General features: G+C 42.6%; 3 protein-coding genes across 19 annotated transcripts; 1 reads left to right on the forward strand and 2 right to left on the reverse strand.

Moving 5' to 3' along the window:
* Positions 1-47,164: 47,164 nt before the first annotated feature.
* RGS6 (regulator of G protein signaling 6) lies at positions 47,165-720,718 on the forward strand. Of its 17 annotated transcripts, XM_049898660.1 has the most exons (20): positions 68,353-68,978; positions 104,471-104,574; positions 514,210-514,309; positions 611,752-611,802; positions 615,571-615,677; positions 616,601-616,652; positions 624,286-624,350; positions 630,058-630,134; positions 632,808-632,889; positions 634,065-634,139; positions 636,302-636,400; positions 638,424-638,485; positions 650,242-650,352; positions 662,120-662,245; positions 671,189-671,375; positions 689,580-689,669; positions 693,457-693,510; positions 707,086-707,152; positions 716,525-716,687; positions 716,815-720,718. In XM_049898660.1, exons 2-20 carry the CDS (start codon positions 104,491-104,493, stop codon positions 717,047-717,049), a joined length of 1,887 nt encoding a protein of 628 aa, XP_049754617.1. In that variant the 5' UTR covers positions 68,353-68,978; positions 104,471-104,490; the 3' UTR covers positions 717,050-720,718. The 17 variants fall into 17 exon arrangements, with proteins under 17 accessions (XP_049754604.1, XP_049754601.1, XP_049754617.1 ...); XM_049898655.1 differs by lacking the exons at positions 707,086-707,152; positions 716,815-720,718 and having other exon boundaries at positions 716,525-716,656; XM_049898649.1 differs by lacking the exons at positions 68,353-68,978; positions 707,086-707,152; positions 716,525-716,687; positions 716,815-720,718 and adding exons at positions 381,288-381,391; positions 385,081-385,139 and having other exon boundaries at positions 104,498-104,574; positions 693,457-694,883.
* Positions 720,719-800,658: 79,940 nt separating this feature from the next.
* On the reverse strand, positions 800,659-1,095,266 carry DPF3 (double PHD fingers 3). Its single transcript, XM_049897757.1, has 12 exons — positions 1,095,235-1,095,266; positions 967,264-967,424; positions 941,204-941,311; positions 918,536-918,663; positions 911,822-911,917; positions 895,619-895,697; positions 870,503-870,640; positions 853,368-853,421; positions 852,834-852,962; positions 804,898-805,010; positions 801,181-801,262; positions 800,659-801,019 (listed from the first exon to the last, which is right to left on the reverse strand). The coding sequence occupies exons 1-12, from the start codon at positions 1,095,264-1,095,266 to the stop codon at positions 800,736-800,738; spliced, it is 1,404 nt and encodes a 467-aa protein (XP_049753714.1). The 3' UTR covers positions 800,659-800,735.
* A 1,060-nt stretch (positions 1,095,267-1,096,326) lies between these two features.
* LOC126083701 (non-histone chromosomal protein HMG-17-like) lies at positions 1,096,327-1,127,116 on the reverse strand. Its single transcript, XM_049897536.1, has 3 exons — positions 1,126,997-1,127,116; positions 1,126,665-1,126,832; positions 1,096,327-1,096,482 (listed from the first exon to the last, which is right to left on the reverse strand). The coding sequence occupies exons 1-3, from the start codon at positions 1,127,114-1,127,116 to the stop codon at positions 1,096,327-1,096,329; spliced, it is 444 nt and encodes a 147-aa protein (XP_049753493.1).
* Positions 1,127,117-1,135,337: the final 8,221 nt, after the last annotated feature.

Raw genomic sequence — 1,135,337 nt, forward strand, 5'->3', positions numbered from 1 at the left:
CAAATCAAAACTACAATGAGATTCCATCTCGCTCCAACAAGGCTGGCATTAATCCAAAAAACACAAAGCAATAAATGTTGGAGAGGCCGTGGAGAGGCTGGAACACTTATACGCTGCTGGTGGGAATGTAAAATGGTACACCACTTTGGAAATTGATTTGGTGCTTCCTTAAAAAGCTAGGAATAGAACTACTATACAGCAATCCCACTCCCTGGAATATATCCTAGAGAAATAAGAGCCTTTACACGAACAGATAGATGCACACCCATGTTCATTGCAGCACTGTTTACAATAGCAAAAAGATGGAAGCAACCAAGGTGCCCATCAACGGATGAATGGATAAATAAATTATGGTATATTCACACAATGGAATACTATGCATCGACAAAGAACAGTGAGGAATCTGTGAAACATTTCATAACATGGAGGAATCTGGAAGGCATTATGCTGAGTGAAATTAGTCAGTTGCAAAAGGACAAATATTGTATAAGACCACTATTATAAGAACTTGAGAAATAGTTCAAACTGAGAAGAAAATATTCTTTGATGGTTATGAGAGGGGGCAGGAGGGAGGGTGGGAGAGGGGTATTCACCAATTAGATAGTAGATAAGAACTACCTTAGGTGACAAGAAAGACAACACACAATACAGGCGAGGTCAGCACAACTGGACTAAATGAAAAGCAAAGAAGTTTCCTAAATAAACTGAACGCTTTGAAGGCCAGCGTAGCAGGGGCAGGGGTTTGGTGACCATCGTTTCAGGGGACATCTAATTGGCATAATAAAATCTATTAAGAAAACATTCCATATCCCACCTTGGAGAGGGGCGTCTGGGGTCTTAAATGCTAGCAAGCGGCCATCTAAGATGCATCCATTGGTGTCAGCCCACCTGGATCAAAGGAGAATGAAGAACACCAAGGACACAAGGTAATTACGAGCCCAAGAGACAGAAGGGGCCACATAGACCAGACACTACATCAGCCTGAGAGCAGAAGAGCTAGATGGTGCCTGGCTACAACCAATGACTGCCCTGACAGTGAATGCAACAGAGAACCCCTGAGGGAGCAGGAGAGCAGTGGGATGCAGACCCCAAATTCTTGTAAAAAGACCAGACTTGATGGTCTGACTGAGACTAGAAGGACACCGGTGGTCATGTCTCCCAGACCTTCTGTTGGCCCAGGACAGGAACCATTCCCGAAGCCGACTCTTCAGACATAGATTGGACTGGATAATGGGTTGGAGAGGGATGCTGGTGAGGAGTGAGCTTCTTGGATCAGGTGGACACTTGAGACTATGTTGGCATCTCCTGCCTGGAGGGGAGATGAGAGGGTTTAGAGGGGGTTGGAAGCTGGCAAAATGGACACAAAAACAGAGAGTGGAGGGAGGGTAGGGCTGTCTCATCAGGGGGAGAGCAATTGGGACTATGTAGCAAGGTGTATATAAGTTTTTGTGTGAGAGACTGACTTGAGTTTTAAACTTTCACTCAAATACAATAAAAACTTAAAAAAAAAAAAACAAAAAAAAGCCAGAGTGTATGAAATGCATTTTGAAAAAGATTATTATCCCAAATGACTAAAACAGAAATGTTGATGGGTAAAATGGTGCCCTTTCAGATCCTCACAGTACTGAGCTTTTCTGCAGAACCCTGTCCCTAATGGATCCTCAGTAGATGGGCTATGCTTGGTCTAAAATTGTCCCTTGGTTTCCCTTGAGCTCTGCTGCACCTACCTGGTGGATGTGACTCAGGTTGGTCCTTTTATCCCCAACACTGTCTTCTGTGGGCTTTTGGAGAGGGCCTTTTGCTGGATTTAATGAGGTAAAGACAGAAAAGGACCACAGAGACAGGCCTAAGATGTTATTTTAGTGCCTTGCCAGGAAAGAGACCCTTGGAGAAGTGAATATAAGTGTATGAGATCAAGAGGTTGCGTTTAATTTAGCTTCAGAGAAATCCTGAGAAATACTGAAGGATAGCAGCAGTTTTTTTTCTCTCTTTCTGACGTGAGTATCAGAAGGAGTGAACGCTGAAGGCCTACTTGTTCCTAGTACATCAGGGTTGGGTGAGTCTGCTTGGCATCCTCTCCTTATATTTGAGGGGGTTCAGAAAATCTCCAATTAAATAACCTAAGAGGTGACCCAATTTTTTGAAATCCAGTTAGAGCAAAACTTGAGGGGTAGGGAAATAAAAGGCAGGACTCAAAATGTATACTTATTCTTTTCAGATCAAAAGGACAGCAGAGCATAACACTTCCCCAAAGAAAAGAATGTGTTCAGATGGGTTGCCCCAAATGCCTTCCACGCAACTTAATTTAACTCAGCTACAGGCGATCTGTCTGAAAACGTTTCAGCCAAAGCAATTTGGTCAAACATAAGTTGGTCAATAGAATACTTCTGGTCAAAAATGAATGCTTCTCATTCGTTGATTTTTCATGTATTAATCATTTTGGTAGCCCACGAGGGAGGTTTTGCAACCCTTAACTCATTTGTTTGGTAATTTTGTCTCCCTTCCCCTGACTTTTTTAAGTGCAGTGGATTTTTTTCCCCCTTATTTTTTGATTTTTAAAATTTGGAATTAATTTTCTAACAATCGTTTCAGCTGTCAGCCGTGTATTATGGTGAAAACCTGGAAATATTCCAAATGCTGAGCAAAAGAGAATTAGTTCAAATAAACTCCCTGTCCAATGATAGGTAGATTGCTTAAATAAATTACAGTATGTTTCAAAAAAGTATGAAAATCTTCGGCTATTCCAAAATGTCAGCTATTTAGCAAGACTCATACCTGGAAATTATAAGTGTAGAACTCATTTTTGTAGAAAATATACAGGGGAGCGGGGTGAAGCGGTTAGGGGAGAAGAAGTCGAAGAAGCAGCAGTTACTCCCACTTTTGCTGCCTGGAAGATGGATACCTTAGTGATTGTTTCTGACAGGGATTTGTTAGGGTTGCCTTTTGTCTATTTTTTTTTTTTTCTTTTTAACAAGTGTCCTTTTAATAAGAAAGATAATGTGAAAAATGCTCATTAGCAAAATAAACTATAAAGGAGAATGATCTGGAATTTTCAGGCTTTGGGGAAGTGGCAGAGACTATCAATTGCCTATATCACCCTCATATTACTTGAGGCAGCAGTACATTCAACCAGAGGACTGTATCTTCCAGTCTTCCCTGCAGCTGGATGGACTAGGGGACGATAACAAAGATGTTGTGTGGTCTTTTCAGAAAGTCTCCTGTCTTAGTCATCTAGTGCTGCTATAACAAATACCACAAGTGGATGGCTTTAACAAATAAAAATTTATTCTCCCACAGTCTAGTAGGACTCCAGGGGAGTTTTTCTCTCTCTGTCAGCTCTGGAGGAAGGTCCTTGTCATCAATCTTCCTCTGGTCAAGGGGCTTCTCAGCACAGGAATGTAGGACCCAAAAGACATGCTCTGCTCCTGGCTTTGCCTTCTTGCTTGTATGAGGTTCCCTTGTCTCTATGCTCACTTCTCTCTTTTGTATCTCAAAAGAGATTGGCTTAAGACACTCTCTAAACTTGTAGATATCATCAGTATAACTGCCAGTAATCCATCTCATTACATCTAGTGATAGGATTTACAACACACAGGGAAATCACATCAGGGGACAAAATGGTAGACAATCATACAATACTGGGAAACATGACCTAGCCAAGTTGACAGATATTTTAGGGGGCACAGTTCAATCCATGACATCTTAAAAGGAGTGAGGTGGGCCCTTGTCCTTCCTATCTTGAGTTCTGCTGGCTGGAACTTGAGTATGATGGCTGACATTCTAACAGCTAAGACCAGTTAATTGGATGAAAGGAACTAAACAATAAAGGAAAAAACAGCAAACCTCTCTCACCAAAACAAGAAAACATTTAGAAAAATAGATAAAAATTCGTAGAGGCTATAAAATCACCCCAACTGGCACCAGAATTACTAATATTCAAAAAAGTCAGTGACTGGTAATATTTATGTAATAGGATTAAGTCAGGTGCTAAGTGGAGGTTTTTTCTGGTATCAGTTAGATCTGATAACTAACTCTGCAGCTCAAAACAAAAACACTAGTTTCCCCATGTTCTAAGTGCAGAGAAAGGCCAGCTCTTGGGAATAGCATCCTTCTAAAAAGACTTACTGAGAGCCAACACTTCCAGCAGGTTCCGTACCACCACCAACACCATCTTCCTGGTACCTCACCACTTCCATCCTAATGTCCATGCCCTCTTCCATACAATATATGACTGTGAAAAAGAGAAATGGTCTTTTCAGTAGGAGTATTTTATGAAGAAAAGCTTCTTCCTCCCTCCCGCCCCAGCCCCACCTCCCTACAATATGGGGAAAGAGAGTAAGCTCCATGTCAAGTAGAAGGAGCTGAGCCTGGAAAGAATCAGTTGTACAACTTAGGAGTGTTTACAAGAAGGGTGGAGTACCTGGGTGGTGCAGGCTGTTCAAGCCCTTGGCTACTAATGAAAGATTGGAAGAGTCTACCCATAGGTGCCTCAGAAGAAAGGCCTGTGACCTACTTAAAAAAGAAACGAGCTATGGAAAACCCTATGGAACATAGTTCTACTGTGATGCAGATGGGGTCTCCATAAGTTGGAATCAACTTGATGGCAACTGGTTACTGGTTTTACAAGGGCAGGCTGACATCTTCTTTTCTGGTGAGATCTTGGTAAAGAACCCTGGGAGAGATGATGAGGAGAGATGACCGGACAAAGAAGGAGCAAGGATCATCCCCTTAAACTTTCCATTCCTGGAAATACAGAAAATAGATTCCACTTAGGCCAGAAGATTCTTGGATTATGGGCCTTCTAGGGTTGATGAGGTTGGGGTTGTGCGATCCCTGGGGACCAATATAGCAAGGAGCAAAGAGCACAGACCTCCCAGGAGTGCAGCTTAGGCGGCCCCTAGGAGATCATCCCGAAGATGTGATAATGCCTCTTCTGGGACCCCAGATACCTTGGGAAACTGAAAATGAGTCCCAAATCAATGAGGCCTGCTGAAGTCATCACCTGTCTATGTCTAGACCATAGAAAACAGCTAGAAAAATATTTATGACCAACCAAGGGGAGGGCCATATGCCCACCAGGATTTTATGGAGACATGTTATTTCCCTACTGTCCTAATGTATGTTAGGAAGAGTTGACTATATCCCCATAACATTCCAATTAGCTTGGGCTTGTAGGTAGAGTAGACAAGGCAGAGAGCTTTGAAATGAATATGAAATTAAAAATTTCAAATAAACAGGACTGAACTGTAAGGATTAAAATTAGATGATTTTGATAACCAAAAACTAATTGAAGAGCTATGGGCTTCAAATGAAATGTCATTAGAGAAGTTTACCACCCCAGTGGGAGAAGGTGTTTAACAGAGCCTGATAGAGAACAGGTACTGGAAAAGTAGAACCATTTCATGTTTACACCCCATTGTGGGACTCCTCCTCATTAAACCAATTACATTCCTTTTCAAACAGATTGTCCAGTTTGGTGTGGAAGCTAAAACAAGATGGAGGCACTTGTGACAGCCAGAATATCATGGCTGCTACCTGGTTTCACTGGGCAAAAGTTTAAGATAATAAGTAACCTAACTTTTAGAAATAGTAATTAGCTTGTTTTTGTAGATTTACCTACAATCAACAGTTCCTTCTCTTTAACTACTTCATTCTAGGCAGGCAGATACCTAGTTATCCGAGAGCCTGCTTGGCAGGCTGTGACCCCTCAAGACCTGTGCCATTTGTCTCCGTAGCCAAACACAGTTCTGAGAAAGAAAGAATTTCAAGAAACGTTTTGATAAATATCCAAAAGACTCATCGAAACTGCTTGGACTTCCCTAGCTTTCTTTGTTCCTTGGACTATAAATACCCCATACTGCCTCATCTCCGGTGCAACACCCAGTCTCATGCTGTGTGTTGTCCAGTTCGCAAATTGTATGATCAACTAATAAATCTCCAGCATTGTTTTAACTTTGTTTCAACTCTCAGTGATTATTCAATACCTGTTTTACACCAAATGGTATGCAATCCTGAAGGCTGGAAACAAGGCCTTCTCATGAGTTTATCACACAGTGGATGTATGGAAGAAAGTTCTAGAGAGCTAATCTGTGGTATGCTGTCTCAGATTTCTTTCATGAGCCATTTTAGATCCTTTAGATTTTACTTGTCCCTGGGCCTTTGAACAATTGATCTGCTCCAGGTACCATCAAGGCAAACAGTTTCTCATGGACTCTAGTCAACTTTATGAGGGCACAATTTCATAATTCCTTGGCCTCATGCCCCATTGTACTTCTCTCAACTTCTGCCCTGGGAATCCCTGTGAATGGTGAACCATTACTCTGCTGTGAGAGCTTCTGGGGTGCCCAAGCACAACATGGAATTGTGGGAGCTCATGCCCTGTGGATGTACCTTTAACCAATGCGAGATGGAACCTACAGATAATTTCTCCTTTCCTCTGGGGACGGACTGCCCTGAGATGCAGTTTATAAAGAACTCCTTAGAAGGAGACCCTTTGAGATTGAGCGGTCAGTCTTGCTTGACACCAACTCTCACCCTTCTTTTCCCTCACTCCTACTTTCCTTGGATTGTACTCCTTAATTAGGAGTAGAACGTAAGCCTTTGCCTGGGGCTTTGCTTCTGGGAGACTCAGGCTGGGACAGGTGTGAAAACCTGCCTTGCATTTTCAAAGCATTGCCTCTTCCGTCTCTGTGCTAGATTTGTCCTAAGAATTAGCTTGGATGTTGTTTTAGTGCTGAAGACGCTCGCAGCTAGAGACAAGCTGGCAGGTTTCATATCTGCATTATACCAATGATTGCCAATCTTTCTGCCACCAGAAAGTGAAATTAGAGATGCTCTTAGACCCCAAACCCAAGGCTGACTACCAGGACTGGGATTCCAGGGGTCATTTCCCAGGTGAAGGAAGGGAGACTAAGCTTTGCTTTGCAAATGGAGTTATGTTGAAATGACAGTAACTGGGGAAACAAAATTACTCTCTAGACATTGTTGCTACAGTCACTGTTGAGACTAAAACTTAACCTAACAAGCTCTCCCAAGAAGAGGAAAGTGACCGATCCTTTAATGGGCTAAATTAGAAGTAAAATATCTGTTTTGAAAGAGAGAAACCCTATTCCCAAATATAGAATGCCTGCTATGAAATGAAGGAAAACCTTTGGCTAAAACCAACGAAATGATTTGATGGTCATATCAAAACTTGACACATAATCTTTTACCAGAAGAGTAAGCTGCTAAACTCCAGGCCAAGGTCTTCAGTCATCACTCAATGAGTTCTCTTTGCAGTCACATAGTGATCAATCTGTATGACCAGAAAGCAAAACCATTTCTACTGATCTTTAGCTATTTTTTCTTTTTCCTTCAATTATTAACCCCTTTGCAGCTCAACACCTCTGCAGGGCTTTCCCTAGCCCAGGAGTTCCAGCTGACTTCTGGATAAGAATGGAACAATATAGGTAAAGCTTTTTCCACCGAAGCCATGTTCCCACAAACTAAGCCCCTGGCACCTGCCTTAGCCCTGGCCTGCTCTTTAGGGGTCAGGAACTGTTTGGTGAGTTCAGGATCATTTCAGTGATTGAGCCAGACTCCGTGTTCTCAAAATAATGAGTAGGTGATAAGAATGGAGGAAAAAATCCCAAACCAATGCATTTCCCCAGAATCTTCCACTCACAAAAAATGGAGGCCAACACAGACTATAGACGTGTGGTTGATTAAAGTCACCCAAATCTTCTTATTGCTAGTTCCTAAATGGCTTCCATGTTCTTTTCCTTTTGTCTCTGTCTTTGAAGACTCTTCTTCTCCTTTGGACCATATGCTGTATTCCCAGTGTTTGGTCTATAGATTATTGCTCTGATTTTTTTTTGTCTCTTTGAAACCTAATTCCTAAGAATCTCTCTTCCCCAATATCACCTCTGTAGACTCTCTGCGGTGCTATGGATCATTTTATATGGCCTTTCTTGCCATCCTCTTGTAATTCCAAATAAGGTAATTGTGGCCCACCAAGGGGATTAGATAATTTGCCAACAATGCAAATAAAGTTCATGGCACCCCTGTGGGAGTGGACCATGCAAATAAGGTCTGTGAAATGCTAATGAAGGGATTGGCCAGTTTTATCATCCTGTAGGCCTAAAACAAGCCCACCCAGAAGTGAGACAAGAGGATCTCACCACCACTAAGAAGGAAGAACAAGGTGTGGAGTGTATCTTTTGGACCCAGGATCCCTGCGCTGAAGAAGCTCCTGGAACCAGGAGACAGAGAGAGAGAGAGAGAGGGAGGGAGGGAGGGAGAGAGAGTGAGCTGTAACATTCAAGACAGTGAAAAGCAGAGGGAGAGAAATGGTGGCAGGAGAATCAGCCTGGAGCAAGAAAGCTGAGTGCCTTTGGGCAGAAGACTTGGTGGACTAGGTTTACTGACCCGCAGAGCTAGAGCTGAGCGCCTTTGGGCTGAGGCTTACAGCAGGGGGGTAGGGTGCGGAGGGGGCACTCACCAGCAGAGCTAAAAGAGCTTTGTAACACTTACCTGAGCAGGGCAAAGACCGAATGGCCAGAGAGAGGCATGCCTGTGGGCATGGTTTAGAAGAGGCTGTCTGGATGGAAGAACTGTATCCTGAGTGTTCCTGAACCTGAACTGTAAACTGTTACTTCCCTAATAAACCTCATGACTGTGAATATGGCTTGTGAGTTCTGTGTGGCCACTGCAATGAATTATAGAACTCAGCAGAGAAGTAAAGAGTACTATGGGAGGGATTGTTGATGTAAGAATTGGTAAAGATGACAGAGAAAGGAGGCTCAGGATACAGTTCTTTCATCTGGACAGCCTCTTCTTAGCTGTGCCTGCAGGCATTCCTTGGGCTGCTAATCTTGATTCTCCTTCCCTGCTGTAAAGTTAGAGGATGTCAGACACCTCCACCACACCATTTTTACACTCTTCTTTTAATCTATCTTTATGCTGTCTATGGGTTTTTCCATGGGGGTTCTGCTGTTACCTAAACATCACCAACAAACTCAGAACCTTGACATCCTCCTTGAGTGCTTTGTCTCCTTCACCCTCTGCATTCGGATGGCCATCAAGTTCAGGTGACTTCCTTTTTCTCCTGTTTTTGCTTTTCCTGTGACTATCCCCTGGCTAAAGTCTTCATCATCTTACACCTGAATTATTGTATAAAGGGATCTAGCAGATCTAGTTGTCTTTTCCTCACCAGCTCATTCTGCACCCTACTGTTGGAGGAATATTCTTTGAGCACCTTTCATTGTGTCCTGTCACTCGCTTGCATCCAAAACTCCAACAACTATTTCCTAGTGTACCAAATTTAAGCTCAACCTGCATAGGGGTGGAGGGAGTGATGAACATGAGAGGGCAGGTGAGGAGGGCAGTGAGGCAGGCTTCACCTCCTTGACGGCTTTGCTGGGAGAAGGCCCTGGACAGCCACTTACCAGGGCTCTGGGTCGGGTTGAGACTGAGGATTTTGTTTTTATGTTGTTAGGTGCCATTGAGTCTCTTCCAACTCATAGCAACCCTTGTACAACAGAACAAAACACTGCCTGTTCCTGTGCCAGCTTCACAAATCCTTGCTATTTTTGAGCCCATTGTTGCAGCCACTGTGTCAGTCCATCTCATTGAAGGTTTTCCTCTTTTTTGCTGACCCTCTACTTTACTAAGCCTGATGTCCTTCTCCAGTGACTGATCCCTCTTGATAACATGTCCAAAGTGTGTGAGATGAAGTTTCTCCATCCTCCCTTCTAAGGGGCATTCTGGCTGTACTTCTTCCAAGACAGATTTGTTCATTCTTCTGGCAGTCCATGGTAATATATTCAATATTCTTTGCCAACACCATAATTCAAATATATGAATTCTTCAGTCTTCCTTATTCATTGTCTGGCTTTCGCATGCATATGAGGTGATTGAAAATAACATGTCTTGGGTCTGGTACACCTTAGCCCTCAAAGTGTCATCTTTGCTTTTCAACACTTTAAAGAGGTCTTTTGCAGCAGATTTGCCCAACATAACACTTTGTTTGATTTCCTGACTACTGTTTTCATGGCCATTGATTATGGACTCAAGTAAAATGAAATCCTTGACAACTTCAATCTTATCTCCTCTTATCATGATCTTACTTAGTGGTCCAGTTGTGAGGACTTTTGTTTTCTTTATGTTGAGGTGTAATCCATACTGAAGGCTGTAGTCTTTGATCTTCAACAGTAAGAGCTTCAAGTCCTCTTCATTTTCAGCAAGGAAGGTTGTGTCATCTGTGTATTGCAGGTTGTTAATGAGTCTTCCTCCAATCCTGATGCTGTGCTCTTCTTCATATAGTCCAGCTTATTGGATTATTTGCTAGGTATACAGATTAAGTATGGTGAAGGATACAATCCTGACGCACATTTTCCTGATTTTCAGTTGAGGTTTAGTTGGTTTTAATTACAAGTGAACACAATAGCACCCCCACTCCTTAGCCACTAATTCATGTTACTCTCGCTAAGAGGAGCTGAAAAATGAGCAGTTTTCCACACTTCCGCCCACAAGACTGGATAAAAGAAGAATTGATTCAGTGACTCAAGGCTTCCTTCTCCCACTGAAAAATCCCACCCTCCAGCCACTGGTGCACAGCATTGCCCAGGATTAGGACTGCCTGCTCCGTGGGCTTGGCTGGGTTCTCCCATCAGGATGGAGATGGGAATGATTCCTTTTCTCTTCAGCTCACTAAATTGCCTTCTTTTCTCCCCTTGGAGCCTAATCAGACTTGAGAGGTGGTCACAGGCTCCTTCCTTTTGTATGGAAGACCTAGGGAATCTCTTGGTCTTAAAGGGAATTTTTCTGTCTAATGCTAAAATTGGGTAGAACCTAGCAAAACTGAAAAGTTATTATGTGCGAAGATAGAAAATATATTCCAAAGCCTAATATAAATGATATTTTAAATTTTTCAGTAGTTTGTATTAGCCTTACCACGGCTTCCTCTCTTAGGGATGCTGATTTACAATTCTCTTTCTTAGAGTCCCACCAAGCCGTTACTTCTGTGTCTGGTTTCTTGCCATTTAATCAGACATAGCTGACGTATTCGTTAGTTTTTCTGGATGCTGTCCATTTCACAGCCCATTCTCTTCTCCTCCCCACAGAGATTGCTGTAATATGCTGGGGTCCCAACCCTGTAATATGCTGAGCCTCAGGTTTATGAAAAGAAAGAAAAACTCACTAAGACTGGAGCCTTTAAGCTGTAGGTCCTCATAGGGAAAAACTCCACGTGGGTTTATGGGAGAAAGTGATTTTCATTCCCTCTTTGAAGACACAAAATGAAACAACTTGGAGAGGTAACAGGTAATTCTGAAATTTACTTTATTCAGAAAAGAAAGAAAATTTGACTGGAAAAAAGAAAAGGCAGTCGTGGAGAGCATAGGCTTTGGCCTGAGATAGAACTGGCTCTGCAATGTGACTTAGGCAATGGACTTAACCTCTCGGATCCTCCACAGTCTCATCTATAAGATAAACAAGATAATTCATACAGTGTTATGGTGAAGAGGAAATGACGGACGGTTAACACAGAGCCTGAAGCTTGGTCCTCATATGAGTCGGAATCGACTCGACGGCAGTGGGTTTGGTTCTGGTTTTGATACATGGTAGCAGACAAAATCACAAACCCCTAAAACTAAAGGTAGGTCTAACCGTTGGGCTGCGCCTTTTTAAAAAGATGTGGATGGTTAGGAAAAAAAATCCAAAACTTAGAAATAGACAAAAGGGGATTTGTGGATGTCATTTCAATGTCGTGCTGGATGTTGTTTAACAGGGCCACTCTGCATGGGAATGATTTGATTTTCTAGAAACGTTTACCTTTGTTTGACTTCTATTTACTATCGACTAGGATAATTTTTTTTTTTTTTTTTTTTGCTGACCCCGTGTGTGTCAGATGGCTGTGGAGGCAGCTCTAGTGCACGCTGACCCCCTGTGTGTCAGATAGCTGTGGAGTCAGCTCTAGCGCATGGTGACCCCATGTGTGTCAGGGTAGAACGGTACTTTACGGGGTTTCTAATGGCTGACTTTTCAGAAGTAGACCTCCAGGGTTTTCTTCTGAGTTGCCTCTGGGTAGACTCGAACCTCCAACCTTTTGGCTAGCCAGGCATGTTAACCGTTTGCACTACCTGGGAACTCCAAAGGAAGAGTTAGCTTGAAGAAAACGTATAGCATTTGAAATGATGCTTGTCCAATGCTTGTAAATTATTTCTGTCCAGTGGTAAAGAAAGATAACCCAAAGGTTATGATCATCGACTTGTAGGATCTTAACCAGTTTGGGAGCTATAAGAAAAGTCATTTCACACTCCTTTGACCAACCAACTCTATAAATTTCAACTTCATGAATTTTCTTTTGAACAACTCTTAGCTACTTACTGATTCCCTTATTAATTAATGAGTTTAATAAAATCTTTGACACATTCATTTTATGTTTGTATGAGACTCATGGTTTTAATTTTTTGTAAAGTGCACTTTAGGTGATTTGAAAGACTCAGAGAGAGAAATTTAAGATCTATTTTTATAAGGACTGTTTTTGCTTCGTGGCCTGTTTTGTTCTGCTTGCCAGAGTTCACAAACAGTACACATTTTTGTGGAGCTGCTTATCACTTCATCTGCCAGATGCTTCTCCTAAATTTCCCTTCCCTAGGCCAGCACCAGGAAACCCTGGTGGCATAGTGGTTAAGTGCGATGGCTGCTAACCGAAAGGGTAGCAGTTTGAATCCACTCAGGCTCCCTTTGGAAACTCTGTGGGGTGGTTCTACTCTGTCCTATAGGGTCACTATGAGTCGGAATTGACTGGATGGCAACGGGTTTTTGTTTTGTTTTGTTTTAGGCCAGCGTTGAACCTGGGCAAACGTGCAAAGAAATTGTTGCTTGTTTGTGCTCATGACACATTCAAAAACTGCTTCTTGCACCTGGCTCTTACCTGAGCCTTATCCCTTTCAGGGCAGCCAAAGTCTAAGTTAGTGTTCCATCTTTCAGAGGTATCTTAGCTTTCTAGTGCTACTGTAACAAGTGGGTGGCTTTAAAGAACAAAAAAATATTTTTTTTTTCTCACAGTTCAGGAGGCTAGAAGTCTGAATTCAGAGTGTGGCTCTAGTGGGAGGTACTTCTTTGTCTATTTCAGCTTCTAAAAAAAAAAAAAAAAACCGTTGCCTTCAAGTTGATTCCAACTTATAGCAACCCTATAGGACAGGGTAGAACTGTCTCATCGTGTTTTCAAGGAGTTGCTGGTGGACTCGAACTGCCAACCTTTGGTTAGCAGCCTGAGCTGTTAGCCACTGCACCACCAGGGCCTCACTTCAGCTTCTAGTAGCTGGCAATTCTTGGTTCCTTGGCGGTCTTTACATGGCATGGCATTGATCTTCCCCGGTTTTTTCTTGATGCCTGTCTCTGTGTCTATGCTGCTGCTTACCACTCAGAAGTGATGAGGTTTAGGACACACACTACACTGACATGGCCTCATTCACACAGCAAAGAAAACCCTATTCCCCAAAGGAATTACATACACAGGCATGACCTGTCGCAGTCAAGTCACTTCCAACTCATAGCTACCTTATAAGTCAGAGCAGAACTGCCCCATAGGATTTCTAAGGCTGTAATCTTTACAGAAGCAGACCGCCACACCTTTCTCCCACAGAACAGCTGGTGGGTTTAAACCAATGACCTTTTGGTTAGCAGCCGAGTGCTTAACCACTGCACCACCTGGGCTCCTTAGCCACAGATATAAGGGTTAGGATTCCAACACATATTTTGGGGGAGCACAATTCAATCCATAACAAGGGGCATTTGCATTTTAAGCTTCCTAACTGAGACCAAATAGAGTTCAAATAAAGGAGTTTCTGGTTTTGCGAACCAGTGTAATAATGCAGCAAATATTTATTAAGCTCCTACTCCAGCTCCTTGGAAACTCTATGGGGCAGTTCTACTCTGTCCTGTAGGGTCGCTATGAGTCGGAATTGACTCATCGGCAGTGGGTTTGTTTTTTTTGGTTTTTACACCAGGTCAGGCACTCTGCTGAGAGATGATGGGATGTGGGACAAGGGAAGACTGTCTCTCCCCTTGAGGAGCTTACAGCCCAGCAGGAGAAATACAAACCCGTACTTTAAGAAGTAAAAAGGAAAGCACAAAGTGTCTTCAAACTCAAGAGCTTGTGGGTGGGTTTCTAAGAAGGCGTGACACTCTGCCTCGGTGAGGTTATGTGGGGGTTGAAGGCTTTTTCTTGCTCCCGCTCAGCTTTTGGTCAAGAACCCCTGTCTTTGATTGGAGTCTTCATTTCTTCTACAAAAATCCTGCTCTCTCCTTTAACAGTTCAGAGATATTTTCCCTACTGTAGTTCATTTCGTTACTTAACACTTTTTGTTATTTTAGTTTGGCAGTAGGCAGGGTGTGGACAGGAGAAAAGAGCCTGAGTGAGCAGTAGAGGGTCAGAATGAGAGGATGCATTTTTCATACTGGTACCTCTTCGTGTCTAGGGAAAGTGACCCTATCTCTTCTGAGTGGAGACACACATTGTTCTTCTCAGCCAGGTGAATGAAGACTATTTCTTTTAACTGTTTGCACCTTTGTATGCCCATTTGTCCTGACTAAGAGAATTTAGTCTGGGTCCACTCGCTTTCTTGCAGTCCTGACAGAGTTCAATACCCCCAGGCAGGAGACAGGAACTTGGTGGGTGCAATGAATGAAGTGCCTGAAGCATGAAATTTAAGGAGGCACTCACTCTCAGGGTGGTCCAAATACAGGGGTGCACCTGAGAGTAACTGCTTCCTTAATTTTGCACCATATACCCTGGGTGGAGCAAACAGTTAAGGCACTGGGCTACTAACTAAAAGGTGGGAGTTTTGAGTCTATCCAGAGGTGCCTCAGAAAAAAAGGTTTTGGAGATCTACCGCTGAAAAATCAGCCGTTGAGAAAACCCTATGGAGCACAGTTCTACTCTGACACAAGTGGGTTCCTCTTGAGTGGGAATCAACTCAATAGAGACTTTTTGTTTTGTTCTTAGGCACCTCACTTGTCTTACCCTAGACCTGCTATTCCCGTCTTGTGAAAGCTGAGAGCACTGCTAATATAGACACTTTCCCTCCAACATAATCTCTGTCCCTCAATACAACTGAACTGGGCTCAGATAGCTTTCCCACATCCTTCCTTCATTCTCCCTAAACCTGGCCACTCTTCTAACCCAGCTATATAGGAACAGATTTGTATATTTAAGTTGTAAAATTGTTGTTCAACCAACTCTAAAGAAAAAAATCATTTATATTCTATTAACAACTAATTTTATAAATTTTTTTCTTCATAAAGTTACCAAGATAACTTATCATATAAAGACATGTGACATTAATTTCGCTAATACCTAAACTAGGCAGGATTATAACCACTTCTGAATTTTGGAAATTATAGGTATTCATTACTTCAGTGCTTATAAGAGCAAAATTCTAAAGAGGGCAGCTTGTGCTGGTTTTGGAGCTCAAGTGGTAGAAAGAGGGCAGAACATGTGGGGAAAGTATTAGTGGTTCTAGAATTTCACGAAGGCTCACTTGTGTGGTCAGTACTCACATCAAAGGACCTAGAGGGAATTTGAGGAAAAAAGATGATGGAGTCTGTTGGAGAGTTTGAAACACAGACAAGAGCTACAAAATTAATAATACAATACATTCTTTTCAGCACAGGAGAGTTCAAAGGCTGTTTTTGTGGGATATTAACAATTCTTTCCAGTGCTGTCTACTTTCAGAGAAGATAGTCCCCTTTGGCCACCTTTTACCCAAATAGCTTCTCTCTTTGGCCATGGAAGAGGACAGCTACTTAATAGAGGGGTACAATTTGTTCTCTATCTGTCTGTCCTTCCATCTTTCCTTCCTTCCTACCTTCATTTTTTCCTTTCTTCCTCTTTCCCTCTCTTCCTATCTTCCTTCGCTCCTCCTCTCCTCCTCCTCCTCCTACTTTTCTCTCTCTCTCTACTCTCCCTCTTCCCCTCTCCCTCTTTCTCTTTTTTCCCCCAGAAATGCTTGCGCTCGTTAAGTTTAAAGAAGGGAAGTTGACCATCTCATCCCTTACTAGCTGTTAGAAAACAATTAGTTCCCAGGACTTGGATTGCACAGAATGAAGTAATTAAAGTTTAAACCATGTTGATATGACCGCAGTGACTTACACTCAAATATTTCCTTCCCTGAACATTCTAGGTAAAGTGGTCACATCTCCTATCACACTTATCACTGACTGAAACTCTTATTCATTTTCCTGTTTAAGAGTTGGTTGTCTATCTCTTCTCTAGAATGCAAGTTTAGTGAGAGAAGTGACTTTATCTTATTCATGACAAGATTCTTAATTAATATCCCTGTGCACATCACATAGTGGGCAATCAACCAATTTTTGTTGAATGCATGAATAAGTAGATAAATGAGCTGCAATCTAATAATGAGTAATCTAAAATAATAAAAACTGGTTGCCATGGAGTTGATTCTGATTCTTGGTGACCCCATGTGTGTCAGAGTAGAATTGTTCTCCATATAGTTTTCAATGGCTGATTTTTTTGAAAGTAGATTGCCAGGTCTTTCTTTCAAGGCTCCTCTGAGTGAATTTGAACCTCCAACCTTTCAGTTAGCAGCTGAGCATATTAATCATATGTACCACCCAGGGATTAAGTAGATAATAGGGTACTTGGATCATTTTATTTAGTAATCCTATGCAAAGAATATTTGGATACTATGTCAGGCAATGTGCTAGACACCCAGGATAAGGCAGTGAACAAGACCAACACAGCTCCTGCCTTCATAAAGCTTAGAGTCTAGCAGAAAATGTAAACAATAAACAAGTAATTTCAGCGTGCTGCCTTTTTGTAGGGAAGAGTTTTCCTTTTGTTTGTTTTCTTGTTTGTTTTGGAGTTAAACAATTGAAGTAGAGCTTGAAGGTTGATAGGTACGACTTGGCAAGTTTTTGAAAGAAGTCCAGGACTTGTGGTGGGGCGTATCAGTTAGAGATTGCTTTTGGCTGCATGTTATGGAACCCTAACTATGGAAGCTTAATCAATTGGGATTTATTTGTCCTTACAACAAGCAGGCTGAAGAGGCAATGTGGGGCTCATGCAGTGGCTCCATGGTGTCATCAGTGTTTCATGATCTTTCTATCTTCCTGCTCTGCCGTTCCAAGCATCACGTTTTACTTCTTGTGGTTGTAAAATGTCTGTTCCCCTCTGGCATCAAATTTGCATTTCATTCAGTAAGAGGGAAAAGGAAACGACAAGGTGGAAAGGGAGATGACTATATTGAGAAATCAACATCTTCCTTAAAATTCTCATCAGACTTCTTCCAAAATTGTGCCATATGGTCACCTCTAGATTCAAGGAGGCTGGGAAAATGTAGCTTTTTTTTTTTTTAACCTTGGGCCAAAGCTATATTGGGAAAAAAGGGTGACTAATTGTACCCCATTACAAAATCATGTTTCCATTAGGAAGGAAAAAGACAAGAGTAAAGATCAGGTAAGCAACTAGCCACCACCCACCTGTCAGTTTGTTGTACTGTGGTGGCTTGTGTGTTGCTACGATGCTGTAACTATGCCACCGGTATTTCAAATACCAGTAGAGTCACCAATGGTTGACAAGTTTCGGTGGAGCTTTCAAACTAAGACAGACTAGGAAGAAAGACTTGATGACCTATTTCTGAAAATTAGCCAGTGAAAATCCTATGGGTCACAACAGAATATTGTCTGACATAGTGCTGGAAGATGGGCCCCCATGGGCTGGAAGACACTTAAAATACACAGTGGCTGCAACAATGGGCTTGAGTACATCTACGATCGTGAGGATAGTGCAGGACATTTTGTTCTATTGTACATGGGGTTGCCAACTTGACGCCAATTCACTGGCGCCAACTCGAAGGCAGCTAACAACAACAAACAACTAGCAACTATCAGTGTTTCACAGAACACTTATTTCTTCCCGAACTTGTTCAGATAGACTGAATTGGCCTGACTGTAGATTAGGGACTGCAAACAAGAACTCTGTGAGAGAAATCAGAAAACACATCTTCAGAATGCTGGGGTTTCAGCAGCGACAACAGACTCCAGCACCAGTAGCAAAAGCAGTGGCATGGGCAAGCAGAGGCATCTCTTGGCTTGAGGACAGCAGAGTTCTAGAACAACTAGGATCTGATATGTGTTATATTAAATAGGGGACAGGTTAGACTACTATAAGCAAAGGGACCCCGCATAACAGTGGCTTAAACAAGATGGAAAATTATTCTCTTATATGTAATATTCCAGAGGTAAGCTGTCCAGGGATGTTCAAGAAGCTCTGTCATCTTAAACTTGTGGCTTCCATCTCAGGACAAGGAAGCTGCCTCAGTTTTCTCATCGCTCAGCCAGCAGGAAGGACAGAGGGCCTAGGGAAGTATGTACCAATTCCTTTAAAATCTATCCCCGGAAGTGGCACACACATCCCTTTTGCTCGTATCTCACTGACCAGAATGTACATCTGGATGCCTAGATGCAAGAGAAGCTGGGAATGTAGTCTGTAACTAGGCAGTCATGTGCCCCACTAGAACTATATTACTTTCTAAGAAGGGGAGAATGGATTTTAGCAGGCAACAATGATCTCTCATACCTGTTGTAAAGTCCTCCAGCCTCAAAGGGCTATCCCTATTCCATTAGTGATGTAAAAATGTCTAGGTCTGAAATTCTGTACATTAGCAAGTTGTGGAGTCTGTAAGAGGGGGAGATTCCAGGAAGAAAGGAAGGCTTTCTAGAAAATGGCAGATGGGAGCTCAAGTACTGAACTCAGAGATACTAATGGGAAGCTGTTATTTATATTCCATACTGTGAAGTGGAACTCCAAGTCTCAATAATAAAATCCGATGATTAATACAGGGAGCTATTTTAGCCTGTGTCCTCCATAAAAGAGCCTGAGGCAAGGATTAAAGTGCTAACCCCTTTTTAGGCAGCTGCAAGCCCATGGCCCCCCAAGTGTCTGTTAGTTGCCATACCGTGGGGGCGTGTGTGTTGCTGTGATGCTGGAAGCTATCCCACCAGTATTCAGATACCAGCAGGGTCAGCCATGGAGGACAGGTTTGAGCTGAGCTTCCAGACTAAGGAAGACTAGGAAGAAGGACCCGGTAGTCTACTTCTGAAAAGTATTAACCAGTGAAAACCTTACGAACAGCAGCAGAACACTGTCTGATATAGTGCTGGAAGATGAGCCCCCCAGGTTGGAAGGCACTCAAAAGATGACTAGGGAAGAGCTGCCTCCTCAAAGTAGAGTTGACCTTAATGACGTGGATGGAGTAAAGCTTTCGGGACCTTCATTTGTTGATGTAGCACAACTCAAAATGAGAAGAAACAGCTGCAAACATCCGTTAATAATCGGAGCCTGAAATGTACGAAGTATGAATTTAGGAAAATTAGAAATCATCAAAAATGAAATGGAATGCATAAAGATCAATATCCTAGGCATTAGTGAACTGAAATGGACCGGTATTGGCCATTTCGAATCGGAAAATCATATAGTCTACTATGCTGGGAATGACAGTTTGAAGAGTAATGGCATTGCATTCATCGTCAAAAAGAACATTTCAAGATCTATCCTGAAGTACAATGCTGTCAGTGATAGGATAATATCCATAGGCCTACAAGGAAGACCAGTTAATACGACTATTATTCAAATATACGCACCAACCACTAGGCTCAAGGATGAAGGAACAGAAGATTTTTATCAGCTGCTGCAGTCTGAAATTGATCAAACATGAAACCAAGATGCATTGATAGTTACTGGTGATTTTAATGAGAAAGTTGGAAACAAAGAAGAAGGATCAGTAGTTAGAAAATATGGCCTTGGTGATAGAAACAATGCTGGAGATCGAATGATAGAATTTTGCAAGACCAATGACTTCTTCATTGCAAGTACCTTCTTTCACCAACATAAACAGTGACTATACACATGGGCCTCACCAGATGGAACACACAGAAATCAAATTGACTACATCTGTGGAAAGGGACAATGGAAAAGCTCAATATCATCAGTTAGAACCAGGCCAGGGGCCGACTGTGGAACAGACCATCAATTGCTCCTATGCAAGTTCAAGCTGAAACTGAAGAAAATCAGAGCAAGTCCACGGGAGCCAAAATATGACCTTGAGTATATCCCACCTAAATTTAGAGACCGTCTGAAGAATAGATTTGATGCATTGAACACTGGTGACCGAAGACCGGATGAGTTGTGGAATGACATCAAGGACATCATCCATAAAGAAAGCAAGAGGTCATTGAAAAGACAGGAAAGAAAGAAAAGACCAAGATAGATGTCAGAGGAGACTCTGAAACTTGCTCTGGAGTGTCGAGCAGCTAAAGCAAAAGGAAGAATTGATGAAGTAAAAGAACTGAACAGAAGATTTCAAAGGGCGGCTCGAGAAGACAAAGTAAAATATTATAATGACATGTACAAAGAGCTGGAAATGGAAAACCAAAAGGGAAGAACACGCTTAGCGTTTCTCAAGCTGAAAGAACTGAAGAAAAAATTCACTCGAGTTGCGATAGTGAAGGATTCTAAGGGGAAAATATTAAACGACGCAGGAAGTGTCAAAAGAAGATGGAAGGGATACACAGAGTCATTATGCCAAAAAGAATTAGTCGATGTTCAACCATTTCAAGAGGTAGAATATGATCAGGAACCAATGGTACTGAGGGAAGAAGTCCAAGCTGCTCTGAAGGCATTGGCAAAAAACAAGACTCCAGGAATTGATGGAATATCAATTGAGATGTTTCAACAAACAGATGCAGCACTGGAGGTACTCACTTGTCTATGCCAAGAAATATGGAAGACAGCTTCCTGGCCAACTGACTGGAAGAGATCCATATTTATGCCTATTCCCAAGAAAGGTGATCCAACCAAATGTGGAAATTATAGAACAATATCATGAATATCACTTGCAAGTAAAATTTTGCTGAAGATCATTCAAAACCGGCTGCAGCAGTGTATCAACAGGGAACTGCCAGAAATTCAGGCCTGTTTCAGAAGAGGACGTGGAACCAGGGATATCATTGCTGATGTCAGATGGATCCTGGCTGAAAGCAGAGAATACCAGAAGGGTGTTTACCTGTGTTTTATTGACTATGCAAAGGCATTTGACTGTGTGGATCATAACAAATTATGGATAACATTGTGAAGAATGGGAATTCCAGAACATTTAATTGTGCTCATGAGGACCCTTTACATAGATCAAGAGGCAGTTGTTCGGACAGAACAAGGGGATACTGATTGGTTTAAAGTCAAGAAAGGTGTGCGCCAGGGTTGTATTCTTTCACTATACTTATTCAATCTGTATGCTGAGCAAATAATCCGTGAAGCTGGACTATACGAAGAAGAACAGGGCACAGGATGGGAGGAAAACTCATTGCCAACCTGCGTTATGCAGATGACACAACCTTGCTTGCTGAAAGTGAAAAGGACTTGAAGCACTTACTAATGAAGATTAAAGACCATAGCCTTCAGTATGGATTGCACCTCAACATAAAGAAAACAAAAATCCTCACAACTGGACCAGTGAGCAACATCGTGATAAATGGAGAAAAGATCGAAGTTGTCAAGGCTTTCCTTTTACTTGGATCAACAATCAACAGCCATGGAAGCAGCAGTCAAGAAATCAAAAGACGCATTGCATCGGGTAAATCTGCTGCAAAAGACCTCTTTAAAGTGTTGAAGATCAAAGATATCACCTTGAAGACTAAGGTGCGCCTGGCCCAAGCCATGGTATCTTCAATCGCATCAGATGCATGTGAAAGCTGAACAATGAATAAGGAAGACCGAAGAAGAGTTGGTGCCTTTGAATTGTGGTGCTGGTGAAGAATACTAAATATACCACGGACTGCCAGAAGAATGAATAAATCTGTCTTGGAAGAACAATCAGAATGCTCCTTAGAAGCAAGGATGGCGAGACAGTGTCTTACATACTTTGGACATGTTGTCAGGAGGGATCAGTCCCTGGAGAAGGACATCGTGCTTCGCAGTGTACAGGGTCAGCGGAGAAGTGGAATACCCTCAACCAGGTGGATTGACACAGTGGCTGCAACAATGGGGTCAAGCATAACAACGATTATAAGGATGGCACAGGACCAGGCAGTGTTTCGTTCTGTTGTGCATAGGGCTGCTATGAGTCGGAACCAACTCGACCGCACCTAACAACAACAGCAAAGCCCAGGGCAAGGAGAGTTAAGGAAAAATTGAGGCAAGGAAGCTGGGAAGCAAGGTAATGCAATCTATTACCACACTGGTCACCACTTTACAATAAGCTACAAAGAAACAAGGGACACAGAAGATTGCTCCCCCCCATTTCCTATTTTCTATTCATCAAGGTTCACCCCATAGGATGCAAACCTTCCATCTCTTCTAGTTTACATCAGCTGGTCACTCAACAGCTACTCGGATTGCCCAGATTCCACCCTGTGCAATGGGGTGTTTCATTTAAGTTCACAAGCGGAGGGGTGGCCAGGCACAGATGGGACACCAATCAAGAGAGAAGAAGGATATAGTCTAGAGAATTTGACAAGGTGTACGAGGTTTCTGTCCTAAATACAAGGACATAAAGGTAGTGATGGGAACATAAAGGTCCAGGGAGATCTACGGTGGCCTAAAGTGTCAGCTGAGCTGCATCAGTATATCTTCTACATCTGGCTAAAAAATATCCTTAGGCTTATTCCCAAGAGTTACTGCATTGTTGGAAAGAAAAGCACCACTTAAATATATTACCTCCCTGGGAGGGGCATCAAGTCAGGAGTTTTCGTTGTGTAGACTGTCTTTTTTTTCCCCCCAATAATATTTTATTGCCTTTTCAGTGAAGGTTTACACAGCAGTTCAAGTTCCCATTCAACAATTTCTACACAAGTTGTTTAGTGACATTGGTTACATTCTTCACATTATTTCCATTCTGGTTGTTCCATTAATGTAGTTTCCCTGCCCCCTTACGTTCTCATCTTTGTTTTAAAGTAACTGTTGACCATTTGGTCTCATACAGGTGATTTTTTAAGGGAATATAGTACTTACAGGTCATATTCATTAGTTTTTTTTAGCCAGTTTGCTATTTAGCTACAAGGTGACCTCAGGGGTTAGTTTCAGTTCAAGGTTTGAAGAGTACTTCAGTGCAATAGTCTAGGGGAGTCCTCCAGCCTCAACCAGTTCAGCAGGTCTGGTTGTTTTTTATTTTATTTTTTTAGGAATCTGAGGTTCTGTTCCTCTTTTTTCTCCTATTCTACAGGGCCCATCTATTGTTGCTCTGATTAGAATGGTTGGTAGTGGTAGCTAGGCACTATCTAGTTCTTCTGGTTGTAGACTATCTCTTCATTATCATCATCTAACACAAGTTGAATGTCTTGTATGGTGCATTGGGGATATCTAAGATGTACAGCATCACTGATGCCCCCCGTTGAGAAAGAAAAATACACTAAATATATAAATAACATTAGAACACAGTAGGTGCTAAGGGCCAAATGAGTGGTATAGAATTTAGAGGAAGATATGATCCCTGGGGTTTGATGAGACAACAGAATGCTTTATGGAGACAGTCAGGTTTGATCTGGGCTTTAAAAGAAAGGTGGACTTAGGTATGTTTAGAGTAGGAGGAAGGGCGTTCTGGGTTAGAGGTAGGGCACAGACAGAGATACGGTTTTAGGGGAGCATGTGGTGTACAGCAGCAACAGAAAAAGAAAAAAAAAGTGAATATCTTGTCTAGAGAAGGAAATAGTGAAAATGTAGCTGTAAAGATAGATTGGATCAAAATTGTGGATTCTCTTAAATACTAAGCTATGGAGTTTGGGGTTTTTTTTCCCCCCCTCAAAGGCAATGGAGAGTCAGTGGAGGGTAGCCTTAAGGGAACGGGAAACTGGAGGGACAAGTTTTGATGGGTGGGGGAAGGGGACTTAAAAAAAAACTCCATGATGGATGCAGTCCCTGAAGAAGGATCATAGCCAAGTGGGTTACATCTACTTGGTCAGAGAGAAGATAGCTAAGTTGGAGCAGCACATTCCAGTGGGTATTTGGTCCAGAAAAGAGGCAGGAGGGCAATGAGAACAATTTTTATGTGTTGCAGTTTTGCAAAGCTTCTGCTCTGAACAGACCAAAGATTTGGCCAGCCTGATTCATATCGGGTAATTTTAATGCTACGTGAGGGCAAAATAAGTGTGGGGCAGACCTGCATGAAAATTACAGCAAGTAGTATCAGTCTGAATATATGGCTCTGAGCTAATTCACCTAGACTGTGTGTGGGGGTAAGAAAGAGAAAGAGAGAGATCTCATCTAAAGTCTAAACCAGAGCCTGGATGTAGTCCTTTCAACAGCTCACAATTCTATGGTTCTATGGTACCAGTCTTCCCGCTAGGCCAATTGTCAGATGTCTTTGGTGAGCACAAGACTTTCCGCCCCCCCCCCCCCCAGTTCACTCTTTAAAGGTTATTTTTCAGTTTATTCCACTTCTAACCATGTACGTGCTGTTTATCCTCAGCACAGTTAATTTTAGGGTTGCCTGCCGGTCTTGCCATGGGTGTTTTTTAACTGTTACAACTAATTTTTTCAAAATGATTTGGGGTGTTTTGCCTGTCGTAACTTACCTTTCTAGAAAGTCTTTAACTGCAACCCACACACCGCATGAGTCACAACAGAGTTGATTCAGAGCTAGTGAAACCTTTAAGAATAAAACTGTTATTAGTAGGAAAAAAAGGTTTAGATCAGGCACAACTAAGGAGGATTCAATGCAGCCTGGGTTTAAAAACCACAAAATACTTCTTAAATAAAAATTTTCTGTTTACCTTTCACATCTATATGTTTTGAGAAAATATTGTAGTACTTAATAAGACTTGTAAAATAAAATGCTAGAAAACAGATTCTAGAGTTAGGAGGTGATTTAGTTCAGTTTTCTTTGATGTCTGGTGGGGAGGGTGGTACTTTTCCAGATTTGGAGAGAAAAGTAGGCTCCACAGTTTAAGGCAGCTTGCCCGATCCTGTCATCAAGTTCACAGTCTTATTTTTTTAAGCTTGCTAAATGCTGTTAGCAGAATATTCTAGTTTGTAAAATTTGCACCTAGATCTCTTATAGGTCAGTCAGTCCTCATTGGTTACCATGACTATAAGACAAATTACCCCAGAACTTAGGGACTTACAACAGTCTTTTTAATTTGCTAACAATTTTATGGGCCAAAAATCTGGGAAGGGCTTGGCAGGATAGTTCTCACTTGGGGTCTCTCATGCAGTTGAGATCAGATGTTGGCTGGGGGTGCAGTCATCTGAAGGCTTGACTGGGTTGGATGTCCAAGGTGGGTCACTGGATGGCTGACAGTTGATTCTGGCAGTTGGCCAGTGGACTGTTGCTCAGGGTGCCTACATGTGATCTCTCCAGCAGAGTGGTCAGGCATCTTAAATGGCAGCTGGCTTCCCCCAGATCAGACATCCCAAGAAAACCATGTAGAAACTATACGATCTTTTTAAACACAGCCTCAGAAGTCATATAGTGAGTGTCTTGGTTGAAGCAGTCACAGGCACACCCACACTCCAAGGAAGGAAGCAGAGACCCCACCACTCACGGGAAGAAGTATCAGGTAATTTGCAACCATTTTAAAAAGTTGCTACAGTGCTCCTTTCTAGGGCTTCTTATCAAGTTCAGGTCTAACTCTGTTAGCCCCTGGATATCTGCTCAATGGACTCTGTTTTCTCCATCTTCTTCCCAGCACCTCCTTGTCATATTTTTCTTCTCACTTTCTTTCTACTCGGACAAATCACCTTAGGTATCTCTTTTCCCTTTTGAAGCATTTTCTAGATTTGGTTCTAATCAGTTAATGAATTCCTAACTTGCATGCAGCATGTCTGTCATAAAATTTTATTTTTGTATCTCTTACAAAGAAGAGATTTTAATGTAATAGCTCATTCTTTGAAATATCTTTCTCATGACTACGTTACACATGTACCTTATTAAAATACATGTTACAGTGAAAAGTCTCTGTTTTTACCTAAAAGACATCTAATTGTCCTTCTATTTCAAACAATACAATGAAATTTCTTTACAATCCAATGCTTTAGACAGTCTTTTGGAAACAATTGTAATGGGTTGGACCCACATTGGAAAAATGAAGCTACTGGAAGCTGGTTTAATGATTGAGAAATTGTATTCTGTCTAACATTTTCAAGCAATTAGCTACCAATGGCCTCATAAAAATAGCTTCCTCCCAGCTTTAAAAACTGGATAATTGCCAATAATCTTCAGCCAGATGGGTACATCCTTCCTACAATAACCTTAAATTTCCTTTTCCAGGCTTTCCAGGTCAGCTTCACATCTATGCTCTTATTAGTTGTTTAATAATGAATGGACACATACATGCTTGGATGGCTATGATCAGAAAAATGAAAGATAGCAAGTGTTATTGAGGATGTAGAGAAATTAGAACCCTGTCTATTTGCTGGTGGGAATGTAAAACGGTGCATCTACTGTGAAAAACAGTTTGGTGGTTCCTCAATAAGTTGAATATAAAATTACCATATGACCCAGTAAATTCACTCCTAGATATACACCCAAAAGAATTGAAAGCAGAGGCTCTAACAGATACTTGTATGTCAGTGTTCATTGCAGCATTATTCACAATAGCCAAAAGGTAGAAACAACCCAAATGCCCATCGACAGAAGAATGGATAAACAAAATGTCGTATATACATACGATAGAATATTATTCAGCCATAAAGAGAAATGAAGTTCTGATAAATGCTACAATGTGGATGAACCTTGGAAACACTATGCTGAGTAAAATAACTCAGTCACAAAAGGACAAATATTGTATGATTCCACTTACATGAACTGTCTAGAATAGGCAAATGCATACAGACCAAACTTTATTAGTGGCTACCAAAAAAAAAAAAAATTTTTTTTTTTTTTTTTACTAGGGACAGGGAAAGGGGGAATTATTGCTTAAGGGGTACTAAGTTTCCGTTAGACTGATGAAAAACTTTTGGAAATGAATAGTGGTGATGGTTGTATAACATGGTGAATATAATGAATGTCATTGAATTGTACACATAGAAATGGTTAAAATGGCAATAAAACAAAAAAAAAAGAAAATATTAAAAAATAATAATAAATGAATAAAGACCGACAGGATGGATCCCACATGCCTTCCCATACTTGAATAAGGAGGCAAGAGTGGTTTCTTCTGTGTGAGAAAATCTGGAGATGGTGGGTACCAGTGAAGAGCAAGCGTCAAAATATATCCCAAGCATTTCACATTGAGTGTCTCCATGGGTGTGGATTTTGATTTAAAAGTTTCCTGTGGACTAAAAGGAAATACTGAATTTAAAAGGAATAGCATGCCACCCAAACTCCCTGATGGACCAAATTGCTGGGCTGAGAGCTGTGGGGACCATGGTCTCAGGGAACGTCTAGCTCAATTGGCATAACAGAGTTTGTAAAGAAAATATTCTACGTTCTACTTTGGTGAGTAGTGTCTGGGGTCTTAAAAGCCTGTGAGCGGCCATCTAGGGCACTGCACTGGTCTCACCCCTTCGGAAGCAAGGAAGAATGAAGAAAACTAAAGACACAGCAGAAAGATTAATCCAAAGAACTAACGGACCGCATCTACCATGGCATCCACCAGACTGAGTTCAGTACAACAAGATGGTGCCCAGCTACCACTACTGATTGCTCTGGCAGAGATCACAATAGAGGGTCCTGGACAGAACTGGAGAAAAGTGCAGAACAAAATTCCAACTGAAAGAGAAAGACCAGACTTGCTGGCCTGACAGAGACTGGAGAAACCCTGAGAGTATGGACCCTGGATACCCTTTCAGCTCAGTAATGAGGCCGCCCCTGAGGTTCACACTTCAGCCAAAGACCAAACAGGCCCATGGAACAAAACAAGACTAAAGGGGTGCACCAGCCCTAGGGTGGGGACTGCAAAGAAGAAGAGAACAAGAAAGTTGGTAATAGGGAACCCAGGGTTGAGAAGGGAGAGTGTTGACGTGTCGTGGGGTTGTTAACCAATGTCATATAACAATGTCTGTACTAACTGATGAGAAACTAGGTTGTTCTGTAAACCTTCATCTAAAGTTCAACAAAAAAACAAAAAATAAAATAAAAGGAATAGCATGCCACTGAAATGGGCATAGGCATATTCAATAAACTACGATTGATTTCTTAGAAATTAAATGTAGGTTATAAAAGACAATGGATTATTAGGGGTTTACAAATGTAATATGGTTTCTAAAATACAATGACATTTTATGGCCTTCTATGGTGATTTTGTATTAATGTTTTATATGCAGTTTTGTCTTATAGGAATAGTATAGCAAGACAACAGCGTACTCTACTCACAGCCGTTCTTATGGGATGGCAGTGGTCTGCCTATTGGCATTTTTATTTGTTTTATTGTCTGTAATTTACTTTAAAACATTTCAGCATGTTGTTGTTGTTGTCAGGTGCTGTTGAGTAGGGTTCAACTCATGGTGACCCTATGTATAACAGAACGAAACACTGCCCAGTCCTGCACCATTCTCACAATCATTGCTATGCTTAAGCCCATTGTTGCAGCCACTGTGTCAGTCCATGTCATTGAGGATCTTCCCCTTTTTCGCTGACCCTCTACTTTATCAAGCATGATGTCCTTCTCCAGTGACTGGTCCCTCCGGATAACATGTCCAAAGTGAGACTAAGCCTCTCCCTCCTACCTTCAAAGGAGTATTCTGGCTGTACTTTTTCCAAGATAGGTTTGTTTGGTCTTCTGGCAGTCCATGGTATCTTCAATATTCTTCTCTGACATAATAATTCAAACACATCAATTCTTCCTTGGTCTTCCTTATTCATTGTCCAGCTTTTGCATGCTATGGGGTGATTGAAAATACCATGACTTGGGTCAGGCACACCTTAGTCCTCAAAGTGACATATTTGCTTTTTAACACTTTAAAGAGGTCTTTCGTAGTGGATTTGCCCAATACAATATGTCGTTTGATTTCTTAACTGCCGCATCCATGGATGTTCATCGTGGATTCAAGTAAAATGAAATCCTTGACAACGTCAGTCTTTTCTCCATTTATCAGTTGTTGCTTATTGATCTGGTTGTGAGGGTTTTTGTTTTCTTTATGTTGAGGTATAACCCATACTGAAGGCTGTAGCCTTTGATCTTCATAACATAGACACTGTGAAATCTATATTAATTTGGTTTTATCTATATTGTAAAAAAAAAAATGTAGAGGTGGTTAATTAATATCCAAAGCACTCTAATCAGAAATGATACACTGCAGAGATGGTTAGTTAGCATTTGAAAGTTCTAAACAGAAGCCCAAACTCTAGAGACTTCAGCATTCTTCATCTCTGATCTACACTAGAGGCTTTGATTAATATAGTGGGTGTTAGGTGTGATATTGTCACTGATGAAATGAGCGGTATTCAAACGTGTGGATTTGCTAGAAATATTATTCAGGTACTCCTGACTTTACGTAAACAAGCTATAATGACCCAGCAGGGCCAATGGCTTCTCTCTAAGATTTTGATTCCAAACTTACCTTTTGCTCAGATGCTGGTTAGAGAGTTTTTATGACAATGCTTTGATTTTGTAACTGAATTCTGCCACTGGAATATCACTACATTTTCAAGTGAACTTTTCATGCAAAGTGCCATCCCAGTATCTCAAAGGACAGAAAGCTTGGACTTCACTAAATTTGCAGAAAAGGAGGTATGACTCTTTATGTTGTTAAAGTAACTTCTCAGGCAAATTAATTGGAAGCATATAGCAAAGGTATTTTTCAAACTCACTGCAAGGGAAGAGGCTGTGAAAAATTAACTCGAATCTCTCTTACTTGATAAAATTTTTTAGGAAAAAATAAGTAGTTAGATAATCACTATTAAGCTGGGTTTTTAAAGAATGTTTGGATAGAGATCAGTAGACACTCCTGGAGACTGGTCAAAGGTTATTAAGCAACTCCCAAGTAGAAACTAGAACAAGGTTGATAGTCAGCTGATGGATGTGTTAGTCAAGGTCTTGGTAGAAATAAAATGATACACTCAAACTAGGCAATGTGAGGAGAGTTGAATAAAGAGACCATTTGTTAAGATATGTGCAGGGTTTCGGGATACTAACAAGGGGTTGCACCATCCACAGGGCTAGCAACAATGGGAACCATTACCACCTCTATGCCTGAAGGAGCAAGGGAAGGCAGCTGTATGGCAGGTGCTCTCTTCCAGGAGCTGAGGGTTTCAGCTGATGGGTGCAGCCAGCCTGTGGCATCTCTGCAGGGAGGGAAACAGAGATGCATACCTGACTTCACTTCCTCCTACTCTTTGACCTTCAGGCTTCTGCTGGTGTTTCTCACTGACCAAACCCAACCCAAGCTAGGAGGCCAGGGAGCACATTGATACAATCCATACAGACTGGCTTCTGGGAGCTCAGCAGGGTGGAGACTGGAGCTGGAGGAGCAAACAGAAGATCCAGCACAATGACTTTTCTAGAAAGAACTCTTGAACTCATTGAAGTCCATCAAAAATGGCTTATGGAATTTATCAGGGATGGTTGTTATCTTGCCAAAGGAGCAGCTAATCACACCAGACTACAAAGTTCTTCCTCTGCTCCAGAACAATTTTCTTTCTCAGTACGTATAACAAAAATTGGTCTGCTTTGCTTCTACTCTAAGTCATCACCTGATAGGAGACTTACAGCCTTCATCTACTTCTAAGTACTAGTGGGTATCAACAAGAGGATACTTTCTAGATACCTATCTGTGAAGAACTAGATTGGCTTTGGTAAGTTTACTATAGTTTCTACACTCAGCATCCTGTTTTTTCTCTCACTGCACTTATTGCCATTCATTGTCTTTCTGTCATCCCACTTCATGAGCGTAATTCACGAGGTCCAAGGTCTGTGTTTACCTGCATTGCCTAATATGGTGCTAGGCACATAGTAAGTGCTCAATAATTACTTGTTGAACCTGTGAATGAATGTATGAATACTCTGGGTAGCTGTCAGCAAGGCAGCATTAGTGAAATGAACGGAGTATGGGTTCTGGAATCAGGAAGAATTAGGTTTAAATCCTGCGAAATTTGTGGAGATGTGTGGCCTTTGCAAATTGCTTAATCTCTCAAAGCTTCAGTTTTTCTCCTCTGTAATATGGAGCTTATAAAAACGTACTCCCCTAGCTGTTACAGTTTAAATTATATATGCTGTCAAGTGCCTACCAGTGTTGGAAACATGAAGGAAGACAATTGGGAAATAGAGCGATCCACATATTGGGCACCTGCTGCTGCTCTCATTCACCTATTAAAAAATTAGCTGTTCCAAAAAAAACGTTTATAGAGAGTGAGGACACCTTTCAAATGAGTAATGCTCGTTTAAAAAAAACAAACAAACAGTTTTCTTGAAGGAACTATCGGGTACTTAACATATAATATAAAGGCTTTATCCTTTTGAGAGTTTATTGAAATTGCACTTTTAAATGATTGTCAGTCACTGGTGTTTAGTAAAGCCTGATGGAAATATATTCATCCTAGTCTGAAGATTTTGGCACCTGTAGGATAGCCTGGAATCCACTCGATGGCAGTGGGTTTGTTTGTTTTTGGTTAGGATAGTCTTTGCTATAGAATTGGCATGAGGCTAATTGCAATAAAGATGTTCCTAACAATATGCAGGTATACTTTTATAAATTAGAATATACTTTAAATGTATTAGGAAAACCCTGTGATATACAGCTAATGTCTTAGTTTCCTAGCGCTGCTGTAACAGAAATACCACACGTGGGTACCACACATCTGCCTCCTTAGTCATCAGATAGGGCCTGTCTCCGCCAAGACCCTTGTTCTTGTACCTAATCTGCTGTTTTTATAATTCAGAAGTGATTAGGTTTAGGGCACACCCTATGCTGATACGGCCTTGTTAACATAACAAAGAAAACCCTATTTCCAAATAGGATTACATCCACAGTTATAGAAGTTAGGATTAACCAAAAACAAACAATTCTTTCTGACTCCTAGCGACCCTATAGGGGTTAGGATTAGAGGGAAACAATTCAATCCTAACACCTAAGAATGACCCCAACATTATTTTTTAATCCAGTTTCCTTAAGTGAGGCAGGTGTGGGAGAACCCATATGCTGCTGGTGTCCTCTGGACAGGCTTTCTAAATGTTTGTGAATAAAGCACCCCATCCCCCTTTTTAAAGTGTTTTTTTAAATTGGAAATTCACACCAATGGACTATAGAAAAAAATAAGAAATACAGATAAGCAAAAACAAGAAAAAAATGTAAAACCCGCCTATAATCTAAGAGACCAAGAGTTAATTTGTATTTATCAGTTGCTGTGTGGCCTTCTCACAAAGAAAATTCTTGATCAGAGCTGCTTTCTCCTCCCTGGAATATCATGAGGGTTTCACTAACTTCAGTGAGTATTTTTGCAATCTAAATCACCTCTGAAAAATGTCCCCACTTTCCCACACTAAGAAAACATTTTTAAGAACCTGTGATTGTCTCTCCCACATTGATTTTTACCTCCTCCACAGTAACAACGATGAAGTTTGATGGTATTAATTGAACCCCTCAGCTTTAGCGATGGCCCTGTGTGTTATAAACAAATCCAGGTAATCCCATTTCCTCTTGCCAAATTGATTGGCTCAAAGCAACCCAGGCCTAAATCAATCAATGTGAGCTATTCCTTTAGCCACAGGGATTGATTTACAGGTGATCCAATAGCTTATAAATCAGGACTTTAGCTGGGAATTCTGGGATGCAAAACTTTCTCTCCTGGGTGTGGATGCAATATCTAGAACTTCAGTAGCCATTTAGCCTCCATTAAGCAAGGCAGCCCAAAGTCCAATCTTTAATTCTTTAGCTGATTGGCCAGCTTACAGCTGTGTCCATTCTGCTAATCAGTTCATCTACTTAGGTTTTTAAAAAGTAAACAGTAGTATTTATACCCAAGGTCTGTACTAGGTTCTTTACGTGTTCTTGTTTTACAACCATCTGTTTTTGTTCCATGGATGCAATCCTCTGTTTTATATCTCAGAAGACATTAATTAAACTTATTTTAAATTAGTTCTTGATTGTTCCGTTAATTCTGGTTTTTTTTAGGTATCTGTTTTCTGTAGTGGACTTTATTATAATCTCTTTCAAAGTGTTGGCACTCTTGAAACATTGCTAACACTACTAAGCACATCTTTGCAGTTGATATTCCCTGCTAGACTGTCTTTTGCCTCTACTTACACATTCTACCAGGAAAAAGGAGATAAGCAGCTTCATACACTGATCTGCTTCCTGGAAGAGTGAGAGATGGGCAGAATGTACTATTCAGTGGGGTACCTCAGTGGGTGGTTTTCTGGGTTTGAATGTTCCCCTGTCCTCTGGGTACCAGCTACTCTAACTCCCCAGCCAGTTTGCTCTGGGCTTCTGACTTCTATTCCTCTGAGTGTGGAGCACACTTAGTATCACTTCTGCTTGTTTTTCGATTGTACTTGATTATGAGCTACTGCGCACGCCCTTGGATATTGTTTCTCTGTTGAATCTGATTTACAGGCTTTTGGTCTCTCAGATATTCCTCACAGTTTTAGGTCCATGAGCCATCCCATTTTGTTTTCGTGTATGGCCATATACTGATTTAAAACTATTCTTCTATCATTTCACTATTTCAGAGCAGGAAATGACTGTCATGTGTACTCATTCTACTGTCTTGAAACTGGAACTATGGTTATTCTTGATGTGCTTGTCTATGTTTTCTTTAGGAGACTGCAAGTTTAACGAGGGCAAGGACTATATCTTGCTCATATTAGGTTCCTTCTCTTCACTCCTATTACACACCAACTGCCAATGCCAAAGATGAAAAAATTGAAGACTTTGACCAACGTCTGCAATCTGAAATTGATTGAACATGCAATCAGTACTGGCAATTGGAATGCCAGAGTTGGAAACAAAGAATAAGGATCAGTAGTTGGAAAATATGGCCTTGGTGATAGAAACAACACTGGAGATCACATGATAGAATTATGTGAGACCAAAAACTTATTCATTGCAAATACATTTTTTCAACAACATAAATGGTGACTATACACGTGGAACTCACTGGATGGAAAACACAGGAATCAAATCGAATATGTCTGTGTAAAGAAACAATGGAAAACTCAATATCATCAGTCAGAACAAGGCCAGGGGCCCACTGTGAAACAGACCATCAATTGTTCATATCCAAGTTCAAGTTGAAGCTGAAGAAAATTAAAACAAGTTCACAAGAGCCAAAGTATGACCTTAAGTATATCCCACCTGAATTTAAAGATCATCTCAAGAGTAGATTTGGTGCATTGAACAGTAATTAGCAAAGATCAGACAAGTTGTGGGATGACACCAAGGATAGCAAACATAAAGTAGGGAAAAGGTCATTAAAAAGATGGGAAAGAAAGAAAAAAACAGAATAGATTTCAGAAAAGACTCCGAAAGTTGCTCTTGAACTTAGAGTAGCACTTACTGATGAAGATCAAAGACTACAGCCTTCAGTATGGATTACACATCAATATAAAGAAAACAAAAATCCTCACAACAGGACCAATAAACAACATCATAATAAACGTAGAAAAAAATTGAAGTTGTCGAGGATTTCATTTTACTTGAATCCACAACTATTGCCCATGGAAGCAGCAGTCAAGAAATCAAGTGACGCATTGCATTGGGCAAATCTGCTGCAAAAGACCTCTTAAAAGCTCCCCGAAGCCCTCCCCTTCAGGGGAGGTCTCCTAGAGAAGCAGACCTACTTGACCACAGAGGAAGCTCTTGCCAGCCACCTAAACTAATCTAATGTCAGTGGACTAAAGATCACCAAATATTTGTGGGAAACAAAAAGTGTAAGAGAAAACGCTAAGGCAAGGAAACGAACAGAAGTAGTTCAAGCAGTAGAGAACATAAGAGAGCACAACAACGAATATCCTCAGACAAATTTGAGAGGATATTTTTTCTTAAAACAGCTACAAAATAAGGAGCAAGCAGGTGGCAAGAAATTTAAAATACAACAGCCAAACCACAGCAACAAAAAAATTAAAAGAGGGAAAATAGCTGAGTGGATATAGATGATAGCCAAATTAGTAATCTGGAAAAGAAAGTGGATCTAGAATTTACAGAAAACGGTAAAGAGATGGAAAAACAGTACAGGTGATGTAGGGATAATGCTGGTAACCCAGTAAGAGTTCTAGGAAGGACAGAAATAGAGGATACAAAATAAATAATAGAAGTGATTTTCTTTAAGTCAAAGAAAAACACATGGTTTCAGGTTGAAAGGGACCACAAATTTCAACACAGATTCGTGACAAAAGAATCACATAGCTCTTCAGAATTTCTGTAATTGACGGACTTAGGAACAGCATTTTGTTTAAAAGATTAATCAAAGCACTTTTTTTTTTTTTTTTGGTGCTTTTATGCTACATTTGTACAGCAATCTTACTATAGGTTTCTTTTTTTTTTTTTAATCCAGATTGCACATATATTTTGAATAGCTTTGGGGGAGCTGATGGAATGGAGGGGAAAACTGGCAAACCAGGTCAACAAAACCAAAAACTGTTTCTTTTAAAAGATACATAAGAAAGACAAATTCGTGGCATTTCTGATGAAGAAAAAATAATAATACATTGACCACACTCAGAATTCAAGAAGGGATACAATCATAGGAGTGTAATATAAGAGTACTACATAAACCATTATATTTGAAAACTATGAAAATTTAGATGCTATAGAAGATTTTCTGCGAACTCTTCTGTAAGTCTAAATATTTTTTTTTCAAAATAAAAAGTAAAAAACAAACAAAAAGACCACTTAAAAATGTTGAAAAGCAAAGGTGTCATTTTGAGGACTAAGGTGGGCCTCACTCAAGCCATGGTATTTTTAATTACCTCATATACATGGAAAAGCTGGTCAAAGAATAAGGAAGACTGAAGAATTGATGCCTTTGAATTATGGTGTTGGCGAAGAATATTGAATACACCATGGACTGCAAGAAGAATGAACAAATCCGTCTTGGAAGAAATACAGCCAGAATGATCCTTAGAAGTGAGGATGGCGAGACTTTGTTTTACTTCGCTCGGGCATGTTATCAGATGGGACCAGTCCCTGGAGAAGTGTATCATGCTTGGTAAAGTAGGGGGTCTGCAAAAAATAAGAAGACCCTCAACAAGATGGATTGTCACAGTGGCTGCAACAACAAAAAGTTTATTTCCTCTCAGTAAAGTAGGCTAAAAGCCCAAATTCAGGGTGTCAGCTCCAGGTGAAGGCTTTCTCTCTGCTGGCCTTCTCATCAATCTCCCCCCAAACTAGGAGTTTCTCTGGTCAAGGACCCTGGGTCCAAAGGACTTGCTCTGCTCTTGGCACTGATTTCCTGGTGGTATGAGGTTCCTGTGGACTAAATTATGACATAGGGCTGGAAAGTTGATATAGGTCTGAGGTAGGCAACTGAAGGTGTATTGCTCTCCTTGCCAGTTGAAGGCAAACTGCTTGATTGCCTTTCCCTTTCACAAGATGTGACACTGGTTGGTTACACTGATGACATTATGCTGATTGAACCTAATAGGAAGAAGTGTCAATGACTCTGCACTTATTGGTAAAACATTTGCATGCTGGAGGGTGGGAAATTAATCCCACAAAAATTCAGGCACCTTCCATCTCAGTGAAATTTCCAGGGGTCCAGTGGTGTGGGGCGTGTTGAAATATTCCTTCTAAAGTGAAGGATAAGTTATTACATTTGGCTGCTCCCACAATTAAAAAGGAGGCACAACACCTAGTGGGGCTCTTTGGATTTTGGAGGCAACATATTCCTCATTTGGGTGTGCTACTCCAGCCTATTTATCAAATGACTTGAAAAGCTGCTAATTTTGAGTGGTGTCCAGAACAAGAGAATGCTCTACAACAGGTTTAGCCTGATGTACAAGCTGCTCTGCCACTTGGGCCATATGATCCAGCTGATCCAGTGGTGCTTGAACTGTCTGTGGAAGACAGAGATGCTGTTTGGGGTCTTTGCCAGGCCCCTATTGGTGAATCACAGCATAGGCCCTTAGGATTTTGGAGAAAAGCCCCGCCATCCTCTGCAGATAACTATTCTCCTTTTGAGAAACAGCTTTTGTCTTGTTACTGAGCCTTAGTAGAGACTGAACACTTAACCATGGGACACCAAGCCACCATGCAGCCTGAGCTACCCATCATGAACTGGGTGTTGTCTGACCCAAAGAGCCATAAAGTTGGCTGTGCACAGCAGCGGTTCATCATTAAATGGAAGTGGTATATAAGAGATTGAGCCTGAGCAGGACCTGAAAGCACAAGTAAGGTGCATGAGAAGTGGCCCAAATGTCCATGGTCTCTACTCCTGTCACATTACCTTCCATCTCCCAGTTTGCACCTATGGCCTCATGGGGAGTTCCTTATGACCAGATGACTGAAGAAGAGAAAACTCATGCCTGATTTACAGATGGTTTTGCATGACATGCAGGCAACACTCAAAAGTGGACAATGGCAGCACAACATTCTGGGGCCTCCCTAAAGGACAGTGGTGAAGGGAAATCTGCCCAATGGGCAGAACTTCAAGCAGTGCACCTGGTTATGCACTCTGCTTGGAAGGAGAGATGGCCAGATGTGCAAATCTATACTGATACATGGGCTGGGGCCAATGGTTTGGCTGGATGGTCAGGGACTTGGAAGGAACATGATTGGAAAATTGGAGACAAGGATTTATGGGGATGAGGTATGTGGATAGACCTCTCTGAATGGGACAAAGAAGTGAAGATATTTGTGTCTCATGTGAATGCCCACCAAAGGATGACCTCAGCTGAGGATGACTTTAACAATCAAGTGGATAGGATGATGCATTCTGTGGAAACCACTCATCCTCTGTCCCTAGCTACTCTTGTTATTGCCCAATGGGCTCATGAACAAAGTGGCCATGGTGGCAGGGATAGAGGTTATGCATGGGCCCAGCAACATGGACTTCCATTCACCAAGGCTGACTTGGCTACAGCCACTGCTGAGTGCCCAATTTGCCAGCAGCAGAGACCAACACTGAGTCCCTGATATGGCACCAACCCTTGAGGTAGGTGATCAGCCAGCAGCCTGGTGTCAGGTTGATACATTGGACCACTTCCATCATGGAAAGTGCAGCATTTTGTCTTTACTGGAATAGACATTTACCCTGGATATGAGTTTGCCTTCCCTGTACACCATGCTTCTGCCAAAACTACCATCTACGATCTTATAGAATGCCTTGTCCACCATCATGGTATCCCACACAGCATTGCCTCTGATCAAGGGACTTACTTCACAGCAGATGAAGTGTGGTAGTGGGCCCATGCTCATGGAATTCACTGGTCTTACCATGTTTCCCATCATCCTGAAACAACTGGCTTGATAGAACGACAGAATGACCTCCTAAAGACAAAATTACGGCACCAATTAGGTGGCAATACCTTGCAGGGTTGGGACAATATTCTCCAGGAGGCTGTATATGCTTTAAACCACTGTCCAGTATATGGTGCTGTTTCTCCCATGGCCAGAACTCATGAGTCCAGTAATCAAAGGGTGGAAATGGGAGTGTCACCACTCAATACTACCCCTAGTGACCCACTTGCAAGGCTAGCTTCTTGTCCATGTGACCTTATGCTCTGCGGGTCTGGAGGTCTTAGTTCCAAAGGGAGGAATTCTCCCACCTGGAGACACATCACCAATCCTGTGGATCTGGAAGCAAAGAATGCCACCTGGCTGCTTTGGGCTCCTTACGCCTCTGGATGAAGAGGAAAAGAAGGGAGTTACCATACTGGCTGGTATGACTGATCCTGATTACGAAGGGGAAATTGTATTGATATTACAAAATAGAGGTAAAGAAGAGTATGTCTGGAATGCAGGAGATCCCTTAGGGCGTCTCTTAGTACTACTATGCCCTGTGATTAAAGTCAATGGAAAACTACAGCAACCCAATTCTGACATGACTACTAATGGCCCAGACCCTGCAGGAATGAAGGTTTGGGTCACCCCACCAGGCAAAGAACCATAACCAGCTGAGGTGCTTGCTGAGGGCAAAGGGAATATGGAATGGGTGGTAGAAGGAGGTAGTTCTAAATACCAGTTATGGCCATGTGACCAGTTGCAGAAATGAGGACTGTAATTGTTATGAATATTTCTGCTTTGTAAGTGTGCATCAGATATTTTTGTTTTCTTCACTTATAAAATATGAGATGTAAATGGGGCTAGTGCGTTTTTGGTTGTACTGTGTTACTTGTATCATGTTAGGCACAAGTATGACTTTGTAATTGTGTTTATTCAGAGGTTATGTATGGTTTTGGAAGATGTATACAGGTGCCAAGTTGACAAGGGGTGGACTGTAATGGTTAAGATTGTGTGTCAACTTGGTTGGGCCATGATTCTCAGTGTTTTAGCAGTTATATAATGTTGTGATCACTTCCCTGTTCAAATTTGATATGTGATCACCCCCATGATGAAATCTGCTGAGTGGTAACAGTGGGGTGGGGCCTGTGGTGGCTCACCACCCCCTCAGCATTCATCTCAGTGCCCTTCACCACCTACTTCCTTCCTCCTTGTCTTGCCAAGGTTTTTGGCTTGTTCTGGATCCAGCAGCTGCCTCTCGTCTGACCTCTGGTTCTTGGGACTTGAGCTAGCAGCTTACCTGTTGATCTTGGGATTCGTTGGTCCTCACAGCCTGTGAGCAAGAGTCCTGCTCCCTGACCTGCTGATCTTGGGTTCACCGGCCCCTGCAGCTATGTGAATCAGGAGACACCTTGCGATCTTGCCAGCTGACCTTGGGATTCCTTGACCGTCACAGCCTGTGAGTGGGGGCCCTGCTGCCCAACCTACTGATCTTAGGTTCACCAGCTTCTGCAGCTCTGTGAATAGGGAGAGGCCTCTATCCTGATCCATGGACTTGGGAAGTTCCTATCTCTACAATCGCGTGAGCTGTTTCCTTGATATAAATCTCTCTCTATATATTTTTATACTCTTTACTGGTTTTGTTTCTCTAGAGAACCCAGCCTAAGACAATGGTGCAGTACTGGGCAGTGTTTTATTCTGTTGTACATAGGGTCACTGTGAGTTGAACTGACTCTATGGCACCTAACAACAACAACGTATAGTTAATCTGATCAATTAACCCTTCTTCACATGTCAATGGTCATGGGTTATAACACTGTTGGTCTTTTTCCTTCCTAGTAACATATGTGCATTTTTACATAGACCTTTGAGAGATAATATACTCAGTTCAGATACCAAAGGAATGACTCCAGTGGTTACATTCCAAATTAATAATTTGGTGAGAATTCTATGGTTCTCGCAAAGCTACTTACTTTGGTCAATCCTTGTTCCCTTTCCCATCTCCTTGTTTTTTTTGTTTGGTCTTTGTCACTGAACCCATTGATTTTTCCCTAACAGCCATTCCTCTTTGCTCATAAAATCTAATTTTGTATTGTTATTGGTCAGGTAGATGCCTTAGGGGATCGAACTTTGATAATCCAATTTATACGTCACTGATTAGTTTAGAAATGGGTGCATGATGCAGTTCTCACCAATGAGATGTGAGGAAAGTCTGTTGGAGGGCTTCTTTAAAAGAAAACTTTTCTCTTAAAAGGTAAATAGAGATGAAACATTCTGACTTCCACTTGTTGGCTGTTGATATGTGAAGACGTTATGCTTGAGATAGCTACAGCCATCTTTCTACCATAATGTATCAAGCCTGAGATGAGAGTCAACATTATGAGGAGGAAAGAAGGTGGTTCTTGATGACATTGCTGATCACTTAAAACCAAAAACGTGCTTCAGGACTTCTTGCTCTATGGTAGATTAAATCCCTTCATTGTTTAAGCCATTTGAGTTGAGTTTTCTGTTACTGGTAGCACAAATCATCTAACTTTGAGACACGAACACCCTATTTTCTCTTTTTCCGTTCTTTTTATTCAAAGTGAGGCGGGCTGTGGAAAACCATGAATTCCTCCACTTATTTTGTAGAAAAAAAAAAAAACTAACAGTTCTCTTGGTAATGGACTATTTTCATAGTTGCTTGAGTGACATTAAATCTTATTAGGCTGAAAGAAAAGGCAAAATACTTTGTTCTTGTGAGATATGGAAAGTTGAGTATCTCAAAGAATCCTTTGGGCATCTCTTGGGACATTCTGCTGCACCAATATGATTTTTAAAAGTCTGAATACTCACATACAGTAGTTTTCTTTTGAGATGTGTTTCTCAGAGAGGTATAAAACTGTTTGGCAATATAAGACTCAGATAGATAAAAATTCCCTTCTTATGGACAGCCAAAGAGGAAAACTCTGAACTACTAATTATGACAAAGTTAATATAGAGAGCCAGAAAGAAAAATAGGTGCTGTTTCTGGACCATATTATGACCAAAGAAATATATCAAATGCATAAATTTATTTTCCTTTTGAAAGTAAAAGACTGTGTAGTATTTGTTTAAAGACAGATCAGTTCCTTTCCTGGACTAAATAAGGAAGAGATGGATTGAGATCTTAATGAAACATAAAATTGAACACTAATGATATTGCCTGTGACCACTGCAGGCCATTAGCTGGGGATGAACTGATGGATAAATAATGTAGCCAATCTGTTTACCGTATTGGAATGAGATCTGTACAGGATATGTGTCAGAAATATGCGGGTCAAACCCGTACTCCTTAATTTCTTCTGACAGGCTGATTTCCTGATTCACTGGATAAGCTAGGTACATTTCCAGCTCCCTTTGTTTCTATTTACAGAAGACATGATTATATTGGTCAAGTTTGACGGGGTTAACCCCAACAATATGTTGAAAGGAAGCCCAGGAACTTTGGATGCAGGAAGACCCAGCCCTGTCCACAGGGAGTAATAGCAGTGCTCCGTTTAAAACTGCAGAAGGGGTAATGCCTTTTGAAGAAGCTGTGTATTATCACCATACTCCTCTGTCTGCATGTAAGCCATCTTTCTAACTACCTGACATCTTTTCTTAGCAGGTTGAGCAACTTGAGGGCAAGACCCTTCCTTTACAAATCTTCTTATTTCCCACTTCCCTGCACAGTGCTCTGCACAATTCCTAGTTGGTTGACTAATGAGGTCAGCCTGTTCTCCCATCCACATTTTGAAAGGCTAGACTCATTATTAGTGAAGGTCTAGATAAGGGCCATGGGGGGTTAACAGAATGTACTACTAATATCTTATAACCAGTTTGTTGTGGCCAGAAACAGAGTGTGTCCCCTACTTTGATGGGGGAAGTTCCTGTAGGAGGAATCCTGAGGCTAGTCAGACCTGTCAAGCCATCAGGTAGTGAATCTGAATGGTGGGAGCCCAGAAGCTAGAGAAGCAAATTAACAGGTGGTGTTCACCCTCTGCTTTTAGGACCACTACTACCATGATGGTCTGACTTGTGGACATGGTGACGGTATCATAGCCAATCCATATAACCATATACTAAATGTTAACAAAGCTTATTTCATCCTATAAAAATTTTTAGTTAAAAAAAAAAGAAATTCAGCTACTGTCTTCATGTGCCACACTTTTTCACACATCTCGCTGTGGAGACCACTTGTCTATGCTCGGATAAACAACATAAACATGGTCCCTGTTCTCACGGGAGTTATAGTCTAGTTGGGAGTTTTAACAAAACTGACAATTACAATAATGTAATAGCCATATATAAATATAGAACTCCATAAAAATTTTTTTGTTGCTGTTGAGTTGATTCCCATTCACGGCAGCCCTATGTGTGTCAGAGTAGAACTGTATTCCATAGGGTTTTCAGTGTAATCTTAGAACTCTATACTTACTATTAAAACAACTGAATATTAACTGATAGTAACATTTTTGTATAATTAAAAAAACCTAACCAAACCCCTTGCTGTTGAATTGATTCTGACTCATAGCGACCCTATACATGTATAATTAAGTGGATGATATTTCTCAGTCATTATAGTATATAATTGTGGCCTCTACTACCCAGCATCTATTTTCTCTTTCTCTTGGAAGAACATTTAGATTTCTCTTCTTAGCATACTATCTCCTCCCCATCCCCATACTTTGGATCCATGGGGTTTGGTTCGTGTCTTTTTTCTCTCCTCCCCCTAGATTTAGGGCCGAGAAAATAATCCAGGTCTCAACAATATTGTATTTCAATTCCCTGGCCATAGAGATTGTTCCAAAAGTGGTCATATGACCCAAGCTAGTCCAATAAGAGGTAATCCTGGGATTTTTTTCCCCTGGAATAGCCAGAAAAGAGGAGTTCTCTTTTCTACAGACTTGGAACCAAGTACAGAAAGCCGAAACTTCAGGCAGACATCTCCACAAGGAGAGAGCCTGTGAGAAGAGAACCAAGATGGGGCAAGTAAAATACTCAAGAGGTGAAGACAGAGAGATTTGACATTGAATGATGTTGTTTGAGTTCCTGAATCCTTTGGAGATCAGCTCCATCACTGCACTGTATAATTACAGGAACTGTTATTGAACCACTGTTCTTGATTTTTTGCTTAAGCCCATTAGAATTGGGTTTTCTGTCACTTTACAATCAAAATTTTGTACCACATTTACTAATTTGAAGCTATTTTCAATTTGGTACTAAGCTAACCCTGATCTTGTCTGATATTTGAATAGAACTTTCTCATACCTTGAATTTTTCTTGATTTATACTTTACCTAATATTTGTCCTTCATCCTGGACTTTTAAGAATGATACTGGACCCTATTATTCTTTACTGTGATTTGACTATCCCAGCACAGTTTTTCTTCAGAGTGCTTTGGCATCACGTGAGATGCCCATTGAAAGTTCAGACTCCTGGGCCACATACTGCAAAGGTATGACAATCTGCACTTATAAAACATGCCCAGGTGCTGCGCACTAGAGTTTGAGAACCAGAGTCCTAGCACTAGACCCTCATTTGCGATTGCTTTCTGCTATTCTCCAAAGGCCTTAGGTCCCTCTCTGCCCTCCAACAGTTTCTCTCTCATCTGTGGATAGATCGTGAATGGGAAGCAGCAAAACTACATGGACTTCTCATTGGCCAGTGTGACCCTAAGCTTTTCCCCTCCGTTCACTTAGCTAGAAAATTTTCCCTATGAACCCAGCTCTTTGCCCTTTGGAAACTTGAACTTCTGTTTTCTAATTAAGTGTACTGACATGTCATTTTCTGTGTTTTTTGAAGTCTGCAGTTTTTGAGAGGACCATGGAGTTACTATAAACCAGCCTGAATCTGAACTTGAACAATATATACTTAAAGAGAACATATGATATTTACTTTTTTTTTTTCTTTTTCCCTCCCCCTTCAGTGGAAGACAGGGTAAGCTTGAAGTTGCCTGCCTCCTTTTCTGTAAAGTGAGCCCATTTATCTTGTGGACTTTTATGGCACCATCCTACCAGGATGTTTAAAAACAGAAATCAAACAATTTTTCCAAATGTGACAGGTTTGTTGATGATTCTGGCATATGAGGCTGAAGGGAACGTTATGGGACAGGCATAGAAACCAACTTTGAACTGTAAGCCTTTCCCATGACCTGTGCCCCCAAAATAGTAGCTCCCTGCCCGTGGCCATCTGAGGCCTTGATCTGACCCTGGCCCAAAACATCTGGCATGTAAAAGCTGGCCTAGCGGTCACAGAGCAAGCAGATGAATTTCCCAGTGTTTACAGACTTCTCCGGACTACTGCGTGTCCTCGCGGTAATCACTGTTTAAAAACACCCGATAAAATTTAAGAATGTGCCAATAATAACTCAGTCGTCACAGGCAGGGCTGTGGATTTACAAAGTGCCAGATGCTGAGTGCTGTTCCTCTCGGGCAGGAGAACAGAGAGTTGGTTGCAGATACAGCTGGGAGCGCTGTTCTCGCCCTGACCTCGTTTCGCGCTAAAAACCAGTTCCTGTACAGTCGGTTCCGACTCGCGTGTGTCAGAGTAGGATTGTGCTTCATACGGTTTTCAGTGGCTGGTTTTTCAGTGTAGATCACCAGGCGTTTATTCTGAGCTACCTCTGGATGGACTCGGACCGCCAACCTTTTAGTTAGCAGCTGAGTATATCACTTTTTGCGCTGCCCAGGGACCCCAACCCCATACCCACCTCACCCCAAATGGAAGCACTGGTCCACTTCAGGTCAGGGAGGATGCAGATGTGGACAAACTGCATAAGGAAGCAAATCTCTATTTCCATCAGCTTTCCTTAATCTCTCTTTGCAATTAAGATCCTGCTTCTTGTCTTTCCTCATGGGAGACAGGTTTCTTAAAGCTTCATGTAGAAGCTATCCATCCTTCTCCCTTGACACCATTAATTTTCCCTTGCCCTCCTTCCCTATATCTCCTTCATGATACAAGTGAGTCTTGAGGGCTTCATCTGAATTGAGATGCTAGAATACATATATTTTAGCTTAATGAGGAATATGATTGATGAGGTCTTTCATTTGAATATAGAAATTGCGAGAGGCAGTATGGAGTTTATTTAGGTTTCCTCAGAGAGTCAGGCAGAAGTCAGACGAGTTTATACTGAAAAGCATAATAGTCCCAGCATCATAGGGAGGTTAAGGAGGTATTCCCCAGTTCATTGTATACAGAACATTTCTTATCAAAAGGACTAAGATGAGAGGAGCAAGAAATGGAGAACTAGAGAGTTCATGGGGCAGGTGGAGCCAGAGAGAACAGGCATGCTACCTCCAGGCTCCTGTCAGACTTACACTTGAGGAAGCCTGAAGGTGGTAAGGAGAGCACAAACACCAACCCCCGCTGATTTCACTTAAATATCTCTTTCCACCTCTGCTACCAACCTAGCCCAAGCTACTATCGTCTTTTTTCTTAGCCACTGCAAGACTCTCCTACTTGCTCTCCCCACCTTGCATCTGGACCCACTCTAATTACTTTGTAGCCAGAACAATCTTTGTTCTGATGCCGTAAATATTCTTTCCTCTTGGGAAGGACTTCTGCAAAAAGGGAAGGCTTAGGTCCCCACCCAATCAGAGGATTCGTATTTACTTCTTTCAACAAATGCTGAGTGCCCAGTATACGGCAGGCACAGTCTTAGATGCTGATGGTACAATGACAAACAAATGGACATGGTTCCTACCTTCCTGGAGTTTCCATCTGGAGGAGGTAATATAGTAATCAGTTAATCGTTCAGTAAATGTGCCAGTGCAATACTGATGAGTGCTGCAAAGGAGAGGAATGCTGGGCTCTGAGAGCCTATCCAAGAAGGATTTGACCTAGTCTGAGGGGTCAGGAAACACTTTCCTGAAAAAGTGATGACCGTATTGAGATCTGGATGATGAGTTAGAATTAGGTAGATAAAGAAGGAAGGACAGAACACGAGGCCCTGTGGAGGCAGGCAGCATGGTAGGCACCAGGCAGTACAGCTGGGACTGTGGGTAAGAGCAGGGAGAGCCATGGACAGAGGGTGGTGAGGCTGGAGAAGTTTTAGGGAACAGATGAGGGAACACCTTGCTTGTACACCATGTTCAGGGTTTTGGTCTTTATCATAAGAGCAATGGGAAGCCATCGAACAGTTTTAACTGATGGTAGTGACAGCAGTGGTGGGGATATGTTCATATCTGTGATACAAAGTAATTAGAGGGGGGCCAGATTCAAGGTGGGGAGAGCAGGCAGGAGGGTCTTGCAGTGGCCAAGACAAAAGATGATAGTAGCTTGGGCTAGGTTGGTAGCAGAGATGGAAAGAGATATTTAAGAAGTGAAATCAACAGGGATTGGTATTTGTGCTCCCCTTACCACCTTCAGGCTTCCTCAAGTGTAAGTTTGACAGGAGCCTGGAGGTCGCATGCCTGCTGGTGCTTGAGAGAGCAGGTCAAATCTGAAATTACATTTATCCGAACAAACAGCACTGGCGCTGGATCCCAAGGAGCAGTTTCCAGCCCTCCCGCAACTTCAGCATGAGCAAGCATTGATAATGAAGCTCGAGGAAGGAAGCAGGCACCCAGGTTATTTTTAGCAAGCTATAGGAAATAGCCAACATTCTAATTTGAATCCTTCTCATTAAAACCCAGAGACTAACCTCACCCAGTTCTTGTTTCTAATGTCTGCAAACTTCTCTTTTTCCAGATAATTGACAATAGGCCCCCACGGAAGCCTTCTCAGCATTTCTGCAAAAATTTAGGAAACGTTAGGTTTGATGCCATCATCGTGTTTGCCAAGGCAGCAAGAATCCCAGCCGGCAAACTTCGAGTTTGATGAGGCGGAACAGCGAGGACAGCGTGGAATGACTGATCATTTCAGAATGTCTTCAGAATGTTGACGTTTTCCATTGACTTTGAAGCAGGAGCAGTCTGGGGTTGCTACTCTGGAGACACATCATGGTGATGTAGGTAAGACTTCATCCTTCTTTCCCCTTCCTTTCCTCTCTTGCCCTCGAGTGGTTCCTGGGGCTTAAAAAAAAATTTTTTTTTTAATGTTTTTATTCAACAACAACAAGACAAAGCAAAGCAACAAAAACAAGACAGTTTTTAAAAATTCGATGAGTTGAAATTGTATAGACTAGTCACAGCCTTGATGCCTAATTTATTACTGAGATGATTGAATCTTCACACTGGCATTCCAGGCCTCCTCCACGTGCTTGACCTGGGAACGTTACTTTGCTTTTCTGGGTCTTCATTCATTCGCCTGTAACATGAAGAGGTGGTGGACTCACCCGGTATTCCTCTAGCTTCAGTTGTTTGGGTGTCAGCTTCGTCTTATTTGCCATGTTGACTTTTCACTTACTTTATTATTTTCTTAATGTTTTTCCTTTAAATATACTCACTTGTTTATTTCAGTCCCTTTTTCTAAAAAAAGTCTTGACTGTAATACATGTGAAATCATGGGGTATGTGCTAATGACTTTTTCCCTAATACACTAAATAAGTACATAATGAAAATAAAAATATTTATTGTATGTATATAAAATCATCTGGCACTCCATCATGACCATGTGTGGACCACACTCTGGTAAACTCTGGATGAGCTGATTCTAAGCTCTATTCTAGTGCTATCATATTGTTCACATCTAGCCTTATTTGCTATGGCTCCCTAAAACAAAATCCCACATTTGGCCAAATGAGTGTCCTGGTTGCTCACATGGCTGTTCCTTCATCTAGAATCAACAATTTAATAAGGAAAGAGAAACCTTGGACCCTAACCAAGAAAGAACAAATTGAGAAAGTACATGGTTGGATAGATAAGCTATCCTTGATGAGTAGGCCAGTCCTTAGGACGGGCAGCTGCTGGTAAACGACGGTATAAAGAGTTGAGGGACTGGTCATACATGGGCTAAATTTTTTTCCTTGATTAAGTGAGGGGTATACTGCCCATTCACTGAGCTAATTTTCGAGTGCCCTCTGGGGTTCTAAATCTATTAGTTAATTTATTAAAAATGTATGATGAGTCCAAGAGAATCGAAAACATATGTTCACACAAAAAATTGTACTTGAATGTTCACAGCAACATTATTTATAATAGCCAAAAAGTAGAAACTACTCAAATGTCCGTCAACTGATAAATGGATAAACAAAATGTGGCAAATCCATACAAGGGAATATTATTCAGCCAAAAGAAGAAATGAAGTACTGATACATCCTACAACATTGAAGAATCTTGAAAGAAGCTAGTCAAAAAATTTTATGCATTATATGGTTTTACTTATATAAAATGTCTAGAATAGGCAACTCCATAGAGACAGAAAGTAGATTAGTGGTTTCCAGAGGGCTGAAGAGAGGAGGGAATGGGGAGGGAAGTGACTGCTAATTGGTCTGGGTGATGAAACTGTTTTGTAATGAGAGAGTAGTGATGATTGCACAGCTCTCTGAATATACTGAAAACCACTGAATTGTATACTTCGAAACTGTGAATTGTATGGTATGTGGATTATATCTAAAAAAAAAAAAAAAGTTTGATGCATTTATTTCATGTTAGGCCCTGGAGATACAAAGATAACTAAGACATTGTCCCTATCCCCGAGGAGCTTGGGTTTCATAGGAGACAGAAGCCTCAATAGGTGAGTGTGATAAGGCATCACAGGCCCCACTGGCAGAAGTATGTACAGCACAACGTGGGCAGGAAAGGGAGCGTTAGTTGAAGAATCAAAGCTTCCTGGGGAGTGTAACCCTCAAGCTGAGTCTTGGCTTATAATCCAGTATTCATCAGGTGAACAGGCAGAGTGTAGAAAGGTGGGAAGGGCATTCCAGGGAGAGAAACAGTTCTAAAATTACCTGGCATGTACAGGGAACTGGATTAAATTTAGTAAGGGTGGAACATATAGTTTGTTCTCTCTCTCTCTCTCTCTGTGTATTTGTCTAAAAGAAACAGAGAAGAGAGATACATTATGTCCCCCAAGGAGTTGTACTGAAGTCCTAATCCCTGTACCTGTAAATATGGCCCTGTTTGGAACAGATATTTTCTTTTATTACGTTAATTAGGCCATATCAGAATAGTGTGGGTCCTAAACCTAATCACTTCTGAATGGTATCTTATAAAAAGATCAGAATAGACATGGACACACACAATACACACACACACACACATGCATACACATACCGGGAAGCCAGATGCCATGTGAGGACATGCCTGCAAACAAAGGCATACCAACTATTGCTAGAAGATACCAGAAACTAGAAGAGAGATGCACAGAAGGGATCAACATGGCTGAGACCCCAATTTGGACTTTTAGCTTCCAAGAATTGTTGGGAAATGAATTTCTGTTCTTCAAAGCCACCCACTTGTGGTATTTTTTTGTTATAGCAGCACTAGGTAACTAAGGCAGATAGATACAGACAGATAGCAAGAATGAGAGATTGGGCTTCAGTCTCTATTCAAGAGGGAGCTATTGAAGATGTTTAAACATGAGGGTAATATGTTCAGAGCTGCATACTGAAAGCTCACTCACACAGAGAGGTAGAGGATAATTTGGGTTGGGAGGGATCCCCAGTTATAGGCAAAGAGACCAGCTAAAACACTATTATGATGGTCCAGGTGAGAAATGAGAGAAGTAGCAATGGGAAAAGAGAGAAAAGGATGGATATGAGAGTTATTAAGAAGAATGTGATGATAGGGGACATGGGGAATGAAAAAGTGGGAAGTGTCTAGGAACGTGCCAAGGTTTCCAGCTCGGGTGATTGGATAGTGGTACCATGTCAGGAGGAAGGACTGAGGAAACAGGACTTTCTTTTAGAACTGTATTCCTTAGAGCCTGTATGGCACAGTGACAGGGTACGGAGCAATGACACCTGAGTTATTTTCTTACCTCTGTTGGTGTGGCCTTGTTTGACTTTCCAATCTCTCTGAGTCTCTTCTTTTCCTCAGAAAAATATCTCGCCTGTTTCAGGTCTGGAAGAGATATGTAAAAGCACTTTGTAAATGTCTTCACAAATGTAAATATTTGTGTCTCCAGGGAAGTACAAGGTGTAGAAAGCATAATCATCACCACATTTAGCTTGTAAATAGGCAGAGTACGTGGCTGCTTTGCAGTGCGACATAGCATGCAGCAGAGATATCTGTGAAATTGCCAATATCACTGCCTGCCGTCTGACCACAATGGTGTAATTGCTATGGCTGTAATGGATATTATTTTGCTAGTCAACATCCCAGTTCAAGAAACATCACACTTCTTTGTTTTTCTAAATCTTGCTAGATTACATCTCTATCCTGACTTGCCAGAGTTGGCAAGACACCTATTTTCAGTCCAAACTGGGTCCTATAAGGATTCTGGGTTTAGAGGCACCAGGAGAATGGGGACAGGAGCATAACTCTTGGTGGTCCCTGGTTATTTCCCCCCTTTGCAATATATATATATATATATATATATATATATATATATATATATATATATATATATATATATATATATATATTTTTTGCAATAGCTCTGGTTCTCTGCCACCTGCTGGGCACTTGCTCTAAGCAGGTGCCTGTTGCCCTTCACCGAGCCTCCCTCCTTGGCCTTAGGCTGAACCACAGAGACCTGTGGAAGTAATCCGTTTGAGAATAGGGTTTTCTTTGTTAAGCTTATGAGACCTTATCGGTATAGGGTATATCCTAAACCTAATCATTTCCAAGTTATAAAAACAAGCAGATTAGATACCAAAGAAATTGTAAATGGGAGGAAGATCAATATCATGTGAAGACCACCATGGAACCAAGGAACACTGGGCTACAGAAGCTGACAAAGACAAGAATCTCCTAGAGCCGACAGAGAGAGCTTTCCTCTAGAGTCAGATCCCTGAATTCGGACTTCAAGCCTTCTGAACTTCGAGAAAACATTTCTGTTCTTTGAAGCCACCCACTTGTGGTATTTCTGTTACAGGAGCTGTAGGAAACTAAGACAGTCTTTGACAAGTCTGATGTTCCCAGCAGGGGCCTGGGCAGGGAGTTTGTTTTTCACAGTGGCCTCTTGATACACAATTAAACATAATCACCTCCTCACACCGACCTGGGAGGAGGGAGACACACTCTAGATGCAATGTTTCTAGAGTAGAATATTTGGACCACTCCTGGCCTGGGAGATGATTTTTGGAGGTAAACATATGAATGTTCTTCTATTTTAACAGCTACACATTTACTTTTATGACTATCATTATCTTTGACAAGTCATTGCAGTTTTCTATTTAAGGTAGTAACACAGCATTTTCCTTTAAAGTACACATTTAAGCAAAAAAAAAAAAGTGAGTTGATTTAAAGAAAAAAGTATTTAAAAAAACAGGTGATAGGGTATCTTAGTCATCTATAACAGAAATACTACAAGTGGATAGCTTCAACAAACAGGAATTTGTTCTCTCACAGTCTAGTAGGCTAAAAGTCCGAATTCAGGGCACCAACTCCAGGGGAAGGCTCTCTCTCTGTCGGCTTACTTACTTTGGGTACATCATCAGGAAAGATCAATCTCTAGAAAACAACATCATATTTGGTAAAGTAGAAGGTCAGCAGCAATGAGGGAAACCCTCAGTGAGATGGATTGAGATCATAGTTGCAATGATGGGCTCAAACATACCAAGTATCATGAAGATAGTGCAGGACCGGGCAAGATCTCATCCTGTTTATACAAAAGATGACCATGTGTTGGAGCCAACTCAATGGCAACTAACAACAACAACAAATTCTGTAACTTGCAGCCCAAAGCATCCTAACTAATGGTATAAATTACTTATTTGTACAAACTTAACTGTTCGAACTCACGGTTGTTAAAACCCAACTGGGTCTGGTAGGAAGCTTTCTGGTGCAAGCAATTCAGAATCTTAATTCAAACTGGCTTAAGTGTAGGGAGTTTATTATCTCATGCACAGGAAGTAGAGTCAGGGCAGGTTTCAGACAGCATGTATGCCCAGCTTTGCTTCTCTGAGAGTCCTCTCTTTTGCTCTCCCCTGGGGGTAGGTTTCGTTCTCAGGCCAGCTGACTGCCAAGTTCTAGGCATCACCTTCCAGCAAGACAATGCCCAAGGGAAGAAAGAAAAAATGTCTATTTCTGTGTTGATTTCAGGGAAGTGAGGAAAGTTAGGGAAGTTTCTTCATTGGCTATGTTTTTTTTTTTTTCCTGATTCTTTCCTAAGTCAGTCCCTGGCAATGGGAATGGGGTTGCTATGATTGTCGTGGATGACATTTGAGGTAGAATGGATTTAGGGGAACCTACAGTGATCAGCTTCAAGTTTTACTTTCTCTTCTTTTCTCTCGCTGGAGATCTTCCATGGACCTAGCAAGTTTGCGTCCAACTCAGAATCTCTACAATCACTATCTAATCTTAACGTTTCTCCCTCTCTAGCTTGGCTTTATGGTCCTTGGGTGGTGCACCCACCCAGCAGTGTTATGGAAGAAAGCCCCGGTGATCTGCTTCTGTAAAGATTACAGCCAAGAGAACCCTAAGGAGCAGTTCTATCCTGTAACACATGGGGTCGCCATGAGTTAGAATCTACTCAAAGGCAATGGGTTTGGTTTTGGTTTCTAGCTTGGCTTTGAGTCTTAACTCACTCAGGTTCCTCCCACTTGATGAATGTTTCATTTATCCAGTTGGTTTCTTTTAAAAGAATCAGACCCTTTTTGGGTTCTGACCCCTGTTCCTCCCCTCTGGCAAATATAAAAACGTGTTGTTTTTTTTTTTTAAACAATGTGGTACCAATTTCTTCACAGGAAAAAGTGGATATACATGCTACTGTGTTCATGGTAGGGGCTCTGGTGGTGCAGTGGTTAAAGCACTTGGCTACTAACCAAAAGATTGGTGGTTCGAACCTACCAGCTGCTCCCCAGGAGAAAGATGTGGCAGTCTGCTTCTGTAAAGATTTAGAGCCTTGGAAACCCCATAGGGCAGTTCTACTCTGTCCTGTAGGGTTGCTATGAGTTGGAATTGACTTGATGGCAGTGTGTTTGGATTTTTTTTTTTTCTTTTTTGCTCTTCAGGGTGAAAATGTTTTACTTCTATTTATTCTTCTGCTTGAGCATTTTTTATGCTTACGAAGAAAACAGGCACCACTACTTTAAAAGGTAGAAATCTGTCAGATTTTTATATTGCTGCAAAGTTACTTAAAAGATAATTTAAAGCAATTGAAGGTGAAGCAGGAGCTCTGGTGATGCAGAGGTTAAGAGCTATGGCTGCTAACCAAGAGGTTGGTAGTTCGAATCTACAAGCTGCTCCTTGGAAACCCTATGAGGCAGCTCTACTCTGTCTTTTAGGGTCACTGTGATTTGAAATTGACTCAATAGCAATGAGTTTGGTTTTTTAAAGGGGAAGCAAGTCTCAAGATGCCATTGGGAACAGAAAGTTGTCTGACAGGTGAACCCATGGACATGAAGCTGGCTTTTATCCTCACCTTCTCATCTGATGGAGCTCCTTTCCTTTCCACTAACCCTCATGGCCTTCACTTTTATTCATGTGCAATAAATTAATAACCAAATACTTATTTTGTTCTTTGTGTTTGCTGCTTTTAGCCAGAGAGATGTCTGCGAGCTCCCTGGGGTGAGTTTTGATTTAGCAGTGGCTCTTTTGGCTGTTGTTGGATTACCCAGAATCTCACTCCACCCTTCCTCGTTGTCATAGCACTCAGCGTCCTCCCCAGTCTTTGTTATTGGGGGGTTCTAATCCCACCCTCAGCTATGGCCTGGGCCCTATTTTAAGCCAACCAGTGTTTTCTACAGTCATTGGTTCAGGGGTAGGCTTGTGACTGAAACGGCCTATTCAGAATGGATCTCAGGATTCTTTTGCTTGGAATGCGGTAGCAGACAGTCTCCTTTTGTAGGATGTAGATGTGAAGTTAGGTGCTGCTTACGTTATAGAAGGCAAAGAAGAGAGATTAAAAACAAAACAAACAAACATACAAAAAAAAAAAAAAGAAAGAAATGGAATCTCAAACCAGCCCTGAGACCTGCCCTAACTCTGGACCGTCCAGTTACAGCCGTTACAGGGGCCAAAAATCTCTTTCCTATTGACTGAGTTTTTTTTTTTTTTTTTTATTGACTGAGTTTTCTGTTTATAGCAACCTAAAGGGTCCTAACTGTTAGAATGGTGTATGCTTTATGTTACAGGCTGAGGAAGAAGCTGCCTTCAAGAAATTTTAGTTAATAGGCCTATGTGTTTTATAAGACTAGGTTTCTCAAGGCAAATGAGTTTTATTGCCCAAGAAAGGGAGGGAAATGAGTCCTTTGTGTTTTGAGGGTTGGAAAGAAAATTAGCCTGATCTTAAGTTGGATCCCAATGTGGAGCTGCAGACCTAGGAGACAACAACCGTTTAGGAGTTCTCCAGGGGTTGAGCCTGCACCCACACAGAGACAGCACTGCTGAAGTATGGGGTCTCTTAAGGAACTGGCTGCGCGATGCCTGGAAGGACTGGGCAATTAGGGCAACCGAGGCAGGAGTCCCCACAGCAGAGAGGCCTGTGGAGGCAACTGCTAGCCCAGCCAGAAGGCTTTGTAGTACAGGGAAAGGATGGAGGACCCGTGTCCATAGCTGCTCTGTGTCATTTGTTAAAATGACATTCTCACAGATTAGTCCAAAGGACTAATGGACCACATCTACCACAGCTTCCGCCAGACTGAGTCCAGTACAACTAGATGGTGCCTGGCTACCACCACCGACTACTCTGACAAGGATCACAATGAAGGATCCTGGACAGAGCTGGAGAAAAATGTAGAACAAAATTCTAGCTCAAAAAGAAAGACCAGACTTGCTGGCCTGACAGGGACTGGAGAAACCCTGAGAGTGTGGCCCCCGGACACCTTTTCAGTTCAGTAACGAAGTCACTCCTGAGGTTCACCCTTCGGCCAAAGATTGGACAGGCCCATAAAACAAAATGAGACTAAAGGGGAATACCAGCCCAGGGGTAAGGACTAGAAGGCAGGAGGGAACAGGAAAGCTGGTAATAGGGAACCCAAGGTTGAGAAGGGAGAATGTTGACATATCATGGTGTTGTTAACCAATGTCATAAAACAATATGTATACTAAGTGTTTAATGAGAAACTAGTTTGTTCTGTAAGCCTTCATCAAAAGTACAGTTAAAAAAAAAAAAAGTACGTTCCCAGAACATTCACCAAAGTCACTGTGTTAGAAGCTTTGGGTATATAGCCTGGGGATAGTCATTTGAAAAGCTTTTCAGCTGATTCTTAGGTGAGTACCATTTAAAAATCCAGACCTTAGAGTGTGCAGAATGTTAAGTTGAGGAAACTCAATTTAGTTGTCTCCAACCAAGCAAGACAATGGTTAAAAATAGGTGACAATAAAGTCCAGGGTCAGGGATCCCATAGAGACAGAAAAAGGACATCATAGGTCATCAATTTGGGCCAGCCACTCATGGGTCAGGCTGGCTTAAGATTCTGGGACAGGATGGATCAAAAAATAATTTAGAGTCAATTGCCAGTGCTTCTGGTATCCAGGCCACCTTAATGTCACCAAAGACCTTAGAATATTCTAACTTGTTAGATTGCCCCACCAGCTTTAACTGTGTAGTGACGTGGGGTGATGGGCATATAGGCTCCAGTACTGTCAGAGCTCCCCAGTTCTGTGTCAGTGTTACTTGGTCCATGTCGCAGACTTCATCACAAAGAGGGCGCCTGTCCAATGCCATGCTCCCTCTTCTCTTGCCGCTACCATTTAAAGTATACAGTAGTTAGCAGGGAAAAGATTTTACCACTGCTGTTTACAAATGAAGGCTGGTGCAGAGTTATTAGATTTCCCCAAGGCCAAGTAACAGGGAGTTTGGAGAGATGGGAAACACAACAGTTTTATAACTCTGGCTCTGGGAGCCCTCAGGGTTCATAGAAGTGTTGGACTGGGCTGTAGATCCCCATGCGGTCACCCCCCAAACTGCAAACAGAGGAGCCCCTTCTTCTCTTGTTATTTTAGTCCTGAGTGTTTTTCAGCTAAAAGTGCAATGCAAAACCAACCAACAGCAAAAACTTTGCAAAGTGTCAGTGTACTAGAAAGAACATAGGGCTGGAACTGGGCGAACTGTGCTCTGTCCTGGCGGTCATCTCTCAGTAGCATGACCTTGTGCATTTCGTGATTTCTCTCTGAACTTGTTTCTTCATCTGTAAAATAAGCGGCATAGATTCACTGCACTGTTGTAATGTAGGACTTCTAACTTTAGTGTTGGTGTATTCTTGGCAATGATTAAAAAAAACCCACAAAAACCCAAATCTGTCGCTGTTGAATCCATTCTGACTCATAGGGCCCCAGGTGTTAGAGAGTAGAACTGATCTATAGGGGTTTCTTGGCTGTAATCTTTTTCTTTTTTTTACTTGTTCTTTAGGTGAAGGTTTAAAGAGCAAATTAGTTTCTCACTAAACAATTAATACACATATTGTTTTGTGACATTGGTTGCCAACCCTGCGACATGTCAACACTCTCCCCTTCTCAACCTTGGGTTCCCCATTTCCATTTATCTAGCTTTCCCCTCCTGCCTTCTCATCCTTGCCCTTGGGCTGGTGTGCCCATTCATCTCATATATATGGTGGAGCTATGTGTATTATTATTTGTTTTATGGACATGTCTAATCTTTGGCTGACGGGTGAACTTTAGGAGTGACTTTAGTACTGAGTTGAAAAGGTATCCAGGGACCATACTCTCGGGGTTTCTCCAGTCTCTGTGAGACTTGGCTGTAATCTTTACGGAAGCAGATTGCCAGGCACTTCTCCCATGGTACTACTGGGAGGGTTGGAACCACCAACCTTTAAGTTAGTAGACGATGGCAAACTGTTTGTGCCGCCCAGGGACTTTTTGTTAATATATAAGCCCAAGTTGGAAAAACCTTTTAATTGTAAGTTTTTATATTGGTGGTTCTTAGACTTTTCAGTTGGAGTTTATCTCATTTGGAAAACACTTCTTATGTTTACCAGCACAGTGAAATTAAAGTACGGCGCAGCACTTAACATTTATAGGCCTGCTTCCACTTACTGTATTACATTGGTTGCTGGACTTTGGTCCTATGACAGAATTAGTGAATAGATTCTTTCTCTTAATTTTGACTAATTTTAGAGGCCCTCCAAGAGAATGAAAATGCATAGTTTATTGGCATTGGGATTTTACTGCTGAGATTCTTTACTTCATTAGTTGGAGGGAAGAGATGTGAACAGAGAAGTAGTTTACTTCAAAATAATTTTGTGTTCCCATTTGAGTTGATACGGTATTTAAAAAAAAAAAAAGCTCTCTTGCTTAAAAATACTCCCTCAGTATAAATATTTTTGTCTGTATATTTTCTTAAACCTCGATCTTTTTCCATTACGTGAAATAGCTTTCATTCCTGGTATGCAATCCTGTTAAACAACCTATGGGCCTCAAACCTAACCACTCTAAGAATTTCCTTGGGGATTAGTTTTTAATCTTCATTTTAGTCATTTGTTTAGTTTTTTTTTTAAAGGATAAAATAATTTTACTGCATCCTAAGACATATATTTAAAAGAAAAAATATTTATGGTAAGCAGGGAGGGAGTTGAGTTACTATGATAAAGGTTTGTTTGAAACATGTTTGAGGGAACAGAACAGCTATGGTTTCCAGGCAGGTGCATGTAAATATTAAAATTCTTCTCCTCTTTTTGGTTAGAGAATGATTTTTCTTTTTCCCAAGAAAGCAATGTTTTCCCAACAAAGCCCTATATGATCTGCCCCAGTGCTGGGGCAAATAGAACAGAAAAAGGGCCTATTTCCTGTGGTTGAGTGCCTGGAGAGGCTTGGGGAACTGCAGACAAGGAGTGTGTTTGGCCCTCTGTGACTCTTATATCCCCGAGTGGCTCCTAACTTCCCTATGGCCTCTTGTGCAGACTCAACCTGCAAAGGGGAGAAGAACAAGAGTTCTTCCTTTGGCTTGTCCATGGTTTTCCAGAGTAACAGCATGTGGGGGCTGGGGCAGGTTCCCCCTTACTCTTTACAGCAAGAATCCTCTAACTTTAGGGTGTATCAGAATCACCTAAATAATCCAGAGTACTAGTTAATCTGTGTTTTTTATCTCTCATTCCCAGAGTTCCTGATTCAGTAGATCTCCTCTGGGGGCGAGGGAACCGCATCTTAACCCACGTGTCAACAAGATATGTATGTGTTAAGTTTAATGTTGAGATAAGCAGGCAGTTAAGATTTGAAATACCTGAAGCAGGAATGCCCTTCAGGTTAGGGAGTCCATACCAAAAAAATCAAACCTGCTGCTTTGAGTCAATTCTGACTCATAGTGACCCTACAGGACAGAATAGAACTGCCCCATAGGGTTTCCGAGGACTGGCTGGTGGATTCAAACTGCTGACCTTTTGGTTAGCAGCCAATCTCCTAACCTCTCATTTAAAATGAATGCACGTGTTGGAGGTTGGGGGGCGACTACTATAACCAGCTTCGACTACATTTATCTTCGATCAACACTAGAGGACATGTTAATTAGCATAATGTACATTAGAAATTATTATTTTTTTTGAGAAATGGGTGGTATTCAAGATGTGTGGGTAGGCTAAAAATGTTACACATGCAGCCCAACCTTGCACAAACAGGGTATACTGATTGAATGAGCCCAGAAGCTAAGATACCTTGGACTCATGCTTTAGGATTAGGCAAATCCACAACATCTGTTAATTCAGACACAGGCGGTCTGGAGATCAACTCGGTGTTGAGGTCCATTGCCCATATGGCTGAGGAGAAGATGAGCCTGAGGTTCTGCGGTACTATGCTAATGGATAACATACCCAAGGCAGCCCACGGTATGATCATCTAGACAAAACAGCTCAGGATCTGTCGTCGTTTGCTATTCTGCTCAGAATTTGCTGCAGAATATAATGCTACCTCTACCTAAGGAGAGTTGTAGTGTCAACCATGCAGGGAGGATCAAGATGGAAGGAAAAGCCCCAAACTGAACAACTGAGGACAGGGACTGATGAGGAGGCTGTGGCTGAGTATATAAGAAGGAGCTGAGTTCTACTGAAGACAAAGGGGTAGGAATAGAGACTTCATCTGAAAAAGCTAGAATGGAGAGAAATAGGAATAAGAAAGGGTTTTAAGTTAATTAAAAATAATTTAAAACCGTTTAGAACTTTTTTTTTGCTAGTTGAAAAAAGAACTACTTGGGGCAACCACCCCTAGAATAAGCATTCTTGGCTAGGGAATTTTAAATGCTAACTAACTGCCAGCTTACTTGTTTATTAAACCTGATGGACACACTTATATCTCACTGAAATGTAGGTTACAGTGCATCCTGATGCCCTGGCTGGATGACTCAGAAGGGGCTAGATGAGTGCTTCTCAGTGGAATGGCCAGGCCCATGGGTTTGTACCAGGATATCTGTATGTCCATGTGTGTAATTTAAGACATATGATGGGAGGGTTACCCAAAGTTTTTGATCCTGTTTTGCTCTTTATAGACACTGTCACTGTCACAAGAAATTGTCTAACTTCCCATGGCTTTAAATACTACCTATTCTATTACCTCTAACCCTGATCTTTCCCCCAAAGTAGTGTTGAAATCTTTGAGTTGTCCCAGTGGACATCTCAAACTTAGTACTGCATTTTAACCTGTATGCAAACAAAATATATATGTTAGTTTAATGTACAGATAAGCAGGCAGTTAATGAATATCTGAAATGTCCTAAGCAGGATATTAAAAGCACTGTTTTCCAGCCAAGCACTGTTCTCCAGCAAACCTGCTTCATCTCATTGTTCCTCACCCTGGTAAAGGGCACTATCATTTTCCCACTTCTGAAGGTTAATTCCTCTCTTTCTGTTACAATCCTCATCCAGTCCGTCAGCAAATTTTATCAGCTAAATTGTAGCCTAAACTCAACCATTTCTCATCACCTTCACCTCTATCACTTTAATCCAAGACAAAATACTCTTGTCTCTTGCCATATTGTACCCCGTGTTGACAATTCTCATCCACAGCAGTTAGAATAATCCTTTAAATAATAAATATGTTTCTGTTATTCTCTTGCTCAAAGCCCCCGAACAGCTTTCCATCATATTTAGAATAAAGTCCAAAGTCTTTACCAGGGCTTTGCATGACCTGAACTTCTCTGAACCTCAGCTACCACCCTTTCTGCCTTGAGTATCCTGCTGTCCTTTGAACATGCCAAACTCATTCTTACCTCACGGCCTTTGCACAAACTGCTTCTTCCGTCTTGGAAGCACTTACCCTAGATATCTGCACGCTCACCACCTTCTTCAAGTTTCTGTTCAAATATCACTTGATCAGAAAGACCTTCCGTGACCCTCTGCTCTAAAATAACGTATCTGGCTTTATTTTCTTTATGACATTTATTATTATCTGACGAATGTATTTATTTCGTTCTTGTTTCTTTGCTTTTCTTTTCTAGAATGTAAGTGCTATGAGGACAGGATTTTTGCTTCATACATGACCATATTCCTAGCACTGAGAACAGTGCCTGACACATAGAACTTAATGAGTATTTGTTAAATGAATTAACAAACTCTCAAAACCATTCTAAGCATACACCTTAAGGAATAAATGATAGAAGCCAAACACTTCCAAAATATTCCATGCTCTTTAAAAAAAAAAATTTGGTATAATTTTTGATTTACAGAAAAGTTTCAAAGATAGTAAGTACAGAGTGTTCCCATATACTCCTTATTCAGCTTCAGCTTCCCCTGATGTTAACGTCTTACAGAATCACTGCACATTTGTCAATACTAAGAAACTGACATAGTTGTAACACTATTAATGCAACTACAGACTACTTCATTTCACAGTTGTCCCACTAATGTCCTTTTTCTGTTCCAGATCTAATCTAGGATACCACATTGCATTCAGTCATCCTGTCACCTTGGTCTCCTGCAATCTGTGTCAGTTTCTCAGTCTTTCTTTGTTCATCATGACCGTGACAGTTTTGAGGAACATAGTCAAGTATTTTGCATAATGCACTCCACGCTTTTTATTTGTTTATTGCAGACGTCAATGTGATGGGAAGCCAACAAGGTGGAAGCTAGGCTCTAAAGCTCTCAAGCACTCCATTTTGGAAAGTCCACTGTAAATCTTGCTGGGGCTTACCTGCTGTGGGCTCCTATGTGAATGAGTTCCTGAGCCCCCAATCAGGAGATGTCATGACAAGGACGAAAGTTAAGAAGTCGTTTTCCAGAAGCCCTGAATAGCCTTTTCATCAAGTCTCATCAGCCATAAGTCTGTAATATGGCCACAGAAATGGAATTGCCACCATTAGCTTATTCCAGTCAATATCCACACTAGTGGAAGTGGGAATAGGGTTCTCTTCCCTGCGTCATGGATGCCAGAAGGAGAGACAAGCTAGCAAAGAAGAAGACAGGAGTGGTGGGGGAACAGGGGTGGTAGGGGATGGATTTGGTAGACAACGAACAGTGTCTGTTATAGGGTCTGTTTGTATATTCTGTGTATTAGTACAGTTCAAATGGGTCATAGTCTCCTAGGAGTATTGCATATCAAAAGATGATGGTATGGATAAACAAATTGTACTATATATTCATGCAACACTCAACAATAAGAATGAATCATGCAACACTATGGATGAACTTCCAAAGCATCATATCAAGTAAAAGAAGTCGGACACAAAAAAATTGCATGTGTATAATTCCATTTATATGACATTCTAGAAAAGGCAAAACCGGAGGGACAGAAAACAGAAGAGTAGTTGCCAGAGGCTGGGGGTGGAAGGAGGTGATTGGCTACAAAAGGGAATGGGGAAAATTTTTAAGGTGATGCAAATGTTCTACAGATTGAAGACCAAACTACTCCTGGGTCTTGGATGATGGTGTGAGAAAGAAAAAAATGACATTGCAGGAAACCTTCATTTCAGCGTAGAGTACAGTTCCGTTATTTTGAGAAATATGATCATCTGCCCAGGCTTTGGTTTGGGCAAATGACACAAATTTCACTTCTATGTTCTTTAGGCTGTCAATCAGGAGTTGGCAAACACAGGACCTGGCAGAGAGCTGAGAATACCCTGTGAGTTCCATTCTGGTTCTTAAATATGCATAGAAGGCCTTACGTTAATTAAAATATGGCTATTCTTAAGAAGAAATCTTTGCCATGTTTAACAGGGAGTGTTACGCATTCAATTTTGGTGTACTTACTCTTTTTGGTTACCTGTGGTCTTGTCTGACTTGGGCTTTGGGTAGAGTTAGTAACTGATAGAGTTTTCCTTCAGTAAAGGATCTTCCTGGTGAAAGAACATCCCCTGCCATTTTACAATGGTCCTAATCAAATGAGCCTAAAACTGATTTTGATAAACTGTGGGAATCCCAGTGCCTTACTTTACCGGAGAGAGGTGGGAGGGAGGGGAGGAATAGATAATTTTGATTAAGGGGACCTGTCCAGCCCTTCAAGTCACATGGCATAAGTAGCTGCATATTCTCTGACAACCTGACTACAAGATCCAGGAGGGTCGTGTCTCCAATAGTGCCTAGGAGGTATTTGGAAAGCACGTATTTATCTGAGGTTAAGCCTGGTCAAACAATCGAGGTGGACAGCATCTTATGGTTATTTGGGGCCCGGTGTAGGCTTTTTTTTTGTAAACTTGCAATTGTCGATGTAAACTTTCTCCCATGTGTGTTGCATATTTTCTTAATCCTCATCATTAAACACTGGAACTTCATAATATGCATCACACTCTGACATGACATTACTTGCAAGTTTCAAACATTCCTGTTCCTGAATCATGGTATAAACACATTGATTCCAAGAGAAAAAAGTTTTCAGAACTGTAGACCAAGTGCTGAAACGTTGTCATACCAGAAACAGGAAAAATCCACTTTACACTGCAATCCGCTTGCCTGCCATAGATCCTTCTTGAGAAGGAAGTAACATAATTAGTGGTAACAGAAATCCTGGGCGTTCTATGAGGGAAGCACCCCATAGGCTGTAGGTCTCAATTTCTGGTTAAAAAGCAGTTTCCTGGGCCCCATTGCTAGAAATTTCAATTCAGCAGATCTGAGGTGGAGCTCAAGAATCTTTATAGCAAAGTTTTAACAAGCACGGCAGGTGATACTGATGCTGTGACCTTCGAGCCATCCTTTGAGAATGACCCTTTATAAAGAATCTAATCAGAAAATTAATTTTCTTTCTGGATTCGATAGGAGATAACACCAATCCAGAAATCTGTTTCCTTTTCTTGCTGAAGTGCAAAGAAAACAGCACTGAGGTCATAGAAAAAGGAAAACACGATAATAAATAGTGAGGAAAAGAAAATGTGGGGATTTGAGAAAAAGCAGCGTCAGCTGTCAAGTGTCACAAAAGGACAGCCTTAGGAAACGGTTCACATGATGCCCCAACTCATTATACTCCCCGAATTCACTGCCATGAACACATGGACCAAATACATTGACACTAGCAATATTTTCTTACCTTTGCCTGCCAATGCAGTTATTGAAACTAGATTGCCAGCTCATTTCCCTTCTTCTGTCCAATTTGTCACCTGGCTCGAGAACTACACCACAATCAATTCTACTACATAATTTCCTGCAACTCCTCACTTGCTAATGAAGTAATCAAAAGATACAAGATTTTACCTATAAATGTAATTCATTTTATGCTTTAGGTGAGTTTTGGGAAAGATCCTTGTGTGTAGCATGCCCTTAATAAATAATTGCTGAGTGAATGAATGAAATGTTGGGTTGAACCACATTCCTGTATATATTCACAAAGCAGTAAATGAAATCGTATTTTCCATATAGCTAACAGTAAATTGATTATTAATGAATATCCATGGCGAACACTTTTGAAGAGTTAGGGTTTTTTTTTTTTTTTTTTAATAAGGAGAACAATTATATCTTAATGTATCTTTTAACCTTTTATTTTGAAATAATTTTAAATTTACATAAAAGTGGTAAAAAGGATTATACTTTTCATCTAGTTGTTAACATTTCTGAACTATCTGAACGTAAGTTGCAGATGGGATGCCCCATTACTCTTTAATATTTCAACGTGTACTTCTTAAAATCAAGGATGTTCTTATAAAATAAGTACAATGTCAACATCAGGAAAATAGCATTGATCCAATTTAATCCATCTAGTCCACAGACTCCGTTGAAATTTCACTGATTACGACATTAATGTCAAGAGGTCATTAATGTCATCTTAGATCTAATTCACGATCACCTGTTGCATTATGGAAACCCTGGTGGCATAGTGGTTAAGAGCTATGGCTGCTAACCAAAAGGTCAGCAGTTCGAATCCACCAGGTGCTCCTTGGAAACTCTATGGGGCGGTTTTACTCTGTCCTATAGGGTCGCTATGAGTTGGGATCAACGAGATGTTGCATTTAGTTGTCACTTCTGCTTTTTTCTGCTTAGTCTCCTTCAATACGGAACAAATTGAAAGTAATCTTGACTTTCATATATCTCTTTAGTCTTCTTCAATCTAGAATAGCCTTTACTTTTGTGGACTTGATATTTTTCCAAGAGGACAGGTAAGTTACTCTGAGTTCCCCTAAGTCTGGGCGTGTCTGATGTTTCCTCATGATGTGTGCGTATGCACAAGAAGTGATGCTGCGTTCTTCTCAGTGCATCGCAGCAGGAGCCAACAGAAGGCTTATTTGTCCCATTACTGGTTTTTATTTATGTGAACTTTTATCAGGTGATTTAGATGGTGTCTCCCAGGTATTACAGCTATAAATTTAATTAGTAAGCATGATATACTTATTAATTAATATGTGATTAATGACTATTTTTAGGGGCATACTTTGAGATGATATAAATATCCTATTCCTTATCAAACTATTTTTTGCTCACTAATTTTAGCATCCATTGGTTCAGTTGTTACATTGATGGTTGCCAAATGGCGATTTTCTAATTCTATCTCTCCTTCTTCAACTATTAGTTACGTTCTAGTATAAAATGGAGTTTTTCCTTTTCCTCTCTTTCTATCAGCATAGATTCATGGGTTCCTATTTTACTCAAAGGGCTACAACCTACAATTTATTTTGATAGTGAAATTGCCCTCGATATGGCCAATAGGAGCCCCTTCAAGCTGGCTCCTCTCTTGCCATGTCTCCACAATTCTTTGCGCATCTTCTTATTTTCATATGTAACAAATTATTCCAGGCTCATCCACTACACAGAGGAGCCATGGTTCCTTTTGTAGAGAAGGGTATTTACAAACCAAGGTCTGAGTGCTAGGTGTGCTCATTACTACTGGGGTATCATTGCTTTTAGGCCCTCTCAGTAAGCAGAGCTAGCAGATATACACACACACACAGAGACACTCACATACTTATTTTGGTCTATTTATCTACCTAAATTAAAACCATGAATTCATACCAACACCTCCAATTTCAAGCCACATCATTAGGTTTATTCAAGTCTTTTCCCTTTCTATATTTGTAACTCCCTTCTCTAACAGTGGGAAATCCTATATCCTTAATGCATATTTTACTTGCTTGCTCAATTCCTCAGTATGTAAACCAATCTCTTGGCCATGCCAGCAGAAAGTGTGGCCTGTATCTATTAAGTTGATCACTTTTATCATTTCATTTAAATATATGTCACAGATATGTGTATATATAGGAAATCAGACATTATATATATATCTATAAGAATATATATTTATATAAAAATAAACCTAAGAAATAGCATGTAATACATAAATACATATGTATATAATTTCATATCCCATTGTCATGGAGTTGATTCTGACTCATAGTGACCCTAGGGGACAGAGTAGAACAGCCCCACAGGGTTTCCAAGGAGCAGCTGGTAGATTTGAACTGCTGGCCCTTTGATTAGTAGCCATAGCTTGGTGGATTCGAACTGCTGATTCTTTGGTTAGCAGCTATAGCTCTTAACTACCACGTCACCAGGGCAACAGACCTCTTTCAAGTGTTGAAAACCAAAGATGTCACCTTGCAGACTAAGGTGTGCCTGACTCAAGTCATGGTGTTCTCATTCACCTCATATACATGTGAAAGCTGAATGACGAATAAGGAAGACCAAATAAGAATTGATGCCTTTAAATTGTAGTGCTGGCGAAGAATATTGAATATACCATGGAGTGACAAAGAACAAACAAATCTGTCTTGGAAGAAGCAAACCAGAAAGCTCCTTAAAAGCATGGATGGCGAGACTATGTCTCACATACTTTGGACATGTTATCAGGAGGGATCAGGCCCTGGAGAAGGACATCGTGCTTGGTAAAGTAGAGGGTTCTCAACAGGATGGACTGACACAGTGGCTACAACAATGGGCTCACACATAACAACGATTGTGAGGATGACACAGGACTGGGCAGTGTTTCATTCTGTTGTGCATAGGGTTGCTATGAGTCAGAACCGACTCAATGGCACCTAACAACAATTTCATATAGTGTTTATGAATGTTTGTGCTTTTTTAAGTGAAGTACACGGTAAGGCTTTTCTCCAGATGAAGACATAAATGTCTTCCACTTGGTTGTCCCCTCATGTTCTGCCTGACCCTCAGAAATGTAGAGCTCTCTGAAGAGGATGTACCCCAGTCCCCTAATTACCACTTCTCTCTCAGTAGCCAGCCTGCTCACTAAGAGTTACAAACAGCTTCAGCCAGCTCCACAACCATACCTAAGCCAAGTGCTGAATGTGGGGAAGAAAAGATTTTACATTTCAACTTGAATAAATATAATAACTGGAGCATGCATTGAAATTATATTTTACACACTATGTTGGGTGGCTCCTCTAGGTTACTAGTTTTCCTCAGGTTGTGGTTGCACCCAGTCACAGTGGATTTAGCACACAATAATACACTTAGCTGTTTATGTACTCGCCCCATTGGAAAGAGAAGGTTGACAGCAGGGACTGCTTCTTTTCCTTCTGGTGCTCAACAGAGGGGATAACACAGGCAGGTGCTAATTACTGTTTATTGGATGAACGAATCAATGAATCAATCAGTCAATATATAATGGTGGAAAAAGAGATGTCTTTTGGGCAGGGGCAGATCATCCAATAGGCAAGGTAAGCACAGTGCTTACCTTGCTTACCAGATCATCTGTACTGAACAATTTCACATTTTTTCACCACATCAAAGATTCTGCTTCTAGCTATGGCTGGCATCTGTTTCTCTCCTAACCCCACAGCACCTTCCTACAGAATCAAAACCTCTTTTCAAACCTACAATTTATTGACAGGGGCAGATGAACCTCCTGTGAAATTGTTCACTGCAGATTAGTAAGTAAGCACAAGTAAGCCCATGCTTACCTTGCTTATTGGGTAATCCCTCCCTAAGAGTGGGGGTGCCTTAAATTTCAACCTCTGGATCCACATGGATGAACAGAGTTCAGGTCATCCACCCTTACAGGCATTTACATATTTTAAGTTTTTTTTTTCTTCTGGTGACATAATACAACCGAGGAATAAATCTTTAACACTGATGTTGCACACAAATTCCATGGTAACCATTCAGTACCAACGATCTCGTCATTTTTCCATCTGCAGCTTCTTGAATCTGTAAGCATCAAATTTTAAAACTCCTACATTAAAGAAAACCAACTCAAGTTACCCTTTCTCATTTTCTATATTCGGCATTTTCTTCTTCTTCCCCCAAGAATATCTATATTTTAATTTTTCTCGAAAGTTTCTTTGTAGTGTTCCAAACAAGAATAATCATAAAACACTGCAAATACCGCGTGTGGTGTAAATATTGAATAAATAAAAATGAGGAGGTTAGTAATAATACTGCTGTCTATCGCGGAGGCCCGTTTTAGAGGCCGCCAGCTACACGGCAGCGAGGGATTCGGGCCAGGAATTCCTAGGACAACCTTGACGCCACTGAAGTTTCCGGACGGGTCCAGCCCTCGGAACTGACGGAAGGAGCCTCCGCATGCTTGAGCCAGTGTCCCAGTTTCCTCCGCCACCGCTAAAGCGCCAGCAATTTCCAGGTTTTCTCTTCCTCGGGTAAATCACATCTGCATCTTACGCCGCACTGGGAACAGGTGAGCCGGGCGGCGGCGCCCTTGGGACGTGCTCAGGTGCCTCGGCACCGCCCGGGCCGCTGGGCCCCTCCCGGCGCCGCGCCTGTGGGGTCCCAGGTGCCGAAGCCCAGGTGCGCGGAGCGCGGGCTGCAGCTCCGCTCCGCACCCGACAGCGGGCGCCGCTGCAGCAGCTCCCGGACGCGGTGCTGAGCGGCTCTGCGAGTTGGGGCAGCTACTAGCGCTCGGCTCTGCTGGGCGGCGAGAGCTCGGTCCGCGGCACCCGGGTCCCACAGCTGGGGGCAGACGGGTGAGTGCCGCGCCGAGGGAGCGTACCGACCTCCGCGCACCCCACTGGCCCGGGCAGGGAGAGGCGGGCGCCGGGCGAGCCCCGGGAGCGCGGAGAGCGGAGCCAGCGCGGAGAGCGGAGCCGGCCCGGAGCGCGCTGGAGACATCCCGAGCGCCCTGCGCCCTGGCACCATGCGCCCCGCCGCGCCTCCTCGCCAGCCCCAGGCTTCACTCTCTGCTAGCTGAGCCCCTGCGCTCGCCACCACGGAAACTCGCCGAGAGGGGGCGAGACACTGGAGAGACGCGCGGAGACGGACCCAGACTTCCCCTCCGCCCCCAAGAGGCAGCCGGGCCCTGGTTTCCTTGGCTTTCCTAGCTTTATCATGAACCTGGCGCAAGCTTGGCTTTAGGAGAGATTAAGAAGCCGGAGGGGGAGTCAAGACAATTCTTTGGTTGCTAAGGTAATTGTAATTGTGATAAAATGGGCAAGAAACAAATGGGGGGAAAGGTGGTTTAAAACGGCATGTGTCTCCCCCGCCCCCCACTCTTGTGTTGATTTCATCTCCGGGGTGTGGGTGCATGTCCATTTCAGATGTGTGACAGGTATGTGTATGTGTGTGTGTGTGTGTGTGTGTGTGTGTGCGCGCGCGTTTGGGACTGTGGAGGCACGCGCTTACATAAGTGGTTAGGCAAGCCCGCGTGTGGACTTGTGTGGGATGGGTGCAGGTCTGTATGCAAATCGTGTTTTTGGTTTTTGGTGTGTGAAGTGCTCAACGCCCGGGACTTGCGTGCAGAAGGAACCTGCTTTTAGATCTTTCCAGTCTTCCGATTTTGTGATCTCAGGTAGGTAGGGCAGCTCTGACTTGACAGCAGACATTCATTAACTTTTTTTTTCCTTAGAATAAGCTCACCCAATTGTGGTTTGGAGAAAAAACGGGTTGTCGTGGTGAAGTGCGCAGGGCAGAGGTGGGTGGTGAGGTCTGCTGTGGGGAACTGCGGAAGGAGAGGGAACTACAGTAAGTATTCACTCGAGGAGGATGACGGCTAAACTGGTGGAGTGAAGAGGCCCTGTTTACAGTACTGTGAGGCTGCGTAAAAAGTGGCCCAGTGAGACAAGGAATGTGACCCAGAAAATTTCATTTTGTTTAGAAAGAAAAGTGCTGCATTTCATTTTTTTTTTTGATGGAGTAAAAAGTTATTTTCTGTCTTAGACAAGTGGCATTTATATGCCGCAAATTGAAGGTATTTGGGTTTTCTTGTTGGTTTGAAGTTGTTCCCTCAGCATTTATCAATGCTTAGAAGCTGGACCTGCAGGTAGTTTCTAATCAATACCTTTCGGCAACTCGAAAGTAAAACTGCAAAAATAAGCAGGAGGAGGTAAAACCTAACATTGGACCCTTTTCTCTCCAGAGGGGGTGAGAGATAGAACAAGAACTGGGCTTGTAAGAGTCAGAATTGAACTAGAAATTGAGCTTTAAGTTGTGTGTGTGGTCTGTTAAAAAGTGTTAAACTGAAAGGAAGCTGTTAGGTTTAGTTTAATACGTTAACAGCAAAGGCTCTTGTAAAACAATTTGCATAGGCAGGTGGGCAATTATATGGAATAGGGGTTGGGGGTTGGTGGGAAACTTTCTGGGAGTTGTATATTCTTTGTCCTTATTAATAATTTTTCAAGGGGTGGGACTGACTACTCTGAATGAGAGAAAGTAGAGGACTGAGGGAAATCTGAGTCTTTACAGACATGCCTTTGTAGGAGAAAGCTTGTATGCTGAGCAGTGAAAAACCAGGATGATAAATTCCTTCAGCTGAGTTCTCTGATACTATTGTCAAGCCAAATTGTTATGCAGATATTGTGATTTCATGCAGTATAACCCTGGGGCACACTATATATATATATATATATATATATATATATATATATATATATATATATATATATATATATATTCTGTTTTCAATAACTTGTCCTTTTCTGAAAGCGTCTGAAATTTCTAGAAACTGCAGCTATTGTGAGGTATTTTGATAAAGTGAGTAGCCCCTGGTGTTTCTTTTCCATATTCATTATACTGGTTATTTGCTTCACTTTCCTGTCTCCATTAAGAAACTTCAGTTAGCATTTGTTGAATTTATATTGCTGAGAAAAGTTTCAGTAAAGCAACGCTAGTTTTTCTTTGAAGCAACACATTGTCCTATCAAGTGAGAAATTACAATGGTTTTGCAGCAGACATGCTTATTTAAATAAGACAGCAACCTCTTTATTTATTTTTTTTATTTGTGGAATAAGATATCCAACAGACCTTTTTTTTTTTTTTTTAATGAGCAAACATTTCTTGAGAAAGAAAAAAAAAGATATTTAGGACAATGAAATTTGCCAATAATTTTGGATGTCTGATGGTCCACTATGAGTCGGAATCGATTTGACGGCACTGGGTTTTTTTTTGTTGTTGTTGTTTTAATGGTCCACAGGGACAAAATTTTATGTGGAAGTAAGATCATTCTGTTTCCTATCTGTCTGACCTTCTCCCATGAATCTTACCTCCTTAACTCCTAAGACTTTCCTGGGAATTGCTGAACACTCTGTTTTGTGCCAGGGGTTAAACACCAAGGAGAGATGAGTAAGGAGCTCTCGGTGTCACATAAACATCTTTCAGTGCCATTGGAAACAGGGGATGTTCTCAGAGCCCTCAATACTGGGATTAGTTTTTCCTTTAGCTTCACAGTTAGCTTGTCTGAATTCATCGTGCTTTGAACCTGGAAAAGCGTTTAACCTCTTTGTTTTCAGTGCCAGCTGGAATAATGTATTTACCAAATTTCATCTTCATTGTGACATAATGGCATGTTATAAATAATGACTGTAACACACTATCCCGCTGTATGGAAAGAAATAAAATTGCAAAATAAACCTTCCTGTTGAATGTTATGGACATAGAATTTCAAAAAGCAGCTTTACTTTTCCTGAATTACAAAGTAATATGTAACCGCTGGAAAAATTGAAGGAAAAACAAAACAAAACAAAAGATGGGTGAACTACTGTTAATATTTCTCCATACTAAATATTCTTCCAGACTTTATTCTGATGACATTATTCATTGTATTTCAACCCCTCTCCCCCCTCAAAAAAAATTCCAATCTTGTAAATAGAACTTGGGTATGTGTTAAAGGCTTGAGAAATTACTGTTAGTTTACTGCATGGTTTTAAGAGATCAGATTTTAATTTTTCTTAGTGGTCCTTATTTTCAGGGGAGGCTAGGTTCTCTGTTTCTCTGTTTTCTTTTCAAATGAAGGCGTGCACCATGGATCAGTAATACCTGGGACTCCTGGGCAGATTTAGGGATTAAAGTATCAGAAAAGAAGTAGAAAGAGCATTGGTCCTCAGTTCTGATTTCAGTTCTTTCACTGACTCATCAGCTGACCGTTGTTTTGTGGTTGTGGGGTAAGTAGAAACCTCTCTGGGCCTCTGTTTCCTGGAAGGACAAATGAGACTTTCAGGTTTACCTCCCAGTGTTAACTATGCATTTACTATTTTAACACCGGGTGAGGATGGTCTTTGTTTGCGGAGGGCTTGCTCAAACACGGATTGCTGGACCCTGCCCCCAGAGTTTCTAACTCAGTTCATCTGAGGCAAGGCCTGAGACTTTGCCTTTTTAATAAGGCCCTGCTGGTCTGGAGACCACACTGGGAACCACTGAACTAGATTGTAAGCTCCTTGAGGGCAGAAACCCTGTTTACTTTTCTTCGCATCCATTTTCCCAGTGCCCAGCAGTATACCTGTAAGTCGGTGCTCAGTACGTGTTGGCTGAATTGTGTAAATTTTCTCCAGGGGGAGGGTGGAAAACTTTCTGAAGTAGTGAAGATAGAAGATCCAGAATTTGGAACTTTTAAGTCTGCAATAAGAGTTAACAATCAGTCATGAAACCCTAGGTCTTCAAACTACAAGAAGAGCAAAAATACAAGCAGGCAGTTAAAACAGACCTTAAATCTAATGAGTTACATTAAATAACAACTCCGAGTACCTACTTGAGATGTTATAAACCATGAAGCTTATCAAATGCTTCATCATTGCCTCTCTGAAACCAGGAAGAGGTGATTCATTTTCTACCATATACACATATTCCAACAGAGGAGCAAGCAATTACCAAAGCAGGAGGTAAAACAAACAGTGGCCCAGCAACCCCTTCTTCCCTCCCCACAAAAAGGCAGAACGTTGCTTGTTAGAGCCTGCGACCGCTGTATGAGGGAGGCCTCCATTTTATGACTGAGGAAGCTGAGACTTAGAGAAACAGACTAATCTTCGCAAGGTCACAAGTTAGTAAGTGGCAGCGCCAGTCCACTGACAGTGGGTGATAGATTTGACCCCCAGGAGATTCCACCAGTTGAAATTTACATGTTGGGATTGTGATCACCCTCCTGTGGCTACTCAGGGAACAGAAAATTAATCTTTCCTTTTTGCTTGGGTGGCAGAAACATAGGTGCAGAGAGATCTCATTTTTATATATCCTAGTCCCAAACAACCCAGTGTCATCGATTCCTTTATGGAAGCTTAAAAAAATGTGTAAATGTTTGAAGAAGAACAAAGTAGATGCTCATTTAACTGAGGCAATTAAAATGAGTTGTTCTAGAAGCTGAAGGAGGGTATATCAGCTGTCTTTTCTCCTAAAAAAAAAAAAAGAAAGAAAACCCAAACCCCTTGCCCTTAAGTCAGTTCTGACTCATGATGACCCCAAGTGTTAAGAGTAGAACTGCTCCAAAGGGTTTTCTTGGCTGTGATCGTGATGGAAGCAGATCACTGGGCCTTTCTGCCACAGTGCTGCTGGTTGGGTTTGAACCACCAATATTTAAGTTAGTAGTGGAGCACAAATAATACGGTAAAACCATTAAAGGGAGAAAAAGAAAAACCTTTAATTTTTTGCACAGTCATCAGTTGCCATCAAATTGATTCTGACTCATGGTGACCCCATGTGTGTCAGAGTAGAACTGTGCTCCGTAGGATTCAGTGGCTGATTTTCAGAAGTAGATGTCCAGGCTTTTCTTCCAAGGTGCTTCTGAGTGGATCTGAACCTCCAACATTTCAGTTAGCAGTCAAGAATGTTAACTGATTGCACCCCTCAGTAACTCCATCTTTCTTACCCAAGTGGAAGTCCAAATTACAGAAAGCCTCCTGAGATGAGTGTCTCCTGCATGAATGTGAACTAGTGGTGGTGCTCCATTGGAAGTACCCAAGACATCTGTGTCCCACTTGCTGAGACCTGGCCAGCCCAGACAGAAAACTGTTTTTGGTGATTCTTAACTAGCAAAACAGGCATTCGAAAACCCTACTAACTGGGTTTCTGAACTTCAACTTCCTTATCTGTAAAACAGGAAGCAAAAAAATATACTTCTTGACTATGTGTGACTGTGAGGAGAAAATAGGATCGTGTATATAATATACCATGGCTCAGACATCTAAGAGAGAGGGTAAGGCAGGGAAGACCTCCTCTGTGGTAGCCAAAGATGTCTCTGTTTTCTTGAGCCTAATGGCCATTAATCACCAGCAGGAAGAGAAATGGAAAGTAGGAGACGGCTGCTGCATTGACATCTCTTGTGCCAGATGGTGAACCACACCCAGAGCAAGGCCTTGCTTCATTTTCTTTGTATCCTTGGTGTCTATCACAGTACTTGATGCATGGTAGAAGCTTGGTCAGCTTTTACTGAGTTATTTTACTTGCAGCAGAGACAGCTATGGGTGGGGTGAATGGGAGGAAATGTGGACTGGTACAAGGAAAGGTGCATGGACTGGTATGGGTGTGGATGTATGGTCTGATATGGGCATGGATGCGTAGATTGGTATGGATGTGTATGCATGTACTGGTACAGAACAGATGCATGGACTGGTGCAACGTGGATGTATGGACTAGTATGGTGCGAGTGCATGGACGGGTACGGTGCAGGTGCGTGGACGGGTACAATGTGGTATATGGACTGGTACAGTGTGAATGTATGGACTGGTACAGTGTGGGTGTGTGAACTGGTAGTGTGGGTGTGTGGACTGGTACAGTGTGGGTATATGGACTGGTACAGTGTGGTTGCATGGACTGGTACAAGGTGGATGCATGGACTGGTACAGTGTGGGTGTGTGAACTGGTAGTGTGGGTGTGTGGACTGGTACAGTGTGGGTATGTGGACTGGTACAGTATGGGTATATGGACTGGTACAGTGTGGTTGCATGGACTGGTACAAGGTGGATGCATGGACTGGTACAGGGTGGATGCATGGACTGGGACAGGGTGGATGCATGGACTGGGACAGGGTGGATGCATGGACTGGGACAGTGCGGATGTATGGACTGGTATGTGTTGACGTATGAATTGTATGGTGTGGATACATGGATTGGTATGGTGCAGACATATAGACTCATATGATGTGAATGTATGAACTGGTACAGGTGTGGATGCAAAGTGCAAATGGATAAAACCCTCATTCTTGTTGCTTGATTGATTTTAACTGGCCAGATCCAGAAATGTAGTGAGGCCCTCTTCCTAATTTGTAATTATTCCCCCACTGGGCTATAGTTTTTCTTTTAACTGTAATATCTCCAGCCCCAACACAAGGCCATGCATAGTAAATACTTCACAAAAACTGGCTGCCTAGACGAAAAGTTGCGCAGCCTACAAAGCTATGGATCTGTGGTATGAGGTGAGCTGATCTTAACAAAATGACAATCCTCATTTGTAAAGCTCTCTATGGATCAGAAGCCTTTTCAGAATTTAGGCAGTATTACTCCCATTTTACAGATGAGGAAACCAAAGCTGAAAAGAGGTTCAGCCACTTGCCCTAGGTCAGATAATTACTGAGTGGTAAAACCAAGATTTAAGTTCAGATCTAATTTGACCCCAAAGTCCTGGGTCTCTCTGATATATCACAAGGTGCTATGGGGGATGTAATAGATTGAATTGTGCCCCCCTAAAATATGTGTCAACTTAGGCCATGTGTGGGTGGTTGTCTTCCATTTTGTGATTTTCCTATGTTTTATAAATCGTAATCTCTGGTTAAAGAGGATTAGGGTGGGGTATAACACCCTTGCTCAGGCTACATCCCTGATCCAATGTCAACGGATTTTCCCTGGGGTGTGGCCTGCACCACCTTTTATCTCTCAATAAATAAAAGGAAAGGGAAGCAAGCAGAGAGTTGGGGACCTCATACCACCAAGAAAGCAGTGCCAGGAGCAGAGCGTGTCCTTTGGGACCTGAGGTTCCTGTGCTGAGATACTCCCAGACCAACAGAAGACTGATGCATCACAAGGACCTTCCTCCAGAGCTGACAGAGAGAGAAAGCCTTCCCCTGGAGCTGGCACCTGAATTCAGACTTCTAGCCTACTGGACTGTGAGAAAATAACCTTCTCTTTGTTAAAGCCAGCCACTTGCGGTATTTCTGTTACAGCAGCACTAGATGACTAAGACAGGGGATAAACAGAAACCCCACTGTTGCAATAATTTCACTTGCCTTGGAGAGTTGATAGAAATAAACAGAAAATTAACAATAAGGATGTTAATGAGAGTTTAGAAAAAGAATGTGTGGAATTTTATGAGTCAGATTAAGGAGCAAATAGATGACAGTAAGGACAGTTCAGTTCAGGTAAAGGAGAGAACATTGTTTATCAGATCTGGAAGAGACTGGCCTTGGGAAACAGGTAGAAATTTCGTAGGTGAAGAGAGGATTAAAGGTGAGCTTTTCAGGCGAGAGATGTTTGTAATAAATGGTCATTAAACATGTTTGCTTTCAGAGAAAGAGTTAACAAAATCTCCATCATCAGAGGATGTCCCAGACCATCTTGTCTAAAATAGTCACCCTTGCCTCTACCCATTGCTCTTTATTGCCTTACTGAGACTATTTGTTTCATAGTCTTATCTCTGGGTGGTACAGATGTCTGGAATATAGTCATAGTAGTGCACCCTTAGGAGACGCTGAGTGGCACAAATGGTTAAGCGCTTGACTGGTAACCAAAAGGTTGGTAGTTTGAACCTACCCAGAGGCCCCTCAGAAGAAAGACCTGGTGATCTCTGTCCAAAAGGTTAAAACCAAAAACCGAACCCATTGCTGTTGAGTCAAATTCCTACTCATAACAACCCTATAGGACGAAGGAGAACTGCACCACAGGGTTTCCAAAGCTGTAAATCTTTACGGAAGCAGACTGAAGCATCTTTCTGCGGAGAGTGGCTGGTACGTTCGAGCCACCGACCTTTCGGTTAGCAGCTGAGCACTTAACCAGAGTACAGGTCTACTCTGACACACATTAACTAGTGCCGACACAGTTATGTCATCATAAATTTGAATCAACTCAACAGCAACTGGTTTTTATCATTATGATGTCGCGTTATGTGTATTTATTTGTATATTGTCTGTCTCCTTCCACTAGAATATACATTCCATGGGAATGGGAGTTCTGTTTTACTCAATTTATTCATCGACTCGGCAGCAACTAACAACTAACAATAACACCAGCCCCAGCGTCTGACACAGCCTAGTTCATAGTAATTGTTTAATGGCTGTTTGTGGAAAGAATGAAGAAAAAAGCCTTAGAAAATGGTTTATAAACTCAAACACAGGCCAGTTAGGTAAAGAAGGGAAGCAAGCGGGGTTTCTTTCACAACAGTTAACTTAAGTTGAATTTTTTCATCAAAAACATTTTCTGTGTGTTAAACATATAGAACGTTTTACTTTCAGAAGGAAATACACGCATATTCATTTTTCTTGAAACATGAGGCCCTTTGACTCATTTTCGATAGAAGTATGGGTACCAAATAACACTCTCCTCTTTTCTAAAAGCCCAACAGCCACCCATGTGTGATGATGAATGGTGACTGGCTCTCAACCTCAGAGTTGGCATGCATTAGGGACAGATGAGGACTGTGGTAAAGTGAAGAGGGCATGCTCCACTCAACAAGACCAGTTGTTGCTATATTTTCAATTCAATTTCTAATCCACCCACTGCGGTTGAGTTGATGCCAACTCATAGAGACCCCATGGGGTTTCCAACACTGTACATCTCTACGGAAGAAGACCATCGCATCTTTCTCCTGCAGAGCCACTGGTGGTTTCAAACTGCTGACCTTGTGGTTAGCAGTCAAGTGCTTTAACCACTGGGCAACCACGGCTCCTTAATCTCTAATCATTAGTACCTATTCCAATTAGAAATATATATATAGATCTACATTGCCAATCCAAACTAAATGCTTGTTTGAGATGGCTTTGTTTTACTGTTTGTGACCTTTCCAGAAAAAAGACAATAACTTTAAAAAACGTCCAGTGTATTTTTCCTTTAAAGTGCTGCATAAGGGCTACTGTGTTCAGATTCCAAACCAAGCAGGAAGATGCCATTATACCATTTTGCTGACCATACATCCTAGTACAAGGACTGATTCAGCAGCTCATCAAAATAGAAAGTATGCATTCACAAAGAATAAATTTATCGATTGTGTTTTAGATTTGGGGGTGCAGGGGAAGGCACCTTAACTTTCAGAATAGCAGATAGTATAGTTTTACACAAATAATGCACCACTTATACGTTTGTTTGCCAACCACTCCCCCTGCAAAGTATTTTCAGAAGTGCTGCCTTGCCAATTTTTTTCACGTTGCTGTAAAAAAAAAAAACTGCTTACGAAAATACCTCGCGATGGGGGAGGGAGTGGTTGGCAAACACACTTAGAAGGCGAGTGCTATTTGTGTAAAAATACAGTAGTTTAGGAGCTTGGCTGCTGGTTTCTGCCCGTAGCCAGGTGTAGGTGACATTAGACAAAGTAGCTTAACACTGTTGGTCTGCATTCTCCCTAGTTGCAGAATAGAACTGAGAAACTGTGATTGCTATGAAGGCATGACTGAAAGAGTGGTCCTGGAAATAATGTCTGGTTAGTCGACTGGTAGTGTGCCAAAGGAGGAGAGGTACCTATCCCAGGTCAGAGTTGGTTTAAGGACTCTGCTGCTCTTCCTTGATCCTTGCCCTGCTTGTCCACATCGGGCAGTGAGTCCCACTACCAAAGACCCTTTTATAGGCGCTGTGTATAAAATGATGATTACTCAGACGATTAATCCTGTGTTAAAGAAGCTCAAAATTCCGTGGGGGGGGGGGGGGTCGGGCTAAGATGGAGAAACAGAATGTGATAAGAAGGGTTGAAAAAAGGGAGGGGTTACTTCCCACTGAGAGATTTCATTGAAGAGGTTGAATAGAGCTTTGGAGGACCCAGTGGATTTGGGGTCTGCAGAGATGGGGATGGGGTGGCAAGTGTGTACTATAGGTGTTTAAGCGTAAATAAAGCGAGAAAAGTGACAAAGTGCAAGGAATGTGCAAAGAATATTAATACTCCCCTGAGAGTCATGACCTTAAAAATCTTTTTGGCAGAAGAAATCCATGTTGAAGAACTTAAAACATAAGGGAAAAACAGGAATAAGGGAAATCTGGGTTGTAAGTGAAACTTCCAATAAATATTTATTTTGTGTATTGAAAGTAAAATGAGAAGACAAAGTAGATTGACATTTTACTCACCTAATGTTGGTAATGGAGCCCTGGTGGCACAGTGGTTAAGAGCTATGGCGAGCTACAGCTGCTAGCCAAAAAGTCAGCAGTTAGAAGCCACCAGCCATTTCTTGGATGCTCTATAGGGGCAGTTCTATTCTGTCCTATACTGTCACTATGAGTCAGAATCGACTCGCGAGCAATGGGTTTATGGTTTTTTAACATTGATAATAGGAGTCCCTGAATGGTGCGAACAGTTAATCACTCAACTACTAACTGAAAAGTTGGCAGTTCAAACTCACCCACAGACGCTTCCAAAGAAAGGCCTGGCCATTCACTTCTGAAAGCTCACAGCCTTGGAAACCCTCTGGAGCAGTTCTATTCTGTATGCACATGGTTGCCATGAGTTGAAATCGACTTGATGGCAACTGGTTTGGTTTTATGTTTTTATGTTGGTAATAAGGGGGTTTGCCACACTGAGTTTCTAGACACTTTACTGTTTTCCAGGATATTGCTTCCTTGCAGTGAAATACATGTGAATGGTTTTGCTTTATTACAGTCAATGCACGATCCCCACGCAAATGGACATCTCCCCTACTGTGTCAGGCGCTCAGTCCAAATATTCAATACCTTTCAGACTTTCAGCTTTGAGAGTTGATCGCTGATTCCTGGGTATCTCTATGGCCCAAGGGTAAAATGGATAAAACTTAGGATAAACTTTATTTAATTTACTTGGCATGACTAATTTTGGAGATTCTCGGATATCTCACCCCAATGCATAGGATGTTTAGCTTCATGCCAGAGTATATGCTGTCAACTCCGGGTTTTCATTTCTTTGTCTTCCTTTAGTTTTCTAAAGCTTTACTGCAAAACTCACTTCTCCTGCCTACCATCTGCCTTGTAACACACTCCACCCACCATCACTGCTTTTAAAAACCAGTTTTTAATTCCCAGTTTCTTATCTTTTCTAATTCTTAACAGAAATGACTAGTTGGTTATCAAAAATGTATTAGAAGTAGACTGGTTTAAATTGAACTTTGATTATTGGGAACTCTCAGTTAGGGAAGATTTCTTGTGGTTAGGATTGACCATGCTGTTGGTTATATAAGGCATTGGCCATGCTCTTGGTTATATATGAACTATGACAAGACTAGAAATGAAAATTAAGGTCAGTCTATGATGATGGTGATGATTAGCCAGAGCTCTCTTGAATGCAGGCAACAAAAGCCCTACTGAACTGAAGCAAAATTCAAACCAAATCAAGAAAAAGGGAATGTATTGGGCTGATGTATCTGGGCATTCAGTCATGTCTGGATCCAGGGAATTAAGTGATATTGTCCACACTCTTGCTCAATACCTCATCATCTTGACTTCCTCCTTGTGTGCCAATAGAGAAACAGAAGATGACCACTAATATCTCACACCCTTTCAGCACAGTCATCCCACAGGAAAAGATCCGTGTGTGTGTGTGTGTGTTTATATAAGTCTCAGGGAAGAACTCTGATTGGTCCTGGCCAGTCGCATGCCCACCTTGGCTCAATTGATGTAGGCACTGAGATGATCTGCTCTGGTCAGACAGTTCACAGTCTTATCCTTCTTTACTAGAAAAAGCAATTTTAAAGAAAAAAAATATACCAGGCAAACAGAAGCAGTAACTACCTCAATCTTCTAAAGTGGCTGAAGGAATTCGGATTTTATTTGCTAGAGAGTAGGAGGTTATTAAGAACAAATGCAGAGTATTTCAGCCACTCTTTGGAAGTTCTGAAATACTCTTTTAAGAGTTGGAAGACTTTCATTATTCAAAAAACAGCTTTTGGATAATATGAGGCTTTCCCTTAATCCTTTAATCTCCTCCCACCTGCATTGCAGGTCTCTCACTCAGTGATTATTGCTCCTTTTCCATGCCTGATGCACAGACACAGGAGTGAGTATACATAGTGGTGGCAGACACCTCTGGCTCCTCCACGAGCCCTGCAGCCGTATCCCTGGGACTGCATCCCCATATAGGACATAGCTCAAGTGCCACGTTAAGAGCCTGAGATACTGTACCCTTCTCCCAGATCTGCATTTATTTTTACTATCTTTTAAAAAAATACGCAGTTCTTTTAAACTGTAACATTTATACAGGCAAGTACACAAATCATTGCTCGATGAATTTTCACATAGTAAATACACTCACGTCACCTCTACCCAGACCAAGAAATAGAAAATTACCTGTCACCCAGAAACCACCTCACATACTCTTCCAATGACTAACCAAAAAAAAAAACAACAAAACAAAACCTGTTGTCGTCAGGTGGTGCAGTGGTTAAGGGGTCAGCTCCTAACTAACTGAAAGGTCAGTGGTCGAACCCACCAACGGCTCCACAGGAGAAAGATGTGGTAGTCAGTTTCCGTAAAGGTTTATAGCCCTGGAAACCCTATGAGGCAGTTCTGCTCTGTCCTATAGGGTCACTATGAGTTCTAGTGACTACATACCCTCTTTTCCCCGATGCCACCAGTATGTTGATTTCTAACGTCGTAACTTTGTCATTTTTTAAGTCTATGAAATATATATGGAATCGTACCTATGTGATATACTCTTACTTTCTGGCTCATGATCAATATTGTTTGAAACATTCATCCATGTTGTGATGTGTAGCAGTCATTTATTCATTTATATTTCTGTACAGCATTCCACTGCATGAATATACCACAATATACTCATATACTGTTGCTGGACATTTGGGATATTTCCAGTTTAGGGCTATTATGAATAATCCTGCTATGAACTGCTTGTACGTATGCATTGGTGCATATATGAATGCATTTCCATTTGGTCTACGCCTAAGACTGGATTGCTAGGTTATGGCTTATCCATATGTTCAGCTTCCCCATTGCCATTGAGTTGATTTTGACTCATAGCAACCCTATAGGACAGAGCAGAACTGCCCCATAGAGTGTCCAAGGCTATAATCTTTACAGAAGCAGACTGCTGCATCCTTCTGCCACAGAGTGGCTGGTGGGTTCAAACTGCTGACCTTTCAGCTAACAGCCAAGCTCTTAACCACTGTGCCACGAGGGCTCCTTATGTTCAGCTTAGTACATCCTTACAAAGAGTTTTCCTAAGTTGTCCTAATTTATACTCCTATCAACAGTTTATGAGTGTTTCAGTTGGTCATATCCTTGTCCAACTTTGGAGCTTAACCATTCTAGTAGGTGTATCATGGTGTCTCACTGTGGTTTCAATATGCATTTCCCCATGACTAATAATATTGTGCCTTTTTAACATTTTTGGCCACTTTATTTCAACCTTTTTGTAGTGCCTGTTCAAGTCTATTGCCTATTTTTCTATTGGTTTGTCTCCCTTTTGGTTATAAATTTGTAGAGTTTTCTTTTAAAAAAATATACTCTAAATACAAAATTTTTTTTATCAGTCATATGTATTTTAAATCTCTTTTCCCACTCTGTGACTTGCTTTTTAACCCTTTTTTGATAAATAGATCTTACTTTTAATGTAATCCAATTTATCAATCTCTTTATGAATATTGTTTTCTGTGCCTGCTGAAGGAAATTTTGCCTATCCTAAGGTCATGAAGCTATTCTCTATTTTAATTTTTAGAAGCCTTATTGTTTTACTTTTATCTTGAGATAAAAAAAATCCACTTGGGGTTGATTTTTGTCTATGGTGTGAAAAAGAGGTCAGGATTTATTTTGCGTTTCTTAGTTATCTAGTGATGCTATAGCAGAATACCGCAAATGGGTGGCTTTAAAGAACAGAAATTTATTTGCTCACAGTTTAGGAGGCTGACTCTAGGGGAAGGCTTTCTGTCTCTGTCGGCTCTGGAGGATGGTCCTTGTCTCTTTTAGCTTCCGTTCCTGGGCTATCTTCATGTGACTTGGCATCTCTCTTCCCCCATCTCTGCTTGCCTGCTTGCTTGTTTTAATCTCTTTTATATCTCAAAAGTGGTTAACTCCACATACCCTACACTAACCCTGCCTCATTAACATAACAAAGCAAAGACATTCCCAAATGCAATTATAACCACAGGCATAGAGGTTAGGATTTACAACACGTTTTTGGGGGACACAATTCAGTCCATAACATATGAATATTCCGTTAGCCCAGCACCACTTATTGATAAGTCTTTTCCACTGTTCTGAAATGTCATATAATTCAGGTAACCATAGAAAGGTGGGTCTGTTTCTGTACTTTCTAGTCCATTCTCTTGTTCTATTTGTTTATTCATATACTGATACCACACTGTCTTAATTACTATAGCTTTATGTTGTTGTTGTTAGGTACCGTTGAGTCAGTTCCGACTCATAGTGACCCTATGCACAACAGAACGAAACACTACCCAATCCTGCGCCATCCTTACAATCGTCATTATGCTTGAGCTCGTTGTTGAAGCCACTATGTCAATCCACCTCCTTGCGGGTCTTCCTCTTTTCCACTAACCCTGTGCTTTGCCAAGCATGATGTCCCTTCTCCAGCAACTGATCCCTCCCGATAACATGTCCAAATTATGTAAGACACAGTCTCGACATCCTTGCTTCTGAGGAGCATTCTGATTGTACTTCTTCTAAGACAGATTTGTTCGTTCTTTTGGCTGTCCATAGTATACTCAATATTCTTTGCCAACACCACAATTCAAAGGTGTAAATTCTTCTTTGGTCTTCCTTATTCACTGTCCAGCTTTCACATGCATATGATGCGATTGAAAATACCATGGTTTGGGTCAGGCGCACCTTAGTCTTCAAGCTGACATCTTTGCTCTTCAACATTTTAAAGAGCTCCTTTGCAGCACATTTACCCGATGCAATGAGTCTTTTGATTTCTTGACTGCTGCTTCCATGGCTTTTGATTGTTGATGCAAGTAAAACGAAATCCTTGACAACTTCAATGTTTTCTCCATTTATCATGATGTTGCTCGTTGGTCCAGTTGTGAGGATTTTTATTTTCTTTATGTTGAGGTGCAATCCATACTGAAGGCTATGGTCTTTGATCTTCATTAGTAAGTGCTTCAAATCCTCTTCACTTTCAGCAAGCAAGGTTGTGTCATCTGCATAACGCAGGTTGTCAATGAGTTTTCCTCCCATCCTGTGCCCTGTTCTTCTTCATATAGTCCAGCTTCTTGTATTATTTGCTCAGCATACAGCTTGAATAGGTACGATGAAAGAATACAGCCCTGCCACACACCTTTCCTGACTTTAAACCAATCAGTATCCCCTTGTTCTTTCCAAACAACTGCCTCTTGATCTATGTAAAGGTTCCTAATGAGCACGATTAAATGTTCTGGAATTCCCATTCTTCACAATGTTATCCATAGTTTGTTATGATCCTCACAGTCGAATGCCTTTGCATAGTCGATAAAACACAGGTAAACATCCTTCTGGTATTCTCTGCTTTCAGCCAGGATCCATCTGACATCAGCAATGATATCCCTGGTTCCACGTCGTCTTCTGAAACAGGCCTGAATTTCTGGCAGTTCCCTATTGATATACTGCTGCAGCCGTTTTTGAATGATCTTCAGCAAAATTTTGCTTGTGTGTGATATTAATGATATCGTTCTGTAATTTCCACATTCGGTTGGATCACCTTTCTTGGGAATAGGCATAAATGTGGATCTCTTCTAGTCAGTTGGCCAAGAAGCTGTCTTCCATATTTCTTGGCATAGATGAGTGAGCACCTCCAACGCTGCATCTGTTTGTTGAAACATCTTTATAATAAGCCTTAATATCCAGTAGTGCATATTCTTTAGCTTTGTTCTTATTTTAAGAATACTTTGGTTATCCTTAACCATTTAAATTACCACATGAATTTCAGAATCATCTTTAGGTGGGCTTTTGATTTGGATTGCATTAAACCTCTAGGTCAAATTGGAAGTAAATGCCTGTTACGGATTGAAATTATGTCCCCCCAAAAATGTGTGTATCATTTGGGCTGGACCATGATTCCCAGTATTGTGTGATTTTCCTATATGTTGTAAATCCTGCCGGTATGATGTTAATGAGGGAGGATGGATGGCAGTTGTGTTAGTGAGGCAGGACCCAAACTACAGGATTGGATTGTGTCTTGAGGCAATCTCTTGAGATATAAAAGATAGAAGCGAGCAGAGAGACTGGAGACCTCATATCATCAAGAAAGCAGCACCAGGAGCAGAGCTCATCCTTTGGACCTGGGGTCCCTGTGCCTGAGAAGCTACTTGACCATGGAAAGATTGAGGACAAGGATCTTGCTCCAGAGCTGACAGAGAGAGAAAGACTTCCCCTGGAGCTAACACCCTGAATTTGCACTTTTAGCTGACTTTACTGTGAGAAAATAAACTTCTCTTTGTTAAATCCATCTGCTTGTGGTATTTCTGTTACAGTAGCACTAGATAACTAAGACTATGCCTTTACAATGTTAACTATTTCAATCCACCAGCAAGGTATATTCTATTTACTTATATATTCTTTCATTTTCTTAATGTTTTGTACCTTTTTACATTGTAAAGATATTACATATTTTTCCTTAGATATATTCATAGCATTTGAAGTTAATGTTATTATGAATGACATCTTTTAAAAAATATTGCTGGTGTATAGAAATACGATTGATTTTTATAGATTGACCTTGTATCCAGTGCCTTTACTAAATTCACTTAAGAATTCTAATAGTCCTCTGTGGATTATTAATATATTTTCCATGTACACAATCACGTTACCAACAAAACAGCTTTTACTTTTTCTTTTCCAGTCATTATGCCTTTTATTTATTTATGTACTTATTGCATTGGCTAAGACCACCAATCGAATGGTGAATAGCAAAGGTGGTAGTGAGCATCCTTGTATTATTCCTAATCTCAGTGGGAAAGTTTTCAGAATTTCATTATTAAGAATTATGTTTGCTGTAAATTATCAGACGAAGCAAATTTCCTTCTATTCCAAATTTGCTAAGAGTATTTTCATGAATGGATGTTGAATTTGTATAAGTGCCTCAAAACCATAGCTGCATGAGACTTCTGCAGAGTGGAATGTCACCTCTGCACTTCCATTTCCTCCTGGATCTTGGTCTCACGTGTCCTTATTGTCTTGGTAGCCTTCTGTTTTTTAATATTTTATCCAACTTTTCTAGTTGTTCTTGAGGGTTGGTCTGTTAATGAGCTAGTTCCTTCTTGTGGGAAGTGGAACATTCTCACTGTACTATTTTTGTCTTCCATATACATGGTGGTAGGAGTAAAACTGTAAAAACAAACCCTCAGGGATATATACAGTCGTTACTTCTTTGACCTATATTTTTTCTGGCTGGTGAGTTTTATGACTAGATCTTTCTTTTGATAAGTTCCATTATCTCTAAAAGAGGGAGAACCTACTATTGCTGCTCCAGGTATATACATTACAGAGTCACAGAAGAGATGCACCCTATATTACATTTAAATGCCCAGTTTTAGGGTATAGAGATAGATAGCTGCCATCAAGTAGACTCCCACTTGTGGCAACCTTATGTGCAACAGAACAAAACATTGCCTGGTCCTGCATTATCCTCACAATTGCTGGCATGTTCACGTCCATCATTGGAGCTGTGGTGCCATTCCATCTTGCTAAGGGTCTCCCATTCCCTCTTCGGCCCTCTACCTCACCAAACATGGTGTGCACCACCAACAGTTGATCCGTCTTGATGACGTGTCCAAAGCAAGCAAGTTGGACAATGTTCTGTTGTGATCCATAAGGTTTACATTGGCTAATTTTTGGAAATAGATTGCCTGGTCTTTTTTCCTAGTCTGTTTTATTGTGCAAAGCACCACTAAAGCCTGTTCACCATGGGTGATTCTGCTGGTATTTAAAATACTAGTGGCATAGTTTCCATCATAGCAACCCATAAGTTACCACAGTATGACAAACTGACAGGACTTTAGGGTATAAACATACTGATTTTACCAGTTCTTAAAAAAAGGGAACGAAAGGAGACAACAAAATCCAAGGAATAAAATTTATACTCTTAAAAAAAAAGAAAAGCCAATAGGAGCACTTGTCTTTTTAGGTCCTCTGGGAACATGTCATTCTCTTCATCTCTTAGTCATCCCCTTCTTGTATATAAAAATTGGTAAAGCTTTCTCTGGCACTCCCACTTCTTCCTAGCAGTCACATAGTCTTTCATGTGAAATAAGAATAAGTTACTTCTGCAGTCCCTACAGGGAATAATATTACAAACCACAATCTTAGAACCCATATTTAGGAAATGTAACTCCTCTCGATTGAGAAGGGAGGCATTTGGGAGTTAAGATGTGAATTCTAATGCCGGCTCTGTTACTAACCAGCTGAATGACATTTGGCCATAAATTGACCACCCCAGGCCTCAACTTCATCCTCTGAAAAATAAAATGATTGGATTTACTCAAGGGACAAGAAACCTTTTCTGTTAAGGAGCAAATAGTAAATATTTTAAGCCATGTGGGCCATATGATATGGTTTCTGTCGCAACTACTTAGCTTTGAGATTGTAGAGTAAAAGCAATCCTAGACAATAAGTAAACAAATGGGCATTTATTTATAAGACTGTATTAATGGACACAGAAATTTGAATTTCATATAATTTTCATGTGTCATAAAATGTTAGTCTTCTTTTGACAGTTTTTTAAGCCATTTAAAAGTCCTTGGCTCATGGACTATACAAAGACAGGTGTCAAGTTTAATTTGTCCCACAAGCCCTAGTTTGCCAACCTTGGCTAGTTAATTGTCAAGGGCTATTCCAGGGCTCTCTGTTAGGGTAAAAAGCCATTGATACGCTAGCCTTTTTTTTCCTCCATAGTTTAGGAATATTGTTTAAAAGTGTCTATCTTTTCTATGGAAACCCTGCTGGCGCAGTGGTTAAGTGCTACAGCTGCTAACCAAAAGGTCAACAGTTTGAATCCACCTGGCGCTCCTTGGAAACTCTAAAGGGAGTTCTACTGTGTCCTATAGGGTTGCTATGAGTCAGAATAGACTTGACGGCAGTGAGTTTGGGCTTTTTTGGTTCTTTGTATTAGATAAATTAAGAATAAGAAAAATAAAAGATTTTATTTTACCTTCATTTATTCCATTTCTGATGCTTGCCCTTTCTTTATGTGAAGCTAAGTTTCTGGCTTATATTATTTCCATCTGCCTGAAGAATTTATTTTAGCATTTCTTGCAGGGTAGGTCTGCTGGTGGTGAATTACCTCAGTTTTTGTTTGTCTGAGAAAGTCTTTATTTCTCCTTCTACTTTGAAGGATAATTTCACTGGATATAGAATTTTAGGTCGGTGGGTTTTTTCTTTGAACATTCTGAATATCTCATTCTGCTTTCTTCTTGTTTGCACGGTTTCTGATGATAAGTTTGCTGTAAATTTTCTCCTTGTTCCTCTATATCAAGGAAAAAAAAAAAAGAAACAAACTCATTGCTGTCGAGTCAATTTTGACTCACAGTGACCCTATAGAACTGAGTAGAACTGTACCATAGGGTTTCTGAGGAGTGGCTGGTAGATTCAAACTGCTGACCTTGTGGTTAGCAGCCATAGCTTTTAACCACTGTGCCACCAGGGCTCCTGTTCCTCTACATGTTAGGTATTTGTTTTTTTGTATGCCTTCTCTCAAGATTTTTCTCTTTGTCTTTGATTTTCTGCATTTTGAATATGATATACCTGGATGTAGTTTTTTGGTATTTGTCTTTACTGGTGTTCTGTGAGCTTCCTAGATCTGTGATTTGATGTCTGTCATTAATTTTGGAAAGTTCTCGGCTATCATTACCTCAAATATTTCTTTTACTCCATTCTCTCTTTCATCTCCTTCTGGTATTCCAATTACACATATGTTACACCTTTTGATATTATTCCACAGTTCATATATGCCCTTTGTTGTTTTTTATTCTTTCTTTGCATTTGAGTTTGGGAAGTTTCTATTGACCTGTCTTCGAGCTCACTGACTCTTTGCCATTTCAAGTCTAATGATAAGCCTATTAAAGGCATTCTTCATTTCTGTTATGGTGTTTTTGATTTCTAACATTTCCTATTGATTCTTTCTTAGTTTCCATCTCTCCGCTCTCATTACCATCTATTCTTACATGTTTTCTACTTTTCATTAGAATCTATAACATATTAATCATAGTAATTTTAAATTTCCTGTCTGATAATTCCAGCATCTGTATCATATCTTAGTCTGATTCTTATGATTGTTTTGTCTCTTCAGACTGTGTTTTTTTCTTGCCATTTCACATGCCTGGTAATTTTGTTTAAAGCCAGACATGCTCTATCATGCAATAAGAGCTGAGGTAAATAGGCTTTTAGTGTGAGGTTTTATGTTAATATGGCTAGGAGTTGGGCTGTGTTTAATGTTTGTTAGGTGTGGAAGCTTAAATTCCTCTAGAGTCCTTCCTTTTATTTCCCCTGTTGTCTTTGGGCTTCCGTAAGTGTTCTTCCTTAGAGAAAGTCTACGTCTTATAGCTCTTTCAGCTGCAATCCACTGCTATTTTACTGGAGCCCTGTTGATGTGGTGGTAAGGCCTGTGATGATTAAATCTCTACCTTTTAGTGGGCCTGTGTCTTGGGATTTTGAACTTCACAAATGTTTCTCCAGTCTTATAGCTTTTTTTTTCTCTACCTCCTACTCCCTTCCCTGGTTGCGGTGTTCTCAATCTATTTTCTCGAAGCCCTGACCCATTGTAACTGTGTTTTCCCCTGCTTAATGAGATTGAAGGCTGGAAGGGACTGGGATAAAAATCAAACCAAACTCATTGCCGTCTAGCTGATTCCTACTCATAGCAACCCTATGGGACAGAATAGAGCTGCCCCATATGGTTTCCAAGGAGATTCTGGTGGATTTGAACTGCCAACCTTTTGGTTAGCAGCTGTAGCTCCTAACCACTATGCCACCAGGGTTTCCTCAGCTGGGATAAGGCTCTGTAAAAGTTTCCTCTGAAGATGAGACCTTCATTATGAAGAAGACTCTGGGCATAATGCTTAATCTTCCCTTTTCCCTACCAGAGATATGGGGGGGTTTTTCTCCAATCTTCACAGGGAGAAACTGGTGGGGTTCCTGGAGGTAAGGCCCATGAAAATGTATAGGCCACCCTAAGACTGTAACCTCAGGGATTTCTCAGTCTTACTCTCGTCTACCATCAGCATCCAGCAATTTGTCAGAATTAACCTTTTAAGTGTTTCTACCAGTTTATGGTTCCAGTTTTACTGTGAAATGGCAATGAGAAATGGAGCCTAGCTAGTGGGAGATGTGGAGCCAGAGCATGGTTTCTTAAAAATGGGAGAATGGGGAGGATGTTTCTGTGATCTAGAAGAGACAGAGGTATTGGGCATGGTCTTGAAGAGAGGGAGAGATTGTGGACACAAAAACAGTAAGTGCTGGTTGAAGGAATAAAGTCTTCTAGGAGGTAAGAGATAATGTGATCTAGAAAAAAGCTAGAGGAACTTCCTCTTAGAAAGCACAGCAACACTGCCTTTATTGTAATAAGACAGAAGACAGAGAACATGGTGTGGCCCTAGTGTGAGTGTCTAAAGATGAGGGACTTGCCCTCTGCTGACTTCCATTTCTTCAATGTAGTTTCAGAGTGAGACCACAACTGAAAATCGAGAGATGATGTGTAAAGTTTGAGCAAGGAGAAGATATAAAATAGCCAATTTAGAAAGGGAGAAAGTAAACTTGGGTAGGAAAACATTTTAGGTTTGTTGGACAGTGTTGGCCACTCATTTAAAGTTTGTGGTCATGAATTCTAAGTATGTCTGTGGTTCTTTCTCACCCCAGAATGTTTCATCTGCTTGGAGGTGGTGGATATTTGAGTTCCACTAATGTTTGGTTTTGCTAGAACATTATGACATAGAAAGCGGCAGGTGAGAGATTGAGGGTGTTTTCCAGGGAGTAATAATAATGAAGGAGCATGGAATTTAAGCCAGTGAATGAAGACTATGAAAGCTAAGTGAAGAGTAAATGATTAGTAAAAAAGTTGTGAGTTCAATGGATTAAATGCCTACATGAGTTTGGAGAATGTTTGCACTGAATGTAGACTAAGTGAGATGGAGGAAGGAAAGTGGACAGCATGGAGGTGTTTGTATCGGGATTTGAGGTGGTACAGTTGCTGGTGATGACAAAGTTCAGGGAATAACCATTTGGGAGGGTGGCAGAGGAGGAGTGGAGGTGACGAAATAAAGGGACTTAGAGACCAGCTTTCAAGTAGGTCTTTGACTCTGAAGTTAAAGTCACCAACATTGATGAAGAAGTGAAGGATGGAGAAGAAAACCTCTGAGATCTTGAGGTCAAGTACTTCAGGAACTGAAAAGGCATAAGCAGAAGGAAGGTGGAAAACAGCAGTGAGGATGGGAAGAAAGTGGCATAGCCTGATAGTGTTAAGTGTCACAGGAACAGGGATTTGTGTGGGAAGAAGGGAGGGAAATCATTTGAAGATTCAGTAGAGAGCCAGGAGGCTGCCTACCTTAGTTCCTGGTCTTGAGATACATGGAGTAAGGACAGTTGGGCTGTGCGGGGTGAGGGGGACTGTCACTGGGGGAAGCCAAGTTTCCCTTAAGGTCACAGAGGTAAAAGTTAAGAGAGGTGGTAGAAGGACATAGTGGGCCCACTGTTTCCACAAGAAGAATTCAAAGGGTGGGAAATGTAGGTGGGGAGTTGATGGGATCTGGGGGTGTTAGAGCAGTGTGGAGTTCAGAGTCCTGGTAAGAGGGGATACCTGGGCAGACCTGGAGTTTAAGCAATGATTGAGTAACAGAATTGTGAAGCAGTCACTGGCTCATACAGACTCCAGTGGCCAAGCACATCAGGTTATATGGGGGAACTTTCCACTTCTCCCTCCCAGTTTAAATTTTAGGAGCTTTGTTTAAACTAAGGATTGCAAAATATTTTCCTTTATAAGCAGCTTTGGTAGACGAGTTTGTTTAGGCTGTCAGGCAGTTGTGGCAACTTAAAGAAGATTGCATTTTATATGTCTTAAGGTGGGGATTGATATGAGGATGTTGACTTCACTGATACACTAGGAGTAGAATGAAGGAAACACAAATTAGTTGAGGTCCTACCTGGGCTAGACTTTATACAGGTAGTTTCACAGGAGACCAAGATTGACATGATGGAAAGACTGTGGGCATTGAAGTTGGTCCTGGATTGGAATCCTGGTTTCTTGGCTTACAAATTGAGATACTTTGGGCACATTATCTGTTCTTGAGTCCCAATTTTCTCTATTTAGAGTGGGAATGGAGTCCTTGGGTGATACAAGTGGTTACCATGCTCAGGTGGAGCAAAAGGGTAGGTCAGGTCCACTCAGAGATGCCTTAGAAGAAAGGCCTGGCAATCTAATTCCAGAAAAATCAGCCATTGAAAAGCCTGTGGAGCACAGTTCTATTTCGACACACATGAGGTCGCCATTAGTTAGAGTTGACTTGACAGCAACTATTTTTTTTTTTAAGTGGGAATAATAATATCCACTTGTAGTTAAGCCCCCTGGATGTTGCAAAAGGTTCGCGCTTGACCGCTAACCTAAAAGTTGGCAGATGAAACTCATTGCCGTGGCATTGATTTTGACTCACAGCGACCCTATAGGACAGAGTAGAACTGCCCCATAGGGTTTCCAAGGAGTGCCTGGTAGATTCGAACTGCCGACCTTTTGATTAGCAGCCGTAGCTCTTAACCACTTCGTCGCCAGGGTTTCCACCCTAGGTCTACCGGATTGGGATTTCTGGAGCATGGGAACACAGGAATATGTATCTTTAGAATATCTCCTGAGTGTTTCTGAGGCTGCTAGCCTGGTTCAGATTCATGGGCCAGCTTTTGGGAACTGTTCATTTCTAACTGAAGGATGAAATGATCACATATTATATTCCTGTAAAATAATGGGTACTTGGCATTGCCACAAGAATTGTCCCTTAGGGGTTGAGTGCTATCGCCTTGCTTTAAGATCTTTGGTGCATTACCTGAATACAGACACTCAATCTGTCATTTGAACTTTGAGCATATAGGAAATGTCAAGTTGGCAGACTCTGCTATAACAGAAAGAGTTATTTGTTCTTTAGAGCTGTTGTTCTTCCTTCTTTCCCCTTGAGGTTCCTGCCCACTCAGTCAGATTAGAGCTGTATAAACAAGCATGTACTACTGAGCTAGCACACATCCTGTAAAATTTTTTTCTGAAGTGCTTAACATTGCTGATGTCAGAATAAGAATCCATTGGGTTTTAATGGGCTGAGGCAAACAATGTGAATTTGATGTAAGATGGAGAGAAAATAACATCAAGAGAAATTCTTATTTGACAGCCTAAATAAATACTCAGACTGTATTACAGTCAAGGCTTGATTACCTCTCCTGCCTGATATTCCCTGTATAGGGAAAAGGTTTTCAGGGCTGGCCATTAAGAGTGGCAGGCCTGAAGTTTAAGGCTTTTAGCTGCATGTGACAAGGATTTTAGTGGCATTAGTGTAATTATGGAGTCTCTGGGTGGTATAAACAATTAAACACTTGGCTACTAACAGAAACGCTGACAGTTCAAACCCACCCACAGACACCTTAGAAGAAAGGCCTGGTGAACTGCATTTAAAATGTCACAGCCATGAAAACCCTAACAGAGTACAGTTCTACTCTGACGTATATGGGATCAGCATGAGTTAGGAATCACCTCAATGGTAACTGGTTTTTCAGTGTAATTGTATGGTCCTCTTCTTTGCTGTGCCTCAGGATCACCTGAGGAGCTTGTTAAACTGATGCTGACTCTGTGCCAGGTGAACTGAGACAGAATATCTGAGTTGGGAGGGGGTCCTTCTCCATTGATTCTGAAGCATGTGGCCTGCGGATGTCACATGAGAAATGTTGGCCTAGAACAAGACTGCTAGCCAGTTTCTACATTCTCTGCTAAAGAATTAACATGATTTATTTCATTCTCACTTCAAAAGCAGTACACCCATTCCTCACTTATTGGCATGATTAGGTTCCAAAGACTGGGTCATTATGAGAAAATTGGCATTATGCAAAAATGAGAATGTAAAATCAGATCACAAAATATTAAGTCTGTTGCATATGCCCTCTGGACCTGAAAGGCAGAAAATGTCGGTGGGCTCTGTATGTCCCACTGGTTATGAAGGGGTTACTGCAAAATGTATGTTGTTAATGTGCAAAATAGTGGGCTAGTAGATTTTTTTACTATTGTCATAAATGTGAAATATCGGATAACAAGATAGTTGAAAAGTGAGGAGTAGGTATATCACAAAGTAGAGGTTCTCATTTTCCAGGTAAAGAGCCAGAAGCTTAGGATGGAGATGTCATCTGCCAAAGGCCACCTGGTAGTCTTAGTGTGGTCCAAGCTGGGTTAGGGTTCCTGGTCTGACTTCAAAGCTCTTCCTTTCCCGTATCAGCGAGGTCCTTCTTCAGCACTGTTATCTGTCATACCTAGGTATTGCTTACCCAGAGAGGCCATTATTACCACTGGTATTTGCTGTAAATGTACATGTTTTGGGAGGTAAGTTTGGAGAAAATTACAGGCACTCTCCTGATTTTCAAAAGATTTTCTAGTAGAGTTTGAGTCCTAGCTGCTCAATCGTTCTGTTATTCATGGGCTCCCCCTCACTATACTTATCACTCTCTCAACATATTCCTTCTTTCCTAAATTGCTCATGGATTCCAGAATTGGATACCTGAACTCTGATCTAGCCAATATCAACCCTGGGCACGATTTTCATGAATCTTTGTTGATAAAGAGCCTTCTTTATTGAGCAGTTTTACTGACTTACTTGAGTCGGAATTGACTCTATGGCAATGGGTTTTTGGTCCTCCAGATGAATGTTCTAGAAGAAATACACTGCATCTTGGTGGAATCATATCAGTTCTGTCATTCATTCAAAAATATTTGCCAGGCCTTGTTCTAGGTGCTAGGGAAAGAGGGGCAAACCCCGCTGACAAAGTCGCTGTCATAAGAACTGACTTTCTAGTAGAGGAAATCTTGATAGAGAAGTAAACAGAGTTGTGTGAATTCAAAAAGGCACCATGAGAAATTATAGTGGGAACAGTGGCAGAATGGGGAGTTGGCTAGTTTGGATGGGTGGGCGGGGAGGCGTCTCCAGCTGTAAAGATCATTGCTTTCCTGTTGCTTGCGTGGTGAGGCTATGGATCAGCGGAAGTGTCTCTGGGAAGCATCTTTTGACAAATGTGCTCCTGGAAGCCTTTTTTTTTTTTAATCTTCTGACATGTTTTTATGTTAAAGTTGTTACATATTTATAGCCTTGTTCATGCCAGTTACCTTCCTCACAGTTAAAAAATTCTTTTCTATCTCAGTAATCAAGTAATTATTAATTGTGTAGACTTTGGGTAAGTTAATCTATAGTCTTTGTACTTAACTTTCCTCATCTTAGAAGCAAGGATGGAAAAAGTTCATCTTGCTTACTTTGGGCATGTCATCAGGAGAGACCAATCACTAGAAAAGGATATTATGTTTGGTAAAGTAGTAGTTGTTGTTGTTAGTTGCCATTGAGTCAATTCTGGTAAAGTAGAAGGCCAATGAAAATGAGGGAAACCCTCAGTGAATGTATTAACACAGAATTTACAACAATGGCCTCTAACATACGAAGTTAGTGATTTGTTTCTCCATCTCATTAGAGAGTGTCCTTGGGATTTGGATCGGAATTCCATTAAATGTATAGATTGCTTTTGGCAGAATAGACATTTTTATAAAGTTAAGTCTTCCTATCCATGAGCAAGGTACGTTTTTCCACTTATGTAAGTCTCTTTTGGTTTCTCGCAGAAGTGTACTGTAGTTTTCTTTTTGTTGGTGTAGAGGACTCCAACTGATTTTTGTATGTTTGTCTTGTATCCCGATACTCTGCTGAACTCTTCTATTAGTTTCAGTAGTTTTCTGGAGGCTTCCTTAGGGTTTTCTGTGTATAAGATCATGTCATCTGCAAATAGAGATACTTTGACTTCTTCCTTGCCAATCTGGATGCCCTGTATTTCTTTATCTAGCTTAATTGTTCTGGTTAGGACCTCCAACACAATGTTGAATAAGAGCGGTGATAAAGGGCATCCTTATCTGGTTCCTGATCTCAATGGAAATGCTTTCAGGCTCTCTCCATTTAGGGTGATGTTGGCTGTTGGCTTTGTATAACCCCAGTGGCTTTGTATAAATTTTTTTGGCTTTGTATAGAGGCCATTTATTATGTTGAGGAATTTTCCTTCTATTCCTATTTTGCTGAGAGTTTTTATGATGAATGGGTGTTGAACTTTGTCAAATGCCTTTTCTGCATCAATTGATAAAATCACGTGATTCTTTTGTTTTATTTATGTGGTGGATTACATTAATGGTTTTTCCAATGTTGAACCATCCCTGCATACCTGGTATGAATCCCACTTGGTCACGGTGAATTATTTTTTTGATATATTGTTGAATTCTGTTGGCTAGAATTTTGTTGAGGCTTTTTGCTTCTACATTCATGAGGGATATAGGTCTATAATTTTCTTTTCTTGAAGTGTCTTTACCTGGTTTTGGTATCAGTGATATGGTGGCTTCACAGAATGAGTTTGGTAGTATTCCATCGTTTTCTATGGTCTGAAATACCTTTAGTAGTAGTGGTGTTAACTCTTCTCTGAAAGTTTGGTAGAACTCTGCAGTGAAGCTGTCCGGACGAGGGGTTTTTTTTGTTGTGAGTTTTTTGATTACCTTTTCAATCTCTTCTTTTGTTACGGGTCTATTTAGTTGTTCTACTTCTGTTTGTGTTAGTTTAGGTAGGTAGTGTGTTTCTAGGAATTCATCCATTTCTTCTAGGTTGTCAAATTTGTTAGAGTACAATTTTTCATAGTAATCTGATATGATTCTTTTAATTTCAGTTGGGTCTGTTGTAATATCACCCCTCTCATTTCTTATTCAGGTTATTTGCTTCCTCTCCTATTTTTCTTATGTCAGTTTGGCCAGTGGTTTATCAATTTTGTTAATTTTTTCCAAAAACCAGCTTTTGGTCTTGTTAATTCTTTAAATTGTTTTTCTGTTTTCTATTTCATTTAGTTCAGCTCTAATTTTTATTATTTGTTTTCTTCTGGTGCCTGTGGTTTCTTTTGTTGCTCTCTTTGTATTTCTTCAAGTTGTAGGGATAATTCTTTGATTTTGGCCCTTTCTTCTTTTTGAATGTGTGCATTTATTGATATAAAGTGGCCTCTGAGCACTGCTTTTGCTGTGTCCCAAAGGTTCTGATAGGAAGTGTTTTCATTCTCATTGGTTTCTCTGAATTTCATTATTCCATCCTTAATGTCTTCTATAGTCCAGTCTTTTCTGAGCAGAGTGTTGTTCAGTTTCCAAGTGTTTGATTTCTTTTACCTGCTTTTCCTGTTATTGATTTCCACTTTTATGGCCTTATGGTCAGAGAAGATGCTTTGTAATATTTCAATGTTTTGGATTCTGCTAAGGCTTGCATTATGACCTCATATGTGATCTATTCTAGAGAATGTTCCATGTGCACTAGAAAAGAAAGTATACTTGGCTACTGTTGGGTGGAGTGTTCTGTATACGTCTATGAGGTCTAGTTGGTTGATTATGGCATTTATATCTTCTGTGTCTTTATTGAGCTTCTTACTGGATGTCCTGTCCTTCACCGAAAGTGGTGTGTTGAAGTCTCATACTATTAGTGTGGAGCTGTCTATCTTACTTTTCAATGCTGAAAGAGTTTGTTTTATATATCTTGCAGCCTTGTCATTGGGTGCATAAATATTTAATATTGTTATATCTTCTTGGCGTGTTGTCCCTTTAATCATTATATAGTGTCCTTCCTTATCCTTTCTGATGGATTTAACTTTAAAGTCTATTTTGTCAGAAATTAATATTGCCCCTGCTGCTCTTTTTTGACTATTGTTTGCTTGATATATTTTTTTCCATCCTTTGAGTTTTAGTTTGTTTGTGTCTCTAAGTCTAAGGTGTGTCTCTTGTAGGCCGCATATAGATGGATCTTGTTTTTTAATCCATTCTGCCACTCTCTGCCTCTTTATTGATGCATTTACTCCATTTACATTCAGGGTAATTATGGATAGGTATGAGTTTAGTGCTATCCTTTTGATGTCTTTTTTGTGTGTGTTGTTGAGAGTTTCTTTTTCCCACTTAATTTTGTGTGCTGAGTAGATTATCTTTATATATTGTCCTTTCCTCATATTTGTTGTTGATTTTGTTTCTGCTGAGTCTCTATTTTTTTCTTGTATTTTATTTTGATGAGTAGGATAGTTTGTCTCCTTTGTGGTTACCTTATTATTTACCCCTATTTTTCTAAATTTAAACCTAACTTTTATTTCTTTGTATCGCCATATCTTCCTCTCCATACGGAAAGTGTATGATTACATTTCTTAGTCCCTGTTTATTATTCTGACGTTGTCTTCTTTTATATAATAACATTGCTGTTACCCTGTTTTGAGCTTTATATATATATGTATATATATATAATCTTGCATTGTGTTTTTTCGATTTCCTTGTCTTTCTAACCAAAGAACTGCTTTTAGTATTTCTTGTAGTTTTGGTTTGTTTTTTATGAATTCTCTAGACTTGTGTTTATCTGGGAATGTCTTAATTTCACCTTCATATTTAAGAGACAGTTTTGCTGGGTATATGATTCTTGGCAGGCAATTTTTTTCCTTCCATTTTTTAAATATGTCATCCCATTGCCTTCTTGCCTGCATAGTTTCTGCTGAATAGTCCAAGTTTATTCTTAGTGGCTCTCCTTTGTAGGTGACTTTTCTTTTATCCCTTGCTGCTCTTATAATTCTCTCTTTATCTTTGGTTTTGGCAAGTTTGATTACAATATGTCTTGGTGACTTTCTTTTAACATCTTCCTTATGTGGAGTTCGATGAGCATCTTGGATAGATATCGTCTCATCTTTCACAATATCAGGGAAGTGGCCTCTAACATATGAAAGACCATAAAGATGACACAGGCCTGGCAACATTTTGTTCTGTTATACATGGGGTCACCATGAATCGGAGCTGATCTGTTGGCACCTAACAGCAATAACAAGACTCACTTCAGACTTCTGACCTCCAGAACTGTAAGACAATAAATTTATGTTGTTTTAAGCAAAAGAAAGAAAAAAACAAAACAAAACAAAAAAACTCTCCAGAGTGTTCCATGTTACCTCACTAACATCATCCTTAGTTATATCCTAGCCCATCTCCTCTATTCATACCAACTTCTTAAAAAATCACAGAACTGCTGTGGTAGAACATCCCTTCATCTGATTCAGCATCCTTCCCCATGAAGCAATTCCCTTATCACCACTACCCACCACTAGGTTCCATGTAACATTTATTCTTTGAATAAATATACTGAAAACCTGCTTTCACAAAGTTCCATGCTAGACCCTGGGGATATAAAGATAAATAAGACACAGGTGTTCTCCTTAAAATGCTCAGAGTCCAGTAGGGGTGACAGACATGTCCACAAAAGCAGAACATTGTGATGTGTGGGTGATCAATGGTGGTGGCCCAGAGTAGGAATGACAACTGAGATTGGAGTAGAAGGATGAATAGCAGACTGGGGGAAGGTAACTCTTTAGTTACTTTTGGTTTAATGGTATACTAGCCAGTTTTTATGCCTCTGGATCTTGTAGGTAGTACGTTATTCCGGCTCTAATGCATTTAGCATCAAGGTGGGTCCCTTCTGAAATGTGTGAAGCCCAGCAGACTGGAGTTGAAGCCTCATTGGGTAGGTTGAGCATTCTGTTAGATGATGCTTCCTGGATGTGTTAATTTTGTAATCTTCTGCCTTTTTTTCTTTTATTTCTGTGACATAAGGCTAGTAAGCATAATTATGGCTTTTATATGTGATAGTCAGGGAGCCCTGATGAGTTTGTTTTGGTTTTTCTGTGTCATATTTGGAAAACCAGAGGTTCCCCATGTAACCTAATGGAAACACACCTGCAATTAATTCTCTATTTAGTTCTTATTGGTATATTGTCTTCCCACAGATCAGTGGTGCCAGAGTGCCACTCACTTTACTGGCAGTGTGTATTACCAGATCATATTTCTCAAAATCCAAATCCATATTACCAACCAAAAGTTTAAACACACTCAATTAGTAAGTATGCATTTCAATTCTGAAAACATGTGCCATCAAAAATTTTATTTTTTTTTAAATAATAATAAGGGCTTTAAAGAGGTCATTCCAGCTTAGGAAATGGCATATACACAGACATGAAAATCTGAAACCCCAGAAGTGGCTCACCACTGTGCTAGACACCCACGAGAAAAAAAAAAAAAATTAAAATGATCTGATCTTAAAGAGATTACGTGGAAGACAGACGAGTGTGGAAAATGAGATAACAGGGATCCACACAGGATGCTCATGGCCACAGAGGAGAGAGTCAGACATCACAGATGAGGGGAAGGGAGGGAGTAACCAAGTCAGCTTTCCTAGGAGACAATGTCAAGCTTGGCTACAGTGTGGGCTGCATATGTTGGGGAGTGAGAGATGAGACTAGGGCATTAAGCAAGAGGTCATTAAAAAGACAGGAAAAAAGAAAGGACCGAAATGGATGTCAGAAGAGACTCTGAAACTTGCTTTTGAACATAGAGTAGCTAAAGCATAAGGAAGAAATTTATGAAGTGTAAGAGCAGAACAGAAGATTTCAAAGGGCGGCTCAAGAAGACAAAGTAAAGTATTGTAATGAAACATGGAAAGACCTGGAGTTAGAAAACCAAAATGGAAGAACACCCTTGACATTTCTCAAGCTGAAAGAACAGAAGGACAAATTTAAGCCTCAAGTTGCAGGGTTCTACGGGAGAAATATTAAACAATGCAAGAAGCATCAAAAGAAGATGGAAGGAATAAACAGAGTCATTGTACCAAAAAGAATTCGACAGTCAACCATTTCAGGAGGTAGCATATGATCAAGAACCAATGGTACTGAAGGAAGAAATTCAATCTGCATTGAAGAGAATGACTAAAAACAAGGCTTAGGAACTGACAGAATACCAGTTGAGACGTTTCAACATATGGATGCAATGCTGGAAGAGCTCACTTGCCTATGTCAAGAAATTCAGAAGATAGCTACCTGACCAATCAACTGGAAGAGATCTATAGTTGTGCCCATTCCAAAGAAAGGTGATCCAACAGAATGTGGAAACTATTGAATATCATTAATATCACACACAAGTAAAATTTTGCTAAAGATCATTCAAAAATCGTTGCAGCAATACATCGAGAGGAAACTGCCAGAAATTTAAGAAGAGGACGTGAGTGAAGGATATCATTACTGATGTCAGATGGATCTTGGCTGAAAGCAGAGAATATTAGAAGGATGTTTACCTATGTTTTATTGACTATGCAAAGGCATTTGACTGTGTAGATCATAACAGATTATGGATAACATTGCAAAGAAAGGAAACTCCAGAACACTTAATTGTGCTCCTGCAGAATCTGTACGTAAACTAAGAGACAGTCAATCAAACAGGACAAGGGATACTGCCTGGTTTAAATTCAGGAAGGGTGTGCGTCAGGGTTGTATCCTTTCACCATACTTATTCAGTCTGTATGCTGAGCGAATAATCTGAGAAGCTGGACTGTCTGAAGAACGTGGCATCAGGATTGGAGCAAGACTCGTTAACAACCTGCGATATGCAGATGACACAACTTTGCTTGCCGAAAGTGAAGAGGACTTGAATTACTTACTGATAAAGAGCAAAGACTGCAGCCTTCTGTATGGATTATACCTCAACATAGAGAAAACAAAAATCCTCACAACTAGACCAATAAACAACATCACAATAAACAGAGAAAAGATTGAAGCTGTCAAGGATTTCATTTTACTTGGACCCACAATAAACACCCGTGGAAGCAGCAGTCAAGAAATCAAGCGATGCATCGCACTGGGTAAATCTGTTCCAAAAGACGTCGTTAAAGTGTTAAAAAAAAAAAAAAAAGATGTCACTTTAAAGACTAAGGTACGCCTGACCCAAGCCTTGGTGTTTTCAATGCCTCATATGCATGCAAAAGCTGGACAATGAATAAGGAAGACTGAAGAAGAATTGATGCCTTTGAATTATGGTGTTGGCAAAGAATGTTGAATATACCATGGACTGCCAGAAGAACAAATCTGTCTTAGAAGAGGTATAGTCTGAATGCTCCCTAGAAGCAAGGATGGCAAGACTTTGTCTCACATACTTCAGACATGTTATCAGGAGGGACCAGACCCTGGAGAAGGACATCATGCTTGGTAAAGTTAGAGGGTTGGCGAAAAAGAGGAAGACTCTCAGTGAGATGGATTGACACAGTGGCTACAACAATGGGCTCAAGCAGAACAATGATGTGAGGATGGTGCAGGACCAGGCAGTGTTTCATTCTGTTGTACACAGGGTTGCTGTGAGTTGGAACCTACTCAGTGGCACCTAACAACAGCAACAGATGTCTTCAAAAACTTTACCATTCTTCAAATTTTGAAATAAAATCCCCTTAATTAATTTATTATGTGTATATACACATTAAAAAACCCATACATTGCCATTGAGTCAATTTGACTCATAGCGACTCTGTAGGAAATAGTAGAACTGCCCCATAGGGTTTCCAAGGAGAAGCTGGTGGATTTGAACTGCCAACCTCCTGGTTAGCAGTTGACCTCTTAACCACTACACCACCAATGCTCCAAATATAGTGTATATAAATAAAAAGAAGGTTGTGCTTTCCTCTGTCTCTAAATTTAAAATACTCCTATTCATTTCTATACTGCTTTCACATAAAAGAAATATTTTAATCCATATTGTAATGAATGAAAATATAGTCCTTTAATTTCAGGAACCCTTGTTTTACAGTTAATGCATTTAATTAGAACATCCTTACCTATGTAGATTTCACATCCATTTCTCTCTAACATCTGTTGACATATAGACAAGTGGCTATATCACTATTTTATAAATGATCCTCGACACACAAAAGTTAAAGGACTTGTCTGAACTTTAAAATGAGTTGATAGAGGAACCAAAAATAGAAGCTTTTCTACTGCATCCTAGACTCAAAACAATTCCTAGCACAGAGACTATCTGCATTCACTTAGCATCTAAATTCCAGGCTCTGGAATAGCAGCCTGTTTTAACACAGAAAAATGCTTCTGTTGGTGGGAGGGGGCTGGCTGGGGAGAGGGAGGGCTGCCATGCCTGTTTCTAGGTCATTCCCAACCTTTCTGTTGTAACATAGTTTTCTAGGTGGAAGAGAATATACTTATTGAAGTACAAGTGTTCATTTTAAAATAAAGCAATAGAAACTCAAAAGGCTGTGTTACGTAGATAAAAAAAAAATGTAGATAAAGGAGCACATATAAATGGAATCAATTTTTGTTTTTTATGTTCTCTCATGAAGGGAGGAGGCAAATAAGTAGTTGTTTAAACAAATGAAACAGTGCATTGTTGATTTAACTTAAAAAAAAGTCACTGGTTAGAAAGAATAGTCATCAGGGCTTCCATGTAGTACTATATCCATGGAAATACTGATATTACAATGGGTAGAGATAATAGAATGATGCTCTTTACCTTTTTATGGAATCTAACTTTTGAAATACATTCTCATTCATAAATGATGAAGGAAACAAGCAGCATTATTAAATGAGATCTTTTGGGCAATTAAATTCTTAGCATAAATTACAAATTCCTGTCTTGCACCCCATCTTCCACTCAAATTTGTTTTTATGGAATGACCTTTGCTACCAAGCTATTTTATTATTAAAAGTTTCCTGCATTTTTTTTATTTCAAATTGAAATGGCCTTTTCTGTCAAGTATGGATTTGTAAAGGTTTCTTTGATGAAAAGCCTATGAATTTTGTGCAAATAACCCAGGCAGACTCTTAGATTAGTGATAACATTTGTATAGGACTTCTATGGCTTTATGCGATACTCTTAACACTCAGCTTATCTGACTCTTACCTGTGAGCTACTTGATGGAATTCCTGATGAGAGGAAGGTGCCTTGACATGGTTCTGGGCATATAGCCTATGTTCAGCATTCCTTTTTTTTTTTTTTTTAAGGAAATTGACAAGGAAACTCAGCAAGCTATTTACCTTGCTGAAGGTCACACAGCAAGTATAGCGCCACATCAAGAATTGAACTTGCTCCTTGGCTCAGAAATTCGCTATCTTTTTCATTGTATCACTCTTCTCTTTTCAGACTTTTAAGAAGGCCAAATTAAAATATTCATATTTTAATGCATAAAATTAATGAGAAAATGAGCTTAATTAAAAAAAATGGAAATCATAATGGTTGGCTTCATCTGTCTTCAGGAGATTATTGAAGGCTGACTTATATTCGCCCCTAGGGCACATGGTTCTGGGCTGAAAATAAACATGTTGCTTTGGGATTCGAAGAATGTGTGGATAAAAAAACCACAATCATCCCCTAACAAAAACAAACAAAAAATTCTTAAATTAATGAGGAAAAATAAGAAATTATATCATGTTTCATTTTTATGCCCAAGTAACTTAGCGTTTTGCATTTCAAAGCTTTCTTTATATAATTTCTTCATGACTTAGTTGTCTGTTCATTTATTCTTCCAGGGTGAGCGAAGATATTCAGAATGGCTCAGGGATCCGGGGATCAAAGAGCAGTGGGGATTGCTGACCCGGAAGAGAGTTCTCCAAATATGATTGTCTACCGCAAAGTAAGGTGTCCGTTTAAACTCTGTGTGCAGTGCTCCGTGTGTCTCTGTCTGTGTTCTGTGTGGGGCTGACTGATGGCTGATGGCTGATGGCTGGAAAAATGTTTTCTGCCAACACTGCCTTGGCTGATGATGATAAATATTGTTTTCTTCTCATATCATCTGATTCTCCAATTCTGAAATTCAAGGAATTCGGGTTTTAATTGTCATACTTTGTATTGACCACTTGAAAAATATGCTTCTAGTTTTCTTTAAACTCAAAGGTTGCATAAGTGATGCGGATGGAGACCTATTTTCCTTTGGTATAAAGATGTGAAATGTATGAATTGAAGGTTCTGCAAGATCATAGTAGGTATAAGATGTAGGCTCGATGCTGTGGGAGATAGAGAAATATGTATGTAATAGATGCTTACAGTTGGTAGGAGCAATACGATGTACACAGATAATTGTACTAGGGTCTAAGTGTTAGTTTCAAAAAGAGAGGTCCAAGTCGAGTGCTATATAAGCTCAGAGGAGGGTGATTACTTCCAGCCTGAGAGGTCAGAGATAAGCTCCTGGGGGAGTGGCCTTTGCCCTCAGTTTTAAAGGATGGGTCGTTGGGTTACTTTATGTGAAAATCAGAGAGGAAGAGCATGTTTTGTTGGTGAGATGCATTCAACAAAGGCACAGAGCTGGGGAAAGTGAACAGCAGCCAGAACCAGTTAGCTTGGATGTCACATGAATTAAACCAAAACACCAAACCCATCATCACTGAGTCAATTCTGACTCATACCGACCCTATAGGACAGAGTAGAACTGCCTATAGGGTTTCCAAGGAGTGACTGGTGGATTTGAACTGCTGACCTTTTGGTTAGCAACCAAGCTTTTAACTACTGTGCTACCAGGGCTGAATTACAAGGAGTAAATACAGGGAAGATTTTGGGAGAGAAGCTGGACGGAGCCAGATTTTAGAGAGTATTAAATTACAGATAATAAGAGCTCATGCAAAATTGTTATGTTGGGAGTTATATGATTAAATATCTCTTTGGGATAGTGAGTCTTGCCCCAGTGTGCCAAATGAATTAGAATCAGGATAGATTGGAGATTAGAGGCAGGATCTTTATGTATCATTTAAGAAAGGTAGGGAGAACGCTAATCTAGCAAGCCTCTTGGAATTGAGAGGGATGGGTATCAGGGATTAAATAGTCTGAGTTTAAAATGTATAACCTAATATATTGCATATTAATGAGGAAAAAGGGTTTCTGTATGTTCATTTCGCTAAATAATTTAGTTGTCTGTTGGGTCCTAGGCATTCTGCAAGACTCTATGTTTAATATATGTTAATCCTATGGCAGTGTTGAACTACATATTCCTGGATGATCAAGATGGTGATTTTTTTCCTTTTTGTTTTTTTTGGTAAAAATAGAATTCTCAAATTATTCTTGCTTTGAGTGTCAAATTCCTTAATCCTTTGTTTTGCAAGAAATGTGTAAATAAGCCATCTCTAATTTGTTTTTTAAGAGAGATGCTTATTAAGTTGTAGCAATAAGCTAAAAATAAGGGTAATGGGACCAACCAATTAGTGAGGCTTGTAGAATAACAGAAAGATGTCTATTCATCATTACCTTCTTAACCCACCTCAAACTAGGACACCCTATACCAGACTAGTGGGAACACAGGCTTTGGTGTCAGACAGAAAAAACCAAAAACCCACAGCCACTGAGTCGATTCTGACTCATAGAATCCTATGGGACAAAGTAGAACTGCCCCATAGGGTTTCCAAGGCTGTAAATCTTTACTGCCACATCTTTCTCCCAAAGAGCAGCTGGTGGGTACAAAATGTCGACATTTCAATTAGCAGCCAAGCGCTTTAACCACTGCACCACCAGGGCTTCTTGGTGTCAGAAGTGGGTTAAAATTCTAATTCTACTACTTCCTAGCTGTGTGATCTCGAGGCAGTTATTTAACTTCTCTAAGTCTCGGTTTCTTCATCTGTGAAAGGGGGAGGTGGATGGGAAGAAAGATATTACCTCAGGGGGTTATCGCAGATTCATTTAGCTAAAGTGAGTAAGGCATGTTCCATCCTGTGTGACATGGAATCCCTAATGAATTCTCTTTTTCTTTTATCTTTAGGTCTTGTAGAGATAGTGACACTTGGAGAGGGAATAAATTATAAAATATTTAAATGCTGATTTGTTAATAAATTGACCAAAGTAAGTTCACACAGTCAGTTGCTTTTGTAAGACGCAGGAAAACAATATTTTCTTATTCAGAAGATCACAAATCCATGGATTATTAAAGGTTACTAGGAGACGTAAAAGTCATGCAAGCCAGACACCTTTCTGTTGGAATGTTTGGTAGTACGCTTAAAGAAAAAACTTCCCACGGGTTTTGAGAATGTGATTTTTTTTGGCGGGAGCAGGAGACTCTTTTTTGGTTGCATGTAGAAATAAGGTTGCTCATTGCTGTAGTTCTTTAGAAAAATGACTAAGGGTAATGGAAATATATCTGGCTTCCCCATAACAAACGTGTGTAGGAGGTATGTAAGTGTTCGTGTGGTTTGCTATATTGTTGTTAGTTGCTGTCAAGTTGGCTCCGACTTAAGGTGACCCCATCTACAACAGAAGGAAACGTTGCCCAGTCTTGCTCCATCTTCGTGACCATTGGTATACACGAGTCCATTGTTGGGGCCCCTGTGTATTTTGAGTGCCTTCCAACACGGAGAGTTCATCTTCCAGCACTGTATCAGATAATATTCTGTTTTAATCCATGCGGTTTACGTTGGCTAATTTTTGGCAAAAAAGACCTGGAGATTTCCTTCTAAAATTTAGCCTAGGAAAAAAGCCTGGTCTGTTTTAGTCTGGAAGTTTTGCTGAAACCTGTGGGTGACCCTGTTGGTATTTGAAATACTGGTGGCATAGCTTTTGGCATCATAGCAGCATGGAAGCCACCATAATATGACATACAGACAAGTGGTAGATTTGTGTATTAGTTGTATAAAAGGGCACTGGATCTGTTCATTCTTCGAATGAAGGTATACTTATTACCTAATATGGACTCAGGACCTGAAATGATTTTAAACCAAGTTAACTTGACTTCCTTAAATCCTGGTTGTGTTTGCACCACGGGATATTCACATAGTTCTCTACTTCCAGAGCTGTGGGCTTCCTTGTGGTTAGAAGCAAGAAGTTACCTACTGCAGGACACTATCCTCAAGACATCAGTAGGGACTGAATCTTGAAACCTAGGCCAATTCATATCATTTTCTATGCAAGTCCTCTGGTATGATGATTTATACAAGGTTGTAGCTATAAGACTTAACCTTTTCTTACATGTCTACAACTAAAATTCACTTAAAAAAATTGTGCAAATAGCAATCTCATTTTTGTTTTCTTTCTCTTGTTTGTTGTTAGATGTTTTCAGTGTGAAAATTTTTGCTTCAACTGTGTTGTGCTGATTCAGATGCTGACATTTAAAAAACCAAATCCAGAGAGACAGAGCTTTTGGGTAAACTTCCAAGTAATAAGTGGGATGATTATATTCATAATGGTGTAGTGACTTTTTTTTTAATTGTATTTATTTTGTTGTTGTTGTTGAGAATATACACAGTAAAACATACACCAATTCTACATGAACAGTTTAGTGACGTTGATTACATTCTTCGAGTTGTGCAGCCATTCTCATCCTCCTTTTCTGACTTATTCCTCCTCCATAACCATAAACTCACTTCCCTCTAAGGTTCCGATTGTATCTTTTGAGTTACTGTTGTCAATTTGACCCCATAAAGATAGTTCTTAAAAGGGTATAATGCTCAAGGCAAACCTTTTTTACTAGTTAAGGTAAACTATTTGGTTTTAAGATGACTTCAGGGAATATTCTTGGTTTAAGTTTAAAGATTACCTCAAGGCAATAGTTTCAGGAGTTCATCTACCCTCTATGGCTTCAAAAAGTCTACAGTCCATGAGAATTTGAAATTCTGTTCTGCATCTTCCCCCTTTTGATCAGTATTTTTCCATGGAATCTTTGATCAAAATGTCCAGTAATGGTAGCTGGGCACCATCCAGTTCTTCTGGCCTTATGGCAAAGGAGGCAGTTGTTCATGGAGGCAATTAGCCACACATTCCGTATCCTCCTCCTATTCTTGACTTTCCTCCTCCTCTCTTGCTGCAGGTGAATAGAGACCAATTGTTGTGTCTGGGACTGGGCTGCTTGCAAGCTTTAAAGATCCCAGGCACTATGCAGTGAACTAGGAGGTAGAACAGAAAGCTAAACTTTAGGCCAATTAACTGGATGTGCCATGAAACCATGACCCCAAACCTCCAATTCCATTTAGGATAGTAATCTTCTTGCAACATGAGTGCTGATGGGTGGATTTCTTAAGCCTGTACTTTTCAGAATACTCTTCATTCTCTCTCTCTCATTTTTTTAATGTCATTAATTGAGAAGCTGTACTTTCCCAGTGCATGATTTATTTATGACTTGAGCAGACTTCCTAATTTACTTTCTCATCATTCACATTCAAATTTTGGATTGGAGGTGTGTATGAAAAATGTATTGGTCACATTAAAAGTCTATTTGAAAGAAAACCTTAATTATTCATTAAGACACCCAGACCTGTTAACCTCTCCTGTCTTTCTGGATCCCAAGGATCCTGGTTCATTGAATTGCCCCCAGTAGTGATGATATCTGAACCTGGCTGTATATCATATCACCTAGGGATGCTTTAGAAAATACTGATCCTCAAAGGATGCTTCCCTCAAGATATTTTCACTTAGTAGGTCTGGGCTGGGTCCTAGGAATATGAGTTTTAATTGTTCTCAGAAGAATCTGATGCCCAGCTAAACTTGTAAAGCACTTACCTACTGTCTTTCACAATTCCAGGTATAGTAGGTATTGTGAAGAATAGGGAAGTTGGAGTTTTGCAGGGGGTTTTGTGATGTCATAATTATTTGTAGGTCTCACAGGTAGAAGAGCAAGGCTTTTGTCATAATGTTAGTATTGAGGCATTTTAGTAGCTTCGTCTTAGATATTTTCTAGTCAATACCCTTATTGCATAGATGACAAAACTAAGTATGGAGAAGTTAAGTAACTTACTTATTATGGCTAAACAAGTTTCCAATAAAGCCATGATTGTGTCCAGGTAGCCTGACTGCCTTATTCTGTGTCCTTTCTAGAACCCATGCTACCACCATGGTTATCAGTCTCAAACCACCATTACTGTGTTGTTGGGGCACAACAACCATTGGTTCAATAAATGAGAATGCTATGAGGCAGACCTTTGACTTGCTATTCTCAGACACTTGGCTTGGGTTAACTTAACACATTTGTAATGCTAAAGGCTCATTCTATTCACTGCTGCTCTTGTTTCTTGGGTAAAGATTTTCTGAAATGTTTTCTCTTTTTTATAACTAGGAATTCTTCTGAGTAAGAGTAGGTTCCTTTCTGATTTTGTCTGGTTCCCTGAGTGGTGTTAACAACGTCTCTTGACAAATTTCCAACTGAACAGGCAATTTAATTTGACAGAACTCTGGGCTCTTAGATGGTGGGTAGGCAGAGAAAATTGTAGCATCACCTTGACCCAGGAGTAGTACAGTGTGATGGAAGATGTCAAATGGGGAGTTAGAAACTCTGGGTGTTTGGTTCCAGCTCTTCCACTTACTGCTTTGTTTCTCTGGATAGGGCAGTTCCTTTCCTTGGCTCTATTCCTTGTTTGGAAACCCTGGTGTCATAGTGGTTAAGAGCTATGGCTGCTAACCAAAAGTGCTCCTTGGAAGCCCTATGGGGCGGTTCTACTCTGTTCTATAGCGTTGCTATGAGGTGGAATCAACTCGATGGCAATGGGTTCGGTTTTTTTGGCTTTATTCCTTGTTTGTCTTCTTCCCTCCCTTTTTCTTCCCCTTTCTCCTTCCAAGTTATGAAAAACCTCATACACATTAAAGGAATAAAATCAGGTAGAAAGAAGCAAAAGAAAATGAACCCTATGTACCTACCCCAGGGAGGCTTTGTTTCCTCTTCTTTAAAGGGAGGGATTGGACTAATACTGTGTAAATGGCTCTCTGCAATGATTTTCAAAGTTTTGTTTTATAACTTTTTGGTCTTTCAGAAGTTAATACACTTTTGTAGTATTGAAACAATGTAATGAGGCTATATTCATATTTAAGGGTCTTTAAAACTTTTCTGAAAATATTTTCAACAGCCCTAGATAACCTAAATTGGTTACTTGTATGATGTAAGAGTTAACAGTTACAACAGTTATAAAATTTCTTGGCTTGCTAATAACATTTAAATCATTAGTACAGTTATCACTTTGCAGTACTAATTGTATTTCATACTGATGGTGGGAACAGTATTTAGGCAGCGCACAAAATCGTCAGTAATACAGTAAAACCTGTGAAAGCCAGAACCTGTATAAGAAGGAAACCTGTCAGAGAAGGAAAACTCAGGTATTTCCTACTAAAACAAGTGATAGAAAAGTGGTAAGACTGCACCTGCCAAAGGTGGAAAACTTGCAAGACCCAGAAAATCAAGGCAGTCCCATCGAGTTCTGGCTCTCATAGGTTTCACTGTATATGGTGTCATGAATGAATTAGAAGTTTGAGACGAAGGGGATAAAGCCAACATTCTTCTCTATCGAAGGGGAAATTACATAGCTTTGTCCTTGCTGGCTTTCTGTACCTTTTAGTTTCTACTTATTGACTCCTTTTCTGCTGGAAATTGAGTCTAGCCTTTGTGTTGCTGTGACTCCCTGAGCTCTTTCCCTAGTGACTTAAGGCCCTTGAAGTCTTGGACAGAAGTTGGTTTAGGCATACTTCCAGAAAAAGAAGTAGCACTATTTCAGTTACACATCAAGAAGGCCAAAATCCGGCCTGGAAGAGGCAAGGCTGGGGAAGAAGCTAGAGAAATGAATGGTTTGGGGATTCGTAGAAGGCAGTGGTAGAAGCCAGCACAATTCAGAGTCAGAGAACCTGCAGATCCTGGTGACCAAGGCATGATAATGATTCCCAACCCAAAAACCCAGTGCCGTTGAGTCAATTCTGACTCATAGTGACCATAATGATTAAAAAAAAATAATAATGATTAGAAACTATTTAATCAGCAAATATTTATTGAGTATAATTTGTGTGCCAGGCCCTGTTAGGAATTCAGGGCTAGGATGAGATCTGTGCCCTGAAGGAATCCATAGGTCAGTAGGGGAGAGACGGTAACTAGATACTTGCAGTGTTGGTAGAAGTAAGCTGAGAGACTTGGGAGTAGGTAGAAGGGTCACCTCGTCCATACCAGGGGTGTGGGAGAATGTAATAATATCATAGAAGCCATGAGAGAAGTTGACACTTGCTTTAATTCTTAAAAGTGAATGGGTGTTAGCCCAGCAGAGAAGGGAAGAAAAAGTGTTGGAGGAAAAAGGTCCAGCACCTGGAAAGGGACAGAACTGTGATCTTGTATACCAAGTTCTAGAAACTTCAGGTGGTTGTTTTTGTGGAGCTAGGTTTCTGCCGTGCTGAGAAAAAAAGCTGGATAGGTAGATTAGGGCCAGATAATAAAAGATCCTATGTGCTAGACCAAAGAGTTTGGACATTGTGCTGGTATCATCCTTTCACCTCTGCATGCCTCCTCACCCTCCCTCTACGCGCTGTCCTCTGCTGCAGAAGGTTGAGCTGTATGGACTACATCAACAGGCTCCTGTAACCTCTGACTTTTGGTCGAGTTTGGTCAATAGGGAGCTTGGGGGGAGATGGGTGGGAAGGAGAGAGAAAAGTCAGGATATTTATTCCCTTGGCGCCCTCTTTGCAAGGTCCTTTTCTTCTACTTATTCTTTTGAGCTTTAGGCCTTTTTGTGTACATTTGTATTATCTATTGCTGTATAACAAATTACTCTAAAACTCGGTGGCTTAAACAACACATACTATGCCCCAGTTCTTTGGGTCAGGAATCCAAGTATGGCTTAGGTGGGCCTCCTGGCTCAGGATCTTTTGCAAGGCTACAATCAAGATCTCAGCTGGGGCTGTCATCTCATCTGAAGGCTCAACTACGGAGAGGTCCACTTCCAATCTCACTTATGTAGTTGATGGCAGGATTCAGTTTCTGTTGGAATGATGGCCTCAGTTGCTTGCTGGCTGTTGGCCAGAGACCACCCTCAGTTCTTGCTATATGTGTTTCTCTGTAGGGCAGTTCACAACATGGCAGCTTGTTTCATCAGAGTAAGCAAGTGAGAACAGACAGAGAGAGGGATGGGAATCTTAGTCTTTTATAACCTACTTGTGGACATAAGAACCCATTCCTTTTGTTAGGAGCAAGTCATTAGGTTCAGCCCACATTAAAGATGAGGGGATTACATAAGTGCTTGAATAACAGGAAGTAGAGATCATTATACCACTTCCTTTAGCCATGAGTTCCTGAGTGTTCCCTTATAGTTCCTCTATATCCTGTCACTTCTTTATACTTGATTCTTTTAGAAATAAATCATGTGACCTCTACCTTTTGGGTGAGTTTGGTCAATAGGGACCTTGAATTGTCCTGCACCTGTTTACCAATAAGACCCTGACTCATGCAGATATTATCCCAAAAGCAAAGGGTGACCATTGAGACGCTGTTGTTCTTCATAGACAAATTCTCCCTGAAAGGATTTGAAGCAGGGAAGTCATATGTTCAATGTGGAGAACAGGCTTGGTAGAGACAGGGTGTGAGAGAAATGGGAGGATTGTAGGCAGAAGTACAATTTGGAGTTTTTATAGGAATTCAGGTGAGAAAAATGAGGTCCAGATCAGTGGCAGTAAATGAGGGGGATGTGTTCAAGAGATGTGTAGGAGGCAGAATCAAGAGGATTTGGTGACTGAGACGATGTAGGGAGGGTCCGAGGGGAATGAAGAGCAGTCTTTCCACTAGGCTATACCTGGGAGTTTGCAGAAGGCCTCCTGGAACCAACCAAGTTTTCAATCAAATAAAATGGAGAGGCTTCAAAAATGCCCTAGAAGTGGGATAACCTGTCCTCTCCCTGTATGCAGATACACTGAGAGTGTCATGGAAGGAGTATATGGTTGGACCGGGATATCTAGGTATTTATTCTCACTCTACCACTAACTCACTTTTGGCCACGAATAAGTTGTTTCTACTTTTTGTTAAATTCACTTTTACCATTTGTAAAGCAAGGGCATAGCTAGTCTGGGCCATCTCAAAAGAGCCTTCAGTACTAGCATTCCAGAACTTTAACAACCGAAAATGAAAAAGCCACATTTTATTATCGTTTATTCCCTCACAGCCTCCTGTGCTTTCTTTCTAATTATCTTGAAAGAGTTAACGCAGGCAAAACTTTAAAAATCAGTAAGTCAGAATGTTAGAAACAAAAAATTTTTTGTCTTCAACATTTAGGGAATTCATTTTCTTTTTTTTTTAACCTTTAATAAAATTCCCAAGGACTCACTTCAGAGAGTATTCTGGATAACGGATTTAATTGTTCAATTTGCATTTTAAGATTGCTTTCATTAAAATTTTTGAAGGTTTTTTATTGCCTTAGGAAAAAACTGTTCTGTTTTCCTTACCCCCCAGGATGAGACTTGCTGGAAGAAAACCTCTTCATCACATTATCTTGGTGAACAAGAGATGGGGGTGCAGGCAGGTCCCAGACCAGTGGTATCAGTGTCCACAGATGAATGGTATTTTTTTTTTTTAGTGTGGGGAATAGCTCAGTGTGGTTTAATATGATGTGTTTCTTTAAGTATAACTTTCTAACTTGAAAAGTCTTTGGTGTGTTTAAGGCTTTATTTCATCTTTCCAATTTTTTTCCCTCATTTCAAAGAGTCTAAGATTTTATGTTTCATCAGACAGCTTATCACTCTAGCTTATTGACCCTCCTTTCCAGTATCCTTACACTGTGGAGAGCTTGGATAGCCATCAAGTAAATTCCTCACTGGCAGGATTTTGAAAAATGAAATAAAAAGCTAATAGATGTCTGTGAATGGAAAATAAATGTTTTAAACCATTGGAGGATAGAAGGATTATTTTCCTAAGATCTGTTAGTTTGGTAATATGAATTGAACTGAAGATGAAAAACTTTCCGATCAGCATTCCCATTCTAAAAATTTATACCAATGAGAAAATAGAAAAAATATGCAAAGATACAGATCTACATATAGATATAGACACATACCCACTCGAAAAGAATATTCATACCTCTGTGGTAAGTGGAGCCCTGATGGTGCAGTGGTTTAAGAGCTTGGTTGGCTGCTAACCAAAAGGTTAGCAGTTTGAATCCACCAGCTGCTCCTTGGAAAGCCTATGGGGCAGTTCTATTCTACCCTATAGGGTTGCTATGAGTTGGAATGACTCATTGGCAATAGGTTTGGTTTTTTGTGGGTCTGTGGTGAGTAATTTCTGGAAATTGGAAATAAATCAAATATTTATCGAGAAGGGAGCTGGTTAAATAATTAAAGTGGAATAAGATTCATATTTGAAATGATCTCAGATTACTGGATTTCTGTTCCAGTAGACCTAATAATTACCTTGAAAACATTCTGCAATATGGTCAGCATTATGGATTGAATTGTGTCCCCCCAAAATGTGTGTCAACTTGGCTAGGCTATGATTCCAAGTATTGTGTGGTTGTCCTCCATTTTGTGATCTGATGTAATTATCCTATATGTTGTAAATTCTAACCTATATGATATTAATGAGGCAGGATTACAGGCAGTTAGTTAATGAGGCAGGACATAGTCTACAGGATTAGGTTGTATCTTGAGTCAATCTCTTTTGAATTATAAAAGAGAGAAGTGAGCAGAAAGGAGAGGGACCTCATGTTACCAAGAAAGAAGAGCCAGGAGCAAAGCATGTCCTTTGGATCTGGGGTTCATGTGCTGAGAAGCTCCTAGACCAGGGGAAGATTGATGACAAGGACCATCCCCCAGAGCCACCAGAGAGAGAAAGCCTTCCCCTGGAGCTGGTGCTCTGAATTCAGATTTCTAGCCTCCTAAACTGTGAGCTAAAAAAAAAATTTTTTTTTTTTTAAACTGTGAGAGAATAAATTTCTGTTTGTTAAAGCCATCCACTTGTAGCATTTCTGTTACAGCAGCACGAGATAACTAAGACAGATTTTTTAAACCTCACAAGACATTACTTTTTTGTTTTATACCATCTCTGTTTTATTCATTACATATAATAGTTATTTAGATTTACTGAGAAATGACGTTTTACATTGCTCTTTATTATTTTATGTATATTATGTGTGTCTACATATGTGATTATTTTTCTTTTGTTTAAAAAAAAGACTCCCTTTAATGTTTTCATCAGTGAAGGTCTGGTGGACATAAATTCTGTTTTTGTTTGTCTAAAAATGTCTTCATTTTATTTTAGTTTTTGAAAAGGCAATTTTGCTAGATATAGAATTCTAGGTTGTCAGTTCTTTTAACACTTTGATGATATCATTTCATTGTCTCCTGGCTTCCATTGTTTCTCTTGGGAAGTTATGTCAGTTTTATTGTTGCTTCTTTGAAAATAATCTGTTTTTCCTCTGGCCGGGTTTAAAACTTCAACTTTGTTTTTAACAATTTTACTATGAGGTGTGATTTTCATTTTATTTATGCTACTTATGGCTCACAGCACTTCTTTTGGTTTGATTGGCAGTTAGAAAATTTTCAAGCATTAACTGTTTAAATATTGTTTATGCCTCATTTTCTCCTTTCTCTCTTCTTGGGATTCCACTCATATGTGTATGACTTTTTCACTGTGTCCGATGTTTCTTTTGCTCTTTTCTGTATTTTCTATTCATTTGTGTTTCTATGTTTCGAGATGAATATTTTCATTGATTTGTATTGCAGTTCACTAATCCTCTCTTTAACTGTATTTAATCTGTGGTTAAACCGATTCCATTCAGTTCATAATTTTAGATATTCCGTTTTTAAGTTCTAAAGTTTCCATTTAATTCCTTCTTATAATTTCCAGTTTCATGCCAAAATTCTTATTTTGGCATTTAATTCCTTAAACATATTAATCATAGTTAATTTGAAGTCCATATTTGATAACTTGAAAATCTGTATCACCTGCTGGCCTGTGCCTATTATCTGTTTTGTTTTTTTTCTTTGTTATTTTTTGATTAAGTTCTGGACATTTGCTTACCTAACTGACATTGGAGAGATAATTTAAGGTTCTGGGTGATGTTATCTTACTCCAGAGAAAATTTAGTCTCTTGTTTCCTGTCAGTCAGTTAGGATAGGGAAAGATTTCCTTAATATAATTTGATACAAAGATTATTTGTAGCTGGACTTTGGTCTTTGTTAAGGAAAGTGTATTTCTAGACTACTTTTACTCTTGGGAAGGAGACCTTCTGCTTCCAACCAAAACTCTAGATATTCACTCAGACTCTTCCTCCCTGGTAGACTCTGACCTCTATATTTTGTCCATAAAACTCCATGAGACTGCTAAAAGCTCTGCCTAGCTTCTCATTCATGGCTTTTGCTTAAGAAATTGGCAACCAGCTTTAGATGAAAAAGAAGCTCAAATTAATGGGCTCCTCTTATCTTTCTTCTTTCACACCTTGACCTCATAAATTCTTACTTTTTTGATAGCTCTCTAGTACCTTCAAACATACTTTAAAAATATTTTTCCAGTCTTTCTAGTTGCTCTCAGGAGGCAGATTAGTTTGAAACTTTCTATTTAGCAATTTCTGGAAGTAGAACCCCAGAACATTTAGGAAAGACATACTCTGGCGTAGTGCAGTAGTGGCAGAGATGAAGACAAGAAAAACTTTCAGTAAATTCAGGAAGTAGAATTGATAGGACTAGTGATGGGTTTTATATGGGGAGTAAGAAGGAGTTATGGCTAATGCCCAGTGTTTGGGTCTGGGAAATTTGGTGGCTGGTGGTGCCAATCACTGGGGTATTTAGTAGTAGGAGGATGGCATTCAAGTGTAATGTCACCACAGTAACAGAATGACATTTATCCTCCATAACCTAGTTCTGTGAAACTCTACAAAGGAGAAATATATCCATCCAAATTACTCTATTATAAAATGGGTCTGAAAAGAAGCTTTATTTTAACTGGCTTCAGAGACCTCCTTGGTCTAGAAAATAGCCAGGACATAGCTAATACTTGTCTGTGTGATACTTCTGAACATTTCTAATTTGTCTCTACCTGAGTGTTAGTACTCCTTGTAAAAATCAAATCAACAAGTAGTGTATTTATTGAACGTCTGCTTTTGGCAAGGCACTGTACTGTTGTGCGAGGAATAAGAAGTAGCATAGCACACAGTCTTTGCCCTAGACAAGAGTGGTAAGGGAGAAAGGAAGAAAATGAGCATTTATTGACCACCTGCTGTATACCAGCTACTGTGATAAGTGTTGTACATATACTGAATTGTCTAATTACCAGAATAGCCTTTTAGATAGGTAGTATTCACCCTATATTACAGCTAAGGCAACTGAGGTTCATAGGAGTAGTAAATGGTGATACTGACATTTGACTGTAGGTTGACCTTATTCTAAAGCCTGTTGTCTTTTTTTTTCTTTTGAAGAAATTGAATTATGTTTTAAAAAAGGAAAATATCAAGGCTTTTTACAACCAATTATCAGAGAGTTGGTGTGGACAGGGTGAGCTTACAGAGGAGACGAAAACGTGAAGGTAAATGACTTGAATTGTTTTTTTAAGGAGTAGGATTTGGCTTGGGACAAAAAAGCCAAGAGGGCATTCTAGGTGATGGGAGCAGTGTGAACAAAGGTATGGTGATAAGAAAGCATAAGATGTACTTGGGAGACAGCCTATTTTATAATGCTAAATCTAGGAGAAGTGCCTGATGCAATAAGAGCCTCATTCTTAGTACGGGGACTGTAAGGCAAGAAAAAAAAAAAAAAAAACACTTTATATCTGAAACTCAAATGGGAAAGTGTTGATAAAGTTTTCCATTTTGAAAATAATAATTTGGTTTTAAAAGAATCAGAGAATACCAAGATGGCGGAATAGACAGGTGTTTCCATCGAGCCCTCTTTGCAACAAAGACCCGAAAAAACAAGTGAAACGAGTATATTTGTGACAAGCTGGGAGCCCTGAGCATCAAAGGCAAGCTTAGACAACGAACTGAGGGGCAGGGGAGGAAAAGGCTGTTCAGAAGTGGAGAGGAGTTACTGGACCTGAATCGCGGGGAGCCCTCAGGCACCATTCCTGGAGTGGTGGTGGTGGCGGCGGTGGGCTGGCACTAGCGTTCGGCCACAGTTTCCTCAGGGAGAAGCAGCCAGCCACACAGCCCACTCATACCTCCAGAACCTGAGCAGAAGGGCGCTCTCAGCAAAAGCTAAGTACTTGCGTATATTTTACTGCGCCCCCTGCCCCCACTCCCAAGCCGGATTCAGCGGCTGAATCCCCGGGCCTGAGTTAGACCCTGGTCAGCACCTGGAGCCGTCCTCCCGGCCTTGGGGAAGGAAAAAGTTTCCAACTGGGGGGAAAAGATAATTTACTAGCTCCTTTAACTGGGGGAGCTCAGGACAGAAGCGGCACCTGTCCAGGCATAAACTGTCCGTGGACATTGAGCACCTTTCCCTTCTGCATGGACCTGTGTGGGCCTATTTCAGGAGAATAGGCCCTTGTTGGCAAACTCCAACCATTTCAGCGGTGGGGTGGAGAGGTGGGTGTTTGACATCTGACACTGCTTTGCCTATTAAACAAGATCCTCACCTACCCACAACAGGGACCTAAGGACTGGTGGCTCCACCTGGGTCGCCCAGCCACCCGCGACAGGGGCCCAGGGATAACGGGTACCTTCCAGTCCTTACAACAAAATCTTTGGGTGCCCATGGTCCCTCTGCAGAGCCCACCCACCAGCACCCTCTAGGGAACAGAGACGCATTTTCCTCGGAGACACTTGGGGGTTGGTTCATAGCCCCCTGCCTTGTTCAGAGCGTGACCTCCTGCTGCAATCAGATGTAGGTATATACGCCAATCACCCCTGCCCCTCTAAGACTGTAGGACAGAGCCTGTACCACACACTTGGTATCAGCTACCTGGAAACCTGAGCTGAATTCATACAAGGAAACTGAATGGACTCCTAGACCGATATACCTGATAACAGCTCTAGCCAGCTGGGGACAGGACACCAGAGTTCCAAAGGCAAAAATAATCAAGCTAGCTAACTCAAGCAACCCATAGGGGTATACCAAAACAAAACAAAGCAAGCAGCTATGACACAGTAAGTAAGCATAAACTAATACAATAACTTATAGATGACTTGGAGATAACAGTCAATATCAAGTCACATAAAGAAACAGGCCATGATCACCTCAACAGGCTCTCAAAACAAAGAATCCAGGGATCTTTTAGATGAAAGTGCATTCCTGGAATTACCAGATGCAGAATACAAAAGTTTAATATACAGAACCCTTTAAGACGTCAGGAAGGAAATGAGACAATACGCAGAACAAGCCAAGGAACACACAGATAAAGCAACTGAAGAAATTAGAAAGATTATTCAGGAACATAATGTAAAGTTTAATAAGCTGGAAAAATCTATAGACAGACAGCAATCAGAAATTCAGAAGATTAACAATAAAATTACTGAATTAAATAACTCAGTAGAAAGTCAGAGGAGCAGAATTGAGCAAGTAGAAGCTAGAATTTCTGAACGTGAAGATAAATCACTTAGCACTAATATATTTGAAGAAAAATCAGATAAAAGAATTTAAAAAAACGAAGAAACCTTAAGAATCATGTGGGACACCATCAAGAGAAATAACCTATGAGTGATTGGAGTACCAGAACAGGGAGGGATAACAGAAAATACAGAGAAAATTGTTGAGGATTTGTTGGCAGAAAACTTCCCTGATATTGTGAAAGATGAGAAGATATCTATCCAAGATGCTCATTGAACTCCACATAAGGTAGATGTTAAAAGAAAGTCACCAAAACATATTATAATCAAGCTTGCCAAAACCAAAGATAAGGAGACAATTATAAGAGCAGCGAGGGATAAAAGAAAAGTCACCTACAAGGGAGAGCCAATAAGAATAAACTCGGACTACTTGGCAGAAACCATGCAGGCAAGAAGGCAATGGGATGACATATTTAAAAAATGGAAGGAAAAAAATTGCCTGCCAAGAATCATATATCCAGCAAAATTGTCTCTTAAATATAAAGGTGAAATTAAGACATTTCCAGATAAACACAAGTTGAGGGAATTCGGAAAAACCAAACCAAAACTACAAGAAATACTAAAAGGAGTTCTTTGGTTAGAAAATCAATAATATCAGGTATCAACCCAAGACTAGAACACTGGGCAGAGCAACCAGAAGTCAACCCAGACAGGGAAATCAAAAAAAAAAAAAAAAAAAAGCCCAACACAGGGTAATGACAATGTTATTATATAAAAGAAAACGACATTAAAATAATAGAGGGGCTAAGAAATGTAATCATACACCTTCCATATGGAGAGGAAGATACGGCGATACAAAGAAATAAAAGTTAGTTATAAATTTAGAAAAATGAGGGTAAATAAGGTAAATAAGGTAACCACAAAGGAGACAAACTATCCTACTCATCAAAATAAAATACAAGGGAAAAATAGAGACTCAGCAGAAACAAAATCAACAACAATGAATATGAGGAAAGGATCATATATAAAGAAAATCTACTCAGCACATAAAATCAAGTGGGAAAAAGAAGCTGTCAACACACACAAAAAGACATCAAAAGGATAGCACTAAATCATACCTATCCATAATTACCCTGAATGTAAATGGAGTAAATGCACCAATAAAGAGACAGAGAGTGGCAGAATGGATTAAAAAACAAAATCCGTCTATATGCTGCCTACAAGAGACACACCTTAGACTTAGAGACACAAACAAACTAAAACTCAAAGGATGGAAAAAAAATATATCAAGCAAACAATAGTCAAAAAAGAGCAGCAGGGGCAATATTAATTTCTGACAAAATAGACTTTAAAGTTAAATCCATCAGAAAGGATAAGGAAGGATACTACTATATAATAATTAAAGGGACAATACACCAAGATGATAAAACCATATTAAATATTTATACACCCAATGACAGGGCTGCAAGATACATAAAACCAACTCTATCAACATTGAAAAGTGAGATAGACAGCTCCACAATAATAGTAGGAGACTTCAACACACCGCTTTCGGTGAAGGACAGGACATCCAGAAAGAAGCTCAGTAAAGACACAGAAGATCTAAATGCCACAATCAACCAACTTGACCTCATAGACATATACAGAACACTCCACCCAACAGCAACCAAGTATACTTTCTTTTCTAGCGCATATGGAACATTCTCTAGAATAGACCACATATTAGGTCATAAAGCAAGGCTTAGCAGAACTCAAAACATTGAAATATTACAAAGCATCTTCTCTGACCATAAGGCCATAAAAGTAGAAATCAATAACAGGAAAAGCAGGGAAAATAAATCAAACACTTGGAAACTGAACAATACCCTACTAAAAAAAGACTGGATTATAGAAGACATTAAGGATAGAATAAAGAAATTCATAGAATCCAATGAGAATGAAAACACTTCCTATCAGAACCTTTGGGATACAGCAAAAGCAGTGCTCCAAGGCCACTTTATATCAATAAATGCACACATCCAAAAAGAAGAAAGGGCCAAAATCAAAGAACTATCCCTACAACTTGAACAAATAGAAAGAGAGCAACAAAAGAAACCACAGGCACCAGAAGAAAACAAATAATAAAAATTAGAGCTGAACTAAATGAAATAGAAAACACAAAAACAATTGAAAGAATTAACAAGACCAAAAGCTGGTTTTTGGAAAAACTCAACAAAATTGATAAACTATTGGCCAAACTGACAAAAGAAAAACAGGAGAGGAAGCAAATAACCAGAATAAGAAATGAGAGGGGCGATACCACAACAGACCCAACTGAAATTAAAAGAATCATATCAGATTACTATGAAAAACTGTACTCAAACAAATTTGAAAACCTAGAAGAAATGGATGAATTTCTAGAAACATACTACCTACCTAAACTAACACAAACAGAGGTAGAACAACTAAATAGACCCATAACAAAAGAAGAGATTGAAAAGGTAATCAAAAAACTCACAACAAAAAAAAGCCCTGGTCTGGACAGCTTCACTGCAGAGTTTTATCAAACTTTCAGAGAAGAGTTAACACCACTACTACTAAAGGTATTTCAGAGGATAGAAAAGGACAGAATACTACCAAATTCATTCTATGAAGCCAGCATATCCCTGATACCAAAACCAGGTAAAGACACCACAAGAAAAGAAAATTATAGACCTATATCCCTCATGAATGTAGATGCAAAAATCCTCAACAAAATTCTAGCCAATAGAATTCAACAACATATCAAAAAAATAATTCACCGTGACCAAGTGGGATTCATACCAGGTATGCAAGGATGGTTCAACATTAGAAAAACCATTAATGTAATCCACCACATAAATAAAACAAAAGACAAGAATCACATGATTTTATCAATTGATGCAGAAAAGGCATTTGACAAAGTTCAACACTTATTAATGATAAAAACTCTCAGCAAAATAGGAATAGAAGGAAAACTTCTCAACATAATAAAGGGCATTTATACAAAGCCAACAGCCAACATCACCCTAAATAGAGAGAGCCTGAAAACATTCCCAATGAGATCGGGAACCAGACAAGGATGCCCTTTATCACCGCTCTTATTCAACATTGTGCTGGAAGTCCTAGACCAAGCAATTAGGCTAGATAAAGAAATAAAGGGCATCCAGATTGGCAAGGAAGAAGTCAAAGTATCTCTATTTGCAGATGACATGATCTTATACACAGAAAACCCTAAGGAATCCTCCAGAAAACTACTGAAACTAATAGAAGAGTTCAGCAGAGTATCGGGATACAAGATAAACATACAAAAATCAGTTGGATTCCTCTACACCAACAAAAAGAAAACTACAGTACACTTCTGCAAGAAACCAAAAGAGACTTACATAAGTGGAAGAACATACCTTGCTTGTGGATAGGAAGACTTAACATTATAAAAATGTCTATTCTACCAAAAGCAATCTATACATTTAATGCAATTCCGATCCAAATCCCAAAGACAGTCTTTAATGAGATGGAGAAACAAATCACTAATTTCATATGGAAGGGAAAGAGGCCCCGGATAAATAAGGCATTACTGAAAAAGAAGAACAAAGTAGGAGGCCTTACTTTACCTTATTTTAGAACCTATTATACCACCACAGTAGCCAAAACAGCCTGGTACTGGTACAACAACAGATACATGGACCAATGGAACAGAATTGAGAATCCAGACATAAATCCATCCACATATGAGCAGCTGATATTTGACAAAGGTCCCAAAACAGTTAAATGGGGAAAAGACAGCCTTTTCAACAAATGGTGCTGGCATAACTGGATATCCATCTGCAAAAAAATGAAACAAGACCCATACCTCACTCCATGCACAAAAACTAACTCAAAATGGATCAAAGACCTAAATATAAAATCTAAAATGATAAAGATCGTGGAAGAAAAAATAGGGATGTTAGGAGCCCTAATACATGGCATAAACCGTATAGAAAACATTATAAAGAACATAGAAGAAAAATTAGATAACTGGGAGCTTCTAAAAATCAAACACTTATGCTCATCCAAAGACTTCACCAAAAGAGTAAAAAGACTACCTACAGACTGGGAAAAAGTTTTTAGCTATGACATTTCTGATCAGCACCTGATCTCTAAAATCTATATAATACTGCAAAAACTCAACTGCAAAAAGACCAATAACCCAATTAAAAAATGGGCAAAAGATATGAATAGACACTTCACTAAAGAAGACATTCAGGTAGCTAACAGATATATGAGGTAATGTTCACAATCATTAGCCATTAGAGAAATGCAGATCAAAACTACAGTGAGATTTCTTCTCACTCCAACTAGGCTGGCGTTAATCCAAAAATCACGAAATAATAAATGTTGGAGAGGCTATGGAGAGACTGGAACACTTCTACACTGCTGGTGGGAATGTCAAATGGTACAACCACTTTGGAAATCGATTTGGCACTTCCTTAAAAAGGTAGAAATAGAACTACCATAGAATCCACAATCCCACTCCTTGGAATATATCCTAGAGAAATAAGAGCCTTTACATGAACAGATAGATGCACACCCATGTTCATTGCAGCACTGTTTACAATAGCGAAAACATGGAAGCAACCAAGGTGCCCATCAACGGATGAATGGATAAATAAATTATGGTATATTCACACGATGGAATACTATGCATCGATAGAGAACAGTGAGGAATCTGTGAAACATTTCATAACATGGAGGAATCTGGAAGGCATTATGCTGAGTGGAATTAGTCAGTTGCAAAAGGACAAATATTGTATAAGACCACTGTTATAAGAACTTGAGAAATAGTTTAAACTGAGAAGAAAACATTCTTTTTTGGTTAAAAGAGTGGGGAGGGAGGGTGGGAGAGGGGCATTCACTAATTAGATAGTAGATAAGAACTACTTTAGGTGAAGGGAAAGATAGCACACAGTACAGGGGAGGTCAGCACAATTGGACTAAACCAAAAGCAAAGAAGTTTCCTGAATAAACTGAATGCTTCGAAGGCCAGCGTAGCAGGGGCAGGGGTCTGGGGACCATGGTTTCAGGGGACATCTAAGTCAATTGGCATAACAAAATCTATTAACAAAACATTCTGCATCCCACTTTGAAGAGTGGTGTCTGGGGTCTTAAACACTAGCAAGTAGCCATCTAAGATGCATCAATTGGTCTCAACCCACCTGGATCAAAGGAGAATGAAGAACACCAAGGATACAAGGTGATTACGAGCCCAAGAGACAGAAAGGGCCACATGAACCAGTGACTACATCATCCTGAGACCAGAAGAACTAGATGGTGCCCGGCCACAACCGATGACTGCCCTGACAGGGAACACAACAGAGAACCCCTGAGGGAGCAGGAGAGCAGTGAGATGCAGACCCCAAATTCTCATAAGACCAGACTTAATGGTCTGAGACTGGAAGGACCCCAGTGGTCATGGCCCCCAGACCTCCTGTTGCCCCAGGACAGGAACCATTCTCGAAGTGAACTCTTCAGACATGGATTGGACTGGACAATGGGTTGGAGAGGGATGCTGGTGAGGAGTGAGCTTCTTGGATCAGGTGGACACTTGAGACTATGTTGGCATCTCCTGCCTGGAGGGGAGATGAGAGGGTTTAGAGGGGGTTAGAAGCTGGCAAAATGGGCACGAAAAGCGAGAGTGGAGGGAGAGAGCAGGCTGTCTCATTAGGGGGAGAGTAATTGGGAGTGTGTAGCAAGGTGTATATGGGTTTTTGTGTGAGGGACTGACTTGTTTTGTAAACTTTCACTTAAAGCACAATAAAAATTATTAAAAAAAAAAAAGAATCAGGATGAAGTAGAGAAAAAAAAATTACATATTCCTACCATGCAAACATAACTACAGTTAACATTTTGGTCTGTTTCCTTCCAGTCTTTTAATTTCTATCAGTAGTATATATAATGCATTAACCCAGTGGGTAATCCTTGCATTTACTATTTTATGTTTCCCTACCAGATCCTAAGCATTAATCTGTGCCACAATATACCATCATAATTATACTTTTAAGAGCTGAATAATACTCTATCAAGTGGATTGTTGTTAGCTGCCATTGAGTTGGTCTCCCGACTCATGGTGACTGTGCACAATGAAACGAAACAGTGCCCGTTCTTGGGCCATCCCCATGACTGGTTGTGGCTTGGACTGTCATGTTTCACAAGGTTTTCACTGGCTAATTTTTAGAATTAGACCACTGGGCCTTTCTTCCTAGACTGTCTTAGTCTTGAAACTCCACTGAAAGCTGTTCAGCATCATAGCAACATGCAAGCCTGCACTGACAGACAGGTGTTGGCTGCACATAAGGAGCGTTGGCCAGGAATCAAACCTGGATGTCCCACATGGAAGGTGAGAATTTTGCCTTTGAACCACCACTGCTGCTGTGGATGATGTAATTTAATTATCATTTCAATTTTTTATTTGTTATTAATAGCAAAACTTAGAATTCCTTTAAAAAAAAAAAAAAGGCATGACCTATGTCATGACTGTTGGTATATATTGTTTTCTAGAAGGTTAGTATTGGTTTCTGTCTGTATAAACTGAGCTTCCCTGCGTGGTGGTTGTAAAAGTTCTGTGTCCTGACCTACAGAAAGAGAATGAGGGCATTTCTAACAATTGGGGCCTGTTTTTCCTTTACCTCTAAACCAGATCCCCATCTTAGAGTCTGATTAGCTCAGCAGTGCCACCCTTATCTTGAAAGCCTTGCTGATGTCAGGGTATTCAGAAATTTTCAACTTGGAACTTTTCCAAACCATTTGCAACTCTCTTCTCTATTTGTTTTTCTTAAGCAGCTAACTAAATAAGAATAACATTCCAACCTCTTGCCACTCCCCACAACATTTTTTCTGCCTCCACCACCTCTGCCTACAGTTTAAACATGGGGTTGCTTCTTATATTTTAAAACTAAATAATAATAATAAAAAAAGCACAGTTCAGAGAAACAGCCAAGTTCTGCAGCCAAGTTTGAAGAATAAAACTTTAAAACAGCTCTTCTGTCACACACTTGAGAGGGGAGGCAGGCTTTGCTATAAATAAGTCACATTCCAATTCTATCTCATCCTTTGCCGGCCGGCTGGGTAATTCTTTTCGTATATGACTACAGCATTCTCTAACTGCCCACTCATCCCTTCCAATCTTCCATTTCACACCTCATTTTAGTTAAATGTTTAGTAGTTCTGGAATATAGGGACCCTGCATGAGAGAAGAACTTTCATTCTTTAGGGTTAGGTATAAGATAGTCCCTGGGTGGTGCATATAGTTAACGTGTTTAACTACTAACTGAAAAGTTGGAGGCTCAAGTCCACCCAGAGGTGCCTCAGAAGAAAAGCCTGGTGATCTGCAGTCAAAAAAAATCAGCCACTGAAAACCCTATGGAGCACAGCTCTACTCTGACACACATGGAGTTGCCACGAGTCAGAATCAACTCAATGGCAACTGGTTTTTTCACTGGTAAGATGTAAAGTAACTGACTTGTTAGAAAGTGTACTTGCTCTTTCTATAAAGTGTTTAGCTGCTGCCCATATTAGTTTTCTATTGCTGGTGTAACAAATTACCACAAACTTAGTGGCTGCAAACAATACAAATCTCTTAGGCAGTTTTGGAGGTCAGAAGTCTAAAACGATTTGGCAGAGCTGTGTTCCTTCTGGAGGCTCTCCAGAAGAATCCATTTCCTTGCATTTTCTAGCTTCTAGAAGCTTCCCACTTTCCTTGGATCCTTGCCCCACATCACTCCAACTCTGCTTCAGTCATCACATCTCCTTCTCTGACTCTGACCCTCCTCCCTCCCTTTTACAAGGACTCTTAAGATTTCATTGTGTCCACACAGATAATCCAGAATTAACCTCCCCATCTCAAGATCTTTAATTGCGTCTACAAAAAGTCCTTTTTGCCCTGTAAGGTTAACATATTCAAATGTTTCAAGGATTCATACGTGGACATTAGTGGGGAGCCATTATTATGTTTACCAAATTGCCTATCTCAAAACAGGAAGGGAAAGTAATTTTGGAGTTTTATCTTTAAGGTCTCAGATGGGGAGAGGAGTGTTTCTGTGTTTGGATGGTAAATATGTAGCAACCTAAACCAAGGTGGGAATATCCTGTTAGCAACTGCTAAGGCCTATTAAAGGACAGAAGAGAGGAGCGTTGAGAGACTGACAGTGAGGATGGGAGGGTGTCTTAGTTAAGGCCTTCACCCCCTGCTCGTTGGGTGCCCATATTAGACCTTGCCCAGGGCATAACAAGTGTTTGCCACTGAGGGGAAATGACCAACAGATGCATTTGAAATGGATGAGGGCAAATCTAATTTACTGTGGCCCCATACGGTGTGACTTCCTTGTAGGACTGCTTGTCTCAAATTATCTTATAATTAAAAATACATAAACATGATGGCACTGATAAACATTTTTCTCATGGCTGTCTGGTCAGTACGGTAGAAGAGCATGCCCTTAAGTTTTTTGAACGATGAGAGAGAAAGAGAAAGGAGGGCTTCTAGCCAGTTTGCTTGTTTACTCTGCTGGGGCCTCTCTTTTTACCCTTTTTTTATGTTCTAGTGAAGAATTTTAACATATTAATGGCCCACAAAGGGTACACCAATGATAATGTTAGCAGTAAGCCTTCTAAGGAGTATTCTAGCCCTAGATGCTAAGGTGACTCAAGGTGGGTAAGCACCTTCAAGGAGCTGATCAAGGAAACAGATGATAAAGCCCAATTGTCAGTGAGGGTTTGGGGAGTGAGCTTTATTTTTATTTTTTATCTTGAAGAGAATTATTAATATCATTAACTTCATTGCATTCCTGGGAAGGAAAGCTCACTAGTTGGAAAAAAATCTACCATGGCTGATGACGTGTTTAGGAGGCTTTAGGACAGTAGTCGACAAACTACTTGCTCACAGGCTGAACTCAGTGCCGTGCCTGTTTTTGTATAGCCCTCAAACTAAGGATGGTTTTCACATTGTTAAATGGTTGAAAAAAAAATCAAAAGAATAATATTTTGTGACATATGAAAATTATTTGAAACTCAAGTTTCTTTATGCATAAGTCAAGTTTTATTGAAACACGGTTATGCCATTCATTATGAATTGTCTGTGGCTTCCTTTGCATTACCACGGAGAAATTGAGCAGTTGTAACAGAGACTGACCATATGGCCAGCAAAGCTCAAAATATTTACTAACTGGCCTTTTACAGAGAAAGCTTGCAGCCTCCTGCTTTAGAAGCTTTGGAAGAAACTAAAGAAGTGTCTGCAAATGTCCTAGTTGGGATAATATTTTCATAGGAACCAAGACACAATGATTCCATGTATTGTCGGTTCATTTCCAGGAACCTGTGGAAAATCTGCTGGAATATGGGTATACCACATAACTCTGAAATCAGTGCACATTCATACACTATAAATAATATACATGTGGCCAGCTGAACCCACAGAAGGAGCAGGTGTGAAGGTTACTCAGAGGAGGAAGGACAGTGAAATTTATTGCCAGAAGAGAGGGTACTCTTGTTTTGAAAGGCTCGTAGAAGACGATGGATGATGTTTATAATTGTTGATGAGAAGGGGGCAGCTGTTTCTTAAATGATAAATGCTATAAAATGGTGTGTTAAATCGTTTGCTAAAACCCTCCGAGGTTCTTTAGCGTTAGCTCTAATTTTATGAACATGTAACCTGAAGTGCAGCCCAGGGTAGTGACCGAACCTCAGTTTCTGGCTTTCCTTTGGCATATAAAACTTCTTTAAATCTAGGGCTTGTTGGAAAGCAGGGGGAGGCTTTAACTCTTATATTTTAACCATGCATTTTAAACATGCTTCAGAATTTCCTGGAGGGATCGTTAAAACACAGATTGCTGGGCCCCAACCCCAGAGTTCCTGATTCAGTAGCTCTGGGGTCAGGCCAGAGAATTTGCGTTTCCAGTAAGTTCCCAGATGATGCTGATGCTGCTGGTTCCTGGACCACATTCCAAGAGTCACTGCCTTAGAGAAATATGCATGGCTCACAGGTGCAGAAGTTCATGATGATAACTTTGGCAACCAGAGTGATCAGGCTATTGCCCTAAGGTCTAGCTTCTCTCCCAGGTCGTGCCATTTGCTGCTTAAGTGATATATGTTTCCTTTACTGAGCACTTAACCACTGCACCACCAGGGTTTCCTATGGAGGAGACACATAGTTTATACTCATGTTATTGGAGAGTTTTTGTTTGTTTTTTAAATAAAAAAAAGCATATTGAGGTGCTGGAAGTGTTGGGCTGTGGGCCCTGAGATATTCTAGTAGGAAATGTCATTTGCTCTCTAGCTACCTCCATTTCCAATGCAGTATCCAAATGGCTCTCATATCGCAAAGACCTGCTTTATGCCAGGCACTGGGTCAGTGAACTGGATACGTGATTGCTCCCACTGGCAGCACCACTGCTAGGTCACTGTTGTTATTGCCATTCAGCAGATAACGAAAGGGGAGTTCCGGTGGGTAAGCCCATGCCTGAGGTTATGCTGTGTGAAGCCAGAATTGGAACTCATTTTGTCTCTCCTTCAAAGACCATGCCTGTGATGGTTAATTTTCTCTGCCATCGTAGCTAGGCTCTGGTGCCCATTTGCTTGGTTAAACACTAGTCTCGACCTTGCTGTAAAAGTATTTTGTAGATGTGGTCAACACCTACAATCAGTTGACTTTAAGTAAAGAAGATTGCCCTCTATAATGTGAGTGGGCCTCGTCCAATCTGTTGAAGACCTTAAGAGCAAAAATAGGAGGTTTGCTGGAGAAGAAGAAATTCTACCTCAGGACTGTAATTTAGAAATTCTGCCAGAGTTTCTAGCCTGCCACCTGCCCTGTGATTTTTGGACTTGCCAGCCACTACACTTGCATGAGCCAATTCCTTAAAATAAATCTTTCTCCCTATATATCCTGTTGATTATGTTTCTCTGGAGAACCCTGACTAATACAATACCTTCTCCACAAAACTTAGAAGGAGCAGGCCAACCACCCAATAATTTTGATCTTTTCTCTGGGATGGCAAGACCATCACAACCTCAAAAGCAAGATGTTCTAATCACTGAGTAATACCATTCAGTATTCAGTAATATTAACTTCCATTTATAGAATATTCTTCATATTATGTTCATGCAGCTCCTGTGAAATACATTAGCAAATGTGATTTATTTCTATTGTGTAAATGAGGGAACTGAAGCTCAGAGAGGTTAGAGATTTGTCTAGGATCAGCCAGCTATGAGTGGTAGAATCGGGTATTCTGACCCTGTACCCTATTTCCCATGGCTTCTCCATGAGACAGAGCCAGCCCTTTAGCCATGTCATTCAAACTGATCTTAGAGGACCATGCTACTGTCTACGCATTATGGCGATTTAGGCTCATCCTAAATGGTGGTCACCATGCAGTCTCCAAAGGCAGATTTCACATTATAGGTTTATTTGCTTTTTGGCATTACTTTAACACTGTGATTATGTTGAGGACAGCATACTGCTGCATCTTTCTTCTGCGTCACTGCATCTGCTGCTTATACTTCATTCCCAGACAAAACCAAACCAAACCAAAAGTAGATCCCATTCATGTTCCCCTTACCAGTTGGCTGCAAATGAGGAAGGGCATGAAGCATATGTTGTGCTTAGAAAAAGGCTTAACACTTATAGGGAAAGACAATTTAAAGGAAGATTTGTATTCCTTGGGACACGGAAACAATCAGGCCTGCTTGTTATTAAAACAGCTCATCTTAAGCAAATTTTAAATACTAGAGAAGATCGTTCTTGAACACATTTATAAGTGCTCTTTTCTGGTTTTGTCCCATTCTCTGCACATTCCTTCTGCATCACTGGAATAGCTTCCTTGTCTGCCTCCTGAATCCTTGGCCCCCTTCTCTTCTCCATGCTTTCCATGGACAATCTCCAGCTCTGCCTGCATGGATAATCTCCTAATCAGTATCCCTTCTCCAAACTGCAAACACTTAAATCCAGCTGCCAAAAGAGCATTTCCATTTGCATGCTCCTCACTTACTGCAAACTCAACAGGTAAAAGTAAGTCCTTGTTTACCCTCCTGAAATTGTTCAACCTCTTGGATTAAGTGCTTGGTACAGCATGCCCACCTAGTTAGCATCTGTGTAAAAACCTGAATCTGATTCTCCTGGATAAGAATCATCACATCCCTCTATGCCATCTAAATGTTTTTATTTTTGCATGGGTAAAATTTTGAGCCCATCTCCCTATGATATTGTGAGTGTTTGGCACCAAGTAGGCAATAAAAAATGTTTGGACAGGACTGTTGATGAAGCATTCCTAAGACATATCCTGTTTTTTTCTCAGATGAGCTTTTGTGCCACTTGTCTTCTCCTTACATTAGGTAGATTACGGTAACTCTGAGGTTCAGAGATTTGGTTGGAGTTTCTCCAAGCTTTGCAAAGTGATTAATCCTAGGAACTATTGAGCTTGTCTGCTCTCCACATCATGTAACAATTCTGCTATCAGATTTCCCTCCTTTTTTCCTTCCCTCTCCCCTACCCATCTTTCACATTCCTATCTGTGAGAGAGAATGAGAAGAAACAGAACGAGACAAGAATGTTGTTGTTGTGTGCATTTGAGTCATTTCCGGCTCATAAGGACCCTACATGACAGTGTAGAACTGCCCCATAGGGTTTCCTAGGTTGCAGTCTTTATGTGAGCAGAATGCCAGGTCTTTTCTCCCTCGAGCTGCTGGTGGGTTTGAACCGCTGACCTTTTGGTTAGCAGCTGATCACTTAACCATTGAGCACCAGGGCTCCTAAGATAAGAATACAAACCTGTATTTCTCTTACCAGTTAAAAATACCTTTTCATCTTGTTTACATTAAGTGTGTTACTTGTCCACTCTGTCTCAATTCAAGCATCTTCTTTCCTTCTTAGTTTCTTTCTTTTAAATTTTTTTCTTATAGTAGAAATGATTCATGGTTATTGTAAAAAATTTTTTTGAAATTATAGATACGCACAGTGTAGGAAATAAAATGTGTAAGCCCTCACTCAGAGAACTGTGGTTAATTTTTTTAAATACTTAGTTCCGTATTTTTTGTCTACATACATATTTTAACAGAATGGGAGACTTATTATACTTGCTGTTGGGAAACTTCTTTTTACTTAATAGATCGTGAAATTTTCCCATGGTAGTGTATATTTCTGTAGATCAGGGGCTGGCAAACTTTCTGTAAAGTTTCTGGTAGTAAATATTTTGGCCTTTTTGGGACATCTGTCTCTATTTCCTACTACTCAACTCTGCGATTGTAGTGCAAAAGCAGCCATAGGCAGGATGTAAATGAATGGGCATGACTGTGTTCCAATAAAACTTTATTTGGCGGTGGGCCAGATTTGGCCCATAGGCTGTAGTTTGCCTACACTTGCACTAGGATATAATTTTTTTAATGGTTGAGTAGTTGTCTACTTTATGGATATATCATTCTTTACTTACCCAATCAGAATAATAGCTAATGTTGTTTGAGGTCTTACCCCGCTTTCTGATTTTTTTTTTATGACCCTATGAAGTATATATGTCATTATTTCTATTTCACAGATGAGGAAACTCAGGTGAAAAACAGGTAGATAATTTGACTAAGGTTAGATAGCTAGGAAGTAGGAGTGTCAAAATTTAAATTTGTTTACTTTTTTGAGGCCAAACTCTTGATTACTTACTATTTTTTAAGCTTTGAAAAAAAAATTGATGCATTTGGATCAATTGATATATGTGGCCAAATCATATTCCCTGGGCAGAGTATGACAGGACCGTGCCCCCTACACCTCTGTAAAATCTTTGCTAATTTAATAGGTGAAAGAAACCTGTCATTTTATATTGCATTAAAAATTATAAATGCAAATGAACATTTATATTATACATGTTTCTCATTTTATACTTTTTTCTTAGGTGGCTTTCTTTCCCCATTATTCTATAAGAATGTCTCTTGTAATTGATTTGTTGGAGCCTTTTATAAAAAAAAAAAAGAAATTTCTCGGTGTTTAAGTTGATGCTACGTTTCTTATAATGAAAATGGCACATTTACTTTAAGGAGATGATGTCTTTACAATGGAAAAGAATTAAACAGAAAAGGATTTGGTTTTAGCGTAGTAGCACTAGCCAGACTCCTGTAATTAAAAAAAAAAAAAAAGAGAGAATCCATAAGGTAAGAAAGAATGTATTTCTGTTGGGAGACTAGTTCCTTTAGTTTTCATCTCTTAAGTCACTAGGATTTGTGTTCTTTAATTGGAAGCACTGCTTTGCTGTGGCCATGGCAACACATCTTCGCTGCCATGAACAGACACACCTTGGCAAAATATTTTTTTAGAGAATGGCTTTGAGATGGAATTCATTATCCAATGCATTCATGGAGAGTCTAGATGAATTAATGGATCCTAGACCCATAATTGTATAAAAATAACAGTAATGAAATTAACAATTACTGTCTTCTGATCACTTACTGTATTCCAGCCACATTGCCATGCGACTTATACTATTTCATTTAATCTTTACAGTGACCTTATGTCACAGATATTGTTATTATCCCTGTTTTAAACACGAAGAAACTCAGACACCAAAAAGTTAAGTGGCTTGCCTTCAGCTATACAGCTGGTAAGTGGCATACCTTGACCTTGACACTCTACTGTCTGAGCCTTGCAGGCTTATTGCAGAAAGGAATTTGGGGTGTATTCTCTCTTCAGCAGGGCTGGCATGTAGGCAAATCTCAACTGTCAGAACTGGAGTCAGCATCACTAGAATCTACAATACCAGGATCATTGGCCACAAAGAGTCTGATAGAGGAAATTCTAGCATCATTGGACCGCAGAGAGTCTGATCCAGGATTTCATAACTTATGCTCATGTAAAAATCAGAGTTATGATGCTGTATTGGATTCAAAGAGTCCAAAGGGTACCTGTCCCAGTGTGTTCTATTTTGGGACCATTGAACTGGAAGAGGATCTATGAACCAGGAAAGGTATAGTTGCAAAGCACCTTAAACCAAAACCAAACCTGTTGCCATCGAGTCAATTCCAACTCATAGCAACCCTATAGGACAGAGTAGAACTGCCCCATAGAGTTTCCAAGGAGTGCCTGGTGGATTCAAACTGCCTTCATTTTGGTTAGCAGCTGTAGATCTTAACCACTACGCCACCAGGATTTCTGCAAAGCACCTTAGGTGCTTTTATTGGCTACCTAAATTACTCCCAATTGCAAATTACATCTAAGTTATGTCTGAACTGCTTATCCTGCCAATTAAGGGCTTCTAAGTTACCTGACCCCAAATTATAGTTTTCATCTTCTGTCACATGACCCCATTGTTATTAAGTGCTGCCGACTCAGTTCTGAGTCGTGGCGGCCCTATGTGCAACAGAACAAAACACTGCCCAGTCCTGTGCCATCCTCACAGTTGTTGTTATGCTTGAACCCCTTGTTGCAGCCACTGTGCCAATCCATCTCATTGAAGGTCTTCCTCTTTTTCGCTGACCATCTACCAAGCATGATGTCCTTCTCCAGGGACTGCTCCCTCCTGATAACATGTCCAAAGTTTATGAGACAAAGTCTCGCCATCCTTGCTTCTAAGGAGCATTCTGGTTGTACTTCTTCCAAGACAGATTTGTTAGTTCTTTTGACAGTATTCTTCGCCAGCACCACAATATTCTTCACCAGCACCGCAATTCAAAGGCATCGATTCTTCTTTTGTCTTCCTTATTCATTGTCCAGCTTTTGCATGCGTACGAGGTGATTGAAAACACTGTGGCTTGAGTCAGGTGCACCTTACTCTTCAAGGCGACATCTTTGCTTTTCAACACTTCAAAGAGGTCTTTTGCAACAGATTTACCCCATGCAATGCGTCTTTTGATTTCTTGACTGCTGCTTCCATGGCTGTTGATTGTGGATCCAAGTAAAATGAAATCCTTGACTTCAATCTTTTCTCTGTTTATCATGATGTTGGTTATTGGTCCAGTTATAAGGATTTTTGTCTTCTTTATGTTCAGGTGTAATCCATACTGAAGGCTGTGGTCGTTCTTCATCAGTAAGTGCTTCAGGCCCTCTTCACTTTCAGCAAGCAAGGTTGTGTTATCTATATAACACAGGTTGTTAATGAGTCTTTCTCCAATCCTGATGCCATATTCCTCTGCATATAGTCCAGCTTCTCAAAGTATTTGCTTAGCATCCAGAGTACATAGGTATGGTGAAAAAATACAACCCTGATGCATACATTTCCTTACTTTAAACCATGTAGTGTCGTCTTGTTCTGTTCAAACAACTTGATCTGTGTACAGGTTCCCCATGAGCACAATTAAATGTTCTGGAATTCCCATTCTTCACAATGTTATCCATAATTTGTTATGATCCACGCAGTCAAATGCTTTTGCATAGTCAGTGAAACACAGGTAAACATTTTTCTGCTATTCTCTGTTTTCAGCTAGGATCTATATCTGACATCAGCAGTGATATTCCACATCCTCTTCTGAATTTGGCTAAAATTTTTGGCAGTTCCCTGTCAATGTAATGCTGTGGCTGCTTTTGAACGATCTTCAGCAAAATTTTATTTGTGTGTGTTATTAATGATATTGTTCAATACTTTCCCCATTTGGTTAGATCAGCTTTCTTGAGAATAGGCATAAATATGGATATCTTCCAGTTGGTTGGACAGGTAGCTGTCTTCCAAATTTCTCGGCACAGACAAGTGAGCACTTCCAGTGGGGTATCCATTTGTTGAAACATCTCAATTGGTATTCTGTCAATTCCTGGAGGCTTGTTTTTTGTCAGTGCCTTCAGTGCTGCTTAGACTTCTTCCTTCAGTACCATAGGTTCCTGATCATATGCTATCTCCTGAAATGGTTGAATGTCAACTAATTCTTTTTAGTGTAGTGACTCTGTGTATTCCTTCCATCTTCTTTTGATGCTTCCTGAGTCATTTACTAATTTTGTCATAGAATCCTTCAATGTTGCAACTCGAGGCTTGAATTTTTTCTTTAGTTCTTTCAGCTTGAGAAAGGCTGAGCATGTTCTTCCCTTTTGGTTTTCTACCTCCAGATCTTTGCACGTGTCATTAGTCTTCTCGAGCCGCCCTTTGAAATCTTCTGTTCAGGTCTTTTACTTCATCATTTCTTACTTTCACTTTGGCTACTCGACGTTCAAGAACAAGTTTCAGAGTCTCTTCTGACATCCATTTTGGTCTTTTCTTTCTTTCCTGTCTTTTTAATTACCTTGCTTTCTTCACATATAATGTCCTTGATGTCATTCCACAACTCGTCTGATTTTTGGTCAGTGGTGTTCAGCATGTCAAATCTGTTTTTGAGATGGGCTCTAAATTCAGGTGGGATATACTCAAGGTTGTACTTCTGCTCTTATAGACTTGTTCTAGTTTTCTTCAGTTTCAGCTTGAGCTTACATGTGAGCAATTGATGGTCTGTTCCACAGTCGGCCCCTGGCCATGTTCTGACTGATGATATTGAGTTTTCCATCGTCTCTTTACACAGATGTATTTGATTTGATTCCTGTGTATCCCTTCTTGTGAGGTCCACGTGTATAAAAATAGTTGCCATTATGTTGGTGAAAAACTGTATTTGCAATGAAGAAGTCATTGATCTTGCAGAATTCTGTTATATGATCTCTGGCATCATTTCTATCACCAAGATTATATTTTCTAGCTACCAATTCTTCTTTGTCTTCAACTTTTGCATTCCAATCACCGGTAATTATCAATGCATCCTAATTGCATGTTTGATCAATTTCAGACTGCAGTTGGTAAAAATCTTCAATTTTTTCATCTTTGGCCTTAGTGGTTGGTGCACAAATTTGAATAATAGTTGTATTAACAGATGTTCCTTGTAGGTGTATGGATATTATCCTATCACTGACAGTGTTGTACTTCAGGATAGATCTTGAAATGTTCATTTTGACAATGAATGCAATGCCGTTCCGCTTCAAATTGTCATTCCAGGCAAAGTAGACCATATGATTGTCGAGTTCAAAATGGTCGGTACCAATCCATTTCAGCTCACTAATGCCTAGGATATGGGTGTTTATGCATTCCATTTCATTTTTGACGATTTTTTCCTAGATTTGTATTTCATATATTCCAGGTTCTGATTATTAATGAATGTTTGCAGCTGTTTCTTCTCATTTTCAGTCGTGCCACATCAGCAAATGAAGGTATGAAAAGCTTCACTCCATTTATCTCATTAAGGTCGACTCTACTTTGAGGAGGCTGCTCTTCCCCAGCCGTTTTTTGAGTGCCTTCCAACCAACCTGAGGGGTTCATCTTCCAGCAGAGTTTCAGACAATGTTCTGCTGCCATGCATAAGGTTTTCACTGACTAATTCTTTTCAGAAGTAGACCGCCAAGTCCTATCTTAGTCTGGAAGCTCAAGTGAAACCTGTCCGCCATGGGTGACCTGCTGGTATTTGACCACTGGTGGCATAGCTTCCAGCAGCACAACAACACAAAAGCCCCCACAGTACAACAAACTGACAGATGTGTTGGGGATGACCCCGTTGTGAATACTCAATTCTCTGGGCAAACAGACCTGATCCAAACCCAGCTTATGCTTTTCCATTTCTCTCCTTTGTTTAAGCTGTTCTTTCTACTTGGAATGCCTTCCATTTCTCTAACTGTACCCCAGTCTTGGCCTGGCAGAATTCTGGACCTCTCTCAATACTAGGATCAATATTACTTAAGGATCAACTTTACAGACAAAAAAAACGCCTTCTTTCCCTCTAATTGATTCTTCGTGGTATTTATATTACTTCTGAGTCGATTGTTACCTACTTATTTGTAGGATAGTTTTTTTTGTGCAGACATCTTCTTCTAGTTCCTTGGGGAGGCCCTTGAGAATTGGGGTCTAATTCATTTCTGCATTCCCTGTAGGACTTGCATGGTTCCTTGAACGCAGTAGTTTTCTGAAGGTAAATGATGTCATGTCTTAATCCTTTTCTTAGGGATCCTAACCCTGGAAGACATGAAACCTCCATTTAGAGCCTGGCGTTTTCACCCTCCCCACCATAAACAAGTTGGCCATGTGTTAGATGAGCCCTTCCTATGGGGAACTGAAGGTTGAGGATGGATTGGTTTAGGGTGGCCTGGTAACAACACAACCAAAGAGCTTCTTCTCTGTTATCTGGATAGTTGATTGTGAGCTTCAGCCCTAGGTCTCATGAACCTTGGGGCACCTTTAGCACCAGAAACTTGGTATGTCAAAAGTGAGCATGTGATCTTTCACCTCCAAACCTCTTTCTCTCCCATAAGCCCACCTCTGTTGTTATTATCATGGCCTTCTTGGTGACCTGGCTAAAATCTTCTGTGATCCCTTTATTTCTACATTCCCAATTTTAAGAAAATCTGAATTTCTGCCTTCTTTTGGAAAATAGGAACACCCGGCAGCATCAGGCCCCTGTTACTGCATGTCATTAATTGGCCACACTGATGGCTACCCCATAAAACATTGACTGTGCTCTTAGTCTGTTTGATTCACATGCCTGGGCATTAGCAGCATTTGAGACTGGAACCCTGGCAGGGTGGAGGCGAGAACTCCACCTCCTTCTGCATAGGGATGTAAGTGGCGAGGCTCAGAGCATGGGCTCAGGCTATGCCTGCTGATTTACATCTGATTTGCATCTTGGCTCTGTCATTTATTGGCTGGGGGTGAACAGCGGGGGAGGGGGTTACTTCCTCTCACTGTGCCTCTGTTTCCTCATCTGCAAATGCAGATAATGATGGTGCCTGCCTCATGGGATGTCAAGAGAATTAAATGAATTCACACATGTCAAGTGACTGGAAGCTGGCACACAGCAGGTGCTCCTTAAATGTTAACGTTTATTGTTATGCATTCAGGAAAATCACATCCTTATTTATGCAAACTGCCTTGTCATTTTTCATAAAGAAGGACATATTCCTTCCTTGGGTTTCTTGGCTTTTTCCATTGCCTACCAGTTTCCCACACATCCAGAAATGTGGTGGTAGTTTATACACACAGATTCTGGGCTGATCTGGCAGGAAATATGGAGCAAAGCTCCTGGGATCTCAGTTGGCTGAGCTCCTGGGCTTCTCCTGGCTGCTGAGTCCCCTGTGCTTACCTGCCTTATGTGTTGTTTAGGTTCCAGTGACCAAGGGCACAGCTTGGCAACTGGCCTTTTGAGGCCTCTGTATACTCCAGGGGGTTTCTCTAATTAGGTACACTATTGAGAATGCAGGTATTTATCCTGCAGGCAAGAAGGGCTGCTGGGAATAGATGCTTAATATGAAATCCGGGTGGCAAGTGGGGTATGAGTTAGAAGCGTGCTACTTGTGATTTGGGGCTTTGGCAAAGCTGGGACAATCAAACAGTAAGGGACTCCCCAATTGTTTCCATTGTATTCCATTTAGTAGGGCCACCCCTAAGCAGAGCTGAATCATTCAGCTAATATTTATTGGCTGACTTTTCATTTAATCAATGGGGATTTTATTAAATACTTCCTGGGTGCTAGACATTGGTGATAAATAAAATAATGGGTAGGACATTGTGTTGCCTGTTTTATCTTGACTATAAACAAAAGTTTATAGTCTTGTCTTTGGAAGAGATGGAAGAACCAATAGTAGTGGTGGTTTTTGGGGATCACAGGAGTTAATTATGCTCTAAGAGCCTATAGTGGGGGGATCCTGAATCAGCTGGGGGCAATTGGGGATCATCAGTACTTGTCATTATTGATCTAATGTCCCTACACGACTTTGAGCTTTCTCAGGACAGGGTTTGTGACTGTCTTTATTGCTTTATCTCTAGTGCTAGCCCAATGGTTGATGTATCCTAGAGACTCAATAAACATTTAATGAATAAGGGAGTTAAGTGATATCTAAGCTGAGAACTGAAGGGTGAGGAGGAGTTAGCCAGGAGGAAGTTTTGTGTGTAGGGAGGGAAGGGCAGAGGAGAGGGTGGAGGGGGTGGCAGGAGGAAGTAAGATGGTGAGAAAGGATATTATGGGGAGGAAGTAACATGTGCTTCTTGGAGGTGACAGAAAGTGTAGTTCTGGGAACTGTTAACTCCTATGGTGGAGTGGTATGGAGCCATGTTAGCTCAGGGGGGAATGGGGAGGGGCTAAATTGTGAAAATAACGTGGAGTTGGAGTCCCTGGATGGTACAATTAACACACTTGACTGTTAACTGATAGGTTGGAAGTTCAAGTCCACCCAGAGGCACCTTGGAAGAAAGGCTTGGGAATCTACTTTAGAAAAATCAGCCACTGAAAACTGTATGAAGCACAGTTCTACTCTGACACACATGGGGTCACTATGAGTAGAAATTGACTTGACAGCACCTGGTACGGTCTTAAAGATTTTAAATAGAAGAAAGTCATAATCAGCTTTAATATGCATGTTTTAAGGTACAGGGATGGGAAAGGACAGAGTGGAAGCAGAGAGGCCAATTCAGCAGCACCTTATGTGAAAAATAGCACAGCAAGAGGAACAGTGGGAAGATAAATTCATATGTGGACATGATGAGTTTGAGTTGTCTGTAGGAAGTCTAGAGGGCAGTTACATACATCAGTCTTACCCTTAGGAGAGTGATCTGGTTTGAGATACAGATTTGGAGACTCAGTGCCATATTAAGGGTTGCATAATCTAGAAGTCCATAGATAAAATTCAGAAGGTCAGTGAACCTCAGAAGTTACATTAAAATTGCAGTACATGTGCATTGTTCTAGAGAGTTGACTTTACATCAACTTTTAAAAATGTCCATGACCCTAAATAGGTTAGCCCTTGATCTATATGGTTATTGAAGCTAGAAGGAGAGATGAGATCTCTCAAACTGAGTGAAAAAGGAAGATAGCTGAGGATTGTGCTCTGGAGAACATCAACACTTCAGGGATGTGCAGCGTTGTGTTAAGTGCTGGGGTAGGGGATGGAGCTTGGGGGATGAGATAAATATTTATAGATAACAGCTTTACTGGTTTATGAAACACTTTCAAATATATTATTGTTTTCATACTTCAGTAACTTAACTAGGTATTTATCATTCAGCTGTGTATCAGAAACTTGAAAACATAAAAACTTGGCTATAAATTTTAAACAAGAAGCTGGGATCAGAAAGCCACCATGGCAACTGCCCCTTAACCCCTGGGAACCTGGAGAAGGCACACTGGGATACTGCTGTACTTAAAAAGGCTCATGTTTCCGTGACTGTCCTTGACAGTAGTAAACAATCAAACAGAAGTCAGAAGACAGCTTCCATCTCACTTTCACCTTCTAGAACTCTTTGCATGATCTAATCAGTGGAACCCAATTCACCTCTGGATCCTTAGTGGCAGGGGATTCTGGGAAATAAATACTACTACCTCTCCACCTAGAAGGAGAGTGAAGTGGAGGTAGGGAAGAGGTCTTTTCCGTAAAGGGCCAGACAGTAAATATTTTAGTCTTTGCTGGCTGTGCAATCTCTGTTGCAACTACTCAGCACTGCCATTGTAGATGAGATGTAAATGAATGAGCATGGCTGTGTACCAATAAAACTTTATTTATAAAACAGGTAGTAGGCCAGATTTGGCTGGTGGGCCATGGTTTACAGACTCCTGAAGTAGAGGAAATCAATACACAATAATTATCAAAGTTTTTTGTTTGTTTTTATAGATGAGAGAATTACAGTCAGAGAGATTCAAGGTTATTTAACCAGTAGAACTAAAAACGTGTGCTGGTCGTTTTGGTTTCAAAGTTCATGTTCTTATCAGCAAGCCATGATGCTAAACCCCTCCCCTTAAGAGGCTTATAGTTTGAGGGAAGAAAACATGTGCTTCTCATTGTATTTAATTTGCACTTCATGTGATTGTAAATGTCCCAAGAATAGTACAAAATGCTTTTAAGTCAGAATGCTAATAAATCATTTTTGACAGCAGAAATCAGGAGAAGTTTCATTGTGGAAGTAGTTTGCACTAGGTGTTGAAGAAAGCTATAAATTTAACAGGTGGGATTTGAGGGTAGAGGTCAAAAGAGCATTTCAGATGAAGTAGGAATCCTGAAGGCAAGTGTAGGAAAGCTGCTTGAACACTGTGACCTTTTAGGGTGTTAGTGGGAGATAATGCTGGATTATGGAAAACTTGAGAAACTGGAATTAGGGATCTAGACTTGAAAAGTGGAAGCAATGGTAATTTTTCAACAAGGACATAACACACACGTTACTTTAGAAAGAACTGTCTGATACTGCTGTGCTGAATTTTTTGAGAGAAGACAGTGTAAACAAGAATTCACATAGGAAGTTATTGCAATATCTTTGACCATGAGGATGGATGGAAAGGAAGCAGTGGGTATGAGGAATATCTTGAAAGAATCATTCATGGGGCTGGAAAACTTGTGAATGTGGGGTGGAGTAGAAGAAGGTTGGCTATGATGGAAAGAGGTGAGAAGAATATCAAAACTTGGAAAGCTAGGAACAGAAGCTTATCTTCATGGGAGAAGTTCCGTCTTGGAATGAGGTGCTGAGGAGAAAAATAGAACTATGGAACAGGCAATTGCAATGTGGGCTGAATCTTTGAGAGGCTGGGTTGTGTGCAGGGCTTCAAATCAGTTTGTTCCAGTTCAGACCCCTGATGAGAATTTGTATTTCCACCCCAGATATACTGAATCAGAAACTACACCTTAACCAGATCCCTGGGTGTGTAATACATTTTGAGAACTTCTACTCTACTAGTGGTTCTCAGAATTGGTCCCTAACTAGCAGCATTAGCATCACCTGGGAACTTGTTAGAAATGCAAATTCTCAGCAGGGTTAGATCCTGAATGAACAGGTTCAAAGCCTTGGTTGAGCATTGTCACAAACAAGTGGACACAAAAGAGCTTCTATGTATAATAGAAGAGCTCTCAGATCTTCCTAGAGGAAGAATGCCAAAGGAGAACACAGTGGACTTACATAATCAAGAGCCAGGAAGAGGACAAGGGATGGGAAAATGGGGCAATTAGAAGGTAGGAGGAGCACCAGGATGGGACATTGTATCAAAGGAGCCAAGGGGAGGAGCGGTTTCCAGCTGTTGCAAGAATATTCGTGAAAGGCCATTGAACTTCCTAGTCACCCAGTCATCATGGGTAACCTCCTAGAGAGCTGTTTAGTATATGATGAGTACATGGAGTCAGAGGTTATGGACTCTTATTTTGAAAGGAAAACAGGAGAAAAGATGGTTGTTGAAAATTTGGTTTGTTTTAAAGTTGATTAGTGTGTCAGTGCCAAAATACCACAAATGACTTGGACTCATCAGAATATATCCTGATTTCTCCCCTAGGGCTTCCTAAAGAGAAAGCTAGTTGAAAGAGAAACATGATCTAGTTTCTCTCTCTTGACTTTAGGCTTCAGTTTTGGTCAGTTGTTTGTGTCCGACTTTTTTGTCTCCACCCGTAGCCTCTCCTGGCAACCTGAGGTAATACACAAATGTGTGCAGTTGTTAAGCAACTGCTTCTAGCAGTTGCAGCTCTGCTAAATTTGGAAAACATTTCAGTCCCCATCTAAGCCTTCGTTCAGTGGGAAATAAATAAATCCATGACTTGGAGATTTCAGAAGTTACACATTTATGGAATATAAAATCGGTGTACTGGTGATCCTTGTCTTCACAGAATTCCTTAAAAATCCACTGGAAAATTGCTGTGCAGTGCTGTAAAATTTGGTTTTCTCCAGGGACTTTTCTAAAAATAATAATAATTTCTAGGGGGGGGGGGGAAGCTATGCCCAAACCCCAAAAGGAGTGCAGTATTTTACACCAGCACTTTCTATGATAGTAAACAAAAACAGAACACACACAGCAAAAAACAAACTCTAAATTTTGAGGTGAAATGATTTTATCAGTGTAAATTCAAGAGTTATTCTAGCTTTTCTTTCACACCTTGCTCTGTGGCTTCCTCAGCATAATCATCTTGGTCTCAAAGGGGTTATGAAATGGATGCAAGAGGAGGTAACTTGGATTAATATTTTTCTCTCAGTGGTGGTGGTGTCTTCGCTTTCATATTTACACAGCTATGTTGTGCCTAAATGTCCCCTAAGCTCTGTTTTCCTGGAGCTCTTTAGAATTAGAAGTGTTATAATACTCTTTCATGTTTGTATAGAACTTTTGTTTCTGAATTGTTTAGACATCCTTAATCTCATTTGACCTCTCAGCAATCTTTGAGGTTGACAAGTATTATCATTAAGTCCATATTGTAGATAAAGGAGCTGAGATTCAGAGTAGTTCATTAACTATCCCAGGGTCACACAGCCCATGAGTGGCAGGTTCAGGGCGAAAACTCAGGTTTTACAGCTCCAAATCCACTATTTTTGCTGCTGGGGTTTGAGTGGCCTTTATGACATTAGTGTTTCCTTTCATCCTTAAGCACTTCAATTTATACTGTATTTGTATGCAAATAATGCACACTTTCTATGTTTGTTTGTCAACCGCGCCCTCCCCCTGTGAAGTATTTTTATGAGCGCTGCTATGCTGATTTTTTTTTTTTTACATGTTGCAGTAAATAAATTGGCAAATAAACGTAGAAGATGTTGTTAGTTATGTAAAAATATGGCAAGCTCTGTATAACATCGAGTTGGTTTCTGGTAGTACATTTATTGTGGAGGGCCAGAAACAGAAACCACAGATTTTAAATGACAGTTACCCTTATTGGAGGTTTGGCCTTTATTTAATGGAGATCACTGTTAAGGGAAGGTATACATTGAGGCAGGAAGCTTACCAACCTTTCAAAAAATGAAAATGCCTGGGCTCCTTGGAAATAGCTCATGGTGATGATTATGGAGGAGTTTACAAATGTGTAGTACTTTATAAAGCCTGGCAGAATGGCAGCAGACTGTGTGTTTCTGGGGAGATAGATGTTTGCGTCCATTATCCTCTGGACACTGCTGCCTTTGGCATATGCTTGGTTTTTATAACGATTTGTTTTTCTCTTCTTTTAGACACGTCCATTATCTAGCTTCATGGTGGTTTTCCGTACGTGTGAGCTTCATTTAAACTGAACACTTGTACTTACTGCAAAACTGAGTTTAGTGACGTTGCCACTATCTTAGCCTTCAGTGGTCTTTAAATATTCTTAACTCTGGGAGCTGGTCCAAGAAATTGCTTATTCTTTCCCCTGTACCACTCAGCATCCAAATCCTGAATTACTGCTGACTGAAGAATATATGAAGATACGTAGAGTACAAATCGATAAGCATTTTGGGTAATGAGACAGTGAGCATGAGAGAACCCATTGACGAAGGCTTAAGAATACTGTCATTGTTCTATGGATTAATATGTAGAGCTGAGTCTATGATTTTACTCAGTCGTGGGCCACCATATCGTTTCGCTGCACTGAATATGCTTTGATTACTACCTCCATGTATATGTAAGGCCTTGGAGGAAGCTTTCATTTAGTTACTCTTTTAGAGGAAATTTAAACCTTTAAGGTAAGTTGAGGGAGCTGCCTCTGAGATGAGGGTGCAGGACTCTATCAGGGAATCTCTCAGGATCGACATTTGAGGAGGATGAGGAGGCAGGATAGGGCAGAGGGAGAACACAGGCTGTGGTGCAGTCAAAAGGACTCATCCTACTGCATCTGGCTCTGGGAGCACTGACCCAGATTTCCCAAGTTTGGGGAAAGGAGACCTTGACGTCCCCAGAAAGAGGTGTGAACTTGGACTAGTCAACTCTTTTTAACTGATGATTCCCAAGAGGATTGGCAGCTGAGGACTCTCAGCCAGTAGCACTCCCAGCAGCTCAGGGACTGAAGCCTCAGCCAATACTTCTCAAACCTTGCTGTCCACTGGACTGTGGATCCTCAAAATTACAGATGCCTGATTTAATTGGTGTGGGGTACAAAGTGAATATTGGAGAGTGTTAAAAGCTCCCCAGGTATTCTAATGTGCAACACAGTCAGGGAGCCACTGCTTTCAGCCCTGAGAGAGAGTCACATAGTGTCCACCATGGTAGGAAATGCATAAATTTTGGAGTCAAGCAAATTTGAACTTGACTCAACTGTTTACTAACTCTGTGAGTTCTTATTTATGTTCTGCTGATAAGACTTTGCTACTGGGCTTTAAAAAGATGAATGGGTGGTTGATATGGATTGAATTGTGTCCCTTAAAACATATGTTGAAATCCTAACCCCTGTACCTGTGAATGTGAACCTATTTGTTATGTTAATGAGACCATACCAGAGTATACCAACCCAAACCAAACCCATTGCATTGAGTTGATTCCAACTTACAGTGACTCTATAGGACAGAGTAGAACTGCCCCATAGGGTTTCCAAGGCTGTATTCTTTACAGAAGCAGACTGCTACATCTTTCTCCCATGGAGTGGCTGGTGAGTTCGAACCACTGATCTCTCAGTTAGTAGCCAAGCACTTAACCACTGTGCAACCAGGGCTCCTATACCAGAGTAAAGTGAGTCCTAAACCTGATAACTTCTGATGGTATCTTATAAAAGTGAAAACAAATGGGGAGAGAGACAGACACACAGGGACAAAACACTATGTGAGGAACCATCTACAGGCCAAGGAATTCCAAGGAACACCTGAGGCTACTGATAATAAGGGACCTTTTCCTAAAGTGGAAAACCTGACTTGAACTTCTAGCTTCCAAAGCTATGAGACAATAAATTTGTGTTTTAAAGCTACCCATTTGTAGTATTTTTGTTACAGCAGTACTAGATAACTAAAAAAACAAATGAATAGAAAAACTGAACACCTCCATAAAAATTTGGCCAAAAAAAAAAAAAAAAGCCAAAAATAGGAAAACGTAATTGACAAATGAGGAAATGCAAAAAATCTTTAAACATTTAGAAATATGTTAATTATTATTAGTAGCCAAAGAAATGAAAATCAAAACTGTATTTGCTTGTTATATTGGCAAAGATTAAGAAGAATTGACAGTATGCAGTACAGCCCTGGCAGCACAGTGGTTAAGAGCTTTGCTGCTAACCAAAAGGTCATTTGAATCCACTAGCCATTCCTTGTAAGCCCTATGGGGCAGTTCTGTATCCTATAGGGTTGCTATGAGTTAGATTCAACTTGACGGGCAATGGGTTGGTTTGGGTTTGGTCTGGCAGTACTTAGTAACGACGAAGGGGCAACAGGTGACTTTTATGTTTTTGGTGTGTGTATACATTGGTATAATAAATATGGTGTAGCGTATGGCTATATACATAAAAATTCTTAAGAAGTAAATATCTGTAGACATATCAAATCTAAGAGTTTATCCTGAAGAGATAATAGACTAATGTATAAATATGTATGCAAAAAGGTGTAATTGCTGAGTCTTGTTGGCAACAGTGGAAAATAGTTAATAAAAATAGTAATGTGGATGTGCGTGTATCAATGGGAGAAGACGGCCGCCAGGTACTGTTAAGTGAGAGAAGCAGTTAAGAAAACAGCATGAGCCTATCTTTGCATTGAAAACATGTTTGCATTGAAAAATGCCTGTCAGAAAAATACCAGATGTTAACACCAAACTGTTTTTCCCTGAGTGAAAAAAAAAAAAGAAGGAAAGGTGAATTTTACTTTCTATCCCATCTCTCTCTGTAATATTTTTATCCCATCTTTCTCTGTAATATTTAGATGTAAAAAGTATACATGTATTAATTTAGTTCTATGTGTTAATTTTATACTCATAAAAAGCATAGAGCCATTTCTAAAAATTATGTATTTCTAAAATTCCATGTGTGTATCTCCATCTATCTATCTAAAAGGGAACCCTTTGTAATCTCTGGTATTTAGGGTTACAGGTGATTTTTTTTTCTTTCCTATGCTTATTTGTAGTTCATACATTTTTATAATGACAGTGTATCGCTCTTATAATGAGAAATAAAAAAAGTAGCTTTTAATATGTCAGCATGCTTGCCTGACCTAGTTTTCCATCTTCTCTTAGAACAGGGTTTACATTGGTTTCATGTAAAGAATTCTTTGGTTTGCAGTTCTGTCTCCATGTCTCTCTTCCTGCCTTCTTATTTAAATAACCACTATTATGTTTGAATAGCTGTATGCATTACCAATTTAGGGGCATTTATGTGTTTTCACTTTGTGCATCCCTCTTTTTGAACTAAAGTTTGGCCTTTCAGTGAGGCACTTGCAAGCAGAGAGTCTATTATCTACCATTATGCTTTTGATTCATCTATTAAATGGTAATATGTCCTACAAAGATGTTGATAGTAAATTAAATCATTCCATATTTGCTATTAGGAAGAGCTTTAAGGTTTTAAAATTTGCCAAGCAGGATAGGATATGCAAAAAGAGAAATGTGTGGAAATGCTTCCCACAGTCTGAGATACTCTTCCATGTGTCTGAAAAATCTCATTCATCCTTTGGACCCTAAATTGAACAGTGTCTCCTCTCTGACACCCTTCTTGACTCTCCCAGGGTAACCCAATGCTAATTTGTTTCTTTATATGTTGATTATGACCCTTTATTGGGTTGAATAGTATCTCTCCCGACACCCAAATTCATGTCAAGCTGGAATCTGTAAATGTGACTTTATTTGGAAATAGGGTCTTTGCAGATGTAATCAAGTGAAGATAAGGGCATACTAGACTAGGGTGGGCCCTAAACCCGGTATGAGTCGTGACCCTATAAGAGGAGAAGAAGACACAGACACCTAGAGGGAAGACAACTATGTGACAATGGAGGCAGAGATTGGAGTGATGCATCTTTAAGCCCAGAATGCCAAGGATTGCTGACAATCACCAGATGCTAAAAGAGACGAAAGATCCTCCTTCTGTAGAGCCTTAGGAGGAAGAATGGCCTTGCTGACACCTTGATTTTGGACTTCTAGCTTCCAAAACCATGAGAGAAAAAATTTTCTGTTTTAAGCCACATAGTTTGTGGTAATTTGTTATGACCGCCCTAGGAAGCAAATACAGGGCTTATAAAAAATTTTTATAAGAGTTTTTGATGTCTATCATCCCATCAGACCTCTATATAGGAAGTGTGGTAGCTAGACATGAAAATGCCTCCCAGTGATCCCCACCTCCTGGTATTCACACCCTTGTATGGTCCCTTCCCCCTTTTTACCAGTGTCAGTCTATATAACAAGTAGACATGACAGAACTGCTGATGTCATTCTCTCATATATCACTTATTCTCCCATATTGTGAAGACATTCAGGCAGCATATGGAGAAAGGCCCATGTGGCAAGGAACAGAAGTCTCCAGCCAACAGCTATCGAGGAGCTGAGGCTGGCCAGCAACCATGTGAGTGAGTTTGGAAGTAGATCCTTCTCCCGGTGAACTTTCAGATGATACAGTCCCTACCATTAGCTTGACTGCAACCTCGTGAGATATGCTGAGACAAAGCCATCAGTCTAAGTGGCTCCCGATTCTTGAGTCTCAGAAACTTTGTGAGATAAATAAATGCTTGTTTTAATTACTATGTTTTGGGGGTAATTTATTATGAAGCAATAGGTAATCAATATAGGTACTGGTATCAGAAATGAGGAAATATGGGAGTAGCTTTGAAACTAGAAAGTGAGCAGTGGACAAGCAGTAAGAATTTTGAGGAACATGTAAAGTTTACAGTGCCTTGAACATACTGTTCATAGAATTTTAGACTTTGAGGAGGCTTCCAGTGAAGGCTTAAAAGAAAATGAGGAAATTTTATTGGAACTGGTAAAAGGGGAATGTAGTAGCAGAAAATTTAGCATCACTGTCCCTTGTGATAATGCGTAAGTAGAAAATAGACCAAACGAACTGGATGATCTAAGTAAGGGTATTTCTAACCAGTGTGTTGACAGTAGCTTCTGTTTTTTTCTTGTTGCTTATAGTAAAATACAAGAGGAGAGAGAGAAACTGGAGGCAGGAAGATTAAACAAAAAAGAGCCAGGACTTGATGGTTTTGAAGATTCTCAGCCTTTACAGATAGCATATAATGCTAATATTAAGACATGGCACCTGAGCAAAGATAAAATCCAGGGTACTTTCAGTAAAACAAGGTCCAAGATGAAACCAAGGCTGTGACTGTAAAATCTTTTGTTAAGATCTCAAAAATCAAAGACAGTGTCTCAGAGTACTGTTTAGTAAGACAAAAGACTCTCTAAAGAAATTAAAGGTTTGCCTCACAGATCCTCTTAATCAAAATAGGCCTTTCTGGAAGTTTAAGGGTATAGTGCCTCAGCAGTCTCAGCAGAAGCCCAAGGCAGAGAAGAACTTGTTGCAGAGAGATTTGTGAGTTTGGTTTTGGAATGAAACCCTATCACGATTCACACAAGACCCACAAATATTTTACTTGAAACACCATCAGCTTGAACTGAAAGAGAGAGTACAAAATGGAAAAAACCAAAAACCAAACCCATTGTCGTCGAGTTGATTCCGGCTGATAACAACCCTATACAAAATGAGAAGAAGTCTTCGAATTTACTGGATCATCAGACTATCAACAAATAGGTAAGCAGAACCAAGAAAACTACTCACCTGCAAACATGTTACCTTTTATGAAAAAGGAAAGATGACTCAGAGGGAAGAACAAGACCCCAGAGGGTGGAGCTAAGAGCCACAAAGAGTTATTCCCAGACCTCACCTCAAAATATAATCAAGGAACTTCCAACATGTGCTTGGCTGGATTTCAGAATTGCTATGGGCCAGTGACCCCTGTGTGCCTCCTATTTCTCCCTTTGTGAGTAGGAGTGCTTATAGTGATAACTTTCTGCTTCTCCCACCACTGTTTGTTGTTTGTGTAGGGACAGATTACTTGTGTCTTTAGTTGCACATGTCTGCAGATCAAGAGGACCTATACTGAAAGAGCTGTACATCAGGAATGATACCTGAGGAGCCTCATCTGTATTTAACCTGATTTAGATGATTAGAGTCTCAACTTTGAGCTGACGTTGTGATGGGATGAGACCTTTGGAGCCATTGGGAGGGGTTAGTGTCTTTTGCATGTAGGATAGATGCAAATCACTGGGAATCAGAGGGTGAACTTTGGTAGTCAGCCTCCAAGATGGCCCCTGATGATCCCTGCCTCCTGGCATTTGCAGAGTTGTTTAGTCCTCTCCCACCTTGTACTATAGTTCAGCTGTGTGACCAACAGCATATGGCAGAATTGATGATATGTCACTTCTGAGATTAGTTTATTAAAGAGTGCTTCTTCAATCTTGGGCACTCTCTTTCTTTCTTGGATCACTCACTCTGGAGAACACCAGCTGCCACGTCTTGAGGACACTCGGGCCCTTGTGGAAAGAACAGCATGGTGAGGTACTTCCAACCAATAGCCAACAATGAACTGAGGACTCTAGCCAATAGCCATGTAAGTGAGCTTTCTTGGAAATGTACCATGCAGCCCCAACAGACAGCTTGACTGCAACCTCAGGAACAACTATTCAGAAAAGAGTTAACATAGCAGGCCTGAGACTGCTAGCCTCAGGAAAGCCTGCTTGCAAGATTGGCTCTTGGCCACATTTGGGAATTTGGATTTTGGAAGGTTCCCACCATTCCCTAGTTGATAAGAATGGCTCACTGTGCCTAGATTGTTTGTGAAAACAATATTATTTACACCAAACACCTGCTTTCCTTCTGGGATTCTGGAATTTTGATAAGTTCTAGGCACTGGGTGCCTATGTGATCAGCCCCCAATATAAGCCTTGGGCACTGAGTATCTACTGAGCATCCTTTTTAGACAGAGTTTCACACATATTTTCAAAATTCAGTGCTGGAGGATGTAAGCATTCCTGTGTGACTCCATGGGAAGGGGACTCTTGGAAGCTTGTACCTGGTTCCCTATGGACTGTGCCCCGTGTGCCGTTTCCTTTTACTGATTTACTTTGTGTCCTTTTGTTATAATAAATCATAGACATGAGTAATATATACTGAATCCTGTGAGTCCTCCTAGTGAACCATTATCAAACTGGGGAGTGGTTTTCGGGACCTCTGTCAGAGACCCCGAGCCAGAACCACCTAACTGCTCCCAGAGTCCTGACCCTCAGAAAATGTGAGTGAGGTAATAATAGTTATTTTAACCCAGTATGTTTTGGGGTAATTTAACAGAAGTAGGTAACCAATATAGGAAGTCTGCCATTTTTTTCTCTCCAGGTTTTACCTTACCGTCTGGAACATTAAATGTTTGGTGTTAAATGCTTCTTGCATGAATTGATACTTCTGCCTTTGAAGAATTTTATAGTCCATCTGGTTCCTTTGCAGGAGAAATTGAAATCCTGGATTGGTATTATAAAGCAGGCTTTCCCTTATTTTCTTTTGTCTGGAAGAGCCAATCCCAGTGTTAACCAGGTTCCGCCATCTTTCTTTTTGGGTGAGGTCTGTGGGTATAAGAATTAGTGTGTGACCTGCTTGATCTCTGTTACTTGTTCTTAGTTCCCTTGCTTTTCCTGTCTCTCTCTCACTCCTATGCCTTGGTGATGATAGCTGTTCTTACCATTGAAGTCAAAACTCCTTCCAGCTGAAAATTAATTACTGAGAGTTTCAGGACCTTATAAGATATTAATATTTCTCTATTGAATCTTGCTTCTCACTCTATCATACGCTTGCCTTGAGAGAAGTTCAGACAAATGAACTTTTCAGTTTTACTTTACACCCCCCCCAAACTATTTTGATATAGCCTTAGATATAAAGATAAGAACGAATCAAGCTAAAATGACTAACGTGGGGGAAAAATCCAAAATATATACTAGTGGTAGAGTTTGTTTTTTTTTTTTTAAGTATTTTAATCAAAAGATGTTTGTGTGTGCACATGCACTCTCACACACACATACCCCATATTGATACCTGGGCACACCTCTTGGTAGTTGTCAGAGGTTCTTCCACTCTTCAAGTTTTCTTCAGTCTTAGCAGATGACTTGGTTTCCTATTTTCCTGAAAATCTCAAGGTGATCTAATAGAAGCTCTCTCATTTGATCTCCTTTGTACCTAATTTAAAAATATTTTTTCCTCTTATATGAGAGAATCATCTGCCTTTGCCTCTCTATCCTTTCCTTCCTCTTCCTGAACTTTAGTTCATCTATTATTCTTGCGTTTTCTTTGTTCCTCTTCCTATCAATTTCTATACGGATGCTCAGGTTTCTCTAACACTATGTAGAGCCACCACTCTTTCCCTTGACTTTGCCTTCTATTGAAGCTATAATCTTCTGTATTTCCTTTATTTCGCTGTCAAGCTTCTCAAAATTAGTTCTTTCTGCTGGCTGCTTTAACTCTCACCACTCTGAAAATTCCCTCCAAGGTATTTTAATGACCAAGTATTAACTCTCCACTTTTTAGCCAGCACGCAGATTACCTTTGCTCACCTTACTGAAGCATTTGTTACTGTGGTTGATATCTTTTATGAAACTTTTTTAAATTGGACTTCTGACACATTTGGTTTGGTTCTCTTCTAGGCTTTACTGACTAATGGCCCAATCAACCAAGACTTCTCCAGTTTGAGAGAAATTGGTTTCTGGAATGAATGGTTCCTTACAAAGAGTTTGTTCCCTCCCCAGAATTCATAATTCCCAAGAGCCTGGTTTCTCACACACACTGAGACCATTACATCTGAATGCGCTATGTTCTGTCCACTGACTATCTTGTTTATTCCACTGAGGTGTGACTCCAAAGTTCTGCATTTCAAGCACCATATTTCATTCAAAAGTTGGGCATATCTACCTAAAGGTACTTGACCTACATACTCAAATTCTACGTAACTGAAACCAAAGGTTTCATTTTCTTTTCCCAGATAAGCTTCTTTGTGACCTCTCTATTTTTATCTGATCCCAGATTTGGGATGAGGTTTTGACTCTTCACTTTTCCTCCTCTTCCACCTTCAGGAGCCCTGGCGGCACAGTAGTTAAGAGCTCAGCTGCTAACCAAAAGGCCAGCAGTTCCAATTCACTAGCTGATCCTTGGTTTTTTATAGGGTCAGTATGAGTCAGAATCAACTCAATGGCAATGGGTTTGGTTTCTTTTGGTTTTCCACCTTCAAGTCCAACCAGTTGCCAAGTCCTATCAGAACTATTTATGCAATATTTCCTTTATTTGATATTTTTTATTCCCAATACCACTACTGCTATCTCCTAACTACTTCCTTTATCTCCAATCCTACTTTAAATCCCATATATTTGGGCCCAATGGATCTTTCAAAAGTGAAATCCTCACCCCAGAATGACACCAGTTGAAACCTTCAATAACTCTCTGCTTCCTAACAAATAAAGAGTGGGAAATGTCTCTTTTCTCTTCTTTCCCTACACACACATTGTCCTCTTAACCTGCACTTGTTTTTCTGTCTTTTTGCTCATGTCGCTCCCTCATATTAATTTATGTGAGTGGAATACAACTTTGAAGGCAATTCTAGAAATTAAACAAAAGAAAACAAATAAGCAAAAAAAGTTTGGAAGAAATTAGTATCTGTTAAGAAACACATAACAGACATGACAGAAAAGATTGAAGTTGTCAAGGATTTCACTTTACTTGGGCCCACAATCAACGCCCATGGGAGCAGTGGTCAGGAAATCAAATGGTGTGTTGCATTGGGCAAATCTGTTGCAAAAGCCCTCTTTAAAGTGTTGAAATGCACAGATGTCACTTTGAGGACTACGGTGCGCCTGACCCAAGCCATGGTATTTGCAATTGCTTCATATGCACAAGAAAGCTGGACAATGGATAAAGAAGACTGAAGAGGAATTGATGCATTTGAACTATGGTGTTGGTGAAGAATACTGAATATACCATGGACTTCTAGAAGAATGAACAAATTTCTTTTGGAAGAAGTACAGCCAGAATGCTTCTTAGGAGTGAGGATGGTGAGACTTTGCATCACATGTTTTGGACATGGTATCAGGAGGGACCAGTTCCTGGAGAAGGACATCATGCTTGGTAAAGTAGAGGGTCAGCAAAAAAAGAGGAAGACCCTTGACGAGATGGATTGACACAGTGGCTGCAACAATGGGCTCAAGTGTAGCAAGGACTGTGAGGATGGCACAGGACCGGGCAGCATTTCATCCTCTTATACGTAGGGTTGTAATGAGTAGAAGCTGACTCTATGGCATCTAACAACAAGAAACACATATTTGCAGGTCGTTGTTATTTGCTGAAGTCATATTCACCTTTGAGCCTCATCTCAAGTTTGCAATTTTTTTCCACAAAGTCCCTCTTGCTTTTGCAGTGATGACTCCCACTCTTTTCTGAATTATAATATTTTATTTTCAGTGCTCTGATGATGCAGTATATTCATACTCCATCGTTACTCAAGTTAAAAAAAAAAAAAAAAAAAAACCAAACCCAGTGCCGTTGAGTCGATTCTGACTCATAGCAACCCTATAGGACAGAGTAGAACTGCCCCGTAGAGTTTCCAAGGAGCGCCTGGTGGATTCAAACTGCTGACCCTTTGGTTAGCAGCCGTTGCACTTAACCACTACACCACCAGGGTTTCCTTACTTAATGTATGTGTATGATAATTCATTAAAATGTCAAAATAAGGTATTAGGATTTCTATTTATTTTTTTAATTTCTATTTTTTATGAAAAAATGTATATAAGGTTAGAGAGCATATGTAATTTAGAAATAACTAAATATACGTGTATTGGAAATTTTTGAGTTGTCAGGGTATACGACCAAAAAAAAATTTGGAGACCAATAACAATTATGTGTCACTAGGCATTTTATAAGGCAGATAGGCCTGGTGATCTACTTCTGAGAGAGCAGCCAGTGAAAGCTCGATGGATCAAGATGGTCAGATCCCATTGTTCATGGGGGTCACCATGAGTCAGACACCTACTCAACACCAGCTAACAACAGCAACAGGTATTTTATAAGTATCTTTGATATTAATTTTGGATATAAGTGATTTGAATGACATCTGTCTTTCATTGATTATTCAGTAAGTTTCTGCTTTGTATAGAAAAAAATTTTAAATTTAGATAAACAAAATTTAATAAACTAAAATCACCTGTCATCTAACATCTCAAAAATAACCATTGCTAACATTTAATCGTATTTCCTTTCAGCTAGTTTTCTATACATACGGTTATGATTTTCTTTCAAAAAAGAAAACATCATAGTATATTTATAATTTTGTAAATTACTTTTTGCACTTAAAGAACATCATGTATGTTTCCTTTGACACTAAGCATCTGTTTCCATGTATTTTAATGGCTTGATTATGTGACGATATAAAAATAATTTATTTAGAGTCCTTAATTCATGTGCTGTTAGTTTTTTAGGCTCTTCCAGTTTCTTCCCCTCTCTCTTTGCTTTTATAAATGATTCCGTATTACAGATCCTATTAACATGTCTTATATATCCATGGTGTTTTTCTTAAGAGAAGCTCCTAAAAGTAGCATTTTCCTTTAGGAGTTAAGATTTTACCTCTGCCGTTTTTGTCTGTCTTTGAGGCAAATTTGTATAGTATGAAGAGCTTAGACCAGAATTGGAATCCTACCTCAACCAGTTACTAGCTTTGTGACTTTGGACAAGTTGGGAACCTCTCTATGCCTAATTTTCCTCATCTGTAAAATGGGAGTAAAAATAATATCCATGTTGAAGGGTTGTTGAGGATTAAACAAGTTAAATGGAATATACTTAATACTGCTTGGCATAGAATAAGCAAACAATAAATTTTAGCTAATAACTTTATGCATTCCCCTTGTTGAGAAACCAAAGTAATCCTCAAATAGCTTCTGTAAAATAAAGCATGGTTATATCTTCAATAAGATGAATTACATAATAATGACCCCATTCTATCAGCTCCTATATCCAGGAACCATGAGCACAGTAAGTCACTGGGAACCTTCCCCCCCCCCTTTTTTTTTTAATTGTTGAGAGTCTACACAGCAAAACATACACCAATTCAACAATTTCTAGATGCACAATTCGGTGACATTGATTACATTCTTCAAGTTATGCAACCATTCTTGCCCTCCTTTTCCAAATTGTTCTTCCCCTGTTAACATGAACTCCCTGCCTCCGAAGTTTCCTATCTGACCTTTCGAGTTGCTGTCGTCAATTTGATGCTGTATAGATAGTTCTTCATACGAGCATAATGTGCTAGGCAAATACCCTTTACTAAGCTAACTCACTGTTTGGTTTAAAGAAGACTTAAGAGAATATTTTTGGTTTAAGGTTTAAAGATTATCCCAGGGCAACAGTTCCAGAGGTTCATCCACCTCAAAGGCTCCGGAAAGGCTGGATTCCATGAGAATTTTGTTCCACATTCCCCCCCCCCCCTTTTGATCAGGATTCTTCTATAGAACCTCTGACCAAAAGGTTCAGTAAAGGTAGCCAGGCACCATCCGTTCTTCTGGACTCACGGTAAAGGGGGCATTTGTTCATGGACGCAATTAGGCACACATGCCATTTCATTCTTTTCCTGACTCTCCTCTTCCTCTGCTGCTCCAGGCAAATAGAGAACAATGGTTATACTGCGGATGGCCACTTGCAAGTTTTTAAGACCCCAGGCACCATGCCATGATCTAGGAAGTAGAACAGAAGCACAAAAGCACTATGCTACAAACTAGGAGGTAGAACAGAAACACTAAAAACAATATTAGGCCAATTACCTGGGATGACTGGGAACCCTTTTGCAGGCAGATTCATATATTAACAAGTGAGGGGCAAATTGAATTGTTAGAAGAAATTCGTCATTATATTGTGAGCAGTGTAGTTAATTCACCACAGACTTGATGAGGACAGGAACGTGGCTGCTTTGTTCACCATTTGTACGCTGACCCAGCACTTGGCCATAGTAGGCACTCAATAAATATTTGTGGAATAAATAAATATTTATGAGCAAACATGTCTGTGCTTCGCTGAATGTATTGCAATGTATGTTGTAAACATAATGAAGGCTTTGTAAGATGAACTGACAATTGACAATGAAATTCTTGTCTGCAAAGTAGGCTGGGGCCTTGCAGGCTTTTCTCCTGGTTATTAGAGGATTTGAGGGTGAGCAGGTTCAGAAATAATGGAGGAGGCTCTTGCTAATAGTGAATCCCTCCCTCTATGCTGGCTCAAGCTCTTTAATTCTGCTGCTGCTCCTGCCTGGGTGCTCTGTCCTTCTTGCAGCTGCTGGATTGGCTCTCACTGTGAAAATGGTATTTCATTTCTGCTAACCCATGGGGTTTGGTGTTTGAGTAACAAATTTACCGTTTTCTAAGTAAAATACCTAGGTACATCCCCTGGGTTGGTGCACAGATCTGTAATGATTTACAACTACTCTGTGAGCCTTGTGTTGACTGATGTTCCTGTTGTCAGAATGTAGTGTGATTTATAACGTGGCACTGGCGTCCGTTCCTGGGTGTTCCAGGGCGTTCCTTGTGCAGTGTGTTCGTTCCGAGATTGGATAGCATGGACAGTCACAGAAGGAGTAACTTGAGTTGCTGCTGCTGAATTTAAAAAAAAAAAAAAAATCATACTTGCAGTATAAATGGATTTTGCTCTCTTCAAAGTTGTGACCTTGAGGTAGATGTAATCCTTTGATGCGTCCATTGATGTTGCTATAGCCCCAAACATTTTTGGGATCCTTCTTTTTAAGTTGCCTTCAGAACCTATGGCACATCCTTGTGAATATTCTTGAGCCTGACAAATACTCATTCTTTGTACGAGGCTTTGATTTTTGGAAAAAGGAAAGAGTCATTGGCACCAAGTCGAGCAGCTGTGGTAGGGGATGAGAGCAGGAAGTACTGGTTTCATCCCAGGCAACATATGGTTTTAGAGATCCTTAAGCTATGTCATGAGGCTTGCCCGTTTGTTCTGAACATGATTTCTTTTTAAAGTAGTGTTTTAAATTATGAATTATTTCAAGCATACGGAACACTATGGGACACTAGGTGACAGTCATGCTCCCAACACTGATGTTAACCAGGTGTTAACATTTTTCTGTGTTTGTTTTAGCATGTGTTATCTCTCTCCTCTCCTGTTCTCTTTTTGAAAGAAAATGTTTTAGTTATTTCAAAAACCCTACCCGGCCCCCGATGCTCATCTCCCTCCCCGCTTCCTTGACAGTCACACCTATGCCAAAGTTGCTGTGCTTCCTTAGTCTTTTTTACATACTCCCTTTTTGGGGGAAATGTTTTAAGCTTTGTGTGAATATTGCATTACGCTGTGTATTATCCCTTGAAAGCTTGTGTTTTTACTCAGCTTTGGTTTTGAGATTTATCCATGTTGCTTTGCTTTACTGCTCTATGTTATTGTTGTTAGCTGCCATTGAGTTGGCCCCTGAACCATGGCGACCCAGGCACAACAGTGTGAAGGGAGATACTGCCCGGTTGTGCGACATCCCCGTGATTGGTTGTGAATCAGACCACGGTGATCCATAGGGTTTTCACTGGCTGGTTTTCAGAAGTAGATTGCCAAACCTTTCTTTCTAGTCTGTCTCAGTCTAGAAGGTCTGCTGAAACCTGCTCAGCATCATGACAACGTGCAAGCCCTCACTGACAGATGGGTAGCGGCTGTCCATGAAGTGCATTGGCTGGACAATGAACTTGAGTTTCCTGCATGAAAGGCGAGCATCCTAGCACTGAACCACCACTGCCGCTAACTGCTCTGTGGTGTTCCATTATATGAATAAATCAACTTATTCATCCAGCTACCTAAGAGAGGGATAAGAAGATTCCACCTTTTGGCTCCTACAGATAGTGCTGCGGTAAACATCTTTGTACATACCTGCTTAGGAATATGTGCTAGAGATTGTCTAGAGCAAGTACCTGGAGGAGAAATTACCAGGTTCTAGATATGCATAAGGAGCCCTGGTGGCACAATGGTTGAGCATGCGTCTGATTACCGAAAGATCAGTGGTTCCAACCCACCAGCCGCTTTGTGGGAGAAAGATGTAGCAGTCTGCTTCGATAAAGATTACGGCCAGTTCCAATCTGTCCTGTAGGGTTGCCATGAGTCAGAATCAACTCAATGGTACATAGCAGAGTATGCGTATCTTCAATTTAGTGGGTATTTCTAAACTGCTTTCCAAAGCAGTTGTAATTATGCTCCCATCGGTGGTGTCTGTTCCCTGTATCCACTTGCTTTATCAGATTTTTAATTTTTGCCATCTGATTGGCGTGGAATTGCATCTCATTGTTTTCATTTGCATATTTCTGCTTACTGGTATGATTGAGGGTCTCCATATGTTTAGTGGTGACATGAGTTATATTAATTCAAGTTTGGCGAATTGTTCATATTCTTTGCCAATTTTTCTATAATAATTTATAAGAACAATTTATATTTTAGATACCAATTTTTTGTCAGTTTGATGGGCTGCAAATATCTTCTCCTAGTCTGAGGCTTATGTTTTGGCTTTTTTATGATGTCATTTATTGAACAAAAGTGTTAAATTTTAATATAGTCATATTTTTCCTTTATGGTCAACTTCACCTCTGTAGTATGTGCTTTTTGCTTCTTGTTGGAGAAGTCCTATTCTACCCTAATGTGAAAAGTAGTTTCCCATGCATTCGTATTAAAAGTTTTGAAGTTGAGTGTTATACCCAAACCAAACCCACTGCTGTGGAGTTGATTTCAACTCATAGCAATCCCATAGTGTTTCCAAGGCTATAAATCTCTCCAGAAGCAAATTGCCACATCTTTCTCCCACAAAGCCACTGGTGGTTTTGAACTGCTGACCTTTGGGTTCGCAGTTGAGCACTTTAGCCACTGCACCACCATGGTACCTTAGTGTTCTACAGTTACCTGGAGTTGCTTTTTGTGTACTGTGCCATAGGAAACTAATTTTCTCTTTTTCCATACGTGTAGCCAGTTGTCCCAGTTCTCTGTATTGAATCTCTCCTCACTGTTGTATATGCCGTGCTCTCACATATAGGTGGATGTGTTCTGAGGTTTTCTGTTCTTTGTCAATGGCGTGTTTATATACCAGGCGCCAGTTCTACCCTGTTTAATTACCATGGGCTTATAGTTTTGAGTAGTGTAAATTCCACCTTGTTTTCCTTCTTTATAATTGTTTTGCCTGTTCTTGGCTGTTTGTACTTTCACAAGTATTTTAGGATTGTGGCATCTCCGTTGGGCTTTTGTTGGAATTGCACAGACTTTTTACAGATGGATTATGAGGATTTCTTAGGATAACAGATCTTCCCACCCACAAACATGGTATAGCTATGTTTATTTAGTTCTCCTTTTATGTATTTCAATAGAATTTTATAATTTTTGCCATGATTTTTTTAATATACAGTTGTTCAATTTATTCCTGAATATCCCATAGTTTTTACTGTTAATGTTAATAGTATCTTTTTATTATTTTTTCCTTTTGTCACTAGTGTAGAGAAAGAAACATTATTTTTTTGATATCTTATTGAAGCAACCCTGGTGGTGCAGTGGTTAAGCACTCGGCTGTTAATCGAAAGGTCAGTGATTTGGACCCACTAGCCGCCCATAGGAGAAAGATGGGGCAGTCTGCTTCCACAAAGATTTACAGCCTTGGAAACCCTACAGAGCAGTTTTACTCTGTCCTATATAGTATATAGTTGCTATGAGTTGAAATCAACTTGATGGCAATGGGTTTGGTTTGTTGGTTTACATCTTACTGAACTCCCATTAATTTTTATGACAGACATGCATTTCCTGTGCAGACAGACATATCATCTATAATAAAGACCTAGGTCCTTTTTTGCCCCAAAGTATTGTGACTTTCATTTATTTTTATTAACTTAAACTTGGACTGGCTTAGACTTCCACCATGTCACCTGTTTTTGTAAGTAAAGTCTTATTGAAACACAGTCATGTGCATCCAGTTATGTCACCCGTGGCTCCTTTCACACTGAAACAACAGAGTTGAGTAATTTTCTATGGAGACTGTAGTTCACAAAACCTAAAATATTTACTATCTAGCCTTAGCCTTTCACAAAAAGATTGCCAACCCCTGCAATACAGTGTTGAACAGAGGGAGTGATAATAACCTTTCTTGCTTTGTTCCTAACTTTAAAAGGACCCATCCACAACGGAGAGATTATAAAATGCTGCAACACTGAGAATGGTGTTGCCTGTAGGTTGGTTGAAAAGCACCCTTTACTGGGTTAATCAAGTGTCCTGTTGTAAGGTTTGTAAGAAATATTTTTTTCTGTCTGTTTTGTTTTATTATTTTAAGAAATAATGAATGAAAGTTCAATTTTATCAAATGTGTTTTTGGCATCTGCGAAGATTAGTTTGACTCTTATTTTAACCATACTGAATATGTTCTCTTCTAGGTTGTTCTATTATTTCAAGCTTTCAGGGCTCGCATCCTTCTGTTCAATGTGCGTTTATAACTTGTGAGCTTAGAGGTCCCGATTCTCCTGCAGGAATTATCTATAGCATGGGTTGTGGGAGTTTGCACTTGATCTCCCGTGCACCCCAGGGATAACCTTGAGAAGGGGCACACTTAATACCCCGGTGCTTTTCAGACCACTTAAGAGACGTAACATCTGGCAAAGCTGAGTTCCTTGTCTGGTTCTGCCCATGACAAGCCAATTTTTATGCTTATTTCTCAGAGCGGGTATTTCTGGATGATGCAGGTGGCCTAAATTTGTACCCCAAATGTTCCAGAGGTAAAGGTCTCAAAATTTTTGCAGGGAAGCCTTTTGTTTCCTCACCTGGAGCCAAATGCACAAGCATTCTGAGCTGGTGGGAGATGTTTCATCAGCCCCTTTTCACTGAGGGTCCAGGTCACTTTGGGCAGCAGCCTCCTACCTTAGGCAGCCCCCACAAGCCTTGCCTCTTCTCCGCGTGTGCAGGTTGAAATCTAAACCCTTACCTCCCACGCACCAATACTTGCCTTCACCCCAAGGGCAGCTCCGGAGTTGGGCCCTCTGTTTACCTGTGGTTTTTAGTTGCTGCTTAGTTTCTGGCACCTGGTAAATTCTCCTTCTTTATTGCAGGTTCATCTATGCAAAGAATATTATATCTGGTATCTCCAAGTGCTTGTAGCAGGAGTGTGTGTGTGTGTGTGTGTGTGTGTGTATGCATGGCTCACCATCTTTCTGGAATGAGAAGCTACCCTCTAAATTTCAGCATTCAAACAAAACAAAAAAGCTCCAAAAAGCAAAAAACAAAAATCACATTCCGAAGGAAACTAGCTGCAAGCCAGGCAGCATATGAATTCCTTTGATATTAGCACATGTAATTCTTACCAAAACCCCATAACTCTTTTTAAATGGAGAAGTTATGTAACCGGCCTGATCATGGTGGCTCGTTATGGGCAGAGTCAGGCAAGGAACTCGACTCTGCCGGATGTTGTTGTTGTTGTTGTTAGGTGCCGTCAAATCAGTTCAGATTCATAGTGACCCTACGTACAACAGAGTAAAACACTGCCTGGTCCTGTGTAATCCTCACAATCCTTGCTATATTTGAGCCCACTGTTGCAGCCAGCAGCCACTGTCAGTCCATCTCATCGAGGGTTTTCCTCTTTTTCGCTGACCCTCTACTCTACCAAGCATGATGTCCTTCTCCAGGAGCTGGTCCCTCCTGATAACATGTCCAAAATATGTGACACAAAGTCTTAGCCATTCTCACTCCTAAGTAGCATTCTGGCTGTACTTCTTCCAACAGAGATTTGTTCATTCTTCTAGAAGTCTGTGATATATTCAATATTCTTCACCAACACCATAATTCAAATGCATCAGTTCTTCTTCGGTCTTCCTTATTCATTGTCCAGCTTTCGCATGTATATGAGGCGATTGAAAATACTATGGCTTGGGTCAGGCACACCTAAGTCCTCAAAGTGACATCTTTGCTTTTCAACACTTTAAAGAGGGCTTTTGCCCCAGATTTGCCCAATGCAATATGTCATTTGATTTCTTGACTGCTGCTTTCTTGGGCATTGATTGTGGATCCAAGTAAAATGAAATCATTGACAACTTCAATATTTTCTCGCTTTATCGTGATGTTGCTTATTGCCGGATGTTACCACCTTTTAAATGGCCTCAATAGCAGTAACAACAGGGTATTAAGTGTGCCCTTCTCAAAGTGACCACTATAAAGGTCAGCACTATTTTCCATCTAACATTCCTAGTATATTTATACTTTAGGCTCACCTGCCAATTCTAGAAGAGAATTGTAACCTTGAGGATTTGCAATTTGGTATAGATTTAAAATTGTGTTCAAGAAAACCTGAAAAGCAGCTGTCTAGGGGTTTACAACAGTTGAAAAAGGAGTGCAGGGACACCACTAGTATTTCCTTTTGAACAGGATAGAACTTCAGGAAATTAATACGGCCACATTGTTTTCATGTTGGCAAGATTTTGGAGAATTGTATCTTACTTACAGGTCTACTAAGACATCGTTTAAGGGTGTATTGCAATGCATGTAATTCCTGGAAGGCCATAGAGAGGTGGAGTTTTATATCCTCTCTCGGTTTATTTATTCATACTCTGAAATTAAGTTGATGATGTTGTTGTTGTTGTTATGTACCATCAAGTCGGTTCCGACTCATCGTGACCCTACGTACAACAGAATGAGACTCTGCCTGATCCTGCATCGTCATCACAATCGTTGTTATGATTAAGCCCGTTGCTGCACCCACTGTGTCAATCCATATCATTGAGCGTCTTCCTTTTTTTCGCTGACTAAAAAAAAAAAAATAATATATTTTTTTTTATCTACCAAGTATCACGTCCTTCTCCAGGGACTGATCCCTCCTGACAACATGTCCAAAGTTTGGGAGACATAGGCTTGCCATCCTTGCTTCCAAGGAACATTCTGGTTGTACTTCTTCCAAGAGAGATTTGTTCATTCTTTTGGCAGTCCGTGGTATATTCAATATTCTTCTCCAGCACCACAATTCAAAGGCATCAATTCTTTTTCGGCCTTCCTTATTCATCATCCAGCTTTTTTTTTTTAGCTTTCACATGCATAGGAGGCAATTGAAAACACCATGGCTTGGGTCAGGTGCACCTTAGCCTTCAAGGTGACATCTTTGCTTTGCAACATTTTAAAGAGGTCTTTTGCAGCTGATTTGCCCAATGCAATGCGTCCTTTGATTTCTTGACTGCTGCTTCCATGGATCCAAGTAAAATGAAAACCTTGACAAGTTGAATCTTTTCTGTTTATCACGATGTTGCTTATTGGTCCAGTTGTGAGGATTTTTGTTTTCTTTATGTTGAGGTGTAATCCATACTGAAGGCTGTGGTCTTTGATCTTCATCAGTAAGTGCTTCAAGTCCTCTTCACTTTCAGCAAACAAGGTTGTGTTATCTGCATAATGCAGGTTGTTGATGAGTCTTCCTCCAGCTTCTCGGATTATTTGCTCAGCATACAGATTGAATAGGTATGGTTAAAGGTTACAACCCTGACACACACCTATCCTGACCTAAACCACCCAGTATCCCCTTTTTCTCTTCAGACGACTGCCTCTTGATCTACGTACAGATTCCTCATGAACACAATTAAGTGTTCTGGAATTCCCATTCTTCACAATGTTGTCCATAGTTCCCTATGATCCACCCAGTCAAATTCCTTTGCATAGTCAGTAAAACACAGGTCAACATCTTTCTGCTTTCTCTGTTTTCAGTCAGGATCCATCTGACATCAGCAATGATATCCCTGGTTCTGCATCTTCTTCTGAATTCGATTTGAATTTCTGGCAGTTCCCTGTCGATACACTGCTGCAGCTGCTTTTGAATGGTCTTCAGCAAAATTTTACTTGCATGTGGTGTTAATAATATTGTTAGATAATTTCCCCATTCAGCGAGATCACCTTTCTTGGGAATAGACATAAATATAGATCACTTCCATTCAGATGGCCAGATAGATGTCATCCATATTTCTTGGCATAGATGAGTGAGTACTTCTAGCACCACATCCGTTTGTTGAAACATCTCAATTGGTATTCCATCAATTCCTGGAGCGTTGTTTTTCTCCAATGCCTTCACTGCAACTTGGACTTCTTCCTTCAGTACCATTGGTTCCTTCTTATATAGTATCTCCTGAAATGGTTGAACATCAACCAATTCTTTTTGGTATAGTGACTCTGTGTATTCCTTCCATCTTCTTTTGATGCTTTCTGAGTCGTTTAATATTTTCCCCCGTAAAATCCTTTGATATTGCAACTCGAGGCTTGAATTTTTTCTTCAGTTCTTTCAGCTTGAGAAATGCCAAGTGTGTTCTTCCCTTTTGGTTTTCTATCTCCAGCTCTTTGCACATGTCATTATAATTCTTTGTCTTCTTGAGCTGCCCTTTGAAATCTGTTCAACTCTTTTACTTCATTTCTTCCTTTTGCTTTAGCTACTTGACATTCAAGATAAAGTTTCAGAGTCTCTGATGACATCCATTTTGATCTTTTCTTTCTTGTCTTTTTAAGGACTTCTTGTTTTCTTCATATATGATGTCCTTGATGTCATTCCACACCTCGTCTGGTCTTCAGTCATTAGTGTTCAAATCACCAAATCTATTCTTGAGATGGTCTCTAAATTCAGGTGGGATATACTGAAGGTTGTACGTTGGTGCTCATGGGCTTGTTCTAATTTTCTTCAGTCTCACCTTGAACTTGCATATGAGCAATTGACGGTCTGTTCCTCAGTTGGCCCGGGCCTTGTTCTGCTGATGATATTGAGCTTTTCCATTGTTTCTTCTCACAGATGTAGTCGATTTGATTCCTGTGTATTCCATCTGGCAAGGTCCATGTGTATAACCACCGTTTATGTTGGTGAAAAAAGGTATTTGCAATGAAGAAGTCTTTGGTCTTGGAAAATTCTATCATGCGATCTCCAGCATCATTTCTATCACCAAGGCCATATTATCCAACTACCGATCCTTCTTCGTTTCCAACTTTTGCATTCCAATCACCAGTAATTATTAATGCATACTGATTGTGTGATTGATCGATTTCAGACTGCAGAAGTTGGTAAAAATCTTCAATTTCTTCATCTTTGGCCTTAGTGGTTGGTGGGTAAATTTGAATAATAGTCATATTAACTGTTCTTCCTTGCAGGCATGTGGATACTATCCTATTACTGACAGCATTGTACTTCAGGATAGATCTTGAAATGTTCTTTTTGACGATGAATGCAACACCATCCCTCTTCATGTTGTCACTCCCAGCATAGTAGACCATATGATTGTCTGATTCAAAGTGGCCAAAAACAATCCATTTCAACTCACTAATGCACGGGGTATCAATGTTTATGCGTTCCATTTCGTTTTTGATAATTTCCAATTTTCCTAGATTCATACTTTGTATATTCATGGTTCCAATTATTAATGGATGTTTGCAGCTTTTTCTTCTCATTTTGAGTCAGGCCACATCAGCAAATGAAGGTCCTGAAAGCTTGACTCCATCCTCGTCATTAAGGTCAACTCTACTTTGAGGAGGCAGCTCTTCCCCAGTTGTCTTTTGAGTGCCTTCCAACCTGCGGGGGCTCATCTTCCAGCACTGTATCAAACAATGTTCTGTTGCTATTCATATGATTTTCACAGGCTAAATATTTTGAGAAGTAGACTGCTGGGTCCTTCTTCATAGTCTGTTTTAGTCTGGAAGCTCAGCTGAAACCTGTCCACCGTGGGTGACCCTGCTGGTATTTGACCACTGGTCGCATAGCTTCCAGCATCACAGCAACATGCAAGCCCCCACAGTACTACAAACTGACAGACACATGGGGGCTTATAGACCTTTTGTAAAGATGAAGTCAGTGGTCATTATATTTTAGGATTTAGCCGGGTACAAATGGCTGACGTTTTAATCTCAGTTAATGGCTGAGGATAGACTCAAGGGTACTTCACCACAGCTCAGCCTTGTTTACAATTTAATTTAGCAGCATCTTAATTTGTGTTGAAAAACAGCCTTGGGAATTTTTGCTCAACACTTGTAAGAGCATTCTGGTACGCTGCATGTTACCCAAGAAAAGGTGCTCGGTTGTCATTGTTTGCTGTCAGGGAGAGGATGAGAAGTGGTCGAGCTTCTATTCTACCAGCATCATAGACCTGTATCACTATGAAATTGTGTTAATGATTTTTCCCAAGAATGTTCTCAATGCACAGTAGGCATATTCGCTGGAGGAGCTGACCTTGCAATCCTAGTGTATCTGGAGCAGTCAATTATGAATCTGCTAATTAGCTTGATGTTTGGTCTCCCAGCTAAGTGAGCTCTCGTGAAGTCTGCCAGAATCTGGATTTCTGAGTGCTGTGACAAGAGAGGACCATAGGATTGGACCAAGAGGCCATTGCAGGTCAGTTTTCTTACAGTTAGAAATTCACTCAGCTCAAGTGTCTTCCTTTTCCTAATGGAACCCTGTTGCCAGAAAATACCCATTCTTCCCCTTACTGTTAACCTGTCTCAGGATAAATCTGCTTTTTTTTTTTGTTGTTGTTGTTGCCTCGCTTTTCAGTATTTGCACTTGGAAGATCCTGTGGCTACATGGTGAAGTATGCCCTCCTTCCCCCAGGGGAAAGGTCGCACTTGCCCTCTCTGCCCTAAAGGAGCCCCCATTTTTTAAATCTCGACAACTCTGGCTGCTCTGTTAATTCTTCTTTCTCTTGCTGATGAGTTAGTGTGATGATTCTTCAGGGTTCAGCACTTCCCATCTGCCTTTCTCTTTATACCTTTTTTTTTTTTTTTTTGAGATATTCACCAATAAATGTCAATATTTATCGTACATGTTCTATGTGCCAGGCCCTTCCTAATATACTTTAACAGCGGTGACATTAGTGTATTGCACTATTGTGGGGTAGCACTGCCTTGGGCACTGGCCATGCGGAGGACACAAAACAAAGGCTGTCCCTCTTGGGATCATATGTTTTATTGGGGAGCCAGCCAGACAACAGAACACATCGGCAAACATAGGCAGTCAGTCTCATTTTTCACGGAGGTATGTTTCATAAAGTCCCTGAAAACACTGAATTCGCGAATACCAAAACAGTCTTGTTCAACCTCAGCTGGGAATATTTTGGTTCTCTTGGCATGTGCATGTCTGTGAATGAGAAAGAGCCGCAAGGTGAATGCACGAATATGGAATCTGTGAATATGGACTCCGTGAATGGTATACTAACTGTATCAGGTCCTCTGAAGAAGAAAGGAGTCAGGGGCTGAGAGTGACAGTGTGCAGAGGCTGGACAGGGAATGTTTCTCTCATGAGGGGATCTTTGAGAAGATCAGAGTCCCCAAAGAAGTGAAGGAACAAGCCCAGTTTGCTTCCATTTCCTCTTGTCCACATCCTACCATCCTGAGGCAGAGCGCGTCTGATGTGGAACTCTTCCCAGCCCTTCCTGTTCTCCCTGCTCTCTGCTAACAGCATCACATCTCCCAGTGCCCAGGCGCCAGGCCTGAACCCTGACTCTTTCCCCCTCTTAGCTAACTGCCAAACCTCTTCAACCTTCTTTTTCTGGAAAAAAAAAAAAAAAAAGTTGAGTCGCTCACTTTATTAAACCATAAAGGCAGAAGCAAAAACAACCATCTGCTGTCTACAAAAGAGGTGTGTTTAAAACCAAAGACAAGAATGCAAAGCCTGTGAAGTCAGTTTTCCCTCTTCCTCCTCATATAAACCCAACCCAACCCAACCCACTGCTGTCAGGAAGATTCCGACTCATAGTGACCCTGTAGAACAGAGTGGACCTGCCCTATAGAGATTCCAAGGAGTGCCTGGTGGATTCGAACTGTGACCTTTTCGTTTGCAGCTGTAGCTCTTAACCACTGCACCACCAGGGTTTCCTACTCCTCATATATGAGCACCCTATTACCTACTTCTTGTTGCTAGCTGCTATCGAATCAGCCCCAACTCATGGCAGTCCCATGCACAACAGGATCAAACAGTTGCGATCCACCCCCAAGAACAGCCTTCCACTTGAAGAATAGTCGGATGCAGGGGCTGCAAACTGAAATGTCTACAAGGGGCAGGTGGACACCGAATGGGTCAGGTATAGGACAACAGGGAGTGGTGTGGAATGAGGCAAAGGGGCTGTGCTACTACTCAACTCTAGCTAATTGTTGCTTTTCAGAATGTGGGCGCAGTGTTGCCAGATCTTTTGATTTTTCAAGAGAAGCTGAAAATCTGAATTTTCACAGAAACTTCCAGATTTTTCACAGATTCAAATGTTTCAAGAACATTGTTTGCTAAACACAACATATCTGTGAGTTATACCGGGCTTGTGAGGCCCAACAATTTGCCATTTCTGGTCTAATGTCTCTGATGCCTGAGCTTTAAACAGAATATTTCTATTCTAGAAAGCAGAATAGAACTCAGTGGCCTCCAATACTGAAAAGTGATAATGTAATTCAAAGGGAAACAGCAATAAGCATTCATATAGCTCTGCTAGGTTACAAAGGCCTTCACCTGCTTTATATCAAACGACTTTCTTGCCAACCAATAAGAGGAAAGAGAGATTTGGTTATTATGCCTATTTTAAAGATGAGAAAACTGAGGCTCAGAGAGGTTAAGCCACTAGGCCAGTCACAAGCTAATGCATAGAAAACAGAGGAACTAAAGCCCAGCTATTCTTCTGAATCCAAGCTACATGTTCTTGCTGACTTCTGATTTATACACAGCTGTGAACAGTACACAGTTCCTCAAGAAGGGAATGATCTTTGGCACAGAGTCCCTTATTACCATACTAAATAATAATACAGGTATAATAGTTACTAAAATATCCTCCTTGATCCACCCTTTCATCTCCTTCATGTCACTCCTCTCATGGTTTGAGCTCTCACTTCATTGGCACCTTGTTCAGAGTCAGGGTCATGTTTGATTTGCTATGTTGCTCCCTTTAGCCCCTTTCTAGCCAAGACCATCCCACCAGGATTCAGCTTTGCCTCCTTCCAGACTATCACATGCGATATCTCAGTTAATCATTCAACAGCCTTATGTTACTCTTGTCCCCAGTTTACAAATAAGGAAACTGAGGCTCACTTTTACCCAAGCTTCACCCTGTCTTTCATTCTTTCCAAGGATTCTATGGACAATACCATTGACCAGAACTAACTTGTCAGGGTGTGGATTTGAGTTAATCAACCAGTAACCAATAGTGGTAGAGTCAATTCTGACTCATGGCAGCCCCATGTGTGTCAGAATAGAACTGTACTCCATAGGATTTTCAATGTCTGATTTTTTTAAAGTAGATTGCCAGATCTGTCTTCTGAGGCACCTCTGGGTGGACTCAAACCTCCAGCTTTTCAGTTAACAGTCTAGTGTGCTAACCGTTTGTACCACCCAGGGACTCTGGCTTTGGGCTGGTACTAAAAATAATCAAATTCCTACTCAACTATTTATTTTTTCAACGTCTTTTTTAAAATTGTACTTTAGATGAAGGTTTTTACAGAACAAGCTAGCTTCTCATTAAACAGTTAGTATACATATTGTTTTGTGACATTGTTTACCAACCCCATGACATGTCAACACTCTCCCTTCTTGACCTTGGGTTCCCTACTACCAGCTTTCCTGTTGCTTCCTGCCCTGTAGTTCTTACCCCTGGGCTAGTGCGCCCCTTTTGTCTTGTTTTGTTTTATGGGCGTGTCTAATCTTTGGCTGAGGGGCGAGCCTCAGGAGTGACTTCATTACTGAGCTAAAAGGGTGCCTGGGGGCATACTCTCGGGATTTCTCTAGTCTCAGTCAGGCCAGTAAGTCTGGTCTTTTTTTATGAGTTAGAATTTTATTGCACATTTTTCTCCAACTCTGTCTGGGACACTCTGTTGTGATCCCTGTCAGAGTAGTCAGTGGTGTTAGCCGGACACCATCTAGTTGTACTGGACTCAGTCTCTGGTGGAGGCTGTGGTAGTTGTGGTCCTTTAGTCCTTTGGATTAACCTTTCCCTTGTGTCTTTGGTTTTCTTCATTCCCCCTTGCTCCCGATGGGGTGAGGCCAGTGGAGTATCTTAGATGGCCTCTCACAAGCTTTTAAGACCCCGGCCACTACTCACTAAAGTAGAATATAGAACATTTTCTTTATCAACCATGTTATCCCAAATGAGCTAGATATTCCCCGAGACCATGGTCCCCACAGTCCTCAGCTCAGTAATTCAGTGCCTCAGGGAGTTTGGATGTGTCTATGGAGCTTTTATGACCTTGCCTTCTACAAGTTGTGTTGGCTTTCCCAGTATTGTATACCCTTCACCATCAACCTTTTTTCAAAATATTTGTGGCAGCAAAACCTTCCTTTCCACTGCCTTTGTAGAAAGGGAACCACTGCCTGGTTGAGCACTTTGCCATTCTATTTCAGAGTTACTGAAATAGTCTTTCTAATGATCTCTCTCGGCTGCCAGCCTCTCCCCTCTCAGTAATCTTTTACCACTAAAATGCTCAAACATACAAGCCAACATTTGGGTGCTTACTTCATGCAAGGTACTGGCCTAAGTGCTTATATATATTATCTCATTGGACCCTCAGGAGAACATTCCAACACTGTTACTATTATTATTCTCATTTTACAGATGGGGAAACAGCTTTCCCAAGGGCAGGAATTGAACCCAGATCTAACTAAATCCACAGGCCCCTCCTAGCCCATGCTACCTCTACCCTACTGTTAAAAGTATGATGAAGACTGTACTTGAACCTCTCATTGCTTTACTCAGAATCCTTTCATATTCCCCCATTATCTGTGGGGAAAAGCCAATGTTTTGGAATAGTACTTAAGGCCCTTTCAAAACTGAGTCACGTTTCACTTGTCTTCTGGTTTCATATCTAACTTCTCTCCTGTGACAGTCTTTGTAGGCGAACACGCAAATGTTTCAAGTAGGTACACACAGCTATGCCTTTGCTCATGAATTGAATGCTTTTTCATTGCCAACGTCCGTTTTTCTATGTCTAACCAAACTCTCTTTGATGACCCAGCTCAGATTCCACTTCCTCTTTTTCCTTCATCTGCGTGCATCTTACCCACAGCCTCCATTCTCAGTTACGTGGATGTCCTTCCTGTATTGGGGCAGTCCTATCTTCAGAGCACTTGGCCGTCCTATGAGCACCTGTAACTCTCACAGCCCTTATCACCAACTGGACGTTTGGTTGATTTCTTGAGTCCTTTTTCACGTGTGACCCTAAAATACCAAAAAAATTCGAACATCCAAATGAATATAACTTTTCTAAGCAGTGGTCTTGGGGGATATATACTTATTTCACTAAAACTTCCCAGGGCTCAAAACACATTTGGTAGAACTTTTTGTAAATTGCCTTCCAGCTACCCAAGAAAGTCAATTTCCTTCTTTAATAGGCATGACTTATTTCTGGACTCAGGATGGTATTAGCTCAGTTCAGTTACCCGTCTGAGTCATTAGTAGGGACTCCATTTAAAATTTGACTATTTCTCTAAGTCAAATCCATCCTTAAGGATTAAAACTAGATATTCATTAGAATGTGCCGCAAGAAATTCTGAAATAAGAGCTCCAAAATGTTTATTTCATGTCTATGAGTCGGGGGGAAAAAAATAATGGCAGAGGTTGGAACTGGGAGGAAAATGGGTCTAGAATGTTCCTCTTATTTCTTAACCCATTGTCCCCCCAGTTTATCTGCTGCTTGGAGGAAGAAAAGGGAGAAAGGGGAAGCATGGGATGAAAGTAAAAACATTGAGAGGCAGTTTGGGTCCTGAGGAAGAAGTTAAAACTTCCGAAAATGAAAATGAGCAACATCACCTCACTAATCCAAACCTCCTCAGGGGAGGATTGAGCTGGTCTGGTGCAATCAGAGAGATGGATGAAGGACAGAGGCATGAGGAATAACATGGAAAGCCTAGGTGCCGTCAGGCATGGCAATGACATTTATTTGCAAATAGTTCTCCTCAGGTGAGCTAGGGAATTTTGCTGTGATGGTAGAGAGTTGAAGGTTTGGCCCAAGTTAGAACAAGTGCATGGTCTTTTTTTTTTTTTTTTTTTCTGGAGTGAAAGAGTTACATATAACTCCGTCACTCACAAGTTTGCTCAACAGTGAGCCCATTGAGAGCTGCCATTGCATTTTATTCTACTTTGTACCTCTGGCACTTAAGACTGTCTGATACATGTGAGGGGCTCAGTAAATATGTGTCGAATGAATGAAAGCAATTGGTTGTTGAAAGAGGCTGAGAGGCTTAGTTAATTCTGCACTGTCATTTCTGGTAGTGACCACCAGGTGGTGTCTTCTTAAGAACGGAGAAAATGAAATTGTAAGACTCTTCACTGGTAGAAAACCGGGAGAAACCTTAGGTCTTACTCAGAACCCTCACCTGTGTGTGTGACCTCCAGAAATACACATAACTTCTTACTCCTAATGTTGAATGTGAGGGCAGTGGTGGTTTGGGGGTAGAATTCTCACCCTTCATGTGGTTGACCCAGGCTCCATTTCTAGCCAGGGTACCTCATGGACAGCCACCACCCGGCTAGCAGTAGACGATTATGTGTTGCTGTGATTCTGAACAGGTTTCACTGGTGCTTCGAGAGTAAGACAGACTAAGAAGAAAGGCCTGGCAATGTACTTCTGAAAAATCAGCCGAGGAAAATACTAGGGGTCACAATTGTCCTATCCCGTTGTGCATGGGTCACCATGAGTCTGGTGGCTCACTCAAGGGTAGCTAACAACAACAATGTTGCATGTGTGTACAGGATCCCGGAGAAGAGAATGGCACTGATTTTCTCTAGTTGGGTCAGGTTCACAGGAGGCCCATAAAAATCTTTCAGAATGGTTTTTATTTATGGCTAAACTCAGGTATTTGAAACCAGTTCTACTCTGGGCCTGAACTGTGAAGTGGGTTTTGGTCGTTCCTGACTATACCTTGTCTAGCAAAAGAACGTGCTCCCACTGGTTTCATATTTTCTCTGAAATTCTTCACCAAAGTCATAAGTGGCTTCCTGCTTAGCTCTTAACACCTTGTGGGTTGAAGTATTGGGTACCCCTGTGTATTTTAAGCTACTACCTGAGCAGAACCTGCTCTATGCCTGTGGTTTATATGTTGAAACTCTCAGAACAGTCCCACCAGATGGGTATAAATGAGGAAACCAGCTCAGGAGCTTAGGCAGCTTTCCCAGAGTAACACAGACAATTCAAACCCTGGGTCGTCTGCCTACAAGCTGTGCTGTGCTGTGCTGTCATTACATTTTGCAGAGAATGTAGTTAATGTATCCGTACTAATGAGACCCAGGGATAATAATTATACAACGCAGTTCAGATAATTTGAAGCCATGTCTTAGCAAGGGAGTGTACTTCACTACAGTGTGAGCAGATACACTTGGCCCTGGGCAGTTTTCAGACAGTTCCAAAGGAATAAACATTCAGCTTGAGGCTCCTTTGTGCCCATAAAGCTAATTAAAGGTGCTAGAGATTCCAACTGGCAAGAGCTGGAGACCTGGAGACAGTGGTGCTGAGTCTGTATGTGTCCTCGTGTCTCTGTGTATGTGGAATGTGTGTGTGCGTGTGCGTGTATTAAGTCCTGGGAAGACCTGGAAAACTGTCATTTTTGCTAAGGCTGAACATAGGCAGAAACAGCAGAGTAGATGGACTTTGCCTTGAACCTCTAGATGCATACAGCCCGCTGCCCCAACAGGGCCAAATCAGGGCCCCAGGTCCCCATTCAAAACTTACCAGTCCTGTGTCTGCCTTTTTCACGTTTCTGCTGTTTGGTAGGTCCCAATGAATTGTACCGGGTTAATGAAATAAATAGATCAGCATAATGCATTTGTTAAATAGTGTGTCTTCCGGGAGAAAAAGGTTTAACTCAGTTAACATTTCTCCCAGTGTGGAAGATGTTAGTGTTGGGAGTATCAGGAGTGGTTGGCCTGCTGGGGAGGTTTTAACGTTGTGTCTGTGCTCCAACTAGTGAGTGAGTACGGAAGTCTTAGTTGATTCAGTGTAGGTAGTTGAAGTAGCTAGAGAAGGCTTAGTGTTTCTTTGGCTTTGCGGCTCTGGTGAAATTCTCAGAAGATATAACAGAAAAATCAGCACCAGTTGTATCTGTCTTTTCTTTGATGCTTTCCATTGTCTAGTGCATAAAAAAAAAAACAATGTAGTCTTCTTGAAGTCTTTCTGAAAATCCCTCATCTATACATCAAGTTATAATTAAAATATGGTATATAAAATTGAAGTCATAAAATGCAGAATCCTCGTGACACATTAGATGACTTCTAGAATAATGCCAACTCTTATTGTTTGGGCTCCATTGATAAGTTAGACTAGGTTATATTTTGTTAAGAAATTCCTCTCATTAGGAATAGTCAACAGTGGATGGAAAACGTGCTAGATAGGAATATTGCTAGTAAGCGCTGTCATCGTGTACTCGTGAACACTAGTAACTATCACCTGTATCAGGAACCAGTTTTTCATTACCCCTCTTGCAGTGGCCACTAACTGAGTTTCTGTCATGGGTAGTTTCAGATTCAGTGGCAGTGGTATATAATCTTTATCACCTAAATACTGAAGATCTTACCAGAATTTGTAAAACAGTGGCCTTGCTAATTATTAGAAACCGTGGTGGCGTGGTGGTTAAGAGCTATGGCTGCTAACCAAAAGGTTGGCAGTTTGAATCTACCAGGCATTCCTTGGAAACCCTATGGGACAGTTCTACTCTGTCCTATAGGGTCACTATGAGTCGGAATCAACTCGACAGCAATGGTTTTTTTGGGGGGGGAGCAGGGAGGTTTTGCTGATTATTGATACATTCTCATCTTGTCATTTGGCCATGTAAGAACACTGTAGCCATCACTGCATTTTCAGACTGTGTTGCTGAATGTGCTTCAACTTCTGGATTTCTTGGTTGTAGGAGGTATTAAGACCACCTGGTCCTCAGTGAGGAAACCCTGGTGGCATAGTGGTTAAGAGCTACAGCTGCTAACCAAAAGGTTGGTGGTTTGAATCCACGAGCTGCTCCTTGGAAACCCTATGGGACAGTTCTACTCTGTCCTATAGGGTCACTCACTATGAGTCGGAATCGACTCCATGGCAATGGATTTGGTTTTGGGTTTGGTCCTCAGTGATGTGAACCGCTATGAAAATTTCCAAGGCTTATTCTGCTGGGTTTCTAAAGTCATATCATCATAGAGAGGCACTGTCTGCATCCAGCACCCACAAGCGTGCTTCCTAGCTGCAGGAGCAGGAACTGAATTTGCGGGGATGGTAGGAAATGTGTTCCTGATTTCTGCTAACTCGTGGCACGATGTGAAAAAAACAAGCTGCAGTGCAGTGCCTCATGGAAGCGTTCCCTGCCTGCATGTGATAAAAAACATTTCTATCCCTTCTCTTTTGGGTGGAGGAAGGACTTTTGAGTAAGAACAAATGAGGTCAGTGGCCCTCAAGATAGAAAGAGGGAGACTAAGGGCTTTATTCCTTCTGTGGTAGAACCAGCTTGCTGGAGAACTGAAGGTGAATGTTCCATGTCATATTTAAACTAGGGAATTGTGTTGAAGTCTAAAATAGTGATGGGACTGGGGCCTTGAGGAGGCCAACAGTTTGTTCTCATAAATAGGATAGGAATCTGGGCTGCAAGCAAAAGATTTAGCCCTTCTTTAATTCTTCATCCTGTCTATTTATCCTTTATCAGTCTAGAAAGAGTTTAAAGGTAAAGAATTCTAAAGTCTTTTCATTGTTTTGGAAGAAGTAGAAATATCAATCTAATTCTTTGATAAGTTAATGACGAATATTGGAATTGTTAGAATAACTCTTTAAAGAATAGTAGAAGAATGTATAATTTCCATACTAACAGGTAAAAATAAAATAATTGAAATAATGACAGCAAAAGAGGAGGAAAATTTGAACATTGGAACAAATAGCACTGCACACAGTGGTAGAAGTAAACCCAAGTAGATTAGTAGTTACATTGTACATTGTATGTAAATAGACTAAATGTCCCATTAAAAGACAAAGACTGTCAGATAGATTAAAACAACTTTCAGAAGATATATGTTAAAGGTAATGGAACACAAGTTTGAAAATGGAAGGATGGGGAAATATATCATGCAAATATTAACCAAGGGAAAACAAGAGTAGCTTGATTGATATTAATAGTGGTCATTTCATGGACATTTGGTTATTATAAGTGTTCGTGCTTTATGTTGTAGGTATTCATAGTCAGAGTTCCTTATCATTAGAAATAAAATGATCAAATTTTATGACTAAGAAAGCATTTGATAATTGCACCAGATTTATTTTTCTGTTTGATAAAGACGTGGGCTATTACTGCTTTCAACATGATATGAGCTATGTACCATAAGATAAGTGGAACATAAATCCTCTGTTCAAGCCATTATCATTTAGCTGGAAACATCTTGTGTTCACAATATTGTTGCCTTAATGGCAAAAGGGGTGGGAAGAATACGGTAGAGCTCAAGTGCCCTGAGGAACAGGCTCTACAGCTAAAAGTAGAGTCATTTTTTCCTGACTAGTGATTTAGCTTATTCTGAATAAAACAGGTCAATGATGTTCTCTAAATAAAGCAAGACTTAATTGGATTCATTCATAGCTAGTATGGATTCTGGGGCTTGAACAGCACTTAGGTATTGAACTAGGAGTCTAGAAAAGAGAAGAACCGAGACCTTTAGCGATAAAAACTTTCTAGGGTTTGAGATTAGTTAACACAGAGTGAAAAACACACAATGTTAGACCGTAAATCTGTGGGAAAGCATAAATGTAATCTGGGTAGATTAAAATGCTGGCCAAGCAGCTCCCACTTTTCAGGGGAGCGCATTCATACAAAGTGATATTCTCTTCTTTTTGGAAACTTCCATTGTGCAATTATTAAGTGGTAGTGTTTCCTTCTAAAATTTCTTATTGTGACTTTTACGCTCTTTAAAGAATGCTATTTTACCCCTTAGAGATAATCTATGAATGAATGCTTATTTAAAATACAAAAAAGTAGGAAAAAAACCTACATGTTCATTGAAAGACAACCATTATTAATATCTCAGTATGTGTATATATAGGCATTTTTCTATAAATAAGGTGTTTATAGAGTAGTACTCATAGAGTATGTGATTTATTATGTCTTTTTAAACTAACGTAATTAGTATTTTTCCCACGGAGAGACACTATGTCAGTCTAGATGAGTTAGGTTATGCTGTGGTAACAGCTTGCAAATCTTATTGACTTAAAACAAAGATTCGTTTTTTACTCATTTATATGTCTAACACAGACTGACAGAGAAACTCTGCTTCTTCAAATTCAGGGACCCATGCTGACACTGGGGGAAGTGCCATCTGAGTACAAGCATTCAGTGGCCAAAGCAGAATCAGGCAATGTGGTAACTCTCGCACTGGCTTTGAAAGCCAGTCTGTGTGAGTCTTCCCCTAGAAGGGACACGTCATTTGCTCACATTACTTTAGCCAAAGTAAGTCACATGACCATGCTAACTTCAACCAAGGGGTGGGCAAGTGTAGTCCTACTGTATGTCCTGAAAGAAGAGAACTGGTATATTTGGGAACAGTCCTAATGACAGCCCTAGATTGCTGCTGAAGACATTTTTTTTTAAATGACTGGGATAATACTCCAATGAATATCTATATCATCGTTTATGGAGTTGGCTGTTCTATTTTTGCCTCCAGTTCTAATATTTCTTTATTAACAATGCTAAGAAGGGTATTTTGGTATAGACAGTAACCCCCATTTTATCCCTTTTTTGGATGCTTACGTTAATCCTTACAGATTCCAGACTAGATTAAGGCTTCTATTATGTAGTTTTCATAAGGTTTTGTGTTATGTATTTTATTGACTATGCAAAGGCATTCGACTGTGTGGATCATGACAAATTATGGATAACATTGAAAAGTATGTTATCCAGAATGTTCCTTAGAAGCCAGGATGGTGAGATTCATCTCAACATACTTTAGACATGTTATCAGAGGGGACCAGTCCCTGGAGAAGGACATCATGCTTGGTAAAGTAGAGGGTCAGCAAAAGAGAGGAAGACCCTCAATGAGATGCATTGACACAGTGGCCGCAACAGTGGGCTCAAACATAGCAACGATTGTGAAGATGGTGCAGGACCAAGGTAGCGTTTCGTTCTGTTGTACATAGGGTTATTATGAGTCACAACCGGCTCACAGGCACCTAACAACAACAACATTATGTAGTTTAATGGCATGCTGTACTTCTCCTTTTTAGCACTTTATTTTTGTCTCCACACTTGAAGTTTCACATAGATAACCATGCCTTTTTGCTTAATGCTGTCTCCTCTAACTTGAACGTAATAGATGATACGATAAACAAGCATTGGATTAAGGAATGATTGCTTGGAAAAGGGAAAAAAGCTTTATGAGAAAGTAAAATGATAAAACCATTTTTAAGGCTTTTTCTGTATATTGTCAAATTGCTTTCCAGAAGAGTTATAACAGTATACATGTTAATCCAATATCAACACAAACCTGTTGCTGCTGTCAAGTTGGTTCTGACTACAGGTTAATCGGCAGTGGTGTGGTTAATCGGTTCACCACCCACTATCTCTGCTAAATTGAAAGGCAAATAAATAGTAACTCAACATTTTCAATGTCTTAATTAAAATATCTTTGAAAATGGTGCAGGACTGGGCAGTGTTTCATTCTGTTGGACATAGAGTCGCTATGAGTCAGACCTGACTCTACGGCACCTAACGACAACATCTTTGATTACCAGTCAGATTGGGTATTCCTCGTGCACTGGTTTTTAAGTTCGTTGCTTATTTTATTGATTACCTTTATGTCCTCGCCCAAGTATCCGTGTGGGAGGTGGTGGGTGTGATATATGTTTTTTCCTCATTTTGAATGAGTCCTTCATGTGTTAAATATAGTACTTTGACGCCTTTTCTATAAATATTTTCCCCAGTTTATTTATAAATCTTGACTGTGGTTGTTAAGAATGAAAGTTTTAAAAAAGTATGAAAACACTGTGTCTTGATATTTATGTGTGTGGATATGAAATGGAACACATAAAGATCAATAGTCTGGGCATTAGTGAGCTGAAGTGGATTGGTATTGGCCGTTCTGAACTGGACAATCATGTGTTCTACTAAGCCAGGAATGGCCAATTGAAGAGGAATGAATCATTCACTGTCAAAAAGAGCATCTCAAGATCTTTTCTATCACAACGATTGTGAGGATGGCGCAAGACCAGGCAGTGTTTCATTCTGTTACACATAGGGTAGCTATGAGTTGGAACCAACTCAACGGCACCTGACAACAACTACATATATGGAAAAAGGGATATGAGAGAAATTTCCTTCTTCCCCTAGAAAGACCAAGTTTTATACCTGCCAGATTGACTGGAAGGTCAGGAGATAAGGCTTCTCCTCTATTTTATTACTAATGGTAGAACTTTATAAAGTAGAAATAAAGAACCTTATAAAGCATTAGTTTATTAAGTAATGCTACTTTATGAAAAAGCAAAATGGCCCTAGAATAGAGATTATTATAGCATTTTGTCAAAATTATAAAATGTTAGGACTTTATTGCTTATCCTCTGCCCACTCTCAGAGTTTCACTAGTAATTTCCTTTAATATTTTAATATTTTTGTAATTATAAACTAGTGAATGCCTATGGTAGAATATATGTACACATATTATTTGTAATCCTTTCAACTTGAGTAATGACTTACATTTTAGGGTATTTCTTTTACATTTTGTATGTATCCATATAATTTGTACAAAATTATATACCTTTAAATGTTCTCTGTACACAGTTCTCTTTGGTCTCTAGTCAGCTGGATTTATATAATGAACTCTTTTTTTTTTTCGTACAAGCATTCAATGATTTTTCAATAGCTACCTTTATCCTAATACATGGCCGTGCCATACCTTATTTAACTATATCCCTGTTGTTGGTTATTTGATTTTTTTCTATTTTGGGATTTTATTATGAATACGGATTATGAACATAATTATAGGCAAAATTTTATGTACTTTTAAAATATGTTATTTCATTCAAGTACGTTAATGGAAATGGACTTCCTAGTTAAAGAAAAAAATACCCTTTTTCCTTATTGAATATTACCTTTTTTATTTATACTTAATATGCTAGGTAAAAATTATGTTGTATTTTATTTGTATTTCTTTGAATATTACTGAGGCTGAGCAGGTTTTCCATTTATATATTAATTGTTTCTCTTCTGTGGCTTGTTTGTTCATATCCCTTTTGCTCATTTTTCTATTTGGATGTTAGAAATTTTCCCTTCAATTGCTTTGAGCTCCTTATATATTAAGAATATTAATACTTTCTTAGCTTTGTGAAAAATGTTTTTCTCTGGTTTCTGGCACAAACTGTGTGTGGTTGAGTCATAACTCAGCAAGGGTGGCTCAGGCTTACGTATTCTCACAAACCATTGAGCAGACGCAGTGTTTCTGTTTAAATGTAGGAATCATCCCCCTTCTGGAAACTTCTTGGTGGAGCCAACTCTCAGTTGATTCTCCTCCCACTTTCCACTGCTACTACTTTCTGGTCTCCCATTTAGTCTCTAGACCTGCTTCTGGCTTGTCTGCTCCCTGCCTGCCAGCATCTGCCTAACTCTTGGGCCCCTACAGCCACGGGTGCTGTCTCTGAATCTGTGTTCCCAGCAAGCATTTCATGGGCTCAGAGACTTAATGAAGGCTGGGAGAGTGGGATCACACAGAGGGTCATATTCCCCACTGCTGGGCCTCCCTCCTTTTCCCTTGTTCCTCTCTGCCCGTACCCTTGTCTCTCTTCTTCCCACCATCCTTTAGGAATGTTATAGATTGAATTGTGTCCCCCCAAAACATGCGTTGAATTCCTGGCCCTTGTGCTTGTGGATGTGATCCTGTTTGGAAAAAGAATTTTCTCTTGTTATGTTAATAAAGCCATACCAGTGTAGGGTGGATCTTAAACCTAATCACTTCTGAGTTATACAAAGCCCAGAATAGACAGAGACACACATCTAGGGGGAAGGCAGTCACCAAGGAACTCCAAAGATTGCCAGCAGACACCAGAAACTAAGAGAAAGGTACACAGGAAGAATCAACATGGCTGAGAGCCTGATTTGGACTTCAGCCTCCAGAACTGTGAGATAGTACATTTCTATTTTCTAAAGCCACCATTTGTATTTCTATTATGGCACCGCTAGGGAACAAAGACAAGGAGTAAATCCAAGTTCTCTCCATTTCTTTGAGTCATGGCTTTGAAGGTCCAATCTTCTACACTAAACTGGCTTACCAAGACATTTCTTTCAAACCAACGCATTAGTTTTCCTGAGAGGGAATCTTGTGGTCAAAATTTTTTTCCATATTTTTTTCTAAACTTCTCTTCTGTGTTTCTTAAGTGACTGCATGGATGTCATCTGCTAAGAGAGGCCTTCTCTGACAATCCTATCCAAAAGCTTCCTCCTTCCCCAACGCACTCACTCTTGATCCCCTTGCCCCGGTATATATATTTTTTCCCCTTCATGATGTTTATTACTAACTGATGTTGTTTTATGTGTGTGTTTGTTTATCGCTCCATGAGGCAAGGACTATCTTTTTCACACCATCTCCCCAGAGACTAGAACAGGCCAACAGATTGTAGGTCTCAACAAATAATTTGTCAACTGTCTATTATTTGACAGTGCAATGAACTGGCACAAAGAACATGGAGATGAATTAGATCACCAGGTAGCTTACAATTTAGTATAGAAAGTAAGACAGCCCCATCTGTGCGATAGATACAGTGATGGGCCCAAAGAATGGCATGAGCAGTTTGACATGGGAGAAGGAAATAAGGAAAGTCTTCCTAGAGAAGAAAACTCAGAGCTGAATTGAAAGAAGTCCAGGATGGAGGGTGCTGACTACGTAAAGATATGGAAGCATGGCACCACCTGGCACTCAGGACACTATAAGTGGAGTGGAATAGGAGGCTATGCAGAAGGGCTGAGGATAAGATATTTCAGAATGGAACATGGCCTACATTGCGAAGCTGATATATCCCATACTCAAGGAAATCTGATTCCCTCACCATCTTTTATCTGCCTGGACTTTTTATATCTTAGCCCCTAGATTTTCTTTAAAACACACCGAGATTATGTTCTTCTTTGGCTCTTACGGATTCCAACCAAGGTTGTCATGCTGTTCGACTTCAAGGGTCACCACTCATATGGCAGCTCTGATTCTTCCTATTCCTCTTACTCTTCTTTACTTCTTTTCCCAAACCCAGACCCCTACATCTTTCTCATACTTTGTTTTTGTGTTTATTTTACCTTTCATGGGATCTTTGCCATCCCCTTACACTGTTTCATGGTTTCTTTGACTCCCACTCTACTATCTCTGTTTGCTTTTTGATGACTTTACACCCTTCTGCCTGGGGGCCATTGTCTGTCCATAGTTTTGTTTTTTGTTCTGGTAGGTGTGCATTTCATAACAATATTTTCTTGGGGATTAAGGTAAAATATATATATAATATAAAATATATCATGTAGGCATTTGTAAGTGTATAATTCAGTGACATTAATTTCATTAACAATGTTGTGCAACCATTACCACTATCTGTTTCCAAAATTTTTTCATCGCTCCAAACAGAAGCTCAGTACTCTTCAGCAGTAACTCCCCGTTCCTACCTCCCTCCAGTGCTTGGTAACCACTAATACACTTTAGTCTCTATGCATTTTCATATTCTAGATATTTCATACATTTGTATACATTTACCTATTCCAGATATTTCACAAGAGTGGGATTATACCGTGTTTTTCCTTTGTGTCTGACTTATTTCACCTATCTTAAGGTTTTCAAGATTCACCCATGTTGTAACACATATCAGAGCTTCATTTTTCTTTATGACTGAAAAATATTCCGTTGTATGTATATACCACATTTTGTTTATCCATTCATTTGTTGATGGACACTTGGGTTGCTTTTACCTTTGGCTACTGCAAATAATGCTGCAATGAACATTGATGAACAAGGATCTGTTTGAGTCCCTGCTTTTGATTCTTCCAGGTATATACCTAAGAGTGAACTTGCTGGATCATATGGTAGTTTTATGGTTATCTTCTAAGGAACTGCGAAACTGCTTTATCCATAGATTCTTGCCATCATCCACTTTTATATGTAACAGGGAGAAATACTAGCGTTACTCACATCAGCTGGAGTCATAAAAGACCTGACGAGTAGAAACCAAGATAGCAGCAAGTTAGCAGAGGAGGCTTGAACCAGAGTTAATTAGCGTTCTCAGAGGTCTTGCTGCTCTAACGAACTGAAGCGAATGCTGCCCTCTTAATCTCTGGTGACTGTGGTTCTAGGAAATATCCTAGACTATGTGGTATGTGAATCTTTGAGAGTGTGCATGTGTAGGAGGTACGTATTGAAGAATTCAGTTTCCAGAGAGTTTGGTAGTGGTGAAGCTATAGCAAGTGTTGGGTCTCTTCTTTTCAGTATGTTCTTCCTCTGTGCTTCAGAGTCTCACTAACAGTATCCATTCTTGGTTATTGAGGTCCAAATGTTGAAGTCAGCATTTTTCCACAGGAATATATATTTTTTCAAATTTCCAGGCTATTGTTTGGGACAGATTGATTTCCTGAATTTTGTTTCTCTTACCTGATCCTATATTTAATGTTGAAATTTCAGTTTGGGACTTTTGGGCGTGGCACATACACAGACCTTTCTTTTTATTTTAATTGATGATTTTTAAATTCTCGTATCCACTGTCTTATTTTCAATCTTATGTTTGGCAACCTGGAATGTTTTGTTTTAAAATTAATTCTCTAATTTTATAGCATTTGCATGGTTTTTGATGAAGACATCAATTAGGCAGAGCCTAGGAGCCAACTCAGGTTTTTTGTCGTTCTTGTTTTTCAAGTAAGTAATTTATTTTGGTCGATGTAGGAAGAGGATTTTGAAAGGCTTCAGTGTGTGGTATAGTGTGTGTGTGAGGGTAAACAGCTTCTCCTCCTTTCCTCCTCCTCTTCTTCTATCTCATCCTTCCTAAAATGAGTTATACTGGCATTAGAAATATCTCTAATGACTATACTTTTGAGATATTTTCAATACTTCAGAATTTGTTATCTGATTGCAGGGGGATTCTGGGACAAACGTCATGTAGGATAAGGTTCTTTGAGTCTACTAAACATGTATCATGGATTGAATTGTGGCCCTCCAAAATATGTGTATCAGTTTGGCTGATTCCCAGTATTGTGTGATGGTCCACCATTTTGTCATCTGATGTGGTTTTCCTGTATGTTTTAAACCCTGTCTCTATGATGTTGATGAGATGGGATCAGTGGCAGTCATGTTAATGAGGTAAAATTCAATTTATAAGATTGGAATTTGTCTTGAGCCAATATGAGATATAAAAGAGAGAAGTGAGCAGAGAGACATGGGGACCTCATACCACCAAGAAAGCAGCAATGGGAGCAGGGCACATCCTTTGGACCCAGGGTTCCTGCATTGAGAAGCTCATAGACCAAGGAAGATTGATGACGAAGACCTTCCTTCAGAGCTGGCACCCCGAATTCAGACTTCTAGCCTACTAGTCTGTGAGAGAATAAACTTCTGTTTGTAAAAGCCATCCACTTGTGGTATTTCTGTTATACGAGCACTAGATGACTAAGACAACATGGCAGAAAATTTATCTCTATTGAAGTCATACTCATTTTCAGTTGTATTGAGCAACACATAGCCTTCCAATATTGACCAAAAAAAAAAAACCAAACCCACTGCCGTCAAGTCGATTCCGACTCATAGTGACCCTAGAGGACAGAGTAGAACTGCCCCGTAGAGTTTCCAAGGAGCACCTGGTGGATTTCAACTGCCAACCTTTTGGTTAGCAGCTGTAGCACTTAACCACTACACCACCAGGGTTTCCTCCAATATTGACAGATGACAAAAAATGATTCTATGTAATAAAACTTTTATTCACCTAACCTTATGGCCTTATGGTTTTGTTAGAAGAGCTGATGAACTAATGCTCAGAGAAAAAGTAAATCTCTATTTTCTTTATAGTAGATGCTTTCTATACACAATATCAGCTGTAGCAATAATTTGAGTAGGCAGCTGTTGACCTGGCATTATAGCACAGTGTACACCAGGAACTGTACCTGGCCCAGATGGTATTCTACTTTAGAAAACTCTAGTATCTAGAATTTTCTCCTCACTGCTTTGGATTGTTAAGCCACAGAAGGCTATGATTGAACTGCATTGTTTCTGGAAAGAGTAATGGAACCAGCAGAAATGGCTATTATTTGGTGAACACTGACCATGTGCCTGGCCTTGTGCTAAGGGTTTTCAGTATCTTATTTCATTTAATCCTCACAACAAACCTTGGAAGTATTATTCCCCTTTGAAACATGAAGACACCGAAGGTCAAACAACTAATAAGTGGAGCCAGTATTATGTCCTGTTCTAGCTACTAACATCCATTACTCTATCGTGCAGACACACTTTATCAGATTAGCTAGCCAGTCAAGTGACAGCTGAGGGAACAGGGCAAAGGAGAGGTAAGTGATGAATGAGGACACAGAGCAGAGAAAGATTCATTTCTTGTAGGAGTGTGAGTCTGGAGTCACTTAAGGTAATGCCTCCTAGATGTGGCAGCAGCAGTGATTGAAAGGCCCATTCCAAATGTGTTGTTCAACCTTTGCCTTTGCATCCTGGTTAGAGTTCGCAGACTTCAGATGCAGGCATTACCTCATGTGTATCATGCCCTCCTTTGAGTTAACCTACCACATGGTGCCTGGATCAGGATCTCATGTTGTGCCGACCCAGGAATTCCCTAGGCAAAATGAACCGAACCTGAGAGAATGTTGATTCAGATTGTTCAGTTTAATCATACTTCTCAACAGGAGTCACCGTGTGCTTTAGGGTAAATGATAGCTCCATTATTGTTGTTGTTAGTTGCTGTCAAGCTGGGACTGACTCACGGTGACCCCATGTACAACAGAACAAAATGGTGCCCATCTTCATGATTGTTAGGAAGCTCAAGTCCATTGTTGCGGCCACTGTGTATTTTGAGTGCCTTTGAAACCTAGCGGCTCGTCTTTCAGAAGTATGTCAGGCAGTATTCTGTTGTGATCCACAGGGTTTTCATTGGCTAAGTTTTAGAAGTAGATTGCCAGGCCTATCTTCCTAGCCTGTCTTAGTCTGGAAGCTCCACTGAAACCTGTTCACTATGGGTGACTCTGCTGGTATTTGAGGTCCTGGTGGCATAGCTTCCAGCATTATAGCAACATGCAAGCCACCATAGTTCGACAAACTGACAGATGGGTGGTGGAGCTGAGTTATTATCCTTCTTTAAATGTTTTCACTTTAACAGAATTAACAACTGGTCCTTTAACTCTGACTTACAGTCAGACTTCAAAACCACAGATTTTTTCTTAGTCTGTGCTGGGCTTGTCTGAATCAATGAGCCCCTTAACCCACTTCTCCAGTACTGAAACTCCTGTAGTCTCCTCTGCCAAAGGTGAGAGAGTAAACTACCTCCACCCTGTGTCCTTTTAGTGGAATGTACCTATTTTCCTTGCCAGTTTCTTGGATACCCCACTGCCTTCTGCCTTCCCTAACAATTCAGTAGAAAGAAAAAAATTACGCAGCAGTAGGAAATGAGGGCCTTTTCTGGGCTGATTTTTCTTTTGAATCAGAATGGAGATTTATGGCCATACAGCCTCCCACCAGGTATTTAGACATTTTCATGCAATCAGTGCCCTTATCAGTGGTTTCCACAGGCTTCAGGAAACGACTAGCCTAGCCTGCTCTCACTATAGACTGCCCTGTGTTATAGGGACACCTTTCCTTTTTTGCATAATTTTTTTTTCTTTTATAAAATTGTTTTCTCATTGCTAAAATAACAGATTAAATCATTTCTATTCTATTTATTGGACCTTTTAATTTCACCAACAATACATGGCAACTGTAGAATTTTTTTAAAAAAGGCATTAAAAACCTCTGTAATCTTGCCATGCAGAGATAACGTCTGGTCCTATTCACCCCACAAATTCTATGCAACTATTGTATTTCATGTTGCCCTAGTCATTAAATATTGCAAGACTAATATTACCAATAATCTTCTTATGATGGTGATTTGTAAATAGTTCATTCACAGAGTTTGGAAATTGTGGGCATAATAGAAAGTCAGGAATTAACAGTGGATTTTTTTTTTTCTGAGCATGTGTTTGTGGTTCTAATATCAAGACAAAGATTTTTAACTCTTGCCTTGCTGATTTATTAAAATAACTGAAAGTGTTTTTTTTTTTTTTTTAAATCAAAGGAGAAATATCTGTTGTGGTTGCAGTGGTGTTGGGTGCTGTTGAGTTAGTTCTGACTCATAGCGACCCCATGTGACAGAGTAGAACTGTCCCACAGGGTTTCCTAGGCTGTAACCTTTACAGGAGCAGATCTTCTGCAGAACGGCTCAGTGGGTTCGAACCACCAACCTTTTTGGTTAGCAGCCGAGTTCTTAACCATTGTGCCAGGTTAGAGACCTGAAGTAGTGTCGTTGGTAGACTATTAATTTAAGGAATTGTTAGAAGATAGTGAAGCTGATGGGAATGAGATGTATGGTAAAACCATCATGCTGAGCCTGGCAACATCAAGAAAGGAGAGTCGTTCTTAGAAATAACTGGAATTGTTTTCCCAACAAAACTTTCAAAAACCTTCAAGTACAGAGCCAATGTGGTAGCAGGAGAAATATGGAAGTCGGAAATGGCAATTTGAAGGACTTTTTGGAACTCAGAGGAGCTGGTCACGGCACTAGTCCCAAGCTTTCTTTGCCCTTAATATGGGCATTAGTTTCAAAAAGAAGGAGGGACTTCAAGTCATGGGTCAGGACACTGGGAGCAGCTCAGCTAAACAGTGTTTAAGGACCTTAAGATATCGACCTCTATGCTTACTGTTTTCCTATGGTAAAAACAGATCTAATCACTTACAAATGCCCTAGGATCCCCCCAGTAGAAGTGAAGGAGTAGTTGAGCTAGGAACTGTCAACAGTAAGCAAACAAATGGGTTTGGACATGCCTCCCGAACAGGCCACAGTTCAATAAAACTGGGGCTTTGTTTCTGAGGTCCTGTTGCAGTCATCTGCCTCATTTGCTGATCATTTTTATTTTCTGTTCTTGAAACTTTGAAGTGGGAACTTTCTGTTGGCCCATTCCTACTTTTCAAACAGGAAAGGACTAGCAGTTTTACCTAGCATGGATAGTCTCTAATATCTTTTTTTTTAATGAAGATTTACTGTATCAGAAAAATGATGTTAGAAAGAGGAAATGTAGCAACCAGTGAAACTAAAAAACAAAACAAAAACACTCAAACAGTAGACCTGTCCAAAACTGACCAGCTGGACAATCTTGATGGTGTTATAAAGACATGTCTCTCCTGTCAACAGGAAAAAAGAAAGGCAATAGAAATTCTTACAAAAACAAAAATTTGCAGAGAAAGTCCCAATTCAAATGAGAACTAAACTAAAATGTGACAGAATTTTAAGTAATTGATGATGTATAGGAAAAAAGATTAAGATTGGTAAAATTCTTGCCTTCCGTGTGGGAGTCCCTGGTTCAGTTCCTGGCCAGTGCACCTCACGCACAATATAACCTGTCGTTGGAGGCTGGGGTGTTGCTATGGTGCTGAGAAGGTTCCAGACTAAGACAGACTAGAAGAAAGGCCTAGTGATCTACTTCAGAAAAATCAACCCATGAAAACCGAGTGGATCATGATGGTCCAATCCGTTGTGCATGGGGTCTCCATGAGTTGGGGCCTGACTTGATGGCAGCTAGAAACAACAACAATGAAAAAAGGGTATATTTGACCTTGGTGTTTGGAACTGGCATAGTAACAAAAGATTGTATCTCCTTTCTAGCTGATCTAGTCTCACTATCCAGATGTGTACTGAGTAACAATCATCACCTAATCATAATATTGGCAACACTGGTTTTCAGTTTTCAGAATTGACTTACATGTAAAGCATAATAGATAAATTATATTTACTGGACAAAAGAGAAATGCCGTAAAGTTTGACATCATGAAAATAATGATGTAGGTGATAAGATTTAAGAGATAGAGGGGGCTAAAAGGGCGGCGTGAAGTATAAGGGCATGCATTTTCTCATATTTCGTAGTGGATAGTTGAATGCTATTCATTAAACTTGATAGAGATTTAAGGATATAGCTATGTGATTAAGGTAACCAATAAGGATACAGAGAGGAAAGAAGACCATGCCACCTAAAACCTTTTTCTCTCATGACAGGGAATCAGAAGAAATTGCCTGAAGTTTATAGAGGAACAAGGGGCTAAGGCAAGCTCATATATTTTTTACTTTATATCCTTGTTTAATTTCTATTTTCCTTTAAGCATCCATGTGCATCTTTTGAGATTAAAAGAAAAAAGGTGAAGACATCTGTAAGAAAATGTGATAAGCAATTATACTAGTAAAACGCCATTAAATTTTCTGTTAGAAGTCATGGAGTCTCTGGTAGAGTTTTAAAAAAGTAAAATCCGCATCCGTGTTGCTCACAGGGGAAGGACCTGAACCAAATGACAGCAAAGTTGGCAATAATGGGTGGCACAGATTCTAAGCACGTGCAGCAGAAAGAAAACAGGGTTGGCAATATTAATGCCGGACACTTTGAAGACAAAGCGCATTACATGGACAAAGGAGGACAGTTTATAAGAATAAAAGTTACAGTCTACCAAGAGATGATAATAGTCTCGGGTCTTTCCTCATGGAAGAACAGTATTGAAACTTGTAAAGCAACAACAGTTAGGAGATAAGAGAATTTAAGAATAAGATAAAAGACTACTAGTATATATAAAATTAGAATAACAGCTTAATTTAATACACACAAAAAAGAGAATGTATTTTTTTTAAGAAAAGGAGATTTGAAAGACAGGGCTCTTGTGTGTGGAGGGGTGTAGGCAGTTTATCCTAATTATAGGTTTCAGTCATTTTCTAGTAGAAGGAAGAGAAAGTTTTATTTCTGTGACATTTTTCTCAGGGTGAAACCCCATGAAATTGAAAACTTAGAGATAAAGATATTATCAGGAGACACTGTCATGATTTTTAGTATGCGAGCTATAAATTCTGTTCTTATCACTAAGTCACCGAGAACGAAGGCGGCTGATTTCCCCACATCAGTAAAACAGAGTGATGAACCCCAAACCAACTCTGTTGACCTTCATTCTTCCCCAGCCAAGCCTCACATCCTTCCTGCTTCTGTAATTCTAGTTGATATAGAAATTGTAGTGGGATGCCTTGCTTCCTCCGATGGAAGCTAAGGTTGAGAGTAAAAGGTGGTCATCAAGGTACCTGTGGAAATGTCAGGTGGGGGAGGGAGAGGCAGGCAGGGACTGGGAGAAGTGCTTCAGGCATCAGAGAAGCTTTTCTAGTATGAAAGCGTTGGAAGAGAAATCTACATCAAAGCTAGAAGAGCACATTTTGTTAAAAAACAAAAGCAAAAAATCCTCATATGTACCTTTTAAGTAAATAACATTGTGATCTTATTACAATCTATGGTAATCCATTGCTGTGGCGTTGACTCCGACTCATAGCGCCCCATAGGACAGAGTAGAAATGCCCCATAGGGTTTCCAAGGAATGGCTGGTGGATTCGAACTGCCATCCTTTTGGTTAGCAGCTGAGCCCTTAACCACTGTGCCACCAGGACTCCTGCACCTATGGACAATAGGTGTTTGTAGTAATTTGGTAGTTAACACAGAACACGTGAATGTGCTGTGTGGCTGAAAACTTTAATGGAGCTTATTAATGGATAACCAGGTTGAACACAAGCATTAACAATTCTTTACCCTCATCCCTCCCCACTTTTTGGAATGTACTGATTTGAAAGGTTCATGGAATCAATACAAACTGACTTGGTGAGCGACTTCTTGCCAATGTCTCGCTATAGTGACAAGATGGTTCATTCTGGGGGTACTGAATACCAGATGATGTGTGGGGTTTATTGTAACACTTAGACTGCGAACAGGGCAGAGCAGGGTGGGAAACATACCTGCTTAGGTTTCCTAGTCTACTGAGGTCTCAAAGAAACGGATTCCCGACACGAGGAATTTTTCTCACTGGATTTTTTTTTAACGGCATTATTTGCCAGTGATTTATCTGAATTCAAACATCAGGAAAGCTAAGGGAGGTAGCAGCTTCAAGGTGATTAAAACTAGTTCAACATGGTACTATTGCTTTTGTTTCCTTCCTTAAAAACTGGTCTCAGGTTTTACAGATAGGAAAGCTAAGACATTTTTGTAGGTGCATAACTACCAAAGGCCACGAGAGTATCTTTTACAGCTTATTGCTGAGGTTGAGTGGATGCAATTTCAGACCCCAAAGGTCCTTTGCATGTGACTAGTGTCCAGGAGAGGAGCCCTGGTGGCGCAGTGGTTCAGGTGCTTGGCTGCCAACCGGAAGGTTGGCAGTTTGAACTTATTATGGATAATGGATATTGCTGCTCCACGGTAGAAAGATGTGGCACTCTGCTTCCGTAAGGACATAGCCTTGGAAAGCCTATGGGACAGTTCTACTCTGTCCAATAGGGTCACTATGAGTTGGAATCCACTTGGCAGCAGTGTGTTTTGTTTTGGGCGGTGCAAATACTTAAGCGCTCAACTGATAACCAAAAGGTTGGAGGCTCGAGTCCACCCAGAGATACCTCAAAAGAATAACTTGACAATCTATTTCCAAAATATCAGCCACTGAAAACCCCATAGAATACAGTTCTACTCTGGCACACATGGAGTTGCCATGAGTCAGAATCCACCTTATGGCAACTGGTTTGGTTTTGGTTAGTGTCCAGGACAAAGCATATGTTTTTTCAAATGTTCACTGTAAGTTGCAGGGCAGTGTTTTCTACCAAGTGTGATTCAGGGGCCCTCGCATCAGGATGGCCCAAACCACTTGTTAAGAATGCAGCTTCCTGATTCTATCCCCAGTTTCTGATTCAGCAGGTCTGGGGTGAGAATTAGGAATCTGGCTCTTAGCATGTTCTCCGGGATGTTATAAATCAAAACGAGTTACTGTCAAGCCAGCTCCAACTCATGGCGACCCTATGTGTGTCAGAGTAGAACCATGCTCCATTGGGTTTTCAGTGGTCAATTTTTCAGACGTAGATAACCAGGCCTTTCTTCCAAGGTGCCTCTGGGCGGGCTTGAACCTCCAACCTTTTGGTTAGCCATCAAGCACATTAACCATGTGCACCGCCCAGGGACTCCAAAAAGTTTATAGGCACCTCAGAGTTTGAGAACCACTGCTAAGAGCCATTACATTTCTGCAGGCAAACCCATTTTTCTGTTTTCATTTTATGTCATATAAAGTAGGAGTTAAGAATTTATTTTTGGCAAAACTGGAATGCTGTCTTCAAATTAATAACAGCCTTGTTGTGTAAGAGAAATATTCTCTTCAAAATTCCTCTATGAAATTGATCTTAAAAAGACCTGCTGACTCAAATGCCAAAGAATCTGTCCTGTATCTGATGGTGGCCTGTCACATTCACTGACCTTCTGTTTATGTATTCAAGTGCTTCCTGAATGTCAAAACATATTTTCAAAAGTTTCTAATGGAAAAGAACTAAGCCTATCACTTGGCTTTAAAGGGAGGAAATTGAGATAAGGCAAAATGGTTCATATAGATTTCATATCACAGGAGTAGAGGTGGGAAGACAAGAATAAAAATTTCCAGAACTGCTATCAATTATCTTTTGGGCAAGGATATCATGAAATAAATGACCCCCTTCCTCCCCAGCCTACAGTACAGATATTAGAAAAAGCCATCCTGCCTGATGCTTCCTACTGTATCAGAAATGAAATTAAGTCAGTTTCTTATGGGAATATGAAGAGTCTAACCCTCAAAAAACTAGGAAATGTTAGACTAGAAGCTTGTGTGTGTGTGTGTGTGTGTGTGTGTGTGTGTTTTGTTTTTGGCTATTATTTGGTAGAGTTTTTTTTTTTTCCTCCTTTATACCAAGCGTAGTGGTTAAGTGCTACGGCTGCTAATCAAAGGGTCGGCAGTTTGAATCCGCCAGGCGCTCCTTGGAAACTCTGTGGGGCAGTTCTACTCTGTCCTATACGGTCGCTATGAGTTGGAATTGACTCGACGGCACTGGGTGGGTTTTATACCAACTCCGTCTCAGTTAGCCACACCAGAAGCACCTTTGGCTGATAAGGTGAAGGGGCCACTCTGCCTTCAAATGATAGTTCTGTACCTCGAGATTCTTCTAAATGGAAAGCTCACATTACGGGACCTGGAAATTCTAGCTTATTAAGTGCTTGACTTTAACAGCAATCGTTGAAAGTGCCTCCGATTCCCTTCTCAGTAGGGTCGAGGTCTTTGCCTTTACTGATAAGGGTTTTTTTCCTTCTATTCTTTGGAACTCCAGTGCACAGATTCAGGATAATCACAGGTCTTGATTTGGGACATGCTACAATCACCACTCTGCGTGTGGCCCTCTTCATTTTACTTGTTTTTAACACGAAGACCTGTGAACACATTGGCTAACCTAAAGAATCAGAGAATTATTTATTACTTACATCTGTCTTACTCCTTTGCCTCCTCTCTCTTCCGCCACCAGAGGTAACCGCCATTCTAAACGTTGTGTCTCATTCTCTTGCATCACCCTCTTTATTTACATGTGTGCTTAAGTGAAGCATTGTTTCATTTGGCTTGGTTTTGAACTTTATGAAGAAGTGTCTTCCCTGGTTTATGTAATCTCCTGAGACTTGCTTTTTCATTCAACATTATGTTGCTAAAACTCATCCATGCTCTCACTGCTATGGACTATTTTGCTTTGTGGTAATACTGCAATTTATGCATAAATTATGGCAGTTGAGTTACTATGGTTTATCCATACTCTTGTCGTGGGGCGTTTAGGATGGTTCCATGTTTTTGTTTTTATAACCAGGGCTGCTTGTGAGCATTCCGGTATGTCTTCTGGTACACATGTGCTAAGGTTTCCCAGCATACTTAGGTCAGTATACCTAAAGGTAGAATAGCATCTTGTTGTCGTGTGCCATAGAGTTGATTCTGACTCATAACAACCCTACAGGGGAGAGTAGAACTGCCCTCTACCATTTTCTAGGTTGTAATGTTTATGGAAGCAAATCACCAAGTCTTTTCTTCTGTGGAGCTGCTGGGTGAGTTCGAACCCCTGACCTTTCTATTAGCAGCCAAGTGCTTAACTGTTGCATCACCAGGGTCTGTATATTTAAAGGTAAAACAGCTGTGTTGGAGAGTATGAGATTTATGAGATAGGTCAACTTTACAAGAAAATGTACAACTGCTTTCCAGAGTGGTTGTATCAACTAATATCCCCACCAGCCATGCAGAAATGGATACCGTTGATCCACATCTTTGCCAACCCTTTGTATTTTCAGATTCATTGATTTTTGCCAATTTCATGGGTAAATCTACTGATAGATTGTTAAAGTATTTTGTCTATCACTTAGAAAAAAGATAGGAAATAAAATTTGGTTCACTTCATGTATAGAGGCTAGAAGACACTTAAATTAGCATGCCTGCTTAGTTTCAAGGGCACCTAAATTTTTCTCTCATGTATCTTCATTGTATGTAGCTGACCTTCTTTCCACATATGTGCTGAAAATATTAAAACCATGGCTGCACAATGGAATGTCTTGGGGAAATTTTTGAACGTACTGAAGGCTGGAACCTACCTCCAGAGACTCTGATTTACTTGTCTGGGATATGGCCTTGAACATAGGAACTTTTAAAACTTCCCAGGTGATTCTAATGTGCTTGCCCCCAAATCGATTAACTGTGTACAGAAGTGGGATACTGTGATGGTCAGCCTCAGGGTGGAAATGAGGAAGGGGCAGTTGTCGCATAAAACAAGCTCAGGGTAGCCCGATACTGTTAATTTTTTTCCCCTCATTCCAAAATATAATGTTTGTATTGGTTTAGAAAGTTTTCTTACCTGTAATTTTAAGTTCAGCATCCTTTGGGTTTTTTGTGTGTGGGTGTGTGTGTGATGTTGGTAGAAGTAAATAGCAGGCATTCAGTAAAACTTATTTATTGCAGGCTAGCAATTGTGACAGGACAAGGGGATACTTCATGGTTTAAAATCTGGAAAGGTGTGCACCAGGATTGTATCCTTTCACCATACTTATTCATTTTGTATGCTGAGCAAACAATCCAAGAGTCTGGACTATATGAGGAAGAACACAGCATCAGGACTCAAGAAGACTCATTAACAACCTGAAGTATGCCGATGACATTACCTTGCTTGCTGAAAGTGAAGAGGACTTGAAGTACTTACTGATGAAGATCAAAGACCACAGCCTTCAGTATGGATTACACCTTAACATAAAGGAAACAAAAATCCTCACAACTGGACCAATAAGCAGCATCATGATAAATGGAAAATATATTGAAGTTGTCAAGGATTTCGTTTTACTTGGATCCACAATCAACAGCCATGGAAGCAGCAGTCAAGGAATCAAATGACGTCGTATTGCTTTGGACAAATATGCTGCAAAAGACCTCTTTAAAGTTTTCCAAAGCAAATATGTCACTGAGGACTAAGGTGCACCTGACAGTGTTTTCAGTCACCTCATATGCATGTGAAAGCTGGACAATGAATAAGGAAGACCAAAGAAGAATTGATGCCTTTGAATTATGGTGTTGGCGAAAAATGTTGAATACACCATGGACTGCCAGAAGAAGGAACAAATCTATCTCAGAAGAAGTACAGCCAGAGTTCTCCTAGGAAGCAAGGATGCTGAGACTTTGTCTCATGTACTTTGGACATGTTTATCAGGAGGGACCAGTAGTCCCTGGAGAAGGACATTGTGCTTAGTAAACTAGAGGGTCAGTGAAAAAGAGGAAGACCCTCAATGAGATGGATTGACAGGGTGGCTGCAACAGTGGGCTCAAACATAGCAATGATTGTGAGGATGGCATAGGACCGGGCAGTGTTTCGTTCTGTTGTGCATGGGGTCGCCATGAGTCTGAACAGGCTTGACAGCAACTAACTGCAACAAGATCAGCAGCAATTGTGCTTGGCTATAATATTTGCTGACACATTTATTTTTGCAATTGTAGGTGCTAAGTTTTAGTGCACCTAAAACTTCTTTCTTTCTTACTTTGCTTTTATAATGCAGGCTCTGGTTCAGAAGGTCTGGGGTGGGGCCCAGGAATCTGCATTGTAACAAGCATGTCAGATGATTTTGATGCAGGTAGTTCTAGGATCACCCTTGAAGAAAACCTACCTCATAAGAACCTTGAAATGTCGTTAATATTCTCATTTACAGATGAGGGAACCTGAAGCTCAGAGGAGTTAAGCAACTTGTACAGGGTCACACAGCTACCTAGTAAGGAAGCCTTGGCTTTGTTCTGTTCTGAGTCCTGCTTGTAGTGAGCCTCCAACAAGTCTGCCAGGATTTGGAACATATGCTGTCTTCTCTATACTGACATTCTTTCTTAACCTGGGGATGACTCTCTCTCTCCACCCAAATACAACCTCTCATCACCTGTGGGCCTTCAGGTGGGCTGCACTCTGAGTACAGCCCTGGGCCACCTGGTGTATTTTACCATGCGCCTCACCTCAAAGGTTTGTAACCAAAAGCAAATGTTTTCTTTGAGACTTGCATGTATGTGTTTCATTTACCTCTGGGTTTTGATTATTTGGGACATTTTAGGTTGCAAGGGAGAGAACAGCAAACCAAACAAGCAAAGGGAAACATACTGGTTTATATAACCAAGAGCAGAGCAGGTGTTCAGCTAGGGTTCTGGGACTTCTCAACACTCAGAATCCCAGGCCTCTACCCCTCTCTACATGATGGTGTTCTTCTATGACTGGCTTCTCCCACTTAGTGGCAGATATGCCTTTTGTAGGAGTATTGCCTTGCCCTTCCCACCTTCTCTACTGGAAAGTAAGTGTATTGCTTATCCCAACTCCCGAGTTACAATCCTGAGAAGCCTCTGGGTTACGTACTTGCTCCCAAATCAATTAACTGTGTACAGAAGTGAGATACTGTGATGGTCAGCCTCAGGGTGGAAATGAGGAAGGGGCAGTTGTCACATAAAAGGGGAAACGCTGTCTCAGATAAGAGGATAGGGGTTGCTGGGCAGTCAAAGCAATAAATGTCTCATTCAGTGTTTCTGTGGTGAATTTTGGAGGGACATAGTGACTTTCATGCATTTTGGCTTATTGTGTGGCTAAAATATTACTTCCGTATAAGTAACTTTGTAAAGTCATCCCCATAGTTAACCAATGACAGGGCTGAAAATGTTTATTTGCCTGCCATTGGCTCCATACACTTGATTTTGATGTGGGATATTTCTCTGGCAAAACCGTGCATAGAGAATTTTTTGTTAAAACCTGAGCTTGCAAAAAATCAAATGTGCTATAGTTTTGTTCTTCTGTGGTCCTAAAGCAACGGCTTTAGTTGACAGTGGCTTCTGAAGGTTTAAGAATTATTTCTAAACTCGTGTCCAGAGGGATAGAAGTATGCCTGTACACATTTAAACAAATTATATTCAGTGCATGTTCCCTCCCCCCGCCCCCCAAAATTAGAACTTTACCAAGAAATCTGGTATTTTGGCCTATATATTTTTAATTATGTCCATATTGTACTACATCTGCAATCATCTGAAATACAGCTGTGTGTGTCCACATGAAACACAATATGCTTTTAAGTTTTAATTCCCTTTGTGAGCAGATGGCAGCTTGTCAAAGAAACTTCATCACAATGTTTGTGTCCATATTTTGCCATGAAAATGTCATAATCTTCCTCAACAATTGCATATCCTTCTCATGTTACCTTGTAATAAATGCAGTGCCATCTCGGATATTGGCATTGTGATTTCTATCCTTTGTGTGCAAAAACAATCTTGCTTAGCATGTTTGCTACCTGTAGGAGCCCTGACAGCACAGTTGTTAAGAGCTCGGCAGCTAACCAGAAGGTCGACAGTTTGAATCCACCAGTCGCTCCTTGGAAACCATATGGAGCAGTTCTACGCTGTTCTATAGGGTCACTATGAGTTGAAATCTCCTTGACAGCAAGGTTTTTTGTTTTTTGAGGCACATTTTTGTCTACACTCTGTGACATGTCAAGGGTGTATTTCAGCTTATATCCACTGCTGCTACAAGAAGAGTATAATAGAGTCTGTGTTGTGTTCTTGCTCAAATCCCATCCAGTTAGTTCCCGGTATATTTTCTCCAGAAGAGCTGCTGGTTTTCTTGGCTACGTGCTACACGTGTTCGTCTGTTGCTGCTGTTTCCAGTTACAATACTCACTGCTGAGATACTTCTAGGCAGTTTTGCTTTACTTTCACCTTTCCTCCCTTAAGTGTTTTCATTTTAACTCATTATCAAACTGTTGTTGTTGTTAGCTGCTGCCAAGGCACCTCCTGAGTCATGGAAGCACCGTGCACAATAGGATCATACCATTGTGATCCGTGGGATTTTCACTGGATGATTTTTGGAAGCAGATCCCCAGGCGTTTTTTTCTAGTCCATGTTAGCCTGGGAGCTTTGCTGAAACCTGTCTAGCATCATAGCAACTGACAGATGAGTGGTGATTGCGCTTGGGCTGAATTGTCTGGGAATCGAACCCTGGTCTCCCACAGGGAGGGTGAGAATTCTACCAATGAACCACCACAACAGACTTGAATTGCCATGAACTCTTCTTGAAAGATTTCTTAAAGTTTTCATTCTAGGACCCTTTGGAGGTCATTTTATGCTTCTACTTCAATGCTCATTTTAGTTGTTGTGGGCTGTTGAGTTGATTCTGACTCATAACGACCCCATGTGACACAGTACAAATACCCCCTAGGGTTGTCTTGCCTATAGTGTTTATGGAAGCAGATCACCTGGTCTGTCTTCTGCAGTGTCAGGGTGGAAAAACCGCCAGCTTCTCTCAGTGAGCAACTGAGCGCTTAACTGTGGTACCACTAGGGCTTCTTTCATGCTCATAATTGGTACCAAATCAGTTGCTTAAGAAATAGCCCTGTCAACCATGATCTCTGTAAGTTTTCAGGATATTCAGAAAGTTAGAATTTCATTCTTTGAAGATTTTCCATCTGACTTGGCAGTTAATGGTGGATTAGCTCCATGCATTCTCTCCAAGTCTCCTGATCCTACTTCAGGGTCATGAAAGATGCCGTGAGGAAGGAATGACATTATGAGTGGCTGCCATTAAAATCTGCCATGAAGAAAATGTTTGCTTACCCTGGCATGTGATGTTGGTTATCAAATTGTCCATTTATGACTTTTTTTTGCTTGTCATCTTATATGTAGTATTTCCAGAGCACAGACACTGCTGGCAGAAGGTGTGGCTGTAATCAGTCCGGTTTTCTGAGATGTGCTGAGGTGTCAACAAGGATCTTAAAAACTTGTGTTAGAATGTCCACCTCCTTCATGAAATTTCCTATGAAGTTTTTGCAATTTAACGACTGCCAGTTGAACACACATTTTGAGGTGGTTTAGTGGGACTATGGAAACCCTGGTGGTATAGCGGTTAAGTGTTATGGCTGCTAACCAAAAAGGTCAGCAGCTTGAATCTACCAGGTACTCCTTGGAACTCTATGGGGCAGTTCTACTCTGTCCTATAGGGTCGCTATGAGTTGGAATCGACTCGATGGCAACAGGTTTGGTTTGGTTTTTGGTTAGTGGGACTATATGCTCATGCCCACTCTTTCTAGTCTTATTGGTGGTAAACTTCTTAAGACAGTTGGTTTCTGTAGGGGTTCCTTCTTTGGTCATGAAGCAGAGCCTTAGCACCTGAAATGGAATGGTAGAACTTTAAAACCACATGGTCATTTATTGTCATCAAATATATTTTTGAAAAAGTATCCATTAACTCATTTATTCATTATAATAGCCTCTGTGGGATAGGTATAAAGAAGTGATTTTATTGTTTTTGTTTTTAGCAACCATAGAACTTGATAAAGGAAAATCTAGTTAGTCATCATCCAGTCTAATTCCCTTGCTTTACAGATGAAGAAACTGAATTTCAGAGAGATTATTACTTGTTTACAGCCTTATAGCTGGTTAGTGGTCTAACAAGTTGTTTCCCAATCCAAAGAGGGGTTAGTGGTTAGACAGATACTAGCCTAGGAATAGAAAAATGGTGTATGTAATGAGACAGAAATAAAGACCACAGAAAAAGACCTGTTAAAAAAAAAGCATGACATTGTTTGAGACCTGACTCTGGTGCTTTTGACTGTTTGGCCTTGTGCTAATTGCCCAACATTTCTGGGTCTCAGTTTCTTTATCTGTGAAATGGATTATTATGGTTATTACGTTAGTCTATATCTAAAAAGAAGTTAACCGAGTGCTTAGCACCAAGTATTTAATTAATGTTAGCCAGTTCACAACTGGATCTATTTCAATACTCTTTTTTTTTTTTTTTTATAGGAACCAGGGCAAGATGGCAGTTTTTTACCTTTTATAATGTCTCTGTGTGGAGGCTACCATTTAAAATTCTCCTAGTACCATCTGGGAAAGTTTAAACTGGGAGAAGAGCAGGGACGTTGCTTGGGAGAGAGTCTGATAACTTGTCATGTGTTGAGTCATTGTTTTCTTACTCTACTTGTGTGCTCTCATTGAACGGTGAAATACCCTGGCACTTAAAACAAAGCTCCATCTTGTATTTTAAACCTGGCGCTGTTTTGAATCCAGAGACGGGTAGGTGTTTCATTATCATGTAGTCATGGCATGTGTTACCCCTGCTGGAGAGCATCTTGTTCAGCTGTCTACTTCCTTGTTTGCCTAAATCACACACTTTCAGTTGTCCCCATGCTGGAAGAGGCGTGACTGTTGGGAGGCATCAGGGATTTTCTTTTCTCTATCCACCAAGGTCCTATGGTGAGGGGATACTGGGCCAAGTGCTCCGAGGGGAAGCAGTCATCAAACAATTGTCTATTTGGGCTTTGGTGATTTAGTATCTTCTCTTGTGTGAATCAAGACATTGGGAGGGTGCTGATGTCCACAGGTCTATGTAGAACATGAAAGAACATAAAAAAGTTATTTTGTATGTATACAAATAATTTCCTCACAAGTATCTATTCATTTATTTATTCTTCATTTCCATAATTGTTTATAGTCTTGTCTTTTTAGTTAACATTTATCCCCCACCCTTTTTTTTTTAACCATGGTCCATATGCTTTTATGTAAGCTGACTTATAAATGACTAGAATACCACAGATATTTCTCCACTTTAATCCTGTCTGTCATTTTCTTATGAAGGGTACACTGCCTGTCATATACAAATCTCTGTATAGAAAACAAAGTTTTTAGCTGTTCATTAGTCTTACCTTATTCCTTTGGGTTCTGGATCGTCTTTGGCCGAAGTTGAAATCATCTGAAGTCACAGCTCGTTTTTATCCTAGTAGATTTGGATACAGCTAAACCCAGATTATAGCCAAGAGAGAACATCAAGTGCCTATAAATTAGAAGCATTACGAAGAAAGTATTGGTAGAGTGTTTCCTTTACTGGTGTTTTATTATCAAATAACAAACAATAACAACATTATCAAATAAATTTTCTGCTTTAGTGATGGAAGATATTGGTGGAACTCTTAGGAAATACAGTATTGTTTAGTATTGCTCATGATTCCTTCCTCCCTCCCTCCCTTCCTTCATTCTTTTTCTTTCTTTTTTCCAGGGATTTTGCCATCAGAGGTTGGGGGTATATATTCATGGCCGTCTGTGTGTTCATACATGTGACTGGGTAGAAAGTATGAGGTGAACAAGAATGTCTGCCTTGAGGTAAACAAGAATATTGTTGTTGTTCAGTGCCATTGAGTCAGTATCAACTCATAGTGATCCAGTGTATAGCAGAGTGAAATGTTGCTCAGTCCTGTGCTATCACAATAGTAGGTATGTTTGAGCCTATTGCTGCAGCCACTGTGTCAATCCATCTTGTTGAGGGTCTTCCTCTTTGTTGTTGACCCTCTACATTACCAAGAATAATGCCCTTCTCCAGGGATTTGTCCCTCCTGATAACATGTCCAAAGTAAGCGAGACTTTTGCCATCCTCACTTCTAAGGAGCATTCTGGCTGTACTTCCTCCAAGACAGATTTGTTTGTTCTTTTGGCAGTCCATGGTATCTTCAATATTCCTTGCCAATACCATAATTTGTCTTTTGTCTTCCTTTTTCATTGTCCGGCTTTCACATGCATATGAGGCAATTGAAAATACCATGGCTTGAATTAGGCACGCCTTAGTCCTCAGAGTGACATCTTTGCTTTTTAATACTTTAAAGAAGCCTTTTGCAGCAGATTTGCCCAATGCAATGCATCATTTGATTTCTTGACTGCTGCTTTCATGGGCATTGATTGTGGACCCAAGTAAAATAAAATCCTTGACAACTTCAGTATTTTTTCTGTTTATCATGATGTTGCTTATTTGTCCAGTTGTGGGGATTTTTGTTTATGTGGAGTTGTAATCCATACTAAAGGCTATATATAGTTTTTGATCATGAGTAAGTACTTCAAGTCCTCTTCACTCTTGGCGAGCAAGGTTGTGTCACCTGCATATCACAAGTTGTTAATGAGCCATCCTCCAATCCTGATGTCACATTCTTCTTCATATGGTCCAGCTTTTTTGATTATTTGCTCAACATATAGGTTGAATAGGTATAATGAAAGGGTACAAGCCTGGCACACACCTTTTCTGATTTTAAACCACACAATATTCCCTTGTTCTGTTTGAATGACTGCCTCTTAGTCTATGTACAGGTTTCTCATGAGCAAAATTTTGTGTTCTGGAATTTCCATTCTTTGCAATGCTATCCATAATTTTTTCATGACCCACACAGTTGAATGCCTTTGTTTAGCCAATAAAACACAGGTAAACGTCTTTCTTGTATTCTCTGCTTTCAGCCCAAATCCATTTGACATCAGCAATAATATTCCTCTTTCCACATCCCCTTCTGAATCCAGCTTGAATCTCTGGCAATTCCCTGCCGATACATGGCTGCAGCCATTTTTGGAATTATCTTCAGCAAAATTCTGCTTGCATGTAATATTAATGATATTGTTTGATAATTTCTGCACTGTATTAGATCACCTTTATTTGAAATGGGCAAAGACAGACTAGGAAGAAGGACCTGGCAATTTACTTCTGAAAAAAGAAAAATTAGCCAGTGGAAACCTTATGAATAGCAGCGAAACATTGTCTGATAAAGTGCTGGAAGATTAACACAAATGTATTCACCTACTATTAGTAGAAGTTGTTATTCAAGACTCTGTAAGAGAAGTGTAGCAGTCATACAACCTGCACATATTCTGTCAGGGCTGTGGGATTACACTTCTCTCCTCCCGTGAAGGTTAGGTAGGAGCCATGTGACTGGGCTTTCACCAATGAAATGTGAAAAGGTGTTGGAAGCTTTAAAAGCCAGTGCCTAATCCTACATGTTTCCATGCCCTCGCCATGCTGTTATTGTTAGCTGCCTTTGAGTTGACCCTCAGCTCCTGGCTATCTCATGCACAACAGAATGAAACACTGCCCAGTCATGTATCATCCTCATGATGGGCTGTGGATTGGGCCATTGTGATCCATAAGGTTTTCATTGGCTGATTTTTGGAAGTAGATCGCCAGGCCTTTCTTCCTAGTTCATCTCAGTCTGGGAGCTTTGCCAAAACCTCTTCAGCATCAGAGCAACACACAAGCCCCCACTGCCAGACGGGTGGTAGCTATGCATGAAGTACGGAACGCTGCTCTCCCACGTACCAAAACCAAACCTGTTGCCATCCAGTCAATTCCAACTCATACCGACCCTATAAGACAAAGTAGAACTGCCCCATAAGGTTTCCAAGGAGCGGCTGGTGGATTTGAACTGCCAACCTTTTGGTTAGCAGCCAAGCTCTTAACCACAGTGCCACCAGGGCTCCGGTCTCCCACATATGGAAGGCAGGAATTCTACCACTGAACCACTAGTGCCATACTAGTTGTAAAAGTGAGTGTTGAGATGGAGGTTCTCTTTCTGAGTCCTTAAATGACCCTGATAACCTGAATTGCAACCAACTTGTATTAGACATGTGTCTTAAATAAGAAATATTCTTTCGTTAGGATGAGCGACTGAGCTTTGGCATGCCCAGTGTAACCTAATCTTTCCGAGTGTTGCAGGGGGTCCTTATACTCAAGGAGTTTATGATCTAATTGGGCAAAGAGTGTATATTTGCATAACGGAGAAATAACAGACCTCTTTCCTGTACCCTTTATTTGGCTACGGTTATTACTAGAAAAGAGAGAAGTTGCTTCTTTATTACTAAACAAGAGTAAAGTTGATTCTAGCAAAAAATTGAGTGGATTACTGAGACCCTAGTTTCAACTGGGAAAAATAACTTTTCTTTTTTACCCTGCGACTTTTAAATCACAATTGATCAAAATGCCTATATAAAGGGATTAAGATTTATTAGTAATTAGCCAATAGATATAAAAAAAATAGATATAGGATGTCTTTAATCTGAAATTGGGAGTGAGAAAATCAATTCTGAGTTATCTCTGTATTGTTCTTTCTAGTTTATAATCTACCTAGGAAATGGAACAAGAATTTTTATAACAACAGATTTGCTGTGATCGCATCTACTGATCAAAATTGTACTTTATATTTTTGGTATGTGAGAATAGTCTGCTTGATTCCACGTAATGGCAGCTAATTGGCTAATGTGATAACTTATTCATTGTTTAAGCTAGTAATTCATTCAACAAATACCTGGGCACCTGGGATGCTGAGAGTACTGTGGTGAACAAAATAGTCTCTAACCTCATGAATCTTACATTTTAGTGGAGAAATGAACAGTAAATAAACAAATAACAAGTTACCAAATATGCATGACATCAGGGATGGATTCTCTGAAACAAATAAAGTGGGAAAACAGGATAGAGAGCGGCAGAGTGGACTATTTTATAGAGAGGGTGGTTAGGAAAGGGTTCTCTGAGAAGGTGATGTTTGAGCAGGAAATTGGAGGAAGTGAGGTAGAAAAGTCATGTGAATACCCAAGGGAAGAATACTTCCGGCAACAAAAATAGCAACTGCAAAGGCCCTGAGGCAGAAGATAGGGTGTTTGGGGACCAGCAAGGAAGCCATTGTGGCTGGAGGGGTGAGTAAGGAAGGGCACAGCAGGTAGGAGATGAAGCCAAAGAGGTGATCAGAAGCCAGCCGTCTAGAGCTTTGTAGGCATATTCTACCTCTGATGGGGAAGCTAGCAAGAGTTTGAATGTGGGAGAGCCATGATTTGCTTTATGTATTAAATGGATGACCCCAGAGTAGCTTGTAAAGGGCAAGAGAATAAACAGGGAGACCAGTGATGTGGCTTATGCAAGAGACCAGGTGAAGAACGATGGGGCTTGGAGGCAGTTGGAGGTTGTGAGAAGTGGTTGGATTCAGGATGTATTTTGAAAGCATTGCTGATAGGATTTGTTGACTGGATATGAGTTTTGGCCTAAGTCTCTGGTCTAAAGATGATGCCATTGTTTTTAGATGAAGAAAATGGAGGAGAAACAAGTTTTGGGGGTGAGTGGGTAGGGCTGGAGATACAAGATTGAGAGTTCAATGGATAAAAAAAAAAGATATAAGATTGAGAGTTCAATGGATAAAAAAAAAATTTTTTTTTTAATGGGTAGGTGGATTTAAATCTATGAGACTGAATGAAGTCACTAAGGGAGTGAGTATAGCAGACAAAGAGAAGATGTCTGAGGTCTGAGTCCTAGGTCATCCCAGCATTTAAGGTTGCAGAGCTGGAGAGGATTCAGTAAGTGGGACCAAGACGAAACAGCCATTTAGGATAGGAGGCGAATCAGGCAAGTTACATTTGGCAAAGCTTCATGGGAAGAGTGTTCCTACAAAGAGGGAGGAAAGAACAACAATGAGAAATGACCATTGGGTGTAGCAGCATAGAGATCATGGTGACATTGACTATAGCAGTGTCAGTGGCTTGGTGCGTCAAAAGCCTGATTAGAGTTGGCTTGGGTGAGAATGAGAGGTGAGGAAATAGAGACAGAAGCATAGCTCTTGAGAGATTTTTGCTATGGGGTGTGGATGGGGAAGAATATATGTGGGATGTGGGATCAGAAAAATTTTTTTTAAAGATTGGAGTTATTTATAACATACTTAAAAACTTATGGGAATTATTTAGTAAGCCAAGAAATTGACAGTGCAAGTAAATAGAGGAGCTGACAGATTTCCTGGAGGTATCTCCTTGAGTAGGCAAGAGGAGATGGGATCTAGTGCATCATGTGTTGGGTTGGCCACTTTAGCTGAAGCTAAGATGTTGCGTGCTCTAGATATGTAGATACACAGTTGTGGGAAATGCTGTAGTTGTCTTCTGCTTGCTTCTGTTTTCTATGAAAATAAGAATCAAGATCGTAAGAGGGGTGTGAGGAAGGAATGGAAGAGTAAAATGGTTTTCCAGCAGTAAGAGTATAGTGAATTGGCAGGGAAGTGTAGTAGGATTGCTGAGCAAAGCTGAAAGCCCTTTGAGATCAGTGTTATAGCTTTAAAGCAAGGCCAGCCAGTATAGCTGTGTATTTTTCTCTGGGTTGGGTCAGTTGCCCTGGAGTAGGTAGAAAATCCAAGGAGAGTTATTTAACCAGGGTTGTAGTATTGCCAAGTAAATACTATGGAAGGGGAGATGGGCAGGTGAGTATGGGATAAATGCAGGGGGTGATTATTGTGTGGTCATGGCCTGGTGTGGGTAAGGAAGAAAGTGAGATATCAGGGGAGTGATGGATAATGAAAAGGTGGTCAAGTCGATATATTGGGGGCCACTGAAGTCAAACTGTTGGAAATAAGAAGTTGGCAGCTGCATCTCAAAAGAGAAATTTAAAAATTATTTACTTTTGCTGCGTGCCTGGAAGAAAATGCAGTTTTCAAGTATGACTTCAGCTTATTTTGAACTGGGATATTCACACTGAAATTCGTGGGCAAGTCATTGAAATTAGCTGACTATGTCTGTCTTCACCCATAAAAGGAGACGAGTGAGAAAGCAGAACTGAATGTGTGGTGATCATTAGATTCCACTGAATTTCAGAGCTCCTTTGTTGGGGCTTAACAGGCAGGCTAGAATTGCAAGGCTATCATTTCAGTTGAGGCACCAAGATTCATGTAAAGAGATAAAATGTAAAGATAAAGTCTTGGTTAGCACGATAAGATAAGCTTTGGTGTGTCACAAATGAGGGATCATTTGATAGATGTCATCTATTTGGTTGTTAAATAAGAGCACATAAAGAAATCTCCCTATTGTACATTTGACATATGTATCTTGAGAAGCATCAGTGAATAAAAAAACCTTGCTTCGGAAATATAAAAAATGTGCACATCAAAGATATGGCAATGGTAAAGTGTATTTATATTTATTATCACAGATGAATCTCGTCATTATTCTTTACAGTATTTTAGGAGTTACTGGCCAGAATTATTACAATAGTGAGGTTCAGTTAATATTTACTGAAAAACTCCTGTAAGCATTTTCATATACGTTGTGTTTTCAGGGGAGATGTTACTGGTGATTAGCATCTGTTGTCTAGAAGTAGACCCATCTAAATTCAAACTGAAATATGATAATTGCCACTTTTATTAAATATCCAGCTGGCACACTATGAAAATGTTATCTCAGCATCTAGCATTGGTTTTATTTTTATTTCCAACTTTCCTGTTTATTTTATTTTGTTTTATCTTTTCTCGGGGGGAGAGGGGGATCAGGGTTACAGATTTTCTTTTTTCCTGCCTTGTTGGTTTTCTTTTTAAAATACTTTTATTATGTTTTTGGTGAAAATTTACACAACAAACTAGGCTCTCATTTAACAGTTACTCAAGTTATTGTTCAGTGGTATTGGTTACATTTTTCAAAATGTATCAGCATTCTTACTGTATTTTTACAGAAATAACTCATAACTTCTCAATTGCTTGCCAATTGCTTCCCCCCCCCCCCCCACTTAGGTTATTTTCACAAGCACTGCTCTGCCAACTTTATTTATTTATTTATTTTAACATGTTGTGGTAAAAAAAATTAGCACAGATTGCTGATGAAAATACCTCATAGGGAGAGGGAGTGGTTGGCAGACAAATGTAGAAGCCATGTGTTATTCGTGTAAAAATACAGTATTTCCATTCTGGTTGGTCTGTTTCCATTAATCTATCTTCCCTGCCCCCACTTACTGTCTCATCTTTGCTTTAGTGGATGTTGACCATTTGGTCCCATGTAGATAATTATTTAAAGGAGCACAGTATTCGCTGGTAATATTGTTTATTTTATTAGCCAATCTATTATTTGGCTGAAAGGTGACCTCTGGAAGTGGCTTCATTTCTAACTTTAAAGGGTCTCTACCAGTTCGATAAGTCTGGCCTTTTTTTTTTTAATGAAGTTGAATTTGTTCTACTTCCCCCCCCCCCCCCATTCTTTCCGTGACCATCTATTCTGTTCCTGGTCAGAATAGTCAGTAGTGGTAGCTCGGTACCACCTAGTTCTGGTCTCAGGATAGATGAGGCCATGGTTCATATAGGCTATTAGTCCTGTAGATGAGTTTCTTCTTTGAGTCCTTGCTTTCCTTCTTTCTCTTGCTCCAGAGGAGTACAGACCAATAGTTGTGTCTTAGATGGCCACTTGCAAGTTCTTAAGACCCCAAACACTACTCACCAAACTAGCATGTGGAACATTATGAACTACGTCATGCCAGTTGACTGAGTTATCCCGTAAGACTAGGTCCTTAGCCTTCAAACCCAGTAAGCCATTTGTTTTTGTCAAATGGTTTATAGGTTAATATTTGTGGGTCTGTCAGGGGCTTTTTCCCAAAACTATTGGCAGCAACTATTTCCTGAAATAATTTTAGATTGATTCTTGCATTAATATGGAACTGACTGTGCCCAATCACTTAAGTCTTAATACGACTGTTGGGTTTATTTGGCAGAGTTAGGATGGGGTTTACTCATTGCTTAGTTTACCCACCTTTGACTTCCCCATAGAAACTTTCTTCCATTTTAAGTTATCTCTTTCTATCGTTGTACTCTTCTTGTTCCTTAAAAAACAACAACAGCAATAACTCCTCAAAAATTATTGGGGTCGTCAGGGTGTGGTGGCTTGCGTGTTGCTGGGATACTGAAAGAAGATTTGATGCCTTTGAATTATGATATTGATGAGGAGTATTGAATATACCATGGACTGCCGGAAGAACAAATAAATCTGCCTTGGGAGAAGTACAGCCAGAATGCTCCTTAGAAGCGAGGATGGCAAGACTTCGTACTTCAGACATGTCATCAGGAGGGACCAGTCCCTGGAGAAGGATATCATGCTTGATAAGGTAGAGGGTCAGAGAAAAAGTGGAAGACCCTCGATGAGATGAATTGACACAATGGTTGCAACAGTGGGCTCAAACATAACAACAATTGCGAGGATAGCGCAGTACCGGGCAATGCTTTGTTCTGTTGTATATAGCATTGCTATGAGTTGGAACCAACTCAATAGCACCTTAGAACAACACACACATATATATGTATGTATGTATATATGTATGTATACACACACACATACATAGTGGTATAGTGGTTAAGACCTCAGGCTGCTAACCAAAAGGTCGGCAGTTCGAATCCACCAGGCGCTCCTTGGAAACTATGGGGCAGTTCTACTCTGTCCTATAGGGTCGCTATGAGCCGGAATCAACTGGACGGCACTGGGTTTGGTTTTTGGTTTCAGAGATGATTTAAAGTGTATGGGAGGATATACATAGATTATGTGTAAATACTACGCCATTTTATATAAGGGACTTGAACATCCATCTACAGACTGGTATCCATGGGGGCCCTGGAACCAATCCCTCTTGGGTACCGAGGGATGACTGTATGTTATTTTTATATTAAAGTCTTTGTGAGTCTGATTTCTGCTGGCTGTCACTCACTATACCTTGTTTCCTGGGATTTTGTGTGTGTGTGGGTGTGTGGGTGTGGGTGTGAATGAATGAACTGATTAATTTTTAATTTTGATCTGCTTATTTTTCTCATAAATTTATCTGTGGTGATTCTTCCAGGTCTGGTTTATAGAAGAATTTCTCCTGAAAGTACTTAATTATGTTTCAGATTATTAGGAACCCTCATGGTTGTGTGAATTTGTACTGCAAACTCGGAATGAGTTTTGGTTGGTTGAGATGAAGTCTCAGGCTCACTTTTTTTTTTTTTTAATCTTCTGTCCATGGCCAAGATTCGAGGCAGGCGAGTTTCCTTACGCTCATCTAGGAACATACCCGTATGTGTTGTTGTTGTTGTTGGCGGCGGTGGTGGTGGTAAAGATGGGAAGGATCCCCTCTTAGCCATCCTATTCTTGCCAGGCCCTGGTTTTTGTTTGAAGGTTCCTGAGCCTTTTGAGCAGTGCCTCTACTAGCTCATATGGCTGCTTTGTGAGAATCGAAAAAGGCTTCTCATCTGGACAGACGTAGCCCTGTAGGCACACAGCTTGACGAAGGGAACACAGGTTGGATTTCAGCAAGTTCTTAGTTTGCCGTGATTCACCTGCTGGGCCTCACACCAAAGTTCAAGTACTCGTGTGTGTGTGTGTGTGTGTGTGTGTGTATGCAGATATGCATGTATGTAGGCAGATAGATATGTATAAACACACACACGTACACATAATCACTTTGAATTACTAACTACTTTCTTATTATCTCATTGATGCACTTAAAAAAGACATTTTATCCACTGTATTTCATGGTTTTCAGCAGAAATGTAGGGCAGGGTAGATCACTTGATGTATTGTTATCCACCACTCTCCTTTGTTCTTCTTTACTTTTGCCATCTCTGAGGCAGTTCTGCTCTGTCCTGTAGGGTCTCTATGAGTCAGAATTGACTCGACGGGAGTGGGTTGGGTTATATGCATCTTGAAACACTGCCTTGCTTAGTTTTTGTCAGTTTTTAAACATTATGTGAATTGAATAACTATATAATCTTCAGCAACTTGGTTCTTGTCAACATTTCTATATGTTTTAGTTCATTCATGTTTTCTGTATACTGATATCAGAATATCCCACAATTTGTTTAACGATTCATATTCCACTGTTGATGGAATTATGGATTATTTCCAATTTTTGTGATGATGAACAATACATCTGAAAATGTTCTTCTACATGTATTCTGGTGCACACATCCAGAATTTTTTCTAAACTATAAGCCTAGAGACAGAATTGCTGATTCACTGGATAAGTACACGTTCAACTTTAAACAAAAGAAATTCATTGCTGTTGAGTCGATTCTGACTCTTAGTGACCTTATAGGACAGAGTAGAACTGCCCCATAGGGGTTCCAAGGTTGTAATTGTTACAGAAGTAGACTGTCACATCTTTCTCCTGCGGAACGGCTATTTAGTTCCATCTGCCGACCTTTCAGCTATCAGCCGAATGCTTAAACCACTGTGCCACCAGCGCTCCTGTGTGATTATAAATGGTTTTCCAAAGTGGTTGTACCAAATTATACTCCTGCTAATAGTTTACAGGAGTTCTTGTTGCTCCACGTCCTTTCTAATTCTTGATATTATTTAAATTTCTTAATTCCTACGTATTAGGTGAATGTGACTTGTTTCTTAGTTCAGTTGTTAAAACTTGTTCTTTAAAATTCAAATATCTAAACACCTACTCCTCACTTACCGTCTATCAATATTAATAATTCAAGTTGATTATCTGACATTTTGTGTTTACAGCAATTGTAAAAAATCTACTGTTTGTACGTTAATGTACTTCTGGCAGTGATGAATGCCAAGGCACTATGTGAGAGTTAACACTGGCTGTAATGGTTAAGGCTATGTATCAACTTGTCTGGGCCATGATTCTTAGTGGTCTGGCAGATGTATTTTGGAAGTTGTGTAATGATGTAATTTGGCAGTTATGTAGTGATGCAATTTGGCAGTTAGGTAATGATGTTATTTGGCAGTTTTAATGATATAGTCATCCTCCATTTTGTGACCTGATGTAGTCATCCTTCATTTTCGCATAATGCCGATTTTTCCATAACAACCTGGTCTTTGGAACCTAACCATGCTGATAAGTGAGGAGTGGGTTATATATATATGTGTGTTAATATATTTTTATCCTGTCATACAAGACCTTGTATAATTCTATAGCAGACCCAGAATAGAAGTTAGCCAACGCCACATATCTATCACAGTCTTTATGTTGCCCAACTTGAAAACAGCAGATAATTATAATGTTTACATAATTATAAATTGCATACATAGAATTAAATACTTTCAAGCAAGATGCCTTATGTTATCTTTTATGTTTCACAGAAACTCCTGTGTATGGGACAAGTAAATTGCTATTAAATTGCTCTTACTTAAAGGAATTGCAGATATATTGTTCTCCGACACTGTATTTAAGCTCCTATTCTGTAACCGTCAGGTGTAGCACTTTTTATAAATTCTTTTTACATTAATAATAAAAATAAATCAGCAGAAGTTTCTTTTGTACTTTCTATGTGCCAGGCACTATGTGCTACGTACATGGTGTGCCTCCTGATATTTAATCCTCTCAACAACTTTTGGGGCAGGTATTGTTAATCCCTCTTCATGGAGGGTGGACTGGAGATTGGAGAGGCTGAGAGCCTTGATTAAAGCCTCACGATCGCAGTCTCAGTGGATCTTCGCCTTTAATCTAGATACCAGTCGCTATTGAATCAACTCCAACTCATGCTGACTTCATGTGTGTCAGAGTAAAACTGTGCTCCGTAGGGTTTTCAGTGACGGATTTTTTGGAGGTAGATCACTAGGCCTTTCTTCTGAGGTGCCTCTGCGTGGACTCAAACTATCAACCTTTTGGTTAGCAGCAAGCGTGTTAACCATTTGTACCACCAAGGGACTTACTCTAAGTATGCTTTTTGGGGTGGGGGGAAGTAAATGTAGCTCTAGGAAGCTTGATGTGTCTTAAATTAGGAGGCAGATAGCACTTGGGGAGGCAGAAACTCTGTTCTGAGAAAGCAGTAGTTTACTTATTTGTTAGTCGTCCTGGGTAATCACCAGTTTCAAATTGATGTTGAATGTCATGTCAAAATATGAGAGTTAAACAGCATCACATCTGAGTTAAAGCTAGCCTTGTAGGCACTAGAGTAATATGGCACAGTGCTGTGGTCCTCACATTTGGCCAGACATTGCAATCACCTAGGGGAGCTTTAGAAAATACTGTTGCCTGGGTATCACCCCCAGAGAGCTTGACGTATCTGGTCTAGGTGCAGCCTGGGGTATCAAGGGTTTTAACATCGCCCCAAATGATTCTAATCGTACACCCAAAATTGAGATAGTAGTTAATGCTATGGGAGCCCCACTCAGACCTACTGGGTTCCAATCCTAACCTGCCGCTCACTAACTGTGTGACCTTAGGCCGAGTTCTTCATGTTAGATTGGCTCAATCTCCTCATCTGTAAAATGGGGATCTCAGCATGTTCTTGTAAGGATTGTCATTGTTAGGTGCCATTGAGTCAGTACCTGCGTACAACAGAATGAAACACTGCCCAGTCCTGTGCCACTCTCACAATTGTTGTCATGCTTGAACCCATTGTTGTAGGCAGTGTGTCAATCCATCTCGTTAAGGGACTTCCTCTTTCACCGACCCTCTACTTTACCAAGTATGATGATGTCCTTCTCCAGGGATTGGTCCCTCCTAATAACATATCTGAAGTATGTGAGACAAAGTCTCGTCATCCTTGCTTCTGAGGAGCACTCTGGCTGTACTTCTTCCAAGATGGATTTGTTCATTCTTTTGGCAGACCATGGTATATTATTATATTGTAAGGTTTAGAAGAATGTAATATATGTAAAATGCTTAGAATAGTGCCTGGCACAAAATAAGTGTTCAATAAACGTTATCTAGTTTAAATACCCAAAACCAAACCAGACCCACTGCTGTCAAGTCGATTCCGACTCATAGCGACCCTACAGGACAGAGTAGAACTGCCCCGTAGAGTTTCCAAGGAGCACCTGGCAGATTCGAACTGCCCACCTCTTGGTTAACAGCCATAGCACTTAACCACTACGCCACCAGGGTTTCCAGTTTAAATAGACTACAGATTTAAAAAATTATTATTGTTGGATGTTCTTTGTGTCAAAGCATTTTGAGGGCAAAGAATTGAAATCCAACTAAGTTTTGCATAGTACCAACCCAGCTTTCATGTTTGCTTGATTTTGTATAGTTTTCTTGCTCCGTGGTTTTATTTAAAAGTTAGTCCTAATCACTCTCTGAATCTAGGAGGTATCTGTTGGAATCATTGAACACGTTTGTTTCAAAAAGCCTGCAGAAATGAAATCACGATATTTGTAGAGAAATGAATGACAGCTGGTAGGTAGGCTGGAGAAAGTGCTCCCTGCTGTAACAAAGTTGTAGTCAAAGGGAGACTTTCCTTAAGCAGGAGATTAGCAGCTTCAGAATAATGTAACACATACCATTACTGTTGAAAACTTTCACAATATCAAAGGAAATAGTCATTAATATGTGTTATTTCTTTCAAGTTGTACCAGTTTAGATCACCTTCCCATCTAAATGCTGTTTTCCCCCAGTATTCCGCTATGTCCCCGTTTGTCTCTACCCTGTATCATCTACAAGGAACTTTAAATGTTTTTGTATTCTTGGTTTTAAACATTTTTCTTTCTTTCTCAAATGGATAGTAAAGCCATCATCAAAAGAGTTTGCAGTTGTAAATCAAATTCTGTTTTCCTGCTAAATTATTTCAGTGAATTAAAATAATTTCAGTGAAACCGTATCCCCGTTTCTGATTCATCTTCCCTGGTGAAGGCTTTTGTATCAGGGCTTCTCTTTGCTTTCTGCTCTTACTGATGTGCAGACACACTTCTCAATGAACTGCCTTTTAAAAGAAATATCTTAGTAAAGTGAAGGACCTTTTTGTGATGCAAATAATGTTTTCTTCAGGATTTTCTGGAGAAAACTACTGTGTTCCTTTAAGCCATTACCCCCCCTCCTCCCGTACTGGATGTGCCTTAATTAATTTACTTTTTATTGTGGGTCAAAGGGTAATAGCTTCTGATGATTTCTCTCAGTCTGGTCTCCCCAGTTAGATATCATTTTTATTAAGACAGTTTCCTTTCCCACAGTGTTTAAAAGTAAACCAGGGCCAGTAGCATCATGCTAATCAGGACATTTATGAAATACTATTTAATTACTTTATTCCCATTGTAAAGAGTCAGTTCCATTAATTCTTAAATTCATACAGCCTTGCCCTTGCGGATTTTAGAGTCAATATGTATATAAAATACATAAACATATAGCTATAGGTCGTCTGAGACTGAACAGATGTAGGTGGGGGATGGGATCCAAATCAAGACCTTTTACATTTTGTTCCGTCCCTTTTCCAGCCTCTTTTTCTTTTCCCCCAAAATGATTATTTTTTTATTGTAAACCATAATACATGTTCATTGTAGAGAAAGGGACAATAAAGAAAAGGATATAGATTACAGAGAAAATTATCTGTGATCCCACCATCTAGATGTAATAACTCTTATTAATAGTTATTACCTAAATTGGCGTAAAGAGTAAAGAAATATGTTCCTCTCACATAGCAAGGGCTACTTATTTCTGCCTCAGGCCAGCCCCTTCATGCAGCCACATTGTGAGTACAGCAATTCTGAGTGTCACCTCCAAGAATGAGAAGGGTACTTACCTTTTGTGTTTCATGTTTATAAATGAGGAGACCTTTCCCAGAATCCCTCTAGAAAACGTCCCTGTAGGATCTCAGTAGCCAGAATTCACTCACATACCTATTCTTGAACCAACTGGTGGTAAGAAAGAATAGAATGTCTGTAGTTTACATAGACTAGGGAATGTTTGGCCATGTCTGGAGACATCTTTGGTTGTCATAGCTTGGGAGATGATACTGGCATCAAGTAGGCGAGGCCAGGGATGTTGCTAAATATCCTACAGTGTACAAGACAGCCCCCTACAATAAAGAATTACCCAACCCCAAATGTCAGTGATGCTGAGATTAAGAAACCTGACATAGACTAATTTGGACCTTTCCCCTTGGAGCTGGACATAGAGTTATTTTCTGCTGAGGACTGAGGAAGGGAGATGTGGACGCTGTACGGACCACCAAGAGTGCCTGCCACCATGCTCTCTCTGATGAAGGTGGTCTTTTGAGTCACTTAGAAAGGGTGGTTCAAATTTGTGGGTTATAGGTTATTACTAAAAATAACCTAACACATAAAATTTCATGCTATTCTCTAATTTAGAAACCCTGGTGGCGTAGTGGTTAAGTGCTATGGCTGCTAACCAAAAGGTTCAAATACACCAGGAGCTCCTTGGAAACTCTGTGGGGCAGCTCTACTCTGTCCTATAGGGTCGCTATGAGTCAGAATCGACTCAGTGGCAATGGGTATGGGTATATATTCTCTAATTCATTCTGAGCCTTCCTGTTTGCCAAACTTTCTACTAAAGATAATTCTAATGAATTTAAGCAAATACTTATAAAATGAGAAGAAGAACCTGTATGTTGCTTGACTAGGAGCTGGAAGAAGTGCCCCATGGGAAAAATAGCCTGAATTAGATGAGATTGTCTATCAGTCTTATACCTGGGGACTGGGGCAGTTTGGTGGTGCTTTAATTAATTGATTTTTTATTGTGCGTAAAAGGGTAATAGCTTCTGATAATTTCTCTTAGTCTGGTCTCTCCAATTAGATATCATTATTATTAAGACAGCTTCTTTTCCCACAGCGTTTAAAAGTAAACCAGGGCCAGTCACATCATGCTTATCAGGGCATTTATGAAATACTATTTAATTACTTTATTCCCATTGTAAGAGCCAGTTCCATTGATTCTTATACAGCCTTGCCCTTGCGGATTTTATAGGTGAGGTCATTCAGGCTTCACAGAGAGGGTCACTAGTGCTAGCACTTGTACCTCTGAGCTTATTCTTGTTGTTAGTTGCTGTTGTGTTCTTTCCGACTCGTGAACACCCCATGTCGACCTCCAAAGCAGCTGGGTGAAAATCTGATTGTTGCCAGGGGTGTGCAACTCTGTTCTTACCACCGGGTGGTTAAAGAATAGGCGTGTGAGTGAATTACAGTAGTCACGTGATGACATTCCAAGGTGTGCAAGCATTTGCATTTGTTTCCTCTGAAAAACACAATGATTTTGGAACGCTAGAACACCCTGGATTGAGCAGTCAAGTGCCTTGAGTCTGGTCCTAGTTCAACCATCAACTTTGAGAAGTTCCCTGTTTCTGTAAAACAGAGTGGATAATTGGTTTATAAGATCTCAAAGGTCCACAGTTCTACTCACCTCAGATTAAAAAATAGATTTCTTTCTCAATTCAATAGAACACATTATTTCGATGGTAGCTGCAGTCAGCGTTTGCTCATGCTTTTATTGTTTTTAGCAATCAATGGGAAATGCATCAGGTGAAGTCTGCCAGGCCTGCCTATCTGGTCAAAGCTCATTTATTGATCTCTCCTCTGAAACTTGCACATGTATAAAACACTAACAGACCAAAGTTAATTTTCACCCACATTAAAAAAAAAAAAGATTTTTTTTTTAAATGTCTAGTTTTGTGGCTTCTCATCTCCCTGAAGCCAAAGTTGTTCTTAAATAATAAAGTAAACTGTAAAATCCTTAAAATATATACCCAAGTGAAAGACATTTCTGGAGGGAGATAACATATTTTTGCACATAGTGTTTAATCTTAAATCCCCTGGCCACACCTCTAATTTGTTCTCAAGGGAAAACCCACTGTGTAAGGAGCCCACCACTTTGGGCAGCATTATCTTCACTGTTGGCATAGAAGTATAATAATTACCTCTGGTGTGCTTTATTTAGAATCGCTTTCTTCCTCACAGAACATGGTGGAGACTTGATATATGTAGAATGATTGAGAGTAATTATCTTTGCAACAGTAAGGCATGAAGATAGGGAATCAAGAAAACAAGCGGGAGGGGAATTAAAATCTATCGAGTGCCTTCTGCATGCCAGCCACTATCTGCTGATTTCAAATCATATTAAACCAGCTGCCGTCCAGTTGATCCCGACTCATGGCGACCCCATGTCGGAGTAGAATTGTGCTCCATAGGATTTTCAATGTTGATTTTTCAGAAGTAGATTGCCAGACCTTTCTTCTGAGGCACCTCTGGGCAGATTTGGATCTCTAATCTTTCAGTTAGTAACTGAGCAATTAACCATTTGTGCCATCCAGGGACTTTAAATCATATTAGGATATTATAGTAAGTTAATCTATGTGTGAGGAAATTGTTGCGCAGAGATGTTAAGTAACTTGCCCAGCAGCTAACATTATCGATTGGCAGAGAAGGGGTTCCAGTCCAAGGCTGTCTGGCTCCACACAGTTTGGTCTTAGTCTAGAAGCACCAAGTACCTGGGTGCAGATATGAGCTGGGGTCCCTACCCAGAGGCTTGCTCGGCCCATCATTTCTCCAGCAGATACAGATTATTCCCGAGGGCGTAGAAATTAGGGCTGTGCTTGTATAGGAAGAGAATAAGCATGAGAAGGGTTTTAATGACATCCATCAGGAAGACACTTCCTGACTCCTTGCATGTTATCTTTGCTTCATTTCTCTCTGCATGAGAAAGGTTTGCCTTCCTTGGACTCTCTCATATTTACTCTTTTCCTTCCTCTCCTTGCTCAGAATGCCAAGGCTGCAGTGTTTATTTCTGCTTTCCCTTAGAGATATACTAAAGCCATGTTTTTTTTTTTTTTCCAGTTTTGAGTATAAAATACACTAAATGGTTACTGTCTTAGAAAAGACTCCCATGAAGCTGTCCGTGTGTCCCTGACCTGAGCAGCATTGACTGACTCCTGCCTCGACACCCCACTCAAAAGATGCTGTGGAAGGTGCAGCATTTTTCTGAGAATGTTTTGGATTTCGGAGATCTTTGGCTGGAGGACTCTCAGCCTCCATTGGTCTGAAGTTATCAGAGTTTGACTCCTACGATGTTGGCTTTTGTTATTTTGAGTTCATGACAACCTGGTTCTATTATTAATGGAGTTCTTCTCTTTGCCCTCCCGCCTGACTTCTAGCTGCCAAAAGAAGGGGTGCAGACGTTTCCCTTTAGGCTGAACTTTTCTACTAGGTAACCTTGAAAATGTCCCCAGTGGAGTTTTGATTTTCATTAAGGCCTTTTCTCTTTCTTCTTTGCTCCTGTTCCTTTTCTTTTCACCTTACTACACTTTATCGGAACAGATTTAATTCTTTTCTGAGCCCTATGCAGGGGAATTTTGCAACGGATTTGAGCAATGTTTTTTGATTGAGCATCTGTTTTGGTTATCTAGTGCTGCTATAACAGAAATACCACTAGCAGATGGCTTTAACAAAAGGAAGTTTATTCTCTCACAGCCCATATGGTAGAAGTCCGAATTCAGGGTGCCGGCTCCAGGGGAAGGCTTTCTTTTTCTGTTGGCTCTGGAGCAAGGTCCTTGTCATCAATCTTCCCTTGGTCTGGGAGCTTCTCAGCACAGGAACCTCAGGTCCAAAGGACATGCTCTGCTTCTGGCACTGCTTTCTTGGGAGTATGAGGTCCCCATGTTTCTCTGCTTGCTTCTCTGTTTTATAGCTCAAAAGAGATTGGCTTAAGATGCTATCTAATCTTACAGATCTCATCAAAATAACTGCCACTAATCCACCTCATTACATCACAGTGATAGAATTTACAACACATAGGCAAATTGTGTCAGATGACAAAATGGTAGACAGTCATACCACACTGGGAATCAGGACTTAGCCAAGTTAACAGACATTTTTGGGGTCACAGTTCAATTCATGACGGTATCCAACCTTGGACCTTCCCATCTGCTTCTGGTTACAACTATGAATCCTCTGCCCCACCCCTCACCCCCCCAAAAAAAATTTACACCCAAAACACTGGCCAAGAGGCTTACAAAGTTTGTCTCAAGGCATGCCTTGACAACTCTGAAGCTGACCAGTTTCTATGCAATTAAGTGGCTGAAAAAAAAAAAACCTTGTGAACTGGTACTTAAAAACATGGATTAATAAACAAAAGATTTCTAACTGGAAGTTAAAAATAAAAGTTTTGCTTTTGATTCAGTTTCTAATCGGTCAGCCAAATGGTGCCCAAATAGTTGTAACTAATGAAAAAGGTCCCCAAACAGTTAATTGTCCTGATGACTAAATACCTGTTGTTATTATTGTTGTTAGCTGCTGTTGATTTGGCCCTCAACTCATGGCAACGCCCAACTCCTGGTGACCCCATACACAACAGGATTGGACCGTGGTGATCCATAGAGTTTTCATTGGCTGATCTTTCAAAAGTAGGTCACCAGGCCTTTCTTCCTAGTCTGTCTTAGCATCATAACAACATAGCAAGCCTCCACTAACAGATGGGTTGTGACTGTACTTGAGGTGCGTGACCAGGAGAAAAGCCCTGGTCTCGCACATGGAAGGCAAGAATTCTACCACTGAATCACCACTGCCCCCCGCAATACCTAAACCCTATGTGTTTTCTCGGAAGCACTTATTGCTGTGTGCTTTTAGTACCATAATTATAAAATGTTGGATTAGGAAGACTCAGGGTATGTTGCCGTGAGTATTTTTGCCTCCTTGAGATAAGATGAAATGCATTTTTTAACAACACGGTCTGCAGTGGAATATTGTGAAGTCATCAAACATGAATGAACTATAGATATATAAAACAACATAGATGAATCTTAATAATGACTGTTGAGTGAAAAAACAAGTTTCAGAAGAATACAAAGAATATGATACCCTTTTCACAAAACTCAAAAGAATGCAAATTTCAACAATACACTACGTTGTTTTTAGGAAAGAAATGACGAAGACAAAATTACGGTGACAGCTAGGGGTGGGTAGGAGCAAAAGGTAAACATTGGTAATGTTCTAATTTTTGGATTAAGTCATTGTTTTTAAATCATTAGTTTGTGGCTCTTCGTTATACTATTGAAACTAAACTTTTTAAAGGATAGTGCCTCAGGATTATGAACAATCAGTTCTGATCATCCAAGATCCTTTGAAATAAATCACATAAGTGAGCTCATCTATTCCAAATCTAGGATTTAGATTTTTCTGCCTTTCCATGTTATTCTTTGGACTTACAATATAACTATGGTCCTCAGAAAGCAAACAGGCTGCTGTCTACAAAATGGCAGAAATAAAGGCCAGTGAAATCTTGGAACCCCAGGGCAAGGTGGGGATGGATGATCCCATAAATAGGAACCTGCTTTTGGAGGAGTTTGTGCTTTGGGTTGAACGAAGAGAAGACCAAAGTCTTTTTGAACCATCTCTTCTCTACATTTAAGACACGGCATTACCTTTTTAAATGAAGAGAGCTGTTGCACCCCTCTGCGCTGCCTGCGCTACTTTTGGTGGCAGGGTGTTGATTGATGGCATGCTTTGCTCATCAGTGGTCTTTGGGGCATGTTTTGTTCATAAGAAATAAATGTGGGTTCCACGTATTTGAGTCAAAGCTGAAGCTTCCCACTGTGATGCACTTCTGTTCCATGTTATGACATAAATGTGTTTTTGAGTGACCAGCCCCTTGATTTTGTAGACTGTCTTGCTTCCTCCAATTACTGGCTGAGAGGTTATCTCAGCTCAACATTCACCATGTATGAATGACTACATTACTATTAAGGCTTTTGCTCTCCTTGGAAAACCAGAAGGAGCAGGACTTCATTTGAAATGATGTACTACAAAGAGGGGAAGGGAAGAGTCTCATGTAGTTACTTGACATCAGGCCACCATCATTTCTCACCTGGACAGTTACAACAGCTGCTACCAGATTTCCCTGCTCCCTTTACAACCCACCCCTGCCTTCCCAGGCCCTTTCTATTCTCCCAGGCCAGAGTGATTTTTTGAAGGCTTATATTAGACTAGCTCACTCTCCTGCTTGAAAACTCTTCAGTGGTTTCACATCGCTGTAAGAATAACATCCATACTTTTTGTCATGGCCTACAGGGCTTTCCATGGTCTGGTCCCTGCCTGTATGCTCCACCTCATCTTGTGCCACGGTCCGCTTTGTTCACTATGTCATAGTCACCATGGCCGTCTTTCTGTTCCTGCACCCCCCAAGCTCATTCCCTCCTCACAACCTCACTTGCTGTTCCCTCTGCCTAGAATGTTCCTGCCCCAGCTCTTTGGAAAGATGATAGCTTCTCATTGTTCACACAAGGGTCTTCCTTAGCCGCCCTATCTAAAGTAGCCTCATACCCAACCCCATTTCCAGGGGCGCTCTTTTTTATCAGTTGTCTCTGAATCAATTCTGACTCATGGTGACCCCATGTGTGTCAGAGTAGAGTTGTGCTCTATAGAGGTTTCAAATGGCTGATGTTTTGGAAGTAGACTGCCAAGCCTTTCTTTTGTAGCACCTCTGGGTGGACTTAAACCTCCAGTCTTTTGGTTACATTGAGCATGTTAACTGTTTGCACCACCCAGGGACTCCACTAACTCATCACACCTTTGTTTTGTCTTTGTGGCACTTACCACTCTGAAATTATTCTAGTCATGTGTGTGTTTGTGGTTGCCCCCATTAGAATTAATTTCTACAAGGATAACAGGAATAGTACTCAGAGCAGTGCCTGGCATATAGAAAGTTCTCAGGAAATGGAGGCAGGACCGAAGATGGAAACTCACTGCTACGTATGGTCTATCACATACCTAACCCAATTAGATCACTTCCAATGAGCATAGTGGAAACTTGCTATTTTTCTGCATTTGCAAAGCGTGATAAGTATACACAGCTAAACAGTACTTAATAATTGCCTGTGACCCACTACTGTACATTTAAATAAATGTTGCCAAAAGAATTAGGGCAATGACAGAAGATCCTACTCATTGTATATTAGTTTGCTGATGATCAAAACTGGGTTAATTATTCTGTGCTTTCTTGTTAGGGATATGAAGATTTACCTGCCCTATCCAGTTTTATTTATTTTTTTCTTGGCTGAGAAATTGCTCTCAAATTTAAAAACAAATGTCCTGGCCCTATTTCCTGGTAATTTGATGAAAATCTATTGTATGGGAAAATAATGTTTACTAGAACCAGATCATTTAAATCAATTCCTGTATTTTTCACATGCTAATGTTTTTAGTTCCCGTGAAGGGTGGCTCATGAGCAAAGAAGGACAAAGAAGAGGATTCTCTTACTGCTCCCCACCTCCTAGCCTGGCCAGCCCTGGAATTTCCTGTTTGTCACTAACAGGCAGTTCAGCTTGGGGTCAGAGCGTTTTGGTTTCTGTGGACAGCTCTTCCTTCTCCCTTCACCCAGTGTCCCCCCATACCAGGGCTCCAGCTCCCATGTGGGCTGACCAGAAGAAGCAAGACTGGAAATGGCTTTATAGTTCATCGTTACTTTTATGAGGCATGTTGTCAGATACCAGGTATATACTGCGCATCAAATTGTATTGATAAGAAAAGAAATTTTAAAGCCTTCAGAAGAGGCTCAACATAAAACCTGAATCCCTTTAGATTTGTTAAAAAGCCTTCGCAGTTCCTTTACACTGCAGGTCCTTGTCAGACAAAATTAATAGTTTGTTTTTCATAGGCAGTTCTCCTTTAAATCAATTGAGCCACACATGGACCCCTGAAAAAGTAGGTACTCTTAGACCAGTTGCCACTGAGTCAGTTCCAACTCATGGCAACCCCATGTGTGTCCAAGTAGAACTGTGCTGCATAGGGTTTTCAGTGGCTGATTTTTCAGAAGTAGATTGCCAGGCCTTTCTTCTGAGGCACCTCTGTGTGGACTTGAATCTCCAAACATTCAGTTAGCACCTGAGTGCATAACCATTTGTACTACACAGGGACTCCCATCTTTCCCTAGGCCTTGACTGAGATTAGAAAGTCAGCATGTACAGTGATTTCCACTAGACAAGCATACCCCTCTTACTGAGCATTTGTGAGTATGGGGAACTTCATGGAAGACTTGGGGAGAGGGAGCAGCATAAGGGTTTATAACACTGTAGAGCAAGAATAGCAAGCTATACGTTACAAACCAAACCCATTGCCGTCGAGTCGATTCCAACTCATAGTGACTCTACTGGACAGAGTAGAACTGCCCCATAGAGTTTTCAAGGAGTACCTGGTGGATTCCAACTGCTGACCTTTTGGCTAGCAGCCTGAGCTCTTAACCACTGCGCCACCAGAGCTCCCAAGCTGCACATTGGGCAATGCTAAAAGTAATGCCCTCCAGTCACTTGCCACAGGGAAGGAAATTTCCACTGGTGGCCTCCTCACAGATTGACTTTCCGTACCATCTCGCAGGCGTCTGGTCGTCTTCCCCTCTCCCTTGCCTGTTCTCACAAACAGCCATTGGTCCATTCTTTCCTGTTGTATAGACCCTCCTCCTAGGTCTTAACTTCCTACTGTGTGAGGTGAATCTCTCCCTAGGAAGAGCTCCAGTACCTCTGCTAAGGATATATTTTTCCCCATTTTTACCTATGGAAGGCCTTAAGCACCTTTAGATTTTCATGTGTGTGTGTGGTAAAATATATGCAACATAGAATTTGCCATCTTAACCTTTTCACACTCACAATGGGCAATCGTTACCACTATTTGTTTCCAAAAATTTTCATCTCCCAAAAGAAATTCCATATAACCCATTGCCCTCGAGTCAGTTTCAACTCATAGCAACCCTATAGGACAGAGTAGAACTGCCTTATAGGGTTTCCAAGGCTGTAATCTTTATGGAAGCAGACTGTCCCATCCTTCTCCTGAAAAGAAACTCTGTACCCATTTCAGCAATGAATCCCCCTTCCCTTCTCACCCCAGCCCATGTGTAACCACTAATCTACTTTTTGTCTCTATGTCTTTGTCTATTCTAGATATTTCCCATAAATAGGATCATACAATATTTGTCCTTTTGTATCTCACTTATTTTACCTAACATCACGTTTTCCAGGTTCATTTATGCCGTATCATGTATTGGAACACCATTCCTTTTTATGGCTGAATAATATTTTATCCACGTTCTGTTTAACCATTCAGCTGCTGACGGGCACTTGGGTTGTTTCCTCCTTTTGGCTGTTGTGAAAAATGCCGCAGTGAATGTTGGTATCTAAGTATCTGTTTGGGTCTCTGCTTTCAACTCTTTGGGTATATGCCTAGGAGTAGAATTGCTGGGTCATATGGTAATTCTGTATCTAACTTTTTGAGGAGCCACCAAACCATTTTACATTCCCACCAGCAATGTATGAGGATTCCAATTTCCAGTTTCTCCATATCCTCAGCAACACTTGTTATTTTCCACTTTTCTGATAATAGCTGCCCTAGTGGGTAGGCACCCTTAGATTTTATAGGATCTTGTGGAATGCAGCATGAAGAACAGTACAGGCAGGACACACCGGAGAGATGGAACCTAGACCAGATTCCTTATCTCTGCAAGACCATGTTTAACTCATCCGTGAGTAAAGGAGGCCAGATGAGCTGAGCTTCAAGCTTCATTTTGGCTCTAAATTGCTGTGATTTTCATCTCATCTGAAGTTGGCTTTGAGAATACAATCACTCTTAAATATTTTGGAATCTATGTGGTACAACCGTATCTGCCGAGGAATCTTTTTATTCCATTTGTCTTTAGAGAGAACATAAAGGATTTGGCTGCACTTGACTGTGAAATTGGCCTTAGCCAACAGGATAGGGAAGCCATGAAGGGAGGAAAGCTTGGGGTGTGGAAAGAGGCCCAGCCAGTTAATAAACAGTTTGCTGTTTGTAGGTCCCTATTCTCAGATTTACTCCCTTCATGGGAATGAAATCATGTTTGACTGCTATCCAGCTCCTACAGCAGGGTAACTCAATCTGTCTGATACCTGAGAGAAATACAGCAATCTAGGGGTTGTATTAACTTGCTCTTCTCTAAGTCATTTTCTGTAATAAGTCAGATTGTTGAAAACCAACACATTTGGACCATATTAGCTTCGTTTCCTGTAGAGAAAAACCTTTAAGTTTAGTAGTTTGTTACCACTTACACTTTTTGGGAAAAAAAAATTGCTTTAAGAAAGTTTCAGTTGAAGAATATTTTTGTGTTGTTTACTTTTAAAAATAAACTTACTGTCCTATAGGGTCGCCATGAGTCGGAATCAACTCGACGGCAGTGGGTTTGGTTAGGTTTTGGTTTTTTAGATTTATAGGAAAATTGTAAAGATAGTTCATGGAATTTACATACACCATGGCATTTTCACCATTACTAACGTCTTATATTAGTGTAGTGCATTTGTTAAAATTAATGATACAGTCTTGATACATTATTATTAACTGAAGTTCATAGTTTACTCATAGTTCCTTAGTTTTTACCTAGTATCATTTCTCTGTCCCGGGATCTCATCCAGGACACCATATTACATTTAGTCATCGTGTCTCCTTTAAGCTCCTCTTGGCTGTGACAGTTTCTCAGGCTTTCCTTGTTTTTATTATGAAATACCCAGGCATATGAAAAGTATCCATACTTATAAAAAGAATGCCAATATAACTACCGTTCAGCTTCAGAAGCAGAACATTGCAGATGGGACTGAAGCCCCGTGTGTATGCTTCCAGATTCATTCTTTTTCCCTCTCTAAAGACAACCAGCATCTGAAATATGCTGTTTTTAATCCCCTGCATGCTTTGGACAGCTATATATAGTGTTGCTTTGCATATATGGAAATAATATGAATGTTATCCTATAGGCATTGCTCTGCAGTTTGCTATTTTTCCATGCAACATTTCTTGATCTATGTTGCTCTAGTTTATTTACTTTAATTCCTACCTCAGATTCCGCTGTATGACTCCACTCTCTTGTAGATGAACACTTAGGGTTTTTTCCTTTTTGCTGTGTCATTGTAAACAGTGCTGCAGCAGAAATACATCACATGTCCCTCTGCACGTGTGCTAATGCGCCACCTGGGGGGAATTTCTGGGTCTTTAAATTCTAATCTTTCATAAAACAGTTTACTTATTAATTCAGTAAACATTGATTAAACACCTAAAATTGATCAAAAAATGAGCCAGGTTATGGAGGTAAACAGAACAGAGCTAAATTTCTCCCTCATCACAGGTTCTATTCTATTATGGAAGAAAAACATTACTCAAGTGATTAAAGATATGTATGCTGGATTCCGAAGAGCACATGGAACAAGGGATATCATTTCTGATGTCATATGGATCATGGCGGAAAGCAGAGAATACTGGAAAGATGTTAGCCTGTGTTTTATTGACTATACAAAGGCATTCAACTGTGTGGGTCAAAACAAATTATGGATAATGTTGCGATGAATGGGAATTTCAGAACACTTAATTGTGTTCATGAGGAACGTGTACTTAGACCAAGAGGCAGTCATTTGAACTCAACAAAGGGATACTGCGTGGTTTAAAGTCAGGAAAGGTGTGTGTCAGGGTTGTATCCTTTCACCATACTTATTCAGTCTGTATGCTGAGCAAATAATCTGAGAAACTGGACTGTATGAAGAAGAACGGGGCATCAGGATTGGAGGAAGACTCATTAACAGCCCGCATTATGCAGATAACACAATCTTGTTTGCTGAAAGTGAAGAGGACTTGAAGCACTTACTGATGAAGATCAAAGACCACAGCCTTCACTATGGATTACACCTCAACATAAAGAAAACAAAAATCCTCACAACAGGACCAATAAGCAACATCATGATAAACGGAGAAAAGATTGAAGTTGTCAAGGATTTCGTTTTACTCGAATCTACAATCAACAGCCATGGAAGCAGCAGTCAAGAAATCAAAAGACACATTGCCCTGAGCAAATCAGCTGCAAAAGATCTCTTTAAAGAGTAGAAAAGCAAAGATGTCACTTTGAGGACTAAGGTGCACCTTACCCAAACCCTGGTGTTTTCAATCACCTCATATACATGTGAAAGCTGGACAATGAGTAAGGAAGATGGAGGAAGAATTGACGCCTTTGAATTATGTTGTTGGTGAAGAATACTGTATATACCATGGACTGCCAAGAGAATGAACAAATCTGTCTTGGAAGAAGTCCAGCCAGAAAGCTCATTAAAGCAAGGATGGCGAGACTTCGTCTCACATACTTTGGACATGTTATCAGGAAGAACCTGTCCCTGGAGAAGGCCATCATGCTTGGTAGAGGTTCAGCAAAAAAGAGGAAGACCCTCAGTGAGATGGATTGATGCAGTGGCTGCAACAATGGGCTCAAACATAACTACGATTGTGAGGATGGCACAGGTCTGGGCAGTGTTTTATTCTGTTGTACATAGGGCTGCTATGAGTCAGAATCAGCTGGATGGCACCTAACAACAACATGTACTATACAAGGTCCCTGGGTAGCACAAATCATTTGAGCTGGGCTGCTAGCCTAAACATTGGCTGTTCAAACTCACCAAGAAGTTCGGAAGAAAAATCTCCACCAAGAAGATCAGAAGAAAGGCTTGGTGCTCTGCTTCCATAGAGATTATAGCCAAGAAGACCCTATGGAGCACAGTTCTGTTCTGACTGGGGTCATCATGAATTGGAATTGACTTGACGGTGATATTTTTTTTTTTTTCCGGTTTGATGTACTATACAGATGTATTATAAAAATATAGAAAAATAAACTGTTGTGTGCCATGTTAAAAAGATATGGGTTAGTGAGAAATGGTGAGCCTTATTAATTATTACATAAGATTTCTTGCATCATAAATTACCAAAAGAAGTCTCTTTCAGAAAAAAAAGTTACCCTCCTTTTGAATTTATGTCAAGCAAAGTGTTTCTTTTTTTGCCTCAGCTACCAGGAATCTCACATCTCACATGTTAACTTTTTTTAACAAAGGATTTTCTTTTATTTTTATATTTTATATGCCTCGTTTTGTATAACAAACCTCTTTAGAAGTAATGAGATGTAAATCTTGGAGTAAGGACAAGATATTGATAAGCTGTTGGTTTCCCCCATTTTGGCTTTTCAGAAGAAATCTTTCCAGCCTTCCTTTTCCAGGGTTTTGGGATGTTTGTGTATGGGTTTTGCTGTACTAGCATGCTTGCTAGATTTCAGTAAACTGTTGTCCATCAAGAGTCAATTTGTTCTCTAAATGCTTCACTTAAGTGATAATTCTTCTTTTTAATCACCACTTAGAAATTCCATTTGGCTGTACTGCTATCTTTAGGAGTTTTTGTCTTGCCTTAACAACTTTCCTTTTAAAGACATCTAGTTTTCTGTGACACTGTTTACTTTCATTATGCCTTAATTATGGGATTCTGATAACCATGGAGGAGTAGGAGAGACAATAAATGGGGATTTTGTGGGTGACTAAATGCTACACCAAAGCTGAGATGTTTGATAACCACAACAGTTGTTCTGTAAGTATATTCCAAAGGCAATTATTGCTATTATAAAACAAGCAAAAAAAAAAAAAATCCTCCCACAAATAGCTGATACTTTTCTTAACCATTGTGCCTTTGAAAGCCAAGTGCTCTTTCATCTGATATTTTTTTGACTGTCAGTCTCAGTCATTTGCTCTTCTTGGCAGAATGCTATTTAAAGGGCGTTGCGAATGTGAGTATGTCACTTAATTTAAACAAGTGGTCATAGGGGACAAAAACGTACCTCATCATCAACCACTTGGGATCAGAGTATTTAATCTGAAGAAAAATCTTATTTAAGTTGCTGTACTTTAGACAGCCTTACATGGGCTTATTAAGTTTTACCAAATAATTTAAATGCATTTGGCTGCAGGTAATAGAAAACTGAATCAACAGTGGTTTTAACAAATAGAATTTATTCTTCTCACATAGCGAGTCTTGAGGTAGGCAGTTGCTAGGTGTGGCTCAACTGCTTGGCAGTGCCATCAGGGACCCATGTTCTTTTGTTCTTTCTGCTCTGCTCTTCCTAACGTGTTGGCTTTCATCTTTATACTCGCTCTCATGTTTGCAAAATGGCTGCTGTGACGCCATAAATCATGTCCATATTTTAGAAAGGAGGTGTGAAGTGATTGCTAGCAACGGCTCTCCTCCTTTATCGGGATAGCAAAAGTCTCATCAAAACCCCTCAGCCAACCTGTAGTTAGGTCTCACTGGCTATATAACAGTGTCACATGTCTGCATCAGTTTCAAGGAAAGCTCAGAAAGTTGGATATTTCGTTGACATATTAATGTTTTTAAAAAGTTGAAGGCCTTAATGGACAACTGCCGATCACCAGCCTATCATACGTTGCACATGAGAGAGTGTTGCTGTTAAGCATCAAATATAAAAATGAATGTCATTACCAGAAATGGAAAACCATTACATTTTTTATGTCATGCCAATTCCTTGGTTAATATGGAAAGATAGGAACTGCTGACACGTTGCCCATATTGATGTGTTTGGTTGCCTTATTGAATGAAGGATGCCAATGCAGGCAGGCTAATCCTGCTTTGTTTCAGAAACTTCTGCTTATGTTTTTCCCAGCTAAAAGCTGAACTTTGAAAATAATTAAGAAAAATACAGAGACTTAAGAAATGAAGCTTGTTAATTTGTATATATTCCCAGAAAATATATACTTCTTTGCCTCTATTATCTTCAGGTGATCAGTAGGGAAGGGGGCCAGAGATAATTAACTCCTTTCAATTAAAAAAAAAAATCTCAGTTGGGCAAGGAATTTCAACCTCATTTAGTAGGTAGAAAAGACTTCCTTAATTTCAGGCCTTCTTTTTATTTCCTTGGGAGTCCCAGGGTGGTGCAAATGGTTAACATGCTTGGCTACTAACCAAAAGGTTGGGGGTTCAGTTCCATCCAGAGGCACCTTGGAAGAAGGGCCTAGTACTCTACTTCTGAAATATCAGCCATTGAAAATCCTGTGGAGCACAATTCTACTCTGACGCACATGGGGGTTGCTATGAGTTGGAGTCAACTCGATGGCAACTAGTTTGGTTTTTATTCCTTTGACATTCTCTTCTGGTTATCTCTTGCTTTGTAGTAAACCATAGTTCTGTGGGTTAACTGGACTCAAATAGCTCTTGCTGGGATCTCTCGTGCTCTTGTGTCAAATGGCTGCTAGGACTGGAGTTATCTGAAGGCTTGACTGAACTAGACATTTAGGATGGTTCATTGCATGGCTGGCAGCTGATCTCAGCTGGAGTTCATACATGTGGCCTCTCCATGTGGCCTGGGCTTCTCACAGTATGGTGGCTGGGATCTCACAGTATGGTGGAACCCAACAGCAGCAGAGGGCTCCAAGAGATCAAGGGGCATGCTGCAAGGCTTCTTTTGAGCAACCTTGGAAGTCAGGTAGCATCTGTATTCTACTGGTTATTCAGGGCAGCCCAGATTAGAGGGGGAAGGGGCATAAGGGGGTGGATACCACAAGGCATGGTTCATTGATGGCCACCTTTGGAGGCAAAATACCACAGTCTCCTTCCTTTGTTTCTCTTTCGGATGGAAAGGCCCATCAGGAGCCAGTCAAAAAGAGAAGCAAAGGAGGAGGAAGATGCTGCATGCAGTGGGTAATGGGCCCAGGATGTTAAGAGCCACCACCCTAGAACCCTGGGGGGAAAAGTCAGTGTGTATCCTTTTTGTGTCATTTTGAAACATGGTAATGGTAGTTGTCAGTTGAAATCTTTAGCTTTCTATTTTCCTATTTTCAATTCCAGGGTGAAAAGAAGTAAATGTTAATTATTTTTTAAATTCCCATTTTCAAGTCCAGAGTGAAAAGGGGTAAATGTTAATTTTTTTTTTAATCCTTTTTTATGGGTCAATTTTCCTTTTAAAATGGAGAAATTCCTTTTAGTGTTAACTTGTTGTTAATAATAAACAAAACACACAACAACCCTAAGCTCAATAAAAACCAACCGTGAACTCTAGTGGGTAAGAGGTCAGCTGTTAACCAGAAGGCTGGCGGTTGAAGTGCACCAACCACTCCTTGGAAATCCTATGGGGCAGTTCTATTCTGTCCTATGGGGTCGCTATGAGTCGGAAGCGACTCGACGGCAATGCGTTTGTTTTTTTATTTATTTCTATTTTTTATACATGGATATCTGTTCTTGTGTTAGAGAATGAGCAGAGAACACTCTATTCCAAACTAAATGGGATCGGAATTGATTTTATAAACAGCATCATCTTCCTTGGTGCCAAAAAGGTAGGGACACAGTTAAGCTCATCTGAATGTACTATGGGCACTTCAAATCATTCTCTTGATGTTGGTCTTTGGTGGGGTTTGTTTTTTTTTTTAAATCTTTTTTTGTCTTTCATGTGAATGAGTGGCAACAACAGAGCAATTTATAAGAATCCTTAGGGATCTTCAGAGATTCCTGTCTTGCTAAGACGCAGGAAGGCTATAATTAGCAAACAGACCAGGGATGAAGAGGTGGTATCTGCTGCTGTAAACTACTAGTTTTCACCACTCCACGCCTTGGCCTGTGTTGCTGCTGCTACCTGGAACACCCTTCCTCCCCCTTCTCTGCCTGGCAGACTCCCACTCATCCCCAGATGCAGCCCAGCTGGTGGATTCTGTGGAGGCCCGTCTCAACTCCCTGGCCAGCGTGCCCTTCTTGTATGCCCTACACACAACTCCTGTGTCTGTCACCTCATCTCTCTACACTGTTTCCTCACTGGATTGTGCCTCGTTATGGGCAGGGACCAGCTCTTACACAGCCTGGTATCATCAGCCAAGCAAAGGGTTTAGTGAACGGAGGCTTCTTGGTAAAAGTCTGAAAGCAAGAATGCACAGCCAGCTACACCAACGTATCGGCCATTTCTTTGTTGGTGGCAATTGTGTTAGGTGGCTGATACCTCCCTCTGACTCAAACCAAAGACAGACACACATACAAAAAAACAACAAACTGGACTACATAAGCTTTTCCAAAGTCAAGGATGAGAGATGCTATAATATTCAGGGACAGCTGTGTTGTTGCTCATTGTGCCTCTGTTACCTAGTCGGTACCCCTCTCTCTTATCCAAAGGCTCCCCTCCTTGTGGTCTGGCTCAGGACCACGGTCCTCCTTTGAGCCTTCTGAACCTCAGAGCCTCTCCTTCCCCAAAATCCCTTTGATGCCTCAAGTAGGCACCCTGCATTTCAGCAACTCTGTACAACTACTGTTTGCTGTCATTGCACTTGCATTTTTCTAGCCTCTTTGATAAGATCGAAAGCTCCTGTCTTTGTCCTTTCTCTGTCCTCTGAAAAAGGCTACGTAGTGTTGAAGTGTGGCGGGCACTCTCTCACTAGGATTCTCCTTGACTGCTGGAACCTGGACTGGGAAGTGTGTGGCTGTGCATGGGTATTTTCTGAGCATGAACACACTCCACATCTTCATACATCACGTGGTGGGAATTAGTTCTTTTGACAGTATGGGCTGGGAAAGAGTTAGGGGCATTGGTTTTCTCCATCATAAAGGGCACAAACTGTCAGAGTTCGGATCAAATTTATCCCACAGATATGTTTTGATTGCCCTGCACAGGGATTTTAGAAACAAATGAGAGAATTGCCACTATTTAAAAATTAGAAGATTGTACATAAGGATCCAAGTTCCAATTTTTCTTGAAAATTTGGAAGAGTAGCAAAATTGGACCTCCATTCCCAATTAACAATAATTGCTTGTAACTGAGAAGTCATGATTCCCTTCAGACTAAAAAATGAGTCTCACTTTCCCCTCTGCCCAGTCCCCATATAAAATCATATACTATGCCCTCTCCTTTCATTTGTATTATGAGTCTCATTCCTGAATAAATTGTTCTGGAAAACACCTATTACATGTGCTTTTGTCCTGCTAAGTGAACCTTAGTGTACACATGGCTGCCAGAAGACCTGATGTGTGAATAGATTATATATGGACTTCTTAATGTACAGATTTTGAAAGGTATCAGAACCTTCCATGCCCCTTAGAAGCACATTTTTTTTTTCATCGATTGATTTGTTCAACAATGGTCATAATAGCTCTTTTTAATTGAATACTTACTATGTACCAGTTACTGTTCTAAGCATCTATTAACTCATTAATCTCACAACAACCCCGTGAAACAGGGGCTTTTATTACTCCCATTTTATAGAAGAGAAACTGAGAAATTGAGTAATTTATCCAGGCCAGGCATGCTTTGCTCAGCACATGTACTTCAGTAGAATGTAAGTTCTCTGAGGGAGGAATTTTTGTTTTGTTCATTGGTGTATTCCCCATACTTAGAATAGTGCCTAACACATAGTTAAGAACTTGATGATGGAGGGATGGAGGGGTGGATGGGTTGGTGGGTGGGTGGGACATAGAAGAGCTCTAATAAAAGGCCTATAGGAGCAATGACAGGAAGCACTGCTATCGATGCAGAATTAGAAAAGCTTTACTTGAATGATGGAGAGATTATGAGTTGAGTTCCTCAAGTGAGGAAGCTGATGGGAGGAGGAAGGGAATTCCAGCCAAACAAAAGCAGAAAAATAAAACAAAAACCAAACCAGTTCCCATTGAGTTGATTCTGATTTATGGCAAGCCCATGTGTGCAGAGTAGAACTGTACTGCATGGAGTTTTCATGGCTGTGACCTTTTGGAAGCAGATTGTCGGGCCTTTGGGTGGGTTCGGATCTCCAGCCTTTCAGTTAGCAGTCAAGCACTTAGCCATTTGTGCCACCCAGGGACCACTAAACAAAGGCAGAGAGTTAGGAATGTGCATGGTGGGATTACAGGGTATCCTGTGTGCCTGGAATGGAGGGTGGGGTAGTACCAGCAGGTCAACCCTGAAGGTGAAAATCACCTAGTGCTGTTTGCTGCTGCCAGCCGTGCTTTCCCAGTCGTCAGTACTTTATACCTGACAGGGCTTTGGAGGAAAGTGTGTTTGCCGGGAACCTCCCCCTCCTTCTGTCTTTGGGAGCAGCATTGTAATTATCAGTAATCTTTTGGAAAAATCTGTGACTCTGGGGCTCCACACTATTTGAGTTTCCCTGATGTTACTAGAACCCTTGCTGTCAGAATTAGATTTTTCTGTAATCACAAAAGCACCATGTAGGGAAAACAGACATTAACAAACCCAACGTACCTATTAATTTCATCAAGTTTACTCTTGTCATATTATTGAGTAACAAATGAATCTGGCTGCCTGACCTAGCCCAGCCTTGGTTCTCTTCATGGTGGTCAGGAGCCGGCACTGAAATGAATTTTCTTTTATGCCATAGCCAAAATGCCTTCTACGTGCCGTGTTGTTGTTGTTGGGTGCTGCCAAGTCTATTCCAACTCATAGTGACCCCACGTGACAGAGTAGAACTGCCCTATAGGGTTTTCTTGGCTGTGTTTTTTATGGAAGCAGATCACCAGGTCTTTTTCCTGTGGGGTTGCTGAGTGAGTTCGAAACGTTAGCCTTTCGGTTAGCAGCCAAGCACTTAACGTTGTGTCACCAGGGCTCCCTACTGTGTGCCATGCAGTGCACTGACTGATGGGAGTACAGAGGTGAATTAAATGTGGTCCTTATGGCTGGTGCATTAGAGTCACACAAACTAATAAATGCAATTGAGTGTTATGGTCAGTGAATGCATAGGTGCAGAGAAAACCAAAGGAATGGTGACTTTTACATGGAAGTCGTCAGTAAATGTCTCATAAGAGGTAAGAGAGTTTATCTGAGTGTTGAAACACCCTTTAAAATTAACCAGGTGAAGAAGATATGTGGGGTCAGGAAATCTTATTCACCTGGGTGGACAGGAAGGCAGGACTATCCCAGGCAGACATAGCAGCATGAAAAAAGACAGGTGCTGAGCAGGGAAATTATTTTAGATCCAGGAAGGAGAGTTACTATAAATGTAACTGACATAGTCTAACCATGCCCATGTGTATTGACATCAACATATGATAGACCCCCGTTCATGGGGGCATGGGGAACACCAGGAACAAAGAGATGAAGGAAGCAGCAGGACTCCTTGAGGTCGACTTTGTCTTTTTTTGCATGTGGAGAGGTGGTGGGTTGGTCGACATCATTGTTGAAAGATTTTACAGAGATTCTTCTGTTGACAGAATAGAGAGTGCACTTGGAAGGACGCAAGGCTATATAGCCAGTTGGTGGATTTTTGCAAAGGCCTAGTAAAGAGGTATTGCAGATATTAACCAAGACTTACTAACGTAACTAAGAAAATAGTGTGAGTAATGGAGCAGAAGGTTGTGATGAGTGGGATCAAGGTACAACTGTTTGGGCTTTTAGTGGACATTTGTCAACATAGGAGCCACTTTTTGAATAACCTTTCTATAGTTGGTGAAAATTCTACCTTATGGATTCTACTTCCCTAGCATAGAAATCAGAATTCAAATTTCCAGCCTCCCTTGCAGGCTAGGACAGAGAACTTTGATCTGGGTTCCAACAATAAAAGCACATGCACAAGGTATTAACTCAGAAGTGTGCAGTGTTTGGAAAAACAGGCTGTATGTAGAATTTCTATTTTTTGGTGGATGGCAGTAGAGGCAAGTATCAGACTTGGAAGAGATAAATGGATAAGGTCAAGGCACAGGTGGAGGGAGTTCCAGGACAATATACTTTTCTTTAAATTGCTTTTTTGTGGGCATTTAAATAAACTCTCAGATACAAACATGAAGTTCTCAGGAGTGTTGTCCCTGACGCTTATTCACAATACTAATCACGGCATAAGTAGGAGAATATATAAATAGGTAACTATGCTGAGAGAGAGCCCTGGTGGCACAGTGCTTAAATGTTTGGCTCTAAACCAAAAGGTCAGCAGTTTAAATCCACCAGCCTCTCCCTGGAAACCTTGTGAGGTAGTTCTACACTGTCCTGTAAGGTTGCTATGAGTCGGAATCGACTCAAGGGTAAGGGGTTTGGTTTTGGCTTTTTCATGCTGGGAGGGCACATCTGTTTTTTGTTAGCCCGTCTGCTCTGAAGGAAGTTTAACTTGGGGGTCCTGATGTTTCAAGTATTCAATATTATTGAGCCCTTCTAAGCTAGAAACTTTTTCTTTTTTTTAATTAAAAAAAAAAAAAAAGAATTAATTGTGACATACTTGTACAATGAGGGATTTAGTTCTATCTTTAATTCTAACCATGCCTTTAATCTTCCCTCTGGAGTCACCTACCTGTGTGAAGTCACCGAATGCATCTACCTCTAGTTGTTGATTGTTTTTCCCTTCCTCCTCCTCCAGCTTCTCCCCCCTTATTTTCTTTGCATCTTTTCTGACCCTTATCCCCTCTTTTACCCCTCTCTTTTCTCTTTGTTGTTGTTGTTAGCTACCATTGAGTTGGCCCCCAACTCTTTGAGACCCCACACACAATGGAACAAATCACTGCCGGTCCTGCGCCATCTACATGATTGACTGCAGATTGGACTGTTGTGCTCCATAAGGTTTTAACTGGTTGATTTTTTGGAAACAGATCCCTAGGCCTTTCTTCCTAGTCAATCTTAGTCTAGAAGCTGTGTCGAATCCTGTTCAGCATCATAATAACACATATCTCTACCAAAATCTTTATTGAGTAATGATGCCACAGAGAAAAATATGACAGTGTTTGCTCTCAGAAGACTCAGTTTCATAGAGGAAAATAAATCAACCTGTTGCCTTTGAGTCGATTCTGACTCATAGCGACCCTATAGGACAGAGTAGAACTTCCCCATAGAATTTCCAAGGTGTGCCTGGTGGATTCGAATTGCTGACCTTTTGGTTAGCAGCTATAGCACTTAACCACTACTCCACCAGGGTTTCTGAGGCAAATAGACATGTGAAATAACCTGTTTTTTAAAACTTGACTATGTAGTACATCAGCCTTCATCAATTATATGCTCAAGAATACAAACACACGAATAGTTTCTAATGCTAGCAAAACTATAATGAATGGATTTTTAAAACATATTTCTAGTATTAGAAAAATATTTTTTAGAATTAAAAAGTACGTAATTTTTATATTATCCAAAGCATAAATTAAAATGTCATAAACTTCAAATAAGTTTTTACTTAAAACAGATGAGATCATTGAGTTGCAGACATATTTTTGCATCCCATCCATGAGTGTCTCGGAAAAAGAAAGGGGACCCAAATGTATACCTAAGGGGCAGCTTTTACAGGGTATTCTGGATTAAGGTTAAATGCTGAGTAACCATGGACAATGTGTATTCCCACAGAATACATTTTCTGCAGGCAGGATGGTAGACAGCAAAGCAGAAGTGTGGGTAGGTACAGATGAGTGACAGAGGTACATGGCTGAGGGTAGATGGAATGTGTTGCTAGGAAAATGACTGAGATGCAAATCAATGCTTAGGCACAAGAAATTCTATTCTTTTAGAAAATTGTTTTACAGTACTTATATTGGATATATGTGTGTCTATCCAAAGCCATCAAAATGTCCATTCCTTTTAATCTAGTAATGCAACTTCTGGGAATCTAATTTAAGGAAATAATTCAATATATGGAAAAAAACCCATATGCACTGAAATTATCCATTGAAGTCCCATTTATAATAGCCAGAAATAGGAACTGCTTTGTATATCCTGCAGTACCCCCACTGCCGTTGAGTCAATTCCGACTCATGGCAACCCTATAGGACAGAGTAGAACTGCCCCATAGAGTTTCCAAGGAGTGCCTGGCAGATTCGAACTGCCGACCCTTTGGTTAGTAGCCATAGCACTTAACCACTACACCACCAGGGTTTCCTATCCTGCAGTACCCAGTGCCATCGAGTCGATTCCGACTCATAGCAACCCTATAGGACAGAGTAGAACTGCGCCATAGAGTTTCCAAGGAGCACCTGCAGTAAAAAAAAAAAAGGGGGGGGGATGTAAATTCAAAACATTCCCTTAATACGATGTTATGCATCCAGTAAGTGATCATATTAACGACCACACCCATTTCCTGGGACTGCTGTAACAAAACACCAGAGACTGGGTGGCTTATAAGAACAGAAATTTATTGTCTCGTACTTCTGGACACTGGGAGTTCGAGCTCAGGATGGCTGCTGTGTTGATTCCTTCTGAGTCTTGGAAGGAGAGTCTATTCCATGCCTCTCTCCCAATTTCTGGTGGTTCCAGGCCTTCCTTGGATTGCAGCTACAGCATCACATGGCGTCCTTCCTCTGTCTCTCTGGGTCTCTTCTCCTCTTTCCTTTTTTGGGGGGGTGGTGTTCTTTCTAATCTTTCAAGAATTTACTTTTGTTGTTGTTGTTGAGAACAAACACAGCAGAACGTATACCAATTCAACAACTTCTACATGTACAATTCAGTGACATTGATTGCATTCTTCTAATTGTACAACCATTCTCATCCTCCTTTTCCTAGTTGTTCCTCCCCATTAATGTAAACTCATTGCCCTCTAATTTTCCTATCTAATCTAAGTTGCTGTTGTCAACTTGAGCCCATATCTTAAAAGAGCTCAGTGCCCAAGGCAGACATTTTTTACTAGTTAAGCTAAACTGTTGTTTGGTTTTGAGAAGACTTCAGCACTTTTCTCCCCTTTTATAACGACACCACTCAGATGGGATTAGGGCCCACCTTACTTTAGTACGACCTCATGTTAACTGATTACATCTTCAAAGATCCTGTTTCTAAACAAGGTCATGTTCATAGGTACAGGGATTGTGACAGTAAGATATCTTTTGGGGGGATGCAATTCAACCCATACCAATGACTGTGAATGAATTTGAAATATATGCAAATATAATTAAAAGTAGGGTATCGACTATGCACTGTGTCTAAAATTATGTAAACAAGGATAGGAGAAAAATGGAAGGAAAAACAGTTAAATGTTTGTAATTACTGTTTTAGATGTGGAAGTTTGGGTATGAAATGATTAATCAAAATTATACAACTAGCATTAATTAACTAGTTAATTTATGTTAAGCCTTGCTACATGATGGATTTGTGATTGTTTTCGTTAGAAAATGACATACATTTAAACAATTAAACATAGCACTGTGGTAAGGGTATAATAGAAGTAGACACAGGAGCCCAGTATGTTATGCAAATGGGGTAGGGTGCGAGAAAAATCAGCAAGAAGGCTTCACCTGGGAGGTAATGCTATATAGCTGAGGTCACTGAGTTCTTTCACTCACTCATCAATTTCTTTTTGAATGTCTACTGTATTTTCTAGTAATTGATCTTTCTACCAGTTGCTAGAAAAAGACATCACATTTGGTAAAGTACCGTAAAAAATAGCAAAAATAAGGGAAACCTTCAGTGAGGTGGATTGACACAATAGTCATAACAACGGACTCGAACACACCAATGTCAGGGCCCATAGCTGCTGACGGGAGACTTTATTTCTGAGGTCTCTGAATCTGAACTGTTATGGTGTAATGCCCTTTTGTTTCTTCAAGATAGAGGGGTTGCTGCCTGGGGACGGTGTGCTTTTTGGAATTTGAGCTCAGGGTTTGCTGAGTGAGGACTTGGATACTTTTCTGTGCATTCTTCTTGTTACTAAGCTTGTTCTCCAGTTCTCTAGAGCTATATTTCCTGCCATCTTCCTCTCGATCACCTGCCCTCCAGTTGCATAGCTGGGGTTGGCCTCTTAGGCTCTGACAAACCTTGTAATACTCATACCGAAGACAAAATCAGCTAAAAGGGGTCTTTTACAGGGAATGGTTATAGGTTTCTGCTGCTTTAGTATTTCCTCATATTGGGCTTTGAAAAAGTGTTCCTGCACAGGCAGCCTTTGACGTTGTCAGCTTGGTTCTGACAGGGGAATAGCAAGTCTATGTGTCCATCTGCCTCTGACCATAAACATGACATCATCCTCTTTGGAACACATGCTTATTGGTAATGTGCTACTTTTCTAGATGGTCACCTTTGTAAGATGGGGAAGATCCCAATTCCAAATTCAGTAGCTGCTATTTTTCGATTTAGGATTTTCTTCCTTTCCTGCTTTACCAAAACATATTTACAGAAACAATGTTGACTATGTGTACAAAAAATCTGAAAAAATAAAATAAAATGAATATAAAAAACTGGGTTGGAGAGGAGAAACCCCAAACCTAAGGTTGACCAAGGTTAAAGGAAAGGGGTATTTAACAAACATTGTGGTTCTACCATGTGCTAGTCACTAGGCTGAAGGTTTTTATTATTGTTGTTATATTGTATCAAAAATAATATGCTACAAAACACAGGCCTTTTCTACCTTTGTTGCATGTATAATTCAGTGACAGTGGTTACATTCATCACGTTGTGCCACCAGCACCATTTATCCATTTCCAAATTATTCCGTCACCTATGTTAAAGGTTTTGGATATTTCAAATCACAAAACTCTACAAGCTAAGTACCGTTATCCCCATCGTGTAGGCTAGAAAACATAGGTCATGCAGCTAGTACATGGTGGAGTCAGTGTTTTAGTCAAACAATGCCTGACTATAAAACATCTCACCCTGGTCTAAATGCTAGTGACAGTTCCTGATGAAGTTTTCACACATACACAATGAAATGAGAAAATAAAGACAATGTAGAAAGTTTTTCAGAATGCAAAATGCTATTAGTGCTTAAAAACTTGTTCTGTATTTTTAGAGTATGTTTATTGGCTAATAAGTTATAATCCAATGTCAGCCTCCAATTATCTATTTATTTATTTTTATTAAAGTTTACTTATTCATGAAATCACAAGGTCTGAGACACCCTGGATTATTCTCTGCACCAAAAACTCAGGGCCCATGATTTTACAGTGTGATGGAGTATTTAAAATTGTAAATGTTCCACACAACTTCAAATGCCTAAAGAATCCAGACTTGCTGGACCCACTGAGGTTGGTAGAAGCCCTGAGACTATTGCCCTGAGATACTATTTAAACCTTGAATCGAAAATATCCCCTGAAGTCACCCTTAAACGAAATAACAATTTAACTCAAAAAGTAAAGATTGTCACCCTTGAGTATTGCACTCTTTTAAAAAATTATCTGTATGAGACCAAATGGAAGACAGTAACTCTAAAACGTGGATAAGAAGTTCGGGGGCAATGAGACTGAATTAATGGTAGTGAAACAACTAGAACAGAAATAACGAGAGTGTTGACACAATGTGAAGACGGTAACCCATGTTACTGAACGTTATGTGTAGAAATTGTTGAATGGGAGCTTGTTTTGTTGTGTATATTTTCACCGAAAATAAAATAAATATTAAAATTTAAAAAAAAATCGTAAATGTTTCAGAAAATCCAGAATGTGAGGTTGCCATAAGATCCCTAAGAAGAACCAGAGAGTTGACTTGTTCAGAGTTGAAAACAGTGTACAAAATATCTTAGGAGGAATCTGATAGCTCCATTATTTTTCACTTAGGAAATAGCCCTTTCTTAGCTCTTGTACAGTCCTCTCTGTCTCTCAGTAAGCCAGGACTTCCTCGCAGTAGTAGCTGGACCGTGGAGCACTTTCACGATTGCATTTCAGCAAATCCAGTGTCAGCCTTTCCCACTAGGAATCCGAGCTTGAATCATCTTTTAAAGTGTCTGCAGGTTGCAATATGCGGAGATTTGAGTGTCGGATGTGGCGTGCACTCTATGTAAGTACCACTTAAGAAGAAAAGCAAAAACTGTAGCACTTTGAAATCATTTTTAAATTAATGCTTTGATGGAAAATTCTTGTCTTATCCATTCAACTAAATACCTTCTGTGCATTTTTAGCCAAGTTTTTGAAAACACGGGAAGAAAACAACACCTTTCTGTGGTATGTCCTTTTCTCCCATTAGCAGTGACCATCAAGCTTGATTTTGCCACCTTCTTGTTCACTTATATATTTTTGTGCATACCAAACATAGTAGGGAAAAACGTAATAGTAGAAGCAAACTTTTTCCCCTAAGGCAAAATAGTAAAGAAAGTCATAATTATATTATGTCCAGCAAGGGAAGAAAATCAAATAGTGAAGTTTTTTTTTTTTTTCCCCAGATTGAAATTTCTATAAGTATTTTCACTCGGAATTAACACTCTAGATGAGGAACGTATCAGAGTACCCTAAAACTTAGTGGTTTTAGAAAAACAAGCGTGTATTTAGCTCAAAATTCTGTGAGTTGGCCAAAGGCAGGCTGGTCTAGGCTACTCTTGCATGTACAGCTGTGGTCAAATGGGTAAGTCAGCTGTGGTCAGTGGGTAGGTCAGCTGTGGGATAGCTTTACAGCTCTTGGCTGGACATTCTTCGTATTTGGGGTCTTGGCTGGGATACCTGGCATCCCAGCTCTGATTGTACGTGATCTCTCATCCTCTGGCAGGCTGGTCTAGGGTTGTTCCCATGGTGGAGACAGGTTCCTGAAAGCATGCTAGAGTCATACAAGGCCTCTTGAAGCTTAGTTTCAGAAATGGCACATCACTTCTTCCATCATATTCTGTTGGTCAAAGCAAGTCACTAAAGCCAGCTCAGATTCAAAGGGTAGAGGACAAGATTATACCACTGAATGAAGGATTACGACCATTTTTGCATTCTACAGAAAGGAATAGCTTTGTCATAGGTCTTTAGTGTGGCTGAAGGACAGTGTAGGTAAAGTGCTTAGAAGAATACCTGGCACATAGCAAGTGGTAGTTTGCTGCTATATGATTACTAGTAGTAGTGGTAGTATATCTAGGCATTTCCCCAAGGACTTATTGAATATCCTTTAATCTCTCTGTTTCCTTTGTTATTAATATGATGTGAAAAAAATAACAGTGACCTTTGGGACCCTGAAAGTGTTACTGATGGCCTCATATCCTCAGTGCCCTAGGCAAAAATGTGCGGAGGGAGAGATGTTTCTTTTGCTCTCCTAGGCTATTCCCATTTTGCTCTCTTCCCCTCTAGGTGGTGCCATCTGGGATTCCCAGGTATTCTGCGTTATCATGCTTTTTCTTTCCTGTCTGTCAAAACTAATTCTGATCCTTTATTCTTACCATTGTAAACCAAAAAAACCAAACCTGTGGCTATGGAGTCGAATCTGATTCATAGTCACCCTATAGGACAGAGTAGAAGTGCCCCATTGGGTTTCCGAGGCTGTAATCTCTTAACCCTTTTATACCTGGGGGTTCATAGAGTGACCATGAACTTTTTCAGCCTCTGGGGTTTATTGGGACGTTGCTGTACTATGGACAGGACATGCTGCTGCAAGGCTGGGGCATTTGTGACTGAGGAAACAGGCATGTGCAGCAAATTACTGTTTTTACAGGGTATTATATGAGGTATCTGAATTTTTCATAGGAAAAACAGAAATTTTGAAAGTTTTTATTTGTTACACATGCGTACCAATAGACCGTGTTGGGGACTTTGGGGGTATAATTAGTGGTCCTTCATATGTACAGCTAAAAACACTTAGGGTAGGCTTGTGAGAGGGGGCAAGAAAAAAAATCCATACTATGTACTGAAAATTCAGACACACTGAATAATTCAGCATGCTTCCATTAATGAAAACACATAGTATCAACAAATAATTCAAAGCAGAAAATAATTGGGTCACCAAAGGGATGAGAAGCCCTCCAATGGATTCCCTTGCATCCTTGTGTTTGAGAACCACTGGCATCACGAACTATTTACTATGAGGTAGATGCTTTTCTACCACTACCCAGGCCAAGAAAGAACTTTGCCAGTCACCTTAAAAGATCCTCCGTATGCCCCTTCCCAACCCAGCTATGTACTTACTACTTCTTCCTTCCAAAATAGTTACTATCTTAACTTACAGTAATCACTTCCCTGTTTCTTTTTGGTTTTATCACATAATCGGAACACTCCTAGACACTACGGGTCTCTATGAGTCAGAATCAACTCGACAGCAACGGGTTTAGACACCGTGGAAACAATGGTGGCTTAGTGGCTAAGTGCTACAGCTGCTAACAAAAAGGACGGCAGTTCGAATCCACCAGGCACTCCTCAGAAACTCTATGGGGCAGTTCTACTCTGTTCTATAGGGTCTCTGTAAGTCAGAATCACTTGAGGGTAAAGGGTTTGGTTTTTGGCTTTTGGACACTATAGTCTTTTCTATCGATACTAACATTATGTCTTTTCATCTACAGTTTCCCCCCACTATCCTTTTGTTTTTCATACAGTGGGTCTATTGAAGAACCCAGAGTTCTTTGATCTGTTAGAGTTTCCCAGAGTGTGGATTTGGCTGACTTCGAACTCAGATGCATTCAGCATGTTCCTCTGTATTTCCTGTATATTGGCAGCTGGATATAGAGCCTTCTTCAGACTCAACTTTGATCCTTTTGGCAAGACTATAGATGGCATCAGCTTCTTTCATCAGGAGGCACATGATGTCTAGTTTTCACTGTCTTTTAATGTTAGCAGCCATAAATGTGCAATACTTAGATCTTTTGGGAAGTATGTAATGGTGATATTCTAATTCCTTCATTTTGTTTTCACTTATTAGCTGGAATAATTGTATTCAGAGTTGCTTATCCCTATCTACTACATGGTTACTCAGTGATAGGTTTCATACATGAAAGGCAGGTCAAATGCTCATCTTTCCTTTTATTTACCTAGTTTTCTAGATAATAAATTACTTTCCTTCTTGTTCAGAAGGTGACTTTTTTTGTTTGTTTTTCTTTAATATCATTATTGTCTTAGTTACCTACTGCTGCTGTGCTAAAAGCCCAAATCAGGATCTTGGCTGTGTTGTATCAGCTCCTTCTGTGAGCCTGCCTTCTACTTTCTGGCAACTGCTGGCAATCCTTAGTGTTTGCTCTTTGCTTATCCTTCACATGACATCTGTCTTTCCCCTGCTTGTGTCTATCTATGTCTGTTCTGCTCTTTTTATAAGACATCTCCCAGAAGTGATTAGATTTAGGACCCTCCCTACTCTAGTACTGCATAATTAACATAACAAAACTCCTATTCTCAAACAGGATCCCATTCACAGGTACAGGGGTTAGGACTTCAACATAACTTTTTGGGAGACACAATTCAATCCATAGTGATTATTAATGGGTAGATTTAAACATAATGGAAAGGTATCAAACTGAGACACAAACTGTCATTATTGAAGCTCAAATTGTTTCATCTGGGGCCAGTAGGAGCTTTCACTGTTCTGCTTTGCTCCTGATTCCTTTTGATACGACTCTAGTGCTCTTTGATGGCTTCTTTGCTGTCTGGTATGACAAGATGGTCCAGGCTCGTCTTGTACATTCCCTGCCACATACCAGATATCAGCCACTTCTCCAAGTTTCTTTTAGTGGGAAATGATACAACAAAACCACAACTCATTGCTACCGGGTTGGTCCTTTTTTCTGTGACTTTTTTCCTGTGTTGGGCCTGGTTCTGGGGAGAGGCGCCTGCTAATTACGTAGCTGTTGATGGTTTCTGCTTACATGCTTGTATTTTGGTGTATGAAGGTATCTTGTCACCTAGTTTTGTTGTAAATGTTGCCCATTAATTTTTGTTTTTTCTATTTAATTACCCTGTCTACTTATATGTGGAGACTCTGGTAAATCCAAAAACTATGTTGCTTCTACCACGGCTATCTCCTCAGAATTTTGCGGTTTTAAAAATGATGATCATAGAGCTTTGAACTCTAGGACTTGAGAGATATAGCATTTTTTGGAGATGGAACAAAAAATATTATAAGCATAATTATGAGGAGTAATGAGAAAAATTGGCTTCTGAAATGTAACAGATTGTGATGCAGACATGGATAGACTTATTCCCCTTGTCTTGCCCAATTATAGAGCAAAATAAAGATAATGATGATAATACAGAAGAAGTAAATAAGATCTGGGGCAAAAGTGGGTTAATCAACATGGTTTAGGTGCCTTTTCAGGACATATGCATTAATTTATTTCTTTACAAAGCAAACGAATTGATACAGTTCCTTACAGTGTATAGGTACTATCCTAAATGCTATAAAATATGTTGATCCTTGCCTGTCTGGCCTACCTCACAATGCTGTGGCCTACCAAAATTACAAACGTAGAACCTGAGATGTGGCAAAGTAAAGCAAAAAACAGAAACCAAACCCATTGCCATGCAGTCAATTTCAACTCATAGTGACCCAGTAGAACAGAGTAGAACTGCCCATACAGTTTCAAAGGAGTGCCTGGTGTATTCGAACTGCCAACCTTTTGGTTAGCAGCCATAGCTTTTAACCACTACATCACCAGGGTATCCAAAAGTAAGTGGGAAAGACTTACCCAGTATCACGTAAGTACTTGGAGAATTAGACCTCAAGCCTGAATTTCCTTCTGTCACAGCATTCTATCTCTTCACTAAGTATCAAGAAAATGGATTTGTTAGCTACAAAGAAAACTTCCTGACGTCATTCCCAGACTTTAGGGCTTGCTGTTTTTCCAAGACTATTTTGAATTCTCTTTCCATACAAAGCAGTAGTGCGCTTTCACCTAAGAGTTCTTTTGTTCATGCTCACGTAGCTATTGTCATTCACTGAGTGGCTTGGGGGGATTCCAGGCATTACCGGTTGCTTTGCATACAAGTTCTTGTTTAATCCTCACCACCTGGCAAAGTAGTACCATCATTCCTAGCTTACACATGAGGAGACTTAACTAAGGCTGCGTTGCCCAAAATGACCCTGCTAATAAACAGTGCATCTATGGAAATAGACACTTACTTCTTTTATGTTTAAAGTATGCTGGGTAGCAAATGATAGACTGCTTCACATAACTATGAACACCATGGTCTGTGTAACCCATTGCCCTCTCTTCACTGCCATACTGCCCCCCCGCCCACACACACAGGAGAGGAGATGAGATAGGTGAGAAGATAGTTCATTTTCCACACCTTGGTATTCTGACTGGTTGTCTTCAGAGGGAGTCTGTCTGCCCCGTTTAATGGGTCTTGTAGGAAGGAGGCAGCCACTTACGTTTTCTTGCCTTTTCTCTTTTTGTTTCCCTTCCTACTGAGCACTTAGCTCATTGAGAATCAGAGTATAAAGTAGTTTATATTCCTTAAAAAAAAAAAAAACCAAAACCCATTCCTTCGAGTCGATACCGACTCATAGAGACCCTATACGACAGAGTAGAACTGCCCCATAGAGCTTCTAAGGAGCGCCTGGTGAATTCGAACTGCTGACCTCTTGGTTAGCAGCTGTGGCACTTAACCGCTACGCTACCAGGGTTCCTTATTTTCCTTACACATGCTAAAATGTACTTTCTTGTACCATTTTCTATGCAGAATTTCTACTTGATGTCTCTACTTTGTAGTCTAGGGCAGTAGAACAAGTAATACCTAAAATTACAGACATGTTTGGAGAAGAAGTTTTTGTTTGTTTCTTTATATTCATTGGTCCAGATAATTATCACAAAGTCGTGTGAGGCAGAGGGCAAGTGGCATTGCCTGCATTTGGGTGATGAAGAAACTGAACCAGGCCTTTATCTTCTCAAGGATCTGTTGTTGTTAATTTCTGTCAAGTCCATTCGGACTCATGGGGACCCCATGTGTGCAGAGTAGAAGTGTTTCATAGGGTTTTCAAGACTGTGACCTTTCGGAAGCAAATCGCCAGGCCTGTCTTCTGAGATGCCTCTGGGTGGCTTTGAGCTGCCAACCTTTTGGCTAGTAGTTGAGCACTTAACTGTTCACATCACCCCTGGACTTTTCAAGGGTCTAATCACCTCCACTGTCTCCTTCACTTATCTTTCTCAAGTGCATCGACATCAGAACTAACTACAGTCCCTAAAACTCTTATTTCATTAGGTCACTTTCCTGCCAGCACCCAATAGTGGGTTCCCATTATTCCCCAAATCAAATCCAAACTCTTCCATTCAGCTTTCAAGACTCTAGTGTTGACTCATGCTATTTTCCTGCCCGGCATGGTTTAACGAGCTCTTTGAGAGGAGAACCTAGATGTACAACGGTATGTAATTTTTCTCTTCCTTCTAACTTGCCTCTCTCTGCCCTCTTTGCCTCCAGCGAGTAACATTTTTTTTCCCCACAATTACTGTAAAAAGAAATCGATTTTAGCGAAAGTAAATTATATCCAACTCTTCTTACATGGAAAAAAGCACTAAAGTGCTGAGAGATGACATCTCGGGAGTGGATGGATAGTCTTGCTGCTTTCCTTCCAGGGTGATCAGGAATAAACTTACCTGGTGAATGGCCAATCCATATGGACGGTAAGTGGTAACTAACCCTCAACTAGTACACCTCTCTGTGTGATCCACAGCATTTCTGCATAGTTTGCCATTTACAAGTTATAATCTAATAGAAGCTTAAAGGAGAAGAAAGGGTCGGTAATATACTCTATTTACATTTACCTGTTTAAAAAATAGCTTAGACCCCAAAGCCATATATACATGTTAAAGCAGTTGCTGTTGGGTAGATTCTGACTCATGGTGATGCCATCCGTTTCGGAGTAGAACTGCGCTCCATAGGGTTTTCAATGGTTGTGACTTTTCAGAAGTAGATTGCCAGGCCTTTCTTCCAAGGTGTCTGTGGGTGGATTCAAACTGCCAACCTTTCAGTTAGTAACTGGGCACTTAACGGTTTGTGTCACCCAGGGACTCCATATATATTGAGTAAAATTTCTGAGCATTGTTGTTGTTGTTGTTAGCTGCCATCAGGTCATCCCCTGACTCATAGCAACTTCATACACAACAGGATCAGACTGTTATGATTCATAGGGTTTTCACTGGCTGATTTTAAGAAGTAGATTGCCAGGCCTTTCTTCCTAGTCTGTCTTAGTGTGGAAGCTCTGCTGAAATCTTTTCAGCATCATAGTAGCAACATGCAAGCCTCCACTGTCAGGTGAGTGGTGGCTTCACTGAGGTGCATTGGCCAGGAATCAAACTCAGGTCTTCTGCATGGAAGATGAGAATTCTACCACGGAACCACCATTGTCCTCAAAACTCCTGATTGCCATGACATATTATTCACCTCCCCACCCCCCTTGCCCCCACAACAGGCTTTTGATCAAATGCCTTTTCCTGAGAGAGGTGCCACATCCACACATCCAGAAGACTTGAGAGGACTGCTTTGCATGCATATGGCTGGCCAGCATCCACAGGGGGACATGTAGTTTGAGGAAGCTTCAAAATAGCCGTTCAGTGCAGAAGCAAAAAGGGAGCCGCAGAGGAGCATGCTCAGACCATTTGCTTAAGTCATCATCGGCCTATAAAAAATGGCAGACTTGGCAGCCTCAGCTAGCGATCAGGTAGTTAGTTAATCCAGGCCCAGGATGTTCCTTAACTAAAAATGTGAGAAAGAGTCTGATAGCTTGTTCTCTACTGCCAATTTCTCAGTTTCACTCTCCTCCTTGGCTTCAGTGCTGTTTGTCTCTGATACAATCCCCTAAGAGACCAGAATCCACTGGAAGGGCTCTGGATCTTAGAGAAATATGGCTGTAAAATGTAGTCAGTTTACCCTGATGGCACTCGTCACACTGGGCAGATGGTGGCATTTACCATGTTGATTGGCGGGGAGTGTTTGCACTTCCAGCCACAGATGTGCCGGCTGGGGGGGGGGGTGCCCCCAGCAGCAGCTCTATCCCCCCAACACACACCTTGGCATGGTGAGTTACACTCTTCTCTTTGTTCCTATACTTGCCACTCATTGACTATTGTTATAATAATCTGTTCTGATGCATGTTCCCTACTAGACTATCAGGTCGTCAAGGGAAGGGACCTGCCTTCTACCCCAGGAATAAAGAGGTTAGACACTATGCTCAAGGTCCCAAAGCTGCTGAGTGGTGGCAATCCTTTCAGGTCTCATTCATCAGTCTCCAAAGCCCAGGCTCTTAATTAGAAAGCCTGTCGATGTCATAGAAATCCTAATAGCCCTCTTAGGGCAGAATAATGGGCGTGAAATAGTCAATCATCCAATGATAATTACACTAGTAATTGTTTACTGGGTCCTTAGAAATTGCACTAATCATTTTAAAGACATTATTTCAGTTCATCCTTCCAACAGTGCATAGGTAGTATAATGATTGTCTTCACATGAGGAAACTGAGGCTCCCAGGGCTTAAATGATGTGTCAACCAGGTCACACAGCTGGTAAGTAGCTTCAGCTCTAACCCAGATTGGTCTGATTCCAAAGCCCCAGTCTTGTCTGCTGTGCTTTAGTGCCTACTGGCATTAATGGGCCTTTGACATCTGAGACTTCCAGACTGGGACCCACCATCTGTGTGTCTGTTACTTCACCCAGGCCCAAACTCTGTTAATTATTTGCCGTTACCTTGGGCGTAACTCCCCCAACTGCACACACACATACAAAATAATAAGCAGATATTAAAATACACATCTAATCGTTCACCTGAATAAAATTGTAGAAAAGGATGCTTGTTGCTGCACTTCTCATTGAAGATATTGGGAGCTTGGGAGGAGCTCTTGAAAGCTACCAGCTATATCCTTTGCCAAGTCCTGAAACACATGCATATACACAAAAGTTCTCATTAGATTATGGTGAAGGGAGTAGCTCCGGCAAGTCTCCCCTTTCCTCCCTCCAGCCCCCTCGTCACTGTGAATGGTTACAGTAGTATGGGTGATGCAAATGGTTAACATTCTTGGTTACAAACCAGAAGGATGGCGGTTCAAGTCCACCCAGAGGCACCTTGGAAGAGAGGCCTGGCAACCTACTTCCAAAAAATTAGCCATTCAAAACCCTTTGGCTCACAGTTCGCAGTTCTATTCTGACACACCTGGGGTGACCATGAGTCAGAATTGACTTGACAGAAACTGTCGTTTTTGTTTTTGTTGTTGTTTTGGTGGTGCTGATAGTTGGAACGGTAATTTACATTAGTGCACCCTGTATATATATATATATTTTAATATTTCATTTTGCTTTAGGTGAAAGTATACATAGCAAATTAGCTTTCCAGTCAATAATTCATACAAAAATTGTTCTGACATTGGTTGAAATCCCCTCAATGTGTCATCACTCTCCCCATTTCCCCCTAGGTTCTCCATTTCCATTCATCCGATTTCCCTCTCCCTCGCTGCCGTCTCGGCTTTGGTTTTGGGAAAATGTTGCCCTTTTGGTCTCGTATAGTTGACTGTTCCAGGAAGCATATTCATCATGGGTGTTACTGTTTATTCTATAGTCCTGTCTATTATTTGGCTGAAAGATGCCTCCAGGAGTGCCGTCAGTTTCAAGTTAGAAGGCTGTCTTAGGGCAATAGTCTCAGTGGTTCCTCCAGTCTCTTTCAGACCAGTCAGTCTTGTTTTTTTTTTTCTTAATTTGAATTTTGTTCCACGTTTTTTACGCCTTCTAACTGGGGCCTTCTGTTGTGGTCCTGGTCAGAGTAGTAGGAGCTGGGCACCATCTAGTTCTTCTGGTCTCAGATTAGAGGAGGCTGTGGTTCATGCGAGCCATTAGTCCTTTAGACTAATTGCTCCCTTGAGTCTTTGGTTTTCTTCATTCTCCTTTGCTCCAGACGGGGAGAGACCAGTAGTTGCTTCTTAGATTGCCACTCGTAAGCTCTTAAGATCACAGATGCTACTCATGAGACTAGGATGTAGAACATTATGAACTGTGTTTTGCCAGTTGACCTAGAGGTCCCCCAAGACTATGGTCCTCAGCCTTCAAGTCCAGTAGTTCAGTCCCAATGTCTAAGTAGTTCTAAGACTGTGTTCCCTAAGTGCTCTATTACATGTAAGTGTATACATGCAGGATTTACAAATATGTGTATGGAAATATCCACAACCATACGTACAAGGGTGTACTGCTATACCACCCCCCTCACCTGTTTAGCATATATATTTACCTGTATTTTTTTATGTCTACTCACAAATTATTGTTATTGCTGTGTTGTAGGATTATATATGTTATGGTGTTTACTAAATTTAAAAAAAACCTGTTGCCGTCATCGATTCTGATTCTTAGTGACCCTATAGGACAGAGTAGAACTGCCCCATAAAGTTTCCAAGGAGTGCCTGGTGGATTTGAACTGCCAACCTTTTGTTTAGCAGCTATAGCACTTAACCACTACGCCACCAGGGTTTCCAGTAGTTGTCCTTTGTTCTTGCATACCTGTCAGAGTCTGCCTTTGCCTTGGTCCTGTTATGCTGACTTCCCCCATATTGTGTATTGCCCTTCTCTTCATTAGAATTAATATTTGTCTGTTATCTAGTTATCCTCCCTTCTTCTCCCTCCCATCACAGGTAATGATCAAAGAATATTTCTTTCTGTATGTTAAACTACTCTTGACTTTTTATAATAGCAGTCTCATACAATATTTGTCCTTTTGTGGATTGACTTATTTCACTCAGCATAATGTCCTCCAGATTCATCCATGTTATAAGATGTTTGGTAGATTAATTGTCATTCTCTATAGTTGCACAGTATTCTATTCTGCGTGTGTACCACAGTTTATCCATTTATCCATTGATGGACGTTTAGGTTGTTTCCATATTTTTGCTGTTGTGAATAATGCTGCAGTGAACGTGACTGTGCATATGTCTATGTGTGTTACAGCTCTTATTTTTCTAGAATATATACCTAGGAGTCAGATTGCTGAATCGTGTGGTGTTTCTATTTCTGGCTTTTTAAGAAAGTGCCACACCGTTTTCCATAGTGGTTGTACTGTTTTGCATTCCCACCAGCAGTGTATAAGAGTTCCAATCTCCCCAGAATCTCATCAGCATTTGTTGTTTTCTGTGTTGTTGGTGTTTTTTTTTTTTTAATCAGTGCCATTATTGCTGGGGTGAGATGGTATCTCACTGTAGTTTTGATTAGCATCTCTCAAAATGTCAGCAGTTCATATCTACCAGGTGCTCCTTGGAAACCCTATGGGTCAGTTCTACTCTGTCCTATAGGGTTGCTATGAGTTGGAATTGACTTGACAGCAACAGGTTTGGTTTTTTGTTTTTTTTTTAATGGCCAGTTATCACAAGCATCTGTTCATGTGTCTGTTGGCCACCTGAATGTCTTCTTTGGTGAAGTGTCTGTATGTGTTCCTTGCCCATTTTTTAACTGGATTGTTTGTCTTTTTGTTGTTCAGGTGTTGAAGCTTTCTATAAATTTTAGAGATTAGACCTTTGTCAGCTATGTCATAGCCAAAATCTTTTCCCAGTCTATAGGTTCTCTTTTTACTCTTTTGGCAACGTCTTTTGATGAGTGTGCTTAATTTTGGGGAGAACTCAGTTAACTAGTTCATCTTATGCTGTGTGTGCATTTTTTTAATTATGTTGAGTATTCCATTTATGCCATATATTAGGGCCCCTAGTATTATCTGTATTTTTTCTTCCATGATCTATGTAGTTTTAGGTTTTATATTTAGATCTTTGCTTCATTTTGAAGTAGTTTTTGTGTATGATGTGAGGAATAGATCTTGTTTTATTTTTCTGCAAATGGATATCCAATTTTGCCACCACCATTTGTTAAAGAGACTTTCCTTTCCCCATTTAATGGACTTCAACCCTTTGTCAAAAATCAGCTGGCCATAGGTGGATAAATTTGCTTCTGGGTCCTGAATTATGTTCCATTAGTCCATGTGTCTGTTGTACCAGTACCATGCTGTTTTGACTATCATGGCAGTATGGTAGGTTCTAAGATCGAAGATAGCGAAGCCTCCCACTTTGTTTTTCTTCAGTAATGTTTTGCCAATCTGAAGCCTCATTCCTTTCCATATAAAGTTGGTGATTAGTTTTTCCATCTCATCAAAGAATGTTCTTGGAATTTGGATAGGGATTCTGTTATATTTGTATATTGCTTTGGGTAATATTGACATTTTCACAATGTTAAGTCTTTCTATCCGTGACTATGATATGTTTTTCCTTTTGTGTAGGTCTCTTCGTTTCTGGCCATAGTGTTTTGTAGTTTTCTTTGTATAAGTCTTTAATGCCGCTTGTTAGATTTACTCCTAGGTATTTTATCTTTTGGGGGACTATTACAAATGGTATCATTTCCTGATTTCCTTTTTGAAGTTCTCTTTGTTAGTGTAGAGGAATCCAGCTGATTTCGCATGTTGCTCTTGTACCTTGCCACTTTGCTGAATCCTTCTATTCGTTCAAAAGCTTTCTTGTGGAGTCCCTGGGGTTTTCTGTGTATATGATAATGTCATCTGTGAATAGGAATAGTTTTACTTCTTCCTTACCAGTTTGAATGCCCTTTATTTCTCTTTTTTGCCTTTTTGCTCTAATTTTTTTTTTTTTTTACAACTTGCAGTACAATATTGAAAAAGTGATGATAGAGGGTATTCTTGTCTGGCTCCCATTCTCAAGGCGAATGATTTCAGTCCCTCTCCATTGAGAATAATGTTAGCTGTTGGTTTTGTATATATGCCCTTTATTATGTTGAGAAATTTCCCTTCCTGTCTTATTTTGCTGAGAACTTTTATCAGGAATGGGTGCTGGATTTTATCAAATGCCTTTTCTGCATCCATTGAGGTGGTCATGTGATTCTTGTCTTTTATTTTTGTGGTGGATTACATTGATTTTCTAATGTTGAACCGTCCTCGCGTATCTGGTATAAAGCCCACTTGGTCATGATGTATTATTATTTTGATATGCTGTTGAATTTTGTTGACAATTTTTGTGTCTATATTCATAAGGGATATTGGTCTCTAATTTTCTTTTTGAGTGTTATCTTCGCCTGGCTTGGTATCAAGGTTTACTGGCTTTGTAGAATGAATTCAGGAGTATTCCTTCTTGCTCTGCCTTCTGGAATAGATTTTTCAGTAGCATTGATGTCAACGTTTCTCTGAATGTTTGGTTGAATTCTTCAGTGAAGCCATCTGGACCAGAGCTTTTATTTTTGTTGGGATCTTTTTTTATGACTTCTTCAATTTCCTCTTTTGCTATGGGTCTGTTAAGATTTTCTACTTTAGTTTTTGTTAATTTGGGTAGGTAGTGTGTTCCTAGAAATTTGCCCATTTCTTCTGGGTTTTCAAATTTGTTGGAGTGTAATTTTTCATAATAATCTGTTCTGGAGCTCTCCTTTTTATGTCAGTTGGTTCTGTTATGATATCACCCATCTCATATCTTATTTGGGTTATTTGCGTCTCCTCCTCTTTTTTTTTTGTCAGTTTGGCTGGTGGTTTGTTGATTTTATTGATCTTTTCAAAGAACCACCTTCTAGTCTTGTTAATTCCTTTAATTGTTTTTGTGTTTTCTGATTAGTTTATTCCTGCTCTAATCTTAATTATTTCCTTTCTTGTGACGGCTGTGGGCTTTTTGTGGCTCTTTTTCTATTTGATCAAGTTGTAGGGGTAGGGTCTTGATTTTGGCCCTTTCTTTTTTGCTGTGTGTGTTTATTGCTATAAATCAATCTCTGGGTACTGCTTTTGCTGTGTCTCAAAGGTTTTGGCATGTTGTATTTTCAGTCTTGTTTGATTCTAGGAATTTATTATTATTATTTTATTGTACTTTAGATGAAGGTTTACAGAACAAACTAGTCTCTCATCAAACAGAACACACATTGTTTTATGACATTGGTTAACAACCCCATGACATGTGAACACTCTCCCTTCTCAACCCTGGTTTCCCTATTACCAGCTTTCCTGTCCCCTCCTGCCTTCTAATCCCTGCCCCAGGGCTGGTGCACCCCTTTAGTCTTGTTTCGTTCCACGGGACTGTTCAATCTTTGGCTGAAAGGTGAACCTCTGGACTGACCTCATTACTGAGCCAAAAGGGTGTCCAGGGGCTGTACTCTCAGGGTTTCTCCAGTCTCTGTCAGGCTAGCAAGTCTGGTCTTTGTTTTTGAGTTAGAATTTTGTTCTACATTTTTCTCCAGCTCTGTCCAGGACCCTTTATTGTGATCCCTGTCAGAGCAGCCAGTGGTGGTAGCTGGGAACCATCTAGTTGTACTGGACTCAGTCTGGTGGAGGCCATGGTAGATGTGGTCCATTAGTCCTTTAGACTAATCTTTCTAGGGAATTTTTTTATATTTCATTTTTAATTTCATCTATTATCCAGTGTTTTTTGGGCAAAGTATTTTTCGGTTTCCATGTGTTTGATTTTTTTCCCTTGTTCTTTCTGTTATTGATTTCTGATTTTATAGCATTGTGATCAGAGAAGACGCTTTATGCTATTTCAGTATTTTTTTAATTGATTGAGGCTTGCTTTGTGTCCTAAAATATGGTCTCTTCTGAAGAGTGATCCATGCGTGTTGGAGAAGAATGTGTACTGTGTAGCTGTTGGATAGAGTGTTCTATATATGTCTATGAGGTCCAGTTGGTTCATTGTGTTGATTAGATCTCTGTATCTTTGTTGGGTTTCTTTCTAGTTGTTCTGTCTTTTGTTGAAAGTGGTGTGTTAAAGTTTTATTTATTTACTTATTGTTGTGGAACTGTCTATTTCTCTTTTCAGTCCTGTTAGAGTTTAAGTATTTTGGAGCTGTGTCATTGGGTGTGTAAATATTTATTAGGGCACGTCCTTTTCGTAAATTGAGGCTTTAATTGTTACATAATGTCCTTCCTTGTCTTTTCTGGTGGATTTTGCCTTAAAGTCTATTTTATCACTCCTGCTCTTTTGATTACTGTTTGCTTATATATTTTTTTCCATCCTTTGATTTTTAGCTTATTTATACCTTTGGGTCTAAGGTATATCTCTTGTAGATAGCATATTGAAGGGTCATGGTTTTTTTTTTTTTTTTTTTCCATCGATTCTGTTACTCTCTGTCTCTTGACTGGTACGTTTAACACATTTGCATTCAATGTGATTATCAATGGGTATGAATTAACTGCTCTCATTTTATTGTGCTTTTTGTGTGTGTGTGTGTGGTGTTGATGGTTTCTTTGTTCTGCTTATTTTTCTGTACTGAGTTCTTTTTGTTTATTTTCTTTTCATTTCCTTCATTGTTGTTGATTTTGTATTTACTGAGTCTTTATGGTTTTCTTTTTTTATTTGTTGAGTAGTTTTATTAATTTTCTTTGTGGTTACCCTAAAATTTACCTTTATCTTCCTAAGTTTAAAATAGTCTCATATCTTGATATCACCTTGACTTCCTCTCTATATGCAAGTTTGGTAACTACACCATTTATAACTCCTTTTTATTTTGAAGTTGTCATCATTTATAGATTGACTCTCTGGTTCCCTTTTTTTCAGTCTGGGAGCTTTGTTTTATTTTGAGAGTTCTTCATCTTGATTGGTGTCTGGGTCATCCTGTCATGTGTCTTAATCCCAGGTTGTCGTTTGGTAGTGGTGTGTCTCTGTCCTAAGGGCTCCATTTAATATTTCTTGTAAGGTTGGTCTGTTTTTTACAAATCCCCTTAATTTCTGTTTATGTAGAAATATCGTGGTTTTGCCATCATATATGAGAGAGAATTTTGCTGGGTATATAGTTCTTGGTTGATAATTTTTTTCTTCCGGGGTTTTATATATGTCATGTCATTGCCTTCTTGCCAACATGGTTTCTGCTGAGAAATCAGAGCTTAGTCTTATTGGATTGGGGAAGGGAGGAGAGGGGGACTTGTGTTATGGTCCCCAATCAGGCAGGTTGGCCAGGGTATGGGACTCTCCACCACCTCTGATCATAAGGGTGGGAGGAAGGGGAGTGAGTCCCTTCAGCTAGCAGACCGGAGTGCCCTGGCTCTTCCCATCTGCTGTAGCCAGCAGTCGGGATCTGCCCATGATCAAGTGCGAGGAGGGAAGGTGCCACTAGGAGTGGGTCCGAAGGGGAACCTCCTTCCGTTACCCCACGTATCTACCGCCTAGTGTGTGCCACTCACCCTGGAGGTCCAGGACCACTGCTTGTGCGTATACCTGACTGTGGATCCTGGCTCCCACCCTATGCCATAGACAGCAGGATCCCTGGACTTTTTGCCCTTCTTTCTGTGTTTTCCTCCTTTCTGAGCCACTCACCTTCCTTCTCACTAGGCGTGTCTATACAATTTCTCTGTCTCTTCTGGGGATGTTGCAAAGTTGCTGTCCTGTGCTTCTCACCTGGGATCGTTAATGGCTTTGTCTCAAGAAGGCCACGTTGCACTGGAATGGCTGATGAGCCCTCTGCTCCGTGTACTCCATGTTTGCTGCATTGGTTCAATTTCTTTTTTCCAATTGGTATTTGATTCAATGATTTATCCTTCTTTTTTATGTTGTTCTGTCTGAGAGGTGGATTGTCCAGTTTTGTTACTCCCTTTTCCCTCATATGGGAAGGAACTGAGTCTCAGAATGGTTAAGTGAGGTAGAGTGGATTCAAGCTCAAGACTCTGTTTCCATACATCCTGTTTCAGCTGGAGCAGCTCTGCTTTCATCTGCTTGATTTACAGGGCCCTGCGTGTTGCCGTGAGTCAGACTGCTTCAAAGGCATTGAGTTTGGTTTGACAGGGCATGAGGTTTTGCTTTGTAAAAGGGTTCTGACACTCTGTCAGCTTGCTATTGCTGTGTAACTGCGAAAGTTTAGTCAATTGTTATTGCTCATATGTTTGTGCATTGCTAGAGTTTGACTGGTCTCTGCTGGGTGACTGTGCTGCAGGCTGCATAAGCAGGGCACTTCTATTTCTTATTACAGGTTCATGGGCCAGCTGGGATAGCTCTGCCCCATAGGACTCTCATCCTCCTTGAACCAGTGGGCTAATCAGGGCATGTCCTTCTCATCTTCTTTCAGGCTTAGGCTTGGAACTGGCATACTATCACTTCCACAGCAAATCACATAGCCAATCTCAGAGTCAAGGGGTAGAGAAGTGCACTCTGCTTATAGTGAGGCTATGGGAGGGGAATGAATGCAGGGAAGAGTGAATAATTGGGACCAATAATGCAATAATCACAACTGCCTTCTTTTTTCCACCTTTTAGAAATTGTGATATCACAGTGCATTCTAAACTTGACAGCTGATAAAGTTCTTCAAACCACCTGTACCCCAAGGATCCTTAGGAGGTGGCAGTTACAAAGGACAGGGAGTTTGTACCCAGAGATACCCAGTCCTGTGAGCTACTGACAAGCATAATTTTAGTCAGTGTCCCCATCATTTCATCCCTGACTCAGGTAGGATAAAAAATGTATATATGTGTGTGTGCGTGTTTAAGACAGCGAGGTACAAGATAGAAGCATGCACCTGTCTACCAACACTGTTGGCTTCCAGCTTTATTCTGTGTTTTACCTTCCCCTGCTGCCATGCTATTCTCCAACATTTACATTAGGTTGGGCTATAGATTCAGTTTCTCCTCTGCCACCTGCTCCTTGGTAGCTACTCTGGGGTCATCTATACCTCTTAGCTCTAAGCCTTTACCTGCTGAAAGCTGTTCCTGGGACAGTCACAAAAACCTATGGTGGCTTGCCCCTTCTGACCCCTGACTGGCTAATTTGTCTTCATAAACTGTCAAATCCTGCTTAGGTCACTTTAATTCTGTCTCCTTTGAAATGTGGTTCAAGCAAAAAGGATAAGGGGCCAAACAATGACAGATTTGCCCTAACACACAGCATGCCAACAATGTTCCACTTAAATAATATAGTGCAAGAGTTACTCTGTAGAATATTTATTGAAATGGACTTCATGAAGAGTTTTTAATACAAATTCAAAATATTTAAATACACGGAGTTACAATCACAAAAATGATTTATCTGGAGGATTAGGGCAGACAGAGCATCCCCATTTTACTTAAGGCTATTTTCTCCCCATAAGTTTAATTACTTGGGTGACAGTCATTAAATATTGCGGGTCATGCCAGATGTTCCAAGGGCTCTTCACTGGAGGTCTGAGTGGGAGGGTGATTACCTTTTGGGACAAGTAATTATGAAACAAAATCATCAAGGAATATGAAAGGCCAAGCAACAAGTCTGTTCAGTCAAATCAATTTCAACAACCTTTAAAAAGATTGGAAGAATCACAAACATGAGCACTCTAAAAGTACGACCACTGTATCTGATTTAACAAGTCATTTTCTAATTATCTACATGCTGAAATCGATTTCCTGGTAATGAGATTCCACCCACCTGTATCTCAGCTATGCGGCAATCTTATCTAGGTGGAACCTATCTCAGAACATGGAAGGATGCAGGAAGGCCACTGAGTCAACTCCAGTGTCTTGGTTAGGGTTTAATCAGAGAAGCAGAACCACTAGGAGTTAATTTACAGGATTCCAGTTGTGGGATCTGGTTAACAATCAGTGGAGAGTTGTGTCTGTGTCTGATGCTGGGGCCTGAGGTCACCAAGATAGGCTTTGGGAAGCAAAGATGGACATGAAGCTGGGACGCAAAGACAGAACTGGAACCCACGTTGGTTTCTCCCTACCTTCAAGCCTCCAACTTCAGTGATGGGGATGACCTAGGGGAGAAGCTGATTACCCTTGATCATGGAGCTAAGCAGGTAGTCACAGGAGCTGAAGAAGGAGACCTGGAAAGGTCTGGAGGGGTTGTCTGCTGCCCCTCGATAACTCGGTGAGCCAGCAGATAAAGGATGACATGGAAGAGCTGCAACAGCACCTGGCACCTTGTGCACCTGTCACCCTCTGCCCACCTTTCAAATGCAAAGACTCTAGCTGCTGCTTCACTCCTTTCTTCTAAATCTCCCTCAAAGTGCCTCTGTGATTCCTATTAATCCAGAACTGTGCAGGAGAGGGCAGTCTGGGAAGTATAGTTACAGCTTAGCAAGGTTGGCCTGATATAAATCTAAGCCACCAAAAAAAACCCAGTGTCATCGAGTCAATTCCGACTCATAGCGACCCTATAGGACAGAGTAGAACTGCCCCACAGAGTTTCCAAGAAGCGCCTGGCGGGTTCGGATATAAAACTAGCACACCTAATTTCATTAAGCACATTTGTCACACATGGCCCACCCAGACTGGAATTATCCAGAACTATCTGGAGTGTTGCTCTCTTACCATTTTATAAGGGGAACTCTTTAACTAGTTTCCTACTTAGGGCAAATAGGTTCTTAAATGCAGTCGTCATTTCAGTCTTCTCTGCTAAAGATCTGCTTACCTGAGAGGAGTGTTTTAGCTCCTGCATTTGTAATGACATTGAAAGGATTACTTAAGAAAAACCTGTAATACCGTATATCAAGCTGCACTCACAGTCATATGTAGATATACATAAATGTAAATTGATATGAATATTATACACACATAAGTACTACAAATAATTTAAAGATATTGATATGGTGTGGTCTAGTGATGGCTAGTGATGGCATCAGACAGTCCTCATCAAGGCATTGGTGGGACCCTGGAACAAGAGTGGCTTATCCAGTCAGTTAACAAATATTGGTTGAGAACCTACCACATGCCACGTACTGCTAAAGGCATAGAGGATACAATGGTTAATAGAACAGTGTTGGCCCCGAGGAGCTTACATTCTATTCCACGGTTTTGTTTTCAGTGTCAACACCATTATTTTTGGTGGATAATTCTTTGTCGTGGGGGGCTGTCCTGAGCATTGCTGTTGTTGTTAGGTGCCGTCGAGTCAGTTCCGACTCATAGCGACTCTGTGCACAACAAAACGGAACACTGCCTGGTCCTGCGCCGTCCTTACAATCGTTATGCTTGAGCTCATTGTTGCAGCCACTGTGTCAATCCACCTCGTGGGTCTTCCTCTTTTCCGCTGACCCTGTACTCTGCCAAGCATGATGTCCTTCTCCAGGGACTGATCCCTCCTGACATCATGTCCAAAGTATGTAAGACACAGTCTTGCCATCCTTGCTTCTAAGGAGCATTCTGGTTGTACTTCTTCTAAGACAGATTTGTTTGTTCTTTTGGCAGTCCGTGGTATATTCAATATTCTTCACCAACACCACAATTCGAAGGCGTAAATTATTCTTTGGTCTTAGTTATTCATTGTCCAGCTTTCACATGCATATGAAGCGATTGAAAATACCATGCCTTGGGCACCTTAGTCTTCAAGGTAGCATCTTTGCTCTTCAACACTTTAAAGAGGTCCTTTGCATCGGATATACTCAATGCAGTGCATTGTTTGATTTCTTGACTGCTGCTTCCATGGCTGTTGATTGTGGATCCAAGTCAAATGAAATCCTTGACAACTTCAATCTTTTCTCCATTTATCATGATGTTGCTCATTGGTCCAGTTGTGAGTATTTTTGTTTTCTTTATGTTGAGATGCAATCCATACTGCAGGCTATGGTCTTTGATCTTCATTAGTAAGTGCTTCAAGTCCTTCTCACTTTCAGCAAGCAAGATTGTGTCATCTGCATAACGCAGGTCGTTAATGAGTCTTCCTCCAATCCTGATGCCCCGTTCTTCTTCATATAGTCCAGTTTCTCGTATTATTTGCTCAGCATACAGGTTGAATAGGTATGGTGAAAGGATACAGCCCTGCCACACACCTTTCCTGACTTTAAACCAATCAGTATCCCCTTCTTCTGTCGAACAACTGCCTCTTGATCTATGTAAAGGTTCCTCATAAGCACAATTAAGTGTTCTGGAATTCCCTTCTTCGCAATGTTATCCATAATTTGTTATGATCCACACAGTGGAATGCCTTTGCATAGTCAATAAAACACAGGCACACATCCTTCTGGTATTCTCTGCTTTCAGCCAGGATCCATCTGACATCAGCAATGATATCCCTGGTTCCATGTCCTCTTCTGAAACTGGCCTGAATTTCTGGCAGTTTCCTGTTGATACACTGCTGCAGCGATTTTTGAATGATCTTCAGCAAAATTTTGCTTGTGTGTGATATTAATGATATTGTTCAATAATTTCCCCATTGAGTTGGATCACCTGTCTTGGGAATAGGCATAAATATGGATCTCTTCCAGTCAATTGGCTGGGAAACTATCTTCCATATTTCTTGGCATAGACAAGAGAGCACCTCCAGCACTGCATCTGTTTGTTGAAACCTCTCAGTTGATATTCCATCAATTCCTGGAGCCTTGTTTTTCACCAGTGCCTTCAGAGCAGCTTGGACTTCTTATTTCAGTACCATTGGTTCCTGTTCATATGGTACCTCTTGAAATGTTTGAACATCGACTAATTCTTTTTGGTATAAGGGCTCTCTGTATTCCTTCCATCTTCTTTTGATGCTTCCTGCGTCATTTAATATTTTCCCCGTAGAATCTTTCACTATTGCAACTCGAGGCTTGAATTTTTTCTTCAGTTCTTTCAGCTTGAGAAATGCTGAGCATGTTCTTTCCTTTTGGTTTTCCTTCTCCAGCTTCTTGCACGTGTTATTATAATACTTTGTCTTCTTGAGCCAGCCTTCGAAATCTTCTGTTCAGTTCTTTTACTTCATCAATTCTTCCTTTTGCTTTAGCTTAGCTGCTTGGTGTTCAAGAGCAAGTTTCAGAGTCTCCTTTGACATCCATCTTGGTCTTTTCTTTCTTTTCAATGACCTCTTGCTTTCTTCATATATGATGTTCTTGATGTCATTCCACAACTCGTCTGATCTTCGGTCACTAGTGTTCAATGGGTCAAATCTGTTCTTCAGATGTTCTCAAAATTCAGGTGGGATATACTCAAGGTTATATTTTGGCTCTCGTGGACTTGCTCTGATTTTCTTCAGTTTCAGCTTGAACTTGCATATGAGCAATTGATGGCCTGTTCACAGTCGGCCCCTGGCCTTGTTCTGACTGATGATATTGAGCTTTTCCATCATCTCTTTCCACAGATGTAGTCAACTTGATTTCTGTGTGTTCCGTCTGGCGAGGTCCATGTGTATAAAAAAAAAAAAAAATAGTCACCGTTAATGTTGGTGAAAGAAGGTATTTGCAATGAAGAAATCGTTGGTCTTGCAAAATTCTATCGCTCGATCTCCGGCATTGTTTCTGTCACCAAGGCCATATTTTCCAACTACTGATCCTTCTTCTTTGTTTCCAACTTTCGCATTCCAATCACCAGCAATTATCAATGCATCTTGATTGCATGTTCGATCAATTTCAGACTGCAGCAGCTGATAAAAATCTTCTATTTCTTCATCTTTGGCCCTAGTGGTTGGTGCGTAAATTTGAATAATAATCGTATTAACTGGCATATGGATATTATCCTATCACTGAGAGCATTGTACTTCAGGATAGATCTTGAAATGTTCTTTTTGATGATGAATGCAACACCATTCCTCCTCAAGTTGTCAGTCCCATCATAGTAGACTATATGATTGTCTGATTCAAAACGGCCAATGTCAGTCCATTTCAGTTCACTAATGCCTAGGATATTGATCTTTATTCATTCCATTTCATTTTTGACGATTTCCCATTTTCCTAGATTCATACTTCGTACACTCCAGGTTCTGATTATTAATGAATGTTTAAGCTGTTTCCTCTCATTTTGAGTCATGCCACATCAGCAAATGAAGGCCCTGAAAGCTTTACTCCATCCACCATCCATGTCGTTAAGGTCAACTCTACTTTGAGGAGGCAGCTCTTCCCTAGTCATCTTTTGAGTGCCTTCCAACTTGGGGGGCTCATCTTCCAGCACTGCATCAGACAATGTTCTGCTGCTATTCATAAGGTTTTCACTGGCTGATGCTTTTCAGAAGTAGACTGCCAGGTTCTTCTTCCTAGTCTTAGTCTGGAGGCTCAGCTGAAACTTGTCTTCCATGGGTGACCCTGCTGGTATCTGAATACCGGTAGCATAGCTTCCAGCATCACAGCAACACACAAGCCCCCACAGTACGGCAAACTGACAGACACGTAGGGTGTCCTGTGCATTGTAGGATGTTTAACAGCGTTGCTGGCCTCTACCTACTAAAACTAGATGCCAATAATTACCTACCCACCCCCACCCCACCCCCAGTTGAGACAATTAAAAATGTCTTCAGATATTGTCAGATGTCCCTTGGAGACCAAAATCTTCCCCACTTGAGAACTTCTACCCCAGGGGGAAGGGCAGATAATAAATACCAGTGAGATACTTTCAGGTACCAGTAGGTGTTATTAAGAGTATGAAGTAGGGTGATATGTTTATGTGATTGCCAGGGTGGTTAAGAAAGTCCATGACAAGGACTGGCATTATACTTCGGATGGAGACAGTTCTTCAGAGTTCTGGGTACATAATACTCTGTCCCATAGGGTCGCTATGAGTCAGAATCAACTCGACGGCAATGGGTAGTGGGTTTTAATACTTCAAGCAGAAGGAAGAATGTTGGAAGGGCAGAAACACCAGTGGACTTGGAGTAGGCATGAAGAAGGGGAGAGAAGAGTGCCTGGGGCAGATGGGGCTTTATACACGGCCATGGCATGGAGTCTGCATTTGACGGTGGTTTCTCTGGGAGGTCATGGGAGAGACATGAGCAGGGGAAGGACCTAATCTGATTTATATTTTAAAAGGACCACACTGGCAGCTGTGTGGTGAGTAAACCAGCAAACTCCTCTACCTTCCATTTCCTCTCTAGTAGTTCTGGTCCTGTAATGTCCAGCTTGTTCCACCCTATGGCCACAGGAGTCTGTGATGCCCATGTGTGCTGACTGCTTCTATTAGGGCTGATCAGCTTATAGTAGAGAATTTAAGTCTCTGTGACTGTAGATGATCAAAATTGGCCTTGAGTGTATGGCAGTGATGTCACTAGGGTCAGTGTTACCCAGTGTGGTGGTAACTCATGGTGTCACCCCCCCCATAGACCTCCTCCTGTACTAGACTATACAGAACCCTGAGTAATGTTTATTATCAATTTTAATTATAAATATATGTTATAAATATAGCTGTAAATTGCTTAAATGTAATATTTCTTAGATTATATGAATACTAACAACAAAATTGTTTTGTTAAATCTTTCTACATTGAATTACATTAGTTACAACATTGTTAGTAACTGAGCAGAAGAGTTTTTTTTTCTCCCTCTTTGCCTCTAGTTACTTCATTCTCAAAAAAGTTATTGATATAGGCTCAGAAATATTAACTACCATGATACTGTAGCTAAAACACCAGAAAATTTGACAAAACCGGCGACCATAAAAACACCAGCAGCGATGAAAACGGCAGCCTGTGCTTGTAGCGTGTGCACATGAAACCACGTGATCTGCAGCGTCATTGTAATTGGGCAATAAGGACAGCTCTGAGCAGAGTGCATTAGAAGCCTCAAAAAGTAAATTACATAGTTTTTTTTTTTTTTTTTAGCCTTGTAGGTATATCGATACACGTGAGCTGGGCTTACGAAAAGTGCCTTTTGTTGTTATGACTAACTACAGAGGTATTTTAATTTAAAAAAATACATTGCTGCTGAAAGCTGCACAGAAATTTTGTAGACAGTCATTTTGGTGTCACCCCCTCTGACAGTGTCATCAGTACAGTCCACAACCGTGGCAGACCCCTAGTGATGCCACTGACAGATGATACCTTCATCAGTGGTATTGCTGGAGTTCTGGCTTCTTCTATTTCTGGTCCTTATGTGTATGCAATGGAAACCCTGGTGGCATAATGGTTAGGAGCTACAGCTGCTAACCAAAAGGTCACCAGTTCGAATCTACCAGAGGTTCCTTGGTAACCCTATGTAGCATTTCTGCTCTGTCCTATAGGGTCACTATGAGTCAGAATCGACTCGATGGCAGTGGGTTTTTTGTTTTATGTATATGTAATAGTATCCCTGCTGCAAGTGCTAGCCCTGCCTACACTCCCCACCTCTCCCCCCCCCCCGCCCCCCGCCTTAAAAACAGACCTTTTGCAGCCTCTGGAGACTATCAACTTCTTTCAAAGGCTGTAGTGGGAACGACCCCATAGATTTCCAGTTTGGATGAAATAAAAGAGCCTCCTACCTGGTTGTTATAGCCTGTAATATTATATTCTGTTCTCTTTGATCAAAAAGCCTTTACTCTGTGGATATTTCCCTCCACCTACTCCCTACCCCGCTACTCCATGCTTTCATGAGATTTGACTCTTTACTGCTTTTATGCCATTTATATTTGAGTTACACAGGCGTGAACATCCGTGCTCTTTGCTTATGTTCTTCCTGGAAAAATGATTCACTTTCATTTTTCACACCAATTGAATACAGCTGACTGTCTGAGTAGAAGCAGAAAAGTAGGTAGAAAGAAGAGCCCTACTATAGGAGTAGAGAGACCTGGCATCTGGCAGCCTTTGAGCAAGACGGTAGACCCAGCACTCAAAAACATCTTCCTTTTTAATATTGTAAGATCCCATTTATATGAAATATCCAGAGTAGGCAAATTCCTAGAGATAGAAAGTAGATTAGTGATTACCAGGGGCTTGGGGATGGGAGGTTAGGGAGTTATTGCTTAAAAAACAGATTCAGGGAGAGAAAGAGGTAAGTAGAAGGAACTGACTGTAGGAGAGCTGGCTGTTGCTGTTAGCTGCCATCGAGTTGGCCTTTGACTCATTGGAAATCCCGTGCACAAAGGAACGAAATGCTACCCGGTCCTGTGCCATTCCCATGATAGGTTGCAGAGTGGAACATTGTGTCTATAGGGTTTTCATTTGCTTATTTTCAGAAATATATTGCCAGGCCTTTCTTCCTAGTCCATCTTAGCCTGAAAGCTCCACCGAAACCTGTTAAGCATCAAAACCCACACCCCATAGCAACATGCAAGTCTTCACTTATAAGTGGGTGGTGGTGAGCCTGAGGTGCATAAGCTAGAAACGGAACACAGGTCTCCTGCATGGAAGGTAAGAATTCTACCGCTGACACACCATTGCCTCATAGGACAACTGGTAGGAGGCAACAATTTAGGTGGAGATGATCAGGAAGCAGACCATGATGAGGCCTCCCAGGCTATGTCAGTAATCGTATCCATCCTTCCCTCCCTCCCTCCCACAGTGACAGACCTTGGGCTGCAAAGATGAATACAGTCTCGTGGAAGAGAGTAATGTGAAACACAGCTTCAGTGAAGTCCTTGTATTAACAGGGTGCTACCCAGAGTGCAAACAACCCTGATGGCTTAGTGGTTAAGTGCTAAGGCTGCTAACCAAGAGGTCGGCAGTTCAAATCTGCCAGGGGCAGTTCTACTCTGTCCTATAGGGTTGCTATGAGTCGGAAATGACTCAACGGCAGTGTTTTTTTTTTTTTACCCAGAGTGCTGCGAGAGGGCAAGGGAGGATGGGTAAAATGGCTGACTGGGGAAAGATAAATGAACCAAAAAGCTCATTTCTGAGATCAGTACAGGGTCAATAGCCCTGGACACTGTGGTCCATCCTTGAGGCGTTCTTTGTGACAGACCAGCATGGCAAGAAGTTTTCTAATGGAGAGCATGAGACATAGAGATGGTTAGTAACTTGAACAATTCAGGAAAATGTTACATTTTTTAGTTACATTTTAATGTAAAATGATAAAAACATAGGAGTGGTTTTAGTGCTTAAAGGGTTATTTGTCTGGGAAAGAATGGACCATTCAGAATGATTTTCTGATGGTTACTCCCCCAAATTTTATTACTTGGCCTGGGTTTCAGTGGAATCCCCTACATTAATCTGTTCTTTTGCTTCACTACATGTTTTCTAGATGGGTGTTGTCTATTCTTCTGTTGTTCTGTAAGACTTATGAAACTCGTAAAAGTTGGAGGATATATGGTTGATGCAAAATAATTCTGCAGAGTAATGAGATTGATTTTCGCGGGGTGGCTTAAGGAATGCAGGAGCCCTGGTAGTGCAGTGGTTAAAGTGCTTTATTTACAGCCTTGGAAACCCTGTGAGTTGGAATTGACTCAACGGTGGTAGGTGTGGTTTGGTTTAGGGGTTAAGGAATACAGATGCTCTTCTTTCAGTTTTCCTGAATAGATGTAATAAAGATGAGAAGGGACAGCATCTGAAGCTAAGGAAGGAAACATTTGAGCTGAAGGCTAACTATCTAGGAGTCACAGTGGGCTTTTTTATACAGTTCAGGATAGCAGTGAACTCAGACCATGGGTAGAAACTAGTGCTGCAAGGACTTAGGAAGCAGTTTTTATTAGATATTTGTGGACTTTGAGAGGCAACCATACCTCAGTAATCCTAAAAGGCAGCCTGCAGTAGTTTTCCGTGAGCCTTTTGTGCTAGTGGAAGTTTTGTGTGAGGAAAGATGTACAGAAAGGACCCTATGCTGAAAGGTCCTTGAAGAAGGTACGCTTGTGAATGGATGTTCTTTAAGTTTGCTCTTTCTGTGAGCAGCTTGAATTTTTACTTGGTTTGAAGATTTAGGAAAACAGCAGTCCTACATGCGAACAAATCAAATTCAGCTAATATTAACTTCAGACTTCTATGAGTAAAGACTGTTCTTGATGAATACATGAAACAATGGGGTGTGTGTGAGAGAGACAGAGAGACTCTGAATCTTGTAATTTAAAACTGAGAATATAGGTGCATGACAGGTACCTCTGCTATAAAATATGGATGTCAGATGTGCTTTGTTGTTGTTAGGTGCCATCGAGCCGGTTCCGACTCACAGCGACCCTATGTATCACAGAACGAAACTCTGCCCGGTCCTGTGCCATCCTTACAGTCGTTGTTATGCTTGAGCCAATTGTTGCAGCCACTGTGTCAATCCATCTCCTTGAGGGTCTTCTTCTTTTCCACTGACCCTGTGCTTTACCAAACATAATGTCCTTCTCCAGGGACTGACCCCTCCTGACAACGTGTCCAAAGTATGTAAAATACAATCTCACCATCCTTGCTTTTAAGGAGCATTCTGGTTGTACTTCTTCTGAGACAGATTTGTTTGTTCTTTTGGCAGTCCATGGTATATTCAATATTCTTTGCCAACACCACAATTCAAAGGTGTCAATTCTCCTTCGGTCTTCCTTACTCATTGTCCAGCTTTCACATGTGTATGATGTGATTGAAAATACCATGGCTTGGTAAGGCCTACCTTAGTCTTCAAGGTGTCATCTTTGCTTTTCAACACTTTAAAGAGGTCCCTTGTAGCATATTTGCCCAATGCAATGTATCTTTTGACTTCTTGATTGCTGCTTTCATGGCTGTTGATTGTAGATCCAAGTAAAATGAAATCCTTGACAACTTCAATCTTTTCTCCACTTATCATGATGTTGCTCATTAGTCCAGTTGTAAGGATTTTTGTTTCCTTTATGTTGAGGTGTAAATATGTGCTCTAAGGACATGCAAAAAGATCACAGTGGATCTAGGAAGGTTTCTAGGAGGGGGGTGGATTTCAATCTGGTTTAAAAGAAAAGGATGGGACTTTGGCGGATGAAGTGGGCAAGGCTTAGAGCTGGCTGTTGCCTGCCTTATTTGGTGAAGATACTAGATGCCTGCAACTGGAACAGAGTGGGGGAAGTGGAAGTTTGGAGATAGTCCTTGAAAAGTATCCAGATTAATTGAGTATGGATTGGGAAGCTACTTCTTATTTCTCTATGAGTACTTACCTTTTCAGATGATCTCTGCCTCAGTTTTCCCTGGGGGAACCAAGCATAGAGCATAATCATGTATGATGTGTGATCATAATAAATATACGATGGGTACTTTGGAAACCTCAGGTAGCAAAAACTCAAACAAAGAATCAGGGAAGTGAGGAGTTACCTTTCATTTTTTGATGCAGAAGTATTTGTGATGCTGAAAAATTAATAAAAGACCACCTAATTTTGAATTTTCAGCAATTTGATTTTCAAAAATTTGACCTGCAGGAAACTTTTCACAAGCATATTATGTAAAGCAGGTGCAGTGTATCTCTCTACTGAGAAATAAATATTCTCCAAAACTTTGTAAAATATTCAGAAGCTTCAAATGAAAAATGTGTAAATGAAAATGCCCTCTGACTCCAGAGCAGATGTCCCTGTCCCTGGTTTGCTCAAGGCTAAGTTTATCCCAAACTGGCCAGAGCTTGATGACTTTGGGTAATGACCAAAATGACTGCAAAATCCAATAAATGATAGAATACACGAAGTTACAGTATATAGCATTCACTTAAAATTTCACCTTAAACTCCCAGCTGAAACACTAATTAAGGTCTGAGATGAAAGCTATGTGGGAGGTTCTTTGTGGTACCCTGCATCATACACCTGGAACTCAGAACTTTCACTCATTATAGAATAATAATAGACATTTCATCTCGGCTAGTAACAGCCTCCTTTGGTTTACTATGTTGTTAATTCCATAGGGGTTTTCAATATGAGTTATAAGAAATGTCACTGTGTCTACAGCTGCATTTTTCATCTTATCTCATAAACTCATGGGAATCGCATCAATTCAGCCTGCTTTGTACGGTCTGTAACAAACCACTCCAGGCCAGGGGAGGGTTAATAGAAGTGTTTTTTTCTTAATAATGGACACAACAGCCAGGAAAGCATGGCAACGGGAGAGCCTGTGATTCTAGGTAAAGACTTATTATCTGAAAATCTATATTTAAATTGGGAGCTTTGTAATAGGAGTCTTAACTGTACAGGAAACATCACTATAGGATGCTTCTAAGCAGCAAGCATGTCCTAGGCGCTTGAAATATAATTTAATCTACAGTTTACCCAAGGCTGATAAGTAGTCTATTTGCAAAAAAAGCTGACTTCTTTAAAATAAATACAGGAAAGCATTTGAGTAGCTGGCCATTATTAGAGCTACCGAAACGCAAAGGTGATTATCTTTTTTTTATTTTTCATTATAGTGATATACATACGATAAAACATACAATATTTCATCAGTTTCTACCTAGATACTGAAGTGACATAAATCACATTCTTCAAATTGTGCAGCCGTTCTCGCTATCTTTTTCCATCCTGTCGCCCCCACCATTAACGTACATTCAGTGACTTCTAAGCAAAAAGCCCACTTTGCCTCTCCTCCAGCCCCTGATAACCACTCATTACTTATGCGCATCTAATATGAGTGATATCATACAGTATTTTTCCTTTTGCGTCTGACTTTGTTTTGCTCAATATCATGTCCTCTAAGTTCATCCATGTTGTGGTGTGCATCAGGACTTCATTCCTCTTTTTGGCTGAGTAAGGTGATTTTCTTTTGTATAATTTTTCTGTTACAAATTGTTTATCTTTCCTTAATAACTTTCACTATTGAATGAGCTTTTTCTTGCTCAGTTTACATACACATGTCTGCAGTGATTCAGTGACACAGATGTTGGAAATTCAAGACTCGGTTTAGTTTTCAGCTTTTCGCCCCGCTCCCACCCGTGCCCTTACTCAAGATTAAGCAGTGTGAAGATGAAAAATCAGATGAAATGATGTGAATAGGGGAGGGGCAGCACCAGGGACAAGGATAACACTGTCTCTCATAACGGAGACACACCAGTTGACCTTTCCCAAAGATTTTTTAATGACACTCATTTTTAAAGGTTCTCTTTCACTTGTCAACAAATATACATCAACTCCCTCCAGACTCCAAATGCTTGAAATAGAAGTAGAAAGCCAGCCAACCTTTCCTTGCAGATAGCCTGAGAGCGAAGCTTTGTTGGCACCTGAGGGTGAGTCATTCGTAACGCCTCAGGAGATCTAATGTTGTCTGACTTCAAAGAGAAGATTAAAGGAGATTTTACTACCTATTCAGGGGTTGAGCAGAGCTCTTCCAGGCCATGGTAACCCCGGCTGCTGATAGCTGTGCGACTTAAGTTTCCTCAGTATTGCTGAAAAATTGCTGGAGCACCAGGTTTACGTATCAGATTTGGGTTTTCAGAATTGTAAGGGTGCTGTGCTGAGCTTGTGCTGGTCCCTTCATGGTTCACACTATCCAGCCCTCTCCCTCATGTCCCTTGCTCTATTCTTCCTTTCAAGTGTAGTATAGATAATCATCAGCCCGACAAGTACAATGAACAAATGTTGTTTGTGTTAGTTGCCCTTGATCCGACAGACTCATGGCAACTCTATGTATAACAGAATGAGATGTTGTCTCGTGCTGTGCCATCTTCATGATCCTTGGTATGTTTGGGCTTATTTTTGGAAGTAGATTGCCAGGCTTTTCTTCCTAGTTTGTCTTAGGAATCTCCGCTGAAACCCGTCCACCACGAGTGACCCTGCTGGTATTTGAAATACTCATGGCACAGAGCTTCCAGCATCATAGCAACGTGCAAGCCACAACGTTATGACAAACTGACATATGGGTGGTAGAAACAATGAACAAATTCTACTAGGTTCCGGTTGCCAAGGGGTCAACTCTGACTTACGGCAGCTCCATGTGCATCAGAGTAGAACTGTGCTCCATAGGGTTTTCAGTGGCTGCTTTTTTGGAAGTAGACCATCAATCATCAGGCCTTTCTTCTGAGGTGCCTCTGGGTAGACACAACCCGCCAACCTTTTGATTAGCAGCTGAGTGCCTTAACCATCTGCGCCACCCAGGGACTCCAGTGAACAAATAGGACCCAGCTAGCCCACAGATGGAATCCCGGGGTGGTGCAAACAATTAACATCTCTCCACTGCTAATTGAAAAGTTGGAGGCTCAGGTCCCCCCAGATGCCTTGGAAGAAAGCCACGGTGATCTACTTCTGAAAAATCAGCCATTGAAAGCCCTGTGGAGCACCGTTCTACTCTGACACGTGGTCATCGTGAGTTGAATCAACTCAAGGGCAACTGGTTTTTTGGTTTATTCCATAGATACTTTTCTGTGAACTGCTGATGGGAATTTTCCTTTGGCTTTTCCCTTCAGAGACTGAAGTCCTCCTATTCCTTACATCTTAATTTTCTTGAAGTTAGTAGAGATTTGAGGCAGGTTTTCCAGGAAAGGGTTGCTGTTGGGGGTGGCTGACCTAGCAGGGACCACTGCACAAGGAAGTGGAGGTGACCTCTGGGCAGCTCTTTTAGGTGAGGGAGAAAGCCCTCTGTGTGATTGTGTGGACTGCAGCTCTGCAGGACCCTTGTCTACAGGCATTGGCTCTAGAGCACAGGAAGGTATTGCGTCCAGTCATAGTTGTCTTATGCCTTCTTGAGGCAAAGGCCAAAGGCCAGCTCTCCCAGTGCCTTTGGTTAAATGGTGGTGCTCAGTTTTGACTTAGTGTCCTGCTCCTTAGTCCTTAGCATAGCAAGCATTTTTTGTAAAGGAGCCCTGATGGTGCAACAGTTAAGCACTCAGCTACGAACCTAAAGGTTGGCAGTTCGAACCCATCCAGCAGCTCCACGGGAAAAAGATCTGGCCAAATGCTTCTGTAAATATTACAGCCAGGAAAACCCTATGGGGCAGTTCTACTCTGTCACATGGGATCACTGTAGGTTGGAATTGATTTCACAGCATCTAACAACAATATCTATTTGGCAAACTGATACCTTTGAATTCCTTCAGGCCTTTTGCATAGATGCTAGTTAGGCAATTCTTAACTAAGAAAATTTAAAACACATGAGTTCTCTGTTTAAAATTGGGGCATCTGAAGTGGCTGCCATATATAGCCAATTCCATGAGGCTGTTTTGACCAGGAGAATATTTTGACCCGGCTGGTCTGATGCAGCTGAGTCAACAGGGAAAACTCTGCTATTGTTTGTTTGTTTGTTTGTTTTTGAAATGACTAACTAAGGCACAAAATGAATCCTTCCCTTCACTCCAATTGAGCCCGCACCCCTGATTCCACACCACGTCCTCTCTCACCCTGTCTTTCAGCTTCAGCCTATCCTGAAAGTGGGGAACAGTGGAGGGGGGATGCCGGGGGCGGGGGCAGTCCATGTGTACAGCATGTAGTACGTGGGAATGAAAAAGCTGAATGCTTAGCATTCTTTCGGCTTTATTAAAATGTCTCCAAGTCAGAAAAGCAATGTGAAAATTGCCTTGTCAAAATGTCTTGTACCATTGTCTTCCCTGTTTAAAGAGACCACCATAGAGTCCCTGGATAGTGCACACAATTAATGCACTTAGCTACTAACTGAAAGGTTGCAGGTTTGAGTCCTCCCAGAGGCACTCCTGAAAAAGCCTGCCGTTGAAAACCCTGTGGAGCGCAGTTCTACTCGGACACACATGGGGTTACACTGAGGTGAAGTCAACTCAACGGCAACCGGTAATTTTTGGTTTTGGCATGAACTCTGAACTCTAGGGGCCTCCCAGGTGAGGATCTTGAGAATGTGCCTTGAAAGTCAAGTGATGGGGAAAGTGAAAAAAAAAAACAGGAAAAAAATTACTTCAGATAATAAAGTCACTGACTTAGTAAGCCAGCTTGGGAACAGTGGGCGAAAATGACGGTATTACTAAAAAATTCAGGAATTATATTGCCTTTATTCCGAAATTAGTATGTAAAGGAGCATTTCGTTTACTACACTAAATCTTCATCTTCAATTTTTAAATTATGAGATTTATATTATGTACATACAACCTGAATACATTTTAATATTTGTTTACTTTTTTCCCTAATCTGTGATCTAAAAACAAGCAATAATTCTTAAGCAGGGTTTCATTACTTTGGGCAACAAAAATGTTTTCTAGTGGAACATATTCATGGTTCGAAAATGTAATGAAAAAATAGGAGCGTGCTTCTTAGCTCAAGTAGACACATGAGACTATGTGGGCAGCTCCTGTGTGGAGGCGAGATGAGAAGGCAGGGGGGGACAGGAGCTGGTTGAAGGGACACAGGAATACAGGGTGGAGAGGAGGAGTGTGCTGTCACATTACAGGGAGAGCAACTAGGGTCACATAACAATGTGTGTATAAGTTTTTGTGTGAGAAGTTGACTCAAATTATAAACTTTCACTTAAAGCACAATAAAAAAAGGAAATACCAAAAAAAGTACTTAAGGTTTTGGCAGGGTTCTAGCACAGGATACAATCAGGACTTTATTTTTAATCAAACTTTTTGAGATAATTGCAGATTGACATGCAGATGTAAGAAATAATGAGATCCCGTGTTACCCTTCACCAGTTTCCCTCAATGGTTATATTTTGCAAAGCTATAGTACTTTATCAACAACCACAATATTGACATTGATACAGTCAAGCACAGAACAAGTCCATTAACACAAGGATTCATGACAGCCCCATGACAGCCACAGCCCCTTCTCCTTAGCAACTAATCTGTTCTCCATGTCTAGAATTTTGTAATTTTAAGAACGTTGCACAAATGGAATCACACAATAGGTAATCTTATAAGACAGACTTTTTTTTTTTAAAGGTGCAAATATACACAACAAAACGTATGCCAACTCAGCGATTTCTCCACGTGCCATTCAGTGACGTTGATTACGTTCTTCAAGTTGTGCAACCATTCTTTATATCTTTTTTCAAATCACTCCACCACAATTAACATAAACTCAATGCCCCTCGAAGCAACCAAAACAAAACCAAAACTGTTGCTCTTGAGTCGCTTCTGATTCACAGCGACCCTGTAGGACAGAGTAGAATTGCCCCACGGGGTTTCCAAGGAGTGGCTAGTGGGTTTGAACTGTTGACTTTTTGGTTAGCAGCAGAGCTCTTAACTGCTGTGCTCCCAGGGCTCTCCCAACCTCCAAGCAAAACCTCCCCCTTTTCCTCTCCCTCCCACCCCTGGTAACCACTAATAATATTTGGTTTCTGTATATTTACTTTATGTGAGATCCTACAGTATTTGCCCTTTTGCACTGACTGGCTTTGCTCAGCATGATGTTTTCAAGGTTTATCCATGTTGTGGCATACGTCAGGACTTCATTTCTCTTTATGGCTGGGTAGTATTTCATTGTATATTCTGTGTTTTGTTTAGATATTTATCTGTTGATGGACATTTCAGTTGTTCCTGCCTTTTGGCTGTTGTAAAAAGTGCTGCAATGAGCATAGATGTACAGGTTTCTATTTGTGTTCCTTCCTTCACTTCTACCGGCTATATACCTAGGAGTGGAATTGCTGGGACAAGGGGTAGGCTTTTTGTTCCCCTCAGCATAATTCCCCCAGCTTTATCCAAGTCGTTGCGTGTATTAATAGTTTCTTTTCATTGTTGAATAATATTTTCTGGTATGGGTATACCACAGTTTATTTAACCATTTGCCCGTTGAAAAACATCTGGGTGTTCCAATTTTTGCTTATTATGAAAAAGCAAGCAGCACTTTTTAAAAATGCAGTTATCAAACTGCTTATGGCTACGTCTTATTACAGAGCATTTATGGAAAAACAAGTAAGATTAAAAGCTCAGAGTCATTTCAGGCTAAAACCAATGTTATAAACTATGACAATCTAGCTAAAAGTAGCTTGATTTCATAAAGGCAGTTGATTTAGGGTGTTTAATCACACGTAAGTTTGTTAACTGGTCAATGTTCATCAACAGGATTTGCAAATAGTTATGTTGTGTCCAGGGTTTCCTTTCTAGTCTCAACTTCAATGATTATTCAGTTTACACTATGAATATTCATTATTATTAAGGGATGCTCACATATCACATTGTGTTTGTAGAACCTGGCAAAGTGATAGCATATATTGTGTTGACTCTTTTGTTGCCAAACCCAATCATTGGATGTTTTACAAACACTGACTACCCTTATGCACTTGGAGTCCCTGATGAAGCTTAATTAAAATAAACACTCAATTATGAACAGAAGTGCCAGCATGGAGACAATCTGTGGATTTTACAGCTTATTGATGGATGGATGGTAGGTAATCAGTTGAGGGACATACATAAACGTGGTCATGTTGGGAGGAAGGAGAAAAAGAATGACTGCTCCCCCTGGGACCCACAGAGTACAGATATGTATCTGCTCATGTGCCGTGTTAGCCCTGCCTGGGATGGAGAAGCAGAATGACTGACGTTTCTTCTGCCCAGGACGTGCTCCTTGTATCTGTCACTTGTTGCTGTTGCTTTTAATATAATTTGCAGAATTTCTCTAGACAAATGCTTCTTATAACTGACAGTAAATTCCACCTGCTTCATAAATTCCTCCTAAACGGTATAAAGTCTGTATTATTTCCTGCTTTGTAGTCTCCTAACAGTCTTTTGGAGACAGTGTTAGCCCTCTTTGGGCTTTATTTTACAGTTGGGGAAACTGAAATGCAGAGACCAGGTCGGTCTGGGAAGCAAGACTTGAGTTGAATCTTGCTTGCCCCAGGAAGTAGGGAAAACTAAAGAAGGAAATACTACTGGAGGGTAAATGGTGACCCAGAAAACCCAGTGCCGTCGAGTTGATTCCGACTCATAGCGACCCTATAGGACAGAGTAGAACTGCCCCATAGAGTTTTCAAGGAGTGCTGGTGACAGCTTTATTAAAGAAGGAAAAATGAATGAGATGATCAGGCTAGAACTCTCTGAGAGCAAAACTTTTCTTTCATCTGTGTCCTCAGCATCTAGTCAGAGTCTAGCCCCAAGAAATGGTGCAATTAATATTTAACGAGTAAATAAACAAATGAATGAACAAGCATACTAAAATGATTTTTGACATTGTTATCAAAGATGACTTTCTCAAGCCATCCCACACACCTCCCTCTGGCTGCATTGGTTGTGTCAGGTTATCTATGGCTGCATTACCAACTACTTTAAAATCTCGTGGCATAAAACAACCACCATTTTCTCTCTCATAGTAGTGGAACTTGACTGGGTTCAACTGAGCACTTCTTTTCCTAGTTATCCTTGACATCCCTCCTGTGGTGAGGGCCTTCCCTCTACGTGGCCTTCCAGCAGAGGAGCTAGACTTATAATGTCCTGGCTCAGAGTTCCGTAAAGGTGCTAAAAGTAGAAGCTGTCAGGCTTTACAGAGGCTTCAGTCTGAAATTGTCACAGTGTTAGTTCCTCCACCTCCTTTTGGTCAAGCAGTCCCGGGAACCAGTGCACATTCGAGGAGAGGGGGAATTTTCTTAATAGGGGGTGGGAATGACAAAGAATCTGCCTCCATCTTAATTCACCACACTGGTCCTGTGCAGAACCAAGCTGGCCTGTTACCTTCAACCAAGTGGCTGGGATTTTTTAAAGTGACTGTTTTTTATCATTTAGAAAATGACCCTACCTGTGTATTCCTATTGCTACTAACACGGGTTCCTAGAAAGCCAATGCTTTTCCTTATGGGCACATGCAAAATGCATAAATGGATTTACAAGAAACGTTCATTGAGTTGATATGTGTATGTGTGGGGAGGTGGAGGTGAAAGGGAAGTTACTGTCGTGATCCCACCGGCTCGGCTCTGCCCGAAGGGAACTGTTTTACTGACTGTCTCCATCATTCCCTGCTCCCCCACTTGGGTTCTGTTTACCCTAACTCAGACCTTCTAGTTTTTGCTATTTGTTTTCTTTTGCTCATGGGCCAGATTCCTAGCCCCCCAACCCAATCATCTTTTTTTTTTTTCAGTTTATTATTATTTTGTTGTTGAGAATATACACAGCCAGTCACCAATTCAACAATTTCTATATATACGTTCAGTGACATTGATTACATTCTTCAAGTTGTGCAGCCATTCTCATCCCCCTTTTCTGAATTGTTCCTCCCTTTATATATTAACATAAACTCACTGCCCCCTGAGTTTCCTATCTAATCTTTTGAGTTGCTGTTGTCAGTTTGATCCCATGTAGATTGTTCAATGGCCACATCTCCTTGAACACACCCAATCTGGTCTGATCTTGAAACCAACCCAATCATCTTATTCTGGTTTCTCTTGTATTTTTTTTTTTCCATCCAACTTGCTAACAAGATATTTTAGTGTTTGACTCTGACTTTTTGCTGTCATTATCTCACCAGGCCTGGCTTTGAGGTTTCTCTTAGGACCTCTTCCCAGAGACACCTTTTCTTTTTAGGTTTTCCCAGTCCACATTAGCTTCTTTAAGACAATCATCACTTTACCCTGGGAAGAATTTTGTTGCCCCATTTATATATTTAAAAACCCTTAATGCTCCCCCATCTGGAGTTTCATTTTGTAAGGGATGTTTTCTGATAAGCTATGAGTGACAACCCATAGAATGAAATCCCATATGCCTCTTTGGGTTCAAGAGTAATCATTATGAGATAATTTTATCCCCTCTCTTTCTCCCAAGGTTATCATGTAAATGAAATCCTCAAGTGCAAAGAAGCTTCTGCATCTCTCCCATATCCCAGCGCTAGCTTGGAATTTAGCCTCAGGCAACAACCAACTAACTGTGCCTTGAAGATGATTCCCTGGAGAGTTAATTAGGATAGACTGAATAATTTAAGGGTTAGTTTTGGTGAATCAAATAAAGAGAATTTCTTGTGTCAAGGGTGAAAGCATCCCTTTCCCTGTTATTCCAGTTCTTACCTCAAGTTCCCTAATATTTAATAAAAGCAAATTTGCCTCATAGAGTTAATTATATTTGAGTGCTTACTATGAACCCACCATTGGGTTGGACCCCATGGAAATATGAGGTATGATTATACATAACATAATTTTTTTTTTTTTAATATGGTAAAATCCTAGGAAACCTCCAAGACCCTGCTCAAAGGCCACCATCTCCCTGAAGTCTGACCCAAACTCCTCCCCAGGATTAGATACCACCCAGAGCACAGTGTCTGCTCTTTTTGTAACTCAAGAAGTGACTAGATTTAGAACTCACCTTACTCAGATACGATCTAATTAACACAACAAAGAAAACCCTATTTCCAGACAGGATTGCATCCACAGGTAGAGAAGGGTCAGAATTTCAACACAATTTTGGGGGTACACAATTCAATCCATAATAGGCCTCATCTCACCTGCTCTGTATGCCTCTGTATTCTGGTCTCTGTTTTGTATTTAACACTATAAAATTGTCTCACACTTCAAAAGCCGTTTGTAGCATGAGAAACAGGTAAGGAATACTTTACAAAATTGTATTCTGACTTTGTCAGCAGCAAACTCATTTTGTATCTGCACAAGTCTCAGCCTAATACTCATTTTTCTCCTGCCAAACTTCTCTTTCCTCTCCTTCCCCCAATGTTTTTCGGGGGGTGGGTGGACTGGTGGGTGGCTCTAGTGATATTGATATTCAGGGAGGAGTGGAGAATTCAGGATTGCAAGGGTTGATAACAGATGGTTATATGGTGCCATTTTAGGAGTGTTATTAAAATAACAAATCTATTTTCCTGAATAGTAGGATGTCTTAAGTGTCTAGGCTTAAGCCTACTGCTGAAATTAAAAAAAAAGAAGAAAGAAGAGGAGGAGGAGAAAAAAGAGGAGGTAGAAGAAGAGTTAAGGAAACGCACAGGACATTTTACATGATCTCAATTTTCTTGTCGTTCCAGGGTGTCTAGTTTGGATAGTGGTGTGTACGTATTTACGCCTTCGAGATTGAATGCAAGGAAATTTGTTGCACTCTCTGTCTGACAGTTATCATTTCTTTCAAAGGGAAGCTCTTATAAATCCTTCCTTGCTGGAGCTGGCTCCTCCCTTGCCTGTTATTGAAAACCAGAATGCAGGTATAAATTGACCAAGTCACCTGCAGGAATGGAGACATTTGATAGTTTACCAGGAGCATCATAAAAATGGACGTCATGGACACACCAAGAGGGAGGGATAATGCCGTCATCACTCCTCCTCTGGTAGAATTGCACTGACATCCTCCCTGATGGAATCTGGTACCTCACTACAGCAGACTTTTATCTGCTTTTTCTTTTTTGGAGGGATAGCTTTTCTGTCTCAGAAGCTGAAATAGGTGGATACTCCATCTCCCTGCCCTTGGGAGCTAGAGCAAGAGTTCGTGATTTAGACTTGTCCACTTGGATACACTCATCTGGCCGTTGGATCTGAAGGAAGTCTTGCAGAGACAAAGAACACTCAAGAAAGTTTTTAAGGCAGCAGTGTAGATGGCCAGTATTAGAAGTAGCCTTGAGTCCCATGGTGCTGGTGCCAGCCATGCTTGGTTTGTCCCTGGTTTTTAGCCATTTCATCAATTCTCTATTCCATAAATTCTTCCAATGCATTCCTTTTTTGCTCAGGGTAGCCAGACAGAATTTCTGTTGCTTGCAACCAGTGACCCTGTCTAATTCAGTCACTGAATATTTTATGTGGCTTTGCTTAGTCACCTGGCAGAAATCACCTTCTGCTCAGGCAGCTTAGAGGCGCGCATCCATGGGCCCTAGAGATCACTATTAATTTAACTTTATAGTGAAAACTTCACGTGAGAATGCGTGATTATTTCCATTTCTGAGTTTGTTTAACATGCAGAAAGCAAAGAAGAAAGAAATGCTATTTGTACTGAGTGTTAAGGTATAAGTAAGTCGTTTATAGTAGAGTTACAGCTAAGCGCCAGTGGTTGGTCTGTTTGTTTATGTTTGCTGACTGTTCACTCAGCAATAGGAACTAGAGAAATCTATGGCAAGGAGAAAGGAAGGCATCAAAGAGGATGAAACTGCTGAATGAAGTATTGGAACCCAGAACACTTAAATTCTGAACACTCATAATAAGAGTACTTTACATTTCTTAGGCAGATTTTTTTTTTCACAATTTGGTATTCTGTACCTACACCTGTGTATTAAAATAATTAAAAATCACGTAGAAAGTGGTCAGGTTTTTTTCCCCAGTTGACTCAGTTTATTTCAATTCTATGAGACTTTTAAAAGAAACTATTTAGAATTTTTCTTCATATAATCCATCTTCTTGGATTATTTGCTCAGCATACAGATTGAATAGGTATGGTGAAAGGATCAACCCTGACACACACCGTTCCTGACTTTAAACTGCTCAGTATCCCCTTGTTCTGTTTAAACAACTGCCTCTTGATCTATGTACAGGTTCCTCAGGAGCATAATTAAGTGTTCTGGAATTCCCATTCTTTACAATGGTATCCATAATTTGTTATGATCCACACAGTCGAAGGCCTTCGCATAGTCAATAAAACACAGGTAAACATCCTTCTGGTATTCTCTGCTTTCAGCCAAGATCCATCTGACATCAGCAATGACATCCCTGGTTCCACGTCCTCTTCTGAAACTGGCCTGAATTTCTGGCAGTTCCCTGTCGATATACTACTGCTGCAGCTGCTTCTGAATGATCTTCAGCAAAATTTTGCTTGCGTGTGGTATTAATGACATTGTTCAATAATTTCCCCATTTAGTTGGCTCACCTTTCTTGGGAAAAAAAAAAAAAAAAAACCTTTCTTGGGAATAGGCATAAATATGGATCTCTTCCAGTTGATTGACTAGGTAGCTGTCTTCCAAATTTCTTGGCATAGACCAGTGAGCACTTCAGCACTGCATCAGTTTGTTGAAACATCTCAACTGATATTCCGTAAATTCCTGTATTGTGTTCTTCGGTGCAGCTTGGACTTCCTCCCTTAGCACCATTAGTTCCTGATCATACGCTGCCTCTTGAAATGGTTGAACGTTGACTCATTCTTTTTGGTATAATGACTCTGTGTACTCCTTCCATCTTCTTTTGATGCTTCCTGAGTAGTTTAACATTTTCCCCATAGACTCCTTCTCTATTGCAACTCGAGGCTTGAATTTTTTCCTCAGTTCTTTCAGTTTGAGAAATGCTGAGCGTGTTCTTCCCTTTTGGTTTTCTATCTCCAGGTCTTTGCACATTGTCATTATAATACTTTGTCTTCTTGAGACGTCCTTTGAAATGTTTCATTCAATTCTTTTACTTCATCATTTCTTCCTTTTGCTTTAGCTTCTCAACATTCCAGAGCAAGTTTCAGAGTCTCCTCTGACATCCGTCTTGGTCTTTTATTTTTTTTCAGTGACCTCTTGCTTTCTTCATGTATGATGTCCTTGATGTCATTCTATAACTCGCCTGGTCTTTGGTCATTAATGATCAAAGCATCAAATCTATTCTTGAGATGGTCTCTAAATTCAGGTGGGATACACTCAAGGTTATATTTTGGCTCTCGTGGACTTGCTCTGATTTTCTTCAGTTTCAGTTTTGAACTTGCATATGAGCAATTGATGGTCTCTTCCACAGTCAGCCCCTGGCCTTGTTCTGACTGATGATATTGAGCTTTTCACAGTACCGGCCAGTGTTTCATTCTATGGTACATAGGGTTGCTATGAGTCGGAACCGACTCGACAGTACCTAACAACAACAATTCAGAGTTTTAAAGGCCACTAAGCCATTCCAGAGTAAAGATTATAAATTCTCTCCCCAATTCCAACATAATTGGCCTATGTGATCATTTACCAGTGACCATCATATCTCTGTGCTAAGCTGCTCTGTCTGCAGTGGGCATGATCTTCATGGCGTACCTGCAGCCATAACCACCTTCTTGAAAAGCAAATCGGGTTCCCACTTAGCTCAAGCTCTGAGAAAGATCTTGTGTAGGAGGAAAAGGAACTTTGTACCTATTATTATTTCAGCTTTATATACCCATCCTTATGGCCACTGAGTCAATTCCAACTCATAGCGACCCTATAGGACACAGTAGAACTGCCCATAGGGTTTCCAAGGAGCGCCTGGTGGAGTCGAACTGCCAGCCTTTTGGTTAACAGCTGTAGCTCTTAACCACTGCGCCACCAGGGCTCCCAGCTTTTTATATGTGTGTGTGTGTATGTGTATATATATATATAATTTATTTTGTTGTTATTGAGAATATACACAGCAAAAACCTAACACCAATTTTTTTTTCTTACATATACCATTAAGTGACATTGATTATATTCTTTGAATTGTGTAAACATTCTCACCTTCCTTTTCTGAGTTGTTCCTCCCCCATTAACATAAATTGGCTGCACCCTAAGGTTCCTATCTAATGTTTCCAGTTGCTGTTATCAGTTTGACCCTATATAGATAGTTCTTAAAAGAGCATAATGTTCAAGTCAGACATTTTTTACTAGTTAAGCTAAACCATTGTTTGGTTTTAAGAAGACTTCAGGGGTTATTTTTAGTTTAAAGTTTAAAGATTATCTCAGGGCAATAGTTTCAGGGGTCATCCAACCTTCATGGGCTCCAGGAAATCTGGAGTCCATAAGAATTTGAAAGTTTTCTTCTGTGTTTTCCCTCTTTTGATCAGGATTCTTCTATGGAATCTTTGATCAAAATGTTCAGTAATGGTAGCCAGGTACCATCTAGTTCTGGCCTCATGGCAAAGGAGGTGTTGTTCATGGAGGCAATTACCTACACATTCCACATCCTTCTCCTTTTCCTGACTCTCCATCTATCTCTTTGTTCCAGGTGAATAGAGAGACCAATTGTTGTGCCTTGGATGGCTGCTAGTAGGCTTTTAAGACTCGAGGCACTATGCATTGAATTAGGAGGTAGAACAGAAGCACTAGATAAGTTATTAGGCCAATTAACTGGGATGTCCATGAAACCATGACAATAAACTTCCAAACCAAGAAACCAAATCCCACGAAGTTTTTGGTTGTACATAAGCAGCCTCAGCAGCTACTGTCTCTCTCTTTTTTTTTTTTTTTTGTCATTGTTGTAAATATGTCTATCACAAAACCCCCAAGAAACCCACTGCCGTCAAGTCAATTCCTACTCACAGTGACGCTATAGGACAGAGCAGAACCTAACCCATTGGGTTTCCAAGGCTGTAAGTCTTTATGGAAGCAGACTGTCACATCTTTCTCCCATGGAGTGTCTGGTAGGTTTGAACCACTGACTTTTTGGTTAGCAGTTGAGCACTTTACCCACTGCACCAGAAGGGCTCCTGTATCTATCACAAAACTTTTGCCAAGTCAACTTTTTACAGGTATACAACTTAAGGGTAGGGTTGTACAGCTGATTATTTCAGCTCTTATACCAAAAGTCTTCGTAGTTGAAAAGTGTTTTATAATCATTTTTATTAGTGGTTTTTCACCAAAGCCTTGGTAGGTCATGGTTGTTGTTAGTTTCTACTGAGTTGGCTACAACTCTTGGCAACCTTGTTTATAGCAAAATGAAACCTTGCCCAGTGCTGTGCCATCTTTGTTATCATTGGTATATTTGAGTCCATTGTTGCGGCTGTTGAGTATGGCATTTCTGGAACCATTTTCTAAGAAAACTGACACATGATGTTAATTGTTGGGGAGCTGGTGATAGAATCAGAGTGGTGGCCTAGGATTTATTCCATAGTCCAGTGAGCCATGCTGTTCCCTCCATTTTTAGAGGCCCAGATGGGGTTGAGGGAGGCAGTTGAGGACTGTGACTGTTAGGTAAAAAGGAGAGAGATGACTTCCAAAAGTTTCATTATAAATGTTAAAAGGAGTCTGTTAACAGAATTAAAGCAGTATTTTTCAAACTACACACCTGAGGAAAAACATCTTTGATGAATTAGCCAACATAAAATGCTGAGAAGATCACTTTTTGATTTGCCCCTTTCCAGGAAGGCTGTCTGTGTGGCTGCTTGTGTTGGCCTGAGAGGTTTCAGCTGGCCTTAAGAGCAGGCTGGGTCTTGACCCTGGGGCGAGGCATGAGCCAGGTGTAGGAGTTTGAGGAGCTTTGCAGCAGGCCTCCAGCAGGCCTGTCTCCATTTTTCATTCATAAGCATGGACCTGATCTGCTGTCTTTTCTTTGACCTTTTAAGAGAGGTTGTTTGAGCATTCTCTTTCTGTATAAAATGTGCAGTGGTCCTTGTTAAGACTTATCAAACTATATTCCAGCATTGCTTTACCATTTACTGTTGTGTGCACATGGTCCATGTTTTCCTAGTCAGATGGTAAGTTCTATGAGGACAAAAATCAGGTCATTCTCTTCCTCTGTCTTAAGCAGGCTCCAGAAGCTTAGTTATAATCTGAGTATATATTACTGATCAGAGCTGTCACCTGGAGTTTCTGGGGCTATTGTCGTACCCATTAAATGATGACATTGGCACAGGGAGTAAATAACACTCAGCTAAAGAGGTCTCTAGGTGGAATAAGTGGTTCACGATCGGCTGCTAACCTAAAGGTTTGAACCCACCCAGCAGTGCCACAGAAGGAAGGCCTGGAGATCTGCTTCTGTAAAGATTACAGCCAAGAAAACCCCATGGAGCTCAATTCTAACCAATAACACATGGTGTTGCCGTGAGTTGGAATTGACTCCATGGCAACAGGTTTCCTTTTTGGTTTAAAGAGTGCTAACACAGGTCTTTGCCCCAGTCCCCACCTTGTTGAATCATCCTGTGACTCAGAAACTCCAGTGTGACGTGCAGATCCCATTACCCTGAGCACTCACTTTCAGGGATATCACTATCTGCTCCCCCATATTCCCCCTTCCCTCCATGCAACAGTGGAGCCTCTCGATCCACCAGCCTCTCCTGTTGCTGAATCTCTCAATGCTCTTCCTCCTCAGAGTGGCCAGTTACAGTGCCCCAGTGGGCCCTGAAGGGACACTTCTGATTTAGGAGTTGATTCTTTGGGCAATATCTTAAGCTCTTTAAAGTTGCAGAGAGAAATAAATCTCTGATAAGCTCATAGTTGTCATCCTGGGGGTTTCCTTTGAGTTTGTCCTCTGCTGGGTAATGAGGAAGGGCACAAATCCAGCCACACTACTTTGACTCTTGGTGACTTCTCATACTCCCTGAAGATGCCCTTCTCTGGTGGGCCCTTTAAGAGCTCGTCACTTTTTGGCAGTGTTCCCACTTGGGTTCCTCTTGAATATGGCATGAACCCTGAACGCATCTTCATATATTTCCCCACAGGACCTTGGGAGCCATGTTAAACTGAGGGCCAGAAGTAATCTCAGATACCCCACGTTCCTTTTGGGTCCTTATGGGTTCTAATTATATTTGTAGCTTATACATTTTACATTTTTTAATAATCCCCCAAAGTGTCTAGGTGTGTCCTGGATCCTTGATACATACTGATTAACAACGGGGCATCTATTAAATCCATTTTGAAGTTATCTTCTCTAAAGTCCCTCTCTTGATCCCTACTATTTGCTTCCCTGGTTTGAGGAACCACTTAGCCAGGACTTTCTGAGAGAGAAGAATAGGTATATTTAGTAGCCATCAGATAGTTACTGTTACAGTGCTGAGGTTTTAAAAACCTGTTAATTGTACTAGCTTAAGGCTAAATTACATGTTCCTCTCTTCATATGGTGATGATGATGATTTTATAAATACTGGTTGGATAGCACTGTAATTAGTGGGCACCAGCTTCTATTTTGGTAACAATTTATTCTTATACCACATTTAAGAGGGTTCTCTTTCCTGTGGTCATAAAGAGGTAAAAAAAAAAAAAAAAAAGACATCCTTTTTAATAAGCCTCCCAGGCAGTCTAAGTACCTATGAATTATAAATGAAAACTTTTCAGTGATTAAAATAAATAGACTGATGCAGTTCCCTTCCCTGCGTCATTGCTTTACTAGACTTGCATGAAAAGCACTCAGAGGAAGTCCCAAGGGTCTCTGAGATCCCGCCCATCAGTTTTATGAGTTTCTCTGATGTAAACTAGAGGGAATCAAGGGACCTGGCATCCCAGCTGGTTCAGGAGGAGGAACTCTTTCTTCCAGAGGAGTCATCAGCAGATTGTTGATGGTCAGTTAGCACCATGAAGTACAGTTCTTTGTAGACTAGTCCTTGTAGTAATGGTTTCATAATGTAATCTGGTCCATGTTTTGTTCCCTCAAGTATGAATTTACAACATTTAATATTCAAGGATATTTCCATTGCATTTTTTTTTTTTAAAACAAAGGTGAGGTTTTATTTAGTAATGACAGTCGAAAGCAAGTGATGGGGCAGAGAGTTTAAGGGGCTCCTTTTTCCTGCAGAGAAGCCCTGGTGGCACAGTTGTTAAGCACTTGGCTGCTAACCAAAAAGTCTGCAGTTCAAACCCACCAGCTACTCCGTGGGAGAAAGATGTGGCAGTTTGCTTCCGTAAAGATTTACAGCCTTGGAAACCCTATGGGGCAGTTCTGCCTTGTCCTATAGGGTCACTATGAGTCAGATTTAACTCAACAGGTTTTGTTTTTGGTTCATCCTGCAAGAGAGGCCCATAAACTAAGGAGTCTTGAAGACCGCCATTCTAAAGTAAGAACCAAACACAATCTCAGATGAATAGGTTAAATTGGTTTATAGGAGTCCTTCTTTCCAATTTCTGAGACTTACAGCAAAGTTCTTATTGATGACTGTGGCCATTGTGCAAAACGTTGGTAACAGAGAAAGAGCTCATGAAGACCACTTGTAGGTATATGAAGAAAAGGAAGAAAGCCTGGGTAAAGAAGAACAGCGTTGTCTTCTAATGTCCCTAGGTGGCACAAACAGTTTGCACTGGACTGCTAATGTAAAGGTTGGTTCAAACCCACCTATCAGTTGCGTGGAAGAAAAGACCTGGTGATCTGCTTCCGTTAAGATTACAGCCCAGAAAGCCCTATGGAGCAGTTTTACTCTGTAACACATAGTGTCACCATGAGTCGGAATCGGCTCAATGGCAACTGGCAATGCCCTCCATTTTCTTTTTACTTGATTGGGTGTTGATTAAACAACACTAATTTCTGTTGCAGAATTGTACCTTAGAGACTTCTGGCCTTTTGCTGTTCAAACTGGAAATTAAAAGTTATAAACATTGTGGGTCATCACTTCTAAAAGAATCTCTTTTGCAAACATGATTAACGGCTTTTGGGGGGCAATAAATGTCAGGGGAGAGGCAGTGAATCTTTGGCAAACTGGAATGTGGTTACTGAGGTATAGGAATTTTTATGTTTTATAGGCCTTTCTCCTATCAGCACATGCCTTTAGGGTCCAATGTCTAATATTTATCAACTTTTTCAGTCCAGATTTCTAACTTATTCTAGAGTTTTCCATATGGCTTATTTAGATTAAATTGTAATTGTCTCTCAATATATCTGACAAAAAATGTAAGAAAGTTGTTTTTAGGTGCTGTCAAGTCGGTTCTGACTCATAGCAACTGTGTGTACAACAGAATGAAACATGCCATCTTCACAATTGTTGCTATGTTTGAGGCCATTGTTGCAGCCACTGTGTCAATCCATCTCACTGAGGGTCTTCCTCTTTTACGCCCAGCCTCTACTTTACCAAGCATGAGGGCCTTCTTCAGGAACTGGCCCCTCCTAATCACATGTCCAAAGTAAGTAAGACGAAGTCTTGCCATCCTTGCTCCTAAGGAGCATTCTAGCTGTACTACTTCCAAGATAAATTTGTTTGTTCTTCAGGCAGTCCGTGGTTGTCTTAGTCATCTAGTGCTGCTATAACAGAAACACCACAAGTGGATGGCTTTAACAAAGAGAAATTTATTCTCTCACCATCTAGTAGGTTACAAGCCCAAATTCAGGGCTTCAGCCCCAGGCAAAGGCTTTCTCTCTCTGTCAGCTTTGGAGGAAGGTCCTTGTCTTCTTTTGGTCTGAGAGCATCTCAGCATAGGAACCTCAGGTCCAAAGGACATTCTGTGCTCCTGGCGCTGCTTTCTTGGTGGTATGAGGTCCCCATGTCTCTCTGCTTACTTCTCTCTTTTCTGTCTTAAAAGAGATTGGTTTAAGACACTACCTAATCTTGTAGACCTCAACAGTATAACTGTAGCTAATCCATCTTATTACATTGTAGTGATAGGATTTATAACATATAGGAAAATCACATAAAATGGTGGACAATCACACAATACTGAGAATCATGGCCCAGCTAAGTTGACAGACATTTTTTGGGGACACAGTTCAATCCATGACAATGGTATATTCAGTATTCTTCTCCAGCACCATAATTCAAATACATCATCAGTTCTTCCATCTTCCTTATTCATTGTCCAGCTTTTGTATGCATGAGGGTATTGAAAACTTGGGTTAGGTGCTCTTTAGTCCTCAAAGTGACATCTTTACTTTTACTTTACTTTTTTTCTTTTTTTTTAAACACTTTAAAGAGGTTCTTTTGCAGCAGATTTGCCCGATACAATACATCATTTGATTTCTTGACTGCTGTTTCCATGGGTGTTGATTGTGGATCCAAGTAAAATGAAATCCTTTACAACTTCAATATTTCCTCAAAGTGACATGTGTCCTTTTTAACACTTTAAAGAGGTCTTTTGCAGCAGATTTACCCAATGCAATAAGTCATTTGATTTTCTGACTGCTGCTTCCATGGGTGTTGATTGTGGATTCAAATAAATTGAAATCCTTGACAACTTCAATATTTTCTCTGTTTATCATGATATTGCTTATTGATCCAGTTGTGAGGATTTTTTTTTTTTTTATGTTGAGGTAGAATCCACACTGAAGGCTGTAGTCTTTGATTTTCATCAGTAAGTGTTTCCAATCCTCTTCACTTTCAGGAAGCAAAGTTGTGTCATCTGCATATGGCAGGTAGCTAATGAGTTTTCCTCCAATCTTGATGCTGCATTCTTCTTCATATAGTCCAGCTTCTTGGATCATTTGCTCAGCATGCAGATTGAATAAATGTGGTGAAAGGATACAACCCTTACACATACACTTCCTGATTTTAAACTATACACTATCCCTTGTTCTGTTCGTACAACTGCCTCTTGGTCTATGTACAGGTTCTGCATGAGCAAGATTAAGTGTTCTGAATTCCTGTTCTTTACAATGTTACCCGTAGGAATGTTAGATAGCATTTAATAAAATCTGTGTTTAATTTTAATAGTATTTATTACCATGCTATTAGAGCCAACTTAACATCAGATTAGTAAATGACATCTTGAACAGACGACCTTTAAGGAAGTGAAGTAAAGAAGATCAAAGAAATTGAAGGAACAATTGGGGTCATCCTTTTCAAAATTTCAAAATCTCCATTGAGACATTGGCAAAACTGGGAAAATTATTTCTGAATGTAGAGCCAGTGATGCCTCATAACCAGACTATTGGACCAAAATCAGTTTGGGCTTAGAGAGTTATCATACTTCCTGGTGAATTTAGTCTAGAAAACCTTTAGACTTAGGAAAAAAGGGTCTAAACTGCTTAGATTCATGAGACCACTCTTTCTATTTCTCTCTATTTAATGTTTTCAGGTAGTGCCCACTTAACAAAATTTGGGAGCCGTAACTGGCAAAAATTGAAGCTCTAGGTCCTTAAGGAACAGTTTGCAAAGTTATGTTTTCTGTTCTTTGTAGTCATCAGATAGTTACTGTTATGGTGCTGAGTTTTTAAAAACCTGTTAACTGCACTAGCTTAAGGCTGTTCTTAAGCCTCTTGCCCCAACAGACCTAAGAACCTTCTCTTTCATGAACTCATGGATCAACCTGTAGAAACTTCTGTTTCATGAACTCATGGATCAACAGCTGGAAGATGATATTTGTTTTCAACCATGAGATTCTACCTTTTCTAAGTCTTTTGTGCTGCAGGATCCCTTTAGAATGATTTGAAATAGCAGTCTTCATTTATAATTTATTGAAAATCTATTAGGGGCAAGGTGTTTTGCTAGGTAGGTTTAAAAATAGAGGAGAATGGTTCATTCATTCAGTTATTGTGCACACACCGTGTGGCTAATAACTGTGGATAAAATAGAGAATAAAAGAAAACACTGTTTTTTCCTTCCTGAAGTTCAGCCTAGTGGAGGAGACGCCCATGAATCAAAAATAACACAAGTGTTTACTCATGTACTATGAGAGGTATAAGAGAGGAATCTCAGCTATCTGGGGGCAAAGGTCATCCCTGAAGAGGTGCTATTTAAGGGAAGATGAATGATAAGGAGAGATTAATTCAGAAGGGGTAGGGTGGAGAATTGTTTTGCCCAGAGAGGCAGCAGCTCCTGCCAGTGCGCTGCAGTGAGCGGGACACAGTGCACTTGACAGAGTGTACAAAGGTCAAGGTGCGGGGGCCTAGAGAACAAGAGGGACATGGAGAGAAGGAAGAAGCCTCGAATCTGGGGTGGGGGCTAGACCATGCAGAAGCTTATAGCCACTTTAAGGATTTAGGGTCTTAGGCTAAGAACAGTGGGGAATCACTGAAGGATCTTAAGCAGGAATTTAGAGGGAACACGTTTGTGGTTTGGAAAAATCACTCTAGTGCCATTAGAGTGGAATGGTGAACAGATCAGTCAGGGTGCTGCAGCATCCAGGTGAAGAATGATGGTAACTTAGGTGGACATCATGGAGAACAGAGGAAGTGAATGGATTCTAGAGATGTGGAAGAGGTAGGATCAATAGAACTTTCCATTAACTGATTTTTGTAGGGGGGAGGGGTGTTAGGCTGGCACCTCGCTTTTTCGCTTTCCCCATAGAATGAATGGTTATATCATTCACTGAGATAGAAAACTGGGATAATACCAGATTTGGGGAAAAAACTGAGTTTTATTTTGGACGTGTTAAGTTTGAGCTGTCTCTGATACATTCATGATGTTATAAAGTATGTAAGTCTAAATCTCAGGTACTTTGAAAAATGAATGAGGGCTACTTGACATCACGCATTTGCCAAAACTCATAGGATTGTGCAACACAAAGAGTAAACCTGTGGTGGGTTAATTACTTTTGTGTGTGGCCTTTATAGCCTTGTCTTGTAACTCCTGCCCAGGTGATTGTATGATAGGGTAATTGTGGCCTACCAAGAGGATTAGTCAGTTTTGCCTTAAAAGAGAGCCAATTCCAGAGCAAAAAGGAGAACCCACCACCACCAAAGAAGGAGAGAGACCATCAGGAGACTGTGCAGTTGGCTTCCCGGCCCACAGGGCAAGAAACCTGAGTGCCTTTGGGCAGAGACTGAGGACCGGGAGAAGTCTACACCTGACCCGTGAATTTGGAACTTGCCAGCCTCCAAAACCTTGTGAGCCATTTCCTTTACATGGTCTGTGAGTTCTGTGAGACGTTTCAAGAAATTAGGGAACCCAAAAACAGGAGGGAGAGTACTGGGGGAGAGAGTAGTTGATGTTAGAGATGATGGAGTGGTACAGCAGCTTGGCAAAGTTAAACATTTGGGACGTCTTTGACCTCTGCCTCATAGGAACCAATTTTGTGCTGATCCCTATAAAAGAAATTATTTGTTTAAAACCCTCATGTAAATTATATAAGAGTTCTGGTAACACAATGGTTAAGCACTTGGCTGCTAACGAAGAGGCTGGCAATTCGAACCCACCAGCCACTGTGCAGGAGAAAGATGTGGCAATCTGCTTCTATATAAAGATTACAGCCTAGGAAACCTTATGGGGCAATTCTACTCTGTCCTACAGGGTCACTGTGAACAGAACCGACTCAACAGCTGTGGGCTTTAGTTAATAATGTATAAATATTAGTTAATGAAGGCCTCTCGGCAGCACAAATGTTTGCACTTGACTATTAACCTAAAGATTAGTGATTTGAACCCACCCAGCGGCACCATATGAACACAGGCCCAGGCTAACACATGAACACAAGATGTTAATTCTGGGGGTAACAATGTGTGTGTGTGGGGGTGGGGGGCATATGGAAACTATCTGTACTTGTACTCAGTTCTTCTTTAAACCTTAAACTGATCTAACAAATAAGTCTTTTAATAATAATCCCACTAGCAAAACAAAGAGAGTAATCAACAAGCAACACCAGGGACTTTATAATAAGATAGCCATTACAAAACATCAGGGTGGGCAGCTTTTCTCTTTTTTTCCTTTGCTTTTGTATTATGGAGTATATCAAACATAAATATAGACAAAATAATGTTATCAATCCCCACAAAATTATCACCTAGCTTAACAGCTACCAACTCATTGCCAATCACACTTCGTCTGTGCCCTCATACATTTCCTTGTTTCCTGTAATGGCGTGAAACAAATCACCTCATTTTATCCATAGTGTTTCAAGGTGTGCCTAAAAGATAAGCATTTTAAAAAATGGTTTAAATTGCTTAATGTTTTATTAGAATAAACATTCTGTTCCCTATTTTATTAGGAACATATTTTTAGCTGAATTTGCTTGCATGGTTATAACTTTGTCATATAAATTGGTGGAAAGCATTTCATTAATAAAACAAATTTTAAATGTTTTTTAAAAGAATGGGTTTTGGAAGGGCCAGAATGGCTGGAGGTAGAGGGTTTTGGTTGTATGATACAGACTTAGTAGCTTAAACCAACATTTATCTTGCTCATGAATCTGCAATTTTAGCAGGACATGGCATGGATAGCTGACCTCTGCCAGGCTGGCGGCTGGAATCATTGAAAGGCTGCCTCACACATATATGTGACAGCTGATGCTGGCTGTTGGCTGGGACCCTAGCTAGGGCTGTAACTGGAACACCTACATGTGGCTTTTCCATGCGGTTGTTTGCCTCCCTCTGAGCTCGGTGGCTGGGCTCCAAGGTGAGGCAGAGCCAGGCACAAGCTGTATGCCCTTCATGAGCTGGCTTCAGAAGTCACCCAGCATCACTTCCAGTTCATTAGAAGGGAGTCACTAGGGTGGGCCATTTTCAAGGGTAGAGGAATTAGAGTCCACCCTCTGATGGGAGGATTGTTGAAATTGAGGACATGTTTTAAAACCATCAGAAGAGGTAATGAATGGTGTCTTAGTCATCTAGTGCTGCTATAACAGAAATACCACCAGTGAATGGCTTTAACAAAGAGAAATTTATTTCCTCACAGTAAAGTAGGCTGTAAGTACAAATTCAGGGCGTTGGCTCTAGGGGAAGGCTTTCTCTCTCTGTCATCTCTGGAGGAAGGTCCTTATCCTCAATCTTCGCCTGGTACAGGAGCTTCTCAGGTATAGGGACCCCAGGTCCAGAGGACGCGCTCAGCTCCTGGTACTTCTTTGTTGGTGGTATGAGGTCCCCAACCCTCTGCTAGCTTCCCTTTCCTTTTCTCTCTTAAAAGAGATAAAAGGTGGTCACACCCCAGGGGAACTCCCTTTACATTGGAGCAGGGATATGACCTCGTAAGCGTGTTACAATCCCACCCTAATCCTCTTTAACATAGAATTACAATTACAAAATGGAGGACAGCCACAGAATACTGGGAATCATGGCCTAACCAAGTTAATACACACATTTTTGGGGGGACATAATTCAATCCATGACAGATAGGGAGAAGAAGACAAGCAGTCCAGCAGGAGGGAACAGGTTGAAGCAGGAAAGTAAGAATTGTATTGAATAGAAGTTGAATGGTTCTTGTTGGCTGGATTAGAGGATGCATGAAGGGTCATGAGTAGTAGGAAACATAGGTTAAAAGAAAGTTTGGGACCAAATTGTAGAGAACACAAAAGGCCCTGAATCCATTCTTTTGAATCCTGAAGCAAGTTGCCATAGAAAAGTACAAAATCATATTTACTAAATAAAGATTACAAGTAGAGGTAAAGGTTCTGGGACTGGTATGGGTTAAGAATAATTCTACTTGATGATCCAGTGATTCATACCAATTTTCTGGTGCTAGCCTGCAAATTTTGGATCCTTTGTGTCTAAATGTAAATTGTAGGCATGTTCAAACCTCTTCAGTTGTACTTTGTGGTTTTCCTCATTGCAGTTGGAAATGTGAGTCAAAAAAAATCATCCCTGCATGGTTCCATCAGTGAATCTCTCTCCTTTATCACTTAGTGGATTAGCTGCAGGAATCTAAGCCTTTTAACTCCTGGCTGTGGCCTCAAATTTCTCCCATTTCACTATTGGGCTACCCCAAAAGGACTGCATCAGGAGAAATATAGTGTGTTGAATAGCATCCCCCAAAATTTATGTCCATGAGGAACCTCAGAATGTGATTTCTTTTGGAAATAGGATTTTACAGATGAAATTAGTTAAGGATTTCAAGTTGAAATCATTCTGGATTTAGGATGAACCCTTAAATTCACTGGCTGGTTCCTTATAAGAAGGGGAAAGGACACAGAGACATGGGAAGAAGGCTATCTCAAGATGGAGGCAAAGGTTGGAGTTATCTATCTACAAGTCAAGGAATGCCGGGAGCCACCAAAAGAAGAAGAGGCAAGTCAGGATTCACCCCTAGGGCCTTCAGAGGGAGTGTGGCCTTGCCGACATCTTGATTTCAGGCTTCTGACCTCCAGAGCTGTGAGAGAATAACCTTCTGTTCTTTTAAGCTACTCAGTTTGTGGCAATTTGCTGTGGCAGCCCTGTCGTTGTTGTTAGGTGCCATCACTTCAGTTTGGACTCATAGCAACCCCATGTACCACAGAACAAAACACCGGTCCTATGCCATCCTCACAATCTTTGTTATGTTGAGCCCATTGTTGCAGCCACTGTGTCAATCCATCTCATTTTCCTCTTTTTCGCTGACCCTCTACTTTACCAAGCATGATGTCCTTTTCCAGGGACTGATCCCTCCTGATAAGATGTCCAAAGTATGCGTCTTAGTCATCTAGCACTGCTGTAACAGAAATACCACAAGTGGAGGGCTTTAACAAAGAGAAATTTATTTCTTCACAGTAAAAGAGGCTAAAAATCCAAATTCAGGGCATCAGCTCCAGGAGAAGACTTTCTCTCTGATTTTGTACTCTTCCCCTGGACTAGGAGCTTCTCTGTGCAGGGATCCTGGGTCCAAAGGACATACTCTGCTCCAGGCACTGCTTTCTTGGTGGTATGAAGGTGTGTCCTCCCAACCCTCTCTGCTCCCTTCTTTCTTTTGTATCTCAAGAGATTGCCTCAAGACACAATCCAATCTTATAGATTGAGTTCTGCCTCACTAACACAACTGCCACCCATTCTCCCTCATTAACATCATAGAGGCAGGATTTACAACATGTGGAAAAATCACATAATAGCGGGAGTCATGGCTCAGCCAAATTGATACACACATTTTGGGGGGGGGGGGGACAGAATTCAATCCATGACAGTATATGAGACATAGTCTCTCCAACCTTGCTTCTAAGGAGCATTCTGGCTATATTTCTTCTAAGACAGATTTGTTCTTCATACCAACAGTTTTTATACAATATATGTCTTTATACCAGCACAATTGTAAACTACCATTTTTAATATGTTCTTGTTTAGGCAGCCCCAGGAGTTAGAGCCAAGCATAGCAAATATAAGTGTTGGTTTGCCAAAGGTCAAACATTTTGGGTCTCTTGATTATTGAGTATCATTTTTACCACTTCTACCTTCAGGAAATCAGAGAGTTTAGCATATTTCTTTTCTTGATGTAATGGCTCAATATATTGGACTGGGATAGGAGGCAAGAAGAGTACATAATGGACTCCAACAAAATGTTCTCATATAACTCTTGGTTGGCACTTACAGCTGAGCTAGTAGATCATCCAAGCAAAGGGAAGTGGTAGAATGAAGACCACATGTGTAGCCTGAATGCCTAACACTGTTCATTCAATGCTCTGAGCGTTGCTGTGTCTACTGTAGGAGAGAACCTGGTCCTTTGTCTCTGTTATAGTAAACAGAGAAGAAAGCAAGCCTTCCTATGGCAACAGGGGATTTTTAATGAAGGAAAGAAGACAGAAGAAATGTCCCAGTGGAGAAAGAAGTATGTCAAAAACAGATTGTGCATGTAATTACTTTCTCAAACCTTCCTGACATTATCAGCAGGACTGGTGTTTTGATGGAAAAACTTAATTAAAACTTAATTTTTTTTAAGTGGAAAATATTCAGCATGGTTACAGGAGGATTGAAATCAGGGCACTGTGTAATTTTAATTGCCTTCAAGAGAGATGGCATTTCACAAAGGCTAGTAGGAGAGAAGGAAGAAGCCAGAGGGACAAAAGCAGAGGTGAGTGGCCATGTTGAATCCCCACACTGGCAAGAGAGCTGGTAGCTGTGTCCGTGGGTGGGGTTTCTCTACTCTCCTTGAGTGATAGCATGTGATCACAGGTCCATTGGTGGACACATCAGTCTGGAATCAGAGATCCAGTGGACATATTCTGGAGTATACTGCTCAGACCACACTTAGAGTATATTGTAGAAAGTGTTGGTTTAAAAAAATAAATAAGGTTTGTTCCCAAAAAACCAAGAAGTTAACCAGTTTCTGTTTAATTGATTCTGACTCATGACGACCACATGAATGTCAGAGTAGGGTTTTCCATAGCTGATTTTCCGTACGGTTCTCAATGGCTGATTTCCCGGAAGTAAATTGCCCAGTCTTTCTTCCAAGGCACCTCTGGGTGAACTCAAACCTCCAGCCTCCTGGTTAGTAGTCGAGTGTGTTAACTAACCATTTGCACTGCCCTTAAATCTTGACCTTTGGGTCAGTTTTATCAGAGTCTTCTCATTTTGCTTCATTAAGTCTGCTTTGGAACCTATACATATTTCTATTTTCAAAATAAGCTCCCAAATTGTTAAAATAAGGCCTCTGGGAGCAGGTGTGTAACCACAGGTTTGTAATGAAAGGAGCGTGGACTTGCAAACAAGTAAATATGGGCTGTGCCCTTTACCTCTTGTGTGGATTTAGAGGCTGATTACTTGGCCTCCTCCATCAAGTGGGGATAATATGCAATCCTGATGGGCTTTTGTAAGAATCCAAGGTAACACATATAAAGTGATAGAGATATAACTAAGTGATCTAAAAGTTATAAAGCTCTGTAGGAAGAGTTGAATCGAGGTGCTGGCTAAATTGAGAAGGGATTTGGCAGCTTTCTTCAAGTATTTGAAGGGCAACTATGTGGAAGAGGTTACAAACTTACTGTTTGGGGCCTTTAAGAGGCCAGAGTCAGGTCCAGCAGGTGGAACTCAAAGGGAGGTAAATTTCAGTGCAGCAGAGAGTAGAACTTTCTAACGAATGGTCCAGGGATGACATTGGCTGGCCTCAGAGGGTAGTACCTTCCCCATCATTGCAGCAATGATAGCAGCTGCTGTATTTTGAGAAGGTACTAGAAGTTCCTGGCTCTGGAGGTGTTGGTCCACATGGATCAGGTGTAATGGGGTTTCTAGCTTCCTGTGGAGTAGCAGCTTGTATATATGATTGTTTGTAAACTGACAACACTTGTTCAAAGGAAGTTTTAGCTGGAAGCATAGTGCAACTAAGACATATGAGTGCAAAGATGCCACGTTCAGGGGCTCTCTGCTATGGATGTTATTGTCACCCTCGCTTCTGGCCTTTTGGAAGGGTGTGGGGACATATTCAGGTTGCTCTGATGACTGAGGAGCTCTACTGGCATATCATGTTGTTGGTACTTGCCACTGAGTCGGCCCCAACTCATGGCAACCTTATGTATAAAACCACAAAACGTTGCCTGGTCCTGTGCCTTCTTCATCGCCATTGTATGTTTGAGTCAATTATTGTGGCTGTTGTATAAATCCATTTCATTGAGTGTTCCCTTGTTTTCACTGTCCCTCAACTTTACCTACTGTGAGAGTCTTTTCTAGCAGTTGGTCTTTCCTGATGACGTGTCGAAAGTAAGTGAAGCAAAGTGTCACGATCCTTACTTCTACAGAGCATTTTGGTTTTATTTCTTCTAAGGTGGGCGGGGCCATAACTATACAATGTCCTGCGATGAGTGGGACAGTCCCGGACAGTGAAGAATTATTCTACACAAATGCCAGTATCTCTGTGTTGAGAAATCCTGGACCTTGTTGAAGCCTAAGGGTTCAGCCCACAGGGTCCTTTTTGGAGTACAGAGTGGAAACCTTTGGTGTAGGATGGGTTGGATTACATGGCTGCTCACCCTTCCAGCCTTGTACTCCTTGGTAGCCACAGAGTTTAAAGCAGAGTGTCAGGCAGGTGTACTGGGCCCAAGGCCTAAAGCAGAGCATAAAAAATTGGTAAGAGGTGAAGGCAATGTGCGTTCTTTTTGCAGGGATTGTCTTTTGGATGAATGCTGACCCACTTTTGAGCAGCACAGTTCACTCTTTTCCTAGTCTACTCTTTTTGTTAGTAAGAAGACATGTGGGAACCATCTGATCAAGACAAGGGAAGTTGTTTGTGTTCATAGGGTTTGGCCTCTCTACATGGTGCTAACCAGGCTGTATGGGATCAGATGTCTGGTTTTGGCCTTGGCGTCAGGCTTCAGCCTACTGACATGAAAGCAATTTGCAATTAATTTGCTATTAGCCATGGCTAACTCAAGTTTCCATATCTCCTCTTTCTAAATAGATAAATGATACTTAGTGCTCCTTCTGCCTGCCTTGATGTTTTGCAAATGCCTGTCTCTAGCTGTCTTCTTGTTGGCTCTGATTGTTGTTTTTCCCGTAAGTGGGAAGACCCCTCACCCCTTTCCCATTGGTGGTCCCAGTGAGCTGGCTCTCACAAGGGGACTTCGATGAGTGACAAGAACATGACCATGTTCCCACTCAGCAGGCTGAGAAGAATGGTCCTCAGCAGTTTCCTGCAAGCCTAGGAGAGGCAGTACACCATTAGGTAGTGAGTAGTAATGAAAGCCCTGAGGGAATTTGGCCCTCTATATGAAGATTGGAGCCAATCATGGGGATGGTACAGGACCAGGTAGCATTTCATTCCATTGTACATGGTATTGACATGATTTTGGGGGGCCAACTCAATGGCAGCTAATAACAAATAAAAAGGTGATCCAAAGAGTGAAGTAAACATTTCTACCATTCCATGGCTCACACCGCAGGCCTCATGGCTGGCTTTCTGGGAAGCTAGTAAATAAGGCTGAGAAATGTGTTATTCTATCCAGAGCACAAGGGCCCCTCTCACCCACACAGTCCTCCTGGCTGTCACTTTGAGTCACACCCCCAGCTTTCAGGAACAGGAATGATTGTCTCAAGTTAGCTGAGATCTTGCAGCAATGTCAAATCCAGCCTATGGCATGTTTGACAAACAGGACATTCTGTTCCCCCAGCTTGGTTTAGCTCTGTGGAGCAGAACAGTGGTCAAGGCAGAACAGTAAGTCATTTCCTTCCCACCATTCTCCACAACCCTGAGGGCTTGTCACCAGGAATCAAATATTGCCAGACCTAGAAAAAAAGAGAGGACCTTAAAGGTCAGCTAATTCAACCTCCCACCCGGGATATCCCTTCTAGAACTTAACACCCACGTTGCAAATTAGTAATATTATATGTGGTTACTCAATGCAATTGTGTCATTTTAGGAGAAACCTATCCCCAGAGTGTCATGAAACTCATGGTAGTAAGCTGGACTATGATCGTGTTTTCCATCCTTAGTGGTTACTGGTTTAAATTCCTAAAGTTTATGATGAGTTTTCTGATTACCAATTACGATTCACTGCAATGCCATTTTTTTTTTTTTTAATGTAATATGAAGGTCTGGCCCACTTTCAACACCCAACAACTGGCAATTTCCCATTCTAGTATCACTTGTTCGAATCTTAAGATCTATTGAGGCATTTGGAGACCACATTACCTTCACTCTCTCGCTTCAATATAATTTACCAGTGTTGTCACTACCTATAATAAGGTGTAGTTCTGTGCCATGCTGGGACCTCAGTCCTATGCTAGTGAGGACATGAGGTTAAACTGGGGAAAGGGACTAGAGCAGTTGTTCTGATACTTGAATGCACTTTAGAATCACCTGAGAACCTTTAAAAAATACTCATGCTTGGGTCCCATGCCTGGGGTGCAGCCCAGGCATCTGAATTTTTACAGTCTCCCTGAATAATTCCAGTGTGCAAGCAGGGTTGAAAACCACTGACCAGAGGGACTGGTTACCAAGTGTTGTGGATGCAGTTGTGTCCCCCAAAATATGTGTTGGAATCCCAACATCTGTACCTGTGGATGCAATACTGTTTGGCAATAGGATTTTCTTGTTATGTTAATTTGATCATACCCAAGTAGGGTAGGTTCTAAATCTAATTACTTCTGAGTTATAGAAAGAGCAGATTAGACACAGAGGCATGCATCATGGGGGAAGACACATGCCCTATGAAGATCACCAAGGAATCAAGGAATGCTCAGGGCTACTAGCAAGGAAGGAGCTGACATGGTCAAGACTCAGATTTGGACTTTTTGCCTCCAGAACTGTAAGAAAGTAATTCCCTATTCTTTAAAACTGCCTACTTGTCATATTTCTCTTACGAGAGCACTAGGAAACTAAGACACCAAGGAGGGTAGTCCAAGTGCAGTGGCCAAGGGAGTGAAAAACACAGTTGGGAGATGTGTTAGTGTTTTCACCCTTGAGGTCTCAGTTGTTGGTGGTAGGAGTTTCAGGGAAATGTATTCCCATTAGGGTATGTACAGGGACAGGATGTGGCTGCTAAGGGTCAGGTTGATGACAAGGACTGGGCAGATTGACAGTTCCAGCAAATAAGATGAGGTCTGCAGTTCCAGCAGGAAAAGAGAGGTCAAGTAAAGAATCCATCAAAGGGCCAGTGATGTGGGCAATGACTGCAAGCTGCGGGTAAAGAAAAAGCTGCAGCCTGACTGTCATGCTGGAGCCCTGGTGGCACAGTGGTTAAGAGCTCAGCTGCTAACCATAAGGTCAGCAGTGTGAATCCACCAGCTGCTCCTTGGAAGCCTCTGGGACAGTTCTACTCTGTCCTGTAGAATCACTGTAAGTTGGAGATCGACTCGATGGCAACGGGTTTGGTTTGGTTTTGATTGTCATGCTCGCATTGGGTTTGCCACTGTCAGGGAAAGCAAAGCTGGTTCCAGAACCCACCTTCTGGTAGGCTGATGGGGCTACTCTTATCTCTAAGCTCAAGGCAGAGCCTTCAGGGGCTAAAAAGAAAAAGACTGGAGTTCTTAGGCTGGCAAGACTGAAACAGGCAGACTGATGGACTTGGAACCAGGGAAGGTGTGAATAAGAAAGCTGGCTCTGAGTCTGTTATAATTACCAGGGTAGCCATTAGGACTGACTGGAGAGGTGAAGATGTCCTTTGCCATCTCTTCTTGTGTGAGTAATTTGATCTCTCAAACCTGCGGTGATAACACCCTGCAGCTCTCACATAGGAAGTGTTGAATTAGGCAATGCCTCTAAGGGATTCTTAGAGAAATGTCTCTGGATTCCTTAGAGAAGAATATTTGAACCCTGTGCACTGGCAAGAAAGAAATGCAATTTAACTAGGCGGTACATTCAGTATTCACCTCGAAGCAGAATCCTAGCAACTAGAAGCAAATGATTCATCATGTCAAGGCTGGATATTTGGCCACTAGAGACATGGAGGTGGCTTAGGTTTTGCAGCACTAGAAGTTTGGGCATCTTTGGATTCTGAAGTGTATGTGTCTGTTCCTCACTTTCCACTGAGAGAAGGTCTCTCGTGTAGAACATCTTGCTTCTTGTCCTTTGACAGCACCAGTAGTATGTGTAGGTGTAGAACTTCCTCCTTGTTCTGGGAGATGAGGTCCCAGGTATCCTTTATCACAGCGATGTGTATGTGTGCTGCTGCGATCAGGTGTGTCTTGTTCTTGGGCTTGTAAATCATAGGATATTTTCAGGACATCTTGGGAAGAGTTTGAACTTTTTTCTCTAGGCAGTGATGAGCTACTGGAGGTGTTTGAGCAGGCGGGCAACATACTGAAAGAGGTGTTTTAGGAAAATGCATTTGGCAGTCATGTGTAGGTGGGGGATAGTAACACTCACCCACTGGGTTGTTCTGAAGAGAAAATGAAATGATGTAAGTGAAAGTGAAGATGCAGGACCACCATCCTTTATCCATTCTTGTGCTTTCTCTTAGGCCTCATGCCCTGAGGACATCATTTCTTCTTGACCAGTCTCCTTGGGGAAACCCTGGTTGCGTAGTGGTCAAGTGCTATGGCTGCTAACCAAAAGATTGGCAGCCTGAATCCACCAGGCAGTTCTTGGAAACTCTATGGGGCAGTTCTACTCTGTCCTATAGGGTCACTATGAGTCAGAGTCAACTCAATGGCAACATGTTTGCTTTGTTTTGTGTTTTGTTTTGTTTTGAGCCCCCTTGAAGACTGGACCTTATACTTAGGTAGGAGCCCTGGTGGCACAGTGGTTAAGTGTTCAGCTGCTAACCAAAAGGTTGGCAGTTAAAACCCACCAGCTGCTCCTTGGAAACCCTATGGGGCAGTTCTACTCTGTCCGGTGGGGTTGCTATGAGTCAAAATCAACTCAACGGCAATTTTTTTTTTTTAATACTTAGGTTTATTAGGTAATTACAGGTATTTCAAGACCCAACATAATCTCCTCCACTTAATACCTGCTCCAAGTTATGTATACCATGTTTTGGTACCTGGTATTTTTTTTTTTTTTTAATCCCATCACTAGAATCACTTGTTGGATAAAGTAGTGTTTTAAGATAATTTCTGTAAACATGCAGTTGGTTTACTTAAGAGCAGTAATGACAGCAGCCAGTGAAGTACTATATGAATCAGTTTACCAAATTATGTTCTAGAACTACCGTAGGATAGCCAGTTAGTAAACCTAAGTTGTGCGACACAATACAGCATATTTAGAAGTTCTGGTGTAGCATCACAGGAAATAGCAAGAGATTGGAGTCAGTCTGCCTAGGTTCAAATCCCAGCTCTGCCACTTTCTCTCAGTATGACCTTAGGCAAGTTATCTGTGATTCTTTCTTTGTCTGGACAATGTGAATACTAATAGCACTTATGTCATAATAGAGCCTACCTCATATGATTGTTTTGAATATAAATGAGCTAATATGTATAAAGTGCTTAGAATAGTACACGCATGTGGTAAACTTTTGATAAACATTGGCTTTTTTATTATTATCATAGTGTTTTACAATTTACAAAGCACGTTCCTATCTGTCTTCTTCTTTTCCTTTACGACTTCCTTTGGAGTAGATGGAATTAGTCCTATTTTACAGATGAAGAAACTGAGACTCTAAGTTATTAAGTGGTTCATCCAAGGTCATACAGCAGTCCTTAAATTTCATGCTTATTGTATTTCACCACTGAGGACTCCAAAGGGGAAAGAAATAGAAGTCCAAAAATACAGACTTTTCCCCTAGGAGGAGAAGTTGGAGTGTAGGGTATTGTAGGCAGAACTGCCACGGGGCAGAACGAGGGTATGGGTCCCTAGGAGCAAAGCATCCTGAGAAGAGAAGTGATAAAAGAGGTGAGAAGGATCCTAAAGGATGACTTTGCTTAAAGAAAAGCAGAGCATCACTGATCACGATACTGTCCAGGTGGCTGAACTTTGAACTCTTGGCTATTTGTTGCTAAAGACAGTCTTTAAAGGTAATCCTTCCCTAGATCGGATTTGTGGGATTCATTTGCCTCAGATTTCCCGATAATGTGCCAGGTGGTCTTCCGTGTGTGGGTATATATGATGTAATTCCAGTGTTCAGTCCTCAACATGCAGCCTGTGATTTTTTTTTCCCCTAAGACTTTAATGATACACTCAACACATCGAGTTGAAAAAGTTCCCCCTGTTCTCTGAAGTGTGATCTTCACCAGGGTCCTTATTGCAACCTCAAGCATAGACACCAAGAACGATCAGGGAGAAACACTCTTAGTGATGATACAGGATGTCATTAACATGACGTTGCAGTGCCAACCTGGAGCTTTGCAAATATCTGTGAAGTTGACCGATCTTGCTAATTTCAAAACTTTAAATTCAATTTACGATGCTTTGTAAACTTATTTTTATCAGATTGAGTTATTGTTCTTTATGCACGTGTCTGTTTTACCCATTAGATTATGAGCCAACTTATGGGCAGACACTAAGACCTACTTAACTTTGTAGCAGAGAGCTCAATAGTGCATGGTACATAGCACGTGTTTTGATAAATGATAAATGTTCATTTCAGTCACAAGTTGAGATATAATCTAAGCCACCAGCCCGGGCAATTGGGAATGCCCATATTATACTTTGAAACGATTGAATTCCCGTAGAAGCGTTGGAGAAGTTATTTAACAAATCCAGTGTTCTTTGATAAAGGTGAAATTACCAGCTATTCCCTTTTTTTGTCCAACATCAAGTCAACCTAAAATTGGAAGCTAATAAAAAGAAGTCATCTAATGTGGTAGGAGATGATGACTACTTGGTTCAAACATGTTTCCTGTTGTTTGATTGCAAGTGGCAGGAGCCAGCAGAAATGGTCTCAGGTGGAGAAAGGCTAGTCCTGTCAGGTATATTATTTATTCTGACTACCCACTTGACAGCATTGGTAGGATTCAAGGACTAGAGAATGTGAAAAATGAATAAAGGGGAGATGATGGTGATGGGTATAGACATTTTCTTGCTTAAAAGAAGTATTATGACTATCACAGTGGACCATTGAGAATCTGTGTGAACTGCATTTGTATCTCTTATGGTCCTTGTACCTGATTTCTTCAGTTCTGACCTCAGAGCAGTCTCGGAGGAGGTAAGATCTTCCACGTGGGCACAATGAGTTATGGGGCTCGAAATAGACATGATGGCAGAGCTGTGGCTAAAATTCTGTTTCCATGAAGTAACCGCATATTGTTCTGCGTCCTTCTCTTCCAACCTTAGCAGCTAATGAAACTACAGGAGTGCAGAGCAACGAGGCCTTTCGCATAGAATTTTGTTTATGGCCAGCCTTGATTGAATTAAACTATTTGACTGTATCTACCAACTAGAGTGCTAGATAATGGATGAGAAAAACTAAATCTGAGTTCTTTCTTATGCTGTATAATGGTGCTTTTGTTTTCTTTGTTTTCCTCTTGTTCTTAAGTTCTGTGGGAAACCCATGGGAAGTGAGAGATTCTCTCCAGGGTATTTGACTTCAAATCATTTCATCTCTTTTGTTCTTCCTCTCATCTGTTCCACTGTGTTTTTATAATATACTCAAGGGCGAGATGAATAGCAAAGCAGAATTCTGCTATGAAATTTGAGTGACGTGAATTCTTTATCGAAATTTCAAGGATCAAAACTGTGACTATGATATAGCCCATAATGTGCACTTGCATGCACTTGACAATGTTAATTTACGCTAACTAGCAGAAAATGCTTAATTAGTGCAGCAGGAAGGAAAAGAGTCATTTATACGAGGGGGAAAAAAAAAAGATTGCTTCTCGTACTCTGAGGGAAGGGTTAGATTTATTTCCACTCTTTATTTAGGAAAATGACTTGATGTGCTTTTTAGAGTCTGAAAGATGTGGAGCCTGATCCACCTCTGTTCCGTGTCGTGTTGTGTGGAAGCAGGCTTCTGAACAGAGATAAAAATGAATTACTCTGCAAAAATGAAGTAGGGGAAATGTTGTTTTAGTGAATGGAAGGAAGGGTGAAATATGAGAATGATGGGCCTGGGTCAGCCAAGGAGATGGTCCCTAAGGAGGGGAAGGGGGTGTACAGGAAACTGCAGGACAGTGGTACCTAATTTTACTGAGGTTTGGTATTTTGTTCCCACACTGGGAGTCAAGCTCAGACCACCTGGATGAAAACCAGGAAGTCCCTGGATGGTATAAACTGTTAACATGCCCAGCTGCTAAGCAAAATGGTAGAGGTTTGCGTCCATCCATGGGCACCTCACTAAAAAGGCCTGGTGATCTACTTCTGAAAAATCAGCCATTGAAGACCCTTTGGAGCATAGATCTACTCTGACATACATGGGGTCACATGAGTTGGCATCGACTTGGTTTTGCTATTTTGTAAACTCTGTCCACTGTACTTCCCACCACCTTCATAAAAGACTGCCACACATACGCTGAAACTTCAGTGGTGTCCATAGTTGTTGTTGTTAGGTGCCATCGAGTCAGATCCAACTCATAGTGACCCTATGTACACTGCCCATTCTTGCGCTTTCCTCACAATTGTTGTTACGTTTGAGCCCGTTGTTGCAGCCACTGTGTCAGTCTATCTCATCGAGGGTCTTCCTCTTTTTCACTGGCCCTCTACCAAGAATGATGTCAGGTGTCCACGTTAGAGTTGGCAAAAGGAGAATCACTGTAGGAGATGGAATGCAAGTGAGGTTAAGGGTTCAGCGGGACCAGCAAATCCGAGTCAACAGATGCCCAAGAATGTAAGTCCGCTAAGAATAAAAGGAAATTTTGAGGAGGGCTCAGGACTCCCACGAGTGTATGTGAGGCTTTGGTTTGGTATGTGGAACTTTGGTTTGAGCTGTCAAAAAATAAATATATTCAAAGCCATAGTAACTCCGTGAAAGCTGTAGAGCTTGGGGGAAACCCAAATCACAGACTCTTGGGTTTTATTAGCAAAAAGGAAATTGCAGAAGCTTTGAAATCTCTTGATGTAAGGATATGGAAAGGGAATGTTTTTTATCAAGTATCATTCTGAGATGTGGGCTATTAATCTTTTTTTGGAGGAGTGGCAAGGGAAAGGCATTCAAAGGAGGATGTAAGTAAGATGAAAACATTCCATTTGTTGGTGGTTAGTCACATCCCTTGGAAACTCTTGGGGCAGTTCTACTCTGCCCTGTAGGGTCGCTATGTGTCAGAATCAACTGGACGGCAAGGGGTTTTTAGTTATCTAAGAAGGTTTTATTTTATTTTAATTTAAGAAGGTTTGGGGGTGGGTGGGGGGAATGACCTGTTCTAGCCGGCAAGTTGATTGATTAAACCTACCCTGCACTGGAGTGGATGGTTCTTCTTGTCTCCAGGTTTCATTTTCGTTTGTAGCATTTTGTATTCTTTTACGCAAAGAGATTTCCTCCTGAGAGGAAAGGTGTTATCTGCCTCCCAGGCACAGGGTTTCAGAACTGCACTTCTCTGCTGTGGTAGAAAGAAAACAATGTCTTTGATTTGCAGGTTGTTTTGCTCACTACATCAAGCCAAACTCAGAGGGAGTATTTCATCTGGTCAAGCTCTGGATATTGACGGCAGCTCCCCTGCCTGACTGGCCTTCACCACAGGGTAGGGTGCAGAAAGGGAATGGGAGGAGGGAGAGCAAAAAGCCTGGGATTAATGTTGGAGATCTTCTGTGTTGGAATGAATAATCTCGTTGAATGCTCAACACAGCACTTTGATGTAGGGATGATTTTCCATTTTATAGATGAAGAAACTGAACCTCGGAAAGACTGAGCAACTAGGTCTCAGTTGGACAGCTACGAAGTGGCAGCGTCCAGCTCTGTGACTTAAAACCAGTGTTCTTTTGTCAGGAGTGGGAAATTTAACGACCTAACTCACCAGTACTCCCTCCCTCCCACCCCTCCTTCTCACCTTCTCTTTCTTTCTTCTTGTCTATTTCAAGAGGGGTGGTGCTGACTCTTCAGCAGTTGGAGGGACATTTTGAATTAATAACAACTTACTTACATTTATAACCATAATTTTTTATTCTAGCATTTTAACAAAGGTAACACGTTTCAAGTTATTTTGCAACCAGCCTGACAAGGTGGTATATGACTGTGAGTCATTTCTATTCATCAATTCAGAGTAAATCTGCAAACCTCTAAAGAGGACGTGGCATCAGCAGCCACGAGGGCCGTAGGTGGACCAGGAAGGTGGGAGCTCATCCTAGGTCCACCTCTTCTAAGGGACACTTCTTCAGTGGTCGTTCAACTAGTATTTTGTGAGTTCCAACAAGGAGCCAGGAACCACGCTAGGAATACAAAAGCAAGGAAGCCAGGGCTGTTGCTTTGACTTGCTTACCAAGTCCAGAAGATGAATTAGACTCTGACAGTCACGAAAAAATCACCATAACTGATTAGCACCTGCAGTGATTGGGGCATGTCCAGGGAGCACCTTTAGCGCAGACTGGAGATACAAGGGAGACTTTCTGGAGGACCTCTACTCTACAGGTGAATTTGCTTATAGGAATAGAGTCTGAGAAGGAGGAAGAAAAGCAGTTCAGTAGTTTGGTCATCAGAAAAGACCATGTGCAGGGTTAATTTTTTACCTGGCCTCACCCATAGCGAGCGCTGTGTTCTCACTACCTCAGCTATAGGTAGTTATGCTTTACATCAAGTGCCTTTCTCTTAGCTTATGACTCAAAAGAGCATCACTGGGTTTCCTTTGGGGCCCTGCTTTTATTTGTTGTGGTCGGTGGTTTATTCTGGCAGAATGTGCTGCTTGTATCTTTACAGCTTGCTTTGTGCACGGGCATCTTTCCACCCAAGCAACATGTTTACAAATGCTAGCCTGTCGTTTTCTGAAAATACTGCTGAAAAGAGCAACTGCGTTGGGATGTGCTGTGTGTTTGAGGAGACCAGGCAGCCAAAACCATTACTGGCTATTCCTGGTGGTATTTTTGCTCAGAATCATTCTTCATTGTGCCTGGTCCTTTAGAACTCTATAATCCAAAATGTGCCCATTCTATTTTGAGGTGTGATTATTTGGCAAGTTAAAACCTCTCAGTCAGTGCCTGCTATGCTTATGGTAACAAAAATGTATCGCATATTCTAGAAAACCCCTTTTTATAAACTTCTATTATAAAGATCCCAGGGTTAATTAACAAGGACTCATCTGAATGTTTTCAAATTTGTCTTTCCTGTGCAAGTCCCTTCAAACCATTCTCTGTATCTCCATTTTGGAGACAGAGATAGACCCCCTGCCATACCTTGTCGGTTTTTGTTGATGGTCAGACATGTCCCTCCTCTCTGTTACTTCCATCATCTTCCTGCCTTCAAAATCTCCACTTCTGTTGTAGTTTTGTATTTATTTTACTGTATTTCTTACTTTCTAATAACCCACTAAAAGCATAAAAAAAAGGTAAGTGGAAATTAAAGGGCTTCCAATTATTTGTTTTATTTGTGAGCTCTTTGTGAGCTGCTTTCCCTCTGTGGAGCCCTGCTGGCGCAGTGGTTAAGAGCTCAGGCTGCTAACCAAAAGGTTAGCAGTTCAAATCCACCAGCCACTCTTTGGAAACTCTATGAGGCAGATCTCTCCTGTCCTATAGGGTCACTATGCATCGGAAGTGACTCAGTGGCAGCGGGTTTGGCTATTTGGTTTTCTCTATGTATTTATTTTTCCAAAGTTAATCCTAAATACAGACCAGCAAATTAACATTGCAGATAGAATAGAGAATTACATTGTTTCGCATCCTTAGGAACTTCCCAATCAGGAATTTTCTAGATGGGGAAGATCTCATTGTATGCTGATACAAGCTAGTGAAGTGTATTACTGAAGGCTGTCAGTGTTAGGCTTCAGAAATAGACCAAAGATGGAGGGAGGTTTGAGAAATCTAAGTAAGGGAGCATAGGAGACATTCTTCAGGCTTGAGATCAGAAGTGATTAGCAGGAGTGGGTTCATCTCACAACTGGAGAATGTTCTAAGGAAAAAATGCACTTTTCTGTAGACCTGTTGGTTTCAGCAGGTATCACACAGCTGTGGAGGGCACTGGCCATCTTCCAGGCTCTCACCGCTCTGTCTTCATCCTTGTCAAAGGTGCTCAATTTATCATGAATGCTGTTCTTTACCTAATTTGGGGTGGTGATTTTCGAGGACTGGTAGCTGGACTAATTTAATTCTCATTCTTTGCTTCCTAAATTCATTTGTTCAGCTAGTCATTGTATGTGTGCTTTTGCCAGGTGCTGTTTTAAAAGTTGGGTACTATTTTGGTTTCAGTAATTTAACCTATTTCAATTCCTTACCAATCCATTTGCACATTTCAGATAAGTAAGCCACTTTTTAAGTACCAGGTATTTTTTCACAGGAGTATGCTTATTTATTGGATGTAGTGGCCTAAAGGAAATGATACTAATGGCCCCATTGCCCCTCTTCCTGAGCTCCCAGTCCTTGGCGTACTGTTTTGGGTCAGGTGGAGCTGATGACAAATGCTATGTTGGTATCCTTTCTTGGTCTAAATATGGGTCTGTAGGCCCCTCATTTCTGATGCCTGTTTTTAGAAAGGAAGTTCCAAAGAGTGAAGTGAGGGTTAAAGACGTCAACTGAAAATGCAAGACATGAACCACAGCACCTCTTTCCCAGCTCAGATTGAGTCCTTTAAGCAGGCCCACCCCTGTCCCCGCTCACCTGAGATCTTTCCTGCCAGATCACAAGGCTAGCCTCTCCAGGGTCTGTTTCTTGCAAAGCTAGTGCATCAAAACTAGAGGATTCATGTTTTATTGGCTTAACAATTTTATCCTAGCTAGAAAGACAAGGTTGCAGTTCTAAAAATCAAAATATTTTCTTCACCAGATTATATTATTTGGAACAAAGTTGTCTCAAATCTATTGTGCATTTAAACTAGATGTGTCTTTCTTTATAAAAGTAGAACATGAACACGGCTAAGCAAGAAAAGTAAAATCTTCTCTCCCCTGAATCTGAACCTCTTTCTGTAGAGGTAACAACTGTTAGTAGTTTCTTATTCATCTAAAAATTTTCTACACATACACAAATTTGTGTATATATATGTGTGTGTGTGTGTGTGTGTGTTTAATACATATTTGTACGTTTTAAAACAAAACACATTTGCTAACTGTGCTAGTTATCTCTTGCTGTGTAACAAATTACCACAAACATAGCAGCTTAAAACCACACACATTTATCATCTCCAGTCTCTGCGGGTCAGGAATCCAGGCACAGCTTACCTGGGGCCTCTGCTTCAGAGTCCCTCACAAGGTGCAGCAATCAAGATGTCACCCAGGCTGGAGTAGGATCCACTTGCAAGCTCATTTATATCGTTGCTGGTAGTATTCAGTGCCCTTGCGGATGATGGGTTGAAAGCCTCAGTCTCCAGCTGGCTGTTGGCCAGAGACTGCCCTCAGTTCCTTGCCAATGGGCCTCCCCAACATGGCAACTTGCTTCATTAAAGACAGCAACGGAGAGAATCAGCTTGCAAGACCAAAGTTACAGTCTTAAATAACATAATCATGAAAGTGAATTTTACCATGTTCTATGTGTTAGAAGCAAGTCATATGTCCTACCTACACTCAAGGAGAGAGGATTATGCAAGAGCATGAATACCAGGGGGTGGGGATCATTGGGAACCGTCTTAGAGGCTGTCCACTGAACACTGAATATTAACATCATCTGTGATTGACACAAATAGTTTGTGCTTGATTACTAACCTGAAGATTGGTGGTTTGTACACACCCAGCAGTGCCATGGAAGAAAGACCTGGTGATCTGCTTCTCTAAAGAAGAGGCTATGGAGCAGTTCTACTGTGTAACACATGGGGTCACTATGAGTCAAAAGCGATTCAGTGGCAACAGGTTTTTTTTTTTTTGGTCGTACATAACAGTATTCTGCAAAGGAGAAATCTGATGTGTGCTCGCTGATACTTTTTGATCTTCTTGCTTTGCCTCTCCTTATCCCATCCATGGTTAGTGCTAGTAAAACTTTAGGGCATGTTGTTGTTGTTGTGGTTGGGTGCCGCTGAGTTGGTTCCGACTCATAGCAACCCTGTGTATGACAGAACAAAACACTGTCTGGTCCTGTGCCATCTTCACGATCATTGTTATGCTTGTGCCGATTGTTGCAGCCACTGTGTCAGTCCATCTCGTTGAGGGTCTTCTTCTCTTTTGCTGACCCTCTGCTTTAGCAAGCATGATGTCCTTCTCCAGGGGCTGGTCCCTCCTGATAGCATGTCCAAAGTACGTGGGACAAAGTCTCGCCATCCTTGCTTCCAAGGAACGTTCTGGCTGTACTTCTTCGAAGACGGATTTGTTCATTCTTCTGGCAGACCATGGTATATTCAGTATTCTTTGCCAACACCATAATTCAAAGGCATCAATTCTTCTTCGGTCTTTCTTATTCATTGTCCAGCTTTCACATGCATATAAGGCAATTGAAAATACCATGGCTTGGGTCAGGTGCACCTTAGTCTTCAAAGTGACATCTTTGCTTTTTTGACACATTAAAGAGGCCTCTTGCAGCAGATTTGCCCAATGCAGTGTATCGTCAGATTTCTTGACTGCTGTTTCCATGGCTGTTGATCATGGATCTGAATAAAATGAAATCCTTGACAACTTCCATCATTTCTCCATTTGTCACGATGCTGCTTACTGGTCCAGTTGTGAGGATTTTTCTTAAAAAAAAAACATGAAACAAAAATCCTGACAACTTTAAGGCATATAAGTGGCAAGATAGAATCCTTCTTCCAGAAGTTTAATTAGCAGCCAACATGAAATAAGGGCCATTTGTAGATTTCATGTGAATTAAAATATTATCACCAGAAGAAATGAGTCAGAATATACAAAAACAAGAGCTAATGCTATTAAAGAGCTAGGGGTGATAGAGTAATGAACATTTTTGTATAGCAAGGACATTGACTGATGACTCTGGCCCTTTTGGAACGCCTGTCTGGGATCCCCTGGCTGAGCTTGGTGTTAACCCATTAGTTGCTGAGTAGCGGGGCAGTTTCTGGCAGGGATTCCCAGCAAAGGGCCTGAGTGTTGGTGGCGGAGGACGCTGGGGGAGTTCAGGGCAGTAAGTACTTACCAACCATTACGGAAATATTTTAATAATTCGATAATTGCTATGTGTGTACCAGCACATACCTCTGAATATCAGCTCTCTTATTAATGGCTAGTAATTAATTATAATAACTAACCCTTCCTGAGCTCTTTCTCAATATGTAATATTATATACAGAAAAGGAATGCAGTCAGTGTTGCCGGCGTCAGAGTCTAAGTTCTATTCAAGAGGCTAGTGGTCCACATGATTTATAGCTTTTTTTATGAACTTGTTGTAAGCTGCCATCAAGTTGGCCCCCAATTCACAGCGACCCCAGGCATGATGGAACGAAACACTGCCTGGTCCTGCACCATCCCCACAATCAGTTGCAGATTGGACTGTCGTGATCCATAGGGTTTTCCTAGGCTGGTTTTCAGAAGTAGATCGTCAGGCCTTTCTTCCTTTACTAAAAAAAAAAAAAAACCAAACCCAGTGCCATCAAGTCGATTCCAACTCATAGTGACCCTATAGGACGGAGCAGAACTGCCCCATAAGAGTTTCCGAGGAGCACCTGACGGATTCGAACTGCCGACCCTTTGGTTAGCAGCCATAGCACTTAGCCACTACGCCACCAGGGTTTCCTCTTCCTTTATATGAAGAGCCAAAAGTAAATAGAACAATTTATTTAGAAAATATTTATCGAGCACCTACTGTGTGCCAGGTCCTGTTCTAGTTGATAGGGATATGGGAGCGAACAAAGAAACAAGGATGTAACCTGAACTGCAAGGTTTAATTCTTTAGTCGATACATATACAGTAGTGTCTTTTTTTCTTCTGTAGCATCTTTAATCCAAAGCTTTTTTTAAATTTATTTTCGTAAAAATATAGAGAACACTACATTTGCCAATCTGACATTTTTCACATGTATAATTCAGTAAAACCAATTGCATCAATTATGTTGTGTAACCATCACCAATATCTGTTGCCAAATTTTCCTTCCCCATGAGCAAAAACTCAATGCACCTACACAATAATTGCCTGCTTTCTGTCCTTCTTGCCCCGAGTAGCCACTATTGAACTCTAATCTCTCTACATTTGCCTCTTCTAAGTAGTTCATGTTAATGAAATCATACAATTTTTGTCCCAATCCAAAGCTTTTGAGGGGACTAACTCACTTGAACCCTTATAGCATCTACCTCTTGGAGACCTATGACAACAGATATGGAGGCTCAGTTCTGACCATGGGAAATGCAAGGGCCGGTTCTTAGGAAGTTGCCCATCATTGTACAGGGAGCCCCTGGAGCTTCCGAAATTGTTTCATGTTATGCACTAACTTGTTCTGAAATTAGAGTATGAGGCTTCCTCTCACCCCCAAATGTCTGCAGGTTTTGTTACTAGCCGAAACTGCTGCTGTTAGTGTTTCTATCAGAATTTTAAATCAGCCCCCTCTTTAATATGTGTAGGACCAGATCAAGATATAAACAGGAGACCAGAGGCGGAGCCAAGATGGCGGACTAGGCAGACGCTACCTCGGATCCCTCTTACAACAAAGACACGGAAAAACAAGTGAATCGATCACATACATAACAATCTACGAACCCTGAACAACAAACACAGATTTAGAGACGGAGAACGAACTAATACGGGGAAGCAGCGATTGTTTCCAGAGCCTGGAGCCAGCATACCAGTCAGGTACGGCACAAGCACAGAGACCTGCTCCACCCCCCTGAACTAACCCCGGGAGGGGGACTAGCCGGTTCCACGGGCGGCGTGGGACGCAGCCGTTAGGAGAAGTCCCCGGGAGGCAGTGACTGATCTTGGAGCAGAAAGAGCAGCACCCGAGCCGGGGAACCGTCCCACAGGGATATGGACTGCACGCAGGTACGCCATAAACATGGAGAGTTGCTCCACCCCCTGAACTAACCCCGGGAAGGTGACCATCCGGGTCGCGCGGGCGGCGTGGGACGCAGCCGGTAGGAGAAGTCCCCGGGAGGCAGCGACTGGTATTGGAGCGGGGAGAACAGCGTTCCAGCCGGGACACTCGGTCGCGGCACAAGCACGGGGAGCTACTCCACCCATCTGAACTAACCCCGGGAGGGGGCCCACCTGGTTCACGGGGGCGGCACGGCCACGCGGCTGGAGGGACGAGAAGTCCCCGGGAGGCAGCGACTGATTTTGGAGTCGAGAGTGCACCGTCCCAGTAGGGGAGCCTTGACGCTGGGCGTGGGGCTGGAAGCGGAGGATCTGACCGTGACTCCAGCGGGCCAGACCCCCCGGGGGCAATCTCCACACAGACAGCACACATAGGCGACGCGCCCGCGGGAATCTCAGATATAATAGTCTTTCCAAGCAAGACAAGCAACTCTGGCTATATTCTGAGGTGCTACTCTCCTATCTCTCTGTTCCCTCCCCCACCCTCCCCAGGCAGCTTCATTAACATCTGAATAGCCTGAGCCAGAGGGAGAACTCTGATAGGGATCTGACTGCAGTTTTTTTTTAGCGGATTTTCTGGAAAAACTAGTTTCCCAGTGATGGCTCGGAGACAACAATCCATATCAAACCACTTAAAGAAGCAGACCGTGACAGCTTCTCCAACTCCCCAAACAAAAGAATCAAAATCTTTCCCAAATGAAGATACAATTTTGGAATTATCAGATACAGAATATAAAAAACTAATTTACAGAATGCTTAATGATATCACAAATGAAATTAGGATATCTGCAGAAAAAGCCAAGGAACACACTGATAAAACTGTTGAAGAACTCAAAAAGATTATTCAAGAACATACTGGAAAAATTAATAAGTTGCAAGAATCCATAGAGAGACAACATGTAGAAATCCAAAAGATTAACAATAAAATAACAGAATTAGACAACACACTAGGAAGTCAGAGGAGCAGACTCGAGCAATTAGAATGCAGACTGGGACATCTGGAGGACCAGGGAATCAACACCAACATAGCTGAAAAAAAATCAGATAAAAGAATTAAAAAAAATGAAGAAACCCTAAGAATTATGTGGGACTCTATCAAGAAGGATAACCTGCGGGTGATTGGAGTCCCAGAACAGGGAGGGGGGACAGAAAACACAGAGAAAATAGTTGAAGAACTTCTGACAGAAAACTTCCCTGACATCATGAAAGACGAAAGGATATCTATCCAAGATGCTCATCGAACCCCATTTAAGATTGATCCAAAAAGAAAAACACCAAGACATATTATCATCAAACTCACCAAAACCAAAGATAAACAGAAAATTTTAAAAGCAGCCAGGGAGAAAAGAAAGGTTTCCTTCAAGGGAGAATCAATAAGAATATGTTCTGACTACTCAGCAGAAACCATGCAGGCAAGAAGGGAATGGGACGACATATACAGAACACTGAAGGAGAAGAACTGCCAACCAAGGATCATATATCCAGCAAAACTCTCTCTGAAATATGAAGGCGAAATTAAGATATTTACAGACAAACACAAGTTTAGAGAATTTGCAAAAACCAAACCAAAGCTACAAGAAATACTAAAGGATATTGTTTGGTCAGAGAACCAATAATATCAGATATCAGCACAACACAAGGTCACAAAACAGAACGTCCTGATATCAACTCAAATAGGGAAATCACAAAAACAAACAAATTAAGATTAATTAAAAAAAAAATACACATAACAGGGAATCATGGAAGTCAATAGGTAAAAGATCACAATAATCAAAAAGAGGGACTAAATACAGGAGGCATTGAACTGCCATATGGAGAGTGATACAAGGCGATATAGAACAATACAAGTTAGGTTTTTACTTAGAAAAATAGGGGTATATAATGAGGTAACCACAAAAAGGTATAACAACTCTATAACTCAAGACAAAAACCAAGAAAAACGTAACGACTCAACTAACATAAAGTCAAACACTATGAAAGTGAGGATCTCACAATTTACTAAGAAAAACGCCTCAGCACAAAAAAGTATGTGGAAAAATGAAATTGTCAACAACACACATAAAAAGGCATCAAAATGACAGCACTAAAAACTTATTTATCTATAATTACCCTGAATGTAAATGGACTAAATGCACCAATAAAGAGACAGAGAGTCACAGACTGGATAAAGAAACACGATCCATCTATATGCTGCCTACAAGAGACACACCTTAGACTTAGAGACACAAACAAACTAAAACTCAAAGGATGGAAAAAAGTATATCAAGCAAACAATAAGCAAAAAAGAAGAGGAGTAGCAATATTAATCTCTGACAAAATAGACTTTAGACTTAAATCCACCACAAAGGATAAAGAAGGACACTATATAATGATAAAAGGGACAATTGATCAGGAAGACATAACCATATTAAATATTTACGCACCCAATGACAGGGCTGCAAGATATATAAATCAAATTTTAACAGAACTGAAAAGCGAGATAGATACCTCCACAATTATAGTAGGAGACTTCAACACACCCCTTTCGGAGAAGGACAGGACATCCAGTAAGAAGCTCAACAGAGACACGGAAGATCTAATTACAACAATCAACCAACTTGACCTCATTGACTTATACAGAACTCTCCACCCAACTGCTGCAAAATATACTTTTTTTTCTAGCGCACATGGAACATTCTCTAGAATAGACCACATATTAGGTCATAAAACAAACCTTTGCAGAGTCCAAAACATCGAAATATTACAAAGCATCTTCTCAGACCACAAGGCAATAAAACTAGAGATCAATAACAGAAGAACGAGGGAAAAGAAATCAAATACTTGGAAAATGAACAATACCCTCCTGAAAAAAGACTGGGTTATAGAAGACATCAAGGAGGGAATAAGGAAATTCATAGACAGCAACGAGAATGAAAATACTTCCTATCAAAACCTCTGGGACACAGCAAAAGCAGTGCTCAGAGGTCAATTTATATCAATAAATGCACACATACAAAAAGAAGAAAGAGCCAAAATCAGAGAACTGTCCCTACAACTTGAACAAATAGAAAGTGAGCAACAAAAGAATCCATCAGGCACCAGAAGAAAACAAATAATAAAAATTAGAGCTGAACTAAATGAATTAGAGAACAGAAAAACAATTGAAAGAATTAACAAAGCCAAAAGCTGGTTCTTTGAAAAAATTAACAAAATTGATAAACCATTGGCTAGACTGACTAAAGAAATACAGGAAAGGAAACAAATAACCCGAATAAGAAATGAGAAGGACCACATCACAACAGAACCAAATGAAATTAAAAGAATCATTTCAGATTATTATGAAAAATTGTACTCTAACAAATTTGAAAACCTAGAAGAAATGGATGAATTCCTTGAAAAACACTACCTACCTAAACTAACACATTCAGAAGCAGAACAACTAAATAGACCCATAACAAAAAAAGAGATTGAAACGGTAATCAAAAAACTCCCAACAAAAAAAAGTCCTGGCCCGGACGGCTTCACTGCAGAGTTCTACCAAATTTTCAGAAAAGAGTTAACACCACTACTACTAAAGGTATTCCAAAGCATAGAAAATGACGGAATACTACCCAACTCATTCTATGAAGCCACCATCTCCCTGATACCAAAACCAGGTAAAGACATTACAAAAAAAGAAAATTATAGACCTATATCCCTCATGAACATTGATGCAAAAATCCTCAACAAAATTCTAGCCAATAGAATCCAACAACACATCAAAAAAATAATTCACCCTGATCAAGTGGGATTTATACCAGGTATGCAAGGCTGGTTTAATATCAGAAAAACCATTAATGTAATCCATCACATAAATAAAACAAAAGACAAAAACCACATGATCTTATCAATTGATGCAGAAAAGGCATTTGACAAAGTCCAACACCCATTTATGCTAAAAACTCTTACCAAAATAGGAATTGAAGGAAAATTCCTCAACATAATAAAGGGCATCTATGCAAAGCCAACAGCCAATATCACTCTAAATGGAGAGAACCTGAAAGCATTTCCCTTGAGAACGGGAACCAGACAAGGATGCCCTTTATCACCGCTCTTATTCAACATCGTGTTGGAAGTCTTAGCCAGGGCAATCAGGCTAGACAAAGAAATAAAAGGTATCCGGATTGGCAAGGAAGAAGTAAAGTTATCACTATTTGCAGATGACATGATTATATACACAGAAAACCCTAAGGAATCCTCCAGAAAACTACTGAAACTAATAGAAGAGTTTGGCAGAGTCTCAGGTTATAAAATAAACATACAAAAATCACTTGGATTCCTCTACATCAACAAAAAGAACACCGAAGAGGAAATAACCAAATCAATACCATTCACGGTAGCCCCCAAGAAGATAAGATACTTAGGAATAAATCTTACCAAGGATGTAAAAGACCTATACAAAGAAAACTACAAAGCTCTACTACAAGAAATTCAAAAGGACATACTTAAGTGGAAAAACATACCTTGCTCATGGATAGGAAGACTTAACATAGTAAAAATGTCTATTCTACCAAAAGCCATCTATACATTTAACGCACTTCCGATCCAAATTCCAATGTCATATTTTAAGGGGATAGAGAAACAAATCACCAATTTCATATGGAAGGGAAAAAAGCCCCGGATAAGCAAAGCACTACTGAAAAAGAAGAAGAAAGTGGGAGGCCTCACCTTACCTGACTTCAGAACCTATTATACAGCCACAGTAGTCAAAACAGCCTGGTATTGGTACAACAACAGACACATAGACCAATGGAACAGAATTGAGAACCCAGACATAGATCCATCCACGTATGAGCAGCTGATATTTGACAAAGGACCAGTGTCAATTAACTGGGGAAAAGACAGCCTTTTTAACAAATGGTGCTGGCATAACTGGATATCCATTTGCAAAAAAATGAAACAGGACCCATACCTCACACCATGCACAAAAACTAACTCCAAGTGGATCAAAGACCTAAACATAAAGACTAAAACGATAAAGATCATGGAAGAAAAAATTGGGACAACCCTAGGAGCCCTAATACAAGGTATAAACAGAATACAAAACATTACCAAAAATGATGAAGAGAAACCCGATAACTGGGAGCTCCTAAAAATCAAACACCTATGCTCATCTAAAGACTTCACCAAAAGAGTAAAAAGACCACCTACAGATTGGGAAAGAATTTTCAGCTATGACATCTCCGACCAGCGCCTGATCTCTAAAATCTACATGATTCTGTCAAAACTCAACCACAAAAAGACAAACAACCCAATCAAGAAGTGGGCAAAGGATATGAACACACATTTCTCTAAAGAAGATATTCAGGCAGCCAACAGATACATGAGAAAATGCTCTCGATCATTAGCCATTAGAGAAATGCAAATTAAAACTACGATGAGATTCCATCTCACACCAGCAAGGCTGGCATTAATCCAAAAAACACAAAATAATAAATGTTGGAGAGGCTGCGGAGAGATTGGAACTCTCATACACTGCTGGTGGGAATGTAAAATGGTACAACCACTTTGGAAATCTATCTGACGTTATCTTAAACAGTTAGAAATAGAACTACCATACAACCCAGAAATCCCACTCCTCGGAATATACCCTAGAGATACAAGAGCCTTCATACAAACAGATATATGCACACCCATGTTTATTGCAGCTCTGTTTACAATAGCAAAAAGTTGGAAGCAACCAAGGTGTCCATCAACGGATGAATGGGTAAATAAATTGTGGTATATTCACACAATGGAATACTACGCATCGATAAAGAACAGTGACGAATCTCTGAAACATTTCATAACATGGAGGAACCTGGAAGGCATTATGCTGAGCGAAATGAGTCAGAGGCAAAAGGACAAATACTGTATAAGACCACTATTATAAGATCTTGAGAAATAGTAAACCTGAGAAGAACACATACTTTTGTGGTTACGAGGGGGGGAGGGAGGGAGGGTGGGAGAGGGTTTTTTTATTGATTAATCAGTAGATAAGAACTGCTTTAGGTGAAGGGAAAGACAACACTCAATACATGGAAGGTCAGCTCAATTGGACTGGACCAAAAGCAAAGAAGTTTCCGGGATAAAATGAATGCTTCAAAGCTCAGCGGAGCAAGCGCGGGGGTCTGGGGAACATGGTTTGCGGGGACTTCTAAGTCAATTGGCAAAATAATTCTATTATGAAATCATTCTGCATCCCACTTTGAAATGTGGCGTCTGGGGTCTTAAATGCTAACAAGCAGCCATCTAAGATGCAGCAATTGGTCTCAACCCACCTGGAGCAAAGGAAAATGAAGAACACCAAGCCCACATGACAACTAAGAGCCCAAGAGACAGAAAGGGCCACATGAACCAGAGACCTACATCATCCTGAGACCAGAAGAACTAGTTGGTGCCCGGCCACAATCGATGACTGCCCTGACAGGGAGCTCAGCAGAGGACCCCTGAGGGAGCAGGAGAGCAGTGGGATGCACACCCCAAATTCTCATAAGAAGACCAAACTTAATGGTCTGACTGAGACTGGAGGAATCCCGGCGGTCATGCTCTCCAGACCTTCTGTTGACACAGGACAGGAACCATCCCTGAAGACAACTCATCAGACATGAAAGGGACTGGTCAGCGGGTGGGAGAGAGACGCTGATGAAGAGTGAGCTAATTATATCAGGTGTACACTTGAGATTGTGTTGGCAACTCTTGTCTGGAGGGGGGATGGGAGGATAGAGAGAGAGGGAAGCCGGCAAAATTGTCAAGAAAGGAGAGACTGAAAGGGCTGACTCAAGACGGGGAGAGTAAGTGGGAGTAGGGAGTGAGATGTATGTAAACTTATATGTGACAGACTGATTGGATTTGTAAACGTTCACTTGAAGCTTAATAAAAGTTATTATAAAAAAAAAAAAAAAAGATATAAACAGGAGACCAAATACCATATGGCTAAATATATAAAAAATACAAGTCAAGCTAACCAACTGATAAATCAAGGCAATCTATCCTCCAACCTTGACAAATAGGCCTTCCTATCAGCCTGAGGTCAGGTCTGAATTTAGAATTCTTGGATGCTTTCAGTCTGTGCCAGCATGTGGCAGGGGTAAGGGAAGAGCTGGCTCCTGGCCTGTGTCCCTCCCCCCTTCTTTTTCTACCTCTGCCCCATCCCGCTTGTAGCTGCCTGGCACACATGTATGTGACCCAGCCTGTATGCCAAGGCTCCACCTAAACGCCCCTCAGGCACCTGTTCTTGGCCATCCTTGGGCCTAGGAACAAGGCATGGTCTGCCCTAAGCTCAGAGAGGGCTCCTGCAGGCCCTGGGGGTGGACGTGCAATCCTGTTGGCAGTGAATTCCAGAATCCTGTAACCCAGAAAACGGTCTAGGACTGTGCTGTGTGACACAATAACCACACGTGGCTGTTGAGCACTTGTTGAGATGTGCTTGAGTGTAAATACCCACTAGATCTTGAAGACAGCATGAAAAATACCCACTGCCTTTGAGTCGATTCCGACTCATAGCGACCCTAGAGGACAGAGTAGAACTGCCCCGTAGAGTTTCCAAGGAGCGCCTGGCAGATTCGAACAGCCAGCCTTTTGGTTAGCAGCCACAGCACTTAACCACTATGCCACCAGAGTTTCCATAGTGTGAAAAATAAAGGATGTAAAATATCTCATTAATAGTTTCTATGTTGATCATGGAAACCCTGGTGGCATAGTGGTTAAGTGCTACGGCTGCTAACCAAGAGGTTGGCAGTTCAAATCCACCACGCGCTCCTTGGAAACTCTATGGGGCAGTTCTACTCTGTCCTCTAGGATCACTGTGCTGTCTTCTAAGGTCACTGTGAGTTGGAATCGATTCGACGGCAGTGGGTTTGGTTTTTTTTTTTTTTTTTTAAGTTGATCACGTTGAAATGATAATATTTTGGATATGTTGGATTAAATAAAATATATTGTTAAAATTAATTTGCTTGTTTCTTTTTTACTTTTTCTAATGTGGCAACTTGGAGTCCCTGGGTTGGGCAAATGGTTAGCATGCCTGGCAGCTAACCAAAAGGTTGGAGGTTCGAGTCCAGGTGGGTACCTCAGAAGGAAGGTCTGGTGATCTACTTCTAAAAAATCAGCCATTTGAAAACTGTTTGGAGCACAGTTCTATCTGACGCATGCGGGTGCCATGAGTCAGAATCTACTTGAGGGCAACTTGTTTAGATTTTTGTTTTGTTTTAATATAATGACTAAAAACTTTAAAATTACATGTGTGGCTTGCATTTGTGGCTCATAGGGTTGCTATGAGTTGGAATTGACTCGACGGTCCTGGGTTTGGTTTTTTTTTAAATAACTTTTCTATCAGACGGTGTTGGCCTAGAAGGAAGGCATATCGGGTCTGCTAGGCCACATCCGCTTGGTATGGGGAGAAAGAGCCAAAGAAGAGCCCCCAAAACATGTGGTCCAAGTCAGAAGTCTGTCTTGGAGGTGGGGTTAGCTTTAAGGTGATGTTCAAAATTAATTTGCTCTCCCACCCTCTCGTGGGTAAATGACCTCCAAACCTCTCTCCTCTTTGTCCACGTGTGGATTTACCTGAGGCAAGAAGATAGCCTCCCTACCCCTACTGCCATCACCACAGCTACTTTTGAATCAGAATACACCAGGCACAGAAATGGAAAATGCTTTGTATTAACAATCATCTTTTGAAAAGTTGTTATTCTTTGGAGAAGACAGAATCTAATCACTAAGCAATTCTTTTTACAGACACTGAGCCTCTTCCCTCCCTCTTTGGTTTGGAGAACACACTTATCTTTCTAAATTGGTTCTTCTAGGAGAGGGATGACATAGGATCAGAATACGTTTTTGGATTCAGAGGATGAACGTTTTGCTATATGTGTTAGGGGTTAACATAAGCTCTGTTGAGTCTGCAATACAAATACCCTCTAAGAAGAAAAGTTATTTATCTAATCTCCAGGGAAGGCAGTTGCAGACAGTCCCTTATGATTTGCTTGAGATGTTCATATTTATGGTATATTGCTTCAGGAGAGCTTTAAGCATTTACAATAAATGCCTTAGACTGTGGCTTTAGAATTTGATCAAAAACAATAGCTTACTTGGAGGATTATGCCTCTTGCCTCTGAATAAATTTGGTCCATGCTTACAAGTAGGAAGGATTCATGTTTTAGATGTTTGAGAGGTCTTTAGTTTATCACTTCTTTTCTTGTTGTGGCAGAGAGAGGCTGGTTGTTAAAACTGTTTTTCCTCCTAGACACATAGCTGGACTACATTACCCAGCCTCCCTTGCAATTAGGTGTGGCCCTGTGACTGAGACTAGCCAATAGGATATTGGTGGAAGTGATATTGTTGCTGCCTACAGTCATCTACTGTTTATATTCTTCTTCTTAATGCATAGGTATTACCTGGGAGCACCTTAGCAGACTCTTTGACCCATCCAGACCTAGGGATTCAGAATGTGCATTTTAACAAGATCCCCAGGTGATACCTGTGCACATTAATGTTTAAAAAAAAAACTACCCTAAGAGTTGACAGAGCCACTAAATGGAAGGAGTTTGAGTCTCTGCCTTGCGGCTTAGAGGAGGGCCATCCAGGAGAGCTGCACCTGGGAAAATCCAGTTTAGATCGGTACATAAAAAATGAAATCCATTGCTGTTGAGCCAATTCTGGCTCATAGCGACCGTATAGTGCAGGGTAGAACTGCCTCACAGGGTTTCCAAGGCTGTAATCTTTACAGAGCCAACTGCCACATCTTTCTCCTGTGGAGCGGCTACTGGGTTTGAACAGCTGATCTTTCCATTAGCAGCTGAGTGCTTAACCACTGTGCCACCAGGGCTCCTAGATTGGTACATAAGCAAGAAAAAACTTTCATTGTTATGAAGTTACTAAGATTTGGGTGTTGTTTGTTACAGTTGTTAGCTATCTTCAACTGATATACTCAAAGTATTTGGAGAAGTTTGTATGCCTTCAGTGTATCCCCTTATTACCAATAGACCTGCCCGTGAAAATGATCAGATTGTACCTCTAATATCCAAATTATTTAATAAAAAAGGACCATTAAAAAAATTTTTTTTTTTCAGTTGAGTTGATCCCGACTCATGGTGATTCCATGTGTGTCAGAGTAGAACTGTGCTCTGTCGGGTTTCCAGTGGCTGGTTTTTTGGAAGTAGATCATCAGGCCTTTCTTCCAAGGAGCCTCTGGGTGGACTTGAACCTCTAACCTTTTGGTTAGCAGCCAAATATATTAACCATATGCACCATGCAGAGACTCCAATAAAGACCATAGCAGGCTTTACAGGTGATGTTAGTGAATCCTTGTGGAAAATTGTTAGAAATCACCAAAATACAAAACATTTACTGTCAAATTCCCACTCGCCCCACATTTTATAAATTTCCCTTCATTGCCCATCTGTTTCTTCGTCAACTGGTGCTTCACTTCCCAGTAGCACCAAGGTTAACTGTTGCCATTAAGTCAATTCCCACTCATAGCGACCCTATAGTACAGAGTATAACCACGTCGTAGGGTTTCCAAGTAGCGACTAATGGATTCAAACTGCTGACCTCTTTTGGTTAGCAGCTGTATCACTTAACCACTGTGCCACCAGGGCTGCCACTGCTACTATGAATGGGTGAGGAAGCCACTCATTTGCTCCATCCATATGAAAGCTGAATTTAAAGAACCTACAAAGGTGAGCCTGTGAGTTTTCATCTCTCTTAGTGCCATCATCTTACTGTCACGTGAACGTCTTGAATTTATTTAGGCTAAATTGATGTCTATAGCTTAAGTATACAAGTTAAAATGATGAAATATGTCTTTTCATTATCACAGGGGACACAAGTTTTTAATATATTCATATCATGTATTCATTCTCGGTATAAAGAACAGCCCAGTCAAGGAATAATCTATTGTAGCTATAACAGGTACAGAAAGCCCTCAAGGTCAGCCTCCAAGGTGTTAATATAGGAGCTTTACTGATCTTTTACCTATGGGTCTGAAACTACAAGATGTTAACAAGATGGATGAGTTTATTGGGTGTGTATGTATGTTTCTGTCTTCCAACACTAGCTGTCTGTGTTGGATTGGGCAGAGCTGGTGTTTTAAAATCTTCATCAGAATTGCCTTTATGAAGACATTTTAAATTAAGAAATCTAGGTAGTTTTTGCTTATTGATTTAAATTATGCATAGAACTAAATTATTAAAGCACATATGTGTCTAAGGCTCATCATTTTCCTTAATTAAACACGCACGTGCATGCATGTACACACATTTATCTTTCTGAATTGATTCTTATAGGAGTTGTGATAGCTTAAAGATGGGAATACCTTTTTGGATTCAAAGGGTGAATATTTTGCTTTACATGTTAGGGATTAACATAAGCTCTTGAGTTACAGTAAAAATAACTATGCTTCATCATGCATGTACACACGTGTATACATGTACACATGTACACGCAAGCAAACACGCTCCCACATACACACGTGCACACGCTGAAGAAAAAGGCAAAAGAAGAGAAGCTGAAGGGATTCATATGTGCACACATACGCACTAAGTGTGCACACAAATACCTTCAGCTTCTCTTTTTTTTTTTTTTTTGCAGCTGGTCATTGTGGAGGGAAATGACACCTTCCATTGACATGCAAATATTCAAGAAGAATGTAATGTACAAGAACCACCAGCCCAGTGGCAGAGAAAGGAAGATTCTTTGATGGTTTTTGCTGTTGGCCTACAACAGCAATAGACCAATGTTTCCCAACTTGTGGTTCCATCAAGGTGTTGAAAAGATTAGGTACCACTGTGGTAGAGATTTCACCAAATCTCAGCTTTCCGTGACTTCTTACTTAAAACATATCAAAGGTGATCTGGTGCTCAGATTTTTTTTTTTTTTTCTGAAGCAGGAGACATACATAGGGGTGCCATCAGTCAGAATCTACTTGATGGCAACTTGTTTGGGTTTTTGTTTTGTTTTAATATGGTGACTAAAGTATGGTGACTACTTGTCCTTTGTCTGGTTTTTTATCCTAAAGCTTCACGGCCTGATAGTACACCTTGACCTCCTCCTTCTTATCTTTAGTGGCAGAGGAGAGGTGACAGAAAAAATACCTCCAAAATGTCAGTTCAGTTGTTCTGATCTTTCATACTGAAATCTGAATCATGAACGAGTGCCTTGTATGTATTTTTCATTTAATCCTTACAACAACCCAATGAGATAGGTACTATTATGGTATCATTTTTCAGAGGAAGAAACTGAAGCACAGAGAAGTTAAATAGCCCACCCATGATTTCTCAGGACTCAGACCCTGACTGTCTGATTTCAGAAGCTGGGCTCATGACCATGCTGCCTTACTGCTGGGTTGATGGGCTTCATTCCCCAAGGTGTTACATTTTATGATTCTGGGTCTGGCTAACTCACTTCAATTTGGAAGTTTCACAAAAATTCAGACTGCTCCCACGCACTAAAAAAAAAAAAAAAGGAAACCCTGGTGGCATAGTGGGTTAAGTGCCACGGCTGCTAACCAAGAGGTCAGTCAGACTGCTCAGAGACATGAAAATGGCTCATAGGCAGGATGGGGCTTCCAAGGAAATCAATGTCATTCCCTTCCTGATAGGCTATACTAGTTTGCAAAAATCAAGAACCGTAATGATTTAAAATGCATTTGAACTCTTTTAGATTCCCATAGAACCTCACTCAGCAGTCCTTTGGAGATGATGTCATAGTTCTTCTGTTTAAGCTAGTAACGCCTTCCAGGGGAGGAAGCCAATGTATTTTACAGCTGTCATCTTATCCTTACAACACCCTTGAGGCTTAGTGAGTGGTATTTCACTACCATTTGGGGAACGATAAAAATTAGGTTGTGGTTTTTGGAGTTCTATTTTTATACCATTGAGAATTAGTACACACACACTTATATGCATATAAATAATTTTATGTATTATGTGCTTATGTATCACATTATATATACACACACGTATATATACAAAAGTTTCGTGAAACAACACTTACTCTTAATGCATTTGATATACCCTAGAATATTGCATTCCGTTCCATTCTTTTTCACTAAAAAGAATGCTGGTTGTAACTCATGAAATTGACTTCATTACCTGTAATAGGATAAAACCTATAGTTTGATAAACACAGTACTGAGGAATTCCCTAGCATTTATGGGTGTAACTCAGGGAGTGCCCTGCTGAGTCCTTTTTGATATTTTGCAACTACCATCGATTGTGATATTTATTGCAATTTAAAGCTTTAACAATTTAAACATGTGAAAAGTTAGCCATTTGTCCTCAGGCCTAGCCCTAGTTCCTAGAATCTTTTTCGTGTCCTCAGTGGGTGTTCACTGAATGCCACCAGTGTGTCAGGCACTGGGATTACAGCAGTGACTAAGACAGAGGACCCTGGCTGTCTAGTGGAGAGCCAGAGAGAAAACATATATTTCATCTGTGGTGGTAAATGCTTCTGAAGAAAAACAAAGTCAGCTGAGCTATGGTGACATTTCAGCAAGAGTTCCCTACCCAGCTCATCTGTTCGGAGGCTTTTCTTGCTCTAAGGCAACAGTTCTCCACTGGAGGTGATTCACCCCCAACACACAGGCACCCTGGAGACATTGGGCAATATTTGGAGACATCTTTGGTTGCCGCAGTTGGGGGTCCAACTGGCATCTAGTGGGTAGAGGCCAGAAATGCTAACTGTCCTACAACGCACAGGGCAGATTCCACAGAATATAATTACCTGGCTCAGAATGCAAACAGCATTGAAGTTGGGAAACCCTGGTCTAGAACCACCGCTTGGGGCTCAGGAGGCGTGGGAAGGTAAACTCAACTCCCTTTCCCCCAGGGCTCATTTTTCTGGCATAAGAGAGCCAAGGCCATGGCCCATCTCAGTGACAGAATTGTTTTCTGCAGAGCACCAGTGTTAAGTTGGCAACAGGATGCTGTCTACATACTGTAGTTTGGTTCACCAAGGATGCTTCCTAATAAGATGCGTGTTCAGGGAGAGCACCTTCATGCGTGGCCCCTTTTTCTGTTCCTTTCTGTTAACCTCATGCCTGGATTTTGTATTTCAACAGGACCTGACCATCTGGGATTTGGGCCCCTTCCCTCCAATGCAATAGTTAAATAGACACGACCTTTTTCTTATGGCTGTGGCTCCAAAAATGATAGAAGATTTACTTCTTTTTCAAAAGCTCTTCATACATTTCCTTTTTGTAACCTCTTGATAATTGACTCTCAACTGCCAGAATTTCCCATCAACAGAGTGATGTGAGAGGATGCTCAGGCCTTCTGTAGGAGGAAAATACCCTTTTAGGTTTCTAGAGCCTCTTAAGCAGCACTTAGCCATTGAGTCGGCTCCAACTTATGGTGACCCTTCTGTATAGCAGAATGAAATATTGCCTGGTTATTGGGTCATTTTTATGATTCTTGGTATGTTTAAGCCCATTCTTTTGGCTATTGTGTCAGTTCATCTCATTGAAAATTTCTCTCATTTTAGCTGACCTTCTGTTTTACCAAAGATAATGTCCTTTTCTAGTGATTGGTCTTTCCTGATGATGTGTCCAAAGTAAGCAAGTCAGAGTGTCACCAACCTCTCTTGAAGGAACATTCTGTTTGCGTTTCTTCTAACAGTGATTTGTAGAGGATACGAGCAGGCCCCATTCCTGCCCCAAGTGTGCAGAAGGAGCCAGTGTGACGGCCCCTCCCTGGAGGTGCGTCAGCCCTGCGTGCTTCTGCATGGCGGTGTTTCATTGAGGCAAGACCGTGCAGGACTGTAGGCAGCCCCCGCTGCCTGGTGCCAAACCAATGCCCTGCTCTCTTTGGTTTTGGGGTACTGCTCTGAGTCTCCCAGCCATGAGGCAGAGAGATTCAAGGATATTTTCTAGGAGTAATCTTGGGAAAGGGGTTCTTAGAAAAGAATTACTTCTGCTTGAAAATCCCCAGAGTATCCCATATAATTCAGCTCTTGGGGAATCCCTAGAAACACTACTTCTCAGTGTCTAGTCTAGGCCTAAAGTGGACCTAATAATGGTGTATGGACTATTCTATAAAACTTACATCCCGGGCTTCACCTTACCTGCAGGCCAGGAGCCTCTGCAGCTTCCCCCAAATTGGAAGGGACTTGGCTCCTAGATATAGCTTCAGATGACCCATGACCCATCAAAGCTAATCAACCATTTGATGGCATGGTTGTTGAGTCTGAAGGCCACAGTAATGCCAGGAAGTGACAGATTTGGAGTCTGGTAGCCCTTTACAGAGCCCCCCATGCACAATGGATCGATCTATCAAGAATTTTTCTCACTGGATATCAAATGGAAATGGATGCAAGAAATTCATTTGTTGCACAGAAATGAAAGGAGTCAGAGTGGTTCCCTGAGCCTTCAGGTCCCAGGCAGGGCTGTTCTCTGGGGAATATATTAAGGGATTGATTACCCTGCCTGGGAGCTCTTCTATATGCGTTAGAGGGACTGTGCTGTGTGTCACGTAATGGCCATTCGCTAGGCAGAATTTTTTTTATGATTGACATTATTAAATTTTTCTTGGCAACTTCTCTGCTTTGATCAGGAGTCTTCCCCAAAAAAGTCGATCTTCCCATCCTCTCAGAACCCTGGATAATTCTTTCATACTATTTGCCATTTTCATACTACATGTACTTGGAACTCTTACCTTCTGGTTAAATAGCCCAGCACAGGAAGAAGGAAAAAGTGGGTATCTATGAACACACTACTACTTCTAGAATTTTCAGCCATAACCTACTTATGTTTCATGATCTCTGTGCCCGTAAAGCTGGACAATGAATGAGGAAGATCACAGAAGAATTGATGCCTTTGAATTATGGTGTTGGTGAAGAATATTGAATATACCACGGACTGCCAGAAGGACAAACAAATCTGCCTTGGAAGTACAGCCAGAATGCTCCTTAGAAGTGAGGGTGGTGAGACTTCATCTCATGTATTTTGGGCATACAATCAGGAGGGACCAGTCCCTGGAAAAGGACATCATGCTTGGTACAGTCAGTGAAAGAGAGGAAGACCTCCAATGAGATGGACTGACAGTGGCTGCAACTGTGGGCTCAAGCATAGCAACGATCATGAGGATGGTGCAGGACCCGGCAGTGTTTTGTTCTCTTGTACTTAGGGTCACTATGAATCGGAACCAACTCAATGGCACCTAACAATAACAACAAAATGTCCATAATCAGCTTTTTTTCACTACAGGCAAAGTGGCATGGTTTTAACCTATTTCATCCATATTTGTGCCCATTCTAAAGGAAAGTGATCCAATAGTATGTGGGAATTATTGAACAGTGTCGTTAATATCACATGCAATTAAAATTTTGCTGATGATCTTTCAAAAGTGGTTGCAGCAGTATGTTGGCAGGGAACTGCGAGAAATTGAAGCCAGATTCAGAAGAGGATGTGTAATGAGGGACATCATTGCTGATGTCAGATAAATCTTGGCTCACATACTTTGGACATGTCATCATGAGGGCCCTGTTCCTGGAGAAGGACATCATGCTCGGTAGAGAGTCAGTGAAAAGAGGAAGACCCTCAACAAGATGGATTTACACAGTGGCTGTGATGATGGGCTCAAGCATAGCAAAGATTGTGAGAATGGTGCAGGACTGGGCAGTGTTTTGTTCTGTTATACATAGGGTCATTATAAGTCTGAACAGACTTGACGGCACCTAACAACAATATCTATACTAACCTGCTTCGTTCATTCATTCATGCAACAAAACGTTGTTGAGTGCATGCTATGTTTTAGGCATAGGGCTGGGCTCACCTGTGGGACATGCAAAGATGAAATAGACATGTTCCTGAAACAAGTTTGAGTGGAATAGAGGAGATAGCTATCACCTTAGGAAACCATAAACTATCCCAGAAGACAGTGGTTTAGAATGAAACAGGGAGTGTACAAAGGTTGAATCACTGCTACAGTCAATGAGACAAGATTAGAGTCTCCTCAAGGGCAGGGACTTAGTTGAGGTGTCACTGGGCTCCCAATGCCAGTGCAATACCTGGCGCCTGATGTTTCCATAAGCATCAACTGAGATGCTATAACAGTGCCAGGGGGAGAGAGAATGACTGTCTGAAATGTTCTGAGAAGGCTTCATAAAGCACAAGGAGTTGAGGCTGGCCTAGGAAGAGACAATGCTGGTCTCCACATTCCCTGAATCTGGTAATGAATGAGGAACCACTCTTTCCACTCTCAGCTCATGTAAGTTGGGTGTGTATGTCTGTAACTCAGTGATGTAAGAAAGGCCTTTCTCTGTGCCCTTGTGTTACTGGTAGCTCCTCTTCCTCTCTTTCCCAGGTCTAATTGGAAGGAGATGGATTCCTGTGGTTGGAGCTCAGTTGAAAACAAGGCAATAAATTCCAAATGGCAAATGTCACAGGGAGCCCCAAGCACCTGTGCAGATTCTTCCAATCCACACCTTACTTAAAATGAGGCAGAATTCGTTTGTGTCCCATAACATCAAGATAGATCAGTTGTTTTCAAGCAGTTTGGTTGCAGGTGGGGAGCGTGCATTTTGGAGAATGATATTGGAGGAACCCAAGAATGTGATGCATTGCCCATCTCCCACGCCCACACGGGGAAAGAAGACACCAGGCATACATTGCCATATACTTGGGTGTCTGTACAAGATGGAGAGAATGGCATTCTGCTGCTTAAGTTTGCTCAGGGTAGAACCTGAAGACTTGCCCTGGTGCCTTCAGATCAAGGAGGAACCACCACTGAAGCAGATGCTACCAAAAGGGGTGAGGATACCAGTCAGCACGCAGAGCCAGCTGAGGACATGGCTGTGAACCAGCTGTGCTGTGTCCTGTTTCTACTGACATGCCTTACCCACATAACAAGCTCTTCTCTTTCTTTGCTGCCAGAAAGAGCAAAAAGTAAGCCTGAACCATTCTGGGGAGTTCAGGCAGATAGGAAGAGAGGGAGGAGGCTGGGGGAGAGTAGGCTTGGGACTCTGAAGAGTCATGAGGTAATGAAAACATTTGAATCTGTCTGAATATTTACCAAGGAAGGCTATTTTAAACTGAAAAGGCTGAAAATATAAAGTGCGTCAATCTTATCTGTATAGTTCAGTGAAGTTTTATACACACACACACACACACACAAAACATGCCTATGTATCCTGCACTCAGGTCAAGATACAGAACATTCTACCACCTCAAAAGCATCCCTTCTAGCCCTTTCCAGTCAGTATCTCCCCCAAGGTAATCATTACCCTGACTTCTGTCACCTTTGATGAATTTTGCCTGTTCTAGAACTTTATATAAATGAGATCATATAATATGTACTTGTTTGTGTCTGTCTGCTTCAGACTGGTCCTGGGAAGAGACCCATTACCAGAGGTCATTCATTCTTGACTCCTACTCTTAGCAGCTCTAGAACTCACTGAATTCCAGCTTGTTCTTTCTTTTAGGAACTGCCCTAAAATATCTTTATAGCCTGTGTTTATTATTTGTTCAAGTTTAGCTGTTTTAAAAAAGAATTATATTTGTTATAAAGTGAGGGCCGTGTCAGTTCATCTTTCTATTCCTGGTTCCTAGCTTGATATCTGGTATATACACGTTTGATATCTGGTATATACAAATGTTTAATGAAAATCCTTTATATTGAATAAAGCATAAGTGGGAAATACCCGCCCCCCCCCCCAAAAAAAAACCCAAACCCATTGCCATTGAGTCAATTCCAATTCATAGTGAACCTACAGGAGAGAGTAGAACTGCCATAGAGGGTTTCCAAGGAGCACCTGGTGGCCTCAAACTGCCAACCTTTTGGTTAGCAGCCACAGCTCTTAACCACTACACTACCAGGGTTTCCAAGTGGGAAATAGTTTTGCCAAAAGCCCTACTCAAGGCCCAGCAGCTCTGACGCATTACTGCCACCTGGCGACTAATTACCTAAGTTGCAGGATCATCTGAGATTTTAAAAAATAACCACAAAAATGGAAGGTTAAACTACACAGGCTATTGATAGTGAACATTTTAGGTACTATCACAGAATTTGTTTTAATGGGAAAGGTCTTGATCCTTTCTGTAAACAGTTAAACATTTCTGATTTGAAGAGAATAGTCCTGTACTTGGGGCTGTGATCATGAAAAAATTTGTAAATATCTGTTATTATTAGTGAACCTATTCTTTAAATACACATATAGCACGTTTTGTCATCTGGGAGCCAGCACGTATTTCTGATGTGTTAAAAGGTAAAAGTAGCCCAGTCGTCAAAACAATCAGAAAATTATTAACAGAAACCAGGTATAAGACCGTTTCTTAAGAAAAATAAAATGCTAGTTTGAGAAAAGAAAATAGACAAATGAGCCTTTCTGAGCAGAGTATTCCAAAAATTGCAAGCAGAGATCTTTTTTCCTGGTGTGCAAGTTTATCTTCTTTGCTGCTTTTCTAGGGCTGAAATATGTGCTTCATCTGCATATAAGTGCCAGCCCCAGGTGTGGTGGGGCCTGCTGGGATTCCTAAAATTCAGCTGGCTCAGTTAAACACAGGGCTGTCAGGCTAGATTTCCTATTTCAGCTATTTCCTCCCAGCTACCCGGCTGCTCAGTGTCTATAATAGCGCCTGGCACACTGTGGGCCTCCAGAGTTTTATTGGATTAGCAGATATTCCCAAAAGGAATACCTAATAGCAGTGACATAGCCCCACTGCAGGGACAGGAAAGGGTGAGGCTTCTCAGAGTCCCTTCAAGGTGCAGAGCTTGACCCTGCTCACAAAGGAAGCAGGGGGTACTCAGCCAAATTTTGCACTGACCCCTGCCAGCACCAATTTTGCTTGACCTAGGTATCCCTGCAAACGGTTAATGCATTCTGCTGCTGACCGAAAGGCTGGAGGTTTGAGTCCACTCAGAGGCACCTCAGAAGAAAGGCCAGGCAATGTACTTCCGAAAAATCAGCCACTGAAAACTATATGGTGCGCGGTTCTACTCTGAAGCGCATGGGGTCACCATAAGTCAAAATCTGCTCGACAGCAATTGGTTTTCTTTTGCAGGTAGGCATCCCCTTCCCCCAGTATACTGTTAACCCCATGTTTGAAGGCCCTCTACTTTTAGGAGGAGCCCTGGTGGTGCAGTGGTTAAGTGCTCAGCTGCTAACCAAAAGGCTGGCAATTCAAACCCACCAGTCACTTCGCAGGAGAAAGGTGTGGTAGTCTGCTTCCATAAAGATTACAGCCTTGGAAACCCTATGGGGTAGTTCTAGTCTGTCCTATAGGGTCTCGATGTCAGAAGCTACTAGATGGCAACGGGTCTACTTTTAGGAGATTTGTGGATTGAGTCATCTCCTATGTCCATGGTTCTCAAACTGTGGTCCCTAGACCAGTGGGGTCAGCATCACCTGGAAACTTGTTAGAAATGCAGATTCTTGGCCCACCTTAGGCCTACTGAATCAAAAATTCTGGAGGCAGGGCCCAGCAATGGGAGTTGTAACAAGCCCTCCAGATGAATCTTTGCACGTCGATGTTTGAGAACCACTACCACGTGAGGACCGATACAAACGCAGCACCGGTGTCAGAAGAACACAACTGAAACCTATGGGACTGTGATGGGTCAGTGTCTGTCTGTGGTTTTTTTCCTGTAGATCATCTCTGCTGATAGTTGCTTGCATTTTTTTTAGGGTTAGAGGTGGGGAACTAATGGTGATTAAGGAAGTTTAGGCTTTTACTCATGGTTGAATCATAAGCCAAGTTCATCTCTTCCCCATTACTTGTGTGGTGACTATAATTTTGATTCTGTGGAAATGCCAGTGGATTATGCCTTTTCTCACATTCCTGAGCTACCATTTTGGGTGTGGTGCTTAATTTAAGTAACAGAGGTATCCCCAAGTAAATGAAATCTTAGTAGTCAGAAGTCTTGTTTTGGACTAGACAAAGGCACTTCTTATAGCAATTGTTCTCTGAATTCAGTGTATTGTTAGTTGCTATCCGTCGAATTGGCTATGACTCATGGCAACTCTGCAAAAACCAGAATGAAACATTGCCCAGTCCTGTGCCATTGTCACAGTCATTGGTGTATGCTCGAATCCGTTGTTGCAGCCACTGCATGTTTTGAGTGCCTTCCAACCTACAGGGCCCATCTTACAGCACTGCATGGAACAGTATTCTGTTGTGAACCATAATGTTTTCATTGGCTAATTTTTGCAGGTAAGTCACCAGGTCTTTATTCCTAGTCTTAGTTTGGAAGCTCTGCTGAAACCTGTCCACCATGGGTGACCCTGCTGGTATTTGAAATACCAGTGACAGAGTTTCCAACATCATAGCAACTAATAAGCCCCCACAGTACAACAAACTGTCAGGTGGTAGGAATTAAATATAAGGGTTGCCCAATCAATGTTTAATTGAATCAAATGAGTGGTGGTATTGAGTGGCTCACTCCAAACTCTGATTTTAGCTTTTGTGATACATAGCCTTGTTCACTTCCTTGAAGAAAATCTGTCTTAGGTCACTGTGGGCTCAGTTGGCTATCGTGGAGATTCTGTCTCAGAGATGCCCCCAAATCTATTCTGCACAGGTGTATTTAGGTTCATTATTAATTTCAAAAATGAAAAATTCATCCCAGGTATCTTGGATAGCCAAGGTAGCCAGAGTCTAAGAATCCAGTCACCTTCTGCCTTACAATTATCTCTGTTTGCATTCAGGTGGTCTGTTAATTCTGGAGAAATCTGGTCAGAGTTGGAACTTGATATTGTAATGCATCCCTTCAGTATAGCTTTAATTCAAGTACTCCGCCTTATTTGTCCCCATTTAATTATAATTCATGTCTTACAAGGCTGTCTTGGGGGTTTTTTGTTTGTGGAAAATGGGATTCCCCAATCTTTGCCTGGTGACTAGGTTAGCAACAGATGAAATAACTTTCTTTTCTAGGTGGTTATTATGGCACTCTGTTACTTGGTGTTTGGATCCAGGCCCTCATAATTGGTGTGCAGACAGTGTTCAAAGAAGGGCTTCGAATTGGTTTGTTCTAGTTGGAACCACTGCTGAGAGTTTGCATTTCTAACAAGTTCCCAGGCAATGCTGTCGTTGCTGGTTAATGACCAATTCTGAGAACCACTAAAACGTTGGCTCAGAAAATTTATTATACATAAGAATCACCTGGGATATTGTATGAGCCCACTATTATAAAAACACAAGAAAATGCTTACACCTTCCATGGTTACAAGGGAGGGGAGGGTTGGGGAGGAGAAATCACTAATTAGAAAGTAGACAAATGTTAACTTTGGTGAAGGGAAAGACAACATACAATATAAGGAAAGGCAGCACAACTTGACCAAGACAAAGTCATAGAACTTCCTAGACATATCCAAACACCTTGAGGAACTGAGTTCCTGGGGCTGGGGGCTGGGGACCATGGTCTTGGGAGACATCTAAGTCAATTGGCAGAACATAGTTCATAAAGAAAATGTTCTACCTCCGACTTTGGTGAGTAGCATCTGGGGTCTTAAAAGCTTGTGAGCAGCTATCTAAGATACATCTATTGGTCCCAGCACATTTGGAGCAAAGGAGAACGAAGAACACCAGAGACAATGAAAATAATTAGTCCAAAGGACTAATGGACCACATGAAACACAGCCTCCACCAGCCTGAGTCCAGAAGAACTAGGTGGTGCCTGGCTACCACTAAATCCTCTGCCAGGGGTCACAATAGAGGGTCCTGGGCAGAGCAGGAGAAAAATGTAGAACAAAATTCAAATTCACAAAAAAAAAAAGACCAGACTTACTTGTCTCACGGAGGAACCCTCCAGACTGTGGCCATCAGACACCCTGCAGACTCAGAACTGAAACCACTCCTGAAGTCCACCTTTCAGATAAGGATTAACAAATGTGAGAAAGGTGCTTCTTAGTTCAATCAAGCGTACAACACCAAATGGGCAACACCTGCCCGAAAGCAGAGGCAGGAAGGGACAGGAAAACTGGATGAATGGACACTGAGAACCCAGGGTAGAAAGGGAGAGAGTGCTGACACATTGCAGGGATTGCAACTAATGTCACAAAATGATTTGTATATAAAACTTTTGTATGAAAAGCTAATTTGTGCCCTAAACTTTCACCTAAAACACAATTAAAAAAAAAAAAGTCACCTGGGGATCTCATTAAAATGTGAACTCTGGTTCAGTATATCTGGAGCAGAAATGCAAATTCTCAGCAGGGGTTCCAACTGGAATGAACCTGGTTTGAAGCCCTGAATTCATGTCACAATTAATTTGAGGTACCAACAATTTGTCCTTATTATACAAATATGCAATGGCAGCAATGATAATGATCATCAGTGAGGAATGTGTGAGTACTCAAAGATTACCAATTGACCGATTTACCACAGAAAGAAGGACAGGAAAATTCCTTAGATCTGTGCTCACGGCTCCTTGTCTTGCATTATGGTTCAGTTCGGATTTTCACAGTTCGGAAATGAAAACTATTCTTTCAATAATGAAATCAGATTTTAGGGATTTTTTTTTTTTAATTCAGAACTGAAACCCATTACCATCAAGTTGCTTTTGACTCATAGCGACCCTATAGGACAGAATAGAACTGCCCCACAGGATTTCCAAGGCTATAAATTTTCATGGAAGCAGACTGCCATACCTTTCTCCTGCAGAGTGGCTGGTGGGTTCAAACCATGGACCTTTTGGTTGGCAACCAAGCACTGTACCACCAGAGCTCCTCTTTAGTTCAGAATGTGCAGTTTATGTTTTGCATTCATGCCAACAAAATGAATTTTAAAATGTTAGGTCTGTATCAGAGGTGCAGCACAGCAACACTGTAGTTTTTTAATTCACTGAGGGAGAGACAGTGAGCCGAGGATTCTGGGAAACTGGCAACAGGAACATCCATCCATATCTAAAGTCGAGTGGAAAATTGGTCCAGATAAGAGCAGAGAGCAGATTAAAATATGGATGTTTTCAGAGAAGCTAGGAATAAATCAGGCAAGTGGGCATACTATTTTAGATTAGGTCAGCAGCAATTTTCTAGTGTGTAAGAGGGAAAAATTCATCCTGGAGAAATATGCCAATGACTGTTTTTGGTGAAAGGTTGGGATGGGCAAGATTTTAGCAGATCTCAAAGAACATTGTAAAACGTGTTTTGAAGCACTTTGGAAGCATAGTTAGTGTTGTCGTCGATGTTTTTTTTTTTTTTTTAATACCATCTCTTGCTCAGACCATATGTGCGTGAAGAATGATGTAGTGTCAGTCTACTTTTCACTGCCCACCTAAGCCAGTACCTTCTTCAACCACAGGGTAAATTTCCCATAACACTTGATAGAGACCACCCAGGTCAAAGGTAGAGTTTTACAAATGAATATATTGTTATAATTTTAGAAATACATTCTTCTGGCTTTCAGATGTGCTATTAATTACAGGTTCAGAAATCCTTCTCCTATTTATTCTGATCTGATAGCATTGTTTTATGTTGCCTTAAAATGAGGTCAAGCTAAGTACTGCAAGATATCAAGTATTCGATGGCAGTTCTCCATTTCTACTGGGGCAAAGAAAGCCTGGCTTAGGTAATTGCATTGTAATGCTCAAACCTGGCTGAATTGCTTCTGGCCCTGCAAACCTCTCTTCTATCTTTTGCATTCACAACCATACATCTCTTCTGCATGTAGGTCCAAGAGCCATTGTAGCCTCTGTTTAATTTGTATGATTAATAGACGCTGGTTCTGGCCTATTGCATTGTAGGTCTGTAAATTCATAGTAAGGTAGGCATAATTGCAGGTACGTTTTATACCTGTCTGGTTCTGTAGTGGTTTTATCACTCATTCACTGAAAAGAATTATTAATCTTTGACCCTAAGGCAGGATCCATAGTTCCAATTTGGTACATAAATAGTACATTGACTTACAATGTAATGTGTGGCAGGGGGAGGAGGGACAGTGTAGTTTAAAGGACCTGAGCAATACACTAGACCTGAAAGCAGAGAGGCAGGTGTGGAGCAAGTGGGAAAGAGACATTGCAGAGAAGTTAAAAAAAAAAAAAAAAAAGAAGAAGAAAATAAAATAAATGTTAAAGCAGATATGCTCATATCTTAAACTAGATGTGAGGAATGCTTTTTTCGTTCTTCTCTAAGCTGCCTTTGTGACTGCATATGCCATGGGGAGGGAGTGTGGCAAGTGTTGGCAATGAAGACTCTTCATCTTGCGGGGGTATATTTTCTTGTGCTGGCTCAAGTCTGGGGAAATACTGTATTCCAGATGATTAATGTACAGAAACCTAATAATATGCTCTGTAGGGGATTGTTGACTAGCAGTCTACACATAGAACATCTTTCCTGACAATTTGTACCTTCTGTAGTTTCCTTAGTGCTTACCTGTTCATATAACAGACTATTTTATATTCAGACACACACAGAGAATAAAAACCAACCCAACACACTACTTAAGGAAAACCATTATAATGCTATCAGTGTTGCAGGTTACTGAGTTTGTAGTTAGTTTGTGCTTTTCCTTGAATGCATATTGTGCTCTTTTCTTAATAGTACAAGTAAGCCAATGGTCATTTCTATGCCTGTCACAGAATTTGAGAACTAAAAATACTTCATTTGAAAGAAAAGGCAGCAGAGGAAAATTTGGGTGTATTTCATTGTATTGTTAGCCTGGGGTGTTTTATGAAGTATACGCAAGAATGTCAAATTGGCCTTTCCGTCTTTGGGCAAAGTGTATTATTTGCCTGAGATTAGAAGGCATATACTTTTCTCCTACTGGTAAAAAATATTGTTTGCACACATGTGAAATTCTGTTAAGCATATTTATATGTATATTCTTACCAAAGCATTTCTGTAAAGGACATGCTTCATTTTGTGACGTGTCCAATTCTGTTACAATGCCCTCATCGCGAACTCTCTGTAGCAGTGATGGCTGAAACTAAGTCCTCTCAATAACTTATTTATTTCAATTGGTATTTAATTCCCCAATATGACAATACTACAAATGAAGGGTAGGATGTGGCTACCTGGTATGTAATGTGAATTATTTTGACTGGTTTGTGAAGTAGGTATAAATTCTCTACATAGAAGAAATTATGGAAATTATAAGTAAAATAATAAAATTAGCATTTGTATACCGTTTTCTAATGTATCAACTACTTTCCAAACACTGTGTCATTGCCCTCAAAACAATCCTGTGTGTATCACTATTATCTGCATTGTAGAGATGGAGGAATTGGTCTCTAAGATGTAACCAACTGCCTTTCCCACGTTCAGGCTGCTGAGAAGGAGGATGTTGGTGACATGAGTCTGATGCTTTGGACTGCAGGGCTCATGCCTGAAAATGTCTGGCAAACACACTGCCACTGCTTTTTCACATACCAAAGCAGATGTCCCGACCTGATTCTAGCGCTCTCTTGCTGAACCAGATGGAGTCCAAGAATCCTTCTCAATATAGACAAAACTAATCTGCTATCCTGATCCGTGCTCTTTCTAGTGTATTTTGTTGGACTTTAATCCAGGTGAAACATAGGCAGAGTTTGCATAAGAACAGTGACGTAAGTCACCAAGTTACCTAACGTTAGCCTGCAAATTGCCCTTGGTTGTGGGAGGTAGATACAGCACAAAAGACTTAGTTGTGTTTATCTTCTCCAGGAGTTTGGTCTGCCTCCTTTTGGAGGGTCTTCTGCTAAGCATTCATTCCTTTTCTTCTGACATCATAAGAACTTCAGTCTAATTGTCCAACTCTGAGTGTGCTGAGGTGGCCTATTTCTGTCTGTGATAACAAAAACATTCCAGATGACTGATGCCTGTTATTGGGGAAGATTTTACCTGGTTCTAACCCTGCAGCTCCATTTGCCCAGGAAGATGATCGCTGACAGGCGTTAGCATGGACCTCTTTTTACTTTGTTTTTCTATTTTCTTGCAAAAATAGCAGACTTGTCCAAGTGCCTAGCTACTATGGCAATAAGTGCTATTTAAATAGATGCTAAATACGTGTGTCCCAGCTTATGTGAGTCAGTGGAAGCGGTCGTGGGATCTTGTTGCATAAATGCATGGGAATGATGTCTGTCTCTGGGTAACAGAACTCCTTTGAAGCCCTCGAGGGGACTGTGTTCAGTAGCAGAAAGGCTGATGTAATGATCGTACATGCTCAGGTGGACGGGTCAATTTCTCCCTGAATGGAAGGTGTCCAAAAATTGCCATTTGGATGTTCTGCTTTGTAACCAGAGCAAATGCCTCAAGAAACGGAGAATAAAAAGGAAAGCCATCAAAAGCTCTAAAAGAGCTCAGAAAACATAAAGCCTTTATTATTGTTTATGATACTTGTCTAAGCAAGTATCCTGGCTTATTGAAATGTATGTACTGATTTTTTAAAAACAAGCACTGGACATTAAGAAACTTAAATAACTGAAAATTACATTACAAAACACTGCTGAATACATGTTGAATGAGTCAGGAAACCACACTGCTGTGTACAATTGTAAATGCAAGTCTTTGTAGGCACCAAGATGACATTTTTCCCATAGATGTCTCTGTCCTGTGGTTGCAAGCTTGCTGCGCAGACTCTTCCACTCTCAAAAACCCAGGGAACATGGGTTGTCTATTAATCCTAGCTGATTGACTTGAAAACATAGCTGTGCCATAAAAATATGACTTGGTTCCTTAGGACGGATTCCTTCAAAGTTGGCAGGGTCACTTGAGTGTCTACATATACACAGAGATCAGCCTGTTTCTCTCTTGACAGTAGGCAAAGCAGTAAGGAACAGACTGGAGGTTTAGCCAGACATAAGTTCAACATTAGGAAGGACGTCCTGGCCACTAATGTTCCCTAGGAGCCCTGGTGTCACAATGGTTAAAAACTACATCTGCTCCCTAAAACGTTGGCAATTTGAATCCATCAGCCGCTCCTTGGAAACCCATGGGGCAGGTTCTACTCTGTCCTATAGGCTCGCTATGAGTCAGAATTGACTCGACAGCAACCAGTTTGGGAATGTTCCCTTAAGGGGTCCTTGGGTGGCATAAACAATTGAGCGCTGGGGTACTAACTGAAAGGGTGGAGGTTGGAGTCCACCCAGAGACATCTCAGAAGAAAGGCCTGGTGATCTACTTCCCAAAACTCAGTGGTTGAAAACGCTATGGAGCAGAGTTCTGCTGACACGTATGGGCTCACTGTGAGTCAGAGTAGACACGACAACAACTGGCTTTTATGTTCCCTAAAAGAAGGCTCTGACGATTCTTCTCTGGCTTTCCTTTCCCTTCTGTTTTCTGTTCCCATCTCCTTTCCCTTTATGTTTCCATTTCCTCTCCTTTCCTTTATTGCTTCAGAGATTCCCTATTTGTAAAACGGAAAATAATTGTACCTACCTCTTGGGTTGCTGTGAGGATCACAAGAGATAATGCCTATAACGTGCAAGGTGCTTAGCCCAGTGCTCAGTAAGTGCCAGCTAGAGCTGTCATTGTCATCGTCACCCTCATTATCATTAGGGGTTAAAACCTGGGGAAAGAAAAAAGCGTAAATAATCCTACTTTTAAATCTCAACACCTGTCTTCATTTTGAGTGGTGCTTTTCAGCCTTTGTCTCTCTGCATTCACATTTTACAAAATTGCAATAAAATGTAAGTAATTTTGCATGATTTTTGTCACTTACCATTCTATCACGCACATCATTCTGTGTTATGACACAGCCTTCACATTCTCTGGTGGTGTTGATGGAAAGCGTTGAAAACTTTCTTCCTGGGATGACTTCAGAGCACTCCTTTTCAGGTATGGGCTGATTGCATCTCCAGCAACCCTGACAAGCCTTAAAATTCTATGATACATTATAAAAAAGGGCTCAGCAATAGAGAGGAGACTCTTACAGAGCCCAGAAATTTATTATGCAATCTTTCATGTCCAGTGGAAAACTGTATGTTCCAAGCCTGAGGGTCTGCGTCATTATTCAGTGAACAAGGTGCTGAGGGAGTGCAGAGGAAAAGTAGTTCCTAGTCTCAGGGAGGATAATGGTCTAGTAACCCAAGCCATCGTATTTGCAGTTGCCTCGTGTGCAGGTAAAAACTGGACAATTAATAAGGAAGACCAAAGAAGAATTGACACCTTTGAATTGTGGTGAAGAATATCGAATATACCCTGGACTGCCAGAAGAACAAATCTGTCTTGGAAGAAGTACAACCAGAGTGCTCCTTAGAAGGGAGGATGATGAGACTTTGTCTCACATACTTAGGACATGTTATCAGAAGGGACCAGTCCCTGGAGAAGGACATCATGCTTGTAAAGTAGAGGGTCAGAGAAAAAGAGGAAGACCCTCAACGAGAGGGATTGACACAGTTGCTGCAACAGTGGGCTCAAACATAGCAATTGTGAGGATGGTGCAGGACCGGGCAGTGCTTCGTTCTGTTGTCCATACGGCGGCTAAGAGTTGCAATTGACTCAATGGCAGTGGGTTCGGTTTTGGTTTTTGGGTGATCTAATACCCCTGATTACAACACCTGTATTATCTAGCTTCTTATTACAAAACTTAGATTTTTTTTTTTTTGTGTCCTTTGTGCATAACGTCTGCTTTTCTTGTGAATGCACTTGCCAGGTTTCTCATTTGCTGATCTGGGGCTAGATTTATTAATATAGACCACTCCATTTGTATTTTATTTTTTGTGTTAAAAAAAAAAAAAAAAACCTGTTGCTGTTGAGTCGATTCCAACTTATAGCAACCCTACAGGACAGGGTAGAACTCCCCCCTAGGGTTTCCAAGGAGTGGCTGGTGGATTCCAACTGCTGACCTTATGGTTAACATCTGAGCTCTTAACCACTGCACCACCAGGGTTTGTGTTTAGGGAGGGATAAACAGTGCCTAGGGGAGACATGGATAAGATTTCAGGGCTGACCCTAGTCTTGGACATCTTTCTGATAACTCAAATACAAGGCAGGGCCCACATATCCTATTCCTACATGTGATGAAGGGTATCATTCATAACATGTATACCTACATTTCTTAATACGCTTTTTTGGTTCAGTCGTGGACTTTGTGCCTTCCATGCAAGAGATCCAGGTTAAATTCCTGGCCAATGCACCTCCTGTGCGACCATCACCAGTCTGTTAGTGGAGGCTCGCGTGTAGCTATGATGCTGAACAGGTTTCAGTGGGGCTTCCGTACCAAGATGAACGAGCAAGAAAGTTCGGGCCATCTAATTCTGAAAATCAGCCAGTGAAAACCTATGCAGCACGATGGTCCTCAGCTGGTCATAGGGATGGCACAGGACTGGGTAGCATTTTATTCCATTGTCCATAGAGGCACCACGAGTCAGGGAGAACACCTCGACGGCAGCTAACAGCAACAACAACCTGTTCCCCGTTAGTTCTCTCATTCCCTGCAAATACTCTTCTTCCTCTTGAAACCCTCACTTTCTTCTGCAAACTCATTCAGACAACTTATCCTCAGGTGCCTTCTTTACCCCTCTTTTGCAATCAGCGTGCATCCCTTCTCTTCTGGAGGTGTACCCAGGAGTTCTCACTCCTGCCATCTCACCCCCTGTGCCTCTCTGGGCTGCCTGGGCCTGGCAGCCTCAGTTCTTGGTGGAGCCTCTTTCCCCAGGGAGAGAAGCACAAGAAACTCTCTGAAAAGGGCAGTTTTCCTCCTACTCCAGTAAATGAAATGCTCAGCTTCACTGTGCTCTACTGACAGTTTTCATGTTCCGTCACTTGTTTCTATATGGAAAAGGGCTATTTTTGCAAGGTTTGGTTCTATAAAATCGAGTGGGGAAATAAGGAGAGACAACGTCTTAGTGTGTATGTATTTGTGTGTGCATGTGTGGTAGTTAGTAGAGAGTTTTTGGTTGGGCTGGCATTATAGCCTCTGGCAGGGTTTTCTGGAAGTTTCTGTGGTAGGGGAAGAGGCCCCTGGGGCAGCTTCCTACAACAACTGCTCAGATCATGCAGTACCACTCTTGTGCTGCCCCAGAACCTCCATCCCTACAGATGGGCATCGTATGGGCTTCCTGGGATGAGATGTGTTTGTGCACATTCATGGGAGCAGCTCAGAGACTCCTAGAAGCAGGTGGAGGAAGACCTAGGGGCTGCAGGGTAAGGGCTGAGAATTTGAGATAATACAGCTTCTTACTGATAATGTGATCCCAGCTTTACCCAGGCAGTGTGACTTACCAAAGCATGGATTACATTGAGAACATGCAGGGATTCCTGATGGCACCTCTTTTCTAGCTGTTCAGTTCTTCCATTAGTTTGTATTCTCTGTAAACCCTTGGGATTAGAAGTGTAGGCAGCCCCATAGAGTAAACTTCTCAAACCACCTCTGAGTACCAGGTAGAAATAGATTTCCTTTCAAATCATTAGCAACATGTTTATTTTCACAGTGGGTTTATTATCCTTTGCTTGTTTCCTCTGGAAAGCTATATTCACTACTGTATTCCCTCACTGCTGTATTCAAAAAGTGAATCATCAAGATTATTTCAAGTGAATGTCCAAGCTGATTTTCAAAGGGGGAAACTTGTTTAAAATTCTTTATGGCTTCCCAAGGGTGCTCAGATTAATAGGACCACTGCGGCTAGGGTGCAAAATTTAAGAGGGTGTCAAAAAACTCAGTAATCAAGATAAATGACGGTGCAATATTAAAAAACAAAATAAAACTGGCCAATTATGACCCAGGGGGTCAGTCATCTGTATTTGTAAATAAGATTTTGACCCACACTCTTCGTGTGCCTGAGAGGCCACCATAGCATGACCAGGACCCTGCATCCTCTCCAACCTGGTCATACCTCTGTCTCCCATCCACACTGGCCTTTGGGGTCACTTTCCTTTGTGGAACTGCAATGCCATCCCAGGCCTTTGCATACGTTGTTCCCTCAAGCTGTCCTCAGCTCATCCTTCAAAACTTCTGCAAGTATCTTTTCCCAGGAAATCCTCCCTGAGCTCCCAGGCTGGATCAGGTACCTCTACTCACTGCTCTCAGAAGCAAGTTCCCTTCCTAGAGAGCATTTGGCAATTAAAAATGCGCATGTGCCATTTTGTTTACTAATGTCTAATCCTCCAGCTGACTGCAAGTTCTGTGAGAGCAGGACTGTGTTTGGTTTTACCTCTCAGCGCACAGTGGCCAGCACACAGATGAATTCAGGAACCATTAACAGGCGTTTGCTTTAATGTGCTTTCTTTGTAACTCTGTGGTATCGGATCTCCACGCTTCAAATAGTTGTTCTCCTGGTGGTGAGTGTAACACCACCACCTTGCATTTGCACACTGTCTACCATTTGCATGGTTGTTTCCCATCTTCGTGGTCACTTTGGCAGATAAAGTAAGTTATATCATCGTCTCTGTTTACTGCTGTCTCGAATGCATCCTTTATAGGAGTGGGCAAGAGGATAAAAAGAAAAGTGAAGCCATTGCTCTACAGATGAGGAGAATGTGCCTCAGAGAAGTTAGCTGACACGCAGGAAGCCTGCATCCCAGGAAGGCCACCTACATGGGATTTATGGCTATTGAGTTTTGGTTCCTCTTTCTACTTTCCCAAGCTTGTTCTCTCAGGAGGAAGGCGCTGGAGGGCATTCCCTCTCAGCCTCCAGCAAGAGGACAAAAGGAATCTGAAACCTTGTCTTAGCATTAAAGCTTTGCCAATTTCTAGACCTCCTTCTCCCCTTCCTGCTTTAAAGCATCCAATTTGAGTGTCTTTATGCTTAGAGGCTGTTCAGGGCAAGCTCCACAAGCAATAAAAGGTGTCTCCTGATAGAACACTTTTCTTTCTCTCCTTCATTCTCTCGGGTTTATTTTATCCTCTTCACCATGAGGGACTTAAATGGAACTGCCTTTCCTATTAAGCAGCCCTGGTGGCACAGTGGTTAAGTGCTCAGCTGCTAACCAAAAGGTCGATGGTTCAAACCCACTACTGCTCCATGGGAGAAAGATGTGGCAGTCTCTTTCAATAAAGATGCACAGCCTTGGAAACACTATGGGGGCAGTTCTGCTCTGTCCACTTGGGTCGCTATGAGTTGGAATCGATTTGACAGCAGTGGGTTTGGGTTTATTTGGTGGTACAGTGGTTAAAACATTAGGTGCTAACCAAAAGGTCAGTGATTTGAACCCACCAGACACTCCACGGGAGAAAGATGTGGCAGTCTGCTCCCATAAAAATTTACAGCCTTGGAAACCCTGTGGGGTGGTTCTACCCTGTCCTACAGGGTCACTATGAAGAAGAAACAAACTCGTTGCCACTGAGTCAATTCCAGCTCATAGTGGCTCTATAGAATAAAATAGAACTGCCCCGTAGGGCTTCGAAGAAGCGGCTGGTGAATTCGAACTGCTAACCTTTTGGTTAGCAGCTGAGTTCTTTAACCACTGTGCCACCAGATTGCTATGAGTTGGCATCAACGCTACGGCAATGGGTTTGGTTTGGTTTGGGCTTTCTTATTAGCCTTCAAATTAAACTGGCTTCCACTGAGGTATTGTTTCCTATTAGAGTTGTTCATTTGCCAGACTTTCTCAGAAGTTAAGCATAGCCATTCCTCAGTGTAGGGACTCAAAATGCATGTACATGGCTCCATGCAGCCACCACAGATCCCTTTGTTGCTGTTTGCAGCCCTGCCTGAAACCCATTGTGGTAAACCATCAAGTTTGACTCATAGTGACACTATAGGACAGAATAGAATGGGTTTTGTTTTTTATAGGGTTTCCAAGGAGTGGCTGGTAGATTCGAACTGCCAACCTTTTGGTTAGTGGCCAAAGCTCTTAACCACTGAACCACCAGGGCTCCCACTATGGGGTAAAAAGGATTGAAAAGTATCAGTTGCTGTTGAGTACACATGGCAACTCATGTGTGTCAGAGTAGAGCTGTGCTCCACAGGGTTTTCAATGACTGATTTTTTGGAAGTAGATTGCCAGGGCTTTCTTTTGAGGTGGCGCTAGGTAAACTCAAACTCCCAACTTTTTGTTAGCAGCTAAGCACATTAACGATTTGCACTCCGCAGGAACTCCAGGAAAAAGGCCAGGTCTTGGAAATGTTCCATTGGTAAAAACCATTGCCTCTAAAGTGAGGCCACATCCTTCCTTCTGTGGACAGTGAAGGCCTCAGACAACATTGAGTGCTAGCTTCAGGAATGGGATTGTTTCTTCATTTAACACATACTCTACATTCACTATGTGCTAGGCACTTCTGGACCCTGTGGATGCAAGGTGAGCAGACCAAAGATAGTTGCCTTCTTAAAGTTTACATTCTCATGAAGGAATTAGTCTATGAAAAAGTAATCAAATAAGTTTTATTTCTGGTAATAAGTTCTGTGGACAAAAATAAATTAGGGAATGTAGCGATAATGTTTGGTGATGATGGAAGGTGGCAGATTTCAGATGAGACAGGCAAGGAAGGCTTCTTGGAAGAGATGACATTTGAATAATGGGAGAAGGAAGCCATGTGACGGTCAGGGGTAAAGTTTACCCTACAAAATAGAAAAACTATAATCAAGCCTATCACCATCGAGTTGACTCAAACTCCTAGTGACCCTATAGGACAGAGCAGAACTGCCCCATAGGGTTTCCAAGGCTATAATCTTTATGGAAGCAGACTGCCACATCTTTCTCCCATGGAGTGGCTGGTGGGTTCAAACTGCTGACTATTTGGTTAGCAGCTGAGTGCTTTTAACCACTGTGCAACCAGGGCTTCTTCTACAAGATGTAGAGCTGGTGTAAAGCTTGGAGTCCAGGGTAAAACTGATTATCCAACAATCAGCAAGGAGGACATTGTGGCTGGAAAGCATGGAATGAGGGGAGAGTGGCAGGAAGTGAGGCCAGAGATGTAGGCAGAGACCAAAGCAGTAGGGCCTTTGTGGAGGCTACGGTCTGTTATGGGACAGCATTGGAGAGATTTGAGCAGTAGCGGGACATGATCTGATTTATGCTTTAAGGAGACCATTATGATTACTGTATGGACTGGAGAACGGATTCTAGTGGGGCAAGATTGTGACAGGGAAATCAGGTGAGGGGGTTTTGGAATAATCCAGGTGAAGGATGGAGGTAACTTGGATTAAGGTGTTAGCAATGGAGGTGGCGAGAAGTGGTGAGATTCTTGTGTATCTGTGAAAGTGGAGCTCATTACAGTTGTCGTTGGGAGACATGTAGGCTATGAAGGCAGGAGATGAGTCAAGCATGACTCATTAGTTCATACTACAAATACTTATTGAATACCTCTTATGACCACCCGTTGTTCTTGGTGGTTGGATATACCAGTGAACAAAATAGTAATAAAATACCTGCCCGTATGTAGCTTACATTCTAGCAGGGGAAGGACAGAAACAGAAAATAAACAAAAAATGTAAGTAAATTATGTTGTATGTTTAGATGATGACTGAAGTTATGGTAAAAAGAAAAAGTAGAGCAGAGAAGGGGCATAGGGGAGGGAAGAAGCTGCAATCTTAAGCAGGGTGGCTAGGGCACGCCTCATTAAGAAGTCACCTAGGTTTTTGGTCTGAGTAGCTAGATGGATGGTGATGGTACTTGATGAAATGTCTAATAAATAAATAAACTGAAGGGAGGAGCTAGTTGGAGGTTGGAAAATCCAGTTGCCATCAAATCGATTCTAACTCATGGCGAACCCATGTGTGTCAGAGTAGAGCTGTGCTCCACAGGGTTTTCAGTGGCTGATTTCTTGGAAATAGATCACCAGGCTTTTTTACCTCTGAGTGGATTTGAACCTATAACCTTTTGGTTAGCAGGTGAATGCATTAACTGTTTACACCACCCAGGGACTCTGGTTGGAGGTTATATTGGAATAAACAAGAATTGTTTCTAAGTATTGAGTTTCAGATGTCTCTTAATAAAGATATCAAGTAGGCAGTTGGATATTCCAATCTGGACGGGTTGGGGGTGGTTCAGAGTAAAGGCCAGGGCTACAGATACAAATTTCAGGGTCATCAGAGTAGAGTAGGTTTCTAAAAAAAAAAAAAAAGGCCATAGGCAGATGAAATCACCAAAAAGGTCATAATTGTGACAGAGAAAAGAGGGCCAAGGGCTGTTGGGTCCTCCAAGTAAAGGGAAGAAAAGAGGAATTAGCAAGGAGACCCAGAAGGAATAGTCTGGGAGGTGGGAGAAAAACTAGAAGAGTAAAGAAAGAGTTGAAGGAGAGAATAATCAACTGTGTCCAAGGCAGCAAGTAAGATGGTAGATGGGTTGGGGAAAGTGAACCAGGAGATCCTTCTACAGACTACTTCTTGGGCTGTTTGTAATCATGGTACTCTGTTATTTGCCGTTTAACTGCACTTCATAGAGTCACAGAAAGAGCTGCCCTCTCACTGCATTTCCACCAAATCACCAGGACTGAGCCCTTGGGTTTTTGCCAGTGTTGATGTGGTTAACTTAAGTATAAGTAGTTATTCTATCAGACAGTGCTACTGGTACAGACCACAGGAGACTCCCCCTGAATGCCCATAAAAGATTTTGGACTTAATATTATAGGTAGTGGGAATTTGATCAAGATTTTAGAGCAGAGGAGTGACATGATGCAGCCTATGAAACATCACGTAGATATTTTTGGGAGCAGAAAGGATGGGTTGGAGGGGGTAGAGGTGATAGGGAGACTATGTAGGTAGTCTGTTTCAGTAGTTGAGGCACAGATGGGGAGGGTCTGAACAAAAGGAAAAACAGCAAGAATGCAAAGGCCAGGACAGAGACAGAGACACTGAGAAGGTATGGGCATTGAGGTGGGTGTTGAGGGAGGAGAGATTGAAGACAGCTCTTGGGTTTCTGTCTTGTGTGACTGGGAGAATAGAGCCCATGGTGGATTATTGCTAGGATATGGAGGGAAGGGGCTGTCAGATTAACCAGTTTATGGATTAATTATTAAGACACAGCAGGGACTTGGGAGCTCCCCTCCTCACTAATTAGTGAGCTGGTAATTAGGTAGTGGCTGATTAGTGCTCTTGCCGGCTCCCTGTGGGGTGGGAGGAGAGGAGTGGAGTCACCCCCAGAGCTGCTGTGGTACATGAAGGGGGGAAGGACCAGCATCTCTGCCATGGTATGATATCCCCTCCACTGCTACTAGACACCAATCTGGAGGGGTATCCTTGACATCAGATTTTCTATTGCCATAATACTTTGGATATTTTTGGCTAATGGAAAAGAATCAGGGAAAGGGAGAAATGTGTGCGCCTCGGATTTACAATTCTCAGTAGTGGTGTTTTGCAAAAATGCCATGGCAACTTGACGCTTAAAATACTTGGGATCCATTTTTCATACATTTGTCAAGCTCACATCAAAGTTTCCTTTTCTACTTTGGAACTACGGCTTGCATTCTGCTTCTCCCCTCCTGGGCTTCTGTCCACCTGAAAACTGCCTGTTCTAACATGAAATAGAGTTTACCAAGACCGATGTAGCAGCTTAGTGCTAACTGTAGGGGAGAAGACTGAAACCGAGTTCCATAAATGCTTTTGAAGTCTGTACATTCCCCAGAGACCTAAATAGCTGGAGTTCATGAGGTTCGTTCAGACCTGATGTTGGAGCAGTATGAAAACCAAAGAAAGCGTTGTTTAATTGGAAGAAATGTTCAGAGCCCCCCACCCCCAGGTCCCCTAATTTTAAGCTCTCCCTGATTGTTTAGTTCAAATCCCCATGCCAGAATCCCTATCTGAGACTTCATTAAAAATACCTCTCTGGGGCAGGCGCCCTGGATCTCCATGGCTCCACCTTCCTCTGATGGACACACAGGCAGAACACTTCACTAGTGCAGGAAGAAAACGCCCCGCAGAACAGAGGGTGAGGACCAGAAGGTTCTGAGAGCGTGACATATGGGCTGAATGAACACTTTATTTAATAGTATTTAAAAATTTTTCAATTAAGCTCCAACATTTTAAAATCAGTATTTTATTTAAAAATCCAAATGCCCTCCCTCTTGAAAAATCAGAAGATGTAGCACCTTGGGGCCCAAATTCCCATTTGGCAGCTGTCAGCTAGAGGTGAGTTGGGGTGTCCTCTGGAACTCAGGGCCCCCAGAAGGTCATACTCCCCACCACCTCTTGCTGCCTCCATAGCACTGAGGTCCTTTAGGACTCACTGATGAGTAATGTTCTCCCAAAAGCCTTCCCTTATCCTCCAGGACTGGGTTAGGTGCCCCAGCTACACTCCTAAACTAGTCATTATGTGTGTGTGTGTGTGTGTATGTATATATATACACACACGTATATTATATACATATGTATATATATTATATATTACGTATATAATATATACTTATTATGTGTTTTATATGTTATTATTATATTATCTTGTAATTGCTTCCTGACTTATCTCAGTCTCCTTCACTGGGATTTGGGCTCCATAAGGGCAAGTATTTGTCTTGATTACTATTGTACTTCCAACATCTTGTATAGGGCCCAGACGTAAGAGGCATTCAAAGAAATTAATTTATAAAATATTGACAGTAGATTAAATGGTTTCTGGGGTCCATTTTAGTTGTCATCTTTCATTGTTCCGATATTTCCTTTTAAATAAACACATGTTTGTGGGGTTCCTACTATGAGTGAGACTGAACTTGTCTCTGAGTATAATGAACAAGGATATTATACTTGGTTTGAGTTCCCCCTCATTTAGCTCACAGTAATAGAGATGTTAGAAAGGATGTTGGAGTTCAGCTCCCCAATTTGCAGATGGGGGAAACTGAGGCTCACAGAGGCTAAGAATTTTCTTAAAGTCCTACAGTTATAACTAGGATTAGAAGCTAAGCCTTCAGAGAACAGTCTGCCTGCCTTGGTAGCCAGTCGGAAGGAACCAGTGATCCATGTAGAAAGACAAAGTATATTCAAAGCTCATAGAAAAGAGAGAAGGAAAGCAGGACTAGACAGGAAATGCCCAGTGTCACCTGAATGTGGAAAACAATAAACACCATAGAGGCTTATAGGAGAACAGAAATGGCTTCAGAAGTATAGGTAGGTTTAAAGAATCTAGCATCTCTAGCAGTGGCTCTCAAACTGGGGTGCCCAGGTGCATTCTCAGGGACTGTGAATTCTGTTTGCAAACTATGAATATGCACACCTCCTGGATCATCTGCCGCTCGATTTCAGGGTTGTCATTTGTTTCTATGGTGGCCATGACACTGTCCTGGCCAATGAGGGGAAGAAACAAACAAAATGAGTTTGTAAATGGTGCCTTTGCACTAAGGAAAGGCCCAGTGATGGCACAGTGACGTTTTGCAGTGGTTTGGGGCTGTGGCAGTTAATGCTATTTTCACACTGCAAGCAATGATTTAACTCCTCGCAAAACACTGTCACCCGCTGCATTATATTAATGCAGTCAAGTTGACTATGACTGGTTTTGCATTTAATTTTTACGTTTGTTTCGGTTTCAGAATTGTAAAAGAGCTAAAGCAAAAGCACTTTGCATCTAGTTGTATTAGTTTTATACATATTTAAACAACATCACAATGAAAAATAATCTAAAACAATGCTGAAGGTCCAGGAGAATTTATCTTTCCTTTAAAAGGAACTCATGCATTATTCAAGGTTATTATGTACACTGCCTTCCTGTCACACTTGCATTTAAGTTATGAGAAACCACTGGCATGAGAAATAATTTACAGAGCATAAGCTCTTCTGCCCTCAGTGAGTGAGTTACTTAGACCCAACTTGGTGTGGGAGATGTGTTATGCTGTTCCCTCAGTAGGTGGCTGTTCCCACATGAAATTCTAGAATGTAAGAGGTAATTCTGACTATACTTCAGAACCTAATCCTTTAGAACAGTGTAAAATGTTAAGAGGTACAAAGTCCCAGTGGGGAAGGTGTATCTCCTCTTAAAAGTGATGTAAGCCAGGGGTCCGGGACAGTGGTGGTTCAGTCGTAGAATTCTGGCCTTTCATGCTGGAAACCCAGGTTCAATTTCTGGTCAGTGCACGTATGCAGCCACCACCCATCCGTCACTGGAGGCTTACATGTTGCTATGATGCTGAACAGGTTTCAGCAAAGCTTCCAGACCAATACAAACTAGGAAGAAAGGCCTGGTGATCTACTTCCAAAAAGTCAGCCAATGGAAAGCCTATGGATCACAATGGTCCAATCCACAACTGATAATGGGGTGGCAGATGACCAAGCGGCCTTTCGTTTTGTTGTGTGTGGAATCAACATGAGTCAGAGCTGACTCTATGGTCGCTAACAACAAGCCAGAGGTCAGCAAACTATGAAACATAGGCCAAATTCTGCCAGCTGTCTGTTTTTGTAAATAAAGTTTTATTGGAACACAGCCACATCCATTCGTTTACATATTGTCCATGATGCTTTTGCACTGCAACGACAGAGCCCAATAGTTGGGACAGAGAGCCTTTGGCCCACAAAGCCTAAAATGTTTACCCTTTGGCCGACCCCTGGTGTGTTATTGTTGTTAGGTGCTTTTGATTCATTTCCAACTCATAGCAATCCTATGTACAACAGAACGAAAAACTGCCTGGGCCTGCGCCATCCTCACAATTGTTGCTGTGTTTGAGCCCTTTGTTGGAGCCACTGTGTCAGTTCATTTTGTTGAGGGTTTTCCTCTTTTTCACTGACCCTCTACTTCACCAAACTTGATATCCTTCTCCAGGAACTGGTCCCTCCTGAGCACTCTGGCCGTACTTTTTGCAAGACAGATTTGTTTGTTCTTCTGGCAGTTCATGGTATATTCAGTATTCTTTGCCAACACCATAATTCAAAGGCATCAATTTTTCTTCAGTCTTCTTTATTTACTGTCCAGCTTTCACATGTATATGAGGTGATTGAAAATATCATGGCTTCGGTCAGGCTCACCTTAGTCCTAAAGGTGACATCTTTGCTTTTTTACACTTTGAAGAGGTCTTTTGTAGTAGATTTATCTAATGCAATACATTTTTTGATTTCTTGACTGTTGCTTCTGTGCGTGTTGATTGTGGATCCAAGTAAAATCCTTGACTACTTCAATCTTTTCTCCGTTTATCATGATGTTGCTCATTGGTCCAGTTGTGAGGATTTCTGTTTTCTTTATATTGAAGTGTAATCCATACTGAAAAACGTAGCCTTTGATCTTCATTAGTAAGTGTTTCAAGTCCTCTTCGCTTTCAGCAAACAAGGTTGTGTCATCTGCATATCACAGGTTATCAATGAGTCCTCTTCCAATGGCGATACCACGTTCTTTTTCATATAGTCCAGCTTCTCGGATTATTTGCTGAGCATACAGACTGAGTAAGTATGGTAGAAGTATGCAACTGTGACACATACCTTTCCTGATTTTAAACCATACAGCCTTCCCTTGTTCTGTTAGAACAACTGCCTCTTGGCCTATGTACAGGTTCTGCATGAGCACAGTTAAGTCTGAAATTCCCATTCTTCGCAATGTTAACCGTAATTTGTATGATCCACACAGTCGAATGCCTTTGCGTATTCAATTAAACACAGGTAACCGTCTTTCTGGTATTCTCTGCTTTCAGCCAAGATCCATCTGGTATCAGCAATCCCTCATTCCACATCCTCTTCTGAATCTGTCTTGAATTTCTGGCAGTTCTCTGCCAATGTCCTAATGCAAGCACTTTTGAATGATCTTCAGCAAAATTTTACTTACATGTGATATTAATGATATCGTTTGATACTTTCTGCATTCTGTTGGATTGCCTTTCTTTGGAATGGACACAAATATGGATATTTTCTAGTTGGTTGGCCAGGTACCTGGCTTCCAAATTTCTTAATGAGTAAGCACGACCAGCATTGCATTCTTTGTTGAAACCTCTTAGTTGGTATTCCATCAATTCCTGGAGCCTTGTTTTTCACCAGTGCCTTTAGTGCAGCTTGGGCTACTTCCTTCAATACCATTGGCTCTTGATCATATGCTACCTCATGGAATGGTTGAACATTGACCAATTCTTTCCGGTACAGTGACTCTGTGTGTTCCTTCCTGCGTCATTCAATTTTTTGCCCATAGAATCCTTTAATATTGCAATGTAAGGCTTGAATTTTTTCTTCAGTTTTTTCAGCTTGAGAAATGCTGAGAGCGTTCTTCTGTTTTGATTTCCTAACTCAGGTCTTTGCATATTTCTTTTTAATACTTTGCTTTGTCTTCTCGAGCTGCCTTTTGAAATCTGTTCAGCTCTTTTATTTCATTATTTCTTCTATTTACTTAAGCTATTCTACATTCAAGAGCAAGTTTTACAGTCTTTTCTGACATTCTTTTTTTTCTGCCTTTTTAATGACCTTTTGCTTTCTTCATGTATGATGTCCTTGATGTCATCCCACAACATGTCTGGTCGTTAGTGTTCAAATCTGTTCTTGAGCTGGCCTCTAAATTCAGATCAGATATACTACAGGTCATACTTTGATTCATGTGGACTCTTCTTGATTTTCTTCAGCTTCAACTTGAACTTGTGTATGAACAATTGATGGTCTGATTCGAAGTCAAACCCTGGCCTTGTTCTGACTGATGATATTGAGCTTCTCCATCATCTCTTTCCATAGATGTGATCAATTTGATTCCTGTGTATTCCATCTAGCGATGTCCACATGTATAGTTACCATTTATGCTGTTGAAAAAAGGTATTTCCAGTGAATAAGTTGCGGCTCTTGCAAAATTCTGTCACACAATCTCCAGCATCGTTTCTATGACCAAAGCCATATTTTCCAACTACCAATCCTTCTTTTTTTTCCAGCTTTCACATTCCAATTGCCAGTAATTATCAATGCATCTTGATTGCATGTTTGATCAATTTCAGACTGCAAAAGTTGGTTAAAATCTTCAATTTCTTCATCTTTGGCATTAGTAGTTGGTGCATAAATTTGGATAACAGTCATATTAACTGGTCTTCCTTGCAGGCATATGGGTATTATCCTATCACTGAAAGAGTTCAGGATAAAACAACAAAACTTGTTGCTGTCTAGTTGATTCCGACTCATAGTGACCCTACAGGACAGATGGAACTGCCCCATAGAGTTTCCAAGGAGCACCTGGTGGATACTTCAGGATAGATCTCGAAATGTTCTTTTTGCCAATGAATGCAATGCCATTCTTCTTCAATTTGTCTTTCCCCAGCATAGTAAGCTATATTATTGTCTGATTCAAAATGGCCAATACCAGTCTGTTTCAGTTCTCTAATGTCTAGGATATAATCTTCAAGCATTCCGTTTCATTTTTGACAACTTCCAGTTTTCCTGGATTCACACTTTGTACATTCCATGCTCCAATTGTTAATAGATGTTTGCAGTGGTTTTTTTCATCTTGAGTCATGTCACATCAGCAAATGAAGGTCCCAAAAGCTTTATTCCATCCATGTCATTAAGATCAACTCTACTTTGAGGAGGCAGCTCTTCCCCAGTCGTCTTTTGGTGCCTTCCGACCTGAGGATCTCATCTTCCAGCACCATATCAGGTAATGTTCCACTGCTGTCCATAAGGTTTTCACTGGCCAGTTTTTTCAGAAATAGATTGCCAGATCTTTCTTCCCAATCTGTCTTAGTCTGGAAACTCCGCTAAAACCTGTTCACCTTGGGTGATCCTGCTGGTATTTGAATAACAGTGGTATAGATTCCAGCATCACAGAAACATGCAAGCCACCATAGTACAACAAACTGACAGATAAGTGATGGACAGATCCCTGGTGTACATAGTCTAAATATAATTGTTTCTGCACTGAGCTTTCAGCTTATCTATATTTCATTTTTTCGATTCTCTAAAGTGATTTACTTAATCTGTCCTGTTAGGATAATTAGGGAATTCTAGCCAGTTGCTGCTTTGTGTAAGATTCTTTGATGTCTCTAATAGGGAATTTAGTCTATTCTCAACATGGGGAATTTAGTCTATTCTCAACATCAATTGCTACTTTCTTAAAATAGGAAATTGGAGGCTGGTGAGAGACTGCTTATCCGTAGACACCTACCTGGCAGAGCTGGCTTTAGGCTGGGCTATGAATTGAACACTGTGTTTTCATTTTTAAGCTCTCTCTTTCTAAGTCTTCCTCCCTCAACATCTCCTTCCTGCACCATTTTTGGAACTTGGTGACCTTTTCCTCCCTCTTAGCCATAGCAGCAAAGCCTCTGATATCTCACTTCCCATCTCCCTTTATTTTAGTTTGTTCACTTCTTACTTCTTCCAAGGCTATTTGCACTTGAAGCTTTTTATCATTACTTGGGGAATAAAAACTTGGTCTCCGCTTAAAGATTTGACCAACTCACATGATATGAGGGAGACCAGGAGGAAGGGATTGCCCAAAGAGGGAGGGTGAGGACATGGTTCCTCTGGAAATGCTGCAGGTCATCTTCTCAGTGATCATAGGGTCCAGTGCACCTTATCCTGAGCTTGCTGTAAAGATCAGAGTCTGTGCTTCCCTCACCTCAAAAGCCCTAAGTATTCAGGGGTATCCCAACTTTTAACAAGAAGTCTCTCAATGTGGTTGATTTATTTATGGAACCACCTAAGACCACAGAACACAGCAGAGTCAAATGCTTTGGGGACATTTGGCAGGACTGGTGATGGCTTCCTACTTAGACATGTCTAGGGAAGTCATCAAAGGGCAAGGGAGGTGTTGTATAATTAAGGGAAAGTTCCTAAAAGGAGATATTTACCACCAAATGTGCTTTACTAAAAAAAAAAAAAAAGGAAATTGTGTCGGGAGTAACCGTATAATTTAAGATACTAGAGTTTTCTTAACCAACTTGGTCCACTCCTGATTACACTGGCATTGCTCACCACCTGAGCGTTAGGTTAGCTGTAGTAAGCTTTTACAGGGAAATGGTACCCTGAGGTAGCCAACAACTGAATAGCAAAGACAGGTTATTACCAACACAATTTTCCCTTAACGAAGCACATTCACCAGGTGGCCATGTGTGGTGCTCATTTGTTCAGAGCAAATTGTATGTTAATACATCACTATCTTCACTGTCGTTAGCATAGTGTCTACCTTATACTTAGGCACTAAAGACACATATGTGAGTGAATGAATAAATTAATGAATGATTAAGACCTCAGACTCCTTAAACAGGCCAAATTAGGTTTAAATGCTAGTTTTGGCAGTTAATAGCTTTATTGGTTATCTTTCGCTACATAATAAATCACCTTCAAATTAGCAGTTTAAGCTATTATCTACTTTTTCTGTAGGTAAGGAATCCAGATGTGGCTTAGCCGGGTACCTCTGGCTCAGAGTCGCTTGTAAGGTGCAGTCAAGATGCTGGTTGAGAACACAGTTATCTTAAGGCCCAGTGGTGAGGGAGACCCACTCCCAATCTCACTCACATGGCTGTTGACAGGCTTCAGGTCCTTGCTGGCTGTTGGCTGGAGACAACAGTTCCTAGCCACATGAGCCTCTCTGAAGGACTGCTTACAACATGGCAGCTGGCTTCCACCAGTGAGGAGAATCCCAGAGAGTCCCAAGTTGGAAGCTGTGGTGTTTTTATAACCTAATCTTGGAAGTGACATGTTATCACTTCCTTGAGTTCTATTCCTTAGAAACCAGTTACTAAATCCAGCCCACAATTAAGGGGAGGAGATTATACAGGGTGCAAGTCCTAAAAGGTGGGGATGGCTCTAAGGACCACCTTAGAGGCTGCCTACCATAGAAGCTGTGTGACCTGTAGGTGGGCTACTTAACCTCACTAAGCCTCAGTTTCCTAATTTGTAAACAGGGATAATAATAACTATCTCATAGAACTAGTCTCATATCCAGGGAGTCACCACCAAACTCTATACTCATAAGTGTGGGTAAAATGGAGGACCCTGAGGTGAGAATCTTGGCTACCTTGAACTCCAGAACATGTCTTCCTGTACAGCCTTTAAGATTCCCCACCCATGGTTCAGCCACTGACAACACAAATAGATGAGAGGACAGGCTGAGGTAGAGTGGAAGAGATCAGACTGTGATCCCTTAGTTGTCTTCATAGGATAATCTTCATACAGAACAGAGTTTCCTTTAAGAAAGGAGGAGCCTTCCTTGGACAATGTTTAGCTCATATGTTCTCATGGCACCGTCTCTAGGCATTGGCCCATCTCCTTCCTCACTCACTCATATTCTCCACCGAGATGCTATCCTCATTCCCATTGTGGTTCATTCTCTTTCTCCCATTCATCCCAGCAATCTCTTCAGTGCATCTCATCCTTTCCTAGTGAGCTGTTCTGTGCAGTGAGAAAAAAGCAGTCAGTTCTTCTGGAGCCTGCGCACGGAATCACGCACAATGAACAAGCAGACTTCTTTTGAAGCCATTCTTTCAAATATTCCAAAATGGCATTGTATATTTCTGTCCTTGTTCGATCTCACAGGTCAGTCCTAAACAGATCAGGGTTTCATTCTAGACACCAGTTTCTGGGGTCCCATATATTCCAGCCACAGCTTTACACTTCCATAGTCCTCCAGGACACTATCAAGTTAGATCCTTAATTAATCAGCTGAAAACTAATTCAGATGATTGTGCATTTAAGTCAATGGAGCGAATTAATATTCTGTACCAAATTTTCCAGTGAATAAGTATTTTGGAAAGACTATTAAAAACATTTGAAATAAAATTATCATTTACATACTGGCTAATGCTCGGAAAACAAAAATAATTATGGAACAGTCTTTCCCAAAGTGTGTTCTGTGGAATGAAATACTGTTTTCCTGTCCAACGACAAAACAGTCAATTAATAATTTCTAGAGTTGATAAGAATATGGTACAACAGTCATAGGCAGTTGGCTGCTGAGAGCATAAATTAGAAGAGGCTCTGGGAAGGCAGTAACTATCAGAATTTAAAATGTACATACCCTGTGGCCCAGCAAGCCTACTTCTAGAAATTAATCTTAAATCATCCTTGAACACATATAAGGGAGTACGTGTACCAGGAGTTTCATTGCAGTTCTGTGTGTAATAAGAAAACAGAGAGTGGGGAGGGCAGGAGGGAAAGGGGTCTTCACGAATTAGATAGTAGATAAGAACTATTTTAGGTGAAGGGAAAGACAACACACAATACAGGAGATGTCAGCACAACCGCACTAAACCAAAAGCAAAGAAGTTTCCTGAATAAGCTGTACCCCTCAAAGGCCAGCGTGGCAGGGGTTTGGGAACCATGGTTTCAGGGGACACCTAAGTCAATTGGCATAATAAAATCTATTAAGAAAACATTCTGCATCCCACTTTGGAGAGTGGCATCTGGGTCTTAAACGCTAGCAAGCGGCCATCTAAGATGCATCAATTGGTCTCAACCTATCTAGAGCAAAGGAGAATGAAGAACACCTAAGACACAAGGTAATTATAAGCCCAAGAGACAGAAAGGGCCACATAAACCAGACTACATCAGCCTGACACCAGAAGAACTAGATGGAGCCCGGCTACAACCAATGACTTCCCTGACAGGGAACACAACAGAGAACCCCTGAGGGGAGCAGGAGAGCAGTGGGATGCAAACTTCAAATTCTTGTAAAAAGACCAGACTTAATGGTCTGACTGAGACTAGAAGGACCCCGGAGGTCATGGTCCCCAGGCCTTCTGTTAGCCCAAAACAGGAACCATTCCCAAAGCCAACTCTTCAGACAGGGATTGGCCTGGACTATGGGATAGAAAATGATACTGGTGAGGAGTGAGCTTCTTGGCTCAAGTAGACACATGAGACTATGTGGGCAGCTTCTGTCTGAGGGGAGATGAGAGGGCAGAGGGGGTCAGAACCTGGCCGAATGGACACAAAAATAAAGAGTGGAGGGAAGGAGTGTGCTGTCTCATTAGGGGGAGAGCAACTAGGAGTATATAGCAAGGTGTATATAAATTTTTGTATGAGAGACTGACTTGATTTGTAAACTTTCACTTAAAGCACAATAAAAAATTTTAAAAAAGAAAACGTTGGAAACAACTTAAATATTTGTAAATAATAGAGCAAGTAAATGAATTAGAATGTCTTTATAGTACAGAAGTCAAAATAATGAAGCAGATCTATATGTACTTACGTGGAAAAATAGATACGTTGTTATACAGTATACTTCAGCATGATCCCTTTTGTAGGAAATCGACTCTCTCCCAAAAATACATATAATGTTATATATAGGTACTGGGTTGAATAGTATCCCCCCAAAATTCCTGTCCACCTGGAACCTCAGAATGTGAGCTTATTTGGAATTAGAGTCTTTGCAGATATAAATAGTTAAGATGAGGCCACAGTGGGTTAGGGTGGGCCCTAAATCCAATAACTCGTATCTTTACAAGGAAGCCATGTGAAGACACAGACACACACACATACAGAAGAAGGCAATGTGAAGACAGGCACAGATTGGAGTGATGTGTTGATAAGCCAAGGAGCACCAGGGGTTGTTGGCAACCATCAGAAGCTAATAGTGAGGCATGGGACAGCTTCTCCCTTAGAGCCCTCAGAAGGAACCAGTCTTCTAACATGTTTATTTTGGACTTCTGGCCTCCAGAACTGTGACAGAATAAATCGCTGTTGCTTAAAGCCACCAGGTTTATGCTAATTTGTTACAGCAGCCCTAGGGATCTAATACGTGTATAGTCTAATATGCACTAAACCAAACTGAACTGCCATGGAGTAAATTCTGACTCATGGCAACCCCATGTGTTTCAGGGTAGAAATGCAGTGACCTTTTGGAAGCAAATCAATAGGCCTGTCTTCCAAGGTGCCTCTGGGTGGGTTCAAACCACCAACCTTCCAATTAGTAGCCCAGCACTTAACCATTTGCACCACCTAGGGAAACCTAATCTTATGTATATAAATATTAATGTACACCTACATAGATTTGTTTGGAAGGGTACACCAACTGTTAATAGTGGTTACTCTTCCTTTTGCGAAAGGAATAGAATTTGCTGGGGGAGAGAGGAGTTCCTTCCCCCTTTGCTGTATATACTTGCATGTGGTTTGCATATTTTTATAATTAGCATACGTTGCTTTTGTAACTTTTATGAAACAAAATCTACGTTTTAACTTATTACAGAAGCAGCGTATGTTTATTTTTTAAGCAAAGGAAAAAAAAAAACCTATAACTGTTTTGCCCAGATACAATTACCATTAATCTGCCATACCTTTTTCTACACATGGCTTTTTTAAGGTAACTATTACCTACAGACTGTTCGGTAACATATTTCTTTTCTTTACAATATATGATGTGATTGTGCCATTCAGAATTATATAATGAATACATTTATATGTCAGTAGATACTCAATTATGGTATTTTAATGGTTTTAATATTATAGTTTTTAGGTGCATGAAATTGTTGGAAACTAGGAATTAGAAATGGGGAAAGGTAAACTCTGTCAGAATTGTAACCTGGATTTTTGCATTCAGTCTTGCCCATTCCTATATGCACAAGGTCCATTCTCTGCACCTAAGCTCCGTCAATGTCTTGAATAAAACTTGCCATGTCTGCCCATGGCCCTCAAAATAAAATTCTACATTCCCTGTATGGGTTACAGGCCCCTTCATGTTCTGGCTCATGTTTGCCCTCCAGTACATCTTTAGCCAAAACCTTTACTTCCATCTCCTGTCAACCTCTCACCCAGCCTGGCTTTCTCTAACTCTTCCTTCTGGTTTCATCTTCAGTTACTTCATTCCTGATTCAGCTACTTCTCTGACTCCCATAGAACCCTGGGTTTATCCTTGTTGTTGTTGTTAGTTTTCATCAAGTCAGCTCCAACTCACGGTAACCTTATGTATAATAGAACAAAACACTGCTCAGTTCCGTGCCATCTTCCTGAACATTGATATGTTTGAGTCCATTGTTGAAGCTATTGTGTAATGCCTTCCAACCTAGGAGGCTCATCTTGCAACCCTATAGGGAACAGTCTTCTGTTGTGATCCATAAGGTTTTCACTGGCTAATTTTCAGAAGATCATCCTAGTCTGTCTTAGTCTAGAAGCTCCAATGAAACCTGCCCACCATGAGTGACCCTGCTGGTATTCAAAATACCAGTGGCATAGCTTCCAGCATCATAGCACCACGCGAACCACCGTGGCATAACAAACTGACAGATGGGTGGTGGGGGCTTACCCTTAATCCTGGACATCTCTTGTTTTTGCCATCTAACAGGCATTCACCTTTTTCCTGGCAAAATGATTCATCGTGTGCAGGAGATCTTGAGCAAGGTTATTAAGTTCTCGATGCTTCAGGCTCATCATTTATTGATAAGATAATAATGGTACCTACTTCATAGTGTTGTTATTGGGAGGAAGAAAATGAGCATAGCTCAGTGTGCTTAGAAGTGCCTGATACATCAGCTTGCTACTGCAGTTGTACCTAGGTGGTGAAAACAGTACAACTGGCTGCTAACTGAAAAGCTGGAAGTTCAGAGTCCACCTACAGGTGCCTCTTTTAATCTCAGTCCATGCGGTTTGGTTTCAATTAGTTCCACCTTCTGCTCTAGAAAGTAGACCCTGATGGAATTAAAGTGATCAGTTAATCCAATCCCCCTAGATTCTATGATTGGTTCCATGACCCAATCTGAGCCAATGAGAGTCACTATGAAGGCTTTATTTTTGAAGGAAGAGAAGTCCTCTCTTTTTCTTCTAGACTTGAGCAAAATGTATGCCAGGCTTATTGCTGCTGTAGCCAAGAGATTACAGGTGGGAGCCCTCTGAGCATGGAGCCAATTTAGAAGCAAACAGAGTGGAGCAAAGAGAGAGAAATCACATCTTGGTGACACTTTGTGTGCCCTTTCATGAAGTCATACCTGACCAGCTCTTCTAAACTCCTCAGTTATTCGAGCCAATCAATTCCCTTTTGCTTAAACCACTTATGTTTGGGTGTGCTGTCACTTGCAACCCAGAGTTTTTAGAGATGTATCTCGTATCTCCTGGTCTCTCCTCCCATTAGACTTTAGGGTCTGAGTCACGTTCACCTTTGTATCTCCAGCTCTCAGTACAGTGCTTAACCTACATTGGATGCCAAGTTATTGTTGAATGAGTAAAATACCTCAGAGACTATTTTCAGTGTTTTTCAACATAACTTATTCAATGCTGCTGGCTTATCTGGGCCTGAGAAAGAATAGGAGGAAGAAATTAACATTATTGAGTGTCTGTTATGAACTAGGTAATATTTTTTTTCTTAATATGTATAATACATCACATTATGTCATTTAATCCGGATGCTTAATTACTCTTTCTCTTTCCTGCTTTCTGATATGTCTGTTGCTTCACTTTCAAATAAGTGATTTAGCTATCAGTATAATAAGCACAAATATGAATTACCTTTAGGTGTCTAATAAGAAAAATAAAAAGACAGATAAAAAGGGCACAGTTTCTATTTTTTAAGAGGAAGCAATCATTTGAGTCCTTTGAGTTCAAGATGCTGGGTTTTATAAATTATTATTATTATTACTTTTTAAATGAAGATATAATTAAAATATGTTATTTCAGTAGTGAAACACTAAAATTCAAAGTCCCATCAAGATTACAGAAAGTGATGTGTCTGTACCCAGTCCCTTCATTAGATGGGGAAAGTGATGCAGTTGTCTATCTGCAGGCTGATTTGAAGGTCACGGGGAATCCACTCTCCTCTCTATGCTGTCAGATATTGTCTCAACTCAGCAGTTATACTTGGTGGTGACATTGAGGTTTGGGAACTGGTGGCCTGGAGAGAAACTCTGAACAGCCTCCACTTAAGAAAGTTAGTTGTGCTTGGTTCCCTGACTTCCCCTTAGGCTCGGGGGGCATGCGATTGTAAGAACACCCAATTGTAAGGCTTGTCCATCATCTATGGCTGGTTTGTAGATTGGTTTCCTAGTGCATAAAAATGTAGATTGTAGTATGGTCCAGCTCTTTTTTGTGTGATTAGTTCTTACAAAGAAATCTATAGAACTATATTGACCAATGAAATGTGGTTATTAATCATTTATCTGTATAATGGTACTTCAGAATTATCAAAACTGATCATCGTTGTATTTATTCAGTAAATATGTGATGAGCACCCACTATGGAACAAACTCTTTGAGAAATACCAAGACCTGTAGGACACAGTGGATCTTCCATCTTTAAGGAGGTGGTAATCAAGTTGAGTTATCCTTGGGTCATTTTTTTCCTTGATAGTGGGAATTTTGATAAAGAAAGTCATCTAGAAAAGTGTTTGAGAACTTGATTGGCCTGGCTGTGGGTCTTTGGTGAAAGTCACGAGCAGATTGACTACACCGTTCTTAGCTCAGAAGAAGGAAGTTATTCAGAGAAAGATGGGAAATGGCAGACTACCGCCAGTGCCTCTTCACTGTCAGAGACGGTCTTCTAGTTCGGATTGCCTGAAACTTTCTTGCGTATTTTCTCCCTGGACCTTGCTCACATATTCCACGCACTTTCATTCCATCTTCAAATTTGCTGAAAGTTTAACACCAAGCTGTGTCTAAATTAGGGGAGGGCATGCTACTATATCATGAGTGTATTTAAGTGGAAAATTTTTGTGGAAAATAATTTTGATGCCATTTGAAAAAAGGAATGCCATTTGGGTCACTTCAGTCTTGACAAATTGAAATGACTTTGTCACTTCAGAGCTTTGTCCTAATAACAGATTCAATCTTGTTTAAACTCAGTTTCAGCAAGAATTTCGGGGAGGGAGAGGGAAGTTTCCAACTTTTCACATCCTATAATCTAGAAACTAAAACTAACCTTAGCAGTAGAATGCCCTTTTAGAACTGATGTACTTGAACTTCTGCTTTTTCCTTTCTCCATCCTGTGCTGTCTTGAATCCCCAGATACTCCATCTTCGAATTCTTCCAAAATTATTAACTGCCCTTCCCCTGCTGTTTTTTTTTTTTCAGGGGGCAGAGGCATTTGTTTTCACCATCTTTTAAAGGGAAGGCTTCCAAACAAGGGCTCCTTAACTACTGAGGAATAATTAGTAAACATTCATGTGTATGTATCACCTATCAAGGTTCTTAATATAAAAAATCAATCAGAGATGGCCAATCTCACATTTTTCATCCACGCTCATAATCATAACCCTCTGATTTTCACTCTTTGTTTATAAATATGGTAAGCCCATATTCCTAGGAAATTACTGACCATATCAAAGAGACTCAGATATATGGGAACAGAGAAGGGTATTGGCACTAATCTTGGCCAAAGCCTGGAGTTATTCAGAAAGGATATCTAGAGGACATATCTTGAAGGCTTTTAATGGTCAGAAAGATAAGAGGAAAACCTGAATATTGAGGTGTCACAGAAGCCAAGGAAAGTTTCAAAAAGGAAGTAGTAAAAAATGTCAAGTGCTGATAAAATATTAAGTATAAAGAGGATTGAAAAATATATTTTGGACTTAGAGACTTGAAGGCTGTTAGTGGCCTTAGCAAGTACTGCTTTAGGAAAGTTATGGGACTAGAAAGTCAGATCAGTAGGTTGGGAGTGAATGGGAGATAAGAAAATTAAGATGTATGTAGGGACATCTACTTCAGATTAGCTGTGAAGAGAGTGATAGGGCAGTCACTAGAGAAATATAGGAATATAATGACTTGGAAGTACTTTATGTTAAATGGGAGATACTCAAACATGTTTGAAAGCCAATGGAAAAGATTCATCTGGAAAGAACAGATTGAATAACCAAGAGAGATGATATAATACATGTTTTTTTCTTTTTGTCAGTTGCTGATGAGTTAGTTGACTGACTCATGGTGACCCCATGTGTATCAGAGTAGAAATGTGCTCAATAGGGTTTTTTTTTTTTTTTTAATAATTTTTATTGAGCTTTAAGTGAACGTTTACAAATCAAGTCAGTCTGTCACATATAAGCTTATATACACCTTACTCCATACTCCCACTTACTCTCCCCCTAATGAGTCAGCCCTTCCAGTCTCTCCTTTCGTGACAATTTTGTCAGTTTCTAACCCTCTCTACCCTCCCATCTCCCCTCCAGACAGGAGATGCCAACACAGTCTCAAGTGTCCACCTGATACAAGTAGCTCACTCTTCATGAGCATCTCTCTCCTACCCATTGTCCAGTCCCTTCCATGTCTGATGAGTTGTCTTTGGGAATGGTTCCTGTCCTGGGCCAACAGAAGGTTTGGGGACCATGACCACCGGGATTCCTCTAGTTTCAGTCAGACCATTAAGTCTGGTCTGTTTTTGAGAATTTGGGGTCTGCATCCCACTGATCTCCTGCTCCCTCAGGGGTTCTCTGTTGTGCTCCCTGTGTCAGGGCAGTCATCGGTTGTGGCCGGGCACTATCTAGTTCTTCTGGTCTCAGGATGATGTAAGTCTCTGGTTCATGTGGCCCTTTCTGTCTCTTGGGCTCATAGTTATTGTGTGACCTTGGTGTTCTTCATTTTCCTTTGATCCATGTGGGTTGAGACCAATTGATGCATCTTAGATGGCCACTTGTTAGCATTTAAGACCCCAGATGCCACATTTCAAAGTGGGATGCAGAATGTTTTCATAATAGCATTATTTTGCCAATTGACTTAGAAGTCTCGATAGGGTTTTTAATGGCTACTTTTTGGAACCAGATTGCCAGGCACTTTTTCTTAGGTGCCTCTTGGTGGACTCGAACGTCCAACCTTTCAGTTAGCAGCTGAGCGTGTTAACTATTTGCACCACCAGGGACTCCATAACACATTAATCAGACCAGTTGCCCTCAAGTCAGTTCCGACTCATGATGACCATATGTGTTGCAGAGTAGAACTGTGTTCCATAGGATTTTTCAGGCTCTGACTTTTCAGAAGCAGATGGCTGGGACTTTCTTCTGAGGTACCTCTGGGTAGGTTCGAACCTCCAACCTTTCAATTAATAGTCAAGCACTTAACTGTTCGTGCCACCTGGAGACTCCCATAATACAATTTCCTGAGACCCATAATGTCAATTTCCTAAGATCCACAATGACTCAAATCCAAGAACCATCTTAGAATGGACCTGAAATACAAGGTTCACCTGGAAAAGATCTTATTTAGGCTCTGAATTTAGCCTGCCTTGGAGTTTAAAGGAAACCCTGGTGACATAGTGGTTAAGTGCTACGGCAGCTAACCAAAGGGTCGGCAGTTCAAATCTGCCAGGCGCTCCTTGGAAACTCTATGGGGCAGTCCTACTCTGTCATATAGGGTTGCTATGAGTCGGAATCGACTCGATGGCACTGGGTTTGGTTTTGGTTTTTGGTTGGAGTTTGAAAAGAAAAGGGCTGAGATACAATTTGCTCCGTCCATAGGAATTTAGAGTGACATTAAATGTCTCATCAAGCTTTGGAGAATAAAGAAAGGAGCTGGCCGTGAGGCTGTATGATACTAAAATAAAAGCTAGACATGGTCAATAAAGTCATTACAGGTGCCATGCCCTGAAAGAGGTGGTGTGGTCAGGCAGCTAGGCTTTATCTCAGGTTGGACTTCCAAGTGTTGAAAACTGCCACCAAAGAAACTACTGTGGAACCAGTTCATTACCTGGGGAAGCACATCCAGAGCCATAGATCTTGGTGTGCCTGAGAAAGACCAGAATTATAAAAACCAAATAAAAATAGTGTGGCCAATGACTCCTTCATTACACGCCGTTCTCTTTGTGTCCATTAGGGAGACTCCCCACCAAAACTCCTAAAGCCTGAAATTCCTAAAGCAATGCTTTGGGGTCTTGGCAATGCTAATTATGCTAAATACTCATGATTAGCTGTCAAGTCTCCGTATTTACATTGATAACTTAGCCGAATCAAAGATTCACTTCAGCCAAGCTGACCTTGCTGATTGCTTCTGTTAGCCACCAAGAGTTTCATCAAAGAGGAGGGTAATGGGAAAGCTGGCATGCTCTGATTTATGTGGGTCCATGAGGTTAGTGTTTCTGTCTGTGGGAGCTGTGAATAGATTTCTGTGAGTAGCTGAATATGGTTGAGTTTTTCAAAAAATTGGCAGGAATGTTACGTTTGGAAATTCTCCAGTGAAACATCAGTGATTTAATTATTACACTTTTGTGTTCTCAGTTTCTGTGACATCTTTCCCCTTTATGCTTAATCAATATTTATTTCCCAGTGTATATTTGTCACCATCCTTAATTTTGGAAGACACAAGAAAAGCCCCAAAAGTACATCCCCTCTAGGAGTGATTCTCTAGTCCTTTTATTGGACACAAACCTACAAAATAGCCCCTTTTTTAGGGTCCTGAAAGAGTGAAAGAATTCAACTTCCCGTATAGTAGGTTGAGCCTCTGTGGCACAGTGGTTCAGAGCTCAGCTGTTAACGGAAAGGTCAGCAGTTCGAACCCACCAGTAGCTCCATGGGAGAAAGGTGTGGCAAACTGCTTCTGTAAAGACTTAGAGCCTTGGGAACCCTGTGGGGCAGTTCTACTCTGTCCTTAGGGCCGCTATGGGTCAGAATCGACTCGACAGTAGTGAGTTTTATGGTAAAGGATGTCAGTTGGTATCTTGCACGTAAAGAGAGGAACGGGAAGTCATCCTGATGTGTTTTCATCACGTCCTGAGAGGAGAGAGCACAAGCCTCCACAGGAGGTGCTGTACTCAGGAGGTTGTCCTTTTCATCCCCTTCAAAAGCCCCACCTATCAGGCCTGTAAGCTATTTGCATCCTGTTTCCTTGGTAAATGAGTAAGGTAGGATGAGGTAGAGGGAGAGGAGACCAAAGCTAGAGGCAAGCTTTCCCCTGGCTTATTTTACAGTTTCTTGTGTTAATCCTGAAGGAGCCCTGGTGGTACAGTGGTTAAGAGCTTGGCTGCTAACCAAAAGATCAGCATTTTGAACCCACCAGCTGCTCCTCGGAAAGGATATGGGACAGTTCTACTCTGTCCTATAGGGTCACTGTGAGTCAGAATTGACTCCATAGCAATGGGTTTTTTTTTTTTTTTTTGGTTGTGTTAATTTAATCCTAGGGGTTTACCTGTGAAGTATCAAAAGTGCTGGTAAGACTGTTGTTCCCTGGAGGGGATGAGCCATACTTTTGGGCTGCTTCACCAATTCTTAGTATGCATTCCCCTTTGAAAACTATAAAATGGCTGGTTTGTCCTCTCTAGACTTTCTATGAATACCTATTTGGTGTTGCCCCCAAGAGCTTCTGAAATGGGTCAAGAGAGATGCCCAGAAGCCACACTGCATACTATGTAAGTCACTTCCTCTTCTCTTTCCTGTCTGTAACTGCCCTCTATCGTGTTGTCCTGCAGGCCGGCCAGAGGGTGCTACGATGCACACCAGGCAACAGTACTGTCTAATGGGAAAATAGGCCTCTCTTCCCAAAGACATATGCCTTATCATCAAGTTCTCATTAATAGCATCTTGAGTAATGTGTAAGGGCAGACTTTTAGATTATTACCGAAACTGTGGTACATTGGAAGCTGTAGCTGCCTAAGATAGATCTAGAGATAGCAAATGGTTCCAGGTAGATGAGGGCTTAATTGTAATTACTAGCAGTTTTTGGTATAAAGGAAAATTTTTCTTTACTACATTCTGTATGTTGTTTGATAGTGAATGTATTGAAGGTGATCTTTTCTCGATGAGCTAGCCTCATGCTTAAGACTATATAAATGATTGCATTGTGCTGAAGAAGTAGTTGTGTGTGAGGCGTTGGCTGACCTGGCATCAACACTGGAGCCAATTTCTTCTTGGGATACAGCAGCTTTTCTTTGTTGAGCTCATTTGGGTAGGTTAGAACGGGGACCTTTCAACTTGGCCAGGAAAAAAAAAAAAAATAACACTGTTTAAAAAGGAAACAATCCTATAGTTCACAGTTTCCATTTAGTTTGTATATAATATAAACTCTTACATTTAGAAATTAGCTACGGGAATCAGATAATGTGAGCTAACTCTCAGAAAGGCTTGGCTTGTGCTGCCATTTTATTTTTACTTCTGACTACATGCAAATGTTAGTAGGGAAAAAATTTAAAATAGCAATTGATAGTGTAACCACTTAGTTATGTCTATAATATCTGGAAGACCATGTACGTACAGTCCTTTATCAGAAAGAAGGTAAGGAAGGAAGGAGGTAAGGATAGAAGAAAACTGTCCTGACATGATACTTCACAGAAGTGTGATACAGAAACTATTCCCGTTTTACAGACGAGGAAAATGAGATTTGATAGATTATGATTTGCAGGAAGTCATCCAACTTGTGAGTGACAGAGCCAGGATTAGAACTCAGTTCTTCTATTTTCTAGTCTAGGGATCTCACTAGTACACCAGGAAGTCCTGCCTGTAATGAGTTTCGGGTGAGGAATACCGGAGAACAGTTCCAACTTTGTTTTTTATTTCACTCTCGGACTCTGTAACTTGTTGTTCCCATTGCCATTTTGAACACCAGGGGCTGATAGCCACTCTTCTTCCTTTTCTCTTCTGCCCTTATATTCAGATGCCAACCACATGGGTGTTCAAAGCCTAGGAGATCATTTCTGACTTATGACCAGTCAGCCAATCAGAGGCATGATCTGTAGTCCATCATCTCTTTGGGGTTGGGTCACCTCTTTGGTGACAGAGGTGGGAGTAGAAAGAGACAGAATGTGTGTGATCCTACCTCAACTTCCAGATCTTCTGGAGATGTCCCAGAGGTTCCGGAAGATAGGAAGTATCTTTGATACTGAAGTATTGTGTTCCACCCGACGTCCATTCCGTTATCTGTCATTCAAAGATCTCGTGACCAAAAGTGAGCATACTTGTAAGTTTTGGCTTATCCATTGCAGACTAATTCTTTTTTTGAGAACAACACAGACTACAAATGTCGTTTTTTCCATACAGGCAATATTTTCATTTCAGAGAGATTGAGTGATGTCCTCAAAGCCTCAGTGAGATACGTGTGTCACCCAGAGCAAGGCACTTCCTTTTGTTTAAACAACCTCGTTGAATGTTGTCCAATATTTTAGCTCTCAGATTATACTGTGTATAAATACAAATATGTCATGTATATAATAAAGAGACCACAGATGTATTCTAAAGCAGGAAGTTTTTGCCATTTATCTTAATTCTTGCTAATATTCACTGTGGGGACAGCAAGACAAATGTTAAGACATAGCTCAAGTCCAGGAGTTATCAAACTTGTCATTGAAAGGAGGGCAGAATCCTACCATATAGGGTAAGTTTTGTTCCAGCTTCTTTAAATTTAAAATGTAAAAATCATTTCACTAACACATAAAGGGAAATACAAACACTTGCACATTAAATTGCAGGTCAAGTCTCACAGCTTTGGTGCTAAAGAAATGGTAAATAAAGTAAGTTCAAAATGATACTTGCTGACTGGGGACAGGTCATTCTGGTGAAATAATGAACTTGGAGAAATAATACTGAAGAGCTAATCAGGCGTGAAAAACACTGAGGAGCACTCTCTCTCTGGTTGTTGTTTTAGCTCTTGCTTTTCCTCTCTGCTTTCCTCTTTCTATACCTTTCATGAAAACCAAACTAAATCCGTTTGATTCTGACTCATGGTAACCCCATGAGTGTAGAAGTAGAACTGTACTTCATAGGGTATTCAATGACTGATTTTTCTGAAATAGATTGCCAGGCCTTTCTTTCAGGCACATCTGGGTGGACTCAAATCTCCTACCTTTTGGTTACCAGCCAAGTGTGTTAACCGCTTGTACCACCCAGGTATTCCTATACCTTTCATGAGACAAATAGATTTTACTTTGGACAAACAAGGTCATAATTCTCTTTGATAATTACATAGACTGACAATCTATTTGTATTTGGAGGAAAGAAACATTTACAAATATAGGAATGAATGAAAAAAAAAACTTCACTTCGTGGTAAAGATATCCAAGTCCTCCCTTCAACAATGGAAAAATACAGAAGCACACTCTGAGTATGGGTTTCTTTTTATGGTAATGGGTTTTCCTAATAAGAACCTTGTAAGGAAATGACAACGTTGTTTGTTCATGGGGCCAACAACAGACTTCTTCCCCGAATAGCTTGAAAATAAGGAAAATCAAGGTGCCCCCGAGGGTTAAATGAGATAAAATCCACAGACAGTAGGAGCCATTAGCCATCTGTGGTGGTAAAGTAACAGATTGTCAATCAGTGCATGGTTGAGGAGTTTGAGAACCCTCAAAACTCTAGTCAAGGTGATACGGGAGTGAACTCATCGAAGCAGAGCTGGTTGATGGTTACATTTTATCTGTAACAACCCCATCAGTTGTATTCCCACAGGAAGACTGTGTGGAGTAGAAGCATGACGTAGCCCAGAGCTAGATTTCTCACAATGTGGTGAGAAGACCATCAGCCTCAGAAACTCCTGAGGTGCAGATTCCTGGGCTTCACTGCACAACTACAGAAAACATGTGGGCTGGGGTCAAAGAATCTGCATTTTGCATATTTATAGGCAGTTGGATTTTCTTGCTATTGTTTCTTTATAATGAAAAAAATAATAAAAATAATATGTGCTTATGGTAGCTAATAATTACAAAGATGATTAAAAGGAAAGTCACTCTTACCTGACCTTTATGTTTTTTCTACATTGAGGTAACACTACTGGTAGCCTGAAAAACATCCTTCCACCCCCATTCTCCAACTCATACAAAGATGTATATTGTTAAGATATATAGTTAAGAGGATTTTGTTGTTATTACTGGGTTGTTGTTTTTTTTTAATAAAACTGGGCTATATATTATATACATTATTTTTCTCAAGTCATAATGGAAAATCTTCCAGATTGAAAAAAAAAATGTATAAAGAAATAAATACATACACATGACAGGTTGCTTTGGAATCTAGCCCAAAGCAGGTGGCGAACCCCTTATAAGGCTAAATACTGGCATGATAGCCAACAATTGCTATAAGGGAAAGTTGAAAAGAACTTTCAAAGATTAAGTATGGTACATATCATGTGTGTGTGTCTGTTTGTATTTTTTTGTTTAAAACTGCTGTGTAATTTTCCATAATATGAATATATCAAAATATTCAATAATTTTCCCATCGGTGAACATTCAGGAAGTTTCCTGTTGTCCTGTTGTTATACATGTTTTATTTTGTTGCCATTACAAACAATGTTTTTATATCAGGTAGATAGATTTGCAGATATGGTATAGGTCAAAGTGTATGTTCCGTTTTCATGTTATTAGTATCACTTTATCACTTTCCTAAAAGCTTGAAGCAAATTATATTCCCATCAGCAGTTGTGTGTGCACACTCATTTTTCTTCACTAGTACTAAATGTTACCATTTGAAAAATATCTGTGACCCACCTAACATCCTTTATTAATCCTTTTCTTCTTAGATTGGTTAAAGGACATTTATTTTTGCAACCAAAAACTATAATTGATGCTAGGATGTTTACATACCACAGATTCTTAAGAAAATGGGGATTACTTATTTGATCTGGTTGGGTTTGAAGGCATGCAGGTGAAACATTTCTTAAACATTGGCTCTGGTTAGCTGGCATGAAGGGACCACTGAAGGCAAGACTTTGGTGAACTCAGGTGGTAGCCTCCATATTAACATTTTAAAGAAATCTGGCTGCACTGTGCTAGAGCTCAAAGGAAGAGGAAAATGGCAACAACAAAAACATCCTCAAGCTTTCAGTCTTGCCTCAATGCAGGGTGAGGAAACGAGAATTTCTATGAGTGGTCTAAAAGAATACTTCGTCTCTTACAGCCACAGGGCTGATAAGCTGAACATCAAATGTATGCTCTGATCCTGTGGCTGGTTGAGTTACTATGTAGGGTGAATTCATAAACACAGTAGGTTTCTTAAGTGAAAGGGTATTGAGAGGAAAAGAATGAGACCCTGAGAGTTGGAATGGAGACATTTAGGAGGATTTGGATGACTCATACTTCAAGCTCCCACACCTCACTAAGGCGGAAGCAGCCTTCCTCCCTGCAGGGCACAAACCTGCCTGAAGACCCCATAAAGACCTTACCTAGCTTCTAAGAGGGTGCCAGTTCCTCGACATCACTTCTGTGACTCCCTAATTTCCTCTGTTCATCCATCTGAAGTAGGATCCCAGATGTTGCAAACAGCCAATCATAAACTAATACCTTGAAAGAAAAGATTTACATGCTGAAAGAATTGCAAGATTTTACTAATTTGTACTGCAAAAATCTGCATAATGTTACCCTTTACTCATCTTGTTTTTCTCCTAACAGGAACATCTGCGTATGCAATGACTCAGCTAAAATACTACACTTCCCAAATGTCTTTGCATCTAGGGTTGGCCATGTGACATAATTCTAGCCAATGAGACGTAAGTGTAAGTCAGCTGATTATTTCTAAAAAAAAAATTTTTTTTTTTTTTGCTTTCCTGGTTATTGCCCTTTCTTCTTCTATCTTCCTCCTCCTTACTATCTAGACAAGGTTATAATTTCTGAAGTTATAGAAGTCCTCTTGAGCTCATGGAGGACAGGCGAGGAGAATCACAATGACCTCTATCCTGACATTTTTAAGCCTCTGGACAAATGACAGAAATCACTTACTACTTGATTTCTTATTACTTAATTAGAGTGAAAAGAAACCTAATTTATTTAAATCATTGCTTAGATGAATTTACTCTTTTTTTAGCTAAACACAATCATGAACAAGTAATGTGGCATATGGAAAACATCTATTTCCCCCTTAAAAAGTGAAATGTGCTGAGCTTCACTGATTGGACCAGCCTAGGTCCCATACCAACAATTTGGCTGGATAAATGCTGTGTATTAATTTGGATAGGCCTACAAAGGCCATCTTTTGGAGCTGGGGTCAATCCCATTAAACCCACTTGTTTGCAGCTCCAAAGGGAGAAGCAAGGGAGCTAACAGATAAAGGGAAGAGAGGTTTGGATGTGAAGTAGGCAGCTAGCACATTCAGATGTCCACTCCATCCTTATTGTTGACAGAACATTAAAATTTATTACTAATTAATCTTATTCTGTTTTCATGACCACTCAGCAATCTCCTGGTTAGACTTGACTTCCCGTGTAACTTAGGGTAGGAGGCACTAATCTACTGATACAGACCTGATGGTCTTCTTGCGAGCTGAGGTAATAAATTTACACGTAAGTTTTCATGGATCAGCATCTCTGAGTTTGATTGATATGAATCCTCTACCCCACCTCCCAGAAATGGATCTGGTCTCTCTGTAATAACAAACCAGGCCTGAAGTCTGTGAGGCTGAGGACCAGATCCCAAACTAGAGAATTCTCCAGGTAATTGGCACCTTATGAGAGCCATCCTTGTATTCACCCATTTGCTTTCTGGGGAGCCTCTCTCTGCTGCACCACATAGCCCCTACTCGAACCGTTAAAGCTATCACAGATGGCATGAGTGTCATATTTTCTTTACAAAAGACTTCAGCAGTAACATTTTGCCCCATCTCCAGGAGAACTCAAAATTTAGTACAGGATGGGGCAGATCCAGTTCATATCTTCAGAGCCAGCACAATTCTGGAAACCTAAACACTATAAACTGGGATCACTGTGATCAGCTTCAGTTCAGGTTAAGGATGCTGTGAGGGCTATAACCAAAACTATACCAATCACAGAAGTGTAGGGTATGTTTGCAAAACAAAAAGTCAGATTGGTTGTATAACTCTTAGACCTCTAAGTGTCCCTACAAAAAATCTAAGCTATAGCTAACTGGCTAATATATATTGAGAATAATAAGATATACATATGACTAATAGAGGTCTTATCAATATTAATCAATAGGGTGAAGAGGGTTCTGGACTGGAAGGTAGGAGCTCTAGGTGCTAATTCTTTTTGCTATGGGTACAACTATGACCAAACCACCTCAACTAAATTATCTTCAAGTTTTTTTTTTTCCAACTCTCAAACTGAGAACTCATTAGAGTGAATATTTCCTGTGCAGTTTTATTTATCTCATTTAATTTACTCAAAGCCTTTTCTTCCTCTCACAAAGTCCAATTTATTATGGTTTTTGATCAGATTATAACAAATTTTCTGTTAGTGTAATCCAAATTAAGGAGGTTTAACTGCATGCTAATTAAAACTCTTTAGAATGCTATAAAGATCTTCCCTTCAAGAGTTCAAAACTGTTGATGAAATTTTCTTAGTAGTTTTCACTACAAGCTTGGGGAACAAATGATCAGCAGATCAACCTGAAAAAGAAAAACCCTGAAATATTCTTCCCAGTTGTTAATATGGAAGGCAGTGATGCAATAGCATAGAAACCTTGCCTTCTGGTTTTAACTTTGTATTTCAATTAACTCACTCTCTTAAGGAAATTCTTAAGTGATTTAAAACCAAACTGTAATGTAGCAGTGAAGCTCAATTAGTAAATTCACTTGTTAGGTCTGGATCACACCTCTGATTGTCACCTCTAATAAATTGAATTAAAGATTTTCATCATTCCTGTCATTAGTCGTTGTCAGTGATAAGATTGTGAAGAGATCTGTTTGGGTTCAATTTATAATTAGTGTGTTAAGTGGTATGTCTGCTTATAACACATAGTGGCTGTGATTCAGCATAGTGTGACCCATTTAAAAGCCAAATGACTGCCCCATTTATACACATACAGCCTAGGAAACTTGACTGGAACAGCTGAGGCAGGGGGGCACCAGCCAGTCTTTTAATAGAAAAGGGCAATTTGTAAGCCCAGATGCCTCTCTTTCCAGAGTTAAGAAGTAAGATGGTTTTACAGCAGAGGCAAAAGAGATGGCTTCAACCAATCCAAAGAGGGGTTTTGCAATGGAAAGAAGGGCTACATTAAGCCAGTTCTACTCCAAGAGTGGTGGGAGAACCACCAGCCTCAGAATCATCTGGGACACTTCTTGTAATGAGTTAGGACAAACTGCATAGTCTTAAGGGACAGTCCTCAGAAGACTGCCCTAACTTCAGACACCAGCCATGAGTTTGGAGGTCCCCACAGCCACCCTGAGGTTCAGTAGTTCACCAAAATGACTCATAAAACTCACTTTTCATTACAGTTATATTACAGTGAAAGAATACAAATTAGAACCAGGCAAAGAATGAGATGCACAGGGCAAGGTCTGGAAGAGGTGAGGTACAAATGTGAAGCTTCTGGTCATCCTCTCTCTTTGGAGTCCTAGAGGGCATCACCTTCCCCTGGCCACAATGTATAACAATGTGCACAGAGTATTGCCAACCAGGGAAGCTCACCTGACCCTTTGCTGTCCAGAGTTTTGACTGGAGCTCAATCACATACTGTCCATATGGTTGACCTTTAGTCTCTAGACCCTCCCAGAGGTTGAAACTGATATGGCTTGTCCCAAAGCCTGGATCATAAATCACATTGTTAGACTGTCTGGTGGCCAAATCCCCCAGGCAACAAAGACATTCCTATCAGACAAGACTCTTCAGGGGCCTAGAGATCACCTCATAGTAGCTGAGGGCAAAGGCCAGGCCTCTCATTAAAAATAATAATAATAAAAAAAAAAACCCCGTTACTGTCGATTCTGACTCATAGCAACCTTATTAGAACAGAGTAGAACTGCCTCATTGGGTTTCCAAAGAGTAGATGGTGGATTCGAACTGCTGACCTTTTGGTTAGCAGCTGAGCTCTCAACCATTGTGCCAAGGAGTAGCGGGGTCAAATTTGCAGCTAGTAATAAGAGAATGGAAACCCTGGTGGCGTAGCAGTTAAATGCCACAGCTGCTAACCAAGAGGTCAGCAGTTTGAATCTGCCAGGCACTCCTTGGAAACTCTATGGGGCAGTTCTACTCTGTCCTATAGGGTCACGATGAGTCGCAATCGACTCGATGGCAGCCGGTTTTTTTGTAATAAGAGAATGGATATTTTTTATCTTTTAGGGCTTTTGGTGTTTTTTTTTTTTTTCTTGCTCCATGTGGTCTTCTACATCATGGGTGTTTGAATTGGCTGCATAAAACCACTTTTGTGCTTTTTTATTATATATCTAAGACATATGGATGTGCTGAAATTTATTTTTCTTGAAAAGTTGCATCAGTAACTCAATTTTTTCTAGGGCACTTTACCTTTGAGAACCTGATGAAAAGCCTGAATCTTTGATTTCCACAAATGCATGTGAGTAAATGCCCGAAGTTTTACATTTAGTTTCTGGGGCCTTATAATAGAAATAAAAAATATTTACCCCCCAAAACCTGATCCATGGTCCCCAGATTAAGTACCCATGACCTGAGTCTATATCACCCAGGTGCCGCTCTACTAATTCAGGTGGCTCCACCTATCATACAGCCATGGCAAGTAGTGAGAGAGTGTGTTTTGTGTGGAACAAATGGATGAAAGAAAGATGGAGGGATTCAGCAACCCTCAATGCCTTGACGCAAACCTTCAAGTCTGTCAGAATTGCTTCCCCACCAGATTTTTAAAAGTTTCTGTATCCTGGGTGGCAGATCCTAGATTTCCCCCTATTTACTCATCATGCCTGGTGTATTTAGCAAAAGAAACACAGTTAAAAAAAAAAAAAAACAGTTAAAGGGGATGCTTAATGAATTTAGTAGGGTTAATCCCCACTAATGACATTATGGAAACCCTGGTGGTACAGTGTAAGCAGTTTGAATCCACCAGGTGCTCCTTGAAAGCTCTATGGGGCAGTTCTACTCTGTCCTGTAGGGTTGCTATGAGTCAGAATCAACTCAACGGTTTGATTTAATGACATTATAGAGCCCTGGTGGTGCAGTGGTTAAAAGCTATGGTGAGCTATGGCTGCTACCCAAAATGTCGGCAGTTCAAATCCATTAGCTGCTCCTTGAAAACTCTATAGAGAAGTTCTACTCTGTCCTACAGGGCCGCTATGGGTCAGAATCGACTTGATGGAAACAGGTTTGGTTTTGACTAGTGACATTATGCTCCTGACCAGGCTTGGCCTCTATATTTATATTTTGCCACAATAAGTAAAGGCACTCTCATAGAATTTGAGTTTTGTAATCTCAGAGTTCAGTCTGTGTACATGTAGAAGTAGGACATGTCCAGGTATGGTCTGGTCTAGGCCATTATAAATTGAATTTTTAAAAGATATTCATTGTATGAGGAAATACAATCATTAGCCATTAGAGAAATGCAAATTAAAACTATAGTAAGATACCATCTCACCCCAACAAGGCTAGCAGTAGTCCAAAAAACACAAAATAATAAATGTTGGAGAGGTTGTGAAGAGACTAGGACACTTAGGCAGTGCTGGTGGGAATGTAAAATAGTAGAACCACTTTGGAAAATGATGTGGTGCTTTCTTAAAAAGCTAGAAATAAAAGTACAATACGATCCAGCAATCCTACTCCTTGGAGTAAATCCTAGAGAAATAAGATCCATCACACGAATAGATACATGCATACCCATGTTCATTGCAGCACTGTCTACAACGACAAAAAGATGGAAACAACCTAGATGCCCATCGGCAGACAAATATATAGACAAATTATGGTACATACACACAATGGAATACTACCAAACGATAAAAAAAACAATGACGAATCTGCAAAACATCTCACAACAGGGGTGAATCTGGAAGGCATTGTGCTGAGTGAAATTAGTAGCAAAAGGACAAATATTGTATGAGACCACTATTATAAGAACTCAAGAAAAGGTTTAAACACAAAAGAAAACATTCTTTTTTTTTTAATAATTTTTATTGAGCTTTAAGTGAACGTTTACAAATCAAGTCAGTCTGTCACATATAAGCTTATATACACCTTACTCCATACTCCCACTTACTCTCCCCCTAATGAGTCAGCCCTTCCAGTCTCTCCTTTCGTGACAATTTTGTCAGTTTCTAACCCTCTCTATCCTCCCATCTCCCCTCCAGACAGGAGATGCCAACACAGTCTCAAGTGTCCACCTGATACAAGTAGCTCACTCTTCATGAGCATCTCTCTCCTACCCATTGTCCAGTCCCTTCCATGTCTGATGAGTTGTCTTTGGGAATGGTTCCTGTCCTGGGCCAACAGAAGGTTTGGGGACCATGACCACCGGGATTCCTCTAGTTTCAGTCAGACCATTAAGTCTGGCCTTTTTATGAGAATTTGGGGTCTGCATCCCACTGATCTCCTGCTCCCTCAGGGGTTCTCTGTTGTGCTCCCTGTGTCAGGGCAGTCATCGGTTGTAGCCGGGCACCATCTAGTTCTTCTGGTCTCAGGATGATGTAAGTCTCTGGTTCATGTGGCCCTTTCTGTCTCTTGGGCTCATAGTTATCGTGTGACCTTGGTGTTCTTCATTCTCCTTTGATCCAGGTGGGTTGAGACCAATTGATGCATCTTAGATGGCTGCTTGTTAGATGCCACATTTCAAAGTGGGATGCAGAGTGTTTTCATAATAAAATCATAAAATGATTTTGCTAATTGACTTAGAAGTCCCTTAAGCCATAGTCTCCAAACCCCCGCCCTTGCTCCGCTGACCTTTGAAGCATTCAGTTTATCCCGGAAACTTCTTTGCTTTTGGTCCAGTCCAGTTGAGCTGACCTTCCCTGTATTGAGTATTGTCCTTCCCTTCACCTAAAGTAGTTCTTATCTACTAACTAATCAGTAAATAACCCTCTCCCACCCTCCTTCCCTCCCCACCTCGTAACCACAAAAGAATGTTCTTCTCAGTTTATACTATTTCTCAAGATCTTATAATAGTGGTCTTATACAATATTTGTCCTTTTGTCTCTGACTAATTTTGCTCAGCATAATGCCTTCCAGGTTCCTCCATGTTATGAAATGTTTCACAGATTCGTCACTGTTCTTTATGGATGCGTAGTATTCCATTGTGTGACTATACCACAATTTATTTAACCATTCATCCGTTGATGGACACCTTGGTTGCTTCCAGCTTTTTGCTATTGTAAACAGAGCTGCAGTACACATGGGTGTGCATATATCTGTTTGTGTGAAGGCTCTTATTTCTCTAGGGTATATTCCGAGGAGTGGGATTTCTGGGTTGTCTGGTAGTTCTATTTCTAACTTTTTAAGAAAACGCCAGATAGATTTCCAAAGTGGTTGTACCATTTTACATTCCCACCAGCAGTGTATAAGAGTTCCAATCTCTCTGCAGCCTCTCCAACATTTATTATTTTGTGTTTTTTGAATTAATGCCAGCCTTGTTGGAGTGAGATGGAATCTCATCGTAGTTTTAATTTGCGTTTCTCTAATGGCTAATGATCGAGAGCATTTTCTCATGTATCTGTTAGCTGCCTGAATATCTTCTTTAGTGAAATGTGTGTTCATATCCTTTGCCCACTTCTTGATTGGGTTGTTTGTCTTTTTGTGGTTGAGTTTTAACAGAGTCATACAGATTTTAGAGATCAGGCGCTGGTCAGAGATGTCATAGCTGAAAATTCTTTCCCAGTCCGTAGGTGGTCTTTTTACTCTTTTGGTGAAGTCTTTAGATGAGCATAGGTGTTTGATTTTTAGGAGCTCCCAGTTATCTGGTTTCTCTTTGTCATTTTTGTAAATGTTTTGTATTCTGTTTATGCCTTGTATTAGGGCTCCTAAGGTTGTCCCTATTTTTTCTTCCATGATCTTTATCGTTTTAGTCTTTATGTTTAGGTCTTTGATCCACTTGGAGTTAGTTTTTGTGCATGGTGTGAGGTATGGGTCCTGTTTCATTTTTTTGCAAATGGATATCCAGTTATGCCAGCACCATTTGTGAAAAAGACTATCTTTTCCCCAATTAACTGACACTGGGCCTTTGTCAAATATCAGCTGCTCATATGTGGATGGATTTATATCTGGGTTCTCAATTCTGTTCCATTGGTCTATGTGTCTGTTGTTGTACCAGTACCAGGCTGTTTGACTGCTGTGGCTGTATAATAGGTTCTGAAATCAGGTAGAGTGAGGCCTCCCACTTTCTTCTTCTTTTTCAGTAATGCTTTACTTATCCGAGGCTTCTTTCTCTTCCATATGAAGTTGGTGATTTGTTTCTCCATCACATTAAAAAATGTCATTGGAATTTGGATCGGAAGTGCATTGTATGTATAGATGGCTTTTGGTAGAATAGACATTTTTACTGTGTTAAGTCTTCCTATCCATGAGCAAGGTATGTTTTTCCACTTAAGTAGGTCCTTTTTAGTAAAAGAAAACATTCTTTGATGGTTACGAGAGTGGAGAGGGAGGGAGAGGGGAATTCACTAACCAGATAGTAGACAAGAATCATCTTAGGTGAAGGGAAGGACAACACACAATACAGCGGAAGTCAGCATAACTGGACTAAACCAAAAGCTAAGAAGTTTTCTGAACACAACCAAACACTTCAAGGGACAGACTAGCAGGGGCTGGGGTCTGGGGACCATGGTTTTAGGGAACATCTAGGTCAAGTGGCATAACAAAGTTTATCAAGAAAATGTTTTGTATCCCACTTTGGTGAGTGGCATTTGGGGTCTTAAAACCTTGTAAGCGGCCATCTAAGATGCATCTACTTGGAGCAGAGGAGAATGAAGAACACCAAGGACACAAGGAAAATATAGCCCAAGAGACAAAAGGACCACATAATCCAGAGACTTCATCAGCCTGAGACCAGAAGAACTAGATGGTGCCCAGCTACCACCAATGACCACCCTGACAGGGAACCCAACAGAGAGTCCCTGACGGAGCAGGAGAAAAGTGTGGTGCAGAACTTAATTTCACATAAAAAGACCAGACTTAATGGTCTGACTGAGATTGGAGGATCCCTCAAAGACATGGCCCCTGGACTGTCTGTTAACCCAGAACTAAAACCATTCCCAGAGCTCACTCTTCAGACAAAGATAAAACATAAAATAATACTCGTAAAGGGTACGCTTCTTAGTTCAGGCAGAAACACGAGACCAAATGGGTGGCTGCTGTCCAGAGGCAGAATGAGAAGGCAGGAAGCAGCAGGAGCTGGTTTGAGGGACGTGGGAAACCTGGGGTGGAAACGGGGAGTGTGCTGTCACATTATAGGGATTGCAACGAGTGTCATATAACACTATGTGTATAAATTTTTGTATGAGAAATTGAGCTGTAAACTTTCACCTAAAGCACAATTTAAAAAAGTATTCATTTTTGAAAAAAGAAAAATTAAATTCTCCTATAGCCAAAAGGTTGCTGGTTTAAGCCCACCTAGAGGCACTTGGAAGTAAGGCCTGGTGATGTTCTTCTAAAAGATTACAGCCCTGAAAACTCTGTAGAACAGCTCTGCTGTGCGCACGTGGGTCACCATGAGTTGGAATCAACTCGGCAACAGCTAACAACAGCAACAACACAATCCACTACCGAAAACACTTAGTACTTTGCAGTATATTCCTTTAGCATACGGCTATACTTTTTTTCCAAAAATCTGATTTTTTTAGTTTTTTTTTTTTTTTTATCATCTTAATATGGAGCCCTGGTGGTACAGTGGTTAAGAGATCAGCTGTTAAACAAAAGGTTGGCAGTTCGAATTTGCTGTCCACTCCTTGGAAACCCTATGGGGCAGTTCTACACTCTCCTGTAGGGTCATTATGAGTTGGAATCAGCTCTATGGCAATAGGGTTTGTTTTTTTTTAATCTTAAATATTTATATTAACAGATACATCTATTTTATCATGTTCACCGTCTGCTCATATTCTGTAATATTTACGTACCATAATTTATTTAATTAAATGCTCGTTAGAAGCAAGGATGGCGAGACTGCGTCTTACATACTTTGGACATGTTGTCAGGAGGGATCAGTCCCTGGAGAAGGACATCATACTTGGCAGAGTACAGGGTCAGCGGAAAAGAGGAAGACCCTCAACGAGGTGGGTTGACACAGTGGCTGCAACAATGAGCTCAAGCATAACAACGATTGTGAGGATGGCTCAAGACCGGGCAGTGTTTCGTTCTGTTGTGCATAGGGTCGCTATGGAACTGACTCGATGGCACCTAACAACAACAACAACAAAATGCCTATTAATGGATACTTTGACTTGTCCCTTAAATGGAATTTCCTAATATCTTTCTGTGCTTATGGCTATTAGCATTTGGGATTCGTGCTGCTGTGACAGCTCATCTTGAAGTCTCTGAAAGAAACAAGTGCTTTGTACGGTACAGTTTTTTGTTGTTATTTTTTCAAACTTAAAAGCAAATTCCTCCGAGACAAGGGTGTTTAGATGTTATTTTCACTTAGTTCTGGAAAACTAAGAATAAATAAAAATTAAAACCTACAAGCAGCAGCCAGCACCACCTCCTGAAGATAATCAGCCTTAGTCCATGAGATTCCAAAGGGGAGACCAGAAAATGCCATGGGGATCATTTTTAATTAGGCACTCAGCAGTCCCTAAAGCTGTAACTCGGCCTTCAAAAGCAGTGTTTTTTAAGAAGGGTGCATTTTAATTGGTATAGTCCTATTTGGCATATTATATCAGAAAGTAAAGTTTTAGAGTTTAAATGTCATATCAAAGCGTGTCAGACTAAGATTATTTTTTCTGTCCTCTGACTAGCTAAACTGTGGCCATGTAACTAGTTGTGTCTTTACAGATATCTGAGAGAAAAGGGAGGCTTTTCTATTAGCTCTGGCTGTTGTATTTGGGGGCCCAGAACTTCCACTTTCATCATGTGTAAGGCCTGTAGGGAGCCCCTGTTTGGTGCAAACGGTTAACGCCCTTGGCTGCTAACCGAAAGGTTGGAGGTTCAAGTCTACCCAGAGGTACCTCAGAAGAAAGGCTGGCATTCTACAAATCAACCATTGAAAACCCTATGGAGCACAGTTCTACACTCACACATACGTGGTCACTGTGAGTTGAAATCAGCTCAAAGGCAACAGGTAAGCCCTGTAGAGACTTGCTACTCAGAATGCGGTCGGTGGACTAGTAACATCAGGATCATCTGGGAGCTTGTTAGAGAAACAGCATCTTGGGTCCTGTCCCAGACCTCCTGAATCATGATCTGCATTTTAACAAGATCTCCAGGGGATTCACATGCACTTAGAGTATGAGCAGCTGCGCCGTAGAGGACACTCAATAAACCAGACCAACCAAATATATACCCTACGTCCATCCACAGCTCCCCACTACATACATAGCGTTTCTTTCAGAGAAAATGATTGTTGTAGTAGCAGTGTTTGTAAAGTCATTTAAAATTTGAAATTACAGCATGTGCCTTAACATTTGAATGCATATGTTCAATCAAATTGATGTAAAGAAACTTCCATATAGTGGATCTTATTTCTCACTTTATTTTCATAATAAAAGTAATTATTTCCAGGTTAAGAAAAATCTCCCAGTATGCAAAATTAACAAGGAGCAAAGAGTGACTTGAGGTACTCACCAAACCCCTGGTGTTTTGAGTAATAGTGATCTTTAGGGCTTTGCAACCCCTTCCCAACTCTAGTTATGCAACTAACTGTTCATGAGCACCTATTGTGTTCCAGATACTTCTCTGGGGAGGAGAAAAGTGGATTCATGTGCCGATAATCATAAAGACTTATAGGTGTCCTGGGAATAGACAGGGCACCTGATTTTGTATATGGGTACCAGGGAACGCTTTTAAAAGTGGAGGGGACATTTGCACTCAATCTTGATGGATAAATAAGATTTTCCCAGGAGAACTGGGAGGAAAGAGCGCATCAGGTAGCTGTAAGGATAAATATAAAAACAAAGGTAGGTTGCCGTGTTAACAAATTGGTTCTTTATCCTCTTGTCAGTAGAAAGCCATTGGAGAACTCTAATCAGAGGAGTGACATAAGATTTGTATTTCAGAAAGATAATTCTGGTAGTTCAGTGGAAATAGATTAGTGCAAGATGAGACCAGAGGTGGGGAGACCAATTAGGAAGCTGTTGCAACAATCTGAGTGATACATGATGAGCTTGAACCGAGGCAGTGAACATGGGCTAGGATAGTACTGGTAGGACTGAGTTGAGAAATACACTAAAGGTAGAATTGATAGAATTAGAGACCAAACTCGCCAAAACCAAACCCATTGCTGTCTAGTCAATTCTGACTCATAGCTACCCTGTAGGACAGAGTAAAACTGCCCGGTATGGTTCCCAAGGCTGTAAATCTTTATGGAAGCAGATTGCCACATCTTTCTCTCCAGGAGCAGCCGGTAGATTCAGACCACTGACCTTCCAGTTCAAGGCCGAGTGCTTTAGCCACTGTGCCACCAGTGCTCCTTAGAGACTGAACAAAGAGGTAGACTAAAAAAAAAAAAAAAAAGACTAAGGGAGAGTAAAAAGACAAGAAAGACTTTGAAGATTCCAACTTGGATAACTTGATATATGTTGATGCCATTAAATTAAGATGGAAATATAAGGTGGTTTCCTACCTTTTTCACTTGCCATCTTTTAAAATAAGGAGCCCTGGTGGTGCAATGGTTAAGCTCTCAGCTGCTAACCAAAAGGTCAGTGGTTTGAACCCACCAGCTGCTCCGTGGGAGAAAGATGTAGCAGTCTGCTTCCATGAGGATTACAGCCTTAGAAACCCTATGGGGCAGTTCTACTCTGTCCTTCAGAGATGCTATAAGTCTGAATCAACTCAGCGGTAGCGGGTTTGGTTTTTGGTTTCTTTTACAATTGCTCCTTGTTTATATTACCCTTTCCATGTGAGATAATTGCAGATGCCTTTGTAAGAAATAATACAGAGATCCTATGTACCCTTTACTGAGTTGTCCCCAATGGTAACATCTTGCAAAACTGTAGTAAAGTAAGTCCTTCTAAAATTTTTCTTCTAAAAGTCTATGACCTCTAGGCAATTTTGAGCTGAAACATCAGTATACTTCCATGCTGATTTTTAGTAACTTCTCTGAGCTCTCAGTCTGACCATGGGGAAATCTGAAGTCATATCCTTAAAGCTCGAAATGATACACAAAGAACCGCCGACCTTTCAATTAGCTGCTGAGCACTTTAACCACTGTACCACCAGGGCTTCTTAAGGGCTGATCAAAAGACTTGTCCCTCAACCATCAATGCAAAACCCCTAATGGGAATGGTCTGCGTTTGGCCTCACTTACATCCTATGCCAATCACTTGGGCCAATCACTTGTTCAGGGAGCCATAGTATACTATGAACGACTCAACCTGAGCTACTTATGATTACACAGATATGAGGTTTGAGTATGAATTATGGCAGTATTGACAGAACCAAATGGAAAGAGAAGAACAGTTCTTCCAAAAGAATGGATAATGCTGGGCTGGGCGCATCTGATGTCCATGTTAATCCTGGTTGGACCAGCGATGTTTTCCTCATCCAATCAGCTGTGATGAGGAGAGAGGAAATGTCATATGGTACCTGTGACTGTCCCTTCTGGGAGTTACAGTCAGTGTTGGGTGAAGAAGGCCAGAATAGCTGCAAGCAGAGAGATGTTTATATGTGTGAAGTTGAAATTTGAATGAGTTCAGACTTAGGCTTAATTGTCTTTGTGAAATAGAAAACAAAGTTACCTACTAAACAAGCATAGGGCAGGAGTGGGGAGCTTGAAGAGTGAGTTGAGGGCTGGAACAATGGGAGATGTAGTTGACCACTGACAACAAAAGGAACTGCTAAGAGATATTGGGGACTCAACTAAGATTTTGAGACCATACATCCTATGAGACCAGTTTGCGTGATGTTTGGGTTTTTTTCCTCTTCAGTTCAGCAGAACTACACGTCCAGCGTTTAGGAGCAGAGAAAACTAACTACTACACTGATACAAGATTAGAGGAAATTTCAGGGTGAAAAGACTAGAGGGTAAAAAGGAAAAGATACTGAAGCTGCTGGTAAGAGAGTAGTTTGAGTGACGTCCCACAAGGTTGCAGCTGGACTGAGACGTTAGTTCCCCAAGTATAAAATGGGAAATATAAGGTAATTATGGGATTGGCGAAGAATGCTGAATATACCATGGACTGCCCAAAGAACAGACAAATCTCTCTTGAATAAGTACGGCCAGAATGCTCCTTAGAAGGGAGACTTGCAAAACTTCATCTTACGTACTTTGGATGTTCTATCAGGAAGGACCATTCCTAGAGAAGGACATTATGCTTGGTAAAGTGGAGGGTCAGCAAAAAAGAGGAAGACCCTCAAGAAGATGGATTGACACAGTAGCTGCAACAATAGGCTCAAACATAGCAATAATCATAAAGATGGCACAGGCCTGGGCAGTATTTCATTCTATTGTACGTAGGGTCGCTATGAGTTGGAACCGACTCGACTGAACAAAAACAGCAACAACAAGATAATCAACCCCATAAGTTAAAATAAATAATGCATGAAAAATACTTATGTTGGGACTGAACTAAGTATCACATTAATTTTAAATTATTATCATTGTTGTGGTTTCATTTAACTGTCAAGGAATTGAAAGTTTCCATAAAGTCAAAGAGTAGTTTTAGTGGGAGTAAGGGAATGAGGTAAATGTGGTGTATTGGAGTTTATTCATTTATCCAACAATTACTTAAAAAGCACCAATTATGAGCCAGGCAGTGTTTTAGGTGCTGGAGATACAGCAGGAAACAGAACAAAGTCTCTGCTCTCCTGTGGCTTACATTGTATTGGTGAAAGGAGGCACCAGCAAATAAGCCAACAAATTCAATAAACAAAACAAGACCCACGTCCAGTGGCAGAAGTACTAAGAAGAAAAGTAAAGCAGAGTTAGGTGATATTGATTTGGCCTTGTAGGGATGGGATAGGGTGATAGAGCCATAGGGAACACCTTTCTGATGATGACATTTACGTAGAAACCTGAAGAAATGAAGAGAGAGAGTGAGCCAAGAGGATGTTAGGAAGCGAGTGTCCCAGGGAAAAAAAATGGTCATTCAAAGGCCCTGAGGCAGGAGCCTGTTTCTCCCCATGAGTGAGGAGGAACGTGGGGGAAATGAACTCAGATAGGTGGCAGAGGGCCAGATCAGGTTATAAGTTCTCTGAAGTTTATGATGAGTGAGTTGCAAGCCAATGGAGAGTTTTGAGCAGAGAAGTAAGATGATCTGACTTACCTTTTATGAGGTCATTTTGAAGGCTTTGTGAGGGATGATTGATGGCATCTAAGAACAGCAGAAGACTGAGGCATAAAGCTCCAGGTAGGACTTAGATGGGAAGATCATTGGTCAGGAAATGGAATTTAAGAACCGTTGTTGTTGTTAGGTGCCGTTGAGGTGATTCCAACTCATAGCGACCCTGTGTACAAACAGAATGAAACCCTGCCCAGTCCTGCTCCATCCTTACAATCGTTGTTATGCTTGAGCCCATTGTTGCAGCCACTGTACCAATCGATGTCATTTAAGAACTAGAGAACACTATTTATTGCCTCCAGTCCTGTGTCACCTGGAATGTGGAAAAATGAGCCTCTCCATCTGAGAGGTCTGCCCTGGAAGCACTATCCTCAGGGAACAGTCAGTTCTGAGTTGAGGCCAGGTGGAGGTGGAAGTACTGTCCTGTGAAAGGGGTAAGAATGACAGGGACTTTACTGTCCAGGATCCAAGAGTTTCAGTGGGTACCATGGGAGTGTCTGAAGGGAGGTCAGAAGGAAGAATCAAATGGGAGGAAGTAATGGGAGGACTGGAGGGAACAGGTGCTGGAATGAGAGCTAAGGATGCCAGATCAACTGACCTTATAGGTAGTATTCGTCAGGCTTCTCCAGAGAAACAGAACAGAGCCAACAGGCAGGAGATGGATGGACGGATGGATGGATGGATGGTTGGCTGGATGGATGGATGGACAAACCAAAAGCAAACCTACTGCCATCAAGTCAATTCAGACTGATAGTGACTCCCTGTAGAACAGACTAGAACTGCCCCACAGGGTTTCCAAGGCTGTAAATCTTTACAGGGGCGGATTGCTACATCTTTCTCCCACAGAGTGGCTGGTGGGTTCCAACCACAGATGTTTCAGTTAGCAGCTGAGTGCTTAACCACTGTGCCATCAGGGTTCCATGGTAGATAGATAGATATTAATGTTTTAAGGCCTTCAACTGATTGATTGAATGAAGCCCACCCATATTATGGAGCATTTTTGCTTTACTTAATGTCAGCTGATTGTAAATGTTAATCATATCTAAATACCTTCACAGCAACACCTAGAATAGTGTTTGGGCGGACAACTAGGCACCATAGCCAAGGCAAGTTGACATTGACACAGAAAATTAACCATCACAGAGACCAGGCAAGATTCAGGGGGTAGTGTGTGCAGTCTGAACACGACTGTCTTGGGGACCAAACAGGACTTTTGTCTCCACGAGGGGTGTAAGTGGGCATTGTCTGAGGTGGCGAGAGGAGTGACCAGGCACTGCAAAGTGCTCTGCCCCAGGAGTCAAGAGTGGGGTAGAGGGGTAGAGGACAAGGTAGCTCTGAGGATGTTTGACTCTTGAATGAGCTGTGGCTTGAAACAGCTTGAAGGCCCAAATCCAAACCAGATGGAACTGGCAGAGAGTGACCAAGCCCAGGGAGGTCTTTATACACAGTAGCCAATTCTTTCAAACTATCAAACTTCAAGGGTTGTGAGTGGTATAAACAGTTAATGCACTCAGGTGCAAACTGAAAGATTGGAAGTTCAAGTCCACCCAGAGGCCCCCTGTAGGAAAGGCCTGGTGATCTACTTGTGAAAAGTCAACGATTGAAAATGCCATAGAGCACAGTTCTACTCTGTTATGCACAGGATCGCCAGGAGTCAGAATCGACTTGACAGCAACGGAGTTTTCACACTTCAGCGTCCCGAGCTCTCCATTTCCAGTGCCAACATCTTTGCCCTTGCATTTGTAGAGAAGTGATTTCCCTGTTATCAGAGGTGTCCAAGCAACAAAGTGAAAAACCCTGGTGGCATAGTGGTTAAGAGCTACTGCTGCTAACCAAAAGGTCAGCAGTTCGAATCTACCAGGCGCTCCTTGGAAACTCTATGGGGCAGTTCTTCTCTGTCTTATAGGGTCGCTGTGAGTCAGAATTGGCTCAACAGCAACAGGTTTTAATGGGTTTAAGCAAAAAAGTGGACAGCTACTTTGAAGGAATATGGAGGATGGAAGCTCAGGTATCTTTAGGGGCTGAACTAAATGACCTATATTTTCTACTTGACCTTGAGTATCTATGATTCACTGACCACCAAACGCTGCCTCAGTGTAGAGAGCAGGCAAGCCACAGGCTGGTAAATTATTTATGGAATACAAAACTTGTAAGACTTTAAAAACTTTATAAATGTGGAAACTGTATTAAAAATAACCTGAGATCAGCAGCTTGTGCAGCCTCCGCATATGAAATGTCACTTGAACTTGAGTCCATGTCAAAGGATCTGGGTTGGATTCTGGTACCACTGCCATCATGCAATGCTCATAATGCCATTTTCTGGTAACATTTTTAGTAAGTATTTGGCAGAGCTGGTTATATATTAGCATTCACCGTGAGCAGAGAGGCAGAACTATGCCTACTTCTGTGGTTTCCCAGTTGTCTGTCCCAGGCTTGTGTGAGACAGCTGGGAGCTAGAAGTTATGTCCAGGAGGCAGGGCAGTACTGTGATCCTCTCTACCCGTGACATGGGCATTGGCTAGACTGGGCTCTGTGGAGGGTAAACTAGACCTCTGGCTTTTTGTGGTGGTAGTGTGAAGAACCGAGTGGTTCAAGGGCTTCCTGCATGCCCCTGGTGCAGGGAGATTCCAACCATAGCCTTCAGGGGTGGCGGTTGCACTGAGGGTTGGTTAGGGGGATGGAGCAGCATGGCTGTGGTATGCTTGAGAGTAATGCTCACTGCCCAGAAGGAATGAGAGCTAGCCTTACAGTGTTGTGTGGTTTGTGTATTGTATTGTGCACTTACTGTGCTCCAGCTTTCACCTGTCAGTTTGTCGTACTGTGGTGGCCTGTGTGTTGCTACGATGTTGAAAGCTGTGCCACTGGTATATCAAATACCAGAAAGGTCACGCAGGTTTCAGCAGAGCTTCCAGACAAAGACAGACTAGAAAGAAAGGCCTGGTGATCTACTTTTGAAAATTAACCAATGAAAACCTTATGGATCACAACAGAATATTGTCCTATATAGTGCTGGAAAATGGACCCCCTAAGTTGGAAGGCACTCAAAATACACAGTGGCTACAACAATCAACTCAGCCACGCCAATGATCATGAAGATGGTGCAGGACCAGACGACATTCTGTTCTGTTGTACATGGGGTTACCATGAGTTAGAGCCAACTCAACTACAGCTTACAACAACTACTATAATCCAGGTTTTGATAGGCACTTAGCATACATTATCTGTAATTTTCTTAATCATTCCCCATAAGAGCTTGAGAAAGGCAAACAGCTAAGACAGGCTGGCCCCCTGACAAGACTCCACAAAGTGCCTCTACCTCACAGGAATAACCATTTTCTGAGGTCTGGATCTCAGCTGTATAGGTTCAAAACTCTGACTTATATAACAAGAAGTGAGTAGGAGCCTGGGACACTGACACACACTATCCTGACTCATAAGGGAATGATGTATAAAAACAGGAATGCCAGCTGGTTATTTTGCAGTGAGAAACAAAACAATCCTATGAGCCAGATACATATGATCTCTGATCAGTGCTTTCTGTCCAAAGGCAAACTGAGATGAGAAAATAAGATGAGAAAGTTGCTTATAAACAGGAAGCCGTGTAGACTAAGTGAGCTGGGGACCTTAACGGCTGGGTCACAGACCTGTGAGAGTCTCAGCTCCAGAGCTGCCCTGCCTGCCGTAGCTGAATGCCACAATTAGTGCCACGGTGAGGGAGACTCACCACCAGGCCCAGTCTCTGCCTCCAATACCTCCAACACTGACCATCAGCCAACAGGGCTGATAGACTCTTTCTTTAGATGTTTTAATACTGGGCCTTCAATCAAGTTAGAGAGGAAGTTTTCTCTTTGTGGTGTCTTTGCATATCACTGTTTAAGCCCATTACCTTTGTTGTATGCCTGTAAGTTGTACAGGGGAACCTTATTTTCCAATTTCCAAATCTGTGGGGAAGGGCAAGAAAAGGGGGGGCATCATATTAGCCCCATATTCTACTTGAAAGAAGGCTTTAGTATCCCCATTTTACAGATGAGTAAACTAGGTGACACTGCGTTGTTTTCCATCTAGCTCCCAAACTGCCAGTACCTGTGAAAGTGACCTTATTTGGAAATAGGTTCTTTGAAGATATCAGTTAACACGAGGTCATACTAGAGTAGGCTTGATCCAGACACAGAGAGAATGTGGCCATGTGGCAAGGGAGGCCGAGATTGGAGGGATGCAACTGAAAGCCAAGGAGTGCCAAGGATTGCTGGGAGCCACCATATACTAGAAGAGAAGCATAGAACTTATTCTTCCTCAGAGCCCTCAGAAGGAATCAACATGGCGAACACCCTGATTTTGAACTCCTAGCCTCCAGCACTGTGAAACAATAAATTTCTGTTCTTATATACCACTCAGTTGTAGTGCTATGTTATAGCAGTCCTACCCATACCCATTGCCACTGAGTCAATTCCGACTCAGTGACCCTATAGGATACAGTAGCAGCCCTAGGACCCTCATATACCGTATGACATGGTATGCGTTTATTGTTTGCTTATTGTCTATTTCTCCCATTAGAATTTAAGCTCCACGAGAGCAGGTCTTTAGTTTACTCACTACCGTACTCCCAGCACCTGGAAAACCATGTGTCACAAGGGAGGAGTGGACAGGTAGAATAATATATGTTGTAGGGGTTAACGATCAAGCAGGTGCTCGGTCCCAAGTCTGTATGACTCTAAAGATGCAGAAACAGTGATATGCACTTTGGTGACATGGTGGAGGCAAGGAAAATCTGAGGCAATTTCAGTCAAAATGAAAATCAAATGGAGACTTGAGGCGCATTCTGGGAGGACTTATGTCCCTACCTCCTCTTAAAGAGGAATCCCCACGTGTTCCAAATAGTTAACACACTCGGCTACTAACCAAAAAGTTAAAGGTTCGAGTCCACCCATAGGCACCTCGGGAAAAAGACCTGGTGATCTTTTTCCCAAAAATCAGCCGTTAAAACTATACGGAACACAGTTTTTCTCTGACCCGTAGAGATTACTATGAGTTGGAATTGACTCCATGGCGAGTGGTTTCTTCCTAAAGAAGCAGCCTGGCCCATGGGGACTGGAGCTGGCGAGACACAGAGTGACGCAAGAACGTTGAAGGTCTTTCTCTGACATGACTGAAGTCAACTTTGATGCTACAGAAACTAACAAGTTGTCCTGTTTTTAACAGTTTCGTAGATAAAATCTGGAACCAGATGAATCGTAGAATTTCCACTTCTTTATCGTTTTTATTTCAAGTATTTCCTTCTTCATTGTCACATCCGAAAATCACACTGTTTACCTGGTAGCACCATCTGCATTTCAGGCACTGATATCTAAGAGAAAATAAATGGGCTCAGAAATGGCCTTTTTGCAGCCCCAAGCCCAAGACATGACTGGATATTGTAATTTGCTAGCGGTTAATAACTAGTCAATGGACATATGTATGTATTCTGCATATTTTCTTCTGTGAATAACCCATAAAATTTTAACTCAAGTGTCCAGTATGGCATATCATATGACTCTTTAATACAGAGATACATACATTCTAGAAATGATCCTATATTTATTGTATTGGAAAGTGGAATTATTTCCTCTAAATCTTCTTAAGGACCATTAAAAATAATATCCCATTCCAAATCAAATAGAACCACTTACAACCAGAGAGTTTTGTACCTTCTTCAATAATTAAAGAAAGCAAGCAAGATTTGTAGACAATGCAATTTTCATAACGCATTGAAAATGTGATCTTCCAGCAGCTGTGTTTATCACACACTTTCATTTGCTTAATATCTTAAAATTGCTTGGCAAAATGAAAGGGTGGAAAGAGTGGCCAGGGACTGTGTCTGCTTACTTTTCTCCCAACATTTAATTATAATGATTTTCAAACAAACAAAATGTACCCACCGCCTACATTTTACAATTAACATTTTGCTACATTTGCTTTATTGCTATCTGTCCATCTATCCATCCTTCATCTTATTTTTGGTACACTTGAAAGGAGGTTCCAGACCTGAGTACATTTCATTCCTAAACACTTCAGCATTGCATATCATTAACTAGAGTTCAATATTTGTATATGGTTCTCTTTTTTTTAGGTAAAATTTATGTACAGCGACTTGCACAAATTTTGAGCTTCCCATTGGATGAGTTTTGAAAAAGGCATGCAATACACCCGTGTAATGCCAATCCTTAACCAAGTTAAAGGCACTGTAGTTGTTGTTGGGTACTGTCAAGTTGATTTGACTCATAGCAATTCCATGTAACAGAGTAGAACTGCCCCATAGGGTTTTCTTGGCTGCAATCTTCACATAAGCAGATCACCAGGTCTTTCTTCCACGGAACACTTGGGTGGGTTCAAATCATTAACCTTTTAGTTAGCAGCTGAGTGCTTAACCATTGTGCCACCAGGGCTCCTTACAGACATTATTATTACCCCAGAATGATGATGTGGGAGTCCCTTCCCAGCCAATTCTCACCTACCCTCACCCACAGAGTCAACCAATGTTCTTATTTTTCAACATGGATTAGTTTAGCCTGTTTTATTTTGAGCAAGTACACATAAGGCCTCCAGGAGTCAGCAGACTCGATGGCAACTAGCAACAACATATAGTATGTACTATTTTACTTAAACCTTCTTTTATTTGGCGTATTTTCGACATTTGTCCTCTCATATATATGTGTGTGTTTTTAGTGCTGAGTGGTATTCTCTTGTATAGCTATGCCACAATTTATTTATCCATGCACATGTTGGTGCTCACTTGGGTGGTTTCCAGTTTTGAGCTATTGCGAATATAGCTGCTATGAACATCCTTGTACAAGTCTTTCTGTAGGCTTATGCTTTGTGCTTACTTTTGAACACCTGGGAATATCTAGCCTAGGACAGGGTCTACATCTAGTAGGTCCTCAGTAAATATTTATTGGCCCGGCCCAAATAAACAGAATCTTTTGCTAAGCTCCTGAATAGAAGTCTTACTCATCTCTTAGTGGTTGTTAGCTGCCATTGGGTTGACTCCGACCCTTGGCAACCTTATGTATAATGGAATGAAACATTGCCCAGTCCTCTGCCATGTTCATGATCTTTGGTTTGAGTCCATTTTTGCAGCTATTGTGAAATGCCTTCCAACCTGCTGGGCTCATCATCCAACACTGTATCAGACAATATGAAATCGTAATCAGTTTGGGTTTCCAAGGACACTGCCTAGGCCACTAGCAGTTCTTTCCTGGGGAAATTGATATACATCCTTTTTCACGTCTTCGGAAGTTGTGACTATGGCGTGAGCAAACCTTCCTTTAAAAACTTTCCTGAAATATTGAGTTTTACAGTGTACTAGACATTTTCTTCCCCATTCGTTCTCATTTGAGCTTTGTAACTACCCCATGAAGAGGCAAAGGCAGCCCACAAAATGGAGACTGATAAGTTAAGGTGCTTGCTTATTAGTTGTCAGAGCTAAACTAGAACCTGGGTGTCTGACTCCTAGTCCAGTGTTCTTTTCACTATCACAGGGCCAAACAGGAGATGTTTCTTTTTCAAATCCTACCCTCCCTTCAAGCATTTGTTCTGCACCATGGTTATGACCTTTAATCATTTCTGATTTGTGTACTTTGGCAAACCAGAAAACTGGTGGCTATTAAAATTTATGCTCCTGGTCACTGGAATCCCTGAGCTTTCGTCTCTTCCATGTCACCTTGTTTTTCCCAGGTAGGCCTTGACTGTATGTAGGGGAAGACGAGTATGTGTGTGTGGGTGTGTTAAAAAATGACCTAAGCCAATCTGACCAGTCAGTTACCTCCAATGAAAGAAGTCAGACATAAGAATCCTAAGTCTCCCCTTCTGCCGTCTCTCCGCCAGCTGGTCTGAGCCAGTATGAATATCTCAATTTTCTCCATCAAAAATCTAACCAAACCAAACCTGTTGCCACTGAGTCAACTCTGACTTATAGCGACCCTACAGGACAGAGTAGAACTGCCCCATGAAGTTTCCAAGGAGTACCTGGTAGATTCAAACTGCCAGCCTCTTGGTTCGCAGCCACACTTATTAACCACTATGCAACCAGGGTTTAGCAAGCAGGCTCAAAAACACTTTAACAACTTGTTCTGTAAACTCAAGGAGTCCGCCATCTGTCATCTTAAGCACTCCAGCCTCTAAGGAGCATCTCTCAGGTAAGTTTTGCACCTGAGGTTAGTTATGACAGTGATCTGACCGCAGGATCAGATAGCTTCTGATTCAGGGTGGAATCCTCCAGGTAAGTAGTAGCTAGAGGAAGAGAATTTCTGAACCTAAGCCGTCCCCTGAAAATGTTCAGTTGTTAGGCTAGCCACATCCAACACCTTGTTCATGAAAACCTTGAGTTTTCTGGCCAATCCACACATCTCCAACACCATTCATTTCTAGTATCTTTTATGCTAACTAATGAACTTTCAGGTATAGACTCAGGTGTATGGATCTTCTAGGAGTGTGAATTCCAACTGGGGTCTTTCAAATGCTGACACCATTGTCTGTAGATTCCTGCTTAAAACTAAAAATCAGTTGCCCTCTGATCAACTCCGACTCATGGCAACCCCTTGTGTGTGAGAGTAGAACTATGCTCTATGGGGTTTTCAGTAGCTGGTCTTTTGGAAATAGATCACCAGGCCTTTCTTCCAAGGTGCCTCCAGGTGGACTCAAACCACCAACCTTTTGGTTAGTAGCAGAGCACATTAACCATTTGCACAACCCATGGGCTCCTCCTGTGTAAGGTACTCCAAATACTAAATATTGTCAGAGGTGGATTACCGGGAATCCACACAGCCATGGTGGCACAGTGGTTAAGCACTCAACTGTTAATGGAAAGGTTAGTGGTTTGAACCCACCCTATGGGGCGGCTGTGTTCTGTCACATGGGGTTCCTATGAGTTGGAATCCTCTTGATGGCAATGGGTTTGGGTTTTTTGGTTTGGGTATTGATGTTGAAGTATTTTAATGGAAAGCATAGATCCTCTTGGGAGATACTAGAGTCCAAGAGCATGTTTCCTTCCCTCTGCTCTCTCCATATTCACCACTCCTATCCAGTTTCCCTGTAACAGGGAGTTTTCAATTTGAGGGAATCCTTTGTGTTACTATGATTTTCTGCCTCCAGCTGCAGTTAGAGCTCCAGCCCTAATCCTAATGGCCTCATCTCCTCCCACCCTCACTGACAGCAAACCAGGGAGTAGGCAAATCAACTGTGGGTTAACCAGTGGAAGGATTTACTGCAGTTCACTCCTGGGAAGTTTTTAAATGCAAGTGTAATATTTAAATGCAGCTCTAATTATGGTTCTTGGCTATCGGAAGTGACTTTCATTGGGAGAGAGAGCCATTTTACTCAGGGCAAATAGCATGGAAACTGTGCCATAGTGTAATGCTTCCAAGTGAGTCTTCCGGCTGTTAAAGCGCCATTCATTTTGTAACCATTGCTGTTAATTAACTTCATAGCCTCATCATTAGTTCCTGGCTCTGCATTGTTATTAATTATATTGATATGAATTTATAGTGGTAGCCTGCTCCTCAGGGAATTTTTTAAGATGAATATTAAAAATAGGCATAATAAATATTTAAGATCACTTATCAATTTACTAAGAGTTTGGGGATATTATTTCTAGCACTTTCTACATTTGAAAGGTTGTGTGATGGCTTGAGAGTTGAGCTTTTAATTGCATCTTCTTTTCTTAGTCAAATGTTATCTTTGTGGCTTGCAGGAGAAATTTCCATAATGTATGTAACAGACTGCGGCTTAGTACTTAAATGTTTAACCCATTCAGTGATAAATTGTAGCTAATTCCAACAATGAAGATTATGCCTTTGCAAGAGTAGGGACGAAGAGAAGGAAAATCCTGGGATTTTGTGTACAATGGGAACTCAAATTTTTTAAAATGTTGATATAAACAAGTCATGTATATTCACATGGATTCCCGACATTTATAGAAAACCCAAAAACCCACTGCCCTCGAGTCGATTCCGAGGAGGAGTTAATAGTATTGTATGATTGACTGTTAAAAAAGTTCTAAATCTTTCCATCTCTTGATCAAACTCTCCAGAGAATGTTTGCTAACTGGGTTCGCAGGTATTTATGGTACATTTTGTTTTATTTATGTTATATTTTGGTACATTTATGGTATACTTTAAGAGCCCTGGTGGTGCAATGGTTATGCACTTGGCTGCTAACTGAAAGATTGGAGGTTTGAACCCATAAGCGCTACCTACATAGGAGAAAGGCCTGGCCATCTGCTCCCATAAAGATTACAACCTAGGGAATCCTATGGGGCAGTTGTTCTTTGCCACATGGCGTCGCTATGGGTCTGAATTGACTCGATGGGCACACAACAACAACAACAACATGGTGCACTTCAGGTATAAATTGGATTTTTTATTTTTTCTTATTTTAAGACCCACGATTTTCCAGGTTAGAGAAAACAACATTTTGATGTATTTCCTTCTAGACACCTTTCCAAATGTATCTATCAAAATCATTCAGGTTATAGTTTTATAGTTGATTTTACTCCATAACATTTAACTGTTGTGGTTGTTAGGTGCTGTCGAGCTGGTTCCAACTCATAGCGACCCTTTGTACAACAGAATGAAACATTGCCTGGTCCTGCTCCATGCTCACAATTGTTACGCTTGAGCCCATTTATTTAACTATGTTTTTTTTTATTAGACGTTTAAGTTGTTTGTAATTTTTGTTCTAAAAAGTAATAGCCTATCAGGCAGCTCTTTAAATACATATTTGAGAGCATTTCTAATTATATCCTGAGATGCCTAGAAATTAAATTTTTATGTCTAAATGCATGAACGTTAAGGCTTTTGATACATATTAGACAATTACTTTCCAGGAAACTGTATCAATTTCCAGTCTGCTGTGAGTCCGAATCTACTGGAAGGCAAAGGGTTTGAGAAGTGTTGGAAGGTGCCTGGTTCACTACAGCCACATCACTTGTATCTAGTAAATGTCAAAGAGAAAAAATTAATAACAGACATCTTACTTTAATTTTGAGGTTTCTTCTTACTCGCAAAACCAAATATTACCTGTGTAAAAAAAGAAAAAAACAAACAAACCCTTTCCCAAACTGCAAAAGCTGCAGCAATGACAAAGCCATTAATCTGATATCAGCTGATCTCAGTAAAAAGGGGCAGGCAGGGTTCCATCAGTCATGTCAAGATTAGCCAGTACTTGATCTTCTGTCTTCTCCCTCCTCTTCTCCTTATAAGCCTCCTTGTAACTAGCCTACATTGAGTCATTTGTTGTTTTTTTAGAATCAAGATGGTCTCCCTATATGCATATAGAATAACTGCTCAGAATAATCTTTGTTTCAGTTGCTTTGAGCTTTGATTATTCTTAACATAAACTACGAAAAATATTAACTTATTAAATTGTTTGAATTCAGAAAGTCGATGAATGAAATACACCAGGATATCAAATAATGACCTATTTCATTTCGATCTCTGATTTTTTGTTATATCACAAATCAGTTTGCTCAGTGATAAATACATTTTTGGGGTTGTGCTGAGGGTTAGTCATAGCAGTGTATTTTGCCTTCTTCATGTGTAAATTACCAGTGAGGCAAGACATGGAAGGATAAAAGGGGAAAAGTACCAAGAATAATTTTTATCACAGATATGAATATATTTGATTGGAACTGATACAACTACTTGCAGAAGACAAATTAGACAGAAATGAACACTAGTGTATTTTGCGAGTAGTATTGTAGGTTTTGGATACCCTGGTGGTGTAGTGGGTAAGAGCTCCGGATGCTAATCAAAAGGTTGGCAGTTCAAATCCACTAGCCGCTCCTTGGGAACCTTATGGGGCAGATCTACTGTGTCCTATACGGTCAACTATGGGTCGGAATCTACTCAACGGCAATGGGTTTGGTTTGGTTTATTTTGGTATTGTGGGTTTTGGAGCCCTGGTGGCGCAGTGGTTAAGAGCTACATCTGCTAACCAAAGGGTTGGCAGTTTGAATTCACCAGCCACTCTTTGGAAGCCCTATTGGCAGTTCTGCTGTGTCCTATAGGGTTGCTATGAGTTGGAATCAACTTGGCGGCAAAGAGTTTCGATTTTTTTGGTTTTTATTGTAGGTTTCAAAGAATTTCTATTCTAATATCCTTCTCAACACAGTACTACCCAAAGTTCATTTGTTTCAGGTTGCAGTCATGGGGTATGTTTAAAATTTCTGAGTTACACTGTTTGCGATGGTCATAAACATCAGGGATGGAAAATTGGATTAATTCTTCTTTGATCTGATACTCACTTAGAAAACAGTTTTGTTCTACAAACATTATTCCAGCGAATCTCAGCTCCTGGAATCTTGACTTTGGCAGCCACCCTTGATTTGAACATCCCCTTGCAGTTTGTGGATAATGCAGTGTGAGAGACATAATTGAAAGGCATGACAAGTGAGAAAATGGGATACATACGTCAAAACAAAGCTTCATTATCCATGACAATATGACTCATTCTGGGCCCTGGGTTGCGTATTTGCTGCACATATTCATTGCCTTCCAACTCTTCCTGGAGCATTTTACAAGTCATAAAGACATAAATGGCTTTAAAAAAAAAAAAACCAAACTCAGTGCCATGGCTTGGGTGCAGGATATTTCCAATTCAACCAGATGAACTCCTTCCGCCTCATTCAAATTGAATATGAAGGCTAAATGCATTGTGTGCCCTGCACTGCCTTGTCTCCTTTCGTTTTATCGGGGAGGGGGATATTTAAACCTTTCCTACCTATTTTCTTGACCTGCATAACCCTGGCATCTGGTGTCACTGATCCAGCTATTCAGTCCAGGACAAAGCAACTTTTAAGTTTCTAGAGCTCTGAGAAAGCTATAAAAGGAATATAATTCACTCGGTCAGAGGAGTAAGAGCCCTGACAGCCCATGGACAAGACATGCGGATCGCCAAAGGTTTGTTAGAGCTTCCCTTTGAATTTTATTCTTCAATATTTTTGTTGGCCTAAATCAGAGTCTCTAATTATATACAGAAGATAGAAATAGCAGATAAATTTAGCAAGTTGGAAAAGTCCTTGCAGTCTACTCTAGGAACATCTGAACATATGTAGCCAATCTGAGTCTCCAAAGGCCACATTTGTTCCCTGACAGATACTGACGACTTAAGATCCAGAGCCCAGGGAGCCCAGCAGAGCTAGAATTCAAGGCAGGGAAGGTCATTGATAAGAGGTCCATGAGAATCCCAGCTCCCACCTCATGCCTTCATTTTTTGTCTAGCTTTTTTTTTTTTTTTTAATTTAATTTTGAAGATTTTCTGTTTTAGACTTTTGTTGTTTTTCCCCAAGTGTCAACTCTACCTACCTCTCTCTGAGCAAGCCACCCACACTTTCTATTTCACCAGGAAAACTGCTTCCTGGGACAGGATCTTCCACTGATTTATGATCCTATCTATTCCTTAGACTGTGCTTCCTGCTTTCCCTGTCTCCCACGGTGAAGGGGACTGGCTGAACATGCTCTCTTAATCTTCTCCCTTCTGCCTACACTGGGAAGTTGTTCTAAGAACCTTGTGACCTTCATCACAGCCACTGGCTTCTTCCTCCATATCAAGAATTCAGTTATTGTCACAAAGTAACTGAAGGGGAAAAAAACGGTGCAGGGGAACTAATGCTGGGTATAGTGCAAGCTCACTCCAGCCTCACACCCTACAGTCATACTCCAAGTGTATCATCCTCCTTCCCATTTCTCAGCCTTTGGTACTGAACCAGTGTGAGGTCATGGGTGCCGTTGACCCCATATGCAGGCAATAAGGGTGCATTGTCTGTGAAAAATTTTTAACTCAATCATAAAACCAACTAAAAATCAGTCTCCTTTTTATTACCACTGTGGTCCAAACCCAAAAAACCTGCTGCCGTCGAGTTGATTGCAACTCATAGTGACCCTATAGGGCAGAGTAGAACTGCCCCATAGAGTTTCCAAGGAGCGCCTGGCGGATTCGAGCTGCTGACCTCTTGGTTAGCAGCCGTAACACTTAACCACTATGCTACCAGGGCTTCCCAGTGTGGTCCAGTAACTTTAAATAATGCCAGTGATATAATACTCCTCCCCAGAAAAGTCTTTTGCTGGTCTAAGTTCTGAACAATTGCTGCAATGATCGTTGACTCTTAATCATCATCATTGTCCTCAAACTAGCATATCTATGGCTTATCCTTTAATAAACAATGTATTCTACTTGGAAGTTAACTTGGAGAACTTCCTCTGGTACCCATGGCTCCCTACACACGTGGATTCAGCTAGACACAAGTGTAAATCCGTAAGGTTGGAATCGTTTGAGTATGCTTTCAGCACAGCTTGTGTCTTTAAGCCTGTGAAACTACATATTTTGTGTTTAAAGAGTAGATTCAAAATTTTAAAAAATGATAATTAATAAGGGTAAAGAAATAGAGCTTGCCTTATTCCACAGTTCTTCTGTGTGCAAATCTTTCTCTAAACCTTGTAGAGTTTACTTCTTTGGAAGAGTTTATTTGCTCCTCCTCTTTAAAAAAAAACCTTTGTGTAATTAAAATTATGAATTCATCATCTTTTCCTTTTATTTATTTACTGGACTGATTGTATATACAAAGCTTAGTAAAGGAAATTTTCATGTTTGCATTTTTTTCTGACCTTTGTTATTTTATTTCAAAATCATTACTAAAAATAATTTTGTTACATAGAGGAGGAAGCTCTTAAATGACCCACTCTGGGTGTCACATATGCTGGGTGAGCCCCTGCCCTTATTCAGAGCCCCTATACTCTCTCCTCTCTTCCCTTCCCTATTCCTGTACCCCTCTGAAGGCTCTAGAAAAATATTCCTTCTTCCATGAACCCTTGCCCTAATTACTCCAGCTCCTTTCTTCCTTCTCTGAATTCTTCTAACACTTTATTGTTTTCCACAAGGTGTACATGTGACTGTATGCCAGCTTATGTATTTCTTTCTAATTTTTTTTTCCAAAGTGGAATGTAAGTTCTCTGAAAGTCTGGCCTATGCCTTGTATTTCCCCTTTGTGTCCCCCTCTACACACCTAATGGAAATATCTGATTAGTTAAAATACATACCCTGTAGTAAACAACTCAAACAGAGCCCTCATGGCACAGTGGGTAAGAGCTATGGCTGGTAACCAAAGGTCCACTGTTGGAATCCACCAGCCGCTCCTTGGAAACCCTGTGGGGCAGCTCTACTCTGTCCTATAGTGTTCTAGGAGTCAGAATTGACTTGAGGGCAACAGATTTGGTTTAGTTTGGCAAGGAACTCAGATCTTTCAAAAACAACTTCTCTGACCCTAGAAATGTCATTGTACTCTCATAATTTTATATGTTATTATTATTTTTTTTAAATCAGATTTTTCTGAAACTTCGGTCTGTGTGACCAAACACAAGCTCTTATCTTCAGGGAAACAGAGCTTGCTTCAGACATTCATTGCCAAGAACAAGTGAGGAGAGAGAAGGGAAATTAATATTAACAGTTAATTTCTGGCTTTACACCAAAAATAGGTACTTTTCAATACGGGGGTGGTATATGCAGTGAAGAAATATTGTTACAGGGCAGGGCTTCCCAGCTTGGAACTAAGCCCTGCTTAGTTCTTACCTTCTTCTGACCAAGAATGACCCGGAGAGGCTCAGAGGTTCCATACGAACAAAGGCTTATTAGGGACAGAAAGATAGTAAAAAAGGCTCGCAAGGGAGAGACGGAGAGAGGTTTCCACCTATGCTAGCCTCTAGTCTCTCCCTAAATGAATGATTTTTTTTAATAATTTTTATTGTGCTTTAAGTGAAAGTTTACAAATCAAGTCAGTCTCTCACATAAAAACCCATATACAGCTTGCTACACACTCCCAATTACTCTCCCCCTGACAAGACAGCCCGCTCTCTCCCTCCACTCTCCCTTTTCGTGTCCATTTCTCCAGCTTCTAACCCCCTCCACCCTCTCATCTCCCCACCCCCTGCCTCAGGCAGGAGATGCCAACATAGTCTCAAGTGTCCACCTGATCCAAGAAGCTCACTCCTCACCAGCATCCCTCTCCAACCCATTGTCCAGTCGAATCCATGTCTGAAGAGTTGGGTTTGGGAATGGTTCCTGTCCTGGGCCAACAGAAGGTCTGGGGCCCATAACCACCGGGGTCCTTCCAGTCTCAGTCAGACCATTAAGTCTGGTCTTATAAGAATTTGTGGTCTGCATCTTTTTTTTTTTTTAATCCCACTGCTCTCCTGCTCCCTCAGGGGTTCTCTGTTGTGTTGCCTGTCAGGGCAGTCATCGGGTTTAGCTGGGCACCATCTAGTTCTTCTGGTCTCAGGATGATGTAGTCTCTGGTTCATGTGTCCCTTTCTGTCTCTTGGGCTCGTAACCACCTTGTGTCCTTGGTGTTCTTCATTCTCCTTTGATCCAGGTGGGTTGAGACCAATTGACGAATCTTAGATGGCTGCTTGCTAGCGTTTAAGACCCCAGACGCCACTTGAAGGATTCTTTTAGGGCTTATAAAAAGGCATTATCTTTATTCATTAGATGGGTGGAAATTTCCAGGAGAAGGGGAGGGATTATGAAAATTAAATGCGCGCACAGTTGGAATTTTAAGATGGATTTCCTCGCAGAGGTTGTCAGAACTAAGATGGAGTCTGTTGCAAGGGCTGCTGGGATGTCGAACAGGACTTATTCTGGGATGTTGCACATGCGTGATGTCTTTGGATCTTGGTTCGAGTCCTGGCAAGGGATCTTTGTTCATGATTGTCTCATGCGGAAGGTCATTCGTAGGTTACCTTGATTTTTACTGTGCATGCTCTGCACTTGGTGGGGGACTTGAAAAACAACTCAGGAGGGCTGTCAGTAATTTATAGCTGGTCAGGCATGAAGGGATAGGAAATATGGCCCCTTATCTAAGCACCTAGTTTGTTAGTCACAAGTAGTTCTCGAGTGCCAGCAGTAAAAGTTATGTGGTGGTCTGCACTTAGATTTAGATTCCAAGAATACTGAATCAGAGGTTATTTAATTATAGCTGGTCAAGCACACAGGGCCTTGGAATGTAGCCCCTTATCTTGTCTGAGCACCTAGCTTGTTAATCACAAGTAGTTCTTGGGTGCTAGCAGTAAAAGTTATATGGTGGTCTGCACTTAGGTTTAAATTCCAAGAATACTGAGTCAAAGGCCTTTTAATTATAGCAAGCCTGATCTCTTGCCTGTCTCAATATTAGCATATTTTCAGCTATGTCAGCAAAATACATCTTTATTTGCAGTCTCTGTCTTAGGCCAGTAGTCCTCAAAGTATTGTCTAGGGACCCGCAGGAGCCTAGAGACCCTTCCAGGGGTTCTGTGAGGTGAAACAATTTTTATAACATGATCCAGACGTTATTTGCCTTTTTTTTTTACTTTTATTCTCTTATAAGTGTACAGTAGAGTTTTTCAGATGCCACGTGGTGTGTGATATGTAATAGGACTGAGCACCAAAGCAGATGTGAGAATCTGGCTGTGGTCCGTAAAGCCAGATAGTAACGGATTTTACGAAGAATGTAAATTGGTCCAGTCTTCTCACTACTTTTTTTACTTGAGAAAATATACTATTGTTTGTAAAAATATATTATTTATGTTAGCAATGAGCTTGTTAATTTTAAATAAACTAACAATTTTTTTTTTTTATTCCCTCACTTTCCATTTTGAATACATCAACTATCACTGGATATAGCCCACACAAACAAAAGCTCTTTGAGGCTCTCAATAAAGAGTGCAAAGACCAAACAGTTTGAGAACTGCCATCTTATGCCAAGGCAGATAGTAGAAGGAGCATATTCTAAAAGTTCTTTGTTTAGTTGCTTATTTCCACATCGGATCAATTTGCAACTGAATCCAGCCGGAAAAAAAAAAAAAAAAAACTAATTAGCTCTCATGCTGGTTCTTTGCGTGCCTTGCTACTCTTAGTGTGGTCTTTGGACCATAGACATCTGTTGGAAATTCAGTATCTCAGGTCCAGCTCCAGACCTACTGCACCAGAATCAGCATTTTAACAGGTTTCCTTGGTGATCTCAGGACACTGTGAATGCATGGAGCACTGCTCAACTCTGCCTTCCTGAATCTTGCCGAACTCTTTTTCCAGCTTCTCCCCGCCGTGTTGATCAACCCTCTCTTTCTTTGAGTCTCTCCTAATTAGGTTTTCAGGTGTAACTCAACAGTGTTATTCTCGTAAAAAAAAAAAAAAAACCTCCTAATGAAACCCAATAAAAGGATGACTTATCTGACATCTATTTTCACCCTACAATGGACTAAATGGACTAAAAAGGATCAGTTTGAACTTGTATTTTTTCTGTGTTCTTTTGATTTGTGGAAACCCTGGTGGCATAGTGGTTAAATGCCATGGCTGCTAACCAAAAGGTCGGCAGTTCGAATCTACCAGGTGCTCCTTGGAAACCACGTGAGGCAGTTCTACTCTGTTCCGTAGGGTCACTATGAGTCTGAATCGCCTCGAAGGCAACAGATTTGTTTTTGTTTTTGTTTTTTTTATTTGTGGAGTAGAGAGATGAGTGGAGCTGAGATATTAAGTCGAAAGAAGAGAAAGAAGGATAAGCAACTGTCAGAAAAAACCCATTTTTCCTTCTGTTTTCACAGTCCTCACACTCTCGCACAGACTCTCCTAATGGAAGTTCTATAATCCCTCTACTTTTCATTTATAAGGAAGCAGCCTTTCGCTGGGATGACCTCTTTGATCTACATGTAAATCAAGTGACCAAAACATCTGAAAAGATATGAAAACATTGAAAAACCCTCCAAAGAGAAACAGTTCACTATGTCTGGTATGACAATGATAGTAAAAGAAATCTCTAGGATCTGAGAATTAAGAGAAAATATTCTGGTTATCAAAATTGATCTCATTCATTCAGTCTTGGAGGGTAATAGTCACTAATATACTCCAATGGGTTTCAACATGGCTCGCACATTAGAATCACCCATGAGTTTAACAACAAAAAAAAACATGACTGGATGATTAAATCAGAAAGAGTCTGGTAGGGGCTAGGTTCATCTGATATTTTTCTAAGTTCTGAGGTACAGTGGGAATTAAAAACTGAAGACGTAATCAAATATGTGAGCAGATAGCAAACTAAAGGGCATAGTTTTTCAGTGTATGGATTCAATCCTTTATTCATCTAGCCTTTATCCAGGGCTCAGGCTGATTAATAGGAGACTTAAATTCAAGTCTGTTTAACACTTTTTCTAAACCATTAAGATTTGTTGTTTGTCACCATTGCATAACCTAGCCTATCTGTACTGATATAGGTTCATCTGGCATTACACATCGGGGAACACCTACTCACTACCACCCAGTACACACCTATCTGACATTCTACATTATTGACTCCTTTGTGTTTAGGTTGTTCATTATCATAATAACATTTACTTAGAGGACATTTTGATTGTGATATCAGTGTAGGGGAAGGTTCCTCTGTGGAACTAATATGACCACAAATATTTTATAAATAGACTGATTAACTTTACAAGCTCTCCAATATCTTCAAAATTTTTGAAATTATTTTTAAGTTAAATTTGTGATGGATAAAAATCTATTACCCGTTTGATTCACAAGCCTGGTCTTTGAAAAAGTGCAAACTAGTCATCTTCTCCCAGATGTGCAAAGATTAGTTATTGGACACTGGCTTGCTGATTAAAATGAGAGTTCATTCAAATCATCACATTGTATAATCAGAAGCCGCCTTTCTTCAACACTGTCTGGTCCAGGCCTGTTTGGACCTAGGGTTTTCTCTGTCTTATCTGCTTTCACATGTGGAGGCCTGTCTGTTTTGTGGTGGTACGTGTGTGAGAGTTGTCCTTTCCACAGTCCTTGCCCCTGTCCCAGGTCTGGTTAATTGCTTCTCTGAGTAACGTGTGGACCACGACCAGTTGCTGTCACATCAACTCTGAATCGTGGTGACCCCATGTGTGTCAGAGTAGAACTGTGCCTATAGCGTTTTCAGTGGCTTATTGTCCAGAAGTAAATTGCCAGGTCTTTCTTCCAAGGTGCCTCTAGGTAGACTCAAACCTCCAACCTTCTATTACCAGCTGAGGTGTAACTGTTTTCAACACCCCACCCAGAAACCCAGTTTTGGGTTTTCACCGACCAGAGACTCTAATTTTTAATTATTTTCTCTAAGTTTTTTTTTTAAACTAAATTATTATCCAATTTGAGCCTGCGACGAATGCCTGCACATCTTTTCTGTGATCTCCACTGTTATTTCTGGAAAGTTCTCAGTTCACAAGGGACTCTCTTCTTCCCTTCCTTACTAATCCCAAGGAAGAACAAATCAGAGAGAGAAGCAGCAAACCCTCCCTGTTTCAAACTATAAATCCTGGATGGAGCAACAAAACAAAAAGCAGATTCCCTTTATTGCCCAGAGAATGTCAAGGGCCTGTGTAGCTCCCTTGGTCTGTCTCTCACTGGGTACCATGACACTGGCTTGTGCTTTCCATATCTTCTCTCTGGCATCACCTACAATCAGTCTTAGAGTTTTTCTTTATAGTGAAAAGTGTAGACGAGACAGGCGCCAAAATGCTGGGCGCTTGTGCCTGCCAGTTATTTCATAAACAAGTTTTGTATGTGTAGCAAGAGTGAAAGTAATGGGTGATTAGGCTGAAGTCAAGGCACTGGAAGTTCAGTGGTAGAATTCTCTCCTTCCATGTGGGAGATCGGGTTCAATTCCCAGCCAATGTGCCTCTTGTGCAGCCGTCACTCATCTGTAAGTGGAGGCTTGTGTGTTGTTGTGACGCTGAATAGGTTTTAGCGGAGCTTCCAGAGTGAGATGGACTAGGAAGAAAGGCCTGGCAATCTACTTCTGAGAATCAGCCAATGAAAACCCTATGGATCACAATGATATGATCCACCCCGATTATGGGGATGGCGCAGGACCAGGCAGCATTTCATTCCGTTGTGCGTGGGGTCACCATGAGTTAGGGACGCGACTCAACGGCAGCTAACAACAGGCTGAAGTCTGTGTTTGTTTAGGCAGAGGTTCTGAATTTGTACCTCACTGGCTCCCAAAGACTGGCTGGAATGTGTGGATAGCTTAGGCAGGCTAACATGTGGCACTCATATTTAAGTGCTCAGTTTATACTTTTTTTATCAAGGGCTTAGAAGTAGATTTCCTGTTACTAAAAATTACATACCTCTTTATGTTCAAAATAAGTATTTATCATGTACACTATATGTAAAATAGCACTTTTACTTAACTAGAAACCTTTTATTTCCATTTCACATTTTCCCACCACTTCCTGCTGGATAGAATTTTTTTGCTCATATTCCCTAGGGATAGAGCTGAGTTATAACTTAACCAGGGAAGTCTTATTCGATATGTATATATTTTTCTGGCTTTTATGTCAGTAAAATGATTCCCCTTTTTTGTAGATTTCATTCCCTTACCAATTTCTTTTATAGTTTTGGAAACACACAACTTCTTATGATGTATGTTAAAGATTTTAAAATTTAAGTAAGAAAATAAACTACCTGTTTCTGGTAAGTGGCATTATGCTATTCTTTATTCAGTTTTAGAATTTCTTTCAAATGTAACTCCTAACTACAAGCAGCTGCCAAGTTACTGGTGTCAGGACTGGGGCAAGGCTTATAGCAATACCCTGAAACATAAATGCTCACCCCCACAACATCCCATAGAAGTGGGCTGACACCAGCAAGAGAAGTATCTTAAAAAAATTTCATATGAAGATGCTTTCTGCTTCAGTGGGAGTTTTACCGGTTACGTTAGAAGTTGCTGTGGAAACCAGAATTCATTGGGACTATATTTTTTATTTGACTCCCTGGTGGCATTGTGGTTAAGAGCTTGGCTGCTAACCAAAAAGGTCAGTAGTTCAAATCCACCAGCCACTCCTTGGAAACCCTATGGGGCAGTTCTACTCTGTCCTATAGGGTTGCTATGAGTTGTAATCCACTCAGTGATAATGGGTTTTATATTTTTTTATTTAGCCTAGTGACGTAATATCCCTCATAGTTATCACCCAGGCTATGACGGACTAACAATATGTCTTGAAGAAGAGTAGTTTTTGACCCATATTCTATGGAACCCTAGGATTCTTCAAGGGCATAGTGAGGGTAAGTGCCCAGGGGCAATCTCTAAATTACACCCCTCCCTCCCCCACCAATTCCAAGATGCATAGATGTTGATGGCAGGAGGCCTCAGCACTCAGCAAAGATGCCTTCCCCCTCCTGTCCGACTGCCTCAGTTAGGCGCCTTTCACGTTTGTGGTGCCTTGGAATGTCATTTCGTACCTTACCTGACACCCCCTTGGATGCACTCAAGGGCAAATATCCCCCTTAGCCACCCTCCCTCACTACTCCTCTGGGATTCATCAAAACTACTTTAGAAGTTCCTCTAATGTTTGCACCACATTAAAACACACAATAATCCCCAGTGGCTGAGGAGCCCTGGGGATTAGCCACCCTCAAGGAGAGAAGGGAGACGAAGCTATCTTTAGAACATTCTGGTTTAAAAAAAGGTAGTCAGCCAAGGGTCAGTCCACAAGCCTCCCTCCTGAGAGTCACCCGGCTACAGAGCACTGCAGTTCCATGAGGAATTGTTTGAAAATGAGCTTTACTTAAACAAGTTTCAAAACCGCTGCTCTCATGTTTATGAGAAAAGAAACTAAGAATAAGAATGATACTGAATTTTAGCAACGAATTCCTTAAGACCTTAGAACATCCTGTGCTCTTATACAGTTATAATTTAATCCAAATACATTTGAGCCACATGATAATTCAATTCTAAGCAGAGAACAGAGTTTTGTACACAGCAGATTCATTTTGGAGCGCTCTCAGGGGATTTGGTTACAGAAAAATCAAAGGATTTCCACGTGTTCTGTCATCCTTAGAGACAGCTTTGTAGTCAGAGCCTCTCCAGGACATACCTACAGAGTGTTTGTTGAATTTCTGTTTTGGCTTATAAACCAAAACCAAACCCATTGCCGTTGAGTGGATTCCGACTCATAGGGACCCTATAGGACAGAGTAGAGCTGCCCCATAGGGTTTCCAAGGAACAGCTGGTGGATTCGAACTGCTGACCTTTTGGTTAGCAGCCATAGCGCTTAACCACTATGCCACCAGGGTTTCCTTGGCTTATAGGATGTGCAAAAAAAAAAAAAAAAATGTGATCTAGTATTTAAAAAAAAAAAAAAAAAAAGATTTCACATTTAAGTGAATTTTTAAATTTTCTAATAAGAAATCCGGTGATCGTATAACATTGCAACTGCAAGTCAAAGTCATTTGGCGTTAAGTAGCAGCTGCTTTTTTTTATTGTGGCATATGATTTCAGATTTGCCATAGTCTGCACTGGAGTCCTGGTGGCACAGTGGTTGAGAGCTTGGCCGCTAATCAAAAGGTCAGCAGTTCGAATCCACCAGCTGCTCCTTGGAAACCCTATGGGGCAGTTCTACTCTGTTCTATAGGGTCACCATGAGTTGGAATCGACTCGACAGCAATGGGTGTGGTTTTTGGCTTATAGTCCCCACCATTCCCTATGGCCTTACGTTCTGCATTATAGTGTCTTACTACCTAATAACAGTGGGCTCAGCAGCAAGTTTTATAGGGCTGTTTCTTAGACCATCCCTGAAAGAATTAACTGAACAATATATGGGAGAATGCTGGTGTACCGTACAACACCATGGAAATGTGGAATATTGTTGTTATTCTGAAATAAAATCATTTACATCAGTAGGTGCTATTGCACTTCTCAATTGGCTATTGAAGTCATCATTAAGAAAGGGTGAAAAATACTTAATGAACAAGAGTCTCAAACAGCTAATTCAAACAACCTCACCCAAGTCATGAATCTTCAAAAGTACCTGCTCCTAATAAGTAGCTTACCAAGGGTATCTGTTCCAATGAGTATTTAATCAAATAAAAATTTAGTAATATTTCATTTAAATATTAGCACAGCTATCTATTTTAATCAGAAAATGGTATAATAGCAAAGGCATGTTTTAAGTATTTGTTTGAATGTATAAAGTATGATTGTTGGAATCTGATAGGGTTATAACTGCCATTACTGTTAGAGTCGAACACCTGTATAGTTGGTGTTTTAGTCAAGGTCTACTCTGGCTTCTAGACTCGTTGAGTTTGGTAAGATGTTTCCTGCGCTCAGTTTCTACTTTTCCAGAAAGATAATTTGAAGTGAGGATGTTGAATGGGACTTTTGCAGTTATCAGAAAGAATGAATATACTCCAAAGTTGAAAATAGTAAGTGATAATTACCTAATGTTCTAAAACGTGGTGCTAGACAAGGCTGTGGACTGTTTAATAAAAGATGTCAGTATCAGTCTAGCAACTACCAGCCTCCATCACAGCTCTATATTAGAAATTACTAGTTAATTTCCGTATTAGAAATGACCAGTAATTCAGAGGAACCCCTGGATGGTGCAAAACGTTAATGTGCTTAGCTGCTAACTAAAAGGTTGCAAGTTCAAGTCCACCCAGAGCCACCTTGAAAAACAGCCTGGTGATCTACTTCCAAAAATTAGCCATTGAAAACCCTACAGAGCACAGTTCTACTCTGACATACACGGGGTTGCCGTGATTCAGAATCGACTTGACAGCAACTGGTTACTGCCTAGTAATTCAGAAATAATTATTGAGGACAGTCATCTCGGTAAAGAGCTGCAGATTTTATAAAGAGCACCAGGGAATTTGCCCTTCCATTGCCACGGGAAGAGGAGAGGCAGGCTCTCTCTCTCCCCTTAAGCCAAGGGATGAAGGCTTTAAGATAACTACTTGTAAAGCTGGGAGTGCTAGCAAGATTAGGAGATTGGCATCTCACTTCCCAGTTGGGTACGTGCTGAGCTACTTCAGGCCCACCAGAGTGGAGTGCAGTGGAGAGTCTGGGGGTGTGTGAATGTAGAGACAGCTACCTGTTTCCCACATGGAGAATTTGGTAGCTAGGAAGAAGTTGAAATAGCCCATGAAAGTGAAGCAAGGATAGAAGTGTCGACAGTTGGCAAGCTCAACTTCTACCGGTTGGCAAAGAAAGATGTGTGGACACCAGGAAAGGCAGAGAGCTTGAGCAATTGTTGCTGCTTCCCTGTAGGTAAGGTAGCCTTTTAGGGCACTGAAGACTGTGGAGCATGTGCTCAGGGAAGGAAGTATGTGTGTGGGTCACAAAAGGCCATTCAAATGGCCAAGTGGTACTTCAGCCATGTTAGGAGACGGCATGGGGAGGGCCCACGTGAGAACACCTAAGAACCTACAAAGACACCTCACGAAGTACAAGTATGTGACGGTTGCCTCACACAGATGACTTTAACAGGCAAATGAGAATTGCAATGGCACCTACTGATGTAAAAGGATATCTCCGCTGATTTCATTTCCTGTTGCGCTGACTTTGGAGGAGCTGTAGACTGCAGGGTGAAGGAGAGAAGGGGTAAAAGAGGTTGGGGGAGAATGAAGGGATAGGCCACGGCCCCCTCCCACTCCCCACTACAGGCCAGGCAAAATTGGGGAGGAGGGGAGAAGCTTTAATTGGATGAGATTGAAGATTTTATGAGATCGCTAGACCTATAACAAATGAGTCTTAGTTTCCATGACTAAGACTGTTCTTACAATGGCAAGTGACTGGAAAACCATAGGGTCTCCCTGAGATACTGTCCAGCAGTAGGGACAGGAAACCCAAAAGATGTCAAATATAGTGATGAGAGAAAAATACGACCATATCCTTAAATTACCAACCATTCAATAAACCAGTTACTAAACCCATGTAACGCTGAGGTATTATCTGATGAGATTCTAACATAGGAGGAGGCTTTTTATATATTGGAGATATGTTTTATATAGATAGATAGATAGATAGATAGATAGATAGATAGATAGATAGATAGATAGATAGATAGATAGATAGATAGATAGATAGATAGATGATAGATGATAGATAGATGATAGATAGATGATAGATAGATAGATAGATGATAGATAGATAGATAGATGATAGATAGATAGATGATAGATAGATAGATGATAGATAGATAGATAGATGATAGATAGATAGATAGATGATAGATAGATAGATGATAGATAGATGATAGATAGATAGATGATAGATAGATAGATGATAGATAGATGATGGATAGATAGATGATGGATAGATAGATAGATAGATAGATAGATAGATAGATAGATAGATAGATAGATAGATAGATAGATAGATAGATAGATAGATAGATAGATAGATAGATAGATAGATAGATAGATGATAGATAGATTGATAGATAGATAGATAGATAGATAGATGATAGATGATAGGTAGGTAGGTAGGTAGGTAGGTAGGTAGGTAGGTAGGTAGGTAGGTAGATAGATTGATTAGATAGATAGATAGATAGATAGATAGATTAGATAGATAGATAGATTAGATAGATAGATAGATAGATAGATAGATAGATAGATAGATAGATAGATAGATAGATAGATAGATAGATAGATAGATTAGATAGATTAGATAGATAGATAGATTAGATAGATAGATAGATAGATAGATAGATGATAGATAAAATACACCTGGTGCCATATCCACCAGGCACTCCTTGAAAACTCTGTGAGGCAGTTCTACTCTGTCTTATAGGGTTGCTATGAGTCAGAATCAACTCAACGGCAGTGGGTTTTTGTTTTCTCTTGCCATCTTATATGTCTTATAATCAGTTTTTTTGAGAGGTGCTTTTGTTCAAAGGGATCCCCAGTGGTACACAGTGGTTGAAAGCTTGGCTGCTAACCAGAAGTTTGGCACTTGGATCCTACCAGCTGCTCCACAGGAGAAAGGTGTGGCAGTTTGCTTCCATAAAGAGTGCAGCCTTGGAAACCCCATGGGCCAATTCCACTTTGTCCTGTACAGTTACTATGAGTTGGAATCAACTCAACAGCAATGGGTTTGGATTTGGTTTTTGTTCAAAATTGAATTTTTATACCCAAAAGTCAAAATCATATATTTCTAACTTGACTTGAAATACTTTCTCTTAAAATTGAGTTAAAGAAAATTCTCCTGGTTATTTGGTGTCAAAAATGAATCTATTCTAGAGATAATTTTTGAGTTATGATACCTAATAGTTAAAAACTACATTTTGATCTTCAGTCATCATGGTGGTCTCAAATGAGATTTTAAATCATTGCAACTTCAAGTTTTGTAGAAAATATGAAAAAATTAACCTAAAACTTCTTGGATTCATTCCTTTATTGGGTTGTAGTCACTAGTATCTTCTATTAGTTCCACCTTTTGGAATGCAAGCCCTAGTTTCTTGTTCATCCTTATAGCTTGAATTGTATACCTCGAAAAGATATATTGAAGTCCTAACACCTGGTGAATGTGACCTTATTTGGAAATAAGGTCTTTGCATATGAAATCAAGTTAAGATGAGGTCATTGGGGTGAACCCTGATACAATATGATTGGCTTCCTCATAAGGAGAGGAGAGACAGAGATACAGAGGGAGAACGCCTGGAGGGAGAGAACGGAGTAACACATCTACAAGCCAAGGAATTGCCAACACCACCAGAAGTTAAGAGAAAGGGATGGAACAGATTCTCCCCTAGAGCCTTCAGAAGGAGCATGCCCTGGCAACACCTTGATTTGGGACTTCTAGCCTCCAGAACTGTGAGACAATAACTTTCTGTTGCTTTAAGCCACACAGTGTGTGGTCATTTTTGACAGTATCCCTAGGAAACTTCTACAATCCTTATTATGGCTTCTCCTTTTGGTAGGGAGAGGAGGTAGTCATGGAGGATGCAGAACCACTGAGGGTGGCTCTCACAGAATGACGAACAATCTAGTTAGTGCCCTCAGAAACTTCATAGGGAGGAAGGAAGAGATTCTTAAAAAGTTGTGTCTTCTTAAAGTTCATATTTCTGAAAAATATATGTAATCTCCGAATATAGGAGACTTCTGGAACAAATTACCTATGAAATTTTTGTCAATTGCAAGTGACCGATCCCCATCTCAAACTAGCCTTCATAAAATTGGACATTTTTTGGCTCACCTAGCAGATGGCCAAGGATCAAATGTTTCAGTCACAGCTGCCTCCAGGGGTTCATATCCCCAGGTCTGTCTCTCTCCCTCAACTATATTTTCTATTCTATTGGCTTCCTCCTCAGGTGGCCCCTCTCTCTGTGGTGGCATCAGTGACCCTGAGCAGCTCCCAGCTGATGTGATCCTTAACTGTTTACAACTTTAAGAAGAGGGAGATTCCCAGGAGTTAATTCTGACAGCTCCTGCTCAGGGTGGGGATACTTGTTGACAGCCTGGACTCAGGGTCCACCCTGTGGTTATGGAGCAGCAGCCCTACCAGGTTGGAGAGAACCAGCTCTCAAACAAAGAAGATTCCAGGCAGGTTAAACTGTAAGACATGTCCACAGTCTTCCTTTTCTAGGTTTCTGACATAAGACAACTTGTTTGTACTTCATAACTTCTATTATTTTATAACTGATAGCTCAGAGGTTTTCTGGGTAGCTCAGAGGAGGCTCACATTAGTTCAGCCTTATCTTCCTTGAAGAGATTCTGTCGTAAAGTCAAAGTCATTAGAATCCTTTTAAAAAGTCAGTTGGTGTCATGCTGACCTTCACAGACGTCTCTCTGCAGACCCTTCAGATGACATTGCCTTTCCACCGTCTGGAGATTGGCTGTAGCTTTGCTACCTGCAAGCTGTCGACATGATGGCCTGCATGTCTGCACTGCTTACCCAACCTCTCTCTCTCCTGCCCACATCTTCACACCTAGTGCAGCCCCTCTCAAGTACAGGTAGGTCTGTGGTCCCTCATATAAACCTCTTAGGGTCAGATGTATTTTGGAAGTCTGTGTCTAATTTTAGAAATTTCATGCTGAGTATATACTGATCCCTAAATGGGTTTGAACAGGATCTGGGACAGACCCCAGAAATCAAGGCCATTAACATTTCTGCAGTGAAACATGAATGTTTGTACTACATAGGATAAAGAAAGTTTATACATGGTGTCACCATGAGTTGGAATTGACTCAATGGCAACAGGTTTTGTTTTTTTTTTTTTAAATAATAGCCGTACATCAATTCAGACCAAGTTTTGTCACAAAATGAGTTATGAAAGAGATTTGTTTTCAGGGCTTTTTGTATTTCATAGTGGTAAGCAAGGAAGAGATCGGAGACATGTATCTGCTTGTACATGTTAGGTGCTCATGAAAACCTCTGTTGGAAACTCAATAGCACTGACTGATCTACATAAAATTTAAAACTTAAGAAACAGTTTAACTTAAAGCACTGAAGGCAGCACTTTTCAGCATTTAAAGTATATAAGTATACCTGTGTGGGTAGATAAATATAAAGAACAGACTTTGTGCCGACATCTCTACTTTGAGAGGTTGCTTGGTGGGCAAAGAGCTAGAAAGCCACTCTACTTGAAATTAAAACGCTTTGTTTATTCATTTCTCTAAAGTACAACTTAACTACCCAGGAGATAGGAAAGTGCTCTCACCAAAAGGTTATTACCAAGTGAAATTAGGGCAACGTGAAACTTGTTCATAATTCTCTATTTCCAGCAACCCTTGTGGGGTTTTCGTCAAAGGACTTCCAAATCTTTTATCTGTGAGCACAGAAATTAGATAACACTCTTCCTAGGAGTGAAAGTAGTTAAAGCATCCAAAAATTGTTTATCACTTGGAACCATAGAGTTCAAGTGGATTTTCAAGTTTGCAAGGCTTGGTTTCTCTCAGGGAGACTTAGAGGGCAGAGTCAATTCTAGTTTTGCTAATATTCCTGCCAGCTTGGGTCAGCCATTTACCATCCCGATGTCTCTGTTATCCCATCTGTCAGCTCAGAGTCTTTGATGTATTTCAACATATCATGTTTTCAGGAACTTCTTAGTGCTACATTCTGGTGCTTGGCAACAGTCATGGTTGAATTGGAAGCAATCCTCCCTGCTGCCTGCTGTGAAGGAGCTGGGGGAGGGGTTTAAAGGTTCTTCTGCTAAATCCAGATGATCATACATGAGCTGCCGTGGGTATGAGAGGATGTAAGTAGGCATAGCTGTCTTATCAGAATTGTGGGAATTTACTTTCAAATACTCTGTATGAGGGCATTGTTGTTGTTGGCTGCCGTTGAGTTGGCCCCCAAGCTCATGGCAACCCCGTGCACAATGGAATGAAACGCTGCCCGGTCCTGCGCCATCCCTGCGATGGGTTGTGGAACTGGGCCGTTGTGATCCATAGGATCTTCCATTAGCTGATTTTCAGGAGTAGATCGATAGACCTTTCTTCCCAGTTTAGAAGCTCTGGTGAAACCTAGATAGCATCATAGCAACATACAAGCCTCCATTGACAGACAAGTGTTGGCTGTACATGAGGTACATTGGCCTGGGATCAAACCCTGGTCTCCGGCATGGAAGTTTATAATTCTACCTAATGAGGGCATTAGGGTTGGCTAAGTGCATGTGAAATGTCCTAATCTGAAAAACAGTTTCAGATTGGTAAAATCTGTGGTCTCTAATATATGTAGTTGGTTAGGAGTGAGACAGCAGTACACTGGCAAACCAACCACCTCTGTCATAGGGCAGTGTTCCAGGTCCAGTTCCGTTGATCTTGTGTCTCCATTTCATGGAGAAACGGCTGCTGGGTTCAGCCATAGGCTTGGTGGTTCAAGTGGAGCATTTTTTTTAAGATATTGGTTGGTATACTAGAGGGCAGAGAAGGGGACCTCTCCAGAGCTAGAGAGACTGTGGGGTTGCCTGTGCCTGATTGTTGTTACTTGACAGGTCATTTGCATTCATACCACTAGTAGTGAAGTTGGCAGAGATAGGGTTTATAATACCCACCTCCCTCCCCCAAAACCACCTCTATCACTACCTGCCACTAACTACTGAAGGCTCCTGAGTTGCCAAAAAGAACTTGATATATGCCAAGAGCCAAATTGGCTTGCTCTATTTCACTACAGTAGCTTTCCTCGTTGAGAGTCTTCACTGAACCCTTTCCCTTCTTGGATACCCCACCCCTCCCACAATATACACCACCCAGAGCTGAAGTCTCCTCCCCTATCCACTCTCCGGCCCTTCCCCAAGCTACCTGTAGAAAACCTACCTTTCTTGTTAGATCCAGCCTCTGGTTTCCTTTCCTATCTATGGCTTTACCCAACTACATCAGCCCATGTTAAGATTTTCCTTCTCTGAATGTCAATCATACCATTTTTTTTTTTTTTTTTTTTCGGTAGAGAGGAATGGAAGGGAGGCATCTCTTCATCCTTGTTGTTCTGGTTATCTATGCTATGTAACAAACTACTCCTAAAATTTAATGAATGGAAACAGTACCTGTTTTATCAAACCTCACGATTTTGTGGATCAGGATTCCTGGCAGTCCTCGGCTGGGAGATTCTCCTGCTCCTGTGGCATCCATTGAAGTGACTTGGTGGTTTCAGTTGGCAGGTGAGTAATCTGAAGGGTCGTAGATGGCTTTGCTCACGGGCCTTGTGCCTTGATGGGGATGGCTGGAAGGCATGCTCAGCTGGGACTGCTGACTACAGTGCCTACATGGTGGTCCCCAAGTACAGACATAACATACCTGGGAGGTATTGTGGGTTTGGTTCTAGACTACCACAATAAAGCAAATATCACAGTAAAGTGAGTCACATGGATTTTTTTTATTTCCCAGTGTATATAAAAGTTATGTTTACATTTTACTAAACCACTAAACCCATAGTCTATTAAGTATGCAGTAGCGTATGTCTAAAAAAATAATGTACATACCTTAATTAAAAAATATTTTACTGCTTAAAAATGCTAACCATAATCTGAGCCTTCAGTGGAGCCATAATCTTTTTGCTGGTGGAGGGTCTTGTCTTCATGTTGATGGCTGCTGACTGATCAGGGTAGTGATTGCTGAAGGGTGGGCGGCTGTGGTAATTTCTTAAAATAAGGCAACAATGAAGTTTGCTGCATAGATTGACTTTTCCTGTCATTAAAGATTTCTCTGTAGCACATGATGCTCTTTGATAGCATTTTATCCCCAGTAGAAATTCTTTCAAAATTGGAGGCAGTCCTCTCAAACCCTGCTGCTGCTTTATCAACTAAGTTTATGTAATATGCTAAACCCTTTGTTGTCGTTTCAACAGTGTTCACAGCATCTTCACCAGGAGTAGATTCTCTCTCAAGAAACCACTGTCTTTGTTCATCCATAAGAAGTAACTCCTCATCCATTAAAGTCTTATCATGAGATTTCAGCTCTTCAGTCACATCTTCAGGCTCCACTTTTATTTCGATTTCTCTTGCTGTTTCTGCCACATCTACTGTTACTTCCTCCACTGAAGTCTTGAACCCCTCAAAGTCATCCATGAGGGTTGGAATGAACTTCTTCCAAAGTCCTGTTAATATTGATATTTTGACTTCCTCCCATGAATCACGAATGTTCTGAATGGCATCTAGAATGGTGAATCCTTTCCAGAGGTTTTCAACTTACTTTGCCCAGATCTGTCAGAGGAATCACTATCTATGGTAGCTATAGCCTTATGAAATGTACTTCTTAAATAGGTTGAAATTACTCCTTGATCCATGGGCTGCAGAATGGATGTTACATTAGCAGGCATAAAAACATTAGTCTCCTTGTAGACCTCCATCAGAGCTCTTGTGTGACCAGGTGCATTGTTGGTGAGTGGTAATATTTTGAAAGAAATCTTTTTCTCTAAGCAGTAGGTCTCAACAGTGGGCTTAAAATATTCAGTAGACCCTGTTGTAAGCAGATGTGCTGTCATCGTGGCTTTGTTGTTCCATTTATAGAGCACAGGCAGAGTAGACTTAGCATAATTCGTGAGGGCCCTAGAATTTTCAGAATGGTTAATGAGCATTGGCTTCGACTCAAAGTCTCCAGCTGCATTAGCCCCTCACAAGAGAGGCAGCCTATTCTTGGAAGCTTTGAAGCTAGGCATTGACTTCTCTCTGGCTATGAAAGTTGTAGATGGCGTCTTCCAACAGAAGGCTGTTCTGTCTGTGTTGAAAATCTGTTGTTCGGTGTAGCCGCCTTCATCAGTCATCTTAGCTGGAGCTTCTGGATAACTTGCTGCAGCTTCCACATCAGCATGTGGTGCTTCACCTTGTAATTTTATGTTATAGAGACAGCTTCTTTCCTTAAACCTCACGAACCAACCTCTGCTAGCTTCAAACTTTTTTTCTGCTGCTTCCTCACGTCTTTCAGCCTTCATAGGATTGAAGAGAGTTAGGGCTTTGCTCTAATTAGGCTTTGACTTAAAGGAATGTTGTGGCTGGTTTAATCTTCTATCCATATCGGCAGTATGTTTTGCTATCTTATGATTCGTCTATTTACTGGAGTAGCACTTTTAATTCTTTCAAGAACTTTCCCTTTGCATTCACAACTTGGCTGACTATTTGGTGCAAGAGGCCTAGTTTTCAGCCAGTCTCAGCTTCTGGCATGCCTTCCTCACTAAACTTAGTCCTTTCTAGCTTTTGATTTAAAGTGAGAGATGTGTGACTATTCTTTTCACTTGAACACTTAGAGGCCATTGTAGGGTTATTAATTGGCCTAATTTCAATACTGTGTGTCAGGAAATAGGGAGGCCCAAGGAGAGGGAGAGAGATGGGAGAATGGCCGATCCCTGGAGCAGTCAGAACGCACACATTTATGGATTAAGTTTGTTGTCTTATATAGGCACGGTTCATGGCAACCCAAAACAATTACAATAGTAACATCAAAGATCATTGATCAGAGAGCACCGTAACAGATATAATAATAATGAAAAAGTTTGAAATGTTGCGAGAATTACCAAAGTGTGATACAGAGACACAAAGTGAGCACATGCTGTTGGAAAAATGGCGCCGAGAGACTTGCTCCACACAGGGTTACTACAAACCTTCAATTTGTAAAAAACACAGTATCTGCAAAGTGCAGTAAAAGAAGGTATGCCTGTAGTCAAACTTCTCAAGATGTAGAAGCTCACTTCCCTCAAAGTGAACATTTCAAAAGAAAAGAAGTGGAAGCTGTCAGTCTCGTAAGCTTGAGCCCAGAGTCACTCCCTCCATATTCTGATGGCCAAGCAGTTACATAGTCCTCCCTGTTTCAGGGAAAGGAAACTTTGACTCCCCCTTTCAATGGGTGGTATAGCAAAGATCTACCATACCCAGTGACATCACTAGGGGGTGCCAGGGTGTGAACCACACTGAGTGTCCGAAGGGGTGACACTAAAATGACTGTCTATAAAATTTTTCTGCAGTATTTCAGCAGAAATTTATTATTTTTTCTAACAATATTCCGGTAGTTAGTTATAACAAACAATTTTTGTAAGCTGAGCTTACATGTATCAATGTACCCACAAGGCTAAAACTCTATGCTAATTTCCTTTCTAACCCTTTAATGTGCTCTGGTCAGATCTGTCATTATTACCCAATTAGAAGGCTGCTTTGAATCACATAGTTTTGTCTGTAGGTGCTACAAGCACACGCTGTTGTTTTTGTTGCTGACAGTGTTTTTATAGTCACTCATTTTGTCAAATTTTCTGGCATTTTAGCTACAATATTGTGGTCATTAGCATAGGGGGGTGACACCATGAGTCACTGTACTAGGTGACACTGACTGTAGCGACACCACTGACCACACATACTCTGTGTGTTATCTGACGTTCTTGAGCGTCGTGTTGCTTTCCCCAAACCTAAACTGTAAACACCCAGAGCATAGCAAATGTCTCTTATAAATTTTTGGTATTAGGGCGTGTTTCAAGAAATATTAATTGAAATGAAAAGTGTTGGAGGAAAGAATATTTTCCCTGACCCTTCTCACAGAAGGGTGCCTAGGGCTTCTTGGAGCAGGGCAGGGATACATGTTCCAGTCCTCACAGTTTGGGACTCAGAAATAAGCTGATAGCCATTTCTGGATTTGTTCCCAGGTGTCTTAGTTTGCCAGTACTATCATAACAAAAATACCACAATGAGTGGCTTTAAAGAACGGGAATTTATTATCTCACAGTTCTGGAGGCTAAACATCCAAATCAGGATCTCAGCCACGTTGTTTCTTCCTGGAGCCTCTCTCCTAGTTTCTGGTATCTGCCAGCAATCCTTGGCACTCCTTTGCTTGTAGGTGGGTCCTCACATGGCGTCTGTCTTCCTCCTGTGTGTGTCTGTGTCTATTTTGCTCTTTTGTAAGATACTATTCAGAAATTATTAGATTTAGAACCCACCCTACTCTGGTATGACCTCGTTAATATAACAAAAGAAAGCTATTTCCAAATAGGGTCATATTTACAGGTACAGGGATTAGGACTTCCACATGTCTTTCTGGTGGACACAATTCACAGCACAAAGTATGTCAGATTGGGGAAAATAAGGCATTGATCTTTTCACTCAAGGCTCAAGCATGTGAAGGCTGAGCCAGGAAGCCACTCTCTCTGTTATGGAAAGTGAAGTTTTATCTCACACCAGGCGTAGGCAAATTGTAGCCCACAGGCCAAATCTAGTTCACCTCCTGTTTTTGCATAGCCCTTGTGCCAAAAAATGGAGCCCTGGTGGCAGGCACTGTGGTTAAGAGCTCAGCTGCTAACCAAAAGGTCGGCAGTTTGAATCCACCAGCTGTTCCTTGGAAACTCTGTCGTATAGAGTCGCTATGAGCCAGAATCGATTATAAACCAAAAAAAAAAAAGAATTTTTGTCCCCATAACCAATTAATTTCTACGCTGAAGCATAGAATATGATTATTTCTGTGATTATCTTAGTTTCCAGAGCCACTGATGATACAGTGACACATATATTCACACACTCAGACATACTTGCATACTCATACAGTGCCTTATAAAATTCATCAGAAGGATTCGACTTAGCTCCCCACCCGCAATTATTTTACCAATGGTTTGTAAATATTTTTTTATTTATTGAAATGTGCTGCCATTTAAGTTTGTCTCATAGGCTGTTATTCTTGTATCTGGAGCATCGTAGAAGGCATTCATTTGAAATAGCCCATTCTGGCTCCAGGTGAGCTTGCCTTTCTGGATGAAACACCTGGGGTTCCTTGGGAGGCCCTCTCTTGTTAGCATGGGAATGACAAGCTGGTATTTGAATGTATGTGTGCATGTGTGTGTTTTCCCTAAGGTATGGTATTGGGAGCTTTTCTGTTCTATTCTTTCTCTCTTCCATGCTGTTATTTTTCTTTTAAATTCCATAGCACTTCTGAAACACCTCCACCCACAGTTTGATAGGCAATGAAATTTCTCTCATGGGTGGTGTTTCTACCTGAGGGGATGGAATAGCACAGGACGTGATTTTTTTTTCTTTCTTCTTCCCACCCTCTGTTATAAATCCACAAGAAAGCCGGCATCGGTGTGCTTAGCGCTGACTCGGCGGCATGTGACTTTTCAGTCACTCTCACCTGGAATAGGATTTCATTCACTAGTTCCTGTCAGTTACTCGTGACTTCTAATAGGCTTGGCAGTGGTGACTCATCTACCCATGACTCACAGGGACAAAGATCTTAGGTGAAGAAGGATGGCTGGGAGAGGGGAGTGGGAAAGCGGAACAGCTGCGGCAGGATCCCTCTCCACAAAACTCTAACAACCTACAGTTTTACATGTTTTATATCAGGAAATATGCCTCCTCATCCTGGCTGAATATTACGGCAATTCCGTAAAGTAAATCAACAACAGTTGTCGTCAAGCTGATTCCAACTCACGGCAATTCCCTGTGTGTCAGAGTAGAACTGACCTCTGTAGAGTTTTCAAGAGCTGATGTTTCGGAAGTAGATCGCCAGGCCTTTCTTTCGAGGCACCTCTGGGTGGACTGCAAAGTGAGTAGACACTGAATCCATAGGAGGAAATTAAAGTTACGTGACTTGCTGAGGAATATACAGCTGGTAAGTAGAGCTGATCTTCCTCCTTCAGCCTCCTCCATTTTAGTAAATGTCAGTGAGTCTTTCCAGCTTCTCATGCAGAGAACTCGATGTCATTCTGTCTCCTGTGTTTCTCTTGCATCCTACTTCTAATCCCACAGGAATCAGAATCTCTCAACTCTGCTACTCCCACTGGTCCAAGCCACTGTCATCTCTCTCCTGGACTACTGAGATGTCCTTCTACTGGTGCCCTCAGTCCCCTAAAATCGATTCTTAACACAGCAGGCAGATAAGCTAGGTCATGACACACCTCTGCCCAAACCATTGAACAGTTTTCTGTTGTCATAGAGAAGAACCTGAATGCTGCTTCAAGTCACAACAGAGAGGTTTAGTAAGGGTTTAAAACAGTTGCAGCTGGGGATCCACATAGCCCGCTGAAAATGGGACCAGGTAGTCCCAAGGCAATTTCGTTATACAATGAATATTGCAATAATCACACTCTGACTGGTTATTATTAATAGTATAGTTAGTGATTACAGATAGTTTCACAGGCTGCTTACATCACAGTCACAAGATGCTCATGTGTGGTTTCTTGGTCTGTCTTGCAAAAATATCTTGTTGGCAACAATACCCAGACAGCACTCCTCCTGAGTACAAGTATTTTGAAGGGTGCAGATGGTCACTTAGTTAAGATCCCTCGGGGCATATGGTTTCACATCCTGGTTTTGACCACTAAGGAAAAATGTGTTTTTCTCAAAAAACATAGTTGTTAGTCTAGAAATCCCGATTAAAATTACATACCATGGTCAGCATATTATGCCTCTGCCTCACTGTACCTAAAGTTGTCTTTTCCTGAGACACTGTTCACTGGGTATCTTAGTTATCTAGCACTGCTGTAACAGAAATACCACAAGTGGATGGCTTCAACAAACGGAAGTTTATTTTCTCACAGTCTAGTAGGCTAGACGTCTGAATTCAGGGTGCCAGCTCCAGGGGAAGGCTTTCTCTTTGTGTTGGCTTTGGAGGAAGGTCCTTGTTATCAATCTTCCCCCGGTCTCGGGGCTTCTTTGCGCAGGAACCTTAGGTCCAAAGGATTCCCAGTGCTGCTTTTTTGGTAGTATGGGGTCCGCTGCCTCTCTGCTTGCTTCTGTCTTTTGTATCTCAAAAGAGATTGATTTAAGACATAGCATCATCTTGTAGATTGAGTCCTGCCTCATTAACATAACTGCCTCTAATCCTGCCTCATTAGCATCATATAAAAAAAAAAAAAAACCAAACCCATTGCCATCGGGTCTATTCCAACCCATACTGACCCTATAGGACACAGTAGAACTACCCCATGGAGTTTCCAAGGAGCACCTGGTGGATTCAAACTGCCAACCTTTTGGTTAGCAGCTGTAGCTCTTAACCACTGTGTCAGCAGGGTTTCCCATTAACATCATAGAGGTAGAATTTACAACACGTAGGAAAATCACATCAGATGACAAAATGGTGGACAATCAGCCAGTACTGAAAATCATGGCCTAACCAAGTTGACAGATCTTTTGAGGGAACGCAATTTAATCCATGACACTGGGAAATTCTATTCACTTAGAATAAAAGTGGAAATCCTTATAGGGGCTACTTTCTGTCTCCTAACCTTCATTCTCCCTCTGGTCTTCTCATATTACTGCCCACATGTGCTCACTCTGCTTCAGCAACTAGCTTCCTTACTGTCTCTTGAATAGTCAGGACCTTGGCGTTTGCTAATCTCTCTGCCCAGAGTACTCTTGTCCTGACAACTACATGGTTTCCTCCCTTCACCTCCTTCATGTCTTTGCTGAAATGACATCTTTTCAGTGAGGCCTCCCTAAAAAACAACAAACGAAACCCATTGCCGTCGAGTCAACTCCAACTCATAGTGATTCTATAGGACAGAGTAGAACTGCCCCATAGAGGCCTACCTAGACCATCATATTGAAAAGTTTTCTCATTCCCTTTCCCCACGTCCAAGGTTCCCTATTCCATTTACCTGCTTTCTTTTTCTCTGTAGCACTACTCATCATCTGCATAGTTTATTCAAGTATTTGTTCATTGTTGGTAAGCTCCATAAGGGTATGGCCTGTATCTCTGTTATTCAGCACAGGGTCTCCAGTACCTGTAACTGTACCTGGCACACAGTAGATGTTCAATAAACTTTAGTGAATGCATGAATGAATGACTCCATTCATTCGTGCTTGAAATCCAAGTTTCTCTGCTCTTTTCAGATCCCTGCCTTGCTGCTGGCTCATTTTCATATGATTACGCTAATAGGAAGCAGATCATTTCAGAAAATAGCTGAAGGTTGTATGTATGTACAGGAGAGGAACCTGGCCCCTGGTTTCTAAGATCCATTTCCACTTCGATATTCTATGATTGTAAAGGTTTCATGATACGAAATAGTTTCTGTGCCCCAAAGGACAGGCTTTCCCGATAAATGTGCTTGGGCTATGAATGCCATCTCTTTGATCTTTAGCTTTTCTGTCTATAAAATATGAACACTGGTCAACAATCAGTAATATTTTTTCCACATCCAGAATTCTATCATTTGGTCCACTGAGTTAACAAAATGGCCTGTTGCTTAGTTTGTGTTCCCTGCTTCTGAATGTATTTAGAAGGCTTAAGCTCTCTGAAGACCAGAACTAAGTTCTTTTTGCCTTCAACATATTCCTTTACAGAGTCCTGGTGGCACAAGAGTTGTGTGCTGCCAACCAAAAGGTCTGTGGTTCAAACCCACCAGCTGCTCCACAGGAGAAAGATGTGGCGATCAGCTTCCATAAAGATTACAGCGTTGGAAACCCTATGGGGCGGTTCTACTCTGCCCTACAGGGTTGCTATGAGTCGGAATTGACTCGATGGCAATGGAGTTGTATCCCCTCACAACCCTAGATATGGTGCTCTGTACTCAGTTGAATGTCAGTATGTTTTATTGACCCGGCTAAAAACAAAACGGCCTTAAGCCCTGAGCCCTCTCTTAGTTTGAAGTCTGTTGTTTGATAATATAGTTCTGAGAGAATACTTACTGTTGCCAGAGTAATGGTGATGGTTGAACAACATGATAAACGGAATTAATCTTACTAAATTGTACAAGTGAAGAATGCTGAAACGGCAAAAGCTTTGTTACGGATATATTTATCACTGTAAAAACAAATTTAAAAAAAGATTTTCCTGTTGCCAACATCAGAGGCTACTACACTCCTATGCACATAGGGCTCCGCTGGGTTTGTCCACCATCACCCTAATCTATAGATGCTCCTGTCTAGTAAACTTTACACAGGGATCAACACTCTAGGCTATTGAGAAGCATTAGAACTATGCTGGAAATCTTAATATTTGAAATTATAGGATTCTGTGGATTGCTGAAAGTTTCCGAGTTTAAACCCAAAAAGCCAAACCAAACTCGTTGCTGTCGAGTCAATTCCGACTCATATAGGACAGAGTAGAACTGCCCCATAGAGTTTCCAAGGAGTGCCTGTGTATTCAAACTGCCAACCTTTTGATTAGCAGCCATAGCACTTAACCACTACGCCACTAGGGTTTCCTCCAAGATCAAAAGACATCCTAAATGAAGGGATGAGTGTTCAGATTCATGAATAGGGTTGGGACCAACGTGGTGTGATCATCATTGGGAGATTAGGCTATTTTTATTACAGAAAGTTAGTATACATGGGAAAGGAAACCTTCAGTATCCTAAAACGACAGCCTCAAAGAGATTGAGGAAGCCATTCAGAACACTGAAGAATGGTTTAAATCTGAATGGCCCTCCAGTGATCGTATCCTGCTCCTTAAGATTTTTCACAGTAAGAAACTCAGGGCAGATCTGTTTTAATATTACTAGTATCATATTTTCATATGATTTGGCTGGTTTCCCTTTATGAGATTTTGAACAACACACTTGATTTTAATATATGATTTTGTAGATAGTGTTAGAGGACAGAATATTTTCTCCCTCCAAAGGGGTACCTCCTTAATTTTATGGAGAAAATACTTATTAAAGGGTATCTCTTCTTTCTCTGTCTTTCTACACACACACACACACACACACACACACACACACACACACTTTATCCCAGTGAAGTGCAGAATAGATTTTAGTTTAAATTTGGGCTTAGTTAGTCCCTACCGTGTAAGCTGTTCTTCTGGGAGATTAGAGGATAAAAAAGGGAATATATCCTGCCTTTAGGAAGCTTACATTTTGGATGTGTCGGAAGGAGGGCAAGTGTAGTACTGTGCAAGGAGAGCCATTTGGGAGAAATCTGAGCAGTTCCCTGGAGGAGGTGCTAGTAGAAGAGATCTTGAAGAATGAGGACTATTTAGATCAGGCTCCCACATGCCACATGCTCCTTGTCTTAGTCATCTAGTGCAGCTATAACAGAGATACCACAAGTGGATGCCTTTAACAAAGAGAAATTCATTTCCTCACAGTAAAGTAGGCTAAAAGTCCAAATTCAGAGCATTGGCTCCAGGAGAGCTGGAGGCTCTGTTGGCTCTGGAGGAAGGTCTTTGTCCTCAATCTTCCCCTGGTCCAGGAGCTTCTCAGGTGCAGGGACCCCAGGTCCAAAGGACACGCTCTGCTCCCGGTGCTGCTTTCTTGATGGTATGAAGTCCCCAACTCTGTTTGCTTCCCTTTCCTTTTGTCTCTTGGGAGAGAAAAGGTGTTGCAGGCCACACCCCACGGAAACTCCCTTTACATTGGATCAAGGATATGACCTGGTAAGGGTGTTACAATCCTACCCTAACCCTCTTTAAGATAAATTTACAATCACAAAATGGAGGACAACCACAGAATACTGGAAATCATGGCCTAACCAAGGTGATACACACATTTTGGGGGGGGACACAATTCAATCCATGACACTCCTCTACACATTCATCATGTTCTTGTTTGCAAGAATTCCACTCATGTGCAATTTTTCTGGCATTTGGCCATCTTCTAAAATGAGGCTCGTGCCCACAGTGTTGGTCCGTGGAAAAGAATGAGACGGTGGGTGACAGCCAGAACAAATGGAATCCTCTAGGGCAGGCAGAAAAATAAAAAGGGGAAATGAAATGGCATAATCCCAGGAACTGCCAATGGGAACGGGTGGGAGAGGGGACAACTGGCAAAGACTATGATGTGTTGCTCATTGTCAACTGTCCAGCCTTTCAGATGTCACCTGAGGACACCACCACAATTAACATGCAACCAGACTTGTGCAGTGACCACACATTTCGGCTTGGTTGGCGGCGTTAGTTAAGCCTTAAACAAAAGCAGTTTCAGTTGCAGATCTTGTGCCAGGCTTTCAGAGAAAGAGAATAAATTAGGCTGCTGTGACAAGCTGTTCCACTGTAGCAACAATAGTTTGGACTTCCAACACTGCCTGTCAACCAGGCCTTAAAACGCATCTTCATTTGTTGTTGGGCAGTTGGGGAAAATGAGTCCTCAAAGAGGTTAGTAATACATTAAAGGCCACCATTTTCTGCCTTTCATGCAGGTACACCTTACCCCAACCCTAGTTCTGACACAATGAACTCTTTAGTGGACCAAAATTTAGGTAGAATTCCTTTCTTCTATTTATATGTTGTGTACATTTTTCTGTGAGGACTGCCAAAAGACATGAAGCTTTCTCTTTAGGCACGTAGTTCAGTTCCACAAACATTTATTGACTACGTACTGTATGCCGGGGATTCTGTTAGTTGATAGGGTTCAAAAGATGAGTAAGTTGTGGTTTAAAACCCGTATTTTTCATTCAGGCTATAAGCAGTGCTGGAGAAGTAGCATCAGTGATGTGTGTAGGAGTTCACTGGAAGGAGAGATTGTGCTGCTGAGTGAGAAACCATTGTACTTATTCCCGTTTCACCAATTGTAGACCTGACCAAGTTCACACCTGTACAACAGTCAAAAGGACTTAGAGGGAGAATGGTGTGCCATGGCTTCCACGTAAGAGCACAGCACTTTGAGGTCACCACCTAAAATGTGATGGGTTCGTATGGAGCCATTCCAATTCTGTACGAGTTTTCTATGGTTGCAGTAACAAATTACCACCAACTTAGTGACTTAAAGCAACACAAATTTCTAATCTTACAGCTCTGTAGGTTAGTAGCGTGACAGAGGTCTCCCTGGGCTGAAATCACGGTGCTGGCAGGACCGTGTTTTCTTTATGGAGGCTCTAGGGGAGAATCTTCTTCCTTGCCTTTTCTAGCTTCTAGAGGCTGCTGCATTTCTTGGCCCATGGCCCTCTTCCATCTTCAAAGCCAGCAAGGGCTGCTCCAGCCTTTGAGCTTCCTCACACTGCTTCACTCTGACACTGACTCTTCTGCCTTCCTCTTCTACCTTTTTTTTTCTTTCTGGTTCAAAAGATGCCTGCATTTTATTTATTTATTTTATTGTGCTTTAGGTGAAATCTTACAGCTCAAGTTAATTTTTCTTACAGAAAGGTATACACATTGTTATGTGACATTAGTTGCAATCCTTTCAGTGTGACAGCACACTCCCCCTTTCCACCCCTGGTTTCTTGTGTCCATTCAATCAGTTCCTGTCCCTTCCTGCCTTCCCATCCTGCCTCCAGACAGGAGCCGCCCATTTGGTCTCATGTATCTGATTGAACTGGAAACCCTGGTAGTATAGTGGTTAAGTGCTACGGCTGCTAACCAAGAGGTCGGCAGTTCAAATCCGCCAGGCGCTCCTTGGAAACTCTATGGAGCAGTTCTACTGTGTCCTATAGTGTCAGTATGAGTTGGAATCAACTTGACGGCAGTGGGTTTTGGTTTATCTGATTGAACTAAGAAGCACACTCCTCACAAGTATTATTTTTTGTCTTATAGTCCAGTCTAATCTTTGTCTAAAGAGTGGACTTCGGGAATGGTTTTAGTTCTGGGTTAACAGAGCGTCCGGGGGCCATAGTATTGGGGGTTCCTTCAGTCTCAGACCATTAAGTCTGGTCATTTTACATGAATTTGATTTCTGCTCTGCACTATTCTCCCACTCCATCCAGGACTGTCTGTTGTGTTCCCTGTCAGGGTGGTCATTGGTGGTAGGCTGAGCACCATCTAGTTCTTCTGGTCTCAGGCTAATGGAGTCTCTGGTTTGTGTGGAACCCTACTTTTAAGGACTCTTGTGATTACATTGGGTCCTCCTGGATAATCCAGGATAATCTCTCTATTTTAAAGTCAGCTGATTGGCAACGATAATCCTATCTGCAACCTTCATTCATCTTTGCCACGCAACTTAGCATATCCACAGGTTCCAGGTATGAGGGTGTACACATCTTTGGGGGGGAGGGGCATTATTCTGCCTATCACAAACTCTGACCTCATTTCTAAAATCACTGATTTTGATACTCTCTAGGTCAGGAGAGAGGAGAGTTACCTGGCCTTTGCCAAAAGTAACCTCATATCTACCATACCCGAAGCAACTGAGGTTACTCAAAAACAATGGACAGTATATTTTATGGAAATGCATGGTAGTCGAGCTGAGTGGCTGTAGGCAAGTCATTGAACATCTCTGGGTCTCCATTCCTCCTCCACGAAATGAATAGTTGGTTAGATGTTCTCCTGTCATCTTTCAGTTTCTGACTCCACAGCTCTCTACTAGGGAATGTACTGAAAACAGAGAAAGGCTGGCCTCTTGGAAAGGGCGTGCCATCATTCCAGCATCAAAATCTGGAATAATGTGCAAAATGCTTAATATACAGCTGTGTCTGTATCCCTTCGAGACCCATCCTGGGCCTAGCCCCATCCTGATGATGTAATGCACAGTGTCCAACCCCAGTTTTTTTTTTTTTTCCCCCTAAATTGGAACTTATGCTGAAAGAGTAATGCCAGTGCATTAGGTGAATTAGAGATAAAACTTGTGACTCTATAGTTGGAAGATCCCAGCAAAAAAAAAAACAAAAGAAAATCAGCTTGGAGAAGTACGAGGTCACATATAATTGAAAGTAAGCATTCTAGAGTGACTTGAGAAGATCAATTCAAGTTTTCAAAGCTTGCATTATAGGTAAGGTACCTGGGCCTGAAAAGAAAGTATGTCTATGTGAGTCATTAAACAACCCTTACTACCTTTTTTCCTTTAATCAAAGAATGATACATATTCAAGTAACTGTATCATCTCTCCTCTCCCTCTTTTTCCTTTAATCACAACTGAGAGGAAGGTTTCCAGCTATGCATTAAATTGGGCCAACAGCTAACACAGCATGAGTGTAGACAGCATTGACAGTAAGTGGTATATACATGGGAAGAAACGACACTGTGCTGCCGGCAATGATAAGCTGTTGAATGGTGCAAGGGCCCTATTAAGGCTTAAAGTAATAAAAGATGAGATGAAACATGGTTACCAGCAGCTGATGAACACTTCTGCCTTATGAAGGCATTAGTTTCACTTGGTGGTTTCTAATGCTTGGAGTATAATCTCTCGTGGTAAGCTTTATCCCCCAGAGCCAGTCTAAAGAACACCTATGAAATGTCACCTTTGTAGTTGCTCAAAGAATAGCTTTGGGTGACAGCAGGCAGACCTGAAAACATGAAGTATGGCAGGTTTATGGAGATGCACACCTTTGGGGCAGCTATGACAGCATGGTGTAGAAAAGACATTCTTGACCTTGGCATCTGCAGATAGAAGTAGAATTCGTCAGAAGTGTACATGGAAATGTACCTAACTACAAGAGGACAGATAGTCCCTGCTCAAGTTTGTGGAGCCATTTATTGCTCTTGAATGGCAATGTTTCCTTACTCTGAAACTACTCATATTGGACTAGGAAAATCCACACACTTGGCAGCAATGCCCAGATCATCCCTGGAGATCTGAGGAAGGAGGGCACTCCTTCCCATGCCATACCACAAAAAAAGCCTCTGCAAGAAAATGTAGACCTTGGTCCTACAACTCTAAGGAACCAAATTCTGTCAATAACAAGAATGAGCTGGGAAGCAGATTTTTCCCCAGAGCCTCCAGATAAGAACTCAGCTCAGTAGATGCTTTGATTTCAGCCTTGTAATACCCTGAGCAGAAAACCCAGCTAGGCCATGACAGACTTCTAACCTACTCAACTGCGAGCTAATTAATGGGTGTTGTTTTAAGGCACTAAATTTGTGGTAATTTGTTATGCAGCTCTACAAAACTACTAATACCGGCAAATTCAGGCCATGTGCTATCTCAATTGACAGTCCTTACAATAACATCTCTGAGTGTTCCAGAACCAACTTCCTCTCGGCAGTCTAGTTGGAAAATTTGAAGGTTTTCCAACAGTTCAAGAGCTGAGACTCTTCCTGGTGTGTTGACTGTAGTTTAACATGGCAGGTGCATCTGAGGGTCTCATTCTTCCTTGTAGTATGCACATTGATCCTCATTTCAAGACTACTCCCACCTGCAGACTCAAGTGTCCATTTTTTGTTTTTTTAATACTTTCCCTGTCTAACACCCTCATCCCTAATATCCCAGCTGTATGGCCTGGCTTTACCCAGTTCCTTAAAAGTAAAGGAGAGTTGACAGTGACCTTTTATGGGGGGTGAGGCAGAGAGAAAAAAGGAAATACCAGTGCCAGCCTTCAAGTGTATGTAGGGACCGAAGGGAGGGGATTTCAGACTATTTTAGCATTTGAAAGTCAGTTGGTGTTGTTTTTAATATATAAACATGTATTAAGAATATCTGAGTACCATTCAATGATACCTGAAGGTGTGACAAGATGATGACACATCTTGTCCAGAAACATTTTAGTTTTGATAGAAAAGAGGAGGGAGATGGAATGTTGACTCACAGACTCATGGTGATGGGTTACTGGGAGAAAGATGAGAACAGAATATAGAAGGGATGCCAACAACAGGCTTAGCTGACTTCACTTTGCCTAGACTTTGCCATTTTCCTGTAGACATTGACGAGAGAGACGTTTTTGCCTGCTCCACTGGGAGTAGGTACTACTTAGGAGATACGCAGTAGTTCAGGTACATGATGCGTGCCAACGATATTTTGTATGATTTGATGACTATTTTAATATAACCAACATTTTATAAAGGAATTTCCATTCCCACTAGGAGGTAAGTGTGTGTGTGTGTGTGTTGTGCTTTTTGCTCGTGATTTTGCTATTGAAAGTGGCCCCCAAGTGTAGTATGAAGTGCTGTGTAGTGTTCCTAAGTGCAAGAAGTCTGTGATGTGTCTTATGGAGAAAATATGTGTCATAGTTAAGTTTTGCTCAGACGTAAGTTATAGTGCTATTGGCCGTTGAGTTCAGTGTTAGGGAACCAACTATACATGTTCAGTAAGGTGTTTTTTAAACAGAAACACACATAAAGCAAAGGTTATGGATTGATTGGTTGATGAAAATCTTGTGACCAGAGGCTTGCAGGAACCTAACCCTATATTTCCCCTAGGAGCAATGGTTCCTAATTGGCTAATTCGGTGTTCAGAAGACTTTATAGAATATAAAGGGAATAACTATAGGGAATAACAAGAAGCAACTGCATATGCCATGCATTATTCCAGGTACTGGGGACATAAGAATGAAGATAATGTTCCTGTTCTCATGGAGCTTGTGTTGTAGTGAGAAGAGACTGATCAAAGCAAATGAATAATAAAATATCAGCAATAGATGCTCTGAAGAAAATAAAAGCAGTGATGGGATTCAGTGCCTGGGGGAAGAGTTCACTTAAGAGTGGTTGGTCACCTCCTCCTCTGTGAGGAGGTGACTTTTTGAGATACAGCCTGAGTAATGAGAAGGAGGCAAATATGTGGAAACCTGGAGGAAGCACATTCTAGAAGAGGGGACTCAAGTGCAAAAGCCCTAAGGCTTGGTGTGCTCAGCAACAGAATGAGCCCAGTGTTGCTGGAGGTTGGTGAGTAAGTGCGGCGTGGTAACCGTGCATCTGCAAGGGTACACAGGGACCAGATCTTGCAGGGCCTTCCAGCCCGCGGTGAGGAATTTGAATCTTATACAAAGGTGCAAGGAGAAGCCATTGGAGGATTTTAAGCACAGAATCAACTCACCGGCAACAGGTTTGGTTTTTGTTTTTTTAATACAATCTCATTAGTGTTTATAAAAAATAAAAGTCACTGTGGTTGCTATAAAATTATCATCACTTAGAGAATACTTCTAACTTTTAGCTGTTTTTAAAGCTTGATATGCACTGGATTATTCACGCATGCCAGCCTTGGGATGGACAAGGTGAGGAAAAACGGGGAAGCTTTGGAACATTAGTCACAGTAAAGAGCCTGATAGGGTCCTGGCAGGGCGCATCGGGTGGTTCAGGGCCCTTGAGTTGTGACAGCCACAAGAGATGGATATGATGACAGTATGATCCCTTGTTTGTCACTTCCCTCCACCAACCATAGTTGACACTCCCACATCCTGGTGACTGGTTACCAGTAGATTAACATCAATTAGTAAACCCTGGTGGTATAGTGGTTAAGTACTACGGCTGCTAACCAAAGTGTCGGCAGTTCGAATCTGCCAGGTGCTCCTTGGAAACTCTATGGGGCAGTTCTACTCTGTCTTATAGGGTCACTATGAGTCGGAATCGACTTGACAGCACTGGGTTTGTTTTTTTTTTTTTTGGTTTATGACAGATAACTACCCTTTTTAAGTAACAGAATTTCTTAAACCATTTGGAATGTCCAAATTGTCAAAAGGCCCTTAACATGTAACTTTAACAGAGTTGGGATTTCCAAGTCTGTAGCATTTCAGTAGGTCCATAGGTGGTGAAAAGAGTTTGAGTTTGGCTACTAATCTGGAAGTTGGCGGTTCTAACCTACCCAGCAATGCCATGGAAGAAGGTCCTGGCATGGTATTTTTATTCATCTCATATGCATGTGAAAACTAGGCAATGAATAAGGGAGACCAAAGAAGAATTTATGCCTTTAAATTATGGCGTTGGCAAAGAATAGTGAATGTACTATGGAATGTTAGAAAAATGAACAAATTTGTCTTGGGAGAAATGCAACCAGAGTGCTCCTTGGAAGCTGGAATGGTGAGCCTTCATCTCACGCACTTTGGACATATTGTCAGGAGGGATCAGTCCCTGGAGAAGGACATCATGGTTGGTAAAGCAAAGGGTCAGCAAAAAAGAGGAATCCATCTCCTCAACGAGATGGATTGATGCAGCAGATGCAATAATGGGCTCAAGCATAGCAACGATTGTGAGGATGGAGCAAGACCAGGCAGTGTTTCATTCTGTTATGCACAGGGTCACTGTGAGTTGGAACGGACTCGACAGCACCTAACGATAACAACAATGTAATTTCATAAGTTAAGAATTGTCTTAGGCTGGGTTCTCTAGAGAAGCAAAACTAGCAAAATCTATAAATATATATATAGAGAGAGATTTATATCACAGAAATGGCCCATGCGATTTTAGAGGCTGGAACGTCCCAAGTCCATCGATTAGGATAGAGGCTTCTCCCAATTCATGTAGCCACAGAAGCTTGCAAACTCAAGATCAGCCGGTCAGAAAGCAGGGCTTTTGCTCACAGGTTGTGAATATCACGATTCCCAAGATTGGCAGGCAAGACCGCAAGGCTTCTCCCATTTTATGTAGCTGTAGGGACTGGCAGGCCCAAGATTGGCAAGTGAGCTGATAGCTCAAGTCCCAAGGACCGTAGGTCAGATGAACAGGAGGCAGCCGCAGGATCCAGAACTAGCAAAAAGCCAGAATGTGTGCTTATATTCAGGTGCAGGCCACACCCCCAAGGAAACTCCCTTTAAACTGATTGGCTACTCACAGTAGATTCCATCATGAGAGTGATCACATGGAAACACTGAGAATCATGCGCCAGCCAAGTTGACACACAATCTTAACCATCACAAGAATTTTCCCTCAGAAGGCACTAGAAAACTCAATTCTTTTTTTTAAGAACTCCTCCTTGTTCTGTGTCTTGGCTTCTTAAATAATACCATAATATTGAAATTTAGTTTGTAATACTATTGAATGAAAGGAATCCACTGCTGGAAATAGACTTTATATTTGTCCAGGTGCAACCTCCCATACTAGGACAGGTTGGCAAGGGGATGCTACCAGGGGTAATAAGTATGAAAGAAGGTCATATTGGTCTTGTTGGGATGGAAAAATAATCTAGAATTCTTCCAAAGACTGCCAAGCCAAAGTGTGGAGATGAGATTGCAGGCTGGGGAGAAGCCAAGGTCATCATCTGGGGGAAACTGGATTATATGTTGACCTGAAGGAGCAAGTCTAGTATATGGAAGTGAGTGCCAGAGGATTGCTGGACAAGGAGATCTAGAGAATGAAGTGAGGAGTGAGGCTTGAGGGAAGGATAATCAGGCATTTCAGAAGACTGAGAGTTTCCAGAAGCCTGGGTAAGAATACTAGCCAAAGGGGGGCTTCTTGAAGGAGCAGCATCAGTGTTCTTTTGTTGTGGATTTCTCACCCTGCAAGGGTATATGAATCTTGCTTATAAGACTTAGATAAGGTCTACGCGGCCTGTGTTGTTGTATGCCGTTGAGTCATTTCTGACTCACATCGACCTTATAGGACAGGGTAGAACTGCCCCATAGGGTTTCAGAAGCTGTAATCTTTCCGGGAACAAATTGCCTGGTCTTTTCTCCTGTAGAGTGGCTGGTGGGCTCGAACTGCCAATCTTTCAGTTAGAAGGTGAGAGCTTATCTATTGCTCCACCAGGGCTTTGCCAATGTCTGCAGGAGTCCTTGAAATTGTAATGCTATGAAGATGGCAAAGTGCTCTGTAGAGTAACTGAATCCACGTTCTGAAATGAGGATTAATTGTATCACAATAGACTAGAAAAGATTGTCCGGTGTTCTCTGATGTTAGTCCTCAAACTCTCCCTACCACGTGGACCCCCTTTCTTTGGTTCTCCTTTTAACCGGTTACTGTTAAGCTGACTCTCACTCATGGGAACGCTGTATGTGTCAGAGTGGAACTGTAGTCCAAGAAGTTTCCAAAGGCTGATTTTTCACAAATGGATAGGTAGGCCTTTCTACCAAGGTGCCTTCGGATGAACTTGAACTGCCAAATTTTTTTTATCACCTACCCATTTCATTTTTTAAATTTTTATTGTACTTTGGATGAAGGCTTACAGAGCAAGCTAGTTTCTCATTAAACAATTAATACACATATTGTTTTGTGACATTGGTTGCCAACCCCACGACATGTCAACACTCTCCACCTTCTCAACCTTGGGTTCCCCATTACCAGCTTTCCTCTCCCCTCCTGCCTTCTCATCCTTGCCCTTGGGCTGGTGTGACCGTTTAGTCTCATTTTGTTATGGGTCTGTCTAATCTTTGGCCGAAGGATAAACCTCAGGAGTGACTTCATTACTGAGCTATAAAGCTGTCCAGGGTCCATATTCTTGGGTTTCTCCAGTCTCTGTAAAACCTAAGTCTGTTTTTGTTTTGTTTCGTTCTGTTTTTTTTTTTTTAGTTAGACTTTTGTTCTACATTTTTATCCAGTTCTGTCCGGGACCCTCTATTGTGATTCCAGTCAGAGCAGTCTATGGTAGTAGCTGGTCACCATCTAGTTGTGCTGAACTCAGTTAGGTGGAGACTGTGGTAGGTGTGGTCCATTAGTCCTTTGGACTAATCTTTCCCTTGCGTCTCTGGTTTTCTTCATTCTCCCTTGCTCCAGGTGGGGTGAGACCAGTCGAGTATCTTAGATGGCCACTCACAAACTTTTAAGACCTCAGACACTACTCATCAAAGTAGAACATAGAACATTTTCTTTATAAACTATGCTGTGCCAATTGAGCAAGATGTTTCCGAGACCATGGTCCCCAAAGCTTTCAGCCCAGTAACTGGTCCCTCAGGGAGTTTGGATGTGCCTATAGAACTTCCATGACCTTTCCTTGATCGGGTTGTGCTGGCTTCCCCAGTATTGTGTACCGTCTTATCTTTCACCAAAGTTACCACTTATCTATCATCTATTTAGTGTTTTTTCCTCTTACTCCTCCCTTCCTTCCCCTCCCTCATAACCATCAAAGATTGTTTCTTTCTGTGTGTAAACCTTTTCATGAGTTTTTATTGTAGTGGTTTCATGCAATATTTGTCCTTTCGTGATTGACTTATCTCACTCAACGTAACGCCCTCCAGATTCATCCATGTTGTGAGATGCTTCGAAGATTCATCATTGTTCTTAATCATTGCATAGTACCCCATTGTGTTATGTACCATAGTTTATGTCTTCATCTGTTGATAGGCACCTAGGTGGTTTCCATTGTTTTGCTGTTGTGAACAATGCTGCAGTGAACATGGGTGTGCATATGTCTATTTGTGTGACGGCCCTTATTTCCCTAGGATATATTCTTAGGAGTGGGATTGCTGGATCATATGGTATTTCTGCTTCTAGCTTTTTAAGGAAGCGCCATATCATTTTCCAAAATGCTTGTACCATTTTGGATTCCCACCAGTAGTGCGTAAGAGTTCCAATTACCCTGCAGCCTCTATGACATTTGTTATTTTCTGTTTTTTCGATTCCTGCCAGTAATGTCGGGGTGTGGAGGTATCTCATTGTGGTTTTGATTTGCATTTCTGTAATGGCTAGTGATCAAGCGCACTTCCTCAAGTATCTGTTAGCTGCTTGAATGTCTTCTTTGGTAAAGTGTCTATATCCATTGCCCATTTTTTAATTGAATTATTTGCCTTTTTGTTGTAGAGGTGTTAGATTTTCCTACAGATTTTAGAGATTAGACCCTTGTCAGATTTGTCATAGCCAAAATTTTTTCCCAGTCTACAGGTCAAACAGCCAACCTTTTGTTAGCAGCTGAATGTGTTAACCATTTCACCACCCAGGGACTCTGCATCTCCTTTACTGTCTGGTAATTGCTTTTTACCTCCTTGATCAATAAAGTGGTGGCCAAGGCCAGAGACCATCCAGATCTATATGTCTTTAACCTGCATGTTCTCCCACTCTATCTTCTTTGGCTCCAATGTTCTGTCTATGGGGCCAGTATTTTTTTCTTTTGTTCTTTCCCCTTCCCTTTTTTTGCTATGAAGTTGGAAACTTGTTGGAAGAATCCCTTATTGCTTAGAACTCAATCTGTTGATGAATTGCCCGCTTCACAGAAGCATGAATGCTAGGCCACTTCCTGTGAAACACAGCTAGGTATCCCCTCAGCAAAGCTCCTCAGGACATTACCCAATGCCCAATATCATAGAAGTTATATATTGACTTTCTTTCTGGAATATAGTTATCATGTCCCTTTTACAAATGCCAAAATGGAGGTTATTTGCCCAAGACTACTCTGCTGCCAATGTCAAAGGTGAGATTCAACCCAGGCCTTCTGGTTCCACACCCAGCACTCTTTATACAGCCAAATCCCTCTTCTAACAGAAAATATAAGCCCACAGTTCTCATATACTCATAAGACTCTGGTGGAGTACATTATCTCATATGGACAGTTGGTTATGGCTTTATATACTAAGAAAACTAACTCAGGCAGATGTTTAGTTGACAACAAGAAGTGTAAACATGACCCTAATTAATGCATTTGCTAAAAGTCATTGGTTGCTCCTTGTCAGAACAGTTGTTTCTTTTGTCACTTCTCAGACTGGATAAAAAAGAAAACTGATGTTTGAAATGTGCTTATCCTTCATCATCAAGCCAAATAGAACTTTTTGTTCAAAAGGAATGAAAGTTCATTTTGATGTGGGAAATCACACACAAATAAGAAAACAGGAATAAAAAATCCTAGGAAGATCAATCTCACATAAAATAAAATGAGAAAATAGGAGAAATGGTTCCATGTGAAGAACTGTAGCAGCATAACAGCGAATATTGGAATGATCCCAGAGTTTAAGCACTATACCCAACATACTGCAGAAATCCTCCTTCCCGTTTGGGTTCCTTCTCAAATAGATGTCATTGTTCTTATATCACCCCCTTTACTTGGCCACAGTTTTCCAGGCAGTTGTTATTTTGCTCTTCCCCATTCCCAAGCTACTTTTACCCAGAATTCCCTCATTTACTTCAGACCTAGCAGGTGGCAGTGTTTCCTTCTGCAGGTCCTCTTACTTCCCCAGCTCCGTTCCTTCTATTCCAGTTGCTGTGGAGCTGATCCTGACTCACGGCAACCCCATGTGTGTCGGAGTAGAACTCCTCCACAGGGTTTTCAGTGGCCAATTTTTTAAAAGTAAATTACCGGGCCTTTCTTCCGAGGCACCTCTGAGTGGACTCAAAACTCCAACCTTTAGGTTAGCAGCTGAGTATGTTGACTCTTTGCACCCCAAGGACGTGATTACTCTCTATAGCTATCGTTTAAGGTATTTGTTGTTGTTAGGTGCCACTGAGTCAGTTCTGACCCTATATGTATGTCAGAACAAAACACTGCCTGGTCCTACTCCATCCTCACGATTATGCTTGAGCCCGTTGTTGCAGCCACTATGTCAGTGCATCTCGTTGAGGGTCTCCCTCTTTTTGCTGACCTTCTGCTTTACCAAGTGTGATGTCTGTCTCCAGGGACTGATCCCTCCTGATAACGTGTCTGTCTTAGTCACCTAGTGCCGCTGTAACAGAAATACCAAAAGTGAATGGCTTTAACAAAGAGAAATTTTATTTCCTCACAGTACAGTAGGCTAAAAGTCCAAATTCAGGGTGTCTGCTCCAGGGGAAGTCTTTCTCTCTCTGTGGGCTCTAGAAGAAGATTCCTTGTCATCAATCTTTCCCTGGTCGAGGAGCTCCTCAGGTACAGGGACCCCAGGTCCAAAGGACGTGCTTTGCTCCTGGTACTGCTTTCTTGGTGGTATGAGGTCCCCCGTCTCTCTGCTTCTTTCTTTTATATCTAAAGAGATTGCCTCAAGACACAATCCAACCTTGTATGTTGAGTCCTGCATCACTAACACAACTGCCACCCATCCTCCTTCATTAACATCATAGAGGCAGGATTTACAACATATAGGAAAATCATGCAATACCCGGAATCATGGCCCAGCCAAATTGATGCACACGTTTTTGGGGGGACATAATTCAATCCATAACAATGTCCAAAGTATGTGAGATGAAATCTCACTATCCTTGCTTCTAAGGAGCATTCTGGCTGTACTTATTCCAAGACGGATTTGTTTGTTCTTTTGGTAGTTCATGGTATATCCAATATTCTTCGCCAACACCATAATTCAAAGGCGTCAATTCTTTTTTGGTCTTCCTCATTCATTGTCCAGATTTCATACGCATATGAAGTGATTGAAAACACCATGGCTTGGGTCAGGTGCACTTTAGTCCTTAAAGTGACATCTTTTCTTTTTAACACTTTAAATAGATCTTTTGCAGCAAATTTTCCCAACGTGATGCGTCCTTTGATTTCTCGATTGCTGCTTCCATGGGTGTTGATTGTGGATACAAGTAAAATGAAGTCCTTGACGACTTCAATCTTTTCTCCATTTGTTATGATGTTACTTATTGGTCCAGTTGTGAGGATTTTTGTTTTCTTTGGGAACCCCCTTTAAACTGACCCTTGATGAATAAGCCCCTTTACTTTGTCTCAGACTTTAAATAGTTCTTGGAGTCATAGGATCCCTCTCCTCTAGTTCACACCTTTGGGGGTTGGTTTGAAGAATCATCATTGTTGCTGATAAACCAGTGTTGCCTCTGTTGCTGCAGAAGCAGGAGGGAAGTTGGGCATGCAGCAGAGGGAACTGTGCTGAATTAGAAATTGGTCCTCATTAGAGGCTCATAAAGGAAACCTCCCATTTGCACCTATCTTAGCAAATCCTCTAGGGGGCAGTTCTACTCTGTCTGACAGGGTCGCTATGAGTCGGAACCGACTGGACGGCACGGGGCTGTGGTGGTGGGTAGCAAATCCTCACCCTAATTAGAAGCAACCCTCCCCCAGTGAAACCTTCGCAGCCAGGTGTGGTTGAATTGTTTGCATTTGCCATCCATGTCCAAAACGGGGAACGGTTTGAATCTGAGTTCTTTTCAAATGCAGAAGGTTCTTTCATTCTGCAGAATCTGGGCAGTTGAAATCTCAAGGCAAAAGGATAGAGAAGAGCAGCTGGGGTGAGTTTCCCTTCTATTTCTGCTCTCACCAGATGACCCCTGTGCCTCTCAACTCTACCCCCTCTGTCTCCTGCCTGAGCTCCAGCTCACAGTCTCCCTAGCCCTTGACTAGACCATGGCCAGATCCTTCTAATTGGTCTCCCAGGCGCCAATTTTTACGACTTTTCTTTCCCTATGTTATTGAGTTCAAGCACATTCCATTGTTATCCCTGAAATAAAACGAACAAACCCGTTTGAGGTGGAGTCGATTTCAACTCTTGAAAACCCCATGTGTTACAGAGTACAGCTGCTCCCTAGGGTTTTCTTGGCTGTAATCTTTACAGAAGCAGTTCATAGGGGCTTTCTTCCATGGGTTGCTATGAGTTGGAAATGACTCGATGGCAAAGAGTTTGGTTTGGTTTTTGGTTTCTTCTCTAGAGCCACTGAGTGGGTTTGAACCACTAACCTGTAGGTTAGCAGACAATTGCAGACAACTTGTGCCACCTAGGAACCTAACCCTGAAATAGTTGCACATACATGCCCAGCTATCTACCAAACCAAAAACCAAACCCATTGCCATCAAGTCACTTCTGACTCATAGGGACTATATAGCACAGAGTAGAACTTCCCCATAGGGTTTCCAAGGAGTGGCTGGTGGATTTGAACTGCTGACGTTTTGGTTAGCAGCCCAGCTCTTAACCACTGGTCCACTGGGGCTCCAGCTATCTACTAGTGTATTAAAAAATCTGGTGTTATGTGGCACATTCCAGAGACACTCAAGTCTAAGAGATGTGAACACAGTAACTTACGACATTCAAGTTCTTCCATGACCTTCCTGTGTTCTTCTATGAGCTTACCATGGAAGCCACAGTGGACAGTTGCTGGCCCTTTGCATGCCTGTGTTCCCATGCCCTTTGACTGCCCTTTCTCTCATCGCCTACCTAAGGAAATGCTATTTCTTCAAGGCTCAGTTAATCCACCTCCTTCGCTCCCTGGTAAGAGTTAATTGTTCTTTCTCTAATGTTTCTAAAGTACTCCTCTTATACCAGCATTGTAGCCCACATTTTGTTCTGCTTTGTGTTACCTCAGTCTGTATGCCTTTTCTTCCCACTGAGTTTAAGGTTTTCAAGGGCTTAGTCTGTGTCTTATTCATCTCTGCAACCTCACAGTACCTAACTGAGTTCTTTGTACAAAGCCAGTGTTGGAAAGTATTTGTTGAATTAAAAACAGCAAGCCAAACTTTCTGATGAACTAGAAAGATATACCTAGAAAAGTGAAGCAGATAACTTTTCTAAAGATGTAAAGAGCAAGGTTGGCTAAAATCCTACTCTAAAAAGTTTTCTTTTAGGACACCCATTACTTCACCATAGTAGGTTAAAAAAAAGAGAAGACAACGATGAAAAAGTCAGAGCTGAGCCCATTTGTAGTATTTAAGTGTCCATGTATACAGGGCAAAGTACCAAGTACAATAGTGGCTTAGTCATCTGGTGCCGCTATAACAGAAATACCACAAGTGGATGGCTTTAACAACGAGAAATTTATTCTCTCACTGTCTAGCAGGCTACAAGTCCAAATTCAGGGCATCAGCTCCAGGGGACAGCTTTCTCTCTCTATCTGCTCTGGAGGAAGGTCCTTGTCATCAATCTTCTCTTGGTCTGGGAGCATCTCAGCACAGGAACCTCAAGTCCAAAGGATGCGCCCTGTTCCCGGTGCTGCTTTCTTGATGGTATGAGGTCCCCAACTCTCTGCTTGCTTCCCTTTCCTTTTATCTCCTGAGAGGTAAAAGAGGGTGAAGGCCACACTCCAGGGAAACTCCCTTTACATTAGATCAGGAATGTGACCTTGCAAGGGTGTTACAACCCCACCCTAATCCTCTTTAACATAAAATTATAATCACATAATGGAGGACAACCACAGAATACTGGAAATCATGGCCTAACCAAGGTGATACACACATTTTTGGGGGGACATAATTCAATCTATGACAAATAGAAAGTCACTAAAAGAAAGAACAGATACTTTCTCTGCCTTTTTTTTTTCAACCAGTCACCATCAAGTCCATTCCAACTTACGGCAACCCCACACGTGTCTGACTAGGGCTGTGCTCCACAGAGTTTCCAATGGCTGATTTTTTGGAAGTAGGTAACCAGGCCTTTCTTCCGAGGTGCCTCTGGGTGAACTCAAACCTCCAACATTTTGATTAGCACCTGAGTGTGTTAACCTTTTGCACCACCCAGGGATCCTAACTCTGAAATAGCTGTACATACAGTACATACACGCCCCACTATATACCAGTGTGTTTAAATGTCTAGTGTTGTATAGCACATTCCAGAGGAACTCAGGCCTAAGAGGCGTGAGCACAGGAACTTGAAGCAGCCTGTACTGTGGAGCAGTATGATTTTGACTGCCCAGAGCCAAAGAGGCTATGGGTAAAGAATCCTTACCCCAAGAGATGTGGTGCCTGCATTCCCTAGTTTATTGGTTTTCCCTGAGGCTTCAAACATTTTGTTTAGTAAATTTATATTCAAGTCCCCAGCACAGATTTGACACCTCTGTGTGGTTACCTCCAGCTGGCTGTCGTCTGCTCTTCTCTCTTCTGGCACGGTGGCTGGAACATGTATCTACAATGTCACAACACTTCACTTTCCCTGACCACACAGAGAGCAGTGACAGCCCTATCTCCCCCTGCCAAGTAAAGGGGAAAAGATGAGACCCTAGGGTGACAGGAGAACTGAAGACCCAGCCAAGGCCTGTGAACTTGGAATTAAAAGTGACTGGAAAATCCCATATACTTTGAACGATCCATATCTGCAGACTTGGGAAGGATGAGTTGGTTCTGCTTGTGATAAAACCTTTCTTTTCCCATGTTCAGTTTGTTTACGCTTTCCCAATCAGACCGTTTTAACAGTGCCCTCTACAGGCCATTCCCAAAACTACGGTGCAGTCCTTATCTTAAACTTCCTGTTTAGGAATTCTTTCTGCAGGTGGGCTGAACCCAGTGCTTTCTTGATTTAAGCAAGATGTCACTGATTGAAAGCACCTTAAGATTAAAAAAAAAAAAAGTATCATTCCATTCCACTGGAAAGGAGGGTTTCATCATCTTGAAGAATATCTTTGTATAGGTCCACAAGGATTTTGAAAGTCTCACCATCTCTTGAGCTGGTGCCCAGAGGCCCAGAGCTGTCTGAGCAGAAATGACACAGGGACCTTGACATGGGCTGGCCAATTAAGAACACTGTAGCATGTTCTGAACACATCACTTTTCTGACAGCTCTTAGTCTCATATGAGATGCTCTTTCTCATCCTTGGAGCATACTGATTTTTCCCTGATGATATTTTTATTGTGGTTATTTCCAATCTGTCAGAATTTCATCCCTTTTGTACTCTCCTGCAAAAAAAAAAAAAAAAAAAAAAAAAAAAAATCACTCTAGGCTTGTTAGCTTCTCTTACCGTCTTAAAAAAAAACTCCAAAGATCTGCATATAGTTATATCAAAGAGATATTTTCTCACTAGATATTCCCATCAGAACCTTCCATCCATCCATTTTGGCTCATCCTAAGCTACTGTCATGTAACAGGAAACCCTGGTGGCGTGGTGGTTAAGTGCTATGGCTGCTAACCAAAAAGTTGGCAGTTCAAATCTACCAGGTGCTCCTTGGGAGCTCTATGGAGCAGTTCTATGCTGTCCTATAGGGTCACTGTGAGTCGGAGTTGACTCGACGGCAGCAGGTATCATGTAACAAGTTCGTGAAAACTGTGTTTTCATCCCCAATTATTATTAATGAGGCAGTGCAGGAAAATATTTAAGCAACAGATGAGGCTTGTTTGCAGCCTGCCGTGGAACTGACTAGTACAGGGTACACTTCAAATCGAGTTGGGTGGAGTTTTGAAAGTTTCTTCTGGAAGGCTGGAATTTTATTCCACTCCCCCCCCCCGCCCCCACCGCCCCTTTGTCTCTTAAATAGAATCAGAATTCTTAGAATCAATCGACCTGATTTCCTGCCATAGAACACACCACTTAACTTCTTTTGGGGGGTGGGGATGCGGATGGGGAATGAATCCCTATAGGATCCCAGCATTGCATTGAGTTTATAAACAAGTGTTGACCAAGTAGCCCAAAGTATCTGCTCATTCCAACAGGTGAGATGTATATTCTGTACCCAGTGGTAGACTCATCTCATTGTGTTGGAAAATGGACTTAAAGAAAATAAGTATCAGACACTAGTTAAGCCAAGGGTCAGCAAACTTGTTCTGTAAAGTGCCAGATAGTGAATATTTTCAGCTTTGTGGGCACACGGACTCTGTGGCAACTGCTCAGTGCTGTTGTTGTATCACCAAAACAGCCATAAAAACAAAAACAAAAAAACGGTTCCCGTACAGCTGATTCCGGCTCATAGCGCCCCTATAGGACAGAGTAGAACTACCGCATAGGGTTTCCAAGGAGCAGCTGGTGGATTCGAACTGCTGAGCTTTTGGTTAACAGACAAATGCTTAACCACTGCTCCACCAGGGCCACAGACAATAGTAACCTAATGGGCATGGCTGTGTTCCAGTCAGCCTATTTGCAAAAACAGGTGGCAGGCCAGATTTGGTCCGCTGACCCTTGTCTGCCAACCTCTGGGTTAAGCTATTTTGGAGCCCTACAGATGGATATGCTAGCTGTGCCCTGCATGAGAATTCAATTTCTTTAACTGAGTAAAAAAAATGTATCATTGTCACGGAGTTGATTCTGACTCACAGAGATCTTGTAGGATGGAGTAGAACTGCCCCATAGGGTTTCCATGACTGTAAATCTTTGCAAAAGCCGACTGCTAACTTTCTCTTGCTGAGCGGCTGGTGGGTTCGAACTGCCAACTTTTTGGTTAGCAGCTGAGCTCATAACCACTGCACCACCAGGGCTCCAATAGGCCTATTCAATTTTTCTATTTCCTCTTGGGTAATTTTTTTATTGTGGTTAAAATACATGCTTTTTACGTGTACTTTTCAGTGCCATTGGCATTGTTAGTTGCCATCAAGTCAGTTCTGACTCATAGTTACCCCATGTGTTACAGAGTAGGACTACTCATAGGGCTTTCTAGACTATAATCTTAATGGTAGCAGTTCACCAGGTCTTTTCTTCTGCAGTACTGCCAGGTGGGTTTGAACTGCCAACATTTAGATTAGCAGTCAAGAGCAAACCATTTTCTCCGGCTTAAATAAACGAAACCCCTTGCTATTGAGTCGGTTCTGACTCATAGCAACCCTATAGGAACAGAGTAGAACTGCTCCATAGGGTTTCCGAGGCTGTAACCTTTAGGGAAGCAGATTGCCATGACCTTTTGGTTACCAGCTGAGCACTTTAACCACTGCACCACCAGGCCTCCTTTTATGACATCTAGGGACTTTTAATTATGTTCATTATGTTGTGCAACCATCATCGTTACTCATTTCCAATTTTTTTCGTCACTCTTCTTGGGTAATTTTGATAATATGTGCCTTTCAAGGGATTTGTTTATTTTGTATAAGTTGTCAAACTTATTGGCACAAATTTTTTCATAAAACTTCCTTATTACTCTTTTTTATTTATTTTTCATGGTGTGTGTGTGTGTCTGCGTGAGTTGTAACAGCTTTACTGAGATATAGTTCACATACCATGCAATTAATTCACGCATTTAACATGTACAATTCAATGGTTTTTAGTACAGTCACAGAGTTTTGTAACCATCATCGCAATCAACTTTAGAACGTTTCATCACCCAAAAAAAGAAACCCTGTGCCCATAGAAGTTACTTCTCTTTCCCCATATCTCCCAAACCTAAGCAGCCACTACTCTACTTTCTGTGCCTATAGATTTTCCTGTTCTGGACATTTCATAAAAATGGAATCAGACAATATGTGGTCTATGTGGCTGGCTTCTTTCACTTAGTGTAATGTATTCAAGGTTCATCCATACTGTAACATTATCAGTACTTGGTTACTTTTTATTGCTGAGTAGTATTTCCTCACACGTATGTACCACATTTCGTTTATTCTCAACTGTTGATAGACATTTGTGTTTCTACTTTTTGGCTTTTAGGAATAATGCTGCTATGAACATTTAAGTAGAATTACTGGGTCACATGTTAACCCTAGGCTTAACTTTTTAAGGGATTGCCGCTGTTTTCCAAAGTGACTGCACCGTGTTACATTCCCATAGCAGGGTATGAGGGTTTCATTTCTCCACATCCTCGCTAACACTTGTTATGATCTGTCTTTTTCATAATAGCCATCCTACTGATTATGAAGTGGACTCTCACTGGGGTTTTGATGTGTTGTTCCCTAATGAATAATGACGTTGAGCATCTTTTCATGTGCTTGTTGGCCATTCGTACATCTTCTCTGGAGAAATTATCTGTTCAGCCTTATTACCCTCTTAATGACCATAAAATCCTTCTCAATTTCCTGAGTGTCCGTTCTCACTTTCCTGATGTTGGTAATCTCTTTTTCTTGAATAGCCTAACTAGAGGTTTATTGATTGTATCCATCTTTTTAAAATACCAGCTTTGGGTTTTATTTATTTTTCTCTTTTATTTGTAAATTTTCTATTTTATTGATCCCTGTTCTTTGTTATTTCCTTTTTTCTACTTATCTTGAGTTTAACTCACGCATTAGATCATTAAGCACATTGATCTAAATTTCTACCGTAAGAAACTGGGAAAAACCAGCTTCTTAAAGTAGAAATTTCAATATCTCTTTTGTATCTTTCTTATTTTCATATAAAAAAAAGCTTTAAAATTGCCTCAAAGGACTTCTTCAGCTTCATCTCACAAATATTGAAGAATTGTGTCTTTGTTATCATTCAATTCAAAATATTTAAAAATTTTCTTTGTGATTTCTCCTTTTATCTATGGATTAATAGATTATGTAAAAGTGTGTTATTTAGTTTTAAAATATTTGAGCTTTCCTAGATATGTTATTGTTGTTTATTCCTAATTTAATTCCATCATGATCAGAGAACATACTCTGATTTCAATCCTTTTAAATTTGAAGCTTATTTTAGGAGCCAGCATGTGGTCTATCCTGGTGCACATACCGTGGGAACTTGAAAAGAGTATTTATTCTACAGTTGTTGGCTGTAGTTAGTTTTTGTTTGTTTGTTTGTTTTATCAATAGCAATTAGGTCAAAGTGTTAATAGTCATGTTTAGCTTTTCTGTGTCTTTATTGATTTTTTTCTAGTGTTATCAATTGATTAGAGAGAAATGTTGCTTCATAGTTTTAAGAAATGCTTTGACACATTTCTTCATTCAATTCCAACAAAAACTTGTAGAGCATAGAGTATTCTCAGTTTACAGATAAAACAAACAAAACCTGAGGCTGAGACAGGTTAAATATGAAATGAACCTCGAGATGAAAGTTAAGTGGACCACAGTGTTGGGATTAGAGGGTTGTGAAGATAGAAAGCCAGCGGGAGGAGGACATTACAATTTATCTCCAAATCTTTTGGTTGTAATATAGCAAAAGCACTCAGTCTTACCTTGTTCCAACTACATAAAATATATTTGGTGGAAAACAGTGAGTGTTTTGTTTGTTAAGCACTTGGATTTTTGTAGTCTAACTTTTATTGTTGACTAAATGACTTTCAAGCAGACATGAAAAAACAGCAGTGTGACAGAATTGGGAGTGACATTCCAAACTGCTGTCAATGCCTGGGGTTCCTTCATATCTGCTCATCTGAGCCTGGAAGCTCCCTGAGGTTGGGCATGTGAGATTATTCACATTGGTTGTCCAAATGCCGAGCATCTGGTTGGTGGTCAGTAAATGTTTGCTGAATAGACATCATGTGCGATCCTGATTCTTTGACATTCATCTGTGAGGCAGGTACCAAATTCATCTGAATGAAAAACAGATGTAGTATGGATAAGATTGTGATATCTCCTGCACCCTAAAGAAAAAAATCTCACCGTGATCACTACTGAATGGAAGCATCGAATGAGGCAGTGTGGCTGTGACCAAAGTACGTAAGGCTAAGAGAATTTTAGTTGTTCACAGAACTTTAGATGGGGAAAATGTGATTTATTTATTACCTGTGGAATTAAATTCCTGATCTGACATGCCGATTGAGCACAACATTACATTTAAAGCAGCAGCGATAGCTTGGGTTGTGTGAAATGAAGGTAGGATTTATAATGCCGTATGATATTCTTTGCCAAGGTATCAGATTCAGAAAGAGAGGTATCAACATTTACTAAGCAGGAGGAGATGCAAGTGGGAAGAATATTAAAAAAAATAAAAGATATGATCCTTGATTAATATAAAGAAATAGGGAGATTTACACCCTTGGTAGCCCTGTAGGGCAGCCGCAATGGCTCAGAATCAACTTGATGGCAACAAATTTTTTACCTTTTCAAACTGCCTCAACCCAGCCCACACTGCCCCTCCATACACAGTGGGAATCAGTTTGTTTCCCTGGACCTTATCATTGCCCTTTCCCTACTACCCCAGGCCCTTTCCTGCCCTCAGGCTCTGTAGTGTAGCCACTCAAGGCCAATGTCATTTCTCCTTTACCCACTTTTTCCTGTTATTTACCCCTCCTCCTTAATCATGCAACATATGATTTGCGTAAAGGAAAAACACCAGTTCTTTTATACAGCCCCGTAATTTTCTGGATCCATCAGTTAATTCAGTAGGGATTTATTTTTAAGAGCTTTTTTTTTTATCTATAATATATTTATTCATGGACATATGCACATGATACCAAATATTTCATAGCGAGGGAGGGGAGGGTTGGGGATGGAAAAACACTTGATAGACAATAGATAAGTAGGAACTTTGGTGAAGGATAAGACAGTAGACAATACTGAGGAAGCCAGCACAGCCTGTACAAGGCAAGGTCACGGTAGCTCCAAAGACATCCAAACTCCCTGAGAGACCTAATTGCTGGGCTGAGGACTGTGGGGACCACGATCTGGAGGAATATCTAGCTCAATTTGCATAAGATAGTTTATAAAGAATATGTGCTACATTCTACTTTGGTGAGTAGCATCTGGAGTTTTAGAAGCCTGTGAGTGGCCACCTAGGATACTCCATTGGTCTCACCCCTTCGAGAGCAAGGAAGAATAAAGAGAACTAAAGATACAAGGGAAAGATTTGTCCAGAGGACTAACAGATTGCATCTATCATGGCCTCCACCAGACTGAGTCCAGTACAACGACATGGTGCCCGGCTACCACCACTGACTGCTCTGACAGGGATCACAATAGAGGGTCCCGGACCGAGCTGGAGAAAATGTAGAACAAAATTCTGATTCAAAACGGAAGACCAGACTTGCTGGCCTGACAGAAACTAGAGGTACCCTCAGAGTATGGCCCCTGGAAACCCTTTCAGCTCATTAATGAGGTCACTCCTGAGGTTCACCCTTCAGCCAAATTTTGAACAGGTCTATGGAACAAAACAAGACTAAGGGGGCACATCAGCTATGGCGCAAGGACTGGAAGGCAGGAGGGAACAGGAAAGCTGGCAATAGGGAACCCAGAGTTGAGAAGAGAGTGTGTTGACATGTCGTGAGGTTGCTAACCAGTGCCATAGAACAATGTGTGTACTGTTTGATGAGAAACTAGTTTGTTCTGTAAACCTTCATCTAAAGTACAGTTAAAAAAAAAATTGCACAGCAAAAATTGGCTCCTTCCCACCCCATTTACCCAATCAGCTATTTTTCTTCCCTATTTTTTTAATATAAAAAGCTTTATTACCAGGCTGTGTGTGTGTGTGTGTGTGTGTGTGTGTGTGTGTATGATTCCAGAGATATTGTACATATCGCAAAAGTATATTAGCAGAAATATGTTACTTTCATATAGAAGTAGCCTACTATACACAGTGTTCAATACCTTCTTTTTTCACTTACTGTGTCTAAGAAATCATTCCACATTAGTATATATAGCAATGCCTTATTCTTCCATAGTACAAATACAAGCTACTATATCTTTTCCCCTACTGGTGGGCATTTAGCCCCCTCCCCCTTGGTCTCATAGCAATGCTGTAGTGAATTTTCTTAACCCAAAGTCATCTCACATCTCAAGGAGTAAATTCTTAGAAGTTGAACTGCTATTCGTATTTAAAATTTTGGTAAAAATCGCCAAATGGCTCTCTGTAGAATACGCGTCAATTTAGACTTTCACCACAGTGTCTGAGAGCCTGTTTTCCCACATCTTAGTCAACCCAGGAGAACGTTGGTGGTTCAGTGGAATTCTCACCTTCCGTACGGGAGACCCTACTTCAGTTCCTGACCAGTTCTTGTCATGTGCAGCCACCACCCATCCGTTGGTGGAGACTTGTGTGTTGCTACGGTGCTGAACAGATTTCAGTGGAACTTCCAGACTAATATAAACTAGGAAGAAAGGCCTGGTGATCTACTTCTGCAAATCAGCCAGTAAACCCCTATGGATCACAATGCCCTCATCCACGGCAGCTAGCAACAATAATAGTCAACACAGGGTGTTCTCAAACTTTCTGATCTTGGCCAAGCTGATAGGTGAAAAATGTCTAATCATCGTGGTTTTTGTTTGTATTCTTCTTACTAGAAGTTAGGGCAAGTGCCTTTGCCTATGGCTAAGAGTTGTTTGTATTTCTGACTTTTTTCTTATTGATGTGAAGGAGTGTTTCTATATTAAGTGAATTAGCCCCTTTTTATAATATGGAGTTGAAAACATTCCCCCCAGTTTGTCATTTATCATTTGACTTTGTTTATACTCAGTTTTGCCTACTAGACCTTTATTTTCTATTGTCAAATTTATCATCTTCTGTGGTTTTTATGGAAACCCTGGTGGCGTAGTGGTTAAGTGTCTGTTAACCAAGAGGTTGGCAGTTCGAATCTACCAGGCGCCCCCTGGAAACTCTACAGGGCAATTCTACTCTGTCCTATAGGGTCACTATGAGTTGGAATCGACTTGACGGCAGTGGATTTGTTTTTTGTTTTTGTTTTTGTTTTTGGTTTGATGGGTTTTATGGGTTGTGTATCATACACAGAAAGGTTTTCCTCACTCTGCAGGTGTATAAATTCTCTAAATGTTTTTGTCTGGTATTTCAATGGTTTAATGTTTACATTTCAATCTTTGGTTCATCTGGAATCTGTGCTATATGAGGTGTGAGATAAAGACCCAAAGCTTTATTTGTTTTTCCAGTTGGCTACCTATATGAAGATAAATAATCTTTTCTCTGCTAATATGAAGTGCCACCCTTACCAAATCTAAGATCTTATCATGTGTGAGCCTGTTTCTGGTCTCTGTTTAGTCTATAGGTCTAGTTCTTCATGAATAAAAACAAGAGTGTGTAATTTGTTACATATTTATGTTTAGATATCTGCTATCTGTATTTACCTTCTTTTTCAGAAATCCCCTGCCTATTCTTCTTATTTTGTTTCCTGTATGAATCTTAGAATCCGCCTGTCTACAACCCACCACAAATTCCGTTGCTATTTTTGTTGAGATTATTGGAAATCTGTATATTAAATTGACTAGGATTGAATGTTTAAGATGCCGAGTTTTTCAACCCAAGGAAGTAGTATGCATTTCATTTATTTAATGGCCTTCGTGCCCCTGAACAGTTTTTAAAACTTGCTTTCTACAGATCTTGTACATTTATTACATTTGTTCTTAGGGGTTTATATTCTAGTCTTTTCTTTCATTGAGGCTTCCTAACTAGTGATTTATAAATAATAGGAAGCCAGTTGATTTCTAGATATGAACTTTTTCCAGCTATCTGATTGAATTTTTTAAATTCTTTATAATAGTTTTCTATTATTTCTGTTTCTATCATCTATAAATAATCATGATTTTACTTTCTTGCTCTGCTTTTATAGCCCTTATTTCTTGCTCTGCTTTTATAGCCCTTATTTCACGCTCTTGTCTGTTCTGGGTTGAACTCCAGAACAATGTCGAATAAAGGATAGAGCTTGACTTCTGTGGGAACGCTCCTTTAGTTCCCTTAAAAAAAAAAAAAAAAAAGTAGGTATTAATCTAGTCTCCACTACACGCCAGGCACTGGCCAGGCACTGGGGGTATAGCAATCCGGCAGCCATTTAGGACTCAACTGAAATGCTCTCTTCTTCAAATGCCTCATTTGGTCACCTCAAACAGAAGTTGTCTTTGCCTCCTCTGAACTTCCTATTTTCATCTCCTGTGGCCCTTCCCACTTTTTACCCTGTTTAGAATTATTTGTGGATTTGTCTTACATGTTGTTTTTGTGTGCCCACCGAGTTGATCCCAACTCATAGCGACCCCATGTAGCAGAGCAGAACTGCCCTGTAGGGTTTCCTAGGCTGTAATTTTTATGGGAGAAGATGGCCAAGCCTTTCTCTCATGGAGCCACTGGTGGATTCGAACTGCCCACCTTCCAGTTAGCAGCTAAGTGCTTAACCATTGCACAGCCAGGGCTCCTTTTCCCTTACATAATCCCCTAAAATCCTGTGAGTTCAGAGAAGGCAGGGCCTTCAACTAATCACCCAGTCATGGCTCAGAATTCTGCCTTGCACACAGCAAATGCTCAGGACAGTGCTGCTTAATTAATTATTAATTAATTAACATGAAGATTATATAAAAATCTGCTCATGTAAAATGTGGGATTCTCCTACGGAACACATAGCTATGGGTAATAACATAAATTCAGTTGGTAAGACACATACAGACACACATGTACACTCATTTACAACAGTAGCCAAAAAGTAGGTGCAGCATTACCCTTTAAACTGTTATACAGAGAATGAAATAGGAAAAAGCTACCTGCAGCTGGAGAGCTAGGAACCTTTGAACCTGGATCATTTCTCTAAATCCAGATGTGATAATAGGAATCATCAAGTCATTTTCTGCCTTTTAGGTTTAACTTCAGAATCATTTTCTCTGAAAGACCTCTCTCAATAGGGGTAATAGAGTGAGTGACCGGCCAGTGTTTGGTTTCTTTGAAATGTGTGAATGGTTTTATCTCATGTGGAATGGCCTCTGGATTTTAAATTCCTATTTTTAGCTTCTCCGTCTATTGGGTCATGAGTTCACACTCGCTCTTCGGTCCCTCACACCCAACAGATTTCTGCACGTTTCCTAGTCTCTATAAATGTTTAGTGCAGACCGGAGCCGCTCTGAGGGGAGCCTGCCACCAGCCTGCTGCCGCTGCCCTACCAACCTCCTTAGACGCTGCGGTGACAGTGGGCAAAGGGGAGCAAGTGTGGGAGCTTGAATTTCTTGACCCTTTTGGTTATAAACTGTTCTTGGAGCAAAGTGTATCCAGGCTGGGACCATGATTTGAGCCTAAAACTTGCACACTGGCTGCATGTTTGGCTTGTAATAAATGTTTGTTCAGTGAGCGAATGAGTGAGTAGGTAAGTACGTGAATAAATACACTTGTCTCATTGAGATATGGATCTTACACTGAATTTCACTATTTAAAAAAATCCAGTTGTCATTGAGTCGATTCTGATTCATGATGACCCCCCATGTGCATCAGAGTAGCACTGTGCTCCATAGGGCTTTCGATGGCTGAATTTTTGGACCTAAATTGCCAGGACTTTATTCTGAGGCATCTCTGTGTAGACTTGAACCTCTATCCTTTTGCTTATCATCTGAGTGTGTTAACCGTTGGTATCACCCAGGGACTCTGGACTTTCACTATAGGCTTTTCTAATTTTTCAATATGATTGAAGTTGGTAGTTTTTATATCTGTACTTGGTTTAGAAACTACCCCTTAACCTAGTCCTCATACCATATTGTGACCTTTAGGTTGCTACTGTACTTGACAAGTAGGGTTTTATTATTAATTCATGCATCTAAAAGAGTGCATGCATTGACAATCAGCAGCAAATCCTTTTAAAGTTTTATGTTTAAGCTATATGCCCTACTGAAGAAGTTAATTTTAAGCTATATGCTCTACTGAAGAAGTTAATTCTTTCATACTCAGGAAATACCACTGGTGATTAGAGGGATGGTCTGTCTAATCTCTGTGCATAGCCTGTGATGGGGAGAGCCTACGATTACAGGCCATCTGGTGTGTCATTTCCAAGATGGGCCAAATATGTACTATCAGTATTAAACTCAAAGAATGTCTCTGTGATCGGAGACATATTCTGGGTATCGTGACTGTTAGTTTGTCCCAACCTTTGTTGTAAGGCGCTGTCACTGTTCCTTCTTCTCGTCCTCCTCCCCAACATTGGTGTAACTGACAGTTCTCTGGGCACAGAGCTGCTTGCCCCAGCCTTTTGTGAGGGCAGCGTTTCTCCTTGCTTCTGCCTCCCCATCATTTCCTCTCCGCCAGCGGCATTTTGACCATCCATTATTGATGAGCCTTCTGCACCTTCTCCACCCCAGTGTTCCCGAAGCACTTGTGCACCGCTGAGCAGAGACAGGTGCAGGATCTAGTGGGGGGCCCATGACTGCTGATCTAAGGCAGCCAGGGCTTGTTCCCTTCCTGGCTGGCAGAGAGGACGCCTGGCACCAGAGACTGGCAGAAGCAGCAGCCGCCAGTATCAGGGAGTGTCAGGTTGTCTCCTCTGTTCTCTAGGAAGCAAAAGGTTAAACTGTTCATTTTCAGAGACCCACCTGGGAATCAAATACTGACCTTTGTGTTTCTATAGTGAGCTGATTCCCAGGCTGTGACCTTTACTCCAAAGCATCAGCTGCCCATTCCTTAGAGTGATTTTCTGTGCTTTCTATTTAATCAGGAAGAACAAGGCTAATGTGCCTTGTTAGCTTAGCTGTTGGGGACAGACAAGCATTAGAGGAAAAGAAAGGAATTCTCTCCATTTCCCCTTCTTATTCAACAAAGTTTTGTCAGGAGACAACGTGGTGGGTTATTTGCATGGAATGCCCTTTCCGAAGGCAAACTCCTTGCTTGTAGATTCTGCAGAGAAGACTGGAGTCCCCCCACTGGGACACCTGTCCACATTCACATTTGTATACATAATTTACATACTAGTTTACACACAGACCGGGCTAGGTCCAAGGCCAGCCTCCCCTGAGCCTTGGAGAGAGGCAGGCTGCTGCGTTAGAGAATGCTAACAATCCAGACCCCTCCAGTGACTCAGCTAACTCTGCTTCTCCCGTGATGGTCAGATTTCATATTTGAGAATTCAGAATTTGGAGGTACCAGGGTAATGTTGGAGAAACACAGTCAGATACCTGCTTCCCAACTCCCCAAAGTTAAAACTTGAAAGAATAAGAAACAGTGTCCAGCTGCATCCCAGCCATCTAACATCCTCGTTCTTAGAGTTATTCTAGAAAGTAAGGTGCGATTTGTGCAATCGCCCTCACTAAGGAGAGTAGCGAGAAGGGAAGAGCGTCTTTTCAGGCCTGATCTCCTAAAAGGGACAATGCACCTAAAGCTTTTCCAGTCTTGCTCAGAATTGTATCACAAAAGGAACAGCCCTTGGATCCATAAAATATTTTAATGAGAGCAAAACAGAGAATAAGAGCCTCGTGTACCACTGGTCCTGCCTGTTTCAAATCTTCAAAGGCCTTTAATAACCTCCATTACATGGCTATGTGATTTTTATCACACAACGTCAGACTCTTAGATTATTTAAATAACTCACCAGCGAGAACCAATGTCAGAACTAAATGCTAATAAGATTTGGTCTGGGAGAGTAACATGGTAAGATAGTTAATGTTTAATGTACTCACATCAAAGTGGGATAATCCTGCTACTGAAGGTCAAGAAAGCACTTTAAAAAAAATAAATAAGGGAGAGAACATTATTGTAGCTGTCCCATTTTTCTCGCTCAGATGAATCTGGCCTAAACTTATTATAGCCAAGTGCAGGATAGACATTTCCTGGCGATCTGGCAATTTCCCTAGTATTGTTCATGTGGTTTGTCTCTTTCCTCTTCCTCTTTGTTTCTAATAATGATGACGAAAAGCATCTCTGGAATGTGCCACATCTTCAAAGTGCTCCTACGTGTTGCTACTCCAAAAGACGGCAGTTGGGTTTTACTTCAATCATTGAGATGCACAGTTAATTTGCATTTATGATTGCGGATTGGTTGCAGAGCTTGCTGGATGGAGGTTATCATTTCTGACGAGAGAAGGAAGAATGACCTTCGGTGAGGCAGTGGGAAATTGCAAAGAGTGTTCTGCTGTCAATAAAGCACAAGATTACAAGGGTCAAGATAGATTTCTTCATTTTCTTTAGGCTGCAGTTCGAAGAGGCTCGCAGAAAACTCCAGCCTAGTAATTGAAAAAAAAAAAAAAAACAACTATGTTTGGGTAACATGTGATGCCCATAAAAGGGCACTGGCTCCTGGGGGCAGTCTGACGTCACCAGGTTTACTTGCTCATACCAAGCAAGATTGCCTTCCTGCAGAGTTTCTACAGGGCTGTGTGCGCTCTATGGAGCCCTGGTGGTGCTATGGTTAAGAGCACGGCTGCTAATCAAAAGGTCAGTGGTTTGAGCCTACCCAGCCACTCCGTGGGAGAAAAGACCCAGCAATCTGCTTCTGTAAAGATTTCAGCCTAGGAAACCCTACAAGGCAGTTCTACTCTGTCCTATGAAGTTCCTATGAGTCAGAATCTACTTGACGGCATACAACGACAACGTGTGCGCCCTGGGTGCCCGATGCCACAAATGGTTTGCACCTGACTACTAACCTAAAGGTTGGCGGTTCAAACCCACCCACCAGTGCCATGGACGAAAGCATGACGATCAGCTTCTGTGAAGATCACAGCCAAGGAAGACTTATGGAACAGTTCTATTCTGTAACACCCAGGGTCACCATGAATCAGAATTGACTCAGTGGCAATGGGTTCTGGGTTTTATGTGCACTCTGGTGTTCAGCTTCTACACATGCTTATCGAGTGGCATAGTTTGGCTGGTAAATGTTTTCCTGACACCCAGCCCCAGTTTTCCCTAGCAAAATATTGCTCTATAGTTTTGAGATGAATGCGTGCATTGAAAAATTTGGAATAAATTCGTCTGCTCCTCTGCTGTTATCACTCATCAACTTGCCAAGGCTGTAAAATGTTGCTTGTGAAGTTTGTGAGGTTTTGTCTGTTTGTTGTTTGTTTTGCCTTTTCATCTTTTCATGTTTTAGCAAGAGAAGAACTGGACCAAGGTTCTGGTTTTAGTTCTGCCACTAACTTACTGTGTTTCTTTATGTACATGTTGGAATCTTTCTGGGAATTAATTTGTCAAATGAAGCTAATAATACCTGCCCCAGCTGACCTGTAGCATGATATAGCATGGTCATACAGGTAAAGCCCACTAACTGTGGTTAGTTTGTCATACTACGGTGGCTTGTATTGCAGCGAGGCTGGAAGCCATGCCACTAGTATTTCAAATACTAGCAGGGTCACCCATGGTGAACTCCTTTCAGCAGAGCTTTCAGAATAAGACAGTCTATGAAGAAAGGACTGATGATCTACTTCCAAAAATCAGCCAATGAAAACCCTTTGAATCACAGAATATTGTCTGATATAGTGCTGGAAGATGAGTCCTCTAGGTTGGAAGGCACTCAAAATATACAATGGCCTCAACAATGAGCTCAAACATACCAAGAATCTTGAAGGTGGTGGAGGACCAGGCAATGTTTCATTATGTTGTATATAGGGTCCCCATGAGTCAGAGCTGACTCAATGGCAATAACAACAACAACATGGGTAAAGTAAAATCACAGATGTGAAAGTGTTTGCAAATTCTAAAATAGTAGTATTTCATCATATGTCAAAGGGGGTAATGAATTAACACTCCTACTGACATTTGGTTATGAGACTCAAATGTCAAAAGGCTCAGCAGAGGGCCTGCCACATAAATAGGACCCAGTAGATGGCAGCTGGAAGGCCAAGTCCGTGTGGTGTTACTCCCAAATCCCTTCCACAACCCCTGTCCTCTGTAAAGCAAGAGATACTGGATGGCCTCAAAGGTCACTTCAGTGCTAATATTGTTTGGCTTTGGGGACTTCGCTTTTTTGGAGCCTCCCATTCCTGCTTTCCAGATGTCTACAGAGTTCAGCTGTCACATCTAAGGAAGTCTTACATCAACAAGGAACAATCTTGGAGCTGCAGCAATGTGAGATTGAATTCTACCTTTGTCGCTTACTTGCTGGGTGTGATCCTGGGCCACTGTGCTCAATGTCATGTGCCTCAGTGTCTTCATCTGGGGGTGGTGTTATACCATCTCTGTCACAGGGGAGTGATGGTTGAAATGACACAAATGCTACCCTTAGGAAAATCCCACAGTCTTTGAGAGGTACAGTGCAAAGTAAAAACGTGGACCTCTTGATCGTGGTCTTGAGGAACATTTAGCTTAATTGGCATTAAAAAAAAAAAAAACAACACTGCCGTCGAGTCGATTCTGACTCATAGTGACCCTATAGGACAGAGGAGAACTGCCTCATATAGTTTCCAAGGAGCACCTGGCAGATTTGAACTGCTGACCTTTTGGTTAGCAACCATAGCACTTAACCACTACGCCACCAGGGTTTCCCTTAATTGGCATAACATAGTTTATAAAGAAAATGTTCTACATTCTACTTTGGTGAGCAGCGTCTGGGGTCTTAAAAGCTTGTGAGCAGCCATCTGAGATACTCCACTGTTCTCACCCTGTTGGAAGCAAGGGAGAATGAAGAAAACTTAAGACACAAGGGAAAGGTTAGTTCAAAAGACTAGTGGACCACAACTACCACAGCCTCCACCAGACTCAGTCCAGTACAACTAGATGGTACCCAGCTACCACCACTGACTGCTCTAATAGGGATTACAATAGAGGGTCCTGAACGAGCTGGAGAAAAACAGAGAACAAAATTCTCACAAAAAAAGATGAGACTTACTAGCCTGACAGAAACTGGAGAAACACTGAGAGAATGCTTCCAGACACGCTTTTAGCTCAGTAGTGAAGTCACTCCCGAGGTTCACCCCTCAGCCAAAGATTAGACAGGCCCATAAAACAAAATGAGACTAAATGGGCACACCAGCCCAGGGGCAAGGACTGGCAACCAATGTCACAAAACAGTATGTGTACTAATTGTTTAATGAGAAGCTAGTTTGTTCTGTAAACCTTCACCTAAATTACAAAAAAAAAAAAAAAAAGTGGGCCCCTTTTTCAAACATTATTAAGAATTTCAAGATAGTGACAGCAAAACATTGAACCAAGCTCAGGGTCCTTCCAAGTGTGGGTCCTGTGCAGTTGCACAGGTCACATACCTGCGAAGCCAACCCTGGCCACAGAACCCAGCACAGGGGCAGCCTACCACCTGGTAGGCACTCAGTGAAGACTGCTTGCTTTTCCTCCCTCCTTTTGTTCTTCTTTCCTTGTTTCCTCTTCTTTGTTCTTCTACATATCCCTACAGAGAGTTGTTTGTACTCTTAAACCTCCCACTGCAGTTTCTCTCACAACCTTCCTAGGATGGTTCTCTCTGATGGTGACGCTGCTTCATCCCTTCTGCCCCTGAAATCACAGAGCCAGATGAAAGGACTTAAAGAAGATGGCTTATCTACGTAACCTTCCCATCCCTATGTGTCTATTTCCTGAGCTATTTCAAAGACAGCCCAAGAAAACACAGAACTAACAGTATCATGAAGCATAAGAAGGGCCTAGAGTGTGCATGTGGCGTGTATGTGAGGGGAGGAGGGAGGGAAGGATAGAAAAGATAAAGTGAGGCAAAGGAAATAAAAAGGAAATGAAAGTAGAAGACAAAAGCCTTCACCTTACTCCTTGATTCAGTTCTTCTCTAAGTCAAAGTAGATGATCTTTCTTTTCAGAAAAGATAGAATTTTATTGCCATTTGTCTATGCATGATTGAAACAGAGTAGTTGTAAAATCGGAGGCTCTGGTAGGGCAAACAGTTAACATGCTCAGCTGCTAACTGAGTTTGGAGGTTTAAGTCCACTCACAGGTGCCTCAGAAGAAAGGCCTGGCAATCTGCTTCCAAAAAATCCGTCACTGAAAACCCTGTGGAGCACAGTTCTACCCTGACACACGTGGGGTCGCCATGAGTTGGAGTGGACTGGATGGCTGCTGGTACCGGTAGCTATAAAACTACCTCACACCCTTCTTCCCCTGTCAGTCATTTCCACTAAAGAAAGCAACCAAACATTTCTGCGGGCTTGGTTCCTTTGTCTCTGAACTTCATAGTTAACAAAGTATTTTGTTATGAATTATTATGCTGGTATATCCTCCTTTTAGAGAGGAGGAGGCTAAGTGATGTTCCATATTTAGTTACTATGTCCATTGGGAATGTTTTTGGCTCCAAGTAGCAGAAAATCTGATGTAGAGGGTCTTTTTTTTTTTTGTCTCATTACAAGAGGTTGGGAGGCAGACCACTGCCCCAGGGTTGGACAGCTTGTGGCTCCCATCTGCTGTTCTCTTGGCCTTTTCTTCAAGGTCACAAGATGGCTGTCTGGCTTCAAGTATCATGTCCATGTTCAAAAGACAAAGAATTGTGGGAAGGGGCAGTATCCACCACATCATTCCCTTTTCTCAGGAAAGTTAAACTTTCTCAGACATCCCCTTGCTTGCAGACTTCTGCTTATGTCACATCAGCCAGAGCTGTACCAAGTGAAAGTTCCTAGCTGCAAAAAAAGGCTGAGAAAGTGAATGTTCAGCTTTTTAGCCTTTATACTGGTGGTAAAAGAGAGTGGTGTAGAGACACCTTTGGGTGAAGCACACACCAGTGTCTACCATTGTGACACATAGATAGCCACAGATGGCATGTGGCAGGGACAGAGACTGAACCCAGGTCTTCCAATTAAGATTTGAGCAATTTTGCTACTCAGCCAGATTGCTCTTTTTTCAAAATGCTTTTGGCACCATCCAACTTGGCTACTTCCTGCTGAGGCAAGCAGACAGAAGTCACTCCACATTATGGAAATTTAAAAACAGGGAATAAATTTACTATGCTTTGCCTTAAGGCTCCTCAGAGCCTCCAAGTTATGTAAAAACGAGCGATAAGGTGGCTTATACATATTTTATTCCCCACATGAAAAATTCTGTACATTTCAAGTTTCCTAGAAGAACTAGTTGTAGTATATTTGGAAACACATACAGAAATTGTGTGAAGCTCTGTGTTGGGCTGTGTGTGCTTCTCACCTTAATCTGCCCCTTTTCCCACCCTGCTGTTCTCCAAATCTCAGCTAGCTCATTTATTGGTAGGAACTATTTACATATGAAGATCCTATTTGGATGCCCTTAGTAATTTATTAAACCCATTTTCCTAAGGCAAGGCCAGAGTCAAAAACATATAAGTATCGGTTTGAGAGATTAGAAACAAACGCCAAAACGGAATTTCTCCTCCATGATCACCACATGCAGTTACCACAACAGGGAAGCTGACCTGTGTAATTCATTCCAAGGCAGAGAAAGAACAGAATCTGGAAATGTAAATATGCTTCTGTTGGAGGTATCTGAAATAACATTTGCATCAGCTTCTTCCTTTTTAGCTGTGAAATGTTGTGTGAGGAATTTCTGTTGTGTTTTCTTTAAATGCGCCCAGCAGTAAATTGGAAGTATTGCACCTGCTAAATGTTTAGTCAGTAGTCGAAACATTGAATAAATCATGAAATCTGTAGGTGAACTGAATAATAGTCACCCTGGAGAGAACGGTAATTCAGTGTTGACAAAATAAATCCCCTTACATTTTTCTGGGAAATCTTTTATTTTAGCAAGGGTGCTTGATACTCCTAAGTTAATTAAGAGTTTTGACAGATTGGAATGTTACTGGACCTAGCCGTGATGTTTAAGAACAACGTTTATGTGCCAGGCACCAGGTTAGGCAATTTTATAAGCGTTAGATCATTAGATTCTCACCGAGCCCTGGCCAGTTCTTAGCTCTGCTTTCACAGATGAATAACCAAGGCCCTGAGAGGCCCTGTGACTAGCCCAGGGTCACACAGCTGGGGAGAAGTCAAGTTCTTCCACCACTTATTTATAAAAGTAACTTTATCTCGACCAGTGTGGCCGACTCAGTAGATTGGCCCCCTTAACCCTTGTTACAATGACCTTCTACCTGTCTTCTATCAAAGAAGCTGGAAACCTCAAATTCCCAGCCTTTCTTGGGGCGTGCCTTGGGGTAGCCATTAGACACGGTTCTATCCTGTGGTATGTAGACAGAATTCCCTGGGGAAAACTTCCCTCACCCAAAGAAAAAAAAAAAGAAAGAAAAAAAACCTGTTGTGGAAAAACGTGGTTCTTTACCCTTTATTGTTCCTCTTCTTCTTTTATGGACAAGCAACAGCCATCTTGTGAGCAGAAGAGAGAAAGCCCCACGGTTAAGGTTGGTGAGGCAGGAAGTCAAGTCCAATTCTTTGATGACATTCTCTAGTGGGTGCACTAGCCCTAGACTGTCTGCTATTAGAGTTCTTGTTATACAAGAAGAGATAATAGTTGATTGTATTCAAGCCATTGATTGGAAGGCAGAGATGATCAGAATTCCCCCTCCCAGGGTGTGAGCAGAGCAGCATGAGATAAACCTCAGCCCACACAAACCAAACAAACCTAGTGCCGTCGAGTAGATTCCGACTCATGGGCACCTGGCAGATTCGAACTGCCCACCCTTTGGTTAGCAGCCATAGCACTTAACCACTACACCACCAGGGTTTCACACAGTGCTAGGCAAGTACATAGTAATTGCCTAGTAAACACCATCTACCTCTTTTCTCCGAGAATTGAAGTAAGCTACATCTAACTGTTACAATTTAATAGGGTGCATACTTGTGCTTTGCTGGGTTTTTAATTTCCTTTGTAATACGTGCATGATTTAAACATCCGGTTTCCTTAGACGTAACTAAGTAAACAAGGGAGTGGTATACTTCACCAGTCAGGCATACTTCTTTCCCCAAAGTAAAGGTTACACTTTTTATTTAAAGAGCCAAGTCTAGGTATTAACCAGTCCTGGCACAACTAGAATAAGATTGAAAGAACTAAAATTGCTAAAAAAAACACAATTTCGTCCTGGGTTCACACCCTGCCTCTGTTCCCCCTACTGTCCTTTAGCAGCCTTTTGAGATGTTTTACTACTTCTCCGCCCTTCCATAGCATCACTCATAAAATGGGAATAACTACCTCTCCGATGGACTGTCTGGATTAAATAAAGTGAATCTAGAAAAGCACTCAGCAAATATTTTTGGAAGATGCTCCAACTATGTGCAAGAAGCAAGAAATGGTCTCTGCCCTCCAGGTCCTTACAAATTAGCAGAGAGGTGAAACAGTGACTCCAATAACTAGAGCACCAAGCCGTTTAGTGTAGAATTAAAGTGAAGAGGATAAACATCACTAAGATGGAGTAATTTCCTTTTCCTCTCTAATGGACACCAGTGGACTGGTAGCCCAGTTGACCAATGGTAGGCAAAGTTATAATACCAAGGAAGAGAAAAAACAGTGTTGTGCAGGCCAGTCTTACACACCCAAACCCAGCGGCATGCTCAGAAAGATCTAAGGGCTGTTAGGAATGAGACGAAAACTGGTTTGAGATTTCAGATGTAACAAAAGGCAGAAAGATTTTTAATTTTTCTGTTCTCATACAATAAGGAGCCCTGGCAGTGGTATCACTGGGGTTGATGTCACCCAGTGCGGTAACTCATGCTGTGACCTCCTTCCACATGAGACCATACAGAAGCCTTAGTAATGTTATTGTACGAATGTCACTTGTAAATCATAATTCCCATATATCACTGAATATAAAGGCAATAAACCAAACCAAAACCCATTGCTGTCGAGTTGATTCCAACTCATAGCAACCCTACAGGACAGAGTAGGACTACCCCATGGGGTTCCCAGGGAGTGCCTGGTGGATTTGAACTGCTGACCTTTTGGTTAGCCGCTGTAGCTCTTAACCCACTGTGCCACCAGTGTTTCCATAATGGCAATAGTTGTGAAATAAACAACTAGCAAAATTAAAATTACACCTTTAAATTACAATATCATACTCACAGCCTAAATGTGTTTGCCTTTACACAGTTTCATGTGGTTAAAGTGAAAATTCAATAAGAAAACAGTAGAATTCTGAGTAAAAAAGTTTAAGAACTACATCAAAGCTATGTTCATTTTGACATCGAACTTTACCATTACGTGAGATACATCATTGGATTAGGTTTGGAAAGCTGGACTTAGAGAGTGTAGACGGAGCCAGCCATGCAATCTGATGAACCGTTTCTGCTCTCAGGTCATGTGCCTTCTCCTCTCTGCTCCTCACTACCCAGGTTGCGACTGGCGACTTTTTTTTTAAGTCTGATTATTTTTCTTCACATGGGGGAAAAAAAAAAACCAGTGCCGAGTCGATTCTGACTCATAGCGACCCTATAGGACAGAGTAGAATTGCCCCATAGAGTTTCCAAGGAGCGCCTGGTGGAGGGAGGACTTTTTAAATTTTTAAATCAAACTCTCCTCTTTTAGAGGGTTTCTACTTTTTTTTTTTTTTTTACTGGCTAGAAGTTCCCAGGAGAGAGGGAGGGAGGGAAGGGGGAGTTGTTCTCAAAGATGAACTGCCCAGTCCAGGGCTCCAGAGGGCAGGGCTGCTTGGGATGTAGTTGGGAGGCTTTTTCCCTCTGGGGCTGTGTTCTTGTTTTCCCAGCTCCAGAGAAGGCATGTGCATGTCCCGTGGTGCCGCTGGGTGAAGGGCGGTGCGCACACCCCATGGCCAGCTTGAGGGGAGGTGGGTGTCACCCCCTCTGACAGTGTCATCTGGTGTGGTTCACACCTGCCCCCACACCTGCTAATGACGCCACTGAGCCCTGGTGGTGCAGTGGTTAAGTGCTCACCTGCTAACTGAAAGGCCAGCGGTTTGAGCCCATGAGCCGCTCTCAGGAGAAAAGACCTGGCCACCAGCTCCTGTAAGATTTAAACCTAGGAAACCCTATGCACAGTTCTACTCTGTCCTGTAGGGTCACTATGAGTCAGAATCGACTAGACAGTACACAGCAACATTCTCATACAACGTAGTAAAAGAATCTTTCTGACTGCTGGCAACCACTACTAACCGCTCTGACCAGAGATACAATAGAAAGTCCCAGTTAGAATAGAAGAAAAACGTACAACAAAACTCAAATTCATAAAAAAAGACCAGACTTATGGATTGGTAGAGACTAGAGGAACCCCCAAGGCTATTGTCCTAAGATACCCTTTTAACCTAGTACTGAAGCCGCTTCCAGAGTTCACCTTTCAGCCAAATAGTAGTAGATTGGCCTAGAAAATTAACAGTAACACCTGTGAGGATGTGCTTCTGAGAACAATCAACCATAAGAGACCAAACTGGCAACATTTGCCCAAAAACAAAGATGAGAAGGCAAGGAGGGGCTGGGAAACTGGAGGGATGGAAATGGGGAAAGTGCTGACACATTGTGGGGATAGCAACCAATGTCACAGAACAATTTGTGTATGAATTGTTGAATAGGAAACTAATTTGCTGTGTAAACTTTCACCTAAAACATGTTAATAAAAATCTTATCTAAGAAAAATGTAAAATATATATAACACACACATAAGCTTGTTATTTTAGGTTTTGGAAAGTTTTAATGAAAATTTTCTTACCCACGTTTCACTTCCACATACATTCTCCAGACTGCTTCCTTAAATTTTTTTTTAAAAGTTTTTATTGTGGTGAAATATATGTAACAAAACATTTGCTATTTCAACCATTTTTACATGCATATTTTAGTAACATTAATTATATTCATCGCGTTGTACAAACATCACCAATGTCTGTTCCCAAATGTTTTCAATACCCTTAACGAAAACTCAGTGCTTCCTATACAGTACTTCCCCGTTTCCCCTTCCACCACCCCTGGTAACTATCCACTAGTAAACCTTGGTCTCTACACATTGGTCTATTCTAGGTATTTTATAAAATGGCATCATACAATATTTGTCTTTTGTGACTGACTTATTTCACTCGGCATGATATTTTAAAGTTCATGCATGTCATCGGGGCAGATTATCCAATAAAGATAAGCAAAATGCTTACTTTGCTTACCAAATCATCTGTAGTGAACAATTTCCCATTTCTTCACCACATCAAAGATTCTTCTAGGTATGGCTGGCATTTGTCTCTCTCCCAACCCCACAGCACCTTCCTACAGAATCAAAGCCTCTTCAAATTTACAGTCCCTGACAGGGGCAGATGACCCAGTGAGCAAGGTTAGCATGGGCTTACTTGTGCTTACTTACTAATCTGTAGTAAATAATTTCACTACAAATAATCTGGTAAGCAAGGTAAGTGGTGTGCTTACCTTGCCTATTGGATAATCTGCCCCTGCATGTCAGGTATCAGGACTTCATTTCTCTTTATGGATGAGTAATATTTTATTATTGGTAATTTAGTAATTTAATATAATGACAAAAAAAAAAAAAAGATGAAATCTTGGTGAGAAACAATAAACCAGGTAGAACTTCAAACCACTTCCCCCTGCCAGATCTTGTAGAATCCTCTCACTCCAGATAACCAGAGGTAACATACCAATGGACACAAGACTGCCTGCTAAGAGGGACTGATCATGGAAAACCCGGGAACCTCGTGGTGAAGGTCCACAGTGCAACCCCCAAGTGGACACTCGTCTGGTATCGTAGGCTGGGTTCTCTGGAGAAGCAAAACCAGTAAAGCGTATAAAATCTATATAGAAAGATTTGTATGAAGGAAATGGCTCACATGGTTGTAGGGGCTGGAACATTCCAAACCCATGGGTCAGGCTGGAGGCTTCTCCCGATTCAAGTGTCCCCAGGGTCAGGTAAACCCAAGATCAGCAGGTCAGAGACCGGGGCTCTTTGCGCACCAGCTTCGAAGATGACAAATCCCAAGATCAGCAGGCAAGACAGCAGGTAAGCTGCTAGCTCAAGTCAGAATCAACTTCACAGCAATGGGTGTGGGTTTTTTTGTTTGTTTGCATGTGTGTAACACGCCACAGAGTAGAATTGTCCCATGGGGCTTCTAAGCAGTGGTGGATGGATTTGAACTGCCAACTTTTGATTAGTAGCCAAGCTCTTAACCACTGCACCACTGTTCTGTACGGTCACTATGAGTTGGAATCAACTCGACGACAACAGGTTTGTTTTTTGTTGGGTGCACTGTTGTTTTTTTAATAACACACCACCAGTGGGTGTTAGGGTGGCACCCTAGCAGTAGCAACACTGCAGAGGTGACTTTACAAGCCCTCCTAGTTTATCCTCGACATGTCTGTAGTTTGGATGTACCAAGCCGCACCCTTCTGCTGTGATGTGAAAAAAGTGCTTGAGAACCTGTGTGAGCCCCTTTGGGCAGGCAGCACACAGTACACTCATGAACTGGGGAAATGGGGAACCCAAGGAGGTTGTGCTAGTTTCTTAGGGCTGCTGTAACAGAGTACCACAAACTGGACGGCTTAAAACAACAGAAATTCATTCTCTCACAGTTCTGGAGTCTAGAAGTCTGAATTCAAGATCTTGGCAGGGCCATGCTCTCTCTGAAGGCTCTAGGGGAGAATCTTTCCCTGTCTCTTCCAGCTTGTGCTAGGCCCAGGCGTTCTTTGGTTTACGGTAGCATAACGCCAATCTCTGCCTTCATCTTCACATGGCCATCTTCCCTCCAAGTCTGTGTCTTCATATAAGGACACAGTCGTATTGGATTAGAGCCCACCTAAATGATGTCATCTTAACTTGACTACATCTGCAAAGACCCTATTTCTAAATAAGGTCACATTCACAGGCACTGGAGGTTAGGATTACAACATACCTCTTGGGGGAACATAATTCAACCCATAACAGAGGCCAAATACCGACCTAGCATATTTTCCTTCCCTCATGTCACTGCCAGGCGAAAAATCAAGACTTTATCTATGTTTCTCTCTGAGTTTGGTTCATCACCAAGGGCATTAACTTTTCATATGCCTCAGCTAAGTGGGATTTTAAAATCCACGTTAGTGACAGGGTATTTAATTTCAGATCCACAGGGCCCACATTCTAAACTTAATATTGCATGATTATCGGAATGAATTCCAAACCCTCTTACAGTGAGCCTTGCTTGACACCTAGAAACTCCTGGCCAGGTGAGGTTGACAGGTCTCAGCTCAGCTTTCAACTAAACACCCACAAGGACTTTTTCTGAGGTGGCATTTTATAAGTTTTCAGTGTGTCCTGAATTGCCCAGACAAGATGTGTGTTTTGTCACTTTGTGCTTTTTCCAAAGCCCAGAGGTCCACAGGGTGCTTTGGAGTGCAGCCCCCTCTATCCCGGCATCATCATTGTGAATTAATCATCTATGATGCAGATGGGGCTGCCAACTGGGGCTAGCAAAGGCTTCTGGCCGGAGCTCAGTCCGCAGAAGGACACAAACAAGGCTGCAGATTCGTCCAGGACTTTGCTAGTCCCAAAGAGAAGGCAGCCTGGCCAAGTGCTGAGGTCAGGAAGATTCTAGAAGGGGATATGGGCCTACCTGGTATATTTCCCAATAACACCGGCTTGCTGTGTTAAATCACCATAGTCAATTGAGCTATTTGCACATAGAGTTTGAACACTTTCCTTACCAGTTTGTTGGGGAATCGAGCATTAAGATTTCATTTGTAATCTCGGAATAAACACGAGGTCAACAGACTGTATATCCTTAAGTGGTTTGTTTATGTCCTCTGCTTTGCACTATGTGAAATGCCCAGTGAGGTTTTATTATCGAGCATTGAACACAATGAAATATTCATTAGCAACAATGGTCCTGGGAGGGCAGTCTACGGAGCCCAAGTACATTTCCCTTGGGTGTTGGGCAGAAGCTGCCTTACCTGAGGCTTCAAGATCCCTTCCAGACTGACATCCCAGGGTCAAGGGTGTACTGCCCTCTTTTTTTTCTTTTCTTTCTCTCTTTTCCGCTCACTCTTTCTCCCTCCTTTTTCTATCCTGCTTCCGGGCGCTTTCTTGGAGCAGAGCCCAAGTGTCCCTCCCACTGGCCTTGGGAACATTTCTTTAAGGCTACTCACCCTGGGACAGGGGACAATGTGTCTAACTCATCATTTTAACAAATGTTCCATTCTGTTCTTCCACGGGCCATCCAGAGGAATGCTTCATTTACAGCTCTGGTCCATAAGGTTTTGTTCCTTAGAGGGAAAAAAAACTGTTTACAAATGTGAAATTATTTTGATTATCTAATCTCTGTCGCATTCCTCGGCAATGCAAAGAGTTAAATGATGCGTGAAATCACCTGTCAGTCCGCATTAGACAGGGCTGTGTTTCTACACTCAGAGGCGGCTGTGAATTATTTACTTAAACAGAAGGACTCGTGGCTCTTGTCTGGCCAGACACAGCACAACCCGAATTACTTCGGAGGTACAGTTTGCAGCCCCTTGAGCTTCCACTTGGCTAAGGAAACTGTCTGACAGACACTATGGGCCATTGCCAGAACCAGGTCTCCTTGAGAATAACTTGAACGAAGCCCCTGCGGGGTCCAGATGGCTCACAAACTACCGAGGAGTTTTGGAAGGCATTGCCAAAAAAGAGTTGGAGATGTTTTAATCCAAGTAGTACGTTTGCCCTCTCACTGTGAACATTGCTGGGGTTTTAGAGAGTCCATTAAATAATTCCTCTAATTTCCCTCTGAATTTGGAACCAATGAGAGGAAAGGAAGGGAGGAAGGAAGAAAAAATAGAGAGGAGGAGACAGAGGAGCAAGGAAGCTAGAGCTCAAAATACCACCTTCCTTAGCGATTAAACAGCTGGAGAGCATGGGACAGCTACACTGGATGTCCAGATCCAGAATCCAGAATGAAGCATGCTTCCTCTCTCGGTGCTGGAAACCATATGCCTCACCCAGGGTCAGCAGGGTCCTTTCTGACAACACCAGGTTCCTAAGAGGAAGAAGCCAGCGGCCAAGCCACGCTTGCCTATTGTGTAGCCCAAACTCAACTTTTAGCTGCATTTCTCCCCTTTCCTGCTGAGGAGAGTGGAGGCTGTGGCAAGAGGCAAGAGCCCATAGGGAAAACCTTCCTTGAGGAAAACTGTGTTCCCTGTGGATCCTAAGGAACTGCTACAAGCTGTCTATTTAGAGGAGGGAGTTGCAGAGATGATAAGAGGTAGAGAGGACCTTAGAAGTCAGTGAAACCTTTTCATTTTGCAGAAGGAAACTGAGACACAGAGGAGCCAGGGACTTGCCCATGGCTATACAGCTTTTTAGGGACAAAGCTGACTTCTGTGTGGCACTTGACAGTTGAAAAAAAAAACCCCTCACGTGGTGGGAAGAACACCTGAACGATGGCTTTTCTCATCGTAATCTCACCGTGGGTGGCCAGACTGCTTCCGGGTCCATGGGGTCTCCACCCCATTGTAGACTCAAGCCGGATTCCTACCCCGCATTCAGAGTGGGATATGTTTAGAGAGTGCACAGTGATCCGACCGCTCTTCATGGCAAGAAATGTCAGGGAAAAAAAATTAGTAATATGAAATTGAGTCAAATAAAAGTGCTTTGTTGATGCTTTGTCCCTGGACTTTTTCTACCTGGAACAGGCAATTGTGAAGGGAATCAGCTCCTCCCAGGGACATAGGGCAGGACAGCCAGCTTGGGGAGGCTGAGGGGCAGGATGGCACCTCACTGGTATGTCCTAGAGAGGGTGTCATCACCTCCCAGTCTGACAGGGATCCGTTGTCACACCTGGTTCTGCAGATGCTCAGAACTCGAGGCAGCTCTTTGGCATTCTTTCCGCCCTTTGGATGCAGCCCGCCTGCTGTATTTACCTCATGAATACTTCCACTGTCAGAAAATGCATTTCTCCCAGCCGCTCATCGTGTCACTGGATTTCTGCACTGCCTTTTCTTCAGCTGATGTTTGGAGTTCCAACCCCAAAGTGCTTTGGTCTGGTACCAGGGGAACCCCCAGGCATGAGGCAACATGGCCCTGAGGTGGCCAGCCCTTGGCTACCACATGCCCCAAGGGCTCTGGTCTCTGCCCTGCCAGGGGAACTGCCGCCATCTACATGTGGGTTTTATTTCCAGTGCTGCAAGGTAACAAGTTCATACACACACCAGATTTCCATTCCCATCAAATCTCTGCTTCCTGAAATGACCTACATGTTGGCAAAGGCTTTTTACCTGTCAGATGTTGTTATCCAGTGGAAGTTTGTGCTCTCTCGCTCTCTCTGCACATACATTTCTCAAAGGCAGATGGTGCAGTTAGTTCTTTCTCCATCTCACCAGTCCCTGAAACCCCTGCTGCCCAACTCCCTGGAGCCTTGAATGCTCAAGGAGAATGTCTTAAGCCAGCATATAATTCGTGTCCAAAAGGAGGATCCTTGGGGGCAAAAGGACATTTTGAGGGAGTTCAACCATATTTTTTTTTTATTAACTTTTATTGAGCTTCAAGTGAATGTTTACAAATCAAGTCAGACTGTCACATATAAGTTTATATACACCTTACCCCATACTCCCACTTGCTCTCCCCCTAATGAGTCAGCCCTTCCAGTCTCTCCTTTTGTGACAATTTTGCCAGCTTCCAACTCTCTCTATCCTCCCATCCCCCGTCCAGACAGGAGATGCCAACACAGTCTCAAGTGATCACTTGATATAATTAGCTCACTCTTCATCAGCATCTCTATCCTACCCACTGTCCAGTCCCTTTCATGTCTGATGAGTTGTCTTCGGGGATGGTTCCTGTCCTGTGCCAACAGAAGGTTTGGGGACCATGACCGCCGGGATTCCTCTAGTCTCAGTCAGACCATTAAGTATGGTCTTTTTATGAGAATTTGGGGTCTGCATCCCACTGATCTCCTGCTCCCTCAGGGGTTCTCTGTTGTGCTCCCTGTCAGGGCAGTCATTGGTTGTGGCCGGGCACCAACTAGTTCTTCTGGGCTCAGGATGATGTAGGTCTCTGGTTCATGTGGCCCTTTCTGTCTCTTGGGTTCTTAGTTGTCGTGTGACCTTGGTGTTCTTCATTCTCCTTTGCTCCAGGTGGGTTGAGACCAATTGATGCATCTTAGATGGCAGCTTGTTAGCATTTAAGACCCCAGACGCCACATTTCAAAGTGGGATGCAGAATGTTTTCATAATAGAATTATTTTGCCAATTGACTTAGAAGTCCCCTTAAACCATGGTCCCCAAACCCCTGCCCTTGCTTCGCTGACCTTTGAAGCATTCATTTTATCCTGGAAACTAATTTGCTTTTGGTCCAGTCCAGTTGAGCTGACCTTCAATGTATTGAGTATTGCCCTTCCCTTCACCTAAAGCAGTTCTTATCTACTAATTAATCAGTAAAAAACCCTCTCCCACCCTCCCTCCCTTCCCTCCTTGTAACCACAAAAGTATGTGTTCTTCTCAGTTTATACTATTTCTCAAGATCTTATAATAGTGGTCTTATACAATATTTGTCCTTTTGCCTCTGACTATTTCGCTCAGCATAATGCCTTCCAGGTTCCTCCATGTTGTGAAATGTTTCACAGATTCGTCACTGTTCTTTATCGATGCATAGTATTCCATTGTGTGACTATACCACAATTTATTTACCCATTCATCCGTTGATGGACACCTTGGTTGCTTCCAGCTTTTTGCTATCATAAACAGAGCTGCACTAAACATGGGTGTGCATATATCTGTTTGTGTGAAGGCTCTTATTTCTCTAGGGTATATTCCGAGGAGTGGGATTTCTGGGTTGTATGGTAGTTCTATTTCTAACTGTTTAAGATAACGCCAGATAGATTTCCAAAGTGGTTGTACCATTTTACATTCCCAGCAGCAGTGTATAAGAGTTCCAATCTCTCCGCAGCCTCTCCAACATTTATTATTTTGTGTTTTTTGGATTAATGCCAGCCTTGTTGGAGTGAGATGGAATCTCATCGTGGTTTTAATTTGCATTTCTATAATGGCTAATGATCGAGAGCATTTTCTCATGTATCTGTTAGCTGCCTGAATATCTTCTTTAGTGAAGTGTGTGTTCATATCCTTTGCCCACTTCTTGATTGGGTTGTTTGTCTTTTTGTGGTTGAGTTTTGACAGAATCATGTAGATTTTAGAGATCAGGCGCTGGTCGGAGATGTCATAGCTGAAAATTCTTTCCCAGTCTGTAGGTGGTCTTTTTACTCTTTTGGTGAAGTCTTTAGATGAGCATAGGTGTTTGATTTTTAGGAGCTCCCAGTTATCTGGTTTCTCTTTGTCATTTTTGGTAATGTTTTGTACTCTGTTTATGCCTTGTATTAGGGCTCCTAAGGTTGTCCCTATTTTTTCTTCCATGATCTTTATCGTTTTAGTCTTTATGTTTAGGTCTTTGATCCACTTGGAGTTAGTTTTTGTGCTTGGTGTGAGGTATGGGTCCTGTTTCATTTTTTTGCAAATGGATATCCAGTTATGCCAGCACCATTTGTGAAAAAGACTATCTTTTCCCCAATTAAGTGACTCTGAGCCTTTGTCAAATATCAGCTGCTCATATGTGGATGGATTTATATCTGGGTTCTCAATTCTGTTCCATTGGTCTATGTGCCTGTTGTTGTACCAGTACCAGGCTGTTTTGACTACTGTAGCTGTATAATAGGTTCTGAAATCAGGTAGAGTGAGGCCTCCCACTTTCTTCTTATTTTTCAGTAATGCTTTGCTTATCTGAGGCTTCTTTCCCTTCCATATGAAGTTGGTAATTTGTTTCTCTATCACCTTAAAAAGTGACATTGGAATTTGGATCGGAAGTGCATTGTATGTATAGATGGCTTTTGGTAGAATAGACATTTTTACTATATTAAGTCTTCCTATCCATGAGCAAGGTATGTTTTTCCACTTAAGTATGTCCTTTTGAATTTCTTGTGGTAGAGCTTTGTAGTTTTCTTTGTATAGGTCTTTTACATCCTTGGTAAGATTTATTCCTAAGTATTTTATCTTCTTGGGGGCTACTGTGAATGGTATTGATTTGGTTATTTCCTCTTCGGTGTTCTTTTTGTTGATGTAGAGGAATCCAAGTGATTTTTGTATGTTTATCTTATAACCTGAGACTCTGCCAAACTCTTCTATTAGTTTCAGTAGTTTTCTGGTGGATTCGTTGGGGTTTTCTGTGTATAAGATCATGTCATCTGCAAATAGAGATAATTTTACTTCCTCTTTGCCAATCCGGATGCCCTGTATTTCTTTGTCTCGCCTAATTGCCCTGGCTAGGACTTCCAGCACGATGTTGAATAAGAGCGGTGATAAAGGGCATCCTTGTCTGGTTCCCATTCTCAAGGGAAATGCTTTCAGGTTCTCTCCATTTAGAGTGATGTTGGCTGTTGGCTTTGCATAGATGCCCTTTATTATGTTGAGGAATTTTCCTTCAATTCCTATTTTGGTGAGAGTTTTTATCATAAATGGGTGTTGGACTTTGTCAAATGCCTTTTCTGCATCAATTGATAAGATCATGTGGTTTTTGTCTTTTGTTTTATTTATGTGGTGGATTACATTAATGGTTTTTCTAATATTAAACCAGCCTTGCATACCTGGTATAAATCCCACTTGGTCGTGGTGAATTATTTTTTTGATATGTTGTTGAATTCTATTGGCTAGAATTTTGTTGAGGATTTTTGCATCTATGTTCATGAGGGATATAGGTCTATAATTTTCTTTTTTTGTAATGTCTTTACCTGGTTTTGGTATCAGGGAGATGGTGGCTTCATAGAATGAGTTGGGTAGTATTCCGTCATTTTCTATGCTTTGAAGTACCTTTAGTAATAGTGGTGTTAACTCATCTCTGAAAGTTTGGTAGAACTCTGCAGTGAAGCCGTCCGGGCCAGGGCTTTTTTTTGTTGGGAGTTTTTTGATTACCGTTTCAATCTCTTTTTTTGTTATGGGTCTATTTAGTTGTTCTACTTCTGAATGTGTTAGTTTAGGTAGGTAGTGTTTTTCCAGGAATTCATCCATTTCTTCTAGGTTTGCAAATTTGTTAGAGTACAATTTTTCGTAATAATCTGATATGATTCTTTTAATTTCATTTGGGTCTGTTGTGATGTGGTCCTTCTCGTTTCTTATTCGTGTTATTTGTTTCCTTTCCTGTATTTCTTTAGTCAGTCTAGCCAGTGGTTTATCAATTTTTTCAAAGAACCAGCTTTTGGCTTTGTTAATTCTTTCAATTGTTTTTCTGTTCTCTAATTCATTTAGTTCAGCTCTAATTTTTATTGTTTGTTTTCTTCTGGTGCCTGATGGATTCTTTTGTTGCTCACTTTCTATTTGTTCAAGTTGTAGGGACAGTTCTCTGCTTTTGGCTCTTTCTTCTTTTTGTATGTGTGCATTTATCGATATAAATTGGCCTCTGAGCACTGCTTTTGCTGTGTCCCAGAGGTTTTGATAGGAAGTATTTTCGTTCTCGTTGCATTCTATGAATTTCCTTATTCCCTCCTTGATGTCTTCTATAACCCAGTCTTTTTTCAGGAGGGTATTGTTCAGTTTCCAAGTATTTGATTTCTTTTTCCCTAGTTTTTCTGTTATTGATTTCTAGTTTTATTGCCTTGTGGTCTGAGAAGATGCTTTGTAATATTTCGATGTTTTGGACTCTGCAAAGGTTTGTTTTATGACCTAATATGTGGTCTATTCTAGAGAATGTTCCATGTGCGCTGGAAAAAAAAAAGTATACTTTGCAGCAGTTGGGTGGAGAGTTCTGTATAAGTCAATGAGGTCAAGTTGGTTGATTGCTGTAATTAGGTCTTCCGTGTCTCTATTGAGCTTCTTACTGGATGTCCTGTCCTTCTCCGAAAGTGGTGTGTTGAAGTCTCCTACTATAACTGTGGAGGTGTCTATCTCACTTTTCAATTCTGTTAAAATTTGATTTATGTATCTTGCAGCCCTGTCATTGGGTGCATAAATATTTAATATGGTTATATCTTCCTGATCAATTGTCCCTTTTATCATTATGTAGTGTCCTTCTTTATCCTTTGTGGTGGATTTAAGTCTAAAGTCTATTTTGTCAGAAATTAATATTGCTACTCCTCTTCTTTTTTGCTTATTGTTTGCTTGATATATTTTTTCCATCCTTTGAGTTTTAGTTTGTTTGTGTCTCTAAGTCTAAGGTGTGTCTCTTGTAGGCAGCATATAGACGGATCGTGTTTCTTTATCCAGTCCAAGACTCTCTGTCTCTTTATTGGTGCATTTAGTCCATTTACATTCAGCGCAATTATAGATAAATAAGTGTTTAGTGTTGTCATTTTGATGCCTTTTTATGTGTGTTGTTGACAATTTCATTTTTCCACTTTTTTGTGCTGAGGCATTTTTCTTAGTAAATTGTGAGATCCTCATTTTCATAGTGTTTGATTTTATGTTTGTTGAGTCATTACGTTTTTCTTGGCCTGTATTTTGAGTTATGGAGTTGTTATACCTCTTTGTGGTTACCTTAATATTTACCCCTATTTTTCTAAGTAAAAACCTAACTTGTCCTATATCGCCTTGTATCACTCTCCATATGGCAGTTCTATGCCACCTGTATTTAGTCCCTCTTTTTGATTATTGTGATCTTTTACATATTGACTTCAATGATTCCCTGTTATGAGTATTTTTTTTTTTAATCTTAATTTGTTTTTGTGATTTCCCTATTTGAGTTGATATCAGGATGTTCTGTTTTGTGACCTTGTGTTGTGCTGGTATCTGATATTATTGGTTTTCTGACCAAACAATTTCCTTTAGTATTTCTTGTAGCTTTGGTTTGGTTTTTGCAAATTCTCTAAGCTTGTGTTTATCTGTAAATATCTTAATTTCGCCTTCATATTTCAGAGAGAGTTTTGCTGGATATATGATCCTTGGCTGGCAATTTTTCTCCTTCAGTGCTCTGTATATGTCATCCCATTGCCTTCTTGCCTGCATGGTTTCTGCTGAGTAGTCTCAACTTATTCTTATTGATTCTCCCTTGAAGGAGACCTTTCTTTTCTCCCTGGCTGCTTTTAAAATTTTCTGTTTGTCTTTGGTTTTGGCAAGTTTGATGATAATATGTCTTGGTGTTTTTCTTTTTGGATCAATCTTAAATGGGGTTCGATGAGCATCTTGGATAGGTATCCTTTCGTCGTTCATGATGTCAGGGAAGTTTTCTGTCAGGAGTTCTTCAGCTATTTTCTCTGCGTTTTATGTCCTCCCTCCCTGTTCTGGGACTCCAATCACACGCAAGTTATCCTTTTTGATAGAGTCCCACATGATTATTAGAGTTTCTTCATTTTTTTTAATTCTTTTATCTGATTTTTTTTCAGCTATGTTGGTGTTAATTCCCTGGTCCTCCAGATTTCCCAGTCTGCATTCTAATTGCTCGAGTCTGCTCCTCTGACTTCCTATTGCATTGTCTAATTCTGTAATTTTATTGTTAATCTTTTGGATTTCTACATGCTGTCTCTCTATGGATTCTTGCAACTTATTAATTTTTCCACTATGTTCTTGAATGATCTTTTTGAGTTCTTCAACTGTTTTATCAGTGTGTTCCTTGGCTTTTTCTGCAGTTTGCCTTATTTCGTTTCTGAGGTCATCCCTGATGTCTTGAAGCATTCTGTAAATTAGTTTTTTATATTCTGTATTTGATAATTCCAGGAGTGTATCTTCATTTGGGAAAGATTTTGATTCTTTGTTTGGGGGGTTGTAGAAGCTGTCATGGTCTGCTTCTTTATGTGGTTTGATATGGTCTGCTGTCTCCGAGCCATCACTGGGAAACTAGTTTTTCCAGAAAATCCGCTAAAAAAAAAATTGCAGTCAGATCCCTATCAGAACTGCCTTTGGATTATAACCGCCACCTTGTTCCCTGTAAGGATGAAAGTCCGAGATTTGGATCATATATGCTTGGCTGGATTTTTGGTCCCTGGGTTTTTTGTGGTTCCTTCTCTTAGGCCGGAAGAATGGGTTAGGAAAAGACCAAAAAAAAGGGAAAAGCAAAGCTGCTGCAGAGCCGGAGCTGTTCGCCCTCTGGCTCAGGAAATTCCAATGTTAATGAAGCCGCCTGGGAATGGTGGGGGAGGGTTCAGAGAAACAGGAGAGTAGCACCCCGGAATATAGCCAAAGTTGCTTATCTTGCTCGGAATGACTATTTTATCTGAGATTCCCAAGGGGCGTGTCACCTATGTGTGCTGGCTGTGTGGAGATTGCCCCCGAGGGTCTGGCCCGCTGAAGCCGCGGTCAGATCCTCCTCTGCCAGTCCAAAGCCCAGCGTCAAAGTTCCCCTGCTGGGACGCTGCACTCCCGGCTCCTAAATCAGTCTCTGCCTCCCGGGGACTTCTCGTCCCGCCAGCCGCGTCGCCGCGCTGCCTCCGAGGACCGGCTGGGCCCCCTCCAGGGGTTAGTTCAGGGGAGTAGGGCTGTGCCCCGTGCTTGCGCCATGACAGCGCCCAGTCAAAAGCCTGGCGCCAAGGTTCCCCGGCTGGGATGCTGCACTCCAGGCTCCAAAACCAGTCACTGCCTCCCGGGGACTTCTCCCACCAGCCGCATCGCCACGCCGCCAGCACGGACGGCAGGGCCCCCTCCCGGGGTCAGTTCAGGGGGATAGGGCTCTGCCCCTTGTTTGCGCCGTCACAAGATTTTGTGTTCAGCTCCCCTGGGCCCAGACCTAAGCCCAGGGCCAAGGTTACCTGACTGGGACGCTGGCTCCAGGCTCCGAAAACAGTTGCTGCTTCCCTGTATTTTTTCGTTCTCTGTCTCTAAATCTGTGTTTGTTGTTCAGGGTTCGTAGATTGTTATGTATGTGATTGATTCACTTGTTTTTCCGAGTCTTTGTTGCAAGAGGGATCCAAGGTAACGTCTACCTAGTCCGCCATCTTGGCCCCGCCCTCGAGTTCAACCATATTTTTAATGGTGCTGTCCTTCCCCACAAGGCTTTGTGCTGGAAAACCCCCCAACCATGCCAGGACCTTACCCCTGAGATTCAGGCCAAGCCCTACTTCTCTGCAGAGGTGATGGAGCCTGGGAGCTGGGCCAAGTAAAGCCTTTTCCAGCCTTTCAAAGACTTTTCATATATGCCTCATTTGAACTCTGGTGAGGCAGGCAGGGCTCAGAGGTTAAAACCACAAGGTAGGCAAGTCACAGCTCTCCTCCCACCCTCAACTCTGTTCACTTTGACTGCAGGAGGAAGGAGTGCTAGGCTGGATTAGCCTGGAAACATCCAGAAACCCAAGTAGTTCCCACTGGGGCACTTAAGGAGCCCTCGTGTCACAGTGGTTAAATGCTCAGCTGCTAACCAAAAGTCAGCAGTTTGAATCCACCAGCTGCTCCTTGGAAACCCTACTCTGTCCTATAGGGTTGCTATGAGTAAACAGAATCAACTCAGCTGCAATGGGTTTGGTTTTTTGTTTTGTTTTTACTATTTTTTTTTAGAGGCATTTGGATTTCAGGGATATGAGGGATATATGTCTTAAACACTTGCTGCATAAATTTGCTTAATGATGGAGCCCATCCAACTCCCTCATGAGGAAATTGAGACTGTCAGAGGGGAAGTGATTTGTTTATGACAAAACAAGAATCAGATCCACAGGCAGAAAAGTCACTCTGTGTGCTGTTTGAGGTGAGACCAGGGCCTCAGACTGGTTCTTCCCAGTTCAGTCATGGCTGAGGAAGTGAACCTGGAAGAAACACAAATCTTTTAAATTTGGGTGATCTGGAACCACAACCAGAATGGGAGAGATTACGGGTCAAAGCCCTGGAATGGGAGACACAAAAGAGGCTAGTGAGCTCTTTTAGGAGCCTGCCACATGAGACACACTGTCAAAGCCATACAGTTGGCTGCCATCTTTGAGCCAGGCCCTGCTGCTTCCAACTGCGCAGACTCTGATGGGCAAGAGGTTTGGTTGTTATGCAACACGTACGCTGCCCTTGTTTTCTAAGAGGGAGATTAAGCTTCTAGCAGGGTTTCAGCACTTAATTTTTCCTATTCCAATTATGGTTTCAAAACGAAAAAACAGCCAAACCTATTGTTGTCAAGCTGATTCTGACTCATAGCAACCCCACCCAAATTTTTAAAATTCATGTGTGTTCTGGTGTTGCTTCCTCAGCCATAACTAAATCGGGAAGAACCAGACTGAAGCCCTGGGTGAGACATTCTCCACCCTACCCCCATTCAGCATCTCCCTTCCCACTTGAATACTCTCTCCCCTCTGGGGGCCTGGCAATCTCAGGCTTCCCCCAGCTCTAGAGGGTCCTGCCCACCCCACCATCACCTGTGCCCCTTCTATAGCCCCCTCACCTGGGCCTGTACTCCCTAGAATTCAAGCCTCTCTGACTTCACCCTTCCTATTTCCACCACCACCTCCCCCCATCTCTGTTCCTCCATAGTCCTGTTCTCTGGCTTCTTGGTGAGAGTTAGCTCATCTAAGGGACTCTTTCATCTTTGGAAGGACTAGACTAATAGGTTAACAATTTCCCCTTCCAAGCTGACTGACTTGTATTTTAAGGTGCAAAAGTGACTTCTAGGAACCCAGGGCATTGGCTCAAGAAATGCTTCTTGTAACAGCCTGCAGTGGCAGGTCCAGAATCTATACAGAAGAGTCCAAGAGCTGCAGTCCTGCCTAGAAGCTGTGTTTGCAGAGCAATCACACTGTTTTTACTTGGATGGCAGGCTTGTTGAAGTTGATAGATATTTGGGAAGAGGGACTCATCACTGCCTTGTCAGCTCTGCATTAACACTAGGCAATCCACCAGGTGTTCCTTGGAAACCCTGTGGGGCAGTTCTACTCTGTCTTGTAGGGTTGCTGTGAGTTGGAATCAACACAACAGCAATGGGTTTGGTTTGGTTTTGGGTGTCGTTGTTGTTAGGTGCTGTTGAGTCAATTCTGACTCATAGCGACCCTGTGTACAACAGAACGAAACACTGCCTGGTCCTGCACCATCCTCACAATCGTTGTTATGCTTAAGCCCATTGTGGCAGCCACTGTGTCAATCCATCTCGTTAAGGGTCTTCCTCTTTTTTGCTAACCGTCTGCTTTATCAAGCATGATATCCTTTTCCAGGGACTGACCCCTCCTGATAACCTGTCCAAAGTATGTGAAACATAGTCTTGCCATCCTTGCTTCTAAGGAACATTTTGGTTGTACTTCTTCCAAGACAGATTTGTTCATTCTTTTGTCAGTCCATGGTGTGTTCAATATTCTAGGCTTCTTAGAGCAGACTTATTTTTAATGCCTTATATCCCAAGTCCCACTACCAGGCAGGATAAGTAGCAGGACTTTCCTGCCCACAGGTAGCACCTTGCCAAGGGAAGAGCCACTTCTGCCTGGAGGGAAGATAAGCTTCCAAGTCCTTTACCTCTGCCTCTTGCTCTGGCAACTATGGACTAAAAAAGAAGCTTATTTTGCATTCCCAAGAAAATGAGACTTAATAAAGTATGCATCTATCTGATTTAATTCCAATTTTAATCTGACTGTGAAGGAGCCCAAGCAACCCTGGGAAAGACTTGATTGGCTGTCAGCTACGTATTGAAAATCTGTGGAATAAATTCCATCTTTGAAAATAAATCCCACCTGCCCCTTGTACAAGCAGCAGGGTCATTTGCCAATTACTTCCAGCAGTCACACAGACTGACAGGAGGAGAAGCTGGTGTGAGGTAGAGCCAGTCAGGAAAGGTCTAAAGAGTACCCATTGGGTGTTCACCTACCTACATGGGAGGCAAGATGGGAGGGGGGTAGGAAGCCGGACTCTGGAATGGGATAGGCCTTAGAGGCCAGTCCCAGCCCTGCTGCTAACCCACCAGTAAGCTGGCCAAGTTGCCTGACTTTTCATATTGATGTAGGATGTTCTACCTATCCCACACAGTCATCAGGAGGAATGAGAGAGGGGACTTATAGAACCCCTGGTACCTCATCTCTAAACAATAGTGTCCTCCTTCTCCTTCTCTTACTTGTGGGTTAAGGAGTTGCAGGGAGCAAGGAGTTGGAGAGAGGGATACAAATGTGGAGAAACTCCTGGATTTGAAACATAATCACAGTAATTTGGAAAAAGTGGGTTTTTTCACCATATGAGAAGAAAGGCTTCTACGGGGGCCTAAAATAGGACTGGAACAGGGGGAGAAGCCCTTTTATCTGCTTTTTGTCTCACATCCTTGGAATGGAAAAATGGAATAAAAATTACAGACATTCATAATACATATATATGCATGTATTTTTTTTTTTTTTTTACTAGAAACATCAAGGGATGTTTCCTGGAGGAGTTATCTTTTGAGCAGGGCCTTGAAGCATGCCAAAGATTCAGATGGGTTTGGACTGGATGGATTAATTGCATGATGATCAGGGGTAGAGTATAGTTAGTTCTTTGCAGATAGGTGTGCCCAGAAACCAAAGGATTTGGGGGATTGATGCAGGAAAGGTAGTGTGTGTGGTGCCAAATGATAGACGGCCTTGAATTCCATAGTAGGAAATTTGACGTTCATTTTGTAGCAGTAGGAAGCAGGTTTTTGAAGAGGAGATCATTTATATAAATTATTCAAGTCTTAAAATTCATTCTAGTTGCCAGTTTAGTTGTTCAGTTTGTGGTGGCGGAAGGTACAGATAGCGGAAGAGTCAGAAAGAAAGTGAGCCAGAGGCCACCAAAAATATCTAGAAAAAACAAGTGATTCCAGAATATAAGATGTCTTTGTATAAGAGGGAAGACAGTCTTATGTTCCTCGCTCCTCTCCAAGAAGAAGAAATTGCAATAATATTCCAGGACACTGGATGCACCCATTTTTCTTTGGAATCAAGGATACTAACTTCTCTGCAGCAGCAAAATGAAGGAGAGATCCATGTAAGAACTTGAATATCTCTGTAGAAACTAAATATGAAGGGCCTCATGCTCAAATTTTGAGCATTTTATGGTGCTACCCTAGTATTATTTGAGCTATGTTGCTACATGGTATTCCCTGTATAACTTTCTTTGGTGGCTTAGATTGAAGGAGGTAGCTAAGTCAAAGCTGAGATGGGAACTGGAAAAAGAAATGTGGTTTTCCTTGTTTAGAACGTGGTGTTGGAGCTAATTAAAGGGCTATTGTGACCCATTTCAGAAGCTCCTGGAAATAGCCTCTGAACCACCCATCTAATTGGTCTCAAGTAGATGAAAAAATGAAACATTTAAGACTGTAGGGAGGCAATCACTTCAGGTTATAGACAAACATCTTCCCTCATGTCTTCCCTGACATCTTTCCCGAGGAGATGGCACAGTTTCTTGTTGACCCTCAGTTTGGCCATTAAGCTGTTCAGAAAGAACACAGAGCAACAGTGAGTGGGAAAATCCACCCACTTTCTCCTCGGGAGGAGAAAATACTAATCTGTTTTGGAAACAATACAGAACACTGATTTGCTGAACATTTCCTAGTGGGCAGGCTCCCTGGGTGTGTTAGTTTTGTATGGCAGCTTCGCCAAATAACCACAAATTGATGGCTTAAAACAACATGTATTTATTATCTTACAGCTCTGGAGGTCAGATGTCTGACTTGGGTCTCATTAGGTTAAACTCAAGATATCATCAGGGCTGAGTTCCTTCTTGATACTCCATGGAAGAATCTGTTTCCTGCCTTTTTCTAGCTTCTAGAGGCCACCTGCATTCCTTGGTTCATGGCCCCCTTTCTTCACTTTGAAAGCCAGCAGAGTTCCATCTTTCTGACCTTCTTTCCATTGTCTCACCTGTATCTGACTACAGCCAGGTAAAGTCCTCTGCTTTTAAGGATTTGTGTGATTAAGTTGGGCCCACCTGGATGATCAAGAATAATCACCTATCTCTAGTCCTTAACTTTAATCACATCTACAAAGTTCCTTTTTCACGTAAGGTAACATATTCACGATTCCAGGGATTAGGACATGGACATCATTGGGGGCCGTTTTTTTGCCTACCACATTGTATATAAACTTTTAGGCATATGATGTGGCCCCGTCTTCTATGTCTTCTTCCATTCAGCTAAAACCATAAGGTGGAGGCCTTCCCAGGAGCTGCCCTGGGCAGCTGGTGTAGTGATCCAGGGAGCCAGCTCTGAAGTAAGACTGCCTAAATTTGATACCAGTAATCTCATTTATTTAACAGCCTCATTTGTCCTTAGACAGTTTACCCTCCTGAAGTATCAGTGTGTTTATCTGTAAAGGGGGAGATGTTTCCCAACAGGAAGCAGATGGCACATTCAAATTAGGGTAATTTGAGGAGATTACAATAAAGGGATTTTAGGTCCTCTGACATTGCCAGAGTGTTTCACAGATCAGTGTCTATTGTCCTCATTTGCATTGTAGCTGGCCTTCTGCAGCCAGAGATTCTTTATTTCCTGGCCTGATCAAAGGACCCAGTCCACTCAGTTTTCAAAGCAAGCAACAGATTCTTATACAAGAAAGATGGTTCCTTCCAAGATATGGCTATTACAGTGAAGCTCAAGGGAAGGCCATTTTCCTTAAAGTATCATCAACAAGCCATTTGTTCACTAGCCTAGAATGTCGTTCTTGCCTGAATTCTCTTCAATTAAATAGGAACAGATGTTTTTCCATAGAAGTAATCTATGGAACACTACATAAAAAAAAAGTTGCTGTCAAGTCTATTCCGATTCATAGCAACCCTATACGACAGAGTAGAACTGCCTCATAGCGTTTCCAAGGAGCAGCTGGTAGATTCCAACTGCCTACTTTTTGGTTAGCAGCCAAACTCTTAACCACTTTGCCTCTAGGGCTCCACTGTACTACATAAAACCCAAAAAAACCCAAATCCGTTGCCATTGAGTTGATTCCAACTCATAGGAACTGTATAGGACAGAGTAGAACTGCCCCATAGAGTTTCCAAGGAGCACCTGGTGGATTTGAACTGCTGACCTTTTGGTTAGCAGCCATAGCTCTTAACCACTACGCTACCAGGGTCATATTAAAACCATAGAAATAAGCCTTTGTTGGATTAAATAATGTTGCTTTGTCCTTCTGCCCTGCCCATGAATATCAGGCACAGTACACTAGGGAGCTGGCTCCTAGCTCAGCTGGTGGTTCAGTACCTGTGGAGCTCTTCCTTGAACATTGTTGTTAGGGTTCATGGAATGTTAATTCTTCTGTTTATGGAACCCATCCCCAAAGCAGAAAGATCTTAAAAACATAATCACCAAATATACTTTAAATTGTAGACATTATCCCTAAGGCCCTAATATATTAAAAGTCCCACTCAGTGCTGGAGCAATGTTCTTTAAATATAGCACTTTGTCATTCATTTATTGATGCATTAGTTTGACTATTCATTTAGTCAAGAAATATTTATTGAGCACCTACTATGAGAATTCAATGGAGTGAAACAGTCTAAATGAAGATGCAGGTGAAATAAAGTGATAATTGATATAGAGAAAAGGTGTTCTTGTTGTGTGCCATCAAGTTCATTCCGACTCATACTGACCCTAGGCTGTAATCTTTACAGGAGTGGATCACCAGATCTTTTCTTCCTTGGAATGGCTAGTAGTTTTGAACCACAAACCATCCAGTTAACAGCTGGGTGCTTAACCATTGCACCACCAGGGTTCCTCAGAGAAAAAATAGAGCTTATAACAGGGCAAGCACTGAGAAGCCATTGACAAATTAAGGTAGGGAGTTAAATAATCAGATTTTCCCTTTAAGGATGTCACACAGGCTGCAGTATAGCAAAGAGATTAGAGAGGAGTCAGGGCCTATCAAACCATCCTTTATGGATGTTCTTTAATACAGGCTTTTTGTAGAAAACACTGTTATTTGGTTAACCCAACCCATTTACATTCTTCTCTTCCCATGTTTTCATGTGATGTAGATGCTGACAAGTTAAATATTCTCTTCTCAGACTCCCTTTCAGCTAGATATAGCCATATGAACCCTGTTTTGGCCAAGGAAACTTGAGCAGAGATCTTTTGGGGGTCTTCTGGGATGCAATATGCTTTTTCTGATAAAGGGAACAAGCACAGTGGTGCCAACATGTACCCCTTCTTCCCACCTTTAACATAGAAGTGATGCCTATACCTGAAGCAGCCATCTGACAAACATGAGGGAAAGGCCAAGATGGTGGCTGTCACAGAATTGAGAATATCAGCAGCTACCCACCTCTAGACTTCTTATGTGGTAATAATAGCCTGCTGGCAGTGGACTGGTTAAGTGCTCGGCTGCTAACCAAAAGGTCAGCAGTTTGAACCTTCCAGCTGCTCCACAGAAGACACATGTGGCAGTCTACTCCCGTAAAGATTACAGCTTTGAAAACCCTATGCAGCAGTTTTATTCTGTCCTACAGGGTCCCTATGAATCAGACAATAATGAGTTTATGTTTAGAAATTGGATTTTTTGTTACTTCCTACTAAATGCATTCTAGGCTTATATATATATATATACGTATTGTCATGGATAGAATTATGTCCCCCCAAAATATCTGTCAACTTGACTAGGTCATGATTCCCAGTATTATATGATTGTACCATTTTGTCATCTGATGTGATTTCCCTATGTGTTGTGAATCCTATCACTATGATGTTAATGAGATTAGCGGCAGTTATATCGATGAGATTTACAAGATTAGTGTCTTCAGCCAATCTTTTTTGAGATATAAAAGAGAGAAGTGAGAAGAGAGACATGGGAACCTGATACATCCAAGAAAGCAGCACTGGGAGCAGAGTGTGTTCTTTGCACCTGGGGTTCCTGCATGGAGAAGCTCCAAGACCAGGGGAAGATTGATAACAATGACCTTCACCTAGAACTGACAGAAAGAGAAAGCTTTCCCCTAGAACTGACACCCTGAATTCAGACTTCTAGCCTCCTAAACTGTGAGAGAATAAATTTCGCTTTCTTAAAGCCATCCACTTGTGGTATTTCTGTTACAGCTGCACTAGATGACTAAGACATATATACACACAAATATATATATATATATATAAAACCAAACCAAACCCACTGCCACTGAGTTGATTCCAACACATAGTGACCCTAGAGGACAAAGTAGAACTGCCCCATAGAGTTTCCAAGGAAGGCCTCATGGATTCAAACTGCCAATGTTTTGGTCAGCAGCCATAGCTCTTAATCTCTATACCACCAAGATTTCTGTATATATGTGTGTGTGTGTTTGTGTGCCAGTGTGTGCGCGTGTGTGTGTAGATATATATATATATTTGTAGTTAAGGAACACTGGTAGCAATGGGATTGAATTATGTCCCCCCAAAAGATATGCTTTTCAGTCTTAACCCCTGGTACCTATGAATGTGATCTTATTTGGAAACAGGGTCTTTGAAGATGTTACTAGTTAACATGAGGTCATACTGGAGTAGGTCGGGCCCTAATCCAATAGGGTGATGTCCTTATACAAAGAAAAGAACAGGCACATCGACAGGCACACAGAAGACAGCCATTGACAATGGAGGCAGAGATTTGGAGTGATGCAGCTACAAGCCAAGGAACATCAAGGATCGCTGGCAAACACCAGAAGCTAGGAGAAAGGCATAGAACAGATTCTTCCTCAGACTCCTCAAAAGGAATCAACATGGCTGACACCCTTACTTCAGACTGCTAGCCTTCAGAACTGTAAGGCAATAAATTTCTTTTCTTGTAAGCCACCCATTTCATGGTACTTTTTACCACAGCCCTGGGGAAAAGAGGGAGAAAGTCTTGATGATGCCCTTCCACAGGCCTTCTGAAGTGGTATTCCTTAGTGTTTCACCTTCTAGCCTCTTTCGAGCCCATACTGTTGCCAATATACCCGTCAATATGTGTCTCATTCCCTGGATCTTCCTGAAATGTAGTAGTCCATGATGAAGGGGGACAGACTCCCATCTTTTTGTAACTGTAGAAACTTAAACAGTACCTCGCACTTTGTAGGTGCTCTATAAAATTGAGAATGGCGGTTTGTTTTGTTTTTAAAAATGAAAAGGAAAAATGGCACATATGGGGCAGAGCATGCTTAGTGAAGCATGCACATTTTGGAATAAAAAAGATGATTATCATTTGCCAGCTCTGATTCCTCCTGCCTTCAGGCTGATAAGATGGGGTCTAAGGAGTCATTTTCACTCATTCTCAGACACTCAAACAGAAGAAGTCTTTAATGAAAAGCAGTTGCTGAAGTGACAGGCATTAGTAGCTAGGGTAGGCAACTGATTGCAAAGTCAAAATGAAATGCTTTAGTAAAGAAGACCTTCATGCCTGAGGCCCTCTCCGCCTTCTTCTCTATGCAAGCTGTGCTGGAATTTTTTTTTAACTAATCAGAACATAGTTTACCTATACTTGCAATTTTTGGAGGTGCTAAATAAATTAGTTTAGTGGATAATTAATTAACATAGACAAAACTAACATTGGCCCTGGGTTATTTCTGTCAGGAGTGCCACTGGTACAAGGCAGAGATGGACAGGCATGGGGGCTGATCAAGAGTGAACAGTGTCAGGAAGTATTCAGATTATGTCTCTGTTTGGCTTCTGATGCCATTTGTCCAAAATAGTTTCTAGGAACATCATAAACTCCTGGGTCCTGCCCAACACCCTTCCCCAACCTTGTACCTCTGAGTACAGGGAAGTGGTCTGCATGTATCCACATTGGGAGATATACAACATGGAGAATAGAAGGCCTGGTTACCTGTCCAGCTCTTTCCTCTCAGACACAGCTTTGCATTTGTCAAGTCAGTGCAGCCTCATATTTTAGAAATAAAAGGGCCTTAGCAACCAGGCCTATCATAGTAGAAATGAGGGAAGTGAAGACCAGAGAGGTTAAGCAACTTGTCCAAGGTCAACACAGTGAGTTGGTGAAGCTGAGATTAGCTGGCCTCTTGGGCCCTGGTCCACTGCTCTTCCCACTGCAGCTTCAGTTTGTAAAGAGAGGATTGCTTCTCCTCACGCTTCTCTCACAACCCATTGGCTATTTCCATGAATTATGTCTACTGTCTCAGAATATTTCTCATTTAAAAGAAAACCCATCCTATGGTGTAACAGTTTCCATTTTTCTGCTGTTTAGAAGAATTTTACCTGTGTGTCTCGGCTGAGTTTTGAGCTCCTCCGAGAAGGGTGTCCTGATTGCTATGACCCATCCAGGCAGAACAAGCTGAGCTGGCCATGTGGTTTCTCTGCATGGCTTGGCTGTCAGATAAGGGCCACCTGCTTATTGATTAGCACAGTGAAACTTCGATCAAAAGATGCTCCCTAATGACACAGAACTTCATACTAAAGGACACAAGGGAATTGATTTTGCTTTTCTTCAGGAACAAAAGGTGTCAGAAGTTAGCTGAAACTGAACAGTCAAGAAAACATAGGTATATACCTTCCTACCTTCCCTTCCCTGAGCCAGGAGCTGTGATGTACCAGCAGAAGATAAATCCAACAAAGGCCCCGAGACAAAGAGAGAGAACCCTGGAGCGGCAAGACATCAGCAACCATTGAGCAGAAATAAATCCTCTGGCAGTTGATAATCTGATTATCCAGAGCAATTTTCTCTGCTCCCTTAGGACCGCACTAGACCTTCTCTTCAGCGAAAACTGTATTAAGTGCCTTGTAGCTGAAGAGCATGTTGCCAGGCACTGGTTGAGGATGCAGGGATGAATCTTAGTTTCCTTGTCTATGAAATGGAATATAATAACCTACCTCCTGTGAGAATTAAATGAGTTAATACAGGTAAAGCTCTTAGGGCAGAGCCTGGCACAGAGTTGTTAAGCACTCAACAAATGCTAGCCCAAAAAAAGGAAGTGAAAACCCAGGTGTAATCCCTGCCTGCAAAAGGGTTTGAATCTAAGGAGGAAGATAAGAAGCTCTGTTCCTTACTCATAATTAACTGCTGTTGTTAGCTGCTGTCTAGTCGGTCTCTGACTCATGGAGATCCCCTGTGCAACGGAATGAAATGCTACCTGGTCCTGTGGATCCTCAAGAGCAGTTGTGGATCAAACCATTATGATCCACAGGGTTGTCGCTGGCTGTGTTTCAGACATAGATCACCAGGCCTTTCTTTCTAATCTGTCTTAGTCTAGAAGCTCTGCTGAAACCTGTTCAGCCACCGTAGCAACATGCAAGGCTCCACCGAAAGACAGGTGATCACTGCACACGAGATGCACTGGCCACGAATCAGACCTGGGTCTCCTGCATGGAAGGGAAGAATTCTACCCCTGAATCCCCAGTGTCCCCAAAATTAACTATTAAGTCCATATTTTCAAAAGTAAAATAAATTAAACTCTTTGTCTTGCAAGTTAGAAATGAGTTGAAAATACTAGAGGTGGAAAAGTTAACAAAGATTGGAGTTCACCAGGCAGCACTGGAGACTAAAAGATTTCTTTGGGTGCTGCGTGCAACTCAAGATTCACACGGTTATACAGAGTGAGGGGCCAACACCAGACTCTGCTAACCTTGGTGTGTGACACTGGAAGAAGTAAGATTCCCAGGGATCAACCAGGCTCTGGGCCACTCACTGGCATCATGCCTCTGTAATTACCGGATCTGCCCCCACTGCTGGGCCTAATAGTCACACAGCTCCAAGATGGGTAGTAGCCAAGTTTTTCTGAGTCTGAGAAATAGAAGATAAGCATTAGATTTGATAAACAGAGCTGGGACCATGGAGTCAGGAAAACTTGGCTAGGAATCCTGGCTTTGCCACTTAATAGGCTGTGTGACCGTGGACATATCACTTAATCTTTCTGAGCAATTTCAACATCTTTATTAAATAATCTTTCAGGCTGAGGAATAAATTAGATTAATTATCAAAATACCTACAGCAGTATCAAGTACATAATAGGTATTTTTAAAAAGATTATCATTATTTGTATAAGATCCTGGGAGCTCGAGTTGACGCCTTTGAATTGTGGTGTTGGCGAAGAATATTGAACATACCATGGACTGCCAAAAGAATGCACAAACCTGTCTTGGAAGAAGTGCGGCCAGAATGCTCCTTAGAGGCAAGATGGCGAGACTGCGTCTAACATACTTTGGACACGTTGTCAGGAGGGATCAGTCCCTGGAGAAGGACATCATGCTTGGCAGAGTACAGGGTCAGCGGAAAAGAGGAAGACCGTCAACGAGGTGGATTGACACAGTGGCTGCAACAATGAGCTCAACCATAGCAACGATTGTAAGGATGGCGCAGGACCGGGCAGTGTTCCGTTCTGTTGTGCATAGGGTCGCTATGAGTCGGAACTGACTCGACGGCACCTAACTTTCGTTGGGTCCGTACTCTCGACAATTCTCCAGAAGCCCTGATAAGGAATTTCAGAGAGCATTTTATTAGCTGTTGTTGCAGGGGACAGTGCTCCAGGATCATACTCATCTATTACAAATTTGTCAGACACAATGGAATGAGAATAGTCTACTCTCAGAATAGTATAGTGTCTAAGAGTTTAATAGTATAGTGTCTAAGAGTTTTAAAGTACATGGAAGATGGTGTACATGGACTTTCTGCATTCTTAAAAAGGATTGGGAGGACTTCTGGCCAACATGGCACCATAGACAGAAGTACCACGCTGTCCCTCCATAGCAAAGAGCCAAAAAGCTAAGTAAAACAGAGACAGACGTCATTCCTGGAACCTGAAGTGCCAAATGAAGAGATAAAGAACTCAGCCAAGTACCAAATGGAAAAAGAAACTGACAGAGGATGGGCAGCGAGGAGAGACACGGGCAGAGGGTCCCATCCACTAACACAGCACAGATCCGCCATCTGGGACTCCAGTTAAGGGATCCATAGACAGGGAGCAGGAAAAGCAGCTTCGGGGAACTCCCAGCAGGAGACAGAGCACCCCACCCGGCAACCAGCCATGCACACTTTCCCACCCTCCATTCTCTCCCTGCTGCTCTGCCTCCAAGCTTCCTGGCTGACTATGGTGGCTCAGCTGGCTGGGAAGTACAGCGTCCGTCCTGCTTGGATTCACCCCAGCCACATCAGAGATCAGCGGACAGGGAGTATGGGAAAGCAGCTTCACAAAGCTCCCAGCAGGAGACAGAGCACCCAGTAATGAGCAATATACGCTTTCCTAAACCCCCTTCTCCCCCTCCCCGCCCTGTTTCCCGCCAGCTGCAGTCTCTTGGCTGGGAGGCTACTGCTTTGGCCTCAGGCTGCTTGGATTCGCCCTGCCCAAACTGGCTGGGCCCCTGAGCTGGTACTGGTTCTTTCCAACTCTTTTGGTTTCTTCTGTACCTCCCACCACCTCTCCCTCCTTTTCTGGAACACCTGGCTCCGTGTGCCATCTTTGCTTCTTCTTGAAAGGCTGCAAAGCCACTCTCCACTGGGGAACCACTCCTCTGGCCTGTGACACCACACTGGTGGGATCCCTGGGGCTTTTTTTTTTTTTTTTTTCATGTTTTGATTTGTTCTGTTTTGTTTGTTTGTTTTCTTTTTGCAGTTTGGGAGCCCCTTCTAGCCAGGCTCCACTGCGTGGCGTAGGAGCCACTCCCCCTATCTACCTGGCCTCATTGGTGGGATCCCTGGGGGCATTTCTTTTTTTTTTTCTCATTTCTGTCTCTTTTTCCCTTTCTGTCTGTCTTCATTTCTCAGTTCTTGTCTCTCTATGCTTATCTTCTTTTTCTATCTCCTGAATACCTGGTGCTGTGTGACATCTGTACCCCCTGTAGGCAGGCTATACTGTGCAGCCTGGAAGCTACTTCCCCAGTCTTAGCAGCCCCACCAGTGGGACTCTGGAACTCCTGGGGGCTTTTCTTGTCTAAATTTTATCTAGTTATTTTTTTCTTTTTTCCATTTTTCCACTTCTCATCTCTCCACTCCAATTGCAAGCTCCCTCAGCACTCTTTTTCTCTCTCTCTCTTTGCTTGTTTGTTTTGACTCCTGTTTTTCTCTCCTCTCCCTCCTCTTTACCACACCCCTGTTTGTTCCACACATCACAATCTCCCCCCTCTTTCCTGCCTACCTGCACTGTGCACTGAACATCACACCCCCGAGCAGCACAGGCAAGGCCTACTGGAACCTGCCCGGAACTAATTCCTGGCCCACCCTGTCAGCCCTAGTACGTGCCACAAATGACCCATCCCAGCCCTTCCTCTTCAGCTGGACCTGCTCTGCTGCACCATGGCTGAATGACTGGCCCTACCCATTGGACAAAGAGGTAAAAAGTGTCATGACTACAGATGAGCAGACAACAAAGAATGCACAGCCTGCCTGCTCAGACATAACCAAATAAAACAAAAAAGCAGGACAAAACAAAAAAATCTACAATCAAGAAATGAAAATAACTACTGAATGTCCTGAAGACAGCAGACAATATCGAAACATATTTAAAAAAAAAAAAAAACAGGACAGGATGGGTCCAGTAGGCGTCCAAAATAAAACACCAGATAACTTTCCAGTAGAAGAAAAGGCACTAGAACTACCTGACAGGGAATTTAAATCTCTAATATTCAGAGCAATCCAAGAGTTGAAGCAAAAATCAGACAAAAATGAGGAAAAAATAGACAAATTTCTGGAAAAGGCAGACAAATTCATGGAAAATACAGATTTAAAAAATGGAACAATTCAGGAAGTATAGGAACAAAGTGCCAAAATAAATTCACAACTAGAAATCATACAAAAACAATAATTAGAAATCTAAAGGATAAACAACTAGATTTCAGAAAGGGACAGTGCCATAAAAGGACTGAGGAGCAGGTTTGAAACAATGGAAGACAGAATCAGTGAAATTGAAGACAAATGCTTGGGTACAACTCTGAGGAAAAATCAGAAAAAAGAACAAAGAAAACTGAAGAAACCCTGAAAATTATGTGGGATACAGTCAAAAGCAAAAATGTGTGAGTGATCAGAGTTACAGAACAGGGAGAGAAAGCGGAAACACAGAAAGGATCATTGAAGAATTGCTCACAGAAAACTTCTCTAATATCCTGAATGATGAAAAGCTGACCATCCAAGAAGCTCAATGAACCCCATATAGGATAGACACCAAAAGAAAAACACCAAGGCATATCATAATCACACTCACTAAAACCAAAGACGAAGAAAAAAATCTTGGGAGCAGCTTAAGAAAAACAAAACGTTGCATGTAGAGGAGAAACAATAAGACTAAAGTCTGATTATTCAGCAGAAACCATGCAGGCAAGAAGAAAAAAGTTGCCAACCAAGAATAATATCTCCTGCAAAACTTTCGTTCAAATATGATAGTGAAATTAGGACATTTCCAGATAAATAGAAATTAAAGGAATATGTAAAAACCAAACTTACAAGAATTATTAAAGGGAGTCCTTCAGTCTGAGAACTAACAACATCAGACCACAGCGAGAATCTAGGGTGCAAGATTGTACTAGCCAGATACCAGCGTAGGAAATGAACTCTCGAGGACTATCCAAAACCAAAACAATTGCAGCAGGGAACCGGAGAGATTAATCTGTAAATGACAATAATGTCAGAACAGTAAAAGAGGGAATAAATGGTATAGGTATAGAACTTTTTAATGGAGAGGAAAGCAAGGCAATACCAAGTAATAATAGACTACTTCAAACCTAGGAAGTTAAGGGTAAATTTCAGGGTAACCACAAAGAAAGTTAACAAACCTACTCATCAATATAAAGAAGAAAAACATAAAGTCTCAATAAAAACAAAATCTACAAAAACAAAAGAAATCCACAAACAAAAGAAGCTCAGCATGGGATATTATGCTGAGTGACATAAGTCAATCACAAAAGGACAAATATTGTTTGAAAACACTACTGTAAAAACTCATGAAAAGGTTTACATACAAAAAGAAACAATATTTGATGGTTACGAGGTGGGGAGTGGGGAATGGAAACACAAAAGATAAGCAGTAACTTTGGTAAAGGGTAAGACAGGACACAATACTGGGGAAGCCAGCACAACCTGTGCAAAGCAAGGCCATGGTAGCTCCGTAAACACAGCCAAAATCCCCGAGGGACCAGATTGCTGGGCTGAGGACTGTGAGGACCATGGTCTTAGGGAACATCTAGCTCAACTGGCATAACATAGTTCATAAAGAAAATGTTCTACATTCTACTTTGGTGAGTAGTGTCTGGGGTCTTAAAAGCCTGTGAGCAGCCATCTAGGATACTCCACTGGTCTCACCCCTTCAGGAGCAAGGAAGAATGAAGAAAACTAAAGGCACAAGGGAAAGATTAGTCCAAAGGACCAATGGACCTCATCTACCACAGCCTCCACCAGACCCAGTACAACCACATTGTGCCCAGCTACCACCACTGACTGCTCTGACAGGGATCACGATACAGGGTCCCAGATAGAGCTGGAGAAAAATGTAGAACAAAATTCTAACTCAAAAAGAAAGATCAGACTTGCTGTCCTGACAGAGACTGGAGAACCCTGAGAGTATGGCCCCCAGACACCTTTCAGCTCAGTAATGAGTCCACTCCTGAGGTTCACGCTTCAGCCAAAGATTGAACAGGCCCGTGGAACAAAACAAGACTAAAGGGGCGCACCAGCCCTGGGGCAAGGACTAGAAGGCAGGAGGGAACAGGAAAGCTGGTAATAGGGAACCCAGGGTTGAGAAGGGAGAGTGTTGACATGTCATGGGGTTGTTAACCAATGTCGTACAACAATGTGTGTACTAATTTTTTGATGAGAAACTAGTTTGTTCTGTAAACCTTCATCTAAAGTTCAATAAATAAAAAAATAAAAAGGATTGGATTTTAACATGCAGTAACTCTGTAGGGTTGCTATGAGTTGGAATTGACTTGACAGCAATGGGTTTGGTTTTTTAACTCTGAGAGTCATTGATTCTTGTTTGTGTGTGTATGATAATTGATAGGTAGGACTTTATTGTTGTCATATTGTGCTTTTTTTTTTTTTTGCAGTGCTGACATTTTCTTTTTTCCTCTTACTTTCCTGTGCTGAGTTCCTTTTTTTTGTGGATTTTTATTTTCTTTTGTTATTATACGTTTTGTGTTTACTGAAACTTTATATTTTTCTTCTTTTTTATTCTGATGAGTAGGTTTGTTAACTTTCTTTGCAGTTACCTTGAAATTTACCCTTATCTTCCTACGTTTGAAACAGCCTTTTAATTACTTATCACCTTAATTTCCTTTCATTTGAAAATCCTATACATATACTGTTTATTCCCTTTTATTGTTTGATGTTGTCATCATTTACACACTGACTTCTCTGTTTCCCTGTTTTAAGACTTTTAGCTTAGTTTTATTAGAGTTCTTTACCTAGGTTGGTATCTGGCTGTCGTGTGTCCTAGACTGCAGTTGTTGTCTGATGATGTTGGTTCTCTAACCAAAGGACTCCTTTTAATATTTTTTGTAAGTTTGGATTGGTCTTTACAAATTTCCTTAATTTCTGTTTATCTGGAAATGTCGTAATTTCACTATCATATTTGAGAGAATTTTGCAGGCTATATTATTTTTGGTTGACAGTTTTTTTTTTTTCTTTCAAGATTTTATATATGTCGTCCCATTGCCTTCTTGCCTGCTTAGTTTCTGCCAAGTAATCAGAGCTTAGTCTTATTTTTTCCCCTTTGTAAGTGACTTTTCGTTTTTCTTGAGCTGCTCTCAGGATTCTTTCTTTGTCTTTGGTTTTGGCAAGTGTGATTATATCTTGGTGACTTTCTTTTGCGGTTTATTCTATATGGCGTTTGCTGAGCATCTTGGATGGTCAACTTTTCATCTTTTATGATATTTGGGAAGTTTTCTGCTGGCAAATCTTCAACAACCTTCTCTGTGTTTTCCATTGTCTCCCCTTGTTCTGTAACTCCAATCATGCATAAATTTTTGTTCTTGATTGTGTCCCACATAATTCTTAGGTTTTCTTCATGTTTCTTCATTCTTTTCTCTGATTTTTCCTTAAGCAAAGGGGCATCCATGGATTTGTCTTCAATCTCGCTGATTCCCTCCTCCATTGTTTCAAATTTGCTCCTAAACCTTCTATTGAGCTCTCTACTTCTGAATGAGCTGTCCATTTCCAGTTGCTGTTTTTGTATGATTTCAAACTGTTTATTTATTTTGACTTTTTTTTTCTTGTATTATTTTCCTGAATTCTACTGGCTTCGTCTGTTTCCTTGATTTTGGCTATGTTTTTGTTGGCTTTCTCTGTGTTTTCCATGATTTTGTCTGCATTTTCCTTGGTCTGTTTCCTAATCTCTTAGACAGCCATAAATGTTAGTCTTTTGAATTCCATATCAGTAAGTTCTGCTGCTTTTTCTTTTACCGGAAGGTCATCTGATTCTTTATTTTGGTCACTTGCTGGAGCTATCTTGTCCTGCTTAAATGCACCCCTTTCTCTCGCCTGGGGATGATGAGCATCTGCATGGGCAAAGAAAGCCTCTGAGCCTCGGGGACTGTGGAAGCAGCTGAAGGATGCTGATCATAGTCCTCCAAGCAGCGAGAATGCAAGGTGGAATGTCAGAGTCATTGATACTTTTTTTTTTTAGTATTATTATTTGTGTGTGTGTGTGTGCTTTAAGTGAAGGTTTACAGCTCAGGTTAGTTTCTCATAAAAAAATTTATACACACATTGTTATGTGACCTAGTTGCTCTCCGTATAATGTGACAGCACACTCCTCCTTTCCACCCTGTATTTCTTGTGTCCATTCAACCAGCTCCTGTCCCTTTCTGCCTTCTCATCTCGCCTCCAGACAAGAGCTGCCCATTTAGTCTCATATATATACTTGAGCTAAGAAGCACACCCTTTACAAGTATCATTTTATGGCTTATGTAGTTCAGTCTAATCTTTGTCTGAAAAGTTGGCTTTGGGAATGGTTTTAGTTTTGGGCTAACAGAGAGTCTGCGGGCCCTGTCTTCTGGGGTTCCTCCAGTCTCAGTCAGACCATTAAGTCTGGTATTTTTACTAGAATTTGAGTTCTGCACCCCATTTTTCTCCTGCTCCACCAGGGACTCTCTGTTGTGTTCCCTGTCTGGGCGGTCATTGGTGGTAGCCAGGCACCATTTAGTTCATCCAGTCTCAGGCTGATGGAGTCTCTGGTTTATGTGGTCCTTTCTTTCTCTTGGGCTCATATTTTCCTTGTGCCTTTGATTTTCTTCATTTTCCTTTGCTCCAGGTGGGTTGAGACCAACTGATGCATCTTAGATGGTCACTCATTAGGTTTTAAGACCCCAGACATCAATCACCAAAGTGGGATGCAGAACATTTTCTTAATAAACTTTGTTATGCCAGTTGACAGATGTCTTTTGAAACCATGGTCTCCAGACCCTCTACCCTGCTACTCTGTCCCTCAAAGTGTTTGGTTGTATTCAGGAAACTTTTTAGCTTTTGGTTTAGTCCAGTTGTGCTGACTTTCCCTGTGTCGTGTGTTCTCTGTCCCTTCACCTAAGATGATTCTCGTCTACTGTCTAGTTCGTGAATTTCCCTCTCCCTCCCTCCCTACCCTCTTAACTATCAAAGGATGTTTTCTTCTGTGTTTAAATCTTTTCTTGAGCTCTTATAATAGTGGTCTCATACAATATTTGTCCTTTTGCAACTGGCGAATTTCACTCAGCATAGTGCCTTACAGATTCATCCATGTTTTGAGATGTTTCGTGGATTCATCATTGTTCTTTATTGTTGCGTAGATTCCATTGCGTGAATATACCATAATTTGTTTATCCATTCATCCATTGAAGGGCATCTAGGTTGTTTCCATCTTTTTGCTATTGTAATCTGTGCTGCAGTGAACATGGGTGTTCGTATATGTATTCATACGAGGGCTCTTATTTCTCCAGGATATATTCCAAGGAGTGGGATTGCTGGATCATTTGATACTTCTATTTCTAGCTTTTTAAGAAAGTGCCAGCTAAATTTCCAAAGTGGTTGTGCCATTTTACAATTCCACCAGCAGCATATAAGTGTTCCAGTCTCTCCACAACCTCTCCAAAATATTTTGTATTTTTTGGATTAATGCCAGCCTTGTTGGGGTGAGATGGTATCTCATTGCAGTTTGATTTGCTTTTCTCTAATAGTTAATGATCATGATGAGCATTTCCTCATGTATCTGTTAGCTCCCTAAATTCTTCTCTGGTAAAGTGCCTTTTCATATCCTTTGCCCGTTTTCTAATTGGGTTATTTGTCTTTTTGTTGTTGAGGTTTTGCAGTATCTTGTAGATTTTAGAGATTAGATGCAGATCAGATTTGTCATAGCCAAACATTTTTTCCCAGTCTATAGGTTGTCTTTTTACTTGTTTGGTGAAGTCTTTGGATGAGCATAAGTGATTTTTAGGAGCTCCCATTTATCTAGTTTCTCTTCTGGTATTTGGACATAGTTAGTAATGTTTTGTGTTCTGTTTATACCATGTATTAGGGCTCCTAGCTTTGTCCCTATTTTTTTCTTCCTGGGTCTTTATTATTTTAGTTTTCATATTTAAGTCTTTGATCCATTTTGAGTTAGCTTTTGTGCATGGTTTGAGGTATGGGTCTTGTTTTGTTTTTTTTGCAGATGGGTATCCAGTTATGCCAGCGCCATTCGTTAAAGGTCATTGATTCTTATTGTCAGTTATTTGTTGTGGCTTTAACTATTGTTGATAAATGCATTTTTTTTCAGAGCCCTGTTATATCAGTCAGCTATATCCACAATATTGCTGCATAACAAACCACCCCAAACTCAGTGTCATACAACAATAAGCATTAGTTTCTCTCTCATGAGTCTGCAGGTCAGCTAAGGTTTGGCTGATCTAGGCTGACCTCACTCAAACTATGGTTTGGGTCCCATCAGCTCCAGATGTCTCTCATGCTTTTTAGAGAAGTAACTATCTGAGGCATGTTCTTTTTATAACAAAAGACAGGAGGGCAAGAGAGTAAGCAAAACCATGCAGATACATTGCAAGCCTCCGCTCAGACCACATTCAGTAACATCCCATTAGCCAGGCAAGTCACATGGTCATACCTAAAAGTCAGAGGGCAGATTCTTCCCACAGTGAGGCCATAGCTGGGGTCTGGATGTATATTAATACAGTGGAGAGTCTAAAGAATTGAGACCAATAATTCATTCTACTACCACCTGTGATGCTGTGAACTATTGCTGGTGTGCAATCCTTTTTCAGTTAAGAGGCTTGCCCTTTGTGATTTAGCTCTAACCCCTGATGGAGTGATATTCCTCTTGGGTCATTGTGGACCATTAGAAGATAGGTCTTCCTCCTTGGCAAATAAGTCCTTTTAGGATTCAGTGGGATGGTGAAGCAGCTAAACAGAGCAGAGGAGAAAAGAGTCATGAAGATTTCCTCTGCACTGCCAGTCCTTCGAATCTAGCCCACATCAGCAGAGACTGGAAATCATTACCATTATGCCTAATCAGGGGCCTAACTGGTTTATTGAATTTAATTATTGACTTCCCTCCAACACTCAGTGATTTTCTGTCCATTCCGTTGAAAGCGTCAGTGTAACAGGTTTCTGGTTTCAAATAACACACTAGATCAAAAGCGTAGATTACGCTGTAAATTGACCATTTTCCTAGGAATAGTTCCCCTTGGCTATTGATAAGGAGTATTCAAATACTCTAAATTGTCAGGTTGAATTTATAAGACCCAAGGCAGGGCAGTAGCAGAGACTATTGACATTAATGGGAATTAATGTCATTCCGATACTGTCATTTTAACAGAATACAGGACTTCGGAGAATGACCTCTTTCCCTAGCATGAGGCACCCATCCACTGCTTGAGGGGCTGGGAGCTAAAGATTCTTTCTCACCATTAGTGCTTGTCAGAGAAACCCAGAAATATCCAAGGGAGAATGGTTTTTCTGCTTGGCTGGTTTTTCAAGAATCTTAATGGGAGGCAGAAAAGCTCAGGGATTAGGAGCATAAGCTCTGGAGTCTGCTGCCTGGGTTCAGCCTTGGCTCCACATCTAAGTAGCTGTGTGACCTTGTGAGGGTTGCTTAACCTCCTGTGGTAATCATTGATGCTGCTCACAGATGTTCAGTTCCTCTCCTCCTGACACCCAGAAATCTGAACTCCCTATCTCCTTTGTGGTTGAGTAGTATCATGTGACTAAGTCTGGCCAAAGAGTTATGAGCAAACATGTTATGTGTAACTTCTGGGCTGTAACATTTAAAACCCATGTATAAGACTCTCCAGAATTCTCTCATCCCTCTGGCACCAGCAACATTCAATATGGTGACTAATCCATCATCCTGGGGCCCAGAGTAACTACAATGAGCAGAGACCCCTGTTGATCTGCAGTAAACCTGTAACTTAGGAGAGAAAGAAAAATTTGTTGTGGTAAGTCATTGAGATTTGGGGGGTTATTTGTTACCACAACTTAACCCTGATACATTTAACTAAACCTTAATTTTTTTATCTGAAAAATGCAGATAATAGTGGTCTGTTTCTTACGAAGGAAGCTCTGGCGGCTCAGCAGTTAAGAGCTCGGCTGCTAACCAAAAGGTCGGCGGTTTGAATCCACCAGCCACTCCTTGGAAACCCTATAGGTCAGTTCTGTTCTGCCCTATAGGGGGTCACTATCAGTCAGAATCAACTTGACAGCAATGGGTTTTGTTTTGTTTTAATCTTACGAAGTAGTTATGAGGATTAAATAGGCTAACACATTTATAATACTTAGGATAGTGCCTAAACCCATTGGCATCACGTCAATTCCGACTCATAGCGACCCTATAGGACAGAGTAGAACTGCCTCATGGGTTTCCAAGGTGTAATCTTTATAGAAGTAGACTGCCACATCTTTTTTCCTTGGAGTGGCTGCTGGATTAGAACCACCAATCTTGCAGTCAGCAGTTAAGTGCTTGACCACTGCACGACCAGAGCTTCTTCAGAATAGTGTCTAACACATAATCAATTTTTAATATATTTTAGCTATTGGATATTATTATTGGTGATGATATGCCATATCCTAGTTTTTTCTCTAACAAGTTATCTATTTCTATTAATCAAATTGTTAGTCATGTGTCTTTGAGAAAATCACTTAGCCTCAGATTGCAATGCAAGTATATTAGAAGAGGTGATCTACAGCATTGAATTTCCAGCTTTAAAATTATCTGATTCTATCAAGGAAGCACTCAGAGAGTCTATCCAGGTTCTTCAAAGCTATTTCTATTGCTTAGGGGAACAGAATGTGTGATAATACAAAACATTCCCTTCTCCAAGCCCAGCCCTACAAAGGTCTACATTCTTATTAGAGATTTCTGTATCCTCTTCTTGAAACTTCTACCCAAGAAATTGTATCTGACTCACAAATCCTTAGCCATGAGTTTGGTTTCCTAGTCTAGGCATCTACATCTTCCTTAGTCCATCTCTTCTCCCTCTGTTCTGTTTTCAGTATATGCACATACTATCTTATTTTACCAAGCCTTGGCTCCAAGCCACTCCCCACCATCATCTTTCTCCTCATAGTGCAACCTTAAGAGGAGAGGATCCAGTGCTTGCTCCACTTTAATCCTGGCTCACGATGACCAAACTGTTGCCATCCCTTAGAGCCACTAAGACCCATTTTCTGGTTTCTCAAGATCAGGGTTTTTTATGTCCTGATTCATAGTCTTCTTTTTTTTTTTTTTACTCCCTCCTAACTCTGGCTTGGTCATTCTCTGGTCCCAGTGGCATCCCTGCCTATACTTCCTAATGCAGTATCTTAATATATTGGATTAAACCACGTGAAGTTGCCATTTTTCAGTCTGAATATGGCAATTTTATATGGTTCAACCTATACATAAACCCAATATGGAAAAAAGAGGAATTTTATCACATACATATTGAATTACATGTTGGAGCCCAACAAGAATCATATCTTTCCCCCTCCTTACCCTGTTGAACTGGAGAGTTGTTCTTGTAGAACTTGCCTTATGCTCTTTTATGTAACTCTCTGACCTTCCCACACCCAGCACCCAATTCATTACAAATATTGATACTGGGTTTATTGACTGACTAGACGGAGATTTGCCCTGATATCTATTACTGGCATTATTACTACTTTGTGGGAGACTATAATGCTTTTTATTCTTTAATCTCTTTCAGATTGAAGACATCATTACAAAGATGCAAGATGACAAGACAGGGGGTGTGCCCATCAGAACAGTCAAGAGCTTTCTCTCCAAAATCCCCAGTGTCGTCACAGGTAACTATTCTCTTTACAAGGTATTGATGGTAACAGAAAATGGCTATAGAAGAGTTGTATAGTCTAGAATGTGATCTGGGAAATGTCTAAGAATTTGTGAGCGTTCAGGATGATACATTCAGTGTTCTTCTGGAATGAAGTTGAGTCCTGAACATGATTTGTAAGAACTTACTCTTTGCCAGTCCTTAAGGATGGCCTTACTATGCAGCCCTTTTGTATTTAAATTAAGTCTGAGCCAGGGGCAGAAGTCATCAGCATGTAGATGGTATTTAAAGCCATGGAATTGCTGAGCTTACCAAGGGAGTGAGCATAGATAGAAAATGTAGTCCAAGTTCTAAAACCTGGGATACTCCAATATATAGGAGTCAGGGAGAGAAGAAATCAACAAAAAAAAAAAAAAAAAAAAAATTTTTTTTTTTTTTTTTTTGAAAAGGAATAGATGGAGAAGAGGAAGAAAATCAGGAGGATATGGTTTCTTAGAAGCCAAATATTCTAGAAAATGTTTCTAGGAAGAGCAGAATTATCTACTATGTCAAATGTCACTGGTAACCAAGTAAGTTAAGGACTCGAAAACTGACCAGTGAATTTAGCAACATCGAATTCATGGTTGACCCTAAGTGCACTTTCTGTGAAACTTTGGGGAGCAAAAAACCTTACTGGAGTGGGTTCAAGTGTGAATGGAAGGAAAGATAGTTGAGGCAGTGAGTATAATTAATCTTTGAAGGAGTTTTTTTGAAAAGGAATAAATGCAGTAGTATCTGGAAGCAAAAGGGGGTCAAAATGTGTATTATTTTAAGTGATATGAAAGTGACAGTATGCAGAGCGATGAGTGAAAAATGATACAGGAGAAAGAAAGAAAGTTCAAGGAGTGATATCCAAGAGTATGTAACAGGAGATGGAATCTAGTGCACAACTAGGTAGGTAGCTTTCACTAAAAGTATGTACAAATCATCCTTGGGAAGGGATTGGGCAGAATAGATGTAGAGGCACAAGTAAGTGAGGAGATGTGATGGGAGCTTAGAGAAGTTCTCTTCTAGTTATTTTTACTTTCTTAGTAAAATAGGAATCAAAGGGGGTGGAGATGTTGAAGGTTTGAGGAGAGATTAGAAGCTATGAAAATTGTCGAGACGACTGAACTAGGTAAATATAATTTTGATTGCTAGACAGAGATTATTTATAAATTTAAAAAAGAAAATTGTTTCTCCAGCGCATTTAGTTTCGATGGGTTTGGGCATGGATCAGGTGGAAAGCTGGACTTATTTAAGGCTGTAGTAACTCCCCAAATATGATAAATCTGAGAGGCAAAAGAGCAACTAAAATGGTGAACCATTAAATTTTAGCTGAATAAGGAAGGAAGTGGTGACACAGTAGTTAAGTGCTCAGCTTCTAACCAAAAGGTCAGCAGGTTCAAACCCAGCAGCTGCTCCACAGGAGAAAGATGTGGCAGTCTACTTCTGTAAAGATTACAGCCTTGGAAACCCTATGGAGCAGTTCTACTCTGTCCAAAAGGGCCACTATGAGTTGGCGATGGCAGTGGCTTTAAGAAAGGAAGTGAGAACAGAAGACAGGTGAAGGACAGTGGGATGGAGTGCTAACAATAAATTGTGGCTTCAGTGGCAAAGGATTTTTGAAGTTGGAGGCTAAAATGAGAGCACTGGAAATATAGGAGGTGGTGGTTGTGGAATATATTAAATTGAGATTATGGAGGGGTTAAAGTTATTGGTGGTGACAAGGTCTAGAGTATGACCATGCGAAAAAGTAGCTGAGATTGGATGGAGGGCAAGATCATGGAAGGAGAAGAGATCAAGGTGCAGAGAGACCATCATATTCAAAGGCTGAGCAATATAGACATTGAGGTCACTACTAGGGGAATATTATAGAGAGTGGTTCCTCTTCATGAAATGAGAGACAGAGGCCCAGGAATCGGTAGATGTCTTTCATAACAAGGAGTTGTAGATGGTTTAGCCTGATGTCATGGGAGTCAAAGCTGACTGTTTTTAGAGAAGAGAAAGAAAATGAAGTTAGTCTAGAAGAAGCCATAAGGAGTAAGGAGGTCACACACCCACTTCTAAGCACAGTGGTATGTAAGGCATGGGAGAGAAGATAGCCACCACTTATAAGGACTGCAAGGAAGCAGGGCCATCAGGGAAGAACAAGAAAATGGAATATCAACTAGAAGTGGAGGATGTAAAAGATATAAAAGATTTTACTAATGATTGACCATGAGTTCCAGATGGCGAGTGAAAGGATTTCAGGAAATGGTGAGTGTGTGATCTGGATAATAAATGTCCACCGTTTCTATGTGCCAGACACTAGAGTAGTCACAGGAGATATAAAGACTATTATATCTTTATAGAATACTAATTTGTATAACACATATATATTGCTATAATACTAATATTTCTTTATATAATATTTTATATGCTACTAATAATCTTTATAAAGACGATATAGATATAGATATGGATATAGATAGATATAGATATAGATTAGATATAGATATAGATATAGATATAGATATAGATATAGATATAGATATAGATATAGATATAGATATAGATATAGATATAGATATAGATATAGATATAGATATAGATATAGATATAGATATAGATATAGATATAGATATAGATATAGATATAGATATAGATATAGATATAGATATAGATATAGATATAGATATAGATATATAGGCTGCCCTATAAAAACCATCAATCTAGTGAGAAAAACAGACACAGGTAGATGAATAATTATATCAGCTATTTGCTATAATAGAAGTGGTTTTTGAGCTTAGAGTATAGAATGACGAACTTTGGGTATATCTAAAACAGTTCTCTGAGGAGGTATATAGGTTATCTATTGCTGCATAACAAATAGCCACAAACCATAATGATTTAAATGCTTTCTTCTTTCTCATAATCATGATTCCATGAATTGGCAGTCTGGGCAGTTCTTCTGATAGCCTCGTCTGGAATCGTTCATGAGGCCATAGTCATCTGATGGTTCAATTGAGGCTGCTGTTGTGGTTAGCTGCCACCAAGTTAGCCCCCAACTCGTGGAGACCCCATGCACAATAGAATCAGACTGCTGTGATCCATAGGGTTTTCACTGGCTGATTTTCAGAAGTAAGTCACCAAGCCTTTCTTCTTAGTCTGCTTAGCCTGGAAGCTCCACTGAATCCTGTTCAGCATCATAGCAGCATGCAGATGGGTGGTGGCTATACTTCAGGTGCATTGGTTGGGAATTGAACCTGGGTCTTCCACATGGAAGGCAAGAATTATTACCACTGAATCACTACTGCCCTCTCAGTTGGGGCTAGAGGGTCTAACATGGCCTCACTCATGCATTTGGTGGTGGTGCTCATTGTTAGCTGGGCCACAGTTGACTTCCATGGGGCCTCTTATCCTCCTCCATGTTAGAGTGGGCTTGTTCACAGTTGGTGTCAGGGTTTCAGTAGAGAAAGAGTGGAAACTGCAAAGTCTCTTAAGGCCTAGGCTCCAGAACTCATAGTGTCAAGCCCACCACATTCTGTTGTTCAGAGTAAATCACAAAGCCAGCCTAGACTGAAATCAACTCTGCCTCTTGGTGAGAGAAGTGGCAATGCTGCATAGACATAGAGAGGCATGATTCATTGGAGGCCATTATTATAATGTGCTACCACAGAAAGTAAATGTACACTTGGGCCTTAAACATGCATAGAAAATTTGGGAAAAGCATTCCAGGTGAAGAAAATAGAATTTTCATAGGCCTAAATGCATGAAAAGCAGATCAGATGTCAGTAAAAATGAACTTGCTTATGTGGTAGGAGTTTAAAACACATTTATGTGCATGTGTGTTCAGGGAGAGGAGCACATTAGCAGAACAGCCACAGGGGAAAATAAAAGAATATGAGACTTTGCCATAAGAACAGATTACAAAGGACTTTTGACTTGTAGACTTTATCCCAAAGGTAATGGGCTGCCATCAGAGGTTTTTAAATAGCGGGTGAATTACATCTGTGTGTTAGAAAGAATTCTGGCAAGAGGGTGGATGAAAAATCTGAGCAGTAGGAGAAGGAGAATATGAGACTAGCTAGGGACTCTCTAGATAAGGGAGGAGATACAAAAGGTCATATTAACAACGTCCACATCACCAACGGAAACTACGTATTTACATCTACACCTCATTTAATCCTCAAAAAACTCTAAGATTAGGAACTGTTGTTATTTCCATTTTACAATCAAGAAAACTACAAATTCAAGAGTTTAAGTAACTTCCCCAAGGTCACATAGCAAATAAGTGACAGGCATCTGCCTCTAGGACCCACTGTGAAAAGACAGGAGCAGTAGAATTCAAGACTTTTGAGGAAAAAGTAGAAGATAGGATTGATAAACCTTGATGACTGGATGTGTGGCATAGGTAACTCATTAAAAATGGGATGTTAGTATGATGGATTGAATTCATTCTTCTAAATTTTCTCTTCTGAAATCCCACAAAATTGGAGTAAAAAGAGTTTTAAAGAAGTATTTCCAAAGTACAAGGAGTCAAGAACTTTGAAAAGCCTGAAATTTTTTGGTACTTTGGTAACAAGTTAGCTTACCACAGTTTCATAGATGTTGGTAGAAAACATGAGACTCCTGGGTCAGAGACAAAGAATAGTTTATTACTTACAGCAATAGCAGTAGCCAGAGTATCGGTACTTTTTACACTAGTTCCCTGAGCTCCAATCCTGCAGGCAATGCTAAAGAGGACCATATGGTGCCTATATGTGCAGTGGGTTGCATTACAGGAGAGGAAAGCTGAGCTTAGGGAGACTGAATCTTTTATAATGGGTAATAATTATACCTGCCCTTTGCTCTCTTTCAAAGTTACATGCCACACATCCTTGAAGAAATAGTCCAGTACAAAAGGCAGTCAGTATCCTGCTTACAAGATGTGTAGATATGTGAGAAACTCATGAAGAACTGTGTCCCAGGATAGGAACAAGAGAGGAGATAACAGCAACAACAATGAGAAATTTGAAAAGCAAATTAATTAAAAGCCCTGAGATAACCTAACCATCACTTGTCAGTGGAAAAAGAAAGAAACAACCCTATATGATAGAATCCTCAAAAGGCTCAGAAACTAGTAGCATCTATAGAATGTTCTATGTAGTTAGAATGCATTTTGCCAATATACTCACCTTCTGGATTAACCACTGCATGGGTCAATTACTAGCTCATTGTCTCCTGCCCAGGTGTATTAGATCCCACACTCTGCCAGCACAGCTTAAGTTGATGTTAAGGTGTCCTCGAAGACCAGTCAGATGAATCTCATGCTCAACCTATTTAAGAGATCCAACACAGGACATTCAGCCAGCAACTCCTGTGACACAGGGGACAGTCAGCAAGTCAGCACTTGGAACAGAATCCTTGGTACACTAAAGTCCTTGCCAACCAACACACAAGGATTTTAGTCTACACAAAAGGTACTCTGCAGCCAAAGACTAAAACAAAGAATTCAGCTGTACTGATGTCGGATAGAGCCACAATTGTAGTCAACTCCACGAGCAGCATGTTCAGACCCATATCCAGAGTGCTAGCACCAACACACCAACACCAAGCTCATCACCTCCACCAACCTCCTGTAGAGAAAAACCCTGGAATGGTATTTCAGGAAATCATTATTCCTCTTCACCCTCCTAAAGTTGCTGGTAATCAATTGGAGAGCTACATGCAGAGGAAATCCAGATCACCAAGACCCAGGGTACCAATCTAAGCTGGAAATCCATTAATATTAGGCTGTTCACTATGTCAATGGAGGCTGTGTCTACACAGAAAGTAATCAGTCCACATTGCAGCCTTTCCTCACACACAGTGACCTCCATCAGACATTCCAACCATTAATGAAATAGCCAGTTCCTCATGAGAAACCAGCAGATACCTTTTCAATCATTTTAGGAGTTCTTATCACCACCACTGGAGCTTCTCCTCCACCAGAAAGAGCTGGAAGTAGCTGCTTCTCTTCTGTATTGAGATCCTTTTTCCATAGGTAAAATTAAAAGGTAAAGATTTAAAAAATGGAACTGATGACCATAATGAAACTGGTTTAACCAACACAGTGTCTCTATCTCTTGCATGGCTGGACATGAAACTGTCCACACCTACATGTGACCTACCACCTGGTCCCTTACCCAAGAAAAGACTCAAACAGCAAATGATTTCAATAGGAGAAGGCAAGATGATGGAGACAGCACTGATGATCAGAGAATTCTAATGCAAGCTGAGAAATATGAGTTTCCTCTTTAAGACTATTGATAAAGAATGTGTGAGGTGTGCCCCAGTGCATCCGAGACCCTGTCACTGTCAGAAGCTCAGGGAAGCTGCTTATCATCACTTTCTTAGCTGCCTGGTGAAAATCAAAGATGTGAATAACATTAGTCTGCGGGAAGTAGCCCTAAGATAGGAGTGTTCTGCTGGAAGACCCATCTCTGTGCTGTCCAGTTAACTACACTACACTAAGTTGAAAGTCTCACCAATTTATCCAAATTATCCCAAAGGTAAAAAAGGAGCAACTGTAAATAACCTAAACCAAATAAATAAATACACAGAAATATGGAGATATGTACATTTGTGATGGATCAAATCAGAAAGCCAGGTGTGAAGTTCCAAACTGAATGTTCTAGAGTATAAGGAGAAGGTACCAGAACAAAATGGATTTGCCAAAAGAAACAAAAAGTCAAAATGAAAATAAAAGGAAAAAATATGAACCCTAGGAAATATAGACTTTTAAAGAGAATTTGTGAGGGTAGAGATGAGGGAGAAGATACAGTTATTAGCAGAGCACAACACTGAAAATAAGTTTTCTGGAATTCAGAGATGACATCAAAGGGCACCCTGGCACTCACCGATGCAAAAAGATCAGAGTTGAATCGGCTTTTAGATGAGTCCCTTTCAAGCAGGCTTTGTGGTGCGTTTGTTTACAACCTTTCTAACATGTTGGTGCAGAGCAGTTGGAATCAGTGACCCAAGAGGTTGTAGGAATTTCTTGACCTTCTATTTCAGAAATTAACCTTATCTGGTGAGTTCCTGTAGAACACATAGAGAGCCTAGACTGAAAGCGCCTATTCGGACCATCTGTGCTGAAATGAAACCTCTTCCCATCATATTAGTCTCTTCTTTTTCTTCCTGACCTTCAAATGTCTGATCTAGCCTTTACAGCCAGGGCCAGTGCCCTGAAAGAGCTGTGATATTTCAAGTTTTAAATAGCTTTGGAGCACCAGTGCTTGCCATTTTTAAAAGAATGATTTCAAAATAAACTTGTCATACTGTTGTGCCTAGGTATATCAAAATTAAGATCCTTATTCTGAACAGTTTTGGAATCCAATATTCTGTAGCTGGTGTGATGATGCTAATTGTAAATATACACATCTCTAGGTTTTTGAAACCAAAACCAAACCCATTGCCATCCAGTCGATTCTGAGTCATACACATCTCTAAGCATTATTAAAAGACTCAAAAAGGGAGAAAATGCAGTTAAAAATACCTTAACTTCTGCCTTGGATATTAGTTGGAGAGTGATGCCTTTATCCATTATAGGGACTTGGGGAAGGAATAGGTTTGAGAGAGAAGAGACAAGATCAGTCTTAGTCATGTTGAAGTTGAGTAGTTTGAAGTGGCATTCTGGTGATGCTGTCCAGGTGGCAGTTGGAAGTAAAGGACTGAAGTTCTGAACATTCTATCAGGAGATATGGATTTATGAATCATCAGCACCTAAGTGGCAGGGGACTTCAGTGACACGACTGGGTACTACAATTTGTACATCTTCATCTATAAGCCATGAACTCTATCCCTACCTAGGCTTGAGATAACCTACTATTTCCCCCACACACATTTTCTGTGATTTTGAGTTTGAAGTTTCCCTGATGACATGTCAGGGAAATTAACTTCAACTCTCAGATCAGGAGCTCACAGGTGAATTCATAGGTGTGGCTGGGATGAAGAAAGTGGAGGAGTTCCTGTTGGTTCACCTGTGGGGTTGGGAAGGCCAAATCAGGGAGTAAATGTGCTAAGATAGATGGGTATATTTAGGGAAAAGAATCTCAAACACAAGAGATAGTTATTAGACAAAATTCCTCCCTCAAAAGTGAAAAATGAAGAGCTGTAGAGACTGATATTTAGCAAATAAATGACCTTCAGAGAATATAGCTGGAGAATTGGAGAGAGGAGAATAATGAGGGGAAGAAAGGAGAAGCCAAAATTAGACCAAAAGCCAAAGAGGTTCTTTGGGGAGGCTCACTGGATGAGATAAGAAATGAAAATACAATCCAATCCATTTCAGAAAGTCTATCATCTCACCTTCCAGAGGGTTGATGTTTCTGAGCAAGATACCCACAGAAAGGGCACCGCATGGCCACCTTACTGTTCCCATTTCAGGATGGCAGAACAGCCTCTTCAGATCCTCCTTTTTGAACAGTAGGTAACCATGATGGTAATTGGAGTCAAGAGGGTGGGGTTTTTGAGTTTCCAACTTCTGGCCTGGCAGCCCTATCCCTCCAGCCTACCCTGCACATGATAGATATATTCTGGGCAGAATATTTGCCAATTTCCAGAAACCAGCTAGATTGCACAACTTTGCCCAGCTGTCATCAACAGTCATTCCAGGATAATTCTCTCTCACCTGAATGTCATCAAGAATTTTCTAAGAATTTAGGAGATTAATTTCTCCCAGGCCTCCCTCAGAAGCACCAATTCCTGCAAGTAAGAGCCATAAGGTACATCTTCTCTCACCTATTCTTGCAGACAGGAAAAGTGTCCCAGAGACATAATGTAACGTGCCCCCAAATCACACAGCTTGTTAGGGACAGAACCAAGATTAGAATCTGGATTCCTCTCTGCCACTGCAATGCTGTTTCCATAACCTCATGCTGAAAACTACAGACTCTTGATTGGAAACTTTCCTTAAAGGTATCTAGTATATTCTCCCTGAATATGAGAATCACTTGATGAGTAACTTGTTTAAAAATACAAATGCCAGGACTTTTCTGTGGGCCTGGGCTCAGGAATCTCTATTTTCAAAGTCTGTTCTGGTTGTGTAATATGGCCTGTCCCAATTTGGGAGTCAACTGGTGCAGTATTAAAGCGCTCAGCTGCTAACTAATAGGTCACTGGTTTGAAACCACTAGCAGTTCCACAGGAGAAAGATAAGGCAGTCTGCTTCCATAAAGATTTACAGCCTCGGAAACCCTATGGGGCAGTTCTACCCTGTCCTATAGGGTCACCATGAGTTGGAATCAACTTAGTGGCAGTGGGATTTGGTTTATAACCACCACATTCCTTCCAAGTGTTCTACAGTCTTGGCTTTAATAACTTTTATTCCATCTTTGGACCATTATAAGAGTTTCTAACCTTTAGAAACTCTTATAATGGACTGAAATTGACCTGCCTCCCTGTAGCTTTAATTTATTAGTTCTAATTCTATCTCTAGTTTGACTAAAATTAGACCCAACCAGCTTTTCCTTATAAAATTTAACTGTACAAATAATTTTCAGAAAATACCGTTGGCACATACATGGATTTTTTTTTTAGAGGCTTAGTGAGGGTAATGAGTAGCCAGGGTTAATCTCTAAATTTGTGGGCCTCATCAATGGGGATGGCAACAAATGCCCCCCTTGAACCCTCCCCCCTCTGCCACTAATCCTCTACAAGTAATTTAAGTTAGGGGTTGGCAAACTGGTAACAGGCCAGATGATAAATAATTTAGGCTTCGTGGGCCATACAGTCTCTGTTGTATCTATTCAACTCTGTCATCATAATGCAAAAGCAGCATAGACAATATGTAGATGAGTGGGCATGGCTGTGTTCCAATAAAACTTTATTTACAAAACATAGCACACTGGTAGTTTGCCAATCCCTTCCTAGATAAATCTAGTGAATCTCACAAACAAGTTATTGAACAGAAGAAGGTAGATGCAGAAGGATATATGCTATATGACCACATTCATATAAAAGTAAAAAAACAAACTATGACATGATAGTATTGAGGGGTACATATTTAGGTGATAAAAGTGACAAGAAAAGTATGGAAATGATTAGCATAAAATTCAATATTATTTTTACCTTTAAGGGGGAAGGAGTGTATTGTAATTGGGATACTAGATACAAGAGGCTACTAGGATGTTAGAAATGTCTTTTTGTTTGTTTGCTTGCTTTTACTTGAGTTATAGTAATAACAGTATTTTCTTTAAATAATTTAAGCTGTACATATTTGTTATGAACACTTTTTTGTATGTATAATATTTCACAGTAAAAAAATTCTTTTTCTCTTCAAACTACTTTGAAGTCAGTTTCTTGAATAAAGTCTGTGATCAAACTGGGAAGTGCCAATTTTTGATTCAATAAGCTGTGACTGAGTAAATACAACTGTTTGTTGTTGTTGCCGTTGTCATTGTTGTCCTCATAAACTGGTTTCTAAGTTTATTTTGGAGTTCCAGGTAGCACACTCAGCTGCTAATCGAAAGGTCGGTAGTTCGAGTCCACTCAGAGTCTCTTCAGAAAAAGGCCTGTTGATGTACTTCTGAAAAATCAGCTATTGAAAACCCAGTAGAGCACAGTTCTACTCTGACACACATAGGGCTGTTATGAGTTAGAATCTACTCAACAACAGCTGGTTGGTTTGTTAAATTTATTTCCAAAAAATGCTTATAGATTAGCCAGTACTGATTGAAATAAGGGCGTTGCCTCCTGAGGGGCCAACTCTGAAAGAAACAATGCTTAATTACATATTGATTGTGCTGTGGTTGCCTTAACAAATATAACTCCACTATAGTTCATTTTCTTTAAATGTACGCATTTTTACTTTCTTCTTCTGAGGTTCATTTTAGTTACAACATCCTGAGATTCTGTCAAGTTATAATTGTGAAAGCAAAAGGCATAACTCTGCTGTTCTTGGCCTTTGTGTCATTAAAATCTGACTCTAAATGTCACATTAATTCATCTTTTTCGCATTTTTCCTTGTTTGATTTTTTTTTCTTTTTTGCTTTGAGAAGAAATGCTAAATGGAATAAAAGAAGAAAAGACAGCTCATTTATTAAAAGTTAAAATATACCAAACAATCCCCTAATTGTACTCTAAAATTTCTTCTTAAACAATTCTGTAAAAATTCTGCTTTGGAGTGAGATAAAGTTTGAGGAGAGAATGAATTGCAACAAACCAGGGGTCATTGAGCCTGTTTTGGAGAAAGAGGAAACTACAGTGGGCAACATGCCCTGTTATAAATAAAGAGTGGTGGCCTAGCCACAATGACTATTGAATCCCTTGAATCATCTGTGGTAGAACTGAATTTTATACACTAAAATGGTTGGACGCATTGCTGGCAGGAAGATTCTAGCAAAATCATGTTGCTGACAAAAAAAAAAAAAAAAAAAAACCACTGCCGTCAAGTCGATTCCAACTCATAGTGACCCTGTAGGACAGAGTAGAACTGTCCCATAGGGCTTCCAATACTGTAATCTTCAGGGAAGCAGACTGCCTCATCTTTCTCCTATGGGATGCTTGGTGGGTTTGAACTACCAACGTTTCAGTTAGCAACTGAGTGCTTAACTACTGCACCACCAGGGCTCCTCACTGGTGGGAAGTCTCTGCAAGATTGTGAATATGGAGACCATTCATTTTCATCTTAGCTTCTTGCACAGTTGATATTGTCCTTCTATTCTACTAAAGACAAGTGGTACCAGATAAAGCTTTAGTTTATAGAAGCTTAAAATATTATTACTGGCAGATTAAAATAACTATGGCATGTACTTTATATACAAAATTTAAAAAGCCAGTGTTAGAACTTGTCATTGTGTCATCTATGTAGGTCATTTTTTCCCTTAAACATATTGACTTTAATAAGGCAAATTTTACAGAAATAAAGCCTAATCCTACCATTAGTTGCAGTCAGAGGAAATTTGAAGCGATTTTTATATAAAACTTGGCATACCACCCTTAGCCTAGTTTTTTGGTTCTAAAACATCGTTTTCTAGATTCAAGAAAAATTTCATTGGCTCAGGATCTTCTGAGTTCTACCCTATATCTTCCTCAGGTAATATGCTCCTAGAATACTACTTTTCCAGAAAATTAATGACAACAACATTTGTTGAGCTCATCATAGCTAACATTTGTTGATAATCGGTATTGTCTAAAACATTCCCACCCTCTTCCTGATGTATATTAGCAAACTTCTAGGGTGGTGGATGGGTTGGGATGTCCAAAAGGATACTCTCTGGAATCACTGTTTACAGGTTTTTACTAACAGCACCTCCTAAATCCAAGTATTTCCTCCCTTTAAGCCAAGTGAGAATGACTCCTCTCTAAGGCAACAGGATCACTGGTAATGATTAGGAGCGTCCACAAGAAGACGGGTTTGACTTCTCCCTCTTTCGGGATTCTTGCTGAGCTGTTGAAACAGAATTCTTCCCCGCTTCTGCCACCAGAGAGGAAAATGTGGAAATAGGGGGAAGCTTGGCAGGTGCTTCTTGGTGTTTGTGAAATGAGATTGATGTCTGCTTCTTGAAGCTAAGAGGATAACTGAAGCAGCCTACGTCAGCAGGCAGATAGGGGCCATTGTGTGACATGATGCCTGAGAAGAAAGAAGGACTGAAGATGAAGTACTCTCAAACATGACTAGAAGCTTTAAAACGGAGCCAAGTAGAACCTCTAAAGATGAAAATATAATTTAAATAGAAACTTGTGATCATTCATATACCTTTTAATGAACATTATAAAATATTCCCACATAGAAAACACCAGTTCCAGGTTTTTGCAAGTGTGTTCTTCAAACATCCAGGGAACAAAAAATTTCAATCTTACATAATCTCTTAGAAACCATAGAAAACAGAGGGAACATTCCTCAACTCATTCTATGAAATTAATTCAACCTTGATATCTAAACTGGACAATGCCAGTATGACATAGGAAATTTACAGCCCAATTTCATGAACATATACGAAAAGAATCCTAAATGAAAAAAAAAAAAAGTCAATACCAAGTTGGGTTATTCCAGGATTGCAAGATTACAATAACTGATTGTAGAAGAATGCAAGTTTACAAAAATGAATTGTGGAAGAAATAGAAGAAAAATTAGCATTTAACAACCGGCTTATCATGAAAAGTCACAACAAACTAGGAATAGAAGTCATTCTTTCCAGACAGTATAATTGTCAACAGGAAAAACTAGTAAAGTATCTACAGGCAAATTACTAGAATCAATAAAAGAGTTTTTTAAAATTGCCAGAGACCAGTTCTACATATAAAGGTCAACTGCATTGCTATACACCAGCACCAATCAAAAATATATAGTTAAAAAAAACAGTTTCTAACGGTATTAAAAAAAAAAAAATACGGTCTCTATAAATAAACCCGATAAAATTTTTGTGTAGAAAATTATCCAACTTTATTGAAATACTTTGAGGAAGAAAGATCTCCACTAAGAGGGAGGCATATCATATTATCAAAATTCAATATTATAAAATTTAATTCTCCCAGATTGATTTATCATTTTTGTGTAATTGCAATTAAAAAAATCCAAAAAAAGATTAATCAACGCACTTGATGAGTTCATTCTAATACATAAAGGAGTAAAGGGGCCCAGGGCTTAACCCCTGTACCACCAGGGCTCCTTAGCTTCAAATGAGCACATTTTAATTACTTATCCTTTAATAACATCACATTCAACATGGAAATTAATTCAGAGCAATATGCAATCACTTTGGGATTAAGTTCATAACCGTTTGGAATTATTTGAACTTGCTTTGGGTGCAGCTCCCACCCTTATGTTACTATTTAAACAATAAGTTAAAATAAAAATTATAGCTCCGTAATTGTAAAGATGAAAAAACAGAATTTAAGTTACTTCCATTCAGTCATTCTGTGTGACCCCTTGGAGTTTACATGAGTATTTAAAATTTTAAACAGTAAATACTACAAGGTATATTATTATTACTTGGTATACAGAAATTTTAAGGAGCCCTGGTGGTGTAACAATTAAGCGCTCAGCTCAGAATTGACTAGACAGCACCAACAACAACAAATATAAACTTTAGTTCAAACATGAAATTCTTACTCAAGTTTGGAAATACCTCTAAAATTGAGACGTATTCCTTTCTTGTAATTTCATTTTGTTTTACTTTAAAGCTAAAGAGAAATCAAGAAATATAACACATTATGCGCCTTAGAAGTACAATTTAAAACTAGTTGCCGTCGAGCCAGCTCTGACTCATGGCGATGTCGTGAATGTCAGAGTAGAATTGTGCATCATAGAGTTTTCAGTGGCTGTAATCTATGGAAATAGATCTTCAGGCCTTTCTTCCGAGGCAACTTTGAAGGGACTTAAACCTCTGACCTTTGGTTCAACAGCCAAGTACATTAACTATTTGCACCACTAGGAACTTCAGTACAATTTAGTAGTTGCCTAATTTATGTGCCTTTTGCTTGCAGATGTCTTGGTTTTATTAAAATTCACTTATTGGGTACTGTCAGTAAGGAAAGAGTGTTAGAAGTGGTCTCTTCCAGGTGTCAAATACATAGGTACACTCCTGTGATCCTCTTTGCCTTTTCAGCTCCCAGCATGTCAGTGGGAAATCTAAAGCACTAAAGACTGATGTGAAGGAAGGGGTCTTTAACAGTGGACTTTAAATTGGAGGTGACGTGACCTGAATATTTTTAACATAATCTTCACCTTCTACATATTCCCTTTCCTAACGTGGCCTGCCTGAGACAGTGCTTTCGTTGTTAGGTGCCATTAAGTTGGCTCTGACCATAACGACCTTATGTATAACAGAATGAAACACTTCCCATCCTCGCAATTGTCGCCACATTTGAGCCCGTTGTTGCAGTCACTATGTCAGTCCATCTCATTGAGGGTCTTCCTCTTTTTCATTCACCCTCTCCCAAGCATGATGTCCTTCTCCAGGGACTGGTTCCTCCTGATAACACGTCCAAAGTACGTGAGACGAAGTCTCGCCACCCTTGCTTCTAAGTAGCATCTGGCTTCCAAGGAGCATTCTTCCAAGACAGACTTGTTTGTTCTTCTGGCAGTTCATGGTGTTTTCACTATTCCTCGCCAACACCATAATTCAAAAGCGTCAATTCTTCTTCGGTCTTCTTTGTTCATTGGCCAGCTTTCGCCATGCACTTGAGGCCATTGAAAATATATATATATCCTCAAAGTGACATATTTGCTTTTTAACCCTTTAAAGAGTCTTTTGCAGCAGATTTGCAGAGAACACATCTTGCTGTTTAGGTTATATGGTGTTTCTTTTCCATAAACCAAATTATTTGAATCTCCCCAGTTTTGTCAAAAATATATTTAAAGCATGGATGCAATATATATTACATCTGAAATTACATTCTTGGCAGCTATTTCAACACATTTAAAAATGTTTAAGTATTATGTTAAAAATATGTTAAAGAGATGCCTAGTTTTTCAACATTCTTTCAGGGATAACATGAGCAAAATTTTCTGAAGACTGCTGCTCTAAAACAGTGCTATCAGACAGTGTGTATATTTGAGGGGATAGTCTGCCACCAATAGCCCTGTCTCTGAGGTCTTCAGTGATTCTTGAGAAAGAAATTTTAGGCCATTGGGGTATATTCCTTAAGTCACATATTAAATACATAAAGCCATTGCCCTTGAGTCAATTCCAACTCATAGCAACCCTATAGGAGAGAGTAGAACTGCCCCAGGGAGTTTCCAAGGAGCGCCAGGTGGATTCAACTGCCAACCTTTTGGTTAGCAGCCATAGCACTTGACCACTATGCCACCAGGGTTTCCAGATCATGTATTAGGGAATGGGAAAACCACTATTTAGGGGGAAGTTTCCTACTGGTTAATTGGTATCTTATATATATTTTCTCATTTAATGCCCCTGATAATCATATAAAGCACAGGTATATGGGATCTTGTGATGAGTGGTGAAGATGAATCTGAGAGAGCTAACTTGCCTGCCCTGGCCCCGCTGGCTGGCTGGTGATGGAGCAGGGATTTCAGCCCAGCTTGGCTGGCTCCAAAGCCCCCATGTGGGACACCTTCCCCACCTCCTCTCTCCCATATGAAGACCTGGCTTTGATCTTCACCATAATGCCGAGCAAGAATTCCTAGGGGGCAAGGAAGGAAGGCTGCACATTCCCTGAACGTGGCCAAAATCTGTTTCAGTCTGGCCCACTTTTAGTCAGGAATATGGGCAGAGAAAAGCTTCTGTCACAAGTTGGCCTTCCAATTTGCCACTGAGCAACTCTTCTTGAATGCTCTGAAAGAACGTTCTTACCAGGGGGCTTGGCAAACCTGGGAAGTGTCATGCTGTTGGGTAAGTGTTGCCTGCATAAGAGAATCCTCCCTGGACGTTCCTTGCCCAGGGTGCATGGGCATGTGCAGAAGGTGGATTGAAGAAGGCTCACTGGATCTTAGCAGCAAGGCTTGCCTGCCTATTTCTAGACCTGACGCTGACTTTGAGCACATGATTTCATCTTTCTGTCACACTTCCTCCTGCCTGAAAAAAATCTGCAGAATCGAATCCGATGGCAACCTACTCTTCTTACAGTAACTAATGTTGGGAGAATTTTGCCAGCGTGTCTGGAAAGTATTGTACATTCTGAGAAGTCTCTGAGCAAAGGGCCAAGGCAGTACAAGCAGGGGCAGAGTTCAGACTCTGGGGCTACAATTGTGGGGCTCAAATCCCCTGCTCTGCCTCTCATTGGGTGCTAGGCCTTGTTAGCCTGTTTCCTCTTCTGTAAAATGGGTTGAATAATGGAACCTACTCTGTTGAGTTGCTATGGAGCTTAAATGAGAAAATGTCCATGGAGCCTGGCACAGTGTTTACTAAGAGCTGCTATTAGTGCCATCATCTCCACCATGGTTAGGACCTGAGGGTCACCCATTCCCCTTTACAGGAAACAGAATGACTTCACTGGGGTCCATCTCTAGTGCGAAATCAACAAAGCCTCCTCATATCTCAGGAGTCCAGCATCCACTTACTCCTGGCCAGGCTATAACATTTCTTTAACCTCATGGTCTCTGCCTCCCACCGCAATGCCCCCCACCCACACACAGACACGTATAACTAGTAAAGAAAGGAACAATTTTCATTTCAAAATTGGCCCCTCTAAAATACCTAATTATAGTGTGACTCTTCATTTTCAGCCCAGTTTTGTGTGTGTGTGTGCGCGTCTGTGTGTGTGTGTGTGTGTTTTAGGTGTAAGTTTACAGTGCAGATTAGTTTCTCATTCAAAAATTTATACACAAATTGTTTTGCGACATCGGTCGCAATCCCTGCAATGTGTCAGCACACTTCCCTGACCTTTTACACCCTGGGTTCCTCATGTCCATTCACCTAGTTTTCCTGTCCCTTCCTGCCCTCATCTTTGCTTTTGGGCAGGTGTTGCCTGTTTGGTCTATATTCTTCATTTAACTAGGAAACACTTACCTTTAATCTTTGTCAACCCAGTTTTTGAATCCCTGTATGTCCCAGCCCTCTTGGGGCAATGCCTTTGTGAACAGCAAGTATTGGGGAACTACACTATACCTCACAACTGGCAAACTCAGAAGACTCTGTTGTCCTAAAATCGATTCTGACCAATAGAGACCCAATAGGACAGAATAGAACTGACCCATAGGGTTTCCTAGGCTATAATTTTTACAGAAGCAGGCTGCCACATCTTTCTCCCAACAAGTGTGTGAAAGGTTCGTTCAAACCACCAACCTTTCGATTAGAAGCCGAGCTGCCTAACCATTGTGCCACCAGTGCTCCTTAAACCTAGAGGAAGGGTCTAGCTTTAAGTCCCCAGCACCATCATCATTGTAAAGAGAATGGCCCTCCATTTATTGAGAGCCAGCTGTGGGCCAGCCTCTTCAAATACATCATCGGTTTTCTTGCAGTAATCCCTGAGGGCGGGTGGTGGCAGCAGCCACATTTCACAGACCGGGAGTCTGAAGCCCCTATGTTACAGGTGAGCGGCATGGCCGGGATTCCACGCAGGCTTACCTGGTCCCTATCTCGTGCTTTGTTCACTGCCCCTCCCACCATATCTTACATTTTATTTTTACATTCTTATAAATAAAAATGTAATTGAATAATTTTAAATAAGTGTGGTATTACTGTTTTACTTTAAAAAGAGATTTAAAAAGTACAACAACCATTCCTTTTGTCTGAAATACTAAAAAAGGTAAAACTGTAGAGACAGAAAGCAGATCAGTTGTGGACTGGAGGTGGGAGACGGGGGGAGGATTGGCTGCAAAGAGGCACCAGGAAACATTTTCTAGGTGAGCGAACTGTTTTATGTTGTGTGTTTTACACGGTTGTATACAGTTACCAACATTCATCAAACCATACACTTAAAATGGTGAATATTGTTGTATATAATCAATACCTTTATATATACATGTATTTTACCAGTTGCCTTCAAGTCAATTCTAACTCATGGCAACGCTGTATGTATTAGAGTAGAACTGTGCTCCATAGGGTTTTCAATGGCTGATTTTTCAGAACTAGATCACCAGGCCTTTCTTCCCAGGTACGTTTGGGCAGACTCGAAGCCCAGCCTTTCAGTTAGCAGCTGAGTGTGTTAATCTTTTGCACCACCCAGGATGTCTATCTGTCTCTCTCTCTTTAGCATATATATACTTCTATAATTTAAAAAATATTGGGAGAAAATATACATATATAATATCTCTTTATGCTCTCCCTTCCCCAAATGTGGGTATGAACACATTATGGTGAGTGGAAACCTTTGGGGGGTAGGAATGGTTAGAGAGAGAACAGCATCTGATGTGCTTTATTTATTGATTTACTACTCCCCTTGATTGCGTTTAGATTTTTCACCAGGAGCATGTACTTTGTAATAAAAAATATATAAGGGGAGAAACATACCTTATTTTTTTCAAACAGAGATAATCTATCGGCTCGAATATGTGCTGATGAGGCTAACGGACTAAGCTCCTTCTCAGTCTCCATGACTTATAACCTATAACCTGTATCTATGACCTTCCTCATGAACGCCATAACTAATGCAGTCCTCATACAAAGCTGTGCAAAAATTGTAACTTAAATTTTCTGTAACCAAACTTTATTTCTATTACGAGCCCCCATTTCCTCAGAGTTGCATCTAAGGTTGTGGTCTCAGGGACCCGGGCCCCTCAGCTTCCCCTCCTTCCCTGTCTTGTTTTCCTTCCTCACATAGACTGCTTTGCCTGGAGCCCCTCAGAGAAGCAGTGGGCTTTCGAGACTCTAATGCCAAGAACTGACTCTCGATTGCTTGTGCTGCTGGGTCTTTCCTTCCCCTGGCAGCTCTCCCAGGTGAAGCGCAGGACACACATTGAGTGATGAAGTGTGGGGGGAGAAATCACCTGAGTTAATTAATCAGAATGTGAGGCTGTATATCCCGTGTTTCATCCCTGGATCCGCAGTGCCTGACACTTGGTAAGAGAACATTGGGAAACTAATTGCCACGAGTAGTAACATCCTGAGTGGTATCATTGTTTACCTCCCAAGATCCACAATAATTATGGTGTTCAAGACTCAGGGGGAAAAAAAAAATTCCACAATAAAACTGTTTGGACAGCTTATCTTCGAGTTTGGATGCTTTGCGTTAATTAACGCAGTAGAAGTCTATCCTGTGTGAATAAAAAGCTTGGAGTCCATTAATTAAATGACTAGATTGAATTAATTTTCATAATTCTTCTGATTTCATTGCCTATCCTAAAATTAAATGATAAAAGTCAAAGTAGAATTTAAAGGTAGGGTCCCAAGAGAGCACATGCTGAATAAACAGACTTGCAGAGTTAAAGACCCAACAACAGATGGTGGGAACAGCAAAATGCAGAGAAACTGGAAAAAATCCTTAAAAAAAAAAAAAATGAGTCCTTAAAATACATGAATACCAAAGAAAACAGAGGCTATAAAAAGACTATGAAAGCTTTGCCATAGTTCTTAGTGGAAAGTGAAGCCTTTTGCATTTATAGTGGTGCCTCGAAAAGTCCTCAGTATGAATGTGATGAAAGGCTTAATAGGGAGAAGAAAGAGAATACTAGGACAGTTATGAAAACTTTTAAGTATAAATCAGAATTGTCCTATGAAATAAAGTTATAGGATACTCACATCCAAAAAGATTATTACATTCAGATTTTAAATGTTATGTGTCTGTTAGAGGGATAACACATTTCAGAAAAGCTGAAGATCAGTAGTAATTTTATAAATTTAGCTATTATGCCAGTCTGCTTCAAAGTCATTGTATTTGTCCAATAAAAGCCATTTGCCATGAATTGCTGCCAGGGACTCAGAGAAGTTAGGTGCGTGAGCTCTCTAAGGCCTCACAGCGAGTTAGTGAGTTAGTGATGGAGTCTGGAGCTAAGCCAGGTTCCCTGGCTCTGATTCCAGTGCTGAGATGTACAGACATGACGCTCATAGGTTGCCATCTCTTTCCCTACTGGGGCCACAGGTAAGCACTGAACTTCTAAAACCTTCAAGTCAGACTTCAAGCTCCAGGATTGTACTATGATTTAGAAAGGTATGTTGTCCTAGGCTAAAACCCAAAAGAGAACGGTTGCTGTCGAGTCAATTCCAAGTCATGGTGGCACAATGTGTTACAGAGAGAACCGTTCCATAGAGTTTTCTTGGCTGTAATCTTCACAGAAGCAGATCGCCAGGTCCTTCTTTCACAGCACTGCTGGGTGGGTTCAGACTGCCAGCCTTTAGGTTAGGAGTCAAGCACAAACTGTTAGTGTCACCTATGGACCTAGGCAAGGGAGCCCTGGTGGCACAGTGGTTAAGGCAATTGACTGCTAATCAAAAGGTCAGCAGTTCGAAACCACCAGCGGCCCTGTGGGAGACTGACGTGGCAGTCTGATTCTGTAGAGATTTACAGCCTTGGAAACCAATCCTATGGGGCCACTATGCGTCAGAATTGATGACGATGGGTTTGTTTTTTGTTTTTAATAGACCTAGGCTAGAGCAAGAGTTCACCTGCTAACCGAAAGGTTGGCAGTTCGAATCCACCAGCCACTCCTTGGAAACTCTATGGGGCAGCTCTACTAGAAAGAAAGGTGTAAAGCTTACTAAAATTCATGAACGTATTAATTTTTTATTTCTTCCACAGACACTCAATAATTTATTTCTGAGGGAATGTTACACTTCCGAAGTCTACTTCATCTCTAAAGAAATTCAAACTTTAAGAAAAAAAAAATTGTGATTGCTCAGACAGTTAAGAATATCAGCTGTCGTGACTTTAAAAATCATTCACAAAAAATTGCCACAAAATGGCTGCTGCTTCACGTCTCACATGAATATCTGTGTGACCCACCCTAATCAGAAACATACCAAAAAAAAACCAAACCCATTGCTGTCGAGTCGACTTCGACTCATAGCAACCCTATAGGACAGAGTAGAACTGCCCTGTAGAGTTTCCAAGGAGCGCCTGGTGGATTCAAGCATAACCCAGTAACCTGGTGCTATCGATTCAAGCATAAGGGGAAGGAAGTCTGGGACAGGTGGTCAGCCTAGCCAAATGAACACTTTACAAAGGCACCCCAGGCAGCCTGGCTGCAATATGGAGAACATTGGATATACAAAGCCTTCCACATTCCTCTCTGGCAGTACTCACCCCATCTCATGGGTCAAGTTCACATTCAGGGGGTGTAGCCTCTCCACTCTGTACACCAGTTGCCCCAGGGAAATTTTTGGAATTCTCAAAGGAGCTCCCAAAAGAACAGTTGAAAAGCAGCAGCTAATAACATTACTAGTCCATTTGGCAGCCCTGCAAAGCTTTACCATCACAATTAGAGTAAGTGGAGGGAAAAATCCACTCTCTTAATGGACAAATTAAATAAAAAGCGACAGGCTTCTGAAGATAGAGTTGAACCCTATGTGACATGATAGTGAAACAAAGAGTCTCGTTTCATTTCATCTTTGCTTTATCTGCTTAGGTAGAGATGGTGTTTTTCTGCCTTCTCTAACGTGAGGATCTCCAAGCCACACCAATGGGCATCTCACGCATTTGGCCACGACTTTCCTTAGAGTGTTGGGAAGCCAGGACTGGGCCTGTGGTGAGATATTCTAGGAAGTAAGATGGAATTTGAGAAGAAGGGTATTTCGGTGATCACGGAGTCCAATGGTCTATAGCCCTAACTGTACATTAGAGTCACCAGACAGCTCTATAGCCGTTTTAATGTGGGAACTCCCCAGAGATTCCTGGGGAGGGGCCAGGAGATCGCTAACTGATAAAGCTCCGCGTTGTTGTTGTTAGGTGATGTTAGGTCAGTTCGACTCATAGTGACCCTATGGACAACAGAATGAAACACTTTCCGGTCCTGCGCCATCCTTACAATTGTTTTTATGCTTGAGCTTGTTGCAGCCACTGTGTCAATCCACCTCTTTGAGGGTCTTCCTCTTTTCCGCTGACCCTGTACTCTGCCAAGCGTGATGTCCTTCTCCAGGGACTGATCCCTCCTGACAACATGTCCAACGTATGTAAGACACAGTCTCACCATCCTTGCTTCTAAGGAGCATTCTGGTTGTACTTCTTCCAAGACAGATTTGTTCGTTCTTTTGACTCATAGCGACCCTATAGTCCATGATATATTCAATTTTCTTTGCCAACACCACAATTCAAAGGCGTCAACTCTTCTTTGGTCTTCCTTATTCACTGTCCAGCTTTCACATGCATATGATGCGATTGAAAATACCATGGCTTCGGTCAGGCGCACCTTAGTCTTCAAGGTGCCATCTTTGCTTTTCGACACTTGAAAGAGGTCCTTTGCAGCAGACTTACCCAATGCAATGCATCATGTGATTTCTTGAGTGCTGCTTCCATGGCTGTTGATTGTGGATCCAAGTAAAATGAAATCCTTGACAACTTTGATCTTTTCTCCATTTATCATGCATGATATTGCTTATTGGTCCACTTGTGAAGATTTTTGTTTTCTTTATGTTGAGGTGCAATCCATACTGAAGGCTGTGGTCTCTGATCTTCATTAGTAAGTGCTTCAAGTCCACTTCACTTTCAGCAAGCAAGGTTGTGTCACCTGCACAACAGGTTGCTAATGAGTCTTCCTCCAATCTTGATGCCCCGTTCTTCTTCATATAGTCCAGCTTCTCAGATTATTTGCTCAGCATATAGATTGAATAGGTATGGTGAAAGGGTACAACCCTGACGCACACCTTTCCTGACTTTAAACCACTCAGTATCCCCTTGTTCTGTCTGAACAACTGCCAACTGCCTCTTGACATATGTAAAGGTTCCTCACGAGCACAATTAAGTGTTCTGGAATTCCCATTCTTCGCAATGTTATGCGTAATTTGTTATGATCCACGCAGTCGAATGCCTTTGCATAGTCAATAAAACACAGGTAAACATCCTTCTGGTATCCTCTGCTTTCAGCCAGGACCCATCTGACATCATCAGTGATGTCCCTGGTTCCACATCCTCTTCTGCAACCGGCCTGAATTTCTGGTAGTTCCCTGTCGACATACTGCTGCAACCATTTTTGAATTACATTCAGCAAAATTTTGCTTGCGTGTGATATTAATGATATTGTTCTGTAATTTCCACATTCGGTTGGATCACCTTTCTTGGGAACAGGCATAAATATGGATGTCTTACAGTCAGTTGGTCAGGAAGCTGTCTTCCATATTTCTTGGCATAGATGAATGAGCACCTCCAGTGCTGCATCCCTTTGTTAAAACATTTCAGTTGATATTCCGTCAATTCCTGGAGCCTTGTGGGAAAAAAAAAAAAAAAATTTTTTTCTTTGTTTTTTGCCAACGCCTTCAGGGCAGCTTGGACTTCTTTCTTCCTTCCTGATCATATGCCACCTCTTGAAATGGTTGAACATTGACTAATTCTTTTTAGTATAATGACTGTGTATTCCTTCCATCTTCTTTTGATGCTTCCTGCATCATTTAGTATTTTCCCCATAGAATCCTTCACTATTGCAACTCAAGGCTTGAATTTTTTTCCTCAGGTCTTTCAGCTTGAGAAATGCCGAGTGTGTTCCCCCCTTTCAGTTTTCTATCTCCAGCTCTTTGCACATGTCATTATAATACTTTGTCTTCTCGAGCCATGCTTTGAAGTCTTTTGTTCAGGTCTTTTACTTCATCGTTTCTTCTTTTGCTTTAGCTGCTCGACGTTCGTGAGCAAGTTTCGGAGTCTCCTCTGACATCCATCTTGGTCTTTGCGTTCTTTCCTGTCTTTTCAATGACCTCTTGCTTTCTTCATGTGTGATGTCCTTGATGTCATTCCACAACTCGTCTGGTCTTCAGTCACTAGTGTTCAGTGTGTCAAATCTCTTCTTGAGATGGTCTCTAAATTCAGGTGGGATATTACTTAGGCTCTTGTGGACTTTCTCTGATTTTCTTCAGTTTCAGCTTGAACTTGCGTATGAGCAATTGATGGTCTGTTGCATAATCGGCCTCTGGCCATGTTCTGACCGATGACATTGAGGTTTTCCATTGTCTCTTTCCACAGATGTAGTCGATTTGATTCCTGTGTGTTCCATCTGGTGAGGTCCTTGTGTATAGTCGCCGTTTATGTTGGTGAAAGAAGGTATTTGCAATGAAGAAGTCGTTGGTCTTGCAAAATTCTATCATTCGATCTCCGGCATTGTTTCTGTCACCAAGGCCATATTTTCTAACTACTAATCCTTCTTCTTTGTTTCCAACTTTCTCATCCTAATCACCAGTGATTATCAATGCATCCTGATTACATGTTTGATCAATTTCAAACTGCAGCAGCTGATAAAAATCTTCAATTTCTTCATCTTTGGCCTTAGTGGTTGGTGCATAAATTTGAATAATAATCATATTAACCGGTCTTCCTTGTAGGCGTATGGATATTATCCTATCACTGATGGCGTTGTACTTCAGGATAGATCTTGAAATGTTCTTTTTGATGATGAATGCAACACCATTCCTCTTCAAGTTGTCATTACCAGCACAGTAGACTATATGATTGTCTGATTCAAAATGGCCGTACCAGTCCATTTCAGTTCACTAATGCCTAGGATATCAATATTTATCAGTTCCATTTCGTTTTTGACGATTTCCAATTTTCCTAGATCCATAGTTCGTATTTTCCAGGTTCCAATTATTAATGGATGTTTGCAGGTGTGTCTTCTCATTTTGAGTCTCCTTAAAGCTCCCTGGGTGATTCCAATGTGCAACCTGGGTTGAAAACCAGGCACGTAGTCTAATACTCTTGTTTTCAAATACTGAAGTTTAGTCATGAAGAAGTTAGGTACGTGGGCCAGGCATGCATACAAGGAATAGAGCCCAAGTCCTGACTCTTAGGCCAGTCGCTTTCCACTGTGCACCCGGCCATATCCCCTGTCTAAAACAATGCTAAACAGAAATTAAAACCATGTTCTCTACTGTGTCCTAAGAATGACATGATTTTGAAAATTCAATTTAATTTTTAAAAACGGGAAGTAAGACTGACAGTTGGTTATTCATTCAAACTCATAAAGCATTACAGACAAACATTGTGACCCTACAGTCTTAACGTTCCTGACAGTCTGATTCTCTTCATTCACCTTGAACATAGTATGAGAAAGATAGAGGAATACAGATGAGTCTGGGAATGCATTAAGTAGCCCTGGTAATGCAATGGTTACAGTGCTGGGCTGCTAACTGAAAGGTTGGCGGTTCAAACCCACCCAGCAGCACCACAGTAGAAAGACCTGGCAATCTGCTCCCATAAAGATTACAACCTAGAAAACCCTATGGGGCAATTCTACTTCGTCACATGGTGTCGCTATGAGTTGAAATTGACTTGATGGCACACAAGAACCACCACAGGAATGCGTTGTTCAGTGGAATGCATTTTGGAATGATTATGTAAATTACAGCAAAGCCTTAATAGCCAATAATTAGGTTTCCTAAAAATGGAGTCATTTTAACTAGCGTAAGGTCACATGATCAGTCTAAAATAGACTTGATCCAGGAGCCTCCGTGACAGTAGCTTTAAAAAGAAAGACACTGGAGAGAGAGGAATGGTGAGTTGGATTAAGAAAACCTTTCTAAATAAGCAAAGTGACATTTAACCTACAATCTGTCCATATAACTATCATTATTTTTTCTTTTAAAAGAAAATAAATCAAATTATTGAACATTCTCAGTCTGTGGCAATAACATGATAGACCAGCATCTACCTTAACTATCTTCTTACTTTATTTTTTAAAAATTTTAAAGAAAAATTACAGTATTGTTTCTATAGACATACATGTTCAATTTAAAAAATGCAAGAGTTGCAGAAAAGTACAAAGAAAAACAAAATCATCTTCCAAATCCCACCATCCAAAAATAATGATGTTGAACATTGGGTAAACACTGTTTTAGAGTCTTTCAAAGCATAAGAGTGTGTGTGTGTGGAAAGAGAAAGAGACGGAGAGAAAAAATCTTGGCTGGCTGGCTGGCTAGATAGACAGACTTTGTAAACATAGGATCATAATCCAATGCTTTTTTAATTTAAAAAATATTCAGATCAATTTACTTATATATAGAAGTAAAAGAAGCTGAAGTAACACTGTAGGAGTTCTGTACCTAATGTAAACATTTCTTCTCTGCCCAACTCATTATTTCCTTAAAGATGCCCTAACAAAAGAGATTATAAAAATCATTGGAGAGAGGCGGTGCCAAGATGATGGAATAGTCAGGTGCTTCCTGTGGTCCTTACAACAAAGACCTGAAAAAAAAACAAGTGATTGATTACATATGACAACCTAGGAGCCCTAAACATCAAAGAAAAAGTTGAGGAGTAGGACTGAGCAGCAGAGGGAGGGAGAGACAGTTCAGAAGCAGCGAAGAAGTACCTGGATTGAACTAGCCACCATCCTGTAGACTGGACCATTTGACACACATGAAGGCAAGCAGTAACACTAGGGATGCTTTTCACCATGCTCTGGGAAGACCGGGCAGCAGAGAGTCTGCACAAGCTTCGAAGCCAGGGGGAAGTGATGCTGGATCTGGGAAAGTTAAATACATCTAACCTACACACTGAATCAAAATAACCTCTCTCCCTCTGGAACTTTTATAAGGGAGAAACGCCACTTTCCCCATCACCCACCCCCTCTCGCCACTTGGCTCTGATACCAGTCTGGCAGCAGTCAACAATTGTCACGTCCCCTAAGCCAGAAATAGGAACTATCTCACCAAACCAGTCTCATGGCTTTAATAATAATAAAAAAAAAATGCCCAACTCCCCTCACCCAGGTACTCAGGACTAACTGCACCCAGACCTGTCTTGGGACTCTAAAAAATCACCACACCTCCTAAGCTGGGAACTCAGGGCTGGTACTGCTCCTTTGCCTAGACATAGATATAAGGAATCAAAAAACTTCAAATGCCCTTCATCCCTGCCTAGACCTGTGTGGGCTGATACGATAGCGTAGGCCCTCATTACCAAAACCCAGGGCCATCGAGTCGATTCCAACTCATAGCGACCCTATAGGAGAGAGTAGAACTTCCCCATAGAGTTTCCAAGGAGCACCTGGCTGATTCAAACTGCTGACCCTTTGGTTAGCAGCCATTGCACTTAACCACTACGCCACCAGAGTTTCCAGGCCCTCATTAGCATAGAATAAATCTGAAGTGTATTTTCAACTGCAGCAGCCAAGGGGTAGTGGCAGATTTGCAACATTTGACACCACCCTGCCCATTAAGCAAGTCTTCACCCACCCACATCAGGGGCTGAAGACCGAAGTTTTCACCCCTTCCACTTAGCCACCCATGACAGGGGCCCAAGAATAAGTGGTGCCTTCCAGTCCTTACAGCCAACAGCATTGGGTGCCCAAAGTGTGGTTGAAAAACCCACCTATGTACTCTAGGGACAGGGACACGCTTTCCATCCAGGCACTCAGGGGCACCATCAGCCCCATACCTTGCTCAGCACATAGGCCTCTACTGCAGTCAGATACCTCTGCCTCCTCCAATCACCCCTACATAGCCCTGCCCATGTAGAACTCTAGGTGAGAGCCAGCACTACACACTCAGTGACCAACAACCTGGACACCTGAGCTGAATCTATACAAGAAAAGTAAATGGACTCCTGGGCTCACACACTTGTTAGCAGCCCTAACCACCTGGTGACAGGACACGAGAACTTCAAAGATGCTGATAAGCAAAGTAGCTCACACAACCAGCCTTTTTGGGCATATCAAAACAAAAAGCTAGGACACAGTAAGCAAACATACAATTAATATAGTAACTTATTGATGGCTTGCAGCAAGTCAATATCAAATCACATAAAGAAGCAGATCAAGATGGCTCCAGCAAACAACCAAAACAAACAACCAGAAAACCAGGAGGAAGAAAAGATCTTGGAATTACCGGAGATAGAATTCAAAAAATTAATATACAGAACTGTTCAAGAGATCAGGAAGGAGATCAGGCAAAACTCAGACCAAGCCAAGGAACATACAGACAAAGCAATAGAGAAATTCGGGAAAGTAATACAAGATCAGAATGACAAATTTAACAGGCTGCTGGAATGCATAGGGAGGAAGCAAATAGAAATCTAAAAGATTTACAATAAAACTTCAGAATTAGATAACACAATAGAAGATCATAGGAGCAGAATTGAGGCAATGGAAGTCAGAATTAGCGAGATTGAAGATAAAGCACTAGACACCAACTTATTCAAGGAAAAATCAGATAAAGGAATTGTTTAATAATGAAGAAACCCTAAGAATTATGTGGAACACTATCAAGAGGAATAGCCTACGAGGGATTGGAGTACCAGAATGGGGCAATAACAGAAAATACAGAGAGAATTGTTGAGGATTTACTGGCAGAAAACATCCCTGATATTGTGAAAGACAAGAAGATATCTTTCCAAGAAGCTCATCGAACCCCCACACAGGATAGATCCCAAAAGAAAGTCACTAAGACATATAATCAAACTTGCCAAAGCCAAAGATATAGACAGAATGTTGAGGATGACTAGGGATAAATGAAAAGTCACCTACAAAAGACAGTCAATAAGACTAAACTCTGACTACTCAGCAGAAACCATGCAGGCAAGAAGGCAATAAGATGACATATAGAAAGCATTGAAGGAAAAAAATTGCCAGCCAAGAACTATATATCCTGCAAAACTGTGTCTCAAATATGAAGACAAAATTAGGGCATTTCCAGATAAACAGAAGTTAAGGAAATTTGTAAAAGCCAAAACAAAATTACAAGAAATACTAAAGGGAGTCCTCCAGCTAGAGAATCAACAAGATCCGATAACAACCCAAGAATAGAACACAGGGCAGAACAACCAAATATCAACCCAGATAGGGAAGTGACTAAAATAAGTCAAAGCTTAAAGACTGCAAATAGGGAAACAGAGATGTCAAAATTTAAATGATGACAACATTAAAACAAAAAAGAGGGACTAAATAGTGTACTCATACAACTTTTACATGGAAAGGAAGTTAAGGTGATATCAAGAAATAAAAGATTGCTTTAAACTGAGAAAAATACAGGTAAATTTTAAGGTAACCACAAAGGAAACTAACAAATGTACCCAGAAAATAAAAAAGAAGAAAAATGTAAAGACTCAGCAAAAACAAAATCAACAATAATGAAAATAAAATACATAAAGAAGATCGACTCAGCACAGAAAATTAAGTGGAAAAAAGAAACTGTCAACACCACAAAAAAAAAAATCTAAATGACAACACTAAACTCATACCTATCAATAATTACACTGAGTGTAAATGGACTGAAAGCACCAATAAAAAGAGAGTGGCTGAATGGATTAAAAAAACATGATCCGTCTATATGTTGCCTACAAGAGGCGCACCTCAGATGCAAAGACACAAAAGCTCAAAGGATAGAAAAAAAAATCTATCAAGCAAACAACAATCAAAAAACAGCAGGAGTGGCAATATTAATCTCTGACAAAATAGACTTTAAAGCATAATCCACCACAAAGGATCAGGAAGGACACTATATAATGATTAAAAGGTCAATAAACCAGGAAGACATAACCATAATAAACATATATGCACCCAATAACAGGACTCCAAAATACATAAACTCTTAACAGGATTGAAAAGATAAATAGCTCCACAATAGTAGTAGGAGGCTTCAACACACCACTTTCAGTGAAGCGCTGAACATCTAGAAAGAAGCTCAATAAAGACATGAAAGATCTAAATGATGCAATCAACCGACTTGACCTCATAGACATATAGAGAACACTCCACCCAACAGCAGCCAAGTATATTTTCTTTCCCAATGCATGTGGAACATTCTCCAGAATAGACCACATATTAGACCACAAAGCAAGCCTTAACAGAATCCAAAACATGAAAACATTACAAAGCATCTTTTCTGACCATAAAGTCATAAAAATAGAAATCAATAACAGAAAAAGCAAGGAAAAAAAAAAATCAAATACATGGAAACTGAACAACACCTTGCTTAAAAACTACAGGGTTATAGAAGAAATCAAGGACAGAATAAAGAAATTCATAGAATCAAATGAGAATGAAAACACATCTTACTAGAACCTTTGGGACACAGCAAAAGCTGAGCTCAGTGGTCAATTTATAACAGTAAATGCACACATCCAAAAAGAAGAATTGGCCAAATCAAAACATTAACCCTACAAGTCGAATAAATAGAGAGCAGTGAAAGAAGCCCTCCACACCAGAAGAAAAGAAATAATAAAAATCAGATCAGAAATGCATAGAGAAAAGAAAAACAATTGAAAGAGTCAACAAGACCAAAAGCTTGTTCTTTGAAGTGAACAAAATCGATAAACCATTGGCCAAACTAAAAAAAGAAAAACAGGAGAGGAAGCAAATAACCTGAATAAAAAATGAGATGGCCGATATCACAACAGACCCAACTGAAATTAAAAGGATCATAACAGAATACTTGAAAAATTATACTCCAACAAATTTGAAAACCTAGAGGAAATGGACGAGTTTCTAGAAACACATTGCCTACCTAAACTAACACAAACCAAGGTAGAAAAACTAAATAAACCTATAACAAAAGAAGAGATTGAAGAGGTAATAAAAAAAAAAAAATCCCAACAACAACAACAACAAAAAAAGCCCTGGGTCTGACAGCTTCACTGGAGAATTCTACCAAACTTTCAGAGACGAGTTAACACAACTACTACTAAAGGTATTTCAGAGCATAGAAAAGGATGGAATACTCTTGAACTCATCCTATAAAGCCAGTATAACCCTGATACCCAACCCAGGTAAAGACACCAAAAAAAAAAAAGAAAATTATAGACCCATGTCCCTCATGAACGTAGACGCAAAAATCCTCAACAAAATTCTAGCCAGTAGAATTCAACAACGTATCAAAAAACTAATTCACCATGACCAAGTGGAATTCCCCCAAGAGTCTGTCAGTTTGCTGTACTGTGGGGGCTTGTAAGTTGCTGTAATGCTGGAAGCTATGCCACCAGTATTAAGTACCAGCAGGGTCACTCATGGCGGACAGGTTTCAGCTGAGCTTCCAGACTAAGACAGACTGAAAAGAAGGACCCAGTGAGGACTAAGGTGTGCCTGACCCAAGCCATGGTGTTTTCAATTGCCTTATATGCATGCAAAAGCTGGACAATGAATAAAGAAGACCAAAGAAGAACTGACAACTTTGAATTGTGGTGTTGGCAAAAATATTGAATATCCCATGGACTTCCAAAAGAATGAACAGTTCTGTCTTGGAAGAAGTACAACCAGAATGTCCTTGACAGCAAGGATGGTGAGACTGAGTCTCACATAATCTGGACATGTTGTCAGGAGGGATCAGTCCCTGGAGAAGGACATCATGTTTGGTAAAGTAGGGGGTCAGCGAAAAAGAGGAAAACCTTCAATGAGATGGATTGACACAGTGGCTGCAACAATGGGCTCAAGCATAGCAACAATTGTGAGAATAGTACAGAACCAGTTCTGTTGTGTTTTGTTCTGTTGTGTATAGGGACAGCACCTAACAACAAGTGGGATTCATATGAGCTATGCAGGGATGCTTCAACATTAGAAAAACAACCAGTATTATCTACCACAAAAATAAAACAAAGGATAAGAATCACATGATCTTAATCAATGTAGAAAAGACATTTGACAAAGTCCAACGTCCATTCATTATAAATACTCTCAGCAAAATAGAAATAGAAGAGAAATCCCTCGACATAATAAAGGGCATGTATACAAAGCCAACAGTCAACATCATCCTAAATGGAGAGAGTCTGAGAACGGGAACCAGACAAGGATGTCCTTTATCAGAACTCTTATTCGACATTGTTCTGAAGGTTTTAGCCAGAGCAATAAGGCAAGAAAAAGAAATAAAGAGCATCCAAATTGGTAAGGAAGAAGTAAAAGTATCCCTATATCCAGATAATATGATCTTATATACAGAAAACCCCAAAGAATCCATAAAAAACTACTGGAACTAATAGGAGATTTCAGCAAAGTATCAGGATACAAGACAAACATATAAAAATCAGTTGGATTCCTCTACACCAACAAAGAGAACTTCGAAAACAAAATCACCAAATCAATACCATTTACAATAGCCCCCAAGAAGATAAAATACTTAGGAATAAACCTAATCAGAGATATAAAAGACCTATACAAAGACAACTACAAGGCACTACTCCGAGAAACCAAAAGAGACATACGTAAGTAGAAAGACATGCCATGCTCATGGATAATGTCATGGATTGAATTATATCCCCCAAAAAATGTGTGTTTATCAACTTGGTTAGGCCATGATTCCCAGTATTGTGTGGTTCTCCTCCATTTTGTGATTGTAATTTTATTTTAAAGAGGATTAGGGTGGGATAGTAACACGCTTACTAAGGTCACATCACTGATTAAGTACAAAGGGAGTTTCCACAGGGCGTGGCCTGCACCATCTTTTATCTTACAAGAGATAAAAGGAAAGGGAAGCAAGCGGAGAGTTGGGGACCTCGTGCCGCCAAGAAACAGCACTGGGAGCAGAGCATGTTCTTTGGACCTGGGGTCCCTGCACATGAGAAGCTCCTTAACCAGGAGAAGAGAGAAAGCCGTCCCCTGGAGCCGAAACCCTGAATTTGGACTTGTAACCTGCTATACTGTAAGAGAATAAATTTCTCTTCATTAAAGCCATCCACTTGTGGTATTTCTGTTATAGCAGCACTAGACGACTAAAACAGATAGGAAGACTCAACATTGGGAAAATATAAATTCTACCCAAAGCAATCTACAGATACAATGCAATTCTGATCAAATTCCAATGGCATTCTTTAATGAGATGAAGAAGCAAATCACCAACTTCATATGGAAAGGGAACTGACCCTGGATAAGTAAAGCATTACTGAAGAAGAAGAACAAAGCGAGAGGCCTCACACTACCTGATTTTAGAAACTGTTATACTGCCATGGTAGTCAAAACAGCCTCGTACTGGTACAACAACAGATACATAAACTAATGGAATAGAATTGAGAACCCAGGTATAAATTCATCCACCTATGAGCAGCTGATATTTGACAAAGACCCAAAGTCCATTAAATGGGGAAAAGACAGGCTCTTTAACAAATGTTACTTGCATAAACTGGATATCTACCTGCAAAAAAATGAAACAAGACCCATACCTCACACCATGTACAAAAGCTAACTCAAAATGAATCAAAGACCTAAATATAAAATCTAAAATGATAAAGATCATGGAAGAAAAAATAGGGATAATGCTAGGAGCCCTAATACATGGCATTAACAGAGTATAAACCATAACTAACAATGTACAAACACCAAAAGAAAAACTAGATAACTGGGAGCTCCTAAAAATCAAACACTTAATGCTCATCAAAGACTTCACCAAAAGAGTAAGAAGAGAACCTACAGACTGGGAAAAAATTTTTGGCTACAACATATCTGATAAGTGTCTAATCTCTAAAATCTACAAGATACTGCAACACCTTAACAACAAAAAGACAACCCAATTTAAAAATAGGCAAAAGATATGAACAGACATTTCACCAAAGAAGACATTCAGGCAGCTAACAGGTACATGAGAAAATGCTCACGATCATTAGCCATTAGAGAAATGTAAATCAAAACTACAATAAAATACCATCTCACCCCAATGAGGCTGGCACTAATCCAAAAACCGCAAACTAATAAATTTTGGAGAGGTTGCAGAGAGACTGGAACACTTATGCCCTGCTGGTGGGAATGTAAAATGGTACAACCACTTTGGAAATCAATTTGACACTTCCTTAAAAAGCTAGAAAAAGAAGTATCATACGATCCAGCAATCCCAGTCGTTGGAATATATCCTAAAGAAATAAGAGCTGTGACACGAATAGATGTATGCATACCCATGTTCATTGCAGCACTGTTCACAGTAGCAAAAACACAGAAACAACCTAGGTGCCCACCAAAGGACGAATAGATAAACAAATTATGGTACATACACAAAATAGAATACTACACAATGCTAAAGAACAATGGTGAATCCGTGAAGCATCTCACAACATGGATAAATCTGGAGGGTAGTATGCTTAGTGAATTTAGCCACAAAAGGACAAATACTGTATGAGACCACTATTATAAGAACTCAAGAAAGGTTTTAAACACAAAAGAAAACATTCTTTGATGGTTACGAGGGTGGGGAGGGGAGGAGAGGGGAATTTACTAACTGGATAGTAGACAAGAATTATCTTACGTGAAGGGAAGGACAATGCACGATACAGAGGAAGTCAGCACAACTGGACTAAACCAAAAGCTAAAAAGTTTCCTGAACACAACCAAACACTTTGAAGGACAGAGTAGCTGGGGCTGGGGCTGGGGGACCATGGTTTTGGGGATCTCTAGGTTAATTGGCATAACAAAGTTTATTAAGAAAATGTTCTGCATCCCACTTCGGTGAGTGACATCTGGGGTCTTAAAAGCTTGTGAGATGTCATCTAAGATGCATCAATTAGTCCCAGCTCACTTGAAGCAAAGGAGAATGAAGAACACCAAAGACAAAAGGAAAATATTAGCCCAAGAGACAAAAGGACCACATAAACCAGAGACTACATCATCCTGAGACCAGGAGAACTAGATGGTGCCTGGCTACCAACAATGACCACTCTGACAGGGAACACAGCAGGGAGTCCCTGACGGAGCAGAGCTCAAATTCACATAAAAAGACCAGACTTAGTGGTCTGACTGAGACTGGAGGAACCCCTGAAGCCATGGCCTCCAAATGCTCTGTTAACCCAGAACTAAACCCATTCCCAAAGCCCACTTTTCAGACAAAGATTAGACTAGACTATAAATCATAAAGTAATGCTGGTGAAGAGTGTGCTTCTTAGTTCAATCAGATACACAAGACCAATGGGCAGCTCCTGTCCTGAGGCAGGATGAGAAGGCAGGCAGGAACAGGAACTGGTTGAATGGACATGAGAAACCCAAGGTGGAAAGGGGGACTGTGCTGTCACATTATAGGGTTTGCTACTAATGTCACATAACAATATCAGTACAAATTTTTGTATGAGAAATTAACTTGAGCTGTAAACTTTCACCTAAAGCACAATTAAAAAAAAAAAATCATTGGAGTCATAATGTCTATTAATTGCATGGTTTAGTTTTATGCAGTATCAATTGTGTATTGGTATTCCAGTGTTTCTATATCAAAATACCACCAAGTGGGTGGCTTACAACAACAAATTAATTGTCTCACAGTCCAGGAGGCAAGAAGTCTGGAATCAAGATGTGAGCAGGGCTGTACTCCCTCCAAAGGCTCTAGGGGAAGAATCCTTCCTTGCCTCTTACAGCTTCTGACAGCTCCAAGTGTTCTTTGACTTGTGGCAGTATAATTTCAACTTCTGTTTCCTCCCTTCATCTTCGTATGACTGTCTTCTCTCTGTGTGTCTTTGTGTTTCTTCTCATAAAGACCCCACTGATTGGGTTTAGGGTCCACCCTAATCCAGTATAACCTCTTCTTAATTTAATATACAAATTATTTTTAAAAGATACGGAATGAGACTGATACTTGGTCATTCATTCAAACCCATAAGCTTATAGACAAACACATGTGACCCTGCAGCCTTAACATTTTTTTATATCTGCAAAGACTGTATTTCCAAATAAGGTCACACTCACAGGTACCAGGAGTTAGGACTATAACACATATTTTGGGAGACACAGTTCAACCCACAAAAAGAATCAGCTCCCTCCTATGAAAGAAGAGGGTATTAACACTTCCTCCTGTTTCTCTATCCCTCACTTTTCTATTTCTGTAGCTCATTTTCATTCATTCGCCAAATGTTTATTGAGGACCTATTTTGTGCATTGGCAACCCAATGTGTCAAAGTAGAGCTGTGCTCCATAGGGTTTTCAATGGGCGATTTTTCAGAAGAAGACCCCCAGGCCTTTCTTCTGAGGTGCCTCTGGGTACACCTGAACCACCAGCCTCTCAGCAGTCAAGTGCACTAACCATTTGCACCACACATAGGATTGCCACGAGTCAGTATTGACTCAATGGCAACTGTTCTTTTACTTTGTGCAAGGCACTTTCATGGTGGTAGGCCTATAGCTGTGAGCAGTAGACAGAGGAGACAAAATTTTCACCTATCATGGTTCTTGCATTTTAATAGAAAAAATAAATTACGGTGTTGACATTGTGCTGATTTTGTTCACTAACAATAAGCTTCACAGTTGTTGGGTATTGTTTTGATATTTGAATTCATTTAGTTCTTACCCAAAGCCCTTTTACCCCTGTTTCTTCATTCTTGAGTTCTTTATTTTGAGTCATATATTCATTGGGTAGGTTTTTTGTTGAGTGTTTTCTTTTCTAAAAATGCTTTATTAGTGCTCTAATCCCTCAGTCCTATTATGTTTGAGAATGCGTCTACTGTTTTTAAATTTTAATGACAAAGGCTTTCCCTGAGATCTTTTTAGATCTTGTACCTTTATCTTCTGGCATGATGTTACTCTGGAGAAGTCTGAAATCAGAGTTTTTTTTTTTTTTTTTCTAACACTGTGTAGATGTCTGATAAATAATTTTCTTTATCCTTAAATTTCACTAGCTGAACTCGAGTTTTGTATCAAATTTTTCTGGAATATGGTGTTCTTTTGTATTATAAGTTCAATTATTTCTTCATTTCAGGAAAATTTTCTTGTATTGTATCTTTGAATGCCTCTTCTATTCCGTGTGTAGGGTTGCAGGTAGAACAATGTTGGAATGTCTTGACATGGCTTCCATATCTATCACCTTTTTTTTTTTTTTTTTGTCCTTTTATCTGCATTTACAAAGATTAATGCAAATCTTTCCTGTACATCAGTAATAAGATTTTCTGTCATGTTTACTCTGCTACTTACTGTTCCTAACATTGATTCTGTAATGATTTTGCTTTGGTCCTTAATTCGTTTCTCTGTGTCTGAAATATCCCTTTTCGTATTATTCTGTTGTTTTATCTCATCTTTGAACTTTTGTTTTATGGGACTCGTGTCCTTACTATGTTTTTTTAATAGCTCAAAGTCCTTTTTCTTGAGTTCTTTGCATTGTCTTTCTTCTCTCTCTCTTTTTCAAATTTCCTATTATAAACTTGCAGAGTGGTCATGCCACTTCTTTTCATTGTACTCATGCTTGGGTGACTCTCCAGACTTTATACGTGTAGGTCAATTACTACCTCTTTTCCTATTGCCTTCTGTTGTCTCTAAAACCAAATTGTCTTTAAAACCAAATTATTGGGTAGAGAAGAATAAGGGAGCTTCTCTTCTGAAACCACATATAGAATACTGGCCTCTTCATTCCTGATATTTTGTTAATTTGTCCTATGTTACAGTTTATTTACTCTGTTTAGATTGAGGGGTATCTTATTCTCATGGGGAAATATCCTAGGGCTCCAGATCCTTCTTTACTTTGAGCTTGACTTTAACCTAATAAAAATAGGCAGCAGTTACAGGGAGGAGGTTATAGCAGAGAAGAAACAAGATCAGGTTTATATTTAGGAATTGTTAGGGTAGACAAAATTTATGATCAGTCTTTGCTATCAAGGGAAGCCTTAACTCTTTCCTTGGAAATATTGTTATACATGCAAATCCCTAAATCAAGCTATAATATATTCCCTAAGGTAGGGGCAGGAGGTGTGTTAACTAAATTTTCTTTGTCCGCTTCATGCTGGGTCAATTCCTAAAGTATAATTTCTATTCAGCCTCTTTTAAGCTTTCCCAGCGCCGACTTGTTCTCCCAAAGACCTTCAAAGCAGATGAAGAATCTTTGTGGACTGGCTAGATTAGTGGTTCACAAACCTCACTGTTGCAACACACGCCATCATTTGTGAGGGTGTCACAACTAATTTGCTACTAGAAATAAAGTGCCAAAATTCACAAATGATTTTCTATATATGCGCTGTTGCCCAAGGGAGAAGGTGTAGAATGGATAGAGTTAGACTAGGTGACCTTTCAGCTCCCTCCCAACCTTAAGATTCTATGGCAATTTGTTATAAAATCCCAAATGGCTCTAATGAGAAAGAAAAGGAAATGTATCTAAACAAACCATTAGAGCTACATAGGAAACTTTCTGAAAAGCTCAAATTTTTAAAGGATACATATTTTTTAAATGAAGGATAAGAAGAAATAAAGCATCCAAAGCTGAAAGAATAATATTCAGATAGTCTAAAGTGAGAAATGTTGGAATCTAGTGAAATATCCTGAGGTCAACAACCGCAATAAAAGACAGTTATATTTGAAGTGACAAAAAGGATGTATCAGTCAAGGTCTCAGAGGAAACAAATTGCTCACTGAAGATACATGAGGATACTTTAAGAAAAGTCTATTTTAAAAGGTGAAGGTAGAGTATACAGAAAGTAATGAGATGGGGTGAGTTGGAATCTGAAGAAAGCGATTATTTTGGAAGGAACAGGTGACAGGAAAGGTGGCTTTCTGTGGTGGACCCCAGCGAACCTGTGGAATCAGGCTGAAGTGAGCTGGGGAGCACAGCCTGACACCTTTCTCTTTCCACTCTCCCACCTCCTTTTGGTGCTGCCTCCCATTGGCTGAACCCAACCAGAAACCAGGAGGCAAGGGAAGCCATTGGTCCAGTTCCTCTATAATAGTCTCTTGGGGTGGGATGGAGAAAGGTAGCATTCTGCACGGGTAAACAGAAGATATCCAGCAAAAAGGACAAAGAGGGGCCAGGACTACTTACTACTTTAAGAAGTTGAGTTGTTACAATGGTTGACATTATGGAAGCAGATGAGTTCAGTAACTATTTTACATTTATCTTTCCCATCAAGAGAATGATCTAACTGGAAATGGAAGAACAAACACAATTAAAGGCAAAAATGGTCAAGATGGTAAATCAACACTTAGCTCCTTTAAACCAGCTCAGTCTGTGGGTCTATAAGCATTTCACCTAAGAAAAAAAAAAAAAATTTTTTTTTTTTTTGAGTGCTGAAAAAAAATTAATGTTCAATTTCCAGAAAGGGTCAAAATGATATGTTATTGAATCTATAATAAAGCTACAGAAATTAAGAGGAATGTTAAAGGTCTTGAGTAACATAATTTCAGGAGACATTTGATGGGGCTTCTCCATTTCTAGTTGGGAATGTGCTGGAGAAATATTGGCTGTAAAGGAAGGCTTGCCTTAAAACTGGCCAACAATGATACATAGGAATGTAGATTTGTATGGGTGCTCAAACAACTTGGAGAAGAGAGGCCCACAGGACCCTTGTCTTTAACCAGCTCCTGTTCACATTTTTGTGAAGGACTTGAATGAAGACAGGAGGTATTCATATCAAAGTCGTGACTGACTCAAAGCTGGAAATGAAAATCAATTTTGTGAGTATATGAGCAACTTCTTTAAGGTGCCTCAGGGTATGATGCCACGAGAAAGGTGGTAATTCTGAATGGATGGGAAGCTTTAGTGAAGATGTTTGATTAAGTGTGTCTGATCTGCTCTGGATGGAACTGGAATGTTCCTTCTGTCTTAGACTGGCACTGCGTCTGAGCTTCAGATCCTAGCTCCTGAGGATGGCCCTTCATCCCTCAGAGTAACCCCTACTGCAGCCCCTCAAGTCCACCATGATGCTATCTGAGCTGTCTCCAGGAATGCAGAGACTCTGCCAGTAGCCCTCGCATGCCTCAGCACTGTTCCCATGTGGTGCCATAGGGCACGCATGACGAATAGGCCAAATGACAGAATTTAAAAAGATCTCAACTGATGAGCCAAATTAAATGAAATGTTGTGTAATGGAATTTTATGATTTATAGAGCTAGTTTGTCAATTATATGCTGAAGATTGTCCAGAATGCAGGCAAAAGAGTGACAAGGCTGCTGCTGCCTTGACTGCTACTGGTGGAATTATAATGTCTAAATAAAGGAATGGATTGACACAGCGGATGCAAAAATGGGCTCAGACATAGCAATGATTGTATTTGGTGCAGGACCAGGCAATGTTCTGTTCTGTACAGAAGGTCTCTGTGAGTCAGAACCAACTTGATGGCACCTAACAGCAACAATAGCAAATTAAGGGATGTAGCCGTTCTCTTGTATGTTGACATAGCAGGAACACATCAGAGGTGCTGCGTACACGTCAAAGCATCCATTGTAAGAGAACAGTGACAAATCTCATTGCAAGAGTGACCAACAGGGCAACAAGTCTAGAAAATTTGTCAAAAGGAAGAATGGTTAAAGGAAATGGAGACCTGGAGAAGAAAAAAACTTAAAGGGGTTTATAACAAGTAAGACATAGTTGTTGGGAAACTGATTTTTAGATGAGTGTAAGGGAAAAGCATACCTTGACAATCAGCACTGTTTCAAAATAGAATCAGCAGCCTTGTGAGATCGAGTCACTACAGTAAGAATGTGAGCAGAGAGCTAGATGACACCTGTCACAAAGGCAGGAATTTATCCCTGCAAGGTCTTTACCATATGCTCCAAATCTACTTGTTTTTGAACCTATAAATGGTGAGTGAAGGAGAAGGGTGGCATGGAAAAGAGAGTGAAGAAGGCCTCATCATGATATCTCCATCCTTTTTTTTTTTTTTTTTAAGTTGTGCTTTAGGTGAAAGTTTACCACTCAAGTTAGTTTCTCATACAAAAATTTATACACATATTTTTGTGTGACCCCAGTTGCTATCCCTATAATGTGACAGCATACTCCCCCTTTCTACCCCAGATTTCCTACGTCCATTCAACCAGTTCCTATCCCTTTCAGCCTTCTCATCTCACCTCTGGAAAGGAGCTGCCAATTTAGTCTCATTTTTATATACTTGAGCTAAGAAGCACACTCTTCACAAGTATCATTTTATGTCTTATAGTCCAGTCTAATCTTTGTCTGAAGAGTTGGCTTCAGGAGTGGTTTTAGTTCTGGGTTAACAGAGAGTCCCGGGGCCATGTCTTCTAGGGTTCCTCTAGTCTCAGTCAAACCATTAAATCTGATCTTTGTACTAGAATATGAGTTCTGCACCCCAACTTTTCTCCTGCCCTGCATCTCTGTTACATTCCCTGTCAGGGCGGTCATTGATGGTAGCCGGTCAGAAGAACCATCTAGTTCTTCTGGTCTCAGGCTGATGGAGTTTCTGGTTCATGGGGCCCTTTCTGTCTCTTGGGCTAATATTTTCCTCATGTTATTGGTGCTCTTCATTCTTCTTTGCTCCAGGTGGGTTGGGAGCAATTGATGCATCTTGGATAGCCGCGCTATCATTTAAGACCCTAGATACCAATCACCAAAGTGGGATGCAGAACACTTTCTTAAACTTTGTTATGCCAATTGACCTAGATGTTCTCTGAAACCATGGACCCCAGACTCCCCGCCCCTGCTCCTGTGTCCCTCAAAGTGTTTGGTTGTATTCAGGAAACATCTTAGTTTTCGGTTTAGTCCAGTTGTGCTGACTTCCCCAGTATTGTGTATTGTCCTTCCCTTCACCTAAGATAATTCTTATCTACTGTCTAGTCAGTGAATACCCTTCTCCCTCCCTCCGCACCCTAATAACCATCAAAGAATGTTTTCTTCTGTGTTTAAACCTTTTCTTGAGTTCTTATAATAGTGATCTCATACAATATTTGTTCTTTTCCGACTGACTAATTTCACTCAGCATAATGCCTTCCAGATTCATCTATGTTTTGAGATGTTTCGCGGATTCATCATTTTTCTTTATCGTTGCATAGATTCCATTTTGTGAATATACCATAATCTGTTTATCCATTCGTCTGTTGATGGGCACCTAGGTTTGGTTCCGTGTTTTTGTTATTTGAACGGTGCTGCAGTGAACATGGATGTGCATGTATCTATTTGTGTCACAGCTCTTATTTCTTTAGGATATATTCCAAGGAGTAGAATTGCTGAGTCGTATGGTACTTCTATTTCTAGCTTCTTAAGGAAGCGCCAAATCGATTTCCAAAGTAGCTGTACCATTTCACATTCCCACCAGTAGTGTATAAGTGTTCTAGTCTCTCAACAACCTCGCCAACATTTATTATTTTGTATTTTTTAGATTAATGCTAGCCTTGTTGGGGTGAGATGGTATTTCATTGTAGTTTTGATTTACATTTCTCTAATGGCTGATGATTGTGAGCATTTCCTCACGTTTCTGTTAGCCACCTGAATGTCTTCTTTAGTGAAGTGCCTGTTCATATCCTTTGCCCATTTTTTAATTGGGTTATTTGTCTTTTTGTTGTTGAAGTTTTGTAGTATCTTGTAGATTTTAGAGATTAGACCCTGATCAGATATATCATAGCCCATTTTTTTTTTTTTTTCCTGTCTGTAGGTTCTCTTTTTACTCTTTTGGGGAAGTGTTTTGATGAACATGTTTGATTTTTGGGAGCTCCCAATTATCTAGTTTCTCTTCTGGTGTTTGTACATTGTTAGTTATAATTTGTATTCTGGTTATGCCATGTATTAGGGCTCATTACATTGTCCCTATTTTTTCTTCCATGATCTTTATCGTTTTAGATTTTATATTTAGGTCTTTGATCCATTTTGAGTTAGTTTTTGTACATAGTGTGAGTTATGGGTCTTGTTTCATTTTTTTGCAGATGGATATCCAGTTATGCCAGCACCATTTGTTAAAGAGACTGTCTTTTCCCCAATTAACGAACTTTAGGCCTTTGTCAAATATCAGCTACTCATACGTGGATGGGAAACCCTGGTGGTTTAGTGGTTAAAAGCTATGACTGCTAACCAAAAGGTCAGCAGTTTGAATCTACCAGGTGCTCCTTGGAACCTCTATGGAGCAGTTCTACTCTGTCCTGTAGGGTCTCTATGAGTCGAAATCAATTCGACAGCAACAGGTTTGGTGTTTTGGTTTTATATGTGGATGAATTTATGCCTAGATTCTCAATTCTGTTCCACTGGTCTATGTATCGGTTGTAGTCCTGTACCAGGTTGTTTCTACTACCGTGGCAGTATAATAGGCTCTAAAATCAAGTAGTGTGAAGCCTCCCACTTTGTTCTTCTTCTTCAGCAATGCTTTACTTATCTGGGGCCTCTTCTCTTTCCATATGAAGTAGGTGATTTGTTTCTCCATTTCATTAAAGAATGTTGTTGGAGTTTGGATTGGAACTGTATCTGTAGATCACTTTGGGTAGAATTGACATTTTCATAATGTTGAGTCTTCCTATCCATGAGCAAGGTGTGTTTTTCCACCTATATAGGTCTCTTTTGGTTCCTTGCAGTAGTGTCTTGTAGTTTTCTTTGTATAGGTTTTTTAACGTCTCTGGTTAGATTTATTCCTAAGTATTTTGTCTTCTTGGGGCTATTGTAAATTGTATTGACTTGGTCATTTCCTTTTCGGTGTTCTCTTTGTTGGTGTACAGGAATCTGACTGATTTTTGTATGTTTATCTTATATCCTGATAGTTTGCTGAAGTCTTCTATTAGTTCCAGTAGTTTTCTTGTGGATTCTTTGGGGTTTTCTGTGTATAAGATCCTATCATCTGCGAATAAGGATACTTTTATTTCTTCCTTACCGATTTGGATGCTCTCTTTTTCTTTATCTAGCCTAATTGTTCTGGGTAGGACCTCCAGCACAATGTTGAATAAGGGTGGTGATAAAGGGCATCCTTGTCTGGTTCCCATTCTCAAGGGGAATGCTTTCAAACTCTCTCCATTTAGGATGATGTTGGCTATTGGCTTTGTATAACTGCCCTTTATTATGTTGAGGGATTTTCCTTCTATTCCTATTTTGCTGGGAGTTTTTATCATGAATGGATGTTGGACTTTGTCAAATACCTTTTCTGCATCAATTGATAAGATCATGTGGTTCTTGTCTTTTGTTTTACGTGTAATGGATTACACTGATTGTTTTTGTAATGTTGAACCATCCTTGCATACTTGGTATGAATCCCACTTGGTCATGGTGAATTATTTTTTTGATATGTTGTTGAATTCTGTTTGCTAGAATTTTGTTGAGGATTTTTGCATCCATGTTCATGAGAGATATTGGTCTTATCTTCTTTTTTTGTGGTGTCTTTACCAGGCCTTGGTATCAGGGTTATGCTGGTTTCATAGAATAAGTTTGGTAGTATTCTATCCTTTTTTGTGCTGTGAAATACCTTTAGTAGTAGTGATGTTAACTCTTCTTTGAAAGTTTGGTAGAATTCTCCAGAGAAGCCATCAGGGCCAGGGCTTTTTTTTTTGTTGGGAGTTTTTTAATTACCTCTTCAATCTCTTCTTTTGTTATAGGTTTATTTAGTTGTTCTACCTCTGTGTTAGTATAGGTAAGTAGTGTGTTTCTAGGAATTTGTCCATTTCGTCTAGGTTTTCAAATTTGTTGAAGTATAATTTTTCATAGTATTTTGTTATGATTATTTTACTTTCAATTGGGTCTACTGTGATATCACCCATCTCATTCCTTATTTGAGTTATTTGCTTTCTCTCCTGTTTTTCTTTTGTCAGTTTGGCCAGTGGTTTATCAATTCTGTTGATCTTTTCAGAGAACCAACTTTTGGTCTTGTTGACTCTTTCAATTGTTTTTCTATTCTCTATTTCATTTATTTCTGCTCTAATTTTTATTATTTCTTTACTTCTGTTGCCTGTGGCCTTCTTTTGGTGCTCTCTTTCTGTTTGTTCGAGTTGTAGGGTTAATGTTTTGATTTTGGCCCTTCTTTTTGGATGTGTTCATTTGTTGCTGTAAATTGACCTCTAGCATTGCTTTTGCTGTTGTCCCAAAAGTTCTGGTACGATGTGTTTTCATTCTCATTTGATTCTGTGAATTCTTTATTCCTTTCTTGATTTCTTCTATAACTCCGTAGTTTTTAAGGAAGACGTTGTTCAGTTTCCATGTATTTGATTTTTTTTTCCTTGCTCTTTCTGTTATTGATTTCTACTTTTATGGCTTTATGATCAGAAAAGATGCTTTGTAATATTTCAATGTTTTGGATTTTGTTAAGGCTTGCTCTGTAACCTAATATGTGGTCTATTCTGGAGAATGTTCCATGTGCATTGGAAAAGAAAATGTACTTGGCAGCTCTTGGGCGGAGTGGTCTGTATATGAGATCAAGTTGGTTGGTTGTGGTATTTAGATCTTCTGTGTCTTTATTGAGCTTCTTTGTGGATGTTCTGTCCTTTACTGAAAGTGGTGTGTTGAAGTCTCCTATCATTGTGGAGCTGTCTTTCTCACTTTTCAATGCTGCTGGAGTTTTTTTTTTTTTTTTTTTTTTTAATGTATTTTGGAGCCCTGTCATTGGGTGCATAAATATTTGCTATGGTTATGTCCTCCTGCTGTATGGACCATTTAATCATTATATAGTGTCCTTCCTTATACTTTGTGGTAGATTTTGCTTTAAAGTCTATTTTGTCAGAGATTAATATTGCCACTCCTGCTCTTTTTTGATTGTTGTTTGCTTGATAGATTTTTTTTTTCTATCGTTTGAGTTTTAGTTTGTGTCTTTGAGACTAAGGTGTGTCACTTGTAGGCAGCATATAGACGGATCATGTTTTATTATCCATTCCGCCACTCTCTGTCTCTTTATTGATACATTTAGTCCATTTACATTCAGTGTACTTATTGATGGGTATGATTTAGTGCTGTCATTTTCATGTATTATGTGTGTGTGTGCGCGCTGTTAACCATTTCTTTGTTCTGCTTAATTTTCTGTGCTGAGTCATTTTTCTTTATGTATTTTTTTTTCATCTTTTTCATTTTTGTTGATTTTGTATTTGCTGAGTCTTTATGTTTTTCTTGTTTTTTATCTTGCTGTATAGGATTGTTAGTTTCCTTTGTGGTTACCTTAATACTTACCTCTATCTTTCTAAGTTTAAACCAATCTTTTATTTCTTGATATTGCCTTGTCTTCCGCTCCACGTGAGCATTCTATGACTACATGGTTTAGTCCCTCTTTTTTGTTTTAATGTCATCTTTTATGTATTGACATCTCTATTTCCCTATTTTCAGTGTTTTAGCTTTTATTTATTTTTGTGGCTTCCCTATCTGGGTTAATATCTGGTTGTTCTGTCCTGTGTTCTGGTCCTGCATTGTTATCTGATGTTACTGATTTTCTAACTGTAGGACTTCCTTTAATATTTCTAGTAATTTTGGATTGGTTTTTACAGATTCTCTAAACTTCTGTTTATCTGGGAGTGCCCTAATTTTGCCTTCATATTGAGAGACAGTTTTGCTGGATATTTAATTCTTGGCTGGCAATTTTTTTCCTTCAGAGCTTTGTATGTCATCCCATTGTCTTCCTGCCTGCATGGTTTCTGCTGAGTAGTGAGAGATTAGTCTTACTGACTTTCCTTTATAGATGACGTTTCGTTTATCCCTAGCTGCTCTTAAAATTCTCTCTTTATCTTTGGTTTTTGGCAAGCTTGATTATAATATGTTTTGTTGACTTTCTTTTGGGATCTACCCTGTATGGGGTTCAATGAACTTCTCGTATAGATATCTTCTTGTCTTTCACGATATCAGAGATGTTTTCTGCCCCGTAAACCTTCAACAATTCTCTCTGTATTATCTGTTATCCCCTCCCCCCCCCCCATTCTGGTACTCCAATCACTCATAGGTTATTCCTCTTAATAGAGTCCCACGTAATTCTTAGGTTTTCTTCTTTTTAATTGTTTTATCTGATTTTTCATCAAATAATTTGGTGGCAAGTGCTTTATCTTCAGTCTTGCTAATTATGACTTCCATTGCCTTAATTCTGCTCCTATGACTTTCTATTGAGTTGTCTAATTCTGGAATTTGTTAATCTTTTGGATTTCTGTTTGTTATCTTTCTATGGACTCTTACATCCTGTTTGTCATTATGTTCTTATATAACCTTCTTAAGTTCCTCTGTTGCTTTGTCTTTGTGTTCCTTGGCTTGGCCTGCATTTTGCCTGATCTCCTTCCTGGTCTCTTGAGGAGCTCTGTGTATTAATCTTTTGAATTCTGCCTCCTGGAATTCCAAGAAGTTTTCTTCCTCCAGGAGATTTTTTTGTTATTTGTTGGTTGCTTGCTGAAGCCATCGTGGTCTGCCTCTTTATGTGATTTGATATTCACTGTTGTCTCCAAGCCATCAATAAATTATTATATTTATCTATTTTATGTTTGCTTACTGTGTCCTAGCATCTTGTTTTGTTTCATTTTGATATGCCCAAATAGGCTGTTCATGTGAGCTGCTTTGATTATTGGTGACTTTGAAGCTCTCACACCCTGTCACCAGGTGGTTAGAGCCATTGCTAGGTATATGAGCCCAAGAGTCTGTGTACTTTTCTTATGTGGATTCAGCCCAGGTATCTAGGTCGTTGGTCACCAAGTGTGTGGTGCAGGGTCTCACCTATGGTCCTAGATGGTCAGGGGTGATTGGAGTAGGCACAAATACCTGGCTTCAGTAGGGGGTCATGTACTGACCAAGGCAGGGGACTGACAACTGCCCCTGAGTGCCTTGGTGGAAAGCATATCCCTGTTCCCTAGAGCACATAGGTGGGTAGGTTTTGCAGCTGGACTTTGGGCACCCAGTGCTGTTGGCTGTAAGGACTGGGAGGCACCACTTATTCTCAGACCCATGTCACAGGTGGCTAGATGGAGTGGGTGGAGCCACCAGTCCTCGGGTCCCTGATGTGGGTAAGTGAGGACCCTGTTCAATGGGCAGTACGGTGTGAAATGTCTCGAAGCTGCCATTCCCCCTTAGCTCTCGCAGTTGAAAATAGGCTTCAGTACTGTGCTAATGAGGGCTTAGGCTGTTGAAATGGGCCCACACAGGTCTAGACAGCTGTGACAGGCATTCAGATTCCATGGACCCCTTATGTCTGTGCCTAGGCAAAGGGGCTGTGCCTGCCCTGAGTCCCTGGTTTAGGGGAGCTGGCAGATTATTTTTTCTAATTGTTAATTTGTTCCCTCTCCAAAACTGGGGAAATGGCTTGGGGCATGCGATGGGTCCTACTTCCAGCCCAGAGGGTACAGCAATCACTGAAGCCAGACTGGAACCCAGAGCAGAGTGGGGAGGAGCAGGTAAATAGGAGAGAGGTGTTTCTGAAAGGGAGAAAGGGTTTTTTTTTCTTTTAATCCGTGTGGTAGGTTAGACACCTGTACTTATCTTTCACCTGTTCAGCACCACTTCTCCCTATTTCTGGAAACTTGAGCAGACCCTCCACCACTCGGTTTCTCCTGATGTGGAAAATGAGTCCTGAGTGCTACTGCTTGCGTCAGCCCTCATGTTCCAGCCAGTCCAGCCTGCAGGGTGGCAGCCAGGTCAGCTCTAGCAAATCCTCGCTGCTTCTGAACTTTCTCTCCCTCCCCTTGCCGCTCAGTTCGACTCCTCAACTTTGTCTTTGATGTTCTGGGCTCCTAGATTGTCATGTATGATCGATTCACTTGTTTTTTCAGGTCTTTGTTATAAGAGGGATCACAGGAAGCTTCTGACTCCTCCACCATCTTGGCCTGCCTCCTCATCCTTTTCTTCCCCAAAAATTGACTAGGCAGACTACTCTTAGCAGGTAGCAAACTGACCACAAAGTAACAGTAATACACCCACTTCTCATTTATCGACATGGTTAGGTTCCCAAGACCAGGTCGTTACGTGAAAATCAGCGTTATGTGAAAACGGAGGACTTCTTTTTTCTGTTTCCAGACCATCCATTTATCTGATTTTTTTTTTCTTTTTTTTTTAGAAAATATATCCATAGAAATAATAGCAGCTAAGATTTACTGATGTGCTCATCATAGTGACGAGTCTAGTTATGGATTATTCCACTGTGAAGAAGACTTGGAGGAGATAAAGCTGGATAAAGCCGGGCTGTGTGACTGGAGGGCCCATGACTTAACCACTTTACCTTCCTCCTGTGCTGGGTCAGCGCTTCCCTCGTGAACCCTCCTCCGGGGCTCTGTTCCCACACCTGCAAGCCTTGTATTCACATCCCTGAGCCTGCTCTGCCCTCTGGGCCTGGCAAGTCACCCAGCTCCACTCAGGCAGAGGCTTCAGGCCCAGTTTGGCTCACTTTGGGATGTCGTTAAACATGAATGCATTTATTTCAAATACCCACTCTGATGCCTCTTTCTTTCCTCCATTCCCACCCCACAGCAATTTTGAGCTGCAGGGCGTCTGGCTGCAGAGGAGCTGGGAACCCAGAACAGGTACCTGATGGCTCAGTGCTACCTGCACATCCACAGGGAGGCTGTGGCCATGGAGGAGGCCAGCACAGTTGAGCAGCTGGACTGGCACCTCACTGGCAAGAAGGAGCTAAGGTCATGGGGTAGCATAGCCCAGCTTTCTGGAGGCCCTCTGCGAGGGAGGGGATGCTGCGCAGCTGTTGCAGCCATGCCCGCCACCTTGTTAATGCAGAAAATAGTCAGATAGCATATTTGTTACTATTGTCATAAATGCAAAATGTCTGATAAAGAGATAGTCGATAAGTGAGGGGTAGGCGGAATAATCCCTTATATTTGTTTAAGAAGAAATACAACCAGAATGTTCCTTAGAGGTGAGTGTAGAGAGACTTTGACTCACTTACTTTAGACGTGTCATGAGGAAAGACCAATTTTTAGAAAAATTTCATGGTGTTTGATAAGATAGAGGGCCAACAGAGGTAAGGGAAACCCTCAATGAGACGGACTGACACAATACCCGCAACAGTGGACTCAAACGTACCAATGATCATGAAGATGGCGCAGGGCTGGGCCATGTTTCATTCTGTTATACATAAAGCTTCCATGTGTTGAAGCCAATTCAGTGGCAACTACCAACAAAAACACGTGTGTTTAGCTCTTTAAACTTCTGAAAGGACATTATCGAAGCAATGCAGAGTAGGGAACTCGCTTCTGGCTCCACCAACGACTAACTGTGTCACCTTGGGCAGTCACGTAAGCTATAACTGCCTTCTTTGTAAAGCACTTCTATCCACCTACATTGGTTGCTGAGAGGTTTAGACACCATGACACACTGACAGGGACTTCCTCTGGTGATGGGATTTAATTTTCTACTGCCTAAGATGTAATGTGTTCACTTTCAATTGTGGTAGCTCACTGGTACCCTCTTACAAAAATTTAAATGCTGCCTCAGCTTCTTAGGGCTGCTGTTTTCTTTATACAAAATGATTCTTTTTTCAAGTTGTCCTCAGGTTGTTGGGGACATCTGAATTCAGATTTTAAAGTTACGATAAAAATAACTGGGAAGGAGAAAAAAGGGGGATTTTTAAGGAGATTATCCAAAGGCCTGGCGGAAAGGCTCTTGACTTCAAAAGAGGAAAGAAGAAGAATGCTATTTAGCATAACATCAAATAAGCAATTTTTGTGTCTAAGTGTTTATTGCTGTGAACATTTCAGGAGAGGCAGTGTGTGTGGGTGTAGGTGACCAGGATCTAGAGATGTAAGAAGGCTCTGAAGCTTGTCAGTTGCTTATAAGGAGATTATAAACCAGTGTGGGGACCAGGGGGAGGTGGAGAGAGAAGGAGGCTAATTTCCGTCAGTAGCTATCAGATTATTACAAACGCGGAAAAAGCAGTGTTTATGGTGACAGGTTCCAATTTTGTATTTTGTTTGCGTTTCACAATTTCTATTCCTTCCTTTTAGTTGATGTGCTGTATATAAGTGTCTTCATCTAAGTATTTCAGGGCCAAGGCTTACAAACCAGCCACCATACAGAGGTGTCTGTTGGCTACCGGTAGCAGACCCAGAGGGAAGTCAGCCTCCTTGAGTCTGTTTTCCAGAAGGAGGGTGGTTTTGCTTGGGTTTTGCCCACTGTGAGCGTCCGATTTAGATTGCAGTGATCAGGTTGGTCCCCTCTGTTTAGATATCTACATGTAACATTAACTCAGACTTTTTGAAAATAATTAATGAAAATGACTGAAGCCATATATGGTAATGAAAACTATCTATCTGTCTGGCTGGCTGGCTGGCTATCTGTCTATCCATCTATCCATCTACCCGTCTGTCCGTCTGTCTGTCTGTCTGTCTATCTATCTATCTATCCTCACCTTTCATGCAGGAGACCTGGGTTCAATTCCAGCCTATGCACCTCATGCGTGGCCACCACCAGTCTGTCAGTGGAGGCTTGTGTGTTGCTATGATGCTGAACAGGTTTCAGTAAAGCTTCCATGTTAAGACTAACTAGGAAGAAAGACCTGGCAATCTACGTCCAAAAATTAGCCAAGGAAAACTCTATGGATCACAATGGTCCCATCACCAACTGATGATGGGAATGGTATAGGACATGGCAGCATTTCATTTCATTGTGCCTGGGGTTGCCATGAGTCAGGGGCAACTCAACAGCAGCTAACAACAACATATATAGATAGAGATGTGAACGTGTGAAGCCTTATTAGCGTAGTGGTCGAGAGCTCGGCTGTTAACCAGAAGATCGTCAGTTCAAATCCACCAGCTACTCCTTGGAAACCCTATGGAACAGTTCTGCTTTGTCCTGTAGGGTCACTATGAGTCTGAATCTGCCTGACAGCAGATATATATATATATATTTGCACACACTATATACATAGTATACTATATACATTGAAGTTGTTACCAATTGTTCATAACTAATTGTATTGATTTGTGTTGTAGTGTGTCATATTGTGTTGTAGGTTCTAGTCCCAGTCCCCAGGGCTTCCTCTCTTAAAAACTGATGACTACCTTTAATCCATGAGACAAAGTGATGATAGTTGTGGAATGATCTGGCCCCTCGCCTGTATGCCCTGTGTAGCATTGGCCCACGCTGCGTAGGCTAGGGTGCCTATTTATTGCTTTACAGCCCTCACAGCTAAGTCAGTCTTTGTTTACGGGCTTGTTCTGAGAACCATCTTGCTGCAGTGCATCTTTATTTGTTGATGTTTCTGGAAGCCTTTGTCTCCCTCCTAGACGCCCTGTCATGTTGCTCTTCCCTGTCCCTCTGAGTGCTCCGTTCTGTAGCGACCACTTTCACTCCAGCCAGTGCACTGTTGTTCCGGGCAGTGAGCTGGGACAGGCTTGTAAAGCCATCTTTGTCAGGAAAAGTTACTTCCTTTAAGCATCCGACCTTGTGTGAAACACAGATGCCATCATCTTCCCAGCACAACTGCATTAACCCTCCCACCCCCACCATGGTCACTGAAGCTGGAGGAAATAGCTCATTGCTCTTGGGGCTCAGTCATGTCATGCCTTCATACAGGAACCATCGCGTTGCCATTGTTGTTTTCTCAACCTGGGCTTTACTCTCATGCTAACATTGGTTGTTGGTGAATTGTGCTAAGCCGAGAGGTAGACTAGTGTAGTAAAGAAGGCCTTAGATGTGAAAAAGTGTGGCCAGCTATTACACCACAAGGTTTACTTTGTTTTTATATTCTAGGCAGGCTTCCCCTCTACTCCACTGAAGAGAACTGGAGTAGTTGTTTCTGACTTTCTGCAAAGGGCATACTCCCAAAAAAGTCATATTTGAAACAAGTTGTAATAAACTGAATCATGCTTATTGATGTACTATTAACACTTATTATGGAGCCCTGGTGGTGCAGTCGTTAAAGTGCTTGACTGCTAACAGAAAAATGGGTGGTTTGAACCCACCAGCCTTTCAGTGGGACAAAGATGTGGCCATCTGCTTCCATAAAGATTACAGCCTTGGAAACCCTATGGGGCAGTTCTACTCTGTCCTATAAGGTCATTACGAGTTGAAATTGACTCAATGGCAACGGGTAACGCTATTTCAAGGAAATGCTGAAGAATCCTGTCTTCTTTTTCCCCCCAGTTGGCAAAGCCACGTCTTCTGAAGATTGGCTTGTACTAAACAGTTTTAGATAGATTCAGGTCTACTCACACTAGGATCTACAGACACCTGGTGGTACTCAGATGATTTGCCAATTCTACTAATTTTTTGTGTGTGTGTGCTTTTATTTTTATGATATTTTTTCAGTTTTTATGATAATCTCTTCAGTGTTTATGATAATTATGTGTTGTATCTATATATAACCTACATGACCACCTTATAACTAAAAAAAACCCAAAACCAAACCCATTGCCATCCAGCCGATTCTGACTCGTAGCGATCCTAAAGACAGAGTAGAACCGCCCCATAGAGTTTCCAAGGAGCGTCTGGTGGATTTGACTGCTGACCTTTTGGGTAGCAGCCGTAACACTTAACCACTGCGCCACCAGGGTTTCCCCTTAGAACTAAGGCACTGTGAAATTGTAAGCACCTATGTTTGCATTTGAGTCTGCAGTTTAGCAGTAACCTAGGCATCATCTAAAAGACCATCATTTAACTTGAAATACTTTGCAGAGCATATCTTGCTGTCATTTGGTTGACAGCATCAGTCTTGTGTCACTTTGCATGTGTTGGAGTCTGTCGCCAGGGACAAAAAGCAAAACTTCTCTTTTGCCATGATAGTTCATAGCTGAATGACATTTTTGGAGACCAAGAGTTTATTTAGTTTATTAGGGTAGTTAAGAAATTGATGCTGCATCATGGAAATGTGTCACAGGTGAAAGGTAAAGGCCAGGAAAGGGCATCCTGAGTAACTGATGCGTTTCTGCTAAATGAAGTCATGGCAGGCTGAACAAACAGGTTTCACAGTAGTTTGGAAGGACACAAATGATGGGGGGATTGAGTCACTACTAGGCACCTGCCCTGTAGTAGTTTGTACCTAGTTCACCTGTTGACAGATGTCATCTTTGGATTCCATCTTGGCCCATACCAATGAGGGATGCTGCAAGTATAAAAGAAAGTTTCACTCTTTTTAGTGAAACAATTTTTTTTTTTTTTTAGTTTTCCAGTCATGTATTTTGGAGTACACTTGAATTGGTTCTGTAAAAACATTATTTTAAAAAATAATAAAAAGAATTATAACAGAGTCTCTGGTGAGAGGTCCATCTTGTTCAGTGTCAAAAGATTTAAGTCAACAAAAACCAAATGTAAATTAATCGTTTTGCTGCTATTTATGACCTACAAAAACGGCAACTGCATATGGCCCAACTTAAGAAGCAAAACACCAGTGGTTTAGTTTCCTGGTGCCGCTAAAACACAGATGCCACAAGTGGGCAGTTTTAAAGAGCAGAAATTTATTTTCTCACAGTTTCGGATGCTAGGAGTTCAAATTCAGGGCACTGGCTCTAGGGGAAAGTTCCCTCAGCTGGCTCCGTAGCCCTGGAGGTTCCTTGGCGATCTTCAAGTGGCATCTATCTTTGCCAGTTCGTACTTTGTGTCTCAAACCAAACCAAATCCAGTGCCGTCGAGTCGATTCCGACTCATAGCGACTCTATAGGACAGAGTAGAACTGCCCCATAGAGTTTCCAAGGAGCGCCTGGCGGATTCGAACTGCCGACCCTTTGGTTAGCAGCCGTAGCACTTAACCACTATGCCACCAGGGTTTACCCTTTGTGTCTCATCTGTTGTTTTTATAACTCAGAAGTAATTAGGTTTAGGATACACCCTGCACTGATATGGCCTCATAACAAAGAAAACCCTATTCCCAAACAAGATTACATCCGAAAATATGAGGGTTAGGATTCCAACACATATTTTAAAAGGGACACAATTCAATCCATAACGTTCCACCCTTTGGCTCCCAAAAATTCATACCCTCCCCACGTGCAAAGTACATTCACCCTGTCACAACCAGCAATTTAGTGCCAGCAAGGCAACGTCATCATAAAAACTAATGTTTCTTAAAATGAGTTTTACTTGCCTGTAACTCTGTATTTATTTATGTGTGCATTTGTTTGGAAGTACACTTGTATAGGAACTAAAAGCATGAAAAGCTGGTCCCTAGGTTTATATCTGCAATATTGAAATCAGAAGAATGTAAATAAATACTGGAGCACCAAGATAACATGCTCGATAAACGTTCTCCATGTACTTAGCTTGGAGAAGCATTGCTGAGACTATCCCCATCCCTGGTGGGCCCAAAGCCCCGACCGAGTGTTAATGCAGGTTTCCTCTTCTCCTTGCCACTGGTTCTCAGCTCCGAATAGTTTTGCAAGTATGCCAATACTGTGTATTAAGCCTTAAACTTATAAAGTGTCAAATTTATAAGTGAAGTTGATTGTCTTATGTTTAATTCCTCCAGGTGTTTTCAGTTAATTAAGTTAACCTCAAACTATAAAGGACCCACTCCAAAAAGTTAAGCTTAAGCCATTCTGTCTAGAGTGGTGGTAATTTGGGTGAATTTGACAACTGTTCTAAAGAAATGGAAGTAGACACCTGACCTTAGATCCTGAGATAGGAGCTGCCTGTTGCAAACAGGGAGATGATCCCCATACCTAGAAAAAACTAAGCACCTCTTTCTTTGAGCTCCCTGAGGCAATTACAGGGTGTGGTTAAGAGTGTGAGCTTTGAAACCAAATTGCCTAGGTTCAAATCCCAACTCTGGCTCTTACCAGCCTTGTGACTTTGGACCAGTTTCTTAATTTCTCAGTCCCTCAACTATAAAATGGGTCTAATATTATTTTATACTAATAATGGTTTATACCCCAACGGTGGTTGTAGGAAGATTGAAGAGGTTAATTGGTACATATAAAACACTTAGAACAGTGCCTGGCACATGGTAAACATTCAGCAAATGTTAACTGCTAGTATCATTACTATTACTACTAGTAATACTATTATACTACTACTACTCTAAGGATCCATGGCGGCACAGTGGTTAAGCACTCAGGTCCTAACTGAAAGGTTGTTGGTTTAAACTCACCCAGCAGCTCCACGGGAGAAAGACCTGGCAATCTGCTTCCACAAAGATTATCGCCAAGAAAATCCTATGGAGCAGCTCTACTCTGTCACATGGGTTGCTATGAGTTGGAATTGACTCAACGGCACCCAGCAACAACTACTAACACTACCACAGTCAAGTGTGTTGTACTGTATTAGCTTGTGTGTTGCTATGATGCCAGAAGCTATGCCACTGGTATTTCAAATACCACCAGGGTCACCCATGATGGACAGGTTTCAGCAGAGTTTCCAGACTAAGACAGACTAGGCAGAAAGGCCTGGCAATCTACTTCCAAAAGTTAACCAGCAAAAACCCTATGGATCACAAGAGAATATTGTCTGATACAGTACTGGAAGATGAGCCTCCTAGGTTGGAAGACGCTCTATACAGTGGCCTCAATAATAGGCTCAAGTAGATCAATGATTGTGAAGATGGTGCAGGACTGGGAAGCATTTTGTTCTATTGTCAATGGGGTCTCCATGAGCTAGCACTGACTCAAAGGTGACAAACAGCAACATCTACTTGAACTCCTACCACCACCGCCACGAGCACCACCACTACTGCTGTGCCTACCACTACTTCTTCTTTCGCTGCACGGAGTGCAAAGGAACGTAAGCCTTCAGGTGTCTACTAGCCCTGCACCCTGATCGTGACGTCTGCATGAAGGGGAGAAATGGGATTGTGGACAGCCAGTGTCTGGCTTCAGGCATGCCCCAGACAGCTGATTTGTGATAAGCATTAGCTCTGAGAGAACTGGAAACTTACTGAGATATTGATTCTGCCATTGTCAGACATCCCCAGTCTACTGGAAGATCTGCTGGCCGGAAGGAGTTGGCCCTTCCTGATTCAGTGAGGCCAACAGCTGACCAGAGTTTGGTGCATTTGGGATAGGGTTAGAGTTGAGCCTGGAAAGGCAGTTTGTCGTTAGGTTGGGGAGGGCCAGAAAGCTGGGCTAAAGAACTTGGGTTTAGTTTTTTCCCCAGACAACAGGGAGCCTGGATTTGAAGGATAAGATACCCTTGTAGACCCTCTGCCACTGTGTATTTACAATGCAATCACAATTACTCCTCCAGGGGAGGCAGGATAGCTGGGTGAAGAGTATGGACTCTGTAGCCGGCTACGAGTTCAAATCCCATTTCTGCCAGTCCTTGGCCAGTTGACCTTAGACAAATTAACAAGTCTGTGCCTTAGTTTCCTCAGCAATAAAATCTAAATAAAACAATAGAACCTGTCACACAGAATCATTATGAGGCTTAAATCAGTTCATTTATGCAAAGTACTTAGAATAAAAAGTCTGTCATATAACCAGTGTTATGTGTTAGCTATTATTTTTTGCCCTTCTGGCCCCCAGTTTCCACATCTGTAACAAGAAACAATGGAGCCCCTGGGGGATGCAAATTATTAACCTGCTCGGCTGCTGTCCAAAAGGTTAGAGGTTCAAGTCTACCCAGAGGCACCTCAGAAGAAAGGCCTGGTGATAATCTACTGAAAAATCAGCCATCAAAAACCCTATGAAGCACAGTTCTACTCTGACACAAATGGGGTCATCGTGAGTCAGAGCTGACTCGATGGCAGCTGGTTACTGGTTAACAAGAAGCAGTTGGACTAAGTGTAATTTCACGTCCTTTTATATTGAGGTTGCTGATAGGGAAATCTAAGGCTGTGCTTTAAGCTTAACACGGCAGTGGTTTATAAGTAGTTGGAGGAGGTAAAGAGCTTAGGGGCAGGAAGGTAAGTTGGACGACCCCTGTTTCCACTGTTCCAACTCTTCCCTTGGCAATGCCGGCTCAGTGGCAGGGGAGGATTAACTAGTCCGGGCCTCCTTGTGTTTACTTACCAATCTGTAGTGCACAAATTCACATGGGCTTCACCACGTCTGTGATGACCCTGCCCAGTGGTAGAATTCTCACAGTCCATGAGGGGGCCTGTGTTTGAGTCTAACCAGTACCCTCAAGTGCAGCCCCCACCTGTCGGTCAGTGCAGGTTTGCATGTTGCTGTGAGGCTAAACAGGTTTCAGTGGTGCTAGTCGGAACCAACTTGATAGCAATGGGTTTGTGTGTGTTGCTTTTTTTTTTTTTTTTTTGGTCCAGACTACAATGGACTAGGAAAGAAGGCCAGGAGGTCTACTTCCAAAAAAATCAGCCCATGAAAACCATATAGGTCACAATAATCCAGTCCCATCGTGCATGGGGTCGCCATGAGTTGGGGGCCAACTCCATGGCAGCTAACAACTCTTCCTTTCATCTCGTCCTCCCTCCCCCACGGCCTGGACAGACACGCCGAAAGCTGTGGCCCATTCCACTAGATCCAGGTGGTGTGGGAGAAGCCGATGGGGCAGACGTCATCTTTTCGTGCCAGTGTCTAACTTCAGAATAATTTCTTACCAGGAAATGGAATTGGGAGGGGGTAGAAGGAAATTGGAACAGTGTCAGAAAGATAGGAAAAGGTGTTTTCCCAGAAATAATAGTGCAGCGGGGATACAGGCTGAGCAGGCCCAGTGATGGGCGGCCCAGCTGCTGCTGAGCTCTCTGCCCAAGAGAGACTCTCACAGATTCTCTCACAGATTGCTGCCTGTGCAGAAGTGACTTGAAACAGAGATAGTCTGCCGGGTTGTATTTCCTTCTCACTGCTCTCCATCCCTCTTCCCTTCTTCTTCTGTCCTTGAATCTCAGCAGATAAAAGGACCAATCTGCTGAAAGGTGCATTTCATAAGTGGTCAGGTAAATTACAGCCCAAACACTATAGATAAGAAGCATGGCTGGCACCTGGGCAGGCCAGCTACGGGACAGGAGGACACACGCCATATCAAATTGTGCAATTTAGCAAAATGGCCAGTGGCAAGCTGGAATGATAGTGAGTTAATCTGTTTTCCATGCACTCAGTGCTTCTGGCATGCAAAGCTTTGCTCTGAAGACACAAAGCTGCAGTCCACCCAGGAGCAGTCTGTCTCGGGTTGCATTTCCCAGTCCTCTGCAATGGATGCCAGTAGAAGTAACTAGAGACATGAGCGGACATAGGGAGAAGCACGAGGGATATTTTTTCTTACCATGAAAGAAAGAAAGATATGCTACTTGACCAGAAGTCCTAAGATTTCTGCATATTATTTAGTAATAGTAAAAATACTATTCACTGCTAGCATTTATGAGCTTGAATTACACTGGGAACTTGTTCATGTGTGTTACAAGTATTAGCTCATTTATCTTTCAGTATCCATGTAAAGTGGGTACTGTTGTGATCTTCACTGCCCAGGTGAAGCAAGTAAGGCACAGACAAGGTCAATAACTTGCCCAAGTTCACAAAGCTGGTAAGTAGCAGGGCCAGACTCTGAACCTGGGCAGTCTGACACCAGAGTCTGTGTGGTAACCACTGTACAAGCCTGCCTATGCTGTAGAAGAGGGGCGGTATGAGTCCACCAGGGGCCACACCCTGTCAGCTGGGCGTCTGAGTGTTTAAGTCTGATCCTGTATACAAAATACAATACGTATGTGCATGGATGATTGTTCGTTCAGTCAGCCATCTCCTGCGTACCTACTGTGTGCTGGCTGTGGGGCTGGACCCCGTGGAATGCATGAAGCAAATGCAAATCATGTCCCTGAAGACCTGGTAGGTGCAAAAGTCGTCAGAAATCATTATAGCACAAGACAGAAAATATTAGGTGCTGAAAGGGAAATGCAGACACAGTGCTGCAGAATCATAAAGGACAAGGAGACTACTTCCTCCTACAGTATCAGACAAGACTTCTAGGAGGAGGTGGCCTTTGCACTTCAAAGTGAAGTAGGAATAAAGAAGGGAAATGGAGTGGTGGGGAGGAAGAACACTCCAGGAAGAGGTAAGCTGAGCAAAAGTAGACAGAGACAGGAAATGGAGGCTCTGTCCGTGCAGTTCTGGTCAAGTGGATTCTGACTCGTGATGACTCCATGTATTTTGGAGTAGAACTGTGCTCCATAGGGTTTTCGATGGCTGTAGTCTTTCAGAAGTAGACCACCAGGCCTTTATTCCAAGGCACCTCTGGGTGGATTTGACCCACCAACCTTTCAGTTAGCTCCCTAGCATTTAGCCATGTGTACCACCTTTGACCACCTAAGTGTGTGAGACAGACAGATGGACTGGAAGAAGAGGAGGGCTGTCACTGGTGGGGCAAGGATGGGGGATATTTCTCAGAATCAGGATGGACTCAGAGGGCAGTTTACAGATGAAGGAACCAAGACCCAGGGTAAATAACCTGCTCAATGCAACAATCAGTGGGAAAGCTAAGTCTCAAACCTAGGGCTCACCCTAAATTTTCTTTGCACCCCTCACCCGACTCATGCCTGAGCGTGGAGAGAGTCTCACAATGCCAGAAGAGCTTTGCTTTTTATCACCTATTCTCTTCGAGGGTATCTGAGTACATGGCCAACTCTGCGTGCAGGCGAGGGTCAGCACCCCTGTGCACTGAGAGAAGCTGAGGCCTTGGGGAGTCCAGGTGTGGTGCAGGCACTCTGAGGAAGTAAGGCCTCCGATCTGCAATGCCCTAATCCTAGAACTACTGGCTTAATTACCCTTCTTTCATAACCAGTCATCATTGCTGTGTAATTTATGGGTCCTGCTTGCTTCAGCAAACTCGGCTTCCTACTTCCTACTGGCCTGTAATAAATCTAAAATTTCTCTTTCCTGCCCGCTCATTTCTTCCCTTTTATCTTTTGGACCTTCACAATTAGCATGTTAATTTAATCCGTATCACCTGAAGGTCCAGGAGCACGTTTAAACTCATGAAAAACCTTTACAAGTAACTTTAGCTGTAACCAAAGGTTGCCCCTGGCCTTCATTATTTGCCTCGGGAAAGCCCTACAAATGACATCAAACAGGCTTCAGATCTCTGTTGCTAGAGCTAAGAAATTAAGAGTATGCAGAATGCCAATGATTATTAACTTAAAAGAAATAAAAAATCAATATCACAATCTTAGATCCTGGCAGTTTTTCTAACGGAGACAATCCGGTGCCTGTGGAAGCATTTTGCCTTTCATGGGTAACAGTGCCCCTGTGTGGTAATTGTGTGCGTTGCATGCCAGGAGCGATTGAGAACTCAAAAGAAAACGAATGCATGGAAGACCCCCTGTTCACCCCCAAATAACTTCTGCTTATTAAACCAACAGGCTGATTCTGCCAAAAAGATCAACAGAGATTTGATTTACTGATATTTTTGTCTTAAATCTTGAATAGGCTCTCTTTTCCCCTCTGAAATCAGGTAAAGGACGCTGTCAGCTCACTGTTAGTCAGAATAGGAAAAGACTGGGATGAGTCGTGGAGACGGGGCTGGAGAGAGACTGCGGGATGGAGTTCAGATCAGCGCAGAGATGAGGCAGAGTGAGGCTGGGGTATGATTTACCTGGTAATGAAAATTCTGGGAAATGTAATACAGTACCACGTATTTTAAGCTAAATCAAAGGCTGTATTGAAATGTCTTGCACTCAGAATGGAGAAGTGAGGTGGGGTCACCAAAGTTCAGAATTCCCAGCTATGACGTGGTGCCCTTGGTGGCTGCCTCCCCACCTGCAGCTGACCCACCACACCTGCTTGAGAAAGGAGCACTTAGTTCCTCCTGCCTGTGAGCTGAGTACATGGGATGCTGCCCCTCCAGGGTAGTCCATGGGTGGTGCAAATGGTTAACACGCTCAACTGCTAACCAAAAGGTTGGAGATTCAAATTCACCCAGAGACCACTTGGAAGAAAGGGCTGGCAATCTACTTCTGAAAAATCAGCTAGTGAAAAGCCTACAGAACACAGCTCCACTCTGATGTGCACTGGGTTGCCATGAGTCAGACTTGACTTTGTGGCAACTGGTTACTAGTTGCTCCTCCAGAAATGATATCATTGATGACGATTCCTCTTTGGCTGATGTGGAACAAATGCTACTAATGCTTTCTTTTGTGTCATTTCAAGCCTTTGCATTTCACGGATATTCATATTGCTATTCCCTTAGCATTGTCAGGCTCATATAGGTTTCATTCATTGTAAAATGCCTTGAGACCCAGGAATCTGAATTACGGGTGGCATCACTCTGAAATCACCTCTACCTTGCCCTCTGAGGGGTAGTGGTAAAGGGGAATAAGCTCTGGACTTGAACCCCTGAAGTCTGGGCTCTGTTTCCAGCATCACTGCTTCAATGGAGCACCATGGGGGAGGGAGAAAGGGAGGATACTCATCGCTGATATTGTTCATTGCTTTTAAATTCTCTATGGACAGGAATATCAACTGAGATGTTTCAACAAACAGGTGCAGCTCTGGAGGTGCTCACTTGTCTATGCCAAGAAGTATGGAAGACAGCTTCCTGGCCACCTGACTGGAAGAGATCCATATCTATGCCTATTCCCAAGAAAGGTGATCCAACTGAATGTGGAAATTATAGAACAATAGATTAATACCACACGCAAGCAAAATTTTGCTGAAGATCAATCAAAAACGACTGCAGCAGTATATTGACAGGGAACTGCCAGAAATTCAGGCCAGTTTCAGAAGAGGACGTGGAACCAGGGATATCATTGCTGATGTCAGATGGATCCTGGCTGAAAGCAGAGAATACCAGAAGGATGATTACCTATGTTTTTCTGACTATGCAAAGACATTCAACTGTCATAGCAAACTATGGATAACATTGCGAAGAATGGGAATTCCAGAACACTTAATTGTACTCATGAGGAATCTTTACATAGATCAAGAGGCAGTTGTTCGGACAGAACAAGGGGATACTGAGTGGTTTAAAGTCAGGAAAGGTTACCTCAGGGTTGTATCCTTTCGCCATACCTATTCAACCTGTATGCTGAGCAAATAATCCGAGAAGCTGGACTATATGAAGAAGAAGGGGCATCAGTATTGGAGGAAGACTCATTAACAACCTGTGTTATACAGATGACACAACCTTGCTTGCTGAAAGTGAAAAGGACTTGAAACATTTACCAATGAAGATCAAAGACCTTAGCCTTCAGTATGGATTGCACCTCAACATAAAGAAAACAAAAATCCTCACAACTGGACCAATGAGCAACATCAGAATAAATGGAGAAAAGATTGAAGTTGTCAAGGATTTCATTTTACCTGGATCCACAATCAACAACCATGGAAGCAGCAGTCAAGAAATCAAAAGACGCATTGCATTGGATAAATCTGCTGCAAAGGATCTCTTTAAAGTGTTGAAGAGCAAAGATGTCACCTTGAAGACTAAGGTGCGCCTGACCCAAGCCATGGTATTTTCAATCGTATCATATCCACGTGAAAGCTGGACAATGAGTAAGGAAGACCGAAGAAGAATTGAGGCCTTTGAATTGTGGTGTTGGCGAAGAATATTGAATATACAATGGATTGCCAGAAGAACGAACAAATCTGTCTTAGAAGAAGTACAACCAGAATGCTCCTTAGAAGCAAGGATGGTGACAGTGCGTCTTACATACTTTGGACTTGTCAGGAGGGATCAGTCTCTGGAGAAGGACATCATGCTTGGCAGAGTACAGGGTCAGTGGAAAAGAGGAAGGCCCTTGACTAGGTGGATTGACACAGTGGCTGCAACAATGAGCTCAAGCATAACAACGATTGTAAGGATGGCGCAGGACCGGGCAGTGTTTCGTTCTGTTGTGCATAGGGTCGCTATCAGTCGGAACCGACTCGACGGCACCTAACAACAACATGGACGGGGGGGCGGGGAAGAATTGTTGCCCAACTTAAAGAATGTAATCAGTGTCACTGAACTGCACATGTAGAAAGTATGGAATACACTGCTTGTATATTTGTAACAACAACGAAAAATAAAATATTTTTTTTAAATCTCTATGGATAATGCACGCCTTGCCACCTGCCCCCTGCCCACGGCTCCCACCGCCTTCTCACTTGGAGGCCTCTGCACTAACATGCCGTGTGCCACGAGGGCTGGAAGACTCCAGTGTCTGCATCTGCATACCTCACAGAGTCGTCTCAAGAATTAACTGGGACATGAGAATGGAATTTTTCTATCATTTTCACTGTAATATGCATATGTAATATGCTTATATCTGAGTTATAATTAAAACCAGTTGCCATTGAGTCAACTCTGATCATGGTGACCCCATGTAGAACTGTGCTGCACAGGGTTTTCAATGGCTGATTTTTTGGAAGTAGATTGCCAGGCCTTTCTTCCAAGGTGCCTCTCGGTGGACTCAAACCACCAACCTTTTGGTTAGCGGCTGAGCACAGAATCATAGGTACCACCCAGGGACTTCGAATTATAATAAAGTGGTGAGATAACCTAGTAATTTCTCGTTAGTTTTTATATTCTTGGGGAAACCAAGTGGAAGGAATTGAGAAGTCTGAAATGGTGGTATAGAAAGGTGGCCCTAAGGGCTAGATTTTCCTAAGTGAGAGAAGGAAAACTCAGACCCCATTCAGTGGGACAAGCCTATCCCGAGTCCTGGGACAGTGGCCTCACCCTCCTTGTTCAAGAACAGGAATTCCCACTGCCTGTGAGTGGGGTGGGGTCACACTTAAAGAGGCTCAAAGGGACAAGTAACCTGGTCTCAGGCCTGGAGGAATCTGCTATCCGACAGGCATGGGAGGCCAAAAGCAAGTGGACTCACTCATTAAGAACATGAACAGTCTGACTGAGACTGGAGGAATCCCGGCGGCCATGCTCTCCAGACCTTCTGTTGACACAGGACGGGAACCATCCCCGAAGACAACTCATCAGAAATGAAAGGGACTGGTCAGCGGGTGGGAGAGAGACGCTGATGAAGAGTGAGCTAATTATATCAGGTGGACACTTGAGATTGTGTTGGCAACTCTTGTCTGGAGGGGGGATGGGAGGATGGAGAGAGAGGGAAGCCGGCAAAATTGTCAAGAAAGGAGAGACTGAAAGGGCTGACTCAAGACGGGGAGAGTAAGTGGGAGTAGGGAGTGAGATGTATGTAAACTTATATGTGACAGACTGATTGGATTTGTAAACGTTCACTTGAAGCTTAATAAAAGTTATTAAAAAAAAAAAAAAAAGAACATGAACAGCAGAGGGCCCAGCCTGTGGCCAGGTGGTGGGTAGGGTGGTCGAGTCATGTGGGTGATTCTGAAAAGGACTCATGGAGAAGCTGCTCCTTCAGGAGTGTTTTGAAAATGGTGAATGATTTGAGTTTGGAAAGATTGTTTTTAGTAACCATTAGTGTCAGGGCTGGCTGTAGACAAAATTGTAAAATAGAAATCTGTCCCATTTCAACGGCCTTTTCTTTTCCACCCAAGTTTTCCCCACGTGACATTTACCTGACCCTCACACACACATTGGATGCCCTCACCTGGCTTTCTCCTCTCAAAAGCAAATGGCCAGTCCCTAATTCTAAGTTATAAAATGAGATATAGATAATTTACTCATCCAAAAATAAGGTATCTCATACAAGTCACTAAGTCAGGGTCTTCGCCCCACAGGAATTCATAGACTTGTTGAAAGCTTCATTCGTACCCATTCATGTATTCAGTGCTAGACTGGGGTTGTTGTTAGCTGCTGTCGGGTCAGCCCTTGACACATGGTGACCCCATGCAACAAGGGACCGGACCCTTGTGATTCATAGGGTTTTCACTGGCTGATATTTGGAAGTAGATCGTCAGGCCTTTCTTCCTAGTCTACCTTAGTCTGGAAGCTCTGCTGAAACCTGTTCAGCATCATAGCAACGCACAAGCCTACACTGGCAGCTGGAGAATGGTTGCATATGAGGTGCACTATCTGGGAATCGAACCCAGGTCTTCCACATAAAGGCAAGAACTCCACCACTGAACCACCACTGGGGTTATGATGAGCGAAATAGACCCCATCCCTCTCCTCATGTGGCCTCCAGTCTCCTGGGAACATTTGCTTAGGGGGTTGAAGCCATACAAGCAGCATTTCAGGCATGAGTTGGTTTCAGTAAATGGAGATGGAATGCCTTCTTGGGTTGCCGCCCTGCCTGAGGGTGTTCCTGGCAAGGCCTGGAGCTCTGCTTGTCCCTAGAGAAGTCCATGTCTCCTCTCTCTGGAGAATGAAGATGGGCAAAGTGGTTCTGTCTTGTTCCACTATTCCAGTCTTTGCTAGAATGTTCTGAGTGTTGTCTGCTGGAGTTATTTGTGCTTCTTGTAGAGTTTTGGGAAAGTTTTAGTTTTGGGATAAGTTTCCTGGGAATTTATAATGTTTCACCACAAAATAAAAATGTGGGATACAAAGAAATAGAGATGTACCGGGTAAATAACCATGGAGTTGTTTAGGTTGGGGTTGGCAGCCTGAGGACATTGCAGGTGTTCTTGAGTCAACAAGCGTTCAGCCGACAGTAACGCAGAGATGCTACTTCCTGGCTTGTAGGCCTATCTTGGTAAAAACCCTCAAAGGTATGGGTAGGCGTTCCTTGGCTAGGATTCTCTGATTCAGAGGAATTGCAGAAAGAGTCCTAGGGGACAGGTAACATCTGCATTTAACTTACTAATAAAATGAAAAATTACGCCATCGATGATTATGGCTCTTGGCATATGTGCAAAGAATGGTATTAATGCTTTCTTGACTGTCATTTCAAGCTCCTCACTCATGGACGTTCACGTTGCTATTTCCTTAGAATGGTCGTGCTTATATGCATTGTATTCTTTGCAAAATGTCTTGAGATCCAGGAACCCAAGGTCTGGGTGGATCATTATATTCCCTGCCCAGGGCCAAAGTCTTTCCTGTCCGGCTAGTCTTTCAGCAGAGCAGAACACGTTTTGAGTTTGTGCTTATTTCACTCTATAAACTCATCATTGGTAGATGTTCTCATTCTGAGTTCAGATCTCTGCTTTAGATGATACCTGGCTTAAGTGCTACGGCTGCTAACCAATAGGTTGGCAGTTCGGATCCGCCAGGCGCTCCTTGGGAACTCTATCAGGCAGTTCTACTCTGTCCTACATGGTCTCTATGAGTCGGAATCGACTCGACAGCAGGGGGTTTGGTTTTTTTTTTTTTAGCGCTTAGAACAGTGCCTGGCTTGTAGGCAGCATTTAGTAAGTATTTGCTGAATGAATAAATGAACAAGATTGTTAAAAAGGCACGTCCGTTAAAAAGTCTTGATGATACTGTAAGCACAATGTGAAAGGCAGAAACCATTAAGAAAGAATTGATAGGTTTGAACATAAAGTATTTGAAAACCCTACCTCGAAAGGTACCTTAAATGTAAATGGCAAACTGGAGGGAAAAGTATTGCCTGGCACAAACTTCAGCTAGAGGATTATATCCTTAATACTTAATGATCTCCTATTAATCAATATAAAAAGATGGGCATCCCAATATATGACAAATGTATTAAAACCTTGAAGTGGCTGCAACAGTAGGCTCAAACATACCGACGATCCTGAAGGTGGCGCAGGACCAGGCAGTGTTCTGTCATACATGAGGCAGGGGTGGGGGAAAGACAGGATATGCACATGCGCGCTGTCACCTGTGTTTCCTGCACAGAAGCTCGCTATGTGCACCCAAATTAGACCCCCAGCTGAGATGTCCTCACACTTGTTCAGTAAAATTGCCACTGCTCTGAGTTACACAGCCCTTCTCTCCTGGAGCACCAGCATGGGTCTGGTGGCTGCAAAGTCTTCCTCATGACCTTCTCAAATTACTCTGCTTGCTAGCACTTTTTTTTTGCTGACCAGGGTCTGAATAGGCATGTGAATGTATGATATGAAGTCACTTGTGCTGTGATCTTCTCCATCATCCGTTTCATCTTGTCTCCCCATAGGCCCGTAGGAAGGCAGGTCTTTACTTGAGGATAGGTCTTTAAACTCTCGCAACATTTAGTCTATAGGGTCCGGAGAATGCTATTTAAGGAAGAAAACATATCTCTTTGTTGAGTTCTGCTTAATTCAGGCACCTGTTTAGTCGTCTTCTTTCCCTGCTGGTTGTTCTCTTCCATCTGATTGGAGGGAAGGACTTTGGAGCTCCTGGTGACAGCTTGAACCCTCTAATGCAATTGTTGCATTATGCACACAGCAAACACTTATCAAGCGTTTACACTATACATTGCTACTAAAACCAGTTGCTGCCAACTCATGGTGACCCCATGCGTGTCAGAGTAGAACTGTACTCCACAGGGTTTTCAATGACTGATTTTTTGGAAGTAGATTGCCAAGCCTTTCTTCTGAGGCACCTCGGGGTGGACTGGAACCTCCAATCTTTCTGTTAGCACCAGAACGCATTAACTATTTGCACTACCCAGGGGCTCCATATATTGCTACTAGGTACTACAGAAAGGAATTAAAGGGAAAAGTCATATGTGTTAGGATCTTATATCTAGTTGGAAAAAATGCGCACAAGGAAGCTAGCTGTGAGGATCTTTCAGGTGGAACAAGCTCCTGCCCACTCTTCGCAGCAGCTAAAATCTTCAGTGTGGACTGAGGACCACCTGTACCAGAATCACCTGGGCACTTGTGAAAAATGCAAATTTCAACCCCTCCCCCCCATTTCTGGCATGAGGCCCAAGAATCTGCAATTTTAACAAGCACCCCAGTTGTTTCTGCTATTTATATGCAAGGCCAGTTCTTTTCTACCATGTGAGACAGGGAGCAAGAGGGCAGTGAGGTGGGGAGATTGTCACTGCTGTGCACGGGAATTTGTAGTGTATATCTCCAGCACCCTTTGCGGGGACTCTGTCATCTCTACTCCTCTGAATTCTTGCCAGGTTCAATTGCTGGATCTGGGCCTCCCATTTCTGTGGGACCCTTGACTTTTGAATACTGGTTTGTCTATGACTTTCTACTCTGATTTTCCTCACTGTTTTCTCTATCTCCCCTTTGCATCTGGTTTCAGATTTTCTGTTCTGCCTAGACCCGGTTTGCTTTTGAACTTCGCCTTAGCAATCCTGGTGCTTTCTTCTAGCTTTGTATTCCAGGCAAATGTCCTGCTCTGTTTTAGCCATGACTAAGCCTTTCAGAAGGAGTCCTAGTGCCACAGTGGTTAAGCGCTTGGCTGGTGAGTTTGAACTCACCAGCCACTCCGCAGTAGAAAGATGTGGCAGTCTACTTATGGGGCAGTTCTACTCTTTCCTACAGGGTCACTGTGAGTCAGAATCGACTTGACTGCAGTGGGTTTGGTTTGGTTTGACCCTTTCAGTAAGCAATAATGACAACATAGAAAGTAACGTGACAGTGTCCACGTGCTCTGAGCTGGGACAACCGAAAATCTGGGGAAGTGTTCTGTGGGGTAGAGTCTGTCGTGAAGATGATGGGCATTGGAGAAACCCCCTTGATGTCCTTCACAGGAGATGGACATTGAGCATTCCAAGTGGAAGGAGCTGCATGAGCAAAATCCTGGAGGCAGGAAATGACAGATGTGCTGAGGAAGAAGCAGTGGGTCTAGTCACGGGCTGACGTGGTGGACAGAGCCTCAGAGGTATATGGAGATCGTGTTGTGGAGGATCATTAAGGGCTTGTAAGGAGTTCACCCTTGTAGCTATTGTAATTTATTTGTTATTTAAGATAGTCAAAAGCCTTGTGTTAACATATTCATGACACAGGTTACTATGAATTTCTTCCCCAAAAGAGTATACATTCTTTGGGGGCAGAAACTTTAATTCTCTTTGGTCCAAATTAATCTCTCTCTAGTCTCTTTCTCCAGTGGCCAGAGTAGAATTGTGCTTAATAGGGTATTCGGTGGCTGTTTTTTTGAAGATAGATCACCAGGCCTTTCCTCTGAGGTGCCTCTGGGTGGACTCATACCTCCAGTCGTTTGGTTAGCAGTGAGCCCATTGACTGTTTATACCACTCGGGGACTTTCTCTAGCCTAGTGCTTCTAATATGACATTTCTCATATCCTTCATGGTATTATTGAGACCTCTGTACTGTCTTTCTCCCTACCAGATGTTAGCTCTTTGAATCCCATCCTACTGCTTTCCAAGGTCCCTGTCACCTACTTTCAGGTCCTCAGCAGATACGTGTAGGAGGGTTTTCCAAGTAATGCCAGTCTGGCTCTTCAAATGGCGATCCAGGGTGAACCACCTTTTCCAATTTTAGGCTAGTGGCTGGCCGGGAAATCTTTCTCCTTCCTTCCTGTAAGATCTCATCCTGGACTTGAACCTTGAGATTTTCTCATTCTGAGTATGGGAGAGGAAGCATGGGAGATGTTTGTTATTCACTTTGTCTGCCCAACATCTGAACAACTTTCTTTGATTAGGACATAATGCGTGTCGTTAGGGACAAACACCACCCCCCACTAGAGAGGCTGGAAGTACTGGATACTCTCTCCCAGCTCTGGGAGCAGCCAGGACGCAAGATGTGACCCAGGTGCTGCCAATGAGTCCCAATCATACCTGACTTCACCTTGGGAGCCAGGGATAGAAGAGACAGGGGGCCCTTCCTCTTCTGGCCGGAGTGGTTTCCTCCCAGAACCAGTTCTGGGCCACATGGATGGGCATTTTCCAGTTGCCTTGTCTTAAGTCTGGTTTTCTAGACCTCCATCTCCAGATTTCTTTTATAAAATAAACTTCTATCTTGTTTGTTGTTTTCGTTGCTAGTTGCCTTCAAGTGGATTCCAAATCATAGCGACCCACGTGAGCAGAGTAGAACTGCACTCCACAGGGTTTTCAAGTCTGTGACCTGTTAGAAAAAAATCATCAGGCCTTAACTTCCAGGGCACCTCTGGGTGGGTTTGAACTACCAACCTTACAGTTAGTAGTTTAGTGCTTAGCCATTCATGCCACCCAGGGACTCCTTCTATTTTGTTTAAGCCACTGTAATTTTGTTGAGGTTTTGTTTCTCTGGAATATGTAGCTGAACCTAATACTAACCCCTCAAAATTGAATACAAGGCTCTTCTTATAAACTGCAAATCTACGTCTCTCAATCTAGTATTCTCCCTAAGGAACAACAAACAAAGGTGGCGATGGAAGCATGGTGAGAAAATGTTTTAGAAAAATGGACAGTGTTTTTATCACGTATTGATCAGCCATCCATCTTTCGTTCTGCCTGTGGGCTGAACTGTACACCCTCACTATTAATCTGGGCTTTTAACGGTCATTCAGAGCTTTGATCATAATACCACCAGGAGGATTGGGGTGGGCAGGAAGAGGCTGACAGATGAAGTTCTAGTCCTGAACAAATAGGGCCACTTGTTGGCCCCCCCCCCTTTAACCAGTCCTTGTTGCCGTCAAATCAATTCCTACTCGTGGCAACCCAATGTGTTTCAGAGTAGAACTACTCTACACAGGGTTTTCAAGGCCGTGACCTTTCAGAAGTATATTGCCAGGCCTTTCTTTCGAGGCACCTGTGGTTGAGTTTGAACTGTCAACCCTTCAGTTAGTAGTTGAGCACTTAACCATTTGCACCACCCAGGGACTCCTTCCTCTTCTTTAACATTCATATAAATAATCTACTATAGCAAATTGGAAGATTACCCTCCACATTGACACCTGGGCCTGGCTTAGTATCAAGCTTCAGAAGTGGCCCTACCAAGGAACCAAACCTGCAAAACTCAGTTCTTGTAAGCAGCAGCAGCAGCAGAGTGATTCGCTATGCCAAAACGCTCATCACTGATTTTGACTAACATTCTTTGATGCATTCATCAGATGTTTACTGAAAATCTAAGTTGTGCTGTGCCCTCTGCAATGAGTTGGGGGTGCAGAGCTGAGGAGGCCTGGTCCCCCTCCTGAATAAGCACATACATTAATGGAGAGAGAGCCAGGACAAGAAATGAATGCAGTGCGCTTTGTTTTTTCTTATTGCCAGGAATCCCGAGCTAAATTCTGTGATCCCGCCAGCAACTATCTGTCGCCAGGGTTTCTGGTACAGCTCTCTCCCCATCTATTATGTGTATCCTGTTATATTCTCTTTATTAGTTTCAGGAATTTCTGTAATTACGCGTAGCCTCAAATCTAATCCGTTTCGGAAGTAGCCAGCCCTTGCTGCAGGGGGGATGACAAGGGAATGGGATTAGAAAAAATAAACTCATGGCTGGGCTTAATGTTTATTTACTGACTTCTTCCTAGTTACGGAGTTTCCCCATTTGGGATTATTTTCAGCGCATTCTCCAAACAAAAGTCGGTTTCCATTGGTCTGGAGAGGATCTGTGGGAACTAAGGATCATACCGTTGGAAATACGCATGGCTCTTCATGAAATTCTGCGCCATAATCCTCTCATACTGGTGGAGTCTGGGGCCCAGAATCGCCCCGGGGCTGAGTAATTGTGTCCACGAGGATCAGTGTCACACAGCAGGGCTGGACTGCAGGCCAGCCTTGGAGCCATCCACAATGCTTTCAGGGAGTCTGCTGTAATATAATGATAGAAAAGCCAGAAAACACATTTAAACTTGTTATAAATCAGAGGCGAACACTGAAATCCTTAGCTGTCTGTTTGGCTTGGTCCTTGGGCAGGGTCGTTAGACGCTGTATATGGCGGTGAATGTAGATTTTCCCCCGAGTCAGACATGAGGAAAAGGGAGGGGACCATAGTGAGGGGAGTTCTGGGAGGGCCTGGCAGGGGGTCCACTGTTTGAGTTCATTTTCCTGCTTTCTTGCAAGAGCGGAATGGAACACCGTAATCACAGGTAAGTCCCAGAAGGGTAAAGCTCAAGCACCTTAGGGAGATGGAAGGTGCCCCGATTGAGAATGGAGAGGCCTGGGTTCCCCTACTAGCTGCGCTGTGGATGAGCCCAGGGCTTCGTTCCAAGAGGACTTGGTTCTCTTCTTTTCTCCATTTCTGACTGTATCCATCCTGACTGCTTGGAATGCATTCCTCCGCACCAATGACTCCCAAGCCATTTCTCCATTCTGCCCTCTCCCTGAAAATCCAAACAGTCAACTCAACATCTCCACTGAGATGGCTACTGAATACCCAGAGTCAGTTTGGCCAAAGAGCCAACTCAGGCCTCCTCCCCAGCCTGCTTCCCCGTCTCAGTAAGTGGCTTCACCATCGATCCAGGTACCAAAAACCAAACCAAACCCACTGCCGCTGAGTCAATTCCAACTCATAGTGACCCAAGAGGACAGAGTAGAACTGCCTAATAGGGTTTCCAAGGCTCTTTATGGAAGCAGACTGCCGCATCTTTCTCCCGCAGAACAGCTGGTGGGTTTGAATCATGGACCTTTTGGTTAGCAGCCAAGCGCTTGACCACTGCACCACCAGGGCTCCTTTTTAGATCCAGGTAGTCGAGCCAAAAACCAGGATCCATCTGACGCCTCCTCTTCTCACACTCCATGTCCAATCCGTGCCTCCGACGTAGATCCTGATTCCATTTACTTCTCTCAGTCTCACTAGTCTAGCCACATCACATTTCCCAAGCCCACTAAAAAAGGCTCCTGACTGGTCTCCCTACTTCTATTCCTACAATCCATTTTCTACTCAGCAGCTGAACCGATGTTTTAAAAACATAAATCAGATCCCTTCCCTACTTAAGTCCATTCAGAGGCTTCCTGTTGCTCTTAAAATCCATCAAGTTGTGGGTGGTTAACGCATTCAGCTGCTAACTGAAAAGTTAGAGGTTCAAATCCACCCAGAGGCACCTCGGAAGAAAGGCTTGGTGATTGACTTCAAAAAAATCAGTCACCGAAAGCCCTATGGAGCACAGTTATTCTCTGACACACATGGGGTTGCCATGAATCTGAGTCAACTCAACAGCAAGTGAGTTTGACTGGAAGGGCCCTAAAGAGTACGGCCTCACCTTCCTCCCTGTCCTCACCTCCACTCTGGGCTGGGTCGCCATCTCCAGTGACATGAGCCTACCTTCCTCTCTCTGGATATAACAAGCTAGCTTTCACTTTGGGATCTTAGCATCGGCTGTTTTTCCTCTTCCTCCAAACACTCACGCAAGTAGATTCTTCTTATAATTCAGGCCTCAATATAAACATCATCATGCTCACCACCCACCCTCAGTAGCCCCCAGTCACTCTCTGTCCCATCACCCCAGTTTATCCTCATTATTGCCCTGATATTTTCTTGGCCTTGTACTGGTTTATTTGTTAATTTTATTTCTTGTAGTTGTCTGACTTCTGTCTTAGAATGTAAGCTTGGCGAGGACAGGGTCCACACCAGCAGCATAAAGAACATTATCGGATGTAACAGGAGATCAGTAAATGCTTTTCTGAATGAATAAATAAAGTAAGAAACCATTACGCTCCCTAAGCCTCAGTCTCCTCAGCTGTAAAATGGGAATATCTGTGCCAAGTATCACTGAGACAGTGAAGTGAGGGGTGGTGTGCGTGGAAACCCTTTGTGAGCGCCACATCTCTGTGTAGATGTAAAGTATCTAAAACTGGTTGCTGTCGAATTGACCCTGACTCATGGTGCCCAGTGTCGGTCAGAGCAGAACTGTGCTCCATGCGGTTTTCAATGGCCACTTTTTCAGAAGTAGATTGTCAGGCCTTTCTTCCGAGACACCTCTGGTAGACTCAGACCTCCAATCTGTTGGTTAGCAGCTGAGTGCATTAACCGTTTGTACCACCCAGGGACTCATGTAATGTATCAGTATTGTGGTAACCAGAACACCAAAGCAAAACCCTCTGGCCCCTGAAGTAAAGCATGCTAAATAAGAAAGCTCACCTGCACAGCAGTTTCTGAATAAGCCTGTATAATAAACGTGTTCTCTCTTCCACGTCTGTGCTGGATACTCTCCGTTTCTCCCTCTAGAGCCATGCTCCACTCTTCTGGCCGCCTCTGTGTCTTGGAATCCCATGCCCTCAGGGTACTGATGGATTCAACCAATGGGTGACACCAGTAGGAGACCAGAGGGCAGGAGGAAAGAGAACTGTCCTGGTGTCCTGGTGCCGCCATAACAGAAATACCACAAATGGGTGGCTTTCAAGAACAGAAATTTATTTTCTCACAGTTCTGGAGGCTAAAAGTCCAAATCAGGGTCTCAGATGTGGTGATCCCTTCTGTGAGCCTCTTTCCTAGTTTCTGGCTTCTTCTGGCAATCCTTGGTGTTGCCTGGCTTGTAGCCGACCCTCACATGTTGTCTGTCTTCCTGTGTGTGTGCGTGTGTGTATGTGTACCTATTCTAGTGTTTTTATAACTCAAAAGTGATTAAGCTTAGGATCCACTCTAGACTCTAGACCTCAACTGATTGATTATATTACATTAGGATTTAGCACGGAAAGTGATACTGTTACAATATATTATAGAAGTTAATCTGCTTTACCCAAGGCCAGCTGATCTAATCACATGTAACTACTCCATGACAACAACTAAACTAGTGCTTGGCCAAACAACTGGGAACCAGAGCCCATCCAGGTTGACACATAAAATTAACCATCACAAGAAGTCACGGTATTTACTCCCTGAGGGGCCTCTGTCTGACCGTGGCTGTGACCTTCTACTGAAGGCAAGACTTCTGCCCATCCACCCTCTCTTCCAGCTACCACTTCCTCTGGGTTCCCATAACCACTCCCTCTTCCTACCCATTGGACCTAACAGTACAAACTACCTTTAACAGTTGCTCTAGCTCCAGGCTGCTTGTGGGTTTCCCTTAACCCTGCCCACACCTTTGTTTAGAGAGTCCTCATTTTACTCTCCCCAACTGTGGCACTTAGGGGGGCCACCCACTCCCTGCCAGGCCCCTCACTGATGCAGTAGCCACATCAAGAATGCTTTCTGTAATAATTCTTCCTGCTTGTGGTTGTAGCCTTTATATTTTCCTTTTTTATTCCTTTTACCATCTGACATCCCGACCTTCTGCCCCTCAGCTCTAAGATCACCCATTTAACCACAGAGGACCAAAATCATCTAGAAGCTTGAAAGATAAAATGTGTTCAACGTCTTGAAAGAGAATGGCAGTCTGTTTGGGGAGAGGTATTTCTTCCTTTTTGGCTGGATGAAATCCTATTCTTTGTCTCCGGCCTCTGCACGCAGGAGGCGTGGGCACTTCTAGCCAGTGGGCTTACAGCAGCTGGCGTGCGCAGCTTGTGGTATCAACATTGGGCCTGTGATTATTACCCTTACTATGAGATTTCTAACAGATGAAAACAGTTCTTTCCTCAAACTTTGCTCCTTAATAGAGTGTCTTTTGTCATTTTCAGGACCTTAGGGGTGAGGGACTATATACAGAAGTAATTAGATGTCTGTGAAATATGAGTGTTGTGTGTGTGTGTGTGTGTGTGAGTGTGAGTGCATGTGTGAGCTGAGTGTGTGCTGCCTCTGTGCGTGTGGGTGTGTATGTATGAATGGGGGTGTGTGTGTGCGCATGTGTGAGCTGAATGTGTGGTGCTTCTGTGTGTGTGGGTAGATATGTGTGTAAGTGTGTGCACGTGTGAGCTGAGTGTGTGCTGCCTCTGTGTGCATGGGGGTAGATATTTGTGTGAGTGTGTGCACGTGTGAGCTGAGTGTGTGCTGCCTCTGTGTGTGGGTAGATATGTGTGTGAGTGTGTGCACATATGAGCTGAGTGTGTGCTGCCTCTGTGTGTGGGTAGATATGTGTCAGAGTGTGTGTGCATGTGTGAGCTGAGTGTGTGCTACCTCTGCATGTGGGTGTGTATGTATGAATGGGGGTGTGTGTGTGCACATGTGTGAGCTGAATGTGTGCTGCCTCTGTGTGTGTGGGTAGATATGTGTGAGTGTGTGCACGTGTGAGCTGAGTGTGTGCTGCCTCTGTGTGTGTGGGTAGATATGTGAGTGTGTGTGCAAGTGTGAGCTGAGTGTGTGCTGCGTCTGTGTGTGTGGGTAGATATGTGTCAGAGTGTGTGTGCATGTGTGAGCTGAGTGTGTGCTGCCTCTGTGTGTGTGGGTAGATATGTGTCAGAGTGTGTGTGCATGTGTGAGCTGAGTGTGTGCTGCCTCTGTGCGTGTGGGTGTGTATGTATGAATGGGGGTGTGTGTGTGCGCATGTGTGAGCTGAATGTGTGCTGCTTCTGTGTGGGTGGGTAAATATGTGCGTGAGTGTGTATGCATGTGTGAGCTGAGTGTGTCTGCTTCTGTGTGTGTGGATAGATATGTGTGTGTGTGCACGTGTGAGCTGAGTGTGTGCTGCCTCTCTGTGCGTGGGGGTAGATATTTGTGTGAGTGTGTGTGCACGTGTGAGCTGAGTGTGTGCTGCCTCTGTGTGTGTGGGTAGATATGTGATTGAGCATGTGTGCATGTGTGAGCTGAGTGTGTGCTGCCTCTGCGTGTGGGGGGTGTGTATGAGCAGGTTAACGTGTAAATGCACAGCATCTGCTGCTGGGCTAGGACAGGGAAGGGGTAAGAAGAGGTGGGCCGTGAGGGGTGGAGAGGAGGAGGGAACCTTGTCCATCAGGGAGGTGACAGAAGCTGAAATGAGGGACTGAAGGGGTGAAGAGAAAAAGGAAAGCCCTGTAGGCCCTGGAGCCCTGTCTCCCTCCCTCAGAACCTCCCTGTTCCAGTGTGTGGGTGTATTATTGATCCCCAAGCCTGGCCTGCACTAACCAGAAAAGTCCAATGTAGCGGTCAATATTTTAGACCCCAAAGTTCTCTCAGTTTCCACTGGCTGGCTTCACCTCTCTTTCTAGTCCTCCCAAGCCATGCCTGAATCCCCTACCTAAATGCCTGAAGAAGAAAATGAATTCAGGGTTTTAGGCTACATCATGGCTGCTCGCTGATGATCAGGGCATGGTTTCCTGTTCTCCAGGGCCCTCGCCAGCCCTCAGCAAGGTCAGAGCACACAGGACTGGCTCCTGCCACTCCTGACACCGCCTCTGTTTTGTGGAAATCAACACCTCCCTACCCCCATGCTGCACAGCCCTCTGCCTTTAGCGCTTGTGGCACTAAGGGAGAGGTCCTAGAGAGGCGAAGCAGCTCACAGTCCCCTGAAAGAGGTGGGGAGTGGCAGCAATGGTGGCATGCCACTGCCCCACACACTGAGCCTTTCTGGGTTTGGGGGCCTTCACTGAAGGCAGCTGGCAGGGACCCAGGATAGCGGCTTGCAGCAGAGGTGGAGCAACTGCCAGCTGGCACTGTTCAGCGCCTGGTCCTGCAGACTGACCCCACGGTGCATGCGCCTACCTGAGGCCGACTACAGGGCGGGCTCGCAGTGATGCCGGGAGTGACCATGAGCCCAGGTGGAGAGCAGGGATGGAGGGAAGGGCCCATACACTGATGCTGGGAAATATGAGATCATTCTGAAAGTCTCTGAGATCATTTCCCTATAGCCCTGAGCTTGGGACTTTGATTTGGCCCCTGGGGTCTGGCACAGTGTTTTGCACTTAGGTGATGCCCAGTACATGCTGGTGGCTTTAGCCCTTCTGGGGCTCTTTCCTTTTGCAGTGACTTGCTGTTCAACCCCTTGACCCAGACATGCATGCTAGATGCCACCGGGTTTTTGTTAGTGGTTATGCCTCCGGCTGCTCTGTTAGAGCCCTCAGCTCTGCTTCCAGTCCTTCCCTCCTCAACAGAACACTTCTCACTGTTTCACACTGATCCTAAGTGCCTCCTTGTCTGGGGACCTTTTCCAGACACCAAGTCAGTGGAATTAAGCATTCCCCTCTCTGTGACCCCATACAAGAAAAAAACTAAACTCGTTGCCATCAAGTCAATTTGGACCCATGGTGACCTCATGTGTTGCAGAATAGAACATTTTCTTGGCTGTAATATATATATTTTTTTTTTAGAATTGTGATTTTTTTTTTTTAATTGTGCTTTAGATAAAAGTTTACAGAACAAATCAGCTACTCATTAAACAATTAGTACACATCTTATTTTGGTGACGTTGGTTGCCAATCCCACGACATGTCAACACTCTCCCCTTCTCAACCTTGGGTTCCCCATTACTAGCTTTTCTGTCCCCTCCTGCCTACTTGTCCTTGCCCCTGGGCTGCTGTGACCATATAGTCTCACTTTGTTTTATGGGCCTGTTTAATTTTTGGCTGAAGGGTGAACCTCAGGAGTGACTTCATTGCTGAGCTAAAAGGGTGTCCAAGGGTCATATTCACAGGGTTTCTCCAGTCTCTGTCAGACCAGCAAGGCTGGTTTTTTTTTTTTTTTAAGTTAGAATTTTGTTCTGCATTTTTCTCCAGCTCTGTCTGAGACCCTCTAGTATGATCCCTGTCAGAGCAGTTGGTGGTGGTAGCTGGGCACTGTCTAGTTGTGTTGGACTCAGTCTAATGGAGGCTATGGTAGTTGTGGTTCATTAGTCCTTTGTACTAATCTTTCCCTTGTGTCTTTGGTTTTCTTCATTCTCCCTTGCTCCAGACGGGGTAAGCCCAGTGGAGTATCTTAGATGGCTACTCAAGCTTTTGAGACCCCAGACACTACGCACCAAAGTAGAATGTAGAATATTCTCTTTATAAACTATATTATGCCAATTGAGCTAGATATTTCCCAAGACCATGGTCCCCTCAGCCCAGTAATTTGGTCCCTTAGGGAGTTTTGATGTATCTATGGAGCTTCCTGTTGCCGTTGAGTTGATTCTAACTCATAGTGACCCTATGACCAGGTGAGTTGTGAAATGACATCAAGGACATCATACGTGAAGAAAGCAAGAGGTCATTGAAAAGACAGGAAAGAAAGAAGAAACCAAGATGGATGTGAGAGGAGACTCTGAAACTTGCTCTCAAACGTCGAGCAGCTAAAGCAAAAGGAAGAGATGATGAAATAAAAGAACTGAACTGAAGATTTCAAAGGGTTGCTGGAGAAGGCAAAGTATTATAATGACTCTGCAAAGAGCTGGAGATAGAAAACCAAAGGGGAAAAATACTCTCAGCATTTCTCAAGCTGAAAGAACTGAAGAAAAAATTCAAGCCTCTAGTTGCAATAGTGGAGGATTCTATGGGAGAAATATTAAACAACGCAGGAAGCATCAGAAAAAGATGGGAGGAATACACAGAGTCTTTATACCCAAAAGAATTAGTCGACATTCAACCATTTCAAGAGATAGCATATGACCAGGAACAGATGGTACTGAAGAAAGAAATCTAAGCTGCACCAAAGGCATTGGCAAAAAACAAAGCTTCAGGAATTGATGGAATATCAATTGAGATGTTTCAACAAATGGACGCAGCACTGGAAGTGCTCACTCGTCTATACCAAGAAATATGGAAGTCAGCTTCCTGGGCCAACCAACTGGAAGAGATCCATATTTATGCCTATTCCCAAGAAAGGTGATCCAACCAAATGCGGAAATTATCAAACGATATCATTAATATCACACGCAAGCAAAATTTTGCTGAAGATCATTCAAAAGGGGCTGCAGCAGTGTATCTACAGGGAACTGCCAGAAATTCAGGCCGGATTCAGAAAAGGACTTAGAACCAGGAATATCATTGGTGATGTCAGATGGATCCTGGCTGAAAGTAGAGAATACCAGAAGGATGTTTACCTATGTTTTATTGACTATGCAAAGGCATTCAACTGTGTAGATCATAACAAATTATGGATAACATTGCCAAGAATGGAAATTCCAGAACACTTAATTGTGCTCATGTAGAACCTGTACTTAGATCGAGAGGTAGTTGTTCGGATAGAACAAGGGGATACTGATTGGTTTAAAGTCAGGAAAGTTGTGTGTCAGGGTTGTATCCTTTTACCACCCCTATTCAATCTGTATACTGAGCAAATAATCTGAGAAGCTGGACTATAGGAAGAAGAACGGGGCATCAGGTTTGGAGGAAGACTCATTAACAACCTGTGTTATGCAGATGACACAACCTTGCTTGCTGAAAGTGAAGAGGATTTGAAGCACTTACTAATGAATGTCAAAGACCACGGCCTTCAGTGTGAATTACACCTCAACATAAAGAAAAAAAAAAATCCTCACAACTGGACCAATAAGCAGCATCATGATAAAAGGAGAAAAGATTGAAGTTGTCAAGGATTTCATTTTACTTGAATCTATAATCAACACCCATGAAAGCAGCAGTCAAGAAATCAAGATGAGGGAAGGGAGGGAGGGAGAGGGATATTCACTAACTAGATTAAAAAAAAAAAAATTTTTTTTTTTATTTTGATAGTAGACAAAAATTTTTTTAGGTGAAGGGAAGGGCAACACGTAACACAGGGATAGTCAACACAACTGGACTAAACCAAAAGCAAAGAAGTTTCCTGAATACAACCAAACACTTTGAAGGCCAGAGTAGCAGGGACAGGGGCCTGGGGACCGTGGTTTCAGGGGACATGTAGGTCAATTGGCATAACAAAATGTGTTAAGAAAATGTTCTGCATTCCACTTTGGTGAGAGGCCTCTGCGATCTTAAACGCTAGCAAGTGGCCATCTAAGATACATAAATTGGTCTCAACCCACCTGGAGCAAAGGAGAATGAAGAACACCAAAGACACACGATAAATATGAGCCCAAGAGACAGAAAGGGCCACATAAACCAGAGACTCCATCAGCCTGAGACCTGAAGAACTAAATGGTGCCCTGCTACTCCTGATCACTGCCCTGACAGGGAACACGACAGAGAATCCCTGATGGAGCAGGAGATCAGTGCGATGCAGATCTTGAATTCTCTTAAAAAAAAAAAAAAAAAACAGGCTTAATGGTCTGACTGAGACTGGGGGGACCCTGACAGTTATGGTTGCCAGACCCTTTGATAGCCCAAGATTGTAACCATTCCTGAAACCAACTCTACAGACAGGGATTGGCCTGGACTGTGAGATAGACAATGATGCTGGTCGGGAGTGAACTTTGTGGCTCAAGTGGACACATGAGACTATGTGAGCAACTCCTGGCTGGTGGCAAGATGAGAAGGAAGAGGGGGACAGGAGTTGGTTGAACAGACACGCGGAATACAGGGTGGAGAGGAGGAATGTGCTGTCTCATTATGGGAAGAGCAGCTGGGAGTCGACGGTAGGGTATGTATGGCTTTTTGTATGAAAGACTGACTTGATTTGTAAACTTTCACCTAAAGCACAATAAATAAATTTTAAAAAAAAGAAATAAAAAGATGCATGCAAATCTGCTGCAAAGGACCTCTTTAAAGTATTGAAAAGCAAATATGTCATCTTGAAGACTAAGGCACACCTTACCCAAGCCATGGTATTTTCAGTCACAACATATACATGTGAAAGCTGGACAAGGAATAAGGAAGACCAAAGAAGAATTGATGCCTTTGAATTGTGGTGTTGGTGAAGAATATTGAATATACCATGGGCTGCCAAAAGAACGAACAAATCTGTCTTGGAAGAAATACAACCAGAATGATCTTAGAAGCAAGGATGGCGAGACTGCGTCTTACATACTTTGGACAAGTTGTCAGGAGGGGTCAGTCGCTGGAGAAGGACATCATGCCTGGTAAAGTACAGGGTCAGAGAAAAAGAGGAAGACCCTCAACAAGATGCATTGACACAGTGGCTACAACAATGGGTTCAAGCATAACAAAGATTGCAGGGATGGCGCAGGACTGGGCAGTGTTTCGTTCTGTTGTGCAGAGGGTCCCTATGAGTCGGAACCGATTCTACGGCACCTAACAAAAATAACGTGGAACTTCCATGACCTTCCTTGGACAAGTTGTGCTGGCTTCCCCAGTATTGTGTACTGCCTTACCCTTCACCAAAGTTACCAGTTATCTATTGTCTAGTTAGTGTTTTTCCATCTCTACCCCTCCCCTTCCTTGTAACCATCAAAGATTGATTCTTTTTGTGTGTAAACCTTTTCATGAATTTTTATAGTAGTGGTCTCACACAATATTTGTCCTTTTGTGATTGACTTATTTCACTCAGCATAACACCCTCCAGACTCATTCATGTGAGATGCTTCAAAGATTCATAATTGTTCTTTATCGTTGTGTAGTACTGCATTGGTGTATGTAGCATAGTTTATCCATTCATCTGTTGATGGGCATCTAGGTGGTTTCCATCTTTTTGCTATTTTGAACCATGCTGCAGTGAACATGGGTGTGCCTATGTCGTTTTGTGTAACGGCTCTTATTTCTCTAGGATATATTCCTAGGAGTGGGATTGCTGGATCATATGGTATTTCTACTTCTAGCTTTTTAAGGAAGCGCCATATCATTTTCCAAAATGGTGGTACCATATTGCATTCCCACCAGCAGTGCATTAGAGTTCCAGTCTCCCTGCAGCCTCTCCAACATTTGTTATTTTCTGTTTTTGTTTTGATTCGTGCCAATAATGTTGGGGTGAAATGGCTCTCAATGTGGTTTTGATTTGCATTTCTCTAATGGCTAGTGATCACGTTTCCTTATGTGTCTGTTAGTCACTTGAATGTCTTCTTTAGTGAAGTGTCTGTTCATATCCTTTGGCCATATTTTAATTGGATTGTTTGTCATTTTGTTGTAGAGGTGTTGGATTTTCCTGTAGATTTTAGAGATTAGACCTTCATTAGATTTGCCATAGCCAAAATTTTTTGTTCCAGCCTATAGGTTCTCTTTTTACTTTTTTGGCGAAGTCTTTTGCTGAGCAGAAGTGTTTGATTTTTAGAAGATCCCAGTTACCTAGCTTATCTTCTGGAGTTTGTGCATTGTTAGTTATGGTTTATATCTTGTTAATACCATGCATTAGGGCCTCTAGTGTTGATCCTATTTTTTTCTTCTATGATCCTTATAGTTTTTGTTTTATATTTAGGTCTTTGATCCATTTTGAATTGGTTTTTGTATATGGTGTGAGGTATGGGTCCCATTTCATTTTTTTGCAGACGGACATCTAGTTTTGCCAGCACTATTTGTTAAAAAGACTGTCTTTTCCTCTTGGCTGTAATCTTAGTGGAACCAGGTCACCAGGCCTTTCTTCTGCAGTACCACTGGGTGGGTCCGAACTGCCAACCTTTTGGTTAATTCAAAACCAAAACCAATCCCAGTGCCATTGAGTCAATTCTGACTCATAGCAACCCTATAGGACAGAGTAGAACTGCCCGTAGAGTTTCCAAGGAGCACCTGGCGGATTTGAACTGCCGACCCTTTGGTTAGCAGCTGTAGCACTTAACCACTACACCACCAGGGTTTCCTTTTGGTTAATAGTTGAGTGCAAACCATTTGTACCACTTGGGGACCTTCTATGGCTCCATAGCACACCACAAACACTCCAATTACAGCCCTTCCAACATGCTACTGCACCTATTTAAGGCCCGCCTTGTCTTACTCATCATTGCAGGTAAATGAATAAAAGTGTTCAAGTCGGTAATAATAACAGCACCAATATTTACTGATCACTTACTATGTGCTGAGAGTCACGGGGCTGAATCCTTTTCAGACATTATCCTCATGTCCACTTGTCAGATCATACTTCTGTCATCTTATTAGACAAGGAGGCTGAAGCTTGGACAGGGCAAGGCACATAGAGATCACAAAGCAGGTGGGAAGGGGAACCCCAATACACACCCAGACCGTTTGCATCCTAGCCATCTCCTGCTGGAGAATCAAGGCTGAGGGTTTGGCTGTAGCTAGGCTGGAGAAGAAGAGACCTTGAGGCTTTTCTAATGTTTTGCCTCAAGAACTGGAAATTGATTTGGGAGTAGGCAAGTATGCTGATGGAGAAGACCTCAGACTGACTTTGAAAGAACAGGCTCATCTATTTGGATGAAATGGAGGAACTTGAAGAAGCCAAGCTAGAACAGCCTCTGAACTGTCCAGGAGGCCTTGCAGGCTAGTGGACCAGAGAATTAATTAATTGTGTCCTTTTTAGGATACGATTACAAGTTTGGGATCTCTGACTGAGAGATCAGCCCCAAGCCAGATTCTAGTTTGAGTGGGTGAAAGGGTTGTGTACGGGTTGTGTAAGGGAAGGTGAAGACCCAACACTCGGTGGTGTATCAGAAAGTGCCAGGGACTGGACTAGGTGTCTTTACCTACATTTCTGAGGTAGATTCTGTGATTGGCCTCATTTTGCAGATGAGTAACTGGGGCTCATCCAAGGTGATGTTCTAGCAGAGGGCAGAGCTGCAATTTGAACTCAGGATCTGTTTTATTGACTATGCAAAATCATTCAACTCTGTGGATCATAACAAATTGTGGTTAACATTGCAAAGAATGGAATTCCAGAACACTTAATTGTACTCCTGCAGAACCTGTACATAGACCAAGAGGCAGATGTTCAAAGAGAACAAGGGAATACTGCATGGTTTAAAATCAGAAAAGGTGTGCGTCAGGGTTGTATCCTTTCACCATATTTGAACAAGCCTGTCTTGGAAGAAGTACAGCTAGAATGCTCCTTAGAAGCAAAGATGGTGAAATTTGTCTCAGCTGCTTTGGACATGTTATCAGGAAGGACTAATCCCTGGAGAAGGATATCATGCTTGGTAAATGAGAGGGTCAGCAAGAGAGAGGAAGACCCTCAAGGGGATGGATTGGCCCCAGTGGCTGCAACAGTGAGCTCAAACATAGCAACGGTTGTGGGGGTGGTGCAGGACCAGGGAACGTTTCTGTTGTGCATAGGGTTGCTATGAGTCAGAACTAACTCAACGGCTCCTAACAACCACAATCTGTCTGATTACAAAGACCAACTTCTTTCACTCAAGCTGGAGCTCTTCTCTGATGGAGATCTGGGGGCAGGCTCTAGGGAGCTGGAGCTGCAACAGCAATGAAGTCTTTGATCAAGAGCCTTTGCATCCTGGAAGCTGCTTGAACCCTGGCTTCCTCACACACCCTGCTGTGGGCACCCTTGCCCATTCCAAAGCAGTGGCAGGTCTCCAGTGCACTTTGCAGACTTTAATTAAACCTTAAAGCCTGCGGTGGAAGTGCTGTGAGTACTGTTTATCTAATAGTGTCGTTAGGCTGAGCTGGTGCCAGAAGTGACTGCAGCCTGAGGACCTGGTGTCTTAAAGGATATTTCTTCACTCTCCTCTCCCGCTCCCCTTGTCCCCACAGATTAATTTATTAAAATATTCATGAATCACATGTCAGATTCAAGTTTGCACACGATGAACATTAGACAACACTAACCAAAAAAACCCAAACCCGTTGCTGTTGAGTCGATTCTGACTCATGGTGACCCCCATGTGTTACAGAGTGGAACTGCTCCATAGAATGTTTGTGGCTGTAATCTTTACGGAGAAGGAACTCCAGTTTCACAATGGCTAAGTGCTCAGCTGCTGACCAAAATTTCAACAGTTCGAACCCATCAGCTGCTCCGTGCGAGAAAAGACCTGACAATCTGCTCCTGTAAAGGTTAGCCTAGGAAACCATATGGGGCAGTTCTAATCTGTCATATAGGGTCACCAGGAGTCAGGTTGACCTGACTGCACACAACAACAATCTTTACAGAAGTAGATCACCAGGCCTTTCTTCCACAGCTCTGCCAGTTGGGTTCAAACTGCCACTTATTCAATTAGTAGTCAAGCATAAAGCATTTGTGCCACCCAGGGACCTTAGACAACAATGGAAGGTAATAAAGTCCCTGATGTCTTGCAGCCATGGGGTTTGCTCCAGCCCCCTCCGCCCCAGCACTCATAGTCCTTAAAACAGGCTGATGCCCTCTGGTGGATGTTAGATCCCTGTTCGTCCCAAAAGCAGCAGTCTGCTCACTTGTTTTACATTCCTGCCATTGGGTTCAGTGGAAAGTGGTCATCAACTGCAGCCACCCTCCCGGAGCAGAGACCACACCCCCAGTGGCCGGGACCCTTGGCTTCGCCGTTGAAGCCTAATCAATGTAACTGTGTTCAGCCTTCCCTTTAATAAGCCGATTGTTGTGCTAAATCCTGTGTGCTGCCACCTCGCCCTAGACGCCTTTGATTGACAAAACTAATCTCTCCCCCACCCCCACGTCTGCACTGCCCACATCCTCTTGCAAATCATGTACTCAGCTGCCAACAGTTAGATGGAAGATGGGATTGGGATGCAGAAGGGTTATGAGGTTATGAATCAGTCGTGGGGGCTTGGGTGAGATAACAAACCGGGGAGCGCACCTCAGACACCTTGCCACAACTTGCAAAGCCTCCCGGTTGATTTATGAGTTGGTAATAACCTTGCCTGGTCTCCTGCCCCCTATTCTGTTACATAATGTGCAGGGAAGCTTTAAACTTCAGGGAATGGGGAAGAGCAGAGCCTGGGAGAGGGAGGGGGCTGCGGGAGAACGCCCACCAGTGGCTTCCCAGGAGCTGATTGTCTTGCCTGCTGCGTGGGCTGTGGCTCGCTGCGGGGCCCAGGTGCCATAGGCCACGTAGGCCAGCAATCAATGGGTCTGGCCTGGGGGAAGACACCTGGGAGGCAGTCCTGGGGGGCCCTGGTTTGTGGCTGGATACGCGTGACGCTTGGGTACCCCTGGGTCCAAAATCATATTTGATGTGTCTGGATTTAATTCTTCCAACCTGTTCAAAACCAAGTCAGAGTGACCCAGGGACCTTTCTGTTAAGAAGGGAAAATCCCTCGCTGGCCCACAGCCAGAGACAAGGCGCTTGCAGACTGCAGTCTGGCGGTGAGTGGAACGGCAGGGACAGGCTGGAGAGGTGTGAGGGGCAGGGGGTCTTTCAGCCCGAGGAAGAGAGTTGAAGATTTCACCTTTGCTTCTGCTCCCCATTACCTTCCAGTGGACAGTTGAAGTTTAATAAAGGAAAAAGGAAAGCTTCGAATTATTATTTTTTTAATATTTTTTAAAGCACACACTTGTCAAGATTTTTTTTTTTTTTTTACAAGAAAAGATGTAATTTTGAGAGAAAAAACCATGAGTGAATGAAAAACTCTGAGCCTTTCCTTGAAAACAGTGGTTGCAAAATCCCTTTCAAGGTCTGGCGTTAGTTTGTGGTGATGTTTTCGTCAGCTATCAAAAAAAACAAGAAAGTGTAAATGAATATGTACATATATCGGATGGATATGCATTATCTGATGTATATTTGTACATAACTATGAGTTGATAACATTTACTCAAGCCTCAGCCATGAGCTTGCCCTGTGCTGAGTGCCAGGAAGAGGACAGCATAACAGAGTGCCTGCTCACTTGGGCTGTAGCTGGGAAGGAGAGGCAGACATTGATCAAAAAGGCGTCTAACTCCCAACTGGGAAAAGTGCTCCAAAGGGACGGAGCCCCATTCTCTCCAAGTGAATGGAACTTGTAGGAACTTGGCCTAGTCTAGAGAGCAATGAAGACTTTCCCAAGGGCATTAGGACTGGAGGATGCGCAGGAGCTGGAGTCAACTAGCCTAGAGGTGAAGTGAAGACCCAAGAGTATTTGCACAGGCCCGGCAGTGGGCGGAGCACAATGCATTCTGGGAATGGAAAGACAGTCCAGTCCGTGTGGTGGAAAGAGAGAGCGGGGAGGAGAAGACGATGTAGAGACATCAGGGACCAGAGCATGCAGAACCAGAACAGGTGGTTGGCTTGTTAAATTTGACCGAATTACAGGGGTGAAGGTATCTGTTTTGCTTTCCACCTTGACCTCCCAAGAGATGAATGGCCAGAGGCACAAGGCCAGAAAAGCTGCTAGGCAGGGGTCCCTCTTCCTGTGTGAGGCCACACCGGGCTTCCAAAGTTTGCCTGTGCAATTCCTTCCTTTGTTTCCCCTTCTGTCCTTCTTGCTTTGCTACCCAACAAGCTGTCCATCAGCAAATCGTTTCCTAAAAACATCAGAAGACAGTTTGAAAATGTCTAAGGCCTAGAATTTAAAAGCAGGTGAATAATACAGGAATTCCCAGCTGCGGCTGTTTGTCCTAGCCATGCAGATGACTTGGTGAGACACTCATTTCTAAGATTAAAAAAAAAAACAAAAACAAGCCCCTTGCATTCCAGTCAATTCCAAATCATAGCAACCCTATAGGACAGAGTAGAACTGCCCCACAGTGTTTCCAAGGAGTGCCTGGTGAATTCGAACTGCCAACCCTTTGGTTTACAGTCCTAGCACTTAACCATTATGGAAACCGCCAGCATTTCCAGTTCTAAGATAAGGCCCCTGAAACACTGGCTGTAGTAGTAGCTAACATGTGTTGAACGTTTACTACGTGCCAGACACTGTGTTAGCATTCACGTACAGGATTCCATTAAACCTCACGGCCTGTGCAACATGTACTATTGTTATTGTCCTCATTTTCACATGAGGAATCGTAGACACAGAGCAAGCAGGTGGCCTGATAACAAGCAGGCCATTTCAGGAAAACCATGAGGCAAAGGGCTTTGTGTATGTGATCTGATTTAATCCTGTAAGTAAGCAGTGTTTACCCCAGCTGACACATGAAGAGATGGAAGTTGGGGTAGGTGTGCCTGGGGTCACACATGTTATAAGTGACATACCATGAGTTGAACTCCTGTCTGACTCCGAAGTGTTGGTTTATAAACACTCTGCCTTATTGCCTCGTATGCTTGGTAAGCAAGTGTTTATCTACTAAATTTGTCACACTTTTTCTTGGACAAGTGTGGGGGTCAGGTTGAATCAAACACTCCTCTGTCTGTAAACCCCGTAAAAGAATAAAACCAAACCCATTTCAAACAAGTCTATTCCGACTCATGTGGCCCCATATGTTAGAGTAGAACTGCTCCATAGGGTTTTCTTGCCTGTAATCTTAACAGAAGCAAAAATCCTAAAAAAAAAAAAAAAAGGCCACTAAACTTTTCATCGTGCTGTTTCTTCCTTCTCCATTTCTTCTCCCTAACTGCAAGCTAGTCGTGTCCCCACCCTCCGATGCCCCATTTCCTCTTACATTAAGCTTTCTCTGCTAGCTAATTGTTGCATTTAAGATTTTTTTAAGCTGAGGCATAAAAGAAAGGTCTAAAACTGTAAGGACTGCCCTACTTAGAATGTCCTTCCATTCATCTGCAAAATGGAGATAACCATAAACTCTTTACGTCACAGGATTATTATAGTAGGATCATTTCAAGGACTGGAATATAGAAAGTGCTCAATAAATGATTAATAACTAATCTTGGCAGGACTTATTATTGTCACTAAATTAATGTCTCTGCTTCAGAAAAACACATGAGCACAGAATATCACTTTTTCAATTTTTTCTGTATACTACTTGGAAAGTTATTCAGTGATAAAAGAGGCAGAATGGTGTAGTAGAAATAATATTTGGCTTGAGATTGCCTGGATTCCAACCCTGGCTCCAACAGGTACTAGCTATATGGCCTTGGGCCTTTCCAGGTCTAATCTTTAAAATTGGTATAAGAGTCATTCTGTTGTACAGAATTATTATCAGGACGATACGTGATAGCAGAGGTCAAGCCCAGCTCTGGCTAATACTTATTGGGTACTTGGAGAATGTCACTCCCCCTTCGTAAGTGTTGACCTGTGCATGGTACCTATACAATGTGTGTGGCGTGAAGCTGCCCTTTCCACTCGGAGGTGCAGCAGAGACCTTAGCAGATGGATGAAAACTCTTCTGGTCCACTGAGTCATACGCTTGATTGAGGTGTCCTTGAGCTCACTCAGGGCAGGCAGGAACCGTCTTTTCTTTTGTTGGGCTCCAGATACATTTTGTTCAAGAGAAAGTGTTTTTCCCCCAATCATGAGGACTGGTAAGATACCAAATGCCTTAGTTATCAGTACTGTGATATACGATCTACCAAGTTTCACATGACTTGAAATTTGCAGGTCACTGGAACTAGTCTTTTATCAGCTTTGCATGATCTACTTTGGGCATATGTCATAGTAAAACCCAAAAAACCCACTGCCGTCAAGTCAATTACTGACTCATAGCGGCCCTGTAGGACAGAGTAGAACTGCCCCCGTACAGTTTCCAAGGAAAGCCTGGTGGGTTCCAACTGCCGACCTTTTGGTTAGCAGCCATAGCTCTTAACCACTACGCCACCAGGGTTTCCATGTCATAGTAAGATCATCTTGTCTGCGGGAAGCCCCAGGTCACCCTGCCAGGTGTTAAATTGTTGGAGAAGCTTCAAACACCTGAAGACAAAGCCTAGAACAGAACATTTTTAGAATAAGGGTCTCCCCCAAACCAGAAACAGAGCCACCTGAAGTACTGGATGATCCTTACCAGCTTACTCAAGTCCAGTTTATATTGATTTGGAGTTAATTACAACTTAGAAGTCACCAGAAGCTCACAGAATCTTACTCTACCCAAATAAGTAAGTAAGTAAGTAAACACGGGGGAGATGTTTAGGTCCTGTTTGGTCCAGGACAACGGGTGAATGAACAGCCCTTGTAGAGTCTACAGGGGCAGGCAGATAGCCACAACAAGCGACCAATTTGAGGCCCACAATCAAGCCTCCTATTCTCTACTCCTCAGGAAAAAGACAGCCTTGAGAGTTCTGCCCTCTTCACTGCTCTCTGACCTTTGCCTGAAGAGCAGGTCCTGGGTGAAGCAGGAGGTAGTGCAAAGCGATGCCTCCTGGCAAAGCTTGGTCCATGCAACCCCTCATCCTCCATACCCTCTATACTTTGGTCTCAAAAGCCAGTTCTTCCCTCTTTTCTTTAAAACAAAAAGTATTTTTCTCTGTACACAATGATATTTTGTATGAACTTCAAATAATATAGAAATGTGTTGGTGGTGTTGTTAGGTGCTGTCAAGTTGGTTCCAACTCATAGAACAAACACTACCCAGTCAGTCCTGTGCCATCCTCACAATTGTGTTAGGATGAAGCCCACTGTTGCAGCCACCGTGTCAGTCCGTCTTGTTGAGGGTCTTCCTCTTTTTCACTGACCTCGACTTTACCAAGCATAACGTCCTTCTCTGGGGAATGGTCCCTCCTGATAGCATGTCCAAAGTACATAAGTCTCACCATCCTTGCTTCTAAGGAACATTCTGGCTGTACTTCTTCCAAGACAGATTTGTTTGTTCTCCTGACAGTCCGTGGTATATTCTTCGCCAACACCATAATTCAAAGGCATCAATTTTTCTTTGATCATCCTTATTTGTTCAACTTTTGTATGCCTATGAGGCGACTGAAAACACCATGGCTTGGGTCAGGCACACCTTAGTCCTCACAGTGACATCTTTGCTTTATAACACTTTAAGGAGGTCTTTTGCAGCAGATTTGCCCAGTGCAGTATATCGTTTGATTGACTGCTCCTTCAGTGGGCATTGATTGTGGATTCCAGTAAAATGAAATCCTTGACAACTTCAATTTTTTCTCCGTTTATCATGATGTTGCTTATTGGTCCAGTTGTGAGGATTTTTGTTTTCTTTATGTTGAGGTGTAATCCTTACAGAAGGCTGTGGTCTTTGATCTTCATCAGTAAGCGCTTCAAATCTTCACTTTCAGCAAGCAAGTTTGCGTCATCTGCATATCCAATCCTGATGCCATGTTCTTCTTCATATAGTCCAGCTTCTTGGATTATGTGCTCAGCATACAGATTGAATAAGTATGGTGAAAGGATACAACCCTGACCTATACCTTTCCTGATTTTAAACTACTCAGTTTAAATATATTTATATTCTACTAATTATATATATATAGATATACACAGATATGGGGGAAAAAGTTCTGCAAGTATATTTAAACTGCTAATTTTAAGTTATTTTGGGGAAAAGGGAGCATCAAATAATACAGAAATGTAAAGAATAGAAATTCCCTGTAATTTGATACTCCCCTTTCCCCAAGATAGCCTAAAATTAACAGTTTAAATATATTTCCAGAACTTTTTTCTCCATATCTGTGTATACTATACATATATAATTAACCCACCCAATAATTAGTAGAATATAAATATTTTTTTTGATGTTTGATGTATATATACTGTTCTCACTATGCTTTTTCACTTAATATACTGGGTGTTCAATAAATACTTATCGTATGAATGAGTCATAATTTATTCAGACCCCTACTAGGGAACTTTTGGATTATTTCCAAACAGCCCTTCAATAAACATAATTATATATAAAATGTTGTTGTTGTTAAGTGCCGTTGAGTCGGTTCCAACTGATAGCAACCACATGTATATAAAATGTATACTTGAAATTCATACATGCAACACATATCCAAATATATGAAACATAATGCACACTTAGATAAATAGATGCTGCCATTGAGTCAACGCTGACTCCTGGTGACCTTAGGTACAACAGAATGAAATATTGCCTAGTGTCATCCACATGATTGCCAGCATGTTCGAGTCCATCCTTGCGGCTATTGTGCCAATCCATCTTACCAAGGGTCTCCTTTGCCCTCTCTGGCTCTGTACTTCACCACACATGATGTCCTCCTCCAGCAATGGATCCCTCCTGATAACATGTCCAAAGCAAGTGATTCTTACAGTATTTCGTTGTGGTCCATAGGGTTTTCATTGGCTAATTTTTGGGAGTAGATCACCAACTTCCAGGTCTGTCTTAGTCTGGAAGCTCTGCTGAAACCTGTCCACCCTGGGTGACCCTGCTGGTATTTGAAATACCAACAACATAGCTTCCGGCATCATAGCAACGCTCATACCACCACGGTACAACAAACTGTGGAATGCATACCTACATATGACAGATATTTACTTACACTAATAAAACACTCTTGCAGTGCCGAGGTGTTTCATGTGCTCTCTTGTGCTTTTCATGGTGTCCTTGGAATATATGTCGATAAATTAACCTCAAAAAGAAAACTTCCAGCCAAGCATTTTGGAACCTTGGGAATAAGGGGTGAATATGTACTCCATTTTATTGGGATGTACTCCTACTATTGCTTTATTGGCTTTAAGTCCTAGGCAGAGCAGTTTGCCTAAGATAAGAACCAGAATCTAACCAAAAACAAAACAAAACCACTGCCACTGAGTCAATTTTGACTCATAGCGACCCTATAGGACAGAGTAGAACTGCCCCATAGGGTTTCCAAGGAACGGCTGGTGTATCCAAACTGCTGCCCTTTTGGTTAACAGCCAAGCTCTTAACTGCTGCACCACCAGGGCTCCAACAAAAGGGCAACAATTCATTTTAGATAGAATAGAAAATAATCTGCTTCGAATTCTTACTTCAACAAGAAGGAAAGAATGATCGGGAGCTGAAGAAGAAAAGGAGAGAGAAGAAAGAGAAATTAGAAGACTAAAAATGCTTTCTTGTGTTGGTTACTTGCACTGTATTTGCCTGATTGTACAGTGTAATAATTACAGATCTTTTAAAGAACATAATATTATGACAGCTTTCCCTTCCTTACTTGTTCCTGGGGCTAAACAAGCCACAGTTTCCTTGCTGCCACAAGGTTGGAGGTGGCCACTCTTGAATTACGCACTGCCATGGAATCGATTCCAACTCATGGCAACCCTGTAGGGCAGAGTAGAACTGCCCCATAGGGATGCCAAGGGGCACCTGGGGATTCAAACTGCCAACTTTTTGGTTAGCAGCCATAGCTCTTAACCACTACACAACCAGGGTTTCTGCGCTCTTAAATTAGTCCAACCAAAAAAAAAAAAAGTTACTATCAAGTTGACTCCAACTCATGGTAATCCAGTGTGTGTTAGAATAGAGCTATGTTCCACAGAGTTTTCAATGGCTACTTTTTCAGAAGTAGATGATTGCCAGGCCTATCTTCTAAGTCACCTCTGGATGGACTCAAACCTCCAACCTTTTAGTTCACGCCTGAGTGTGTTAACCATTTGCACCACCCAGGGACTTCTGAATTAGTCCAAGGAAACCTGAAATAACCCAGAGCCCTGAGAACACAAATGCCTACCAGCCCCTACTTGTTGTGGGTTGCTGAAATCCAAAGTGCCCACAGCACATTGGAGATGGTGCCAGCATGAATGCTCTGCAGATTGAGTGCAGTGGGGCCAGGCCAGCTAGGGACAGTCACACCAGTGTCCAGATGAGAAAAGGGACTGCCAGGGCACAGTGCAAAGAAAAAAGGAAAAGAGTTTGTGACTTCCTCTAATTAAAAAAAAAAAGTATTGAAATGTGAGCTTGGGACCCTGTGAGTGCAGACCGGGGCCTGGTAGACTGGGAATGAACAATGAGGCCCAATACAGAACACATAAAGCCAAAGGGGACAGAAACCCAGACAGTGGGCTGAAGGCGAGGGTTGGGGTGGACAGGGGAGCGGATATGATAGCAAGGAAGGAGTTTCAATGTGAATGAATACTAATTAGTGACATGGATATTAATGATGACAGTAATTAACAGGGGAAAGGAAGGGCTGTCATTGTCCCAGGGTGAGTAATCAATCTTGGCAGATGATAAATAATGGTTCAGCGAGCTCAACAGAAAGATAATCCGCCTGCCCCGGGGAGTGCCGGAGCTGATGCTGCCAACCTCTCAGTTTCTAGGCAACCCACAAAAAAGAACTAGTTTTCTTTTGAGGAAAAAACAGGTTAGAGCCTGTCCCCCACCCCCATCTTGGGATTATAGTTCTTATTTGATTTCTGCGTTGTTCTTTATTTCGTAGGACAAATGTTGAACTTGTACAATTTGGAGGAAATGGACACACATGCACATACATTTTCTTTCTCTTAAAGAATGTGAGTGAACAGGAAGGAGTGTTTTGGGCTCAAAGTTTAGCTCATAGATGCCATCCAGGAGCAAGAGTGGGCAAAGGCATGGAAGTCCTGCCTTCGGGGTTGAAATGCAGGGGGCTTGCAAATTCTTGTCCGTGGAGGCTGAACCTCAAAGGAGCATCAGGAAGAGTAGGATGGGGACCTGGCAGTCTTATTGTGCAGGGTTAATTCACCTTCCAGAGAGCCAGGCAGGAACCAAAGGTCTAGGCACTCAGGCCTGTATGGATCCCACTTCCAGCCACCAGTCAGATTTCTAGGAAAATTGATTTCTGGGAAAAAGGCAATAGTCACTAAACCCCTCTGTTGAATCCCATCCTTCAGCTGGGAGTCCAGCCGAGGCAAGCTATTGGCAGGCCCTCTCCCTCACATCAAGGCCTCAGACCTACAACGGGCATGGGAGATCTAGAAACATTGCCTTTTCTTTAAGCTGTTTTCATCAAGCATTCCATTCTGAGATGACAAAAAAAAAAAAAATTTTTTTTTTTTTTAGCTACCATCAAAGGTCTGTATTGGTTAAAAGTGAGATCTTTGGGTAACAAAGATGGGTTGACCAGAACTTCAGAACCTTCCGGAAAATTGGACTACTCTATTATCATGTGGGCTGTGTTGTCCTTAGAAGATTGAGCTCAGTTTTTGGTGCCACATTTTCAAAGGGAGGCAAACAAAAGGGAACATATGCAGAGGATTGTGACCAAAATGGTGAGGGACTCCAAGCCAGGAAAGAGCTGAGGGATCCAGGCATGTTTTGCCTGGAGTGGGGGAAATTCAGGAAGACATGGTATATATTAAAAGGACTGTCCAAATATTTGTCTCAAAGAAGAGGACTGGTTTTTCTGTGATCAGAGGGCAAAACTAGGGCCAAAGGGAAGTATATTAGTTTCCTAGGGATCCATAACAAAGTACAACAATATAGGTGGCTTAAAATGACAGAAATTTATTCTCTCAATGCCAGAATGCTGGAAGTCTGAAATCAAGGTGTTGTCTGGGCTATACAATCTGTAGGCTACAGGGAAGATCCTCCCTTGCCTCCTCCTAGCTTCTTGTCACTACCTCCATCTTCCCATGGCCATCTTTCCTCTGTGTCTCTTCTCCTCTTTTTATAAGGACACACTTATATTGGATTAGGACCCACCCTACTCCAGTATGACCTCTTATTCACTGATAACATCTTCGAAATCCCTATTCCCAAATAAGGTGACAGTTGCAGGTACCAGGAGTTAGGACTTCAGCATATCTTTTGGGGGGTGTAAAAATGGCATGGGGAGGGTTATAGTAGATAAGCTTTATGATTCCATCTGACTCTTAATGTTGTATTAGTTAAGGCAATACTAGGTGCTTAACAGATACACTCCAAAATTGCAGGGGTGTAACTCAACAAAAAGCTTATTTCTCAGTCAAGTCAGAGCCCAAAATTGGTGTTATTTTTCACGGTTATTTAGGAACCCAGGCTCCTTCCATTTTGTGGCTCTGCCCCTCCTAGGTCCTTAGGATCCTCTCCATTCAGCCAGCAGATGGTAATTAAAGGGCGGGAAGCTTGGAGAGTCACTTAGGAGTTCTTATGGTCTAGGCCTAGAAGGGGTATGTATCACCAGCAGAACTCGGTCCACACCCAACCACAAGGGAGCCTGGAAATGGGATCTAGCTGTGGTCCAAGAGGAGAGGAAAGAGGTTTTGGTGAGCACGTAAAAGTTTCTGCCACTGACGCAGGGGCACTTTCATGTTGGATGGGCCCATGTAGAGGAAATTTAGATTTTCACAGGAGCTTCTGAGGTCACCTGTGTTGATCAGCCCTTGTCAGTAAGAGTAGGGAGCTGAAGAGGCCTCTTTCCTCAGGAATGGTCTGGGGGCCAGGCATGATAAAACTTCCCTGAGCCTGCCTTGGAGAAGTCATAGAAATCTGGTATTCTCAGGAAGCACCATATTGGTGCACCTTGTGGGTCCACAAGAAAAAGACCTGACCATCTGCTTCTGTAAAGATTACAGCCAAGAAAACTCTATGAATAGTCCTACTCTGTCACATGGGGCCACTATGAATAGGAAGCAACTCGACAACATCCAACCACAACAACAGAAATGTGGATACAAGATCATCCTGAGTTATCAGCAAAAGGATGTGTTTTGGAAAAGAATAGGATTGTGACTCTGTAAGTATACTGATGGATGGAAAGGGTTGGTTAGGACTGAAAAATGCCAGCATTATCCAGCTCTCCAGGGGTGCACTAATTGAGATTGAGTTTCTTAGGTAGACATGTTTCTTCTACTGTAGGTTAAACACCCAAGAGGTCTTCACTTAAAATTGCTTTATCGTTGCAGGTACTGACATTGTGCAGTGGCTGATGAAGAACCTTTCCATTGAGGACCCAGGTACTTGACCTTGACTCTGCCTTTATCGCCCATGGTATCGGTAGATATCCCATAATGAAGTTCCAAACTAGCTACTGCTACCCTCCTAAAACCAGGTTAAAGTGAATTCCAAGATGTGGAATCACTCTTCTTATGAATAAAATTAATTGATTTTCTCCACCGAATATCTAACTTTAAATTTAAATCGCCCTTTGAGGACATGAGCAACTATTTAGAATGCAAAAGAGCCCAATACAATGACACGTGAAATGAGATGAATTCTCATTATCCGCAGCAATTAAAGATAAGTTGTAGCACTGTCACCGAACAGCCTCCTAGAACCAGCTCTTAAAATTAGATTGCCTGATCCACAATTAAGATGTTTAATTATTTGCTAAGATTCCTTTTGTTTTCTGCTTCTGCAAGAAGTGAAGGAATGATTTTTTTTTTCTAACTTTAATTGTGCATTTCAATGAGGAAAACCTTACCAGAAAAACAGCAACAAAACCCTGGCCAATAAAACATTTTCCAAATCTGTCCTCCCACCAGAAAATAAATAGTGAAATTTGTTTTCACAGCATAATTAGGAAATGGGGAGGCGGGGTTCCAGGAAAATGAAAATTCTGGGTAAGTAAAGTTTATCATCCATGTGTCATTAGTTAATACTTTTCTGAAATTATTATACACTTCCTTGTCTTATTTAGCTGAGTATTCTTGATGCCCAAAAGTTGTATTTATAAAGATCCACTAAAGTGCCCTTATGTTCTTGGGAGACCTTGGGGTGATTAGGCCTATATGCCCCAAATTAGATGGTCCTCAACTGCTATGCTTTTAAAAGTAAATTTTCTGACTTTCAGCTGTGATTCCAGGCTGGGGTCAGGGTATCAGTCTCAGGCATACATGTATTTTAACCTGATACTCTTAATCTACTCTTGATTATGAGACAGTATCATTTGTATAAACCAGTTTAAAAAAAAAAAAATACAGTTGCCATTTAGTTGATTGTCACTCATGGCAACCCCATGTGCGTCAGAACTGTGTTCCGTAGGGTTTGCAATGGCTGACTTTTCAGAAGCAGATCATCAGGCCGTTCTTCCAAGGTGCCTCTGGGTGGACTCAAACCTCCAACCTTTTAGTTAGCAGCTGGGCACAGTAACCGTTCGCACCATCCGGGGACATGTCAGACTTGAGCATACGTGTATTTTAATCTAATGCTTCTAATCTACTGTTGTCTATGAAACAAGGTAATTTACATTCAGTTCAGTAAAATATAGCGCCAGAAATCTGAGTGCCAGAAAAGTCATTAATGGAAGTGCCTTTTTTACCATCCTGATTGGTGGATGCTTTTATGATTAGTGAAAATTCTTAATTCTAGTCGAGTTCTTAATTCACTGGGGAAAAATTATAAATGCTAATCCTTTGAAGGGATAGAACCCAAATCAACTACCCTATGTGTTTTTCTTATGTAGCCCGGTCTTCTAATTGTCCAGTTGCAAAATTTAGGTTGAATACGTCTACCAGGTTCATTATGTTTGTTTCAGACCACTGTTTCTCTGGATTACGATGCAAAGCTAAGGGAACGCCTTCCTCATGGTGGTCTCTTCTTCTTCCAAGAGCACTGGCTTCTTTGCCATTCTAAAAAATCATTGTATTTCTGACATATATTTACTACTATTAGAAGTCCCTGGGTGGTGCAAATGGTTAGGCACTCAAGTACTAACCGAAGATTTGGCAGTTCGAACCCATCTAGGCCTGGCGATCTGCCTCTAAAAGGTCACAGCCTTGAAAGCTCAGTGGAGCAGCACTACTCTGCACACACGGGACCACCATGAGTCAGAATGAACTCGATGGCAACTAACAACAACAATTTATTATTATTGCTAACTTTTTTCTGAGACCCCTCAACCGGCTTTTGGTATAAGAATAAGCTTCTGGAATCCTCTGTCCCTGGCATGCGAAGGTGTTGCATAAGGCCTCAAATGATGAGGGCCATGTCTATGAAAGTCTGTTCTACGGTGATGCCCTTGGCTAATAAAACATCGAAATCTGGTATTTTCTGGGCTTTTGAGAAGTTTTTGAGTAGGAGGAGTTAAGAACCGTTCAGCTGGGAATAGAAAACGGAGATGAGGCAAAGCAGCCCAAGGCCCTGCGAAGCCAGTCATGTCGTCGTACATCCCTCTTTCCTTCTTTCTTCCCATCTGCCAAATTTCTAAGTGAAAACCTTTTTGCTCAAAGAATGAGGTGACAGTTTTTTCTCCCAGGTGGGTGGCATGAAAGCTACCTTCTAACTAGATTTCACTCTTTTTCCCTGGGGAGAGCCAAGTGGTTAAGAGCTTGGCTGCTAACCAGGAGGTTGACAATTTGAATCCACCAGCCACTCCTTGGAAACCCTATGGGATTGTCCTTCTCTACCCTACAGGGCCACTATGAGTCGGAATTGACTCAACAGCAATGGGTTTGGGTTCCCTGGAGAAGGAGCCCTGATGACACAGTGGTTAAAGCACTCGGCTGCTAACCAAAAGGTCGGCAGCCAAACCCAGCAGCCTCTCTACAGGGGGAAGGATGTGGCAATCTGCTTCTGTAAAGATTACAGCCTTGGAAACCCTATGAGACAGTTATACTGTCTTATAGAGTTGCAATGAGTCGGAATCAACTACATAGCAGTGGGTTTAGTTTGGTGGGTTTCCCAGGGGAAGGAGCAGCTTTGGGTAATGAAACTCCTCTTTTTGTTGAAACCATGATTCTTAAAGTGTATAGACTTTAAACAAGTGGGTCATCACTAAGCAAGTAAAATAAAACTGCATTCATCCCAATGCCATCCATTACAATTTTATGTTTCTTGCAAAAGAGAATAGATGATTCTTAATAAGCAAAACGTTTGGGTTATATTCAACCTCTTGAAAAGTTTGCAAGTGAAACCCAAACAAGTCACTTTAAAAAATTCAGAGCTCATGAAATTAATAATTCCTAAGATTCCCTGAACATATTAACAATTTCCGTGTCCAAAAATTTGTTTTTATAAGTGAAAGTACTTTTTATATTTGTGAAAGATTATTATGTGTGGTAGAACCATGTAGATTTGTTATTTTTTATTAACTCTACTCAGAATAAATTTTAATTCTTAACTACCTATAGGAATCCATTTATGGCTGGTGCTAAAGTAACAAAACAGTAAGTTGATAGGAGTGAAAAAGAGAATATTTCTATCAGGTTGGCCTCTCTATTCCACTGCCCACTCCATTGCCTACCCTCAAATTTTCTGAGAAAGTGAGGTTTTACTCTGTCCTTAGGAGAGTCCTCATTGCTGGTGGGATTGTAATCTTGGGGAATGCAACATGAATCCAGAGTGTTTATGGGAGGTGAGGCTGCCGTAATAAGCTGCCATCATCATCACAGATAAAGCTAAAAACATGAATCAGGGCTTCTAGCACTTATTGAGCACTTACCATGTGTCAGACACTGCTAAGCACTTTACCTGAAATGTCACCTAATAATACTCCGAAGCTCACGTTCTTAGCCGTGAAGCTAGACTTTCTCTAGAATGTGTTGTGAAAGTTTGAACAACATCAGATTCTCAGAGCTGGGATCCAGAGGAACCCGGCCACCTGATGGCCCTTCCCAATGGTTGGCGACCTGCCCTCTCTAGGGCTGTTGTAGACAGAGTTATCTGAGGTGATGACAGGTGACCACTGGTTACCATTCTGCCCTCCCAGTTTACACTTTAGCTAAGTAACTCTGGGTTCCGACAGCTGCCTAATTCTTTCTCTCTGCTGTGCCCTATCCCTGCAGTTGAAGCAATACACTTGGGGAGCCTTATAGCTGCCCAGGGCTACATCTTTCCGATCTCAGACCACGTTCTCACCATGAAGGATGATGGCACCTTTTATCGTTTCCAGGTAGGTCCTCCAGCTCCTCCTTCTATAGAACCTTTTCTTCTCACCATCATCTGATCTTAGAGTAAAACTACCTAAACAAAAGAAAAAAGAAAAACTGAAGGTATGAAGGGAAATCCCCCTTATCCCTCCAAAACGCTGGGAAAGACAAGTAAATGTTTGTCTGAACCATTTGTTGCCCCACTCAAATCATAGTAAAAGGGAAGAGGAAAGCAGATCCAGCCTTCATCGAGAGCTGTTATTTATTGAGTACACGTATTTCCTCATTGATCCTGAAGAATAAACCTCTGGAGGTAGCCATCACCAATTTTACAGATGAGAAAACTGAGTTGATGAGAGAATTAATGAGGTAGTTGGTAAATGAAGGAGGCAGCCTTAATTTGATTTGAACTTAGGTTAGCTTGGTAACAAAGTCTCCCTTTCTGGTACAGAGTTTCTATTCACATCCTAATAACTCTTCCCACCCATTTCCCATTCCCTTAACCAGATTCTGTCCTAGAGGGAATTGGGGAAGGGATAAGAGGTTATGTCAAGGTCGAAACGGAAAGGTCTGGGACAGAGTTCTTCAGACAGGGTTGGAGGAAAACGAGGAACTTGGGGCTTGGGTACTTTGTAAACTGTATCAGCCTGACTTCCAGAGTTAGACTTTTATTGCTTGGGCTGAGAGATTTTTACCCTGCAAAACTATTTTCTTATCATTGCATTAATTTTGCTTACCTTGGATTTCATTTCTCAGTACTCAGAGAAAAATGTTGACTGGTCTCAGCTGCGCTAAAGAACAGGGGTAGGGAGTAGGGGGATTTGGTGTACAGTGTCAGCACGAAGGAGATGGGGACAGAGCCTGGCATAGGGAGGGGCCCTCACTGGGTCCAGGGAGGGCAGGCGCTGTGGGTGCCTCTGAGTGCTGACCTTGTACTCTTTCGTAGGCCCCGTACTTCTGGCCCTCGAACTGCTGGGAACCTGAAAACACTGACTATGGTGAGAACTGACGCTGCAGCCCGCACTTAGAGTTTCTCCTCAGAGGGCAGAAGACAAGTGCTAGGTGTCTGGGCGACCACAGCGCACAGTGCGGTGGAGGAGGGTGGCATGCAACATTACCCTGCTTAATCCTTTCTCATCTTGTGGGCGTGTAATAAACTCCCTGTTCCAGGCAATGAAGGAAGGCAGAGGACACAGAAAGATGCCGCCCTTGGAAGGGAATGGAGAAAGGGAAGAAAATTTTCATTAAGGATGGCTAATATGTTCATTCTGTGGGGTCATGGAGAGCTAAGATCCCACACCAACACTATGAGATGGTGACTGTTGACTGCTTCTTCCTGGGACAGGATTTCAGGGCGGGCTGGTTCAAGGGGCTACCTCCTCCTGACTCTTACTGTTCTCACAGCCTTGTTAAGACTTATTAAGAACTTATTGATGTTTTTAATGGTTGAAAATTGAGGGGAAGGGAAGACAGACCAGGGAGGGGTGGACAGAAGTTACTCTGGACTAGGAAAATAAACCGTTACGGTGGGTGAGGCTGGCACCTCAGTAAGAAGGGACTTACCTCTGTCCAGGCAGGGATCTGTTAGTCTTGCTACATATTCTCAGTGGAGACTATTTAATCTCATCTATGTGCCTTTTTTACGTGCCAGTTCTCTGAAGAAGTAGTATTATCCCTATATTTCACCCTATGTTTCAGATAAGGAACCTGAGCCCACAGAGCCTACATCCTCACACTTATCACACTATATGCTATTTGTCTGAGTGCCCAGTTGACTGTAAGGTTCAGTTGACTGTAAGCCCCATGAGGGCAGAAGCTGGCCCACTTTGTTCATTCTGCTATCACCAGTGCATAGCACATGCCAGAGGCATAGCTGGCACTCTAAACATTTACTGACCATTCTGGTTCTTCATCGAAGGTGATCAGCAGACACTCACTAGAGGCGGCAGAATTTGATTTCAAATCTGAGTGGCTCCAAAGCCTATGCTCCTTTCACGGTCCCATGGGGGATGTCCACAAAGGCCAAAGCAGCAACACTGCCCCTTTGTATGGTGTCTTCACCACTGTCTTAGCTGCTGTGGCAGTCCAGTCCATAGCTATCATTGGGGCTGGCCCTCAGAGAGACCTGCAGTTACTCCCTATGTTCTTTGCAGGATTGTTTGTGACGGGAGGGCAGATAGGCTGCAGAGCGCAGGAGCGAGGTGTGCAGCTGGGGAAGGAGGCTCAGAAGAGGCCCATCAGGACACCTGTGTGATCAGCTACACCTCTGGATCACATGCGACGGAGGGGAAGCCAGCAATTGTGACCAGTCCTGAGGATGGGCTGTGAGCAAGTGATTACCTAATTGTCATTAGGGGCCAGTGAGTAGATTTCAACTCACAGTGACCCCATGTGACAGAGTAGAAATGCCTGGTAGAGTTTCTAGCCTGTTTTTTTTTTTTTTATCTTTAAAGAGCAGTTTGCCAGGTCTTTCTCCTGCAGAGCTGCTAGGTGGGTTTGAACTGACAGCCTTTTTTGGTGAGCAGCCAAACACTTAACTGTTGCGTCACTAGGGATCTTTTGTTACCTTAATAGGGCTACCTAATAAGGTAGTTTGTTATAGTTGTTCCTCTTTTAAAGTCTGTGGACAGCATTCGTGCGGAAGGCTGGGTACGTGGGCTGACTTCTCACTGTCCAGAGCTTCACTGTGAGCTTGATGAGTAAATTCAGCAAGGCTTCCAGCTCCGAGTGCATTTGGCCGCTCATAAAACAGGTGTTTCTGGGGCTGAAATCTAGCTCACAAAAGCCCAACTCGGAATTTGAATAATTGCAGCTCAGCTCCACTTCGAGTCCAGGTGTGCCCTCGTGAATATGAAAAAACAATCTTTTTCCAGGCAAGGGAGAGGGTGGGATGATGGTTGGGCCAGATAACTGGAGGGAAGTGAGATTAAAATCTTTATTTGACTATAAACCTGTAAAGCTTAGGCCTTTCTACACCGAGTGCAAAAGGGCGTTACTGCTCTCTCTCTCCAAGCTGTCTTCGTTCATAATTTGAGTTGTGCAGCATGAACAGGGATAGAAATAACTGTTCATATCAGGCTACCATTAAAGCAGAATTATTTTGAATTCCCCTGCCTCAGTTTGTGGCACATCAGAGAGAGAACTCAAGGTGCAGGATGCAGAGGTACTCACTAGCATTTCCAAAGCAGTTTCGTCAGAAAACCAATAAGGATTTACCAAGAGGGAATTCAGGGGGCAGTGATGGTTCAGTGCCTTCCATGCCGGAGACCCAGGTTTGATTCCTGGCCAGTGCATCTCATGTGTAGCTACCACACACCTGTCAGTGGAGGCTTGCATGTTGCTATAATGCTGAACAGGTTTCAGCAGAGCTTCCAGACTAAGATGAGGAAGAAAGGCCTGACAGTCTATTTTCAAAGCTCAACCAGTGAAAATCCTACAGATCACCACAGTGCATAGGGCTGCCATGTGCTGAGGACCGACGCTACAGCAGCTAACCATGAGGGAATTCAGCAGTGGGCCCCAGCATCAACTGGTTCCACTAGCTGGCTGATCTTGGCAAGTTATCCAAACTCTCTGTGCCTCAGAAACTTCATATTAAAATCCCAATAATAATTGTACCTTTTCTCCTGTATTGTTGTGTGATGGTTAAATGAAATGATGCATGTAAGGCTCAGTGTATGTGGCACAGAGTAAGAATTTAGTCAGAACTGTGGTGTTGGCTGATATTACAGCATTACTACTTGGTGGTAATTGACATTAATGCTACAGCAGTGCTGGCTGATATTATTACTGCTGTGGTATAGTAGCACTCCCTGAGTCGTGCAAACAGTTCAGCGCTGGGCTACTAACCAAAGGTTGGCAGTTCAAAGCCACCCAGGAGCACCTCAGAAGAAAGACCTGGTGATCTGCTTCAGAAGAGTTAAAGCCATGAAAACTGTATGGAGTGCAGTTCTACTCTGACATAAATGGGGTCACCATGAGGTCAGAAGCAACGTGATTATTATTACTGCTGTGGTGGTGGTTGATATTATTACTACTGTGGTGGTGGTTGATATTATTACCTCTGTGGTGGTGGTTGATATTATTACTACTGTGGTGGTAACTGATGTTATTACTACTGTGGTGGTGGTTGATATTATTACTACTGTGGTGGTGGTTGATATTATTACTACTGTGGTGGTAAGTGATATTATTACTACTGTTGTGGTGGTTGATATTATTACTACTGTGGTGGTAACTGATGTTATTACTACTGTGGTGGTGGTTGATATTATTACTACCGTGGTGGTAACTGGTATTACTACTGTGGTGGTGGTTGATATTATTACTACTGTGGTGGTGGTTGATATTATTACTACTGTGGTGGTGGTTGATATTATTACTACTGTGGTGGTGGTTGATATTATTACCTCTGTGGTGGTGGTTGATATTATTACTACTGTGGTGGTAACTGATGTTATTACTACTGTGGTGGTGGTTGATATTATTACTACTGTGGTGGTGGTTGATATTATTACTACTGTGGTGGTAACTGATATTATTACTACTGTGGTGGTGGTTGATATTATTACTACTGTGGTGGTAACTGATGTTATTACTACTGTGGTGGTGGTTGATATTATTACTACCGTGGTGGTAACTGGTATTACTACTGTGGTGGTGGTTGATATTATTACTACTGTGGTGGTGGTTGATATTATTACTACTGTGGTGGTAACTGATGTTATTACTACTGTGTGGTAACTGATATTATTACTACTGTGGTGGTGGTTGATACTATTACTACTGTGGTGGTGGTTGATATTATTACTACTGTGGTGGTGGTTGATATTATTACTACTGTGGTGGTAACTGATGTTATTACTACTGTGTGGTAACTGATATTATTACTACTGTGGTGGTGGTTGATATTATTACTACTGTGGTGGTAACTGATGTTATTACTACTGTGTGGTAACTGATATTATTACTACTGTGGTGGTGGTTGATATTATTACCTCTGTGGTGGTGGTTGATATTATTACTACTGTGGTGGTAACTGATGTTATTACTACTGTGGTGGTGGTTGATATTATTACTACTGTGGTGGTGGTTGATATTATTACTACTGTGGTGGTAACTGATGTTATTACTACCGTGGTGGTGGTTGATATTATTACTACTGTGGTGGTGGTTGATATTATTACTACTGTGGTGGTAACTGATATTATTACTACTGTTGTGGTGGTTGATATTATTACTACTGTGGTGGTAACTGATGTTATTACTACTGTGGTGGTGGTTGATATTATTACTACCGTGGTGGTAACTGGTATTACTACTGTGGTGGTGGTTGATATTATTACTACTGTGGTGGTGGTTGATATTATTACTACTGTGGTGGTGGTTGATATTATTACTACTGTGGTGGTAAGTGATATTATTACTACTGTTGTGGTGGTTGATATTATTACTACTGTGGTGGTAACTGATGTTATTACTACTGTGGTGGTGGTTGATATTATTACTACCGTGGTGGTAACTGGTATTACTACTGTGGTGGTGGTTGATATTATTACTACTGTGGTGGTGGTTGATATTATTACTACTGTGGTGGTGGTTGATATTATTACTACTGTGGTGGTGGTTGATATTATTACCTCTGTGGTGGTGGTTGATATTATTACTACTGTGGTGGTAACTGATGTTATTACTACCGTGGTGGTGGTTGATATTATTACTACTGTGGTGGTGGTTGATATTATTACTACTGTGGTGGTAACTGATATTATTACTACTGTGGTGGTGGTTGATATTATTACTACTGTGGTGGTAACTGATGTTATTACTACTGTGGTGGTGGTTGATATTATTACTACCGTGGTGGTAACTGGTATTACTACTGTGGTGGTGGTTGATATTATTACTACTGTGGTGGTGGTTGATATTATTACTACTGTGGTGGTAACTGATGTTATTACTACTGTGTGGTAACTGATATTATTACTACTGTGGTGGTGGTTGATACTATTACTACTGTGGTGGTGGTTGATATTATTACTACTGTGGTGGTGGTTGATATTATTACTACTGTGGTGGTAACTGATGTTATTACTACTGTGGTGGTGGTTGATATTATTACTACCGTGGTGGTAACTGGTATTACTACTGTGGTGGTGGTTGATATTATTACTACTGTGGTGGTGGTTGATATTATTACTACTGTGGTGGTAACTGATGTTATTACTACTGTGTGGTAACTGATATTATTACTACTGTGGTGGTGGTTGATACTATTACTACTGTGGTGGTGGTTGATATTATTACTACTGTGGTGGTGGTTGATATTATTACTACTGTGGTGGTAACTGATGTTATTACTACTGTGGTGGTGGTTGATATTATTACTACCGTGGTGGTAACTGGTATTACTACTGTGGTGGTGGTTGATATTATTACTACTGTGGTGGTGGTTGATATTATTACTACTGTGGTGGTAACTGATGTTATTACTACTGTGTGGTAACTGATATTATTACTACTGTGGTGGTGGTTGATACTATTACTACTGTGGTGGTGGTTGATATTATTACTACTGTGGTGGTGGTTGATATTATTACTACTGTGTGGTAACTGATATTATTACTACTGTGGTGGTGGCTGATGTTATTATTACTACTGTGGTGGTGGCCGATATTATTACTACCGTGGTGGTGGCCGATATTATTACTACTTTGGTAGTAATTGTTATGGTTGTACTGTGGTAGGGGTTTGATGGCCTGTTACTAGGGTGGCTGTATGAGGAGTCTAAGATGTGGCTTTTGCTCTCAAAGAGTTGCCCAGGCTACCAGGGAACCAAGACTAGCACACATCAAACAACTGGAAGACAACTAGCGTAAGATGGACACCTATTAGCTGATTTAGCACAGAAGGTTGTCAGGGAGGGGCCCTCTCGCCAGGAAGGATGTGAAACTGAATCTAAGAATTCGGACTAGATAGGGTTTAGGTTGATGAAGAGCTGGAAACTCTGATTCAACAAACATTTACTGATCACCTATGCTGTACCAGTTGCTTTGTCACAGATGTGACTAAGTCACAGTCTTGCCCTCAAGGACTCAGGGCTTGGGGACATGGCCTAATGGGGGAAGAAGGGCATGGTGAGGAAGGAGTCTGATCTGAGTATTCAAAGGTTTTATGTTGATGAAGAATGAGAAGATTAGGTAGGTTGAGAAGGGAAGTTTATATAAAGGCCTTGGTAGTCAAGAAGTTTAGAATGGATTCGTCAATGTTGGGGGAGCCATTGCGGGTCACCAATAACAGAAAGAGACCTGAAAAAAATTCTTTATCTGTAAAATGCGGATAATAAAAACCACTCAGTGGTTTTTTGAGGATTAAGTAGGTGAATATGTTGGAAAGTCCTTAAAATGGTACCTGAAGTTCAATGAGCTCTATAAAAATGGTAGCTACTATTATAGTGATTTTCCCGGCACCTAAAACAACTTGGCACATAGGAGGCACTTACTAAATTTTTTCATGAGTGAAAAGGAAGAGGTAGGAAGATGGGATAATGAAGACCATGTTTGAAGAAGAATGCCCTGACAACTGAGGGCCAAGAACCCTTCTTTAGCCTGGGCTGAGAGACCTAAAATGTTCTCCCTTTCCACTGTTCATTCACTTCACCTGTGGTGTGCCAGGCTTTGATTTAGGTATAGAGATTTAAAGTTGAGTAGGACGTAGCCTCTGTTCTTAAGGAGCCCTCAGCCTAGAGCAGGGAACAGTCTAGTAAACTCATGATTACCCATGCAGTGGTATTAAGTTCCATGGCTGAGGTATGTATAGATGTATCTGGAACACCACACTGGGTTCTTTAAAGACTAGTAGGAGGTCAATAGATAGAAAGAGGGAAAGGAGACAGGAGGGACGGCATTTCAGAGGACATATATGCACAGGAATGGAGATGAAAGGGGATGCCTGAGGTGAGGGAGATAAGGTTGACGTGACAAGATCATAAAGAACCATATTTGCCATTCTAAGGAGCCTGGTGTTTCTTCTGAGGTCACTGGGAATTCAATGCACCACTTTTAGGTAGGAGAATAGCATGGTCAGATTTATGAAAGATCGCTCTGAGTAGAAAGTGTTTGGGATAAAGCAGGACAAGGGGGAAGAAGGGGAATTGTCAGGATTGGCAGATGAGGTCCTCATCTGATCCTGACTGGAAAAAGACTCCTAGAGGTCAGGTGAAATGTCTTCCACATAAAAACATAATTTCCACAGCACAGGGCTGGGCACAGAGTAGGTGCTGGATGGATACATGGATGGATGGATGGATGGATGGATGGATGGATGGATGGATGGATGGATGGATGGATGGATGACGGATGGATGGATGACGGATGGATGGATGGATGGATGACGGATGGATGGATGGATGGATGACGGATGGATGGATGACGGATGGATGGGTGGATGGATGGATGGGTGGATGGATGGATGGGTGGATGGATGGATGGGTGGATGGATGGATGGGTGGATGGATGGATGGACGGATGGATGGATGACGGATGGATGGATGGGTGGATGGATGATGGATGGATTTATGATTCCACTACACTGCTGGTTTTGTACATGTTGCCATTTCTCTTCTTCCCTCAGCCATCTATCTCTGTAAGAGGACAATGCAGAATAAAGCAAGGCTGGAATTGGCAGATTATGAAGCAGTAAGTATGATTATTTTCCAGGCTAGATGGAGAAACATACCTGTAGCTCTGTTTAAGGTTATATTTTTCCTTTTCTTCCCCCTCCAAACCCTTTCAGACAATGGAAGAGATGTCTTTTCTGCTTCCCTTCCTTTGTCCTCAGCTCCTCTTACCGCACAATCAATTTGCATCTTTATATAAAGAATTCTCCAATTCAATAATAAGAAGACAAACAACTCAATTTAAAGATGGGCAGATGGATACTTGACCAAAGAGGACACAAGGATAACAAATAAACATGAAAATATGTTCAATATCATTAATCATTAGGGAAATACAGATTAAATCCATGATGAGATACACACCTAATAGAATGGCTAAGATAAAACATACTGACAGTACTAAGTGCTGATGAGGGTGTGGAACAACTGAACACTCATACATTGCTGATGAGAATGCAAAATGGCATAGGCATTCTGAAAAAATGGTTTGACAGTTTCTTATAGAGTTAAACATATGCTTGCCATTTAATCCAGCAATTCTACCCCTAGTTACATATCCTAGAGAAACCAGAACTTTGTTCACACAAAAAAAGCATACACAAATGTTCATAGAAACTTAATTTGTGATAGCCAAAGCTGGAAACAACACAAATGGCCTTCAGCAGGTGACTAGTTAAACTCTGGTGCATCTATATAAAAAGAACACTAGTCAGCAATAAAAAGTAACAAGCTATTGATACATGCAACAACTTGGTTGACTCTCAGAGACATTGCGCTGTGTGAAAGAAGCCAGTCTCAAAAGGTTACAAGCTGTATAATTCCATTTACATGACAGCCTTGAAAAGATAAAACTATCATGATGGAAAACAGATCAGTGGTTGCCAGTGATTGTGAGTGGGGGGAGGGTGTGACTATAAAGAGAGCGCACAAGGGAGTTTTGGGGGGTGATGGACTATTCTGTATCCTGATTGTGGAGGTGGTTATACAGATCAATACGTGTGTTAATAGGCCAGTACACCAAAAAAATCAAATTTACTGTGTGATAAGTATAAAAAATTAAATACAGGCAGTCCCCAGGTTAGAAATGAGGTCAGTCCCTGAGTTTGTCTTTAAGATTTAAGTCGGGACATGTGCATATGGTTATTATTTAATCTTACTTTAGTGCTTAATACTTAGTTTTAAAAGCTGCATGTGCAGCAAGTGAGGGGGATTGTGATGAACAATTTGTTGCAAATAGGGGTTGTTTCCATCCTATCAAAGTGAAGGCAAATTTACATAACGTTAAAGGACAAGTAAGAGTTGTTGGTAAATTAGACTTCCGTAAGCTGGGGACTGCCTGTATTGCATCTTTATACCCAGTCACCTGTCCTGGGCACCAGAGGTGGAATCTAATATGTCTTGGTTAGCTCATGCTGCTGTAGCAGAAATATCACAAGTAGGTGGCTTTAAAGAACAGAAATTTGTTTTCTCACAGTTCTGAAGGCTAAAAATCCAAATCAGGGTCTCAGCCATGTCAGTTCTTTCCTTGTTGGTAGCCCTGGATGCTCCTTGGTTCCTCAGCCTTCACTGGCTTGTAGATGATCCTCGCGTGGGTCTCTCTCTCCCCATTTGTGTGTGTCTATCTAACCTGTACTTTTTATAACTCAGAAGTGATTAGATTTAGAAACCACCCTACTCAGTTATGATATAATTAACATAACAAAGAAAACTGTTATTTCCAAACAGGATTGCTTACACAGGCATAGGGGTTAGAATTCCAACACATATTTTGGGGGGACACAATTTAATCCAGAATGTAAGGAGAGGCTTTAATCCAGAAGATAAGCCGTATGTCATATGAGGCACATGCTTTCCCAGATTTCTTACCCTCCTCCTCCACCTTCCTTCACAAGAGGTGATTCCCCATACTCATAGCCATTGCCATTTAACAGATCGAGACACCAGCACGGAGAACTTTAAAACTCACAGAGAATTTAAAATGTATTTTTAACTTTTAGTTGCAGAATCCTTCCCCCAAACCATACTTTATTTGGGTCACAGGGAATCATGGAAATTGGCTGAATTTAAATGGGCCTTCATTTTCCCTCCCCCTACACCTCCAGTGAAGGTGCTGCTGAGCCTTAAATGACAGAAGGGCTGGCAGCTATGGGAGGAGAGACAACATTCAGGGCAGTGAAGAATACCTTCCTTGGATTTGTGGTTGGTTAGTTGCCATGGAAGGATCCCTGGTGGCACAGCAGTTAAGCACTCGGCTGCTAACCAAAAGGCCTGAGGTTTGAACCCACGTTCCTGTGCGAGAGAAAAATGTGGCAGTCTGCTTCTGTAAAGATTACAGCCTTGGAAGCCCTATGAGGCAGTTGTACTCTGTCAAATAGGGTCGCTATGAGTCAGAATCGACTTAATGAGTTTAGTTGTCATCAAGTCGGCTCAGACTCACAGTGGACTTATATATAACAGAATGACATGGGCCTGGTCTTCATGATCTTTGGTATGTTTGAGTCCATTGTTGAGGCTATTGTGTCAATCCATCTAACTGAGGGTTTCTCTCATTTTCATTGGCCCTCTATTTTACTAAACATGTTGTCCTTTTCTAGCGATTGTTCTTTCCTGATGACGTATCCAAAGTGAGTCCAAGTCTTGCCATTCTCCCTTCTAAGGAGCATTCCAGTTGTATTTCTTCTAAGACTGATCTGTCCGTTCTTCTGGCAGTCTACGGTATATTCATTATGCTTAGCCAACATTGCAGATTGAATGCATCAATTCTTCTGTCTTCTTTAATCATTATCTAACGTTCATATGCATATGAGGCGATTGAAAAGACCATGGCTTAAGTCAGACCCAAAGGCGATGCTTGGATAATCCAGCATTAAAAGCACCTTCAGATCCACCCACCTCTCAAATGCCCCTCCAGCTTTTGCTTCCTCAGCCTCCCAAAACGAGCAAGAAGCCCCACTTCGCCAGACCTCTGACACACTTGGGTACCTGTGCCCAAGCCTACCAGCCCAGCTGAATCATGGCTCCCCTGTCCACGGCCCAGGGAAGAACACACATGTACCTGAGAGCAGGACCTGTGCATGGCCCTCCACCTCCTTGACCCCGCAGACATCCCAGAGGCCCTGTGACTAGGGATAGCTGTGTAGGAAGATATAGGGCAGAAACCAACCAGAGCCCCGGGACCTGGCTAAAGTTTGCTTATCAGTGGGGGTCATTAAACACAAATTATGGTGGGATGTTATGATCTCACCAAGCAAACCCTAGGAGGTGGTTCTGTGGCCCTGAGCATTCTAGCTGCCCGGTCCCTGCCCCATCTGTCCTCATGCCCCGGCAGTCACCCATCTTTTAGAAGATGATTATACTCTTTTTGCACCCAGTACAGAGTGCTAACATCACATGACTACCTCACTTCCCTATCACTACCAACGGGAAAGACCTTCACTGCAAAGACATGGAGCCCCTCCATCTTGTGTTCCTCTTTCCTGTGTTTTCTGTTTTAGAATAGGCCCCACACAGAAATAAGATAGTATGAACTCCTGGTGTATCTTATTCCATTTTCTATTCTCTAGCCAAATAATGCTCTACTCTGGTATTTGTAAAGATACGGCGTTAAGATGTTCTTTTGAGTTAAAATTCTGCATAAAATGATCAGAAACTAAAAACCATTTTGTTCTCAAAATGCAATTATTTGCTTAATTTTTAAATAATATTTTCTTTGTAAAAACAAAACTGCAAACAGGAAGGAAAGGAAGGAAAATAGCCTGCGATTCTTCCCCCACAGAGAAGATCACTAAGCCTTTTTTTAAATAACTTTTATTGAGCTTTAAGTGAACATTTACAAATCAAGTCAGTCTGTCACATATAAGCTTATATACACCTTACTCCATACTCCTACTTACTCTCCCCCTAATGAGTCAGCCCTTCCAGTGTCTCCTTTCGTGACAATTTTGCCAGTTTCTAACCCTCTCTACCCTCCTATCTCCCCTCCAGACAGGAGATGCCAACACAGTCTCAAGTGACTAAGCCTTTTTCTTGCACATACATTTTTTTTCTTTACAAAGAAATGGAATCATACCATAAACGTTATATATAAGCTGCTGCTTCCCCCAGTCGTATACTGTAGAGATCTTGGGACTCTTCCCACATCCATAATAGTAACCTACATTATTATTTTTAATGGCTGCCTAGTATTCCATGGTATGACTGTATTGTAATTTACATAATTACTCCCTGATCAAAAGACACATTGCATTGGGCAAATCTGCTGCAAAAGACCTCTTTAAAGTGTTAAAAAAAAAAAAAAAAGCAAAGGTGTCACCTCGAAGAATAAGATGCGCCTGAGCCAAGCCATGGTGTTTTCAGTTACCTCATATGCATGCAAAAGCTGAACGACGAGTAAGGAAGACCAAAGAAGAATTGACGCCTTTGAATTATGGTGTTGGTGAAGAGTATTGAATATACCATGGGCTTCCAAAAGAATGAACAAATCTGCTTGGAAGAAGAACAGCTGGAACGCTCCTTAGAAACACGGATGGCAAGATACAGCTCACATACTTTGGGCAAGTTACCAGGAGGGATCAGTCCACAGAGAAGGACATCATACTTGGTAAAGTAGAGGGTCAGCAAAAAAGAGAAGGACCCTCAACGAGATGGATTGCCACAGTGGTTGCAACAATGGGCTCAAGCATAACAACCATTGTGAGGATGGCACAGGACTGGGCAGTGTTTCGTTCTGTCATACATAGGGTCGCTATGAGTCAGAATCAACTCAGTGGCACCTAACAACAACTCCCCGACTGAATGGTATTTAGGCATTACCAGTTTTGCTCCCTATGAACAGTGGAGGAATCAAAAAGATAGATTTTTAGAGGTTGTTGTACACCAAGCCTTGATAATAATTGTGAGTTCATGTGTGGTTTGCTTCCATTGAAGCTCCTTTTATATTAATAATCCACTAATGGGGGTAATCAATTAGATGTTGGCATGAGCTCTATGAAAATACATAGCAGACTATGGACTCTGGCTTTGCATTCCATCAGCATTAGGAGGATCATTAGGGGACCTGTCAAAATACCCTCCTGTTCCATGAGGTGAGGTAAGCCCAGAGACTTTGAGAAAATACCTCCCTTTTCTCCTCTAAAGCCAACTCTGGACACCTTTTCTTCCTCTCTGTTTTTGGGGCTTCCTTTCTTGGGCACCACAAACATAGACAGTCCCTTTTGTCCCCTTTTGAATCCTGACTTTCAGAAGGCACTAGAGACAGGTCTTCTTGGTTCTCTTTCCTGAGACCTTCCCAGCTTCCAGGTGGAAGACAAGTTCTGAGAAATCCTTTCCTGGTTTTGCTTTCTGAGATACCAAACAGGCTCAAAGATCCTCTCACTCCTTCCCCAAATCCCCATGAAAAAGTTAGGAGCCATTCTCCCTGTTTTCAGCGGCCTTTGTAATAAATGGTGTGTGAGTTGTGTTGTTGTAAAACGACCAGAAGACAGGAATCAGGTGAACCGTAGAGATTTCAGATTTAATAGGTGTGTAAATGGATATTAGGAGTTCAGCTCTGTACAGTAGGGTATGGTACAAAGTCAAATTGGGTTGGTATCCAGTGAATTTGAAGTGGGCCACTTTTGTTTTGTTGGAAGTAACCAAAATAGATGGCTGCCTTGTAATAGGCATAGACACCGATGTGCAAACTTACGATGATTAATGCCTTCTCGTTGATTTTCATTTCTCACTAGGAAAACTTAGCAAGACTCCAGCGGGCCTTTGCAAGGAAGTGGGAATTCATCTTTATGCAAGCAGAAGCACAAGTGAAGTAGGTGAACTTAACAGAGACCTTTGCAGACAGTGAAAGGCTGGCATTCGGAGGTGGTATGCCGAGTAAGCTTGCCAAAGTGGGGTTTGCCTCCCTGGTCTGTCAGCTGACATTTGTCACTCCAATCTCTTATAAGAGCAACTGAGTAGAAATAAAGATCAGGATGGATGTTTTGTGTTTGTAACTATTGCCACTGAACAATTTCGAAAGTGTGGGCTTCAGCAGGCAATAGGGATGTTCCCAAATGCAGGACCCCTGAGATAAGAAGGTGTACCTGTTTCCAAAAAGATTTTCAATTACTCTTCTGTGCTCAGAGGTTGAAAGACATCAGGCCCACTTCACCTGTTGGTCTGGGAGCTTCTTCAAAGAAAAACATGTTGGAGTTTGAGTTAGGCCAACAAATAGCTTTTCTCTCCCCCGGGCAGGGGCCTAGAACCAATCAAAAAATGAGACACAGATGTCAGACCAGATGGAGTCCAAAATATCCGCTTATTACTCATAATAACATTATAGAGCATGACTTTGTTATCTGTGGCCACAGATCTGGACTTGAACTTGGCCATCATGAGCAGAGCTGGATATCTGCAGTGTTCCCCCACCAACCAGGGCAGAGCTGACACTTGTGAGTTCACTTCATGGACAGAACAGGCGCCCTGAGGACAAGGTAGTCCAGACAGGGGCCCAGAAGGACTGACCTGAGCATCTTCCATTTCTTCTTTCAAATTTACCAATAAGTCAAGTCACTCTTCCTCTCCTGGAGGAGAAGAGATGAGAGAGGGAGAAAAGTTGCAACTGTTCTTCCCATGTTTTCTTTTTCCCTCCCAGGGAGTTTAGTAGAAATTCCTTCTTCTCTAGGCAACGTGAGGAGTAGGGAAGAATTGCTCCACCCTCAAACAACATGGTTGTCAATCAGATCCTTTTAAATCTGGAAATGGAACTGCTCGGGGTAGGTTCTCCTTTGTCCTGCCCAGCAATGGCCTCCGAGTTAGCCAGAAGTGTTAACAAGAGGAATGGGACAGAGGAGGGGGTGGGAGCTGGGAGAGCAAAGTACCTTTTCCCTGGGACACCACTTGTGATTGTGCAAGCCCCTACCCCCACCAATGGGCCTCCAGAGGACCTGGTTCATGCTCTGTGGGCAGCGTTGCAACCACTGCAAGAGCCAGGTCTCAAGCTGGGTGGGTGAGGATTGATCATTGCTATGGATCCTTGTTGGAAACCAACGAAGAGGCCATCTGGTCCAGTGGTTCGCATAGTACTATCGTGCTCACCTTCCTCTGCACATGTCTGTCTTTCGCCTGTCCATGATGTTGGCTACCTACTGACCATCTGGGTGCTCCCGGCTGCCCCTGAGGGAGATGGGCACTAGGTATTGGGTGCCGAGTTGTGGCAGGATGAGTCCTGACACCTTCTGAGGTGGGAGGGTGAGGAGGAGGCTAGGATTTGCTTGATGCTGAACTGTGCCTGTGTACCCAGAAGCCACTGGGAAGCCAAGGAGAGGGTGAATTGGTACTTTCAGAATCAAACAGCATCCCTACCTATATTACAAAGGAAGGGGAATCGTCAGTTTGTACATGTTTGGTATTTCTTGACTAACTTTTTTTGGTGAACTCTGTGATTACATTATAATTGTGGACCATTTAAGTACATGTTAATTATCACCAAAAAATCACCGGGTGATTATGGGTTTATTTCAGTCCAGTACACTAAAGTGCTCTCAAGAGAGCCGAGAAGTTACATGGCAATTAGTCTGAGTTACTTTTTTTTTTTTACTTAGAGAGATAATATGAAGGAATACACTTTCGTAAAAGCTTTTTACCTATGCTGCTGATGGAACCTGTAGAACCTGCCTTTGTCACCTGTAATTTCTGTCTTGCAATTTGTGCCTCCCCTAGCTGAGCTGGAGGCATTTTCCTCCTGGGTCTTGTCACGCACCAGGGCCATTGTTCTGCTTTTAGAAAGCCAGATGGGTTACGTGATTTTTAGAACACATAATTTTGGCATTTTGAGGGCATTTCTACTGACTCTGAGTCTAAGGCAAATTTTCAAATTTGAGAATGAAACGTTGGCAAGCCCGTGGTTATATTCCTCCCTATAATTTGTATATCCACTTTGATGGGTAGCTGTATCAATGGATAGTTTGGTTCTTAGTACGCCAAATTTGAATAATTCAAATAGATAGTTGCATTCTTGTTCTCCCCTTAAGTCCACCATATTCGTTACGTACATGTGGTAATTTGTAAATCTAGCCTAAAACCACGTCTCTTGTCCATGATGGACTTTCTGAGGTTCTCTGGAGGGAATTGTACACCCACATTTCCCAGCTCTGCAGAGAGCTAGAGGCCCCTGGGTGGCACAAATGATTTGTTCTCGGCTACTAACTGAAAAGTTGGCAGTTCAAACCCACCCAGCAGCACTGTGGAAGAAAGTCCTGGCAATTTCCTTCTGTAAAAATTACAATGAAGAAAATCCATGAAGCTCAGTCCTACTCTGTAATACATGGGGTCACCGTGAGTTGGAATCGACTCGACGGCAAGGGTTTTTTGCAGAGAGCAGGGTCACACAGTACCCCCTGCCTTGCAAGCACTTAGCTCCTAAAATGGAAGAGGAGAGCTGGGTAAGGGCCAGGGAGTACAGAATACAAAAGCCTCTGCTTTCCTTTCTTTGCTCTTTCAGGATTGATCGGAAAAAGGACAAGACAGAAAGAAAAATTTTGGATAGTCAGGAGCGAGCCTTTTGGGATGTCCACAGGCCAGTGGTGAGTAAGTTTTGCCTGGTTCTCTAGGTCATTTCCTTCTCTTGAAAGAAAACAGTCCTTAGCCACCAGGTGTCTCCTTCCTTAGAAATTGGCTAAGCTTTGTGGACCGGGCTTTGCTGTTCATTCTGATAATCTCAGTAGGTTTCCCGGAATGCATATCTGTCCCACCCTTTATAAATAGCCATCCACGACAAGGTGGGATTGGAAATGGGGGAGCCTGTGGGAATTCCACCAGGGGATCTTTGGGCCTCAGAAATATGCGTTCCCAAAATAAATAATTTTTACTTCTACTGCCGTTCAATGCTAATTCTCTTTCAAACATTCTTAATTTTAGATTATTAAAATAAATCTTACATTTCCCTATGATAGGGAACTAAAAATGAATAAGCTATTTCAGCCTTCCTAAAACTGATTAGGAGTCCCTGGGTGGTACAAACAGTTAACTCACTCAACTGCTAACCAAATGGTTGACAGTTCCAGTCTGCCCAGAGGTACCTTGGAAGAAAGGCCTGGCGATCTTCTTCCAAAAAATCAGCCCTATGGAGCACAGTTCTACTCTAATACACGTGGGGTCTCCATGAGTTGAAATCAACCCTGTGGCAACTAGTGGTTAAGAACTGATTAAAAACAAAAACCAATAGCTTCCCATCTCGGTATCGAAGTCTTTTTAAACAGTTACATGTATGAAATAACAAAGGCTGTGGCTGAATTGATCTTGTCACTTTGAATAATAAATTTGCACTCAGAAACTGTTCATTATACCCTGCACATATCATCATTAAAACCAAAAAAACCAAATCCGTTGCCATCAAGTTGATTCCAACTCATAGCAACCCTATAGGACAGAGTAGAACTGCCCCATAGGGTTTCCGAAGAGTGCCTGCTGAATTCAAACTGCTGACCTTTTGGTTAGCATCTGTAGCTCGTAACCACTGTGCCACCAGGGTTTCTATATCATCATTAGATATTAAGAAACAAGCTTTTCTATTTTATATGAGAACTCCGTGGAGAAACACATACTGAATATGAAACACCTTTTTTTAAAAAATGTAAATGGCCTGGAGAAAATCATGCATTACTTGAAATGGGAAAGATAAAGATCCTGGTGGTGCCATTTGGGCTAAAGTGGAAGGGTGATTTTCACTTAGTAATTTATATGATGATTTTTTTCTCAGCCAGGTTGTGTGAACACAACAGAAATGGACATTAGAAAATGCCGGCGTCTGAAGAATCCACAAAAAGTTAAAAAGGTTCGTTTTGTGAGTTTAGCTAAATTAAAAATGCCTGATGTGAATAGCATTTCCATTTCTGGTACTGTTCGAATGATAATTTGCTGTTTGTCATCCTGTCACATTTCGCCTTTGAAACTTTTCCATCATTTACAGATATATATTGCGTGGCTGATACGTGTTAGGTGCTGCTGGGGTTCAGTGGCCCATCCTCATGGAACCCACAGTCCGGGGTAGGGGGATGAAATAAGCACACAGGCAACAGCATAGGGGCAGTACAGGGTGATACAGGAGCACCCAGGAGGGGCAGCCTGGAGGCTTCGCACAGGCTCCCTGAAGCAGAGTCAAGTGTGCTGAGGGCTGAAGGGTAGATAGCAGTTGGCCTGGAGGAGACGGCAGGAGGAAACTAAAGGAACCGGAAGCGGGGAATCCCACAGGTAAAAACAAGCTCGAAGCTTGGCACTCTGAACCAAATGAAAGTCTGTTAGTGTGGCTGGAGAATTCTCTCCTTCCATATGGGAGACCTGGGTGTGATTCCCAGCCAATATACCTCACATGCAGCCGTTACTCTTCTGTTAGTGGAGGCATTTATGTTGCTATGATACTGAGCAGAATGCAGTAGAGCTTCCAGACTAAGACTAGGTAGAAAGACCTGGTGATCTACTTCCAAAAATCAGCCAATGAAAACTTCAAATCATGCCAGTCTGACCGCATTGGGCATGGGCTTGCCATGAGCAGGGGGCCGACTCAGTGGCAGCTAACAGATCATCCAAAATCATCATCTTGTCGAACTGTGAGTGACTCAGTGATCACTTGTGTTTCGTTTTACTGGAAGGGGCAGTGGCCAGGCATACCCATGGGTGCCAACTCAGACTGCCCCACAATCCATACATTCTACCCTCTCCATGCCATCAAGGACCTTAATGTGGGAGGACATGGCTGTAACAGCCAATGTGGACCTCTTTCTCTCTGTATATGTGTGTCTCTCTGTCTCTATCTCATATATATATATATGCACCTCTTGAATCTACTTAAATTATTCTTCCCTGGGATAATAATTGCCTGCTATATTATATCTTATAATATTAGTCTTAAAATCTCTTCGTTTAATGTTTACTAGCCCTTAAGTACTTGATTGCTAGCTGAAAGGTTGGAGGTTCAAACTCACCCAGAGGCACCTTGGAAGACAGGCCTGGCAATCTGCCCCTGAAAGGTCACAGCCTTGAAAACCCTATGGAGCAGTTCTATTCTGCACACATGCGGTCACCAGGAGTCAGAACTGACTTGATGGCAACTAACAACAACGACAATTCTAATATTCTAGAATTTCATGGAGCCCACATCCATCCTATATAAGCCCTCTTGATTTTATAGATTTCAGCTATACATTGCATACCTTTCAGGCTTTTATTTTTTTCGCAAAGCAAAGACTGTCTTTAGTTTGTCCCTAACACAAAAAACTGCTTGAAAAGTAGCTATAGCTATGGGCAATTGGAGAAACAAAGGCTTAAAGGGAAAATATCCCAAACTCTGCCATCTTATAAGGTTTTATTCCAGGTGGGCATATCATCTGCTGACCAACAGAAAATCTAGAGGGAATCTCTTTTGTTTTTAAATAATTTGTTTTATTTTATTGTTGTTGAAAGTATACACAGCAGAACATACACCAATACAACAACTTCTACATGTACAATTCATGGACATCGATTATATTCTTCAAGTTGTGTAACCATTCTCACCCGTGTAGATAACGTTCAGCAGTAGCTCTCTAACTTCCTTGTGCCTCAAAATCACTGGGGCATTTGATACAATGCAGATTCCCAAGGCCCACCCACAAAGATCTGGATTTCGTAGGTCTGGGGTAGGCTGACAAATCTGCATCTTTAAAAGTATTCCCGTGTGATTCTTTGCAGATGGTCTATGGACCACCTTTTGAGAAACACTGACAGTAGTCAGCTCAATAAAGGGAAAGATTTTCTAGCAGTGGTCACCCAAAGATGGAATGAGCTGCCTCAAGAAGCAGATTCCCCATCATTGGAGAAAGTCAGGCAGAGGCCACGCACCTCTTGTCTGGAGTGTCATAGAGGGGTTTTGAAGCACGGATGACTGGTTGAACTAGCTGACCCCTAACATACCCTTCTACTCTGAGGGCACATAACTCTCTGCCCTTGCTTCTTCTCCAGTCAGTGTATGGCGTGACTGAAGAATCCCAGTCACAAAGCCCTGTGCACGTACCCGCCCAGCCAGTCAGGAAAATGACAAAAGAGGACATCCGGAAGCAGGTGAGTGAGTTGACTACCGTAGTCCCAGGAGGAGAAGTTGCCAGTTTATAAGCCCTTTTAATGTTCACCTCTGAAGGCTGAGTGAGCTTTGAGCTCCTGGAAGCCACAGCTGAGCCCATCTGTGGTTGGCTTAAACCTTTGAGTGCTGTGTGTGCACAGTCCATGAAAGCTTGAGAGTAAAAACTGTCCACCAAGTTCCTCCAGCAATTACTGGAGGTACCCCAGAGCTTCTGGTGACTGCTGCAGTTGAGTGTCCCATGGACAGCTGTGGAAGATGAAAGGAGCAAGGGACTCAAGTCACAGGGTTGTTAAAATTGTCCAGCTCAGGACCTCTGACTTCGTTAAAGCTGTGATTCCCCAGGGAAAGTTTAAGAAGAAAGTCTTGTTCCCAATGCTACTTCAGAATTATTTGGCTCACGTTGTTTTCCTTCCTCATGAGGAGTTAACTGGTCAGTCCAGATCAGCATGAGATGGCTAATTTCCTAACTCCTTTCTGGAGTACACTGGTAATGATGCAATTTTAGGGCCTATTCTTTACATTGAGGCATTGATGATTCAGTGGTAGAATTCTCACTTTCCATGCAGGAGACCCAGGTTCAATTCCCGGCCAATGCACTTCATACGCAGCCAACGCCCAGCTGTCAGTGGAGGCTTACGTGTTGCTGTGATGGCTGAACAGGTTTTAGTGGAGCTTCCAGACTAAGATGGACCAGGAAGACGGGCCTGGTGATCTACTTCTAAAAATCAGCCAATGAAAACCCTATGTATCACGACAGTGCAGTCTGTACCAGGCAGCATATCATTCCATTGTGCGTGGGGTCACCATGGATAAGGGCCAACCAATGGCAGCTAAAAATGACTTTCTTTATATTATGCTTTACTGGCTTCTGGGGGAAAACCTAAAGTGGTAAACTTTTAGGTGCCTGCCCCTGACAAGTTTATTACTTGGATGGGGAAGAGGTAAGAGACGTGTTAAACAGCTATTAGATGATTCTCGTCAAATGCAGCAAGCACGTGGGTATGATGTATGTGTGAAAGGTACAAAGAGGAAAGGGCACTGGGGATTAGTCAAAATGGGTATTTATGGTACACGTATCACCTGTCCATGCTGTTGCTAAGCTTTGTAGACTATATTCTACCTTTAAGTTTGCAAATGTTACGGGGGATCCCAGGTCTCACTCAGCTCGGCCATAGGAACACAAAATGGGTGAAAGCGAAAGAAGCAGCTTTATTTGGTTGGCCGAGCAAAGGAACACACCGGGACTTGCGTCACCAAGATGGTTCCCTGAACAGTGGCTAAAACAGTTTTTATTAGGGGTAAGAACCAAGGAAGGGTCCTGGTGGGAAGGAGCAAGGTTGTTGATTGGTATGGCCTGAAAAAGCATTCCCAGTGTGATTCCATCCTTTGCACTTGCTCAGTCCAAAACGGGGTCTCTCAAATCAGGTCTTAGGCTGGGACCCTTCGCTTCTGAAAGTCTCACCCCAGCCTTGGGCCACTAAAGTTGGTTTTGTCCGGTGGGAGAAAAGTTCCAGGGTCACCCAGAGGACAGGATTGATGGTTCTGCCCATGTCAGATGGGCAAGATTTTGGTCTTAAGTTGTTTTGTGGTCTGAGACCCCAGCCTCTTATTTTTCTTATCTTGGGCAGGAAGTTGGCCGATTGCCTAAAAACCATCTGGAGAAACCAGTTAGTAGGGGAGGTGGCTCATGCTACTCTACTTGCAAGTTGGGGATTGGTAGTGGTGCCCGGAGGCTGTCGGCCTCACAATCATTCTGGGGACTCTACGACAAATTATAACACAGTCCAAGAGAGTGTGTGATCACAGGCTAAAGTGAAGAGAGTGCATCTTCACTGGCGTAGGAATTTCCAAAAGGGTAAGATGGTGCAAGCTCGATGGTTGGAGAACCCTTCCCAGGGGAGCTATTCGGATCTTCGTGGAAATATAGGATTCAGTTCCATGGGATGAGGGGGAAAAAAAGAATCCTATTTTTTGCCCTAACATCCTTGTTCTCTCTTTCCCCAGATAACATTTTTGAATGCGCAGATTGACAGACATTGTTTAAAAATGTCCAAAGTGGCTGAAAGGTATGTCTCCTCTCCAAATATTACCATTTTCTACTAATTGAACAAAGGAGAAGTGTTACAGGGCTCTGCTTAACAAGTGTGTGCCATTCCATGAGCCTTGACTGTAATCATTCCCTAAACTGATGTGCAGAAAACCACAGGCCTGGCATGAGTATACCTAAGATAACAGACCTCCCCTGAGTGACGTCAAGAAATGTCCTCTAGCTAAAGCTGTTCAGAGGATGGCCAGGAGACATTGTCAGTCAAGGAAGAATGCCCTTAAAATCTACATAATGGACTTTTGCCTCTAGCCTCTTTATTAATTCGAATGGAATTGCTCCCCTTTCAGCTATAAAACGCCCAGATTCACTTTACAGGGGAAAGAAATTATATATACCCTTCGAGGTACTGGCCACGTCCCTGAGGGGGAGCGGGGGAGGCTGGAGAATCAGGAGGTGTTTCTCTTCCACACACCATCAACCACTGAACTGTATCGAATCATGTAAAGAAAATATTTGGCATCTCCAGCCTGGCATCCACAGGAGCATTTTGCTACAGCCTGCACTGGTTCCACTCGGTTAACTCGCGGGAAATTCAGTTTTATCCACTGAATGGCCCGTTTTTTTGAACTCTCCGGTGAAGAGGGGAGACCACCTGGGGAATCTTTATGGAATAAATCTAATCAGGGAACCCAGAGCTGAACATTTGTTCATCCATACGCCGCCGTTAAAGGAATTACTGGTAGCTGAAGGAATCAAGGGCTTAAGTCGGGTCTTAGTATTTATTGGACATCAGAGTAAACTGGGTCCTTTAAGCTCGGCTCACATAGTGGGGAGGGGGCGGCTGGCTTTGTCATCAACCTGTAAGCCTTTCTGTCCTGGCCCCTGGGTTGATCCACATCTTCTTTGTAGATAAATAACAACAGGTTGAGGCTACAAAAGCTCACCCCTAAACCCAAAGCCTGCATTAACGCTCTGCCTTCAGGGAACCGAGGACGTCCCTGGATTGGAGCTCATGTCTTTGGTGGCATCTCTTCTAGGGCTTCTCAACCTTGGCACTATTGACATTTTGGCCCAGATAATTCTTTGTTGTAGGGGGCTGTCTTGTGAATTGTTTAACAGCATCCAGGGCCTCTACCCACTATATGCCTGTCCTTCACCCCAGTTATGACAACCAAAAATGTCTCCAGACATTGCCAAATGTCCCCTGGGGGCAAAATCACCCCCTGCTGAGAATCACTGGTATTCCTGGTTTCCCTGGTGCAAATGCGTTGGAAGGATGCTGATAGTGAGAGCAGCTTATACTTTAGATATCAATTGATGTAAAGTTGACAGTTTTAGCTAACTGTAGGCTACTGCCGGAAGAACAAAAAAAATCTGTATTGGAAGAAGTACAGCCAGAATGCTGCTTAGAAGTGTGGATAGTGAGACAGCTCAGCTGCTAACCAAAAGGTCGGCAGTTCGAATCTACCAGCCGCTCCTTGGAAACTCTATGGGGGCAGCTCTACTCTGTCCTGTAGAGTTGCTATGAGTCAGAATGGACTTGATGACAGTGGGTTTGGATTTTTTAGTATCAGGTGCTGCCAGTCCCTAGAGAGGCATATCCTGCTTGGTAGGGTACAGGGTCAGCAAAAAAGAGGAAGACCCTCAATGAGATGGATTGACACAGTGGCAGCAACAATGGGCTCAGACATAGCAATGACTGTGAGGACTATGCAGGACTAGACAGTGTTTCAGTCTGTTGTACATAGGGTCACTATGAGTCGGAACTGAGTGGACAGCCCCTAACAACAACAACGTAGGCTACAGAGCTACCCCATGGTCCCTTTTGCATAATATGGGGTTTCATGGGGTTTCTGGCTAGGGTCCTAGGCTCTAAAAACACTTTTAGATCTTACTGTGGTCGCCTTGGAGTCCTTGGGTGGTACAAATGGTGAACACGCTCAGCTATTAGCCAAAAGGTTGAAGGTTTGAGTCCGCCCAGAGGCGCCTCAGAAGAAAAGCCTGGTGATCTACTTGTGAAAAATCAATCATTGAAAACCCTGTGGAGCACAGCTCTACTCTGACACGCGTGGGATCACCATGAGTGAGAATCAACTCAATGACAGCTGGTTTTTTGTGGTTGCCTGTGAGTGAAAATGACTGGAGATTACCTCAATCCTATTAATGCCATATCCTGAGAGGACATCTGGGTGTCTTTCTCTATGAAACAGGGATAGAAATGGCTATCCTGGCCTGTTGTGAAGGTCAGTGCTAGCAATGCTGATATCTGGCCTCCAAAGAGCGCTTTAGAGTGTACAAGGTGTTTTCTCTAGTCCTAGGAGAGAGCCTGTGTGAGGCATCTTTCCTTGGATCTGTTTGCCTAGGTCCAGTGGGTCTGCACATGACAGTCTGGGAGGAGCTTGTTACAAATGGAGATCCCCCAGCCCCAGCCCCAGGGATTTGGGTCAGTGGTTCCAGGATAGAGACAGGGAACCTGCACCCTGAAAAACCTGTGGGTGGACTCACCTGATGTCTGAGAATCCGGTGAAGCGATTGCCCACTACTTAGTCTGACCTGAGACCTCACATCAGAAGGGGCATCCATCTGGCTTGGTTTTGTCTTTGAGGCACCGGGAAAGAGCTCAAACCCGTCAGGTAGGATTACAGCATGCAGGTGTACTGAGGGCAAGGTAGGGAGCAAGCCTGAGTAGGGGAGGGGAACCTGGACTGTGCTATTGTTTACATGCTGCCAAGCAGTGGCCCCCTCCTGGTACCCTCTAATTATGCTTGAGGACCGCTCACATTGAAAGGATTATTCCAACCCACGTCCTCACTCCCAGGCATGATGCTCTCTGGAGTCTCTGCCCAGCAAAGGCAGGGTTTTATTCTGAGTGGCAATAACTGGCAACCTCAATGTGACACAAAGGTTTTTCATTTAGAGCCACAAGGTAACACCCAGGTAGAGGGGAGGAGGGCCAGGAGACGAGTGTTAGCAGGAGATAAAGCAGCTCGTGCTTGGTCTGTCAGTGGCTCTGGCGGCTGGCTGCTGGCGCTCCTGCTCAGCTTGTTCTCTCAGCTGGACGCACCCATCCCGGGCCTGGTTCCCTGAGCTTACTCCAGGTGGTAAGTGGTAATCAGCCAGAAGCCGGCAGGCAGTGGACCTCAACCCCTCAAGAAAAGGTCTATATCGTTTTCCACTTAGTCCACTGAGGACTGGTGTGGGGAGGGTGGGAGTGCTGGTGATTGTGAAGGTCCACTTCTGAACTGGCAAGAGTCAGGGTTGGGTCAAACGGTGCAGGCAGGCCCAGCCAGGGGAGGGAATAAGGAAACTTTGCAAACAAAATGTGCAGAACAGAACAGTTTAGGGGGTAGGTCTGGAGCCAACCACCAGGGTTGGAATCCATCCTACCTCAGCCATTTTCTAATTCTGTGACCTTGGGCAAGTTAGTTTACCTCTCTGTGCCTCTGTTTACCCCTCTTTAAAGACTTAACTTATAGGGTTAATGAATTAATCCATGGCAAGGTCCAGTCCTTGGTGCTTAGTATACATGCAATGAATGTGAGCAATTATTATTTTTCAGTGTGGTGCTTAATGGTGCTTTGAAAAGAAACAGAATTCCAGCGCATGAGATGGAGTGAGCTGGCATATGGTGCTCAGAGGAACAAGGGCAGGCTAGGGAGTGAGGCAGGCCCTGCAGGTCAGCTTTGTGCTAATGCAAGTCTTCCCACCCACCCTGTCTCCTCTTCTCAGCCTTCCATACAGAGGACCCCACAGGCTGGTCCTAGCAGTCCACACTCCGTACATCTCTCCTCACCACCTCACATGGCGCCACCAACCCGGCACCTTTAGGGAAGGAGGTCGCACATGAAGAAGTTGATGCCTCTGCACAAGTTTTCCCAAATCATCCCAGTTTCATATATTGTCCCTACGATTGCATAACTGTCCCTGAACTGCCAGCATCATAGCAACCAAACTATATTTCCTAGGCTGCGTTTTGCGCCTGGAACCAGCATAAAAGCCTGTCTGAGAACATTACCCAATTTTTGTTTCAGGAAATATGGTCCCTGCACACACCAATGAGTTTCCCAGATAAATAACACTCACCACCTTAAGCTTTGTAGTTTAGCTATTTTAAATGTGGTTCATGTGCTTGCCTTCTTAAAGGAGCACTACACTTCAGTTAATTTTTCTGGATAATTCAAGGACAAGATATTTGTAGTGTGCTTTAAAACTCTGATCAGTATCTTAAAACTTCCCTAAATGGCCCTACGCTATTATGTTCTTTGAGTCCAATTTCTGCTTTTTAGTTGAATTTTTTTTTTTCCTTGTATCCTATCAACAACATGCTTGTCTCTAGTAGCCCTTCTTCCTCCTCTCTAACCAACCCCATTTCTAATCTACAGCAGACCAGGTGTATCAGTTAGCTATTGCTGTGTAACAAACCACCTAAAACTCAGTGGCTTAAAACAGTAGACGTTGACTTTTGCTCACGTTCATGTGTCCACAGATTCCATTGGGCCCCTCCATGTGTCTGTGTGCAGCTAGGGGTTAGGTAGGCAGCTCTGTGGATATTGGCTGGCCACTCTCACATGTCTGGCTTCAGAAGGTACCTGCATGGCCCAAATGGTTTGCACTCAACTGCTAGTGTGAAGGTTGGTGGTTCAAACCCACCCAGCAGCACCACAGAAGAAACACCTGGCGGTCTGGTTCCATAAAGATTACAGCCAAGAAAACCCTGTGGAGCAGTTCTGCTCAGTGACACATGGGGTCACCATGAGTTGGAATCAACTCGGCAGCAGTCGGTTTGGTTTTGGATTTGTCTAGGGGCTGGTTTAGAATGGCCTCAGCTTGCTCAGCTGGGCTCTCCTTCACATAGTCTCTTATCCTCCAGCAGGCTAGTTTGGGCATGTTCACAGCAGGATGGCAGAATTCCATGAGAGAGAACAGAGCATGCAACGTCTCTCAAGGCTTAGAACTGACACTTTGTCACTTCTCCTGCAGTCTTTTGGCCAAAGCAAGTCACAAGGCCAGCCCAGATTCACCAGTTGCCATCAAGTCAACTGACTCATGGTGACCCCACGAGTGTTAGAGTAGAACTGTGCTCCATAGGGTTTCCAATGGCTGGTTTTTCAGATGTACTTCACCACGTCACTCTTCCGACGTGCCACTGGGTGGAGTAGAGCCCCCAACGTTTCGGTTAGCAGCCAGGTGCAAATAGCCATTTGCGCCATCCCAGGATTACTACCCAGATTCAAGGGCTGGGGAAATAGACTATTCTTGAAAGTGACCTACCACACCAGATAACCAAATAACCAAGTTCATTAGCCTAAAGGAAAAACAGCCTTCTCCATGAGGTGTGTTCTTTTGAGTAAGAGACAAAGAGCCTTGGGGCGTGGAGTTTGTTCATCTGTAGACTCTGCTCAGAGGCCCTTTGGTTACTTATTCCCCACAACGTTCTCTGGATAGCTGAAGTTGAGGTCATACTCTTCTTTGGAAGAGAACTGTCAAGGGAGTCCCTTTTTTGTTGTTTTTTCCCCCAAGCCTTACAGCACTGGACAAACCAACTTTAAGAATGCAAGAATCTATACATTTCATTTCCAAATTGTCTGGAAAGTCTGTTTTGTTACATTTCCCTTAAGAATTGTCCCATCCTTAGTGGTCCTGAGCTATGCCACAACCCACACAGGCATCACACCACACTGTCCCCACACAGAGAGATCAAGTTGTTCAATGTTATACCTGCTTCTATATTTTGCTCATCCATACTGTATTATTAGGAGCCATTTGGGTGTCACAGCTGACTGCCAAATTGATTTTTTTTAGCATCATCTTGCTTTCCCATCTCTGAGATTGCTGCTGCTTCCTGAAATTGGATGCTGGTTCCTCCTCTGCCTCCTGACCCTCGGAGATCATGAAATGTAATTAATGAAATGAGATAAGACAGCAAGGGACTGGATACCCTAAGGATCTATTAAAAACCTGCTAGGGTGATAGAAGTCAGTGAACTTAATGTTTAACGATAGCTTCAGGGGAGGAAAAAAAATGGGGCCAAAGAGGGCCATTATAACTTTGCTTTTATGTGTTTCCAGACACCGTGGGGCCTCTGCTTCTCCTTTTCCCCAGCCCACCTTAGAAGACAGAAACAAAGGCCAGAGATAACATTATAGCCAGGTTGATTATATCCAGGCGAGGATCTGCAATCTGTAACTTGGGGAGAAAAAGGGCCACCATACCTGGCCTGGGACACACTCTTCTTTTTGGGGGGGTCCACCTCCATGCTCCTTCACACATCTGAAGCTGCTCTATTAAATGTATTTTCTTTGGGCGACCTGCAATTAAGGAGGCCTTTATATTTTCTCTTGCCTCCACCTTCTCCATGCTGAAAACAACTTAGATTAATTACAATAGGAACCAAACTTTATTCTTTCCCCTCTGCATGCTGGGTGGCTTTTTATTTTCTTTTCAAATTGGATCCCCGCCCCAGCCCCCCCTCCCCCGCCGCCGCCACCACTCCCCGCACCCTCCCCATTTGTGTATCATAATTTAGAAACTGCATATACCAAAGAGAGGGGCGCAGACATACTCTCCTGTTCACCCCCTTAGCTCATTCAGTTCCCAGTTTCCCTCCCATTTAGAGGCTCTGAGCACAATTGTATTGTATTTCTAAAGTAGGAATAATTGTTGTTGTTGTTGTTGCTGTTGTTGGGTGCCCTCGAGTTGAGTTTCAACTCATGGTGACCCCATGTGACAGAATAGAATTGCCCCATAGGATTTTCTAGGCTATAATCTTTACAGGAGCAGATCACCAGTTCTTTCCCCTGCAGAGAAAGGGTTGTGGGTTGTGGGTTTAAACCAAGGGCTTCAAACCTGTTCCTTCAGGTTGGAACCCCAGCTGAGAATTCGCATTTCTAACAAGTCCCCAGGTGATGGTAATGCTGCAGGTTAGGGACTGATTCTGGGAACCACTAATAGAGCAGTGGGTCTCAAATTTTACTATATGAATCGCCTGGGGATCTTGTCAAACTATAGAATCTGATTCAGTATATCTGGGGTGAAAACGCAGATTCTCAACAGGGGTTCCAATCGCCAACCTTTTGAGAAATAAGATGTGGTGGTGCTTAAACTTTAACGTGCATATGAATTACCTGGGATCTTATTAAAATGCAGTACTGGATTAGTAGGTTTGGGTAAGGCCTGAGGTTCTGTTTTTCTAACAGTCTCTCAGGTAATAGTGATACTGCTAATCCATGGACCACACTTTGAGTTACAATGAAATGGAGCCACTGATTAATTTCTTCACATTGTCAGCATTAAGCTAATTAACGCTTGCCCTTTATAACTGGTAGTAGCAATTGTGGTTCTGACTTTGCCATTGCTGAGGAAATTGGTGACACTCTAACTGGCCATGCTTAAGAAAAAAATTTTCATTATGGATCAATATCCATAAAAATACTCATACGAAACATTCTGCATCCCACTTTGAAATGTGGCATCTGGGGTCTTAAATGCTAACAAGCGGCCATCCATGAAGCATCAATTGGTCTCAACCCACCTGGATCAAAGGAGAATGAAGAACACCAAGGTCACACGATAACTATGAGCCCAAGAGACAGAAAGGGCCACATGAACCGGAGACTTATATCATCCTGAGACCAGAAGAACTAGATGGTGCCCAGCCACAACCGATGACTGCCCTGACAGGGAGCACAACAGAGAACCCCCGATGGAGCAGGAGAACAGTGGGATGCAGACCCCAAATTCTCCTAAAAAGACCAGACTTAATGGTCTGACTGAGACTAGAAGAATCCCTGCGGTCATGGTCCCCAAACCTTCTGTTGGCCCAGGACAGGAACCATTCCCAAAGACAACTCATCAGACATGAAAGGGACTGGACAGTGGGTAGGAGAGAGATGCTGATGAGGAGTGAGCTATTTGTATCAGGTGGACACTTGAGACTGTGTTGGCATCTCCTGTCTGGAGGGGGGATGGGAGGATAGAGAGAATTGGAAGCTGGCAAAATTGTCACGAAAGGAGAGACTGGAAGGGCTGACTCATTAAGGGGAGAGCAATTGGGAGTATGAAGTAAGGTGTATATAAACTTATATGTGACAGACTGACTTGATTTGTAAACGTTTACTTGAAGCTCAATAAAAGTTAAAGAAAAAAAAATACTCATATGTCCTGGCCTAATGATTTCACTTATCCCAATAATTTCACTTACGAATGTCAATTCTACATAAATAACAAGAAAGATAGGAAAACCTTTGTGAAAAATGGTGTTCTACTGCAGCGTTATGTATACTAAAAAAATAGAAATAGCCTATATGCCCAATGAAAAGGAATGATTAAATAAATTATAATAAATTCACTCCAGAGGATATTGTGGGTATTTATCTTTTCTCCCTCCCCGAAAACAAGGTATCAGCAAGAAAATAAAAATGGTATGAACTCACAAAGTCAAAATGAGCAAGAGAGGAGGTGACAGTGTTAACGATTTTAATAAATTTTTTAGACAAAGTCTGCAGACTTGGAGAACATAACCACAGCCCTCTGTTTCTCTTTGTAATGTTTTATTTGTTAAATTAGTGGTAAGTACAAAGGTGGTGTTTTTATCATTTTTATTAAATATCTTATTAGTATTTTTTTAGTAATTTTTATTAATATGCCTGAAATATTTTTAAATTTAATAAAAAATGAAAGTAGATGGGAAGTGATAACTACCTAGCAGAGTGAAGAATATTGTAACCTCAGTGTTGGGGGTGAAATTATTATAACAGAGTGAGCGAGTTTGCCCGAGAAAATCCAGCCTTGGCTCTTGAAGGCACCAGGGACCATGGAAGCTAAGAGTAAGTAAGGCACGTGACTAACACTAGAGGAATGGGTGAGTCAGTATCTGGAGCTTTGGATCTCTAGATCTCCTGCCCAGGTCTTCAGCTAGGAGACTGTCTCCACACCCACCACCATCACAGAAATTGAGCCACATAAACTGAACAGATGCATATAAGATATTATGAAGACCTGGCTGAACACAAGAGAATTAATGAAAGGTCTACATATTGAAGTGTGAGCCTTTGTTTCCCTCTCCCTGCTCTGCCCTCAGGCCTCTAGGAGCCAAGCATATAAGCCCGCAGCCAAGAGACTGGAAAACTACAACCCATGGACCAAATCCACTCTGCTCTCTGTTTTTGCAAATAAAGTTTTATTGGAACACAGTCCCACTTGTCTGTGTACATCTTATCTATGGCTACTTTTGTACTACGTTGGCAGAGCCAAGTACTTGCAACATGCATCATCTGGCCTGCAAAGCCTAAAATATTTCCTATCGGGCCCTTAAGGAAAAAGTTTGCTGAGTCCTACTCTAGAAAAAATAGATGTTCTCAGAAAAAGACTCCAGATCCATTGTTTGGGGTTCCAGTGCAAAGGCCGGTGAGCTGCCTCGTGCTCCAGTGATGAAGCCTTTTATCAGGACAAGGTTGCCCCCACGCACACTGAGCGCCTAAGCAGGTTTTAGTATCTTGCTCTTAAACACAAGTGGATATCCAAAGATTTTCCAGACACCCAAGGAAAGCTCCCAAATGCAGGATCATGACCAAAACAAATGGGAAAAAGCAGTGTGGGGGAACCAAAAGCAAGTCTAGAAATAGAAGACTTAAAATGACACATACAACTACTATTCTCAGAGATATGAGAAGAGAGTTCATTCATCGAACAAGAACAAGATACGTGAAAAAGGAACAACCAAACTGTAAGAGTGAACTTTGGAAATTTAAGAATTAAAAACCCAAATAAAAAAAAAAAAAATAGAAAGTTTAGAAGATGGTCAGACAAAAAGACAAGGAGATGATAAGTGGGAAGGGAAATTAGATTATCACTTCAGGATGTCTCACATTCATTACAAAGGATTATATATAGAAAGAGAGAACAGGAAGTAAAGGGGATAAAGTTAGCAAAGACCTAAGATTTCTGCGAAATAGATTGTTGTTGTATGCTGCAAATTGTGCCCATCACAGCAAACAAAAACAACCAGAAAGTCCCGTGGTGAAATTTCAGAGCTTGACAGCAATAAAGAGAAGATTCTAAGTTTCCAGAAAGAAAGGAAACTGAACAAAAGAGCAAGAATCAAAATGGATCAAGACTTCTCAACAGTAACACTGGATGCTAAAAGGAGCAATGCCTCCAAAATTCTGAAGGAAAATGATTTTTAATCTAAAGTTCTCTAGTACCATCAGTCAAGTGTGAATATAAAATGAAAACCTTTTCAGACCTGCACGTTCTCAGGCACCTTTTCTTAGGAAACTACTGAAGAATGTGCTTCAACACAACCAGGGAGTAAAACCGAGAGACAGACATAAAATCCAGGAAACAAAGGTTTCCAACACAGGAGTGAAGGGAGTCTCAGGATGATGGCTTTATATCAAGCCTAGAGAGCAAGCAGTCCTGACTGCAGCAAAAGCACTAAAGACTTTGGAGGAGAACGCTTCTGGGAAGCCAGGGGACAGAACTGATAGATTATCTGTTATATTCAAGATGTGGAAACATTATTGCTAGATGTTTAACAGACCTATTAGGACAGTTGGAAAAATTAGTACCCTACTTAGTTCAGCAGTGAACTATTTTTTATCTAGTTTATAATAAGTATTGATTTAAGAAAAATTGTCATATAACTCTATTTGAAGGATCATGGGAGGAAGTATGTGTGTGGCAGGGGAGTTGGGAACTGGTGGGTAGAAAGTTATATCCTTGCCTACGATTGATAAATAAAGAACAGCTATAAAACCATATAATTTAGAAGTATAAGGGTAAATGCTAGAAGAAATGGTTAAAAGGTTAGAAAAATGTTAGCTTTGTGAGAAGGGATAGGAGGGAAAGACCATTGTTTTTGCTTTTTGTGCTTTTTTGTACGTATAATCTCCTAGTACTGTTTGGTTTTTACATGTATAGGGTCGCTATGAGTCAGAATCGACTCAATGGCAGTGGGTTTGGTTTTTGGTTTACATGTATTTTGATAAAAAGAAAAATTAGTTTAAAGTAGATTTTGTGGACATTTAAATTAAAACTAGAAAAACTAAGTTGCTTTTTGGAAAACTACTTATCATATGTTAACCCCTTGTGATCTGTCAAGGTGTAAAGGTGACAACTTTGTAATAAGAAAGCCCACCAGTTGAGAATGCTGGTCTGGCAGCCTGGCAGACTGGTTTAACTCCCCATTGTAGTGTCCCAGATGCCAGGAGATCTGCGACCTATACGGGAAGGCAATGTAGGGCAGGTTTGGACCAGTGTATCAGTAACGTTGGAGTCCCTGGATGTTGCAGATGGTTATGCGCTTAGCTGCTAACTGAAAGGTTGGCAGTTCAAGTCCACTTAGAGGCACTTTGGAAGAAAGGCCTGGTGATCTACCTCCAAAAAGTCAGCCATTGAAAACCCTATGAGACACAGTTCTACTCTGGCACACACAGGCTCCTCCTGAGTCAGAACCTACCGGATGGCAACTAGTTTTTTTTATCAGTAAGGGTAGCATAACCAGAGACACAGAGGTGCACCAAAGTTCAGGTAGAGTGGGGAAAAAGATAGAAAATGCAGATGTATACCATGACTGCAACAGTGCAAAAACAATATGTTCACAATGAGGAGAACAAGCACAAATAAAAAACAGTTTGATTTGCCAGAACTGGGAGTGGAGGTAATTTTTCCCCTTTAATTCAGAATTATATGAAAGCTATTCTAATGCTCCTGTTAAAATGTTTGAGGCTTCTGTGGGAAATTGGTGACATCCTTTGCTCTGTTTCCCTTTTGTAGCCTTATTGCTTACACGGAACAGTATGTGGAATACGACCCTTTGATAACACCAGCTGAGCCTTCCAATCCCTGGATCAGTGATGACATCACTTTATGGGACATGGAGATGAGGTAAAAAAACATTTTAAGGTTTGAGAACAGGAGAGATATAGAAAAAAAAGGCATATGATCAAGAGATTATCGTAATTTGAATTTTTTTGCTAGAGGAGATTCTGGGTGGTGTGAACAGTTAAGCACTCAGCTGCTAACTGAAAGGTTGGAGGCTTGAGTCCACCCAGAGGCACCTCGGAAGAAAAGCCTGTCAATGTACTTCCAAAAAAAATCAGCTACTGGAAACCCTGTGGAGCACAGTTCTTCTCAGGCACACATGGAGTCGCCATGAATCAGAAGTGACTCGATGGTAACTGGATTAATTTGTTTTGGTTTTTATTGATAGAACAGAAGTAACTTTTCAGCTGACTTCTGCTTACTTATGGCCTCTACCTCCTTATAACTTTGGTTTGTTCATGGTTCCTTTGTGGCTTCCCTCTGACCTCTCTTGACCCTTTGGACATCCTGATAACTGGGACAGTTGCTCACCGTTTCCTGGTTCTGATTGCTGGAGGGAAGAATCTGTTGACCCAATGTATTTTTTCATACTAGGCAGCAATAACGACTGCACCACACAGTAAGTGCCTTACGTTGAATCCCCATGACAGGTAAACATTTTTACTCTTACCATGTCACAAATGAGGAAACCGAGGCCCAGAGGAGTTAATGAAATTTCCCAAGGTCACAAAGTTTGTATTGGAACCCAAACAGAGGGCTCCAAAGCCATGACTTTCATTACTCTACTCTTCTGGAGTTACTGGGGGTAGTAATTCCATCTAGTAGCTCCTTCCCTGTGAGGGAAGCTGGCGTGTTTACTTAATAACTGCAGAACTAAAGCCCAGAGGGACTTGGAACATTTTCAGAAGTACAGAAGGAAACACACAGACAAATCTGGTGTAGTGGGGCTTTATATTCTCTGCTCCTTGGCTAGAGGACTTTTTCTTTTCTTTCTCTCTCTCACTCTAGCTCTTGCTCTTTTTTTGGCTTCTTTTCCTGAATTGGAAAAGACTTATAAAAAAAAAATATATATATATATACTTTTAGTCTAAAAAGTTCAAACTATTCAGAAGTACACAAGAACTAATTTAGGTGAAGGGAAGGACATCACACAATACAGGAGAGGTCAGCACAACTGGACTAAACCAAAAGCAAAGAAGTTTCCTGAATAAACCTAACATTTTGAAGGCCATCATAGCAGGGCCGGGGGTTTAGGGACCATGGTTTCAAAGGACATCTAGATCAATTGGCATAATAAAATCTATTAAGGACACGTTCTACATCCCATTTTGGAGACTGTCGTCGGGTCTTAAACGCTAGCAAGCGGCCATCTAAGATGCATCAGTTGGTCTCGACCCACGTGGAACAAAGGGGAGTGAAGAACACCAAAGACACAAGGTAAGTATGAGCCCAAGAGTAAGAATGGGTGACATAAATCAGAGACTACATCAACCTGAGACCAGAAGAACTAGATGGTGCCTGGCTACAACCGATGACTGCCATGACAGGGAACACAACAGAGAATCCCTGAAGGATCAGGAAAGCAGTGGGATCCAGACCTCAAATTCTCGTAAAAAGACCAGACTTAATGGTCTGACTGAGACTAGAAGGACCCTGGAGGTCATGGTCCCCAGACCTTCTGTTAGCTCAAGACAGGAGCCATTCCCAAAGCCAACTCTTCAGACAGGGATTGGACTGGACTATAAGACAGAAAATGATACTGGCAAGGAGTGAGCTTCTTGGATTAAGAAGACACATGAGACTATGTGGGCAGCTCCTTCTGGAGGGGGGATGTGAAGGCTGAGGGGGACAGAAGCTGGCTAAATGGACACGGAAATATAGGGTGGAAAGAAGGACTGTGCTGTCTCATTAGGGGGAGAGCAACTAGGAGTATATAGCAAGGTGTATATAAGGTTTTTATGAGAGACTGACTTGATTTGTAAACTTTCACTTAAAGCGTAATAAAAAATTTTTTAAAAGAGTACATAAAGAAGAAATTCTCTCTTCCTCCACCCCAATCTCATTGTACATGAAGAACCTCTGTCTACAGTTTAATGCTATTGTTCTCAAACTGCGCCAGGGCACCCTGGTCACCATAGGGAACTCATAGGGTTGTAACAGTCTATTTTAAATGTTTGAAGGACACACAGTGAAGATTGCCATATGTCAGATCCTACATAAACTGCTAACTTGGGGTGGTTCACAGTGTCAGTGCGAGATCACGTTGCATCCCTTTCATTGATACCACATTTTTCAAATCCGTGTTTTTGGGTCAGTTGCTGTGACAAAAAGCAAGTACTATGCACAAACAGTAATTGAGGGTGTCGGGGTCCAATCTGATTCCATAGTTGGTGAAGATGTGCAGTGCCCAATAGGCACACATCCCATTCATAATTGCGGTTGTTTAAGAATAATACTGTATTATTTTTATTTCAATGAATGTGTACCTCAAACAGCTACTAAGTTGTCAGACATAAATATAAGTAAGTTGTTCGGATCTGACTGTTGAATAAACAAAGCTTTAGGTATTTCTTATGGCTCAGGATCACAGTGAAAAACTTATGAGACACAGAGGGCCATGAACTCATGAAGTTTGGGAACTTCTAACTTAGTGTCTATCCCTTCAGATTCTTATGCATATACAATATGATATTCTTTTGCATGGATGTATTTATTATATACACACTGATCCATGGTCTTTTTAAATTAACTTTATGTCCATAATCATTCCATGTAAACGCACATAGATCCATCTTATCCTTTTTTAATAGCTATGTGGTATCTGTGGTGAAATAAGTTCTTGTATGTGGGCTTTGGAAACCTTGGTAGCATAGTGGTTAAAAGCTACGTCTGCTAACCAAAAGTTCGGCAGTTCGAATCCACCAGACACTACCTGGAAACCATATGGGGCAGTTCTACTCTGTCCTATAGGGTCTCTATGCGACAGAATCGACTCGACAACAACCGGTTTGGTTTTTGGTCATGTGGGCTTTTGCCTTGGTTCTTTGGAAAAACAGCTTGAGGGATTTTTCCCCTAAACCTGGAGGTGTTACCTTTGCTCTAGTTTTCTGTCCCAGAGGGTTTGTTACTTTTGTCCAGGTTGACTGACATTTCCTGTGTAGGCTGTAAACAACTTGCTGTTTGACACTTTTTGTCTGGTCCTGGGCTGCAGCCTGCCCTGTGATTGGTATGTATCCTACAGGGATTGGTCAATAAACTATGCAAATGAAGTGTCTGTGGTCTACCTAGAGGGGACTGGTCAGTTTGTGGCCCTTGCTGGGAAATTGAAATTGACAAGGAATTGTGTATCCCTGCAGCCAACCCCACAGAGGTCTTCCAGGCAGAAAGAAGCAGGAAGAGAAACAGCAGGCAGAAGTAAGAGGGAAGAACCAGCAAAGACAGAGAAGAGGCAAAGAACCTCCTAAAAGAGCTGTAAGGGCTATAGCACTGAAGGCCTCCACAGGCCTGGCAGGGGCCAAATGGCAGAGCTGGCGGTGACAGGTGGTGGGGCCAAGAGAAAGGAACCTGTCCTTAGGGGGCTGGGAAGAGCCTGTCCTTAGGGGGCTGAGAAGAGCCTGTCCTAAGGGGGCTGAGAGGAGGCCTGCATGGCCAAGAGGAGCTGAGAGAGCAGTTCTGCACTAAAGACGGGAGACTTTGCCTGCATGCTTCCTGTCTTAGTCATCTAGTGCTACTGTAACGGAAATACCACAAGTGGATGACTTTAACAAACAGAAATTTATTCTCTCACAGTCTAGGAGGCTAGAAGCCTGAATTCAGGGTGCCAGTTCCAGGGGAAGCCTTTCTTTCTCTGTTAGCTCTCGGGGAAGGTCCTTGTTATCAGTCTTCCCCAGTGGAGGAGCTTCTCAGTGCAGGGATCCCAGTTCCCAATGACACGCTATTCTCCCGGTGCTTCTTTCTTGTTGGTATGAGGTCCCCATCTCTCTTTTTGCTTCTTTTACATCTCAAAAGAGATTAATTTAAGATACAAACTAATCTTATAGTTTGAGTCCTGCCTCATTAACATAACTGCCACTAATCCTACCTCATTAACATCATAGAGGTAGGATTCACAACACATAGGAAAATCATATCAGATGACTGAATGGTAGACAGTCACACAATACTGGGAATCACGGGCTAGGCAAATTGACACATATTTTGGGGGGAATTAATCCATGACACTTTCTGATCCTGTTTCTGAGTTGCAACCTGTTGATCTGACCCCAAGTTGTAGCCTGTTTCTTCCTTAATAGACCACTTAACTGTAAGTATGTCTGTGAGTTCTGTGTGGCCATTGCAATGAATTATCAAACCCAGAAGAGAAATTAGACAGGCCATGGGAGGGACAGCTAGTGTCAGAACTGGTAAAAAGGTTGAAGAGTGGAGGTATGTCTGACCTCCCAAGGCTGATCTTGGTTGACATTATCGCCCCTAAAGCTAGTTTTGAGGATACTACTACTAATCTCACCATTTCACAGTGTCCCATTGTACAGTGTAATTTATTACTACCAACCCTCTGGTAGTAAACATTTATGTCTTTTTTTTTTTTTTTTTGCTATCATAAACAATGACGTAAAGAATATTCTTATACACAAGTCCAATTATTCTTTAGGGTAAATTTCCAGGACAGGAATTGCTGAATTTGTATGCCTATTTTAATTTTAGTTCATATGGCAAAGGAAAAACTACAAGAAAATTTTTTCCTACCCATAGCTTAAAAAGAAGTTCCAGTGATACAATGGCTAAGCATTTGGCTGCTAACCAAAAGGTCGGTGGTTGCAACTCACCAGCCGCTCTGCGGGAGAAAGATGTGGCAGTCTGCTTTGGTAAAGATTTACAGCCTTGGAAACCCTATGAGGTAGTTCTACTCTATCCTGCAGGGTCATTATGAGTTGGAACCAACTCAACAGGTTTTGTAGCATAAGAGTGCCCATTTCTTCATAGCCTCACCAATCCAGGTATTAGCAATCTTTTTCATCTTTGCAAACCTGACAGGTTTAAAAGAACCCTCATTTTACTTTTCATTTCATTGTTAATGTGCTTGAGAAGCTGTTGATATGATTATTACTCATTTTCCTTTTGTGACTTGCCTGTGGGTTTGTTGTACGTCGATTTTTCTAGTAGAGTGTTTTCCTTTGGATATTGAGAACATTGACTTGGATCGTATATTGTCGTTTTCCTTTTGCTTTATTAATAATGTCGTGTGTTAGCTTTTGTTACTGTGGTTTCTATTCTAGTTAGATTTCCTTTAAATGTTTTAATTAAAAATGTCATTTATTCCGACAATTAATAGTGAAGTGTAGAAAAATAAAAAACAGAAGTTTCTCTTTATCTCCTCAAATACCATTCTTCCTCAGAGCAATGTTAACTTTTGATAGATTCTAGACCAACATTTTGTAATTTATTTTTCTCTGTCAACATTGAAAAAATAAATAGTATGTAGATGGGTGTCTTCTTTCTAGTATTTCTGACATGCACTAGGTAGTTCCTTCTAATCTGATACAAGAACTTGAACTTAAGTCTTGCTTTAACTCAGGGACTGGACTTTTTAAATTACTGCTACTCTTTTTTTCCCTTTCTATCCTCTCTTTTAAGGAAATCTTTTTGAGGGGTTCTGGGACTCTTGGGTGAAGCAGCCATATCTCTCTTTTCTCTGCCATAATTTCTATCTCTCTTTTTCGCTCTCTCTCTCTTTTTTTTTATTCCGCATTCAAAGGATAGAATTTCTTGAATTGCTCTTCAGCGTCACCAGTTTGGTTTTCAGTGGCGTCCATTCTGTGATTTTATACTTCAATGGGTTTTTTTCCTCTTGAGAAGTGGGAGGGGTGGCTGACCATCATGCTTTTTATTTTCAAGAATTTTTAATATTTCTTGGACTGTTCTTTATCTTAGCAGCCTGCTGTGTTCTCTTGATGTTTATCCTCCTGAATCACCCGAAGGATATGAAACGGGTTCTTTCTTCATACTTCACCTCTCTTTCTTCCACTTAGTTTCTTTCAGTGGGAGTCATTGATCGGAAGATCAATGATCAGAGGGTCATTGTTGCTGCTCATTGTTTCACTGCTCTAATCACTGTTTGCAGCTGATCACTCTTGTCATATATCCAGCAATTTGGGGGGCTGCTCTTTTCAACAAATGAAGGTCTTGACTTCCAACCCTAACCTTACGTTACAAACACTGGGGAGCTTGTAAAAAATACCAATGTCTAGTCCCTACCTTAAGCAAATCTAGTCAGAATTTCTAGGAGTGAGGCATTGGTATTTTTTAAGTCTCCCCAGCTGATTCTGTTGTTCAGCCCTGGCCTAGATGGACTATATCAGCAGCCAGTAAGGGCTCCCTCAGCAATTATGTAGGTCAGTGGTTCTCAACCCATGGTGCACAGAGGACACCTGGGGTGTTCATTAAAAATATGGGTGCCCTTTGGGTGGTTCTGGGCATCTGTATTTTTTAGCAAGCATTCTAGGTGATCCTGAAGGACACCACAGTTTGAGAATTACTGGTATGGTTCACTATTTGAGTCCCCCCTTTCAGACTTGTCTCTGAGCGGTTCAAATGGCTGAAGGGGCTTCACCTGAGTGTATGAATGGTCATGCACAGGTAAAGTGGCTGGGGTCCTCTCTGGACCCTGGGCATGTGGAGAAGAACAGACTAAAAGGCTTGGTCTCTATCAGAGTGAGACAGGTGGCAACGGGGATCCTAAAGTGGCAGAGCCCCCACCTTCCCCTAGCATGGCATCCTGCAGCCAGGTGCTCTGCTCTGTGCTTCAGGCCCTGATGGACTCTGCAGTTTTTCAGTTTCCACCCCGCAGTGCTTCCCAGCATGTCCGCTCTTTTCCCTTCTGCTGATGGGCCTCAGGGGAACCCAGTTATAGCTGCAGGTTCCAGTGAGAAGTAGGGGAAAAGCTAGTGTCTTTAGAAGTCTCATTGCTTTCTGAGCTGCATTTTTCCTCTCTATTTGCTATACCACCCCAAGGTGAGCAGAGGCACTAATCTCTAGTCTTATTGCTCATATTAGCAGTGGCCAGAAAACATCTCGCCATTACTTAGCAGGGAGTCCCTGGGTGGTACAGTTAACACACCTGACTCTTAACCAAAAGGGTTGGAGGTTCAAATCCACCCACTGGTACCTCAGAAGAAAGGTGTGGTGATCTACTTCCAAAAAATCAGCCATTGAAGATCCTATTGAAAAAGGCAATACACAATATGGGAGAAGTCAGCAAAATACGAACAAGGCAAGAGAAGATACTGAGGGGAATACAGGAATAAAGGGGAACTACGGTAATTACTATAGCATAGGCATTCCTGCAACAATAATATTAACAAACAATAATTTACAAATGGATACATAGATATGCCAAGAGGTGTGGGAGGGTGTTAGGGAGCACACCCACTGGCAGATACAGGTTTGGCCACTGTAGGTCCTCCTCATATATTAATATAGACAATAGAGCACACAAGTGGCACAGTCAGGGAAACACCTTAAACATAACCAAACACCTTGCAAGATGAAGTTCCTGGGCTAGAAGGCAAAGGACCATAGACTTGGGGGACATCTATGTCGATCGGCACAACATAGTTCAGAAAGACAATGTTCTTCATCCTACTTTAGTGAGTAGCGTCTGGGGTCTTGAAAGCATGCAAGCGGCCATCTAAGATACAAATATCTGTCTTTTCCAGTCTGAAGCAAAGGACAGTGAAAAAAAAAAAAGACTCAAGGGAGCAATTAGTCCAAAGGACTAATGGACTACATGAACCACAGTCTACATGACCCTGAGACCAGAAAAACTAGATGGTGCCCGGCTACTGCTACCAATTGCTATGACTGAGATTTCAAAGAGGACCCCGGACAGAGCAGGGGAAAAATGTAGAACAAAAAAATCATATTCACAAAAAAAGACCAGACTTATTGATCTGACAGAAACTGGAGTAACCCCTGAGACTATGGTCCTAAGAAACCCTTCTGACCTGGAACTGAAGCCATTCCTGGAGACCACCTTCCAGCCAAACAGTAGACAAGCCCATATAATAAATGATAACACACGAGAGGAACGTGCTCCTTAGAGCAATCAATTATATGAGATCAAAAGGGCGACATTTGCCCAAAATCAAAGATAAGAAGACAGGAAGGGGAAGAAAATCAGTACAAAAGGAAATGGGGAACCCAGGGCTGAAAAGGGGAGAGTGCTGACACATTGTGGGGAATGAAACCAAGGCCATGAATCACTTTATGTACAAACTATTGAATGGGAAACAAATTTGCTCTGTAAACTTTCACCTAAAATGCACTATTTAAAAAAAAAAGGGAAAAGAAAACCCTATTGAGCACGGTTCTACTCGGACACACATGGGATCATCATGAATCAGAGCTGACTCAGTGGCAACTGGTTACTTGTTACTTAGCATACCCTCACTGCCATGTGGAGCCTTCAGTGTGCTCCCTGTCCAGTGCCCACCCACTACCTCTACTTCCAGTCTTACTGCACAGAGCTTCAGATTTTCCCAGGGTTCTGTTGGGGAAACCCAGGTACTTTCTTCTCAGGTGGCCCCACCAGAATCATAGGCTGCTCCAAATCAGCTTTGCCATCAGACCAATCTATCTGCTTCATATTTTCCTGAAATACCTCAGATTTTATCATCTGCTGATAGGAAATGTATTTGCCGCTACACACTATGGATTTTTTATCCTTCATTAAACTCTAGACTCTTGTCTGTTCCCTCTTCCTGGATCACTCCTCCCCTAGATCCTCACATGGCTGGCTGGCCTTGTAATTCAAGTTTCACTCAGCATTGGTGTCCCTTCCTCAGAGGGCCCTTCTGTGACCACCCAATCCAAAATGGCTACCGCCATCCATCCAGTCATTCTATATCACGTTCTCCCCCTGGTTCTTTTTCCAAATAGGACTTAAAATTATTTTAGCACCTAGACCTGTGTCTGGCATACAGTAGGCACTCAGAAAAGACAGGTGGGATGAATGGTTGGAGGAATGACTATGTCTTTGTTCATTTCATCAGTCTTTGGGAGACAAGGAGAGATAAATGTACGAGCCTAATTTACCGCGATGAAACTTGAGGTTCCTCCTTTCTTCTTGAATGTCAGCAAAGAAGTATGCAGTAGTTTGGGAAAATGGTGGTAACCTGGTATTATGGATTAAATTGTATCCCCCTAAAATGTGTATCAATTTGGCTAGGCCATGATTTCCAGTATTATGTGATTGTCCACCATTTCGTCATTTGGCATTATTTTCCTATGTGTTGTGAATCTTACCTCTATGATGCTAATGAGGTAGGATTAGAGGTAGTTATGTTAATGATCCGGACACAATCTACAGGATTACGTTCTATCTTGAGTCAATCTCTTTTGAGATATAAAAGAGAGAAGTGAGCAGAGAGGAGAGGGACTTCCTGCCAACAAGAAAGTAGAGCTGAGACGGAGCACGTCCTTTGGACCCAGGGTCCCTGTGCTGAGAAGCTCCTAGATCAGGGAAAGATTGATGACAAGGACCTTCCCCCAGAGCCAACAGGTAGATAAAGTCTTCCCCTGGAGCTGGGACCCTGAATTTGGACTTCTAGCCTCCTAGACTGTGAGAGAAAAAATTTCTATTTGTTAAAGCCATCCTCTTATGGTATTTCTGTTATAGCAGCACTAGATAAATAAGACACTTGGCCTATTGGTTTATCCCAACCTATTCAGCACTGTATCCTTAAGGGGGTGCTACCTGGGTTCTGCTCTTATATTTGGGGTTCTACTATAATCTTAATGCCTGTACTGAGTTAAATAGTGTACACCCAAAATCCATGTCCACCTGAAACCTTAGAAATGTGACCTTATTAGGAAAGAAAGTGAATCTTTGCAGATATAATTTGTTAAGATGAGGTCATAACAGATTAGGGTGGACCCTGAATCCAACAACTTGTCCCATATGAAGACACAGAGAGACATAGGAGGAATGCCATGTAATGACAGAGGCAGAGATTGTAGTGGTATAGCTACAAGCCAAGGAACGCCAAAGGTTGTTGGCAACATCAGAAGCTAGGCGGGAGGTGTAGGACAGATCTTTCCTCAGAACCTCCAGAAGGAACCAACCCTACCACACCTTGATTTTAGACTTCTGGCCCCTTGAACTGTGAAAGAATAAATTTCTGTTGTTTTAAGCACACAGTTTGTGGTAATTTGTTATGATAGTCCCAGGAAACTAAGACAATGTCTAACCTAAGGCAACATTCTATCCACCTAAGAGCAGGATCAAGTTATTTAGATGCAAGTGAAAATGAAGAGGGGCTGCGAGGCCCTTTTTCTTCTCCCAATAGAACATTTATACTCACTCAGGTACTGGTAGTGGTGTTAGGAAACTGTTTTTGAAGAAGGAGAGTCTGGAATTAGTGCCAACATCACACTTCGGCCCAGAAGTGGTCCCTGTCCATGAAAACAAAGGCTGAAGAAGACCAGTAAAATAATTAAAAGTCTTCCTTTTTCGGTTTCAGTTTATATAACAAATATGTGTTGGGAACCTACTAAGTGCTATGTTCTAAGCAAGAAGTTCTCTCAAAATATAAATGTAGCAAAGTAAATAAAATGGGCTATCTCACCACCTGACACCAGAATCCCTTTGTTTGGCAGAGGACATTAATAAGCCACTTGGGGCAAAAAGTAAGGCCCTGAGGGCAGGAGTGTTGACAGAGACTCAAACAGCAGAGAAAGAAGGTTGTGCTGTGCCACATGAGAAACTGAGAAGAATTTATATTTTGTTTGTGAGAGGGAAGAGCTAAGGGTCATGAAAAGCCAGGGAGGAGAGAGAAGCCAGTGCAATGGTGGAAACCAAGGTGCTGTATAAAAAAACCCAGGAAAACCCCTAGCACTAAGATGACCAAGAGCTCTTCCAAAGCAGGAATGTTGAGTAGGTGATTTTTAAGTTGTGTGCTGCTGGGTGGTGCAATGTGTATCCCCTTCTCAAGACCCTCAAATTTCAGTCAAGGTTCCCGTACTCTCAGGTGCTTCATGTGAAGGAGGGTTTTTGTGTGTGTGAAAATGGAGTGTGGAAGAACAGAGGCACCAGGTAAGAAAGCAGGAGCCATGGGAACAGAAGTCCCTTGGGAGTCCACATTAATCTGAGTACCTGGATGAGTGGATGTATTTCTGATCAATTGTGGGTCACTTGGCTCTAAACAGGACTCTGTTTCTCCCCTGTCGGTTATGGCAAGGGGGGAAGGTAGGGGGCAACATCTTTGATAAAAGGTTGAATTCACCAAGCGTCTTGGGCTGTAATAAAAACGGAGAAATGGTGGAGCCAAGAGTTGGGCCCTTAACTGATGGGAACAGTTCTGGAAGGTCAAATAAATGATATTTCCTATGAACAGCCCCCACTCAACATGCCTCTGGTCAACCCAGCCTCTTGCAAATGCCTCCTTTAAAAAGACTTTTTACTGTTGGTACTGTTGGTGTGGAGGCCTGGTGGCACAGTGGTTAAGAGCTTGGCTGCTAATCAAAAGGTCAGCAGTTCAAATCCACCAGCCACTCCATGGAAACCCTATGGAGCAGTTCTACTCTGTCCTATAGGTCACTATGAGTTGGAATTGATTCGACAGCAACGGGTTTGGTTTGCGTTTTGGGTTATTGGTGTACAAAAGTCTGCGTTTGGAGTCTGCACAAGTTGATAGACTCTGCCCCTTACCTATAAGACATTTCCCTTTGGTGCGTGGCTACAAAATATATTTGAGTCTTTGAAGAGAATATGATACATGCTTTTGCCTGGTACTGACCATTTTAAAACCTTTTTTTTTTTCCCCCTTCAAAGCAAAGAGCCCAGCCAGCAGAGGGTAAAGAGATGGGGCTTCTCTTTTGACGAGATACTGAAGGACCAGGTGGGGCGGGACCAGTTTCTCCGATTCCTGGAGTCTGAATTCAGTTCAGAAAACCTCAGGTAAATCTCTTGAAGATGTGATCTGTGTGCATAGTGCATATGAATAAATTTGTGTAATTGGTCTCTCCTTTCTGCTTCTCTGTCTCAATAAGAAGTTATTATGGTTCAGATTCAAATCCCAGCTAATCTGGCTATGGTTGAAATGGAGAAGAACAAACTAAAACATACAGCTTCATTATCATCACGTTAGCACCTACCAACACCAGCCATTTTCAGTTCTTGAAGTCCAGATGACATTTGTCCAACTCATTAGAAACATGTCTCTGATAATAAGTAAATGGGCAGTTGGATCTGATGACACCATTCATTAACTAAAACTGTAGAACCGTGGGGAGACAGCTCAGAGATTCCTCCAAAGCTTCCCAGTCTAGGGTCCTGAATACCTGACAGGCAAAACAAGAAAGAGGGGTCAGTGGGCTCATTTCAGTATTTCAAAATGCCAGCGTAAATATCATCCAATAACTGGAACCATAATTGTACAAGCTAATAAAGCAGGCTGCTTCCTTTTGCGGGAGGGAATTCTATCAGTTAACTCCATGCTGTGGTTACCTGGTCATCTGGTGCCAGGGAAAACATCTGATTGTTTCTGATGTATTCATGTATTAATAATTACTGCTTAGGGAAAATTTATTGCTGGATTAATAACTACTGTTCAGTAGAAGAAAAAATCAAACTTTCAAAACATGAGGTCTAGTGCGAAGGGAAGAAAAGGGGATGCGTTACAAGGTCTTAAAAATGTGGCTATTCAGCCTTTCATTGTATTAGATGAAAAACCAGAGATCTATGGAACATGGGACTTACCTAAACCCAACCCAGTGCCGTTGAGTCGATTCCGACTCGTAGCGACCCTATAGGACAGAGTAGAACTGCCCCATTGAGTTTCCAAGGAGTTTCCAGGAAGCGCCTGGCAGATTTGACTTATCTAGGACTCCTTAATGATCTTGGCAAACTGGTGACTTCTTAACTGATGAGATGGAAAGCTCAATCTTTTTTTCTTGGCAACAGCTTTTCTTTTATGTAACTAGGCCAAATCCCATCTTCTAGTGGCATTTTCTCAAAAAGGGTGGTTTTGTTAATTTTTTAAAGATGTTTTTTAACTTAAACTCAAAATATATTCTTTGGGCAAAGGACAGTGCCCTCCAGTATTAATGTGCAGAACTCATGTGATTTATTTGGACTTAGAGACCATCTCAGGCCTATTTACCAATCACGTGACATTTACTACACACCTATGCTGTAACAGTGGGGACATTGGTGATTCAATGGTAGAATTCCCTGCAGGAGACCCAGGTTCTATTCCTGGCCAATGCACCTTATGCATAGCTGATGAGGCTTTCGTGTTGCTGTGATGCTGAACAGATTTCAGCATAGCTTCCAAACAAAGATGAACTAAGAAGAAAGGCCTAGCAACCTACTTCCAATATTCAGCCAGTAGAAGCCCTGTGGATCACAGTGGTCCAATCTGCAACCAATCATGGGGATGGCACAGGACCGGGCAGCATTTTGTTCCATTGTACATGGGTCACCATGGGGCAGGGCTAACTCCAAGACAGCTAACAACAATGCTGCATCAAGCCCCATGAAGGTCTGCTGGGGGATGCAAGAAGTCAAGATGGATGGTCTTTGTCTGCAAAGACCTTATAGGTCTTGAAGAAAAAACACAAGAAATAATGAAATTGTTGACCTAATATAATGGGTAAAACTCTAAGAACCCTTTTGGAAGTGTTTTTAAAAGGGAGGGATCAATGTCAGCCAGAGCAGGCAAATCATAAGCTGGATTTAGAAGAATACACAGAATGTCAGTAGACAAATAAAAGGGAGGGAGGGTGTACTAAGTTGGAAAACTGTATGAGCAAAAGTGTAGCAGTGGGACGTTCCCATGCTATGTCTTGGGAGGGTATGAAGAAGCCAACTAACTGTACGTATTGATGTCTTTCTAGGTATCCATGTGCCTAATAAAAACCAGATAGGGTTGAGTATCTGATTTCAGGTTATGACAGAAGAGTTCTTTCCTTGTGCCAAGCATTATTCTCAACACAGCTCAGAGCATCATTTCAATTCCTAATCAATATTGGTAACAGAAGCCTTGACTCTGATGCTGTTCACTAGGCCAGTGCTCAGACCAGCCTCCTAGGTTGTCCTGGGGATGACTGCTACGTAGGGAGCCAACTCCTCTGTGGCCAGCCTCTCTGTACTGCCAGCTCAGCCCTGGGTCCCACCCCTGGCATTCTCCCAGTGAGCTGTGCCTGGGAGTCTTTCCCCTCTCCCTTTCTCATCCCTGTTCCCCTTGGGTCCCCAATTTGGAGAGGTATATCCCAAAAACCAAACCCATTGCCGTCATGTTGAATTCCAACTGCTAGCAACCCTGTAGGACACAGTAGAACTGCCCCATAGGGTTTCCAAGGCTGTAAATCTTTAGGGAAGCCTAGTGTCATGAGGAATGGCTGGTGGGTTCCAACTGCCAGTCTATCGGTTAGCACTTAACCATTGCACCACCAGGGGAGAGGTATACCAAAAACCAAACCAAACCCGTTGCCATTGGGTCTACAGAGCCCCCTTTATCCGGCTATGCCTGAGCCCATGAGCAGCCTTATGACCCTCCATCAACTGCACCAGTACAGAGAGTTGAAAGAATGAGCACAGGGTCCAGGCCACTGTGAGAGACCCAGGAGCAGGAGCATCTGCTGGCTGAGCTACTGCCATTTGCCCAGTCTGAGGCCTTAGTTCTGGAAACCCTGGGTGTAGCCAGAGCAGCATATCAATTTAGACTAGGTTCACAAAATATGTACTTCGCTTAAGGCCCAGAGTACACAGAGGAGTGTGTCCCTGGCAGGTGTTCAGTCCTCATCTCCCTTGCCAGCTCCTTTCTCCCACGCTGAGAGGGCTACATTTACCCTTGGGTTAAAGGGTGTGCATGAGCATTTGTGAGTGTGCCAGTGGCTGATCTATACTCCCAGCATGCATGCATAAATCCAGACTTAACGAGGACCTCTATGATCCATGGCAGGAAAGAGGATAAGGAAAATAGCACAGCTGCAGATAAGAAGTATCACCCAAAAGCTGCTAAAATCCTCTCTGGAGGCCCAAATTCCATTTTTATGATCTTCAGCATAATTGGATATATAGGGGAAGGGGCAGTTTTAAATCACACAACTTTAGGACTCTTTCGGTCACCAGTGACACTGGAGTTTCTTCCTCTTTCTTTCTTTCTCATTCCTTCAGCCACAGATGTTGACCTATCACATACCATGACCCAGGTCCTGAGGACTCTGAGCTGAAGATTTGCCCCTTGGCCAGGGCAGCCCTGCGTGGCCGTGCAGAGGCTGTGCACGCACCTCTGCGTGTGGTCTGTGAATGGTGGTCCCTGGGGTGGGGCACAATGGCACAATGCCAGGATCTGCAGATCTGTGGTGGTGGCCACGTGGGGTCATCCCTTCTCCCCGGGAGCAACCATTGGTAGAGAACCTAGGTGACTGGCATTGGAGCATGAGAGGAAGGGCGGGAGAGGCAGACAAACAGATAGGAGGACAGACAGACCAACCAAAACTCATCTTGATAAGCTGCAAAGTGCCTCACCTCTTCAGAGCTTCAGAATGCGAAAGAGAGATGCTCAGAGACATAGGCATTGCTCTCACAACAGCCAAGTATCACCCAGGATCATTTAAGGAAGATTTTGGGGATGACATAGGGTTGCTGTGAGTCAGAATCAACTCGATGGCAATGGGTTTTTTTTTTTTTGAAAATGTCGTTTAAAGTCGCCTTTGATCATTTTTCTTCTGAGTAAGCTCGTGAGATGAGGGTATGGTCTCCAGGGACCAGAGCCGGCATGGGGGCTGTCAGCTCTCTGTGGCAGGGACTACTTCCCTTTCTCTTTTTCTGGCTCACCCTGAGCCAAGCCCAGGGCTTCACTCGGACTGTGTGGGCTGCAGAGGCAGCTGTCTGCTTGGCACCTTTAGAGCCTCTCTCAGCCCCAAGGCGGGAGCCTGCCAGTCCAGAAGCAGGAAGTTGCTGTGACTTCTTTTACCTAGTCCCATACCCTTCTCTGCGCTTCTTCCCAGCTTGGTGACAGTAGACCCTTGCCACGTTTGCTCCCCTCCCCTTCACTACCCTATACAAATCTTGATCCTCCCTGGCTTGCCACCCTCTGCTGCACGGCAGAGCAAAAGGTAAAAATCAAAACTTGCAGCAAAGAGCGTCCCGTACATTTTTTATGAGCTGTAACGTCTCCTGAGAGAATGTAGTTGTTCTTCTAACCTGCAGATTGATGATCCTAGTTCCACACAGTGTCAGCTGAAGGGAGAAGCAATTAAAAGAGAGCACAGGGGACTTGCCAGGTTTGCCTCTAGAGCTCCCATCTCTGGCAGTTGCCCTAAGTCCTAAGGAGACCACAGAACGCTCACTATGCCCAGAAGCATTTATCACTAACCAAACACATGATTAGTCAGAACAGAGGTCACCAGCACAGCCCCGAGAAAGCCTGCAGCATTTCGGCCACTGCCCAGTGGCTGAGCCTGAGACCAGTCCCCGAGAAGGTGGTCGTCGTTGCCGTTGAGCCCAACCAGAGACGATGTTGAGTTTAATGCCTTGTTCCTGAGTCTGTCTGGCCAGCAGAGGGCACAGAAACACTTTCTTTTACCGTGGAGTTTGCTTTTCCCTGGGAACGCGCCAAAGGCTGTATTTTCTCACCCATAACAAGTATAGCTTATGAAAAGATATGTCAACTAGTATCAGTGGGGCTGCCCAGACCTTTCTGGCAGAACAGAGAACAGCCAACATGGTTTCTCTTGCTCCAGCAAGCCTTGAGAAGAAAACCCCATTCTCTATCAGCATCCAGGTCCTAAGGGAGGAAAGAGGCCACCTGAGGCATTCCCTGTACCTCTCCCGCTTCCCTCTCCCGCTTCCCCCTGTGGCTCCTGAGCCCAGCCTGCCTCTCTCCAAAGGCCAGTTTCCCCACCTGCAGTTCCAAGCCATTAACCAGCTAAACCAGTTGCGATAGAGTTGATTTGGACTCATGCGACCCTGTGTCAGAGTAGAACTGTGCTCCAAACGGTTTTCAGTGGTTGATTTTTTGGAGTTAGATTGCCAAGCCTTTCTTCCCAGACACATTTGGGTGGGTTCAAACTTTCAACCTTTCCGTTAGCAGTCGAGTGCATTAAGCTTTTATACTACCTAGAGACTCATGTAAGCCGTTGTGGTGGTTAATTCCCGTGGAGTTGATTCCAACTCATGGCGACACCATGTGTTGCAGAGTAGAACAGCTGTATAGGGTTTCCAAGCCGGTGACCTTTCAGAAGCAGATCGCCAGGCCTGCTGGGTGGGTTCAAAGCACTAACCTTTTGGCTAGTACTCAAGCGCATAACCATTTGCACCATCCAGGGACTCCTCTGAGCCATTAACAGGATCAGGTGCCAGCACACGGCTGCTTCCCGCTGCTCTGACGATTGGCAGTGGCTGGGGGAGGCAGGACGGGTGGTCTCCATGATATCAGCAAGGCCTGTGGCTGCCAGTCGTGATGGCCCTGCTGCTACAAACCACGGAGGCTTAGTGCAGGATGGGTGGATTGCCGCTGCCACTGGCATGTTCCTCCCCACTGGCATCCTCGGGAAGGAGCCGCACCTGCAGGGTTTTGATAAGAGCAGGAGCGGTGCAGACCTCCATAAGCTTCTGGGGCTTCTTCGGGGGGAGTATGGCCTGACATGGGGGCTCAGGGTTCCCAGCGCAGGTTTGTGGGACTCACAGATGGCAAACACAAACCAAAACCTGTTCTGAATTTCAAATTGAGGCAAAGGTTCTTTGAAGCCGGTGATGGTAAATACATATGGGATGTCAGGATGCTGTTATGACAGCAGTTTTGCTGTCACCTGAGAGGGATAAGGCAGGTTGTCTCCAAGGCAGATGGAGGCTGGGGGAGAGTCCCTGTGTGTGCAGGGAGAGAAGGCTGCTGGTTATGGAATCATCTCTACCCTTCCTCCTTCTCCTCTTCCTCTTCCTCCTCCAGCATACCTGTTGTTTTTCCTTGTAGGTTTCTTTTTTTTTTTTTTTATCTTTGTCTTTATCCAACAAAAGGAACCTTTTAATTTTTATGTAAAAGTTTATCGAATTCAATTCTGAAATTTCCGTTTACCTCAGGTCTGGACTTTATACCTAACTGAGTGGTGTGCTTTAACATGGCTCCCAAAGAGTTCTGCAGGGCCATTGGGTCCTCAGGGCCTTCCCAGGGGGCTCAATAGCTCCTCATCAGAGCAGACTAGAGCAAGGGGCAGAAACCACTGAAGGCGACACCCCTGGTGACAGTGATTGTGAGGAGGCAGGAGAACATCTGGATGTCATCCATTTGTAGGAGAAACTGCAGGGGCCTGGTGGGCTTGGGAAGGTCGCTGGGCCTGAGGAGTTGCCATCCAGCCCAAGTGACTCAGTCCAGAGGCTACTCCCTGAGCAGAGGCCTGGCTCTCCCGTCTGCCCAGCACGTGGCTGTGGGGGAGTCACTGGCTTGGTCTTTGGTGAGCGTCCTCTTAGCACTCACACCAGTCCTGTGAAAAGTTAACACAGCTTCTTTCTTTAGAGCTGGGTTTTCTAATTCACCTGCCCATGAAACATTGTCTTCCAGGCAAAGGAAGCCTATAGGTGCTCTTGTCACCAATGACCATTTTCACCTTTAAGGGTTCAGATGCCTCCTTTGTTTCATAGCAGATAATGGGGAGTGGGGGCAGAGGCCGAGGGACCCGGCGGAGGAGACTCGCTCTCCAGCTTGAGTTACAAGCCTGCCTGCACGATTCAGTGGTCAGTGGCTGCTTCTACCCTCCTCCCTGCGTCCCTCTGCACACTGGCTGAAGCAGCACTGCTGTTTTCCTCTCCTCTGGTTACCAGGAGGACAGAAGGAAAGAGGGCTGGTATTGAAGGGTGGGTGACAATAGGTGGCAGTAGCAAGATCTCCAGGCAGCTTCTGCCCAGACTGCTTGAGAAAGAAGTGAAATTCAAGGGGTCATAGTGACCCAGTATTGGACCTCCGGCCGCCATGCTGACCCCCTGTGCCATGCTCCTGCAGAACCTGAAAATGTTTCAGACTTGATCCTGGACGGGAGATTTTTCAGAACAGTGCTACATGCTGCTCCACCCACTTTGTGCACATTTTACAGATGAGGAAAGAGCCACCACAATTCCAAGATATCAGTAAAGCCAGGATGTGCTTCTTGATCTCCTGGTTGAGTGAAGTCATTAAGTCTCCTGCCCTGCCTCTCGGGCCTTTCAGAACCCGTGAGGCAATCATGAGGGCTTTCTTTAAGGAGATCGTTAGAACCCCAAATGGCAAATCAGGGAATGAGGAGTTGGAGCCCAGCATTTTGGGAACACACACACTCTCTCTTTCTCCCTCTCTCATCCTCACCGCACATACACACACACCTGTCTTCTCTCCTTGTGGAAAGGAACTGCATTACCTTAGGGGACCACTGAGTGGCACCTTTGGGCCATGCACTTGGCTCCAAAAACTCTGAACAGCAACAGAAAAACACACTTAACCTTTAAAAAAAACGAGTACATCTCACTTTGGGTAAAATTCCACGACAGATGGAATGCACTTTCCCCCATGTCGTGGTTGAGCTTTTCTCGTCCCTGCCCTTTTGCTATGATTCCCGAGGCTGTGGAAACCACTCAGCCTAGGGACCTGTATTCATAGCTCATTGATGGGGAATTGGCTTGCCCCATTCACAGTACAAAGGGTGTGCCACCCGGACACAAGCCTTCCCTCTCCTGGATGACCTTGGGAGCCATCTTCAGGACCTGGGGTGCTGTGGTCCAAGCTTTAGCTCAAGTTGCTGCTGCTCTCAGCCGAAAAAAGCTCACACCCAGCCCTCTGAACAGCTGCAGTGATGCTAATGCTAAAGGATTAACCCACCAGGCGCCATGGAGTTGATTCTGACTCATGGTGACCCCATGTGTGTCAGAGTAGAACTGTGCTGTATAGGGTTTTCAATGGCTGTTTTTTCAGAAGTGGATTGCCAGGCTTTTCTTCTTAGGCACCTCTGCGTTGACTCAAATCACTAACCTTTTGGTTAGCAACCAATCGTGTTAACCATTTTAACCACCCAGGGAGTCTACTGGGGATTAGTGAGAGGCAAATGTAGAAGTGAGTGTGAGATTTTTCTCCCCCGCTCCCCCTAGAGAATCTTTCAGCAGAGAGCTCTTCATGAGTGTTCCTTCATCTTTATTCCGGATGAACCCATCTTCAATGCTACAGCCATTTATTGAGCACCTACTGTATGTCAAGCATCTTGTTGAGCACTCATGTGAACTCTCACACGTCAGCTCAGTTTCTTCATCAATCACGTGAATGGCTGGTTCATTCCAGCTCAGGTATTCTTTTGCAGGATTCTGTCTGCTTGTTTGATCTTTCCTTCATTTTAATGCCTATAGCTGATCCCAACCAGATTTGACAAAGGTGCTCACATCGCTTAGTGGAAGAGGAGCATGTATGTGGATCAGTGGTTCCCAACCAGGGGTGAATTTGCCCTCCTCCAGGGAACAATGTCCAGAGACATTTGTGGTTGTTACAACTGGAGGATGCTACTGGGACTTAGTGAGTAGAGGCCAAGAGTGCTGCTAAACATCCTACAATGTACAAGGAAGCCCCCACAACAAATAATTATCTAGCCCCAAATGGCAATGGTGCTAAGGTTGAGAAACCTTCATATAGATAGAAATATCTTTTTGGTACCAGAAGCACACGGATATCTTAATGTGCACTTTTCAGTTCTCCACAATAGTGTAACACCCTTTGTATTTTCAGCAACCCCAGGGTCTTTGTGATCCATGAGTAGCATCAGGGCAAGTCGGGGCTGGCATGACAGCAGAATGAGTTTCATGGAATGTCAGTTCTGGAACCCAACTCTAGCAGAGTCCAAATTGGAGCCCCTGGAACCACTTGTGTTTATGCTTCTACTTCAGGTTCTGGTTGGCTGTCCAAGATCTCAAGAAACAACCCCTGCAGGATGTAGCCAAGAGGGTGGAAGAAATCTGGCAAGAATTTCTGGCTCCAGGGGCCCAAAGTGCAATCAACCTGGATTCTCACAGCTATGAGATAACCAGTCAAAACGTCAAAGATGGAGGGAGATACACGTTTGAAGATGCACAGGTTTGCTTATTTACTCGAATGGTTCTGTCATCGGGTGTTCATTTGCCCCACTCCACCACCCAACCCTTTAAGGTGAGTCTAAGGCATTCTGGGTAGTTAGAATCTTAGGGTTTCTTATTATGTGACCATCACGAGAAACTATTTCAGGTAGGTTCACAATGAAATTCTAGAATTATTTTCCTGGACTAGTTGACATTGTTATGCTTCAGAAATACAGAATTTACAGTTATCTGCTTTATTCTCTCCAGGGAAATCTCAGTGCTTTACAAAATCTGAAATCTTGTGATAAGTCAATAGTGATATCTGAGAACCATAACACAGAATCCATTAAGTGGGTATAATGAGCTGGCAGGGCCATGAATCAAACCCACATCTGACTAACTTCAAGGCCCAAACATATAACTCCCACTCTACCCTGCTTCCATAGTGACTTCCAACCATGCTGGTAGTATTTTTTGAGCACCTCTATATGTCAGATCCTTTGCTATGTGATGAGATACCCCAAAGAACAGAAAAAAGCGCCTGCCCTCAAGGAGTTTGCAGGCTAGTGGGGGAGAGAGACAAGTAAACAGGCAATTTCCAACGGTATGAGAAGTGCCCCAATGGGGTAACTCTAGGGTTAAAGGAAGCCCACAGGGGGGACTCCAAACCCTGTAAGGTAAAATTAGAACACAGATGCTGGTGAGGCAGGAAAAAGAAACAGAAACCACATAAAACCAAAACCAAACCCATTGCTGTTGAGTCGATTCCAACTCATAGTGACCCTGTAGGACAGAGTAGAACCCCGTAGGGTTTCTAAGGAGCTTCTGGTAGATTTGAACTGCCAACCTTTTGGTTAGCAGCCGTAGCTCCTAACCACTACACCACCAGGGTTTCCAGAAACCACATAAGCCACCCTAAATAACGGACTTTATCTTGAGGGCTGAGAGATGCCATTTTTAAAGATAAGCATAGCATCAAAGTTTCTTACTTCCTGATCCCTAATTTTTATTTCCTCCCACCACCCCATACCCATTGACAAGGCTTAAGTTTTCACCCTTGTCTTCCCAACTCTGCTCTTTCTTTCTCTGAGCCTTGGGGCTCCCAGTAGAGAATTTGGGTAGTTTGCCTTTTCACACATACTACCATCTAATGTAGAAGCTCCATGGAGCTGCACTAATGCAAATAATGCCAGGGGAACACAACTGGTATCCCTCGTTATCTCGATTTGCCTTTTCATTTGCTCAGAACTGCAGAATGGAAACGCCTCCCAACCTCAACACTACAACTATCTTCTTACTTCCTGACTGTGAACTCCATCAAATGACTTTGCCAGACAGATTCGGTTCTATAGAGTTCCAGTGTCCTTGCCCTATGAAATCATGAGTCCCACGCCCTTTGCAGCTTCCAAACAAGATATTTGTGTTATGAGAAATCTTTTTTTTTTTTTTAACACGTTTGTTTTTTTATGTGTATCTGCTTCCAAACACCATATTGGCATAGCCCAATGGGGAGGGTGGTTGAGACGCTCCATGGGATTCTGGAGATGGGTGATCTGAAGCACGAAGCTCAACTCTCCATTATGCATGAAACATAGGAAAAGGGATACTTGTCAAAACCGTGATGTACCCAGGACAATATTATCACTTTGAAAATGACATGAGGAGGAATTTATTTTAATCTTTTATCCAGGAAACTTTTAAACATATGGAAGAGGAAAAAGAACAGAACAATGAAGCTTACCTACGTTCATCCAGCCTCAGCAATCATCAGTCCATGACTGATCTTGTTTTGTCTGTGTCCCCACCCACTTTTTCACCTACCGCTAGATTATTTTAAAGCAAATCCAAGACATTATATCCATTTCATCTATGAATACTTACGTATGTATCTCTAGAAGATAGTGACCCTTTTTTGTTAACATTATCATGTTATCATACCTTAACAAATTAGTAATAATCTCTCAATACATCAAATATCTAGGCAAATGTTCAAATTTATAATGGTGTCATAAATGCCTTCCCCTCTCCCCCTTTTTTTAAAAACAGAATCCAAATAAGGCCCATACATGCAATATGTTGACAGATTTTTTAAACTGTCCTTTAATCTACAAGTTCCCTTTACATCCCCCCTCCAAAGGTAATTTATTTGATGAAGAAATCAGATTATTTGTCCTGTAGACATTCTGGATTTTTCTGATTGTAGCCCTGTGGTGCTGTTTTTAGCCCTGTGGTGCTGTTTTTAGCCCTGTGGTGCTGTTTAACATGTACTTCTGTCATCTCTATTTCCTGTAAGTTGAAAAAGTTTGATCTAGCTGTTTAATCAGATATAGGTTTAATTTTTGTGGGCAAGATTACTTTATAGGTTATGTTGTATTCTTGTGTTAGAAGTCACATAATGTCTGGTACTCTTTTTTTTTTTTTGTGATTTTAGTAGTCATTGATGTTTATTGCCTAGACCCATTAGTTAATTACCAAATCAAAATTATACCCATTGCCATCAAGTCAATTTCGACTCATAGTGGCTCTAAGGACAGAGTAGAACTGTCCGTATAGGGTTTCCATGGCTGTAATCTTCAAGGAAGCAGACTGCCACATCTTTCTTCCACAGAGTGGCTAGCGGGCTCGAACCACCAAACTTTCAGTTAGCAGCTGAGCACTTAACCACTGTGCCACCAGTGCTCCTTGTTATTCTTGTTGTTATATGGGGTCAAGACGGTTCCAACTCATAGTGACGTTGTGTACAACAGAATGAAACACTGCCCTGCCCTGCCCCATCCTCACAATCATTGTTACGCTTGAGCCCATTGTTGCAGACTCTGTATCAGTCCATCTCATCGAGGGTCTTCCTCTTTTTCACTGACCCTCTACTTTACCAAGCATGATGTTCTTCTCCACGGACTGATCCCTCCTGATAACATGTCGAAGTACCTGAGATGAAGTCTTGCCATCGTCGCATCTAAGGGACATTCTGGCTGTATTTCTTGCAAGACAGATTTGTTCATTTTTCTGGCAGCCCATGATATAGTCAATATTCTTTGCCAACACCATAATTCAAAGGCATCTGTTCTTTTTCAGTCTCCCTTAGCCATTGTCCAGCTTTCACATGCTTATCAGGCAGTCAAGAATACCATGGCTTGGGTCAGGCACACCTTAGTCTTTAAAGTGACATCTTTGCTTTTTAACACTTTAAAGAGGTCTTTTGCAGCCAATTTGCCCAATACAATACGTTGTTTGATTTCTTGACTGTTCCTCCCATGGGTGTTGATTGTGGATCCGAGTAAAATTAAATCCTTGACAACTTCAATCTTTTCTGCATTCATCATGATGTTGCTTTTTGATCCAGTTGTGAGGATTTTTGTTTATTTTATGCTGAGACGCAATCCATACAGAAGGCTGTGGTCTTTGATCTTTATCAGTAAATGCTTTAAATCCTCTTCAGTTTCAGCAAGCCAGGTTATGTCATCTGCATATTGCAGGTTGTTAATGAGTCTTTCTCCAATCCTGATGCAGGGTTCTTCCTCATCTACTGTAGTCCATCTTCATGGATTATTTGCTTGGCATAGAGATTGAATAAGTATGGTGAAAGAATACAACCCTGATGCACCCCTTTCCTGATTTTAAACAACGCAGTATCCCCTTATGCTGTTTGAATGATTGCCTCTTGGTCTATGTACAGGTTCCACATGAGCACAATTAAGTGTTCTGGAATTCCCATTCTTCGCAATGTTATCCATAATTTGTTATGATCCACATAGTTGAATGCCTTTGCGTAGTCAATAAAACACAGGTAAACATCTTTCTGGTGTTCTCTGCTTCAGCCAAGATCCATCTGACATCAGCAGTGATGTCCCTTGTTCCATGTTCTCTTCTGAATCCGGCTAGAATTTCTGGCAGGTCCCTGTGGATGTACTCTGCAGCTACTTTGGAATGATCTTCAGCAAAACTTTATTTGTGTGTGATATTAATGATATTGTTTGATAATTTATGCATTTTGTTGGATCACCTTTCTTTGGAATGGACACATATGGATCTGTTCAAGTTGGTTGACCAGGAAGCTGCCTTCCAAATTTCTTGATATAGATGATGGTTGATTCTTTCCCTGTATTTGCAAGTTTTCAAAATAATGAGTTAGCTGCCTAGAATCTTCCAATGGTGAACAATTAGGCTTTTTTGGTTTTTAGTATCTTTGTGAACTCATGGATTTAAACATAATTGATGTGTTTCAATCCATTTCGATTATAATTTTTATTGATACTGCAAGTGTGACGTCTCTCGCCAGTGGGAACCTATTTATGTTGGTTTCTTTTACCATGTCCCTAGGATCTTTGATGTTACCCAAATAGCAAGGAAGCTAAGATGTTCTAGGCCCTACCCCAGACCTGGAATCAGCCATTTCTCCAAAGATCACTGGCTCCTCTTAGTGGGAAATATAGACTTAGGGGTATTCATTGTTCCTGGGTTAGTCATTGTTTCTAGATCTTCGAGTGGACAGAGCTAGAAGATATGTTGTTATTGTTTATAAGGATGAGTTTATATCAATACTTTCTATTTAAATTCAGAACTACAGGAGTGTCTTAGGCTGGGTTCTCTAGAGAAGTAAAACCAGTAAAGCATATAAATATCTATGTAGAGAGATTTATATAAAGGAAATGTCTCATATGGTTGTAGAGGCTGGAACATCCGAAATCTATGGGTCAGGCTGGAGGCTTCTCCTGCCTCGTGTAGCTACAGGGCCTGGTGAATCCAGGATCAGCAAGTGAGACAGCAGGGCTTTTGCGCATAGGCTGTGAAGACCAACGAATCCCAAGATGGGCAGGCGAGGCAGCAGGTAAGCTGCTAGCTGAAGTCCCAAGAATAGGAGTCAGACAAACAGGAGCCAGCTGCAGGATCCAGGGCGAGCAGAAGCCCACGAGCCTTGCCAGAATGTCCACTTACATCCAATGCAGACCGCATGCCCAAGGAAGCTCCTTTTCAACTGATGGGCTACTGAAAGCAAACCCCATCATGGAGGTGATCATATTATATCCAATCTCATCATGGAAGTGATCACATCATCATACAACTGTGAAACTGCGTCATAACTGCAAAACCACTGAGAATCATGGCCCAGCCAAGTTGACACACAACCCCAGCAGTCACTGGGAGATTTCATTTAACCTCTTATTTTTTACATCTGTGTCTCTGCTCTTCATGCTGAGAATCCTGGTTCTTAAGGACAATCTAGATGGTGGCATTAGTACTTTATATAATTACTCATTTGCTTTATCCTTCAATACCACAGAGTCTCAAAATTGCAATGCCAATACTAGCAGCAACGATATGATTACTGCCTGGTTCTTTTATTGAACCAGGAAACACCATGACCCTAGTAGTTGTGGAAACACCATAGTTTAGTCAACCAGTCCTCTTTTGTTAGACATTCATGTTGTTTGTAATTCAAGAAAGATTTGATGAAAGAACTTGGGAAGTCAACACGTTGTGCCTTGACAAGTTCTGAACACACCACCTTCATTAGTTATGATAGTCTGCCATTTTTCAGGTACTTTAAAATATATCTCATTTATGAGCCAGACCAGACATGAGGATGGTCCTAAACATTCCCAACTCCTTCAATATCTATTAAGATTGGTCTTCCATGAATTCAAATAAAACAGCTCTTCCTAAATCAATTCCTGTTTTCAGCCTGTTCCCTTTTTTATTTAACTGTTTCCACCATAAATATTTAAAGTGCTTATTACTAGTAGTATGACCTTGGGCAATTTACTTAAACTTCCAGAGTCTTCTTTTCCTCATCTGTGGAACAGAAATACAATGGTGCTTTTGCATATTGGTGGACTGGGGATTAGGAGAAATGAAATATGTCAACAACTAACTCAGTGTCTAGCTGTAAAAATGTTGTGAAAGAGACATCTGACCTCCTCTAACTTCACAAGGGGAAAGGAGAATCAAGATCAATAGCCCAAGGCTGATTCCTAGGAGGTAGAGGTCAGACTTACCTCGCCTCTGCATTATCTTTATCAGTTCTGATACCAACCGTTCTACCCACAGCACTCGCTACTGCTCTGTTGAGTTCAATAATTCATTGCAACGGCCACACAAAACTCACAGACAATATTCACGATTATGAGGTTGATTAGGGAAGTAGCAGTTTATAATTCAGGTTCAGGAACACTCAGGATACAATTCTTCAATCAGGGCAGCCTCTTCTCAGCCATGCCCACAGGCATGCCTCTCTCTGGCCTTTCAGCCTCTGCCTTGCTCTTGCAAGTGTTAGAAAGCTCCTTTAGCCTGCCGATGTTGCCCTACGGTATCCCACTCCACTAGTAAGCCTCAGCCCAAAGGCACTCAGCTCTGGCTCCATGGGTCAGCAAACCTAGCTCCACCAAGTGCCCGAAAGTACCCTACTCCTCCAGGAAGCCTCCTCCCCAAAGGCTCTCAGCTTTCTTACTCCTTGGGCCAGGCTGTATCCTGCCGGTCTCCTGTTTCTGCTGCCACCATTTCTCTGCTGCTGCTTCTCACCATCTTTGGTGTTACAGTTATCTCTCAGTCCCCCCCGTTCCAGGAGGGATCACTGGTCCAAAAGACGTGCTCCATTCCTGGCTCTTCTTTCTTGGTAGTGGTGAGATCCTTCCACCTCTGAGATGGCTCATTTTAAGCCTAGCAGGATGAAAAAAACGACCAGTCCCTTGATTAGGGTTCCATATACCTTATTTGTATAGTTTCAATCATTGTGTGTGTCACAAAGACTATGGCTAAAAGGGCCATAATAAGTAATTCATTGCATCACATTGGCCCACAGTAAGACATGGTATATATTACGGTAAATATTTATTATTTCATTTTCTTAATGTCATTAATATTCTTTTTTATACTTGTATGTGGTTATATGACCCCTGTCACAACCACTCAATTATGCCTTGCAAAAGCAGCTACAACATAACAAAGTCACAATGGAAACAGTATAAACGAATGAGTGTGGCTGTGTTCCAATAAAACTTTATTTATGGACACAAATTTGAATTTATTATAATTGTCACAGAATATTCTTTTTAAAATTTTTTTCAACTATTTAAAAATCAGGGCTTCGAATTGGTTCATTTCGGTTTGAACCCGTGCTGAGAATTTGCATTTCTACCAAGTCCCAGGTGATGCTGATGCTGCTGGTTAGGGACCAGTTCTGAGAACCACTAGTAGAGCAGTGGTTCTCAAAATTTATTATACATAAGGATCACCTGGGGATCTTGTTAAAATGTAGATTCTGATTTAGTATATCTAGGATGGAAATGCAAATTCTCAGCAGGGGTTCAAACAGGAACAAACTGGTCTTAAGCCCCGGTAGAAATCATTCTTAGCTGGTAACCTGTTGCTGTTGAGTTGATCCCATCTCATAGAGACTGTCTAGTGACCCTATGGGGCAGAGTAGAGCTGCCCTGTATGGTTTCCAAGGCCATAATCTTTACAGAAACAGACTGCCACATCTTTTTCCTTCGGAGTGGCTGGTGGGTTCAAACTGCCAAACTTTCAGTTAGCAGCTGAACGCTTAACCACTGTACCACCAGGGCTCTGTTCTTAGCTAGTAAAATGTACACAGGGCGTGGACTGAATTTGGGCCACAGGTTATAGTTTGCCAATCCCTAACTAAACAATATATCGTGAAAATGATTGAAACTTTTCACGGAACCCAGAAAGATACAGTATAGAGGTTGAGGCTGCGAATGTTTCTGTGTCAGGGTTGAATGTTACAGATCAGACCAAGAAAAGTTGGCTACCCACACTGCCTTATCACTCCTGGCCAGCACTCCTTGCCTGCATGAGCAAAATAGGAACAATTCAGACGTTTTCATGAGAGGAACACGTGCTGAAAGGAGATTGAGATCCACAGGGAGGTCCTTTAGCAGCCCATGACCAGCTAAGACTTGCACTCAGATCTCTCAGCTTGCTGCCGACCGAGAGTCTGCTGCTTCGATCACACCACCCTGGACCATTAGCGCTGAGGGCTTGGTTGTCGTACTGACACCCAAACAAACTGTAGTACTTGGGCCCAGAGCCAGAGGAACAGGCTCCTGATCAAGTCGCCACCATATGCTTTTTCTAGGATTGTACATGTAAGTCCTCTAAACATGCTCTCCTCGGTTTGCCCATCTGCTAAGTGGGAATGGCGACATCTAAGCCCTTTGAGCCCCCCATCGGGACTGGGAGTTCTGGACGCCTTCCTTAGCCCATCACCAAGGTTCTCAGAGGCCCACCACAATGGTCAAACTGCCAATAGAAGTATGGCCATGTGCCATGAGGTTAGTGGCCAGTAGCCTGAGTGAAGTTTCCACCAGATTTAAGGATCAGTTTGAAGTGGGGGCTGGGATGCAGGCTCCCTCTGTGTGTTTTATTTATTTATTTTGACTACATGCATTGTTATAGCAAAGTTAATTGCCCATGTTTGCTTCCTGTGGAAATATTTCACAAGACGCCCTGTCAGCACAGGCCCAGCATTTGCCCTTGTGCTTTGCCAATCCATTTGGCTTCTTTTGAAAATTTGGGCCAAGACCAAATCTTCCATAAAGGTTTGTGGGCTGTGACCATAGCCCTCAGCTATTTGCTGTGTTGTTCCAATTTCATAGATTTAGCCTGGGGCGGGGGGAGGAACAACAAGGAACACGTCTTTTGTTGTTTTGATATTTTTAGGACTCAGTTCTTTATGCTAGAGATTAAATTCTCTGTTCTCAACTCTGAGGCATCAGATAATGACTCCAGGCTTGTCACCCCCACTTGCTGTATGGTTTCAGGCAAGGGCCTTAACCTTGTATGCTTTAGTTTCCTCATCTGTAAGATGGGGACGATGTTTCTATATAGCCCACCAAGGATTGTGAAGAAACCAGACCCGCTAACAGCCCTGAAAATTCTTTGAATACCTGTTGTATTGTTGTTAGTTGCCATTGAGCCAGCTCCAACTCATGGTGACCTTATATATAACAGAAAGAAACATTGCCCAGCCCTGTGCCATCTTCATGATCATTGGTATGTTTGAGTCCTTTGCTGCTAATGTGTCAATCCATCTCATCGAGGATTTCCCATATTTTCATCGGCCCTCTATTTTACCAAACATGACGTCATTTTCCAGCCATTATAAGTAAAAAAGTGCTATGTATTTGTATGAACTCACAAAGTTAATGGCTTTAGTATTTTCTGGGGCTTCATAATTCCAAGCTCGACCAAAACGTAGTTCTCCCAAATAACTACCGTACTTGGAAGGTGTTCTTAGGATGAAAATGCAGGACGTATAGGTAGGAACCAAATTTGGGGGTCTTTGAGTGTCATACTCAGATATTTGAAGTTTCTCATCCTGAAGACAATGGGAAAGCATCTAAGGCTTGGAGCTGGGAAGCAACTTCATGATGACAGAGTTGGAATAGGGCGAGTCTGGTGGTGGTGGGCAGAGTGGGCTGGAGCAGGAGAGATCTGAATCTTGGGCATGTGTTCTAAAGCTTTGCTTGTAGCTCTTGGAAGAGAAAATTAAACCACAGGAAGCATTGAGAACCTAAGGCTTTCTCAGGCCATTTGCCTCTTTCCTGAACCTCCACAGGCTCCAGGAGGGAGATAGGAGTCGTCTGGCAGCTCAGTGGCTGCTTCGCTTCAACTTAAAAAGCCACAGAGTATTCAAGGATGTTCCAAGGACTGTGTGTCCTTGGGTCCATTCAATTATTCGTCCATCTGCCCATCCACCCATTTCATGAACATACACTCTCCCATTCAGATTGAGAGACCCTGACCTGTGGGGCTATGAAGTTCTGTACTGAGGGGAATTGCAAAGAAATAGAAAGTATGGATTGCTTTTTCCCCTCAGGTAGAGCCTGTCTAAGAGCCTGTCATTCTTTAAAAACAAAACAAAATAGGCCTAAGAAAACATTTCATTGAGATTGGATTGGATTGACAGTTGAACTGGGGAGACCAACCCTGCCTATTGGCTTTGGTTCTGCAGGTGCCCACCTAGTCTTCCTGATACTGTCCAAGCCCCATTGTTTTCCTGACTTACAGTATCCACTGAGACCCCCCACTTTATACCTGGAGTGTCTGGGCCTTCCAGCGCCTCCGGATTTTACGTTTCTTTGATGAGAGCAGGTCTTCTTTATCCTGTATAATTCCTGATAACAATAAAATAATGCTTCGCACACAGTTAAGATTTTCTTTTTAATTTCCTGGACAACTCAGTTTAGAATTATAACACTCTAAACTGTGCCTGTCATTAAAAACAAAGGTCCCTTTGTCCCTTGGCTTCCAACTTTGAAGAGCCTTTCCAAGCATCCTTGGGGGACACACATAGTAGATACTCAAGAAATACTGATTAAATTAAATGTCTGCAATATACCAGTTCATCATAACTTGAAACACCCACTAAATGCCAGACATTCTAGGCTTTGGGAATATAGAGACACCTACAAGGGCCGCTTCCCGTAAGCAACCTTCAGTCTAAGTTACTGAAATTCAATTCAGCCATCATCAGTGCATGGAATGATCAAAGAGTAACTTCAAGGCCAGAATGAGGTCACGGTGATGAAAAAGCAGAGAAATAAACCATCAAGTCCACACCAACCTTGAGGAGACAGAAGCCTCTAGCCAAAAGTTCCTATTATTAAGACCTAAACTTGGATGTTCAAAAGCCGCTTGATTAAGGCATGCAAGGTATCTAACATTTGTTTTGTTTAAAAGCCAAAGCCCAGTGGAGTACGATTTTACGTTTGCCCCAGATTACTCGTAAGTAGAAGTCTTCCTAGCCTTGTCCTTCCTAGCTATTAATCGTTGTTCCAGTGGTGGAGGTGGTGGCATTGTGTGCAAGTATCACAAGACTGCACCGAGTTTCCTGGCATTAATTCTCGATTGGAGGGCATTTCCTGGTAGATTCCCATGCCAGACATATTTTAATAAAGAATCCCACAGTACTGCTTGCTCCAGGAGTTACTCATTTTATTCTGTGGGTGGTTTTATTTTAAGGGGATGAACAGCAAAGGGAGGGACGCATTTTGAAAAGAAGCAATCAGTTGTTTGCAATCTAGTTCTCTTTATTACCATGCAGACTAGTAGTTCTTGGAGAGAAGGCATCAGACAACTACATTCCACTATTTCTTTGCATGTATTCTTTGATACTTCTGAGCAGGTATTTCTTGCACCAAGCCCCTTGACCATGAAAAGGAAAGGAAAACACTTTCCTAAGTTAATTCTCATGGTATATGGGGAGGGAAAAAGGCAATCTGGCAAATCTGTCTTTGAAGCTCCCCTTATCTAAGAGTAGGGATTGAACAGCATCAAAATATTGTGCCCTTTTGGCCAGTTAAATTGCACATGCTTTTTCAGGTGCATCGCAGGGTAAAGGCAAGTGATCATTTATCCTTACACCCTCTTATAACCTTGAGTGGTGCGTTCTGTGGAAAAAGGGGGCACCCGTGCCATGCTTAAGAGAGCAAAGAAACCCAAATCGGGCTTCTCATTTAAGATACCCATGACCCTAAGATGATTGTCCAAAGTTGCCTTCATGAACAGCAGCAAAGTATCATTTTTCACTTAAGTGGAAGCATCCATATTGCTGTGGTCTCTTTTATTGCCTCTCCTCTGTTCATTAAGCAGATACTGATTGGTGATCCCCTTCAAGTCCTTACCACCACACAGTACCACCCTCTGTCCTTTTGCAGGATCCAAGTTGAAACAAACTTAGCTAACCATGCCTAAAATCTGAAGACCTTTGGTGGAAGATACAGTGAAACCTGTGAGAGCCAGAATTCAACGGGGCTACCTTGTTTTTTGGGGCCTCGCAAGTTTTCCGCCTTTGACAGGGTGCAGTATTGCCATTTTTCTCTTGCTCATTTTAGTGGAAAATATTTGAGTTTTCCTTCTCTGACAGGTTTCTGCCTTCCACAGGGTCTGGCTTTCTCAGATTTTACTGTATTTATGAGTCCTTTGAAAGGTGAGGATGAGGGATCTTTTGGGTATATCGGATATAGATTTGCTGTTAATCACTTTTCAAGAGTCTACATCAGCCCTGAGAGCTTTTCCAGATTGAGAACTCAGTTCCAAAGGCCATCCACAACTTCCTTCACATATGGAAGGTGAGCTGTACATGGCCCACCTGTTAGGCGAGAAACCAGGCAAAGCCTGTGCCACCTCTGGGGACTTGGTCGTTGCCGTTGCTGACAGTGGTGGTAGTACATGATTCATTCCCCAAAGCAGATGCCGTGAATGCAAATACAGTGGTAAGAAGTGGCTACATCTACAGTAGGATGACTCAGATTAGGACTTGAGAGGAGGCCCACAACCTTTCTGCTGACTGTGAATTGAGGGACTTCATTTGATGTGTCATCTGAGCACAAGCAGCACTGACTCCCTTGGAACCCCAACTAAAGGACAATGAAAAGCAGCATGTTGCAGAGGAAAGAGCATGAGCCCAGCTCTGGGTCACTTAGCTCTGGGTTCAAATTCTGACTCTGTACTTACCTTGAGCAAGCCACCTTAATCTTTTAGAGTCTCTATTCTTACCTGTAAGATGGGATTGTTTAAATCTAAGCACTGATTCAAAGTGAACAGCACCAATAACTAAAATAGCACTGCAGTTCTCTGTTCCTAGTCTGTCTGCTTCCTTTTTCCCCCTGCCCCCAGTAATCTTCTCATCTTCAGCCTCACCAACATGTCCCTGGCAAGGGCGGTCACACATAAAGGCCGGTTATTATTATTACTCTACGTGTATATAGTTTTCATAGTGCTTTTATGGTATTCTTCAATCACCTCATATGCATGTGAAAGCTGGACAACGAATAAGGAAGACCGAAGAAGAATTGATGTCTTTGAATTATGGTATTGGAGAAGGATATTGAATATACCATGGACTGCCAGAAGAACAAACAAATCTGTCTTGGAAGAAGTACAGCCAGAATGTTCCTTAGAAGCAAGGATGGCGAGACTTGTCTCAGATACTTTGGACATGTTATCAGGAGGGACCAGTTCCTGGAGAAGAACATTATGCTTGGTAAAGCAAAGCATCAACGAAAAAGAGGAAGATCCTCAATGAGGCAGATTGACACAGTGGCTACAACAATGGGCTCAAGCATAACAATGATTGTGAGGATGGCACAGGACTGGGCAGTGTTTTGTTCTGTTGTACATAGGGTCACTATGAGTCAGAACCAACTCGATGGCACCTAACAACAACAGTGCTTTCACTTACATTTCCTCATTTAATTGTGTGATTGATAATAGATAGAGCTAGAAAAGGACAGTCAGGACCTATATCCAAGCCTTTGACTTCTAGCCCAGTCCCCTTTCCATCACCCCACACAGCAACATCACATTCTGTCTTCCTTCCGAGGACTACAAGGCACCCAACAGTTGCCAAAACTAGCCGTTATTCCAGGAAGCTTGGGAATGGAGGGCAGAGATGAGGCACATACACCTGCAAAAAGAAAAATAGGGCACTTGTAAATCACAAGAAGGCCCCTTGGCAGCTGTGCAATGTTCCAGCTGAGTGGTTTCCTGCTCCAGGAGGATGTTCTGAAGCTGGAAAATGAGACCTTAGCTGTTTTAGGAACCCACAGCAAAGGGGAGGATGTAGGGTATGCTTACGTAGTTCAGCTGCTCTGGCATGCCTGTGGCCCAGGGCCCCAGACATTTTCTGATTCTCTTCCCCTAATGCTTGTGAGGGTCACTCTGTTTTGTCTAAAAAGAAAGGAGAGTTCCAAAGGAAGACTCTGGCAGCAAAACATTGATTTGTAGCAGGTGTGGTTTTGAGACAGCTTGTCCTGCTCGCTCCCTCCAGCTCCCACATGTGTCTCAGACCTGACTGATTCCAGTTGTTTTTGCTTCTGCCTTAGCATCCCATGCAAGCAGAGCACCTCATCACCAGTGCCCAGACCCCAGAAGGGGACATGAAGGTGGAGTGTCTCATCAGGTGACATCCCTGTGCTATAACTGTCAACCCCTGCAGTGATGTGATTCCTCCCACTGCTGAGAACTGTGGCTAAGATATTTGGTGTGATTTAGGGCCCTGAATCTCCATCTCTCAACCTACGGAGAACTCATCCTCCCTGGATTAGGTGCTCAGGAAGGCAGGCCTGAACTCTGGTGGTTCTGCTTGTTCATGGTCAACTCAATCATCTCCTTTTTAAAAAGAAGGGAGGGAGGAGAGGAGAGAAGGGAAGGGAAATCTTTTTCTCTGTCCCCTTAGGAATTCCCTCTCAGTGGGGGCTTGGCTGATCTTGCCTGTGGTTCCCTTATACTTTGCAGATTCTAGGTATGCATTTCCCTTAAGACTGCTTGTCTTTGGAACAGGGGAAACAAACCAGAAGCCCTCATAAATCAGTAGAGGTCACTGCTAAGAGCTTTGCACACTTGCTGTCCCTGGCAGTGATAAACTCATTGTATTTGGGAAATGGCAAAAGACCCTGAGTCCTATCTTAATTCTCATTCTCAGGGAATCTCAGAGCTCCCTTCACCCACCCCCTGTTTACTGTCTTTATGTTTCCTAGACAAAGCTGGCACGGAGGAAGGAACACAGTTCCAAAACTGGGTACATCAGAGCCTTCATTTCTCAGCTTGGGGGAGGAGTAGGAGGTCAGGGGAGAGCCCTGCATCCCTAGGCTGTGGGAGAGAGAGGTCCAGGCCAGGCCGAGCCTGAGGTCACGGGCCCTGCGGGGGGAAGAGGGATCTGCAGAGGTTTTCAGATTCTCAGACCTGTGCCTTGGATCTGCCATTATTGCTTCGGTTATGGTTCTTTCAGTAACTTGAGGTGTCCCAGGGTGCTGCAACAGTTAAGCTCTCACCTACTAGCTGAAAGGTTGGTGATTCAAACCCACCCAGAGGCACCTCGGAAGACAGACCTGGTGATCTACTTCTGAAAGGTCACATCCTTGAAAACTTTGTGGGGCAGTTCTACTCTGCACACCTGGGGTCCCCATGAATTGGAATCGACTTAATAGCAACCAACAACAACAGAGTAATTGAGTTTGCCAAAATGATGGTAAAGGGCCAGCAGTGGAGTTGGCAGGGTGAGACCATCTTGTGCAAACTACCCGCCAATAGGTAATATTTTTACTCACTTACTTTCTCGCCACACCATCCTTGCCTTTGTTCTAGCTTTGGAGTTGGCAGTATGATGTAGGGAGGTTGAGAGTGGTACGCAAACTGTTCCTCCAACCCACATCAACATACTTGGAGAGCAGACCAGCAGTGTCTCCTACTCTTCTGTCTGTGCCCCTGGATTGTCCTTCTTGCTGGAGTTGATCAGACTGGGCAGCTGCCAGACCAGATCCTCACCAACTACCACAGAATTGGAAAACAAGTTTCTCTCTGCCTACTCAGATCTTCCTACCTTTATGAAAATTTTTGGTTCATAGACTACAATTACCCACCCCTGGTAGGGTGGATGAGCCCCAGTTAACACTCCTTCATAATATCCTGTATTTGAACTTCTTTGTAGCCCTTAGCTCAATTAGCTATGTACATATTTGTGTAATGTCTGTCTAACTGAGTAGAATCCAAGATTTTGACAGTAGAGACCTGCTCTGGACTTGTTCAGGCTGTAAACTCAGTGTCTAGCACATAGTAGGTACTCAATAAATATTTGTTGACTATTATTGTGACTGAATGTTTAGGCATCGACTTTATTCTGCTCTTTTTCAATTGTCAAGTTCTTTTTTATAATGGACCAGGCTTTCCTGCCCACAATGAGTCTATAGGAATTAGCTGAATCAAGGATGAAGTTAGTTGCCAAGGCCAAAAGGGCTGGACTAAGAGAGGTTTCCTTACTCCTCTTGGGGCAGTAGTGTAGTATGTTGTGAGCTATACCTAGAGATTTGGATTCCTATAGGAAATCAGAAAAAAAGCAGGGACCTGTTGCTTTGGATTGGGGTTTGGAAAAGGTCCAGGCATCTCCAGATGACTCAGGAGCCACATGGCTCTGTCAGCCAGACAGAAGCAATGCCTAAGACAAGAAGGAGACAGTGAGTCATTTTTATTCTGGATTCACATTTGTACCTAAGGTTTAAATGTTAGAACAATTTAAAGAGACAACAAATGAAAGCAAAGACCAGTAACGTCCTCAGTTTGGGCTCTGAGGCTGTCAGAGACAAGCCAAGATGGTCACAGCATGGACTTCCTTTGAGCTAAGTGCAATCTTCTCTCTCCTTCCACATGGAGAGCAGGATCTCAATCCAAACCGTGAACCGAATGCAAGCATCAAGCCTGTAAACTTGCTGAACATTAAACTCAAATAAGCATACCAGTGAGCCAAGAAACAATGTTGTCACTCAGTAAATTCAACCAACGTTAGACCCTGAGAAAACATACCGTTTCCACGCTCATGGAACTTAAACTACAGTGGGGTATATTGTTGTCTTAAATTTTCAGAAAAACGCTTGGGCATATTGACGCTACATCTGTTAAATCAGAACATATCTGAACTATCCAGATCACCTCAGAACCGAGCCACTGTTTAATTTCTCTTGACCCCATGCAGTGGGCTCCTTCCCATTAATGGGACTACCACCTGCTTTTATACATAAGGGAACATCACAGGAAGAATGAAGCTGGTCCCCAAACAAGTCGGCTTGGCGTCCAGCTGGAGATGGGATGGAGGAGGAGCCACACGTGGCCAAGATGATTCTGGCTTCTGGTCTCACTTTCTCTTGTGGTTGGTAGGGAGAGGATCTTGGCATTGCCCCCAGCTTCCTCTGGGAAGCAATAGCCATCTGGCCAGGTAGCTCTAAAATTTGGCCCCCACCTGGCAAGGAAGTCTCTGCCTGCCCCTCCTATGCCCTCCCTGGGAAGTATACCCAAGGAAGAGGTGGACCTTTAATGTCCAGTCCTGCCTCTCAGCTGAGCACTCTCTGCTCACTGACCATCTGTCCATCCGCCTGAGCACTGAAGTCCTTGTCTGGCTTCACAGTTTGAAGAATGGGCACACATTGGGGAAGATACTTCCTCTACCAGGCCAGCCCCTAACTGTTAATCTTACCCTCCTTAATGAAGGCCCATCTTCCCTCCTAACAGATCCTTCTCTGGGACAGCCAAGCTTTCCTCTGTGGCTAAACTGGATTTCATTTCAACTGCCAAGTTCCCTCTTTTAATGAACCAGACCTTTCCAGCCCTTGATGAGGACAGATCTGTTAGGAACAGACCATGTGGCAATAGGAATTAGCTGGAAGTCAAGGGTGAAATCCATTGCCAAGGCCCGAATGCAAATGCCTCTAGGAGCCCAGAAGAGGAGACGGCACAAAGCCACAGCATCTGCCCCTCCTGGATGTAAGCCTCAGGCCTGGTATATTTGCCCAGATGCCCCATAATCTAGCTGCCAAGGGCACCCTTCCGGGAAGAGACTGTGGCCTTCATATGCACAGACTGACCCAATTGCCTTGTTGCCTGTGGGTTTTTTTTTTTTTTTAAGTTTTTATTTTGAGATAACTATAGCTTCAAATGGAGCTGTAAGAAATAATACAGGGATCTCATGTACCTTTTACCCAGTTTCCCGAATAATATCCTGCAAAGCTATGCTACAATATCACCGCCATAATATTATCATTGCTACAATCATTGATACTATTCAGGTTTTCCCACGTTTACTAGTACTTGTTTGTGTGTGTACGTGTGAGTGTGTGTGTGTTTAGTTCTATGCAGTTTTATTACACGTGGAAGATGCGTCAAGATACAGAGCCGTTTCGTCACCAAGGATCCTTCCTGTTGCCTTTTATAGTCACACCCAGTTCTCTTTCCCCTCCTCCACCCCTAGCCCCTGGCAGCCACTAACATATTCTCTATTTCTATAATTTGTCGTTTCAAGAATGTTATATAGATGGAATCATAGAGTATATAATCTTTTGTGATTGGCTTTTTTCACTCATCATGATTTTCTTGAGATTCATCCAAGTTGTGAGGTGTATCAATAGTTCATTAGCTTTTATTCCTCCGCCTGTGGTTTTAACCATTAAGCAATGCTGCACCCCAACATAGCGCCAGGGCCTACTTACAAAGCCTTTAGGATACGATCCTCAAGGATGTTTTACTCTAAGAGAGAAAATATGTTTTGTTTGGCGTTTCTGACTAGGGGGAAACATAGTGCAAGTTTTTCTAGGCACATACAAGCATACCTAGGTCCCTTTGTTTCTTTCCTAAATCCAGTGGTTGGTTGGTTGTAATTTCCCTCAGCCTTGATTGACAGGTCTTGCTTGTGTCTCCCACCCACTTCCTGCCTCAGGAACACATCTACAAGCTGATGAAGAGTGACAGCTATGCCCGCTTCCTCCGGTCAAATGCTTACCAGGACTTGCTCTTGGCCAAGAAGAAGGTATCTTTGGGAAGGGCAAGCTTGCCTGTCTTAGCACTGTGAACTCCTGCCTGATGCTTGCTGCTGATGTCAAATGGCAAGATCATCCCTTGGGTTTTATTTATTTTCTCCTTTCTTCTTTCCCTTCTGCATCCCCTTCCACTCCAGTTGAAAACAATTAGGATGGTCCCCACCCCAGTCCACCCAAAGGTCCTGTCTCGTGTCCCCATTACCTCTGTCTACATATGCTGCCCACAAGGGGGAGTATGGCCAGATACTAAGGCTGCAGTGGCTCAGTCACTAGCAGTGACACCCAGCTAGTCCCTTAAGAAATCACAGAGAGTCCCTCACTTCAAAGTCCACCCCCTTCCGTACAGACTTTCTCTCACTGATCATCCCAGGGACCATTCAAAGGCATGGATTAGGGTGCCTCCTCATTGGACAGAAAAAAAAAAAAAAAAGTTGCAGGGTGTCATCGGCTCCTGAAGCCGCCTTTGGGATTGTTCCCTGCTTGACACCCTCCTTCCTCTCCCTCACCAGCCTGAGAGTGTTTACCTTTTTCTTTTTTTTTTTTAACCAAGAAGCAACTGTATCCCAGTGTCCTCTTCCTTCTCCACTTGGAACTGAGCCATGGTTCCCTGAAGCCCCTTGGAGTCTTGGATTTGGGGGCCCAGTGTCCCTCAGCATGCAAGTGGAGAGGAGTGATTGGGAAAGGATGAACTCAGCAGGATTTCTGGGAGGAGGGAAGGGAAAGCTGGGAGGGGCATGGTGGCCTGGGAGAGGGGAGGTAAGAGAAAGGACTCATGATTACAGTATGCTTGCAAACCCTCTGCACCTTTCAGCTCTGGCCTAAGGCCAGTGTGTGGTTAAGTGTGGCTCTATTTACACCAGATTCCATGACTTCATTGCCATGCCACTTAGGAACATTTGCATTCCCTCCTTCTTTCCTCCTAGCCACCCTCCGCCAACTCCTAAGCATGTGGTTGTCCACCAGTACACTGTCTGTCAGGTTGCCTCCTCATCCACACAGCCCTCTCTCTGTGTACTGTCAACCTCGTGTGCCACGGTCCTGTCTGCATATCTGATTGGTACCACATAACTCCAGAGTCTAGAAGAGCATTTCTGTCCTGCTCTCCTGCCCTGGGGTAGCCCTGAGAAGAGCCCCAATAGTCTGAAAAAGAGGAAGGGACTTCTGAAATGCCTGAGTTGTCAGAAACCCAGCTTTCTTGGGTTACCTGCATCCCTTTCAAAGGTGTAGCTACTATGATGGAAAGAGTGTGAAGTCTGACTTCTTACCACTTCCCTTGCTGAAGTATGTTGGTGGAGAATCTCTGATAGAAAGGCTGACCCCCTACCCCAGAAACAGGTCTGATGTCTATTTTTTCAAGAACCGGAGGCAAGAGAAAGGTTATGGAGACTTTAGATGTCTCCAGCCCAGATTTCACAGGGAAAGTCAAAGTAAGTTTTCCATATTGCTTGTGGGCTTAAGACACCTGAACTGATCACAGTTTGGGGAAATTCTGGGCCTGTCTACACACTTAGTAGAGGAAAAGTCAGAGGCTACTCAGTCTCAGTGTGGATTTGAGCACAAAGGGAAAACACACAGAAACTGAGGGAGTGGTGCTGAGATTTCTGTACTTGCAAGCTCTCCATGATGAGAGGATACCTTCTCAGAAGAGGTTACAGGGTAAGGAAGGAACTGACTACCTTCCTGTGAAATATTACAGGTTCTAGGATTTTCCTCCCAGCCCCCAAATGAAGAAATGTTTTTGGGGCAGAAAGCCCTTGAAGATGACAACACCCTTTCAAAGATCAAGAATTAATCTTTTCCAAAGACAGTGACACACGTATTTTCTCCTGCCACTTTTCCCTGAGAGTCTCCAGGCATGGACCTGATTTGTATCTTGGCACTTCCAGGTTGGGCTAGAGTATCTTCTGACTTCAGGGAAGGGCTGACCGTAGGATATAAGTGTCCAGGTCATAACAGCTATGTGAGACTCACAACTTCCAGCTAAGAAAGGGCATATGAATTGGCCTCATTTTTCTGCTAATAAAGGCCCCAGCCTACTGAACCTTTGTCTCTAATTCATCTACTTTTCTCACCCTGTCAAAGAAAAAGATATTTGCTCCAAAGAACCAGGTTCTCAAGGGATAGGTGAGCTAGGCTTTGAGAGATACTCCTGGGACAATTAAGTGGCAATGGCAATGGTTTTCCAGGGCAGTGTGGAGGGCCTGTGCAGAGGCATCGGAACCTGAGAGAGTCAGGCCCACTGCTACCCCCTGTGAGCAGCAGTTCGGTAGCCAGGGGATGAGAATTATAGGAACAGAATGTTAGCTCCTGACTTGAGCCAAATGCATGCTGCCTGGTCTGCCCACTGGTTTGAAGCTGAGACCTGCCGTCCCCAGGTCTTGTTCTGGTCCCCAGGTCCAAGTGTGTGTCTTTCAATTCCTTTGTGCAAGGAGAAAAAGCAGCCCAGCTCTGTGGTAGTGTGTTGTTCGTGTTGTGTTTTCCTTCTGCATCCCTGTATCTGTCTTCTGGCAGCCAGTTGGGCGGAAAGGGGCACTGCTGCCAAGGACACCCAAGACTTCATCCACACAGACAGATGGCTGCCTTTTGCCTGCCCCCTCTGCTCTCAGCAAATCCTGCAGACCCACCGGGCTATTTCTTCGGCTCCCTAATTTCAGTTATTTGCTGGGGTGGTGTGTGTGTATGTGTGTGAGAGAGAGATTAATGTGAGTGTGAGTATTGTATGAATTTCCCAGCTCTGTGAATTTCAAGACCCTAGAATGGGGCTCTAGCATACCCTAGCAGGCATCCGGGTTGTAACTCTGTTCTCCCGAAATCCCTGCAGGTAGGGGACTTGGGGGAGAGGTTTGGGCACACTTCATCCCCTCTCCTCCTATTGTAAAGAGTGGCTAGGCCTAGGAGAACATTCAGGGGCTTTGCCTCATCTTGCCCCCCTGTCCTGGACACCTCAGCTGAGAGTTCTCCAAGTAGCTTCACTGGCCACCTGAGCCCCCTACAGTCCCTCATGAGTAAACTTTGGGAAGTTCTCACTGCCTTGGTACTGAGAGGGACTTTTATGTGCAGAATGTTCCTCACGTTATTGTCTTCTGGGGGCCTAACACCCTTTGTCATTGAGAAGAACATGGGCAGACCCTCCTTGTTTTAAGGGCACTGAGTGGGGGTCAGTAGGAAGTCACTGAAGTTTGCAACATTTCTGGCTACCTCTGGGCAGGAAAATCTGAAAGGGAACAAGTGCTCCCTGAGACTCACAGGCAAGCTTATGACTTCACTTCCCTCATGGCCCTTCCTGAAATCCCATCAGAATACCCCCAACTCCACACCAGCCCTCAGAGCTAGTTTGTTCTGTGTCCCCTTCAATTTCACCAACACTGACCTGGGGCCCCAGATGGCTGCCTGTGGCCTCCTACACCTGGGCAGAGCCAACTGAAAGTAGCAAGCAGGCAGCTCAAAACCCGAGACTGTGGCCCTGTGGACAGCCGTGGGGGCTTCTCACCCAAGCCCTGAAGGGAGGTGAATAGTCCTGGGAGAAGCAAACACCCTCTCCCCTCACTGCTCCGAGGAGGCAGCAGCACCATCTCTTCCTGGGCTTCTGTTTTCTGTCTCCTCCACTGACCCTCGCAAACAGCGCTGGCTGCTTCTCTTCCCCCGTTTTTCGCCCTGTTTTGCTTTTGTTTTTGTTCTTTAGCTGCGGCTGCTGCTGTTTGGAAACCACGTCTAAGCTGAAGACTTTTTTTTTTTTTCTATATTTTTCTCCCTACCTTTTTTGTTCTCCCACTAAAGCCAGAAAATGAGCAAGGTCGTAGAACTTCCCTAGAAAAGTTCACTCGCAGTGTGGTAAGTTCAGTTGGTTTTCTTCCCTCAACATTTCTCTTTTGTTTTTTGTTTCTGGTTCTTTTCTGTTGTTGTTTCCTTTGGGGTGGGTGGGAGTCTGGTGCTTTCCTCCTTGGCACCCCCCTTTTGCAAGTGTCTGCAGCTTCTCTCCTAGAGACGGATTTGCGAAAGACCACATGGCCCCCTCTGCAGAAGGTGCACACATGACCTTTCAGCCTCAGGCCTCAGCATTTGATCTTCTGGGTGCATCTTTGAGGAGGAGAGATCTGGCCGCTCTTGGGGCTGCGTGGTTTGTGCATCTTCTGCAGCAGCCAGGGAGAAGGCCATGTAACTCTACTATGAACTAAATTGGCTCAGAACCATAGCTCATCTCAAAAAAAAAAATCCAAATTTTCCGCTGTGAACTCTGGCAGTCATGATAGTGTGGTGCGGGTCGTGAGCTGGTGCTGCTGTGTGGGCAGCTTTGCTTTGTGCAGAAAAAGGCTGTGCTGCATGGGTCCTGGCAATGTGGCCTACTTGGTGTGTGTGTTAGTGGCCTCTGCATGAGTTTCTAACATCCCTTACAGCCCCTGTCAGCTCATAACATGGTGGGGAGAGGAGCACAGCCACCATGAGGTGGAGGGAGAAATGGGTCCATGCCCTACCCCCATACCTCCAGGGGCAAAGTCTTGTCAAGCACCCCAGGCCTTGATTCTGGTAGACTGGGTAAATATGGGGTGCAGAGCCACTGTCCTGGTCAGAAGTGGCCTTACCTTCATGCAACCTAACTTACAGAATGGTAGAGACCACCACAGTGGCACCTCATGAGACCCCCCTGATGACAGACGAGAGCACTGAACAAGTAGGTCTTCCATATGGTACATAGCAGAGAGTCTATACTGTACTCTGTAAAACAGCACAGATCAGTCTACCCTTTCCATGCTCTTCTCGTCAAGATTTCAGTTTAGGGCTTGGTACACAGGAAGTACTCAATTCAGCTCATTCACTGACTCATCAGAAACAAGCTGCTGAGTCCAAGGGGCCCAGCCTGCACTGTTAACATCAAACCAAAAGGAACCAAGATGGCAACCAGGGAGCAAAGACCCCATACCTGGATCCAGTGGCATTTCCCTTACTGATGCTGACTTGCCTTTTTTCCCCTCTCTGTTGAAGAGGAAAATCCTTATAAAATCTGATTAGTGCAATTAGTATCTTTATTTTGTCTTTTAACATAAATTCCAAGAATCATAGGTTGAAAGCAACCTAGTCATTTCCTGTCATAACTAGATTTAACTGCAGTTCACATTACTTTGAATTTGCTAGTATAAACGCCACAATAACTCTAATAGGTGGCAGTTAAAATACAGTGCACATCCCTTCTCATCTCAGGTCTTCCCCCTCTAAGGTCTTCCCTCATGAGAAATCGGAACACACAGAATACAAGGCCTGCTGCTCTCCTGCCTCTCTTCATGGCTGGTTTGCCATGGCCTTATGGCTTTACACAATAAGAAGGTGCCACAGGCCACCAGAGAAAGGCCTACAGGACTTCCTCCATCTCCTGATGGCCCTCTAGAGATTGGCAGGGACCACATCCCTCCCCATCTCTTTTGAGGCCTGGATGTTGCGGGTGGAGGATTATAGGGGTTTTGTTGACAAGCCCAGGGTGTATGGTGTTGGCAACTTAGACTCTCAGGTGCAAATTGTAGGAAATCAGATTACCTAAAGTCCTGTGAAGGCGCTTCAGGTTGGCCATGTGGGCTGAGGGTTTGAAAGAGGAAGCTGGTACTTGGATGAGACATCCAAACATTTTCAGGCTTCTTTTCATGAGAGGTGGGTATCAGGAAAGACCAGAATGACCTCAGTGAAGCTCTGTGAGGAGCATTTATTGATGTCCCTTCATCCCAGAAGTTATACTGGTTCAGTGGTTCCCATGGTCTTTTAACAAAGCACTTAGAATGAGTAAGCACTGAGCACCTTCCAAAAGTCTGAAATGTGCATGTGGGAAAATTTTCAGAGATGTTTTCAAGGCAGACAAAGGAGAAACATTTCCCAAGCTCCTGAGATTTTTAGCATCTGTATAAAAGGCCCAAACTTTGAAAAATATGTTCCAAAATTCGCTGCTGTTCTTTTATGAACAAGAGGCTCTAATAGGTAGTGCATTTGGATTTTTTGATTTCAGTGGTGGAGATAGATTTGCATTGATGAATCCATGCCTTTTATCCTCCTTGTGCTGTCGGGGTAGCACCACATCCCCCCCCCACCACCACCAAAATGTGGCTAAATTTGGGGATATGGCCCATGGCTATAGAATGGTGACAACTCTCAGATTACTCAAGGCTGGAACCCAAAGATTTAGTCTCAGTAGCCTGGTGTTCTAATCAAGCAGAACTAACCAACTAACCAATGTGCCTTGCAATCTGGTAGCCATTTTCTGGATATTATATACATAAGGTACTTGTTTTCTCTAAAGGAAGATCTATATGAATATTTCATACTACAGACTGTAAGACTAAGTGAAGCACTAGGTCAGTAGCATTCCCATGATGTTGGGAATGGTGTGTAAGAAGACCATCGGTAATGGAAAAATGAAGAATTGAGGCTGGGCAGCTCATGAACCAAGGATGTGAGCTAGCTGTCATTTAGGACTAATTGGTGGTGAGGATTGTTGATCCAGGTCAGTCAGCTAAGTGTTGTCAAGATTAATCTGAATTCAGAATTTCTTCCCAAAACATCATGATGACCTTTCTTTTTTTGGTAAAAGAGGAACATTTGGAGAAAGCAAATTATTCTTCCCAAGTTTCAAGGAGTGTCATGAAATGGGAAATTGTCTGTTGTAGGCCACAGATGCCCCCTTTTTACATAAAATCCTGGGGAGTATTTAATGTGATTCGTGGAAGCTGCTGCGGCCATGCTAGTTTGGGTGCAGAAAGTGCCTCCCACTCCCCAACAGAGGCAGTGCTGTGAGCTTCTCTTTCCAGTAGCGGTTCCCGCCCCAACAGTTTCATTCTCTGTCATTCAAACCTGAATATACAAAGCAAACGTCTGAAGATGCTGTGCCAAGCATCGTGTGGTTTAGTGGGCAGAAGCCACAGGACCTGTGCAAAAATGCCACTTATTTGATAGAGAAGGCCCAGGTTCAGAACCAAAATTGACTAAGAGTCCATGGTAGGACCTCAACTAGCTCGTTACCACCAGTTGCCGTCCTCAGCTCCAACTCATGGTGACCCCATATGTGTCAGGGTAGAACTGTGCCCCATAGGGTCTTCAATAACTGATTTTTCAGAAGTAGATCACTAGGCCTTTCTTGTGAGGCAGCTCTGGGTGAGCTTGAACCCCCAAACTTTCGGTTATCAGCCGAGCATGTTAACCACCCAGGGACTCCCTACTACTCTGTAATGTACCTTTATTCAAAACAAAATGGCACCCCCTCTGGAGGCCCCAGCCTTGCAGATGCCCAGCTTGCCAAGCAAAGTGCAGGCTGAATTTCAGCCCCTGCTTATCCCTTCAGGTGAGTGCCCTTGTGCAGTGAGTCACCCACACAACTGTACATGAGAGCCCTGGTCCAAGGAGCCTCAGTCTGAGAAAGACCTGTAATACATAGCCACATCTCAAGGAGGGCTCCAAATGTGGCATCGGCTCAAATGACCCAGGGTGTGTTTTTTCCCTCTTCCTGTCGAGAAGCCTCCTTTCATGATGGCTGTAAAATATGAAAACCGCAGTAGCAAACATCTCACCAGTCTTTGTGGATTACTTTTCCATCACGTTCCATCTCGTCTTCAGAGTCTTTGGTGGAAAGTCCAGGCATTACCTGACTTGGGAGGAGGAAGGGCTGCTCTAACTAAAGACCACTTCCTGCTGCTCAGTTGGGCCAGCCTGCCAGGGTCTGCTGTCCTCCTGGTTTTGCAATTGACAAATGACAATAGGGGTCTGCTCTCTCTTGTTGTTAGTTGCCATCAAGTCAATTCCGACTCACAGTGACCCCATGTGTTACAGAGTAGAACTGCTCCATAGGGTTTTCTTGGCTGTAATCTTAATGGAAGCAGGTCATCAGGACTTTTCTTCTGTGGCACCACTGGGTGCGTTCAGCCCCCACCTTTTAGGCTAGTAGTTGGGCAGAAACCAGTTTCATCACTAAGGGACCTCTGCTCTCTTTTACATGTGCTGTTTCCTTCAGATTCCACAAGGGCCTACCACAAAGAGCTGAGGGCCTCACCAGGGACTTGACTCTGGGTGACTTGGAAAGAGAACTAGAGAAAGCAAAGGACCCTTAGCCGAGCCACCACAGCAGTAATTTTCTCTTTCTGGATGGTGGCACTGCCATCTGGTGAAAGAAGCCAGAGAAAGGCACCTGCCCCTTTGTGTACTGTTTCATAGGTGAAGCCAGGTGGGGTGATGACACTTAAAAAGTTAGGAGAAATGGCTGCCCTGACTGATGCTGGCATCAGCCTCCCTGGATCCCTTGCCTGGGAGCTCAGGTGAAGCCTCACTGCCCTCTTGAGAGCTTCAGCAGCAGTAGCCTTGGGCTACGAAGATGGAAAATGGGTTGCCGTTACAGAAGCAAGCACTGGAGTGTACAAGGAGAGGTGTGAGGGTGAGGTGGTCATCCGCCTTCTAAGAGAACATCTCAGTTTAGCTTTGTCAAGGTGATTCTTAGAATTGAAGCAGCAAACGGCCAGAAGCTGAGGGAGCCTCGGCATGTGCTGGTGGTATCCTGCAGCAGGCTTTTCCGGTGGCATCCTGCAGCAGGCTTTTCCGGTGGCATCCTGCAGCAGGCTTTTCCGGTGGCATCCTGCTGCAGGCTTTTCCGTCCTGCCCGCCACGGAATGCAGCAGGAAAGTCAGATGGAAACCAGGGAGCTCCTGGAGCCAGCTGTCACCCTCCCTCCCTCCCTCTCTCTCTCTCTCTCCTTCTTTCCTCCCTCCCAGGCCAAAAGCCAAGGAAAAGCTAATGAGAGCGGGAAGTCAGCAGCTCCCCCACCCCTTCCCAGGCAGCTCTGCAGGGAGAAGCCCCTAGCTCTAGCCCCAGGTCCTGAATCAGAAATGGAAGGCCGAGGCTTCTGGCAGGGGAAGGAGAGGGTAGGCAACCGGCCCCCCAATCCGCCCAGCATTAGCCTCTCCTTTGGTGGTGGGCGGGGGGGTCCCTCCTCCTTAGCTTCTGGTGGTCAACAGCCATTTCCCCTGAGGGGATGAGTCTGGAATACCTAGACTCATCATAGCCCCCACGGTGTGAAAAAAAAATATTTTCAGGGCTCCAGCAAAGGTCAATCTACTAAAAGAACCTTTTCACAGGGTCAGTTTTGATTGTGAAAGGGTCCGAGGTCCCTTTGGGGATCAGTGGGTCACGGAACTTGGTGTCAGAGCCGTGAGAGCCAGCTAGGAAACCCTGGACCTGGCTAGAGATGGAGGTAGACTTCCATAGTAGTATTTGGGGAGGGAAAGCTTGACAACCTGCCTCTCTTGAGCAGCCAGGACTTCTCCTGGGACTCCGTGAAACTCTTCAGCTGCCCCCATGTGGATAGTGGTTCCTGCTTCCAGCCTTAGCTTGCTCCTGTGTGGACTTAGGCAAATCACTAGCCCTCCCTGAGCCCTGATTTTCTCCTCTGTATAATGGCTTGGACTAGACATCGCTAGTGGCCTTTCTAGCTGGGGCTCTTCTGTGGGTCTGCGCTTCTCTCCATCCTGAGAGCTGTGAGTTGGGGTAACCTTCTTTTTTTTTTTTTTTCCCTTAGCTTTATCAAGAAGCTGCCTTCCTACCCAGTTAGCTACGCTATCAGGGAAGTGTCCACAAGCCTTTGAGGCAGGCAAATAACCCATGGATAGAAATGAGTTGGGTATGTGCTTAAAAACCCTAGACAAGGATTTGAGGATAAAGGACTGGTAGACGAACTAAGAGGAGAGCCTGGGTGGCACACATGGTTTGCAATCGGGTGCTAACCTAAAGATTGGTGGTTCAAACCCACCCAGCAGTGCCACAGAAGAAAGGCCTGGCGATCTGCTTCCGTAAAGATTACAGCCAAGAAAACGCTATGGAGCAGTTCTTCTCTGTAACATATGGGATCGTCATGAGTCAAGGGCTGACTCGGTGGCGCTAACAAGAACAAGAGCTAAGAGTGCCACAGGCGGCCCAAACCTCAGGTCTTTCTCAGTTACTCAGGCTCATCCATACACTGTGACCCCTGGAGGGCACTGAGGGGTCACAAAGCACAGGGTAAGCAGCTTCCACACTGGCAGCCTTGCAGTGCTGTAGTCCCCACCCTTCAGATATGAATGCCTTACTGAGAGTGGGAACAGACAGTGAGGTCAGCTGGGCAGAGGGTCTTAGGGCTGCTACCCCACCCCATACACAGTGGGCTCTCAGGACCCCCTGGGCATGGGAAGGAATGAAATGTGAGCATTTGAGGACCTCAGCATCACTCTTTGGCTCATTGCCACCAAACTTTCCAGTTCCCCAGCTCGTCACTGTCCTTTTTTAGACATGGGCAAATAGAGGTTACTAAAGGCAGTGTTATCCTGGTTCCAGTCAGGGGTAGCTTAAGTCCCCTCGTCTCTGTCCATCTGGCTCTGTCTTGGCTCCATGTGAAGTTTGAAAACACATATTTGATATTATAGTTTTATAGCTGGAAAATGAAAATGTAACAACCTATTTTTACAAACTATAAACTGTAAAACTTAACGTTATCGGCTTGGTTGGTAGAATACAGAGAAGACACCATGATTCTCCATGGGATGGGATCTTTCAGGTATTCTGGGATGGATGAAATTTTTATTTATCGGAAAGAGTCGGAGATTGTAACTTCTGAGGAACTCGGTCCTAGACCCTGCTTCTTCTCTTGGAAGGAGAAGCCCCAGCTGTTGCAGCTGATGGTTCAACCTCTCAGTCAAAAGCAGCCCCCAAATGCCCTCCCCAGTGGTTCAGCCTCCACCACGTGGGGCTTCAGGAAGCAGCTAGCTCCCTGGCTTCTCTTGGTCGACCCTCCCTCTCCCCCACCCGGCCCCTCCCCTGCCTTCCCCAGACCCGATGTGCCAAGCAGTCAAGTGAAAACCAAACTCCTCTGAGGCAGAAAGGCACAGCTGTGTGTTTACAGCCGCTGATTCAGATCCAGGCCATGTCTCCTGCCAGTCTCCTGGTGACGGAGGCTGGAGCAAACTGTGTGGATGCGCTGGCAGGAATCTATTTCAGGAGGTGACCTGCAGCCCTTTGCTGTAACTGAGTCTTCCTCTCCCCCCTCCCCAGTCCCCCACTCAGGAGATAGTCTTCTAGAAGGAGCGCTCACTTTCACAGTGACTTATGGGGCTGTGGGATTTTTTAGCCTGTTCCTCGTCACTTCTACAGTCAGACTTCTGGCGCCTGTCCCCATGAGGCCACACTGGAACCGCTGCAGGCTCTCATCTGTCCAGTGAGAAGGCAGAGGTGAAGGTGAATGCAGGATAAAAGGAACCCTGGTGTCACAACAGTTAATAGCTCAGCTGCTAACCGAAAAGTCAACAGTTCAAACCCCCCAGCAGCTTGGCAGGAGAAAAGACCTGACAGTCTGCCCCCATAAAGATTACAGCCTAGGAAACTCTGTGGGCCAGTGCTTCTCTGTCCTGTAGGTGACTGTGAGGCGAAATTGACTCAACAGCCCACAACAACAAGCGGGATAAATGGGATAGCAGTGGTTCAGTGGTATAATTTTCATCTTCTATGAGGGAGACCTGAGTTCAATTCCCAGCCAATGCACCTCAAAGGCAGCCACCATCCATCAGTGGAGGTTTGCATGTTGCTGTGATGCTGAACGGGTTTCAGTGGAGCTTCCAGACTAAGACCAACTAGGAAGAAAGGCCTGGCAATCTACTTCCAAAGATCACTTCCAAATGAAAACCCTACAGGCCACAACGATCCGATCAGCAACTGATAATGGAGATGGCACAGGGACCGGGCAGAGTTTCGTTCTGTTGTGCATGGGGTCATCATGGGTCAGAGACCAACTCAACAGCAGCTAACAACAACAAGAAGCATAAACAGCAAGCAGGTCAAGCAAGCAATGCAGACCATTCAGGAGATAGGATGCTTGCCTCTGCCGAAGTGGGAATCCAGCTCACTCCTGCCAGGGGGAGCAGCAGCACCACAAAAGAAGGAGCAGGAAAGAAACCTCCAGGCGTTAATTAGGCTTTGCAACAGCAGAAATCTAGGACAGGGATGGGAGCCCGGGTGACTCAGTGATTAAGCACTTGGCTGCTAACTGAAAGGTCAGTGGTTCGAACCCATCAGCTGCTTACTCTGCAGGAGAAAGATGTGGCGGTCTGCTTCCGTAAAGATTCAGCCTTGAAAATCCCATGGGGTAGTTCTGCTCTAGTGTCCTACAGGGTCACTCTGAGTCGGAATCGACTCAACAGCAATGGGTTTCAATGGGATGAGTAGGAATCACTCAACAGCACAGAACAGCTGCTAAGGAGACTTGAAAGCCATTGTGAGATTTAATTTTTAGTGTCTGTCTTCCAGAGGAGATGAACCCTCTTGAGTTGCCTCAGAGAGCAAAGCTAGAGCTAATGGGTAGAAGACATAGGGAGCATCACTCTGCTGAGGAATTTTCTAACAGTAGCAACTACCCAACAATGGAATGTGCCGCCTCAAGGAGCAATAAGCTCCCTGAAAGCATTTGGAAGCTGAGTGGCCAAGAATATTGTAGATGAAGCTTTGCTTTGGATTCCATGATCTCTTTCAACTGGGATCCTATGTGGCATAAATATTTGTTAAAGGGATCCAACTGTGTTTCATTCTGTAGTTTACAAATAAACCATGGAAGAGACGTTTGGGTCATTTAGTGGGAGTTGGCTGGGAGTGGACAAGAGGGATCCAGATGACCCAGGTTTGACTATGCCTTGAGGGAGACAAAGCCAGCTGCTGACACAGTCTAGGCAAGGGAAACTGTCAAGAAGTAGAGTTAGTGCCCTTCACATGTCATCCTTGCCTTGTTTAATGTTTTAAAACTGGTAAGCTATTTGCTGAGCTCTGGGCAACAAGGCTCTCTCCCCTCAGTGTCTAGAAGGAGGTCAGCAAGTGGAGGACACAGGCGCCTGTTGGCACAGGGAGGCTGAGTGACAGTGATGCAGTTGGGCTCAGCACAGTCCGGACTGGTCATGTGCATGGGGCGCCCTGGCCCTGGGCTGGAGAAGATGGCCTCATATTCATCCAGAAAGGAAGTTTTGTTGAAACCAGAAAAGACGATCAAGCCATTTGCTTTCACCCAGTGCATTTGCAGATTCCAGGTGGTCAAGCTGGGACCCAAAACATCTCAGCTGGCCAGGAGTGGAACATGCCCCTAGAGATCACAGACCAAGGGGAAACTACACTCCCCGGGGGGCTTGCCTCCTCCCGGGCTCTGCCGTAGGGACTTGTCCTCAGCCCAACTCAGGGGAAGGGAAGGGCTTTCATGTCACATTCTTTCCAGCTGTCCTGAGAACCAGCCCAATTGCAAATGATATTCCCTCTTCTCTCTGGCTTTACCAGGGCGGCTTTCAACTCATCAGGAGATTGCATAATTATGGTGATTACAGCTTATGGCTTTTTTCCTTTCCTCATCTTTTGCTTTCAATTTCCTTGAGGCCTCTCATTAAACATGGTGATCCCAGTAAAGTCAGCAAAGTTTTAGTAAGACATTTTTTAAACCTAAAGAAAGCCCAGGCAGAGTTGATTGTTACTGTGTTCTTGCAGACATTCCTTTAAACTCTGACAGGCACTATTGTTGCTTGGACATAAGAGGTGGGGAAGAGGGAGATAATGGGGATCGAGCATGCACCTGTAGTTTTTCACGGGGTTGGAGAACCATTTTGCACCATGCCCCTGGCCTTTCTGATTCGCACCAAGAGCATGTGTATCTAAGCCTTCGTGCCTAATGGGAAAAGACAGACTGCCAAGCAAAGACAGGGAGCTTGGCCTTTACGTCATACCAGATTAAGTTGGGAAATGGAGATGGATCATGCAATACAAAACTCAACCCAGTCTCGGAATTTTCATCTTTTGTAGTGAGAGAATTCTGTGGCTTCTCTGTCCTGAATGATACTAAAAGGTTCCAGGCATCCATAATGCTAAATATACAAAGAAGTCAACCATTAGCATGTGTGAGTCACCATGATTCACCTATCATATACTTAATAGAGGTTTCCTTGATAATGATACCCTTTCAGATCCCATGATTTGCTAGCCCTTGGTCTAGATTTGTTTCTGGATTTGTAGGGCATCATCAGAAGAATCACTGGGAAGGAGTGTGAGTAAGGTACTGATGGTCAGAGTTCCCCAGTCTAGCCTACAGCAGCTTCATTCAGGTTTTGGTGTCAAGGTTCCCTTCATTTATGCAGTCCCCAGGGAATGCAATCTCACCGTCTGACCAGGAGCTTTGAGCCCTGGTGGCACAGTGGTTAAGTGCTTGGCTGCTAAGGGAAAAGTTGGTAGTTCAAACCCACCAGCTGCTCCACGGGAGAAAGATGTGACAATCTGTGTCTGTGAAGATTATAGGCTTGAAAACCCTATGGGGCAGTTCCGCTATAGGGTCCTATAGGGTTGCCCTGAGTGGGAGTGCACTCAACGGCAACGGGCTTATTTTGGTTTTTGGTACACAGTGATGTGGGTCTTGCTCCAGCAGGAGGGTGGTGGGTTTTATTGTTTGTTTTGTTTTTAATATTTTATTTTTCGTTCTTCTGGAAAATATATGCAGCAAAACATATACCAATTCAACAATTTCTACATGTACAATTCAGTGACATGAATTATATATTAATTATATAATGTGCAACCATTCTCAACCACCTCTTCCAAATTATCCCCTTTCACTAACATAAACTCACTTGCCCCCTAAGCTTCCTATCTGACTTTTTGAGTTGCTGTTGTCAGTTCGATCCCATATAGGTCCATTGTTTAAAAGAGTACAATGCTCAAGGCAGATGTTCTGTACTAATTAAGCTAAGCTATCATTTGGTTTAAAGAAGACTTCAGGGAACATTTTTGGTTTAAGGTTTAAAGTTTAAAGATGATCTCAAGGCAACAGTTTTGGGGGTTCATCTAGCCTCAATGGCTCCAGAAATTCTGTTCTGCATTTTCCCACTTTGATCAGAATTCTTCTATAGAATCGTTCATCAAAACATTCAGTAATGGTAGCAGGGCACCATCCAGTTGTTCACAGAGGCAATTAGTCATGCATTCCATTTCCTCCTCCTATCCAAAACTTTCCTTCTTCCTCCAGGCAAATAGAGACTAATTGTTACACCTTGGATGGCAGAAGAGTGGTGTTTTTGAGAAAGCCTTGATTAGCCCCTCATGGCTGACTACTAGGAGCCATCCAGACAACTCCTTACTATGTCACTAGCCAGTTACCTCACTGTTTGTGTCACTGAAGAGTAAGGAGCTGGGGTGTGCCTGAGCAGCAACAACCACCTAGAGTTCAATGTTGTTGAAAACCTGGCAGCAGCATTTCCCCCACCTGCATTCTCATCCACTACGGAGGATGGCTTGTTCACTTTGCCCCCAAAAAACAACATCCCTTTAGTGTCCACCAAAATGTAGAGTTAGAGATAAGCAGCCCCAGATGGAATCCCTATTTCTCCACTTGGTATAAGACGGTGGACTAGTTGCTCCCTTGCCCCAAGGGTATAGCGGTGCCTACTGCACAGGGCAGATGTGAGAAGTAGATTAGGGCATCAAACAATCACTGCCATTTCTTGGGAGCTCCTAGTGTCGGACTGTGGGCATCTGTGTCATGCTGGTCCAGGCCTGGATTGGATGTTCATTCTACTCCAGCTCTGCCACTACTAGCTGTGTGACTTGGGCAGTTCCCAGACGTCAGTTTCCTCCTCTGTAAAAGGGAGATAACGGTAAAAGATTAAGTGGGAAAATGCATATATTAAGTGCTTAGCACAGTGTTTGCAACGTATGTGCTCAACAAGTATACCAGCACAATTCTGCCTCATGGTGACCCGATATGTTTTAGAGTAGAACTGTGCTCTACAGGGTTTTCAATGGCTGTGATCTTTTGGAAATAGATCTCCAGGCCTTCCTTCCAAGGCACCTCTGGGTGGATTTGAACTGCCAGCCTTTCAGTTAGCAGCCGAGAGTTTAACCATTTGTGCCGCCCAGGGGGCACTACAACAAGTATGTTGTTCAGTGTCATCGAGTCGATTTCGACTCATAACGACCTGATGTGATAAAGTAGGACAGCACCACAGGGTTTTCTAGGCTGTAATCTTTATGGGGACAGATCACCAGGTCTTTCTCCCATGGAGCTCCTGGGTGGGTTCGAACCACCAACCTTTCATTTAGCAGCTGAGCACCTAACCATTGCTCTGCCAGGATCCTTTCAACAAGTATAGCGCTAAGTATTATTATTTTCACTATTATGATGATATTTGCAGTCCCGTGCTTAGATCTTCACTTATTACCTTATTTGATTTCCAGCAATATTCAGCAAGGTAGGTATTGTTATGATTATTTTGCAGCTGAGGATAGGCAAGTGGGTATCATATCTGACAATGTGCCTAATACACATTTATTTATTACAGCGACCGGTTCACAGTGAGTACTCAGTAAACGGTAGCTATTATTACTGGCTTATTTTTAAAAGTAGACTCAGAGAAACGGTTTCTCTGCTTTCCCTAAGCCTAGAGAGGCTCTGATGCCCAGCAGGCCAGCTTCTGCCCTGTGATGGATTTCTCGGGGCTCCTCAGCACTCTCCAGGAAGCCGTGGGAGCTGTGGGGCTTGCCAGCCCAGGTGGTGCTGGGAGGTGCGGAGAGCCACCAGGAAGACATCTCATACATTTTTCAGGAACGGGCATTTTCTCTCCTACCGAGATGCAAGACCCTGAGATGCCTCCCGCGTCCAGACACAGTTCAGAAATGTTTCTCCCCATGATAAGAGCGTGAAATCCAATCGTCCAGATGTAGCCCCTGCACAGCAGAAGCCTCATTCCCAGAAACACTTGCTTCTCAGCTGTCTCTCTGCCTGGAGCCACCCCGAGCAATACAACCTCACCACGTCCAGTTCCTTCTATTTTTTAACCACTTATTACAGAGTGAGGTTGATGGAGGAATCAGAAGCAAGTGACAGGGGGTGCTTTGAAACCCCTGGATGAAGCAGACCCCTGGGGTGCACACTCCTACTGCTTGTACTACCGACAGAAACAGAAGTGAGGAGGCCATTTCCATTGATAGGAATGGCTTTTTCCCGGGCAGAATCCAGTTTTTATATATGTATTTGAAGGTAAATTGCTCCAAGTTTACAGTATTTGTCAAAGATTGGCATCTTACGAGCCTGATGTAAAACTCCACAGCCAATTGCACGGTCACTTATACACCTTGCATGAGACATCTGTGCAAGTCCCTGCGGTGTGAACATGCACATGGGCACGTGTGCACGGGTGCATGTGCTGCCTGCCTGATGAACGCCTCCGCGTGCAGCATGTGGTCTGTCGGGGCCCGCGCTGCTGTCCTGCATGCGCCCTCTGCATGGACTGCATGCCTACTACATCTGTGTGCTTGTGTGCGCAGGGGCTCCTCTAAAGCCACAGGTCTTCACGGTTTCAGCTGGATAAGTTATTCTTCACTTCCCTTCCTAAAAACACAATTGCCTAGTGCTGCTGGCGCAGAGTCAGAATGGCCGCTGCATTTCACCCCCGAGGTGGCTTCCTTCCAGCAGTGGGTGAGTGATCCGGCGTCCGCATAGTCTCTAACCTTCTTTGGGATCCTTCTGCACAGAAGGTGCCCCCAAGTCCGGAAGCAATGATCCGTTTGTCCATGGCTTCCCGTTCATCCCTCACTCCTGTCCTCACATCCTGGTCCCGTGGATTGTCAGCAGCACCCACGTCTTGGTGTTTCCGTTGTTACTGCCCAGTTTTTGCACCTGTAGTTTTTCCTTCTGAAGAAACAAGGAGCTGAGGGCTCCAGTAGGAATGCTGAGATGAGTTCCTTGCCCCAGATACAATGTACAAATAATGTCCTTATCTCCCAGTCCTGTACCTTGCTTCTCCTGGACCCATTCTCTAGCAGAAGAGGATGGAAAGGCACAGTACCTTTAGAGATGCTTTTAAATCCAACAGCAACATCCTTAGGCTTCATCTTCTGGTTACAACTTCCAGAACCCTTCCCCTCCTGGGCCAGGACCAAGTCCTATGGGAAACTTGGAAGTCTCGCCTTCTTACATACTAGATGACCAGGGGAGAAGGCTGGGAAACCACCTATCCTCTGCCCCACAGGGACCATAAGCATCGCAGCAACATGTGAGAAGGGTCTGCAGGGAAGCAAGAAAGTTCTCTGCTCATGACCTAAGTTTCTATCCAGGGATCTCTGGAAAATGCTGCCTGACCTGCCCCTTGCTGCATACTTCCCCAGGTTAGGAATGCATGTCTGATAAATGCCTCCTGAACTGCATTCCTGGTGGGAGGGAGGGAGGAAGGAAGGAGAAATGAGCCGGTCCTCTTATGCATATAGACGTGGGCATTAGGGAGTCACTGTATTTACTGGAGTATGATGGTTGGGGTGGGGGGGGTGCGGTCCAGCAAGTTGACTGCCTTAGCTTTATAGGCTCTGCCTTGGCAACTGGTTTAACCAAAGACCTCAACCAATGTATGTGTTGTGGGTGCATATGTTTGCAGGAGGTGACAAGTGCCCTTAGAAGGGTGGAGTTAGCATCTTCGTGGGTCCTGGCGAGAATCACATCCTGCCAGAACAAGTGACTTCTTCCTGCTGCCTCCTCCATCCATGATATCATGTTACTAAGCTTCAGCTGCACTCTCCCCAGTCCCCCTAGCCAAGTGTTACTTGAACTTCCTAGTTGGAAAAGAGTAGCATCAAGTTGTTGCCAGTAGCAACACAGCCAGGCCCTGTTTCTTTGAGTCTTTTGGCCTTTGCCTACTTTGAAGTGAACCACAGCTTAGATGTCAAAGTACATTTGGGGGGAAGAAGGAGGAAGAAAGAGGAAGAGGCAGGCATTGTGCAGGCCACAGGAAGGCATGCTTGGGGGTGGGGGGAGATGGTGACCTTGCAAGCAAAATACACCCTTACCACTCCGCTCCTGAGTCTACCAAGAATTTTCTGCATGCTGAGTGTAGAAAGACTAAGGGTGCTGTTCAGTCAGGATGAGAGGAAGGAGAGGAAAGAGATCCTGGGCATGAAAAGGGGGCATTTCCCCAGCACAGCCCAGGGATAAAAGAGCAGCAGGGAAGATGGAAATGCACAACTTGGAAAGGGGCCGGGGAGTTGGTGCCTGGGCAGTCTGCCACCGATGTAGGGCACAGCTGCTGAGCCCTGTCACTCCCAGCATCCTGGCCTGGTTCCAGCTTTGCCCTGGCACAGCGATGGGACCATGGAGGAAGGTCTCCCACCACCACCAAAACTGACAGCCAAGAAGTTGGCCTCTGCAAAGAGCCCCTTAAGTGATGAGAAGGATGGAGGGCAGGAGTCAGAGGTTCCAGGACCACCACCCAGAGGGGGCTTCCCCAGCCTGCCCTAATTAGGCACTTGCTCTGGGATGATTTGAAATGGGAGTAGCTCTAATTGGAGTAAGGCAGCACCTGAGAAAGGTAACCATCACACCTGCTTCTCCCCTCCCTAGGACGGTTACTATGTGAGATCCCGGAGGCATCAGCATCACTAACGATTGGTGGCTTCACCTGCCCTGTCCAGCAGCCACCCCTTTAAATTCATGTGTGCTAAACAGTGGGGACTGCCACCCAGCTTAGCGCGATAGCCAAAGACTCATTTTGCCAGACTTGCCAGTCACAAGGTGGCACCTCCCCTCTCTCAAGATCCCCAAATGTGATGAGAAGCGCCTCAGAGAAACTGCCTGACATGGTCTCATGGTGTCCGAGAGCCAAGGTATCTTGGTGAGGTTGAGAAAATCACCTTGTGCTGCCCAGGGAGGCTGCCTAACATGGGCAGACATGGAGGAGTCCTTAGTTCCTGAGTGTCTCCTTCTCTGGGAGTATGGCTACATACAAAATAGAAGGTGTGGGGGCTATGAAGGCCCATGAACTTGGCCCGCCATTGACTAGGTACGTGCGCTTGGGCAAGGTGATTCAGCTCTATATTTGAGCCTATCTCCTCATCTGTTAAGTGGGGGTTAAAATGATACCTCAGCAGTGAGGATGTTGTAGATCTTAGTGAACATGTCTGTAAGACGTCTAGCATTGTGCTTGATGTGCACAATGCTGCTCAGTGTTCAGTAAACTGATGGCTGTTGATAACTGTCCTTGGCCACTAAACTGTGTCCCATCCTCACCCTGCCACCATCAAAGCCTGGGTGATTTAAAAAGGAGGGCCCTTGAGGAGGGTACATGAGATATCAATGCCACCCTGTTGGGCAGGAATATGAAATAATAAAGGCCCTGAGAGAGAGGGGATAGGTTGCTCCTTTTACCATTAATCCAGATAGTAGGGCTGGCAACTCACCCTTTTTTAATTTAAAAGTAAGAGCACTTGTAGGTGCCAATATAGGCTAGAGTAAAGAGTCTGAGCCTACTCATGGTCCCAGTGACATTTTGTGGGAATCGATTTCCAAAGATGTGGCTTCTGGGTAGATTCCATACACCCACCATTAACACAGCAAAACCTGGTTGTTTTTATACTACTGTACCTGTGATGGTTGGCAGTTGCCAAAAAAAAATCCATTGTTTTGATCAGATTCCTTATATTTTAACAGGACCTAGTTCAAATGTACATGAACGTATGCTCATTCTTCAGCCAGTGAACTATTTATTGTATTAATTCGATTTTTCACCTATAGCTTGATTTTCTTAATTTGGTAGGTAGTGTTTTATATTTGTCGTATATTTTCTTATTTAAAAAATTGAATAAAGAGAATATTTTAAAACCAAATAAAATGCCCTTAAGCTCCTGAGAGAGATCAGAAGGCTTGGCAAGGACCCAGAAATAATACAGACCCCAGCAAGAGCTATTGCCACAGGGCCCCACCCTCCTGCCCCACCTACTGGTGGTTGACAAAGCCAGACACAACCTCTCCGCCTCCAACTGCTGCTCCTGGTCTGGTTCTTCTGTGGATTTAACCAGGTGCCATAGAGTCCATTCGAACTCATGGGGACTCCAAATGTGTCAGAGTAGAATTGTGCTCCACAGGGTTTTCAATGGCTAAATTTTCAGAAGTAGATTGCCAGGCCTTTCTTCCTAGGTGCCTCTGGGTGGACTCCAGCCTCCAACCTTTCAGTTAGCAGCAGAACATGTTAACTGTTTGCACCACTTGAGGACTCCCTGCTGTGGATTAGTGGTGTGTAATCCTTGGCTAGCCCATAACCTGGTTTCCCCCATTTCATCCGCCTTCCTTTGCTGCATCAAGTTGAATAGAGGCTTGATGAGAGAGGGGGAGTTGAAGGTTTTGAAAACCATTCTTTATTAAGTACAGATTTTTCTACCTTCCCCTATCAAGGGTTCTCAGACCCCTAAAGGATCCCAAGCAAATGGCAACCTCTCCCCAATTTAAAAGATCATCGAGGGAGGAGATGCCACAGTGGAGAAGACACAGTGGCACTAACCTCCAGGAAAGTCATCCCCCTGAAGTTAGGTCCCTGGCTTGTCTACTTCCTGCCATACCCAGGCCAGGACCCTTACCCTTCCACCTGGCTCTTTAGGATCCTGACTGCTTTTCTCAGCAAGTCCCCCACCCACCCGCAACCTGCAATTCCACATATACACGTTTTATGAACTTGAGTGTCTTCTAGACATAGGTGACCTTCAGTCTCCATGAGAGGACAGCTTATCTCTCAGGCATCCAACTTCTTAGCTCCTGAGGTCACTTGGTGGGCCCTATTCAGCAGAACAGCCATTTCTCATTAGCACTGATGAAAAATGCCTGTGTGTCACAACTAAGGGATCAGTTTGAATCAATGGGAGCTATAAATAGTGTTCCAAATTAGTTCTGTTGAAAGTTCTAGTTCCTGTAGCACAGAAACCTGGGTTTCTCCTAAACCGGATGGGGAAGCATTGAATTTATCCAGAAGGCAAAGATAGACTCAACAACTGAGAAAGAGTAAGAAGGGGGAAGTTCCAAGATGTTGCTCAGAGATGTGCTGATAGCTGGGATTTTTTTTCTAACCTTTCTTTTTTTCTTTGGAGATAGAATTAGATAGGGTAAAATGCTTCAGTGAATCTGACAAACGTATACACCTGTGTAACCTACGCCCCATCACCTTAGAGAGTTCTTCATGCCCCTTCCCAGTCAATCCCCCCCCGCCCCAGGCAAAGTCAGTTGCTCTCAAGTCAGCTTCGACTCATGGTGACCCCCTGTGTGTCACAGTGGAACTGTGCTCCACAGGGTTTTCATGGTTGATTTTTCCGAAGTAGATCACCAGGCCTTTTTTCTGAGGAGCATCTGAGTGGACTCAAATCACCAACCTTTTGGTTAGCAGCCAAGCACTTAACTGTTTGCACCACCCAGGGGCTCCCGCCAGAGGCAACTACTGTTGATTTCTATCCCCATAATAGCCTGGATCTTGACTTGGTGGACTTGGGACCTGTAGCTTCGGTTTTAGGTCAACTGGGCAAGTCAGCAAGACAATCCCATCCGCAGCTCAGATGTCTTTACTCCCTTAGTGTTGAAAAGGGGTCCCTCTTGAGCCCCTAGTGCTTGGCTCTGCTATCCCCAATATGCCATCCGACCCCCACGGCTACTCTGAGCCACAGCCCTACTCCCGGGCAAAGATTTTACATCAGCCTGGCAGGTAAGTAAGTAGCAGAAGCTCTCGGTAACCCGGATCGTGCATGCTTTGTTGATTAATATCTGGGAGTGCGATGCACAGAGCCACAGCATGGCAAGCAGCATGTGGTTTTTTCTTAAATCTCTGCACAAAAGGGAGCTGTTCCTTTTGTGCGTTTCCTTTTAGAAACAAAGGACTCCACTGCCACCTTCTTCCAGGCTTCTAGCCATCAAGATGGCCACACAGCTGAAATGATTAGTCAGGGTGGAAGGTGGGAATTGAATGTGTGGGTGTTTGTGAACTCAGCACCTAGCCCGTGGTCCATGAAATTGAAGGCTCCCAAATGCTACTGGATTACACTTTGCCAAATGTCTCAAAGGTAAAAGGCACTTTGTCTGTATGCAAAGCTTCGGTGTCTCTGGAATGCACCTTACGCAGCTCAGTTCTTAATCACTGTATATTTCTTCACTTGGACAAAGGCTGCCTACTAATAGCATTTTCATCCACCCTCAGCTGTTTCGTTCAGCTATGCCAAGGCCTCAGGCTGAGCTGGCCGCGGTTTCCTGGCGCCATGATACATTCCCAACTGACCAGCACTAAGGAACATCACATACTCCCACCCTGAAAAAACTGCTTCCTCTGTAACTGGGCACATGTCAGGCAGAGACGGAATACCACTCCCACTCCAAAGTGGTTCCTTCAGAATTATCCAAACTGGGGTGGGGGTGAAGAGGAGGAAGGAAAGAGCTGTAGGGGGTGCGGGGCAGCAGGTCTCCTCTCCCCGGGCAGAGCAGGTACCTCAGGGCAGAGCAGGTACCTCAGAGCGCCCTGCAGCACATACTTTGGGGTGGTTCATCTCCTAACACAGGTTGCCTCTGCTGTCACTTTGATCCCTGAAAACTACAGGAGTCTGAGCAATTCCGAAGGAAGGCAGCTGCTGAGCAAGTGTGATGGCTGGATTTCTTCCCCAAAGCCCTGGGCCAGGCATCTTGCCATGCCTGCGTCCTGCATGATTAACCGCCTTCCAGCCTGAGCCTGCCCTTGCTTACCGGGAGGTCACCGGTTAGCGGACAGATTGCAGCTGGCTGAGCTGTTTCCCCGAGCAGGCCCGAACCCTCATGACCTCCATCTTGAGCAACAGAACTGGCATTTGGTAAATGCGTAAGCGCAGGAGTGGGGAGAGGCAGACAAAAATGCCAGGGAGCACTGCCTGGCTTGCAGAGAGGTTAGGAACCATCCCAGAGGTGGTCCCTAGGCTGGTCTGCTGCACCATCCTCCCCTGAAGTCTCAGGAAATGAAGCAGTGGGGGGAGGGGAAGGGCAGGCATCGACAGTTGTGTCAGAGCTGTGGGGCTGAGCTCCAGGACTGAGGCAAGAAGAGATTAATTAGCACCTCCAAGCCCAGCCCAGCCCAGCCCAGCCCATCCTATCCTGTAGGACTGGAAGGGATGGAGTGGGGGGGGGGGGCCTCCGGGACCAAATTCACCTGAAACAAATAGACATATAATCCTCCAGAAATAGAGCCTCCAACCTCCCTCCACCCACAGCCCCCTTCCCCAGCCCAAATGACCTCAGTAATGAGGAGGAAGCTATAATGAGAGCTTGGACCAAATGGTAATCCTTGCACTCGATTTGTCTCTGGGCCTTTAACACACACATGAGCAACGGACTTTTATTCAGAAGCTTTAGTGGGTTTTTTTGTTCACATCTGCCAGCTAAATCAGAGCCCCAAAAGCCATGTAGAGCCAGCCCAGAAGGTATATATTTGGGCACACGATGTGTAATTTGTAGTCCTGGTAGAGGAGGGATGAGAGGAGGGGGGAGGAGCTGGTATTTGGTGTGTGGTTACCACAGCAATGAGCAACACCCGAGGGGGAAGTAAAATTCCTTCAGGACCTGGTAAAAGGGGCGGAGGGGGGGAGGTCTATCAATGCTCTCCGACCAGGAAGATCCTAGATACGTGAGCCCTGTATTTCCCAAGAGTGGACCCCACCTCTACCCTCCCCCCACACACACACCAATGCCCTCAGGTCTGCACCAAGAAGGCACCTTGCCAGGTGAACCAGCTGGATGACAAAAGTCTCCCACTATATGTAACTAAGGGCAGTCAGGGAGAGTAATGGTTGTGTGCCATAGAATCCAGGGCAGGAAGGGGCTCCTTGAAGATCAGCCTCTGCCTTCTAAGAGCCAGCGTTGTGCCTAACCCACTCTACACAGAGGCGCAACCATCCTGGTTTTGGTGATTTTCAAAGACTGACACCGTAACTCTGGGATTAAAAAAAAGAAAAAAATCTGATTAAAAAAATCCTTACTCTAATATAAATGTCTCCTGCTCCAGGCTAAGTTTAGCGTATTTGCAGGTTCAGACAAGGTGGCTGATGGGGAGATTTTGTGTGCGTGTGTGCTTTTTTTTTTTAAAGATAAAAAAATACAAACCAAACCCACTGTTGTGAATTCCAAATCATAGTGACCCTATAAAAAAACCAAACCCACTGCTGTCGAGTCGATTCCGACTCATAGCGACCCTATAGGACAGAGTAGAACTGCCCCACAGAGTTTCCAAGGAGTGCCTGGCGGATTTAAACTGCCGTAGAGTAAAACTGCCCCATAGTGTTTCCAAGGCTGTAAATCTTTACAGAAGGAGACTGTCACATCTTCTCCTGCAGAGCGACTGGTGGGTTTGAACTGCCAACCTTTCAGTTAATAGCCCAGCACTTAGCCACTGCGCCACCGGGGTTCCTTTTTTTTTTTAAGATAGAAGAGGAAAAATGAAAAGTTTTGTTTTTTAATGGAAATGGGGATTAAAAAAAAGAAGGGGAAAAAGAGCAAGGGGGAGGTAGACACAGGCTTGCTGATGGCACCTAAGGGCGCTCCCATTCCTAGATAAGCTTCCATTCATGCTGTCAGAATTCTCTAAGCCAAGCTGGCCCTGTCCCTTCATGGAGACTAAGCCAGATGACACATTGTCCTGCATGCAGTAAACTCACAGCCCGTGTTGTTTTATTTATTACCTATACCCATAATCCATCAATTCATCAATCAGCAGGTTTATTGAGTACCCTACCAGGCTTCACAAACCTGATCAATCTGTTTTAATTACATCCAGCTTACACGCAGCCAAGCCCAGTAAGCAGGATGAGCTCTGACTCTTCACTTGGAAATGGACATGAGGGATTGCTGGCCCTTGCAATCTTGCATGTCACAACCCGTGCTGACTAGCGATCGTGGGCTGTAATCGTGGGTTGTCCATGATTCTATGGCGATGGGGTCGCTGACCCGCTGTCAATAATAGAGTGGGTTTTGAGTGTTTTCCCAGACACAGTGATCAATAGGCTTGGATCCAGCCACGCTCTAGGCCCCTGTCCAATGATATGGATTTCACAAGTGGGCGAGCAGGGAAACAAACAGATTCAGGCCGTGTTAAGGGAAACAAGCAGAATGAGTGAACCTCGCTTATCCTCCTTACCCCTCCACTTGTGGAGCTCTAAGTCCCCTCCTTAGACCAGGGGCTCCTCACCCACCCCTTCCTGAGTTTATAGACAGTTGGACACTCCCAGGACCTCTGTGTCTCAGGCACTGGGCCTTGCTTCTTGGCCCGATTTGTTTTTTCAGTTTTCAAGAACTTCTACAGATTGTAAGTAAAGAGCTTGTGGACTTCCTGGTGTGGAGTCAGGTCATCAAACTTGGTCTCTGGGTGCTGCAGATGGGGAGCCAAGAGTATAGAAGATGGGACAAACACACGGCCCTGGGCCCTATAGTGACACCTGCTCACTGGCCAGCTCCAGGTCTCCACAAAAGTCTCTGCCATTTTCAGTATCAGAATAGGCCATCAAGAGGACCCAAGGCCTGTGTGGCTCTCCCAAGACAAATTTTGTATTTCACTTCAAACAGGATTCATAGGTCTTTGCATTTTTAAGACCAATTAATTCATTTCTAATCCCCAAATCCTTAGCCATCTCACTGGGTCAACCCATCCTCCCCAACCTCAGTACACCCCAGTTGACTAAAATTAAGTTCAGGGGCCAGCCACAGGCATTAAGATACATTCTACTGAGGATTTAAATGCCTGGTTTCTAGTCAGTAAAATCTACGCCTCCCAAAAAGAGTACCAGCAGCACACTCATGCCCTTCACCTGCCCCAGAGTCCTGGTTTCTTCTAACCGCCCACATTTAAGTCTCCTGTACCTAGATATCAATCGTCAAGGTGGTCAGGGGATATCAAATGTCAAGGTGGTCGGGGGGTCACTTAGCTAAGTCATTTGGCCTGGGTGGCTTTTGCAACAATTAATTCACCTGTCTGGCTCTCTGTCTCTGTCCCTGTCTGTGTGTGTGCCTGTGCGTGCCTCTCTGTTGCCTGTCTTCCTGCAGGGAAAGTCACTGGTGGGCAAGCGTCTCACAGGCCTGATGCAGTCCTCCTGACAGTCCCAGCCACAGGGCCGGGGCCTACAGACCACCCGGGCAGGCGGCGACGCTCTACATCTACGGAGAGAGCATCCTTACAGGGAGAGCTGGTCACTGTGAAAGAGAAGGAGTGAGGGAGATGAAGGGCAGAGGTGGGGAGACTTGGTGGGTAAACAGGGACCCTGGAAAGACAGTCCATGGAGCCTGGGGTCGGCCGCATAGAGGCTCCTGTTTACAACACTCTCTTCCTTGTACAGTTGTGCTTCGACGCTCCGTCCTCCACGAGGTCCTTGGTTTCTCACATTCAGGGGAGAGCACCTTGTGGGGTTCCTGTTGCGACAACTACTTGCTATCATATTCTTATTATCATCACTCCTCCCACTGCCTGGGAGGGGTGTCACACCTTCTGGCAAACACAAGAGGGAAGAGCTGGCCCTGAGCACGTCCAGTATTACGCGCCACCTCTCTGCCCTCTCTCTGGGACACCCATAGCACCCACTACAGTCCCAACCGCCTTCTGCTTTCCCCAAACCTCTCTGGCCACCCGGTACAACAGGCCTGCACCAGGCACCGCTTCCGTGTAAAACGTCCAAATCACATCTTCAGCACTGAAGCAACCTTTTTGATTGCTGTACCTCAAGTTCTTTTAACCTCCTTGGAGGCCAACTTTAGAAGCAGTCTCCACAGGTGTGGCACCTGCCTGCTGGTCCCGTCCAATGTCCAGCACCAGAGGAAGATGAAAGAGCTCGTTGGTTAACAGATATGGAGGTTTTGATGACCCTCGTTTTTTAATTTATTGTTTTGTAATTCTGTTTTTGTCCCTTGCTCCTTGTTTTGTTCCCTCATGTTTTACTGAAAATAAACGTGGCCATGAACTCAGGGGCCATTGGGATTCTCCCCTCCAGCAGCCCCAGGTGAAGCTGGGAAGGTTCGCAGCCTGGGAGGTGGCTGGATGGCATGGCTAGCATCCCCCCACCCCACTCCCCATTGTAGCATCCTGACGAGCAAGGCTAAGCCTTTGCCCAGTCAGGCCTCAGTTGTGTCTGAAGCTGGGGTAAAATATGCTAGGAAAGGACTAGGCCAGGGCCTAGTCTTGATCTGAGGGCCTGCACAGAAATGTCAGTCTAGACAAAGGCATCCTACCAAACAATGCCAGTCAAGTAGGGGAGAAAAACAAAACAAAAAACCAGAAAGCAAAACCTGCAAAAGATTCACTTGTATCCCCTCCACATGTGTGTCAAAATGACTGTTTGCCAACTTGGCTGTGAGGTAACGTATGTAAAGCATCTAGTCAGGTGCCTGACACTTAATAGGTGCTTTTAGCAAATGGTAGCTATTACTGTCATTATTGTCATTGTTATTATTGTGACCCCCAAGAAGCCCTTGGACAGAACTGTACTAACACGTTCTTGAATTCAGACATTCACTCCCCCACCTGCTATGACTATCTTTTGATCTATTTTTGGCCCTGGGTGAAAAGTCTCCCTTGGGAGTATATAAACAGAAAACCTAGAAGCAAAAAAGCAATCACTGGTATTTCTTTACTCATTTAGGCAAATTCACCAGCTGGTGACCAACGGCACATAAGCTTGTTGCAGTCCCGGCCTCCTCGGTGCTCCCCTCAGACCCATCTTTCCAGCTCCCACCTCGTGTCCTACGTTGTCTGATTCCATGTGGCCCTGTCCCCAGGGCACCAGGCTTCCATCCCTCACAGGCTGAGCCACCGTTTCATTATGGTTTTCCCACCATAATGGTGGGTTCTTGACTACCATGCCTCAATTTCCCCTGCTGGCACTTGTTCCTCTCTCTGTGAGTTACAGTGGAAATGGGGTATGTTAAGTCCTCAGAGTATTTGCAAAGGTGGCAGTATAGACCCAGACTATCACACCCTTGTTTCACATGCCCTTTGCACAGAGCCTAGCACTTTCTAGACACCCAATAACTACTTGATGAGTAAATAATGAAATAAAACCCTGTCTTAAGTTGCAGGGTCTCTTACTCCTCCTCTCCTTGTGCCACCCATTTTTCATCCCATTTGTTCGTCATACAAATCTCCCATTTCACAGCAAGATTAGAGGCCAAGTTCATCTGCACCCAACATTGCCCAAAGGAAACTCTTCCTTGCCAAGAGTCCCCAGCCTGTGCTGATGCCAAGGCACAGGGTACATGGAAAAAGGGTGTTACTGAGCAGTAGGCAATCCTGCACCCTAGGTAAGGAGAATGTCCTGCTGCCTCCTACCCCGCCCTATGGATTGAGGGCGACATTCTAAGTCAGACTGTAGACAGGGCAGGATTGGCTTCCCCCACCATGACTTCTGTGACCCTCCTGACTCTTGGCTCTGCTCCTTCACTATTCTGGCCCAAGACTTGGCCCCATCCTGGAAGTTCCCAGAAGGCCCAGCCAGAGTCAGATGGACTGTGGCCCCTGAGGTGGCTACCAAATACCTCTGGTGATATTCAGGGGAAATGGCAGGGTCAGCAGGTATATATACCTTCCTCTCCAATATAGGTAAAGAAGTTGCAGATGGATTCAAACCCAGAGCAATAACCCCCTCGTCTCTGCCCTCCATGAGGCATGCTCAATCCTGTGACCATCACCGTGTGCTCCCCAGTAGATAAAAGCTGAGCAAGAGTGGGGGTGGCAAAAGGTTGCTCCATTCAAGTTGGCCAGTCCAAGGTCAGTCAGTCCACTGTGCAGACCTTGTAATGCAAGTGCACTTAGAAAATCCAGTCCTGGACAGTCTTCCCCTTGGCCTGTTCTACATGCCCCACATCCTACCAAAATTTCAGATTAGATTTATGGGGACAGTTCTGTAGCAAAGCTAGTTCCTTTGCCCTGTCCTGCCTCCTAGAAGCAGCCTTGGCTCCTCTGTATGGGAGTGAGCTCTGGACCCATGACTCTTCTCTATGAGGGCTCACAGGGCAAATATTTTGGCAGCCCCAAGGCCAAAGCTTCAAGGTAGCCTTAGCAGGTGACCGACCACTCACCCATCAAGTCAGACACACCAGACAGCAAGCATGGGACATCTGACTAAAATAACCTCTCCCTACCTGGGAAGAGTAGAAATTGCAGTTGACAGGTGTTAAGTACCCAGCAGCCAAATGGCCTGACCCAAGCAGCAGAAACTTTCTGAGCTGAGGAGAGGGCTCCTGCCCTTCCAGAAATTAAGGCACCAGCTTTGTTCTAATGGGAGGATGTTGCTGCACCCCAGGAAAAAGGCAGGGCCAGTCTGCCAATGCAATCGGCTGGGCCTCTGCTCCAGGCTCTCCTCTGCCGAGTGGCTGGTACCTGGGCCAGACTTCTCATGACTGAGTTGCTGCTTAGATTAGCTGAACACATGAAATACATGCTCCAGGAGGCTTTTCCCTTGGCAGGATTCCTGGTGTGTTCAAACTACCTCACCACCAAAGGCACCGAACCAGGACCCTGCCACCCATCCAGCCCTCTTGCTGGTTGTGGAGGTTGATGTTTTCCCTAAAATACACCCCTCCTGTCCTGCTCCAATTACATGGTCTTCGAAAGCCACCACCAGGAAACCTTCTCAGAAGATGGAAAGAATTTAGGGTTGTTTGTCTTTGGTCTCTGCAGAATTTATTGAAGGGAGGGATTCCGGCCAAGCCCAGGAGCTGGGAAGCCCTGAGCTGAAGGGAGACAGAACATGCCACCAGCCTCCAAAAGGGACTGGCAAGTTGAGAATGTAGCAAGCACCATGGGGTAGCATAGCCAAATAGTGGCCAAATGAATCACTAATAACTCACCACGGGATCCTCAGAAGAGAGGCCTGTGCTTGTGTAACCATGGCAACATCAGACGCCAGCAGCCTACTCATTAGTACCACCCAGTGATAAGGCATCCCTTGGGCATGACCCAGGGGCCATAAAGTAGCAAATGTAGCAATAAGGGGCTGAGGGCTGTAAAAGGGGGGCGTCCACGTGACTGGGCTTCAGCCCTCTCCCCAGCCTCAGAGGAGGGCTCAGAGCCAGCTGCTGCTAGCTGTTCAGGGAGGGGAGATCCTACGTGTACTGAGGACCCCTGTTCTGTATTCTGTGCCCACCTACCGCATGATCAAGGACATGTCAGAATGGCCTCTGCATAGTGCATGTGGTTCTCACTAGTTTATTTTTCTGGAATTTGGGGATTGGACCCCAGAACCAGACACGCTGGTACAGTCTAAAAATAAATGACTTGAACCCACTACAATCCAGTTCATTCTGTGTGGATCCTTGGTTTGGGGGTTTGTTGGACAGAATTTACCCGTGGGGGGAAAAAGATCTACCATCCCTTGCCTCCTCCGGTCTGTTTCACTCCCAAGCAGGATGCTAAGCAGCTCAGAAAAGCCTCTCTCTGGATATTGGACTCCTCGGGGTAGGCTGGAGCCGGAAGACTGAACCCCTGACTGCCGGTGTCTGCTTGGCTGGGTCGTCTCTTGGCCCCGTTATTTGTGCTCAGGTACAAAATCCAGTGGTCTAATGACCACCACCGCTCTGACACCCTCTTGAATAAAGTCCCAGGATAGACGTCAAGGCATGCAGACAGTGCCCCTTATGGGGAGTCTCTTGGGCTCCTGAGCGACAGACAGTCTAATCTCCCACTAATGCCAAAGTAGCAGGCCTCTGAAAGTCACACTGATAACAGGAGAAGAAAGCAGATAAAAAGAAACTGCGTACTGCAACCCCTCCATTAACGAGACCTGGAGCTCCTCCTACCCAGCCTGGCCATTTTCAGACAGGCTTATTTCCAGAATCGTTGTTTATCAAGCTGTCACTGCGTATGTACCTGATCCTACTGACCACCGAGAACAGAGATGTGCTTCCAGGTCTAGGCAGAAGTGGGGATTTGAGCTAACCCAAGAATGTCTGAGAGCCTCCTGACTTCTCCTCCCCCTACACCCTTTTGGGGATTTCTGGCATAAAGGAGAGCCCTGATGGTGCAGTGGTCAAGCACTTGGCTGCTATCCAAAAGGTCGGTGGTTCAAACACCAGAGCCACTCTGTGGGAGAAAGATATGGCAGTCTGCTTCTGCAAAGATTCCCTATAGGACGGAGTAGAACTGCCCCGTAGGGTTTCTAAGGCCCTTGGAATCTTTACGGAAGCAGGCTGCCACATCTTTCTCCCGTGGAGTGTCTTGTGGGTTCAAACTGCAGACCTTCCAGTTAGCCCAGCACTGAACCACTGTGCCACCGGGGCTCCTTCTGAAAAGATTTCAGCCTTGGAAACTCTATGGGGCAGTTCTACTCTGTCCTATAGGGTCACTATGGGTTTTTGGCATAAAGGGCTGGAGGCTTTCCCTCAGCTTGGTGCCAACTCCTAATAGTTCTGTGGTCCCAGGAGCATCAGGGCCTCCGCAAGCTGTCTCTGATCATTAGAAATTTTCTTGGGATATGGCAGCCTTCAAACCCTGTGACTTGGAGAAGCATCCAGGAAGGCCCTCTGGGCCGCATGTTCCTTACCGGGGCCCACAGAGCTTTACTGGCACATGTCCCTCAGCCCACCCCCCTGAGCAGAAGCCCCCGCATAAACTCCTGGCTCCCCTTGGTGGAACTTCCGGTGCCCGAGGTAGGGCCCCTTTCCCTGCACCTAGCCCTTTAGTGCCTGCAGGGGGTGCTATAGCATCTGTTCCAGACCCTGCACACCCCGAGGGGCAGGCCTCCCTGACCAAAGACTGGCCAGGGGTCTGGCTTGTTTTAAAGGGATTTGAGGTGGGGCATGTAGCTGGGTGGCAGCTCCGTCTGGAACAGAGCTCTCTGGAACATTCCTGTTGCTCTCTTAAAGGGTGGTCTCAGTAGCCTCAGAGCCTTGGAGGAGACTGGCTAGGTCTGGCTTATTTCAGCAGGCAAAACAGAGCAACAGCCAGATTGCAGAGGCTAAACCATATACCCTCAGCCTGTCAAGTGAGGGCAGCGAGGTAGGGTGGGGAAACGCAGGGGCTTGGGGTTGATGGGTTTGGGTGTGAGCCCCTACTTTGACTTGCTCGCTGTGTAACCTTGGGCACGTCCTCATTTGTAAAACAGGAATAAGAATTTCAAACTCTTAGGCTTGTTGTAAATTAATGTAAAGGGCTTAGCTTGTGCCACTCTATTAGCTATTGTAAGGAGCCCTGGTGGTGCAGTGGTTAAGCACTTCAATGGTAACGAAAATGTCGGTGCTTCAGCCCACCAGCGGCTCCACTGGAGACAGATGTGGCAGTCTGCTCTGGTAAAGATTCCAAAACCTACCAAACTCACCGCCAACAAGTGGATTCCAACTCACAGCAACCCTATAGAACAGATTAGAACTGCCCCATAGAGTTTCCAAAGCCGTAAATCTTTATGGGAGCAGACTGTCACATCTTTATCCTGTGGAGCAGCTGGTAAGTTCAAAAGGCCAACCTTTTGGTTAGTAGTTTACTGCGTTAACCACTGCACCACACGAGCTTCATCTTGAAATAATTACAGCCTTGGAAACTCTGTGGGACAGTTCTTCTCTGTCCTATGGGGTCCCTATGAGTCAGAATCAAATGGATGGCAAAGGAATTTTTTATTAGCTATTGTTGCATCTGAGCTAGGCATTGCAAGGTGGTGAAGGAAGGGTACATTTTCAAGTCTTTGTCTGCCCCTGAGTACCAGCCTTTCCAACAGCCTGGAGGCCTGGGTTTTTTCACTTGTGCAGGCAGCACCCTCTCTGGGCCTGTGACAAGCTCCTTGTTCTCTCTTTTCCAGTTAGGGTCTGGCTCCCTCATTGTGTGCCACTTGGATTGTCTCAATCAATAATCCTGCCTTCGTGTTGTTGTTAGGTACCGTCGAGTTCATTCTGACTCATAGTCACCGCATGCGACAGAGTAGAACTGTCCCATAGGGTTCTCTAGGCTGTCGTCTTTACAGGAGCAGATTGCCAGGTCTTTCTCCCACAGAGCCACTGGGTGGGTTCAAACCAACAACTTTTCGCTTAACAGTGGAGTACTTAACCGTTGTACTATCAGGGCTCCTTGTTGTTGTTGTATGCTGTTGAGTAGATTCAGACTCAGAGTGACGCTATAGGGTGGAGATGAACTGCCCCAGAGGGTTTCCGAGGGTGCCAAGTCTTTTCCCCTGCGGAGTTGCTGGTGGATCGGAACCCCAACCTTTCTATTAGCAGCCCAGCACTTAATCACTGTGTAAATAGCAGATCAGAAGGCTGGGGCAGGCTCTTCCTTCAGACTTTGGACAGAAAGAGGAAGCAGAAGGGTCTGTGCTCTCCTCAGAAATTCCTGTTTGTCTGATAGGCCTCCAGGGTTGCCTCATTTGGATTTGGATTCTGAGCTCTTCAGAAATATTTCATCTCAGGTCACTGTCTAAGACCTCGGACCTCAGATGATGGGCTGAATGAGGCCTCTTCCTTCTGAGAATTCCCGGAGTCCACACAGACACGTTAGCCTCCACAGAGGAAGCACCCACATTCTTAAAAAGGCCAACCAAGCAAATGAAGCGTGTTTCTCCTCTTCCATTACAACATGAAGAGTCTGTTTTGAGATGAGAATGGATGGAGGAACCAGGGAGGGTTTCAAAAATGAGACAAGGCCCTGGATAGCTCTTCCTGCTGTCATCCCCTATTAGCACTGAATATTAGCACTGAAATGCACCTTAGAGGGTTTCTGATCCAGCATTGTCAATAAACATTTTTTGTTTATTGAGGCATAATTTACATAAATTAATATTCACCTAAGTAGAATGCTATGGATTTTGACACTTATACAGTTGTGCAACCCTCACCAGAAATTGAGATAGAGTATAATTCCATCACCCCAAAAAGTTCCCCATATCCCTTAATGGTTAATGGTTAATCCCCACCACTGCTATGCCAGCAACTACTAATCAGTTTTCTGATTAGTAGTTTCGTGGTTTCCAGAAAGTCACATAAAGGGAAACATACCATGTGTGGCCTTTTGAGTCTGACTTCTCTCACTTAGCATAATGCACATTGTGGCATGTATTGGTAGTATATCCCTCAACATTTTGTTTTTATACATAAGAAACTGAGGCCCAGAGGGGAAAGTTCAGAGAGAGTGGAGGAATTGGGCTTAGAGTCCAGGTCTGGACTACCACCCAATCCCTCAGCTCTGATGGTCACAAACTCCCCAGTAAACGGCATCTTTTTAACTCCTCAAAATTGGTAAGTCCCTGTTTGAGAAAGCACATGATTACAGACCCTATGCATTTAACAGAATGCATATTCAGTCAGCAGGAAGTGCTTGTTTCACCCCTGGTAATAATCCTGGAGCTCCCCCATTCCATCCCCAAATAGATTAACAGAGAATAAGAAAGTGATAAAAGCTAGGCAGAAGTAAAGCACTGCAACAGACCCCAGCATAGAGGGACCCCGAGTAGACTGGGATAGTCATGAAAAACAGGCAGAGTAAAGGAGATGATCTGAGGCTTTTCTCAGTTAGAGATCTCAAAACCCATAAATTCTAAAACAATTGGAAGGTTTTAAGCAGCATTATAAACTCATAAATCTAAAGATATTTGATATATTTTAATCCATCAGATTTATTATCCTTATTGATGTCCAAAGTGTTCTATCTTTGGTCAGTGGGAGCTTCTTCATTTGGTTCCTGAGTCCTTTAGACAGAACCTTGGTAGTCCTTAATATCTTCCTTGCTATCTGGAATGACAAGAAAATCCAGAACTATCTTGTACATTTTCTGTCCCATACCTAAACCCAAGTGAGTGAAAGTCAAATGAATGCTTTCATTAGGGGGTCCTCTGCTGGTCTTTGCCTATGCAAACTGAGCCTCCCATACCTTCAGAACATTAGAATTGAAAGATCCTTTAACAGTCAACTAGCCCAGAGCCTTCATTCATCAGAAGAGAAAACAGAGGCCCATAAATATCAAATGACTTACACTGGGTCCCAGAAGGGTATAGCAGAGCAAGGGTTAAAGACTAGTTACTGCCAATCCCATGTGCTTTCCAAATCCCTATACCACCTTTCCTTACATGTCCTAGACCCATCTAGTCAGGTCTTTCCACTCAGGCCACATCCTAGCATTTGCTGGGTGTGTTGAAAGGTGGACATAGAAAGTGAAGGTATTCCGATTTCAAAACTCACTACATAGCTACAGTAATCCAAACAGGCATAAGGATAGATGTATAGATCAATGGAATAGAATTAAAAATCCAGAAATAAACCCTCACATTTGCAGTCAATTAATAGTCAAAATAATTCAGTGGGGGAAAGGATAATCTTTTCAAAAATGGTGCTGGGACATCCGAATTAAGTTGAAGTTGAAGAATGATGTTGAATCCCTACCGCACACCATATGCAAAAACCAACAAAAATAAGAGCTAATACTAAAAACTCTTAGAAGAAAACATGGGTAAATCTTCATGACCTTAGATTAGGCAATGGTTTCTTAGATATAATAACAAAAACACAAGCAACAAAACAAAAACAATTAGATAAATTAGACTTCATCAGAATTAAAAAACTTTTGTGCTGCAAAGGACACCATCAAGAAAGTGAAAAGACATTCTACAGAATGGAGAAAATAGATAAATTAGACTTCATCAGAATTAAAAACTTTTGTGTTGCAAAGGACACCATCAAGAAAGTGAGAAGACATTCCACAGAAAGGAGAAAATATTTGCCATTCATATAATTGACAAGGGATTTGTGTCAAGGATGCTGTTTGTTAGGTGCTGTCTAGTTGGTTCTGACTCATAGTGACCCTATGTACAACAGAATGAAACACTGCCCAGTCCTGCACCATCCTCATAATCATTATTATGCTTGAGCCCATTGTTGCAGCCACTGTGTCAATCCATCTAGTTGAGGGTCTTCCTCTTTTTCAATGACCTTCTACTTTACTAAGCATGATATCCTCCAGGGACTGATCCCTTCTGATAACGTGTCCAAAGTATGTCAGATGAAGTCTCACTATCTTTGCTTCTAAGGAACATTTTGGGTGTACTTTTTCCAAGACAGATTTTTTCATTCTTCTGGCAGTCTGTGATATATTCAATATTCCCTGACAACACCATGATTCAAAGGTATCAATTCTTCTTCAGTCTTTGTTATTCATTGTCCAGCTTTCCCGTGCTTATCAGGCAATTGAAAGCACCATGGCTTGGGAAAAGTGACGTTTTTGCTTTTTATCGAGGGTATATATACCAGAAAAACCACCCTGTTGCCATTGAGTCAATTCCAACTCATAGTGGCTCTAGAGGACAGAGTAGAACTGCCCTGTAGATTTTCTAAAGGAGTGGCTAGTGGATTCAAACTGCTGACCTTTTGGTTAACAGCTGAGCTCTTAACCACTGCGCCACCAGGGCTCCTAGGATATATATAGAACTCTTAAAACTCAATAATAAAAAGAAAAATAATCCAATTAAAAGATGGGCAAAGGGTCTATACAGACATTTCTCCAAAGGAAATATATGACCAGTTGACATCACTAACAATTCCAAAAAATACAAAGAGACAAACCCACTGCCATAGAGTCGATTCTGACTCACAGTGACCTCGCCGGGTTTCCAAGGCTGTAAATCTCTACTGAAGCAGACTGCCACATCTTCCTCCCACAGAGCTACTGGTGATTTCAAACTATCAACCTTTTGGATAGCAGTTGATCTCTTTAACCACTGAGCCACCAGGGCTGCCATGTCATTAACCATTAAAAAAAAAAAATAGGAACATGTAATTCAAAACTACAGTGAAATACCACTTCACACCCACTAGGATGGCTATAATAAAAAAGATAATAGCAAGTGTTTGTGAGGCTGTGGAGAAATTGGAACCTGCTGGTGGGAATGTAAAATTCCAAACAAAGTCACTTTGAAGAACATTCTGGCGGTTCCTTAAAAGGTTAAACATAGAGTTATCATATGACCCAGCAATTCTACTCCCAGGTATAGACCCAAGAGGAATTCAATGGCCATAAAAGATTTGAATACTAATGTTCATATCAACATTATTTAAAATAAGCAAGAAGTGGAAACAGCCCAAATATTCACCAACTGATGAATGGATAAACAAGATGTGGTATATCCGTACAGTGGAATATTATTTGGCAATAAAAAGGAATGAAGTACTGATACATGCTGAACTTGAAAACATTATTCTAAGTGAAAGAAACCAGTCATAAAAGGCGACATATTGTATGATCTCATTTCTATGACATGCCTAGAATAGGAAAATCTATAGAGATAGAAAATAAAATAGTGGCTGCTAGGGAGGCTTGGGGGGTAAAATTGGGAGTTACTGCTAATGAGCAGGAGGTTTCTTATGGGGGTGATGAAAATATTCTAAAACTGATTGTGGTGTACATTGACTCATATACTATAAATGGGCGAATTTCATAGTATGTGGATAATTTTAGTAAAGCTGTTAAAAAGGAAAGGAGGGAGGGAGGGGGAGAGAGGGAAGGAGGGAAGGAAGGAAGAAGGAGGAAGGGGGGAGGGAGGGAGGGAGGGAGGAAAGGAGGAAGGAAGGAAGGAAGGAAGGAAGGAAGGAAGGAAGGAAGGAAGGAAGGAAGGAAGGAAGGAAGGAAGGAAGGAAGGAAGGAAGGAAGGAAGGAAGGAAGGAAGGAAGGAAGGAAGGAAGGAAGGAAGGAAGGAAGGAAGGAAGGAAGGAAGGAAGGAAGGAAGGAAGGAAGGAAGGAAGGAAGGAAGGAAGGAAGGAAGGAAGGAAGGAAGGAAGGAAGGAAGGAAGGAAGGAAGGAAGGATGGATGGGGGAGTAGCTGACTCCAGACCAGGAAGGATTCCAAGCCTGTTTTTCTAAGTTGCCGAAAGGATGGGCCTGGCCCCTAGAGAGAGTGTTATGAAGATGGCCATAGAGGACTTTGAAATCCTGCCAAGTGTCAAAGACAGTGTTAGCAGATGCCAGGTCAGCCCACAGTGAGTGGCCTATTTTCAGCTGTCCCTGCCTGCTCTGGGAATTCAAGCCCTTGAGTCCCCCTTGTAGGGAACTAATTTAATTAGAAGGATTAGTGATCTGCAGGATAAGAGATCCACTCCACACACTCTCCTGCATCCAATATGAACCTTGTTTTCCAATGCTTTAAGCCCCAGGGACACTTGGTTTGTAAAAGAAAAATGCCCCGATGAAGAGCCAGAAGACTCTGGTTCTAGTCTTGGATCTGCCACCATTAGCCATGTGGCCTTAGGCAGTTTATGGTTAAAAAAAAAAAAAAAAAAAGGGCAAATGTTAAAAATAAGGAGTCCCAGGCCCCACCTCCAGAGCTTCTAAATCAGGAGGTTTGAGAAGGACCCCAGTAACCTACATTTTTTAATTAGTAGAATGCTCCTTAGAAGCAAGGATGACGAGATTTCATCTCACGTACTTTGAACATGTTATCAAGAGGGACCAGTCCTTGGACAAGGACATCATGCTTGGTAGAGGGTCATCAAAAAAGAGGAAGATCCTCAACGAGGTGGACTGACACAGTAGCTGTAACAATGGGCCCAAACATAGCAATTATTGTGAGGATGGCACAAGACCAGGCAGTGTTTCATTCTGTTGTACATAGGGTCACTGTAAGTCAGAGTCCACTAGATGGTACCTAATAGCAACAACAACAACTTCCAGGTGGTCCTGATGTACAGCCTGCTGGACTAGATGGTTCCTATGTTTTTTATGAGCCTGAAACCTGTATGACTCTGTGAGAAGGTTTGATTAAATTTCAGAAAAAACATGCACCTCTTGTCCACTTCTTTTCCTACCAAAGATGCCCGCCTCCATCCTCTCACAGTATAAATGGAACTGAGATCTGGGTGCACCCAGCATTTCCCTAAATCAGCTCCAAACTCTCCACTGGCTTTCTTCTTGCCACCCTCACAAAGTGGAGTCCTGCGGCAACAAATCCTGGGTTCCCCTTCTGTAAAGAGGCCCTTGCTTAGGGGTTAAGGAAGCTATACTTTGCATGCACACATGCACACGTGCATAGGTACATTAGAGCACACGTATATGTGCATGTGTGAGCACACGTACATGTGCATGAGTGTGCACACACATGACTACGAGCTATTGAGTTAAATGCTTCTATTCATGCAGGACTTTGCCAAGGTGAACTCACAGAGCCTGTAGATAAATGCATCCAGTCAGAAACAAAGGGAAAACATTAGGATCAAACCAAAAGATAAATTAGAAATAGGATTCATGAATCTTCCTCTCTCTCTGCTGTAGAAACATGTTATTATCTGTCTTGACATACCCACTGGCTTGTAACACCCACACCCATGTGCACATACACATACAATACCCTCAAAGCCCCTCCCTGGACAGGCACAAAGCAGAGGTGACCTTGACACTTCTCATTCCTCCCCCTAAGCCCTGAGCACTAACAGTCGTGACTGCACTCAGGATTTTGAGCTTTGGTCAGGAACAAAAAAACCCAACTTTTCCTTTGGCTCTTCCACATGATGCCAGCTGGCGAGCCCACAGAACTTCTGCCAGGTTGCTCAGTGTTCTGTGTCATTCCCCAGCCCTTGCTGCTGCCACCACCCCCACCACTGCCCAGCCTCACATTGTGGCAGAATAGGAATGACTGCCCAGCGACTGGCACTGCAAGGAGGAAGGAGGAACGGGCAGAAGGTAGGAGTACATCTCTCTCAATGGGGCAGGATTGGGTGACATCCCTGATAAATGTCCCGGGGGCAGGTCTGATGGAACACATGCCCTGGGAAATTTAAATACACAGATGTTTATTAAGGCTGCCTAGGTAGCAGGCTTTGCGCTAGCTGCTATTTTGTAGAGTTGAGTAAAAGTGGCTCTTGTCCTCAAAAACCATACTTTCTAGTAGAAAGACACATATATGTGATTAACCAATTGTGACCCAAGGCAGGTGGCACAGATGTCAGAAGTACCAATAAAATGCACACATCAACTAGCAACTAATTCTGCCTAGGAAGGACTAGGGAAGGAGGTGGCATGATGCAGTGTGATGGATCACCTTTATACGGCCTTTCTTGCCATGGTTTTGTAACTTCCCCAAATGACTGGATGGGACTATGCAAATAACGTGCTTGTGGCCCACCAAGGGGAATGGGCAGTTGGCTAATAATGCAAATAGGTGCATGGCACCCTTGTGGGGGTGGTTCCATGCAAATGTTGTTATTGTTAGGTGCTGTCGAGTCGGTTCCATCTCACAGCAACCCTATGTACCACAGACCGAAACACTGCCTGGCTGTTATGCTTATGCCCATTGTTTCAGCCACTGTGTCAGTTCATCTTATTGATGGTCTTCCTCTTCTGCGCTGATCCTCTATTTTACCAAGCATGATGTCCTTCTCCAGGAACTGACCCCTCCTGACAACATGTCCAAAGTGTGTGAGACGTAGTCTCGCCATCCTTGCTTCTATGGAGCATTCTGGTCATACTTCTTCCAAGACAGATTTGTTCGTTCTTTTGGCAGTCCACAGTATATTCAATATTCTTCACCAACACCACAATTCAAAGGCATCAATTCTTCTTCAGTCTTCCTTAGTCATTGTCCAGCTTTCACATGCATATGAGGAGATTGAAAACACCATGGCTTGGCTCAGGTGCACCTTAATCTTCAAGGTGACATAGTTGTTTTTCAACACTTTTAAAGAGGTCTTTTGCAGCAGATTTGCCCAATGCAATGTGTCTTCTGATTTCTCGACTGCTGCCTTCACGGGTGTTGACATGGATCCAAGTAAAATGAAATCCTTGACAACTTCAATCTTTTCTCCACCATGCAAATAAGGTATATGAAACCCTGATGAGGTGATTGGTTAGTTTTGCCATCCTGCTAAGGTTAAAAGAGAGACAACTCAGTGCAGAGGGGGGACTTCGTTACCACCAAAAAAGAAGGCCTGGAAGAAAAGTGCGTCCTTTGCAACTGGGGTCCTTACTCTGAGAACCTCCTAAACCCAGGGGACAGAGAATTGTAACACTGGAGATGGTGCCAGATAGTGAGAAGCAGCAGCCAGCACAGCAGAGAGCTGGTAGCAGCATAACCAGGAGAAGACCAGGAGGCAGCACGGTGGATTTCCCAGCCTACAGAGTAAGAGAGCTGAGTGCCTTTAGGCAGGAGGCTTGCTGGGAGAGTGGGGTGCCTCCAAGCACTTGTCAGCAGAGCTAGGCTTGCAGACCCGAGGAGTTAAAGAGCGAGGACCTTCGGGCCGAGGCTTATTGGTGGAGTATGGTGCCTCTGGGCACTTATTGGTGGAGATAAAGATCTTTGTAACATTTGCCCGAGAGGGGCAAAGTCTGGCCTGGCCCAGTGCAAGAGGCCCAATGTGCCCAGGGGCTGAGGGCTGAGAGGCCAAGGGCCAGGGAGAGGCCTGCCTGGTGGGCACAGCCGAGAAGATGTCCTGACCTAAGAACTGTATTCTGAGTTGTTCCTGATCCTGAATTGTAACCTGTTACTTCCCTAATAAACTCCATAATCATGAGTATTGTCTGTGAGTTCTGTGTGGCCATCGCAATGAATTATCAAACCCAGCAGAGAAGTAGACAGTGCCGTGGGAGAGATGGCTGGTGTCAGAATTGGTAAAAAGGTTGGAGAGAGGAGACATGTCTGATCTCCCCTTCACAGCAATCAGCTTTGGGCTGATGCTGATGGTGATTCTCTCTCCATGAAATTAGAGGAGTTCAGATGTCCCCATTTACACATGACTGGAATATAAATAGTATAAAGGACTGGAGCTGGAGTGAAGGCTAAAGAAAGGTCAGAGCTACAGACCAAAGAGAGACATCATGAGGGCTAGTGTTAAGGCAGTGTCTGGCAGTCGGGGGGAGGGAGAGGACAGATTCACCAGGTGCTGTGGTAGAATGTAAAGCTCCTTGGTAACAATTAATATGGAGTTTGGAAATGGAGAGGTGGGCTTTAAAGATTTCAGGGGCTTCAAATCAGGGTGGAGGAACTGTATGGGATCAGTAGATTTCAAACCAGGTCGAAAGGGTGGTGAGGACAGAGCTGTTAGGCTGGAAGCAGGGAGAGAGGTGAAATGATAGAAGGTGGTGGCCAGAAAAAGAGTTCATTATCTTTCAGAGGTAGAGCAGTTTGAGGCATCCAGAGTATTCCCATGGTTGCTGTTGTTGTTAGGTACCATTGAGTTGGTTCCTTTTCCTAACGACCCTATGTACAACAGAACAAAACACTGCCTGGTCATGTGCCATCCTCATGATCATTGCTATGTGTTTGAGCCCATTGTTGAAGCCACTGTTCAATCCACCTCTCTGAGGGACTTCCTCTTTTTCACTGACCCTCTACCTTACCAAGCATGATGTCCTTCTCCAGGGACTGGTCCCTCCTAATAACATGTCCAAAATACATGAGACAAAGTCTTGCCATCCTCCCTTCTAAGGAGCATTCTGGCTGTGCTTCTGATTTTGTTTGTTCTTCGCAACACCATAATTCGAATGCATCAATTTTAAGATGCTGAAAGGAACACAGGAACAAAGGGCAACAATGGTAATTACTATAACATAGATAATCCTGCAATGACTATTAACAAACACAAATTTATGAATGAATACATAGGTAGATAGGTATAACAAGAGGTGTGAGAAGGTGTAAGGGAAAACATTCATCTGCAGATATAGGTTTCGTGGTGGATATTTCTATATACATAATTATAACTATACGTGCAGCTTATATACTAATGTAGACAATAGAGCACACAAGGGCCACAGTCAGGGCAAATTATTAGACATAATCAAACACCTGTGGGATGAAGTTCCGAGGCTCAAAGGTGAAGGACCATGCACTTGGGGGACTTCTACGTCAATTGGCACAACATAGTTCATAAAGACAAAGTTCCGCATCCTACGCTGGTGAGTAGCATCTGGGATCTTAAAAGCTTGCGAGATGTTGGCCCAGGACAGGAACCATTCCCGAAGCCAACTCATCAGACATGGAAGGGACTGGACAATGGGTTGGAGAGAGATGCTGATGAAGAGTGAGCTACTTTTATCAGGTGGACACTTGAGACTGTGTTGGCATCTCCTGTCTGGAGGGGAGATGGGAGGGTAGAGAGGGTTAGAAACTGGCAGAGTTGTCACAAAAGGAGAGACTAGAGGGAGGGAGCGGGCTGACTCATTAGGGGAAGAGTAAGTGGGAGTATGGAGTAAGGTGTATATAAGCTTATATGTGACAGACTGACTTGATTTGTAAACGTTCACTTAAAGCTCAATAAAAATTATTTAAAAAAAGCTTGCGAGAGGCCATCTAAGATACATCTATTGGTCTCTTACGTTCCAGAGCAAAGGAGAGTGGAGAAAACTAAAGACTCAAGAGAGCAATTAGTCCAGAGGACTAATGAACCACATGAACCACAGGCTACACAATACTGGGACCAGAAGAACTAGATGGTGCCCAGCTACAACTACCAACCACTCTGACTGGGATCACAACAGAGGGTCCTGGACAGAATGGGAGGAAAATCCAGGAAAAAAATCAAATTCACAAAAAAGACCAGACTTACTGGTCTGACAGAGACTGGAAGAACCCCAAGACTATGGCCCTAAGACACCCTTCTGAACTAGAACTGAAGCCATTCCCAGAGACCACCTTTCAGCCAAAGCATATACAGTCCCGTAAAATAAACAATAACACCTGAGAGGAAGCTGCTTCTTAGAACAATCCAGTAAACGAGTCGAAAGGGCAACTTTTGCCCAAATGCAAACATAAGAAGGCAGAAAGGGATAGAAAATCAGGACGACAGAAAACAGGGAAGCTAGAATGGAAATAGAGAGAGTGCTGACACATTGTAGGGAATGAAACAAATGTTATGGAACATTTTATGTACACACTCAAATGTGAAACAATTTTTCTCTGTAAATTTTTACCTAAGGCACAATAAAAAAATTTTTTTTATTAATGTATCAATTCTTCTTCAGTCTTCCTTATTCATTGTCCAGCTTTTGCATGAGTATGAGGCAACTGAAAACACCATGGCTTGGGTCAGGGGCACCTTAGTCCTCAAAGTGACATCTTTGCTTTTTAACACTTTAAAGAGGCCTTTTGCAGTAGATTTGCCCAACGCAACATGTTGTTTGATTTCTTGACTGCTGCTTCCATGGGCGTTGATTGTGGATCTGAATAAAATAACATCCTTGACTACTTCAATGTTTTCTCTGTTTATCATGATGTTGCTTATTGGCCCAGTTGTGATGATTTTTGCTTTATGTTGAGGTGTACTACATGCTGAAGGCTATAGTCTTTGATCTTCATCAGTAAATGCTTCAAGTCCTCTTCACTTTCAGTAAGCACGGTTGTGTCTTCTGCATATCCCAGGTTGTTAATGAGTCTTCCTCCAATCCTGATGCCGCATTCCTCTTCATATAGCCCATCTTCTTGGATTATTGCTCAGCATGCAGACTGAATAAGTACGGTGAAAAAATATGATGCACACCTTTCCTGATTTTAAACCACGCAGTATCCCCTTGTTCTGCTTGAATGACTGCCTCTAGGTCTATGTACAGGTTCTACATGAGCACAATTAAGTGTTCTCGAATTCCCATTCTTCTCAACATCATCTATAATTCGTTATGATTCACACAGTCAAACGCCTTTGCATAATCAATGAAACACAAGTAAACATCTTTCTGGTATTCTCTGCTTTCAGCCAAGGTCCATCTGACATCAGCAATGATGTCCCTCCTTCCATGTTCTCTTCTGAATCTGGCTAGGATTTCTTGCAGTTCCCTGTGGAGGTACTGCTGCAAACACTTTTGAATTATCTTCAGCAAAATTTTTTTTGTGATATTAATGATATTCTTTGATAATTTCCACATTCTGTTAGATCACCTTTTCTTTGGAATGGGCATAAATATGGATCTTTTCCAGTCGGCTGGCCAGGTAGCTGCTTGCCAAATTGCTGGGCATAGATAGACAAGTAAGCACTTCCAGCATTGCATTCGTTTGTTGAAACACCTCAATTGGTATTCTGTCAATTCCTGGAGCCTTGTTTTTGTCAATACTTTCAGTGCAGCTTGAATTTCTTCCTTCTGTACCATTGGTTCTTGACCGTATGCTACCTCCTGAAATGTCCATGGAAGTAGCCGAATTGGAGACAAATAGATAGGTCAGAGTGGAGGCAGTCAGAGACCAGGAAGCCAGAAGTGTTATGTAGGTCATACCAATGGATGTTAGGGTAAATCAGAATGACAGCAGGCCAAGAAAGAGCCTGGGAGTTGAGAAGAAAAGTCTTGTCCCAGGGGAATATGGAGAAGTGACCAGGAGGTCCATAGATGTGGGCAATGAGGATGAGAAGAGAATAGAATGATCAACAAGTGTTCCTCTAGAATGAGAAGAGGCTCCTGGACAGAGTTCATTGATCAGTGGCCAGAAGGCAGCAGTGAAAAGAAGGGGATGGCCTCACCTGCTTCCATCTTCATTCTAATTATCATCATAAGTACATCTGGGACAAACCTTTCTTCACCATCTCCATCACTTCTGGAAATAAAAGCCAGTCCCATTTGGAAGCTGGTGCTGTGTGTAGTGCTCTGTGCAGAGCAGAGCCTGGAGCAGGTTTGTCTTCAGCTCTCTGACCTTGCTTTCATCTGCCATCCCATCGATCCTTCCCTCAGCTCTCTGGAAAACCTTTCTAAGACTGTGGAGGCTCCCCATCCCTCAGGCTTCAATGGTCATCTTGCAGAGCTGCTCATAGTTGAAGCAGTCTAAAGACGACAGCCCTTTGATTTTTCAGTAATTAGACCCCTTGGTAGGGCTCGAGGTAACCGCTTCAAACCAAATTTCAGTCCCGCGAACCCAGTTGAGGGGTGACTCTCCTTTATTTGTAGCTTTCCTGTCACTTTGAGTTTTCTTGCCCCAGAAGCAGCATATATGACATTCTCCCAGTTTTTCTATCTAGGGCATTTCCTCCAGTTCCTTTAAAACCAGTTTAGACATCCCTAAAATGTCTCTGTGTGGCCATGTAAGGGTGGGCATTTTCCCAACAATGAAACAAGGTTATATTGTCCTCCCCTCTAAAGTCTCCATTGACTAACACCATCCTGTAACTGTAATAAAAATAAAATAAATGATGATAACTTGTAGCAAAGGGATCCAGGTCTCCAACATAATGTCAACCCTTTAATATACTCTTGGCAGCAGACAGATTAGGCCAATCTATAATTTCTTAGAATGCTTTCTGCACCTTGAAGCATAAATCTTTTTGTCTGCTCATTTTAACCATTTGGAACAGATCTATTTTCAGAAATGTCATCAAATGAACATTGGTTATTGTGTCATTGTATGACACAGTGGTGTCATTGGAGACATGCTGTGGAGAGATTTGCTTCTATCCAATGGTCCCATGATGCAGATGGACTTGGAGTACTAGAATCTGGCTGTTCTCTTCCTCACTGACGATCAGAGATTCTCAGCATGCTGGATCCAACTGGCCTCTTCCAGCTCCTCAGTGCTTATAATCTGCTACCCACTCTACCAGGGGAAGAATGAATAATTTTCAGAGAACAGAAAACCAAGTGAATTACATCAGTAATATTAATTTACATGAAATTCTAAATCTAGACTCCAGTTTAGAGCCCAAGGTTCTGAGATGCCTTATGCTTTTCAGGTGGAATGAATACATGAACTTTGTGACAATATTCACTTCTGTTCAGAGAACTCCGTTTTATTTTTTGGAAGCATCCGGGTGATCTAAGTAATTGAGGTTGCTGGAAGAGGGTCCCTAGGCACACAAGGCTGTGCCGCCATTTTGTTCATTAAAGTATTTTGTCTATTAAAGATATCTTCATACATGTCTGCATCGAAGTTCCCAACAGGGGGGCTGTAACAGGGAGATGTATGATTTAACGGTAACAACAGAATTCTAAGCTGTCTCTAACTCAGGGAGGATACCAATGCTATCTCTAATTTTCTGTTGCCCAGAATTCTATATTCATACCTATATGAAAGCTTCTTGGATCAAAGACCACAGCCTTTGGTATGGATTACACCTCAGCATAAAGAAAACAAAAATCCTCATAACTGGACCGATGAGCAACATCATGACAAACAGAGAAAAGATTGAAGTTGTCAAGGATTTCATTTTACTTGGATCCATAATCAACACCCATGGAAGCAGCAGTCAAGAAATCAAGAGACGCATTGCATCGGGCAAATCTGCTGCAAAGGACCTCTTCAAAGTGTTGAAGAGCAAAGACATCACCCTGAAGACTAGGGTGCTCCTGACCCAAGCCACAGTGTTTTCAATCACATCATATGCATGTGAAAGCTGGACAATGAATAAGGAAGACCAAAGAAGAGTTGAAGCCTTTGCATTGTGGCGTTGGCAAAGAATATTGAATATACCATGGACTGCCAAAAGAACGAACAAATCTGTCTTGGAAGTAGTGCGGCCAGAATGCTCCTCAGAGGCAAGGATGGCGAGACGGCGTCTTACATACTTTGGACATGTTGTCAGGAGGGATCAGTCCCTGGAGAAGGACATCATGCTTGGCAGAGTACTGAGTCAATGGAAAAGTGGAAGACCCTCAACGAGGTGGATTGGCACAGTGGCTGCAACAATGAGCTCAAGCATAACAACGATCGTAAGGATGGCGCAGGACCAGGCAGTGTTTCGTTCTGTTGTGCATAGGGTCCCTATGAGTCGGAACTGACTCGATGGCACCTAACAACAACAACAACCTGTATGAAATTCACATCTATATGACTATTTTCTGAGAAAATAAGTTAAAAGTTTGAAATGTAATCTAAGAGTGATCTAAAAAAAAAAAAATCCTGCTGATTCAATTTCTACTCATGATGGCCCCATGTGTGCAAAATAAAACTGCTTCATAGGGCTTTCAAGGCTGTGACCTTTCAGGGGCAGATCTCCAGGTCTGTCTTCTAAGGTGCCTCTGGGTGGGTTCACACTGCCAACTTTTGGTTAGTAGTTGAGAGCATAACCGTTTGCACCATCCAGGGACTCCTAAGGATGGTCTGCTGTACCTAAATTCCAGACATGTGGGCAAAAAATCTCAAGGACAAAAGACTTCTTATGTTTAAGCATGGCCAGGGGACTACATTCCTGTATTGCTTACCAGCTCTTAACACTACCTTTTTCTTTCCCACTCTTCCTACTTGTATAGTTGGCCTCTTTTTACCCCACCCCTGAAAAACACACACATTTAGTGCAGCTCCATCCTGTCGACATAATAGCTGCAATGTCACCAAGAAACATCAAGACGGGTATAATTTGAAGAAAGCAGGAATAGGTATAATTTGAAGAAAGCAGGATTAGGTTGCCCATGTATGTAATGAAAACATACCAGGGAGAAGTGTTTCACACTATACACCTGTCTGAACTGTGATCCTAGAGCTCAAGGTACACACTGCTGTCTGAAGCATCACCTATCAGGCTACTCAAGGCTGGAAAGTGACTTGTGTTTCCCCGTGTCCTTGGCAAGAGCCCAGCTCAGCCCCCACAGGAGAAAGCCACGTTCTCATATCACTGAGCTGCTATTTCTAGGTCAGAGGGACACAAGAAGAGCCTAGATTAGTGGCGATCTAACCCGGGCTGTCAGCCCCAGTAGCAGATAGACTTAGTGTTTTCAAAACCTGAATTACACCCCACTTTTTTTTTTTTTTTAAACAGAGGAGAAATCCCTGAGTGGTGTAAACAGTTAATGAGCTTGGCTTCAAACCAAAAGGTTGGAGGTTCAAGTTCACCCTGGTGATCTACATCCGAAAAATCAGCCATTGAAAACCCTGTGGTGTGCAGTCTACTTTGACACACATAGGATCACCTCTACAGTAACTGGTTTGGTTTTGGTTAGACAGAGAAAGAAGTCATAAGTAAGAATCTGTGCGTTCTACCTTCGGGTAGAGCCACAAAGGCCATGTAAGTGGCCTGGGAATTGGTACAGGAAAAAACCCTCTCCTCTCCCTCCAAGGGGAGAAACCCTCGACCTCTAAAATGCCCCAGTCCTTCTGGTAAGTGGTTGAAATTAGCAAACCTACTCTTAAACTTGAGTTCTGACTCAGAGCTTATCTGCTTCTCTTTCTTACTTAGAACACAAATAGCCAATCTACCTGCTCTGACCATTAGAGCTTAGTTTCCCTTATTTGAGAGACCTTCACTTAGCTAATTTGGCAAGGGAAATGCTCTTTGAATTTTTCCCTGGCTTGGGAGGACCTTCACCACCTTCTGGGACACATCTAATGACACCATATGACACACCTCCCTTAATGATAACACATGGACCTTGGCTTCTAAAGTAAGAACCTTGAGGTCAACCTTTAATCCTTTTTCTCCTTCAGCCTCCCTGCTCCAACTAACATCAAATCCTGTCACTTCTGCTTTTGCTCCATCCAGTCCTACTGCCTTTGCCTTAGCGGAGGTCCAGATCTTGACCTTGATTGGTTGCAGAAACGTTCCTGTCTCTAGTCTAAAGCCTATAGCACTGTCTAAACAGATCTGTTTCCTGCTTAAAACGTCTCCATGGCTCCCTATTGCCGTCAGGATTCACTCAGTTCAGTTCCATAAATGTGTATTGAGCACCCACAGTGTGCCAGGCACTGGGCTAGATGCTAGGGATGCAAAGATGAATAAAGCATGTTCCAGAGCTTTAAAGAGTTCACAGCAGTCTACCAATGGAGACAGGCACATAATTGAGTATGGTTTCATATGAAAAGTGCTAACATAAAAGGAATGATAAAACATTTTGGAATTCTGGGAGGTGGGGGTTAGAAGAAACTACAAAAGACTGGTGATACTTGAACTGACTCTTGGTAGGTAAGTAAGCATTTGTTAAGTGGACAATGATGAAAGGAATATTGAGTGGTTTTTCAGGGAAAGTAAATAGATTGGGCTTGATCATCCATGGCATTTGGGAGATAAGCAAAGGGTCTGATGTAGAAGCATGGAGATTGGGACCCAAGATGAGATTAAGTCTGGACTCTTAAGGAAAAAACATCAACCTGCTTCTGCCTACTCTTCTGTCTTACCTCCAGCTATCTTTCTCTCTCTCTCTGGCTCTCACTCTCTCTCTCACTCTCTCTCTCTCTCACACACACACACTCCTCCCATCTCTCATACCCTAAATCTAATCAGCTGGATTCTTGACCAATGGCTGACCCTAGGGTGAAGGGATGATGGCAGTGTGGCCACCACAGTACACCTGAGAAGAGGAAGCCCAGGTTCTCCAGAACCACCATGGTGGGAGCCCCTGAGTGATGACCAGAGAAGAACACCTCCAGGGCACAATGAGCACTTCCAGCCCACCAGGACCTCTGAATGGGTGATCGCTGCTCTTGGCTGTCACTGTCATGTGCCATATGGACCATTTTTAGCAGAAGATCATCAAAATTAGGCCAGAATGCAGCACTGTCTCCTGCTGCTGCACCAGGTGGAAGGCCAGTCAGCTAAATAACACCTGATTCAGAATGCATCTCTCTTCCTACAGATCTACTAGGGAGCTAGGAAAGATTAGGAAGGGGAGGAAATGTCCAGCTCTGATGTCCAGAGACCCAAAAAGGAAGACAACGGACCAGTCTTCAGTAGCATCTCTCTTGGCATAAGGCATTCCCACAGTCCTAGGGTAACGATACCCAGTGACAATAACCAGCCCCACGAATGTCCTGGAGACTCATCCCTAACAATGCTGGTGGTTCAGCACTAACCTAAGTGTCATAGGAGACCAGTGATACACAGTAAAGGGCATGGCCTTTGAGCACTCACTGGGTAGATGAGAGCCATGCAGAGCAGTAAGTGAACATGGCCACATATAATAAAGTGCTCAGCTGAAGATCATAGCAATAATTGAGCTCTTCAGACAGTAAAAGTCAGATCAGCGTGAGCTGGGGTCACCATCAGGGAAGGATTCAAGAAGTAGGCAGGACATGGAGGTTAGGTGGGATTTGGACAATACGAAAAGGGAACAAAGAACAACCCAGATAGAACAGCATTGGCCAAGGAATGAGCCAGGACACCTGTTGTTGCTATGTGCCGTCAAGTTGATTCCAACTCAAAGCAGAACTGCCCTGCAGGGTTTCCTAGGCTGTAATCTTTATGGGAGCAGATCTCCAGGTCTTTTCTCTCATGGAGTGGCTCATAAGCTCAAACCACTGACCTTTCCGTTATCAGCCAAGCACTTAGCCATTGCACCACGACGGCTCCTTCCAGGACACCCAGCGCATTAGACTTGGAAGGCACCTTGATGTTCATCCACCTGCGGTGTCTGAATCCTATGGCAGTACCCTGACCACCCAGCCTCTAACTGGGTGCTGTCAGGGCAAGAAGCAAGAATTGAGCAGAAGGACAACAAACAGACACCAATTCCTTTCTGTGCTGCATCTCCTGACAGTGACTCCTTTCTCCAAGAGGCCAGCATCCTAAATCTTAAAACATCTTGCCTTATGACTCTGGGGACAGCCCTTCCCCCGACCCTGCATCTCAGCAAAAAAGTCATCCCCACCCCAGAGGACAGCTTTGCCCTGCAGAACCGGAGCATCAGCCTCAGTCCTCGGCATTCATATTCACGGAGCACTGCTCATGCTCTGACCCGTAGCCCTGTGTGGGATATCAGCCTGGGAGCCAGGGCTGGTGGTCCCCCAAGTACACTTCAGAAATTAGCCCACAGCCATCTGCCTCTCCTCCAAGTAACTCGGGCCCTGGGAGGAATAAACAGCTGTTGTAATTGCAGCCCCAGAGAAACATGAAATAGGGCAAGGAGGAGGAGAGGCAGACTTGCCAGGAAGGGAGGTGGCACCTTCCAGAGCCAAGACTGCTCCTGAGAGTGTTTGAAGGTTATTAGTGTGGCTTTAATCAGACTATTAGCCAAATGCAGGTGGAGAAAGAAGTGGCTTTGAAATTGCTTTTCAGCGAAAGCAGAGCCCATGTTGGTACAATCTATGCATATGATCTCTTTCAAGTGGCTCTTCAACTTCCTACATGACCGAGATAGGACTTGGATCTCCAGCTAACTATAGGCAGAGCTATCTGCTTCTCTGGTCTTCCAAAGGGAGCAGACTTTGCCAGGCAAAGCCCTGCTCTCTGCTGCTCTCCTTGCCTGGGTGAGCAAGGACGAGCCTTTCTCATATTCCGAGCCAGAGTTCAGAGTCCACACATAGCCTGTTGGCTTGGGAATCCTCCTCTTTAGTTCACAAGCAGGTGACCTCATTCTGCACACCAGGGTGGACAATGCCCATTGCCCAGTGCCATCCTACCCCCTTCAGACTTTCCAAGGGGACTAAACAAAAGCCCTATTTCTAGGGGAATCTCTTGAAGAGAGTGGGATCCTCAGCATCCCCAGTAGATGGAGCCTCCTTTCCCCCTGAGTCACTGGAGGTTTCAGTTCTACCCTGTCCTATAGGGTCGCTATGAGTCGGAATCCACTCGATGGCGATGGGGTTTTTTCTTCAGAGGCTACAGAAAGAGGAAGGAACGCTCCCACCACTCCTCTTTGGGTTTTTTTTGTCTTATTTCATGGCACCTCCTTCCATCCATTTCCCCAAGCCTAATGTTTGGGTCTCATCCTTTCTATCACCCTCCTCCACAACCAGTGGATTCTATCCTCAATATCTCTTCAGCCCAACCACTCTCATCCTCTCCACTGCCACTCAAGTTGTTTACAGCTCCCACCACAACAGCCCACCTGGGTGCTCTACAGGCGTCCTGTCCTCCTCCAATCCATTTTCCACACAGCAGACAGATTCGTCTCCCGGAAATTCAGGTCTGATCATGTAGTGCCTCTGCTCAAGTCCTTCCTTAGCTTTCTTTGCCCTTAGGATGGTGTCCTCCCTCGTCTGACTCTTGCACTCCCACTAACCTATGCTGGAGCCATGCTGAAACTACTTGCCATGTCCCAATAGTTCTGCTTTGTCTCACTCCTAGACTCTCTGTACCTGCAGCTATTCCTGAAACACTTTGCCTTCTCCTCCCTACTCACTAAGTCCTATCCTTCCTCCAGAACTTAACTCAGCTTTCACCCCTCTCCAGGAGTCTCTTTCTCCCAAGTTTAGCATAAGGGCCCCCTTTTATGAGCTTGTTGCAGTGTATTATCTGTGTACGTAACCTATCTACCCTGCCTGTCTCTGGGGTCCTTCAGGGAAAGGGTACTGTTGTAATCAGCTTTGTATCCCCTGTGCCTATTACTATGCATGGCATTTAATGGGCACTTCAAAAGTATCAAATGATTAAATTCATGAAAAATGTATAAAAAATAATAGAGAAGGTTGCAAATCACCGGATGTCCCAATGGGCCAACAGCTTGAGGGCAGTGTAATTGGGAAATAAAATGACAGAATCTCACATGCAAATAAATCAGAAGAGTTTTCAAATGGAGTTTCTGAGTTGAGCTTCAGCTTAAAACTTCCCCAAAGGCCCCTGTGGCTTTGACAGGTATATTCTACCTAGATCCATCCAATCGAACGTGTCGACTCTTGCTTCTGTGAGTCTTATCGCTGACCCAAGGAACAACATTTGGTAATCAGCACATACTATAGCCTGAGTGAGGAGTCCTGGTGGAGCAGCGGTTAATCACTCCACTGCTAACCAGAAGGTCAGCAGTTCAAACCCACCAGCCGTACTCAGAGGGAGAAAGATGTGGCTGTCTGCTTCCATAAAGGTTTACAGCCTTGGAAACCCTGTGGGGGCAGCTCTACTCTGTCCTATAGGGTCTCTGTGAGTCAGAATTGACTCAACGGCAAAGGGTTTGGTTTTTGGTTTATAACCTGAGCAGGTGTTGGATGAATGACTTGGCTATAGTGCAATGATCAGGAGCATAATCAGAGTCCTTGGGTGGTGCAAGCAGTTAGTGCATTTGGTGCTAACCAAAACATTGGTGGTTCAGGTCTACTCAGAGGTGCCTTGGAAGGAATGCCTGGCAATCTACTCCCGAAAAATAAGTGATTAAAAACCCCGTGGAGCACAGTTCTACTCTGGCTCACACTGGGCTGCCATGAGTTAAAACGGACTGGACAGCACCTGGCTTAGGAGCATAATCATAGCCTCCTCCCCAGCAGAGGGACTTTTTAGTGCCAGGTCTTGCTGTTCAGCCCTGGGCTGGGGTAAAATAAACTTTTTATATATTTGTCTATTTCAACTCTCTTCAGAGGAGGTTGATGGGAGTGATGCAAAAACACAATCTTCTGAGCTGTTGTTTGCTGATTTCACTGACGTGAAGGGAGGTCAAAGTAGAAACTGCTTCCCTCTGGCTCAGCCCTTCTTCTTGGGCTAGTTTTTCTGCCAATCCTCCTTGATGCCCCCAAACCTCCCCAGGTCTCTTTTACAAGCTGACAGATGTGTTCCATACAATGCTGGCAGAATAATATACAGGTGGTCACCCATATGGTGCCAGTTCGGATCGGGCTCCTGGAAAAAACTCTAGGAGCCCACTCAGCCATGAAGGACACCCGCCAGCTTCCTGCACTGGGTCCAGAGCTAACTGCTCACAGGGACACAGGTGGGAAGCAGGTGTTTCACATAAATGGACCACCTTCTGCTAATCGCCACCAATCAAGCCAGTGGTGCAGGAGAAAACAAAATGAGAGTCATCATCCAAGTGGGGAAATGAACTGGTGGCCAGTGAGCCTGCATCCCCATAACATAAGTGGTCATATTTCAGGCAGGCTCTGCTTGAGAGCATGCTGAAAACTCATAGACAGAGAGTGTGGGGACAGCAGCCAAGGAACAGATTCATTCAATCAATCCTTTGGCTTTTATTGTGCACCTACCATGTGCCAGGCACTGTTCTGAGTGCTGGGGACAGAATGATGAACAATTCCCACAAGGACTCCCTTTTTGGAGACTTACATTTAAGTAGTGGAAGACAGAGACACAAACAAACAAGAAAATGTCAGATAGTAACACATGTCATGGGTGGTATGAAAGAGAGGAACTGGGTGGTTACTTAAGATAGGGCAGGCAAGGGAGTCCTCTCTGAAGAGCTGACAAGGAGGAACCAGTAACCATGCAGAGATGAGGGAAGAGCTAGTGCGAAGGCCCAGGGCAAGACAGGTTAATGCTCAAAGACAGTCAGAGTAGCACCATCCAGACAATGGGTGATCCTACAGAAAGTAAAACTCCAGCCAACAGTGGAAGGGTCCAGGAACTGGTCCAGACATGGGCCGAAGATGTCACTACCTGTAGTTGAGAAACTCTGGAAAGGGCACAAATTGACAGGGACTAGCTCAACAATATTTACCATTGGGAGGCTTAAAATTATAAGAGGGATTCACACCAGGACAGGGCTTGACACTGGATCATGGAGACTGGGAGGAAAGCCAGGTCTTGGGGACTTGGGGCAAAGCTAAAAATGAAGCGAGCAGTCATAGAAGAGGATGGATCTGAAGTGTGTCTGGAGGATGCAGTTGAACCATGCCCAGAGTCAAAGTCTAGATGAGCAGGGCTGAAGGCCAGGATAACTCAATGGATCAGGAACCCAGGATGCAGTCAGAAGCCAGATGTGAAGCCAAAGATGAAGAGAACTGAGGACCATGGCATTTTCCACCTTATTCAGGAAATTTAGTATACGCTTCCTATTTGGTTAAGGGTCAATCCAAGACTTCATCTAACCCCAAAACACTAATGACTCACAAATTTAAACTTGCAGTCTATACCTTTCTCTTAAAACTTATTCCCAGCACCCTGCAAGTCTCTAGAAGTTCAAACTCAATTTTTCCAAAGTTGAACTCATTATCGCCCTCTCATCCACTCCAAATCAACTTCTCTTTCCATAGTCCACATATAGTGAATGACCCCACTCATTATTCACACTCTTCACAAACCAGGAGGAGAGACATTATCCATTGCATGTTTGGGTGTACCGAGAAGTAGACTCTGAAATAGAGATTGGAATAAAGGATATATATTAGGGAGTCCTCTTAGGAATCCCATCTGTAGAAGGGAAGAAGAAAAAGGCAGGATTGAAAAGAGGAAAAAGCTGAACTACAACGAAGTCTCAACCAAGGCCAACCTCTTAGGGAGATCCAAAGCTGGGGTGGCCCTTCAAAGTTGTCTTGAATTGGGGCAAGGGGCTTGGGATGTAGCTTTTATAAAGCGATGTTGCCAGTTATTGGATGTGGTATGTTCAAGAAGATGTTGTAACCTTGGACAAGATGGCTGTCTTCAACCAAGGGAAATTTCCCCCATAGCTGGAAGAATAACTCCTTCAAGCCTGAACGGGGAGCTGTGTGGCACATCAAAGCATCTACTCCATCACCCTTAACTTCTCTATTTGCCTCATCCCCCTCATCCAAGGAGAGACCAGTGCTGCGGCATCTCCCTTCTTACACCTCTCTCATCCATCCTGTTCTCTTCTTCTACCTTGCCACTAGTTCAGGTATCAAAATTTCTCACCTGGATTAGGTCTTTAGCCTCTTTCTGACCCTCTCCAGTCTATACTCCACAAGACTGCCAGAGTAATCTTTCTAAAACACAATCTGAACCTTGTTCTAATGTTTACAACTCTTCAGCAGCTATCTTCAGAATAAAATCTAAATTTCCATCAGGGTGAAATCTGAATTTCAGATGACAGAATTCCAGGTCCTTCATGACTTGACCCCTGCTGACTTCTCTTCTTTCATCCCACCCCTACCATTGGATTCTATGCTTCAGCCTTTCTGCACAATTTAGTGTTCCCCAGATCCTCTGAACCTTTGGACATGTAGCTCCTTGGCCAGGAAGGCCTTTCCAATCTTGATCTTCTCTGACCTTTAGGACTCAATATACCTAATACAATCCATTCACATCCTGACCCAGGTTATCTTGGTCTTTCCTCTAACCCAGCACTCACAGCTCTATTATAATGGTCGGATGCCTTGTCCATCTTCCCTGCTGGGCAACAAGATCATTAAGGAAAGTATTTTATTCTTTTTCGTATCCCCAAATACTATCACAGTGTTTGGCACATAATAGATGCTTGGTAAATATTGATGAATAAATCAATCAGTCAACAAATAAGAACAAGAGTGGTTAGTAATGTTATCGGAATATTTAATACCAAAAAAAGATATTCTAATGATCTCATCTACCATAGGGATTAATTGCCACAAGAAATAGAAATATTGAACCCTTATGCCAAAGCAATAGCCCCCACAGCGTATTAGGATCATGTACAGGTTTAACAGCCCTTTATGCCCAAGCTTGGCTTTAACATAAGCTCAGGTTCAGTCACATCTATGTGTGTCTGATAAACGTGTGGGATATGTCCATGAGAAGCTCACTGTGGCTCATGTAACACCTACACCAAGCCCCATTCTATACTATACCTTCCTGTATTATAAAGACTGGAACTGAAAACCACATCCATTTCCCAGACTCTATAGGATCGCTATGAGTCGGAATCGACTGGATGGCATTGGGTTTGGTTTGGGTATGTGACCTACTTTCCATCAAGAAGACACACCTCTGGTCAGCGGGGGGGGAGAGAGATGCTGATGAAGAGTGAGCTAATTAAATCAGGTGGACACTGGAGAGTGTGTTGGCAACTCTTTACTGGAGGGGGGATGGGAAGATAGAGAGAGAGGGAAGACGGCAAAATTGGCACGAAACGAGAGACTGAAAGGGCTGACTCAATAGGGGGAGAGCAAGTGGGAGAAGGGAGTAAGATGTATGCAAACTTACATGTGACAGACTGATTGGAATGGTAAATGTTCACTTGAAGCTTAATAAAAGTTAATTAAAAAAAAAAAAGTGACTTAGATTCCAAAAAAAAAGACACACCTATGAGAGAACTGGGAAGATGAAGTGAGCAATGTGAGGTGACAGCCATATGTAGGGAGATCAGAACAGGTAATGGAGGTGTTTGGTTCTTGGGGCAGCTGTGGAGGAAGTTCTAGTGCCTGGTGCCTAGTCACAACCAGCAGCAGGTGGGCCAGCAGTGGGTCTCTGCTCCAAGAGTGGTTGGGCATTTTCCTGGCTGATTTCCTGACTCTTCTGTAAAATCTGCCACACCCGTTGTAATAAACCCCCTTATTCTTAAACTAGCAACGGAACAATACACCCATTTACGAGAAGGCTGAGGATTCTCCCAGGAAACAGCCCATTCTCAGGGGAGAAGCAGCCAGGTGTGATGGACTTAACCCAGCAACAAGGTCTCAGTCATCAGAAAGATGATTCTGCCCCTTAGATTTGTCTCCTGGCCCAGCCCACTGAGAGTCTTACCTGAGTCCCATAAAGAGGAAAACCACCAATAAAAACAAAACTATTTACTAGAACATCAAGGAACAACAAGCGCTGCTTGGCTACCCCTCCAACAGAGAAGGAAGATGGATTCCTCCCCACTTGGCTTCAAAATATTCTGCATCTTTGGCATCTTGAAGGCCTCAAAAGCTCCAATTAGAGGGAGACATCATCACCCAACAAGAGATGGCAGTGCCTACCAGATGGCTAGTGAGAGGCTCTAGAACCCGGTGAGTCTCTAGTTGGAGCTGTGGCCTCACCTGAAAGAAGAGGCCTTGTTTGTGGGCTCAGGTGCAGCTCTCCCCGGAGTCTCCCAGAAATACCTGAAGGGAGTCATTTATGAGCACCTGGGTGACATTCCTTGGGGACTCCCAGGAATATTCGGGCAGAGAACGTGTTGTAGTACAGATGTGAGATACTACCTGAGGACCCCCCCTAACACTGAGGGTATTCTCATCTGTAAGCCTCTGTGAGGCACCCCCCTGAGAGTTTCCAGAGATACATGGGGAAGGCTTGTTTGTGAGCTCATGTGTGGGGTTCCCTAGGGACTCCCATAAATACTGTAAAGGGGTTTCTCATTTGCGAGCACATATGGGACACGTCCTGGGGATTCCCAGAAAGACCTAGAAGGGACTATCCTTCATGAGCTCGTGAGAGACAACTTTGGGGACTCCCACCTGCCCATGGGGACACTTATTTGTGAGTATATATAAAACTACCTCAGGAAGTAGTATATGATCAAGAACCAATGGTACTGAAGGAAGAAGTCCAAGCTGCACTGAAGGCATTGAGAAAAACATCTCTAGGAATTGATGGAATACCAGTTGAGATGTTTCAACAAGCGGATGAGGCGCTGGAGGTGCTCAATTATCTATGCCAAGGAATTTGGAAGACAGCTACCTGGCCAACCACCTGGAAGAGATACAAATTTGAGCCCATTTCAAAGAAAGGCGATCCAGTGGAACGCAAAAATTATTGAACAATATCATTAATATCACACTCAAGTAAAATTTTGCTGAAGATCATTCAAAAACTGTTGCAGCAGTACATCAACAGGGAACTGACACAACCTTGTTTGCTGAAAGTGAAGAGGTCTTGAAGCACTTACTGATGCAGATCAAAGACTACAGCCTTTAGTATGGATTACACCTTAACATAAAGTCAACAAAAACCCTCACAACTGGACCAATAACCAATATCATGATAAATGGAGAAAAAATTGAAGTTGTCAAGGATTTCATCTTACTTGGATCCACAATCAACGCCCATGGAAGCAGCAGTCAAGAAATCAAACAACATATTATACCAATCTGCTGCAAAAGACCTCTTTAAAGTGTTAAAAAGCAAAGATGTCACTTTGAGGACTAAGGTGTGTCTGACCCAAGCCATGGATTTTTCAATCACCTCACACACATGTGAAAGCTGGACAATGAATAAAGAAGACCGAAGAAGAATTGATGCCTTTGAATTACGGTGTTGGCGAAGAATATTGAAATTACCATGGACTGTCTGAAGAACGAACAAAGAACAAACAAATCTGTCTTGGAAGAAGTATAGCCAGGATGCTCCTTAGAAGCGAGGATAGGGAGACTTCATCTCATGTACTTTGGACATGTTATCAGGAAGGACCAGTCCCTGGAGAAGGACATCATGCTTGGTAAAGAACAGGGTCAGAGAAAAAGAGGAAGACACTCAACAAATGGATTGATGCAGTGGCTGCAACAATGGGCTCAAACAAGGCAATGATTGTAAGGATGGTGCAGGACAGGACAGTGTTTCCTTCTCTTGTGAGTTAGGAGTGACTTGACAATGCCTAACAACAACACATGTAAAACACTCCTGGGCTCAAAACCTTTGGGGGGCTCTCTTCAGGGGTTGGAGTCCCTGAATGGTGCAAACAGTTAAGTGTTCAAATATTAACCAAGAAGTTGACAGTTTGAACCCACCCAGAGGTGCCCCAGAAGAAAACCCTGGCAATCTGCTTCCCAAAGATCACAGCCTTGAAAACCCTATGGAGCACAGTTCTACTCTGCACGTATGGGGTCGTCGTGAGTCAGAGTCAGCTCTACCGACACCGGTTTTTTTAATTTATTTCTGTTTGTTGTTTTTTGCAGGGGTTAAACATTCTGCTTGATCAGTTAGAGGAAAGATCCAGTGAAGTTTGAGGAGGACAGTTTACACCCACGACCTTTTTAACCACAGGCCTGGGGCATTTTTACATTCATTTTGATTACTGAGTACCGCACCCCTTCCCCTTTCTGAATGACATACTTATTATTTCGGTTGGGCAATTCTTTTGTTGAGGTTACTACCAATACTTTATGGCCTGGGAGCCATTTTGACCCTGTCTGATGACCTTGCATGTCACTGTTGTGCTCCATTAGGCAACAAAGTTATAATTTAACTCTCAGAAGGCAAGCTGCTGTTCCTCCTCCTTTTGAACCCCCACATTATTGCCCTTTGCTCTTACAAAAAGAAATGGTAGCTTTCACATTTTACCATAAGTAAAAATTTGCCCGTAAATAAATATAGGCAGGTTGGCCTGAAGAAAATCGAGTGCAGGGGTGCCTGGATGCCCAGGGAGCACTCCACCAAGCCAGCTCCCGCTCTCTCTGGTTGGCTGCCAGCGCATTTCTCTCTCGCCCTGATTCCAGCACAGCACACTGTGCCCACTGCAACTTCTTTGCAAAGACAGAGTTGGGAAGCATGCCTCAAAAACCCATTTGAGAACAAAAGACATGAATAAACAATTCACAGAAGAAGAAAGACAAATGACTACTAAACACTTGGAAAGATGTTCAACCACACTAATAATTTAAGAAATGCAGCTTAAAACCAGCTACCATTTCCTCATTAAATTAGTATTTTTTTTCAATAGGGATATCCAGAGCTGGCAGTGGTAGCATAAAGCAGGGTTTTCACCTGCTGTTGAGGGCACTTTTCAGGAAGCAATTTGGCAGTATTTACCAAAGGCCCTTAAAACATTCTACCCTTTCACCCAGCTTACTGTCCTTCTACGAATCTCACCTGAGTAACAGGGTGAGACGGTTTCCGTGCGAGGATGTGCATTAGACTGTTACTATAGCAATCACACCAGAAAGGTGGAAACATAAATGTCCAACTAAAAGGGAACTATAAAAATAAATAATGATGCATCTATACGGCAGAATATTTAGAAATGCTAAAAGTCATGTTTTCAAACAATGTAATTACATGAAGAACTGCTTACTGTATTTTAAGGGGGGAAACCAGGGTTCAAAAATATACATAGGGACTCTCTGACAAAAGATTTGGCTCCAAAATATAAAAACAATCTTACAACTCGATAAGAATATAAACAACCCAATTAAAAAGTGGGCAAAAGATTTGAACAGGCACTTCACAAAAGAAGACATGCAATTGGCCAACAAGTACATGAAAAGATGCTCAACCTCATTAGTCATCAGAAAAAGGCAAATTAAACCACCTACTAGAATGAGGAAAAGGAAAAAGACTGGCAATACCAAGTATTTGCAAGGATGTGGAGTAACTACAGCTCTCGTATATTGCTGGTGGGCTGGTAAAATAGTCCAACAACTTTGGAGAGTTCAACATGACCCTGCAATCCTACTCCTAGATATTTACGTGAAAGAAATAAAAATATATGTCCACAAAAAATACTTGAATATGAATGTTCATCACAGTTTCATTCATAATAGCCGATAACTGGCAACAACCCAAATGTTCACCAGGAGGCGAATGGATAAACAAATTGTGGTGCCTCCATATGATAGAATATTACTCACCAATAAAAAGGAACAAACTATTGATATAAACAAGAATCGTAAAAACATGACTCTGAGAAAAAGAAGTCAGATATAAAAGTGCACATACTTTATGCTCCATTTATATAAAATCCTAGAACAGGCAAAAGCAGTGGTTACCTGGGGCTGGGTGGGGTAGGAGATGTAGGGGTTGACTGGGAAGGGGCACAAAGGAATTTTTTGGAGTAATGGAAATGTTCTCCACCTTGAATGTGATGTGGTTATATGTGTATATACATTTGTTAAAACTCGGTGAGCTGTATACTTTAAAAAGGTGAGTTTTACCTTATCTAATTACACCTCAACTTAAAGAAAACAAAACTTCTCACAACTGGACCAATAAGCAACATCATGATAAACGGAGAAAAAATGCAAGTTGCCAAGGACTTAATTTTACTTGGATCCATAATCAACACCACCCATGCAAGGAGCAGTGAAGAAATCAAATGACTTATTGCATTGGACAAATCTGCTGCAAAAGATCTCTTTAAAATGTTTAAAAGCAAAGATGTCACTTTGAGGACTAAGGTGCTCCTGAATTGCCTCATATGCATGCGAAAGCTGGACAATGAATAAGGAAGACTGGAGAAGAATTGATGCCTTCGAATTATGGCGTTGGGGAAGAATATTAAATCTACCGTGAACTGCCAGAAGAATGAATGAATCTGTCTTGGAAGAAGTACAGCCAGAATGCTCCTTAGAAGCAAGGATGTCAAGATTTCATCTCTCATACTTTGGACATGTTATCAGGAGGGATCAGTCCCTGGAGAAGGACATCATGCTTGGTAAAGCAGAAAGTCATCAAAAAAGATGAAGACCCTCAATGAGATGGACCGACACAGTGGCTGCAACAATGAGCTCAAACCTGGCAACAATTGTAAGAATGGCACAGGATGGGGCAGTGTTTGGTTCAGCTGAACACAGGGTTGCTATGAGTCAGAATCGATTCAACGGGCACCTAACAACTATTTTTTTTTAAGGTTTTTAAAAAAAAAAAATATATATATATATATATATATGGAAACTTCAATTAAAAGATGATACATTAATTCCATGCACCTATCTCCCCTCTCTCCAGACCCCACTAAATAATAGTAAAGAAAAAAAGCTCAAGTAAAGGGCCCAATTTCAAAAGATACAGCAATTTGAAAATCTGACAGAGGAATGTAGCTCACCCAGCCAGGTGCTGAGCCCCTTAACCTGGAGCACGCTCAACTGGGTGATTTGGTCAAAGGAGGAGGGCAGGGGCTTCAAAATCCAAAGTGTGACCAAGAGCAGAAGTGAGGCAGGGAGCTGACTGCAGAAGAATTAACTGAATACTTACTCATGTAACAGTCTATTCCCATGTTTCCACCATGCACAGCACAGAAAGCAGCCAAATACCACCTCCTTGTCCTCAAGCAAAACATCAGTATGTTCCATTCTTAAAAAAATAATAATAATAAAAACAACATATATCCCAGAGACAATTCCAGGAGCTCTCCGAGAAAGTCAATCAAAAATATAGAAAAGATAAGGAAACCAAGGCTCAGTCCAGACAGTCCATATCCAAATACTAGTCACTTGGGAGAGAACAGGAAAAACATAGAGAAGAAATAATCAAAGAAGTAACACAGGAGGATTTCCAAGAGCTGAAGGACATGAGCCTCCAGAATAAAAGGACCCATAAAAGCCTAGCACAATGACTGAAAAACTATTTACACCTGGCATATTACTGAATTAAAATTTCAGAATACCGTGGATGAAGATGAAAACCTCAAAGCTTCCAGTGAGTGAAAAATAAGTCTTCTACAAAAGAATCAGGATCAGGCTGGCCTCAGTTTTCTCATAAGCAACATGGGTGATGATTTCAATGTTCTGAGAGTAAATTAGGCTGAACCCAGAATTCTGTACCTAACAAAAGCATCAGTCGAGTGTTATGGTGGGATACACAGAGTTTCTAAAATTTACCTCCTTCCCCCTATGTTTTTGGAAGTTACTTGATTTGCTGCAACCAAAAAGAACTCTAGCAAAAGGAAAATACGAACCCATAAAAAAGAGGAACCAGGAAGAGTGAGAGAAAGTCCCAGCAGGGGACTGTGCAGCAGGTCCAGAGGCAGTGAGTCTGGGTGGAGCTAGGCAGAGGTCCCCGGAAGAAAGTCACTGGACACAACAAAAGTCGCTTGCTGCAAGACCCAATTGAATAAAAAAAAAAAAAAAAGTTGATTTGATAAAGACTAAGGAAACGGAGCCCTGGTGACAGACACAGTGGTTAAGAGCTTGGCTCCTAACCAAAAGTTCAACAGTTTGAATCCACCAGCCACTCCTTGGAAACCCTACAGGGCAGTTCTACTCTGTCCTATAGTGTTGCTGAGTCAGGATCAACTCAGCTGCAATGGGTTTGGTTATGTTTTTGTTTTTAAGGAAACTGACAATGAAAAACTCAGCAAAACTGAGAACTGTTCGAGACAGCAAATGTACCCTCGGAGCACGCTTGGCTCCAAGGTTCACAGTGTCAAATGGCAGTGACACAGACACAATGATGTTAACACTGTTTACTGATTCTTAACTTTCTAGATAAGCCTGTAGAAAGGATGGAAAATATAATTGTAGAACACCGTGTAAGTGTTTTCAGCCATGACATTGAAAAAGTCATCATACCATTGACAGAAGTTAACAGCTGTGGAATATGGGGAGGAGAGCTGGAAACCCTTGACCACCAGTCAAAAGTTGGTGGTTCGAACCCACTTGGAGGTGCCTTGTAAGACAGGCCTGGCAATCTACTTCTGAAAGGTCACAGCCTTGAAAGCCCTATGGAGCAGTTCTACCCTGCACAGATGGGGTCATCCTGAATCGGAATCAACTTGACAGCAGCTAACAACAACAGAAAATGAAGGGTCAAAAAAACTGGATAGAGTAGATGGAACAAGATTTAAAAGATTTAAGTTTGTTGCTTACAGTAAAAAGTAACCAATAGAGGAATTATAGCCATGGGGGAGATAGGGGCAGGAGCACCTCAGAGAGAGAGAGCAGGGAGTCTAGTGGATAATGCCTGGCATTGATAAAGCAGGATACAGCGGTAGACACATGGCATCTTGACATACGGACTTACATAACCCCCAGAAGAAAATACCACAAGGGCTAAAAGCCACTTGCTCTGAGAGTCAGGACTGGGGAGACAACAGGACTGCTTTTCATCCTAAGCCCTTCTGTATTTGGCATTTTTATTTAACCATGGGCACATATTACTTCACTAAAATAAAGACATTTCAAAGAACTGTACATGACATGTGGTTGTCAATATTATAAAGTATATACCAATATATTCATAGAAAAAAGACCTGAAGGAAATACAGTAGCTATCTCAGGGTGGAAATTTTATGGTGCTTTAGTCTCTTCTTTATATTCTTCTAATTTTCCAAATTTCCTATAATGAGCATATGTTATTTTTATAAACAGAAAAAAATGTTATTTAAAGAATGAAAATGATGCTTAGGAGTGTTTTAAATGATATTGGAAATGTAGCTAAGGAAACAAAATTGAATATAAAAATGATCTCGATTTTTTACAATATGCATGAAAGTAGAAAACATAAGAAAATGTGAGTAATTATCTTGGTGGTGGAGTTATGGGTAATTTTTTGGTCTTTCCTTTTTTGTCCAATGTATTTTTTCATATTAAGCATGTATTAAACCAGGTTTGGCTGGGAGCCAAATTTGATCTCTCCACTGGCTTCAGACCAAAATGATTACTTAATGGCTCCGTGTGGTGCTGGACACCTAGAAGGCCCTCAGTTAACGCTGTGGCATTAACAGAACTAAATACAAGTGATGTTCCCCAGTAACTGCTTCTAACTGAGCCCATTTGGCTTCAGTCACTCAATCAGCATTTACCTAGTGCCTACTGTGTCCACTGACCTGAACAAGAGACTCTGCGGAGTATTGGAAATGGAGGTTGGGGGTGGGCTCTGACCTTGTTGTGTGGCAGGCCAGTTAGCAGAAGAAAATAAATACCCACATGTGAAAACAAATGGAAATTCACGCCCAGAGGACAGCAAATGGATACATCTAGGCTGGGGGGATGGGTATCTTGCCGAGGCCAGCCCCATCCTGCAAATCCTTGGTAGAATCCTAGAAGGCAGACTCTCCTTTCCCTCCTGCTTACCTTTCCTCCCCTCATTGCTCACCATCCCATTCTGCTTAACTGAAACCAAAGAGGCCCTGGGAAGGTAGCTCCCCTTCTCCTCAGTCCCAGGAGGTAAGAATCCTTCAAAATGTCCTAAGATTCTAATCGACGCTGACTCATGGACACCTCGTGTGTGTCAGGGTAGAACTGTGCTTTCAGAAGTAGAACTCCAGGCCTCTCTTCTGAGGAGCCTGGGTGGACTCAAATCTCCAACCTTTCAGTTAACTGCCAAGAGCTTTCACCATTTGCACCACCCAGGGACTCACCCAGAGACAAGGTAACTTAATTACATCCCCAGTTCCACTGCCAAGGTTGGATAGCAACAAACACTTAGGATTCTTTAGCATTCAGCCACAGTTATGACTCCTGGGAAGCCAGACTTAATCAGTCCTCCGTTAGGGAAGAGAAGAAACCAAAAAGAAAGAGAAAGAGCATCCTGAGCTCTCCCTGAAAATGCTCTCCAAGGGCAGTCTGAGCAATCATCAGTGTTTTCTCTGGCCCAGGCCATTCATCTGTCCATCAGCAGAAAACAGTTAGGAGAAGCCACAAAACTCCTCTGATGGTTCCAGCCAAATTCTCTGGTTTCCAAGACACCATCAACAAGGAGAAATGCATGGTCTTATTTCCTTACACAAAGATGGGCATAAACCCAAACCCGTTGCAGTCAAGTCGATTCCAAGTCATAGTGACTCTATTGGACGGAGTAGAACTGCCCCATAGGATTTCTAAGGCTGTAATCTTTACAGAAGCAGATTGCCACATCTTTCTCCCATGGAGCTACTGGTAGGTTCAAATCTCTGATCTTCCAGTCAGCAGCCAAGTGCTTAACCACTGGCCACCAGGGCTCTTAAAGATAGACATGTTGTTGTTGTTAGGTGCCATGGAGACTATTCTGACTCAAAGCAACCTTATGTACAACGGAACAAAACACCGTACAGTCCTGCGCCATCCTCAAAATCGTTGCTATGTTTGAGCCCATGTTGCAGTCACTGTGTCAATCCATCTAGTTAAGGTCCTCCTCTTTTTTTGCTGATCCTCTATTTTACCAAGCATGATGTTCTTCTCCAGGGACTGATCCCTCCTGATAACATATCCAAAGTATGTGAGATGAAGTCTCACCACTATCCTCGCTTCTAAGGAGCATTCTGGCTATACTTCTTCCAAAACAGATTTGTTTATTGTTCTGGCAGTCCATGGTATATTCAATATTCTTTCCCAACACCATAATTCAAGGACAACAATTCTTCTTAAGTTTTCCTTATTCATTGCCCAACTTTTGCATGCATATGAAAAAAAAAATATGAGGTGGTTAAAAATACCATGTCTTGGGTCAGGAGCACTTTAGTACTTAGAGTGGCATCTTTGCTTTTTAACACTTTAAAGCAATCTTGCAGCAGATTTGCCCAATGCAATGCATCATCTGATTTCTTGACTGCTGCTTCCATGGCGGAAACCCTGGTGGTGTAGCGGTTAAGTGCTATGGCAGTTCGAATCCGCCAGGTGCTCCTTGGAAACTCTATGGTGCACTTCTACTCTGTCCTATAGGGTTGCTATGAGTCGGAATCGACTCGATGGCAGTGGGTTTGGTTTTTGGTTTGCTTCCATGGGTGTTGATTGTGGGTTTAAGTAAAATAAAATCCATGGCAATTTCAGTCTTTTCTCCGTTTATCATGATATTGCTTACTGGTCCACTTGTGAGGATTTTTTGTTTTCTTTATCCTGAGGTATAATCCATGCTGAAGGCTGTGGTCTTTGATTTTCATCAGTTAGTACTTCAAGTCCTCTTCAGTTTCAGCAAGCAAGGTTGTGTCATCTGTATAACACAGGTTGTTAATGAGTCTTCTTTCAATTCTGATGCCCAGTTCTTCTTCATATAGTACAGCTTCTCGGATTAGTCGCTCAGCATACTAAGTATGGTGAAAGGATACAACCCTGACATATACTTTTTCTGACTGAAAACCACATAGTATCTGCTTATTCTCTTCAAATGACTGCTTCTTGGTCTAAGTAGATGGACATAGACAGCCATACAGAGAAATGAAGTCCTGACACATGCTTCGACATGAATCAACCTTGAAAACATTATGCTGAGTGAAATAAATCAGATACAAATATTGTATGATCCCACTTACATGAACTATCTAGAATAGGCAAAAGGGTAATGTCATGGATTGAACTGTGTGCCCCCAAAATATGTGTCAACTTGACGAGGCCATGATTCCCAGTATTGTGTGATTGTCCTCCATTTTGTGATGTGTTATAAATCCCAGTCTCCGTGCCTTTGGTTATGGTCACATTTGGGAGTGTGCTGTCCTTAATGTTAATGAGGATTAGGGTGGGATGCATCACAGTTACTCAGGTCACCCTGGTCAGATGTAAGGGGAGTTCCCCTGGGGTGTGGCCTGCATCACCTTTTATCTTACAAGAGATAAAAGAAGAGAAACTCCAGCGGGCAGAGAATCAAGCAGATAGAGAAGGACCTCAGTACCACCAAGAAAGAAGAACCAGGAACGGAATGCCTGCTTTGGACTGGGGTTCCTGCACTGAGAACCTCCTAGACCCAAGGGAAGATTGATGCCAAGACACATGGAGATTTCCAAGGAACACCAGGTCCACAGATGTTGAAAGGAAACAAGGACCTTCCGCCAGAGCTGACACAGACAGAAAGCCTTCCCCTAGAGTTAGTGCCCTGAATTCAGACTGCTAGCCTCCTAAACTGTGAGAGAATAAATTTCTGTTTGTTAAAGCCGTCCATTTGAGGTATTTCTGTTATAGCAGCACTAGATATCTTAGACACGTAGAGACCACAGTTTATTAGCAGTTACCAGGGTTGGCTGGGAAGGGTAAATGTGGAGTTATTGCCCAAGGGGTACTGAGTTTCAGTTTGGGGTGATAAAAAAAATGGAAATGGTTAGTGGTGATGGTTACACAACATGGTGAACGTAATTAATATCACTGAATTGTACGTGTAAAAATGGTTGAAGTGGCCAGTGTTTTCTTATATATATTTTACCACAATAAAGTTTTTTTTTAATTGGTGAACCTTAATGTATGTAAAGCATAACTCAATAAAACTTTTTTTTTTTAATATCATGGACATAGATATAGTGGTCTGTATTTCGAGCATAAGCCCGCTCCTCAGTGGTCCCTGTGTCCGATGAAAATAAAGCAGGTGGTGGTTCCCCCTGCAATTGCATTAAGTCCGAGCAAATAATAGGATGCTAAATTGAAAGTTTTGCCTGAAGCACCGTGATACAATAGACATGACATTCCAGAGGTAGGTGCCAGAAGAAGATGCAAGAGTTCAAGGAAATAGCCAAATGCTGGGTACAGAACTCAAACTCCTCATCCACATTAAGGGCATAAAGGAATCTGACCTTTAGAGGTTAAGGAAGAGTGTCTTAGTTATTGAGTGCTGCTGTAACAGAAATATCCAAATGGGTGGCTTTAACAAACAGAATTTTTTTTTTCTTACAGTTTAGGAGGCTCACCACTACCACCCCATTGCCATCGAGTCGATTCTGACTCATGACGACCCTATCGAACAGAGTAGAACTGTCCCATAGAGTTTCCAAGGAGTGCCTAGTAGATTCAAACTGCCAACCTTTTGATTAGCAGTGGTAGCTCTTAACTACTACGTCACCAGGGTTTCCAGGGGAAGGCTTTCTCTCTTTGTCTGTTCTGGAGGAAGGTCCTTGTCTCTTTGATCTTCTGCTCCTGGGAGATCTTCATGTGGCTTGGCACCTCTCTGCCCCCATCTCTGCTACTAGTTAGCTTATTTACTCTCTTATATCTCTGAAGGCATTGACTTAATTACTGGGGCTGAAGGCTGAGGACCATGGTCTCGGGGGACATCTAGGTCAATTGGCATAACATAGTTCATAAAGAAAAAGTTCTACATCCCACTTTGGTGAGTATCGTCTGGGATCTTAAAAGCTTATGAGTGGCCATCTAAGACACATCTATTGGTTCCATCCCGTCTGGAGCAAAGGAGAATGAAGAAAACCAAAGACACCAGGAAAATATTAGTCCAAAGACTAAAGGACCGCATGAACCACAGCCTCCACCAGCCTGAGCCCAGAACTAGATGATGTTCGGGTACCACTACCAACCACTCTGACAGGGATCACAATAGAGGGTCCCAGACAGTGGGAATAAAATATAGAATGAAATCAAATTCACAAAAAAAGACCAGACTTACTGGTCTGACAGAGACTGTCGGGACTCCTGAGACTATGGCCCCCGGACACCCTGCTAACTCAGAACTGAAGCCACTCCTGAAGTCCACCTTTCAGCCAAAGATTAGACAGGCCTATAAAACAAACAATAACATACATGAGGAACACGCTTCTTCAACCAAGTGTATGAGAACAAATGGGCAACATTTGCCCAAAAGCAAAGATGAGAAAGCATGGACAGGAAAACTAGACAAATGGACATGGGAAACCTGGGCTGTAAAGGAAAAGGGCGAGAGTGTTGACACATTGCAGGGATTGCAACCAATGTCACAAAACAATTTGTGTAAAAATTTTTGAATGAGAAAATAATTTGCACTATAAACTTTCACTTAAAGCACAATAAAATTAAAAAAAAAACCCACACAAACTTCTAATGGCATGTGTTTTAAAGAATCCATTAAAAATGGTCTAAATATCTGTTTATCCAAAAGAAAAAAAAAGATTAATTTAAAACACACACTACACTAATTCTGTCTCACTATGAAACAAAGACAACCTATTTCTAAATGGGATTATAACCACAGGCTTAGAGGTTAGGATCTACAACACATAGAACATGAGAGGTGCCTATTCCAATCTCAAGCCTGGTTAAAGGGGCTTTAGGGGGACCACTCAGAAAGCTTGGTATTTGTTTGCTGTGGTGGAGGACATAGTGGACCAGTGTTGGACTTCTGCCTGGAAATCCAAAAGACAGGGAGAGATGGGCTGCCTGGTCACTCCAACCATGGGAGAAAGAAGATATTTCTGCAGCGTTGGGACCAACCTACAAATTCCCGGAGTATATCTGGGCAGGGACACCTGAGTGCTTCCCTTGAGTGTGTGTGACCCAGTGGTGCAAAAGGGAGAAGGCATGGACACATCAGGTCCTGTCCAAGAGAGACACCTCGAAGGGTAAGCAATCCTCAGCGAGTGAAGCTGAAATGATCTCTAGTTCCTATGAGCAATGAGGAGAGTATGTGACGTGCTGCGGGAGAGTAGCCACCCAGGACAAGAGATCTGCAGGGGAGGCTACAGGAATGGAGAGCTTTTTAAGGACCCACAAGCATGCTCAGGGAAGACCACCAGCTGGACCAGAAAGCCATCTTTCCATACTGTCAGTCAAGTAAAGAGCTTCCCTGCCCTCTTCATCTCTTCTCCCCTACCTGCTCCAACTCCAAAGGGGTCCTAATTCTGGTTGGGGAGCTATAGGAGGAGGAATTGAGAAAGAAGGAAGAAACCCACTATCCCCACCCTTCACCAACCACAGGCCTTCTGCCTGCAGTAGCCTTAGCTGTTGAGCTGTGGAGTTTTACTGTTGCATGGGACTGGGCATTCTAGCTTCTGGGTTGAAACAGTGACTTAGATGTGATGTGGTAACTTAGAGTGACTGCAAGACTTTTACTGTTTAAGAGTGAGCAGAAAAGTCATGGAACTGGATTAGTATTTATCCAGGGGTGGAGAAGAACTTTCCTCACCAAGGAAAGGGACCTTTGAAAGGGACAATGGAAATAAAAACGAAGTTGTTTTATAATTATATCTCAGTGGTCTTGATTGTTCAAATTATAACCCACTCTGCCATGAAATCCACTCCTTCTCTAAAACTAAACAGTTCTTCCTCCCCATGATTGAACTCAGTTTCAATTCTTTACATAGAAGTATAAAACAAAAACAACAACAAAAAAACCTGTTGCCATCGAGTCGATTCCGACCCATAGTGACCCTAAAGGACAGAGTAGAACTGCCCCAGAGGGTTTCCAAGGAAAGGCTGGTAGATCTGAACTACCAACCTTTTTGGTTAGGAGCCGTATCACTTAACCACTGGCCAATAAAAATGTTCAAAGGGACACATGAGCAGATCCTAGAGAAAGTGAGAAGTGCTGTAAGTGTGGGAAACCTTACAAAGAAAGGCATAAGGTCATACGAGCCACCATTACTTTCTCAAGGCCTGGGTATTCTTTAGCACCAAAACAGGAGTTTTGCAAGTTTCCTCCACCTCTACCAGCAGCCCCAAAAGGAAATAATAATGGATGGAATTATGGTGTGGGGGTAGGGGGAGGAAAGAATGAAATTAATGTTTTGGTGAGCATCTCCAATGTGCCACTAACTTTCATACACATTTTAATTTTTGCCCATTTCATGCACGATAATGTTATTGTCCCCATTTTACAGAGGAGTCACTGGGATGAATAGACACTAAGTGACTTACTCTTGGTCAGCGTCTGTTGGTAAAGACCACCCTTCTTCCACTGTACCAGGCCGCCTCTAGATATTGTTAAATATTTAGAAGCCACTCTAATGGGCAGTGTAATGTGGGAGGTTAAGGGATGCTTAATGGCTGATGCTTTTTATAAGTGATGCCAGAAAACTAATACAGGAGGACAGTGCACTAGGAAGGCCAAGCCCCAGAACCCAAGTGCCTTCTAAGGGACTCCTGCCCTCAGCCCCTTGCTGAGGGAAGCAGATCCTGGGCCTCTTGACCCTCATCCCCAAATGCGTTATTGATTGACCCAAGAGCTCCCAACCTGTATATGGGATCTAGATCAAGATCTGAACAAAACTGTCCTCAAGTGGGGACAATGGGGATTAACCAGACCAATTGCATTCTCTCCAAAACAGGGCAAGAGTCAGGAAATACTTATGGGCAAAAAGGCCAAAATGTACACCCATAGAAGCCACTGTGCAGATGCATGTGTAAGCAGAAACTGGAGAGAGAAGTTAGAAGATGGAAGAAAGATGTCTGCAACAGAGGGGTAATCAGTTGATTGGGAGTGGCAGGAATGGCAGAAGCAGAGACAGGGAGGGGTGAGATCTTTCTAATGACTGAGGTCAAGAATTCTTGTGTGAGCAACCATGCAAGATACTCCACTGGCCTCAACCCTTCGGGAGCAAGTGAGAATGAAGAAAACTAAAGATACAAGGGAAAGATTAGCCCAAAGGACTAATGGACCACAACTACCATGGCCTCCACCAAACGGAGTCCACCATAACTAGATGGTGCCCAGCTACCACCACTGACTGCCCTGACAGGGATCAAAATAGAGCGTCCTGGACAGAGCTGGAGAAAAATGTAGAACAAAATTCTAACTCGTAAAAAAAAAAAAAGACCAGACTTACTGATCTGACAGAGACTGGAGAGACCCCAAGAGTATGGCCACAGGACATACTTTTAGCTCAGTAATGAAGTCGCTCCTGAGGTTCACCCTTCAGCCAAAGATTAGACAGGCCCGTAAAACAAAATGAGACCAAAGGGGCACACCAGCCCAGAGGCAAGGACTAGAAGGCAGAAGTGGACAGGAAAGCTGTTAAAAGGGAACCCAAGATCAAGAAGGGAGAGTGTTGACATGTCATGGGGTTGTTAATCAATGTCATGAAATAATATGTGTCCTAAGTGTTTTTAAAAAAAAAATTTTTTTTTAAGTGTTTAATGAGAAGCTAGCTTGTTCTATAAACCTTCATCTAAAGTACAATTAAAAAAAAAATTCTTGCTGCTGAGGAGGTGACAGGCTATCCATTCCTAGAGCCCCAATGGAGACTTCCAGCTCCTGGACTGTACCCCAATATCCAAGGGGCCTGGCTAGTTAGCTATTCTTGCCTTCCCATGAGATAACCTACCTTCCTTTCACACAGGCATCAGTTAACTAAGGCCACTGGGCCAAACCCAGCCTGCCAACTATTTTTGTAAATAAAGTTTTATTGCAACACAGCCATGCCCACTCGTTTACACATTACCTCTGGCTGCTTCTCTGGCACAACAACAAGTGTGAGTAGTTGCAACAGAGACCAAATAGCCTGAGAAGCCTGAAATATTTACTATCTGGCCCTTTACAGGAAAAGTTTGCCTTCAGGTAACAGTTCCTATTGAGCTCTTTCTATACGTCAGGCACTGTTGTAAACACTTTACTCTCAAAATCTTACTTAGCAATCACGAATGTCTCTGTGAGATGAACGCTGTCCTCTCATTACTTGGATTTTACAGATGAGGAAACGAAGATTTAGAAAGGTTAAGTAAAAATTTGCTCCAGATCCTAAGTGGTAAGTGAGAATTTGAGCCCCGGCAGCCTAAGTATCCCTGGTAGTGCTACAGTTAAATGATGGGCTGCTAACTGAAATTTTGCCAGTTCAAACCCACCCACTGCTCTGTGGAAGAAAGACCTGGCAATCTGCTCCCGTAGAGATTATAGTCTGGAAAACCCTATGGGGCAGTTCTACTCTGTCACATCAGGTCATTGTGAGCTGGAATCAGCTTGATGGCACCTAACAACAACAGCCTGATCCTGGTGTCCCTTCTTTTAACTCCTAAGCTACACTGCCATCCCTGCCACTATTTATTCCACATATCTTCACAATAAATACCGTGTTAGAGTAGAAGCACTTTTATGCCAGAAAAAAACAAAGAGACTAGATGGTTCTAAAAGGATTTTTTTTTTAAATAACCATTTGTATCCACTGGGAAATGGTGTAAAGTGTATGTGATGCGAGGGGCTGCCAGGCTGTGATTGGCAGTCCAGCCTCCATGATTTGGGCAGAGCAGTAGAGGTGGTAGTAGATGGTCACAGGGACATCTCAGAGGTTTGATCGTTGGTAGGAATATCATTATCAATAAACAATCTTCTCCTGTGTTTGATTGAGATGAGCTGAGAGTCTGCTCCTTGCAATCAAAAGAGTCCAACACATACCTTCGGGGAAGGTATAAGATGCCGCCACACCATCCTTGTCCACCCTCCTCCCCCCAAAAAATCGCTACTAAGGCTAAATCAAAGCAGGATAAAAATTAGGAAAGTCATGAGTTGCTCCTGATTTCTGCCTCCCTTTACAAAGTTAACAGTCTCAGACTTGATTATTGCTTTAATGAGGGGAATCAGGGATGACATTTTAACAGCTGTTGTGGCACTGGCACCCATCAGACAGAAGAGATGCTGAGCTATAGCGAAGGGCAGGTTCCTGGAGACATCCTGTTGTGTTAACCCTTTAGTGCCTGGGTTAACCCTTTAGTGCCTGGCTTGTATGGAGGTGGGAGAGGGTGCTGGGGGAGAAACCAAGGAGACTGGGTTGGAGGACTAGGGAGGCTCAGGAAGCAGCCAGTTACCAAGTGGATGGAAGTACATCATATTTGTGACGGTTAATGTTATGTGTCAATTTGGCTAGGCCGTAATTCTTAGTGGTTCGGCAGACATTAGGTAATCTTCCTCCATTTTGTGATCTGATGTAAGCAACCAATCAGCTGGAAGGGGCATTTCCTTGGGGGTGTGGCCTGCAATCTATATATATCAAACCAAAAACCAAACTCATTGCCATGGAGTCAATTCCGACTCATTGCGACCCTATAGGACAGAGTAGTACTGCCCCATAGGGTTTCCAAGGAGTGCCTCGTGGATTTGAACTGCTGAGCTATTGGTTAGCAGCTGAATTCTTAACCATTATGCCACCAGGGTGTGTGTGTGTGTATATATATAAACACATACATACATACACAAATGTACAGATACAGATATGGATATATATGTACATATACACATGGATGTTCTTGCAAAGCTTGCTCTCTCTTCCTGATCTTGCATTCTTCTCGTCATCCTTTAACCTCGGTTCTTGGGACGTGGGAAGCCTTCACCCTGCTGCCTCCAGCTCCTGCAACCCTCTGAGCCAGCAGCCTGCCACCTGACCTGCAAATTTTGGGTTTCTCAGTCCCTGCAACCCCGTGAGTCAGGAGAAGCCTCCAGCCTGCCACCTGACCCACAGATTTTGGGACTTGCCAGCCTTCACAATTGTGTGAGCTATTTCCTTGAAATAAATCTCTTTCTACATATTTATATATAGGCTTTACTGTTTTTGCTTCTCTAGAGAAGCCAGCCTAAGACAATATTCTTACATGCAACATCCACCACCCATCTGTCACTTTGTCATACTATAGTGGCTTACATGCTGCTATGATGCTGGAAGCTATTCCACCGGTATTTCAAATACCAGCAGGGTCACCCATGGTGGACAGGTTTCAGCGGAGCTTCCAAACTAAGACAGATGAGGAAGAAAGTCCTGGGTGATCTACTAAAAATTAGCCAGTAAAAACACTGTGGATCACAACAGAATATTGTCCAATGTGGTACTAGAAGATGAGCCTCCTAGGTTGGAAAGCACTCAAAATGCACTGTGGCTGCCACAATGGACTTGAGCACACCAGTGACCGTGAAGATGGTGCAGGGCTGGGCAATGTTTCTTTGGTTACACATGCGATCACCATGAATCGGAGCTGACTCAACAGCAGCTAACAATAACAAACACACAATATGGTTAGAACTGAGCGTCTTGGCTGAATATGGGCCCTCTGAACATTTCTACAATATTCATAGACCTTGACCCTAGAGATTATTTAGACTAGTGTTTTCCATATATACCTGATCACATGAATCACTTGGTGTGCTGGTTAAAAATGTGACCTTCTAGGCCTCTTTTCTGGAGGTTGTGAAGTCTGTATTTTTATATCCATTCTCTAACCCTTATGATCTGACAAATTAGAGAACAGTAATCTAATCTGGTGTTTCCCAAACATTGCTGAGGATGATAAGAAACAAGTTTCTAAACCCTAACCCACCTCTTCTGAATCGACACCTCCAGAAGGGGTGCCCAGGAAACTGAGCTTTAACAAGCACCCTGGTGAGACTTATCATCATCAAAGTATAGGAGCATTCAGTGCACCCCCTCATTCCACAGTAGAGGAAACTGAGGGTCCACCAGAAAGGGGGTGATTTTCCCAAGATCCCACAGTCAGTTTAGTGGTAGGGATCTCCAGAACCAAGATTTGCTAACTCCCAACCCAGTAGTTCCTCTCTCCCCACAGCCCCAAGGGGTTATGTGTATTTATTAACCATCTACGTGCCAGGCACTCTCACGTACCTGATTTCTTCTAATCCTCACAACAGCCTGTGAGGTAAGCGTTTTGACCTCTACTTTACAGAGGAGTCCAGAGCAGATAAAGTACATCCAACAACTCAGATATAGTGAAGCAAAGATTCAAAGCCAGCTCCTCCTGCTCCCAGGCCCAGCCTTCCATTTCCTCTCCCACCATACTTCCTCACTCAGGAGGAGGCCTAGTGTGGTTCAAACATACCTGTGCTGAAACAAATACCCTTCCCTTAGTTATCAACTATAAAAGGAAATAAAAAGCCTAGGTCAAACTGTACCCTTGGGCAAACTCTCGCACAGTTCTTCAGTTAGTTGATTGTTTCCTCCAGTCTTCTAGAAAGATCTTAACAAGTTCTATTTATAGTTGACCCAGAGAGCACCTATTCTCTCCTTCTTTGGGCTCCTGAGGCCCCTACTGTTAGGCTATCACAGCTCTGATAGTCTGTGTGTGGGCAGAGTGGGGATTAAAAAACTTCTCGCTGATCACCCGAAAGCCTTGACAGCATCACACCATCTTTCACAGGCCGTGTTGAGAGGAAACCACTTCCTCTCTCTCCTGAACTGCTTGCATACTTAAAAGTTAATTGCTGAAACCTCAGTTCTGTTGAATTAATTGCCTCTTCAGCTGACCTCTCCTTCTCCGGTCCATAGTGAGGATTTGGGAATGTAAGCAGAGTCATTCTGTGTGGGTACAGCCGCACATGGTGACTTCTGAAGGCTGCCCTCTTGGTCTCAGCTTCTGCCCACACATTTTCCCTTCCATCCTGAAGGTTTAAATCCTCCCATCGTGTTCAGGGCCATTTCTGTGGTCAGTGGTCATGCTTGAAAGCCATACAGAAATAGTACCTGAGTTGTTCTTAACAGCCATATTTTCATAGTCTTTGCTAAGCATGGTGTCTTCCATAAATGATTCATGGGGGGACTCTAAGTGCCTTTTATTTTCTAATAACCATCTTTCCCTGCCAGTCTGTTATGGATGAACTAAGATATGGTAGAGTGGTGAACCCTTATGAAAGATTACCCTCTCTGAGCCCAAAATGACCACACTGACCTTAGAAAATTAATCCCTGGCCCAATTTTGCTGAATATGTCATACACATCCTTAGGTCGCTGGAACTACTGTTTAGTGTACTTTTCTATCTGTATTAAACAAACTGTATATATGGTTTAATCATGAGTGTCAATGTACAGACATGAAAGACATAAATCACAACCTTTGCATCACAACCACAACCTGGAATTAAAAGGCAGGCTGAACCATCCAAAGGTCATGTAATCCATGCCCCTGCATCTCCAAATGCATTGCCTAAATCATTTCAGACAGGCTCATAGGCCATCGCTTGTTTAAAAAAAAAAAAAAAAAAAAAACCCCAAGAAGAAGATGCCAAACGTTTTTGTGTAATCTATTTTGGTGTTTAGCGGTTTCCATGAAGGTCCTCGTACCATTGTGATGAATTTCCTCCTTTTTCTTTAATGGAAATGGAGACCAGCCCACCAAGTGAATAAAGTGCTTAACCATCGGTAAATTACGAGATGGTGCTGATGTTTACACTTCTATTCTCCATCAAAGGATCTGTTTATTTAATTGATGGCCTCTACCTTCTTTAAAGGTTATGCTGGTATTTAGCAGGGTGTTGGGAGAACCTGAGAAGTGATAAATTATACCTGCATTTACTCTTCTCCATCACCCCACATAATTGCAAAGCCTTACAGCCTAGCCTCCATCCATTCTGTTCTGCTAAATTGCTTACCTCTATGGAAGGTCAGGTCCCTGGGTGGCACAGATAGATGGTTTGTACTCAAATACAAACCTTAAGGTTGGCAGTTTGAACCCATCCAGTGCCACTGGGGAAGAAAAGCCTGGTGATCTCCTTCCATAAGGATTATAGCCAAAAAAAACCTATGGAGCAATTCTATGCTATAATATATGGGTTGCCATAAGTAGGAATCAACTCAATGAGAGTGGGTTCGGTTTTTTGGTTTGTGGAAGGTTACCAGTGGCCTACTCATTGCCAAACCTACTGACCTCTTCTCAATTTTGACATGGCTTGAATTTTTAAAACATTCACGTGAGGAGCACTTGAATGGACCAAGGTTGTATAGCCTGGAAGAGAAGATATGGGGAAATATAAAACTGGTTTTCAAATGTCCCCAGGATCCGTATGTTTAGATTGCCCCTGAGTTAGTTTCCTACTGCTACTGTTACAAATTACACAGAGTCATTGGCTTAAAACAACACAAATTTATTACCTTACAATTCTAGAGGTCAGAAGTTCTAAAATCAAGGGGTAAACAGGGCTGCATTCCTTTTTGGAGGTTCTGGAGGAGAATTTGTTTTCTTGCCTCTTCTAGTTGCCTACCTTCCTTGGCTTGTGGCCACCTTCCATTTTCAAAGCTATCAATGGTTGGTCAAATCTTTCTTACATCACATCACTCTGACATTGTCTCTCCACTTCCCCCTTCCATCTTTTAAGGGCCCTTGGAGCCCTGATAGTGCAGTGGTTTAGAGCTCAGCTGCTAACCAAAAAGATCAGCAGTTAGAATCCACCAGCTGCTCCTTGGAAACCCTGTGGGGCGGTTCTACCCTGTCCTGATAATCCAGTATAATCTCCCTATTTGAAGGCCAGATAATTAGAAACCTTAATTCCATCTGCAACTTTAATGCTTCCTTGTCATGAAACATAACAGTATTCCAGGAATTAGGACATGGACTCTTTGGGTGCCATTATTCTGCCTACCACAGCCCTTGGACAATCGAGTTTTAGCCAGTAGATAAAAGTTCCTGAGAGTCCAATTTCAGCTGAAAATAAAGACCTTTCTAATTCAGAGCTGCCTGGAGGCGGAATTGACTGCTACTGAAGGTACAGAATCACCAGTTCCTAGAGGGCTTCAGCATAGGCCAAAGGGCCATTTCATCAGTAAGTCATCACTACATACCAGGCACTCTGCTAAGCACTTCTCGTACGTTGCATCACTTCATCTTCACAAGAGTCCTACTAAATAGAAGTTATTATTTGGAGAAGATTAACCTGATGCTCAGAGAGAGACTCAGGTCAAAATCCCAGTTCTGCATTATATTAGCCACGTGACCTTAAGAAGTTACTTAACCTCACCAATCCTCAGTTCCTCGTCAGTAGGATGAGTAGAATAATGGAATCTACCTCAGAGGACAGCTATGAGGATTGAATGTGATAATAACAGCATCTAACTCACTGGCTTGTTGAGATATTATATGTAATATGTTTAGCATAGTGCCTGGATCATTGTAAACGCTCAGTAGTTCTCTCTACAGTTCAGTGCCTTGTACTTAGTAGGCTGTGGTGGATTCCTTGGGTGTCTGCCCCAGCACCTGGAAACCTTCTCCAGAAACTGAGGCTGTGGACCTCAGGCAGCCATGTCTCTCCTTTGTGTCCCTGACCCCCTGGCCATAGCTAATTGGACCAGAGATGTCACCTAATCCAAGCTAAACCAATGGATGTTCTCTCCCAGGAATTTGGGAATTTGAGGTTGGACCCCTGAGAAACATTTGACTTAGTCTCTATGGGTCACTTTTCCTTGACTTGACCGATGTGGGACATTCATTTTTCACCAGGTGGACTGACGAACAGAGAAAATCAGTTTCCAGAGAGAGAAGATTGAAGCAGTTGCCCAGAAAGAAGCTGAAAGGAGACAGGTCTCCACATCCTGCTTCCTCTCTCCTCCTAAGCCCACTCCATTCCCACTCACATATTCTCAAGTCTCTCCAGTGTCCTCCTAATATCCCCCTCTGTTTCAATTAAATGGCCTTGAGTAGGTGTCTATTACTGGCAACCAGAGAACCCAAATGTACAGGTGTTCACAAACATGCAGATTGTTGGAGCTTGAAGGAACCTTCAATCTCTCTCCTTTTTACCCATTAGGGATATTGTCACCCAGAGAGGCTAGGTGGCTCACACTAGGTGCCATTGGGAATGGTCCCAGGGTCTTAGAGTGTTAAAAAAAAGTTTCATATCAGGAGATCAAAAAATCCACTTAAGCCCCTGGAGACCCTGTTAACTCAGAACTGAAGCCACTCCTGAAGTCCACCTTTCAGCCAAAGATTAGACAGGCCTGTAAAACAAACAATAAACACACATGAAGAATGTGCTTCTTACTTCAATCAAGTATATGAGACCAAATGGGCAACACCTGCCCAAAAGCAAAGACGAGACGCTAGGAAGCGACAGGAAAACTGGACAAATTGACACAGGGAACCTGAGGTGAAAAGGGAAAGGGGGAGAGTGTTGACATATTGTAGGGATTGCAATGAATATTACACAATAATTTGTGCATAAGTTTTTGATTGAGAAACTAATTTGCACTGTAAACTTTCATGTAAAGCACAACAAAATTAAAAATATATACATATATACAAAAAAAAATCCATTTCAGGTACTAATTTGGATGCAGGATCTGGAGACTCATCCAAAAGCAGCTGGGTCTGCCTAGATGATGCTGAAAAGAAAGGCGCCTGTGCGTTTATTTGCATATCTATAAATGAGGCCTTCCACAGCTGGCCAGAGCACCCAGCTCAGGGGCTGGGGCCTGCTTTCATCTGTTTACTCACCCTTGGAAGAAAGAGAAAGAACAGGTAGCCATAGCTTCCCACCAAGCTGACAAAGACAAGAGTCATTTCAATACCCCAGGCTGGCAGAGCAAAGAATGTAAACCTCCATCGTCAGAAAATGAGGCCTCCCTTCTCCCCTACCCCTCATCCCCTAATCCAGGATCTTAGCAGAGGTGCCATGGGGAAGGCTTACCCATGCTGAGCTGCAGGAGAGCTGCCGCCCTCCCCACACCTCCTCTCCCTGGCTTTGCAAACTGCCCAGGCCCACTCCTCTTGCCCTGCAAGGCCTTCAGTTCTCCTCTCCCCTCGGGATGAGCTGGGCTGGGGAGAAGGAAGAGGCAAATTGGTCTGGGAGTTAGGAAGCCTGAATTGAGACCCAGCTATCACCATGAGCAAGGCTCAGCTTGTTTACCTGTGTATACAATTCCATGGAGTGGGGAGGACTAGAATCTGTTTTTAGTCAAGGAACTCTTCAATAAAATCTTACACATGGACCACCAATAAATCAAAGTGGTGCTGCTCTGGTTGAAATGAAGCTGGAGAAGGTGATGGGGTGGGCCAAGCCCTCACTCCATCTGTTCATCCCATGGAGCCCCTAAGGCCCATCAGAGCCCGTTTTGAAACCACTGGGCTCATTGGTCCCTGAGATTGCTTCCTGCTCTGAGAACCTACCATTTCAAAGCCACCAGTGGTCACCTGAGGAGAGTGAGGAAAGAGGAGATGGTGGGGCTGAGCAGGACAAGACCAGACCAGCCAACAAATCCACTCTCAGTCCTCAACTTCATATTCTTGGAGCTGGCCTCAGGGATATCCTACTGGAGGCTCTGAGCTTCCCTCCACACCTGTCTGAGCACCAAGGCCTTGGGAAAATGGCCTGAGCCTGGTAAGCTCCCCTCCGAGGGCAAGGAAGATCGGCTTGCCTTTCTACCCTCATACCCCCTGTCCTGTGCCTCCTGCCCTGCCTTGTGTGCCCTCAGCCTTGCTTTTTGCAGCCTGTTGTGTGCTTCCTGTTGTGTGCCTCTCTCTCTCTCTCACACACACACAGAATCAATGTGTCCCCTCCCCTTCCAGTTCTCCCTCTGTCCTACCCACCTCAGCCCAACCCAGCCCAGTCCATCCCTGGGAAAGTAGGTGAACAATACCTGGGGAGGGGGATCAGGTATCCTGGTGAGGGACTGGCCCCTTCAAAACACACAGATGGTTAATCCCTGGGCAATTCTGGGCTTTTTTCTTCCCCTTCTCCCCTCCCTCTCTCCTCTCTGTTTCTAATCCTGGATCAGATCCCAGCACCCCTGCTCTCCTGACAGACATCCTTTTTTTTCACATGTGCCCTGGATTGAGATTAACTAGCTGTGGGACCCGGTGAATCATTCCCCTTCTTGAGGCCTCAGTTTCCTCACTGGTAAAATGAAAGGGTTGCACTGACAAGTGGTGTTTAAGCTTTTGGGATGCCATAGATCCCTTTGAGAATCTGAAGAAAGCTAGCTAGACAGACAGACGCACACACACAATTTTACAGACAATTTCAAAGACCCCTGAAGCCTATCCATGGACTCAAGAAAGGCTATTCAAGGGTCTTGTCCACCTTCATGTTTTCGTCTAGGACCCTGGCCCCAGATTCTTGACACCACACTAGCTGCACCTCTTTATGGCCTGGGCGGAGGCCCCAAAGGAGTCACAGGAAGATGGGGCCAGACCAAGTGGCTGCCTGTACTGGCCATTCCAGCTCCCCAGCCTCCTCCCTACCTCCTCAGACCAGACAATTGGCAAAGCTCTCCCCAAACCTGCTGCAGCTGCCTGAAAGAAGAAGGGAGGAAAAGAAAGGAGAAGGGGAGATAGTCCCTCAGGAAGTAGAGTATAGAGCCAAAGGGGTGCAGCCTCTGCCCTTCCATCTTAACCTCCAAAGCGGGCTCAGCCTGGCCTGGGGGTGTGGTCTGCAACCCACCCACCCACACTCCCTCTTTGCATCCCAGCACCTTTGGCACCCTGCCTTTGCCATCATCGGTTTGGCAGCAGGCTGGTGGTGAAAAGGCCGTAGTCTCAGAGCCAGAGACATCTTTCTCTCCCTCCAGCTTGCTCAGCACTTCTCACAACACTCCCCTGCCCAGAAACCTTCATCAGCTCTCCATGGCTTCCAGCAGAAAGCTGCCAAATGTGTTTGCCCTCACTCAAGGCTGTCCAGGTCAGACCCCAGCCCACAGCTCCTGCCTCACCTCCTAAAATTCTCCTCCACGCTGGCCAGTCTGGACTACTAGCCACATTTTCTTGCCTCCACATTTGAACTGTTCCTAGAACAATCCATCTCTTCCTCCCCCTGATTCCCCTCACCTAATGTCCAAATGAGCTCAAATGCCACCTCCTCCCTGAAGCCTTTCTAGCTTCCTCCCCAGTTGGAAGTCATCTCTCCCCTGAACTCTCATGGCACATGATCTGAGTGCTCTCGTTGCCTCTGCCGTGTTCTCCTCAATTTCTGTGGGTAAACTTGACAACACGAGACTATACTACTCTTTAGTGGAGCCTATGTGTAAGGCATGGGTCCAAGAGCTTGACCTAAATAGTGTCAAGCAACCTGCTTTAAGAGGCAAAGCCAAATCTCTGAATCCCAAGCCTACGTACTTTCCTATGCCCCATTCTGCCACCTAAGTTTCTTGAGGGAACTTAAGTCTCGAGGACAAGATCTTATTTACCTTTTATGCTAGTGTCAAAATATTGCCACCACATCTGTCATTAAATGGTGGGGGAGGGGCGATGGGAGAAGGAAGAGAAAGAACAAACACCACATGCCAGGTTCCTTATACACGGGATGGCATTTAATCCTCACAGCAACCCTACAGAGTAGGCATCATCATCCCATTTTACAAATGAGAAACTGAGGATCATTGGGGTTATGTAGCATGCCCACCGCCAGTCATGCAGCCTGTTGGTGGCAGCACGAGCCTTCCCACCAAGGGCTTTCATGCCCTGGAGCTCCCTCCCTTCCAGGTCTCACAGTGTGCCTCCCTCTAGTCAACAAATGGGTCCCCAAAAGTTAGAGTACGATGATTTTTATCATCGAAATGTATTTTCTTACTGATTTCCATTATGTAATTGAAAATAGAGTCCCTGGGTAACAATTTTGGCCTCAAGACAAAGTTAAAAGCATACAGGACTGCAGAGTAGATTAAAAATGGCATAACTAGAGAAAAGCTGTGATTTCATGACACCACAAACACACTAAAGGATTATTCCAGAAGCTGTATTCTTCTCCCTCCTAAGTTAGACCTCCTTGAAGGAAGACAGGTCAACTCTTGCCTAGTCCTTTAAAATCAGTCAACCAAAAAAAAAAAAAAAAACCAAACCCACTGACATCGAGTCGATTCCAACTCATAGCCACCCTATAGGATAGAGTAGAACTGCCCCATAGAGTTTCCAAGGAGCGCCTGGTGGATTCAAACTGCTGAACTTTTGGTTAACAGCTGTAGATCTTACCCACTACGCCACCAGGATTTCCAAAATCAGTCAAGGTAGTTACAAATCTCCAGTTTTCAGAGGCATACCTATAGTGTCCCTATGAGTCGGAACCGACTCGAGGGCACTGGGTACCCAAGGTATGGCACATGCCCTGGGTGCTACCTGAAGGGGAGCGCCACTGAGCAGTTTCTGTGAAACCCAATATGGCCCAACGTCCTCAACCAGAGTAGACACAGAGGCATGGGGGTAGGGGGAGCCAAAGGGGAGCACTTACTCCAGAGCAAGTCCAAGGGGGTGCCAGATGAGGTGTGAAATGACATTCTGAGGCACCACAAATATGAAAGGAGCCTGACTGAGGCAGCCGGATAAGAGGAGGGAAGGCGTTTCTGCTGACCCATTGCCGCTATTGATGTCTATCCGTCTTGAAATTGAAAGAGGGGCGCAACTTAGAGATTTCCCCTGGGTGCTCGAATTGAGGGGGGCTTAACCTAGGAACTGATCCTGGGTGCTCCTCACCCTTGCTACAGCCCTGCAGGGGCAAAATTTCGGTGCTTGCCATACACACCATTTTCTGCAGATCTGCCTCCGCCAGTTTAAACCCTGTCCCTTTAGGTCCTCCTTATAAAGGGCTTTAGCCTGTGGTTGCTCATTTGTGTTTTTTGAGGGGTTTTATGTGAGCTCTTTAGGGTGAAGGCTGGTCTTTTTGTCCCAGAGAAGCATGGAGATCATTTCTGTAATCTATTATCTTTTTAAGTGCATAGCAGATTTCCTTTAAGTGGAGCACAGTGTGGCCCACTTAAAACAGATTCTGTTTAATAATGTAGTGGGGCTTCATGGATTCAGAGTTTAAGTGGGCTGTAGGAACCCAGGAGCGAGAGTTGGGTGAGGCCTGACTCTCCAGCCCATTCCCAGCCAGTAGAACTGCTTTCCACCCACAGTGGCTGGTACCCAGGAGGGCAGACCTGCTACTGAGTTTGCCAAGGCCTTGCCCCAGAACGAAAAAGACCTAGTCTATGAGGCAAACTGTGCTCCACTCCCCACCCCACTTTTTTCCCTTGGATTTGCTCATTCATTCATTTACTACCTCAATCATTTGTTTGAGTGTTCATGTATTCATCCAACCCACTTCCTCATGGAGCATGCACCAGGATGGTGAGGATTCAACAGGAAGAAAGACACAGTCTGTGCCATCAGAGAGCTTAGTCTGATGGAGGAAAGAGCTGATAAGACAGTACAGGGAGTACCAGGGGCTACAAAGAGACCTATACACAACACAGGAGCCCTGGATGGCATAAACGGTTAAAGTACTCAGCTGCTAACCAAAAGGTTGGACGTTCAAGTTCACCCAGAGACTCCTCAGAAGAAAGTTCCAGCAATATACTTCAGAAAAATCAGCCATTGGAAGCCCTACGGAGCACGGTTCTACTCTGATACTCATGGGGTTGCCATGATTCGGCGTCGACTCAACAGCAACGGGTTTTTATACACAACCCGGTGGGGGCTCTGTGCAAGGACCCCTCCCTGAGCAAGTCAGAAAAGGCTCATCAGGGAGAGGGGGCAAAGTTGAGCCTTCAAAATGTTTGTAGGTAGAGAGAATGTGTGTGCAGAGGGGTAGAAGCATGCAAGGCTTTCGAGATAGAGGGAAATTTCCCCAACACATTGACAAAAGACGGAGGGGATGGTTGGAGGTGCTCTCATTAACTTCGCACAGGGCATTGTGGGAAACGAAGACTGTAAGAAACCACCTAAAAAGGACTCAGCTGAAGGTTTAAGGAGCTGAGACTAGCTTAAGGGGCCATCTTTCTGGAGATACAAAGAGGGGAGGGAGAGAGAGTAAAGGTTACTTTTGACAGAATCTAAGCCCCACACATCAAACAAAATGGCAGGCATGGAGCTGGAAGATCTCAGGCTCCTTACTCACAGGCAAGAGGCTCTAAGAGCCCCCAATATGAGCTCTAAGCTTCAGAAGAAGGTCCCCTGTGCAGTTATGATGGCAACTAGGACACCAAGGGAGACTGTGCCCCCACCTGGGGTGCAGCCCTGGTACCAGTGCCTAAGACACAGGTCCCAGATCAACCCAGCCCAGCCATCCTTAGAATAAACAGAGGCCTTTGCTCACATTTTGGAGTTCCTGGCTGGTACAAATGGCCGCTAACCAAAATGTTGGTGGTTCAAGCCCACCCAGAGGTGCCTCAGAAAGTAGGCCTGGCAACCTACTTCAGAAAAACAAAAAACAATTGCTTTTTTCTTACTCATGGCAACCCCACATGTGTCAGAATAGAAGTGTAGTGCATAGAGCTTTTGATGGCTGATTTTTCAGAAGCTGATCACCAAAACTTTTTTCCAAGGTACCAGTGGGTGGGCCCAAACCACCAACCTTTTGATTAACTGCCAATCACTTAACTATTTTGCACTACCCAGGGACTCGCACAAAAAGTTAGCTATTAAAAACTCTGTGGAGCACAGTTCTACTCTGGCACACATGGTATAGCCATCAGCAGGGTCAGATTAAGGGATGTGAGGGCCCTAAGCACTGATAATTGTGATGCTCCCTCCTCTGCTTCCTCACGCATTTGAATGATGTATGAGTTATATATATATACATGTACGTATGCATGTATGTATGTATATATAATCTGGCCCTCCTGGCTGGAGTTCCTGGATCAGGAGACATGGATGTACAAGATGGTTCTCTCAAAATGGATAAGAGGGCTGTTATCTATTAATATAATCCATTCTTGCCCAGAGTTTTAGTTACCTAGTGCTGCAATCCCACACACATCTGTCTATTTATAGTACTGTGGGGGCTTCCATGTTGCTGTGATGCTGGAAGCTATGCCACTGGTATTCAAGTACCAGTAGGGAAACCCATGGTGGACAAGTTTCAGATGAGCTTCCAGACTAAGACAGACTAGGAAGAAGGACCTTGTGGTCTATGTCTGAAAAAAAATGAGCCAGTGAAAACCTTATGAATAGCAGCGGAACATTGTCTGATATGATGCCAGAAAATGAGCTCCTCAGGTTGGAAGGCACTCAAAGTACGACTAGAGAAGAGCTGCCTCCTCAAGGTAGAGTCAACCTTAATGACGTGGATGGAGTCAAGCTTTTCAAGACCTTCATTTGCTGATGTGGCAAGACTCAAAATGAGAAGAAACAGCTACAAACATCCATTAATAATAGGAACATGAAATGTATGAAGTGTGAATCTAGGAAAATTGGAAATTGTCAAAAATGAAATGGAATGCATAAACATTGATATCCTAGGCATTAGTGAGCTGATATGGACAGGTATTGGCCATTTTGAATTGGACAATCATATGGTCCACTACGCCGAGAATGACAACTGGAAGAGGAATGGCATCCCATTCATCGTCAAAAAGAACATTTCAAGATCTATCATGAAGTACAACACTGTCAGTGATAGAAAAATACCCATATGCCTACAAGGGAGATCAGTTAATACGACTGTTATTCAAATTTACGCACCAACCACTAAAGCCAAAGTTGAAGAGATTGAAGAATTTTATCAACTTCTGCAGTCTGAAATTGATCAAACATGCAATCAGGATGCATTGATAATTACTGGTGATTAGAATGCAAAAGTTGGAAACAAAGAAGGATCAGTAATTGGAAGATATGGCCTTGGTGATAAAAATGGTGCTGGAGACCCACTCCTCAGAATATATCCTAAAGAAATAAGAGCCTTTACAAGAACAGATAAATGCACACCTATGTTTATTGCAGCACTGTTTACAATAGCAAGAAGATGGAAGCAACCAAGGTGTCCACCAACGGGTGAATGGATAAATAAATTATGGTATATTCACACAATGGAATACTATGCATTGATAAAGAACAGTGAGGAATCTGTGAAACATTTCATAACATGGAGGAACCTAGAAGGCATTATGCTGAGTGAAATTAAAAAAACCAAACCCAGAGTGAAATTAGTCAGTTGCAAAAGGACAAATATTATATAAGACCACTATTATAAGAACTTGAGAAATAGTTTAAACTGAGAAGAAAACATTCTTTTGTGGTTAGGAGAGGAGAGAGGGAGGGAGGGTAGGAGAGGGGTAGCCACTAATTAGATAGCAGATAAGAACTACTTTAGGTGAAGGGAAAGACAACACACAATACAGGGGAGGTCAGCACAACTGGACTAAACCAAAAGCAAAGAAGTTCCCTGAATAAACTGAATGCTTCGAAGGTCAGTGTAGCAGGGGCAGGGGTTTGGGGACCATGGTTTCAGGGGACACCTAAGTCAATTGGCATAATAAAATCTATTAAGATAACATTCTGGATCCCACTTTGAAGAGTGGCGCCTGGGGTCTTAAGCGCTAGCAAGCAGCCACCTAAGATGCATCAATGAATCTCAATCCACCTGGAGCAAAGGAGAATGAAGAACACCAAGGACACAAGGTACTTATGAGCACAAGAGACAGACAGGGCCACAGGAACCAGAGACTACATCATCCTGAGACCAGAAGAACTTGATGGTATGCAGCTACAACCGATGATTGCCCTGACAGGGAAGACAACAGAGAACCCCTGAGGGAGCAGGAGAACAGTGGGATGCAGACCCCAAATTCTCATAAAAAGACCAGACTTAATGGTCTGACTAAGACTAGAAGAATCCTGGCAGTCATGGCCCCAAACCTTCTGTTGGCCCAGGACAGGAACCTTTCCCGAAGCCAACTCAGCAGACATGGATTGGACTGGACAATGGGTTGGAGAGAGATGCTGATGAGGAGTGAGCTATTTGCATCAGGTGGACACTTGAGACTATGTTGGCATCTTCTGTCTGGAAGGGAGATGGGAGGGTAGAGGGGGTTAGAAGCTGGCAAAACAGTCACAAAAGGAGAGACTGGAAGGAGCGAGTGGGCTGACTGATTGGGGGAGAGTAAGTGGGAGTATGTAGTAAGGTGCATATAAGTTTATATGTGAGAGACTGACTTGATTTGTAAACTTTCACTTAAAGCACAATAAAAACTATTTTAAAAAAATGATGCTGGAGATCGCATGATAGAATGTTGTAAGACCAACTACTTACTAATTGCAACTGCCTTTTTTCAACAACATAAATGGTGACTATACACCTGGACCTCACCAGATGGAATAGGCAGGAGTCAAATCGAGACATCTGTGGAAAGAGACGATGGAAAAGCTCAATATCATCAGCCAGAGTAAGGCCAGGGGCAGAACAGACCATCAATTGCTCATATGCAAGTTCAAGCTGAAACTGAAGAAAATTAGAACAAGTCCACAAGAGCCAAAGTATGACCTTGAGTATATGCCACCCGAATTTAAAGACCATCTCAAGAATAGATTTGATGCATTGAACACTAATGACCGAAGACCAGACGAGTTGTGGGATGACATCAAAGACATCATACGTGAAGAAACCAAGAGGTCATTAGAAAGACAGAAAAGAAAGAAAAGACCAAAATGGATGTGAGAAGAGACTCTGAAACTTGCTCTTGAATGTCGAGTAGCTAAAGTAAATGGAAGAAATGATGAAGTAAAAGAGCTGAACAGAAGATTACAAAGGGTGGCTCGAGAAGACAAAGTATTACAATAACATGTGCAAAGACCTGGAGTTAGAAAACCAAAAGGGAAGAACTGAAGTAAAAATTCAAGCCTCGACAAAGGAGAATGAAGAACACTGAAGAAACAAGGTAATTATGAGCCCAAGAGACAGAAAGGGCCACATAAATCAGAGGCTACATCAGTCTGAGACCAGAAGAATTAGATGGTGCCTGCTACAGCCGATGACAGCCCTGACAGGGAACACAATAGAGAATCCCTGATGGAGCAGGAGAACAGTGGGATGCAGAACTCAAATTCTCATAAAAAGACCAGAATTAATGGTCTGACTGAGACTAGAAGGACTCTGGAGGTCATGATCCCCAGACCTTCTGTTAGCCCAAGACTAGAACCATTCCCAAAACCAACTCTTCAGACAGGGATTGGACTAGACTATAAGTCAGAAAATGATACTGGTGAGGAGTGAGCTTCTTGGCTCAAGTAGACACATGAGACTATGTGGACAGCTCCTGTCTGGAGGGGAAATGAGAAGGCAGAGGGGGACAGGAGGTGGCTGAATGGGCATGGGGAATACAGGGTGGAGAGGAGGAGTGTGCTATCTCATTAGGGGGAAAGCAACTAGGAGTACAAAGCAAGGTATATGTAAATTTTTGTATGAGAGACTGACTTGATTTGTAAACTTTTACTTAAAGCATAATGAAAAAATTTTTAAAAAAAACCATTAGATCAACAAATTAAAAAAAAAACTCAAGCCTTGAGTTACAATAGTGAAGGATTCTATGGGCAAAATACTGAACTACGCAGGAAGCATCAAAAGAAGATGGAAGGAATACAGAGTCACTGTATCAAAAATAATTGATCGATGTTCAACCATTTCAAGAGGTAGCATATGCTCAAGAACCGATGGTACTGAAGGAGAAAGTCCAAGCTGCACTGAAGACATTGGCGAAAAACAAGGCTCCAGGAATTGACGGAATACCAACTGAGATGTTTCAACAAACAGACATAGCACTGGAAGTGTTACTTGTCTATGCCAAGAAATTTGGAAGACAGCTACCTGGTCAACCAACTGAAAGAGATTCATATTTATGCTTATTCCAAAGAAAGGTGATCCAACCGAATGTGGAAATTATTGAACAATATCATAAATATCACGCACAAGTAAAATTTGCTGAAGATCATTCAAAATCATTCGCAGCAGCACATCCATTGGGAACTGCAAGAAATTCAAGCCATATTCAGAAGAGGTCATGGAATGACTGGTATCATTGCTGATGTCAGGTGAATCTTGGCTGAAAGTATAGTATACCAAAAAGACCTTTACCAGTGTTTTATTGACTATGCAAAGGCATTTGACTGTGAGAATCGTAACAAATTATGCATAACATTGCAAAGAATGGGAATTCCAGAACACGTAATTGTGCTCATGAGGAACCTGTACATAGACCAAGAGGCAGTTGTTGGAACACAACAAGGGAACACTACATGGTTTAAAGTCAGGAAAGGTGTGTGTCAGGGTTGTATCCTTTCACTGTACTTATTCAATCTGTATGCTGAGCAAATAATCTGAGAAGCTGGACTGTATGAAGAAGACCGGGGCATTAGGAGTAGAGGAAGACTCATTAACAACCCAGGATATGCAGATGATACAACCTTGCTTGCTGAAAGTGAAGAGGACTTCAAGCACTTACTAATGAAGATCAAAGACCACAGTCTTCAGCATGGTTTATACCTCAACATAAAACAAAAATCCTCACAACTGGACCAATAAGCAACATCATGATAAACGGAGAAAAAATTCAAGTTGTCAAGGATTTCGTTTTACTAGGATCCACAATCAACACCCTTGGAAGCAGCAGTCAAGAACCAAAAGATGCACTGCATTGTGCAAATCTACCGCAAAAGACCTCTTCAAAGTGTTAAAAAGCAAAGATGTCACCTTGAAGACTAAGGTGCACCTGACCCAAGCCATGGTATCTTCAATCACCCCATATGCATGCAAAAGCTAGGCAATGAATAAGGAAGACCAAAGAAGGTTTGACGCCTTTGAATTATATTGTTGGCAAAGAATATTGAATAAACCATGGACTGCCAAAAGAACAAACAAATGTGTCCTGGAATAAGTACAGCTAGTATGCTCCTTAGAAGGAAGCATGGCAAGACTTCGACTCACATACTTTGGACATGTTATCTGGAGGGATCAATCACTGGAGAAGGACATCATGCTTGGTATCAGCTAAAAGAGGAAGACCCTCAACAAAATGAGTTGACACAGTGGTGGCAACAACAGACTCAAGCATAACAACGATTGACAAGTTGGCACAGGATGATAGTGTTTTGTCCCATTGTACGTAGGGTTGCTATGAGTCGGAGCCAACTCAATAGCACCCAACAATAGTGCTGCTATAACAGAAATACCAGAAGTGGATGCTTTTATTTATTTATTTTTATTGAACTTTAGGTGGATGCATTTAACAAAGAGAAATTTATTCTTTCAACGTCTAGGAGGATAAAAGTCCAAATTTAGGGCACCAGCTCTAGGGGAAGTCTTTCTCTCTCTGTGGTTCTGGGGGAAGGTCCTTGCCATCAATCTTCCCCTGGTCTAGAAGTTTCTCAGTGCAGGGACCCTGGGTCCGAAGGACATGCTCTGCTCCCGGCTCTTCTTTCTTGGTGGCATGTGGTCCCTCTCTTCTCTGCTCTCTTCTCTCTTTTATATCTCAAAAGAGATTGAATGAAGATACAACCTAATCCTGTAGATTTCATCCTGCTTCATTAACATAACTGCCTCTAATCCTGCCTCATTAACATCATACAAAAAAAACCCTGTTGCCGTTGCCGTTGAGTTGATTCCCACTCATAGTGACCCTACAGGACAGAGTAGAACTGCCCCATAGAGTTTCCAAGGAGCGCCTGGTGGATTTGAACTGCCAACCTTTTGGTTAACAGCTGTAGCTCTTAACTACTAAGCCACCAGGGTTTCCCATTAACATCACAGAGGTTAGGATTTACAACTTATCAGAACACAAAATGGTGGACAACTGCACAATACAATCATGGCCTAGCCAAGTGGATACACATTTTTGGGGGACACAATTCAATCCATAGCACCAAGTAACTGCTCATGTTGTATTCAGTTGCATATTGGGTGAATGTAGCAAGAGTTAGACTCGACAACCCACCCCCACCTAGATATTAAAAAGAAATAGCATGTTCCCAAGAGACCAGCTGAGATAAGGAGTTTCAGTTACAGGAGAGGTGTTGAAGTGGTAGCTTCATAGCTGAAACAACTTTGTTCGTAGGCACCCTCATGACCCTGCATGAACTTTATTTCTGGCCGGCACATTCTCACTCACTGGAGCTGATATCAATTTTGTTTAGTGCCCCACCTGTTCCCTTTCACTGCAGCGCTCAATTTCTCTTGCATCTTGCCCACTTGGTATCTTCGGATCTTTGCTTTGGACAGCTGGTAGCACTGTTTTGTTGATGCCCTAAGCATGTGCTTAACTTGCTTATTGGCTAATCCATCCCTGGCCATCAGTCAGAATCAACTCAATGGCAACCTATTTGCTCACAATGCCCTCTCCACTTGAAAAGCCCACTCCCAACCCCCAAGTCACTGCTTGTCAGAGTCCTATACCTTCTTCAAGGTTCTGACCCAATGTACCTTATGCATACCTTACGCAGTACAAAATGACTGTCCCCTTCTTTATACCTTTGGGACCACACATCTTTCCTTCCATCCTGAATTAAAGCCTCATGTACATAGGTGTTAGTCTCCTCAGTAGGCCCGTCATTCCCATTGGGAGTTTCCTAATGTTGATGCTGTGCTGTGTATCCTCCAAGCATGTAGCACATAGTAGGTGGTCAAGTCCAAAAACCCAAACCAAACCTGTTACCATCTAGTTGATTCCAACTCATAGTGACCCTGTAGAACAGAGTAGAACTGCCCTATAGGATTTCCAAGGAGTGGCTGGTAGATTTGAACTGCCAACATTTTGGTTAGCAGCCAAACTCTTAACCACTACACCACCAGGGCCCCAGGTGGTCAAGTAGCATTCATCAAAAATGCCTTGGATGACCACCATGAAAATCCCTGTGGACTCAGTAGGCCCCAATGTTGGAGGGAGGCAGAAACACAGCAGAGGGATCTGGGCCCCTGACTGACCTCCTCAGCTCCCACAGTCCCCAAGGAATCTCTCCAGAATTGTGTTTTCCCTCTCTGTTTTGGGTTGAGCCTGTATTTAGTCCCCAGAGGGGCTGGCATTATTCTCCTCAAGGCTTCAAGAGGGTTGAAAAGCGTTTTGTATTTCTCTGTTTGGCAAATAGTCAGTCCCCTGCCTCCCCTCCCAGGAATCAGGAATCCTAGAAATTAAAGCCAGAGGGACTCGAATTTCTTTCTGAGGAGGGGCTGCCACAGCAGATGCCAATCAGTCCCTGGAAATCCAGTTAGGAGGTGGGGAGGTGAAAAAGGTGGGGGGGGGGTGTTGTGTTTTCTCTGAGGGGGTGGGAGGTAGAGGAAGGAAGGAACAGCCCCGGATAAAAAGTCCCAGTACCTTGAGGGGTCGGCTGGGTTTTCCTGCCTGGGACCAAGAACGCTTTCTTTCTACCCGAGTTAGAGCAGGCTGAGGCCTGGTGGCAGCCATTCCACACTCCGCTGTGGGCACATTTCTCTGAGTGGAAAGGAGAGAGAGCGGACAACAGAGCATTCGGCACTGTGAAGGGGGCGGAAAGGAGTGAATCCCAGCTGAGAGAGGCAGGCCCGACCCAGATGCCAGCAGACAGGGAGTGGGAGCGGGAGGAGGGACAGGCCAAGCTGGCTTCCAAACAGAAGCTTGGAGATGGCAGCCAGGCTTATGCAGAGAACAGCGCTGACACCTGAATCTCGCGTGCTTCCCCTGGAGAGCACTTTAATGAGGCTCACAGCTGTAATATCACAGAACGAGTATTAACAATGCTAATTACCTAAAGTTTAGCGGGAACATCCTCAACCCACCCACCTTGGGGACACACTGTTGTTCTGGCCCTGCTAAAGCACTGATTGTTCAAAACACAGGCTGAGGCTTATGACAAAGGAGGGGACAACAGAGTACAATGATAGGCTAGGGTGTGTGGGGGTGGGGAAGAGGTAGGTAGTAAGTGCTACAGGCTGCAGGGACCCCCAGGAGAGAAGGGAGCAAAATCCTGTGGTCATGACACCAATGCTCCTCTGCCCTGCTTAAGAGAAACCCAAGGGAGAAGCCCCAGGTGGAGGTCAGGCCCCCTTTGGAGAAAGCTGAGAGTAGGCATCATGCCCATTTGTACCTGGCAGGGAGAGCACCATGGGCCCATGGTGGCCACCCATCATCACAAGGCCTCCTGCAGCTTGAGGGAACACTCCTTGTGTCCCTCCCACCATCCAGCCCCAGAGATGGTTTCAAACTGTTGTGTTTTTTTTTTTTTTTTTTTTAAACAATAGAACCACAAATATATGAAACAGAATCAGAGCTGTGCTGGCCAATGGTTCAAATTGAAAGCTGGGGCTCAGGAATCCTGACCACATAGCCTCTTTTTGCCCCTCTCCAGAGGCCTCTGGGTAGCCGGCCAGGTCTCTTCCAAAATCCTGGGGCTCTGCAGAACCTACTTGGAAAACCATTGTTCTAGAACAATCTTAATCTCTGACATCATTGTGTTTGGTGTTAAACCATGCCATTCCAAGGGACCGCCTGGAGACAAACTTTGACAGATGCCCCAGAGGTCCTCCAACTCAGGTGAGCTTCAGGAGCTGAAGGAAACACATATATACCTGATCTCGTTGGCTCCTTACCCAAACTTGTCTGAGTCCTACACCTTGCTTTATAGGTAGGGAAACTCATACCCATATCTATAAAAGTCAAAGTCACCCAGCTAGATAATGCAAGACCTAGCACTTCGGGTCCCTCTTCTAGAGCTCTTTCTGCTAACTGACAGAGGAGGAACCACTTTATATCTGTCACGACTACATTCCCTTGAACTGTCTTCAACACAAGGTGGCAAGGAGCAGCATCAGCGTCTTATTCCATTGGTTCCTTCTTCTTGCTTCTCCCCATCCTATTACCATTCCACTCCTTCTCCTCTCCCTAAGGAATGGGCAGGGAAAATCCACTCTGTTTTGTGTTTTCTTGAGGGTAATTTGGGTCTCTCCAGTTGTTCCCACCCTCCTCCATCCCTCCAACTCCCCAGAGCAACATCAGTTTCTGACTCATGCTAGTTAACTTTCCCAGGCCCAGCCAACCATGGTACTTCTATTGCCTCCCCCAAAGCCCTCTCTCAGCAATTGATGGAATAAGACTAGGATGTGATACAGGGCTCCCTAGGGTCTTTCCACCTGAGGTTGCCTTGGGAAAGCAGAAACTTGCATGGATGGCCCTCTGTGCAGATGAAAGGCGTGTGTGTGAGCTTTTCTTGCCTGGACTTTGTTATGACCATAAGCCCCTCCACCGCTGGAATACACAGTTCAGCACTGCAAGCCCTGCTCTCAGGTCAGGCCAATGTGGGAGAAGGCCTGGCCTTTCTCCCCTGGCCCCTGGGTGGGGACATCACTCCCTCTGCAGAGAGAGCTCAACACCCTGCTCAATGGCCCATGTCTGCATTAACAATCAATGGCTCCTACACTAGAAATAACAGGCCATATTATGCTTAGAAAAGCAAATGCTGAAGGCACATCAGTAACTTATTGAAGAATAGTGAAGCATTTACTTGGTCAGGAGACCAAAAGTGACATGGTTTCTCCCCCACTGCCACGTCTACCTAGTCTTAATGAAAAGCACACAAATTCCAACTAAAAGCACATTGAATGGCTGAGAAAAGAAGTCCCTGCTCTTGTTCTTCTAACTCCCCGAACTTCCCCTTGACCATGTCTGTTATATGTTGTGTTATTACCTCTCTGGGGCCTGACTCCCTGGGTAGATTGTAAACCCCGGGAGAGGTGGGACTTTGTCTTTTCCTCTGCTTTGTCTGCAACGCCAAGTACATAGTAAAGGCTTTATTTATGTATTTGCCTCAGATTTCTTTTTGAAAGACTGACTCTTGCAGCCTTGGGAACTGAATTCCTAGGCAGACCAGGAGCCATGCACCAGAGGCTGTTTCTTTAAGGCAGTTGCTAAGCAGACTCTGGGGACTTTTGGGGCAGATGTATCCTCTGTGATGCTTCTTGCTCTTTGCCCAGAGAAGCCATCTCACTGCCTTTTATGGAAGGCAGTGTCTGACCTGAGAGGGAAGGAGCGGTGACTCAGCTGGCTTTCGAGATGGCCCTGAACCTGAGGTCTCTCCTTCCCCTACCACCTTCCCCCACCTCAGCTGTGAGTCATCTTCTGAGTCATCTGCCTCCTCTCCCCCAGAAATTCCAGTGGGTTCTCTTCAGAATGCCCTGCGATCTTCTCAGAGGGGTCGCCTGAAAATGAGCAGCTCCACCCCTGCAGAAGGAGCTTGGTTAGGTCTAAAATCATGCTGAAGGCTGTGGCCATGAAAGCTGCAGTGACCATGGCTTCTCTGGAGTTTGTGTATGATGGGATCAGAATTCTGTTACCAAGGAGCAAGTGAGACCTGGCATTGTTGTTCCTGGATTGTCCTCAAAACACGTAAGCAGCAACCCTTCTCTGGAGCCTGATGAACATGAATGTGTGTGCACACATGGACACCCACATGCTCACACGTATGTGCATGCATACAGCCCCACTGTACACCCCAACAGGAAAGGTCACTACCCCATATTTGCAATTAATCTATACGTGCTTGCAATTGCTATTTTAAAGACTGGGAGAAAAAATAACACAAAGCTTCCAAGAATTTTAAAGCCTTTTATTTGTTTACACATTCTCTAGATTGCAGACAAAAGATTAGCTACATAGGTAGTCAACACTGCTAACCAACCACAGAACGAGATACTAACCACAGCAAGGAGGGGATGAGGGCTTGTGACTCAGTCTTTGTGGACGTGCAAGGGTTCCACAGAGGGCCCGGGATGTCCAGAGACCCCAGAGATCAAGGCTGCTTGATGCCCACGTTGCTCTTCATCTTATCAGCTATAGATCTTGATCCCCATCCTAGAACCTGATTGGGTTCAGGAGGAAGGGCAGGGAGAGAGGCTGGGGGTCCTGGTTCATGGACAACCCTTCCGGTTAGTGTGCTGAAGAACAGCTGCCCCTGCCTTGGGGAAGTCCTATGTCAGGGAATCCAGGTCCAGATATGGGCTATTTCCAACCTGTAGATTCTCCTGGAAACTAACAATATGCCAGCTCTCTGAAAAGTCACGAAACTAGTATGTCCACTTTGGAAGGTGGGAGATGTGGCACAGCGTCGTCTCCAATACTGACACACTGAGAGGTCTTGATACATCCCTTAGACAGGGCAGAAACACCACATCACTTTTCACATGAGGAGCCATGAGAGTGGGATCTGGACACACAGGAGACCCAGTAGGAGGCACAGTAGAGAGGAGCATACCCCAGGAGACAGAGAACCAGAGTGGCAAACACACCTACAGACTGAGACCACGTATCACACCTCAAAACAGAGGAGAGTTAGTGGGAGAACAGGGATAGGGGAGCTTTTTGTTTGTCTGTTTCTGTAGTTGCTTTTAAAGAACTCAGAGCAATTCTAATGGAAATTTCTTCTGTGGATCATTACACACAACTTCCCAAATCTGTAGCCCTTTCTTCTTAACTTCGTGAAAGCTCTGTCAGCCTCAGTCCTGGACACTGTCTGAAGTACTGAAACAGCCCAAGGCAAAAACTCTAGGTTGTGCAGTCAGCAAGAGGCAATGTGGTGTTTGATCCCAAGGGTCAATGGGGAGGGCGTTCAAAGGAGCACGAAAAGGAATCCCCTCATTAGGAGGCATTTCTAGCACTGGAGGCCAATGATCCTGGCCATTCTTTTATGACCAAGAGTTTCAAAAGAATTTTGACGGGTAGAGAGGGTAAAAGAGACAAGAAAGTGTTCTGGAATGATGGAAATATGATGCTTAAATGGCTTCCGTCTCTTGTACACACACCTGGGAGAAATGACTGAAGGTTTGCATCATACCAACAGGTCTAGACATATAAATGGAGATGCGGCAATAGGAGACAATCAGAACATTCAAGGGGACACCTTTCCAACTACAGTCCCAATGCAATTTAGGTAGTAAATTCTGAAGGCTACGAGATGTCCAGGATCTATTCACCAGCTGGGTCAGGGCAAAGAAGATTGGAGCAACCCTTTCTGAAATTCCTTGCACTCTCTGGCTCAACTAAAGAGCTTTCAAGCCCTTTGAGAGGGGCATAGGCATGAACTTCTTTGATGACAGTGGGGTAGGCATCTCCATCTAAGAGACACTTCATCCTTTCTACCCCAGAGCCCTCCTGCCACAGCCTACCCAGAGGAGCCCTATGGCCCATACGCCCTCCCCAGAGCCACCAGTACAAGCCTCTCCTTGAGGAGTAACCCAGTGGGGCTTAAGCGAACTGTTGTTGTTGGGTGCCACAGAGTCGATTTTGACTAGTAGTGACCCCACGTGAGAGTAGAACTGCCCCCTAGAGTTTTCTAGGCTGTAATCTTTATGGGAGCAGATTGCCAGGTCTTTCTTCCCGGGAGCAGATTGCCAGGTCTTTCTTCCCTGGAGCTGCTGGGTTAGTTTGAACCATTGTGCCACCAGGGCTCCTTCAGCATCTAGAATTAGAAAATCAACTTCTTTTGCCTTCCTGGCAGAGACGTTCCACTTGTTTGGCTATCAAAGGGATAATGTTACTGAAACGCAGTATTGAAATTGCTCTCAGCCTTAAGCCGTTTGGAAAGGGAGCAGCAGACCTGCTTGAGGACTCATTCTGGTCCTTTCACTAACCACTGTGTGACATGCACAGGCCTCTATTTCCTCCTCAGTCCAGGGGTCAGTATCTTGCTGGGAAGGAGTCTGAGTAGCCAGAACTTCTCAGCCTGAGAGTGCATTCAAATGGAGGAGGGCAAGGAGACCCTCTCAGGGCTTCAGCTCCCTGAGCCAGCAGAGTGCTGTTCCCAAACATACGCCCTCAGGGCTCATCCTTGGCTGCCTGTGGATGGTGCTGCAGTCTAGATAGGATCCAAGTCAGATGGGCTTCCCCTTGTCCTTTGCCAACACAAAGGCCAGGAGGAAGCAGAGTCACTCAAAGGAGGCCTGAGGGTTTGGTTCAAAAGAACCAAGTGGATGGGTGGATCCAACCCCAGAATGCATATGGAGCCCTCAAGCACATTAAAGCCTATGTTCCTGACCCTCTCCACAACCAAAACCAAAAACCAGACCGGTTGCCATCAAGTTGATCCCGAGTTATCTACATGCTAAAGAGCCAGGTGCCGTCCAAGGACTCCAGAGCCTTCCCCAGGGCCTGCCTCCCAGAAAGGCTGAAGGCTGCTTTAGGCCAGCTCTGAGCTGACACCTGCACAGGGGCAGAGGCATGCCTTTCCCAACCCCAGGCATACAGCTTGAAAGCAAGCTCAGTACAGCATCTTCAAGAAAGTGCTAGAAGCTGAATCTGGCTGTGGCATGTGCAGAGAAAGAGGGAGAAGCAACAAGTGCTTTATTCCTGATGCTATGAACGCAGAAAATTGGTACTCTAACGAAGCATGAAGCTAAGATTGGATGAGCACCTGGCCAAAGGTGGGCTTGAGATGTTTACTGAAAACACCTCTGACGTCTGGGTCTCAGCCCCATACAGACTGGCCAGGTCAGAAATGGTGCAACACACTGCTGAGACCAGGGTCTCTGTGCATGAGGGCTCCCGTCCCACTGCTCATCCTCTCCACTTTCTCTAGTGGAACTGGACAAGACCACTGTGCAGGTCACTTTACTCCTCTGACCACCCTCTGGCCCTCCACCCCAGAAATACGAAAGCAGCATTTGCATGCACAGTCTCGGAGTCCCTTCGGGAGCCCGACACACTGGAACCAAAGTGCCTTCATCACGTCAGTAGCTTTAATGCTAAGGATGCGCATCTTCCAAGGGCAGCCAGTGCTGGGGACAGATTTAAGCAACTGGGCTGCAATCACCTGAGGGTTCTCCTCCACCTCCACTAGATTTTTTAGCCTGCTCACCTTCCACTGATGAACATACCTCATAAACAGAGAGACCTAGATACACAGACACCTTCCCTGGTGGCACTATATTGACATACGATCAGGATTCCTTGGGAGTTGAATTTTAGGGCTGAAAAGCAACTTGAAGACTGGGCCTGGATGAGGTTTATTTTTCCAGCCCCTCCAGGACCTAGCACGTTGCCTTGCATACAATCAGTCTCCGGCCAAGTGTTTTAGCCAATACCAGCCTGCTCAGCAATCTCAGGCCAGCAAGGAAGAGCCCAGGATAGACAAACATGGCCAATGAGTGGTGGGGCACCTAAGATGCACGCCCCCCCCCCCCCCCGCCGCCACCACCTTTCCTGGCTGTTATTGTTGTAGTTTGTTGCTGTCAAGTCCATTTCAACTCATAGCAACGCCATGTAACAGAGGCAGGTCTTTCTCCTGCAGAGCTGCTGGATGGATCCAAACTGCCAACATTTCAGTTAGCAGCCACATGTTTAACCATTGTGCCACTAGCACAAATTCTCCCTACCCGGACCATACATGCAAAAGTGCGATCTCTTCTCCAGTCGCCACATGGACCAGAGGCTTTGGTAAGCCAGGGTCCTCTCTACCTCACCTCTCTCCAGCCATCTGCTCCCACCTTCTCTGCTCTGAGATAGATGGTTGTACTACATTGCCATGCTCTCCCTCACGTATCATCTATCTTTTCTTTTCTCTAGCACCTAATTTAGACCTCTACAACTAGACGTTAAAATGTGCAGGGGGCAGGTTTCTTTTTCTTTGATGCCACTGTTGCTTCCTGCCCCTACCCTACTGCTTAGCCTCTAGCATGGAAGGGAGAGAAGATGCAGAGAAGGAAGAGAAGAACAAAAGTTCTTGGGTGGAGAACAAGCATGAAGGGGTGAACAAAGTCAATGAAAACCACAACCCCAACTCCAGCCATATATACCTCTGCATCCCTTCCATAGAAAGCAGAATAAAGACTCTTTTTCCCAAGTCCCCAACTCTTGCCAAATGCCTCCCCTACAAAAAGCAGAGTGAAGGCGAGAAGCGAGAGTGCTTGGAGCTAATGACCTTTCCTGCACGAAACATCCCTCATAATCCCCTGTGGCTGTGCAGGGCTGGAAGCTCCAGGAAGCTGGCCTAGAGAAGACCTCAGGGAAAGACACATCTTCTCTGAAGTTCCTGGTTAAGGGCAGGCTCTCCTCTCCTCCTGGAGCCAACACCAAAGGTTTGCTTTAGTTCCTTAAGTGTGTGTGTGTGTGTGCCCCTGTTCTCATCATCAATATTAATAATAATGATACGAATAATAGAGCTGCAGAGAGCAAAGTAAACGAGACGCAGTGAGTGTAAATATAACCTGGATGATCTGTGGGGTTGTGTTGCTGAGGGAATACATAGGTCCCAGGGGCTCAAGCGGCATCCCCCATCTCCTATGGGACCGCTTACAGCTCTCCCTTACCCACCACATCATTGTTTATTTGCCAGACTGGGTTGGTCCTAAACGGCTGTTTTGCTCACTGCCTGGGCTGGAGGTCATTATTAGCAATTATATCTCTGCTGAAGAGGGTTCTGGCTGCCCACCAGCCCCAGTTCCTGCCTTCCCCTGACCTGCACTGGAAATGTTGCCATCAGCACAAACACTTCCTTCCTTTGGTGGGGCCAAAAGGAGGGAAAGCCCTGGAACGTCCCTTCTTCAAGGCCACTTAACCCCACAACGTGAGGCTGGTGCTTGAGCAAAAAAAAGAGGAAGGAGCTGGGAACAAGGATAGTGAAACTGAAAGGGCATTCCTATGCCTTCTGACCCCTCTTATATCCATCACGGCCTCACAGGCCCTGGGGAGTGACCTCAGATCTGTCACCTGAGGAGGCACAGCAAGGGCTTTCTCAGAAGCCTGAAAGGGCCTTTTCTAGGAACCCACTCGCTTCCAAATCTTTCCTCTAACGCAGGCAGTTAGTTCCCTCTTCCTTCTTCTGGGAAACCAACTCAGATGTGGAACAGGCAAGGTGGGACCTCTCCCACTCAGAGTTGCCTGGAGATGCTTCCTTTGTGCTTTTCTTTCCAGCAGCCTGTGCTAGACATGTGGAGAGGATGCCACACAACTGAGCCTTCCTAAAAGCGCCTACTGAGGAGCTCAAAGGAAGCTCCCACTCCACATGTTTGGGGGCTCTGTTCACTATTCCCCACATCCAAGGTGCCCAGCCTATTAGCATTGACATCTCCCTCTCTCTCCTTCCTCTTGCCTCCCTCTCAGAACAATCACCTCAGCTGTTCCCTCACACAGACCAGACGGTCTCCAGCTTCCCAGACCTCAAAGACTCACCTCCCTTCTTCTAGCTGCCCCAAATCAAAAACCAAACCCAGTCGATTCTGACTCACGGAGACCCCATGTGTTACACAGTAGAACCTTTCTGGCTATCTGCTTCTGTAAAGGTTACAGCCTTACAGCCAAGAAAACCCTATGGAGCAGTTCTATTCTATAACTGCCTACCTTTAGGTTGGTAGTTGAGTGTCACCCAGGGAGCTTTCACCTTCCCCATAGGCCCTGAATTAACCCATCTGTTCTGCTGTTTCTACACTTGGAGGCTGGTGGCTGTGGTTTCTAGCAGAGACTCTTAAGCAGACCTCTGAACCCTGGGCTTTGAGAATGTCCAGGAACGGGGATAGGCGTCCCAATCCAAAACAGTCACAGAGCCCATCTTCTGACCAGCAGGACGATTGGGGTTCAGGTGGGGAGACTTGTAGGGGAGACCTCCTTCCCGTTCCGCACCTGGTATCCAGATGAAATTGTGCTAATCTGAAAACCAAAAGCATCCTTTTGGGGGTGGGGGTAAGATTCCCAAAAGGGCAGCACACAAGCAGGGAGAAAAGAAAACCATATCTACTTTGCTGGGTGGTGGGGCATAAGATTGGTCAGCCTCCCCCTCTTCATTTCCCAGCTGTTGGTATCCTGGAATTGGGGGGCAAGGGAGCTTCCCAGCCTGCCTTCTCCGGTAGCAGTGCCTGGAAGTCCTTTACAGCCCTGGGGCCCCAGGCCTGTAGCTGCCAGCCCTCCAGCTCCCCAGGCCTGCAGGCCAGGATCTAGCCATTCTTTGCTGCCATCCTTCTTTCTCCCCCACCCTCCCTCAATCCAGACAAGGAGGCACCTCAGCACCTATCTCAGAAAGTTAGGACACCTTTCCTGTGGGAGTGGGGAGGTTCACGGGGACCTTGTGGGCGGCTTTCTGTGCCTCTTACCTTGGGCTGGGTAAGGGCACTGTCATCCCTCTGCCAGCTTTGCCCTTGGAAGGCCACCAGCCAACAAGGAGCCACAATCAGGGCCTCGAGAAAGCCAGATTGGCTTGGTGTCCAGAACTGGGCAAAGACTTGGCCTTTTTTTTTTTTTTTTTAAACCATCACATTGTCCAGGATCACATGCCTGAAAAAAGTAAGTTGTAATAACTTCATTTCCACCCTAGGCTGTCTAATTATTTCATTCCAGACATCTCCCTAAGTGGAAATCTCGAGCTTGAGGGTTCTCCCTCTAGTCTGTCACAAACTCTCTGGTCTCATTCACAAGGGCCACCCCCTCCCTTCTCTTTCCTCTGCTTTGCCTGACAAGAGGAAGACCTTTGACCCGCCCCACCTCCTTCCTCCCAGGCTCCCCTTCCTCCCTCCCTCTCCAGAGATATAGGCTGACTACAGGGGTCACCAATGCACAGCTGCTAAAAGGAGCCAGGCCTGGGATATCATGGCGTCTTCACTCCAGTTCAGCTGAGGTGGGGTGGGGACTGGGCACTGGGAGAGTCTCAGACAGGAGTGAGAGAGGAAGGGAGGCTGTTGTCCCAGCACTTCCCCAACAGGCAGAGAACGGATTGGCTCCAGGGAAGGTGGCCATAAGGGCCCCGCCCCGACAGCTGAGCTACACCCCTCCCCCCGCCCCCACAAACTCGAAGAGGCAACAAGTAGTCCTTCTTCCCTGAGTTCAGAGGCCCGAGGTTGCTGGTAGGTAATCTTTCTTCAACTACACCAAAGAGCAGAGGTCTCCTAGATTTGCCCCCAAAGGAGAAGTACTAACAATCATCTCATTTTTCTTCCTTGAGGTATCTGCTCTTTGTAAGGGGAGGGCCAAAAGGAACCGTGCAGTTTCAAAGCTCAAGACTAAAACGCTCAGTGAGTGTAACTCTCCAGGGTATCATGAAACCATCACTGTGAAACCCAAACCCTCCTGCAACCCTAAAACCTGTTATCTTCCCAGCTCTGAGGAAGCCAGCCTCCCTCCCTCCTCCCTCCCTCCCTTTCACCCACCCACACACAGGCTCTGCTGCGGTTCCAAGTCAGAAGCCTGGGCCTGAACTTCTGGGGCTGCCTGTCTGGGCTTCCTACCTGGTCCCGGGGTGATGACGGGAGCCTTGGGACCTGCTGGCTCCTGCCTTCCCCTTCACTGCTATGAGTCAGTGGGGGCATTGAGAGGAAAACCAGAGTTTTAGTCTCCTACTGGGCACCTTGCCTCTATTTCCTCACAAGGTTGCCTACGCTGGATTTCTTCTAGCCCAGTTACCGTCGAGTCAGTTCGAACTCATGGCAACCCCGTGTGTGTCAGAGTAGAACTGTGCTTCAGAGGGTTTTCAACAGCTAATTTTTCAGAGGTAGATCAGGAAGCCTTTCTTCCAAGGTGCCTGTGGGTGGATTCCAGCCTCCTGCCTTTCGGTTAGCAGACAAGTACATTAACTGCTTGCTCTAACCAGGGACTCCCTGAATTTGCTACAGGCCCAAAAAGACTACAGGAAACAGAGTATCTCAACTTCTGGTGTGGATCCTGCAACCTCACCTCCTTTCTGGTGGACCCACCCTACAGGAGTGAAATGGAGCAAAGCCCCTGGCTGGGTCCGGGGGGTTGAGCTAGGGGGTGACAGCCTCATTACCTCCACTAGGTAGCCTCTATACAAAATGATGATAGCTCCCTCAGATTGGGGCCTTCATCATATTCAGCCCCCTGCCAAGCTCCTTACCAGCATCACCTCTAATCCCTGCAACAACCCTGTGATAGGCCAGATCCTCCACTTCACAGATGTGGAAAGTAAGGCTAGAGAGGTGAAGTAATTTGCTCAAGGTCAACCGGCAAGAAAGTAGCAGAGCTGGGTTTTAAACCAAGGTTTTAAAGTCTTACATCTGAATTGCAATAAATTATAGCCATCCCCCTAATTCAACTCTTCACCCTATGCTGCTTTAACCTTGTAGAAGGGAACATCTCAAGCATTTTCATTCTGAATCCCTCAACCCTAGAGTGAATCCCTCATTCTCCACTACTGGCCCAAACGCAGTCACAGTTTCCTGGATCACAGCTTTGGCCTGTGGCCTACACCACAGGCAGCCTGGCCATCAATATTGTAAGTTCCCTTTGGTCAAAACAGAGATTCCAAGAAGGTGTTTAAGCTTGGCCGGCTCACACAAAAAGGTGGGCATGGAGATCATTCGGGGTGCTTTCCTGACATCCATGGCTCTGCAGTGGTGATTGATAAAACGTGTCTTTTAAGACTTCCAATTCACTGTGGAATAGGCAGGGCAAGTATTATCTCCATTTCACAGGTGAGCAACCCAAGGTTCAGGGATGTGAAGTGAATTGCTCAAGGTCACACAGCTACTCGATGGCAAAGGCAAAACTAAAACCCTTATCATCCAAGTGCACCTTATGATTCAGGCTCCTCTGAGGCTCAAAGAAAGAGACCAGTTGGAAGTTTTCCAATGCCTTCCTTTTTCCAACACCCCAAACCCAACCCAGTGCCGTTGAGTCGATTCCGACACAAGAAGGTGATAAATGCAACTATGGAGAATGCCTTCCCACAAGCTGGCTTTGCTATCCCCACTTTCCAGATAGAAAAATTGAGGTCTCCAAGGATGCAGGGGTTAGGATCATTCGCCAGGGAGTAATAAAGCTGGGACGGGACTCTGGTACCGTCCCAATGTCCATTCTAGGGCCCTGACCATCCCCACAACTGCTGGCGAGTCACAGCTCCCTCTCTTGGCTTGAGAAACTTAATTCCACCCTCACAGCTTCTGTGCGCAGAGCAGATGTTGGTGCAGACAGAACAGGGCTGTCCTATCATCTGCGTTGACAGATTTGCACATACTCCAAAGAGAACCTGTCAAATAGTAGAGCCACGATTTTTGGTTTATGTTTTACACCGCTGTGGCATTCGGGAATATTTTGGTAATTCTTTTTCTAACATTAAATTTTAAAAGACTTTCAAAACCAATCATCAGACTTCGGAGACACCCCACTTTGGGTATTGTGGGAGGATAGCAAACTGAAGCAGTCAGAAGGGAAAGTCAGCTCCTTCGCTGGAATCCTCCCAGGTAAACAGATGATGCGACCAAAGGGCAGCATCCTGAACTGTCCCTGGGCCTCCAGACTCCAAAACAGGTTCACCAACCAGCCCAGGGAAGGAAATACCTTATGAGGAAGATAAAAATGGCATGTGGACAGGGACCCTCTAAATGAGATCATTATGTATGCACCTAACTCACTCTGGGGCCACAGGGCCCTGTAGGAGGTTGACCCCCAGTTCTTGCCACAGGTGCAAAGGACTGGGGGAGATAGACACTGCTCGGCCACACGCCAGGCTGCCCTAGGTCTGCTGACCAAGAGCAATTAGTCCAGGGTCAAACCCTCCTGCCAAGTCCAGGCATAAACACTGCAAAATGGCCCAACTAGCCTGAGTCTCCGGGGGTGCTTCTTCAGGAGCAGAAGGACTAACAATAACCTCAGCCTTTGTTGTAGGCCGGTGGACCACAGAGATGGTGCTGATTTCTGGGAAGCTGAGCATGCGTGAGGGTCCCACTCGCCGAGACTTGCCCTGTGGGCAAATGATTTTTCCAGAAATGTGTCAGTTATTGTGCTGCTGCTGTTGCCACTGCTGCTGTGATTCAAAGACAACCCGATCCACTCTAGCCGCGGCTGTCTGCCAACACACAGTTCACGGAATCTGCACCTCCCCGCATCTTCTCGAAATGTTTTTGAAAACAAAGAGTCCAGGATGTATTGGGGAGCCTAGGACACAAAAGCAGCCCTCAAACGGAGGAGTCTGAGTCATCACCACCCTCATCATAAATAATCGCATCAGCTTAATTATTTGTCTAGGTAACAATCATCTCTCCCCCATCCTAAAATTTCCAGAGTCAGGTCTCAGTGGACAATGGCAAACGTACACTACAAGGAAAGAAGAGATTACTTGGGGAAAGGGATTCCTAGTGTCACACCAATACTGAAGGGGTTTTTCAGAGCCACAGTCCTTTGTATTCAGCAGTCAGACACTTGACTGGGCAGCTGTAACTCATCTTTCTGGTTCCAGAGTGCCACCAGAAAAAGCTGAACCAGGCCCCTAGGCTCAGGTGGGTTGAGAGGCAAATTGTTAAGTGGTTTACTCTGTTCGTAGGCTGTGGCTTATCTCACCTCATGGTCAGGGACCCACACAGCCTGGTTCCTTGCAAAGCCTCTCCTGATAGATAGCAATACTGACTGGCTGAGGTAGGGCCCCAGTGTTATCTTCACAATGTTTTCTCTCATCCCTTAGGGCCTCCACTTCCACATCAAGTGACCTAATGCAGTGGGTCAAGACCACCCAGGCTGTGGACACCACTGGATATCTGCTGGCATTCCAGAAAGCAGCTTTTCTTTTTCACAGAAACCAGGGAACAAGGAGGGATTCCAGGGCTCCACCTTCAAGATGGCCTTCAGGCTCCAAGTCTAAAAGTTTCCAGATAAGGGTCGTAATAAATAACAACTTCTCTACAACCTTTTGTTCCTCTGGTAATAGTTTAGGGTGAAGCACCTCTGCTGGGGGTGGGGAAGCTATGTGAAGACTTCTTAGAACACAATAAATAGAAAACACCAAACTACACATGAAGGACTGATCAGTGGTCACAAAATGGCTTCCCTTAAAATGTGAGCCAGTGAAGGGGCTGTGGTGCTAGGGTAAAAGTTAAGAGGGATTCCATAGGGCTAGGGCTGGAATTGTTCTTTAAAAGTGCAAGATTCTTCTGGTAGAAATGAGGAGGGGCTGGCTGAAGTGCTGAAACCTGTATGTGAGAGGTAAGTAGACACCTCGGCCTCTTAGTTCCACGTGTCCATGTCCCTCTGTGACTATTACTTTCCTTACAGCTGGTTTGTCTGGATATATGGGAGTAGGGGCTTGATCTGGTTTGAACTGAGTTCTGGTTCAGCCCTCCAGTAGCAAGTCACGTTCTGTGACCTTGGGCCCTAGGCCTGGCAGCCAAAGGCTGAGGCTTTTTCTTTGAGCAGTTCCCAGCATAAGTGGCAGCTCCAGCTTCCTACAATAAACAAGATGGCATTAGTAGCAGCCCCTTTTCCAACCCTCAAACCCCACCCCAGTGGCCCTAACTTCTTGTAAGCCTTGTTTTCTTTTGACTTTCACAATCCTGAGACCAAGACCCAGTCCTGGAAACATGGTGGAGTCCATTGTTCAACAGACAGTAAGTGCTGCTCAGCTAATAGTAAGTGCTTGGAAATGACTTGCTGCACTGCTGTGGAGACCCACACTCCTGGTCGTGCCCCTAACCTAGCCCATAGCCTGGAGTTGGCCAGTTCCCATGGAAGCTCACACTTCCCCACCGTTTCAGCCACATGTCTGTGAAGTATCTTCATGCCTTCATGTTGAAAGTTCAGCTGGTTGAACTGTACCTCAGTTGCCTCACCTGTAAAATGGTAGTAGTCACACCTACCTCGTAGGGCTGTGATGATTAAATGAGACAAGACATGTAAAGCCCTTAGCCCAAGGCCTGCACCATAGTGAAGGCTCAATAAGTGTAGTAGTAGTAGCTGTTGTGGTTGTTATTGTTGACCTCATCGTCATTACCTTCTGGGGGCTCAGCCACTGGGGGATTTAGACAGTACATATGGTAGCCACGGTCACAGTCATCACAGAAGAGTAGCTGGTCCTGATGGAATACAGAGTAGGTGGGTGAGGGAGGGGAGGATTGAATTATTTAGGGCCAAAATCTGGTCCCCACCTGTTCCTTCAGATGTATTCTCCTAGGTCAACCTCCTTGTTACCCCATTTAGAGCCCTCACCGTCCCTGAACACGTCTTGTGCTTTGCCCACACCTGGAATATCTCCCCAATTATAAAAAAAAAATTCTACTCCTACTTTAGGAGTCCCTGGATGGCACAAATGGTCAAATACTTGACTACTAGCCAAAGGTTGGCAGTTTGAACCCACCCAGAGGCACCTCGGAAGACAGGCCTGGCAATCTGCTTCCAAAAGGTCACAGCCATTGACAACCCTATGGAGCAGTTCTACTCTGCACACGTGGGGCTGCCATGAGTCAGAATTGACTCAAAGGCAACAAACAGCAATAACACCCCCACTTTGGGGTTTTGCTCCTCCTCCAAGAAACCTTCCTTGATCACCACTTAAAGGGATTCCTTATTCTTCTGAACTCCAGAAGCTAATAGCTTGTTCTTCCCTAAGGGCAGAATACTAATTTTATGCATTTTTATGCCCCCACGATGATTATTTAGTGTATAGAATGTACTTTAAATGTTTGAGAGTTTTAATTAAATTCCTACAGGCCTTACTCTTTACATCTGTGAAATGGGCAACAACCGTACATGGAGGTAACATCCACGATACCTCAGAACTTTCAGGGTTTTGGTATGGGAATTTAAAGAAATATAAGTGATGCCATGTATGTCAGAGTAGAACTGTGCTCCATAGGATTTTCAATGGCAGATTTTTCAGAAGTAGATTGTCAGGCCTTTCTTCCAAGATGCCTATAGGTGGACTCGAACCTCCAACCTTTCAGTTAACAGCTGAGCGTGTTAATGGTTCACACCACCGAGGGACTCCTCCATGACCATGTAATACTGTAAATCCTTCAACTGTCATACTTCACTATGCTGTGGTACAATTATTTATCTGTTTGTTGAAACCCTAAAGGCAGGGATAAGACCTTATTCATTTTTGTATCCTTGGAATATACTAAGCATTTGATAAATATTTATTGTATCAATGGGCAGGCTCATGTCCTGAAGATTTGGCTTTGCTTTCCTCCTTCACCCAGATGACCCATAGAAGATCTAGAAGGTATTTAAGGTATTGACTGATTAAAATGGGAAATGAATTTCAAGTCAGACTACTAAATAAAATGGCCTTTAGTAAGCTCCAGACTGGTAATGAAAATGTATGATGCTGAGAACTTGCCCAAATAAGGCAGGCATGCCCCCACTGGAAAGCATTCAGAATCAACTCTTAGGTGTATAGCTAAACAAAATGTTTTTAATTCAAGGGCCATAATTTGTATCTCCTGAGTGTAAAACTATAAACTATAGTTCCTATTCTTCTTCCTCATCCAAAGTTTCCTTTCTGTTTGCTTGTTAGCCACCTGGTCCCTCTCAATCCAATTCTCTATGAAGAACTAATTTATTTGTTTATTAGTTTCTATCAGTATGGATGTTTATTTTATTCTTTGGGTTATAATCCAATACTATCGTTATCTATTTTGTTGCTCAAATTGTTCCAGCTTTGGCCATTGGAAATTTCTTCAGGTTGGCTCCTGTGTCCTTTAGACATGCCTCATCATTTTTTGAGTAATTCCTTACTTTCTGGCACCACAAGATGTTCCAAGCTCCTCTTGTATCTCCCCTGCCTTAGCCCTGGCATCAGCCATTTCTCCAAGGATCCCTGGTTCCTTTTATTGGAGAATGGTATTTAGAAACCAAGATCTGGGTGCTATGTGTGCTCATTGCTTCTGGGCTGTCATTCATTCTAGGTCTTTCCAATAGACAGAGCTAAGAGATAAATGTATATGTAGCTATATATGCATGTATCTATATTTACATCTATATCTATCCATATGTATATGTATGTGCTTAATAATTAATTCTCCAGGGTTTCCAGATATGTTATCATATCATATGCAAATAGAGAAAGTTTTACTTCTTTGTTAACCATTCACATGCATTTAATTGTCTTTTCCTGTCTAATTGCATTAGCCAATATTTCTAGAACAATGTTGAATAGTAGTAAAGATAGTAGACAGTGTTATTGGTTCCTGATCTTAGTGGAAATGTCTGTAGTGATTCTCCATTAAATAAGATACTGGCTTTAGTCCTGAAGTATGAATATTTAATCACATTTAGAAGGTATCCCACAATTCCTATTTTCTTGAGTGTTTTTTATCATGAATAAGTTCTGAAATTCTGTTATTTTGAAAACTGATAAACAGAGGGAAGGAATCAAGCATTTATCCCACTTTTTCTATATGATCTCTACATAAGTTAAGCAAATATGAGGTTGGGAAAGTTTTTCATTACAGAATTACTCCACCTAACAAAGAGAGAAGGTATTATAAAATAAGAATGTCACCATTTTGCAACCCCTAATGAAATATGAAATAATCAGTCTAGCTGATGGTCCTCAATAGTTGCTAGCTTCACAAAAAGAGAGAAACCTGGTGTTGTCAGTAAAATACAGAAATATGGTCCTGGGAAAGTAATGAACAAATGATCTGATTTCTTCAACAAAAAATTCAAGAGCAAAAAAAAAAAAAAAAAAAAGGAGAGAGCAAGACAGAGGGAAAACTTATATAGTAAAAGAAACTTTAAGGACATATCAACTAATTGCAATGTATGGTCCTTATTTGGATCCCAGTTCAAATACATAAACTGTAATAAAAACATTTATAAGACAGTTAAGGAAATATGAATGCTGGCTAGATATTTGATTATTTTAAGGGATTATTGATATTTTAGCCACGTCAATAAAAATTAAGTCCTTATCTTTTTGAGCTACACATGAAATATTTATAGGTGAGATGATATATGATTGCTATTACATGGGGTAGAAGGTGGTATTTATGAAACAAGATTGGGCATGTATTTGTCATCGTTAAAGATGACGTTAGAGTACATCTATTTTGTTATTCTTTGTATATGCTTGAGATTATCCATAACAAAAAGCATTTTTTTCTAAATTCTGAATTTATTACATTTAACATTTAGACCAAATGAGATCATGCACTCTGGAATGTCGTGTAAACAGTCAAGTGCATCCCAACCATAAGTACAAAAAAAGAAAAATCCCAAACCCATTGCCATCGAGTTGATTCCAACTCATAGCAACACTACAGGACAAAGTAGAACTGCCCCTAGAGTTTCCAAGGAGCACCTGGTGGATTCGAACTGCCAACCTTTTGGTTAGCAACTGTAGTTCTTAACCACTACACCACCAGGGCTTCCCCAACCATAAGTAGTGGTCACCATTGTCAATCACTTAACTTTCAAGGGTTCATGGCCAGGGAGCTCCTGAGTTCCAAAGTAAAGGGCAAATGGCCAGCAAGACAGCCTCTGGTCAATATCTCCTGCATCTCTCTCTCCACAAGCACAAAGACCACCCAAGGTCCCCCTACTACAAGGGTCCCAAGGGTCCTGGGAGCAGAAAGCAAGAAGAAGATCCTGACTGACATTTTTCCCCAGGAGCCCAGTGAGTGATAAGAGCCCTGCCTTCCTCTCCACTTCTCAAAGGACTCCTCCTTGGATTTTTCCCTCCCACGGGGGAAAGCCCCAAACTTACATCATTCTCCGAGGTCCCACAGAGGATGCAGGATTTGCACTCTATGCATTGCCACTTGTAGGTCTTGACGGCCTCAGTCATGTTCAGGGTGAACTGCAGGCAGGTCGGGTGACCTGAAGGAAGCCAGAAAGGGTAGCATTAGGGCCAGAGGGTCTGACCTGTCACCTCTCACACCCACTAACTGAAAACACATTTATGCCCAAATCAGGGAGTTAGCCCGTGTCGGGAGACAAACTGAGGACCTCACCAACACTTCTTCCTCAATTACATCGGGTCAAGGCCTTTTGCTGGTGATAGATGCCATCCAAGACCCCCTGCCCTCATAGCCATGTGCCCCCATAATTATAACCAGTTGATGAGGACAGAAAGTGGTGATCAGTGAGAACCAGAAAGGAATTTGCAGAGTGCACAGCATAAGGCCTCACCATGAGAGACACCAGTACAGTCTTCAAGCCCCAGCACCTGCTGTGGCAGGACCAAAACATAACAGCTGTTTGGACCTGGACCTTCTTATCCAAATAAGTTTTTCACATGGCCTTGGGGCACAGGAAATAAGGTCAGATGGATCATGTACAGTTTCCAGAGTCAGTGCCAGGGGCAATATGAGGCACTGCAGTGTCATCTAAAGTATCCAGGCCCATGCTATGAGACTAGCGAAAGTCCAAGCTCTGAACAGTAACAGGGACTACAGTATGAAGTGTCTGGGCCAGGAGGGTGAAGAAGCGGAGAATCAAAACGAAAGGCACGTGATGGCCAGATGTATCCTGAAAAGACCAGTCACGGATTCTCCTTCCTCCATCCCAGTACCATATTATTTAATCAAGCCAATAGCAAGATGAGGGGAGGGACATTGAGCCATGACCTCTGAGCACATAGTCCCAGTGGACCAACACCTGAGGCTGGACTCTATCCTCAGCCACAGCTTATCCAAAAGAAAGATGCCAGAAATAAGAGGACAGCTATGAGCTGTTGAAAGGGAAGACCCTTGAACTTCTATTTGGCAGGAAAGGAAAACTTGGATGATGCTCTCAGATTGCCCAGTGCTACGAATCAGACAGGAATCTGCCAAAGGCACCCAGCACAGGGCCCATTACTGACTCTCTCACAAAGTAATTGACGGCTTTGCCTACTGCTGGAGATTCACTATTCTCCAGAGCTCCCAACTCTGCCGTACCCACTATATAGTATGTCGTGTTGCCTTATCCATGTGAAGGATTGTGTACTTTAAAGAGGGATACTGTAGACAGCGGGGTACCAATTGGGGTTAGCTCTACCAACTCAGTGCCCTAGACAGACAGGGTTGGATCCCATGAGATCCCCACGTCCCTTGGCAAAGCCCTATTCCAGAAGGAGGCCCCCATTTCCTCCCATTTCAAATCTTCAGAGAACTGATTACATCACAGTCATTTGAGTAAGATATTTTTTACTCAGACAACCCTTCAAGTTTTGGGTTCTAAAATACAAACTACACTACATTATCTCTGAGAGGGTGAGGGTAGGCATAGAAATAACTTGTTGGTGGGGAGGACACTTAGCAAACAGCAGGGTAGAAACATCAAGAACAGGACTGATCTAAAAGCTGTTCAAGGACTTCTCAGGTGACATCCAACTTAGAGACTCCCACAGTTCTTGAACTAATAACTCTCTTAAGGTGATGAGATGACAGTGGCCCCAAAGAGAAAGACGCCCAACGTTAGAAGGCTAGATGAATATCTACCTGGTGCTCTTTGAAAGCATCACAAAGATCTTCCTGTGAAGGACACTGGCCAGAGTTGTTTCCTTTTCCAAATTCTTAGAGACAACCAGGAATGCTGGGATGGGAATGGGAAATGTTGGAGTTTGAGATTCTGGGGATATAGACCATAGATGTCCAGGTTCCCTGACAGGGCACCTTTGGGAAGGTTGAAGTCAAGGCAGTTGATTTTGCCTAGTTCCTGATCTCGGGCCACACCCAGCCACAACCAATCAGCTCATAATTGCTCTTTAATTTAACAAGTGTCTATTGAGTACCCACTAGGGCAGCCGCTGCGCTAGACAGAAAAGGTACAGTGGTGAGTATGACACACACAAGTCCTTCTAATATAATCAAAGAACCATAAATTAATAAACTACACACATACCTATTTACTTGCAATTGTGTGATAACTGCCATGAAGGAAAAGCATAACTGGCAGTTAAACAAAAGGAGAACCTAATCTAGTCTGAGCTGTCGAGGAAAACTTCCCCGAGAAAGACCTTTAAGCTGATACCTCTGGATAAGAAGGAGTTAGCTGGGTGGGAGAGGGTTCCTGTTTGGGGGAACAGCACATGTGGAGACCCTGAGCAGTGAAGGCATTTGGCAAATGTAAAAAAAGGGGAAGGCTAGTGAGCAGAGGCTTGGCAAGCAAAGGGAAAGGAGCAAGAGGTAGCCGAAAAGGTAGCTAGAGCCAGGTTACACAGGCTATTGTAGACCTTAAGGATTTGGGGCTTTGAAGCACTAAAGGGTTTTAAGCAAGGCAGTACATGAATCACATTGTGTTTTTGAAGGAGCATTCTTCCGCAGGAGGGACCTTTGTGGTGATGGAGCAGTTCTGTATCTTGTTTGAGTGTGGTTGTAGTTACACATGTTGATAACATAGCACTATACACATACATACATATATGTGCGCATATAAAACAGGTAAAATCTGAGTAAGATATGTAGATTGTATCAATGTCAAGTGCCTGGTTTTGATAACATAATATCAATGTATGCGTGACGTTACCATCTGGGGTAACTTGGTGAAGGATACACAATACCTCTCTACATTTTGCAGCTCCCTACAAATCTTCAATTATTTCAAAATGAAGAGTTAAAAAAAAAAACAACAACAACAAGCTGTTGTCTAGGGAATTTGTTGTGGGGGGGCAGGGGAATGCAGAGATGTAAGACAGGAAACTAGTTAGGAGACTGATGCAGCTACCAGGAAAGAGACAGAGATGATTAGACTAAGTTGGAGATTTGAGAAACATTAGATATAATTGACAGAACTGGACAATTGTTTGGATGCCAGGAATGTAGAAAAGAGAGCAGATGAGAAATAGCCCATGTTTTTGACCTGAGAAACTAGGTGGATTGCAGTGAAACTTACTTAGATGAGGAAGACTATAGAAAGGGTATGGGGACCAAATAGAGGAGAAAGGATACAATCTGTTTTGAACATGTTGAATCTGGGGAAGTCTGTGAGGCTTCCTGGTAGAGATGTCAAGTGGGTAGTTAACAGAGCTCAAAAGAGAAGTACGGGCTAGAGATACAAATTTAAGAGTTTTTGCTAAATAGATGGTATTTGAAACCATGAGAATTAATGAAACTTTATTAATTGTGCTCATGAGGAACTTTTACATAGATCAAGAGGCAGTTGTTCGGACAGAACAGAGGGATACCGATTGGCTTACAGTCAGGAAAGGTGTGCGTCAGGGTTGTATCCTTTCACCATACCTGTTCAATCTGTATGCTGAGCAAATAATCCGAGAAGCTGGACTATATGAAGAAGAACAAGGCATCAGGATTGGAGGAAGACTCATTAACAACCTGCTTTATGCAGATGACACAACCTTGCTTGCTGAAAGTGAAGAGGACTTGAAGCACTTACTAATGAAGATCAAAGACCACAGCCTTCAGTATGGATTGCACCTCAACATAAATAAAACAAAAACCCTCACAACTGGATCAATAAGCAACACCACGATAAACGGAGAAAAGACTGAAGTTGTCAAGGATTTCACTTTACTTGGATCCACAATCAACAGCCATGGAAGCAGCAGTCAAGAAATCCAACGATGCAAAGGACCTCTTTAAAGTGTTGAAAAGCAAAGATGCCTCCTTGGAGACTAAGGTGTACCTTACCCAAACCATGGTATTTTCAATTGCATCATAGTCATGTGAAAGCTGGACAATGAATAAGGAAGACTGAATAAGAATTGACGCCTTTGAATTGTGGTGTTGGCGAAGAATATTGAATATACCACGGACTGCCAAAAGAACAAACAAATCTGTCTTGGAAGAAGTACAACTAGAATGCTTCTTAGAAACAAGGATGGTGAGACTGCGTCTTACATACTTTGGACATGTTGTCAGGAGGGATCAGTCCCTGGAGAAGGACATCATGCTTGGCAAAGTACAGAGCCAGCAGAAAAGAGGATGACCCCTCAACGAGGTGGATTGACACAGTGGCTGCAACAATGAGCTCATAACAACAATTGTAAAAGATGGCACGGGACCAGGCAGTGTTTTGTTCTGTTGGGCATGAGGTTGCTATGAGTCGGAACCAACTCGACGGCACCTAACAAAAACAACATCTAGGGAAAGGGAAGAAGAGAGAGGAGAGGAGTGGGAAAAGAGAAGGGAAGGGAAAGAAAAAGAAGAGAGAAAACGGCCTAGAACTGAGCTTTAAGGAATACAGCCACTTAAATTTCAAAAGAAAGAAGCAGCAAAGGAAACAAGAATGACTTGAAAGGTAAGAAGAAAATTGGTCGAGTATCGGTCACACCACTCAAAAGAAGAGATTTCAGGAAGGAGAAAGCAGTCAGCTGCTTTGGCCTCAACAGGTTCTTGAGTTTGTCATTGCTCAGTAAAGACCTGAGTGAGGGGAGGGTTGACAGATCAGAGTAAACACTGCCCTACTAATAGTAACACTCTTCAGTAGTGGTGTCTTCCCTAGGAAGGAAGGTCAGCACATTCCAGAGCATGACATAGAACTCAGCAGCCAACTGGGCATCTGGAGCTGCCTCCGGATGGGGGTGAAAGGGTTGCTCCATGCATCCAGCAACATTCCACAAATATTTATTGAGAGCCTGCTCTATGTCCAAGTTCTCTTAGACCAATGTGCTAAGCTTTGAAGACAGCTATCCTCTGGGTTGGCTTTGGGCCAGTGAATGGTAGCAAGTGGGCTTTGCAAACTCCTGCTGAAAGTCTCTGAAAAAAATCGCGTGGTTTTTCTCTGTGTTCTCATCTTGGAAAGTCATCACCCTCCCTAAAAGACCTCCAAGCCAGAAAGAAGGGAGCTAAGCTCTCACAGCTTCCAGCCCCTTGGTAAAATGTAGGACTAAGAACAGTCTCGACTCTGGCTGCTGAGCTCCTTCTCAGAACTCAAGACATCACTTAAGTCCTGGAGCAAAGTAGAGAATGAAAATAATATTACAGGCAGCCATCAAACAAACAAACAAAAAAAAAACCCGTTGCCATCAAATCGATTCTGACTCATAGTGATCCTAGAGCAGGTGCAAAAACCATGCCCAGAACGAAACCCTCCTCTCTGTGCCACCATAACAGGTGGGCTGTCTGTTGCATGTCTCCAAAGAATGGAAAAATCATTTACAAGACAAAACTGCAAGAATAAGGCTTGTTATCTACCACAGAAATGACTTAAAAAATGCACACAGTTGGACAAAAGAAAAAGTTTCTAAGGAAAGTGGTAGAAGTCCATGTCAAGGTCTCACTGCTAGAACTCTTTATTTTTGCCCAAAACTAATTCCTTAAGTCCTTGGAAGTGAAAGGATAACACATACAATCTTCCCAATTCAAGGGTGGTAGAAAAAAAGGCACATTGCTATAAAACAATTTACTGTGGTCACTCACTACTTACAGATTCCTATCCTAATCTTTGTAAAGTTAATAATCATTCCCCAATGTACATACCTTAGAAATCTAGATTTTTTTTTCATACCTCTAGTTTTCTTAAAGCAAGGGATACCTGCATTGCTATTTAAATAGCTTGGTGTAGTGAAGAGGACACAACCCTTCCCAGGTCCCCTGGGGAGAGATGATTCAACAGGACATTTATAAGATTCCGATTACCAAAATGAATTTAGAAAGTGGTGCCATGTGCATGATTCATCTCAGCCGGATCATTAAAAACCAAGTCCTTCCTGAGTGTTCCTCCAAATTTGTTCTCTCAGGAGGGTTCAGTAAATATCTTGCCACGAATGTTCAGTTGACCCAGTGGTGAACTTGGTATGAAGATGCATTCCTAATCCAGCCTTGTTGTTGTGTGCCATCAAGTTGGTTCCGACTCAGAGCCACCCTATGTTTCAGAGTACAACTGCCCCATAGAGTTACCTAGGCTGTAATCTTTATGGGAGCAGATCACCAGGTCTTTTCTCCCACGGAGCAGCTGGTAGATTCGAAGCGCCAACTTTTGGTTAGCAACCAAGGACTTAACCATCATGCCACCCTTCCAAAATTGCCCAGTCCTCCCTAGAGATTAAAACAGAAAGCATAACCCATGGCCACCATGTGCCAGCGACCTAACTACCGGACAGGGTTTCAGACAATGGGGATTTGGCTTCAGGGAGCTATTTCATCAGATAGGAACAAGAGGAAACCAGTAGAGTGTAGGAAGCATCTCAGAAAGGACATTGTCCATGAGCCTGGGAGAACCTATGTTTATGGCATTACAGTCAACTGAGCTCAGTAAAAAGAGAAAGCAGAAGTCTGGAAGCAGTGACTGCAGTGTTGCCACTGGAAGGGCTCATCTCATACCCTGACAGAAGAACACCTGTGCAGAGATGCTGAGAAGGATCAAGGGATGGCAAACGGAATTTCTTGGTGTTTGCATGAGAAGGCACACACACAGATACCCAGGGAAATCAGTGCTAGTTCCATATCTGCAGCTGCCTACTTCCACACATGCTCACACACAACTGCCCCCACACCTCGATATTTCCAGCCTTTTAGGGAAGAAAATATCTAGACATACCTTGTTGATTAAGCTCGCATTATGATTGTGACTTAGAAGCTAACACAAGTCATCAACCAGCCAATATCACTCTATAGAGACTCAGCCCAGTGAGAGAAACACAGTTCATTTTCAACAAACTCTGGGCAAAAAGAAATATACAAACTACTATGACATGTGTCTCTTACATTATGAGCCTTATTAAAAGAGTTTTTTATTTCATTATCCTCGGTATTTAATTTGGACTAGGCTGAGCCACATCACTGATTAAATTAGACTCCAGAAAAAAAAACCTTCTATCACTAGGTATGTGCTGAATATATAAACAAAGCAAATACAAATAACTGTGGTCCTAGCATGGTCTATTATTTATTCATTGTGAAATTATAAACATCTAATTATATTTTATTACCATATTTATCAATGTTGATCTCTTAAAAACTAATTTCTTAGGAATGGAGAAGTTAAATAGCCATGGTTCTTAGGCAAGTTAGAGCAAGACTCAAATTGTGTTCCTTGGTTTGATGCCCTTGTTTGTATAAATTACATTATATAAAATGCATAGAATCAATTCCAAATCTGAAATAGCACCAAAAACAAGTCTCTGTGGACACTCATTAGAAAATAATTTGGCTCAAATTTCTAACAGTTCTCTATATTTATACAAACACTAAGCTTCTAGTATTTACATATTGCAAAAATATGTAAGATGTTTTAGTTAAAGCATTTATGAGAATTACAGTCAAATCCAAATTCTCACGCTGAAGAGTAATTTGAGGAGAAAAAAATATTACTATTTCACTTTGGGAAGCCATCTCATTCAATCAGATTCATTCATTCTCATTCATTCTCTCTCTTCCCCCTCTCTCTCCATCCCACTCCCCAGGTGAGACCCAGCTGGCCAGGTAGAGGGACAAGCTCTGAGTCACTATATTTAATCTGTAAAAGAGTTGAGCCAATTCTGAGCAGTAGAGAATTCAACCTCTTTTACACACATATTATAATAAGCATGTTAACCAGGCACTGCTTCTTGGTGTGTATTATTTCTCAAGCCCTGCTTTGTAAACCCTCTGCAATAGTATGCAGGCTGACTTCTCATCTGCCCCAATGTTACTTTTAACACTGAAACATCTGCAAATCAGTGACCACAATGGCACTCCAGAGGCACCTGAGCTCCCTTTTTTTCTCACCATTTTCAGTGTACTTCAAAGAGGACGAAGAAGAGAAAGAGAACGGGAATGACAAAGACCAAATAAACAAAAACACATTAAAAATAAATGATGGTGTGAGCTGGCTGCCTTTTGCTTAGCCAAAGCACCTTAATGTGCTAAGTTCAACTCATCTTAGAGGTCTGCTTATCTTTCTCTTAAAGCTGTCAAACTCTATACCACATGGGATGCAAACCACCGGGATCGTTGCAGTGATCATCATTATAAAGAATCATACAAAGAGCATTCAGGCAAGAACATGAAGGGCACTTTTAATGGACTAAACAGTTAAGAATTCATGGTGCCATTCTCAAATTGCCTTAGAACTTCTCCAGGTTTTAATGGTCCGGTATGGTCCAAGGTAGAGTCCCCTGGAAATGGACCTATATCCATCTATAAACCTGTGGGTATTACAATTAATTCTCTTGCAGTGAAATAATTGAATGGGGGCAGCCTTGACCCGGATTTCTATAACATACCTGACTGGCTCAGGTTGGAGCTGAGGCACAGCACTAGAAAGATATTGACAGCCTAATGGCCCCAGAGCTCCTAATTAGTCACTGCAGCTGAGGACCAAGGATAATTTATTCATTTATGCATTCTGTCAACAATGTTTGTTGAATAAACAAATGTGGCAGGCACTCTTCTAGGCACTGGGACATAGTAGGGAGAAAAGTCAAGTTTCTGCCCTCATGGTGCGACTGTCACAATTTGAGGTTCATTACAGCGTCTGGGTCCTTTGGGCAAATCACTTTGTCAGGGCATTAGTTTTGCAATGTATGAAATTAAAGAATTGGAATCTGATATCCATGAAGCTGTGACTCTATCTATGTCTCCATAAACAGAATATTTACAGATACTGTTGATACCAAATTGCCCATCTGGTTGGTGGGATAAACAGGTCTTCTAAAGTTTACCAGCTAAAACTCAGTGAAAAAAAATGAAAAAGGAAATTAAAATAGCCAGGGAGTACTGCTACAATTCATGTCAACTTTCCCATGTTAACCAGCCCGGTCCTATCAAAATCAAATATCAACATCAACATCAAAATATGGCCGTGACAGATAGCAAAAGAAATCTCCCTAGAAACCTAAAGTGTTTCTCATCAACTACACCTCCCACCCCATGCAATAAGTTGGGACTGAACAGATGGGTTGAAATGAAACTGCAGGCAGACAGAGGCCTTGGGTAGGGTTTCATCCTTGTGGAATATTCGATCTGGATAGAGCTGGTCTGTGTGACAGTGGGAAGATATTGCCAGGCAGGGAGAGGGGAAAAATGGTGTTCGATATGAGCAACTCAGGTTGAATCTCCTTTTAATTCTTAGCTGGAATCGTAGATTGTAGGCAACCATCTGCCAAAGGGATACTTGCCCTACAGTAGTTTGTGGAGGTCAGCCTGAATCACCGTCCAGAGCCTAACATCAATCTGAGATGTGAATCCTTGACATTGGCTGTGCATTTCAGACGTCTCTGAACATCAGGGGCATCCAGCCATGGACCCCAGCTAAAGGCTCTTGGTTTTCTTTAGGAAAGTAAACCTGGAGGAGAAATTGTTGCTCAAATTGGAGACCCTGTAATTCCTGGAGGTCCAGGAAGATCTTATGATGTCTAGAATTGACGGGCACCCAATTGAAAACAGCAGTGACGGGTCAGCCCCTGATTGTTTGTGATCCTCCAAGTGCTAAATTTTCATGAATTGGAAGATGGACTCATGGGTGGTCTGAGTGTTCTTGGGTTGTCTGAGGACCTCTGAAATGGTATTCCCATTTTTTTTTCCTTTCTAAAATATCTCACAGAATCGTGTTAAGTCAAAAGAGAAAAAAAAAAAAAAAAGATACTTTCTTGCTTTCTCATCATTTTCTATGTGAGACTGGGATGCAATCATAAAAATGTCTGGGACAAAAAGACCTCATGGTATGCCCAGGACAGTTAGAAATTTTGTGTTACTTTTTTAAAAATCATTCTTTTAGTCTAATTTTGAGGATTCTTCAACTTTATAATCTACTTGATTGTGATCAGGTTCTTATAGAAAAATAATTCCATTTAATTTGACCAAATCCATTGAGCACCTATTACCTGCCAGGCACTACACTAGATGCTGAAGTTTCAAAGATGAATGAGACAAGTTTAGTGGGTGTGATGGACAAGCTTTAGTGGGTGTGATGGACAGGCTTTAAGAGGGCCCCAATGATACCCACCTCCTGGTATTCACACCCTTGTGTGGGTTTCTCCCCTTGAGTGTGGACCAGACCGATTGACTCTCCTCTAACAAATGGAATATGGCAGAAGCGATAGGATGTCGCTTCCAACATTAGGTTATAAAAAGATTATGATTTCATCTTGGGTACTCTAACTGTGCTTTCTCACTCGCTTGCTGCTATGTTGTGAGATGCCCTATGGAGAAGTCCATATGGCACAGAGCGAAGGGAGACCCCAGTCCAACAGCCTAGGAGGAAATGAGTTCTGCCAACAACCATGTGAATGAGCTTGAAATTATATCCTCTCCCAGTCAAGCCTTCAGATGAGACCATAGCCCCAGCTGATAACATTACTGCAATCTCTTGAGAGAGTTTGAGCCAGAAGTATTCTCTAACCCATGCCTGGATTCATGATCCACATAAACTGTGAGATAATAAACATTTTCTTATTTAGCTGGTAATTTCTGGAATAATTTGTTATGCAGCAATGGGTAACTATTATAGGGAGAGAGTCACTTTTTTAACAAATGACTATAATACAGTGTGGCAAGTACTATAATATGGAAATGAATAAAGTGCTTACAGATGGGAAAGCAATAAGTAATGTCAGGGAAAGATACTGAGAGAAGGTAGAATTTAAGCTGGGCCTTGAAGGATGACTAGGAATTTTCTAAGTGAACGAAGAAGAGAGAGCATTACAGGCAAAGGGAACAGCAGGAAACATGAGGTGCATGGTGCACTAGACAAAGCAGAGTAGCCCAACGAGAGCAGGGAAAATGGGGAGCAGCATAAAATGATGCCAGAGAGGTCAGAGGGAAACTTGTGAAGGGCCTCCTAACCTAGTGTAAGGATCTGAGCTTGTCTCTGGTAAGCAGTGAGGACTCCTCAGAGGTTTTTAAGCAGGGATCTGATTTGCTCATGACCATGCTTTAAAGAGATGACTATGGTGTCAGCGAAGAGAGTAGATGTAGAGGGGATGATGGGGCAAGGTGACCAGTTAGGGGGAGTTGCAATATCCATTTATTCAACAAATATTTATTGAACATTTACAATGTGCCCAGCACCATGTGATGTACTAAGCCATAATACAAATAACACAGACACAACCTTCTATGGAGCTTATGTTCTAGAAAAGGTATTAGTCTAGGACAGGCCCAGTAAGAGTGGGGATAAATGTAGGGAACCTTTGAGAGGTAGAATTGATCAACGGGACATAACGTCTGCTTGGGTATGGGTGTAAGGAAGAAGGTAGAGTCAAAAGTGACACCAAGGTTCCTAGGTTGGGCCCATGGGCCAGATGATAACACTGTTAACCAAGATGAGGACCATACATTTGGAGAGAATAATAATGGATTCAATTTTTGTACATTGCTTTTGTTGTGCAGTTGGACATTCAGTGGAGATGTACAGAAGACAGTGAGAAAATGTAGGTCTATGTCCAGGTGAGAGGACTGGGTTGGAGAGGTAGATTTAGAAATCATCAGGTTTGGGTTGTAGATAAAACCTTGGAACTTGGTGAAATACTCAGGGAGAGACCACAGTGTGAAAAATAAAAAGGAGCCAGTTAGGGTTAGGGGAAGCGTAACTACTGGAACTGAAGTCATTAAAGGGCATCAAGAAGAGAATCTACTGAGAAAGACAGAGATAATGTGGTCAGAAAAGAAGAAGGAGAACTTGGAGAGAGACTTTTCATGGAGTCTAAGAAGGAGGAAGGGGTCGCCATCACGTTCAAGTGAGAAAGTAAGATCAGAGCTGGAACAAACCATTGGTGATCAGAACTAAAGCAGTCTCCAGCAGTAGTGGGTCCTTATGCCTCTCTGGGTGACTGGATGATTTCAATATTGTAAAGAATTCACATATAGATTATCTCAGGACACCGTGAAAGCTTTGTCCACCATGCTCAAGCTCGGAAGCACCATGTAAAAATAGTCTTAGGAATGCTGTCTATTTATGCCTCCATTCATTGATAGCAACAGTGGTTTTTGATGTAGGTTCCATGGCCTAATGAGGCCCTGCCAGCATCCATTTCTGATCTTCCCCCAGGATATACATCAAGTCTAACTGGAAGCTATTTCTTTCCTTCTGACCTTTGATTGAAGCTCTTCAGTCCTAGGTGTCTGTCTGAGCCCTGCCCACAAGGTTGGGGCAGGTGCTAGTGGAGGCCTCTCCAAGATAGGATTCAGTAAACACAGCTTCAGAAATCTGGTCAAGTGGCTGTTGTTGCAGTTGTGTGCTGTCGAGTTGATTTTCGACTCATAGAGACCCCATGTGACAGAACTGCCTAATAGAGTTTCCTAGGCTCTGATCTTTACAGAAGCAGAATACCAAGTCTTTCTCCCACGCAGCCGCTGGGTGATTCAAACCACCAACGTTTTGGTTAGCAGCTAAGCACTGAACATTGTGCCACCAGGGTTCCTTGGTCAAGTGGTAGCACTCCAAATTCCTCAGGAGTGGGAGAGCCAGGAGGGAAGTCAGGGCCAAAGGCAGGAGGAACAGCACTGCAAGGCTGACTGAATTTGAGGTGAGAATAGAAATGATCACCAGGCAGCTACAATGGTGGCTGGGGTGGTTTTTTTTAAAAATGCATGAATTCTTTGATCCTCCTTCCTTCAAGAGGTGAAGTTTATTTCTGTCTCCTTGAGTTTGGGCTGGGCTTAGTGGTTCACTTATAACAAGTAGAATAAAGAGGAAGTGACAGTGTGCAACCATGGAGACTAAGTCATAAAAAGGCACTGTGGTTTCTCTCTCTCTCTGTCTCTCTCTTTCTGATCACTCACTCTGGAGGAAGGGAGATACTGTGTTGTGCGTTGCTCTATGGAAAAGCCTGCGTGGCAAATAACTGAGGGCAGCCTCCACCCAACAGAGCAAACAACTGAGGCCCTCAATCCAAGAGCCCATGAACTGAGTCCTGCTGACAACATTGAGAGTAGAAGAGACTCCTTCAGCCCCTGTAGAGCCTTGAGATGACTGTGGCCCCAGCCAACATCTTGATGACAATCTCATGAGAGAACGTGAGCCCAAACCACCCAGATACACCATTCCTGGGTTCCTGACCCTCAGAAACTATGTGAGTTAATAAATGTTTGTTGTTTCAGGCTGCTGAGTTTGCAGGTAATTTGTTACACAGCAATGGAGAACTAATACAGCAGCAAAAGAGCAATGGTTAGGAGTCTGGTTAGATGGTCTGGAAAACCAGACATTTGACAGGACATGCACTTAGGCAGAGTCTGTGTTCCCAGGCTGAGTGAGGGCCAGCACTGGGCTGGACAATGAAGGGCAGAAGCCAGCATGGGATTTCATCTGATTTTCCCTCCTCCCTGGTGTTATTTTTTAGATGAACCTTCTTTAAAATTGCTAATAGTGGGAACTAAGATAATGTAACTGCCATCATGGAGATGACTTAAGAAAAAGAAAAGGTGTGAACCCTTACAATCTGGTGCAACAGTGAGGGCATCCACCCTCAGTTTCCTAGGACCAACCCATTTACTTCTTATGGCTCCTAGGAAACTCTCCACCAGAAGCCACCATCTTTGGCCTCTGGTCTTGTCCTCTATTCCTCAATCTCACCCACACCCTACTCCACCTTCCTTCCACCTGTGTGAGCCTACCTCTCATCTCTAATAAGCTTTCCATTTAGGTTCCTTGGAAAAAGTCCCCAATATTAGAAGGTCAGGGGCTTCCTAGAAGTATTGCTGAACTGATGTGAGCCAACCGATAATCTACAACCAGTATTTGGCCTAAAGAAAACAATGTTTGGATACCCTAATGGCAATTACTTCGAACATTTTAGAGAAAGCATCTTTATATTTATGAATTTCATTTGATTCCCTACAGTAATCCTATGAGGTAAGCAGGACAGATATGACTATTCCTACTTTACAGGTATGACTATTCCTAATTTACAGGTGAGGAAACTAAGGCTTAGGCAGTCAACAAGTCATGGAGCCAGGGCTAGAATCCATGTCTTCACACTCCATTCTGTTAGACTCTACTTCACCCTGTTGTCTCTCACTACGTCATGTCCCAGAATGGCCAACCCAAATGCAGCAAAACAACTTCAGCTCACCTCCTTACTTTAAGCTGCTAAATATAGCAACATTTTCCCTTTTATTCGCAAGAAGTTTGCTAAGGCACAGTGACGTAGATCATTGAATCTTTCAGTGCCTCAGTTTCCTCAATTTGTACCACAGGAGGGTCGTCCAGCTGTCCATTAAAGCACCTTTGGAACTCCACGGTCTATACCTCTAGCAAAATCCCTCAGGAAGTCAGGTAGGCTTGTTTGCCTGAGGCAGGACATCAATTCCTCACCATCTGGCAGTTACTAATCCTGGAAAACCCTGGGGAAGAATCCCCCAGGAGCAGCCAGTCCAGCCCACACAAAGGGGCCCTTGGGGTTGCAGGGAGTCATCCAGTGTTGGGCTTGTGGTCTTTGACTCCTAAAAATCTCAACAGATTCCCTGACCTCATTCTCCACAGCTCCTAGATCAGAGGCTGGACTGAGAGGGTGTCATTTCCTTCTCTCCCACCCAGTCCCACTAAATCTTGCTGCACCTGTTATTGCCACACAGAGCCAGCTGTCTATGTTCCCCCCAGGGCCATCCTGAATGGACTGCCCATCACCAGCTCTCCTGTGAAGCCTCTGAGAAGAGCACAAAAAGAAGTCTGGCACCAAGAGCCGAGCTGACATCAGCCCAGACACCTCCATTACACATCAGTCAAGGAAGGACAGGCATGGTCCTCACCTTATTTAGGTAGAGCAACAAAAGAGGAGACAAGGTACCACAGCCAAGACATCTACAACCCTACCGCCACCCCAAGAACCGGCAAAGCCTTGCTCGCTTCTTTTAATTTTTTCCCTCTTTTACTCTCACCTTTCAATTTCCCCAAGCCACTAATTCACTTTCCAAATCACAATGGCGGGAGAATGGACAATGATGATGATGGTGGTGACAACGAGCTTTCTCTGAAGCCTCTCACAAAGGTGTCTCCAGCCTCTGAGGCCACTGATATCTTTCAACACCCTCAAAGAGAAGAAACACATCACGCTGAACCAACACTGCTTAAAAGAGAAACATCCTTGGGGCTCCATGGGAGCACGTTGAAACCCAGCGCCATCTGGCCTTGTATTAAGTCAGCATTTGCTTTAAACCCCAGCACAGAGGCACCGCTAGGTCTGCACTCATCTTGCGTCTTTGGCCACTTGGTCCAACTGAGAGATCATTTTCCACACGCCAAATTTTAATCTAAGATTAATCCGACTTTTCCTTGCAATCAAGTAAACATTTATCCAACAAATCCATGAATGAGAATTGATCTCCTGTTTACTTAGAACACTAAAGGAGTTGATTTTACATGGGTTTTATTTTCTTCCTCTGGAGAAATTAGAGAGTTAGGATAGTACAAGAGAAAACAAATCAATGGCTATTTCCAGTTACCAGCATCTGTCTTCAGATCTAATAGAAATGATGCCCTAAGACATGTAGTCTATTCAGTACAAAAATGCCTGTCAATATTAGAGCAAACTGGACAAGCATATATCTGCAAAGAGAGCCTTTCATGGCACTTTGTAAATGTAGACAAGAATCCACAACTGTTTGAAGATTTGTTTCACAAAGCTCTTCCGGATAAGTAGTGAGAACCTCCATGTCAGAACGAGCGAAATGAAGGCACTTATTATCGCTAAAATGGCCCTGGTGTGAGAGAATTGGGAATATATCACCAGGCTCCCCTTCAGGGTTAGCCTAATATGTGGCACACATGCCACTATTCTATCATACTCATTACAGACATCACCAACTAATGTAACATTCTCTTCCGATATGCATGGGTGAGACCTCAGGACCCTCCTCAACACTGCACTCCAAGCAGCCATTACCAGTCTATGAATTTGCATGCAAGAAGAAACCTAGCTGCTACCTCTGAGCTAGACACGATTAAGATTAATAAGTTAAAAGCCTCGTGTGATAATTAAGGGAGTCCTTGGGTGGTGCAAACGGTTAACGTGCTCATCTGTTAACCAAAAGGTTTGAGGTTGGAGTCTACCCAGAGGGGCCTTAGAAGAAAGGCCTGGTAATCTATTTCAAAAAATCAGCCATTGAAAACCCTCTGGAGCAGAGTTCTACTATGACACACATGGATTGCCATAAAACAGGGTCAACTTGATGGCAACTGCTTTTTTTTTTTTTTTTTTGGTCTTTGGTAAGAATTAAGAACCTTAATTTAACCACTAACCAAATATTTTATTCCTGTTTTCCTTTCTGTTATGGGAGCTCTGGTGGCCCAGTGGTTAAGCGCTACGGCTGCTAGCCAAAAGGTCAGTAGTTTGAATCCACCAGCTGCTCCTTGGAAACTCTATGGGGCAGTTCTACTCTGTCCTGTAGGGTCGCTCTGAGTTGGAATGGACTTGACCTCAAGGGGTTCCTTCCTGTGAGTCGAGGCCCTTCTAAAACAACTAGGATCTCAAGCCAAATGATGGCCCTGTTTTTGTGGTTGGACTAAGAGACAGTCAAATACTTCTCTTTTCACAGAAAATAATATGAAAGCTCCTTTCTTAAAAGGGATTTTTTAAAACAGTAGTTAATATTTTTTCTACCTCATCAGCAATGAAGTTTCAACTCATCCCTTCTTAAGTCATTCCTGTCCCTCAAGGCCACAGCAAGAAGTCCTGTATTTTTATGCAAACAATACCTGTCTTCTGCATTTATTTGCTGGCCACTCCCAACCCCCACCCCTGAGGTATTTTCTCAGGTGCTCTATGCTAATTTTTTTACAGCAATTTGTGGAGAAAGATTGGCATAGTAGTGCTTGTGAAGGTGCCTCACAGGTGGAGGGAGCAGCTGGCAAACAAACACAGAAGGTGCGCGTTATTTGCATAAAAGTACGGTAAGCTCCTTAGCATTGCAAGTCTCTCTTTGCCATCTGGTCACACCTGCCTTTTTTAGATTCATCTTCTTTCCCCACCACTGACTCCAGCCACCACTACACCCTATGCAACAGCCACACTGAAAAGTACTAGCCACACCCCTCCCGCCAAATACTTGGTCTTTGTATACTTCACGTTTTTGCACATAAATATCTCTGTCAAACAAGTTTTCTACACTCTGGCTACATAAAATGTGGTCCATGGACCAACAGTATAGCTTTACATGGAGCTTGTTAGAAACTTCTACCCTAGACCTACTGAATCAAAATCTGCATATTAACAAGATCCCCAGGTGATTCATGTACCGTATTTTTCCCAAATAATGCATCCATGTAAATAACACACCCAAGTAAATACTGCGTCCACACATATAAGGCTTACAAAAATAATGTGCGGGGTGGCTGCTGCAGTTGGCAAAAAACGTATAGACCGTGCATTATTTGCATAAAAATACAGTATATGGCAAATTTTGAGATGCACTGCCCTAAATTTTCTCTCTCCCTTCTCTGGGATACTCAACCTTCATTCTCTCTAATCAAACTTCCCACTTCTCCACCAAAACAACTCTCATCGAATAAGTAAATCCATCAATTCACATATGAATTGATTTCATTCCATTGTACACGGGTCACTATGGGTCAGAATGAACTCAACTCAATGGCACCTAACAATAAAAACAAAAAAGACAACTTATATAAACAAAAGAATAAATGAAATACCACTTCCACTTTTTGCCTGCCCTTGGAACTTCTATTCACCCTCCAAGTCCAGCCCAAATGGTCCTATTCCCTGCAACCTTCTTCTGCTTTCCACTTAAAAAAAAAAAAAAGCTGCCATGCAACTTTATGTGTGTCAGAGTAGAACTGTGCTCCACAAAGTTTTCAATGGTTGATTTTTCAGAAGTAGATTGCCAGACCTTTCTTCTAAGGTGCCTCTGAGTGGACTCAAACTTCCAGCCTTTTGGTTAGCAGCCAAGAGCTTTAGCCATCTGCACAACCCAGGGAGTCTGCATATCAGCAGGCTGTGCTATAATTCAGGCATGTGGTGCCATGGGAAAGTTCACCAACCATTCTGATCTTACATCTGCTTCAGTCAAACGAGGGCTCTAAAATACTTTCTGCTCATCATTTTGTTTCAAGGGTCAAGAAAATAGGGTATGTAAAAAAAAAAAAAAAAAAGATTTTTTTTTTTTTTTTTTTGGTACTATTGCTTTATTAAACTGGTAAACACTATTTAAAATTTAAAAAGGCCAGGATTCGCCACTCTGCTTTCTTTTGGCACCATCAAACCTCTATTTCCATTCCCGGAAGTTGTATATTTCTCTCTCAACCTCAGAGCCTACTGTCAACATACTCTTAAGTGTTTCAGACAGTCCTGTGATTGTTGGATGCGAAGGACATCAATTCACACTGGCCAGGGTCCAGACATAAGCTGTCTTCCTGATAGCAGTTGTGTTTGCCAGAGACCTGTGGGCCTCATGAATAAACAGGCCTTCACTTCCTCTCTGCAGCTTGAGATGGGCAACATCCGGTACACTCTCTCCCCAAGATGAAGTCCTTTAGATGAGCACTTAGAATACTTCCTCGGTATCAGTAAGAACAAAGACAAATGTCCATCCCAGTGTTTGTGGACTAAATTAACTGATCTGTCTTGAGTAAGAAAAATTTAAGATATAGTTTCCGTTGTGCCTATGTGAACCACTGTATATCTTTGCAGCCTAATTAAATTGCACTCATTAAATGATGAACAAATTAAAGGGCCCCGGAACAGGCACTGCTTTTCACCATTTTCTATTTGAGGGCGTGTTCAACTTTCTTAAGAGGAATATACCTGAGTCAAAATCAAAAGGGGACAACAAATACTACTTGGCCATTAAAAAAAAAATAGCTCAAGTTCTGGTACATGCCACCACATGGATGAACTTTGAAAATATCATGCTGAGCAAGATAAGTCAGTCTCAAAAGGCTAAATACTGTATGATCTTACTTATATAAAATAAGCAAATATATAGAAATCAAAGATTATTAGCGGTTACCAGGCATGGGAGGGAAGGGGAAAAAAGAGGGTTTTTTGGTTAGGGGGCAGTGAGTTTATGTAAACGGTGGTGGAATGATTTGGAAAAAGAGAGTGAGAATGGTTATACAACTTGAACAATGTAATCATGCCACTGAGTTGTACATGTAGAAATTGTTGAGATGGCATATGTTTTCTTATGCATATTTTCAGAAAAAATAGGTTGATAAATAAATGAATAAATAAGACAACTAGTACTAGTCAGTTGGCCCTTACTTATTCAGAGCAGTGAGATGGATACTATCTCTGTTGCCGTCAAGCCGATTTCGACTCATAGTGACCCTATAGAACAGAATAGAATGGCCAACAGTTTCCAAGGAGCAACTGGTGGAGATGAACTGAACCCAAAGATGGATACTAGCAATTCTTAAATCTCATCAGGAGGTCCAACACACCCCCTCGAGTCATCCCTTCTCATGAACCTGTCTTAGATTCCATATACACCCCTAAAATCACACCATTGCGTGGATCTGCTTACCCCCCTCTCGCTGTGTCCTACTTACCCTAACTCTGGTTAAGCCCAGCTCTCCAGCTACTACGAGCCTATATCCACACGGGGAAAAATATACCAATCTATTGACTAGTCTCTGTTCAAAAGATGACCACAAATCTTGGCAATGCCTCCATATTGCCTTGGTGAAATCATTCTCCCACATCTCACGTCTCTCCATCTCCTCACCCCCCTTTCCCATACCTCATCCCCCTTTCTCACACTGTTCTTATGTCATTGAAAAATACATAAGCAATCAGCATGAAAGTATCTCATCTTCTTCGTGCCCCACCTGCCAGCTCTCTGCACCTGCACTACCACTTTTGTTCCCTCCTATTCCCCATTACCAGAAACCCGGTGGCATAGTGGTTAAGTGGTACAGCTGCTAACCAAAAGGTCAGCAGTTCGAATCCACCAGGGGCTCCTTGGAAACTCTATAGGGCAGTGCATTTGGTTTGGTTTTTGGTTTATTACCCATCACCAGAAATGAACTGTCCCAGCTCCTACTCAAGGCCAATCCCTCACTCTTGCCTGGATCCCGGCCGGCCTCTCATCTCCTCGAGAACTTTCCATCTCTCCCTTGCATCATCTCTCTCTCTCTCTAGTAGACCATTCCGTCAACATACAAATATGCTATAAAATCCCCCCCCCCTTCCAAAGAGACCCTTCGTGACCCAGCAACCCCTCCATCTAGTGCCCCCTTTCCTCTGCTCCTCTTTACAGCACATCTCCTTGAAAGGGCAAGTGCTCTCCATCTCGCCTTTCCACTTGCCTGCCCTCCTCCTACCTCTCTGGCTGCCCCTCTCAGTCTCCTTTGCTGGATCCTCCTCTTCTTCCTTATTCCTGACTCTTCTTTTTTGTTGCTAGACTAGACTCTTCTTTTTTCTAGCTAAGTAGTGCAAACAGTTTACTTGCTTGGTTGGCTGCTAACCAAAGTTTGGAGGTTCAAGTCCACCCAGAAGTGCCTTGGAAGGAAGGCCTGGTGATTTACTTCTGAAAAAGCTGCCATTGAAAGCCCTGTGGAGCAAAATTCTATTTAGACACACATGGAATCGCTATGAGCTGGAGTTGACCCAACAGCAACAGGTTTTCATACACTTAAGTCCAAAATGTACATGGCCAGCACTGACCTCTCCCCGGAGTTACAGACTCCTCTATCTACTTGCCATGGTGGTTGGGAACCCGAAGAAAAGGAAGTAAGAGAGATCTAAGATGCAGAAGGGTCATTACAGAAAAATTTCCACGTAAGGGGGCCGTGAGGACCCTGCCAGCCAGGAGGGAGCATTTGGTGAGGGTGCTGTCCCCGTAGGGGGCTGGAGGTAGAGCTCACAGCAAGCAGAGATCAGCTGGCTAGCACCTGCTGTCAGAACTGCCAGGGTGCACTTTAGAAAGAGGAGAGGTCATCTCAGGTCATCACAGATTCCAGAAGAGTCAGAGCAGAGGAAAGCCCCAGTGAGAAGAGGACGAAGGGGAAGGAGGAAGAATTAGTAAATCTAACTTCTCTACTAGTTAGTAAAGAAGAGTGGGGGGAGAAGGGAAAGAAAACAGAAGGTGGGAAACAAAGAAGGAAGCTAAAGGAATGAGTAAGAGTAGGAGAATAACAACTAGGAAAAGAGATTTTGGTCCTTGATGATTCAGGAGACCAGAATTCTAATGGAAATCTTAAAAAGACACAGAAACTCAACCCTCTGATTTATCCCAAGAGGAGGATTGGTGTTGTTAACACTAATAAACCAAAAACCAAACCCAGCGCCGCCGAGTCAATTCCGACTCATAGCGACCCTATAGGACAGAGTAGAACTGCCCCATTGAGTTTCCAAGGAATGTCTGGCGGATTCGAACTGCCAATCCTTTGGTTAGCAGCCCTAGCACTTAACCACTACACCACCAGCATTTCAGTTAACGTTAACAGCTACAATGTATTGAGCGGTTCCTTTGTGCTGGGCACTTTGAATATACTGCTTCACTTAACTCTTTAAACAACCTGTAGCTTCAGTATCATTGTCACCATTTTATAAACGAAAGAAACTGAAGCTTAGAAAAGTAACTTACTCAAGACAACCTAGAAAAGGGATGGCAGAGGCAGCATAAAAACCCACCTCTTATTCCAACATCCATGCCAGTAGCCACCACACCACTCAGCCATGAGAAACAGGCAGTAAGGAAAGACCCTTCTCCTGGCACAAGGAGGCCCAGGGGCCAATGAGTTCCACGGAAGGCCTGAGCAGCCCTTGGAGACCACTGGGCTGTCTGGCCATCCAAAGGCCTCCCAAGTCAGAGCACTAGGTCAGAAATGCCTGCTCACCTGCATTGAAGTCCTGTCATTCACTACGTGACCATCCTGTCCTGTCCACGCTCCAGGGATGCCTTTGGGGAAAACATAAGCCTCAGAATGGGGGACTTGGAGGTCAGTCAGGCTAAAGCATGAAGACAGGGGCTTGGAAACAAAGTTTTTTGTTGTCTGTTTGTTTTTTAAGTCACATTTTCTTCAAAATAGCGTCCTAGAACTTTCAAGATCATCTTGGCTAATACCGGATTGGATTCATTATCTGCAAAGATGCAGACTGTATTTCTTCTGAAACAGGTCAACCGGCAGAGACCTGTGGCTTTAAAACGAGGTAACCAGAGGCAAAAAAAATCCCAGAAAAAGAACCCTGCCTGGAGTGGGAGGAGGGAGCTCTTTGCTTCAACCTGACAGACTCACCCATTACCCATTGCCATCAAGTCAATTCCTACTCATAGTGACCCTACAGGACAGAGTAGAACTGCCCCATAGGGTTTCCAAGGCTCTATGTAATCCTTAGGGGAGCAGACTACCACATCTTTCTCCCTCGAAGCAGCTGGTGGGTTGGAAGCCAAGCATTTAACCACTGTGCCACCAGGGCTCCTTTTGACAGGCTCCCAGCTACCTGAATGGCCAGACAGAGCTGCCCAGCACAAAGCAGCTCTCTTTTCAACTATTTAGCTTGCCCTGGCTGGGAAGCCCAGATTCATCAGCAAACCAGTCTTATCCCACATGATGACAGCCAGTGAGCAGCAGGCTGGATCCTTCCAGAGGCCAGAAAGACTCTTGTTACTACAGAAAAATTAAAGTTTGCCGGAAGAAATTGGCCGAAGGGAAACAAAACTGAAAAGAAGCACAGAGCCCTTGGCTTAAAGGGGAGAGGGAGATGAAAGGGGGGTCACCACTTCTTGCATAAAGGCTAAAAAGGAAAGAACACAGGCTTTGAAGTCAAATGAGCCAAAACCAGTTGCCGTGAAATCAGTTCTGACTCATGACGACCCCGTGTGTTACCAAGGAGAACCGTGCTCCCTAGGATTTTCAAGGCTGTGAGCTTTCAGAAGCAGATCACCAGGCCTTTCTTCTGAGGTACCTCTGGATGGGTTCAACCCCCTCAAAGTCAAATAGACATGTGCATTTGGCTGGTCTTGGGCAAGCAACTTAACCTTTCTCAGCGGCAAAACGGGGCCAAACCCTCCTCACAGGGTTGTTAAAGAAGACAATGAGAGCAGAGAGCCTAAGATAACGTATAGTTGGCACTCAGTGCGCCAAGTTCCCCTCTTTCTCTTAGAATACGGAGCCAGCACCACCTGGCCCAGACAAAAAGCCCGGGGGAAAGGCTTCCCTGGTGAGCCCTGGAGCTAGGGCCTTCCACGAGCGGAGAGGAAGGCGGTCTCGGTCTTAGGGTTGCTGTGCTGACTCATTTGGCCAACCGTCCTTAATTTCCTTCCCCACACTTTGGGAGCCCTGGAACGCTGTTCCCCCAAATGAGGCATGCAGCAGAAAAGAGCTGTGATTAGCACAGTGGAGAGACCAGAGGAGCAGGGGGAGTAGGGGCAGGGTGAGCTGCGGAGGGTTTCCTGGAATGAATGAACAGGGAGCAGGAGGGCAAGTGGCTGTCTGGGAAGAGCTGTCTCTCTCTCTTCACCCATCACAGGCAAGGGCTTCTTTTGAAACCAACCTTCTCAACCTCTGCAAGGCAAAATCACTCCGACAGGTGCCTGTGATGTACATTATATGGCCATCAGAGGTAAGCCTGGGATATTTTCTGCGGAGCACGTGGGGAATTTCAAGCCATACCTAGGTGATATAGGTGTGTGTATGGAACACACAGAACATAGCCCATTGCACTGAATGTACAGCTAACACAGGGCCCTAGGACACAGGCGGTACCAGGCCTCCATACAGATTACAATCTGAAGCAGTTAAAAGAAAGGGGGATTTTGCAAGGGTTCAGTGAGACAGTGGTGTACTAGGCCCAGGTGGTGCATAAGTGATAGGGGAGGGAGAGAGGAAATAGGTGAAGGGGGGGGGGGGTGGGGAAGAGATGTGGATCCAGAGGCCCACATCCAATTTTTTTCCCCCTTTTCTCAGAGGGAAAGTGGATATTCTTCTATTGTGAGTTTCAATTCTATGCTATCAGATAACCTTCTTCAGTCCAGTACTCTGCCACTCTTAGCCATGTGTGAAGCCAAGACAATTCTCCCTGAACATTCTAGGCAAGTAACACACAAGGGCAAATGGACTAAGGCAAACATCAAAAAGAAGACCTAGAGCCTAGTCTCGGCCCTACCACTTCTGCGTAGCCTTGGCCAAGTCATTTAACCCTTCTGAGGTTTGGTCTACTCATCTATTAAATGGGACAATAACTCCTGACAAGGCTGCTAGGAAGATTCCATTGAAAGTGTGGTTGTTATTATTTACAGTGTCAGGAAGCACCAGCCAACCTTGCCCATGTGGAGAAGATGGCCCTATTCTTTGGAATCATAATCTATATTCCTTATACATGGCCTTAGGGGCCAGTGAGGAAGCCCAACAATGAAATGAAATGGGAAGAGAAAGGTGGTAGAAATGAAAGCGAGGGCTCAGGGGATGCAACTTCAGGATACCTTCATTCCTCCAGATGCAAATCATCTAAGGGTACCCAGACAATGTACAGCAAAGAGCTTCTACTCTCAAACAAAGGCACTGGGCAGAATCTGAATCTGGTTTCCTTCGCTTTTCCTCACTTCACATTCAGTGGCCCTTTCTCCAGCTTGACTAGGAGAACAATCATTAATTTTGATCTCAAATTTAAATTGCCCTCTCAGGTACGACACTCTCTGGAGCCAACCAGCCACTCAGTATATCGTATAACCCTCCAAATGCACCACAAACCAGCAGGTAGTGTAGTAGCAGCTTCTCTGGTTTCTGAATAACACTGGATGGAAAAGGTCCATGAAATTATGTTACCCTCCAGGTTTGATACTCAAGAAGATGAATATTTCACCAGTGGGACAGAAGACAGGGTATCCTGGGGTTCTGTTGTAAGGGCTGGGATCCTACAACCACAGTGGGATCAGAGCCAACCTGGTGGGAAAGAGTAAATGAACCCCAACTTCTTGACACGCCCAGTTCAGCTGCCTTCTCATAACCATCCTAAACATCACATTCATCCTGCTCAAGAATTCGTGATACCCCCTACTTTCTATCATTCTTGTTTCCTTTGTTGTGTGTCAAGCCCCAACACAATGTGGATGCTATTTGCTCAGGGTCTTTCCCACAACACGTTCAGGCTCATCTCTCCTCTGGCTCCAAATCTGTGGAGCCCACTCACACTTCTGAGCTTTGGCTCAGACTGTTGTCTGCAGCTGGCCTGCCATTTCTTCTATGGTCAACCCAACACTACTCAAGTTTCCATGAAGACTTCCCCCACTACTTCAACCGTTAGTTCCTCTTGCTGTACACATCAGGCACTCACATTCCCCACCAAGTTGGTAATTATAAATGGTCTTGACTTGAATTATATGTTAACCACCTGTCTCTTCTCCTCAAGAATAGAAAAGATGTCTTGAACAGTGGAAAGAGTTTTGGAGCCAGACAGTGTTGACTGGAAAACTCAGACCCTCCCAGCTGTCGCTACTACTTTGCCAACTCAATCTCCCAGAGCCTCAGTTTCCATTTCCATAAAATAGGAATAGTTATCGTAACCTGAAATGAGTAATGTGACTTTCACAAACTAACATCTACAAAAAGACTAGACTTGGCAACTAGCACATAAAAAACCAAACTCCTGTTGTCAAGTCGATTTCAACACATAGCGGCCCTATAGGTCATATTAAAACTACCCCATAGAGTTTCTAAGGCTGTAAATCTTTACAGAAGCAGACTGCCACAACTTTCTTCCACAGAGAGGCTGGTAGGTTCGAACTTCAGACCTCTCAGTTAGCAGCCAAGTGCTTTAACCACTGCACCACCAGGACTCCAAGCACATAGAAAGTATCCCCAAAAGTTTGTTCTAGTTCCCCTTTGCTTCCCTCTCTTATGTCCTGCAAAACCTAGCACTGTATTAGCAACACAGAAGCATTCAATAAATGTTTCATTAATTGATCAGTAGTATAAAGCAAACAAATACATGGTACGTCATTATACAAAGAAACAACATGTGGTCAAAACGTATTGATCTATTTTTCAATTGATCTATGTACAGGTCCTCATGAGCACAATTAACTGTTCCAGAATTCCAATTCTTCGCAATGTTATCCATAATTTCTTATGATCCACACAGTCAAATGCCTTTCATAGTCGATAAAACATAGGTAAACTTCTTTCTGGTATATTCTGCCTTCAGCCAGGATCCATCTGACATCAGCGATATCCCTGGTTCCACATCCTCTTCTGAATCCAGCTTGAATTTCTGGCAGTTCCATCAATATATTGCTGCAGCCGCTTTTGAATGATCTTCAGCAAAATTTTACTTGTGTGTGATATTATGATCTTGTTCAATAATTTCTGCATTCATGAGGAACCTCTGCATAGATCAACAGGCAGTTATTCAAACAGAACAAGGGGATACCGTGTGGTTTAAAGTCAGGAAAGGTGTGCATCAGGGTTGTATCCTTTCACCATACCTATTCAATCTGTATACTGAGCAAATAATCTGAAAACCTATGAAGAACAGAGCATTAGGATTGGAGGAAGACTCATTAACAGCCTGTGTTATGCAGATGACACAACCTTGCTTGCTGAGAGTGAAGAGGACTTGAAGCACTTACTGATGAAGATCAAAGACCACAGCCTTCAGTATGGATTACACCTCAACATAAAGAAAACAAAAATCCTCACAACAGGACCAATAAGCAACATCATGATAAACGGAGAAAAGACTGAAGCTGTCAAGGATTTCATTTCACTCAAATCCACAATCAAAACCCATGGAAGCAGCAATCAAGAAATCAAAAGACACATTGCATTGGGCAAATCTGCTGCAAAAGACCTTTAAAGTATTGAAAAGCAAAGATGTCACCTTCAAAACTAATCCTTGGGTGTGCCTGACCCAGCCCATGATATTTTCAATCCCCTCATATGCATGCAAAAGCTGGACAATGAATAAGGAAGACTGAAGAAGAATTGACACCTTTGAATTGTGGTGTTGGCAACAAATATTGAATATACCATGGACTGCCAAAAGAATGAACAAATCTGACTGGGAAGGACTACAACCAGAATGCTCCTTAGAAGCAAAGATGCCAAGACTGTGTCTTACATACTTTAGACATGTTGTCTGGAGGAATCAGTCCCTGCAGAAAGATATCATGCTTGGTAAAGTAGAGGGTCAAAGAAAAACAGGGAGACCCTCGACAAGATGGATTGACACAGTGGTTGCAACAATGGGCTCAAGCATAACAACAATTGTGAGGATGGCACAAGAGGCAGCAGTGTTGTCTTCTGTTGTACATAAGGTCGCTATGGGTCGGAACCAACTTGACAGCACCTAACAACAACAACAACAATTTTTCAATTATAGACGAAAGGTTGATGTCTATAGAGGGAAAACATCCCACCCTCCTTTATATCTCTGGTCCACAAAATGTTCAAATCACACACTAAATACAGTGCACTTCTTGCTACTTGTTTAAATCTAGCACAGAGCAAAATTATTCTATAGGAGATCTTTTTTAAGTTATTTAGAAGAAATCCTGATCACTTCTTTTCCCAAGCAGGCTCTAATTTTTCCTTGAGAAATATAAAATTGACTTTGTCTTCTAAGACCTTTCTTCTCACACTAAGTTGGGGAGAGGGGAGTAGACAACCAGGAATATTAATGAGGTCATTCAACCAAAATCAAGCTGAGAATAATACTCAGTTCCTATGAGCAATTATGATACCCATGCACCAGGGATGGTGTTAGACCTGGCAGAGACCAAAGAGGTGAAAGGACTGGAGTAGAATTCAGATGGAGTTTTCTGCAGACCGTTTTCACCTTGTGTCTTTCTGGCTTTACTGTCCTTCTCATTGTTCTTTTTCATATATTTGGCATTTCTCTGGTGGAAAATATCTCTTGCCACTGCCTTCACTTTCCAGCTGGTGTCTGAGCTACCAAAACAATGGAAGTCCCCATTAGGGTTTTGAACTTTGCTTCAGTATGAAGCCTAGAAAGGTAATTTTAGTTAATGATCAGAATACGAATTCATGGAATTAATTTTCCCCATGCCTCCCTACTCCCTAGTGGTGGGTTAGGTACTAACTTTTTTAGGTCACCCAGCTATAATTCAAAGCTTTACAAAACCCATGTCCCTAACTCTACAGAGGAGAAATGCTAGGCTATAGGTGGCTTCCATTATCAACCTCAATAATCAAAAATTCTTGGTGTTCAAAGAACTGTTTGTTAATTTGTTCTAAGTCCCAAGGCATTTGTCTTGTCCTTTCTGGAAATGAAGAGCCACTGTCCTCTTCTCATGACATACATGATGACGGTTAAGTGGCCCCTAAGCTTTCTCTTCCCCACATTAAACAACCTCAAATCGTTTCCTTAAAGGGTTTATTGTCCATCCATTTAAACATTGCTAATGATCTTTTCTGTGCTCTCTGTTTCTCCCCTTTTTTTTTTTCAGCTAATTCTATCAGGGTGGTATCAAATATTAAATGTTGCTGTTGTTAGGTGCTGTCAAATCGGGTCCGACTCTTAGCAACCCTATGTGCAACAAAACAAAACACTGGCCCCTCCTGTGCCATCTTCACAATTGTTGCTATTTTTGAGCCCATTTTTGTAGCCACTGTGTCAATCCATCTCTTTGAGGGCCTTCCTTTTTTTTGCTGACCCTCTACCTTACCAAGCATGATGTCCTTCTCCAGGAATTGGTCCCTTCTGATAACATCTCCCAAGTACATAAGAAGTCTTGCCATCCTCGTTTCTATGGAGCATTCTGGCTGTACTTTTTCCAAGACAGATTTGTTCATTCTGGCAGTCCATGGTATATTCAACACTCTTCACCAACACCACAATTCAAAGGCATCATAATTCAAATATTAAATACAGCTGGAGAATTACTTCCTGACTCTTGCTCATTATCTCCAATTTAACACTTCCTGGTACCCTGCTTACTGAAAAATAAACAAGACAATAATCTATTAGCTAATGCTCCACTAGGACTTCCAGATCCACTTTTGCTATGATTACGTCTCATCAGATGATCACTAATGGTACGGTCAACATAAATCAAAACAATTGTAATCAATCAGGTCACTGCTAAACCATTGATGACCACTGTTATCACCTCCCAAGAAAGATACTTCCTACTGTGATATAAGATCAGGTAATCAAGGGATTTGTGCCCCCCACAGCATGTTTACATACAATACAAAACATAGGATTTTCTAACTTTTGTTCTGAAGAATTCTTTTCCCTTTAGTCTATGCCTAGACCTCAGGTGTGATAATAAGATGGAGCTTGGAGCAAATGGAGCATACGTTTATCATGCCTATCCCAACTACTGTCCCTTTTAAGGAAACTTGTAGGCACTTCAAGGAGCTTAGCAACAAACTCCACTAAAAAACAAACAAAAAAAACCCGTTACTGTCGAGTTGATTCCAACTCATAGTGACCCTATAGGACAGAGTAGAATTGCCCCATAGGGCCGGTAGCCTTAAGTCTAAGAAGTTACTGATCTTCTCAAATCATTTAACAAATACCCCCTAACAATGGCTAAAGAGCATCTCTTCAATAAATTTGGCATGACTAGCTCATAGACCATCCTTCAGGTTCATCTCACATTCAATTAGTAAGAAGGTTTTCAATTTAGTAAGTAGATCTGGTATCAGGAACCTTTTCTACCATCCAAGGAGGAAAATTATTTTCTATGACTCTTTTGGGACATGAGATAAAAAGTGGGGAAAGTGCTGTGATACTGAATATAACCACACAAATCTGACATCTTGGGAAGAAATGCATCTTGCAGCACCTTCAACACCACAGAATTGATATTTTCAGGGAGCCATAGCCATTGAAGAATCAGTAGTCATCAGAAAGATGTAACAACGCCACCCCTCCCAAGTTGTCCTTTATCATTTATCTCATACAGACGAGGCTCTCCTATGTTCACTTAGCCCATAGGAGACATCTGCATGAATTCATATTTTGTAACTATTTTATAGTTGGCTCTTTTCCATACTTAAGTTGCTGGAGATGAATGATATTAGTCATCATGTCCTCAGAGAGTCACTGTCATGGCTGGATTATTCACAGACACTTTGGGTAAGCATTGATTTCTAGAATATTCTGGTCGGATTTGTTTGGTTTCGTTTCGTTTTTTGTTTTTGGATCAGAAACATTTTCACATTAGGCCCCATATAGCTTATATTAATGATCATGAAATACACCTCCAGCCCTACACTTGGTGACAAGAAATCTTCTCTTTCATTCATCCTAATGCTTAGAAAATGCCTTAAACATTACCCTTTCCCCAATTTAACAGAATAATATCCTCTATTTCTAAATCAGGAATCAGCAAACTATGCCAGTGGACCAAATCCAGCCACCTACTTGCTTTTGTAAATAAAGTTTTATTGGAACACAGCCATGCCCATTAGTTTATATATTGTTAAGGCTACTCTTGTGCTACAACCACAAAGCTGAGTTATGACAGTGACCATATGGCCCCCAAAGCCTAAAATATTTACTATCTGGTCCTTTACAGGTAAAAACTTTGCAAGCCCCTGTTTTAAATCATAAATTACTCGTGTATTCACAGTAACAACACACACACACACACACACAAAACCAAACCCTGACCCAAGGGAAAAGTCCTTGCATCCTCTCTTACAAAGGATCCTCTGAAATAAGATGCATATAACATATAAAATACTTAAAAGACAAATTCAGATAATTCTGGAGAAATAAACACCTCTTTGTCTTAGTTATCTAGTGCTGCTGTACCAGAAATACCACAAGTGGATGGCTTTAACAAAGAGAAATTTATTCTTTCACAATCTAGGAGGCTAGAAGTCCGAATTCAGTGTGCCAGCTTCATGGGAAGGCTTCCTCTGTCTGTTGACCGTGGGGGAAGATCCTTGTCATCAATCGTTTCCTGGTCTACGAGCTTCTCAGCCCAGGGACCCTGGGTCCAAAGCATGCACTCTGCTTCTGGCACTACTTTCTTGATGGTATGAGGTCCCACTGTCTCTCTGCTAACTCATATCTCGAAAGAAATGGACTCAAGATACAACCTAGTCTTGTAGATTTAGTCCTGACTCATTAACATAACTACCTCTAATCCTGCCTCATTAACACCATAGAGACAGGATTTACCATACATAGGAAAATCACATCAGATGACAAAATGGTGGACAATCACACAATACTGGGAATCATGGCCTAGTCAAATTGATACATATTTTGGAGGTACACAACTCAATCCATAGCACTCATTAATCAAAGGAAGTCCTGAATTTGCTTTGGGAACACCAAAAAAACTCAAATTCAGCTCCAGTCAAATAGAGTGATTTGAGGTTTGTAGAAAAGGAAAGAAGGGTAAAGGAACATGATATAGTAGATGGCTTGTCAGTGATAAGAATAAAGTGAAATTAAAAAAAAAAAAAAAAAAACGACTCTGAACTCTACATCGTACAACTCCACCCAGGGAAGAGCTCTCACCTATAAGCAGAGGGAAAGGGACAGATGGGGAATGTTTTCTACTAGGACTGCATCTTGAATCACTAACAAGGGCCCAGCTCCATCCAGAGAACAACCCAGGGACCCATTCCCATCACATAACACTGGATGTACCCAGAGGTTAAGACAAGGACCTGCTGTCATGACGGAGTCCGATCCAGCCATTTCAACCTTCACTTCAGCCTTACCCAGCCTGGCAGCCCTTGGGGGGAAAAGCGGCCCTAAAGCCATCAAAGGGTGTCTGATGCACAATCATGGTTGGGCTTAGGCCACACAAGGTTGATCTTCAGTGTTTGCTTTTCATTTACCGCCAACATTTTAAAATAGGGAGATTCTACCACATTTTTTTTTTGAATTTTTGGCCTTTTTTGAAAACCCAGAACACCTGAGAACTCTGGGCAGCAGCATCCCTTAAACTGAATAGGGGTTGCTCAACTCTGAGCACAAGAGCTCTCTCATTCAATACACTTCCTGCCCCTCCCCATTCCTCCCTGCTGACCTGAAGCTGAGCAGCAAGGGCTGGGCCCCACCTCCCTGGTACTGTTATTTTTTTCACACCTGGCTTGCTTTACTTTCTTAAGATACCCCCAGAATCAATGCTTTATGTTAACTATTTCCACATGGATAAGAAAAGTAGGGTTTGGTTCTTTTTATTTTTGTTTCCTCTTTCTTATTCTCTGGCTCATATGGACACTTTTCTTTCCCTTTGGGTCAGTGACCATCAGGGGTAGAATCACCAGTAAGTAAGGTACACATGGGCTTATTTATGCTTACTTACTAAGCTGCACTAGGTTTACTAAACTGTAGTGCACAATTTTGCCTGTGGTGAAAAACAGGTGAAATTGTGCACTACAGATTAGTAAGTAAAAATAAATAAGCCTGTGTATACCTTGCTTTTTGGATAATTCATCCCTGGTGGCCATCTATAGATACAGGCGTGGATTATCTAATAGGTGAGGTAAACATGGTGCTTACCTTGCTTACCAGATCATCTGTAGGGAACAATTTCACATTTCTTCACCCCATCAAAGACTCTGCTTCTAGGTATGGCTGGCTTCTGTCTCTCTCCCAAACCCACAGCACCTTCCCACAGAATCAAAGCCTCTTTTCAAATTTACAATCTCTAACATGGATGAATTATCCAGTAAGCAAGGTAAGCATGGGTGATGTGGTGAAAAACATGTGAAATTGTTCACTACAGATTAGGAAGTAAGCACAAGTAAGCCCATGATTATCTTGCTTTATTGGGTAATCCACCCCTGTATGGATACAAAGCACATGCGTGCTTTGCCAACAACTCACTATCAGACATTTGAAAAAGGCAGCCCCTTCTCTTATAGCCCACCATTATGGACATTTGATTCTCCTGGGTCTTCTTTATCCTTAGTTATTTACATTGATACTACAGCTCCATGCCAGATGTCTTGTCCCTGTAAGCAGCCCAAAGACGATATCTACCAAGAAAGCCTTAGTCATGAAGTATGACACACTTTAGGTAAAGAGTGTTCGCCCATCAGAATCAAGGTACCCTTTCCTAAGGTCTAAATTAGAAGGAGGACGTCAGGTACAATCACTTTCCTCCTAAGATGATAATTAATTCCCTAGGGGATCTCTGAATTGGGTCTAGTGTCTCAAAATTGAGTCTCTGTAGGAGGTGGGTGGTGTGTAATGAATATATAAAATTCCTTTTCCACTGCTAGGGAAGCTCATCAAGTCCCTTATGAATGTCATTATGTTCGTTCTGAAAGACGATAGAACACACTAGCAGCAGGATTACAATGTCCCAGCTGCACTCTGCCACTTTTCACTTTCACCTGCCCGTCCCCGCCCCCCCCGCCCCCGCCACGCCGTGGGCTGACAATGCTCAGAGGTCAAGATCTGACCTGTAAATTTTGACCCTGAGGATCCACGAGAGAAAAGTGTCCACCTTCACGCACAAGGAAAAGCCTATCGAGGGGGTCCAACTCACAGCCGTACCTACTGGTGGCTTGAGGAGGCTATACCAAAAGTAGATTTCAGGCAATGGAAACGTTAACATTTCTTCTTTTTCCAAGTACACACTAAATTTTGCTTTTTTGTGCAAAACTTGCTCTTAGCACTGATATGATAGCAACAGTGAACAGGCATATTAAGTACACATAACCAGGCTTTCAATAAACCCATGTTGGGCATGGAGAAGATGGTGATGGCAGTGGTGATGGTGGGTGGTTGACAGCAACTCTGGGCTCAGAATATGGATGCTGGCACCAACCATGGGCATTGTTCACTTTCCACACCACCCCCAGTCAGCCAAGCCAGTGGCAACTGCTATTCTAGACTGTTCTTCCCAATAAAACAATAGGGTTCAACAAATCTTAGGCATGCAAGTAGGCAGAATCCTCTCAGGCGTTCCCTCCACCTGGTGGTGTGAAAAGCTAACTCATGTAGGATAAGGTGGGTAAAGCGAAAGTTAATAAGATGCTATAGGAGCATTGGAAACAGACTTTTATTTAACAGAAACTTACATAAACTTGATACAAACCCTACATTATGCAAAGCTTTATCACAATTCTACACATGTTGTAATTTGTGGGAGCTGGTTGGAGAACGAATTATTAATTATGAGCATTTCGACAACGGACATTTTCCATTAGAAAACGTCACAGAAAACGGCTACAGAATGATACAAAGACAGTCTTGGCGATCTCTTCCCCAGGACTGGCCTTGAATGCGAAACCTGGACGAGTCAGCAGGCAGGCTGTCCCCACGCAACTGCTCCTTCCAAAGTCAAAATAGAGATTCTCATGCTCAGAACCATTTCAGTAACACTGTGATTCAAGGACCTTTCCTGACAGAATATCTAGCATTAGATTATACATTTATTATGAGCACTCTGCTTACAAGTAAGGGAAACTCAAGAGCATGGACTTGTAAAAGACCAGCCCTCTGTGGAGTCCAGGAGTGGAACCCAGTGGCCAGCCAGCCAGCCCAGCTCCTTTACTAGGCCGCAGACACAATGTTGAATTACATTTCTCAGGCTGTAACTCTTTCTTCCACCAACCTGACCATAAAAGGACATGTTAGAACACTTGCCTTTCTGCTTTTAACCCCACTAGAAATCATATTTGAGGTTTCCATCACTCAGATCTACCTTCCTAGCCCTTGGAGAAAGTACTGGAATCTCAAGCACCCCAAACCAGGTAACAAAAAGCTTCCCTTTGCAAGTCTCCTCTAGAAGGAGTTGTTAGGCTCCTGAGATAACATCACCTCAGATACCATTTTTTTGCTTTTTAGGTCTTTTTTCTTCACTGCATGAGTTTAAACAAACCAGTCTAAGCTCAAATCCATTAAACTTGCGGAGATATGTTCAGTCACTAGATGGAATTCCTTTCTGAACTAGGCCTCATCAGACATGATAACCAGGAGGCAGGCTGCTTCTCAGTGGGGCTTGCCTGAGGCAGGAGGCGAGTGCTGGGGGAGGGAGACTGCGGGATAGCCTTTGGGGCTAATTTATTTCAGTCAAGCCGTAACACAGAATCGTTTAATGTCGCCAACACTTCCAACAGACTTTCGAAGAAGGAAAAAAAAAAAAAAAAGCCTGATCATTCCTCACCACATCCAACTCACAGAAATAAAAAATACCTAAAGCACATACATGAATGGCTTTTTAAAAAGCCTGAGAGAGCAGAGTTGATCTTTATTTTCTTATTAAAAATGTGGGGATAATTCTTCTTTAGAGTTAATATTCAGCCTTTATTTGACATTAAGGACTTTTCAAATTTCGTGTCTTCACAAAACTGCTTTTAACTTTTGAAGTAAAAGGTACTTTAAACAAAAATACTGTGCAAGGTCAGCACTTTTTCTCTTTTAAATATCGAAATAAATAAAATAACTTTTTTTTTTTTGTCAGTTTGTTGATGTTCAGTTATTTCAATTGTAGAGTAATTACAGTCTGACCTGGGTACGTTCTCACAGACACTTAAAGAAAATGCAATGAAGAATTTCAAAAAAGGAAAAAAATACATCTTCTTATTGCACAAACTTAGGCCATTCCCGAGACTTCTCTGAGACGAGCTGAGTTGTGCTGGAGGGTTTTCCACAATGCAGGCTCCTGTGTTGGCTGAAACAGATGCACAGGAGGGGGCCGGGCAAGGGAAGAGGAGGAGGAGGAGGAGGTGAAGGAGGAGGAGGAGAAGGTGGTGCAAATCCTCTTGACATCTTTTCACCTTCTTCGGAAACAGCTTGCTTGAAGGTCACTGGAGTCCCCAGGTCATAGATATGACTGCAGAGGGAAAGGCAATGAAAGATAAAACAAAAAACAACAGCCCAGAACAACTACCTAAAAAAAAGAAGAATTAAAATTATGGGGGTGGCAGAAATGAAATGAATTGGAAAAGGGGGAAAAAAAAGGAAAACCACCAACTAATTGCCAGGCTAGCAAGGCTGTCTGTGTACGGTGAGAACCAGGCTAGTGTCTCCTACGCCATGAACATCAACAGCGCGAAACCAGCCAGGAATGGGGCGAGTCAGTTGCTACTGGGCAACTGAGTGACACAAGAACAGAGAAGACAGCTGGATTTTTAGCTCTTAGGTGGTGTAGCAGGCAAAACTAAGTGTTAGCAAAATCTTCCCCCCTCCACCCCCGCCTTCCACTTGGGAACTAAACAAACTGAATCTTTTCAATGTTAAAACACCTTGTTTTTGTTAGGTGCCAGCAAGTTGATTGCAACTCATAGTGACCCCATGTGACAGCAGAACTGTCTCATAGGGCTTTCCTAAGCTGTAATCTTTACCAAAGCAGACTGCCAGGTTTTTCTCCAGTGGAGCTGCTAGGTGGGTTTGAACTGCCAACCTTTTGGTTAGCAGCTGAGTGCTTAACTGTTGCACCACTAGGGCTCCTTTAAAACACCCTAGAAAGGACCATGATGATGCAATCTTTTTTCCAGTCAACTAGGTGGAAATGAGTAGTTAGGTGGTGTAGGATGGTTGCAGCCACAGAAAACCCCAACTGATGTTCCACTTGGCATAAGGATAAAAGGATAAGGCTCCACATACCCTCTCCCCCATGCCAAGTGATTCCAGAAATACTCAGAGAGAGAACCAAGCCCAGAAATTCATTCCAGCCCTCAACTAGTCCAATGATCCCAAGTGTCAGCCTTGGGGTCTGGTGGCAGTTCATATCAGGTGGGCCTTGAGCCTGGATGGGTGCCCACAAAAAAAAATTTTGCTTTTAGATGAAATGAAATCTGCTAGGATACTTTGGTCTTTGGAATGGAGTAGTTGGTGCAAAGGAGTAAGCAATAAAACCAAGTATGATTACGTTTCAACCCAGAAGCAGTTCCTGAGGGCAGAAATGGGTAGCGCTAACACAGCGCCCAGCTTGAATCAAGCTGTGTGCCCAGGAAGGGAGGGAGAAAAGGGAGAAGGGGCCCGCATGGAAAACAGCCAAAATGAGAAAGTTTAAAATCCAATGAGCAACTTGGCCTCTTCCAAGTTGAAACTCCTCTCCTCATCTGCCATCTCTCCTTCTACTTAAACCAGTTGCTGACGAGTTGACTCTAACTCATGGCAACCCCCACTCATGGCAGCCCCATGTGGGTCCTCATATGTATAACTATGCACCACAGGGTTTTCATGGCTGATTTTTCAGAAGCAGATCACCAGGCCTTTCTTCCAAGATGCCTCTGGGTTGACTCAACCCTCAGCCTTCCAGTTAGCAGCCAAGTGTGTTAACTGTTTCCACTACCCAGGGACCCCCTCCTTCTACTACGCAATAATTACTCACTGGTTAGGTGCATGGGTTTGGATTAGACTCACTTCCAAAGCTGAGACTCTACTCGTGTTTTCAAAGGAAGGCTGAAAAGGGCCTCTTTTCCATGTTCTCTCTCCACACCTGTTCCTTTTCCTTCCCCTCCATCCCATCACATTGTCTCTGATCTGCTTCTCTGGTGCCGCTTCCCAGGTTTCCCTCCTCTTCCCTAGTGCTCATCTCCTCTTCACCGAAGCTACCTGCCTCCAGCCCCTTTACCTGAGTGATGAAATTAGAGAAGCCTTTCTCCTGACTTCCCACAGACAGCCTGCCAAAGCTCTCCTTAACCAGTTTGACTTTCATCTCCTGCCAGGAGTCCCTCAGTTCCTCTCCTCAGTGTCCCAGGCCCTCTGGTCAGATGTCACTTGCCACTCTTGCAATAAATCTGTTTCAGAACCATACCCCCATGTCCTCTTGGTTTCCTCAAATTTCCACCCTTGACTCATCCACCCCTACTTTTCTTCTTTTGCTCCAATTAAGTCACCTAGAAAATATCTGATTAGTTCCCAACTTTGTACTCCTAACATCTATTTTTTCTTTCACATCCCCTGGTTGGCCAACTGTAGGCCACTAAAAGTGTCTTACAGTGTTCTCCATCTTTTCTCTCAATTCCTTCCAAGGAGGTTTAGCTTTCCATCCTCCCACACTGGCTTCAACTTGATCCTTATCCCTGTCCTCACATCCTGATTCTTCCTTTATTTTCCTTCACCAGAACTTCACTGCCTCCTGGATCCCAACTCTCTGCTTCCAACTTGATCTATAGATGCTTACCCAGATATGACTCCCCCAACCATTCTATAAACAATATTTATTGAGCAGCCACTATGTACAGAATGAAACACTAAACCCTTCCACTAATTAGCTCAGTAATATTGCTCAGCTCTCAGTTCATTTCAACAGATAATTATAGTGCATTGGTGTCAGGCACAGTCTGAGGGACATGAATGACATCACCTTTGCCCTCAAGAAACACACCATCTGTTTGATGAGAAAGACTACCAACAATCCTAATATGTTGTGAAAAGCATTAATCTAGTGGCATGAGCAAAATGCTACATAACAATACTTAAACGTGTTTTCAGATCGCCATTTTTGCCATTTTACATATCAGGTTGTAATTCTCAGCTTTGCTTTTTGTTCAGCTCCATCTCCATTCTCTCTGACAACAGATACTCTTGCCTACAGACTGGATTGCAACAGTCAGTCTGAAGATCTTTACTGGGCAGCTTCCCCCAAGAAACCTTCCCTGACCACTGTGGTCAAAGCAAAAAGAATTCCATACTACCCTCATGACACCTCTTGACTATTTGTGTCCCTTGCCTAGTCTGCCCAACTCGATCTGAAAACAATCTCTTGGTCAATAACTGGATTGTTCATTAAGTCCATTGGCCTCATGTTTAATTTCATCCTACCCTTCACAGGGCTACACAGTCATATACATATTTTGTTACTCGGTCCCTAGTCACCAATGAACAAAGGTGTATCGGAAGAAAAATATTCTCATCCAACGTCTATCAAAATACTAGCCTGAAACCTCAGCAGAAAGGAAGGACACAGGAATAATTTAAAGGAGGCCAAATATCTGAGTCATCAGTAATGGAATAAATCTCATGTACCCCAATATGTTACACTGAGAAGGCCACAATATACTTCTGTTGTATTCTTACAAAAAATGCATAATCTGATGTCGATCATGAGAAAACATCACACAAGCCTGCAGCGCAAGATTTTCTATGAAATCACTGACCAGTACTCCTTAAGAGTATCAAGGTTACGAAAGGCAAAGAAAGAGAAACTAAGGACTCTGGACTTGAATAAGGTCTATAGTTTTCCACCAATGTTAATTTCCTGATTGTGACAACTATACTGTAGTTATCTGGGGAGTCTGGGTGAACAGTATATGGGAATTCTTTGCACTACTTTTGTAAGTTTTTTGTAAGCCTGAAATTACTTCAAGATTAAAAATTTTTAAATGTCTGAGTCATTGGCTGAGGGCCAGAATTCAGATACTTTGAAAACCTAATTGCCAATGCTTTTTACCTAATAATTCTGTTCTGACAGGGATCTTCCATGATTTTCAGCTGTTTTGGTAATCAGTCAGGCAAAAATGTTTTTCCTGTACTGTTATTTTTGGGTAGTCAGAAATCACTTTTATTAAGCACAATGTTTTAATGTTAGGTACATGGGCTTGTGACCAAAAGAGGGTCTGAGTGCATACTCTCTGCCACTGTCACCTCCTCCCACCCCTCACCACCACCACCACCGTTGACCTTAGTTCTTTGGAAAAGTTCATGAGGATTTAGAACATTCTCATTGCTACTTCTCAACATGATTCTAATGTGATAATAGGTTTGAGGTTTTGTTTGTTTTTTATAGCATCGAATACCTCCTCTAATCCAAAGAGGTCTTGAATGAAAGGCCTCAAAGTCCTTTACAGATTTTACTCAATAAATCTTCAAAGTGCAAACTATGAGGAAGTCAGTATGACTGAGGAGAGTATTAGACGACCCAGACACCACCTACTGATCTAGAACTCATCTAAGCTAAAGAGAACCTCAGCTTCTTCATCAGTAAAATGGGGATACATAACATCTACTGTACCTGACAAGGCTGTTTTAAGAATCATTAGGACATGATGTTGGTTACATATTATGATGGGAAAAGAAACAATTATATGCTAGAGATGGAGAAACTGAGGCAGAGCTCCATAACAACAAACTCACATAGTGAGTGGGGTCCAGAATTTTTCATTTCCAATCTAGGCTTCTTTTCACCAGGTGAAAAATACCTCACTCAGAAAATACACAACACAAATAATTTCACTTTCAAAGGCTACACAAAATCCCCTGTGGAAAAATTCCTAATCCATGAGTTTGCTCCAACTTTAAGTGCATGTTCAAGATCATATTCATCAGATGTAACAGGAGGCATATTGGGATAACATTAATTAATTTTATTCCACCATGAAGTGAGAACCTCCAAACAGCCTTTAGTTCTCTCCCCGAGTAATGATCTTGTGTTCCCTCAAGTGCTATATAAAGGCAGTACCAGGCTGCAGCCCATTAGGTGCACGGAGATGCAAAGTAAGCAGGAAGGCTTAAAGGGATACTATTGATGTGAACATCATATTTTTTATTAAATCCTTCTCTCTAAAATACCAGTAGCAAAATGCATTACTGACTTTAAAGGACCTTTAAAAAATTAAATGCATATTTTTCACTCCCAGTGTTACAGTGATTATAGGATCTGATGTCTACACAGTCTGAGTAACAGAAATAAAGGATTAGATTGTTCTAGGTAGGAAAACAAAAGTCAGATAGACAACAATAGTCACCTTGCATCAACAGTGCCCCCTTCTATCACCCAGGTATTTGAATACTATAGCAAATTCAGAAGTTCTATATCTTTGGTTCCCCTACTTTTGGGTTAGGACTCTGAAAATTAGGTGACATATCTGAAGTATTCTGGATAATGCTTTATTGAGCTAAGGATAATATCTATATATATATAGATGTATAGACATATAGATATAGAAATAGATCTGATCATTTTTTCCTTAATGACTCTACTTTCTTCTTTTAAAATTTGAGTAGTGATACTTATTTAACAACGTCAACAATAAAAAGATAGGTGTGTTGACTGCCCACACAGCCTCTGCAATTCCTGAGGTCACACAAAAGGAGACATCTTTGTCCCTAATGTCTAGAAGGGACATATCTAGAAACAGTTGTCAAAAAATGAGTTCTCTATAATAGTTTGTACAAACATGTAACTGTAATTCTCTTCTTCAAAATCTAACTGTTTACCTTTCAGTTATTTAAACTGTTTTTTTTTTTTAATTAAGGTTACCTTTTAAACCTACATTCACATTGTAAATACTCCTTTCTTGAGTTGCAACTGACAAAAAGCATTTGTCTATATATAGATATGTATATGTGAAATAGATAAAATATACCTTTACATATAGTTATATACATAGAGAGGGTGCATACAAGGTATATTTTACCTATTTCATAGGAAACCCTGGTGGCATAGTAGTTAAGAGCTATGGCTGCTAACCACAAGGTTGGTGGCTCGCATCCACCAGGCGCTTCTTGGAAACCCTACAGGGCAGTTCTACTCTGTGCTATAGGGTCGCTATGAGTCAGAATCGACTCGACAGCAAAGGGTTCCTTTCTGTGAGTTGAGACTCTATCAAAACAATGGGTTCGGTTTTCAATGGGTTATCTATTTCATACATACATATACTAGGAATATGCAGGAGACCAATGGCAAAGACTATAGGCGCTGAAGTCAGGATGCCAGGAAATAAAGCCTGACTCCTTGCTAGCTGTGGGGCCTTGGGCATATTTCTTAACTCTATTACCAAGCCTCAGTTTCCTCATCTGTAAACTGGGGATAACACTAGCACCTATCTCACAGGGTAGTTGTGAGGATTAAATGATATATTCTAAGAAAAGTCCTCAGACAATGCCTGGCACATAAATGTTGGCCATTGTTATCAGAGTAAGAGGGATAAAGATACAACAACCATCAACAAGTTTGGAAACCCAAGCCAGCCAGCTTCCTCCTCCCATATTTCCTCTTCGAGTTTACTTCCTTCACCTTAAGACACTGCCTCCAAAAACCAAAACCAAACCAAACCCATTGCTATGGAGTCATTCCAACTCATAGCAAATCAACTTTCATTCCAATTTCTCAAACTTAACCTCTCCGGGTTAATTTTTTTCAACTGAAAAATGAAAGATTTGAACTTGATCATCTTTAAAGTCTCTTCCAGTTATTAAAAAATATATGTGTGTGTGTGTGTGTGTAAATTTTGAGTCTACTGCAAGCTGAGGCAAGGTATTCAGGCAATGCAACTGAGAAGGACCGAAGACATCTACTACCCCCAACGAGAGAAATTGAAAATCAAGTTCTACTAGGCAAAGATAAAGTAGGCAAGCAATAGCCATCCTCAGATAAATATTGCCCTGGGGGGTTGCCTTGTTTAGAAAGTTCTACACTCTTGGTTCCCCTTCAGAACCCCAAGGCAGGTTCTGAAATTAGGTAGCATTTTATAATTTTTTTAATTGTGTGGATTAAAAAAAATCAAATTCAAAAGAATGCTCTCACTGAGAATTTCAGGAACCACAAACAACCACACAGATTTCAAATAGTGCAGATTGGTTGAACACATTTGTATTAACATGGAAGCTCACATTTCATCAATGAGAGTGAGTCGTAATGCTGCGAATTCAATATCTAAGTCAAAGTAATGGGAACAAAGTAGAGAGGTGGAGAAAGGCAGGGGGAGATTCCATCCCCTGAACAGAGACCTACGTGAACCAATTATATTGGCCTGTTCACACATACGAGCATGCAGGAACGTTACAACGTTGGGATTTGATGCCACAGTTTCTAGGAACAGGACCACATACGGATTAGGCAGAACATCTCAAAAGTGGGTGGGGTTGTTACTGGGATTCTCTCACAACTGAGTACAAATGCCCAGCCCAGCACTTTCATGTCTCAAGCAGGAGAAAAGTAGAAGCACTTTCTGTCTCAGGCTACCAGGGAAAGCACAAAGGGTCCATTTGTGTGTTTTTTTGCTTGGTCCTTGCTTTTGTTTGGTTTGTTATTAGAATGAGTGGTCCAATTCATGAGGAGCAGCAAAAGCTAGATTGTCAAAGCAGATCTTCTAGACACCTACAAGGAGCCTGTTGCCTGGGCAGCCACTCAGATCTCCCAGTCCAAGCCAAATGGCAGTGTCTTTGGACCTGTGCTCCCATGGAGACTGGAGACCCTGGCCACACTCTGTGTGAGCTCAGAATCTTCCAAACAGCACAATTTAGTATTGCGCCTAATCAGGCATCTTTAATTTGGAGTATCCCCTGGGCTGTAAAATCAGGACCCAGAGCATGGAGTACCACCCTAGACATACAGTCCCCTGTGGCCACATCTCCTCATTGCTATCCGAATCCAGCAGCCTACTCCAACCTCAGTTCCCTAGAATCCACTTCCAGGTTTAGCCAACAGAGATAAAGTTAGCCAAGCACTGCCCCAGCCATTTTCTCCTGCAGTTGAAATCAGAGCCAGAAACCAGAAGCCCACCATTCACCACACAGCACCCCCACCATGTCCCAAGCAAGCGTCAGTTCCCATACCTGTGCCCAGGTATGCATGCACACAGGCAGCAGAGGGTGGGCACAAGAACCCTCCAGAAGCCACTCTCAAACTAAGGGGGGTCAGAACCCAGAGAAACAAAAGACAAACCAGGAGGTTGCGGGGAGGAAAAAGAGAAAACTAAAAACAAACGAACAAACAAACAAAATACCATGATGGTTTTGCCCTCATTGTAAGACAGGTCAGCCAAGACATACCTTTTGAATAGGACCACGCAGCTGCTGGTTCTTGAGGCTGCCAAAGAGGTGGATGGTCTTCTCCATTGCCCCAGGGGCCTTAAGCAACTGTTGCTTTGGTTTATTTCAGGAGGTGCTATTGGAGACATAAAACAAAGTGCCTGGCAGGCACTATAAAAATAGAAGAAGAAATACGGGAGACTTGATAATCCAAAAGGTATTTATATATGGTTTTAAACAGGGTGAGGGGAGGGGAAATATACTGTGAGGTATCATTCTTTCTTCCGTGAGGGTGGCCTTGGGGCATTTTGTCACTGCTGAGTCCATGACGTTCTGCTTATATTCCATTCTTGCATTTGGAAATTGCTCTTCACCATGAGGAAAAAGAGGAAAAAAACAGCAACAACAAAACAGCCGCTGTGCTGACGGAAGAGGAGCTGAGGAGGCGGCTGCTGGTCAGGGGCCTGGGCGCTGGCGGCCCCGGACTTCTCCGGAGCTGCTGACATTCTCGCAAGCAGAGAGGAAGATGGAAAGGTCAGGGAGGAGAAACAGGGAGGGGGTCTGCTGTGGGGAGCCACAAACTCCATGGGGTACAGGACGTGCAATCATCTCCCATTGAGGAAATCACCCTGACTAGGTTTCCTTGAGACAATCCTCCCCCCAGTGGCTTTCTTCTAAACAGGATATTACTTCGATTTCTTTGATTTCCCTTCTCTCAAAAAAAAGAAGGAGAAAAGTCTGTTTCTAATAATACCTAGAATATATAAATAATATATTTTTTAATGTTACTGGGTCTTTTTTTCCAAACCCAATGTCCCTCCTCTCCTCATCTTGCCAATAAATAGGTAAACTGAGGAAATCAACTCTGCTCATGTCCAAAAGATCCCCTCCCCCACCCACAAAAAGAGATAATCTAACTTCCCATTTCTATGGAAAATAAATAGTACATCATGACTCCATCTCTCTTTGACGCCTCTCATCCTGCTCTTTGTTTCGTTTTGTTTCAGTAGTTTGTGCTTCTGTTGTACACACCCAAAAGACAGGGGAAGGGAGGAAGGGACGCAAGGAGGATGAGAGGAAAAAGCAAGGATAAAGGAAAAACCTAAAGTTTTCTTTCATTAAAAAAAAAAAATATATCAGAACCAGAACAATGACCAAAGTCAGAGGATGGTGGCGAATTGCCCAGAGTCTGTTCCATGGGTTTAGCAACTGCCCTTTTTATCTGCTGTGGGCGAACCCCTGCCACTGCGGCGTCCTCGGCAGGAGCGAGGCTCTTCCAAATCGTCCTCATCAAAGCCGTGGAAAGTTGAGGTGTCACTTTCTGACGTGGAACCGAATAAGTCCTCCGTGGTGCGTGCTGCGGCCGCTGCCTCCTTCTCCTTCCTGCCTTCTCCTCCCAATTGAGCTGACATGTATGATGAATATATCAGCACATGGGTTAAGCAACAGACATCATTATTAATATTCTTATTACGTTATTGCAATGTTATTCTTAATAGCAAAATAGAAAACCAGTTCACACCAAAAGCGATTAACCGGGTATGTCACCTGGTGACAGGGATTTGGGATAATGGGACAAAGCAAACATTTTCAGGGAAGACAGCCTCCCTTCTCCTGAGAAAAGGCACCATTCTTTACCCTGATACATATGTGCACAGCTTCTGACAGCGAAAGATTCAACTATGATCTTTTTCCTCTCCCGTATGCACACATACGCACGGCACTCACTCGACCCGCCCGAGACAGTGATTTCCCTGGGTAGTTTTTAAGCCTGGTTGGTATTTCTTTGGTGTTTTCGGTGGGTGTTTCCTTGAACAATGTTTGTCCCTCACTTTGACAGTCCACTTTACAAAGGTATTACTGTCAGATAACCCACTCAAGGTGGTTAAGCCTCCATCATTTTATTTTTATTTTTACTGGCTTCTAATCCCATTCTTTCGATACCCTTTCAATTCTGCCCTTATACCATGTAGTTCATTTGCACTGAAAGCAAAAAGAAGTTGCAAAGTCTGATAAATGGTAAGGAATAAAAGTGTCTTCCTTTTTTGAACCACTGGAGGAAATTTGCACACACATACATGTACAAACACACAGGCAGGTACGTAAACACACACACGCATATCTAAGTACAAATACCAGCCACTAAACATGTCCAGGTCTTAGTTACTTAGCTACTTGGATCAAAGAGTTGTCAAATCTAACGCAGAGCACTACGAAGGTGAGAAACAGGGGTAAAAAAAAATAATAATAAAATACAATATCCTAAAATTTATAAAATTCAAGTTTAAATTTTTTCACATTCCAAATAGGCTCTCAAGTAAGACAATCATGCTCTACTTATAGTGCCAATTTTAGGAATCTCACTTTGTACCAGGAAACAGAAGTACTGGGGTAGGTGGGAAGGGAAAGGCAGCTCTGTGGCTCCCCTGCAAGGACCCCAGGGACGCTCTACAGAAGTATTCGCCCACCTGCCTTAACAAACACATCCCAAGGATTAACACCACCTGTTTATTCCCCACGTATCAACTATTTAGCGTTAGGCCCTGACTAAATGATCCACCAAAATTAATCCACAGTAAATACAATGAGAAGACCTAGGCTGCTACAAAATGGCCCCGAGTCACATAGCAGAGAGAATCTGAGAAGAGAAAGCTGAGTGAAGGTTGTGGAGACATAGGCTTTGGGTAGACAAAATTAAGTGCCCACTTCTGGTCCCCCATGGATCAAATTTAGGTACCCTAATTTTTATAGGAAAAGAAGGGGAGAAAATACAGCCATTTGCAATGAGAATTCTGAAGCTTCCCTCTCTAGCCCACCCCAAACCTACAGTTTTCCTCAACGTTCTCCTTAGAATATCACTGCCAAAGGACATTGTTTCTGGCAGTAGAGATTTTGCCTGATGGCTTCCTTTTTAAAAACCGAATTTCATTTGTTTCATTTCTTTTAAATTATCTAAAAACCAGAGTCCACTAACACGTAGGCCCTGCCTTCTAAGCTAGCACCAGTAGAGCAGAAAGTTCCACATATTAGGTATCACGTCTGAAAAGTAAATGAATTGACAGAATTGCACGAACAAGCCACCCTATCAGGGTCCTTGAGAGCTAAATGTGGAGGGTTGAACACAACAGAAACCACAGTCCCTTTTTAATTACTGATTTTCTAGCCAAGTCAGTCTTGAGCCCTAAGCAGCCCTAACATTATAATATAAAATAGATAATGCTAAGGTTTACAGATAAAGTAAGGGAAGAATTAAAGAGCTTCGATAAGCCAAGGTATGGTCATCTCAGTCCTTCTCTTGTAGACTGGGAGTAGAAAAGAGTCTAGGCAGAAAGGTGGACAAGAGCAGTGACCCTCACTGCTAGTAATGACCACCCAATTGAACTGTGTTTCACCTACTAGTCAGTAGCTGATAAGAATAAAGATAAGCTTGAAATCCTCTCTCCTCCCTGCCTTGCACTTTGGCCTAGTTATGACATAAAACAATTTGAAAAATAGATAGTACCAACCAACCATGACCAGCCAAAAGTAATGGTTTGGTTAGAAGCGAAAAACAAAACAACGACTTGAACAAAATTTAAAGACATGAACTCAGTTTAAGAACGAAAGAACAAGACCAAAGTCTCTCTCTCCCTATATATTTTTTTTTAAACTTGAATCTTCAGATAGGTTAAATGACGAAAAAGAAAATATGTTGAGTCAATTCCACATTCGCCCATGGAGCACCTGCCCATTTTCCTCCTTTATCTATAAGGATCTCTTTTGTCTGCTCCATATGAGAAAATGGGATGAGTGGCCAATGGAGGTGGTGTTTATGAAGCTATCCAGGAACCCACTGGTCTCTGACTCCCACAATTCAAGGTGTGGCTGCTGTTCCAATATTCATGTTTCCATACTCTTCAGGTTTGCCCCAGGCACTTCCACAGAACAAACACATCTTTTTGTTACATTCATATCATCCCAAACAAGACAGCATGTTGCCTGTGTCTCCAGGTATTTTCACTCTGTCTCACTGTTGTTTGCAACAATACACACAAAATAAATAGGTACCTCATAGAAAGGCCAAATACAAATCAATAATTTCTCTTTGCCCTTTTCCCTGGGTATAACTTTTGGTTCTTAAGACACAAAGAAGAAAAATATCATAATGCCCTAGAAACTCCTCTCTACTCAAAATCATCACCACCACCACTTCTCCACTCTGCCCTTCAACCTCCCCAAGATGGCACAAGGATGCAAGTGGAACAGTCCCTGGTCTACAGGCACATGATGCAAGAAGGGGTCACACTCACCAGAGCGTCCACAGTCTGCACAGGACACCAGCTCTTCAGGCCTCCCACTCTTCTTGTTCATGTTAGAGCCCCCCAAGCAGAAGTCACAGTAGTTATTGGGAATGACTGTCCCATCCGGTCCTTTCTGGGCTGTGGAAACATTAAGAAAAAGTTTCCAATCTTAGGCTGACATGAGTTTCTACTGCCTCTACCTCTCCTCCCACAGTCTGCCAGAATCTGCTTCAGAAAGAACTTGAAGTTTAGAACCTGAGGTTTTCTTAAAACAGAGTTGTTAAATTGGGCTAGATTTTCTTTTTGATCCTTCTTGGCTCAATAGTACTAATGCCTTGCAAGTAATTCAGAACTTAGTGTAATCTTTCAATACTTTACAGCCACGTATTTTCATAGCAACTTCCCTGCTCTTCTGATTGTATCCCTAGATGAGCAAGCCATCCAGAAGGTCTACTAGTCAAGTGAACTTCTCTCAGCACTGAACAACACTAAATGGCAACCATAAACAGTGGTGTGACTAGAGGGAGAGAGAAGAGTCAATACCTGGGCCTTGCCCTTGGGAAAGATGCTCTTGTTTAGGAGATATTCCTCCTGTCCCTGCAAAGGAAAACAAAGAAGCACTGATAGATGGTCATTTCCATGAAGGAAACTGAAGATGCTCTTGAGGACTTTGATGAGCATCTTGGCAGATACACAGGCATCTGTTGTTGTTCAACCTCACCTCCCCAAAGTCCCAACTCATTGATCACCCAACCAAGTTAGTCTGCAAGCCCCAAGTGCCTAGAATCAGAACTGGACCCAGGCTTACCAGACACTTAGCTCAGCCTCATGTCAGAGATGGGTTGAATATGAGTTAGTGAGCATATTTTTAGGCTTAAGATTTTCACAAGTAACTGAACATACTAAGTCATAACCCAGCAGGCTGAAAGCCTTTTCTCCTTAACAAAGACAAAGAAAAATCTTGAGACATGATCTTAAAAACAAAGCCTTGTGAAAACAGCACATGTCCTCAAGCACTAAAATTCTCTATTTTTAGGCGCTGGTTCCAAGCCATGGACTGGTTCTTTGCGTGGGGAGAAATGTCTCCATTTTTCTGTTTTTCTCTCCCAATTGTGGACATCTCTTTGTGAAACACCCCAAAGGAATCATTAACACTCCCTGTTTGTGCCTAAGAAGAAAAGCCTCTGAATTTATGGGATCAGCCTTAACCACTGGGGTATCTGCCTCCTTGCCATACCCAAATGTTATCTTTCATTATTCACTGGCTAACATTAATCAAGGTCCCGTAGGGTACCAATCTGTAAAAGGAAGCAGACACGTGAGCAGAAATACCATCCAGACAGTAAGTGATAAACGGATTCACCCACTTTAATATGATTCCCTCTGGCCTTCACTTCCTCCCTGCCTCTGCTTTGCCTCCAGGAATAGAAAAACTTACCTGGGGAAGGCGGAAGACAAAAGCTTGCAGAATTACATTATAGAGGGTTAATCCATTTATCAGTTGCTGTTTGGATTGTTTAATCAGTTTCTAAGTCATTGATTTTCATCTTCAGGGAGGCAGACAATTCTCTGCAAGAAGAGAAAGTGTTTGCTATTTGGGGGAGACAGGGGAGCTGGCCATACCCTGTGGCCTGTTGAGGGTGGGTGTCTCTTCATCATTCACTGCATTCCAAAGACATCTCCATGTCATACAAAATGGTCTTGTAAATAAACTCCAAATATCACGTTGTCCGCAAAAATTTTACTCTGCCTATAAAATTTTCATTGGCCAAACCCAGAAGTACTAAAGTCTCTTCCTTCTCCCTCAATTGCCAACTATTTTTACAACTGTCCTGTGAAAATCCAAGCATGTCTATGAAGCAAACAAACTCAGAGTGTCCTCATCAAGAGATTATCATGAAAATCTACCAAAGAGCCAAAAGAAAGAAGAGGTGGGGTCTATTAAATTTAGGGGCAGAGGGTAAACCAGAGCTAAGTTCCATCACTGATATGAATTGGACATAAAATGTGGAGTTGCCAGTCACAACATAGGTAGCTTCCTGCAAGAAAGGCAATCAAAGAATCTCGTGTACATCACCGCAGTAAAATTCTTAGGCAGTCCACTCTCGTCATCTGTCTCCTATTCTTTTAGGTATTTCCCATTGTGTTTGACTCCTTCCCCATTCACAAAATCTTTAAGCAATCAAAGAATCTGACTTCCTTCAATACACTCTATCCCATGTGACATATAAGGATGAACTGATACAGAGTATAAAAACTTCCAGATAATTCTTTACAGTATTCACCACCAACTGGTAGAGCACCTTATTGAATCAAGGGCAAAAAATCCTGCAAGAAATAAAAAATTCAGAGATGATCCAGAAGAGCCAAGCCAACAGTGATGGAGAAATTGTTCAAAGGTAAAAAGACCAAAGGAACAGAATTTAATTCATCTGAAGAGAAATTTCTGAGAAAACTGAGTCAGAGGAGGGTGCCTGGATATATTCGTGTTAGTAGTTTGCCACGCAAAGGTGCCCAGTCAGCAGCATGAGGGGAAAATGCTAAAACTTCAGTCGTAGGCCCTGGTGTGTGGTTGTGACACCCCAGGAGCAGAGAGACAGGTGTCTTTTTTAGTCTAGCAATGGCCTAGTATACAAAGTGACAGGTAACAGCTATGCTGAATTTTCAGTGACAACTTTTTGCTTCAGTTCCTATTGTCTTTTCACTATAGTGAGCTCGCAGCCTCCTTCTAGCTTGGTAAAATATTAGTGGAGTGGACTAATCGATAGCTTATGCATCTGTTTTTTTATACTGTTTGGCATTTGGGATTGGTTTCAGGGTGAGGGCTCTTGCATGAAGCTCTCCCAATTCCCCAACCAGAAATGACCAGGCAAGCCTCAGGGAAGGCACTCTGTCTGTATCACTGTTATGACCCTTCTCTTATTCATACATGTGTGGTTGTTGTTGTTAGGTGCCCTTGAGTTGGCTCTGACTCATATTGACATATGTATAACAAAACAAAATGTTGCCCAGTCTTGGGTCACATATATGTGTTGTTCTTGTTGGTATGTGCAGTCAGGTCGATTCTGACTCACAGCAACCCTATAGGACAGAGTAGAAGTGCCCCATTGGGTTTCCTAAGCTGTAATCTTTATGAGAGCAGATCTCCAGGTCTTTTCTCCCATGGAGCCACTGGTGGGTTGAAATTACCAACCTTTTAGTTAGCAGCCCAGCACTTAACCGCTGCACCACCTGCCTTACTTCCCCATATTCAATAATCCTCTCCTTCAGGTAGGGGGCCATGTCTAAGTCCTGGTTGAAATACTTATATGCTCTGCACTCAGGATATGGCTAATGACCAATGGAATGAATGGATTAGATAATATGGCAGTGATGTCCTGGGACCTCCTCCTGGGGGGAGATGGGGAGACAGCACTGTTTTTGCTTCCAGGTGGCAGAATCATTTGTTGCTCTGAATGCCATTCACTGCCCCTGGTTTATTTCCCTAATCCTCAGAGATCAGAGCTGGTCCATGTCCAGATGGATTGGTCGGTCATCTGGCCTCGTCTCATGTCCAGCTCTCAGAGTACACAGGAGTGGGTGGCAGAGGGCCCTGGGCTGCTGGAAGAACAACACTGTAGGTGAGACATCATTCCATACATGAACACACAAGAACACTGTAAGACTATGATTCATTGACTTCTAAGGAGGGAACACCAGGTCACACATATCCCTCCAGCCTCCCTCTTGTTCAACTACTTTTTGAAGACAAAAGAATCCAGAAACGTGGCAGACCTCATGCTGAAGGCTTTTATGTATGTCATTTCAATTCTTTTCTCCAAAAAAAAAAAAAAAAAAATTGTGAAGTAGGTATCATTTGTCAGATGAAGAAACTGAAGTCCAAAGAGATTGGCTCAAGGCCCCTGTTATAAAATGGAAGATCCAGGATTCGAACTCTGGTTGTTTGTGTCCCCAGAGACTGTGTCACTCTTATCACTTCTCTGCCTCCAATGGCAAATGCTTTCTGAACATACTTTGCATATAAAATCTCAGAGTCAACTTGGTTCACACCCAATATTTCATTTAGGAAGCCCAACGTGATTAAAATTATTGGGATTGGCTGATAAAAGTGGAAATTCTCTTTGAACTTAAACTTAACATCCATACCACGGTAATCCATCCTGGGTGATCCTGTTTATCATCATATGTTCTGTGAAAACTCTTTTCCCAAGAATTCTGGGGCCTTGTGAAGGAGTTTTCTTTTAAGTAAAGCTCACACTGTGGCTATATCGGTCTATGGCCTGACCCAGCCGCAAGCAATTTCCCGGTACCATATATGAGATCATTATGAAAAGGATTTTACTATAAATAGGAAGCTCACCCAGACCTTGCAAGTGGGATTTAAATAGAGATTCAGCTTCTGTGTATGGGAAATTGAGTCCCGATTTATAGAAAAAGTGATGGGGAGGGCAAAGACCCGTCTGGTATCTCAATGGCAGCGTCCGCAATGATGGATTTGGTTTCCTGTTGATTAACGTTCATTGGCTGAGATCATACAAGAGATACAAGTAAGCTGCTGAGAAAATAAAGTGAGCCTTAAGAGTTTAGGAATTTACCTGAGGGAGATAACTCTAAAAAGCTCAAAGGGAGAAAAAAAAAAAAAAAGAGGAACAAACATCATGAAGAAATGCGGGGGGTGGGGGGAACAGAAGGTGGGAGTGAAAATTCCAATAACTCAAACCCAGGAACAGGAAAGGCTATGCCTCTAGTAATCCCATCACCACTCTCAATGAAGGGAGGATGAGTTTGGGAAGATACTAGTGCATGCTACAGGATCTCTGAGTCACATCAGGAGCATTGGCGACTCAGTGGTAGAATTTTCGCCTCCCACGCAGGAGACGCAGGTTTGGTTCCTGGCCAGTGCGCCTCATGTGCAGCCACCACCCATCTGTCAGTGGCAGCTTGTGTGTTGCTGTGATGCTGAACTGGTTTCAGTGAGAAACAGTAGGGAGAAAGGCCTGGTGATCTACTTCCAAAAATCAGCCAATGAAAACTCTGTGGATCACAAGGGTCCACAATTGATCATGGGGATGGTGCTCCATTTCATTCCGTTGTGCGTAGGGTTGCCATGAGTCAGGGGCTGATTGAAGGACAGCTAACAAGTGTCTACGGAAAAGTAGGCCAAACCTTCCATAAAGCTACCACCCAATAGGCGGTCTTTCCCTCTTTTGTCTGATCTCTGCTATGGATGTGCCATTCATGAAAAGAAAGAGTGGCAGGGACAGTCAGGCTATCAGCAACGCCCCCTCTTCTGGGTTCTGCGGAGACCAGAGCTGCATCCCAAGCGTCCTCGGGAAATAGGAACCAGGCCAGAAGTTTGGGCTCCTCCTTGCCACACACACAAAAGCCCTGGCCGAACACGCAGAAGCTCAGACCCGCTGCCAGGGCCTCTGAGAACAAATACGCCTTGCTAGTGCCTGCCCCTCAGCCCCAGCCCCAGCTGAGCAGCTGTTCTACCTGGGCCTGCTTGGTTGGGGTCTGCAGCCCTTGGGGAAGGCTGGAGGCAGTGAGCAGAGCCCTCCAGGAGGAGATGTGCCTCTACTCCTCCCTCTCACTGGTTCCCCCACCACCCTCCACAGCTGACAGTTCCCATCCCTCCACAGGTCTGACACGTTACCATGGCAACCGGAATCCTGGGCTCTGGCAGCCTCCAGTCTTGCCACCTGTTATTACTTCATCTCTCAAGTGTAAAGCATCCTAGCCTGGTGCCACTTGGCTGTGCAGAGCGCATCTTCAGAGGACGGAGCGAAGAAAAGGTGAGAGGGACAGTGGGAACGTGGAAAGAAAGGCAGCCCCAGGCTGGCCACACAGGACACACTGGTCAGCCAGGCTCGTGGAGGAGGCTTCGAAGGCTGGCCGCCGGGAGTGGAGAGCAACGTGCCTTCCCTTCAGAATCAGGAAGCAGGCCTCAGCTGGAGGCCACCGCAGCATTCAGCTACCTTCTACCCGGGCTTTAATGAGGGCCGTGGGCGGGGCGGGGGAGAGAGGCAGCTGCAAAGAGCTCTGTGCAGGGTCCCCGTGCAGCAGAGCCAGGAGAGGGTTAAAAGTGGCGCGAGAAAGACTGTGGGGAAGGCTGGACCAGAGGGCAAAGCAAGCTTCAAAGCCTGGATAAATGGCCTTAATTCTCACGCTCTTGCTCGCCCTGCTCCTTACGTGTTTACTCATATAAATTATACCCAAGGTCTGACACCTTTTTTCATTGCTTCCCTAGAACTGATGAAAAAATAAATCCTACAGGTGCAAAGAATAAAAATGTTGGGATACCATTCAGGCTGGTTCTTCTAGGCCACCTAAGAGCAATTCAGGCTCTGCTCCGGGGCTCCGGGAGGAAGACAAGTCTTCCTCCCTCAAAATGGACAGGCTGAGGAATTGGGGAGTCCGGCGGGAAAACGGGCACCAGCGTCCACTCGCCACATGACCATCAGGCCATCAGGGTCCTCGATGGCGGAGAACTGCCCCTTCCTTACCTGCCGTTTTGCCATGCAGCACCAGGGACGATGAGAATTTACGAGAAGGCTAAAAGGGGCGGAGCTCTGAAAGAATGAGGCCAGACCCGGAGATTAGTCCACCAGGGAAAAAGAAGGCCCAGGGCTGATTTACAGAGTTTATGGGTCGGGCTGATGTCGTATTGCCAAGGACGACATGAGACAGAATGCGCTGACGTGGTTGCGCGTGCCGCGAGAAAGCTAGACATAAAGGCGGTCAAACAGTTACAGTCTTGGTTCGAGGAAAGGGCTTTTCTTTAGAGCCTCTGCTCACGGAAAGGGTTTGAGTGCGCGCTTGTCGAGAGGTGAGAGAATATTCTACATGATGTCTTTAGGTCCCTTTTAGACTTATTATTTGAGGATTACAATAAGGTGAAGGAAACCCTGGTGGCGTAGTGGTTAAGTGCTACGGCTGCTATCCAAAGGGTTGGCAGTTCGAATCCGCCAGGTGCTCCATGGAAACTCTATGGGGCAGTTCTGCTCTGTCCTATGGGGGGTCGCTATGAGTCGGAATCAACTCGATGGCACTGGGGTGGTGGTGGTGGACAATAAGGTGAAAGAAGAGACAGAAAAGTGAAGATTTCCAAACCCAGAGGAACTCAGCCTTTCATCGTTACTTTCTGTTTGTGTGCGCCTCTCTTTCCCGATTAGCCATCAGCTGCCTGAGGGCAGGAGCCTTGCCTTTCGTCTCTGATTCCATGGCACCTGGCTCAGCAATTGACAGAGAGCTGACAATACTTAATGAAAGGATGGACAAATCTTCACAGAGGCTTTCTGGGGGAAAAATAAATAAATAAATGTGCCCGGCAAAGGGAAGTAAAAGACCAGGAACTGAGTGGATGCAAAGTCCCCTGAGGAGCTGAGTAACCACTTTAAGGCATAATGGGAATAATGGGGGATCACGGGGAACCCATCAGGGAGGATAAAGCTGAGGCCAGTGGGTCTGTCGTCCCACAGGAATCCTCCCCCTTAGGTATTTCTTGGTAAACCAGGATGGAAGGAATTAAGAACTGCCAGATTCAGTTGGCCCCAGAGTCCCAGGCGCCTCACCTTCAGTCTCTTCCCAAGGGCCCTACAGTAGCCAGTGAGAACACAGTCCCTGTCTTTTAGTGAACATATGTCTGTTCTCACTGATGTCTCATCTTGATGGATGTATGTGGTTAGAGTTGCAATTTGCCAGGAGTTTATACACCATGCCACCAGTTCTGGCGCTAGGCTGTCACATGTCCCATCAGTAATGTGCTCTGTGCAAACACCTTAGGTGGGGAGCCTGGGCCTGCCATTACTTTTCTCAGTGCTAATTAGGAAATGCAGAATGAGATACTTTAGCTTTTCAGTGGAAGGTCATGTGGGTCAGCTCAGGCCCTGGTGGACCAGCTTGTTATTCTCACCAAATGAGTCAGTCGAGGGGGAAGCATTATTTTGAGGGTAACTGTCAACATGGCTCTGAATGTAATTCCCCTTAAAGAATTTTCTTTTTCTTTTTTTCTAACCATTTCCATCCTAGGTTCACTGTTCCCTTTTATCCTGATTTTCTACCCTTTCTTGCCTTCTCATCTTTGCTTTTGGGCAAATGTTCCCCTTAAATAATTTAATGTAATTCCCTTTAAGGAATTGCAGGACATCTTAGTGCATTGCAGTTGGAAGAGCTTCATCCATTTGTCTGGATATTGCTGTAATGATTAGAACTCAGCAAGCCCCTTCTTGTTTTGCCCTGCCTTGTCCCTCTCCCAGCCCTCCTCACCCCACCTGCACAACCCAACCAGTCCACAAATGGACCAATATTGTCTGTATCTTTCAGACTGAAAAGCAGAATTCAGGAAAGGGAAAAGGATGAGCCTCGGGCATCACACCTGGGAATCAGGGAAGAACCAAGACACCACAGAGCTGAGGGGCAGCACGGCCCAGGATGAAGTCTCAGATGGAGGGACACCCCCAAGAGGCAAGCCAGGAAGAGGTGCTGGGAGCCACAGAGACATTGTCCTAGGTAGTTCAGAGCCTTTAGAAAAGAAAGAAAACCAACCCTACGCCTTTAGGTTAACAGTGCAACCTGATTTCTGGCCAATTACCTGACACAGTGCATCCAAGAGAAAAAATAATTAAAAGGAATAGATAGAATATGGGTCTTCTAAAGCTGGATTTCTCCAAGGCAGTGGTGCTCAAAAAGTGTGGTCTCTACATGGTTTCAGGGGACATGTAAGTCAATCGGCCTAATAAAATCTATTAAGAAAACATTCTGCATCCCACTTTGAAGAGTGGTGTCTGGGGTCTTAAACATTAGCAAGCAGCCATCTAAGATGCATCAATTGGTCTCAACCCACCTGGAGCAAAGGAGAATGAAGAACACCAAGGACACAAGGTAATTATGAGCCCAAGAGACAGAAAGGGCCACATGAACCAGAGGCTACATCAGTCTGAGACCAGAAGAACTAGATGGTACCTGGCTACAACCAATGACTGCCCTTACAGGGAACACAACAGAGAACCCCCGAGGGAGCAGGAGAGCAGTGGGGGATGCAGACCCCAAATTCTCGTAAGACAACCAGACTTGATGGTCTGACTGAGACTAGAAGGACCCCGGTGGTCGTGGCCCCCAGACCCTCTGTTGGCCCAGGACAGGAACCATTCCCAAAGCCAACTTTTCAGACATGGATTGGACTGGACAATGGGTTGGAGAGGGATGCTGGTGAGGAGTGAGCTTCTTGGATCAGGTAGACACTTGAGACTATGTTGGCATCTCCTGCCTGGAGGAGAGATGAAAGGGTGGAGGAAGTTAGAAGCTGGCAAAATGGACACGAAAAGAGAGAGTGGAGGGAAAGAGTGGGCTGTCTTATTAGGCGGAGAGTAACTGGGAGTGTGTAGCAAGGTGTATGTAAGTTTTTGTGTGAGAGACTGACTTGTTTTGTAAACTTTCACTTAAAGCACAAAAATTATAATTAAAAAAAAAAGTGTGGTCTGTGGACCAGCAGCACCAGCACTACTGGCATCACCTGGGAACTTGTTAAAAATATAATTTCCAGCTCCCACCCAGACTTTCAGAAACTCTGGGGGTGAAATCTAGCAGTGTGTGTCTTAAGGACCCTTCCAGGTGATTCTGATGAGCGCTCAGGCTTGAGACCCACTGCTCTAACACAACATATGAGTCATATTATATCATATTGTATCCCACATATTTTCTGCTAATATGAATATAAATTAACTAATCTTCCCCGTGGGGGACACTGGTGATTCAGAGGTATAATTCTCACTTCCCATGCTGGAGACCCTCAATATGATCCATTGAGGCTTAGACCGTTGTGATCCATAAAGTTTCCATTGGCTGATTTTCTGAAGTAGGACACCAGGCCTTTCTCCCTAGTCTGACTTAGTCTAGAAGCTCTGCTGAAATGTGTTCCACATCACAGCAGTGTACAAGCCACCATTGACAAGACAGGCGGTAGCTGTGCATGAGGTTATTGGTCAGGAATCAAACCTGGGTTTCTCTCATGGAAGGTGAGAATTTAACCACTGAACCACCATTATCCCCTTTGAAGACTAAAGGTCTCCCTTAATAGAGTTGTTTCTTTCAAAAAGCCACTGTGCAATATGATGCATTTGATAACTGGATGCATTTGAAAAGCCAGAGGCATCAGTAGGATCATGATGAAGATCCCAGCCTGGAACTGGGATCATTACTTGGGGTTCCAGTGTCCTAACATAACTGGTGTCCAACTTCATATCTCAGCTTCCCATCTTGCTGCATGACTTGAGGCAAGCTACTCAACCTCTCTGAGCCTCAGTATCCTCATTTGTAAAATGAGGGTATTAGCATATGCCTCATGGGCTTGCTGTGAACATTACCTGAGCTAATATGTGCAAAGTCCTGGCACCTAGTAGGTGTTCTGTCATTTATTTTTGATAAGGCAAGAAAAGAAATCAAAGGGTTAAATAAATAAGCTTTCCCAAGAAGTGATGCATGACTTGTGAATTCACATTCACTCTCTGCTTCTCTGGACTTGTCACCTGGCCTCTGTGTACCTTGGTGTCCTCTCGGGGATCCAACACCTACCTTATCAGATTGTTGAGAGGAGTGAATGAGATAGATGCAGCATGCTTCACACAGTGTCTGACACAATCCAGGAAGTTAGCAAGCATTATCGTTGCTGTACACGGAATTCTTCAGTCCTGAACATTTTAGGGAATTAGGCCAAAAATGTGAGAGATGTAAAAGAGCCTTGCAGGAAGCCTAGAAGTGTGTAGATGATGATCCTGGGGAGATGGGATGGTAAATAAAGGGATAGATTCTGCTCTGCAGCTTCCCTAGGTTTCCTGCCTCCACCTGATCTCCCTAGTTAAACCAAAAGTACTCCTAAGGCTGAGCACACGTTATGCCTTTTTGGAGGCCCAGAGGCCCAGTTACACTCAGCCTCACAACCGGGCACATATACAGTTAAAAAAAAAAAATACTCATGTTTACCTGTATAGAAGGATCAGTGTCCCGTATCTAAGATTTACCAAAGAATGTGCCAGGGCCAGGTCAGGCTCAGGTGCCAGAGACCCCATCAGCAGTTAGCTTCACAGTGATAGGAAAATCCTATCACGTTGCCACAGATGGAGCCCCTTGACTCCAATTAGCTATCTGTGGTCATAGAAATGCTCTCTTGGCCCAAATGGGACAGAAATGGGATATTAGCGCAAGCATGGAGCCAAACAGTTACCCACATCATCTTGTTTAAGACTCACAACAACTCCAGGAGGGCGGTATGATTATTATCCAATTTTTATAGATGAGGCAACAAAGGAGCAGAGAAGTATAAATGGCCACATTTACACAGCTAGGAGACAGATGGCAGGGTGGCAGGGTCATCCTTCACACGCTGGCTGGCCAATTCCAAAGCCATTTTCTTAGCCACTGGCTTGAGGGTGTGGATGATCCATGGGGCTGGAAAACTGACTCCAAGTATCCTTTCAAGGAAATCCCTGGGTGATGGAAATAGTTAACTTACTTGACTGCTAACCAAAAGGTTAGATGTTTGAGTCCACCCAGAGGAACCTCAGAAGAAAGGCCTACCTGGCAATCTACTTCCACAACCAGCCACTGAAAACCCCATGGAGCACAGTTCTACTCTGACACACATGGGGTCTCCATGAGTTGGAGTCAACTCAACATCAGCTATTTTTTTTGTTGTTGTTGTTGTTGTGTTTTGTTGTTTATATCTTTAAGGACCAGAGCAATCCCTCAAGTCCTTCTGTGCTTTGTAGTTTGTAAACGGCTTACATAAGTAATAATTCACCTAAAGAACACCTGTTGCTAGTTTTCTAATTTGTTCTTCAGGAAGCCAGAAGCAGCTTGCTTTTCCAGACACACAGAACCCAGTATCTGAGTTTTCCTTTATGTCTCTGTAACAAAGCCTGAATTTTCTGTGTCAAGGTTGGGATAAGTGGTTGGCCGTGTGGACTTTATGGCTTTTCAGGCACCTTTCAGAGTGATCCGAAATTTTTAAGCTTATTTCATAGCTTTTTTACAGGCATATTTGTTGTCCCAGGGCCATATGATAGGGGATGGAGATGTCAGAAGATTAACTTCTGTTAGATCTTTCTCCATCAGTGTGGCAACAACATCGTGCGCTTCTTTTAGATAATTTGCGTGTTATCAGACTAATTTTCAGATTATCTAATCCGCAGACATGGCCCTTAATCAACTCAGTTCTCCTCTCTCAGTTCTGCAGAGTACAAGATGCACTATGGGTGGGGCCTTTTCTTCTTTCAACGGATACTGAAAAGCCTACTATGTGCCAGGTGTGCCATCCTTAGACAAAAGATGAGGCCTCTAGGGATCTTGGACAGCCCAACTTCAAGTCCATGGTCCTGAGAAATCAGCTTGAGTAAATTTCAAATACACATGTTTTAAAAAACACTTCCCTCTTAGGGGCTCCAAGTATGTGATAGAGAACATGTTATATTCATTTATAATATTAAAGGTATATACCATTTACCAGTTAATAATACTCCAAGCAGATTTCTTTATAAATTGATTGTTCTTGCTTTCTGGCAATTGCTATTGTGGCTCCCCATTTCCTCCTGGCATAGGAGGCCTTTCCAGCTGTAACCCCTGCTTACTCCTGCACCCCCCTGAATCCAGTACTACCATCAGGCCCAACTACTACCAATTGCCTGACGCAGCATGCTGTTTCAGACCTCCCGGCCTTTGTACCTACAGTTCCCTCTACCCAAGAAGCCCTCTCCCTCCTGGAAAACTCCCCCTCCTTCTTCACAGGCTAACTGGAATATCACCTCCTCGGTGAAGCCTTTGCAAAATCCCCAGCACAGGGGCTGTCAAGTTTTAGCATGCACCGGAATACCCTGGAGGGCTCTTCAAAGCATAAATTGCTGGTCCGATGGCAGCAGGTTTTTTTAAGCCTCCAAGTTTCTGATTCATGAGGCCTGGGGTGGAGCCCAAGAATCTGCATTTCCAACAAATTCCCAGGTGATGCTGCCGTCGCACCTGAAGCACCAATGCCTAAGAGGTAGAAGTACACTGTGCCCTTGAGCCCTGTCCTTTGACCTCTGTCCACACCTGTTATGGATTGAATTATGGCCCCCACAAAATATGTGTTATAAATCCTAATCTCTATGTTTGTGGCTATAATCCCATTTGGGAATTGGTTGTCTTTGTTATGTTAATGAGTCCAGATTAGTGTAGGGTATTTCTTGAGTCCATTTCTTTTGAGATATAAGAGATTAAACAAGCAAGCTAGGCCGCAGAGATGCCATGCCACATGAAGATCACCAGGGAGCAAAGAAATAAGGACCTTCCTCCAGAGCCAAAAGAGAGGAAGCTTTCCCCTAGAGCCAGTGCTCTGATTTTGGATTTGTAGTTTTGGTTAAACTGTGAGAAAATGAATTTCTGTTTGTTAAAGCCACCCACTGGTGGTATTTCTGTTATAGCTGCACTAGATAACGACAGCACTGGGCTTGGTTTTTTTTTTGGTAGATAACTAAGGCACCACCCTGTTATCCACTCTCAGCGTCCTTCTCTAGTTGTTTGTTTACATGTCAGTCTGCCCTCCCAAGACTCTGAACTCCTCAAGAACAGGGACTGAGTCTTATTCATGTTTGTATTTCCCAGGCCCGGAACATAGACAGTATTCAATCCATGGTTATATAAACCCATAGATGGTGGGTGTACAGACGGACAGATGAGTGCACTGGACTGAATTTATCGACCCAGCTTTTTCAACCAGGTCCAGGACTTCAGAGATGCCTACTACCACGCTCTGCCCCACCCAATAAAAAAGTCCCTTGAAAACATCATTTATCATAGATTCTCATTGTGCAGAGGAAGTAAAAAGAAATTCAAGAAGGATTTTGACAGTGTCAGCCTGTGTCAAAAGGGTTTTGAATTCTAATCCAGCGCTCTTTCTGTTACCCTGGCACTATCAGGGCTGTGCACCGAGGTATATTTTAGGAGTCACAATGGATGCTTCTAAGCGGCCCCTCTCTCAGAGACCTGATAGGGCTCTGTGTGCATGTGTGTATATCTGCATGTACACACACACACACACACACAGGCACGCACACACGGTGACTTCATTTGGAGAAACTGGACGATGGTGGTGGGAAACATAGGAGGAGGGAGAAAAATCCACCCTCACATAGGGAGGGGAAGGGCAGCGGTGTGGGTTGGCGGAGACCCCACTCAGAAAGCACTAGTTCCCAAAGGGGGGGACAGTGTTTGAGTTTCAAGCATCCATGGGCTGCCCACAGTTGAGGCAGAGCAGCGAGCAAGGGCACAGAGGAAAGGGGACAAACCTCAGGGAGGGATGAGAAACATATCATCAGGAGAACATGAGAGACTAGGAGAGAAACCAAGGTGGAAGAATGTCAGCTGGGAGGGGGAAAGGAGGACAGGTAGCATCGTAGTCCATGGCTGAGCTGGCAGCACAGAGGCAGCATGGGCTGGGGGTGGGTGTCAGCGCTGGCTCTGCCCTGAGTGCCCTTTCAGCAGCAGCAGGCGCAGGGATGAGCAACGCTTTGTGCTGGAGACAAGGTTAGGGGACTAGAGCAAGGGACAGCAGGAGAACCAAAGTCAAAAGGTCTCTACTGCTGGTGGTGGTGCAAACCCAGCTGCCCATGGCCCTGTCAGATCTGCAGGGTTGTTTTGCATTAGGTCTCGCTCATAAGCAGCTCAGGTCACCCTGCCACTCTGCTGCAGGAGGGGGAGTCAGCATCCCCCCTTCACTAGAGCGTGGGCCCTCTCCTGGGGGCAATGCAGATTAGCCTCGCGGATTAAGCACTCCTGCGTCCCTGCCCCCCTCAGAAAGGCCTGCCGAGGAAGGATCTTGAAGCTGAGACCTTAGGATGCGACAGAGCTGTCACGTTCAATTCACCACACAGGCTCAGTGGCATTTAGGGGCAGGATGAATGGGAGCTCCCCCGTCCCCAAACAGTGGGAGCAGCTAATAACTGGGTATTAATGATGCTGGCAATTAGCACTGAGGAGAAGAGAGTTGGGGGCTGCTCACCAGGGGAATGCGAGGGGGACGGAGCACACTGGCAGCAACAAATAAACCAGTGGTGTGGTGAGAGGATCCAGAAGGAGCAGCATCTCTCGGATTTGTCCAGAGAAGTTGGGAAGGGGGAGACCAGTGCTTCAGGAGACAATAAGGGCTTTGTGCTGCACCCTCCCCACCAGCAAAACGGGGGTCACATAGTTCTCAGGGTGATGCTATGGAGAGAAGTTACTAAAAAGGTGTTTGTAGATACTCTGGGGCCTTTTGCATGTGAGAAGCCCCTGGATCCACCAGGTTTAAAACCCTTGGGCAGCTGGCTGACCCTCCTTGAAGAACCCCATTTCTCATCATCAGGGCGAGGAGGTGAGAAGGGGCGGGGGCGGGTTGCAGTGAGCATACTCCCTGACAACCCACAGAGATGAGAACAGCACCAGAGTGAGGTTTTCTAGGGAGGCACCCCCACCTGGGAGGTGAAAGCATAGCTTCTCTACTAAGCAAGGCTATCTGGCAACAAGGTAAGGAGGTGAGGAGGCAGAAGACACCAACCTATGAGAGCATACGAGGGGATCCTGGTAGACCACAAAAAACATTCCAGTGTCCTCGATGTCAACAGCCAACCTAGAGGGAACCACAGGAATAGCTAAGGAGGAGACTGCCTCCTTCCACGTTGGGTCTGCAGTAACGGTTCTTGGGATACCACGAGGAACCTTCCTCTCCTGTTGCCATCTCCATAAACATACACACACACACACCCTCACTGCAACAAGGTTATAGGAAAACTAGGGGACACGAGACACAGACAAAAGAGAAGCATTGCAAACCCTATCATGTAAAATGGCTGACATCGGTGAAGGGATGTAGAAAGGATAAGCCAGTACCGGGGGAAGTGAGAAATAAGCCAAACTAATACATAATCGACGGCGTTGGGTTTGGTTTTTTGGTTTTTGAATAGATACTTTAAGGTCTCTAGGAAGCACAGGCAGTTTGCTATTGGCTGCTAACCTAAAGGTTGGTGGTTCAAACCCACGTGGCAGTGCCACAGAAAAGGGCCTGGTGATCTGCTTCTGTAAAGATCGCAGCCAAGAAAACCCTACGGAACAGCTCTACCGGTCGCCGCAAGTCAGAATCAACTTGACAGCAATGAATAACCAGTAATACACACTTTAGAGAGAGCAACAATCTCTACTAAATACTTTCCACATATCAACCCTAATCAAAGGAGAGTATTCGCGGCCTCCTTGTAGTGGGGACAACAGCTATGCCTTGGTCAGTTCTTGCTGCACTTTCTGCAGGCAGAGAAGGGAGAAGAGGGGAGACAGGGAAAGGCAAATGCCAGCTGCTCCAGGAAAGGTCAATCTACTTTCCTTCCTGGAAGGTGAGGGTGACTAGACCTATGAGACCTCTCCCGAGAGAGAAGACAGGGACTTCAGTGTTGTAGCTACGTTGAAGCTAAGGAGGGGAGGCAGGCAAAGCTCTGTCGACACCTCTTGCCCAGCTTTTGAGACTCTGTCCAAATGACAAGAGTAGGTAAAGAGCACAAGGGTCTACCACACTAAAGACTTGAACCCTGCAAGCGAGTAAAAATTAAAGAAGGCCATGTTATAAGAGTGCTGTGGGATGGGGGTTAGGGAAAGACACACACCAATCCAAAAAAAAAGGTCTCGGCCACAGATGTGTTAATTATTATAAATATTTGGTAAAGGCAGCTAACTGTCATGGGTTGACTGAGTAGATTGACTGAAATGCGTCAGCATCACACTCAAATCCTAGAGTCTGAATATTTTTAAAAAGGTCTAATCCCTTTAATTACATTGAATTGTTTGCTTTAAGAGCGCCTACTCCCAAATCTTGTAAACAAAACAAAAAACACATAGTGTGTCCACAAATATTCTTCACCATATGATCTTAGAATGGCCCATATCTTGAAGCAAGCCCTACAAGATTCCATTATCCCATCCCATTTTGGAGGTCTATATAGACTCAGAGACTATGTTATAGAGGAAAGTCAAGTAGCCAACACTAAGCCCCCTTTTGACTCTAGCTGATAACTGGAAGGTAAGGAAGGAAAGAGTAGAAATGCAAACACAAATCTTCAGGATCATTCCCGGTCTTCAGTGTCCAGCATCTCAAATGACAAGTCCACCCAGATCACATTTGCTGATCTAGTGCTCAAGCAAAGAGCAGGAAGGCTCAGGACAATATCTCTAAGGCAGAAGAGCCCTTTACCAAAATTGTGGCCCTGGTAACCAAGCCAGACAATAGGCCAAGCAAACATTTGGAACGTCTGTCTGAATTGACACATCCAGAGGCCAAGCCCAGCAGTGTGTAGCAGCTGTGAATGGGTCTTCTGGATCTGATGGAAAAAAAACAGTGGATCTGGAATTCGGCAATGGCCAGATAAGGACCCTTCTCCTCTGCCTTAACACTCACCTGCCTTCCTCTGGGAACAGAACTAAGTGTGTGACCCCGCTCTACTGAGTTACAGGGACAGCTGACTGACTGAGTTGGAAAAGTCAACTCACCGTTGGACATTAAGTCCAATCAACAGTTGCCACCAGAAGATGCCAGAGGTCAAAAAAAAAAAAAAAAAATGCTCCCCAGCCCTATCCACCCTCGCCCCCCACCCCCATCACTGTACCAGACTTAACAATTGGGAACTCACGTCTGTGGTTCTCGTTTCTGTGGTTAGGTGGGGACCGGGTCTCCTGATCTTGGGCTTCGTCCCCTTCCTCACTGGCCAGGTGAGTGTGAGCATAGTGGTAGCTGAGTCCTGGCCGGTTCTTGTAGCGCTTGCCGCAGACTAGAGAGGGAAAGAAGAAAGGGAAACCGCAAATGTCAGCAACCTCTGCAGCCACTGCTATCATTCTCCCAGGCAGTGACCCCATCCATCCACCCCAGGGCTGAGATTACTCTTCACAAGTATCTCCAACCCCAGCCCACATCCACAGAACCAATACCACTGTAACGACATGGGCCCAGGTAAAGAAAAAAACATAACAGCATAGAGTCTGAGAGCTGGGCAAGAGCTCCACCATTTCGTAGCTGTGAGACCCTGGGCAAGTCAGCCTCCCTGTGCCTCAGTTTCTCCAGAGATAAAAAAAAATGGTAATAATAATAGTACTTACCTCATAGGGTTGTTGTGACAAGTTAATCTATGCAAAGCTCTTAGAACAGCGCCAGGAACAAAGCTATTATAATTTTGAAGTCAAAGAGCACTGGGAGTCTACCCAACCCAACAAAACCCCATGGCAGATGAAGTAAATGAGGCCCAGCAAGGCTAAGGGATTTGCCTGGAACACACAGCTAGTCAGTGGCAGTGCCATGAAAAACCAGGTCTCCTAGGTTCCCATACATTGCTCCTTCCACCACTCTGTGGCTGACTCTGTATTACATAGAAATGTTTACGCAGATAATATTTTTGGTTATCACAAAGCCAAGGCATCCCTGGTGGATGTAACAATCCAGAAACATGTACCCTGATACCCAAAATCGCCAAAAACGGGTCCTCACAAGCACTACCCCTCAAATGGACAGCTTGAGATGGAGGCAACAAAACAACATAACTACGCCTTCTTAGAGCCAAGAAGAAGAAATGGAGACAGTTCAGTTGGTTGGCTGGTCAGTGCCTGGGAAGCAGAAGTCTGGCTAATTGGGTAAGCCCAGGCCACCACTCCCAAAATCAACCCACACACAGCCCAATATCTCAGCCCCTAGGAGGATGGTATTGCTGGTAGCAGAAGCCTTGAGGCTCTTCACAGTCAAAATTCCACGCCAATCCCCTAAACTCGTCTCCCCTTTCCCCAGTAGAGCAAACCCCACCTGCTGAAGCACCTGAGGTTACAAGCACTAAGAGACTGTCCCTTTTATTTGCGCTGATGTGATTGGGCTATGAAAGCTTCACGAGGTAGAAACAGACTTCTGCATCAGGGCTGGTTCAAATCCCAGTTGCAGGTGCCAGTGTTCACTGGCTAGGTGACTCTGATGGTATGAAGAAGAGCCATTGGCCAGTCATCTTACCCAACTCCCTTATTACTTCTAGTAGCATTTCTTATGAGGTTCTCTTGGGTTTTTTAGATATACAGTCATTGGTATAAGAGATAATGTCATCTCTTCTTTCCCATATTTATACCGACTAGATTATCTTCTTAATTTACTTTAAGAATTCCCAAAACAATATTTTAAAATGGCAAAAATAAACATTTCCTATTTCTATGAAGTTGGATTTAGTGTTTCACTATTTACTATAATGTATGTGATTAATTTTTAGTCTTTATCAGATTTGAGTAAATCTTCCTATGCCTGTTTTAGATTTTTTTATTATAGGAGAATCTTATCAACTGCCCTTTCAGCATCTGTCAATATATGACTCTCCTTTAGTTTGTTGATATGGTGAAGTATGTTACGTACCTACTATTTCCTATTATTGAGCCATCTGTGTATTCCTAGAATATGTTCCACTTGGTCAAAGTGTATGATGCATTTGATACACTACTGCATTCTATTTGCTCATAATGCATTTTACATGTATACTCACAGTTGAGATAGAGCTAGAATTTTTGGACGATTTTTATCAGGGTTTGGCTTTATGGTTATGCTGACTTCCAAAAATGAATCCAAGAGTTTTGCTGTGTCAAGATGAATAAGACCCTTAATTTCTCTATGCCTTTTTTCTTATCAGAAAATGAGGATAATATCACTTACCTTGAAGCATGGTTTAAAGGACTATAAATAATATTTGTAAAACACTTCATTCAGTGCCCAGCACATAATAAAATCAGAAAACCAAAACCATTGCCATCGAGTCAATTCAGATTCATGGCAGTCCCATGTGTTGTAGAGTAGTACTGCTCCACAGGGTTTCCTTGGCTATAATCTTTACAGAAGCAGATCGCCAGGCCTTTCTTCTGTGGCATTGCTGGGTGGGTTGAAACCGCTAACCTTTAGGTTAGTAGTCAAGTGCAAACCATTTGCACCGTGCGTAATAGGTGCTCAATAAATAGTAATGATGGGGGTGGGGCTTAGCTTGGTCTGCCACATCATAAGTGCTGGACCTTCCTGAAAGAGAGACTTTGACCCTTGCCTTATACTATGAAACCTGGCAATCAATTGGACTTCCTTAATAAGGTAAGATGAGTCTGAAATTCAAGTTGATGACCCAGCAACTATAAACTCAAGCCCTGAAATTGGCTACTTATATTTTCCCTGTCACTCTTTGTTGTAAATATTGCAGAAAAACAAAATGGTGCTATATATCACAATTCTGTTTGACTCAGGAAGTGAGACCTAAAGAGGTCCCTGAGGTGCACTCTGGGACTTCTTGTGGCTTTTTCTATTTAACCTTTTAAATTATCTGAGGTCAATAAACAGCAAATTATGGGGTCATTGGATATAAATCCATTTAGTCACCAAGCATTCTGTTGGTGAGGAATATTCAAAATAATGATAATAATATCAGTACCTAAGAGAGGAGGCTTCAGCTGCCTCAGCAGATCTCCCCCCATCATCTCTACAGCATTTCATTTGTGCTTTTTTGTTATGTCAAATGTCACTCTTCCTTAATCACATGGTCATTTGGTCTAACCACCTAACAAATTATTTTATTTCTACTAAATACTCTAGAGGGAATCTCTGGGTGGTACAAATGGTTAACACCCTCGGCTACTAATTGAAAGGCTTGAGTGCATGTAGGGGATCCTTGGAAGAAAGGCCTGGCAATCTATTTCCAAAAAATCAGCCATTGAAAACCCTATGAAGCACATTTCTACTCTGACACACATGGGGTTACCATAAGTTGGAAGTGACTCAGTGGCAACTGGTTTGTTAATACTCTAGAAGCCTGTATGGGAGAACTCCACTGATGCGGAATTCACTACCCATCAGATTATCCATTTCCTCTTTGGACTCCTTGAGTTATAGTTATGACCGCATGGGAGGATCTCTCTTAAGGATGTCTGTTTCGTCTTGATATCAACAACAACTCTAGCGTATATGTTGCCGTGTACACATTACACACTCAAGACATTTGCTGAATGGCTGATGAATGAACACAGAAACACTTTATGGGAAAACCAGGAGATGGGGAGGAGCAGAGGCCTAATGTGGGGGGAGGGGGCAGGGTGTGGGTAGGGCGCCATGCCCTGGGTGTACAGTGTGTGCGGGCAGTATGCCAATTAGTAGTTTCTATTGGCATCACAGTTTCTATCACCAGCTGTGAGAGATCATTCGGCAATTTAAGACTAATTGCCCTAGGCACTATTTTTCCATAGTTAGGCCCCTGTGGAGGAGGTAATCTTATAGAATATGATCCATTCATCCACATTAATCTAATATTAATAGTTCTTAAAATCTACAAAACCAAAGTAAAAAGCTTCCCCTATATGCTTCCCCAACACTCACAGAGAGTAATTTTTAAATCAAATCCTTTTGCTAGAACAGAGATTGCCAAAGAGTAGGCCCCAGACGCACACCATCAACATCATCTGGGAACTTGTTAGAGATGCAAATTCTTTAGCTCCATCCAGGCCTACTGACTCAGAAATCTCTGGGGAGCAAGGGGAGGCCAGCAGTCCGTGTTTTAACAAGCCTTCCAGGTGATTCCGATGCTCACTAAATTTTGAGAACTGCTATGCTAAGAGAAGGAGCCCTGGAGGTACAGTAGTTAAAAGCTTGATTGCGGACCTTCGGTTCAAATCCACCAGGCGCTCCTTGCAAACCCTACGAGGCAGTTCTACTCTGTGCTATAGGGTCACCATGAGTTAGAATCGACTCCACAGCAACAGGTTTATGGTATGCCAGGAGGAAGGAACCCTAGCGGTGCAGTAGTTAATGCATTTAGCGGGTAACCGAACAGTTGGCAGTTCGAAACTACCAATGGCTCCACGAAAGAAAGATGTGGCAGTCTGCTTCCATAAAGATTTACAGCCTTGGAACCCCTATGCGGTCGCTATGAGTCAGAATGAACTTGATGGCAGTGGGTTTGGTTTGGGTGTACTAGGAGAAGGAGCTCTGGTGGCGCAGTAACAAAGCGCTGGGCTGCTAACCAAAAGGTCAGGATTCCAACTCACCAGTTGCTCTGCCAGACAAAGATGTGGCAATCTGCTTCCATAAAGATTCTGCCTTGGAAACTATATAAGGCAGTTTCACTCTGTCCTATAGGGTTGTTATGAGTTGGAATCAACTCCACGGCAACGGGTTTGGTTTTTGGTTTGGTTTGTAGGGTTGCCATGAGTCAGAATCAACTCAACAGCCACGGATTTGGTTTTAGTTATGCTAGGAAAGTGAATATATTTAGGTTTCGCTCTACCCACCCTGTGTCCATCTGCCCTCCTGGATGGATGGAATGACAGGCAGGAGCAATGAGAGGCAGCCCTGAGGCCTGGGTTCGGTTATTAGAAAAAACAGAAGCAGACAGCACATGGAGCTCCTGGAAACCAGACTCCTTTACCATGATCCCTTTACGAAGACCTCTCTGGGTGGAGTTTCACTGTTTGCTTGTACTATGCTATTCCTTCATCATCAGGTCTTCAACTCAAGATAACATTTATGAAACACCGAATATGTGCCTAACCCTGGAGCACCAGAAAAGCCAAGATAAGTGAGCCCCAGCCCTCTGCCCCCGGGAGTTCACAGTCTAGCAGAGGAGATGTACATATAAACAAGCAAGGGGAAGGTGGGATACAGGCACCAGCGTGAGCATGAGCCAGGCAAAGAGGGGCACAAAGGAGGTGGCCAGCATGCTGGCTTGAGTGTGATGGGGATCTCTTCCCAAGGGAGAAACACTGGAGCTACACTTGTGAGATGAGCAGGGATTCGCCAAGCAAAGGAGGGAAGGGCATTCCAGGCATATTAAAGACCCATAGGAGTCTCTGGGTGGTGCAGTTAATGCTTCCAGCTACCAAATGAAAGACTGGAAGTTTGAGTCCACCCAAAGGTGTCTGGGAAGAAAGGCCTGGTGATCTACTTCTGAAAAACCAGTCATTGAAAACCGCATGGAGTATGGTTCTACTCTGACACACAGGATTGCCATGAGTCCAAGCTGACTCAACAACAACTGGCCAAAAAAAGACCCAAAAAGCACATTTAGCCTGGCATATCTGAGGAACAGGGGACATTCGATAAAGCCAATGTGAAGGAGTGTTAGGGCAGGAAGACAGGGGGATGAACAAGAGAGAAAGCAGGGCAGGACTTTATCCTGGCAATGGGAAGCCAAGGAGGGATTTTACTCAGAACCCAAAAAAACCCAGTGCCGTTGAGTCAATTCTGACTCATAGTGACCCTATAGGACAGAGTAGAACTGCATCATAGAGTTTCCAAGGAGCGCCTGGCAGATTTGAACTGCCAACCCTTTGGTTAGCAGCCGTAGCGCTTAACCACTACGCCACCAGGGTTTCCATTTTATCCAGAGGGCCAACTTAACTGGATTTACATTTTAGAAATACCACTTAAGATGGTGGTGCAAAAGATGGATTTGAAGGTGGTTAGATGCTATTTTAATTTTCTGCATGTGAAACAATGAGGACTTAAGGATGGAGAGGAAGAACGGGGTGGGACAGGGACTAAACAGAGAAACTCTGGTGGGGAGGGACAGGGTGTAAGCAGCAAGGAGGAGCCTAGAAAGACTAACATGGGCTCCCTGGCATTGCACGATATAGCCCCTGCCTACCTCTTCAGTCCCATCGGACACCATGTTCTGCCTCATTCTCAGCCCTCCGGCCCGTTGGTCTTTTTTTTTTTGAAACTAATTTATTTACACTGGGAAAGTGTGTGAGAGTAAATGGAAAAAAGAATTGTCATTTGGGATACTTGTTTAACCTACAACACCATTTGCTGTCGAGTTGACTCCAACCCATGACTACCTCAATTTATGGCGACCCCATGTGTGTCAGAGTAGAACTCTGCTGAACAGAGTTTTGTTTTGTTATGTTTTGAATTTTTATTGTGCTTTAAGTGAAAGTTTACAAATCAAGTGGACTCTCATATAAAAAATTTATAAACACCTTGCTGTATACTCCTAATTGCTCTCCCCCTAATGAGACAGCACACTCCTTCCCTCCTCTATTTCTTTTCGTGTCCATTCAGCCAGCTTCTGACACTCTCTACCCTCTCATCCCCCTTCAGACAGGAGATGCCAAAATAGTCTTATATGTCTACTTGATCCAAGAAGCTCATTCTTCACCAGTATCATTGTCTAGTCCAATCCCTGTCTGAAGAGTCTTGGGCTAACAGAGGGTCTGGGGACCATGACCTCGGAGGTCCTTCTAGTCTCAGTCAGACCATTAGGTCTGGTCTTTTTACGAGAATTTGGGGTCTGCATCCCACTGCTCTCCTGCTCCCTCGGGGGTTCTCTGTTGTGCTCCCTGTCAGGGCAGTCATCAGTCATAGCCGGGTACCATCTAATTCTTCTGGTCTCAGGCTGATGTAGTCTCTGGTTTATGTGGCCCTTTCTGTCTCTTGGGCTCATAATTACTTTGTGTCCTTGGTGTTCTTCATTCTGCTTTGCTCCAGGTGGGTTGAGACCAATTGATGCATCTTAGATGGCTGCTTGCTAGTGTTTAAGACCCCAGACACCACTCTCCAAAGTGGGATGCAGAATGTTTTCTTAATAGATTTTATTATGCCAATTGACTTAGATGTCTTTTGAAACCATGGTCCCCAAACCCCCGCCCCTGCTATGCTGGCCTTCAAAGTGTTCAATTTATTCAAGAAACTTCTTTGCTTTTGGTTTAGTACAGTTGTGCTGACCTCTCCTGTATTGTGTGTTGTCTTTCCCGTCACCTAAAATAGTTCTTATCTACTATTTAACAAGTGAAAACCTCTCTCCCTCCTTCCCTCCCTCCTCCCTCTCGTAACCATCAAAGAATATTCTCTCCTCTGATTAAACAATTTCTCAAGTTCTTATAATAGTGGTCTTACACAATATATACAATATTTGTCCTTTTACAGCTGACTAATTTCACTCAGCATAATGCCTTCCAGATTCCTCCACGTTATGAAATGTTTCACAAATTCATCATTGTTCTTTAATGATGCGTAATATTCCATTGAGTGAATATACCATAATTTATTTATCCATTCATCCATTGATGGGCACCTTGGTTGCTTCCAACTTTTTGCCATTGTAAACAGTCACTGGCCTTCCTTTAATTTCTTAAACATTTTTCCTTCCACCAGAGTCTTCGCATAAGTTCTTTCCTCTGCCTGGAATTCTACCCCCCCCACCCCATCCTCCTCAACTTGCCCGATTAACACTCAATCATCCTTCAGATCTGAGTTCAAACAAATGTCCTCCGTCAAAGAAGTCTCTAATCAAAATACCAGCTGCCATCGAGTCAACTCCAACTTCTGTCGTCCCAGGCATGTCAGAGTGGAACTGTGCTCTATGGAGTTTTCAATGGTTGATTGTTTTTGGAAGTAGATCACCAGACCTTTCTTTCCAAGGCACCTCTGGGTGGACTTGAACCACTAATCTTTTAGTTAGCAGCCAAGCACCTTAACCATCTGCACTAATCAAAACTAGATCTCTCAATTTATGACCTTCCCAGGACTTATCATGGATCAATATGTGTCTCTCCCACTGGCAGCAAGTGCGCAGGCCCTGTGGGTTTGTACACTGTTGCATCCCCAGTGACCAGCATGGGGCCTCACTTGTGGTGGACCATCTATATCAGCTAAAGGAAGGAATGAAGACGTTCAGGATTCTAACATGGGCAACTGGGTAGAAGTATGTAGGAGGAAAACCAGATTTAAGGAAGGTAGAGGATGAGTTCAGTCCTGGATTGGCTTTATATACCTGGAGCCAGGGAAAGAGATATGGATTTTGGAGTTGGAACAGTGACAGTGGAAGCCATAGGTATGGAGACAAGTGGCAAGAAAGATTGTGAAGACAGAGAAGAGAAGCATGGACATAGGACAGAACTCAGAAAACACCAGTGTGTTAAGGGACTGATGGAAAAAGAAAAACTGATTCCCCCCCGCCCCCCCGAGAAAGACCTGGTCAGGGATGAACCACTAAAGCCAAAGGAGTAGGGTTTCAAGATGGCAGAAATGATGATAATGGCAGTAATGATGACAAGGCCAGTCATAGCTACTGCTAACAGCTATTGAGTGTTTACACGTGCATGACCTGTTCTAAGTGCTTCAGGTAAATTTATTAATAGCAATCTCACCGGGTTTTATGGACTAGGAGACTCAGGCACAGACTCAGAGCCTGAATGATGTCAGATGCCTAAGAAAGGTCTAGAAGGGTGGAGACCGAGAAGAGACCACCGGATTTGGCAATTAGGAGGTAACCCTAAGAAGAGAATCAGTGATATCAAGGAGGACAAGACTAAGCTGCAGAGGGTTGAGATGCTCCTGGCAGTGAGGATGTGGTGACGGGGAAGACAGACAATTCCTTCCAGCCTGGCTATGCAGGGAGGGAAGAGTGAGGCTGGTGGGCTGAGGAACTGTGGAGTCAGGGGAGGCTGGTGTGGGGCTTGTTGGTTAATAGGGGAGATACTTCAGTGGGTTCATAGGCTGAAGGGAAAGAGGCAGGAGAGAGGAGTTTGAAAGGCATGATTGAAATTAATGGAGCAAGATGCCTGACCCCAAAATGAAGCTTCTGACCCCAAGTCCCAGTCCTTCGAATGACTTCATCATAGGAACAAAAGATATGGCTGAGACTCTCAAGATTTATTTTGCTTGAATTGCATTAGGATCTGATTGCTACGTTTAGATGGAAAGAAATACCTTGGAAATTCTGCTCTGTCTTGCTTGGAAGAGAAGGAAAATCCAGCATCTTCTGTATTTAATCATATCTTCCTGCCACTCCAAACACTTATGAAATGTATGGGGCTGGTTTCATGGCTGTGTGACCTGTGCAGTCACACAGAGCCCTGTGTTCTGAAGGACCCATGCTTGGTTAATGCTCTGGTGTCACTGTCTTGAAATTCTTAATAATTTTGTAAACAAGGGGCCCACATTTTCATTTTGCAAATTATGTAGCTGACTTATTGGGGCTAAGGTGGAGATCTTAGACTAGGTTACTCCAAACAGCTGGCGTAATAGTGTGAGAGCTGCCATGGTGAACCCAGGACCAACCAGCCCTGAATCAGCAGTAAAATTTCCCTCTGTGATAGCCTTGGAAGTCTGGCCAGGGCAGTAAGCTATTCAGTAGTCATGATCCCAGCGCCATCAACTACTCTGGTCCTGCCTGGTCCTCAGTATGTACAGTGGGTGAGTAGGCTGGGTCTTAACTGCCTTGGTTCAAATCCCGGCTCTGCTGCTGACTTGCTAAACCTTTGCATGAGATGCTCAACCTCTCAGTGCCTCGGCTTCCTCTCTGGAGAAGAGGGATGATAATGATAGCAGTACGCATGTGAAAACTGGACAACAAAAAAGGAAAACAGAAGTAGAATCGATGCATTTGAGCTGTGGTGCTGGGGAAGAATATTGAATATACCTTGGACTGCCAGAAGAATGAATAAATCAGCCTTAGAAGAAATACGAGAATGCTCCTTAGAAGCGAAGATAGCAAGACTTCAGCTCACTTATTTGGACAAATCATCAGGAAAGACCAATTGCTAGAATAGGACAGCATGTTTGGTAAAGCAGAGGATCAGAGAGAATGAGGGAAGCCCTCCATGAGATGGATTGACACAACAGCCAAAACAATAGATTCAAACATACCAATGATCGTGAAGATGGCACAGGACCAGGCAACGTTTCGTTCTGTTATACATAAGGTCACCATGAGCCAGAGCCTGGCAACTAACGACAGCACACCCACCTCACAGTTGTGAGGGTTACCTGAGAGGACGCATTTGAAACAGTGCCCTGCACATAATAAGTCTCGGTAACTGTCAGCTATTATTACCCTCGCTGCAATCAAGTGGGCAGCAAAAACTACACCCCAAAAAGGGAAAATCGAGTTCTTTTTCTTCTGAATTCTCGGGTGGTGGAGTAGCAAGGAAAAGGGGGTGGGGGAAGAAACATTCTTAAAATAAAGTCTTAGAACCATCTGCTAGCCTTTTGTCATGTCAGTAATCTCACTCTGGAATTATCTTTGGTACGGCATCAGACAGAGCCCCAAGATGCTAAAGCATTCAGAGAGGGCTGTGCCCCCATCTCTCCCTCCAAGCTCCTTCCCCCAGGCACACGCCTTTGAAGCCATCGCTCCTGGGACCAGCCAGCCCTGCCTGTGCGCAGCCTCGGCTCCTCTTTGCACCTTGGCAAGCGTGCACCTGGGCTTTGTGTTCCTGGCACGGTGCACTTGGAGAGGACCAGCTGTGACAGTGAGGAAGGTCCAGCTTGCTTCCTCTCTCTCCTTCCCCCAGGGGCAGATCCATCTGCCCAGCTGCAGAAATAGTTTTGCCCCCTTCCCAACCCAGAGCTGGATTCTCTATGCAGGACCTCTTGTGTGAAGTTCTACGTCCTTCAGCGTCATCCCAGAATATCTACAGCATTCCCCCACCTCCGCCCTACCTACTCACTCCTTCTTGTCCTGAGGCAGAGGAGGAGGGGTGAGGGAAAGAATGGGGGCAGTTTGTGTGAACAAAGCAGGCTGCAGCAGACAGCAGAATCCTTCCTGCCGGGGAGAAGAGGCTGCCTTCCCCACTGATAACTTAATGACTCTGGCACATTTTCATCAGCCCAACTTGGAGCACGCAGTGGGTATCTGAGCCAGTGGTTTCCGAGAGACTGAAAGCAATTATGGGATGAGCGTCCAAGAGACAAAGCCTGGGCCTTGGGAGTCACCAGGCCGCATCTCATTCCCAGCTCTGCCCCGGGCACTCACATACAACCCTGAGGAGGCTACTCCCTCTCCCTGCAACTCGACTTCCTCATCTGTCAGACAGACCCAGCAGTGCCTGTCATCGGCTGATGACTTCAAGACATCATACCTACAGACAGTCAGGCAGGCAAACATTCCTACCTTTAATCTCACTACCACTCTTGAGGTAATTATTATTATCTCCGTTTTACAGGTGAGGAAAATGAGTCTTAGGAGGTTTACACAACTCCCTAAATGGCAGAGGCAGGACTTGAACCCAGGTCTCTCTGACTTTGAAGAAGACGCCTGAAAGGTGTCATGGTTGTTGTCCACCTTTCCTAAGGCCTGGGGGCTAACCTCTATGGCCTACTTCACTTGACCTTGCTTCTGGTTAAGTTTGACCAGTAGGAGGCACTGGCAGGAGAGGGGAGGGTGAGAAGAAAGAGAAGGGCAGTATTTGCACCCCATCCTTCTTGCTTTAGGTCTGTGGGTTGCGCAAATGGTTCGCACTAAACTGCTAACCTAAAGGTTGGTGGTTCAAATCCACCCAGCAGTGCCACAGAAGAAAGCCCTGCCAATCTGCTTCCATAAAGAAAGCCCTGCCAATCTGCTTCCATAAAGATTATAGTCAAGAAAACCGTATGGGGCAGTTCTACTCTGTCACAAGGGTTGCATGAGTTGGAGTCAACTCCACAACAACAGGTTTGGTTTTTGTTTTGTTTGTCTGTTTTCTTCCTGCTTGGGCACTGTGCTGGTGCAGGGCTATGCCCTCTGAGGCTGCAGCTTGAGCTGGGCAGCCCCAAGTCCTCCGTGGCTCCAGCCTTCCCTGGCTCTGGGGACCATGTTCTCCCCTTGTCCTGGGACACAAGATGGGGGAGGGCTTCCTGCTCTCCTGTGTGGGTACCTTTCTCCCATCCACACCTCTGTAATCATTCCTTCATCAAATCCTCTTTCATTCAGCCATTCTGAGTGGAATCCTAAGGACTCCTGGACCCAGAAAGATGCAAAAGGAGGCCATTTTGATGGGATAATCACTCCCTTCCGGACTGGTTTGAATTTAAGTTTGGGGCTCTGCACACCTTCCCATCAGCCCCCCGTCTATTCTCTGCAGAACCGTCTAAGGGATGGAGGACTGCCTACAACCACCATTCTCACCCTCAAGTGTGGAGAAACCCAAAGTAAGAAAAACCCCGGCAGTGATTCTCAGATACCAACTCAGGTTGTGACAAAACCCATGAGTTACTCAAAAAGCCACCTGCTCAGACTAGGGTACTCAGGGTGGGGTTGCTAACCCCTACAACAATCTTAAATGCCCAAGTTTTCTCAAGAGCCCACCATGGTTCCACAGAGCCCAAAGTGATAAAAGCCAGGCCCCAAGTCCTCCTCTATTTAAGGGTCAAGAAGCCCCTTTTGGATAAGTCCAGAGCTTCCCACACCTAAAGCTTCCCTTCTCCTTCCTCTCACAGCCAGGAGGCCAGCAGAGTGGGTAGCCCTCTTGAGACCCTGGAAAAATCCCATGACTTTCTAGGCCCTGGTCTCCCCATTTGTAAAATATAGGGGTTGGATCAGGTGATCTCCATTCTAGCACTTCTCTACTCCCTTTTCTCTGGGTCTTCAGAGATGTACGTGCCTCCTAAAACTATTATTCAATCAACTGCAATAGGAAAAAAAAAAAGCGAAGGCTCCCAATCATAGGATCCGCAGGGAGTTGGCTGTACCCCTCTCCCCACCACACCAAGCCAGGTCTACAGCGGCCTTCCTGTGACTTCACTGCATCTTCCAGGCCACCCTTGATGCTGATTTTAAGCTGAATTCTTCTGGATAGAAATACTGGGGGCTGGGGTAAGGAGGTGGAGCATCCTGATTTTTCAGGACCACACTCCCCGGGGTCCTGGCCCTGACCTTTGTATTAGGAAGGAGCCCACAGCCAGGCTCTATCCAACTCTAGTGACCCATGAGTGCTGTGTCTTCACCCAAGGAGTGTGTTCTTCTCATTTCAGAAATTTGCCACATGTGAATGTGACCCCCAGTTTAAAAAACAAGAAGAAGACAGATGAACACCAAGCCTTTCATTTCAAAATACTATATAACGTGATTTTGGATCGCCAGCAGAGGAAAAGAACATTTCAAGATCTATCCTGAAATACAATGCTGACAGTGATAGAATATCCAAACATCTACAAGGAAGACCGGTTAATACGAACTATTATTCAAATTTACGCACCAATCACTAATGCCAAAGATGAAGAAACTTCAGATTTTACCAAATTTTGCAGTCTGAAATTAATCAAACATGCAATCAAGATGCATTGGTAATTACTGGTGATTGGAATGCAAAAGTTGGAAACTAAGAAGAAGGATCAGTAGTTGGAAAATATGGCCTTGGTGATAGAAAAAATGACAGAGAACGCATGACAGAATTTCGCAAGACCGATGACATCTTCATTGCAAATACCTTTTTCAACAACTAAATGGTGACTATACATGTGCACCTCGCTGGATGGAACACACAGGAATCAAATTGACTACATCTGTGGAAAGATATGACTGAGAAGCTCAATATCATCAGTCAGAGCAAGACCGGGGACAGACTGTGTAACAGACCATCAATTACTCATACACAAGTTCAAGGTGAATTGTATTCATGCTGAGTCTGCACATAGACCAAGAGGCAGTTGTACGAACAAAGCAAGGAGATACCTCATGGTTTGAAATCAAGAAAGGTGTATGTCAGTGTTGTATCCTTTCACCATATTTATTCAATCTGTATGCTGAGCAAATAATCCGAGAAGCTGGACCATATGGAGAAGAATGTGGCATCAGAGCTGGAGGAAGACTCATTAACAACCCTCGATATGCAGATGACGGCACCTAACAGCAACAGCAGAGTAATACAGAAACCTCCAAAACCAAAGCATAAAATGTGTCATTGAGACCAGTTCCTGCCCTGAGGAGCAGGATGACGGAAAGCTGGTGAACTCTGGGGTCAGCTTGCCTGGGCCAGCTAATTCACTGTGTCACCTTGAACAAGTTATATGACCTCTCCAAGATTCCGTTTCCTTGTCTGTAAAATGGGATAATAATAGGTCATACTTCATCTAGGTGCTGTGAGTTTTCATCCTTATAAAGTGCTTAGCACTGTGCTTGGCACCTAGTAAATGTTCAACAAATGTTAGGCATTTTGATAATTAATTTTGACAAGTAATCAGATTGCTTCCCTGAGCCCTGTCAACTCCAACAGCAGGGGACCCAAGTTAAGAGTTAAATAGTACAATTTTCTTGCCTTGGTATAAAGAAAATAAATATTTCGTGAGCACATCTATGAACCAGGTAGCAAGCTAATTGTTTTTCCATGCTGTCTCATTTCATCTCTTGGATATTATTATCCTCACTTAATAGAAAAAGAAACTGAGGCTCTGAGAGGCTTTGCGATTTGCCCAGGGTCACAGCTAGGAAGGGACTTAGCAAAAACTCTGGGCTTCTGACTCCAGGTCTATCTTCTTTTGACCACTGTCCCTTTAGGGACAGCATCTTTGATTCCTTATTCAAGTGAGTTTTATGTTAGCATTTATTTAATTAAGGTAAAGAGCAAAGTATAATTGTTTAATTCTACAATAAAAGTTTAAACAACAAACACACTTGTGAACACTTCTGAGCAAAGTAAACAGGGAACAGTTAAAAATCAGACCCATTACAATAAGGTATCACAGCCCCCAAACTTTGGGGAATCTTGCTCTCCGAATCTCTCCACACCTCCTGGTTCTCGGTAAATGTCTGACATAAGTGCTACTTCAATTGCAGAGCAGGCTTTACCTGTAAGTTCCAACCTATCTAGTGTGACTCATTGTCCCTTAGCTGAAGTAGGTCTCCACCTACCTACAGAATGGATATAAGTTCCTCAGTCCCTTCGGGGACACAAATATCCATTAGCATCTGTTAGACCCTTCTGCCTGGATGTCCTGCCATTTCCACAATGTCATAGTTTCAATACTCCTTCAAAATCACCTTCCTCCTTAGAATATTCTAATAAATCCTCCTCTCCTGTCTCAGCTCTCCAAGATCAAGACTTCAAGAGTCAACCTTGCTGCCTCCCTCTCTCCTGCACCCCACATCCTGTCATCTGCCAGGTTCTGTGGGTGTTCTTTCATTACGCCTTTCCTGTTTGCCCCGGCCATTTTGTTCTCACTTTCGTCACCATCCAGACGTCACGTCCTCTCCTAGCTGGCTGGAAAAGTCTCCTCTCAGCCATCAGGCTGTAGGCTCCCTCCCTGAACATCTAACTCCACAGATTAATCTTTATAGAGATATCTCCAGGATCTTCACGATTCACTGTTACTATGCTGTGTTCCCAGGAATCCTTGTCCAACTCTGTGCTCCCCAGTCTTCCTACTCAAATGCTCTGCTTTGGCCAACCTGCTCTATCTTCTGTCCTGGTATATATGTTGCACCTTCCCTTCTCCAGGCAATCATCAGCACTTTGGGGAGCAACCACTGTGCTGGTGTTGGGATGCAAATCTGAATACGACATGGCCCCTGCCCTCAGAAGACTCACAGTCCAGTGGCAGAACAAACCAATACAAAAACCATTGTCACACAGTGTGAGAGGTATGTGTGTGTAGGGTACTGGCAGATTCTAGAAAGGGGTGAGTGAGCAAATGAATGAGTGAATAAAAGTGTGTGAGAGAGAGAGAAAATGAGTGTGAGGGAAAGTGTGTGTGTGTGTGTGTGTGTGTGTGTGTGTGTGTAAAAGAGAGAAAGGGAAAACAACTGCTGTCTGGGATCAAATCCTGGCTCTGCCACCTACTCCCTTTGTGACTTCAGGAAAGCTAATTAACCTTTCTTGTCCTGTTTCTTTATGATGGAGTTGATCATACTATCTATTTCATGGCACTTTGGCAAAGGTTAAAGAGTTTATATACGAATAAAGCCCATAGAATATTTCAGGCCCAAAATATGAACTCAAGAAACTTAGTCCTTACTATTGTTATGTCTTTCGCCCGCCCCTCCACCTGCCCATACTCCATCCCTGAAGACTCAAATCAACTCACTACATGTTCGCTGAGGACCTTCTTAGCATCCTGGTAAAGCATACTCAGAAATACCCGCCCACCAAGACCATTCCCTCCCCTGAATTCCTACTCACTATCTATCTGAATTAAATACTGCCCAGTGGTGTGTTAGCTCCTTATGTGATATCAGCCTTATCTTTCAAAGTATATTGGCAAGACAGGAAATAAGGGGAAAAGGTGGAAGAAATATTCATTGAGCACTTACCGTGTGCAAACATTTTTACACACATTATCTCATTTAACCCTCCCATCCATGTACCATCCCCACTTTAAACTACTGGTGACTTCCAGCAGTAAAATGATTTTCTCAAATCCCAAATAACAAGTAGCAGAAACACAATGTGACCTGAGACTTCTCACTCCAAAGTCTGTGTATGTTTTTCTTGCCCCAGCTCTCTCTGGCCTGCGTGGTAATGACTACACCACCTACTTCCCTGTATCCCCATCATGGCTCGAAATAAGAGAAATCAAAGGCTGTGCACCCTATCCATTGACCTCACAATTCTACTTCTAGGAAATAATAAGAGTATGCATATTTTTACACAAATAACGTGTGCTTTCTGTGTTTGCTTGCTGGCTGCGCCCTCCCCCCACAAGGCACCCTCACAAGTGCCGCTATGCCAATCCTCTTCCACATCTTGCTGTAAAAAAAGAAAAAAAAAAAAATTGGCATAGTGTGCTTACAAAAATACTTTATGGTGGGAGGGCAGGGCCGGCAAACACACGCAGAAGGTGCACGTTATTTGCATAAAAATGCGGTAGTATGCAAAGATATAGCTGTAATCTTGTTTTTAACAGCAAATGAATTTTAAAAGTGAACAAACATCCAATAAATAGAACATTAATTGAGCAAACTGGGACATGTTCATAAACTGAGGCATGTCCATGTGATAGAATACTATACAGCTCTAAAAAAAATGGTGTCATAAAAATGTATGTATTGGCATTGAAAGATGTTCCTTATATACTGTTGTGTGGAAAAATGGGCTAAAAATGGTATTATTTATTATTTATTGGAGATATGTATCCATAAAGAGAAAGAGAAAGATTGAATTCTAGAATAACCAGTTGCCATCAAGTTGACTCTGACCCATGGTGACCCCACGTGTGTCAAAGTAGAGCTATGCTCCATGGGGTTTTCAGTGGCTGGTTTTTCAGAAGTAGATCACCAGGCCTTTCTTCCGAGGTGCTCTGGGTGGACTCAAACTATCAGTCTCTCAGTTAGCAGCTGACAGTGTTAACCATTTGTACTACCCAGGGTCTCTAGAAGAGTATACTACAAAACCCAATTTGAGTTGTTTCTGAGGAGTGAGATTATTTTTCCATTTTTGCTTTTTTGTAGCTTCTGATTTTTCCTGCAATATACTATTTAAAAAAAAAAAATACTATTTACACAGGAAAAAAAATTTTTTTTTAATAAAATGAACTTCATAAAGGTTAATAACTACCCTGTAATTGGTCATTCCTACCTTAAAAGAAATTATTTGCTACAAGTTTGCATCAAATAACAGCTGGCTGAGAACAAGGTTCTGACTGGATGAGAAAATAATTCAAGAAGGTGTGGGCTGCAGCCCAGAAAAGGCAAAGATAATTTTGGTGGTCAAATTGGTTTCTTGAGAGCACTAGAGGGAAGAGATGATGGGAGGGCGACGACAGGCAGCAGGAACAAAGGAAGAGGAAATACCAGGGTCCTAAGGCATCACACTCTATGGGTACAGGTAGGGTATCAAATGGATCACAGGTGGCTCAGTCATTAAGAACTCGGCTGCTAACAAAAAGGTCGGCAGTTCAAATCCACCAGCTGCTACATGGAAACCCTATGGAGCAGTTCTACTCTGTCCTATAAGTCGATATGAGTTAGAATTGGCTCAATGGCAACGGTTTTGTTCTGGTTTTGGTTAGGGTATCAAAAAGGAGGCCTGGTTGTGCAATGGTTAAGCACTCAGCTGCTAGCTGATAGGTTGGCAGTTCAAACCCACCAAGCCACTCCATGGGAGAAAAACCTGGTAATCCGCTCCCATAAAGATTATACCCTAGGAAACACTGTGGGGGCAGTTCTACTGTGACATGTAGGGAATTGACTCAAGGGCACCCAACAACAACTAGGGTATCAAAAAGAAACTTGAGCCTCCCCCTAGCCCTGCCTCTGGCCAGCCCTGCTGGGACACCCTGCAGCCTGTGGCCATGACACAATGACATTTAAATATTTAAAAAGACCCAGCTTTGCAGTAACAAATGCACTCCATCTCCAGGGATCAATCACATGCCACAGGCCCTGCTCTACAAATCAAGTTTCTGGGACACTGAGCCTTTCCCACCCCCTCCCTCACCACGCCCCCATCCAAGGACCTGCAAGATAATAGCAAAGCCAACTGAGTGATAAGCCTGGCTTCCCTTCAGCGACAAGGGCAGTGAGCCTGAAGGCCGCATTATTGGCTTCTCCACTGCAGCTCGAAGTAAAAACACTTGAGCCTTACAGAATGCAGGGTCTTAATGCCCTCAAAAAAATTTTTTTTTTAATAAGACTGCATTCATCCGATTCTCCCTGCTGCACTCAGGTATAGGCAGAACCAGAGCAATTTTAAGGAGGTTGAGGTCAAGAAGATTTTCTGGGACTGCGTTGGGTTCAAGCTGTGTCTGTTCATGGGCCAATTCACCACCCTCCCTCCCCCACTCCTCTCGGTCTTTGCCACAACTTCTGTGCTATCCCACAATCCTCTCCTACTTCATGTCCTTAAGATACCTTGTCTCCGGGCCGAGAGCCTCATTGTTAAGCTACTGCCTGAGGATAAACGATCTCATAGGGTAGGGAAGGGATACTGAATGGAGAGGTCTGAAGACTCAAGAGAAGAGCCACCCCCTCATGAACAAATGAGGAACTGGCCCATAGCCACTGAATGGTGGAACCAGGACTAGACCCTCAGTCTTCTTGCTTTTGGTGTATAACTCTTCTCCTTTCAGTATGCCATCACCAAGAAGCAAGAAATTTTAGAGCAAGAAGGCGACTCTGAACGCATTGCCCTCAAGCTGATTCCAACTCATGGCAACTCTACGTGTTACAGAGTAGAACTGCTCCGCAGACTTTTCTTGGCTGCAATCTTTACAAAAGCAGATCACCAGGCCTTTCTTTCTCAATGCCACTGGGTAGGTTCAAACTGCCAACCGCGGAATTATGAGCCAAGCGTAAACATTTTGCACCACCCAGGGACCTCAGAAGGGACCCCAGGGACCCTTTATTCTGACCCTGCCCCAACTGGACACAGTTACATCCTCACCAGGTTTCTAGAAAGAAGAAAACAATGAAAGGAATAGAAAGGGTTTCTAGAAAGGGAGTCACAATTGAGCCACCGGCCACACCATCAAAAATGCATGCGTATGTGGTGGGGCTGATGGAGAATGAGGTTTGTACTGATGTAGAGGTTGAGTTGAGAGGATCCAACCCCGATGTGTGAACACCAGACATGACTCAGACGTGGGTCACACTTCTACGAGGCCTTTAATCATGTCTACTTGCCCTTTGTCACTCATTCATCCTAATGTCCCCGTTTGGGGGTGTGAGTCTAATAAATTTAAATTTAAAAGGCTCAAAATTATATAATTCATTCCATCCCACTTCAAGTATAATTACCACCTGGCTTCAGTTTGCCAATCTGACACCTAGAAGCCATCTGTCTACAGAGGACAGGGCTTCACCTCATAAATAAAGTGTGCTTGCTCATTAATTAACTTTTAAAAAGTGTTTTTTGTTTTTATTTTTTTCCCCTCAACTCTCAGGACAATCACATTCCAAGGTTAGGAGAGCATTTTTAACCTGCAGTTTATATGGTAGATAACTCTAGAGCTGAACAAATCGAGGTTCATATCCCAGCTCTAGTGTTAGCCAGCTGTGTGACCTTGGAAGAGTCTCCTCACCTCTCTGAGCCTCAGTTTTGTCATCAGCAAAGTGAGGTAACTGTCCCTGCCTCTCAAGGTTAGTGTGAGGATTTATAGAGATACTATGTATAAAATATTTATCACAGTACCTTGCACACTGTAAGCATCCAGTTAACAGGAGTTATCACTGTGATCAGAAAAAAACTGGAAGGGAGAAAATTAAAACCTTCCGTGGTGCCCAGAAAGAGTTGTTGTTGTTGTTATTGTTAGCTGCTGTTCTGTCGGCACCCAACTCATGGTGACCCCACGCACGACAGGACCAGATCATTGTCATCCACAAGGTTTTCATTGTCTGATTTAACAAAATAGATCACTGATTTTTTGTAGTAGTTCATTTGAGTCTGGGAGCTCCACTGAAACCTGTTCAGAGTCACAGCAACATGCAAGCCTCCACTGACAGACGGGTGGTGGCTGCACGTGAGGTACACTGGCCGGGAGCTGAACCTGGGTCTCCCATATACGAGGCGAGAATCCTACCACTGTAGCACTACCGCCCTCAGATGCTTGCTTTCAAACCAAACCATACCAAAGCCTCTGCCATCAAGTCGATTCCGACTTATAGCAACCCTACAGGACAGAGTAGAACTGCCCCATAGAGCTTCCAAGGAGCACCTGGTGGATTCGAACTGTTGACCTCTTGGTTAGCAGCTGTAACTCTGAACCACTACACCACCATTTTACTCCTCCCTAAATGGCAAGCACTTACAGGCAAAATGGTCTCCCTGAATATCACCTCATGATTACCATCTTCTTTTCTATGATGCTCTTTGAACAAAAACAGAAAAGGGGGCCTCTCGTTAAGAATCTGCCCCAACGATGCTAACAGAAAATTCAGGAGTGCAAGCAACTAAGAAGAGAAGAAGCAAACTCTTAAAAATGAGTATAAAGCATCTCAGTAGCCCAAACCCAATGGTTCCTTTCACGTATCTGCTCCCAGTTTTCATCCCACCTATAAAGTGGGGCTAATGTTACTATTAGGATTTAAAGCTGTTAAGTAGATTAAAGTCAGCTGTTAGACTGCTGAGTTTTATGCTGGACTGCTGAGTTTTATATCAACGCTGAAAGAACTGGAAAAATTCTAAAGAGACCAGCTAAAACAATGATGCAAGTCAGTGGCACTCTGCCTGGAGAATTCCTGGAGACTCGAGAACTTCCAGTTGCACAAAGCAGGGAATAATAAAAAGGCTAAGCAGTCAGAAGCCAGAAATCTCCCAGTTTGAATGAAGGAGGCCGGGTGTTCTCAGAAGTCAGCATTCGTAAGAATCCCCTGAGGAGCTCAGAGAAAAATGCAGGTTCCTGGGCCTGCCTCCAGGGATTTTGATGCAGGGGGCCTGGTGTCAGGCCCAGGAATCTGCGTTTTTGATAAGCACCTAGGTAATTTCTGTGCAGGTGGTCCAGGGCCCAGACTTGGACAAATGCTGAGAGGCTTTCCCACAAAATCGTATTCAGTTGCACTATTTGCCGATAATTAACTCTTTTTCTCTGGCAAGGGGTTGAAAGGGAAGAGGCAGAACTTTACTTCTTAAGTTTAGTAAACTTCCAGGATAATTAATAGAGATCGGTTACTTGCAGGAAAACAAACTATTCATCCATACATACCATGGATCGGGCAAAATATAAATTATGTTCAGATGATTTAATATGTCCCTGGAATGGAATAAATTCAATGGTTTAATGAAAGGCAGCAGGCAACCTATCTATCACCTGAAGTTACTAAGATAATATTTCAACCACTCATCTTGAAACAGAAGTGTGGAGCAAGAACATAATTTGACAAAAAAAAAAAACATTGCCATTGAGTCAGTTCCAACTCATAGCGATCCTATAGGACAGAGAAGAACTGCCCCGTAGAGTTTCCAAGGAGTGCCTGGTGGATTTGAGCTGCTGACCTTTTAGGTTAACGGCCATAGCTCTTAACCACTACACCACCAGGGTTTCCAAAAACATAATAGGATAACTATATTCAGAAATAAATACCAGAAGGAGTTAAATCCAATCGCATTTGAAAAATAGCTATTGCCACCCCATATAAACCCAGAAAGAAATGCTGGGGTCCAAGGTGGCCTAATATTTTCATAAATAACTTGAAAGATGGAATGGGAATTATGCAAATCAAACCACAGAGGATACAAAAATGGCAGGAATTGCAAATCATTGGAGAATGAAATTTAACTACTGGGCAATGTCTTTAAATTTGTCTTTATCGAATCTTGTATATTGAAGTCACATATTATCGCATCTCTTTATTGAGACTCAATAGGGCCAACTGCACAGAGATTTATGGAAGAAGGAATAATGAAGTGCATTCATAGAAAAGAGCATACACCTGAAGAAGCATTAACACCAGGGTCAGGACAAGCACTGATTGGAAAATTGAGAAGACGCTGCCCAGTGCAATGGGATGGCCAAATATTTCTATTCTCTATAGACACGGGTATGTTAAGAGCTGATGTGTAAAATAAACAAGGAAATGTGTCTGTTACTCTTTGAGCCACTTGGCCCTGATGCTGCTTCCAATGGGAGTGTTGTGCTTCAACGTAGGTCTGGAAGGGAACTCGGAGCAGGGAGTCACAGAGATTGTGGGGTGTGGCCCTAGGTCAACCGAGAATGTGAGGGGATGCCAAGAGAGCCCCCAGAATAGACAAAATGCAGATGTGGCTATTTGTTGGGGGAAGATGCACAAAAGGCAAGGAGGCCTGGAGGGAGAGAAAAATTTCCGCTCATATTGAGGGAAAACGATCATTCAAAGCACAGCTGGAATTGTGGAAGAAAGGGCAGCTTATGGTAACACCATCCCTGGGGACATTCAAGGAGGCGACCAGACACCTCTCTACTTAGGATGCATTAGAGATTATTAAAAGCATCCCCGGCCCAGTTGTGGGGAGGGGAGGGTAAGAAGGGGCCTTATGACCTCTCCAAAGGTCATTTCTATCCCAAAGGATCCCATGTCTGAAGGGCACCAGATAAAAATAAAGTCTATTAATCACAGAGCTGCCACACGATTTCCTAAGAGAGCCAGAACAGCGAAGGGCAATCTGCAGTGGACCTTGCCTCAAAGAAGGAGGAAAAGGGAGGCAGTGTGTGTGCAGACAAAGCCGCCACAGAGACTTCCAGAAAGCCCAAAGCAGTCTGTGATGAGGCCTCCCAAGCAGTACAGGGTAAACACAAGGAGGAAGAGATCGACCGCATGGGAGGGGAAACAGCAAATGGCATTGAGAGTCCCTAAACAAAGTCCCAGGAGCTTGGAGAAGGGTGTGATTTAAGAGCTTTGCCCAAAAAGTAGGGAACCAGGCAAGAGAGGCACACCCACAAAGGGGGCTTCATGGAGATAATACATGAGAAGGCAGGCTTTGGCAGGTGAAGAAAGGAATGGGGAAGTGGGTGAAGCCAAAGAAAAAGGCACACAGGGTGTGTTTGGGATAGGTGGATTATTAATTGTTTGGAAATCCAATGAAAGCTGTAGAGATCGAGCAAAAAGTAATCCCACTATCTATGGTAGCAGAATCCCACTATCTATGGTTGACGTCATGAAAATAACCTTTTAAAAGAGGAATAGCATGGCAATGCCCCAGTTCCAAAGCAGCTGTTGGCTTTCCTACTAGATGCGCTGCTCCACCAGATGGAACTGGAAAGGCTGCTTCCTGGGAGTCTGCGGACCCTTCCCAGCCCACAGCCCCAGAACCATAGTCTCCCAAGGGCTAGCATGCTTGGGCTTTTATGCATCAGGACAAAACTGAAGCCCACCCAGGAAGCAAGGCCTGGGGGAAGCAGGCCCCTCTTGGCATTGCCAAGAGCCATCAGACCCCCTGACCTGCTCTCTATTTGTTCTCGAACAGAATTGCTTTGGGTGAAGATGGTACCTGCCAGAGTCGCCTCAGCAATGTCATCTGCACGCTGTATTAAGCAGCCAAATGGGGGTCATGGAACTTGAGTTGTTGTAGCAAAATGTTCTCCAGCCAGCTGTCACCCCACTGGCCACAGAACAACTTTTTGAAATCCAAAGAGGCCAGTGAAGAAGAGGGAGGAAAAAGCACAACCCCAGACTTACTCCCTGTGCCCCCGCCTCCCCCCGGTCCTCTCCCTGCCTTCACAGGGAGTCCGCAACCACGGGCAAGATGTGGGGGGCAACCAGGGTGTCAGGGTCGGGCCTGAGCTGCCCCCCTGCCATTCTGCCTGCAGCCCCTCCTTACCAACCGCAGGGACTGCATCTTCAGAGAGAAGATGAAAGAAGAGCACCAAGGAGTGTGGTGTGAGCACCGCCCTCACCATGGAATCAGCAGATGGTGCCCGATACAGTAAGACAACTAGGACAAGGATGCTAAACCCACTACCCAGTGCTGTGGCAGGTGAGGAAGACAGAAGCTCTCAAGGCTGACAGCCATCCTTCCTAAAGCTGAGGGCTTCTTGAGGTCCGCCCACCTCCACTTTCCCTAGAGCCAGCAACTCCTCTCCCTCAGCCCCTCCCTGCTGTGTCTGCCGACTCTGGACCCAGGAGCCAGGCGGCCGCTTGTCAAAAAGATGTTTCTGAAGCAAGCAAGAATGGCTGGAGATGGATGAAGGGGCATTTATTAAACTAAGTCATCGTCAGAGAAAGATTCATAACTTGCCCTACCTAGGAAAGGAGAGGGAGAGAGGAAATTAAAGGGAAACAAATGAAAAGTCACTAGAGCCAAGTACCTTTGTCGGAGGTTTTTGACTTATGCTTTTGTTTGTAACTTTCTGAAACAGAAAAGGAAATGCGGCAAAGCTTAAACGAGACAGAGTGACCGAGAGAGAGGAGGAGGAAAGGAGAGGACACTGCTCCTCACTTGCTTCCCTTGGTGCAGAAACACCCCGGGGCCAGGAACAACAGCAAGAGGAGGTGGTGACTGCAGTGGAGGTGACAGGCATGCAAGCCAGGGGTGCTGGCCCCAAGATGAGGCAGCAAGTGAGCCTGAGGCTGACCAGGAAAACAGCCAAGGAAGCTCAGGGAAGGACAAGGCTGGGAGGGGGCAGAAGAAGGAAAGTGGGATTGGCCAGTACTTACTGTCACAGACGTAAGGTTTGTCTTGGTCTTCCTGAGAGGCAGCGTCATGCCTCCTCCTGCCACCCGCAGAGCCACGAGCCTGGGGAAACATTGGGGATATCGGCATGCTTGTTATTGCGCACGAGCTGTATGAGACCCTGAACACTTTTCTCATATCACTTCATTTGATCTTCATAACAACATGAGTACAGTATTAACCCATTTTGCAGATGAGGAAACTGAGGCCCAGAGAGGTTAGATAACTTGCCCCGAATCACTCAGCTACTCGCCTGTATTATCTCATTAAATCTTCCATGAGGTAGTTACTATTGTTATTAGGTGCCATCGAGTCGATTCTGACTCATAGCAACCCTATGTACAACAGAACAAAACATTGCCATGTCCTGTGCCATCCTCATAATCATTGCTGTGTTTGACCCCACTGTTGGAGCAACTGTGTCCATTTATTTCATCAAGGGCCTTTCTCTTTTTCTCTGAATCACTATTTTACCAAGCATGATGTCCTTCTCCAGGGACTGGTCCCTCCTGATAACATGCCCAAAGCACATGAGATGAAGTCTCACCATCCTTGTTTCTAAGGAGCATTCTGGCTGTACTTCTCCCAAGGCAGACTTGTTCCTTCTTCCGGCAGTCCATGCTATATTCCTATTCTTCACCAACACCATAATTCAAATGCATAAATTCTTCTTTGGTCTTCCTTATTCATCTGCCACCTTTAGCATGCACATGAGGCAACTGAAATACCATGGCTTAGGTCAGGCATACTTTGTCCTCAAAGTCACATCTTTGCTTTTTAACACTTCAAAGAGGTCTTTTGCAGCAGGTTTGCCCAATGCAATACATTGTTTGACTTCTTGACTACTGCTTTCATGGGCATTGCTCGTAGATCCGAGTAAAATGAAATCCTTGACTTCAATCTTTTCTCCCTTTATCATGATGTTATTTATTGGTTCAGTTGTGACGACTTTTGTTTTCTTTATGTTGAGGTGTAATCCGTAGTGAAGCTGTAGTCTTTGATCTTCATCAGGAAGTGCTTCATGTCCTCTTGACTTTCAGCAAACAAGTTTGTGTCATCTGTATATCACAGGTTAATGAGTCTTACTCCAATCCTGATGCTGTGTTCTTCTTCATATAGTCCAGCTTTTTGGATTATTTGCTCAGCATACAGATTGAATAAGCATAGTGAAAGGATTCAACCCTGATGCACATCTTTTCTGATTTTAAACCACGCAGTATCCCCTTGCTCTGTTTGAATGACTGCTTATTGGTCCCCAGACAGGTTCCGCATGAGCACAATTAAGTGTTTTGAAATTCCCAGTCTTTGCAATCTGATCCGTAATTTTTCATGATCCACACAGTGGAACGCCTTTGCATAGGCAATAAACACAGGTAAATATCTTTCTGGTATTCTCTGCTTTCAGCCAAGATCCATCTGACATCAGCAATGATATCCTTCATTCCACATCGTCTTCCGAATCTGGCTTGAATTTCTGGCAGTTCCCTGTTGAGGTACTAGTGCAACCATTTTTTAATGAACTTCAGCAAAATTTTACTTGCATGTGATTTTAATGATACTGTTCAATAATTTCCATATTCTGTTGGATTTCCATATTCTGTTGGATCACCTTTCTTTGGAACGGGGATAAATACGGATCTCTTCCAGTCAGCCAGGTAGCTGTCTTCCAAATCTCTTGGCATAGACCAGTGAGCACTTCCAGATGACTAAGATACTATTATTATCCCCATCATACACATTAGGAAACTGAGGCAACAGAGAGGTTCACCCAAGGTCACTCAGCTAATAAGCGCAGAGCCAGGATATAAACTCAGGACCATCTGACTGAAAAGCTCTTATCTATGGAATTCCCATATATTGCTGTTGTGCTAAAAATCGCTTCCTGCAAGTCCCAAGCTTCATTGACACAGGGTAAAGATGCCAACTCTATTTCCCACAGCTGATCAACTGACGGGCCTGTTAGGAGCAAGTCTTGAAGGGGCAAGAAGGTAACTGCAGTCATAGCCCCAGGCTCCTGTGCTCACCCGCAACCCCCAAGTGTCCTGAGAGCCAGCCAGTCCTGGCATTCAAGCCCAAGGCATTAGCCCAGGCTCAAGGGGAGATCTCAGCCCCACCCAAACTCGCTCTACTCTGAGGAGTGGCTTTGGTTGTGACCTTCCTTTGTGGTCTGCCTTAGGCCTCCAGCCACTGACAGAGACCTTGGCACCTCACTGACCCCTGGGGCTGGACTCCTGATACCACCACCCTGCAGGCATTTCCAGAAAGGGTCAGCATGACCTGGGAGGGAGGGCAGGGGGGTGAACTCTACCTGTAAGAATAAAAGAGAACAGCCAGAGAGGGAGCTGGCAGCTACGCAGCCCTGGGACAGTGGCTATAAGAACTCGGCAAGGTTTATTTTTAAACCTTTGTTAGTCCCACACTGGTCACGTGGGTAACACCCTAGCCTCCTCCAGGCCATTCTTTGGTAATGAGCAGCAGTAAACTCCCAACCTAGAAAAGGGCCTGCTGGGTCTTTGGGGACAGAGAAGAAGAGACAGCAGATGAGAAATAAAACATGGCAGCAGCCTGGGGTGGATGGAAAATGGGGCAGCCCCAGGGATCTGCCTGGAAAAGTGTACCTGGGGGCTTCACTGAAGAAAGGCCTGTACCCCAGGTCTGAGGTGCTTACACATTTACTAACACACACACACTCTCTCTCATACACACACACACACTCTTTCTCTCTCATACGCACACACTCACTAGGGACACCACAATGGAAAGGCCTATACCTTGAGTCTGAGGTGCTTACACACACACACACGCACGCACACATACTCACTGGGGATTTTGTAGTGGAAAAGCATATACCCTGGGTCTGAGGTACTTATGCACACACTCACAAACGTTTGCACACACATACTCTCTCACACACACTTATATACTGTCATACACGCATATGCTCTCTCTCTCATTCAGGGGGGACTTTGCAGTGGAAAGGCCTGTAATCTGGGTCTGAGGTGCTTCCACACGCACAATCACTAACATACATTCATACACACACACACACTCACTAATACGCTTGCATACACATACACACACTCACTGGGGACTTTGCAGTGGAAAGGTCTGTACCCTGGGCCTGAGGTGTTTACACACACACTCACATACTCACAAACATGCATGTGCACGCACACACACACACACTCACATACTCTCTCACACATACACTTACATACTCTCTCTCATACACACACACCCTCTCTCACTCACTGGGAACGTTGTAGTGGAAAGGCCTGTAATCTGGGTCTGAGGTGCTTCCACACACACAATCACACACACACACAATCACACACACACTCACTAATACACACACACACATTCACTGGAGACATTGCAGTGGCAAGGCCTGCACACACATAATACTCACAAATACACGTGCGCTTGCACTCACACACACTCTTACATACACACTCACTGGAGACTTCACAGTAGAAAGGCCTGTACCCCGGGTGTGAAGTGTTTTCATACACACTCAGACATACTATCATATACTCACACACACATTCACATACGCACACTCAAATATACTCACACACTCTCACACACACTGACTGGGGACTTCCAAGAGGAAAGACCTGTACTATAGGCCTCCAGTGTTCACACACTCTCACAAAACACACACGTCACAATCAATACCACCTGCCAAGCTGCCACCTCTGCCACCTCCTCCGCTTGTCTCTCTCCAAAACAAATTACAAAATCCCATCTCCCTCCCACTGGTCTTTCCCTCTCTCTGCCTCCCACCACCCACCCCCTGCACACACTGACAGGCCCGCCCTCCTCCCCTCACCCTCATTACTCAGACTTGACCCGAAGAGGGAGCTGTGAAGTACTGGCAGTCACCCCGAGGCACTGACAGGCCTCCCCGTCTGGTGCCTGTGCCAAGGGTGGTCACCCTCAGTCACCCTCACCCCACCCCCACCTCAGTGAAGCCAGGGACAGCTTGACGTGTGCAGCCCGCAGCCCTGTCACAGCCGCCTCTGAGCAGGTGAAAGCAAGTCAAGCAGAATGACGGAGGCAACGGCAGACTCGGGGAAGGGGCTCTGTCTGTGAGAGACTAAAAATACCGCAGGGGAAAAAGGAGGAGATGTGCAAGCTGGAAGCATGTGGGCTTCTGGGGGAGCAGCCAGGGAGGAAAAGAGGCTCCTGCTGAGAGTCAGGGTTTAATTTTACTCTGCAGTGCTGGCCAGCAGGGCGACTCTGCTCCCCACACTCCCTGAGCCTCAGTTTCCTTGGCTGCAAAATGAGGAACATGGCTATAGGGCATTTGAGGAGCCATGCAAGGGATTCTCCCTATGGCAGTACATTCCTAGTCTCCTGGAATATGTCAGGCTTGGAAACTCAGAATCCTACTCCTCTTAACTCAAATGCCACCTCCTCAGAGAAGCCCTCCCTGCTCAACTGGTTAAAATGCCCCTCATACCTTCTCCATTGTTCTCTTTCCCCTACTCTGCCCTATGTTTCCTCACAGCCCTTAGTACTAGCTGACGTATTATACACGTATTGGCTTACTTGTTGATTTTTCTGTCTCCCCAGCACAGGACATAAAACCAGAAACCAATTACCATCCTGTCGAGTTGATCCCTACTCATGGTGGCCCTTTGTGCATCAAAGTAGAGCTATGCTCCATAGCGTTTCTGATGGCGAATTTTTGGAAGTAGATTGCCAAGCCTTTCTTTGGAGATACCTCCAACCCTTCAGTTAGCAGCAAAACACATTACCTATTTGCACCACCAAGGGACTCCCACATAAGACAATATGTCTACCTGGGCCACCAGCATACTCCGAACCTGTCACAGGGCCAGGCCACACGAGAAGTACTTAATAAACATGTGCTGGATAAGTGAATCAATCAGTCAGTCAATGAGTGAGTCAATCATCTTTGGTTCTTCTCCTCATTCTCTAGATCAGATTCCTATTGTTTCTTCTGTGAAAGCCCATCCTAGGCTTTTCTATTCCACACCCTAATCCAGGAGCTCATCAATTGACCCTTGGACTGTTCAAAGAACCTACCAGCTGATGTTCTATCTCCTCCTGGCCCTGCCCAATCCATCCTGCATAACTCTCAGCCCAATGAAACAAAAAGGATGAGGGACAGGAACCCATGGTCACTCATTCATTCACACATTCATACATTACCATCAAAAACCTATTTACACCTCCAACGGCAACCTAGTACCAATCCCACTAGGTTTACCCCATGATCACACCTACATCCATGTCTTTGTTTTTATTTATCCCTGTCATGGGCCAGGCTCCCCTCTGTCCATCCACATCTAATCCATTTGTAGCCTCACTAGCATCCCACCCCTCCAAGAATCTTCTTCTCACCACATTAGGCTCAAACAGACCTAGGTTTAATCATGGCTGGGTATCTTTGGATAAGTTCCTTCTCCGAGTTTTAGTCTCCTCAGCTGTAAAGTGGGCATAGCAACATCTACATAGTAGAGTTATTGAGAGGTATTAGGGGTGTCGAGTTATTAAGGGTGTGTGAAACCACAAAAGCTAGCACTAAATCCACAGGAAGTGCTTAGTAAATTATTTTTCCTTCCTAACCCAAACTGATATCCCTCTCCCCACCCTCTGAATTGGGTTAGTACACAGTCAGAAGACAGCTGCTTTCTAACAGTATTTTTCCCAACTTGATTTTAAGGTCCTTAAGGGCAAAAATGGCATTTTATACTTAATTATGAACCCCCCACATATAGCACTATGCTGGCATGTAGCATGCAAAGCTCTTTCACATACATTAGTGCAGTTAATTTTCACAATAACCCTATGAGCAAGATCCTATGAATAGTGCTATTATTCTCATTTGGCATTTGATGAAACAAGTTCTGAGAGAGTTCATGACTTGTCCACAGTCCCAAAGCCAAGCAGAACTTAGGTCTCTAGACTCTGTTATAGAAATCTTTGAAGCTAACTCTCCAAAAGAAACCCATCCTCCCCCTCTGAGAACTGCCTGCCCTACCCCACTCTTTCCCACTCCACCTCCCATTCACACACTGGTAGCCATAGCCACCATGATTTACCACATGCTCCTACTCCACTGGCCACAGTTGACTGGCTCAGGAGTAGACACCTGACCCAAGCTGTGCCAATCAGGTTCTATCTCCAAGGGATTGGGAAGTGGAATATAAGGAAGGACCTGTTTTAGTACAGGCCACTTGAACTGGTGACTCATAAATTCAAGAGCTGTGGGGTGCCACATCTGGCCATGTACACAGAGAAGCAGGGGACTCAGTCTTTAGAGAGAATAATGAAGGAGGAAGAAGTAGACGCCAGAAGCTGCCTGGGTTCCTGACTCTTTCCTGAGGCTTAGATCTTCAATGATTGTTCAGATTTGGGGCAATGGCTCAGTAGCTTTTCAAATACTTCCTATTTTTGCTTAAGCCAGTTTGAATAAATTTGTTTCCTGCAACTAAGAGACCCTTAACTAGGTACAACTCCTATGCAGAGAGCTAGTTCCTCTATATAAGTCAAATACTGGTCCAGGGATCCTTGGTGGTCCCTGAGACCCTTTAAGAGTGTCTGCAATGTCAGAACTATTTTTATAATCGGGTTGAGACATTATTTGCCTTTTTTGCGCACACACTCACAAGTATACAGTGGAGCTTTCCAGAGGCTACATGGCATGCAATAATGCTACCGCTTTGTGGGCTTGTGTACTCTTGAGTTTAAATTTTTTTTTTTGCTTTAATTTCTATTATGATAAATACCTATAGTTGTTGTTGTGGTTACGTGCCATCAAGTTGGATCCGACTCATATCGACCCTATGTATAAGAGAACAAAACACTGCCCAGTCCTGTGCCATACCTCCAGTTGTTGCTATGCTTGAGTGCATTTTTGCAGCCACTGTGTCGATTCATCTTATTGAGGGTCTTCCTCTTTTTCACTGACCCTCTACTTTACCAAGCATGATGTCCTTCTCCATGGACTGATTCCTCCTGATAACATGTCCAAAGTATGTGAGACGAAGTCTCACCATCCTTGCTTCCAAGGAGCGTTCTGGTTGTACTTCTTCCAAGACAGAGATTTGTTCTTTCTTTTGGCAGTCCGTGGTATTTTCAATATTCTTCTCCAACACCATAATTGAAAGGCATCAGCTCTTCTTCAGTCTTCCTTATTCATCATTCACCTTTCACATGCATAGGAGGTAGTTGAAAACACCATGGCTTGGGTCAGGCGCACCTTAGTCTTCAGGGTGACATTTTTGCTTTTCAACACTTTGAAGAGGTCCTTTGCAGCAGATTTGCCCAATGCAATGCATCTTCTAAGTTCTTGACTGCTGCTTGCTTCTGTGGGTGTTCATTGTGGATCCAAGTAAAATGAAATCCTTGACCATCTCAGTCCTTTCTCCGTTTATCATGATGTTGCTCATTGGTCCAGTTGTGAGAATTTTTGTTTTCTTTATGTTGAAATGTAATGCATACTGAAGGCTGTGGTCTTTGATCTTCATTAGTGTTTCAAGTCCTCTTCACTTTCAGCAAGCAAGTTTGTGTCATCTGCATAACACAGGTTGTTAATGAGTCTTCCTCCAATCCTGATGCCCCATTTTTCTTCATATAGTCCAGCTTCTTGGATTATTTGCTCAGCATACAGATTGAATAGGTATGGTGAAAGGGTATAACCCTGACCCACACCTTTCCTGACTTAAAACCACACAGTATTCCCCTTGCTCTGTTCAAACAACTGCCTCTTGGTCTATTTACAGATTCCTCATGAGCACAATTAAGTGTTTTGGAATTCCCATTCTCTGCAATGTTATCCATAATTTGTTATGATCCACACAGTTTAACGCCTTAGCACAGTCAATAAAACACGGGTAAACATCTTTCTGGTATTCTCTACTTTCAGCCAGTATCCATCCATCTGACATCAGCAATGATATTCCTGATTCCACGTCCTCTTCTAAATCTGGCTTCAATTTCTGGCAATTCCCTGTCAATATACTGCTGCTGTTGTATACTGCTGCAGCTGCTTTTAAATGATCTCAGCAAAATTTTCTTTGCCTGTGATATTAATATTATTCAACAATTTCCGCATTCAGTTGGATCACCTTTCTTGGGAATAGGCATAAATATGGATCTCCTCCAGTCGGTTGGCCAGGTAGCTGTCTTCCAAATTTCTTGGCATAGATGAGTTAGCATTTCCAGTGCTGCATCTGCGTGTTGAAATATCTCAATTGGTATTCCGTCAATTCCCAGAGCCTTGTTTCTTGCCAATGCCTCCAGGGCTGCTTGGATTCTTCCTTCAGTACCACAGGTTCCTGATCACATGTTACCTCCTGAAATGGTTAAACGTCGACCGATTCTTTTTGGTGTAGTGACTCTGAGTATTCCTTCCATCTTCTTTGGATGCTTCCTGTGTCGTTTAATATTTGCCCCATAGAATTCTTCAGTATTGCAACACAAGGCTTGAATTTTTTCTTCAGTTCTTTCAGCTTGAGAAATGCTGAGTGTGTTCTTCCCTTTTGGTTTTCTATCTCCAGCTCTTTGCACATGTCACCATAATACTTTACTTTGTCTTCTCAAGCCGCCCTTGGAAATCTTCTGTTCAGTTCTTTTACTTCATCGTTTCTTCCTTTGCTTTAGCTACTCGACGTTCAAAAGCAAGTTTCAGAGTCTCTTTTGACATCCATTTTAGGTTTTTCTTCCTCTCCTGTCTCTTTAATGACCTCTTGCTTTCTTCCTGTATGATGTCCTTGGTGTCATTCCACAACTCATCTGGTCTTTGGTCATTAGTGTTCAATGAGTCAAATCCATTCTTGAGATGGTCTCTAAATTCAGATGGGATATATTCAAGGTCGTACTTTGGCTCTCGTGGACTTGTTCTAATTTTCTTCAGTTTCAACTTGAACTTGCATATGAGTAATTGATGGTCTATCCGCAGTTGGCCCATAGCTGTGTTCTGATTGATGATACTGAGCTTTTCCATCGTCTCTTTCCACAGATGTAATCGATTTGATTCCTGTGTATTCCCTCTGGGGAGGTCCGTATGTATAGTCGACATTTATGTTGGTGAAAAAAGGTATTTGCAATGAAGAAGTTGTTGGTCTTGTAAAATTCAATCATGCGATCTCCAGCATGGTTTCTATTATCAAGGCCATATTTTCCAACTGCTGATCCTTCACAAAAGCAAAAGCTTTGGAGGTTCTCAATAATTTTTAAAAGTATAAGGAGTTCATGGTACCAAAAAATTTGAGAACCACTGCTCTACGTCCTTGCTATTTAAAATGTGTGTCCTTAGACCAGCAGCACAAGAAAGCACCATCCTGGAGCTTGTTCACAAAGCAGAATCTCTGTCCCCGCCCTTCAGACCTGACCTGACTCATAGCAACCCTGTAGGCAGAGGCTTAACTGGGGGTGGGGTGCCTCAGATAGGGCATACGTCCCATGCTTCGAATGTGTGCCCAGTTCTACTCTGTCCTATAGGGCCTATGAGCTGAAATCAACATGACAGCAACAGGCTTGGTTTTTGTTTTGTTTCGTTTTTTTTTCTTTTTTTGGTATTGGCCATCACCGTTTCCATGGCCAGCTGTGAGAGATTAATCAGCAATTTAACACTAATTGCTCTAGGCACTATTTTCTACAGTTAGGTCCCTGCCTGTAGGGCAGAGCAGAACTGCCCCATAGGGTTTCCAAGATTATAATCTTTAAGGAAGCCGACTGCCACGTCTTTCTCCCACCAAGTGGCTGGTGGCTTTGAGATCCTTTCAGCTAGGAGCCCAGTGTTTAACCATTGAGCCATTAGGGCTCCACCCTCCAGACCAGCTCATCAGTATAAGCAGGTGATTCAAATGCATATTCAAGTTTGAAAAGCACCGGAATATACCAGTTCATCAATAAATATTGATTGGCTGATTGATTGACAACACTCACATGGATGACTCACAGACTTTTCATGAATTTTAAAGAGCTTTGATTTCTTGGGTTAAAGTTATCATAGACGCGATTATTAATTGTTGGGTTTGAATTTCCCTTACCCCAGGGGATACCCGTTGTTAAACCTCCAAAAGTCGTTCCCTTTACTTGCATCCTCCTAAAAATAATAACTAGCACTCAGAATTGTCTGTGTATTCAATAGATAAGTGCCAACTTTGGTGAAGGCTAAGACAGTACACAATACTGGGGAAGCCAGCATAACTTGATCAAAGCAAGATCATGGAAGCTCCACAGACACATCCAAACTCCCTGAGGGACCGAATTACTAGGCTGAGGGCTGTGGGGACCATGGTCTCTGGGAATTTCTAGTTCAACTGGCATAACATAGTTTATAAAGAACATGTTCTACATTCTACTTTAGAGAGTAGCATCTGGGGTCTTAAAAGCCTGTGAGTGGCCATCTAAGATACTCCACTAATCTCGCCCCTTCAGAAGAAAGGAAGAATGAAGAAAACTAAAGATATAAGGGAAAGATTAGCCCAAAAGGCTGATGGATCACATCTACCACAGCCTCCACCAGACCAAATCCAGCACAACTAGATGGTCCCCAGCTACCACCACTGACTGCTCTGACAGGGATCACAATAGAGGGTCCTGGATAGAGCTGGAGAAAAATGTAGAACAAAATTCTAACTCATAAAAAATGCAAGGTTTAGTGGCCTGACAGAGACTGGAGAAACCTCGAGAGTATGGCCCCCAAATACCCTTTTAGCTCAGTAATGGAGTCACTCCTGAGATTCGCCCTTCAGCCAAGGATTAGACAGGCCCATAAAACAAAACGAGACTAAAGGGGCACAGCAGCCCAGGATCAAGGACTAGAAGGCAGGAGGGGACAGGAAAGCTGGTAATAGGGAACCCAAGGTCAAGAAGGGAGAGTGTTGACATGTAATGTGGTTCTTAACCAATGTCATAAAACAATATGTGTGCTAACTGTTTAATGAGAAACTAGTTTGTTTTGTAAATCTTCATCTAAAGTACAATTAAAAAAAAAACAATTGTCTGTGTATTATTACTCCCATTTTACCGATGAGGAAACTGAAGCAGAGTACTTACACGGTCAGGCCAAGGTCACAGAGGTTACATAACTGAAAATTCAAATAAGGCAGAGCTTGTTCTTTTAATCGTTAACCTTAAGCCTGGGTTCCTCAAACTTAATGTGCACACAAATCACCTGAGGGGTCTTGTTAAAATGCAGGTCCTACTTCAGTCTGCCTGGGCTAAGCCTGAGGTCCTGCATTTTAAACAAGCTCCCAGGTGATGCTGATGCTGTGGTCCAGGGACCTCACTTTGAGGAGGATGGCCTTCGATTGCATCTCACCCCCAACAACAGAACTAGGCGTGATTGTTCTCCAGCAGCCAGCAGCGGGGCACGTACACCACTTCAGTAGGTCGATATAAGAAGCAGCTCACGGCAGCAGTGGTGGTTCAGTGGTAAAATTCTTGCCTTCCATGCAGGAGACTTGAGTTCGATTCCTGGAGAATGCGCCTCATGCACAGCCACCACCTGGGTGTCACTGGAGGTTTGTGCAGTGCTATGATGCTGAACAGGAAAAAACAGAGCTTCCAGACTAAGGCAGACTGAGAAGAAAGGTCTGGTAATCTACTTTCAAAAATCAAACCAGAAGAAAAAAAAAAAAAACCCATCGCTGTCCAGTCGATTCCAACTACAGGACAGACTAGAACTGCCCCATAGGCTTTCCAAGGAGCAGCTGGTGGATTCGAACTGCCGACCTTTTGGTTAGCAGCCAAGCTCTTAACCACTGTGTCACCAGGGCTTCTTCCAAAAATCAGCCAATGAAAACACTATGGATCATAAGGACCAAATCCACAAGCAATCCCGAGGATGGTACAGGATGGGGCAGCGTTTTCATCCACTACACATGGGGTCACCATGAACTGGAGGCCAACTTCATAGCAGCTAACAAGAGACAGCTCAGTTGAGGCTGAGTGAAGCAGCTTCACACACTTATTCCAGCGCAGGCAAGCTCACCCACTCCCCTCCAGGTTCTCCCTGTAGTTCCCACCATGAGGGACATAAGACCACAACGCCACTGCACATCTTAGAGCCATTCAGCTGCCCCTCGGCAGCATAAGGATGGCCTGGAGCTAGTCTAGGCTCATCCAGCCCCCTCCCTGTGTTCAGGCCTTCTCTCAACTCCTATAAAGCTGAAATATGACTTTTCTTTCTTTTTTCCTCGGTCCATCATTCATTCAACAAGCTGGTTATTGGCTACATGCTAGGTGCTCAGCCAGGTATTAACCTGGACCATTGAAGAGAGCATGACTCCATAGAAGGAGCGCAGACAATTGTGTTCAATTCCTGGCTTCTTCCTTCTTAGGTTAGGCGACCTCAAGCACGTTATTTAACCTCCCTGGGAGCAATTACACCAACTGATGGGAATAAAATAAGCAGTATTGGCCAATAGAAATAAAATGTAAGCCATAATGTCATTTTAAAATGTCCAGTAGCCACATTTTAAAAAAAAGAAGAAAGAAGAACCCAGTGGCAATTAATTTTAATACTATATTTTATTATAACCCAACAGATCCAAAATATTGCCATTTTGGTATATAATCAATATTAAAATAAAGTTATTAATGAGATATTTTGTATATTTTTTTCATACTAAGTCTTCAAAATCCGGTGTGTACTTTACATTGACAGCACATTTCAGTTTGGACTAGCTACATTTCAAGTGCTCAAAAGCCACACATAGCCAGTGGCTACCATAATGGAAAGTGCAGAAAAAGAGAATGTAGCGTAAAGTACCTGGGACAAGGTCATCACCCTCTATATGGTAGCTATTACTGTAAAAAGCCCCACCACACTGCTGAGTGTACAGTAAGTACTCCATAAATGACTGCTGCTGCCGCTACTGCTGATGTTCTTACAGAGAGATCTCCAATTAGTATTCAGGCTGCAAGCACAATCTTCTAGATTTAGGTTGGGAGTGGAGAAGATGTAAAGAGGACCATTTGCCACGATCTGCTCTAGTAAGTTTGCTTCGGGGTAAGGGAAGCAATAGCAGCAGGCTGGGAGGTGCGCAGTCTTAGAGCTTACAAAAGGTCCAGTAACTCCAAGTTCTAAAGTCTCCTTTAAGGATAGGATGGGATAGTCATTATTTTGTAACCCCCAAGGAAGTAATGGGTCTTGACCCACTGCCGTCAGGTCAAGTTCATCAATGCCTGCTAAAACCAATCAGGTGCAAAGTTGATGGGTCTCTCTACAAGGGAGGAATCAGGGCCACAACACCCATACCCACTGGTCAATGTTAACACCACTAAAAACAGCACAACTGGACAATATAGGCCTCCTAATGTGATACGATAAGAAATGTGCACCACCATCCGTCTAAGCAAGGTCCTTGCCCTCCCCCTAAAAAGTATTTACACACGTATCCTGAATCTAATTGAGCCTCTAATCTAACTACCAGTGTTCCACCACCAAGAGGATCCATTTCACCAAATCTAGAATATGGGAAATTCTACAAGACAAACAACCCAAGTTCTTCAGGAAATAAATGGCATGTAGGAAAAAAAAAAAAATGGGTATGGTAGGGTGTGGGGAGGAGGAGGTATGTTATGGAATAGGCGACTTAAGTTTCAAAACAACTGTAAGACAGCATTTTTGAGAAACTGTCTAGGACTTGCTTTCAAATACTCAAGCAGAACAAACATACAAGCCAACAAAAAAGTGGGAATAGGAAATCGATGAAATAAGGTAGTCAAAATATTGATAATTGATGAAGCTGGGTGACAGTTTATATACAGAGCTGCCATGAGAAATGCCCTGACCAGACAGAAATTCCAGCTCCTGCCAACAGGTTGGAGCATCTTTGCTCACAGCGTGAGTAGTGCTGGACCACTTGCATCAGTCTTCTGGGAAACATGTTTCTTAATATAGTTTTCCAAGTTCTACCCCAACCAAGCAAACCAAATCCACTGCCATCAGGTCAGAGTTGAACTGCCCCATAGGGTTTCTAAGACTGTAAATCTTTATGGAAGCAGACTGCCATATCTTTCTCTCGCAGAGCAGCTAGTGGGTTTGAACCACTGACCTTTTGGTTAGCAACTGTCTGCGTTAATCACTGTCCCACCAGGGCCCCTTAGTCCCACGCCAGATCTGCAAAATCAGAATTTCTGGGTCCTGAGACTCTGCATTTTACTAAATGCTCTCCTGATGGATTTGATGAGCAATAAGTGTCACAGGTCGAATTGTGTCTTCCAAAAAGATATGCTGAAGTCCTAGCCCCTGGTACATGTGAATGTGACCTTATTTGGAAATAGGGTCTTCGCAGATGTAATCAAGTTAAGGTAAGGTCTTAGGGTGGGCTCTAACCCAATAGGACTAGCGTCTTTATAAGAGGAGAAGGGACACAGAAACAGAGAAATAGGGAGACCATCACGTGAAGACGGAGGCAGAAATTGTAGCGATTGGTCCACAAACCAAGGAACTCCAAGGATTGCCAGCCGCCAGAAGCTAGGAGAGAAGCACGGAAGAGATTCTCCCTCAGGGTCCTCAGAGGGAACCCACCCTGCTGACACCTTGATTTTGAACTTCTAGCCTTCAGATCCTCACTTCTAAGGAGTATTCTGGCTGTACTTCCTCCGAGACAGATTAGCTCATTCTCCAGGCAGTTAGTGGTATATTCAATATTCTTTGCCAACACCATAATTCAAATGCATCAATTCTTCTTCTGTCTTCCTTTCTCATTGCCTAGCTTTCTCATGCATATGAGGCAATTGAAACAACTCTTTAGAAGGAAGGCTGGCAAGACTTGGAGATGTTCAGGGTGACCAATCCCTGGAGACAGACATCATACTTGGTAAAGTAGAGATTCAGCAGAAAAGAGGAAGATCCTCAGTGAGATGGACTGACACAGTGGCTACAACAACGGGCTCAAACAGCAAGGACTGAGGGTGGTGCAGGACTGAGCAACGTTTAGTTCTGTTATGCATAAGATCACTATGAGTCAGAGCCGATTCATCAGCACCTAACAGAAACAACAGCCTCCAGAACTGTGAGAGCATAAATTTCAGTTGTTTCAAGCACCTGGTTTGTGAGAATTTGTTACGCCAGCCACAGAACACTAACACACTGAAGTTGAGAACCACAGGAGTAGAAAGGCCGGTCGTAATTATCACTGGACCCAAAACTCTTATTCGTGGGAGAGGTAAGGGCCTTGCCTACAGCCTGAAAGAGACAGACCTTCAGGCAAAAGAGAATTAATTCTCTAACAGGACAGTAACGATTTTCCCCTGGAGGCATCTCTCCGCCTGGCTATTGTCAAATGCCCTTGCAGAGCCCCAAAGGTGACTACAGAAAGCCCCTCTGGGCTTGGACACAGGGACTCTGGAGAACCAACCTGAACACCTGAGAGCATCACACAGGCTGGCTCCCCACTCAGGGACCACTCTCTTATTTTCATTCCTTCCACCATCAATTTCCCCTCCACTACCTCCAGGGTTTCTGACCTTTTCCTTGCCACATTCTAGGGTCACAGCCTCAAAAAGCCAAGCCAGAAATGCTTGGAAACCTCCCCCATGCTTTCCCAGGATGCGCCTACTCTGCCCAGTTCGGCGTCCCCTAAAGCAGGCATCCTGCTACTGTCATTCTGGGGCAACCCAGGGAGAATGAGGCATGAAACTTTCAGCCTTCTTTTATGATCGAATAATGGGCACAAAGAGTCTCCGGGTGGTACAAACGGTTAATGTGCTCAGCTGCTAACCAAAGGGTTAGAGGTTAAATACCACCCAGAGGCACCTCAGAAGGAAGGCCTGGAGATCTACTTTTGAAAAATCAGCTATTGAAAACTCTATGGAGCACAGTTCTACTCTGACGCACACGGGATCACCATAAGTCATAATTGACTCCACGGCAGCCGGTTTAATTCATACTACAGAGACACTCTCCTCATCCTTCACCCTTACTCTGATCCCACCCCTCAGTCCTTCCCTGACCCACCCTCTGTCTGCTCAGTGAGGCACTCTGCTCCTTCTCTCTCTTGCCATCTCTAAACACTTCCAGGCTATGCCCTGGGACCAGAGCTTTCTGGAGTTTTCCTCTATGCGCATTCTTCAAGACAGACCACAGACAGGACCTCGATCTAGTTGCATAGGTACTTTGAACCTAGGAATCCATTGTTTGCCTGGTCTCAGCCTCCTTCATCTCTTCTCTCCCTCATAGGCCCCCAACTTACCCGTCCTCTGGTCCTATTCTTTCGCTTGGGAATATCCTCTTCTAAATCCTCTTCTTCGTTCCCCTCTTCTACATTTTCATCATTTTCCAAAACCCTCTGAAACAACAAGAAAATACATAGAAGGACTGAGAAATAAAGGGCAAAGGAGAAAATCATCAGAGAGTAATATTATGGGGTTTGTTTTGGGTGCCACCATGCTTGGAAAGCTGAGTCTCTGGAATGTCACCTGAGAGTTGGATCTCTCTTGGTGGTACCAACCCTGTCCCAAGCCCTTGGATCCCTTCCAGCAAAGTCCTCCCAGAACACTGATCTTTGTAAACTCTTTTTGCCCAAGAAAACAGGTTTTAACAACATACAAAACCATATAATTATGAGAATACTCTGGGAGAGGCACTTTTCTACATGGGGCCAAGATGTTCGGTCAAAATTTACTTTCTTTAATGTAACATTTCTGTTTGCTCCTGAAAGGCCATGTCAGAAATATGAAAATATGTTTCTTCTTTCCCTGCTATTCTGGAATCCTGTCCTATTTGATGAAAACAAGTAACTTCCTGTTCATTTGACCAGAATTTGACATTAATGTGTTGTTTATAATAATCCATTGTGATTTTTCTAAGAAAAATTGATTTTCATCACAGCGCATTACTTATAATGAAACTTAAAGATCATGAATTCAATTACCTCTCCCCAGCAGCCTTGTGAGTCACACCGCACCATAGAATCCAACTTCCATTTAACAGGTGAATAAACTAAGGCTGAACACAGCTTTACCTACTCAAGATCATAGAGAGAATCTATGGCCAAAGCCAGGTCAGGGTTTGTCAGCTCAGAATTTCCCTTCATTTCTCAGCTCTTGTGATAACCCCAAGGTGTGTTTACGTATACACTTTGTGTCAGGGCCTGAGCACTTTATTCCTTGGGCGGGGGCGGGGAGAAGAGAGGGGAGGAAGTAGGGAGTGTATCTCTGGATTTAAGGGCAGGATAAAAGATTGTGGGAGAGGACCCAGCATCCCACATGGACTGTGGGCATGGCACCTCACTGGCCTCCATGTCACAGGCTAACTCTGTGACCTTGGGTAAGTCATCATCTCTTCATACTTCAGTTTCCCCACTTTCAAGATAGGGATTCGTTTGTCCATTCAATCGGCAAACATTTATCTAGGGCTGACTACATGACAGGCACTGTGCTAGGCAAGTCGCAAAATGGCTACAGTCCTGGCCCCAAACGGACTTTACAGTCTAGTGAGGGAATGCAGATTTAGATAACATACACAGCCATATAATTATAGCTGGTTTAAAAACAGTGACAGGCAAGTTCAAAGTGCTATGAGAGTATGCTAGAAGGGAATTTTACCTAACCTGAGGGTCAGGTAAGGCTTCCCTGAGGAAGTGGCCTAAGGAAGTTGAAACCTGAAAGATGAATAAGAGTAGCCTTGTAAATGAGGAGAGAGGAGGGGGAAGGAGGAGAAGGGTTCCAGGCAGAGAAAATAGCATGAGCAAAACACTTGAGGCAGCAAGAGGAACATGGCTTACCCAGGGAGCAGAAAGAGGCCAGTGTGACCAGAACTCAGAGGCTCAGGGAGAGACTGACATAAGATGAGCGTAGAAAAGGAGGCAGGCACCAGATTCTACAGGATAGCACCCACCCTTGTGGTGATGGTGCAAAAATCACATGACTCATGAAGTGGCTTAGACAGTAACATGCGCTGCACTGACATCTGGTATCCCCTCACTGTTCCAATGGCCTTCTGGGCAGTGCCTTTGGCCTGCCCTCAAAGCAGAAAGCCCAGAAGTGAATTAGTCAGTGATCTTCTCTTACTCCCCTCTTGCCAGAGAGCTCTGCCCCAACCACAGGGGCCAGAATAATGCTAATTTCCAAATTCCTTCCAAAGAGCTCAAAACACGTCAAAGAAGTCTTCTCTGGTTTCTCTACTAGGTTTATTTGGGAAGACACAAGCTGACAGCACTCATGAGTCTCTGGGCCAACTTTAGCCATCTAACAGAGAAATATCACTGTCAGCTGGACACAATCTCCAGCCCAGAGCTAGGAAACTTTGGCCCAGGTCCCAGCACAAGGCTCCTAGCCTCTCTTGTCAAAACTTATTTTCTTGGCTTTCTGAACTGCAGGTGGGAACAGTGGAGAAAGCCAAGCAAGGCAATGACACGTCATATGCTCTGTGATATTCAGTGAAAAGATGGGACGTAAATATGAGTAATCCAAAGGTGGTACAAACAGTTAACATATACTTGGCTGCTAACCAAAAGGTTGGAGGTTCAAGTCTACTCAGAGGCAACTCGAAAGAAAGGTCTGTTGATCTATTTCCAAAAAATCAGCTATCGAAAACCCTATGGAGCACACTTCTACTCTGACACACACGGGGTCACCGTAAGTCAAAATTCACTTGACGGCAACTGGTATTTTTACTGGTTTAAATACGAAGCCTTGCTATTGCGAGTGTTGTTGCTGTTCGTATAACCATCTTATAAACTTTCTGGGTTTTGAAGTCATTTAATCATAGTAAGCACCTTGATTTTCAAGGTCATTGCTTCTAGCATCACAGTACGACTTTGACTGCACTCTCATTTTACCCTCAATATGGACTCTGGGTTGGAAGTTGAAAAACTGGTTAAGGAGGCTCAGCTAGGCTAGAAGTGACACTGAGTCTCAATGTCCAGGAGGAAGTTGACTTCTCCCAGAGGTCCTACCCCTCCCTCTTCCCATATGTTTCCCTGTGTCTCAGAACCAGTCTGTGCTTCAGGCCTCAGTCGTGACAGCAGCTTCCCCAATGTGTCTGCATTTCTAACAATGCAGAAGCTTCTCTGGGTAACTCAGGAGGAGCCAGGAGTTCCTAATGAACAAAGCTAATATTCGGGGTTCAGGAAAAAGACAGAAGGTCCTATATGTGCAGCGAAGGGCAGGGGTGGGTGGTCCAACTGCAAAAACAACTTGCATTCCCTTCCCAAGGACATTAGGGGGAAAGAGGTGACTTTTTAAAACAACTTTTCTCCCTGTTATTCTAAACACTTTTTATAGTGATAACAATGGTTTGTGGTTATGTTGGGGAGGGGGAGAGGGAATTCCTTTTTTTAAAACTGCATTATCTCTGGCTTGGAATACTGCAAAAACCTCATACTTATTTCCTTCCTTCTACTGTTGGCCCTGCATCCAGTCTCCTCTCCATGGAACAGCCAGAGGGATCTTTACGAAACATAATTGGCTGCGCTCATTCAAATCCTCCAGTGGCTTCTTTTTTAGCTTCTCATAAAAATCAAAAGTCTGTTCCATGGCCTGTGAGGCCTGCGTGTTCTGGCCGCTGCCCACCTCTCCAACTCCATCCTGGGTGCTTCTCCCCGGTACCGAGTTCTGGCCACACAGGCTTCTGTTGGTCAACAGGACAAGCCCCGAGTTGTCTCAAGGCCTTCAAGCACGCTGTTCCTCTGTCCAGAAAGCTCCTCCCTGGGATTCTCACTTTGCTGACTCTTCTCAATTCACAGGACTGAGATTAAACCCCTATCTCCCTCAGGACTCTACCTAAAACCTGTCCTTCCTCTTATACTGAATCTTCTAACCCTGTTTGTTCTTTTCATAGCATTTATCCTGATTTGTAATTATTCTATTTGTTTATTTGTTTCCTATTTCTCCATCTGCATCGAGATTGTATTCTTTCACCATACTTATTCAATCTGTATGCTGAGCAAATAATCCAAGAAGCTGAACTATATGAGGAAGAACACACACAAAACACAACCTTGTTTGCTGAAAGTGAAGAGGACTTAAAGCACTTACTGATGAAGATCAAAGTCCACAGCCTTCAGTATGGATACGCTTCAACATAAAGAAAACAAAAATCCTCACAACCACACCAATAAGCAACATCATGATAAATGGAGAAAAGATTGAAGTTGTCAAGGACTTCATTTTACTTGGATCCACAATCAATGCCCATGGAAGCAGCAATCAAGAAATCAAACAATGTATTGCATTGGGCAAATCTGTTGCAAAAGACCTCTTTAAAGTGTTGAAAAGCAAGGATGTCACTTTGAGGACTAAGGTGCACCTGACCCAAGCCATGATATTTTCAATTGCCTTGTATGCATGTGAAAGCTTGACAATGAATAAGGAAGACTGAAGAAGAATAGATGCCTTTGAATTACTGTGTTGGAGAAGAATATTGAATATACCATGGACTGCCAGAAAAACAAACAAATCTGTCTTGGAAGAAGTACAGCCAGAATGTTCCTTAGAAGCAAAGATGGCAAGACTTCGTCTCACATACTTTGGACATGTTATCAGAAGAGACCAGTTCCTGGAGAAGGACATCATGTTTGGTAAGGTAGAGGGTCAGGAAAAAAAAGAGAAAGACCCTAAACGAGATGGATTGACACAGTGGCTGCAACAATGAGCTCAAACATAGCAACAACTGTGGGGATGGCACAGGATGGGGCAGTGTTTTGTTCTGTTGTACATAGGGTCACTACGAGTAGCATTTATCCTGATTTGCAATTATTTTATTTATTTATTTACTTTTTCTCTGTCTGCATGTCACACTAAAAGTTCCATGAGTAGAGGGGACAGGTGTCTCTGTTTCCCCAGCACCTAGTACAGCGCCTACTCAGAGCAGGTGTTCAAAAAACTTTGGTTGAGGTTTTACAGAAGAATCCTTATCAAAAGAGGGAAAGCTGCAGAACAAAATTTCAATGTTTTGATGGAATCCAGGTCTTCTGGAGCCATCGAGGCTGGAAAAGTCCCCAAAACTATCGCCCTGAGGTAGTCTTAAACCTTAAACCAAAGGTATTCCCTGAAGTTTTCTTTGAGCCAAAAAAATATTGTTGTTGTTAGTTGCCATTGAGTCAATTTTCAACTCATAGTGACCCCATCTGACAAAGTAGAACTGCCCCATAAAGTTTTCCAGGCTGTTAGTAACCTTTACAGGAGAAGATCATCAGGTCTTTTCTCCTGCAAAGCTGCTGGGTAGGTGTGAACCACCAACCTTTTGGTTAACCATTGCACAGCCAGGGCTCCTTGAACAAAAATATGGTATTTCTTCATTAGTAAAGTACATCTGCTTTGAGCATTTTTACTCTTTTAAAGAATTATAGATATGAGATCAACGTGACAACAGCAAATTGAAAGGTTGGATGGGAAGCTTAGGGGACAACGAGTTTAAGATAGCGGTGGTAGAATAATTTGGAAAAGGTTAGCAAGAATTGTAGCATAACTTGAAGAATATAACTAGTATCGCTGAATTGTACCATAGAAATTGTTGAAATGGTGTGTATTTGGCTATGTATACTTTCACCAAAATGAAAAAGATAACCTTTGGTTGAAGAAATGAATGAATAAACAAATATAGTTTATTTACTACATATATACTTTATTTTAATAAGTAGAGCCAATAAAAACATATAAACTCTTTTGTTTATGGTTCTAGTTTGACCTTCTGGCATAGTAGACAGTAGCCCCAGGCTCTGAACATAGTAGTTTGTATGTTTAAGCAGTCAGCCCCACAGAGGTTTTTGGAGACGGAAAGAAGAGAGAAGAAGCAGATTTAGAGTGTGGAGGCAAGGAATCTCCTAATAGAGCTGTAAGGGCTGTAACACTGAAGACAGCGACAGGCTCAAAAGGGGCCCAGCAGCAGAGCCATTTGCCACAGATGGCAATGCCAAGAAAAACCTGTCTTCAGGGGACAGAGAGAAGGCCTGTCCTCAGAGGGCTGAGAGGAGGCCTACAAGGTCAAGAGAGCTGAGAGAGCTGTCCTGCACTGAAGAAGGGAAACTTTGCCTGTATGTTTCCTGCTCCGGAGTTGTACTATTACTTCCTTAATAAACCACTTAACTGTAAGTATAGACTGTGAGTCTTGTGTGGTCATTGCAAAAGATTGTCAAACCCAGAAGAGAAGTAGAGAGTGCCATGGGAGGGTCGGCTGGTGTCAGAATTGGTTAAAAGGTTGGAGAGTGAAGGTATGTCTGATCTCCACCTCACAGGGATCAGCCTTGGGCCCATCTTGATTTACATTATCCTCCCTGGATTTTTTTTTTTACCCTGGATTTAGGCAGATTCTGATACTCCTGCTCCCTCTATTTTACAGTAGTAGTAACATTATATGTGGTGTTACTTAATATTAGACACTGCTCTGTGTTAGACAATGGTGATTCAAGACAGACAACACATAAGAACGGTAGGAGCACGTAAGTATAGTCCTGTACAGTAAGAGCTCCGATAGTGCTGTGAACAGACAGTGTCACGCACAGGGACAGGAACAATCAACCCTGCCTGGAGGGTAACTCCTAAGCTAGCCTTGAAGGATGAGTGGTTGGTATTGTGAAAAGACTAAAGTCTGGGGAGCTAGAGCTGAGGGTGGGGTGTAAGGGGAGGTGGGGACTGGCTGTGGCAGACAACCTCAAGGCTCTGAGCCTGGACAATGGACCAGTCTATTTGTGCACCATTGTCTCCCCAGAACTCAGCATGGTGCTGGCACACAGCAGGTTCAATACACAACTTTGGAACGGATAAATAGGGAAATTAAGGGACAGGAACTGACTTGAGAGGAAACATGAGTTCTTCTGAGGACATGTTAAATTGAAATGAATTTGCAAGCTCCCAGGCAGCAAGTACCACCAGGCAGTTTGAGAGGAGGGTCCAGAGCCTGTGCTAGTGTTCTGGAAACACAGGGGAGCAATGCTCTGGGGTGTCTCCCAGTGAGCCAAAAATACCTGTATTCCCTGGATGCTTTCCTCCTCTCTGGTATCCACCTTCTTCTCTACCCCCTCACCACGGAGCAAGGCTTCCAGGGTGGTGCTTTCCGAGGTGAACCCATCCTTCTTCAGGGGCAGCTCCACTTCTGAAAACAAGGACAGAAAGCTGGGGTCAGGCTCATAGAAGTGGGAGGGGCAGGAAGGGTGGTCCTTGAGGGCATACAGGGACCAGCGCTCCAGGGTAGGAATCAGGTGGCCTGTTTTTCTCCTCCTGGTGCAACAGGAACACTGGAATTGGATCCAGCTTTTCTGTCTCCAATTCATAAGCCCAGAGACAGATTCCATCCCTGCCTGCAGTCTCACAGAAATGGAGGCAGAGCAGAAGAGGGGCCAGCAACCATGGGATCAGACAGCCTGGTCTGGGTCCTGGTCTGCCACCCTCTGGGCCATGTGACATTGGACAAGGCACTGTAGGAGCCCAGAGCCCATTTCTGCATCTATACATTGTGAGGATAACAATGCCAGACCCAGTGTGTTCACTTACATTAAAGTGCTTTGAAAACTTTGGAAGCATTATACCAATGCTATCCTCAATTGTTATTATTCTCTCCCTCTCCCCAGCTCTGTCAGGACTTCATTACCTCCCCTTAGCTATGCTGACTTCACAGCCAGGTTTGCTCCATGAAAAGCTATTTCTGCCCCAGAGAGGCTGTTCTAATCGATTCACAGGAGAAGCTGAGGCTTCTAAAGCCAAGGATAGAGAGGGAGCAAGCACAAATGCCTAGCAGGCCCCAGATCAGCAGAGTGGGAGCTGCAGTCTCGCACACGCCAGGGGATTCTTTCTGAAAACATCAGGAGATTCATCAGCCACCTGGGGCTTGAGGTCACAGCCAGCTGAGCAATGGCAGCAGTCAGCTCTGTCCGTGACAGAGACCAAAGAAGCTAAACCCTTTCCTCAAAAAAGGGTCCCCATAATCTTCTAATACAAAGGGGATTGGTTTTTGTTTGGTTTTTTTAAATTTTTTTAATTAAAAACAGAAATCTCGGACTATTCACAACAGTCAAAAGTTGGAAACACACAAGTGTCCATCAGTGTTGTTGTTAGGTGCCATCAAGTCAGTTCTGACTCTTAGCAACCCTATGTACAACAGAACAAAACACTGCCTGGTTCTGCTCCATCCTCACAATTGCCATTATGTTTGAGCCTATTGTTACTGCCACTGTGTCAATCCATCTGATTGAGGGTCTTCCTCTTTTTTGCTAACCACCTACTTTATCAAGCATGATGTCTTTCTCCAGGGGCTGGTCCCTCCTGATAACGTGTCCAGGGTACATGAGACAAAGTCTCGCCATCCTCACTTTCAAGGAACACTCCGGCTATACTTCCTCCATGACAGACTGGTTCGTTCTTCTGGCAGTCCATTCAACATTCTTCCCCAATACTCTAATTCAAAGGCATCGATTTTTCTTCAGCCTTCCGTATTCATTATCCAGCTTTTGCATGCATATGAGTGGTTCATCAATAGATGAATGGATAAACAAAATGTGGTACATATACACAATGGAATATTATTCAGCCGTAAAGAAACGGAATACACAGGGGTCAAATCAACTACATCTATGGAAACAGACAATGGAGAAGCTCACTATCATTTGTCAGAATAAGGCCAGAGGCTGACTGCAAAACAGATCACCAATTGTTCATAACCAAGTTCAAGTTGAAGCTAAAGAAAATTAAAACAAGTCCAAGAAAGCCAAAATATGACCTTGAAGTATATCCCACCTGAATTTAGAGACCATTTCAAGTATAGATTTGATGCATTGAACAACAAAGACCAAAGATCAGACGAGTTATAAAGCAAAAGGTCATTAAAAAGACAGGAAAGAAAGAAAAGACCAAAAGGGATGTCATAAGAGACTCTGAAACTTGCTCTTGAACGTTGAGAAGCTAAAGTGAATGGAAGAAATAATGAAGTAGATGAGCTGAAGAGAAGATTTCCAAGGGCAGCTCAGGAAAGCAAAGGAAAGTATTATAATAAAATGTGCAAAAACCTGGAGTTAGAAAACCAAAAGGGAAGAACACGCTCAGCGTTTCACAAGCTGAAAGAACTGAAGAAAAAATTCAAGGCTCGAGTTGCAGTTTTGAAGGATTCTATGGACAAAATGTTGACGGATGCAGGAAGCTTCAAATGAAGACAGAAGGAATATATAGAGTCACTGTACCGAAAAGAACTGGTTGACGTTCAAGCATTTGAGGAGGCAGCATATGATCAAGAGCCAATGATATTGAAGGAAGCAGTCTAAGCTGTACTGAAACCATTGGTGAAATGCAAGGCTCCAGGAATTGACAGAATACCAGTTGAGGTGTTTCAACAAACTGATGTGACTCTGGAAGCGCTCACTCACCTATGCCAAGAAATTTGGAAGATAGCTACCTGGCCAGGCAACTGGAAGAGATCCATATTTGTGCCCATTCCAAAGAAAGGTGATCTAATGGATTACAGAAATGATCAAACAATACCACACACAAGTAAAATTTTGCTGAAGACCATTCAAAAACCGTTGCCATAGTACATTGACAGGGAACTACCAGGAATTCAAGCCAGGTTCAAAAGAGGACATGGAATGAGGAATATCATGGCTGATGTCAGGTCAATCTTGGCTGAAAACAGAGAATATCAGAAGGATGCTTTTTGTTGTTATGTACCGTCAAGTCAGTTCCAACTCATAGCAACCCCTATGGGACAGAGTAGAACTGCCCCATAGGGTTTCTAAGGAGCAGATGATGGATTCGAAACACTGACCTTTTGGTTAACAGCCCAGCTCTTAACCATTGTACCACCAGGGCTCCAGAAAGAAAGTTGTTTACCTGTATTTTATTGACTGTGCAAAGGCATTTGACTGTGTGGATCACAACAAATTGTGAATAACATTGCAAAGAATGGGAATTCCAGAACACTTAATTGTGCTCATGCAGTACCTGTACATAGACCAAGAGGCAGTCGTTCGAACAGAACAAAGGAATGCTGTGTGGTTTAAAATCAGGAAAGGCCTGTTTCCGAGTTGTATCATTTCACCATACTTATTCAATCTGTACACTGAGCAAAATAATCTGAGAAACTGGACTATATGGTGAAGAACGGGGCATTAGGGCTGGAGGACTACTCATTGACAATCTGTGACATGCATAAGACACAAACTTCCTTGCTGAAAGCAAAGAGGACTTGCGTGCTTATTGATGAAGATCAAAGACCACAGTCTTCAGAATGGACTGCACCTCAACATAAAGAAAATTAAAATCCTCACAGCTGGACAAGTAAGGAACATCATGATAAACAAAGAAAAGATAGAAATTGTCAAGGATTTCCATTTTCTTGGATCCACAATCAATGCCCACGGAAGTTGCAGTCAAGAAATCAAACAATGTATTGCAGTGGGCAAATCTGCTTCAAAAGAACTTTTTACAGTGTTAAAAAACAAAGATATCACCTTGAGGACTAAGGTGCACCTGACTCAAACTATGGTATTTTCAACCACCACATATGCATTTGGAAGTGGGACAATGAATAAGGAAGATAGAAGAAGAATTGATGCATTTGAATTATGATGTTGGTGAAGAATATTGAGTATACCATGGACTGCCAAAAGAAAAAAATTGTCTCGGAAGAAGTACAGCCAGAATGCTCCTTAGAAGCAAGGATGGGGAGACCTTGTCTCACATACTATGGACATGTTGCCAGGAGGGACCAGTCTCTGGAAAAGGACATCATGCTCGGTAAGGTAGAGGGTCAGTAACAAAGAGAAGACACTCAACAAGATGGATTGACACAGTGGCTGCAACAATGGACTCAAACACGGTAATGATTGTGAGGATGGTGAAGGACCAAGCCGTGTTTTGTTCTGCCGTACGAAGGCTTGCTTTGAGTTGGAACCACTCTACAGCACCAGCAACAACAACAGCCATAAAGAGAAATGATACCTGCTGCGACATGGATGAACCTTAAAACATTATGTTGAGTGACGTAAGTCAAACATAAAAGGACAAACATTGTATTATCTCACTTAGATGAAATATCTAGAACAGGCCAATGCATAGAGACCGAAGTTTATTGGTGGTTGCCTGGATTGGGTAGGAGGGAACAATGAGGGGGCATTGCTCAAGAGGTACAGAGTTTTTTTTAAGGGTGATGAAAAACTGGGGAACAGATAGTGGTAATTGTTGTACAACATGTTGAATGAAGTTACTGTCACTTGACTTGTACGTGTAAAATGGTAGAGATGTTTTGTTACATGTATTTTACCATAATAAAATTAAGAGAAAAAAAAAAAAAAAACAGCTCACTTATTGTTGTTATTGTTGTTGTGTGCCATCCAGTCGATTTTGATTCATAATGACCCTACAGGATAGACTAGAACTGCCCCATAAGGTTTTCTAAGCTGTGAACTTTACAGGAGGTGATTATTTTTTTATTTACTATAAAATATCCCTCCGACTTCTCTGAACCTGTACCTCGCGCCTCTCTTTTTTCTCTTCCCACTGGCAATTAAATGTATGGTCCCTACTACTCCACACAAAAAAAAAAAAAAACCCTACCGCTGTAACCAGTAAAATAGGTGTAAGAACAGGAAGTAGTGGTGTCCTGAAAAGGAGCCCTTGTAGTGCAGTGGTTAAAGCACTCGGCTGCTATCCAATAGGTTGGTGGTTTAAATCCAGCTGCCACTTCTTGGGAGAAAGATGACTGCTTCCATGAAGATCACAGCCTTGGAAACCCTATGGGATAGTTTTCCTCTGTTCTGTAGAGTCGCTATGAGTCGGAATCAACTGGACAGCCGTGGGTTTTTGTTTTTTGTTTTTTCTTTGAGTGGGGGTGAGCTGGTGCCCTGAAAAAACAGGGGAAAACAAGTAGCCCACTTGTATAGGGGAATTGAAGAGTTTAGTGTCAGTACTATCTTTGGAGGCACGAGCAGGATTAGGGGAGACAACACAGAATGGTGAAGCACCCCAGGGCAGTAATGATGGGGAACCATTACCACTCCTATTCCTGAAAGGACAAGAGGGAGGATGTTTCCAAGAACCTGCTGAGAGAACTTAAGACAGGGCTATGGCCAACTTGTGGCCCAGTAGCGAGGGAACCAAGGGAACTCATAGCCCCACCTCTCTCTGCTCCCATCCTCTGTTGTCCTGCTGGTACCCTTCGCTGGTCAACCTCAACCGGAAGCCAGGGTATAAGGGAGCCTCACTAATACAGCCCACTGAGGTCAGCTTCCTGGGACATGGAGTACCATAAAGAAGGATAGAGAGTGAGTCTGGAGGAGCAAATGGAAAAAAATCAGCACTGTGCCTATTGGCTCCACTGGGCTTTATTCAGGCTCAAATGGAACTGCACCTACACCTTCAGTTTCCTCCACCAAAAACAGATCCAGGCTGGCCGGTCCATGAGAAAGGGGCACCTAGGCATCACATTAAAACCAAACACACGCACATGCACAGGTGACCTGTCTCCAGGAAAAGAAGGTAGGCAGGAGAAACAGTATCTAAATTCCCTTGAGAGACAGGGCCTTTGGGATTCTACTGACCAAAAAAGGAAACTTGAGAGCAGAGGATCCACCTCCATTAAGAAGCATTACCAGCTCCAAAACACATCTATCTATTCAACAAGCATTTATTGAGCACCTGCTACATGGTTGCCATTCTGCTGGGACTAGGTCCATACAAAGTGAACCAAATAAAGATGGGCCCTGCCTTTAGACAGTTTACAGTCTAAAGAGACACACATTAAACACTAAATACAAAATATATATATATATATATATATATATATATATATAATTACGAATTGTCAGAAGTACTCTGGAGGAAAACAAAAGGGTGAAAAGTGAAAGAATAATAGGGTGGGGGTCTACTTTAGCTTCCGGGGTCAGGAGAGGCCTAGGTGATGAAGTTATATTTAAGCTGAGTGTCAGAAAAAGAGTCAACTATCTGCTTTAATGAGTTCTGAACGTGCAGCACTGCACCCCGCTCTGATGACATATCCCTCTTTCTCACAAGTCTAATGTCTAATCTAAAACAATTAGCCCATGCTGCCTCCTGTCCTGTTCTCAGTCAGAAGAGAACAGCTGGTCACCATCCCTCATACTTAAAATAATCAGACGTTTAGTTGAAGTTTGTGCTTTCGTATCTCTTTTCAACACGAAATAAATCCTATTTCCAGAATCACACAGCATTTTAGGGCTGAAAAGGCCGTTACAGATGATCTAATTTAATAATCTCATTTTATGAATGAGTCACTCGAGGCACAGAGAAGTTATGTAACTTCACCAAAAGCCACACAGCTAGTTAATAACAGAGCAGGACTAAAGTGCAGCCAAATGATCTTTTCAAACACTGTTATGATCATAACGATAGGCCCAACTCGTTATATTCGTATTAGTGGTTGGCAGGCCTGTGCTGAGCCCCAATTGTGCATTGATAGAGTTGTGTGTATGCTGAGCGCTGAGCTCACAGTAAGCACTCAGAACGTGGCAGCTCTTTTACTACTGTATCTCACTTAATCCCCACAACCACCCAAGAGGTGAGCACAGTAAATATTCCATTTTACAGATGAGGACTCGGCAGCTTAGGGAGGTTTAGATTTGCATAGTATTACAGAGCTGGAAAGTGGCAAAGGAAGGCCTTGAACCCAATCTGCTTCCCCAACCCATTCACCTAATTTCTAGGCTGTACCAACTCCACCCTGCCTCTCTTTGAGTTCTTTAAAAGTCTTCTTTCCAAACCTTCATGAGTTTTCATTGCATTCCTAGACTCTCTTCACAGTCTTTATATTTCATATTTATATAAAGGCAGGTTTTGGCTGAGGCTACGTGCAGGTGTGTGTTGTGGTTCTAGGTTCTGCCCTATATGAACACCCCCATGTGACATTCACCTTTTGACATGCATTGAATTGTTGTTGTTGTTGTTGTTGTTAACTGCGATCGAGTTGGTTTCAACTCAAAGTGACCTTACGTACAACAGAACGAAACACTGCCTAGTCCTGCACCATCCTCATAATCCTTGTTATGCTTAAACCCATTGTTGCAGCCACTGTGTCAATCCATCTCCTTGAAGCTCTTTTCTCTTTTTTGCTGACGCTCTACTTTACCAAGCATGAAGTCCTTCTCCAGGGACTGATCTCTCCTCATAACATGTCCAAAATATGTGAGACATAGTCTTGCCATCCTTGCTTCTAAGCAACATTCTGGTTGTACTTCTTCCAAGTCAGATTTGTTCATTCTTTTGGCAGTCCATGATACATTCAATATTCTTCACCAGCACAACAATTCAAGGCATCAATTCTTCTTCTGTCTTCCTTATTTATTGTCCAGCTTTCTTATGCAATTGGATTGAATTTTGTCCCCTTAAAATGTGTGTCAATTTTGCTAGGCCATGATTCCCAGTATTGTGTGATTGTCCACCATTTTGTGATCTGGTTGATTTTCATATGTATTACAAATCCTACCCCTATGATGTTAATGAGGTAGAATTAGCAGTAGTTATGTTAATAAGGCAAGATTCAATCTACAAGGTTAAGTTGTGTTTTAAGTCAATCTCTTTGAAATATAAAAGAGAGACACCAGCAGAGAGACACGGAGACCTCATACCACCAAGAAAGCAAAGCCAGTAGCAGAGCGTGTCCTTTGGACCCAAAGTTCCCACACTTAGAAACTCCTAGACTGGGAAAAGATTGATGATGAGGACCTTCCTCCAGAACCGACAGAGAGAGAAAGCCTTCCTCTAGAGCTGGCACCTTGAATTTGGACTTGTAGCCACCTAAACTGTGAGAGAATAAATTTCTCTTTGTTAAAGCCATCCACTTGTGGTATTTCTGTTATAGCAGCCTTAGCTAAGCTGAGATACCTTTCCACGACCATATCAACTCCATACAGACTTTTCCACTTACTATGAAACTCCTCCTCCAACTTCCTCTGCTCCCTCTTCATCCCCTGTTAAATCTTCCTCCCGTCTGCTGTCTCCTAATTCAGTCTATACCCTTGATCCTCTTTAACAAACTTTACCAGATGGGGCACAGTATGAGAATCAGGAGGAAAAATAGAACCAAAATGGAAAAGCGAAATGGGCTCGCTGAGAGGCAGAGAGTCAGAAGGGACCTGGCGTTGCATCAAGAGTCCCATCTCTTATATTTACAGAAAAGGAAATTGAAGCACAGAAAGATCCAGTGAAATCAGGGTCACCAAGAAATTCAGTTGCGTCATTCTTGCAATATATTATTGGCTCGTATAGGTTCTGCTTTCAGACAGCCCTGGAATCAAAGTCTAGCTTCGCCATGTATCAGTTGGAGGACTATGGGCTAGTTACTTATCCTCCCTCAACCTCCGTTTTCTTATATGTGAAATGGGAATGGTCGTAATATTTAGTTCATACTGTTGGTGGGAGAATTAAACGAGGTAGCACACTTGATGAAGGAGCTCTACAGGATCCACAAAAAACTAACGAATGTGAGAAACAGGGTGGGAATGAGGCTTATTGGTTTTGTTGTTTATTTCCACTTAAAACTTAGATTCAAAATTAAGTCATATGTGTCAAGAGATTGGGACATTGTAAGTACTCCATAAATGCTCGATGTCATCATTATCAAAGTTCAAATAATTCTGATTTTCATGTTCCAACAGCACTGTCCAGTAGAAACATAATGCAAGCCGTATGTAACTTTAAACTTTGTAGTAGCCACATTTAAAATAAGAAAAGAAACAGGTATGATTAATTTTAATAATATATTTTCTTCACTCAACATATCTAAAATATTATTTCAACACGTGAGCAATATAAACAGTTACTAATGCAAAATGTGATATTTTACATTCCCATTAAGACTCCGAAATCTGGTGTGTAGTTCACACGTACAGCACATCTCATTTCCGTCTAGCCACATCTCAAGGGCTCAGTAGCCACACGTGGCTCGTGGCTCCCATATTGGACAGTATGGATTTATGGCATTAAAAGTAACATTTAATATGATTTTGCTTCCCCAAAATGGAAGGGAGTTAAATATGGTTCTTAACGTTCCCAACTTAATACCATGCCAAGCACCATTCCAAGGGCAGCATTCTAGCTGACCACTGGCAAACCCTGGTTTCAAAGCACTATGAGCAAGGCTTTCAAGGTCAGAGTAAAAAGGTAACCCCAGTACCCCTACCAACAAACCAGCACAGGGTGCATTTTCTGGCTCCTAACTACAGAAGGTACCAGGTTGAAAGGGGGCGGGGGTAGTAACAAGTCCAAGCTCTTGCCCAGTGTTTACCCTAGACAGGCTCCCTGTTGAACCCTTAGAGGTTTCATTGATTCCATTTGTCTTCTAATCCTTCCCATCTGGATAGAGGATTTAGTAAGTCTTTTAGTATTTTTTTTTTTTTTTTTTTAGTATACTCATTTTGAAACTCACACAAATTTGGGGACCACATAACCTGACAGGAGCCATCAAACATTTAACATTTTTTTTTAAATGGTCCACAACATAGACATACTTCATCTTTAAATTAGCCTGATTTTATATACATGGATATAAACCCACGGATCGTTACTCTCTTCAGAGCAGCAGCAGCTGTCACCCAAGCCAGCCGCCTCCCTGGGCCTCCGTAAGCAGCGCTGCCTCCACTTCTAATTGGGAACAGAGATACTCCTTGGGTGACTTCCAACACGATCCATCACACCAGAGACAGCTTCTGTGCAAACCGAAGCAAATCGGTTTCCAAATAAGAAAAAACCTCTTAGACAAACAAGGATGGAAGCATATAAAGTCTTAAAAAAAAACAAATAAAAGCAAAGCAAAAACATTGTCAGTGGAGAGCAGTGGCTTCTCTCCAAGACAAGGCATCGTCCCCTCGGGTAGAGAGCAAAACCACAGCCTTTGACACAGGTGCCCCACGCCTGCCACCCAATGCACGGAAAGGAAAGCTTCCACAGGCTTGCTGGAACCACGAAGCTCATTAACAGGATGTAGCGAGATGAGTTGGAAAGTGCAGCATGGGAGCACGGTGAGTAATTAAATCCTAGGTTATTTAAAAATGCAAACGCCTTGGATGGCACAGGCTCTGACTCCTTCCCCTTCATTTTTGGTACAGGGTGGATGATTGGGAACCTACAAGTCACATCCGGATTATAATAAAATATGCCATATTAAAAAAAAAAATACAGATTAAGACAGTCCTTCTTTGGGGAAATATACAAAGAGAGGAGCTGTCTGTTAGCTGTCGAGTTTGCAAGAGATACCATCTTTCAGAGGCTGTGCTCTGCCAACAGGCAGGCTGCCCCAAGGGAAATCGTGGTGAAACACCCCGACAAGGCGCATCCATCCATCCATCCATCACGAGCTCCCTGTGACGCAGGGGCCTGGAGATAGAGCGATGGTGCAAAAGGGAGGAGAGAGCCCAGAGACAATGGCAGAGAATCCTCCTGCTAGAGCAAGGCTGTCCAGATTTTTTTTTAATCTGCTTTTAGTTTTTCTTAAAAACCACAAGTGTCCAGTTTTTTCTTCTGGGTGTGTATTCTTTTGAGGAGTGACACTCTTCACATTTCCCTGGTTTTATGCGTCAGCTGGTGAGCCCTGGCAGCACTATGGTTAAGAGTTTGGCTGCTAACCAAAAGGTCGGCAGTTTGAATCCACCAGCCACTCCTTGAAAACCCTGTGGGACAGTTCTACTCTGTCCTATAGGGTTGCTCTGAGTCAGAAGCAATTCAATGGCCACGGGTTTGGTTTTGGTTTGGTTTATGCATTAACTTACACCAAGGAGCAAGAAACTTAAGAATCATTATTTCATTGATCCCCATGGGGAGGGAGAAAGGGAGTACTGGTATCTCACTGCACAGGGGAAGCAGTAGGGGTGGGAGTGGGGGCAAAGGCCGGATTTCCTGCAATGGACACCATTTTCTTGGCGGCATCTGACTCCCTGGTTTTGTGACTCGTAAAGCTCTAAATAGACGAGTTTGCCTTGATGACCCATCTCCCAGGCTGCACCCAGCAGGCCCTTATTCCCACTTCTTTTAGAATCCCAGGACAGCGACACAGCTAGAGGACTGATCCTTCTTCCGTATTGCCTCTGGTTCCCTCTCTCTGCTGTTCCCACCTCTCACCCCTAAGGAGGCAGAGAAGGATGGTTCCAGCATCCGGAGATCCAGACCACAAATAAGCATTCTCCCACCCCTCCCCCCTCCCATCCTCTGGGATGAACCCTCCAAACTAAGCCTCCAAAAAGCATTCACGCCATCAAAAAAAGCCTACCACTGGGCCAGCCAGCAAGCCAAGTAGATACCACTTGGGTGGGTGGTGAGCAGGATGGATGATAGGAGCTGATTGAATAGGTGAAATTGTGCAAGGGAATACAGAGAACTGGAAAGTGCAAAGTGCAAGAGGCAGCTCTGGGATGAATCTAGCTCTACTCCCTCCTAGTTGTGTAACACCCCCCCCACCCCCGCACCCCCCGCCCAGCATACACTTGGCCTTGATTTCCTCATCTATAATATCAGGCAAGCAAAACCCACTTCCCAGGGTTGGAAGGGGAATAAATGAGATGACGGATATAAATTGTCTGGCACAAGGGGCTGCTCCATGAGTATGAGCGCCTTTCTTCACACCCCCAAAAGCCTCCCTCACCCTACACATTTTGGCAAAGGCCTCTGGGCTTCTGACACTCTCAGACCACCAGAAGTGGTGGAGGCACAGCTTTCCCCCAGCCTGGGCACAGGCCCAGGGAGAATGGAAGCAAAGAGGCAGGGTCTGGAGCAGTCAAGAGGGTAGGAAAGGCTGCGGCTGAGACCTGGGCCTACTTCAGTCCCATGGTGGGCACTACTTCTGCAGGTTAGGAAGGAAATCAAGGCAGGGCCACAACAGAAGGCGCACTGCTTTGTGCATTCACTCAAGAAACCATTACTAAGCACCCACTACGTGGCATCCTCTGGGTGGTGCAAACGGCTCACACACTTGGCTGCTGATCAAAAGGTTGTAAATTCTAGTCCACCCAGAGAAGCCTCGGAAAAAAGGCCTGGCAATCTACTTCTGAAAAATCAGCCATCGAAGACGCCATGGAGCACAGCTGTACTTCAACACACATGCGGTTGCTATGAGTCGGAGGCAACTCAATACCAACTGGTTTGGTTTTTACTTACAATATACCAGGCTCTTTTCTAGCTGCGGGGGATGCAAAAAAAAAAAAAAAAAAAAAATTTTTTTTTTTACACAAAAGGGACAAAACTTATATTCTAGTGGGGGGGAAACAAAATAGACAAGTGAAACCCATCATATGACTGATGGTTATCAGTGCTTTGGAGAAACAGAAAGCAGAGGAGGAGAAGACGGCACATCAGAGATGACGGGTGGGATGGTGACACTATTAAAGGTGGCCAGGAAAGTGCAAAGCTGAAGGGAGGGAGGGAGGAGGCCATGCTGACATCCAGAAGGCCATTCCAGGCAGAGGAGCCATCAGTACTGAGGCCCCCTGTGCCTAGAGCACGGTGAGCTGGGGGAAGAGCAGGAGGTAGTTCAGGGAGCTAGACGGGCCTTGCAGGCCACCACAAGGATCTTGGCTTCTAGTCTAGTGTGATGGGAAAGGAATCATGGCAGGGCCACAATGCAAGGTGCACGTTCACTCAACAAACAATTACTAAGTGCTTACTCTCTGGCATCCCCTGGAGGTTTGGAGCAATAAGTAATACGATGATGTCTATATTTTACCAGCCTGCACTGAACCTGGGGCTCAGGAGAGAGCTGTGTGTCATACAAAGCCTTGTCCTCATGGAGCTAGCATTCTAGTGGTCAGATCCTTCCTGGGGGCAAGGCAGTTTGGGGAGCAGTCCCTTGCCCCTGAGCATCCACAAACAGGGAACCAGGATGGACCCCAGGTACCCAGTGCTAAGGGGCAACAGTATGGAGCCATGCCATGGCAAGTCCACAAAGGAATTGTTCACCAGGAAGAAAGTGGACCAGCCTAACCAGGGGCAGGAGAAAAGGCCCCACGAGTCGAGCTTGCCTTCACACACCATGGGAGGGCAGGTACCAGCAGAAGCAGGAAGGAGGCCTTCCAGGTCCATCTCTGTGCCCCGGGCAACAGATGCCAGAGGTCTGGATGCTGGGAGCAAGGGTGAGCTTGTGAAAGCTGTGGTTCCGGTAAAGTGGATCCACAACCAGATACCAGGTCTTCTTTCCTCGGTGCGTAAGATGTTAGACATGGGCCTTTTAAAAGATTGTACAGCAGAAGGAGTTCTCTTTACAGCCCAGATAGCACATAGTTTCCCAGCTGGTCAGAGCTGCCTGCAACAAATGCGGCATGGGTACAGGGACAGAAATTGTGCTAGCTGAGACCCCTGGGCCCATCCACAGTGCCTCCTCACACTTTCCAAGTCCTCCAGGCACGCCACCCACACTTCTCTCAGAACAACCCCCATGAAGCGAGCAGAGCAGCCACTATGATCTGCATCTTACAGATGAAGGATGGAGGCGCAGTGTGGCTAGGTAACTTACCCAAAGCCACAGCCAGTGAGTAGAGGGGTCTAGACTTGAAGCCAGGTTGTGACCACTGTGTGGTTCCTTTTCCCTTGGAGGGCACTGCTATTCTGCACAGTGAAGGCCCTTGGGACCTTTAAAACCAGAGTGACAAGATGGCAACCTGGGCCAGGGTCTCCAGGCCAGGCTGGGAGCTGGATGGAAAGCCCAGCTCAGCTCCTCTCTGATTCTCTCTCATCTGAGAAGCAGATGACGAGAGCTAAGTCATGTTCTCCATTCTGGACATCCAACACTGGGCACGTTCCTTCCTTCATCCCTTTAATGAAGCACTGAAAGCTTGACAATTCAAATCCACCCGCTGGTCTGGCAATCTGCTTCTGAAAGATCACAGCCTCGAAAACTCTAGAAGAACAGTTCTACTCTGGGCACTTGGGATCGCCATGCACCGGAACAGGCTCCATGGCGACTAACAACAATGTGTGTCTACTGTGCAGGGACACAGATGAAGAAACAAGTGTGCCCCTGCCTTCCGAGTGTTTACCTTCCTGTGGACAGAGATACAAGTGACCAAGCAATGACATGGCAGGGTGACTCCTCCATCTGACAACCGATGCTCTAACCATGGCTGTTCCAGGTCTATCAGCAAAGCCCAGCCAAGGCACCTCTGCAGCAGCCATACCCACACCCTGCCAAATCCCACTGCTGCTCAGCTCCTTTGCTAGCTAGCTCCCAGAGCCCTGCACAATCCCAGCAGTGCCAAGAAGGCCCAGACTCAGCCACACAAACCCGGCTCCCTCCCCAAGAGGGCAAAAGGAGCAGGTCACTGGGGCACACACAGTCACAGCACGCAGTCGGGGCCAAGGTGGCCTGCCCACCTCTCTCTGGCTCCCCTACTCATGAGGCCAACAGGAGCTGAAGAAGCTGCCATCCCAGGCCTCCAGGATGGATGGCTGCAGGCTCTGACGCTGCAGGAAGGAGATAAATGACTGGTCATTTCCCCCTGATGCACTTGAAGGCATCCATTCTCTGAGTCGTACCAAGCTCAGGCAAGCCCCCATGCAGAGCAGATAAGCACTGACAGATGGGGGTGGGAGCAGAGCGTCCTTCTCCCTCGGAAGGACACAGCCAGACTCCTCAACAGGCCGGGAGAAGGTCACATTGTCCATTGGCTCACACCTGGCTGGAGGCTCCCCGGGTCCCTTCTTTCACCTCCCCCCGCTCGGCTCATCCATCTGAGGAGCCCAAAGCAGAGGAGGAGGGCCGGGGGCAGAGAGAGCTGGCTGACAGGCTCATCAATTTCAGACTACATGCTTGGCACATCGGCCTTCCTTAAGTTGTTCCCGGACTGGGAGGGTATTGGAGGAGTCAGGGGGACTGTCTTGAGGAGAAGAGAAATTGCCCCGAACATCAGAGAGCAAATGGTGGGAGAAGCCTGGAGACTATTAAAATGTGGGCCATGTACAAAAGCAGTAGGGAACTAATTAAGATGCAGGATTTTCAAAAGCTGGGGAAGTTGGCCGCAGTCTGCTCCCATCTGTAGAGTTCTGGCGGTTCAGTGCAGCAGGGACAGCACCCCAGGCGGGAGAAGCAGTCTCCACCCCTGCCCAAGCAAGCGACACTGCACTTGGGCCTGTCTGCCTGGGCTGCTTCGCTGGGGAGCAGCCCTCTGAGGGTCCCCGCGACTTGCTTGGTGGCTGGCTTTGGGGCATCCTAGGCTGCTGTCTGCTTCAGGGTTCCTGCCATCCTGTTCATGGTGGGGCAGCCATGATCCTGGTCATTCATCCCCAATCACTGAGTGACTACCAAATAAAAAACCCAGAGAAAGAACCAGAACCTTATTCCTGGCTGCCTTCAAGGGTAGCAAAGAGCCATGCTGTTCCCCCATGCCCAGGACCAGAGGGATTTACAAGGCCTCAGGAACATTCCGGGAGCAGAATGACCATCTATTGTAAAAGAAAAGCCTTTTTGGTCAGAAAACACCAGAATAAATGTGAATTGGGTCCTGGAGCAACATGGCACCAGTTCCAGCAGGCTCCTCCTTCTGTTCTTTCCTTGGCTTCCCTACTTGAGTCCCCTAGGGAAATTAACTTCCTAATTCTGTGCCATACTTTCCCAACCTCTAAATGAAGATACTATCTGCCCTAGACCATGGGGACCAAAAGGTCTGGGGCTGAAAGATGCTAAATTGATCTAAGCAGACTATCTGAGCATTTAATCCAGAGAGACACAAGTAAAAGTTTGTTCCTAGCCTTTTCCTTTTCTTCGTTAAAAAAAAGAAAGTGAAGTTAAAGGCTTCTTTTTTAATCAGCTGGCTTTTGCCCAACATCTGTCCTGCTTCAGGGCCTTCTGCGGGATATTTACTATCCACCTTTCTCTCCTGCCAGCACAACTCCCCTTCACAAGGACAGAGCTCCATTATCGGGGAAATGGTCCAGCAGCAGCCCCGCTCTGGCACCAGGACTCTGCTTGAGTCTTCATGTCATATCAATTGTGATGTCTGAGTCGTGAAACACCTTGCGTTCGCCTCTGCAGCCAAGTACAAGCTGCAGAGAACACTGAACTCCATTGTTAGTCAGCAGAGAGAAATAACATTGTATGCGTTGTCCTTCAGATGCCCGGGGAAGTGGGGTGTTGCAAGATGTGCATTCAGGACTGATTGGAGGGGTGATGTTAGGCGTGAGAAACATATAGGTCAGGGGACGTTGAAAATGCTTTCAAATTCCAAAGAGCTCTCTCCAGCTCTCTCAGCCCCATCTACCCATACACGTACAGATTTTCATCTTCAGCAAATAGTAAAGAAATATAGATGAGGGGGATAGAATGAGGAGAGCACTCCATCAGTGTCTAATTTAGCTCAGCTGTTGTTGTTGTTAGGCGCTGTCGAGTCAGTTCTGACTCATAGCGCCCCTATGTACAACAGAACGAAACACTGTCCCATCTTGCGCCATTCTCACAATCGTTATGCTTGAGCCCATTGCTGCAGCCACTGTGTCAGTGCATCTAATTGAGGGTCTTCCTCTTTTTTGCTGACCCTCTACCAAGCGTGATGTCCTTCTCTAGGGACTGATCCCTCCTGATAACATGTCCCAAGTATGTGAGACATAGTGCCGCCATCTTTGCTTCTAAGGAGCCCAGCTCCAAATGACTTAATGGCTGCCGAGATCTGGCTCCCCGCCTCACAATGTCTTATCATCCCCAGTAAGCTCTGCCCTTTGGTGGGGGGCTGAACCAGAAGTGGATGGTTCTGCAGCCTTGTCCTCAGACCTTCTCCAAGGTCCCTCAAGATCCCTGAACCTATATTGCCTTCCCCTTGCCCTGACCCGATTTCCTGATATAACTCTCAGCTCTGCTCATCCACCTGAGCGTATGTCAGGGACTGGGGTCACAGACGACTCTAACCAAGGTTATATCCTGACTGTTACAGATTGACTTGAGTACCCCCCAAAATTATGTTGAAGTCCTAACCCCTGAACCTGTAAACATGACCCCATCTGGAAATAGTGGTTTTCTTTTGTTGTGTTAATTAGATTATACCAGTTTTTAGGGTAGGTCCTAAACCTAATCCCTCCTGAGTGGTGTCTTATAACAAGAGCAGAATAGACAAAGGCACACACAGGGGAGGACAGACTCCATATGAAGATACACCTATGAGCAACCAAGGAAGACCAAGAAATGCCCAGGGCCCCAAAAGCAGAGAAATACAAGGATCTTCCCCCAGAGCCCACAGAGAGAGCCAGCCTAGCCCTGCCAATGCCCTGAATTTGGATAAATCAGCCTCCAAAACTGTGAGATTATAAATTCTTGCTCTTTAAAGCCACCCACTCCTGTTTTTTGTTATAGCAGCACTAGGTAACTGAGATACTGGCTTTTGTTGCACTGGCTGGACTCAGGCTGGAACACAAAGAAACAATGGGAAGGACAGGCTGAACACTGGCATGATAAATTGCACGTGGCATCTCCTCATTACTCACAATGAGTCTGACGTCGAATCCATGTTATGGATTGCCTCGAGGCAATTCTGCTCCAGGCCAGTGTCCCCTCGGTCTCTCAAAAATCAGGGGACCCCGCCTTCAGAAGATCGGGACATTGCAGGGTGGTGCTGATGGTGGAATCCAAGGGGAGGCTTCCAAAGTCATAGACCTAACTAGATTCCTGAAGCACTTTGACCGCTGTATCACCAGGGCTCCTCAGAAATGAGACAGTTATTTAAAAATATTATTCAAGTCTATCCTGTACTTGGAAACCCTGGTGGCATAGTGGGTTAAGTTCTAAGGCTGCTAACCAAAAGGTTGGCAGTTCAAATCCACCAGGGGCTCCTTGGAAATTCTATGTGGCAGTTTTACCCTGTCCTATAGGGTCGCTATGAGCCAGAATCGACACAACAGCAATAGGCTTTGGGCAGCCTGTACTTAGGGAGTACACACCACAAAAAAGGCGGTATGTGTCTGTGCTCATTTGAAAGGCTTCCTTGGCCTCTGACCACACATGAGGCAGAAGTGGTGGCACCAGGTCTCAGGTGGTCTGGAAACTGCATTTTAAAAATGATGAAGACAGAGCCACCTGTGCCCTGCATGGGGTCACCTGCCAAGGGGACACAGAGGGGCCGAGATCCAACTTGTGCTCCACCAAAAGGGGCACCGTTTTGTAAACATCCACACAGAGGGGGATGCCTTCTACTTTTGCACAAAGGCTCCACATGGCCTAGCTGGGGCCCTGGATGAAGGCCCTTTTCTGAAATTTTGGCTCGTATGAAAGTTTCCCATGTAAGCTTGTGTCACCTCTGGGGAAAGATGGTTACATTTCTTTGGTTCTGCAGCTTCGTATCCTCTTGACGGGTCCCGGCTGCTTTGCTGCTGAGGCTTGTTATCACTGACTCTCAGGCAATCCCATGACGTCTTTATGCACAGCCTGTAGTTGCTACCTAGTGTGGCTATACATTCTGAGAGCCAGGTCTCGCCCCAGTGGGACAGAGACTCAGAACACGATCAGGAAAAGAAAAACACTGGACCAAAGGCTTTTTGTTTTGTTTTTTGGGTTTTTTAAAAGTAGGCTTAGTAGTAGGTCTGATTACTTAAAGAAGGAGAATACGTTCATCCGAGAATGAGCGTTATCATTTGAAAAGTTATTTATTCCACCCCTGGGCTGTTTATTGTTTCTCAGCACCTGGGTACCAGCGTGCAGTAAGAAGCCTGCCTTGGGTGAGCCCAAGTCTGCCAGGATCTTTTCCCACCTTGGGACACAGCTATGCCTCTGAGGGCCCATCCTCATAGAGGCTGCTGCTCATCTCTCCAGAGAGAGCCCTCCCACATGACCCTGACCGTCTCCATGGCCAGGCCTTATCCACCAGGCCTGGTGCCACCTTTTCTGCCTCGTGCGTGGGGCAGAGGCCAAGGAAGCCTTTCAAACAACCACAGACACAAACATGATGTGACGGTGGGAGGCAGCTACAGCAAACCACCAGCCTAGGGGTCCTCTTTTTCTCTACCTTCAAACACCATTACGGACCAAGGCTGGAGCAGGTCCAAAGTCAGCCGTGACCCCAGATGTTCCCCCTTTTAGTCATAGGCAAGACATGAATACTGTGAGGCTAGTGTGCCCAAAATAAATCTCTTTGGACAGAAGAACCAGGCATTCGAAAAGCAGCTTCTTGCCTCAGACCCACCAACAATAGGACTGTTGGTTCTCAGCTATGTGAGCAGCACAGTAAACTCTCCTTGGCTCTGTCCACAGCCCAGCTTCTCTCACCTACAAAATGGGCTTATAACATATTTACCCCTTCCCTTTCTGTCTACCAGGACTGTAGGGAGGACCAAAGGGTGTGGTGTGTATGAAAATGCTTTGTAAAGGGCTTTGTAAACTATAGCATATTGTTCAGAAATTGATTTTGATTACTATTATTCAAAACAATCAGAGTGACCCATCCCCCGGGTGGCGGTGATCAGTGGCGTGGACATAAACCTAGCCAGCTAACATCTTTCCTGGGGCTTCTCTGCCACAGCTGTTGAAGGGGACTGTCTTTCTTAAGGGTGTGGTGAGTGCCAAACCTGGGGCTGCTGGTGACCATCTTGACTGCCCCAAGAGGAGAGGAACGTGTCAGAGGTGAAGAGACACAGAATCCTCGCTACCCTGTTTGAGGCCCTAGATGCATCCATGCCTGAAGTCAGGTGAACCCTTGGATTTACTGTTACATGAACCAACTCTCTTTTTTTATTCTTCTTTTTTTTTTTTTTTTTTTGCTTAGGCCAGGTCTATTTGAGTTTCTCACATTTATGACCAAAAGAATTCTAACTATCTCTCAGTGTATTTTGATAATTAGTATATATTACATAACATAAAGTTTTTAAGGGAAAAATTCTTGTTAAAGTTTTTTGTTTTTGTTTTAAAGTTAGTATACCTATTAGCAGCATGAGTGAGCAGAAAAAAAGCATCGAACAGGGAAATGAAGCAACCTGAATTCACTGCTGGATGCCTCAGGAATTGCTGTGTGACTTTGAGCAAGGCTCTTAACCTCTCTGAACCTCAATAAAATAAGGAGTTGGAGTTAATGATGTCGAAGATATTTTATAGCACTAAATGCCTTTGATTTTATGAAAGAAGATCCAATTAGCCTGATAGAAAATATACTTAATAAAGACTATTTTTATATAGACGTTAAGAATAAAGACTAATAATTTAAAATTAGGGTCAAATATTTATAATGAAATGTTTTAAATTAACAAGTTACATATGAGATATCCTCGTATACATACAATATATTCATTGGATCACTGGTTAAAGTAGAAATATTAGAAACAAAAGTTGGAAACAGCCTGCTTAAATAAAACATAGTACAATGGAATATTACGTAGCTGTAAAATAGAAACGAGGAAACTATATGTTGATATGGCCAGTGTCTAAGGCACATTTGTAAGCGAAAAGGGCAAAAGGCAAGGTGGCTGTGCTATGTTTAAAAAAAAAAAAAAAAGAGGGGAAAATCATCGAAATGTAATTCCTAATGTGTGCAAAGACTACCCTCGAAAAGACTCTCAAGAAGTTGGTACCGCTGACTGTTTCTCGTAAGACGGGGTCCGAGTTTTCACTGTACATGTATCCCTTTTATCTTCTGAACATCAAAACATGGGGCTGTATTACCCACTCAAAATCAAACAAATTTTTAAATGTTTTAATTAAAAGGGTAAAAAAGGGCAAATATTATCACACGCGACTTGTTTGACATGAACGCCTAGCTAGGAATCCCGGGTACCACGGTGCCTATTTTACAGTTGGGGAAATATACTCTGAGGGCTCATGTACTCAAACAAGGAGACACATCCTTCCGCATAGGCCATGCAGCCAACCCAGCACGTGCTTCTCCTCTTGCTGCAGCAACCACTGCAGGGTTCTAAATAATGGAGTAGAATTAAAGTGGTCCAGATAAGGCCGGACCAGAGGTTACCTCATCATTTGTCCATGCCACTTCCACAAGACCGGGACCATGAAGTCGGGGTAAAGAAGGAGGGAACCCCCCTCACCCCACAATGAACCAGTTATATCAAAAATTATTTGTTATGCTTAATTCAGAACGGTAGGTGATGTGGAATCAGGCCAAGCTTACTTGTGGTCTGGCCACCTTCAAGGCCACTGTTTCTCAAAATTAAGTGTATATTCCAATCCCCTGCAGAGCTTATTAAAATGCAAATTCTGACTTCGCAGGTCTGGGTTGGGGCCCAAGATTCTCTAACAAGCTCCCAAGTGATGCCCCTGCTGCTGGTCAGAATCACACTTGGAGTGTATTTCTAGAACCATGCTGACCGATACTGGCGCCACTAGTCATGTGTGTCTATTGAAATGTTCGCTGGAAATGTGGCAAGTCCAAAGTTAGATGCACTGAAAGTATAAAATAGACACTGGAATTCAAAGACATTACCAAAAAGTAAAAAGTAAGGTATCTCACTAATAACTTTTATATTGATTATTTGTTGAAATGATAATCTTTTTATATATCGGGTTAAATAGAGTATATTAAAATTAATTTCACTTGTTTCTTTTTGCTTTTTTAATGTGACTACTAGAAAATTTAAAATGACACATGTGGCTTGCACTATATTTCTACAGGACCATGCTTCAGCCTGCATCTCTGTAGGTTTGGAGCAACCTTAATCATCACCCTGGAGTGTTTGCAAGTCTACAAACTGTGGTTTATAACTGTGTAAGAACATTTGAGAACTTGGATGGAGCACATTGAAGAATCCAGCTCCCACCCATCCCTAACAAGTGAAACTTCACTCAAGCAAAACCTGGGCTGAAGTGAACAATCCAGGAAGTCTTAACCATGGAGCTGTGAGAGAAAGCACCCTGAACAACTTAAGCAGAGATTTTGCAGAGTAAAAGCAACCAGGACAGTGTGAAAAGGAAGCCTTGAGGGCACAGCCAGCATCACCTTGGTGACAGTGGGAAGGAACATCTCAATTCTGTATTCATGCCACTTGGTAGCACTGCTCCCACCATCCTGAGTCACATCTTAGCTCTTGGAAGCCCCCCAGAGGAGAGGCTCCTTTAAAGCTAAGGACTCAGGGCAATCACTTGGCCTTGTTACAAACCAGGTAGAGCCATGTAGTCAGCAGTGTAATAACAGATTAGTAATCAAAACAAAGCAACCAATTTCTTCTGCACGGTCACAAAACAATCTGCATAACCTAGTGGGAAATTTTGAACTCAAACTCTTCCATTTCCATGTCCAAGGTGGGTTCTATTTTTAGCAAACTGTCCTCTTTCCAGGTAAGATGCTCCAGAAGTTCATACAGGGTAAGGGGAAGAAAGGGCACACGGGTTCACTCCCTTCTCCTTAGGAACACATAACCCTGGGTGAGGTTTCTTTACATGAGGCCACAGGAAGGTATCACATGACCCAGCCAAGCTGTAGTTCCTTCAGCTTTGTCAGGAGTCATTCAGCCTGGACCTGTTCCCACCTTGCTGCTGCTTGCTCTACTCCTCTAGGACATGAGACACTCAGAGGGAAGAGAAGCTCAGATGGACATGTGGACACCCTCATACCTGAGAGAAGGCACAGTGGCACACCTTTGAGCATGATGGGATATGTTTACCCTCCTGGAAAAATCAGCACTACGACAAAGGAGCAAACCACCCTTGGCCTAGGCCCAGCCCAGCCCTCCCCACCTCTTCCATCACAGGCAAAGCCAAGGCCTAGGGCACTGACCAGGTTTTATTTCTAGCAGTCGCAGCTTTGGATCCTCAGGCGGGTGCAATCGTCTCTTCTTGCGCCAGCAGCGGGCAGGGTATGTGTACAGCTGGCCCGGGGCAAGGCCTGTGGACAGAAACAGTATAAAGGTTAAAGGTTCCAGGCTGGAAGGGGCCTTGGAAACTACCCCGTCCAACTCTCTCATTCTCAGTGAAAGGAAACTGAAGCCCAGAGAGGTGAACTTGTCAAGGTCACACAGCTGGTTGATTGTAGAACCAAAGCAGAATGGAGGTCAGCTGACCCCCAAACCCTTTGCTGTGTTTGCTCCACCATGCTGTCCCAGTAAGCCCATGCCAAAAAGAACCATCATCTTTACCAAAGCAGTTCTGCTTTCCTGGCCTGGCAGGAGTGTCAGAGGGATCTTCAGACCATAAGAGACTTTCAGAGTCAACGTCTCTATAGTATTTCCAAGGACAATGGAGCTCCAGCTACTGCCCCTCTGTCTAGGGTCAGGTTGAGAAGACTCCTTTCAGGGTGGAGCAGCTGAAGTCAGTCTGCCCACTCTAGGGACATCCTGGATTGAGAAATATTTCAAGAAAACAGTTCAAGGAGTCAGTTCTCCTACTTACTGGCTTTCCCTACCCACTGTTAGCTGCTGGCAGCATGCTGAAGCCAAAGGGAGCCCTATGCAACCCTCTGTCAAAATACAAGCCTACTCTGGTGACCAGGCTCCATGGGCCTGCGGGGCCAGCATACCTGCAATATCTCTGGACACCTGCAGGGGCTTAGGTACCACACTGCCTCCCAATTAGAGTCATCATTTGTATTTGGCCTTTGACACCAAAGTTCCACACTAGCATCATCTCTCATGCCAAGTACCCCTTAAGGGCTCCTGTGGCAGCCAGAGTCCTTGGAGGAATGTGGACTCTCCACACTAAACCATGATCTATTCCCACAGAAAAGAGCAGGGAATAGAGGTGTAAGAAAGAGGAGGAAGTTGCTGAAGACTGGCTAGGTGATTAAAGCCCAAACCAAACCAAACCCGTAGCTGTGGAGTCAATTCCGACTCGTTGCAACCCTACAGGACAAAGCAGAACTGCTGCATAGGGTTTCCAAGGAGTGGCTGGTGGATCTGAACTGCTGACTTTTTACTTAGCAGCCGTAGCCCACCATAGCTATTAATCACTGCACCACCAGGGCTCCGACCAGGTGATTGGCAGTCTAAAAAGTCTCATGTACCCCAAAATAACCAAGCAAGCCAACCAACCAACCCCAGCTAGAAAGGAAAGCTTAGTGAGGATAGGGACCTTGAATGTCTTGTTCCTGTCAGAATTTCTAGAACCAGAACTGTGCTTGACACAAACAAGAGCCAAACTAAATATTTGTTGAATGAATGAATATGTTCCAGTTTGACTTTAAGTCACAACTCTGTCTTCTGTAGATAAATGTGACAACGGGCAGCTGTTAGATGCAGGAAATCTCACATGAGAGTGTCACTGCCTAGAGATAGGATCATGGATTTCAGAAAGCATCAGAACCCCATTCCTATCTGCTGTTTGAGGACTTTTAAAAGTTAAGAGAGAAAATGGCTTCATTTTATGCCCTTCACGGGAAAATCTACAAAGTTTCATTGCTATATATCCATTAATTTTTTTATTATTTATTTATTTATTTCATTTTTACCAGTCACCTCTACCATTCATTGAGTTGGGTCCAAAGCAGGGGCAACTATCCTAACATTAAAGAAACCAAACTATTCAGGTCTCATTATGTGCTAAGCATCACTTTTAATCACACAGCTGCTACCGCAGGTTGAAAGACTACGAACAAGTAGGGGGTTCTGACACTTCCCCTTCGATTCTTTGAAACCATTAAGTGTGATGGAGAATAAGTCTCTAGTAAAACCTCTGCTATTGTCACAGTCACCAGGGTTCTCATGAGCTAAGGAGCTAATGGGCTTGTCATTTCTAAGAATCATTCTAATACTTGATTTTGTTGATAACTTCACGGGCTTCTGTACATTAGAATGGTCTTCAACCTCTGAGGTGCCTGAGCTCTGAGGACCAGACTTGCGCCTGACTTACATAAAACCGAGTGAGTCAGATAAAACAGGAATTGCTCTCTCTCCCATGGGAAGTCCTGTTTTGACCTCTCTTTGAGGGAAGGCTTTATTGGGAATCGCCCACGGTTTCTGATGTGGTTCACTCCAGGCCCTCTCTGCCTGTAATCCCTGAATGGCTGCATAGATTCTGAGTCCTTTCCAGATATGCATGCCACCTCCAGGGTTGGTGTTCCCCGTGATCCCAGAGAAGGCCAAGTACAAGGGCTGACTTGCTCCTCCACATCCTGGAACTGGTCTTACCAATCCTTACTCAAACTCTGCTTGGGTTACTGATTCTCAACCCAGGCCAAAACAAAAATCATGTGCAAGACATCTTAAAAATAACGATGCCCATTTTCTACGCCAAACCTACCCAATCAGATTGTAGGTGGTGTGGGAGAGTTGACAATTTTTTAAGAACTTTATAGATTCTTGCAATACCTAACTGAGAACCACTGGATGTCTAAGTATTATCTAGTTACTGCTTGGATGTTTTCTCTGATATAACAAGACTGGCTTTATGACCTTTCCTGTAGAATCCCAAGGTTCCCGACAATCTCCCCCCAAAATGGTGTCGTTAATTTTCTGCTTACTGGCTACCTCCCCACTGGTTTTACAAGATCCAGGACAGAAGAAACAATGCCTATCTCTAGTGCCCCAACACTTAACACAGTGCCTGGCACATCAAGAAACACTTATCAAATAAATTCAGCAAGAATAGAACTGGACTCAGAAATGCAGGAAGTGAATGACCACCAGCCCTGCTGCTCCTAGCTCCAGGAGACTCATCTGCTCAGATCCAAACCATCCAAGGGGGCCCCCGGAAGGTGAGCTCAGAACTGAGCCCAGAGCCCTCCCCCACTCAACCCATCATGGCAGTCTCTGTGTCTTAGGCTCCCTTCTTGCCCCATAAGCTGCTTCCTGGTATTTCCAACCTGACCAAAAGCAGGTGAGTGAGAAGGAGCAGGTCCATCTGGCACATTCCAAAGGTCTAAGTGGCAAGAGGTGAAACCTGTCAACACTTGTCCAGGCCATACACCCTCCCAGAGATTATGGTCACTTCACATCATCGATCAGTGGCACTGAGGCAGCCTTAGCCACTCAGCCTATAGCTGGAGGCCTGCTTTCCTGGGCAAGGCCTAAGTATTTAGATGTCCAGAAGTGGGGACAGTTTCTGTCCCATCGTTTACATTTCTCTGGTGGATTGGAGAAGCTTCAGGAGCAGAGGAAGAGCACATGGGTCCCAGTGCCACCACTATCGCCTTAGAAATATCGCACCTTCAGGACCTGTTTCTCATCTGTAAAATAAGGGCAATAATAATAATATCCTCTTTAAAGGGGCTGCCATGGGGATTAACATATTCAAGAGGAAACTCTTTATAACCATGACACCTTGTACAAATGTCAGTTACTATCATGAGTTTAGCTGACTTAAAAGAGTCTTGGATCCTATGCCCACAAGGCATGCCTGGGTCCCCATCCACCCTGTCCAAGCTGCAACTTGGGCCTTTAGCCAAAAAGATGTAAACAGGTCTTTCTTGGATGTCTGCTTTGAATCCACCTTGTGTCAACAAGCACACGGCCTCAAGAGTCCTCTCGGAGTGCCCTGCCCCTTCCTTGCCCTCCTCACTAGGATGACAGACACCACGGTGCCTTTATAGGGCCAATGCATCCAGCCCCAGAGTTCCACTTATAGAGGGAAGAGCAGAGCCTCGTGAGAGTTATGTTGTTTATCTCATTAGAACAGTAGGTACATAACTCAAAGCCTGTGTGTGTGTGGTAGATGAAGGAGGCAGAAGGAGGAGGATGGAGTCACAGCTGCAGCCAGGGAAATTAACCTTGAGCAGTGAGCCTGGGGCTAAGGAAAAATTTGGAGGAGGGGAAAAGAGAGGTAGCAGGCAAGAGGGGGGACCTGTCCTCACTGGAAACCAAGGCCACAGCTACCCACCCCCCATTCACATATCTCACTAAACAAACTGCTTTTTGTTACTTTGAGCTGCAACTCCAGTTACAACACTCATGCTCATGTGCAAACACAGGAATGATGGACACGCACACACACACACACACAGAACCTCACATACTGGCTCCATAGAAAAATTCGGCATGGTGTGCTTAATGCCTATATGCTCGGCAGACTCCTGACAAATAGCTTGTTATACGCATTGCCCAAGACCAGCAGGTGGATCCCGAGGATTGTGAGGATTTCTGGCAGACATAATACCAGTTATTAAGAATTCAGAAGACGAAATGGGATAGAAAAGAGAGGGAAAGATGATATGGGATAGAAGCAGGGTTTGAAATGGGGAAGAAATGAATTGAAGTGGCTTCCTCTTCTCTCAACCAGAGTTAGGCGTTACCAGTTCAAGCCCACCCAGGGAGCAGTTCCCCTTGCAACATCTCAGTGACTGGATAAACAGCTGCTGTTTGAATACTCCTTGCAATGGAAAACTCAGTACTTCAGAAGACAGACAACTCTGCTGTAGGCCAGCTCTTACTGTGATAGTTTCACCTCTATTGTTTTGAATCAGAATCTACCTTCTGTAGCATATGCAAACAAGCATCATCTGCATCCCAACCCTCCATCCGATTTATCCACTACTTCCCCCTACTTCAGTCTGAAGGAAAGCCAACAAAGAAGCTGAGGATCTAGAGAGGGGTGGGAAGTGGAGAAAAGAGGCGGAGGCTACACTTGCCCAGAACTGTGGCAACTTGATTAAAGTCTTCAAGTTAAGACTCCAAAAGCTGCTTCCCTTTCATCATCAGTCCTCCTCCCACCCGCTCCTGGGCAGGAAAAGGAGGCTCCTCTCTAGGCCATCGCTGTCGTTTAAAGAGCTCTGCCGGATAGAGAGAGAGGGAAGCTGGCAAAATTGTCACGAAAGGAGAGACTGAAAGGGCTGACTCAACAGGGGAAGAGCAGGTGGGAGTACAGAGTAAGATGTATGTAAACTTATATGTGACAGACTGATTGGATTTGTAAACGTTCACTTGAAGCTTAATAAAAGTTAAAAAAAAAAAGGAGCTCTGACACATCTTGCTCCTACCATGTATCACCACAGTGAGTCCTTAACAGCTTCCATGTGACAGGAGTCAGTGACATGAGCCAGGAATTCTTCACCAAGACCTGACATCAGAACTACATGAGCACTTATTGAAAAGGGGAGATGCTACCCCAACAAGGCTAGCACTAATCCAAAAAACACAAAATAATAAATGTTGGAGAAGTTGTGGATAGACTGGAACACCTATTTATACATTGCTGGGGAGAAGGTAAAATGGTATAACCACTTTGGAAATCAATTGGGTGCTTGCTTAAAAAACTAGAAATACAAGTACCTTATGATCCAGCAATCCTACTCCTTGGAATATATCCTAGAGAAATAAGAGCCATCATACAAATAGATTCATGCATGCCCATGCTCATTGCAGCACTGTTCACAATAGCAAAAAGATGGAAATGACCTAAGTGCCCATCAACAGACGAATGGATAAATAAATTATGGCACATGCACACAATGGAATACTACACAACAATAACAAACAATGATGAATCCACAAAATATCTCACAACATGAATCTGGGAGGCATTATGCTGAGTGAAATTAGTCAGTCAAAAAAGGACAAATATTGCGTGAGACCACTATTATAAGAACACAAGAACAGGTGTAAACACAGAAGAAAACATTCTTTGGTGGTTACAAGGGTGAGAAGGGAGGGAGAGAATTCACTAACTAGATAGTAGACAAGAATCGTCTTAGGTGAAGGGAAGGACAACACACAATACAGGAGAAGTCAGCACAACCGGACTAAGCCAAAAGCTAAAAAGTTACCTGAACACAACCAAATACTTCCAGGGACTGCAGGGGTGGGGGTCCGGAGACCATGGTTTCAGGGGACATCTAGGTCAATTGGCCTAACAAAATTTATTAACAAAATGTTCTGCAACCCACCTTGGTGAGTGGCATCTGGGGTCTTAAAAGCTTGCACGTGGCCATCTAAGATGCATCAGTTGGTCCCAACCCACTTGGAGCCAAAGGAAAATGAAGAACACCAAAGACACAAGGAAAATATTAGCCCGGGAGACAAAAGGCCACATACCAGAGGCTCCATCAGCCTGAGACCAGAAGAAATAGATGCTGCCTGCTACCACCAATGACCTCCCTGACAGGGAACACAACAGAGAGGCCCTGACGGAGCGGGAGAAAAGTATGGAGCAGAACTCAAAATCATGTAAAAACACCAGACTTAATGGTCTGACTGAGACTGGAGGAACCCCCGAAGCCATGGCCCTCGGACACTCTGTTAACCCAGAACTAAAACCATTCCCAAAGCCCACTCTTCAGACAAAGATTAGACTGGACTATAAAACATAAAATAATACTCGTGAAGAGTGTGCTTCTTAGTTCAAGCAGATACACCAGGCCAAATCGGAGGCTCCTATCTGGAGGCACAATGAAAAGGCAGGAGGGAACAGGAGCTGGCTGGAGGAACAAGGGAAACCCGGGGTAGAAACGAGGAGTGTGCTGTCACATTATAGGTATTGCAACTAGTGTCACAAAACAATACGTGTGTAAATTTTTATGTGAGAAATTAACTTGAGTTGCAAACTTTCGCCTAAATGCAACATTAAAAAAAAAAAAAGGGAAGATGCCTGGGCCCCAGCCCAATCCTACTGAACCAGAATCTCAAAGACCCAGGCAGTTGTAGTTTGAAAAGCTCCCCATGTTAGGAACTTGGCGCTAAATCAAATCTTACTCATATGCCTAGGGACCAGCACATTGATAGACGCTCTATGGACGTGAGATGGTTGAAAACTCCGATTTGGACCAATGCTACAGAGCTGGAGGGGTGTCTAACAAGCCCCTAGGTAAGGCTTGAGGAGTGGGCAAATATTTCCCAAGCACTTTACCAAGGCCATTTCCCTGGTGCTCTGCCCTCCTCGCTTCTCTTGGCTCACTTAAGAGCTTCCCTGACTTCAGTGAAGCCTTCCCAAACCATTCCTGCTCACCATGGCTTTGCTCTTCCCTGAAAGTCTGAAGCTCTGGGCCTTGGTACTACACTCATAGCACTTACCACAGCTCTCTGTCTGGCTCACCAACCATACCCTCCACTCCTCTTCCTGAGCTTGTCTCTCTCTAGGATCCAACCCAGCTGCCCAAGGTGCCAAGACTGCCCTGCCGAGGTAGACCATGAACCCGGAATACTGCCTGTCTGCTCTATTTCAGGGATTCCCACGCCCTTCACTAGTTCCATCTCATTCAGAAGCTGATACAGTAACAACAGCTAACATTCACTGGGCTCTTACTCTGTGCTAGGCTAGCACTTTACATTCACTGTCATCTCATCTCATCATGACAACAACCCTATGAGATATATAAAGAATGAGGACAGTGAGGCTCACAGTAACCTGCTCAAGGCCATACAGCTTATAAGGGGGAGAATAAGCTGGGTAGTCTAGTCCACAGCCCAAGTTCAAAATCTCTCCACTATTCTACATAACTGCCTACTGAGCCATTCTGTCCCATTGCTGGTCAAAATACCACAGGCTTGAAACCCAGAGTCCTGCCCTTATGGGAAAGCAGTTCCCCACACCAAAGTCATCAGGAAAAGAAAACCTAGCCTACCTACCCCACCTACACTAAGCCACTTCTTAGGGAATTTATTTTCCCTTCCCTAACACATCACCAACTATAATTTCTCCGAAAGGAATGCATGCTGGCAAAATAAAAGCATTCTAATAAGGCATGTAAAATGTGTAGAAAAGGAGAAAAAACACCAGGATGTGTTTTCTAAGTTCCGCAGAAGAATTTTTTTTAAGAATAATAGGATTGTAATGTGGAGAGGAAACATGGGTTATTGTGTCCAACCCTTACCTGATACATTCTTGACAATACCTCTGACAAATGGTCCCTATCTAGCCTCTGTTTCAATAATTCTAGTCCTCACCCTGCCGTGAAACAGTCTACTGTGCTGATGAACCATTCTGTTGTTAGAAATATGCCTACCGTGCTCATGCACTGCTGGCGGGAACGCACAATGGTACAACCATGTGAAGGCGAATTTGACATACTTAGCAAAACTACATACGCACTTGTTCTTTGACCCAGCAATTCCACTACTAGGAATTTTGTTGCAGATTCGCAAGCAAAAATAAAAAATATGTATTTATTATAGCATTTTCCATACTAGAAAAAGACCTGAAATAATCCAAATGTCCATCTATAGGGATGTGGTTGAATAAACAATAGTATAATCATGCAATGGTTTACTATGAAGCCATAAAAGAGAAGGGGAGGTGGGAGGGATATATAGTACAATGGGATATATTAAGTGAAAAGAGCAAGATGGAGACAAGTGTATATAATATGCTATCATTTGTCTAGCAAATGGGGATATACACATATGCATACACATATATATGTGTGTGTTTCAATATGATTTTTTAATGGAAGGATAAACCAAAAACTAAAAAAGTGTTACATATAGAGAGGACATAAATGAAATAATAGTAACAACAATAAGTCATATACAGGGAGAGAGAAAGAACAAAGTAAAAAAGGACAGGACTAAAAGCTAGGCTTTCTCTGAATATACCATACTTTACAGATTTGACTTTAGAATAATGTAAATATTTTAAACAATGATGAAGCTAAATTAAATCAAAAATTAAAAAGCATACTTTTGCTTCTGGCTAAGATGGAATATCAAGGACTAGATTTACTCTCCTTCCTGAAACCAGAACAGAGAAATGGATATATATGAAACAATATTTTTCATGACACTGGACATGGCAATGAAGGACAGTGATCCCTAAGATACTGGAAACAAATGATATGAGCCCTATTATTGCCCCAGCTACTCCCTTGAAAGAGTTTTCAGATCACAGCACAGAGAGGAGGTTCAGAGGTGGAGCCAAGCACACTCCCTGAGTCTGAGTCTAAGAGACAGAGCTGAGAGTCTGGGCAGACAAAAGTGACCAGAATTTTCAGGATAGAGTACTGAACAGAAGACAGCTGCACAGACAGAGAATTGAGGAGATTGCAGGAGATCCTTCTCTATTATTCAGCTCACTATTTATCAGCACATGCTTGCGAGAAAACTACCCAAAGCTGAAGAAAGAACCACCCAAAAGGATAAAAGGTAGCAGTGCCTGGTGCTCACAAAAGTCTTCCAGTCAATCTGGAAAACCTCATAATTCATGGGGTAATAGGTGGAGTACACAGAAGAGTCTTGCCTCACTAGTCAGGAATAATTAGCCCTAGACTAAGCACTGTTCCAGTTCTGCTTAACAAACCTTAAACAAGACAAGAAAGGAACAAACTGTTTTCAAAGAATGTAACTGTGTCCCAGAACAAAACTCAAGAATATTTATGGGAATAAATATATATATATAGCACTCAGCGAGGTAAAATTCACAAAGTCTGGCATGTAATCTAAAACTACAAGGCATGTAAAGTTGGAAAATAATGATCTATAATGAGAGAGAAATCAATCTATTGAAACAAATGCAGAGCTTATACCAATGTTAGAATTAGCACCATGGGTATTAAAGCAGCTATTGCTTTTATTCCATATGTTCAAAAGTGAAGCAGAAATATAAAATATATATTTTAAAGGTCAAAATTGAATTTCCAAAAATGGAAAATACTGTATATGAAATGAAAAATACACTGAATGGAACTAACAGCAGATCAGACATTGCAAAAGAAAAGACTAGGGAACTTGAAAAGATAGCAATAGAAACTATCCAAAATTAAATCCACAGAGAAAAGGTAATTAAAAAAAAAAAAAAAGAATAGAGCATCAGTGAGCTGTGGGACAACTTCAAGTAGCCTAATATATAATATATATGTAACTGGAGTTCTCAAAGGAGAAAGGGGGAAGAAAAAACATTTGAAAATTACTGGAAAATGTCCAAATTTGATGAAAATTATAAACCCACAGATCCAAGAAGTTCAACAAAATTCAAGTGTAAGAAACACAAAGAAAATTATACCAAGGCACGTCATAATCAAATTGCTCAAAATGAATGGTAAGAGAAAACATTAAAAGCAGACAGAGCAAAGGGACATGTTACATGGATGAACAAAGATAAGGATGACAGCAGATGTCTCATCAGAACCAATGAAAGCAAGAAGACAGAGTAGCAATGTCATTACAGTTCTGAAAAAAAATAGAACTTTTTAAGCTATAACTCTATAGCCAGCAAAAGTATTTCAAAAACTAAGGCAAACTAAAGATATTTTCAGACATACAAAAACTGAAAGAATTCATAAGCAGCAGACGCACACTTCAAGAAATGTTAAAGCCCTTTAGTGTGATGGTTAAGATTGGCTGGGCCATGATTCTCAGTGTTTTGGCAGTAATATAATGTTGTAATCACTTCCCTGTTGTGATCACCCCCATGATGGGATCTGCTCTGAGTCAGTACTGGCGGGGGCAGGGCCTGTGGTGGCTCACTGCCACCTCAGCCTTCATCTCTCTGCCCTCCTCTGCCTAACTATTCTTTCTCTCCTTGCCAGGGCTTTTGCTTGCTCTGGATCCTGCAGCTGGCTCCTGTTCTTCCGACCTCCAGTTCTTGGGACTTGAGCTAGAAGCTTACCTGTGGTCTTGCCTGCCAATCTTGGGATTCATCAATCTTCAGCCTGTAACCAACAGCCCTGCTCTCCGATCTGCTGATCTTGGGTTCACCAGCCCCTGCAGCTACATGAATCAGGAGAAGCCTCTTTACTGACCCATGGACTTGGGACTTTGCAGCCTCTGTGGCCACGTGAGCCATTTCCTTGATATAAATCTCTAGAGGTATATTTATATTTACACGCTTTATTGATTTTGCTTCTCTAGAGAACCCAGCCTGACATTTGCTACCGAGAGTGGTTCTACAGAAACAAAATTGTAAGGATGAATTTTCTAAATTGGTTCTCAAGTCTGGTTAGTCTTAAAGATGTTGATGACTCTGCTTCCAGTAGTAAAGAGGATACTGCTAAGCCATGGCGTGAGGTGGCAATTCAAAAATGCAAAATATCACCACCAATAGATCAGGTATTGGTGAAAGATGAGGCTCTGGGTAATTGCATGTATGATACCTTTCTACAATTCTGTTGTACTGAGAAATATAAGGAAGCTGGTTGGCTGGTCCTACTTTCATTAGAAAAACTATTAAAAGAAAGAGATGAGCTCAGGGCTTCAGAGTCAAAGCTCAAGCGCCACATAAACCACCTCAAAGTTTCCACTTGTGCCTTGAAAGAAAGCCTTATTTCTTGTAGTAACAGAGCTGATATTGCTGAAAACCAAACCCATAGTCTTATCGTAAGAGTGGCTGGATTACAACACCAACTCAGCTGCCAAACTCGAGAGGTGTCTGAAGTTAAACTAACAGCATTGATTGAGAAGAAATGGGATCCTGAAACCTGGGTTTGGGACATATGGGCAGTTCAACAAAATTCAAGTGTAAAAAACATGAAGGCACATCATAATCATATTGCTCAAAATGAATGGTAAGAGAAACTGGAGACAATGAGCCCCTAAATGCCATTGAATCACTCCTGCCAACAGAACCATTAAGCCCCTCCATGCTCATCTAATGAGATTAATCCAACTGCATCTAAAGTGCCTTTGTCTGAGTCATTGCCTGGGACACCCCCTGAGGCAGATGCTTTACAAGACAATGCTGAATGTTTTCAAAACACTTTCCCACCAATTTTGGCTTCTAGACCTATAAAAAAAAAAAAAAAAAAATAGCTAGACTTAAGTCCCAGTGAGCCCCAAAAGGTGAAGTACAAAGTGTAATCCAGGAAGAGGCACACTACACTGAAAGAATTGCTTGACTTTCCTAATATGTACAAACAGAAACCTGGGAAATATGTGTGGGAATGGCTATCAAAGGTGTGGGATGATGATGCAAGGAACATAAACATGGATCAGTCTGAGTTTATTGATATGGGTTCATTAAGAAGAGATTCTTTACCCAGTGTTTCAGCTCAAGAAGTTAGGAAAGGATCTAATAGTTTATTTGGTTGTGTTACTGAAGCATGGATTGTGCTGTGGCCTACGTTAGATCAAGTTGAACTACCAGACCTGCCCTGGTACACTATAGAAGAACGTATCCAAAGTCTTAGGGAAATTAGCATGCTAGAGTGAATTTATCAGGTTAGACCCACAGATCCACACATAGAGTGCCCAGAGGACACATCTTTTACTACAACGGTGAGGAATAAATTTATGAAGGGAGCCCCAGCATCCTTGAAGCCTGCTGTGATTGTTATTTTATGTAAGTCAGATTTGACAGTGGGAACTGCCCTAACTGAGTTAAGAAACCTAACTACAATAGGGGTGATTAGACCCCATGGTAGTTGGGGCCAAGTGGTGGTACTCAGTTGACAAAAACAAGGTGGGCATGGTTACCATAACAGACAGCAGAGTCAAAGCAGTAATCAGAATAGTCTGACTTGTTTGGATTTATGGCATTGGCTACTTAGTCATGGTGTCCCTAGGAGTGAAATAGATTAAAAAAAAATCTAAATATTTACTTGATCTGTAAAGTGAATGAATTCTAGGTCAAGTGAACAGCAGTCTAACTTGAATTGCCAAAATAGAGAGTCATGGTCCCTCAATCAATTCCCAGGCTTCAGCGAGTTTGCAGACCCACAATCCCTTGACCAAAGGGGAGGCCAGGTGCCCTTGAGGAAGGACTCCAATACACTGCCCAAAACTTATACTATTCATCTTTCTCCCAGCCTTCCCCCAAAGGGATCTATGGCCTTTTACAAGAGTGACTGTTCACTGGGGAAAGGGAAATAATCAGACTTTTCGGGGATTACTGGATACTGGCCCTGAACTGACACTAATTCCAGGAGACCCAAAACATCATTGTGGCTCACCAATCAGAGTAGAGGCATACGGAGTTCAGTCTTGGCTTATGTCCATCTCACAGTAGGTCCAGTGGGTCCCCAAACCCATCCTGTATTGATTTCTCCAGTTCCAGAACGCATAATGGAATAGATATACTCAGCAACTGGCAGAACCCTCTCATTAGATCTGACAGAATAAGGGCTAATATGGTAGGAAAAGCCAAGTGGAAGCCATTAGAACTTCCCCTACGTAGGAAAATAGTAAACCAAAAGCAATTCTGCATTCCTCGAGGGATTCCAGAGGTTACTCCCACCATCAAAGACGTGAAGGATGCAGGGGTGGCAATTCCCACCACAACCCTATTCAACTCGCCTATGCGACCTGTGCAAAAAACAGATGGGTCTTGGAGAATAACAGTGGATTATCAAAAACTTAACCAGGTGGTGACCCCAATTGTAGCTGCTGTTCCAGATGTAGTCTCATTGCTTGAGCAAATTAATATGACTCCTGGTACCTGATATGCAGCTATTGATCTGGCTAATGCCTTTTTCTCCATACCTGTTTCAAATAGCCATCAGGAGCAGTTCGCCTTTAGTGGGCAAGTCCAGCAACACACCTTTAGTTGCCTACCTCAGAACTACATCAACTCTCCAGCCCTATGTCATAATTTAGTCCGCAGGGTAATTGATCATCTTTCCCTTCCACAAGACGTCACACTGGTCCATTACATTGATGACATTATGCTGATTGGACCTAGTAAGGAAGAAGTGTCAATCACTGTGGACTTACTGGTAAAACATTTGAGTGCTAGAGGGTGGGAAATTAATTCCACAAAATATAGGTACCTCCCACCTCAGTGAAATTTCTAGGGGTCCAGTGGTGTGGGGTATGTCAAGATATTCTTCTAAAGTGAAGGAAAAGTTATTGCATCTAGCTGCTCCCATAACTAAAAAGGAGGCACAATGCCTAGTGGGCCTTTTTGGATTTTGGAGGAGGCATAGTCCTCACTTGGGTTTGCTACTCCAGCCTATTTATCAAGTGACTCAAAATGCTGCTAGTTTTGAGTGGGGCTTAGAACAAGAGAAGGCTCTGCAACAGGTTCAGGCTGCTGTACAAGCCCCTCTGTCACTTGGGCCATACGATCTGGCTGATCCAATGGTGCTTGTAGTGTCCGTGGCACCTAGAGTTGCTGTTTGGAGTCTTTGGCAGGCCCCTATTGGTAAAAAAAAAAAAAAGCACAGATCCTTAGGATTTTGGGGCAAAGCCCTGCCATGGGACACCAAGTCACCATGTGGCCTGAGCTGCCCATCATGAACTGGGTGTTGTCTGACCCAGAGAGTCATAAAGTTGGATGTGCACAGCAGCACTCCATCATTAAATGCAAGTGGTATATAAGAGATCGGGCCGAAACAGGACCTTAAGGCACAAGTAAGTTGCATGAGGAAGTGACCCAAATGCCCATGATCCCCCCCCGTCACATTACCTTCCATCTCCCAGTCTGCACCTATGGCCTCATGGGGAGTTCCTTATGATAAGTTGACTGAAGAAAACTCGTGCCTGGTTTACAGATGGTTGTACGCGATATGCAGGCACCACTCGAAAGTGGATAGCGGCAGCACTGCAGCCCCTTTCTGGGACCTCCCTGAAGGACGGTGAAGGGAAATCCTCCCAATAGTCAGAACTTTGAGCAGTGCACTTGTTGTTCACTTTTCTTGGAAGGAGAAATGGTCAGATGTGCAATTGTACACTGATTCATGGGCTGTGGCCAATGGTTTGGCTGGATGGTCAGGAACTTGGAAGGAACATGATAGGAAAATTGAAGACAAGAATTTATGGGGAAGAGGTTTGTGGATAGACCTCTCTGAATGGGCCAAAGAAGTGAAGATATTTGTGTCTCATGTGAATGCTCACCAAAGGATGACCTCAGCAGAGGATTTTAACAATCAAGTGGATAGGGTGACACATTCTGTGGAACACACTCATCCCCTTTCCCCAGATACTCCCATCATTGCTCAATGGGCTCAAGAACAAAGTGGCCATGGTGGCAGGGGTGGCGGTTATGCATGGGCCCAGCAACTTGGACTTCCACTCGTCAAGGCCAACTTGGCTACAGCCACTGCTAAGTGCCCAATCTGCCAGGAGCAGAGACCAACAATGAGGGCACGATACGGCACCGTCCTTCAAGGTGATCAGCCAGCAACCTGGTAGCAAGTTGATTACACTGGACAACTTCCATCAAAGAAAGGGCAGCATTTTGTTCTTACTGGAATAGATGCTTACTCTGGATATGGATTTGCCTTCCCTGCAAGCAATGCTTCTGCCAAAACTACCCTCCATGGACTTACAGAATGCCTTTTCCACCATCATGGTATTCCACACAGCATTGCCTCAGATCAAGTGACCCGCTTCACAGCAAATGAATTGTGTCAGTGGGCCCATGCTCATGGAATTCACTGGTCTTACCATGTTCCCTAACATCCTGAAGCAGCTGGCTTGATAGAATGATGGAATGGCCTCCGAAAGACATAATTACAGCACCAGCTAGATGGCAATACCTTTCAGGGTGGGCGCAATGTTCTCCAGGAGGCTGTGTTCTAAACCAGCATCCAATATATGGTGTTGTATCTCCCACAGCCAAGATTCATGGGCCCAGGAATCAAGGGGTGGAAATAGGAATGGCGCCACTCACTATTACCCATGGTGACCCACCTTCAAGATTTTTGCTTCTTATCCCCATGACCTTATGCTCTGCAGGTCCAGAGGTCTTAGTTCCAAAGGAAGGAATGCTTCCACCTGGAGACACATCATTGATTCCACTGAACTGGAAGCTACAAATGCTACCTGGCCACTTTGCGCTCCTTATGCCTCTGGATCAGCAGGCAAAGAAAGGAGTTACCATACTGCTAGTGTGATTGATTCTGATTACCAAAAGGAAATCAGACTAATGTTACATAATGCAGGTAAAGAAGAGTATGTCTGAAATTCAGGAGATCTCTTAGTTCTTTTAGTATTACCGTGCCCTGTAATTAAAGTCAATGGAAAACTACAGCAACCCAACTCCAGCATGACTACTTATGGCCCAGATCCTTCAGGAATGAAGGTTTGGGTCACCCACCAGGCAAGGAGCCACGACCAGATGAGGTACTTGCTGAGGGCAAAGGGAATACAGAACAGGTGGTGGAAGAAAGTAGTTCTAAATACCAGATATGGCCACATGACCAGTGGCAGAAATGAGGACTGTAATTGTTACGAGTATTTCTGCTTTATATATGTGCATCAAAACTTTTTTCACCTATAAAATATAAGATGTAAAGAGGGCTATTGCATTTTCAGTTGTATGTGTGTTCATTATATCATGTTAGGCCCAAGTATGACTTTAAAATTGTCTTTGTTTAGAGATTATGTATGATTTAAAGAGATAAGTACAGGTGCAAAGTTGACAAAGTGTGGATTGTGATGGTTATGACTGTGTGTTAACTTGGCTGGGCCATGATTATAAGTGTTTGGGCAGTCATATAATGTTATAATCACTTCCCTGTTGAGGTTTGATATGTGATCACCCTGATGATGGGATCTGCTGTAAGTCGGTACTGGCAGGGGCTCGACACCCCCTCAGCCTTCATCTCTCCACCCTCCGCCACCTAGCTCTTTCTCCTTTCCTTGCCAGGTTTTTTGCTTGTTCTGAATCCTACAGCTGGTTCCTGTTCTTCAGACCTCTAGCTCTTGGGACTTGAGCTAGCAGCTTATCTGTGGTCTTGCCTGCCTATATTAGGATTTGTTGATCTTCACAGCCTGTGAGAAACAGCCTAGCTCTCCAGCCTACTGATTTTGGGTTTGCCAGCCCCTGCCGCTACATGAATCAGGACAAGCCTCTTTCTTGACCAATGGACTTGGGACGTTGCAACCTCTGCGGCCATGTCAGCCATTTCCTTGATATAAATCTTTCTCTATATAAACCCAAACCCAAACCCAGTGCCCTCGAGTCGATTCCAACTCATAGCGACCCTATAGGATGGAGTAGAACTGCCCCGTTGGTTTTCAAGGAGCGCTTGGTGGATTCGAACTGCTGACCCTTTGGTTAGCAGCCATAGCATTTAACCACTATGCCACCAGGGTTTTATATATATATATATATATGCTTTACCAGCTTTCCTTGTCTGGAGAACCCAGCCTAAGACATTTAGGCAGAAGGAAAATGATACCAGAAGTAGATCTGGACCTACGTAAAGGAATGAAGACCATTAGAAATTGTTTAGTACGTTTATAAGTATATAAGATGTTTTTCCTATTATTTAAAACTTTTTAAAAGATAATTGACTATTTATACAAAAATAATGACAATGTAGTGTGGCATTTATAAAAATAAAATGTATGACAACAACAAAGATCAGTTGGGAAAAAATAGAGGTATACTTGTATTAGTTTCCTATTGCTGATGCAACAAATTATCACAGATTTAGACTTAAAACAACAGAAATTTATTATTTTACAGTTCTTGAAGTCACAAGTCCAAAAAGTGGTTCATTGGTCTAAAATCAAGGTGTTGGCAGGATTGTAGTTCTTCTGGAGGCTCTAGGGGAGATCTGTTTCTTTGTCTTTTCCAGCTTCTAGAGGCCACCTAAATTCATTGGCTCATGGTTCCTTCCTCCATTGCATCAATTTGACCTTTGCTCCCATCATCAGATCTTCTGCTCTGACTCTAAACCTCCTGCCTCCCTCTTATAAGGACGCTTATAAATCCATTGGGCCCACCCAGATACCCCAGGATGATCTTCTCATCTCAAAACCTTTAACTTCATCACATTGACCAAGTCTTCTCTGTCATGTAAGGTAACATAGTCATAGGTTCTGGAGATGAGGATGTGGATATCTTTGGGGAGCCATTATTCTGTCCACCCCAACACTATTGTAGTGTTCTTATGCTATGTGCAAAGTAGTATAATATCACTTGAAGTTAAACTATAATTAATTAAAGAAGCAGTATAGAATTACTTGAAGATAAACCACAGTTACTTAAAGATGTATGCTATAAGCACTAAGTAACCACCAAAATAACAAGAGTTGTAGTCTATAAGTAAATAAATAAGATGAAATGGAATCATAGAAAAGTTCTTTATCCAAAACAAGTTAGGAAAACAGGAAAGAGAACAAAATGATAGATGGAAAAAACAGAAAACAAATAGTAAAATGGTAGATTTAAACATACCTATAACAATTTTTTTTTTTTTTAGACAATAATCACATTAAATGTAAATGGTCTCATTACCTCAATTAAAACACAGAGCAGGTTGTCAGGTTACATTAGAAAAGCAAGACACACTACAGTCATGTGTTGCTTAATGCCCACGATACGGTCTATGAAATAGTATGTTATGTTATTTGGACGTTGTGGGACCATGCCTAAATTCTGAGCAACAGGATTCACTGATTTTCCACTTTCATGTTGTTTAATAACCTTTGTTTCACTTCCAAATCAGTACTTCTCCTTTGCCTCTTGCTGCTGCTATCACTAGCACTGGTTTTTCTATGTCTAGGAACCATGACACACTTCATGGTAATATTTTCAAAGGAAAATTAAACAGAGAAATAACACTACAACACTCAAGAGACACACAATGTACAAGATTGGGTGCTGCTGCCTAAGAGTCAAAGCATACACTGTAATATGGTAAACTCTTTATTTTTAAGAAGTGCAAGTTCACATTAAAACAGTGATAGAAAGTACTTACAGTACATACATAAGCCAGTAACATAGGCATTTATTATAACTACCAAGATACATGTATTATAGGTTATAAATGCACTGTACCATTTTACGCCTGGCAGCACAATCACTTTGCATACAAGAGACGTGAGACACACGTGTTGTGTGCAGGAAACCCATGCATTCACTATGCCTTGTTACCTCTACTCCATCCTGTTCTCCAATCAGGATTTCTGAACTCTATTATAACCTTATGGTACCACATACATATGTGTGGTCACATGTTGCCCAAACATACGTTATTTGGTGTATAGCTGTATGCTATCTACAAAAAAAAAAAAAAAAAACTTTAAACCAACAAATGGTTAAAAGTAAAAAGATGCACCATGGTAATATCAACATATTCTCTGACTACAACAGAATTAAATTAGAAATCAATAACAGGCATATCTCTGAGAAATCTCCCAAATATTTGAAAACTAAATAGCACAATTCTACATAACCCACAGGTATAAGATGAAACCAAAAGAAAAGTTGGAAGGTATTTTGAACTGAAGAAAAATGAAAACACAGTGTCAAAATTTGTGGAACATGGCTAAAGTAGTATATAGAGGAAAATGTGTAGTAGAAAAGAAGAAAGGTCTCAAAGAAATGACCTCAGTTACCATCTTAAGAAAGAAAAAAAAATAATGCAAATGAAACCCAAAGTAAGTAGAAACCCAAACCAAACCAAACCCAATGCCGTTGAGTCAATTCTGACTCATAGCAACCCTATAGGTCAGAGTAGAACTGCCCCATTGAGTTTCCAAGGAGTGCCTGGTGGATTTGAACTGCTGACCTTTTGGTTAGCCGCTGTAGCACTTAACCACTACGCTACCAGGGTTATCCAAGTAAGTAGAAGAAAGATAAAAATAAAGGTATGAGCAAAAAACTAAGAAATAATAGAAAATAAATTTTTGAGAAAATTAATTAAACTAAAGGCTATGTCTTTGAGAAGATAAATAAAATTTATAAACTTCTAGCCAGACTGATCAGGAAAAAAAGAGAAGATATAAATTACTAATATAAGGGATAAGAGGATGTGTCACTACAGATTCTACACATATTAAAAGGATAATAAGGCATTGTTACAAACAATTTTGTGCTACTAATTTTGAAAATTTAGATGAAATGTACAAAGTTCTTGTATAACACAAACTACTACAGGTTACTCAAAAAGAAATAAACAACCTGAATTGTCCCATATCTTTTTAAAAATTTAAATTTTTAGTTAAAAAGCTTCCAACTAAGAATTTTCTAGCCCAAAGTGGTTTCTCTGGTGAATTATACCAAACATTTAAAGAAAAAAAATTCTATATAAATTCTTTCACAAAATTGGATAGGAGGGAATAGTTTCCAACTCGTTACATAAGGCCAGTATTGCCCTGATACCCAAACCAAACAAGACATTAAGAGAAAACTATAGACCAATAGCCCTCAGATGCAAAAAGTCTAATAAAACTTCAGCAAATTGAATACAACAATATATAAAAAGGATAATAAAAACACTGCAAAGACTGGAAATTCCAGAACACTTAATTGTGCTCATGAGGAACCTGTACATTGACCAACAGGCAGTCATTTGAACAGAACAAGGGGATACTACATAGTTTAAAACCAGGAAGGGTGTGCCTCAGGGTTGTATCATTTCACCATAATTATTCAATCTATATGCTCAGCAAATAATCCAAGCAGCTTGGCTGTAAGAAGAAGAATGAGGTGTCAGGATTAGAGGAAAACTCATTAACAACCTGTGATATATAGATGACACAACTTTGCTTGTTGAAAGTGAAGAGGACTAGAAACACTTACTGATAAAGATCTAAGATTTAAGCCTTCAGTTTGGGTTATACATGAACATAAAGAAAACAAAAATCCTCACAACTGGACCAATAAGCAACATAATGATAAACAGAGAAAAGACTGAAGCTGTCAAGGATTTCATTTTATTTGGATCCACAATCAACGCCCATGGAAGCAGCAGTCAAGAAATCAAATGACATATTGCAGTTGGTAAATCTCCTACAAAATACCTCTTTAAAGTGTTAAAAAGCAAAGATGTCACCTTGAGGACTAAAGTGTGCCTGTCCTAAGCTATGGTATTTTCAATCACCGCATATGCATTCAAAAGCTGGACAATGAATAGGGAAGACTAAAGAAGAATTGATGCCTTTGAACTACGGTGTTGGCTAAGAATACTGACTATACCATGGAATGCCAAAAGAATGAAAAAATCTTAGAAAAAGTACAGCCAGAATGCTTCTTAGAAGCAAGAATGTCAAGACTTTGTCTCATGTACTTTGGTCATGTTATCAGAAGGGACCAGTCCCTGGAGAAGGACATCATGCTTGGTAAATTAGAGAATCAGCAAAAAAGAGGGAGATCTTCAACGAAATGGATTAACACAGTGGCTGCAGCAATGGGCTCAAACATGCAATGACTGTGAAGATGGTGCAGGACCATGCGGTGTTTTGTTCTGCTGTACATAGGGTCACTATGAGTCAGGCTGACTCCATAGCATCTAACAATAACATCATACTTATTGATGAATGAAGTAATACTTTTCCCTTAAGATCAGGAACAACACAAGGATGTCTGCTCTCACCACTTCTGCTCAGTGTTGTACTGGCCAGTGAAATAGGCAAATAAAAGGAATGAAAGTCATATATATTGAATAGAAAGAATTAAGTTTTCTTTATTCACTAACAATATGATTGACTATGTAGGAAACACTATGGAATCTACAAAAATCTACTAGGACTAATAAATGATTTTAGCAAGCTTTTGGTATGTCAGCATCAATATACAAAATCAACTGTATTTCTATATACTAGCAAAGAAATGTCAGAAATTGAAAATTTTTTAATTCATTTACAATAGTGTCAAAACGTATTAAATACTTAGGTCAGAAGCAAATCTGACAAAAAAAATTGAAGGACATGTATACTGGGAACTAGAAAACATAGATGAGACAAAGCTTAAGACATTAATAAATGTAGAGATATAACATGGTCATGCATTGGAAGTCTCAATACTCAGAATTGTCAATTTTCCCAAAATTGAAGGACAGATTCAACACAGTCCCAAACAAAATCCCAACAGATTTCTGAAAACTAAAGATAAAGAAAAAATCTTAAAAGCAGCACAGGAGAAAAAACATCTTACTTAGAAGAGTAAATTATTTTAATGACAGCAGATTTCTCATTAGATACCATGGAAGCCATAGGGAAGTGGCACAATATTGCGCAAGTGCTGAATGAAAAAACTACCAAACCAAAATTCTATATCTAGTGAAAACTTTCTTCAGGAATGAAGGAGAAGTCAGATGAAAAAAAAAATTCACGGGCAGACCCACACTAACAGAATGACTAAAGAAAGTAAACAAAGCGAATGATAAGAGAAGAGATTCTGGAAAATCAGGAAGGAAGAAAGAACAAAGAAAAGAGAAAAATATATGACTAAATACAATAGACATTTTGTTTAAGTTTTCTAAATTGTTTGATGGTTGAAGCAAAACTTATAACAGTGTCTGATGTGGTTTTCAAAGTGTGTAAAGGAAATGTTTAAAGGAAATATAAATGGGGGGAGGTAAAGGGATGTAAATGGTGGTGGAAAGGGGTTGGTGTCAGCATAGAACAGTTCTGCAACCTGACTGTGGTAGTGGTTACATGAATCTACACATGTGATCCAATGGCATGGAACTATAAACACTTATGATAACAATGTCAATTTTCTGATGTTGATATGATAACAATGTCAATTTTCTGATGTTGATATGGTACTAAGGTTGCATTAGATGTATCCATTGAAGGAAGGGTACATGGGACCTGTCTATTCTATCTTTGCAACTTCTTATGAGTCTATAATTGTTATGAAATTAAAAGTTAATAAAAAGAAAAAATTATCTAAATTTTTTTTTAAAAAGCAACCTGTAACAAAGAAAGCAAAATAAGCCAAATAAGCCCAACTGTGTATTGAGTTAGTGACACAGCCACACAGAAGAACTATTTTAATTGACCTTAAAATACAGTAATTTGACCCTAGATTCTTAATAGGATATACCCTGAGGACAAAAAGAATTGCAAAAAAATCTTAAACTCTATTCAAAAACAAAAAAACCAGACCCTTGCCATCAAGTCGATTCCGACTCATAGTGACCCTATAGGACAGAGTAGAACTGCCCCACAGAGTTTCCAAGGAGCGCCTGGTGGATTCAAACTGCCAAAATTTTGGTTAGCAGACATAGCTCTTAACCACTGTGCCACCAGGGTTTCCAAACTGTATTCAGTAATCTTATTATTATTCTGATGCTCTTGTGTATATATTGTGGGATAAAGCAAATAAGTAATCATGTATCAAATAAGTGTCATTAGGTCCAAGAATATTTTTGTGTGAGAGAAAGGAGATAAAAATCAAGGTAAATAAGGTGAAGTAAAAACCGTGTAAAACTGAATTTGAATGGAAAATATCAGTTTATGTTATAATGTATTTTCTCTTTAATAAAAAAGCAACCAATCAGGAAATCATATTTCTTAGTTTTGTCCACTGAAAATGCCTAGAAACTACATTGACCAACCCAAGAACAATAAGCACCACCAGACTGTGGTCTCTAAATAATATTACCTACGAAAGGTACCAGTGTTTCTTAGAAAAATAGTTGATTACAGGTTAGGGGCAGGAAGTAGACAAGATGAACTTGAACCATCTTGTCCTAAAAGACAGCAATGAACCTATCAAAAACCGCTGGAGTTGTTTCAAAACATCAGTGCTATGTTTATGGGGTGGAATAATTCAAAAAAGGAGGGTGAGAATGATTGTATAACTTGAAGAATGTAATCAGTGCTACTGAATTGCACATGTAGAAATTGTTGAAGTGCCGTATGTTCTGCTGTGTGTATTCTCAACGACAATAACAACAAATAAAATAAATTTTTAAAAGACAGAAAAAACAGTATTGGCCAAAAACCCCTACTGGCCAAAAATGGGAAAACTTGAACATCAATAAGAATAATTACTGCAATGGATTAAAATATATCAAATAGATTTAAATCTATCAGTTCATCATGGTACTAAAAAAAAAAAAAAATCGTTATTAATCACTTTTGGAGGATACTAGGGAACCAACTCATTATGTTGAAAACTAGTCACCAGTTTTTCATATGTAAACTGTACCCCACAATAACCAAATTTTTAAAGAGTGAAAGTTTCTATTTATGGCATTGCACAGCTAATAAATGAAGAGGTAATGATAGGCTTGAATGTCACTTTTTTTTTTTTTTAGTCCTTAATGGAATAAAGTATGTAGGCAGTTATTATCAAGGGCTGCTAACATTAGTAAAAGAGAGATAACCAGACCATATGAGCCTCCTGGTGAAAGTATACACTACCAGTTACGAAGTGTTCTTGCCAAAAAACTAGAGCCTGAATCTGCTCAAGCCTGTAGACATAACTACCAATTCACAGGCATATCATGGGGATGCCATCAGCAAATTTAGTAAAACGAGATCTTGGAAACCCTACAGGGCTTCTTCAACAAATAATATATAAGGGTTAACAAGTGAGAGAAAGGGAGAGAGAAGAACCTGCAAATTTAAAGAGACACATCAACCAACTGCAATGTAGGAACCATATTTGGATCGTGACAAACTACTGGAGAAATGAATGTTGACAAAATATTTGATGATATTAAAGTTTTATGGCTAATTCTTTGAGCCTTGATAGTGGTTGTAGGTTTGCTGGAGTTTTTTGTTAAGTCGTTACCAGAACATTTATAGATGAAATAATATGCTGTCTTAGATCTACTTCAAAATAATCTGGGGTCAGGGAGGAAAGTTGGGGGGGTGTATAGATAAAACAAAATGGGCCATGAATTACTAATTGCTGAGTCTGGGTATTAGATATGTGGAGATTCATTTTACTATTCTCTCTACTTTTATATGGATTTGAAATTTTTCATAATAAAAATATATTTTTAAATATACCCATATGGAGCCAGAAAGCTGTATTCCTATAGTTGCCTCCCTAAACCTAATCTCTACCCATTTGTTTTTATTCTGTCCTCAGGAGCCTAGAAGACCAGTGTCATAGTAATAGTAGTAATAATTCTAGTAATATCAGTGATAATACTTTGGTGAGTTGTGTCTGGGCCCTTAAAAGCTAGCAAGCAGCCATCTAAGGTGCATCGATTGGTTCCAACACACCCGAAGCAAAGGAGAATGAAGAACACCAAAGACACAAGGAAAGTATAAGCCCAAGGGCCACATAAGCCAGAGGCTCCATCAGCCTGAGACTGGAAGAACTAGTTGGTGCCTGACTACCACCAATGACTGCCCTGACAGGGAACACAACAGAGAGTCCCTGGTGGAGACGGAGAAAAGTGGGGTGTGGAACTCAAATTCTAGTAAAAAGACCAGACTTAATGGTCTGACTGAGACTGGAGGGACCCCAGAGGACATGGCCCCCAGACTCTCTGTTAGCCCAAAACTAAAACCATTCCCAAAGCCAACTCTTCAGACTAAAATTAGACTGGACTATGAGACATAAAATGATACTGGTGAGGAGTGTGCTTCCTAGCTCACATAGACACATTGAGACTAAGTGGGCAGCTCCTGTCAGGAGGTGAGATGAGAAGGCAGAGGGGGACAGGGGCTGGTTGAGTGGTCACAGGAAATACAGGTGGAGAGGAGGAGTGTGCTGTCACATTATAGGGAGAGGAACTAGGGTCACATAACAATGTGTGTATAAGTTTTTGTATGAGAAACTGATGTGAATTGTAAACTTTCACTTAAAGCACAATTAAAAAAAAGAATATATTTCATTTGATGCAATATAAAAAAATTTATCAGTGATAATAGTCAGTATCTTTGGAGCACTTACATACTATGTGCTAAACTCATGCTATGAGCTTTTTATGAATATTTTCATTTAACCCCAACAAAATCCTACGAAGTACTATTATTATCCCCGTTCTACAGATAAGGAACCTGAGGAAGCAAAGCTTGGTAAGACAGACAACCCTCAAAACCAGACCTGACTACAGATTTCCAGCGATAACTTTAGGTTACACCAACACCCAAGGGTAAAAAATGAAGATCACTGTCAGGTCCTCAAGCCTTCTCTTCTCTAGGCTAAACAACCTCAACTGTTCACTCTTTCCCCAATGACAAGGCTTCAAGGCCCCACACCACCCTTAGTGCTTCCCTTGGAACACCCTCCAGGAACTATAAAAATAGTTGACCTTCTTGAAAGTATCTCAAGGCTCCCACGCAGCAGCTAGTCCCCCAAATTCCACCCCAGCTAGGTAGATTCCAGACAAGCCCTAGTCCTCCTCCATTCAGACTGGAAACCCAAATATGCTCAGGTCCCAGGAGTGGCATGGCTCACCTGGGCCTCGGTGCCTCTTCTCCATCCAGATGTAGCAGTTGTTCTGGGCCACCCCTGTCTGTGAGTCCAAGAAGGGGAGGCGCACACTGCGCTCTGCACACAGCCGGGAGTTGTAACTCCGGCAGTGCTCAATGGCTTCTTTGTAGAACTGATCCCCAAGCCTGCCAGGAGACAGAAGAACAGAGGAGTGAGACCAGGGGAAACTGAAAAACATACAGAGGGCAACTGATGTCACCCACCCACCTCCTAGGAGGATTTTGCAGTTGTGAAAACCAACGCAATGAGCATTAAGAGCCTTGCCAAGGGGCAGAATGCAACTCAGTGTCGGGTCCTATTCCCTATTCCAAGCCACCAGGGACCTTAGAAACTCCTTTAACAAAGAACCTAGGACCCCAAGAATCAACCATGTGTAAAAGAAGTCAGTTCAGTGCTCTACGAAGCATGAGGTCCTGCTCCAGAATGGAGGTAGCTCTGAAACAGCCTTCTGCACAGGATCTACTATGGCGTCAGACTTCTAGAGCCTACTCATTGACATCCCCCATTAGCCACAGTTTGTCTCAGTGGTAGTACAAGGTCTCCAGCAAAGGCACTCTAGAATGAACCCAATCCACCAGTATAGATTCATAGATTTGCATTACAATAGAAGAGAGACACTCCATATAAACAAAGACTGGAAGGACTAGAAAACAAAAAGATTGTTTGATTTGCTAGGGAGTGGAGGGGGGCTGGGCTCTTTCTTTTATTTTGATCAGTTCATGTTCTTAGAATAGCAGAGAAAAAGAAACATGAACACATTTCCAGAAAATTTGCTGTTAAATGACATTAACCCTATTTTCTTAGTAACGTCTATACTAGCGCTTACTTTGAAATAGTAATGATAATGGTAACAGTGACATATACCAACCCTGTTGCCATCAATTCTGACTCGTAGCAACCCTATAGTACAGAGTAGAACTGCCCCATACAGTTTCCTAGGCTGTAATCTTTACGGAAGCAGACTGCCACATCTTTCTCCCACGGGGTGGCTGGTGGGTTCAAGCCTCTGACCTTTGGGTTAGCAGCCGAGCGCTTACCCACTGCACCACCAGGGATCCTTCAATGACATATATTCAGGATGTACTCTGCAAGGTAGGATGCTAAGTATTTCTAGACGTGCTCTGTTGAGCACTTGAATGTGGCTAGTCCAAGTTGAGAGGTGCTACAAACATAAAATACACCCTAGATTTCAAAGACATAGTATCAAAAAAAACTATCTCAAATATCTCATTAATAGTTTTACACAGATTACACATTGAAATGGTAATATTTTAGATGTATTAGTTAAAATGAATTATTAAAACTAAACAATTGTGAGGATGGCACAGGTCTGGGCAGTGTTTCATTCATTGTACATGGGTTGCTAGAAATTGGAACTGACTCGACAGCACCTAACAACAACAACTAGAAAATTTTAAATTCATATGCAATTCGCATTATACTTCCATTGGACAGCATTGTGCTAGACTTTGGTTCATTTCATCTTCACAGCAAGCCTGTCAAGCATCTTTGTTTTACAAATGAGTTAGTAACATGTGCAGCATGCAGCCAGGGAGGGGTGCGATCAGGCTTTCAGCACGGGTCTGACTTGAAGTCCTTGTTCTTAACCACTAGATTATACTACCATGAGTTTGCCTCCGCTGATGCATTCGCTTCACTCTACTTATATTACAGCTAGTTGTGCCTGTAACCAGGTCCCCTCTTCCAGGACACAGACCATGCCGTACTCTTCCTTATGTCCCCTGAATGCCTGGTGCTTGGTCAGCACTCATTAAGTTTATTTATCACATAAAAGTAGAACTGACGGCGTTGGTGGTTCAGTGGTAGAATTCTTGCCTTCCGTGTGGGAGACCGGGGTTTGATTCCTGGCCAATATACCTCATGCACAGTGGTGGCTTGTGTGTTGCTGTGATTCTGACCAGGCTCCAGCAGAACTTCCAGACTAAGACATGTTGGTATCCTTGGACATATGGTAAAACTAATAAATGTAAGATAGTGCCTTTTTCAAAGACCAAAAATATAAAACTTATATCAAATGTAAAGCATGAAAATAATCAAGGAGATCAAATGCCTAATGAATAAAAGACAGGCATATGGTGGAGGATCATAAAATGCTCAAGAAGATACAAATATAATAATACAACCTCTACCAGGTAAACTTGAGCCTCTTAGTGGGGAGAGGGGAGGATACAACTATTCAGGTTTCTGAGGCATCATATGGAAATACCTGTTGACAGGCTTCCTAAAGGAAACCACTTTGCTCCTTTTTCCCATCTGAACACCCTCACTATCACAAGGAGGGAATAATGTGCTCAGAAAGTACCCCAGCATTTCCAAAATCAAACTGTAATAAATTATAATGGCCACAGAGATAGAAATAAATTTGGAGGGGGGAGGGAAGGGATGAAAGCCCATTAAAATGCTATAAAACTAAACATACATAAGCTGATGTAATCAAAGTTGGTAACAAGGATCATGAGATTGATCAAAAATGAAGAGCAATTTCCCACAAAGCATTTGCGTCAGAAGGCAGCATATGATGAAGAACCGATGGTATTAAAGGAAGAAGCCCAAGCTGCACTGAAGGCATTGGTGAAAAACAAAGCTATGCCTCCAATATTTCAAATACCAGCAAGGTCACTCATGCCAGACAGGTTTCAGCAGAGCTTCCAGGCTGAGACAGACCAAGAAGGAAGGCTTGGTAGTCTCCTTCCCAAAATTAGCCAATGAAAACCTCATGGATCACAGTACAGTGCCGGAAGATGAGCTCCCTAGTTTGGAAGGCACTCAAAAAACACATTAGATGCAACAATGGACTCAAGTAAACCAGTGATCGTAAAGATGGCACAGGACCTGGCAATGTTTCATTCTGTTGTACATGGGGTCGCCATGAGCTAGGGCCAACTTGAAGGCAACTAACAACAACAAGGCAATATAGCTCAGTGTAACTGAGAATTTTCACTGTCAGCTTAACCCAGACAAGATGACACAGCCTGTCCAGGATGTCCCAGGCTCTTCAGCTCCTCCACAAATCCACCATGCCACATGGATGAGAACTGACAAGAACACACGACAGAGAGGTGTCTGATGTGAGAAACAGCAATCTGGTTTCCCAAGATCTTTCAACAGACTGCCAAAAAAAAGATGTTAACTATTCCAGCCCCAGAAATTCTGCTGCAAGAGAACCCATAAAAGGATATCCCTGAAAAGGGAGGGAGGGAGGGAGGGAGGGCGTGAATTGTACACTAAAAGTCACCTACTGGAGGGAATGGGGTTTCATCTTAAAAACAAGCTTCTCGACTCCAATACTAAAGAAATCCACAGTAGGAGCTCAAACTGAACATTTCCTGATATGTTAGTAACCAGCTTCTAGCAGCTCCATTCCGGAAGAGAGGAACAAGAACATGAACTCACTGAAATGAAAAGTAAGACTGGTACAATGCCTGTGCCCCCCACCAAATGGAACAAGAAAGTCAAACAAAAGTGGCATGCCTGGTGAAAATTAATTTCATCTTAAATACTTTCCACTTTCGTAACAAGCGATGTTATTAGTAACGGGGGTGCAGGGGAGAAATGTGTACTTTTAAATGTAATCTTTATGTGAATGATACCTCTCTTAAGTAAACAGAAAAGACTTTCTGCAGACTGGAACAACTGTATTAAAGATGGAAGCAGACGGCAAAAACGTGACATCCAACACCCCCTCTGCCACCGTTCCAAGGAAAGCCGCTGTTAAATAGACCGGGTGCTGGCAGTGATTCAGAAACAAAAGTTTAAAGCCTTTTTCAAGATATGGGAGGAGAAGAGTGACTTCAGCCTCCTTGATAAATCCAAGCAGCATTTCTCCAAAAGTTAATTAGCCAAAATTTTCACAGGGCTTGCTGCTCTTTCTAGAAGAAAATCGATGGCCAGGTCTCCCTAACCTGTGGAAAGCAATTTAAACAGGAGAGAGGACAAATGTTCATTCCATGGTATTTCTATCAAAAAAAAAAGGAAAAAAAAAACCCACATTGATAGGCTCCCAGGGGTGATATTTGCATTTAAGTTGCAAGGGGCAGAGGGAACAGGGAGAGGCTGGCAGCAAATGACTTATTTTGTGGCGTGGTGGCCCACATGCCCCAGGCTGGGTCAGGCAAGGCCCATCCTCAGCCATCACCTGTCGCCACCAAACTGAGGGGGCTAGATTAGCCCAGGATGATAGATGTCCTGGGCTTGAAGAGGCTGGCACAAGGCAGAGGAGAATAATGTCCTCATCAACAACTGACTTCAGGCTACTCAAGGCTGTGATCAGAAAGGGGAAAGGCAAGGAGGACAAACTGCCAAGCTGTCCGTGAGAGCCCAGCAGGAGACGTCATGGCCTGCTGGTTGGAGCAGCTCTGGCTGCCTGGCTCCGGTCGGGTAGCCCAAGGGGTGGGGGAGTCCCGTTTGTGACCCCACCTGGACTGAGGGAGCCATCTTAGCTCTGGAAGCATATCCTTGGAGAGAGAAATTCCAGAGGGTTAAAGAGGATTCTGAGTGAAAAAACATGAGATTTCTCCAAAACTATTGCCGACAAGGCTCTTCCGAAAGGAGGCAAGGGTAGTTCTATGGTAGAATCCTTGCCTTCCATGCAGGAGACCCAAGTTCAAATCCCAACCAAGGCAACTCATGCGTAGCCAACACCTGTCTGTCAGTGGCGGCTTCTGTGTTGCTATGATGCTGAAAAGGTTTCAGCAGAGATTCTACACTAAGACAGCTTAGGAAGAAAGGCCTGGCAATCTACTTCTGAAAATCAGCCAATGAAAGCCCTATGGTGCATAATGGTCTGATCAGCAACTGATCATGTGAATGGCACAGGACAAGGCAGCGATTCGTTCTATTGTACTTGGGGTCACCATGACTGACCTCGACTCAACAACAGCTAACAATGGGCTCTGAATGTGATTTTCAGAACCCATCACACCCCCTCCAAGACACTCTGCTCCCATTCCTTACACATCCAACCTCCTTCTCGGGACCCCATCCAGTCTCTTAGGTTCCACAGCCACAGTTCTGAGCTCACTCCCGTATCCAAACAAATCTCCAGCCTAGACATCTGAGGGTCTTCCCTCTTCACCATCTCTCTGGCTCACCCAAGGACAGATGTCCTGCCATATCTCGAGCACATGTCCAAAAGCAAATTCCTCATCTTCCACCAGAAGTCTGCTTCCTCCCCAGGTTGTGCATTCTTCTAGGGTTGAGAAGGCAGAGGGGGCTGAGGGAACACTATTCTCGCATCTCTCTGGCAAGTTGCCCTTGACCCTCCCCTTTCCTTCATCTCACCTGGCACTGAGTTCATTCATTTCTCAGAGTCGTTCTTTTCACTCGATTCCTACTGCCACGGCCACAAGTCCCCTTTTGCTATAAAAACAGGACCTTGGCCCATCACTTCTATTTGTTCACATGTACAGAGATAGCAAAGATTCAGAAAGGCCTGGCCTAGGGAGAGATTTGTGGCTCCTCCTTCCCCCCCAGCACCCCCTTCTTCTTCTCTGCGGGCACCTGGTTTTCCTGCTGTCTCACTCGGCTGCCCACACTTCCACAACCACCCACAAACACAGTAAAACCCATCTACACCAATATGCTAACTTCCCGCTATTTGCACTTAAATGTTTAGCTCTGATTATGACATAGAAAGCCATCTCCTGTTACGTAGTTGTTTAGTATAACTAGCAAGCAGGGGACACTATTTGGCAAGGTGAGGAAAGCTCATTTTTCTTGAAGCTGCACTATTCCTAAAAGTATTCTTGAAAGAAAATTGGACTTCGTGTATAAAGATGTTTGAGACTGGAGAGGGCAATGCAGCAGTGTCACTAAAGTTGTTGTCATCCAGGACAGTAATTCGTGGTGTCACTCACCCCCCCTCCCAGTGGGGGGAGGGGGAGTGGGTGGTGGGCCAGCAAACCCCCCTCCCAGGCACAGCGGTCGGCCCTACCCCCGCCCCCTAGCAGGGCCAAGTGCCACACCGGCAGCCAGCCCCTCCAGGCCCTGTGGCTGCCCGCAGCTCCTCCCCTCTCCCATTGGCCAAGGTGGAGACCCTCCTCTCCACTCAATGGCAGTGTGGCAGCCTGACCACTGGTACCCTAACCGGAGGGTTATAGGGAAGGAGTGACGAGTTACCACACTGGGTGACAGGTGACACCAACCCTAGTGACACCAATGCCTTGACAGCCCCTCCCCTACGACGCTGGCCCCGCTGCTGCAGCCTCCGCAGATCCTGGGGTCATGTTGGTGTCACCCCCTCTGAAATTGTGAGGAGGTGTGTCCCCACGTCCTGCACCCTCCTAGTGACACTGCTGGGGCTACGAAGGATGTGTGTGGGATATTTCAATCCCTTTCCTCCTTCATTCTATCCTCTTCCAACCATGACAACAACAGTAATACTACTAGTAAGATCAGTTTCAACTCAATTCAATGTTTAATATTTGTCATCCCTACTAGACTATAAGGAGGCCTGGTGGTGCAAGGTTAAGCACTCAGCTGCTAACCTAAAAGTCGGTGTTTAGAACCCACCAGAGCCTCCACAGCATGCTCCGGTAAAGTTTGTTGTTGTTGTGTGCCAATCGAGGTGATTCAGCCTCATGGTGACCTTATATGGCAGAGTAAAGCTGCCCCATGGGGTTTCCTAGGCTGTAATCTTTACGACCTGCCATAGAATTAGTTTATTCTATTACTCTGTTATTCCTCCACTCTGAACTTTACAAGAAGCTCACTGAATACTCTACTGGCTGCCAACAGACCCACCCAGGAGGACTAGCTGCCCCTCTCCTAATGCAGGAAACGCGCCTTTTCTGCTTATCCAGTGTATCACCACCTCACTTTCCAAAAGAATGATCTAGGGCTGTGACTCTCAAACTTTTGTATTGCCAGAATCGACAGGGAGGAAGGTGGGCATGAAATTCTGATTCTAGAGATTTGGGATGAGATCCAGACATCTGTATTTTTCACAGATCCTTCTGTGATTATGAGACATGTGAGGCTCACTGATCTAGGATAGCTCCCCACCTCCAAAGCAAGAGTTTGAACAAGGGGAGTTTGTGATGCTCCTCGACCACCATGTTTCAATTGCAGGGCTGGAACGCCCAGTTCATTTTCTTTGTTTAACCCAGCTAGCTGTGTTCCTACAGGAAAACTTTTTTTCAGGCCCCTGGCATGGCTTAACCTGGAAGCCCCACCAAGTAGCAGGCTGTTCCCATGAAAGTTCTTCCCCCTAACAAAACGTCCATGAGATTGGTCAACACAAATGTATGAAGAACACCATGGCATCCTTAGAATGGTCACTCTGGAGGTGACTTTGACCTTCAGAACATCACAGGAAGGGCCTGGTGGGGACAAGGGTATTGCCTTGCAAAAAGTCAAGGCAGCAAAGAATTTGAACCTAAAACTCCCATGCTGACTAAAAAATGCCTCTCAGTCTGATGTTCAGGCCCACTAGACCCAATAAATTCCTTCGCCGGCACCTACTCTGGTGAAGACTTTTCAGGGACTTATTATGCAAAGCTGCCTAAGCAAGACGGAATTTATATTGAATCTGGCCATGATTTCTGAGCTGCCACTGGGTGTTCTGATGACATATGCAACTCAGGGTTGAAGTCAAGGGGCTGCCAAGGACAGGGGGCTGGAGGCAGGAGAAAAGCAGTGTGATTTCTTCCAGTAAATAATGGTGAGGAGAGGGGAAGGGGGATACTCTGGGAAGGAAAAAGACTTAGCTTCTCTTGTATCCAAAGTTTGCCTTTCAAATGGCTTCCAGACGTGACAAAATAAATCTCTCCTATGGAGGCTAAAGAATGTGTAGAATGCAACCAACGTTCAAGAATGGGGGTTGGGGGGCTGGTGGAGATTGCTCGGTCTACAGTGAATCAGTGAATCATACCTAAAAGAAAACACACACCCATCACAGCAACTTCATTGATTGAGAAAATATTTTTAGTTTCCCTGGTTCATACACAGAACCCTTACTGAAACTATACACTGGGCACCAGGATGTTGTCCCCCAGGTATAACCACCAATAGATGCACACCATCGATTAGAGACAATTCTTAAACAAACAAATCCTCAGACCCCATCTTTGCTGCTGAAATACAAGGACCTCAGTGCTGCCCTCCACCAGTAAAGGGAATATTGGTCTGGCATTTAAAACTCAGCCACAAAAGAACACGTTTTCCTGTAGCTAATTCTTTATACAGCAGCCCAAGTGATCTTTATAAAATGGAAAACAAACCATGATATTCTTCTCATTAAATCCTTCCAATGGCCTCTCACTGCAATCAGAATAAAATCCAAACTCCTTCCCATGGCTACGGGCTCCCTGGTTGTCTGGCTGTGCCAGCTTTCCTACTTCATCTTTTCCCTCTTCCCCTTGCACACTGGACTCCATTCTCACTCCACTTCTCTTTGTTCCTCTGATATACCAAGATCCCCTCACCCCAGGACCTTTGCATTTGCTGTTCCCTCTACCTAGTACACACTTCTCCCAGATGTTTTCATGCCTGGGTTCTCCACAGCAAAGTCTTCTTTGACCAACCCTACCTAGAATAGCTACCTCCACCCCACTCCTGCCCTATCCCTTGCTATCTCATTATGCTATTTTTTTAAATAATTTATTTTTGTTGTTGTTGTTGAAAATATACACAGCAGAACAGTCACCAAGTTAACAATTTCTACATGTACAATTCAGTGACATTGATTACATTCTTCTTTATAAAATGGTCTGATTTCCATTTTATAAAGATCACTCGGGCTGCTGTATAAAGAATTAACTACAGGAAAACGTGTTCTTTTGTGGCTGAGTTTTAAATGCCAGACCAATATTCCTTTCACTGGAGGAGGGCAGCACTGAGGTCCTTGTATTCCAGCAGCAAAGATGGGTTGTGCGACCATTCTGATCCTCCTTTTTCAAATTGTTCCTCCTTCAGTAACATAAACTCACTGCCCCCCTAAGTTTCCTCTCTAATCTTTTGAGTTGCTGTTGTCATTTTGATCCCACAAAGATGTTCTTTTAAAAAGCACAGTCCTCAAGGCAGACATTCTTTACTAATTAAGCTAAACTGTTGTTTGGTTTAAAGAACACTTTAGGGAACATTTTTGGTTTAAGGTTTAAAGATTATCCCAGGGCAATAGTTTTAGGGGTTCATCCAGCCTTAATGGCTCCAGAAAGTCTGGATTCCATGAGAATTTGAAATTCTTTTCTACATATTCCCCCTTTTGAGCAGGACTCTTCTATAGACTCTTTGATCAAAACATTCAGTAATGGCAGTCAGGAACCATCCAGTTCTTCTGGTCTCATAGCAAAGAAGGCAGTTGTACATGAAGGCAATTAGCCATTCATTCCATTTATTCCTCCTATTCTTGACTCTCGTTCTTCCTGTATTGCTCCAGATGAAATTTTACATATATGTATATATGTATAAAACACCACTATCATTGCATTGGGCAAATTTGCTCTCACTTTGATGTTACTTTGATGACTAAGATGCACCTGACTCAAGCCATGGTCTTTTCAATCACCTCACATGCATGCAAAAGCTAGACAATGAAAAAGGAAGACAGAAGAAGAATTGACACATTCAAACAGTTGTGTTGGCTGAAAATATCGAATATACCACAAGCTACCAGAAGATCAAACAATCCAGTCTTTGAAGAAACAAAAGAATGCTCCTTAGAAACGAGGATGGCAAGACTTCAGCTCACTTACTTTGGACCTATCATCAGGAAAGACCAATTGCTAGAAAAGGACATCATGTTTGGTAAAGCAGAAGGTCGGCAACAATCAGGGAACCCCTCAATGAAAGGGACTGATACAATGGGCACAACAATGGACTCAAACATACCAACAATCATGAAGATGGCACAGGACCATGCAACATTTCATTCTGTTACACATAAGGTCACCATGAGTCAGAGCTGACTCAATAGCACCTAACAACAATACCATCACTGTCTAAAATTCTGTTTTGTCTTTGCCTACTTACTGTCTGTACACAGCTAAGGTGTAAGCTCCACAAGAGCAGAATCCTTGTCTCTCTTGTCCACCACTGTATCTTCTGCACCTAACATAGGATTTGGCACATAGGAAATGCACTACACATATCACCGAATAAATGAATGAACAGATATACCACTTCTCACCCTTGACAGGGATGAAAAAAATCTGCATGCAATCAACAGTTTGGATCAGGTGGGAGACATGCCTCTCAAAGGGCAAGAAAGTGAATGCTGGTGGGAGGCCGCCAGCACAAGGAATGGGAATCTCTCCATCTCCTCCTCACGTCTAATTCTCCCTGTCCAATATGGCCATGATGGTGGGTTAGGGGCCCACTTCACAGTCCATATAAATCTTGCTCGTGAACTACAATGCTACCACAGACACATCCAAACTTGGACATAGGGCCAAGTGGATAAATGAAGTCACTCATGACCCTGGACAAAAAGAACATTCTAGGCCAGATAATGGCACTATCAACAAGCACTGCCAGAAGATGGCCCCAATGTACCCATTCATTTCCCTGAAAGGGCTTCTCTCTGAATTAACCTCCTCTACACATTTTTTCTCAGAGAGGTGATCCACGTCCTCTTCCAGTGTCCCGATCCTATAGACAGCACCAGGGGCCAGAGCAGAGTAGCGGTGGGGAAGCACTGCTTGACGGAAAATCAATGGGAACTTGAAGGTCATCCCGAGGGCTCTGTCTCCCCATCATGCTCCTGCAGGGATGGGATTTGCGGTCCTGACCTTGCTTTGGGACCTCTCCCTCCTGTCAGAGTTGGTTAAAATCAGCCTGCAGAAGCAAACGCCCTGCAGACCAAATGATCTCCAGGCCACTCTTCTAAGGGACATCAACCAAACAAAGAAATCCTGAGTCTTATTAAACAGGTCCCAAGGTTGAGAGTCACCCCAATTTCTCTTGGCAGTCCCCTAAGAGAGTCGTTTCAGACCTGCTTTTTTTTTTTTTTTTTTTTTCCTTTGAGACACACATTTGTAAACCCTTTTAATAAAGACAGAACAAAGTCAGGATGACCAAAAAGCTGGTCATGTCCCCACATTTAAGTTCTCTGCTGGAAAATGTATAAATATCCTGGAAAACTAAGAGGACCAAAACCTTGAGTATACCCTAGAAACATCCTAAATCTACCCTTATAACCTCTACATCCCAGGATAATGACAAAGGATATCAAACCCTCCGTACTGCTTAAGGGAGATCTTTCTTCTCATATCAAAAACTTCAAGGGGATTTGACTGAGTTTAGAACCTGATTCTTCCCTCTTTGTATAACTATGTTCCCAAGTTTCCTTCCTTTTCCTTCCTTCCTTTCTTCTTTCTCTTGCCTTTCCCCCTCCATCATCTTCTTCCCCAATCTTTCTACCTCATCAACAGCCACTTAAAGTACAAGTCAGGGATAAAGCAATTCAGCCCAAGTCTCCAGTCCAGGAGTTGAAGATTAGTCTGATACAAAAATGAGGAAGAGAAACTCTTAACATATTTATATAAGGATAACAAGATGACGGCGATGGTGTGTTGTTAGCAGCCATCAAGTAGACTTCAACTCACGGTGACCTTATACACAACAGAATGAAACATTGCCCAGTCCTGCATCATCCTCACAAATGGTAGCATACTCGAATCATCGTTGAGGCTATTGTGCCAATCCACCTCACCAATGGTCTCCTATGCCCACACTGGCCCTCTGCTTCGCCAAACATGAAGTCCTTCTCTGCCCACTGATTCTTCCTAATGACATCCAAAGCAAATGAGTCAGGCAATATTCTGCTGTGATCCATAAGGTTTTCATTGGCTAATTTTTGGAAGTAAATCACCAGGTCTTTCTTCCTAGTCTATCAGTCTGGACGCTCCACTGCAACTTCTCTACTATGAACGATCCTGCTGGTATTTGAAATACTGGTGGCATAGCTTCCAGCATCATAGCAACATGAAAACCACCACACTACAACAAACTGACAGGCATCTCTACCATTTATTGAGCACGTACTAAGTGTGCCATGCTCTGTTATAAGCACTTTACATGTATTATCGCATTTAGTCTTCCCATCGACTCCATGATATTATTCCCCCTGCCCCGCCCCCCCCACCCCCATTTTACAGATTAGAAACTGAGACATAGTTTGAAATGATTTGTCTAGGGTTGGTATTTTGAACCCACCCAGGGGTGCCTCAGAAGACGGGCCTGGAGATCTGCTTCCCAAAGGTCACAGCCTTGAAAACCCTATGGAGCACATGGAATCGCCATGAGTTACAATCAACTCGATGGCAACTAACATCAAGTGGTACCCTTGGGATATAGATGTAGGCGAACTCAATCCAGAACCTGTGCTCTTGACCACTGCACTATTAGGCTCTCACAGGCCACCGTTGCTCCCTCACAGTGAGTTATGCCTCCAAGAACTGGAAAAGATTTGAACAACACTTCTTTTCTTGGAGGCACTAGCTTTCTCCAATAGCATCACCAATTTACTAAGTAATATTAGCTATTTCCCTTCTTTGTGCCTCAGTTCCCCAAACTGCCAAACAGCCCAGAAGTTAACCCGTCTGTCAATAACTCAGGAAATAGGTTGGTTATGGGGTTGCCCAGGAAGATACCATTAAAGAAGTACAAAGTGTTATTATCCACTAAAGAAACCAAAATCATCCTTAACGTGAGCAAGGGGTGATGAATTCAGAGAGCCCTATGGTTTCGAACATCTATTGAAGGAAGGAGAAAAGAAATGCCACATTATCGTAAACTAAGGAGTCAGATTTAAGAATTGCAGAGTCAGAGACCATCTAGTTTTACTGCAAAGAAAACCAATAACCAGAGAAGTGAAGTGACCTCCTCCAGTTGCACAAAAGCAGAACTAGAACTAGAACCTTAGGGTCCAAACTCCTAGGTCAGTAATTTCTCCATTGTTTATAGCAGGGGTCTGCAAACCACAGCACTAGGCCAAATTCAGTCTACCACCAATTTGTGGAAATAAAGTTTTATTGGAAGACAGCTGTGTCCATTAATCTACGTACTGTCTGTGGCTGCTTTCTGCCTGAGTAGTTCCAACAGAGACCACATGGCTTGCAAAGCCTAAAATATTTACTATGTAGACCTTTACAAGAAAAGTTTGCAAACTCTGAGTTTATAGCATAAGCTTTGAATAATGGAAAGATTCCACTCTTGCAATGAAAGAAAATAGAAGACCTAAGAGTCACACAGCTTAAGCAGATAGCTTTACAATTATCCCAGCTTGGTACAACTTAATAAAAACCTATAAATACTGTTAATAATAAGGAAAACAAGCACTAGCTCACCCTTCCTATTTAATAATTATTGTTAACTACAGCAAGTAAAACTCATTACTGAAAATTAATTTTTTTCAGCTTCCCTTGAAAGCTCTTTTTCATTTAGGAAATGCTATTGGCAAGTGAGTGAAACAATGCTTCTTGTATTACACAGACCTAATTTCCTCCTGCTGAGTTAAAGGCAATTGCTGAGGCAGCCTGGGGAATTGAAAGCATTGCCCTCTCCCTGGGGCATACTCCGTGAGAGCTGGTACTCTCTCTCAAAGAAGGTGGTACCGAAGCCCTCCTGGTCCCCTTCATGCCAATAAAATCCTCGGGAACAACCAAGTATAGAGGATTTAGGCTTTCATTTAGTTTTTTTCTCCCTACTGTTTCCTCCTACCTTGCTTACCCATCTTATCCATTTCTCTTCTCTTCAGAAAGTGTTGGGGGTAAGTCCAAGGCAAATGGAAGCTTCGCGGTCCTCAGCTGTGTTGGTGAGGGTATTCTATCATCTCATGGAAGAATTAGGGGTGTGGAGAAGTCCCTGATATGCTGATCTGGGAATCTCAGGATCCTATCTTTATGTCCTGGTGGCTCAGTGGTTAAGACATCAGCTGCTAACCAAAAGGTTGGCAGTTCAAATCTACTAGCCAATCCTTGGAAACTCTATGGGGCAGTTCTACTCTGTCCTGTACAGTCACCATGAGTCAGAATCGAGTCAAGGGCAATGGGTTTGGTTTCGTTTGATCTTTAAATCAGGCTAAAACATCACCAGGTCTGCTAAGGGCGATGGGAAAACTTAGGAACGAAGAAGGGCAATGGTTGAACAACATGATTAACATAAGTTAATGTCACTGAACTGTACAAAAGAACAGTGTTCAAAGAGCAAATGTTTTATTACATATTTACCACAATTTAAAAAGATACCCCATTCCACCACTACCCCCACCCCAAAATCACCAGAAATATGTGAAGTTGGCAAGGCTTATAGTTACCACCATTATGTCAAGCAGAGAACTCAGGTAAACAGAACCCAGCTTGCATGGAACAGTCCCTGTTCACATCAATGTTCCCATGTAATTCATAACTCCCCCTCTTCCTCTCAGAAGTGCCCTTGCTTAGCTGATAAGTGATAAGGTCACTCTAACGATAAGCTGTTTGGGGTCAGAGTGAGGTGAGAGCAACCCCTCCCCACCTGTTCTCCCTCACCGCCGAGGACATGGTCAGCGATGGATGGTACTGAATGGGCGTCTAAGGAAGACAGGTCCAGTTTGGTTACGAGTTAAGAGTGGATGTGCAGGCCTGGGGCCAGAACTGAATTGTTCGTGACAAAAGAGAGCTTGCCTCCAGTGGCCCTGCTTCACGGTTTGCCCCTCAAACTACTCTCTGCCTCCTCTTATGTATTTGTTGAAAAAATATTTAGAGAATACGAGCCAAAGTGTAAGCTCCCTGGGATACCCACAGGCTCTGGAGAGAAGAGAGGGTTTTGGGAAGTACTGTCAGTGGGGATAGACGTGCCAAAGGTGCCTACGACCTGCCTGCCCCAAGGTAGTGCCTGATCTGCATTATCTCCATCCCTGGGACAGTCATAGCCCTTCCCAGAGTCTAAGCAAAGCTCAAGGCTGCACCTCTTCCACCAATTCTGCTGAGCCACAGGAAAGTAAGTAGACAGTGCTGTGTCTGGGACCTCTGTCATTAAGAGAACCAAGAGGCAAGCAAAAAGAAACCCCCGGAAGGCCACCTTGAGGGGGAGGTGCTGTCCATGGAAGGAGGAGGGATGGACAGGGCACCCAGTTAGAAGAAGATGCAACAAAGAATGAAGAGGAGGTGGAGGAAGAAACCAGGCTGGGGACAGGAGTCAATATCAGTGGAGGAGAGAGGCCTCCAGTACCTGCCCCTCAGCCACCAATATCTCATCTCTTCCAGGGACGGGTTATCTGGGGAATTTATACCTTGCAGAGAGTTTCACTTATCTTACCGGAGGAATCTGCCGGTTGCCAGACACACAGGGTTCTGCTTAATTCCATCAACACTGCCTTTCACCCCTACCCAGGGCTGGATTAAGGCACGTGAAGGCCATAAACACTGATAATCCGTGGCGCCCCCTTCTCTACTTACTCATGCATTTGAACAGGATATGTGAGTTATATGTGCGTGTGTGTGCGCACGCACGTGTGCTCACGCACGTGTGTCTTAGATATCTATGATGTAACTTCTTTTTAAAAGCAACTCTAATATTAGCGATTGAACACAAAAATGGATTATAAAAATTTTAGTGGGTGTGGGGTACTAAGATTTTTACTATATACCACATTCTGCTCAAAGAAAATATTCTACAACAAAGAAAATGAGTCAGTGAACTTAATTGTTTCAACAATCAGCGTAAAATTCTGTTGATCTCCCGCAATGAAAATTTTTCTTTCACCAATTTTGCTTTAAATGGCTCATACTTCAATTTTAATGCTTGTTTCGTAATAAAGCCTATAATTATAAATGAACAAATAAAAAGATGTCATAAAAAGAAAATTTAGTGATCAGAAAACAACTATTACAACTACCATATTTTATTTTTAGATAGATCTTTTTTTCCATCTCTAATGTTTTAATTAAAAACATTTTTTATTCTTTATTCTTTTATTCAATATGATTTAATCACAATAAGGCTGCTGACCAATATCTACTTCTATACATAATAAGGATAATGAATCGAGTCTTTCTTGAAGCACTGTTGTACGCGGAGGGTTTTTGAGTCTCTTTAGGGACGAAAATGAGCATTCTGTCATGCAGTTTGTGATCATAAACGTTAGGAATATGCGTAAAGCGATTTCAACATTGGGAAATATGCATTATATTTAAATTCCATTATGGAATCGTAAATGCCTACATCAGTAAAATTTGTCTTTCCTGAATCTGTAAGCTTAGTTCTCATGTAAGAATGAAATTGTCGCACTGCTCCGTAAAGGTTTGTATTTACGTCATCAGGATAAGCCTGCACTAATTTCTCAGATGCCTTCACGCAGGTATATCCACATTGTTTAAGAAGGAAAATCTATTTAAAAGAACTTCATATACTTTCGCCCTTCTTTTCATGCAAGATTCAAGTGTGTCAACAATGGTGTAGTATGTGATTACCCGAAATTGATCTCTGGCACTCAATACTCCTGGAGCATTTCCATCATTTACCTGTTTCTTTCTAATGCTTTTGCCATGGTAAAAAGTATTTGAAAATCCTTGTTTTATTGTTCTCAAAATTTTTGAAGTCTTCTGTTAAAGTATGTAAATACCCTGTCAGTGACTGGTAGAGATCTATGCATGTCTTTAAATTTACTTCTGAATCTTGGAGAGCTTGACTCATCCGAAGAAAATGCTGTAATATATTATCCCACATAACCAACATAAATACATACTCTAATGTTTGCATTTTGTTGACGATGTTTTCAGCCTCTTTTAGTATCTTCTTTTGGCGTCTGGTCTTCAGCAATGTTTTCTAAGGCATCTAGAATCTGAGTGTACAATTCCAGGATTGCACTTGGTGCTATAGCATGCTCTTCCCCATGTGTACTAGAAAGACATTTTAACCCTCGATCATTGGCTAAATATGTTTTCAGAACTGACCATGGGTGAGTGAGGTGGCAAAAACTGTGTAGAGTAACTAAAAAAGAGTAGGGGGGAAAAAGAATCAACTGCTTCCAGATAACAAACTACTGTGCTACATCCTACAAGATTACGTGAATACGCAGCACATGGTATGAAAATGACATATTCATTACGTTCTAAAATTTTCTGTTGCATGCCTTTAGAATGCCTTGATATATTGGCAGCATCGTCATAGAACTGGCCTCTGCACTTAGAAAAATTAATTTTGCAAACTTCACATAAATGGTGAAGTACTTGATTTGCAATTTCTTCACCGGTATGACTTTTTTAAGCTAGTAAATGTGATAAGTCACTCGACAGGTTTCCCATCTGTTGGAGATAAACAATACTTAGCTGATCTCTGTGAGAAAGCTCGGGAGCGGAATCTACATACAGAGAAACAGAAATATCAAGCTATATTTATTTCACTGAAAATAGTGAATCGAACTTTACCACTTATTAAATTTATTAATTCTTCACACGTTGTTTTAGATTATTACGATAGGTTTCCCTTTTCTGTGTTACCATATTTTCAGATGCTACCTGCTAAAAATGGATCAAACTGAGCAACAAGCTCAAGTAAACACCAAAAATTTTCATTCGTGGGGACCCAAACACTTCATTTCTTCCTCAAAAAGATAGTCCAACAGTTCTGCAACTATTACAACAGCAACAACATGTTACAAAACAACTTTCCATTGCTGACATTATTCACTAATTTGTGTTTCCAGTTCATGAGTGAAGCCAAAATCATGTCTTTGGTTTAAATATGACAACATGCAATCTCTGTGAGCTGAACTGTTTTCGTCTTTATCAATCATATTCAAGTTGTGCCGATCGCTAAATCCATCCATAGCAAATCAAGAGTTAAATGTTTCAGGACTAAATACTTTGCAAACAAAACAATATGGAGAATACAGTAGCCACTCCCTCTTATAATTTTCACCATTAGCTTTTACACCCTAAAAATACATTCTAGCTACAGAACCTTGTTGGTTTACCATCCAGAAATTTTTGACACAAATTTTCAAATGGTCCACCGTGATGCTGACAATTTCTTGGCCCTCTTTCAATCCAATAATTTACATCATTAGAAGAAAAATTATTCCATAAAGCAGGATCTGTATTTCTGTTATTTATGGGGTCTGCAGATGCAACAATTTCAGATTCCAAAATAGCTTAACTTTCTACACCATTTTTAATTTTTTTACTACAGCAAGGAATGGATGCAGAATTTGGGACAAATTCTGTTATATTTGTATTGCTATTAGTAATGTCAGCATGAGCAGTACTGGTACAATTAGTAAACTTGAGAGTTCAAGGGAAGAAGTCTCTTCTGACTTATTACATTTTAAAAATGAAGTTAATTTTGGAATTGTTTCAGGCAATTCTTTTCTTTTTAACTTCTGTGAGATTCTGTTTTTGCGCTCCACTTAGTTGTTGCCATTTCATTTTACCTGGATATAAAATTATGTCGCTTTTTAAATTTCGCCCTACCGTAGCAAATACATTTGAATAATTGAAAATAAATAAAATTTACAGTCTAATTTGGACGTTAACACAAAAATTCATATTTGAAAATCAGTAAGTAAAAAAATTGATTTGGGACACGTAATTGTGTCCTTCAGGCCTGAGACAGTCAAAAGAAATAGTGCTTACAAGGCAGTCGGAAATAATTTCATTCATTTGTCACACAACGTTTGTCGACGGGCCATTCGCAGATCGCCATGAGTATTTTTTGTCTTGAAATGATACTTAAAAACTTGCACACTCACTTTCTGTCCTTTGATGCTGCATCTTCACAGTTCATTGGACTACTTGCTGATACCCCACGGGGACAAGGGTGATTGCAAAGAGCATGATACAAATACAAGGGTCTGCTCAATCTGAAGACTGAAAATTTTGGTTCGCTTTGTGCAGAACAGGACCACATGCACCGTAAGTCACATGATTATAGTGCTGCTAATGCCTTCTTATGTGGTCGATGAGGGAACTGAATATGAGGTTATACCCAATCGGTCCAAGATGAAAAGCAAAATATAACTGTCATTGTATACAAAATTTATATTATGTATATTTTATTTCTCAGTGGAATTCTCAACTCCCATATTCAGAGATACGCACATAACTGATGTAACAAGAGCATCACTTCTCAGCAAGCAACTTTGTTTTGTGAGACAACAATATAAGTTTCTCAAAAGAAAGTCAGTCTAAAGGGAAATGGAAAATAAAATACATTTATATAACTTCTATTATCTAAATATTCATTTATTTCCTCGAGGAACTATTCAATTTCTTTACACACAGACACGTAAATATTCTGATAAAATATAAATGTAATGTTCTGATGAACACCCTTTGTTGCTTTCTTGGAAGATGAATTTAGAAACACACTCATTATTGCAAAACAAACATACTTTGCACAATAAATATTGAATATTGTGCCCTCTTAATGTGCCTAATACCTCATTTATTAGCATATATAGAGTGATATCAAGCACTGTGTCCCACACAACAGAGAATAAAAAGCAAAACTTGCTTGATACATAACTTAAACTTTTCATGTTACATAAATATAAATATTTCCAGTATTTTGGGACATTTGCTATATTAGTATTACATTATTACCCATGTTAGTATTATATTAAACGTATGCTAGACTGCATCTGGAAACCCTGGTGGCATAGTGGTTAAGTGCTACGGCTGCTAACCAAAAGGTTGGCAGTTCGAATCCGCCAGGCACTCCTTGGAAACTCTATGGAGCGGTTCTACTCTGTCCTGTAGAGTCGCTATGAGTCAGAATCGACTTGATGGCACTGGGTTTGGTTTTGGTTTGGTTTAGATTGCATCTGAGTGTATATCAAACGTATTCTAAAGTTATAAATACTATTGTTTATGAAACTTAGGACATAGTTCTATACATCCATGCTATACTTTAAAAAGTTGACTTATCCAAGTTCCCTTACCTTTGCAAATCATGTAAAACTGGAGTTCCCATCGGTTGTTTACCAGGATGTGTGCAAGAGCATAGTCTTGTGTTTGTATCATGGCAAAGAGCATTGCTGGCCCTCCTGGCTGGACGTGCTAGATCAGCAGACATGGATGTACAAGACATTCTCTCTAAATTGATCAGAAGCCTGTTATCTATTAATATAATTCATCCTTGCCCAGTAACTGCTCGTGTTGGATCTAGTTGCATATTGGGTGAACGTAGCAAGAGCTAGACTCCACAGCTTACCCTCACCTCTTGTTTATTAGAAAAAATATACTCCCAAGAGACCCACCGAGATAAGGTCTTTCAATTACACAAGAGGGGACAGTAGGAGACAGATGTCAATGAAGGTGCTGAAGTTGTAGGGGCCTCACGGCTTAAACAACCTTGCTCATGGATGCCATCATGACCCTACGTGAACATTTCCAGCCAGCACATTCCTACGCACTAGAGCTGGTATCATTCATTTAGTGCCCTGCCAGTTCCCTTCCACTCCAGCACTCGCTTTTCCTCATGTCGTGTCTGCTTGGCATCTATGGGTCTTTGCTTTGGACAACTGGTGTCCCTGTCTTGTTGATGCCCTAAGCACGTGCTTACCTTACTTATTGGATTAATCCATCTCTACCCCCACCCATCCCCCCAACTTCCCTAACTTTCCTCTAACTTCTAACCTTTCCTTGGCTCTCTCATCCAAGGGAAAGATGAGGGTGGAAGAATCTCAACAACTTCCAGAAAATTTGTTCAATAAGAGAAACCAAAAAACTAAACCCATTGCTATCAAGTCGATTCTGACTCTTGGCGGCCCCAAGTGTGCAGAGTAGAACTTGCTCTATAGGGCTTTCAAGGGTGACCATTCAGAAGCAGATCAGACCTGTCTTCCAAGATGCCTCTGGGTGGGTTCAAACAGCCAACCTTTCAGTTCGTAGTAGAATACTTAACTGTTTGCACCACCCAGGGCTCAAAAGGAGTTGACAAAGGAGGGCGGGGATTGTCTTCTATTGATAGAGAGAAGATGTAAGAACCATCCCAAAGATGAGGCCAGACCTTGAGAAGCATAGAAGTGTAAAGGCAGAAGCAAGGCTTTTGGGTAGACTGATTTAATTTTGTCTTACCTGACTAATGCCATCAGAGCTGGTTAGTATTCATTTTATTTTCTTCATATCTCTCTTCAAAGCCTTCCTACCCAACTGCAACCCTCCGATGATACCTCCTTCTGATAACGTTCTGACCACTTCCTCAATAACCTTCACACACTGCCTTGGTGGCTGGGATCTCTTTAAATGCATGCCCCAGACCCGATCATGAGCTCTGTGAGAGCTCCTTGTATTCACACCACACCCACTGCTGAGCCTTAAGCAATAACAATAACACTTAGGTGGCCCTAAGGGGCTGTTCTAAGCACTTTAGAAATAGTAATGCATTTCATTTTTACAACAATCCCGTGAGAGAGATGCTATTACTGTCTCCCATTATACAGTTGAGAAAACTACGGATTTGGAGAGTTTAAGCAATAGTCCCAAGGTCACGTAGTAAATGGTCAAGTCAGGATTGGGACCAGGCAGTCTCATGTCACGGTATGGACTCTTGAGCACGACACACCATACTGCCTCTACAGTAAATACTTGCTGATTGATTAGGATTATTTCCTTTGTATGTTCACTTGCTGTCTATCTTTCTCCACTAGAAACATAAGCTGCCTGGAAGAAGGACTGATCTAGTTTGTTCACCACTCTATTCGCAGTGCCTAAAACTGGGTACCTGGTACATAGTAGGCACTTCATAAATATTAGCTGCATAAGTGAATTGCTTGGTATCCCCACTGCACATACCACTATGCCTTACACAACACATGCTGGCCACTCAACTGGATACTTTCTCCATGTCAACCCCTCAATCTATTCCATCCTCATTTATTAAGATACCTTAACAGAGTACCAGGCACCTGGCTAAGTAATTTAGTATTTCATTTATAGTAAGGTTACTACTATGAGGTAGATAATACTATCATCCTCATGCCCATTATACAATGAGGAAACTGAAGCTTAGAGCGGTTACACAGCTTGGCCAAGATCACGCAGAAGCAGGGCACAATTCAAACCCCACTGGGTTTGCCCCCCTGAATCCACGGTGGTAAATCATCCTGCCCAGCCCCTCTACTGGGTCCCCTCAGTAAGTCAACTCTCTTCATCCATGCATCCCCAACAGGTCCTTAGCCTTCCTTCTCCCCTCTGAGAGCCACATCACTTCTGTCCCTTGCTTCTCTGCCCTGGCTCTCTTTGATTGGCTCCTCCCCATTCTCTCTCCACCATTCTTCTCTCTATTACATGCTCCAAGAGTCTGACCTGTGTGGTCAGCCATTTGCCCCTCCCTCTGCTTCCGGTGAGCCTGGGCCAATGGGAGGCGCCAACAGGAGGTGGGAGTGGGAGGACAGCAAGTCTGGTATTTACTATTCCAGCCCCTTACTTGCTGGGTCACTGTGAGTTGGCTGCATCCATCTATCGAAGGTCACAACTCCTGTTGGACAGTCCTCCCCATACAGCTACCCTCTCGGATTCCAGTGGCCTTGCCCCTCCCCCTGACCTAGCTCCAGGGTGCTGCACTACCCCCGTGTGTGTTTGCTGCCCACACATTAGTAAACAGTCCATTTATTAAGCACCACTCACTGTCCTCAGTTTGAGTCCGCTGCTTTCTGCTGGAACCCTGACTCTCCAACATGCAAATACCACCTGGCCTCTCTCCTCCTTCGATCACCCACCACTGTTGTTGACTCCTTCCCTACTCCCTGCTCATGCAACTGCCTCCGCCAGGCCCTTCTTCCCTGTCTGGGGTTATGTCTCCCTCCAAGACCTATAAATAAATGTTGACTTGCTGGCTTGAAGGTGTGCCCTGGCAGCCTCTACTCTTTGCCTGGGTCACGCCAGCCCCTTTACTAACCACTGAGGCAGTACTGGGAGCAGGGGTGCCCCGCAAGGGCCATAGCAAGCTGTCTGCTCATGACTTGAATGAAAGCAAAGGTTACCCGTTCCCCCGTAGGGATCCCACTTGCTGAGATCAGACATCCCCTATGAGGAGTGTTGGGGGACCCTACAGATAGTGGATGGTAACTCAGACAAAGCCAACATCACAGCTTCAGTAACCAAGCAGCTGCTATAGGGTCTCCATGAGTCAGAGTCGACTGCACAGCACACTACTACATGGCAGGTAATGTATTCAGCCACTCTTTGCATACATTTGCTCTAATACTAACACAAGGAAAGTGAAGTTCAAACAAGTTAAGGAATTTAACCAAAGCCACAGTGCTACTAAGTGGCAGGGCCGAGATTAGAATACAGATCAACACAACTACAAACCCACTGCCATCCAGTCGATTCCAACTCATGGAGACCCCATGTGTTACAGAATAGAACTGCTCCATAGGGTTTTCTTGGCTGTAATCTTTACAGAATCAGATCTCTAGCCCTTTCTTCTGCGGCACCGCTGGGTGGGTTCAAACTGGCAACCTTTAGGTTAGTAGTCAAGTGCAAACTGTTTGTACCACCCAGGGAGCCAGCCCAAGTCCATGGCCTCTCATTTCTCACCAGGCCCATGGCCAGTCCAGTCATTCTGCAGGAGGGCCACAGGTGCAGTCCAGACAGACACCTGACACGGCTGACAGGGAACAGGTGGGTGCAGTGGGGTGGAGGTCAGGGAAGAGAGTACGGAGGGCTCTGTGCTGCCTAGAGGGTCACCTTGGAGGAGTGTGCCATGGCTTTGCTGCAGTGAGCACTGACCAACCAGGGCTGGGACATGCCCCTGGTGCTCTTCCTGCTGAGCCAGGGACCCACTGTGCTCCACCTTTGGGCACAGAGCAGCATTTCAACACGACATGCCACAGACACAGACAACTCCACACCTATGCCCAGACAGTCACCAGGAAAATCTGAAGGGGAGAGTGGAGGGGTGGGGAAGGTTTCCCACTGCAAGACCTCAAGCTGCCCTGTGCTTCCCCAAGTCCTTCCCTGCAGCCAAAATTTATATTCTCCATTAACATGATTCAAGAACCAAAGGTTCTTTTCTTTTTTCTGTTTTGAAGGCAATGGCAAAAAAAAAAACTATTTTTACTGTTTGGAGTGATTCTTGGAGGTGAACATACTTGTACGTGTGCACACACAGAGAGGTCTGCCACCATATGGCTCAAGGTAGGACACATACCAGTCCTGGCTCTCCTCGGCTCTGGAGAGCCCAGCTCAGCACACCCTGCTGACCTCCATCCACATGACTGCTGGCTGGCTCCTGTTCCCCAGGGTAACAAAACCCGGCAGCAGCTCCAGTTCCTGCAAACCATTCAGCCCCCACAAAGCTCGAGGATCACCGTGACCTGTCTAATGTGTCCTGACAGGACAAGGTCCAATTAGCAGAGGCCATTTCCAGTGACATAAACTGGGATGGGGCCCAAATCTCCAGAGCCACCCTGAGCCCCCTCCCCACATCCCTCCAAATCTTCACTGATGTGACTTCTCTACGTGAATGGCTCCCACAGTGTTTTACAGACTTTTGGGAAAACATTCAGAACGCGAAATGTCTTCTAAAAGAAAAAACACAGCTGAACCACAGAACTGGGTTTCACCTTAAAATCTCTGCACTACTGGAATTTGAACACTCTGAATCCAATCAAAAACACTCTATGGCCCTCCCTTCAAACATCAAAAGTTTAATCTCCCCTAAAGATAGGAGGATGGCAAACACAATTAGACCCAATTAATATATGGAGAGACTGAGAATAAAAGAAGGAAAATCAATAGAATTCGCTTGCTCTGACCACTGCTGCAAAAGAAGTAATAACTTGTGGGTGACTTCAGGAGGAAGGAAACCAAAAGTGTCACACGGCAACTATGAGGCAATTTAACAAGGCAGTATTGCCCCATAGGAGTCTCTGGTAGTGCAAGTAGTTAACATGTTTTGCTGCTAACTGAACAGCTGGAAGTTCAAGTCCACCCAGAGTTACCTCAGAAGAAAGGCCTGGTGATCTTTCTTTACAGGGGCTAAGCATGATTTCAGGGGACATCTAGGTCAATTGGCATGACAAAGTTTATTAAGAAAATGTTCTGCGTCCCACTAGGGTCTTAAAAGCTAGCGAGTGGCCACCTAAGATGCATCAGTTGGTCCCAAACCACCTGAAGAACAGGTCCCAAACCACCTGGAGAATGAAGAACACCAAAGGCACAAGGAAAATATGAGCCTACGAAACAGAAACCAGAGGCTCCATCAGCCTGAAATCAGAAGAACTAGATGGTGCCCGGCTACCACCAATGACCACCCTGACAGGGAACACAACACAGTCCCTGACAGAACAGGAGAAGAATGGGGTACAGAAATCAAATTCTAGTAAAAAGACCAGACTTAGCAGCCTAAGACTGGAGGAACCCCAGAAGACACAGACCCTGGACTCTCTGTTAGCCAAAAACTAAAACCATTCTCGAAGTCAACTCTTCAAACAAAGACTAGACAGGACTCTAAGACCTGAAATGATACTCGTGAAGAGTATGCTTCTTAGCTCAAGTAGACACATGAGACTAAATGGGCAGCTCCTGTCCAGAAGTGAGCTGAGAAGGCAGAAAGGGACAGGAGCTAGTTGAATGGACAAAGGAAATCCGGGGTGGAAAGGAGGAGTGTGCTGTCGCGTTATAGGGAGAGCAACTAGGGTCACATAACAATTTGTGTATAAATTTTTGTATGAGAAACTAACTTGAACTGTAAACTTTCACTTAAAGCACAATTATTTAAAAAAAAAAAAAGAAAGGCCTGGTGATCTACTTCCAAAAGATGAGCCATTGAAAACCCAATAGAGCACAGTTGTACTCTGACACACATGGGACCGCCATGAGTCAGAATCAACTCAATGGCAACTGGTTTTTTTAAGCTGTTTTATCACCCCATATAGACTGACTAAGTGAAGAAAACCACTGTCTTAGTTTCTTAGTCCTGCTGTAACAGAAACACCACCAGTGGGTGGCTTTAAAGAAGAGAAATTTGTTTTTTCACAGGCAGGAGATTTATAAATCTGGATTCAGGACATACTCCTTAGGGGAAGGCTCTCTCTGTTGGCCCTAGGGCAAGATCCTTTTGTCTTTCAGCTCCTGTAGCCCTGGCATTTCTCAGTTCCTTGGTAATTTTCACGTGGCATCTGTTTTCCTCCATTTGGCTCTACTGTCTGTGTCTATACTGTTTGTGTCTATATTGCTTCTTATAGCTCAGAAGTGATTAGGTTAGAGACAGACCCTACACTGACATGATCTCATTAACATAACAAAGAAAACTATTCCCAAACAGGATTCCATCCACAGGTATAGGGATTAGGATTCCAACACGTATTTTGGGGGGACACAGTTCAACCCGTAACAGCCACTAACGTATTCCTGGGGATGGAAGGAGGAGGAAGATGGCTGAGGTCACTGCCTTCCTTCCTTCCATTATATGGCATGAGGCTCATCAGTGGTAGATTCTCATCTCTCTCTCTCAAAATCAAGCATAAATGAGAGCAAAAGGGAGGAAACTTCCACACAAGCTGCCAGTATATTAAGGACACTGACAATTTCTAGGCAGGCAAAGGCCATACGGGCTTCCCTGCAGCTTCACACTAAGTTTATCTCCATCATCACTCTCTCCCCACACCCGCCCTTCCACGCACTGACAGAAGAAAGGAAATTAACAAGCCTGCACCCAACATCCACATGGGATCACCAGCTGCACCATTTGGAGCATCGGAAGATGGGGTGCAAGAAGCCCCAGGAGAAAGGGAGATTCTGAGAGGTCTTCATCCCCCCCTCACACTTGGCACCTGGAGCTCCCTTGGATAGAGGATGCCAACAAATTCAACAAGAATTTAATTGGACCTGCCTGTGAGTCCAGATGTGGGAGGTGAAATAAGACTGCCAGCTCCATTACTGTCCTTGCACCGCAGGAGTAAATCTCTTGCTCTCCAGCTGGGCTCCCTGGCAGCCCCTCAGACCCACCCCATCAACCCCGCACACTCAGGTCTTCAGTCTACATCGCTGCCTCTGGATGGGGGCTCATAAAGCTGCTGCTAGCCTGAGTGACAGTCATTCATTCATTCATTAGCCAGTGAACATTTAAGAAGTGCCTACTCCATGCCACAGCAGGCCATGTGGGATGAAGTCTAGCATTTTGGAGAATCACTGGGGCTCTGGCATTAGCATGATGATTTGAGTCCTGGCTCTCCATTTACTTGCTGTCTGACCTGTTGACCTCTCTGAGCGTCACTTTCCTCATTTGTAAAATGGTGATGGAAAATAGGACCCACCTTGTAGGATCACTGAGAAGAGCAATTAAGACAGCCTCACTGTGATCAGAAAATATCAGCTGGTACTAATATTACTGGTGGAGCAAGTGTTAAGTGTTTGGCTACAAGCTGAAAGGTTAGCGGTTCAAAACCACCCATAAAGTTTACAGCCTAGAAAACCCTATCGGGCAGTTCTACCATGTCACGTGAGGTCTCTGTGAGTTGAAAATCAACTTCACGGCACCTGACAACAACAACAACATGAAACAGGGGTCCCTCCTTCCACTAGCTATCACCACCAGTGGCAGAAAAAGGCCGCTCATGAGTTAACTGCTAGACAGTTCTGTCTATTCCACTGGCCCCTTCATTCATACGTATCAGCAGTAACAGAATGTATTAAAAAATAAAATAATTCAATGCCATTGGCTCAGGTTGTCCCCTGACCCCATCCTGCTCACCCCACGTGTCACCTGTCTGGGCAATAGAATCAGTGATCAGGCGCCCAGCCATGAGTATGTAGGTGATTCAGTGCAAAGCCATCCCTACCAGCGGGAGCCTAACTCAGTTCGTGTCCTCCCGAGGCGGATGGAGAGCATCCATTACCTTTGTTTAAAGGGCACCGGGTCACAAAAGAGGAGATGGTTTAGTAAGTTGGAGCTCTGGAATATTCAACAGGATATGTGTAAATGTGATATGTTGGTTTCCTATTGTTCCTGTAACAAATTACCACAAATGTAGTGGCTTCAAACAGCACAAATGTATTATCTTATAGTCCTGGAAGTCAGAAGTCTGAAATGCGTCCCATAGGGCTAAAATCAAGGCTTTAACAGGGCTGTGCCCCTTCTGGAGGCTCTAGGAAAAAATCTGTTTCCTTGTCTTCCAGTTTTTAGAGGGTGTCTGCATTTCTTAGCTATTGCCCCTCCCTCCGTCTTCAAAGTAACCTTAAAGGCAATGTGGTAGATGGCAAAAATGTCCCAAATTATTCCCTTCCTTGTATCCACACCCCATGTAATGTGATTTTGCCACTCTTTTGATCAAGAGATGGAGTCTATCTCCTTACCTTTTTAATTTGGGGTGCGCGTGTTGACTTGCTTTGGCCTATAGAATATGGCGGAAGTGACATAGCGCCAGTTCCTGCCCAGCTGTGAACAAGATTAGGCTAGCCTGCTGGAGGAGGAGAAGCAAAGATATGGAGTAGGAATAAGCTATCTTGGCTGAGGCTATTCTAGACCAGCCAGCCCACAACCTACCCAGCAGCTGACCCCAAAACACACGAGTGAGCCCAGTCAGGCCCAGAAGAACCAACAGGTGAACCCAGATTAATTTGCTAACCCAAAGAATCTTTCTTTAGCAACAAAACTAACTGATACGGACAGGAACCAATGTCTCTTTCATCTTTGTATCCTCAAAGACCAATACAAGGCCTGGCATGTAAGTTATACGGTAAATGTCTCATGAACACATTACTGAATCAACAAATCAGTAAGACTGGGAATCAATAAGTGACTTATTTATGCTGGAAAGGCTATGTAAGATAACACAATTTTATTGAGATACTTTGGTTTAAGGAATATTTTCAGATTGGGTTGCCAGGTGCTTAATAAAAAGACAGAGTCCCTGGGTGGTACAGCCAACATATTCAGTTGCTAATGGAGAGGTTGGAGGTTTGAATTCACCCAGGGGTGCGTCAGAAGAAAGGCCTGGGAGATCTAGTTCCAAAAAGTCAGCCATCGAAAACCCTATGGAGCACAGCTCTACTCTCACACACTCAGAGTCACCATAAGTCAGAGACAACTCAGCGGCAACTCATTTTTAATAAAAAAAGACTTATCTTCTTTGTGGTTACTCTATAATAGTTTATAGAATCTTGACTAAACCTCAAGTTTAGTCAAGATTCTATAAACTATTTTAGTCAAGTAAAAATGAACACTTCATTAGAACTTATAATGTAGGGAAGGGTGATTAAAAAACTAGATTCAGGAGGCGGGGCCAAGATGGCGGACTAGGTAGATGCTACCTCGGATCCCTCTTGCAACAAAGACTCGGAAAAACAAGTGAATCGATCACATACATAACAATCTACGAACCCTGAACAACAAACACAGATTTAGAGATGGAAAACAAACAAACACGGGGAAGCATCGACTGTTTTCAGAGCCTGGGGCCAGCGTCCCAGTCAACGGATTTTCTGGAAAAACAAGTTTCCCAGTGATGGCTCGGAGACAGCAGTGGCTAGCAAACCACATACAGAAGCAGACCATGACAGCTTCTACAACCCCCCAAACAAAAGAATCAAAATCTTTCCCAAATGAAGATACAATCCTGGAATTATCAGATACAGAATATAAAAAACTAATTTACAGAATGCTTAAAAAAAAAAAAATTTTTTTTTTCCAGGACATCAGAAACGAAAGAAGGCAAACTGCAGAAAAAGCCAAGGAACACACTGATAAAACAGTTGAAGAACTCAAAGTTGAAGAACTCAAAAAGATTATTCAAGAACATACTGGAAAAATTAATAAGTTGCAAGAATCCATAGAGAGACACCATGTAGAAATCCAAAAGATTAACAATAAAATGACAGAATTAGACAACGCAATAGGAAGTCAGAGGAGCAGACTCGAGTAATTAGAATGCAGACTGGGACATCTGGAGGACCAGGGAATTAACACCAACATAGCTGGAAAAAAATCAGATAAAAGAATTTTAAAAAAATGAAGAAACCCTAAGAATCATGTGGGACTCTATCAAGAAGGATAACTTGCGTGTGATTGGAGTCCCAGAACAGGGAGGGAGGACAGAAAACACAGAGAAAATAGTTGAAGATCTCCTGACAGAAAACTTCCCTGACATCATGAAAGACGAAAGGATGCTCATCGAACCCCATTTAAGACTGATCCAAAAAGAAAAACGCCAAGACATATTATCATCAAACTTGCCAAAACCAAAGATAAAGAGAAAATTTTAAAAGAAGCCAGGGAGAAAATAAAGGTCTCCTTCAAGGGAGAATCAATAAGAATAAGTTCAGACTACTCAGCAGAAACCATGCAGGCAAGAAGGGAATGGGACGACATATACAGAGCACTGAAGGAGAAAAACTGCCAGCCAAGGATCATATATCCAGCAAAACTCTCTCTGAAACATGAAGGCGAAATTAAGATATTTACAGATAAACACAAGTTTAGAGAATTTACAAAAACCAAACCAAAGCTACAAGAAATACTAAAGGATATTGTTTGGCCAGAAAACCAATAATATCAGATACCAGCACAACACAAGGTCACAAAACAGAACATCCTGATATCAACTCAAACAGGGAAATCACAAAAACAAATTAAGATTAATTAAAAAACAAAAAGGCTCATAACAGGGAATCACTGAAGTCAATATGTAAAAGATCACAATAATCAAAAAGAGGGACTAAATACAGGAGGCATAGAACTGCCATATGGAGAGTGATACAAGGCAATATAGAACAATACAAGTTAGGTTTTTACTTAGAAAAATAGGGGTAAATATTAAGGTAACCACAAAGAGGTATAACAACTCCATAACTCAAGATAAAAACCAAGAAAAACGTAACGACTCAACAAACATAAAGTCAAACACAACGAAAATGAGGATCTCACAATTTACTAAGAAAAACGCCTCAGCACAAAAAAGTATGCGGAAAAATGAAATTGTCAACAACACACATAAAAACGCATCAAAATGACAGCACTAAACACTTACTTATCTATAATTACGCTGAATGTAAATGGACTAAATGCACCAATAAAGAGACAGAGAGTCTCGGACTGGATAAAGAAACACGATCCGTCTATATGCTGCCTACAAGAGACACACCTTAGACTTAGAGACACAAACAAACTAAAACTCAAAAGATGGAAAAAAATATATCAAGCAAACAATAAGCAAAAAAGGAGTAGCAATATTAATTTCTGACAACATAGACTTTAGACTTAAATCCACCACAAAGGATAAAGAAGGACACTACATAATGATAAAAGGGACAATTGATCAGGAAGACATAACCATATTAAATATTTATGCACCCAGTGACAGGGCTGCAAGATACATAAATCAAATTTTAACAGAACTGAAAAGTGAGATCGACACCTCCACAATTATAATACGAGACTTCAACACACCACTTTCGGAGAAGGACCGGACATCCAGTAAGAAGCTCAATAGAGACACGGAAGACCTAATTACAACAATCAACCAACTTGACCTCATTGACTTATACAGAACTCTCCACCCAACTGCTGCAAAGTATACTTTTTTCTCTAGCGCACATGGAACATTCTCTAGAATAGACCACATATTAGGTCATGAAACAAACCTTTGCAGAATCCAAAACATCGAAATATTACAAAGCATCTTCTCAGACCACAAGGCAATAAAAGTAGAAATCAATAACAGAAAAACTACGGAAAAGAAATCAAATACTTGGAAACTGAACAATACCCTCCTGAAAAAAGACTGGGTTATAGAAGACATCAAGGAGGGAATAAGGAAATTCATAGAATGCAACGAGAATGAAAATACTTCCTATCAAAACCTCTGGGACACAGCAAAAGCAGTGCTCAGAGGCCAATTTATATCAATAAATGCACACATACAAAAAGAAGAAAGAGCCAAAAGCAGAGAACTGTCCCTACAACTTGAACAAATAGAAACTGAGCAACAAAAGAATCCATCAGGCACCAGAAGAAAACAAATAATAAAAATTAGAGCTGAACTAAATGAATTAGAGAACAGAAAAACAATTGAAAGAATTAACAAAGCCAAAAGCTGGTTCTTTGAAAAAATTAACAAAATTGATAAACCATTAGCTAGACTGACTAAAGAAATGCAGGAAAGGAAACAAATAACACGAATAAGAAACGAGAAGGGCCACATCACAACAGACCCAACTGAAATTAAAAGAATCATATCAGATTATTACAAAAAATTGTACTCTAACAAATTTGCAAACCTAGCAGAAATGGATGAATTCCTGGAAAAACACTACCTACCTAAACTAACACAATCAGAAGTAGAACAACTAAATAGACCCATAACAAAAAAAGAGATTGAAACGGTAATCAAAAAACTCCCAACAAAAAAAAAAAAAAGCCCTGGCCCGGACGGCTTCACTGCAGAGTTCTACCAAACTTTCAGAGAAGAGTTAACACCACTACTGCTAAAGGTATTTCAAAGCATAGAAAATGACGGAATACTACCCAACTCATTCTATGAAGCCACCATCTCCCTGATCCCAAAACCAGGTAAAGACATTACAAAAAAAGCAAATTACAGACCTATATCCCTCATGACCATAGATGCAAAAATCCTCAACAAAATTCTAGCAAATAGAATTCAACAACATATGAAAAAAATAATTCACCACGATCAAGTGGGATTTATACCAGGTATGCAAGGCTGGTTTAATATCAGAAAAACCATTAATGTAATCCATCACATAAATAAAACAAAAGACAAAAACCACATGATCTTATCAATTGATGCAGAAAAGGCATTTGACAAAGTCCAACACTCTTTTATGATAAAAACTCTCACCAAAACAGGAATTGAAGGAAAATTCCTCAACATAATAAAGGGCATCTATGCAAAGCCAACAGCCAACATCACTCTAAATGGAGAGAACCTGAAAGCATTTCCCTTGAGAACGGGAACCAGACAAGGATGCCCTTTATCACCGCTCTTATTCAACATCGTTCTAGAAGTCCTAGCCAGGGCAATTAGGCTAGACAAAGAAATAAAGGGCATCCGGATTGGCAAGGAGGAAGTAAAATTATCTCTATTTGCAGATGACATGATCTTATATACAGAAAACCCTAAGGAATCCTCCAGAAAACTACTGAAACTAATAGAAGAGTTTGGCAGAGTCTCAGGTTATAAGATAAACATACAAAAATCACTTGGATTCCTCTACATCAACAAAAAGAACACCGAAGAGGAAATAACCAAATCAATACCATTCACAGTAGCCTCCAAGAAGATAAAATACTTAGGAATAAATCTTACCAAACATGTAAAAGACCTATACAAAGAAAACTACAAAGCTCTACTACAAGAAATTAAAAAGGACATACTTTTTTTTAAGTGGAAAAACATACCTTGCTCATGGATAGGAAGACTTAACATAGTAAAAATGTCTATTCTACCAAAAGCCATCTATACATACAATGCACTTCTGATCCAAATTCCAATGTCATTTTTTAATGTGTTGGAGAAACAAATCAGCAACTTCATATGGAAGGGAAAGAAGCCTCGGATAAGTAAAGCATTACTGAAAGAGAGGAAGAAAGTGGGAGGCCTCACTCTACCTGATTTCAGAACCTATTATACAGCTACAGTAGTCAAAACAGCCTGGTATTGGTACAACAACAGGTACAGAGACCAGTGGAACAGAATTGAGAACCCAGATATAAATCCAACCACATATGAGCAGCTGATATTTGACAAAGGCCCAGTGTCAGTTAATTGGGAAAAGATAGTCTTTTTAACAAATGGTGCTGGCATAACTGGATATCCATTTGCAAAAGAATGAAACAGGACCCATACCTCACACCAAGCACAAAAACTAACTCCAAGTGGATCAAAGACCTAAACATAAAGACTCAAACCATAAAGATCATGGAAGAAAAAATAGGGACAACCCTAGGAGCCCTAATACAAGGCATAAACAGAATAGAAAACATTACCAAAAATGACGAAGAGAATCCAGATAACTGGGAGGTCCTAAAAATCAAACACCTATGCTCATCTAAAGACTTCACCAAAAGAGTAAAAAGACCACCTACAGACTGGGAAAGAATTTTCAGCTATGACATCTCAGACCAGCGCCTGATCTCTAAAATCTACATGATTCTGTCAAAACTCAACCACAAAAAGACGAACAACCCAATCAAGAAGTGGGCAAAGGATATGAACACACACTTCACTAAAGAAGATATTCAGGCAGCTAACAGATACATGAGAAAATGCTCTCGATCATTAGCCATTAGAGAAATGCAAATTAAAACTACGATGAGATTCCATCTCACTCCAACAAGGCTGGCATTAATCCAAAAAACACAAAATAATAAATGTTGGAGAGGCTGCGGAGAGATTGGAACTCTTATACACTGCTGGTGGGAATGTAAAATGGTACAACCACTTTGGAAATCTATCTGGCGTTATCTTAAACAGTTAGAAATAGAACTACCATACAACCCAGAAATCCCACTCCTCCGAATATACCCTAGGGAAACAAGAGCCTTCACACAAACAGATATATGCACACCCATGTTTATTGCAGCTCTGTTTACAATAGCAAAAAGCTGGAAGCAACCAAGGTGTCCATCAACGGATGAATGGGTAAATAAATTGTGGTATATTCACACAACGGAATACTATGCATTGATAAAGAACAGTGACGAATCCGTGAAACATTTCATAACATGGAGGAACCTGGAAGGCATTATGCTCAGTGAAATCAGTCAGAGGCAAAAGGACAAATATTGTATAAGACCACTAGTATAAGATCTTGAGAAATAGTAGAAACTGAGAAGAACACATACTTTTGTGGTTACGAGGAGGGGAGGGAGGGAGGGAGGGAGAGGGTTTTTTACTGATTAATTAGTAGATAAGAACTGCTTTAGGTGAAGGGAAGGACAACACTCAATACATGGAAGGTCAGCTCAATTGGACTGGACCAAAAGCAAAGAAGTTTCCGGGATAAACTGAATGCTTCAAAGGTCAGCGGAGCAAGGGCGGGGGTTTGGGAACCATGGTTTAAGGGGACTTCTAAGTCAATTGGCAAAATAATTCTATTATGAAAACATTCTGCATCCCACTTTGAAATGTGGCGTCTGGGGTCTTAAATACTAACAAGCAGCCATCTAAGATGCATCAATTGGTCTCAACCCACCTGGAGCAAAGGAGAATGAAGAGCACCAAGGTCACACGACAACTAAGAGCCCAAGAGACAGAAAGGGCCACATGAACCAGAGACCTACATCATCCTGAGACCAGAAGAACTAGTTGGTGCCTGGCCACAATCAATGACTGCCCTGACAGGGAGCACAACAGAGAACCCCTGAGGGAGCAGGAGATCAGTGGGATGCAGACCCCAAATTCTCATAAAAAGACCAGACTTAATGGTCTGGCTGTGACTAGAGGAATCCCGGCGGTCATGGTCCCCAAACCTTCTGTTGGCCCAAGACAGGAATCATCCCCGAAGACAACTCATCAGACATAAAAGGGACTGGACAGTGGGTAGGAGAGAGATGCTGATGAAGAGTGAGCTAATTATATCAGGTGGACACTTGAGACTGTGTTGGCATCTCCTGTCTGGAGGGGGGGTAGGAGGATAGAGAGAGTTGGAAGCTGGCAAAATTGTCACGAAAGGAGAGACTGGAAGGGCTGACTTATTAGGGGGAGAGCAAGTGGGAGTAAGGAGTAAGATGTATATAAACTTATATGTGACAGACTGACTTGATCTGTAAACATTCACTTGAAGCTCAGTAAAAGTTAATAAATAAAAAAAAAAAAAACCTAGATTCATTGTTTACAGATCTGGGTCCTAGACTCAACTCTGCCAATAATTGTAAGACCTTGGTAAATCTCTTACGTACCATTTTCTCATCTGTAGAAGAGAGATAAAAAGAAAATTACCTTTCCTTGTCAACCTGTGTTGTAGCAGACGAGATGGGGTGTGAAGGCTCTTGCACTGGATGGTGTTCTAAGATTGGCGATATTGCTTTCCACCATCAATACTTCTACTTCCTCTATTGGTAGTTTTATTTTTTTATAGTATCTAGTGTTTCCATGGAAACCCTGGTGGTATAGTGGTTAAGTGCTACAGCGGCTAACCCAAGGGTTGGCAGTTCAAGTCCACCAGGCGCTCCTTGGAAACTATGGGGCAGTTCTACCCTGTCCTATAGGGTCGCTACAAGTCCGGATCGACTGGACGGCACTGGGTTTGGTTTTTTGATTGTTTGTTTGTTTGTTTTTTAGTGTTTCCATAAATACATCTTCTGAGCACCATTCCCCATTTTGCTATCTTCCTTTTAATATTCTGTTATCTGATAGCCATATATTCTAAACCACAAGGTAACAAATAGGTAAAATTATCCTTGATTGGGAGGGGGAGGGAGGCCCCTGTTGTTCAATACAAAGACAGCTGGTATTTCTGGCACAGAGGTTTACACATTTTTTTTTTTTAAGGTCAAACCTGATACCTGCACAATGTACCCTCTGGGACCAAAGTCCCAGTGGATAACTCCAGATCCCCACTAAACTTCACCACCTGCAGAGGGTATGGCCTGGTGCCTCTCCCCTTCCAGCAGCTTCTGCCCAGGATGGGAAGTTAGAAGCTCCAAATTCCAAGTATGGCTCTTCCACAGCCTCTGTTCATGCCTTGGGCCAAGTCATACGATCAGTGTAGCCAAGTTCTGAGCCCACTGCTAAAAGGAAATCTTTCATCTTTGCAATTCCTTCTCCAATAGCAAAACCAGGTCAGAAGCTCACAGAGCACTCCAAGCACCTCAGGACCCTCTTGGGGTACCGCCTTCTCCAAAAACATCAACCTTTGAAAGTCACAGTTGAATAAGAACTGGATCTCACTATACCCAGGCATCCTGGGAGTGTGTAGGTGGCAGCGAAACGCAGCCTATGCTCACTAGGCACTGCGCTCTTCTCAACCTGAGGATGATACAGGCTGGACAGAGGATGTCAAGGGAGGCTGCTACTCAAATGGGGCTGAAAGGAGGGGCAGCTCTGGCTCTGCTCAGTGCTCTGGGTCTTGCTTCACAGTGCAATTCTAAAAGTCCAGTCCTCCCATCAATCCATCCTCCCTGTGGTGGGCGTGAGTTGTCTGCCAGCCCAGCTGCCCTTCTACTTCCTTGAAGTAACATCTCACTTTTCCTCTGGGGATCCACCCCCTCCCACTGTCATTCCATGGCCTTTGAGTAAAGCCAACCCTCAACAATCTGAAACAGGCTATGACCTGGTCCCCAGCCAAGAAGAACGCCACTTCCCCAGGGCTTTTAGTTAGTTGTTGGTTCAAGTGACCATGTGATCAAGGCAGGCAAATTAGAGTCAATTCTGGAATTTCTATAAGAAAGAGACACCCTCTTTCTCTTGGGTGGGAAAGCTGACAAGAATGTGCACCTGAAGCCTCTGGGAACCACCCATGAAAGAGACCTGTCTGCAAAGGAGGTCAAGGTACAGAAAAGCCAGAGCTAAGAGTTGAAGGGGCAACAGAGGGAGTCAAGATGGCCTTGTCACACTCCTGGATACATCCATGAGTGAGGCAGATGCATCAGGGCCCATACATGTGCCCTTTTGTGCTTAAACAATTTGAGTTGAGTTTCTTGTCATATGCAATCTAAAAAAGCTCTGATTGATGCACATCCTAGTTTGATTTTAGCAACAGGCTCTACACAAGGCTGTGGATGAGCCCGGGGGCTGTCCAAACACCTCTAGGCTGCTCGAACCCAAATGCTTTTGAGATATGGAGATAAAGATGATTCACTGAGGCTGTCAGGTGCTACACATCAAACCTGAGAGGAAATCAGAGTCAAGGAATATTGTAGATGGTAGCTCAGTGAACTGTACTTTCTTGTTCAACAGTCCCCACCAACTCCCTATTGTCCTATACCAAGCCCATTGTCTTCATTTACTTTACCTGCCTGGTTCCTTTAAGTTCTTGAGTTTGCTATCCCTAATGGATAGGTGCATGGGTGGGTGGGTGTGTGGGTGGGTGGATGGGTGGATGCATGGGTGGGTGGATGGATGAGTGTTTTTCTTTTTTTTTTTAATTTGTAAGTTGAGTCTAATATGACAGATAGACTTGTCCTTACTTACTTGTAGCTTTGGTCTTTGAAATAATGGGGGATGACCCTCTGGGTAGTGCTCACCCTGTAGTTGTTTCCCCTCCTAAGCCATCTCACCAACAATAGCAGCACAAAGAAAAATCATTCCTGGCATTCACAGGCAGCTGCATCAGATGAAAAACTGGCCCTAGAAAGTAGCCTCTCTTGGCTTCTGGGGTCTTAAACACCAGCAAGCGGCCATCTAAGATGCATCAATTGGTCTCAACCCACCTAGATCAAAGGAGAATGAAGAACACCAAGGACACAAGGTAATTACAAGCCCAAGAGACAGAAAGGGCCACATAAACCAAAGACTACATCAGTCTGAGACCAGAAGAGCTAGATGGTGCCCAGCCACAACCAATGACTGCCCTGACAGGGAACACAACAGAGAACCCCTGAGGGAGCAGGAAAGCAGTGGGATGCAGACCCCAAATTCTCGTAAAAAGACCAGACTTAATGGTCTGACTGAGACTAGAAGGACCCCGGTGGTCATGGCCCCCAGACCCTCTGTTGGCCCAGGACAGGAACCATTCCCAAAGCCAACTCTTCAGACAGGGATTGGACTGGACAATGGGTTGGAGAGGGATGCTGGTGAGGAGTGAGCTTCTTGGATCAGGTGGGCACTTGAGACTATGTTGGCATCTCCTCCCTGGAGGGGAGATGAGAGGGTGGAGGGGGTTAGAAGCTGGCAAAATGGACACGAAAAGAGAGAGTGGAGGGAGGGAGAGGGCTGTCTCATTAGGGGGAGAGCAACTGGGAGTATGTAGCAAGGTGTATATATGTTTTTGTGTGAGAGACTGACTTGATTTGTAAACTTTCACTTAAAGCACAATAAAAATTAAAAAAAAAAAAAAAGATCACGGAAAAAAAAAAGATAGTAGCCTCTCTTCAGGCCCCAAGATCCACTCAGATCTAAGCAGCAGCCACAGAAACAGAAAAAGTTCCAGAGGATGTAGGCTCTGGCTTTGGCGTCTGGGCCTGGAGTAACTGCAGGCAGATATTCACAAGCGTATCTGTGAGACTCTGCCCAGAAACAAGTATGTGACAAGTCCAGGACGGCCAGTGAGGGACATAAAGTGACTCAAAGAACTGAGAAAAACCAGAAAGATGGCAGCAGTAGAGACCAGGTGCAGAGCCAAGACAGAGGCCTGTCCCTCAGCCACCTGGCTGAAGGCATTGCCATGACCTCAGGGAGGTAATTGGTGACTCACACCAGAACCACACTGTCAACTATTCATTGTCGTTGTATACACTCACAGGTGAGGCAACAGCTTAGGAAACTACTTATCATTCACTCCACCACGCATCATAGTCTCCCTTTTGTCATCACAACATTCTGAGCACAATAATCCTTTCAGGCATTGGCCTGGAGTGATATCGTGGCCAGGGGGGTTCAGCTGTCTCTTTGCTCAGGATGCAGGTGCCAGTAAGAACAAACAAGGAAAGCAGCTCCCATACTGAGTGGAACCTGGGCAAGGCCTACCCATGCTTGGCTATGCCACCCCGGACTCAAGGCACAAAGCACAAAACGTGAAGACTTCACACGGCGTCTCGTCTTTCAGCCAGGGAATAAAGTCATATAACAGAGTCGCACACACAAAAACTCCCTGGGCATAAAAGAAGGGTAGCTGCTGAAAGATAAGTACTAGTAGTGCAAATTGCTAAGTGCTCAGCTCAGGTTGGTGTTTCGAATCCACCTAGAGGCACCTCAGAAGAAAGGCCTGGTGATCTTCCAAAAGATCACAGCCATTGAAAACCCTATGGAGAACAGTTCTACTCTGACAAACATGGGGTCCCCAGGACCTGGAATCGATTCAATGGCAACTAGTTTTAATCCCTCCATGGCTGATACCACCCCTCCCAGGCATTCACCTTCAGAGACAAGGAAAACAAGAGCAGATAAGCCATGGAAAATGAATTCCTGCTGAGTATGCCAGAGAGTGGCACCTACAAATGGCAGTATGTGAGTACCAGCAAGCAAATGCTCCCTCCCCTGTTACTGACAGATGATCATCTGGGTGTGGAGGACTGTCACTGGTCCCCTGGGATACTAGAAAACAGACTGGACACATAGTCTCTACCCTCAACATGCTTCTACTTGAGAATGGCAACAAGACCAGTGAGTGCACAGTCACAGCAAACTGTCTATAACCTGGAAGTCAGGAGCCTTGGGTTCTCTAGTCCTGCTCTGTTGCTTTTGGGCCTTGAAGTCCATCACTAAGTTCCTTGAGCTTCAGTTTCCTCATCTGTAAAGTGAGATCCCTGGGACTCCTATGTTCTATGAATCCCTGATTCTCATACCAACTGATCTCCAAGGTCCTTCCCAGTATTCATACCAAGGCTTCTTCTGAGAGTCACACAGACACTAACATTCAAAATTAGCTCTTGGTCCATGAACAATTGCCTCTTTTGCCGTAAGACGAGAAGAACTGAACACCTTGATCAAAGATTCTATAAAAGAATCCTGATCAAAAGGGCGGAAATACAAAAAAGACTTTCAAATTCTCGTTGAACCCAGATTTTCTGGAGCAATAAAAGTTGAATGAACCCCTGAAATGATTGCCCTGAGATAATTTTAAACTTTGATCCTTAAGCCAAAAATATCCCCTGAAGTCTTCCTTAAACCAAACAATGATTTAGCTTAATTAGTAAAGAATGTCTGCCGTTAGCATTTTGCTCTTTTAAAGAAAAAACCTATATGGGATCAAATTAACTCTTGAGGTTAGATAGGAAGCTTAAGAGGCAGTGAATTATGTTAATGCGGGGGGGGAACAATTTGGGAAAGGAAGGTGAGAATGGTTGTACAACTTGAAGAATGTAATAAGTGTCACTGAATTGTACCTGTAGAAATTGTTGAATTGGTGTATGTTCTGCTGTGTAAGTTTTCAACCACAAAATATTTTTTTTAAATCATCTCCTGGGAGTCACAGCAAAGATGCCAGGCCCCTACCTCTCATGTCTGTACACACATCAAGCACACCCTCCCCCAGGGAGCTGCAAACGTGAGACACACTTTTGATTGTCCCTGAGTACAGGAATTTTTCAGCCCTGAGTGTTTGTTTTAACTTACCAGGAGGAAAGAATTTGGATTCTTTTTGAAATATATACAAAGTGAATGCATTTGTTTATTTTATAGAATGTATTTTCAGATACAACTCGGTGAGAAGCAAGGCTAAAGCCCATTCTTTTCTCCTGGTTCACATGAGCACTGCTACTCCATGGTGATTTCTCCAAAGACCACAAATGGCAGAGATTTTAGATTTCTCATCTTCTAGCCTGTCTCAGTTGAACACCTGGGTCATGGGGAACAATCATGCCATTCCTCAGGACCTCAGCACAATAACCACATCCTGCCATTATCACCCCCGTGGGTGTAGGGTCCGTTTCCCTACTGGCCACCTATCTACCTGCTCCCACCTATAGTGTTGCCAGATAAAATACAGGACTCTCAGTTAAGTTCAAGTTTCAGACAACGAACAAAGAGTTTTTTAGTATAACATTTGCAGTAACTGGGACATATTTACACTAAAAAATTATTTATCTGAAATTCAAATTTACGTGGGCATTCTGTTTTTATTTGCTAAATCTGGCAACCCTTCTTACCTTAGCCCAGGCCTATTTTCTGGCAGCCTCCACATGTCTTTCCCAAGGAATGGCCCAGTCTAGGACAGTGTCATATACTGGAAAGAGAATGGATTTTGGAGCCAGAATATCTTTGGTTCAAATCTTGGCCATGCTATACTCCCTAGCTGTATGAACCTGAGTAATTCACCAAGTTTTCTGAGTTTCAGTTCCATCATCTGTAAAATGGTGGTAATAATGACTTTCTTCTAGGGTTGCTGTGAAGATTGCATGTGAATGAGTCCAACTCTCTTTGTAGGACCTCTAGAGCAAGTCCCCCCCCACATCACCCACCCTCCCCCATTCCCAGTAATCAGTTTCTGCTGGGCAATCAATTACTTTTAATGGAAGGTTCTTTCAGAATCTCATTTAGACTCAAGTGGTATAGGGGAGAGTACCGGGACAATAGGTACGGCCTGTTGCAGTCCTCGTGGCCCTGCCCTTAGTGAGCACCAGGAGCGATGCCCTGGCCCTTCACTTGTAGAGGAGAATCGACCCCTTGTCCTAGCTCCCCAGTGGCCCCGGCTTGAAGCTGAGCTGTATAGTGGGCCATGGGTAGGATGTTCTGCCACCAGGAGAGAAGAAATAGATTTGTGATTAAGCAGATCATGTGATACCTCATATCTGACACCACAGCCTAGTACCCACCTTGATCCGACCAGTTTAGTAAGTTCCATATAGCCACCACAACAATAATGAGTTTGTGCCAGTCATTGGGAAACATGGGCTCTCGTCTCAGACTTTTGAAACAGACTCACCAAATCCAAGCCTGGAGCAGGATCCTGGGAACATCTGTCTTGTCCAAATCTCTTATTTAATAGATGAGGATGCCAAGGTCAGAGAGGTGAGGCAAGTTGCCCAAGATCACACAGCCCAGGACTAAAGCCCACTGCCGTGAGTCTTGGTTCAGTCAAGGGAGAAAGATCAACTTAAAATGACCCTTTTCTTTCAGCAGACTGGAATATCTGCATTATTGAAAGTACTGGTAACTGGTTTTGAATTCTAGCACAAAGAGGCCTTGCCTTCCCACTAACTCCCTCCTAATAGCCACTTTCTTGATGCCTTAATTGCAAGGTGTTTGCCAAGTACCCTTTGCTTATCTACAACACACATTTCTAAACACTAGTTCATTGGACCCTCAGCACTCGTTGGGCTAAACAGGGCCAAAATTAGTATCCCTATTTTACAGATTAGGAAGCCAAGGCTGAAGAAGCTAGCTTGCCCCATTTCACACATGTACTAGGTAGTAAAACTAGGAAGTCCTGGCTGCAAATCCTGCATTCTTCCATGACACCGTGCTGCCTTCAGAAGTGAGAACAGAAGCTTGATGGTGGTTTCCTAAGCTATAGAATGAGATAGTGGGACTAGATTAGTGGTTCATGATTTACAACAGCAGGGCCCTTTCCTCAAAGGAAATCTAATACGGAACTGCAATACGTAAGACAGGAAACAATGGAGCTGCTCACTTGGGTCTTCCCAATTAATTCTAGGAACACAGCTTAAAAACCACTAAGAAAGGTGATCCTTCAGATCACTTCAAGCTCTGGCAATCTAGGATTCCAGGATTTATGGGAAAAAATGACTTGAATTGGAGGCAAAGTGCTCTATGTAGGGAAAGTAGAAAAGAAGGACTGCTGGAGGCTACCCTTGCTTCTCCTCTGGTTGTTCTGAGTGTTCAGCTCTGGCCCCAAGCCCCACTCCCTCACGAAAACAAAAGTTCTGTAAAACCAAATCCACTCTCTGTGGGAGGCAGTTTAGAAGCACCACCGTCCTCGGGATGAACCCAATCTTCCCCATCCCAGGTAGCTTGTCAAACCACTCAAGCTTCTTCCTGAGAGGATCTCTGATCTAACACAACATCTCCAACTCAGTACCTTCGGAAGACTGTTTAGAAAACCAGCCCAGCCCAGCCCTGCCACTCCTCCCTATCACAATGGGGACAGTGAAACAGCAGTATCTATGACCTACCCCATATCCTTCTGTTATGGATTGAATTGTGTCCCTCCAAAATGTATGAGAGAACCCTGGTGGCGTAGTGATTAAGAGCTACAGCTGCTAACCAAAAGGTCGACAGGTGCTCCTTGGAAAATCTATAGAGCAGTTTTACTCTGCCCTTTTGGGTCACTATGAATCAACTTGATGGTCATGGGTTTGGGTTTTTTTTTTTTTAATGTATGTTGGAATCCTAACCTGTGGATGTAATCACCTTCATAACACAATCTAATGTAATCAGTCAGTTGAGGTCATACCAGTGTAGGGTGCATCCTAAGCCTGATTGCTTCTGAGTTATAAAAAGCAGCATAGACACAGAGATACAGGAACACACTGAGAAAGACAGATGTCATGCGAGGATTGCCAGTGAACCAAGGGAGGCCCAGAGCTACCAACAAAGAAGGAATCCACACAGCAGAGATACTGATTTGGACTTTTAGCCTCTGGAACTATGAGGAAATACATTTCCACTCATTAAAGCCATCCACTTGTGGTATTTCTATTAGAGAAACTAGGTAACTAAGACAGCTTCCCAGGGGCTATGGCCTTTCCCAGGCAGTACAACTGTAGCTGGCCCCTTCCAAGGATAGAAAAGGACTCCTCCACTTCAGTCCAGTGACTTTTGTGTCCCCTGGCTTTGGTGAAGACTGCCATTGCCTCTCTCAGGGTGAGGTATAGCTTCTGAGGTTTCTGAGGTTGATAGGGACATAGGCAGTCAACCCATTCAGATGCCAGTGGTATTGGTCAAATAAAACTGTTTATGGCTAGAGCTAAAAAACTCTTCTAAGCATGACTACCAGTCCTGGCATAGGGGGTCTGGGGAGAGCAGGAAGGGTGGGAAATGGAGAGATGTGGGACAGGTATTGCCATGAAAGCCTCTAAGGAATCTCACTACCAAGAAAAGAAGGTGGTGCCCCAGGGATGGCTGGCACACAGGCCATGAAGGTCTGATTCTAATTTCTGGCTACACTAAGACAAGGCCAACATGTCACCCAGCCCTGGATTCTTTAAGAGTTAAGTATGCATAACAACACCTGCAGATTCTTTACCTGCCTACCTGAGCACCTAAAGTGGAAGCTCCTCAGGGGCAGGAAGTGTCTTTTTTTGCTTACCACCATATACCCAGCATCTAGCCCAGGGTCTGTCTCATGGTGAGCACTCAATGAACTTACGTGTGATGAATGCATGAATGCTTACGTTATCCAAGATGTTCCAGAAAGGATCATGAGGTTTACAGCGTGAGGACTCTGAACAACTCAAATGAGAAACACAAAGAGGTTGGCCTAGATGACCTCTGGGGTCATCTGCAACACTGTCAGCCCTTGAGCCTATCATTCTCAGGCAAATAACTTCACTGGAAGAATTTTAAACACCTCCTTTCCAACACCTTAGCTCAGCATCCATGGTTGAAGTCATTGACTATACCCAGCACTGGGTGACAACCTCAGAAACGAAAGGTGCAGAGAAGCCAAACTCGATGAAGAATTGGTGAGGAAAATGAAGACAAGCAACTGGGGAAACAGGGAATGAATGGGGACAGATCCAAAGAAGAGAATAAGAAAAAACAATTCAAGATGCGGCATCGTTGTCCACGACACACACACTCACACGAGCACAGACAAAGATCTCCACTTCCAGATCCACCCTGTACCCCCACCCGGCCCCATCCCATCATTCTTTGACAGTGCTGCTTTGTGGAATAGAACAATAGGTACATTATGCCAACCAATAATTATCCTAGGAGAAGCGATAGCAAACGCAAAGCATTACGTGAACATTGGAATATTGGATTCCATCCCACAAGAAGCAAACAACAACAAAAACAAGCCACAAAATCTCTCATTTAAATAAAGATTGAAAACTGCCCAAGCCAGTACACTTTCTCCTTTATATGCGGGTGTTTTTTGTTTTTTCCACATGACTATTTAAGCATAAGGCCTTCTTTCATGGGAATTGATGAGTATTGGGGGAGGGCTTGGAAGGTTATGTGTTTTGGGGGTTTTGTTTTTCCCCAGTAAGGAGGCAGAAAGTAGGGAAAATGGGTGCAAGAGAAGTGAGAAAGTGCCATGGCTAAGGTCTAGAACATAGGAGGCCTTCGATGGTGGCTGAATATGTCCTGCTCAGTCAATCCATTCCATTAATACATTCCTTTTTGCTCCGCCAATGAAACTAGTTTCTGGGGACTTTGGTATAAAATAAGCAGAACCATGGGTGATGTCATGGAAAAGGCAGTGACAAGAAATCAGAATATCTGAATTCTCATCTCTCCGCCACTAACTGTTTCCTTGGTTTATTCAATAAAAGTGTGTACCATATCTGCGCATGCAAGGCTTCAAGCTGGCAAAACCAAAAACCATTCTTCTCGAGTCAATTTCAACTCTTAGAAAACTCTGTAACACAGAGTAGAACTTCCCCCACAGAGTTTCCAAGTCTGGAATCATTAAGGAAGCAGACTGCCACATCTTTCTCCCAGGGAGATTCACCACAGAGATTCAAGCCACCCTTCTTTCTGACCTTTCCATTGGCAGCCAAGCTCTTAACCACTGTGCCACCAGGGCTCCTGAAGGAAATAACAAACTCCTGTCTGAGTCTCACCTTCCCCATATGCAAAATGAGGGAATCCCTGCTAGCCCTGAAGATGGCCATGTTCCTAAATTAAAGGTGCAGCCCCAGCCTCTCATGGAACCTGCCTCCACAGGCCATCACTGAGGAAGGAGGAAGCCTAAATCTGAGATGAAGCCTGAACTCAAAGGGCAAAGGTGCAGGAAGAGCACAGCACGAACATACAGGCTCCTCTTTTAAGAAACTTATATATGCCCCCCGCGAAAAAAAAATGTAAAAAGAAGTTCACAAAAGAAATATAGAATATCTATATTAACAACGAAGGCCCTGGGTGGTGTAAATAGTTAATGTGCTCAGCTGCTAACCAAAAGGCTGGAGGTTCAAGTCCACCTAAAGGGGCCTTGGAAGAAAGCCCTGGTGATCTATTTCCCAAAAATCAGCCATTAAAAACCCTATGGAGCACAGTTCTGCTCTCACACACAAGGGGTCACCATGATTCGGAACTGACTTGGCAGTAACTGATTACTAGTTATATCAACAACACAAAAATTTATTTTACCTACAGAAGTATGCAGTTCAGTGACCTAGCAATAACAAGGTGCATGTGATTTTTTTTTTCCAAACAAGTGTTCAATTTCTAAGGAAAAGATGTCTTCTCTCTAAAGTGGAGCCCTTGACTTGAACCATGGTCTCACGGGCTTTTCGGGGCTCCAGTCATGGCTCCTCCCTTCCCTCTCAGGTGCCTTCAGCCTCTACACTCCTCAGCCTCCCTTTTCTTTCACCTTCCCCACACACTAACACAGGGACTTCAGGATCATTCTTTTCCATCATCAAAGGGCGCTTTTAGCAATGGTCTAACTTCATTCCTTATGTTTACTGAAAAGCTCCTCAAATATATGATCTTCCCTCAGCTTTTGCCCATCCTTTCTCAGAAGCTATTTTCTCACAGATATCAATCTCTTCCTTCTCGCCACTTCTTGGTCATTGTGCTACTTGATAAATATTCAGTAGTATTAACCATGTGCTTCTTGAAACTCTCACAACCTTGGTCTACTCATTCACTTGGTTCTCTCAACAAAAGTTCCTTGAGCCCTGTGCTGTTGTTGTTGTTATTAGGTGCCATTGAGTTGGCTCTGACAGCCTTATGTATAACAGAACAAGTTGTTGTCTGGTCCTCTCGATAGTAGGTATATTTTAGCCATTGTTGCAGCGTCTTTGTCAACCCATCTCATTGAGGGTATTCCTCTTTTTCACTGACCTTCTATTTTACCAAGAGTGATGTTCCCAGATGTGGGGTAAGTTCCCTGAGCCCTGTGCTAGGTGAGGGGGATACAGCAATAAATAAGACCCAGTCCTTACCTCTCTACTCATCACCTCCTGGGGGATCCCATCCACTGCTATGGCTCCAAGTCTCACCTTAAGTCAACAAAGGGCTTTATTTCAAGGAATCGAACATGCACAGTCAGTGTCTCTTGCAATAACAAAGTTTGCTCCTGCGAACTTTGGAAAAACATTTTACAGTGAACCCTGTGAGAGCCGGAACTCAACGGGACTGCCTTGTTTTTCCAGGTCTCACAAGTTTTCCACCTTTGACAAGGTGCGGTCTTACCACTTTTCTATAGCTTGTTTTAGTTTTCCTTCTCTGACAGCCTTCTGCCTTACACAGGTTCTGGCTTTCACAGGTTTTACTATACATGGTAGCAATTATTTTCACTGAGAAAGAGGAAGGCTTATTCTTGCAGTCAGCACCATTCTGGAAGTGTGACTTCTGAAATTTGAGATGACTTGTCCTGTGGTTCACTCTCAGGGTCCTCCCCTCACTGCCCCACTCTCCCTAGGCACTTTGCTTGTCTACCTTATAACAGCGTTAACTTTGTCTCCTTAAAAAAAAAAAAAAAGGTAAATAAAATTATTTTTTAAAAAGTCTGCCTGAAGCATTGTGCTCTTTTAAAGATCTATATGGGATCACATTGACAACAGCAACTCAAAAGGTTAGATAGGAAGCTTAGGTGGCAGTAAGTGTATGTTAATGGGGCAGAACAATTCAGAAAATGAGGATGAGAATGGTTGCACAACTTGAAGAATGTAATCAAATCTCTTCAATATACATATACAAATTGTTGAACTGCTGTATGTTCTGTTGTGTATATTCTCAACAACAAAAAATAATATAAAATTGTGAGCTCTTGGAGAGCATGGAATAGTCTAATCTATCATTTTAGTCCCCCATCCTGTCCAGCATTTAAACACATTTAAACCAATTGTCCCCCTGCTCCTGGAAACCTCCCCTCTACAACCTCCCTCAGGACAGGCTGCCCCTTCAAAAAGCTATTCCCAGGTTTATTTCTAGCAACACCCAAGGGAAGGCTTGCCTATTTAAGGGACCAAGGAGGTAAGTTCTCTCTGACCTTGGGCATTTCAAAGGCCCCCATTGCAACACACTAAAATCTCAAAGCGGATCCACAAGCTGGCTATCAGCAGACCAAGAAGCGAAAATTTGACCTATTCAGGATACAGGCTCTAAACAAATTGTATCACTTAGTAATTCTGTATTTGCCTTATTTACTAACTACATGCCCTTGGGCAAACTCCATCTAAAGCATAAAATAAGGGTGGAAATTCCTGCCTTCTAGGATTGTTGTGAGGATTTGACAAACTAGCTCTAGTGAAAATGCCTCACCCTGTGCCTGGTTATGTGGCAAAGGCTCAGTAAAGACACCGTCATCGTCATCATCATCATCACCGTCAGACAGGTCAGAAAGGGTGTGTGATAGTGACTCCAGCATAACTTTGATATTATCACTTTGGCATGGCTAGTTTTGACAGAAGGGAGCTCTGGTGACACAATGGTTAAGCGCTCAACTGCTAATAGAAAGGTTCGCAGTTCAAGCCCATCAGCCACTTCGCTGGAGAAAAACCTGGCGATCTGCTTCCATAAAGATTACAGCCTAGAAAACCCTAGGGGGAAGCTCTACTCTCTCACATGGGGTCGCCATGAGTCGAAAACCGACTCGGCAGCATCCAACAACAACAAAAACAGTTTTGACAGAGTGGGCCTTTTAACAACACCCTAGGACACAAACAACCTAAACTTTCTGCTTTAAAAAAAAACTAGGTGATGTAAGAAACAGACACCCTCACTTCCTCCCTGATCTTCAGAGGGGAGAGATCAGCTCAGAGATGGGTAATGGATGCAGTGGGAGTGAGGAACGGGGCCAAGGTCAGGATGGAGCGAGAATTAAGAAAATGGGAGGATCAAAGACCGATTAAAGATCTGGAAGGGGGAAATCAGAAATGGAGGAAGAGTGAGGGTTGGAGAGCAGCAGAAATGGGGTGTTTAGGACTGACTGACGGTCACGCTACCAAAAAAAAAAAAAAAACACCTCACTGCGGAAGAGTCAGCCCCGACTCATAGCGACTGCAGGAAACAGAGTAGAACTGCTTCATAGAGTTTTCAAGGCTATAAGTCTTTACATAACCATACCTCCACATCTTTCCCACGGAGCAGCTGTTGGGTTCGAACCACAGACTTTTCAGTTAGCAGGCGAGCACTTAACCACGGAGCCGCCAGGGCTCCTTGATGCTCACTTTAATAATTTTAAATGAATTTTTTCACCACCTTCCCCTACTACAGCATCAAAATGTTCTGCTTTGTGAAGGAGACTGGGCAGAGGGGAGAGGAGAGAAGCCCTAATTGAGGGAACATTTTAAAGCAAACAACATTTTGAACTCAAATAGTACCAGTCACTATGTGACCATATCCACCAGTCCTTGCTGCATTTCCCAAGTGGGACCAGCAAGAAGGCTCAGCATACAGGATTTAAAATCCCTGACGAATTTTGCATCCCAAGGACAGGCGTTTTCTAAACAAAAATTTTAGTAGTGTGTAAAAATAGTTTACCATTTACTTTTAAGATGAGGTAGTGTTTAGAGTGTCAGCCTGGAAACCCAAGCCAGCATTTTTAGGGACGCTACCTATCCTGGGCGGAGAAAAAAAACAGCTTGTTGCTCCTATCCAGGTCCACTGAGATCTTAGACCCAGAAAGAGAAAGGGGTCTGAACAGCTTCTCTAGCCAGGAACCTAGCCAGAAGTCTTTTGGTCTTGTAAGGATATCCATTCCGGAAGCCATGACTTAGATTTTGGCACCGTTGGGAGTTCAGGAATGATCCTATCAATTTGGATTCTAGCCCCAACAATGCCACCTACTTGCTGGGCAACCTCAGGCAAGTGATCTTACCACTCTGAGCCTCTAATTGCTCATTTGGTCCATCAGATTCATACCAGGAAGTGTCCTAGACTGGCAACTGTACACCCAGACTTCATGGTGATGGAGGAGGGTGGGTCATATGTGTTCGGGGTTAGTGGCTTGAAGGGGAAGAATAAAACATCAAAAATAAGCGGGCGTGATGAGTAAGAAAAGGGGTGCTACATTTGGATCAAAAACTCAGACACAGTGATTCTACTCAACAGGAGCCACTCAAAGAGGAAAAAAAATAAAACTAGCTCTGGAAAAAAAAAAGACCTCAACAAAACCCAAGAATGGAAGTAGGAAATGGTTCCCTCCCTGAGCAACCACCTACATCTCCATCAGAGAACTCCTTTCCCAGCCAGGCCTGGCACACTGCCTTGGCCTTCCCCACCCTGGAGCTGGCCCCTGGGCTCAGAAGCTCCCTGCCCACCATGCCCCGTGCTCCAACACACACCATAGCCTGACTTTTCTTTATCATACTAATCACCCACAGGGCAAATCAAAAGCTCCTCAAAACTTACATTCACTTTTCCATCCAACAAACCTGACTTTGTGAGAGAATTCAAGCATAAACAAGACACAGTCCCTACTCTCCAGGAGCTCACCAGTATGCAAGTGTTTGTCACTTTACAGTTTAGAAAATACTTTCATATATTTGTCTCTTGTAGATACCCTAAGTCTCTGGGTGGTGTAAACAGTTTGTGCGTGACTACTAACCTAAAAGTTGGTGGTTCAAACCCACCCAGTGGTGCCTTGGAAGAAAGGCCTGGTATCTACTTCCATAAAGATTGTAGCCAAGAAAACCCTTTGGAGCAGTTCTACTCTGACACATATTGGGTCACCATGAGTCAGAACTAACTCATTGGCAACCAGTTTGGTTTTTGATTTTTAGCCCATCCCAACCTATTGAGGTGAGAAGGGCAGGTCATGTTATCCCCATTCTGCAGATGAGAACACTGAGTTTTGGAGAGTTGGTGACTTGATGCAGCCCACACAACTACTAAACAGAGAAGGAACAGCAGCTAAGTCTTCTGAGTCCAAAACTATGTTTGGGGTGCTGTGTTCTTTCACCCTATATTGTTGCCTCTTTGGTAATCTTGGAACCTCTTGCCTCCTCCAAGCAGAAGCTGCTGCACTATGAAGCAATTATGGAAACAAGTGGTTAGTATCCAAGATCTGTTCCAAGCAAGCTCCAGAAGGCAAGAAGGGAGGCCGGCCAGGTAGGCCTATTAAAGACAAACGCAGTCCCAGCAGAATCAAAGATGGGCAGGACCCACCCACCTCTCAAGGTCCTTCACTCTGCTGCTGTTCCCATCACCCTCCTTGCCTTCCACTCACCCAATCCCCAGGCCCCTGCCACTTCTATCTCATGGGCAGGACAAGTTCCTGGTAACTGTGCTGCCCAGTGTTGTCAAAATAGCCAGGTGCTGGAAGGAATTCCAGAATGAAATCTATGTGCCTCTGCAGCCTCCTAAATGACTGCAACTATGGCAGCTAAACCCGTTAATGTGCTAAGCATTTTCTGGCAGGGCTGGGAGGCAGGGCTGGTATTTTGGGAGTTGGGAGGGGCTTACAGGCATCATCCTTGGCAAGTCTGGGAAGGAGGTGGAGGCAAAGCAGAACCAACCCGGAACCCTTCCCATGAAGTCATCAAGAGGCAGCGGGGCTGCATTTCAGGATTCCTGGAGCGCTGCTGGCCAGCAGAGAGGGCGCTCAGCATGGCGGGCAGGGCTCGGCAGGGTACAACTGGAGGCCTTGCAGGCGGGAGAAGCGAGCTCATGGGCTGTGGGGGACAGGGCTTTCTAGAATGCGATTTATGGTAGATACTCTTTCTGCTGACGCAGAGCAGTCTGCAGTGCTGCCCAGGAGGCTGGGCAGCCAAGGCTGGCCCTATCTTTGTTTGTCTCTGACTTGGCAGAGATAGGGCCCGTGTTGACCAAACAAGGGACGAGAAGCCAAATGCCCAGTGGCAAGTAGACAAGACACCCTGAGAGGGGCCTAAGGATAAGGGCACGTTCAGAGTGGACAGGGGACTCAGTGGGGCTGGGATAGGGTGGAAGACAATGGGAACTTTCATATCCTCTGCTTTCGCAGACACACTCACTCTCCTCACAGCACCAGCTCCTGCACAATGCCCTTGTTTCTCAGGGGCCCCTTTGAAAAGCCTTATACATATGACACCAGGAGGGGAGCCCCCAAATCTAGGATCAAAACAAGGTCCTGGATTTCTTTTGTCCCTGAAGTGCTTGAGTTCTCACTTCTTGGAGAAATCAGAAGGTTTTGAGAGGGTGAAGGTGGGGAGGGGATTTAGGGACCAAAAAGTAGGGCTGTTTTTCCCAGGGAGCCATTTGGTGACAGGAAGTAGCATGAGTGACAGAGCGATGCTGCCCAGGTAAGGGGACCAGTGTCATTCCGGGAACCGATAAGCCAGTAAAACCCTAACAGGATTCAATCTGGGGGAAAAAAAAATCCCAACTGATAGAAACTGCTGAGAGCTTGCAGCTTTTAAAGCCACTCTAGCCAAAGGATCTTTGGAAGCTTTACAAACCCTGACCATGCAGTCAGGCAGGCACACCCCAGCCCTTTGTGCAGTGTTTTTGCTAAATCAGAACAAACTCACTCACAAACTTCTGGTCCTGACCTCCCCCTGGCATCCGCTCCTTACCTGTCTATGTGCCTGCCTTGCTCAGAAATTAAGTTGTTTTTTTTTTTTTTTAAAGCAGTTAGAGGTAATGCCACATGGGCAGCAAGAGCAACGGCCACTGGGACTCCATCCCAGCTCCACCACTCACTAGCAGCTGACCCTAGGCAAGGCATTTAACCTTTATGAGTCTCATTTTTTTAACCTGTGAAAAATGTAAATAATGAAACTGCTATTGCAGAGTTGCTGGAAGGACTAAATGCAATCGTGCTGGCAGAGCTCCGAGTGCAAAGCTGGGGTGGGGAGGGGACCCTATGAGAGCCAGCCTTCTCCTTCTGCACCTTCCTCTTCAGGATCCTCCAGCATCATATTCAATAAGGAGGAGATGCAGATCAAAAGGAGTTTAATAATGAAGTTAGTGAGACAATGGCATACTTACATAATATAAAACAACCAGTGAAGAATTTAACAAGAAAACCAAACTGGTTGCGCCCGAGTCAATTCCAACACATAGCAACCCTTTAAGACAAAGAACTGTCCCATAGGGTTTCCAAGGAGTGGCTGGTGGATTCGAACTGCCAACATTTTGATTAGCAGCCGAGTTCTTAACCACTGCGCCGCCAGGACTCCCAAGAGTTTTAACAGACCTCCTGTAATTCTGAACCAAGGAGCCCCGGTGGCACAGTGGTTAACCAATCCGCTGCTAACCAAAAGGTCAGCAGTTCGAACCCACCTGCTTCTCTGTGAGAGGAAGATATGACAGTCTACTCCCATAAAGACTACAGCCCTGGAAACCCTATGGGGCAGTTCAACACTGTCCTGCAGGGTTGCTGTGAGTCAGAATCAACTTGACAGCAACGGGTTTGGTTTGAGTTTTGGAATCCAGAACCCACCACCCATCTGTCAGTTTGCTATGATGCTTGCTGGAAGCTATGCCACCAGTATTTCAAATACCAGCAGGGTCGCCCATGATGGACAGATTGAGTGGAACTTCCAGACTAAGACAGACTAAGAGGAAAGGGTTGGTGATCTCCTTCCAAAAATCAGCCAATGAAAATCCTATGGATCATAGAATGTTCTCCAGTGTAGTGGTAGAAGATGAGCTCCCTAGGTTAGAAGGTACTCAAAATACACATTGGCCACAACAATCGTGAAGATGATACAGGACCGGGCAACATTTCCTTCTGTTGTATATGGGGTCACCATGAGTCAGAACTAACTCTACAGCAACTAACAACGACAACCCAGAACATTATTTCCCTTCTACCCCCACCCACCTCCTCCCATCTTCACCAGCTGGTAGTCTCTGGGCTGGTAGATTTTTTTGAGCAGGACCACTGTGTTTCACAGATTCCAGGTGGGCACCATCCATGTTCTATCCTATGTCCCCTGAAGGGAAGAACCCTGGAGTTGTACAATGTTGCAGCATCATCCCCTTCATAAAGCATTTTCTATAGCTTCTCCCTTCGTTGAATGCCAAGAACAGTCCATCAGTATACTTCTGAGAGAGCTCATCAAGCTCCACGCTTATCAAACTTGGTGTGTATGCGTGTGCATGCGTGTGTGCATCTGTGTGTGTGTCTGAGATCCCCCTTCTGACTGTAAGCAGTTATAGGACAGAGATTGGATCTTATATTCATATGCCCTCCAATACTTAGTATAATGCCAACTCATTTTAAGAGATCAGCAAGACCCTGATACTAAAACCAGGTAAAGGCTGAGCCCTTACCATACACCATATATAAAAATTAACCCAGAATGAATCATAGAGTTAAATTTAAGAGCTAAAACTATAAAACTTCTGGAAGAAAATTTTTGTGAGCCTTGGATTAACCAAAGATTCCTAGAGGGGACACAAAAAGTATAAACCACAAAAGAAAAATGTTTTATGTTGGGTTTCATCAGAATTTAAAATTTCTGCTCTTTGAAAGGCATCAATGAGAAAATGAAAACACGAGTCATAGATTGGGAGATAATATTTGTAAAACATATACTGATAAAGAATGTGTAACCAGAATATATAAAGAACTCTTACAACTCAATAAAAAGAGAAATAACCTAATATGTAAAAATAGGCAGAAGAACTGAACGGACATTTCACCAAAGAGCTAACAGATGGCCAATAAACACATGAAAAGATGTTCAGCATCATTAGTCATCAGGGAAATGCAAATTAAAATCACAATGTGATACCACTAAACACCTATTATAATGGCTAAAATTTAAAAAAAAAAAAAAACTGACAATGCCAAGCACTGGCAAGGATGCAGAGTAGCTGGAACTCTCATATACTGCTGATGGGAATGCTAAATGGTACTGCCAGAAGAGAGAACAAATCTCTCTTGGAGGAAGTACTGGCAGACTGCTCCTTAGATGCAAGTATAGCAATACTTCATCTCACTTACTTTGGACATGTCATCAGAAGGGACCAATTGCTTGAGAAAGACATCATGCTTGGCAAAGTAGAGGGTCAGCATAAAAGAGGGAGACCCTCAATGAGATGGATTGACATAGTGGTTGCAACAATGAGCTCAAACATAGCAACAATTGTGAGGATGATGCAGGACAAGGCAACATTTCATTCTGTTTTATATAGGGTAAGCTATGAGTTGGAGCTGACCCAATGGCATTGTTTCTGTCACCAAAGCCGTATTTTCTAACTACAGATTCTTCCTCTTTGTTTACAACTTTCACATTCCATTCGCCAGTAATTATCACTGCATCTTGGTTGCGTGTTTGATCAATTTCAGTCTATAGAAGTTGGTAAAAATCTTTAATTTCCTCGTCTTTGACATTAGCAATTGGTGTGTAAATGTATTACGGATCTTCCTTGTAGTTGTATGGATATTATCCTATCACTGACAGTGCTGTACTTCTGGATAGACCTTGAAATGTTCTTTTTGATGATGAATGCAATGCCATTCCTCTTTAATTCATTATTCTCAGCATAGTGGACTGTATGATTATCTGATCAAAATGGCCAGTACCAGCCCATTTCAGCTCACTAATGCCTAGGATATTGATATTTATGCATTCCATTTCATTTTTGACGACTTCCAATTTCCCTAGATTCTTTTCCACCACGCATCTGTCAGTTTGTCGTACTGTTTTGGCTTGCCTGTTGCTGTGATGTTGGAAGCTATGCCACTGGTATTTCAAATACCAGTAGGGTCACCCATGGTGGACAGGTTTCAGTGGAGCTTCCAAACTAAGACAGACTAGGAAGAAGAACCTAGCAGCGTACTTCAGAAAAATTGGCCAGTGAAAACCTTATGAATAGCAGTAGAACACTGTCAGATATAGTGACAGAAGATGAAAGCTAAATATACACTTACTGTTATTACCCAGCAATCTTACTACTGGGCATTTATCCAAGAGAAATGTAAACATATGTCCATATGGAGACCTATATGTGAATGTTCATAGCAGCTCCAAAACACGGAAACAAAACAAATGCTCATCAATTGGTAAATGAATCATCCATATAATAAAATGCATCCATTCATGCAATAACATAGATGAATCTTAAGTGCATTATATTAGTTTCCTACTGCTGCCCTAACAAATTACTACAAACTTAGGACTTAAAACAACACAAATTTATTATCTTATAGTTCTGAAGGTCAGAAGTCCAGTCAATCTCAGTGAGCTAAAATCAACTGTCAGCAGGACTGCTTCCTTCTGGAGGCTCTAGTGGAAAATCTATTTCCTTATCTTTTTCAGCTTCTGGAGATACCTGTATTCCTTGGCTCATGGGTCGCCCCTTCTCCAAAGTCAGCAGTGTAGCATCCTCCAGTGTCTGTCTGTCTGTCTCTCTCTCTGATCTCTGCTTCCATGGTCGCTTCTCTTTCTTTCTGACACTCCTGCCTCCCTCTTATAAGGACTCGTGTGATTACATCGGACACACCCACATAACCCAGGATATTATCCCCATCACAGTGTCCTTAACTTAATCACATCTTCAAAGTCTCTTTGTCATGGAAAGTAGCATAGTCACAGGTTTTGGGAATTCAGACGTGGACATCTTTTGGAGGCTATCATTCAGTCTACCACATACATTAAATGAAAGACACATTCAAAAGGCTATATACTGATATATATATATATATAATATTCTGGAAAAGGCAAAATTATAGGGACAGAAAGCAGATCAGCGGCTGCAGGGGGCATGGGGAGGAGGCTGACTGCAACAGGGCACGAGGGAACTTGTTGGGGTGATGGATACATTCTATATTTCGATTGTGGTGGTGGTTACATGGCTGTCTTTATCAAAACCATAAAACAGTATACTTAGAAGGATGAATCTTATTGTATGTAAATACACTTCAACAAATTGAACTTTAAAATAAAATATTCAAAAGAGGGGGAGAAAACACCTCAACAGTAACCACAGCAATTGTTTAGAATTTAGATCAAAAAATAATTTGGGATAATAGTATTTTATCACTGACCTTGTTTGGAATTGTCAGGGAATTGCTTTTTAAATTCTCTAAAGACAATACACCCTCTTATTGCATTCATCTCCCACTGCCCTGCCCTGGAACACTTCTGATGACCCCCATCCTTTCACTTGGTGAATATATCTTGAGTGTCTATTATGTGCCAAGCACTGAGGTAGACACTGAAGATACACGGGTAAAAAGAACATGTGCCTGAAGGAGATCCTGGACCAAGAAGAAAATAGGCTTGTGAGCATTACGTGATTACAGTGCAGAGAGTCTGAGGCTCGAATGGGGAACACATGTACATGAGACAGTGGGCGCAGAGTCAAAGATCTACGTCTGTCTGGGGGTGTCAGGGAAGGGTTCAAGAGGAGGTCAAGCTTGAGTTGATTCCTGAAGGAGTAGAGTTTAACCAAAGAGAACAGCATGTGCAAAGGCACAGAGGTGAGTTTGGGAATTTATAAGTAGTTCAATATTTCCCGGGTATATAATATGATGTTTCAAAGATAAGGACACTGCAATTTAGAAGGACTAAGTATCTTACCCCAGGTCCCATACATGATGAAAATAATGTTCACAACTAGAGCTTCTGAATCTAAATCCAGAGTTTTTCCTGGTACATACGAGCCCTCAGGCATCCCCATGTTGACCTCATAGGCCTTGAGCTGATGGACATCTCTGGCACATCTCCGAGTCCTGAACTTCCACCCTGTTCCTTAGAAGGCTGCCTCTGCCTCTGTATACCTCACTAGCAGCTCAGCCTGGGGGTTCAGGCATGACCCTGGATCTTCCCATCTCCCTGCCCTGGAAGTAGTCTATTCCCAGCCAGGTTTTGGTAAAATTGTAGCCCTAATAAGAGTGAACATTTGCATCTCGCTTTCTATTTCTCAGCACTCTTTCGCTTAGGTTATTTTATTTGGCCTTCCCCACTGTGGGAGGCCAATAGTACAGATACTATTATCCCCACTTGACAGATAAGAAAGCTGAGGTACTGAGGGTGGGAGAAGGCTGGGCACATGCATACGAGGAGTAGAAAGAAGGTCAAGACCAGAATCTACTCCAGGATTTCCCCCCACACCACAAGTGCCTGTTATCTCAGCAAGTAGAACTTGGGCAAGACTCCTAAGCTAGCTGTAAAACAGCAAATGGCGTAGTCAGCGATGCCTCCCACACCTAGGTACAAATGAAAACAAAACAAAAAAAAACAAGTACTTTGGAAATTTTAAAATGCTACACAAAAACATATAAAATATAAGGAACTGTTCTGATTATACTCTCAGAGGTATCACAAATTCTCTCCAAACATGAATAATTTTAATTTCCTTTAAACTCCGTCTCCCTGGAAGCCAGTTAAAACAGAGAAGTTCTACCCAACACTTTCACTTGAATCTCAAGGTCAATCTTTAACTCCTCCTTCCAGCTTCATTCTGAAATCAAGAACAGTCAAATCGCCCACACACACTCCACCTCTTCCTCAATCTCGTCACAATCAGACCCTCTTTAAAGCTAGAAATTGCCTCATCTTTCTCTCTCAGTCCTCATCCCTCTGGTCTCTCCCCAGTCAGAACCAACCTACTCGGTCCTCAAGCGCCATGTCTCTCAGGGGCTCACATGCTCCCAGGGAAGAGTCCAGGAGTCCTCCACCAATAGCCCCAGCCACCCTTTCTGGCTTGTCTCCCACAACTTCTCTGCCTCCAGGCAAGTTAAGTGGCTCCATTTCTCAAAAGCTCAACGCCCTTTCAAATTTTATGACCCATATCTGGAATTCCCGTTCCCACTATTCAATTACCTATGGGAGGGACAATCAAATTAAACCTTCAACTCCTAATATAAACCCAAACATATTCCAAGTGAATCAGAGAACTGAGATTTTTATAAAATAATGTTTTAGAAATCCAGGAGATGACATTATGTGAGTATCTGATAGCTGAATAGGAGGTGAAATTTCTAAGCTAAATAGCAATGGAATAAGTCTGAGAATAACACAAAGAATAGTTGCATTTATTTATTTATTTTAATTTATTGTAACTGAGTATCTGTTATGGGTGGAGGGGCAGATAAACCTCAACCTCTACCTCACATCATATACAAAAATTAAGTCAAAATGGACCGTAAAACTAAAACTATAAAACTCCTAGAAGAAAACGTAGGAGAAAAAAAAATCTTCATGACCTTGGGGTACACAAAAATTTTTAGGACGTGAAAAGCAATAACCACAAAGGGAGGGAAAAAAGATAATTTGGCATTCATTAAAATTAAAATTTTCTACTTTTCAAAAGACACTATGAAGAAGATAAATAGACAAGTCACAGAATGGGAGAGAGTATTCACAGTACATATATGTAACAGAGGACCTGTTTCCAGAATATCTAAAGAACTCTAGAAACTCAGGCAAACAATCCAACTTTAAAAATAGGCAACAGGCCTGTCACAAAAGAAAATAAATAAATGTCCAATAAGCACACGAAAAATCCTCAGCATCATTAGTCATGGGGGAAATGCAAATTAAAACTATAATGAGATACCACTCACCCACTAAAATGGCTAACTTTAAAGAGACTGACAATATCAAGTATTGGTGAGATTGTATAACAACCAAAACACTTATGCATTAGAGATGGGCATGTAAAATGGTACAACCACTTCGAAAACTAGTTTGGCAGTTGCTTACAAAGAAACATGCACTTGCCCTATAACTGAGCAATTTAACTCCTACTCATCTACCCAAGAGAAGGTGGGAGGGAGTCCACAAAAAGACTTATACACACACGCTCATAGCAGTTTCATTCATAATAGCCAAAAACTGAAAACAATCCCAATGTCCATCAACAGATGAATGGATAAAAAATTGTGGTGTATTCACACAACAGAATACTTTCAGCAATAAAAATGAACAAACTAACATCCACAACAATAGGGATAAGTTTTTTTTAATGAGTAAAATCAGGTAGATTCAAAAGAGTTCATGCTACATGATTCCATTTGTACGAAATTTTAGAACCAGCAAAACTAATGGACAGTGATAGAAAGCAGAGCAATGGTTGCATGGAGCTAGCAATGGGCTTGATAACGAAGGGGGGCAAGGAAACTTTTGGGGATGATAGAAATATTCTATTATGGTTGTGGTTTCATGGGTATATACATTTGTCAAAACTCATCAAACTATACACTTAAAAATGAGTGTATTTTATTGTTATGTAAATTATACCACAAAAATGTTGGTTTTTGAAGAATTGTTTAAATGTCAAACCACAAACTGGTGAAAACATCTACCACATATATGATACATATCACAAATATACTTACTATATAAAGTGTCCACACAAATTGACATAAAAGCGGTAAGACCTTAATAGAGAAATAGCCAAAGGATGCAGACAAGCCACAAAGACAAAATAAAAATAGCTAACAAATAAAAAATTAAATGAAATACCATATTTCATATGCCAAATTAGCAAGGACTTTTTAAACAATATTGATAGTATGGCACTCTGCTGGTAGAACTATAAACTGGTACATTTCTGGGATACAATTAATTTGGCAATAAGTGTCTAGGGCCTTAAAAATTTTCAGATTATTTGACCCACTTCTCAAACCTATGCTGAGGAATGCTCAAAGACAAATAACCAAAATTAGAGATTTATATGCAAGAATTTTCATTAGTGACTTTGTTTATACCGGCAAGAAACAATCTTGGACATGTCATTAGGCTGAGTAAACACGGGTACATCAATATGATGAAAATGTCAAATATTTGTCCATGATAAGTACTTAATAAATATTTTTTAAGTGTACTTTTTAATTTATAAGAGCTTCAAGTTGTATAGATAGACTTACACTTGTGGGCAGAGAAACGTTCATACAAATATTTCCATTGTGGCAAAGACTAGAAATCACCTAAGTGCCCATCAGGACAGATGAAATTAAATAAATCATGGTATATCCACACAGTGAAATACAATGTACCTGTTCAAAATAGGACAGATGTATATCTACATATACAGACTAATCTCTGGGATATATTGTTAAATTTAAAAACGGTACTGTACGGAACAGTGCATTTGGAATGCAACTGTTTGAAGGGAAAAAGAAATAAAAGGATAGATCTACATTTATGTTCACAGAACATCTCCAGAAAGACATAGGGAAAACCAGAATTAGTAACAGTGGTTGCTTCTGTATTGGAGAACTAGGGTCTGAGGATGGGAAAACAGGAGTGGGAGGGAGATTTTGACTGACTTTTCTCTCCTAGTTTATTCTTCGTAGTGTTTAAATTTTTTCCAAGGACAGTTCTTTCTTTCTAAACCAACCCCCACCCCACAGTTTTTGGTTTTTTTCCCCCAAGAAGGATGCGGAGGATGACTGACATGAAATCAAACCAACAAAAAAATGATAAGGATAATAACCATTCTAGCAATATTACCAGTATCTTGTCCCATAACCAACCCATCATCTAACCTCACTCCTATACCTACCTGTGAATTAACCACAGAGTTAATGCTTCACACACACACACACACACACACACACACAAACACACAATGTAAAAATTTAAGGTAACAAAAGCCATCTGACTTTATTACAATTGCATGTATCAGTACCACACCACCTACCTAAGAGGAACTGAGCCTTTACCCAGAATCCAATGGCGTTGACTTAAAGGCACTGAAAGAAAAGAACGTACCAGAGAACCCCTGGTAACTCTAACTAGTAACTCAGCTTCTGTCTATGGAATTGAAACTATCCATTCTGTCAGTGCCCATGACATCTTCAAAAAGGAAACTAAACATTACACAGCTGTTCCGTAGTTCTATAAACAATCAGGGATCGTAAGGGTACCCAGCTGCGTGCCCATAATAGAGGTGATGCCAGAGCAGGAGCCATCACAGAGGACTCTGCACCATCTGTCTCCCATCAGCCAGCCCTGCCTCCTCCTCACTTCCAACTCCGGCTCCAGATCCAGCAAGCCTTGTTCCCATCAGGCTGGAGCCTTCTTTCCAGAAAGTCTTCCCTTTTCTCATCCCTATTTCTGCCAAGGCAAAAAGCAACACAGGACATTTTTTAAAGAAACACCAAATTTGGGGTCATGAAAACCAAGTGAACTAGTGGAATTTTGTAGGGAAGGTTTTAGGCTCATAAGACACTACAGCTGAGGTTTCAAAATGGCTTCTAGTTAAGCACCATTTGGTCTAAATCTTTCCACCCAAACTTCCCTTCCATTCTCCAAGGGGTGCCCATAATTACTAGCACAGCCACCTGCAAACATGGAATCTGGGTCTCCCTTCTTTCAAAGATTAGGGCGGTAGGACTAAAAAGATTAGCTGCCAATGCCAGAGAAAAGGCTAGAAGGGAGAAAAGAGGGGGAGAAGAGAGACCTTCATGGAGGCATGCAAGGACATGGCGGACTTTTCTCATCCCATATCTTAGCTCTTACGCATTCCCAACTGGCTTGGCCAACATCCAGATAGACTCCAGGCTGGGGAGTCTGTGAATGTGAGGCAGAGAGATAAGCGGCGCGAAGAAGGGAAGCTCACCCACAGTTATATATGGGCTGCAGTGCTGCTGTAAGGAGGAGCCAGGGGAATCGTCCATTTCCAAGGCATTTCTGCACTCAGTCCTGCTCCTCAAGATTAAGAATTCTTTCTTGGCTTCCTCCCACTCCCAGAAGGTAACTAAGCAGTTACCTTGAGAACATGGAAACATCAGTGGGTTTTTGTGTGAATTTTTTAATGTGTTAAAATCACATTGACCCTGGATATCTGTAATAAAACTGGGGGAGTAGAAAGTTCCATTCTTTCCTTGTCTACTGGACAGCCACCCCATGGCATGCATTGCAAGAGACAAAGAAGAGCCGATCTCCAGCCTTGCCCTCAGCAGAGGATATAATTTGGGAGCTCAGAAAATGGTGCTTTTCCCTCCAGCTATAAGGAAGCTGGGCATCTGAGCGAGGGTGGGTGCAGCTGGATAAGCAGAATGAGAGAAAGGCCTTCTAGGAGGGGGAGCAGCAAGAGCTAAGCCTGGGAAGGGGGTGGTTCTTGTCCTGGCCATCCCGGCAATAAGGAAGGCTGGGGCAGGGTCAAAGAAACATCCACAGAAGCTGAGGGATCTAGAGCTGGGAGCTAATCCACTTTCACCAAGTCCAGGGCATCCTTGTTTGTCCTGTGCACCCTCCAACGACCGCAGAACCCAGCAACACCGGGAGCAACAAAGTCTGGAGCAAAGGAATGTCTGCTCGTTTCCGAGCCTTGCCCCAGGGTCAGACGCCTGGAAAAAATTCCTCGGATGAACTGGTGTTGTCTGAGATGAAGTTGGAGCCACTCTGGCTGGAAAAGAGATGTGGCTTTGGACTGGGGCTGCCAGAAGTGGTCTGCAGCAAGCTAAGAGCATTTTCATGCCTCAAAACCTTTGTCCTCACATTCACCAGACTGAATCTCCCATCTCTCTCTTTCCCGATCACTGAAATCCTTAAAAGCCATCTCCACGAAGCTCTCCTGATCCCCTTATTCAGAATTAATCTACCACCCTTTATGCTCCTTCAGTAAGACGTTGGTATCTCTATTTCCATATATGCTTCCCTGCCTTGCAAATATAGTTAACACACTTGACTGCTAACAGAAAGATTGGAGGTTTGAGTCCACCAAAGGTACCTCAGAAGAAAGGGCTGGTGATCTACTTCCAAAAAAATCAGTCGTTGAAAACCCTGTGGAGCACAGTTCTACTCTGACACACATGGGGTCTCCATGAGTTAGAATCCACTCATAACACTGGCTACTGGCCTAGTCTCATAATTTGCCTCGCTCCCCTCAAATAAACTGCTCAATGTCAAGGACCAAGTCTTTTTGACCCCCTAGCACCATGCCTTTCACAGAGCAGCCATTCACGAAGTACTTAATGAATTGAATACACAGACCCATAAGGAGTGACATGGTCCTGGCTGGCATTCCTTATCCCTGCATTCATTCATTCATTTCTTCAACAAACCTTTAAGTGTCTAATACTTGCCAGGGTTGCTCACTTTCTCTCTCCCAGAGCACACTTTAATCAACTCTTTAATCAATCAGCTAAAAAGTAAGTTCAGTGTCCACTGAGGGCTTCATCAGGACATAACAGATCCCACAGGATCCCTGGGCAAAAATCTGACAATTGCACAGTGGATGCAGCTTATATCCCATTGCCTGTACCTGTCCAAGTGGGAAGCCACACCCATATGAAGGCCCCTGGGGGAGACATGTTGTGGGGGGTGTGGATGAGGACCCCCAAGGTCTCTGCCCAGCCCATCCAAGGGAACCCTAGATACACCTATCACAGAAGATGACAGAGTTAACTAATTCATCTATATGCACAGAACTCTGGGGATACTAAATAAAGAGCTAGTAATTGGGGAAGAAAGGACCTGGTGATCTACTTCCAAAAAGTAGTCAATGAAAACCCTATGGATCACAACAGAGCAGCGTTCAATATAGTGCTGGAACATGAGCTCCATAGGTTGGAAGGCACTCAAAATACACAGTGGCGCAGCAATGGACTCCAGCGTATCAACAACCGTGATGATGGCACAGGACCAGGCAATGTTTCATTCTCTTGTACAAGGGGTCGCCATGAGTTGGAGCCAACTCTATGGCAATTAACAACTACAGGGAGAGAGAGAGCTCTAGGAAGTCTTCTCAGCAGGGTAGAAGATCTGGTCATGGAGGTAGGAGGATTAGCTCAAGGTCAGGAGAAAAGCATGCCCCACTCAGAGATCAAGAAGCACAGATTACTTGAAGAGCTGGTATGGCCAGTAACTGGCCTGCTATGGTAGAAAAAGGGAGGTGGCGGGGGCAGGAGATTGAGGGGAGATTAGGGACAGTCATTTATCTCAGGTCTCTTCCAACTCTAAAACTAATCTGAACCTACCCTGCCAGCAACTTGAAAAAGTTGTCTGAGATCAGGGACATTTGGAGAGAAACATGAATAGCGTGTCAAATAATAAACCAAGAAGAAATCCCGAAGTCAAAACAAGGGATAAATTTTCCTTATCTCTCTAAGACATGCATCAAAGCAGCTAGCTGCTGTCTGCCCAGCCTGGGAAGATGATAGTGGTTTTTAATGGCCTGTAAACAATAGGACCAGCCTTTGTAATAAAGCTTAACCAATTAATTAAGCCTTTAAGCTCCCACCCTGTACCCTGCCTACTCCCTCCCCACCTCTCAGCAACAGGGCAACATCCATGGGGCTGAGAAGTAGAGGGGTCCAGCCCTGAGACTCAAGGCTTCTGGGTCCTCAGGTGGTCTCAGGAAGAGAATCAAACCTATGGGGTGACAGTAAGGGTGTCCAGAGAGGCAGAGTCAAGGAAAATTGTCTCTATCTGAATCTGGGTAAAAGGAGAAAGAATCCTCCCTTTCAGAAAATATGAAAAATAAAAGAGGCATAGTGCACAGCAGAATGGACTTAAGAACTCAAAGTAAACTTCATTCTTACTCAGTGAGCTCACTCATTCATATATACCTGCTATGTGCAAGGCACCTGCAGAGGATATAATGTAAAAAAAAAAAAAAAAAAAAGGTACCTGCCTGCAATGGAATCACAGTCTAGCAGCTGATGCTGGGAAAAGATATAGTCTCACAGGTGCTGATAATAAAAGTTTTTACAATAATATTTGCAAAGTGCTACACAAGTCCAGTCCTCTGTTTCTACTTCTTTACCTTCTCTTTGTGTACTGTGTTCACTTTGGGGTGACTGGGGCAGACAATACCTTCCAATGGAGGAATCAGAAAGAAGAGAAAGAAAATGGCACACACAGGGAAAAGAAAACCAAGCCCTTCCCTCCTACCCACTGGTCTCTCTATATTCAGCCCCAGCTCTGCGAAAAAAAAAGAATGTATTGCCACCAGAGGCCTTTCGGCAGGTCCAGGCCACTGAGTCACAATTCATGCCAAGTTTGCTTCCTGCACCAACAAGCTGGGCGGGCATCATTTTGCTGAATTGTCCAAAATTCTGGCTATCTGGGTTTTTCTACTTAACAACTCCCAGTACGCATCAGGCATTCCCTTTACTCTTAGGAATTCTCTGGGGGGGTGTGTATGTACACACACAACTGAGATGTAATAGAGGAAATGCTTAGGTTTTTCATCCCTGGTTCAAAGGTTAACAATCTCTACTTTTGAAAACACTGATGAGTACCTTGTTTTTCATTTGCAGGGCCTCACATTATTCAGAGCTCTTCTATACATATTATCTCATGTTCATGCCACCAGCAACTCCAGTGGTAACAAGGGGCGAACATTATTATCTCCATTTTAAATTTTGCCTCTTTTGTCCATTTGTTTTTCACTCAGCAAACACTGGCTGAGCACTTACCATGTGCTAAGCACCAGGTTAGGTGTGGGGTTTACAACAGAGAGCAAGACAGACGCAAGCACTGCCTTCAATGAGTTCACAGCCCAGTGGGGAAGACGGAAGGAGACATGAGCTCTGTCTCCAGGGTCAGGGCAGCTTCCAGAGAAGGTGATTGAGACAACCTTTAAAAGATCAGTAGGATTTTGCCAGGTTGGAAAACAGAGAAAAGGGGATTCCAAGGAGGTGGGTCAGCAAATTGGGCTCAGAGAAGAGTGAGCCATCTGGCATGTCCAGACTGCTGGGTGAGTGGTGGTGAAGGGCAAAGAATGAGAAGTGAGACTAGAGAGGTAGGCTGGGCCCAGACTGTAGAGCCAAGGATGTCTTGCCAAGGAGCTTGGACTTTATCCTGTGGGCAATGAAGAAACCACTGAGGGTTTTAAGCAAATCTGGGGTGATGTGATCAGATTTATGTTTTGGAAAGATTATTCTGGCTGCTGGGTGGAGTAGGAAGAGACTGGATAGACTCTAGAGACATTTCCAGAAAGAATCAACAAGACTGGGTGCCCCACTGGAGGTAGGAGAAAGAGGGAGTACCAGACAGGGCTTTGTCGCTTGAGCTGGAGGGGTCCTCATTCAAGATAGGAAACCAATAAGAAAGCAAAAGGCAGAGAAATTAAGTGCCTTGTGACATAACTTACTTGCTGGTAGACTCAAGCCAGGAACCTAAAATTCCTTCCAGTAGAAATGCTTTGCTTTGCAATGTTAGCATCAAGTGAAGAAACTTCGCCATTGTTACCCAGGTTCTTTCCTTGTTCCCTACTTGTTTCATACATGTTCACTTTTTGTCCTATTGAGATTGCAAGCCTATCAGGGAAAAATTCCCTTTAACTTCCCTGCGGGGCGTGGCACAGTGCTAGGCACCTAAGTAGTCAGTGTTATTAAATCAAATCCCAAGAGCTTGTTAAGCATTCCCTAGCCTGCAGCACCAGACTCCTTCTTTCTTTAATCCCTAATAAATGATGTTTTTTATAATTATAATAAAATAACCAGTTGGTGTCAAGTCAATTCTAACTCATGGCAACTCCAAGTGTGTCAGAGTAGAACTGTGCTCCATAGGGTTTTCAATGCTAATTTTTTAGAAATAGATCACTAGGCCTTTTGTCCAAGGCCCCTCTGGGTAGACTCTAACCTCCAGCCTTTTGGTTAGCAGCTCATCACACTAACTGTTCGCACCTCCTAGATCGAGTAATTCCTAGATGCTTGGATTTTACAGTCCAGAAAATTTTTAACCAAAGGGTCAACATAGTCCTGCCAACTTTTTTTATTTTGCCAACTAAAGACATTCTAAAAACCTGTCATCTACTAACACAGTGTTTAAGAGAAAGACCATTTAATACATATCCCAAAAGTCAGAAGAACATCATTTTAAGATTAAGAATAATCCTTCAAATTAAATCAGATTCTCAACTTCAGCATTATTGACTCTTTGGGCTCAATAATTTTTCACTGCTGGAGGGAGGGAAGGTGGGCATTTGTCTGAGCATTGTAGGATGTTGAGTGGCATTCCTGACCACTACCCATTAGATACCAGTAGTACCTCCCCAGTTGTGACAACTAGAAAATATCTCCAGACATTGCCTAACATACCCTGGGAGCAAAATTGGCCCTGGTTGAGAACCACTTAACTCAAATAAGCCTTATTAGAAATTGAGTTATATTGGCCTTATATTTTAGGCCAATGAAAACTATCACAGAATAGCATCAGTCCATAACCAGCATTTAGAAACAAGAGACAGAGAGGTAAAGCGTGTGGGATTTGAAGTCACACTTGAACTCTAATATCAGGTCTGCCTCTTACTCACTGCCTGACCTTGAACAAATTACTGCTCTAAGCCTCCATTTCCTCACCTGCAGAATAAGGACAACAATACCTACCTCATCAAAGTTGTTTTAAGGATTAAATGGAATAGATGCAACATGCTGAGCAACATGCCTGGCGTCTTATGTCAGGGACGGGGTGGGTGATGACTCTTGGCATTATGAATAATTACTTCATGAGCACATAACACAGTATCTGGCACTTAGTAATTATAGCGACTCAAAGTTAAGACATGCTGGGCAAACAGATCTTGCACATAATATAGTAGGTCTTCAACTGACATTTCTTGAATGAATATAAGAAGCCCCAATCCCCCAGCTCTCCCCAGTGCCTCTCCTCAACCCTGCCCCATTAAGTCCATTTCTCTTTTACCAGAACTCATGAGGATTAAACCTTTGAATAACCCCTGCCCTGGGCTCTGTGGGTGTGAACTTTGTGGAGCTCTCTAGCAAGCAGAATTAATACCACAGTCACTGCCTGGGTTTTTTAATAACCCTTACCCCTACCTATAACAGCGCAGACTTTATAGGTCCAGCCACTAAAGTCATCCATTTCATCAATATCTTTCAGTTGCTGCTGTCCTTCCATATTTAACCTGAAGGTGGGACGGAGTCAGAAAAGGAGGTGGCAATATCCTTGAACAAAAGTAGCTATAAAAGGGAGTGGGGAGAAGAAAGGCAAACAATGAATTAAACAAGCAGGCAACCTCAAAGGAAGGGGTGTGGGAGAGGCTCTGAGCCTCTGAGCCTGTGTGTGCTGCTTACTCATGGCAGCAAGGGAGCTGAGTTCTGTTGCTTCCTCTGCCCTCCCCCCAAGCCCACCTCCTGTCTCAGCAGTCAGAGCACAAGCAGCTCTCACGAGGGGAAAAACACTCCTTGCTATAAACCAGACACAGTCCTGGCCAAAGCCCAGTCACAATACATTTCTGGGGTTCATCTCACAAGTACATTAAGTATCTTCTGACAATTTCCCAAATGACAGCATTCTTTTGGCTTTCACAGGGCCATAGAACATGAGTACCGGGAGGGGTCTTAAAGAGTAGGTGGTCTGAGCCCTCATTCTATAGATGGCGAAACTGAGGCTCAGAGACGTGGAGGAACTTGTTCAGGAGTGTGCTCCAGTAAACGGTGGCACTGAGCCAAGAACTTAAGTCTTCAGTTTTGGCACTGAGCTTTGTCTGAGACCCAAAAACATACTGTTATGGATTGAATTATGTCCCCAAAAAACAAGTATTAACTTGGCTAGGCCATGATTTCCAATATTGTGTGGCTGGCCACCATTTTGTGATCTGATGTGATTATCCTATGTGTTGTAAATCCTAATCTCCATGATGTTAATGAGGCAGGATTAGAGGTAGTTATGTTAATGAGGCAGGACTAAATCTACAGGATTGGGTTGTGTCTTGAGTCAATCTGTTTTGAAATATAAAAGAGAATCAAGCAGAGAGGAGGAGGCTTCATACCACCAAAAAAGAAGAGCCAGGAGAAGACTGAGTCCTTCGGACCCAGGGTCCCTGCGCTGAGAAACTCCTAGACCCAAGTGAAGATTTGATGGCAAGGACCTTTGCCCAGAGCTGACACAGAGAGAAAGCCTTCCCCTGGAGCTCGCACCCTGAATTTGGACTTCTAGCCTCACAGACTGTGAGAGAATAAATTTCTGTTTGTTAAGCCATCTACTTGTGGTATTTCTGTAACAGCAGCACTAGATAACTAAGATGCATACCAAGAAGAGGAAGGTATATAATGAAGTAAATCTTACTCTTAGTGAGAATACCCATGATCACATTTGCAGCCTCAGATGAGTTCTCGAACGGCCACTGATCTAATCCCATGGCTTCTCCATTTAGAAACTGCAAGAGAATAAATCACCTTCCACAGAAGATTCTAGCAACTTCTTTCTCTGCCCCATCACATGTCACCTCTCTTCTCAGGCCATTTGATACTATGATCAAAATACAAAGAGAAATGAAAGATCACTTAGGGAAGATGTGTGGGTGTGGGTGTGGGTGTGTGTGCACATACACACACACACAAAAAGGGAGAAGAGAGTAAGTAAATGTGGCCAAATGCTAGTAAATGGTAAGTCTAGGCAAAAGGGTGTTCATTGTACTATTCTTGCAACTTTTCAGAAGGTTTGAAATTTTTCAAAGTAAATATCTGAGAGAGAAAAGTGCTAAATAAATAATCATCTAGGTTAAATTAATTTTCAAAAATTATTTGGAAATGGCCATGAATCATTCTTCCAGTTTCATTCAATTTCTCTGCCTAGGGACTAACCTCCTCAGGAAAAAATTATAAGACATTCCAGAGTGCAGAGTTCTAAGGCTCCCAACAAGTATGTGATGCTGGTGTTCATGGTAGCCAATACCTATGACAAACACGATCAAAATCTGATTCTAAATATTTTGTGCCACCAGCCCCCAAAATACACATCCACTTGTCACACCATGTATCCTATTGTTTTCACCTCAGATACTAAGTAAAGTCAACTACAGGCTACGGATGGGGCAAATGTCAGAATTTTTCCATAGAATCCATCACCTTTGCAATACAGGTAGCTCATAAATTCAATGAAATGCAGTTTAATGTCTATTCAGTTCTGAAATCCTTTTCCATAAGTAAACTTTTGAATCAAAAGCCACATTTAACTCAGTCACCATGTTCTCTATTCATAGCAGCATTTAACTTTGGGACATATTGGATCCATAGTCTAGCCATGAAAAATCTATCCTTAGTCACAAATATAAAACCCATGCCAATATCGTGACATTCAAGGCAAGTAGGCTTGAAGGAATGTAGCCCATTCAAGGTACCTCAAGGAATTCCTTCTGGCAAAACAAGGACTAAAAGGAGAAAGAACAGGGGAAGATAAAGTTGGAGAGAGAGGTAGAGGCCAGATTCTAGGCGGCATGTATGCTCAACAAAGGATTAAGAAATTTATTCTTCGGGCAACAAGGAGCCACTGAAGGGTTTAAAAATGGGAGTGATATAATTGCATCATTCTGGCAGAATATGAATGGACAGAAGTAACTCAATCATAGGAGGTCTACGTGGAATAACAAAGAACTAAACTAAGAAAGTGGGAGTAGGAGTAAAGGACTGGTGACAGATTAGAGAGGGCTATTAAAGAGGCCAAGTGGACAGACCTATTGATAGGAAGAGGGCAGCTGGGCCTAAGAAAGAGAGGCAGGAGTCTAAGAGGACTTCCAGCTTCAATGGACTAGGTAGATAATGCTACCAGTCATCCAGAGGGAACCAAAGAGGAAGAGGAAACTTGGAAGAGGAGTATGGTAAATTTTTAACAAGTTGAACTTCCAGTTGGATATGTAAACATGGAGTTTCAGAGAGAATTCGGCGGGGGGGGGGCGGGATATGCATTTGGGAATTGTTGACATATGTATAGTGAGGGATCCCATGGGTGTAGATGAGGTTGGTTGGGGAGACACTGAGAGTAAAACATGAATAGGATCAAGGACAAAAACTCTGGAGGAAAAGCCACTGATGGTAGCCAAGGAAAAGGAGCCCACCAAGAACACTGAGGAGTGGTCTACAAGGCAGAGGCCTCAGTCTGCTTTTAAGTAATCCACTAAACTCCACCTCTACAGGCTGGTCACATCATGCTGGAGTGGGGGGATAAAACAATGACATTAAAATAAGCTTACTTCTCAACAACAAAAAGACAAACAACACAACCTAGAAATGGACAAAGGACTTGAATAGACAATTCTCCAAAGATGAACAAATGTCCAGTACACACATGAAAAGATACTCAACATCATTAGTCATTGAAGAAAAAAAAAAAAAATTGACCTCAAGTTGATTCCAACCATGGTGACCCATGTTTTGTAGAGTAAAACTGCGCTCCATAGGGTTTCCAAGGCTGTGATCTTTCAGATGCAGATTGCCAGGCCTTTCTTTCAAGGCACCTCTAGGTTCATTTGAACCATCAACCTTTCAGTTAGTAGTAGAGTACTTAACCATTTGCACTACCCAGGAACTCCGCATTGTTCATTAAGTAAATACAAATCAAAAGCTCAAGGAGATGAACCTTCCTACCTACTACGATGGGTATGATCAAAAAGACAGACAATAATAAGTGCTGACAAGGATATGGACGAATTGGAACCCTCATACACTGTTGGTAAGAATGTAAAATGGTGCAGCAGCTTTGAAAAATAATTCGGCAGTTCCTCAAAAAGTTAAACATAGAATTAGCATATAACCTAGCAATTCCACCTCTAGTTACATACCCAAAAGAACTGAAAACATATGTTCATAAAAAACTTATACAAAAATATTCACAGCAACATTATTCATAATAGCCAAAAAGTAGAAATAACTAAGATGTCCGTCAACTAATGAATGGATAAACAAAATGTGGTATATCCATAAAAATATACAAGAGAATATTTAGCCATAAAAAGGAATGAAGTACTGATAAAACATGGATGAACTTTGAACACATCCAAAGAGAAAGTAGCCAGATATGAAGTGACACACTTTGTATGATCCCACTTACATGAAATGTCCAGAACAGGCAAATCTATAGAGACAGAAAGATTAGCGGCTGCCAGAAGCTGGGAAGAGAAGGGACTGGAGAGTGACTGCTTAATGGGTATGGAGTTTCTTTCTGGGATGATGAAAATATACTGGAATTAGATTGTAGTGATAATTATGCAACATTGTGAATGTACTAAAAGCCACTAAATTGCACACTTGAAAAATGATTAAGATGGTGAATTTTATGTTATGTGAATTTTATATCAATTAAAAAAAAAACTTTCAGGAATAAAAAACTCACTTTACCAAGTTAACCACAGTCAAGCACAGCTGATTAAGCAATTTCTCCATCTTACAACAGGAAGTCCAGATATTCTGACTAAAGCAGTCAAAGACCACGCTTCTCATGAGACCCTTAAATGTCTAAAATCTCCGTAGTTTGGAGGAGAGGGACTCTACTGAAGGGTAGAGACAAAAAAGCAGCCTCACGATAGCTTCTCACTCCTTGATCAGGCTGCCCTACCAACCTCTGTTTTCGTTGTTAGGTGCCATGGAGCTGGTTCCATAGCGACCCTATAGGACAGAGTAGAACTGCCCCATAGAGTTTCCAAGGAGCGGCTGGTGGATTTGAACTGCCAACCTTCTGGTTAGCAGCCGAGCTCTTAACCATTATACCATCAGGGCTCGTACCAACCAAGCTAGGATTTGGCTGACAGAGAGACAGTAAACCAGGTGGGATCTGAGCATAGTTACCCTGCATTAACAGGAAAGCAGAAATTATTTCTGGGTCCAGGGTACCCTATTGCTGTTGTTAGGTGCCATGGATTCTGATTCATAGCAACCCCATGAGACAGAGTGGAACTCCCCATAGTCAAGTGGAGCTGCAATATGTACAGGAAGGAGCCCTGATGGTGCAGTGGTTAAGCACTCAACTGCTAAAATCTAAAAGTTCAGCAGTTCGAACCCACCAGCCGCTCCATGGGAGAAACACATGGCAGTCTTGCTTCAGTAAAGATTACAGCCTTGGAAGCCCTGTGGAGCAGTTCTACTGGGTCCTATATATAGGGTCACCATGAGTCAGAAGCGACTCGATGGCAGTGGCTTTTGGTAATATTTACAAGAGCAGATTGCCAGGTCTTTCTCTCACAGAGCGGCTGGGTGGGTTCAAACCACTAACCTTTTGGTTAGCAGCCAAGTGCTTAACCATTGTGCTACCAGGGCTCCCTAGGATACCCTAAAGTCCCTGAGTTCCAACCTTATGGTTCATGCCCCTTATTCAGCTCTTCAACACCTAAAACGTTTGCACTGTGTTCAACAGAGGCCTGCCTGAGACAAACTTCCAAGCTGCCCCAATGTGTCAGCATTCACCATATAGCTTCTTTCTTTACACACAGACACACCTTGGAGCAGTTGCTCTGAATCTTTTTTTCTCCTTAAGCTTTGGACACAAGTGGCTTTGAAATTAGCACAACTTACATGGTTTACACCTAGCTCCACACCGTCCACTGCAGAACTCAAGGCCTGAAGGAGCCGAGTAAGGGATGGGAGACTGACCATACGCCTGCCAGAGGGACTCAGAGCCTCTGTGGAGGAGAAACTGAGGCTCCAGGTGTCTGCAGAACTTCCTAACAATAATTTCATATCTCTACTTCACTCCCCAGTGATCTGCTTCCCTCTCTTTTTGCTCTCTCCCTCCAAACTCCCAGCGGGAAAGAAAGAAGTAGCAGAATGCAAATGCACACCACCACCCCAGGGAGGCTATCAGAGCAGGTGGGGAAGCCTAGGGAGAAAAACAAAGCCTCTGGTCTGCTCTAGCCATTGGATAACCAATCCCTCCCCCATCCCTGGCCCACTCCTTCCTATGGCAAAGGGAAATGGAGAGCACAATGGAATTAGGCCTTCTCTTGGTCTTCTGACCACCTCCTGGTGAGATGATGATTACCCTGTGGTTGTCATGCCTACTGTGATGTCACTCCTTTTATCATGTCATCTGGGTGGATACTTTTTTTCCTTTTCTCTAAAGGACACCCTCCTTTCTAGTGCCTGAGAGCCCACTGGGAGCTCTGGCCCTTGTCTTATCTACATCCTGGTAATCTATACTGTCCACAGACCTTGGGGGACTCTACAGTCGTGATGGGAACAGGGAAGGGTTATTGTTGTTGTTGTTAGGTGCTATCGAGTTGGTTCTGACTCATAGCAATGTTATGTACAACAGAATGAAACGCTACCCAGTCCTGAGCCATCCTCTCAAAATCCTTATGCTTAAGCCCATTGTTACAACCACTGTGTCAATCCATCTTGTTGAAAGTCTTCCTCCTTTTCGCTGACCAAAAAGGGAAGGGTTAGAACCCAGAAAAGCTCTCATCCAAAGCTGGTCAATCTATTCCCATATTTAAGAAGAAACAAAGGGAGCAAAGGATTCACCGGCACCTCTCAGAAATGCAGGCAGAAGAGGGGCGTATGGTAAGGTCCTAAAAGTTTTATTTAATTGGTGAGTAGGAAATCCCTTTTTAAGTAAAATAAATGCAGAGAAGAATAAGGATTGGGGGAAAGGGCTACAAGGCCTACATTTTATCATGTACAGAGGAATGTTAAGGAAGAAAGACAAATATCTCCTAAACGATTACATTTCAAGTTAAGTAGCCATGGATCTAAGGGGTTCCACGTCAATGAAAAGCATTTCTTTGTGTTCCTACTGTGCGCCAGGCACTGTGCCAGGTACTGGAGACCTAGTCCCTGCCCTTGTTGTTGTTAGATGCCATCAAGTCTGTTACAACTCATAGCAACCCTATGTCCAACAGAATAAAACACCGCCCAGTCCTGCACCATCCTCACAATCATTGTTATGCTTGAGTCCATTGTTGCAACCACTATGTCAGTTCATCTCCTTGAGGGTCTTCCTCTTTTTCACTGGCCCTCTACTTTACCTAGCATAATTTCCTTCTCCAGGGACTGGTTCCTCCTGATAACATGTCCATCCAAAGTACGTGAGACCAATGAAGTGTTGCCATCCTCGTTTCTAAGGAGCATTCTGGCTATACTTTTTCTAAGACAGATTTGTTTGTCCTTCTGATCATCCCTGTTATACATCTATTCCTCAGTTATCAACTCATTATCTGACATTTCACATTTATGACATAGTGAAAAATTTACTATCCGATTATTTTGCACATTAACAACATACGCCTGGTAGTAACAAACACTGAGGTGCAAGGTGAGAGTAAACACTGGCTGTGATGGTTATGGTTATGTGTCAACTTGGCTATGCCATGATTCTCAGTGGTTTGGCTGTGATGTAATGATGTAATTTGGCAGTTATGTAATGATGGAGCCATCCATTTTGTGATCTGATGTGGTCATCTTCCATTTTTGCATAACACCGATTTTCACATGACAACCTGGTCTTTGGAACCTAACCATATCAGTAAGTGAGGAGTGGGTATATTCAATATTCTTTTTCAATAACATAATTCAAATGCCTTAATTCTTCTTTGATCTTCCTTATTCATTGTCCAGCTTTCGTATGCACAAGGTGACTGAAAATATCATGGCTTGGATCAGGTGCACCCTAGTCCTCAAGGTGATATCTTTGCTTTTCAACACTTTAAAGAGGTCTTTTGCTGCAGATCTGCCCACTGCAATATGTTGTCTGATTTCTTGACTGCTGTTTCCATGGGTTTTGATTGTGGATCCAAGTAAAATAAAATCCTTGACAACTTGACAATCCCTGCCTTTAAGAAAATGATAATAGTCAGGATCGCTGTTCACAATTATGACATCTATACAGACTTGTTCAAAGGATTTTACTCCATTAGAGAGACAGAAAGACCAGGCAGTTGGTCATAGGTCTCATTCTACAGTCTGTGGGCAGAGGTCAAAATGATGGCCATAGACAGGCTTTGGCCCAAATTAAATCCTCAATGGAGACCACAGCCTGCTGCACGCATTCTCACTCTGTCCTCCCCTCCAGGGATCTGTGGCACTTCCACAGGGCAGTGAAGGAAGGCAGCAGGCAGTGGCTCCCAACCCAGCTGCTGCAACCCCTCCAGGGACGGGCAGCCATCTGCCATGGAAAGAGGGTCTGAGGCCTGAGGAAGGCCATCCTGCAGCCAGCTAATCCTGGGCAGTCAAGTTAACCTTTAACAGGTCTGCTCCTGGACACTAGCAATGCCACCGTGAAGACTCAACATCCTGTAGAAAACAGGGGTCCAGTTGCACTGGAAACGTCCAGACTTATGAAATAGAAATGGCGGTTGCCGTTGGCATCAGGAGCAGTGTTATTTTCAGCTCAACTCTTCCTTCCAAAACCTACCATACAGAACTGGCTTTATCTTTCCAATATATAATATGTCTCTTTTTGTTTAAGAAAAAAAAAAACAATATATATCATATTTTGGGTTTAGATTCCTTTAGTAGCAAGCAGGAGAAAAGCCTGATTCTCATTTGGTGAATGAGGAACGAGAGGCAAAGAAAAGAGAAGGGGTCATCCCAGGTGACATTGATTTGCAGAACTGAAAATCAGTTTTTATCTGAAGTACTCACTTTGGGAGACCCTTGGCAACAGCACAGGTGCTCAGCGATTTGTGTAGAAGTCACGTTACTAGGCCACCAGACAAACCACTACTGTTAGTGCTTTTGTTTGTGTTTAGTGGAAATGGGGGGGGGGGGGCGGAAAGGGGGAAGAAGGAGAGGTGGAATAGAGATCCCCATAGAAGCCCCAGCATTTACTCCCAAAGTGACTGCTGATATGGCTCAGGGGCTAGACGTCAGGCTTGGTAAAACTGTCCTCTTTTTGAAAGCTAGTCTGCCTTTCACCTGTCCTGAGGTCAGACAACTAGATGCCCTACTTTTCCGCACAGCGCTGCTCCCTTGGGAACGAAGACCTCCACAGGCTGCTTTCCGCCCCCCCCCCCCCCCCCCCCCCGCACACACACAAGCACTCAGGTAGGAAGCTTTACCATCCAAACACAGGAAGGAGGCCAGCAAGCACCCACAGGAAACACAAGGTGCTGGCTTCATTGCTTTTAATAGAAAAGCTACACTTTAGGACCCATACCTGTGAGAGTAGAACCTGCTAGAAATCTCAATTTGGATCAAAGAAGCATGGTCCTCAGAACAACCAGAAGACAATTAAAGAGAATGTTGGCACGTTGTGAAAAATGTAACTAATGTCACTGAACAATTTGTATAGGAATTGTCAAATGGGAACCTGCTTTGCTGTGTAAACTTTCATCGAAAACACAATAACATACTATTAAAAGAAGAAGCATGGCCCTGCTCACCCCCTCGGACCAGCGGGATATGAACTCACAGCTGAGATCAGCCAGTGGGGAAGAAAAAAAAAAAACCATTGCCATCAAGTCGATTCCAACTCATAGTGCCCCTATAGGATTGAGTAGAACTGCCCCATGGGTTTCTTAGGCTGTCATCTTTCCAGAGACAGACTGCCACATCTTTCCCCCATAAAGAGACTGGTGGGTTCAAATCGCCGACCTTTTGGTTAGCAGTGAGCACTTAACCACAGCAGCACCAGGGCTCCTTTCGGGCAGTGAAGTGGGACTTAAAGAGCAGAGGTTCTGGAATTGGACAGGGCTGGGCTTGAATCTTAGAACTACTTCCTCACTATATGTGAGGCCTTGAGTTGCTTGCCCTCAGTTTTCCTCATCCATAAAATGGAGATTAAAAAAAAAATCTAACTTTTCAAAACTCTAACTCACAAAAAAAAGGCCAGGCTTACTGACCCGACAGAGACTGGAGAAACCTCGAGAGTATGGCCCCTGGACACCCTTTTAGCTTAGTGATGAAGTCACTCCTGAGGTTCACCCTTCATCCAAAGATTAGACAGGTCCATAAAACAAAACGAGACACACCAGCCCAAGGGCAAGGACTAGAAGGAAGGGGTGGCCAGGAAAGCTGGTAATAGGGAACCCAAGGTCAAGAAGGGAGGATGTTGACATGTCGTGGGCCTGTTAACCAACGTCATAGAACAGTATGTGTACTAAATGTTTAATGAGAAGCTAGTTTGTTCCGTAAACCTTCATCTAAAGTAAAATTCAAACGAAAATAAAGGCAGTATCTTTTTGACACTATAAAAAAAAGTCAAAATTTTTAAAAATCGTGAAAATGCCAGAACACAGTAGGCACCTCAAAGATGGTAGCTATGATTACTGTTTTGCCAAAAGCAGTGATGTATTTCTCCTCAGCCACCCACACTATTTTCCCTGATCCGCTTCTGACCAACGTCCTTCAATTGCAACATGACTGACCTAGAGAGTAAAGCCTTCAGCTACAGAACAGGGTTCTCGCTCTTGCCAAGCTAACTGACCCACCTGGGGTTCAGAGCTTTGTTCTTATTAGAACTGCTCTTCTGTTAGTTTGATTTTTTTTTTTTTAATTTACACATGTATTTTTCATGCAGTTCTTTATGAATATGCAGCATATGGGGTTACCGTGAGTCAGAATCGACTGGACAGTAACTGATCTTTTGGTTATACCTGATATGTATAATTTATTCAAATAGGATTATATCACTCATGCTATTTCCCCATCCCCCTTCTTCCTATACCAACACCTCATCTGCACCCCTACTTTCCCCAGGGAGACCATGCTAACATTTCAATTTGTGTCCTTCTACATTTTTCTTCATACTCATATGATTTTATGCACACACATATGGATAGTGATGTTTTGGGGATGGTTATTGTTTATTAAGCAAAAATGGAATTCAATACTATACACACTTCCTGCCTCTTTTTTTAATTCTACAATACTTTGCCAAAATTCTTTCCAAGGCTCTGTAACAGTCCATGGTATGAAGGTACCACAGCTATTGGGTGATTCCCCCACTAATGTCCTTCATTCTATTTCAATTCTTGGCCACTTCAAACAAAAAAAAAAAATTAATTCCTTGTACATAGGTCCTTACCAAGGACCATATTCTAACCAGACAAGCATCAGGATGTGAAAGTCATCCATCAAAAGGACATCATGAGAAGCTCCTGTTACCACCACGTTGCCCTTAAAATTCCCCTTAGAAAAGGAACCTTCTGTTCCTAGAGTCCATCTCTGGACAGGGGTTTAGCTTCCAATCTCCAGTTCTGCCACTGTCTTACTGTGTCAAGTCAACTCTGTAGGTCTTCATTTTCCCACCTGTGGTATAATTGACTACTTTTCTGTGGCCTTTCTAGCCATGATCTTGTAACTCCTACCCAGGTGATTGGGCCAGACTGTGTGATAGGGCAATTGTGGCCTATCAAGGGGATTGGTCAGTTTTGCCTTCAAAGAGAGCCAATTCCAGAGCAGAGAGGAAGAGCCCACCACCACCAAGGGAGGAAAGACCAGCAGGAGAGACAAGCATCAGAAGACAGTGCAGTGAGTGGGCCTCCTGGCCACAGAGAGAGAAAGCTGAATGCCTTTGTGGGGAGGGCTAGGGCCAGGGAGATGTATGCCTGTGAGAATGGTTGGAAGAGGCTGTCCTGACAGAAGAACTGCATCCTGAGTGTTCCGGAGCCTGAGTTGTAACTGTTACTTCCCTAATAAACTCCATAATCATGAGTATGGTCTGTGAGTTCTGTGTGGCCACTGCAATGAATTACGAGCCCAGCAGAGACGTAGACAGTGCTGTGCGAGGGGTGGTTGCTGTCAGAATTGGTAAAGATGGCGGAGAGAGGAGGTTTGTCTGGCCTCTGCCTCAGGGGATTCAGCCTCGTGCTGTTGATCTCGGTTCTCCCTCCCCCTTGTGGAGCTGGAGGAGGTCAGACACTGCCCCCCACGCCGTCTTTACACCATCTGTAAAATAAAATAATAACTGCCTCCGTGCTGCAGGATTTGAGAGCGCTTTTGAAAGTGATTTTTGTATGGGAGCAGAGTGTGAAGTAATACGTTTGCTGTGATTCTACGGAACATTGTTTCTAACTTGTGTGAGGGTCAGGGAAGGGAGGGCAAGCTAAAACTAAGAGACTCAATTAAATCCCCCTCTAGGACCAGTGGTTCACAAAGTGTCTGGGGCTGAATGGAGAGCCTTCTATCTCTACACATCTGAAGCACCTTTCACTGTGGTTGTTTACCACAAAGTCAGGAACTGGGTGGAGAGCCTCTTTACTCCCCACTTGCCCTGTTTGTCAGGTCTCAAAGAGAGGCAACTGTAATTGAAGTTTTGAGAAGAGTGATCATATGACCAAATTTTTGGAAAATCAGCAATCACACTGGTGTTTGATTCTCACTCAAAAGCTCCCTAAACTCTAAATTTCATTTAGTAAAAAATGTGAGGAGGGACTTCTTTTGCAAGGGATATGGTGACAGATATTTTCTGTTCTTGCCCCCCCCCCCCCGCCCCACAAAAAAGTAGAAAATTTTAGGGAAAAATCCTAAATTCCCAGTTCCATGTAGGGGTTCTGAAAGGCTTTCAAGAGCCTTCCCAAAAAAGGTGCAGTTACAACAACTTGTGCGTTTAGTTGGTCACCACATGGCAGATTTTATTCTGCTGCAAAACCCAAATCAAATTTGAATACAGAATGGTTTTGTTCATCAAATCAAAAGTATGTGGCAGTATTTGCTGAACGTATTCCTACCGTATGACCCAGCAATTCTACCGTGAGATGTGTAGTACTAAAGGTCTCCAAAAGACACATACCAGAATGTTCATAGCAGCACTATTCACAGAAGTCTCAAACTGGACCCTGCCACTGCTCATCAGCAGTAGAAAAGACAAATAAATGATGGCAAATTCACATAACAGAATATTACACAGCAATGAGAATGAACGACAGCCAACACTATGGATGAAGCTCACTAGCGTAATGTTGAAACTCAGACACAAAAGTGGACATACTGGAGGATTCCACCCTATGGGGGTTAGAATCAAGATAGTGACCTTGGCACGGTTGGGTAGGCGGTACAGTAATAACTGTTAGGGGCACAGGTGGACTTCTATAATGTTTCTTAATCTGGATGCTGGTGACGCGAGTATGTTCAATTTGTGAAAACGTATTCAGTTGAACATATGTGCGCTTTTCTGTATGTATGGTATACCTCTTTTTTTTTTTTTAAGTTTAAAAAATAAGTCAATAAAAAATAATAAAGGTGATTAAGAATAAAGTCCTCAGGTCAATAAGGTTCTTGGAAACAGATTTCATCTGGCATGTATCAGTCCAGGGAGTTCTCGTGTTGATGACAAGACTGATTCGTTGCACATTGGGGAAGAGAACTCTGAAAAGAGATAAAACTGGCACTTTCTTTGGAAAAGAGCAGTTTGAAAATCTAGATGTGCAGCCTCCAGCCCAGGTAAGTAATCCAACGCATCATCCGATACAGCTCGACCCAGGTCTGCTTCAAAAACATCTGGGGTTCACGTTCTGTTTTTTCTCCCCCGCCCCGCCTCCCCAAAAATGTGTTTGGAATGAAGGAAAAAAGCATAATTACTTTAAATGGAAATCAAATCTGTTTTCACAAAGAGAGACTGGAAAAGAAATCTGGTCCACGGTGATAAAGTGGCTCCAGTGCCACAGGCAAATGTGGGCTTCCATTAAGGCCAATAATAATATTTATACCAGGTAGCACTTACGCAGGGTTTACACATAACAGGCATGTGCTCTCAGTGCTCACATACACTAACTCATTTCATTCTCATCTATGAGGTAGGGACTGATATAATCCCCACTTTACAGAGCGGGGCTGAGGCCCAAAGTCACAGAGCAAATAAGTGACAGAGCTAGGCCATCCAGCAACAAAGTCTATGCTATTAACCACTACACCATATTACATCTTAATAAGCATTTATCAAGCACCTACTATAGGCTGGGCAGGAAGGAGCCCTGATGGTGCAGTGGTTAAAGTTCAAACCCACCAGTGGCTCTGAGGGAGGAAGATGTGGCAATCAGCTTCTGGAAACCCTGCGGGGCAGTTCTCCTCTGTCCTACAGGGTCACTAAGAGTGGGAATCAACTTGATAGCAATGGCTCACGTGCTGGGCACTATGCTGGGCAAGAGGGGTACTGAGACGTATAAAACACCAGCCCAAGGGTTGCGGTCTATAGAGTGAGGAGGGTCACACAGGAATCCAGGGGTCTAATTTCAGAATGAAAATTTAGAAAACTGTCTCCCTACGCATCAATACTAAGTTTTCAATAACTAAAAAGCAGTGTCCCTGTTCTCACGGATACTTTTCTACACAATAAAGTTGTAAGAATAAATATTCCTTGGCTCTCCACCCATGCCTGGATGAAGAGATTCATTAAAGCTCCTATCATTGTAATTGGGGCCAGGGCCGGGGCGGGGGTGGGGAGGAAGTGACCTGTAAAAATGTTTATTTTTCCTGGATTGCCCTCCTGCACAAAAAACATGAGTCAAGGGTCTAGCAGCCTTGAATACAGGGCCTCTCCAAAAATCAGGTGCCCAAATTATTAAAGAATGAAGAACTACAAAGCAGGATTACATTTATGGCATATTTTAAATGCTCATACTTGACAAATTGACACTGTTCACACCACACACAAACAAATTCAATGTAAAACAATCATGAGAATCAAAAGAATTATAGGATCTGTATGTTGTTGTTGTTGTATGCCATCAAGTCGATTCCAACTCATAGTGACTCTATATGATAGAGTAGAACTGCCCCATACGGTTTCCTAGACTGTAATCTTTATGGGAGCAGATCACCAGGTCTTCAATCCCGAGACGTGGCTGGTGGGTTCGAATTGCCAAGCTTTCAGTTAAGCAGCCAAGCACTTAACCATTGTGCCACCAGGACTCCCCAAGATCTGCATAAAAAATATTAATTCAGAGCGTATCATGGATGGTGTGGTCCAGGCAAAGAGCATGCATTGGACACTTTGTGATGAATATCTTGGTAGCTACATAAATAGTCTCACACAGAGATAACATCAAGTCTCATTTGAGGCCTACATGAATGTAAGGCTAAATTTAATCAGCTTCCACCACCAGCCCCCTTGACAAGCCTTCCTAAAGGGAAGGAGAATAAAAGATTGAGGCCAGTGGTAAGTAAGGAACCAAGAAGGCCCAGTTGGTAAGCAGTGATTTAAAAAAAAAAATGAGGCTTACAGAGCTAGAGAAAATGTAGATGAAAACCCTGGGCCATCTCACCAACAGACCCAGGCTAGCCAGGTGCAGGATATTTGCAACCACCTGGAGCCCTGGCTGCACAGTAAACTGCTAAGAGATTGGCTGCTAACCAAAAGGTTGGCAGTTCAAATCCATCAGACACGCCTTGGAAATTGTATGGGGTAGTTCTGTTCTGTCTTCTAGGGTCATTATAAATCGGAATCAACTTGATGGCAATGGGTTTTAAGGTTTAGAGGTCAAATTCAGGAGTCAGCTAAGGTTAAGAGAAGCAGGCAGGAACATGGCCACCTGCCTACTTGCCCATGAGCTAGCTCCTACCCAAATCTTCTGATCCTACACTTGCAGCCCAGGCCCACCCTCTGCTGGCCCCTCCACAGGCATAGTTGGGTTAAGCACATACGAATTTTCTGACATGTGCTCACTTCTCCCATGTCTAAGCTCCTTCCTGGGAGTCCATGAAATGCTTTCAGAGAGAGAGAAATGGTGCCCATTATGACACAGCACCCCCAACAATACCTTCCAGAGCATTGTAAAGACCTGCAAGGAAATGGATCTTAAAGTTTCTCAGAACCCCAAGGATGAGACAGGGCAGAAAGCTGGTAGAAAAACATCTCTCCTGTGTCTATTTATTTTTCTCCTAAAAACCATTGTGTGTGTTTGCCAAGGAAAGTTAAGGTTCTTGTTCTAAAGTGAAGAAGGTTCTCTTTCCACGTGACACCTGCAGAAGATGAAAACATGATACCCTCTGCATATCATAGGACACCCAGCTCCCTGTAAGAGGACACCCAACTCCTGCCAGCGCAGCACCCAGCATAGGCAGCTTTTCCAGTCTTCCCCTCTTGCTAAAAGGCCAGAGAAAGGGCACCGGGTTCTTCCCCAAGACTAAAGGTCTCCTCAGACACCTCGAAGCCTCACTGCCCACAACCTCTTTTATGTAGCTAAGCGGTATACTTTTTAAATAATTTCTAAAGCTCTTTATCTGGGTCACCCCAAGAAGAGGGACTCTTACTCTTCCCACAGAGGCCTGTGTTGTAGACCATGGACTAAATTCTTTGGCTCCTACTCAAGCTAGAGAAAGTTGAGCAGAACCTTGAAACATCTTGTCTTAGTCATCTAATGCTGCTATAACAAATACGACAAGTGGATGGCTTTAACAAAGAGAAATTCATTCTCTCACAGTCTAATAGGTTTGTTGCCATTGTTGTTAGGTGCCATCGAGTTGGTTCCAACTCATAGCGACCCTATGCACAACAGAATGAAACACTGCCCGGTCCTGCGCCATCCTTACAATCATTGTTATGTTTGAGCTCATCGTTGCAGCCAGTGTGTCAATCCACCTCGTTGAGGGTCTTCCTCTTTTCCGCTGACCCTGTACTCTGCCACGCGTGATGTCCTTCTCCAGGGACTGATCCCTCCTGACAACATGTCCAAAGTATGTAAGACACCGTCTCGCCATCCTTGCCTCTAAGGACCATTCTGGCCGTACTTCTTCCAAGACAGATATGTTCGTTCTTTCAGCAGTTCATGGTATATTCAATATTCTTCACCAACACCACAATTCAAAGGCGTCAACTCTTCTTCAGTCTTCCTTATTCATTGTCCAACTTTCACATGCATATGATGCAATCGAAAATACCATGGCTTGGGTCAGGCGCACCTTAGTCTTCAAGGTGACATCTTTGCTCTTCAACACTTTGAAGAGGTCCTTTGCAGCAGATTTCCCAATGCAATGTGCCTTTTGATTTCTTGACTGCTGCTTCCATGACTGTTGATTGTGGACCCAAGTAAAATGAAATCCTTGACAACTTCAATCTTTTCTCCGTTTATCATGATGTTGCTCATTGGCCCAGTTGTGAGGATTTTGTTTTCTTTATGTTGAGGTATAATCCATACTGAAGGCTGTGGTCTTTGATCTTCATTACTAAGTGCTTCAAGTCCTCTTCACTTTCAGCAAGCGAGGTTGTGTCATCTGCATAACACAGGCTGTTAATGAGTCTTCTTCCAATCCTGATGCCCTGTTCTCCTTCATATAATCTAGCTTCTCGTATTATTTGTTCAGCATACAGATTAAATAGGTATGGTGAAAGAATACAACCCTGATGCACACCTTTCCTGACTTTAAACCAATCAGTATCCCCTTGTTCTGTCCAAACAACTGACTCTTGATCTATGTACAGGTTCCTCATGAGCACAATTAAGTGTTCTGGAATTCTCATTCTTCTCAATGTTATCCATAGTTTGTTATGATCCACACAGTCAAATGCCTTTGCATAGTCAATAAAACACACGTAAACATCCTTCTGGTATTCTCTGCTTTCTCCTGCTGAGCTGCTGGGTGGATTTGAACTGCCAACCTTCCAGTTTGCAGCTGAGTGCTTAACTGTTGTGCCACCAGGGAGGAATTTGGAGAATCTGTGTAATGGATTGAATTGTGTCCCCCCAAAATATGTGTCAACTTGGTTAGGCCATGGGTGGTTGTCCTCCATTTTGTGGTTTTCCTATGTGTTATAAATCATAATCTCTGCCTGTGGTTAAAAGGATTAGAGTGGGATATAACACTCTAGCTTATGTCACCTCCCTGATCCAAAGTAAAGGGAGTTTACTGGGGTGTGGCCTGCACCACCTTTTATCTTACAAGCGATGAAAGCAAAAGGAAGCAAGCAGAGAGTTGGGGACCTCATACTACCAAGAAAGCAGCACCAGGAGCAGAGAGTGTCCTTTGGACATGGGGTCCCTGTGCCTAAGAATCTCCTCAACCAGGGGAAGATTGATGACAAAGACTCTTCCTCCAGAGCCGACAGAGAGAGAAAGCCTTCCACTGGAGCTGACGCCCTGAATTTGGACTTGTAACGTACTAGACCCCCACGTGTCTGTCAGTTTGTCTAGTTTGTCTAGAGAATATGATTTATAACACATAGGAAAATCACAAAATGGAGGACAACCACCTATGGCCTAACCAAGTTGACACATATTTGGGGGGGACACAATTCAATCCATTACACATCTTCTCCAAATTCCTCCCTCATGGCACAACAGTTAAGCACTCAGCTGCAAACTGGAAGGTTGGCAGTTCAAATCCACCCAGCAGCTCAGCAGGAGAAAAGACCTGGCAATCTGTTCTCATAACAGATCACAGCCTAGAAAACTCTGTAGTACAGTTCTACTGTCACATAGGGTCTCTATGAGTTGAAATCGATTCAACACCACCTAACAAGAATACAACAAGGTCTATTCCAGGCAAATACAAATTGATTCTTTTTTTTTTTTTTTTCAAAAAAACAACTCCTTCAGATAGTCTTATTATCAACGTTTCTCAATAAGAAGGCCAAGTATTCAATGCACCAATGTTACATTCAGGGACATAAGGCCTATTGGAAGCTGTAAATTGAGAAAGGTGATGAGTCAGTGACTTCCAGAATACTCTTACATCAGTTGACCTTCTTGAACACGTCCCACCCTCATTCTCCAACAGAAACAGCTTACGCTTTATCCTAAGGGCCTCACGTGGGTTAGTTCATCTAATCCTCATACCAGCCCTGTTGGGTACATACCAGAGATAAATGATGGAGAGCTGGGATTTGAACCTAGAAATCTGATTCCAAAGCCCAACCTTCCATGAGGACCACAACATATCTTTCTACCCAAGGATTATAGTCAGTGCTCTTGAGAGGGGCATTTGCCAAACTGTATTTTGAGTGCTAAGGAGCCCTGGTGGTACAATGGTTAAGTGCTTGGCTATTAACAGAAAGATTGGCAGTTTGAGCTCACCCAGCAGCTCCATGAGAAAAAAGACCTGGCAATCTGCTTCCATAAAGATCACAACCTTAGAAACCCTATGAGGCAGTTCTACTGTCACATGGGGTTGCTATGAGTCAGAATCGACTTCACGGCTATGGGTTTCTATCTCCCTGAAGCATAAACTATTAACTGCCTCTCAGTATACTTTCTCCTCTCTTCCTTTTTATAATCCTCATCCCTGAGTTTTACCTGAGCACATGACCATCTGTTCCAGACTACACTTCCTAGCTTCCCTTGCAGCTAGATGTGCCCATGTGACTAAATTTTGGCCAATGGAATGTGAGTAGAAGCTCCTTCATGATAAGTTGCTTGCCTTTGACCCTTACTTCTCACTTTCCACATCCTGGAACACAGACTTTAGACGTGCAACATTGGAAAAGAAAAAGGAAAAAAAAAAAAGACTTGGGTCCATGAATGACTTCATAGAATTACCTTGCCAGACTGCTCACCCTATGACTTATATCAGAGAGAAATAAACCTCTGTCTTATGTAATCACTCTATTTGGGGGTCTCTTTTTAATAGCAGCTTAGCCTATATGCTAGGCTCAGTGCCTTAAGGCACCTTGCTGAGCTCTTGGAACATACAAGTTGTTCAGTAAATATCTGTTATGAATGAAAATACCGCCACGTAGTGTAGGTGGTACTGGGGCCAAAGTGACTTACTCAAGCTGTGTAGATGACCCTACCCAGGTAGGTACAATGCTTCCTGATTTCCTGGCAAACAGGAGCTCAGGTCTGAGAGTCTATGATGGGGAAGCATTTGCAAATTTGTACCACATCTGTCGTTGACTCTAATGAGACTGGATTTTATGCTTAACCACAAGTTAGCTGAGGTTTCTGCTTGTCTCATAATAACAAGGAGTTCAATTTCAGCACTTACTATGTGCTAGGTACTGTACTAAGCACTTCACATAATCACGGCATTCATTTTCATTTAATCCCCATAACAATCCTACAGGTTAGGAACTATTATTACCCCCAAATGAGCAAACCCAACCCTCCCCCCGCCAAAAAAAAATTTGCCCCAGCCACATGGCTAGTAAGTAACAAAGGTAAAATTCAAATCCAAGTTGTTTGACCCCCAAGCTTATTCTCGTCTTAAATACTATGCTATTCTGCCCCTCTTCATGTGTGACAGGCTTAAATTCCCAACTATGATTAAAAGTTTTGCAAGTTGCAAGGTCATTGGAAATGCCATAGACACATCCAAACTCCCTGAGGGACCGAATTGCTTGACTGAGGGCTGTGGGGACCATGGTCTCAAGTAACATATAGCTCAACTGGCATAACATACCTCATAAAGAAAATGTTCTACATTCTACTTTGGGTGGTGCAAACAGTTAATACACTTGGCTGCTAACCAAAAGGTTAGAGGTTCAAGTCCACCTTGGTGATCTACTTCCAAAAAATCAGCCATTGAAAACTCCATGAAGCACAGCTCTACTCTGACACACATGGGGTTGCCATGAGTTGGGATCCACTTGGTTTTAAGTGGTTAGAGTTCATATAAAAATTCAGATTTCAAGCCTCTCATAGAAAAGCAGGAGCCCTGGCAAAACTAGGCTCACCTTTCTGTCTGGCAAATGGCTAGAGTTAGATTCAGGCATGTTGCTGTACCGACGTGAACTTTCTATTTGACCACAGTCCCCTCCGCTCCCTCTTCTACTTTCTACTTCTCCCCTCCACCTACCCTTTCACTCTTCTCTGTGACTTGCCTGGTGCCTGTGGCCATTTGAGTTTGCAGTCCATGCCTGCTTTAATGTCTGCATTGTGCTGATGAGCAAACAGAGAGAGGAGGAAGAGAAATTATTCCTTCAGCTCTCACAGTTGAGTTCATCAGCAAATTCATGGCTGGCTGTCATTAGATAATATTTATCAAGCTCCTGGATGTGCCAGGTGCTGTCTGGAGCATCACAGAGGTTTAAATACAGGTGCTTTGGCCTTGTCTCTCTCCAGCCACTATACTCATCCATATCGCTGCTCCAAATTCATGGGCATACCAAAAGAGGCCCTTTATTTTTCAACATACAGGTCACAAACGTCATTTTTATTGTGTGCCATGATAATCTAATTCTCCCCAACCCACTCCAAGATTAAGTCTGCTCAGATTTGTTGTTCAGATTATATACCCTGAACCTGCTGAGGTGTGATCTTTCTGTTGGGTTCATCCCCTCAGGGCCTGAATCCTGGTGTGGGGGGTGTGTGTGCGCGCGTGTGTGCACTCAAGCATGAACATCTAGATTAGCATTCTGTCTCCTCATTAACGTTCCAGAAAAGAGAGAAGGCAACGTTTGCCCCAGTTGGTGAACCAGAAAGTGTCTGCCCCACTGCCCCATCTAAAGGGGACAAAAACCCAACCCAGTGCGGTCGAGTCGATTCCGACTGATAGCGACTCTATCTATAGGACAGAGCAGAACTGCCCCAAAGAGTTTCCAAGGAGTGCCTGGTGGATTTGAACTGCCGACCCTTTGGTTAGCAACCGTATCACTTAACCACTACGCTACCAGGGTTTCCAAAGGGCACAGCAGCTGCTAATGGCTTCCTTGGTGGATTGAAGGTTCAGGGTTGCCAGATCTTTCTATCATCAAGAAGTCAGGAATATAAATTAGAGAGAGGAATAATGATCTCTATTAGTAAGACCAGTGCTGAGAAACAAGCCCCTAACTGCTTGAGAGGCTTTACTAGGATCAGGTGCTAGAGAGCTAATACGAACCCCCGGAAGGCTGCCCTTCAGATGCCCCATCCGTCTGTACCAGGTTCTCAAGCTCTCGACCTAGTTGCCCCTTAGGACTTGGGAAAGGTCCCCAACATACTGGATTGGCTTTGCCCTCCAGCCTTGTCCTCTATGAAGACAAAAAAAAAATTTTTTTTTTTTCCAAATTGGTCTGCCCTTAAAACAAACCTTTTTCTTATCCATCTTCTCCTTAGAACCCTCAGGTTCTTAACTCGCACTCCATTATCTGGATCTTTCCAATAAGTAGGTTGCAGCTTCCATTTCTTTGATTAAACAACTCTAACAAAGAATTCATTGGGATGAAAGTGCTTATCATAAGGCAGGTAACATCCTTTTCCTCCCCAAACCACAGGCAATTAACATATAAATGGCTTGGTAAAGGGGCTTCTCTGAGAGACGGCAGATCAACACTATTCCTGCTCCTGCACTTAGAAAGCTTAAAAAAGGAGAGGAAAAAAAAAAACTTCCAATCGAGAAAAATGTCACAGATGGCCACACACTAACTAACCGAGAGGAGATCGTTTTGATGCAAATACTTTTTCTCCAAGTGAAAAAAGTACAACGTACAAAATGTCCACCCTTGCCCTGTGGGTAATGAGCAGCCACAGGACACGCCCAGAGCCACAGCCAATGAGAGCCCAGTTCACCCTGCATCCTGATTGGCCGGGCCTGGCACCAGCTGGAACCAGGGAGCGCTTTGAGGACAGCCGAGGGACTTGATAGGATTCGATCTTCAAAGCATAAAGCGAACATCAGTTAATCCTCAAAGACCCTTTCAAGGAGAACATTATCCCTTTTGGAGGTTTGGAAGCTAAGAGGTGCCGCAGGTAGTTGAAGGGAGGGCAGAAGGGAGGATAAAAGGCAGCACTGGGCTGCGCGCCCCGAATCTGGTTCTCCAGAGAGAGTCAGGTTGCAAGGAGAAGAATGAACCCACAGAACTTGGGCAAAAGAAGCAAAGAGGTGGCGAGAAGCCGCTGCTCTGTAGTGCGCCCTCCAGGCTTCCTACCGCTTCATCCCAAACGAGGCTGCAAAGTGAAACAGGGTCACAGTCCTGAGGCCAGCTCTGTCTGTGCGCACCAAGCGCGAAACTTGTTGGGTACCGTCCACTTGATTCCAACTCACAGCAACCGCACGTGACAGAGTAGAACTTCCCCACAGGGTTTTCTTGGCTGTAATCTTTATAGAAGCAGATGGCCAGGTCTTTCTCCCACGGAGCCTCTGCGTGGGTTCCAACTGCCAGCCTTTCCTTTAGCAGCCTAGCACTGAACCCCATTGTGCCACCAGGGCTACCTTAAATACAAAACTAAAAAAAAAAACCCAAAACTAGAGAGCTTAAATTACTGGACTTGTGCTCAAAAACGCTTCTTTAGTATAACATAATGACCACTTTTGTGGGAGGACAAGAAAGGGAAACCTGAATCCAGTTTGCCGAATTGAGCCTGTTTTGGTGCCCCACCCCCCCACTTCGCACCGCCTTTCCTAGAAGGGGGTAGGGATGGGAGGGTGTCAGGATTTGTGTGTATAAACAGGGCTGGTTCCTGCCTGGTCCAGTCCTTCCGTCTTCAGACTGATCCAGAGTTTTCCATAGTGCACACAGCCAGGATCACAGCCTGTCACCATGTTTGGCAATAAACATCACACATTCTAACATTACACATTTATTCAACTTTTAATATTTTCTCTCAGATTCCTGGAGAAAGTATATGCCACTGGCCAAATGTTATAAACACCCCGCAATCTCTTCTCTACTCACATGGGCAGCATTACTGCCTGAAGTGCTGATTTTTACATTGAATTTTTTTTTCCCATGTATTGTTTTTAAAGCTAGAGTAACTTCCTTTGCAACACACTTAAAAAAAAAAAAAAAACCCATGGCCCTCAAGTCAATTCCAACTCATAGCGACCCTATAGGACAAAGTAGAACTGCCCCATATGGTTTCCCAGAAGCACCTGGTGGATTCAAACTGCTGACCTTTTGGTTAGTATCTGAGCTCTCAACCACTATACCACCAGGGTTTCTGTCACTGAACAAGTACAATGTCATAAGCTTATTGTGGATATTTGTTTATAGAAAGGATTTTTCTCAAAGGGTCTGCGTGGAATTTCTTTCAATTTACCATATAGTCAAAGAAATAAGAGCAATTCTAACTGATTTTTTTCTAATTCAACCATCATCAGCTCTTCTGATCCAGCCTTGCATATGATATGCTTATAGAGGCAGAGACAATAGCTGGAAGGCTCCACACAAAAATATGGGGAACAGAATGGGCAGATGGGGAGGAAGACTTTTTCTTTTCCTTTTTGTTTTAAGGCCCTTCTGTGGCATGCATTTTTCACCATCAGCATGTGCTACTTTTTAAATGTTTAAAATTATAAAATAAAAAATTTACTCTAAGATCATTTGTGTCTCCCCACATTTGGCATTTTGTCCCCATGCCTGTGTAAAGTAAGCCAGTGGGTTTTGGAAATAGCTTGCTGTTTTGTAGGCAAAAAAAAATTGATAAATAAATCCAAACGATGGATGAACCCTGAAAATATACTGAGTGAAATCAGTCAGTCACAAAAGGACAAATATAGTACAATCCCACTTATCTTGAATAGGCAAGTGTATAGAGAGTTAAGTTTATTAGTGGTTACCAAGGGCGGGTAGGAGGGAGGGGGAGAGGAGGGCTCATCGCTTAGGGGACACTGAGCTTTGGTAAGGGTGATGGGAAAGGCTGGAAATGGATAGCGGTAAAATGGTTAAACGTGGGCTCAAACAGCAACGATTGTGAGGATGGCGCGGGACCGAACAGTGTTGGTTCTGTGGCACATAGGGTCGCTATGTGTCGGAACTGACTCAACGGCATCTAATAACAACAGAGGCTAAACAACATGAGTATGATTCATGCCTCTAAATCGTGCATGTAAAAAATTTTGAAATGGCGAATGTTTTGTTACGTACACATTTTTACCACAAGAAAAAAAAGGGGGATAAATAAAAACTTTCAAAGTCTCAAAAACATTTTGCAAACTTTCACTGCAATACTATCAACTCTTAGGTGCCTTAATCTGGAGTGTGCCAAGCTGAGAAAGAACAATGTCTTCATACCCACTTAACAGAGGAGAAGGTTGAAGCAAGCTGCTTTTGGCATGACTCTCAGCCGGATACTCATCTCCAAAGCTTGGGGAACAACTCAAGCTTCTGACTTGACTTGCTTAAGGATAACCCTGAGAAACAAGACTAAAAAGCCATCACTCAATGGAAGTTGGGCACAGCACAGCTCAGCTCCTGCTCCCTGGTCCCTCACGATGGCCAAAACATACAAACTTACGTAACACATCCATCACCTGGAATTCCTCCAGTCATTAAAATGACCTGTTTCTTCTTTTACAGAATGGACTTTTCAAGTGACACCAACATCTTAGACCATATAAGTGTTTCTTTAGAGAATATTTCCCTTGGAAGCATGAAAAATGTAGACCTAACCTCAAGAGGGTCCTACCAGTTGCACAAAGATTAGAAATGAGGTAAAAACAGCGTTGAAGTGATATCATCCAATAGGAAAATCCAATTCATTTACAAAATTTTCACTTCCATCTGTTTTTCTTCCATGAACACAGCTAGATAGTGCTGGTATCAGCAGATCAGGGGCTCGGGATCTGAAATGAAGGAAAATGTACGCCCTGGGCTTCTTGAACTCCTGGTATTTGGCAGAGCTAGACAGTAGGATCAAATTGTCAATTTCTGCCTCACCCTGAAATCAAAACCACAGAAGTCACAAAGTTCCACAGCTAATCAGTCACAGCTTGCACTTCACTCATTGCCATCCTTAAAAGCACCCGAGGGAGCCCGAATCTGCAACAAAGCGGGATGCATTCCTTTTGGGGCACAGGTGTCCCTCCACTTCCACTTTTGCCCTCCCCTTTCCAAGACTGATTTAGAAATGGAGGGAAGTAGGCTAAGAAAACCCTCACCTTTAATATTCATGAGAATTGTGCAGTCCCGGGATGATCAGAGACCAGATGACATAGGACTTGAAAGAAGGATTGAGACTTTGATATGGAATGTGAAAAAGTAACAGGCAGGAGGGGCAAGAGACCAGTTCCATTACTGACTTACCCAGTGACGATCATTCCTATTTATTAAGCAAGGATAATGTACACTGATCTCTCTAGCTTTTCATCTAGGAGATGAATGAAATGAAATCTCACAGTTTGTCATGACAAAAAAAAAAAAAATCAATACTAACAAAGGGAACTAGGAACTGATCCCCACCTTTTGCCTCCTTTTCAAAAAGATTTCACAGGTGCTATCTCATCTTTTACCCCTGGTGAGATAATACCGATCCCATTGCCATCAAGTTGATTCCGACTCACAGTGGCCCTACAGGACAGAATAGAACTGCCTCATAGGATTTCCAAGGAGTGCCTGGTAGATTCGAACTGCTGACATTTTGGTTAGCATCCATAGCTCTTAACCACTACATCACCAGGGTTTCCTGGTGAGAAAATAGGCCACTATTATTAGCCCCATTTTACAGAAAAGGCAACTGAAGCATAGAGTGATAAAATGACGCAGTGTAGCACGGGTTGTGGAAGAGGAATTGGTCTGTGAGGACTTCTCTGTGTTGTGTCTGGGAGGCTCAGCCATGTGGTAGAAAACACAGACCTTGGGGCTCCTCCATGGCAGCCTGGAGCTGTCTCCTTGGGCTGACCCTGCTTCCACAAAGCTTAGTTTTACGGGGTGCCTTTAAAAAAAAAAAAAAAAATTTTTTTTTTTTTTTTTTTTAAGCCAGCCTAGAGTCCCAGTGGCCAAGAGGCAGGTGGGGAGGTAAAGCATTCTGCTAAGCCAATCTGTAATGTATGTCTATAATCTGGCCCAAAGCAAACATGTAGAAACCTGGGTCATCAGCCCAGAAGAGGGGACTGCATCAGGGGTAAACATCTGGGTGTGTGCTGTCAGTTGGGGCCTCATACTTAGGGGTATTTATTGGCTTAAGGCAGAGTGATTAGCAGGAGCGCTAGATCATGATACCTGTTGTCAACTATAATTTCTGTTCTTTGGCAGTGAGAGTGTCAGGAAACTTAGGTTCTAGAATCTACATCAACCACTGATAAAGAAATGGGCAAATTGAAAGAAAAGAAAGTATTTAATGAATGTCTACTATGACCTGTGGTTAAACACTCAGCTACTAACTAAAAGCCTGGTGGTTCAAACCTACCAGAGGTACCTTGGAAGAAATGCCTGGCGATCTGCTTCCAAAAGGTCACAGCCTTGAAAACCCTGTGGAGTGCAGTTCTGCTCTGTAACACAAGGGTCACCATGAGTTGGAATCGATTTGATGGCTGGTTGTTTGTTTGTGTGTTTGTTTGTTACTGTGGCGTGGGAAGTTGCTGGGTGACATAAACAGTTAAGCACTTAGCTACTAACCGAAGGTTCGCAGCTTCAATCCACCCAGAGGTGCCTCAGAAGAAAGGCCTAGAAGAAAGGCCCGGTGATCACCGCCATTTAAAACCCGATGGAACACACTTCTACCATGTCGGCAACTGATTTGCTTTTTTTGTAACTAAGGCCTCATGAGACGGCTTCAGGCAAGGCACAGCTCCTCTAGACTTTCTTCATGTACAGAATGAGGAGGATGATGTCTACAGATCCTTCCACCTCAGACACATTGTCAATCACCTCCCCAGCATCATTCCATTACTCAAATTCTCCTCTTCCTCACTACCACAGAGTTCTACTGGAGGTTCTCTAGCCCCACAAAACTCTTCCCTCAGACCCTTCTCTGAAGCAGAAGGAGAACGTCTTTCTCTATTCTTCAGAACACCCCGAGTTTATTCAAGCATCCATGAGGAGAGAGAGGGTAAGCGGAGAAAGGAAGAGGAAGATTGCAGTTGGGGCCTAGCACTTGTGGAAGCAAGCCATTTCCCCGACTACCTTGTGAAGGCCCCAAACCCTACACGAGTCTAGAGAGGATGCAGGGGGCTAAACAGACCTGCGTGGGGCATGGATTCCACCACACAGGAGACGATACTTTGAAGAGTACACATCTGACCAGGGAAGAAGAGACCTTGCCCAGGCTTAAGAGTATGGCTGTTGCCTGCCCTCCTTCCCCCAACCCTGACTTGGAGCAAATGGTTAAGCTAACCCAAACCCAAAAGTGTGAATAATACATGGAGCTAGTTCTCAGGCCTCCCACACAGGAGGGCACAGCAGGCCACACAGATGGCCTTTTCACATGTGCAGGCCTCAGCTCTGCTGGGGAGTGGGGAGAGATTCCAGGGCAGCTTCTCTGCTGCTCAGTAGCCATGTCAGAGAAAGTGGGGCTCCCAAGGAGAGGTTTGAAATGTGGGGTGAAGACTTATCGGTGGGTGGGGAAGAGCCAGCTATGCCGGGGTAGACACCAACAGCAGGAGTGATTTGTTAGCCTTTTTCATGAGTTAATTTGCTTCCAGCAGATTCCATTAGTGACCTGACAGACCCAGGGCCTGGAGGAGGGCACTGGAAGAGCTGCTGAGTCAGCAGGCTGAAGGGGCAATTGGGAGGACCAGACATCTTGCACCCAGCCCTTTGCCCAGGGTTTCTATTTGAAGAGCATAGAATAACTATTTGCCAAGCGTCTGTTAAGGCAGTACCACTAAATTATGTATAGAGGGAAGACACATGAACCTTGACCACCGAGCATAAACAGCCAAGCAGAAGCTGACGCAATACAGGAAAAGAGATTCCCTCATAAAATAACCTGTTCTTCCCAATGGCAGGAAGAAAGCCAAAGTCAGAGTTATAAACTGGGCCAATCTGCAATAAGGAACCTGAATGGGGGGTGAGTTTTCTTTGAGATCCACGGACAGTTCTCTGAATTCCAACAGAATAAGAAAATACATTAGAAAAATGTACTACTGCTACTGCCGCTAGCGCCACTACAAACAACACCAGCAGCTACAGTTAACATTTATTTGGCAGCTGGTTTTTTTTTTACATGCTAGGAAAGGAGCTCCGGGGGCTCAGTCGTTAACCGTTTGGCTGCTAACTGAAAGGTTGGCAGTTCAAACCCACCCAGTGGCTCCTTGGGAGAAAGACCTGGCGATCTGCTTCCATAAACATTACAGCCGAGAAAACCCAATGGGGCAGTGCTACTCTGTGACATGGGGTCACTGAGTCAGAATCGACTCAACGGCACCCAGCAACAACACGTGCTGGGAAGTATGCAATGAGCTTTCACTCATTACCTCACTTACTCCTCACGACAGCCCTTTGAGGTAGGTAGAATGTGCAGGTAAGAGAAGGCAGACACCTACTAAGTCATAGAAAACAATTCAGCGCAAGATCAAGCCCAGGAGTGTCTGACTCCAAAGTCCTGCCCTTGATGACTCTGCTACACACCTGAATCCAATGGGCTTCAGAAAGCTTCAGAGAGCTGGCTCAGTGCCAGGTCTTCCCTGCTAGCTGGGGGCCTCCAATGTGATCTCTTAAGGCCCCTTCAGTTTAACCACAACATTGGCCACCCGACTCTCAGACATTATGATGGGGTAAGGTGAGGAAGGGTGTGTATAAACATAACCAAGGCATGGCCCTGCCCTCAAGAAGTTTACAGTCTAAACCCATTGCCATCTGTCAATTCCAACTTATGGTGGCCCCATGTGTTACGAAGAAGAACTGTGCTCCGTAGGGTTTTCTTGGCTATAATCTTTACAGAAAAAAATTGTCAGGCCTTTCTTCCACAGTACCACTGGGTAGGTTTGAACCACCAACGCTTAAGTTAGTATTTGAGCTCAAACCATTTGTACCACCCAGGGACCTCTTTGTTTATAGTCTAACTCTATCTGATTCAAAAGCAAAAGAAGCTGTAGTACTCTTTCAGCTCTAATATACTACTCAGTGATTCCATTTTAATATAAAAAGCATTCCTGACAGCTTTTATATCCATCTGCTTTTTGTTCTTCTACGTGAACATATGCATGGAGAGGTGGTCTAAATGATGTTCATCCAATGAATTTAGGATAATAATTGTGCTCTCGTCTTTGTACTTTTTTGTGTGTTGCCTGAATTTTTAATAACAAATATGTATTATTTTTATAAAAACTATAGTCATTTTTAAAATAGCATTAATAATATATGTATTTTTTTTTAAGTCATCTTCAAGTTGATTTCAACTCATGGAGATCCCATGTGTTACAGAGTAGGACTGTGTTCCATAAGGTTTTCATGGCCGTGACCTTTCAGAAGCAGATCACCAGGCCTTTCTCCCAAGGTGCCTCTGGGTGGGTTCAAAGTGCCAACCTTTCAGTTAATAGGAATTCCTAATATATACACACATACATGCACATGCAGATATATACGCACGTTGTTGTTGTTGTTAGGTGTCATCAATCAGTTCCAACTCATAGCGACCCTATGTACAACAGAAGGAAACACTGCCCAGCCCTGTGCCATCCTCACAACCATTACTATGTTTAAGCCCACCATTACACTGTATCAATCCATCTCATTGAGGGTCTTCCTATTTCTCGATGGCCCTCTATGTATATGCCATCAAACCAAACCAAAGCTACTGTTGATTCAATTCCAACTTACAGCGGCCCTATAGGATAGAGTAGAACTGCCCCATAGGGTTTCCATGGAGCACCTGGTGGATTCAAACTGCCGAACTTCTGATTAGCAGCCATAGCTCTTAACTACTATGCCACCCGGGTTTCCTAACACTAACTAGATATTTTATATTTTAGAAATTATTGCTAATTTTGATGAGATAATGGTTTTTTTTTTTTTTTTAAATACTTACCTTTTGCAGATACATATTCACAGATAAAACGATGTCTGGGATTTACTTGAAAATAATCCCAGGTGTGGGAGAGTAAGGAGCCCTGGTGGCACAGTGGTTAAAGTGCTCGGCTGCTAACTGAAAGGTCAGTGGTTCGAACCCATCAGCCACTCCTTGGAAGGCAAATGTGGCAGTCTGCTTCCATAAAGATTTACAGCCTTGGAAACCCTATGGGGCAGTTCTACTCTGTCCTATAGGGTCACTGTGAGTCAGAAGTGACTCAATGGCTGTGGGTTTGGTTTTTGGCTTTTTGGTGGGAGGGTAGAGGTAGACTTTGGGTGAAACAAGACTAGCTAGTTCTTAATCATTGAAGCCGGGTAATGGGTATATGAGGGTTTATTGTATTTTATATATATGAATTTTTCCATGATATTCAATTAAGAGAAGAAACTCCTTTCAAGGCCAACGTGAAAATAGTATTTCCCAAAAATAAAGCTAAGCCCCCAGCTGGCAGCCTTTCTACCTCAGCTTTTTTGCCACTCTTGACTTACTTTTTTTTTTTTTTTGGACTCTCACAGTTTAACTAGATTTGTTCTCCATGGCTTTCCCCCACCCCCATGCCACCCTTTTCAAGCCTTCTAGAATCACAGATCAACATCAAGTCTGTTAGTACATTCTGGTGTCCAGACCTTCCTAAATGAACTTACCCTTGCCTAGGGGACAGAGGGTACAGGCCTGAGCAATACACCCACACACCTCTGTTCAAAGTCAGCCACTCTCAGGATCTGTTTGCTCTAGACACCCAAGAGCTTGAGTAAGGGGGGGAGGGGTGGAGTATAAAGGGCACATTTCTCTCATCCCTTCAACAAATACTTGTTGATCCCTAATTTGTGCCAGGGGCTGGGAATCCAGTAGTGAACAAAACAAAATTGCAGCCTTCACAGGGTTTTCATGCAGAGACAGAGATACCATAAATTTCATCTCCTCAACCCTCTAAGATTTCGGATCAGGGTTATATTCTCCAAAACATCCCTAAATCACCAAGGATCTCGCCCAAAATAAGGTATTTCAACTGAAAGACACGATCTGATGCCAAGAGATAGAATACCATCCAACCACCCATCCCAATCCAGTTCCCCATCTCAAGGGACACAAAGACCAAAACAATGTAAGACTACCACTTAAGTAAATGGTGGCAGAGGAAGGAGCACCCAGGCCTCACCAGGCCCACTGTGAGCCAGATTCATATCAAAGTTATTTATAACTTTTGCTGCCACATTAGAAGTTTCTCACCTACTTTTGAGGATAAACTAGGTAAGCTTTTACTAGTATACATAATTACAGCAGTTTTGAAAAACAAAACTCTCTGCTAGGGATGACTTACATGACCTTAACAATATAACCAATGACCCATGTGAATGTTTGATCGTGGGACAACGGTTAGCATTATTTGATGAATCACTAATAATGCCTGCATTTGGTATACAAGGGACTTCCAAGTCACCTTTTTTGGTAAAAATAATAATAATTCTATTTGAAAAAACCACAAATGTTTCCAAATGTTCGTGCTGTGTCACAATAATGGGAACAGAGTGTCATGGGTAACAGTTCTCATTTATTTGTCAAGATATAGGGTCTATTCTCCAGATAGAAAAGGGTAAATAGTGTTACGACCTCATTTATATGAAATATCTAGAATAGGCAAAAGCATACAGACAAGAGTTGATTGGTAGTTGCTAGGGGTTGGGGGAAGGAAAAAGTGGGGAGTTGTTGTTTTCGAGGTGCTCAGTCTCTGTTTGGGATGATGGGAGAATTTTGGAGTGCATAGTGGTAGTGAATGTAATTAATGTCTAGTGAGCTACACACGTAGAAATGGGAAAATTGTTGTTCCATATATTTTACCACAATAAAAATTTTTAAAATAATTTTTAAAAAAGATACAGGGTCTATTCTAATGTTCCTTGTGATTTTATCACTATTCTAACAAAAATGTATGTTTTACACACTTTCCTCCAAAGACTACAAGCTCCAAGAGGGCAAAATCCATTTAGCCCTACTCTTGGGCTCTATTCCCAGCACCTGGCACAATACAGTGCCTGCCACACGAAAAAAAATTTTTCTTTTTTTTTGGTGCTAATCAATATTTCTTGAATTGAATCTAAATATGCTTTTAAAAATAAAATTTAAAAACCTTTATGGTACATTCACACAGAGATTTAGGTCTTTGTGCCTTTGGAGCAACCAATTTGCATCCAGGTCCCTGGCTGGAGGTCAGAGCAAGGGCAGACCCAACAACACGACTGCCTACTGGACATCTACACCTGGATGTCTAATCAGCACCTCAAGCTTAGCATGCCATGTGCAAGGCTAAGCCCACACACAGCTGGGTTCCCACAGTCCTCAGCAATCCCATCCTTCCACTCACTCAGGCCAAAAGACTTGAAGTCATCCATGATGCCCCTCTTGTTCTCACACCCCACTTCCAATTCTTTGGCAAATCCTATCATCACTGCCTTCAAAATGCATTCAGAATCCAACCACTTCTTTCAGCCTTTACTAGTACACCCTACTGCAAGCCACTGTTTCCTTACTGGTCTCCCTGCTGTGCCCCTGCCTCATCCCTGTACTCTCAACTCAGCAGTCAGAGTGATGCTGTTAAAACACTCCAATGGATTCCCAGCTCAAAGGTAAGCCAAAATTCTCCTACTACTCTCCATCTCAGTCACTCTGCCCCACCCACACTGGCCTCCTTGTTGTTCTTCAAAAACTCAGGCACACTGCCACTTCAGGACCTTTGCACTTGCTATTCTCTCTGCCTTGAATTCTCTTCCCCCAGATATCTGCATGGCTTATTCTCTCACTTTCTTCTAGTCTGGCCCTCAACTGTCACTGTTCCTTGAGTTCTTCCCTGGCCACCTAATTTTCAGTTGTCCTTTCCCCAATACTCCCTGTCTCACTTCCCTGGTCTAGTTACCTCCATAGACTTGTCATCATCTAACGTATTCCTTAGGTTACTGCCTGTCTGTCTCCACTAAAATGTAAGGTCCACAAAGACAGAGATTTTGCCCATTTTATTTACTGCTTTATATCTAGTACCCAGAACAATGTTAGGCTGCTCGATAGATACTTTTTTAATTAATACATTAATCCCAGGACACCTGGAAATATTCTTATCTCCCCATCAGGGAGGACGACTCCCAGGATTCCCTTAAAGACATGATTCTGTTCATAGCAAAAAAAAAAAAAAAGACAGAGAGAGAGAGATAAAGCTCCTTAAGTCTTTCTCAATCAAACAGATAAGCTCTAATGAATTTTGAGAGGGAAGGAAATCTCATTTTATTTTTATTCCCTCTCACGTGGCCCAAGCCAGGGACCACCACTCCTCCTTCCAGGCCCAAACCTGGGAAAGATCTTCTCAGTGGACACAAGAAGAGGTGCAGGTGATGCCAGGCCTCGAGGCTGTTGCCACCCACAAGTCTGAAGGGAAGAGAAAATTACTGAGAAAGGGAAGAAGAGTTAGCACATAGATGAGAAACACATGTTTAAAACCCTGTCTCAGGCCACGAGTCAGCTGAGTGAAGCTGGCACCAGAGTGACAAATTAATTTCATGACCCTGGTGCTTTCCCTGGGAATTACAGGACTCTTAATTTTTTTTTTTAAAAGCAACTGATGTGTAGAAAAAGGCGTGTGTACATGCATGCATGCCTGTACAGGGTGGTCTGGTAAGAAAACAAGTTGATTTCTAATGGGATTTGTTTTTTTAAGAGAACCATATGCATTGACCCACCTACTGGGTGCCCTACTCACTGCAAAGTACTGGAGACTGAGAGAATCTAGAACGTGGTTCCTCCTCCAGCAGGTGGATGTAAACGGCACAGACCCAGCTCGCCAAAAGTCACTGTGCTAAGTGCTCCACTAGCGTAAACAAAGCGTATGGGACCTGCAGAAGGGAGTGGTTGGATCTGCCTGGAGAAGGTGCAGGCCTTGAAGGGTGAATAGGAACTGGAAGAGTTCATCAGGCAGGGGATGGGGTCAGGGGAGGAAGTCTGGGCAAAGAATGTCCTAGAAGCAAAGGTCTGGAGGTGGGAAGTCCACGGTCTGGTATGGTTCAAGTTCAAAGTCCATGAGAGGCGGTAAAATGGGAGGATCTTTGTAAATGTCAGGTTAGGGACTTTGGCATCCTCCTCTGAGAAGTACCCCCCTGCTCCTCCATATAAAACTGATCCCTCCCCTGCCTTTGTACCCTGCCATGCCCTGTACACTCACCCAAGAGCACACTCCCAGCCCAGGACCTTGGCAGAGAGTGTTGGCTATTCCCTCTGCCTGGAATACTTTTTCCCACATGTCTGCACTGCCCTTCCCCCCATCCTTCAGGTCTCTGCTTAATTGTCACCTTCTCAATGAAGCCTTCCCTGAGCACCTTCGACAAGGGGGCAAACCCACACACACATGCCCTTACCTCGCTCTGTTTTTCCCCTTAGCCTTTATACTGGTGCATTTGTCCATTGTTGGTCTCCACTAGAAGGTGAGTTCCATGAAGGCAGGGACTTTGTTTTACTGACTGCTGTATCGCCAGCACCTATAGTTCCTGGCATATAAACCAAACCAAACCAAACTCAGTGCCGTCAAGTCGATTCTGACTCATAACAACCCTATAGGACAGAGTAGAACTGCCCCACAGAGTTTCCAAGGAGCGCCTGGAGGATTCCAACTGCCGTCCCTTTGGTTAGCAGCCGTAGCATTTAACCACTACGCCACCAGTGTTTCCATCCTGGCATATAGTAGTGACTCAATTATTTGGTGAATGAATAAAAAGCACCTGTAACACAAGTGATTTTGTGTGTTTATATCCGTCCCCACCCACAAGATTGAAAACTCACATGAGAACAAAAATGATGCTCTCAGCTCTCTCCCCCAGCACCTAGAACAGTGTTGCACAAGGTTGGCACTCAGTAAATAGCTGATGGATGGATGGATGGATGGATGGATGGATGGATGGATGGATGGATGGATGGATGGATGGATGGATGGATGGATGGATGGGTAGATGAATGGATGGAGTGGGGTGTGTGGATGGATGCATGGATGCATGGACAGGTGGGCGAACGGACAAACAGACGGGCGGGCGGACGGACAGATGGATGGATTATACAATCAACAGGAACTATTGGAGGTATAAAGAAACTGAGTCTTGCAAAGCTCTCCCTGTGGAGAGGGATGGCCTGACACAGGGAGAGAGTGCAGGCTGAGAAGTTAATTAGGAACCTCCTGCCAGTGTCCCCGTGAGCACTGACTGATGTGGCCTGAACAAGACACAGACCGAGGAGGGGACAGAGTCCAGAGACATTGCAGAGGTTAAGTCAACAGGGCTTGGGGACTACATGAGGGGGAGGGAGGAGCCGAAGGTGACCCTGAGATTTTTGCATGGGCGATAATATACTCTGAGGAGAATAAGCAGCATTACAGAAGAAGATGAATTCATTTAGGATATAAGTTTGAGGCAGAGTGGAGTAGAGTAGACAGTAGGATTTTCAGGAGGAGGGAGGAAGATTGAATCAAAGGTGCTGGTTGAGACTAGGAAATACATTCGTTCATTTATATTCTCAAGTATCTACTATGTCCCAAGCATTTACTCTGTGGTAGGTACTTAAGATGCTCCCATACCCAAGACAGATAAGGTCTGTGCTCTCATGGAATTGACATTCCAAGCAAGGGCAGAAAAAAAAAGCAGTGAACAAATAAATACATATTGATGGTTCAATGGTATAACTCTCACCACCTTCCATACAGGAGACCCAGGTTTGATTCTCAGCCAATGCACCTCATGGCAGCCACCAGTGGAGGCTTGTGTGTTGCTGTGATGCTAAACAGGTTTCTGTGGACCAAGACAGACGAGGAAAAAAGGCCTGGCACTCTACTTCCAAAAATCAGCCAGTGAAAACCCTATGGATCACTACCCCTACTTGGTATGAGATGGATTTGCCGGAGTGTTTACTTGATTTTAATTAAGTTTGATGGGCTGTGAGGGTTTTCATTACTTGGTTTGACCAGACACATTCCCACCACCCCCCCGCCACTTCTCACCCTCCCCCTGTAGACCCCATTCCCTTCAGTCTGCTTTCCCACTACATCCTCTCCATTCAAGCCATTCTACAAATTAATCACCATTAAATAACTCCCCAGCACCTACGCACCTACGGGATCCTCACCAAACTTTTCACCCAAGTTGTTTATAACCTGGCCCTTTGTTACAGATAACAAAGGCACAAAGACCTGAATCTGTGTGTACATACCATAAAGCTTTTAAAATTTTATTTTTAAAAGCAAATTTGGGTTCTCTCTCCTAATTACCCAGTTCGGCTGGTATTTACATTGTTCCTCTTTGGACCCAAGCTCGTTTGGATGGACAGACTCAGGTTCACGCCTCAGCTCCACCTCCTACTAGCCATGGCATCTTGGGCAAGTTGCTTCAACTCTTTGGAGTTTTTTCTACTATAAAACAGGCCATAGTACTGCCTTAGTTTCCTAGTGCTGCTGTAACAGAAATGTCACAAGTGGGTGGCTTTAAAGAACAGAAATTTCTTTTCTCACTGTTCTGGAGGATAAAACTACAAATCAGACTCTCAGTCAATGTCAATTCCGTCTGTAAGCCTCTCTCCTAGTTTCTGGTACCTGCGGGCAATCTTTGGAATCCCTTTGTACACAATGCTCACATGGCATCTGCCTTGACCCTGTGTTTGCCTCTTTGTCTATTCTGGCCTTTTTATAACTCAGAAGTAAATAGGTTTAGGGCCCACCCTACACTGGTGTGACCTCATTAACATAACAAAAAAGCCTGGTTTCCAAACAGGGTCACATACAGGAGTACAAGGGCCAGGAATTCAACTTTTTGGCGAGGAGCGGGGAAGAGAACGGGTATGGAGACGACACAATTCAATCTATAACTACCTGCTTCATAGGGCTGTTAGAAGAATTAAATGAGGTAATGTGTGTAAAGCACATAGCACAGGCTGCTGAGCAGAGTATAGGTGTTCAAGAGATGGTAGCTGGAAAGAATATGATTATTACTTTAAAAGGCTGCTGTGTAATGACCGTTATTGTAACATCCAGCATACAGCCAGATGCACAGAAGACATTGGCTACATCGTCATTAATATGGTTACTATGTTGTGCTTTGTGATTTAGCTCTTGGTTTCTATTACACTCTTCTTCAGGCTTGTCTTTAAAGTCAACTTACATTTTATAGGCCTCGACTTACATAATATTCAACACATATCTTTTCCCTCAACTAGACGGGAAGTTCCTCAAGAACGGAAGTTGTATCCGCCACAGGGTGAAGTACAGTGCCTTCTACTTTGCTGTTGTTGTTGTTAGCTGCATCCAGTCAGTCCCTGACTAACAGTGACCCCGTGCACAAACATGATACCTGGTCCTGCACATCCCCATGATCGCTTACGGACCAGATCCTTGTGATCCGTAGGGTTTTCATCAACTGATTTTTGGAAGTAGATCTCTAGGCCTTTCTTACTAGTCCATCTTAGTCTAGAAGCTTTGCTGAGACCTGTTCAACATTACAGCAAGATACAAGCCTTCAACGACAGACAAGTGGCAGCTGTGCCTGAGGTGTGTTAGCCAGGAATCTGACCTGAATCTCCCACGGGGAAAGCAAGAATTCTACTGCTGAACCATCACTGTCCCCTGCCTTAAAAAAAAAAAAAAAGGAGGAGCTAATTCCTTGTGGATGTGTTGTACTGAGACACGGGTGCCCCTCTTCAGAGGGGAAGGCTCCCCTCCCACCAGCTGCCTAACCTCTGCCTATCTGTCAAGGCCCCTTAAGCCCGAGCTCTTCCATGAAGCTGACTCAAACACTCCAGTGAAATTGATTTCTTCCTTCCCTGAAACTCTATGGCACTCATTGTCTGTATCACTATTTTGCTGTATGCTGCCTTTGAGCTTCTAGATTTTTGAAGGGCAGGAAAAGCTAAGAGAGATTGAACATGAGGCCTATCTTGCTGCCACCAGTACTCATTCTATGGGTGCCCTCTTTTCTAGGCAGGCCATGAGATCTCCAGGCTAGACCAAGGGTCTTTTTCTCAAGGAGGAAGCAAAGGCTGAGGTGGCCAAATACCGTAATGCCTGGTGTTCCCACCACAGAAGCCCTGAACAGCATTTCACAGGAATCCTGTCTGCTGCAGCTTCATGCCGGGTAACACTAGAGCAAAAAATGCCAAGAGACCCTGTGCAGCGTATAAAGGAGACAGGACTGCACTCTGAGGAGGAAATGGATCCCAGGCTCAGCTCTGCCTCTTATGAGCTGTGTGAGGCCTGAGGACCATCCCCAGACCTTGTCAGACCTCTGTTATCATGTCTAGACAGTGAAGGAGACCACCAACAGCCTCGAAGGTCTTTCCTATAATTCCAAGCACTAAGTCTGCCTATGAGCCAAATTATTAAGGGACAGACTGAGTCAAAAGGACTTTCTCCCTCTCTGGTCATGAGCTGGTAGGGATAATACTTTGAAAGCTTATCCAAACTTTGTGCCCATTGTCCCATCAAGTATTTCATTCAATGAACATAAAACTGAGAGCATCACAGGGCAAAGTTTGAACAATTGAAAAGATGTCCCCTCCCAATAACTCTTGAAGTTGAGTGATGAATACATGGGGGTTCTTTATATACTATTTTACTTTTGTATAGATTTGATATCTTCCATAATAAAAAGTTAGAAGAAGAATAATAAACCTACCTGATTCCGCCCTTTCATGTATTGAATATCCGCTTTCCAGATGGATCTTTTAAGTCCCCTAAAAGGTACTGGATCTTTTTTAAAAGAAATTACACTCATGATGGGTAAGGTTGTGTGTTAACTTGGCTGGGCCATGATTTTCAGTGGTTTGGCAGTTATGATGCAGTTTGGCAGTTATGTAATTATGTGATTTGGCAGTTATGTAATGATTAATCAACTCCATGATGAGATCTGCTATGAGTAGCCAATCAGTTGAAAGGGAGTTTCCTTAGGGGTGTGGCCTGCCTCCAGTATATAAATGGATGTTCCAGCAAGGCTCTCTCTCGCTCTGGATTCTGCATCTGGTTTGTCATCATCTAACCTCTGGTTCTTGGGACTTGAGCTAGCAGCTTACCTGCCGATCTTGGGATTCATTGGCCTCCACAAACTGTGAGCCAGAGGCCTGCTGTCTAACCTGCTAATGGGCATCATCCAGTGGGTCTCACTGGGACCTGGATGCAAACTGGTTGCTCCAAAGGCACAAAGACCTGAATCTGTGTGTACATACCATAAAGCTTTTAAAATTTTATTTTTAAAAGCAAATTTGGGTTCAATTCAAGAAATATTTATTAGCATCATCTATGTTTTTTTTTTTTTTTATGTGGCAGGCACTGTATTGTGCTAGGTGCTGGGGATACAGTCGAAGAGTAGGACTAAATGGATTTTATCTTCTTGGAGCTTGTAGTCTTTGAAGAAACGTGTGTAAAACGCACATTTTTGTGGCAGGCACTGTATTGTGCTAGGTGCTGGGGATACAGCCCAAGAGTAGGACTAAATGGATTTTGCCTTCTTGGAGCTTGTAGTCTTTGAAGAAACGTGTGTAAAACGCACATTTTTGTTAGAACAGTGGTAAAATCACAACTAACATATACATACATATATATACATACATACATATATGTATATATACATACATACGTAAATATGCTTCTGGCCAGCATGAGGTGGCATGCTTTCTCCTGGACACAGGCAACTGAGAATCTTCTCAACTGGCACAAAGATGGTGGTCACTGGACACCACAGATCTTGTGCTCTCTGAAATAAGCACATCTCTCCATGACTGTCCACAGAGGCCTGTGGGAATATGGCTTACTTCTTGGGTAGTACGGGGACTGAAAAAGAAGCCAGAAGAGAGGGAGTGCCAAGCTCTTCACTGCCCTGCCTATTATCTCTCTGGAAACACAGCTTTGTCCCTCACTATCAGGCCTTGAGAGAGAGGGAGGGAGGAGAAGGTCACAGGCACAAATGATCTCCCCCTTTCTATCTGGAGCCACAGAAACAGGCAAGCAGTTCTGCTCAGGTTATCTCTGGGCTTGCCTTTTCTCCCTAGAGATAAGTGGGGGGTAGGGCTGGTGGGAAGATTTAGAACACTCAATTCAGAAAATGGGGTGTTTTTCTGCTTGGTTATCAGATACATGCCCATTCAAGGGATGCAAAACAAGCTCAACTTTAGGTTCTCCAAGTAGGTTATTGAGTCTCATCAATTACACCACGTGGAAAAAACTTTGGACAGTTAAAAATAACATAGGGGTCTGGTGTTTGGAAGATCTGGAGTTTGGAATGCCAGCTTGTCAAGCACAGATCCCTGCCTACCCAAAGCGGGTGCTGGGAACTCGTCCACCCAGGCCAGCCAGTACAGGATGGCTGCTGATGCTCGAGGTGCCCGAGCCCCTTGGCTGCCACCCTGACAAAAGTTCATGGGGCCAGCTCAGGAGACAAGCACACAGACCAACTCTTAACCCTCACCCCCTGGGCTCTGATAGACTTTCAGGCCTTTTCTAGCTGTGGACAAGGCAGAGCTCATCCAGACAGGAAGCATTCTCCTCTCCCTTGGAGAAGGAAGCAACGGATGGAAGCCTAGCTTAGAGTTCAGGAACCTCACAGCATCAGCTCACCTCTGTGCGTTGTGGTTCCACATCCGTGAAATAGGGCAACCACAACTGTGGAATTCCTGTTCTTTCTCAGAAGGACCCAATACCAGCACCAATTAAGTAGTCTGCAATAATCTGGGCTTCTGGTGAAACTGTCCCATAGATAAATCTTTCTCAGAGTCTCTTCTAGCACATTCATTCTAAGGGTAAAATAGTATTATATAAAATATTATTGTTATTGTTGCTAACAATAAATAATAATAATGCCATCAATTTCTAGCACTTCTTTCTTCTAAGAAGATCAGAGTTTCTCCTACTTGTTATCTCATTTTTCTTAAGATGTCAACATGAGGGGAAAAAAAAGCCAATTCGATGCCTTCCCATTTTAAACAAAAGCAAAAACTTTTTTCCCGTTTTACAGATGGAAAAACAGGGCCACCACAAATATCTATTAAGAGGGTAATATATGCCAACTTTTCCATGCATTTCATATATATTAACTTCGTAACTCTCCCAACAACTCTATTAGGCAGAAACTGTTATATTCCCACTGTACAGATAAGGAAACTGAGGCACAGAACATTAGAACTGTGCTCAAGGCTATGGGGCTTGGATTTGAATCCAGAGTCTCTGGTTCCAGACCCTACGCCCAAGCTATAGGTCCCATAGCAACCGCTTCCCTGGAACAGTGAGTTTGAGCTTATGAAGAGTACAAGAACTGAAGGACTGCATGGACTGGCTGCAATGCCAGGCTCTCCCTGAGGGCTAGCTCCCTGGACCCTGGGCATTCTTGCAGGAGGGAGTGGGCAGTACGTAGGTGGACAGAGAATGGGTGCCATGGGGGTACCTGTGTGCCTGGGTGGAAATAAACCACCTCAATGCCCAGGAGGAAAGGCACCTCTGGAGACGTGTAGCCTTGCTCTCCCCTATTTGAACCATGAAATGGCTCACCAGGCACCAGGCTTTGACTGAATTGTGAGGCTCAACATTTATGTTTTCTTCCCTGGACTGGATTTGTGTATTTTAATTACACCGTATGGGTGGTGGTGGTTGTTTTTAAAGAAATGAGGTGGTGCCTTAAAGCATAGAAGGGGCAAAAAAGATATTCAGATCCCCCACTTGAGTGGGCTCCACCCCACAATCCTGCCCTACTTAGCAAATCCACCCATGTGCCTGGACAGGGCTGTCCTGTGTCTGGCAGGATTGATGCCTCACCCCCGTGCAGGCCCCAAGGTACATCCTCCTCACCCCAGCCCCTTTGGGAGGTGCCCTGAAAGGACCCAGGACACATGACAAAGGAATCCAAGGACAAGAATTCAGTTAAACCCCTTATCGATGTGGACAGTCCTCCTTGCTGGAGGACACAGGATGACATCTCTCCCCCAACCTCCCCCAGAGCCTCTCTTTTGGCCTCCACAGATGTTCCAGTACTTCCCAAAACCGGCAGCCAGACCGGAGCTCCACCCAGATGGCCTGGCTCACCCATATTTCCAATCCCTACTCTCTGTTCATGGACGCCCCTTCTCTCCCACCCACCTGCGCACCAGATCTATGTCTTGCTCTCCACTTCTCCCTTCTCATCTCGCCCTGGCCTTCCTTCCCCAAGATAGGAAGGAGATTCTCTAAGGAATTACTCACATCCTTTTCACATCTTGGTTCACTTGCTTTCATGTGTGAAATGCCCCAACCTCACCCTCTGCCATTGCTCTCAGCCTCACAGATCCCACCTTCCTTCTAAAGCTCAGGTCAAACCCCACCTCCTCGGCGTCGCCTTCTCCGGCGTCCCCACCACGGGGATCTTTCAAGCTCATTACACATATTAACTTATTAACCCTCCCAACAACTCTATAAGGCAGAAACTGTTATCATTCCCACTTTACAGATAAGGAAACTGAGGCACAAAGCATTAAGACTGTGCTCAAGGTCATGGAGCTCTCTTTCTGTCTCCTGATTTCACAGAACCCTCGCGGTCCAGACCATACATTTAGTGTCGTCATTCCACCATGTAACTTCCTGGACACTGTTTTCTCTCTGACGAATGCTCCGTTTGCTCCGTGAAAGCATTTTATCTTTCCTTCTCCCCACCCCCAATATCACGACTGAGCATCCCCTCCTTCAGGAGGAAGCCGGCACGCGCTTTCCTTCCTTTTGTGCCCCTGTCAGTGCTTATTGATTAAGGTGTGATCCACAGGGAAAGCAGAAAGACGTACAGTGGGAACGGACGCACGGGACAAGGGCCCAAAGGAAACCTAGGCTAGAGGTGGAAACCTCAATATGCAGAATTAAGTAGATTATTCTTCTGTCTGGGGCTCAGAGGGCCTCGAGGAAGTCTAGATTTGAGTCAAGAAATGAGATAACACTCAGCTACTAATTGAAAGGTTGGTGGTTCGAACCCACGTAGAGGCACTGAGGAATAAAGTCCTAGCAATCTACTTCTGAAAGATCACAGCCATTGAAAACCCCGTGGAATGCAGTCGTACTCTGAAACACATAGGGCTACCAAGAGTCAGAGTTGACTGGATGGCAACTGGAAAAAAAATAAAGAAATGAGATAACTAGAAAGCAAGAGAAAAATCAAGGATAACAAGTGGGCTTTTCCTTCACGGAGATTTGAAACGCTATAGTAGAGCTCCAAGGGGAAGTGTCAGGAAGTTGGGCTGCCCAAGGCTGCTGGCTCCGGGTCTTGGAGAAAGGTGGAGATGCTTCAGAGCTTTTACAGGGTCCACACCAATTCACCTGGGTAGCAAAGGAGACAGGAACTCAGAGCAACTCCCGGAGCCATAATAAAGATTGTTCCATTGGCTGGAGCTTTTTGGGGGCTGCATTTCTTAGGAATCTGAACACATTCCAGCCCAGCACAGGATGAGAGCAAATGACCACCAGAAGTGGGATGGATATTATTGGGTCCTCTGAGTTTGGCAGGTCATAAAACAGTAAAGCAAGGGTGCTACTGCTCTGAGGATAGCAAGAGCTGGCTAGGTCTCAGGTTCCTAAATTCAGACTCACAAACCCATATCAGGCTCCACTCCCTTCCCACAAACCCAGCTGGAATCACCAGCCCCTGGAATGGTGAACAATGCCCCCTGGTGTGATTCGTACCAGCGAACCATGGGAACCTTCCAAATTTCCTAGAACCGTGTAGACCAATGCTCATCCCAGCCACCCTGTCTAGAGCTGACCTAAAACTGAATGATGTGGACCTGTTTCCCATCCCCCAGAGATGTGTGTGTGTAATTAGATAAAATGAGGACAGAATATGTATAAGTATCTGTTATACTGGGATGGCTGCCCAGAAAGGAAATGAGCAGGTGGAGCCGGACAGCACCATGGGCACCCTCCACTATGAAGGGCCTGAGCAAGAGTAGGTGCTGGTACAGGGCAAATTTTCTGAGTTTGACAAACATTTTGGTACAATTCTGCTCCTGCGGCCTGTACTTCCTGCACCGTCAGCTTTTTCTCTGGCTTTCCCATTGAGGGACACCCAGCAGAGCAGGATCTGAACTAAAACTTGACTCTGGTGGCCTGTCTCTACCTCAAATCTTCATCTCTCTCCTGATGCAGGACCAGGCTGCTCCAACTAGCCTGGAAAGAGGAAAGGTAGTGAAAAGTTACAGTGACCCACATCAGAGAAAGATTTCGGTCCCTCCCCATATGAGGCTGTCTGCATGATGCCCAGGATAGCATTTTTGTTTCATTGTCAGGTGGAGGTATGGCCATTGTTCATGGTTGAGTCACGGGAAGAGTTCTTTGTATCTAGGTATTGACACTGTGAAAGTACACAAAAGGCATTCTCTTAAAGAATATGTACCTAAAAACAGTACCAAAAGTCACCTCCAAAACTCAGCAGGGCAAACAGTAGACTCTCACCAGATCTCAGTTTTGGGTTGAACCATGATACAGTAAAGCCTGCAAAAGCCGGAATCTGTATAAGGCAGAAACCTGTCAGAGAACGAAAATTCAAACAATTTTCCACTAACAGAGAGGGACAGAAAATTGGTAAGACTGCACCCTGTCAAAGGTGGAAAACTTTCAAGACAGAAAGACAAGGCAGTCCTGTCGAGTTCCATCTTTCACAGGTTTTCACTGTAGTACTCTGTGTCTTCTGGCCTTATCTATTTTAAAATTCCAGAAAAGTCCTCAGGTATAAATAAAGCTAAAGGAAATCCCATATACTACTAAGCACATAGTTTAAAAAAAAAAGTTGCAGTCAAGTCAATTGCAGCTCATGGCAACCCCATGTGTGTCACAGTAGAACTGTACTCTATAGGGTTTTCAATGGTGATTTTTTCAGAAGTAGATTGCCAGGCCTTTCTTTCAAGGTGCCTCTGAGTGGACTCGAACCTCCAACGTTTCAGTGAGTAGCCGAGTGCATTAACCACTTACGCCACCCAGGGATTCCGAGCACATAGTAGACACTCTGAGCACACAGTAGGCACTCAATAAAAATAGGGTTGATTAATTGAAGGCTATTCCTAAACCCTTAGTCCCTGAAAGAAAAGAAAACAAAATGGCTTGTCTTTACTTCCCAAGACCAAAGGGGAAAAAACCAAGCCCTTTAGATCTACAAGGATGAAGTGGTAAAGAAACAAGGAACTAGAATGGATGTCACTGACATTCACCATAGCTGCACATCCTGCACACAAGCAAGGCCAAGCCTGATTCTTTTTCCTGACTCCTGAAGTTGCAAAGTCTTTGGGAAGGAATGCTGCTGCCTTCTGCAAACTCCTACAGTCAAGAGAGAGAATAAGAAACACATCAACTCTAGAGGGCTAGAAGCAGAAAGAGCAGTGCGTCTGCCTGCTGGCTCACGCCCTCAGTTACTCCTCACATATTTACCAAATGCCTACTATGCTGGGTCTGAGAAATAGAAAGGCACAGGTGCCCACTGTCCCTGTCCTCAAGGGCCTTATATTCCAGCTAACCATAGTCAAGTGTTTTAGTGGCAGAGAGAGAAGGGTAAGGCTAAGAACTATGGGGCTGAGGCCAGAGGTAGCCAATTCTACCACAGGCTCAGGATGGGCTTCACTGGGAAGAGAGGATGCTTGAACTGCTGGAATGTTAGTAGATAGATATTCACGGAGTGCGCCTGGTGGCAGGTAGGGGAGGGAGAATGATCAATCTGTCTCCCTGGAGGAGCCTAGAGCAGTTTGGTGAAACCAGAGGAGAGAATGTGAGGAGGGCTGTCTCCCTGAGCATCCTTTCAAGACAAGTTCACCCACATCTCTCATTCTGAGGTTCTTAACTCAGGGTCCATGGACCTCGAGGGGCATCCACAGATAGGCTTCTCGGGTCTGTGAAGCCCATAAAACTGGAGGCAGATGTTCACACCTATATGCATTTTTTACGGGGAGAGGATCCACAATATTCACCGGATTCTCAAAAGGGTCTGTGATTCCCCAGGAAAAGTGCAGAAGAAACACTCAGTAGGGCACCTGAGCAGCCTGAACGCTAGGCTGCGGTGTAGAAGCCGTAGCGTTCTATCTCTGTGCCCTCCGTACAGCTTAGTACTCGATATATAGCAGGTTTTCTGAACTGAGGGAGCTAAAGTGATGAAAGAAAGATTCCAGTGCAAGAACACGGAAGAGATCACCATTTTCTTCAGCAAAACATTGTCATGCTTGACTATGCCAGGCACTGGGCTAGACCTTAAAAGCTAATACCTCTTTCCATAGAGGCACATGGAAGAGTGACTTCACAACCTCCTGTTACCAGAGCCAGGACTGCAAATCGAAGTCCCTAAATGGGGATTCAAGTCACCCGGGGCAATCAACTGCAATCCCCAGACCAGGCTCAAACTATAGTTGGCAGTTGCCTAGCAACGGGTAACCTTGAAGACACATCACCAGCCCTAGCTGCCAGAAGGGCATTTTGTGGACACTTTGGTCCTGTAAACTAGCTCCCACCAGAGTCTGTCTGCCAGGACTCTCTGGGGTTGTTGGGGAAAGGAGCAGGCTTTGCAGCCAAAGGTAGGCTGGAAAGGGGGAGCTGGGTGTGCTATGGCGGCGTGTCTTCCCACCACTGGAGGTAGGCATGGGCATTGGGAACAGAAGGTTGAAGAAGGCAACCTCAAGTGGAGAAGATAGTTGGCACCTCCCCAAGTTCTCTTCCAGACTGTACCTACAATTCCTCTTTCAAATAGTCTCTGAAGAGATCCCAGCCATTTCAAAATGCACATATAGTGACATGAAGACTTGACTGAACCTACATCCGGTTCTACCCTAAAGTCATCATCCTCTAGCAACTCCAAAAGCACCGTTGAACCATGTAAGCTTGATGGGGACAGGGCAGGTGGGAGTGACAGGCCTCCAACTATAGCTAACAATGGAACCCAGGAAACACCTTTTAACCAACTCCTCAGGTCAACTTTGAGTCCCTGGGTAGTGCAAACAGTTAACAGGTTCAGCTGCTAACCAAAAGGTTGGAGGTTTGAGTCCACCCAGAGGCACCTCAGAAGAAAAGCCTGGTGACCTACTTCCAAAAAACCAGCCATTGAAAACCCTATGGAGCACAATTTTCCTCTGACACACACGGGTCACCATGAGTTGCAATTAACTCAGCAGCAACTAAGACTTTTTGTTTTGTTTTGTTTTGTTCTGTTTTCCAGGGCAGTTCATTTCCTTAAAGAGGCAGCAAGTACAAAGAAGGCAAAGGGGACTCGCTTTCTAAAATCCCAATTTTTTTCTTAATGAAAAGCTCAGGAACTCTTTCAGCTAAGGGTCAGCTAAGAAAGGTTTCATAAGACAAAGGACCTAATCCCAAACCATCATACTGGCCAACGCTGGGGCCTCTCCCCGTGCAGAGGATGGGAAGTTTGAGAACACAAGGCCTTCTTGAGGACACATCATCCCTTCTCCTGAAACATCTTGGGGGAAGAGGTGGGAGGTAAATAAATATATCAGTCTGGAATCCATTCAGGAAGAACAAATTCGGAAGTCAAACAACAACAAATAAGGTGGATATAAATCCAGATAAAATATTAAAATCATTAAAGGGCTGCTGCTCCCTAAAGATTGGGGAAAATGAAGAGAGTTAATTAAAAGCAATCTCCATGCACTGCTGAGCCAGCCGGGCCTGATAAATCAACAGCTGGGGCTGCTGTGGAGGGCGGTCAGGGGGCTTCAGGAGGGGGTGGGCTGGGCAGGGGAGGGGGTCTGCCACAGAGATGGCAGCAAAGTCGACTTGGACATGAAACTGAAGTTATTGTGTTTTATTAAATATTTTATGACCACTGAGTAAAGTTGTTCCTCTGAGGGGGAGAAAGTAGGTGGGTAGGTGAACAAAGATAGGGAAAGATAAGGATGAAGAACTGGTGTTTGTTTGATTCAAAACATGCTTGGGACTGTGATGCCAGCATCCCTGATACGGCCCCCAAATGCATAGGCTTTGGTTTCTTTCTCTACCTGATCTGCAAAGGTGAGATGTGTCTTCTAAATTCTCTCTACAAAAGCCTAGGTTATGTTTGGATTGGGGGGCTGGTGGAAGCAGTGCCATGTCAGGAAAAGGCAGAGGGGAAAGGAGATAGAAAAGACTTTCCAAGTTCACATTGCTGATCTAAGCCAGACTTTTAGCACAAAACTAAAAGGTCGGCAGAAATGGCAGCCAGAACCAAAGTGGGAACTTTTCTTTCTTTCTTTCTTCCTTTTCTTTTTTCCTTCCTTCCTTCTTCTTTCTGCAGTCAATCAAGTTTTTGTTTTTCCTTTTAAACCAAAAATCTCAGAATTTTCAGGCCCAATCTAAGTCAAAAGCCAGTGATTTTTTAGAAGTGTTGCATGAACTCCTGTTCTCCAGGCTAAGGGAAATCCTCCAGCTCTTCCTTGATGGAAGTATAATCAAGAGAAATGACTGGGGGGATGTGTTTTTCTCCTCCATAGAACTGGGATTGGAAGGGGAGTGTGTGCACAGGGAAACATAAGGAATTATGCATTTGGATATGCATTTTAATTAGGTGGACAGAAGCAGCCGCCTGTTAATTTTTCTTGCTTGTTTCCACTTAGCATTCATCACAGGCAGAACCACCATAGAGCGCTCCCACGATAATAGATGGTTCTGCATTGGCTAAGTCCTCGGGGAAAATAATTAGCAGGGGAGAATATATTCTCTCCACTCCCAATGCTCCATCCACCCTACCCTCCCCCTTCCCTGCCACTGCGTTGCCTCCTCTTTCCCCTGGACTGACAGTGGCTTCCCTAGAAGAGGCCTAGGGGGGCAGGAAGCATTCTGGTTTAGAAGCACTTACTTTGCCCTGCCAAAGAACAAGGGTCTGCAAAGAGAAACAGATACACTGGAGGACTTCGTTGGAGTGGAAGGTCCTAGACACAGAGAGGGAGGCTATGATGCTGCTTAGCTCCATGGGGCAGGCTGGCAGTCAGTGTGGGCCAGGACTACATAAAGGAAGCTCAAGAGAAGGTAAAACAGTTCTCACTGAGCTCAACTAGCAGCAAATTAAAATATAGGAAGAGTTGTTGGCTCAGGATAATGGGAGTAGGGATGATGCTTGAACTTAATTTGGCTTTATAAATTAAAGGAATGTTGTGGGTTTGCCCTAAGCTTGAATCTGAAGCATTTCCAAGGCTGGCAACCAAGACATAACTCCATAATCCTGAGATCTGACCCCACCACGATGCCTCCCGAAGTTGACTTTTCTATAAAGAATCATTCTTGCTGCTCACCTCCCAGTGTCAACAGCATGCCCTCCTGGTTCACCAGCAGATCTAAGTTTTAGCCCCACTTTCATCTTCTCTCTCTCTCGGAGTCATCTTGATGAAGGAGCCAAAGATGTGGGTGAGGACAAGAGCCCAAGTTCCCTGGAAAGCACTCCTCTCCGCTAAGCATCTGTTTCCTCTAATTTTGTCTATAGACTCAGTTCGGGGCTGATGATGGTCAGCAGGAAAATGAAATGGAAGGCTTCCCTTGAGCTCATATTCTCACCCGCTGGAAACCTAGACAATGGGAAAATCCCACTGAGATCCCCAGAGCTATTCATACATGGCTGGATGAGAGAAGTTCTACATTTCCTGAGAAACAATGATTAGACGTGATGCATATTGCCAGGATCATTTCACTTACTTTAAATAACAGATTTAGTATTTCTGACTCTCATGGAGAAGTCCTCATTCAGCTACAGGAAACTTGGTAGTTCTCCTAGTAACAGCTCCTGTTTGTACTTTACACCTTCTAAAATGTTTTCACATCCATTATTTCACAGGTGCCCTTGGGGGAAGAAGCAGGGCTGGGTGTAGGGGAAGGAAGAAGGTTCTTCTCACTGTATGAGAAGACAGGTCTGACTTGCTGACTGTTGACTTTCAAGCTGTCCAGCCATTCCAGGTGTTTCCTTGGACACACCACTACACTCTTCAGAGAAAACCTCCACTCCAGACCTTCCCAGGCAACTATCACTGCTACAGCTCCTGGAGCCTCCCCAACCCCAAGCCCTGGACCCCCACATGGAGCCCCTACCCTCAAAGGGTGAGGAGACAATCCATGAGGCTGGGGACGGGAGAAAAGAGTTTCTGGGTTCCCAGTTCCTAGGGTATTTACCTCAAAACACATTGATATGCCTACAGGGGATGGGGTAGGGAGAGGAGCCTTGGTGGTACAACGGTTAAGATCTATGGCTGCTAGAATCCACCAGGTGCTCCTTGGAAGCCCTATAAGGCAGTTCTACCCTTTCCTATAGGGTTGCTATGAGTTGGACTCGAGGGCAATGGGTTTGGTTGTTTTTTCTATTAGCATAAAGGAGCCCTGGTGGTGCAGTAGTTGAGCAGCTTTTAACCGAAAGGTCGGGATTTTGAATCCATCAGCTGCTCCTTGGAAACCCCATGGGGCAGTTCTACTCTGTCCTATAGGGTCGCTATTAGTCAGAATCAACTCAAGGGCAACAGGTTTGGATTTTTATTTTTATTTTTTGGTATTAGTATAAAAGAAGTCCATGGGTGGTGCAAACTGTTAACGTGTTCAGCTGCTAACTGAAAGGCTGGAGGTTCAAGTCCACCCAGAGGCACTTTGGAAGAAAGACCTGTGGATCTACTTCTGAAAACCAGCCATTGAAAACTCTGTGGATCACAGTTATACTCTGACACACGTGGGGTCGCCATGGGTCAGAATTGACTCAACCACACATAGATTTTTATTAGTATAAAAAATAGTTCATAATCTGGGGGCTGCCTGTACTATTGAAAGTATCGTTGTTGTTGTATGCTGTTAAGCCGATTTCGACTCATAGCCACCCTATAGGACAGAGTGTAACTGCCCCATAGGATTTCCCAGGCTGTAGTCTTTACAGGAGCAGCTTGACCAATGTCTTTTCTCCCACAGAGTGGCTGGTGGGGTGGCTTTGAACTGCTGACCTTTTGGTTAGTAGCCTGGCACTTAACACTGCGCCCCCAGGATTCAGAAATGAAGGGGATGACTGTCTGTGCTGGAGGCAAGGGTGACCATGGTGTTGTTTCTCTCATTTTGCTTAAGGCTCAGAATTTATAAACTGGCTACTGTGAATTCTCTGATGGGTTTTGCAAACAGTTCTTCCTCCTTTAGATCTGTAGAAAATTACCAAGGGGCTTTTAAACCGAAGAAAAGCCTGGCAATAATGCTCCCAGAGGAACCTGGGATTTTCTGGAGGAAGGTCACTGAAGGAGAGGCAGTGAATTCCAATCTAGACACTGCGAATACCACCCAAGTATGGGTCAGTCCTGCCTGTCACTGGGGCATCTCCATTTCGTCAGCAGTAACCAGGGTATACCTGAGGAAGCTCAGTGAGAAATCAGGACGGGTCCACCTACTTCAGCTCACTGAATAGCCAGCTATCCTCAACTGCACACATGGAAGAGAAATAAACACTTTATTTCCAAGTTAATAAAGTGGAGGTGGAAGAGATTTGTGGATAAGTGAAATCCAGAGGAAAAAAATTCCTTTACTTGGTTACTGTCTCCATCCACACACTTAAAAAAGAAGGGGAAGAAAAAGACAGATGTTCTCAGTAACCCCAGTCCTATTCACAACCAAAAACTTTATCTGACTGCTTATAAACAACAAAATAAGCCCATTTGTCTTCCAGCTCCTCTTTCCACTCTCGTTCATCCTCTGGTTGGGTGCTAATAAGAAGAAAATCTCTCTAAAGGGAGAATCAGAGGAAAAGCCCAAATTCTAAATGACCCACCACCTGGTCCTCAACCTTACACCCTGAGAAGGGATAGGAAGTTCCAGCTGGGTTAGAACCCCAAGTGGGAGCACCATGTGGCAAGTCTGGGACAAAGACAAAACCGTCTGCCAGAACAAAGTCTCCCAGGCTTTAGAGCCATACTTTAAAAACAAGAAGGAACAATTGGAACTCTGGCCCCTAACTGCCCTCTTTGTCCTAATCTACCATAGTAAGAGCCCCAAAGTTTTTAACTTGAAAGGCATTGGGCATTGCTCAGATCTTAAAGACATGGAATATGCAACTCAGAGAATTATGCATCCAAGATCACAGAGCTAGTTGGTGGTAGGACTGGGACCAGAACTCAATGCTCTAGCCTCCTATTCCAGCGCTTGCTCTCCTCCATCGCTCAGAAGTCACCAAAGCTACAAAAGACCAGCCACTGGTGAGAAATGAACATGAAAGGGGGACACTGTTTGGGATAGGGCCAGGCCAATAGCAGCTGAAAGTTTGGGAATGGGAAAAACCTTTCTGGCAGTGCTTCTAATTGCAGTTAATACAAACAGCAGATTTTCAAGGTGAATGACAACCAAAAAACCCTACTCGTTTCACAGCAACCTGAGATGACCAAAGTCCCTGGATTGAGGGAGGCAGGAGATGATGCAAAAAGGAGATTAGACATCATCATTGTTCCCCAGACTCGGGACTGAGGCCTGGGTTGTGGAGGACTCAATGGCGGCTATTTGAACCCCATTATTAGCTTTGAGCCTAATCCCCTCACCCCTCCCTACTTCCAAACATAACCCCTAACTCTGAGCCTCCTCAAGGCTTCCTCTCTTCCCTTGCCACCACCACCCCCCACACACACTACTATTCATAAACATACAACCTAGAAATTTTCAACGCAGTCTGTTCCTCTTTTCCCACACGCCCTCCAACACCTCCTAACCACTGCCTTTAAAACTCTGATGCAAATCACAGGCTTCAAAAACCTTCCTTCAGTGACAGTTTTACAATGCTAGCTCCATTCATCCATATGGTTTGACAGACTGCGAAACACTAGTAACCGGAGCAATAAGAAAAACAAATTACAAAAACACCACAACACCTCGTCTCTTCCTAGTCACTCACACAACCAAAGAAAACTTTGAAACTTGCTATGGCTCATAGGATCAGTCTCTCTTGCTGTTCAACAATAATCTTTTCAGAGCTCCAGACCACAGGGTGGTTTTATCCACCCACCTACCCCACCCCTCCAAGCCACTCTTTATCTTTCCTCGTTAAATATCTACATATTTAAAGACTATTTAAAGCTAAGGTCTTGCTTACATAGGCCCCTGCTAGAAAACCACAGCTGGGCAAAAAAATATTGAAGTGGTTGTGGGATTTTTTTGGCCAGAAGCTTGCCATGTCTGACTACATTTCTGTTCTCTAGTGACTTTCAAAATACTCAAAAACCACAAAAGTTACCTTGCAGAGTTGGGATAATAAACAGGCCTGGATTCTGGTGCCTTTGTATGACCCAGCCCCCACTACCACTACAATCAGCATGGCTACATTTGGAAAACTGAAACATCAGCCTCAGTTTCCATTCTTTTTCTGGTGTCTGCTGAAGACAAAGGATGCTGACCGTGGCATTTTATTTTTTGCACTAATCTGAGCAGATGGCTCTGAAACAGCTTTGGACATTATGATCTTTCTCAAATGTATCCAAATGCCGACTACGTGCATGATTACAAAAAGTTAGAGGAAGGTAAGTCTCTAGTTAAGTTGCCTCTAATTCCAGCCCACCTTATGGGTCCGAGCAGCTCCCATCCCAGGTGGTCTGCAGGCTGGGTTGTTTTCAGAGGTTTCCCCTATGACAATGCCTCCATTTGGGTTCTGGCAGGAATTAATATCATTTATGGGTACCTCGGAAACCCTGGTAGCATAGTGGTTAAGAGCTACGGCTGCTAACCAAAAGGTCAGTGGTTCGAATCCACCAGGTGCTCCTTGGAAACTGTATGGGACAGATCTACTCTGTCCTATAGGGTCGTTATGACTTGACAGCAACAGGTTTCGGGTTTTTTGCTTTGTTTTTTATGGGTATCTCATCAAAACCAGACATTCTTCTCACTGAAAACTGAAAAATAATGTGTGCTAATGAAGTTTGGCAAATTTAGGGCTTTTTTCCAGTGGCAACCAGAAACATTTGGAGATGGTCATTCTTAGATATCTGTTGGCTTAAAGTCTGAGGGTCCTTTTTCATAAGGGGCCAGGAGTATGTCCATAAAAAGTTACAAGTTCACGAAGTTCATACCCCAATGTTCCCCACTTAGTACCTACCCACATGTTCCTGCCCCCAACAGAAGGAGCTAAGTAGAGATTAAAACTTGGAATGTGTCCCCTACCCCTTACTCTCTGGTATCTAAACAGAATGTCAGAGCACGAGTGGGGTCTGGCTTCTAAGTGGTGTCAATTAAACAACTTTCACATGCACAGAACCACTTAGATTAGAATAAACTGTATTCCAATCATAGGATGTGTTAAGAGATGAAGATTTGAGGTCCATCTACACACAGGACCCTGTTTAACCTTAGCTATACTTTTTTATACTTTTAAGTAAGTATATTTATTTCTCCCAGAGTTGTGTCCTTGATTACAAAACAGGGATAAGAACACATACCTCCAAGCAAGGTTAAATGTTTAGGAAAGCGAGTTCAAAATACAATTATGTATATGTATAGTCACAGTTAAAAGCATGCCAAATTCGTTTACTGGTGTTATTCTCTATAAATAAATAGTTATCTGGGGTAAAGCCCTTTTGGTCTATATAGAATAATTAAATAATAATAACCGTTATTCTTTTTCTAAGCAGGCAGTTACAATAATAGATACATACATGCATAATCAAGTCTGGCAGAAGGTGGCAGACATTCCCAGTTAAGTGCATACAAACCAGGGTTTTGATAACTTAATAAAAGAGTAAGTTGCTTAAAGTGCTGAAAGCTGATTTATCTGAACTGGAATATTAAATAAGATTAGAATTTATATTAAAAAGCATTAAGGCTCCTTAATGGAGAAGGCAGTGAGAATACGAATATACGATGTGATTGACACAAAGTGCTATATCAAATCCTTATTTATGTTACCTGCATGTGTTTGCTTCACTACACAGCCCTTATCATGCATATGTGTGTAGGAAATAAGGGTCTCACACATCTAGGATTAGACAATGTAGCTGCTAAATTAAATAATGTGTAATATACATTTACACATCACACATGCCCATCAATTTTTTAAATTCTATTTGTCCAGATGTGACTGCTCAGTTGTGGGGCCACCTGCGGAGTCCCCTTTGTGATCTTATCAGCCTAGGCAGCTCCAGTTTCTGCCTCTAACACCCTGTTGCGCTGTAATAAGATGTTAAAGGCAACAACAGAGGGAGAAGGTAGGCTGTCAGCTTCAGAGGGGAAGGTGAAGACGGGTACAACAAGGAAGAATAAAAAAAGGAGTTGAAGGGCGATCAAAGACAGGCAGGAAGAAAGCCAAACTGCTAAAACAGGAGATGTGGCTTCAGGACATTAGGGCCCTAAGGAAGACCCCAAAGCAAGGAGACCCAAACAGTGTCATCCAGTTACCCCAGCCATTGAATTATTGAATGTCCCACATGCACAAAGCTAGTATAATGAAAAAATGGCCCATACTCAGGGTAAAAAGAGCCCTACAGAGGTGTTGCATGAAACCTGAGCTTGTTTCTTCCCAGCACATTTACCAACCACCACTTTATCCTCCAATCCCAGAGGAAACCTTTGTGTAACCAGCTTCTGTAGGGGGCGTCGGTGATGTTGGCTTTTTTTTTTTTTAAGGGAGGGGGAGACAGACTCACAACGCACAGAGAAAATGCTAATGTCGTTCAGCTCCGTTTCATTGTCAGGAGGGACACGTGAGGATAAAAACAGAGCTCTCCAAACCATTCTCCCCGCTCCCCCTCCTCCCAGCACTGCAATCCATCCCCTCCGATTGATGTGGCTCGGGCTCTACGCTTTGTTCTAATTTATCCCATGCATAATTGATTCACGTGTGTATTATTTCCTGATCAGCAACTTTTAAAAACAAATGAAATATATAAGATGTTTTATTAAACAAGTTGCTTTTGAAAAAAATACAGGCAGATGGTGTCGGTCTCCCAATGATAGCGTGTGTGCTCTTGGCGTTAGGAGTTTAAAAAGCGTCCAGGGTGCAGGAGGCTAGACTGGTCCCGGCATTGTTTACACTCCCTCACCCCCAGGGAAAGGGGTTGGGATGCAACTCCCACCTAGAAAAAGCAGGCAGGGGTGTTGTGTGTATGCGAGAATGTGCGCGTGTGTCGAGACACAGAATTACAAATACATCACATTGCAACTGTTTCTAATTACACAAAGTACGAGTATAATAATTCAGAACTAATTCCATTGATCAGCCGGAATTCGGCTACCCTCTTCCCGCCTCTCCGTCCCTTTTTCCACCCCTAACGTTACCCCAACACAGACACCCCCCCCTCAAAACACACACCATCCAGTGGTCAAAAAAAAAAAAAACTAGAGCAAGCAGGGGGAACCGCGGAACCGGGAAATATTGCGCCCGCGCGTAAGCAAGCGGGCTCCGGGGTAACAAGAGCACCGCTTTTCCAATAGGAAACCAACACGGTGCACATGTGAAACAGATTTCTCTAACTTGAGTTTACCAGGTGGTATCAGCCCCGCTATGTGAGTTCAGCTGGAAATGGGAAAACTGCAAATCTGCTGTGGATTTGGTAGAAACTCCCAGCATCAGCTGCGTAGCCGCGCAGGCGAGGAGCGTGGATGCGGCGAAGTTACGCGCATTTATTCTGCCATAAAACATTTTCTTTCTTGGGTGAAACGCTGTAACGTTCAAGAGCCGTATATCCAAGCTTCCGTGCAAGAACCGAGGCCGAGAGGTCCTCTCGGATCAGCTTCAGCTTCCAAAGTCCTCTTAACGGCCGCACTCAATATATATATTTTAAACTCCTAGACATGGGACATTCCTACCCCTTTTCCTTATTGCTAGTGGGAGATAAGCTGGTGCAAACACGACCGATTCTCCCCGAGCGTTTCTTCGCTTTAGGAGCCCCCCTATGACCCCCCCGGTAGGAACCTGGCTTTTAACTCCGTGAGGAGCCCCGGGGGGGGGCGGGGGGAGCGGACGCTGATGCGCGGAGTTGAAAGAACCGGGGTCCGCTTCGGCCGCGCACAAGAGAGAATTGAACACGAAGCGCCCCCACTCGCACCCCCCCTCCCCTCGCTGGCGGGTTCCAGCCGGGCGCCGAAGTCCTGATCAAATGCGCACGGACCCCGAACCCACGTCGCGCTAGGAACCCGAGGGAGCCTCCAACAGCACCCTTTTAAGAGCGACGCTAGTTCTCGAGGCCACCCCCGGCTCGATGATCGCAAGCGGACTTGGCGGCTTAACAGTTCGACCGACTGGAAGGAAGGAAGGAAGCCAGGATGAAGAGGGGGAGGAAGGAAGGCAGGCAGGAATTAACTGTCGAACCCGGGGACTGGCCCCCGCGTGCCCTTGCCCAGCCCGCCCCCTCCGTCCCGGATCTGGGCGTCTGCACAAAGTCTCTCGGCGGCGGCCAGAGGCACCTGCCCCTCGCTCTGGCCGGGAGTAAACGCTGCCTGCTGGGGCGGGGAGCCCGGAGCCGCCTCTCCGCCCGCCTCGCCTTTTCACCCAGAGGAGATGAGAACACCATTCCTAAGACCTGCAGCTTCCCGGCCTCCGAATCAACCCCAAGTCAACCCGAGTCATTAATTTACTACAGCCAGTTCGCCCACAAACACATACGCAAACGCGCCCGCGACTGCCCGGAGCGCCGTCATGCTCCGGGGGCGGCCCCGCAGGAAAGCCCCAGGCAGCCACCTGGGCCCCAGAGCTCCCGGGACCTGCGGCTTCCCCCGCGGTCCTCCCAACTCCGGAAGGTTTGCACAAACTCCCCGCGAGCGATCGGAAGGCAGAGAGCGCCCTGCAAACTCCGGAGCCGCCGCGGTCCGCTGGCCCGAGGGGACGGAGCAGCCAGGCGGGGGCCGCCGGCTCCGGAGGCGTGGGGCGCAGCCAAGTGCACCGAGGCGGCCACTGCCCGGCTCGCGCCCCCAGCTCGGCCTCCCCCAGCTACGCACTTGCCGCCCCGCTCAGTAGGGGACCCGGGGTACCTGCCGTCCCCTCGCTGCCCACAATCCCCCTAGCTGTCGAGCGCGCGGGCGCTTGGCTCCCCTACCGATCACCCCCCTCTCGCTCTGTCCACCAATTAAGCAAAACACAAATGTAACAGTTTTCTTCTTGTTAATTGCATCTCCTGACATTTCTACGCGTAGGGGAAAAAAAAAAAAAAGATGAAGAAGTCAGAGCGGAAAGAAAAGAGAGAAGCCCTGCCGCGGCTGGAGGCGCCTGCAAGCGCAGTGCGTTGGCAGCGCTCCGCACGGAGAAGGCGCCTTTTTTTTCATACTGAAACCACGCGGAATATGTACATTTTTTGGTCTTACTTACGCTTTCAGGGGGTTGTGAATGACAGTCGCCATTTTGCTACAATGTAACAGAATATTGTCTGTCTCAGAGTTCTAAAGGTTCGCTCAGGGGAAGCGGCAGGCCAATCAGAGCACGGGATACCGGCCCGCCGGCCAATCGGCGCGGCTGGCCGCCAGGTGGGCGGGGCCTGCGCGGTGGTAGTTATTAGGGGAGCTGTCAAAGCCCAGAGGTCACTCCCTTTTGTAGAGCCGGAGAGCGAGCAGGTCTTAAAGGGGCAGTACCGCGCGAGCAACTCCTTTTCGGATTGGGGAAAGTCGAGACGCACTCGGTAGAGTATTGTAGTTTGGATTAAGTCGCCGCTTTTCTAAATAACTGCGGAGAGTTTGCGCTCCTGAGCATAACTATTTAAATACTGCGAACAAACTACTGAACCTCATCCATTAGCTTTTGGCTTGGCTAATTTTAATCCCCCAAAGGGCAAATCTACTCGTTCCCGTGCAAAAGTTGGAAGGCTCCCGTTTTGTCAAATTACTACACGTGTCTTGCCGTTTGCTAATACTCTGAGACCTGCGGTTTTTTAATATTCCAATACCCAAAATGGTTTCTTTAGCTCGGCCACCTTCCTCTCTCAGTGTCTTACAACTGCCTCTGCTGTTCCTGGCGACTCCCGGACAGCAACTCCCCTCCCCCTGGAATGTTTCAATGTCAGGCTTGCTCACTCCTGCAGCCAGGGCTTCCGTTACATAACGCGCGGTGGTCACACTGCGCGGTTCCCCACTACCACCCTTTCTGTTCTCCCCCTACACCAGAAACTTCTGAAATGATCACATTCCAGCCGGTTGGAGAGTTGAGGAGGACCTGGCGCTGTGACCTTTAGGCTTAGGGGTAAGGGAGGTTTAGGGAAACTTTTGGAAACGCCTTCTGCTGCCTGGAAAGCAAGTAACTTGAAGACGAGTTGTAGACTGTAGATTGGGTGTTGTAGACCTAGAGTCCCTTTCCGGGAGTGGCACAGGCGATTCAGGCGTCACCTTTCCTATTTAGATAGAAGGCGAAAAGAATTTGCTAATGAATAATCCGGTGTGGCCTGAGGCGTTCAGAGAGTCCCTGTCTGCTTCAAGTTGGTGTGAACTCCTCACTGGCGAGCCTCTGACAAAACTGGGAGACTTCTGAGAAGTCAGGCTCAGACTGGGCAGCCTGGAAGCTCCGGGTGGATGAAATCGCACTAAATCGTGAATAGGGCAGGGGCCTCGTTAGCATACAGAAGTCTGGCTACAGTCCCAAAGCTGTTTAATCAGGTCAAGTAGCTAAAATAGTGGGGGAGGGGCGACAAGGGGGCTGAGGAGATGCCAAATTGCCGGTTCTTTAAAGCTGTGCCCTCTCACTTCCTTTCTCAGGGCTCCTCTCAAAGCAGTGAATTAAAAATTAAAATAAACCTTCCAGAACTTTCAGAGTTCAGTTCCATACACTATTAGAGTTACAGATGAATAGAAATGGCTGAATCAGTATGTTTGTAATAGACTTGAAATATTTTAACTTCCTTCTTTCTGACTGGAGCCCTGGTGGCCCTGTGGTTAAGAGTTATGCTACTAACCAAAAGGTCCTTAGTTCGAATCCACCAGCCGCTCCTTGGAAACCCTGGGGGGCAGTTCTACTCTGTCTTATAGGGTCGATATGAGTCAAAATCTACTTGACGGCAACAATTTGGTTTTTGTTTTTTCTTACTAGTTAATAGTAAAATTACACGGATGCATTTGTGACTTTTTGTACAGCATCTTAGAAGAGATTACAGTCTGAAAAAGTTGTCTTCTCAAATTCAAGTTTGAAAAATCTCTTCCTTATTAATTTGCCAAGGGCTTAGTTCAAAAGTTTATACTTTGCCTGGAATGGGCCTTGACATCATTAAAAACCAGTACTATATACTCTGATGTAAGAAGTTCAGTCTTCTCAGTGAGTTTGAATTAACAGTTATAACTCCCACCAATCTCTTTGATTCGGATTGAAACCACAACAATTTGGATTAAAAAACAGCATATTTTAATCTATCCAGCTGTATAAAGGCAGGAGGTGTAGAGTCTGCCCTGAACTGGACTTCCAATTGAATGGAAAAAGTAAAGAAAAACAAAATCTACATGGCAAGTATATACTCTGAGCATGTGCATATAGTTGGTTCTGTTAAGGCCCAGCTGCAGAAACCAACATAATTCCTAACTACCCGGCACACTTGAAAATGGCAGACCAGATCCGCCTTCATTTTGAAAAAATGTTTAACCCAGAGCTTAAACATTTAAGTTACATTTCATGATTGAATTGAAAAGAATCATGAATTAACAACGGTAGGATTTTTTTTTAGAAGTAGGATATCCTTGCTTTTTGTTACCCAAGGGAATGTCATTTTAACTGTCAATGCAGGTATGACTTTTAAATAAACAGAATTGTGAATTCATCTTTTATCAGTTCTAAGACCTGTAAGAGTTATTATTTTTAACTTTTTTTTTTTTTAACAGATCTCTTTGTGTATATTTTACTGTGTTTCTCTAGGATAGATGTGGTTGCTGGTTGCCGTCATATTGATTCTGATTCATGGCAACCCGTGTGTGCACAGCAGAACTGCTCCACAGGGTTTTTAAGTTTGTGACCTTTTTGAGAGCAGATTGCCAGGTCTGTCCTCCAAGGCACATCTGGGTGGGTTCAAACAGCCAACCTTTCAGTTAGTAGCTGAGTGCTTAACCGTGTGTACCACCCTGGGATCTTTAACTTTGGTTTTCATCTTGTAGATCAAGATCTCTCTCCCATAAGGCAGTTTCCATCTGCCAGTTTCCCAAATAGGCCTTAAAATGTACGGACCTCTCCCACAAAAACATGTTTTTACCAGAATTCTGAAAAGCAAGAGGGCTTAGTGGACATGTTGAAAGGTGAAAAAAGCCTTGAACAATTTTGGAGAATGTAAAATTTTACATTAGTTTTGTGAAGGAGGGCTGTGTAGGGCTAGGAGTGTGAGCTCTGGAATCTGCCTGCCTGAGTCCACCACTCATCGGCTGGGTTATCCCGGGTAAGCTTACTTAGCAACTGTAAGGTCTTAGCTTCCTCATCTGAAAAGTGGCGATAATAATAGAACCTACTTCGGGCGGCTCTCTCCATAAATGTCGACTATTATTTTTATATACCCACCCCAGTGCCGTCGAGTCGATTCCGACTCATAGTGACCCTATAGGACAGAGTAGAACTGCCCCATAGAGTTTCCAAGGAGCGCCTGGCGGATTCGAACTGCTGACCCTTTGGTTAGCAGCCGTAGCACTTAACCACTATGCCACCAGGGTTTCCATTATTTTTATATACCCACCCATAGATATTAATCATTTCCTGATGGCATAGGAATGTAGGGTATCTGAATAAAAGGGCACAACAGGAGGTGAAACTGTTCACTAAGTTTGTTTTTTTGAACTCATTGGTCTAAGCAAGATGAGCAAATGAACATTCTGATGAGAAAAAAATAATAAACAGAAATTTTTCAGTTAGGGGTCATAGAACTTAAACTTAAAAATGTCCTCTTGCTAATTAGACTATCAGAACACTTTTTAAACTGCATTTTTAAAGTTCTGTTGATAGTCATTTACACACTCCTTCCCACCACAGCCCTTTCATCTGTATTTAGTTTAGGTAGCTTAATTTGGAGGGCAGATCTAGTACAGAATAACCACTTTCCTGTTTCACTTGGAGAGTCTAGTTCTGTGCTGTCCAATATGGGCACCACTAGCCACATGTGGCTATCGAGCCCTTGAAATGCAGCTAGTCTGAATTGAGATGTGTTATCAATGTAAAATGGGGGCAGGAGTGATTTCAGTGGTAGAATTCTCACCTGACGTGAGCAAGATTGGGGTTCAGTTCCCAGCCTATGCACCTCTTGCATAGCCACCCCGTCTGTCAGCGGAGGCTTACGATGTGTTGTTACAATGCTGAACAGGTTTCACTGGAGCTTCCTGATTAAGGTGACTAGGAAGAAAGGCCTGGCGATCTACTTCCAAAAATCAGCCATCGAAAACCTTATGGATCACAACAGTCTGAGCTGCAGCCGATCGTGGGGATAGAGCAGGACTGGCTAGCATTTTGCTCAGTTATGCATGGGGTCACCATAGGTTGGGGACTGACTCAATGGTAGCTAACAACAACAATATAAATGTGAAATACACACTGGATTTCATAGACTTAGTACAGAAAAGAAAGTAAAATACCTCATAAATAATTTTTATATTGAGTACATGGTGACGTGCTAATTTTTTATATATACTGGGTTAAAATATAAAAGCCTATTTCACCTCTTTTCACTTTTTTTTAATGTGGATACTAGAAAATAAAAAATTACACACATGGCTCACACCATATTTTTATCAAATAGAGCTGCTCTACACAGTGTGTATGACCAAGGAAAGAATTATGGGCCTTTCTCAATCATATTAGTTCACCCTGTGTCGTTATTAGTTGTCATCATGGTGGCCTCATGTGTGCAGAATAGAACTGCTCCATGGGGTCATCAAGACTGTGATCTTTCAGAAGCAGATCACCAGGCCTGTCTTCCAAAGTGCCTCTGGATGGATTCGAACCACCAAACCTTCGGTTAGTAGTTAAGCACTTAACCATTTAAGCTACCCAGCCACCTTCACCCTTGTAGCCTTCTCAAATTCATCCTTCGTGTCAATTAGCAAAACTCCCTCACTCAGCTCAAGTATGTGTTCAGTGCACCCATCCAAAGGAACATTTGGGTTGTGACTGAGGACCCAAGCATCTGAACCACAGGGGCACCCATCTCGGTTTACTCCTAAAAAGTTGAAGGCTGTTTCCGAAGACAATCAAAGCTACGAGGAGATGCCCATCCAGAAATATAGAAGAATGGCACTTGTGTAGCAAGTGCTGACCTTTCCAGCTGACTTTTCAAAGATAAATATGAGAAAGGAGACAAAGGCCTCACAAACACCCAAAGAGTTCATTTGAAAGAGGAAGTATGCCCACAAAAGCCATCTGAAATAAATGCAATTTCTGGTGGGCTCTGAGAGCTGAAGGAGTCTCGAGTCCAGTGGGTATTTGAAAAATAAGACCAAGCTCACCCTCAATCCCTCCATCCATCCACAGAACAATCAGTCGTGTCCATAGCAGCTGGTTGGCCATGGCTGGTTCCCTGAGGTCCAGAACCAGCTCTGGGACATTCTAGACTCTGAGCTGAAGAGGAACTCTTTTGAAGAAAAGAGGGCATCAAAGCCACAGCCTGCATGAGAACATAATGAATGTCCCTGAATCGTACATGTAAGAGTGGCTGAAATGTCAATAAAAATTAAATATGCACAGAGCCTGATTTTCTGTCTTCTTGGCGCTGTGGGGGCAGGGGTTCTCACTCCCTTCACAGTATCTCTAAACACAGAAAAACAAAGATGTCAAGTTCCAGGTCTGGGTGATGCTCCCAGGGCCAGGCCTCTGAAGCCACATATCTCTGGGGAGAGTCAGAAATAGAAAGCAATGTTTGCTGTTTCCACTAACTTAGTTCATTCATTCATTCATCCATTGGAGGCTTTCTATGAGGGAGGCATTGTGCTAGGCACAGGTGGCGAAACAAAAATAACCCAGACATGGAAACAACCCTCAAGAAGCTCTCCCCATCCATCTGGAGAGAGAATAAAGATAGTAGGCTCAACCCTACAAGCAAGCAGAGCAATTACTTGACGAAACTTAAAAAGGAAAGCGGCCTCTCCAGCTTTTCTCCTTTTCCTGGCTTGGTGCCCATCTTCCCAATGGACACATTCTTGGGTGTTTGAGTGCCTACTGTGAACACCAGCAGAGGTTCATTCGTTTGAGTTTTCAAAGTTTCAAGGTAACAGGATTTTTATAAATTAATATAAAACAAGGGAGAAGTGATATATGTCAAAGAATCTCAGCAGAGGAAGCAATGTTACCCTTCTAACACTGGAGAAGGGTAAGACTTCTTGAAGGAGCCCTGGCTGCACTGTGGTTAAAGCACTCGGCTGCTAACCGAAAGGTCTGCAGTTCAAACCCACCAGCTATTCTGAGGGAAAAAGCCATGGCAGTCTGCTTCTGTAAAGATCACAGCCTTGGAAACCTTTGAGGTAGTTCTCTGTCTTATAAGGTTGCTATGAGCTGGAATCAACTCCACCTCAACACGTTGGGTTTTTTTGTTTTTCTTTTTGATTGATTGTTTATTTGTTTAAGACTTCACGGAGATGCTCACATTTAATTTAACCTTTAGAAATGAGCCAAGGGATGAAAGGCTTTCCACACCAAAAATAACCCCAAAACCAAAAGCCAAACCACTACCATCGAGTTGATTCCGACTCATAGTGACCCTTTAGGACAGAGTAGAACTACCCCATAGAGTTTCCAAGGAGTGTCTGGCGGATTTGAACTGCCGACCTCTTGGTTAGCAACCGTAGCACTTAACCACTACGCCACCAGGGTTTCCAAAATAACCCCAGCAACAGCTAATTCACAGAGCAAACGTTTGTAGAATCCCTACTCTGTACTGCTGCAAGCCACCTTTTCTGCTGTGCCTCAGGGTACACAGACTAGAGACAGTCCCCACCTTTAAAAGGCTCATCTTGGAGAGGTAGGGGAGGGGGAGGCAGCAATTATAATGCAGAGTGTGGGGTGGAGAAGTGCCCAGCAGTGTGGGGCTGGATGAAGGGAACTAACTAGACCAAAAGGTCTGGGTGGTCTTCTGAGAAAAGGTGACCCCTGAGCCTAGTCCCAAATAGCCCATAGGAGAAATGATGTCCCTGCAGAGGTGGCAGCACATACAAAGGCCTCCAGGGAAGTGCGAGAGGACATCAGGATTTCAGGGTATCCCTTTGGTAGGAAGGAAGTTGTAAGGGGCAGGTGAGAGAGAAAAAGCAGGAAAGGGCAGGAGGGGGTGCCAATACTAAGAAATGTGAAGTTTTAACCGGAGGCAACCAGTAAAGACTTTAAGCTAGGGGTGAAAAGGATGAGACCTGCCTTTTTAGAAAGCTCATGTCAGCAGCGATACGACCTTGGATTAGAAGGAGGCTGAGCTGGAGGCCTGGTAACCTGCTAGGAGGCTGTGGCAGCCCAGGCTGAGGCATCAGGGGAGAAGATAAGGGGCAGGGTTCACCATTTCTAAGGAAATAGAACCTCCAGGGCTCAGGGACTGGCTGACTATAGATGATGATGTCAGGTTTCTGGCTCCTGGGCATGAACACTGGTCAGCTCTACTTCACTGGAGAAGTCAAGACCAATGCCTGAGGGTCTGGAGGCCAATGAAAGCACTTTTCTGTTGCACTAGAGGGGCTTGTTCTGCTAAAAAACCTTAATTCCCTACCCCACACTATGGGTGATATAAATCTCTTCCCCTGAGGGAAATGGGGAGGTAGGCTGAGATTCTCCTGAGCAAGTTCCTTCCTCCTCCTCCTTCTCCCCCTCCCCCTCTTCCTCTTCCACCTTGTCCTTTGTCTGTGGACCCCACCTTGTTCTTTGTCTATGGATCCCACCTTGTCCTTTGTCTATGGACCCTACCTTCAAGGGAGGGCCATTTCCAAATCCCCTCCTGCTGATCCCCACCCTTTCCCTCTGGACATGCTCTGAATCCGCTTAAAGGAGCTTCCCTCCTGGGTGGTTGCATCTTAAGAAGGGATTCTAGGACATCCTAGAATCTTCACAGGGAAAGGATCAAGGCTTCACATGACACAGTACACATACACACACACACTGCGGTTTGATAAGAATGTCAGGCACCAGAAAAGGTGGCAGATGGGACATTTTCATACAGAAGCTTTCTCCCCTCAAATCACACAGAGTAGCCACAATCTACTCAGAGGACTGGCCCCAGCCCCTTCTTCCCCCTCACTAATGCCAGACAATCACAAACAGGCCTCGGGTCTTCTTCCTGGCAGAGCCGCTGGCTGTAGAGCACTCCTGGTGTTTACCTTTTTAAGATCATAAACTCCTCTCTCTTATACCCTCTCTACCTGCCAAGTCTGCCTTCTCCAAGTCCACCCTCAACCCTTCCACACAGACACCATATCTGAAATCCTGGTACATCTTGCATGCAAATCAAAGCAACAGGCAAGGTCCTCCCGCACAGAGGAATGGAATGGAGCAGGAGGAAAAAAACCTTCCACCATTACTGCCATGGGGGTTGGCTAGAACCATGTTTGGACTAAGACATAAAGAAAACGAACAAAAACCAAACCTGTTGCTGTCCAGTCAATTTCAAACCACAGCAACCCTATAGGACAGGGTAGAACTGCCCCATAGGGTTTCCAAGACCATAATTTTTACAGAAGCAGACTACTACATCTTTCTTCCAAGGAGTGGCTGGTAGGTTTCAACTGCCTACCGTTTTGACCTTCGGTTAGCAGCCAAACACTTAACCACTGCACCACCAGAGCTCCTTAGACCAAGACATACAGGAACCAAATTCCCTTAAAACTGTATAAACGTGTAAAGAAATAAATTCACCCCTTTGGCCGTTTCCTAGGTAAAGAAACTTCTTTTCATCTGCAAAAGTGGCTGCCCCAAGGGCCCTCAAAGAGGGCTTTCTGAGGGGGTATTGCTTTAAGTGTGGTGGCACTCTGAGGCACCTGTTTCTCTCACTCACACTGCTTACATGACCTCTGTCATTAAGCAGGAACCATCCAGGAGAAGACTAAAAAGCCAAGCACAGGAGTGCGTATTAAGTCTGGTTGTTCTGCAGATATTTACACCACCATATAAAAATAGGTATCCACAAGCAGGAAAGGTGGACAGAAGCCACAAGACCTAAAATGTCCCACACTCTGGCAAAGAGAGGGCCAGAGGCCAGCTGAATGGCAGCAGATGTTTTCTATTCTCTGACAGCTCCAGGCAATGAACTCTGGTCTACATAATTGCAAAAGGACCTCAACTCCATGTTTATTCTACCCAAGAGAAAAAAGAAAGGAGGTGAGAAACCATTCCTGAAGTCCACAGAGGACCCAGTACATCTAAGCCAATAGGGGCGGCCAGCCTAAAGACGAGTTCTCCCATGCAGGATTGAATTCTGGGACGAGACGCACAGGACCAGAGAGTCTAGAAACCCAAATAAAGTCATGGATAGAGGGATGAAACAGGGCAATCGGTGAGACGGGAATGCTGGGAGAAGAGAAAATATGGAAACAACTGGTTCTGGTAAAGAAGAAAAGCAAAAACCCAATGGACTAGGACTGTTAAAGGCCTAGACAGGAAATGAAGTTTATTCCGTTACCTGGATTCCCCAAGTCATAAGATGTTCTCTGTCTTCACTAATCAAAGGGTGATAAAACATATTTTATTCCTGTACAACAGACAAAAATCCATGTAACTGCCGTATTGTGATCCTTGGAACTCAATGACTATTCTGAAAACCAGGGATATTTTCTAGACACGGTAAGCTCACCAGCAATGACTCTGCAAGCCCTCGTGTTTCTAGAAAGGCGTTTTATGAAGCTGATTTTAAACATTTTAATCTTACCCACTAGGCAGCTTGAATTTAAACCTAGTGCAGATTAAATGGGTCTCAAGTTCATCATTTATTACTTTGGGCTTTCTCGGGGTTTTAGCAGGAGCTCTATTAAAATACTTGTATTTTGGTTCACCTCATTTTCCATTTTCCTATCCTACAAGGCTCCTTGAGGGCAGGTGTCATGGATTGAATTATGTACCCCCCAAAAATGTGTGTATCAATTTGGGTGGGCCATGAGTCCTGGTATTGTGTGATTTTCCTATATGTTGTAAATCCTACCTCTGTGATGTTAATGAGGGAGGATGGGCAGCAGTTGTGTTAGTGAGGCAGGACTCAACCTACAAGACTGGATTGTGTCTTGAGGCAATCTCCTGAGAAACAAAAGAAAGAAGCGAGCAGAGGGACAGGGGGCTTCATACCACCAAGAAAGCAGTGCCAGGAGCAGAGCGCCTCCTTTGGACCTGGGTACCTATGACCCGGGTTCCTACGGAGAGAAGCTCCTAGTCCGGGGGAAGATTGATGAGTAGGCTGACAGAGAGAGAAAGCCTTCCCCTAGAGCTGACACCTTGAATTTGGATTTTTAGCTTGCTTTACTGTGAAGAAACAAATTTCCCGTTGTTAAAACCATCCACTTGTGGTATTTCTGTTACAGCAGCACTAGATAACAAAGACAGCAAGTATGGTACCTTTATATCTCCAGATCTGGGCCCAAGGTCTAGCAGATTGTTAATAACTGGTAGCTGAAAGAATAAATAAAAGCATAAATAACTAAATTTAGGGAGATAAATTTCACCCTATTAAAAAAAAAAAAAAAAAACAAACTCAAATGCCAGGAGTTCACTAGCCTAGAAATTTCTCTGGCTATTTTCTCCTTTAGAAAGGAGACTGTGGGAAGGGATTCAATTTTCGACGTTGTGATTCTACATTCATGTCAGCTTCTTGTTCCATCTCAAGTAACACGGTGAGAAATCCCTTGCCCCGAAAAGCTTGAAATATTGAAGCTATAACTACGACCAAACAAATGAGCTCATTAACAGTGATTCTGAAGGCCTTTGCGTTTCTAGGAAGTCTTTCTAAAAACTTAAATATTTTAATCTTGCACATTAGCTACTCTGAGTCCTAAGGTGAAATCTCACAACGTAAGGACTGAACTAAGAACTTGTTTTACCGTTAAGCCTGTTTAATGACCAAATTACTCCCAACTCAAGCTTCGGAGTTTTAAAAATTTTGAATTATAATGGGGGGTGGGGTGTATGTGATGTCACCAGAGTCAAGATCCATTTTCATTTATATAGTGTCTTTAGTTCGTTTTTATCATGAATTGTGAATTTTAGATAAGTTTTCATGGGGTAAAATTAAGGAAAATGACTGGAAGATGACCAGACACATTGATAACAATGCTAAAAATGCAAAAGTCTGAAAAAGAAGGGCGGTATGGAAAAATCCACTACTTAGCAAGATCCACAACCTCTGGCAGGTTACTTAACACTGAACCTCAGGATGAAAGACTGAGAACTAGTTGGTGCTTAAGGTGTACAAAGAAAGGAAAGACTAGAAAACCAACAATGGTGGGGTCAAGTGGAAGCAGCGGTTAGCAGAATGCAGTCCGCCCAAATCTGAAGAAGCCAGATAATCTGCTGGGCCAATATGGCAGGAAGACTTACCTGTATTCAGGGGAAAAAAGGCATTAGACAAAACAGAAAGCAAAATGAGAGTCAGACTGACCCACAGGCAAACTGTGAGGTTTAGAAACAAACCAGTCCTTTCAAGAATAAATAAAAGCATAAATAACTAAATCTAGGGACATAAATTCCATCCTCCTAAAAAAAAAAAAAAAAGAACTCTACTCATAATAAGTGCCAGGATTTATGGTGTGGATGTACAGAATAATAGGACATGGTATTACAAGCAAGTTACTCACTTGTTACCAAGGACAGTTCAAAAGCCTGAATTTTAAGAGGGAAAGCCTTCATGGAAACCAAAATCTAGTCCACAGTAGAGTGTCTCGTCTTCTGATGCCCCTGTAGGAAGAGAATGGAGTTGAGCAACTGCTTCTTTACTGAAAAGAGTAAAACCAGCCTTGAAAATAACGCACAAATGCCCAAATTTGTTACTGGCAATTGAGCGCCCTCTAGTGTCAATGAGTGGGAAAGACACCCCTTGAAAGCCACAAAGTTGGGAAATCCTGCTGGGTCCCAGCCCCGGAACGAACTGCCAAACACAGCAATGTTTACATGAATACCTGGAAGGCAGAAAAAAGGTTGGGAAAGCATCCTCATAATATAAATGAGTCTTTTTGTCTTGAAGTTCTGGAACATAGTAGGTTTTCACAAAATGTTTGTTGAATAAGCGAAAGGCATTAGGTCCACGGCAAGAGTTGTTGGGTACCAACTCATAGCAACCACATGTGACAGGGCAGAACTGCTCCAGAGGGTTTCCTAGGCTGTAATCTTTATGGAAGTAGATCGCCACACCTTTCTTCCATTGGAGCCGCTGGGTGGGTTCGAACTGCCAAGCTTTTGGTGAGCAGGCAAGTGCTTAACCATTGTGCCACCAGAGTTCCTCCATGGCAAATAGTCCTGGATTAATGCCACATCTGGGCACTGACGTGTAATGATTATGCCACCTGTCAAAGCAATGCAGCAATGGAAAACTTGACTGCTCAGATTTTAGGATACTTTGAGTGACATAGTTGAGAAAAACCATAGCTTGGTCACCTGGTTGAAATTAAGGAAACTGCTCTACTGGGTCAACCAAAATATGCATGCTGTCATAAAAGCAAGTCACCTTTTCCTCTCTGGGCTTCGGGGGTCCATATGCGAAGTCAAGGGGGATGCAGCAGGGCTTACCTCAGAGAAAATATTACCTGTGGTCCCACATTGTTAAAGCAGTAAAGCACATTTGATTTATTTATCAACCGTGCTGAGTCAGGTGGAAAAAACATGCCCAGCTCCATAGCCAAGACTCTCTTGGCACCAGATCTGTTATTCATTGAGAGGGCAAGAAAAAAATTAAGCACACAGACTCACCTCAAACTGCTTGCCAGTCCAGTTTCTTCTGTTGCCAGAAACTTACATTCATCGGGTTCAATAATATATGAACCAAGCATTCCCTGGCTAGTCCAGTTTTGCCCAGGAGGGTTGCAAGGCTTGGGAAGAAAACAACTGGCCCTAGCATGCAATGAGCTACTTTGATCAGCATGCCTGTGTATTAGTAAGCATTCTTGAGAGAAACAGAACCAACAGGATATATACATAAATAAAACATACACACACACATATATATAGACATACGTACATACATACAAACAGAGACAGAGAAAAAAAAGATATCTTAAAGAATCAAATTATGTTCTTGCAGACGAGTCCAAAATCCACAGGTCAGGCTACAGGCTGGAAACTTGAGTCTGAAATCTGTAGGCCAGGAAGGCTGGAAACTCTGGTAGGATTTCCATGTTACAGTCTTGAGGCAGACTTGTTCTTCAGGAAACCTCAGTTTTTGCTCTTAAGAACTGCAACTGATTGGATGAGGCCCACCCACATTATGGAAAGTAATCTGCTTTATTTACAGTTGACTGACTGTAAATGTTAATCACATGGAAATAGCGACATATAGACTAGTGTTGGACCAAACAACTGGGCACCATAGCCCAGCCAAGCTGATACAGAAAATTGACCATCACAGCCTGAATTGCTGAGATAGCCAGCAACACGTTAGAACCTGCACCCTACCTGCTGTGAGAGCTTCGAGAGACAACAGGCTATGAAATGTCTATGAGAATATATGACATGCGCCATGCTACTTCCTTCACTTTTGAGATCTACAAAACATCCTGCTTTTTCCTGTGCAAATGCCATGTTGTAGCTACGGCCTATATTTATGTCCCCTGAATGGTCAACAAACTGAAACTGAATATCCAGCAGAGCGGCCTGAGATGCTGTTTTGTAGACCAGCCCTGCCCTGCCTTTTAGAAAAGTCCTAAAGGCCATGCCTACCAATGGTTGATGTTTCTGCTAACTATCTGTTCATTTGGCCTGGAAGTCACAGACAGATTTATGCCTCAGACACTGTGGAGAGAGGTATCCAGAGCTTAGCCTGCCACAAAAACTCAGATGACCATTCCCAACCCTGTTTCCAGCACGAAGAGAGTAAAGGGAGACCAGATATCTTAAAAGCTTCAAAAACAGATGGTGCTGCTGGGGAAGGGGTGCAAATTGGTCCCCCAAACTAAGTCCTTTAGGAGTGGGAGCCAAAACAAGCTGAAGCTTGCATGGTCAATCGTTTCCAAAAGTAAGGAGGCAGGTGAGCACTGGGAGTAAGAATTAGGCTACCAACTGGCCACCATAAGTAACTGATTTCTATTTATCAGGAAGGCTACAAGGAATGAGGACAACTGAGGGTTTACTCTGTACTGACACAATTGCCATTACTCACCAGGGTGCTTTTAAAATCTGGGAGCACTGCGGGGGGTTTCTTTTGCAGGCTCACAGCTAAGGCAGAGAAATGAGGTCTTCTCTTCTCCCTTCTTTCCAGGACACCTGATCTTCCAACACCAGGATTGGTCTCCCAGTAGGTGGGTCAGAATAGCTAGATGGAGAAAGCATAGAGAATCAGTAATGGGATTAAAGATTTTGCTCTAAGAACTAGGAGAGCTCTGCTGCTTGAACCAGCAGTTTGGACCGGGGCTTTGAACTGGTTCATTCTGGTTCAAACCCCTGCTAAGAATTTGCATTTCTAGCAAGTTTCCTGCTGAGAATTTACATTTCCACCCCAAACCAAAAAAAAAAAAAAAAAAAAAAAACCCTTGCTTCATGGAGTCAATTCCAACTCACAGGGACACAGAGGACAGAGTAGGACAGCCCCCTAGGGTTTCCAAGGAGCAGCTGGTAGATTTGAACTGCCAATAATCTTTTGGTTAGCAACTGAGCTCTTAACCACTGCGCCACCAGGGCTGCTTTTCCCACCCCAGATGTACTGAATCAGAATCTACATTTTAACAAGATCCCCAGGTGATTTTTATGTATAACCTCCTGGGAACTTGTTGGAAACACAACCAGAACTAACTGGTTGGAAGCCCTGGTTTGAACCCACCAGCTGCCCTGTGGGAGAAAGATGTGGCAGCCTGCTTCCATAAAGATTATAGCCTTGGAGGAGTACATGAACCACAGCCTTCGCTTGCCTGAGCCCAGAAGAACTAGATGGTGCCTGGTTGCCACTACTGACCACTCTGACAGGGATCACAATAGAGAGTCCCAGGCAGAGTGAGAGAAAAATGTGGAACAAAATTCAAATTCACAAAAAATGCCCAGACATACCGGTCTGACAAAGACTAGAGAAATTCCCAAGGCCATGGCCCCTAGACACCCTGCTAAGTCAGAACTGAAGCCACTCAGGAAGTCCATGTTTCAGCCAAAGATTAAAAAATCCAAAACCAGTGCTGTCAAGTCGATTCCGACTCAAAGATTAGACAGGCCTATAATACAAAAACACACTTGAGGAACATGCTTCTTAGTTCAGTCAAGTATTGGAGACCAAATGGGCAACTCCTGCCCAAAAGCAAAGACAAGAAGGCAGGGAGGGACAGGAAACCTGGATGAATGGACACGAGGAACCGGAGGCGTGTATAAAGGGAAAGGGGCAGAGGGTGACACATGGAGGGAATTGCAACCAATGTCACAAAACAATGAGAAACTAATTTGCTCCATAAACTTTCACCTAAAACACAATTAAAAAAGAACAAAAACGCCCTATGGGTGAGTTCTACTCTGTCCTTACAGGGTTGCTGTGAGTCAGAATAGACTGGACGGCAGTAGGTTTGGTTTGGTTTTTTGGGCTCTGAGAGCTATACAGGTCATATGGGTGGGATGGCACATTGTGACAGGATGAAATAAAACACCGAACCCAAGAGCGGAATCCTTTAATTCATCCTCATAGCATGATATCGTAAAAGGTTTTTTTTTTTTTTTTAATTATTAGAAGACATCCTGACGAAGGCTGCTAGATACCCTGTAGAAATGTGTTTTCTATGTGTCCTATCCCAAATAGCGCATCAGTAATGACCAATTTTATGACAAAACGCGTTTTTTCCAAGAAATTAGAAGTATTTTTAACATCCTGTTCAATTCCTAAATCTTGTTATAAGTAACCATGGATCAAATTTTGCCATCAAATAAAATTCAGTGCCCTCAACTCAAGTTCATGGTGTTGGGTGAAGTATTATATGCAAAGTGAATCAGATAGTATCTCAGAATCTCAAACTCCATCAGTGCATCATACAGGCCATTCCCACCTCCCCCGCCCCAAAACAGTGCTTTCTGTGCAAACACACAGATGAGCCCAACAAATGAGAAAACAATAACAGCAACACTTACGTGGTGCTTCCTATTTGTCAATAGTTCTAAAATCTTCTAAAATGCTTTATCTATATGAACGCTTTTAAACCTCTTAGCAATGCCTTAGACATACTCTCAGGGTCCTCATTTTACAGACGGGTAAGCCTTCCCTTATTTTCTCAGTTTGTAAAGTAGTAACTCAGTAAAAGCAAACCAATTCTATTAGCCTCCACTTGTATCTGCATCAACAAGTTTCCCAACCTTTAAACCCCAGTTCAAATATCTCTTCTCACAATTTCAAAACAGGAAAATGAATTTTACTCTTAAATCTAATATTTGCTACTTTCATTAGCTACCTAAAAGCCAGGGCAAAAATTTCTTTTTGAAATGGATAAAACCTTTTGTTTTCAAAGCAGCAGGCAACAGGAAGCCAAGGCACCCAATCTTATGGGTCTTCTGTCCCCTCTATGTTCCCCTTAACCCATTACCACTGAGTCGATTCCAACTCATATCAACTCTGTGGACAGAGTAGAGCTGCCATATAGGGTTTCCAAGGCTGTAAATCTTTAGGGAAGCACACTGCCACATCTTTCTCCTATGGAGCAGCTGGTGGGTTTGGACCTTGACCTTCTGGTTGGCAGTGGAGCACTTTAACCACTGCATCACCAGGGCCCCTTCTTCTTAGAGGACCTAGAACCCAGTGCCGTTGAAAACTCTTCTTAGAGGAGGGTGGAAAATTTCAAACCCAGTTTACTGTAGTACATAACCATAAAGAAAAAAAACAAATACCAAAATATCAAACTTACACTAAAAGCTTTAAAAAGTTTACAAAAAGCAGCAAATAATTCTGCTGACACAGTGAAACCATCAAAAAGTGCTGTAACAAATACATGGGGGACTTTAAACACTTTCCCAACAGCCCTATAATTTGCAATGGAAGTAACACTTCAGAGCACCGCTTGTTCCCTTTGTTCATTCCTTTCCATCCCGTTTTCAAGTTGAGCCCCTCAAGCCAGCTATAAATTAAAAATGCTGAGTCATACTAGTGCTTCCAGTCTGAGGTTTGTTTTTTGTTGTTACTTTATTTTGAAAATGAAAATTACTTCATTTTTTTCTGTATATGAAAATGAAACATGGTCAGTTGTTGAGATGGCTTATGTTTCATTATATATATATTCACCACAATAAAAATAAGCACTTAACCACTATGCCACCAGGGTTTCCATAAAAATAAGTAGATACAAAAAATAATGAATATTACATGTTCATTATAAAGAAGCAGAACAATAATAAAGATACAATAATGAAAATAAAACCAAAACTCATTCTCATCGAGTCAATTCTGACTCATAGCGACTCTATAGGACAGAGTAGAACTGCTCCATAGGGTTTCCAAGGAGTGGCAGGTGACTTCATACTGCCACATTTTGGTTAGCAGCACACCACTTCACCACTGTGCCTCCAGGGCTTAATGAAAATCAAAGTCCCATGAAATTTCACCATCCTAACCAGCAACACTAATAAGTACTCTTCCAGGCATCTGTCTATGTATCCAGGTAAGTACACACACATACCTATGCACAGATACTCCCACAATTTTACATCAATGGGACCACATCATACTTGCTGTCTTTACTGGGGGTAACTTTTCCCCCCTTCTCTCCTCCTCACACATTAATAACCTAGAGTGTGTCCATATTTATTTATTCATGCACACATACATATTCATATTTATCTATACCCACATATATGAGTTTTTTCATTGTCTTTTTTTTTACAATAATGGAATCATATTATACTCATTTTGAATCTTGGTTTTCTCATTCACCAGTATCTCATGGAAACTTCTCCCAGACATCTGGTAAGGCTATAATTCATTTCACTTAATGGTCATGTAATATTCTACAGAGGCAAGTATTTTAATTTTTCAGCCATTCCCTGATTAACAGCCATTCACCATGTTTTTTTTGGCAGCTACAAACAGTGCTGTAATAAACATCCTTGCACACATGTCCTTACAAATTAGCACTTTTATTTTTATAGAATAGATTCCTAAGAGTAGAATTCTGGGTCAAGGGGAATATGTATTTTTAATTTTAATAGATATTGCCAGATTGCCTTTTAAAAAGGCTGGAACGCTTTACAATTCAACCAGCAATGTATGAGAGCACTTTCCCCCACATTCCTGCTGGCAACAGGTATTATAGCTCTTTTTTATTTTTTGCCAGTTTCATGGATATAAAGCAATATTTCATCATTACTATAATTTGCATTTCTCTGGAGTCTGGGCCACTGCAATACACTGTGCAGTTGGCACAAAGGTGATTGGGGCTGGAATCCAGCCTTCGAATCGCTTGCAAAGCCAAGCACCCTTCCTGCCCTTCTCAGTGAAGAAAGGGGTCCTGCCTTTTTCTAGTGTATTGGAAGGTGCTACCAATGGCCCCGTCCTGACCACCAAGAAAATCTGAGCATCTTTTTACATGGATGCTGGCTATTTGGACTTGCTCTTCTGTGAATTTTCCCTTCATTATCTGTTATCCATTTTTCCATTGTATTATTTATTATTTTTGTCATCTATTTATAAGAGCTGGAATTTATAAGATTAACTTTATAGAAATTAATTTTTTGACTGCTTTGACTATCACCTGCATTACGTATACTATCTATCATTTGTCCTTTAGCTTTGTTTATAGTCTCATTTATAACACAAAATTTTTTTTTTCTAATTTTAGTCCAATATGTTTATCTTTTCTTTTACAATTTCTGGGTTTCCAATCTTGGTTATAAAGATCTCTGTTGAGAGTTTTTATTAGGAATGAGATGAATTTTCTCATATACATTTTTAGCATCTATTTATATGATCATATGTTTTTTCTGCATTAAGACATGGATTTTGTTGAGAAATTTTCTGATATTGAATCACTTGAATAAAGCCTTCATGGTAGTAGTATAATGTTTTTTGATATGTTGCTAGGCTCTGTTTGCTAGATTCTACTTGCTGGTATTTTATTAGAATTTTGGCAAATGTGTATCCATTAGTGAGATTTGTCTATAACCTTCATTTTTGTACTAAAGTTATGCTGCTTTTGTAAAGTGAATTGGAGGATTTTAATTTTTTTCTGTAGCTTGGAATATTTTAAATAATTTTGTAATCATCTATTCTTTAAAGGGTAGATAAAATTCACCTTGGAATCCACCTGCCTTCCTCCATCCCATTTTTAATATTTTGGTTCTTTTTGGTAGCAATATACACAATCAAACATACATCCATTTACAATGACTACATGAACAATTTAATACCATTAGCTACATACTTCACATTGTGACACCATTCCATCTCTACCCATATTGTTTTATCACCATTAATTTAGGCTTTCTGCTCCTTAAGAAGCCCTGGTGGCACAGTGGTTAAGAGCTCGTCTGCTAACCAAAGGGTCGGCAGTTTGAATCCACCAACTGCTCCTTGGAAACTCTATGAAGCAGTTCTACTCTGTCCTATAGGGTCACTGTGAGTTGGAATTGACTTGATGGCAACAGGATTGGGCTTTTTTTTGTTTGTTTGCTCCTTAAAATTCTCATCTGTGCTTTAGATTAGCTGTTGTCAGTTTACACTCACATAAATAATTCTTTTTGTTGTTGTTGTTGAGAATATACACAGCAAAACATACACCAATCCAGCAGTTTCTACATTGATTCCATTCTTCGAGTTGTGCAACCATTCTCACCCTCCTTTTCTGAGTTTTTCCTCCCCATAAACATAAAGGCACTGTCCTCTTAGGTTCCTATCTAGTCTTTCCAGTTGCTGTTGTCACTTTGATCTTGTAAAGATAGTTCTTAAAAGAGTATAATGCTTAAGGCAGACATTTTTTACTAGTTAAGCCGAACCATTGTTTGGCTTGAACATTTCAGGGGAAATTTTTGTTTTAAGTTTTAAGGATTATCTCAGGGCAATGCTTTCAGGGTTCATCCAGCCTCCATGGCTTCACTAGCTCCTTTTTTAATAATAGATTTTTAATCTCTTTGCAATTTCTTCTATGGTAAGTAATCTATTCTGGTTTTTCATTTCTTCTTGGGTCAAATCTGATAGTTTGTATTTTAATAGGAAATAATCCATTATCTCTAGAACTTCAAATTTGCTGCCATAGAGTTGGATATTACAGTCTCTCAAAATTCTTTTGATCTTTTTCTTTTTTGTACTATGGTTATATCTCCTTCCTCATTACTAAACCACTCTATTTTCACTCTTTTTTTCCTTGCAAGCCCCTCAAGTCAAATGTATACAAGAAATGGAAGTATTCAAAGCCGTATTCAATATGGTGTTCTTCTAAAACTGAATTGTAAGTGCACACGGTATAAAATTTAAAAAATATAAAGGATATGCATTGAAAAGTAATTCTCCTTCCTGCTCCTGTCCCTCAGGCACCTGGTACCCCTCCCAAGACACAACCATTACGGAACAACCCTTTTTCTCCCTTCTTGAGATGAATGCTTACCCCATTTTCAGTTTTTCTTCATTTTTAATACGTATATTTAAGTATAACTTTTCCTCTAAGAACTGCTTTAGCTGCATCCAAGTGTTTTAATATGTTGTCTTTTTTTTTTTTGGTACTTTTATTTTTCTTCTAGTTTCCATTGTGATTTATTTCTTGACTCATGGATTATTTAGAAATGTATTTCTTAATTTAGGTGATAGACCGCATTTTTTTCTTGATTATTTACTCTCTCTTAACCTAGAAATGGAAACCCTGGTGGTGTACTTGTTAAGTGCTATGGCTGCTAACCAAAAGGTCAGCGGTTCAAATCCACCAGGTGCTGCTTGGAAACTCTATGGGGCAGTTCTACTTTGGCCTATAGAGTCACTATGAGTTGACTCCATGGCGAGGGGTTTTGGTTTCCTAGAACCTGCAAGTGGAACCCTGGTGGCGTAGTGAATAAGAGCTCAGCTGCTAACCAAAAGGTCAGCAGTTCAAATCTGCCAGCCACTCCTTGGACATCCTATGTTCTGTTGTGTCCCATAGCATCACTGAGTCAGAATTGACTCGATGGCAATGGGTTTGGTTGTGTTTGGTTTTGGTTTTAACCTGTAAAAGGATTATACATGCCCACCTCATTAATTTTGGACTTGGCCATGTGGCTTCCTTAGGCCAGTGGAATGTGAGTAGATAGATATATGCCATATTGGAGCAGAGCCTTTAAATTTGTTTGTGTGGCTCAACTAGACTTTCCGCATGCCAGTGCCTTCTACCATGAGATAGGTATGTCCCACATAGGGGCTGCTCCTTTGCCTGAGTCCCAGAATAATAAGACACAGAAAGCAGACCTGAAGCTAACCCAGAGCAGAGCCACAGCAGCAACAACACTAACATGAATGAGAAATATATAAAGGAGAGTTTGAGGTTGTTTGTTTTCAGTGCGGCCTAACTAAAGCTGACTAATACAATTTGCATACACAAAGCAGATTTATTTTCTAGTTATCTTTTTGTTATTCAGTTCTTGTATAATTGCATTGTGATCACAAAACACACACTGTAATTTCAATCATTTGAAATTTGTCAATAATTGCCTTGTATCTTGTATATATTCAAGTTTTCTAAATAATACTTGGTCTTAAAAAGAATATGTAGGAGGCGGAGCCAAGATGGCAGAATAGACAGACGCTTCCAGTGAGCCCTCCTTATAACAAAGACCAAAAAAAACCAAGTGAAATGAGTATATTTGTGACCAGCTGGGAGCCCTGAGCATCAAAGGCAAGCTTAGACAGTGAACCGAGGGGCAGGGGGAGGAAGAGACCGTTCAGAAGTGGAGAAGAGTTACCTGACCTGAATTGCAGGGAGCCCTTAGGCACCATTCCTGGAGCGGGGGCGGTCATGGCGGTGGCAGGTTGGTACTAGCATTTGGTCACAGTTTCCTCACAGAGAAGCAGTCAGCCACACAGCCTACTCACACCTCTGGAACCTGAGGAGAACGGTGCTCCCTGCAAAAGCTAAGTACATGAGTATATTTTAATGTGCCCCCCCCACCCCCAAGCCAGCTTCAGCGGCTGAATCCCTGGGCCTGAGATAGACCCTGGTGAGCACCTAGAGCCATCCTCCCGGCCTTGGGGAAGGAAAAAATTTGCAACTGGGGGGAAAAGATAATTTGCTAACTCCATTAACTGGGGGAGCTCAGGACAGAAGTGGCTCCTCTCCAGGCCTAAACCGTCCATGGACTTTGAGCACCTTTCCCTTCTACATGGACCTGTGTGGGCCTATTTTGGGAGAATAGGCCCTCGTTGGCAATCTCCAACCATTTCAGCTGTGCAGTGGAGAGGTGGGTGTTTGACGCTTGACATTGCTTTGCTATTAAACAAGGTCCTCGCCTACCCACATCAGGAACCTAAGGACTGGTAGCTCCACGCAGGTCACCCAGCCACCCGCAACAGGGGTCCAAAGATAACTGGTACCTGCCAGTCCTTACAACAAAAACTTTGGGTGCCCATGGTCCCTCTGCAGAACCCACCCACCCACACACTCTAGAGGACAGAGACGTGTTTTCCTCAGAGACACATGGGGGTCAGTTTTAAGCCCCCTGCCTTGTTCAGAGCGTGACCCCCTGCTGCCATCAGATACCGGTATATATGCCAGTCACCCCTGCCCCTCTAAGACTGTAGGACAGAGCCTGTACCACACACTTGATCAGCTACCTGGAAACCTGAGCTGAATTCAAACAAGAAAACTGAATGGACTCCTAGACTGATATACTTGATAACAGCTCTAGCCAGCTGGGGACAGGATACCAGAGCTCCAAAGGCGAAAATAATCAAGCTAGCAAACTCAAGCAACCCATAGGGGTATACCAAAACAAAACAAGGCAAGCAGCTATGACACAGTAAACAACCATAAACTAATACAATAACTTCTAGATGGCTCGGAGACAACAGTCAATATCAAGTCACATAAAGAAACAGACCATGATCACCTCAACAGGCTCTCAAAACAAAGAATCCAGGGATCTTCTAGATGGAAGTGCATTCCTGGAATTACCAGATGAAGAATACAAAAGTTTAATATACAGAACACTTCAAGACATCAGAAAGGAAATGAGGCAATACGCAGAACAAGCCAAGGAGCACACAGATAAAACAACTGAAGAAATTAGAAAGATTATTCAGGAACATAATATAAAGTTTAATAAGCTGGAAAAATCCATAGACAGACAGCAATCAAAAATTCAGAAGATTAACAATAAAACTACAGAATTAGGCAACTCAGTCGAAAGTCAGAGGAGCAGAATTGAGCAAGTAAAAAGCTAGAATTTCTGAACTTGAAGATAAATCACTTGGCACTAATATATTTGAAGAAAAATCAGATAAAAGAATTTAAAATATGAAGAAACCTTAAGAATCATGTGGGACTCTATCAAGAGAAATAACCTACAAGTGATTGGAGTAACAGAACAGGGAGGGATAACAGAAAATACAGAGAAAATTGTTGAGGATTCGTTGGCAGAAAACTTCCCTAATATTGTGAAAGATGAGAAGATATCTATCCAAGATGCTCATCAAACTACACATAAGGTAGATGTTAAAAGAAAGTCACCAAGACATATTATAATCAGACTTGCCAAAACCAAAGATAAAAGAGAGAATTATAAGAGCAGCGAGGGATAAACAAAAAGTCACCTACATAGGAGAGTCAAGAAGAATAAGCTCGGACTACTCAGCAGAAACCATGCAGGCAAGAAGGCAATGGGATGACATATTTAAAAAATTGAAGGGAAAAAAATTGCCTGCCAAGAATCATATATCCAGCAAAACTGTCTCTTAAATATAAAGGTGAAATTAAGACATTTCCAGATAAACACAAGTTTAGAGAATTCGTAAAAACCAAACCTAAACTACAAGAAATACTAAAGGGAGTTCTTTGGTTAGAAAATCAATAATATCAGGTAACAACCCAAGACTAGAACACTGGGCAGAGCAACCAGAAGTCAACTCAGACAGGGAACTCCAAAAAAACAAAGCAAGATTATTAAAAAAAAAAAAAAACCCAAAACAGGGTAATAGTGACGTTATTATATAAAAGAAAAAAAAAAAATTTTTTTTATATAAAAGAAGACAACATTAAAATAATAAAGAGGGACTAAGAAATGTAATCATACACCTTCCATATAGAGAGGAAGATACGGCAATACAAAGAAATAAAAGTTAGTTTTAAATTTAGAAAAATAGGGGTAAATAATAAGGTAACCACAAAGGAGACAAATTATCCTACTCATCAAAATAAAATACAAGGGAAAAATACAGACTCAGCAGAAACAAAATCAACAACAACAAATATGAGGAAAGGACAATATACAAAGAAAACCTACTCAGCACATAAAATCAAGTGGGAAAAAGAAACTGTCAAAAATACATACAAAAAAAGACATCAAAATAATAGCACTAAATTCATACCTATCCATAATTACCCTGAATGTAAATGGACTAAATGCACCAATAAAGAGACAGAGAGTGGCAGAATGGATTAAAAAACAAGATCTGTCTATATGCTGCCTACGAGAGACACACCTTAGGTTTAGAGACACAAACGAATTAAAACTCAAAGGATGGAAAAAAATATATTGAGCAAACAAAAATCAAAAAACAGCAGAAGTGGCAATATTAATTTCTGACAAAATAGACTTTAAAGTTAAGTCAATCAGAAAGGATAAGGAAGGACACCATATAATGATTAAAGGGACAATACACCAAGAAGATATAACCATATTAAATATTTATGCACCCAATGACAGGGCTGCAAGGTACATAAAACAAACTCTATCAGCATTGGAAAGTGAGAGAGACAGCTCCAAAATAATAGTAAGAGACTTCAACACACCACTTTCAGTGAAGGACAAGACATCCAGAAAGAAGCTCAATAAAGACATGGAAGATCTAAAAGCCACACTCAACCAACTTGACCTCATAGACATATACAGAACACTCTACCCAACAGCAACCAAGTATACTTTCTTTTCTAGTGCACATGGAACGTTCTCTAGAATAGACCACATATTAGGTCATAAAGCAAGCCTTAGCAGAATCCAAAACATTGAAATATTACAAAGCATCTCCTCTGACCATAAGGCCATAAAAGTAGAAATCAATAACAGAAAAACTAGGGAAAAGAAATCTAACACTTGGAAACTGAACAATACCCTGCTCAGAAAAGACTGGGTTATAGAAGACGTTAAGGATGGAATAAAGAAATTCAGAGAATCCAATGAGAATGAAAACCCTTCCTATCACAACCTTTGGGACACAACAAAAGCGGAGCTCAGAGGCCAATTGATATCAATAAATGCACACATCCAAAAAGAAGAAAGGGCCAAAATCAAAGAACTATCCCTACAACTTGAACAAATAGAAGGAGAGGAACGAAAGAAACCCACAGGCACCAGAAGAAAACAAATTTAAAAAATTAGAGCTGAACTAAATGAAATAGAAAACAGAAAAACAATTGAAAGAATTAACAAGACCAAAAGCTGTTTTTTTGAAAAACTCAACAAAATTGATAAACCACTGGCCAAACTGACAAAAGAAAAACAGGAGAGGAAGTAAATAACCCAAATAAGAAATGAGATGGGCGATATTACAACTGACCCAATTGAAATTAAAAGAATCACATCAGATTACGATGAAAAACTATACTCAAACAAATTTGAAAACCTAGAAGAAATGGATGAATTCCTAGAAGCACGCTACCTACCTAAACTAACATAAACAGAAATAGAACAACTAAATAGACCCATAACAAAAGAAGAGATTGAAAAGGTAATCAGAAAACTCCCAACAAAAAAAAGCCCTGGTCCAGACGGCTTCACTGCAGAGTTCTACCAAACTTTCAGCGAAGAGATAACACCACTACTACTAAAGGTATTTCAGAGCACAGGAAAGGACGGAATACTGCCAAACTCATTCTATGAAGCCACCATATCCCTGATACCAAAACCAGGTAAAGACACCACAAGAAAAAAATTATAGACCTATATCCCTCATGAATGTAGATGCAAAAATCCTCAACAAAATTCTAGCCGATAGAATTCAACAACATATCAAAAAAATAATTCACCGTGACCAAGTGGGATTCATACCAGGTATGCAGGGATGGTTCAACATTAGAAAAACAATTCATGTAATCCATCACATAAATAAAACAAAAGATAAGAATCACATGATTTTATCAATTGATGCAGAAAAGGCATTTGACAAAGTTCAACACTCATTCATGATAAAAACTCTCATCAAAATTGGAACAGAAGGAAAATTCCTCAACATAATAAAGGACATTTATACAAAGCCAATAGCCAACATCACCCTAAATGGAGAGAGCCTGAAAACATTCCCACTGAGATCGGGAACCAGACAAGGATGCCCTTTATCACCACTCTTATTCAACGTTGTGCTGGAAGTCCTAGCCAGAGCAATTAGGCTAGATAAAGAAATAAAGGGCATCCAGATTGGCAAGGAAGAAGTCAAAGTATCTCTCTTTGCAGATGACATGATCTTATACACAGAAAACCCTAAGGAATCCTCCAGAAAACTACTGAAACTGATAGAAGAGTTCAGCAGAGTATCGGGATACAAGATAAACATACAAAAATCAGTTGGATTCCTCTACACCAACAAAAAGAACATCGAAGAGGAAATCACCAAATCAGTGCCGTTTACAGTAGCCCCCAAGAAGATAAAATACTTAAGAATAAATCTTACCAGAGATGTAAAAGACTTATAGAAAGAAAACCACAGTACACTTCTGCAAGAAACCAAAAGAGACTTACATAAGTGGAAGAACATACCTTTCTCGTGGATAGAGAGACTTAACATTATAAAAATGTCTGTTCTACCAAAAGCAATCTATACATTTAATGCAATTCCGATCCAAATCCCAACAACATTCTTTAATGAAATGGAGAAACAAATCACCAACTTCATACGGAAGGGAAGGAGGCCCTGGATAAATAACGCATTTCTGAAAAAGAAGAACAAAGTGGGAGGCCTTACTTTACCTGATTTTAGATCCTATTATACCACCACAGTAGTCAAAACAGCCTGGTACTGGTTCAACAACAAATACATGGACCAATGGAACAGAATTGAGAATCCAGACATAAATCCATCCACATATGAGCAGTTGATATTTGACGAAGGCCCCAAAACAGTTAAATGGGGAAAAGACAGTCTTTTTAACAAATGGTGCTGGCATAACTGGATATCCATCTGCAAAAAAATGAAACAAGACCCATACCTCATTCCATGCACAAAAACTAACTCAAAATGGATCAAAGACTGAAATATAAAACCTAAAACGATAAAGATCATGGAAGAAAAAATAAGGGCAATGTTAGGAGCCCTCATACATGGCATAAACAGTATACAAAACATTATAAAGAATGCAGAAGAAAAACTAGATAACTGGGAGCTCTTAAAAATCAAACACCTATGCTCATCCAAAGACTTTACCAAAAGAGTAAAAAGACTACCTACAAAAAAAATTTTTTTTGACTGGCTGGGAAAAGTTTTTAGCTATGACATTTCTGATCAGCACCTGATCTCTAGAATCTACATGATACTGCAAAAACTCAACTGCAAAAAGACAAATAACCCAATTAAAAAATGGGCAAAAGTTATGAATAGACACTTCACTAAAGAAGACATTCAGGTAGCTAACAGATACATGAGGAAATGTTCATGATCATTAGCCATTAGAGAAATGCAGATCAAAAAACTACAATGAGATTTTATCTCACTCCAACAAGGCTGGCATTAGTCTAAAAAACACAAAATAATAAATGTTGGAGTGGCTGTGGAGAGATTGGAACACTTCTATACTGCTGGTGGGAACGTCAAATGGTACAACTACTTTGGAAATCGATTTGGCATTTCCTTAAAAGGCTAGAAATAGAACTACCATATGATCCAGCAATCCCACTCCTTGGAATATATCCTAGAGAAATAAGAGCCTTTACATGAACAGATATATGCACACCCATGTTTATTGCAGCACTGTTTACAATAGTAAAAAGATGGAAGCAACCAAGGTGTCCATCAACGGATGAATGGAGAAATAAATTATGGTATACTCACACAATGGAATACTACGCATCGATAAAGAACAGTGAGGAATCTGTGAAACATTTCATAACATGGAGGAACCTGGAAGGCATTATGCTGAGTGAAATCAGTCAGTTGCAAAAGGACAAATATTGTATAAGACCACTATTATAAGAACTTGAGAGATAGTTTAAACTGAGGAGAAAATATTCTTTTGTGGTTACAAGAGAAGGGGAGGGAGGGAGGGTGGGAGAGGGCATTCACTAATTGGATAATAGATAAGAACTACTTTAGGTGAAGGGAAAGACAGTGCACAATAGAGGGGAGGTCAGCACAATTGGACTCAACCAAAAGCAAAGAAATTTCCTGAATAAACCGAATGCTTCGAAGGCCAGCATAGCAGGGACAGGGGTCTGGGGACCATGGTTTCAGGGGACATCTAAGTCAATTGGCATAATAAAGTCTATTAAGAAAACATTCTGCATACCACTTTGAAGAGTGATGTCTGGGGTCTTAAAAGCTAGCAAGCAGCCATCTAAGATGCATCAGTTGGTCTCAACCCACCTGGAGCAAAGCAGAATGAAGAACACCAAGGACACAAGGCGATTATGAGCCCAAGAGACAGAAAGGGCCACGTGAACCAGAGACTACATCATCCTGAGGCCAGAAGAACTAGATGGTGCCCGGCTACAACCAATGACTGCCCTGACAGACAACACAACAGAGAATCCCTGAGGGAGCAGGAGAGAAGTGGGATGCAGACCCCAAATTCTCATAAGACCAGACTTAATGGTCTGACTGAGACTGGAAGGACCCCGGTGGTCATGGCCCCCAGACCTTCTGTTGGCCTAGGACAGGAACCATTCCTGAAGCCAACTCTTCAGACATGGATTGGACTAGACAATGGGTTGGAGAGGGATGCTGGTGAGGAGTGAGCTTCTTGGATCAGGTGGACACTTGAGACTATGTTGGCATCTCCTCCCTGGAGGGGAGATGAGAGGGTGGAGGGGGTTAGAAGCTGGCGAAATGGGCACGAAAACCGAGAGTGGAGGGAGAGAGCGGGCTGTCTCGTTAGGGGGAGAGTAATTGGGAGTGTGTAGCAAGGTGTATATGGGTTTTTGTGTGAAAGACTGACTTGGTTTGTAAACTTTCACTTAAGGCACAACAAAAATTATTAAAAAAAAAAGAATATGTATTCTGCAGTTTTTGGATGCTTTTATATACTGTTTTATATACTGATATGTCCATTAAATCAAGTTTGTTCATTGTGTTCAAATCTTCCATGTCCTTACTGATTTTTGGCTGCTGGACCTATCAGTTACTGAGAGATGGCAAAAAATATAACCTTATTATGGATTTGCCAGTTTCTCTTTGTGTTGTTGTTAGGTGCCATCAAGTTGGTTCCAACTCATAGCATCCCCATGTAAAACAGAATGAAAAACTGCCTGGTCCTGCACCATCCTCACAATCGTTGCTCTGCTTGAGCCCATTGTTGCAACCACTGTGTCAATCCATCTTGTTGAGGGTCTTCCTCTTTTGCTGACCCTCCACTTGACCAAGCATAATGTCCTTCTCCAGGGACTGATCCCTCCTGACAACATGTCCGAGATACATGAGACGAAGTCTTGCCATCTGTGCATCTTAGGAGCACTCTGGCTGTACTTCTTCCAAGATAGATCCGTTTACTCTTCTGGCAGTCCATGGTATATTCAATATTCTTTGCCAACACCAGAATTCAAAGGTGTCAATTCTTCTTCAGTCTTCCTTATTCATCGTCCAGCTTTCACGTGCATGTGAGCCGAATTAAAATACCGTGGCTTGGGTCAGGCACACCTTAGTCCTCAGTTCTGTTAATTTTTGCTTTATGTCTTTTAAGCCGTAATTATTAGGCGAACTAAAATATAGACTTATTGTATCATCTGGTGAATTGAATCGGTAATCACTACAAAGTAGCTATTTTATTTCCAGTTACGCTTTTTTACCTTGAAATCTGTGTTGTCTAATACTAACAAAGCCGTAACAATCATCTCTTCTTGTTAACATGGTACATTTTTACTCTCCTTTGGCTCTCAAAAAAAATTGCTTATTTCATATAAGTGAGAACATACAATATTTGTGCTTTTGCAAGTGACTTATTTCACACAGCGAGATGTGTTCAAGGTTTAGCCGTGTAGTGGCATGCATTGGGACTTCATTCCTCTTTATGGCTGAGTAGTATGCCTCTCAAACTTTCTGTATCCTTGTTTTAGATGTGTCTCTTGTCAACAGCAGGTAGTTGGTTTCTGGTTTTTTTTAATCTAGTCTGATCCAATTTTATCCAATCTTTGTCTTTTAATTGAAGCACTTAGTCCATATACAATTAATGTAAATTCTGATATATTTGGATTAAAAACAATTATATTATTATGTGCTTGTCTATATGTTCTATGTTCCTTTTTCTCTCCTTTTTTTTGGCCTTCATTTTCTACCCTCTTTGAAGTTATGTATTATTTTTCTATTTTTTATTGTGAATCTTAAAAACTATAGTATGCATCCTCGACTTATGAAAATCTAAAGTTAATCAGTACATTTACCTTTCTCTCAGAAAACGTAAGAAAATTTTAGAACCTTTAGCTCCACATATTCCCCTACTAACTCCTATGTTATTATTGTCACTTATTTTATTTTAAAATTCTACAGTCAATGTCCTTCTAGATGGATTTACCCCTTTCTTTGTTCTCTGTTACTTTACTTATCTGGTTTGTTGGCAGTAAACACTCCGTTTTTGTTTATCTAATATCTTTAACCTTCTTTTTTTGCTCTAGATAATTTTTTTTCCCAAGCCAAACTGTATCAAGCTTTATTAAAGATACTTTTTATAAACGATCATGTATTTCAGGCAGGACATGGGCAGACAATCATCAATAGTATACAACAACTTTCAAACTCCCTTCTTCAATAGACCTCAAAAATCAGAAAGCCACTATAAAACCCAATGAATTCTTCATCTGATGCTCTGAACAGAGAAAGTTTAGAGTGAGGGTTGACATTTCACATTTAACATGTTGTTATAACAGCGTTTCACAAGCCGACCCTGACTTTCAGAAAAACGAAATGAAAATGGCAGAAGTATCAGTCTGAAGATCCACAATCTAAAAAAGGGAACCATTGTTATTTTGAGGGATGCCATTGAGATGGCATTCCTGGGAAGTCCACATTGCCTGACATGCTTGTAATTAATTTTGGGGGGTCAGATCCCAACAGGTCTCCGAGGTTATGGGAGTCAAGTCTATGTTGAAGGCAGAGAGGGAGAAGAGGACATGGGGCCGTAAAAACAAATTTTAGTTTTTCCACACCACAAGGCATTTGTGCCAAGGTGGCAAATGTGTGCCAACATCAAGGACTCCCTCCTCCTGGGAACCAAGAGGAAATCTCCCAAAACTCCACATCAAACCAGCTTCGGAGAAATTCTCTTAGTGTCATCTGCCCCTTCCCCAAAAAACAATAAAAAAGTAAATAAAATTCTGCGTTTTTATAAAACTTGATAAAAATAGTATTTCAAACTGTACAGTCACCAGAATTACACAGTTACCAAAAGTGCACACGCTTCACTGGCATCTCCAGCACCTTCGGCTTTCTGTGCCTGGTCTGTTTGGGCATCTCCATTTTCTGCAGGGTCATTCCCATTCTGGCCAGCATCAGCTTTCCGCTTTTTCCCTTTGAGTACCTTCTCTTCTTTCTTTGCAAGGGCCTTTTTAGTCTTCGGAGCCCTGGTGGTGCAGTGGCTAAGAGCTACAGCTGCTTACTAAAAGGTCGTCAGTTCAAATTCACCAGCCATCCTTGGAAACCCTTTGGGGCAGTTCTACTCTGTCCTACAGGGTCGCTGTAAATCGGAATCGACTCCATTGCAACAGGTTTTCAGGCTTCAGGCTCTGGCTTTGGAGGAACAGGTTTAGCAGATAACCTTGCAGGTCTCCTTTGTGGTTTCTCCTTCACTTTGGCTTTATCTCCTTTAGCATCCTCTTCAGCTATTCTCTTGGGCATAGTGGTGATGGCAGCGGACTCAGGCACCAGGCGTGGGGATGAAGCAGCACAAGAGCTTTCGTGGATCCAGGGGTTGGTCTGTCCCCTCTTCACACTGCTCCTGTCTAGATAATTTTTAAACTTAAAAATAATTCAATAATCCTTGGAATATACCCTAGAGAAATAAGAGCCTTCGCACGAACAGATATATGCACACCCATGTTTATTGCAGCTCTGTTTACAATAGCAAAAAGCTGGAAGCAAACAAGGTGTCCATCAACGGATGAATGGTTAAATAAATTATGGTATATTCACACAATGGAATACTACACATCGATAAAGAGCAGTGACGAATCTGTGAAACATTTCATAACATGGAGGAACCTGGAAGGCATTATGCTCAGTGAAATTAGTCAGAGGCAAAAGGACAAATATTGTATAAGACCACTATTATAAGATCTTGAGAAATGGTATAAATTGAGAAAAACACATACTTTTGTGGTTACGAGGTGGGGAGGGAGGGAGGGTGGGAGAGGGTTATTTACTGATTAGTTAGTAGATAAGAACTACTTAAGGTGAAGGGAAGGACAATACTCAATACAGGGAAGGTCAGCTCAACTGGACTGGACCAAAAGCAAAGAAGTTTCCGGGATAAACTGAATGCTTCAAAGGTCAGCGGAGCAAGGGCGGGGGTTTGGGGACTATGGCTTAAGGGGACTTCTAAGCCAATTGGCAAAATAATTCTATTATGAAAACATTCTGCAGCCCACTTTGAAATGAGGCGTCTGGGGTCTTAAATGCTAACCAGCAGCCATCTAAGATGCATCAATTGGTCTCAACCCACCTGGATCAAAGGAGCATGAAGAACACCAAGGTCACACAATAACATGAGCCCAAGAGACAGAAAGAGCCACAAGAACCAGAGACTTACATCGTCCTGAGACCAGAGGAACTAGATGGTGCCCGGCCACAACCAATGACTGCCCTGACAGGGAGCACAACAGAGAACCCCTGAGGGAGCAGGAGATCAGTGGGATGCAGACCCCAAATTCTCATAAAAAGACCAGACTTAATGCTCTGACTGAGACTAGAGGAATCCTAGCGTTCATGGTCCCCAAATCTTCTGTTGGCCCAGGACAGGAACCATTCCTGAAGACAACTCATCAGACATGGATTGGACTGGACAATGGGTTGGAGAGAGATGCTGGTGAAGAGTGAGCTACTTGTACCAGGTGGACACTTGAGACTGTGTTGGCATCTCCTGTCCAGAGGGGAGATAGGAGGGTAGAGAGGGTTAGAAACTGGCAAAATTGTCACGAAAGGAGAGACTGGAAGGGCTGACTCATTAGGGGGAGATTAAGTGGGAGTATGGAGTAAGGTGTATATAAGCTTATATGTGTCAGACTGACTTGATTTGTAAACGTTCACTTAAAGCTCAATAAAAATTATTAAAAAAAATAATTCAATAAGATAAATGTAATTAACATCATTGAATTGTACACTTATAATAATTAAAAATACTAACTTTGAACAGAAAGAAACTTCTAAGAATAAAACAAAGAACTTGTTTTCCTGAACCATCTGGAAATAAGAAGGAGCCCCCAAAATCTAGGTGGTTGGCATAATGAAGGCTTCCTGCCAAAGATGTAGGCCAGACTCCATTTCTGCTGTTTACTGCGCTTTTTGAGCTGATTCTAAAGTCAGCTAGCCAGAATACCTCAGGAAGCCTTCGGGCTCCCCTCCCCTCCCTTCCTCTCACAGCATGCTCTCAGGAAAACTATTCACTCAGGCTGGCCCCCAAAATATCCATAGATTAGCAAGATGTTAACTGACTCAAACTTTAAGGTTAACAAAACGATGCTTGGGATCTCATAATTGTCTGGTGTCTGTTAAAGTATGATTTTGTAAATGTCAACCAATCAGAATTTTTTTCCTTGTAAGTTCCTGAATTTTCTGTACTTAAACTGAAGAATTCCTTTTGTCAGAGTACTTTTGTGAATCCTCACGAAGTGCTGCCCTGTCCGGATTGCTCTGTTCCTTCAATAAAACTCTTTGCTTTAATTTTAACAGAAACTCCAGTTTACTCTCTGACACCACCACGCCTACACAATTTAGTGTATAATTCCTACAGAGACACTCCTACAGAACTACCATACAACCTTCAGAATTAGGAAATTAACATCAATTATTAGATGGCAATAATGTTATTAAAAAAAAAAGACCTGTTGCAATCAGGTCGATTCTGACTCATAGTGACATTACAGGACAGAGTAGAACTGCTCCATAGGGTTTCCAAGGAGCAGCTGGTGGATTTGAACTGCAGACCTTTTGGTTAGCAGCCGAGTTCCTAATCACCGTGCCACCAGGGTTCCAATAATATTATTACCATCTAATTCAGAGACCCATTCAAGTTTCAGCAATTGTTCCGATAATATCCTCTGGAGAGCAAAAGGTTCAATTCACATCACATTTTGCATTAAATTGACAAGTCTCTTTTGTCTCCTTCAGTCTGGAACAGTTTCTCAGACTCTCCTTGTCTTCCGTGACCTTGAAACTTTTGAAGATTACAAGACAGTTACTTTGTGAATTTTCTTCCTTATGAGTTTATCTGATGTTTCCTCATGGTTTTAGCTTCACGTTTTGTGTTTTTGGCAGGAATGCTACAGAAGTAATGCTGTGTTCTTCTCATTGTATCCTCTCACATGATACATGATCTACATTTGTGTTATTACTGGTGATATTAACTTTCGATTTAGGAAATAATATTGGAGCCATTATTGCTTGTCCTAGAATGTGAACCAGCTGGAGCCGGACTCACAAGGACCCATCAACTACACCCTGAGGTATACGGACAATAGCTAGGACAATCTTGGAAAACATCTTTTAGAGAATTTTTCACATAAATAAACCATAAACAGCACAAAAGACCCACATACTTTCTACTCTTATCTTTCTCTGTTAGCATTTAGTGAACAGTAAAATTTGTTAGACCAATGAAGACCCTCTTGATTGTTCTTACAGAAACATGTACCAATGATTATTAAGAAAGACAATTCAAAATGTAGAATCACAGTGACTTAACACTTTCTAGCCAGTCTGTGAAAAGGTGAAGCTTTCAGTGAATTTGCCCATTTTGTAATGTTAATACATACTGGTCATCCTGTAACATTCTTCGGACATGGCTGTGGCAGCATGCTTGTCTATTTTCCCACTTTTGCTTATTTTGTAATATTCCTTGGACTTGCACAGACATGGCTCTAGCAGCGTGCTTGTCCATTTTTCCATTTTTGTCTATTCTGTAATTTCCTTGGATTCAGGCAGACATGGCTCTGGCAGCATGCTTGTCCGTTTCCAACTTTTGCCTCTTTCAATATACGCCGAATAAAACTTTTCTTTTTACTTTATTAAACTTTGTGGTATTTTTACCCTAGAACACTTAGATCACTTGATTAACGTGATATAACCATGATTTTACTTTAGTCCCTCAATTCCAATCTAGTTTTATATCTTTCCATATTTATATCTTTCACTCCAACAGTGAGAGCCCTGGTAGTGCAGTGGTTAAGGGCTCAGCTGCCAACGAAAAGTTTGGCAGTTCGAATCCACCAGCCACTCCTTGGAAAGCTGATGGGGCAGTTTTGGGATGGTGACAAACAGGAAACTCTACCACACCCACTAAAGATATTTTTGAGTTGTTTTCCAGCTTCCAACCTTCCTGGAAAATTTCCACCTGGGTGTTAGAGACTGGTGGCTCAAACCAGTTAAGATCAGCTACAGCCTGCACGCATGCGCAGGGAAGCTTCTCAGGTTCTTAAGATGACATATCTGGAATAAAAAAAAAGTGCCATTAAAAGACTGGAAGGAACCAAAGCGCTGCAGTGCAAAACTAAGGGAAAACATTCAGATGCAAGAGGTCCGACACCAGCATCCAGCCCAGAGACCTTCCCGTGCCCTGCTGTTAATTATGCATATGATTCCCCAGAAATTTTAATGAATATGTATAACTTCTTTATTCAGCTGCCCCATAAATGTGTAGCACACCCCTGGAGCGGGGAGCCTGATCTGAGAAAACCTCCTGACTCTTTGCTTGCCGGCTCACAGTAAAAGTTGCTTTCGATTCCCCAAAGGCCAGTATCTTGATCACTGGCTTTCCTTGCACGCCGGGCAAGGCCCACATTTGGCCCGCTCATAGCGCTACTCTGTCCGACAGGGTCGCTATAAGTCAGAATTGATTCAATGGCAACGGGTTTGTTTTTTTGTTGTTGTTTTTCTCCAATAGTGAGAACCTTGCCTCCCATTATTCTCAATACGTTTACTCATTGATCAGTCTGTTCCCCTTTCCCCATACATAACCAGTCTCCTGCCACTGCCCTCATCCTATACCTTCCCTCCTCCACCAGCTGTGTGCATATCCTCCTAACCCCACTCAGCTTCAGTACCCCACACTGGGCTGCTCCTGCACCGCTAACATCCCTCACCCCAAGTGTGTGCTTTCCTCACTCTACTCAGGCTTTGACACTTCATGCTGGAATGCCGCTGCGACAGCTTGCACCCCCACCCCTTCCCTTGTTCAAGTGCTCTCCTCACCCCACTCGGGCTCTGACTCACGTGCCAGGTCATTTCCACGGCCTCCCCCTCCCCCCAACGTAGATACCTAGCTTGCCTAGCCCCACCTAATGACTTTTGGACTAAATCTCCTCTTCACTCGTACAGGATATTCTTCACCTCTTCCGGGCCAGTTTTATCTAGGTAGCAATGCCAACTAGAAGAACAGGTAAAGCTGCAAAAAAAAAGCTGCAAGGATACGCAAATGCCCAATCACCTTGACCTGAGTCAGGACAGACCTGCAGAAATAAAAGTTCTCGAGCACAAAGACCTGGGTTCAGTATTTATACAATATTAAAACCTCTCTTTCTTCTTTTCCCTTTCTTGGTTTCACCCAGGTTCCTGCCTGGTACCTTGCTCAGGGTTGGTCTGTCCTGTCATTACAATGGGGAAAGCTGGATGCTTCCTGTTATAACCTGTTGATACCAATTTCTGCCAAGGGGATCTTAATCTTTCCTCATTTTTCTTAACTCTGGGTTCCACTTTCTGGCAAAGGCCTCTTTTCCTTAGTTTTTTTTTTTTTTAAGTTATATCTATTAATTTCTAAGACATTATTAGACCTTTTATATCTTATTTTCTAAGGACCATCCTCGTTGCATTTCTGCTAAGACCGATTTTTTCGTTCTTTTGGCAGTCCATAGTATAGTCAATATTCTTCACCAACACCATAGTTTGAACCAGAATGTTCTTTAGAAGCAAGGATGTCAAGACTTCAACTCACTTACTTTGGGCACATCATCAGGAAAGATCAATCTCTCAACCTTAACTAACAACAACAGCATCTTATTTTACTCCTTGTAAAGAGGCAGAGAGAAAATAACCTGGGTTCCTAACATGCTAGTTTTTAATTCCAGTGCCTTCTCCTCACCGTGACATACTCCAGAATCTTCCTGTAAATTCTACTTTGGCTTGTGCTAGCTCCAATGGGTTTCTGTTGCTTTGCGCAAGGAGCTGTGACTAGGACATTGATCTATCTGCAAAGCTGAGTTCATCTAGTCAAGACCATCTTTATCTAAAACCAGCACTACAAATGCTTTGTGATGGTCCAGCCAGAACTTAAGCACTGAGAAGCGCCTCTTTCTACAGCAAACTCAGGTTCTACCTAAATTCAGTATTCTCTGCCAAAAAACTGGCCTGTGCTGTGCATAATCTCCGTGTGTTTGGAGAAGCTGATTCAGTCTTGTAGGTAGGGGGCTGGTGGATTTTGCCACAACATATATGCTGTGCATATTGCACTGTGATGGACCCTGTTCATTCTGATTATCTCTCTGATTGTTCAATTGGCAGCACCTAAGATGCATATTGACTGAGCATCAGAGTACAGGCTTCCATGTTAGGTGCAGTCCCAGCCAAGGAAGCCACCTTGCTCAGAATTTGCTCAGTGATTGTGTTACCAGAATAAGGTTTTCCCCTCTCACTGGTCAAGAATGAGCAGGTAAGACATCTAGAGTCTTCCACATGAGCAAAGCTTTACTGAAAAGGCTTGCAAGTGGAGAAGAGGGGAACATAGAGCAACGCTTACCCCCATCTCACAGAACAAAAGACCCGCGTGGGTTTTTAAAAGTTCTTGGGCTGGGGGTGGGGAAAGGTTCATGTTTATTCACAGACATAGGCAGGGTTATGTTAACTACAGTGTGTGCGCAGCAGCTTTCCAAGATGGCTCCTGTCCCAGAGGTCTCTGGGATTCGTAGCAGGACTTATTATGAGGTGCCGCACCTGCGCAGTCTCCCGGCTGCTGCTGCAGTCCCTCACTGCCTCTGGTGGAAGGTCACAGAAGGGTCACAGGTGGACGTTCTGCACATGTCCCTGGGGCTGGTTTTCTCCAGCTGCATCTGAAAGACAACTTTAAAGAAGTTTGTGGGCTATTTTCTGATACCCTGCCCCATTGTTCTGGGGAATGGCTTTGTTTCTGCACCCTGACCCATTTCTTGTTACTTTGTTTGCAGATTTGGGGATCCTCTGTTCCCTGTCTTAACCGGGCATTGCTCAAATTGCTGCCCCCTGAGGGAGTTTGCTTCAAATTGCACTGCTGTGTTACCTTAACTTATTCAACAGTTCAGAAACCTAAAAAATGATTCTGAAATCTTACCCTTGAATGTTTTATCTTACCCATTTTTATTCCTCTTAGAATTTATGTCCTCACTTCGCAAGTGTAAGAATGATTGTTCTGGCTGCCTGAACTGCACGATCTGCTGGGGGCTGGAGGCCCCAGCTGTGCTTTCTCTGCCTCTGACACCTCCCTTGGCAGTAAACAGAAGTCTATCAGGCTTTCCCTAATGATTCCTACAGCAATGGGCATCGGTGCAGCTCATTAATAATGGCACTAGCACCATGGGCTACAGGGAACAAATGTCTATTTGGTTCTAGAAAATGAGCCAATTTCATCATTAGACACTGGCCAGAGTGATGTGAAAAGAAGCCAAGTATAGAAAGAGAATCTTATTTTGCTGAAGACTCCATTGATTCTTGGTCTCCTTTGAAGGAGCTGCAGCCTCAGGGGAGAGGTAGGGAAATCACACCCATGCCTCAGGATGGAAAAACAAATGCCTGGCAAACCTCCCTCTGCAATTCTCCTTGACCTTTCCAGGTCTTTCTCAAGGTGGTGCTGCTAAACTGCTGGCATTTCCACTGTATCTGTGGAAGAAGGTTGCAATGCAATATTTTGGCTTAGTTTCACTGATTTATTGAGTAGTCGCCATGGGTGAGGCACTGTTCTAAGTGCTTTATGTGTTCCAAGTACATTTAATCAGCACACTGATATGCTTATTATCCTCATTTTTCAGATGGGGAAAATGAGGCTCAGAAAGGCCAAGCACCATGCCCAACACACCATCTCTAAATTGTGATGCAACTGGATTCGAACACAGGACTGGCTCCACAGTACGGAGCCTTAACGTCTAGGATGTATTTCAAGTGATCATGAACAGCAAGCACTAAGCAACATTTATGAAGTGTCTTCCTTCCAATGTACAAAACATTTTCAAATACATTGTCTCATTTTCTCCGTAGTTTAATACTTTTATAATCTGGAAAGCTGGGAGCACGGTGCCTCAAATTACCTCTTAATGCATAAGAGAGGAGACAAATTTGGGACAGAACAAGGAAGAAATTAATTTTATAATCAGTGTTGGTTCATCTGAGAAATGGAGGGGAAGGGACACAAGTTAGAGCTAAAGAGGTTCCTTACTTTAGCCTTCTTGGTTTACCTGACTTTGTAAATCTGTGATCCCAGAAAAAACAACCAAAAGATTACATTCCAGGCCCTCATGGCTTCTTCTGTGACCAGGAACTACATTCCCATCAGATTTTTAAAAAGCCTCCCAGGCACATACACACATAGTTCCTAATTTCAGCTCCGCTTTAAGTCCTTCTGCTGTTTCCCAACACTAGGCTGAAGATGAACGCTTCCCCACACCCCTTCTCACATCCCCTAAAGGCAATCCTCCTCCTGTCAGTGTTTAAACAGAGGTTCCAGTGCAGAAGAAACCAGGGAGGCAGTAACACCTGGAACAGTTACATGCCTCGATTTTTTTCCTGTCCTGATATCACCCTGTTTTTGCAGACTTTTTGTCCCCCCTTCTCTTAGCCTATAGCTTTTCATGCTTATAAAGCCGTTGACACTGATAAAGTCAGCCAC

The sequence above is a fragment of the Elephas maximus genome, chromosome 10 (genome assembly GCF_024166365.1).
Source record: "Elephas maximus indicus isolate mEleMax1 chromosome 10, mEleMax1 primary haplotype, whole genome shotgun sequence".
In the NCBI taxonomy this organism is placed as follows: Eukaryota; Metazoa; Chordata; class Mammalia; order Proboscidea; family Elephantidae; genus Elephas; species Elephas maximus.

Coding starts and splice junctions, on each gene's coding strand:
- LOC126083701 (XM_049897536.1), bottom strand. CDS start 1,127,116: ATGCCCAAGAGAATAGCTGAAGAGGATGCTAAAGGAGATAAAGCCAAA. Junction 1,126,833..1,126,996: donor CTCCAAAGCCAGAGCCTGAA/GCCTGAAAACCT, acceptor AGGGCTCCGAAG/ACTAAAAAGGCCCTTGCAAA. Junction 1,096,483..1,126,664: donor GTGAAGCGTGTGCACTTTTG/GTAACTGTGTAA, acceptor TTGGGACTGTAG/CCAGACTTCTGTATGCTAAC.
- DPF3 (XM_049897757.1), bottom strand. CDS start 1,095,266: ATGGCGACTGTCATTCACAACCCCCTGAAAGC. Junction 918,664..941,203: donor ACTGCTAGAAATAAAACCTG/GTCAGTGCCCTA, acceptor CCTTGTTTTCAG/AAGTGGAGCTGCCCCTGAAG. Junction 801,020..801,180: donor AGTGGCTGAGCCCCCAGAAG/GTAATGACGATG, acceptor ACCATTTTACAG/GTGAGGCAACTGAGGTACAG.
- RGS6 (XM_049898660.1), top strand. CDS start 104,491: ATGGCTCAGGGATCCGGGGATCAAAGAGCAGTGGGGATTGCTGACCCG. Junction 611,803..615,570: donor CCTTTCCATTGAGGACCCAG/GTACTTGACCTT, acceptor CTATCCCTGCAG/TTGAAGCAATACACTTGGGG. Junction 662,246..671,188: donor TTCAGTTCAGAAAACCTCAG/GTAAATCTCTTG, acceptor CTTCTACTTCAG/GTTCTGGTTGGCTGTCCAAG.